Raw genomic sequence first — 1,153,433 nt, 5'->3', positions numbered from 1 at the left:
AAAGGAAGAAAAGAGATCATGTTAAGAGCCTCACTTTACTTTTCTTCAATGAGTGATGCTGAAATGTAACAGCTGCATTGTATTCTACCCTCATTCTTTGTGCAGTTTTCCTTTTATCACAAGTGAATCATTTTTTTCTTCCTCTTTCTATTTTAGTTCATAAATTTATAGATTTTACCATCCACTTTTTAGTTTGCTATGAAACTACAAAGCCCAAAGTCTGTACTATGAAAATGGAACCATTTTAACTACTGAAAATTGCATGCTAATATTTTTGATTCTCTGGATTCTTTTGTTCCATCAAATTTAGTTCAACAAGTGTCAATACAGGAGCCAGCAGACAGAAATCAGCTTTTTAAAAAGAATATTCTGTCATAATAGTCTAATTAGAGAAGCCAAAAGTGTATGCCAACATTTTTTTAAATGATCACATATGTTAGTATCTAACTTCAATGCTGATATTTATTTCTTTACAAAACAAAAACAAAGGAGATAAATCTAACCTTAATAAACAGTCAGGCAATGCTTATCTATGACTAGTTATGGTAAGGAGATGGGGATTAGTTCAGGAATTGTAAGGTAAATATGAAACTGTCTAAAGCAAAGAGTGGGCTGTCCTTGCAAGATGATCTTCTGGTTCACTACTTGCAAGTGGAATTTCTCAGAATTCAGTCTTGGGCATAGTATCATTCAGTGGTTCTATTCATCACCTTCATTAATGATCAAAATTAAGAATATACTAATGAAATTTTTGGTGGCAGAAGGCTAAAGTATGTCAAGAAGGAAGAAAGGCAGTCCTTGAGGACATGAGGACTAGGAACAGGGTGGAAGTTAAGAGTGAACTCCATTGTGCTGGAGGGTAGTTCCTCTACAGGCCTTTGTCACAGAGTCTGCTTTTACATCTTGTAATCACCTCGTCATCTTCCAGATGGTGTAAAAATCTTTCCCCTTCAGACTTTGCACATGAATGAGAACATGCACCACCTCTACTATATTGTGATTCCTCTTTCTCATGGCAGCCACCTAAATTCTGGCCCTGCCACCTAGGACGTCTTTTGTGAGTCTCTAGGTCAGAACTGCAACTCCTGAACCCAGACGTTCCATTTGTGGCCAAGTCTGTCTGGGCTTTTCTCCTTCCACAGCCTCCAGGTTTCTAAGGAAGTCCTACACTCAGGGGGAGAAAATACTGGACACCTTATTTATTTACTTGTCCAGCATTTCCAGTGGGCCTGAGGTGCCAAGACTGAATCATATAGACCATTTTCTGAAGAAAGAGCGCTCCTTGAATGCTGAACCAGTTGACTTACTTGGTTTCTAGGTCCTATGTCAATGTCACAAAGTCTGTGGCAATGCCACAGACTTGATAAGCTGTTAATGGAGTGTGCTGTAAATGTCTATGGTTTATTGATATCTGTGTTGTATTCCTAGTGTAATACATGGTTTATGGTGGGTATAATGATGGCTACCCATTAGAATCACAGAAACATAGAATCACTTAAGTTGGAAAAGACCTTTAAGATCATCGAGTCCAACCATCAACCATGCCCACTAAACCATGTCCTGAAGTGCCTTGTCTACGTGCTTTTTGAATACCTCCAGGGATGGTGACTCAACCACTTCCCTGGGCAGCCTGTTCCAATGCCTGACAAATTAGGGTACCTTCGGCCATTTCTTGCCGCTGTTCTCAGGCAGCAAGCATAGATCCTATAAGTGACATGCTGGTCTGCTCTTGTTTACTAAGCAACGAAACTCTAACCAAAAGCTTCCTCCTGTGTTTTTTGTCTTTTCCCTCAGAAATGCATCTACTCATTGTGTCTTTTACCCTTTATCCCTGGCAAGCAGACCCAGAGGTTAGGGAAGTTTTTCAATAATCTGGAACTTGGAACATATCTAGTCTTCCTTATCTAGGAGAGATTGATTCAGTTTAAAGAATTAATTTGATTCTTCAGCTATGGAGAAGACCTGTTAGAAATTATTAGAAGTTTATGGCATAAGAGGAGAGCAAAAGTGTAGCTTTTCTAATATAGTAAGACAAAGATGCTTGTGATGAAGAGATATTTTTCAGAGGAAAAAAAAATCCTTGAAAAATTGGGGTTTAAAATAAGGAAAACCTCCCAACATTTCAGCAGTGAGGTTTTGGAACAGTCTTGTCATGAGGCCAGTGGAGGCAAACAATGGGATTTATTTCAAGATGAAGCTTGGCAGTCTTATTAATCGGATTATATCCAGGTTTACATGTGATGGCAGGAGCTTGGACTTGGTGACTTTTGCTACTCCTTTCCCGTTCTTACTCTATTCCTAAAGTTGGGGGACAGTTATGCTAGTTTCAGTCCCACAGATTTCAGCTATATGTGAGGCTATTATGCCTTTTTTTCTCTGTCAGTAATTGTTTGTCGTGCTCCAAGCCTGTTGTATGGCATCTGGCATACCTGATGGAGATGGTGAAGTAACAAAGGCTAAATGAATTGCCACATTTTTTTCTATGTTTTCATTAAGAACATGATATGCATCAAATCACAACATTTAGAACAGTACCACAAATAGATGTCTGCAGAAGGGAAACTTCACTAATGGTTTGTGTATGATGTGTGTTTCTCATGTCACTTAAATTATTCTGAAGAATTCCTCCTTTTCTGAAAGACTTTCCTTCTGAGATAGATGTGGTCAGCAGTCAGAGAATTCATAAGGAACTGAGGACTGCAGGGGATCTCCCAGGTGAACGCCACACCATGGTCTTGAAGGCAATAGCATTAGATAATTCTCTTACAGAAAAAACCAGCTTCTCCTCCTCACTCTGTAAAGGCTGCTTGAGAACTCCTTGTTGTTCTCAGAATAAGATGTCTAATCATTTCTAGATTTCACAGTCTGTATTTATTTATTCTTATGATGATGTTGTCTTTCAGTTTAAGTAGAACTTCTTTCCCCTTGATTTTTTTAATCCCTTGATACATTTATAGAGCAGTCATCTCCCTTTTCAACCTTCATCTCCAACCTTACTATTCTCTGGAAAGAGAGAATTTCCATTCTCCTTTGCTAGTAGCTCCTCTGGACGTGACTGCAATCTCATTACAGACGTATTGATAAAGCAACACTAAAACTCATTTTATTTGAATTTTTCTGTCAGGTCTTGAAAAATTCAAGTTGAAAAATGAATTTACAGAGAGAATTGGCTTTCCTACCTCTATTCAACCTGTTTATTTTTAGCTGAGTATTACTGAATATGGAAGCAGTCCAGTTTACATCCTGGTTTGATTTCCTGTTTACATGAGCCAGTCTGGTGTCACCATCATATTTCTGGACCACTCTGGAAGCCTGTGTGCAGCCTTCCTTCCACCTCTGAGGAGAGCTGCCCTACACAATAGAACTATTGTTGTGCTCTCTGATAACAAAATATGAATATTGTTGAACACAGTATATGTTAGGCTTATGTCACTTTGTTAAATGTGCACAGATATAACAGCAAACCTCTCACTGAAATATGGGAGAAAACTCACATTAGAGACTAAAGTGAGAACTGTACCGATATTTGTTTGAAGTTAATATAAAACCAGACCTGGTCACATATAGGGTGGCTCCCTACAGTACAATTTTCATGGGCTTGAGGGGGAGGAGTGTCTTTAGTTTCTTTTTTTTTTTTTTTCCATCTGGTTTTGTTTCCCAAACTACAAAGCTTACTATTTCCCTTAAGAGACTATTTTTTTTTTTTTTTAAATCTACAAAACAGTTGAGAATTTGAACTGGCCGTTATGACTACTAATGGTCACAACAGCAGGCATTTCGCAGGAGGAACTCTTAGGGAGCTCAGTTTCACCAGCATATCTAGTGCATTAGTAGCAGCAGTCTCGGTCCTTGTTATTATTATTTTAATAGGATTTTCAGAATAAAATGGAATAGTATGTGCGTCCAGAGAATGCTAATCCCAGGTAAAAGAACAGTGTTTAATCATTTTGGCTCAGAAGTTGCCTAATAATTTTTAGTTTTATTTTCAGTAAAGATGCATTTTAGAGAAGTGGAAATATTTTAATTTGTATTGATTAATATACTACTAGAGACAAACATTAGCCTGAGGTTTGTTTAAGGATAATACAAATATTGCTACACTAAGGGATAAGAATCTTTCTTGAAATAGAACTGGTAACAAACAGATTAATTCTTTTGTTCTAGAGGGTGATACACAAAAACTAAACATGATAAATGATACGAAGCTCGTTCAGTTTTTACACATCTTTCAGATTCATTGATGCAAGATTTCAGTACTAAGATTTTTTTTTTTAAAGGGATACTGCAAACTTCATTTTTGTTCAATTACCTGTTTTCAAAATCAAATTTTGAATTAGTGCCTCCCATTAGAAGACCCAGATTCTTCCCTCGTGTCTTTTAAATGTGCTGTTTTTTTCAAATTATGCTTTTTCTGATACTTGCAGGCAAAAATCTGAAAGCACAAATACCTAATATGCCCTGTGCACAGGCTTACCTTCTGCTGCTGGTATTTCCATTTCAGATGTGCTGCAGCCGTGCCTGGGGAATACCCTTGACGAAAGCTTTGTCACAAGGAGGCAAATGAGGTTCCCCCAGAGCAGCCCACCGTAGTGCTGCAGCTGGCTGCTGGCCGGCAGCAAACCAGACCTCTGTCATGTTGTGTCAAATGTATGGCATAGTCACAAGACAGAAACATTCCCACTTCAGAAATCGTATGTCCAATTTTAATAAGGTCGAAAGATACAGATGGAAAATGGCTCCTGATTTTCCTGATCTTATGTGCGATAGTGCAAAGCAGGTATCCTACTGAAATCAGCATTCCTACATTAAAAGTGACATGTATAAATAACAGTCATCAGGCCTTCCAGTGATTTACAATGAAACTATCAAAAAGTAGCTATCAAAAGGACACACAAATTTATTTGGGGCCCATATGCTATTTATTTTACTACCATTAATATCTTGCAGAAAATATTCATTGTATTCTGAAACCCCCTTTTTTTACATTCACAAAAATCAAACAAAATACCTCAATCAACAGAGTATATCTTTAATTACATGAAAATTTTTAAAAGTTGAACAGAAAACTTTCAAGTCTGGACAGTATTTCACAGCTGTTTTCTTTCTAGATCTGGTTATGGTAGAGGGTTATGTTGATGATCATAATGCACACACTTATTTTCATTTCAGTTGCGTATTAGTGATACCTAAAAACCACTTTAAACCTGAATGCTGCTATGGTAAGTACAGCAGCAAGAACAAAGTTTCTTCTATGTATGGAAACAGTGTGCATTTGGGTGTGTGTGTATGTTACAGTTACAGAGGAATCCAAATTATGCACTGATTATGAAACTCAGTAATTATGATCTAAAATATTTATTAGCTGTATAAGAAATGCCACATTTAAAGTGTTTTAGCAATATTGTGCAATGAATCCCAGAAGATGGTAAGTAAATAAATAAAAACTAAGCAAGGCACGTAAAATTAAATTGTAGTAGTAGTATTTTCAGTGGTAATTATAGAAGAGGAGTCTGTCATTGCCTAACTGAGAGTAATAGAGGCAAATGTCAAGAAATCCAGCAGTCACATGGCACTTAATTGGTATGAATGGAACATATTATACAGACACTGATCAGGTCTTTATGACTCATTTAAAATGAGATTAGTTTCGGGTTTAAATCAGGAATTCAATTTATTTGTTGTATACGAAGGATACAATGCATCTTCCTCAGATTTATTGTCCACAATGTCCTTTGTGTTCAAACTGAGTATTTTAAGCATCCATGGGGGATTCCTGTTTGTTAGTTTGTTACTTATAACCTAAGTGGTCAAATTGTAACTGAGATCTGCCAGAAAACCTGATATGATTATTTTTATCCTCTTTGGAAACAAAAGTGACTAAATACCAAAATCCTTTGAGGACCAGAGTATACAAAAAGTACTTGATGCTGATATTCCTGAATGTTTCATTTAACTATTTTCAACCAGCATGAAACATTTTGACATTTGTGGAAAGACACATTGCATTTCAGTTTGTCAGATCAAAGACAAATGTTTCATCTGGACTTAGTTTTTATGTGTACCCTTCAGCTGCTCAACAGCTTCCTGGCATTTATACTCCACGCTCCAGTTCTTTCATGTGCTGGGTCCCTATCCCAAGTTGTGCTGTCTTCAATGGTACAGACATTTCTGCATCTGTAAGTATAACAGTGCATTGTTTTTGTCAGAAAGCAGAAAACCTTTGGCAAAATTGTTTCCTGTGGAAAATTTTTTTACAGAAACAGCATTTTCCATTGAAACACCACGTTTTTAGAAAACTTCCAACCAACTGCACTTAAAATACATTTTAAGAGTGTTATTTTAGAACCTATGAATGTTAGCATCTAATTTTTATCTTAAACGATCTTGATTACAAAAATATTTTTCAGACTTTCAGTATATATAAAATTAATTGGGATTTCATGTACAGGACATATTGATCATAGTTTGATTATAACTACAGTAATATGTTAATAATTATGCACCACTGTAACTAATAAGTTACTCCAAATAGGCAGTTAAAATCTAAGAGTTTGTAGATTATTGCAAAGGGGAGGAGAAATTGGTGAAGTGAGCTCTCATTGTAATGTAGTCATGCCAAATTACAAGGAATGTACCAAGTCCTGTTTTGCTGGACAAAGGAGGAATCAAACCATAGGAGATGATGCACTTACTCAGAGCTGTAGGGTTCTTTCAGCCTTCCCTCCCACCCCAGTTCTTTGATTTCTTTCTGGAACACAGTTTTGGGTAGATATGCACTGGGTTTTGAACATGGCTCCAAGCCACACAGACATTGCAGCCAAACAGCTTTGAGGTGAGCCTGTGCTCCATCTCAGTCTTCGGGGCAACCTCTGAAGCTTGGTAAACTAGGACGTTTGGTACTTCCACCCATTGACTGGGCATAACCATGGTATGCATGCCGGGAAACAAATTTACCAGTTAACACACGCTTACCTTGTGGGAACCTGAGAAGCCACCTTTGAACAGAAAAAATTGGCTGTCTTCCTTCCCTGCAGCAGCTGGAGTGGTGCACAGTAAGGCAAAACAAGATTAATAGCAGAGAAGCTGCGGGTGATGTACTTGCTTTTCTCCAAGAACCATACTTATATGTATTGTCAAGACACAACCACAATTTTCTTCTACAGATTTTGGTTGCAACTTCCTGTTCTATCTATAGGGTGAGTAATTCGCCCTGCGTCTCTCTCTCTTTTTCCGCCTCTCTCCTACAGCTACACAAATACACACTCATGCACACATGCTAGGTTGGTCAGATGTCTGGGTTTAACCCAGACAGTTTGAGTTTCAGATCAAAAGTGTCAGTTAAAGCACTGCTTTTGCTCCTGAAAGTTTAGGCTTCTGTGTTCATAGCACAGAGACGAGACAGCCTCACGCAACATTTGCAGGGTTGAGGGAGATAAAACTGGTGCTATTGGGTTTGTGCTCAGGACTGTCTGGCAGCTCTCACAGGTACACATGCATATGCAAACAATGCTAAGCAAAGTTCTCCACCCAGCTATTTCTAATTTTCTTTGTTTCGTATATGCCTTTGTTTTGGCTAGTGACACATGCCTGGTTTGGGGGACTTTTTTTTTTCCTTCTGAGATTGTATATCCTTCTTACCAGTTAACCCAAATGAAGGGTCACTGTTACACTTGCTAGTCTACAACAGTTTATTACAATGCAGTGAGCAGTGATAGATTATGAACCAGGCCAGGCTGATAACTGGGTCCTTTCAATGTGAGGCAATAATGACGTGAGATTCAAGTGCAATAAAGCATCATCTTTCCTTCTCTCCTAATCAAGTCCTCTGTAACTCTGTTCTGTGAATAAATGGGTGAAGAAAACCATACTACATTTAAGACTTCATCAATTGGTTGCTTAGTCCCAAGTACCACTTTTCTAAAGTTATATGCCACTTGGGAACAGGTTTGCTGGGGCAAGTGCTGAGCAAACTAAGCAACCTTCCTGAAGCAGATGGAAATCAAGCAAGGTGGCATGAAAAGATTATATGACGATCCAAGTCACAGCTATCCTTGGTGATCTCTGTACCCTTTCTGTCTATCTATCTATCTATCTTGTTTCTGTATTTCCCTTTAAAGCTGCTTTTTGGTAGGGGAGAAAGAGGAGGCTTGGAAAAGGAAAAGGAGAAGGAAGAGAGGGATTAACACAAGAAAAGCAGGCATCTTTGTGGCTCTTCAGGGTTGATTGACTGATTAGCTTACTATGGAGGCTGGTGCAAAGGACATGGAGAGGAGACTGAGCTCTGACAGCTGATGTGCTTGTGCGGGGTGCTCATGCTTCAATAAACCTCAGCACAGAACTGATGCCCTTTCCCAGTTCTTTGATGTGTCCTTATGTCTGCTGTACTTTAGGCTCCATCAGCTGCTAAAAAAATAACCCGTTTCTAAGAGGCTGAAGTCTGCAGCAAATCATGTGAGGATGCTAACCCTCCTAGTTTTCCAACCTGCCCCCCTGCCAGAGATGACTGCTTCTGTAGCAGATGCAGGAGACGTGTGTCCATGCACCAGCAGCTACAGTTCAGGGTCCTACATTGTAGCTCGAAACTTTCCTTCACTAGGAAGAGGATGAGTTGCTGGGCACTGAATTGGGCTGAGGGTGGTAACATGCCATTTTGCTAATTCTGGTGCAGAGGTGGTAATCTTTGGCAGTCATCTAAAACAGTAATATCTTACACCACCGCAGGAAGACCAAGCTTTTATGTAGGTTTGTTTTGGTAGCAAAGCCAGCTTAATTGAATCATCTGAGAAGAAAAAACACAGGTTTTCTATGGGCTTATATTGCAGCTGAATCAGTTCCCTGAGCAGGTTTGATGCGTTGTCCAACAAGCAGTTGTGCTGGTGCGACTGCAAGCGCAACATACTACAGTGGGTGGGAATGAGTAGAAAATGGGTGATTTGTAGGAGTGCCTTAACTGGGTTATGCTTCTCAGCATGGACCTTTATCATTAGCGTGTGTGACAAAGTTTTATAGGATCACCTACATCAATACGGGCTGTGTAGCTCTTCACCAATAAAATTATACTTCAAAAGACTTAGTATATTCATTATGTTATAAGGCTATACATACACACACCTCTCAAATTATTTTGCTTTGCAGAAGCAGAAGTTATAAATGTAATCAGGACACCAAACATGAAGATGTTTTCAGTTTTTCACATAAAAGAAAGGCAGAAACAGCACTCTCCTTATCTTGCTGGGTGATCATGTTTTGACATTGCCAAAACGTCCAACATTAGGTAAGAAAGAAATTTCAACGTATTCTCTAGTGGGAAGGCCCGAGGTGCCTGAAGACGTCCCCGCTGCAGTACCGAGGGGTGGGGGGACCCTGTTCCTGTCAGGACGCGTTGAGCCAGCCCTGCGCCGGGCTCCCTGCAGCGCTGCAGCAACCAACCCACCGCCCCTTACACACACCGACGAGCAGCGCTTCCGCGTTTCATCCTCGCGTGCGGACATTTTTATTAAGTGTGTGTATATATACACTTCCACACGCGGAGAGCAGTGCCCCGTCAGGAGTCCGCGCCCGGCCTGTCACCTGCCCGGCCCGCCATCTTCCCGCCGCCCGGTGTTTACCACAGCGGCGCCGCCCGCCGGCCCGGCCCCGCGGGGAGCCCTTCGCTCCGCCTCGGTCACGGCCACCGCAGGGACCCTCCCCCCCCCGGCCACTTTCCACGGCTTCGGGCTTCCCACCCGAGGGGGGAACCCCTCTTCCTCCAGGCGTTTCAGTAGGACGCTTCATGAGGAGGCGACAATCCATCGCCAGCCCCGCAGCCCTCCCCCGCGGCGGGCCGCCGAGCGCGGGGGACGCGGCGCTGGCGCGACTACAGGTTCCGGCATGCCGTAGCGCCGGCCGCTGCCTCCCGGCCCCGGAGCTGTAGGCACCCACCGCCGCCCCATTGTACTCCAGCCAGAGGAAAGCGCACTTCGCTCCGCTCCCCTCCCCCCCCGCCTTCCAAGTGGTCCCTTCCAGAGCTCCATTCGGCGCCCTTCGGAAGGTCCCATCCGCGGGAAACGGGAGGGGCTAGCAGAGCGGGGCGAGGCAAGAGCCCAGCGAAGTTCTCCCTCGAGGCTGGCCTAGCCGGTAATTAGCGTGCGTGGTCACCAATACGACGAGGCGGCCGTCAGAGGATCCAATGGGCGCGAAGCGGGGGCGGGCTGGTTCCCGCGGAGGGGCGGGCGTAGGAAACGCCGGAGGAGCGGGAGTCGCGCCTGCGCGGGGGGAGGAGGTGGGGACTTCGTCGTGTCCCTGTGTCGGCGGCGGCGTCCAGGGAGGGTCGGGCGGAGGGAGGGGAGGATGGAGCGGGCGGCCGAGCGGCCGTGAGCGGGGTGGGGAGCCGCGCCGCGCCAGCAGGCCGCGGGGCAGGCCCGGGGGGTGGGAGAGGCGAGGCGAGACAGGGAAGGGAAGGCAGCCGGGTGACGGGCTCGTGCGGCGGAGGGGGCTCGAGGCGGAGAGCGGGCGGGCGGCCGGGGCTGGGGCTCCCGCTCCGCAGGGCGGCCGGCGGGGCAGGATGAGCCAGGAGGAGATCCTGAGGAAATTCATTAAGCGAGTCCAGGCCATGAAGGACACGGACCACAATGGGGAGGACAACTTCGCCAGCGACTTCATGGTGAGGGGCGGCGGCGCGGCGGGGTCGGGAGGGGGGGCGGGCAGGGTTTCTGCCTCCCCTCGGGGCGGGGGGGTGGTCCCGCCGGGGGGGGGGGGGGGGCGAGGTGCCGGGCTGCCCCCGCAGCCCCTTCCCCATCCCTCTGCGAGCAGGGGGGCGTCGGGGGAAGCATCGCTTCCCTGGGAGTGACCTGCTATTGTGTAGCCCCGAAGCTCGGCCGGCCCCCCCGTACCCCCCACCGCTTTTTGATTTCGGGGGGGGGGGGGGGGGAAGTGGCCTCCTTAATTTAGCCGCCTTCTTGCCCCCACCCCTCGGGAAGGTTTGTCACCGCAGCCCCCTGTCCCGGCCCTCCTCTGCTCTTGAGGAGATGGTAGGTGATCGGCTGTTGCAAAATTAAACGGGAGCCTCCTCCCCCCACGTCCCCGTCCCCCCCCCCCTTCCTTCCCTGAGCAGATAAAGGGGACAGAGGCGTCTCGGGGAGGGCTGTTAGCTCTTCCTCTCCCTTAACAGCCCCTTTTCTCGCAGGGTTGCCATGTATAATGTCATCTGGGGATAGTCGGGCACTCCTTCTCTCCTTTCCCCCTTTATCTGCCCCTGTAGCCGCCTGCTTGCGATTTCTCTTCTTTCCGAGGAGATGTGTTAAATGTATTGAATAGTCCTTGGAGGAATATTCATCTTCCCTTCCCTAACATCTCTCTTTGCTCCCCCATCCCCCATCGCAGCCCTGCCTGTATCCCTCGTCTTTCTTCCTTCCAGATCAGTTCACCGTCAGCCTTTGGTTAACGTGTGTGTGCTCGGGGGGAGAATTTATTGGCGAATTAGCTCTTTTCCTGGTTTATTTTAGCTGTTTAATCGGGCTGTTAAAATGTTTGAGGAGATTTATCTTTTGAATAGATGGTCTGAGCTGTGAACAATAATTTTGATCGGGCAGATGTCGCTGGCACTTTTCAATATTGTTTAAACACTTAATATCAAAATACGTTTTGGCCCACAGAAGAGCTGAAGATGAGCAGGTTAGCGACCTCAGTATACGTGTATCTTTGTAGCTTGTTTTATTATCTGGCGCTACTTGGGATTAAAACCACATCATTAGCCCTTTAAGCTGTCAGTCTTTGCTAGTCATCTGGGAACAAAAAAAACCCCAAACCTCAATGTAGATGTAGCATCAGGGATTGTCTGAAATGTGGGGAGGAGGCCGCGGATGTTGCGCAAGGCAGAGGGGCGTTGGGAGTGCTGGCAGGTCCAGGGGTGGAAGAGGAAGTGGAGTGGACTTTGGGAAGTAACGAGTTCATCCAGGGTGGGGTGGGAGCCCGTGGGAAATCAGCCACGCTCTTTGGGCAGGATTTTGCAAATACTGAAAGTATGCTGCCGAAACATCTGAGCGTGTGGGAAAGGAAGAGAGAAATCTGTAAAATGAAGAACGGCATTGGAGCGATACGACAATTCTAAATCTGTTAACGCTGAATAAAGGTTAAATACTTTGACAGAAACATTTCATTAAGTGATAGTTTTGTCAATTTATGTTTAATAGCAATTATATTGCTATCTTGTATGGACGAGTCAGTCTTGTTCACGTAAACTATATGTACTTTGCAGAAAGGGTGTCCTAGACTAGTGGAAAATGTGGGATTATTTTAATGTCCTTTATGCTATATACTTTGTACTAGACCTCCTAACTGACTTCTACCATTTCATATCTGATAAATAGCCTAATGTTTTAGCTTTGTTATAGTTGAATAGTGTACAATAGTTTTGCCATCCTTTCTTCTAAGTAGTGGCACCCCTGTATGGAAAAATAGCTTTTCTTTCAATTTCTCTATTTGACAGCTTATTGTTTCTATAGCTTTCAACTGAATAGTCAGTAAGCTTTCCCATTGCTTTCATACAGCAGCAAGCAAAGAGAATGCTACTAAAAATGGGAAAATAGGACTGAAGGAACTAATTGGCAAGGCTTTTCAGGAGAAAGATATATTACCTGAAACAGTGTTAAATGCTTTGGAAAGAACTGTGTTCAAAATTTCTTTTGTCCTCTTAACACTTTCTATTTCAAACTTTTGGACTTGATTTTTGCATAATAAATTATAGGAAACCCAGGAAACTGGGATGCTGATCTTTGGCCTTAATATTCACATTTGAGTCAGTAGTCACCTCTGTGTAGTAAAGCAGATATAGATTAGTGTGATGACAAGACTCATAATTACTGGGGTTTTTTTGTGGTTTTTTTTTTTTTTTTTTTACTATGAACATGTTGGGATATTTTGTTGGTTTTTTGGATATGTGTTTTGGTGTGTTGGTGTTGGGTTTTTTTTTTGACAGAGCCATGCTTAGATGCTCTTTAAAATGATTGAAAAGGGAGAAGAGAGAGGTGTGAAGGGGGTAAAAAGCTTCAGTATTCTGTTTTCTTTAAGACTTAGTAGAGAGGTTTTGGGGGGGGAGGAAGTTGTATTTTCTCATTTAAGTGCAGGATGTACTTTTGCTGCTAAGCAGTGGCAAATTTGTGGAATAGAAATTGCTGTTACTCATCGCTTTGTTTCCAAGTCAAAATGGAATATAAAATAGGAGTGGAATAATGGGTGAATGCAATTGAAAACATTTCTTTATTTTCACATCTTTATTGCCTTTGGATGTGTTGAGTAATAGGCTTACAGAATTATATTTAGGCCTGAGTGAATGAACTAAAAGTACTTGATAGGTGCCAGGGAGTGCTGGAAGAGGGTGGAAAAGCTAGAGTTATGTGCAGGTAGACTGATTGGTCTGGCTGAATGTTACTGAAAGTCCATAGTGTAGATGACTAAGACTGCTATTTAATAATGCCATTGACATACCTGAAAACATGTTCCACTTGGAAGGTGGAAAGTTGATTATTTCCTCCCCTGCCACTTACAAAATAAATTGTATAATCTGGGCACCAAGAGCAAGCTTGTTACTGGAAATCAAATATATTTAATTTTAATTAGTTTGCACTAGAAAGTAAGCAGGACTTATTAGTAGATTACTTCAGTACTATGGGTGTGCACAATTAGGTTTAAATGAAGTGGATAGTTTGAAAACAGTATAGGCTTGTCTGTGTGTTTTGCCAATAAGCATGTATCTGTGGATATAGGGGCAAATGGGTTTTTTCCTAAAATAATGTAGGTTAGGATTTTACTGGTATAGTTACAATACATTCAAGAGCATAGTTTTTCCTTGTTTTCTGCTGACGTTGCTGTTTGGGCAAAAGGAAGTAAGTATAGATTGCTTCCTCTTGGTGTTTCATGTTGTGTGAATACAGCCAGCATGGTCTAGATTCTGATTTTCTATAATGAACATGTGTTTTACATCAAACAAGGGCTGGAAGTCAAAGCTCTATATGACGGCAAAGAAAACAGTTTTTCTAGATTCTAGACAGACCTCAGTAAATTTTTTTTGCTGATTTTTTCATTTAATTTGTCCACAAATAACACATTTTTGTTTTCTTGTGCAATAGTCTCGAAAAAAGCATTCTGATACTCTCATTTCTATCGTTTGTCTGATACAGATTGCCATTGTTATAGGAGAACTGAAATATGAATGGTGTAAAGCTTTACCATAACATCAGATGTTTCAAATGTTTTGTGGTATATGACAATCTTGCTTAATCTTTTGGGTTATATCTCTCGCTAATCTGTTGCCATGGAACACAGAGGATGGATGAAAGTGTTGGTGGTTTTTGCAGTGGATACTGTGTAGGGGACCCTCAGCTGTTTTCTGGAGGGAGTGATGTCAATATGATCCTCTTAGATCATCAGTCTAAATAATCCTCATTTTTAACAACTTTGCAAGGAGTTACTAGGTACCTACATCTGGTCTCAGATCTTTTTATACCTTTCATTCAAGAGGACACTGGTAACTAACTCAACTGAATATTGTGTATCTGTGTTCTGGTCATCTAAGCTGAAACTCTTAGGTTTGGAGATGGTAAAGAACTTGATGTGCTGTTTTCTAAAGTATGAATGGGGGCTTGAAGGGGTCATTGATTTGAAACAGGTAAAAAGGTGGTTTCTATGCTTTTAACCTCTTGATGGTTTTATTTTAAAAATTTTTATTTTTAATTGCTTCTACCTCATCGTTTTGTGAAAATCCTATTTAAATAAAGGGGAGGTGGTGTGTGCTTGACTTCTAAGGATAAAAGCTAAGCTGATCATAAGCAGTGCTATGCCAGATGTTATAAAACTTTCCTTCCCTGGTTGTGTGTTTTTGTTTTGGTTTTTTTTTTCAGGAAAGTGCGTCTTTTCTAAAATGCTTAAGACTACTAAAAATAAATTAACAATCTAGACTATTCTAAATCTGATCAAGACTACTAAGATACATAGTGAAAGTCTGTGTACTAATGGCAATTGTGATGTTGATTTTGTTCTAATTCCTGTACATTCTGAAATAGCATTAAAAATATCACAAATACTATATTCAGCCATAGCACTTGGGAAACACCCTTCTTAAAAGCTCATCTGTGTATTAATGTGCATTTATGTAAATGTTTCTGGTTCAAATACCATTAATGCACCTCTTGAGTATCTGTGAAGATACTTTTCAAATTTATGAGGCAAGCATATTATCTGGGAACTTAGTGAAGAAAGAGTATTATATCTCTCTGTGTTACTTTTTTTAATTTTTAAAAAAACCCAGCTGTATAGATGTTTTTGGAAATGATGTTTTCTAGTATTTATTTAATGAATTTCATGCTTGTAGCACATAGTTTGAAACATGAACTCTCAACTTATGCTTTATCATATAAGTTATAAAATACACGCTATCTTTTCAAGAGAAATAATTTTTATCTGGTAAGGTTAGACTAGGAAAAATGCTTTGGTAGAATCAACTAGATGGTAAAATGTTTCTTGAAACTTAAAAAAAAAATTAATTGGTGTAAATATAGGTTTGCATGAAATTCTTGTAAATTAGGGGCTTTTGAATGAACATCAACAGTTCTGAGCACTTCTCTTCCCTTAAGTGTGATAGAAAGAGTAATTGCCTTCGAGAAAACGACCCGTAAGTATGTTGTACAGCTGATCTGTAATAAGAAGCTCTGCTCTTAGAGATGTGTTAATAGGTCATAGACAACTGTCACTTCAGGTATGCTTTGAGCCTTTTTGTAATTTCAGGGTAAAAAATGGGTCTGTTACTACTCATCTTACATATTATGCTGTGAGTGTTAATGTATTTTTGAAGTTTTATTTCCATTAACTATATTTCAACTGGATCCTGTTAACTTGATTGCGGGGACACACATCAACAGATTACTTCATTGTGAGCAGTAATAGTCATCCAGGCCATTCATAAAGCTTCATTTACATAGACTACATCTGGTTGGAGCAATATGACTGAATATTAATTTCAGTAACCCTTAACTTCAGAGGCTTCTGAAATTTTGTGAACTACTGTTCTTTAAAAGTTACACAAAAATACAACTTTCTGTGAACAACCATTCAGTTTAAATATTCAGCTTTTTTGTCTCCCTCTGAGGAAATGAGTGCTGTTCCTGTTGTTTCAAAGATGCCATTTGAATTTTCATGGAGGTAGTTGAATACAACCACAGAGCTGCTATAGTGACCCTGGGGTATAAGAGCTTGCAAACTTTGCCTAAAATTGCAGTAGTTCTTTCGGGCAAATGAAACTAAAACAAGTCAGTTAGGCAATGCTCTGGGTTGTGTCAAATAGCTTGCATGGTAATAAGTTCTGTTTGCTCAGTCTCTAAAGACAGCAGTGTGTAAGTCTACAGTTCTTACTGAGTAAAGGTTGTGTACTGATTTTGCTGGTTATTATAGAATTGTTCAGGGGGAGCAAATGGTAGTCTTGACCTTGCACCTTAAGGCATACTACACGTGCTCCAAATAATTTAAATAGCATGTCAAATACATACTTTGCTTTTATTCTGATCTCAATCCTACAGTGCCTTTTGCTGTCTATAGTTAAACGTGTATGCAGGTATATATATATACACCTACCTAGATACCTATATATAAATATCTCACGTGACCATAGTTCATCAACCAGAGACCCTAATCTATAGTTCTCTAGATCGATGTACATGCAGAGGTATATGCATATACATATATATATATATCTGGATGTATGTCTATATACTACTCTGCATATATGTGTGACTGATTGCTATAGTATGAATTTCTTGTTTTGGAGTGTACATAATTTGCCTTAAAACTGCAGTAGCTTCAGGGTATTTTTCCTTGTTGTTATAGCTAAATAGTAGTTATCAGCTCTGGAAGCAGGAAAAGGTTAATCTGAATATCTACTTATCTAATGTGTATACGTTTTTAGTAGTAAGTGCAACAGAAGTCTGAGGCTTTTAAATTCATCTTAAAGCCATTGACCTGTAATAAACGGAAATTCTGTTTGATTTTCTTCACTTACTATTTAAGATTCAGGGATTTTGTGTTGTGTTGTGTACTGTAATATGGTTAGGACATTTTGGCATAGGGAAAATAGTAATGCACTTGTTAGTGTTGGGGAAAGGTTAAACTATAGTAGTACCTTGAGCACGTGTTTGTAGAACTGAAATCGGAAGCTAGATGATTTTTTTTTTCTTGGTCTTATAAAACAGACTTAATTTAGGGAGAGACATCAGTGTTAAAGGTCAGATACGGAACTGAGTAAAGCCTAAGTTAATTGGGTAGAGCAGAAGCTCTTTGTGCTGTTACGAAGTGCGCTGTTTGCATCCTGGTATTTGCATCCTGGTGTTTTCCTCAGGCTGTTGTACTTAACAATTGCTACAGTTATGCTATGCCAGTGCAGGCTCGGATAACTCAGCTGTATATATTTGCCCTAAATGAAGCATGGATATGCATTTCTATTTCTGTTAACTAGCATGTGAATGTTGCAAAGAGATTAAGTTCTTTGTTTTCCTGCTTCATCTGGCAAAAAAACCTTGCCAATATAAATTTAACTCATGAATTATTTGTTCAAATTTGAACAGTCAGAATGTGTTCATGGAAGGAGAACACTCTGGTACGGCTGTGGAGTTTTTGATCCAGAACCAGGAACCCCAGAGAGTGGCTGTATTGTTAGAGTACTGTCTTGAGTCCTTCTACATCTTTGAGAAACAAAATTGTATTCAGACCCAATACGGCTGAGACAGTACAAGTACAAAGCTAGTAGCTTTACTAGGGAAGCTGAGGGTGCAACAGCAAGGTAAGGAAAGAGTTGTAAGAGGAGCAGAGCACAGTGAAGTCTATCAGACTTTAGGACCGTTGTTCTTCTGGATTGGGAACTGTTGTTTTAAAGTATCTTTGAATACTGATGTCAGGATGTTTCACTCGCTGTGAGGTTTGCATAGGGAAGTTACTGCTTTTATCTCCGAGGGCCTTGTTCTAACTACTCTTTTGCCATCAGCTTTAGAATGAAAAAAAATCTTACACAGCTAAAAAGATAGAATAGAGAAATGTTTCCCAAAGGGTGCCAGAAAAATAGAGGTATAAATGGATGACCTAGTTTGGTTGACCTAATTTTTCCTCCTATCTATCCTCCTACAAACTGATACTTTTAATTTCCTTAAAAGGTAATTTTATTGGTGGTAATCAATTTATGGGAAGACTTAAAGGCAATATTGCTCTAATGGAAGTGTCCTGTGAAAGAAAAGCCTAGAAGAATTGAATTATCAGCTGTAAAAAGTAGCAAGCTGATGTAGCCAGTTACTTCAATGGGGGAAAATATCTAGCTATTATAAGAGGACTGAAGCTATGAATGAAGTTGCTTCATGGGCTAGATGTGTCATTAGGAGCAAAAGCAAATGAAGATATGTGTTTCATTCCTTCAGATTTCTAGAAGGAAGCATGAGTAATTTTGAAGGAAATCCTACCATGATGCTTCTGACAGTTAATTTTTTAAATTTATTATACTTCTGAGCTCCGTTACTCCAGTAAAAAGAATTGAATTGCCTAGTGTTAGGAATGTGCCAAGGGCAACTACATTACTAGACTGAAAGTTGTAAAGTGCTGTATGGATTGGTTGGCTTGTTCAATTTTTAATTTGCTATGATTTGGAGAAATCTTAGCAAAGTTGTTAAGTGTTCATAAAGGTATCCATATAATTTAGGTTCCTTTTTTTTTGGAGGAGGGGCTATACTCTAATTTTTTATATGTTGGAGAGCAGGCCTTGATTCTTTTGAAATATATTAGTTTTAATTGTATGATCTTAACTATGAGTTTTGGTGTCTAAAGTCATGGGTTGGAAAGCATCAGTCTCTAAGGGGAAGTTAACTTAGTTAAAACCATACTGCTTTAAAGAACATATGCATAACTTTAATCTTTTATTTGGTTATAATACTGAACTTGTCACTTTTAAACTATCTTTTTAACTTTAACTTCTCATGTAGTCTTGTAAGTTGTAGCTGGTTTTGTTTGTTTTCCTAAGGTCAGAGTACTCTTGAAAAATTTTGCATCTTGATGTGTTTGTCTGTCTTGCTGTCTTGTCATTCTTACTGCCTTGTGTGGATGACATCTGCTTTTTGTTTTTCATCTGAAAACACACAGTTGTTTTGTACTCTACGTGGATCAGTGAGATTGAGAGCAGTTTGTTCTTTGGCTCTGAAGAGGTAGATGACCATCTTTCAGCTGCGTAGCTGGGCTACAGTGGGAACAAGGGGCCAAGACTTTTTCTTCTGGACAGCTAATAAAGGACAATCAATGGGAGGCTGAAAAGAATGTGGTACATGAGTGGCATTGGCTTGTCTTCCTGCTTTTATTGAGGTTGGGCAGTTAGCACCTCTGCTATCACTGCTATCTTTCCTATCTGCTATACGGTCAATATAATGGATGAGAAATCCATTTCTTGTGCTGAGCTAGATGTCTGTAGCTGTTTAGACAAGGTTCTAGTTCACGCAGGTTTTGGCTGGACTTCGGAGACTGATAGGCATGATTCCTGGCTACTGACCACATTTGAGAATTTCAGGGGGCTGTTGGTCCAGAATTTTCATATTGTTTTGCATTGTTTGATTTTTATTTTTTTTAAAAATAGGTGTTGTCTTTCATTTTTGTTAGTTTGACATTATTTTTATTCCTCTGATAGTTCTTGGAGGACACAGCTATCTTTGAAAAACTAGGTTCCTGATTGAAAGGATGCTACATTGGTTTGCTGTCTTTAAGTGTTCAAGTGACTTGCCAGCGTAGGTTATGCATCATGTTGAACTGACTGATTGCTGTGGGAACTGCACAGCTCTTGAGAAGCCTGAATGGTGTTCCACTCTGTCCTAAACGTTTCACTTCTTATTTGACTGTATCTGACTCTAATGCATAACCTGGCAGTGGAACACTGTCTTTTTTTCCTCAAGGCACTCAGTGTTCTGGTAGCATATATGGTGCTTGGGTATAGCTTCCTACTTAGACAGGTTTTCTTATTGGATTAGCTGTCCAGTATTTGCATGGTTTTACTGTGGAAATTAATTTACTGTGGGAAATTAATTAACATAAAAAGCAGAACAAACAAAGAAAAACAGTGATATGAATAGTGCATTGCATTTAGACTGTGGATAGGTTGGGTTTGTAAGTTGATGGCTAGCTGCTTTGTGAGTGAGTAAAATTGATCATGGGGATGCCTCAGTCGTAAATGTATTATGTCCTGCATTTTTGCATTGCATAGCTTTTTTTTTTTTTTACTGCTTTTCCACATGTAGAAAATAAGTCTTAATTCTTCCTTTATTTTCTACTTGAATCTTTGCCTTCCTGCATAGGAAGTAGGATCACAACTGGAAGCTATGCTTTCATTATTAGTTATTCCCTCATGTATATTCTGATAATTTTAGCAAATAGGTAATTGTTAATTGAAATTAATACAGTTGTCCAGTAGGAGTACTCAAGGGAATCATTTAGCTCAAAATAAAGCTGGAAAATGAAATACTATTCTGGAGGGAAGGGCATATGTAGGTTAGTTTAACTGCTTCAAAAACCTGAGCATTCCCGCAGAACTGAATTAATTATAAATTGCCTATAGGGCAGCACCCCTATTGCACAAACTGTTAAAGGAAGGAAATAATCTCTTGGATATTGTGAGTCTTCCCAGATAGCTCTAAGTATTTGACAGTTTCTTGTAAGACTTCAATTTTTAGTAGTATAGGTGGTTACACAAAGCCGTGTTGATTTTTATTATGACCAAATTAAAATGTAAAACTATTTTTAACTCATTTCCTGTGAGGTTGCAGAAATATAACTGTGTGTAAATATTAATGGACATATAGGGAACTATATTTAAATTTTAATACAGAAAAATGACTGATTTTAGTCAGGTGGAAGGATCTTGGAAAGTACTTCAGGCACACATTGGAATTATTTTAGTGAAGAAATGTGTTGTTTTATAGATACTTTATTTTTCTGTTATTCCTACTTCATGAAGAGTAGGCCCAGAAGGGAGAAATGTAACCTACATTGTTTCCTTTAACAGCTTTTTGCTATAAAACTGGAACAGAGGATCTTTGCATTGAAAGCTTTGGACACGAGTCCCTTTTCCAAACTGAATGTTCTGAAGTAAGTTGTCATTAAGCTGGGTGTTAAGCCATATAGTCACTCACAAATCAATTGCAACCTTTTATATTTTCCTTATAAACAGAAGAGCTTTTCCAAAGGCTATTCCACAGAACTGCTGTGGGAATTGCCCTGATATTATGTAGCAACATTGCTCCAGTTGCTTCTTCAATTGGTGCCAGATTTTTTCTTAATATTTTGATTATCATGATGAAATTTGAGTTTTCATTTCTTTTCTTTGTTCTTTTTTTTTTTTTTTGTTACAGTGAAAATGCAGCCTGCAAATTATTTAGGATATCAACTTCCCATTTTTGTTGTTCTGAAAAGAACAGGTGGAAACTTGAATACATGAAACTGTGGCAGAGAGAAGCCTAGTTGTATTTCTTACAGGTTACAGAAATCTGTAGCCTGTTAATGAATGGTTTAAATTGAGACACGAATAACACTGGAAATAAAATCTGTATCCTAAAGTCAACAAGGTGTTGCCATAAATCCATATATAAACTGTGATTTCCTAAAGGGAATTAATATTTGCTTCTAAAATGCTAGCTAATTTCGTAACTAATTCTAATATGGAATAGCCTGAATGAGAGCTTACATTAGGTAACTTACACGTTGTTAAACACTATAGCATTTTTTGTGCAAAGCTATAGCAATGTATCTTTCTGGTGCAGCATTTTATAAAGCATTAGCACTGTTTAAATTGGTGATTGTGTGAAAATGAAGCCAGCATCCTGTTTGTACAGTCTTATAGCATACATAATAGGCTTCCCTTCCTGTATTCATAGAAAAAATATTCCGTGTCTGGTAAAGTAAGTGAACAGTGAAGAAAGTATGTGGATATAAAAACCTCAGTGATGATATTTTTAGCTCTTACAGATGAAGATAACTTCCAGACCTATTAAGCGTACATCAGGCCAGGATGTGTTTAGAAGTAAGAAAAGTAGCAATGAAGTAAAAAGGGAATTCAGTGCAGGGATATAATTAAGTTGTGAACTGATCTATTTCTAGAGGGACAGTACCTTTGAACTAAAAATGATTTTAGTCAGGTAAAGGATCTTGTAGGGCATGTCAGGGAGTCACTGGACATGGCTTTGGTAAATAAATGCAAAAATGAGTTCCTTCTATTCTTGCATTTCAGTGCCATGTCCTTTAGATTTTATGGGGCCAATGTATTACTTTAAAACCTCCAGAACTTGGTTCTGAAGTCAGGAGTTTCCTGAATCATATACTGATGGTGTAGATTTTCAGGTGGCGTTCCTTGCAAACTATTCTAAGATAAGTGATAACAACACAGCAGACAATATTTACTTTTAAGATTTGTATGACTTTTTTTTTTTCCTTTCCCCATTAACAGATTCTTGCTAGTGTGGTATTGGAATTTAGTGTTTATTGGTAACAACTGAGAAAGTGAAATGTTCTGTTTGTAGGAATGTAGCTTACAAACTTTGTATGTTTGAACTGAAGATTTGTTTGGATAGAGATCACAACCTTCTTCCTGTGGTAGGTCAGCTTAATGGGTATATATGATTGTTGTATTGTGTGGAAAGTTAAGTACATGAAACTTTTTAATTTATAAACTGGGCTTGAGAAAACGTCCAGAAGAAAGTTGGGGAACTTTGCTTATGCAAGGTGTATTGTGAATTTTAAGGATATCTCAAATGCCATGGAGGAAGGATTTTTGCAGAAGAAAAGATAGACGAAACTTGTGTGGCCTTCCTTTTGCATTTATACTGCTGTCTTTTGATTTGTCTCTAGCTTGTTGGATCTAGCTTCTGGACATTGTATAAAAAAGATACCCTTTAGGAATTCTGCATTTATGTCAGCTAGTAGTTGAATCATCCCTGCAAAGCGTGTAGTTTTCCACTGGGCATAGTACTTCTGTCAGATCTTATGCAAATTGCAACATGTATTTTTGATTCAACACATCTCAACTCTGATCTCTCTCTTGTGGGTTTTTTTGTCCTTTTTTTCTTTCTTTCTTTTTTTCTTCCCTCCCCTTTACTCCTGTGCTTGTGCTACCTTATCCCTGTACTGCTAGAATGTTTTCCTTATTTTTTAAACCATCCGTTGTTACTGTTTTCGGAAGACAGAGGCCATTGCATGATGAGTGGAAAACCATGTGAATAAGTATCTTCACATTTGTCTTTGCCTTGCTTTTAGACTGGAAGCTCTTCAGAACAAGCATTAACTTTATACAGGTTGTTATGGATTTAATGAACTGAAGGCAAATGATTGTCTATAGTGAGTTTTCCCTTTTAAGCTGTGCAAGCACTGATTGATCAATTGTTGGCTTATAATAAGAGAGAAGGTATATGGGTGGATTTTTTGCTGTTTTTTTTGTTTGTTTTGTTTTGATTCAATGGTCAAAGGAGAACTGGCTGGGCTATTTGAGCCTGGTTTTAAATTCAGAACAGAATAGTTTAGCCACACATTTTATTGGCTTTATTATCCTCTTAAAGAGAAAGTTAAGTTTGCAAATGTTCTCTAGCTCTGATAACCAACATTTTTTTAATAAGTAAAAATCTTAGAAGTGTGTTAGCTCTGGACAATGGAGAAAGAAGCCTGGGAAGTAGGACAATGAGGCTTAACCAGACTGGTTAAAAGCAACTGCAGGGATTGAAAGGGTTTATCCAAAGCTGTTTTGAATGTAACAGGCTGTTTTCTCTGCATGTCTGAAAGTTGGACTTTTTTGATTCTCTTTGCAAATGGTCTTTGTAAGAATCATCATGCATGCTGTTCCTTATGAATTTTCATGTTATGGTTTGTTCTTTTCACCAGGATAAATATTCCAGGGTTTGCACTGGACCAGGTAATATTGCTTATGAATCCCTTTCCTGAAAAGAGGAATTGTAGTATTGAACTATTATCTAAGCTTGGTTATTACAGAGGTTCCTGGAGACCAAAGCCTAATCTGAGTCTCTTGAAAGAAATGTTGAGTCCTGACAGCTACAAGGGATGCAGTCGATATTCAGAGAGAATAGCAGTGCAGCTTGCATTGGGGTCATGATGCAATCTTCTACTAAGTAGTGTACTTGAGTGTTCTCACATAATGTACTATTCACTGTAATGCATCTATAAGAAGCACTTGTGTCCTGATAAGATGTTGTGATACTTCACTGCTCCTGTGAATTAATTCACTTTGTCTGTGGAGTATGTATTTCTGTATTTTGCATTTTAAAGCCAGGACTTAGCAATCCTGTATGTCTCATCCTATTACTTGTCATGCAGTTACTGTCTCTTTAGAACAAACGTGTATTCCTGTCTGGGCTTATTAGCATTAATAGCTGTTCTGGTTACCCAGTGGAATACTGATGCACAATGCTAGCAAGTGGGAATGAGAAGAAGGTAGCCTTTAAGGGAAGGCACAATGCAGGGATTAAAGAGGGCATTGCTTCAGAAAAATGCTGCTGTTCCTTAAAGTCAAACTGCAGCAGACACTGCGGTTGAGGTTAAACTTAGCTGACGCATTGAAAATAAATTGAGATCTTTTAAAGCTATTGATTTTGTTTGGAAGGCTGCCACTTCCATCAGGAGAAAATAAGATTGAGAAACTTGGTTTGTGTCCTACTTATAGTGTGCTTAAATAGTTCTCCTTTAGTAAGTGTGGGAGTTCTGGTATTTGGAAAGGGTCATTGTTTTTCCCCAGTCCAAACTGCATGCAATATCTAGCCTATTTCCTAGCTAGAAATCCTGCAATAGCAGTCTTCCACATAAGTAGGAATTCAGAAGTTTGGTTTTTTCCTGACTTAAGGCATATCTGTTTCCACACTGAAAAGCAAGTCACGTAGATTTCATGGCTGTAAGCAGCAGTACAACCTGTTCCTTTTAAGTTGTTCAGTGCTATGTAGTCTCACTTTTCCAGTTCTTTTTTTTCTTGTATAAAAGAAACCCCCACTTTGCTTGCTTTTAGTATTTTCTATCTTACTTTGTAAAATTTTAGATTCCATTCTTTCTTATCTAGCCTTTCCCAAGAGTAGCTTTGATAGATCTGAGGAAGTAACTTTGGTAATGCAACTTTCCTCATTTCCTGTATTTCATTTACTTTGTCATTCTGAAGAGCCATGACTAGCGGTTTCACAAACTTACATTTCCATTATCTCAAAGTGTAATTAAGTGTTGATTCTCCAATTTTAGATCTGTAAGTTCAATACTCAGTAAAATGCTATGAAGTGTAATTTTTCTTGAGGGAGGTAAAAAAACCATCTTGATGGAGAAGGAAGCAGTGAGGAGTATAAGTTAGGAGGAAGCTATTCAAAAACAAGAGTTTCTTTGTGGAGATTACATTGCGTTTTAGTGAGCTAAAACAGGAAGGTATTCGTAGCTTACTTGTGTGCAGGTTAGCAGTCTGCTGCTCTCTCTGTGAGCAAGGTATGTTGAGCAATATACTGAGTTGAAAGAGACAGTAAAAATGTGGACAAGTTCTGCTTGTGCCAGGAACTGTCACCAGTATTTTACAAACAAGGCCTGACTCCAGTCTCTGCTGGCAGTGGGCTTTGTGATGCTAATCCACCCACTGCCTCTCTTCTGAGTGTCCACAGTCAGAGTATCTCACTGAGTCACCTTGTTAATTCTGTGGCTTTGCTGAAACGGTTTCCGGTTTTCCAGAATTAGAATGTGAATTTGACCACAACTGTAGTATTGTCTCAGAATTTTTTAAAATGTATCTGTAAACAGAGAAAAGAGGAATACTTCATTTGGTGTTGAGCAACTTTCCTTTTCCTAGATGGGCAATTGTGGGCTGCAGCCCATGTGTCAGTAGCAAGTTACTATACAGACAGCATTTGCTCTGATATGAAGAAGGAATGGCAATAAAGGGGATTAGTGACTTAGAAATAAGATTAAAGGAAACAGAACTGAAGTAAAAGGCTAAGACTGATAAGTGATTGATATGTAAAATCTCAATATATAAATAGCTGTTGTCATTGATGTTAACTATTGCCTCCAGTATGATAAAAACAGTCCAGCTAACCTTTGTCCATAGGGGTGGGTATGAAACTCTGTCCTGGTGGTAGTTGAACAGTCTTGCATTGATGAAGAAGCATAGCTCATACCAACCTTAAAAAAATCCCAAAGCTATAGAAATAGGAAACCCCTCTATCCACATCTTATAATTATCTTATACTGTATTTTTAGTTCTATTTTTTTTAAGTGATGTTAAAATTAGAATCTGCCACACATGGTGTAATAGGTATATCCATAACTGGGGAGAAAGATGAGTAGGTGAATCTACAGATCAGTTAAGCCAGTGCTGACTACACCTGTATTTGACCAACCAATAGTTTCAGCATGGTGGATGAAGATACAGTGTAAGACTTACAGGAAATGTTGTCAGAGTTGGAATTTGGCCAGGATGCTGTGTTTTCCTTATTGCCTTTGTTGCTGTTAAAGGACCACTTGTTCATTAAAATTATCAAAACAATTACCTTGGAAAGAGACAGACCAGCAAGCACAGTATTCTTGTAATGCATATATGCACGTGGGAAGAAAAACCTGCACCTAAAGAGCAGCACAAAAGAATTTCAGCCAGTAAGTCAGCTTCATTGGGGGACCAACTTAAGTGCCTTTATGCAATTACATGTAGCATGAGGAATAAACAAGGACTTAGAGGTGCGAGCACACTTGCAGGGCTATGATCTCATTGGCAAGATGGACATGTGGTGGATGGCTCCCGTGACTGGAGTTTTGGAATGGAAGGGTACAGGCTCTTTAGGAAGGACAGGCAGGGGAGACGGGGGTGTCACCCTTTATGTCAGTGACCAGCTGCAGTGCATGGAGCTCTGCCTGGGGATGGATGAGGAGCTGACCAAGAGTTTATGGGTCAGGATTAAAGGGAGGGTGGGGACAGGTGACATTATAGTGGGGGTCTGCTACAGGCCACCTGACCAGGAAGACTGAGTGGATGAGGCCCTCTATAGACAGATATAGTAGCAACGTCATGTTCACAGGTCCTCATGGGGAATTAAACCACCCTGATATCTGTTGGAGGGACAGCACAGCAGGGCGTAAGCAATCCAGGAGGTTCTTGGAATGTGTTGATGACAACTTCCTTCTCCAAGTGATGGAGGAGCCAAGGAAGAGAGGTGCTGTGCTGGACCTTGTTCTCACCAACGAGTAGGGGCTGGTGGGGAATGTGGAGCTCAAGGGCAGCCTTGGCTGCAGTGACCGTGAAATGGTGGAGTTCGAGATCCTTAGGGCAGCGAGGAGGGTGCACAGCAAGCTCGCTACCCTGGACTTCAGGACAGCAGACTTTGGCCTCTGCAGGGATCTGCTTGGTAGAGTACCATGGGATACAGCCCTGGAGGGGAGAAGGGCCCAAGCAAGATGGTTAATATTCAAGGATCACATCCTCCAAGCTCAGGAGCAATGCATCCCAACGAAGAGGAAGTCAGGCAAAAACACCAGGAGGCCTGCATGGATGAACAAGGAGCTCCTGGACAAACTCCAACACAAAAAGGAAGCTTACAGAAGGTGGAAGCAAAGACAGGTAGTCTGGGAGGAATACAAAGAAATTGTCCAAGCAGCCAGGGATCAGGTTAGGAAAGCCAAAGCCCTGATAAAATTAAATCTGGCCAAGGATGTCAAGGGAAACAAGAAAAGCTTCTATAGGTACATCAATGATAAAAGGAAGACTAGGGAAAATGTGGGACCTCTCCAGAAGGAAATGGGAGACCTGGTTACCCGGGACATGGAGAAGGCTGAGGTACTCAATGACTTTTTTGCCTCAGTCTTCACCAGCAAGCGCTCTAGCCACACTGCCCAAGTCGCACAAGGCAAGGTCAGGGACTGGGAGAGTGAAGAACTGCCCACTGTAGGAGAAGATTATGTTCAAGACCATCTAAGGAACCTGAAGGTGCACAAGTCCATGCAACCTGATGAGATGCATCCACAGGTCCTGAGGGAACTTGCAGATGAAATGGCTAAGCCATTATCCATCATATTTGAGAAGGTGTGGCAGTCCGGGGAAGTTCCCACTGACTGGAAGAGAGGAAACATAACCCCCATTTTTAAAAAGGGGAAAAAAGGAAGACCTGGGGAACTACAGGCCAGTCAGTCTCACCTCTGTGCCTGGCAAGATCATGGAGCGGATCCTCCTGGAAACTACGCTAAGGCACATGGAAAATAAGGAGGTGACTGGTGACAGCCAACATGGCTTCACTAAGGGCAAATTGTGCCTGACAAATTTGTGGCCTTCTACGATGGGGTTACAGCATTGGTGGATAAGGGAATAGCAATGGACGTCATCTAGCTGGACTTGTGCAAAGTGTTTGACACTGTTCTGCATGACATCCTTGTGTCTAAATTGGAGAGACGTGCACTTGACGGATGGACCACTTGGTGGATAAGGAATTGGCCAGATGGTCGCACTCAAAGAGTTGTAGTCAACGGCTCCGTGTCCAAGTGGAGACCAGTGATGAGTGGTGTTCTTCAGGGGTCGGTGTTGGGACTGGTGCTGTTTTACATCTTTGTCGGTGACGTGGACAGTGGGATTGAGTGCACGCTCAGCAAGTTTGCCAATGACACCAAGCTGTGTGGTGTGGTAGACACGTTGGAGGGAAGGGATGCCATCCAGAGGGAACTGGACAAGCTTAAGAGGTGAGTCTGTGCAAACTCGTGAAGTTCAACAAGGCCAAGTGTAAGGTCCTGCACATGGGTCAGGCCAATCCCAAGCACAAATACAGGCTGGGTGGTGAGTAGATTGAGAGCAGCCCTGCGGAGAAGGACTTAGGGGTACTGGTGGATGAAAAACTGAATATGAGCCAGCAACGTGTGCTTGCAGTCCAGAAAGCCAGTCACATTCTGGGCTGCATCAAAAGAAGCGTGGCCAGCAGGTCAAGGGAGGTGATTCTCTCCCTCTACTCCACTCTTGTGAGACCCCACCTGGAGTACTGTGTTCAGCTCTGGGGACCCCAACATAAGAAAGACATAGATCTGCTGGAGCAGGTCCAGAGGAGGACCACAAAGATGATCAGAGGGCTGGAGCACCTCTCCTGTGAAGACAGGCTGAGAGAGTTGGGGTTGTTCAGCCTGGAGAAGAGAAGGCACCTGGGAGACCTTATAGCAGCCTTCCAGTACCTAAAGGGGGCCTACAAGAAAACTGCAGAGGGACTTTTTACAAGGGCCTGTAGCGATAGGACAAGGGTTAATGGCTTTAAACTGAAAGAGGGTAGATTTAGGTTAGATGTAAGGAAAAAGCTCTTCACTGTGAGGGTGGTGAGACACTGGCACAGGTTGCCCAGAGAGGTTGTGGATGCCCCATCCTTGGAAGTGTTCAAGGCCAGGTTGGATGGGGCTTTGAGCAACCTGGTCTAGTGGAAGGTGTCCCCGCCCATGGCAGGGGGATTGGAACTAGATGATCTTTAAGGTCCCTTCCAACTCAAACCATTCTATGATTCTATGATTATTGCCATATTGATGGCAGTTTTCCTGACATTTCTTTGGTTTTGCAGCATAAGATCAAAGGGGTAAAACTGTCTTGAGACTTGCTCAGGCAAATAGGAGCTGGGTAGAAGAAAATAACTTGGTTATAAAACAATGAACAGTTAAAATGATCATAACTACAGTTGTGTTTGGGACAAAGCAATAACAGGAATGAGATTATTTTTTTATGCTTTCCAGGCAGCACGATACAATCTGCTCTACATCGTTCAATAGGTATGTTCTTAACTGGGGAGGAAGATAAGTAGATAAGATTTTAGGATCATATGATACTTTATGGTTTCTTCAGAATATAAAAAAATGCTGTAATGAGTCAAATCAAATGTGTACCTAGTCTAATACTTTATTTTGACTGGTAGATACTGAGAGAAAGAATGTAAGACATGAAACGGAGCCATCCTCCCAGTTTCTCTCCGTGGCAGATTCTGAGTAGAAGCTCCCAAACTGTGTACACAGCAGCACCAGGTTGATGATCACAGGACACCAGGACCCATTACTGCTGTATTGACAGTCAGGATAGTGACAGGTACTGCTACCTAGCATGTTTAAACAGGCCCTGTGCTGCTTGCAATTGTTCTACTTTTTTAGCTCTCTATAATTTCCTTTCATTCAACTTCCTCATTTTCTTTCTTTTTTTTTTTAAAGTTCCTATTTCTAAAGGAAAAAGTTGTGGTGAATATTTTTTTTTTAGCCTTTTCCTGTCTGGCAAAGATACCAGTTATAAGTATGTAGTAATTGTAAGTTGTTCTTCTGAAGCTGTGTCTTTAGCCAGGTCCTGTGCTTGCTCAAATCTGCTTCAAGGTGTTTTTCTTGCTGGGGGATTGAGTGAGATTCTCTGGAAAATGGATCTGATATCTTTGAAAAGAAAGAAATCTGTACGTTGTACTCCTCTGAAATTCTTAATTTCTTATTTTTCAGCTTCGTAGCCTTCCCAATCTCCTTGACAAGAACCACCAGGTTTCTTGTGGATGCTACCACTACTGTAATTGCTTCCTTGATAGTATAGATTTTATACAATCGTGGGTGGATTAAAATATATTATAGAAATTCAGCTTGATTTTTCTCACCTTCCTTTTGTTTGTGTCTCTGCTTTTGTAATGCATGATGCTGCTTCCCCTCTGGCATGCCCTTGCCTGTCAGCACTCCATAATTTGTAGGGGTGGCATTAGTTTCTGAGTAAGTGGTCCTGCCATCAAGCGTAAGATTCCTTTTATATCAGTATTCTCCTTTTCAACTGAAATTTAGATGCCCTTGAAGTGGTCACGCAGTTCGACTAGATGATCGTTGTAGGTCCCTTCCAACTGAAATATACCGTTATAAATTTATAGTTTATCTTAATACCTAGATTTCATGGAGGTGAACAGAAACACCTACCCATTTCTTCCTGCAACAGGCACTTAATATGCCTGAACTTTGACTTCTTCTCTGTCCTTTATTTAGGGTGTGGTGTTTTCATGCCTATCACAGGGGATTTTACGCTGTGCTATAATAACTTACTCTGTTGCTTCTGAGTCTAAGCCTCTTCAGGCCTGATTCGAATTTTGGTTGAAGTAGAGCCCATTCTTGTGTCTAGTATATTTTTTTTTTTGTCAAAAAGCATTGTTTTGTGTTTTGGGGTATTTTAGGAAATAGGAAGCAGAAATACCTTTATCTTGCAGCCTTTTTATCACCCATTTTCAGCATGCCTTAATATCTATTGACCAACGTGCTGTACTTTTAATCAGTAATGTTGCATGAAACAGCTTTTGCTCTTTAGCCTCTTACCTTACTGGCTAAACTTTGTGTCTAGGACTATATTTATGTTCTGTGTCTGGTATCCACAAATGTTGCTGTTGCTGACTGCTTCTGTTGTGGCCCAGGTGATGCCCAGGGATGCTTTATAAGAATTTCCTCGTTTACAGTTGACATGATAACTAAGGACTATCAGCTGCCCTCTTTTCGTTGGGATGCAAAGTTTTCATCTGCCCAAGGGGACACTGACATCTAGTGGATGGGTTCCACAGACACAGGGCAAGCAAACTGCTGCTTTAAGGCTGTCTTTCTTCTGGATTTTACCTAAATTTTGCTTTCGTTTAGATCCTCAGGGTTGCTTGGAAGAAAAAAAAGGGGGGGGGGGAAGCAAAGCCTAGCCAGTTTTGTGTAACTTCTTCTAGGGTTTAAGGAGTAAAGTTTGTGCAGTCAAACTAGTTGATTTTTGTTGGTGATGGGGTGGGTTTTTTTTTTTTCCTCAGTCAAGTCACCTGCATGTGAGCCTCAGATGTTTGTAATAAAATTATTTAAGATACTGCATTCCCTAGTTGTCCTCCCAGCCTGTGAAGAAGATAAGTTACCTGTGTAGCACAGCAAGAAGAGGCAGATGTTCCATCTTCTTAACTCTAAGATGGTGCCTCTAAGTTGCCTTCAGTTCTGGGCCTATCCTTTCAGTGAAACTTGAAGCATAATAATGTGTGGTAGTGTTGCTTTGCAGCTCATCTCAGACATCTGTTAGTTTAACTGGGAATCGAGTAGCAGGAAAAGTTTTAACAAAACCACAGTTTTTCCAGGAATATTCCTAAGCAGAGAACAGTGCCTAGAAATCAAACTTTGTGAAAATGTTCATCAAAATGTCTGGGTTTGTCTTTAAAGAAATACTAACATTTCAGTTGAAGTAATAAAATCCAGATTTCTTTATCAAAGAAAATAAACGCTGCATAAAGCTTGATAGTTTAATGGTTAAGCACGGCATCTTGTGCTGTCAGAGACAGTTGATGTGAACTGAGTAAATCATTGTGCCTGTGAGCAGTTAACACCATTGCTGCAGATTATTGTTTGATCTGAGGGTTTAAGTCATTCTGCACTAGTGTTTGTTAAACAGTAATGTAGTGGTTTTGGTTTTTTTGACCATCTAGTAAATTTCTAAATGAGCTTAAAACAAGAGACAGTTTCAAGTGACTTAAGCTATGGCTTAAAATCAAAAGAAGCCTTTTGGGCCCCATTTAACAGTGGAAGAGTCAGAGAATGTGTGGACCAACAGTGCTTAGAATGAGGGTGTTAGACTTAAATGTTTGGTGACAGTCTTTAAAAAGGAAAATACTGCTTCCTTGTCCAGAGAAAACATTGAATTTTTCACTGAAAGATGCTAAGGTTATTTTACTGTTTGCTGGCATTCTTTGGTTACAGCAAAAGTATTCTCAAGTAAAAATAGACTATCACAAGCAAAACCATTACCATAAAAATGAATTCATGTTTTATATGAAATACCTGAAAATAAAAAGTAAAGACTATAACACTTTTTCTGTGCTAAAGGGCACTTACGCAATGCAAGCAATAGATAAAGTAGAATATGAATGTTTCTGTCCTAGGAGGAAAATTTCAGTAATTTCAAGTTGAATCAGTTTTTTTTAATATCAGACTACAAAGAAAAATAAGAACATACAATCCATCAAAAAAGAAAAATCACAGTCTCAACTGTGATTTAAATCTCTTATTTAAATTAAGAAGAAAAATAACTTTTATCTCCAGTTGCCTATTGAGAATTTATATTGTCTCATCTCTACAAATTTCCCAGCATGCTGGACTTGCTACTGAATACAGATTGTCTATCAGCAAATATCCTGTGTCTTTATTTCCTTGGTGACTACTATAAACACTCATGTGTTGCCACTTAGTTAATTTATGATAATATGCGTGTGTTTCCTTCAATGTCAGCTTCTAGTATACAACTTTATTTGGCATTTTTTAAGTTTAGTCTTATTTCTTTTACCCTGAAAGTCTGTCTGCTTACTTTGTTATATTCCCATCTTCCCCTCTTGTTGATTGTTTTCTAGCTTTGTCATCAAATGTCTGTTAGTGTGCTCTGCTTTTCATGAGAACTCATGAAGGCAAATGCCACATTTGGCCTGGGAAGTTGTTTGAGAAACTCTGCTTGTGAAATGCCTTCAGTCAGATATTTTTTTCCAATATTTTTCCTTGTAAAAAGACTAAAGAGACTCTTGGCTCACCTGAATTCTTGTAAAAATTCACATACTATTCTTTTGAATTGGCACCATATCAAATACTTATCTGAAGCTCAGGTTAGAAGAGCTTCCTTTCCCAAGAAAGGAAGTGGAGTCTTATTACTTTGTCACTTATTGCACATAGATGAGAATTATAGATAAGAATCTTGAGGCTGGATCTGAAGGTATTCCCGTGCGTTTCTGTAATACCTGGAAGTAAATCTATCATCCAGAACCCCAGGGGTGTTGAATAAAGTTGTTTGTATTTCAGATAGAAAAAACTTAATGAGGGTTCACTATTGCTTACTAAACAAACTATTGACTTCTACATTCTGGATTGTAAATACTCAGCTTTTTCAAATGATGACAGTTGAGGGTTATTTTAAATTTATCAGCAGCTTGATTGACAAGGCACTTGCCTGAACTAGCTACATTTTACCAGTTTACCAGACTTTAGTACCTTTGTATTTGTTGAAATTTGGCACAGTAGGAGGACTGCATTTCGCAAATTAGCTGCGTAACAAACATAGCCTGCAGGGTACAAACATCAGTGAGAGGCTATTTTAGAAACCTTTATGTGATTGAGTGTATACTTCATATGAAGTAAACGTTTCTCTGCTCCCCAAAATAGAAGAATTTCAGAACTAATTACATTATATATGTAATAAAGGTATCCTACAAATTGGAAACTAATTTAAAGTTTGACTTGCAGCTTTGGTGTACAAAAGGCAATAAAATGTCTATAAAGGCTTTATTTTAGAAGTATCAAGAATTTAGGTTCTCAATGCTGGTTTTAAAAGACAGCGTATACAATGTCTGTTACTTGACCCTTTAGTTTGATGTGAGCTTTTACAAGTCTTCAGAATTAAAAATTTCCTCTAAATTTTTCGTGATTTAAAAAGGTTAAACTTCAAACTGTTTGATTAAAACAGTATTTTAATTTACTTTTTAGTAACTTCACTGTAGTATTCTTGTCTTTGGGTGTTCTAATGAAATCATGATATATGACTGCGGAAAAGGCAACTTTTTCTTTTGCTAGTCACTTTTGGATTTGCATGGCCTTGAAAATACCTGTGATTAAGGTTGCCATGGAACTTTATGTTAATGGTATGTCAAACAATATATTTGAAATGGTTATATTCAAGAAAAATCACAGCCTTTACTTTTTTGAAGCACTTTGTTGAACAAAATATGAGGAAATTAAGAAACATTTTCTGTATGAGTGGTAGTATTATAAGGTCGTAGAAAATGCTGCATATTTGCCTATGTTACTTTTGTAGAAGGGAACTGCATACGACACAGTATGTGTGCAGAAGATTTAAGGGCTTTTTTTAAATTCAGCAGAAACAAACTAAATGGTAGAGTTTATATTGTTCAGGCATTTAGCAGTATTACTGCCAAGACTTGAATGTTCAGTTTAATTCAGTAATTAAATCAAAAAAATTAATGAAGAGAAATAATCTAAAATCATGCTTGTGAATAACACTGTCTAGATTTGTTGTTTCTGTACTAGCCATTGCTGCTTTGGTTTTGTTTGAGTAGTTGCTTTATAGCTCTTTCTGCTGGAATTAGGAAAATTTTGTTGGCCATTGTATTCCCTGTTCTATCTCTTTTGAAACCAGAATCGGCATATTCTGGTTGGAAGGTGTGTGCTTTTGAACTGACGGGGACACATTTGTTAGGCAAAAATTACAAATATAAACAATTATGACACAAAATTCCTTTGCCTATCCATAAATATTGTGCTGGTTATTAGCTAGGGTTATTACAGTTGAAATCTTAGTACAAGTTTGTGTCTTTAATGAGGCTACTTCTTTCTGGCTCTTAAAATGCTATTGAACTCTGTCATAAATGGCCTCTTTATAACTAGCACATTCCTTGGCTTCCAGACACAGCCTTAAAGAAGGGGTGAAAATAGTTGTAAGCATGTTTTCTCCAGTTAGTAGAAATGTATTTTCTATTTGATACCTTCTCTTTCCCTTTACATTGCCTTATATATTCCCTGTGTAAATGTTACTGCATGGAAGTACTGATTCAGTGCTTGTCAGAAGTTTTCTTTTTTGTATTTATGTCTGGAAAGGTTTTAGGCTGTGGCTTTTTGAAGGGGGAATAGTCGTTAAAACCTTGTGGGTGTTCTACTTGCCAATTATGAACTAACATAACTATATTAGCAGTATCTTAATCTCGCCTGGTGAATACTGGGGGTTCTAAACTACTGAATGTCTCCACAGATACTGTATTTCTATACAAGGTTCAAGCCTGCTTCTGAAAAAAAGTCAGACTTCTGGGGAAAGATAAAATTGGCGTATTTTTTTGGAATTGCTTGCGTGTCTGACATCAGCGTATTTAACACTGGACTTATGTTGTCACATAGTGATTCAACTGTATGCTAGAGGATGTCATATAGCTGAAAGGAGCAGCACCTTTGAGTTCTAGAGATGTTTCAGTAAGGTAATTTGGATCCCAAACCAGATCCCAGTTGCAATGTTTCTTAACTGCACAAACAGCTATGCTTTTTACGCAGAACATTTGTTAGGCTCCAGCTTTTCAGCTTAAAGTCATTCCTAGTGAAAGTCTTACAGGGCAGGATCTCTGTTTCCGATAAATTGGCAAGACATAGCTGTTAAAAAGCCTTGATGCCTTTCTGTAAGGCAGGACATAACAACTATAGCAGACCCTTTTTTTTTTTGGGGGGGGGGGGGTGTTATTAAAATGCCTTAAGACTATTCTCCTGTGCCTTTATTTCTGGCAGCTTTGGTAATGGGGGACCAGCACGTAGGAAATTCTAGTTTACTTCTATTGGACTGAAAGCTCAGGGTTTCCTATTTCGATTGTGGTGCTTTTTTTTCCACCTAGTATAATTGGGCCAAAAACAAACACTGAGCTCAAGGAAGTGTGTTCCAAGGCGTGGGAAAAAAGGAGGAGTTTTGCATCTTGTGAAGGAAGAGGGAGAAGAACTTTGGGGTTGGTTTGGTGGAGGATTTTTTTGTTTGTTTGTTTTTCCTTTTTTAGTGCTGAGCAGACACAAAAGCAAAATATATATATTCTCCATGGAATTTAATGCCTCATTCCACATACTATGAAGTTACTATGAAGTCACAAGCAAGAAAATGGTAAAGACTGTGGGGAGAAGAAAGTTTTGATGGTAATAGATTGTGAAATTTCTCAGGGAGAATTGATGTGGTTAAACAAACTAAACATTCTTCAAAGACAGAGGCTTAGCTGATACCTATTTAGATCCTTGTATTGCTTATTTATATGAAATGTACCTGATCTGTATTGGCTATACAGCTCTTCCTTTGAATGCTTGTCACAAGGTGCTTTTGACTGTTTAAGGATGTTATGTCTGTTAAGGCATGAGCACTGAAACCGAAGAGTTGTAGAGTCATAACTGACAGTGACTGGGCCAGCCCCTCTCATGTAGCCCTGAAAAAAGCATAGGTTACATTCCTTTTAGCTACCTGATTAAGCTGGAATAAAACCTCTTGCCTTTTGGGTGTTTTTTGTGGAAGAAGTCTCAACTTGCCTTTAGATAATTTCTTCTGTGCTTCCATGGGCTGGTCCTGGGGATGCTATTACTTTGATATCTATTCTTATTAGGTCATAGCTGTTGGGCTTTGACTTCCCTGAGAAACTTTAAATCTGGTGTAAGGGAAGTAGGACAAGTATCTTTATTTCAGGAGAAGGGCACACTCTGTAAAAGCCTTCACTTAGTTCAGATGTTGCACTGACAGTGTCAATGTCGCATCCAGGATGTCAAAATTTTATTTCAGAGCTAGTCTGTCTAGATAGAGTGGATGGTAGTGTGCGCTTCTCCTGGATGGTCAAAGGATGGCTCTTGAGAGAAGGTTTACCTAGACCTATACCAGTTTTTGCTTTTAAAACAAACAAACAAACCCCACTTCCAGCATCAGAGTGGCAAGTTCATCCCACCCGTCTCATACTTGCTCTGAGACTTGCTCCTGGCAAGACTTTTCAGCAGGGCTCTGCTATGGCAGTGTTGGTGTTGCAGGTTTACTTCTGCTTGCTTTTGCAAGATGAGAGATGAGGTGGCCACTTAAACTGTTCTCTACATCTTTTCATTTAAGGCTAAATCTCTGCTTAATATCAGTGATTCTACTTCCGGTTACTGTCTTACTGAGCAGCTCAAATCTTTGGGACTGTAACAAGATTGAGCAATCTTCCTTTTGGTTTTGGATGCCTTATAGCCAGATGCTCTGGATTCAAGATGTTTGTGCACACTCCCAACTGACCTGTTATTGTTGTGTTGCTGAATTCCCCCAGAGATTCTGAGGGCTACCATAGTCTAGGGTGAGGTAGTCAGTTTTGTTTTGCTTACACTGTAAATGCCTGCACTGATTGCATGTATAGATGACATCTCGGAGAACAGCTACAATGCATAACCTTTCCTGTTGTCCCCTACGTGTGCCTAAACCCTGTTTTGTAGGAAGCTGTTATGTACCCTTGTTATGTGATGGTACAGTAGTTTCCTGCTACAAAGGAAATACGCATGTAATGAAAACTGGACTGAGTTAGACAATTCTTTTTGCAAGTTATTTATAGCTCTTATATGATAAGACTTTAAATTTCTGACTCAAACCTGAATGTAGATTCAACCTAAATGAGGCATAAATATGCATCCCTCAGTTTCTTGAACAAATCAGCAAAACTGATAAAATGCTGGCAGTAAAATTGTACAAGAACTACTAATACGGTTGATATCTACAGTGTTGTGACAAAAAGGTCTGGAGGTGGGGAAAACTGTCTTTTGCTTCCTTATTTCAAGATGTTTTGTATTCAGTAGATTGGTATGCATAGTTATTCTGCAAGTTTTAAGACTTTAAACATTTATAGATATTAGTAATTCTTTTTCACATAAGAAACAATCATAATTCATTTCCCCCCAAAATGAATGGTGTTACTTGTCTTAAAAAATTGCAGAAAATTGTATGAAGGACAACTCAAGCCTTTAGCTACCATCTTGACTTGAAAGTTCAACTACTTGTGAAAAATGAATCAGTGAGGAGACTGGTATAGAAGGCTTAAATAGGAAGATGGCATATTTTATATGCTACAGTTAACTGAGGTTTTTTTTTTTTACTGTATTTAGTAGCTGTTTTCTTCAGTAACAAGCTGCTGGATTTTTTGCAGATATGTTGATTGAATCCATTGAAACATTTCATCAACTAGAATGTTGTAAAAACATTCTCTTAAAGAAATCTATGGCAAATAATTTTTAGGAGCATCTTCCCTTTTAATCACATAGCAAGGTGAGATGAGTAAGAGCTGTATATGTTCAAAGAAAGATTTAAAGGGAAAAATCAAGATTAAATGCGATGTTTTTTAATATACTGGTGCTGTCAGCATGCACAGAACCACCAAAACCTAGGACTGAAGGAATAAGAAGAAAATACTGAATCCAGTAACTTGGAAATCATGCTTTTAATAAAAGCAGGGGGGCTCCATGGTTATGAGTTTTGTTTCCTCCTTTGTTTCTTTAACTGCTTTGCTTCCTTATACTGTTTGTGTTTATATTGTTGGGTCTGAAAATCATCTTGTTGCAAAAAATCTGAGGCTTATTTCTGGTTTAGATTATCAAGAATTGTTCCTGAATTGCTTTAACACTGTTAAGAAGCCTATTATTTGTAGTGAGTGATAATTTTAAATGCCTTTTCTGTTTCTGCATCAAGACATGCTTCCTAGCTTTCAACCCAAAGCAGTCAATTTTCTAATCACATTCTTTCAGACTAATAGAAATTTTTGTGTTCTTCACTCATAGCCTGTAACTGTCACTGCTGTGTTGTCTGCACATTTTCACTTGATGTAATGTGTTCATAATAGTCTCTGCAATAAATTGAGTGTGCTAAGGAAACAGTATGGTCAGAGATAGAAAGTTGCAAACCCAATTCTTGCATGTGTAATGAGTATGCTGCAGAGCTTTCTAGAATATCTTAGCACATACATTAGTAACTTATTAACTAAAACTTGAATATGCTTTAGTAATTTAATGTTTTGCTTTGTCTGCTTATGTACTTGCTCATCAACAAACCACAGATCTCTTTAGTCCTCCATCCTTGTAAAACTAGCTCATTACTGGCAGTATGTATGTTGCTTAACTATTACTCTGAACATAAATTAACTGCAAATGTAATTGATAACACTGCTAATTTAGGCTGGGATTAACATGCAAATAGTATAAAAATAGTTTCAGAAATGAGGGAGAGAAAAGGAGACTTTTGAAGCAATCAGCCCATATTTTGATAATATGTCTGTAAAGTTATCTTTAGTTATTAGCAGTGTGGGAGACATGCCTGGTTCTAACATTTTTGTTAGGGAATACACAGGTTTGGAAAGATGGAAAACATTGGTCTTAACTCTGGCAGTACCTAATTCTTGAGAGCATGCTGTCTTTTTTTTTTTTTTTTTTTTTTTACCTGTTCCCAGTTTTAATGTGATACTGAAGAAAGTAGGATGTACTCCTTAACTGGCTCCTTTCAGTACTGTCATTTGGCCTTCACTGCATGAGGATCTACCAGCATTGTCTTCATTGACTGATGCTTCTTTATTGGATATGAATCTCCAATTAATGCCACAGCATGAGTTCCCCTCTTCCCTGAGAAAATACCAAACGGAGTTAAGATGTTATAGAATAGACCATACCATCTAGTACTGACATGATGCTGTTCTCAGTTTCCTGGGTAATTCTGGAGGGATTTTTCTTTTATGTGGTTCACACAAGCCTCCTTGAACACAGTGGGGTTTTTAGACCTGTCATTGTCCTGCTATGAAACGCAGAAGACGGAGCTCCCAAGGGACTGTAGTTATCAGGCTGGTCTATTAATCACTTCAGCAGAGGTTCCCTTGGAGCACCTAGAGCTTGAGAGTTAGTAGGTCTCGGTAGAAGAGAATGCTAAGGTAGTGAAAACTTCTTGTATCTATCAATTTTATCAATTCAGCTTGCAATCTCCTTTCAGGGCTTGAAATAGGTTAAATCCAGACGGCTAGCCTGTTCCTTGCAGCCAAAGCCATCTGCGAATGTTGAGATATGGTTGAGCTTCTGAATGTTGAGCTTTTCTTTTACAGAACCAGATCATTCTCCTTTCATTATTTATGCTTGGCTAGTGTTTGGGAAGGCTTTTTCCTTCCATCTTGAGGGCTAGGAATTCTTAAAAATAATTGTTGTTTGAAAGCTGACAGGAATAACTGGGGAAAGATTGACACGTCACAAGTGTATTTTTCGAATACTCCTAAGGCAAAGTGGTGAGAGGGATACTCTCAAAAATTAGTTTTATCTTCAGTTTCATATGTATGTACTAAGTATTAGTATCATAACTAATTTTAATTGTCAGCTTAGGCTCTTTGGACGTTATCTTGCATGTAGGTCTTTTTACATTTTCATGCTGTGTTTATTTGTATGAATATAAACCACAGAGATAGTTGGGAGACTTAAATGCAAGTATGATACCTGAAATTATATTAAACTCTGCATTATTTGTGCTACTTAACAGGGGAATGGAGGTAACCAGTGATATCCCATGTGGGACAGTTCAGTGTTGATTCAGCTCAGCTGGACCTGACTTCCCCAGAAACTCTGGGCTAAGCTGTACTGTGCCCCACTCTCCCCACGCAGCTCTTGTTCTGGCAGAGTCACTAAATGAAACCCAGTTCACTGTCTTCATTTATTCCTTGCTGTTGCAACCCAGAGCTGCAGAGGCACCCCTGACTCAGAATAGTCCATCCTCCAGCTGAGTTTATTAGCATCAGCTTGTCTTGGTGTTTCCCAGAGCCCTCAGTGATGAGAAAGTGGTGTAGGGAAACTCCAGCTGGCTTTGCATGGACTTTAAGCTAAAATACTTCTGGAACCAAAGCAGTTTTAGAAAGTCAGAGCCCCATTTGAGCAGTAATACATCCATGTCTGCACTTGAGCTGCCTTTTGACAAAGGCGTCTCTGGCATCTCTGTGTTCATAGTATTGGTATAGAATCTGAAACCTGTGTAATCTGACCATAGATAGCAAGAAGGTAGTTATTTTTACATTTTTGTGATAGTTTGGTTCACACTGCTGCTTACAGGTACATTTTCCTCACTGTGTAAAAGTACTAGGAAATTTATTGTGCCCTAGTAATGTTTATCTAAATTACTAGGATGACAGCACAGTTGACCATAATTCATGTGGTTTTCTTCCCCTGCTGCTAGTAAGAACAATGCAATGTCAAGCTTACGATGGAAATAGCTGTCTTATTTCATGAAATGATTGCATTAATACAACATTTTTTAAGTGTTTCCTAGTATCTTTTATGCTTTGATTTTTAAGGTAACTTTTATGGAAGCTTTTCTTTAACTTTCAGTTCTTTGAGTATTTCTTAATGCACTTAAGCAAATTTTGCAAAACAAAATATGTTCTTGTGTGATTGGTGTTATCTCACGACTCTGCCATAGCTGACCACGTAGAGCTTTCTAAGCCTGTTGCTGTTGCCTGTTGTCACATAGCAAATGAACCATGGGTGCTGTGGAGTATTCTAGCAGCTGACGTTTGACACTATATGTATTGCTCCTCAGGTATTGTCAAAAAGGAGATTCAAGCAAACGTCACTGTTTTACTGACTGATATTTTGACCATTGGAAGTGTCACATAAGGCTTAGGAGACAATTTGAGGACTTTAAATAAGTGAAGCCCTGGTGAAATTTTTCCTTGAAAAGAAGCCCAGAAAGGAGTTACAAGAACTTTTGTATCATAAGTAAAGTTCAGGCTTTTAAAGTGAGTTCTTCAAATCTCAATAGGCTGTATAAGTATTTTCTTCAATTCACAAACAACATTTCTATGATATCCAGAAATATGTCTTTACAGGCTTTCTAAAGTGTTAAATAGATTAAATAGTTTGACTGCAAAAGTCAGAGATCTGTGTTTCCTGAACTGATTGGACTAAGTTCTTAATATGGTAGGATTCCACAAGTTGGGTTTGAAAAGCTGTTTTGTCTTTTTGTAAAAACATTGAAGTAGATTTGTAGTACAGACTGTCAAACCACTGTGGAAGTTGGAAGTACGTTTCTGAAACTCAAATTGCTTCAAAGTTTTGTCTCCCCACTGTCACATGTGGTAAGTGTTTGTCACCATCCCACAAACCACTTCTGTCACGCAATGAATAAGCAGAATTAAACTCGAGCTTTTCTAATGAGAATGGAGCTTAAGGCCTCATGAATGTAGTTCTTTAAGTATGATGAATCATGGATATACACTTACTTTTTGACCATTTTGTTCTTAAAAGAATAAAGATTTTTGTGGTACCAGAGTAGCAGTTCCAGTGAATATGCAAGTGTCATGGAAGTGTCCACTGTTATCTGCAGAGGCACCAGGCTGGATCTCTAATGTCCCTGCTGTTGGCATCTGAGTATCTTCTGGGCAGCGATTTGCAGTTTACTGCCTTAACCCAAATGAGTGCTGTTTTGTACTGTAGACAGTTGTTAATTATGAATGAGCATGAAACTGGACTGTGACAGATCTTACTGGCTATCTTGTCCTCAACTTAGCATAGTCTGAACAAATACTTTCTTCTTCTGCCCTGTCATTACCCCCATTCCGCCATTGAGTACATTCTTCTCCTTCTGGTCACTGTAGGCTGTAACCTAGGAAGGAAGCACTGAATCTCTTGCATCCTACAGCAGGCTGTGTGTGCACATTGCAATAGCGTTCTGCAGCAATTTTCTGTTGCATGTAGGGCAGAATCTTCTGCTGAGTCTGGCACTTTTCCGTTCCTGTGGTACTTCATTCAAAGCTCAGTTTTTAGAATTCTCTCCTTACTCTTCAGTCAATTCTTTCTCTTCCAAAATGTGAAGTAGATACTATTCCATGTAGCAGATACTACTACAAATCATAGAGTACTACTTACTCTTTCTGATTGCTCTCAGGACTGTACTTATCTTCTATTACCCACGTCACAGAACAGCTGACAAACATGCATTAAAAGCATGGATCCTAAAGTATTTTAGGAACAGATGTGTGCTAAAATCAACCTGTATTTCAGTTCCAGTCTTGCCTTGGAGCTGGGTTACACTAATCCTACTTTCCAGTCTGTTTAGCGGATTGTACAGATATTGAATCATGCAGGGGAGAAGGCTATGCGGAATTCTTCTCATAGCATCACTTTCTAGAAAATGAAAATTGGTACTAGTCACTCTGGCCTTTTTGGCTTACGATGGGTCCAAGTTGTACCTGTGAATGTGCTTTTTTTTTTGCATGCCTTTTAAAATGGGCTAAAGCAAAAAGGATCATCTTCTTAGAGTGCTTTTTGATACCTGACCTTTTTCCTGTATCACTTCCTCAAGTGTATCCTTTCTCATGCAAAATAACTTCTGCTTCTACTCAGGGTTTTCAGAGGTGGTTTTTTCTCCAAACTTCTTTCTGTTACTTTTTCGAAGCAGAGTCATGGCATTTGTCCCATAAAAATCAGCAAGATGCCCCCCCCCCCCCCCCCCCCCCCCAAAACCAAACCCCAAAACTCACAACCAGATTGAGATGTGGAACAATATACAAAATCATATTGGTGGCTGTGCTTGGAAAGTATCATTGTTTCTCTTTGCTCCCCCCCCCCCCCCCCCCCCCCCCCCCCCCCGAATTGGAGGCTTATAGCCTGTTTCAAACTATTTCTCAGTCTTGCTATTCTTACCTGATATAGCTAAATTATGTGTATTTATATTGCTATTTCTAGACTCCTGGTTGTGCCCAGTCTTAGCACAGGCACAATGTTTTATTTTGACACAAGTAAGGGCAGCGTTACATAGGACAGTATGTCTCCCATGTGCAGTGGTATTCTTTGTCTGTACCATGTTACAAACCAGGTTTCCCTGCCTGCTATGTGTATAGGTTATGCTGTGAATTTGTTTTTAGTGTTGCAAAGATGAAGCTTCCTGTAACTGTTTACATGTCTTTTCAAGAATTGAATCTTCCTATTCTTCACTGTAGCAGTGTTTTCAGATAATATATTTAGCACTTCAGTCACTATGTGGTCAGAGACTTACTGTTCCATCTCCAAATATTTACTGTTTTTTCTTCATTGATTAACATTGCAAGTTTTTAAAGAGCAATGCATTTTAAGAATAAGACCCCTGCATGCTAGTTATGTTACTCTCTTTAGCGTTCAGTGATTTAATCTGTGATAAAGTCCTCGGAGAAGAGAAAAAAAAATTGTCTGAAAACTGGTATTTCTTGATTTGCTTTTTAAAGTTTATTTTACCTTGCCATTGTTTTTGCTCTGTAAATGCTACTTTTATGGATTATTAGATGCATATTATTCAACTAAATTTATGCAAAGTTTTATCCACATTTGTGGACATTTTCACGATATCCAGACAAATTTTATGAAAGTGTTTTTCTGTGGGTAACAGAAATGCTAAATTTTGTGTGTTTTTTCTTTTCCTTTTTTGCTGGAAGAATTATTGAGGGTCTGGAGTTGCCAATTAATTTTTCCTTCTTTTTTAAAAAATTGAAGTGTGCAGTGAGTCTCCCAAGTGTTTTAGAAGAATTCAAGAAGAAAACTGGCTTTCCAAGCAGATCCTCTTATTTATGATGCCCTTCTGCCTGTATGTTGTTGCATAGTCAGTGATAAACAGGATTTATGTTTTTAACTAGCAACCAACCTCCCCCATTCTCCCCCTTGCCCAAAAGAAAGCAAGCCATGAACGATTTTGGGTCTTCAAGGATGATCATCAAGCATTAAAGATGGAGGGAGGGGAACATGAGCAACTCTGTCCTTCCTGTGCAGAATACCACTTAATAGAGATGGTAAAGTTCTTTGAAGCTACGTTCTCTGTTTTCCTCTTGATCATCTTGCATACCACTACCATGTCAGTGTCCACAGAATGGCTGGTGTTACAACCACCTAGCTTTAGCTGGAAGCCAGAGTTAACTTTGAGTTCTTCAGGTTCATTTTTAAGTCTGGATGTCTACACAATCTAAAATAATAAGCACTGCTGGCTCCTCTTGTTTTTTGTTTTTGTTTTTTTTTTTGTGTTTTTTTTCAAAGACAGTTTATACCTTTTTTTCCTCCTCAGTTTTAAGGTTGCAAAGGCCTAATTTGAGTGGGATGATAAAAGCTGTATTGCTCTTATTTCCTAGGTTGCTGGAAGGCATGGGCTGGATTTTATTATTAGAGATTTTGACTGTTTCAAATTTCTAGGATTTGAAATAGATGGAGAGGGAAAAAAATGACATTGTTGTGAATACAGCAGACCTCCTGTCACTCATCTTAATTGCACATACCTTGTACCTGAGAGGCAGGGACCTTCTTTGTCTGGGTGAGCTTGAAACTCAGCAGGAGTTGGGCATGAGGAGTTAAAAGTGAGATTTTGCTTTCTGTTCAGTTGTCTGTGTTGGAAGCCATGTGCTTCAAAGTACTAGCTGCTAACAGCTGTTTCTGAACCAGCCTGCTCCATGTTCGTCCTCCAGGTATTCTGAGCATTAAGAGATTTTTCTGTTTCTCACAGGTATTCTTAATGCAGTTGTTACTCCCTAACAGAGCAGTGTATTTCTTAAGTAAATATAGCTGTATTCCATACTGGTGCTGTAGTGGCTTTTGCAAAGTTCCATGTCTCATGATGTATAGAGCTGGCTTCAACTTGGCTTTAAACTGCTGATGACCTAAAAGTAGTGGATAATTAGATTTTTAAACTTCATCATAGTGAATATTGTAGAAAGAGAGAAGAGGGTTTGAGTGATCTTCTTATCACAAGGTATTAGCTGAATTGATGAAGTATGTTTCTGTTATATTGAGACTTGAAAATATAATATAAATGTTTTATTTCAGAGGTTAAGAAGATTATCAACAAAATACAGAACAGAGAAGATCTACCCAACAGCCACTGGAGAAAAAGAAGAAAATGTTAAAAAGAATAGATATAAGGATATATTGCCATGTGAGTCTGATTTATGTGTTAATAGAAGACAAAGGAAAGTGCTTGTTATTCTTAATGTATTTTGAATTTTACTGTTTAGTTATTACTGAAAGGCAAAATTGGAGAATGCTGAAAGAGAACTTTCATAAAATTTTTATTTTTAACTTGGAAGGCAAAGTAAGTGAACATTTGTATATTTTTTTTTTTTTTAGGAGAGCTATCACCTAAAGATAAAATGTGTGCTAGGTCCCAAGCTCTATCAAGCTGACATTTTCATTTTAGCTTGGAATAGTCTAGAACTTTACTAGGTGCTTGACTGTATTTTTTTCTTTAGGAGCATGTTATTCATGGTAGAAAACAAAAAAGATGTCAGCATAAACTTTAGATGAAATTTTAAGGAGCCTTAAGGAACCTGGCTTGGTGGTTTGAAGTAAAATAGATCGTTTTACTTGTTTGTATCCTGCAAACTGTGTCAAGAGAACTTTCAGTGCTGGATTATCTTTGGTTTGTATTTTGCTAGAGCCCAAATGAAATTCCTGTTTAATGTATGAACACAGAAAACAAGAGTCAGAGCAGAATTTAAATTTTGAAACCACCAATGTGTGGATATAATGCATCAGTGATCTGTAATGACAAGATTGCCTGTTACAAGTTCACTTTGTGTAGCTTGTGAGGCCGTGTATTTCAGAAGCTTTTACTATGCTTCTCAATATGAACAGGCAGCAGTGAGATTAAGGATAGTCTTCTGACAAATGCCATTTTTCATATCCCAAAAGATTAGCAACAGATATACATTTTTACTCTGCTTAGCTTTCTCAGAAGTGTTAGGAGGTTTATAACGACTAGGAAGTTCAAAATGGTCATAAGCATTGTTAGCTTTCATTTTCAAAATGTGTTCTAGTAGTAAACTCCAGCAAATTATGTTTCAGATTGTTGTATACCCGCATGCTCTGTTTTTCTAGTGCTGGAGTTTTTACTGTTTATCAGTGTTTGGAGCAACACTTCCAGCAGTAAACTTTGCCCTAGAGCCACAGGCCCTAGATTGTTTAGGAAAGGCATATGTGTTCATATTTTGCTAGAGGATTTATGTATAACATACATCAAATGTTGAAGAGTAGTGTGGTACTAAGCTCAGCTGCAGCAAAATAGTTAAATATCATTAGAGTTTTTGTGTTTGTTTTGTGTTTTTAGTTGGGAGGAAACATGTTTAATGGATGCAGTGAACAAGAGAGGGGAACTTCTTATTGTTGTCTTAATAGTAAGAGTTGTTATACTCTCTTCCATGCTGGCATTTTGGTAATCTTGGTAGCACCTAGGCTGAATTGATGAGACACTTAATAGCTAGTACAGTAGTGAATGGCAGCAACTAGACTGGTAGATGTGCTTTTCTTTCATCTACATAAAAATAAAACCTGATTCATTGGGAACTGAAAGGGTACACAGATCACAGTGGGGAAAATGAGCAAACCTCAAAGCTGACATTGAGGAAAATTGAAGGTATATTTTCAGTTGAAGAAGAATATCTTCAAACATCCAAAGGGTCCAGCAATAAAGTGATGGGAGACCAGCTTGACAGAAATGAAAGCCAGATGGTTTGGATGACGAAGGGGGATGATACTTTGCCTATCTTTTATAAATCCAGACAAGACCTTACAAATCTAACTGAATCAGATATTAGTGCTATATTTACCAGAAATTGTTACTGCTACCAGAGAGATCAGTACCTCAGTACTAACTCATATATATATATCAATATATAGCCTTTAAGGTATATATAAATATCCAGGCACTAAATCTTCTGAAGCTGGAACCTGCCATGGAATTTTTCTTGGAGAATTCTGTTCCAGACCTAAAACTCTGAAAGAGCTGAGCTGTGGCAGATAGAGGCAGGCTGGAAATGTTGACATTTGGAGACTGCTCTAGAATTTTGGATCTACTGTGCTGGGAAGATAGGAGCCCTCATTAGTCTACCACTATAATTAGTCTGATCCACCATTTAAAAGTAGTTTTTAGTATTAAGTCTGTGACACCACCATTGCATGCTTATAAAGTGTTATTGCTTTTAGATTATATGTATAAGAGTGTAATACAGTGTAGTATGTTTTAAGGGTTTCTCTAGGCTTTTATGTGAGAGTGCATTGTCTTTAGTCTGTGACCTGAATGTCTTGTAATCTACACTTGTGCTTTTTTAGGAAGCATTGCATGGTAACACAAACATTTTTTTGCATGTTATCAGGACTCTGGCAGAAAATTTCACCATCTTGGAAGGAAGTATCTTGGAAGCTTTTGGAAGAGCTTTCTGTATAGAAATACCTCTTAGCATGTACTTCTTGTGGGCGTGGTTCCTTGTTTTATTACCAGTGATGTTTTGACAAAAACCCCTCTATGAACCATATTTCCTCTGTTTAAATAGACTCATTCTTTTTTTTTTTTTCTTGAATTTAGCTCTAATAAAAGTTGTAGCAGCTGTTCTGTGATTGAGGAATTGACCCTGGGAGCAGAAAGTAACAGAAATTGCTCGAGCAGGTGCTGTTTCTGCAGATACTTCTGTTCCCCAGTTCGAAGATAATTTTTTTGATCTGAATTTCTGACTACAACAGCCTCTATTGTAGAGATAGTTTGAAAGAGTTTTATGTGATAGCTAGGAAGTGTTGGTATCAACAAGAGCTGGAAGGACTGGCAAACAACCTACCCTCCTTCTTAGTAAGAATCATCAAGTTGTTTCTGCATTAAAGATGCACTTAATTTGTTTTCAATGCCAAAAAGAATTCCAAGATGTTTGGTTTATTTTGTCAACAAGTAATAAAGGCTACTTTTAAGACTGCTGAGGATTTTGGTCTCCAAAGATCTGCTGTTTTCATAAGAAGCTTTCTCTGAGACAGTAATGCTTGAGGCAGAAACTTGAAATGTCAAAACCCCCTGAATGAAGGAATCTGCTGCTTTTAGTTTAGAAGTGCCCCAGCAAAGTGTCTAGCCCAGTGTTTGGGGGGATAGAAGTTAGTCTGTGTCTGAGCAATAAACCGCAGTATATGTTTCATGTTGTAATACTTAAGAGTCCTCCTTGGCAGAGACTTTAAGACCTGCCAGCTCCTTTAACTATGCACTGGTGTTTTATTCTTTCTGCAGATGTGCATTTAATTCTGACCATCGTGATCTGTGTTAATATTGTGTAACTACAATTTTGATTAGTTCTGATCAATTGAATTTTGCCTCTTTGTAATGAGTGGGTCTTGGAATTCCAGTAGTTGTTACTTTGTAAACTTGAGCATCAGAAGCACATCACAGTAGGACCTACTCTGCTTATCCCTACCTGAGTTGATTTACCCATAAATTAAATTGACTGACTTGCTTGTGTGACTTATCTTTGGGAAGCATTCTTTAATGTGTAATTTCTTCTTTACATATAATATGTACTATATATATATTATATTTACTGTTACATATTGATTTACATGTGTTGTAATTCTTGTTTCTTAAAAAAAAAAAAAAAAAAAATTCTTCTTTTAGTTGATCATAGCCGGGTTAAACTGACCTTAAAAATTCCCCCACAAGATTCAGACTACATCAATGCAAACTTTATTAAGGTACGTATTACTCTCTTAACAGTTCTTAAGTTCTTTTTAAGCTTTTATTTCATATCAGTGCAATTTTTAATATTATAGTCTGAGATAAGAATTTAAAACTGTGAGGGAAGATTTTTTTTTATTATGGTTTGAATAAATTTGCAAACATGATGCCATTTATAAAGCAGTTTTCTAAGTTTTAATATGGCTCTAAGTGTAAGTATAATGTAAAATACTTCATTTTAAAGTGACAGGCAACCATATTGGAACTTTATACCATAGGGAAATTCAGATACGATTGTTTTAACAATTGGTAGTGTTAAAAATACCAGACTTTGAGAGGGATCATAAATGAGGCATTTGACAAATTGTGTATGTTAATATGCACTTCTTGCTGTTCATGGCAGAAGTGTGGCAATGGAGTTAGGTATAACATTCTTAAAGAGAAGCCAGAATTTGGCTAAAAGCCTGTTACACTTTTGATTCCAATTGCGAATATCTTAGGTTTTCCTTGTAGCCTTATTCTGATGCTGCTTCTGCACAGTAATTCTTATTCAGAAACAGGTATTCTTATAAATCTCACTTATTGAATGTTTAGCTTGAAAAGCTGAATGTAAATTTTGAACTTTATATAAAGAAACAAATTCTAAAATTTTGGATTTTTGAAATGTATTACTGGGAAGGGGGGAATTTAAATTTGTTCAAGGGGATGCTTTTTAGCAGAAAGTTTTTAAAATGTTCATCATTAAATGTTTGAGTAACAAAGAAAATGAGGACTTAAAGGGAATCTTCAGAATTTGATCATACAGAAAATAATATTTTCTGTTACAGTCTCTGGCAGCACAGTAGCTGTTATAATCTTGGGTCCCCTTGAAATCACCAGCAAAATTCCCACTAATGTAAATGGGACTCACATTCACCCTTCCTGTTGTATCAAAAAAGAAAAAGATATTCTAATTTTACATGATTATAACCTAAAGCCTTTTTTATTCAGTGCAGATAAATTTTCTTTATAAGCGTTAATGGTTCCTTTGTGCAATCCTAGGGAGTACATGGGCCAAAAGCATATGTTGCTACCCAGGGACCACTAGCAAATACAGTAATAGACTTCTGGAGGATGATATGGGAATACAATGTTGCCGTAAGTACCTACTTAAAAACCAAGACTGGGTATTAACTTATTTCGTGGCACAGTGATTGTGTATCTTTTGCCTGAGCTGCCTATTATCAAAAAAGTTGACAGTGATTTAGTCCATTTATTTCTCAAAACTTGTTTTTGTGGTTTAAATAGCATTCTATATATCACCAATATTATTTATTCAATTTAATTAATAATGTAAATTCAAAGTAATAATTTTATTGAATGAATATGAAATCATGCGTATTTATGAATACGTTGGTGCTTGTGGTTACATCTGTGCTGTAGGAGACCTTACAAGTCTGACTTAATGTGGACTGACAAAATCAGATACAGAAGCAGCATGTGAAACAAAAAAAATAAAAGCCTACCTTTTTATTTATGCTAATTTTGGGTTACTTAGTGGTTTATATATTCTATATCTGTTTAAACAGCTATTATCAGGGCTTAACTTTTAAGTACTGTTAAAATCGGATATGTTCAACAAATTATTTCTGAAGATATTTTTTGTTTTATCGGACACTTAAATTGTGGTTATTTATTGTAACAAATAGCTTACCTGTTGGTGCATTTTTATTGTGCTGTTCACATTAGTGTATCTCAAGTAGCTTCACCTAAGAAATCTGATTCCTGTTTTTTAAATAGGTTTTTGCACCTATTTTAAGCAGTCTGTATTATTTTAAGCAAATATAGCTATGTTTCTTCCAGTTGGCAAATGGCTCTATATTTTTCTGATTAAGTTTAGACTTTATAGTCAGGCTGAATAAATATGTAAGATATTTGTACAGGCTTACAGTGAATTCAAATTAAGTAGCCTTAAAATGTTGTAGTAGTGTTGTAGATTTTGTGCAGGATGGAACTTGGGTACTATTTTAGAATTAAAAAGCATGTATCTGCAGGTAGGAAAAAGTATTAATTAGTCCCTTCAGTAGTAACCAATGAAGGAGTATCAGTATTTGCCCAGATAGAAGCAAGCAGTAAAGTGTTGCTGAATTTACTTGATCTAAAACCAGCTAACTTCAAGCATCTTTTTTCCTTTTCAGATAATTGTAATGGCCTGTCGAGAATTTGAAATGGGAAGGGTATGTATACTAAATACAAAACTAAATGAGCATTGCCCATGCGGGGCAATATGCCAATACTTGAGAAGCTTCATATGCCAAATCCGTAACTGTAAAATAATCTGCCAGATTGAATGAGAATGCCTATCCTTATATTTGTATGCATGAAAAATAATGAATGTGACTGCTTTTCTTTGCTCCATTTATTTACATTATTATTTAGGTGTCATCTCAGTGGAATATATGTGTTTGTATACCAAACTGTACCAATGGTCTGTTTCTGTCATGTCACTATGGAAAAAAACCTTGCTCTTTGTGGGATGTAGGCCAACTATCAAAATCCTGAGTCCTTCAGGATTTCCTGTCAATTGATACAGCTGTAAAAACAATCTATCTTTTAAATCTCTCTGCTATATTCTTATGACCTGAGAAGGAAAAAAAAAGTGGTCCAGAATTGTGAACTCCAGACTTTCACAAAAAATAAATTAGCTCTCATAGCTTCCATCTGTATGATGCGTGCTTGCACGTATGCAGGCAGTCATGAAGTTCACGTCCTAATTTACAAAGTGTATTTTGGCTGTATTTATTGGTCATCTAAGTTTTTGGTTTTGTTTTTCTTTTGGTATCCAAAAGAAAAAACATTTTACTGTCTATAAAAGAAGTCCAGCAAGGCACCAGTGGGCACATGTTAAAGAAAAGCACCAAATAAGAGAGAGTAAGGCATTCAAGATAATAATTTTGACTGCTTTGTTTCTGTTAATCATCATCTTTCAGTGCTACACATGAATTAAATTAAGATTCTTTGCTTTAACAGAAAAAATGTGAACGTTACTGGCCTCTGTATGGAGAAGCAGCTGTAACTTTTGGACCATTTCGTGTTTCTTGTGTAAGTATAAAGCTTTATAAATTAATTTTGAATTGTAACTTAAAATAACTGTTCAACAAACAGTTTGTATTACAAAACAAATGCTTTTTTAATCGTTAGGTACCAAATTTTACACAAAGACTCTCGAAAGGAATGCAGTGGAAAACAATGTGTGTATTTAAGCTGTGTGGTTTTTTGAATATTCCATGATTTATTTTTATTTTTTTAAGTAGGGAACCTGTGTGCCTTGGTCTTTTATCTTTATGTATCATTTCTTTAACTTTACATGATGTAGTTTTGAATGTCCGTATCATACTCAAGAAATCAAATAATATTCATGCAATTGTTTCTCTCTTGTGCATTCTGGATATGCATGAGAAATGAAAGTAACACTGGAATAGGTTATCTCCTTTAAAATACATAAAGTTAATTAGCATGAATAAAGAAAATGGAAACTAAACTTCTAGGGTTTTTTATCTTGTTTTTGTTGGTAACAGGTACAGGTTTATTTGAAAATACTTTCTTTGCTTCTATTGTTGCTTTTAAAATCAAAACAAAAATGAGTAGCAGATCACCATGAGGTCTGAATCTTTTTCTGGAGAATTCCTGGGGGGCGGGTAACTGTCTCGTAAGTTATGATTCCAGAAAGATGGAGTAGAAGTAGCAGAAGTTCACTTCATTATTTGTGACGTTTTCAGGGTATGGGGGAGGATACGGTGTGTGGGAGCATAGCCACCAAAATCAATATGATCAGCATTCCTTAGGTGTGGGATAGTATCCGGTTGCCTTTGTACACACCTGTTTTTGTATCTTTATTCCTTCCTGCTTTAAACACATTTGTGGCCTCTTTGTTCACCTTGTAGTTCTTGGAGTTGTGATCACATAGCCTTCATTTCTAGGTGATGCCAAGGGCCATCTAGCCTATCACATTGTGCTCAATGACAGGCTAATTACTTAAGGGAAGAAAATATAAAATAAGCCACGTATAGGATGATCCTGCTTCTTGTACCTGTTGTCAGCTTCTAGCAATGGACTAGCAGGACTTCCTTAGTTGGATGTTGCCCTTGGATTATCAGTATATATTTTTATAATGCGGTGGACGATGAATTTGACAAATTTTGGTCACTTACTCTTTCTGACATTCACACCATTGTGTTGTTGGAAGAAAACACTTCCTTGTGTCTTTATTTTTAATCTTGCTACCTGGGAGTTTAATCAGGTTCTGTTATGTTGTATTAGTTACTATTAGGATATGAATGAAATGTGACATTGAAGTGTTGAGTATAACTGTCATCAGTATAAATGATCTTATTGTGAACTTCTTACACTGGAGTTCATGATTAGCCTTAGCTGTTCACTTATTCTAAAACAGTGGAATTGATCCATTCCAAATTAATCTCAAAACTGTTTTTTTCTTCTCCTTAACTGAAAATTATGTGCTGCAATTTTCTAGCTGAAGTGCTTTAAGGTGTTCAGAAAGAGCTAGCATGCCAGTTTATTGAGCTATTCTTAATCTTACCCTGAAATAGTTTACTGAGAATTAAGTACATTTCAAGTTTATCTTGTCAGGAAAACATATACTTACAAATTTTAGTCTATAAAGATTCTGAATAGCCTTAAATTGATTAAAAAAATGGCTTGTGGGTTTGAGGTTTTTCTCCCCCACCCCCCCCCCCCCCCCCCCCATACCTAGTGGGTGATGGTCACATACTTGGCAAGTATTTGTGGAAAGGGATTGTGTGTACATTGTAAGTGACTTCTCAGGTACAGCTGAGAATCTATTACCTTTGGGTACAGTGGTGTATATGGGCTGCTAGTTACGCACTATCTCCTTAAACCTGCAAGGTGTTGCAATTGTTTTCTTGATGGAAAATGGTAAATTCCCAGTAGCAGATAGGAACACATGGAAGCATATATCCAGTCTCCTAAATTCACTGTGGGAAGCTGTAATGCTAAGCTTTTAAAAGCATGTGCAAATTGCGATATTACTGATATTTTAAGTACAGTAATATTATTTGGTGTCTACAGTATGAACCTTCCTTGATGTTCCAAAGGCAGATTTGAAAATTCTGGGAGCCTAGAAGCTATGCTTTTTGGCCACAAGCAAGACAATTACAATGATCCATTCAGATGCACCCTTAATTGAAAATAATAGAAGGGGAAAATTGAAAGGAGGTGTCACAGGATAGAGTGGTAAGAGGCTGAAGTCTATACGGCAGAAGTGTTAAAAGATGGCTGTGGGAGGCAATCTGTAAATTAAATAAACGCATGGAGAAATAAAGCAGAAGTACTTTGAAATACTCTTACAAGGTTTATTGATGGTTTCAGGAGCAGGCTAGACACTTGCTGGTTTGAAAACTCACATTTTTATTTTAAGTGAAAGTAACATCTTTCACTTATCTTGTGTAGCAAGCTAAGCTGCTGTTTTAAAATCAATGTTTTGATTGCCCATCTTTTGGTGAAATCATAGATACAAACCCAGCAAATTGAAAAAAAGACACCTCAATTTAGATTTTGGGTTTTTAGTTATATGCTGTATGCTGCATATTGATCTTTTTTTTTTTTTTCCTAATTCATTACTGTTTTCTCATGTTTAGGAAGCTGAGCAAGCAAGAACAGATTACTTTATTAGAACATTATTACTTGAATTTCAAAATGTAAGTATATGATTACTTCTGGTCTCAACTTTAATGGTTGTTCAAATGTCTCTAAAATGATATGATGGAGGAAACTCATAAAAATACCTTCACTTTTTTAGGTGCTGACTCTACATGTATGTAAATCATCAAGTTCAGAAGTGATGTTAAAAGCTTAGAGTAGTGAAATTCCTTACTTGTCTTTTATATATGTTCTTGGTTAGCCAAAGGTGTGTGGTGGTCTTCAATAGCATGTGTTAACAACTAGAAAGCTTCTATCACACTAGGATAATTTCACTATTTACCCCAACGGAAAATATGATGATAACCTGAATGAAACTTGTCAAAACCCCGTTTCCTATAGTTAGCTTTTTTTTGGGTAAAGTATGTGTACTTGTTAGAATTTGCCCTACACTTTCATTTATTGTCAAGAGGGTTTTACAATGTTAAAAGATATTCCTGATGCCCATTCATATATTTGTATTGCCAAGTAAAAATAAAGCAAGAATGGGGGAAAAGAGAAAAAAATCACTAAGCTGTTGTCAGTTTCTCACTCTAGCTTGTAAGAAGTTACTCTTTTGGAATTGAAATAAGATATGAAAAATATGGAATGTTCTTGATTAAATTTAGTTGCATTGTCTTTTTGCTTGGAGAGCTTCTGTGTGGAGGAATTGTATGTAATATATTCAAGGGTCAAGATAGAAATGTACTTTTTAAAGTGAGCTCAAGACTTCAGAATTCTTGAAGATTTGATATCCTAGTGTTCAAGATGTAGAATTGGTTTACCAGACAAGTATTCTGGTAAACCAATTAATTTACACTATTTAAGTTGGCAACTGTAAATGGTTACAACTAGTCTCTTTATGGAAGAAATTGTATTTATTCATCTTAGTGAAAACTTATGACACAAACTACTGTAAAACATGAGACCTAGTTCCTAAATTGAGTATGTTATGTTAATTGTGAAAATTGTCATATTTTCAGTGAAATAAAAGCAATTGCATTCTCATACAAGTGTTAAGAATGAATGATTTAAGCCTTTCTTGCAAACTTATACTTAAGTGTCAGATTTGAGGTGACCGTTTATTTTTCTGAAAAGCAACTGTCAGTAAATAAAAATAAATGTAGAGTTGTCCTGCAAAAACATGAAGGTTGACAGTCAATTTTACAGAATACCTGTCATTTTAATTGGCATCCTGTATTAAGAAACCGTTTATTACAGGTCAGTCTCACTTATTGATATGTTTTCTTTAGCAATGCTTTGTTCCATTTCAACAACCGATATCACAACAGTTATGAAAACTGTTTAATCATGAGGGGGGTAATTTTGGGGGCTAATTTTTGTCTGCAGTAGTTTGCTAGGTGCTTGCAGTGGGATGCATGAACTTAATCAGTTTGCTTCTGTTAGTGTGTCCTGAATGCTAATAACTGACTGTTATGAAACTTTTTAGATAGCAGAAATTAACTGCATAATAACTGGGGTTTGCAACTTGTTTTTGAAATGGTGCACTTAAAAACAGAACTGAAAAGATATCAAAAACTCCAAAGCAGAACCTACATCACTTTTAATACCTGAGTATCATGAAAACTGGTTACTTCGGAAACTGTAGCTAATTTATATTTTGCTTGCATGTACTATACATGCAAATCCTGTTAGCTACTTGACTTCCATGAGTTCTGTTCCACTTAATTTTTATAGGATGCTTGTGTACTACATAAAAACTAAGTAGTAACAAAAAACCTACAGTTTGCGGTATGCTTTTGATCTTAGCAAAGATCCCAAAGTTTTATGTTCCTTTAAGGAGTAATGTAACTGAAAGGATTAACAAGATATGTTGATATTTAACCTGTGCAGCTGATAAAATTATCTTTCTGCAGACTTACCTAGCAAATTTGCTTCAGGATTTCTGTAAGCACGCATTTTGGTAATGAATTACAGACTTTTCATCTTACTTTGAAGACTTCTTTGTGTAGCCTTGAACTGGGGAGGAAAATACATACTTGTGGTATAAAGTAATACCCTTCTAAGTTCACTTTCTGGTTTTCCAGAATAATGAAAAGTTTTGTCACTTCCGTAAAATTTTCAATAGAGTATCATACAAAATACTATGCAAAAGAACTTAAAATTCATATAAATAAAGTTATTCTAGTTGCTAGGAGGAAAAGCAGTTTGACATTCAAAAATTATTTTAAGCTAAAACATCAAGTTCTTTAGGGACTATGGAGGTTCCTTTTCATTTTTAATTTCCATATAAAAAACAAATTTGGATATTATTTTCTTTCTCATGGTTCTGCTAATGTGAAAAATCACTGCTTTGTCTCTTTAAATGTAATTAAGTGAAAGCTCCTGGTGGACCTTAATAGGCAGTTGTAACTTTTCTTCCTCCTTACTGATGACATTGGTTTTACATAATCAGTTGGATTTCTACAATTTCTTTTCTTGGGCTGTATTTTGTGTTGTTTTTACTAGCTACAGTGCTTCCACAGGTCTGGCAAAAGTAAAGCATCAAAAATAGTTGGTTCAATTGAGCACAGAAATTTATATTGTCTTTCAAGAGGCCCACTATGTTGCTTCTCAAATAACTAAACAGAAGGTAGCATAGGCCTTACAACTTGTAACCTGTAACATTGATCAAAAAATTCATAAGCGCCTCTAGTACGTTAGTTTGAGGGTATGCTAGAATCCAGAGGTGTGACAACAGCATGGAAAGGTGCAGTAGAACTAGCTATACTGCATATGGTTTGGATGATGATGAGAGAGAGGATTTGGTCTTTCAGGGATTTGGGTAGCTGAGTAACTAGGCTGTTCTAAAGCCTGCTGCTTCTTTAGTACTATTATAACATGAGCTAATTAGAATACGAGTGTACCTGCTGTTGTTGCAGGTGTGATCCATATTTAGATATGGCCTGAATTTTTTATCTCATTTTCTTAATTCTCCTCTGTGTGTGTGCGCGCGCATGCACACACGAACACTTTATTTTGTAATGTGACAAAACAACACCTCCCCTCGCGCCCCCCCCCCCCCCCTTTTTTTTTTTCCCCCCACATGTGAGTTACTGGAGTGTGATTGGAAAAAGAACCTTTCATGGTAGTCTTTCCTTTTCTTTCTCCCTTTCAAATTTTAAGACTGTAAGGACAGAGAATCTTTTAACACAATGGAACGTTGTGGGTCCTTTAACCCATATATTATAGAGAGGGGCTTCTGTGAACTGTCCTGTAGTGCTTTCTTCTATGCATTAGCAGCACTCAAAATACTACTTCAGAACTTCCCTTTTGTTTTTCTAAGTGGTATAAGCTATAGGGTTTTTTTAATACAGTAAATGGCTTTGCTTGTGCACGCTTAGTCATGCAAAAAGTGAAGGTTCATAGAACTGATTATTTCATACAAAATCCTCAAATATGTATTATCAGTAACACCTTTCTCCCTCCCTCTCCCTTAGGAGACTCGTAGTGTTTATCAATTTCATTATGTTAACTGGCCTGACCATGATGTCCCTTCATCTTTTGATTCTATTCTGGACATGATCAGCTTGATGAGAGAATACCAGGAACATGAAGATGTACCAATTTGCATACACTGCAGGTATCAAATATATTTGTTTTCGAAGTTTATATACATTTTAATTTCTTTTTTAAGTCTAGACTTTTGGTGTGAGATGTACTAGTTTGATCCTAAATTAGAATTTATTTATTTATTTATTTTAGTTTTCCAAAAAGGATTATTTCCTCATGTCAAAACTTCATTCAAAATCATACAGTCTTCATTGTCTTAAAACTCATGTCGCAGTGAAATTTTGCTTCTATTTCAGTTTAAGACAGAATATCAATCAGAAAAGAATTAGTCTTTGAAAGCAAAACTGTTTTGTCGTTCTTAAGACATTTAAATTCTCATTAGGATGAAATAGACTTTGAAGAACATTGCAAATCAGTTATGGGAGTGAAGGCTCCATTCTCAATAGGGAAAGACTACATAGCAGGTGCATCACTACCTAAGAATTTTCTGTCTGTCTTCTAATACAAAAAAAAAGATCTCTAATGAGCAGGCTGTAGTTTCTGGTTGGTAAGTCTTTGCTTGTGAGCAGCAGTTTCATCTTTGACCTGAAATTTGGCTAATAGGACTGTTTAAACTGCCATGAAAATGTTCTGGTGAATTGACAGTTTCTGTCAATTTCTCTGGAAAGTTATTGCCTATGATATTTGATACTTTTTAAAGCAACAAAAGTTAATTTATTACATGTCAGAAAAACTGAATTCAGATTCCTAAGCCAGGAAATGTTCGATTGTTGGTGCTTATTATTCTTTAGAGCTTGGTTATTTTCTTAAAGTGTATAAAAATCTACTGTCTTTAGCTGCATTCTTTTTGAACTTGTCACTCTCAGTAATTCAGGTCTAAAACCATAAAAAGAACTTACTTAGCACTGAAATCAATTTCACTTTGTCCTGTTTCTCTTGAATGTCAGTACAGTTGTGAAGGCTGGTTCTTTACAACAGTATAATTATAATGTAATAAATATGCTTACTTTATAACTCTTTATTTGTAAAATAGAGAAATTTATACTATTAGGAAGAATAAATGTTGATATTTCACTGTTATTTTTTATAACTTTCAGACTTAAGTTTTTTAGAGAAAAAGCAGAAAATGCAGATATCTAAATCAGACAAATGTGGGAAGTCTTTAAACGTATTCTGTTCTGCCATTTAACATATCTATCATTAAACTTGAACAAAATCCCTACTGTTGAAGCAGTGGTAACTAGCAATAGTGTGACAAAAGAGGCAATAAATGTCAGCATTTTTCATCTTTCATGATTGGAGTTCCGATTGGCTATGAAATACTTGCATTAAAAACTTCAATGCTCCATTTTGCACTGCTAACTTTTTAATTTTTATGACACTATGGCGTCAGGTTGAGTGAGCTTAAAATGATAGTTGAGGGATTTTGATTTTTTTTTTTTTTTCCACGTAGACTCTGGAAATATAAAGCTTATAGACTGTTTTTAACAAACTACAATAATTTCTAACACACCTAACTGTTTATGTTCATAGTGCAGGGTGTGGAAGAACAGGAGCCATCTGTGCCATAGATTATACATGGAATTTGCTTAAAGCTGGGGTAAGGAATCTTAAAAGAAGAAATTTTGTGGCATTCCATCATTTCATAACAGTGATTGAGCTCCCAAATGTTCTAAAACAGTGAAATGTTTAAGATGTTCCAGAACTCTTTTGACAGGTTGGATGTTTAGTTTCATTGCATTCATGCTTTAGTATGAACTTGCTTTCCTTTGACAGCAAGTTTTTATCTAAAAAAAAGTTACTGTAAAATTCCAAATATCTTTTAAAATATATTTCAGTATCAAGTGATTTTGAATTCAACTTTTTCAATGTCTCCACTTAATCTTGCAGCTCCTAAAGGCTGATATTTCAAATATACAGAGGTAACTTCATTCTGGGTTTTTTAGATTATGAAGCATCATTAATGTTGCAGTGTCATGTTAATACTTTCATTGGATGTCTCATTTTCAAAATACTTGAAATGCTCTCATCTGGTTTAAATGTTTAAATGTTTAAAACCAGTTCTGGAAAGGAATTGCTTTTTAAAAAAAAATTTAATAGCTGCAATGTGGAGAGAACAGATTGGCTTTACCTACAAAAGTTAAACATACTTTTGGATCTCTAACAGCTTTTGTATTGCTGTTCTGACAAATGGTTATGTCAATGTAATTGACTTCCTTTTATGTTTCAGAAAATACCTGAAGAATTCAATGTATTTAATTTAATACAGGAAATGAGGACACAAAGGCATTCTGCAGTGCAGACAAAGGTATAGTTTGTTTTAAAATGAATTTTTATCATATGATAATATACCATCATTCTTTGTAAAGATCTCATGCACTAATTTTTATCTGGTAACCTACTATAGGAGCAGTATGAACTTGTCCATCGAGCCATAGCACAACTGTTTGAAAAGCAACTGCAAAAATACGAAAGTTGTGCAGACTGGAAGATTGCAGATGGAGTGGTATGTGTCTTTCCCATATGAGTTTCAATCAGTTGTAGGTGTTAGCTTCTGTTCAAGATTTTCCTGTAAAGTCTAGTTTTTAAAGTTAAGTGTTCAATGGTGTTAAGGCACATACAGAATTTGTTTGGACTACAAGTGGTTTTTGCTGAATAGGGACAGCTAGCCTGTACTCAGGCTTACCTCAACTTACACTGAGGACTTGGTTGTAAAAATTGAGTCAGATAATTACAGGGATATTTACCACATATACCAAATGCAATTGCAGTGGGGGAAGCAATAGAAAGAATTCTAGTATGGGTGAAATACAGGACTCTAACTCGGTATTTAAATTGCAAAATGTGCCCTTACCTTGGTGAGGTGGCAGTACTTGACAGCTGATCTGCTTTGATTAGCAGTATTTACCCCAATTCTGATATATTGGCAGCAAATGAAATTTTGTCTAAGCCTGACTTTCTGCAAATGGCTTGTTAAACATTATGGTAAAGAGCAAGTTAAAAATAAAACACCAGCCTACATATATGTATATTTTATACAGAAATAAAAATAACGTAATACACGTGTATATAGGTAAATTCAATCTGATCTATGTTTAGGTTAAACTCTTGAAAGGGGAAAACTTCACTGAAGTTTTATGTTCTTCCTTTGCCCCAATGTGGTGTTGGACCTAATTTTAAACCAGTAGATAAGCATTGATCTGACTCTTCAGCTGAGACTTGGATATTACACGCTGTTGCGTGCTGCCTTGGTCTTGGCCCAACACAGCCTTGATGTGGTTGAGCAGGACTGGCAATGAATGATTGTATTAACCTTTTGTATTGTGTTGAAGTACTCTTTGCACTGGAGCAGATTGGGGTAAAGAAAAATAACTTAAAAATGCCTTTGTCAGGAAGCTTCATACCCTACCCTTTTAACAAAGGAAAAAAAACCTTGGAAAAATAATATTTTTCATTGGTAATCACGGTATTTGAGGATTTTTCTGTCTTTCTGTCCCTCCACTTTAAATTTCATGTCCCCTAGGTTTTTTCCCTTTTTTATGTTCAGATATGTTTTCTTGGCTACTACCGGGCACTATGTGAAAAATGGCTTTTTGGATCAATATATTCTTTCTCTCTTCCACAGTCCAGAACTGTGTACTGCGCTTTATCCTTGGACTGTGTTTTGTTTATTCAGTAATTTTATCTGTCCCTTCAGTATCTAATTGGTGTAGGCTTTATAGCTCTCTAGACGGAGTATGAGTAGTATTTTCAGGACCCTTTGAAATATCTGGAAGCAATTTTAAGTCTGCCTTTATTAATAAGCATCCCTTTAATTTTATGGGTTTAGCTGTTCTATACTGTGCTTTCTAGGAAGTCTAAAATGTTTTTCATTCTAGGAAAAAAAGGCATATACCCTTCTGTTAACTCCTAAGAATTTATATCAGTTCATGCAGTAGTTCTGAGGCCTTTAGTCATGACAAGAAACCTGATGGACTAAATGCAATATGGATAGGGCAGGCTGTTTTAATTTGTTATAGGTTTCATATTCAGTCTAGCTGGTCTGTGAATTTTCATTATATTCCTGAGGAATGAGCGTGATAGGGTTTGGAATGTGCAGATTTATTAGCTTTGTACAGAAGTGATTCCTTATTACTTGAGTTTTGGTCATAAAATAATAGGCAGATCAGTCTGCTGTATCTTCTGGTTATTTGATAGTGATCTGACCTGTGTCTGCACTGTTACATAGAATCAAAAAAGTCTCTTATTATTTACATGTATTCCAGAACATCTGAATAAGGAGGTAACACAGTATGCTTTGTTTGTAACTAAGGCAAGTGCTGTCTAGCACATCTTATGAGAGTTGAGGGACTGAGTAATAAAACAAGAGCAAATAGGTTATGGGTAGGTAATGTGCATGGGGGTGAGACAGGGAGAAATCTCAACTCTGAATATGCAGTGATGGAGTGTGAGTTTTGAGTTTTGCTTGGATATGATCTTCGTTACAATCAAGAAGTTTTAAAGGAAATTTGAATTTTAGCAATTATTTGGAAACTAATAAGGGTAGAGAACATAACGTCATTGTGTGGATACCCTGCAACTTGAATACTGCCTGCAGGTCTGGTCTGCTTATCTCAAAAGCGTATTACAGAATTCAAGCATTAAAAATTTGGACAAGGATCAAAGATCTCAGAAGGCTCCATCTAAAGAACAACCAGATTGAGCTGGGAAAGAAATGCTGAAGTTAGATATGATAGAGGCTAAGTAACAGTGGAAAGCTGATTCCTATTAACCCGTTCTAAAGGGTATCAATAAGACATGGCAGACTTAATATAAAAGGAGATAGTTCTTCATGCAACATGAAACTGCACAGCTCCTTGCAGCTGAAAGTCTGTAGCTTTGAGGTGAATATCTCATCATCTTGGAATCTTCTTCCGTTAATTTGTCCAACCTCTGACCTATGAAATTCCAGAGTTGCAAACTGTTGGAGAAAGAACATCCTAGTAAAGGATCTCTGCATGCCTGCTCTGTCCTTATTCTTCCTTGTAAGTTTCCTTTTGGTCACTGCTAGAAGCAGGGCAAAATGAATCTTTCAGTCTGGCTAGGTACAGCCTTTTTTGCGTTATGAAATGATGCTTCTTCATATTGTAGCTTGCACATTTCTGCTGGAGGGTTGAGGAGAAATGTCTCACAGCTGAAGAGTTCCTGTATCTAAAAACCTAGCACTTAAAAACAAATTTGCTACTATTTGTTTGTTAGGAAATTTGCCTTCAGGGAATTACCTGGTGTAGGCTTAGCTTCTGTTTTGGCTTTATAAGGTGGTTTTCTACCTCACATATATGGTTAAATATCTGCTTGTAGCTTTAACTTGATTCTCAAAACTTTGAGGCTCACTTGAGACTGTTTTTGCTATTCTGAAAAAGCTCCCTTTTTCCCTCCAAGGGTATTATGTAGAATCTGTTGTATATAACATCTGGTTTTCCCCAGAAATGTTCTAGTTAGTTTTTTAACTAAGATACATCCCAGAATGTTTGGTTTTTAAAAGGAAACAAGCTCTTAAAAGGAAACAAGCTCTGATGCAGAAAGTTTTCCAATAACTTTATTAAATATAATGTAATATCCTAAGGTTCCTTTCCAGATCTTACTCTGCCTGCAGATGCTACAGCAACTGTGGAATCGTGTACATGTGAAGGGTTTTAATTATGTTCGGTGGAAACAATTCCAAATAAAAGAATGTGCCTATTTTAGATATGTTACTGTTAGTTATATAGGAGATACCACTGAACTGAAGAGGAAATTTTCTTTCGTCTTTCATTTATTGTATTTTGGTAGTACTCTGAAGAGTTGGAGTATTCTTTAGGGTTGGTTTCATGGTTTTGTCCAATTGCTTTTCCCATTTCAAGCGGTGTTTGAAGTGAATTGAGTTACCTAAGCTTTGTAAGCAGTGTTTGCCAGTAACATCACAGTGAAAAGTTAATCTGATTGGCAACAAGTAGCAGTATTCATAGGGAAGTAGCTTAGACACAATCCTGAACGTGTGTTCCCGTGAACTTGCCAGCTTTACCCTGCTGGAAACAATACTGTAAAAAGTCAACAAAAAAACACATGCAGTGTTTGAAAATAGACTTACAATATGGGTAGGATTTCTATTAGAATTTGATAGGATTCAAAGCCATGTAGAAAATGCACATATGATATAGTATAATGTAGTTAATTGTATACTCTTACCATATAGTTATACATATTGTGATTATATAGAACTATAAATGTGCTTAAAATAATACTAAGTATGTAAATGATATTTTATGAAGAAAAGCTGTCTTCAGATACTAGATAGAGTACTTTCAACAGTCCCCACAGTAGCCAAATTTCAGGGCAAAGATGAAATTGCTGCTCAGAAGCAATTTTTTTCTGATAAGACTCAGATGCTAAATTTGATCATCAGAACTATTTCCCCACCCTGTAGTAGGACTCTCTGAAATTATCAAACAATTAAATTGGAACTGAGTCTTGGACTCAGCTGCCTTCCCACTGAAAGTCTTGATCCCATTGTCATGTATTTGAAGTATTAACTGTGTGCTTCTCGCCATTATTGGTTTTATTAGTATGGCTGTGAAAATATTACACTTGGTTTTGTGTTTGGAAGCTTTGAAACATATGTGAGCTGATTACTCTTAATCTGATAAGATATGTCAGATTTGTATCAGTAGAATATTTTGTGAGTTACTTGAGAGGCATCTCCATGATCTAAAGTGAAGCATGGTTGTCTTGGAAAGTCTGAATCAGATGGAATTCTGTCAGGTTGGATGCTCTGTATGTAGAAAAAAGAAAACTGATGAAAAGACAAACAACAAAAAGTTTACTTTCTCTTCAAAAATATTTCTTGTTGAATTTTGTCTCTTGACAGTAACAATCATGTTACAGTGCTGCAAGTCCTTGTTTTACCCTTATCCACTAATAGAAGCTTGTATTAATAAACACTTTCTCCAAAATGTGGCATTGCCAGTACTCCTAAATACCTCTTGCATTTTTTCCTGTAAAAGTGACAGAATTCTATTGCTGTGGTTGATTGCCTTTCTAGAAGCTGTGGAGGGATCGGCTGCTGTAAGAATGATGTTGATATTCAAAACGCTAGTGGTTTGGAAACTCTTAAGTGAAAAGACTTTGCTGTTCCAGTTTTCTTTGCTGTTTTGCAGCTTGGAGAGAGATTGTAACATTCTAAAAAATCATGTATGTCTTCAGAGACATTTATCTTGTTGCCTGTGCTTGGAAAGTTTTATTTAATCTGAATCATTTGAGTGTATCATTTCAGTCTGAAGTATTTCTCTTTTTATCTACTGATCCTCTGTGGTTCCCATGCTGCTTTATGATAAGGGCAAAAGGAATGCCTCAATTCCTTTTAAGGGAAACCATGAGATTACTTTTGGAAAAGTCTTTGCAGTAAATTTGCTGTACTTTACCAGTACAGAAAGCTTCTGAATGACATTAAATGTTTCCACTGTGAGTTCCAAAAGAAAATTACGCATTGCAATTCCTGGGCAAAAGGTTTTGAATTGTAGGCAATGCCTGTGAAATCTCGGTCTAAAATGGTGATCCTCTGTTTGCTCTATGTTAGTGACAGCTCCGTTTGGTGATTCAGCCATTAGAGGAAGTAGGTGGGGAAAAGACCCACACTTGGAAGGTGATAGCACAGTTTAAGTCACCTTAGCAAGTTGAATTCAGACACAGCATCTGCCTTGAGAATTCCTTGTTCCTCTGCATTACCACAGGAACACAAGTTGCTCTGTATTGTTGTAGACTACATGTAACCTACACTTCATTTGACTTTATGGTCTTTTCATTTGTTAATGTAGCCTTTCATAGATATACACACATTTCACATATATGTAAATATGTATATGTAATTTAACAGAATACCTAGAAATTCCTAACTATTAGCATTTTCACTTGATATGAGTAGCTGTTCCCTCAAAATCGACAAGGCTATTGGAATTCTTTAACTGTTCAGCAGTATATGGAGGCAAAGATTGGGGAAAGCTCCTATTCTTTTGTGTACCCACGTATTGTTAATGCTTCTGTTTTCTTATAGTGATAAGCCTGCCACAACAGGATAGGTATCTTCTGTAAGAAAGCAGGGTGCTGCACTGAACAGTTATTTAATTGACTGAATTGCATGTTCATTAATCCATTAAAAAAAAAAAAATCACTATGATGACCCTTGTGAACTACATATGTTGTCCTGGTTTTTCTAAGCTGATACTTTTTAAAACTGTATTCTGCCTGAGAATGCAACATATGTCTAGAAAAGCAATAGAGTGTTGGCTGATGCCAATAAGCTGTGATTAGGAAGGCTGGAAGGCTTTTTCTTAATACTGCCATCTGCTCTTCTCAATGGATGTGGTCATCCCAGGGAGATACCCTATATTCACTTTTTTACAGTTGAGCTTCCTCTGTTCTGTTCTGTGTTAGTTGTTCTGCATGTTTGCCAATTCACTTATTTTGATACATGACGGAAGGGGAAATCTGTGAGTTGGTGTCACTCAAGGGTGCTCAAAATACTGGTTGTTCACTATATCTTGTAACACAGAACTGAGAAAAAGTAACAGACTTGCTCTGAGAGTTCAGCAAGCAGTATTTCTTCAGTTAAAAACAAAAAGAGATCAGTATTAACTGAGCACAATTACTTAAAAATGCTGCAGCAGCATACAGTTGATATGAGCACTGTCTTCTTTCCTGCATGGATTAGTGCATTTGGTTACTGCCTTAAACTTCTATCATCTTCAGCCTTTGAAGTAAAAATCTTTCACTTAATGGGGAATGAGTTGTCTAAACATAAATGAAGCTTTCAAAGAAGCATCAGTCCATTGAGCTAATTAAGCAAAGTAGTAAAGTATCTCTTTGGTGACAATAATTCATGTAACGTTCTTGCTCCTGATTTAATATGACTAGAACAGAGTGAACTGATCCTGATTTTAACCTACTGCAGAAGTGAAAGCTTTTGAACGTGTATCTGCCTGAAGCCTTCCCAGTGTATGAAGCTGGGGTAATCACTAACTTCCCTTCTGGGGTTTAATTTAAAAGTACCATTTTGTGTGTGTGCTTTTTGTTGTTTGGGGTTTTTTTTTAAATTTTTTTTAAGGAATTGTTTTTGTAAATTCTCTGTGGTTGTGTTTGTGCCTCAGACATTTGAGTTTATACATGTTTTTGCAAGGTATATCCATATGTTTTATTACTAGAAGCAAAAATGGCAGTGCCTCTTCGGCTACTTCTGCCTGTCTCAACTAGAAACAGTTTCTTACTGTATACATACAGTTTTAAAAACTTTGACATATGTTAGCTTCTTTAATAGGCTTTTTCTTCCCCCTGGGAGAAAAGTGTATCTCAGGAAACATTCTGTTCACAAACACTTTGCTTTACAAACAGAAGGACAGGGATGCAGCTGCTGGTTTGTTTTCTGGACAAGTTAGTCTACACTACGGCCAGCAGGCACACCCTTTCCCTTGCCAGTACCTTTTAGAAAACTGAGTGCATAAATAAGAAATCTGTTCCTCAAAACTTCTGTGCTGGCGGAACTGAACTGGAGTACTTTTCTGATGTGTTGTAGGATGGAGAAGTTGGTGGTAAGGGGGAGGAACTCTTCCTGTGGAGTCATTCTTTTTAATGTCTCTCTACCTTATGAAACTTGGATGTGCTCTGGTACTAAAACAAGGCAAACAGCCCGCTCTGTTCTCAGGATGCAGTTCCATTAGTTTCTAACTCTAGTTGCTGGTACTTATGATTAAGGGGGGGGGGGGCGCTTTTTAATACAATATCAATGCATTTAGTACTATCCACAGTAATGACTACATATGGGAGACGTTCAGAGTTTGCTTTACACAACTTAGGGAAGCGGGGAGGTGCATGACACAACCATTGAGCAGGAAACTGAGTTGCTGCTGTTGGATACTGTGAGCCTCAGTATCTTTGGCACCAACCTTCAGAATGGTACTCTGCCTGAATGAGGGCAATAAAATTCATTTTCATGTATGTTAAGAGTGAAACAGTTTGTATGGTCACCCATTACCTGATGTCAAAAAGCTGTAAATTGCTTTTCTGCGTATTTGAGAGGAGTCTGGTAGAAGGGGTTGGATGTCCATGTCCCATGGCACTATTTTATTCCATCAATGACTAGAAAAAAAAATATGAGTTGTTTTTCTTAAAAATTAGCATGTCTGCAATAGTTTGCAGCTAGATTTTAAAAGTTCTTTGAGGCCTTAATGTTTTTCAGTAAGTCATGGAAAACTGACAAAGGACTTCAAAGGGTACCTTTGTTCCTACGTAAGATCACGAGGTCCTGCATTCAGTTTACAATCAAGCATAGCGTTTATACTTTTTTGTAAATACCTCATTAGCCATTTCTTTCATTCTACATTTTTGGACAGTGACTTTTTGGACACTGTGTCTTGATGACAGCACTTTTTGCTGAGAGTGATTGTTAAGGAAGTGCTGATGCAATAAATCTCTGAAGGTGTTTGACTTGCAACCAATATTGTTTATTAAGAAGCTAGAATGATATAAACCCCAGTATGTTAAATGTATTAAAACCTAGTTCAGGGTATACTTTATTCTGAGAGCCAACCAATGGATAATAATCCTAGTTCAGTAAGGTAGAACATGATCAGTTGACCTGATATGGCTGTTAGTTTTTTACACGTTACCCCAGGAAAGCCAAAAATCATTATTAATAGAAGTAACAGAGACTTAAAAGAAAAAATTTATTGTGAGATAAATAAATTAAAAAAAAAAACCTGGCTATTTGGCAAGTTGAGCAAGAGTGTGCTTTAATGTTGCAAAATGTAAAGGCTCAGATCTGGAAACAAAAAGGGGCAGAATTTGGTCTGGAATGGAGGCTTTGCATGAGGTCTACATGTCTAAGCTCCAAATGTAGTCAGTGGGGCCAAGTGATCTGTTACCTTCATCCCTGGCTTACTGGCTGGTCGCTTACTGGTGGATGAAAAGCTGGACATGATCTGGCAATGTACAATTGCAGCCCAGAAAGCCAACTGTATCCTGGGCTGCATCTACTACCTGGCCCCTCTACTCCGCTCTGGTGAGACCCCACCGGGAGTGCTGTGTCCAGCTCTGGGGCCCCCCAACATAAGAAGGACATGGACCTGTTGGAGCAAGTCCAGAGGAGGGCCACAAAGCTGATCAGAGGGATGGAACACCTCTCCTATGAGGACAGGCTGAGAGAGTTGGGACTGTTCAGCCTGGAGAAGAGAAGGCTCCAGGGAGACCTTGTTGCAGCCTTTCAATACTTAAAAGGAGGCTTATAAGAAAGATGGGGACAAACTTTTTAGCACGGCCTGTCGCGATAGGACAAGGGGTGAAGGAGGGTAGATTCAGACAAGATACAAGGAAGACATTTTTTACAATGAGGGTGGTGAAACACTGGAACAGGTTTCCCACAGAGGTGGTAGATGCCCTATCCCTGGAAACGTTCAAGGTCAGGTTGGACGGGGCTCTGAGCAACCTGATGTAGTTGAAGATGTCCCTGCTCATTGCAGGGGTGTTGGACTAGAAGACCTTTAAAGGTCCTTTCCAACACAAACTATTCTATGAAAACCAAGCAACCTTGGTTGACTGCAATGGGAGCTTCAGTTGAGGTCATCTAAATGTAAGTGGCTTTTAACTGCTAATTGAATTTCACTCCAAAAAAACCCCTTGATAGTTACAGCCAGTGGTCAGCAGGACAATGAACTCCCTGTGCAATTTGTCTAAAAGGGCTGACACAAGCTATTGATATAGGAACAACAGGGTATTTCTGCTGGAGTACTTTTGGTATATTGTATTGGATAGCTAGTTAATGGGGAGGTTAGTGAAGAACAATAAGAAAGATTAAAGATTTAATTATTTTCTTTACAGGAAAAGCTTCACTTAGTACACTGAGGAGTAGAATTTGATAATAGACTCATCACATTAGCAGACAGTGGTATCATAGCTGTTTTAAGACTCGTAATGGAAATTAAAAACATGTAACTTACGAATCTAAATCTAAGTGAAGGTAGTTAGCTGTTGAGAGAACTTAGTAATGGTTTATCTTCCAAAGCTGGAATTGCTTACCAAATTCAAATGCAACTATCGCATTTGAAGCAGAAATTAACAGGGAATTCCCTCTTGTTTTGTAAGACAGGAGGTCAGTCTCTGTCACCCAGTCTGAACATATAGGCTGGCAGATAGTAGACCCTGTTGCATATACCTGGTATTTTGCTTTGAAATGTATTACACAGATTCGGGATGTTTGTGGTTATTTAAAATTGCTTTTCTAAAGAAAACTCCTGCAAGAAAAGCCTTTAGATAAAATACATGTTAAACTCAAGATAACACTAAGGTCCTCCTTGGTTTTGTTGGATCTTTGGCTGTGGCATGTGTATGGAAATGGTATATCAGCTTTAGACTCTTGCATATTCTATTTTTATACATATGCATTTATACCTATTTTTACTGAGTCTGGCTGGGTTGGGGCTAATATTCTTCATAGCTGCTCTTGGGGTGCTGTGTTTTAGATTTATGACCAAAACAATGCTGATGACACTCTAATGTTCCAGCTATTCCTGAACAATGTTTGCCGTGTCAATGCTACCTCTCTTTCTTAGTTTGCCCTCCCAGTAAATAGACTAGGGGCGGGGGGTGCACAGGAGGTTGGGAGGGGACACAACCAGGCAGATGACCAAACTAAGCAGAGAGATATGCCATAACACCATATAACATCATGCTCAGCAATAAAGAGGAAAAAGAGGGGGTTTAGTGAGGTTAGCCATCTTGTGCTCAGGAACTGGCTGGGCATAGGTCTACCTATGGGAGGTGGTAAGTGATTGCTTTTGCATCATGTCTTTGTTTTCTTTCTCTTTTATTCCACTTCTTTGCTTACTGAACAATTTTGTCTAGACCCGCAAGTTTTCTTGCCTTTCCTCTTTGTTCTCTAGGGGTGGAGGGGAGAAATGAGTGAGTGGCTTTGTGGTGCTTAGCTGCCTACTGGAGTTAACCCACAACAGTATTTTATATCTATATACATATAAATGTGTATGGACACATATATTAATAATTATATACATATATAAAATATATATTTTATATTTATAGTCCTCCTAAAATGAAATGAAAATCTTCATGCTTTGCTGAGTAAGTTAAACTTCATTGTACGCATATGGGAGATGATTTGAAAGTGGTTTAGAACCATACGTTAAATCTTATCCACTTGTCACTTTACAGTAGCAGAAATTCTCATTTTCTTACTGCACTGTAGATTAGTCTTATCTTCAGTGTAGTGATTGTACAAGTGAAAATAATTACACTGACTGGAAGATAAATGCTTTCAATATGAATAATTTGGAGTACATAAGGGAGCTTGCTCACTGCTTACCTGAAAGATTAGACTTTGAGAATTTTCTCTAGCGGGTTGTGCAATTACATGCAAAACAAAATGTTTAGTCGGAAAAATTTGAAGTTGGAGACACAAGATATAAAAGAATATCATTAATTTAGAGTAGAATTTTAAAAGTGATCTCTATATGATAGCCAGAAATATGTAATACTGTCATACATCATTTTCAAGTATCATTACGGATCTTTGGACCTTACGGTTTAAATATTGTGTGTATCAGCTTTACAGCCATGAATGAAAACTTTTTCTTTTAATCAGGATGAAAATAATACAGAGAATGCTGTCAGTTCTTCAGATGCTGAGAAACAGGATTCTCCTCCGCCAAAGCCTCCACGGACTCGCAGGTAGTTAACTATGTTAATATACTATTTTATGCTGACAGATTGACATGCTTCATAAATTAAAAGTAGAATAAAACTAATGATACTGTAAAGACTTTTAAGATGGTTTTTTTTTTTAATTTATAAATAGAAATATACATAATACAAATAGAAGTCTTGTAATTGACTCCTGTGGTGGGTTGACCCTGGCTGGGTGCCAGGTGCCCACCAAAGCTGCTTTATCACTCCCCCTCCTCAGCTGGACAGGGGGGAGAAAATATAACAAAAGGCTCGTTGGTCAAGATGAGGACAGTTTAATAAAGCGAAAGCAAAGGTTGCACGCAAAAGCAAAGAAAAACAGATGATGTTATTCTCTACTTCCCATCGGCAGGCAATGTGTAGCCACTTCCTGGGAAGCAGGGCTTCAGTATGTGTAGTGGTTGCTCCAGAAGACAAAAATGCCCCCCTTCTGTCTCCCTTTACTTAGCTTTTATATCTGAGCTGACGTCATATGGTATGGAATATCTGTTTGGTTAGTTTAGATAAGCTGTCCTGGCTATGTCCCCTCCCAAGATCTTGCCGTGCCCCAGCCTGCCGTTGTGGGGGGGGGGGGGGGGGGGGGGGGGGTGCGCAAAAATGTTGGAGAGACAGCCTTGATGCTGTGCCAGCACTGCTCAGCAGTAGCCAAAACACTGGTGTGTTATCAACACCTTTCTAGATACCAATACAGAGCACAGCACTACAGGGCTACTACGGGAAGAATTAACTCCATCTCAGCCAGATCCAATACACTGTCTAAATACAAGCTTTAATATCTTTGTAAAGTCTGCATTTGAATATACCAATCTTGCAATGACTATGTGTGAGTAGACAAGCATACCCCTTCAGTAGTCAGATATGTTAGATCTACCTGTGCTCTAATTCTGCTAGGTGATAGTAGCAAAACATTCTTCAAAAAAGGCTCAAATAATGACTGAACCCTCATTTTTGGAGGCAAAACCATAAGGGAACATATCCATTTATTGAAGAAAATGTTACCTTACAGACAAGTGCTGCTATTTCCTATTGAGAAGAAAAATTGATCTCACCAATCCTTTCATTTAACAGAAAAAAAGGAAAATTCTCTCTAGCTATTAAAATAAATAGACTTGACTTTAAGGAAGCCAAAATAAATCTGAACCAACAGATTCATCTGCCTAAAATGGGTACCTAACCTGAGCGTTAGACAGCTAAAGAAGCAACTCTCCTGAAGTAAGTGCCTAAGTTCCCTAGCTAGTTTCTGGAAGGCTTATAGCTTATAGGGCCCTTTGACAGGTGATCTTGCCTGCACTACATTGCCTGTAGTTAAATAGACATTTAAGGCAAGCACTTGGTTTTCCTAAAGTTGTAGAATGACATAAGAAATGACCAGCCAGTTAATATTCTTGCATAACATTTAGTCATAAAGGAAAGTAGTTTTACTGCTTTAAAATGTAGTCAAACTGGAGTAGTGCAAGGTCAGGTCAGTAGTGGGAATTCCTATTCATTTGATACTTCAGTGGTTAAAGGTAGAAGGTGAGAATTAACTACTTCTTTCCAGTATTGCATTTGGCAGGGTGCAAATGATGTAGTAGAGTCAGCCCATTTTTGAGGGGCTAGCAAGATGAGAGCAGTGATTGCACAATAAAATGAATTTTTAATCCTGAAATATTCTACGTTTAGTAAAGGAGGAAGTTTAAATATGTGCATAAGTATATAGAAAATGTAATTGGACATAGAAAGCCATTTGAAAATTGGTGACTCAGAATGGGTAGCAGTGTGTGTGTATATTCAATATTACATCATCTCATCACAGGAATAAACATAGTTTAAAACTGGGTATGGAAGTGTTCCACTTGGCTATCAACTAGTAATTTGGACCAGATCTGGAATATTGCATGTGATTCTCACTCCCATTTTAATGAGGATATCGGAGAACTACCATAAATGGACCTATTGCTCTACTTCTTTAGTGGCCCCAGGGATGGTATTTGCAATAAGATAACTTTGGAAATAATGTATGATAACAACCATTAATGATACAGTAAGATAAGAATATGAGTAGCTGTTATAGTTAAGTTAGCATTAGTTACGTCAAGCAGAAGTTAGAAGAGAATACGACATTGAAAGAGAGATATGGAAATGAGTTGGGGCTCTTCACAAACAAATGGCAGAGTTTGTGCTATATAGGTAATATCATTTTTACTTTATTTAGATTGATGGTAATGTGATTGTATTCAATTATGTAGATTAGGATGATGACAGAGGGGTCTTGTTAACCTGTGTTCATGATGAGTTCCAAGCTTTTCTTGAAACTTAGTCACTGAACTTAGATTCTGTCCAACACATAATTTCCTTATTAGTGTTCCTTGAAATAATTTTAGGTGTACCTACGTTTTTATCTTTTTTATATATTCATGTAATAATCATATATTCATAATTCATGTTTTACCACACTTCTGTCTTATCTGCATTGCATTTCATTGTTCTTGCTGCGTTAAGCTAAAAGCTTTTAATCTCTTACAAAACCAGGTCTTTTTTGGGCCTTCTTCCATAAACTCTTACTTTCCCATCTGCCAGCACTGGCAGGAAGATCAGTTCCTCAGAGGTGAAAAAATGGAAGCTTTTAGCAAAGCTGTTATCATTTTCAAATGGAGATTATTTTTTAAAAACAATTGATTAAACCCCTCATGGAAGATGCTTGTGAAGAAAGAGTTTATTTGCTATTGGTCACATCTCCTCAGAATACCCACTAATGAGCATGGTTTTTTCTTGATGTGGGAGGTAATTTTACAAATCTGCAGCCTAATTCAGTCAGGACTTAGAGCCAGGTTTTGCATATTGTGGATGTTCTGGCATAGGTTGACATCCTTTTCCTGGGGAGGATGGGAGAGCAGAATCTGTGAAAGATTCTAATTTAATCCCTGTATAGAGAAGGAAACTGTTAAACATGATAGATCTCCTTATAGCATCTGTAGCTTTTTTCCCCTGAGCCAAGATAAAACCCGTTGATTGGTGTTCCTTCTTAGTTAGCAGTCTCTGATTTGTATGTCACAATTAAAAAAACCAAAAGCCCCATGTACCTAAATTTTACACGAAAAATTCACCAGTTGGTTATTTTTATTCATTCTTTATACTTTTATATAAATCATTTGCGGTATAGTTTGATAGCTTCACTGAACTGCAGCTTTTCTTCCACGTGGATGGCAGTGATTTAATGCTTAAGTAAAATAATGTGGTTGTCTAGCTTCAGCTGGTTTACATTGAATTTAATTTTCCTATTTTAATTATGAGGGAGGATGTAGAGCTTGGTATCTATTTTTGGTTGATCGTAGCAGCTGCATTCTGTGACCTTGGCATCACACTCTTTTATTTGCAAATGAAACCCTACAGTATGCTGCATAGAATAACGATGGGTTACTTAAGGTTTGTTTTTTTTTTTTTCTTTTGAACACTGGCCAAGTTTAATTTAAATCTGAACCATGGTGCCCTGTTTTAATAATATAGCTCTTTTCCATTAAGGCTAGAACAGCTTAGATTTTAGCACATTCTAAAAATTCAGAATATATTACAGAAAAATCAAAAATAGCATTGCCATCGATTCATTTTAGCTTTGTTTTTTTTCCAGGTGTACATTTTTGGTGCAAAGTTGTGGAATGGCTTTTTTATTGAAAAATTATTGTACTTTTGACAAATTATAATTAATTATTTTTTATTGTGACAAATAATTTTAAAAAGTTTCTTACCTAATGCATGGTCTACTTGACAGCTGAGAAGCCATTACTTTGAGGTCTTTGGCACTAAGGCTCTGCATCAGCTGCTCAGGTTGTGTGGCAATAAAAGTGTATGAAAAAGCTGCCTTGATCACCTAGGGAAATTCTGTATACAGTTATGTATGGTGAAGTGCCAAGGTAGTGGAATTACAAGATAATCAGTAGCAGTTGTATATGAAGAGACACTGTCAAGGCTGAGTTATGAGAAGGCTTTCTATTTTTTATAACACAGTGTGATTTTACAAATGTACTTCAGAAATGCTTTCTTTTGCAATACGTAAAAGCAGTGCAGGGTTAACTTAAAGGTCTAATACAGGAAAGCTTACTTTTTCTCAAATGGTCTGGTATTCTTTCGTTCACTGATTCTTTTCTGGCTCAGTATGCTCTTTCATGAGCTTTCTGTTAGTTTCCTGGTAATTTAAATCAAGCTGTTTTACAAACGACAGGAAACAGTATAGTAAATAATATTAGTAGTTCATCTTCAGATAATTTTCTGCCTCTGGGGGGAGAAGTGTCTATAGAGCACAGCTGTTGAAGGAAATACCCAAAGAAAGCATTATGCAGCAGCCCAAAATGCCCAAGATTTTCTGGCAAAGAGTTTTAGAAAAAGCTACTGCCAAACAAAGACCTCTTAAATGTATACATATCCTAATGTTTCTGCTTTGTAAAAAGAATCAAAAAGATTATTTGTAATGCAGATCATGTGAAATAATACTATGATGACAGTAAAATGGAAAAATTGTTACATATTCAGAGAAAACCAGGAAATCCTGAGTGGCATCAATTTCCTTTTTAAAAAAAATGACATCAGAATGCTATTTGGACATCTCATTTTCTGAGGATGGATATTCAATATTAATAAGGCAAAGAATGATTTTGATAAAGAATTTCTCATTTGATCACTCTAAGCTCTCACTTAAGAGTGAAGGAATGGACTTTACCTTCAAATATAATGGGGACCATTTTAATAGCTCTGTTTTTAGCTGCGTACAAGAAAGATGATTAAACAACTTCTGGGTTGCTGATTTGTGCAGTATTTCCTGTATCATCAATTCTATGCATACCTCTAAGGGGGCTGTTTGTATACATGTGGAGTTCTGTTTACTAATGAATCAAATGGGAGAGGGATTTCATTAAACAGTAATCAGTGAAGAACTTAGTGAATTTTGACTGGTATTATGGGCCTATAATCTTGACATATCTAGTTTAATGCTAATTTGCATCTTTAGGTAATTGTAATGCTTAATGGTATGTCTGTACCAGATAAGAAATTAGTTTTGCTGATTGCATGTATAACTCTGGGTCAGGAAAATGAGGTCAATAAGGGGGAAACCTAATTTTCAGTAGGAGGATTTAGTGGAGATTACTGATGAGCATCACTGCTGGTAAAAGGGGCTTGTAAACATGTGTGCAAGTGAACTGTCTCCCTTTTCCCCCTGTCTCTCTTCCTCCTGGAAGAGAGGAGAGAGATCTAAGAGGAGGGAAATTCTCCCGTCTTTCTTAGTGGGTATGAAATTGGAGCAAGGCTTACTCTGCCTCCCCCCACTTGGCTTATCTTTACTAATTCAAACAAACAACTTATTCTCAAGCTTGTTCATTTTTCAAGAATGTCTAGAGGCAAGAGATTTCCCAAATTACTTTTAATTAAATTGTTTTTATGTGCTTTGTATTTCTCCTATCTTAATGTAATGTAAAATAGCAATATACAAGCACAGGGAGGGGAGGAAGAGAAGGAATTTGAGGTCCAACCCTTTGTGACAGGAGTCAGGCACAGAATGGAAGAGAGCACCTGGGAGAACTGCAAGGGGATCTGGGGTTTTCATATACAAAGATATAGTAACTTTTAGAAGATAATTTGGAAGCTGGGGAGCTTGGAGTATTTCAGTGGGTAGGGATTTTCGTAAACTGAAAATCTAAACAGTTCTCTTCAGTTTGTAATCCTTGTATAAGGATTTTAGTTCTTCATCCCATACTACTATAGCATGGTGCTAATAAATCACAAGGATGAAACTCATGCTGTAGTCTGTCCCAAGACAGGTATGCTTTCAGTTCTGTGGAAGATTCAAATGTGAGGCAGTCCCCCTTTTTTTTTTTAATTTTTTTTTTACATAGGTCATGATAGTCTCAAGAGTTTGCACTGGCTAAGTCCTTTTTAGGTCTTGTTTGCAAGTAGTGGAGCTAATAGTATTACTTTGATTTTGTGATATGACATGCAGACAAGTAACGAGAGCCTGTCTGCTGCCTTTCGTGAATAGACAGGCAGGAATTCTTGTGCAATTGTGTGGTCTTTAGCCCTATTCCTATAACTCCTAAAAGTGAGCCCACTGTTGGCTTTATTCCAGCATAGCGGAAACAGTGTGTTTGCTACTTCACGCTTTTTTTGTTTCACTTAAATAATGCCCTTGGGGAAGAGGTAGCAATTCAGTTTTGTAGCTATCGAGGGGTTTTATTTGTCTATGCTCTCCAGTAACCTTTTTGAAAATGTGATGAAGATTTCTGAATCATCCTTGCTTCCTCTCTTGCTGTCTGACAAAGAAGATAGGCTGGCATATGTGAGCAGTATGAGAAGAAACCTCACCATGGATTGCTGGGTAATAAAATACTGAAGGGGTACAGAGTATAACTTGGTACTTTGCTTTTTTCTTATATGCCTTTCTACTTGTTTTTAATTAATACTTTCTTACTAATGTTGGCTGAGAAGGTGGAAGATTCTCTGGCCCTAGAGCTATGTTACTAGCCCATGTCCTCCAAGTAAAAAGGCTTTTCCAGACTTAGTAGGAGAAACAAAAGGAAGATGGAGACTTGACTTGGAAAGCCAAATGCCTTAATCAAGAAGTGCAGGAGACCAATGCTAGCCTTTGTCAGTCTTCAAAGTGAAGTCATTGATTTATCAAATTTCAGAATGTCTATTTTAAAGTATGTTTTATCATTAGAATCATAGAATAGTTTGTGTTGGAAAGGACCTTTAAAGGTCTTCTAGTCCAACACCCCTGCAATGAGCAGGGACATCTTCAACTACATCAGGTTGCTCAGAGCCCCGTCCAACCTGACCTTGAACGTTTCCAGGGATGGGGCATCTACCACCTCTGTGGGAAACCTGTTCCAGTGTTTCACCACCCTCATTGTAAAAAATGTCTTCCTTGTATCTAGTCTGAATCTACCCTCTTTTAGTTTAAAACCATTACCCCTTGTCCTATCGCGACAGGCCGTGCTAAAAAGTTTGTCCCCATCTTTCTTATAAGCCTCCTTTTAAGTATTGAAAGGCTGCAACAAGGTCTCCCTGGAGCCTTCTCTTCTCCAGGCTGAACAGTCCCAACTCTTTCAGCCTGTCCTCATAGGAGAGGTGTTCCATCCCTCTGATCAGCTTTGTGGCCCTCCTCTGGACTTGCTCCAACAGGTCCATGTCCTTCTTATGTTGGGGGGCCCCAGAGCTGGACACAGTACTCCATGAGAGCAGAGTAGAGGGGCAGAATCACCTCCCTCAACCTGCTGGCCATGCCTCTTTTGATGCAGCCCAGGATACAGTTGGCTTTCTGGGCTGTGAGCACACATTGCCAGGTCATGTCCATCTTTTCATCCACCAGTACCCCCAATTCCTTCTCCACAGGGCTGCTCTCAATCCCTTCATCCCTAGTCTGTCCTGATACTGGGGACTGCCCCAAACCAGGTGCAGGTCCTTGCACTTGGCTTTGTTGAACCCATAAGGTTCACATGGGCCCACTTCTTGACCTTGTCCAGGTCCCTCTGGATGGCATCCTGTCCCTCAGGTGTGTCAATTGTGCTGTTCAGCTTCGTGTCATCTGCAAACTTGCTGTGGGTGCACTCAATCCCGCTATGTCATTGATGAAGATATTAAACGGTACTGGTCCCAATACGGACCCCTGAGGGATACCACTTGTCACTGATCTCCATCTGGACATTGAGCTGTTGACCACTACCCTCTGGATGTGACCATCCAACCAATTCTTCATCCACCAAAGAGTCCACCCATCAAATCCATCTCTCTCCAATTTAGAGAGAAGGGTGTTGTGCGGGACTGTGTCAAAGGCCTTACAGAACTCCAGAGAGACGACGTGTCTAGCTCTTCCCTTGTCTACTGATGTAGTCACTTTATAGTCAGATAAGGTGTGATATTAATAGCAAGCCTTTTCTTTGGTCTTGTCTGTCCGTTGCTCTAAAAAGTCTTGTTAATGTTTTGGCAGTAGTGACAGCCTTTCTCTGTCCAGGTAGTTGTCTGATTAAAAAGGGTTTGAAAGTCATGCCTCTTACTTCTGATCTGTACTTCTTACATGTGTGACTGACTGTGATGATCTGGCTGAGATTTCTTGGAGCTCCCCTGCAGTTGCTGAAATGTTTTAGGCCTGTGTTAGACTCTTGGTTTCAGACAGAGCTTCCTCTGTCAAGGATTTGTAGGAACAACATAGAAAGCATCCACCTCTAGCACTATCTAACTATTCCAAGTTGAACGGCAGCCTGTATTTGTATGCTGGACTTCACCTATAAGCTGTGAAGGTGCTGTTTCATTATGTAGCTGATGGCTCATTATGAGATTTTTTTTTCCTCCACAGAATTGTCTCTAAATGGCAAATATATTCTCATTCTTCATCTGAGTTAGTAATGTATGATTAACTACTACTGTTATCATGGAATTTTCATTTAAATAGCTTGAAAGGATGGGGCCTGGAGAATATAATGGGCATATCATCCTGCTGGTCCTTACAATGTGAGAGTTATTACTGGCACACCTTCTTCCAGACATGCCAGGTATGCTGTGTTCTCCCAGATTTTACACGAATGCAGCAGGAGGATACTGTCACAGTGATCTCTTATCTCACAGGTAGTAAGAGTTTTTGCCTTTTTGGAAGCCTCTTCTTTCTGGCTTTCAATGTGTAGCCTTGAATTAATTTGCCAATAAAGTCTATGTCACAATAGTACTGTGAACACTCTTCTGAATAGATTCAGTCCTTCAGATCTACCAGTGACTTAATTTTCAAGGGAGGAGAATGTCCTGCTCTAACCTTATCTCCAGGGGAAGGTTCCAAGTCTCCTGCTGCAGAGCTGGATTTAGATGATTCATGGTGCCCATGACATAGATTATCCTAGAAAACTAAAGGTGTATGAGGATTTGGCAGACTTCTGCTTGTTCAACGTTATTCTGGTGCTGGGACCACCTGAATGTGTCAGTAAAGACTCTGTAACCCTGGGAACTGTCTGTTCCCCTAACGTGGGGGGATAGGAGCATCTGTCTTCGAAGTATCACTATCTTGGACTTTATGTGCTGGCCTGTATAGAGGGTTTATTACTTCCCCATGAAGGATATCTCTGCTAACAGCAGGAAGTGATCTGAGCTTTGTGTGTAAAATGAACTGGTTTCTCAGCTCAAGCATGTGGCCAAATTGCACTCCTTTGCAAACCGTAGTCCGTTGTGCTTTGATTTATCTGCCTGGATTGAAAGTATCATTTCTTTAAATTATTTAATTGTATTTCTATTCTTGTCAAACATTTGTTTTGTACCCCAGTTATTACTCTGTTACTAGTCTTACGTAATGAAACAAAATATTTTTAAAGGCTCTGAATAAAAATGTCTAGTTCCTGTTTGTAGACAAGACCTTAATCGGTTGTGCAAAGTGTTTGTTGTCAAATATTCTGCATCTAATCTGATAGTAAATTGACCATCCGCTTGAAGAGCTTTTCCTTTTAAATAGCTTAAGATGAACTGTTGTGCTGGTTTTGGCTGGGGTAGAGTTAATTTTTTTCATAGTAGCTAGTATGGGGCTATGTGTTGGATTTGTGCTGAAAACAGTGTTGATAACGCAGGGGTGTTTTAGTTATTGCTGAGCAGTGCTTACAAGAGCCAAGGGCTTTTCTGCCCCTCGTAGTGCCCTACCAGCGAGGAGGCTGGGGGTGCACGAGGAGTTGGGAGGGGACACAGCTGGGACAGCTGACCCCAACTGTCCCAAGGGACATTCCAGACCATATGACATCATGCCCAGCAATAAAACTAAGGGGAAGGTTGGCTGGGGGCCACTGCTCGGGGACTGGCTGGGGATCGGTCAGTTGGTGGTGCGAATTGTTTTCATTTGCATCACTTGTCTTTCTTGGGTTTTATTTCTCTTTTTTTTTTTTTTTTTGTTATTTTCTTTTTCTTTACATTATTATTGTTGTTGTTGTTACTGTTATTTCAATTATTAAACTGTTCTTATCTCAACCCATGAGTTTTCTCACTTTTACCCTTGCAGTTTTCTCCCCCCCCCCCATCCTGCTGGCAGGGGAAGAGAGTGAGCGGCTATGTGGTGCTTAGTTGCCGGCTGGGGTTAAACCACGACAACTGTAATAATAAGTGCTGTGGTCTCGCTAATATGCACTGTAATGTGGATCATATATTCTACTGTGAATGGTTTTTATACAGTGTGCACCTCATGTCAGCTAAATTTGGTCTGCATCATCAGCCTTACAACTATGGAGGAACTATTAAATACACAAATCTAAAAATAAAATCCTCCTAGGTATGTGCAGAAAAATAAAAATAAAGGAAGATATTTGGTATTAAGCAGGCTGCAAGTTTTTTTTCTGAAAGAAATTTTTCTTGGCTTTATTGAAAATTGAATTCCATATGTCGTGTTCCCCTGAGCCACTTCTTAAGAATGAAGCAAGCAAAAAAAAGTACTGAAATCCTGCCACAAGAGGGCCTTTCTTACAGAGTCTTTGAAAAAATGCTTCTGGGAAAGGATGTGAGCAATCTTTGAACTATCAATGAGGATTAGTTGTGGCCTGCATTCATGTGTCTGTGATATTTGGAAAGACGTTTTGAGTGTGTTGAATTAATTCTTGCCTACCCCATTAGTCATATTTTATAACTATTGTCTGTATGCAGTGGAAGCGCTGCTTGGAGTTCAATATTGGCATGAAAGCATTACTACCACAGAGAGAGATGGATAGATGTCTTAAATATTGTCAAAATACAGAAAACTTACACAATTGTTTTGGGTTTTTTGCAGTTGCCTTGTAGAAGGAGACGCTAAAGAAGAAATCTTGCAGCCTCCAGAGCCTCAGCCAGTACCGCCAATCTTAACACCATCTCCCCCATCAGCTTATCCAACAGTCACTACTGTGTGGCAGGACAATGATAGATACCATCCAAAGCCAGTTTTGCACATGGTTTCGTCAGATCATTCAACAGACCTCAACGAGAATTATAATAAGTCAACAGAACATTCAGGGAGGAATGAACCCAGTGAATGTGCAGAGAAAAGGCTGGAGCGCAACTTAAGTTTTGAGATCAGGAAGGTACCTCTTCAGGAGGGACCACGAAGCTTTGATGGGAACTCCCTGTTGAACAGGGGACATGCAATTAAAATGAAGCCTGTGTCATCCTGTGTAATTGATAAGAGCTTTAAGCCACAGGAACAGATTTCAGGGGATTCATTTGTAGGTGCTTCTCAAAACTCATGTATGGATTGCAGTGTGCCACAGTCTAACACAGCCTTAATAACTTCACCGGAAAGTTTGCAGAGTCAGCAGGTTTCTGATACTCCACCAAGACCAGATCGTCTGCCTCTGACAGAAAAGGGACATGCCACGTGGTCACTGCATGGGCCTGAAAATGCACTGCGTACGTCAGTGTCTGAAGACATGTCTTCAGACATCTTATGTCATGGTGTTAAAACTCTGTCTCTGGTATCAAACACCACAGTTGAACATCCTTCCAGTGATAATGTTGATCATACTACTATTTCCGTTCGAGCACCCCTCTGTTTTACTAATCCTCTTCATTCAGATGATTCTGACACAGATGAGATGAACTTTGATGGAGCCATGAGCAAAAGCGCATCTAATGTTTCAACCGCAAGTGCCACAGTTTCTGCTGCCACGAATACTGAAAATATTTCTGCCAGAAAAGTATTGCCAATGTCTATTGCTAGGCAAGACTTATCAGCTGTAACATGTTCTAAAGATGGCAAAGGTAGGTTTCATCATGGTTCACAAGTGCTACTCTTTAACCTGGTTGCATCTGTAGAGTTGGACAACAAATTTCTTTACAGTGCAATTTTCTAAATGTAAATTTAAACAGTGCAGTATGGCAGCTTCAGAAAGGGTGTAACTCTTTTCCTCCCAGTTTTTGGTTTGCATGTGAGCTGTGTCTGTTACAAGGTACTACAGACCTTGATAAGCTGCTTCAAAAGCTTTATTGTGAGGTATGAATGCATTCTTAATTGCAGGTTTCTGTGTTATTGGTTGGCGTATGTTCTTCTCCATGTCTGGTTTCATGGAAGTGTCTATAATAATGGCAGTTTTTGGTATTCAAAGTATTTTTAACAGGCTTGTCCAAACACACATCAAATTCGTGCTTACTGGTTGATGTGCTGGTCCTAAAAATGTAGATGTAACCTCTTTCACTGTATCAGTCTTTGAAGTTGCTCCTGCATTGGCTCCTGCATTTTAATAGCATTGTAAATATTTAGCCCCGCTTTCCTCTTTTTCTGTACATGGCAGGGGGAGACAAAATAACATTGCTGTTCATCTGAAAAAATCTAAGTTTTGCTTTAGTAGTGCTTTGAAAATTATTCGATTGTTTTTAATCTTTTACTGCTTTTTGGAATTCCTTAAGCAAGGAAAGTTTGCAAGACTGCTTCTGCAAAAAGTTACAACATCATTTATTGAAGGCAAAAGGGTCCTAAAATGTGCAGATTCTGATTTCAGTCAGGCTGGCGCACTTAGATCAGATGGAGGACATAGATGGGAAGAACAAATTAGGCCTTGGTAACTGCCTGTGCAAAGTCCAACAAAACACATAGTAACGCTGTGGAGCTGAAAGGAGAACATGAGTTTTGTATTTGGGTCAGACTCTTGTGCTAGGAGCTCCTTACAGTGATGGCCTTGCTTCAGGAGCCTCTGCAGACTACATGACTTTCTGAGGTGAAATGGTGCTCAGTGTATGATGCAAGATGCAGAACCAGCTGAATTGAAAATACTTGCTTTGTGAACTAAGTTTTCACCAAAAGTCATATATTCAGAAATGTGACCTATTTTGCAGCTTTAAAAACATTTCTGTAGATCTTTTGTGTTATGTATATGCACAAAACAATACTTGCACATATGTGTGTGTTTTTAATGCTGCGACACTTTAAAAATGCTTTGCATAGCAAAGCCCTTTATGTCATAGTTACTTCAATGTTTGTACCAAGCAGTCCTCCTTGGATTTGTTTTTGGTAGATTTGCCTGCTATAGTATTTTTCCAACACTGCTTTTAGCCAGGCTTTTTTCCTTCTTTCCCGGGGCAATCATTGTTTATCACTGTTTAAAAATCGTTACCTCTCTACACATCTCTTTATGTAGCTGCTGTAAGAGCATGCAAATAAAATAAGTGATATAACATAAATACAATAAAGAAATGGGAGAAATGTCACTCAAGAATTTGTTTCATGTAACTGTATATCAGGAAATCCTGAAATAACAGTACAGCCTTTGTGGTGCTGGTGTGTTGCTGATTTCACAGGAATGGCTTAAAATTTTTATATTGGTTTTTTATAATTTATGTCTTGTTATCGAGGGTGTATGTGGTCCCTTTTGTATGATAGTGAGCACTTCCCATTTTATATTCAGGTTGCAGGTCTTGTAATCTACCTCGGACTCAAGAATACAGGGTTAGATTGCTTTGCACCAGTGATCCTAAACCATGTTTTACAGTGTTTTTTTAATTTTCATACTTGTTCAGGACTCTTCTGTTTGAAGCTGGGGATTTGGGTACAATCATCAACGAAGCTTGCCCGTGAGGGTACCAGCACCCTAGTTGCTTAACCATAACTTGGGTGTGCATAGTCTTACCGCGTAATTAAATCCTCTTTTTAGTTCAAATTAAGTGAAAAGTAGTTGTGCCCTGAGGCTAGAAAAAACCCCAAACAGCAACAACAACCCCCCAACAACAACAACAACAAAACAACCCCCAAAATAAAACCCCAAAACTCATTTTCAGTTCATGCATACTCCATAGTGACTTTATTATCTGATTTTTGTAGAGACTATTTCAATAAATGAAGGTTTTCTTATGCTGTATAGTAAACTTGAGATGGAGCTGATGTCAGAGAAGTCACTTTGAACATGTTTGGCTTGTAAAATGGGATAGAGTTCCTGTTCCTGCTGCTAGCATGTTGGCAGGGCAAACTTCATGGCTTCAGTAGTTGAAAAATGTGTTTTCATCTTTTTATGAATCCTGTGTAGAATACAGTTGTCAGATGAGACTTCATATGGCAGCAGCTACTTTGAATTGTTTTAAACCTTTAATTTCTACTCCAAGTTCCTCAGCAGGCTGGAGTGGGGCTTTTGCTGCCAGAACAGCTTGTGTTAGTACACTCCTGAGAGGCGAGAGGGAACAGACTGAGGACAGGATGTGCCACTGGCACCGACCGTATCCATCTCCTCTGGCTCCTATTTACCCTTCTGGCTAGTAAACCTTGTGCTAGACTGTTTTAACTAGTTTATATCAGTGGTGTGGGAGCCAGCCTGGGTGGGCCCTGAGGTGGACTTGGGAAGCAAAACTGAGATTTGGGGCTTTAGAGAAGTGTTTGATGTGGAGCTTCCTAGAACTTACTGTCACACAATGCAGTCCTGAAAAGCAACGTTGCTTAATGTGTTGCACCATGCAATCTAGCTGTGTTGTATTGACTTTGGAAGTGTGGTTAGAGCCACTTAAGAAAAGACAAAAAAAATCACTGCTCATCAGCAGTAAATTACTGTCTTCAGCACAGCTGAAGAGCTCATATATATATATTTGCAACATGCTTCTTACCATAGTTAGGGAGATTCATCAGTGGTGCAGCTAGTAGGCACCAACTGTGTATAGTTACTGGTATCTGTAGAAGAGTTCAAGAAGTCAATGTGTTGTAATGAGCTTAACTCACTTGTGGTGGCTGCAAATAGACATGTAATTGAACTGCAATTAAATTACAGTAACTACTATGGTTACAGTTACTGGCAAGTTACTTGTTCAACAAGCAAATGGTACCATTCCAGGGCAGACTGTTAATTCTACTTATCTTTTGTTTCTGAAAGAATGAAGAAAATGTATTCATTGGAGTTGCTGAGGGTTCTTTTTCTCCAAATTATTCAGACTGAAAATGTATTTTACTTTTTTTTCTCTCATAACACGCAAAGTGATCCTACCCCCTTAATGTGAAGGTAGTGTTGTTAGCATGAAGTTGCTCCAAAGATGTTAGTATGGTAAACCAAAATGTTTTATATTTAGAGCAAATTTTCCTTTTGCTTTAAATTTAATATCAAGTTTAGGATGATCTCCCGTATCAAGAGATCAACTTTTAAAAATGTAGGCGGAAAATTTAAATATGTTTTAACTTATCTAAATGTTGTATTTGATTTAGATGCTGATACTAGTGAAGATTCCTCTCCCCCACTCCCAGAAAGAACACCAGAATCATTTGTATTAGCAAGTGAACAGAGTGAGTTCTTAATGTTTTGTGATAATTGGGGATAAAATGTGAAATGCATTTCAGTATTATATTTGAATGCACCTGCTTTTTTGGTTAATCTTAAAGTGTTGGAGCAAATTGTAAAATAGAATGAAATCTAGCATGTGTAATGGCTTATGTTGAGGTTTCACTTTCACAAACCCTTGAAAACAGTTAAATTATTTCTCATTTTCTGACTAAGCATGCTGTTACATGGTATTTAAGTATATTGGAGACTTTAATATTGTTTTCAGTGGAGCTGGCTTTCAATCTGAAGGGTATGGAAATCAGCTACAGTGGGGAAATGCAGTACAGTTGGGGGATTCCCCAGCTATTTTAGTTTCCTGCTGCTCTGAGGTAGGGCCTGGGAGAACACATGAACAGTGCTTATCTGATTCTCCTTTCTTGGGCAAAGGAAAGAAGATGACATTTCATACTGCACTGCATCTAATGAACAAGCCCAGTTTATTTAAGTTTAACATAGTTTACTCTTTGCCTGTATCGGATGACTGAAAGAGAAAACTGACACTTACAAATGATGTGCTTATATCTTCATATTTCATTCCTCAAGCTAGTAATGGCAGAACACAAAAAGGATTAATTGAAGTGATAAATTAGGTTGATGTTTGGTATCTTCCAAAACACCCAGTTATTTACTGAGGCTTTAGTGTCACTTTGTGAAACTGAAAAATTTTTGGCCGAAGTAGTTAATATAGATATTTTCAGCATAAAAACATTGAAGTTTTGTAAATATGTCCGTTGAGTATCATAAGCATAGGTAGTTCAGAGTCAAAGTGATCCTTTCTTTGGATACTGCAGACTTGCTGCTTTTCTGCAAGTACACAAGAAACAAAGTTTTTTCTTTAAATAAAAAATTATAAAAACTCTTTGGGGCTGGAATCACTAAAAACACTTCAATTTTGATTGTGTTTTTGCATGGTGTCAGTAAAGGACAGATATGTCTGTCCTAACTTTTGTGTTTTCTTTACTTAGTAAGTCTTTTTCAGATCTACTATTACTGCACAGCTGGGGCAACAAAATTTTTAAAACATCATTGAAAAAGAAGCTAGTTTTCCTGTTGATTAGGAATGCCCAAATGAAGGAAAGGAACATCCACAATACAAACACTGCAGTCTTGTGTCTTGAATTATGTTGTGTTTTCCCTTACCTTGAAAGCTCTTCATGTAAAGAGAGATTCATGTTTTTACAAGCATTTAATTTAAAAAAAAGTTCCTTTATAGCACATTTCTAATGCTGTGTTCTAATGCCTCATCATGGAGAGAACTCAAGTATGTTGAGTTTGATTTAATTTTTCCTAGGCACACCCTTGCAGAAGCCAGTTATGATCGCACAGTCTGAGTGGAGCATATTGCGTGATCAGCATCTCCCTGAACAAACAGTCTCTATAGTAAGTATAGGAGACAAGTCTGTACTAATCAGTCATTTTTAGTTCGCTTGGAAGCTACAACAAAAAACAAAGTACATACTTGTGAAAAATTACAGCTGTTGCTCATCTGCAACTGGCCAGTTTTTCTTCTCCCTGAGCTCCTGAACTGATGCATTAAGAGCATGTTTTCTTTCCCAGAAAACTGTCTGATTTTCTAAGTTCAGCAATATTTGTAAAAGTCATCCTTAATATACCTTAAATTATGGCTTTAAGTGTGTAAATATGCTGCTTTTATGGAGCTTGCTCTCTGCCCTTAATTGATCATAGGCTAATCCAAGCTGGAGGAGAATTGCAGTCTCTAGTCTAACCTGCTGCATGAAGAAGGGACTCAGACCAGGCTGCTCAGGGCTTTATCCCGTTGGGTCTTGAAAACCTCCAGAGATGGAGACTTCATATTCTCTGTGGGCAGCCTATTTCACTGCTTGATAAAATTTTTCCTTATATCCATATTTATTTTAAACAAACCCTTTTCTGCCCATCAGATTGTACTTTTCACAACAGTCTACTAGTCATCCAGTGTAAACAGCTGGCAAAACTTCAAAAGCATATAAATCCTCTTTACATTCATGCCTTTTTTTTTTTGTTCATCCCCAATATACTTTACAGCCACCTTTACACACCACTTAAAAATGTGACAAAAAAGATAGATGTGAATTTTCAGGGACTGTAAATTTAGTATGAGAACTAACCTACCTAATTTTGCAAATAATTTGTAATGTGGCTACTTTAACTTTTTATTAAATATTAAGTAAGGTTCTGATAGTAAATTCTTTATTAACTACTGTAGCATGTTTTGTCATGTTATAGCAGGTCAGAAATGCAGAAGCAAGTAGATATTTCCACTGATGATGTATATTGTTTGAAGAAGTTTTCATCATCTTAAATTTTTGGTGTTCTTTTAGTATTTTGGAAGCATTTTATAGAATTATTTAAAATATTTCTTATTAACAGGGTTTGAAAACAACTTCACCTATACTACCTGGTAAGTGATGGAAATTATTTTTTTTTTAAAATACATTTTTCCTACCGAACAAAAATTTTCCTGAACTTGGCTTTTGCTCTGAAGATATCTAAGTATATTGTCAAAACACTGGTATTTCTGGAAGGCCTTCTGTTTTTAAAGCTTATAAGGTTTTCTGAGGAAGCAAGTTACAAGTCTAATTTAAAAATTAATGTTAAACTTTGGGTGTGCTAAAATAATGAAGACCAAAAATACAAAATTTAAATGCATATTATAATGACAGCATTTTTTCAGCTTAGTTAGAACCTTCCCATGTTATTGCAATAGAAATTGTAAAAGTTGGTGAATTAATTTCTTTAACTTCATAAAGACAGGAGTAAACCTGAAATAAGTTCAGCAGTGATATGTGTGTATATATATATATATGTATGTTGCATATTTACCAAAGTGTTTTATTTTTGATCTTCTGAAAAGGCTTCAGTAAGAAGTGTAGGCTATCAGCTGATGTTTAACTTTGCAGCAAGCTGCTTCAGCTGTAAGCTTGTGTCTGCCATGTATCTTCTGTTTATGCTTGAATGGGCTTGTACAGTCCATTTGGAGCTGCATGTAGATTTTTTAAAATAAATTAGTTTTTCAGAAATATTACAGATTTGCTCATAGGGCGTTTATACAAGTAATGCAACACATAGTTACCTATCATGTCTTCTTAAGCACCTTTAGTTTAGAAAGAACGTGAACAGATGCGTTTATATTGATGTATTAAATGGTACTGTGAGCTCTTGCTATAAAAAGGTGCTAGATGGGATTTTAAATATCCATACAAACTTTAAAAAAAAAAGTCCATATCTGTCAAACAGAAATGTGTCACTGTCATTGAACATCAGCTTCATAAACAATTTTGAAGTATGTTTTTTAAAATAGGAGAAATTGGCTTTTAAATCTTTATTTTTTTAAATAATATTTGATGCAAGTTGTGGTCTGGACTGAGCTTTACTTAAAATTAGCGTTCACACAGTGCTGACTAAATGAATGTTACAGTAAGGGGGGTGTGTGTGTGTTTTCCAGATCGCCCTGAAAGAAGCAACAAAACACCAACTGACATTTTACCTCAGATTTCTTTTTCTGGTTCCACTGATACAAGAGGTCAAATTTCAGAATTGCCTGCAGAAGTAACAGATATTGGTAATTACAGTTCATTCAAAACATAATGACTAGATGATTTAAACAGAAGATTCATTAGCAGTACTACTTCGGATAGCTGCTACTACTATCTCCCTCCAACTTGCTGAGGTGCAGAACCCAGCCAAATAAGCCTGCCTTGTCTCTTCAGCATTGCTGAAAGAGGTTTTTCCCAGAATGAGAGATTCAGTCATTCTTCACTTTGTTTTTTAGAGTGTATGAAATACGGAATTATTCAAATGGGAGATGATTTCTGTAGAGCTCTGAAAACTTTCAGAAATAATACCTGAGAAAACTGCTTTGGTATGCAGAGAAGGAAAAAAAAAAATTAATAAATGATAACAAAGGCTGGATGTAATACTGTATTTACTGAAAAGTACTTTCCAAGTGAGGTTTAAATAATGAGCTGTAATTAGATACAAATTCTTTATGTTTGTATTTCCTGTGGCCATAGTGCTTTTAGAGTTCCTAATACTACAAAGTCATTTTCTAGCCCTGAGAATAAAGCTCTTCCATAACAGCTGGAGCATATCTTACACTGATCCTTCTGACTGCTGCCAACATTTGTGAGACTGCATTGTCCGACTGGACAGGAGTATTAAAAATATTTCTTTCCTTAGGTTTTGGTAACCGCTGTGGAAAGCCCAGAGGACCAAGAGAGCCACCTTCAGAATGGACATGATCCAAGAACCAATGGACATACTATCAATAAATTATACTGGAAAACTCAAGTGCCACTGAGAACTAGAAAAATAGTATTCCACTTTTCTGGGAGGCAACTAACACAGAGCAGTGTAGATCTAACTACCAAATGGTACACTCTTACAGTACATCCCATGCAAAACTTTAAACATTGTTCACAACAGTGGATTCCAGTATTACAACTTAACTTTTTGCTGGGGCCATCTACCTGCCTTATTACACTTAGGAGAAAGTATTACATATGATTTATTTTGTAACTTCAAGTATTATTGCCTTAATGTCTTTTAACCCTGTTACACGCTGCTTGTAGACATATGTTAATATAGTAATACTTTTGACAGATTGTGTTTATGGACTACTTTTTGCTAACGTTTGATTACCACGTATGCATTATTTTGTATATGTACAGGGCAAGTAAGTATATAATTTGATAAAGTTGCAATCATAAAATATTAACAGAAGATGTAAGAAATCTCTGCATGATCTAAATTTTTGTGTACCTTATTTGTAAATTATTTGCCCTGAAGTTTTAGAAAATAGTTTCTGGGGTTTTTTACAAAAATTGCTGGACACACACAGCCAGAATTGCAGGTTAGCAGAGATAAAGATTGTAATACATTTTGTAAATTGTAAGCAAAAGGTTATTTTTATATTATATACTGTTTAATTGTCAGACCTAATTTGTTCTGGTTTTCATCTAGTCATGGAGATTCAGTAAGTGCCTTGAAACAGTATTGAATTCTCTTAGCCTGTGTATGTTACTTCAGTGTTTTGAGTTCATCTGGAATTAGATTATAAAAAATATTTGTACGTTTCTAGTATATTTGACCTGCCAGTAAAAGAGAAACCATTCTACATAATCAACACTCCTTAGTTTTCATTTTGATGTTTCATCAGTTGCAATCTTTAGAAAATTCATCTCTATCAACTTTCTGTATAATAGGGTTTTACAGTTTTAATATGGCGTGTTTCTAATTTGGGAAAACCAGAACACACTGGTAAAAGGACTGTTTAAATACCACTGTCTTCTCTTACAAATGGTAAATACCATTTTTGTTGTTCAGCAACTGTGTATGTAAGAAAGCAACTTATATGAAGGTTCACCTAGAGCCCTTGCAGCTACACTGTATCTTGGCAATATATTATGTCAAGAGTTAATCCTTATAAGGATTCCTTACTTAAACTTTTCTGTAATACAATCTTTAAATTAAAGAAAGTCAAAATCTCACTATGGGTGTTTTTACTCTTAGGAAAAAATCTGTATTCAGAAGCAAACTAAAATAGAGTGAAGGATGGCAGTCTGGCTTAGCTTATAGATCTCGTATGTGAACAAAATAGTGAACCTCAGGATTTTATTTTTAGAAACTACTTTAAAAGTTCTGGCTAGCAATGATGCTGGAGAAGTGAAGAATGTTTAGAGGAAAAAAACCCAACTATTTTAGGTAGTGAAACTATTAATCTGATCTTTAGCCATGGAAACATTGCATCCAATTTGCTACTTGTACCTTTAGGGCCTCTCTGCTAAAAGAAAGCTAATGCCCAGATAGCAGCCCTATTATAACTTCCAAGAGGTACGTAACTTGCAATTACTGTCTTTGACTGTGGATTAATCACGATGCATTTGGTACTCATGACAGACTGCCTAGCTGGGGAGCTCTTTCAAAGAACTGTACACACTATAAATGCTTATCTTAACTTCCCATGGATATAGTTTTGCAATTATTCATTTAAAAATAAATAATTCAATTATTTATGTCATTTGGGATAACCTATATCAACTAGATTTCTGCTTTGTAAACAGTTCAGACAGCTGGAATGTCTTGCAGTTGGCAGAATAAAGTTGGCCTGAACTTTGTTCCCCTTCCCCTGCATTGAAGATGATTAGCTTAGACTTCCCCATTTATGGATCTCCTGTGGTTTTGTAATGCACGATGGGCTGTCATCACCACTGGACAGTCCAAATCATTGTAACTTTTTGAAACAACTGTTAAATAAGAAAATTTCCAAATATGTTTTGGATGTACTTCTTCAGGATCATTTCCATATTTCTCTACCAAGAAAATACAGAACTGTGGGGATTGTAGATTTTCTGCTTTCCACGTTTGAATTTCAGTTAGAGCAAGGGCTGACAAAAATCTGTGCACTATATACAGGCCATCTGGTAATGTTTAATTAAAAAGTGCATCCAGGTTCATATTTTTTCCCTTAGATTTGCATGGATTTGGATCATATTCCAGACTGAGTTCATCATGGAAAGTTCTCAGCCTTTCTTTGCTTTAGCAACACAAAACTGCGATTGTCCTGTACAGATTTTTGTATCCTTTGACAGACCTGTTTTAAAACTCACTGTTGCCTGCTTACGTTCATCTGAGATTTATATTTTCACCTAGTTTATTTCAGGTAAACTGACAGATTTAAGTGCAAGGCAAAACCTGCCCAATGTCATTACTTTCTGTATCCACCGTTGTAGGTGGTACAGTGATAAGCGCAGGGTTGGGTGCTGTATGCTGGGTAGTTTCACATCGTAACTTTGAAATGTTATCCAGTCTTAACAGCTTCTTCAAAAAACAGGACCCTTCTTTACTGTGGTTTATTTGAAATTGAATTTAAAGGGGTTTAGAATATTACATTAGTTTGCAAATTATCACTGAATACAGATCTAGACCAAGTCACTTTATACATGTATTGAAATCAATCACAGAATAATCTTTCCTTTCATTTAGCTCCAGTCTTCCGTGTTACTTTTTCCAAAAGCAGTCTTCAACTTCAGTCTCTAGAGCTTTTATCGGGCATACAGTTGACTTGATCACTGTAGCAAAGAACCAGTAACACTACTCAACCCAGCTATTCTTCTTAATAACCACTGCATTGACTTGTTCCTTCAGTATTTTTCTAATATTTTCTAATATTACACTTATTAAATTTTCTACATGTATTAATATTGAACAAATCATGCAGTAAATTATCACATCAAGAAAAGAATGAGTTTTCCATGTTTTAGAAATGTAAATTCTCAAGTCTTAGAAGAAAGCTGACCTCTACTAATATCATTGCTCATCTCTATTATGCAGCATATTTTAGGTTTTGTGTTGATTTGGCAAGTAGCTTTCTACTTCTTAGTAATCAGAGCATTACTTGAGCATTTTTATTTCTTACTTATCTGTTAGGAAAGCCTGCTGCATTTACATGTAGTTTTCCTTAAAGAAGTTTCTAACTTGGGAACTGTGCAGAACAATGAAAAATCTCAAAGAATTACCTCTGGGGTTTTGTATATTGAAATCTTGGATTGGATTTCTTTGGAGACAAATTTCTAAAAGCATGACTGCAGATCAAGTGTGACACAGTGACTGGGCTGCTGGAGTAGTTGCTTTTAGCTGTAGATCATACTGTCTTTAAACAGTTTTTTTTTACTATCTGACAACTGAACACATATATTTGCATTTGAGGATTAAACTGTGTGTTTCAGGTTGTAATTCCCACTGTGTCACATAGCACTTGGTATGAAGTGGCAACTTATGCTTTCATATATAGTAAGTACAAATTCCATGTTTTTAATGGAGTAGTGTTACCACTGCTGGTTTATTTCAAGGTCACTTAGCACAATAATGTATCTCATCTATATCATTGTGCTTTTCACATACTTGATAATACTGTACTACTGGTGACAAGTGGCTCCTCATGTGTTATCTTGTGGATGTGGAAGGAGAGTTGTACAGCAATTAAAGCCACTTTCATCAAAGTTGAGCAGAGGCTTTGGGCTCCAAAGAAGGAGCTGGGCAATGACTGTATCTTAGAGCATCTGCTCTTTGGTGTACCTGAGGATTGAGGAGGTGGTGGTAAGGAAGATGGTTGTGAGGCAGAATTGAGATTAGGGAAGCTCTGTGTAGCCTGGACACTTCTGAGACTGTCTGGCCTCGTGCCAGGCAGACCACCCACAATCCAGCTGTAGCCATGCATAATTTATTCAACTCGTGATTAACGTATCGGTTTAATGTAAGATGGTTAAGAAGTTTTGATGACAATTGGCCAGAACAATTACGATTGTTGAAGCAAGGGAATAAGCTGGTAAAAAGTGAAGATCATGAAGAACCAGGGAAAAAACAATATAAAAATTGCTTTTTTGTTATTATGATTTGCAGTCTGAAAATATTCTTTTTACTGCTAGATCACAGAAGAAATGAGAGCTAAGCCTTAGACTTCCTGGCTGGAAGGAAGGAATGGATTGTCAGCGTTAAGCAGGTGATAAGCATTGGACCACACAGAGCACACTGTAAACAAGACCGTGTTTCTCCCAGTCTTATTTGGCAGTTCAGCTGGGTTAAGAAAAGTTTGCAAACACTGGCAAGGATATCCTAAGGTATAATGACCCAGACATAAAGGCTTTTTTTGTTATTTTTGTTTGTGCTGATTTGTACTAACAGCAGAAGAATAAAGGAATTTGAAAATATAATTTGAGTTTAGTAACTGACTTGCTGGCTTTCAGAGCACTGGAGTGAAAGGGCTTATGTGTTGCAAAGGCAGTGGGAGCAGTAGTAAGGGTGGAAAAGGAAGAAGAGTATCTCTGAGATCTAGTCAGAGTAGTTGGATGATGCTTCTGAGTGGGAAGGACAGAAAGCCAAGACTGCTGCCTGCGAGGTGTGTTCAGGAGAGAACAGAAGGTGTACTAAAAATCAATTTTAACCTTAAAAAAAAAAAAAAGTTTGAACAAGTCACAGTAAGTAGTTATGACTACAAATTGGCTTTATAATATAGCAAGTTACTTGAAATTCATGAACTCAAGCTTTAACGTAGAATATTTCCATTGTGAATATTACCCAGAGGCAAACCAGTGTCTTTTAGGCAAAAATACATGCACAACTATAACCAGATTTTGTTGCAGTCAGGCTGAATTTGTCTAGTTGAGTAACTGTCCATTTATGCTGATATATTTAACTGAAAGTATTTTCTTCCTCCTCTTCCATAATAGGAATATTTGCAGGTCAATAGACTGAATTGATAACTATCATACATCCTAAGTGTACAGTGCCTGATAGAATACTAACCTGATTTACTGACCCTGTTAACAGGAGCTTATGAAGCAAAGTAGCCCTGTCATCTTGTCCAAGAGGTTGGTAACGTGAGCACCTGCCCTGGTGCTGGTTCTTCCATGGATGCTTACAGCACTTTTCCTGCTACCTTCTCTCTTGACTCAGCATTTTCCTCTAATGCATTTCTTTTCCAACTACCATGAGAGGAGTGCCTTTTTTCCAGTAGTTGTCTTGATTTTAGTTGTTTGGTATTTTGCTGCACCAAATTTTATTTTGACTAAATCTTGTATCTGCATTTGTGTCTTCTCTTCCTTTTAGCCATCTGGTACTGTGTCTTTGTGGCCAGGTTAGTCACTCTTATTTAGGCAGATGTAATACCTGATATGATGGGTGAAAATGGACCAAATTCATAAGTGCAAGTGCTTTCTTCTATTCAAGTCTTACTTTGCAGACTTTGCCATAAACAAACAATCCCACATGGGATACTTCCTTCCACTGGCCGCATGGGCTAGATCACTAGGTTGTAACTGGTATGGGACCAAGACTCAGACTTCTGGGGGTTTGTTTCGGTCATGGTGAGAATATAGTGTATTTTGTGTGTAATACAACATCAAGTCAACAGAGAAATACTATGACACAATTTAAAAAGAAAATTGACACAGTGTATCCTAACAGCGTTTATTTTATTCTTTTTTTTCCAACTATTATTTTTCACTCATGCAGCTCAGCTGGAGAGAGCAGAGGTAGCTTACTCCTAAACAAAGTTTAAGTTCAAAGTGTAAATACCTGAAATGATCATGCAGTGACTTCTTTTTTCTTATCTTCATGTTTTTCCAGGGTATCAAGTTACCTAAAAGTGAATTTCTTTAGCCTTGCAGGAGCTTGTGGGCCAAGAAACTGCATACGAATCTTAGGTAGGAAGGCAGCTGATGGAAAGCTGCATACTTTCCTAAAGCAATTGGTTTTGGTTTGAACACAGTTCTCTTTTGGCTGGGATGTAAATGTGGGCTGATGTAACTTTGGTTAGGTAGTAGTCTGCTGGTTTTCATCTCCCATGTGACATCAAGTACATCTGGCAAAACAGTTTTTCTTATTTAGCTGTAGTAAATAGCAGTTTCTCTGCCCTTACTAGTAAGTCAGTAATGCAGTAGTAGGCAGGAAGGTCAAGTGCAAGCAGGGGAGTACAGTGGAAGAGTGCTGGATGTTTAGAAAGCAGCAGTCTTGCAGCAGGGGAGAGAACTGTATTTAAATAAATTTACTTCAGGAACAACAAGAAAATTATTTGGCATACGGCCAAGGAATAACCTTCAGTCCAGACTTGGCACTTCTGAACTGAGAGTGTGACTCTTCCTCCCGGGGAAGGTACTTTGCCTTGCCCAACAAAGGGCTTCTGGGCCCATCACTTCAAGGAAAACAGCTTTGACTGCTGTGTTGGTGGCCAGGCTTGCTTTAAATGTCCCTAAATGCCTGCACAAGTCAGTTATTAATTTTCTCAGGCTGAGGTAGCTTTTGTGCTAGTCACTCCTTGGTATGTCTTCTCTTTGTCCCTCAGTTGCACACCTATTCTTTATATTTGCCCTTCTCATACAGGACCTAGAAAGTATACAAGGTGCTTGCAGATGGTGCTCATTCCAACCTTGGGTTGTGGGACTGCACTAAAGCCTCTGCCAGGCTTCTGACCAGGACCCCTTGTGCTAAAGGCTGTACAAACCAAAAAGGATATGGGTTCCTGCCTGCCCCCCCAGTCACGGGCAGGAGTGCAAGGAACTTGTAGTAGCCCTCTGTGGTGGAAGTAAAAATGACACATGCAATCTAAACAAGATTGTGTTGTGTCTCAGTCAAGGAAAATTCTTAGAGGAGGAAGACAAACAGTGAAATGGCTTTGGAAGAATTAAAGGAAACTTGCAAACTTGAGAGGCAGCATGGAAGAAATTATAAGGTTGGCCTTAAAACTTGGCGAGGACCATGAAGGCTGGCATGACAGGTCAGTCATGCAAAAGTTGATCTCTTAGAACAGCATGAAGGGCAAAAGTAAGGGTGTGGAGGACACTTAAGCTGAAAACAAGTAGTTCTGTTAAGTGTGATGGAAAACACCAGAGCAAGAGGTAATATGAGGATAAATGATGCAATTAGCAAAAGTCTGGAGGGCAGCTGTTCTTTCATGGGCATAAGCAAGACATTTTATTTGTGAAGGTTAAATGAGATGGACAAGAATTCTGAGAAGATAAGGTCTTACATGTTCAGCAGGAAAGACCTGCAAGATCTGACTAGCCCAAATTGGAGCACCTGAAGTCCAGGTGGAAGGGAATAGGCATCAGTGATGGTTGGGATGGTGGCAGCAAGCACAATGATAAGAAGAGTGGGTAGAAAAGGGAAAACAGAGGAGAAAAGGTGTGGTTAAGCCGAATGGAGCTTCAGCTGATGGCTAGGTGTCTATGAAAAGAGAAGAGAAATTGTGTAACACCTTTGTGCAGGAGGAGACAAATCTGGATTGTAAGAGCACACCTATGTGATATTAGGGTTTGTTAGGGACTACTTGGAGTGCCCACGGTGCTAGAAGGCTTGGGGGAGGACTCTCCTGAAGTACACTGGAAGTGTTAAAAAGATGGGAAAGAAGTCAGAAAAAGCATGAGCCACAGGAAGAATAATTTTCAGGATAGCGTGAGGAGGAAAAGGATCCTGCACTTGATGTGTCTGAAATCAAAAAGCCTTTGGAAACTGGTTTGAGAGAAGCCAGGCTGGACATAGTCCAAAAAAAAATCTCAGGAGATGAACACAAGAAGTGAGCATGGAGGTGAAAATGAAAACAAATACTAAATGTTTTGGGGAGCAAAACGCTCAAGCATTACATTTGTCCACGTGCACACACCCGTACAGACACTAAAGAGTGTATTGTGAGGGAAAAGAATAGCTTTTAGGGGAAGAGCAAAAGACAACAGCAAGATGGAGATCAAGGTTAGGATGGAACTGAGGGCAAGCAGAAAAACTTCAGGAGAAGAGATAAAAAATGCATGCATTTGATGGAAGAAAGATGAGTTGTGAAAGAGGTAAGTCAGTGGGAGAAAATGGTGCAGTTAGAGATTCCCTACAGTTAAGGGAGGGCAGAAGTCAAGGAGGATTTGAGGAGCTGAATGAGAGGTATTTCAGCTTCTACAGGGGGACCCCTCACCTGTCATAATTGTTTCTGTGTAAAGCTCACTTCCACATTACCCCTTAAAGCTGTGCATATGAAGGTTTAAGACACTTATTGAAAGTTTACTTCCCTTTCTTTGAGGATGAACATCTGTGTAGACCTGCAGTGAAAATCCCTCAAACCTAGATAAAGAAAAATTCTCTAGCTCAATGCCTCTTCACTCCCACTCCCAGCTGAACTACAAAACACAGGTGATTTTGACCTCTGAGCCTTGTCTGGGATGTTACCATTAAGATATGTGTATGAAAGCTCTGGTTCACTCTTTCTCAAAGGTTTTTCATAATCTTTGCTGTCAACAACATGCAAACAATGTGCAATTTTGTATACATATTCATTGCAGCTGTTGGCTCTCTTGACACATACAGAACTGGAGAACATTAACCTGGTTGGCTGGGACTGAAATGAAGGGTAATGTGATAGACATGACATGACACTGATGTTTATAGTCTTAAAGACAAGAAGATTTACTATCTTGAGGGCTTTTTGTAGCAATATAAGTGCAAACCACTTTAAAATGCTTTAAACTGATAAAGCATAAGCTGAAACAGGGTTCTCCATATGTACAGGCTGGAAATAAGGGCATAGCTTCTTGCAAAGTCAGGTGTTAAGCATCATCAGGGTTTTGCTAATTCAGTTTGAAAGTCTTAAAAACCTGCACTTGACATTGAATATGAGATCAGTACATGTCTGTCCATACCATGAAATCATTAGTGGTCCTGATGCAACTGCAGTTGTGTTTGCAAGTGTACACTTACTTACACAGCTTTCTAACGGACTGCTTCTGCCCTGTCCTGTGTGCCAAACTGCAAAAGTAGCCTCACTCAGCCGCAGGTTCTACGGTATGCTGTTTCTTTTGATTCAGAGCCTTTTCTTGCTGTCTGAGTATCTTTTTATTTCCAAGCATGAAAAGCAGCACTGAAGAGGCCATGCTCAAACTCTGCTTCTAGGGATTTTATTGTTGCTGCTGCTGCCATAGGTGTGATTTGGTAGTGAAAGCTCAAATGCAGTTGGATGATACAAATGTAAGCGAGTGTGCTTGGGGTGCAGTCTGAGTCCTGGTAGCCAGCCAGGTTAGTACAGCTTTCAGCACTGTGCAGTCCCAGGTGCTTTCCTACTCAACTGGGGTTTGCCCGCAGCACTGGGGAGCTCCTAAATATGAAGCTCTTGCCTGCAGCATAACCCCGGCACACTGCAGCAGAGAGAGAAAACTGAGCCAGAGAGGGTTGGACTAGAGAAAGACTAGAAATGAAAATCACCTTGAAATGGGGAGTTTGAGACAAGGCGTTAAGGACTTTGGATAATGCCAGCTTCATGTAACTGAGCAAATATGCAAGCATATACAATTGCATGCAACTACAACTTTGAGAGTTTTCTCGATGCTTGAGGGAGAAGTAACACCTCAACAGTACAAAAAAGTTGCAATTACAGCAGCCCTTCACCAAAGAAGGGCCTTTCATGCTCTGAGGAGTTGAAACAGCTTCCGCAGAAGGTTATGCTGTGTGGGGCTAAAAAGCAGGGCTAAATGCAAAAAACACATTAAACTAGGACGCAGTGTAGCTGGGGCAAGCCACTGCAATGCACTGACTGGCCTGCTGGAACCCTCAGCATATTTTAGGCCTGTTAAGATAGTGAGGAAGTCTGCAGAGTGGTTAGTAAGCCCTGGTAGCATCCAGCAATAGCCAGGCTCTTTCTGACGTGAATTTTTCTGACCATTTCAATATGTTTACTTAATCAAAACACGGGTTTGTTGAGTGTTGGGCCATCAGCTAGAGCTAGAAAATACTGTTTTTTCTGCTGCGATACTGTGGGATCCCCAATCACCTTCAAGATCTGTACCAAATGCTGAACTTCATCACTTCTAAGACTGTACGTGGCAAAAGCTTAGTATTCCCAGTCTTAAAACAGTGAGTAAATAAAATCTTGTTTGCCTGTGTGCTCAAATCTCACAGTCTGAACTTCTGGAGTAAACGGTCTTTCCTTGAAGAGACTTAGCTGAAAACATCTTCTGTTTTGGTCTGTTAAGTCGTTGTTGCAGTAACAGTTGGTTTCTTTAACCACTTGATTCTTGCCCCTGAAAATATAGGGTGTCTGTATGAAAAACTTACTGTGGTGAAGCCAAGGCAAGAAATTAGTTTTGCATTTTGGCTTAAATCCTGCAAACAGTTACGCGAGTAACTTATGCATGTAAACAGCCGTAGTGAGCTCAATGAGGCCATTCATCTGCAGAGTTAAGCATGCATGTAAATGTTTGCAGTTCTGGGGCTCTCGTAAGGAAAGCGGTTAGCTCTCTCTTTGGCAGCGCGACTGAGCTCCACGAATTTCAGCTAGTGAAGTAGAAGTTGTCTTTCACATCTACAATTCCCACTTTGATCCACAGAGTTACAGTCCTTAGTGTAAAAGATAACAGGCATGTAAGAAAATTCATCTTTTGGGTAGGTAGGGCCAAAATCCCATGGAGAGCTTGACTGTCAAGTCAAATGAAGAGCTAGACTTGGTTCAAAGAGGATCCCATTGTTCAAACATGGAGTATCAAAGGCTGTTGCTGAGCTTTTCTGCTTACTGACTCTGCTCACTCTTCACCAGAAGTTGTCTGGTATGTGGTTCCATCCCAGTATATTCTCCACCTCCACCTGCTACATCTCTGGCCTAATGTCAAAAGGACAAAAAAAAAAAAAAATCAGGTTCATGAATCTGAGTATTTTTAAGTCTTTTGCTACATTTGTTCAATTTTTTTATTAGCTCTCTTGCTATTTTCACCTTTTTTAAACGGTGTATTCATTGTTCAAGTGAGCCTGGAGAAGGCGGCAGGAAGAAGACAAATCTTACGAGGAAACATGCAAGCTCTCTGGTGTCCATTGGCTGTAGCTGCTCTCCTTCTACTTGCTGCATCTCCAAAATAGTTTCATAATTTGCTGCATATGCTTTATGGTGAATAATTAACTTTGTAATATCACTTACGCATTTTATCACCACTGCCCAGCACACCTCTCTTTTTAGGAGTTCATTCTTGCATGCACTGAACACAATTATTCTGCTGTAAGTGAGGGAAGGTTGGTTCTGGTACAGTCGAATTCCACATGTTACTCCGGTATCTGAACACAGTTGAACCCACCAGTGAAAGGCTGGCAATTTTGTTTAAAAAATAGTAATGTAGTTTCTAATCTGTATTTCATTAGACACAATTAAAAACTAAAATAGCCATCACCATGAACTCCAGTAAGGAGTCTAGGGTTACATTTCCCATTGACGTGAACAGTCCATTCTATCAGGCTTTTTGGAAAAAGCACTTTTGTGTTGGTTTTTATAAAAGTTAATTAAAAAATGACTCATAACTCAGGTCATGAGATCTGTGGGGAGTAATTTGTGAGCCCTTCAGAAGTGAAACAAGTTGTCTGGATAGAGAAGCTGATCCAAAACATGTTCATAAAATATCATGGTCTCTGCTGGGTGTGTGATAAGAAGTGAGTGTGGCAGAGTTGGGAAGAACAAGGAGCACATAGCTCAGGACCAGAGAGGTGGGAAGAGCTGAACCATAGCAAGAACAAGGAGGGAACTGTCTTTGCCTGTGGGTAATAAAAGGCTGAAGTCAACTTGCTAAGCAGGTTCCCAGTTTTGTAAGATCCTCAGAAGGGCAGAAGAGGTGTGGTTGGGTAACAGGAATGCAGCACAAGGAAGACGCTGCTTTAAACAAATTGGTGGGGTTTGAGTTTCTTAAAAACGTGCAATTGTGTATCAGCCTTTTTGGTTTTGGCTGATCAGGCCCTGGGAATGATTACTACTCCCCAGTGTGGGAGAAAAATTGGTGGTGGGACCTAAAAAAGGAAAACTGATCCTTGAAATGTCCTGGGGTGGGTGGGAGAGGTGGGGAAAAGAAGAATGACAGGTTTAGAAAGCAATCTGTTGTCACCTGTAGATTTTTGAGACCTCAGAGTGACACCTCAACAGTGGCACTTTATGATACAGTTGCCATGTAATGAATACATATTTATCTAAATGTCTGTTGATATGTAAACCACTGATAAGGAAGCAATACAAGTTATTATTCTGATAAAGTAAATCAACCTTTATTATACTTTATGATTAGTGGGACACAACAGTTCTGGAAAGTGTTGTTGCTGAGCAGCTCTTTCCCCTTCTGTGTTCTCAGACAGTAAACTGATACTAGTTTAGTGATGCTGGAAAGAACACTCAAGTGGATTTTTTTGTTTTGTTTTGTTTTAATCCTTCCTTTTGGGAAATAAATTTTCAGACCCTACAAAAATACTTCTACAAGTGATTTAGTTCTTTACAGTTTGGATACTATGTGGCGGTCAAAGTTGTCCTGAATTTACTTCTCCATCATTTCTGCTTTTCACATTTTCAGTTCAGAAAAACTGAAGTCCCACTCAGGCAGCTATTCCACAACAGGGAAGGTGCTCTCGGACTCCTTGATTCATAAGACAGGTGCGTTCTATTCTTATAATTAAAAAAATGAAAGAAGGCAGGTCTCTCCTGGACTTCAGGCACCTGCCAGCCTTCTCTGGGTGATGAAGCCAGAATGGCTCTTATATATCTTCCAGATCAGTCTACAAGATCTAGCTCAACCCTGCCTCCAAGAGAGGTTTAGCTCCTAGAGGTGCAGATTTTCTCTTGGTCCACAGCCCCAGGTGGTGGAAAGTATTTTGGAAGGGACCGGCATTTGTCACTGAACTGAATGCTTTGTGTTTTGGCAATTCAGGGCTCTTGTCCTCACCGCTTCTGGAGCATGTGACATGCTCTAGGGACTTCCTCATAACTCATAAACTGTACAGGTGCTCTTACAGACCACATCATCTGCTTATGTAAATTTATCTTTAAAACAATGAAACAAATCCCCGCATCACTAGAGACCAAAATATACGTTAACAGTAAGATTGAGAGAGAGGACACCAGGGTACTTGACTTCTTATAAACTCAGTGCACACTTCAGTTACATGATTCAGAAGGCTCACTGGAGTTAATTTTTATCTCAATGGTATTATGTAGATGTATCAAGCAAGCACTTTTCAATGTCTTTTCTTTCAGTGATTAAGATCCATTGTATGTGTGAGGTATTTTTCCATCTGTTTTCCTCTCTCTCTCTACTCCCCTCCTCCTTCTCCTCCTCTCTCCCCATTATTTCCAAGAGTCAGAATCAACCAGCATGAAGGAGATCACTTGGAGCAGACTCTGGGCCAGTGTCTGTGGTGAGATGACAAATTCTTTCTACGTGTTTACTGGAATTTGGGGCTATCAATCACGTACGCTTAGCATTCCTGCCTCTGAGCCAGGGCAAGACTGTACAAGTAACAATGTATGGTACAACTGTGAGTTTACGTAAACAGGCTGGGAGGAGCCAGGTTTTCTCCCATGTTCAAGACGGTGATCCGAGGCTGATAGTGATGTGTTAGATTTACATTAACGTTATTCATTCCATCCTGAATGGATCCCAAAGCCCCTAACTGCTATCCAGTACATATATTTAAACATTTTTGGGTGACTTAATGTAAATATGTTCTAATGAGAAGTAAGTATAGTATCTTCCACTTAAACCTAGCTTGCTGTCTCTGTGAGATGCTTTCCTAATCCTATGGTCTAGAAACTTCAGGTACAATTATCTTCCAGTTACGCTGATACATCTGAGAAAATCTAAGGACGTTATGGCAAATGTGTTTTCACTTGCAGCAGTTTGTCTTGAATTAACTCTTTCCCAGAACCACTGAGGCCACTGATCTGAAGAGCTGCTGCCTCTAATGTGGAATAAAATATATGAATAGACAGAAAGCTCTTTATTGTCAATTTTTCCATTTAGATGTTGTTTATATGAGTGAGAAGCTGAGGTGAGCAGTGAAAGATTAGCTGCTACTTATAAGTAGCTGGTTGGTTTGGTTTTTTTTAATATATACACACACACACTTACAAACTGCTACTCTACAAATAAGTGCCAGTCTCTAAGACACCAGACCTGAATTTCCTAGAATTAAATGTACTCCAGAGAACTGTCTCTGAAACAGCTTAGATTATAAGCATCTAGGGATAGGGGAACAAAAACCATCAGGAAATCCATTTGGATGTCAGTTTTTAAAAGAAACTACAGCAACCTATTGAGAAATACCTCACCGCTTCCATTGCAAAAAGTGCCAGAAACAGAGGGAAGAAAGTCGTGTTTAGACCAATTGTTCAGGGGGTTGCCTTTATTCCCTTCTAGATGCACGTGAATTTTTCTGGCCAGCCGTGTGTACTAGTTCCCTACCTGTACACTCCTCATAAAGGCAGAATGACTCCTAGTGACCACCCACAGGTCCTCCGTGTCCCTGGGGTTGAGAAGGAAATCCATGGTCTGTGATACAGTCCTTCTCCTTTGCCATTGACTTTAACTCTGGCAACAATAAGGGGTATGCATAACTCACAGGAATTGCTTGTTAAGGAATAAGTATTCTTTTAGAGTTTGGTTTGGGAGAGTCTATGACTTTCCTTTCATAGAACCATAGAATGGTTTGGATTGGAAGGAACTTTAAAGACCATTTAGTTCCAACCCCCCTGCCATGGGCAGGGACACCTTCCACTGGACCAGGTTGCTCAAAGCCCCATCCAACCTGGCCTTGAACACTTCCAGGGATGGGGCATCCACAGCCTCTCTGGGCAACCTGTGCCAGTGTCTCACCACCCTCACAGGGAAGAACTTTTTCCTTACATCTAATCTAAATCTACCCTCTTTCAGTTTAAAGCCATTAACCCTTGTCCTATCGCTACAGGCCCTTGTAAAAAGTCCCTCTGCAGTTTTCTTGTAGGCCCCCTTTAGGTACTGGAAGTTTGCTATAAGGTCTCCCAGGTGCCTTCTCTTCTCCAGGCTGAACAACCCCAACTCTCTCAGCCTGTCTTCACAGGAGAGGTGCTCCAGCCCTCTGATCATCTTCGTGGCCCTCCTCTGGACTTGCTCCAACATGTCCATGTCTTTCTTATGCTGGGGGCCCCAGACCATAATTTTTTTTTTCCTTTGTATTACCATTAGAGTTCACTCATTTGAAATGGTTATTTTTAAGTTTTTCCCATCTGCAAGGCAGCATTCCCTCGTGTTGATTATTGCTTTGGAGGTGTAGGCTGTTTTAAAGCTTTCATAAGCAGCAAATCTGCAACTACTACACTTTTTTTTTTCTTTTTCCTGAAAGGATGTTAAAAAGCAGAGTTGCGGTTATGATGCCTGTTTAGACACAATTCTTATGTTATTAGTTACTGTTTTTTCTCTTGGGAAAATATCCTCACACACTGGAGCCCTGGAGGAGTCTTCTGAGCTGGAGAACATCTGGCTCCAAATCAACATCTTCCCTTGGTCCAGCTTGGGCTCCTATTGCATTTCTGTTTGTGTTGGGGATGGGGGAAGAAGGTTAGAGACTCTGAAACTGAAAAGCAATGGAAATGCTGGGCTTGTAGGTGTCGCATACCTACCCATGCATGGATACCACATTCCAGCTCTAGAAAACAGTGCAGAGAGTTTCCTGCTTGTTTCTTTGTCTCTTGCTGCATTAGCCCTGTTAACATAAATGGGTTTTATTGCTTCTGATCCTACAGATTTGAAACTGTCCTATTTGGTTCTCCAACAAACGTTATGCACAGCTCTAAATGTTACCTCAATAGTACTGATAGCTGCCAATTTTTTTCTCAACCTGTATTTAGAGGGGACTTTGACAGTACTTTCACTAGAGTTTTACCTTTTCTTGTTTCCAAAGCCATAGCATCACGGACTAGGGATTACAGATACTCACCAAGGGATTTCTGCCCTGGATTGAATGGGCTGAAGGAATCTTGGGTTTAACCTGGATAAAGATAGATCTCTCAGAATATTAATACTCTCGTAGCTCGCTCTGTGGCCTTCAGAGTACAATTGTGAAACTTGCCTTATTGCAGTCAACTCCCTCAGTGCTACCTGTCCTAGGTGGCAGCTGTCCTTTCCTGTTTGTTCAGCTGGTTCACTCTGAGTTGTCCACAGAACCTGAAAATTAATCATCTGTTGTCATCCCCTGAAGTAGTACTTTGTTCAAGTGACTTGAACTTTTCTAAAATCTGCAGTGGAGAGCAATGGATATTCTATAATTTAGCTCAGCAACATCCAGAAATCACTGTATAGATTTGACATTGTAAGGGGATTTTTTCTGCTTTTATGCTATGTAACACCCTACTTTTGTCACTTTCAAAGGTCTACATGAGCAAGTTTGTGCTACAGTCTCTATAAGACAAAATATTCAACAAGTTTATATAGCATATTTTAGCACACATCTGATGCTGTACCTACTGGGTAGTGCCAACTGAGGAGCAGTTAGAAATAGTAAGAAGGGGCAGGAAAATGCTGTTAGTATTAATGAAACTGATTTTATGAACTTGTAACTTTCTCACCCCATTGTTTGTGAAGGGACTGCACTTCAGGAACAAATGAAGAGCTGTTTAGGGTATATGGCAAGAGAGAGTGGTAACTGAAGAACTGTGTCCTATACTGTGCATGAATTTTACCCTTTACGTGCAAAGATTTGAAAATCTACATTCAGAGTTTAAAGAAGAATAAGGAAGGGGTGGTAGGTTATGTAGGCATATGCAACTGACTAAGTAACAGGGACTGTAATTGACTGTAGACTGCTTGGGAAGAGCTTGACTAAAACCTAAGCAACGTTAAACGTTTAAAAAAGATCTTGTGAATGCATCCTAATTTTCAAAAATATCTTGGTATTTTCACTGTGTCAGTAAAACAACAAATGATGAGATTGAAGGACATGGTACTGTGAGGACGTTTGGTAAAACTAGGATTTACAGAATTATTCAGCATTGCTGTTAACAGAGGTTATGTTAAAACTTAAACCAAAAAAGCTCTTAGTCAAAACCAAACTAGAACCACAATCAGCTGTGAAGCCCCCAGATTCTCCTGTTGCAAGACTCCTGTAGAATTTCCAAGCTGATATGAAAGAAAGGATGGGGTATGGGGCTATTTTAAGTGCAGGCGGATACAGTTCAGCTTATTTGTTCCTGGAAATGCGGCCACTCTAACTCCTTGTCATAGCAAATAGATACTGATTCCTGTGCCTGCTTAAGCAAAGGAGATGACTTGCAGGTCGTTCAGAGTGGCCCACAGGCAGAGCACCAACCAGAGGAAAAGACGGTGATTTCCAGGCATGGCCCTGCAGAGCGCTGCCTACAGAAAAAGCCCTTCTCCTACGGCCTCCTGTTCACCAAGGACAGGGCCAACTGCAGTCTTGCTCTAGCAGCTCTGGTATATATACTGCAAGGTTTAGGCTCTGCATTGTACTTTTAAAAATGCAGACAGGATATGGTGAATAAATCTTAAGAGTGGTTGGACTCTGAAGGAATTTAAGTGAAGGTAGCTATAATGGTAGTGGATTCTAAGGGAAATGAAAAAAATTACTACTTGTGTAACTATCTGTATAGATCTGTGCAGACCAGAAGAGAAATCAGGTACCTCAAATGGTAGTGAGGAGGGTGTTAATCTGCAAAAACTCCAGTCGCAAACCAGCAGCTTCATTTGAAGAAAATTATTTTCTCAATTTTTACTGAAATAAGAAAATGAGCAAGACTTTTATCCACTCTTCCCCACCTCCGTGCGAGGAAATAGTTGTGCTTGAGTTGCATCCTCTTGTTTCCATAGTTTCCCAAGTTTTAGTCATTAATTATGTTCCTTTTGTATTGAAAAATCCTAAGGACCTTTCAAATAGACTAAATTTTTTGGATGCTATGAAGACAAGAGCAAAGCAAATTATCTTTTCAACTGCAAGAAGATATAATTTGAAATTGTATATATATCAATATTTTCAAGTTTGCTCCATTGCTGTGACTGTTATTACACTTCAAAAAAGAAATATAGAAGCTAAGGCATTTCATGTTAAACACGTGAGAAAAAAAAAGTTATAAAGACTGAAGAGCTGTTCCAACAGTAATATGTAGCTATTTGAAAAAACATTAAACAAGAAACAATTATTGTAGGTCCTCTCTGAAGTGTAAACTCCCTTTTGTGGTTTTTATGGATTCTACAAAGTGTTGGCAGATGAACAGTGTAATAAAAAACATTACTGTTCCCAGTTGTCTGCTCTGCCCCTCTTCCAAGTGTCTAACCCACTACCCCTAAGCAGTCAGAAAAAGAGACATCAGCTGCTTCTGTGAAAAAAAAAAAAAAAAAAAAAAAAAAAAAGGCCTTTTAGTATAAGCCTGACTGTCACCTGTTTAACTGAAGATGCTGGGCTGCACATTCATGTTGCTTAGGTGTGGGGATACTGTCCCTTGCGAAGGACAACGGTGGGGTGGAAATTCTTACCCCCCTGCAGCAAGGCTTGTTACACTGTCGGCAGCTCCCAGTTACGCGCCAAGTGAGTCCTGACTGTGTCATTTAGTTCAACTGTTTGGGTGGTAATTACAGAAGAATTTGGGTATGCCACTGGTTGTTCTGAAAACTTTGACTATGGAAAATGAGGCTTTTCTAAAACAAATCATAGTTTTACATGATGAAACTACCTTTGTAAGTACATTCTGTGCACATAAGAAGGCTAGTTTTCACCTGTTTCCAAAGGTGAATAAATTTACTTTTAATGAATTGTAAGAAAAAATGAATAGCATTAAAAAATCCATTTAACTAATTTTGCAGACAAAAACCAGCGTAAGTGTCTAAGTGTTATCAAATGTTTTCAATTTACTCTTGGCACAATTATTTCCATGCTTGAATTGGGAACTGAACAGATGCCAAACCAAGGAAGTAAGTGCATGGAAAGCAAACTGTTGAAACTATAAAGAGATTAAATAACGTTTCTGAAAATTGTATTTCTATTTGGAGACCTGACTAAGGTTCTGGAGCATCACTTTGGTAGGCAGCTAAGAGCATAAAGCCAAAACAGTGTAACTCAATCTGTGTACAGCACTTATACATAGCTTTTTATTTTATAGGGGACATCTGAAATTTGACAGTTTAGGTGAGCATATACTTTAACTTGTTTAGCTTCCTTAGTTGCTGAAACAAGACAGGTATTTAAACAAATGTTTTGATTAATAACCAATTATATCAGCATTTCATAATTATTCTAATTAAAATGACAACATGTTTGTAATAAGCAAGCCAACACTCAGGTAAGCTTATCCTTAATGCGTGTTCCATACTGGACTGATGTGTGCCTGGCATTTTTACTGTTACGGTTTTGCCTCTTTTGCGTTTTTGTGGTCTAGAAAATCTTCAGAAATTTCCCCAAGTGCGTATAAAATTATAGAGAAAAGCATATTGGTATCATTTCCACAATGAGCTTGAAGTCTTCTACTAAAACAGATCAGCTTCTCTGCTCTCTGTATTTATGGATACTGTTCCATGCTGCAGTCACTCCACCAAGGACCGATCCCCACAAAGGCTCTCTGAGTTCATAAATCTCTGTGCAGTCACTGCAGGGGGACTGGAGTTGTGACATGAGATGCTACTACATTTCTCTATAATAGTATGGTTTTAGGGGCAATGTTTTTGACGGTGTTTCTCGAGATTGCATCATTTTATTATAAGCATATATATTTTGCTGTTTCAAATTAACATCAGAACAAATTTGTGATTCCAACCTCTATTTTATGCAAGGTATATTGCTTGTATTTACCCCCTTTTTTTCAAAGACGTTTTTTTGTTCTGAAGCATTTTTGGTGGTTCTTATTTTGTCTGTGTCTTGCTCACAAGCGTCTGTCTGTGGTGTATGTGCCAGCGTCCAGAGGATTAATTAAAGTAAAAAGTAGAAAGGAAGACGTACTGAAATTTGGTTTAAGTATTATGGAATGCGTGCTCACCATAGGTACGGCATAGCACTTTAATGCATCCGTGTGATCAATGACAAGTGACAGGGACAACACCTATTTCTCTAGTGTGCCTGCCAGGCTGGCCACCACACGGCAGCAGCAGGATTGTGGGATCTGAAATACAGGGCTGGCTTCTGAATTTCAAGCGCCCTGTAATTTTCCTTGCTGACAAATGGGTATGAGATAGCAGCAGAAAACCTCCAAACATTAGTCACACTGCTTTCCGACAAGCAACAATTACACTGAATAGGTACTCTGTCATCTTGCTCCAGTTGAATTTTCTGAAGAACTTGCTAATAAAAACGTGGTTTATGCTTACAAGCATGATATACTACTTCAAAAAGCAAAGGAAACAATAGCTTGACTGAAGTTTAGTAGCATATTGTCAGCTGTCTGTTAAAGTTTGCTGCACATTTATTAGTTTACGTGTCAGTTTTTACATCTAGTTTTGGGCTATGACTCCCCCTCCACCAGTTTTATCTTCGTATCTATTTTCACGTTAGTATATTGCATTAAGATTCAATGCATTTTTTTGTAGACATCCAGCATCTCCAATAAGTTCAGAAATAGGAAGATTTGTCTTCTTAACTACATTAGTGTAAATGCACGTTTGAAGATAGTCAGCTATTTATATAGCTAGCTAGCCTAATTAGCCTAATAAATCTTGCTAAGCCTGCCACGTGGAGAAAAGTGACATGGTACTCCTAGGCGACTTTGGCATTTCAGAGAGGTTGTGGTCAAGTTTCTTGGACCGAAAGCACGCTCTAGCATTTACTCTAGTTAAAGATCAAAGCCCTCAGGAAATGCTGTTCTTCTGTTTTTCAATGCCCCCAAAAGTGAGGGTGTGAAAACATAATTGTGGCTTATCTGAAGTATAAGTTTACTGAATGATCTTAATATACTGTTGATTTGGTATCAATACCAGCACAGAAGTAAGATGAACTGGGTTGTAAAGCCTGTGAGGTTGAGACAGTGCCATGAGGTGCCTACAGTTTCTTTCTAGAGATATTAAAATGCACAGTTTTTTTTCACCTGCTGATAGAAGCAATAAATTTCTGAGGGAGCTGAAGATGACCTTCGTACTCATAGGCCTATTGTAGCTATTCCAGCCTACGTACATACGGGAAGATCTGTACCTGGATTTCAGTCTAGGATTGGATGTTAGTTGACTACTGCTCAAATATGTGCTGTGAAATGTTCTTCCTGTGCTTTGACGCAGATGCCATTTTCCGCATCATGCCCATAAATACAGTTTGAGGATACAGTCTCACTGAGGATATTCTTCACTGCTGTCGAGATGAAGATTAAACTGAATTCAGCCTGGTTTACAATTTGCAAAAAATGAAATGAGGCAAAGTACTAGGAGCAAGCTTATTCTCAGGCCAATCAGTTGCGGCTCAAATGAAGATGGTTTGTGAAGCAAAAAAAATCTAATCTCAAAACCTTGTTTGCCTGCTAATACATCATATGCAGCACTTCACAGAGCAATTTGATTTGGCAGCAGGTTGTTGGGTAAAGTTTCATGTGGTAGCTACTCTGTTCTTTCCACTGCAACAAGGAGACTTGCAGGTGTGACTGACCGGAGTAGGAGCCTGGCAATCCAAACGCTCCAGGAAACAAGAGCTCACCTTCAGTTTATTTTTGTGGCCACTTCCCGCTTACACTAGCTCTTGTGAGATATTCAGTCTGCGCCTCGACAGCGGCTACGGCAGCGGTAGATGCCAAAGGCTTGGCTGGGGGGGCTCCTATTTGTGAAGATAAACTCCGCGTTACGGGCCGTGCCCCTTGTGCTTTGGAGGAAGCAGCAGCGCAACCTCCTCAGCAGAACGGGCGGGTGTCAGCGACCTCGCTGACGAGACCGACATCGGACCGCTCCGGTGGGACGGCATCTCCCACGGCAGCGAACCTCTGCAGCGTTTGCCTTCCTCCCGGCCGTAAGCTGACCTCCTCCGACTACCCGGGAGAGCGTGGAAAAGCCGGGTGCAGCCGCAAGCGCCGCTGCGACCTCAGCCTTGTGCGCAAAGCGTGGATCTCAACGAACCGCGGCAGCTCCGGGACAGCGGGCTGATCCCCCGTGCTGCGGCAGCGGACCCTCCCGGGAACGGCCGTCTTTCTGAGCAAAAGCCTTTCTCAGGAAAGCAGCCCGCGGGGCCGCAGGGATCCCCTCGGCCGTCCCCTCAGCGAGCGGTACCAGGCGGCAGCGGGGAAGCCCCAAACCCGAGGAGTTAAAACCAGCTCCCGGCTCGCCAGCGCCTCCGGGACCCGCCGTAACGCGCCACAGCCCGACCACCCGGATCCCCGAGAAGGGGCTCGCCGGGACGCGGCCCCTCGGGCCCGGACTCCCCCTCCGGCTGCCGCGGCGCGGCCCGGCCCCGCCCGCCGTGGCTCGGGGCGGCTGCCCGCCCTGCGCCCCCCAGCGGAGGGGGCCCGGCGCGGGGGGTGCTCCCCGCCACACCCGCGGGGTCCCGCTCCCGGCCGATCGCCGCCTCCCCGCCCCGCTCCCGGCCCCGGCCGATCGCCGCCTCCCGCCCCCGAGCAGCGGCGCCCCCTCCCCTGCCCCTGCGCTCCGACTGCGCACTCAGCCGAGCCCGCCGCCCCCAATCCCCTGAGAACCCGCCCCCTCCTCGCCCTGCGATTGGCCGATCCCGCTGTCTCTCCGACGCCTCCCCTGCCCATTGGGCGAGGCGGGGGCGCCCCCCGCCCCTCCCGGTTCTGTCGGTTGAGGCGAGCCGAGAGTAAATAGAAGCAGGAGCCCAAAATGGCGGAGCCGCCGAGTCCTGTTCGTGGCGCGGCGTCGCCCGAGCAGGAGCCGTTCGGCGCCAGGCCGGCCCCGGACGCGAAGGTTTCCCGTGGGTCCCAGCCAGCCGCCAAGAAGATGAAGGGAGCCGATGAGAGGAGCCTGAAGGGCGCGAAGCGCGTCAACGGTGAAGGGGGCGGCGGCGGCGGCGGCGGCGGTAACGGTGGGAGCGGCAAGCAGTCGCTGCCGCTGCCAGCGGTCGTGCCGAGCTACAGCAACCCCGCGGCGTGGGGCTTCCCCGCGCTCCCTCCCGGCCCTTCCGGGAGCGCGGGGAGCTTCGCTTTTCCTTCTCAGCTGCCCCGGAAGCTGCTGTCGCCCGCCGTTTTGCTGCCGTCGTCCGCCTCCCCCTCCTGTTCGTACCAGCAGCACCAGCACCGCCACCACCGGCACCGCCTGGCTCTCGCCGTCGAGGCGGGAGGCTGCGGTAGCGGCGGGGCGGCCGGCGCTGGCGGCGGGAGCGCCAAGCCGAAGAGGCCCAAGGAAAAGCGGGACAAGGAGAGGAGGAAGCACGGGGCCCTGCCCGTGGTCGCGGCGGTGGGAAATGGCGGCGGGGGCCTGAGTGCGGCTGGCCAGGAGGAGAACGGAGAGGTGAAGCTGCTGTTGCCGAAAGGTGAGGGGCGGGTGCCGTGGCGGTGCGCGGCCCGCGGCGGGGCGGGGAGCGCTCGCTGCCCGCAGCCCGAGGGAGGCTGAGGGGCGGGAAGGGAGGGCCGGGAGGAGGGGTGGTGAAGGCTGGAGGAGCTCTGGACGGGGCAGCCAGCCCGGGCTGGGCAGGGTGGGTATGGTGCCGTACGTGAAGGTGCCCGGAGCTGCTGCAGCTGCCGTGAGGGAGCAGGAAATGGTTGTGATGCTCGGATCGAGCCGTTAGAATGGCCGCCTGCCCCCGCCCCGCTTCAGGGGGCCGGGGCCGGGGCAGTGCCGCTTCGCGGGGGCCTTACCTGTCCGCCCCCTCTGCCCTGCCCTCTAGAGAGCCGGGGTCGGCTAGGCTGGCGGGCTGCGTGCTAGACCCCGGTAGGAGACCGCTGGCGTTGTGTAAGTTTGTGGAGAAGGCAGCGGCGGCTTAGTCTGCCGTCAATCCTGTCAAAAAAGGGGGTGTGGAGTTAGCGATGGCGTCAGCTAGAAGCTGCCAGAGGCCTTAGGTTTTCCTACCTATTAGGGAAGTAAGGGTGCCCAGTAATTTACTAGAGATCTGCGAACAAAACTGAATTTCTGTCGTTGTGAGGGGAAAACCGGAGAAGACCACGTGCTACAAAACTCTCCCAGTTTTAAAATTAAATCCCGAATTATGTCCTTTATTCAGTTATTAATTTTTACAGGCTAAGTCATCGAGTACTGGAGAGCATGCAGTTAGATACGTAGGCTTTTGAAATCTCATTTAGTTGCTGCTTCAGGTTTGCTTTATTTCTGAAGATCACTGGGGTAAAATCTTCAAAGAAATGCTCGAGGCCTTCAGGAGAAGGGGAGGAGTGCTGGGTTAGTTTATTAATGGGGCTGGATAAAAACGGCCATACCAGATAAGACAAGATATTAGGCTAGATTCTTGCTTAGGTTCTTGAGGACTGTGATCAACAGTAGATGCTTAGGAAGTAAAAGGCAATACGTGAATATGTGAAGACAGTACAAGAATACATGCTTTTATTTTCAGTGTATGCTTTCTCAGTCTCTAGTGACCTTAACCCAGATGTTGATGCTTTTGCATTTACATTGAAGTATGAAGAACTTGAAACATTCACTCCATTACCTAGTTTAAGCAAGTTTCCTTTCTTTCAAAGGAAAGATAAATTATAGCTGTTATGTAGGCTTAGGTTACTTTGGTTGTGGCCTATATCTTTACTTATAGGATGAGGCAAGCTTGTAGAGAACAATTATTAATATCAGTATGCCTTTTTGTCTATTGATTATGTTGTCTGGCTGCCTTACTTTATTTTCTACTAATTGCCACTAGTATCTTAGTCTCTGATTCATTTACCTTTGAGTACTTTCTTTTTTTAATTACTTGTTCTTTTTGGTCAGTGTGTTGCTTGTATAATTTTGTTCTTGGGATCTTGATTGCTGGTACAGGAGGCTTTAAGTATGTCATTTCAGTGCTTTCAAGTATTTCATTTTAGTTTTTTTTTTTCTTGTTCCTGTCCAAAAGATGGCTTGGGAAAAAGTCTTAAATGATACTCAGTACATGTTTGATGTTGGTGAAGCCTCCTTGTCTTCAAGGATAGCCACTAAGAAACTCAACCAAATATTTTTCTAGCAAAGCTATGGAAATAATAAGCATATTCACTCAGATTTTCATAGTTTCCTACCAGTGTTACACATTCATGTTAATAAATCTCTGAAAACAGTATTACAGTAAGAGGATGAAATTTTTTTTTGCACATTGGTAAAAGAAATGATTGCACTGATGGTGTCAATTGAATAATTGTTAATTGAACCCTCTTGGAAGCAGTGATTCATCTTTAAAGAGGAGATTTTGCACCTTGTATCTGGAAAGGATATTTTCTCAGAACTTACAGATTGACGGGCACAAGTACTTGCCTTTTAGTTGCTGTTTGCTCAGAACAGATCTTTTTACTTTTCACTTATTTCTTGAAAACCTCAGTACAGGCAACAAATAATATTTTCCAAGGCAAATGATGCCTCTTTGATATCTGGGTCTCCACATTTCTGTTTAGATGAAGTGGTTCCTATAGCTAAAATTTTGTGGCATAGTTTCCTATATAAATGAAAAACTTACTGTACATTTGTGCAGAGAAGGCTGTAAGAAGGTGAGGGATGCACTGAGTCTTCTGCTGAGAGCAGCCAGCCTTTTCAGAGTGGTTCTGTATTTGACTGTAGATTAAAGAACAGGTTTGTGCTGTTAATCCTGTGAATAATTGACTTTTCAGAGAGGAAAGGAGAAATGCAGTTAAGATGTAGGGAGAAAAGAATGGGGGGGCATACAGAATCCTCAGTACAGAGGAGAACTAAGAACGATATATTAGGATGCGAGGTTGGAATATGTAGAACCTGTGCTTTGGGATTGCTGGGACTATGGCATAGTCTAGAAGAAGATACCACAGGAGCTCTGGTTGCAGCAGTGAATGAGTGAATTTGAGATATTGACATGAAAGAGGGAGGAAATAGCATGCAAAAACTGTGTAAGAGAGGTGATTCTGATCCTGTTCTGGGGCAAAAGACATACGTAGTTGCTGTAGAAAGGCAAGGAAGGTTAGAGGAAGGGTGGGATAGAGTGAAAAATTTAGGCGGCCTACAGATACAACATCAGGGTGAATATATTAGAGGATTTTGTATAATAAAGCAACCTGAGAGGCTTGCACACACAGAACGTATAGGCGGAAAGTAGGAATGAAATATATGTCTCTTTAGGTGTAATGAAATGAGTTCATAGAAGCTGTTGTATGTGCAGCTGGTGATACTTTCTGAAAATCAACCTAATACAGACAAGTGCAGTCTCCTGTTCCTGGAGTCTGCAGTTAGACAACCATTTTGCTTTTGGTGCTATGGAAAATGAGCAGCAACACGGAATTGACAGTATTGATGGTTTTTCTCTCGCAGCATTCAGAACTGATATGTGTATCAGTGTTGCACCTGCCAGAAAGAAAATTGTGCAGATGAGGAGACTAGAGGTGCAGAAGTCTCTGAAAGAGGCAATATTATCAAAAGAAAAGCAGGTGGAATGGGTGAGATTTCCTTGATCGTTTTGAGGCTCTGAAGATGGAAAAACTCTATCCATCTAGCCAAAGTGGAGATGCATTGCATGTGGTACGCGGGATGGAGTGGAATTCCTAATTGAGCTTGGTACTGATAAGGGTGCCAGTGTCTATGAATTGGGAGGAGTCGCGTTTCTAATCAGTGAGTTGTGTGCATACTCTGCTACATACAGCAGTTATGATGCTAAGAGTAAGAGCTTTACCTTGGTGGGAGGGAGGGAGGGAGGGCCTGCACAGACCTTAGTAGTGGAGAAAATGAGGAATGAAGCTAGGGGGATCAGGGGGAAGAATGGCAAAATTTGTCTCATGGGATTGCTGAGACAGTGTAGACAAGATAATACAGGGAATCGGGGTGTGCAATGATGCAGAATGAATGAATGTGAGATCTGGACTTGGAAAACTGTCATCACAGGACTTTGAGCAGTACCAGCAGCATTTTCCTATTTCTAGTTTAATTACTGTGATGATGATAAAGGGACATTGACACCGAGGAGGAAACTGTGAGAAGATTTTTCACCTGCCATTGAAAAAAGCTGATTATAGGAGCTGATGTTTGTTCTTTGCTTGCGATAGTGATTACAAGGTAAGAGAGCCTGGTTTTGAGGCACCTTTCTTTCCTAAGTGATAGGAAGATGTCAAGCTTGATTATAGCCAAGATGGGTGATGTGTTTAAAGCTCTTTAAAATTTTTGTATTTTCTTCCTTGAACAAGTCTTCATTTACAGATTTCTCTGGTCTTCTAATTCATTGGAAAGACCTTTAACTTGCAGAGTCATAACCAGGCCTTACTTACAGCTTGTGTTTCAATTAAATGAATGGAGTTGAGTGAATCCTTCTGAGATGATGATCTAGCATGCAGAGAATCTGGAAGAACATTTTGCCATATGCATGATTTATCCTGCAGATACAAGGTTTAAACTGTTTAAAATAAGCTTATATTTCACTTGTCAAGTATGTTCTGATAGTGGAATTAGAAGCTGTGTAACTATTTTTGTTTTAAAACATGGTGTGAATCTGATGGAAATGATTGCTGTTCCAGTTTATGACTGTACTGGTTCAGTTAGTCATTTAACTGATACTCTGCTCTAGCAGTTCGTAGTTGAAATTGTTTTCTTCACAGTGCAAAGCTCAGCTCAGCCACTCCCCACTTCATCAGATGACATCTGCCCCAAGTTTTTTGGTTTGGTCCATAGACTTGCTGTAAAGTGTGATTCAGATGCATGCACCATCTTCTCTGGGTTTTGTGCCATTTCTGTGTACATTTTCCCTTTATCTTCATTTTTTTTTCTCCAATGATCCATTTGCTGATAAGATAACCTTAGTTTGCAAGCAATTACAAAATGAGACTGGTATTTTTAACTTGCAGATGGGGGTTCCCTATATGAGCAGGAAAGCTGAACATGGTACTGTAGCTTTTGTTTTTACTTCTAGTCTTCCCCCCCCCCCCCCCCCTTTCTTTCTCTTGCTGTCTTTGAAAGATAGGTTAGATTTCAGGTGGGCATTTACCAGTGATTCTTCTGATAACTTTGGTTTTTTTGGGTTGCATGACACTTCCAGGTTTTAAGTTTTCAAGAAATTGCACTTTTCAGGCTTATTAAGTTCGGTTTGCATCCGATAGGATGCTCATTTCATATTCTGACTTACCAAAGTAGGCTGGAGAAAGTTTTGGATCTTCTTCTTTTTGCCTTCTTTAGAGCTGGGACCATGCATCTTGCTAGTTAGATTGTCTTTTTTTCTTCTGCTTAACGTTTCCTCCTTCTGTTTACTTTTATTTCCTTTGCTTTTTTTTTTTTTTTGTGCTCTGTGGCTTGACTCACTTCCCCCTCCCCCCTGCCAAACTCCTTAAATTTAGCAGTCATTTTCATGCTTGTGAGGCCTCATGATCACTCTCTTCTGAATTCTTTAATGTATTTCTATTTAGATACCCCACTGTAATTGGCAATGTCTGGAGGGTGTTTAGGGTTTTAAGTGTAGTATACAAGAGGAAGAGGGACCTCTCAGATTTCTTCAGATGTTTGAGATTTTTATGCAGTTTCGTTTTGAGAGCTGATAGTGATATTAACTTCAGTGTCCAACGTTGAGATGAATTTGGAGCAGTATATCTTTCTCCTGAGGGGCCCTGTCCCCTTTTTGTTTCTGTGAAATAATTGTGAAGCTTTGCTAGGCAGAACAAAATCTTTCACTTCCTAAGCTGGCAAAAAAAGCAAGCCCCTCCTATACCCCAGAATCTAGCTCTGTGTGTAATTTACACAGCAGAAACTTATTCTGGTTGTAGAATAATAAATAATTTTTCTTAGTTGAAACAAGACCAGTAGGCTGAAACATCAGATCTGAAACCGCTTGCAGAGGCCTTGTTTGTAGCTGTCATGTTCTCCACTACTGATTTCTGATGCAACTCCCCAGTGCTTGTGCTTAAAGTTGGCTCATTCAGTTCTGCATGTAGAAGGTCTCCTTTAGAGTGCAAAGATTAGAGGAATTGTAAAGATGAGATTTAAATTTCTTGGAAGTGTTTTGGTTCTGAAAGGGGTCTGTTTTCCCATTCACTGGAGGGATTTCTTTAGTCATATCTTGGATTTTAAACTTTAATTACTGAAAGGGATGTCAGCCAAATACTCCTCGTTATTGGAATGAGAAAGCTGTCATGACTTTTGGGGGGGGGCGGTCTCAGAAATACTGTATGGGTTTTTTCATGTTCATTAAGTCAGAAAGCCTGCTCTCCAGTGTACCTTGTATGACTTAATAAAAGTGCAGGTGTCAAAAGCGTTAACATAGTGGTGTTAAACATACTTCATGTATCTGCATAACCAGATAAACATGGCTTCTTGAGGTTTTATTTTTATGGGTATTTGTATAAAGGGAGGAGGGTGGTGATAGAAGGGACGGTAACTGATGTTTATGTACTTCCCTCCTCCTCCCCCTTCCCTTCAGTTACAATACTGTTGGTGTTAACCATATTGATGGTGTCCGTTAGCAGTAGTTTGTAAATATTTTGCCTGATGTGCGGTGACAGCCCTTAAATCAAAGGGAGGAGAGAGAGGCAGAATACTTTGAACATTATCTATGACTGACTACTAATGTGGGTTACCATCTGGAAAACTGATGCAAAGCAGCTGCAGCTTTTGGCATCTGACAAGGTTGTAAAGCTTGCCTCTTTCAGTGCTGAAATGGACTTGCTTGAGCTCCTGCATTGGCTTCAAGGTGTGAATTTCAGAATGTGACAGTGACTACATTGCACAGTCCACTACAGAGTGTTTCCCATTTGACTCCTTCTCTATGGACTCAATTTACCTTTTTGTAGAAAGCTTGCAATAGAGGCAAAGATCTGGTTAAATTTCTGAAATCTGAATGGTGGTGTCTCTGAATTTGTGTTCCTTTATTTACTACTTAGGAAATCACTGCAATCGTTATGAGAAGGTATCTACCGAGTTAGGAAACAGAAAGACTTTACTATAGCCTTTAGCTGTAAATGGCTGTTTACCTTATAAATACAGTACATATTCCATTTCTTTTATTCATGTACTTAACCCAACATCCAGAAAAAGTAGAAGCTTTTGGATTTGAGGAGGAAGTATGCATATCACTCTTAATTCATTCAGTTAATCATGCGAATTCACTGTAAAGTGAAAAAAATTATTTAGATACCATTTAGGAAGGTGAGGTAGAACACTTCTTCATAATGGAATTCTTCCTGTCTGTATATAGCACTTTTTTTTAATATACTGCTGCTGCTGCATTTCATTCATGGGTGTACTGTTTCTATGACACTAAACCCAAAGAATATGGATTTGTGGTGACACTCATATTGTGAACTTGAATGAGACATCTAGAAATGTCTTCATTTCTTGGGTGTTGTATTTCCTCCAAATAGGGATACTTACTCCTACAGAACTCTGTATTTTAAAAAGGATACACATGGCATTAGCTTATTTAGTACAGTTGTATTGGGTTTGCATGGCAAGGTTTTGGTAGTGGGAGGGCTACGGGGGTGGCTTTGCTGAGAAGCTGCTAGAAGCTTCCCCCATGTCCGACAGAGCCAATGCCAGCCGGCTCCAATACAGACCCGCAGGTGGCCAAGGCCAAGACCATCAGCGATGGTGGTAGCGCCTCTGGGATAACGTATTTAAGGGGCGGGGGGAGAAACTGCGTAACTGCAGTCAGAATGAGGATTGAGAATATGAGAGAGCAACAGCCCTGCAGACCCCCAGGTCAGTGCAGAAGGAGGGGGAGGAGATGCTCCAGGTGCTGGAGCAGAGATTCCCCTGCAGCCCGTGGGGAAGACCATGGTGAGGCAGGCTGTCCCCCTGCAGCCCAGGGAGGACCAGAGGTGGAGACCCCTGGCAGGCTCCTGGCAGGACCTGTGGCCCCGTGGAGAGAGGAGCCCATGCTGGGGCAGGTTTGCTGGCAGGACTTGTGACCCTGCGGGGGACCCACGCTGGAGCAGTGTGTGCCTGAAGGACTGCAGCCCCGGGGAAGGGACACACGCTGGAGCAGTTCATGAAGAACTGCAGCCAGTGGGAAGGACTCATGTTGGAGAAATTCTTGGAGGACTGTCTTCTGTGGGAGGGACCCGACGCTGGAGCAGGGGAGGAGTGAGGAGTCCTCCCCCTGAGGAGGAAGGAGCAGCAGAGACAAGGTGTGGAGAACTGACCCCAACCCCCATTCCCTGTCCACCTGTGCTGCTGTTGGGGAGGAGATAGGGAAAATCGAGAGTAAAGTGAAGCCTGGGAAGAAGGGAGGGGGGCATGGACAGTCTTTTTAAGATTTAGTTTTTATTTCTCATTACCCTACTCTGATTTTGATTGGTAATAAATTAAACTAATTTTTTTCCCCAAGTCAAGTCTGTTTTGCCCATGATGGTAATTGGTGAGTGATCTCTCCCTGTCCTTATTTTGACCCATGAGCCATTTGTTATATTTTCTCTCCCCTGTCCAGCTGAGGAGGGGAGTGATAGAGCAGCTTTGGTGGGCACCTGGCATCCAGCCAGGGTCAGCCCATCACAAGAGTGAAAAATAACTCTGTAATAGTAGAGACTTTTTGTCTTCAGGCAGTAGAGCTCGAAAGCTGAGGCGTGAGCCTAAATCTTACTGGACCTTCCATGGCTGATTCCTACTATGCTTGGAATTTTTTTTTTTAATTTTTTTTTTTTTTAAACCCTAGTAGGGAGTATTTAAAACTCTGTTTAGTCCTTGACCAGTTATTTCCCGAGCAGTATATTTTTCTGTCAGTAGCATATGAAGCTAATGTGCATGTTGGTAGGGGAAAAACTTTACAAAAAGATACAGTGTTCCTGAGTCTTTACCCTGGGATACAAATTACTTCAAACTTTTGGCTTTTGGTTGTAGTGTAGAGGTAGGTAAAGGAATAGGAAGTCTGTATGTGTGCAGGAAGAGCACCTGGTACAATGAGCAATGATGTGAGATGACTCTAAGGGTTACTATGCTACAATAACATTTATATGTATGAAAAGTTTGTATGTATTAATTACTGTGTTTTAGTCATAATTGTCCCTAACGTTGTTGTTAAAAAAAAAAAACAGTGGAAAATACAGATTAATGTGGAGACACATGAATATGTGATTTGGTCTTTGGAGGCAGCCCCTAAAATTCATCAAATGAACAATAGAATAATGTTTTAAGGACCACTGACTTCTTTGGGTGTTGAATGTCACAAGGAGGCAATTGCAGCTGTAGTAAGCATTGGGCTAAGGAGAAATAGCTATCAGCTGTCCCAGTACACTGTAGTGAGTAGAAACAGACATCAGTCAATCCAGCTGTGTTCTGGCCAAATTGAGAGCTAGTGCATTGCTTAGGGATGACTTTAAGATTAAGGATGTTGGTATGAGTGATGTGCTGATAAAACAAAGTGCTGATTTAAATCTGTAGTAGAGGAACTGGCATTTTCCCAGAGACACCTGTTTCATTACATTGTTTTTGTTGGTGTCTTATATGGCTATTAAGTATTCTTCTTTGTCGCTTCAGATGTGATTCATAGCATCATGATGACTTTGTCCCATTGGAAGAATCAGAATACCAACTTTTAAGATTTGGTATTTTCTCCCTTTTCAAAGTAGAGCAGACATAACAGGTTTTTTTTTTTTTGTCTGTTTCGATTGAATAATAAAAAAAATCACTCCCCCAGATGAAATGTTAGACAAATCCTCATATTCAGTGCCTGATCTTTTGATTATTCCTTATCAGAACAACTTTGTTAAAAGGGAGAGAGCAAATAGCTCAGCTTAAATACAGCTGAAGTTTATATTGCTGGAATGCTATTTTAAAATATCTACTAAAATGGAAAAATAGTTACTGAAATGTAAATATGCTTAGGTGGCTTCACATAAAAATACTGTTTAATGATGAATTTTGAAAGGGTTATTATAAATGTTTTTGTGATTTCCTGCAGAACTTATGCTGGGCCTAGTCCTTTTTTTTTTTTTTTTTCCAATTAACCTTTTATTTAGACCAGGACTTTTTAAAAAAAATGTGTTTTGAGTTTTGCCAGCCAGACCAGAAAATACTTATTTTTACTTATAAACTGAAGGCATTTGAACTGAGACTTAAGATCAAGTGTTAATCGGTGGAGTGACTCTCATTTCTTATCTATTCTGTGGGCTTTGTGGGAGGAAACCTGAGAATTTGTACATTTAAATCGGGATTCTCAACAGTTCTTTACTTGCCTCAGGCTGTACACTGGTTTTGTTACAGTACTGTGATTTCTAAAAGGGAAATAGTTAAGCTTAATTTATTTCAAACCTTCCTCAGCTGCATTTACATTGTATTTGCAGTCACTTCAGGTATGATTTGCTTGTGGCTGTTGCTAGAGGAGGTCACAGGACACTTCCATTGTTTCTTTTGTCTGGAACGTTTCACCATTGACTCTGCTAATTGCTTTCTGGATGTGAAAATAAACTAGAGGCTCTTTAAAAGGTTTCAGCTTGTTCTCTGTCCTTATGTGTTGCTTCTGACAAAACCGGAAGATTCATTGGCCTGTGATGCTATTCATGTGCCTACAATAAAGGATTCTTTCAGTCTTTTGCTGGTCCTCTTTCAACAAGGCTCAGCATTTGTATATGCTCTTCAATCTTTCTTTGATTCGTAAGTGATAGCAGAAGTCAAGTGTGCCCCTTAACGGTATGCAAATGTTGAGATAAAGTCTAGGTCTTCCTATGATAATTGTAATCCTGGCTGAGTTGAACATTCAGTGCAGGTTACAAATCAAGCCTGGCGTTATAGCCTACTTGCTGAGTGAGTGTCAGCTGTCGGAGTGTTACTTAAACTCCTGTTGTATAATTTATTTCCGACTTCATACTCTTAAACTGCGGGGGATTTACAATTTGCGGATTTCTTTTGGGAGAGAAGCAGGCTGGAGAGGAAGATTCATGTCTGCTTAACCTATTCCTAGAAAGGACAGGTTTGTGTTGCTTAGGAAAACTTGTTTGGATTCCATGGTCTACTATACAGATCAATCTGCTTTGTCATCCCTTCTCATTGAACCATTAGAAGGCTGTTCTTGGATGTGATTGTTTCAGTTGCTTAGAACTGAGACTTCCAGACAGTTTTAAGCACAGCTACCTTACTCCTTTTTATTTTTGTGCAAGCATAGTTTCTATTCTCTCCCCACTGCTTATCTTGATCTGTGGATAGACAACAGACACATCTCAATTGCCATCTCTTTTGGTTTTTATTTTCTTTCTTAGGCTCTTCCCAAAATACGGTCTTCATCCTAACAACTGCTAGGGTTCAAGTTCTGTAGCCTTACTGGAAGACTCCTGGAAGGAAAGATATGAATGCTGTGGAGTCACTGTTACAGCATTCATTTATGTGGATTACTGTCAACCCTTTGTTTAACTATTCACATGCTTCGTAAGTCATCAGATTTCCTCTTTCCCTGTGGAGGTTAAAAAGCCCAGTAAACTCTTGGAGCAGGTACTTGGCTTCAGGCCAAGAGACTGAGCATGAAATGCTGGCTGCAGTGCATCTAAGCCTAGTAAAATCTGACTTCTCTAAATGCTTGGCCTCAAAAGTAAATCGAAACTCAGCTTGAAAAGATTACTACTTGAAATTATGAATTCCTCTGGGTCTAGTATTTTTCATGTAGAAAGCAGGCCTAAAGTCTGCTTTTATATGACAATGATTTAAAAACCTGGAGGAACTTGACAAGAAAGTGAATGAATAATGAGATTGCTCAGGTAAGTTGTTGCTGATTGTAGGTAAGCAAGGGAAGCACCAGTGCATTGTATCTGCTGTGCAAATACAGCATGTTTCATGTGTTTTTATTAATTACATCTTACTGCTATTAATGCGTTAGTGTAGCTGGCAAACTTAATGTAAAAAGATTTTGCAGCTGACAAATTGTCTTCATTCCAAGGTACTTGAAAAAGCCTTTAAGTTTAAACTATGTGAAGGTAGTTATGTGAGGTTTCTAGTGTATATGTGCATCCAAGAAAATACAAACCATACTCTTTTCCCCATTTGTTATCTAAAGCGTGTAACTTGAATTTCAAGAAATAAGAGCCAACTGCAAATGCAAAATAAGAGCACAGGGTAGTAGGAGTAAGTGAAAATTGTTAACTGTATACAGTTAACATGCTGAGTTGTTGCATACAGTTCTAACAAACAAAACTGGTCTGAGTTAAATAAGCTTATGTTGGATTATGCAACAGATAAATATTAGTTTTTCATATTATAAATACTGGGATTTCCTTTCAAGTCCTCCTTTTATCCTCTTAATAGAGCTCACGTAAGAGTAATATGAAATGTGCATGCGACAATTAGTTTTCTGTTCCTGCTAAATTGTAAAATATTTGCATTTCAGCTCAAATCAAAGACAAAATTAAAGAAAGGGAAAAGAAGCAAAAAGAGAAGAAGAAGCACAAAATAATGAATGAAATCAAGAAAGAAAATGGAGAGGTCAAATTATTGCAGAAAGGTAGGTTCAAACTATGTAGCGGTATTTCATTCTAGTGCTTTAAAATCTTCGTATTTGGATTGGATACTGAGTTTTAATACTATGTTTTTCATTTAACTTAAATGCCATTTTCCTGGATTAGTTGGTATGAGGATTGCAAATTAAAACTTAACTATAAATGTTAATTTTTGTCAACTGTGTTATATGCTGGAGATTAAAAATATAACTGTCACAATGTTGTTTATACAGTAATGGTAAATACTAGAGCTTCAAGGAATAATATTGGTGATACCTACATCTTCTCTGCAGTTGCTGAAGAAGGTCATCATTTTATATATTGTAGAGAAGAAAAATTAGTCTGTATTATATTTTATATCTAACATTAAATGCACAAAACTGAATAACTAAGGAGTGATAATTCAGGAATTTTGTCAAATACTAAAAAATTATGTGCAACAGGCAGTCTTAATTTTGGCTAATTTCTTCAACTTCATTTACTGTAATGGAATGTAATTAAGATCATGTTCTCACACTTGCTTGTACAATTCTAAGATTCAGTGGATGTACAATAGTTGAGGTTGCAAGGGACCTAGTCCAATGCTGCTGTTTGAAGTAGGGTCAACTACAATAGGTGGCCCAGGACTATCGGATTCTGTGTTTCTCCAAGGGTGGAGGCTCCACAATATCTCTGGACAACCAGTATCAGTATTTGACCACTCTTGCAATAAAAAAGTGTTGTCTTATGTTTAAAAGGAATTTCTTTTATTTCAATGTGTACACTTTACCTCTTGTCCGTCACCGGATACCTCTGAGTATCGTCCTGCTTCTGGGGAAGAATAACCCCAAGCACTGGTACATACTGGGGGCTGACCAGCTGGAAAGCAGCTTTGCTGAGAAGGACCTCAGGGCTCTGGCAGACAGGCAGCTGACTGAGCCAGCAGCGCACATTCATGGCAAAAAAAGGCCAACGGTATCTTGGGCTGCACTAGGAAGAGCGTTGCCAGCAGGTCAAGGGAGGTCATCCTTCTCCTTTACTTAACACTGCTGAGGCTGCATCTGGAGTACTGTGTCCAGTTCTGGGGTCCCCAGTACAAGAAAGATATGGATTTACTGGAGTGAGTCCTTCACATGGCCAAAGATGGTGAAAGGACTGGAGCATCTAGTAGGGCCTGTTGCAATAGGACAAGGGGTAACAGTTTTAAACTGAAGGAGGGTAGATTTGGACTAGATACAAGGAAGAGATTTTTTACAGTGAGGGTGGTGAAACACTGGAACAGGTTGCCCAGAGAGGTGGTAGATGCCCCATCCCTGGAAACATTCAAGGTCAGGTTGGACGGGGCTCTGGGCAACCTGATGTAGTTGAAGATGTCCCTGCTCATTGCAGGGGTGTTGGACTAGATGACCTTTTAAAGGTCCCTTCCAACCCAACCCATTCTATGATTCTATTCTATGATCTTTCCTATGAGGAAAGGCTGAGACAGCTGGGACTGGTCAGCCTAAAGAAGAGGAGGCTCAAGGGGCATCTCATCAATGTGTATAAACACCTGATGGAAGGGAATGAAGAAGATGGAGATGGCCTCTTCTCAGCAGTGGTCTGAGGCAGGAGACACTGGACACAAAACGCATGAAATTCTGTCTGAATGCAAGAAAAAAAAAACTTTCTTACTCTGAGGGTTGTTGAGTACTGGCACAGGTTGCCTACAGAGGTTGTAATACCTGACTGGACACAGTCCTGGGCAGCCTGCTCTGGGTGACTGTGCTTGAGCAGGGGGTTTGGACTAAATGATACCAAGTAGTCCCTTCCAACCTCAGTGCGTCTGAGTCTGGCTACATCTTTACAACCTGTCATCAAATATTTGTACACACTGATCAAATTCTTCCTCCCCCTGCTTTCTTTTCTCCATGCCGAACGATTCACTGCTCTCAGCCTCTCCTTGTGTGAGTGATGCTCTGTTCCCTTAATCATTTTTGGGGCCCTTTGCTGGACTTGCTCCAGTATGCCCAGTTCTGTCTTGGACTGCCAAGCCCAGAACTGGACACAATACTCCAGATGCGTCTCACCAGTGGTGAGCAGAAGGGAAGAATCACTCCCCTCAACCTCCTGGCAGTGCTCTTCCTAACCCTGTCCAGGGGGCTGCTGGCCTGCTTTGCCACAAAGGCACGCTGATGGCTTGTGGGCAACCTGTCATCCACTGGGACCCTCAAGTCCTTCTCTGTTGGGCTGCTGTCCAGCCAGTTGGTCCTCAGCCTGTGCTGGTGCAGGGGGTTATTCCTCCCAGGTTGTGGGGCTTTGCATATCCCTGTGTTAACTTTGTGAGTCCACCGAGTCGACCCGTTTCTACAGCCTCTCAAGGTCCCTCTCACTGGCAGTGCAACCCTGTGGTGCATCAACCACTCCTTCCGGTTTTCTATCACTTGCAAACTTGCTGAGGGCGTGCTCTGTCCCATGATGCTGGCCATTAATGAAGATGTTGAACAGTATTGGCGCAAGGTATCAATGTCCGGGTTACTCCAGTAGCCACTGTTTTCCAGCTGGACTTTGTGCTGCTGATCACAATCCTTTGAGCATGGCAGTTAAGCCAGTTCTTGATCCACCTTGTTCTTCACTTATCTAGGTTATGCTGCATCAGTTTTTCTGTGAGGATGTTGCTTATTTAAGTAGGCCAAATTTTTTTTTTTTAATCTGTTATTTTCAGACTCTGCTTTTGAAGTTAGGAACAAATTCCTGATATATTTTTCTGTTATCTTGTCTGCTGTAGGATTTAATTTACAAACAAAAAAATGAACCTCCCAAAACAAAACATTATCTTCAAAATGTTCATATCAGAGGCACAGAATCCTGTAATTACTATATCACATATTATACTCTGAGCACAGCTCCAAGTAACTGTATTAGCAACTATAACAGCTTGAAACCTGTGTTGGTCAGATCTCAAGGTATCAGCTTAGACCATGAGGAATGTGTAAGCTGGTAACTTCCTGTGAAAAGAACAGATGTGGCTTGTCTTTGCTGAGCATGAAAGGAAGCTGGTGGTTGAGATACTGGGCAACACTTAACTGCCCCAACAGTGAAGTTTTTCAGGTTTTGTTTGCGTACCAGCCTTTTTTTGCCCTCTCCTGTTTCTGTTGCTGTTCAGCAGATGAGGTGGAAGCTGCAAAGACAGCAAGTCTTGTTACACAGGTCTAATAAATTATATCTAATGGGGATATTGGGCCTCAAACAGTGCTGTATTTTCAAGTTGATATAAAAAAGCATATGCACAGGGCCTGCTGTTCTGAGGTAGTTGAGTAGCAGGATAGGTTATTCTCACAGAGAACAGTGCTACAAGTGCTTTATGTGCCTTATCTCTGTTTCATAGATCTGATACGTTATCAGTCAAGTGTCATGCTTTAGGTTTTCTTTAAGATGTTGGCGAGAAGGGTTTTGTAGAGGCTATGTTTGGTTTGCCAGTATCCTGCAAAATTTACTCTTATTTCAGGGAAAGAAGGGGGTCTGTCAGGAGAGCAGTTATTTAGAGCAGACAGATCATCTCCACTGGGTTTGCATCCTGTTCAGAATAGCAGCTCTGGATGTCTTCTGTGGGCCTCCAAAATCTGACTGGATGTGTTCGTATGTGCTGTGAAGTTTCTATAACGTTTCCTGATTCCTTCTGGTGGTCTAGCTTTACATCCTGGAAGCTGAGGGAAATGGAGCAAAGGCAGAAGTACTTCAAGAATCAGCTTCTTGTATCAGTGGTCAGTGCCTCTATGACCTTCTCACACATTATTAACTCTTCATCTAAGGATATCTTCTTCCTGTGAAACAAAAGTTAAGCTTCAAGCCCTTTTATTCTGAGCTCAGAATTCACCATGTAGGTTTAGGAACAAAGGTTTGGAACTAGTCTACTTTCCTTTTCTTAGTGGGTGTGGTTTTTTTTTTTTTTTTTTTTGTGTGTGTTAAAAGACTACAGTGCTGGTCTCTAAGCTTACTACTTCTAGGCATTAGATCTTGTTGTAAAATGTTACTCTGACCATCTGCTGAATGCTTTTATTCTTATGTTAGTGTTTCGGGTTTTGTCTTTTTTGTTTTTTTTCTTCTGTTTGTGGCTTACTTTCATTGAGGAGGTGGAGGTAATAGTCTGCCTGACTTCAGACAGTTAAACTAGCTGTCTGAGATAAAAGGTGGCTAGTTACAGAAGAGGTCAGTACTGAGGGACTGATGCCTTTTTGAAGGAGAGTTGGTGCATAAGCCTGATTTTGGTGCTTTGAGCTGAATGTGGAGAGTTTACTTATGTTAGGAAGCTTAGGGATGTAAGCTGTTTATCTGCCTAAACTTGGGTTGCTGTTCTGTTGAAAGCAATGATAAAACTTGCCCACGTTGGAGAAGGGCAACTCTTTAAAAGGGTATTCTTGAAGTTCCTGAGGCTGCTAAAGGAAATGTTTGGCTGTCAGAGACCCTGATGGCTTTTCTTATGCATCTAGAATGAAAAGATTTTTTTTGTAATCCTTTTGCACTTGCAGATATATTCTCTGTAGAATAAGGCTATGTAATTGCCCCTTTTTCTCTCAATCTGTTGTGTAGAAGGAAGAGCTCAGTTTTTTTGTAAAAAAGCTTCTTTGCACATGCATATTGTTAAAAATTCAGGAAATATAAGTGATTTAAATTTGCTTTTCAGAAAATCTGCATAATGAAAAAGTTACCTTTTAGAAATTGAAAGTTTCATACAAAAAAATTTCACACCAGTGTGACATGGCTGAGGGTTACTAGAGATCCTGCAAAAAGAAAAAGGATTAATAGGTTTATTTTTAAACAGTCCCATTTGTGTTTTCCCTTTAAAAAGAAACAGTCAGTCCTATTTTTCTCATTATTTGTATTGGAGCATAGCAATTTCTAAAAATGCAGTAGGATAAATTCTTCGTGTGTGTTTCTGCAAGATTAAATGCCTTGGTTTATGGAATGTCAAAATGCAGGGAAGAAGGGAGAATGAACATCTTTATTTTGCTGGTATGAACATCTGTAAGTACAAATAGTTTTCTAAAGCTTTTTTTTTTTTTAGTCTTCTGGGAGAAATTACATTTATTTTACTTCTACATTCTTATGAACATTTTAAAATTCTTTTATAGATTTTTTTTTTTTTTTTTTTTTTCCACAGAAGTAATTATAAAATCGGTATATTTAAGACGGGACCTACCTTTGAGTCATACTGCATGCTTTTTCCTACCTGCCATATTTTGTCTTTGTGTGTCTTAAGGGAAAATGTTGAAGGATTTGCATGCAATGCGTTTTAGTTTATGGGACATTGAGGGGATGGTGAAGACTGAGGTAAGAGTGCAGGGCACACAGCTCACCACACTGATGTGCCTGTAATACTGATTTTGCTTCACAGTCCTTAGGCACCGAGTTATCGACTTTTACCAATAAAATATATGAGTATGGGGTGAAATAGAGATGTAAAATACAGGTAGGGTATGTGTGATGAGATTAACTGAGAGCAGAGCTCTTCTAAGTTCTAGTGGGCCTCAAAACGTTTTTTTAGAAAGAATGCATTAAAGCATTTGCTTACCTTTTGTGTAGCTGGTGGATTACTTTTCCAAGTTTTCTGGAGATGTCTTTGTTGCTGCTTGCTCTTGGTGCCTTCTCATCCCTTTACGTGACTGATTCATTTCTACCCTCCATTACTCCTTCTGTTCAGCTAGTGCATTTAGTTGGCTACACAAATCTTTGATAACCTAAAAGGAGCCAACAGTGCTGGACTTGATTAGTCTCTACTGTTGTCCAGGCAGTGTGAGACACTGTCAGTGCATGCTGCTTTAGGATGGAGCAGGTGGAGGGAGAGCTGTACTGTAATAGCTTTGAAGTGTGTCTTATTGAAAGTGGGAGTCTGGAGCTTGAAGCAAAGACTTTTGGTACATCAGTGAAAAGTGAAAGTCAAGTCTTTTTCTACCACTGCCTACAAAATCTATGCAGGTTAAAAGGTTTCCATATGATTTTTTTTTTTTTTTTTTTTTTTTGTTTTGTTGTTGTTGTTGGAAGAGATCTGAAATACTGATCTGAAGGCTGTAGGTACAAATTATGACAGGCTGTGTGTAACACATGCACATGTACTATTTGGAACTTCTTTTTATGTTGAAAACTGCGGAAGTAACTGTATTTTTTTATTTACTTTATTTCAAATACAAGGAATTCAAAGATAAGACTTCAGAGAATTGCAATGCTGTCACATTTATAGGAACTCTTCCTTTGAGAACAGTGTTTCTACCTTCAGCTAGTAAATGTCTTTGGGTAAGTTGCTAGGCTGGGTGTGCATAAAATATTTTTCTTCGCCTGGTGATTGTATTGTTAATGTGAAGTGGGTTTCAGTTTATAATTTCAGTGCCACAGATTAATTAAAATACTGTGATGGTCCATTCAGAAAAGAGGTCTGCTTCTATGTGGGTTACTCTACAGTCTTCCAAGTTCTTCCATAGCAGGTGAAAAATGCTGCTAGAGGAGTGTGTTTGCTGCCTTTGCTGCTTGAAGTGGAAGGCTTCATTGAATTAAGATGATTAAATGGGCACTTTTTCACCTCATAGTGTATTTTAAGATCCAGACATGTGGAACCGCACAAAAAATTTGTCCTGCATGATTCCTCTTACAGATTCTCATTCTCCTATGCAGACCCATAATTTTGAACAGAAATCTTCTGTTACACCTTCCCCCTCCACCAAGTTTCTATCCTTGCTTTCAGTCTAGGTGGCATTTCTGTTATGGTTTTTATTTTGGATGTTGACTTATTTGGAGAATAGAGAGATTCAGAAGTATGGAAGGAATAATAGGTTGCTGCTTTTTAAAGTACTTTATTAAAGTACATAAAATAGTTAATCTGTAATTTTATGTATATATATTTAATGTGGTAACTCAGGTGACCAGACTCCATAAACTGTTTGAAGACTTTATATTTTCAGACTGTTTGTTGTAGAAGAATTAACTGAAAATGTTTTAGAGCTTTATATTTTTATTCATCACTTCTTAAATCTCTGCTTATCTTACAACATCCCATTGAAACTTTCATGATAAGTGCAGTTGTTGGAAAAGGGTATAGGAGGCAGCGTGTTAGGATCTTCTTGTGTGGCTCTGATGTGTAAGAGACAGTTACCTTAATGAGATAAACATGGTAAAAGTAAATGTCTATCCTCATAGCAACTTTTATCACATCCTGTGTTTGTATGCCTATAAGTGTCACTTTCTGAAAATCTTGAGTAGCTGTTCTCAAGGTGGTTGTGACTATTCAACTTCCAGGAGGGCTGAGGCAACATAAAATAAGATTATTTGATGTTTTTTTAGGCTTGACTCTAGTGATGTTTAATAGTCAAGCTTCAAGCCTATAAATAGAACAAGATAGCTGTGAGTTCTCAGTTCTACTGCTGCTGTTTGGTTTGTTTCCTGAGCTGTGTACTGAGACACCTTGAAGTTATGTTTGTTTTCAGCATATGGTCTGTTAGCTTTTCAACCTGTCAGCATTTGATCTTGCTCGTCCTCCTTATTTGTGGAATGACTGTGCATTTTGTGTCTGTTCAGAATTCCATGTGCATATTTGAACTCTATTAGGAAGTCAGTTGTTCTGATCCTTTTGAACTACTTTCTAATATGTTTTTCATTAACTCATCAAATTATTATATAAAATTATATTTATTGAAAAATATATAAAAATAAGGTTATAATACATAAAATCAAAATATAAAATCCTGTTACTTATTTAACTATGTGGCTGGTAGAAACTTGAGGGTTTTAGGCTCTAAAAGGCTTCTCATGGTTTTTCTTGTGCTGGGTAGGTAGCTGCTTTTTTGCCGCCCCCCCCCCCCCCTTTTTTTTTTTTTTCTCTACTATAAGTGGCAGTGCCTCCAAGAACACTTGTGTTCTCTGCAACTGCATATTTTATTTATTTACTCGTTGGTGAATGGAGTCTTTGCTGTTCCTATTCTAAGCTTTTTTTTTTAGTTGTTTGTGGTTATGAACTTTAAACTCCTTGGAAGATCCATGGGGACACTTCTGTGGTTTGAACTGGGATTTCTGTGTTGACTATTCAAAGACTCAGCCTGAAGAGCTGTAGCAGGGGTGAGTCATCATAAATTTCTAATATGTCAGTGCTTTAGTCTGAATTGCAGTGAGAAGGTTAGAAAATGCTTGAGTCATCTGTCTGGCCATGTGGGACTATGGGAAGAAAGTGGAGATCATTAATTGAAGGTTACTTCTTACCTATCCCCTTACTGGAGAGTACTAGGTAGAATGTCTCGTAGTATTGCAGTAGGAGACAGTTGGTACAGGACCAAGCCAAAGACTTAAATGTTTTGTAGCTCATGACAGGAATAGCCAGGCTGATCTCTCACTGCAGAACAAGTAGTATGCCTGCAGCTGGTTGATAATTGCTGTGACTTTTCGTGTGCCATAGAACAAGGAGTAAGATGCTGTGTTCCAGTCCTTCTGTTCACTTGAAAAATCTAGGAAATGTGGTCCCTGTTTAGGCTCTTCTGCATTGATGTTCTTTCCTCTGTGCTCCTACCCCGACCAAGTGCTGCTCAGCTCTCTTAAATTTTTGGTGACTGAGCTCTCCTAGTGTGAGGAAGTAAAAACTGACTTTAATTACTGGCTGCAGTTAAAAATGTTTGTCCTTTCCTGGTACTAGCTGTGAGCTAGGAAACTGTGGGAACAGAACAATTTAGTGGTGTTATTAACGTGTTTTTTTGGTGTTTGTTTTTTTTTTTTAAGCTTCTGAAGTTCCCATCCTAGTAATTTTGGGGGCTGTGATCTCAAAGTTGAGAAACGCTGCTCTAGTTGAGACAACTGAATGAAGTAAAAGCTTTGTGCTCTCTGGTTATGTAAAATTTGAGATCAAATGATCTCATCTCATGGACAAAACACAACATAAGATAAACTTCAGGTAATTTCTGAGTTTTCTTCTTATAAAAACTCACACTTGGAAGGAACCTGTGGTTACAAGAGTTCGGGCTGTCTAGCATCAATTTAAATTACAAGTACGTATCATCTAATAATAACAGAGCATTGGTTTATTTGAATAAAATTCAAACAGTTCTAAATCTGAGTCTTTAGTAATAGGTCCTGTGCTGCGAGTGACAGGGATATTGTGGCACCACAAGAAATAAATTTACTGTTACCTTGAAAGATCTGCCTATCATATAGGTATATGCAGTGGCAGAAGTATTTGTGGTATGTAAGGCCTGACTTGCCTAGAAAATGTTTAAAGGTTGTTTAGAGTTAGTTCTGTTATTGCTGACTGTGCATGCATGAACAGAATGAACATAGATTTCTATTCTAATTTATTTAAAAATACAGTGCAAGTTTTATAACTCCATCCTCGTGCAGATATTTCTAGCTAAATAAGAGCCGAAGCAAAATTAAAGTTTTGCTGTTCTTTGGTCTTTTATGCTCCAGTAGAGTGTGAGCTCAGTCTGCTTTTTAACATCAGATCAAGGGGAAAGTTCCTGTGCATGTCTGTAGGTGCTGAAGGTTTTTCTCCCCATCCTCCACCCCTGTTATTCATCATTCTTGGAGTCCCAAAGCAGTTCTCTGACTCACTTGTATTAAAGAAGTATTTTAGTTAAAGTGAAAATTGTTACTTCTGTCTTGTGTTTCTGAATCATGCAGTGGAAAAGTTTCTTGTTTCGTTTATAGCTGTGCTTGTCTAAATGCATCTCAGAACACAGAGGCAGATGCCATGCACTTCAAAATGGCTACTGTCTTGGCTGAAATTAGATTCCAGCAGTTGTATGTATGTGTATGTATGTACACACCTTTATTGTGATTGCTGGTGAAGACTGAAAAACCTGTCTTGAAGGTTTTGGGTTGTGAGTGTGTGTGTCAATAGTAACTACTTGAGAGGTGAAGTAAGTTAACTTGCATCAAGCACTATGCTGCTGCTGCCAAATCTTGCTTAAAACAAAGCTAGTTTGGATATCTCAGTCTTACGGTGTTTCAGCCGTAAGGTTATTTAGCCTTTTGGATTGCTTGCTTATGTTTTCACCACATTCTGTATGTCTGCTGTGAGGCAACTTGATTACTGCCCTAGGGAGACATTGAAGGCAGCTGTTCTTTTTTGGTGTCCGTTAGCCAAGCGTCAAAGCAGCAGTATTGGTTTTGGAAGAAGCAGCACGTTTTGCTTCAAAGTATTTTGATACATGCAGCAGAGGAGTGACTGGGTGTTTCTGTTCCTCTCTACAGCTACTGCAAAAGAAGAATAAGATGAAAGTACTTTATTGAGCATTGCTGATAGCAATCCCAGTATTTCAGCAAACTAATTCCTTTTGCTATTGAAGTCTTTGCAACTTCTGAGCAGCTTTAAACACCTACTTCACAGTGGATCTTTGAAATTCAGCAGAGCAGAAGCCTTAAGCTAGAAATGTGCCGCCTCTTCGTTCTGTGAAACTATTCAAGCTTTGCTGAGGAACACTACTTCTAGAAATCAATTTTCCATTTTGTGTTTGTATTCCTCAGGAAAACTTCATCTGTATGCTAAAATAATTGAACATGAATATTGTAAAGTTGGGCATATGGGATGTCAAACATCATGATGGGAACAAGCACTGTACAGCACCACCCACACACTCACTCTAATAAAGGACAGAGGGAAGAAATTGTAGTCTGATCCATATTGCAGTTAAATGTACTAGAATGTTACCTTTAAAAAGGTAAATTATATAACTTTAACATTAAATTTAAAAGTCCAAGGTTTTGGGTTGGGAAGCTTTCTATTAAGGTTTGCTAGGAACTTGTTCTTATCTCATATATTAAGGTAGTGTTTTGTGTGGCAGGGGAATTTTTTTTTATCCTTAAAAATTCAGCCTTGTTCAGTGCTTGGGGTGGACAGGTGAAGGTGTGGTGGGCAGCGTAGCCAAGCAGATCAAGTGGTCTGCTGCCACTGATGAGGTGTGGGTTCTGCTACTCTTCATTGCCTGCTATCGGTGGTCTCCATGCTCTAGTTCCTGTCTGACAATGCCGTGAACCAATTCTGTTCACTAATCTAGCAGCAAAGTGAATAGTTTTCTGCTAAGCCATTAAGTTAAGTCAATTTACTGTGCAGTCAGATGAGCATCAGTCAGTACCAGGAATGGTGCAGGACTGCGTGCTAGGAGCAGTGGCAGAGGAGAGTGGGGAGTTGGACTCTACCCATCTGTGGCAATGAGCACTTAGATTGCTCAGCTATATCATGAATCCACATTTGAAGGCTGCACAAATAATTATGAATTTAAAATTTTTCTAGTTTTTTCATATTCAATTTAATATTAGAATATAAATATAAAATTAAAATATAAATTCTTTACGAAATATGGTGTCTGAATTATCTAAAAATAACTTTTCCTAAGTACGTAATTTGCTGCCAGTATGAAAATGAAATAGAGTTCTTGACAGAATTTGTTTTGTGTATGCAGTAGCATAAGCTTGTGTGAATTTGAAAAAGGCTCAAAACAACTAATCAGTTTTTGAAGTCATGTTGTCTTTCAATTTCTGCTTGAAGTGCTTTTAGAGAACTAAGTTTTACTCTTGTTGGTATGTAAATTTTTTTAAGTCTTTAATTCTAGTAACGTTTTGAAAAGATCCCATTTGGAATCCCCGTTCTTCTGATTTCTGTGTTTTAAGGCTTTTTTCCTCTCTAGTGGCATCAGTAGCTCAGACCCTTGAAGGGATTCATATTTTGTCTCCCAAAGATAGACACTCCCAATCTTGATTTTTCTATCTGTTTTCCCAGTTGCAGGTAGGACTTCAGGGGTCTCTGCTACTTCCCACCGTAGAGCTTCTGGTCATTTTTTGTTCTACAGCCTTTTGTTCTTTCAGTGATGGTTGCTCTCTTGGTTTCCAGGTGTTTCAGAATTAAAAATGGCCTCAGCTCTATCCTTTTTGTTATGTAGAGATCCAAAAAGTTTTGTGGAAGAGAAGACAGTTGTGTTCAGAGATGAAAGGCTGCTAGCAAATATTCATTTGGTTCCAAATTGTGTGTACCACTTTTGCAACTTCTCATGATTTGGGAAAGTGTGTACTGATGAACTTTAATAGTTGATGCATGTGTAAAGGGCATAACACTTTTAATCTGTGATCAAAGGTAAAAAGAGTCAATGTTACTAAAATATTTGTATTTAAAGCTGAACAGAAAATTTCTTTTGGCTAGAAGGACGACTGTGTTGGATACCAGAAAAAGAATTATTTTTATCCTGCGGTTAAGAGCTTTTTTCCCTTTCTGAAGGTTTCATGGAGACAGTGTGAAAACAAACACAGAGAAAGATGAATGTTCTTCACTTTTAAAATGTCATAGTGTGATCCCTCTTAAGAAGGTTTTGAGTACTTACGTAGGTGTATACTAACTTAAACATATTTTTACAATCAGTTTTGAGTGCAAACCTTTTTGAATATGTTTATGTAAACTTCACATAATTTGACACTGATTTACATTCCATCTATCTGATTTTAATTGTGTATGTTACATTGGGGATTTTTTTGTTGTTTCTGTCTTAAAAACACCACTGCTTTTGAGACCATGGCTTTGCTCTTTTGAGTGCTGTTTACTGATGATTAGAATAGACTAGACTATTTCAGTTGGAAGGGACCAACAACGATCATCTAGTCCAACTGCCTGACCACTTCAGGGCTGACTAAAAGTTAAAGCATGTTGTTAAGGGCGTTTTCCAAATGCCTTTTAAACACTGACAGGCTTGGGGCATTGACCACCTCTCTAGGAAGCCTGTTTTGTAGTTTAGCAGTTTTGTAAACTTAAAATGGGGGGGGGTTGGGTTGCATAGCTGCATCTGTGAAATACATTAAGTGATGGATTAAAAAACCAGCCACCACATATTACAGGAGAGGTTGAATTAAACTGATGTTAGTAAAACTTTTAGGAAGATATAATCAAAGGCAGGGAATGAGACAGATTGAAAGGTGAAATGGGATAATCTTCCTTCTTGTACTGTAGAAACAGAAGTCAACAATTTTTGAGGTAGTTTTGTACAGATACAGATTCATACTTTTCTTTTATGTAAGTACTTTTACATTTTAACTGGTAATAATGGAATGTAATTTAATAGCTGGATGTTCAGCAAGGACATGTAGATGCTGATCTGCAGTCTTCTTAAGGTTTTCTTTGGTGATTATAGACATGCTGAAGTATGAGAGCAATTTGGCTCTTGCTATAGCAAACGGCTTCTTGCTTTAAACTTAGAAGTTGTTGTATTTGTTGCCATTTGTATTATTGCTGATTGTACCCCAGTGAATATAAATTTCCATCCTTTCACTGCCATGGATGAAGTCCCAGATCTGAGTGCCTAGTCCCTACAAAAATCTGAGCTCCATTTGAGAAAAAGTGAGTTGACAGGTAACCCCTGCTTCCCCACCTCACCTTGCTGTGGCATTCTGTGCTATAATTCCATATTTTCCATATTCAAACTAATATAATATCTGGAAATGTTTGATCAGTATAGCAACAAATCTTCATGTTTAGAGTGGAACAATTTTTAATTGTTAAGTTAAAGCATTTTTAAGAGTTTGAAATACTTGTAGGTTCTTGGATGCTTTCTAGTTGTGTATTCCTGCAGGCGGGGGGGGGGGGGGGAATGTCTGTTTTGTAGTCTGTATTTTGAGGTTTGGATTGAGATTTCTGAGTCTGCAATGTGGAACTTCCCACTGTTATAAAACCATTTCTTTGTTTTTATTTCCCCCCTAATGGAACTGGTGCTGTAATGACACTATTACAATACCCCAGAATGTGAGCAGTAGGTGATTTTTGTCAGGTGATGACATTTCACTCAAGTACCCTGGCATCCTCAATGAACTATTTTCAGGACTCCTCTAAAGTTGAGGTAGTTGGCTGTACACACAGTGCTGCTCTTTCTGGTCTTTCCATGCCCACTAGATTTAAAGACTTTTGTGGCAGAATGAAGATGTTAACAAAGAAGTGGCGAGTATTGTGTCTACCAGATGAAGCAGTCCTGTTGCAGAGGCCCATGCTGGTTTTACATTAAACTTAGCCTAATGAAGGGATGGATTTTCATGAGGATACTGTGCCTTTTGGCAGCTGAATTTGGTTAGCTAAAAGTGACATTGTGCTCACAGAGTATGCTATGTTAAATCTGATTTAGAGTGAAGGGGGTCTTTGTAGCTCTTAACTGTGTGGATTAGGTTAAGAAATCCTAGAGCTCACTTCCTTGTTTGGGCCAAGTAAGAAATGAGTAACCTCAGGGCACTTCTTCCCCCCTACAAGACAAGAAAATAGAAGCTAGAGAGATAACTAGCTCGCCTGCCTCCACTTCAGAAATCCTCAGCGCTGTCACAAACCTGAAGAGGCTTAGAGGCAAGTGTCTTAATTGCTTGTTCTCCTTTCCAGTATCTGCACCTTCAATATCCAAACCTCTTAATTATCAGCAAGAATGTGTGATTCCACACACCAACAGTTGTGATCTTTATTTTCATTTTCTTCCTTTTTTTTCTTAAGGACTCTTGTGAATTACTTGGGCTGCGGATTGTGAGCTGAGAATATACTACAGCATAGTGGTAGAGACTGGCTAACTTAACTCTTGTGAATTTGAGATTACTTAGAAAGTGTGTATTTCATTGCAGGACTGAACTTCTAAATTGCTGTGTCTGAACCTGCTGATCTTGAATTGCTTGTGAATATAATTTTGTGCTGTAACATGCCCAGTAATTTGATTTATCAACTGGTGAAGTGATTTCAACTGCTAGATTTGAGGGCAGTGTAGTGACAGGAGTTTTTTTGGCTACTGTGTTTATTACTTGCAAAAAAACCCCAAAAGCACTCGAAGAAAACACTCTAAAACAAGGGAGAATGTTTGCCTTGGGAATCAGTTGAACATGTTATCCCCAAATGAGTACTTTTTGGCTTTAGGCCATTACAGTTTGTTTTTAGTTCAGCTTGCATGTTATATAAACTTGAAGCTAGTTTCTGTTTTGTGAGGTCTTGGTTTTTGGTGGTTGTTTGAATTTTTTTGTTTGCTTTTTGTTTGTTTTGTTTAAATGATTATTTTTTTTTTTTTTTAAGAAGTGTGGGGTCAGTTTTTAGATGTTTCCACATGTATTTTGACAAAGTTTATTTAGTTCTGGAAGAATGACCATGTAAAGCCATCTGACAAGGTAGGTTCTGGCAGTGGCATCTTGTAAACAGCTTGCTGATGATGGTTGATACTCATTGACCATTTGTAAATCCCTTGTTTGGCGATGTTTGTTCACATCTGTCATATAATGTCTCTGAACTTTCTGGTATAATAATTGCTGATGACCAGTTAAATGGTATGATTAAGGTTTGTGACTCATCATGAAAGCAGCCTTGGGAAACTTGGTTTTTATTGTGATTTCCTCCATGCCCCCCCCCCGCCCCCCCCAGCTTTTGTCAGTCATAATGGGAACATGGCAGGTGTCTCTTACTACTCATTTTCAGTAAGATACACATTGTGACCCTTGGTATTGGTCTCTGGTCTTTGTGTGCCATGATGAGGGCTTTGGTAACTTTGAATTCTGATCTTTAAATACATATTTTGTGTATGAAGATACTTAAGAGATGATTTTTTTTTTCTCTCAACAGGTGGGAAGGAGAAACCAAAAACCAATGCAGAAGAGCTACAGATTAAAAAAGTTAAGAAGAAAAAGAAAAAGAAACATAAAGAGAATGAGAAGAGGAAGCGTCCAAAAATGTACAGCAAATCCATTCAGACCATCTGCTCAGGACTGGTTTCCGATATTGAGGATCAGGAAGCCAAAGGCATCATAGATGATCATCTTAAGGATTTCAATGGGAAAAATATGGATCCCAAGAAGGACTGTGAGTCCAAGATACCAGAGAACAGTGAGTTTCCATTTGTCTCGTTAAAGGAGCCACGGGTTCAAAATAAACTCAAAAGGTTGGACACATTGGAGTTCAAACAGCTGATTCATATTGAGCACCAGCCTAACGGAGGTGCATCAGTTATCCATGCCTACAGTAATGAACTCTCCCACTTATCTCCTGTGGAGATGGAGAGATTTGCAGAAGAGTTTGTGGGTCTGGTTTTTAGTGAAAATGAAAACTGTGCAGCTTACTATGTAATGGGTATTGTTCATGGGGCAGCTACTTATTTACCTGACTTTTTAGACTACTTTTCGTTTAATTTTCCCAATTCACCAGTGAAAATGGAGATTTTGGGAAAGAAAGATATAGAGACAACGACTATGTCAAATTTTCATGCTCAGGTAAGAGGTTATACATTTTACTTTCTAAAGTCATATAATGGTTTCAAACAACTGTGAATGGGCTTTTTTTAGAATACCATTACTGATAGCTGTGCTGTGTGGATGATGCAGAAGACTAGAAACAAGAGAATTCTTTAAGTAATAAGTTCTGCAGTATTAAAGATAAGGAGCCTGTTAACTGAGACAAAGTTGGATTTTATGGGGGAGGGGAAATGTTTGCATGCATGTGTGTGTAGGTTTCTTTGGATTTGTTTCTGTAGCTAAAGCTTAACCATGAATTTTGGAGGGTTAAGATGATTCAGCTGCGGCTATCTGGGCATCTGAACTGTAGTTAATCTGTATGAAGTTCTTCATAAAACTGAAATGCTTTAATACATCAGAAGAATGTTGTACATAAAACCTGTGTAGGGCACAGTTAATTATTTGCATTTGTAGTCTGAGGCTTCTAAATTTATCCTTAAAGGAGTACTTACTGGTGGTTAATGTAGCTACTAATTTCATCCTTACCCCATCACGTTACCCCACAGTTAGTTGTATTCTCTTGAAAGCTCTTAAGTTGTGGCAAAGTGACAGACAGCTTTTGAATCTTCACCCCCCCCCCCCCCAGTAAATTTTCCAGAAAGAAATGACTGTATACTCTCTTAACAACAGCTACTGATTAAACATCACCTCTGCTATTTATTAACTTGCTGTAGAAGATATATTACCGCTGCATATAAATTATTTATATTTCAGGTTTTTTTAAGTTCAGGGGAAAAAAAAGTAATTCTAAGTTTCTTAGATTGCCACCTAGGTGATGAGGGTATTATGTAAAGCCCATACAGATACTCTGAAACAATTTATGAAGAAATTCAATCCTGTTATATCAACTTTAGCTCATAATTGCCTGTTTAACAACCTGTTTGTGAATTTAGATGTTGTATGGAACACTTTTAAACTGTTTTAGTCTTCACTTTTTAGTCAGTTATGAAGAGTCCAAGTATAAGTTATTCTGTCATCGTTTTGATGAAAAACATGCTTTTTTTTTTTCCTTCGGCTGTGTAAACATTTGCATGGAACACTATTGCATTTATTGACAAATTTCAGGTGTGTGTTATCTACAAGGATATGCAGAAGTAAAATGTTGCTGTAGGAGAACATTTGTGGTGCTGATTAAGAAAACATCCACTGCCACGGAATATGAATATTCTATGAAATATATTTACTTTTTTTTTTAGTATGTAAACTGAATCATTACTTTAGTAGTAAAAATCACCGAACTTATTATGGGCAGCTACCCAGAGCTGCTCTGTCTTAAGTAATTTTATATAAAAAAAGCTGGATCTGCCTTTTTAAGTATGTTCTTTTAAGTCCAGCCTGTTGTCTTGGGCAGCATTAATGCAAGCATGGCTGTATGCTAATATCTGCCCTGAAGAAATAGTTAAGAAGAGCCCAAATTTTATTTTTGTGAATTATAATGAAATTATTTTACGGAAAGGATGGATTAACTTGGCATTGCAATGGTATCATCAATATCTGCAGTTAAATCAGTCCTGTGGTCGTTGGGGTTGAGATCATAATTTCCCATTTCCCTGTAAGTGAAGGAGGAACAGAGAGAGAATGCAGTAGATGAAAGAAGCCAAACTCTATTACTGCAGCGTTCAACTGGTCAACTTCATACTCTGTCTTCTAACCTGTATTTTACTTGGCTGGAGGTTTAGTTCTGTTGTCTTCTTTTCCTTTGTTTTCTCTCAGTTTTTGAGTTAGTTTTCGTAGCATTTTATCACTTGTCAGCATTTGGTTGCTTGACAGAACGCATTTGGCTCCTTGTATTTTTTGCTAACATAAAGGGTGTAGTGTGTATAAATAATGTATACAGGTGTACACCAGACTTACTTGTATTGTCTTCTGCGCAGCATTGCTGTTTCCTGGAATATCTAAGCCAGTATCTTGGTTACCTAGCTATTGATTCTGTTTTTCCATATTATTTCATTATTTTTTTGTCTTATTCTTGCTGCTTTTTTTGTCTTACTCGGGTGATCTGCTACAGTTGAAAGGTTTTGTTAGCTTAGTATGCTCCTTTCTGACTGGGGCCAGTATCAAAGATATCTAGGAAGGAGTATGAGAGTCTAGTAGTCATAGCGACACTGTGTCAGAGTGCTCATCCTCCAGGGATATGACAGGAGCTCTTTGAATCTGAGCTGTGAATTTTGTGGTTTTAACCTTCAGCTGTATTTTTCTTTTCTGTGTGTAAATTTCTGATTTATTAGTATCAGTTACCTGTCAGTTTTCTGTTTCTATTTTCCTTTATAAAAGGTACTAAACAATTGCATAACTTGTTATGTTTTGTGCAGATTGATAATATTTTCCTGTCTCACAGAGTTCTTTGTGAATCTTTTAAGGGGTTTCTAATGTGCTGTTGCAGTATATTTCAGTGCAATTTTACACGTAGTTTTCTGTTCCTACATTGCAAAAGCTCTGTGCTGCTGTGTTCCCTGTTGTCTTGAGCTGCCTGAGCAATGCCTGGCACTTGTTGTATAGGCACAGTTGAGGTGTGAATCACTTTCTCATGTCTAAGTAGGAACTTAGTTTTATTAAGTCTGCTTTGAGTCTATCTCAACCTTCTTTAGCCTTAAGAAACTTGGGTATTGCTTTGCTAGTTTTAACTAAAACACTGAAATGAGGCTCACTTTAGTACATGAGGTTCTTTGGTTGTTTTTGAGAACTCATTGTAGCACATGTAATCAGTCTGACAAATGTTAACTATTTAAAAAGATCTAAAAAGTATTAAAAAAAAAAAAAAGGGTGAGCTAAGCCTGAAATGTAAAGTATAGAGTATTTTATCAGAATTTTTAAGTTGATTCTTTCAGTATCTACTCAATCTTCCACCTCCTGTTTTGCAGCAGATGAAGGGTTTTTTTGTTTTAAGTAATGCATATTTTCAAGTCACTGAGTTCTGTGGTAAGATGCAGATTCTGCAGTATATTCTGTTGGTGAGATCAAAACTGTTGGAGTCCTCCTAAGTCTACCTGGAAAGTCTGCATCTCTCGAGAAATTTACTTAGTTTTCACAATTGTGGAGTTGAAAATGAACTCCTCTCAGCTTCCCAATATACCTGTGTCAGACAGAAGTAATATAGTTTCACTTGTTAAACAGCAGGCACAGGAAAGAGGAGTTTGTTGTTGGAACTGATTCTGTCTCAGCAGAATTAGCTTTTAAATTTTGGGGGGAGAGGAATTAGGGAGTTTTTCACCACCTAGCTTGGGCCTGTGTTTAAGTACACCTTAATTCTTAAAATTTTTTAGGTTAGTGGAACAGCTCTATTTCTGTGAACTGTCTGTAAGGCTTAGCCAGACTGTTTCTATAATTGGGCAAAATGGAATTAGTGTGGCTATCCTTGTAGCCAGTAAGTCACTCTTTCTGGTGGTGGAAAATTGTCTGCTTCAGGTGCATCCCTGGGCTCCATTGTGTAGATGGCAACAGCTGCATCAGTTACCTGATAGCTATGAATCTTACTTGTCAGGCTGTTACCAGGATTTCAAAGAATGTAAGCAGCGAATAGGTGGCAAAAGGTTATTATTTACATCAGTTAAACTATTTAGTGCTGTTGAGGCAAATACCCTTAATGTTTTGAACCCATTACTGTGTCTTCATGCTGGGCAAGTGTAAATTTTTACTGCCTTGCTGAAACCCTGAAGTGTACACTTGGTGTTTAACCATAACAATGCTTAGCAGATTGATTTTTACTGTGCTTCGGTCTTGTCCCAGTGGCAGCTTCTTCGTACAGGTGAAAAAAAAATGCTGAGCAATACCCAACAATTCCTGTGCTTCAAGACAATATTGACTATTTTTAAGACATATCTGGCAAATGCTTGTCTGATGTGTTTGCTGGAGATCTCTAGGTGATTCCATGCTTCTCAAAGAAATCTGTTGAAAAATGTTTTTTTCTTGTTTGTCCTCTTATCTTAATCCTCCTGCCAGTCCTTTTATTCTGATCTTTAGTGGACAAGGCAAACAGTTTCTGCTTTTCTTTTAGTGTTCTCTGTATTTCAAGATTGCTTAACAGCTCTTTTCCGCTCCACCCCCCCACCCCCCCAGATTAAGTAATTTGAGTTATTTCAGTCTACCATTACATGTTATATCCTTATTGGTCTTGCTGCTCTCCCCTTACGTTCTCTTCAGTCATCCTTATTTCTCTTAAAATACAGTACTGAAAATGGACAATGTCTGCCTTGTGTATTGTCGTCAAGGAGTATGAGAAGATTGCCTTAAGTGTCCTGCAAATTATTGCTCTTTATCTATTCCTGCCTTTTTCAGAGCAGTTTGTGATCTGCTGTAGCAGCAGGTCCTGCTAAATGAGTCACTCCCCTTTTCATTTTTATGCAGTTAATTATATGTATCGGAGTGTAGTTCTTTGCTTTTATTCAAATTGAATTATATCCTGTGTATTCAGATCTCTTTTCCACTTTATCAAAGATCTTGCTAATTTTGATCCTTTCCTGTAGTAGGCTTGCAGCTTTGTGTTATGTGCAGGTTTCATAAGCATACATTGTGTTCAAAGGAAAGATCCTTGCTGTGTGCCACAAAATTCGTCCTTTCGTATTGGTAGTTATGTGAACACAGACAAATTAAAAATGCCCACTGTTTGCTGTTACTAGACCATGTTTCTGTAGCAGTTTTAAGAGCATAATGCAAATATCAAATTTCAAGGTATGTACTGGTCCTCTGGAAAAGTATATGCTGTCATAGAAAGAAAGGTTAGTTTGACTTAATTGGGGTTTTTTTACACGTCCGTATTTATTAGCTTTTACCATCTTATTTTCTAGGTGGTTAAGACAGGAGTATCCAGCTAACTGTTTTTTCTGCAAATTGAAACTAGGCTAAATGGTCTGTAAGTCTTCTCTGTCTTGCTTCTCTTGACACCTATTTCTTATAAGATCCTTATCTTAAGAGTTTATCCTTTTCCAGCTTTGAAGAATCTGTTTTGTGTTTTTGAGTTCTTACTGATTTACTAAAGCTTTGTTTCTTTTTAACTTACTGCCTTCCTACTGTAGGGTATGTGAGGATACTCATCATTAAGCCTATTTAGTTCAGGAAAAGTCAGTTGTATTTTACGCCGCTCAGAGTGCAGTTAGACAAATTGTCAGAGCCCATCTAGTACCTGTTGCTGCTAAAAGAGAGTGTCCTCCTTGCTTCATTCCTCCCAGTTGCATGTTCTTGTGCCAAGCTGTGGTGCTTCTCAAACTGGTGAGCCAGTTTGTTTCATTAATCCACCAGAAAACTTAACGTACTCCTGAGCGATTAGTTTTATTGCTTAGTTAGCAAATTATATTAGTTTACTATACCAGCGGTAGCTCAAGGATGAGTGCGGGACTGTACAATCAACCCCATTCCATAACAGCAGGCAGTTTGCGTCTTCAGAGAAATAATTTTTGTTGGTTGTTTTTCCCAGTCTGAAGTAGCTTATTCCATGTTGTCTATGTTAACTGTGATGGACACTGGATATTCAGGTAGTCTAAAGAATAACGTTAAGTATTTTGGAGGAAGAAATGCAACAGTAATGATAGTTCATGTTTGTGTTGTGACTTTTCAAATGAGTGGTTGTCCTCATTTCTTAAAATTCTGGACACAGCTTTTCATTCCAGTTGTCTTTTAGCCCCTTTTAATATTATCTTCTCTTTGCTGTCCTCCTTGTTTAGCTCTTAAAAGTTTCTTTTGCAGAGAGGTTTTTGCTGTTTACTCCTTTTCTAATTTGTGAAATCCTGCTGGAAAATATTTGTTCTTCTAGTATTTGAGGGGAATTGTTGAAAATATTTTTCTTTAAAGAAAACCTGAAATAATGGGTTAGTGTTTCTTTTTCTTATCATTAAAGATTTATACAGTGTCTATTTCCATATACTGTGTTATTTTCCTGTGTTCTGGAAAGAGTTCTTTATATTGGAGCTATGTGTCTCTTCAGTTCTGTTTCTACTGAAAGCTACTGAATTTTGCGTTCGATAGAACTTGCTCCTTTTAAGCTTTTTGAATGTTTGGTTAGTTATTAAAAAGTTTTGATTGTGTTTAGCAATTGCGTGCTGTTATCCAAGTTCCCTAAAGTACAGCCTCCCCCCCCCCCCTTTCTGGATGATGAAAATTTGAATTTTAGCTCTGTTAAAGCATATATATTGCCTTGTTCCTTTTTTATCTAATAATCCATAAAACTTGTGTAAGAGACTTTTTTGATGGATGATGGTAGCCTATTGTCTTCCAAGCAAAGAAGTCTTCACTTACTGAATACCACCGAACAAAGAATCAGTTCATGTGGAATGACATTAGAAATCTGCAACACATGCTCATTTGCTTTCCACTTAGAAAACAGTTGCCTTTCCAGATTGCTTCTTGACAGTTTCAGCCAATAAATATGAAATGACAGTTGTGTGCTGCTCTTGTTGGTCACATAATCTATATTAACAAAAACCAAACCTAAACAAAACCCTGGAGGTTTGAACTGGCAGCTTGGACAGGATCGGAGGCTGAACCTTGTCATAGATCTTCCTGAGTTACAAGAGTGTAATAGCTACTTTGCTTTCACAAGATCATTTTCCATGAAGGTATCTAATTGATGCTATTCTTAAATGATGTTTTTTTAATTCTTTTTTGATTGCTTCACTGTTTTAGTGTCGCTGGAATTCACAATAATAGGTCATTTTGCTTTTAAAAATGTCCGTCCATCCATCGTATTATTTCAGGATTTCAGCTGCAAGGTGAAATGTGTGAAGTGATAAACTACAGTGGTAAAAGGACAGTGGAGGAACTATACTGCAGTAGAAATCTTGGGATTGCATTTCCAGAAACTTCCAACTGGGAAATGGTATATTTGTTGAAATTAAAGCTTTAATGATAATGGATCACATTTGAGTAATGCTAGAACTGTCAACTAGAACTATCTTAGTCTGATACCAGAATCCTGACATAAAAAAAAAAAAAAAAAAAAAGGTACTACATGTGGTTTAAAAGTGAAGAGTAGCCAAGTAGATTTGCAAGTATTTTTAAACTCAGAGCAATTTTGATGAATATTTGTTCATTGAAATTTTGATGCCTCAGTATTGGTTCCCATTTGGAACTGAAAATATATGTAAGCACTGAAGGATTTGAAAAGAGTTGGCAAGGAACAGAAAACCTTTTCTGCACTTTTTCAAAATGTACCAAATAAGAAAGAATGATACATTGCCCCTTCATGACTATAGCATTTGAGATAACAGATTTAGAGGAATACAGTGAATGTGAAGCTGGATGTTTTCAGTTCTAAGATAAAAATGTGTAAGTGCATTGCTTGTGCACTTATGTAGTGAAATGGAAACCCAGTAGTCCCTCTGATCTCCCAGCATATTTTTATGGTGATTTAATGTTTTTGTTGGTCTTTGGTGGGGCTTTCTTTGTGGGTTTCTTGAAATTATTTTGGGTTCAGCGGGTTTGGATTTTTTTGTTGTTCTATGAGGACTGCTTTTCCAGACTTCCTGGTTTTAAAGCTGAAAAGCTGAAAGAAATTTAAACCTTTAAAATTATTGCAGGAAAATGTTAGAACTTCAACTGAAAAAACCCCCTTACTATATTAAAAATAGGAATTCAGTTGTGACTTGCCCCAGTTTACACTTTTTAAATTAATCTCTTGAAATGCTTGATTTCTCTGGACTGTTCCTTCCAGTTTGTTTCCATTTTCTGTTTGAAAAAGACACATGTATAACATATAGTGTCTAAAATGTTTCCTATTTGTGTGATGACAATGCTCAAATATGTTGTTGTCAGTATTTTATATATATATATTCAGATTTAGTCTTCAGATTCTTTTAGACACCAAGGTGTTTATGCCAAAATATTTGCTTTCTAGAACTCCTTACTTAAAACTGGGCGAGTCGAGTTACACTAAGACAGTTGATGCCATACTAGTCACAGAAGCAGATAATTCTCAAATTTTACTAATTCTGAATTCAGTTGGTTTTACTGTCATAATTTTCCATTAACCTGATGCAAGAGAATGACACAGTCTCCTTTTGTGTTTTTAGGTGACATACTTCAAATTTAAGCTACAGAAGAAGGAGGAAGTTAGGCTATGTCGTATTTATTCAGCTATATGTCTCTATTTTACCTGTCTACTGTATTATACTGTATTTCATTGGTGATATTTTGTGTACGCATATCAATTCTAATCATGTTGACCACCTGCTAGAAAAAGTGCATGTCACTGATTTCTTCTTTTATTTTGGATTTAGATTGTTCCAGCTATTTATTTGAGCAAATTTGTAACATTCTAAAAACATAGTCACACTGTAACCTGTAAAACTACATTCAGGAATATTACCTTATAAAAGGTGTATAATATTTGATTTCTGGTCAGTGCATAATTTAATATAGAGAGTTTGATGAAGTAGTACTGGATTTAGTACATCAGCATTGTTTTTGTGAGTTTAGAAATATATAGAGAAATCTTTTTCTCTTCCTATGAACAAACCAGCCAAAGGATACTGACAGTAAAAGGAAAGTGTCGCTGCTATCTAAAATGCCATAGATTATATTTCTTTTGTTGTTGTCTTTAAGAGGATTAATTTTTACTTTTGTGATTGGTCAAACATCAGTGGAAGGTTTTCGGTGTTTTCTCACTATTATTTAGTACCAGTCTAATTTTGGAGTGAGTGAAAATTAATTTTGTTTGCTGGCTTGTTCCTCCCTCTAAGAATGACCTCACCTTTTTATATATGTTTTTCTAATTCTTTAGCCTAATCTGAGATAGTGCCATTTAAATAGCAACACCTGACCTGAGACTAGAGTTCAGGGTGCTTTAACCCAGCCCATGAAAGAGATGAAATAGGAGTCACTTTTTTCACTGTCCACAGCTGCCTGCTTTTCCAGATTCCCTCTTGTTCTTTCTGGCCAGGCATTAGTCTTTATGGCCTATGTCTTTATTTAATTCTTATTTATATAATTTCCTAAAATAAATAAATAAATTCATTCTTCAGGTAACTTGTGTATTAAAATCAGATCAGTTCCCTAAGCTGGCTCCCTGTCTGCCTTTGGAAGACCTAATGCTAGCAGGAAAGAAGGGAAAAAGAGCAGATCTTCCCTTTTTATCACCAGCATGAATTTATTTTCTGTTTATACTGAGTCTGGATGGGTCAGAGTTAATTTTCTTCATAGCAGCCTATTATGGGGCTGTGTTTTGGATTTGTGACTAGAGCTGTTGATAACACAGTGGTGTTTTGGCTATTGCTGAGCAGCACTTGTGTAGTGTCACAGCTTTTTTTTTTTTTTTTCCTGTTCCATTCTGGAACCCCTGGTGAGTAGGCTGGGGTGGGCAAGAAGTTGGGAGGGGACATGGCTGGGACAGCTGATGCAAATTGACTGCAGGGATGTTCCATGCCATATAACATCATGCTCAGCAATAAAAAACTGAGAGGGCCAGGAGTGAGCGTTGGTCTGGAAGGTAGCTATTGCTTGGAGACTGGCTGGTCATCAGTCTGCTTGTGGGAGGTAGTGAGTGGTGGTAAAACACCACTCGGTGTTTTTCCTCTTTTTTTCACTTTCCTCTTTTCACTTACTAAACTGTCTTTATCTGGACACATGCATTTCCTTGCTTTTCCTGTGCTCTCCCATGTCTCTCGCTGTTGCAGGGGTGGTGGTGATATGAGTGAGCAAGGGGCTGTAAGGTACTTAGCTGCTGCCTGGGGTTAACCCACCATGGAGTTCTTAAATGTTCAAACATTTCATTCTGTATTTGCAACAATACGTCTCTCAATATGGTCCCAGAAGAAACCGCTCATCATTTGTGACTTTGACATTATCTTAGCATTATTTTTGGTATTTCACCTCTCCTGAGCTGGATCTTGAAAAGGAATCTGTTCTACCTGGTGAATGAGGGGAACATAATTGATCAGGAGAGCTAGGAGTGAATTGGGATGGACAAATAATGCTTAAAAAAGTTGAGCTGATCTTTCAGTTTTAACATTCAGTGATATGGTCTTTTGGGGAATATATAAGAAATTTCTTAATTGATCTATTTTAAGCAAGGATTATGTTGCACTTAAACACTTTGCTTATGTTATGCTTCACTGCCAACACCTAGTGGTACCAAAGCCAGACAGGTGAATTTATCATCTGAAAGCTTCACAGCCTCTCCTAACTTCACTTCAGTTAGTAGTTTTTGGGGCAGTTGTAGAGTTTTCAGTTGGAGTAGTTCCACAACTAGTTTATCATAGACTATGTGAATCATAGAATCATTTAGGTTGGAAAAGACCTTTAAGATCATCGATTCCAACCATTAACCTAGCACTGCCAAGTCCACCACTAAACCATGTCCCTAAGCACCATGTCTGCATGTCTTTAAATACCTCCAGGAATGGTGACTCAACCACTTCCCTGAACAGCCTGTTCCAGTGCTTGACAACCCTTCTGGTGAAGAAATTTTTCCTAATATCCAATCTAAACCTCTCCTGGCACAACTTGAGGCCACTTCCTCTTGTCCTATCACTTGTTACTTGGGAGAATGGTAGTGATAGCAGAAGGAAGCAAGGAAAAAGGCAAAAAATTATTCACTTTAATCAGAGGTGTAGATTAAAACAGCAGCTTAATATCCTGGCCTGGAATGGTGGTGTATTAAGCCTCATGCCAGTGGAAGAAATGTCCTTTTGCATGTTAGGTTTATCAATGAACAATGTGAATAACAGATTTACGACTAACTGTAGCTTCAGAAACTGTTTTTAGGGTACTTTGGAATTGGTCTATCCAGTAAGCCGATAATTATGAGTCTCCCTTCCTTGTCCCAATGCTTTAGTTGTGTGAGCTCCTGGTGCTTTGTGCCAGTGCAGGTAAAGTTGAGGACTGAGCTGATGCTGATTCAGCAGAAATGCATGTTTTCTGATGTTTTATCACAAAATCACCAGCTGTTGGTACAAAAAAAGCTACAGGAATGTATGACTGAGGATTTGGGGAATAGGAGAATACTATGGTCTAGCAGTACTGCTCTTTTCAGTATGGCTGTGATGGCTTCCCATTACATTAGCTCAGACATTTTTTTTTTTTTTTTTTTTTTTTTTTAAAATCCTACTTCTAGTCAGTCTTCCATGTCCTGGGTGTGTATGATGACTGAGATGATCTTAAGAAGAGTATTTGGTTCTGCATTTCTGAAATGCGTCTGGTTACATCAGTCTGGCTTCTCAGAAGGGCACAGTATTTTTCCATGTTGTATGATTTAGTCCTGTTTTCAGGAGCAACTGCTAATTCTCCTCTGCACTGCCATAATTGCTAGGAATTTTAATGGTCTGTTTGGGTGAGGACCATAGTTAAGCAGTACTTCATTAACTGTTTTCCTTGCACCTTTTTTCTTTTCTTGCTTTGGATGCAGAATGTCTAGAGATGCAGTGCAAGAGCCTTACTTGGTTTGTGCAGTAATCCATCTGCTCTTCCATCTGTTCTAATCTGGTCATATTTCATCTAGTAATACTACTGTGTCTTTCAGCTTGTTAAATAGGAGATTGGAAGCTTAAGGGGGAAGTGATCCTCATCAATCTCATGCCTAAGTATTTTGTTGATGTAACATGACATCAGATTATTGAAAAAAAAACCCTTATAACAATATGTGTTTCTGTTAAATTTCAAAATAAAAGATTTTTCATGAGGTGAATGTTACAGCCCTTAAAGTTTTAAGGGAGCACAAGATGTGTTAGCACAGCACAGCAAAAATGAAGGAGTAACTGTCATCCTCTCTCTTCCTGTACTCTTTATAAGCCTTGTCTTCCCTGTGATAATTAGCTCCAGTTAATGTACTCACACAGAGGCCATACTGGAGAGGATGATCAGCAGAGGAAATGTTTGAGTTAAACTAGTTGCAAGTCAGGGTTCTGCCTAACTGTTACAGGAAAAAGGTAAAAATTCAGCTAGACTGGAGTAGTCTGGGTAAGAATCCTTATTTACTAGTTATTGAGCAGAACATACATTAATAGCTTTTCACAATTACTACTTCGGAATGTTATTTTCTTGAAAGGCAATAAATAGTTACTCAATCTTACCTTCAGACTTTAAAATAAATAAAATACAAGTTGTCATGTATCTTTAATAAGAACTTCTGTCTTTCGGTGATGAGTTTATAGTAATTGACTTCATAATAATCTTAAGTATACTGAAGACTGTAGGACTAATATCAATCAGAAAACACAAGCATAGAGATTAAAGGTGTTTATTGAATGTAGACTTTGAGCAGTAGTGGACTCGGTATAACTTTTGCTGTCATATTCTACTTGTAGGTAAAAAGAACATACTCTCATGGTACGTATAGAGCTGGCCCAATGAGACAGATCAGCCTGGTTGGAGCAGTTGATGAGGAAGTGGGGGATTACTTCCCTGAATTCCTTGATATGTTGGAAGAATCACCCTTCTTAAAAGTAAGGACAGAAGGGAGTGGGTTGGGACAAGGGGGAAAATATACTGTCTAGTACTGTTATAATAAAGTGAGAGTATGTGATACTTGCTTAGATAATTGAGTGGTCTAATAAATGTTTTCATTGTGACAGATAAAGGCTGCTTTAAAAAAGTTTTTCAAGTAACTCACTTCAAAATTGTGGCTTGTATTTCCCATTAGTGTACACTGCCATGGGGAACACTTTCTAGTTTAAAATTAGAGAGTCGTAAAGACAGTGATGATGGTCCCATTATGTGGGTACGTCCAGGAGAACAGATGATCCCTGTGGCTGACATGCCAAAGTCACCTTTCAAAAGGAAGAGGTATGTTGAATTATTTTGCTTGATAAATGTCTGGTTAGTATTCTTTCTCTACAAATTAATTTTATCTGAAACCTTTTACTAGTTGATACTGTATCTTATATAAATTTCTGTAAATCTTTATCTCAAAATATACTTTTAAGTTGCTTTCTTTTGTAAGGATGTGGATTTTTTTTTTTTTAATTGTTTACTCTCTTGCCAAGTAAGGTGCTGGTCCTTTTTGGAGCTTCAGTAGGAATTTAAGGTGAAAACTGCAGGGAAATGTGAATAGGCATATAAATACTGAGGTATGCCATGAGACTGGAATTAATACCCCTTTTCTTAAATGTGAGTGGATGTTTAAAGACCTCAGGGATAAGGGCTTCTCTTGTGTCTGAAAGGTAACATCTCCAACATTAAATGATGTCTTTAAGTTTTGCTGTGGTACTGAGTATAAGTACCAGCTTAAGAGTAAGGATGTCCTCTGCAGAACTTGAATATTGTTTGCCTTGAGAAATTATGTCTTTGGGGTTCTCTTGTTTAAAATTCAAACATAAAAAGAGAGCACACAAGAGGTGGAAGCAGAGTCAGGTGTCTCAGAAGGAGTATAGAGACACTGTCCAACCATAAAGGGGACGCAGTTAAAGCCAAAGACCATATGGAGTTGAATTTGGCAAGGGATGTGAAGGGCAGCAAGGACTTCCACAGGCATGTGGACAGCAAAAGAAAGACTAGGGAAAATGTAAGGTGTCTACTGAATGGAGCAAAGGGCCTGGAGGCAAAGGACACAGAAGGGGCCACGATATTCAATGCTTTCTTTGCCCTTGTCTTTACTGGTGAGATTTACCTTCAGGAATGCTGGGTCCCAGAGACAGTAGGAATGTTTGGAGCAAGGACTACTTTCCTTTAGTGGAAGAGAATCAGGTTAAGGAACGTATTAGACAGAGATTAGACAGACGCAAGCCCATGGGACCTGATGGGTTGTACTCACAAGTGCTGTGGGAGCTGGCCAGTATCATTGCAAGGCCACTCTTGATTGTCTTTGAAAAGTCATGGCAATTGGCAAAGGTTCCTGAGGACTGGAGGAATGCAAATGTCACTCCAATCCTTTAGAAGGGTAAGAAGCAGGACCTGGGGAACTGCAGGCTGGTCAGCCTCACCTTCATCCTGGGAAGGACACCATTTCAAACACGAGGGACAAGATGGTCATTGGGAGTAGCTAGTATTGATTTATAAAGCGGAAATCATGCCTTATCTACCTGATAGCATTCTACAACAAAATGACTAGCTCACAGGATGAGAGGAGTGCCAGGGGTGGGGTTTATCTTGAATTTAGCAAGGCTTCCCACTCTGGACACTTGTCTGCCATAACATCCTAATAGACAAATTAACGAAGGACAAACTAGACTGATGGATAGCATGGTGGATCAAGAACTGGCTTAACTGCCATGCTTAAAGGATTGTGATCAGCAGCACAAAGTCCAGCTGGAAAACAGTGGCTACTGGAGTAACCCGGACATTGATACCTTGCGCCAATACTGTTCAACATCTTCATTAATGGCCAGCATCATGGGACAGAGCACGCCCTCAGCAAGTTTGCAAGCGATAGAAAACCGGAAGGAGTGGTTGATGCACCACAGGGTTGCACTGCCAGTGAGAGGGACCTTGAGAGGCTGTAGAAACGGGTCGACTCGGTGGACTCACAAAGTTAACACAGGGATGTGCAAAGCCCCACAACCTGGGAGGAATAACCCCCTGCACCAGCACAGGCTGAGGACCAACTGGCTGGACAGCAGCCCAACAGAGAAGGACTTGAGGGTCCCAGTGGATGACAGGTTGCCCATAAGCCATCAGCGTGCTTTTGTGGCAAAGCAGGCCAGCAGCCCCCTGGACAGGGTTAGGAAGAGCACTGCCAGGAGGTTGAGGGGAGTGATTCTTCCCTTCTGCTCACCACTGGTGAGACGCATCTGGAGTATTGTGTCCAGTTCTGGGCTTGGCAGTCCAAGACAGACCTGGGCATACTGGAGCAGATCTGGTGACATAAAAGGCAGGCATGGGAGAACTGGGATTTACACTTGATAAAAGAAGGCTCAGTGGGATTGTACCAATGTGTTTAAGCATCTGATGGGAGGTTGTGAGAAGGACTTTCTTCAGCAGTGCTCAGTGACATGACCAGAGGTAATGGGCACAAACTGAATTACAGTAATTTCCTTTTAAAACAAGGAGAAAAAAAATAATCACTGTACAGATGGTTGAACACTAGGACAGGTTGCCCAGCGAGCTTTTGGAGTCTCCATCTTTGGAGTTGCTCAAAACTTAACTGGACATGGTTCTGAGCAACCTGCTGTAGTTGAGTGAGGGAAGCTGGACTACACAGTCTCCAGATGTCCCTTCCAACCTTGGGTATGTTATGATTATGAAGAGCTCTTGGAAAAATGTAACACATGATGTTGGCTCCAGGTGGCCAAGAAAATGGTCTTGTGGCTCTGTTCCTGCTCTGCAGTGTTCCCTTCACTTTCATTAAACCCTGAAGAAATAATCTTTTGTTGCTTCTCATTCCCAGTTCTACAACGTGGAACTAAATACACATGCACATTTCCCAGCGGTTTGGTAGAAACATGAATGATGAAGAATGACTTCAGGGACAATTGAAATGTATAGCTAATAGTCAGGAAGCAGCAAAGGCCAGCAATTCCCTGTCAGGGGCTGACCATGGTGGGGCCCAGTCTCACAGTGCCTGAGGAAGGTAGGTAGGGCAGACCTGGCGTTTGGGGACTGGATTCAGCCCAGACTCCAGTGTGTCAGGGAAGTGTGTGGTGATGGAGCAGGTCTCAGGTCAAGCCAGCAAGTCAGTCTGCCAGTGAGGATCAGGTCCAGTGGCTTGCCAGGCAGGTCCATCATGACAAAGCCCTCCTGAGGCCAAGCTGGGAAGCAGGTCTGTGACCCAGCACACCTCTGGCTGAGGTGAAGACCAGTGCTCCTGCAGCATGGCTCAGGCCAGGACTGAAGGCCCAGGCCTGAGCTTAAATACAGCTCCTGGGCTCTTTGTCTGGGTTTGTGGGTGGAGACTGCAGGTTAGGCTGCTCACTCATTAGGGCCTTTTAGTGCACTCAGGGCCCTGACGCTGTGCTGTTGTGTTTTGGGTTTTTTTTAAAGTTTTTTTTATTGCATAGGTGTTCTGATTTTTTGCATAGCTCATTACACTTTTAATTTGCCCTAAATGTTACTGTTTTTTCTCATTTGACTACATGGTCTTACTGAAAGGAGAAAAACAATCCTATTGGCTATGGTAGAAGTTGGGTAATTAAGAGAAACTTCTGTATCACTAATACTGTTTTTCTTATACAGAACTACCAATGAAATAAAAAACTTGCAGTACCTACCTCGAACCAGTGAACCCCGTGAAATGCTATTTGAAGACCGAACACGAGCCCATGCAGATCACATAGGACAAGGTTTTGAACGACAGACTACAGCTGCTGTGGGAGTATTGAAGGCTGTGCACTGTGGAGAGTGGTATGTGTCAACTGCCTTACTCACCTAGCTGTTTGAAAAAATATTTGCCTGAATTTCCATTTATAATTGGTAGAAGGAACACAGAATAGGTTAATCTAGTATTAGAGATTTAATGAAGACTTAGTAGATACTGGCCTTCCCCCCACCCACCCCCATCTCTGTGCACTAGATGTGTTTGTCTGCCCTCTGCTACATTGCATACAGTTTTGCCGTGTGGTTGAAATGAGAAAGGTGCCTTGCAATGACACTTTAATCTATAATTGAGTTGCTGTAACTGAGTTAACGTTAGATGTAAAAACACCTTGCACTTTGTTTTGCTTTAAATAGTGCGTATGGACTGACGTGAGTTTCTGCCTCAGGGGTGCACGTCAAGACTTCCTGGCAATTCTTTGTGTTGTCTGGAGATGAGCAGAATTTTAATGCTTCCGCTTCAAAGTCATGGCTGTTATAAACCTGATTTATTTATGGTAGATTACCTAGAAAGATCCCTGTCAGAGGTTGTGTGATATTCTTTGGTGTCTGTCTCTGGAATTCCCATATGAGATTCAGGAAATGAATGTATCTCACTTACAGCTGTTTATATTTTAGCCAAATAAAAAGCCTGTAATCATTGGCTTCCTGGCCCAGATCTAAGAAGCATGTTTTAGGATCTTCTGATCCTGGTTTGAGAGAATGACCTTAGTTTTGGAGGTTACCTTTGAATACATAAACACTAAAACCACCTTTTCCTCTTTGTATCTGTCTAGAAATTAGAAGAGTGAAATCCCTTTGGATGAAATGATGCAAATTTGTGTTAGAGTGCATGAGTTCATTGAGATAGAAAATTGAATACTTGCTGTTGGGGAAGAACTGGATTGTTCAGATGTTAATGTGTTTGTATTATGGGCTCTGAGGTTTTGCAGTTCAGTTCCTCTGCAGGTTGATGATAGCTGAAGCCTTAAACTTCCTGCTTGCTCTGATTGTGAGAAGCTGGAGTGAATTAAGACTGAACAGTGGTAGCAGGGCAAGAGCTGAGATACTGTGTAGATCTGATTATCTTAAATTACACTTTGCACATATATGAGTGAGAGAGAGACTCAAAGCTTTATCAAAGAAAGGAAAAAAAAACCCACCCAAACAAACCAAAGAAAACCCCACTCCCCAAACTTCTGTGCCTGTGGAAATTAATAAAAATTTAAATTGATACTAATTTAAGTGTCTGTGGGAACTTCCCATTCTCATCCTATACCTTCATAACAAGATCCTCTTCCCTTGGAAATCATTACATGTTCATTTACATTCTAAAAACAAATTTTCTGGCTTTTTAGATCTAAACCATTATCTTCTCTGATACGTTGGAACTTATGGAAAAGGGTGTCTATGCAACTTCCATTAAAACTCCTTTTAAACTTGAAAAAATGAATGGAATCAGTAAAAATAAAAATTGTGTAGAATAAAAAGTGATCTGAAAATAGGCAAAACTAAGCAGAACTGTCCAACAAACTTGAAAGTACTTCAGGTACTTTTTGAAAGTTTTTTGGGGGGGGAAGTAACTATCAGCACTTTACTTCAGTGTAAGGACTGAAAATTTATCTTTTAATGCAGAATAAAAAATTTGGGACTGATATATGTAGAGGAGGAAAATATGTAACACGATCAACGCAATAAAAATTATGTATTTCAAGCTTGATTTGACGTCAGTGATAATTTCTCCTTTCCTTTTCCACTTTTTTGCATAATTTTGAAAAGCCACATCACTGTACTTACATGAAGAGAACTAATCAGGGCTTAGGATAATGACGCATCATTAATTAATGTAAGACATTAAAATAATTTCAGATACTAGCTTCACTGTAATTTGTAAGCTGTGGGTAGGGTAGATTTATTTTAAAGGAAACAACATGCATGGAAGTTGGAAAAATCTGGTGGGTTTTTTGTTTGTTTGTTTTTGTTTGTTGTTTTTTTTAAGTCTGTTTGAGTAGTTGAACAACACTGAAACTTGGACATATTCCAGGGGTGATCAGGGCACTATGGCAGTAAAAATGCACATGTTTTAATGATGATATACCATATGTAAAATTCATGTGTTCTGTGAGGAGAAAACAAAGCAATTTGTAGACTTGCTGAACTGAGTTGTTAGTTTGTGTTTAGTTAGTACAAAAATGAATTGGGTGTGCAAAAAAAGCTTTGTTATCAAGAAGTTGCTGTAGACTTTAAAGTGTGATTTATTCAGTAGTTGATAAGCATGAATGCTAATGTTAGGTAGGATAACTAGTGTCTTTCAGAAAAGTCAGGAACAGAACTGTTGAAAGGCAAAAAGCCGTTTTGGGGGATAGAGGACAGAAGTGGAAACAAAACATACTGTTTGGAAGAACAAAACAATAATTTTTGCTTTCCCAGATATGATAGGCTCTTGATTTGAGATGTTTTGTAAAGTTACTGGATTATGATCTTTTTTTTTGTTTCTGTGAATATTTGCAAATTGTAGAAGAGCTCTGGCTATTGCTAGCAAACATTTTAAAGACTGCACTGCATTGAAGTCTGATAAACTCTGGTGTTGTGATCAGGCTGATTACTTAATGCCATTTTTGTAGGTGTACCAAGCATGCTTTAGAACTTAGGAAACGCCACAGAAATTTTAAATTATGGAAACTTTGAAGATTTTTACGTGGGAAATTTGGGTGGGTTTTTACAGGAACAGCAAAAGGCACTTCATGGCATTGTTGGCAAAATTAAACCCCTCTATCCTGTGCTTCAACAAGCAGCTTTTCAAGTTTGTGTTCCAGAGCGTGAAGTTGTTAATGCTTCTCTATAGGATCATAGGAATTTGTTACATTATACATTAGGTCAGAAATATTCATGGTAAAACCTGTAGTCTTGAATCTGTTTTGAAAAGTTACAGCAAAAAGAGTCCAGCCCTTTCAAAGAATGAGGTTAAGGAAAAAAATTATTTCCAAAAATAGTTCTAGCAGTGCTCTAGTAGGGACTTAAATGGATTTTTCTGAAGTCATCTTACAGTTCTGTTTGGATTTACTGTCTTTTTTGGACATCTAACTGAACTACTCTGCTACTGTTTTGCATGGGGGATGACGTCACCCTCTAAACTTTAGGTTTTACAAAATATAGTATCAAAGTTGTGCTAAATATCAAATCTGCAAATGCAGAATTAAAAATTATCTGGCAATAATTTTTCCTCTGTTGTGTTTGCAAAAGGAATGTCATGTTTTGTGATAGAGGTGCAGCACAGAGTTGGTAAGGCATACTGTTGTACATATATATAGGGGCTGAGGAAAGGAATGATTTAAAAGAATCATTAACTGTGTCCTGTATAATGGGTAAAACAGAGTAGACACTGCTGTGAAAACATTGCTTTGAAGTTCTTTTAGTATGCAAATATTCTTTGTATTTATTTCAATTCTTAACTTCATTTACAAATATTGTTAACTCCAGGTGCAGATACGTATTTAAAAAAAACCCCAACAACATATCTGCATTATAAAAAGTAGATTAATGTAGCTAGTATTTTTTTCTTTATGCCACTGATTAGAGATGTTTCTGTAAGCTTTTTTCTTTCAGTGCTTAAATCCTCTTCAGGAGTGCATAGACCAAAATATAGAGAGACATTTTGATCTTTGTAAAATGGAAAGTAAAATATGTTATCTGAAAATTCACCCTAGTGTGCTTTCAGTAGCTGATCTGGGATTTCCACCCCCCACCCCCTCCCATCCCCCCCCCCGAAAATAGCCTTAGACTGGTTATTTTTTGCTCTCTTGAGGTCATGACCTAAATAAAATAAACATTTCTTGTCAGTTTAAAAAGCCCAATGAACTGTACATGATTGCCTGCTGCTTAGAACATTAATAACCCCCCATATATATATATATATATATGTCGAAAGGCAAAAAGCAGGTTTTGGGGATAGAGGACAGAACTGGAAATCTATATATAGAGAGAGAGAGATGATCATCTTGCTTTTTAAAAAAGGAGCGCTTGCACATCCGTTCCGCTGTGGGCCGTATCAGGCGGTTTTGCTGCATCAGCCCCTGCCCGGGCCCCGGCCCTGCGGAGCGGGTGGTGCGGCGCCCAGCGGAGCGGGTGGTGCGGCCCTCGCTGCGGCCGGGGGCGGAGGCTGCCCCGTGGGCGGCAGGAGCCAGCCGGCCCTGCGGGTGGCAGGAGGACCGGCGGTCGCCCGTGGTTCCTTCGGGCAGCGCCTGTGCCCGCAGCCTGCGCCCTGCTGCCGCGCTCCTGTCAGCCCTGGGAGGACTCTGCAGAGGATGAAGGAAGAAAGTCATCAGCCAGGCTCTTTGTGGCTGATAAATTTTCCTCGCAAAACCGCTCCAGCGTCAGCTTTATCTTACATGAATGAAATCTTCATATCACCGCGTTTTTAAAAAACTTTTTGAAAACTAAACATCCCTCAAAAACAAACACGTGCAGCTTAGTTCTGTATGTTTCCATTGAAGAACCGAGTTTGGCTTTTAGATCAGAAAGTGATAAGGATTGTGGCTGTTACTGCCTTTTGTTAGCTAATTCTAGATAATGTCTCTATAGGAATTACATAAATGGTGTGTGTTTCTTTGGGGGAGATGTGGGACAAGAGGTAAATTCAAACAGTTTGAATACGGAAACAAACCCGAATTCGGATTTTGCTCTTCTGTAGCTCTCTAGTGAGCACAAACAGGAATGTATTTTTAAGGGACGTTTAGTGGAGGATGCCAGTATTTGCTGCTTACTAGCATTGTGGCAGCTTAATGTAGATTCAGCTTTACTACTAACTCTGAACAAGGTGTTTGAGGCTAAGATACTAAGCAATGTTTGCCATAATACTAGGCAGACTGCTGCATGCTTTGAGGTACCTGATGGGCGTATCATGTTAGAGTGTTGACAGCCCAACATATCTGGGGCATCTGTCTTTCAGCATCAAAGCAGGCAGAAGTCAATTAAAGATAAAAATTAAAAATAGTGAGTTTTGTTGACCTTTCATGGCTGCTTTTACTGCTACTTGTAAAGAAATTGTGGTTAATTCATTTAACCAGTTTAATGAGGTTATGTTTGAGAATTAGCTGGTTTAGTTAACTTTTTTCCTTCAAAATGTATGTTATGCTACAATTGCTTTTTTTTTATCATTTGCTTTATCCTTGCTTCCAGATTTTCTTTATTATTCTCTGTAGCATGTTAGTTTCAGCCTCTGACTGTGCAATTCTTACTCTTCTGTAGGTCTGAGCAGCCTCGTATAACCAAAGATGTAATTTGTTTTCATGCTGAAGACTTCTTGGAGGTAGTTCAGCGAATGCAATTAGATTTGCATGAGCCTCCACTCTCACAGGTAAGCATGCTATGAACTGTTGATCAGGTGTCCTTTTAGGCCTAAATCAGAGTTTTCACCGCTTTTTTTTTTTTTTTTTTCCCCCCCACCCCCCTTTTTTCCTCCAGTGTGTCCAGTGGGTTGATGATGCAAAACTTAATCAACTGCGAAGGGAAGGCATTCGATATGCCAGAATTCAGTTATTCGATAATGACATTTATTTTATCCCAAGGAATGTTGTGCACCAGTTCAAAACAGTTTCAGCTGTGTGCAGTTTGGCTTGGCACATCCGGCTCAAGCTGTATCATTCAGAGGAAGAACTTTCTCAAAATACAAGTACTGTTAAAGCAGGTACCTCTGCAGACCCCAAGTCTTCGGTTATTGGACTTCAGACTGACAGCAGAATTTGTACAATGAGCAAAAATACCTCCGAAGACACCAAATTTTCAGATGCTCTGCAGATGAAGTATCTGCAGCAGGAATTTATGCCGATAAAACATGAACCTATTGCATCTCACCGAATAAAAGAAGAACCCATGAATGTTGATCTTGCTGAAAAGACAGTGGCACCTAATGACGTCGGGGGCCAGAATGTTCAGACTAGGTTGGATCACGTTGAATTGACGGCATTTAAGTTGGAGATGGATTCTAAATTTGAACCTGGCAACAAGGACTTACAAGGCAAGTTATGCCCTGGAGGTCACATACATCCAGATGATACCAGACAACATAGTTCATCATATCCAAAACTGCATGGACAAAGAGAGGATGATTTTTTGTGCTAAATTTGTATATATGGTTTTAAATTCCTTTTTGAACTTAATGATGTAATAATGTAAAGATTCATAAATTCTGTGAGGCAAGTTTGTGACTTGCCTTCGCATCTGTTACAGAAGATAGTTATGTAGCTTTGTAACATTCCTCAGTGCCTGTCCATAACTGTGAAGTATCAAAGCACTTAGGGCCAGATGCACTGTAAACACTGCAGGTTTAACATAAAGAAGTCTTTAAATAATTTTGAGTTGTAGGTTTTAGAGTAGAGCTGACATTTAACATATATATTTTTTGTAAGATGAGCCAGAATTCTTTTTGACAATTCCAGGCTTTTCCATAGAGCTTATTTATACCAATTTTTTCATTTTAAATGTGTCAGCACTGTAGTGTAAATATCTTTTTTAAAAAAATCTTTTTAGTGTGATTTATACTGAAATGTGAGCCGCTTAATAAAGGTTCATAATAACAGATTGGTTTTATTTTTGGGTCTGCAAAAAATAATTCAGTTAAACTGCCTCTCTAAATGGTTATGTTTCTACCTGCACTAATGCATAGGATACCCTTACGCCATTGTGGGGTGAGCAGCTGTAGCAAACTGAGGTAGAGCTGAGGCATTCTTTGTAAATGGAGATTAGTCAGAATGTAAAATCAGTTCTCCCTTCACAGGATTCCTTACAGTTGCTCATTAAAGGCACTCCGCAGACTCCTGCTGTCAGATGTTAATATGGAACAGAGAGGCAAACCTGCCCCTGTTGTGGAGGGCAGTCGGACACCCCCTGGGCTCCAGGAGCGTGATCAGTAACTGTGTGCATCTCTCTAGATGAGCTGGTGCAAGGGAGCAAAGTCCCTTCTACCTTTGCCTCTTCCCCTGCTCAAGCCACGGTTAAGGCAGTTCTATTTCATGTCAACAAAAACCAACCCCCCCCCCCCCCCCCCCCCTCCCCCCCAAATTAAGTCAGTTAATCTGACTAAAATTTAAAAAAAGAATATTTAAATGGTAACTTTTTCACGTATAAAGGCCTCAACTTTAGTAGTGACCTGTAATTGACAGAGATGCGTTTGGATTTTAATTGCTCCCTATGCCGATAGCGCCAGGCAATAAAGATGCTTGCCAGTGTGTCTAGTAGGAAGATTCCTCATGAGTCCCAGTTTGGAAGCAAGAGTTATTTCATTAAGAAAATAACAGTGGTGTCCAAGTTAACTGTTTGCCTCTCTCCCCACCTATGGAATGCTTGAATTCTCTTAAGCCATGTTCTGAGGGAAGAGGATTTCAAGGCTAGCTAGCATCTGATGTGGTAATGGCAAAAACTGTCACTGAACCTACTTAATTCTTTGTGTAACATATTACTGTATAGTTCAAACACATCTGAATGATATTTCTTTTTCAGGTAGATACAAATAGCAGTAAACTGCCCTACAGCCTGTCCTCCAACTAAGTATTTAAAACATAAGATCCTAGGCCTGTTGTTATTTCCAAAGCCCTCTGTATCTGTTGTTTTTTTTTTCCTTTGTATTTTTTCCCTATAACTTTCTGAAAGTTGTACATCCTTATGTACCTACTTTATAACCTTTGCACTTAGTGATCACTTTGGCTTCATTTGTAGCAACAGAACAATGTGATTTCCAGGTGATGTCTAATTCAACTGCCTGAGGCCCTTTTGTTGAAATGTTTTTTGCTTATAGGTTGTTAAAATTCAAAATGTTACTGCTTACTTACTCTGGCACTAAAATCAGCCATTTAACGGATGAGTGCCCTGATTTCTTTAAGTCTAAAATAGGTCTGTCAAAGAATTATTAATTACATCAATATTTGAATTATTGAATATTACTCCTACATAGCCATAATTACGTATTAGAGAAGCAATAGAAACATGAATCTCTTGGATGTGGCTAATATATCCTTAAGTCTTACTGCTGTTTTCTTTAATGCTGGCTAAGAGATTACTACCAGTTTTGCAGCCTCAGGGATCTTGCTTTCCCCTCATGCCATGAGCAAATGATTCATGTGTGACATGGTAAGTTATTAATCTAGCAGATTCTGATTTGAGAAATTAATTGGTTCGTGTAAGAGTTTAAGCCTTCCTGATAGTAGAAATGTGGTCTTGGCTCCTGTTGTGTTTTCTGGATTATCTGGAAACTTCCACCCGTAATCTCTTTGGCTTTATGAACATCTGTACACAATTATGTAGCCTTCCATTCCTGTTCTCTGTGCCAGCCGTTGGAGAACAGTAAAAGAGAAGAGCTGCCAGTTGTAGTTTGCACCAAGCATGCAGCTTTCCACCTGGGTTAGCAGAAGGCTCCAGCTTTATCAATACCATCCTTGCCAGATACTGCTCTTTTAAAACAAAACCAAAAAAACCCCCACCACTACCAACAACAAAAAAACCAAACCATAAAACAACCCAACTGTTTAGTTTAATTAAAAAAAAACAAACCTTGTTTGTATGCTGGTGATCCATATGCTGATCATTCATTCTGGTTCAAGTTTGTTTGGGTTTTTTTCTTAAATCTGCCAGATTTTACTAAAGTAAACCCTTGACAGCAAGCAACTTCCTGCATCATAGGCCCTGTCCGAACTGAAAAAATAAATCTTTGAAAATGGTTTAGCAAACAGACTTTACACTTAAGAGTAAAACTTTATTTCCTTTTGAAGACCTGCTCAGCGGTCTTGGCTGATCATGGCCTCAAACTTCTGCTCAGGTTATGTCTTGGTTCTGAAATTTTTCCTTTGAACTGCCTACATCTTCAACCTATTTTTTTTCTTTTTTTTAATCACTTTCAGAATTTTAAGAGATTAAAAAAAGTGGCAGTTTTTCCACTTTTTATGCATCCTTTATTTTTTATTTTAGAGGCAGACTAGATTCTCCTTTTTAGACAGAATTCCTTGCAGACAGAATATAAACAATACCGGGATTACCAATGGCTATCAGAACTCCCTTTGTATTCAAAGGTGTAGACAGTCTCGGTTGACTGGCTATATTAGTGTGTACTTCTTTCTTTGTTTCTTTTTAAAAAAAAAAAAAAAAAAAGTTTTTGTCCTCTACTGTGGTGTATTCATTTTGATGCGGTTGTTCTTTAAGAGGGGAGTACCTTTTCTGAGGATTTCAGCTCCCAAATTGTTCATTAGTCTGACAAAGGTCTTGCTTTGGTTTCACGTGGTCCTATGCTATAACCTTTATTCCTACCGCATACAAATTCATATTCAAACTTTGCTTCAGCAATAAATGGTTCATGCCTTCTGATGTACTGAAACTAGTCTTTGCTTATTGCTTGTCCCCCCTCCCCGGATTTCAGTTATATAGAAATCTTTCTGTTATTTTGGCTGAAATCTCCAGTTTAGTTTTAGTTGTCTCTCTTGGCCCTTCCGCAGATTTCTGCAAAATCTGCTTAAGGCCTATTGCCTGTACTGCAATGGTATTGACATCTGTGCGTTTGCAGTGGTGTTCCAGTTAATGACATGATGTGCAGAAGTTTAGACATGTTCTCCTAGATACTGGTTCCATATTTGTGGGTAGCAAAGAATTGCATTGTTACTGCTGCTACCCAATAGCTTTCAAGATGGTAGCTGCTTTTTTTTTTTCTTTTTTTTTTTTTTTTTTTAAATTACTGGATCTTTTGCATTTCACTGGCAACTGACTTCATGTGTTACATACAAGTGTTACTCAGTGTTGTGTCATCCTCCAGCCCTCCAAATGCCTGCAAATTGACTCTTGAAACAGCATTTTCATTACAGGTACTGCTGGCATGCAGATTTTCCCTTCCTTGTTACTATAGTGAATATTTCAATACTTCTTTAACTGAAATATTAATTCTATCTAGTATTAGAAATAAAGTATTATTTCAGAGGGTGATGATTTAAGTATTCATCTGTGAAAGAATTCCTTGGTGATAAATAAATAAAATTGATTTTTAAGCAGATATACATGTGCACAGTAAATAAGTTGGCATTGCAAATGATGTAGAAGATGGAAACATGAAACAGTAGAATGCTGTGAAACAGATCTGAACATTACAGATCTGGAAAACTGAGTAAGTCTTCCAAGAAACACAGGACTGGTATTCATTGATCAAAATGACTGTTTTCTAATATCTGCATGTGAATAAGGATGCTGAATCAATTGAAATAAATCTGTGTTTTCTCCATGCTCCTTGGCAAAATAAAGTGTTGTGAGAGAGTAGGCTACCACCTGACCCTACTAGGATGAAAACTGTACTAATTCTCATAAAGAGATAAAAAACTTTGCAGGCTTCTCAAGTGTAATTTTACTCATTTTTTCTAGTGGTCAGATGCGTAGAGAACCTTGTCTTTAGGCAGACCACCGCCTGTTACCTTACTGTGAATGTAAACAAGTTGGAAATGGAAAGGACAAATTTTCACTGACCTATGCTTTGCTGTGAATGACGCTGTTGAGAATGTTTTCTTTGATTGTGAGTCACTGTGTTCAACTGATATTTTATTACTTTCTCAAATGGATGAAATGCACTTTAAAAACTGTATAATAGGCGATACTGATATTTTGTGCAGATCCCACTGAAATTGGAGCATACATGGGAATATTTGGGAAACTTTGATTCCCACCAGTCACTCATTTCATTTTTCATAGAAATGCAAATTATTTTGTGTTCTGTTCAGAAGCAGCAGCTTCACAATATCTAGGTTGCTATTTCTATTAGAATCATCAGGGATACTGACTTTGCAGATTTAGTGTATTATATTCTAGCCACTGTTTTTCTCTGTGCTATGATGCTAATATTTCCTCTGCTTTGGAGCTGTGCTGTACTTGAGTGCCAGCTAGACATTGATCTTCTCATGTTCTGGTCATGCTGATAGATGAGCCTACTGATGAGGGCATTAGTCCTTTAATATTTGGTGTACAGTTATGATAATCTGATACAAACATTGATTAAAACAGCAGTTTAAACTTCTATTTTTATCAAGTTTGATTTTTCAATAACTATTTTGATATTATGTTTTCTCTTACCAATTAATTTCTAGTCCACCGGAATGAAAGGGCAATGTTTGGTAGAGCTTAGGCCTGTGTTTTAAGGACTATGCTTTTTATGGCCATTGTTTTATCTGGTTGTATTGAGACAAAATAGGGGAGTTAGCTGAGAAAAGCTATTCCCTAAGTATCTCAAGAAGAAAACCTTAAGAATTAGACCTGTGTGTGTAAGACTAATGTAACATAAGTCAAGGCTGCTAAAGCTGTATCCTAGGCATGTAGTAACACTCAGGTACTTGTCTAATCGATGCAGTTGAGAGCTTTTGTTAATCTCGGAAATGAAATTTTTAGACTAAAACCCATCTTTTAGCAGTGATTTCTTTATAAACTTCAAAAGGAACACTGATGAAACCTAATACAGGTAAACTAAGCTTGGGTTCTCATTTCTTCCCTGTTTCTTGCTCTTACGCTGTTGTTCTGTGCTGTACAAAGACTTTTCTTACATTTGCCTGCTTGTGAGGTTGGTTTTGTTAGAAAAGGCAGACCAAAGGAAATAGCATTACTGCATTGCAGATTTTTTTTCTACTCTTTATCCAACTTCAGTACAAGGAGAAAATGTTGAGTTAATACTGAATAGCACTCTGGTGGTCCAAATGCAATGGTTCCTTAAATTGCCTTAGTCCGCAAACCCTGATGCTTTTCAGCAGCAAGTTGATACCCAGGCCTGTTCAGGTCTAAAAGGCTCATATGGAAGACAAAATCTATCCAAACCTTAACACAATAAAGGTACAGTAAAAAGGTACAAACACTCTTTTTCCAACTCAGTGCAGTTATTTTTACCTCAATCTTAATTTTAAAAAAAAAAAAAAGTGTGATGTGTTACATGATAGTGCTATGCTTTCAAAGAACTAACTTCTGCGGATGCAGTTATTCAGGAGCTTTATTACTGAAAAGCAATATTATTTGTTCCCAAAATATAGTGGTGTTGAAATAGGTAATGCCTGATGTTAGAATTCAGAGTTTCTGGGAGTCTCATAGATTTCACTGTCATCAATACCTTTGTGTCACTCAACTTTAAAACTGGGTAAATATGAAAATTTCCATGAAGTTACTTGTAAGATTTTGTTTCTGTACTACTATGCATATACATCAGAAAACACCACTGCTTTCATCTCTTAAATTGTTGTGTAACTTAGTCCTGTGCTAGCTTATTTTTTAATATTGTCACCCAAGCCTCGCATTGCAGTTTGGGTGCATGTACACATGTTCTTAGAGCATTCAGGTTAAAGTTTGTTGATGGGATAAGAGGGATGTTTATGTCATATAATTGCATTTTTCAAGTATGAAAAGAACAGAAGGCTGGATCCTAGTCTAAAATGGTGACAAATCAAGAAAAGCAGTATGAATAGGTGATTGAAAATTTCAGTTTCACAATCTCTCACACATGTGCATTGAGTATTTTCCTTAATCGGACAACAGTAGATACTCACCTACAATGCATGCTGAAGTGTTCAAGCTTGTATAAATGATATGAAGAGAAATAAATGTAGAATATATATCTCCATATACAATATATATAATCAATATATATTATGTATATAATATATATATCATCAATATATGATAAATACTTCAGTTTCACTTCAGAACAGCAAGCTATTGAATTGCATTTTAAAACAAAGCCCATGAAGGCAAAGTTCTCCCCTCCATGCCCTGCATCGGCTGCTGCAGGTAGCTGAGATGAGGTTGTTCCCTAGTGCGCTGGGTACTTGGATCTGCATTTCTTTCCACCCATTTCTTGCACATCAGCATGAGCCATCTCAGTATCAGCTTTCCCTTTTCCCTGCCAACTTCGTCAAATCTGCTCTTTGCTCATTTTGTTCTGTTTAACGAAGATCAGTCAGTCCGTGAATTTAAGTAAAGGTGTGAGCACTCTCTCCATTTCAGAGCTGTGGACAGTGCCTTTGAGAACAGGGTGATTGCAAATAGAGGTAATTCCTGCAGCAACCTCTGGAAAGGTCTAGGTGGGCTACGGTGTGCTTTGTATCCTAAGTCCTTTTGAATGAAGTTCTGATATCACAAAAACATGAGACTGCGTGTACAGAGGTGTTGGCACAGTTTAGGTCAGTTAAATCTGATATGAAATACTAAGTCAAAAGGGATATTAATTTCTGTTACCAAAGTATCTCTGTATGACTAGGAACTTGCAAACAAAGTTGAGCACTTCAAAAAGGCTGTGTCCTGAAGACAGCTTGTGCTAAAGGAAATCAGTTTGTGTGTGACTTCTGTAGGACACCAGAAAGAGATGCCTGCTTCAGCTTTCAAAATCACTGTCATGTATTTCAAGGTTTGTAAATGTTTAAAAAAAAAAAAAAAGCCAAACCCACAACCAAAAGACTGAAATTGTTGATCTTTTTCTATTGAATTAGAGGCAGCAATTAAAAGGAGATTTGGAACAACTGTGTTTGGCATCTCTAATTAACTAGAATCAAACTTCCAGATAATTGTTACATCTGTGGAATAGAAGGGGTTTATTAAGGGGGCAGAGTTGCCATTTGTGGCCCATCTTGCTAATCATATACCAAGCCCTAATGAGGCTAGTTCTTATTCTTCCTTCATTTGTTGTGTGAAGCTGTCACGATCTGTTAACATCATCAGCTTGACTGAGGAAAGCTGCTCTGCTCTTCTGAGCAGTATGGGTTTTTTTGGCATTGTGTGAACAAGGCTTTTTTTGCTTTTTCTTCTGTGATAATCATCAGCTGGGGGAGGACTGGGCACTCAGTTTTATGCTTGGTGCTGTAACATACCATACGGAGATGCGTGTGTGTGTATATGTATGTATGTGTATTAAGTGCTTAAATGCTTGTTATGTATTTGCATCAATGTTTAAGTGGTTCATAAAAGTTTACCTTAACTGGAGGTAGGTCTTTAAACACTCTTCTTCTCCATGGATTTTTGAAGCATCCAGTAAAAATGCCACATGAGGTCTAGCTTGCCTGCCATGGGCCATAACTGGAATATTGTATCCTAGGAAGCTCACTGACCCTAGTTTCCATTTGACAGAACTGAAGAACTGCTGAAGAGACCTAACTTGAATGTGCAAATTAAGCATATTTTCTCTATACCATATGTATACACACATACGTATACTTACATATAGCATGTATCTGTGCGTGCTTGCTCTCGCATTTCCTATATTCAGCAGGCCCAAGAGCACATATCGAGGTGAATACTTTTCCCTCTCCCTGCAGCTAGTCCTCATCACAAGTGCCATTTTAAGTTGAAAAATCACAAAGATGGTAAAGGAAGCCAGTTCTTCAAAGGAGCCTCATATGAGTGGGCAGAAAGTCTGTCAAACAGAGAGCAAGGCCCTTCCATGAACTATTTCTCAGAACTAAGTAGGGCATAGATACACCTCCACAAAAGAACTGTTCCTCATAGGTACTGAAGCAAAAAGAGATTTATAAATGGTAGTTTCAGCTCCCCATAAATTATCTAATGCTTATGAACTGGGGCCAAGCACCCCCTGCATTTGCTCAGTAAAAGTCAATGCATTATTTTTACTATAATAAAGGGGTTATAAATATTTTGCATTTTTTGTAACAGCTAATGCTTAGAAAGATTTTTTTCTGTGTCATTTCTTAGTTTCTCCTTTAGCAAGGTAGGACTGTCAACCACTATGAAGGAAACATGACTTAAATTCTTTCTAAAGATCATTTGTTACCTGATGATCTGAATTGAGATCCATTGCCTTAGAATGAACAGGTTCTTTTCTTAGATAAAGCCCTTTTGGCAGTCTTTAACAATATGCTTCCCATGTATTTATGCCTACATCTCTCTGAACAGTAAGAGTAAACACAAACACTTCAGGAAGATTTTTTTTTTTTTTTTACTGACAAGTACAGTTGAATGTACATAATTAAAATTTTATTTGTGAGACATTTCAACATAGTCACCTCCTCTGACCTTAGGCTATTTTTCCAGGGCTGTTTTCATTCACTAGACACTCTTTTGTACCTAGGAACTGTAAATGATCAGCATCTTCAGCATGCATGTTAATAATGTCCTAGACAACTTTTACATTTGGACTTGGTTGTATCATAGCTCCTGGAAGAGCACTTTCAGTCCACAAAATACGCTTACAGTTCCAGCTCTTCCCAGAAGTCCCATTCATTGCATTTGTTACTTGAAAAAGTTCATTTACTAGCATCTCAGTTTGCTGGTACTTGGTAAAGCCAGGGCTTCACCCCCAGAGATTTAATATACTAGGGCATTAAAAAACATCTTCCTTGTTAAAATACTACTTCCTGCAGGTACAGATGTAGTACAGAACTCACCCCATAGCTGCAGTCTTTTACAGCACTGGTCATTTCTTACTTGGAAGGGTAATCACCATTGTCTCCCTCTTCTCTGGATCTTGGACTGCTGGCACAGTTCAGCTACTAAATTCTTTCCCCCTAGGTAAACATACTGGTTATTGTCTGTTTCAGCAGCTTAAAAGAAAGTGCTTATTTTTAGTCTTTCAGACTGGAAGTGGATTCTCACTGTCACAAAATGCTGAGTCACTTTATTCCTTTTTTGCTCTTATTTGGTAACTATCAATTGTTCCTGATTCTTAAAGCAAATTTACAGTAATTTCTATAATGTGCTAACTGGTTATTTCTTGAGTGACAGCATAAGTAGTAGAAAACTCAAGTCCTCTTTCTAAGGATTACCCAATGTGCTGAATACTCTGGGGTAGAACATTTGTGGTTCCTTTCAGAAGATCTTCTACCTGCATGTGAAGAGCCTGTATCTTATTTCATGTAACAAATAATAATAATAATCATAATAGAACAGCTTATGTTGAACAAATACTTTTATTTACAAGAACATATGTGACAGTTTTAAAATAAAGGAGTGGAACAAGTCTACTTTCAGTCTTCAGCCTGGTATAGATAAAGTCCCCAGCTTGATTGATTTCTTATTTGGCATTCTAATTTGGAGATCAAGTTTGTGGCAAAACTATAATAATCCAGTAATTTGGTACCAATCTCTGTTGAAAGCCACATATGATAGCTTAGTCTCTTCGTACATAGAAGATATTATATCCCAGTTCAACCATACCCCCAATAAGCAAGGCCCACAAAGGGATAAATACATAGGCTAGTTTCATTGTAGTAAATCGTTGCAGTTTAGCACAGAGGGCAAGGCAGAAGGCTAATTTAAGTAGCATTGCAATGAGATACCAGGCTTTTTTCTTGATGTTTTGGGAGCCATTGCGAGGGTCGAAGCCAGACTTGCAACGTCCGGCCATTTTCACAATTAACATAACTAGAAGGATAGTATCAAATATCCAGACTGGAATAAAAATGAGGAACCAGTTCCACGGTGCTTTCTCATCCAACTTCAGCACCAGCATGATCAGGAAGAGTAATGTAAAAAGCCATGTCAGTAGTACTCTTTGTGCCAGGGACATTCTCATTTAAACAGCTTTGAGAGGAAGTCTTTCACTGTCAGCAACAACCTAACAAAACAAAAGGGGGGGGGGGGGGGGGAAGGCATCAAAAGATGTCACTATACAACCATTAGGCATATTCCTTAAAGGTGACAAATTTCTTGTTCTTGCTTTCCCACCCCTTCTAACCTCACCTACATACTGCTTCCTTGCATTTCTTTTATAACCACCATTCTCAATGAAGCACTCTGTTTTGGTCCTGTCCACCATTCAATTTACATGCCTTAAGTCAGCTGTGTAAATTGCTTTAATCTAAATTTGTTCTGTGAAACAAATTATGCTTTAATCCTACAGTAGCTGTCAAACTCATTTAGGGATTTTTGTATGTTAGGAATAGGTTTAGATCCATTTTTCTCCAGTACCGAGGCACTCATAGTTCAACACTTGAAACTAAACCTAACAATTCCCTTCGTATAACAAAATAATCAGTAAAATGTAAACTAACTAACAAGCCTGAGTAACAAGCCACCTGAAAGATCCTGTTGCCTGCAGAGCTGCAGCTGAAACCGAGCCAGTAAGCCCTACTACCAGTTTCTGTCAAGCAGCATCTTAAAACTACAAAAAGCTACAGATAATATTTGCTTTCCGGCAGGTATCTAAAGTACGCAGACACTGGCTGACAGGAACACTATTTAGTTTTATTGGCTTGGTAGTATATTTAAATTTCTATGTAGTCATGGCAAAAGAAAAAACAAGGATAAGTGCATCTGACCCTACAGTCATAAAAGTTAGTTTTTATACTCCTAACTGAAAGACTTTTACCACTGCATCTGCCAGAAGCTTTTCACTGCAAGTATAAAAAGCAGGGGTGAGAAGAACTATGATCTTCCTCAAGATTTCATGCTACAAAGATGGATAATTAATGTATACACCAGTGGAAACGGTGCTGAAATAGGTTTCTTAATTATTTTTAAAATTTGAGATTTTTAGAAATTTTATAATTCCCTTTAGAACACTGATATTCTTTCACTTGAAATAAGTAACTGAGCTTTGATTTGTTCCAGATTACAAAAGTATTGAAATTACTGAAGGTGAGATGATGTGTTCTGAAGCACCTAATCCTCACCACCAGAAGGGAAAGACAAGACCTGCTTCCCCTCTGCCCCCTCAGTGCACCTGGCCACAAGCTGTTACTGCTTCCTCTGTTATTACTGATGCTCACACTATCACCCAATTAAGCCTATTAAACTCACTGAACAAGCAGAAGTCTATCAGCACCTTTTTAACTGGGTTAGTTTTTTGCTAGATTAGCAAATTGAACCAACTCTGTGCTCAGATAAATATTGGAACCAGAAGGAGGGAAGTAAAAGCTGCTGCCTTAACTGGTTAGGAGATGACCAGCTACATTAGAGCTAGCGGATAACAATTTTGTACACCACTAAAATTATCCTACAATTTAAATCTGTGTCTGCTGATACACAGTTCAACAGACCTACTTTTTTGTTCAGTCTGGGTTTGAAATTTCACTGGATTTGATTTAGTGGATACTAGTGGGACTTCTCTTAAGGAAAAGATCCAGTTTAGCAAAAAATAATCTAAATTGGAGTTACTGTCAGTGCATCCCCTCCCTTGTGTTAGGGCTGACACTTGTGTGACCCAGAGCAGGCCAGTTCCTTGAGCTGAACTAGCAAAAAAATAGTTTAAACTAAGATTTTTGTAGTTTACTTTTTGCTGTCTCAGTTCTGCTCAGATCACTGAAGAGTCTGGTGAATGCCAGTTACTGGCAGGGTGGAACCGAGACCCCCTCCTTAGGGAAGGGGTGAGGCTTAGCAGTGACACTCAACATAAGAGTTAGTTAATTGCTAAGTAAGTAGACAAAAAATTGGAGGAGGGTTAGATAGCACTGCTCTTTTCTTGTAAACATACCTAAACGAGCTGGCAGGTGCAGAGGATTACAGAACAATTACTATGACCTGCCTGAAGTACTTCCAGTCTTTTGAAAACATTCCCAATATTCTCAAGCGCAAGTCTCTGGCTAAAGTGAAGAGAGTAGTGATCTGAAACAAAGTTTCGACATTCCTTTCATGAGAACCTTTTTGAAAACTAGTTCTAGAAATCAATGCTACAGATACTACAAGAAGGAGAATCTCTCATTAGCAACCTGGAGAAAGCGGAAACCAAAGGAACAGACTGGAAACTTGGGCCTGAAAGGAAAAAAGGAATTCAACACTGTTAGAAGTATCAGGTTATCAGATACTCAGAGAAGGTGCTATCAACTGTCTCTGGAGGAAATAGAAAGCTGCTGAAGGTGTATTAGATGGGGCTACTCAATTTGAAGGTTGCTCACCTGATGAAAAGATTTTCAGTTTTCCTAAGTGCTCAGAACCCTTTGTAACAATTTTAAAAAGCACAGGCAGAAGAGTCAGCATGGGGCGTTATGCTGCCTTTCTTCAATCTAATTAAGAGATGTAACTGCAAGATTGGGCAGTACTGCAAGGCTCCATTCAATTTTAGAGGCTTTTTTTGATGAAAACTGAAGAAAATCCAAGCGTACTTTTGAGATCTTATCATCCTATAGTCCAAGTAAAGGAAGCTACCAAATTTGCAAGACTGACAGCTGGGGATACACAGGTGACATAATGAGGAAGGGTTTGATTACATGGAACACCTGACCATCTCTCATTAGGAAAGAAAGGAGATGATCAGCAGATTCTTAGCTAGAGGACAGCTATCATAGCAAGATGGTTAACACTGGAAAAAGGATGCAGATATGGTGCAAGTCTGTTTTCACAGAAGAGCTAGTTCACTGAAGGAATGCCAAATGCGGGGTGTAAAAATAAAAAAGCTCTCGACTCTTTATAGGACTCATGTAATTAGTAGGAAGTGAAAATTTTCAGTAGTGAGAAACACTATTTCAGTAGCATTGCTGACCTTGGTGGGATGATCTACATAATTAGAGTATTATGATAGCTAATTATATCCTGTTTAGACGGAGAAAAATCAAGAGGAGAGAAACTTACACGTTCAGCTCAATATTAGCGATAACATAGGTCTATAAATTTGAACCCTGAATATTGCCTAACAAAGTTCAGAAAATTGTAATACACTGAAACCAAATTAAATAGAACTCCAGCTTGATTAAATGCCATTTTAAAGCCGATTCAGTAGGTATGAATACTTTAACGCCTAGAAAGAAATATTCCAGTAGCCCCATTTCAAAACCACACATAAACTAGTCTGATGCGAACACAGGTTAGGTATTCGCAAGTCCTCTTGCAAACGGTGCATTCTTAGTTGAGGTAGCCTATGTAGATTTAAAAGTGCAAATAACGTCAAACTACAACACCCCCTTAACCGGAGTGCTCGTTTTACTGTTTTTTCAGCGGAACAGGGACTCCCGAGTGCTGAATCTGGCTGAAGCCCCACGTTCAGAAATCATGCAGAGGACCAGAAGGAGGAAAGCGGCAAGCCGGCCGGGGGTGCCGGGCTACGCCGAGCCTGCGACGGCAATCTAACAGCCCCTCCCTCGCGGCCCTCCGAAGAAGACCGACCGTTTCCAGCACAGGCCCGACCCAGCCTTGCCCGGGCACGGTCGCTACCCTCCACCGCGGGTCGCCTAGCGCTCGCCGCCCCGGGCCGACCCCCGCGGGGCTGCGGCTCCGGCAGCGGCCGGACGAGCAGGGGCAGGGCCAGGCCCGGGGCACCCCCCGCAGGCGGCGGGGCAGGCCGCCCGTCTCTCCCGCCCGTCTCCCTCTCCCGCCCCTCCTCAGCCCCCGCGGCTGACCCCGGGCCGCCCGGCCTCCCCCGCGCACCCGCTCCAGCCTTCCTTGCCGGTCCCCCGCCCTCCCCGGGCCCTCCCCCGGCCGAGCCGGCCTTCTCCGGAGGCTGCCCGCGGGAGGCCCCCCCCTTCCCCAGCCAGGGCGGAGGGCCTCCCCCGTCCGCCTGAGGAAGGACGGGCGCGACGCGGCAACCCGAGGTGGAAGCCCCCTTCTCTCCCCCGCTACCTGACGGGCCCGGGCCGCCCTAGCGCCGCTGCCGCCCTCGCACGGACCCGCCGCCGCTTCCCCGCGCAGGGTCTCGGCGCATCCCCCCTCCCGTCCGGCTACGCGGGGCCAGCGCGCAGGTACGGGGGGCGGCCGGGCTCTCCTCGCCCGCTCCGCCGCAGAGAAACCCACCGCCTTCCTTACACGCCGCCCCGGGCCTGGCTGGCTATTGGGCAGCGGGGACGCACGTCCTACCGCGCCCCGCTCTCACTAGGTAGCGGCGGTGTCGCTCAAGTTAATCCCCGCCTCCCTCCCCCTCGGCTACTCGGTCGTGGAGACGCCCATCAAGGTCAGCCAGCCCCCTCGCGGCCGGCAGCCGTTCAGCATTGAGCCCGCCCCCCCCCCCCCCCCTCCTTTCTCTTTGTCGCCAATTCGTGCAGGAGGCTGTCTGTCATACCGGCCCCGCCTCTGCCCGGGGAGCCGTCCGTCAAACGCAGCCCCACCTCCCTCCCGCTCTCGTTGGGCAGCGTGGCCGCCAGTCACGCCCCGGCCCCACCCTCGCAAGCGGCGGGGGGGCGCTGTCGGCTACCGACCTGCGCCTAGCCCTGCCCCCGCCTCGGCGGCGCGCGCCCTCTCGGGTGGCGCGCTGTTGCTGCCGCCGCTCGGGCGCGCGTCTCCTCCTCCTCCTCCCACACCCCCCCCAGCTGTTGCCTCGCGCGCGCCCGCCCGCCCGCCGCCTCGCGCTCCCCTCGCTGCTGTTGTCTGCGGCGCGCGCGCTGGCCCGCTCCGCCGCCTCGCCGCGGCACCGGGCGACCGGTAAGGTCGGGACCCCGCCTCGGTCAGCGGGGGGGGGCGCGAGGGGGGGCGAGCGGGAGCCGGCGCGGAGGCATCCCCGCCCCGGCGGGAGGGGGAGAAGCGGGGCGCCAAGTTCCCCGCGCAGCTGGGGAGGGGGCCGACCGGCTCGGCGGGGGCGGCCGGGGCGGGCTTCGGCTTCGGAGCCGCGGCCGGGGCGAGGCGGGGGCGCCCGCTCGGTGAGGGGCGGCGGGGCGGTAGGCGCATCCCCGGCGGGCGCGCGGCGGAGCCGTCTGCCGCGGCTCCCCTCGCCCCTGGCCGGGCGGCGGGAGCGGGTCCGCCGCCGGCCCGGGGGCCTCCCGCCCCTCCGCCGGGCCGGCCGGGGGAAGGGCGGGAGGCCCGGGGCCTCCGCGGCGCCGAGGTCCCCCTCAGGCGGGAGCGGGCGCGGGTGTCCGCGGCGCGGCGGCCCCCCGCCCCGGGCCCTTCCCGCCGGGGGGCGGTGGGGGCCCGAGGGCGGCCGCTGAGCGGGCCCTTCCCGCCCCGCCGCGTACCCGCATCAGGTGCGGGCTGCTCCAGCCGTTGGGGGGGGGCGCGGCGCCGCGCCGTCCTGGCGAGCCTCCGGTCTGGTTGGCCTCCCGTGGCCAAGTTTGTCGTGGGTGGTGGGCGGTCAGTTACGCGTTCAGGGCTTGAGCTGCTGGCCGTTTGCGTGCGCCTTACTCCTCCTGCTTGTTGAGTCTGACTCGTGCTGTAATTAATACACCTTTTCCATGGTAAGTTGCTCTAACGCATCTTGAGCTGCTGTAGTGCCTGTGACTTTTTTTCTCCTTTCCTTTGAAGGTCCTACGTTTCGGCACCCTCACCTTCATCTCTGACCTCGTCTCCTTCTGTATTCTTGTATTTTACATGCCTTCCTCTTCTTTTGGCGCTTGCTTTCTTATTCCTTATCCCATTTTTTTTCCCCCTTTCCACCCTAACCCAGTGACAACCAGTCTACAGCGTACGTGTTGTCCTTGGTTTTCATTTTGGGAATCTAAATGTTAGGCTACTTCCCATGAGTTAGAATTCATCCTGTCATCTTCATTTCCCTGGTGTTCTATTTGCTGTCTTTTCTGTGAGAAACAAAGGAGAGAGCAGTGAGGGAGAATGATTATGCAGTAGTAGAACTATCCAGGTGTTTGCTGCTTTTACTTTTGTTTTTCGTACATACTCCTCGAGTGCATGTGACTCTGGTGTATCGGATTCAGTGACGGTTTAGTCCACATTCTCAAGCTCTGCGCTTGGTATTTTGTCTTTTATTGCTTTTACATGTTGTTGGTCACTTGAAAAGCAATGCTGCCGAGTCTTGCATTTTGTTCCAAATTTGCCAGTGTCTTATCCATCCGTTGTATAATTAACTGGAAAAAGTAATTAATTGGAAAACCTGACTTGTTGAAAGTACTTTAATTAATGTTCTGAAAATCTTTGCGATGAAACATTCCTACAGAAATTTTGACACACAAGTTCTCTAATAGGAATGAGACTAAATACAGTGTGTCGTCAGTAATTTACCCGCTTATATCTTCCTGTTGATGCTGTTAAACAGAAGGTGGTATCTGTTTTATCAAGGAGAAGTGCATCACTTGAAATAACCTGTTAATCCTAGTAAGTGAATCCAGGTATCTTTAGCTGTACTTAGAGTGGTCACTCAGTGGCAGAAGGATATATTTCTGTTACATACGTTAGTGCTTGGCATGAGACGTTTTTGTTTTCCTGGGCTTAGAGGCTAAAAGTGTTCTGTGAATAAATCTCTATAATAAATAATCTATAAATAGCTGTGTGTATTTGGCTATTTCTGTAGCTCTGAAGGTTTTGGTGATCTTCTTTGATTTGCCTCTCTATTTGTGACTCCCTGGAAAGTATAATCCTTTTCTCAGAAGACTTATTTTTGTTCCAGTAAGGTGTTTATGAACTGATGTATGTACGCACATCATAATTCTGTCAGTTTTGACTTCTTCGCGCCCCCTGCCCCACCCAGAGCTCTACTTCACAATATTTGCAAACAATTTTCACTTCTGAAGGTGAAGGTTGAGAGCGATACTTGGAACGTGGTGTGTTTAAGATCCTGATCCGTTTGAAGTGGAATGTTTTGCAGTTGAATTTTCTGTTGCTATGTTTTGCTGCCAATGTATGTTTTTATTCTGGATATAAATATTATAAAGGATAAAACACGAGCCTGAGTCATGTGAAAAAAGAATTTGGAAACCTAGTTAGTTTAATTCAGTGCTTGTAGTAGAATTTTTTCCTCATGTATTGTGTGGAATGTGACATACAAATAAATTGTCAGTAATTGTTGGGAGCTCCATGGAGCATTTCAAGTATTCTGGTTGTGCTGGATTTCTCCCAAAGCAGAGTTAGCTCAGCTTGACTCAAAAAGTTGGTCCCAGCTGTATCCATAGCTGCCTAATATTGGTGTGAATTCTGGGACAACTCAAAATCATGTAGGCTTTGAAATAGGAAACAGGGTGTTGATGTTGTATTAGAAGGGAGGCGTAGGTGCGTTAAGAAGACTTCCAGTAAACTTTCTTTGAGTCGGTTAACGAGGCAGCAAAGGGTGGAGTGGCTCTTGGAGTTGAACAATGCTGTTCCTGTCATAGCTGGCAGGGGTCACTGGAAAGCAGTGGACATAATTTCTTTCCCAGTTCTCCAGAGTTACATATACTGTCTTCCCAGGCTTTTTCTAAATATCATATCTTCTACTTGTTTATAGTAGAAATTTTGTTCAAGAAATAAAAACTTTTTTTTTTCTTTTTCTCAGGACTCCTGTGAGTGAGAGTGATGACAGTCACAGGGTTGGTTTGTTTTTTGGGTTTTTTTGTCTGTGAGGAAGTTCTTTTCATAATAAAGAGCATGCTCTACGGATTCATCACCGAACAGTTTATGAGAATTTTTAGCTAGGCTTACTAGGGACACAAAGCTTGTACAATTACTTTCTTTGTCCGTCATCTTCTGTTTGAGTAACTTCTTTAGTCAGACAGATGACGAAACCAATTTTAACGGCAACTGAAAGATGTTAAGTACCTACACAGTGACAAATTTTTATAAAACTTTTGACAGGCAGTGACCCAAATTAATATTCCTACCTGAAGAAAAGCAGTTATAATTGAGTCCTTTCTGCAGAAAAAGAGCAACTGCTGGCCAATCTACATGCTAAGCTCTGAGCCATCATGGTGTGTACTACTACTGGCCCAGCCAGATAGTTGGGGCAGTTGGTAATACGGGTGGGGGGCAGGAAAAAAGTGTTGGGTAAGGTGGAGAAGGACAATAGGGAGCCATGGTACACTGTTAAAAACAGGTAGACTTAATTGCTCCTGCCCACGCAACAAGGTAGGCCTGTTTTTTCTGTAATGTTTTTTTGTTTTACAAAGGAAACAAAACAAAACTCTTTTAGGATACCTCTGTCAGAGGTACTGCTCCTTCTCACTGTTCAAGGACTGTTGACCACTACTTACCCTAACCTATGTAGTGGTGTGAAAAATAAAAGGCTTTGAAAGCTTTAAATAGCATGTTTTCTCCCTTGAGTTTACTCTGCTGTTATTCATAAAGGTCCTTCTTGCTGGGTACAGAGGAAACAGTTAACTACTTGAAGAAATTATATTCAAATTTGTAAGGTGAATACAAAGAGCTTAATAAATTGCCTATAGGGGGAAAAAAGAGTTAATAGTAATTAGGGCTATAACATATTACTGTGTGATGGTTGGGTATGCTCTACATGTAATCGTAGAATAGTTTAGGTTGAAAGGGGTCACTGGAAGTCATCTATCTGGTCCAGCCCCCTCTGAAAGCAGGGCCAACTTCAAAGCTAGAGCAAACATGTATACATATATAGAGATACTCATTATGTTGTCAAGACATTTGGAAATACAGCTTATGTTTGTGGGGTTTTTTTAGTTGGGGGGAAGATATCAGAGAGTTCATAGAGCTATTCTCTTGTTTCTTAATTTAAATGTGTAAAGGGGATTTTTTTTTCCAAATTCACTTCTGCTGGGAATACTCTGTGAGACATGTAGCGTTCAGTATTTAATTCTTTGTTCAGTTGAGGTGGTCTTGGTAGATGTACTCTAGAGAGACTGGATGGCTTCCTGGAATGAGTCCAAGCATTAGAATGAACTTCTGTTTGCAAATACATTTGTGGTTCTTGTTCTTAAAAAATAAAATACAATTGCAAAGTGGGAGAAGAAATTAAAGAAATATAGCATCAAATATGAAGTCATGCAAGCCTTGCATTTTGGAAGTTGGCCAGCGCCAGATGCTTTTGGGGGTTAGGTGGTTGGCAGATGCCAGCCTGGCAGCTAAACACTCTTCATGTTCAGCTGTCTTAAGGGACAGTTTGTTCTATGCTTGCCATGTTGCTCATACTCCTCCCTTGGTATTTGCTGCTGGCCATTGTGGGTTTGGGTTAGGTAGAGAGTTTGTGTGGCCAACTACAGCCCGGTGATCTCTTCGGACGTTTGATTGCATCCTGGGTCACGAAGCTTGAGATTCCCTCAGCTGTGTGTTTATTGTTTTCTTATTATTGTGTGTTTAAATAGCTGCTTTCTTTTTGAATCTGAGTAAAATCTTGGCTTCAGTGACTTCCTATGGTACTGAGTTTAACAGTCTAATTACGTGTTGTAAGATAATATTTCTCTGTTAAAAGTTTGGCTTTGCTGTCCTCTAAGCTTGGTTAATGAATGAAGTTCCCTGTATTATTGGAAGTGGTTGTTTTCTTGACTATATTTTCTGTATATTTCTTAAAGTCTCATATAATTTATAGTTCTTTATTTTTCTGTTCATACTTGCCTGTCTCAACAGGATAGTCTTTCAAGTGGTTGATAATTCATAGCCTTTCTCAGAACACCTTCCTCAGTATTTTAAAATTCTTCTTCAAATAACTTACATGCATTTCAGGTCAGATTGCACAACCTATCAACAGAGCTGTGCTGCAGTGTTTTCCTTGTTATTCCTCTTTTATTCAGGTGTCTCTATGCTCTTCTGACTATAGGATATTGAATGGAAGGGCTCGCTGAGCTGCCAAATTTCCTTTCTGGATTTGAGATGCCTGATTTTAAAGCTTTGTGTGGTGTATGTAGTTCACTCCCCCTCCCCTCCCCCCCCTTATAGGTATCATGTGTGTTATTGATACTAAATTCTGTTTATGTTGCCTATTCATTGTTAAAGTTGATCCATCATCTTAAGCTTTGCTGTTGTAAGATTAATTGTCATCTGGAAATGTTACTACTTCAGGTTTTCTTTTCTTCTCTGGTGTATAAAAAATAAATATAGTGAGCACTGCTGGACCTATTTACAGAAGCTTGAGGTTTGGAATACTAGGGCAGGGCTCAGTTCACACCATTTAAGGACTTAACTTAGGAAGAACTTTGTAAAAACTCTAGGCTACGGGTCTAAATAGTGGGAGGAGGCGAGGGGAAACAGTCTTAATTGTCCAGATTAACTCTGTTGATGGTACTTCTCAAGGCTTGCGGATAGAGAGCCAGAGTGTTCAAGTTGGCTTCGGTGAGAGCTGCCTCACTACTGGCAATGGCATTAGTGCTCGTCTTACTCTGCAGTCCATAGATCTGTGGAGCTAATTCAGGTGAAAACTGCTCATTTACTTAGTGATGGTAGTGAGATCCTTGAAGCTGTCTCCTGTGCGATGGGCTCCAATGCTGCTAAAAAGAGGGATGGAAGCTGGTGACTGAGGAGGAGGTTGGACTGTGGTAAGACTGGTTTAGAGTGGTTAAAACACTTGTGAAGCCTTCCTGGTCCACCCTGACCTTCTCCATTGGCTTTGTGTGGACCTTATGTATCCTTAGTGAGTGATTTCTTCTGCTGGGAGTTCCCTCTTAAGAGCTCTGGGAATGAGCAGGAATGTGGGGCATCTCTATTTATTTGTAAGCTAATGTTAGCTGTCAGCACCTGATGAAGCAGTGGTATGATGAGTGTCTGCGTTCATCTTTCTCATAAAAGTCTAATGGTTAGTGTGCTCAGAAAGTTGGAAGTTGTGATTTCTGGGTGCTCTTCTCCTGAGTGGCTTTAATGTCAAACCTCCGGAAAGCGCTAGCCACCAGGGCATGTGCATACTGAATAAGAACCTAAACGTCTACCTCTGTCACTACAGGGTGGTCAGGTACGTGAAAGCTAGTGGAACATAAAGAAAGCAGACTAGGAAGATTTAGTTTGAGTTTAGTTTGGGAATTAGGATGCTTCTGCGTGAAGGAGAACAGGGATTTGTGTGCACTTTGCCTTGGACTGACACAGAATGGGAAGAGCTAGCAGACCAGCTGTGTGTGGTCCAAGGAGCTTCTAGGCACCTGAGCAGGCAATAAATAGGCTATTTTATTCAGACTGGGTGCTGCTATTAATCTCTATTATCCAATTAGCCTATTGCAATGAAGAATGTTGACCTCAGAATTTTGTTCAATTTTCTGGCTGCTTTTTGATCCATGGCAATGTTTGCTTTTCACAAATAGCAGTCTATTTAGAAGTCTTTGACATCCTTCCAAAGGCTCTTTGAAAGTCCACATATGTTTTATCACTTGCTCTTGTTTATCAGTTAGTTTGACATGTTCAGAAATACTGATAGGCTAAGACATGATCTTCCTTTGCAGAAACTGCTGATTAGACCCTATCAGATAGTCTTTCAGGTATAATGGTGTTCTATTTTTAATGATGGTTTTGAGGAGCTTGCCAAATACACATGTAAGGCTTGTTACCCTACAATTCCTTGCTTGGACTGCTCCAGAGACTTTTTAAAAAATATAAGCTCATCATTTGCTACTATGTTCCTACAGAACAGTGGCTGTTATAAGAGACTGCAACTCTTTCTGACAGCTCAGCTGCTTCGTGCCTCAGCTGCTTCAAAAACTTGCTGGATAACTATTTGTAGAACATGATGCAAACTTGGTCATTTAGGAGTGGTATTCAACTTCCTGACTGTACTCATCGAGAAGCCACAACTCTGCTGTGCATTGCCTGGTGACAGATAAACATGTCTTCCTAAACACCAAGTCAGTATTTTCAGTGAGCAAGATTTATTGTTGCAGGAAATTATTGTTGTGTTTAGAATGGCAAGGAGGAGAAAAGGAGCATAGCATTTTATTTCAAGGTGGCCACTATATTTTGGGTTGGTTTTGGGTTTTTTTTGAGTGTTTAAGAAGAATTTGTATATAAATGAAAAACATAATATTTATAGAAATTCTATTCCTTAATAAAGTTGTTACAGTTCTAAGAGCACACGTATATGTGAATTACTTCAGGGATTTCTCATTGTAAGATTGTAAATATGTTTAATGGGATATGTATGTGTGTAGTATTCAGTACAAAAAAAAAAAGGAATTAAAAGAGCAGAACTTGAGATTGACCATATACTATGTTTTATTTTTATTTTTTTTAAAAGATGCAGCATTTTCAGAAATGTCTTGGCTTGTAGATCTAGCATGCTGGCAGCAATTACTGTATTTGGATTAATGGGAATTTTGTCACTAATATCTCTTACAGAAGATAAGAAACAAAATTAACTTGATTATAGTCCCCTTTAAGGGCTTGAATTTTTTACACTTCATTAAACAGTAGAGTATGTTTAAATATTAGGAGTTTTCTGCTAATTAATAAACACTACAGCAGGCTCAGGAGTAAATTGAGAGGTGTAGAATCCTGGACTTCTCAGTACAGAGTCCTCCCCCCTCTGTTTTTGCAAGTAAGGTAACTGAAATTGTGTCATGTCACTTCCAATGGAGCCATGAACAGAAACCAGTTATGTAACAAAATTAGGAAATTTGCACAGACCTTAAGGCTGAGGGCATAGATTCCAGAAATGGCTACAGTGGTTGTAACAACTGCACACAATGTTCTTTTCCCAGAACCTGAAATAAATCATAAAAGTCCTGATACTCAACATTTTGCTACTATTTCAGACAATTGTGTAATTCACTGGCAAAACAAGTGTTCCTCAGGAGACAGTTATTTTCTGTGGTACTTCCTTGCTCGTTTGTCCTTCAGATATCGACATTTTTACTGTGGAAGTGAAGATGGTTAAGTCGAGCCTACTCCCCACCAGAATTTGAAAACTGATTCTCGCTGCACGCTCTATGCTGCAGCTGCAACTGTGAGAGCTTCCTGCTTGGGATGGTAAGTGATAAAGGGTGTGAGCTTTATAAGGAAGAATAAACATGCAGTGGCAGAAATGGGATCAGATACCGTGGTTTGTGGGCAAAATACAGAGGCCTGAGAAAGTATCTGTTTTTCACTAACTGACATCTTACTTGGAGACCCAGGCAGGTATGGACATGCTGCCAAATGTCTGTATGTGTCATGATATATCACGTTTGGTACATCTGTGTTCATAAAGAACAGGGCTTGATACACAGCAGCCAGCATAGGGTCTGATTCATATTTTGTTGTTGTTGTTGGCCTGATAAACTCCTCAAACAAACAAAAAATCCTCCCCAAACAGGTATCTAGGGGTGTTCAATGTTTTTTTTCACCTGTTGTTTGGGCGTGATTGTTCTTTGGTTTGGGGCTATTTTGGGTTTTTTTTTGAGATAGTGTGAAGAACAAAGTTTGAAAATTAATTTTCTTTTCATGAACAGCGTCTTAGGAATGCTGGTATCCAAATTTAGCAGAGTTGTTGGTGTTCTTTGGGGAAGGCAAGCATGTTAATTCCTTTTTATTTACAAACTATCATGCTGTTCCTTTGGGAAAGTGAGTATGTTAATTCCTTTTTATTTACAAATTATCATGACCTTGGATTTCAAGGCAACAACTTGGGGGGGCCTTGGCTAGCATGGCAGCAAGACTACTTCTCATGCTGGCTGCTGGATATGGTCCTCAGGTTAGCAGTGTCTGATTTTTTAATTTTTTTTTTTCCTTCCTTTTTAAGGCTAGCTGAAAGGAATGTGACAAAACTTCCACTGAAAGGTGTGAACCTGGGAGTGACAAGTTTCTTATTTGCTTGTATACAATTTGCAATTCTGAAATACTGTTCTGAGAAAAGCGATGCATAGATCGACTTAAACAAAACACTGAGTGCATTATATAATATCTGATGTTCCTTTTAAAAAAGGAAATGTAGGTTTAATGGTTTATTTGTAATGTACATGAAAAGAATGTGTCTTTTGAAACACTGCTTCAAGGGTTTAATCTTGTTCTTGGTGGCAGTAGCAGAACTCCCATGGACTTGAGTGTAGGAAGGATGGCTTCTGGTAAGTTTTAGTGGTATATCTGCATTACATTGATACCTGTGTTGGCTTGTTTCGTTGCAGCAGAAGCAGCTTTTCGGTCAATGGTGGATGCTTGACTAAGCTGTTTATTTGGCTCATTTTAAATTAACTTAAAATATCAAATAATGGCAGCCATTTGATGATAAAGTTAACTTCTATTTTAATGTTGAACCTGAAAAGTGAGGGTTTTTTTTCCTCGTTAAAGTTAGTTTCTAGCTGTGCATCAGCAGGTATAATATTTTACTTTTGAGTGAGTTTGTGTGATACAAATGTTGCTACAAAATCAGTAGTTTAAACTGTAGGCTTTACTATTTTGATTCATTGTCTCTTATACCAGGAAATCTTAGTGAAATTATGCCTGTGACTCTGAAACTGTAATATGGAGGATCTAACATAATGGTAAAGCAGTTCTATTGTGGAAAGCAGTTGAAATCAAGTTCTACTATTCTCATGGCTTTATGCAGTATCTTTTTTAAAACTGCCTTTAATTTGCTGCTGAAAAAAGTTCTTATTCAGAAGGTAATAAAATTGATGGTGTTTTAAAAAAATATTTGAGATAAATGCCACAGGTCTGCAATTTTACCCCTAATGGTGTCTAGTGAACATGCCAACTTCATCATTCCATGTTCATAATGAGTTGAGAAGGACGTTCAAGTCTTGACTCAACAGCTGAATGGTATCCTGGCCATTCAGGTTACAATTGTTATAAAGGAAACAGGTTCCTTGAAATACTTAGTGATTCACAGTGTTTACAGGCAAGGGAAGCAACTATTTGTCTATGCTTCCTTGCTTGTGTTGTATTTTTAATTATGTCCTTTCACTAGTTGACGCTGCTTAGACTTGAATATTCTTCCAAAAATTGTAATTTTTTTGCCTTTGTCACTATGAGGAGCACAGTTTTATCCTGAACTTCTGTCAGAGTTCAGAATAGATTTTATTTTCTGTTGTTTAGAAATGTATGCGTTTATGTTTGACTTGGTTTGCCAAAACCCTGTGGATATGAGTAAAATTTTAAAATATACTTACTTTGAATTTATTTAAATCTGTAGTGTAGTATCTAATCTTGTGTTACACAATAAGCACTGCACTGCTTGAATGAACATTTAACTACCTGAAGACATCTAAATACCTATTTCTGTGGCTTTTCAAAAACTGCTCATTTGATTGCAAGGTGTAGTGGAAAAGAAATAGCTAAGAAACTCCACATCTGAATAGGGATCACCAAAACCAGGTAGTGATCTATTTTTAGTTTTAAGGAAGTAACGAAGTTTGGATCAAAAAATGTTGCATGTTAGTAGTAGTATTAACTGTGGGTTTGATGGAAATGCAATGAACGACTCTGATGAATGCCACAGAGGTGTTGTGATCAAGCTTTTACATTTGGATGTTCTGTCTAATCTCTGAAGTTGGGAGTATTTTTTGTGTTACTCTTAAATGTCCAATGAGTTAATTTTGCTGTAGTTACTCTGCACAGGACATTGTACAACTGAGTGCAAAAGCTGGTCCCTGTCCCAGATGCAGGTACTCAACACAGAACATGAAACAAATGGCTAGATCTGGAGAGGATGGGGGGAGAACAAGGCAGAAGAACAGGCAGTGCTCTGTTGTGCTTGTGGATGTGTATCAGCTGTTTTTGTTTGTTCACTTGACCCATTTGCTACTACTGATGTGCCTTAGAGCCCAGCTTGTACAGTCTGACTTCAGGATCAATATCAATACAAATTGTCAGCTGAATAACATATTAACTTGTAATGAATATGCAGAGTTCTGAAATTGTTGCAATACTTAGTCTCCTGTCCAGGTGTTCAGTGAGCTTTGGGCAGATGCAGAGTCAGAGCCGGGGCTGCAGCTTAAGTGCCTTGAATTGTTACCATCCAATTCTCATCCAGATAAGTTAGCTTCAGGCCAAGTGTATCAAACTCGGTATACTGTCTCAAAAAAAACCAACCCCCAAACCACAGACAAATCCCAGCCCCTGCAAGCAGAAGCACTGTCCAGAAATAATTAAACGAACCTTTTCACCTTTCATTTCAGTGCTGTCTCAGAAATTGTTGTATCTCTTTTGAAGAAAGCATGTGATATTTCCTTGTGGAAGTATTTTTACTTGGCATACCAAACTCTGTTAAAGTCTTTTGAGACATCCATCCCATGATTTTGTCATATTTACTTTTGTAAGCATCATCTTTGCATTTGTATATGCAAATGTGTATGCAAATATGCTTTAAACACCACCAAAATAGAGTACAGAGGATTTAATGTAGAGAGTTTCTTAAAAATACGAAAACCATGGGTAACCTAACAGGTTTGTTGATAGAAATCAAATAAATTAATAATAAAACTACTTCATTATACTTGGTTTTTAGCTTTGTGATATAATTGTTTCTCAAGCCAAAGCGGTTTTGAGTGAGTTGGAGAACTACTGCAAAAAAAGATTGCTGCCTTTAAAATGGCTTGTCCAATTTTAGCCATAATTGACACAGTTGGAAGTCTTGGATTCATAAGTTAGCATTGGTTTCCTGAAAAATCATTGATCTTGAAGAGAGAGAGAGAGATCAAGTTAACATAGCTGTTGAGGGAGAGATTTCTCTGTGGGTTCAACAGTTAGTGCTTTACTGCCAATAATGAGTTTCTCATCCTGTAATCCAACCTTTTTCTCATCCTGTAATTATGGTGGTAGGAAGCAGGGTTATATTGTATGTGAGAGGGGATGTTGGTTTAAGATAAATGAGGAGGAGTTAAAGATCCTCCAAGATGGGCTCACAAAGGCGGGGAAGGAGGAGTGCAAGTGTGACCAAAATCTGTATGGCATCCTTCCTACACCGGCAGCTCCATGAGCAGTGGAACTGCTTTCGCAGTGACTGTACAATGTAGGCCATGTTATGTGTGGAGGCTATATATCGCTAAAGGTTTTAAGTCTCTTTGAGTGTAGCGAATGATTTTAAATTTAAGTTTACTTAAACAGGTTTTCAAACAAGAAAGGAAATCCTATTTTAAGCTTTGTATGGGTGAGAAAGAAGGGTAACCAGTCTATGTAATATGTCAAGTTATATCAAAGTCTCTGTTGGGCTCCATGTTTTATGTGACAGAAATATTTTTACATTTATTGTGCCAATGAATTCTTAATAACTGGTAGTTGCTGTTAGAAAAACCACTGCTATTATCAGAAGCAAATAGGTCAGAAACAATTACAGATGTTGACACAGTCGTGGCTGCCAGCTTTAACTGACTTGATGTGACTTACACAATATTATCAACAGTGGAAAAATTGCGGTGCTCGTTTGCTCAGTTGCACCAAAAGTCAGTGTCCTGGTATTTCTGAAATTTGGTAATGACTAAGCTCTCTCTGAGACATTTCTTTCTATTGTGTTGTAATTTTATCTGAGGTTGTATAAAGGATATTGGAGTTACACTGTTAGAAATTTTAAATATAGTTCCTTTTGGGTATTTGATTTCTCTTTTTTTGAAAAAGCTTTGTGAAACATGAAAATGTATGGCATTATGTTTCTTAGAAATCCTCAGGAGCTGGTATAAAATCAATTTGTTGAAGGTTTGTACTATGGTCTATATGATACATATCCAAACATACTAAATACAGTGTCTTTAAAGTAATGCACTGTGTAAAATACGAGTACATCCATACACGAGTCAGGGAAGACTGAATAAACAGGTGTCAGTGCATGACTGAGTCTTTCAGAGGGTCATCTTTTCTTTCTGAGAAATGTCTTGGAAGATGGCAGTGTTGATAGGGCTTTTGTATAGGGAGTATTTGTGATTTTCATACAAACAGCTGTTATGACCAGGTAATCTAATATCTTTTTTTTTTTTTTTTTTAAACCCCCAAACCCCTGAAATTTTTGGTGATGAACAATGTATAATAAAGTGTCATGAGTTATTCTAATGCTTAGGCATTTCATAAAGACACTTTTATTTTAATCTATTGCACAGTTTCAGTTTCTATCCCACCTGTTGGACATTGTATTTTTCTTTGTCCTTCTTAACTGTGCAAATGCTATAAACAAAAAACGAAGATCAACTTTAATCTTTCACTATAAAAACTGCCTATGGATTAATAATTCTTGTTTCCTTTTAATGAAGAAATGTAAGATGCAATATTGTTGTTGATATTGACAATGTATGATAAGTGTGATATTTTTATCAGAAATATACCCCTAAATCACGTTTTTTTGCTGAGAGGGATCAATCTTGGAGGAATGCTTGATGCATAGTTTGGTGTTTGGGGGCTAAACTACCACTCCTCCTCCTCACCACTGGTGAGGCCGTGCCTGGGCTGCTGGGTCCAGTTCTGGGCTCCCTGGTACAAGAGAGACAACGGACATACTGGAGAGAGCCCAACGAAGGGCCGTAGAGATAATGAAGGGACTGGAGCATCTGTCGTGTGAGGAAAGGCTGAGAGAGCTGGGACTGTTCAGCCCAGAGAGGAGAAGGCTCAGGGGGATCTCATCAGTGTCTATAAATACCTGAAGGGAGGGTGCAGAGAGGACAGAGCCAGGCTCTTTCCAGTGGTGCCCAGTGACAGGACCGGAGGCAATGGGCACAAACCGAAACACGGGAGGTTCTCTCTGAACATCAGGAAACACTTCTTCACTGTGAGGGTGACTGAGCACTGGCACAGGTTGCCCAGAGAGGTTGTGGAGTCTCCATCCTTGGAGATATTGAAAAGTCATCTGGATACGGTCATGGGCAACTGGTTCTAGGTGGCCCTGCTTGAGCAGGGTGATGACCAGGTCACTTCCAACCTCAGCCATTCTGTGATTCTGTGAAACTGTGTTTGTGAAGGGTTTTTTAAGAGATCTTCTTGTGTTTATTTTTACCAATTATGCTTGATCCTGGAATCGTTCAGATAGTATGTTTGGAAAACTTGTTTATTGTTTTGAAGTTACTTATACTAACTTTTTCAAAGCCTTTTGCATAATTTGTTAGGAATTTATAGCTTTACAGAATAAAATAGGAATTCCCTTGCATGTTAAGTACTTGGTACAGTTATATAAAAATAACATTCGTAAACTTTTTGTAAACACAGGAAGGATGCTGAATGTTAGGTGGAGCTGAAAACTTAAGTTTTTACCAACTATTGTTAAAAGGTCACATGTAGTATAGTGTACCCAATTGACTTTTTTTTTAACGGGGCTTGAGTATGGCATATTTGTTTACATACATACATTTTTAAAGGGAATCAGTGAGATGAAAGATTATTAAACATAAAAGTATTCAGATTTTTTTTCTCAAATATTTTAACAGTTTTTAAAATTCTTTCTTCCTTCTTTTCTTCCACTGGCAGCTTCCTGCCTTAATTAACAGTTTGAAATCTAGGTACTTGTTGTGGTTTAACCCCAACCAGCAACTAAGCACCACACAGCAGCTCACTCTCTTCCCCCCCACCCAGTGGGATGGGGGAAAAAATCGGGAAAAGAAGTAAAACTTGTGGGTTGAGATAAGAACGGTTTAATAGAACAGAAAAGAAGAAACTAATAATGATAATGATAATACTAATAAAATGACAGCAGTAATAATAAAAGGGTTGGAATATACAAATGATGCGCAGTGCAATTGCTCACCAGCTGCTGATTGACGCTCAGTTAGTCCCTGAGCAGCGAACCCCCCACCCCTACCCCCCCAGTTTCTATACTAGGTGTGACATCACATGGTATGGAATACCCCTTTGGCCAGTTTGGGTCAGCTGCCCTGGCTGTGCCCCCTCCCAACTTCTTGTGCCCCTCCAGCCTTCTTGCTGGCTGGGCATGAGAAGCTGAAAAATCCTTGACTTTAGACTAAACACTACTTAGCAACAACTGAAAACATCACTGTTATCAACATTCTTCTCATACCTAGCTCAAAAACATAGCACTGTACCAGCTACTAGGAAGAAAATTAACTCTATCAAGCTGAAACCAGGACAGTACTAAGCTCATTTAACTGTTATTCATCTGTTAATATCTGAAGTAATCTATTTGTGAAATATTTGAGTTTGGTTTTAATGATAATACATTCATATCTGAAAGAACTTGCATATTATAATAAAATATCTGGAAAGGATTCTGTAATTCTCACCTAAACTTTCCTTTGATTTTACAGAATGGCCAGAATGAGAGAATATATGCAATTTTGTAGAAAGACAATAATTCTAAATCTGAAGGCTTTTTGTGTTTCTTTAGTCTTACTTTTTTTCTGAACTAACTCTGGCTGACTGATTACATGAAAAAAAACTTTTAAAATTAATTTTTAAGGTAGGAATGTTTTATGTAGGCTGAAATTTTTGTTTGATTTTTTTTCTCCACATTGAAACTAATGACAATGACATCAAAGATGAACTAATACTACTACTTGCTACCATTAAAACAGACATACCACTCTTCCTTGTTTTTCTCCATTTCACTTAGTTTTTGTCTGCTGTTTTCATGGTGTATTAATTTTATAATTAGTGGAGTTCTAGCACTGTTTTTTTTTTTTTTTTTCCCTCCAAAAATATCTAATAGTCTGTATGAAATTTTCTTGCATTTTATAACACAATTATTTCTGGACTTCAGAATACTGTGCTGTGTTAATAACTATAGGTTCCTTAATTTATCAGAGAAAAAAAAAAAGCTGCATGTAATATAACTCTTGTACGGTTCTCGTAAGACAATAACAGATCATCTCTGTGCCACCTGTGTTTCACTGGGACAAAACTGATGCTTCTGATGTCCTGTAGCAGCAGATTTGTAGTTTTTTGTTTACTTAGAGGGGAAAACCCAAACTCTTACTAAAATAGTAATGAGGCAAGGTGTAAAGTAAATATAGCTGTTCAGCGCTTTGCAGGTAATGGGAATGTTTCTACATTCCCTGTGTTGGCCTTTGTAGGGAAGGTGGAAGTAAAGCTCTGTCTTTTTCTGTTAACAGCCTAAAATGACTGTGTGAATTCAGTGGAATAAATGGCGTCCAAAGTAACTGATGCTATAGTTTGGTACCAGAAGAAGGTAAGCTTTCTATTTGTTTTTACAGTGGCTTAAAAAAAAAAAAAAAAGTTGGCTAATTCTGTTTTATGTGTAAAGTACAATAAATATAAAATACTGTGTTATTGGTTACCATCGAATGAGAGTGAGTAGCTTGAAACTTACCTTCCAAAAGTAAACAAGTATTTAGTTACTCTATCTAACAAAATGGAATAGCTTTTGTTGTATGTTGAAAACTCCTCACTCCCTTTGCTACTTGTGCTATGGAAAAAAGGAAAGAAAATTTTTGTTCTCAGTAGAATGTTAATTAATGTACAGGAGAATGTTGTTTCTATAGCACATAAATGAATCCTTGTATTTAAGTAGAAAGGAAAAACTGAAATGCATTTTCTGTCAGTACAAGGAACTGTGTAATCCATACCAAAAAGAGATAGGCTAGGGCTTCTTAGGAGTTAATTAGGGAAAAAAAAAAAAAAAAAGCGGGGGGGGGGGGGGTTGAGAGGGAAAAGGTCTCATTTGGAGATACATAGTTACAGTACCACCTGATACTGTATCTTTTGATTCATGTTTGCACATAGAAATGTTGATGTCTCTGTCTAATTTTTTATTTTGACAATTTCAAATCATGCTATCCTCTTGCCATTAGTATGCCAGTTGGCTTATTCAGTTAAATTTCTTTTAAAAAGCTGAAAAATTAGCTAAATTTTGAGATGTGCTTCTTTACTAAGATATAAATAAGGTGTGATGATCCCCCCGCCCCCCCCCCGCCTTGGCTCTCCATGATTTAGTATGTTTCTATGAGTTACTGTTTTCTGTGGGCCTATGGCTAGTTTTTCGAGAGGATGCATCTTGTCCTTAAAATTATGGCCACAGTCTACAAAACAGAAATTCTGGTTAACTTCTAGCTAAGCAACAGTTAATTTCTAGAAATAAGACAATAATAGTATGCTTTGCTGAGATCTTTACAACTGTGAATTAAAGGTACAGTTGGAAAAGCAGAAAAATGAATTTTGCTGACTTACTTTATACCAAACATTCAATTACATATTAAAAAATGGAAAATAATTCAGAATTTAATGAGGATTTTTTGGTTTTGTACTGTGTACTTTCTCCTTTCTCTATTCAAGCTTTACAAAAAGTACTTTTGTAAAATTATCAGTGGTATTACACTGTGGTTTTGAACTGTTTCTTGATTGCAGGTCCAATCCTATTTTTTAAAGTTTTGGAGGATGACTTATTATAGATTTAGTGTAACAAAATTCAGTGCAGGATCTTATGGAAGGGGAAAGTGATGCTGATTTTACCAGCTTCCATTCATTCTCATAAATTTCATTGTCACACTGTCATACTGATAATACTTGCAAGGACCAGATTGTGCACGTATTTGGTCTGGCCAGGACCTCTTTTGTACAATGCAAGAGATGCTGGCTATCCAATCCTCATCATGTCTCTGAGGCTGTTTCACTGGTGATGATGAACTAGTCTTTGGACAGATCTTTTATGGTATTCAGCTTTAGATATAAATGGTCCTTTGATGGAAGAAAGTCTGAAGTTTCCATAAATCTTAAATGAAGTTCATGCTTGTTATCTGTTTTAATTTGTTTTTTTTTTTCTTTTTTTAAAATACATGTCTGTTTTCCTGTCGATCATACAGGAAAAGGAATCCCATATGTGATATGCTCCAACTTTCCATCCTCCTGATGTTAGGAAGGCAGGATCTTCTGCTGATGAGTCACTGTGCTGTGATCTTACAGAGGGCAGGCCTTCTGGTCTTGATATAAACAACCTATTCCTCAATTTTACTTTTCCCAGGACACTGCTCCTAACAGGATTACTCATTATCAGTACAAGTCATTCTTCTAACCCTTGTTCTGTCATTTTTTTCCAGTGATTTCACACACGTTTCCATTTATTTCATTCATAGCAACAATAATATTTCTGCTATGAGGCTCTGTAGGCTTTTACAGAGGTCTTCTCGGCCAGGAATTGCATGCTGCCTTTATGGCAAGGAGTTGTGATGAGGTGACTCCTGTTGCTTCGTGAAAGACTGGACTATCTTCAGGAGGGATAAGATCTTGCATAAACCAGATGTCAGTGTTTTCCATGGCGTGAACAAAATTTAATTGCAATCCACATGTGGACTGGGGTCTTCCAAACAAGCAGGCTTTGCTTCTTTTGGTATGAGGAAGTGCAGTCTTATTTTGGGACAAATGGCTGCACTGAAGAAATGTTGCATCTCATGCAAATGTTCATGCTAATTAGATTGTTATTTCTTAGGTCCTATTTATTGAAGGTTCTCCTGGATGGATCAGGCTGATGACCCCAAGGGGTTTTTTAACTTTGTAGTGCAGTTTGTGATCCTTTCCTGGGAACATCTAGGCTCTCTCACCCATGTCCTTGATTTTATTTATTTATTTAAATCTCTTACATGGCACAGTATTCCCCCCCCCCCCCCCCCCCCACCCCTCAAGGATTTGTTGTTTGCACCAAAGATTTCAAATTGGAGAACAGGAAGAGCTATGCTAGTGGTTAGTGGGTACCAGGCATTTTTTTGTCCTTTCTGATACATTTCTATTATGTGATTGCTTATGATGGCAAAATACTGAACTCTGTGAACTGGTGGTTGCTTTCAGTTTTAAAGCTGAGTTATCAAAGAGTTGTTTCAGAGTTATCAAAGTTGTCCCACTTACCTTGCTTTTTAGATCCACTGATTCCTCACAACAGTAACTGGACTTGAAAGTGGGGAGGGATCAAAACTTAGCACATTCTGGCACTAAAACATTGTTTCTGGGGCAAGAGAGAACCAGGGTTGCAGTCAGTATTGATCAAACTGATATGACTTGCCTATATGATAAAATGAGGAAAATAAAGTGTTATTTTGGGGAGGTATTTCCAGATTAATGAATTGGTGTATAAATGCCCTAAAAAAGAACATGAAGAACTTATGATATTTCTAGTCATACATAAAGAAGAAAAATATATAGACAGGAAATATTGAACAGATAACTTGCTCCTTGCGTTTCTTTTGTTTTCAATTTTAATGTATTTTTGGATGTACTTTTTGATGGGTGTATTTTATGTCTCTCTCTACTGAGTTTCAAAGGTCTGTTGGTTTCTCAAAAGTAAGGCATTTTTGTATTTCTTTAATGGAAAGAGTTAAGCAATTAAGCTCTTCCAACCCTACTTCAGGCAAGTTTTCCCAACACCAAGTTTACTCATATGACTCATACTATTGTCTGAAACTGAGCTCCTCACAGGAGGATGATTTAGTAATGTGCTTAATTGTTTAAAAGGTCAGACCTTTTATTATGTAAACTTGTATTTTGTTGTTGCAATAGATTTACTCTGCTTTTAGTGCATTGGAGCTCTTGATTACTGTCTTGTAAAAATCAATTCTTAGTTATTTTAAGTTGGATTGTAAGATTTCGGATAGTGTATTACACCAGCTTGTTGCTTGAGATATAAGATTGCATGGACATAGCTTTACTATTCCCAGTGATAGCTTGTGTTTCCCAGCTGGTATGGTACAAATACTTTTGCAAGGCATGAAATCTGAACTGATAAATCCTGCTAGATATAGGTTGGTTCTGTAGAAAGCAAAATAAATTAAACTGCTGCTGTGCTCCTGGATGCACTGGGGAGTGCAATGCTGAGATATTTGTTTGTCATACAGGGTTTGTCTAGCTTGTTGTCAACACTTTCTGCTGCACTGGTTCTTGCAATAAAAGGGTGTGGCAGGGGTGTCTGCATTGCTCTCTGGAATGGTTTATTACTTTGGTCCCAGACAGCTACCAAGCTAATATTCACATATATGTGCTTTGTTAGTTAATATCCTTAGGATTATGTGTATTTACCAGAATACAGAACTTGCTTCAGATTTGTAATTGATTACTTTTATGGAGAAAACCATCATAAAATTTCGTCTGAAAAAATCTGACACCCCCACAATTATTTTTAAAAAATTTCAGTATCTGATGATGTACCTTTCTGATACTGATACTTTATGCATAGTTGAAGTATTGCCTTAGTAACAGTAACTGATGTTAAAAGTAATAAAATTGGTAATAATCTAAAATATTGCTTGTAACTTAAGCTTTTTGCATTAATTTCTTATAATACTTTCAAGTTTTACAGATAATAGTTGATGTGCAATTTTTGGTCTGGTTTCCAGTTTGGAGACTATATGTAGATTTACCTTAATAACTTTCTGAATTTCAATCCTCACAGAAGCCTTGCTGCTAAAATGGAGAACTTCATACAAATTTGTTGATAATATTGGAGGAGAGAATAATATTGTTCCTTCTCTTGGGGATGGTTCTAGGGGAAGGCAGAATGGAACTTAATGAATTGAACCCGAATCCTGCACCTGATTGCTTATCACTTAACTTCACCAATGCAGCTTTCTGCTGTTTCGGCTGTCCCTTGGGTATGGCTGTTAAAGGGCACAATAAAACAAATGAGATGTTTTCTCTCTCATGGCTTTAAAGGGCAAAATTAGAGTTCTAATTGCATTGCTTTAAGATCCATAATATTCAGTGTTTTACAGTTCATTAGTCCAAGATTATACTTGCCAAGTTAGTAAAGGAGGAAATAAAAATTATGTCATTCTCTGAAACCACCTGATTTCCTTCTTGGCACAGAATTCACATGATGCATTGGTGACCCTGGCACCAAAGCCAGTTTTTGCCAAATGGTTGGGCTGTATGGCTATATTACCTACAACTTTGGATGCCGAAACTACATCCGTTCAAAAAGGCCTGCCTTCAAGTGCCAAAACTTGACAAGTATTGGAGCTGGCTATTTGTGAAAGCATTGGGGGTGGGGGAGGAAGCATATTTAGAAGAGTTTCCTTCTACATAGTGCTGGCATTCGGTACTCAAGTTGTCATCTGACCAAATAGTGGGGATTGCCCTCAGCACCTTGTTTTGGTGAGGCAAAATTCAAGTTTCTGAACCTTGTGCAAAAGATCACTCAAAAACTGGCGCTGTGGCTGAACGAAGCAGGCTTGCATTTTGCCTGTCTGTTGGCTTCCATGCCTGCTTTGCATTCCCACAGACTTTCATGTACTTATCTGGTGAATTTGGTCAGGGGACTAATGCAGTTAAAACTAAAACTGTGAATCTATAAGGAGATGAACCTAATGGGGGGTGGGAGGAGAGCAAAGAGCTGAAATCGCTCTGTCTTCAGAGGGATTCTCTGATTCCTTAGTCATTTCATTATGCCTTGTGAAACTATAACCTACCATTGTCTTTTCTCTTCCTGAGTGATCTGATTGATCTTTCAGCCACCCAGATGAATGTGCTGGCACAAGGAAAGTATGCCATGGGAAGTGAAAATGATCAGGCGCGTAAGGGCAGTGCCTTTTTAAAATCCTAGTTGCAATGCTGGTAAAATTGCTGGATTTTCAGTGGTCTTCAGGGAATTATACTGAATAATGAAGCTGTCAGAGTGGTTTTCTTTTCCCAGTTACATCTTGAGGCTCCTTTATTTTGTGCAAATACATAATCATTAAAAAAAAAAAGTGTTGCAGAGGTCTTAAATCCTTAATACTTGAAGAGTAAGTGAGCTGTGTTAACAATAGTGTAGCCAGTGGGTCAAGGGAAGGGATTATTCCCCTCTGTCTGTTCAGCTTATGTGAGACAGCATCTAGGGTGCTGTGTCCAGCTTTGGGCTGTCCGGTACAATAAAGGCATTGGCATTCTTTGGCAAGCCCAGTGGAGGGCCACCAAGATTGTTATGGGGCTGAAGCATGTGACGTACAAAGAGTCTGAGAGATCTTGGTTTGCTCAGTCTTAAGAGAGGGCAAAGGGGAGAGCTTACTGTTTTCACAACTACTGCTTTGGAGGCCGTAGAGAGAGAGGATGGAGCCAGGGTCTTCTCAGGAGTGCATGAGAGGCAATAATCATAAGTTGAAATGTGGGAAATTCTGATTAGATATAAGGATAAAAATGTTTAACGTGTTGTTTGCCAACTGTTGAGACAGGATCCCAGAGAGGCTGTGAAATGTTCAGTCTTCAGAGATATTTGGATCTCTACTGGATAAGTCCTTGGACAGCCTGCTGTAACTGGACCTGTTTTGCACAGGAGATTGGGTTAGACGACCCCCAGACGTTCCAACCTGTGTGATTCTGTGATGACTTTAGTTTGAAATTCGAAGATGAGTAAATGTTATTATAAGGGATTGCACTTAATTGCAATTAATGACAGAGATGGAATCTCATTCAGTTTGTGCTGCTTTTTAGGTTTTGCTCTATAGTCCACTTAAGCCAAAGAAATGGTACCTGAAGTTACCCCTAGTGTCTAGTTCACATCACTAGGAAATGGCTTAGAGTAGGTGTTAGTTATTCCTGTACTCTCATTTAGTTTAACCTGCAAACTGTTTCTAACTATTCTTATGTATTTAATTTTCCTTTATGTTTAATTATGCAATGAAAAAAGATGTTTCATGGTTTTAGTAGATATGCTAAAATCTGTAAACTATTATGCAGGGCAATAAGTAGGGCTTACTGATGTTATGAAGAATTAATCTGTAAAGAATGATACAGGAAAACTATTAATACATAGTTGATAAATATTTAATTATCTATTACTGTACTCTGAAAGGGACGGTATCTTTGAAGTAAGCTTTGGTGAAATTATTGTTCAGCGAAATGGCTGTAAGTCCAGTGCTGTTGCAGTTATTGCCAGAATTTAAGCAGGTCATTAGCTGGCAATTCGAACAGTTAATAATAAATAACTCTTAAAGTTTTGAATTGCTTCATTTTACTCTGAATAGTTGGTTTCAGCAGTCCCTCTGGTGCCAAACAAGGAGAAGGGAGGGGAGTCCCAGAATCTTTTAGTAATCAGAGGTAACAATTCAGCAGTCATAAATCCAAAGCTCTGCACCTCAGGATACACAGCTTTAAGCCCTGCATTGTCCTGCTCCATTTGACTAAAAGTTACTAAACTCTTCGCTATTAGCAGATAGTGTACAACTATTATATAGTGATTTCTATCTGTGGTTTATTAGCCAAGTTTGTCTTAGCTTAGCTTGTCCGGTCCACATATCCACCATAAACAAAATTAAAAAAACTCTACCACCCTTGAAAATGAAAACCATCCTGAAACAAAATCATCCTGACAATAGAAATCTACTACAACAGAGATAATTATACTGCTGAGCTACTAGATTATTGCCTTTGCTGCAATGGGGATAAGTTCATGTAAGAAATAAAATGAGTTTTAAAATAACTTGTAATAATATTGTTCTGAGTTTTGAGAAAATGAGAAATGATTTGTCTAATATCTGAAACTGTATACTTAAACTAAATATGAAGCACTTTAAAGGATATTTTTAAAATGAATATTACATGTATAGAAATTATATATTGATATCTTAAAATTAATAAATAAAATCATAGTTTTTTGAAGAATGTTGGACTGTAAAAGTTAATAAAGCATATTAGCTAATATTTTAGCACTAAATATTTTAATAAGGTGTTAAACTCTTAATTTCCTTGGTAGACAGTCCAAGGAAGCAACTTTGTTTTTTATTTACCAAGCTCTGTATCTTGTATCATTTGGATTTGTAATACTATTGTGATGTTGCTTGTAAAAGTGTTTAGAGGTTTTAAAGAGCAAAGCTTAGCATGCAGGTTTCATTATTGATAAACATTAAAGTTTTAAGATCCAGCAGGAAATACTATGTATTCTTAGGATTATAATCTTTGCTAGTCTGCTTGGTCATAAATTATAAATGTCTCCTGAAATATTGATCGATTCCATTAGAATCAGAAGGCCTTGTGAGTATTGGGCTACAGGTTGATACCATCACTACATTAGCTTAAAGTGAATATCAGTGTCATTCACAAAGCTCAAATTCAATCTTGATGCACATTTACCTTGTTATATGAAAGACACTGGGAAGAAATATTACACAGTGCAGAAACCCTTTGCACTGGGCTTTATTTGAAGTAAAACTTAGCTGTGTTTTCAATAGCTTAGTTTTTACTTAGGCTAATTGCTCTTAATGTTATAAAACCAAACTGTACAGGTGCCAAACAAATTTTAGATATATAAAGAAACGTGATCAAATGCTTTCTGAGGTATTTGATTGGGAAGGAATAAGAACAATTATTTTAGGTAATTTCAAGAGGTGCACATATCTCTCAAAACCAGAAAACATTTTAAGGAGTCTGCACTTAAAAAGGATCTTAAACTTATTTAATCTTCCAGTAAAGAGCTAGCTTTGTCAGGTGAGTTTAGTTTTGTCAAATGTGTAATTGTATAGCTTAATATCCCATGCTAAGTCACATACAAGTTAATAATTTTTTTTTAGAATTAATTATGTGTGAGGAAACTTCTTTTTTTCTAGAAAGCCTGTTTGAAGTTTATTACACTTAGTTAATTCAGGATGCTAAACCCCCACTTTTCCATTGTGAAAGACGACTGGCAGAGTTTTCAATCTTTGCATGTAATCCCTTATATGCTGAAAATGTTAATAGCTGCTTGCAGAATAGTTGTTAATTCTGCGAATACATAAAGGAACAGAATTCCTTTCATCTTCTTTACTTAGTGTTTTTTGACGCACGGTGCCTTGAGAACCGAACATTTTAGAGGTAACTGGTTTGGGTAGACTGGGTAGAATCTTGGCATTGAGGAAGCCTGGGATGCATAATTTAAACTAAATGTGTATAAAATAACATCTGCTAGTTCTGCTACAGGTAGGTTATACCACAATTTTTTATATCTGTAAGATATTACTGACAAGTTTCCTACAACAGGGTTGTGTTGCTGTTGATGCTTGGTGATGAAAGTTGCATTTAAAAATGATAAGATAGGCTCCTTATCTAACTTGGATTAACAAATAATTTTAAAAAGATCAAGGGAGATTTATTTTGTTAATTTATTTTCTGCCAAATCTTAATAAATAAATAAATGCTATAGAATACAATTTTCAGATCCTCTTAAATTAGCTATTTTATAAATTAGAATAAATTTCTGTGATAAATCAGATTAAAATTGGGATGTTGTGTTGTATAGTTTGCAAAAAAAGAAAGGTCTATTGCCGGTTGTAGACTGGCCTGGTGGACTGAAAATATCAGTGACAAGCTATTATACAAACAGTCTCGCACTAAGTCTTGAACAGATTTTAAAAGTATTACTTATTCTTGTATACTTAAAAATCGGGCAATATTTGGGCCCTTGTATTTTGTACTTAAAATTTCTTTGAAGGATACTGCAGAACTTGCAGCTGTGATGAATGAGACTCCAGGTAGAGTTGGTGGGTTCAGGAGTATGTAGGTAGTTGAGTTGATTGGGGACTAAATGTTAGCCTAACACTTCCAGGCACAGGATGCTTGAACACCTGCAGATGGGCCCTGGGGACAGTTGCATATTGAGGGAAAGCTTGCTTTGATCAAGTTTTGTGTATATTTAAATTCTTCGGGTTGGAAGCATGAATGATCTTATCTCTAGAAAGTTATTCCTTCATTTTGTTTGCCTTTAGAGCTTAAATTCTTTGGTATTGCTAGATGCTAGACTTCTTTTCAGTGTCCTGCAGGTATGTTCAATTTTAAAGAACTGCATGAATAGCCAAGAGCTAGAGCCTACATGCAAACATTTGACAACTTAATATTTAGATTTAACATGAAACATAATTTAGATGCAAATACTTGTAAATCAAAACTCTTTGAAGATGGAATTGACTCGTGCTCTCAATAATTTAAAACTGGGAAGGTTTGCTAGTATTAACTTACATTCTTGAATTCATTCAGGAATTATGTTCTTGAATTTAATTCATACAGGTGTCTAGCATCTGGTAATCATTATATATTATAGTTTAGCTTGTCAATGAAAAACACTTCTCAATGAATTCTGCAAGATATGTTTCACAAACTGTAAATGTATTTTCCTGACATAAGGTAGAGAAGGAAAAAAATTAATGCTGATGTTTTTTACTTGCCTTGTTTCAGTAACACTAGTTCTACCTATTTTTGTTTAAGTGGGAAATGAAGTGTGCCAGTATGCTACTTTATAACGATGCCTTTGTTTTTCTGTGTTTCCTTCTGATACACTTGCAAGAGAAATATAGAGGGATGCTTATGCAGATGGAGAGAAGGGAAATTGAGTATCAGGTCTAAATTTCATGTGCTGAGTGCATACGCCTGCTCCCTAAAGTGCTTGTAAAACTTTCTTGAAACAGAGAGGTGAAATGAGGTAGATTAATAAAATAAAAAAATTGTGAGAGATTGTAACGATACTTGCTGTCTGTAATTATCCCTTTAACTCTTTTCAGTTTGGAATAGCACACCTTTACTTAATAGCCCTGTGCTCAGATTTTAATAATTGAAGTTGATCAGAGGCGATTGGCCAGATGCAGTAGTCTAATAAAATGGTTGTAAAAGACCATCTCCCTTAAAGTTGTTTTAGGTCTCTCATTTTACCTCCTGCTGGACAAATTGCTTTATGGGGCAATGTTAAAAGAAAAACATGAATGGCAAAATCCCTACTTCTTGTCTTTTTATGGAGACAGAAGCTGCTACCTAGCCTTGAGGGAAAAGAAATGTTTATAGGAAAATATAACTAAGTCAAATTTTAAATCGTTCGACTTCCTTGCCTCAGATGTCTTCTGGGTTCTGTGTTTCCCAGAATTCCTTTAACAAACAGTCTGTTATTTGTCTAAAAGAAGAACGCTCTTTTAAAGACTCTTTCAACTCTACACCAGTTTCAGCAATGAATGGAATTAGGAATACAGAGTTTGCTTTACAGCTTTATTGGCACAAAGGCTTCCTTCCGCATTTGTTTCTTGCATAATCGAGGGGGAGACAGACTTGCATCCCCTTTTCTGTCTTTGTAGAAAGAAATCTTTTTTGGAAGTGAGGAGGGGAGGACACAATATTATGCAGCACAAAAACATCACTCAGGGCTCCTAGTAAATTTCATGAAAAACAGGAAGGCCTGAAATTTCATTTAAAATGTATTTAGAGAAAAAGCCAGAACAATGAGATATAAATGTCTGGGTTGAGTGGTTATTCAAGATACTGACTTTTTAATTGCTGGCTGTTATCCAGGTGGAGTTAGTTCTTAAACTTCCTTTGGTTTAATTACTTTAATTGTAGCAAGTGCTTAATTCTGCCCAGTACAGTGCCTGACTCCGTAATTATTTTCCACAGTCTACATTTTTTTTCCAAATGAGAGGTGCAAAGTATTTATTATTGTCACCAAAAAGCCAGTAGATATATTTTTTCAGAGTTTAAAGGTAACAAACTATAGAAATTGTTTGGGTGCTTAGCTCTTGTGAATGGGAAATATTAAATTTGAGTGGGTAATTCAGTTCACTGTTCTCACTTCCAATTTTAGATATGGTTTGGACTTTACTGCTATAAATTAGAATTTTTTAAATTCCCCCCCCCCCCCCCCCCATGGGTCAGGTTTAGAGGTACAGAAGATGCTTCTAGGTTTTTTGTTTATGGGTATGTTTGCCTATTGGCTTTCTGGATATGTTTTTGCATTTATGTTGGGTCCTTGGTTAAAAGAGTCTTTTTAACCAAGAATGACTTCTTTTTTTAAGAATGTTTTCTAATTTAACACTGAAGACTGAAATAGTAAGAGACAAATTAGAACACGGTTTAAGTTGTATGCACTCGTGCTCAGGCATTTTATGTCTGTTGCAGTTTGCGGACTGGAATGAGAAGTCATACATACTCTTGCAGTAAGATTGAATTTAAGTAGGTTCGCTCAAATGACGGGGGTTCCTCTTGCCCCTCTGTCAGGTGTCTGGACTAAGCTGCTTGTACCAGCTCTCTGCACAGTCAGCAAAGGGACTTTGAATCTCAGGAAGTGCACCTGTCTCTCCCTCATGACCTAAAAGTGATCTTGCACTTAACTGCTCAGAGTTTGTGACATGAAGCAAACTCCAGATATCTAGCAGTGTTGTGCGCACATGTGTGTGCACATGCATGTATATGTCTAGGTAGAACTGCTGGGATGGAAGGGTTTTAAAATTGACACAGTAAAAGAGATCATTACTGAATATTATCTAGAAACACTCTTTGTGCGGAGTTCAAAGCAATCTGATGATCTTTGGTAACTTCTTACAAAACTTGGATATATTGTTTCATATGTTGACTTGTTCATGTCACTTTCTCTTACATGGGAATTTCCTGAAGTTTAAGGTTGCCCTTCTTCAAAATATCTGACAATCATAGAGTAGCTTTCTTGTGTAGACAAGTGCACAATAATTTCTTACATTAACTATAGCTACCCATATTGATGGTTATTTAAAATGACAGAACTCATCAAAACTGTTCTTAGTGCTAGGATTTTAAGAAGTGTTTGCAGGATCAACCTTTAGTCTTTCTATGGTTCTGCTCTTATAAATGCACAGAGTTTTCTACAATGCTGTGGTGAGGTTAGAGCCTAGGAGAAGACAATTCCTTTTTATTCCAAGTTTTTAACTAAAAACTTGTTCACGTTTAGACAAAACTAAGATCTTTAGAAGAGTTTCATGCGTAAATAGACTAACAGCTTAATGAGAGTGAACAAATTTGGGAGTGGGTCTACTAGGAACATTATTTCATCAGTGCTTCAGTGGGAAAAGTGCATTTTCCTGGTATGCTTTGAGTTTTCCCTGGCCTGTAACCTGGTTGATTACCAGCCTGACCGTATATTTTGTTGCTGTGCAATCTTAAGAGATAAAACTAAAGACAGTGTAGCTGTAGGAGCGGGTGGAATGGAATGGGAAATACAGAGGGAGATTATTTAAAAAACGATAAAGTAATTGAAGGTATGGGTTCAACTAGATATGCGTGGTCTTTTCTCTAACTGAAAGACTGTGTCAGTGTTGCTGCTGTAGGTCTGCTCTCTGTCAGTACAGAGACTGGAATCCTGACCTGAGGTGGGAGGGAGCGTTGTCTTCCTGGTCCTCTGGCTTGCAGAAGTCATGAGATGAGGCTGAGGCTATCTGCTCGCTCACCTCTCCCCTCCATCGCAACTCATTTACAGATCAGCTAGATCCAGTCCAGCCAAGATGGAATGAAGAAGATAAAGATTTCTGTGTAAACAAGTCTCCCCAAGGAAATAACCTGCTGTCTTCGTGCTTGTCTTGTTGAAGATTGATTGATTTTGTTTGGTCAATGTCTCTTAAAACCTAATGTAGATTTTTTTTTTCTTGTGTGTGTTCTTTTTAGATTGGGGCATATGATCAACAAATATGGGAAAAATCAGTAGAACAAAGAGAAATAAAGGTAATACAATATTATAGCATTTAAAGGTTTTGGTTTTGTTGGGGGTTTTTTTGGCCAGTTATCAGCAGTGCTGTCCGTGGTTGTTTATGCTGATGTAATTTACAATGTATGCGGTGGTATTTAATACTGGTAAAGTAAAACTAGACTTGTGGAGTGTAACCGAATGTAACTGTCGTACTGTGCTCTATTTTATGTAATTAATAACTCTGCAGCATTTAGTGTGCTGCATCTTTCTGTATCTCAGTACGTTTGGTGGTGTGTTTTTTTTTTTCTTTTCAGTTACCTTAAGCCAGGGGTTAGTTGTTTTAGTACCTCTGTCTTTCAGTTTTCTTTGTGATGAATTCTAATGTCAGTTATCTGAGCTCTCTTTACTTTCAGTTAGTTACCTTATACCTGCAGTTTACTTTTCCTCCTTTATGATGCTGTCATTGTTTTGTACAGTTTATTAGACTGGTAAGTACTTCAGGCTTTGTTTCCCTGAACAAGCAGTTTAACAGCATTCTTTGGATTTTGGTTTAACTAACAGTGCCATCAATGTCTGCCACGTTGCTAAACTGTTTTGGAGAAAAAGAAATCAATCCTATACGTAACAGATTTATGGATTGTATATTATGTCGTACTCCGTACGTTAATTTAATTAACGTTTTCTTGCAATTAACTTTTTTCTTCAAATACCGCACACAAGAAATACGCTGCTGCTGCATGAGTTTCAAGGCATTGCTAATTCTTAACGTTAGCAAAACGTGCCTTGCTTCAGTTTCTCTGCGTGGTTTTTTCCTCTCCCCAGTACGCAAGTAGCGAAGCAGAGTGTGCTAGGCGGACGCACAAACCGCTACTGCTGACTTCGAACTACAGGGCTCCCCGGTTCCCCCACAAAAAAATCTCCAGACGAACTTTTAAGTGGGGGCTGACGGTGTTTTTCGAAGTGCTTCTCAACCCGAGGCCCGCGTCTCGGCGCAGCTGCAGCACCCCCCCCACCCCGCCCCACGGCTGGCGGCGCGCCCCGGGCCGGGCCGGGCCGGGGGCAGGCTGCAGCCCGCCGCCGGCACTCGCCCGCCCGCCGCCGCCGCCGCCGCCGCCGCCTTGCCCCGCCGCCCTCCCGGCCTGCCCTCCCGGCCTGCCCCCGCCCCGCCCGCGGCTGCTGGGCAGAGAGCCGGGCGGCCGTGGCCGTGCCAGGCGGCTCGGGCTGCGGGGAGGTGCCTGGCGGGCCCCGCCGGGAGCACGCCTCCGGGCGCCGCGCCAGCTGCAGCCGGGGCGGGTGCCGCTCCTGCGGGCGGGAGCCTGCCGCGGGGGGAGCGGCTCTGGGGCTGCCGCTCGCCCCAGGCGTGCGGAGGGAGAGCTTCCAGAAATCTTCCCGGCGACCAGGACGACTAATTTCAAACGGGGACCCTAGCGCGTCGCGTGTTTTCAGGGTCCTTTCCACCACCGTGAAAGCCGGCCGGCCGCCCTTACGGCAGGAGTTCTTGTAACTGCTGTCTGATAGGACACAATTTGCTGCAAATAATGCCTTGTGCGCACGCGAAATGCATCTCGTTTGGCTCAGGAGCCCAGTAACTAACAAATTAACGATGGTGTCTGTATGAGTGCGTGTTGACCGAGTTTAGTGTAATAACGGTAACGCTGAAACAGACTGCCAAGGTCAGGTATTGCACATGAGCGCTTTAATCTCAAAGCTACTATGGTACTGTTTATAAACGAACTCTACTAAAATCTAAAGAAGCGTTATTTTGTAATAGAAAATCTGTTTCTGATTCTATAGATTTATAGTGTAGTTAGAACTATAATAGAATCTATTAAGATTAATTGCAAAAGAATTTTTACAATAACAGCAACTGTTCTTAAGCATTTTTATTTAAAATTTATTTTTGCTGTTAGTTAGCTGAAATGTGTTTGGTGCTGAATAGGAATTATATGAACTAACTGGATGGGCCTGAACAGTATGAAAACGCTATGAATATTTTTTTTTTTAATTACCCTTAGTTTGAAACACTGCTGTTTTTCTACATATACATAGCACAGATATTTGTGATGCATTAAGAGAGTGGAGAAATTGCTTCTGGAATTCTTTCACCACGTGTGGCAAAAAGTAGAATGACCAATTCAGTGTAGTCCATGGACACTGAAAGCATTTGAGATTTGACCAATGGCATTTTTAAAGAATGTGTTACCACTTCTTTTCCTATGAAAGATACATCAAGTTATACTATTGACTTCTTTTTTGCAGAATTCTTTCATTAAAATGAAAACATAATTTTAGCCACAGTGGTAATTTTTTCCTAGGATTGTGCATGTGTTTCCAGGGGGTTATTTCTTCTAAGAGGCATATACAGCTTTATTTAGACTTTCAAGAAAAATCTTGTGGCCCATAAGCAGTAATACATTTGAAAAATTATTATATCATTCAGCATTTTATTTTTAAGCTTTAGCTCATTTTATGAAATAGAATGGCTCACTTGTGAAAGATTTCACAAGGATCTGTAGCTGGTTCTAGAGCTATAATAATTTCCATTTCTAATTATGGGCTTGTTTTCTCATTCCATATAAAATTACTGCAGTTTTAAGCGCTGCAAAGAGCTTAACGTGCAAGAATTTTACAGAACAGCAGTCTGAAGTCTACAATACAACTGGTTTTCTGTATTTGTCATCCTCAGAGCACATTTTGTCCTATCTGTGTTTCAGTTCTATGTATTACTTTTGTTTTGTTTCAAGCAAACTCTTATTTTTCTAATAGACACAACAGGTGATGACTATATATCTAGTTCATTGTGAACAGTTTGATTTTTTTGTATTTTTATTTCAGCATGAAAAATAAATCCAGTTGAATTTAGATGTGAGAAATATTTTGAGCTGCACTCTACCTATTTGAACAATTTGCTCGATATTGTTCTTATGAAGACTACACTACCAGATTCCACTGATCTTTCTTTCATTGATAATTTCATTTTTATGCTTTCATCTGAATTTAATGTTTACATTTAAGTAATAAATGTTTTTATACCTGTACAAAATATGACAACGGTGGAAATCTACAGTTCACCAATGAATTAACTGCTTTTTGAATTAAAACAATTAAACCACTTCCATCATAATTCCATTTGTACTGGAAATATTTTTTGAAATATTATATTTTACTCTGTATGAATTGTACTCTGTGGAATCATTATTGGCTGATGTGACCAAGAGCCTAATCTAAAGGGATCAGAATAAACTCACAGCTGTCTCTGAGACTTGAGAGTACAGCATCACATTTTAGCATTAAAACAAACTTGAAAGTTTTGCAAGATAGTTTGGCTCTTCAGTGATGGAAGATTCTGTTTCTAAAAGACAAAATAAGCTTGCTTTTTTTTCCTGTTGCTTTCCTGTTGTGTGGGGTTTTTTCTCCTCTTTTTAATAGGCTAATCTATATTCAGTATTAAGAAAAATTCAATACTTTTCTAGCATTTGGATTTCTGACAGTGGAACTTGCTGATTAGTGGCTCTTGCATTACAACATGATGTGCTATCTAGGTTTGGAATTAAGGAGTTGCCAAGTAAGCATTTTGTGAAGTTTAATTAGACATCTAAGGAGAAAAGAGGTTCAGGAAAGTAATTTTTTGCAAAAGTTCTGAAAACCTAATATACATGCATTACTAATTCTTGCAAGCGTGTGCATATGTTGTTCTGCATAATCCCAAGCCATGGGAGATGAGTGTTTGGTGCTTAACTATGTTTGAAAAATTACCTAATGGGTCAGTAATTGGTTGGGTTTTGTTTAGATTGTAAAGTGTGTAAAAGGCATTTACTGTGCCTTGTTCCCTGGAATGTTTATTTTATAGTACTTGAAATCTATGAAGTTGACATATTTGTCTGAATTTTCAATAGCAGTATAGGTTAAATACAATTACTGACCACATCGCTATTTTTTCTTTTGTAATGCCTGTCATCTGCATGAATGTATTTTGATAATATTTGCCTATTGTAGGGTTTGAGAAACAAACCAAAGAAAACAGGACATGTGAAACCAGACCTCATCGATGTCGATCTTGTAAGAGGTAGGTCCTGAGCTAGAAAAAGCTGAATTTCTCAATATAAAAATAACTGCATCCTGTGTCTTGTAACAAGAGTGTAAGTATTAAAAAAAACAAAACCAAAAAAAAATCAACCCTATGTAACTCCTCGCTGAAGACCATGGATAGGAAATACTGTTAAAAGATGACCTCTAGATTAAACTGAAGGCTTAAAAACTTGATTTCAATTTTGTTGTCTAGAATTAGATTTTGAAAAAAAGAACTGCATGGATTGTCATGGATCAAAGTTTTGCAGTTATTAGTTCAGAGATCTCCTGTTGCCATGCATTCAGACATCTTCCAAATCTTCTGACATCTAGAGGAAAGGTTATGTTGAAATTTCTGGAGAGCAAAAATTGTACAGGCCTTGAATATTTCTTGCCTGTTTTAAGAAACAAAACAGCAACAGAAGGTCAGATGATACGAGACTTCAAAAAGTCTTTATTTAGTCTTAATTTATTTTTGTCTTTATTTCATTTCCCTCATGCCTCCTGAAGGCTGTAGCTTTTTTTTCCATGAGCCCAGTAGCCAGCACGGTCTCCTGAATCCCTTCCAGGTAGCGCTCTTTGAATCCAGTCTCGAATTAACCGCAGCACCCTGCTGTGCTCGTGCCCTTGGAGACAGATGCACGGTCACCTTCACACCTAGAGCTGGCCTTTAGAGACCCGCTCACCCCCTTGCTCCCAGGCAGCTTCACCCCTTCACCAGTTGGTCTGGCTTGATCTTCGCTAGCACTCACATGCTCCGTCGCACACCAGCGCTTGCTCAGGTTGCTGGCACCAGGGACACGTGTGCCCCTGACTCATGCCCTGGAGTTTGACTCCCGGCGCTGGGACAGCCTCGTGTATGCACGCGTGCACGCAGAACGGACCGCCCCTCGCCCAGGAGAGAGTTAAAGGAATTTAATAAGAAGGTAGTACAGACTGCGCTGATCAGGCGCATGGCACGGCCAGACAAGCGGCACACTGAGCAGCAGCTATTTACGCATGACCAGCCCTTTCCATCCCCTTAGCCCTCAATTTCCCCGCGCTTGTTCGTCCCCGAATCGCTTAAACCCCTTCTTTCTCCTGCTCTCGGTTTCTTCCCTAAACATCCCATAGTAAGTCCTGTGCGATCTGAGCTCCTTTCCCCCGGCATCCCATAATGGGCCCCACACCCCTGGGCAGCAACCCCCTTTGGTCTGAAAGGTGGCGTGGAGAGCGGCTCCCGATGGCTGGCGGTGAGGGTTTTGCACTGGGACAGTAGGGCTGACGGCTCTGCGGGGACAGCCCGGGGGGGACCGGTCAAGGTGTTCCTTCCGTGATTTGGATCCCCACCTGCCCTCGCGCTCTGCCCTCTGTCCTGCGCTGGGCTTCTGGAGACGGGCCTTCGATGGGCTGATGGCTCCAGTGAGGGGTCTAGAAGAACCCTGGCAGGGTATTATTTGGGCTCCCCCTCCTGCCATTGTCTCTTTGAGCTCCTCTGCGGGTGTGCAGACAAGGTTTTATCACATCGCCTAACAACAGAACTTTTGAAAGTGGGAATGTGAGAGAAAGAAACAAAATCAAATAACATTGTAACTTCAAAGAAACAGAACTGAAAACTAAATATTTGTAAGAATTAAGGAACAGCAGTAGACCACTTCAATATAATGGTATACATGAATAACATTTAAATGACTGCTTTGCATGGATGTCTAAGTTGGCATTAAAATAGTTCCAGTACTGGCAGTGTTTTACCTGTGCCAGCACAGAGCTCACTAATGCCAGTTCTGCTTGTAAAAAAGGTGAAGATGGTGTAGCAGCATGCAGTAGTTGCCCTTGCCAAGCAGTAACCTTGGCATAATTTAAGTCACACCCCCATTAAGTAAAAGTTACACAGTTTTCTAGCTGCCAGAGAAGTGGGAATTTGCAGGAAGAAAAAGAAATGGAGGAATACAAAAGAGAAAGGACATTTGAATGAGTGAGATGGAAGGTGGTGTTGAAGGAGAGACAAAGATAAATCATTCTTTGGGTGGCTTTCCTGCTCTTGGGGCTAGTACTCAGCTGGACAGATACTTCTCTGTATTTCTCAGCTTTATTCTATTTTCCTGAATGGCATGGCTGGAGCAATTTACAGATGTTGATGATTTAGATCCCTTTGCTGTGTCAGGAAAGGGCTCTGCTGTGTGGGCATGTGGAGTTTTCATATGACTTCCTGTTGCTTCATATCAAGTTTCTGATACCTCAGAGAAACAGAACAATTTTTAATAATTTATTTTAAAATAATTTTGACATAGTAAGAACAGGCAATGTTTTGTTATTCACACATTCCAAAATCTAGGTATTTGTAGAAGTTCCTGATAATGGCAGTCAAGAGGGTACCAACAATTTACGCAGATTTTGGATTGAGGAGAGAGTGAAATGGTGGAAGTACGAGATTTATTCAAATAATTATGTTTAATAATTGCTCCTTTAAATAACTATCTTAACTACTCTGCTATTCAACAACTAAAGTTATTATTAGCCATAACAATGAAATATATCAAAATTTCTTTTCTTTCTTTAAAGGATCTGCTTTTGCTAAAGCAAAACCTGAAAGTCCTTGGACATCTCTGACCCGCAAAGGAATCGTGAGAGTTGTTTTCTTTCCGTTCTTCTACAGGTGGTGGCTACAAGTCACATCGAGGGTCATCTTTTTCTGGCTCCTTGTTCTTTACCTTCTTCAAGGTAGAGTTGGATTACAGGACCAGCTTCAACTGAATGTGTTATTTTAACCATATGGAAGCTGCTGTATGTTACTTGGTTCGCTTTATGCTGTTAAGGTTCATTCCAATATTTTCTGAAATATTGGAGTGACACAGTCCCAAGCATGTGTCATTTGGTTAACATTTGTTTTACATATATAAAGGGGGCATACTGAAAATTTTAGGATTTCCCCACAGGCTTTTTTCAGCATTTAGCACACATTCATTTGTCATCTCTGTTTATAATTTAGGTTTCCAGGACTATCTAGTTTAGTTCAGGACTGAGCAATATCAAAGAAACCTTTGGCTTAGGCAGTGTATTTTGTCTTGGGCTTTTGGTCTTTCTGGTACTTGTGCAGATCAAGAGCTCTGCTCAAGAAGCAAGCAAGGCCAAACCTGTGTGCAGCTTGTGCCACGTGGTAGGATGATCTGTTTGACTGGTTTTCAGTTGTCATTCCGTGAATTATTTTGTCACATCAGAGGCAGTGAACTTCTAACTTATGCTTTAGTCAGACCTCAGCCGTGCTCCTGAATGACTGGCAAGTGGAGAGGCTTATTGTCCTATGTGCTTCTGCTCTTTTTTCCATTGCAATGGGGAGACTATGCATCATCACACAACAGAGTATCTGCCAGTTCATATGTGAACAAGTGTGACTTTTGGGCAACTGTTAACAAACAGAAGGCAATTTGCAGCTTTTGGGATGCTCAATCTTGAGTTCTAGTAATCTGACTTTGTGCTTCTCTTAATTATATGTAATATATAAGAGGAAAATTAGAAGGGGAAGAATGTAATGTAGTGAGTCAGTATCTAACAGTGTGAAAGTCACCAAAAGAATATCAGAAATGTGTATAACAGAAATGGAACAGAAGGTTAATGAAAGTTGGGAGCTATTTAAGTACCCTGAGAAGCTAAATGACTAATAAATTTTTCACTGAAATTCAATTAAAAGACAGTATTACTTTTTCAATTTTGCTATCTGTCCTTGCAGTTGTGAATCACTATCATTTGGAAATTGTATTTAAAACAAGAAATAGTTAAAAAAAAAAAAAAAAAAAAGGCAGCAGTGCCTCTTGTGTGGTGGTGTTAGCAGCTATAAAATGAATTTCACAATGCCAGTGCCCCAAAACTTGAAATATTGACAAATATTCATGTGGTCTCCTATAAAAACTTCTCCTTATCCCCATTTCCGAGATAGGTGCTTAGGAAGTATTGTTGCGTACGTTAGCATTTGTGTATACTATGGTGAGTGATCCCACAGTGTTAATAATTTTAATCTCATTTATAGTAATATAGGCAGTAAAATAAGTAAATTACAGTTTGTTTGTTACCGTGTTCATAGGTGGCTTATTCTAAGAAACACCATTATAGTAATTTTTTATGTTCCCATTCTTAAATTTATTTAAAAAAATATATCCACACTTAATTTTTGGAGCCTTCATGAGACTCTAAAAGCAGCAAATAGTAAGACAATGCAGATTCTGAGTGCAAGCAAGTTTTTTAGGATATTAATTACAGAGCTATCTTGTAATTAACTTCTTTTTTCCCTCAGATTTCTTGGGATCTATGATTTACTAAAGTTATGGTTGGAATGCATTATTTCCCTAATCCATATATTATTAGTCTGTAATGTGACAAAATATTTCTGATATTTCTGAGGTTGTGAATTAACAAATCCTGGAAGAGAATTAATAGTATTCCATATTACACTATAATCCAACTACTTGAAACACCTGTCATTTAAATTGTGCTGAATTAACTGCAGAATTTTCGATGGTTTTTGAAATAAATTGAAAGACTTACAATGTACACTTAAGTGAAATTAAATTGACAAAATGTTTTAAGGGAAACTATTTAAAACAACCTCCTTCAAGCCTTTCCTTCTAGCACTTCTATATAAGTTTTGCTTATATTTTACTCAGAAGGGTGTGCTCAGTTATTCATTTTGTAGCAAATAGGTAAGGCAGCACCAAAATGTCAAGAATCTATTATGAAAGCTTAACAACAAACCACTTCAAATTCCAGTGGCCATATTTCTGCCCTGAATCTGAATTTTGTATTGTAGCTTGGGCTTTCTGTCATCATGACAGGTTCTCACTGACACTGTTGTAAAATGGTCTGACTTTATTTTGTTTATATATATTTATTTAAGTTATTTTATTTAGTTATTAAGTATTTCATACATCTTTATGAACTGCGTTACTTGGAATTACTGCTTTGAAATTGATAAGCTTTAGCAGGGTACTTGCTAGCATTTATGTAAGCCTACAGAAAAGAATTCTTTCCTTGGCTGTAGATTTAAATTCCAGATTTTATTTGCATTGGTTTTCTTTAGTATAAAGTATGATTAGCAAAATGTGTGATAAGAGAACTACAAAGAAATGTTTTTTGTCCAAGGTCATGGAACAGGCCGGTGAATTAGGGTAGAAGTAAAACCTTTTTCTTCTGACTTCTTATCCATTTAGTTTATAGCATTACCTCCTTCTTACTTTAAAAATGTTTCTATATTCTAATAGGAAAATGAAGTGTGAAATTATAGTGTGTATCTCCATTGCGTATTTCTTAAGTATGAAACAAGAAACTTTAATAGTGATAGAATGATTGTTTATTGTGGTAAGATACATATATATGTATGTATGTGTTTTTAAACTTGGCAATACAAATATTCAAAGCTTTAAATGCTATAAAAATAAATGCTTATTAGTTTTTGAAATGTATGGTTGCTTTCTTTGATACAGCTTTTTGCTCTATGTGATATTTCTTTTTTGTCTGTTTCACAAAATAAACCATTGTAATTTAGAAAAGTACAAGTCCAAATACTATAAATAAGTAAAGACATAATTATAAGTGGTGTAAGAAATTCTGTTCTAAAAGCTTGCTGTTGGTAGGAGCAATTCTAGGATAATCTGAATTACAGTGTGTTGACACACTGTGCAGAAAGAAGTTCTTGGATTTGCCTCCCATCCTACTGAAAAGATCAGGAGATTGGTAACATTTTCTTAAATCTGTGTGAAATTTCTGGTGGGAACCTGCAGTCTACAGATTTGTATCTTCTGGAAGAAGAAGGTTTCTTCTAGATCACTCTGCTTTGCTAAATATTTTTTAAGTAGCAGAAGAAATCTTGTAGTGAAGTTTGAGATTATTTTGTGGAGGCCTGCTCCTGCAGGTTATTTCATGTGGATTTGTGGAGCTCTGTGTTCTCAGAAGTCTATGTTTACCCAAATTGTATGGTAGGAGTCAAAATTGGCTACTTATTTACACTTTATAATTTACGAAGCTAATTGTATGTGTGAGAAACCCAGTTAAGCTCATTTAGAAAGAGGTAATGTTATCTGTACCTTTTACTATCTGTATCTTTTTTGTTTATTTTTTAATAAGTTGGATTTCTGATTGATGCATACTGTCTTTCTGAGAAACCTCATACAGCAAAAACTTAGTCCACATATAGTAATAAAAGACACCCTATGTGTTCTACGTAAGACTACCGTGCCTTACTTTAGGAAAAAGGCTGATGGGATATTAGAAATAGATTACCACAATCAAAAATAATTCCATTGTTTTGTACATTCATCATGTTTCTAATAATGGTTACCTTGCTAAAGATTATTTCATGAAAAACATGTCTAAATCTCTTTTTAGTGGAAAACATTGCATCCAGGTATCTGCTGTGTTAGGTGTGGCTTCATGGGATAGATTTTAGGTGTTTGAATGTGACGCATAAATTTGCATGTGGCTGTATTTTTTTCAATTAATTTTAGTAGAGAACTGGTGAAAGCTGTTGAACTTGTAGTATGTATTTCTTGTGCTAGGAGTAGGTCTAAGTTACGGGGCTTTCACTTCTTAGTGGTACAAGAACAAAACCAAGTTCTCATGGGATGTGTGGATGTTAGGCACAGAGAATTATTCCCCTGTTCTGTTTCTGAATCGTTTCTTGGAGTTTCTGTTTTTTTTCTTAATAGCTTCGCTCAGATGAGTTACAGAACACAGCACTTCAAGCCATAGAGGCAGATCCACAAGAACATACAATAAGCAGAGAAAAGAGAGGGATTGTCTCTTACATCTGCCCCGTGCCTGTTGAATGTGTTCAGATTGACCTGAAGCCTGTAAAGACCTTTCTGAGTTGTGGAAGTGTGTGCGCTCTGGGTACAGGAGCAAGAAGAGCTGCGTGGGTGTGGGTGTTGGCTTATGAAAAGCTGGGTATAGGGTTACAAAATTAACAGTTAACTATGGAATTGGAAGCTGACCCTTTTCCAACCACAAGTGCTAGTTGGAGTCCTGGTCATTTCAGCTGGACTGCGTCATAGTTTACATGGTTTGTCTTTGATCTTTCCTCATTACTAGAAAATATACACACAAGTATATATGAAATGTATACAGGGTTGCACTTAACGCCTGTCTGTCTGTCCACATGGGCAATTTTGTCCTTTGACTGGAATATGGAGTTTAAAATGCATTCTGCTAGAGAATATAAAGAATTTCTAGTCTCAAGTCTGTTGGTCCTTACAGTGTTGAAATAGATGTATGGTTCCACAGAGCCACAGGCTAATTGAGGCTGGCAGGGAGCTCTGGAGGTTGTCTAGTCTGCACCCCTGCTCAAAGCAGTGTCAGCTAGAACAGGTTGCTCAGGGCTGTGTCTAGTCAGGGTTTGAATATCTCCAAGGATGGACAGCCTCTCTGGACAGCCTGGTCCTGGTTTGATGAGTCCTATGCTTACCTGACTTGTTGGATTGTGCTGCGTCGTTATAGGTGATACAGAATTAAATTTATTTGGACTGCTTTAAGGATGACATTTGCTTTTTGTTTTTGTCTCCTACTGAAGTTTTATCTCAATTTAAAGCTGTTTCATGACAGAACTGGCTTTCCAAATGTTTTGGGTTCCCCCCCCCCTTACCTCATTCTGCCGCCTTTTTTTGAGCAATAGGTATAATATCACAAGTGTAAAAGAAGAGGTGGATATTAAGACAGTAGGCAGCTGTTTAAATCTTTGTTACTGCCTGTTTCATTGCAATTACAATCCCTTCCTCTCAGAATTACATGGGTTGGTTTAAAATGCAGGTAAAGGACTACATCTGACTGTTTCTCTTTTTAACAAAAGCCATGTAACGAGTTGGCCATTTCAAATATTGAACTCAACTTCATTTCCGTTCTTTTCCAGTTGCTGCTGTAGTGTTGTTCTATACAGCTCAAAGCCCACATAATATACCTCTGACTGAAGTAATTGGGCCAATATGGCTAATGTTGCTACTTGGAACTGTGCATTGTCAGATTGTTTCAACACGAACTCCTAAGCCACCTCCCAGCACGGGGGGTAAAAGAAGAAGGTATTGTCTATGTTGAAGTACTTACCATTTAGGATTGTTAAACTATTCTAAAGAACGTGCATGAAAAACTGTAGGGGTTTACAGCCTCTGCTTGGCAAGAGATGAGAAATTGGTGTTCTGGTTTTATCTGAAACTTTAAAATGGGTGCTTAATTGGTGCTCTTTAACTTCTACACAATGACTAATTTAAGCATTGTTTTATTTGAATTTTAATGCATTGAATCTGATGTTTTGCCTCAAAACAGTTTGCATCTGAATAGTGGTAGAGTCACAGTATTTCTATTACTGCAAATTTAGTTTTAGAACTCTGTGCAATACTGACTAATAATCTTTGTGGGAAACATACATTAGAGATGCTATTGGAAGCGTAGAACTTAAGTCGTCCAGCACTTCACTGAGTATGGTTTGCTACAGTGAATTGTCCCGTTAAAATGGGAAAACCTGCAGTAGTGAATTTTGCAGGTCTAAGCCTCTGATGATGAGATGAAATGTGTTTTGGGTTTAAGTGTTATGATAATGAGTAAATGTTATGCTTAGTTTTATTAAATGGAGTTTATTAAATTGACATGATAAAGCTTTAGCAAAATGTTTTGAAACCTTGCTTGTTTTTGCATGCTTAAACTGCTGAACACGTTATAGAACTACTAGATTGCACTTATAAAGCTACCTTCCAATTTTAATCTCTTCTGATGAAGGAAATTAAGGAAAGCAGCACATTTGGAAGTACATAGGGAAGGAGATGGCTCTAGTACCACAGATAACACACAGGAGGGAACAGTGCAGAGCTACGGTACAAGCACCTCTTGCAGTATTGGCGCTGTCTTCAGAGATATCTGGCATGCTGCTTTCTTTTTATCAGGGTTTGTATTTATTCAAGGCTTCGTATGTGTTAGAGATGCACTATCCCTTTTCTAAGTAAACAATGATATAATGATTAAACTTTGGATGATCTGGTTTTTTGTTCTTAATAGTAAACTCATCTCAGTATTTGAACACGTACTAATGTGGTGTTTCTTGACTTTTGTAAATGCTGATGCAATAATTTTGAAAAGATATTGAATTAACTTTTAGTTAAATTATATTTTGATGTAGGAGTACTCTGTGGGCTGTCAGGAACGAACCAACTCAGCTTCTCAATTTTAATCCAATGAGAAAATTCGACTCTTTAATTTCACTTTATTACATTAGCTGCTTATTGCTCTGAGAGAATGCTTATTGAACTCTATCACTGTCATCAAATCACACACTTTTTCTGAAGGAAAAGGCTTCAGGATTCACATAGGCACAGTGTTTAGTTTATAAATAAACATTGAAGATACATTTTGTAACGATTGGAAGAAACATCTAACCCTGTTACATTACAGAGCTGTTTTGCAAATGATTGATTTGCTAATGCAGTGCTCTGGGCAATTAAAAAGTTTTTTAAAAAAACATTCTGTAGCAGTCTCTGTTCAAGATATGCTATACACACAGCATTGTGAGTGCTATATATTAGCATTTATTAACAAGAGAAAATATGCTCATAAAATAGTATGAAATTGAGAAAAGGGATACTGCAAGTTATTACATTGATGTTTTGTTGTGCATGTTGCATCTTAAATATGGCAACACTAACATGTCTGTTGTACTTGTGATACATGCTCTTAACCGCTGGTAAAGCTTATCTTCTGTTATGTTACATTCTGGGAATATCTAGTTGAAACTGGAGAAATTTAAAAAATACTTAAAAATATTGCAAGAGGAGAGTTCATTTGACTTTTTCCTTTGTAGATGAAGCTAGCTTTGACAAACTATGAGTCATAGTAATAGACACCACTGCTGTTCTTTGGGTCTATACGCATTACTTTCTGGTATGTTTGGAGTGCAATCTTGTAAACTTTTGAATGTTTTCCATTCATTGAAGATACTCATCTGCAATAAGAAGAGGAGTGTTGGAAGATTATTTTTTTCCTTATCTTCCCTTCTGTTGGGCTCAGAGTGTTTTCAGTTGAGAAGGGCTGTGTGGGACTTGCTCTAAGGATGTGTTTATACCATTTAATGAGAGGTATTGTGTATATATAGATGTTAAGCCTCACTGATGACTACTTAGTATATACAGTATCTTCAAATGATAAAGAGCACAGGGTGACTGAGAATGCTGTAAGTAGGTCTTAGTCATTTGTTACCTCTTCAGTTGCAGAGGCGGAGTTGTTTGTATGTCTGGAGCCATACAAACCATATCAGGAACTTGTCCAGCTGCAGAATAATCTTTTTTCCTAGGAGATCATGCAGATCAGTTTCTTCATGTAATATTTTTTCTGGTAATGCAAACAGTTTTATCAGTGCAGTGGGATGGTAAGTGTGGGGCTGGGAATGAGTAAGCAGGAGAGCAGCATGGAGTACATTGACTACTTGGTGGTGTTGCTGAAGAAAATCTTATGAAACCTCAGTGCAAGGAAGCTGTACAGTGACATCTGTCCTGTTTCTTAAGACATCTTTTGAAGCTCTTTAGATAAGCACATTAGAATGTCTCATTAGTGTTTATTTACAGCAGTTTTTCACATATATTAAGCTTTGAGATACCATTTTTCTGGAGTTTTAAATACAGGTCTTAAACACGTGGTTTCAAAATTAACCTCAGAAATTATGTTCTTTAGGGCAGGACTCTGTGTACCTAGACCATTTGCGTACACTTGGGTCACTGGTAATCTAGAACTGTGTACTTAATAAATATCCTTTTGAATGGCAGAACTCAGTCTGACTGATAAAATATAATTCTAAACTTTAATCCAGCACAGGGGCAATTTAGAAAATACTAACTATTAGTTTCACTGGAAAGGAGGGCAAGATCCAAATCAGTAATTTATTCATGTTGTACTGATTTTGGGACTTTGTTCCCTGTGTGTGTGTTTACTCCAATTATGGAAATCTTACAATTGTAACTTCTTTAAAAGTTTTGCGGTGTGAAGAGGGAGGAGAGGGGTTTTTTTTGACCAATCCCAATGAAAATACATGGGAATAGAATACTTGATCATGAAAATCTACAGTCTTCCAGAAACCTGATTTAAATCTTCCTTAATATTTTCTCTAATGCATGAATAAGACTGCAAGTCATTCTTGACTTAGCTTTTGCATATGTTCAAGCTTTTCAAGACCTTGGGTTTATTCATGGTGGTGTCCTGTCTTGGTCTTAAATACTTTTTATTCTAGCATGAAATTTAAAAAGTTGATTAATGACATACATATATAAAAATTGTAGGAAACTATAAATTTCTATCAGCTATGGAAGTATTGTTCATGTTTGTTATTGTTGTTCTTTTAACACAGTATAGTGCATGAAAGCCTAACTTTAAGCCCAAATTTATGCTTTTCTGGCTTGAGGCTTACACTTAAATTCAGGGATTCTTGCAAAAAATAACTTTGGTTTCTACATTAGAAACACATGAAAGACTTCAGTCAAGTTACCTGTTTTTCAAAATGAGCCTTGGTTGGTATCAGACGAGTATTTGTCTTACAGTTTTAGCGCTTAAACATTGCTTGAGTAGTGAATTTCTATCTGAACAAATTATACATACATACATATGTTCTTTTTTTTCTCCTATCTATTCCTACTGAACTGTGTGAGGCTACTTCTTCCTAGTAGCTTTCAAGTTTCACATGACATGTATAAAAACTTCTCAAATCAAACTTGGAAGAGTTGTCCTGTTACTCTACTCATACAGCTTAGTAACTTGAGGAGTAAGTCTTTCTGGCTGGATGTGTGTATGTATGTGATGAGAACTGCATTCCCTTCTGCGCTATTAAAAAGATGTTTTTAAGAAGTGCCAAAAGTGTATTTAATGCATTAAAAATTGGCCTCTCTGGGTTCCTGCTTATTCCAGATAATTTAATATTAGTGGTACTTCCTTAGTGCTCACAACTGAGCTTACTGAAACTTATTCTTTTACAATGAGTTGCCACTGAAAGGCTGATACTGGCTTTATTCCAGAAGTGGAACAGCAAATGTTTCCATTAAATAATAAGCTAAGCTTTCTCTATCTTCAGTTGTCTCATCTTCATTAACTTAGTTAAACAATGACATTATGGAACAGCCCAGAAATTAAGTTCTAACATGTTTACTGTTGATAGTTTGACCTTTTTGTCCAAAGCCTCAATAATGTTTTAGATCATCTTAATGGACCTAGAAAATTAAAACTTTGTGTGTGAGCTAGCACACTGGTAATCTGCAAACAGGAGGCTTACTAACTGCGTCTCCACCACAAAACACACACTAAAGCATCTTGCTCTTTACCTTTGTAAGCTTATAATAAAAATTAATCCATGCAAATATATAGTAACTACAGAAAGTGTTTCTGCTGGTTTTGTACTCATTTAGAAATAAAGTTGACTAAGAATTTTGGGAGTAGGTCGGGGAATAGTAGGCGAGTTCTATAGCTTCCCACAAGAGAAGTGGAGCAGCTGTTACATTGGTTTAAAAAAGATAAATAAATGCTGTTAGCTTATTTCCAGGAAGCGCTGAGGGAAGGTGGAACGAGATTAAAGATGGGAAAGGAGGATGAAACACCTTAGTAACTTAGTCTCTTCTCTTCATTATTTTGTCTGCATTGCAACAGATGAATTGTTCCTTTTTGGATTTTTCCATTTTATCCAGGTCTCCCTAGCCACTTTTTGTGTTCCACCTCCCCTGTATGTGTGGAATACCTTATCTTGGGAGGAATGTGAGGCGACTATCCCAATTCTTCTGATTTGTTTGATGTACATATTAAAGAGGAATTTAATCTTCTGCTGTGTAATCCAAGCTCTCACAGAATGCCTCACTCCTTAAAGAGAAAGGCAATGCATATTCCCTCATAAGAGTACAAGATCAATTGAACAGATTCTTGATAGTTTTATGACCTATGTCCAGTGTTCTACTTGTAATAAAAATCTGGAAACTTGATTTATAACACTTGGGTTTTTTTCCCCCACAAGCGTTCTGGGAATCTAACAAATAAAATCTAATAAATACAAGATATTAATTGCTTTTCTGATTTTTTTTCCATGTAATTTACTTTGAGAATACAGAAGCTTAAGTGAGGACTTAAAGTAGTCTCTATCGATAAGGTAGCAAACTGCTATTCCTTTTTATTTCTTCATCGACTGCACTTTCTAATTTGGAAGGGTAATTATCCAAACATTTGCTTTGAGAAAGCCTTTTTCTGACCTGAGATATTCTTGCTGCTACATCTGTTGACTAGATAAGCACCTTGATGTCTAGAGAATGTTTTGGAAGACTGTTCATCAATATTAGTAGTCAAGAATGATAATACTGAAACATAATTCATAAACTTATTTTGTGATTTGAAAACAAGTTTAATTAGTGTGTTTGTAAGATATATCAAAATATGTTGCCTGGGGTGTAACTGGATAATACGGAAAAGGGTAAATCACCTTCTGTTCAGTAGAGTTGTCAATAAGCAGAGTGTATTTAAAACAACAACAACAACAAAAAATATGTGTGTACAGAGTACTAAATAGCATGTTTGCAGCTTCAGGAAATGGCATACTTACTTTGAATTAACAACACTTAAAGAAACTTTTAGCACACCTCCTTTTTTTGTTAAGATAGAATAGGGAAGTTTCTCATTGATGTTTGAGGCTTGTGGTTCTTCTATTGCCAAAGTTGCTGTGAAGTTTTAGTTTTAAAACTTAGGTTTCCTTTTCTCTTCTTTCAGTAGCTAATAATATAATTTTCTTTCAGACACTGACAGTTTCTTTTGTAACAATTTTAGGAAGGGATAATGGGTATTATTCAGAAGATGAAATAGTTACAAATATTGCATCAAATGTTAATATTATTAGTTTGCAGTCATCTTAGTAGTAAAACTAAAACATGAGTTGAGAGGGATAAGCAGGATTTAGACTGGGGAAAAAATTGAGAGAATCATTAATTTAATACATATATTTGTTTCAAATATAGATCAAAGAAAGCAAAAAACTCTATAGATAAATCCACTGAGACTGATAATGGCTACGTGTCCCTTGATGGGAAAAAGACAGGTAAAAGCAGTGAAGAATGTATGCAGGCCCATGAACGTCGATGTGAAGTGATTAAGCCAGAAGAGTCAGGGTGGAGCACCTCAACAGTGAGAGATGCCTTCAACAATCACAGTCATCACAAAGTAAGTGTGCTTCGTTGCTTTCAAAGCAGGATTATTAATTTGTCAAATGATATGTGAGGTGTATTTGTATGATGCTTTTGATGCATTCTTATCTACTTTATCCTTAAAAATATTTTAAAAATGAAATCAGGCTTAGGGTCCTGGGGCCAAAAATTATGTTAAGTATTCTTATATTATGTTAAGTTGTCTTATATTCCTAGCCTTTCCTTTTTCTTGTAGGATGATCATTACTGACATCTAAACATTCTTTGCCATTCTGTATTTCAATGCATGCATTTGTGTGCTGTCTTTTATCTGTGGGTTTTTCCAGACCAGCTAAACTTTACAGGGTTCTATCTGGTGATCTCATAATAAATGAGAATATACAAGAAAGTTTCTGACAGCTGAATGATCCTTCGCTGCCCTTTTTCTTTCTGTTACTGTAAGGGCTACTTTTAACTTTAAAATCAGGGAAATGGAAAGTGGAATAAATTAATGATTGGAGTATTCTACATGCAGTCTGTAGCACGTTATCGTTGGAAGGAGAGGTAAATGTTAACTTTGTACTGTATATGTTCATAATTCAATGTTATAGTGTCTGCCATCACAATTTTGGTGGGTTTTTTTTGTGTGGGTGTTTTGGGGGGGGGTGCCGGGCAGGGTTTCAAATCTTCTGGATATATTGCTTCTAAGCCTTTCTTCGTAGATTTGGTTTAGACAAAATCACATTTAAAACAAGAATGTCAGAATTGTTCTTTACTGTAATATGAACTAGCCCTTCATCTGAGAAATGCTTATTTTGATATTAAAATTTCTGTTTTATAATTCCTGCTGCACCACTTAATACTGACAATTGGAAATGCATTAATATCTGATTTAACTGAGCATACCTAATAATGTTGCAGAAAGAAATTTTATTTCAGTAGGCGAGAACAAGACCTAGTATGTATGAGTGTATGTCTTACTAATACTATATTTCTTACACTAGGATACTCACAGGACTGTGACAAATTTATCAGATGAAGTTTCTAGCGAGGAAGGGCCTGAAACTGGATATTCTATACGTCGCAATGTAGAACGCACTTCTAGTGATTGTACACTTCGAAACAGGAAATCTCACCATTATAAGAAACACTATCCTCTAGAGGTATGTTCTTTTCCATTGCTTCTTTTCTGTAAGTTGTTAAAACTTCTTGGTTTCTTATTGAATAGATATATTTTCCTCAAACCTTTTTCTCCTATATTGGATTTTAGGATTCTGTTAATTGGAAGTCATGCTGGTGGGGGACAGGGATTTTTTTTTTTTTTTTTTTTTCATGACTGTTTTGAAATTTAGAGGTTTTTATTTGGTTGGTTTGAGCTGCATCCTATTTTTCAATTTGTTATAAGGAGCCTAAAATATATTCTGTAGATCTTGCATCAGGTTATGGCCAACTCTGTTGCTGTCTTTTGACACCAGTTATCTCCTCTGGAAACTTGATTTGTTACAGAAATAGTAGTAATGGGCAACATGCAAATTTTCATCATGCTAATGCTGCTGTTCGTTTCCTTTTGGTTAGTATTTTGGATTCACTAGCCTTCTTGTGGAGAAGTCTCATTGACTCTACCTCTGAGTTGTCATTCCCTCATGTTTATTGAAACAATCCTTTAAAATATTGTCATGAAATCTCAACAAAATTGTTAATGCATAAAAATACTAGAATTTTAAGAGACTTGATGACATCATAGCTTAGAAGAGGGGAATTCATAGATTCCATATTAACAGAGTCCTTAATCGCAAGGACTCAGACATTGAAAGAGAAAGGGATATGTTATCTTGTTTTTATTTATTTATAATTTTGAAGAAATTATGCTCTCTTTTGCTAATGGTGTTTAACTTAACAGATGTATGGAATGTTATTTTTTTTTTGAAGGCTTTATTGCCATTTTTTCAGTGGGACTATGAGAAAAGAGTGTAAAGAGTAATTTCAGCTCTGATAAAAGTCCACTTAGATGGGTTTAATAGGCAGAGCCTCATGAGTAAACTTTCTACTTGATATGAGAAACATCTCCTTAGAAGGGTTCAGATACTGCTTTCTCTGATAACAATTGCAAAGCCTTGAAGTCGATGCTTTGCGTAAAAAACATTATTAGATAATCTTCTCTTCTAGTCTTTCATTTATTTCTTACAGACTTTGTTTAAAAAGATCCAGAAGGCTAATTGATGTGCGTGTTTATTGCCTTATGCATGTTTGGTTCAGGATAACTGAATAGGTCAATACTTGGAACTGTTTGTTTTATATTACAGAAGATGTCTCTTGACTGTGTACTTGTGCAGCTGGTAATGCTTGACAAGAGGAAGCAGGAGGACATGATCGCAGTCAATTTTTTTTCAGCTTAAATATATTTTCTCCTGCATAGAGTGCTTCAGAGCTTGCGAAGACTGTGTAGATACCTTCAGAAAGTGAAGAGACTACATTTGCTCTGTGTGTAGCTTTGGCAGTAATATTTTACACTTGTTCCCCATTTGCTTATCTGACTGATGCTGTGAAAGAGGAAGCCTTTCTTTGTTCTTACCAACTCGCCTCCCCCACACGATTACAAAGGAAATGAAACAATAGTTTTCAAATCTGTGAAAGCTTTCTTTGTTTTAAAAAAAAAAATAAATTAGTGAAGTCAGTGGATATACTCTCAACTTTTGTCCTACATTTGCTTTTATCTTCATGTTTACTTGTCAACTTAATTGTTGTTTGAACAAGCTTTTTTAATGTTCTTATTTTATTAACTTCAGGACTCAATGGTACCCAGTAGTGACTGCCTTCTATAAATTATATATGTATATATATATTTTTTTTTTAAGAAAAAAATAGTTCAGACTCCTTCTGCATGGATGTTATCCCTCATTTTGTAAAAGAAAGGGAAAGAGTTCAGACCAAATTTTTTCTACGTATTTCTTTACGAAATTGCTTACGTAAAATACATGAAGCATGTTTTGCAGGAAGAACGAAGAACATTTCTTCAGATAGTAATGTGTTACAAATCATATTAAATTAGTAGGTCTGCTGAAACATTGATTATTTTTTTCAGTGTAAAAAATTGTTTATATTCTCAAACTAGTAGAAAGAAATAAATTTTGTGTTAAGAGGGAACGGAAATTGCCAGAGGACAGCGATGAGTAGGATGGTACTGCTTTTAAGATTACTTACCTGTCTTGCAGGAAATGGATTCTGTTTACCGTAGAAAGTAGTTTAAAGCTCTGCATTCTTGTTCTGAAGACAACATTAGATTGTTTTGTATATATGCATGGGGAGATTTGAATGTCCCGAACTTAATATTTTGATTTTTTTTATCTAAGATATAGGTAAAAATTGAACATAAGGCATGCTTGTTTCTCAAGTACAGTTTTTTTTAAAATAATTAAAATTTTATGTATGACTATGTAGATTACACATATACCCATCATTAGCTATGTATACTCTTGCTTATTTTTCCTCTATACACCTGATGCATAACTGTTCAAACAAGCTCACTCTGTCTTTGAGAAGATATGTTAGAGTAACAATGGGGGTATGTGATTTGTAGGGGACTTTGAGAGTCAATTCCTCTATTATTACAGGCTCTTACATTTAGAAATGTACTTCTGGAACATATCAAGCCTGCTTCTAAAACTAGTTAAACTGTGCCCACACTGCTTGCTTGAAACGCTATTTGAGTGCCTCAGGTCTTGGTTGACCAGAAATATCTGTCCCTTCTTCCTCCAGGGCTTTGCCCTTTCTAGAGAAAGAATTCCTTACTGTATGGGGAAGTTAATAAGTTGCTAAAGTACTTCAGCTCAAACAACTAGAGGCAGAAGATCAAAATGTCAAATTAAATTAAAATACTTTGTGAATGATGCTTTTCTCACTCTCTAGCATTTCTCTGTTACAATTTCAGTCCAATGTGTATGGCTTTAAGCCTCGCTTGTCTTTCACATTTTCACTAAAATAATGAAGCTGTAAAGTGTTTTAAAAGAGGCTTAATTTATAGCTTATAAAATCAGAAATTTGAGACATAGTTGGAGTCTGTGGCTTGATAATTGCTGTTAAAGTCTAAATTAATGAGTTCTAAAAATCTGTAAATTAATTATATCCTTTTAATAGTTAATATGATTTGATTCTTCATTATGTCACCCCCTCCCCAACAAAGCAGGGACCACGGACTGTTGCTTGTTTGTACAGCATCTAAAAATGTGCAACCTCTTAGACAGTCCTTCAATAAATGTGTAATTCTTTCTGATAGGAAAGGTGATGGATTGGAACATAAAAAACAGATAAATGTGGATTCACTAATTTGAACTTTGACTGTTCTGTCAGGTAACAGTGTAGAATAAAAAAGCTGCATTAATTCCAATGCATATTTTAATTTCAGGATACACCTAAATCGGGTACTAGCTGCAGTTCTCGGTGTTCAAGCTCCAGACAAGATTCTGAGAGTGCAAGGCCAGAATCGGAAACCGAAGATGTGCTGTGGGAGGACCTCTTACACTGTGCAGAGTGCCACTCTTCCTGTAGCAGTGAGACAGATGTAGAAAGCCCTCAAGTGAATCCGTGTGTGAAGAAAGAATACAGAGACGACCCATTTCATCAGGTTGGTATCCACCAATTTTGATTTTTTTACACTACACACAAGTTCAGTGTTATCAGCTTTATCTTATGTCAGGAGGCCTGGGAGAAAGAACTCTATATTAAATGGAAGTAACAAAGCCAGAGTGATCCGATAGACTTAAAACAAGGATAATTTGATTTCTGCTACTCGGTCATTAATTTGTCAAATGAAGAGGATATGACAATATACTGAAGTAGCCTACAGAATATTTGAGTGTTTGAATCTTAGCTCTAGTTCAGAACAAGTACTGATTGATTTAAGTTTCCTCTGTGGTAGATGGTTTGGGGGGAGGGGTGTATGTGTTGTTTTGGGGGTTGTTTTTGTTTGGTTGGTTTTTTCCTCTAGTGGAATTACTTTTTTTGTGACCACATATCCGGCATCTTTCTGTTTGCTTATATATAAATGTATATATGAAAAAGCAAACAAAGATAACATACATAGTATCTAATATTTTCGGTATGTATATGTAATGTATATATATGATGTTACGTATGTATTACATGTCTAAATTCTATTTAGATATAATATTTCTAGTTTTACCTTAAAGCTAATAATTTCATTTCCCGTCTTTAATGCTATTCTGTAGCAACATATAGGCAGTCATTTCTGAAAATTTTAGGGTTTGTTGGACAACACTTCAGTTGCAGCCTGCCTTGGGTTAATGTTGGACAGAATCCATTTTTAATACTTGGTCATTAACAATCAAGCATTAGTCTTCATTTGATAAAATCCATTCAGATGTCACAGTGCCAGTTATATTTGTAATACAAGTCTTATCTTTAAATTGCATTGCTAATTTGAACCACTTAAGTAAAGAGATGGAGAGAATGTGAAACATTCTGCTGGGTAAACATGTCATATGTGTTGGTAGTGCATCATCAGTACTAAGGAATGCCATGCAAGAGGTGGTGTTAATGCTAGCTAAGGAAAAGAATTTCACGTGACAGGCTTTTCACTCATAGCCAGAATTGAAAATTATGTATTTGTTGATTTTTAACCCCCTGCCCCCCCTCCAAACCCCAAAAGAGATAGCAATTTGTATTTCATTCAGTCTTTGCTTTTTTTGTTTATTTGTAGTTGTTCTTGCTTACATTTCATATAAATACTAAACTGGAAGCCTTACAATAGGGAGTTGAATTGCAGTGTATGGATTGACTTTGTTTTTCTGCAGTTGAGTGTTTTTCTGTTTGATTGTAGATTGTGGATTTTTGAGTTTCAGCTTCTGGTGTTGATGCTCCCTCTAGAGGGAGACCTTGGAAATCTGTGATTAAAGAAGTCTTGCAACTAATATTTGCCTTGTTTTAATAATATAAACCAAACTTTTTCATCCAGTGGAAAAAAAAAAAAGGGGAGATGATTGAGTACTTAGCAGAATACAGAGATTTCAGATAAATACTGATAAAGCAATTTATAAAATAAAAAGCTTTACTTTTAATCAATAATAAATTAAATTTAAAAAATAATATCATGCCTCTCCCCCTGCCCTCCCTCCAGCACCACCACTTCCAGTAGTTTGATGCACATAGTGCTAGGTAGGTGACCAGGCAGAGTTGAGAGCAATTTTAATCACCCGAATGGGAGAGGAGTGATACAGGGCTGAGGGAGGTCAAGAAATGGCCACAGCAGAACTTGTTGCCTCAATATTTTTCCAGATTCTTCAGTTCTCACTTGGCTCTCTGTTTAGCATAAAGGTTCCTCAGCCATAAGTGCATTCAGTATGTTAGGCTGGGATTGCTTGGCTCTTGGAGTGGCATGTATTGATTAGAATTCTACCACTTTCTCTGAGTCTTGCCAGATACAGTTAGCCTAGGGGGGCCTTTATCCATAACAAGGATTGTAAGTACACAATTATCATTAAAAGCAAATAAAAAAAATTGTTGGCCTTAGGCTCAACCTGAGAAAAGTACTTTTCAGAATGTTAGGGGAAAAAACAATAATCAGAGAAATAAAATATTCCATTAAACATGTGGCAAAATTAAAGATGGCTTACAAATAGACCTTTGTTTTCATACCTCTGTCTTCTTTGACATGTTTGAGCAAAATAGAAGCCAATTAATCCTCAACCACAATAACTCAACACTATTAGAAAATGAAGTATGGGGAAGGAGAGATCTCTGTATTCACAGCTATTTCTTGGAAAAGAAGTGGGTGATATTGAGGAATGTGGTTAACATACAGTAACATATAGTAGAAGTAAATGCTATATAACAATATTTGTGTCAATCTAAAGTGGTTTTTTTGCCAGCATATTGCTGACAAAGGCATAGTGACACAACAATAGATTTTTATCTCTGATGGAATATATTCTTTGCCTTCCCCAGAGTCATTTACCTTGGATCCACAGTTTGAATCCAGGACTAGAAAAAATAAGTGCAATTGTATGGGAGGGTAATGACTGCAAGAAAGCAGATATGTCTGTGCTTGAAATCAGTGGTATGATAATGAACAGAGTGAGTATTCTTTTTACTTTATGCAAATACTGTATTTAGAAGTTTAAGCACTACCAAAAATAAGCTTGGTTTATGTTGGTTTTTTTTTTAAAGTGTCTGTTACTGGCAAGTATCTGTTATTGTTCCGCAGCTTACATCACTCTGATTTACTTACTACTAACAGATAATAGATACCAAATCTTAAGGGTTGGCACAATAAAATGCGTTTGCACTGTTAGGTGCTTGCTAACCTCTGTTTTATTGTTTCAAAGCGTTATATGCTGTGAATATTCTTATTTATCTCTTTGATTCTGATGGACAACTAATATGTTGGGTTAGGAATATACAAATCTGGGTATTTGGATACTAAAGTTAAGATTGGAAAAGAAAGCTTTCCTCTTTAGGAAACAAACATCTAAGAGGAGGAGTGGGATGTCTCGTTAGTCTTCCCTTCTTTTTCCTAGTACTACTTTTTAGGAAACAGTGGGAAAAGTATTTAATTGATGTCATACTCTTTTTCAATATAGACAATGTAGCCATTTTGTAGAGTTGATCATAAGATCCTAGCATAGCTTAATAAAACTATCACTGATTCTGACAAGTTGATACTTACCATCTCCAACTTGTTAAAAAAGCAGTGTATTCACGAATTTAGTTCAGATCTCTGTACCTGACTCAGAGACGATACAGTTTTGGGTGCAATCCACAGCAGAAGTAAACGTAACAAAGCGAAAGCCAGCACAAAAGAACTCCAGTCCTGTCTGCACTGTGAACACTTTGATACCTTTAAAAAACATACAACCTAAAACTAAAACATACATAGGAGCATCATACGGGATGTAAGCAACACAGCCTGACTGGTACACTTTGCTAATTCAGTGTTGAATGAATTTTTAATACAAGAATATGCACTGGAGTCTTTTAACTGCAATGTTATGTTGTTGGGTTCTTAAATGATTTGTCATATTTGGTTCCTGTGCAATAAGTGCTCTTTGAGGGCTTCCTTTTTCTTAATAGTAAACTGTGAAGATGCTTGGTTGAAGGTTTCATATAACTTACCAGGTTATAAAGTGTTCTTTGTGGTAGTAAGGCAGTAACATTAAAAATTTAGTTATTGAAATTCCAAGTTAATTCCAAAGTTAAAAATATACCTTGTTTTCTTTTGGTTTTAGGTGAACAGCTATATACCAGGAATTGGTTATCAAATTTTTGGAAACGTCATATCTTTAATCTTGGGTTTAATGCCATTCGTCTTTCGACTTTCCCAAGCTAAAGATTTGGAACAACTGGCTGCACATTCTGCCACTGACCTTTGTATGACTGCATTTGGATCAAATGGAGACATTTTTGTTCTCTCAATGGTTATTATAAGTTTTGTGGTCCGTGTGTCTCTAGTGTGGATTTTCTTTTTTCTGCTATGTGTAGCAGAGAGGACATACAAACAGGTATGAACAGCAATCCAAGAGGCTTCATCAAAAGCAAAACAAGGTTTAATGTTTGCGGTTTTTTGACTTTGTGGATATTTTAAACTTGTTTTCTTCAGCGCACTGTGATTCATAGATCAGTGATGACAAATACTTCAGTGGGCTTACAGTTTGGGAGATGACTCAGTTGCAATGGACTGAAGTCTCTGTAGCTAGACCTTATTTCCTGGAGAACATTTTTGAGGGAAAACCTTTTAATCCTTTATTTCAGATTTCTGGCTCAGTGCGTTAATCCAGCTCTTTAGTCATGTCCCAGTTTGTCTCGGTTTTCCCCAAGGAGAAGGAGTTTCAATAAAAAAACTCTATATAATTTCCAGTTTGTTCTACCAGTCTGTTTCATTCAAAACCTTCAGTTTAATTCAAAACAGTTCAGTCCAGACCCTAGTCAAGAGCTCTGCTTGCTTTGCTGGTAGATCAGTCCCACAGCTGGACACCGTGAGAGCTGCTATCTGAAGTAATACATCTATTAATTTATTTCTTGTTATTGCAATTTAAACTTCTAAGAGAGTATCAATATCCCTTACTAGCTGCAGAATAGAGATACTTACTGGTCCACAAAAGAAAAATGTTTATACTTTCTTTTCTCAAACTGTAGCCAAAATATGTGATTTAACACAGTAGAACACAATTAACCTGTTTCTAATAATCATTTCTCTTGGAAGGAACTTCTGTGATACAGGCACTCTCTAATGCAAATGACTGGCAGGTTTGATTTTTCTCCCAAATTTTAAGAGCATAGCAGATCTGTTGTCTGAAATTTGAAGAAAGGAACTAAAAGTGTAGCTAAATTTTGTTTATCATTAGAATATGAAGACTTTTAAAACTTTTTAGTGTATCTCCTCTTTTTAGTAACATTCTATTCTTATTTCTGGACTATATTAATGTATTTTAATTTACACTGATACATTGTATGTTACTTTGACATATTAATTGAAGCCTCTTCTCCATTTTCTTTTTAGTGCCCTTGAAAATCAGTTAACAGTTACAGTAATTTTTTTTTTTCTTCTCTGCAGAGGCTGCTTTTTGCCAAACTTTTTGGTCATCTAACATCTGCCAGAAGGGCAAGAAAATCAGAGGTTCCTCACTTCCGATTGAAGAAAGTACAGAATATAAAAATGTGGCTTTCTCTCAGGTCCTATCTAAAGGTAAAATAATGTATATTTTTGCTACCACTGTAATATAAAGTATTTCATGCCGTTAATGGAAGGTTGGTATTCTAGTCTGAATTTTTCTTCCTATGCACTTACCCCTATTGGTGCACATGCCCTATACATTTCATTTTAGTAACTTTGGGCCAGCAGTGTCTGCCAGCAGCCAGAGTGTGAGAAAGTAAATGTCTAGTCTTTACCTTGGAGTAAAGTGTGAGTGTGTTCAGAGTTGGAGTTTTGTCTTATTAATGCTAGCAGAAAAGTCTCTCGGGTGAATATGTTGGGTAAAAATGACCACTTGTAGTATAATCCAGAATACCTTATTGTAAGATTCCCACCAACTAGTGTCATTAACACAGAAGGAATTTATGAAGCAAGACAGTTATGTGCATATTTGTGCTGTGAGTGTATATGTGCCAGGTGAAGCTAGAAATTGTGCCCAAGTATTATCTGTAACACATTCTGATCCCTCTATTTTATGTTCAGCTCATATTTGAGTAATCTCCTTATATCTCTCTAATGATCTTTTCAAGCCAGAGCATTGGTCATTCTTTGTGAAAGGATCCATGTTATCTAACTCAGGGTTGATTGTTTGTTCCCCCCCCCCCAAGTTTTTTTCCATTTTTCTCTCTGCATTAGGTAATTCAACTCAGATGAAGCTAGGTTTTTCCCTATTTGGTTTCTATAGAACCATTTTTTTGGTGCACGGCAACTGACAAGCTCTTGCTAGTGGTGGTAATCCCCTTATTTGCGCCTATGCTGCTTTCCAACAGTAATTAAGAGCATTAGATGAAATCTGCTATCAATAGTTTTTAGAAGTAGGTAAAGGATTATGAAAATATGGAGAAGTTACGGTGTGGAGACTGCAGAGTGTGGAAAGCAGGAACTATAAGGAAGTGAAATTTTTAATGTAAAGCACAATCTTAAATTTGAAAGATGCATCATTTTAAGAGGAATTGAGGCGATTCATTTACAACACCCCTTGTGTTACGGAAGTATCTGTTGGGGAGGTTGTAAAAAAGTGGTACCTGTTAAAACTGTACATTTGAGAGACTTGTATCTTTTTCTTTGTAGTCTGTAATGTGTTGCTGGGTGGGAGGAGAGGAGGATAACATCACTTGGACAATAGAATGTAGTTTTGATGCTTTAAAGACTGTATATGATAGCATTGTTGTGGAGAGAGTCTCTTGCCTTCTTTCCTCAAAACCACATCTATATATTCCATCTTTTCTTATGCTACCAGAAACATTTGTATAATTATGTGGCTAAGAAAAAAGCAATCAGACAGTGGTCAGAGGCAGGTGCATAGGGAACTGACCCAGCTGAAAAATAACCAGTCAAGAACAGTAATTTTCACCTCCATCATTGCTTTACTTGGTTCACTGGGCAGCTCTGTAATGCCTGTGCTAGCACAGGGAAAGGAATGGAGACAAGCAGCTAAGGAGCAAGCCTGCCTTCTTGCAGTGGTGCTGCTGGCATTTACTGGCATAGTATTTGTCCAAAACACACTTGCATATTACCTGTCTATATATGTGTCCACCTGTGAAGATGTGAGCTGGGCTATACACACATGTTAAGTCTTGCACAGGCAAAACAGTCTGGCTCAGTATAGAAGTAGTGCATGCATACCTGCAGTAGTAACTTGCACTTACACATTTTTTTTACTGAAAAAAAAATTCTTTCTCTCTATTTCTTTCTCCAAGTTCCAAGGTTATATCTTGCATATGTACATCGCCCATTCTTCTCATGTTTATACAATTAGTAGCATGTCTGGAGAACAAAATTGAGAAATAAATGTCTGTTATAACTTGTACATGTTTCAATGCAGCACAGGATGTTTAATTCTTTAATTAAAAAAAACAAAAACAAACAAACAAGGAAAAAGCTCAGTGGGTAGAAACATTTCGTTGTACCAGTAAGCAAGAAAAAAATGGTTGAAAACAGTGAGGTTGCACCTTTCAAGACAAGTGTGTTTGTTTCCCAGTTTTCTGCCTTGTACTGGGGGAGAGTTGTGTTACTGCACCTACCACAATGGGACAGTGATTTACAGCTACAATTTTTGTGTGTCAAAAAGATGCAAGTAATGGAAAGTACCAACCATGTGAAATTATATCTTGATCCTGTGGTGATCTGATGTCCAAAAATCTTTTTTTAGCACTGGTTTCATTCTTGGGGTTAAAGCTGAGTGCCATATTGAATTTGTTATGTCAGGGAATGCTGCCTAAATGAAAGTTTCTTCACATCATGAAGGAGCTGACTGAAGAAGTGGTGAACATTTTCTTTTCTCATAGTTATCTTTAAATGCTTGCATCTGATTTAATCTCCCACGCCTTTAGGAGTATTCAAATGTAGTGATATTATTAGGATCTAATATGGTGTTTGGAACTTAGATTGCCAGATTGCAAGCCATGATGAAACATAGGTTCAAGGTGTGAATCTAACTGGATATGCTGAATATCAACACTGATTGGGTAGGTTTTCACATATATGTATATCCTTTATTTTCAGCGTCGAGGTCCTCAACGCTCAGTTGATGTAATAGTTTCATCTGCCTTCCTACTGACTATCTCAGTTGTGTTTATCTGTTGTGCACAGGTGAGGAAATCTTCCTTGTATAGTAACAGCCATGACTTAAATAGTTTTTAAAATAATTTTGAGTGCCTTTTGCATGGTGATTCCTATTAAGTTAAAAGACCACAGTAAAAATTCAGTAACAGCTGTTACAGCTTTTCATAAGATTAAGCTCCATTTTGTATTGTTAATTTATCTACTTTAGACTATTACTCTCTAAGAGCTAAAGAAACTTATTGATAGCATAATTCCTAACATAATATTACTATTATTTTTTAAATCTGTGTCCTCTTTCATTTTCCATTGTGGATTTTGGAAGACAGCTGCTTCCCCCCCCGCCAAACATTTTGCATCAAAACACACTTTTGCAAAGACAGTTGAGATTGACCTTTGTTGATGATTTTTGCGAGAAACAAGATTGTTGGCTATATTAGCCTGCCCTCTAGTGGAATATCTTTTACTAAGCAAATCTATGTTTAAAGAATTTTTACTGCTTAAGATTTTTCCTTGAGCTTCTGTTTGAGAATACGGGGAAGCTTCTGAATGGCTTCTGGTTGTATTTTTTTTTCCCACTTTCTTCCCTAGTTAACGCTAATGTGTTTTCCTGGTAGCTAACTGTAAATATTTTAATAAGAATATAATTTAGCAGTAACTCTGCTTGGATTCAATTTTCTATATAATTCAGTACATTTGAGGGTATATTTTGGTTTTTATCCCATATAGTGTTTTTGCAAGTTTGAACATGAGTTTAAAATTGTCTTAGAGTGTATATTTTTTTTCTCTTGCTTTAGGGATACGAAAAAAAGATGTGTCTAAATTCTGATCGAGCCTTTCAGAATGTATCTTTTATGAAACCTCATATCTTTGACACAATGTTGATTTTAAATTATGATTCAAAAATCTTTTAACAATCCATATACTTATTACTGGGAAATTTTTATTGGAGTTGAGGAGATATGTAATTATTTTCTTATGTTGTAATGTAATTACTACTTTGAATTAAATTTTTTTTTCTCTTTTGTTTTCAGCTGCTTCACATGCATGAGATCTTCCTTGATTGTCACTACAATTGGGAACTTGTAATTTGGTGCATTTCACTAACTCTTTTTCTCTTAAGATTTGTTACTCTTGGATCTGAAACCAGTAAAAAGTACAGCAATACCTCAATATTACTTACTGAGCAGGTGAGAATTTGTATAGACCTGTACTTTTATATCTAAACAAGTCGTTCATCTCGTAGGTCTCAGGCGTGCATTTAAGATGTATTAAAATAGCCTGGATTAGGGAGTTAATTATGGTGTAGTGAAACAACACTTTACAACCTGAAGTTCAATTTCTGTGAGAAGTGTGTGACTTAGTGTTCCATATAACTTTTAAACAGAGATGGCCATATCCCAATTTCTCTTTAAGTGAGTGGGCTTAGAGATACCAGTATATGTCATTTGATATAATTTGAGACCTAACAGAACACAAACATAAAAAGTAGCTTTTAAATAGGAAAAAGAAACCCAAACTCTCAAAGTGTTGGATGGGAGAGTAAAAGATTTGAAAACAAACTTACCCTCTACAAAGTGGGTCACTGTTTCCAGCCCAATAATTTTGACTGCTGGGTTGTGTGGGTTACATATAGTCTCCTCTAGACTCCTTGGAAACTTTTTCTTTCAGTCATCTGTCAAGGTTGGCTTTGGGTCTACTTACTTTTCTTCTCAGGAATGTTCTAGTCGGCATTTGTACTGCAAACTTCCCCCTCTGCTCTGCCTTGCACTGCTGATAGTTTTCTGAGCATGTTCAGTTAGTGTTAGGTAAGAACCAACCTCTTTCTGCTCAGAGAGGTTTTACACTGGTGCAAGACACAGCATTCAGGACAAGGTAAATAGGCAGTTCAAGAAATCTTCACAGGTTTCCTACAGGAAATGTGTTCAAGTTGGAGAATAAAATCTTCCAAACTGAGTCTCCCAAAGTCAGGATGTAAAGCTTATGACAGATGGTATAAATGACTGCTTACATATTTTGCTCAATGAGAATTCATTCTGTCTTTATAAAGATGATGAGGCTAGACACTGAGAAGACAGACTGCCTATTTATCTTGTACTGAATACCGTGTTTTGCACCAGTGTGAAACCTCGCAGAGTTCCTGAACCTGGAGAGCTTTGCATTGTTCTGTTGATCCTCGGAGTACGAATAGCCTAATGTCCCAGTGAAGTTTATGTCCTCTGTTTCTGGAATGAAAACAGAGGGAAATGTTTGGGGTAAGGATTGGAAAAAAATGCAGAGAGCAGAGCAAGAGAGAGACAAAGAATTTCAAGCTTTTGTTTTGCTTTCATAGGCTTCTATGCTATGCTCTTTATGAGAATCAGTGTTTGAGCATTTTAAGCCAGCATGGACATTGAAAGAAGCACTCTCTCTATGTCCCCAGAACTTTGGAGGGAAAAAAAAATAATCAGAAAGTGTTATGTCATCGAACACTTAGATTTATATTGAATGCAGCTTATCCTGTTGTAAGTCATTTTCCTCCAAAATGCCTGAGAGCTTTATGAAATGAACACCAAAATAGAATTCACAATTGTTTCTCAGAAAATAAAAAGGATACACGTCACCCTGAGCAGAACTCATTTTGGACTGGTTTCACATACTAGCTAGATACCACAGCATATTTACAGTGTTCTTCACACAGACTCATGAAAGTCTGACATTTTGGCCTTTCATGAGAGGTCAAGCCCAAACAATTGACCGACACTCACTTGATCTAAAAAAACACGTCTGAAGTGGTGTCCTTGAAAATCACACACTAGTGTTACTAGGCTTACTAAAAAGAGAATGAAGCTTTAAAATAAACAAACAAAAAACTGCAACAAAAAACCCAAAAGGACAAACAAGCCTCAACCCCCAAATTAAATGTAAATGCTTCACGGATAAGATGAAATTGCAAATTCTACTTTCTGTCAGCAAAGTTTCAGCCACTTCTGTGTGCTTTACATTCAACCTATGAATTTCATGATTAGGAGTCATGATGGGAAACTTAAAAGATCAATCATTTTACATCAAGGGATTTTCTGACTGTATGCTGTTTGCCTGTAATTTTTCAAGTCCTTCTGAGAGTGTTTTAATTGGTCTTGTAAATTAAGTGGCTCAGTGGTTCCTTGTTGAGTAAAATACGACGTATGGTCTGATCAAAGTTGTCCTCTTGCCAGTTTCAAGTCTCAGAGTAGTTATGGTAGATGGCTGTACATATACACATTCAAACTTCCCTCCTGATTAAAAGTTTTATTATTGAATGTTGATTTTTTTTTCATAAATTAATGAAATCATAGTAACTGTTAAAAGAGATTTGAACCTTCCTAGGGTTTATTACCTACCATTTTTTCAGAGTTGCTAAACAGAGCCTTTATTCTTAGTTTGTTCCTGTTTATATTTGAAATCGGTAGTATTATATTTAAAGACTGGAATCTCTTTGCCTCTAAAAGCATAATTTACTTTAAAATGAAGTAGATAGTTCAGGAGCTTAATATGCCTTGGAATATATTAGGCATAGTTTTTGATTTTTAACTTGTATAGGAGACTTACAGTGACCTTTTTAGGGAGCTCTGATAATATTCAGTTACTTTGTTTAGATGTCTGTGGCCCTTATTTCAATAACCACCTTGCAACAAGGTGGTTAAATATATTATAGCATCACTTCCTTTCTGCAACTTTGCTTCTGTAGCTTGGTAAGAGTCTCTGTCATCTGAAGGACTACCTCAGCATATTGGTAAAATGTTCATTTTTTATTTTGTTGAAGGTCGTCATCCTAAAATAAAGTTCACAGCTTTCAAGATCTTTTCCTTTGATTTGCTTTTGTTATGCAATAAAAAAGAAAAACTAACCTTTGCCTGGTCTAGGATATCAAAGATAGGTCATTTGAGAATGAAAGCTGATGTTTCAAAATTGCTAGAAGGCCAAAAGAGAGCTAATTTGTACTCTGAACTAAACTTTCTCAGAAACAATGACCTAAAAAAGTCTGAATCACTGAAGTGTTTAAATGATCAATGTACTGTTCTTCTACAGCAATGAAGAGTTTAATAATTTTTCAAATATTTCAGGGCACTGGAAAGATTGTTTTTTTTTTTTGTTTTTTTTTTTTTTTTTCCCTGCACTCAAGGTGCTCATGAAGTACTCAGTTATACTAAAATCTTTTAAAAGAAATTACACTCCAGCAGAATTATGTTTTAACATTTCAGTCTATTCAATAACTTTGGGGGATTTTAAGCATTTTAAGGTCTGCATACTAGTATAAAAACCTGGAAATGGAATTGACAAACCTCAGGCAATTACTGAAGGAGGAAAAAAAAATTATGCAAACCTTACATATGTAGTGTTTTTTTTCTTGCCTAATTTGTAGATTACACTAAACTTTAAAGTTGTTGCTACAATAGTGTCAAATATATTTTGTTATATCATAAACCACTGTATTTTCTTGTGGTACTGAGCCAGTGTTTGTTCTTAAACATTAAAAAGGAAGCAAAAAAATTGCTTGCTTGCAGACATGTCATTGCTGTTCTATCATACGGCCGCTGAGTAATCCCTTCATTTTATTATTAAGTATTTCCAAATTAATTCCTTTAAATTCTGAATAAGTTCTGATACTTATATTTTCTTTAAATCAGATAAACTTGTACTTGAAAATGGAGAAAAAGCCTAATAAGAAGGAGGAACTGACACTAGTGAACAATGTTTTAAAACTTGCTACTAAGTTACTGAAGGTAAGAATTAAAATAGTATTACCGTATTATATATAACTAAGAAGTAGAATAGATTGCTTCATGAGTCACTTGTGCTACTTCTGAAGGCAGTACAGTATGCTCTGGTTTAAATCTGCTGTGTAACTCTTTCACAGCGATGCTACTTGTTCATATACTACGGTCTGTTATGTTGCTATCATTGTGGATTGCAAATTATTATTCTGTACAGTGAGTTTTATTCTTTAACAGTATATGAGCAATGTGAGAGAAGGTACTTCGGGATGGACAGGATGATGAACCCCTGGGAAATAAATGATGCAATTTTGTTGTCTGTTTTGAGTGTCGATATCTGTTTCTAGTAATAAGCTGCTGGAGGATTTGTATTCTTCCACAAAAATAATTCCTCTTAAAAACTGTCAGTGGTTAGCATTTCTAATTAAAACTGGATTATGCTTGATGTCTTCTTTACTTACTGTCATAGAAGAATCTTTTTGGAAGACAGAGAGCAATTGTTACATAGGCCCATTTATAAGTGAATTAAAGATACGGATTTCATTTAATGTAATTCAAATATTTGTTAGCTGTGCCCTTCAACTATTTGGCAAATTTTTGTTTTGCATGGAATTTTGCTGATGAGTAGAAATGTTTTTTGCTTATGCAATATTATCGTGTTTGCCACCTAACTATATTTCGAGGGTAGAAGATGTTTCTTCATGGTGAGAGTACATGAATTTTTTTTTATTACTTCCAGTTTCTAGAATTCTGCAGAGGAAAAGTCATCTTACTTTCACTCATCTGGAGCTAAAGCATGGACGTGCTCAGGGCTTTTTTTTTAAACTTGTTATTGTTATTATTAACAAAGCAGTGGTTGAGGTTCTTGGGAAGACACATTTGATTCTAAATTGCATTTGCTGAGTTCTTGTGTTCTTTCAAACTTACAGATCTGTCATAATTTGGGAAGCAAGCTGTTTTGTTCTTTCAGTTGTCTGGGAGCTTAATTCTTGCTCCAGAAATGTCTCGTTGTCCTTCAGACTAAACATTTCTCTAATCCAAAATTTACTTAAGGGTTACCTGAATGCCAAATAAGAGTGATAAATTTAACACTTGAAAAACTTTTTTTATTTTGGGTTTGGCTTTTATGAACAAATAAAATTAAATAGATCTAGTATTTCTTATGTGTTTTTACACTAAAATTAACAGCATAAAACTTAAAATTGACTAAAGTGGCATTTCAAAGAGGAAGCCAGTCCTGACACTACAAAAAACAAATTAATGACTTGCCTCCCCACTTCTCTTGGCATGGTGTTTTAGTGCTTAATCACTTCTGCAGTTGTGTAAACTATTTTAAAATTAAATTTGTCTAGCTTCAGCTTTCAGCATTTGGATCTTATTATATATTTTGCTGTTATGGTAAAGTTCTTAGAGATGCTGCCGATTTGTTATTCTTGGGTTCAGAAGGAAGATAGCAACAGTGTTTTGATCTCTCCTTCAGGGCATCAACTTCTTCATTTAGTCCAAGATAGAGTGGTCATGTAGAACAGTTCCCCAGGAATGACCAGCAAATGTAAAAGTATTTTCCTCCCCCTCAGATAAATTTCCTTCAATCCACAGACCCCTCCCACCATGTTTGGGTATAGCACAACTGATACTGATTCCATGTACAGAGATCCCCATCAGTAGAGGGAATGGCTGGGTTATCATGCAGTAAACCTGAACCATATCTCTCAATGCCATTATACCTTTCCTCTGCAGCCAGGAAAATTCAAGCCTATTAAGAGAAACAGTTGAGGTTTCTTGCATATAGTGGTGCTTTAAGACCTTGCTGCCTCATTCTACCACACACTGAATTCTGGTCCCTTACCCCGTTGATTCCTGTGTGCCAAGGAGCAGTTCTTAAAATGAAGCTTAAACTCTGTTTAATCTAGCCAGCTAGTAGCTGGGACGATGGAGTATTTCTTCTAGTCAGCTGAGTAATTCTCCCCACCCGCACACCTTTAACAGTGTGTGTAGTCCCCTTATCGCAAAAAAAGTATGCAGCACTTTCCATGAGAGGACTGACTGAGTCAGCAAGGACTCAAAGCTGACAAAGCAACAACTTAAGTTGAGAGTTACAGTACAGCGATATGGAGAGCCTGGCTAAGTCAGTTATTGACTGTATCTCTTGGTATAAGAATAAGGGACCACAAAGCTTTTAGGACCTGGTTTTGGAACGAACAAAAGGAAGTATTCTCTGTGCATCAGGTACAGACTTGTGCAACTGTTGGTCAAAGGACACTGGATGCAGAAGGGTTATCTGGATTCAAGTAGAGACTGGACAGCTAGACTAGACAGAGCACAAGAGATTCAGAGCATCTCATGAGTTGAAATGTTTGTGTGCTGTGAGAATGTAGGTAGGGTGAGAAGTAGCTGCTGTTGGTGGCAGGATGCTGATCACCCCTTGGATCTGATTCACTTCAGTCTTTTTCATACTTTTCTCAGTGTTTTCAAAAACATGTTCATGTTTTACTCTTTCCAGAAACGTATCAACTGACATGGCCTTTCCAACAGGGGACTTGGCTTTTGTGGCGCAAATCCCAGACCCAGGTCATCGCTTAGTTACTGTGAGAATGTGCCCAAAAGTGAGATGGGATTTCCAAGCCACCTAGTATGAGCTTTAAATGAGTTCATGGTAGTCAGTGATCAACGCAATTATGTATTTCATGCCCAGTAGCTAAATGGAGTTGTTTTTTTTAATTTGGTTTTGGATGTTTTTGACCCTTAAGCTTTTACTGAAGACTATATTATGTTGAATATTTTTACTATTTTCTTACTCCCCAAACTAGTAAGATGAATCTAAAAACTTTTTCCTTAAATAATTTCTCTGCTGCACTTCTCAGAATCAAGTCTTTTTTTATCTTTTGTATTTGCAGCAGAGTTTTATACCACATTACATCTAAATGAAAAGGTTGTTCATTCTTATTTCACCTCTTTTGAAAGAATAGTCAGAGCTCTGAACTTCTTTATTAAAAAAGGGTTTAGAAGGCCTTGTTCAAGCCCCAGGATGTAATGCAGGAGAGGAATGAAGACGAATTTTTAAAGCTAGAAAATATAAATGACCAAAGCAGTGATAGTTGTTATACTTTATATAATCCACTATTATATTTTAAAAATGTTTTTTTCTTCCTTTATTTGACATATTTCTAGGCCAGAAAAGTTTGGGTGACTTTATTCACACACCAAGAATTGAAAACTGGTGAAATAGCCTCTTTGTTCAAGTTTTGTTGCAGATAAATTTTGGCTAAGTTTTTGATCCTTCCAATAAAAAAGTAAAATATTGGCAGTTAAATGGTTATTGATATTTTTTTCCTTTATCTTCCTTTTCTGGCTATGTTCATCAGTAATTATTCTCAAAATTAATGGAAAAGGAGAGGAATTGCATTAGGAAAGACATTTTTGTAATTTTTCATAATAGGTAGTCTTCTGTCACTGGAAAAATCTTTTTCTTGGTTTTTGTGATTCTGTTGTCTATCAGCTCTTTTAACACTGAAGGTGATTTCTGGAAAATTAGGAGGAATTCTAAAATGATGGCACCTTGGTGCCAGGAAAACTAGCTCTCTCTCTTCCTGGCTTCATGAGCAAATTGGTAGATGGGTAGCCTCCAGTTTTTTGAAGGGTTATTTAGACACCATCAGTCAACAGTCAGTTAATGTGATGGGTATTTTCTTGCATTTTGTTTTTTATATGCAGAAGAATAGGAGAATGTTTTACTCTACTGTGACTTGAAGACTTCCTAAACTATCTAATATCACTCAATACACATGTGAACAAAAACCCGTTTGTGTAATTTTTGCTTTTTAACGATGTCGTCGTTTTGCATTACTAGGAACTGGACAGTCCCTTTAGGTTATATGGGCTTACAATGAATCCACTGCTTTATAATATCACCCAAGTTGTCATCCTGTCAGCTGTATCTGGTGTCATCAGTGACTTGCTTGGATTTAATCTAAAGGTAACTACTTGATAAGCATCCTTTTTTTTTTCACCATGGCATTCAGAATGTTATGATAGATGGATCATACATTGTAGCCTAGTGAATTCTGAACTGTATTAACTAGAACATATTTTTGTTTGAAAATGGTTAGGAAATTTAAGCTATATGAGAAAAGTAATGATGTATTTGTCCAAGCAGCACTTTTAACATTTTTTTGCCTTTTTGTGGCTTTCTGACTTCATTTAGGACACATAATTATCAAGAATTCTTAGACATAAATACAGAGACATTCGTACACATAAGTACAAGACCTTATGTAACTTTTCTTCATATCCCAGATCTGATTTCGCTCTTGAATTCCTCGCTCTTTAAGGGATGCAGAAAGATGCATGCTATCCTTGTCTTGCACCGCAGTAAAGTATTACAGTAGATACAGTATTACTGTGACTAATCTTACACAGTGTCATTTCGTCACGGCTGAAGGACTATCTTGTTAGGTCCTACTCTCTGGCCCCCTCTGAACTACAAACTCTGGAAACTATTTCAAGATTCAGGTTATGAGGCATGTTAGTTTCCACAAGCTTGTAGCACAAAGCCCTTAGTTGGCCATTGAATTTGCTTACGTCTACCCATTTTTTTCCTATTAGAAGTAAACAAATGTAAAATTTATTTTGTGTATTATATGCAGCAAATGCAATAAGAAAAAAAAAATGTGGTGATATTGCAGTTCTGGTAAACAGAAAGATGAGATGAGAAATAATGTTGATTTACTGCTCTAACTTTTCCAGCTCTGGAAGATCAAATCTTGACAATATGTAAAGAAGATGAGATAACACAGTGTTACAGAAAAGCTCATTGATTGACAAAACTGCCTCAAAGCAGCCACTGAATCTATATTTCAGATGCTACAACCTCTTCAAGGATGTCGTTTGGAAAATTGAAGTGTTTACATCTGACTGTCTTGTGCAATCTTTGTATTTATTTCATCTTCTCACTGTTTTATGTTCATTTTAGTTGACATTTTATATTTCATTTTCAAACTTATTTGTTTAGTTTTGGAAAGGGTCAGATTTGGGAAGGGTCAAAAACTGTGTCTGAGAACTCCAAGTCCTGGAAATTGATTACACTAAATTACTTTATCTGTTGTTAAAGCTGAAGCCAATGCTGAACATCTTTAGTTACACTAAGGCTATATGGAAGTAATTTGATTTTTGATACTGTGGTAAAATTGCTTAGAATATTTAATTGGCACCAATCATTTATGAGGACAACATAACATCAGTAGATGTTTGGTTGCAATAGAAAAGTGAGACATATACAAAAAATAAAGTACTGACAATACAGTATGACAGGTAGCAGAATTACTTTATATTGCTATTAGAAGCAAGTGGGAATTTTGGATATTTTGAGTAATTCCAGGATCTAAACTCATATAGGCTGCAGTTTAAATATCCTGGGATATTAATAAGGTATTATATAACAAGTCAACAAGTGCTCTTTGATAACAGTTTTATTAGAGCAATAATTGTAAATGGTTACCATGCTGTATGATATTTTGATAAAATTAAATATTGTATTTATTTGAAATACTGGGCTGTTCTGCGCAGCTCTGACTGTGCATGCTCAATATGTGCACTTTTTATTGTTACTTTTAATGAGAAACTTTATATATATACATATAAATGTATATTGATTGGAATATATTATGGTGAACTATGGAGCAGTATATATTATATGTTGAATATTTAAACAAGCAAAAGATTTACTGGTGAAAGGAATGCTATGAATGACTGAGCATAAGATAGATAGATGCTCTCCTCTTGTACACTATAGTATATGCCATTCATACCACATTGAAGTTTAAGAGCAGTTAAACACAGAAAACAAGTTCCTCTGGTGAGCAGCAGAGCTCATGAAGCCTGGTATTCAGCAGATTTGTGTCTTCAAATAACCTCCTTTCCTCCCATTTGTCCCCAGCAGGGGTCATTCCCTGGGGTTTTCCAGGCTTGGGTTTCCCACCTCTCCCGCTGCCTTCTATCCCTGCCTCCCACACGGACCAGTCGTATCGACTCGTGGTTCTTCAGTGTGACAAAAATAGATGTTCACCCATGCAGAATTAAGTTACCTGGAACAAACTTTCCATCTACAAATTATTTTGGGAGGATTAATATCACCAGACACAAGTATTCTTACATTTTATGTTTCTAAAATAGTGGCTTCATATTGAAAAATGACAAGTAATTAGGTGACGAGTGTCTGGACATTGCACTATGTTTGCTAATCTTCAGAATCTTGAAAGATTTGAAGTAATGTATCTTAAACTTATGTGGTATAAAAATATTTTTATATATAAAGCAACACAAACAAGCATTTTGTATTTTATTTGCCTCTGTACTAACGTTTAATAATGACCAAAGTGCATTCTGGTTTTTGAAAGAATGTATTACTGGAGCTTTAAGAACATACTATGTTTAGTTTCTCATGTGAAAACTTCGGCTGCATCTGATCTGTTTCTTCTTTCTCTGTTGTTTGATGTTGGGATTGTTTTTAAAAATTAAGTACATTTTATACACAGTTTTTTCCAAATTATGGTACAGACCTACACAGAACTTAATTTTGCACAAAATATATTTTAAGAAAAAAAAAAAGTACAGCAGGAGTCCTGTGGGTGATAAAAGATAAGGCTATTGCTTTTTACAGCCTATCGCAAACCCATTCTTTACTCTAGAATGGGATTATTTTTAGAAATGTAAAATGGTGAATATACAGCTTTCATTACCTTTAAAACAGGAAAAAAAAAAGGCGGGAGGGAAAACATTGCGGTTTCGGTTGAAGGTGAAATTAATTTAACCATGTATACCTCAGCAACTAGCACTGTGCTGGATTGTTGCACTAAAAAATGGTGGCTTGGGGAGAGTAAAAGATTTGTGAAATGAAGTTAAAAATAATAAAAACCTTTATTTGCTACCATTAGGTATATTCATTATGTTAAAAATGGGAAAGGTTTATTCTCCATCCCTCAATGTGGAAAATCCAGTGTGAGAGGCAAGTAGAAATATGGCAGATCTTGCGTGTTAACTGTTATTTTTTGCCACATGTTTTGTAACTGAAAGTGTGATCAGGCTTGGAATAAAGCTTTCTATGGTTGATGGTAAAAAAGAAAAAAACCAATGCAATGAGCTATATCTTTTAGTAATATCCAGCATATTTCTGAGTCTGCCTGTTTTGATTTAAATCCATATATTCTATTTAAATTAAAGCATAGTTGGGAGAGAAATCTTGCACACGGAATGCAAATGATGGTTGTCGAAATTGCATTTTATTGCGAGAACACAAACTTTCAGACACTTTTAGTTATGTCAAGTAGTTTAATTTTATTAAGACTACTGGACATGCAGCTTCCAAATAACTGTTTTTATTTGAAAAATACTGAAACAGAATTCAGTCCTATTTCACCAGGATTTAAGGGATTAATTTCAATCACCGTTTTGACTGTTTCATTCTGTCACAAGATACACTTCCATGTAAAAATCAAAATACAGGCAAACTAAAGTACTTATTGAATTCAAAGTGAAATGTTTCAATAACATGTTATGGAATATTTGGACAGAATTAATGTGGGATAGCTTATGTATTTTATCTATTTGTTTACCAAGTCGTGAAATATTTTCTAACAGAAAACTGTTCTATTTACAGCTCTCAAACACCCATTTTTATTCGCCTAATTTTGGCTTTTCCATAGCTTAGTCTCTGGACTTTAAACATGTTCTGCTAGTGCTATCCCTGTGACCATTGATGACTGGGCAGTAGGTTACACTCCACCACACTTGTGTTCATTTTCTCACTTTCTGAACTTACTTCAAATGTAGGCTATTTACAATTTAAAATTTTTTTTTGGTGGTCATGAAAGACACTTCATACATTGAGAAATTAACATCTTCTGAGAGCTATTCTTTTTAACATCCATCCCTTGGTGACACCGTAGTGTGCCAGAATTCTCACATATTGCCAGAAAACGTTACAGATAGTGCAAGTTTCCTTAATCCAGACCCCATCTATGTCTAAGTACCTTCCAAAATAGTTACGGAGCTGAAGATGATAGGATCTGACCAATGTATTGTTGCTTACTGGCTTGCTTCAGATCGTGTCCCATTTTTATCAATGCTGACCTTCTTAAAACTGTCCCATCCAATAGAAAATCCTACATGGAACTTAAGCAGTGTCGTTCAGACATGAATTCAGCATATACTGAATATGTCCTCTCTCTTACACCAGTTGTTATGATTGGAAAATCCTGGTACCTCCTAAAGAGAGAGTTGTATTTCCGCAGCTCATAGCATGGAGCTAAATTTTCATGTATCCTCCTGAGTGCCACGTTTGGAATCTGAAGGGATGCGAAACCTTTCAGGAAACCATAGAAATGAGTTTTAAGAGGCTTTATCTGTATGCTGCTTGCCTAATATATGATTGCAAACCTATTTGTAAATACTGTCTCTGGTAGGCTCCAGTGAGCCATCCAGTGTGTAGATTATGTAAAATAATTTTACAACCCTTTTCTTGCAAAGTTACAATGTTTCTTCAGCCTGGTATATGCCAAAATAGAAGAGCATAAGTTAAAACAAAATATGGGTGAAATGCATAAAGATACTTCAGTAGTTTGATTAGTCCTTCATGTTATCTTCTACAGATGGGACTTTTAAAACCCTTTGGGAGATACCAGATTTAGTAACTTCCAAAAGCTTCTCTGGATTGCGAGCACATTTCATTCCTGGTAACGCTTAAGAATATTACTGGTTCAAATTTCAAAGATCTGTCTTTGGCATCCAGTAGTATACAGTAGAGATGCTTTATTTCTCTGTTTTCTACAGATGGTGATGGTGGGCTGGCTGGTGCTGCTGTCTTTAGTGGATACTTCAAACCCAAAGGCATCCAACTTGTCTGTTGGAGGGAAAAGGGGGAAAAAGGCTGTTGGTACTGCTCGTGTACCCACTGCTGCCTCCTTAGTAGACTTTTGTTACCAGTTTCTCTGTAGTGAACTTGTTGCAATGTAAGAGAGAACTGTGGAGGAAAAGGAATGCATGATTCTTAGTCCATAGAGCAATCTCATTTTTATTGCGTGACTGCACAAATATATCTGTATTGGTACAGGAGATGGGGAAGCAGAACTTTTAGTCATAAATAGCAACCGACAAATTGTATGGGGAAAGCAATCTTCTTTTCTTCCAATGTCATTACTTGCAAGGTAGCAGAGGAAATCATCTTGAGAAGGTACCCATGTTGTTTGTTTTGTTTTGTTTAGAAAAAAACCTCAAACACAACAGTCTTCACTTGTACTGTGGCTTTCCTCTCAAATGCTGCCTTTTTACCTTGTCAGTCTTAGGAAAACTAATCAGTCCTTGCTGGGCTGTTAGGATCCTGCTTTGCCAACACTTTCTTTTCCTGGAAGTTGCCATCATCTTGTCATCTGTGATGGATGGAGCCTGGGGGTGTCCTTTGAAGTTCCTGTGTGAGGTGCGTTCAGCCAGGGGGTGATTTAGGCAATTCTGCTGGGCCTTGGGTAGTGTCTGGCCCGCGAGTCAAAAAGTGCTGCAAAACATCAGGAAGATACCTGTACTGTCACTATTCATGACTTGGCTGATAGAGATGTTTGCGGTAATACCTGTCAGCTTTGCTCATTTTATCTGCTCATTTTGCCTATTGCCTTGCTAATTGAGCAGATAGACCCCACTGGTGACAGCAACCAAACGGTTCTCCTGGGAAGGAGGAAATGTCCAAGGCAGCTGTGGGCAGTTTGTGATAAGGGTAACTCGGGAAAGGAAGGGGGTGTGATTCCTCTGATATCTGGACCTACTGCACCCTGACCCGCTTTTGATGACAATTCTACTGTCAGAGTTGGGTATTTGCATTATTAAATATAAACCGTGAGCCTAGCATTGCCTGGGGCTTGGCAGAGAGACATCTCCTCCTTATTGCCTCGAGCAGTCAGTCACTGCTAACCTTGAATCTCGCATGTGGTGCATGTTCTGTAGACATACAGGCAGCCTTGAGAAGGGCCTTCTTGTGAAGCCTTTTCTGTTAGGGACACCAAGATCTTCCCCATAGTGTGCTTCTAGTTCCCTTGATTAGGATTGAGACAGAACTTGCAGTGGCTGGCAATGGACAGTTCAGTGATAATAACAGAAAACTACAGAAATCACCAGGGAGGCTGCAGCTGAGTCTGATCCCTTGTCGTTTGGTCTTGCTATGGGTGCAAGATGGTCATCTCGCAGGCTGAAGACTGTTGTCGACCTGTGGCTGTAGATACTGTGGCTCACCCAAGTCATCTTGGGGAGGCTAAATCATGTGGAGAGATCGGTTCTAAATGTAGAAGATCCCCATGTCCTGCAACCAGTCTCAGAGCTGGTCAGATAGTGCCACCGGGTTTGTCCTCTTTATTTGTGAGGATTAAAATGACCACTGTACCCCATGGACTTTAATAGGTATGGCCAACTACAGTATTCTTGAGGATGCTGTAGACTATTGCTTAACATTGGATCTTTGGTATAGGGGATGTTCCATGTGAAGGAAAATTTGTCAACCATCTTCTGGCTGTACCAGTAGTTGGATCTTCTTCTCCAGCCCGAGGCCAGCCCCTTGCAGAGAGCTCTGCTCGGGGCCAGTGGTGGAGCACGCTGCTACCACCACAGCAGCCTGGACACTTTGCTAGCTGTTCTGCACTTCAGCTGATATAATATCAGGTTTAAGGCAGATAGGGCTTTCTGGCAACAAGGGGTCAGAAGGTCTTGCTCTAGTGCTGTCATATCAAAGACTCAATGGATTTTATCTAAGCAGGTATGTAAGACCATAGATTTTAGTTGTCACATATTAATGTAAAAGCTCAGGCCAGAATCTAAGTCCCGTCTTGGTTTCACCAGGGAAAGTTTGCAGTGCAGCAATAGGAATAAATGGGAGAGGACAAAGAAAAGTGTTTGGTTGATGCCAGCTGCGTTAACCGTCATGTTGCTAGTATGAACTCGTTATTTGAGAACTTCCCACTGTTACCTTTCGTACACGTCCTTAGGGAATGTCTTAATTATGTAAGTGTAAAATATCCATATAGCGTTAGATTAGGTTAAATGTTGAAGAGTCAATATGTAATCTCAGGATGTTAAAAATAACCCTCCCAAAGTGTTATGATATAATATAAAATTAATTTTTAAAATGTATGTTTTTACCTTTTCATTCCCTGTTCTTTTCCACTCTTTAACCATTTTACACTTGAGCTGACACTTGCCATCTTTAGACAAATTTTCAGAAATCTGAAATCGCTGCAGATTAGGTTTCATGATAAAAAGTCAATTCTCTGGGCTGTAAACAATCCTATGTCTCCTGCTATCAGTAATGGGATTCTCTGGAGGGAGAAATTAAAGAGACATTTTCTTTTCCTTGCTAGCTCTTGAGAGATTAAGCTACAACCTTCAGTATGGATACAAGCACCTGTGATAACATAAACAGCACTGATTGCTGGTTGGAGTCAATTTTTCTGGTACAAATTTGCATAAGTTTATTATCTGAAGTAAGAAATAAGGTCATGCTGCAGAAAGATTTGTCCTATTTACTACTTTTTTTTCCCATGTTTGATTAATAAATTCAAGCAAAAGAAAGAAGGCAGTTTAGGGACTAGCTTCCAAAATTATTTCATTTGTTACTCATTTAATTTCTTTTCATTTATTACTTTAGTCTTTATGTTTAAAAATGACAGTACTTTATGTTTAGGCACACTTGCATTGCTCTTACTTACAAACAGCTCCTGCCCCTTGAGAATGGTCTTACTGGTAATGAAATTTATCAGGGATTAGGTGGCTGCCTCCTGACAATATCACGATCCAAGCCCGAGTCTCTAGACGCGTGGTTGTAAATTAAATGAAATCTTTTGCTTTATCTCATGCATGCGAATGGATGGGAAGTGAATTACTTGGCTAATTGAAAAATGCAGTTACACAAATGGAACCTAAGTGGTAGATGGCACTAAAACAGTGAGTTTGGGTGAAACAGTTTTTTGTTTTTTCTTTGGCGTATCAAGGAGTGCTCTAATATTTCATTAAACCATCTCTACAATAGTGCTGACTGGGATCAAAGACAACTCAACCAGCCTAGGGATAAGGGTTTGACCCTGGCGCAAGGTCACTCTCCAACAGCTCTGCACGCCCCGCTCGCCATACCTATGGCTGCGGTCATACACTTTGCATACGGTTCATTGACCTGTGCTTCAGATGTCTCAAAGATGCTGAATTGACCCAAGGCTTCCTTTGCAGTCAATAGAAACACACATTTACCTTCAGAGGGGGATTCATTCAGTTAATCTTTGATACTAATTTTAGTGATCCTCTAGGTAGGGTATTTGTCTCTTGAGTGTAAAAGGAAAAGAGTGTGGATAATTTGGAATCAGATGTGAAACTTTTAGCCACTCAAATTAGGGTAGATTAATCCTACTTTGCTGTTTTGTTCTGCAGTGAGGCCTTCAGTGTTTGCAGCTGTGCAATTAGTTCAGATGCCACTGGAAGGGAAGATGGTTTTTGTCTTTTTTTATTTTATTGGTTTGCTCTTAGAAAAACAGATTTCCAAATGTGAAGGCTGTAATCCTGCGCCAGCGCTCAGAAAGTCTCCCCCTGAGGTGCGGTACTGCAGCTGGTGAGCTGCCCACCTCTGTACGGCTCAGCTCGCTGGAGCTACAGCCTGCAGACAGCACCCTGCCGGCATAGCAACAGCACCAAAACCAGTCACAGCCAGCACCAGAATAACACGCAGGTGTACCTGAAGAGATCTCTCTCTTTAGGACTAAAATGAGTAACTCGAAGGGCGGATAGGATCAGCTCTAAACTTGACCCGCTCACGGGGAAACGCTCCTTCTGTTGTTTGCAGGGAGTTGTTGGGTTAACGCTGCTTCCATTCTTTGCCTGGTACGTTGAAAATCCCTTATGGCAATGCTGCTGCCAGATGTAAAGATGTGATGCCATTGAGCTCTAAAACCCATCCAGAAACCCAGAGCCGTGCCAGCTTGGCAAAGATCCTCTGCGCGGAGCGGACACTGCGATGTGCGTCCTCCCAGCAGCTGGAATCAAGGGTTCCCTGTGCTCAAAAGGAGTAGAGGTGACAGGGACAAGGCTTCCCATATGTCTCCTACGTTATCTTTGGGCTGTAGTTTTGCAGTTGAGGCAAAGATACTCCTAGCAAGCCTTCACTGGCTGGCCAAACGATGTTTGCAGGGCAGATGAAAATAGTACAAAAAAGTCTCCAGCTTGCAGAGGGGGAACGGCTGACGTTTTACCCCTGTCCTCCAGCAAGGCACCCTGGTTCCAGGTTTTGCTAAACCCATGCTACGAAGTTAGACTGCTTCTAAGCGTATTTGGCAAGTTAGTTATTCATCTGGCCTATGTGGGTGGCAGAAATAACTCTACGATGGCCACCGGAGGCTGACGCTGGAGCCCTGTTTCCGTAACGGGCTGTGGCCCCCGGCCCTTGTGCTGTTGCTGTGCAGGCAAACGCAGCAGGAAGAGCGAAGTACAATGTTTAACCTGCATTTCTCACCTCTCCTTTGTTCATCGCCTTTTAAAGTAATAGCTCTTGGTAGCTGATGATAACCAGCACTGAATATAATGAGGTGAACCTATCCCTAGTCTTACGAATGTGACTGTTACCATGGGACAAAGCCTCTGGTCCGTCTTTTGACTTCTGGGCTGTCGAGGGGGCTGGCTGTTTGCAGCTCTTGCTAGTTTGCGCTACGACTTGTTCTCACCGCTCGTGAAGCTGGCTGAAGCAACCCCTTCCTCTCCTGAGTGCAGATGCGCATTTTTGCTGCCATGCTGTTCGCTACTCCAACCCGGGTGTGGTTTTCTTTTCACACGGTTTATTTCAGTGGTGTTTATACCCTGGACGTTGGTACCGATACAGCTGCACAAGCACGTGCTGCGGTAAGGGGGTAGAAACTTGAAGCTGGCTTTTTGCCTGCAGAAAGCGTATTGTGTAGCTACACACAATAGTGATCACTGGCATCAACCTTGGAATAAATAGGAGCCATTGAAGCTATTGAAATGGGATTAATTCCCATTGTGCATAGAGTGGAATTAATACGGTGAATGCAAATAATGTAGACGGCCAACAATTTTGGCCTTGAGGTGACATAACACCACAGCTAGAGACCACCATTATTTCCTATTCTTCTTTCCCATGCACGTGGGCACATTGTGATTTCAATTGCACCACAAATCCTGGCTTTTTAGATAAAAATAAAAAATCAGAAATTCAAAGTACGCAAAAGAATAATTGTGAAATAATTGTTATAACTTGGAGGAAGCAACAGATGTTTCACTTGTTGCTGAACTCTCTGAAGGAGAACTAATTTTCCAAGCATATCGAGTACATGCTAATCAGCAACACTTTTCTCTATGCAGCAGCATAATGGTATTCCTCAAAATGCTCTTTGTGTTAGCTTAATAATGCACAGCCAAATGATGCACTACTGGGACTAGCATAGCAGGTTTTGCCACTACCTTTATATTTGGTTTCTTTCAAGTTCTCTTAACTGGGCCAGTCACGTTTCTTGAAATAAAAGGCAAAATAGATTATTAATGCCGGAAAATAACATTAACCTCCCTTCCCCTGACCTGTTTGTAAAAAAAAAAAAAAAAATTTAAAAATCTAGTTTCACTGAAGATAAGGTTGATGCCTTCTTGAAGTTACTACTGATAATGCAGATTCAACATCTGGAGCTCGCAGGTGGGGAATATACTGAGAACCACAATGCTCTTTTCTCCAGATCTGATCTTTTGAACCATCTCCTTCTAACAACAGCTGTAACTTCTCATCAAGATACCAGCCCGGCTCTATAAAACTAGTAGCTGTCATTGCAGTACAAGAAAATGATGCAGATTAGATAGCTTGGGTAGTGGTTGTGGTATTGAACATTAAAAAATTTCTACTGACCTTAGATGCAGACAGACCGGAGAGGACCCAAAGGAGGGCCACAAAGACGATCAAACCACTATCCGAACCTGCCCTGTGAGGAAAGACCGAGGGAGTTGGGTCTTTTCTCCCTGGAGAAGAGAAGGCTCAGGAAGACGTCGTCACAGTATTCCAGTACTTAAAGGGCTGCGACAAAGAGAATGGAGGCTCTCTCTTCACAAGGAGCCACATGGAGAAGACAAGAGGCAACAGGTACACATTGCCTATTTCAGCCACAGAATATTTCCTTGCATACACAGATCTATGTTCTAAAAATGCGAAGACCTTCATTGTATCAGAATACAAAGTAAATCAAGAGATAAAACCCAACAAAGATCAACAAGCAAGACTGCAGGGCTGTTAATTCCCTGTGATGCTTCTTATCAAATGCGATTATTATTTGAGAAAACATTTCCAGAGCCTTTGGGATATAGTTGTGAGTATAAGCCCAGACAGCACACTCCTCTCTGACTGGGCCTGCCGCTGGCTGTGCACAGGGCATCCCGAGGTTGTGCAGACTCTACAGAATCATCACCTGGGAGCACCATTTCTTATTCTTTGGGATTGTCCTGGGCTGTACTAATGCACTTTGTTCAATACCAGCAGCAGGATTATCTGGTTAACATGCCTGTGATACTACTATTTTGAGTTGACATGGCAGAGGGAAAAAAATCTTAGTATTACAATCAGGTTGGAATGTTTATAGAAAATTTTCACTTGAATGTACATTGAAGTCCTGCCTTTTTGGCTTACGATGTCAGTTAGATTTAAGCAGCAGTAAATTACTAAATGTTTGACTACAGGCAAACACTGTTAGTGTTCCAAAACTTTAGCGGCTATGATTTTGCAAATAGTTTTTACCAGCATCAATATAATCAAACTCAAAAGACCAGAGATGCCCTGTGTGTGTGTCCACAGCCTAATTTAAACCAGGATGCCCTGAGGTTTGACAACTGTTCAGGTGAATGCTGTATCAAATGAACTTAACAGCGGTAAGTATACAAGGTTGTACAGGCTATTCAGATGCTTCACTCAATAATATAAGGATTTTTTCAATATATTTAGAAATTTTGAGATTCCACACCCTCCTTTGAATTAACCATCATCAGCTGACAGTTTCTTTTAAGATTTGCAGGAGATGTTGGTTTTATGATGGAGCGATGTCTTGTTCATGTGTGAATGAACTTGGGAGAAAAGAGAGAGGAATCGTGATGTGGTTGGGAGGAGCAGACAGATGGGTCACTGAGACATGGGGAAGGAGAGCAGCGTGTCCTGGGTGCATGGTGGGAGAAGAAAGACTTAGGACAAGACCAAGAATTAGCAGCTAGGATCCTGAGGAGAACATATTTTCCCTACAGAAAGATGGCATTGCCTCATTAGTTCAAGGCCAAGTACATGGAAAGCGGATGTTGTGTAGAATAATGATAGAAGCTGGGAGTAGGGTTGCACAAAAGCAGTTTTGCCCATACTGCATGTAACCTCTGCATTGTGTAGGGAGGCAGAGGGATAGGAGAGGCAAGGTATCAAACTGAAAGGAGCACAGCTGGTTTCCTTCGAGTCCTGGTGCCCAGGATTTCTTCCCATGTTTCACGGGGGGTGGGAGGAGACGGGGACACCTTCCCTGGGTCTTTTCTCCATGCAAGGTTGAAGTGGCTGCAGTGCCCTCCCAGACCTGGATGGTGGGAAATCATAGAATCATAGAATATCTCAAGTTGGAAGGGACCCATAAGGATCATCGAGCCCAACTCTCTGCTCCTCGCAGAACAACCTAAAACTGAACCATATGACTAAGAGCATCATCCAGACGCTCCTTGAACTCTGACAGGCTTGGTGCCGTGACCATTTCCCTGGGGAGCCTGTTCCAGTGACCGACCACCCTCTCAGCGAAGAACCTTTTCCTAACGTCCGATCTGAACTTCCCCTGACGCAGCTTCATGCCGTTTCCTCGTGTCCTGTCGCTGGTCACCAGAGAGGAGACCAGCACGTCCCCCTCCGCTGCCCCCCATGAGGAAGCTGCAGGCTGCGATGAGCTCACCCCTCAGCCTTCTCTTCTCCAGGCTGAACAAGCCAAGCGACCTCAGCCGCTCCTCATAAGTCTTGCCTTCGAGGCCCTTCACCATCTTGGTCACCCTCCTCTGGACACACTCTAACAGTTTGATGTCCTTCTTATACTGAGGCGCCCGAAACCTCACGCAGTGCTCGAGGTGGGGCCGCACCAGTGCAGCAGAGTGGGACAATGACCTCCCTCGGCCGGCCAGCTGTGCCGTGCTTGATGCACCCCAGGACACGGTTGGCCCTTTTGGCTGCCAGGGCACGCTGTTGACTCACATTTGACTTGCCATCAACCCAAACCCCCAGATCTCTGGTCCCAGGGCTCTGGGATTCAGGGAGAGCTCACATGGCTATGAGCGTGAAGAAGGAGAAGATACCGTGTAGAGGGCTGGTAGTTGTTTTAAAAACAGCCCTGGAAAGCTCCACCCTCTTGTTAGTGTGTCAGAGACACATAGGCGGCATTTCTTGCTTTTTTCTATTTATTTGCAGCATTAGCAGTAGTGTATCTCTGGGTACTCGTGCCATGTACTAAAACATATGGCAAATTACTTGCCCATATGGGTTCGAAGAGCGATGTGCGTTCGGCAGATTAAACCCCAGAACAATCAGAAGACGAGCTTTGCATTCCAAGCTGGAGAGCATGGCAATCATCTCACATTGTCTAGACTTTCCTTTCTCTGTCATTTTTACATATTTTGCAGCGATTACATTCATTTCCTCTGGCTTCCGTTCTGCCAAGATCCATCTGCAACTTAGAATCGGTTAAGATAGCTTTTCATATTCATGGTATTAGTCACTGTGAGCTTATTTGGAACGAGCACTTCTGCTGCTCCCATCCATTTTTGTTATAGTAAATTAATCCCATTTTGGAAGGGTGATGGAAACTGGTTTTTTTTTGATTTATCTCTGCAGATATCATAAATGAAATGAAAAAAAAATCATTAAGCCAATGTTTTAAAAGAATGATTAATCTCATTTTTCTTAGAAGATATATTATCAGACAGATAGGACAGAGAAAACTCATTACTTTGGCTGTAAAAATGCATTAATTAAAGGACTGTGTCACAACAAAAAATGGAGACAAACTTATTACAGAGTAATTTTCATTAGAAGCCAGTGAAAGCACAGTTCCTGACTAGCTGGAATTAGGGGTTAATATTCCCCCTTTTCAGTTTGCTGATGTTGATGGGATTTTAAATGACTTTTGACAAGTTTGAAAAATATTGCATATATTAGCAAGCTGTCCATCAGCAGACGAAGGAGAGTGCTTAGATGATGGTGAAACCTCCTAACATGAGGAAGGGCTGTAAGATGGACTTTAATCAAAGCCTCCGGGTTCCTTGTGCTTCCTCAGCTAAAGGGAATATTCTCTTACCTGAAAGTACTGATTGAGTTGTATTTTCCTTTCGCCTTAGGCTGAAGCTAAAAACCTTGCTCTCAATCACTGCTTTCCAAAGTAAGGAGCAAGGAAAATTTGCCTTTAAGATTTTACTGCCTTAGGACTTGGGCACCAATTTATCAAGCAAACAAAATTTTTGGTATAGGCAGGACCTTGGTGGTTATTCATGTTCCAGGGAGCAGTGAGCCACTGTACAGGTGCTATGGGGCTCGCAGCTCAACTGCGTGCGCCCCTCTCTCCAAATTCTTCATGTGTATAGCTCTTTCCTTCAGCTGGAAATCTCTGAATCGATCTGGTTTTGCTCATGCAATTGATACATATGTTACTGTCTGAGTAAGTAGTTTGCTTTCTTCTTTCAGCTGTCATGAAATTCCAGTCTGGCACGAGACTTGGGAAGCTGCTGTGGTTTGGGGGGTGCTTTGGGTCACCGGCACAAGGTGCCAGCCTGAGCACTCGATGCAGTCCCCCAGTTTCTGCAGGGCTTTGTGCTGCTTCTCTCTGCATCCCTGGTGCTGCCCCGAGGCGTTACACGGTGCCACCCGCCCGCCTGCTCTGCCCCATGTGCACAAATGTGATATGCGTCCGTGTATAGCTTTTTTCTCCTTAATTTTAAAATTATTACTTTCTGCCATTTTACCAAAATAGGAGTGTATGCATATTGCAAACCTGTACTTATCCCCCAGCCTGACTCTCTGGCAGAACTGCAGAACAACTGCCCAGTTACAGCCACGTAAGGACACCAGACCCCTAAAGCCTTGGCTGGCAGGTGATTAAGCGATGCATGATAGACAATATTTTATCTGCACATCACTGCCGTGATTTGCGCAGAGAGGCTGTTCTTTGTCTTCCACTGCAGTGCCGTGGTTTAGCCCAGCTCAGCCCGGTGCCCCCCAGCCCCGGGCCCAGCTCAGCCCAGTGCCCCCCAGCCCAGCTGGGGTGCTGAGCTGCTCTGCTCCATCCTGCCTGCAGATGGGGACTGAAAACTACATTTTGAAGGCACAGATCCGCTGAGTGCTGCAGCCTGCTTCCAGAAGGCAATTACTCATCCCCTGCAAGCCAAGCTCTGCCTCCTCCTGAGACCTGCATTTCTTGAAGAGGGATGCGCAGTGTTTAAAGAGCAGCAGTCCTTCCCCTTGAGCTGACTTCCCAGGCCCTCTGCTGCAAAACAGAAGGAACCTGAAGGACCAGCAATAGATATAATTTATCAGTGCAGACTGCTGTAAGAAATTGGCTCAAATGTATGTGACTGCATGCAAATACACACACACACATATATGTGTTTAGTATGCTCTGGTTTATATATCAAATAGAAAATGCTGGGTAAACAAAACCATGGCCAAAGTGTCTTTCACGTTGCCGGTGCTGAGGCACAAAGCAGCAGGGAAAGGCAGCCGGGCAAGCCTGCTTTTGATTCTCTGTGAATGGGTTATTTGGACTGCAGATGATCCAGCTTGCATTTGTTATACTGATAATCAGAGATGGCTGCTGTGCATCACGCTTCTTAGCTGAGGTGTAGTGCCGTGTGGCTGTGGTTATGCATATTCCCAGGCCAGCTCAGCTTTGGAGATAACGTGGCAATGCACGACCGAGCCACCTCGGTGGCTCTGCCTGGAGGTGTCTGGGTTTCACTCAGCACCCCTGCAGCGAGCGTTTCGCTTTGGGTGGAGCAAACCTAGATATTTGCATTCCAGAACATGCTGAAATAATCCATGATATGTAAGAATTACTTGTCATTTTGGAGAGAGCCGAAGCAGGGGACTCAGCACCAGGTCTCTGAATTTTAAGTTCCTCGGAAAAGACTTGAGGCGCTCAAGTAGCCCAGTACTCTGCTGGGGGTGCTTCCCCCTGCGCTGTAATAAACTGAGCGTATCAGCTGAATTCTCTTCCGGGTGTTATATGAAATTCTGTCCACCCAGAAATGAGAGGTTTATGTTTGATTTCAGTGGAGCCAAGCTTTCATTTTTATTTCATAGGGAGTTTGCTCTGATTTATATGATTAAGAGTTTTATAGAACTTACTGTTCTTGTAAGGATACATTTTTTTGCCCCTTTAGAAGCTTCCTAAGTGTGGAGGGACAGGCATACCCACAAATTATGTCTCTAAGATGAGGGTGTTTTTGTGACTGTAAGCAGTAATAGTGATAAACAGGGAGAAAACCGTGACAGCCTTATGCTGCCTTGGACCCCACTAGGAAGAGCCTAGAGAGCAAATGCGTGAACGAGAGCATGCTCAGAAAAACAAGAACACCTCAAATTTAGCAGTCCAGTACAACTTCCATGTGGGGAGGGAGGTGTGTGAAGCAGGTTAACGCCACTCCAAATTTTCTTCTCTGCCCTGAATTGGCCCTTATGTCTTCCTCCTCCCAGATTTTCACATTGAAGGCTTATAAACACTGCTTGTTTATACTTGCAGATCTTTGGTACATAGGTAATTTAAAAAAAAAAATTCGGGTGCATACAAGTCTTTTTTGTGTTCATGTTAAAGAAGACTACAGAATGAGCGATGTTGGACCTTTGCCTCAGCTTCCACAAAGAGCTGCTGCAGGACGGCGGCATTAGGATGCTGATGCTGCAGCTGCCCTCAGGTTCCTTAGCGGGACAGAACCCCCACGTTTACCATTGGTTCTCAAAGGTTTGTGAGTCTTGGCTTTACTAGACACCGTATGTGCTTGCACTGCAGGATGCAGGTCTCCAAACTCTGGTGGTGTCAACCGTTCTCGTCCCAGACGGGACTGGCGTTACTGAAGAGCCCTGCTGGGACACAGGCTGCCACAACTCATCCCACACAGTTGTGCTTGTGAACGTCGATCTTGTGACTCCCCCCAAAGTCTCTTCCTTCCCTTCCTATCTCCTTGGTGTCTCTGAGTTCCCACCTGCATCACCCATGCTGGGCTTTACAAGATTTACAATGTCTTTTGTTAAATATTGAAACCTTTTCATTTCCTTTGTGTTATGTTTTACAGGTTCCTGAGAGACTGAATTTCCAAAGCATTTTTTGTTGAACAGCCCAAACTTTAAGTCCTAGCTGTGTCTCCAACTTGTAGTCTCACTCTGGCAGCAGTTACAGCCTTTGATCGTCAAAATTTCTATTATGCTACTTGATTAAAGGTATTCAGAACTCAAGGTGAGAGCAGACAGATTTACATTTGAAGTGATTTATTAACCTGCCATAATTTAAGGTCATGCTAGTTTCAGAATATTGTTAGTCCTTAATTTCTGTCTCTCTTTGTGCTATCCAGTAAAAGACAACTAACGTTAGTTTAATTCAAAGGGTTTTTACTTCCTTGGAGGAAACATTAGAGGGAAATAAAAATTCTGAAGTCGGTAAAAGGGATTAGGAAAAAAAGTCCTTTAGAATTCCCATTCTTAAAATCCCTAGGCTACAAACAGAACTGATTAAGATATCACCTAGGTAAGAAACAAAAATTACCTCCGGTGTGTCCCAACTCATACAGTACCCTTTATGTCACCTACTTAGTAGCAACGGAGTGTCAAACTGAGCTGTGAATGGTGCAAATATATTGTAACTACAGTCATTGCTTGGTAGTGCTACAATCTCCTTTTTCTTATGATGTGAAAAATCCTGGATGGTTTAATTCTAGAACAGACAAACATAGTTCAGCTATGGCACTCAGCATTTCATGACAATAATATCCTACTCTTTTACCAATGCCCCTGTATGGTGCAGGGGGGATAACAGTTTTAATCACTTTCTCTATTAACCATCCCCTAACCATCCTTCAGAAAACTGAGGAAGTTAAAGAGTATCTTGGGATTCAGGCACGGTAAAGACGGTGCTCGCTAAGCACTCTAACTTCATTGTTTTCATATGGGTCGCCTTTTATTTCCATGGTAATAGAATAATCATTTGATATACGTAAATACAAGTACATGATTAGCCTAAGAAAAATAATGTTAAATGCAAAATTCAGGTTTCATGATAGAATGCCAAAATGATCCCAGTACGAGAGCGCTTCAGGCCTGACTATATCTACATAGACTTTACTGGCAAACCCCTGATTGAGCAGGGCTGCTTGTGCAACTGTCGGGATGTGTTTCTGTGATTGCACGCGTGCGTGCGTGCTTGTATAGATCCTCTTTGCTGTGCCCTGTTTGGGCAGGAAAGTTCTGCTTCATTTTCTGTTCCTCACCAATCATACCACAGGTGCAATGAGGTAGAAAAAATTTCTGCTTCTGTGTCCCCAAAGGAAGAAGGCAGTACCCAGGTATTGATTTCCTCCATGTTCCGTAAGGACCTGCTCCTATTTCTTTGAGAGACCTGGGCTTAGATTTTTAAAATATCTGGTTATTTAATTCTTTTAAAACAGAAAAAAAAATCATAAGGACAATTTATGGGGGAAAAAAAGCAGACCAAACAAATCAAATAAGTCAGGAGGTCTGCAAAAAGGAAAGGTAAACATGTCTGAGGTAGTTAGAGTTGGGATGGTGGACTATGTGTCAGGGACAGACATGTTGATGGGTTCCAGGCAGAACCACGTGAAAGAAAGGACCCGTGATGACCCACGCAGGAATTGCACTCTGAGGGAAACCACGTGCGCGGTCTGTTAGAAACAAGCATTTGTCTCTTAACAGCTGAACACCACACCCTGAACTGCTGTCTCTAGACACTTGAATGCACATCACGGTGAAAAGCAGCAGAATCTCGTTGGGAAGAGGACATAGGGTCTGCGATGCAAATGTGAACTTTGGAAAGAGAGACTTTAAGTTACCAACATGACACCTTTGCAAACACAGTAGTAATTACCTGCTAGTTAGATGCACTGTGAAATGCTCATTCTTATAAACCCGTGACATCCACAGTTTTTCACTTTTGTGTTACTTTCTGAGCATTGCACGCGTGTTCTGGGGCAGCCGGCAGCCAGTGGCCAGGCAGGCGGTGCAGGGAGGGCAGTAACAGATGCTGGGAGTTTTGGCTTCAGCAGGACTCCCTGGGTAGGAAGGTCCTGATTCTGAGAAGAGCCTGGTCACCTTCCTGCCTCATTAGTGCTGGCGGCAATCCTCTAGGTTGCCCCAGGCTGGCACAGCTGCAGCTCAGCAACCTCCTAACTGCCTGTGGGGCTGAGTCCCTGCCTCAGCTGCGGGCACCCGCGTGGAGATGTTGCACACAGAGAACATAACTTAATAGCTCCGGCTGAACCCTCAGGGTTTCCCTGCTTATCTCCTTCATACAGCCTGATCCTATAGGTATGGTCAGGACACGTCTGAAATTGAAGGCAGCTGGGAACTTTTGAGTAGGGATTTATCTATCCTGACTTCAGAAATTGAGACGTCAGACACGACTCGGAGCTAGTAACCCTGCATGCTCTTTCTAGTCAATGGAAAGATTTAGATGCTTCTGCAGGACAATTAATTTAATCCTAAAGGTGTCGGACAAATCTCTTTCTAAAGGTGCCTTTTGGTCTCCTTTGTAAAAAGCCTAGAATTAGTAACAGAAAGGTAGATATCTATACTTGGATGAGATGAATCCTGCTCTGCATTCATATCCCATTAGTCTCTGGAGCAGGGACTGAGCTTGAGACACTAACATTCATCTTCCTAACCATTGGGCTACTGAGTACTCTCAGTCTCACTTGCTCTATATTGTATAAATGTTTACAGGGAGTGAGGACTTGCCTTGAATCCATAATGACTAGTTGTGCTTCTGAGCACTGCAGCATCACCGAGTCGTGGAGGAAAGCTGGAGCAGAAAGCACATGCATACCCACATACTGCTCTCAAAATCCTGATTTCCTTCACCCAGACGCATAGTAAAAGATAACCTTATAGAGACGGCAGCTGAGCTGAAGTGGCAGAATGTGGCAAATGGGAAATCCAACGGCAGAGCTCTTTCTCTGCTGGAGCTGATGGAGGAACCGCTGCAGATATGCAGCAATGTTGATCATGTGTGGAGTCCATAACCAAGGTAGACTGTGCTGGAGCAATTCCTTGCTCTCTTCTTCCTTTGATCCTGGTTTTGAAGGGTCCATGGCTGTCTATTGTACCCCCTTGCTACCTCGTTTGCGCTGTCACCCTATGCAGGATATTTCACATTATGTTTTTTGCCGTGCCCTAAAAATGGGTTCCTCACAGCTTTTGAGGTCACATTCCTTTTGGGCCCACTAATTGGTAATTTGTGCTTTGTGTTTGTGACCTTGGGACTCTGGTGTCATCCTGTTCCTGTAATGTATCTTTTGAAGAGTTCCTCTGCTGCCATCCTACATTTGTGCTTTCAGAGCTCCTTGCTATACAGTATAGACTTATCCATTGATTACCAATTCCCAATATTGATTAAAGCAATGTGTCCTTTGAGTTCTTGACAGTAACCCCCTACACAATAGTTGTCATGCTAGAATAAATAGGAAAACTCAAAAAAGTCTATTTCAAGGTGGAAAACTAATTAGAAAGACATTGCATAATGAACACACAGAGAAGAAATTACAGATCTTCTTGGCTGAAAAGTCTTATTCTTGTGAAGCTGACCCCAGCTGGTGTTAGGCTGACCGGACACCGGGCAGATACCAGCCTGGGGGAGGATATTTCCTCTGCCAAAGACACAAAGTTTGACTGTTTGGGTTTTTTATAACTTGTTTTTTTTTCATACTATTTTTATAAGTTTATGTAGTTGTAGTTTTCTTTACTGTTTATGAATTATATCCGTTAGGTTACTTAGACTGTAGGTCAGTGTACGTAATGTTGTTGCTGTCATTTGAGTTCTTATGACTTGGTAGTTTCTTCTGCATCAGTTTTATTCTGTGTTTTCATGCCCTGATTCCATTAGATGTCATAAAATATCTGGTAGTTCCCTAAGGTTACATACGTACAAGGTAATTTACAATATTTTTTAAAATGGTGTGATATTAGCTAATTGTAAGAATTCTATGACTATGTATATTATTTATGACTTAAAGGACAAAATTGTTGCTTCTTAAAGTATTATGGTTTTTATTATGCTGGTGAATCACTTTTCTACTGAAAGACCTTAGTAGAAAATATGATGTTTGCATTTTCTACTGATGCTTACTGCTAAAGCTCAGAAGATTAACACTGGGTTATAGAGTCTATTTTCTCTTGCCTATAAATACTTCTGTATGCAGAGTAGAAGAGCTTTAGCAGGGCCCTGCCAACATGGCTGGCATACCCTGCGTGCCAGCGGCACGGTCCCAAGCAGCCCGGCAGCAAGCCTGCTGTGGGCTGGAGCGGCCACAAAGATCACACGTCCAAGTTGTCCTTCCCCAGCGGTGCGGCTGCGAGGAAGGGTCAGCACCAGCGGCAGAGCTGCCTGCTTCTCTCTGCTTCGGACACGGGGGTGTGTGTGCGCACGTGTGCGCTGTGTTCAAGGGCACAGAGCAACAGCAGTGGCAGCCCACTTTGCCTAACTTTCCCTCCGTCCCCATAGAGCAGCTCCCACCATTCCTGTATCCTATAAAAGCTGGCTGTGGGCAGCTCTTTGATATACAAAGGCTGTCTCTAACTGCAAGAAAAGGGAGTAAGAGGTGCCATTAAAATGAGCGGGTCAATTCATATTTCACATGCTACAACTGCCTTTTTGCTTTTTTGTCTATTACTTCAATACAACCTTTTATAAAAAAGATGTAATAGTTCCTTACTGTCCCTCGGGCTACGTTGGCTGAGGTTGCTGTGCTTGGTAGCTTGATGTGAGAGTAATTGCTACTGTTGGTAGCGACAGCTCATACCACCCCGCTTCGACTTGTGGGGCCCATTTACTCCATCTGAGCCTGCAATGTTTACATGGCCAGTCCTGGATCGGAGGTCCCCAACCACTTTTCTGTGTTAGCTAGGTCACCAGGAGGCAATCCAGACCTGGAAGGTGAAAATCAGCATCTGATTCTCCAGGGTGGTTTGCCCCAGGCAAGCCTGCTCTCCGGCCGATGGTGCCAGAGCTGTACGCTGCTGTGCACGTTATTTACTGTGTCCTCCTGGTGCGAGGAAAATGCCTGAAATGAATGGGGGAACCAGGGGGGATTTGTCACTAGGTTGGTCCATCATTTACCCTTTGGACTTCAGCAGCTGCATAAGCGATGGGGATTGACGGGTCCTGCAGAGCAGAGCGTAGACACCTAAGTGGGAAGGTCTGACAAAGAGCTGGGAGCTCTGGTGGCATCCAGGCCCAAGGCACTTGGCGCCTTGTCACCTCCAGTCCCATTGCTGGGGTGCTTGCTGGCATTTTCCTGTAGCTAATGAAGCTCAGGGATGCAGTGCTTATAAGTGGGGCTGAATTATGAATAATTTCTATGTAATTTGCAAAACACTTTAACAATCAGTCTTACAAACACGAGCTATCAAACCTTCTGAATTTATTTCAAAGCCTTTTAGTCTGGAAGGAGCTGCTAATCAAAGAACATAATGGACCTATAAAACTGAAGTAGAGACCTACTTGTTAACCTCAGGGGACCGAAGGTATGGAGGGGATCAATTCAGGCTGCATTTGCATTTGTATGCCAGCATGAAAAACGTTCAGTATAAAGAGAGCGGGATGAGAGAAGAGAGCGGGGACTGGGCAGAGGCTGCTCGAGGAGTCTTCCTGCAGGGAGTGAGGTTGCTGATCCTCCAGAGATGCTTTACGAGCAGAGCCTGGGGCCAGGCTCTTTCAGTTGCGTTAAACGTGAAGCCTATCTTGTATTGGGACATGAAGTCAGGGCAGACGCATTGCTGAAGCCGCCCTCTCTCAGGAGGAGCGCCTCGCTATAAATCAATATGGCAAATGAATAAGCAGCCAGGTTAAGGGGGCTGTACGACCCAGAACGGGGTCTCAGGATAAACTGCTGCGGTTAGGGAAAGAGCTTTTTCTCCTTGACGCAAGGCTAGCCTGGGGGCTTGTGCTGCCGGGTGCTGGCGGCTGGGAGGCGTCACGCCGCGGGACGTAGTGCCGCGTGCCCGGGGATGCAGAGCTGTTCGTGCAGCCCCGCGGCCCGGCGTTGTGACCCCCTCTCGGCTGGATGCCACGCAGGACGGCTCTGCGTGCTCCTGGGTGCAGGGGGGATGCCGCGGGGCTGGCGTGCAAGTCGGATGGGAAGGTGCCTCCAAAACCTTTCTGGCCTGCTGCAGCCACCGTGGCACTCGAGGCACGTGTGTGCCAACAGCCACGCTGAAAATCTGCACGGTACCAGGGGTACGGGGGACAGGAGTCATTCAGGAGGAGGCACGTGCTTGCATTCACCTTTCCTGGGGTCATACAAAAGAGTACTCAATTGGTATTGTTTGTGATGTTCGAGGTTTGAGAGGTACTCTGAAATATTCTCTACTAACACGTTACAGTGCTCCGTATTGCCTGCTGGGCTTATTTTTTAAAAACTTCTGGAGTGAGTGAAGTGCTAATTGGAATGGGTGTTTTGTACATGGTGAGCTTTGTAGACTACGCAGGGAAAGGTCTGATTTTCTTCCTGAACTAAGTCGGTACCTAAATGTACCTCTTTGTACTTGCTGGTTTAGAGACAGGGTGAACAATTTTCTGGTTTATGGACTGCAATTCTTTAAATACCTTAGTTAAAGCTCTTGGCATAGTTTTTAATCACTTTGGAAAGTACAAACACCAAAATTCATTAATTTCATACATATGTATGAATAGAAACTTCAGCGCCATGGGCAGCCCTGCTGCCTGGTGATGGCAGGAGAGGGTGTTTTGGACTGGTTTGGTTGCCTGCTGTTTTTCACTACTTTTGAGCAAAGGGCAATCCAGGAGGCAAAACCTACATTTTTTTGTGGAGTGTTAGAAAACCAGTGCAAAAATTCAGGTGGCTTCAGTGACAGCAATGGCCCCAATTTACTGTGAGGGGAGGGTAGAAGGATGCCAGTGCCCTGGTCTCACTCCTGCTGGGTCTCCTGCTGTAGCTGTGGCTCTGCAGCTGCTCAGAACCTTTCTTCCAACTCACAGCCGCACTGGGGCTCTCACCGTAGGTCTGGATTTGGCTTTCATGTTTTAGTTACTCCTCCCACTGCTTCCACATCTACAGCGCCTTTGGGTGGGCACCAGGGCTGTCCCTTGGTGGTATGCAGCAATTCTGGGGCACAAAGGTAAAGAGAAGTATCACAGAGGTTGCATTCTCGACCTTCCTCCATTGCAAGGAAGTAATTGCTGCTGCCGGCCGGTCGCTGCAGTGCCCGCACGCCGCCGAGGCTGCTCAGCAAGGCTGCAGCCTCTGGAGAAACGGGGGGATTAGTCTGTGTCGGAAGAGCCCATCAGCACCCCGGAGCTGCCCCCGGAGGGCAGAGGACAGCATGATCTCCTCGCCTCTGGCACCATCCCTCTCCTTGTGTTTAACCAGGCCTTCTACTTAAATAAATTAATTCTTTTTTCAGAAGTGTAATCACTAAATATCCTTTCTTGCTGTCCCCAGAACTTGCAGTGCTTTGTTGCAGCATTTGTCATGTTTGATAGGTCATCTTTCTTCATTTTTAAGCTTAGAGGTTGAAAATAGAGCAGGTCAGCAAGGGGCCACATCACAGAAAGCCCTGTCACTCCTTCTCTTTCTCCCCATACTCTTTCTTGCTTATTTTTTCAGTTTAAATATCTTCTGCCTTAAAAACGCTTACAGCAGTTCATCTGTGGAAAAACGATAGCTTTCTGGATCAGTCTGCATTCTTATGTGGTTTTTTTTTCCTGAGAGGGACAGCCACCCAACTCAGGCACAGATATTTGGGAAGTTCCTGAGTGGGAGTGGACGGTGGTGCTCCAGGCCCCTGTGTGTGCAAGTGGGAGCGGGTGTGTGTGCAAGTGGGAGCGGGTATGTGTGCCCTGGTGTTCCCCCAGCTGTTTAAAAGAGATATATTTGTACCTTGTAAGCAAAACTCTCCTCATCGATTAATTGAACTGGCAGAGTGACTTATTGCCATGGAGGCACTAAAGGCAGGAAAGGACAGAGCATCATTTTTAGACTGGCTATAATTCAGAGATATTGCTTATGTTACTGTGTCTTGACAATATATTTTTTAAAAATTGCTCTAAGCTTAGGTGCCAGCTATTGAGATAAATGTGTGATCACGTCATTGCTGTTAGAAATACCAAGAAAAATATTCTGCGACCCTGAAGGCTGGACTGAGCATGCCTGCACTGGCTCCAGGAGGGTGATGGTCTACACGGAGCCTACGGGTACCTGTTCGGGCGGTGGGGAGAGGCTGCTGCTCCAAGGCAGAGGCCAGTCCTGGGTGCTCAGCAGGGGACACGCGGGCTGTCCAGCGCGGGGCTTGGGCCATGGGGCTCGTCGGAGTCCTGTCCCCTCCCGAAGCACAGCTGTTCCTGTCCAGATGGTGCACTGGATTTTCCTTTGGGAGTAATGGCTAATTAAAAAGGCTCACAGTTTCGATGACAGCTGTGAAGGTAAAGGTGATGTTCGGCTCTGACGTGATCGATGGCGAAACAGCCTTGGGAGTCCTTGAGCCTAACAGACGTGGGGGTGGGAGCCCTGCGTGACACAGCCATGGAAATTCTCTCCGAGTCCCCTATTAGTCATGAGAGCAGGCAGCCTGCCTTGCCTGTGTGGCCTTTATAGCAACAATTACAGAAAATATCCTAGGCGTCAAGGGGACAAGAGAGGGAAAGGACTCTTTTGGAGACATACAGAAGTGAACTGTGAAGTGAATCCCTAATGAGATCAGTCATCCCTGAGCAAGTCCAAAGCCTTCTCTAACTTTGAGCTCCATGGAAGTGTACCAAGAAACTTTTTTCCCTTCACACCAAAGCTTCCCTCCAAGCAAGGAGAAACATGGAGGGTGACATCCTCATTAGGTGAGGTGTGCTCTTCTACTTATGCCTCTGCAGTTCTGCCCCAGGTTTCTGCTGCAGCAGTGGTATACAAAAAGAACATAGTGACTAAGACAGAAACGTGCCTGCGTCTTTGCCTGTCCTTGCCTTTGTAAAATGAATTTGGAGACTTCCAGTAGAGATCATAGCATGTTGCAGCCACAAAACCTGGCCTGAATGCTTGGATCACTATCAGTACAGACATTTAGCTATAATAGCATTGAAGAAAAAACATTATTTCTATTTGCAAAGCGAGTTACTCGCTGCAGGTAGAGTTAGTATGTCTAATCAGTAACTGCTGCTGATTTCTGGAGGCCAAGGCAGATGATTTGGGTTAGGCTGCAATACAAGGTGTTGGGTATGTCTGTATGTTTATATGACACCCATGAGTATTTTAACAATTTGTCCGGTGTGAGTAACTTGTCATGACACCTCTCAGCAGAGGTGTCTAATGTGGAGCTGCTGAGACATGTAAGGTAGAGGTTGAGAGTGGCAAATGATGTCAGCTGGTGAGAGAGGGCCAGAAGGAAAGAAGAAAAAAGAGGAAGACAAAGTTCTGAGGGATAGAAGGGGAAAATGGAGAGTGGAAGATTCAATCCACTGAAAGACAGCAGGACTTATCTCAGAGGTAAGATTAAGAACAGGAGCAGTGGGGAGCTGTGAAGGAGGAGAAGAGATTCAGGATAGATCTGGTGGTGCTGAGGGCACCTGGGATGTAGAGGAGGCTAAGCATGAGATGTTCATATTCAGCAAAGATGGCGCAAACCAGACTGAAGCTGATCTTCGATGGAGATGAGAAATTCTTGGCAATGGTGGTTGGCTGTACATTCAGACGGGAGATGAAAAATATCGGGGAAGAAATGGGGCTGTGCTTGAACTTCTGTAACAGTTCCTAGCAGACAGCTATCCACACTGGTGCCAAATGGTTGGCAGACTTACCACTGAGGCCATGGAACAGGCAGATATACAGGCTACAAATGTCCCTCCTGTTTAGGGGAGGGTAGTGTAGTGCAACCAGTGCAGCCCGTGCTCTGTTGTACCTAAATGAAGAGCGCTGTCAGTCCAGCAACTTTCTGGAAGAAAACATGGCATCTTTGGTGACACGTTGTGGGAGTTGTTAAATTTTCTGGCTTTTTTATTAAACCTGTTTGAAGATCTGCTCTTCCAGCAGGGTCTGCAGTATGTGTGGACTTCCTAAAGCTACTGAGCAGAGAAATCCTTGGAGAGACAGTGAGCCCCAGAGGCAACATTTGCCACGGATTAAGAAAAGGACTGCACCAACATCTGCCTACAAGGTTTTACCAAAACTCCTCCCCAAATGTGCATTGCTGATCACATGCAGGCAAGTTTACTTAAGCTGATGCATTGGAGTTTGGAGCAGAGAATCTGCGTCAAAATAAACATCCAGTTTGCTGTGTTATTGCATAGGTATGAACAAGTAGAAAAAAAGGGGTCATAAGAATGGCAATGCAATGCAAATGCTGTACTACTATGTTTAAAAGAGAAAGGACATGTTATTACCAGAAAAAGTTAGACTGGGTGAGGCTATATGGTTTCAGCACGCTTCCCTGTGATACCTCTGGGTATGAATGAGGCCCATACTCAGCTTTCCAACCATGAAAATGGTGGCTATTTAAAGAGCCGCAAATACTTTTTGAGTTTTAAAGATGCTTCAAATTTGTTATGTGTTTATTGTAATGAAAAATGATGTTATTATTTCAGCTGGTTGAAATTTTTTGCGTGGAACATTAATCTTTTGAAAAATGAGGCTCTGCAGAAACTGACTCAGAGTGTATGAAGGCAAATTATTATTTTTTTAAGAAAATTATATTTTAAGGAAAAAGGAAATATTTATTTTTAAAAATGTCATATTTGTTTGAAAAATATCAGTAGTTTTCCAGCCAGCACATCTTACAGCGCCTACAGTCTGTAAACTGGTGATTTATTTTGCCTAACTGAAGGTAAGGAGCATTTTTCTGTTCTGTTCAGTGAGGGATGGATTAGGCCCCAGAAGAGACTGTCTGGTTACCATTATTTTTACACCCTTATAATGTTTTCTGAGACGTCATTTCTGTAAAGTAAACTGGAAATCAAATTATGTCCCCTTCACTCAGATTGTAAAAAAACCTTTCTAGGGCTAGAGCTCCCAGATGCATTTTGTACATATGGTGTATGCTTAGAAGTTGTCTCTCAGTACTGGGAGTCTGGCCACCCCAGTCCGGTGTCTCCTGGGACTGGAAGGCGAATAAGAGTTCAGACTTCACCAAGGGAGAGATTTCTCTGCATCTGTGTAGACTCATACACCTTAACTTGCCTACGTGGAATTTGTCTGGTCACCTACATGTATATTCATAAATTGTACCCCTCTTTGGAGTAAGGAATCAAAATGGAGCATTCCCTTTTTTTATTTGATTAATTCTATTCATATGCATGTAAAGGATTGTTTCTTGGTGTAACACTGAAGCCTGTCACTCAAAATTAACGCAGACTATGTACAATCGAAAAAAAAAAAAAGATTTTTGGATATATATTTTATTTGACAGTGGTTTAGAATATCATACAGTAAACAAGATTTCTGTAAAAGTTAATTTATCCATAGTGGTGCGTTTCATAAAAATAGTTGCTCACTTACAGCCTTTCTGTGACTATTAATACATGGAATTATATTTATAGAGATAGAGCTGTACAGGGTAAATTCACAGCTAACACTACACAGAAATATTATTTGGAATGGGGTTTAGATGATGTGCTGTCTTCACAGGTTATCGATTACAGCCGCATAAAGCAATTACTGCACAAGGAGTAGCTGTGAACTGTGCAAATTAGAGTTTATGCAAGCATAATCTCAACTGTTTTTCAGATTTCATTGTTTGCTTTCTTTATACATAAAAATAAGATACTGGGACGTGCATCTACACTACAGAAGCATTGTCCAAAATCAGATTCAATAAATTAATGGCAAATTATATTGGATTCTAGTTCAGGGGATAAAGATTTTTTTTTTTCATTAAATAAGAGTTTTATAAACAGCTACATGGACTTGTGCTTTTTCAGAAATTATAAATGGATTTCTCTTTCTAAAAAAAATTGTTTGAAAGCTGCAAAATCCTTGACTTGAGGCTTTTCAAATAATTGGACAGGAAGAAACATGCCTATAAATTTCTCAGTCCAGTGCAATGTTTGAGACATACAGTAATGTGCTAATTTCTTGGAACAAAGCCAATCTCAATCTAATTTTTCAGCAGAGCATGTGAGGAACTAAGATTGCTAGAGAACATTAGTTTTTAAATATGAATTTTCGACAGTACTTAGTTTTATGATTTTTTTTTTTTGATTACCAATGTATTATTGCCCAGGATTTTCTTTTAATTTTGACAGACAAATAAGCATATGCGCACTTACATAGACACACACGCATCTTTTTGAAACAAGATAATGACTGATTGACTGAACTCGGAGTTATTTCCTGTGAAGGCAGACTGGAATGTTTACCTGGCACTTAAGGCTTGAAATTCAAAACAGACAAGCAAGAAAGATAAAACCAAAAAAAGACAAAAAAAAAAAAAAAAAAAAAAATGGAGGTAGGGAAGAAATGATAAAATGGAAACCATTTTAAAAATGGAGATATATCGAATTTACTGAATGAGGACACTGACAACTGTATTTCAGAAACCAGTCTAATTACTGTTAACGTGTGCCTTAGAGGCACCTGCTCTGCCAAACTGAGGGGATGAAAGGTGAGAGTGTCCTAACTAGATGTAGATGGGTATGAAACATAGCACTGTTGGTAAGTGAAGCTCGTTTTCTGCAGGAGGGAAAGGCCTTTCCTTAAGGAAACTGCAGCTTTTTCTCTGTAGCACTCTTCCTTTCATTGCAAGGGCCTTGCAGGTGTCTGGGTTTTGAGCCTGACCAATTGGTTTGTGTGCTACCTCGCAGGATTTGGGGAACCTGTAGTAAATCGCTTTCGAGAATAATTTGCAAATACAACTCCACCCTAACTCCTTTCCAAGGTACAGAAACATGGTTTGTTCACAAAAATGGCAGTAGAAATGGTATCACAGAAACTAATCCACTGGATTCCCCACTCCTCCCATAGCGCCCAGTGAACTATGCTACAGGGTATCATGTGGACTATCCCAAAGCATTAACAGTGGAGACGTGTCATGGGTGTACAGTTCCGAACGATGCTTCAAAGAAACCCTTTAACCCCTGTCTAGATATGTCGAGAACAATTTATTTACAACATTTTAGCTCCATGAAAAGATCCTCTCTCGGTTTCAGCTTGCTCCGTGCAGTTTTATTTAAGGCGATGTTCCAGTTTGTGATTGCTCTAACTTGTTCCAGTTTCTTGATATAAAGTTTGAATGAAATCCAAGTCCTTCATGCAGTGGGAAAAAAAATGCTAAAGCTACACTGCACTATCCTTCTCTGATGTACTGTCCTTCATATTGTTTTGGTTTCTTCCATAGCTGCCAAAGTCCCTAAAATGGAATTGGGACTTTAGGGTCGATTTTAAATCTCCGTGTTGACTATATGCTTTTGAACTTATTAGATACTGTGCACATTGTCATGGAATTACACACTAATGTTTTCATTCCTCAATGCTTTGTGTATATGTGTGATAGTTAAAATAAATTAAAACAAACCAATGTGAGACAAAAACTAAGAAGAATGTTCTGTGTCAGTTTGAGACAGTTAGAGGGCAACAGTCCCTTGCTTATCTGCTCATGGCAGAAGTACCAGACTTCAGGACGCTAGGTAGCTTATCCGAGCCAGGGATTTTCCACGGCCCTGGGGAGACCGTTGCCTTTCGAACTGTGGTGTTGGTGCTGCGAGTGCTAATGGAGTGGAGATGTCCCTTCCTGGGGAACTCGCCGGGTTTCCCATCAGGGTCCCTCTGGCTGTGGTCCATATCGCTTCCAGGCGAGCTGCAGCGGTTGCTACTGTACGTCTTGGCAGCACCTGTATCGAGCTTGACATGGTCGGATGCTGCAGCCGACTTCTTCTCGCTGCTATTCGCGGATTTGTGATCTTCTTTTTTGCTAAGAGATCCTCCTCTCTTGCTTTCCGGCTTCCTCAGCCTCCCAAACTGTTCATCACTGGTTCCAGCACACACGTGCTCTCTCGCGCCAGCCTCGATCATAACGCTGTGTCCCACCACTTTGCTTTCTGAGGTGGGCCTGCCACCATCAGTGGTCTTATTTTTGCCTTCTGAATATCCTTTCCAAGAAGCCTCTTCATGCTTTGACCTGTCTACCTTTTTAGGACTTGCTGACCTCTCTCTTTGTTCTCCTAACCTTTTCTTTTTGTGACCGTTCACCGAAAGCTCCTTTGGTTTCCTTACATCATGTTCCCTCTTGATATCCCATGTTGGCTCTGGGCTTATCTGGTGAGAAGGGTCAGAGGGTGGGGCTATGTGTGATGAAGATAATGGTGAGATTATGTCGTCGAGGGAAAGAGCTACTTCCGGCAGACCTGGGGAGGTGGCAGAGGGAGCACTCCAGGAGTTTGGTTCGTCTGTTGTAACAACAAAGAAAAGGGAGTTAAGGGCGTATTCAGCAGCACAGAGCGTGTATTGCATAGGCATATGTATTCTGAGCAACATCAACACCCAAACCACCTACCGGACTGAAACTCCTCTGTCTTAGGTGAGGCAAAACTCCCAGGGGAGTCAATGGGGAGGAAAACAAAAATAATCTTTTCCCCCCGCCGCCCCCGCCAAATAAGAAGAGTTCAGGAGAAGCAGAACCACAGGGCTGGTAACTGCAAATGTTGGAAACCTCGGTCTTTTTTCATACAGATTCTTCTTTCCTCTGCCTACGTTAAATTATTCTTAAAATAATAAAGGCACGTGCTCATGAAATCAAATTGCCTCTTTTGTAGCCGTATAATGGATTTCTTAGCTGGGCAATATCAGGGCTGTCTCTGAGGACAAATGAGAAGGACTTTCTGCCATCTATTAAACATGTCCCTACAAGCATATAATAATTGACAAGAATTTGTAGCTCAGATAAGGTCATCATTGAATTCTGTCTCATATTTTTTCTAAACAGATATAATATTGCAGTGTTTATGGCCCCACAATTCTTACAGGGTACTTACAAAGCTCTGCCTTTATATCACAGTGTCAGCCGCTGAGTCTCTTGGCTGTGCATTTTGAATTTCTCCTGGTTACTTAGCCTCAACACAATGTGGTTGGACTGTGCAGATCCTGTTTAATTTAGCTAAATAGACATCTCCTTTGCTGAATCATGATGATTTGCCTAATCCATTGGTACAAAACAGAATATTCTGAGATGTCTTTCTCTTGCATACATGATCCTCATTTCTTTTGATTAACATTCCAGCAGACAACAAATCCATCATGACTAATGACAGCACGACTATTCTTACCCGTCTACACAGAGGTTAGAGAAATCACTGAACTTGGCTAATGTCATTCCCTATTTAGCACCATTGCCTGGCTCTGAATAGTATGAGCAATAATCTGTCAGAGATGAAGGACTACCTCAGGAATCCATGGAAACGAGGTGGAACTTGTGGCAAGAGCTGCATATTTCATGGGAGAGAAAATGTAACCTTCTAGCTGAAAAACAAGCATGGACTTCTGCAGGTCAGGACTAGTATCTCTCAGTGATATCAACTGTCCTTTAAAAGATACATTTATTTTTCTCAGTGCTATGGCTGCTTTCAAATTATCATGAAGATGCACATCATCTCGAAAAATGGAATGGGTTTTACTGCCCAGCCTGGGATCTGCAGCTTGCTTGACTGAGCCAGCACTTTTAAGTTAATAGCTTGATTGAGTGATTGCTGTCTTGCAGATAAAAATAGGAGAGACAATAGTGAGGTGGGTGACGTAAAGGGAGGGAGCAGCGTGGTTAACTGAGGAGCTATTTACTTTCCCAGATGGTGTTTGTCATATGCTTTTGCATAATGAGCATATGTATGGAGAGGATTAGCATTTGAGAGGGGTAGAAAGTACAAGTTCTGTGTAAGACAAATAAACTTTGAGCTGAGAATCTAAATGGGCTGAGGGTCTCAACTGAATTTAAAAAAAAAAAAAAAAAAAATCACACTTTCTTACCCTCCAGTTAAGGCTGAGTAATGTACCATCTGCTCCCTGCTTGGCACTTGAGCACGAAAAAATAAAAAGAAGGCTCATGCATGTAGAGTGATCAGCTCTTAGGAGCTTGCCTACAAAAAGCATCTCCTTCGATGGGCTTGTTCTTTACTTCTGCTCTTCAGTGCCCCCCCTCTGGTACAGGACCACAGGCTGTGCCTGACGGGGGAGGCGCAGACCCCACCCCAGCTCTTTTTAGATCGGAAATCCAGGGGATCCCATTTTGGTTAACACTTGAATCAGGGACCATGCATAGGGTCCAAGTCACTTTGCCTGTTTCTCTAAAACTATCCCAGGACTCCGCCGAGCAAGATGAAGCTGCCTGTGTGCGCCAGCAAGGTACCTGAGCTAGCACTGAACACGTCACCTTGGGCCTTAGAAAATTTAGTCTGTGCTTTTTATGGCCTTGTCACACCTCACCAGGGCAGAGGTGGTGCCAAGCGTTGGCCTGACCGATGTTTTTCACTTAACTACAGTCTTCTTTCCCAGTTGTCCACAAGACGATGTTTTTCACTGAGTGGCAGTGAAGAGCAGTAGGCCATTACCAGATCTTGTGCAAGGCTCTGAGAGTATCTGAACTTCTTACAGAAATAGCTTGTTACTTTGGGAAGTATCAGCTGCACACCCGTAAAAACATCAAATGGTCTGAAGCAGCAAGATGCTTTTGGGTAACAAGATTGCCTCTGTGCAAAATGTGCCACTATATCCAAATCAGCTGTTTCTTGTCCAGGAGGACAAGCCAGGTGGCCACCGTTCAAAATCAGGGTGGCAAATGCCTCTCGTGGCTCCTCTGAGGCATGAAGGGCAATATTGTACCAGTTATTTGTGGGACACTCAGGGGAGGAGACCTGGGGGTGAGTGGCCTGCTGTTTTATTCCCTAGAGGCAAGAGAACTGATTTATTAATGGACTGTCCCCCTGGACAATTTTAATTTTTTTTCTGTTTTCTTTTTGGAGGGGAGGGAAAAAACACCAAATGTTGGAGTGAGAAATTGTAGCTGGTTAGAACATACCTCAACAAAAGTGAATCAACGTATTTGTTACATGTAACAATATATAAATATAGATATCTATAAACTAGGATGTGCAACATCATATGCATGACTGTATTTCTGCCTCTCCCCTAGAGAAAAAGACAACCTCCCTCTGCCTCCCTCTAAGAAAAAGACAACTTGACCAACTAAACAAGAAGACTTGTAGCCACAGCTTAAAGGGAAATTTTGGCTGTGGGAGAACCCCAGATGGGCCATGGACTGCCATTTGTTTAACATACTGTGCCTGGCCTTCTTGCTGGGGAGGCACCTATATGGGCTGTATTTCCAGTGGCTAGGGTAAAAAGCTGCCATGAAATAAAACTATCATTCATATTCTGTGGCAATATAGTACTTGCAAGTAAGAACTTGACAAAATGACTTTCTATAAGGTTTAAGTACCATCAATCTGAGACAGTCAACCCCCCCCCCCCCAACCTGCTTTTTCTTTCAAATGAAATGAAATTATGTAGAAAGTCATCCTCAGCCTTGGTAGACGTTAATGTCAACAAGCCATTGTTGCAATATGTCACTGGCTGGTGAGGAGAATACTGATGTGAGGGTATTGTAGCTGACTTTCCTCTAATGTTTGAATATTACGGGAAAAATATTGAAATTACTAGAGTGGAGTAAAGTGCAGTAATGTAAGTAATTAGTTGCTCAAAAGAAAAACCTTTTAAAGAGCTGTGTTCAGGCCATAAGGGTTCATTTGGATTTGTTCAACCAGCACTAAAATGATTGCTTTTCCATAACAAATATAAACAGGAGAAAAATGCAAAATTTTATTCTGTAGAGCAGCTAAAATAATGATTTCTCTTTATGCTTATTCTAAGATTATAGCTGCATTTTGGAGACAGTTATTAATATTTCTGAATGAATATTTTTTCTTTAGTTTTTAAGCTTTATATAAAACCTATGTGTTAATTGTGAACATAACTTACTTTTACTGTCTGTTATTCCAAGATCTCAAAACATTTTGCAAACATACTAAACCAGAGACAGAGCAACGATTTTACTTTTTTTTCCCTTCACCTCTGGGAGGAACAGAAGACAGTATTTGTTTAACAGAGCATGAACTACTAATGCCCAAACAACTTACAACCTGAAGTGAAGGATATCGCATTCAGTTGAAACTGCTGGAGACATTTAGGGACAATGTAGTTTTAAATTTGTTTCTGACTTTGTCACTATGGATATCATCCTTACTGTGGGAGAAATTGTTTTTCAAAGGTATACATCTCACTGAAGGCTAATAGATGCCTTCCCCCCTTCTTTGAAGGGAGAAAATCTCCCTTGACCTACTAATTTAGACAAGATAAATGAGCCAGGAGAAGCACTATAATCTGTCACTGTGATGGCATTTGATTTGTTGGAATTTAGTAGGTGTCTTCTGGGTGGCTTTTAGCTTCCACAAGCTACTGTCATGCAGGTTGGTGGCACTTCTCCATGGGATGTGTAAGAATGACTCACCGATGACCTGTTTCGCATAACTCCCAGGAAAGGAGTAAATTGCTAACCGAGTAAGAGACACCAACAGGCACAAGAACTTGAGTGTGTAGGAGGACAAGTAGGAGATGAACACAGCCATTTTGTAGGAAGAGTGACAAAAGGAAAACATCAGGAGCAGAAGTTTTCTGTCTAAAGGCTTTTCTGTTTGAGGTAGAACTGCCATGTACAAGAACTGTTTGCTTTGCTACTTCAGCTTACGCATGTTCAGTGGAGTGGAAATGAGGGTACTACTCTCATGTGTCTACTTGCTCCTCTCTTAACTAAAGCCCGGTCTTCTACCTGGATCCAGTGCTTGCTGATGGCTTACATCTGAACCACTAGCAAAAGAAACCTGGCTTTTCTGCTAATGGAGAAGAGAGGTCTGTCTGTATTGCTTTCTGAGCATTGCCTAGGTACTAAGTCAGAGGAAAGAGCTCAGCCTCCTGATAAGTTTATTTCATTTCCTGCAATACTTATGTTTTCTTTACAGGTTGTCCTCCTAAGATTCTGTCAAGTCTAATCTTGCTGTGCATATCTGCTCTGCTAAGACCTCAGGTCAAGAGACGTTAGACCTCGGATTTGTGACTAGGTTCTCCTCTTGTATCAAAATATTTTAAGTAATTTCTTGGTAGTGTATCAAGAATGTGAGATTTTTAATCAGAAAAAATTAACCATAAAGTACTAATATTAATTTATTTAATATTTAATAGTAATGTTAAGACTATTATTACTTAAGTACAATAAAATCTCAGTGCCTTTTAAATTTCCAAAGTATGTGAATAACAAACAATATATTAAAGCTTTGAACACTTTCAGTAGTCTGAATGAAACATTTCCTGAAATGTCTAAGCAGCTGTTTTCGTATCTTCCCAGAATTATTCTCCTAGGGAATCAAAGAGTTTTTGATTAAATAAAAAATATGGTGCTCTATTTTTTTTCCCACTTTCTGTCTGAAATTATGTATTGCCAGAAGGTGGCAAACAGTTCTTACAGATGCTGCTAATAACGAAAATGGGACAAAATTGTCCCCTGGTGAGTATCCACTAATGTTGGCAGTGTTACACCAGGAATGCATTTGGCTCTTTCTCATTACAGCTTGACATGTCTGTGATGTTCCTGATTGCATTGGTCTCCTGCAGCTTGTCTTTAACGCTCTCTAAGGAGGGATATTTCAGAAAATTTAAAGAATCTTTAATCTTTCATCCTGGAGCTTCCACAACCCAGGCATACAGCACCCTTTGTATCTTGAAATAAATGATTCTCTGAGGTTTTGATGGTTAGAAAAGCTCTTGGAACCTTCTGTCCAGCTGTCAGCCTCATACAAATGTGACATGATATGCCACCCTTTCCCCCAGCCTCTCCTGGAAAGTGAGTGGCAATGGGCTCTGCCCCCACCTTACTGGCTCCCTATACTTCTGGCTATAAACTTGCACTTCTTGTTAATTATTCAATAATGCTATGCAAATGTTTTCTCACAAGTTACACTTTCCTTGGCTTAAAATGACACTTTGCTTGGTTCCCCTTCCACTGCACTTTGCCACGTTCAGATCTCTCAACACCAATAGCTCTGGAAATAAACATCAATGGATTTAGGTGCCTTCTGCTGTGATATGGTCCTTTGTTTGGTCAGTCACCATGGACACATCCATTAGCACTGCCCTTATGCTTTTTTTTTTTTAAGCTATGATGACAGTGTGCTATGGGTGCAAAAGGTTGATTATATGTTCAGAAATGACATACATGCTATATACAATTACAAAACCAAATCCAGATTATACTCAGTTATTTTGGCATATGAACTACTTTTCCTTTCCTACACATGCAGTTAAGTGATCTGTTTGGTATTGTGAAGTCTTGTTTCTGATGCAATGAAAACCTAATCTAATTTCTTGCTATCTTAATGTAACCACATTCATTATACTGCTTGCCTGGTTGTACTCAGAAATGTCATGGTGACTCTGAATGTTTATAGTAGCTTTGCTTAAGAGTGGAATTTTTCTGCTTTCTAGTGATTTGTTTTTTTGACTTTGCACATTTGTATTTGCAAAGGTTGAGGATGGTTGGTCAGGGTAACCACAGTGAGTTAACAAAGTCATGAAAGATTACAGGAAAAGAAACATACAGCTGAGTGCCTGCACCTTTTACTTCTGAATTTTGTGCTTGGCGTTTTCAGAAAAGTAGAATGATTAGTTAAGAAAGACTGATGGTTGGAGTATGAAACAATGCCGGGCCTAGTCTCTGTCACCGAAGTCATTGTGCGTTTTTATTTTTGTCACTGGTCTAATATTGGAACAGGGGGGCACTCCTACTACTGGGAGCTATTGGTGACATGGCTTCTGCAAGTGTCCAGAAGAACTGAAGAGATGTGACTGTAAATGTAGGGTAAGTGAGGAATATTTTTATCTCCTCTGTAAACTTCAAATGTTTAATTTTACATCCAGAAAATTCAGTCATTGACATATTCCAACACCGGAAAGCGCAGCTCTACTTCCTGTTTTATTCACTTCCCAGTGCCATTGATACACTGATGCCCTACTTCTTTTCATGCTACTAATCATTACTGATGAGCAACAATTTAATTCCTTTGGGTTCATTATATCCATCTTCTATTGTATACGTTACCTAGTTATTAAACGGAAGATGCCCCAAATATTTTTACAGCAGAGATGGTGTTCATAGACTCCTTGCAAGGGCCATCTGATGAGACTTTGAATGGTCTCATCTCAAGTAAAATTCACTTTCATCACCATCTCTGTACTCTGCATGGAGGTTTGTTAGAAAAAGTGCTTTCATGTTCAGAGATCTAATTTGAGAATTATTGAAACACACTTCAGAAAGAGCAGATTGTTAGTTACGCTTGGAAGACCAAATCTGCAGAAGCTCAGAAGATGATATTGCTTGTTTTTGGAGCTAAGGGAACGGAGAGAAAGGGAAAATTTAAACTTGGGGCAGAGAGGGCAAACCTGCATATTGCAAGGAAAAAACTTAAAAAACCCTTTAGAAAAATGTTGAATGTTTTCTTGAAACAAGAAAGTCACACACATTGATTTGTGTTGGCTTTAATCTGTAGAAAGCACTATGGAAGAAAGCACTTTTCAATTTTTTATGTAACGTATTCTTTAAAGATGGTTAACAAAGAAACATGGAAAGTGATCACACTTGGAGAGTTCCTATTCTTATTGTGCACTGTTTCTGATCCTACACTATACCCAGTGCATCCTCAGTAAATCCCTTTCCCTGAGTTAGTTGTTTAATTACGGCACTGCTTCACCAGTGTTTTACTGTCCCAATCACTTGAGATAATAATTTAATTGCCGTATAGAGTCAGAGACAGAAGTGTCTCGGAAGACCTCTGGAAATAGATGTCTGCTCTGCTGTTGAACATGCACGCAACTAATGTTGGGGAGCTCCTTCTGGGAAGCCCTTTTGGAGGCTGTGGATCAAAGCTGAGTGGATGGACACAGAGATCGACACCCATTTCCCCACGTCAGGCCCTTTTTAGCAAGCACGGGTCACTGCAAATAAGTGGCCTGAGACCTTTCAGCCTAATACAGGAGATAACTAATGAATTCAGAAACACTCAGAGTCTCTGTCCTGGAGAGCAGGTGGACTGGATTGTCTCCAGGACGTGGATGATCTTGGGCTGCTGCTTTAGCCCTCTCCTGGTTACCCTGCCCTTGTTCACCCCTTAAATATAAATCACATCCACAAGCAATTCACTGTAATTTTGTAATAATGCCTAAGGTCTGCATCATTTGGCTGTCTCCAATGACATCGGTCACTCCTTACAACAGGACCGAGATAATTTTAACACTGCCCTTAGAATACTAAGAATAAAAAAGGGTCATTTTTCTATGCAGAAAAAACCTACCTAAAGTGCAGAATAGGAGATGGAAAAAATAACCAAGAGCCACACTTACAAACAGGTTATATTTCAGACCTGAAACAGCTAAATTAATTTAGTAAATCAGTTTACTAATTTACTGTAATAGTCTTCTGGCTGTGAATCTTAAGGCCAGATGATTATGAATACACAGTTTATCACTCATTCCAAGACCCATTTTAGCTTGTTCAATAGATACGGATCTAGTAAACAGTCCTATCATGATCACTAATCTGAGTAAACTTGGTAAATTTGATTTTTGCTGGAATCAATTTAATGTATCTGCATAAATGTTACAAAATTACTCACTAATACTGTGAACAGCTGAAATGAAAACTTGCAGCCTGTACAGTGCTTTTATCCTCCACAGCCAGCTCCTCACTGCTGCATCAGTGTTGTCTACAGACAGGCTAAGTGCTAGTCTTGAGTGATGTTGCTCTAACCACGCATTATCATTCACTAGGTCCTTCAGGCGGTTTGGTACCCTTTTTGAAGTGCTGAGCATCTCACGTATCTATCAGATCAGAGCTACTCAAGCAAAAGAACCTCATCCCTTCAGTAAAGAAGGTTGTTTTTTTTTTTTTCTCTGTGTGGTCAGGCAGTAGAGTAGAAGCTGCAGAAACCTCAGCAGTTCTTTTCCAGAGCCATGCTGGAGCTGGAAAATCTACATTGCAAGTTACTGTATAATTAAAAAAGATAATGACTTTAAAATTAGTTTTTATTAATAGAATTAAGCCACATTAAGTCATAAAAGGTGTTCATAAATATGTTAATAGAATGTGTGGTATTAATGAAAAACATTCTGCAGAGACTGAATAATTTAAGAGTTGGATATTACACACTTAATTAAACTTAAATATTAAAATCATTAATTACCAGAGCTAAAATGGGTGTTAACAGTAGGCATCACATCTTGTCTGGTCAATAAATAGCTGTCGTTATTAAAGGTATGCAGATAATATATAAAATTTATGTAATAAGGGAGGAATTCTGAGCATTTTGACTGTATATGAAATGCCCCTAGAAAGTTGTTTCTGGCAGGCGCTGAGTGTTGGCGGTTCTCACTTAAGTTCTCAGCAGGATCTTAAGCAAAACACATAACTTGGTTTGAACGCATCCATATTTACAAAGTTCATGAATAAGTATTCCCGTCCTGCTTAGGGTAGAAGCTGCAGAATTAGTTTAGTCTCTCTTTAGCAAACTCTTTTCAGACTGGAGGCTGCTGGGCACTGAAGGTGCAGAGCTGACCCTGGGACCACGCTTGCTGTTGGGGCTGTTGTGGTATCTGATACCTGTCGGATGCTGAGACAATTTTCTCTGAAAACTGTATAATGAGATGGAAGTGCACAAATAAATGAATGTCACATTGTATATTCAGCTCATAATGAGTAAACACAAATTACATGTTGTTAGAAAACCCAGATGTTTAAATTTCTGGGTTGTGTATGTGTTGCTGTAGCTCAACAAAATATAACATGCTCTATGGTCATGTTCATTAGGCTTCGGTTGGAGAGTGACAGTTACCTGATATTGTCAAAGTAAAAAAAATGCATTTCATTTTCTGAGGGTTTTTTCCCAAGCTAGGAGTAACAAGCTATAAGAAAACTCACAGAGGCCACGAGCTCTGCTAACCTCTCCCTGTGGTCAGACCACAAAGCATCAGCTGGGAATTGCACCATGGGATGGTGGAGTGAGAATGGCAGAGGCAGAACCACCTGCAAGTCCCTCTAAGGACAAAGTTTGCCTTCTCCTCTCCAATGGCTGGAATAACAGTTTTTTATGTCACTCTCTATGTGACTATTGAGACTCATCAAATTTCCAATGCCAATGACGAGAGTCATAAGAGGTCCTGTTAGTTTAATTTAGTCTTGGCTATCATAGCATCAGGCTGCTGGCACGGCTTTTCTGATACAGCTTGATTGCCTCTTGTTATACTTTTGTATAGCTTTTTGTACTTCCATGGCTGTGCTTTTGTCCCTAAAAGGACTGATAGCTGTTTATGGATTCTTTTGAGCAAGCTAAAAAGCCGGACTTTTTACACCTGGATAACCACAGATCAATTAAAAGATCATGTATATGAGTTCAAAGCCATTGAATCCCAAGTTCAGCTGATATTCTTAGAGGTGGAGTCTTTGTCAGGAGGTACGAAGCTAAAGTGTTCTTGTTCACGTCAAGCCAGAGGAGGACACGCAATAGTTTCCAGGCCCTTCTAAAGAGTATGAAGTTTGATGTCTCCAAATCACTATGTACTTAAAAATGTCAATGAGTGGCTCTGCTTTCCTATGGGGAAATACATGTCATTCATTGCAGAAAACTGACTGTGCTGAAGAGATTTTCAATCACTGGAACAGGGTGCCCAGGGAAGTGGTTGAGTCACCATCCCTGGAGGTATTTAAAAGATGTGTAGATGTGGTGCTTAGGGACATGGTTTAATGGTGGACTTGGCAGTGTTAGGTTAACGGTTGGACTTGATGATCTTAAGGTCTTTTCCAACCTGAATGATTCTATGATTCTATGTGGAACCAGTTTTAGATCCCTTGGAGTCTAGCCACTGAAGCGGTTGCTGCACAACTTTTGTGATGAGAATTACTGGGCCAGGCCACAGGAATAACAGTTTGTGCCTTCATACTGTTCTCTTTGAAACGTAGCTCTATATTGCAAGGGTACCATCACAGACACATAGGGAAGCTAACTCTGATTAAGAACAAGTTGGAACGATGCAGTCTTGCTATTAACTGGGGGCCCGTTGCAAATTTGCAAAGGAAAGGGACTGTGAAATGAGCACCAGGAAAGGGACTTTACGGTATGTTACACTGCAACAGCAGAAGACTGGACTTAATTCTATTGCAAACTGCAAAGACACAGTAAGTGTTACTGAACTCCCATTTTTCCTATTTATTTGGATTACATGAAGAAAGGAAAAACTGATGCTGTGGAGACAGAGGGGTGGCTGCATTCTTTCAGGCCCTGTATTTTGGGTGCTTATCTTCTAATATCGTCAACAGGATGGAAATACAGGAAGCCAAAAAAAAAAAAGTTAGAAAAAGGTTTGTGGGTGGGACTTTTCCCTTCTCTGGCTGGTAAGTCTGCTTGCCAGTTTATGTGAACAAAACTAGGGATAATGTTTGTTCATCTCTTTTATTCACTGTAGTTTAGCTGTAATTATCTACACTTTACACCATATTAGTAAATCTACTCCAGAATATTATATTATAATAATTAAACCTTAGTAATAAGAGAACTTGCTCAACAGCCTTATTATTAAATATTTGCTCAGATGTGGGGGGACACTGCCAATTTTGGTGTGGATTATAATGCATGTGGATTAGTGAGGTTCTGCTTTAATAATAATACTGAGTAGTCGACTAGGAATTTTAATCTTTAAAGAGCTTTTCAAGCATTATACAATTAATCCCCATAACACTCCCATGAGATAGGTAAGTAAATATTACTATCCCCATTATACCGATGGGTGAAGTGGGGGTTAGAGAATTCAGCTGGACTGGCCAAAGCCACTGGGAGTGTAATTGCCAAAGCAACGTTTAGGACTATGGAAAGGACTCAGTATTTTTGCATTTAAAAAGTAAGGAAAAGGTATCGCTTCCCTGGAAGCTCAAAAACATTGCCACAAAACTGAAAATGTCTTTCCATGTGTCCCTCTTTCTTTCACAACTGTATTTTCTGTTTCTATATCAAGGGATACCTAGGTAAAAGGTCTACATATATTTTAAAATAGAAATCTGCTGTAAGACAGAAATAACTATACGCACCCACATATACACATACACTGTTATTTAACAGAAGTATGTTCTACTTTCCTGCCAGCTGCTACATATTTATTAAATACTAAAGACATGTTTGTAAAGCAAGTTTTAATATTCAATTTTGTCCTTGAATAGTTTTTACCCATAGCAATAAAATAGCTAGAACCTTTGGGAGCCCATATTCAAATTGCCTGACGGTTTAGACCAATTTTATTAACCAGTATTTTGATTCATTTAGTTAGTCCATTTTTTTTTTTTTTTTTTTTACACACCACAGGTTCCTGAAATTAAGTTGGTATTGCTAGAAATAAGAAGGTGGTATTGGAAATGCAGCAGGAATATGAATGAATGTTTGCAGTTCCACCAAAGTGGTCACAGAAGGAAAGGGCACTTTTCCAAAATGACTATTGATTTTTGCACTCACATCAGATGAATGATATATAGGGTAGTTCAAGTTTCAAATAACACCCAACCCCAGCTCTAGAGATTTATAAAATGAGCATTAAAAATAGGATGAATTGGATTATCTGATCAGTACTCTGAACAGGTAGGAGTATCTGGCTTAAATGGACAGGCCGAGATGCTGTAGCCATTTATTAGACATAAATAAAAGCTTCAGACATACTAACAGAGTTAAAGAACTAGAAAAATGCAGTCTGCAGCTCACCGGAGATTTCTGAAGGATTTAACTGTATTCAAACAATAAAACCACAGTGTAAGCTCCCAATTTTTCATCTATTTTTGCAAATATAAATGCAGTGGTCACTAGTAAGGGCTACCAAACCCATGGTGCAAGGAAGCACAGGCATGTATCACTTGATCTGGATGTACTTTCTAAACCACCTTCTAGCACCTGCATCTCTCCTGTGCTATATCTAACTTCAAGTAAGCCTGCTGATCATCTGCCCTAAGTGATTATTTATACAAAATGTAGCATTTTCTATTGGAGAAATGTGGACTCATAACAGACTGCGCTATGATGTTATGGTAGGGCCCTCTCCTAAGGGATGTTAGAATGGTCAATAATTTGTTTTACATCAGGAAATTTGACTTACACCCTTGGTCTAGTGAATGATAGCACAGCCACAATTTTGGTTGGGAAAAGCCCCAGTGCAGAACTGGCTCTTTAGGAAAATCCTTCCCCTCAAAACCCTTTCATTGAAAAGACCTGAAATGGAAACATTTTATAACATACATATTTTCGTTTGACCTGATATTACTTTGTTATCAATCATGTATTTCAGTTTTGGTGTCAACCCAAACTAAATTGCTTTTGATTTTTTGGATGTATTTTACCAAGAAAAAAATTCTGTCCTAACACTTCCTGCCAAATAAATAATCAGAACCATTCACAGCTGAGTGACTGTGCAAAACTAACTTTAGCTGTATTTATAGAGGATTTGCATTTCTACTTATTTCAGGAAGAAAGGCTTATTTCATGTGTCCATTATGCTATAGGAGGAAAAATAAAGAAAATGCATAGAAAGTTGTGGTTATAAATATATAACACTTGTGGTGGGACTGCAGTTTACTGAACTTCCTATGCTTGACAACTGAGACTTGCAAAATGGCCCTAATGTCAGCCTGGATTTTTAACCTCATGATGTCTCTGAACTACTTTTAGTGAAGAACAAAGCAGAAGTAAGGTGAGAATTACTGCAAGGAACGGTGCAATTCAGATTTCTACAAGATGCAGGAACTTCTTTGTTGCTAGGAGGTCTCCGATGGTGACATACATGATTGAACTATATGGGTACAATTTTCAGATGGCCTCTGGATGTGTCCAGCTCTGCTCTAGCAAAGTATAGCGACACGTCTGTGTTCAAAAAATTCTTATTTGTAGACACAAATTGGAAATAAGCTGTAACTGGAAACATATGCAAGCAATCGATTCGATTACCCGGATTTGCATGCACAAGACTGGTAACTTAAGCACAGTTTAGTGCCTGGGTGCTGGGGGCAGAAATTCTGTGGGCATCACACTGGAGGAGCTGCTCAAAGGATAGGAGGATACCTTTGGGTGTAACTCCTTTTCTATTTCCAATCTGTCTACTTCAGCAGTGTGAGACTGGCCTTATAATTTTAGCAAATATACTACATTGTGCAAAGTCAACAGAAGACAGACTGAATGCATCTGAACACTTCTGCGTTTTCTGTGATGACAGCAATCAATAAAAAAAAAAATAGAAAAAAAAAAAAAGTTTTTCTTTTCCTTTGCTTTCCAGGTATCATTTCTGGGCCATGACTCCGTATTACAAATTTGATGTATCTGAACAATTTGTGCAGCTGAATCTGATATATGAAGAAAATAGCCTGAAATCAAGTGCAAAGTGCTATGTGTAGATTCAGCATAGCCACTGGGTTTAAAAAACAAGTATTGCCTTACAGCATGTTCCAAAAAGTCTTCAATTTTACATTAGTTATTTCTTCAAGAGGCTGCATATAGATATTGTTTGAGATTAGCACCTAACTTCCACCTTCACATTACTAATATTTTGGAAGCCAAGTATCATAAGGAAGGGGAAAACTACGGCTTTGGTTCTCAAAAGTTTAAGATTTTCTACCTGAGAAGTCATATTCAGAGGATAAATTTCTGTCATGAGAAAAAGCGGATATGTAGCAGACCTATGGCAGCGTTTCTTGCACTAGCAGCAGTGTTACATGAAGAGCCAGTTATCTAGGATATTAAAAGACATTTGTAAAATCTATAGCTGCTTTGGTATCTAAGATAATCAGTTATGAAAGAAAAGGCAAATACTGTAGAAACATTTAAGCGAGCTAGTGTGTAAGAAAAAGTTGGAAAAGGCTCTATTAACAGTTGTGAGAAACAAAAGTGTATTAGAGAAAGATAATATACATGCAGAGTTTACAAACCGTGTCTTTAGGGTGGCCCAATAAGTAGAAATATGGGGACCCATGCTTGTCACTTTTCATGCACATGGAGAGACTGGAAGGTACCATTCCTAAAGGAAGGGGAGGAACAGCCTAGGACCAATCATTAGAATTAACAGAACCAGTGACATACAGATATTTTACTATTGTTAGAGCAGAGAATTCTTAGTAAGTTTAGAACAACTGAGTAAAAAGCTTATATGTAACAGGAAAGAAGTATTTCTGTAAAGCTAAGACAAATAAGCATGCTGTAAGTCTAAATATTAGTGGATGACTGAAACTACTGTGCATATATATACGGGATGTAGGTTCACCCAGACTATGGATGTGGCGTACATCTTGAGGTGCTTTCTGAAGGAGTCATAAAAAATCTAAAGCAAAGGGTTTAATGCATTTCAGAACCGTGCCAATTTATTTGTATGAAAAATCCTTGTATTGGTATCAACTCTGACATTTTTTGGTTTTCTTGGTGGGGTAGTGCTGAAACATGAGCTGAGATTTTGTTTCTCCCAGGCCCTTCAAAAATGACTTACTGCTAAATAACTGGTAGCGTTTATCTGTTAACCAGCAATGATTTTGTGTATACTGAAACTTCACTTTTTGCGTACGGAACTCTTCCTCCCTTAAACAGCCAAAACTGAATATAAACTCTAGTTCTGTAAAATCACCTGAATGTCATGAACCCATGGGGTGAGTTTTGTACATTATTTAGCATCGTGTGAAGCAACAGAGATTCCAAAAATGCACAATGCAACCTCAGGACATGTCTTTTAACAGTCAGTCAAATAAGGGGCAGGGGAGAGAGGGAAAAAACCACCGTTGTGTAAATCCATAAAGCATTAACCAGCTCCGTGACACAGATTCCTTGTTCACCAAACCTCAATGATTCTGGTTCTCGTGGCTCTGGGTGTGTTAGCACCACACCGTGACCTAGCACACTCAGGGCCAGATCCAGATTTCCAAGACAGGGCAATGGAAAAGTTTTCCAAAATCTCAGTGTGAATGGGCTAGACTCTCTAAAACTTAAAACTTTCTGCAGGAGCTCTTAAGCAACTGAAAACTAAGTGAAAAACTACCAAACTTGATAGAAAGTATGATTTTGAAGTCCTGCTGTGAAAGCGGGAAGGGAAATTAATTAGCTTTCTTCTAGATATGCCTCACAGGTGAAATTCAGTGTTTCTGCTCCCTCTGCAGTGCCAGGCAGAAAGCATCTGGGGCAGGAGGTTGTGCCTTACTGGAGGGATAGTGCCCACCGACAAGTGTTAACCATGCCTCAGCCTCCTCCACCTTTATGCCCTGTTTGGAATTATTTGAAAAACAAAATAAAAAAAAAAGACAGACTCATTGCTTTCGGATACTTCTAGGAACTTACACATTTTAAAGTAGCTCTGAGTAATGGAAGCTCCAGTCGGGAAAGGCTAGGAGCAGTAAGCCAGAAAAACCAAGCTGCCAGAACTGCTGAGACTGAGAATGAAACATCCCAGGCTTTCCTAGGGACCTTCTTCCACAGATATTTAGAGAAAACAGTGGTTGTTCTCGGACAAAACTGTAGCTTCCTGGGGCTGATCCGTCATTAGAATTAACTTGACTCTTGCAGAACTCATTGCTGGATGGAGAAGCTGTGATTTGTTTGTTTTACTTTACCTGTAATGTTACTATTTTGGGATTTTGTGAACAGTTTTCCCATGTTTTGCCTTTAGGGATGCCTCTTCATCCTAATGTTTGGCTGCGCAACGTACACGTCCTTCTCATGGCGTTTATACAGCTATGGCTAAGGCCTGAAATATATGAGCATCTATAAAGAGGCTCCCACAGTGTGAGCAGACAGATTTTCAGAAGTGCTGCACACCCAGTAGCTCCAGCTGAAGTCAGTAAATAACCTCTTAGGTAGATGCATATGCAGGGAATTAGGCAGCCATTGGAAGACAAATCTTGGTCTATCATTTTATTTGAATTGTATTTAATGCCAGTCTGAGAAGTGCTCAGTGCTACAGTGATGACTGTGAGTTTTGTGTCCTGTGACATGTATGAAACCTCACACTCCCTCCAGCCAGACTCCCTGGGCATTAAGTACGTTTCAGGATCAGGATTCCCAGCAGTACTTCTAGTCTTTCTTACACAGTAATATGATTTCTCACTATGACTTGGTTCTTTGGAGAACATGGCTGGCAGACCATTTCCTATGAAAGACGATGCTGATGTTCTTTGGGTTCGGATGAACTGTGATAGTTCACCTTCAGTGGAAGCACAGTTCCTCTGTCTATCCTTATCCTCAGCAAACATGTTCTGAGATGCTGCGTGATAAAACATCTGTTTTCTAAGCTTCTTTTGTTGCACCCTGCTGTGAAATCAGCTATCATTTTGGAGCATTAATCATATCCGTGCCCCTTCCCATATATTGTGATGCTACCGTGCATGCTACAAGGGGATTTCTTCCTCTGAAGCGCTCTGGGATCTTTGGCATTTGCTTTCAAGCAAAATCAGCAGCTGAAGTTGAGGTAAATGATGCATTTGCAACACACTTTATTTCTTCCCCTAGGTTTCAGTAGTGCTTCATCTCAGCCAGAGTTTTCTGAGATGTACTTGTAGGGACAGATTTCCAGGCAGCATAAACTGACATAACTCATTCAGGAGATTTACATCCTCCCCGGAGCTTGTTCTTTGTTTCTTCACTGAGTGCTTTCTTCTTTTCAATACACATTCTTTTCTTTCACAGATCACTTCCTTACCATTGATGATTTTTCCTTAACACTGCTTTTACTGATGTCAATCACATCATCATTCAAATGCTGATATTTCTTGCACTTAAATACATACTGCCATATTTTGTACTGACAGAAACATGGCTCTGGAATTTAAAAAGCATTGATTATATTGCACAAGGAAAATCAAAAAGTTGGAGACTGAGAGACAATAATGTGATGGGTTTTGGCTGGTTGGTTTAGGTTGTTCTAGGTAAGCTTCCTTCTTTTTAATGCTGTGAGTGTGAATGCCATGGCTGTTGGAAAGGTCTTTAAACACAGCGTTGCTAGACCTGACTTGGGAAGTCCCTGACCATTTCACCTGTCAGAGACTGAGAGAGAATATCCAGGAGAGGACCCTGGTACACGTGCTCTGTTTTTGTATTTCTCCCTAGGCTTCTGCTGCACACCACTGTTGCAATCCAGACAGATACCAGCTCAGTCCTCCAGCCTTGCATTTTTATACTCAACTAAGTCTTATTTCCCACTAATGGTCTCCAGAGCTGGACCCTAATGAGAATAAGAAATATTTCTGACATGTACTTGCTAAAAAAAAAAAAAAAAAAAAAAAAAAGGCTGATTATTTCAGTAAAAAAAGGTCCAATTAGTCTTGTTACATCTCAACTGTGCAATTCTGGTGGGAAGAAGAGGGAACTACTAAATATTGACTAGTTTATCTGCTGACCTCAGGTCCACTTTGTCCTCGAGCTTACTGTCACAATCTTCTCTGTGTTCAGTTTTCCATTATTTGGAAGGGATGTTCTTTCTGGGGATCTCCGTCATTAATACTCTGACAGACGTTATTTTCAGCTCAATGACTTACCCTTGAGATCTGGCCTTCTTGAGACATGCCCTCTGGTTTTAATTGCTTCTGTTTGTTAATTTCTGTTTTTTTAACTTCCTAAGCAGGCTGCTGTTCGTTTTTATGTGCACCTTCTGTTTGTTCTTAGAGCATTTCTTGTTGCTTTGGGAAATGACCTAGGGAGGACTTTAATATCTCAGTTAATTTCTACAGGCATCTTCATATTTTACTTCCAACCTGTCTGCAGACTGCATACAGCACTAATGGTTCTCTGCCTGAGTAACACACATATTAAGAACTGCAGACATGTGGATGTTATCCTTTGCTGTGATGCTTTCTGTAGGTTGTATGTACATTACAAAATAACTCCTGAACACTTTTACTGCTTTTTTAGTGCAGTAGGACAACACGGCTTTCAAGCACAGCTAGTTAGTTCTCCTCCCGTATGGAGCTGTAAGCTGGGAATGCAGCTAGGAAAATGATCCAATTAAACAGCGCTTCTTCGTAGCGACTTCTATTTCGCACTAATCTGCATTTTTACACAGCTAATGCTAAGCATTGCAAATGCCCTTCCGAATAGCGAGCATGGCTTTAAACAGTCCTGTGAAGTTGTCTTATTTCTTTCTGTTAGCACTACAAACTGTGCCCGGATTTGTGGTGGTTTATCTGCATTTTCTACTGATGTTCTTCTGGGAAAGGGAAGGCTCGCACACATTTACACCTTTTGGGAAATTTGTTTTCCCCAAACAATGCTATTTACCCTGAACTTTTTTTACATCTATTTACATTTTCTTATGATTCTGGAATAAGGTACAGATCTATAAGATTATATAAATGCAGAAATTTATTTTGGATTTCCCATAAACCTAGGTTTAAGTGCCATCCAGAACAGGGATCTTAAGAAAGTCAGATTTAGAATGGGTCTGAACTGTAATTGATTTTTTGCTCATAGCAGCCTCCTGTGACCTCCCTTAGATTAAATTGTTTTCTGAGGAACCAGAGAACTTCTGGTATATGGTTCTGCTATTTGAGAAGGATTACTACCACTGTATCAGTTCTGGATGTTTGTTTGTTCTTTCATTAAAATTGATGCACTTCTCCCCACAAAAGAGTTTTGGAGGTGATCTGAATATCTGTTGGAGGTCTCTCTGAAAGGATTCTACAGTGGTTAAAACTGATATTTAAGATCTCAGTACCGATTTATCATAATCCCTGAAAGCCATTTTGGCTTTGTTCCTACTCACCAAAAGTATAACTCAGTAACTTTATCACCAGATGAGTGGGCTATGGCCCATCCTTGCTGCCCTTATTCAGAAGCTCTTGATAGCTGGAAAAAAATGCAACATACACTATCCTGAGTACTGCCTCAGCCACAGAATTGGCTCTAGTTTAGAGAAGAAAATGGTGCAATTACCATGCATACCGACAGACGGCAAAGCACTGACTTTCAGTGGAGCTGACTTTAATGTCTCCAACAGAGGTAATGAATTTTTGTTGGTAACAAAGACTGACCTGAACCTACAGTTAAGCCTAAGTATTACTTTGAATTTTCATATGCTACTGCAATTTCTGATTCTAATAGGAAATTATGCTGGAACATCAAAAGTAACATTAAAAAAGTTTTATCGAGTTTTGGACCTCCTAGTGTAAAGAAGTCAAGGAATTTTCATTAAAAAAACCCTTTTCCTGTGAGATTTCAGGCCCAGCTGTGCACATCATAGAACTTATGTAAATATATGACATTGTCACACCATACTTTAGAGTAAGCCCTGATTTCAATTTTTAAAAAGAGCTTTTTGTCTTTGAAATTACCTTTGGATAATTTATTTTTACTTCTTGTCATTTCAGTAGTGAAATAAGGTTTCTATATTGTCTAAATGACTCACACTTTTTGAAATACTCAAAAAAAGTCCCAGAAGTCCCTCTGAAACAAAAAAACCGAGAAGAATGGATCCTGCTTTCTCACCACAATGAGCAGTCTCCTTTTTTATTCAGAGTTGGCTTCTACTTGATCATCTGTGTATATTGTCAGAGGTAATATAATGGGTGAGGTTGTCAAAGAAACAAGTACATTCTTGTTAATGCTTTGAGTTTAAACCTGAGCCACTGAATTGCATGGCAACAAGATCATCTGTTGTGATTCAAAATGTGCAGAGAAGTACCAATAGAGGAAGAAAAGGACAGTTTATGAACAAATCAGCAACTCCCAGCACACTCAGAGATGTCCCCTAAAGAGTTCAAAGTGCTTCCTCCAATGCACATCTTATAAGCCATTGCCTGTGTCGGGAGGGCAGCAGATGACAGTGATGTACACACGTATATGGTCTTGAGCCGAGGAAACACTTAAACATGTGAGTGAGTCCACCTCTACTTAGGTAAGCACTTAAGCCCATACTTAATGTGCCCCAGGACATTACAATATATCAATATCTGCATTTGCTACTTAACTCAAAAGCAATTTAATTAATTTATATAGGTTCATGCACGTAGAAAAATGTAAAGATGAAAACCCACCATATTCCGGGACCTGGCCTGTTCCACGTTTCAACAACAGTCTCACTCTCCTGCCACCACTCTTGATTAGCTCTATTGCTCTGGCATGTGTCATGTCCCTTGTGCTTTCTCCATTGATTTCAATTATTTGATCTCCTACCTGTCAGGTAAGAAGAATATTGAGTCAGACAGAATTGCAGTAAAATGAGCATTTCAGAAAGAGACATATTCAATGGATCACAGGTTACTTGAATGACAGACAGACACATCAAGGTAAATTTGTTCCTGTCTGTCTAAGGGATATTACTGGCAGATTAAATAACCTCCAAAGTGGATTCTGAATGTGGTATATCAAATGCTGCTCATCTTCTGCCAAAATCAGTGTAATGCATTTGTAACTTGCCTCACGTTTTCTACACGTAAGAGGTTTTTTTGAATTGCTTGATATGTTGGAATCACTGGAAACATTATCTGTGCTACACCTTAACTTGCAGTGTTGTGTGGGCCCGAGGAGAACTTTGGTGCATCTAACTTGCTGCTTTCATAGAGAAAAGAGAGGTTCAAAGCACAAATACAAAGATCCATCATTTGACTATCTAAATCTTAGTAGTAAAGTTTCACATCAAATTAGAAGTTTTTATGAAGCAAGCTATTAAACAAAGGTTAGTGCTATGGCACAGGACACGCAGATTTGCTGGAGTTCTTACAAGAGCATGCTTTGAACTATTTATCCACAGAAGGTTTTTGCTCAGAGTAAGCACAGCCCCTGGCTGAGCCGTCTAGTTAGAGCGGCCAAGTCTGGGGCTCTGATTACGGATTTCTGCCACTCATCTTCTGGCTGACTTTCCCGTCAAAGTTAGCTTCATTATTACTTTTCTGCCTCTATTTCTACAGCTGTAAAATGGGGCACCGATGTCTGTGTCTCCCATCCATCCCAGTATCCCTCCCAGCTTTGCCTCCCTCCGGGATGTTTTGGTTTTACTCTTCTCTCCATGAGCACCTCCATGGCTTTCGATGCTGGAAACCTTCTCCATGAATAGGGGAGCGGTTGCTTTCTGCTGGTCCTGGTCAGCACGGCAGACAGCACACGTAGGAAGCAGCAGCTGTACAGCTTGTTTGGTGCTGCGATACCACAGCTGCCCACTTATTTGGTGAGAGAGTTAAATGAGCAACACGGCGAGGTGAGGTGTGAGCCCTGTATTAGCAGCAGCACAGCCTTTGGAGGTCACGTTTTGCAGCTGCGTTGCAGCAGCCTCCCAGCCCACCGGCGGGTGACCGGGGTGAAGCCCAGAAGGAGGGCTCATCTCCTGGTGCTGGGAGAGGTGCGGGTCCAGGTGATGGGCAGCCAAGAGGGGTGCGTGAGGGTCTCAGCTGAGGGGGTTCAGCAAACCGTTTATCAGTGCCAGAGGAGCACATCCACTTGGCAGGAGCATGCCTGCCTCAGTCTGCATCTGTGGCTGCCTCACCGTGTGTATCCACTACACTAAAATAACAATGCCTATACATCCTAGAGAGGGTTTTAAGGAGGCTATACAGATGTCACGATGATGGGCACTTCCTTTTCCTCTTACAAGCCCGTTGTGACAAAACCAGCTCTTCGCTGGCCTTGGACATTGAAATGTTTTCTGTTCTGTATGGTTTCTTTGCTACTATTGTATTTCTGTCAACTAAAAGTGTAATCCTTCAGAGGCTTTCCTTACTTCCTGAGTTTGAAATACAGTATTTACCAAATAAATGTGCATAATATGAAATGTCAACAAGACTCCTAGCATCAAAGAAAAGTGGAAGGGATGTCAAGAAGTTATCTAGTCCCTACTTTTGTTCATAGATAGAAAGAATGCTACCGAAAGCACTATGGCAGTGTTTCTCAATAGGAATTCATACTTTGTCAATAGGAGTTCCAGCCTATTTTAAGAACTCTCCCAGGATCCTGTATGCAATCTATTCTAGGACTTTACTTAACTAAAAAGCCATTAATCCAAATAATACTTCTCAGCATTACTATCACACTTTGTAAATGCTGCAGACAGACTGAGAAGTGGGGGGAAAAAATCAGGATTATTTTCTGCAAAAAGGCCTTATTTTTGCAGTGCAAATTTCTTCCTTAGCGGATTTTCTCTGTTAGGAAGAACGCATTTGGTTGTACCATGCCGTATGCATTTTTAGACATTTCTGATGACCTCCAGGCCACAGTGACAGAGAGCACAGGTGCCCTCTGGATCACTGAGATATCTCCCCCGGGTTTGGCCATGCAGGACTGTTTGCATCACCCTCACTTTTGAAGCGGTTGGTAGGATGTAGTTGCTGCACACGCTCAGAGCAAAAATGGAAAATCTCTCTTACCACTTCTGTAATGCAGACAGAAGATGGACTTGTAGCATCCCCACAAGGATACTAGTCAGGCCAAATACAGACAAAATTCAATCAGTTTGGGAAAACCTGTTTCTAAATGTCATGAAACAATTAAACCCTTGTAGGAATCCTGTAAAAGTAAACTCAGATTTTCCAAAGGCTTAAAGACAGCTCTTTTTTGTGTCATGTTGCCTGGATAGACCATGTTTTGCAGAAGGTATTTAAAATTATCTTGTTAGCATGTTTTGAGAGAAGTGGTGCCAGATTAGATCAAATGAAGGAGGTGTTTTTAACACTCCTTGATAAATAGCCTTTAAAATGAGTACTGATGAAAGCTGTGCAGAGCACGTACAGTCCTTCAAATAAAATCCTCTGCACTCTGAGGCAGAAAGACAGAAAGAGACTTTAATACAGTTTAATATGTAAAAAGGTTAAGTTAATGTCACATTTTTCCCTTGCTGTTTGCCTTTCTTCTGTTCTCATTGGTCAATATGCAGGAACTATCTTGTATTAATGTAACCTTTTCTGTATTTCAGTGGATTAAAATATTTTTTTTTCTGTAGGCAGCATGTAGCTGATCTGATAGTTCCTTTTATTATAAAATCTTATGTGCAAATAACCTGGGAAAACTTAAAAAGGCCAGAATCTTGGTTATGTGACCAAAGGAGGAAAGAAAAACAAGTTTGCAAAAATTAGGTGCTCTGAAATTTACATCAGAAAGCGTGAGACCAAAGGTAAAATGAATAGTTGCAGGAGCAGCAGGTTAATTGTGTTCCATGCATTTGTGTCTTGTGGCTGACTGATGTATAACTGAGTTATACTGCCTTTGCAGCACAAGCCCAGCTCTGATTAGATAAGAAAAACAACAAGAAAGAGAAATGTTGCCAACACTCTTACCCTGAGAAAAGCTTCAATTAGACTTTACACTCATATCTGGGGAATTCATACGAAAGAGAAAACTTTGACTGAGGTGTGGTTCCCCATGTGTCTAATAAGGTAAAAATTCCTATTCTTACTTTTTCTGCAGTTAACATTTATAACCTCCCTTTCCTTCCCCTCGCCAATGTAGATTCTCTTATGTCTGATATGGGAGGAAACCATGCTGTATGCTTTCTCTCTGTCCAGGCATTCAAATGTGCTTGCTCTATCGTCTTTTCTGTTGTGGAATAGATTTTTAGATATTGTGGGGCTATTTCTGTCTTTTTTAAATGCAGAAGCTTTAAGAAGAGCTTAGATATACCCACATATTGAAGATGCACCAAGGTGAGGCCAGAGGTAATGGTAAGCATAGAAACAGGTCCAAAAAGAACCCAGTGCCTGTTATATGATCCTCATTACTCTCTCTTCAGCATCAAAAGTTGATTCCTGCAGTTTCATACCACACGTGGCATTTCTCTATACTTCTCTTCTGGATCCTTCCGAGTCTGTCCACGGTCTCCCAAGTGAAGATATTACTAAGGTGGGGGGTATATAATGTTCCCAGAATGAGACCTTTGCCTTTTTGTAACACAGCAGATTTGTGACTCACAGTTAGCTTGGATTCTGAGATTATCCCCAGCAGTATTGTCTAGACAGTTATCCCCCATTTTACATTGTGCATCTGATTTCCCTGCCCTAAACTAAGCACAGTGCACCTCAGTGAATTTTATCAGATTGACTGCTTTACTATGAAATTTTCATTTTGAAATCCAAGTCAGTTCCTCAAAGTCCTTTTAAATCCTCTGTGAATAGTGACATCTTGGCATCAGCAACTTTTATTTTATTATTTACCAATAGGTCTCCAATTACTAATGAAATTATCGAGTCGAGCTGGTTTACTCCTAGAACCCTCAGAACCACACTTGTAATTTCACACATGTAATTAATATTCAGGTGCAAACCATTCAGAGCAGCCTTTGAGAGGGATTATTTTCAGTAACCACATTACAGTGATTCCACCTAGAGTCTATTTCCCCATCCCTTTTCTGTGAATTCCATACAAGGTGGTGTTGAAAGGTGAAAAGAAGATGCCTCGTACATTGTCCTTCCCCTTTTTCCACAAAGAAATAAAAATGAAAATCAGAAATAAGAAATGAAAATTAGACTGGTGTGACAAGATTTGCTTTCCACAATTTACATGTTGGTGGACTTTTTGATAACTTGTCACAGATTATTTCTGAGAATGAAAGTTAAAGGACCTTTTCTCTATTATTTAACTTTAAAAATAGGGAACACATTTTCCTTTCTCTAGTCTGCTACTAACTTTCTTGTCCTCCATGAATTCTTGGACATAATTACTAATAGTCTAGAAATTACTTTCTCTTAGTCATTGAGCATATACAAACATCAGCATGTTCAGCTGACTTGAATCTAAGTATGCTTTAAGCAGTTTTCTCTTTATTCTGATTTATACTCATTTCTCTTTGTTGAAGTTGATGTAAGTTTATGGTCCTTCCGAACATCTCAATGAAGACTGATACAAAGAAAAAACTGAATATTTCAGCCTTCTCCACATTCTCAGCAAGCAATGGACCTCTTTTTTCCTGTTCTGCATATTTCTGTTAATATATTTCTCTTTCTTACCTTTTCTACCTTCCTTGCAGACTGCTTGGATATCATTCTGACACATGTAATCTTCCCTCTGCATCTAGTGGGACACCAGCCACCTAACGGGTGTTGCAGCATCAAGGTTTGAGTGTCTAAATCTTTTATTGGGTGTGACCCTGTGGCATTAGCTCCTTTCTTGGAAAGTGGCACATTTGAATATCAGACCATTATTTTTAAGAGGCATTTCAGCAAGCTGCCTTCTGTGGAGATATAAAGCTTTTCAGATGAAACACCAGAATATTTTAAAAGATAAACTTCAGTGTAGCAACATCATCATTTTGCATGGCATTTAGGTCCTCTGTCATTTTACACTTTATGGATTTAATTTTTGTCAAGAAATTAACAGAAAAAACGATTGCCCAAATCTGGAGAGTTAGCCATCCCTAAAATAATACCTTCAGCTCCCATGCCAATCAGGTACAGTTTTTGCTTGACAGCCTGAGAGGACGCATGCATCCTAATCACCAATTTCTAAATGCACAAATAGCAGAGAAAATGTTTGAGAGCACAGCCCTTGAAATCCAATATTTTAATCTCACAAAGCCACAGGCTGCCTTCGGCTCTTTGGAATAAACTTTAATTTGAAGGTGTTGTTACAGGGGATGTGTGCACGGAGCTGCAATGAATGCAAGGCTGGCAGCTGTTTGGTGGCCAGTCATGCGAAATGAACGGATGGACCCCTTCCCGCTCCCAACAGGCAGGCCCTGCATCGCGGGACACCCCCCGAACTGGCATCAGCTCTGATTTGTAACCTTCCTGGCAGTCTTCAGCACAGACTCCAAAGCCGGAGTGATCGACCTCCGCACCCTCCAGACATTCCCACCAGCTTAAGGTTGAAGCGCGTTGGCAAGCCAGCCTGGGAAGCTTGCATGGCTGCTGCCTGAGCTGTATTTATTCTGAAGAAACGCGCTCTTTGCAGCTATGAATCTGCCAATTTTACACACGTTGATTTTGCATTGTGTTTCTTTCTTCCTACAGAACGTGGCCCTGGCTGAATTTCCATGCTCTTTGGGATAAATGCCTACCCAAACCCACTGGTTCTCCTCCTGACCCAATGGCATTTCATAAAAGAGAATGCTCCTCTATTATATTCTTACAATGTGCAGGCACAAAGTAAACACTGAATGCTTTCCCCCCTTAATGTTTTTAAATTTGAATATTAATGATTTAAATGTAATTATGAAAGTAGTTTGTGTGTATGGGAAATGTCTCTTAAAAAAATCTGTTTCAGTTCAAGTTAATTCAGACGCTCCATCCATGCGTAAGAACAACTGAGCTATAAAATTGGGCAGCATGTTTTCTGGCAATAATGAGAAGATAATATTCCTAAGGAATGTTTAAGTGACATCACTATTGATAGGTTAATTAGAAAGAAAATTGTAAAGCTTCTCCAAATCATTAGAATAAAGTGCCTCTAGTACTTGTGAGTTTATCCGTGGAGTCTTTGTTCTGGCTGTATTTTATAGTAATTATTACCTGTTTTGTTAAAAAAAGCCAAGCATACATACAAACAGATTTTCAGAAGCAGGCTGAATCAGAAGGAAATACATACAGCTTTAATGTAGTAAAAAGGTTTTTCCTTACTCAAATGTACTTTTAAACTACTGATGATAGCCTTGTGCATGTTTGCCTCTGTCAGTGCATAAGGAACGGTCTCTAAGCAGTTGTATAGTTCCCGGTTGCACAAAATGAAATTAATTGTAATGCACATTTTCATTCTATGTCAAATGAGGAAATCTAATGATAAAAGCTGCCTCAAATGATTTGTGCAGAGGGCATTGCTATCTGTCATTTTATTAATGCATTTTATAATTAAACCTCAGGAAAGAGACTAATTACACTTAATTCCTTTTATATGGGCATTCTATTTTTATAACTGAAACATTTTTTGCATATTATTTGTTGCTGTTGTTATTGTTAATGAATCCAAGAGGCTGAGAGATTGTACTTGGAGACCAAATAGCAGCTCCAGAATATTTATTTTGGTGAATTTCCAAGTACTGTCAAGCCCTAATATCGTTGCCTGGCATTAGGCACAGGCTGGATATCTGCTGTGCAAATTTCCTCACAGCAGAGGATTTTTAATACTGCCTGGAAATCCCAGGTGGAAGGTGTAGCCTGAGCAAAGCTATGGGGTATTTCTAGTCCTGGACTCCCTCCAGTGCATTTTAGGTATGTGAGCTTGGGTGTCTCGGTAAGAGACATGGCATTTCTCTTTGGAGGAATCACACCAATGTGTCCCACGCCACTTTTGAAGCAACCACCCCTGAAGGTTTGGAGTCACAAGCTCTTTTTTTCTGTGGCTAACCAGCTGTGGCTTCTTACCCCTGGAAATGCCGGGCCCTTTGTCCCCGCAGAGAGCCGCTCTTGCCTCCCGCCCGAGGGGGGAGGGCACGCTGCGGGGAAGAGGGGGGCCATGGGCCATGGACAGAGCTGGTGCAGAGCAAGAAATGGCTTTCACACTACTCCTCAGCAGGTGCTCTAGCTTTTTCTTCTTTTCGCTTTTCACCTTTTCCTGAGAGGGGGAGAAACATTAGAAGTGCTATTACAGAAAGAGAGCTTGGAAAGTGGAAAATGTGCATGACCGAGTGTCTGCGGGAAATGGGGAGTGCATGTTTGTCTCTGGAAATGGAGTTTGCAGTGGTGGGTGGCTAACAAGACAGCAAAGTGGGCTTCTGGTACTACAGTATACTTGATGCCTTCTGCAGCATTGCTGCAAAATAATCCATGTATATGTGAATTAAATGTGTCAAAGATAAAAGGAAAATTCATTATCCTACTGGAGTTAATTGATATACCATTACTTTTTTAAAAATAGAACTAGGATGACTCAGTGTAGCGTAATGTAATATTAATAGCATGTACTTCCAACACTACAGTCATGGATGGGAACTAGTAGACACTGTTAAAAAGGAAGAAGAAAATTTTCTCATATCTTCTTGATGGTCTCAGGCAGTTCCCATTAGGCAAAAGCAAAGCAAATTCAAGATTTGGCAAACCAATTTTATAGATCCTACATAGAAGCCTCGGCATCTAGACTGCTTCATCCAAAGTTGCATCCAAAGAGCAAAACAGAAAAGAACATAAACTCTGACAAGTTAAACATAAAACCACAGAAACATTCTGAGGAGGAAAAATGCTAAAATAGACGAGCTAAGAACATACTTTCAAACATACCAGAGGTGTGGAACATGTCAGAGAACCAAGATCTCAAAAGGTAGTTTGGGCACCAGGTAGAAAAGACTGCAGAAAATAGATGAATTCTTTGCATCAACGTTCACTAAAGAGGAGGGCAGCAAAACTCCTGCAGAGGGGCTGCTCACCATGGGGGTGAGTTTGAGGAACTGACTCTGATGGTAGGGTCAGTGGCAAAGATTTTATAACAAACTGATGAAATGGATAGTAAGAAACCACCAGAAGTAGATGGCTTCCATCCTCAACTCTAAAGGAATATGGATAAGAAGCTGCTAAACTACTAGCTCCAGGATGTAATCTACTGCCTAAATCAGTACATTGCTGAAGAGCAGAGGAATGGGAAGTGGCAAGTGTGACACCAGTCTTTAAGAACGGTCCTGGAAAGTAACCAAGCGAGTCTCATGTTCAATTGAGCAGATGGAAAAAAGCAATAAGGATGGTGAGGATTACTTGGCACACGGATAATGATGATATAGTGGGGAAGGGTCAGTGTGGCTATTGTAGAGGGAAGCCATTCCTCACAGATCTATTGCAGGTCACTGGAGCTCTCAATGACTATATAGATAAATGTGATCTGGTTAGTATACTGACATTTTCAGAAAGCTTTTAATAGTAAAGCCTTCAGTAAAGGCTTTGCTGCGGGATGAGAAAGAACAGAGCCTTCTAGGTAAGAGATTAAATTCTAGGAAAAAAATGCCTTAAATAAGTGGTCAATTTTCACAATCAAAAGACCTTACCATAGTGATTATTCTGTTCAGCATATTTGTAAATGACATGGTGAAGAGGTTGAAGATTGGGGTGATAAGATTTGCAGGCAACATGATACCATGCAGAACGGTCAAATCTAAACTTAAAGTTAAAAGCTGTAAAAAGATAGCACAATACTGTGTGTTAAAGCAGCAGGTGGAACTCAGTGGTGTTAAGTGCTAAGCGCTAAGTACAGTACATGTGGAAAATTACATACACAATCACTCTAAATTAACCATTACCCCTGAAGAGACAGATCTCATCGTCCTTGTGGTTAGCTTGCTGAAAATGTCAGCCCAGTCAAAAAAGCAAACAGAATATTAACTGCTAGGGAAAGAATAGAGAATAAAAAAGAAGCCATCATTATGTCACTTAGGAGCACCAGTATCTTGAAAACTGCAGATTGTCCTGGAGCTTCCACCTCCAGATGAATGTGATAGATGAGAAATGGTTCAGAGGAGGCTAGTGAGGCTCATCAAGGGTAAAGAACAGCTCCCTGATGAGGCAAGATGAAATAGACTGGTAAGCTTCAGTGGGAAAAAGGTGGATATGATGTAGGCCAACAGAATGAGGAACAATATGGAGAAAGAGGAAGCAATCATAAGTTTATTATGTTGTAGTTACAAACAAAATAAAGGAGCTTTTTTCAAACAATGCAAGCATTTAGCTTTGGAATCCATTGACATACTATATCAGGAAATGTCAAAAGCATGAGCAAATTCAATTAAATGGTTAAAAAATAGTCCTAGATACTAAATATGAAAATTCTAGCATAAAAAAAATCTGTAAACTGCTGATTGCCAGGGGCTTGGATGTTGTTATACCCAGTGAAGAATCATTTTGTACTTGTCCTATATTCCTTTCCTAAGCATCCTCTACTTGTCCTTGTTGGATTGAGGATACTGGGCTGGGTTGGCCATAGGAATGGGTCTAATATCTGTATCCTTTCACCTTCATAGGTGATTTCTCCCAATTTCTACTTGTTGTGGTTTGGGAAAACAGAAGAGAGGCTACCTGTGTCATTCCAGTTGCTGGACAAAGTGTTTCAATTATCAGAGCAGCATCATTTGGTGTATTAATTTTTTTCTAATACTCTTGATTCTTAATTTTTTTAAGTTAGGGCTAATTAATTTTTTAGACCTGAAAATCTTATAAATCCTTCATAAAATACAGATTTAAATATAGTGCTGCCTGCCAACTAAGTATTTTAGTCTGAAAATTTCATACTGAACCATTTTTAGCAAGATTATTAACTCATTCTTTTTCACAGCTGGCTTGAAGGATTGTGCTATTAGGCATAGAGTTACAAGGATGCTTTGAATGTGTCAATTTGAGTACATTTTTGCAAGAATGATGTTAACTACATGTGTGAGAGGAATATCTTTTCTCCTTACCTTTCTGCAAACAAATTCTAAAAAAACCACACAGCTTTTTGGAGAAATGCTGAATAATAGTTCACCTACACTTAATACACTCTTGATTTATTAAGCTTTTATACTGTCAAAATATATTCAGGATCCCTGAGGACCTCAGTTTGCATTTCTTTGTTGTGCAGGCACAAGAATGTTGATCAGCGTTATGTCTGCATGTCAATATATTCTTCCTTGAATTCTGCCAATTACACTAACCTGGCATTGAGCTCCTCTTGCCACAGGCTGGCATACAGCTCATATGCTCAAGTATCCCAGTTGAATTCCCAGAGTTCAGATCAATCAAACCCAGACTCACTACGAGTGAGGTTGGATGGTGATGTATGTAGTAGGGAATTGGCGTGTGAATGAGATTACCCCAAAGGGACATGCAATTCGGTGGGAAAGCATGGCTAACATCTTCCTGTGCTGTTCAGATGGATCACAAATCAGAGAATAAATGGATGGGACTAAGAATATCTTTGTGTTCCGTTGTAATGACAGTGTTGACGTTCACTGAACGCTTACTATGAAGGTAAGATTTATATTATCGCATAAAGTAAGCCAGGTATCCTGCAGGTTTTAAGAGTAAGTGCTACTTATGTAGAAAAGATTGGCCACTTAACTGACATGAATCACTCTGTAGGCATTTGTCTTTCAAATGTGTGCACAAGACCTTAGTCAAACAGAGGCTGGTGGAACACTGTATGCTCCTGGAGTACACTTCTGTCTCTTATGTGTGGGCATAATGTCAATATTTTATATCTAAATATTAGTGACTTTTCAGTGGGGTTTCTGACAGCCTTCTCAAGCCCTCACTCATGTCAAGTGCTCAGCAGCTGACTCCCTACTGCTCCCAGCACACCACCTGGAGAAGACCTTTTTGGCTTTTAGGACCTACCACCGCTCCTTCCACCTTTATGTTTGCAGTGACTAGAGTAAACTTGCAAGAGGCTTTCTGACAGCAATATCCACTTTTCTCCAATATTCTGAACATAGGACTTCACTGCCTTCTAAGACCTGGAGATTCGCATGAGTCACTCAGCAGTATATGTCAGTCTTCAGCTTTCTTTTGATCCAAAACAGGAGTCCAAAGTTTGCTATGGCAAAAATTAAGGATTACACTGGTCAATCCTTAGTTTATTTTTGGATACAATGATTGCCCTCAATGTTTGTACAAAGGTCATGACTGATCAAGCCATTCTTGCCTTCTTCCCATTTCCTTGCTGCAGCTTTCTTGATTGGATAAAGAAATGTCAGTATCTGTCATGTACTATCTCTACTGTGTGACAACTGCTTGCCTGCTATTTTTAATACTTTTTGCTCTAACTACTGTCAAGCTCAGCTGAGCTACTTCTTGCTTACTGTGCTTACTGTACTTACTGACTGCAACCTCAGGTGTATTCCGCTGCAGACTGTAGGAAATAACCCTTTAATGTGGGGCTAATCAACGATGGAGCATCCCAAACAGACGCTCCATTCTGCATTAACAAGAAATCTAGGAGAGGCTCTATACCAGTGAGGAGCTAGTGCAAACTGTGGGTTCTGCATGGCAACATGCTCTTAAATATTTCCATTTACTGTAGAGTAAGAAATTGTTCATTCTTCCTTTTGAGCTTTTATTGGATGGTCTCTGACAGGAAACAATCAGTCCTGTTGACGATCAGTGTTTTTTCATATTTACCCCTTTCCTTTGGCAATAGGACTACAAAAAGCTGAGATAACCCTGCAAAGACTCTGTTCTGGAGGGACTGAAGAAGTATAGCAGTAACACATGGAGAGCGGAATCACAAAGATTTGGAGAAGGTACCTGTGTGTGAAGCTACAGGAACTGCATGTGATTTCTGGTACAAAATTTGGCCGTGGAATGGGAATCTCACAAACCAGCATATGTGGCAGGCCAGCCATTTCTGCTTGCATTTTGTCTTTGAGATACAAGACAACAGCTACTAAAAATACATTTTAAAAAGAATGATGATACTTTATACATGATGATATGGACTTAAAAGAAGTGTCTGTGGAAGCCATATTATATTTAAGCCTCAGACAGGGAATGATTCCTTAATTGGTGGAAACAGATAACTTTGATCTTTTAAAAACCTAGAAATCAAGGTCTGCTAAAAACAGATAGGGTGATAAAGTGACTAGACGAACACCAAGCTAAATGTGTGCAACAACAAGCAATCCAGAAAGCTGAAAAGAAAAAAACCCATGATGGACGCAAAAGAGAAAGACTTCTGCTTTGTGTGGTATAAAAGTCTTTCCAACCACTGTAGGCACATAATTAACTACAGCTGCTCTAAACTTTGCTCTGCCTATCTATCCACTGAACCCAGAATAGCTCAAGTGATTTCTGGGTGCCTGACTTGACACGTTCGGGAGTGTCCTTCCCTGGGACATAGGTTTATATTCCCTTGTTAAACTCCACTGTTATACAGCATTTAGAGAGCCCAGATAGATAGCTGCCTACATACTGTCTAGTCCTCTGAGAAGCCTGAACAGTTAGTCTTGAACCTAATTAATTTCTTCTGGGAGACATAGTTAGCAATAGCCAACTATCACATGACACTCTACTGTTTAGAAGCCTGGCCTCTAGGCTTTTCAAAGGGGACTTAAAATTATGTCTCCTATAGCTCAAGAGAGGGCTTTAATATCAGGTTATGAGTTTCATAGGCATTCTGTCCCTCTTATTGCAAACAGGAATGCACAAGTCATGTTGTCAGAAGGTAAAAACCAGAAGAAGTTGCCTGACCTTGTATTTGGGACACTTACAAAGAAGGAAATGTCAGTTTTGAATGCTGCTGAATGCTCATACATGGGTTTTGACAGCAGTTTCAAATGTAATGCTTATGCCTTCCACGATTTGAAACTTCAGTTCTGTTTCCTTCCAAATACGAGACAGACTCCCTCTTGTCTGCCTGCCTTTTTTGACCCTTGGCTCTTGAATACTGAGTTCTCCCATTTTGCTGGGAATAATTGTTGGTGTAGGTGGATGAAGTTTCCTGAATAACCACAAATAAGGTTGGAGTGAGCTCTGTTATCACAAGAAAGGACGAAATACACAAATTCTGCTAGCTTGCAGGATGCTGTGAACCTGTCCACAGCATAGGTTGGTTACTGTTGTGAGTCTCACTGTGCTGCTCACTCGGCAAGGGAGAACAGACCAAGCAAGGCCACACAGGTTCCTATGCAACAACAACATAGAAGCTCGTAACTGACACTGTAGGAGCTTCCTGTCCCTTGTGCCTATTTTATCTCCAACTGTGTACAACTGAAACAAAGAGAGGGGCACAGGCTGCCGGAAAAGCAACAAACAGGAAAAAGGATTGAAGAGTCAAAGGAGGACTGCAAAGCATGAAAGATATAAAATTCTGCAGTGCCTGTATTTCAGATGTCTGTTCTGCAAATATATAAGAAAAATCTACAAAAGAATGAGAAAAATAATGTAGCATTAGGAGATATGAGGAAGCTAGATGTAGGGCTAACTGGGTATGTGGACTGAGAAAAATGAGTTGACAAGACAATGAAACTAGAAATGTCAGAGATGAGAAGTATGACTTTTGTGGAAGATGTGAAAAAAAGGATGTAACTCACAAAGTGACAAAATGACACAGACGCACATTGTGTATAAAAAAGCACATTTCGCCCTCATTCTTCATGAATTTCGCATTCACTAAACCCATTTGTGCAAGACACTCTACCTTTGCGGCTCTTAGCCACAGGCTCTTTGTTTGACGCTGGTTTCAGTAAACATGCTGGCTGCAGGAGATATAATTCATGGCAATAAGAGATCTGTTGATCATATCTCACACGTCTAGCAAACACTACGACCATCCTTAACAACTCCTGTGAGAGCAGTCAGCAGTTCCCTATCTCTAAGACAGGAAGTGACAGAGATCTGCAGGCAGAGCTCTGCCAATCATTGTCCTCAATGTGAGACAAGAATAAAATATGAGTTATCATGAGCCTTATCTAAATAGACGTGTAAAATTGTTGCCAGTAGTGTTTGAATCTTCAAAGGCTGTGGGGACTGTGCTTCACATTGGCTGTGTTACGTCCCTCATCTCTGGTGACTGATTCAACTCAATACTACTGTCTCTGATGATAGTGTGTGCACCATATTCTTGCCCTAGTCTGAGACTAGGCCTTGCAGCTTTATTCTTCAATATTGCCATCATGAACCAGTTTCAAATTTTTTACCCTGATGTTAGGATTGCTTGAGAAATGGAGTCTTGATGTGCTCAGACCTCTGCCAGTTCAGGATAAGATATCAAAGGCACTAATAATTCTCCAAACTTTTCTCATGGTTCTTTTAATACATCCTTGTCTTACGGAGCACAGACATGGTCCTATTCAGTCCTTTTTTGCCATGGTGTGGACAGAGTCTTATATTTCTGGTACTCCCTCATCCTGAAGAAGGAGGGTGGAGATAAATTTTTAGAACTCGGAGCTCTCAGTGAGTCTATCTACCATTTAAATTTTTGGATAGTCATGTTTTCTTTTGTAATCTTCTCCTTAGATCCAATGAAACTTTTCTTCATTACTCCTAATTTGTAAGATATCTTGCTCTTTGTGAAAATTCACTTAGTTTATTGGAAGTATTTTGAGTCACATGTTTCAAGTTCTGTAAACCTTTGTTGTGGTAGGCTTTTCAGAATTCACCATTGTAGCTTGCTCTCTGCTCAGCTGTCAGAATTAAGAGGGATCTGTATTTACTTCCAGTGTAGTGATGAGGTTCCTCCCTGCAGAGGTCTTCTGCAAGGAATCTCTGTATATCTTATCTATGAATTGCAGTAAAGTCCTGCCAAAGTTAATTGTGGTATATTACCTGACATATGGTTTTATATGAAGTTACACAATTATGGCTGTGGGTCTCCAACACTGGCTGAGAATAGTTTACCAACCATGCAGGCAGAGGATGCATATGAAGAAACACTTCTTCCTGCGGACTTCTGGGTCCTTTGATGGACATTTCCTTCCCATGTCTAGTGACAGATAAATCCAAGTTAAACTAGGATGTATGCTTGGGCTTTCTGCAGAAGCAAAGTCTAAGAGCCCAAATAAAAGTCTCAGTGCATGTAAAAGTGCCACAACTAAGAACAGTGTAATAAGCCTGTGAAAGTTTTAAAACTGTTTTTAAGGGAATAATTAGTCAAACCTTAAGACATGACACAGTGTCTATATAGGCTGGCAGAAAGGGATCCTTGAGGAGAATAGCAGTACGCTGGTGAGACTGATGAACTCTGTACAACATCAACTCAAAAGTCTTCAACCTTTCTGGTTCCCAGAACAATTCCGCAGAAAATCAAAGCAGAAAGCTCCATCAGTCATGAAGGGCAATTAAAGACTATTTTAGATCTCTTAATCCTAAAATGGAGTGTTCCTCAGTGGATTTGTTTTGAACAAAAACACAAAGTAAGTGCCTAGTATGCCATTGCCAGTGGGAAGGAAGACCAGGATTTCTGATTGGAAATGGTGATGTGATAACAAATGTCATCAAACCTTTTTCCTCTTTCCATCAGTCTTTTCATATCCAGACAGCTCTGGCAGGGCCAGTGGAAGACCGTCATTTCTAGTGCTTACTCTATGAGTCTGTTCTCTCATCTGCTCCCAAGCTTCACTGGAGTTCATAAAAGCCTGAAGATCAAACTGAAAGTGTCATAAGGATGACCCAATCTTGGTGTCACTTTCTTCATGTTGTTTCATCATTGCCTTTTTGTTCAATTTCTCTTTGCTCCTATTATTGGTATATTTTATTCCTTTCATACTTACCTTCCTCAGTAATGGGTCTACTCTATTTTCTTTTACAAGCGACAGTTCCATACAATTTCTTTATTTACATATGATTTCCTGTAATCTTAGCTTTTCTTCTTTAAATTTATACTCTGCATCTGTAATGCATAACACTTTTACATGTATTTAGACCTCAGAATCTTTTGAATGTGTGCTGATAGACTTTCAGATTTTTTAACACATGTCCAAGTGGAATATAGCTGTTGGGCTCATCCCATCACTATGGTTTTGCAGTGCCCACTAAGAGAGTACAACATGCAGACTTTGACTTGCCTATCTGGAGCTGTCTTCAGTTAGAGATTGCATTACTTCAATTATACAAATTTATAAACCCATTAGTATAGGTGTAGCTCTATTCCTTTAATGTACTTTGTATTCTTTTATTTATTTCTGTAAAGTAGGGAGATTTGTATCAATATGAATGTGCCTTTATCGGGGCTTTTGCTGGCTATAACTAAACTGACAACAAAATGTTATTTGTGTAATACATTTACTTATTATATCTAAATGCTTTACAGGTAACGTTTCATTATATGATCTACTTTTTTCAACTGCTTAGCTGGTTTAATTTTTCTTTTCTTGTCTTGGTGAGTGGGAATAATGGTGGAGTTATATGCATTATTTCTTTCTATAAGCATGACCTGCACCTTGTGTTGCCTACTTCATGTTTTTCTGTAAGGTTTCAGTTAAATCAAAGAAGGCTGTTCAAAAGGAGGAGGAAACAGGAAGCAAAACAATAATGGAGATAAGTAGATCATGAGAAGAACTATTAGCTGGAAAATGCTCCTGATAAGATCCTACCACATAAGCATGGTTTACTACCCCCAGTGCTGAAAGCCTAGGATCAGAGAATCCGATCTTGAAAGATGATGGTATGTGAAGCAAGAAGCACTGAACAGATTTTTGCATATTTTGCTATAGAGATGCATCTGTGAAACAGAGAGATACAGAACTGCAGCAAGCAGGGTGGTGGTCCCAGCCAAGAAATGGGAATGAACCTGCATTATTAACAGCAGATCTACACTTAGGAAAGGAGATATGGGCAAAGAACTCTGCTTCCTTTGCTCATCTTCCTATATACTCTGTTCCTTTCAGCAATTATTATTTTTTGTTTTGTTTTTCTATTTTTGTTTTGAAGAAGCTGTTTCTTGAGCTTCTGCTGTCCATCAGTTACAGGTCACTGGAGATAAAAGTCTTGCAAGTTCCTAACCCATTTGTGATTGTCAGGTTAAAATGGCTGTTAAACAGGAGAATACAACACAAGACTCGGTGACAAGGCTGGAGTGTAATACTGATTCTAAAGAACGACACCTTTAAAGGGGAGAAAAAAACCAGTTACAACTATCTGGCCAGAATAACACTTGGCTGTGTGTTGTGGCCACATCAACAAAAAAGCTCTAAAATAAGTTGTTTTAGAAAATATATTAACATTTTTCTTTATAAGATACAGGACTTTTCCTAATGAAACTGAAAAAAAGCTGTGTATTTGTGCTACACGCTTTTTATATTTACGCTATTCACAGAGTGGTTAGTCTAACTTTATTCTGTGGTACTAGTTTGTTCAAATGATGCACAGAATTTAATAGGTTAGTTTTTTGCCTAATACAGGTTATTATTTGAAAGGAACCCTCTCCAAAGGCATTGTTCTTCTGTTGTTCTGTAGTCTTAGTCATATGTTTCCAAACATGTGATTCCAGAGCTTATCAAAAGCACAGCTTTTCCCCCATCTTTAATCACATGGCTGCTAATGTACATCTTCCTTACGACTTTTCATTAAAGGCAACTGACTATGATAGTGCTACAGTAAAGGAAAGAATGAAAACACACACCAGAGAAGATATTCTTAAGTTAAAGTTCTAGCTGCAGCATGAATTCACCCTTATTTCACACAAAAAATATTGTGGCAGTATTTCTCAGTCACCAGTTGCCTGCCTGCTTGCCCCCCAGCTTCCTCGTCACAGGGATTGCTTATGCCATTGCTCCCTTATGCAAGCTCCCAGTGCCAGGGCTTTGCACTCCATGGTATTGCTGGTGTCTTACTGAATTCTATAATTCTACAAAATGGGCAAGTTAAGAGTGATTCAAAGCATACTAAAACTCCTTAGTTATATACTGAAAGTCTCTGATTGTATATTTAGACCAATGACAATGCTCTTTCAGTATGAAGTCAAACTTGATGAGATTGTTAGGATCGTGAAATAGAATCTGTGTAACAACCATGACAAAATCTGCTATTACTACTGTACAGAACACAATTTCCATTGCCCATCTTTGTCGTTAAATATTGGCTCAACAAGGCTGCACTAATTAGATACATAAACAATTTTTTTAATGTTGAATCTTGGTAGTCTCTTTCATCTATGTTTTCTCCTTCTCCTTTTTGCCTACTCCCTATTCTGCAAGGTATCAGCAACCTTTGATGAGTTTATACGTCCTGTAGCACAACTGGACAGATTAAAACCCTCTCTTTTTGATTGGGTTATTTTTCCTACACAGAACATGTTTTTTTTTTATTATGGAATTTCTTAAGTGAATGCTTTTAGATTTAGTATCTGGATGCAGTGTTATTATGATTTCTACTAGTACAGGACTCAAATGCACTAAGACCTATGCAGACAAACAGTGAAACCTGATCCCTGCAAACAAGATTGAATAATATCAATAAACAAACTTAACAAACACTATGAAGGCAACTTATTAAATTAGTAAAGTAACACAGACCAGGTCTTAGGTTTCATAGTTATCCAGTAAGTGTCACATAGCTATCACTTTGCTCTTGTGATTAGAGGCATAACTGTTAATTATGCTGACATTATTATCAAAGAAACATGAAACTTTTTGTCAGAGATTTTTAAGTTGCTTAGACATGAGTGAAAGCATAAGGAGAAAAATGTACAACACAGTAAAAGCTATTATCAACAAGAAGTAATACATTTATTCTGCAAAGAAACTACACAGACTTACTATATGTTTCAACTAATTTCTTGAACTCCTACAGAACAAGTTTGTATTATGAGAGGTATATGGCATTGGTTCTTCAAAACCTGATCAGAGATGAAAGAAATGCTTTCTCTTTGACCCCATCAGCAAAAATATCTGTAAATGTTGAAAAAAATTGTTACAATGCATTTTACTTACCCTCATCCTTCCATTTCTTATTGCTGGTCCATCTTCTGCTAACCTCAACACATACAAATCCATTTTGTACTCCCTTCCTCCTCGAATACTAAACCCAAAACCTTTGGCTCCTTTCTCCAAATCAACAGTGAAGTAATCAAAGTCCTGTATAGACAAATGCAAAATGAAAGACAATTAACCATATGAATGTCATGGTATACATTCAAGAAAACTTTAAAATACATCTCTTCAAAAGTGCATCTATGCAATTGATATGAGCTAAGGGACCTTCAAAGTATACTTCCGCACTGACAGACTTAGGCCATTTCTGAGAAGAGACTTTAGCAAAATGTAAATGCCTCAGTTTAACCCCCCCCTGAAAGGGTATCTTCCAGCAGTTGCCTGGTGCCAAAAGCTCTCTAGATGGTTTCCATGTTGTTCCTCAATACTTTCACGGCACCTGAGTCTAAGTGTTTATGTCTCTGCAGAAGTGCTGATTTGGCAAGTGAGGTAGCAGGCAGTTCCTGTACAAGCATCATCACAACTAAAAATTAGTAGAAGAGACGCCTCCTAAATTCCCATCAGAACTTAACATGATCAGCAGGCTGGACTGCATGGAGTCACAAAGTACAGCAACTCTCATCTCTTCTGTTAAAACATGTGCCTTGAGGAGGAGGTGCAAAGTAGATTTGAGTTTCACCCTTTCTGCCCTTTCTGTGTCCTGCAGAGACTGAGATTCATCTTTCCAGTTTTTCCTTGGTGGACCCTAACTACCAGCCCCACAGAGGGGTCTGGGTGAGAACTTGCTCTGTTGCTTCTGATCCATTGACAGCCAAAAGTGCAAGCACCGTGGGAGCAGGAGAAAAACAGGAGCAAGGCTGGGTTGTGTAGACCAGTGGTTAGAGAATTAAACAGGAGATGGTGAGAAACAGGCAGTCTAAGCATCTCTCCAGAGGCTAAGAAGCATCTTATAGGGTATGCGCATGAGGATAGGGATTCAGAATTTAGATACTGAAATGTGTAAAATTTTCAGAGGGTTCTCTGGATCCCATTTAAGAATTTGGATATTTTCATTGATATTATGTGTCTGGTTTTGAAAATATGGACATAGAAACCATCTACATATGGTTCCAGCATATAGTGTTCAGAAGTTTACATTCTCTTATTAAATATTTTTCAGACCTCTGGTTTTTTTCTGCCTTTATGTAAGGAGAATGGAGGATTTTTTTGCAAGTCTGAACTTTGGGCTAAATCCTCAAACCTTCACAGCTATCGGTAAATCTTTGTCATCAGCAGAGTCTTGTCCAAGGTAACATAACTCTTCATCTAAGGTTTATTTCTTTGACTTCGTAAGATCATGCCTGATGTCAAAGAAACTAGTTGCACAAGCTAGTTTCTCCTCATCGAGACTATTACCAACAGAAATGTAATTTTATCAGTCAGGATTCACATTTATTTATGTATTTATTTATTCAGATGAGATAAAAATCTTCATTTTCAACAATGCTGTAGAAATGCAGTCTGACCTAAGTACATCCACTGTTCAATGACTGTATTATGTTCCTAGGAATAAAAAAATTCCTCTGCTGATGCAAAGGCAGCTTATTTTAGAGCTTTTATTTTAACTCTCCAGTACCTTAAAAATAGCATCTATTTAACATTATAGTCACACAATTATAAATGTAGTGTTATTCGACAGATCACATAGTTCATTAATATTAATGGTCTTGAAGTAATTAGCTCTACAGAGAAATAGTAACTTAGAGTAAAACCAATACAGGTGCCTTTTTCTTCTATAATGTCATCTTTTTTACCAATTTACATGGTCTCTCCCTACAGACCCTAACGCTTTCTGGTTAGGAGTGCTCTAAGTATTTCCCTTTGTACCTGGGGCTGCCTGTACTCTGACAGAGGGTACTGCCTGGTGTCAGGTGAATGCTGCCTGTAATCTATCAACGGCGGCTGCCTGTAGTCCAGAGGTGGTGGCTGCTGGTAATCCATCACCGGAGGATGCCTGTAGTCCAGTGGAGGCTGTCGGTAGTCCGTTGAGGACTGCCTGTAGTCTGTAAATGGAGGCTGCCGGATATCAGGTTTCACATCCTGCCTGGCTTTTACTTCTGACCTATAACTGAAAACGGCAAAATGACTTAGTTTCAGAAAGTGGCAACACATTAAGAATATGCGTTACATGCAAAATTGAGGAGTGAAAGCAAACTGCCTGACTGCAAAATCGCATAAAACAAATTTTCACAGAGAAGCAAAACTTTCAAGTGTAAATAGGCGAGGCATCCAAAAACAGTGAGCGCTTTTGAAACATGGACATAAGCAATTTTCCCTCAGGTCATACTGTGCAATTTTCCAGCTCGTATCAGTGAGATCAGGATTAGGCTCAAAGGGACAGGAACAGGAAAAGCATCTCGATTCCCGCTTATCTTGCCTACTTGGAAGACGAAACTGCATGTGAAAACACCCACAATACTCACTACAAAATAATGCAGAAAAAAGTGCTTTTTTCCAGAATTAAGATTTCTGTAGAGTAAATGAAACATCAGTGCAGACATTTATAACCCCTCTGTTTCATTGACATAAACTATGATTATTGTGAGGTTCTTAAGGTTAAAAAAGGATACATTCTTTGTATTAGCTGTTATCTTTTTAATGAAAGGTATTCTTTATATAACATCTGTTAATATATAGTGTGGTTTTTTATTATTACACACTCCCTATAATACTATCAGGCTACAAGCCCATCGCAGGTCATATCAGTAGTTATGCACAGAAGTAACACAGGGTGAAAGGAGAACAAATTTGGTTAATGAGGAAGTAATAATAAGTAAAATATCGCTTTAATTGGTAACTGGTTACAGGAAGATGAGTCCTAACATTTCAAAGAAAATGTGACTTTCTGTAGTACAGCAACTAGTTAATTAATTTACTCAAATGGGAAAGAGTGGCTCCCTTACCGCGTGGAAATCAGTGCATAATGGCATTTCACGTTTTATATTTTTTTTGCTATACAGGAAATATACATTTCAAACTCTGCTTTAATAATGGTCTGGAAGTTTTCAGTTGACCAAGTGGCCATGTATGTACACATGCAGATACATGGACACATACAGACTGTGAAAGGGATTTTGAAATGGACTTACTGATTTAAAAAAATTACATTCTGAAACAATGAGAGCATTGGTTTTGATCATGTTAATTTATGTATGAAAAGATAATGCAAAAAAATCTAAACATTTTAAAATGTTTCAGATATGTTTCAAAACTTCATTACTTTATTAGCACAGCTATAGTATCATTATGGCAAATCTTCCTACACACTAGCTTTAATCAGCTGAATGTCTAGCCAGACACAAAAATATCAGAACTATTTCCCTTTGACTTTTATGAGAAGATGAAAATAGCCTGCTGCCACATGTTCTTTTAAAACCTGTACGTGGCATCTATAGCAAGACCTGCATATATACATGCAATCCTGTTACTTTCTTTACTCAGTATCACGATCCTGTAAAAAGAAGACGGAGAACAAACACGCTTACTGTGATACTAAGCCTTATTAATACTGACAATAAAAATAGTAGTTAGTACTCCTAAGAGTTTTAAATATCTTACAGTATTTTGATTTTGATACAGAAACAATGACCATGGCTATATAAACAAGCTGCAATCTGACATAAAATCTAGTGAAAAATGATACTGTATGAACTAGCAATAATGGACCTTTTTCTGGAATAAGAATCCTTAGGCAGGTTCCCAACATATGACCACAGTTGTATCCCAGAAGATGATGCTTTTATTTACAGCTGGAGGCACTGTAATCTTTGCTAAATATGTAAATGGTGACATGACCAATTATAGCTTACGCTTTTCAGTAAAACTATTACAGAATTTCTTTTTGGAACTTTAATTAATATAGTTTAGTGATCCCCTTTGAAAATTCCCAATTCAGCAGACATTTAATACTAACTTATAACTGCACAGAGAGACTTTTGTGAAAACTTTGCATTGGATTTTGTCAGAAACATATGTCTTCTAGGAGGTGATCACTTTTGGAAAAAGTACTGAATGAAATATAACACAAAGAAATTTGCCAAGTGTGAGTAATTGAGAGAAAATAATTTTGGGCAAATGAAAGTGCTACATCTGTTAAGCAAGGAGATTTAGAGGGCATAGTGTCTAAATCACAACTGAACTCAAGTATCTCCAGAAGCAAGAAGTTACAATCCTGTAACCAGCATCTACTGTTTGGGGAAGAGGGTCTTGATGAGGTATGTTGGTTACTGAAGATTAGCATAAAGACAGTCAGTGTAATCAGCCTCATTTAACATGCCAAAAATTAATCCAAAGACTAAATAGTGTTGATTGGAGATCACAGAAAGTTGTATCATCCCACAGCCTGAGTGTGCTTTTTTTATATACAGCTTTTAATACAGCTGGTCACAAAATTTCTGTCCCCCTATAATTTAATTTCCATCACAGATAAATTTGTCAATGCATATGCATAAATTACACACGAGAAATCGGCTGGAAAATGGCACACCATAGATAAAACCTGTTATAAAAATATATCCCTGACTGCAGAAGTCTAACGGACAAAAACCCCACACAAACCACATGTCCGATAATGAAAAAAAAAAGGCCACCTCATGATCAGATACTGATATACCCGTATTTTGTAAGTTGTAGTGATATCAGATAGTATGTTAGCAATGAAATTATTAGCAAGGAATACTGCAGTGTTTAGTTCCTTGGCAAACATATGATCCTGATGGACGTTTGAGGAAGGTGGGCTAGACCCTTGTTCATAATAACTTGTTTCATACCTGAACAAGACTTACAGACCGTTCTGGCATGCACAACTCCTGCTCTGCGAATGCAGTCACGGGACCGTGGCTTGTCAGAGCACCACGAGCGATGGCTCACAGCCACTTAGAAACAGCATGAAGACCCAGCACAAGGGTGTCCCGTGGTCCTCACAGGAGGCAGAGGCTGGAAGAACCACTCTTACCTGTTTTCGTGCCCCTGCAGCTGGAGGGGCTGGGGAGGCGGTGGCTGGGCAACGGGGCTGTGCTGGGCGACGGGGCTCTGCTGCGCCAGGGGACTCTGCTGGGCCATGGGGCTGTGCTGCTGGGCCATGGGGCTCTGCTTCTCCGAGCTGGGGGCCGAGGCTGGGCTGTTCAGCTCTGCGTAATGGGAAGCTGGAGATTAAAGGCCTGTCGCAGCGCGGCGTTTATTAAAGGGCAAAGGTAGACAATAATAATTTTTGGTCACACACTACCTCTGAAAATTTATGCTTTGTCACTTTTACGCTCTGGGGTTATAATTAGATTTTTAAGACATCTGAACCTAATGGTATCCTTTTGATAGTCCGTGGGAATCTGAGATCTTGGTCACTTCTATAACTCCAGTTGACACCTCCGTTACTTAAAACCCAACTGAACAAGGCAAATTGCTTCAGTGTTTCATGTTTTCTTTTAAAGCCTAGAAATACTGATCATAGAATCACAGATTTGTAGAATAGTTTGGGTTGGAAAGGACCTTTAAAGGTCATCTAGTCCAACTCCCCTGCAATGAGCAGGGACATCTTCAACTACATCAGGTTGCTCAGAGCCCGGTCCAGCCAGACTGTGAATGTTTCCAGGGCTGGGGCATCTACCACCTCTCTGGGCAACCTGTTCCAGTGTTTCACCACCCTCATTGTAAAAAATGTCTTCCTTGTATCTAGTCTGAATCTACCCTCTCATATCTAGTCTAAATGTACCCTCTTTCAGTTTAAAACTGTTACCCCTTGTCCTGTTGCAATAGGCCCTGCTAAAAGATTTGTCCCCATCTTTCTTGTAAGCTGCCTTTAAGTACTGCAAGGCCTCAACAAGGTCTCCCCAGAGCCTTCTCTTCTCGAGGCTGAACAACCCCAACTCTCTCAGACTGTCTTCACAGGAGAGGTGCTCCGGCGCCCTGATCATTTTTGTGGCCCTCCTCTGGACCCGCTCCAACAGGTCCATGTTCTTCTTGTGTTGGGGGCCACAGAGCTGGACGCAGTACCCCAAGAGGGGTCTCACCAGAGCGGAGTAGAGGGGGAGAATCACCTCCCTCGACCTGCTGGCCATGCTTCTTCTAATGCAGCCCAGGATATAGTTGGTCTTCTGGGCTGCGAGTGCACGTTGCTTTTCATCCACCAGTACCCCCCAAGTCCTTCTTGGCAGGGTTACTCTCAATCCCTTCATCCCCCACCCTGTATTGATACTGGGGGTTGCCCCGACCCAGGTGCAGGACCTTGCACTTGGCCTTGTCGAACCTCATGACCTTCACATGGGCCCACTTCTTGACGTCGTCCAAGTCCCTCTGGATGGCATCCTCTCCCTCAGGGGTGTCAACCGCACTACTCAGCTTAGTGTTGTCGGCAAACTTGCTGTGGATGCACTCGATCCCACCGTCTATGTCATTGATGAAGATATTAAACAGTGCTGGTCCCAGTACAGACCCCTGAGGACACTGATCTCCATCTGGACATTGAGCCATTGACCACTACCCTCTGGATAAGACCATCCAACCATTTTCTCATCCCCTGAACAGTCCATCCATCAAATCCATATCTCTCCAGTTCAGAGAGAAGGATGTTGTGGGGGACCGTGTCAAAGGCCTTACAGAAGTCCAGACAGATGACATCCGTAGTTCTTCCCTTGTCCACTGACGTAGTCACTCCATCAGAGAAGGTCACTAGGTTGGTCGGGCAGGACTTGCCCTTGGTGAAGCCATGCTGGCTGTCTCGAATCACCTCCCTGTCCTCCATGTGCCTTAGCAAAGCTTCTAGATATTCGAAATACTTTTCATTTTGAGAGAATGAACAATTTTATTGCTTTCACCACTGTTATGGGATGACAGACTGTTGTCACAAAAGCTAAAGCACTGGGGTGCTTGTGTTAGCTCCTGCTGTCTTTGAGATCAACAAGCATTTCCTATCTTTTTTAAATCTTTGGGAACTGTGCACAGTAAACCCAATCTCAATAAATTCTGACTAACCAGCTAAACCCATGTTTTATTTCACTGTATTGTGCCAAATGACCAGGGTTTCACATAGTAACACTGCAGAAAACCAGAATCCTTCTTTCCAAACAACATAAAATTCAAAAAGACAAAGAGGCTGGGGTAGGAAATTTGGCCCTGTGACCTTGTTACAAATAAAGGATGCCAATCTTCCTTCAGGCTTCCCACTGCACTTGGGGGAAGACACATTCGGCACTGAGCTCACATTGAATATATTTCTCCTGACACACTGGCACAGTTATGCTGCTCATCACTTACCTGTTAAGAAGTGTAAATGAGAGAGACTCCACCCACAAGAGGAGAGAGCACTGCAGAAGTAATTGCTCATGCACTATCAACAGCAAAGGTACATGTTATATTTTTTTATTCCTGCTTGCAACAGAATCAGTGAGGCCAGTGTGGCATGGTGCAAAGTATCCAGAATGGACATGCATATGGCTGAGCATCCCTAACAGCAATAACTATGCATGATCCAGATCTTGCCTAGTTTTATATTTGAATCTAGTTTGTATTTTGAATGATTTTATTTTTTATTTTTTTAACATGTAAGTTTGTCCCCTATGACTGCATATTTCTAATGGCTCTCTACTTAATTCATGCTCATAATTATTCTAAAAATTTTGGCTACTTTATTAAAAATCTTTTCAATTTAGACTTAATTGTTAAAAAAGCTTGTATATTTGCACTTAAAACACTCCTCATGCAGGCATAAGCAATACTTGTCTGTGTAATTACTGTGCTTAAGGCTTTAATCACCCATTTTGCATCTGTGACTCTCTTTTGTATAGCAAAGTTTCAGACAGGAAGATTGGGAATGTTGTCCCTCATTTCTACATTACTCTTATAACTATGGATGAACTAGTCAAATCATAAGCTGCTTCTAAAACTGCTTTGCATTTATATGGTATTTTTCACCTGAAAGTACATTACAGAAGTATTAGATTTTTTTCCTAATTTTGTAAGCCGGGAAGCTAATTCATCAGAAGGCAAATGAAGTGTCCAGTGTCACACAGTCACACAGGGAAGCCATGCCTTGGGCACAAATCATTTCTCACCACTAGCACCTGAGAACATCTCGTAGCACTGCATCTCAGATGCACCTCTCCTTGCTTTCTAATTTAAGGTATCCACCCCTAACACTGAACTACTAGCCATTTGCTAATATGAATTAATCTGGATACCAGGGAGGCCTAAATAAGCTGCACGGACTACACGCAGCATCACACTTGTTTGTAGATGTTTGAAAAACTGACCTCCAGTGATTATACAGCAGCTCTTTGGTCTGAATTCTGAACCTGTGTATGTCTGTGGTTTTTCCTTTCACTGCATTCATTTAACAAAGTAGCTAAGTTCCCCCAGCTGCAGTCCATGGCCAGTGTCAGACCATTTCCTTGTCCCATTGCTGGATGCAGCAGCAGAAGGTGAAGGTCATCTAACTGGAGCATGGATAATTAAGCAATTATGTTACTTGCTGTGTGACATTCCTAGCTCTAATGGTATTTGTTGCTGAGATATAAAGCCACAGTCTCATTAATACAGTACAATTCATACACCAGTACGGCACATGCCTAAACTAAAAAAAGCCCTGAAATCAACCCCAAACTCCATGAAACCAACATCAAAAAAGATCTTCACTGATTAGCTGTGGAGTAATGACCAGAATAATGAGTCTGTCCCCTTATCCTCACCCTACAGACGAGACAATTTAGGGTTCAGTTCTTTCTTGCCTTGTGCATTTATAGTGATATACGTGGAGGAAACTATCAAATCTGAGCTCTTCTTATACATCACTTTTTGTCAGAGGTGGCTGAACATGCCTGGTGACAACCAGTGCAGTGTCTTGTGAGTCACTTTGCCAAACTTCGGTTTGGTTTACAGCAGGATATAAGGGAACAATCTCAAAACTCTCTTGTAGGGTGCTCTTCCAAATTCTTCCAAAAGTCATTAACACTGACTCTCCGGTACTCAGCTCTCTCTCAGGTTTCTCCAGATTTGCTTTAAATACCCCTTTCATAACTAGAAACCTCTTCAGGAATTAAGATATTATTCGAGCTGGTTGTAAGGCTGTAATTTTGGTGTGCTGTACATTATAGCCGAGAAGGGGAAACAAAAGATGTTCTTTCAAGCAGTGACATAATTCAAGCTAATTGCAGGCCACTTAAAATTTTCTTCCTGTTTTTAAGGGCCATTGACTTACCCTCCTGAGGAATGATGCGAAGAGTTACACTGAGCCCTGCGTCTTTAATTAGCTTCACAATATCTGCATGAGGCATGTTAATAATAGACTGGCCATTCACAGCTAAGATCCGGTCTCCAACTTTAAGTTTTGCACAGCGATCCGCAGGACTTCCATCAATTATCCGCCCTATTTTATGGGGTACAGCTAGACAAGGAACAATTGTCACAGTTAACATAGGCTGAAACAAGTGGTGATGTTCACAAGCAGAAGAAGATTAGTTCATTTGGAAGAAAGTTCTATATGAATTAAAAACCAGCTTGTGTATAAACATGTAAGAATATAAATTCTTATACAACGTCATTTGCATTAACACAGTACAGATTTCACTAAAGATTTAGAATCCAGATGTGCGTATATACATGGCATACACATATGAAGTCCAAAATCAATTTACGGTTCAGCTGGTTTGCAAACCTGGCACGTAACAAGGTAATAAACACATCAAGAGAACAATAAGGCTTTAAAACAGTGAAGGGGATAAATTTGCACAATAAGTAGTAGTCATAAACTGCCTCCTACTTCCTAGTTTACAGGATTTCTTTATTTGTATGTTGCAATAGGGGCACTACAAACATGATTTATTTTATATACAAATAGATGTTATTACTGAAAATGCTCAGGGTTCACTAAATTGTTCTCCTCCTCCATTCAAATATGTTAATTGATAAATAGAAATCATACTAAAGATTTATTGAGATGTGCAGCTTTCTAATTAGATACATGCCAGCATGAATTTACAGTTAATTATGAGTGTATAGACACATTTACTACATCAAATAGACACCCGCCCCCATTTTCAAAACATTACAGATCAACTCTGCTTCTCCATTTGCTCTTCTCTGTGGTTCTCCACCTTTCTGTGCACTCCATCCATTCTCTTGTTCTGTCTTTTCCCTCATTTTCCACTGAATTTTCTAAATATTACTCTTGATCTTCCTCCCAGTGTTTCTTCCCTATTCTCCTCTGTTTTTTAACTAAATGCATACACTATAGCTGACTCTTCTTTTCTCTCTATCTAGGCTCCCCAAAGAGCATGCTATTTTTCTTTCTCTCTACTACTCATAAATATGCTTATCACAATTAAATTTGACTATATATTATAATAATATCCTAATGGTGTCTGAGTATCCCTCAGCAATCCCACACTTCAGTCTTGGCAAACTTAGCACAAAGCTGCTCTCCCTCACTATCCACCTGCAACTGGTGTTTAAACCCAGTTGTGTTTCTTTTTTTTTTTTTTTTTTAATATTATATCCTTAAAATTCTAATATCTAAAGAGAACTTGGAAAAGGTGAAAGAAAAGATTAATCAAACTTTCTTGGGGAAATATCTAGGCTATTAATGCTCATATAAAACAAAGCTCTAACAGGAGATGTGTTCAGAATACTCCATCACTGCAGAACAAATTTCTCAGGCCTCTGATAAACATTCCCTGAAGGTGATGGTGACAAACACAGATTGCACATCTCATGCAAAGTCACAATACACATACCTCAAAGTGACTTTTGTTTCTAGTATGGATACAAGTGTTGTTACAGTGTTAAAAATTAATTTTCTGAGAACTATAAATATAAGTGGGTACTTTGAAGTGCAAGCCATAATCAGACTGCATGCTTCTTCACCACTACAGTTCAAGCAAGAATATAAATTAAATGATGGCTTTAGTAATATGGACACAACTAGTGTACTTCAGAAATGTCTTGCTGCTTAGGAAATAAGCACCTAATTTATGTTACAATGTCTAAACCTTTATATACTAAATACGAACAGCTACACTTTGTACAAAACTTGCATTTATTTTGTCCTTGATGCAGATGTATAACTGCCATGCATGCATATCAGTAAGTAAACCCGTAAAAGAGTAACTTGAAACTGAAACAGTTTACATCCACACAAAGCCTTTTGCATCAAATCAATTCTTAAAACATCACCAAGAATCATTTAAGCTAAGACTAAAACGTGCCTGTCTCTGGTACATGTAATAAATGATCTGTCTGAAGTTACCATGCCTGTACCACACATCAGTAGATATCTGAAAATGAGACTGTCTTATATGAAAGAGCAAGAAATTTAGTAGGAAGAAAGAAGGGAAAGTATGATGGCCAAGATGCCATAGTTAAAATTCCCATGCTTGCCATTTCTAACCCTAAAGAAGATGTTTTTGCTAGTCTAAATAATTAAGACATCATTTCAGTAGTGAGGGGGGTGGGTGAGAAATCCTATTAATCTGCCAGAATAATTTTTGTTGGATTTCTTGCACCTGACAAGTGAATAGAGCAGGTGTCCGATTCTGCTCCAGATCCTGAGAAAAGGGAAGGGAGGGAGAAAGAGGAGGAACTTCGTATTCATTTTTTCTTCCTCTTAAGCCTAATGGCATTTACCTTCCTGATAAAGGTATCTATCTACTCTAAATGTTTTGGTATCGCTGCACTCCCTTCATGCTGCTGTGCCATGAAATGATCAAAAGTGGGCGACCTTCAGAACAAAGCTTGTGTCTGTCAGGGTACCTTTTCTACTGCACTTTGGTTTTTGAGGATTAAATGCTCCTCTTCGGAGGTTGTACTGGTGCAATGTGTTGTCATATGATCCTGCTGCAGGGTGGGGTGTAGAAAGCTTTTGCAGAAGGAACCTGAATCTCTATCAGATTCTGCAAAGGAGACCACCAGTATGCTATAACAGGGTTTTATGGGCAAATCCAGTGAATTGCTAATGAACTCACAGCCATTCAGCAGAAGCTGGTTTCTGTGCATTTCCAGATAGTATGAGGAGAAGTTTGTCTCCTGGCTCCTTCTCTCCCAGTAATATCCCAAGGTGTTTCTCATCTCTGCTTGGTCTCCCCAGTGGAGCTATGCCTGAGTCTCCTCCTAAGCCACAATATCCTGGCCACCATGGTCCCTGCTGCTGCCCTGGGAGGGGAGGATTTATTTAAGGATTTATTTACAAGCATGGGTGCTTCTAAGGGATGCAGGTTATCTGACGTGCAGGTTGTTCATGAAAATATGCACATGTTAGAATATGTTAGAAAACTTTTAATTTTTAAGAGCCTTTGGTCTGAAATACTTACTATGAAGCGATAAGAAGGAGCTACTCTCATAGGGGATTAATTACGTAAAAGCTAAGGAACAAAGGTAGAAATGAACTGTGAAATTCCAAAAATGGAGAATTTTTATCATTCACAATGGTCACATCTAAAACAGGCATGGAAGAGCTGTGAAACTGTCAGTACTGAGTGGGTTGACTGAAGTGGCAGACAAGATCTCACGAAAAGAAACGCAAGATGATGCACATGGGAAAAAAATAACCCTGTCTGAGCTTAAGCAGAGATGAGCCCTAAATTAATTATTACCACTCAAGAGATCTTGAAATAAGTGTGCCTACTTCTCTAAAAACATAAACTGAGTAAAACAGTAAATAGAATTTTAAGAGTTAGAAAAAGAATAGCAAATGAAACAAACTATTGCTAGTTACTACTGTGCACCTAAAGTCTGAATATTGCTGATAGTTTCAGTACCCTCATCTCAAAAATCATAGCACTAAACTAGCAAAGATTCAGACAAAGACAACATGGCAGTGAGAAGCAGAAGACAGCCTCTGCTCAAAGGAGCAGTCAGTCCATGAACTCGCTATATGCAGCTTGGAGAAGAGAAGGTGGGGCAACCTTCTGGAGGGCCAGAAGAATGAAAGGATTCAAAAAAGGGATTAGACAAATTCACAGGGGTGGAGCCACTGCTGATTAAATCAGAAAGTCCCAGTTGTGAAAGCTGAGGAGATGCCTGGGGAAGGTCCCCGTCTGCTGTACGTGCTGTCCTCTCTGCCACGGGTCATGGCCAGGGACAGCGCGGGGCTGCGGGGCTCTTTGGTCTCTCCCAGCATCACAGGTCTCTTCTTGGGAAAAAACCTTCCATGTTTGGCATTTAATTAGGGCTTTGTCAACACATCATCTTTTTTCTTAAATTGCATCTTCAGTGCTTTATTTTTATCTAAGCAGAGTATTTATTAATGTAACCTTTTAAAGGAAGTCCCAGATCACTTGACTGGTGGTAAATAATTCCACTCGCCCTTAAAAATGTTTGCTAATCTATTCACACCTCTTTTAAAATTTCACCACAAGCTGTTCTCCAAACATGTACATTTTGAACAGTGGCAGCACGTGCCTGGATTAGACTCTGCAGAGAATTTGATCCACTTATTTCAAAACACTGAGTTACCTGAGCAGCATTTAATATTAGCAGGCTATACAGAAACACTTGGATTTGTGGCTTTTTCTTCAAGAATCTCACTATTCACATTAAGAGTGAGCACAGAAAACAAGCTGCCCCTTTGCAGGACAATTCATTTCTTAATTCTCTCAGACTACACAATGGATGAGGCTGCAAGGGAAAAATAGTATGGTAAGCAGGGATTTATACAGATTTTTTAAACTGTTGAATATATGGGAAAGTAGTGAGAAACAGTTTATATTTATATAAAACACACAATCCTTCAAAATAGACATATAAGATTTTTTTTCTCTAATACTATCAAGTCATCCAAAATGTGATACTCAAGAGTGATATATATATGGATATCTACCTTAAGAAAAAATAAATCCTTCCAAGGCAGAAGTCATAATCCTAGATCCCCCAAAAATCTAGCAGAGAACAGCAATGGCACAGAAGCATTTCCTAACAACAGATCTTATGATGGGATCTAACTTTTCTGCAGTATGTTTTTTTAAAAAATTTGTGACTTCAGGAAGATTTGAATCCTGAGAGCACCAGAGCTTCTAAGATGTTTGAAGCCATCAATGTCTCCCCCTAAAGCTCCCTCAGATATTTACAGCATTTGTGTCAGGAACAGAAACTGACCCAGTGCTGGCACTTAGCAGCTGATGTTTTCCCAGAAGGGAGTTAACTGTGCAATGATCAGCTCTAAGCTCATTATCAAAAGAGAATTTAAATTAAAAAATTAAGAGACAACATGATGTAAAAGAAATCTTTGCATTTAGAAAGTGGATAAGGTCTGATTTCAGAAACTTACTGATAACTACAAATTCACAATTTTCTCTATATTAATATTTTATTTGATAAAATCACCCACTTTTGCTCTCCATCATCCAAATTAAGATCCTTCCCATACCTTCATGTCATAGAAAAGAAAGAGTAAATTCTGTGGTGTTACACCTGAGGGTCCTTATGCTTGGGTCAGCTGTACACAACAGCCACGGCTGTTGCTAAATATAGATACTGCTTCTAACACTGTGTATATCTAATCAGCCTCTTGCTTTTTGGAAATTAAAATGATTTCTCCTTACTTGGGAGTCCCATGTGCTAGAAATAGCTGATTCTAATAAGATGTTATCAACAAATAATGCTTTTCTGGTTTACATCAAGATTTTTTTTTTTACATCTATTCAGTACTTCTAGATGTAACTGTTGAGACTGTTTTTTGGTAGAAAGCAACTTTCCTGTTTTTCCCCTATATAGAAGCTAAATGTCAAAAATGACCAGTCAAGGGGAAAAAAATCGAACCTCTACTTTATCTATTAAACCCTCTGGCAGATAAATTCTTGCAATCTTTTCTAATGTTAACGGATATAGATAGTAAACCAAGCAAATGAACTTTCCTGAGCCAGCTGTCCTTTTCAATGTTATACAGCTGATCACATGAATACTTATTGTATCCTCAATTCTCAAAAGGTACAAGATTTTTCATTCAACCCGCAGGCTCCAACATATCAGATTTTAATTGGGAGAATATATTAAATGTAAACATCTGTAATTTCTTTGTTACTGAATAATCTAAAATTTGGGAAGCTTGAGTACAGTGGACTTTCTATCAGGGCTAATATTAGAATCAAGATAAAATATTTTCCTGAAATTGATGGGCTATTTTATGTGATACTTATTTGGAAAATAGAAACCTGTGGCATGCTGCAGTTGCAGATGACAATAATCCCTTTTGTTTGTAAGGTTAATGAACCTATCAGTTGAAACATCCCATTGTGTGCTGATATGGAGCATATTTACTTGCATAGCACAGGCATAAGAAGCTAGGTGGGAAGGAGTGCACGTACCTTAGAAATCTGAAGATCTAAGAAAAAATTAATGGAACTTAGGTACTTTAATTCAGACCTCTCATGAAAGCAAAATGGGCCCTGTAGAATCATTAGAAAAACCTTGATTCCCTACCCAGGTTTGTGCTATGAAAACTCTCTGAGTTTGTTCTTTGAGAACACAAGAGCAGCACCACCAGGTCCAAATGACCTACTCGGGAACATGCTGGAAGACAGAAGTCATCTAGAGAGGGGACTGATGTGGTCAAGATCATGCTTTCTTCTCCAAAAAATATCAAATAGCCAACTGAGTATTTCATGCCTGCAAACTGCAGTAACGTATTTTCAGTGATATTAAAAATCTCTTTCACTTCTTTAAGTTATTTCACTATTATTAATTGCATATATTGATTTGAAAAACTGAATCATGTAACAATTTCATTAAGCTCCAAATTACACTGTCAGTTAAACAAGCTTAGAAAGTGTGTTTTGTAGCTGAAGAAGCAGAATAAGAGCTCAAACCTGAATATCAAAGCTAAGTAGAAATGAGAAACCAGATTCTTTGCCCACAAGTCGCAGCTATCTTCCACAGGGGACTCATGCTGCAGGTGGGTTTTCACTGCTCTGTTCCAAAGATCTCCAAGGTGGTGTAGACATCCTAATTTCCAAAGCTCTGTTTTCTTTAGAATTTGCAGATCGGTCACAGAAAATTGTGTCCCCAGGCACCAGGAAGACGCATGGGTGAAATTGCAGCACAAATAACTCTCTCAGAGCACACAGTTGTCATAGATCAATAAGCTGTTTTTTATCTCTAAACTGCAAGGAGTTCAAAGAAACTCTGGGGCTGAATGGGACTTATTTCAGAACGCTGTTTTCTGCAGTCAGCAGAGGCTTATCTTGGATTTACGGTTTTTAGTTAAGACTGCATGTTTTGAGAAATGAGAGAAACTTCTTTCATTAGACTTTGTTTTATCATGTTTTGAAAATACAGCAGTCATTGGCATATGCAGTGTAGGGGCAAATTAAATCTACAACTCTTTTGCTAAACAGGAGGAAGATCATAACAAGTATGCACAGTTGTCTGCCTTTAATTTTTTAAAAATTATTTATTGATTATGCCTGTATTTTCAGTTTGTTTACACTTTATAACTGTGCTAATTGACATTACCTGCTACAGTATAATTCATGGAAATATTGTCAATTTTCCAATTTCACTGGGAGTTGCCAGTTAGCGAGATCTATTTACAACACATGGTTTCTTTCTACAGAAGTTAGAATGTTAAGAGATTTACAGGGTATCAGAAGTTCTTCTCCTAGAGGAAGTTGCATCCCAAACACATGAAGTAAAAGCAGCAGGAAGATATGAAGGAGGCAGGGACAAGCGTACTTCATAAAGCTCTCGGACAAATTCATCCAGAAATCTCCTTTTGGCCATTTCCAGCTGGCTGCAAGTGCTTTTCCATGGGGTGCAGATAGTGAACTTATCTTGATACCCTAAGAAGCTCCACAAGAATGGGGTTTTACCACAGAGGACACACACAATTGAGTATTATCCTAAATGTAATGCAAGGGGTAGATTAATTAATTCGGTTTCAGTATTTTAGCTGTAACGTGACACAGTACTGTTGTGTCAGGCAATGGCACCTCAGGCACAGCTGCACGTCCACAGCCTCATGTGTTGCTGCAGGATGCTGGGGACTCGGAGGGCACAGCCCCAGGAGGAACCCTTCCTCCCAGAACCACATGTGCTGCAAGTATTTTTACTGGGGGAAGCTTGAAGATATTCCTCAGGACAGGACTTCAGAGATGGGTTGTAGTTTGGTCAGTTTAGCCACTTAACTCTGCCACTTAACCAGGGCATCTAAAAGATGTTTGTAATTTGGTGGGCAAAGGCAGTTGCCTGGGAAGACCTCCACAGAGCTGTGAGGTTCAGTCAGTCCAGATCCACCCCAAACTAAAAGTGTAAAACTAGAGTTAGCTTTCAAGCATTCAGCTGGGACCGTGACCCTGAGTCCTCTAAAGAAATCCCACTGGAGATGAGAAAATTTTGATAAACTATGTGTAGCCTGCATAGCAAAAGAAAGCACAGAGTAAGGTCAAATTTAGGTGGCCTGTCTGGAGAAGGGACAAGAGCCAAAGCACCTTTAATGTTGGGATGGGGTCTGGGCGAAACCATGATAATATGTTTTAGGGGTAGTAGAAGTTAATCCTTTCATTAGGAACAGGTCAGCAGCCTGGCCAAGTGTATTTTTTTTTTTTTTTTAATCTCTTAGCACTCTAAGATCCTCTGTGCTCTCCACTAGCAAAAATGACTTGCTTCTGGATGTACCACTCAAACACAGTTCTTTATTTATTCACTTTATCTCCTTTTACTGATATAATTTTGAAGCGTGGCTGACCTTGTCTATGCCCCTGCTTTGCCCTGTGAAGTCTCTTTGTTCAATCCTTGTCATTCTGATCTGCCCCACATCAGAACTGTAGTCTGGTGCAAGAAAATCCCCTGTGCTAGATTAGAGAACATCCCAAGCAATGCTTTGACAAAGGGGAGACAAAATTTCTACCATTATAGAATGCAGGAAAAGACATGTGCCACAAGAATTGGATGTTTAAGCAAGTACCAGTAAGTAAAAATTACATCCAGATCGAAAGGCTGGCTCCAAACTACTTAACAGTAATTTATTAAAATGACAGCTACTACAGTGCTGCCTATCACAAAATGTGAAAAAATATTCTATTCCCTAATTATGGCTGTAGTCTGCCCTCACTCTGTGCCTGTATGAAGAGTAAAAAAACGCACTTAGGTTTTTGAAAATTTCTGCAAGGTAAAGGCAGGTCTGTAAATCAACAGTAATAACAAATCCCTTGAAAAGCATATCAAGAAAAAAGTTGACCAAGACTTTAAGCCTCTTGGAACAAGAATGACAGCCTTAATTCTGGGAGCTCCTGAGACTTTCGTGGCTCTTTTCCAGGTCAGAGGGACACGAAGCACTCCTAATAGGCTACATGGGACCACCGTAGTGCACATCCCATCAGAGGGTGGGAAAGGGATACGAGACTCAACTGGAGCACTGCTACTCTGACTTCATGGGGTGATCCTACAGCTTCACAGCCAGAGCTAGTTTTAAGTCGCCTGGCAAACAGAGGGTGAGCTTTTGTGTAACCCCTTGAGCTTTAGGCCAACTGCAAAGCAGAAAACCCATGAACCTGCAGCTCTGAGCCTAGTAGCAACTCTGTTAGAGTGACTACCTCAATTTTAAGAGTGCTTGAAGCACAAGCACCTAGTGACACAAGGTTCACGCTCCTGTACTCAGCAAGAGCTGTTGTAATTTGTTGGATTGTAAAACATAGTTTATGAGTGTGATTTCAAGAACAAGGAAAATACTTTCAGTGCACGATTAATTGCCTTCTTGAGTAAAAGTGATGATGATACTTACAGTTCCAAGTCCTCAAGTCTTTTGCTTTTACAAGAAAGTAGAGAAGGGAATATAGTTATCAAAATAAACATTCTTGAATCAAAGGAACTCTTCTTCACTTTGCCCTGAGGATGCTCCCAGTGAGACAACTTCTTAGGCTATGTTATTCCTAGTAGTGTCTGGCACAACAAGATATTCCCTTTTCTGACCTATTTTGTCCATTTTGATTCTTTCAGAGTTCCTTTGCAATTACAATGTTAACATTTAACTGCATATGTTTAGGGTATGTCTGCACAGCATCAGTCTGTGCTACATGTGGATACATGAGCTGGCAACAAGCGCACTGGCTCCGAAACCAGAAACACTGGAACTATAGTACAACATTTCACCAAATCAACATACTACTGCTATGAGAAGTGACTACCAAGGTGCTTGACATGGTGCCATGCAGATACTGAGGTAAGCTATATTTTGGACATTACACCTCCTATATCCGGTTGATACTTTCCTACTGTTAATACGCTCTCTACCCCGATTGTGCATTTTAATCAAAGGATTTCAGGTTATTTCAAGCTGGAAGGGACCTCAGGAAGTCTTAGTGGCTGCTGCTGAAGTTTTTCTGTTCTGTCTTCTACCAAAGGGCCCAAAACATGGATGCTGTATTCTAGGCAGGTCCTACTGAGTACTGAGTAAAGGGGGATAATAAGTCCCCCTCAATCTACTGGCTATGCTCCTGTTAATACAGCTCAAATTACTTCACCCAAATAATTATTAAGTAAAGAAAATGAACCTCCCTTAAACTACAAATAGTCAATGATTTTTAGACTGTTTTTATTACTGATGACAGATTATGTCATTTTCAGCTTATTTTTTCTGCTACAGTTTTGGAACAGAATTCACATATAAAGCCTATTTTCTCCTCTGTTCTGTCACTGTCTGCAGCAAATGTCATTTTTTGGTTCATTGCTGTTCTCCTAAACTTAGGATTTGGGTACTCTTTGGGATCACTGAATTTCAATGCAGTTATTATTTGAATAAATTCACATTTCACTTCCACAACAGACTGCCATTTTCCTTTACTACTGGAGATGCTCAGCTGAGGTTCAACAGTGGCTACCTGTAGTTGCTCAGGGAGAAAGAAAAGTACCACAAGGACCTGTTGGAGGGTAGGAGGCAAAGCAGAGTCTTGAACCTGGGTCTAGTCTCTTCAGCAGAATACTCCAGTCACAGAACTTTTGGTTGCTTGGGCATTTTCTCTTTCTCTTCCTCTCCTCTTTCCCTCTCCATCTCCCCCAACCACAAACCCTATCTGTGAAATAATTTTATTGAAAAATTCATGACGGACTTAAGTGATTAATATGTATGTATCTCAATGTCCTCTATGGATTTTTTTTTTCCTGTCTGATCTTCTGCAAAGAACTTCCAGTTGGCTATTATATTCAATAAAATGAAAACTAGAGCCCCAAGAGGCTAATTATCCACGGTTTTGTTACAATATTAATTCTGGCAATCATGGAATTTTAAAATTCAGCTGAGGTAATATGAAAAGCAACTCTTTTATTAACTGCATGATCATGAAATACTGAAAAGAAGTTTTCTGAAATCATTTGCTATTGTGAGATATGGCTTTCCCAGTACTTTCTTAGTTGCTTTTCTGTTATGAATTTAGAAGTTTGGCCCTAAGAGTTGAAATTGTGATTTTATTTCCTCAGGAACCACTTTTGGGCAAAAGAACAGTTCGTTCAAACCATGTTTTGAATGCAGGGAAAGGACTGCACTAGGCTGCAACTTGCAAAATGATAAATGTTTTCACTTGTCTTGGTTTTTCAGCAGTGATTAGTATTCACAATTTCAGACGGATTTGGTGGGAGATGTGGATGTCTCTCAACAAAAAGCCTTTTATGGTTCCTCCTTCCAATGGGCTCAGCTCTCAGTTGGTTAAATGCCATTTGAAACACCCAAATGTTGGTGTTAGTAGCAGCTGCCACTACCAAAGGGTGTGAGTCTTCTGCAGGTCCCATGTCACATTTGTCTGACCACTCCTTAGATGTACCCAGGACATCTCAAATGGCACCAGATGCCTATATAAAGCAATAAAGTTGAGCCCCAGCAAATATTAGTTTTCTGGACAGAAAGTGAGCTATAATTATTAAGGGCAGATCCTGCCACTATATACATCATCTCCGTGTACTGGGTTGTAACTTTTATACTATCTTTACTCCAGCCAGTTAAAAAATCAACCTCTCTACACCTGTGTCTAACCAGTTTTCTCATTTTCCAGTTGCTGCTGCAGTGCCCTATCTAGACAGCTGCTGTCATAAGGTTTGCTGTGATCTAAGCTTTTATTTCAACTTCCTGAACTTCATCTTGATCAAAAAAAAAAAAAAAAAAAAGTATAATTCAGTTGTGTGTGTGGGAATCATTTATTCACATAACCCTATTGCTTACCTGCAGGGTGTCTCTTTGGGATATAGGAACAGAGAAAATCTACTTTGTGGGTGAATCGTCTGACAGCCAAATGAGTGTGTGAAGCACAGAGCCTCAGAGGCCAGAATAACCTTTGGTTTTGTCCAACACACAACAGACAAACAAACGGTGCCCCTGGAAGCAACCTTGACTGTCTCTTCAGTTTTAATCTCTGCAGTGACTAGTTAGCAGATGTTAGGTTTTAATTAATTATTTTTTTTTATTTGGGCCAAACTTGGAAAAATATAAGCTGAAAAATGTGATGTACTTACTTATTGTGGACCCAGATTCGGGCCTGTTCAGGGAACTGATGATAACAAAGCCAAAGCCTTCATTCTCCTTGCGGTGGATCACCACGTCACTGGTTTGCAGGCTGTGAGAAGTGAAGCCCTCGGGGGGTGTAGCATTGCTACTAGAGACAGCGTGATTACTGTTAGCATAAGTAGTGTAGTCACTTCTTGGAGAACTGTGGTGCGTAGACACGGAGCCTGGGCTTCTGCCATTCTCTGGGCACGGCTCTCCTACAACATAAATCACACCAGTATTACAGTCTGACTTGCTCAGTGGCTCTGTGACTTACAGTACATTTGCTAATGCAACATGAATACAGTTGACCGTCTATAGCCCAGACTACCGCAAATATTAAACTAGGAGCTGTAATAGATGCAGAGAGACAGGAATCTACACAATTATGCAAAACATTCAAAGGCGATCAGATAAAGCAAGCATGAACACTCACTGCTAAGCTCTCTACAAGAAAGGAAAGGAAAGTAAGAAACTGAGGCTGTCTGGACTGCAAAAACATTAGCAAGCACTATTCCCTTGTCTGCCGGTTGATCTGTCATCAAGAGGAAAATGTGACTGTCTAATCCAATATAAAATTATTTGTGTTTGGATTAAAAGACTTTAAGCAGGCAGCTAACATAGAGTAATTAGGATTAGCTGAATAATGTTCTTCTTACAAGTTGATTAGCATGCTCAAAAGATGTTCATGGAACAGAGCAGTTATACAATGAAAAATAATCACAAATAGTTTTTTTGTGGGTGTCATGAGAGAAGCAGTGGTCGCTTAAAGGTTTTGAAGATGCTCTTGTGTGGCGAGTTCGAAAGGGCAGAAGTGAAAATGGAGTCCCTCCACACTTCAGTATTGCTTTATAGTAACAAGAACAGAGAACAAGTTAAATCTTGCGGGATTACACACTTTTTTAGTACAAGCGTTTTGGCAATTGAAAACAGCAAAGTTACACTTCCAGATGGGAAAAAAGATTTATATTCCTCGCAGATCTAAGTTGTTTACACAAATCAGCATTTATTGACAGTTTTAATACAGAACTTTCAGATGAATGTAAGTAATAAGTTTTCTGTTCGGAGCAATGAGAGTGGCAGGGTCATTCTACTGAACATGTGAAGAGCTTACGCGTACACACATACATCCTAGGAAGAGAGCTTGCAAATTAGACCTTCAGTGTGTATATATTAATAAAATAAACATCATCCAAGGACAAGCTGTTGTTTTCTCAGTCAGGTGTGTCCTTTAGCAGTCCTTCTGCAACTATGAAATAAAGTGATTAGAGAGAATAAAGAGGAAGAAAAACAAACAATTATTATAATCCTACATTAGAATTGAAAATCTCCAAGAGTTATTGAACCAAATCTGCAACTAAATGCCATAGTCAGTGACAAGAGAGATCTCATTTTCTTGCTGTCATGTTTCAGAAAGCTGAATATTGTTTATGTCAGTATAGCTGCAACAGAAAGGAAATTATCTTACCCTGCAGAATGACCAAGAGCTGGCTTGGCCATAAAAGAATGCAACTGAGTGCCATTAAGTATAGGAAAAGAAAGATAAAGGAGGAAAAGTTTAAATGGCTATTCGATTGTCAGCTGTGCAATAGATATTCATCAGAAAAATTACATTTCGCTTCTGCCTGTGGAAAAATGGCATTTTAATCCGCATTGTTCTGAATACCATGTTTTCCTAATCAAATTGTTTTCCAGAGCTTGCGAATGGTGATTTTCTGTTCCAGATCCGGGTAAGTATCTGTGCACAATGGCGATTCCAGGTGAGGGCTAAGATACGTACATCAGCTACCAGGCAGGTAAGGAAAGCCCCAGATCCCTCTGTTGTATACATTCACACTAGCGAGAAATCCACACGAAATCAATTGGCCTGACGTGTTAGTATAGCATTTTTCAGTCATGCCCAACGTCGCTCGCTTTAAAATTTTTCCACAAAGCTTATGCTGTAACACACCAAATTAAAATCCTGTTCAGCTCCTGAAATGCTTAAACATTAATGAGTTACACGCTATACTCCCCGGTGTGGCACTCTCAAGGCCCAAGAATAACTCCAGGTGTTTTACCAGCTTGCTTCGTTTTCTGTGCCAGGAGACCAGAGCGTCTAATAGACCCTTTTATTTAATATTTAACAAGCAGCAGCGAAGGCTGGCATCCACTCTGCGCTAACCCTCTTGCTAATTTTGCCTGCAGTCTGTACAGCCAGCTGACCCGGCAAAGGTGCTAATCGCAAGCACTCGGCGGATTACCTTGGTTATTGGCCATTTTCCTAGCGGTGGGGGAGCTGCGAGGGGGCGTCGCGCCGGGCGGAGGGGGACCTTTCTGGCTGGAGGAGTCTGAAGTCAGTAACAGAAGAAAGTCAGTCCCGCGAGAGCGCGGCTGGCAGGGAGCTGCGGTGCCGCAGTGGGAGGGGGACTGCGAAGACGAAGGTGAGTGGGAGGGCGGCTTTTTGGCAGGGGAGCGAAGGGGAATGGCGCAGGCAACGACAGCGGATCTGGGGCAGGGGGAGGCAGAAGACAGGACAGGCTGGGAACGTGGTTTTGCTCATTTCTGGTGCCTCTGTGAAGTGTACTCACCACAAAGGTTTTAAAAGTTCTTAAATAAACTTCTTTCCTCGAGTAAGCAAAGGTTGCAATGGAACGGCAGCAAATTCTGCCATTACAGCTTTAATAGATGCTGCCACACATTTTTCCAGGTTCCAGTGTTTGTCAATAATTGAGACCGAGCTAGTCTAAAGGTTTCATTTACTTAGGTTTATTTTCTGAACGTGTCTGCTTGAAGCGAGGATCTGGCCCTGTTCCTAGGAGCCGCTTGTGCCATACAGAAGGTTTTCAGCCAGCTTGTGTTGCAGTCAAGGGGGGTAAAATTCCATCAATGACATCAGTGAGACCAGAAATGGGCTTTTAACACATACAAGAGTGAAATGAGTTCCTGCCCTAAACGGTTAACAGTCTTTGAGCCTTTCTCTCATTGCTTATTGACACAGTCAGCTTTAACAGCTTTAACTGAGGTGAACGTTCTGTCCCAAAGGTGGACAAGAAGCGACAGCACAGACCAAGACAGCATGGAACAAATCCAGAGCACTCATGATCACCACACCGGGGTTGCCAATATTGTTTCCACTTCTGAAGGAAACAACACTCAGCTGTAGTGTTTTTGTCACAGAAAAAAGGGACACATATTTACAATTGTTCTTTCTTCAAAATGACAGAAACATTCACTTTGATTTTAATTTTCTCTATTTTTTTAAAACAGCACCTATTTGGGCTGCCAGCATTGAGATCTGTTTTTCCTTTCATCTTTCCCAGCCTTCACTCACCCGTGGGTAGCACCTTTCTCCTCACAGTAAGATTCACTTGCCCATTTCGGGCAGCGTTATGCATAAGATCAATCACATATCGGTGGGTTTTGCCGGCCACTGGAATCCCATCTACGTACACCAGCTCATCCCCAGGATGGAGACGACCATCTCGGTCTGCTGAGCCCATGGCAATTACTGCTCCGATGAGAATCTAGGCAGCAAAGAAACAAAATCCCGTCATATATACACTGAGCCTCCAATTTAGTGCCATGAATGTTGCAGTGATTTTCTCTTTCTTTTGAAATTAAGCTAGTGATTCGGTGCAGGTGAAGAGATCTGTGTGTGTCTGAAAGCTGTGCTCCTCCTCTGTGGGTGTGATTGAAGATGCTTCCTTGCCTTTGGTAAGAAGGTAAGATGCTTCCTACCTGCATAGGAGTGATACAGCTGAGAATCCTGATCTAAGGATGATCTACCTGATATCTTCAAATCAAGACAATCTGTCTATAAGAAGTGTTGAGTTTATATAGATGACATTATGCAGAAGATCTAAACAAATTAATTCCACATAAAGGTCCTTTTGACTTTAAATTAGTTAGTCTGCATATTTCTTATCGAAGGTTCCTCGCTGCTGTGTGATTTAAGCACCTGGAGTAATACACTTGAGGTCAGTAGTGGAAGTGACCCCACTACACAGAGTTTGCTTTGGGACTCTTTGGGGAAAAGAAGTGTTATATCAAATGTTGTTACTCATAATGAATAATTGCTCAGGTAGTGGTTGATTAACAAAATGGAAAAAGAGGAAAAATGTCAGCTTACTCTGGGCAGATGTTGTTTTCCCAAATCGACATTTAAATGTAATTTGTATGGGACATATAAACTAGTAAAAAATCTGTTCAAAACCTTTTAATGACTTTCTCCACTTTCTATGCACATAAATTCACATAATTTATTAGAAGGAGACATATATATTTTCCCTGTGGAGTAACTGGTAGAACAGTTGAGATTGATTCAAACAAAACCTGCTTTCTTTGAAAGAACATTAAAGCATTCACAGAGCCTGTTCCAAATTTTCCTTTCTCCTGTTCAGTGTGAGAGTGAGCACAGAATGATGGATATGACATGCCGTGTGACAATCTGGTTTAAATAATAAAAGATAAAAGCTATCAAGTATTGCTTTTCATGATGAACTGCAAAGGCTAGATGTGGTAGTCACGCAGGTGATCTTGGGGTTTTTTTTGTGGTCTTAGCTGCAGAGTTGCAAGTATCCCAGCAGAGTGTTTAAATGAAACCCCATGTGGAGCCTGGAGAATTTTCCCCAGTTTCTAGCCTCCCTTTGGCTCACTTTTGCTTTTAAAACTTAGCAAAGAGAGAACACGATGCGGCATTTTCCTCCTTCCTGGTGTTCCTGGGATCCTGTTAAGCAGTGCCAAGCGGAGTTGCTAGAGAGACTCTTTCAGGTTCTCCATTCTGTTCTTCAAATAGTGAAAGAATATACGTCAAAGCTTTGGAAAATACTTTGTGAAAAATCCAACTATGAAATATGTATTTATGCTCCTTTACTGGACAGGAAAAAAGCTGTCCAAAGCTACATTTAGCTAGATCTCCAGAAAGTATTCTCAAAACCTTTACATTTGGGCATCTTATATGACTAGAGAATTTTTTCCTAGTTATGTTGGGAAGAGACTGGTGATAAGCCTCTGCAGCTTGGAATATTGTAGGGACTGCCTTCCTCCTTTGGTTTTATTAAGCATTTGCAGTTTCTTTATAATTGGCTGCCAAAGTATTGAACAATTTGTGCATCTTTAACCTTTGGAGAAACACAAATGCAGCTCAGAGCATGGTAGGTCATCAGTATCTACACCAAAGTGCAAAAACTCTCTCTAGTTTTCACTAATTAAGTAATTATTGCTGATATTTCACATGTCCACAGTGGAATGTGATTGTGTTACTCATCTCAGTGGTGGAACTGACTCCTCACATAAGCAGCAGAGTCCTACTTTAAACACTTCAGGTAGGTGTGTTAAGATGATGGCCACCATATCTGTTACTGGGTACATTTAATAGCAAAAATAACTTAATTTTCTTCTTTTTCATTTTCTGTGTCTGAACTTGTTTCTTATACAGTATCTGCTCGCATTTCATGGCTGAGTAGTTTCCATAATAGTTATAAATTCTACAAGCAAAACACAAATTGGAAAAATATTTATCAGGATTATATTACCTCTGTAGCGCAGTTTCATACTGGCATGAGATTGCTTTGAATGTGTGAGGAAAAGGAAGATGACAGGTAGCCAATAAAGAGTGTATTATAGAGAAAAGGGAAAGTTTCACCTATTGCTTGAGATTAAACATGAGAAATGCTGGGATTAGGAAGACTGTGACAGAGCATAATCTGGAATTGAAGCCTGGGTCTATTAACTCATACATATTAATCTGTTTTGATACTGAGTTTCTTTTTGATTCTTGGCATTTATTTGACTTTGTGTTTCAGTTTCTCTGAATATAACACAGTAGCTTCACAGGCACATAGTAAAACTTAAGTAATACACATAAAAGGTGTGATTCTTCTCACCTAATTTTAAGTGCCTGTGATGTCTAAAACCAAGCTAATCATCCGAACTCTGTCTAATCACTGCTAAAAATAGGAGTTCCTAAGGTGTGGTCTGCATTATCCTAACGTTTTGCTCTATGGACATCTGTTATGTCTTAGAAATGTCTGTTTCTTGGCACTGATCATGAAAGGAATATAGACATACATCTTGCAGGCATTTTTGAGAAGAATCCCAGTCAATCTGTGTTGAAAAGGTGAAACTCGTAGTGTAATTATGTATATGTTCCTGTCATTTTGAGTTTGAGCTGCACAAATGTATCCAAAATTCTTCCCTGCTTTGGGACAGCAATTTGCAACTTCAGTAAAGTTCCAATTTCTGTACATTTGCAAGCTTTCAGTGAAATTATAATTTGCTGTAACAGAGTCAGATTATTTCTAACTCCTCAAGTTACTGGGAGATGTGATAAATACCTGTGGTGGTATGATCTCATGAGATTTGAGAGGTGATTGGAACTGGCACAACCCACAGTCCTAATATTTGAAATTTCTCAATAAATTTAAGTTTTTCCTTTGGAAAGCATCTTCATGCTTACAAATATGGAAAGTGGAGTAGTCCAGCAGCACTTATTCCCTCTAAGGAGCCAGGGAGCTGATATAACTAGAAGGAAACTAAACTACAGTCCCCGTACAGTGTCAGTATTATCCTTCTAAAAAAACTTTGTGTGGAACCTTCCTCTTTGAAAAACTTATTGCCTTATGCTGAAGAATCCATATACCTTCTTAGAAACCAAACCACAAAGACAAAAGGCAATGAAAGCTTCCTTTTGTTCTGTGTTACCTGACTGCATAGCGGGAGAGCTGAAACAAACATTTCAAAGCATCTCAGTTTTTGTTTCATAGGAAATGCAGGGGTTTGGAAGACAGGCAGAAACTGCCTCTCCTTTTCTGGAGGTGAAAGAAATGGGAGGCTGCGGGTGGGCTGTCCATGGGGGAGCAGGGAAGGAGTGGAGGAGAGAAAACAGAGTTTAAAAGTCTTGTATTTTGAATACAAAATAGATGGAAACTAAAAAAAAGTGGAGTACATCTGTCATCTTTATTAGTGATGAATTTGAGTGGTGAAAACAAGTAGATGGGCAGCAAAGAGGGAGTGAGAATTGAGAAGTTCAGCACTGCAACACCTAGCTCTAAGGAGATGCCTTTTTGCCTCGTAGGACCCTCAGCCTCAAGCTAGAATCTTAATCTTTCCTGAGGACTTTGAGAAATGGTTTGTTGGGAGACACAAAGCCTGTTAGATTGATACGTCTGGGGGAAAAATGCTTTTGTATTTGCAAGCCCTGAAAGAGAGATAGCAACCTTGAGGCTAAGTGCAGGCTGAGAGCAATGGTTCAGCAGGACAGTGAAGCATCTTAGAAGGTGGTTCACAGAAGGCAGCATTTTTGGTCCTGCTCTCCAAAAATAGCAAGATAGTTATCTCTGCACTTGGTAGCCAGCTATGGCTCTTTGACTTTGGACAGTAAAGACAGGTCAGTCCTTTGCTGAAAAGAAACTAGAAAGAGCTGTTTCCTCTGTAACAGTTCAGTGCATAATGTGTGTAGCCAGGAGGCAAAAGACTCATTTCCAAATTCCCACTCTACTGGATTGTTGAGCAGAGACATAAATTCACGTCTCCCACAACTCCGGCACATATTCCTAACCAGCAGAATTCTAGATATTCTAAACCAGTTTTCTCACAGTCCTTTAGGTTGAAATCATTCCATTTTATATAAATAATAATAATCTTTTAGACGAGGCATTTGAGCTGCACTTTTCCCCATGAGAATGTCATAAACCTCCAAACTGCAGAGCCAGTCAGACACTCAGCCTGTGACTACTTAATTACCCACTTGTAATGAAAAAAGCACTAAAGGAGACACCACAACAGACTTTTCCAGAATACTGAGCAGCCTTGTACCCAGGGACAATTTCCTGGGAGGTGGGAAATGCCACTAGACACTACTGTCTGAAGCAGGTAGAGGGAGATTTCCAAATCTTCCACTAGTGCCAACTCCTTGCAGGATAAAATGATAAAATGGGACATTTCCTCTAGCTCTTAACAGATTTCGTTTTTGGCTTCACCCAGTAGGTGAACTCTGAGAACCCATACTGGCTGGGCCATCCAGAAAGGACAGGAAAAATGCTTAGTTGGAGAATGTGCAGATGATGGCTCAGTGGCCTCATTTTATGTGTGCTGGGACATGCTCCATGGAAGAAAGTTAGACGCCAGAGGGGCTTCAGGCACACTGCGAGTGTAGATGATGGAACAGTGTTGTTTTGGAGTCATTCTGTACAGCTACACCTTATTTAGCTTTGAAAATCCATTCCAAAACACTTATTCTAAAATAGGGTCTCTGCATTTCAATCAGCACTTGAAGGACCTTTTTTAGAATACAGCGCATTTGTTTCTTTTTGCAGGACGCATCAGTGAACTATTAATATTTATCAGTACTTTGACAGATGTTGACAATTTTAAAATAGAGGAGCTGCTTTGTTTCTCAGAGCCATGTGTTGGTTATTGTTAATGCTTGAGTGACAACTATATTATTCTGTATGAATTTGAATATGGAATATATAAATCTATCAACTAGTTATACTTTATCTCAGAAATGTGGTAACACAGGACTCAGACTAGGCATAAGGTTGTGATAATAAAATGTTATCATTATCGACTTGGGATTAGTCCTTGCTGACAAACCATAGTTATATCATCAAAGTTATTCTGAAGGAGTACTAATTCTGCCTGCTCTCTCAAAATTATAGTATTTATATATATATCGCTAGTTTACCAAAATGTGTACACATTTCTTTTAAAAATCGTGTATATGTTTTATTTTATATTTTATTTCAACTGCAATGAATCTACGTTGGTTTTGTTACCTGTTATTTGGTTATGGGGATGTCTCCCTCTTAATGGTATAAAGCTACCATTTTTATGCCTGATGCATCACGTGATGTTGTCGTCTAACCTGGAACGTGGACTACCGTTCCCTGGTGGGGCCTTCTGTGTTTCTGGAAATTGCATTGTCAAAACTATCTTTTAACCTTATGCATATATATAGTCTGCCTACACTGAACACAGTTATACATAGTTTTACATAATCTGATTTTTAAAATCTTCTGCTTAAACTCAGTTTTGGAAAGTAAAGATTAAAAGATGCCAGGTCACGCTCTGCAGTAAAGGGTTGAGTGAGGCACTGTTTCTAACTTAATTCCTTCTGATGCTAACTTAATTTACTGTGACATCTTTTAGATGCAGACAACCTGAGAGTCCTGTCTTTTTCTATGGATGAACAAAAAAGCCATTTTACTTATAGCCTTCTCGTGGTGTTCACTTGGGTTCAGCTATGTAGTAGTATTTTTTCTGACCTTTACACAGATTTGAGAGTTATGAAAAGGAAAGTCAGAAAGAAATAACTCACAGGCTGTCCAGGCTCATCTCCTCCCAGGATCCTGAAGCCAAAGCCAGACTCCATTCTCCGAAGGTGAACATCCAGCTCCTTGTAATCGGGACCTGGTTTAAAGGGAAATCCCACTGAGCAAAGCGTTTGGCTTTGTCTTGAGAGTTTGCACCATCTTCCCTCCCACCTTGTGTTCATTGCACATGACTAATGGCATCCTGGTTAGGGCTGGTGGAAACAAATGGGACACAATGTGTTGTACACAGACAAGGAAGAGACTTGAAAATGTAGGTATCTCTTGGAGGATGAGTATGTTCACCAGAATACACTAAACCAAGCTAGAACACATTCACAGGAGAACAGTACTGGAAAAGTCTGTCCAAAATAGAGGTTATAAAGGTGCCTTCTTCCTACAACTGACTGCATAATATACTGCTGTTCATCCACCTCTGGTATGTAATTTGTGTTTTCCTTGCAGTTCATTAAAACCTAAAGAGAATAAACTGAAATGGGAGATAGAGATACATAGAAAAATTATCAGTCCAACTTACAAAAGATGAATAATCATCACAGGCCATTTTAGTTCCACATACAGATATAAAGCAGTATGTCTTTTTAGGTAACGCATCTTTTAAGTACTCCACTTTCAGGTAATACCCTCAATAAAGAGTTTTGATGAAAGCTATCATTACAAGCCTCTGAGTCTTAGGGTTTAAATTGAAAGCTAACAGCATTAACTTCAACTCCTTAATGCTACTCAATTAAAGTCTCAACAGCTTTATGAATCATTAAGAATGTGCTTCCATATGTCTGCATAACTTGCCTGTAAACATATATTCTGCCGTGGAATATATCAGTTCAGGAACATAGTGTTTTTTAAAAGTCAGTTTCTTATAAAAGTGTCTTTGGCTTTATTTGAAAGAGCCCATTGTTTTGGGTCTTCATGCCCTCAAAATACAAAAGAGAAATTTTGAATAATATTTCAAATAGTATAAAGTGAAACCGTAAGTAGTTAGAGGATTAAGAAATTGTCTATTTTGACTATTGCTTTGTCTGCATGTTCAGAGATGCTTTAGGCTCATTACCTAAAGCAGGACAGTGATTAACAGGAATGGTCTTTTGTACAGATTGCAATCTGGTCTATAAATTGTAAAAGCTTTTGGCCAGTGTCAGCTTGTTGCCAACCCCAACACACAAAAAGGGATGAGAGATTTATTTCAGCACACTGTTCTAGTTGTGCCTTGTTTCTTCGGGAGGGGAGGGACTACAGATGGCTGAAACGCAGTATTTCAGTGACTCTTGTTTACAGATTCCCCCTTGAGCCAGCAGTGGACACCTCAGAAACTGTGGAGTTGGGAAGACCCCAGCTTTAGTCTGGGATTAAAGCCAATTCAGTTTCAGTCAGGTCTTGCAAAGACAGAGATACAGAACTACGTGCAGTGGCTCTATACTCTGACCGTGCAATAAAAATCCTCTCTAGACAGCAGCATAGTGCATTATTTCAGCGATGTGTATTGGTACGAGTGAGACTGAATCACGAATACTTCAATTGGTAAAATAGAAGTAGTATCTTTCCCTAACAACTTGCTTCTCATATATTTAGAAGACAAACCTAAACAGATCCTAACAGCTTATTATCCTGACTTTTTCCAGTTTATTTGATAAGTGTCTCAAAAGTGAATTAAAGAACAAACGAAGTTTGTGCATGCACAGTATGTTAGCTTAATGCAAAGGTTGTTTCAAAGTTGTGAGAGGCAGAGGAATTTTAAGATGAAAGTGATACCTTATCTTTACCTGATTTGCTGTGCCTAAGTGTAACAGGGAAGCGGCTTAGTACTAGGGAGAGGGCTCTGTAGGTAGACACAGTAGGATCACCATTTATAGCCCAGGTCTAACACTCACAGGCACTGTTTACAGCAGTCTGTCACAAACTGAGCACTACCTTTATTTGAACACACATGAATGAATATGCACAGTTGGGAATACATTAAGAAAGTAAAAGAATGTCAGGTTGTGAAGAATACATGCTTTGGCACACTGAGATGAAAACGTCCCTCAAACACATACATTGACAAAGCTGATCCAAACCAATGTCGGCACCAGACTCCAAAATGAGAGGTACTATTTTTTTTTAAAGAGGCTGTTTTTCTACCCATTTAGAATGGAATAAGAAGCCAGGTTGACCGTGAAAAGGTTTAGACTAAAAATACTGTATATGGGCATACTTTTCTATAAGCTCTAACACCTTTTGGAAGCCTTTGGATTAACTGACTATGCTATCATGCTTGCTCAGAAGAGCCTTCCTTCTCAAATAGCTAGAAGTCTATGGAACCCATTCTCTGCCAACACTTACCAGGCCACTGAAAACTGCTTTTAAAAAATAATGTTCTTTTATGTCCCACCAAGCAAACAAAACTTGGGACTGGAAAGGATCCCTGGGTCATCTAGTCCACCTCCCTGTTACTGCAAGCCTCTGCAAGCAAACAGCACACAGACCTTACCAGTAAAGACATAGGCAAAGACGACACTGGTACCTGAGCTTGTTTGTGGCCTTTGTCACTGGGTCACCTGCCTCATTCAGAGTCTTCACTGATGGATTGCACCCCATGATTTTACTTACTTTTTCACAGTAATATCATATTATCTCCAGCAACTGACTAGTACACTTAAGAGCATTTCCTCCACTGCTGTTGCTGGTTGTTTCAGCATTCATGCTGGTATGATACGACTCCATTGGCTGCACTGACCAGCTCTCCATGGGTCTGGAGACAACTGCACCGTAGATACCTGAAGTTACATGTCTGAGTGTGGACTTGATTTCCACCCTTAGTTTTTGTGCTTAGGTCATTAATGAAAATAACACTGAAGACTTATTGCAAGGCTCTCCACTAATATTACCCTTTCAGTCCAGAAACTGTTCTTTTAGTAGAATTGCTTATCTGCTTTCTAGCCATTCCTCTTTACACTTTGTGCTGAGCACTGTCTTCTCCAGGGTAACATGGAAGTGCCTCAATTACAACTGGCACTTTGTAAAACATCTAGTTGAAGTCTAGGTTGATTAAGCATGCATCGCTTGTTTGGTGTAGAAAATCAGTTACCAGGTTAGTCTGACACAATCAACTTTTGGTAAACTCCTTTTGCTTATCCTTCCAGTCAACTTAATCCACCTGAATGTCCCATCTCCTATCAGTTTCATTAAAAGAAGAGTTTCAGCTTCAAGTCAATACTTCTGATTGTATAATGCGGGTATCCTGTGCAAGAATGACAATGTTCCCTGTTCTCCCTTGCCTCTCTACACATTTATATTAGAAAAAGAACTTTAGATTTGCCTGCTAGTAACTTAATTTTCTTTTTTATAGTTATAGCATTTTGTTTCTTCTTTTTGTGTAACGGAAAACTTTCTTAACTGATCTTTGGCCTAGAAGAGAAAAAAAAAAAAAACCAATTCACTTTGCTAGGTTATAAAACCAGCTGGCTCCCCCATGAACTTGAGAATGGTATTGGACAAGCTGTGATCTGATCATTGCTGCACAGTGAGGACAGTAAAGAGCATTGGGAAATTCTGCTTTCTGGTTCCTGGACGACGGGGAATTTGCTTTAAATGTAAAGGTACCAGAATAGATTATTACTGAACAATAGTGAGATCTCATAGGTGAAGATGTGATTATCAACTCTCGGCTACATTTCTGTACTATATTCACCTAGGTGAATTACACATTGATAACTGTACATGCAATTGTTTCTTAAAAGTATGTAGAGAAAATATACCCCTGAAGATGATTAATTCATTTTCTGTATGAGTCAAGTTGCGCAAGTGCTATGTAATTTTTACAGTGATAAACCTGGTGTTTGGGATGATGCTGTAAATGTTGAAATGTTTTGGGTTTGGTTTTTTTTTTATCAAAACTCTTCTATACTGCAATTAAAACAAAGATGAAAAGCTTTGTTGTAATAATTTTACAGTCTTTCTGGGTGTACTCAACTTTCCTGCTAAAAATAAAAATTAATTTGGACTCCTTTGCTGAAGACGGTGAAGATTTTTGTTCCATATAAATCATTACTGTGAATTGTGATTGACACAAATCTACAATAACTTTGTATCTGAGTTTCAGATGCTCTTGAAAGATGTGAAAAGCTTGAAAACAGTCATGAGTCTGCTGGTCTCCAACCTGAGTAACTTTTAAAAAAATATACATATTTTCTCTTGATATTTATAGAGAGGAAAAGCTGGTAAATAAAGACTTCAGTATAAAAATCAGCAAAGGAAAAAAAAGAAGAAAAGAATTGGTGTGCTAACAGAGTTATTCAACATATAAACTCTACTGGGGTATGCAAAACAAGCCCAATATCATATTTAATTTAGGATCTCTGTCCAACCTGTGTAGGACTAGAAAAGACTTCAATGGGATTGTCAAAACAGCCTTTTTTGTATGGGACGCCTGTTTTAACTGTTCACTTAACATTATCACATTGGGAAATCAAATACTGCTGGTTTTTAAACAAGTCCATTGCCACTTTACAAGACCAATGTTGATTCAAACACTTGAAAAAGCTTCTATTTTTGAAAGTTTTTGCTTTTAGGTTTTTACAGAACAAGATATATGTATTGGAGCAAGGAATGGGTGGGTCTGCATAACAGATCAGTTCTATTCTTTAGCAAATGAAGATAGAATTAATTTCGGTTTTACACAAAATATTGCTTAAGCTTAGATTTGGGCATGAGCTATAGAGATACATTTTTATGTTAAAGAGTGAACACTAACATATGAAAGTACACATAAAACATTGTAAAACATACACAAAGACTGGCTGAGGAAAAAGAAATACTTTTCCTTGCTCAAAATGCAAATCTATTATAAAAAGATTTAGAGTTAGCATTCTATAACCCCACAAAGCTCTTACAAAAATAAAATGGTGACTGGGCAGTCATGACTGGCCATTATCTAGAGAAATGATTAAAGAAAGAATAACTAAAACATAAAATGAAGGACAACTAATTTACAGAACAATGAAGGCTGAAGAATACTTGCCAGAGGAATCCACTCGAAAACCAGTCCTGGGCAGCACTTGTTCTGAATAGGAAAATGGTGAGTTAAAGATGAAATACATTTCTCAAGTTATTTAAAGATGCAGCATCAATTTCTTTGCCGTGTTTTGAATTACTGAAGTGCAATTTCTACTTTCTATTGCATTTTTTTTTCTCCTCCCCTCCTTCCTGACTTCCTAGGTGGTACATGTACATATTCCTGCTAGAAGTAGACCTCCCTGTGCATTTCTATGCAAGGTGAAACAGATGATAAGATGGTAATGTTCCTTTAACATAACATAGGTTATGATGAAGATAAAATTGTTAATGTGTTTAAAATTGTGAACGTTATTGACAATATTTGTGCTTATTCAAGTACAGCAATAAAAGGGGAAGTTTAATGGCTGTGTTTAGAAGACTTGACCACTGCTTTTATTCAACTTAATTGCAAAATGTCTTTTATCATCAAGAAGAGCAAGATTTTGCTATATTTGTTGCCAATAACCACTGGTTGTACATGAAGGTAAATGCAGGTAAACCCATTTAACCTACTTTTCATGTAGGTGGTTTCAAAGTATTTGCATTTCACTAGATGAAATGCAGGAAATAACTGGTTTGTTTTCATATACAACTACTTTGCTGGCATTCGTTAGAGGAATCTGGAACAAGTCCATAACTGTCACACTTCCTTTGCTGATTTTGAAATGCTCTGACTAAGAATTGCTGTTTTATTATCTCTGCAGCATTCAGAGTGAATTGCAAACCAACCCAAACCAGAGGTCATTTCTGTTGGTCTACCAACAACAAAAAGGTAAATAAAGCACTAACACATTCATGTGACTCTAAACCAGAATATCATACCACGCATATTACATGGTATAAATAGGGTAAGGTCTGTCCCAGCACCATCTGTGGGACAGTGATGCAACATATGAGTATACCTTATCTTACTGAGATAGAAGGAAGACAGGAGTGGATTTAATACTGTAAGTAGGTAGTTCCAGGCAGAAAGAAGCCAGAGAATGCACTGGAGGCCAGCACTTTTGGCTAAGCCTTCTGGAAATATGTGGATGTGGTGAGAGAAATAAGAAGACAGTATTTCCTCTGTGGGCAGCTCCTTACCACTTTAGAAGAGTTTGGGCTAAAGCTACCTGCCTTCTGCTGGGCTGCTTCCTAAAGGCAGCATGTACTGTCATGGTAGCAGCTGAGTAATTCATAGTTCACTTGAGTCAATCCTGAACTAATGTTCTAGGGCAAAGACATTTTCCCCAAAATGGAGATGGAGCTGAGTAATTCATAGTTCACTTGAGTCAATCCTGAACTAATGTTCTAGGGCAAAGACATTTTCCCCAAAATGGAGATGGAGGCCACTGAATGTCTTACGACTTTTTTGGTAAGAGTATTTACATAACATCCATGACCTGCTCAAATTCAGGTGACTGCTACCCTGCTTACCTAAAATACAGTCCAGAGATTCCACTGGATGGGAACATCCTTCTGGATTTGGTGTTCCCATTGTATTTGAGTTCACTGTCTGTGTTGAGAGTTGTGTCATGTGGGCTATTGTGCTTTATTTTATAGGTAGTTGCACATCCTTGGTGGTTAAATGTGTAATGCCTTCACACACTTCAGATTTTGTAAAATGATTTGGGATCCTTCAAGATGAGAGGTGCTATCTAAATGTAAATTATTCCACCAGCACAACTCCTGAAAACCAAAACCTTTGAAACTGATGCTGCTCCACTGTAAACTTGGAGAAATGATTTTTTTTACTCACATCCTTTCAAGATTTTAATAGAATTCTTAAAAGAGATGGAATGATTTTAATGTACAGAAAGCAATTTCATCTTGATAGTCTCAATAAGCTTTTAGGTTTGAAGGGACACAAGCCTCTTCTCTTGGTCATCCAGCTAGAATTACTGTTTGGAGCTGATGTAAGATTGGTTCATTCTGTGTTTCCATTTCTGCTTGCAGTCACTCTAATATCCCCCAGAATTGGCCTCAAGCGGCAAAGTGAAAGAGGCACAACCATGCTCAAACTGTGACAAATTAGGGAACAACTTGCTATGTTAAGATAGCCATATATTTTAAGTAAGTTAGGAGTATCTTTTTTGTAAACTATTGTTTGTGGTCAAGCAAAAGTGCCTGTCAATAAGGTAGTTTCCTTCAAAGCTAACCTCATTAAGTCTGATCTGGCTTTTGTTCCTGCATAGGTGTCTCTTCTTTGCCTTGTAGAACTTCATATAGAGTCTCATGGTATTAATTATCATCTTGTAATCAACACTTCCGCATCTAGCATTTGTTTTCATTGTAGTTTAGGAATTCACACACAAGAAACTTGGAACTCTGCTATACTGAATGTGTTGAGTCAAGCCTTCAAGTTCTTAAACGTACAATCATCAGAAAGATAAACCCAAGTGCAGACTTGTATTTTTGGTAACTACAGCAAAGCAATGTTCATTTTAGGAAGAATCTGCTGTCAGCCGTCTGTGTCTGCGTGCAGTACAGGATAGTTGTAATTATGTCACTGGCATGTGATAGGCAAAATGTTAGCGACTAGTAGAAAACTTCAAAAGAGGAAGGATCTGTGAAGAACATTTAACATATAAGAAGGGACTTTATTAGCAATGTCTCCCTATGTAAAATGCAGCTATATAGGTAGTCGTTTTCAAAACTTGCACAGTTCTGAGCTCAAAGACCCTACAGAACAGCAACTTCCAAGTGAAGAGGAAGGACTGCTGGGACTGGTTCTCAGCCAAGCAGAATGCATGTCATTTGTGCACGTCCTGGTGCCTTGTACCTGCTAAGAACTAACTGATTGAACTGGTAATTTTACCAAAATACTGAGAGACTAGCAAGCTTTGTTTTATAAAAACCTGTCAATGAGTTTTTATAGGAAACTAACCTTTACACAAGGCGATTTGAAACTTTCCATTTACTTATTGTTAAATTCATGTTGTCATTTTCTGAACTTTTACTATGTTAAACCTCCTGCCTCCACCTCTTAGGAAAGGAGGCAGCAGAAGGCATGTTTGGAGAGGTCAGGACAAAGAGACCAGACTATCCAACACTGCCACCAGGAACAGGCATTCAAAGTGAAAAAAGTTTTAAAATGTTGACGTAAGATTTCTGTATTCTCCATATGAAGCCTTTTTGGTTGAACTTCTGTGGCTGCATTGCCATGAGTAGTTGTAGTCTTTTAGGTGAAATAGGAATGAGATAATTACAAAGTAGAGCTTAAATGAATAACAAAATACTTGGTAAGTTTGCTGCATTAAGTTTTTTAGTTCAGCTAAGCAGTCCTAGAAACAAGAATTGGGAAAGTAAAGCTAAGAAGCCTTCTTCTGGATTGTCACTTGTATATAACTGTAGCTGAAAGAAATCTCCACCATGGGGCCTACTCTAAGTGCTCTGGAGAATGAGGATGCAGGTACGCATTTTAAAGAGTCTTCCTATACATCAAGATTCCTTCCATATCAGATGAATGCAAAGCCAAGATTAATTTTGGTATTGGAAGATAGAATAGTAAAAAGCTTGAACATCTAGCTTTATGTTTAATCTAAAATAAATTACACTCACGGTTTTGAAACTGAAAGCTGCAAAATATTTGTGAAAACAGATAAAAAATAAACAAGACCTGGGACACCATCCTGACTTAACTGAAACCAATGGTGAAAATACCAGACTTCTTTGCTGTCAAGGTACAGCCCTAGGAGCTCAGTTTACCTACAACATGACACAAGGGTATTCTTACTTGCACCAGTGGAGTCACTGGTATTCTCTGGAGGAAGAATTATGCTAATGAAAGATAGGGATGATAATATTTATTGTCCATACTGCATTATTTTCTGGATCATACTTTGTTGAATGCTAAATACATGGAAAAAAATTAGCACCAGGAAACATTTCTATTTCAGCATCTTAGTCCTAGCCATGCTTTAGGTAAATAGGAGTTTTACAAATGAGCAGAACGAATATGATCATGCTGCAATGTCCTTTCCAAAGCTGGGCAAACAGCAGGGTGAAACAGCACATAGGTAATGCAGTTCCCATTGGTCTCATGCACCTGTGATTAATTCCCCAATGCTTACAAGTCAGTTTTCTTAAATTATTACTTTGACTTCTTAAGTACACCCTACCACTTTGCAGATGAAAATCTATTCGTATACCTTTTAGTAAAGTGTAAATTGTTCAAGAGAAAGGAATACTGCATCTTTAATAGTGCCATCAGTTATAAAACTGACACTTCATATTAGCATAGGTCATTTGGGACCTACTTCGCAATCCAGCAATCAAAATCACTTTACATCCACAGTACTGTGATGATGATATTCTCATAATTCCATTTGAAAATGCTTTTGGTTTCACTGTCAGTTCTTATAACCAACAAATCCATTTTGTCATGGCAAGTAACCGTTCCTGCAGTGATGAACAATACAAAATTATTTGATGTTGGTCTGCTAAATTTCCTCTCCTTTTGTTATGTATCATCTCTTATTAAAAAAAAAAAAGGGTTACATTCATTTGGTAATATAAGTTCTTAGACCTTCTCTATGCTGTTGCTTGGGGTAGCAATAGATGCAAGGAAAACAACAATCTGTACTGTTTGGAAATGACTTTGAGAAATTACCTTCCTATAACTCAATTGGTCATACTCTAGGTCAAGGAGTAGTTTGATGATAATATGTAATAATTAGTAAATTCCAATACTCTTATATTTACTAAGTGAAGGCAGGCATGTCATGAAGGGCAGTAGCTGGTGAACAGAAATATTGAAAAATAAGGCAAACTGAGCTCAAGGAAGATCTGAAACTAGAACCTCATTTTCTGAATTTATAGTCTCACAGCCTTTAGCCATACAAAAATCCCTTTATATTTATATAATGCTTCAGAATACTATGTATTTAACACTATCATAGTGCTATGTATATACATATACACACATATATAGATCTTTTTAAAGCACCATAACCAAAATGTGAATTTTTTTAGACCAAAGATGAGCAAAAATGGGAAATATTGTTAGAGGCAAAATTTTTGTCAGGAAAATACTGTCTGAAAAAATTGTAGTAACAATTATGTGAAAAATTTCCTTCAATTTTTAAGACTGTAACTGTGTAGGTCTTCAGCCAACATGCACTGACAAGAAAATTCTGCTTAGCTGTAGACTATGCCATAGACCCCCTCAGGTGATAATGTGTTCAGTTCTATACAATTAATATTTTTTTTACGTTCCATGAGTATCAAATTTAGGAAACCCTGATGGCCTTAGTATTTTTCTGCAAGGATGGTATTTTCAAAGTTACACATGAGTCAGTATAATGCTGTGTGACAAATCTTTCCTATTGCTGATACTTTAACGCATATCTGTGCTGAATACCTGCAGTGATATTTCAGAGGAAAGGAGCCTGTGAATATGTATTGAAATGCTTGTCTGTGACCCTTAGAGAAAGGTATTCATAAGCCTGCATAAGTAAACACTCTTATTTTATGAAGGCTAATAATGCATTATGCTAATGCATTTGCTATTTACATGTTTCACAGCTGTTGATGGACTTTACTTTTTGGTTCTTTTCCAATTTGTCTAATTCTCTGGCAGCAAAAAAAATTGCAGTGCATAAGACAGCTTGTGGATTTGAAAGGAACTTGGAAAATTCATGATACTATGATCAGAGCAGAAAAAAACATGGAAGATTTTGAAGGAAGGAACCTTTGTCCTTCCAGTAAAAGGTGGAACTCTAATTGTTCAGATTTCACTTTTAATGAGAGCTTATCACTGGCTTATCTCATTCTTCCTACTGGCATTTCTGTGTCACATCACCAGTCTTGGACTACCACACTAACTGAAGGAAAATGTAACCTAATCGTTGAAAAAAACTGTTTTATTTTACTGATTTCTTTAAAGGAATAGAAAACCAAATTTCTATTATACATTTTATAACCAGAGAAATATTATAGCATTATAATTCCCAACAGCTTTGTGTTTCCTGTTTAACTAATGTCTGCCTACACAGGCCTCTGAACAAAGTTTGTTATAAACTGTGTATTTACAATAAAACAGAGTTCAATGTAAAATATAAGGGAGGATAAGGAGAATTTATGAAAGTAAAAATGTTAAATTCAGGAGAATGAGTTCTCCCAAATGACAACTGTGGAGCTCCAGATACAGCTGTAACAACTGGTGCATATCAAGTCTTGTAATTTTTTTCATTAATAGGAATTCCTGATCCGATGTTCCATTTTCTAGCTTCTGTACCTAAATTCCATGGTTATCAGCAGTCATGCTGTCACTCACACTCCAAGAGTTTTCATAAGGAGAAAGGAGTTAAAGGATTTGCCTAAAATTAATAGTTAGATGGGAAAAGGAAAAAGTATTCAGTTATTTGAGCAGGTCTTCTCCTCCATTTCTGAGTTTTGCAGAATAATGTAACAGCAGAATGCTAGGCAGGTTCTCTTCACCAGGGAGAAGAAATAAGGGTGGGGGAGGGAAGAGAGGAAAAAAAAAGGAGAAAAAAAAAAAAAAAGCAGAGAGATGTAGCTGCACAAAGGAAAGACAAAGAAAGAAGAAAACAATTTCCTTTCTTTTGCTTTTAGGCAGCTATTTTGGATGATGTGCTAATCTTCATCAGTCTTTGGAAACACTTTATGATCCTTGTTGGCTACTTGGAGCTACTGAGCGCAGATGATAGGTGATGGCAGAGGCAGGTGACATCTAAGAGGTAAGAGCTGACAGGTAACAGCTAACTTGTGACAAACAATTTTCCAAGGAGCTATGACTTACAAAATAGAGTTGCACTCCACTTTTGTACTAATGCATCGTTTGATTTGTCTCCTAGCTGTGTTGGTAGAACTGCGTCTATGAAACTGTTTCTAGTGCAGAAGCAGTAGTCTTTTGTAATTCATATGTGATCATTAAAAATTGAAATCTCCCTGTCGCACAGGGTCAGGCAGGTCCTTTGTGTTCCTAAGGTGGAAAAACATTTCTGTAGAATGAAAATAATCTTTTTTCATGGAGACTTCCTGCTTGAAGCTCCTTTCTTGCTGTCATTAGGTAGGGATGAGCATACCTAGCAGCTAGAGCAAAAGCTTGCGAATCAGGCTCCTTGGGTCTAGTTCTTGCTCTGCTTCGAGTCGTGTCGCTTGTGCTCCTCACAGAACTATGCTGTGATGCATAACTTGCTCAACTCCCTGATAGGGAAGCAGGAGGCTTTGATGAGGTCCTGGTGAGTGCTGACTGCGGTGAGATCCTCTGATAAAAGGATCTGTAGAAATTCAGAGCTATAGCAGTACAAAAATGAACTGTTTAGTAACAGAGTCTCACTGTGAGAGAAACAAAAATCTAGCACTATCTCTTTCTTTTTGAGTTTTCCAGGTCATGATTGTTCACTTCTTTGCACTATTTTTAGAAGATGAACTTCCTTCTTTCCTGGTCTTGCCGGGAGATAAGGCAAACTTGCTTTGAGATAAGAAGTACTTAAGAAAACCCAAAGTAGCTGAACTTTTCCTGTGCACTTTAAAGGGTACTTCTTTACCAAAGATAACCAATCTGACACAGCCATATGGTAGGAAACTGTGTATGATCTTGAAACTATCCCTCCTATATACTCAATTTAGATGACAATTTCTCGACTCGGTAATGGATTTCCTGCCTGTTGTTTCTCTCTTCAGGAAACACTAGCACTATGTAGATAATAAAAACAATCAAAGGCTTGACAAATTGAATTTGCTAGAATGTGTGCTTATGGCATTCATGAAACAAAAATGTCAGGGAGAATAGAGAGGTTTGGAGGCAGTTATCTGTGACCAAGGGATATGAATGAATGCAGAAGAGATCTGGTTGGGAACTGTGGAATCAAGGCTTAGAGAAAAAGTTCAAAGGATGCCAGTGTCAGAATAGAACAAATTAAGGCTTTCAGGATTAGCTGGAAGATCAAGACACTGCTGGAAATCTGGGAGGAGTGGTTACTGCAGTCTTGCTTTTCATCCCTCACCTTCTTGTTTTGGGCCTAGCAGCTTCATGATTTTTAATTTTTAGGTAGCTGGCTGAAAAAGGCTTGTATACAGTTTCCAGTTACCTCTTGGACAGACCTCAAATGCAATTAAACCATTTAAACAGAGGCTCTAGCATAACTCCAACCTACGAGTTATCAGGTCTTCCCCTGGTGTAGCATATGCTCCTGAACACAGTAGATTATATCAGTAAAAGATTGGAGTTCATGTTGGTCAAGGAAGTACACAGAAAACTTGTAGAAGGCACCCATGAATAATAATAGATCACTTCATTCTTTTATTGAGTGGTGTATATATCTTTTGGTGTAACATATCGTCTTTTGGGGTGTAAGCCAATCTTTGTAGTTGACATCAGATCTATATTGCCACAGTTTTATGAAGGGCAAATGTGGATTGAGCCTATTTGCTTTCATTAATATTTAGGGCAATTCTGTAAATATAGAACTCTTCATATTGGGGATCAAGACAAAAGAAGGTGCCATATAAACATGTGTCCCATATATACATATAGGATGTGTAACTTTTTCTTAATTGTCTTACAAAGATATTTGTTTCAATGCAGGAAGTCTGTAATCTGCGCTTTTCCACTCTTGGCTTGGTGGCTTTAACCACAGTGTACAGTTCTGACTCTGCTGAATGGAAAGGGCAGATTTTTGCTAAAATACTTCACCCCTAGAAACTACCAATATGGGAAGCAAATATTTGCAGAGGGGTTTCTTTTCCTTAAAGCAGTATATGAAGTCAAGAGTGTTTTCAGTAGAGGTGCTGAACTAGATAAAACACTTGCTACCTATGGAATTGTTTCTTTCCCCTTCAGTTTCTCTTTATAGTCCCAGATCCCAGCACTTTGGGGAATAGCATTTCAGCCCTGACAAATTTTTATTTATTTGTCACTCTAGCCCTTAATGCACAAGGGAAAGAGAGAGAGAAAGAGGAGAGATGTCTGAAAATTATTCCCAAACTTTGCTCAAAGCTAGTCCTACTTCTTTCACAGCTTTTTGGCCTGTTCCACACTGTATCCTGATCCATACTTCAAAGAGTTTTAAAATTCCAAAAATTATAGCCTCTGTTTGTACATTGTCTTGAGTACTCTGCCCAATCAAGAATAACATCTGGAGCAGAGGAAGATGCTACATTAGCAAATAATATTTATTTTATTAAAATACCAGCCAGCATGGGCTGCATGGTATTTGTAAATACACTGGAACTCTTAGTTCGTATACCTAAGAGTTTATAATTGAAGATCAAATACTTTCTCTATGGGGTCTAAAGTAAGTTCTCAAATCCATGTTTAGGGAGAATAAGATACTTGGTATTGCTGAAAAAAGCCAGAAATTTATTTAAGTACTTAGATTTAAACTTGGGATCTTAATTTCAGGCACCTATTAAATAAATGAAAAACCCCAAATGAACCCCCCCAAAAAAGGTCTGGACTATGGAAAGCAAGTTTTATAGTGACAATCTCTACTGAAATATGTTCCACTAAATGGACCAGAGTGGCAGAAGATGGTGGCAGTGGCTGCACTGGGAAACAGTTGAGGAATCTGAGATGCAATTTAGAGACTAGATTAGAGTTAACTTAGAGTTGATGTAAAATGAACCCTGGTGTTCCTCCAGCATATCCATCCTGCTAGGGACTGGAAATACCAAATCCAAACAGGAGATGCTGATGCTGTAACGAAAGTATAAGGGCCAAGGCAAGTAAGAGCGGCACCAACCCAGTGTTTGGGACAGTAATGTATTTCCTTCAGACTGTCCCTTTTCATGCTGGAGAAATTTGTACATTCCAGATCATGGATTATGATAGTTTAGGTTTATCTCTATGTCTCTGGGCCCAGCTAATATTAATGGGCTAATCTGGATCAGTTGCAGTGCAATATTTTATGTGTAATTTATAAAGTAATTTGATCAATAGGCTAAAGTAATTTATAAAATGAATTGAAAGGTGGCATGTGCAAGTAATGACTGCTATGAAAAGCTTTCAGTAAAAAAATAAACTATTTTGAAGATTTGATCTTAATAAGCACAAAAGCTCTGGACAATTTAGAATAATATTTTTAGCTAAAAAGTTCTTTATGATAAGGAGTAAGTAAGTTTAACCTCTTTTACCCTTGTTGTGAAAAATATGTGGTATATGCCCCAAAAACATGAGAAATAAAATCAAGATGGGAATCTTGATGGTTCAGTACTGGTTTGTATAGATCTTCAAATAGTACTTAGTGCTATGGGTTTCTTTTTAACTACCAAGGACAATGTCAAAACTTGTCAAAGTCATTTTTATAAAAACAAATAAATTTGAAATTTAATTAACTTTACTTTAAAGTGAAAGTAAGTGAAAGAATTTTTATTGATAAAGTCACATCCTCTTATTGGTTAACTATGAAGAAAAATAGCACAGCAAAATGTGGTGGCACATATACTGTTCTTCACTAAGGATTTAACAGTCAAATTGAGGAGAGCAAAAATATAAGGAAAAGAACTATGAAAGTCAAACTTCAGAATTTAGGCAAGATCTAGGAAATATGTAAGTGTAGAATTTTTGAATAATTTATAATGGCCTCTATTAACTGGGATTATAGTTGCTTTCTTTAAATTACAAAAGATAATTATGGAAAATTATGTCAGCAGTGACACATTCATAGGCAAAAGCTTAAAATATTAAATGGTCAGCAGGGTGAACGGGGCTTTCACTTACGCCTACTTTCATAAATAGCTCTTGATTTCTCATACAGCTCATATGGGTCAGGTTTTCGTGGATCAAAGGCCTCTGTTGAATCGGGAAATGAACTCCTGTGAAGAGTGGGTGGATAGGGAATATTCTGTGGCATAGCTGGAGCAGACAGACTTGTTTGAGGGCTGCCTTGATTCTCCCATCGTTCCATCATCTGGAATAAAACATACAGAGAACAAAGATGAAATTTTGCAAAAAACTGTGACTTCCACAATGAGACCAAAGACAGTAATTTCAGTTGAAGATGTGTTTTGTAAAAATAGCAAATCCATTTGCTGCCTTTTGAGATGAAAGGTGTGTGTTGTGCTGTTTATAAAATGACTTGGTTAAATTTACTTGTTAATATGTTGCTCATGGGAAGGTGTGATCTTTCTCAGATAATATGATCCCATGTGGATTAGGGTCCAGCATTACCCCTGAAGCATGTCAAGTGCCTCTCACAGAATGTGCTGAGGTATTGGAAGTTATTCTGCTAAAGATGGAATCTGTGGGTCTGTGAAGATACAATTATCAGATTCATGAAAATACATAACCAAAAGTAGCAATTAACAAAGAAGTGGCCAGATTGGGTAGCAACTGAATGATCTTAAGACTGATTCTTTTGAGAATGCATCAAAATAGCTAGCTGCCCAGGGAGAAGTAGATTACTGGAGCTGTAAGCAGAATTTACAGCTTCAATTGGAGAAAAAGAAAAAAAAAACACAAAGGGAAAATTATTACAGCAGGTATTTGAGCAGCTAGTGAGAGTCAAATATTCAATGATAAAATACAGAACATGGTGAGAGAAAAGTGGGCATTAGGCTGATAAGTCTTTTTTAATTCTTACTGTTTCTTTCTTATATCAAAAATTACACTGCCGTCATCCAACCAAACCCCCAAGCACAGGATAAGCTTTTCAAGTCTTCCAGACCATTTACAGGAGACAAGTACACAGCAATGTATTGTCTATGCATGAAAGCCACCTCAATCCATCTTTTCTCCAAGACTGCCCTTAGTGGTCGCATAAGTACATCAAGCCAGAAGGGAGATAATATGATAGACTGTGAAAAAGAAGACTTGGGGACCTGCATTTTTCTTTTTGAAGGAGTTGGCTACTAATTAAATTGCATTACCAAATATATTTGAAGAGGTCAAGTTAAACAAAACACAAATGTTTATCCTAGGAAATTAATATTTTCCTGTGACCCCTCCTGAAGCAAAAGGTGGTAAAGCCTCCAGAACAGCGTGCTCTCGCACATAACCCAACAATCAGTTAATTACACAAAAAATGACTCTTGGAAACAAATTGAACTGTAATTAAATGCCACCAACTTCTAGTGTTGTATCAGTAGTGCCTTATCAAAGATGATTGCAGGTTTACAGCAAGCTTGCTCTATAAATTCTGTGATTATCATTTGCCTTTAGTTCCTTAGTTTCAGAAGGTGTTTGGCTCAGCAGGTAGGCTTTGCTCTCTATTCTGATGATTAACAGCATCAGGCTTTTTCCACACCAAGTCTGTGTGGACTACAGATGTTTTAGAGTCCTCCTGGTGAACATGTTGAGTAACTATCTCTCTGCACATCCCAGGTGATCTGACACTTAGCTTCATACTTCAGAATAAACAGAATATGGATGTTGGCTATGAGGACCTCATTCTTTATACAGAGTAGTGTTATAATTCAAGTTGTGCTTCTGTCAGATATTCAGCAGTAAGTAGGGCTGGTTCATTAGAAACAATGAAGAAAAGAAAGATCTAGGTATCTATCTCAGTCATCTCAGGTATCATAAGATGACTCTCATGCACTAGTATGCATCGGGAATGATATTTAAGTTGAAAAAGGAAAGTGTTAGTGCTATGAAGTGCTAATGATGAGGATATGGAATACTGTATTCAATATTCGCTAATGTTGTTCAAGAAAGACACATTTATTTTGGGTCAGATAAAAAGACGACAACTAGGATGTGATATAAGAGGGCACTATAGGTACGTAGATCCTGTGCAATACAGTGACGTATGGAGATACCCAAGTTGTCATCGAAATAGCTTAGGTAGAGGAAAGTACCTAGGGTACCTTCAGGTATACTTTATACCAAGATAGATTTATCCTCTGTGTTGGGTAAGTTAGCCTATGTAGCAAGTCACATGAATGTCAGAATAATACTTCTGATGGTAGCTCTTCTGGCTCTAAAGGAATTACCTTGGGTATATATAAACACATATACAGTATATCATTATATCATGGAAGAATAAATTCAAAGGTCTCCAGAAACAAACATGATTATGACCCCTATGTCTACATAGGAAAGGAGAACTGGGCTCAATACAAGTTCCTTATGATCAAGGAAAATAATGGAGAATTATGTTTAGGTTTTACCTTCAGTGGGGAATCTAAAAATGAATACAAGTCAGTGAAACCAAACTATCTATCTTATCACTATGAATCAGAAAGACATGTGGGGCCCTGTCTATCTAGAAGGGAAAGTTTCCTAATTTCTTGGACAGTGCCAGAGAAATAGAACACTTACCTCTTTCAAAATGTGAAACTGAATAAAATTAAAATATTTAAAGAAGGCTTTAAAGAGGGAAAGGAAAATATAATTATCTTTGATGAGCAAACTTCTCCCTGGAGGAAGGACAAGAAACTGGAGATCAGTTGGCAAAACCCTACTGGGTCCCATATGTCTAATTCTTGCTTGCTGGTTAGCTCTAAATCTTCAAGTGTGAAGTTAAAAACAGAGCAAAACATTCTCACTTGTGGGTAATACTGCTAACATAAACAGTTACATAAACAGATAAACACAAGGAGAATTATATCTCCCAAACCCCTATCAATTAGCTGAAGTCACATAGTGTTTTGCAATGTGAGTTACCATAATGCTAGCTCACAGAAGGTGGCACTCCTGGAAATGAGTAAGCATGGTATTGCGTGCAGGGCATCAAATCTGAGTCAGGGTAATGGTTTGGTGGCATTGCTCAAGTTCATTTTGCACTACTCAAATTGTATTACATATGATATATATAATATATGCACTATATACATAGAAACCACAGGAAATTTCTGTCAGCCCAGGTTACTCTGGGATGTTGAGCCCACTGAGATGCAGTGCACGCCATCCCTGAGCCTCTGCCTTGGGGAGAGGAGCTTGTCTCCTCTCCTCTTCCAGCCAATGGCCCGTGGTCCCCTTTTTTGCTTTAAAGAATGGTGGGTGCTTCTCCCCTGAGCAGCCAGAGAGGTGAGGGGGCAGCAGTAGTCACCCAAGCAGAAAAGAAGCCTGGTTTGGGGCCACCTACAGTTTTTCTTTCCTCTTACAGACCCACGGGGCTGTGCTGCTGTGGTGGGAAGGTTTCTAAACCTCTTGGAGCTGGCCTTATTGCTTCAGACTGTCTGCAGGCACTCAGTGCTTCAGGTGCACTTGGTTTCAGTCTTATCTCCATGTCTTGGGCACTAGGAATTTATATCTGGTTATTTCTCTAGTTAAAGTGGTGACAGACAGAGGAATGCACACTACCTTAACCTGGTTAATTATTTGTAAACTCTCTTGCTGAGAGTACCCCAAAATCAATTAGCTGTGAACGGTTAGCCTGCATGCAGTTACAGTATCTGCACACACGGGTGTTGCATTATTCTGTGAGCCCTGGTTTCCTCAGACCATTGCATGAAAAACTGCATCACTCAGGTTGTTTCTCTAGATTCTGATTATTCACAAGTGCTACTTGAGTATGAACTAGTATACAGTTTATATAACAAAACTGTGCAGACAATCATCAACAATATGCTGATATTTATAGATTTGAAATGTACGTAAAGAGGGTAAGCACTGACAGTGGAAGGTCTTTGATTGTGGCTCTTTAACAAGTAAGTTCTAAAAGTTCTCTATTTCATCACTTTTTACCTGAGATTAAAAGTTGAACGTCCCAGTCAGACAAGAATCTTAAACTGGTGAGAACAAGCTAGCCCTTAATAGTCAGATTTATTTTCACAAATGTCCTGCTACTTAGATGAATCAACAAACTTATGCAATACTTATTCCAATGTATTGCATCCATCCTCTAGCCTTTTACATCAAAACCACCTCAAGCTGAAGCAGTCTGATGGAGTTGCATCAGCTGATTCATTAATTGCTATTTGTACTTGACAGGCTACAAAAATTATTTTGGTATGCATTAGACATGTCATGACCCAATATGAGAGGATGTGAAGTCGTGTTGTCCTGTCCCCCCCCCAATAAAAAAAGCTATAAATCCTTTTAAAAAATATTACTGTTGTTATTCCTAGTGCTCTTAGAAGCCTTCAGGCAGAGTCAGGGCTCTTTTTTCCTTTACACACCTCTGATGAAAGATAAGCAGTACTTTAAGGTCTTTACAATCTAAATAAAAAAGTCAAATTAAAAAAAAACCCAAACAAACCAGACAACCAAAAATAGAAGCCTGTTTTCTTTTTACACTGTGAGTGTTGTCACAACTTCAAAAAATGATATAACGTAGTGTCAACAGAATAAAAGCAGTCATTGCTTACAGTCTTACAGTAGGAAAGGTCTTCATACCTTGGGGTTTAATGTCAAAATAATAGAAACACAGAAATGTTGGTTAGAAGGCACATCAGTAAGCTATCTAGTCCAAGCTCTCACTTGATGTGTGACTATTTCCAGCTCTAGATCTACTAATGCAAGAAAGAATAACAATCACTTTAAGGATGTTAAGGTCATGCCACTTGTAAACCAGAAAATGTACATGTTGTCCGTTTCAAGCTGATCGCCAACTAGAAGGCCAACTAGACTGGCCTCATTGCTGGAGCCTTCTGCTGCCTTCTCCAGACCCCTCATTTTTGAGCCACTGCATTTCTGGTTCTTGACACCCATCTTAACACTGAGATGTTCCTTTCTCCAGACTGCTGCTGGCAGACTCCAAGCCAGCAGATCTGCAGTGCTTATTAGTGAGGCCACGTCTGATGCTGTCTCACCTAGAGTTGGGGCAGTGCTGAGAAGTGTCTCATGAGCTGGGAACAGGAGGGTTAGATGAAAGTCTACAGAAATTTGCTTTGAATGGTAGTCATCTTATGAACTCAATGTGTATAATTTTGAAAGGGAACTTACAGGCTTTGGAGTTTTCCATGGAGAAAAGAAACCTGAAATAAACAAAAAACAACGTTAGCAGATTTTTCTGATGCATAAAAAGTGGACGCTAAGTGGCGTCTATGCTCCCGTTCTCATTCAGGTCTGCAGATAATGTTGATATATATGAAAATTCTCTACACACAAGGGGTGAAAACAGAAACCACAGGGGATAATTTCTAAGAAAAAATATATGCAAATATATATATATATATGCATATATATATATATATATATGCAAGTGGAGCTATTGAGATCATTGCCATACTTTACAAACAGCATGGTATTAGGTTGAAATTAAAAGAACTAAACAAAAGGACTTCCAAATGTCTTGGTGGACATTGGATAAGACACCAAATGACCTGGTATTGATGTGTCAAATGCAGTCGCACCTTTAAGAAGAAGCAATTCAGAACATCCCATCAACAAAACCTAATAATACAAGAGATTTTTTTAGAAGAAAAGCCTGTACAAAAATAACTGTTTCTTTAGTCTAGATAAGGTAGCCAAGTCTTGGGAAGGTTGCTTGTTTTGATACTGTCCTGTTTTTTTGTCATAGTTAGCAAGCGATCAGACATGACTACCTCTTCTACACAACTAGTTATCTCCTTTTCCTTGGTTATTGACTGACTGATAAATTGCTTTAGTGACGTTCATGAATTTCAACTATTGTAGCCTACAAATGTTTGAAACTCCAGATATGTCCTTTTCATAAAAGGGGATAATTTGTAACACTCATTGTAGACACTGTTCTTATCTTATGCAGCACAATGTTAAAAAACTTACAAAATATTTAATAAAAAGAAGCATTTCAAAGGATATTTGGTCACATTTTTTAAAATACCAGCTTTCAGCATAGCTTTAATTAAAAAACTCATTCTCAGTTTAATAGCAGGTAAAAAAAAAAAAAAAAAAAGTCTGTGGACCTTCCTAAGTAAGATTAAAAACTAATAACAAAGAGTTCATTTGTTTTGTCAGAAACAGAAATGGGGCTTAAACTGAGACATCTAATAGGAAGACTGCTCTTTCATTCAAAAAATGAATTAAGCTGTAAGAGTAGTACTGACTTACTGACTTCATTATTTCTTTTTCTAAGGTGAGTCTAGAAAAAAAATTTAAATCATGAGAATACCAGGGAAAGTATGAGAAAGTATCTTTCTACAGACAAATCACAACAGGAATTATATTTGTACATAGTATTTAAGATTCCTAGACCTCTATGATAATGAGGTAATTTCTTCTGCCATGATATCTAATTCATTTAGACTGAAAAAATCTTGGAGTGAAAAAGCAGTTGAGCCGTTTGCAGAGAAACACTGGCTGTTTTGTAATGCTGATGTATAAACTGATAGTGCTTTTAAACAAAAAGTATATTGGGAAAAGTAATTCTGGAAAGGTTTATGTTTACTGGCTCTACAGTGTCTAGATAAAAACTGCTATATTAACAAGTAGACAGATTTCTTTCCATCTGCAAATTCAAGCTGAGATAACAGGCATCCTGTATAGATCTGGCTTGTACATCACCTTCAGTGTTAAAGATTCTGTAGTAGAAGCTTACTTAATAACTTCTTGGATGGCTGATGGCTACCTTTTTATTACCTGCTATTGCTCTGTACAGCTAATAAGAGTGAAAGTTAAAAAGCATTTTTCCCCTCGGCATTAAAGATAAGACTTGAAACTTGCAAGAAGGTTTGCTGAAAGTTATCTCCAATCAACTTACTACCCTGATTTGGTGTTCAGAAAATATTGGTAGAAGTAACTCTCCCTCCCAGTGGTACTGGTACACTTCCCATAACTTTTTGTCAGCAGAAATTACTCTAGGACAAACTGAAAGGTCATTTTTTCCTATTTATTTACTGTCACCACCTACAAATATGTTTTGCTGGAGTTAATCAGCAAATGTTCCTATAAATTAAAATATAACTATTTATAAATCAAATAAATAATGACATATACATCAAGTGAAGATTTTTTTAAAAACCCCTCAATTAAAATTTCATTATTCATCCAAACGAAGAGAAGATGGACTTATATTTATCTTGGAGGCTATGGGTACGGACTGCAACATACAAATGACAACATCTACACTCAAAACAAATAAAAGGCAAAACCTAACAGATATAGGATGCCACAGAAGTAAAAGATCCAAAGCAGGATTTTTAAAAAGTATTGGATATCCATATGTGTACAAAAGCACGTTAGAAGTGAAAATCTCTTGAAACTAATATTAAAATCCATTCTTCAGATTTAAATTCAGCTATTAGACCAAGAACTCATGTAAGATGAGATGGTCTCTCACCTATGTCAAAGACTAGGTGCTAGACTAAATAGGTGAAGGCCTAGTTCCGTAAAGCGAACCCTATCATATCTTTCATGTATTTCATGACAATTTTAATGTTGCCTCACATACCATCTGTATTCTCAGTCAAACTAAACATCCTTTTTCCCAATCTAAACAAAATTGACCTTTAGACAATGTTTGACATTATCAGTTATTCAACATGAGACTGATTATGGATAATTATCGTGAACATGTCCGGAATCATCACTGATATTTGAATACATGCAACCATTGCTGCAAATTCAAGAATTCAAGAGTATAATGCATATGTAGTACATCGCAAGTGTAACAGAAACTTCACATGAAAAAGCATATAAGCAAAATGCACTTTCCTGTGTATTCTGCATGTTCCCTTCTAACTCTCACCTTTAAATATAGTCCTGCATAAGTACAGGACCAAATCCTCTACATGTAGAAAACTGAGGTTTGGAAGCTCACCTGAAGCATATATCTTAATAATATGTATTTAGTGCATAGTCAACAGTGTTGGCCTTCTGCAGCCACATCTACAGCTGGCAATGAGAAGCAGTGGACTTTCACTTAGTTTGACGTCACTTCACAACACCACATTTTCCCTTGACTTTCTGGTGCTGGTGCATTACATGCTGTGAGTATTCCCCACCAGAGACATTGGGGTCCCACTTGAATGACAGCTGCTGGCAGACTGGCATCAATTCAGTACTGACTTGGAGGCAAGACTGAAATTTGTTCTCCAAAGAGTGCAGCTTTCAACTTCTGCTGAGTATTAATACAGTATGGACACTGTTCAACCTTCTAATCAACTCACATCTAACTAGGCACACATATTGGATAAGCTCTTATAACCTCCTTATCCCACTTCCAGATTTCCACTTCTCCCTCCCCAAACTCCCAGCCGCCTACTGTCCAACTTGTGATGTCTTCTATAAAAACCTGAGTAGCTGAGAATACTATATACATATATATATAAACACTCCTCAGCCCCATATTCACATACACTTTTAAAATTTGAAATAATAAAAGCCAACTTAGATCCACCTAAAAATACTTCATGCAACCTGTTCTTCCCAGAAGTGGCTTTGTGCTCACCCATGTGCCTGACAGCCATCCCTTCTTGTAATAGCTTCACCACATAAGCTGTGGCTCACTTTCTGAAGACTCCTGTATTTTTCTCTTAGTTTTAAATAAGTCTTTATTAACACTCCTTGTAAAGGCAGCAGTACAGGTCTGAATGAGTTTTGGAAAGGAGAGCGGGGTTACTGAATTGTGTCAAAGAGCAACCACCACTGCTCAGCCAGATGCTAGCGGGACAACACTATGGTCACCACCTAGTGTAATGTAATATAACATGTAAGCATGTGAGGATAAAGTACGTAACCTCATATACTTCTCCAAAGTTAGTGTTGAGAATATAATGATTTATTTGTCAATGTTGGCCGTTTAAAATGTAATAAAGTACAGCAGCTGGTGGCCAACACCTTTATTGAAATTTTAATTGTTTCATTTTAAATAAATAAGCTGACGTACAGTAACAACCATATGCTTTTTAAAAATCAGAATTACATTTTCTCATAAAGCAGTGTTGGAAAAATTATTTTTGACAGTGCTTTTTAAATTATTTTTACCACCTTCCAAAATGAGCTTCCCTGGAAATCAGAGCTGTGACAGTTTCCATGTTGTAACTTTACCAAAACCCACCAGTAACAGAAAACATATTTTAGATTCTAGTGTATTTGGGGGAAAAAAAAAAATTTTTTTCTTTTTTCAGATCAAGGCAAATTCCAGCTTCAGTTTACTGTACTTGTCCTTTTCAATGAAGATATCCTATAACAAAAGACAAACCACATCACACTCATTGTATCTGTTCCTTCTTATATACAAATTTAAGTATGCTTTTGTCATAAAATATGTTTACAGATTTCACATGCCTTACACTTCAGCCAGTACTTATTGCTGGAAAGTTTAGTTTTCTAAAAGAAGCTTATCAGACAGGACTTAGAGCATTTGCAAGATAGAGTCTTGATTTGTTTTTGGGTTTATGTTTTTTTTTTTTTTTTTCTTCAGTAAAAATCCTGATTTTTGACATATTCTGTAATGTCAGTAATACAAAACCAGCCTTTGGTTATTGGTCTGCTGCCATGTGGATGCTTTTTGCTATATTTCCATCTCCATATTGTATTGATTCCTGGAAAACTTCTTAAGACCATGTAAAATCACAGGTAACTAATCCAGGTATTGCTAAACCACAGGACCTTTAATGGTGTTCACCTCTGTGGCAGATGTGTACTTATAATTAAACTGAAGCCCGGGAACAGTTTGATTTTTGCAGTGACAGCATGTGGTAGTGCTGCAGGGAGGAACTCAGCAGCATCAAAGATAAAGCCTTTTAATCCAAAGCAATGTTCAGGGCAAGTCAACTTCCCTCCACATCACTTGTCACACTGATGATACAGCACGTGTTTTGCCTTTCACAATTAGCTTTCACTGGGCTTCTTGGTTTTTTTTTGTGCTATAAAAGTCTTGTTGCATATGGCTTCCTGAGCAAAGCTGTCCCAAGCACTGCACAGACCTTTCTCACGTAGATGCTTGGAAGTCATTGAACAGATGGCTGATGAGCACTTCCAGAGCATTGACTGACTCCATGGGCATCTTGTCAACGTCCACATGACAACACTTCACTTCAGCAAAAGTTTTCCTTTCTAGAAAAGTTACTGTATAAATTTACTCTAACAGCATTTCTTTTTTTTCCCTGTGCTTTTTCTTTCTCTTACTGCAATCCTTGAGATGTCTATCAGTTGCCTACACTGGGGCCTCAGTTCTAGAGGTGTCACATACCCATTAACTTCCAATGGATGTGACAGTGGAGAACTTCTCTGAGAGTTCAGACTCACAGTGTACACCATTAGCAGGATGCAGGGAGCTGTTTCTTACCATTCATGTTACATCTGGCTTCTCCTTCTGCGTGTTTACCTTTTGTTGAGCTATGCTAGGTATGGTTGGATTAGGTGCACAGAACTGAAGCTACAATTGGGCTCACTCATTAAGATGCAAAATATCCTCCAGCCAAAATTCCTAAAATACTGGTGGGAGAGATAATGGTTTTTGTTGTGTACATAGAACAAATATATAGCATTAATTCAATTATTCTTCAAATGTTTTCCCCTTTTCAGGAAAACAAACCTGATCAATGAAAACAAGTAAATTAATTTATATACTGTAGTAAACACAATCTAAAAGGAAACAATGAATTAAAATAGATGGAAATAATACTTATGAAAACAAGCAGGTGATAAAAAGTTTGAACTGGTCATGTCATATGTAAAATATCAGATGATGTATGGGGAGTGGCAACTAGTAGTTCCATTTCTAATAAAATCAGTCATTACCACGTAGTATTTTTTCAAAGGTCCATCTTTTTCAAACAGATTTAAATATTGAGCTCTTACTCTAGCAACAACAAAAAGTTGATTTACCTTGAAATATAGAGTAGGTGTAAGAAGACTGGGAGCTTTAGCTCTTCAAGCATAGTTAGCTAGTCCTGTTGTCAGCTGTCCTTCAGAGTGATGGTGCCATGCTGTGGAGGATCCATTTGGTCTTTGGTTGGGATGGCACCTGATGCAATGGGTCAGAAATCAACACATCCCACATCAGAGTGAGATGAATGACCCATCATGTTTGATCAGGCCCACAACATTATATATGGTTAGACCCAGTGTCTTTTCCCTTGCAGTAGGCTACACACTGGCAACATGGCAAGTAACTGATGTAGCACTGTGCTGCACTGAGATGAAGGCTGCTTACAGTCATCAGTTGTTATAGCAAATGCAGGTTCAGATTAATAAAACTGTGAAACACGTCTGTCTTCTTCACAGCTATATACAAATGCCCACGTTATTAAACAGGTTTGCCTGAAAGAGACTTGCAATGGTACAAACTGATCCTCAGCAGTTGCTTGTGGTGGCATTTTCCTTTACGCTCCACTACTCCGTTGCTCCTGATCTCAACCCAAGTGAGACTGCTACTGAAGTAGTGCTCCAGTCCAAATCAGCACTATTTTTCACTCTCTTTGGCCTACTACACCTGTGAAAAGTGACTCCAAAAACCAAATACATTCCTGCCCACAGATTATCACTCTCTAAAGGTGCAAGGCAAAGAGCAGGCACAGTTCACAGGAAGGTCAGCTGAATCTTTAGACCCTATTGGGGTAGCACCTTCTGTGGCTCATCTCTTCTCCAGGTGACCTGGGGGCATCATGAGTCCCTTCAAACTTTCAGATTTCTTGAGTAGCATGAAGTGCGAGACAGAGAGGTTTATCAGAAATGATGTAGAGGTAGAGGAGTACCTTGGGAAATTAAACCTGATCTTATCTCACTGAAGTCTATAGAACTGATACAAAAACTTGATTGACTGTGAGAGCAGGTACTAAATCAATATTCAGCTTTTTATACACAGGAGCACTTTCTGTGCAGTTCATGAAGTTTCACTGACCTAGCCTTCTTAAGCAACAATTTTCCAATAATATTCAGATCTTCACAAATAATTAGAAAAAGGTTAGCTATTTAAAGTCATGAATGATAGAAGTACTTGCTGTTCAAGCTGGGACCCTCACCGGTCACCTGCATCTATGACACTTTCCTCTAAAATACACCAGAGAATCTCAAGCTACCATTAAGTTTTCACTTTCATGAATAGCAAAGAGTCTTTGTTAGCAAGAATACAGCCATCAGAAAAGGTCAGAAGCTGGCATAGTAATGAGTTAATTTACATTCTAATGGACATACAGCTATTTATTTTGCTTGGCTGCTACAGCTGTGTGAATTGCTTATCAGTTAGAGATTTAAAATAATTTATGAAACTAGAAAAAACCCCAACAAACTAAATACCATCTCCTTCTGATTAATCTGAATGTGAAGCAGAGAATTTCTGGATCATAGCTAAAATAGTGCAGAGGTAAATGCAACATTGTCAGTGACGGTTTTTGATGCTTAAATGTACTAGCTTTGGGAAAAATAACAAAAATCTCTACAGGAATTTCTGGAAATGAGAAATACATTTGTGGAACAAATAGCTTTGTATGTGGTCAACAAGAGTAGATTATTTTCCACAGATGAAGTTTGATACTAAACACCTATAAAATGTCTCAGTGGGTGACACTTTTATATGAACTTTCTTCTCTTTTGTGGCACCTATTACCGGAACAGTGTTACACTGTTACAGATTTATTTCCTTGTTGATAGCAAACCATATTATCTGAAGGACAGCCATGTCTCAGAATAGAGAAAATGCTGCTACAGTACAATTCAGAACAGATTTTACTGGGACAACTTGACCTGGAGTAGAAAAAGGTATCCTATGGAATGGAGGAAGACTCTCATCTCTTGCCTTTTATTATAGAAGTTCCTACTAGAAGCTCAAATCCTTAGGTCCATATCCTGGTTTATGATTTGCAACTGCAAGTAGAACTGGATGAACTGTTATTTTCCTCACTGAGGTCTATAATATACGTATTTTAAGTAAATACTAACCCAGTTAGCAAACCCCAGGTACTAACACATGATGAGTGGAGAAAGAGATCTCAGAAATTTGCTCACAGGTTGTAAACTCTGGCAACACCTTGAAAAGGTCAAGGTTATTTTTCTGTACAGACAAGAAAAAGAACCTTTTTTTTGGCAGAAGGAAATTTTCCCTGAAGAATGTTCAGGTTTGATTATGTACGTTGTCCAATGACTGCTGCTAAAATCAGTGTCACTAGCTTATGTGTCCAGGCTAGGGATTACGCTCTCTACTGTATTGCTCTAATACTGCAAGAGCTAGTAATGCAAGTAATGCACTGTCTTGGGCAAACGTATTGCTGCACACAACCCCCCCTGAGCAGAGCAGACACAGCAAGGTGAAAAAACTGGTGTATGTCACACACTGAATCAGCAACATAATTTAGAATATAAATTGAGTCTTCGGAGTCCTGACAGCTCGTGACTGTTGCTTCTAGAAGGCCCTGCGAGTGTTCCCATACCCATAAAGACTCTGTATGCTTGCTAAGAACATGTCTGACAACTCAGCCTGGCTTTACTGAAAGTTAATCTAAGCTTCAAAACTAACTTCTCAGGAATACTGCATCATATTTCCAGAGCTCTCTGATAGTCAGAAAATCTGCCTAACTATGCCAGTGTCTCTGCTCCTTCATGTGTTTAGAGTCTGCTCCCATTTAAACTTCTACACTTTCTAAGCACATTAGAGAAATCTCAGTTTACCTTATGGCATGTCACTTTGATGAATATCAAAGCATGTTCCCAATGTTTTCTGTTAAAATGTAAATGGTGCATAAGTTGTACACAGTGTCCTAAAGTCTTTTTCATGGAAATACATTCACAAAAAGTCTTCAGCAAGTGCGAGGGAAAAAATATTCAATAATAAATCTATTCCTTTGCTTATATGTAAGCTTCATATTAAGGCATAGATGAAAAGGAGTCACCAGATATTTAGTGTTGGCACCTATGCTGCCAGTTCTTCCTCTTCTAAATTCCTTCATTGCATCCATGTTTTCACCTCAGCTACCCCCTTCTTTAGATGCCTGTTCCCAAACTCTCACAGACTTCTCCTCCTTGTTCCCAGGATTTCCCTCCCTGTGTCCAGATCCTGATTTGAAAACCAGCTAATCCTATCCCTGAAACAGTGATCAGAAAACTCCCTAATAAAAGAATAAAACCAGATAAATGTAGGGAAATGCCCTTGGTGTCCATGACTATTTCTGAATGGGAGACCTCGCAATGCAATGCTCCACTCTAACGGCAGACAGAAAAACAGCACATCGGGAGTAGTGCTGAATCATGCAACTGAGGTTGAACAGCCAAGAACTGAGTCTAGAAAGATTTCAGCTAACCAGAGATGGCAACCTCGCAGTGACCTGAAAAACCGTCTGAACTCTGTTGTTTGTACTGAGTAGTTTTCCAGATATCAGCTCAGTTGCATCACCATCTAGTGTCTTTTGGGTTGGGCTATATATCCTCATGACATTGCCAGCTGTGACAAAGGACCTATAGGGGGAAGGTGAGGTGGAATACCCAAGGGCATCTCAATTAGTATAGGATGCCTACATTTATGCAGTTTACTGAAGCCCCCATCAATTATAATGGACACATAGATATCTGTGCCAAATTTAGACACTGATATTCAGACAACTAAATTTTGATGTCATAGTCTGTGAATTAGGAATTTAACGCAGATGCACAACCATAGGTATCACCCTAGTATCAAGGGTGCCATACCTTATGTTACTCAGAAATCTGTGCTGGATTGGCAGATAAGACACAGAATCTATGGGAGGCTTCAGAGCTTCAGTTGTCATCCTGGACAATCTTGAGTCTCCCACTGACTCTGCCACTCCAGTGAAGATTTCTTGATACCCCAGTGCATGTCAGCTGGTCCAGGATGTCTGTTAGTGAGCTCAGAGCTGAGCTCAGAGTCTCACTCCTCCTGGTTTTTCTGAGGTTTGGGAGCAGTGGACAAAAGTTCATCATAAAGCAACAAGTAAGTTAAATTACAGAGACTGAGAGAGCCTGCTGGTTTCACCTGACTGCCTTTCTGTCATTATTAAATTACATTGTAGTAACTTCAGAATTTTGTGTTTAATATGCATTAAGCTGTCAGCATGGTTCTGAATTTTATTGATTTGCCTTTGAAATCTCTTCTGTGACAATGGGAAATGTCAGGAGCTCAGGTGTGTTAACTATAATTGGCTTATTTTCATACCACATGGCGGAATGATAAACACTTGATGGCAACATAATGAAAAGGTAATCATGCCACTTGGCCACAGTGGTGGAAGCTGGAATAAGCAATAGCATACTTATTTGATTCTTTGGATCCAGATGTTATTCAAAGTAACAATTTCTTTCCAATTTCCTGCTCCTTCACACCAGCTTGACAGACCAGTTAATTCTTGGTTATAGGGATTCAGGTAGAACAGAAAGATTGACAAACAGTGGGAGACTGTGAAAGAAAACACTAACAGGAGAAACAAAACTTATCACAACATTCAAGTTCTACATGGTTGAGTCTTAGCTGTGAAAGTATATTATTTAGTGTAGGAAAGCAGAATATTCAGCAAGGGATGTTACTGGAAGGCCGATGTCTAAGGAGTAACAAAACTGTGAACAGTGAATTTCTAAACTCTCAGTTTCCTGGTTGAACCTCTAGGTAATTCACTTTGCTTTGAGCTGCTGAAGGTTTGATACTGTCCACACTGACATGTACCTAGTAGAGATAAACCTCTTTTTGCTTTCATGTTCACCCAGTCAGGAGGTAATTCTCAGTATTCAACTTAGTTATCAAGAAGAAAAAAGCTGAATTAGTTAAAGCTTTGCAGCAATCTAAATTATAATGGTTAAAATTACATGAAATTCAGAAGATTTAGCATAAGACCATGGGAGTCTGAAAGAAAAAAAATGAGAGAGAAATAATGATTAATGTGCATGATACTATTGCAGTACAGAGCACTAAAGAGTACAAAGCATGACAAATTGATCAAGATGACCTGGCTTGCAAAAAAAAAGTTGAGAAATGTCACATTTTTCTGAATTCCTGAAGGTTTAGAGATGAGCAATTAACATAAAGAAGGCCTGTGTCCTTAAGTCTAATGAGAGAGGAACAGTATTGATGTGAATTTTATGATGTTTAGATTGTGTGCGGGTCACATGTAGTCCTGCGCAGTACTTTAAAAAGTTAATGAACAGAAGACTAAAGAATGATGCTGATAAAGGATCCTGACAAGATAGTTGGGAAGTGATAAGTATTAAATGAATGTATTACAAGGAAAAGCAAGAAAAACTGTGAATAGGTAATTTTTTTTCCCTGTGACAGTGCTTTGTCTCTCAGAGGAACATAAATTGATTTCAGACTGTTGAGATTTGGACGACATGTCTAACATAATGGAAATAACCCCTCAATACTGAGAAAATTGGAACAGTACATAAACATGACAAGTTAAACAGAGAAGATTATGGTGCTGACAACCGTGAAGCATCTTGTGGACCTCACAGCTGGCCGAAGCTTAAAAATTAGCATTTTTAGAAAGACTTGCCAGGGCACCTAGCATGTATGTCCCTCCTTTTTTAAAATCAGAACTTACTGCATAAGAAAGGAAACTTGGATGTAGCCTTTGGATCTGTAAAACATCTTCTTCTTCCTCAGTATACCCGTATACCTCAGTATGCCCATATGATCACAGAACAAAACCTATGAATTTATGCTTGAAGACCACAGCTGGCTGAAGGAATCTGGATGAACAGTACAAATAATCAGTCATGGCCATCAAATCAGATGTGATATATACTTTTTTTCATAGGGTTCCCCAAAGAATAGGTAAATATAAAGACACTAAAGGGAGATCTGTATGCTCTTTACCCAGTCACCATACAGTTTTGCTGGTGTATAATCCCAGTCAGATAGGATAGGAAATAGTTTGTAGGGGAATATGCTCCTGGCTTTAGCTCTTATGAGCTAATTTAAAAAGTATAATTCACGCCACAGGTATCAACAACAAATGGTCTAATTCAGGGGAAGAGGAAGAAAAAGGTTGATACGAATTAGAGCTTGTGAGTGCTCTTCTGACAAAGGGAGTTTTCATTGGTGAATAGTGATTCACTAAAGCCATTTTTGTGAAAGGCAGCTGCGTTTCCAGAATGTATTGAACACTTAACTGGTAAAAAAATAAATGAAACAGATCTCAGATGAAATTGCTGGTTAAGTTCTAGATGAAATACCTACCCACCATGTAATATTTAGCAGCACCATCTAATATTTAATGAGCACTAAATATTAGATATTCCTGATAACATGGAGCCTGAAGTAATTTATCCTATTATAAACAGGCCTTTGTTTCTCATACCACAAGCAAGTTTTTGATCTATCAGGCAATTGACAGGTCCAGACTAAGTTGCTCTATTTCTCAGTGGATGTTCTCTTTGGTGAATTTTTTTAAAAGGTCTAGAACTCAATCTTGGTAGGAGGTGTTTTAAACTTAATATTTCATAGGCTAGAGGAAACCAATTACAATCCCATTCTAGTTTCAACAAAACTGTATGTCCAGCTACTCAGAATTTAATTATTCAGAAATTATTGCTGCAATTTGAAAATATTAACAAATATACAACAGAAAGCAAACAAAAATATCTTCAGATCCTCCACTGAACAGTTATTCCATGAAGAATGTTCTGAAAGTTGTGTGTTCTGCTATACAAAGAAAGACCTTAAATGGGAGACATGATAAACATCTATAATTCTCCTTAATCTGGTACAGATTATTTACTGTTAATGAGAACTGAAAAAAACAGTGTGCAAGTAGCTATCACATATTAATGAATAAAAGTGGGTACCTCTGTGCACAAACACAAGTAATGAATTTTTATTCATCCCTTTCCTAGTATGAATGAGTTAGAAATGCAACTGAATTGCAACTTCTACACCAGCACTCTGCAATAGTTGCATTTTGATTTAATGACAAAAATACGTATCTTGTTACACTGCAGTCCTTTATCTCTCATACAGGAGAAAAAAAAAAAAAAAGCTTGTGAATACTTCAGAATTAACACTCACTCTCTAGAGACTAGGTTTGATCCTTCACCTGCAAAATTTCAGAGGCATTAATTTTTCCTTCCTAAATTGGTTGGGTTTAATTTGCAACATTATTTCCAATACAGAAAACGAATGTTTTCTTACTTATTATATTCTAAACCACTATTTTCTAATTTTTATTTCTATTATTCTTTGAGATCTGTGTATTTTTCCAAATATAACCTTCATAGTTTTAAATAGCAAAAGGGAAAATGGTAGCAGTATATTTCCATTTGGGGCTCTTATTCTGACCTCGTAATTACAATGATGCATATTATCTTTGTGTTTTATCACCCCAAATTGTAAAACTGGTGTAATAGGACTTTTGCCTTTTGTAAAAATCTCTGAAGTTCCTAGAATTTCTGTGTAATTTGTTTCTTCATTACTAAGTCACATTTAAATAGCCACAGAAATGATGTCAGGGTTACAGCTCAGGAGGAGAAGCATCATCAGTCCTTAGTTCCAGCATTCAAGCCTTCGATTCGCTGTATGCAGAATATGCCAACCTGGGATGTTGGTGAAGAAATTACTTTTTATTTTGTGGCAATGTAGCTGGTTTTGATTTGGTGTTTCCTTCCCACCTGAGATGGAATCCCAAGTTAGCCAAAGATTTAAGCTAGATCTGCCTAGACTCCTTCTTATAGAAAGCTCGAAAGGCTTAGATATGTATATATTGTCCTGGTTTTGGCTGGGAGAGAGTTAATTTTCTTTCTAGTAGCTGGTATAGTGTTATGTTTTGGATTTAGTATGAGAAGAATGTTGATAACAGTGATGTTTTCAGTTGTTGCTAAGTAGTGTTTATACCAAGTCAAGGATTTTTCAGCTTCTCATCCCCAGCCAGCAAGAAAGCTGGAGGGGCACAAGAAGTTGGGAGGGGACACAGCCAGGACAGCTGACCCAAACTGGCCAAAGGGATATTCCACACCATATTATGTCGTGCCCAGTATATAAACCGGGGGGAAAGCTGGCCAGGGCAGATAGCTACTCAGGAACTAACTGGGCATCAGTCGGCAAGTGGTGAGCAACTGCATTGTGCATCACTTGTTTTGTATATTCTAATTTCATCATCATCATTATTATTATTATTATTATTACCATTATTGTTATTTTATTCCTCTTCTGTCCTATTAAACTGTCTTTATCTCAACCCATGAGTTTTACTTCTTTTTTTTCTGATTCTCTCCTCCCTCCCACTGCAGGGGAGCAAGGGAGCGGCTGCGTGGTGCTCAGTTGCCGGCTGGAGTTAAACCATGACTATGTAAAATGTTTAGCTGGAGAATATAGAAGCAAAAGGGGTTTCTGAACATCTTGCTGTGCTCACTATGTCCCTACATTACCGGTCCCTGTTTCCAGTGAAATCAATGACTTCTTGAGTTACAACAAGCTCTGTATACTCCCTGCCAGTCCCCAGAAGATTTTCATCCCATTCCCTCTGAGGCCTATGTGTCTGCTGCTTGCTCTTCTCAGCAGGTTCCTGGATTAGGCTGCAGATCTCCAGCTCCCTGCCCTGAGTCCTCTTCCACTTGCTCAGATCCCACAGCCATTGGGAATGTCTCTCCATGAGGAGGACCTCAGGGAGAAGCGATCTGTCTTCACTGCAGGAGGACCTGCCTGACCCAGGTACTTCTCAGAGGAAGGAACGTAGCATACACACTTGGAAGAAACCAAACAGATGCTCTCCATCAGACTATTATCTACTTGACAGAGAGGATGGTTGTGGCTGTTTTGAGTAAATAGATTCTCATGTTAACCATAAATGTCTTTCAAGCAGTTTTATAGCTAGTAGACTTTGGTACCCAGAGTGTTGTAGGTCATGGCCTGTGCTTCCTCTCTGCTGAAAAAAAGGATCATCCTACAACATGACTCCTTAGAGAACTGTTTACATGACCCCAAACATCTTTTCTGAATACCTAATTCTTCACTATCTGGTTTCTATCCTTTCAGCTCTGTTTTAGACAACTTTTCCCAAGCCAGGTCCTTTTCTTCCATTTCTACAAGCTTTTAGTGAACAACTGCTTGCAAGATTCCTCACAGGAAATAAATTCTGAAATTACATGCTTAATTGTCTGTACAGGAAATGAGACATATTAGAGGATCTGGGTATTCAGGAAACATCTTTCCATCCACCTTGTACATGGACAATTGAATCAGTCATTACTTTTGCTAATGAAGAACTGATGGAAAATCCTAAGAAATCCCACATTTCAGGTCATTACTAACAATGATAGAAACTTTACTTAAAGATAGGACTCCTGCAAGAGTCTTGATCTTTACATAGTATATGGAAGTGTCATGTAATAACTTTGAAGTAAATGTGAAAAATGGAAAAAAAGATAGAAAAACAAGTATGAACTTAAGAAGCAGGGAAAACTGAACTGCAACAGGATCTCATTGATTTTGTTAACATTCATAATAAATGCAATAAAACAGTTTACTCATGGCCTCTTACTGAGAAAAATATACAAACAATAACTTTTATTTTAAGTAATCATGCTGAATTTGCCTTTTTCATTGTGATGTTATGCTCAGCTGATTATGCATAATGATTCAATAGCACTTTGGCAAGTTTGGGCTGCATTCTTTGCTATGTGTTTCAGGAATTAAGTTACACTGACTGCATAAAAATGCTTCCTGTTTGCTGATGCTTAATTTATTAAGTATTCCACATAGCTCTTTATCAATAGTGTGTCATCTGTCCAATGACATGGACCAATCTCTCTGTCATCTGCAAAATTTATCAGTATTGATTTTATGTTTTCTACAGGATCTTCATAAAAAGTGTAATACAGTCAAAAGCCACTAACTTATCCTAGAGGAATCTCATTAAAAATAAACTCCCTTACTCATTTCCTACTTATAATTATGTTAAAAGATCAATCAGTTAACCAATTTTTCAATTCAGTGTAAACCATGCTAATTTTACCTGTTTCCATTTTTAAATAAGGAGTGGGGTTGTTGCACATAAAGCTTTACAAAAGTCCATTATATAAAAACAATTAAATTTTATAATCAAACTTGTAATATTAATAAAGATATTAATATATTTAATCTGAAATAATCTGTTCTCTGCAAGCCCACATGTATAACTTCCCTTTCGTAAAGAAATCCAGATTACTTTCTGTGGTAGCATAAATGGGATTCCAGATTCAGCTACAGTGCATGAGACGACAGATTCCAACTTTTGAGATAGTACAAGGTTTTTTTAATACTTTCAATTGCTCTATGCTTGCCTCTGGTGTGTGGGCAGGACTCATCTCATGCACCCTTATCTGGCTGGCTGGTCAGCTAAGGTGCGCAGCCAGACTTCTCCGTAATCAGTGGAGCACGACGGGCAACCTCAGAGAACAAGCTGCTTAAGCAATGACTGAATAAAATAACGTAAGTCATCCTCTTCAGGTGCCTATTTTCCACCACTGATTGCAGGGTTAACTATTTTGACTAGTGTAGTGTAGAAATCTAACTTTTTTACAGTTAAGTAGGGATTCATCTGACCAAATGTGAGTAGTAATTTAAATACGAAACTTCGGTAGGTGAGTTTTTAAAAACTTTAATAAGCAACAGGGAAGAATAGACTCTTTCAGAATACTATTCATTTCAGCTACTTTAGATATTTACAGTAGCTGAATGGCACCATAGAGGTGCTTGCTTTCCTCATCATACAGGGATCCCTGCTTGCTGCCCAGCGCAGATGAGGAAGGATGCCCTGTAGCTGTCTACACAGGATCCCTGATGACAACAGCTGAGGTGAACGGGGCTGTGTGTGTTGCAAGGCAAGCCTAGGAAGATAGGCTGAAGTATGTAGCATGTAAACTAGATTCAGCCCCTTTGCCTTTAAGGACCTGTAAAAATATACATTCACAATTAATTAACTTGAGATGACTGTTTTAAAAGGGCAGTTTTGACTGAAACTGTATATAGCTGGTTCTTCTTTTAGCACAATGCATCCTAATGTGCTTCTATTAGGATACAGAGCTTGATAGAGTTGAAAGTCTGGTATACAGTGAACAAGTTACAAGATAAAACTCTTGCTTAATTAAGATTAACCTTAGTAGAAATAATCACTGTGGTTGATGTCCATGTAGTAAATGTTAGCCAGATCAGACTATCTAGCTGTTCCTATTTTAGAGCCAACCCCACAAGCCATTGAGATGTCTCAGGAATGCTATATAATAAATAAATAAACATGCATTATTTTTCAATTATAGTGCGAGAATAATTTGCTGTGTATGTAATATCAGTGAACACATCTGGCAAGCTGAAATAAAAAAGCATGTCTTCATTCTTTCTGTTTCCATTGATTTCTAAAGAACTTTCATATATAGAGAAATATATATTTGTTTTATAGAAATATATATATTTAATATGGTGTAATACGAAGGCAAGATTAAAGAACTTCTCCTTCTCACTGGGAAGTACTGTGGAAGAAGTTTAAAATTATCCAGATGGTGATTTATTACATTCCGACAGAAACCCTCTCTTTTAGCACCTTGGGCCCCCAAACATGAGAAAGATGGAGAACCAGAGAATAATATAAGTGTTTAGGTTGGAAGGGACAGTTGGAGTTCATCTAGTCCAACCTCCTGCTCAAAGCAAGGCTAAGTTCAAAGTCTGGGCTGACATTCAAGAATGACAGCTTCTCTGAATTGCTCAAATGAAGGAAAAATGGAGCCAGAATGACAAGCAATAAACATACAGACTGAGGAAGGACCTGGGTAAAACATGGAAAAAGCTAGTGAAGAAGGGCAGAAATTGGATGGAGATGACTGTCTTTGGCTCTACCACATTTGTTGGCTCTCACTGGCCACAGATCAAAGCCCTGTGGACTTTTCTTTTCCCCATACTTCTCTCTGGACTGCTCTAGGACCTCCCATTGATGTAATCATCATTCATTTTGGTTACACAGTTGAATTACTCTGCCAGAATCTTTTCATCTTCTTTCAGTAATTCCTGATACTTATTCCTGAGAACATTACATGTTAAATAGTGTGAGGCTTAAGAGCTATGCAAAAGAGCAGCTGGGTCTTCTGATGCACTATCCCACTAGGATCATATTTACAAAATAAAAAGGAACAAGTGTCTCCACTGGTCATTCCTTTTTTTCTTTAAGGAACAGATTAAGGTGTCTTCCGCACTACTTCAGAGATATGATAGTGTTTATACTGCAGTGGAGAGGCACTGCTTGGCCCCAGATGCCTAAAATAATCACATTTTTTGAGAACAAGTAGTTCAAAATACAGAAATTATTTCACATGGAGAGTAAGAAAAAGATGTCGACTTTGTATTGACAAAAGTGTTTAGTTAACCTATTAACATATATGCAGATAATACTGCGGTATTTCCCATAATCAGCAAACCTTTTCTATGATGCTAACTTATCCCTGAAGTATTACTTAATGAATTTTTTTATTCTTCAAGAAAAACTCTATTATTATTATTATTATTATTATTATTGCTATCATCATCATTTATCCTTTTAACATATTAGCAAACTTTCTGCTAGGGAAAAAACAACTCATTGTGGAAATGGAAATTAATTGATAAAATTAATTTAAAGATCATTAAAATATTTTCTCATTCAAAGGTTTGGAGTCTGTGCTTTTATTCATGCATTTTTCTAATTCATTCATCTTTTTCTAATTATCACAGGATCTTTAGAAGTTCTCTATCTAGAACACATGAAATGCAATAAAAAATGCTTACATTAGAGAAAAAAATATTCTAAAAAGTCCATTAAATATAATTTGCACCTAACTGAAATATACACTAAAAATACAGTGACCCTAGGAATATGTGCACAGAAAGCTTGTCTTTTAGCTCTTGGTAATAAAAGGTACAAAATAAATAAAAGTCAAGATTTTTCTCGTTTACCAAACAGGAAAACTGCACAGTATGTTTCTTATACACTGAAATACTGTTCCAAGTTATGACAAATCTGGCTTTGGAAAGCAATTTATTTCTTTTAGAAATCTGTTTTGACACACATGGGAGTCAACTTTCGGAGTTTGTGCCTGACAGCTTTGGCTTCCATGTCCTTTTTTGTACTGTAATCTGAAGGTGACACAGCAAAGGTGTATGTAACCTGGTGTTGGTTTTGATTGTGTTTGAATTATGAGTCACCCAAAGTCTTCCTGAGAAGGGCAATGTTGTATTTAATAAATGTATGCTCTTGGTTTATAAAAAAATTAAAAAGTTGAGCATTACTCATAGACGGCAAGTGTAGCCATTGTTAAAGCCTTCCTTCCTTTTTTAAGAATGTAAAAGAAAATTACTTAAAGAATTGTACAGGGATAAATACCTCATCTAGAGGACTAATTTAGTTTCTGCATTTTTACTGGATAGGCAAACTGTAGGAGCCAAGAGAGTTTTGTGGCTCTTGTAGGTGGTTTAGGAAGTGCCTGAAAATCACAGTTTCCCATCTCCGCAGTGCTGTGTCTCGTGTCTGTAGCACAATAGATAATGTACTCACTTGTTTCATAGTGTATGAGCTTACTTTATTACTATAAAATATTGCACTATATTACAAATCACCACGTCACAATGTCTACAGAAGGTACTTTGACAACAGATTTGGAAACCCAACAGATGTTTTTAATAGGACATTACATTATACTGAAACAACAGAAACATTGTTCAACACATTTAGACTAAACTTTAGACATGCCTCGGTACACAAGCACAGGTTCTATGGTACTTTTTTAGAGTCCAGCTCTGCAGTTCTCCCTCCTTAGGCTGAGATCTCCCAGATCTCCTCTGAGGAAGGCTAGATTCACTCAGAGCCTAGACTATGGGCAATTAGGAAAAAACTGAGTTTCTTCATGCCCCAGTATTGCAGTAGGTTCTCCCATGTACCATGCTTGGGAGGTATTTGGCTTCAAAAGATGCCATTTTTCACTGAGATACACAGTCCAAGGTAACCTGGTTAGTGTTCTGATAATACTGCTTGCAAGAACACAGGAGAAACTTCTCTGGCCTGGCCAGATTCCGGTGTAGGCTAGCCAAAAATTCTGTTTTCACAAAAAACCTGTTCCTTCCATTCGTATTATTTCATTCACTAATATCAGTAAGACTGAAATCAGTCTGCAGTGCTGCCAAGAGAGCTCTTGGGTTCTAGCAGGGACATGGGCTGCAGCTACCAGACACAAACGTGCCCTGCGCTCCTCAACAGAGACAAGTAGTTGCCTGTCCTGAAGGCAGAGTTCCTGCAGCTCCGCACAAAACTTAGGTGCATGGCAAGTCTCTCTGTAGACCTAATAATGATAACGTCTGACTGCTTACTGTATGTAGCCTCATCTCGGGCATAAGAATTTAATGGCAAAATAGCCATAGGAGCAATGGTAGTTACCTCTTTGTAACATGCAATGATAAGAATCTATGTCTACTACTCGTATTTCCTTTTGCTAAAAGGTCTTCTAAAGGGACCTATTTCTCCAGTGTGCAAACTAACTCCTCTTAAAGTCAACAAGAGTTAGGCACACACATCCCTAGGAGAAGTGCCCCCATAAATTTTAATAGAAGCACTGTTCAAATTTAATACAGACCATATAAGCCTACATTACAAAACAGTTTCACCAATAATAAAAGTACTTTTGAAACAAAATGCTTGCTGATAGTCATTAAAAACCTTCTATGCAATATATGTAAGAAAGATTTATCTAATGCTTTGCAAAATTATCCACAAATGTACCGCACAGTGCACAAACATTAATAAGAAAGAAGCAGCAAACCCATAACACTACCACTTTGAAATGCAATGCAATTAATAGTACTTCCATTAATACAGTGTAATAGCTACTAACTATTATTGATGTCTATTTTTTCAAGAATCCATATTCATTAAGGAGGTCTATGGTTTCTTTTTCTTTTATTCAGAAATATCGAAGCAATTGCACACTGTTTCACTGCTACTCAGAGCTATACAAGAAAAGATATGAAAGTCTTATTAGTGTGAATTTTAGGATAACTGGTCTCCTGCCATGACTCCCTCTGCTCAAATTTGTCATTCCCTGTGCTACTGAGAAGTTACCATTTCTCTTACTAACAAGATTTAGATTGAATCCCTTCATAAACTAAGCTATATATGTAACTTATTTTTTAGTTTACCTGCTATAACATGTAAAATATTTATTAAAATAGATTTTATACCAGATGAGTACAACAAGGTGTTTAAAAAATATTTCAAGTTAATCCAAAGTATAAAACAGTCTCAATGTGTAGGACAAAAAGGATGTAAATAATTTGAAGGTTACTAGAAGAGTACGTATCTCACAGCTAAAAATATGATACTCTGTAAGATGAGACATGCCTTGTAAAAATGAATCTGGAAAGCAGTCCTTCCAGGAGTTATGGTAATATAACAGCAGTATTTCTTGCATGGTAACAGTAGTTTCTAAAAATCTCTCAGAGATTTTATTTCCAGAATTAACATAGGAAAGACAACTGGCCCTCTCACAAGGCTGTTATGAAACTATCTTGTACAAAATACTGATTTCTACGTAGGGAAGGTAGGAAGGGACAAGTGGCCAAGGCTGGTGGTGGGCAAAAGGGCAACATGACATCTAACAGCAAAGTCAGTGAAGTAGACAACGTAGCATGACTCACGGTATTTTTGATCATTAAGTATTTCTGGCATTACTAGCTAAGAACAGCAACAAAAATGAGCAAAAAATTGAAACAGCTCAAAAGCCAGCATGAGAAGAATACATTTACAGACAACTCATGCTGAGGAAACTGTTGAATTTATGATGTCATATAAAAGCTCATAATTTTGAGATGGAAAAGAAAAAGGTCAGCTACGAACCTTTGTTTTCTATTGGTTTTAAAGCAGACAGACCCAGGAACAAGAGAGCACTTCATAGAGGGATGGCAAGGCAAAACAGTGTATTAATTTGAAAGAGAAAATTGAAAGAGAATGTTTTAGCAGCATGTTGGACAGAAGGAGTTTATGTCATTGACCTCTAGGTATCAACAGTTCACATGATTTACATTCCCTTTGTGGGATCAAATGTCCCTTAAACTCACAAACACAAGATATACGTGCCATTTAAGAATACAGCAGGGCTAAAAATGCACATGTTGCCAAAGGGATTGAAGTTCCTCTGAACATTAGAATACTCTCAAGAAATGGGAGAAAAGGGATCAGGAGCAAATGTACAGTTGGAGTAACTGTCTGGAGAGGAGAAAGTATAGCAGGAAGCAGGAGAGCTGTCAGACCTTGTATCTCCCAATATCTCTTGTCAGAAACAACAGAAAGAAGCACACCTTCAGGAACAAAGTATGCACAAACACACTGCTATTAATTCAGAGTACCCATAAGAAGCAATTAAACCAAGACTGGGTTCATTCAGGAAGCGATTGGAAGGGAAAAAATCACCAATGACTCAGGGATGTACAAGAGTAGAGACAGTAGGATGATAGAAAACTTCCATAAGTCCCAAATCAAAAACCTACACCATCCTCCTAACAATTTAATTTCTTCAAACCCTCAGGACTGTTGACTAGAAAGTCCTGAATCGGGGATGAGCAAGCCAGAAGATACAGGGTCTCCAGTTTGCACCAGGTACTCTCTTAATATTTTGAATGAAGAACTGCAGAAGGAGAATCAAAGCTCTAGAGACCTCAGTGGTGGGCTGAGGTTGTGGAACCGGGAGATCAGAACTGCCTGGGCCAGACTACTGTTAGCAGGGTGATGGTGCTGCCTGCAGCTTTATCTTGAGCAGCTTTCCCAAGGGAAAGCACAACTTGGAGAAAAAAGAGTATGAGCTTTCCTGACCAGAGGAATTGAAAGACATCTTATAGCAAGCCTGGACAAAGAAAATTTTCATCTCTGTGGTAGAGAGATAAATCTGAGATCAGTCCATGCAAAGCGCACAGAGTGTGTAGTATTCCTTCCACTGAAGGAATGAGCCATTCTTGCTCATTTTGAGGGGCTAGGCTTATTCACTAGAATATGCAGAGATGTTTTTTGTGAAATTTTTGGCTGTTTTGGAAATGATTCGTGTGGTGTACTGGTATCTGTTAGCAGCCTTCAGCAGTTATAAACTTCTACTGGGGTTTACACAAAATCTGAGAAAGATACTCAGCCATCCTTTCATTCTCAGTTTACATCTACATAGTTAAATTCTCCCTCCTCATCTTGACTGTTTCTGCATTGTGTGTGGCCCACACTGTCTCCCATATCGCTTTAGGGTGAAACTGGCTGCTGGCTTATTCCAGTCCCATGCCAGGAGTGGGCTAACAATTAACCAGTATGGACAGTGCATCAGTTCTCTCTGTCTCATACTCACAGCCTCAGTTTCTCAGAGCCTGTTTGGATTCCACCATTATAAAATAGCCATCCGATGCAGGAACTTTGTCAGGCTCCCACTTTTTGCATTTAGTTTTAATGTTTTACTCACAGCACTTGTTTAGGAGTTGCCATATCTTCATGAATCAGTCCTGGATTGACTTCAGATTTCCTTAACAACAGTATTTAAGACATAGTCTTGATGGATCTACATTTCAATGTGTCAGTTCTTTTTTAGACAGGAACACTTCTGGGGCTGGGCTACTGTCTATAGGTTCATATATTTCAAAGATACTTTCGAAAAGAGATGGCGTATGTCAGGTACCTGGATAGCTTATTTGGTAGAACATGACAAAACCAATTTTTGATGTCCTAATTAGTGAATATTTTGCTCTACATAATTTTGGTACATACTGCTTCAACCACTAAGTGCTGTTTTTCAGTAGTTCTGGACTAATGCAGAATTTCTACTTTATCCAAATTCAGAAAGACTGATTTTTGGGAGTTCCTCCACACTATTTCAGCAGCCTATACTCAATGCAAACTGCTGCAGAAGATGAGGATGAAGTGTGAAGGCTGAATCCTTTTTTTTTTTAAGCAACACTTTTCCACCATCTTTCCCTTTAATTTCATTTTTTTTTCAGTATCAGCAATTCTGTCAGCTTATAGTAATCAATGGAAACTATATGGCTGGTCAGCAAAAACAGAGGCAAAGAAACCGAACTAAGCAGCGCGTCTGTGTTTAGCAAAGAACCTGACTAATAAACAGAAAGCAGATTTTAAGATCTCTAGTGATAGAGTATCATAGTTGTCATCTAAGCAAGTGCTGCTTATTATTTTCTTAGATATACAATGGTATTATTTCCATGATTTTTTTTTGTTTGTTTTGTTAAACTAGCAGGTAAGTTACTACTTCTGCTTTAGAAATTTTAAAATGAGTATGCTACAAATTCAGTGGGACTTCTTCCAGCTGGATTGTAACCCATGACAAGTCTCTGTCTGGTGTTGGTTCAGTTTTCTTTACTGTCCTTTTTAAAATTGAGTACTGCTATTCCCTCCACCTTTTTGAAACACGCAGACCTTTCCCTCCCCTGCATACTCTGGCTGTTGACATCCTAAGCTTGAGGGACAACGGCTTTTTAAATGCTGTAGCATGCATACTATATGCATACGAGAGAGCATTTTTTCCTGCATAAGATGCTTTTTTCCTATAGTGAGAATATATCTCAGCCAATGCCAATCCATTTCTTGTCTGCAAGGTAGATAAGATTGCTGGATGAGAGAGAGAAATTAAGTCACTTCTTACTTACAAAAATGGATTTGCCACAGTGAACTATGCAGTCAGGCCATATTCATATCAGAGACAGAATACATTACAAGGCAACACACAACCTTATGCAAAACACAGCCTTCCTCTTCCACAGGCAGGAATAGTACTTCGGTCTTAATCTTAAAAATGAGACGCTAAAGACAGGATGCATAGGATAATGATGGAAAAGGATGGTATTATTCAAGTGTCATTATACATTGGATATAATAAAATAAAAATTGGATCCACAAGTAAGGAGAAAGTATGCCTTGCTTCACTGTTGTCACAGGCTAAATATTTTAGAATCATAGCAGGTTTCTCTAAGTACTAAAATTTTGTTTTGTATTCAGATTATCTCACATGACCAGATCTTATCATCTGTTTCTTATTCATAACATGTGGGGTAGACACGTATATCTGAACCAGACATCCTCGATTCGCTTTGTAGTTATTCAAGCAGAATATATACTTTTAGGGTACACCTGACTTGTTTGAAACATCTACATTGGAATGACATGAATTGCACCTTAGAAAGGCCTATTTCTGCCCAGGGACTATAAAAGGAGACATGATGACTAGCATAGATATAATTACCTACATTATAGATGTATATTTGGTCACATGGATTCCCTTTTCCTATGAATTTATGAAAAAAAACCCCAGGTTGTCACCTTAAAACAGTTCTCATATTTCTGTTAAGCTATGATTTAGCCATCTCAGGTAGAGTAGGTTTGTCTCATACTCTCTATTTTTTCACTTCTTTTGAATCACTCAAATGAGCCTTTTCTTTAGAGTCAAGCAACTTTGCATTAAGGTATATTCCTTATTTCTGACATACAGAAATTTCTGGTAGTAAACTTTCATTGGTTCTGTATTATTCCATTAAGTTTAATCACTCTGTAGTACTTCCAAACAGTTGCTTTAGTCTTAGTCATTGTCTTACCATGAACAAAACATGCTTTCTTTCTCTCCTCTGCATTCCCTAAAGCAACCAACCACCCCCTGCCCCAGCAACAGAGGGTTAAGACTCAGGAACATGTTACTGCATTTGGATCTAGTATTTTGTGTCAGCTGAGCGAGGGTAACTATCTGTACCTCAGTGTTTGGCCTGACAAAAGATAAGATGGTCTACATTTATACTGCTTTTATTGAGGGTTGAGCTCAGTGCAGTATCTCCTATCTGCCACAGCGATGTGTAGAAAATAACCATGGCTCAGTTAATATACCAGAACTTGTTAAACTATCATGTTGATCAACTGGTTTTGATCATGAATTGATGCTCTAAGAAGAAATTCTCTTGAAAGAAAGGAATTATCCTCATGGGCTTGAGTATGTTGCTGTTTCAGGGTTTTTTTTGCTACTGTCCTGCACTGATTGCTGAAATATCTATTTTGCTGTCTATTATTACTCAGGCTTGTTCAGCACACTGGATTTCACACTCCACTTCTCTCTGAAGATTGGTGTTCTGAATTGTTTTCCTCTAGAGGGGGATTAGCTTACATTTTTCAAAATAAAATCCCATCTTTTGGGGTTACACTAGCCCTTCTAATCCCCTTTATACTCTTCTTTTGCTATGCAATTCTCCCTAATTTGTCAGCATCTTCAGAAAAAAATGTTGCTTACTCCACTGTTCCAGATTCTTAATGGGTGTTAAATAAAGCCAGATTTAATACCAACTAATATAGGACCTCTGCAACAATTAACTTTCTCCAAGTTCATATACCATAGTGACACCAATCGGCCTTTACTTATCACTCTTAATTTGGTTTCATTCCAAAGAAATGTCAGATTCTGTCTCTTATAAACAGTTCTTTTAAATATAGATATGAAAAATACTTTCTTGACTATGTGAATCTACAGATATTTAAATTACCTTATGTTTATTATTTCTGTAATTTCATAAAATGTTACTATATTCCTTGTTCTAAGGATTAGTAAGTTTTCTAATGACAAACACTTGGCATGCGCAAACACTAAAGCTTCACTTCCCAACCTCTACTTTTCAGAAGGAAAGTAATTAGTATTTTTGTATAGAATTCTTTTTTTTTTTCTTTTGAAGCACAGAGTAACGTACATTCAGTGACATGTGAATGCCTTTAGAGGAACAAAGATCTTTAATTAAAGAAATTCAATCATTATTCACTTCAGGTAATAATAAATTGTGATGGATGCTCATCTCAAACCATTGAAGAAAATTTGTTTGGCTAAAATATTAAAAGCTATGAAATTACTTATCACTGTCAAGGTATTAAGACTCTTCTGTTGTTATTGCTTCCTTACAGATAAGTCTTGGCTCTCCCCTTCCAGCGGTGTATATTCAAGCTTACTGTGTCAGGCTGGTCAGCAAATCTAAGTTGCTAGAAGCTATTTTTTTAAAACAGAGAAAAATACACTATGGATCTTTGTTGTCAAGAGAAAAGCAAAACAACTGTTGTACAATACTTTTACAATGAAGGAAAAGGAGGCAAAATGGCTTATCAAAACCAGTAACCTTGTAAAGGGCTAATAGATTGCTCTGATTTTGATCTACTTTAATGAGTCAATATATACAATTATATCTAAAACTTGCAGCACTGCTTTGGGACTATGAGAGTTTGCTGCAGACACCATACAAACTATTATGGGGTGAAAGGTCTGGAACTGCTCTAGTTTGACCCTTATACAGAGGTGGGACCATTGACACTCAAAACACAAAAAAGAATGTAGGACAAACTGTTAGATTTTGCCTAGGATACTTAATTCAAGACACACTTTTCCAGAACCAATGGTGTTACCTCCCACAACATGGAAATTAATTTCCAATCTAGCACACAAGGATGTAGTGAATATATGTATGTCTTATGGTTTAGAACCTTTTACACACATTTTCGTAATTGTACAGACTTTCCAAACTTACCTCCTCTATGGATAATCAAAGAAGTTTCACTTCCAACAGGACATTCTTTAAGTATATCCACTACTTCTGCATGGCTCAGGTTCTGTACATTCTGCTGGTTGATCTCAACAATGAGGTCACCTTCACACAAACCAGGACATCCCTGAATGTCTAGAATTTGCTTCACCCTCTGTCCTGTAGGACTGTCTGCTATAGTGAAGCCAAAGCCCTGGGCCCCTTTCACAATGGTTAAGGTCATGAGTTCAGCTTGGGTGGCCCCAGAAGAAGCCATTGATACATTATCATCATGGGCAGGTGGTGGGAATGTGCTATCAAGCTGACTATCTGCTGGAATGGAGTGCAAGGAGTGTGGTGGTCGATCTGTTACGTCTGGAACAGACTGAGAAGTCCTAGAAATGTATTCCAAATAAGTTTCATAGTTATGTCTTCCATTTACCACTACCGGAGGCCTCTCCATTACTGCAAGGGGTGGCACCATGCTGTTGGCAGGATCTTCAGGATCAAAGGGCAAAGGGTATCCACGACATAGCACCAAGTTGACACTCTGACCAATAGGAACAGACTGGAAGAGTTTGACTACATCTGCGTGGGTATGTCCAAGGACACAAACTTCATTAATATAGACAATGACATCACCTAGAAAGAGAAGAAAAAACAGTGACAACATGAGACAACTTCAGTTACTGTGCATGTAGTGCAAAATTTTTTTTTAGGAGATAGAACTCTACTAAAAAATAAAATAAATTAGATCACCATACTAACTCAAATAATAGAGACGAAAAAGAAAAGTTTGTCTGCCAGCAAATATAATACAAATAGACAGTGACAGTACTATTTCTTTTCTGTGGAAGCTCACAGCTGGACAATTAAGCTGGGTCCAGACATACACCTTTTCTTAACCTTTCTTCCCTATTTTTTCAGCTCTTTTCAGTGTAGTCCACAGATTACTTTTTTATAAGATACAACAGAAGTTTATTTGGAGGGTTCATTATCAGGAAATACCGTTGTTTGGTGAAGAGGTAGAAGGAAAAAGAAAGGAAATAGTAAGCACTCCTGGACTAAAAAATCAATGAATAGGGATGCAAGACTGTGCATGCATGTGCATAAGGAAATCTTTTTTCCATTGGTTATGATATTGACAGTTTCCTATTAAATGTCTTGCCATCAGACATCCAGGACTACTACAGTCATTTCCTATTCTAGGCATGAACTAAACTGTATCTTGCATATCACAGAGATGTTTAGTGGCATTTTGTTGTAGCCATGATGGTTCAAGGACAATGACAGGACAAATTTTTTAGGTAGGTATAATAGTTTTTTATTAGAAAATCTAGGCAAATGTCTAAAAATCAGCTTAATATTTCCAGCTAAACAAGCTGGTCAAATAAAGATACTACCTTTACCTCCAACTCTTGTCTCACATATAGTACAGAGCTACCAGTCAGAGCATATATGAAAGCAGAATACTTTGAGTCAACAGGCTATTTATGGGTCTCCATATTGCTCATGAACCAACCAACTTCTGTTACTAAAAAGTTCAGAAATAAGTTCAAGTTCGTTCTTGTTGTTAGAATGGATCTATATATTTATAGCCATAAATAATTTTTTTATGGTACTGTTAAGGTGCATGTTAAAATTAAAATGAGTAATCAGTATAAACGATATTCAGAATAGTTTGATGAGCCACAGTCAGTTTCCACTTTAATAAAACAGTTTGCATCTTTATAACAAAGGAGAAGGATGTTTAGTTAAAGAACTCCACAAGTTAAAGTATTTTTCTAAGTGAAGATCATATTATCCTACCATTAATTAGGAACAAGAAATCATTTATACAGACAGCACTGTGAGGCGTCTACAAGGTATACAGTTCAACAATTGGCCTATCATAACGTAATGTTTTTTAATGGTATTTGAAAATTCAGCAATAAAATGAGAATGATTTAGGGAGGATGAGGTGGTTTGTGTGGAATTGCTTCAAGTGTATTTATGAAATGATGTCTTTCAAGTACTTCAATCAAAAGATCTAATCAAGCAAACTGAGGAAGAAAGAGCATCATCAAGATGCCAGTGCAAGGGCTGTTTCTCTGTGACAACAAAAGGCAAAGGCTGTTTCTATGTGAAAACGAAATGGTCAATTCCCACACGATCAGCCCGTTAACAGCCTGACAGTAATTAACTGCATATGGACAAATTGTGATTCAGAGAAAGCTTTCTTCAGATGATGTCTAGGGAAAAAATGCTAAGAGAGTTTGTTTAAATGTTTGCAAATATTATTCACAGAAACCTTAGGAGCTGGAAATACTGCCTTAAAAGTGCATCATAAATAGATTTCAAACTACAAGCAAAAGCAGTAAGGTCACTTCATAGTCAGTGCTGAAAGAACTCCAATGCTTCTGTCTCAAGCAGCTGAGAGTAAAACAGTTTTCAAAACTCAAGATTTAAAAGAGAAAAAGAATGTACTGTTCTAAATTGTCATGGCAATGGCTGCAATTCATTGTGATTTGCTCATGCCCTGGTATAGAAAGATCTTACCTGCATTCTCATGCCCAGCTTCCGCATTAGCAGTGAGGTTGACATTGCTCATAATAGGACTGATACTGTTCAACTGAGACCTCTTCAATGCATGTTCCTGTTTCAGTAGCTTGTGCCTTAATAGTACCCTTGCAACTTTTTAATCCATGCAGTCTTTATTTCCCTGAGTGCTGGCAATGCAGATATGTGGTGGGAGGAGACCAATCTGTTCATCCTCTCTTGCAATACTTAAGCAGGGTGCAAAAGGAACAATGCACTTATTGTGTTGGGCAAGTAAATCATTGTCTGTTTTCACCCCTTCACTTTATGCATTTGTACAGGATTAGCTATGATATAAAACTTAAATCAATATGTTTTTCATAAATCAGAAAATCAGATAAACTTGTTGACATTACATAAGTCTCCACTGAAAAGGAATTAGCTTGCGCACAAGGAGTGCAGTCAGGAAACACGCAGGCCAAGTAGACCCTTTCCCTAGTCACTAAACAGGCAAAACAGCATTAGAAGGTCTTGGGTAAGAATATATGGCCCTGCATTATCTCTCACAAGACAGCAGAAAATTCTTCAGCATTTTTTGAAGCAACATTTTTAAAGGTCTTTGTGGTTTCTGAGGTATAACATGAATAGAATGTCTAGGGACACTGAAGTTGTAACTCACTCACAGCTGAACCGTTTGGGACCCATAATGCTGTACTGTCATATGGAGAACATACGGCTGAAGGTTGAGGGATGGGGAAAAAGGCATGAGGTACTAATTTCAACTCAAAAAAATAGCTACGGTGGTGTTAAACTGGGAAGAAACAGTTTCAGATCATGAGACATGAAGGAGGAATAAAAGGGGTTAATTTCAGAAATCCTTCAAATAAATCTCTGGACTGTAGGAGTTTCTCCAAATCTAACTCATTTTCCAGGCTGAGAGTTCCTCACTGCTGACACAGAGAGAAGTACCCAGCATTTGGTAGGAAGAGAGAGATAAGTTAAGAGCATTACAGAGCCAGTGCCATGCTAATGCAAAGTTCAAAACCTCTCTAATTTAGGAAAACTTCCTGAAACATTTCTGTAGCATCTTTTCTGTCTGTTCTCTTCTGCTGCTTCTAATAATAATGGGTGCATATGGACAAGCATAATAGCGAACCCCTTTATAATTCCTGCCTGATTTTCCGAGCAAGCCATAGTCTGCCTCCAGAAATCACAGTTTCACAGTGAGTGGGTATCTTTGAAGTTATGCAGAACATTTATATTAAGCATCAAACTTTGCTTGGCTTTTAGAATTAAACCTACTAAAATGACTGGAGCTTGCTTACAGAACCACAGAATGCTTGAGTTTGGCAGGGATCTCTGAAGGTTATCTGGTCCACCTCCCCTGCTCAAGCAGGGCCACCTATGGCAGGTTGCCCAGGCCCATGTCCAGCTTTTGAATTTCTCCAAGCATGGAGACTCCACCACTGCTCTGGGCGACCTGTGCCAGTGCTCAGCCACCCTCACAGTGAAAAAGTGTTTCCTGATGTTCAGAGGGAACCTCCTGTGTTTCAGTTTGTGTCCATTGCCTCTGGTCCTGTCACTGGGCACTACTAGATAGAGCTTGGCTTCGTCCCTTCAGGTATTTATAGACATTGATGAGATCCCCCTGAGCCTTCTCTTCTCCAGGCTGAACATCTCTGTACTTCAACGTCCTCACTGTGGAGTGCTCTCCCCAATTTCATCTTCCTCACCAGCCTGTACAAACTCTACGCATGTCCTACTAACCCTATCTTACTTGAGACTGTTCAGGGATGAGGGAAACCATGAGGGTTGGTCTACGGAAAAGGTATCTAAATGAGACTTTCCAGGTGAAGTGGCAGGTTTGATAGATACCCAGTAGAGTAGACAATAAATATCCTGTCCTACATCTCAAACATCTACACCATCACAAGAACAGATTCTGCTGTCCAGCAGCCAGCACCCAAATTCAGCATTGAGTCAAAGAATGTTAGAGAATACTGACAGCAACCAAATTTGTCAAACTGTCTTGCAATTACCTCTGCTTTACTTAAGGCTCTTGCATTTAACTGACAAATTTAGGAACATAGGTCTGGAGGGGACTTCCTGGATGGCTGAACTTAGTCCCCTGTTGTCAGACACAACACAGTATGTTACACTTGATGAAATTTGATGTCTTCTTCACAGAAATATCCATGAAGCCCCAGAATATTTCCCTTCTTTAACTAGCTTGTTTTGCTTATTAAAGTTTGCTGACCATTACTTATTTTGTCATGTAATGTTAATGGACTCAATGCCTGAATGCTTCGTTAAAGGTTACATTTTGTATCTACATAATTCAAAGTAAAAATCAGTTCTAAACTATCATTATCTTCTGCTGGTTTGGTAACTGGTGAAGAAATTTGTGAGCTTCAGCATCCTTTAATGACAGATTCTTACATTCCTCTCTACAATAGTGTTGCAGAGTTAAATCTGACACCCTGGGGATTTTCTGCAAGCATTAATTCTGCAAAAATACTTTTTTCACTCTTGAAGTGCTTGATCCAAACAGAATCTGGTTTATTGACATAAGTCATTTCATCACAAATAATCCTAATGTTTCATGTAATGCTACCACCTCTATTTCCCTCCCTTCTGAAGAACCTATATTATTCAGTGACTCCAGATATTGTTTCTGCTATGTTTTTATTACCCCTAGAATGTCTGTATACACATCTTGCACTAGTAGGTAAAGTTCCCTTTTCTTACCTGTGTTCCCACCATTTGTATACAAACACTTTGCTTATTTCTTGTTATTACCGTTTCTTGCACACTCAGTTTCCTGGCTGGAATTTTTTATGGTACCTCAGTGAACTGAATTGCCTACTGGACTGCCCTTCTTCTTACTATTTAGAATTCTTTAAACTTTGAAGTCTGAATGCAGAGGAAAAAGTGCAGATTAGATCTTTGTTGTTAATTTACGATCACATTCCAAGTTTAGTAAAAACATCTCCATTGTTTCTAATGGGTTTCGGATCAAGCTCTTAGTATCTGTGTTCATGTGCTTAAAATATGACAGAATGCTGTGATTTGGTGGGGGGCAGAGACAGCTCTGCTACCCCCCTGCGGCCAGCACAAGCCAATAGCAATGGAGCTAAAACCAGCCCACAGTTTGGCAAGTCAGCACAGGAAGCACGAGCTCTACAAGACTCAGGCTGCATTTTTTTTGCTGCATTTGTAGCCCAGGTAAACTCTGATAACTTCTCCACCATTACTTATTCTCACTTGCATTTCTCAACCGTATACTCTAAATTCTGCATATGCATACTTTGCATGAGCTTCAGAACTAGCAATACATGATTACTTTACTGTTGAAGCTTTCCCTTCACCTGCCCACCCACACTATCTACTGTCATTACCAGCTATTTCTGTCACTTCTCAGCAGTGACCTTGTCTTCTCTTTCTGCAAAGTGCTGCAAGATTGCTGGCACTGTAGCCTATTAATAATAAATTCAGTGGTGTTAGCATGTTTCCAGTACTGAGATATAAACTGGGGTAATTTCAATAACAATGGCACGTGATCGATGGTCATGAAAGAGGTGAAGATTTGTTAGAAACAAACCATTTTTACATGTGCACATACAGTTACTAGTAGCAGTACAGAGAACTAGTGCATGAGAGATTATTTAGTTAAACAGTAGCAGCCAAATTACATTCTGAAACTTTGAATCTTAACTTCCTTCCACTTGCCATAGGTGTTAATCCAGTGTGTGAATAAGTAATTTTTGTTAAGAATGGGTGGAGGTATTTCTTTGGATGTAAAAGACTTCAAAAGGTTCTGCATAAACAGAAATTCTCTTGTACTCTGACCTGCCACAGAACCCTGTAAAACCAATTTGGCTCTAGCTGCTAACATCTGCACAGCAAAACTTTAACAGACAAAAGATAAAACCTAGGATCCTGCAGTTCATGGTAGCCTGATTTATCTTTTTTTGAAAAATTTGGGCCTACTTTTTGTTAACACTCATTACATAATCACCCTTATTTTTAAAATAAAAATTACTGAATTATAATAACTTCTTAAAGGAGATTGCAGTGTAGATGACTATTGCATATTAATACTGAAATACTTAAAACACCTGTCAAGAAAATTCTAACTTATTTCTTTTAAAAAGGAACACTAAATTAACTGCTAAAACATATCAAGAATGTAACCTGGGGAGAAGTACATGCATATAATGACTACAGCTACTGATCGGAAGAGCTAAATTTAAAATTGACCACTTTATTATTAGTTTTATAACAACTTTATCTGATAGGTAATACTGTGGCAGCCACAGTGAGATGAAAAGAGCTGCTGGGAGACATAATGCTCAGCTGCCTCTGCACTCTGAAATAATTTCAGGACCACTTGCTGGTATGTGAGAACACTGAACAGCCCATTAAAATATCTCTGCTCATATTAGTGTAGGAGAACCCTTTCCCAGTCTTCACCTTGTACAGAATGTTTTACCCATGTGCTGACAAACTCTGCAAAGCTGACAGGTAACCACTATCCACAGATCCTCCTTTCAGTCACTGGACTCTGGGAACTGAGGTTCAGTGGAAAAACTCAGGGTAACAAAAATTATTATTTACTAAAACTGACAAAAAGTGAAATCGAAATGTGTTTCTAGGTATTCAGGCACTCAAATTTGCGCTAGATAGATAGGCCTAAATTTTCCTCTTAATGAAACCTGAGCAACAGATGTAAATCGGCTGTTTGTCACATTTGAAAGTCAGTAATTCTGCAAAGTATCATTGTAGAAGTGGTTAACTCAGGCTAAAATCTGTCCCCATCATTGGAAGGATAGAGCACACTGGGTCTGAACTTGGCTTCCTCTACAAGGGCCATCAGAAGGATGTGACACAGACGCGTGTCTGCAACTTTACCCAAGAAGCAGATCTGTTGAGTAAGCAGGTGCCATTTTTATACAATCAATTTTTCAGAACCCTTTTTAATTCTACTGTGACCCAATGCACATGCCTAATTAAAAAGCTGTCTATTCAAAATTTTTGTGCTTAACCAGCATGTATCATGTAATTACACCCAGGCAGATGTGGATTAGTAGAAGAAACTATTTACATTTTATTTGTATTTTGCATATAGTGGTAAAAGCTATTTAAATAGAGGCATTTAACTTTTTTGAGGAGAGGAATAAAATACATTCCAAAAAAATCTAAAGACCTTGATTATTTGCTGATCCAGTAAACATGAAACATTGCAGATTAAAAACGTAAGTAAAGCAATAGCAAAGGAATACTTAAATGAATACTGCTCATAAAGTGCTATAAAGCAGGCAAATTCTCTTCCAGCTAGACAGTTTTTAGTTCTTCAAGCATCTGAAAGCATAACATGGATGTTAAAACTGCCACTTTACAAAAAAGTAATTATTTAAAAGATGATAAGCAACTTGGAGGCAAGACCACAGAAAAAGGACCTATTTTCAAGGCAGCCTTTTATTTACAAATTATGTAAGCCTGTTCTGTCTAGGTTTTGCTTGCAGGAACTGCTTGTGCATCCTGAAATGCCTGGTGTGAATGAACTGCGTGACAAAACATCAGTGGATCTGAAGAGCAAGATAAAAAAAGTATGCCATGTTTGCATAGCTATTTGGGATCACTTTGAAAGGTGTCACTGTGTGCAGAGGCTCATGTAGAAATGAAACCCTTTTTTTTCTTTAGAAAAAGGAGGTCAAAATTTACAACACATTTGCTTTTGTATGCACAACATTTTATTTCTGTACGCAGAGCATCACATTTATCTAGGTAATGGCTCCCAGGAGGAAGAAAGTAGCCCAGCCAGCCTCCCAGCAGCCTAAAGGCATAAGGGTATGGCAAAGCATGATGTAAATACCAAGCAGCCCCTGTCCCTGCCTGGGAATCCTGGCAATGTGTCACCTGTCCCCCGTGGATGACATTTTCAGTAGCATTGTTGACTGCACACCATTGCAACTGCTAATTCTTGGCATAAACTGCCGGGAAGGAAAGAGGGAGATGAATGAGGTGAGGAACTAGATGGAGCATTTACAAAGAGGCTGCAGCACAAAGACAAATGTCTTTATATGTTGAAATATATATGTAACTGGGAGTTTTTAGTAACAGGCAGTCATGCTTTACTTGTGAACTGAAATGGTTAATAGAGGTTTTTTCTTTCTTTGAGTAATGCTAGCACCATGAAGACAAGCAATAGCTAGTCACATACTACATTAGTATTTAGTGAAAGTAACAGCAGTTAGTTGGACACTTAAAAAACATGTGCAAAGACAGATGAGTAGGATTAGTCTTCATTTTAAATCTATAGAGGTACAACTTGAAAGTTCATTTTGATTTTACAGATATTGTGGTTTCTGAGGACATTCCCTGTAACTGGAGTGGGCATTACTGCCAGAACTGGGCAGTTTTATAACTCTGTTATCTATTTACTAAGACCATGATTTTCATCACTGTTTGATCAATACTCTGTTTTTCTTGCTACACTCACAAAGAGTGGTCATCCAGATGCCTAACTTTAGCAGCTGACTCTCTGAGACCAGTGCAAATCTGATTTCACTATCAGTCAGGTCATTAACTTAATTTAAAGCTAAGACTAGAAGTTTTGATTTGTGAATTTTTTTGTGTATTCATTGCTCAGGTCCACATTCTGCTGACCAAGCTCAATGGGAACTGCCAGCCCTCAGCACCTCTGAAAATCAGCATGCTTATTTCAGAGCCAAACCATGGATGTGGAGTCAAATGCCAGGCATGAAATCTGAAGGTGTTGCTATGATGTATTGTTTAGCAAGTTCAATCTATTATAAAAATATGCATCCAAATGCTTCCCATGAGAAATATTTACAATTACTGTTGCCCCAGATGCTGCTGTTAACACTATAAATTCACTCCCAAACTTTATGCTGAAGAATCTGATTCTGGCTAAATATCTTGTGTCCTTAATCCTGCCAGTTGTGATGAACTGTGTGCTCATTCACTGCTTCATGTTAGTTATTAGAGCTTCTACTGTCTTGCCAAACCAGAAATTCAGAATATCTACATGGGCATTCATATTTGTACATATATATAAATCCTCAAATCTTGCCGTATCTTGAAAGCAGTCATCTAGATTTACAAGGTCAGTATCTTCCAGAGATAAAGACAGACACTTCAGAAGAAGTCTGGATTACTACAGGTTAATGCTTTTATGCAAAGTTAAAGACAGGAAGTGTTATATTTGTATCAAGCAGAATTTAAATGTATCAAAACAGTGAAATAATTTCCAGTTAGTTAAATAAGTGGATTTTTACTAATAGTCTACTACACATAAATACCTCAGTGCATTTAAAATGGAGTCATCTTTGATTACCAATTCATGAACAAATATCTTATACAATTGCATGGCTAGTATATGAGTCATTTTCTACTTAAGAGTTTTATAAAGGCCATTCAGCCTTTAGGTTGATACATGCTTATCTTATGTATTACCTCTATTTTATCTTTTTTGATAGTAAAATCATCAACATAAAAGTTACCTCTACTTCAGAGACCTTCTCACATCATTTCTGTACCAAAAGACCTACTTAATAGTTTTTCAGCCATGTATAAACATATTACTTGCTTTAAAATTGTACGGCAAAGAGAAATAGTGGAGGTCCTTTTGATTCTCTCAGGTTTTACAGTATTTTTCCAGGTTAATAGAGGGTAATGTATTATCAAACCGACCTTCCTTCCAAGCAAATGTTATCTTAATATCTCTAGAGCCTCCTTCACTGCCAAGCACTCATTTTCAAGGACAATATATTTTTATTCTTTGCAAAACAATTTAACACCTTCACCACTGAATAATTTATGCTTTCTTTTCCAGCCCATTCCTGAATACTACACTGAGTCTAAACTACAAAATTCAGCTTGCATAATAATTTCTTGGCGAGATGAAGGATGCAACATCATTAACAGAAGTCCCACCAAGCCCCTTTAAGACTGCTTTGTAACACACAGGAAACTCCAGCCTTATAATGGTTAGGAAAAGGTCACTTTTCACCCTTATAGCTGCATGGCTAAGAATCACATTCTCCTTTTATGAGGATTATCCAATCTCCCACTAGCTAGTCTGTCTCCTTGTATGTCTCAATCACCTTCTCTATTTTCTGTTTTGGTTTGTAAACCTTCTGAGAGAGAGATGAGAATGTGCAGTGCTCCTGTACAGTTTATAGCACTGAGGACTCACAATTTCGCTGTGACTTCATTTCCACTGCAGTAAATGTTTGAACAACAATGACACCACTGCAGGGTAAATACTCTATCATTTTCCAGTGCAATGTAGGCGTTCAGCTTAATGCTTGGATCTTAACACTTGCAACAAACTAAGCTGCATTATGGATGCATTGACTACTGCTCAATAGTCAAATCTCAGATTTTATATATAAAGGGGCATTAATCCTCTGTTGCGTATGAGAACACACCATATCTTCGTCTTTAGAAAAAAATTAATTTTCTGGATGTTTGAATTTATTAATTTGTTAATTAGCTAATGAATACAAGTAAATTAAAATGGGTTATTATGAATGACTGTGATCCCGTATCAGACTATTTGTTCAGACTGAAAAAGCAGTCTCACAGTATGCCTGCCATCTCCTAATGTTCTCACTGTGAATCATCCCACGGGTGGCCTGTAGTTAAAAAACCCTTCCCAAAATGATCATTGTATCTAATTGTTCCTCAGAAGGCTATGACTTATTGTCATTAGCTTCCATACAACATTTCTATCCTGCTCTTGAGAAAGTAGGTGGTACCGGCTCTCCTGAGAGCGTATCGCTTCTATGTCCATCAAAAATTGAGAGCAAGTTGTAGTCTCCCATCCAATTGGAGATAGTAGCCATAGTGACAGAAGGCAATTCATGGAAAATTTCTCAAGCATATTTTATGCACAGCTTACCCTTATTTGGTAAGCCTGAGAAAATGGTAGGAAATGGGACAGCCATTTCACAAACTGCCTTCTCAGAACTATCTGCTGCATGAGAAGTGCACAAAGAAGGGTAAAAGTACGTGTGCAGGGATGCAGCACGTTAGAGACAGGAGATAACTAAGGATGAGCAATGGGTGAGCATGTGTGCTGGGGGATACAGGAACAGAAGGAGCAGGCGGAATCTGGGATGTGAATGCCAGCAGCAGAGTGCTAGAGAAAGCGGAAAGGAAACTGATGTGTGCTGGGTGCTTTGTTTTTCCCTGTCTTTAAAAATACCTTAACTGGCTGCATGTCTAAGACCCCTATCCGGCTTCAGGCAGGCACAAAAAGCCTACAGTATATTGGTGAATCCTGCTCCAAAAATCAGTGTTTTAAAAATGGTTGGCAATTTGTATTACAACTGCTTTTGTTCTTTTTGCTTCTTATGACAGTTCAAGTATGAAATTATTAATTTTTCAGGCTTGTGTGCACACAATGCTCACATACATGCTCTGCCAGAAAGCAATTTCCAGACAAAAAACACAGTAAGGTGTCGACTGTATGTATGAGTGATTTTTAGAAATACAGTGAAATGACACAGTCATAAATTCCAATGGGGATTACAATCAGAAGAAACTCAGCTAAGGTTAAACTAAAAAACCCGAAGAACCGTAGTTACAAAAATGAAAGCAGGGCTCCTTGTCTATTTTAATTCTTTCCACATTTACTATAATCAAGAAGATACAAGTTCATGAAAAGAAACCCAAAATTGTCTTTATGAATCACTCAAACCAAATCTGGGGCTGCTGACACTAACAAGAGAGACATCACTATAAATAGTATTGTCCTACCAGCAAAGTTAAGCATGGCTGGGTGAATGAATTCTAGCAGGGAGAACGTACCTGTTCATAGGACAATAAACCAACTCATAAAATAGAACAAGCTTTTACAAGAATTGAAAACAAGGTACTAAATGTTATATTTACACAATATAATTATAATTTTTTTTCTAATTTTATACTGTTAAAAGTTTACATATTATGTTCCTAGTTAATATTAGAAGAACGAATCACAGCACTTTCAAACTGGCAGTCCTTTAGCTTTTCTCAGCAAGGAATCCCCAAATTGTTTAGCCTTGACAGATTTACCTACATAAAGATGAACCAATCAATCAATGTATTTAATGTCTAGTGAACCTGGAGTACTGTAAACTACTACTGAAACATTACCAAGACTGGATCTTCAGGGTTAATAAATTGGTGGAATTATAGTTAAGCACTGTGAAGAAACAAATTTTGAAAACTTCTATCATTTTATTTTCATTGAGAATGAAACTATCCAGTCTTTTTACTATCACTCCAAAAATATGTATATCATTATCCCACATGAGAGAACTATTTTAACAGCACTGCTAGCATTCCCATGGCAAGGAGTATTCGGATTAACCGGGGACAGTGGAGGAGGTTTATGCAATGAAAAGGTCTGATAGTATGCTGTAAGTCACTTTAGTACAATTATTAACACTACCTTTATGAATTATTTAATATGCTAGGGATAACTAATGCGAAACACTTCTCAATGCGCTTATATGTTGTTATATGATAAAGACCATAAAAAGAGAGGACACTAACTTTGGTATGTGCAGTGTCCATATTCATTTTCTTTCTCAGATTTCACTGTCCTCCAGGATTTATTGCAATGACCTGTGGACTAAATGCTGAATACCGTAAAGCACTCATAGTAGAACTCATCTAAAAGGTACTTTTGGAAAACAGAGGTATGCATATTTTCACACTTATTCATATAGCTTCAGCTAGCTTCAAAAAGAGTAGTTATTAGGAGAATCAGTGGTCCATTTAGTCTAAGACCTGGAGAGTGTGCTTTGGATTCCGAGGCAATCCTGAATTTATATAACTGCAAGCATAGAAGTTTCTCTGGTGCAGTGTTGCTGGTAACCATAGGTGGCACATTTTCCTCCAGCTGTGTTCACTTCGGCTTGAAGGCACAGGACAGCCTTTAGTCTGATAGAGCTGAGACCATCTGCCTCTATGTCCAGATTTAGGCTGTTGCTATCAGAAAGAGCTCCATAGCACCAGGGATCGCTTGAGGCCAGCCTAGCACAAGAGGACTGGGAACAGTGGAACTGATAATGTCATTTACGTGACATGGAAATAAAGAAAAAAGCAAATACTAGCAGCAATGGAGGGAGAAACTTTATGGCATGGAGAAAGTGTAGGATAAATCCCTCCGATATTGGTGGCTACTGTCCCACATGCTGGCCAAAGAAGCTGAAAGGTACTTCTGTATTTGCACAGTCCTTGCCTTAGGATTTGCATAATCTTACAAAGAGCATGTTCCCCAAACTTATCAGTGGCTGTGTCCTAGCATTCAAAAAATGATACCATCATTAAAATAAGTAATGATGTCAAAGATGAGGTTTAGGTCCAGTTGCAGGTCTTCTGCATGCACAGGGAAGAACTGTTTGCATATACCAGATGTTCTTCTCCTCCACTGGGGTCTAGTCAGGTTCTACTTTGGATTTGAATTAAATGTTTTCCTAACTTGGTTTTTACCCACTCTCTACATTTCTTCTACTGAAGGATTCTCCCCCTCCCCCCAACTATGAAAAGAAGTAGAAGAAGTGTACTTGTCTGTATGGTTATTTTCGTGTAGTTAAAGGCAATGTGCAAAAGCAAGACTGTTTAAGACGACTGATAATATATTCTTCTTTTTCACTTGCACAAATAGAATCCATTTGGAAAGGATGCTCTCGAGGCATAACAAAGATTTTGAATACCTAAGTAAGACCCAGATGTGCTCAGATACCAACAAGATGTGAAAGAGATTAAAAGCTGTCGCCATTAAAAGAGAAATTAGTTATGTGAGCATTCTGCAATTTCCTCAAATCCCTCACTCTCCCAAATTAAAAAACAGACGTGCTGCCTAATTCAAACACAAAAATACGAGGTGTGCCTTCATCTAATGGCAAATTAATACTGTTGCATCAAATTGACTGAAATGTAAAGATGTGAAAGAAAAAGGAATAAAAATTACACAAGCTTAATGTGAATTCTCTCTTTTCCAGCTAAATCAGGATTTAAAGGAACATCTAATTCCATCACTGATAGCAATATAATAGAAAGACTACAATGCATGAGAAATTTAAATTACTCTGAAAGAACAGGTTCGATATATAGCCCGTCCCTAAAAACTGCTATTGCAAGATGCAAACAGAGGTCACAAAGAAGTCACGGTAGCCCATGTAATTTCTAAGATTTGGGAGAAGAACTTGCTGCCACTGCAAGGAGTAAAAATCTTGCTGAAGTCTGTTGAAGCAGATGCAATTATACTGTATGAGGTATTATGCACCACTCTGCTTGTCAAGTGGATAGGGCTGCTTTCATGGTATTTATAGGCAGGCTATCAGGCACTGACTAAACACACTGACTTTCCTCTTCCAGTTTTGACTCAGAGGAATTGTTTCAAGTCTCTTTTATGACATCTATTATATACCCAAAAAGAAAACTTTCAAATTTGGAAAATGATGGATTAAAGGTTGTCTACATGCATACGATGTGTTTGCATTGTGCAAACAGATTTTGAGACAGTCTTTACTGAGATAACACCTTATATTTTATCCTTTGCTTTACTGTCTTTGTTCCAGTCCCTCCTTTTTCCTGCACTTGGTCTGGCTCTTCCCCTCAGCTGCATTCCAGTTATGTGTGTGTGAGAGAGAGAAAGAGAGTCTTGATATTGATTTCTCTGGCCACTGCCACTCCTGCACTTTACTGGTAGAATACCCAAATCAGGCAAAGCTTGGCTTTTTCTGTCAATCCAAGATAAAGGATCACACAGAAGTCATAGTGAAAGAGTATCAGCTCCTAATTCTAACACACACATGTAAAAATGAGTTAACGTCGACATGTGGATGTATTTCTACATGGGAAAGTCAAAATCTATATCCCTGGGACCAGGCTGATCACTGTAAAAGTCACTGCTCCGTGGCATGCAGCCCCTCAGTGATATGTCTGTAAGAATATTTGATGTGTTGAAATAATATTGTAGTTCCTCCACCTCTCCTAGTTCCTAGAAACCGCTGCATTTTTTTTCTGAAATGGACTCAATTTTATGTTTATTTTATATATATAAATTTATATATTTTCACACATGCATGTGTATATTTTTACAGAGATACGCTTTCAGCACACCTACCCACAGGCATACATATATAAAAGCACTTCATCATACACATTCAACATTTGTTAGTATTATAAGCAGTTGTATATTACTATCTGTTTAACACTTTTAGATACATCCAGATACCTGTACTACATATATATGCATACCACTGTTTTATACTGGATTATCTCTAACAGACTGTGATTAGAAAAAGTATGTTATTTGGAAGTGTGACATAGAATTGGATGACTCAGGTGAAACTCTGACTGAGATGATGCCTTTGAAAATGGTTGTACAGGATGTTGCTGTAAAAAGACCTGGGGTGCTGGGCGGCCTGGGGGAGCACTGATACCAGTGTCATTGCTGGAGCTCCAGTAATGCTGGACCACTATATCTATACCTATACATACACTACAAACATACACACTGTTTACAAACCTCAAGAAAATTCTTATCATTAGGAGCTTTGTTAAACTGAAAGGTAAGATATAGCTTGTAAAAAGAGGTTATACAAAGAACTATGTGTTTTCTGAGAATTTTTTTCTAGGTTGGGGATAGCTAGAAGAAATTGCCAGTTTGTGGCAATTTTGCTGGAATGGTTAGTTTAAAAAACTCTAAAAATTAGAACCATTATGGTTTTGTTTCTTCACTGAATTTTCTTAAGCTCATATTACTTTCAATTTGAACTTTAAAAAAAAAAGTTATTTGCCAACAGTTTTGGAAAAATATTACTTCCATTTGACTTGAAATTACATATATTATGCTCTAGCAAAGCAGAAATCATTATTCTTGTAGCAAATGAAATGTTTAAAATATTACAATCCTGCATTCAGAACTGAACAGACTATCGAAAGTTAGTATTTGCAACACTGTGCAGTTTAAAATAAAAATCCATCAGCTTGGCACATTGGATGAAGTAGCATTTTTGACATGAATAATTGCTCAAGTGCAATTCTTATTATTATTCCTATTTCTCAAGACAATTCAGAACTATTTTTTAAATAAGTAGGAACTGCACTAGAAACACTTGAATCTCTTATATAATAGTCAACTACATTTCCTTTTGATGCAATCAAGTTTGGCCTAAAAAATACACTCTGTCTGATATACAGAAAATAATCAGAATAAGACAGACTAAACAGATTGCTGAAAACAATCTACCAAAAAACCAGAAAGATTTTTTGAACTCTGAGTAATGATGCTGCCATTTTAACCTGTCTGGAAAACAACCAAAGGTAAAATGATAGTATTTTTAACTTCTCTTGTCTATGTTAGAACATCTCCCCCCTAAAATAAAGCAATCTTCTAAAATGATATAAAAAGTATGAACAAATGAATGTGGTCAATATTTTAGCACCATGTGTAGCACTGCAGCGCTACATGAATATCATGTGGAATTTTACAAAGGAATCTACCCCCAAACCCACCTATTAATTAAACAAGGTTAAGTACATGGGTGATGTCTGGTGTCAGTGATGAGGTCTGATGGCAGGCAGTGTCTGTGCTGTGGTGGATGCTTTCCTCTCCAGTTGACTGGGGACAACCTGTCTGAGCCCACCAGGCTGCCTTGTGGTGCATGGACTTTTCTAGAGGTTTCAGTGCAAGAAAGTCAGCCAGGCTCCATTGAACAAGGTGGGTACTGAGAGCCCTGGCTGAGGCTCTGGCCAATACCGGGGGAATAATCCCAGTAACATGCTAGTGATGGTGGTATGATGAATGCCGCCCCGAAAACCTAGTGTGTTTTTCATTCCCATACAATCGCAATGATGTTTCTATTGAACTATAACCTGCACCTCTCCCTTACAAGACATGAAAGCACTGTCAGGTTCCCATTGCTACCTCAATTTCATCTTTTTCCAGTTTCCCACCTCTTTCTGCTGCCTGTTTTCTCTAAATTGCCCTAGCGCGAAACCACCAATTTTTCCCGTGCTCTTTCAGTCCTTCACCATGTTACAGGCACCCCCAGCTCAGCCCTGCCAGCTTCTGCAGAGCTGATGGGTTCGCAGGATTCAAAGGTGTGATTTCAGGCCAATAATCATCAACTGCTGATAGCCTTTGCTTATTGAGACTTGTTATTTTGTGTATGTAAAGCTGGAATAGAAAAGATCGTGAAGAACAGTGCAGCAGCATAAGCCTGCATGCTTCATGACTCACTACTAGCCTATGAATAAATTCCCAAGGTACAGTCCTATCACGAAGAGGTGTCCACTACGATCTGACTTTCCTCAGCACTACCACAGGTGATGCTCAGTATGGCAAAGAAAGTGTCAGTAAGTACTGCATACAACGATGCTGATTCTAATGCAGAAGAAATAGTTGAATACTAAGAATTTTAATTTACTTTCATTAGGAGATGAAGAAGAAAGCAATACATCAAAAGGAGTGAAAGTGCCAGTGTTTAAAAGATCTATACTCACATCATTGCTCTCAGACCTTTCTCGCAGAGCTCCTTCTCTTCTTTTCTTTAGTACCTTGCCCTCCCCTCTCCCGCCTCCTTCTCCACACACACACATGCATACAAACACCCACTCTCCAGCCACCACTGAGCATAAAATTACTGCCTTTTCTCCCTGCCTCCCCGCAGAAGAGAAACAAATTGTCACATCTTCAGCTCCAGCAAATCCTAGTCCAATTGGTTTTCTCCCAGTCCTGCACCCAGCCTCTGGAGACGGGACCCTCTTCTCCCCCCACCACCCAGTCACCCTCTGAGGCTGAAAGCTGAGACCTGGCAAAACTCCTGAGCTCCAGTCACCAAGAATTTACCTAGCTCCTGTACACAGTCCTCACTTATCTGGGCACGACGGAGGAGCGGCGTTTCGGGGAGCCTGGCTCCGCCACCACAGCACCGCTCCCCCGTGCTACCTGCTGAAGGAGGAGACGAGCAGAAGAAGCGTGTACTGCCCCGGCAGCTCCCTGCTGCTGCACACACACAGCACACGGCAGCAGCATTGCATCTTGAGCTCCACCTCCATTCGCCGACTCAGAATCAATATTGTGCTCACGGGACTGCTGGAGGGGAGAAGACTTTTGTGGGGCAGAGAGAGGAACGGCTGGATGAAATTTTCCATCAGCATTAACTGCATGCCCGCATACTGGTTTGAAAAGTGCTCCTTACGTTATCGAGAAATTTTCATTACAGGTTTTTAAACAAACAAGCCATTTTTCAAAATGTCAGAATCATCAGTTACAAAGAGGCAGTTGCATAAGTGCTGAAATAAACTTTGCTCTTCTTACAAAGGCTATGCGAAGAGCTAAGCAGGGTCACATGAGAGGTACCTCTGTGCTAATATCCTGATTCCGGCAATAGACAGCGAAAGATGCTTTAGGAGTGAACTCATAACAAAATTGCCTGAAATGTCTCTGTAACCCCCATTAGCTAAAGGTTCACAAAGCTCCTGGAATATGATTTATGTGCCTGGAAATGTTTCTTCATCTCTAACACAACTCTGGATATTTTTACTTTATGCCATGAATCATATGAGAAACTCAGAGCACTGACAAAAAATTGATCTACATGCGATTGAGCACAGATTTCTGGTTTAATGTATACCACACAATTGGACATACACAGTATTGGGCCTAAATATCTTAAGCTGAACTCCATTAAGCTTCTCTTCAGTAATATTTGTAGTAGTTATGACGGGAGTTGCTAACTGCAACAGTTATTGGACTTTACAAAGTTCTAAAAAGACTATTTCTCCTTTTGGATGGAGAAATTCAGGTACAGGGATATTAACTAATTTGTTCAAGTAAAGTGTTTGCTAACTGCCAAGAAAGATATTTCCCATTCTAAATACACAGCAGGAATTGTATCTTAAAAGTCATTATTTAATTTATCCTTAAATTTTCAAAGGGTTTAAAATTTGCTTTAAATTTCAGCTTTAAAATTTGTTCTCAAAGAATAGTTAAAGGAAATGAAGAGTTGAATTTCTGAACTCTCAGATTTTAATATAGATACAGATTGTATTTAGTTGCACAAATGTGGAGGCAGAGGTGATTATGCATTCTTAATCTATTTAATTTTTAATACAAAATGAAAAAAATCTGAAACTCAGCTAAATGTTTACTTTTTGTTTTGATAATTGAATGGTATAATAAAGCCCTATATGCCAAAACAACACAATTAAAAGAAAATCAAAGGTGGCATGGCTGATGATATTGAAAAGTACAGTTCCATATTATTAATTTTGTTAGTGCAATATGAAGTTCTCACTTTCCCTATCACCTCTTTATATAGAAAGAAGCTCTTTCCCTCCTCCCAGATCATTCTTCTTGTCAAGAAATAAGACATCATTATTTATTGAATGAAACAGTACATGAGAAGATGCTGACTATTATTTTCAATGTATATTTTTGTCTGTTCATACAAATAGCCAAATCATGTGAGATAGATGTTAATTACATTTGATAGGAGAAAAGTTATTTCTGCAACTGCAGCATTTTTGGCAGCCACTGAGTTCATTGCACACTGCTTACTCAACTGGCAACTTGCAAAATTTACAAAAATTGTCCTAATAAATGTGAGGATTATGACAATACATTTGTCATCTCCTGACCCATGTTAAACATCCTACTAGCAGAATCTGCAGATTTTGTATGACGGGTTTCAGATTGAAGAATGAATTTATGGGCTTCCGAGACTTGTCGTGCACACTTGTTTTGTGTATGACAATATGAACGGTAAAATGGGATAAAAGTGTGTGGCGGTAGTGTAGGGTACGGCGTTCGGAAGATCTCGCGATGTCATGGAAAGGTAGAAGGCTAGTCGTTGCCTCCCTATGACGTATCAGTAATCCCACCTACCGTTGTTAGTATAAAAGGAATTAACTGCGCAATAAAAGACGGAGTTGGCGCTCACACCATGTGTGTTATCTGTCTCTTCCCTGGTCCGGGCCGACCAGTGATCTAATTGCGGCACCTTGATATGTAGCAACGCTACACAGTAGACAGGAAAAAATTATTTAACATTTCTTCTGCCTTTGTATTTTGCATACTGCAATACGTATGGCATAGTTTTAGTATCCTTGTCTATGCTTTTGGCCTTTGTGGCCATGTTTGCCATGGAGTCAGACCTTGAATTAATAGGAAGGTGAGGCTGCACATACTTGAATAGTTCGTGTTCCAAACACTCTCTCTGCTTTTTCATGTTCACTCTTTTATATTTTACTTTACCATGTTTCTTGATTTCTGTACGATCTCATTCTCTGCTAAAGATATGGCACCTTTGAGTACCAGATCTCCATTTACTCTTGTTACAGAGACCTAGACTGGCAGCTTAGTTTAAACAGAGTGCGTATGTCCTGTGTATATGATTTGTGTTGCATTTGTCCATAAGATACAGGATCGTTTATATTATCATAGATCATATCTGCATTATGTCCTCTCTTCCCATCACATTGCTTCACCTTTGGTTTCTCGGTTAAATAAAAACATAACTGCAGTGAAAATATGGTCAAAGGTGAAACAGTTGGATAAAAAGACAGTAAGTGCTGTACATGTGGAATCTGGCATGGTTGGACACGTTCAGACCTCAGCCATCTCTAATGAAACATGTTCAACTTTTCTGTAGTCGGTGCCGGAAGAGTTGCTCTAATGGCTTAGCCATTAGAATTAACTTACTACATATAAGCAGATCTGCTTATATACTCGCCCCTGCAGAAGACCGTGGCACACTTACATAACCCAGAACTTCACCTATTTACATGTCCAGTATTTTACTGTTTCAAGTAGCAAGCACATATTATCATTCTTAGGACCGATAAACATACATCAAAACATAGTGTCAACAAATGTGTATTTCTTTCAAAATGAAGTAAGTGCCATAAACCATGCATACTATGAGTTGTCTCCTGTGTATAAATATGGATTTTGTCAAAGCAAAATGAAAGCTTGCTGTTCTTTTCAGATTCCTACTGCATTTCTGTGTATTATCTGGACTTGAAAATAATTAGTCTTTTGACGAGTCACTATAGGAAAGAAAACAATTTACATATATTATTCAATCCTAGTATTGGTATATACTTTATGGGCAGTAATAATATCTGAACCAAAGTATTATAAGTGCTGGAGAAGAAAATTAATTTCTAATCACCAGTATACAGCTGAACTCAACCATCAGACTTCTTATAATGTTGTTGTTTGAATAGTTAAATGAGAGAAAATTAAGCCTATTAAGTTTAAAAGGGTTTTTGCCATTTCTTTTAAGTGTTCATAAAACCACAAGTGTGAGCTTGAATTAGGCTAGGGGAAACAAATATCCTTAAAATTGTCAGAAAACTGTTATTACAGTAATGAATCGATCACTGCTTGCTGTAATAGATGACAACGAAAAACAAAAGGGTCTATTAACACACTCCTCTTAAGGCACTGAAGGAGGAATGGGGTTGTTTAAGCAGGCATCTAATGTACTTTACAACAGCCTTGGGCATTTGAAATGTTCATATGGGACTTGCAGGTACAACACAGGACTTACAAGAGAGTGCTGCCTGGAAGGGCAGGAGGAGGCTGGGTGGGTTCTCTGGCACTTTTAATGGCACTGGACACCTACGTTTACGCAACTGAATTATACCCCAAATGTTGGTAGTCTCAGTTGTCCGCTGGAGGAAACCTTTTCCTCCCTATTGACATTCTACTTGGGGATCTAAGTTCCTTGATGTGATGCTTTGAACCACCTCGAATTAAGGTACTAAGCCTAAAGCTTGAGAGAGAGGATTCCCCAAATTTCTAAATTATGGCAAACTTTAGGGCTAAAACCCAACATATGGATTCAGAGACCACTGAGTCCCATTTGTACTAGTAATGCAAAACCAGAATCATCTCATGAAGTGAGACGGCACGTGAGGTGAAGACAAGAAGTTCCGAAGAATTTTTTTCTAATTTTTCCTGTGACTTAAAGAACATACTGTCCATTTTCAGAAGCATTTTGAAATCCAAGTTAGATGCTGTGCTGTAATTGCTCTTCCAGTTTGTATAAACAATTTTAATTGAAGACTTCAAGGGAATAGCCAAATGACAGGGCTAAAAAGAATCAGTAGCTCTCTTCGTACGTCAAGGAATATTTATGCAAAGTGGAATGGTTTTAATAGGAAAGATTTGCATGCAGTGCTTAATGAATGCTCAGTAGCTTGATAGATAGGCAAGATGGACTCAAGCTCTAACTCCATATCAGGCAGAACAGATAGTGACATATGGATTTTCTGCACCTCGGGGAGAACACAAGGCTATTGAATATCACACCAACCAACCGAAGAAATCTGACAAGATGCACACAAAGACCTCAGATGTAGACAGTAACAGTGTGTGGTACACAAAATATGGATACATTTTTTTCAGTCTAGGCTCATCTCTGTCCTGGTTATCATTCAATGAGTACCTAACAATCTAGTGAGTACCAAAAGAATAAAAATATGAAGAAAACACTAAAATAGGAACCTCATGGAGATTAGAATTCAGTAACTTTGTGACAGAAGTGGACACTTTTCCCAGGTCTTTGGTTAATGTAAGAAGAAATTTACAGATATTACTGTGACCACTGTAGCAATATGAAAGCAATAGAAACACAAAAAATATACTGCAAAATTAATGTTGGAAAAAATAGCACAAGTACTAAAAATTTCTAGCAACCTAAATGCTATCTTCTGGTCTATCTATTTACACGCAGAGTTCAATGAATTGCCTACTTTAAAATGTGAAAGAAAGGGGGATTGAAAAAGAATATCTTTCTGCTACCAAGTTCTTCATTGCTATTAATATTCCTAAAATGCAAGTATTATTTTTACTGTCACCATCAAGCATTCAAAACTACAAGTCATATCCCTTCCCCCAGCTAATGTGACAGTCTCTATACATGATATCAAATAAATAGTAAAACTGGCAGGTTTTTTTCTGTGCTTTCTGTTTGAAACCTCTTAAATATAACGTGTTCATACTTCAGAGCTTTCCTCTGCAACTAGGGGAATAGAAACTTTTATCTTGTAAAATTAGGCTAATATTCACATTTAGTCACCTTTTAAAAAAAAAAAAAATTAAGAGTTGCGCTTTAAAGGATTCTCATTACATAGAGATTCAGGATAAAATTGTGAGGACTAGCAACACTGCATCAGGCTACCTTGGGAAGATTCTCAAAAGTCAGAGTTAATTTTACCTATACACCTCTTGAACAGTTTTGGCAGTAGTTATATGACATATGCAAGCTTTTATAGTGAGAAATATAAAGTGGATTGAATGAAGTGGGATGCTGTGTACTGCATAAAGGAAAAAAAGTGAAGTGCAGCTCCTAGATGTCCCTTCATCTCAGCTATGAACTAGCAGGGCATCTATTAGCTCCATCCTCACGTGGGGTGTAAAGACCACAGCATTCACATTGCAGTTCCAGTCTCAGTGCCTTCTCAATCTCCTCTCCTCGAAAAGCCAAATTATATTGTGAAATGAAAGAAGACTGGTTTTGGAAAACCAGGTTGAGGTTTTACCAAATAGTTACTCCTGGTTTGACTCACAAAAAGGAAAATGTAACCAGCATCACTGGTGAAAGGAACTGTAGGTGTCATGGCTGAACAGAGAATGCAATGATTTTGGTTGTACATGATGGAAACACACTGTTTCTGCTGTGTTTTGCACTGTTTCTTCAGCTGCCTGTGCTAGAAGATGTAGGAATACAAGCAGTAAACATAAACCAAATCCACACTGACTGGCCTAACACGGGTGGGAAAAATTATCCCTGTCCATGACGCCCGAAATATTTTTTGTTATTGCTGTTAGTTACTTTCCAAACAGTTAATTTTCCTTCTTTTAACTCCATGGGATTAATAGCAACATCTGGCGAGAGAGATCTTCGGACTTAGCTAGACTGAAATGGGGAGACAAGAGACCACTGCCCGTTCAGATGAAACATCCTAGCTTCCAAACAAAGCAAGGGTGTTAAGGGAGGCTGCTAACACAAGCTGTTTTCATGTATGCTGCTCCGCTCTCACAGACCTGCCACGTGGCATAAGCTTGCAGCTGCAAGACTGACACTTGATGAGGCCTTGGTATATATTAAAAGAGTGGTTTAGCCTGGAGATGCATAAAGATAATGAAAAGATAGTCCTTCCTCAGCAGTCCAATAAGTAGCACAATCTCTCATGTTCATAATGCCATACCTTAATTTTGGGAGGCCAGTCTTCCTGGTGCCACTGGATGAGGTAGTGTCAGGCAGGTGAGCTAACTAAATTTCAGCCAACTTCTGGTATTGTGGAAATGAAGTCCTACATATATGTTTGACCAGTTCTTCACTGAACTCCTGGTCAGTGAACCTCTTGAGATGACAACTGCGGTAAACAGTTGGCTACCAGGTGGAGGGAATATTGTAAAAGAGAATATTGTCATATGGATCTTGACTGATAGCACGTGAGAGAGACTTGACCTGTTTGAAAAAGAAGATAGGTACAGTGGTGTGTGGTCATGATACACGGAGTCCTTTAGTGAAATTCTGACAGTATTCACATTCCCAGATGACTGCCAACACTTTTTTTTAAATTTTAGCGTATTTGCTTCTTTGGATTGAAGGCATTCCTTGTTCCTTCCATATATAGTTCACCTTTTCTGGTGTTGCTGAAACTGGACAGCTTGCATCTCATCTGATCTGACATTAGGTGAGATAATGGTTTGTTCATCCAAACTGACAATCGACAAACAGGGAACAGAACTAAGGATCTGTTTGAACCTGTAAAAATGCATCCTTTTGCAGATGTCCCCAATTCCTTGTCTTGAGTACCTTACTTTTTACAGAGGTTGTGAGATATTAGCCTTACTGTGCAAAAATATGATGAATAGAGAATTATTCCCTAAGCCTAGTGACATTGTAGGGTCAACCACCTGATAATTGCTTTAGTGTTGCTCTTAAGCAAGTGAATAACAACATTTATGACTTTGTAGATCAACAAGTGTGCAGTCTCTCCAATTTGCTAAATTTTACCCTAAATTTTACATTTAGAGTAACCTCAGCTTCTTGAAAAATTCATCATGTATAGAAGACTGTTATGGGTCTCGATGGTAGGCCCGCAGATAGCAGCAAGGCCACGGGTGACTCCTTCCAGTATTTCTAACAGCTGCCTCATTCCCTCTGGAGATCTCTCAGGTGCAGCAGAAATTCTGAGTGGTAGATGTGGGTCTGATCTCTAGACTCTAGATCTCTAGTCTCTAGGCTTCATCCTAATACAGTTATCTAGAAGTGGTGGATGTCTACTCATATGGTAGGTGTAGACATCTGTCTTGTAGACTTCTGTACCTCTTAGCTGAACTCTATCTTACGTTTATGAACTTTTACCTCTAGAGTGGATTAACTAATACAGTGAAGCTACCATTCCTGAGAGAATAACATCTAAAAGAGCCCAAGTCTGCATTGTTTACAGATGATTTACCATCTTGGAGCTGGCCAGGTGTATGCTTGGCTGATGAAATGAAAGAACATGTTTCCCATTCCTTGGTTCACACTGTTGAGCTGTGACAATTCATCACGGATGTATGCACATTCCTGGAAGGTTCAACCTGCAGTGACCATAGCTATTCATCAGTTAGAAGGGTCATCAACAGACCCAAATAACCCCTTGTGCACTGTGTTTTTGAGCTGCTTCCTGGAAACTTTCACCAAAGGAACTGGAACTTGCTGAAATGCGCAGAGTGAGAATCTTGATTATGCGGGAGTGTTTCAGTTTATCTAGTCCATTGAATAACCTTGAGAACTGTAGGAAAGTTTTTGCCTTTGCAGCTTGAGCTTTCATCTGACTCAGCCGCAGGCCTAAATCTTTGTTTGCCTTAGAACAGCAGTCATTCAAAATCACTCACTGTATAAAAATCTTTTCATATAGATGCAGTCTCTTACCAGTGACGTTCACTCAGCATTTTAATGGGATACAGGGGCCTCTTAAATGCAGACAGTTTTCTATCGGCAGCATGAGGCTTCAGACAAGACAAAGCAATGTAACCTCTCAGGAAAGAATGTGGTATCAGCTCCTAGGCTGTCCTGAGGTAGACAGAGATGCTGTGGAGTGTAATGTTCATATCCAGCAGCTTGATTGAGCTCCAAATGCTAAAACATGTCCTAGGAAGGCATTTGCAGTATTATTAACAGCCATTAGCTCACAGATGCCAGATTTACACGAGGGCATAATAACCCTTAGGAATTCTGAAACATCTGGCAAATGGGATCAGGAATGTAATTTTGGCTGGTTTTGACTCATCCACTGAGATGTCGTTCCTCTGAGTCTGCTTGTGAGGTTTTTTGTGGGTCTGTGACAATTACAGCTACCTCTTAGTGCCTGGCACTGGGCACTGAGTGGTCGTGTTAGATCACCAGGACCTCAGACATCACTTGTTGCATCTCAGTGCACTCAGTTTGCCTCACTACTTTAATTGTTTCATAGCATCACAGCAATGCCAAGTCACTGTCAGGCAGCTGCTTCCATGTTCCAAGGGATGAAATCCAAAATTGTTTCATTTTGAAACCTGCAGGTGAAATCACTGTGTTGTGACCATGTTAAAGGGTGACAATAACATCTTACATAGATTCACACTTCTCTTTGAATAGCATTTGTATTTGACCCCTAAATTAGATTTTGGGGGGAGAAGTAAACCCAAATTACAATATTAGGTTTTTATGAGCTTGGTTCTTTAACAACTAGGATAAAGTACGGCATTGGTGTCTTCAGCATGTGGCCAAGATCAGGTAAGATGAAGGAGATGGTGCCTTTTCTTCCTTTTTTCCCTGTCTCTGATGCAGGTCTGAAACACTAGGATTTTGTTTACCACTTGGCCATAAAAAGTATCAGCCTTGCAAGGGAAAAGCTCCAGACTGGTATTACAGCTGGGAGCACCAGCACCTGTGGTTACCACTAACACCCAGGTTGCTTCACAGATCTTAGTGCCATTGTCCTCAGGCTTTCTATTATGATGCTCTACTGCCACAATATGATATTTTGATCATTTATCAAAGCCTCCTATGACTGTGATCATAGCTGGAGTGCACATAAATTGCACAACAATGCACCGTTCGTGTCAAAAGAATAAATAAAATCTACTTTAAAAGCTCTATTCATCATCCAATGATGCCTACGTAACAAAAAAAGGTACATATGTAATTTCAAATAGTTTTAAAACATAAGATTTGAACAGCTTTATGAACAAAATGCAATTGATGGAACCTGGGTGGGTTTCATATCTCCAGTTGATTAGATTGTAAAATGGCTGAATAGGGAGAGAAATCCTGCTTCAGGAAGTGTGAAAAGTATTGGATATCAGGAGATACGAGCACTTTGCTGAACAGAGCTTTATAAATATTCTGACCTTAAATATCTTTTTTCAGTTTACCATTATCATATTTAGAAATCACTTCAAATATGCATAGAAACCATGTTAGACGCCACAATCATTAGCCTGAGATTCTCCAGTTCTCGGAAGTCTGTCACTCTTCTCAAAAATTAAGACATTTGAAGCCAGAATTTATTCTGAGATGTAATTTTGAACATATCAGGCTCACATAATTATAGTGATTATATATTTGAATGTACATTTCTGTCTTGCATTCTTAATATAGTTGAATTAATTACCTCAGAAAAATAATCAATGTTATTTCTATGCATTTTAAAGCACACTTTCCCTATATATTCTCATCACAATCCATGACTACAATAATCACCATCAATAGTATTATGACACCCATATTCCATTTCAACATCAAAATTTAAGTAAGTTGCAAGGATACTCTCTTCTCTGAGAAAAGAACTCCATATGAACAAGTTCACCAATAACCAGCCCACACTTCAGACAGATTAGCAAGTAACTATATTTGAGTGCTGGATCTGAGAATGCTAAACCATGACAAACAAGGAAAATCTCTCGTGCAGTGTATTAGGTAATATGAAAATATTAGGAAAAATGAAGTTCATGTTACTAAAATCTCCTGAACTTCAGAAAGTCTGTTGTATCCTTTGTTCACTTAATCAGCTAATTTAATTTTGCCTTTGGGAACCAAACTGCATTAAGTTAAAACGGCAACAAGAATTGAGAATTAAAAAGCTGTTAGACTAATTTTTTTATAAAACCAATGCCAGCAATCTGTATTATACTTCTTTCTTACATTTTACTTCTTTATATAAATTATTTGTTTATCTATTTGACGTCAGCAACGTCATGCCGGCTGTAATATAAGACTTGAGGCAAACTGTGTTTTTTTTAAAATAATGCTTTTCACAACCTTCACACTTCCTACTTGTGAAGTCCTGGAGAGTCCTACAGAATAAACTAGAGTTCAGGGTGATTTATTCTGACATACAATAGTCCAGATCATTCCTTTGCTACTATAAAAGAAGGATGAAAGGAAATTTCCAGAAGAATCACTTGGGAGTATTCCACCCACATTATTTGTGCTTGTGTGAGTTTATGTGTCTGCCTCCTGTACTGTAACACACTAAAAGGATCCTGCTCTGCTGCTGTGGCCCACCACAGTGATCTGTCACAGGCTAGGCAATACTCTTTATCTTCACAGTCACTCTGGCCACCATGAACTTGGTTTTCTGCAGAGACAACATAAATCCCAAACTAGCATTTCTTCTATAAAGTCTTGGTGAGAAATGGAAAGAAAAATTATGCACATGTCCCAGTACCAATGTGCAGCCTGACTATTATCTGAGGAACAGGGACTGCTGGGGAGAGACGGTACACACTGTCAGGGTTGCATGAACACAGGACTACAGTCACTGGTAACCAGTTGCACCAGTGGAAATCCCAATTGGATCTAAAGAACAAAAATCTTCACCATGAGAGGGAGGGGTTAAGTATTGGGACAGGAGCCCACAGAGGCTGTGGGATCTCTGTCCTATAAAATTTTCTAAAGTCCCATGGATGAAGCCCTAAGCAACCCGATCCAACCACAAAGTTAGCCCTGCTTTGAGCAGGAGGTTAGTGACTAGAGGTCCCTGCCAACTGAAATTATTCTATTATTCTCTGATTGTCTTCTCCTACGGTAGATGATAGCTGGCTTGGAAACTGAGTTCACCTTCCTCCAAAAATGTTTCATCCACATAGACCCGTTGTGACCTTGCAAACCTTTAAGACAGTAGCTTGCAATCTTTATCAATCTGCGGACATGAAAATATTTCCAGTGGTGGTCCAGATCTTAAGAGCAGCTTTAAGTCTCTCCAGAGGAAGTTTCTTTTATTTAGTTAGTTTTCACAGATTCTTTATTAGTAAGCCACAGATGCCTACGTGTCCATATGCCATACTGAAAACTCTCGTTTTGATGTTTCTAATGAGAACAATGTTGGATCAGACTCGACTTTGATTATTTTGCAAAACCGTCCTTTCTAAAGAAATATATTTGCACTTAGTAGGCTGTGCTCTCTCTGCCTGTCTCTTTTTCTTTCCATGCACAGACTCCCCTTGAGTAAACAGCCTATAAACCAAAGAATGTAATATCCCATTTTTATGTAGGAGAATGCAGAGATCTTTTCTCCCTTAAAATATTGTGAAATGGGAAAAATAAGCTACTTGGCATTATTATAAAGAAAAATTACAAGAAAGTTTTATCTGAGAAGCTTATTTTTTCTTATAGAGCAGCTGTTTTACACATTAACAAAGAAAGTCATATGGAAAAATGTATGCATTCATAGAGAGCGCGAGACTCAGAAATCTGTATCTCATTCTACTTCTCATATAAAAGAACAGAGGAACCATGTTAATTACCTGTTTCCATTTTCCCATCTTGTGCTGCAGGCCCATCAGGAATTACACTCTTCACCTGGAGAAACTCGTCTGGCTCATCCCCACCAATGATGGTAAATCCAAAACCCATGTTGCTTTTCTTAAGAGTTGTGCTGAGGAAAGTCCCCTTCAGCTGTGATGCATCACGGGTGAAGAGTGGTTTTTCTACATCAGTCAACACAAACAAGAAAGACAAAAGTTCTGATCTAGTCACAACGCAGCGGGGACAGCAGATAACAATATTGGCTGACAGCAGGTGACAGTGTATGAAAACCAAGGAAATAAAGAGTGCAGGCATTCCAGGAAAAAATATTTGTGAGTTCTCGCATTAATACAAAGCTTAAAGCGTATTTCTTATCTATGGCAGATCAGCCATAAGTGGGGAGTTATAAATATTCTTTCGTATTAGAAGTACATTTAGAAGTGGATATTGTGTAGCTAAAATAATTACAACAATAAAAATGATCTGTGAGGTAATTTTAAACCCTCTTTCCTAGCCTATAAATTCAGCTTTGTCTACAAAGTAATACATTCTCCATAATTTCCCTCCCAACCGCAGTAAGGAAAACATCCCCCGAATATCTTACTCCATTTGTGAACAAGCAGTGCTACATATTAGGCTAGCTTTTCTCTCCAAACAGGTGGGGTTTTGGCATCCAACAAGCGACACACATAGCTGCTGTGCAACCTCCGCGTCCCCTCTCCGTGTGCCTCGGTGTGCAGTGTGGGTGGCGGGGGCTCCCCGTGCCTCTCTCCCGTGCTGTGCTTGGTGAGGAAGGGTGGGAGGAAGGTGCAAAGGTTGTGACTTCAACTGCTCTCGCTACGCCCGCAGCGGTGGGGCTGGGCTGGCCGGCAGCGGAGGACATACCGTGCAGCCCGCGCGTCCCGGCGGGGTCGCGCCGGCACTGGGACAGGTCATTCACGCTGCGGGACCTCTTGGGAGCGGGGTGCAGGTGGGCGAATTTGGGTCTAGGTAAAGTTGATGAGGAGCTTTCTACTGTTACAAAGGAGAACAAGCCTCATTCTCTGGCTATAGCCTTACGTTAAAGTTTATTCGTCTCTACCAATACTGTTTGCTGCTCATTCAGCTCATTTTAAGCACATTAATTTTTACGTTACCAAGAGGCTGTATTCTTGTAAACTCCTATAACACAGCGCTTGAGGCTGTTAACTTAATTGATGCTTGCTAGATGAGCTAGCTTAGAAACATACCAAACATCAATTAACGGTAATTTAGAGAAAGTACAATTAATTATTTCAGTGTTGCCAACCTCTGGTGCTCAAGAGAGAGTCGTACATTCCCAAGAATAGAATTTATGATTTTATTTAGAAAATTACTTTGGGGCTCTTATTGTGCTTTCTGTTTCTCAGCCTTTAGGAAACACTAGGGTCAACTTTTCTGTTTTTTCTCTGTGCCTCTGAAGGTTAGAGTATTTTAGGTGGCTCATGAGTCCCGCAACTCTGGGAGCTCAGACATTTAGGGCAAAAAAATGCTAGGAGATAGGTGATAACATTGTGAGAATTGGCAACACTACGCTTTCAATCAGACTCTGACAAAATCATTGTCACATAAACAGGAGAGCAGGATCTTTCATCTTAACTAAGATAGCTGACACGGTACTGTACCTCGGAAACCTTGGGCCTGCATAGGCTTTGTTCCAAGTTCTGCGTTGGGCATGTTATGCTGCTGTAGCTTCCTTTTTGCTTCTAGGACAGGGTTTTCAAATTGTGTTCTTCTATTTATGTGGCTGGAAAAAATTTGGTTTTGATTAAAAACTGGGTTCAGCTGGGGAGAATGATCATTTTCACAGTAGGTTGCTGAATGTGACTTAGGTGTGTGTGGTTAGAGAGCGAAACCATTATGAATCCCCAATGGGCCTGAGCATGTCCCTTATACTCCACACAATTTTGTTGGGGATGAGAAATGCACAATCTACCGCGCTGCATAATGAACAGCACTGAGAAGTGTCCTGTCATTTCAATATGCTGAACTCTGCTACAGACAAATGGTTTTGATCTGTGGGACTACATATTACATAGCAGTACTACTGAAGCATGCTACAATGACAGTTTTTCATGTCTTTAGCACAAGCATTGTTCTCTGCATGATTCAAAGGATCTGAACCAGTTTTGTGCATTATTATTGATTAGCTGTAAGTGAAAGAAATTAATCACTTACAGAAAAGGTAAAGCCTAGAGCACAGAGTGCTTTTATGGTCTCAGCTTAGAAATAAATCTAACATAGGAAATAAACTGAAGATGATCTCTTTTTAATTCTATGGTATATATCTCCTCAGCTGTACAGAAAAATCGGATGTTGCAGAAACTATCAGATGGTAGATTAGAACTACATAGATAAATATATGAAATATAAGAAAAGTTAATGTACACTTTTTTTTCTCGATGTTTTACATTTCCTATAACAGGTCAGTAAGTACATCTCTGTCATTACACCACTAATTTTCTGTACTGTGTCTAGAACTATCTTAACTACATACTTTCATCATATCCTTGATATTAATTCTTTAATTTAAAGCATATATTTTATTAATCAATGAGTAATCCTATAATCCTGTCCTGTGATATGTTTCACATGTTTTCTGAAGAAGGCAAAACAATGTAGTAGGCTGCACTGAACAACTCTGCAAGATAGGATCACAATAGGATCACAACCGAGAAAAGGGGCTTGTGCTGCAAATGTTGCTCTGCGGAAATAAATACATATGTACAGAAGGGCAGGTTTTCAAACATGTCACTCCTTATTTGTTCTCACTGAGCTACTATGTATTGAGTTCTTCTGAAAATCCAATCCCAATCATGGGCTTTAAGCACTTGGAGAGGTGACCTGGGAACTTTTGAAACTCCGAGATCCTAAAAAGGGTTGAATGCTTTCAATTTATATTGAAATGACCTTTTATGCCACATTAAGCACTTTTCAGGTCCCTTGGGATTCAGATCCTACCACTTCTTCAAAGAAAGTAAGTGGAGTTGCCATTAAGAAGTGAGGTAGAAGAAAGGCAGCAAGTCCTATGGGAGTGAAATACACTTGGAAAATCAGGATTTAGTAGCCAGAGTTAATCCAATGAAAAGATTTCCAGTCATGTAAAAGAATATTTGATTTAATGAAAGGAAGTAAATGTGATAATTCCTGGAGTTGTTACTTTGTTAACATGGCTATAACTTATTCAAGTGGCTGCCAACTTATTCCTGTACTCTAAAATTTTGATTAATAGTTTTCTTGTAATTTTTAATCTATGCTGCAGACAGATAAAGTCCTTTTTGTTTCTTTCCTTCTTCAGACAGGCTGTTTAAGATTGTAGACTTTCCTTTCCTAGACTTTTGCTTTCTAGTTAGACCATGCTGTAACTGTCAGGGTCTTCAGAACCTTAGTCTATTGCAAACCTAGAAATGCATGGTGGAAGGGAGACAAACTTCACCAGTTAAAAATGGAGAAAGACAAGACTTACATGCATTAAATAGGGTAATTATGAACTACTAACATAAGCATGAAAAAGGTAATTTTCATGCCACCACCTATCATGTATTTCAATATTTTAAAGGAAATACTACTTTTGCCATTACACAAGGTGGTGATGAAACATCACATGAAATACTACATAAAGTTCTGATCACCCATGACCAAATAAAATGAATCCATAGAAAAGGTTTTACAGGAAGACCAGTGAAAAAGAGAGTCTTCTCTGATAGAAGACCAGAGGAGTTTTAGCTTTTTATCCAAGCAGAATTAATTCTGATATATAATTGCATTCTATGAATACATTTGGAAGTAAATACTAGAATGTATTGAAGATGTCAGGATTTCAGACTTGAAATCTGTAGGCTTCTTACAAGCAGAAGTGTGAAATTATGAAACAGCTTCCAACAGCAGATATGGGGTAAAATATCTAGCTTGTTTTATGTTAGCATTTGATAAGGTTAAAAACAGGGTTGCTACACAGTGGGTTGAGTTAATTGCTTCAACATAGGGATCATGTCTTATTTTAGAGGCTCTAAAGTATCCTGCCCTGGTCTTCAGCTGCTCTTCTAGAAGAACATGGGTTCCCCATAGCTTTTGTGCCATATCACGCAGATGTAATGGATATCCAAGATCACACTCACTACAGATCTGCATTTCAGGCCTTGAACTATGTATGGTTGATGTCATGCTATAATTGCAGGGCACATCTCAGTGCCACAGGAAGCCCCTTGCAGACCTAAGTTACAACTTATATGTGGTTCTGTGATACAGAAAAATGGGATTTTAGCTAATATAGGATGTGTCCATGGCTCAAGGAACATCAGTTCCTCTGGTACTGACATCACAGCTAGACTCTGTTATCCACTGCCTCTCTACAGTTTCTAGGTAGAGTTTATGTTGTGGTTTAGTCCATTTACAAAGAAATTTCTTCAGTAATGGCTATCTTGAAAATGACCTTTTTGTCCTAGCAGTTCAGATAGGAAGACTAGCAGAGGTACTTGAAGCACCTCAAGTTGTTGATGCAACCTTAATAATTCTTAGCTCCAATTTATTCCCACATTTTGACTGTTTTATGGTAGTGTGCAGTCTTAAAAGCACGTGAAAATTCCAACAAATTCAAACAACTGCATTAAATATTGTGTCCAAGAGGAGTCAAAGAAAAGAAAATTATAATCAGTCATTTTTATCAGTCAGTAACACTGGATTTACACTCCTAGACTGATTAGACATGAAACACCTCCCTTTTATGCAATTTTAAGTGCTATACAGCTTCATGGCTAAATCAGAAAAATTGCTACTGATGAGTTTACCTGAGAAAGAAGTTATTAAGCTAAGTAGTTCCCTTGAAAGGACATTCTAGCCTTTCATCCAGCTACTTCAGCTGCATACAAAATAGGTATTACTAACCTAGGCATTAATAAGGCAAGCCAAATGAGAGTTTTAGAAATGGTTGCAAATAAGTGGTTTTGTGGTTAAAAATAGATTTTGGATGTGATCCAAAATGTATTGCTCATTGCTCATAGTATCTAATTCAGTGAGCATTTCTATCTTTGCTTTTCTTCCTTTATTTTATACAATGCATATTAAACATAAAAGCCTAATCCAAAGATGAGAATCCAACTAATTTCTCCTAGTGCCATTGTGGCTGTACAAAAGACTCGTGCTGCCTTTTGTTTGCTTTCTATTTCTCAGAACCCTGAATTTCCCTCTGCAGAGAAGAAGGGGTAGTCGGTGCTGCTGTCCTCTGTTAGCTCGCCGTATGCTAACTAGGGACAACCCTCTGAGGTAGGATTTGGTTTTGGGCTGCATTTAGCTGTGAAGTTGAAACACTGTCTCTTGTGCTATGAGTAGGAACTGTTGCCACCGGCCAGCCTGTAAGACATAGGCACCATTCTGCCATCTCATCAGTGAAGGTGGCCAGGCTAAGTTGTTTTTGTGATGGAGTTTCATGCTAGATGTGTTCAAGACAACTGAAACACATTCTTAGATTTATGGGCAGTAATGCCTAGTATGCAGATTTTAGTTGGTGGCCGAGATACTGAGCCCTGCCAAAATGGTAGCACATCTAAACATGTGCATCAGCAGAAGGAGTTTAACCTATCTCCTTTTCTTAGCTACTTTAATGTATGGGTTTTTTTGGTAGTTTGTGACTTTAACTTTTGAAATTGTTGCCTATAACCCACCAAAGTAATTCTGAGAATCAGGATGTCTAACAGATGGACATTCTGATGCATAACTTGTTAGTGCCTAACTCCTCTTTACATTCACATTCTTCAGTTCCTAATACTTTATAATGACAAAAAGACCTGAAATAAGTTTTTCTATTTGAGTAGCAACAGAGTGTTGCCAGAAATTGTAAGTCAAGGTGGTATATTTTTCCAGAATAAATACCTGTATGGCTAATTTAGCTGTTCTATTAAGGAGACCATGTCTGGAAATTGAGCTCTGTGTTGTAGTTAATCATCCTTAAAGGGGGAAATAATCTTTTGGCAATTAGAATGCTGAAAGACCCAGCGCACTCTAATAACCGCATTCTCTCCATAGCCCTGCACAGCTAAGTGCTGCTAGTTTTTAGTTTATAAATTAAGAGAAAATTGCATGAAAGTTAACCCACGTATAGCAAACACTTCTCATTTATGTCAAATGTCTACACCTTACAAATGAAGCCTGGAGCTGCATAACAAGGCGAATGAAAATTTTAATAACGTCTTACACCTACATTCATGCATGATTACGAGAGGAAGTTATACTGGAGACCTTATTTTTTAACAGAATTTGCAAATATGTTGTGATTAGTCTTTATTAACTTTACAAGCAAGACCTTTGAGGTTTTTCTTTGTTTCTTTTTTAGCTTTTCCTCTGGTCTCAGAATACTGGAGCTGAGCATGGCTGGTCCTTGTATGGTGAACCCGAGTCTGTCTGCCTCATTGCTTATCCTTATAAACTTCCCATGGGATACAAATATTTCAGTGAGCAGAGTAAAAGCTCTTCTTTCACTGAGAGTTTTAAAGGCCTGCATGTAACGTTGGACTGGACTTGAATGTGTGAAAATTCATAACCTAACCTTTCATGATTTACCCATTTCTATGACATAATTAAGAGAGTTTATTGTAATCTGATTTTATCTTGTTAAAAATGAACTCATCTGTTGAATATTGGTAATAAAAAAGGTGCGACTGCCACTTTTTAGCATGAAAAATGGAAAGCAATCTTTGTTTCAAACTTATTGAGCTCAGACAGCAAATTAAAGTACAGCTACATTTTACTGACTATAAAACTCCTGATGAACTTAGCGTGGCTGCAGTTTTAATGCCATCCTGTGAACATCTATTCCAACCTCTGAGCCTGGAATAGGTTTGATATATCTTTCCACAAATCTTATCTGTGGTAGGATTAATAAATTTGGCACTAACAAACAGCCTTAAAGTATGTAATTGCATAATAACATCTGGGCCTGGTACCTTGCATCTGTTTACCTGTGTGGATGGACATGAAATGGAGATAAATACTTGTTCCTTTTCTGACTCTGCAGCGAAGTGTGAGCCTCACCCGTGCCAGAATGCCTTGGGCTGCGCTAACAACCAAGCGGGGTCTCAGTAATAGATCAGCGCACAGAAATTGCACAACACCTGTTACTCACCAAAATACACTAAAAACCACTGGGGCAGAAGACTTACTCACACCCAGCAGCTGCACAATTCCACGTGCAGAAATCTTCAGGGGGGGTTAAGTACAAAGAGATACGAGAACTCTAACCCCTAGATACCTGGGGACATCATAAAAGAACTCAGGCATAAAGAGAGAGGGTAATTTAATGGCATTATGTAGGGACTTCACAAACTTACTTATCTTTTTGCTTGAATCTAGACTGACTAAGCTGATTTGGGCTAGGCAGCAAAGCAGATGGGGCTGCTGGTTCTTCCACCTGCGGGCAGGGAGCAAGGCCGGAACAAAGCAGCAGAGCAGGTGCTCCTGCATTTGGAGAATGGGCAGAAGGAGTCAGCAGGGCAGTGGCCGAACGCTGTTTTCATTTGTTTGTTTGCTTTGTAGGAGGGCTAGGGAAGGTGCATGGGCATCCACAAGCTGCTGCTGTTACAGCAGTAAAGAAAAGGGAATCTTAATCTTCTAACCCTCCAGAAATCAGATCTTTTTTTGAGCTCTCTGGCCAGCTCTACCCTGTGCATGTTAATAGTAGCATATCCTGTGGTCTGGAAAAGCTGCAGCCCCAGTATCTGTCCAGAGTGATCCTGCAGCCAAAGCGTTGGTATGGATTCAATAGACGAAGGGAATGATGTGACGCACAAAATAAAATTTACTACTTTGGATGAAACAACCAGAATAAATTTACTGCTTGATTGCCAGGATTTGAAATTGAGATTTTTAGGCCGGGGTCATCTTCTCTAAAGATCTCTCTTCTTTAATAAAAGGAACTAATGGATAGATCTTTCTCAGTCTTTCAAAGCACTGTCTGCACAGTGACGGGGAGTGGCTTTCTCCCTCCTCTGCCATATACTTTGTGCAGACAGCAGAGTGACAACTGACCACGCTGAACAGGTATCACAACTTTGAATCTAGATTCACTTTGCATAAGTCTCACTCACTGCGTTAAGCTAAAAAGCAGAGAAAATAATCTCTCTGATTTACTTATTTTATGTAGGAACTGGCCAGAACACGTTCTACCTAGTACTTCAAACAAAAGCTTTCTGTTGCCCTTTGCACAGAGGAGTAAGAATCTTTTTTTCTTGCTTCATAACTAAAATAAAATCTGAAAAAAATGGAAGCAAGGATTGCGCTGTGAAAATAGAAATTTATATTCTCTTATTTTCAGCTGCACTTTTAAGTACAAAAAACCCCCACAACATCCCTAAAATTTTATATGCAGCATATAAATAACCCACCTTCTGGTACAGTGTAAACATCTGATCGGCAGCAAGGAAGGACTACCCAGAAAAGGACCTTAACTGAGCTAAAATGATTATGCTTTGCTCTATTTATTGATTAACAAGATCTTTACCTCACTAGATATCCAAGCCTTACATAGAAAATATAATATTTCTTTAATGAATATGATCTTTGTACAAGTATCATCTGGAATGATACCATGAAATCAGACCCTGGAGAAAGAGAATGACTGAATGCCTGAGTCACTGATTTAAGACACACTGAATATATTTGGACACAGTAGCTGTAGTGGTGACTGAGAATTCCTGGTATACCTTCAGTTTAACATGTCAAGTAATCAGAAACTTAATATTGAACATGGGAACTTACTCAACATAATAAGTGCCATATATGGGATCATCAATTTTCTCCCAGCCATATGGAAGCTCTGAAAAACAAAGAGTTATCTCTCTCAGTAAATGCAGTACAGAATGCTAAGATTTCTAGTAACAAAATTGTGGATCTTTGCTGGGCATTGAGGGAAATAACTTGATAGTTAAATTAGATACAGTGACCAAAGCAAATGTCAAATCCTGAACACATACCATGGCAGCCACAACTAGTAGTAAGTTGAAAATTGGCGTGCAAACACAGATCTCAGTCTCTAGAACAACACGTTTTAGTTGAACTACTTTATTGTTCCAACAGCTGTGCCAGCCATCAGCTGTAGCACATCTTGTATGACATCACTGCCGGAGGAAGTGAGGGCATTCTGTTTTCCCAAATAGGTACACACAAAAAAAAGTACTTTGCTTTTTGAGCTTTTTTCTTTGCTAGGAATCCTGGAAAAGTTGGCCTTGAAGGAGCAAAAAGAGTTTGCCTTCTGCCATGTAAGTACAGTAAATATACCTAAATGTTTCTGAGAAGTTTGTACTATTTGTCTTACTGTGACGGCAATTCCACAGCCTCCAAAGGCATCCTGTTCCAAAGCTTAGTTATATATCAGAGACATCAGAGTATATAGTAGTACATGGAAGTACAAACCAAAATAAGATATTATAGCATCTTCTGGCCTTAAAAATAATTACATTTTGCAGAAACAGAGAAGACATTTAATTGTTAATACCTAAACCATTCAGGTATTAACAATTAAAATGTTAAATATGTTAATTTAATGATCATAAAAATCAATCTGTGTTCATGTACAAGCAAACTCTCATATATATATCCATGTACATCCATAAATACATATTTTATTATCACTCACACTGAACACTTAAGAAATGATTGTACTGCCAACAGAACTTCATCTTGTGTTTAAAAGGCATCAGATGGATGTGACAAGTATCTCAGTTGACATGAACAGAATAAAAACCTCAGTGCCAGATGTGATGACTTTGATGGAGGAGACTCACAAAAGGATGGGCATCCCCACCATGCACAGGTATTGATTTCTGTGCACTTGAAGACTATGGCACAATATACAGGGAGTGGTACTGACATTCTACAAGGAAATCTGATTCTGGAATTCCTTATCTCAGCTTTTTTTTCCTTCGCTAACTCATTTGCACTTTTGAAGTAACTTTTTGGAGACAAAATGAGTACCAAACTAGACAGAGAAGAAATGATGTAGCTCATACTGAACACAGAATCATTAAACTGGTCATAAAGAAGTACTCCTGGATGATTTGAGCTTCTTTTTTTCATTGACAATGTGACTAGACAATTATTGGTGTGCTGTAAAAGGCAAATAGGAAAGTAAAGCCTGGCTGGCAATAGGGAGATTAAAGAGTTAAACAACAATGTTAAGAAACTGCTTCACCTCTGCTTGTTACTTCTCCTTTAAACAGATCTGCGATATCCTTTCTTGAGTGAACCTGCTTAGACTGCTGTAGTCTTCACGTCACATTGCCCTCAAAGGATGTTCCTGCTCAGCCCTTTCCAATACTGCAATGAAGGATACAACCCTCTGCCAAAGACTGGCCGGTGCAGAACTCCACAAATTTGTAACGAAAAGCTCAAGGACTTCCTTAATGTCAATATTCATTTTTTCCTATTACTCTTAGAATATTGTTAGCTTTGAAATCTTCACAAGTCTGCGCTCTGACTGCTTTTGTCAGGGCTATTTTGTTACTGTCACTTTATAGGAATAAATGCAGCATAAGGTATTTAAGCAGGTCACAAAATGACAGAACGGTTGAGGTTTGAAAGGACCTCTGGAGATTGTCTAGCCTAACCCCTCCGCTCAAAGCAGGGTCACCTAGACCAGGTTGCTTAGGACCATCTCCAATTGGCTTTTTAGTATCTCCAAGGGTGGAGACTCCACCACCTCTCTGGGCAACTTCTTCAAGTGTTTGATCACTCACATAGTGAAGAAGTTTCTTCTTTTATTTAAGTAGAATTTCCTGTATTTCAGTTTGTACCCTTTACCTCCTGTCCTGTCACTGGGCACCATTGAAGAGAGCCTGGTTCCATCTTACTTGCACCTTCCTTCAGGTATTTATTTAGATTGATAAAATCCCCCTGAGCCTTCTCTTCTCCAGGCCAAACAGTCCCAGCTCTCTCAGCCTTTCCTTATAGGAGGGATGCTCCAGTCCCCTCATCACCTCAGTGGCCTTTCACTGGACTGTCTCCTCTATGTCCACGTCTCTCTTGTGTTGGGGAGCCCAGAACTGGACCCAGCACTCCAGCTGTGTCTCACCAGTGCTGAGCAGAGGGGAAGGATCATCTCCCTTGATCTGCTGGCAATGCTCTGCCAGCTACAGCCCAGGAGGCTGTTGGCCTGCTTTGTTGCAAGGGTATGTCACTGGCTCATCATCAAGTCACCAAGCATTAGAAAGCCCTGGTGTTGCTCTTTCCAGACCTGCCCAGAACTTCAGTAAATTCCATAGGAGACCGACCCTACAATGATTCTCACAAAGTCCTGTATATCCTGAGACAAGACTGTGGAATGTAAGCCATAAATATTAAAAAAGAAAGCAGCTGATGGACAAATCCTGTACTGCCCCTGCAGTGAGTTTCATTCCCAATGCATGCATGATAAATAAGGCAATTATTTGCTATGAAAAAATGATGCTTTTACCTAACCCTGTGACACAGAATAAATATAAAGTATTAGTTTAAATACTATAGGTACATTTTATTTTTATGTAACCTTGCAAGGCTTTCCTCCCCTAATTAACTTAATGTTGCTTTCATATCTGGCCGTCTAAAATTACACTCCCTTAGAGAAAAGTGAGGCAGGTACTGGTAAAATCTGTATGTACTTAAAAATACACACAAACACACATGCAGACACATACACACGCACACACACACACAGATGTGTGCATAGATCCCTTTCCCAAAGTGTATTAGTAGATGGAGTTTTTTTCAACTATGAAATTAAAAAAAGAAAGTAGATGTTTTGCCCAAATTTAAAAGTAGCTATCCTTCTGTAAATATATACACTTTAAAGTGTATAGATGCAGAAGACAAATTTTATTTTACATATTTATGGAAATCTGAAATAATTTGAGGACTTACTATTAACCTATTGGCCTATTTTTTCCTAAAGTAATGATGTAATGATGCATAACTGTATTTACAAACTGGCACAACTATTGAGAAGGCAAATGGCAAATCCCATCTTCTAGTGTAAAAGTCTGTAAAAATTTAATGAATTGGACATATCACGGAGAACCCACTTTTATAATGCGTGGATTGAACCACTGATTATTTAACATCATAAAATAGTCATGGGTTCAGAAGAAAGGAAATAAAAAATTACCTTCGTGTACCATAATAGATATAAACTCCTTGTAAGGCTATGCTCTAATTTCATTTTTCCATTTGAGATGCAGCCTGTAAGCTATGTTTAATTAAAATTCTGTGTTGACCAGTAAAATGGAATTGCTAGAGCACAAACCCTAAGCCCCCTGCACCCCCCAAAAGAATGGCAGATAAGGTTAGTGGAGTGTAGTTTACTACAGAGCTTCTGTTAGGAGGATCTTCTGCTACATTTGCTTTCACTGTGATTATTTTTCATTACATTAAATAGTGGCATCTATTCCATTTTTCACTACTGAAATGAAAGATTACAGGACAGAAATACTTTAGTGCTCCATAAAATAGGAAGCTAAGCATTTGCCAGATTAGTGGTGAGGGCATTACAGTTTCTCTTTTTCATTTCACTGTGCCCAGTGATGATCATTAGGGATGAGAGTGAACAGTAAACATTTATAAAAAAAGAATTGTTATAAAACACTTGTGAAGGAGATTATTGTTGGCCACCATGATTTGAATTGGGAAGGGAGCTATAATTATAGCAATCTCTGATATTCATTTGATAGCACTAGCATGCTAGTTCATGTGTAATTTCTGCAACCAATGGTTTTATGGTTACTATGCTATATATGAAGTCTTCATTTTCATGAGCTCAACGCTTCTACCATCCATGTCTTTTAATTCTATTCACTCCAGGAGGATCTCTGTGTATAGAAGTAAAAAAAAAAAAAAAAAATTCCATCCTTTATTTTCAGTCTTCAATATCTAACATTGTTTTCCCACAGATCTCCTGCTATCATCCAGTGGAGAGCCCGTTCAGGAACATTTGTAAAATCACCATTTAAAAATCAGTAATTGTGCAGCATTTGGCAATGCTGTTACGATGAGTGGATGGAAAGGTGCTGGATAATCTGTATAGGATGTATATATGCTCCAGTTTTCACATTTCATGCTTTATCCCCTACCAGAGAAGCAGCATCTAGCTAACACTGCAGCAGTCATCCAAAAAAAAAGATCAAAAAGGTACAGCTGATACTAAGACACTTTGCTCAGTATGCATCTGGGTAAGCTTTTAAATGCAGAAGGAGCTGTATTTCTATAAGTAACCAATGGTAACAAAAGCCCTTGTATTTTCAAAGAAAGAAAGAAAGAAGGAAAAAAAGAAGGAAAGAAAGAAGGAAAAAAAGAAAGGAAAAACTAATATGAATTCAAGCAGGTCACTTCAATAATCAGTGGTAGTGCCTTCTCATCATAGCCTCCTTATGCTAATAGTCCAAATGCTCTTATTCTGCCTTCTGAAAGCCGTTGTGTTTCAGAATGATTTTTTGATGGTGCCACTTAACCTTCTCTGGGGATGGAAGAAGGAGTACATTTTGGATCTCAATGTGCCAAGATGAAAAAGCATTTTACCAAACCCAAAGATTATTTTTTCTGGAGTTTGTGGAGTAGTAACTGTGTTAAAGAGAGTCATAAAAACCTCTCAAGGTTTCAGAACAACAGCCAGCATTGTGTCACTACCCTACTGACAGGCTGGAAAGAAAGACGAGAGCATATTTCTTAAATCGGCTGCAATCAAAATATTTGTATAGTACAAAAGAATATGGAATGAGAGAGAAAAAGAAAATATAATGCCTGCTGTTATTGAAAGTGCTGTCAATAAGGATGTGGAAGCTGTGGAACTCAGCATGAGTTTGGTTCACCTGCCTTGTTAACACCCAGGCACAGGTCAAGAATCCTTTTCTAACCAATATATGAGACTTTACAAAAGAACCCTGCATCTTTCCACTCAACAGCCTGTGTTTGTTTTACCTCTTGCTTTCTCTCCTCTCTTTTCTTTCTCCCTGTTTCAAATTCAGTTTTGCTTTTTTCAAGTCGGTTCCCTACTACAGAGGGTATCAAAACAGCTGGGTAAAAAGTTCCAAAATACCATGCAGCTCCACAGTCCAATGCAGTTGCAGACTCTTCCAGTTTCTTTAACAGATATAGTCTTTGCAAATATTTATCTGTAAGTCTAAACCAGTGTTCCTCACTGCATAGCTTACACAAAAACCTTTGCCTGCAATACCCTAAGGCACAGCAAACACATTACCAGGGAGGATGCTGCTCATGGCATGCTGTGCTGCTCCCTCAGGAGCAGAGGGCTGGAGATGTCTGGTTTGAATGCTTTCATTAGTGCACGTCCACATTGCACAGCTGATTCATGAAACAGATACAGGAGTTGCGCTGCTGCTCCTGCAACCTTCTGTTACAGGTTACCATAAGGAAAGAGAGGATAACATTGCTCACTGAAAATCAGTATTTAACCTACTATCCACATACCTGTGTGAATTCTGCTAGGTCACCTACCTGCATACTATCTGGGAGCTGCAAATAACAACAAAAAAATCAACAGGTGTATGCTATGGTAAAATCCTTTATACTACCTCAACAGGTTCCTCCACTTAGCCATGTTTCAAAAGTCACTGCCTGAGCTGGAAAATGCAATTACTAACATGTGCTTCTCGATGCTAGTGTACAAATCAAAAGCTGAGCAAGAAAATAAATTAGATAAAAAAATTGCAAGTTGAATTGTTCACTGTCTTAGTGAAAATAACAACAAAGGCAGGATGGACAACCCCACTTCCATAGCAAAAAACAAATTCACTCCTCCTATCATGGAAGACCTGGAAAACTTAAGGAAGTTACCAACTCCAAGCCAAGCCATGTAAGCTCAATTTCAATTAAACTCGTGTTCTCCAACTGCCATTATCATACCAGCAAATTTCACACGATCATGACTGTTTATGTTCTGTCTGTAATCACAAACCATTCATGTGCAATTTATTCTCATGAATAAAATCACATTATGCATAATTTCTTCTTGCACAATGGAAACAAATGTCAAAGTAACATTCACATGTGATAAATGCATCTTCTTCCTTCTGTGCAGCTTATTGTGACACAATACATCCTTAATTGTGCAGAACGTAGATTACTAAATATTACTATCAATTCAATAATATTTTCTCCTAGCATTGTTACCAAGTGAAGTATTGCCAACGGTAGGGATATTTTTAACATTAGGTGTACTTGATTCCTCCGACATGCAGAACTCTGTAATGTCTAATCAAGATTTGCATTAATACAGTGAAAAGATACCAACTGAATTACTGTGTTTTAACTATCAAAGAAGACTTCACAAAGGGCTTGTTAGCTATTAATTCAAGTAAAAATGAAAAAAAAAACCAATTAAAAACAAATTAGGGGAAAAAATACCTTATATGTTGTGAATTTAGTTAGGTTAATGTAGGCAGTGCCAGAGATGGTTTCCTTGATAAAGAACTCAGTTCTCAACAGTTTAGTGGGCAATAGCTGAAGCTGGTCAGAGTACTCTACATGGGCCTTTTCAAGAGAAAGCTTAGAGTTTCTGTTAAAAGATTCCAAACAAACTAAAAAATCCTGTTTTCCATGTATTTAGAAATAATAGATTTAAGGAAAGCAGAAATACTTACTGAAAAATAGTTATTATTAAAATTTTAAATTTTTTTCATCAAATCATGTTATCCATTTGTCTTGTTCTCTGTTCTTACTCCTGTGTTATTTGTGCTGGGTACTTGGTTTGTATTACAGAAAGTTTGGGGAGACAGAAGCTTAAACCAGCTTCTTGTTGATCTCACAATTCCCACTAAAGTGACTAGTGTTTTGCTGGGGAAATAGAGACCACTAGGAAATGCTGAAAAATGTCATTTTTTAGCTACAAGTTCTTGCCCAGGAGACTGGATATGAATGCATCCAGGCTTCCATGGAATAATTAAACAGCTATGTGCCTTAGCTTCCAAGAATAGCTTAGGTTAATTTCTGAATTCTGTGTTAATTACACATTATCTCATTTTTAATCAAACAAAAGGTACATCTAAACAGAGTCACTGAAACTCTTATGCTCGCAGCTCCTAGCTTTAAACTAGCTGCCGTGGGCACTGCTAGGAGTAAAGCCACTTCAGGATGACTCTTGGTGCAGGAGGCAAACCTGCCGGAGAAGATCAGCACGTGCCCCAGCAGTTACGCGCACGCGTGCCGAGGAGCTGCGACGGCACCGCTGGCTGCTTCAAAGTTCACACATGCACATAAAAGGGACCGGCACCGGCACACTCATTTTATCAGCAGAAAAGGAGCTCCAAGTACATTAACAGAGCACTGCATTATCAATTTGTATTCCTGGAGTTCAGCAGATTTGCTGCATGCCACGTACAGCTCCAATGTGGAAGATTCTGCCTTTGAAACTCATTTTATTAACACAGCTTTTTTTTTGTGCTATATTCTTTAGACTTTGAAGAAAACAGACTGAAAAGAAACATTCTTTTTGATCTTTTGGATGTTCAAATCTTTCAGTGCTTGTACCTCATTACTGACTGTATCAATTCAGCCTTGTTACAAACCAGTGTTTTCTACCTAGTAACTGCCTGATGTCATGAAGTTAGGCTTTTCTTCTATTTGCTTTTCAGTCTCTTCATTTATTTATATGACTTCCTTTGCTGTTAAATGTTTAACAACATACCCTGTGAATTTATGGAGTTATTGAATTTACTGTCATTATATAACCTAAACCCTTCAGTTTGGCTACTGACCTTAAAAGACCCATAAAAGTATGTAGCTACTAATAGTGCAGACTAGACCTTATGGGAGGCAGCTAGGTATTCTGTTACTAGTATCTCAGATTCATACATAAGCTTCAACGTATTTTAGCTAGCTGTTCACCTCAACCTTTGGTATAATAAAGAAAAAAAGCCTATTACTCTGTAACAAACCCAAATGACACATTTTAATGTTACTTTCAGTGCCAAACTTTACTAAAGGGGAAACGGGATTACCCTCAGCCTTTCCTCACAGAGCAAGTGCCCCTGCCCCTGACCATCTTGGTGGCCCTCTGCTAAACTTGCTCCCATGCATCATTCCAGTTTATCGTGTATTGGGGGTCCCAAAACTGGATGCAGTATTACAGATGTGGTCTGACAAGTCAGTTCCCAACCTGTACTGTCACGAGAATTTCTTCCTGCCCACGTGCAGGACTTTACATTTGTCCTTGTTGAATTTTGCAAGGTTTCTGCTGGCCTGTTCCTCCAGCCTGGCTAGGTCCCTCAAAGGCAGCCTGGCCCATGACCATGTTGACTGGTCCCCCTGGTGTCTCCCCCAAAGTTGACTTTGTTGCCTCCTTCAGACTGTACATAAAGGTGTCAAATAGGACAGACTCCGCTATAAACCCCTGCAGTACTCCTCTTGCATAAGCATTCAGGTGTAGTATGACCCATTAACCACTACCCTCTGAGCCTCATCACCCAACCAGTTATTTACCTGTACAGTTCTCCATCCATCCAGATTTTTAATGCCCTAAATGTGATACACTAATATTGTGGGAGACAGTGCAAAAAATCTTGCAAAAGTCAAGGTAAATGACATCCGCTGCTTTTGCTTCGTCCACAGATCCAGTCATTTTAGCATAGCAATCAAGTTGGTCAGGCATGATTTGCACTGCGTAAATACACACTGGCTGTTCCCAGTCACCACCTTCTCCTTCTTGTGTCCAGAAATGTGTTCTCAGAGGACTCGCTTCATGATTTCATCAGGGACATTGTCAGGGCCTGACACCTGCCAATGTCCTGAGCTCCTCTGCCACAGCCTCTTGAACTTCACTACTTCATGGCTGCTATAGCCAAAGCTGCCATTGATTATCACATCTTCCACTAGTTCTTGCTGTTAGTTCATGGCAGGTCCAGCTATAAGGTCACCCCTCATTGGCTCATCTGGTACCTGTATCAAGAAGTTATCCCTGAAAACTGCCAGAAATCTTGTTGCCTGCTTGTCTTCTGCCTTGCTGTCCATTTAGCAGATGTCAGGGAGGTTCAAGTCCCCCATGAAAGTCAGAACCTGCGATCAGAGACTTCCTTGAGTTGTTTAAGGAAGGCTTCCTCACCCTGATCAGGGTGTCTGTAAGAACAACCCACCATGGTCTCCCTTACGAGCCTCTCCTCTGATCCTGACCCACAGACTCTCCACCAGGCATCCATCCATCCCATAGGAGAGCTCCGTACATCCAAGCTGTTCCTCTACACAGAGGACAATCCCTTTTCCTCATCTCCCCTAACTGTCTTTCCTGGTCGAACAGGTTGTTTTACCTTGTTTCTGGCTGATTTTTAAAATAACAGCACTAAACTTTAATTAAAATTTCAATTGACATTAGAAAACATTTGCTTCATGACTTCATTTGTCTCACTGGGCCTTGAGAGTCTCAAGCCAATGTTTCAAAATAAAGCACATAGCATAACGCTTCCTGTTTTTTTTGTTTTTCTGCCTTGTTATTACACCAAATGGCAATTACTTGACTTTATGTGACAGGCCAGTGAGGCAAATGGATAGACATATTATAAAAAGAGATGGGAAAATGTAGCATCTACACTGATAACAGAAAAAAACCATCTAAGATGTACTTTGTATGCTCACAATGAACTGATTATCTGTGGGTGGTCCACAAATAAAAAACTATCCTGCCCAGACTGCAAAATTGCACAGGTACATTATTTATTTGTGATGAGCTGCAACTACCTTAGAAGCTTCAGATACTGGCCTTGGATGGAAATCTCAAAGCAGATTAAACAAACTAGTGCTCTGATCAAGTACAAGACATCTTACATTTCTATATTTTATTTCCAAGTGGCCAATGATGTTGTATGCAATCAGATAGAAGAATCCTCCTCAAGGTACTTCCTACATGATCCGTTTCCATGACTACCATGCTTTTTAACAATATGTTTTCACAGTTCTGAAGAGTAGCTGGATATATGTAATGCAGATACGTTATTTGTTTAAATAGTACTTGATGAAATAGATAAATCAATACAATTGATGAGGGAGATTACATTGCACTGTGGAGAATTCAGGTTAACACTGCAGCTGCTGAGGCAGCAATTCTTGATTTATACTAGTGAAATAAGACTAGAATCTGGTTTTGTCTCCTCAGTGGCTTCACTGCCGTGTTGAGGGTGAGAACTCTGAAAGTTCCATCTTTTATTACTTTTTGCTTTGTTGCACAATAGATAAAAAGCTGCTTTAGTTGCATGTAATTGCTTTCTGAAACTTCTTGTCATAACTTATTCATCATTATGCATTAGTTATATTTACGAGGACACTCAAATTGAGTAACTCTGTACTTTAAACATTATGTTAAAAAATCCCTTGGCATTTGAATGACAAGGAAATATGTATGAATTCAGAAGTTTATTTTTCTTTATTTGACTTGTAATGCCATCTGCCAAAACTCTCTCTCAGTATGGTTCTGTGACAGTATTAGAAAGGAATTTTGCATGAGAAACAGGTGTGTGGTCCTTTGTTAATCTACCAGACACATCTTGTTTGCATTCATAAGGGCACTTCGCAAATGTAGTGTCCAGTTAATACACTGATTTGTGACACTGACAAAATGATCAGGTTTCTAAAGTCATTTTTCATGCAAGAGTTTTAACTGTGTGGGATTGTCCTGGTTTCAGCTGGGATAGAGTTAACTGTCTTCCTAGTAGCTGGTTCAGTGCTATGTTTTGAGTTCAGTATGCGAAGAATGTTGGTAATGCTGATGTTTTCAGTTGTTGCTAAGTAGTGTTTAGACTAATGTCAGGGATTTTTCAGCTTCTCATGCCCAGCCAGCGAGAAAGCTGGAGGGGCACAAGAAGCTGGCACAGGACACAGCCAGGGCACCTGATACCAACAGGGTATTCCATACCATGGGACGTCCCATCCAGTATAGGAACTGGGAAGCGGGGGCGGGGGGGGAATCGCTGCTCGGGGACTAGCTGGGTGTCGATCAGCAGGTGGTGAGCAATTGCACTGCGCATCATTTGTACATTCCAATCCTTCCATTATTGCTGTTGTCATTTTATTAGTATTATCATTATCATTATTAGTTTCTTCTTTTCTGTTCTATTAAACTGTTCTTATCTCAACCCACGAGTTTTACTTCTTTTCCCGATCTTCTCCCCCATCCCACTGGGTGGGGGGGAGTGAGTGAGCAGCTGCGTGGTGTTTAGTTGCTGGCTGGGGTTAAACCATGACAGGGATAATAATAAAACTATTAAGATCTACCCATGTTTTCTTCCATGTTTTAACGTTCAGTAACGTTGGTATGTATTAACATGTTACAGGAAGAAAGAAAAATAGTAGTAGGCAAAGTAGTATGTTCATGTTCGTAGTCACTATTTTTTATTTTTATGTGCTGCAATGTCATGAAAAGTGACAACACACATATTTTCCACTCCCTTTCCCCCCCGTCTCCTGCTTCTCAGTGTAAAACCTTTGTAAGGGTGAATAGAGAAATAACCAAAAAACTAGAGAGGGGACTAAGAGGGTACTGTGTTAGAAGGATAGGATGGAAATAGAGATAGGACAGAGAGAAAAAAAAAAAAAAAAGAAAGAGCAGGCTGTGGTTCTTCATGTGTCTTGTTTATTAGCAAGCATCTCCAAAACCCTTCAGGTTCTTTTCCCAAAGAAAAGACCCCCTGACTTCTCCCAAGAAAACCCAAATCTCCTTCAAAGACAAGCTGCAGTCTGTTCCTAGTTCTCTCAAAACCTAGTAGTTTTTTACCAAAGAATTTATTCCTCTCCCTGCCTCCCTCTTGAGACTCCTTCCTTACAGCCCCACCAGTGACACAGCCCCACCAGTGATGCAGCCCCCCTGAATTCTGCTGGGCAGGAGCACCTCCGCTGCCATATGTAAGCCTGTCTTTTCCATTCCCAGAACTTCTGAGGAGAATAAGAATATAAAGACAACTAAAAGACTGCTGTGGCTACCTCAGAAGAAGCGTATCTACAACAGTTACTGGAAGAAGAGAGTGTCTGGTCCCTTTTCTTTCATTCCTGTGCAGCAATAGCCTATTTGCATAAGGGAGGGGACTTACAGGTTGGTCAGTCATGTGGCCGTCTTTATCATAAGGATCAACCCAGAGAAATGAGGTATCTGACTTTCACGATACTGCTATACATAATTTTGGAATGAGCAACTGATCTACTTGAGTTATTCCAACAAAAAGTAACCTTTTCCTCAGTTTATGCCCTTGCACAGTTATTATATTAATTAATTATTTAAATTAAATTAATTACTTTTAATTTCAGTTGTATTTAATGGTTGAAGGTAGGTCTCCAAATTGAATCTGTACCAACTCAGCAGTATAATAAACAGATCTTCAATTTCAACTCCTCTTTTTCTGTTAGTCTGTTGATTTCTGCTCTTTACTGTTCTCCAGTCTCTTCAGTTCCTCAAATATTAAGGTCGCTACAAGTCCTTAAAAAAAAAGAGACCCTCCAAACTGCTTCCCCTACAACTTATCCCCAAAGATGTATGGTCTACCACAAAGTTAGTACAGAACAGACCCTACAGGGACCCTACAGGAACACCAAACACAACGACCGAACAGATCTCTCACTCTAGTATCTCATTTCAGCCCAGCTTTGCCTGAATCTATTTTATACCTTTCTAATTCCTCTGTAAGCCAGTTTAGAAGTAATCAGATATAGGCATACAAAGGCATGCTTTTTACAGACTGACCTAGAGATACTTGATTGAAATTTTTTGAGGATTTCTCCTTCTGGCCCATGAGAAAAATTCAGACTGAGTGGTTAGGCTGGGTCACCTCAACGCCAGCACACCCTGTTCAGAAGGCTCAGTAAGAAGGGCAGCAGCACAACCTTGCTGATTAGAGCCTCAGTTACTTCAAAAAATACACATATGAGGGCCTAAAAGAAAATATAAAAACTACTGTTCAACCAAAGCTGTCCCTAAATCACTAGAAAGGAGTCTGAGGATATCAGACAAATAAACTGCAGAAACTGCAAGCAGGAGAAATGGAGAAATGAGGCTGTGGCAACATGTTTTTTAAGATTGATTTTGTTGTCATTGTCTGTAACTATGCATAGTTGTAATATAACCAGGGAAGAGCAAATAAGCACAGAACAGAACAACTTTTAGTGGCTGGTTATATTTCTTTTCATTCATTTGCAGTCTTCATAAAACTTAATAAACTCTACTGGCCATCTGCAGGCAGAACTCAGAGGATGAGAATTTTATTGGGACTTCTTTACTGGACAGGTATAGAGACTATAATTATTATCTTAAAGTCAAGCAGAGCTGGAAGGGACTTGATTTTACATCTCTCTCGATAGGTACTCCTGACATTGTAACTGTAATGTTTGCTATGTACTGCTGTAAAATGTAATGTTGGGATTATCATCCATAACTTTCAGATGCAGTGGAACGGGCTAAATTAAGTTTGTTTGTAATTTATGATACATTCACTGTGTGCACTTATCAACAGCTAGTTATGTTTTTCCTTGGTGAACTTTAATTATTTTGAGGAAAATGTTATAGGCCTACAGAATGTGTGCTCAGTTCTTAAGTTTGTCTTTTGTGCTGAGCTGCAATCAGGATGTGTGGACTTAAACTAGTGTCTATTTTCTCCTTTGATATGTAATTAGGTGCTTGCATTTCACAGGTTTGGTTCACATCTGGTTCACTGGTCTGTTCTCACAGAGAGAGATTATTTCTGTATCATGGGAAAAAATAAGCCTCCAATCTTTTTATAAAAAGTCTTACAAATGCGGAGAATTGAATGCTACATGCATTTTAGGTGCATATTTTTCTCTGCTCCACTGACAAAGTCAGTTGTGCAACTGCCATGTTTGTAAAATGGTTGGCTCTGAGCACTTGCAACACCTGTGGCAGAGGCAGCCTCTGCCAACCTTTTAGTACACAGTGAAATGATAAAAATGTGTTAGTTTTCCACTTTCCAGTTGCAGTCCTAATTACACAATGCAGCTGGTACTGCAGGAAAATCCGTGCTGTTTAACAGTAAAGGAATTTAAGTGGAAGGCGTGAAGATGGTGTTGCTTTGCAACTGTCTCTTCTTTCTCTTTAATCTCTTTCTTTCTTTCTACCATTTTAAAATGAATAGGTGATGTGAAAGGGCAAAGGGACAAGGAAATTACAAAAGATGGGTGGAAACGAGTGAGAGAAAGCATCAGTGTGACCATGAGGGGAGGAAGACACTTTGCTACGATTGGCACAATGGCTAGGCAAGGCTTGCTTGGACCGGCCCTGAAATTGCTCATTTCCCTCTGTATCTTACTTCTCTCGTCCTTTATTTGTCATTCTCTTCTATTTTGGCAGTTCTACTTCCTCCATTTTTCCATTTTTAAAAAATTTTATTTTTAACTTCCTTTCCCCCTTTTTTGTGAAATTGAGTCAGTAACAAACGGGGTACCTTTCGCTTTCCTAAAAGTGATGAAAGACAATGGTATCTCCTGCAAGTTAAAATAGGAGCCAATGCTCATGCAATTTGTACCACACAGCCTAAAGAAGGGAGAAAGTTTGTGTTTATAACTTCTGAGTTTGCAGAAGCTGAGTCTGGATATCTGTACCAAGTCTAAAAGAGAATGGGGATTATATAATATGGTTTTAAGATCATGAGCCGGCTGCTCCTTGAAAACACAATCCTCCCTGTGATAAGAACATGTAACTCACTGGTGAGTGCTTAGCATGAAAAGGATTTTATAAAATTAAAACTCATTTAGATCTCAGTCTAAGGTTCTCCTGAGAATATTTACATTTCCTTGTCTTCCTTTAATAAAGATAATTAATGCCACTCAGTTGTTTTAGGACCACAACTGTAAACAGCTATGGGCTGTATCAGGTCTGTCCGTTTTACTTTGTCCTAAAGAGTCTGAGGTTCGCAAGACTTAATCATTATTTGCTCAGATTTCCAGTATCCTTCTCTCTTATGATAAGTATGACAATATCTGCTTACTTCAAAAAAATGGGGACCTCATGAACAACTGCAATCCTACAATCATCAAGGTCATTCTCATGTTCCTTCAGAACGAGGCTGTCAAAAGCAATTGGTGTCAGACAGCATCTCTGAGCTAAACTCTGCCCACTGTTCGATTTGCAGGTCAGACTTCTGCCATTCAGATGTTACCAAGGTTCTGAAATAATTTAATAAAGCGAACCAAGACACTATCTATTCACAGCAATCAATCACCAGCATCCTCATCCACATTTAGTTACAACAGTGAGTGGAAAACCATACTGAAATAGCCAATGAAAGTAATGAAGGATACTGTATTAGTATCAAAGTCCCAGTAATCAATTCACAATCCTGTCTGTTCACACAACAAAATCTGGAGTCTGGAGGCTGTTTTGACCTAAAAATGACAGGGAATGGCACCTTCTTTGCTGTAGCAAAAGTAATTCACTGCAACCAGACAACAATTTACACCATTTCACAGCTCCAACTATTCTTGAATGATGGGAGCTTATATTCAGACCTGCTCATGTTTTTGCTTTGTTCTCTTTAACTATTGTTCTTATGAAAGTTTTGCCATCTTCTTTCAGAATCTTTCTTTTAAACGTTAACAGCAAGAGGATTATTTATTTTTTGTTCCCACAGAAAACATGAAAAAAAATCTTCAAAAGACTGGAAATTTTGCTGTAGCTATATTGATGACTGTGCTATTCTGTGTAATCACACTTGTCCGTTATGAGGAGAAGCTCTCAATAAAGGACTCGAATTGTGAAGCAGAGCATACAACTTTGGTACAGATATTGTTAGGTTTTCTGCAAGTCAAGGTTACACTGATAAGCCAAAGCCTTGCTTTCATGACGCTGCGCAAACCTGAGATAATCTGGGTAATTCTACAGGAATGAAAGAGAAGGAATATTTAGCAAGGCAGAAGGGCCAAGGAAATACAGACAAACATCATACAGAAGTGGCCACAGTAGAAACACTTCTGCGCATGGACGTGGGAATTTGCATCTCCCACTTCCAATAGCTTTCTGCGCAGAGTGGTCTTTGCATCTGCACGCTGCCCAGCCCTGGTGGGATTCAGCTCTGCACAGCCAACAGGGCAGCCTCTGCCCTGCAGCGCAGTTTGCTTCTCTCCCAGAGAACCTGCACCAGTTTCGCTACTTCAGGAGAAGCAGCAGAGTTTAACCCATGGTAACTGTCCATTATCCGCTGTCTTACCTTAGAAAATAAGAACTCTTGACACAGGGGATTTTCTGTCTTACTTCAGCTAATCTAACGGTCAGAAGGAGAGAAATCCTTACTATTGTTATTGCCTCATAATTAGGCTTGCCCACTTATCTTTTTAATTTTTGATAAATTGATAAACATTTCTGTTATTAAGGACAACTAAAGACTGTGACAATAAAAGGAAAAAATATAATAAAAAAACGAATCAAGGACATCAGCACTCGATCTTGTGATAAGAAAATACTGGATTACAGAAAGGGAAAATTCATTCAATTACTGCAATATGAATGGTCTTGAGATGCCAAATATGAATATGAAATTCAGTTTTTAATCTATCTAAAAGTGTATGTCCGCAGTCTTTGATTTAGACTCATGTCTAATGCAAATCTTATTAAGTAGAAGAAAACGTTTGGAAGAAAGAAAAGAAAGCAGAATAAAATGTATAACCTTCTCCCTTCTCCCCCAAAATAAGACCTTGGTCTATTAAGGATAGCACACAAAGGCCTGTAATATTTTCCCTAGATAAGTTTTTACCTCTGTATCACTTTTTTTTTTTTTTTTTTAAATCTTAATGGATATTTATGATAACCTTTGAGTTATCTAGAAGCCAGAAAATGGAAATCTCTGCTGAAAGTTCTACTTCTAGCATTTCATGTTCCCTTTCAAAGAGATATAAGCTAATAAAATGTACAATAGAAATGAAACAAATGTGCATAAACAGACTTTGAAAACAACGAAGAGTAATTTTCAATTAGGATAGTCTCTTTTCTGTTGTCTATTCAAACCATACAGTAGACTGACAACATCTACAGATTATTTTTCACATTTGCCAAAGAAAATACCTTGTAACTCCATTTGTATGCAGTTGATGCAAGATGAAAATGATCAAAATAACAAAACCAGACAGTGTTGCCATATGTTCCAGTACAGAAGCAAATTATAGTACATTAACACCCTATCACTATCATATAGGGCTGAAAAGATAAATGTTCCCTAAAAAAATAACTACTAAAGAATTAAAAGATGGGTAAGGTATTAGTTTTAAATTAAAAATAGAAAATGTTATTTTGTTCCTTCAAGGTTCCTCTTCTTTTTTCACTCTTTCTTCTCATTATTACTATTGTTACAGATTCTCTCATTAGTTCCTTTTACTGTTGTTAGAGATCTTGATGTTATCTTCCACCAGTAGCTCCAAGTTTATTTTTCTTACAGTTAAATCTTCCAGGAGCTGTAGTTTGAATAGCTGAAGAATATGTAAGCTTCTTATGTCTGATATATCAAAAAATCCCAGCCCACACATTATTGGTCCTCAGAGCCTCAAATTGTAGTGTTATATATGCTGGTCTGTCAAAATTCCCCTTTTTTTGTCCACGTGAAACATGTGACTTGTCTAATATAGTGTTTTAACAAAAGTCTGGATTTTCTCATTTCAACCCCATTTCTTTTTCCCATCAGAATTTACTTCCACTTGAAAGAAATGTGGGATTAAGGTAGGCTGTGCTTTGCTTTTCTATAGTTCTTGATATGTATGGGTATTATTCTGGAATAACAGTATCTTTTACCAGGTTAACCTTCAGCTGAATACTGAACACTTCACGTATACACAAGGATGGAATGTTAAAAATGAGCCAGAAATATGAAAAACCTGAAAAGTCCCTGTATTCAGGGTTCTCCTTCCAAAGTATATAGATCTACTGGATTCTTCAGTTTCCTTTTTATTTTCAGAAGAAGAAGGAATACTTACCTATATGCTAATAGTCACATTACAAACTCCAATGGAACTGCAATCTTCAGCAGAAATGAAGAAGGAGGGCTTTGAGCAACCTGATCTAGTGAAAGATGTCCCTGCTCATTGCAGTGGGGTTGGACTAGATGATCTTTAAAGGTCCCTTCCAACCCAAACTATTCTATGATTCTATGATTCTAAAGATAAACGGTAACGTGAGTGGTTATGGAATGTAGGAATGTGAACAAATTATCTCCAGGAATTCCAGTTTCTCTACAGGTGAGTTACTTTTCTTCTTTTATTGCTCCCCTCAACCACCTCTTTTCTCTCTGCACTTTCCAACCAGTGACTGTTAAGAGATGTTTTTTCCAGATCCCCAGTTCAATTCTTATACATCTTCCCACAAATGTACTCCCTCTTTTTTTAATAAAAATTCTTTACATGCTCTCTCTAATAATTTGGGTTGATTCACCCTGAATTAGCATTGGAAATGAATCAGAAACCTCAAGAAGTGCTGAGATTTCCACAAAATTTGTCAAAAGGAGGCTTTTCTCAGGACCACGGGTTCTTTATGATGGTGTAGGTGGGCTTCTCAGCCCAGCAAGGTGTGATTGTCAGTACTTTTTTGAAGCAGACAGAAGACAAATAGTATAGTGGTTATTAATATGGCATTCTTCCACCAAAGTAATGACGTTACAGCACCCCAAAGGTCTGTGAACGGATCTAGCGTGCAAAACCTGACTGGACTGACAACAGCCAATTTTCTACTCAGGGAAGGATGGCTCTTTACAGGCTCCTTAGGAAGGACAGGCTGGGAAGACAAGGAGCTAAAGTTGCCCTTTATGTGAAAGAACAGCTGAAATGCACGGAGCTCTGCCTGGGGCTGGATGAGGAGCCACCTGAGAGCTTATGGGTGAGGATTAAAGAGAAGACAGGTAAGGGTGATATTGTAGTCAGTGTCCGCTATAGGCTGCCTGACCAGGAAGAACAAGTAGATGAGATCCTTTACAGAAAGAAGGGAGCAGCCTCACATTTGCAGGCCCTGGTCCTCATGGGGTACTTCAACCACCCCAATATCTGCTGGAGGGACAACACAGCAGAGGTTCCTGGAGTGCATCAACAACTGTCTCACCCAAGTAGTAGTGGAGCCAAAGAGGAGAGGTGATCTGCTGGACATCATACTCACCAGCAAGGAGGGATGACTTGGTGGGGATGTGAAGGTCAAAGGCAGCCTTGGCTGCAGTGACCATTAAACAGTGAAGTTCAGAAGTCCCTTCCAACATCAACCATTCTGTGATTCTGTTAGGGCAGAAGATACTGGCAGTATCTACAAGGTCTTAAGTAGTCTAGATACTTGGATTATGATTTGCCCAAAAGCATGAAAAAAAATATGCTGAAAGAACTGCACAGAAACAGACACAAGAAAGGCAATGCAAGAGTACCAAAAAAGTAAAATGCACCAAAAAAAATACAGTGGGTGAAATAAATTTAGCCTCCATATTTATTCCTCCTTTTGTCCATTTCATCTTCAGCCTCTGGTTCCAAGATGTGTTTCAATGCACAGCATACTCAGGAGACACACACTCTCTGAAAACACTTATGTGTTGTTGACTGCTTGCTTTTACTGTCTAGATCTTTTTAATCTAAATACTTTTCATTGAAATTTATTGCATATTAAAGAGAAATTTGCTTTTCCGTTTCACAAAGATATTCCCCTAATCCATAATTGTACATGCCATCTCATTCCAATCTAAGCTATAGGAGTCTTAATCAAACTCACATACCCAGTAGTTCATCTCTAATCATGCAGGTAACACTTTATTGACCTATTTCAGTTCCAGCTCATTAAACACAGCTGTTCTGATGTTTAAGAAAAGAGCAGAACATAAAAAAACAAATTAAGGGTAAAAATGTAAAATTAAGACAAGCAAAATGGACTATTTAAATTCTCTCATCTAAATTCTCTTCTCAGGTCCACCCAAGCCCTCTGTTTTTTCTCACTATGAACTGAGGTGTACGTGCAGAACTTCCATTGAACAAAAGGGACTAAATACTGCTCCCAGTCTGTAGTGTGTAAGCCCCAAGAATTGCAGACACATTTACACTATCAGTGTGAATGAGATAACTTAGGTCCCAGAAACAGTCTAGCCACAGACTTGGCGGCACAAAGCTGCATGCAAACCAAATTTATCCTGCTACTTCTGATGCAGAATAAGACCTTTAAGAGCTAGTCAGGCATCCCCTCAACACGTTTTGAAAGCTGATTTTATTCTGTTCACAGCATTGGAGTTGTCAAGACATTTCTTAGATTGTAAGTTCTTCTGTGCAGAGATCAGTTAATACTCGTTTGTTTGGTAACTATAAAAAAAGGCTGGTTTTATGCTCTGTGACAGTACAAATTAATAATCATAAAGCTATAGCAGCAACAGGTCAGGTAGTGGCAAAACATACTGTTTGCTAAAAACCCACAGTAATCAAAAATTATTTATTCTGGAAAACTTCTAAGCAAACACAATAAAGAAACACAGGAAGGATGTCGTAAAAGTTTTTATCTGAGATATATAATGAAAAGAGCTTTAGCTACGATAAACAGTAAACCAGAAAACAATTCTATAATCTTATCAGCAGGTTGGGATGGAAGCAGATGGAGAAAATGATAAAAAATGGGTTGGATGGTATTTTAGCTTCTGAGCCATACTATTGAACATTTTTGCTTTTCTGAGATTTCCAGGACATGCAGATATGTTTCTATTCAATTAAGGTTGATTTTACCTCTAGTTACAACTCAGCATTTATTGAATAGCAAGGATCCTTATATTCAAGAGTTTATGTACTGACTTCAGGTAAATCATAGTTGTCTACAGCATCATCCTTACTACTGAGGTATTTTATGTCTGTTCTTTAAATGACTTGCTCAAAGCAATACTTGTTTTTCAAATGTGTAGTTGAATACCTAATTTGCCCAACAGCTTTGCAGAATATTTTCCATATGAAGTGCTAAATCTGGTTACTGTGCTCAGTTTTCCTTTTCCACATGGCTACTGATAAGTGTTTACAGATTACTCCAAAATATCTACAAAATACAATAACATTACGTTAAGAAGTATTTAGATAAGGTAGCCTAAACTGTGCTTTTGATTCATGATATTAAAACCAATGGATTAACTGATTAAATCTGATAAAATAACTGCACGTGGTTTTGAATGTGGAGCTGTTATTACTGGTGGCATCATTAAAGTTGCTTCAAGATTGGTGGCTACAGCTTGTACTGAATCCCTTGGATCTGGGCCAACTCACATTAAAGTCAATGGAAAGGAGATTTTCTTGCACTGAAATTCATCAGAAATGAACTCATGACATTTAGAGCTGGCAAAATTGTATGTATTGACTACTTAGTTTTCTAAAAGCATTGATGCTTCACCTACAGAAGCAATGATTATTGTAAGAAGTGCTGGAATGTAAAAATAGGGATACTTCCAAAGGCACAAATGGTACTTGTCCTTTGCTCCTATTAAAATTATCTTGAAATATTCCCTTTAATAACGTTTTGCTCATATAGGGGGGCAGCCATGCTCAACCAAAAAAATGGAAAATTTTCTCATTTTATTTAATGGGAAAAGCAGCAGTTTTATAATGTTTTTTTCTTCAGAATACACCAATGTTTTTAAATCTCAAATAAAGTAAACAAATATTATTATGGTTATTTTTGCAGATGAGGATATTGAAGTGCAAAAAGATGGAATTTCTCATAGATACACATTAAATCACTGGCAATGCATGGGATAGAGTCCAGGACTCCTGACTCTCTGTGAACCACAGGACTACACTATCTCTCAGCATGATTTAAAGAGCCACCCTCAATCTCAGAAGACAGCTTTGTAAAATACAAATTTGCAAAAGATTCTCGGCAGGGTTTTAGATGCAGTAGTTGTAGTTCCAGTTTTTTCCATTCATCCTATATCCCAGGTTTTTGACTTAGCAATATGCTTTGGGATTAGCTCTTGAGAACCTTGAGATTCAGCCAAACATGGATTATGGATCAGATAATGCTAATTACAATTAATAATGCGGAGAATAGTATTGTAAATTGAGAACTTACCAGGGAATTAATTTTGTCACTGAAAGTTGGAATGATGCTGTAAGAACACAAAATACATAACCAGGGACCAAAACATGAAAAAGATAGGATTTAAGCTTAACAATATTTGTTCTGAATGGAGCTGGATGAAAAGTAAATTTGCCTAAAGATCGTAAATTGGTCACTCCATAACTATTCAGAAATTGAGAATAGGGTTTGGGATAGATTTGGCTGCTGCTATTTTTTCTGGATGAGATTCATAAGGGAGAATATTTGTTTAATTTAAATGCAGAGTGCAAGCACTCCCCATCAAGATGTGGCCTTCATGTTCAGAGGAGATTTGAAACAAATTTCCCACTTTCCAGAAGCATAGCCTTACCAGTGTGCTCAGTCAAAAAGCAAAGATTTTAATTTGCTTTTGCTCTTTCATTTCTTATGAATATTTACTTAACAGGGCAGAACCTGAAGTTTACATATTTTCTTATAAGGGGAGCATCCTTCTCACTATGCTAAAAAATTACACATACTCTGTATTTTTACTGGTTGACTGTGTACAAAATGGCAGGGATTAAGCACAGGAGGGATTAAGAAAGCAATGACGTAGAAGGGCCTAGTGTTTAAACCTGTAACTGGGTAAACCTCTGCCCACACCAAGACTTTGATGATTATGATGGACATGATCAACAAAATGTCTGTGTTATATTTAGTGTCTAAGAATACAGCATTCAGGATCTATTGGAACAGGTGGATATGCAAATATGTGTCATTTCTATGTTCACATCAGCATTTTCTTTGTTTTTCCCAGTGTAGGAGTTAGTGGTTAGGAACATCTTGAATGATAAGGTTGAGTTAGAATATATGGAGAAAGGCAATTATGACAATTTAGTGATTGGTTGCACTGTTCCTGGAAGCTATTCTTTCCAATCACAGAGTAGAAATTTTATGTGTAAAATTTTGGAAAATGGGTAAATTTTTATGCTATGTCAAAATTTCAAAATTGCCCTCTGAAATACAATGTTGGAAACAAACTTTCTCACAGAAAGTGTGACTTTCTAAGTGTTGAACCATAATATTTTAAAAAGTATTTTTTGGCATATTTAATTTCATGAAAAATTATAACCTGCTTACAGCCATTGTGCAAGCAGCAAAATGTACCTTCTAAATTAGGTGTTCAATTATTTTCCCTAGTATCATTAGACATCTGCTGACTATATGGTCATATTTTCTCAGCCCTAGTTACTGTATAATGTTTAAAATTATTACACTGGAATCTGTTTGCCCAAACGAAAATTAAAAGCAAATGATGAAACCAGAAGTGACCACAATGATATTCTTTATAATAGACGCTCCAAACAGCTAGACGTATATTGTGCTGATTCTGTCATTAAAATAGCTGAAAACTTTCAATGTTTATGAACAGACACTTCAAAAAGACAAATTCTGATCTGTAGTATTCATTCTCCTAATTTGAAGCAGAAAATGGTAGATAAAATCATTACTGCGGAAGTGTTTCAACCAGGCTTTACACTTGTTCACATTTCTTTGACTTTCTCTCTTCATCCTTTCCCAGCCTATTATGGCAATTATGTTACATTCTAAAACCCCTGTAAAATATAATATGATTCACTTTTTATCATTTACAGTGAAATACTGACTTGCATATAAATCTTTTATTGATACTATTACATATTTACTGCAGCTATACTAGAGTGCTTGGTGGAAATAAAAAAACATTGTATGTGTGCTGGATATAAAAATTGTAAATTTGAACAAGGGTATCCAGCATGTTTAATAAACTCTTGCACATGAATATCTGAAAACACTGAATGATGCAACAGACAGCAATGCCTTTTTTTCGTTCATCTGGAATCCTTAACTATTGAAATGTTTTATTCCTGGTGCACAGGCATTATCAGCACACAGTATCACAGAATGCTTAAAACTAGCAAACCCTGGTGGATGCTTTGGAAGTATAGTACAAATACGGTATTTCGCTTCTTTTCAGTATCAGACTGACATAATGAAGCACCAGTCAAAAAACAGTGGAGATTTTGGAGAATGGCAGGTGACCCATGAAACTATGACAACAGCATTATAATGAATTCATCCCTTGAAGGGCTTCTGAAACCGTACAGGCACTTGAATTGTTAGCATAGCATGTAAAATATGGAAAAAACTATAAACATTTTCAAACCAAAGTTATGGTGTATTAAGCTGGGCTCACCGCCCCGGTGATGCAGTTACACAGCTGCAGGAGCAGAGCTGACTGAAGAGCAGCCAGACTGGAGTCTGAACAGAGCAGGCACCCAAATATATATGCATCCAATTTTGTGGATCTAAAGGCAGGCACTGCTTTGCAGATCTCACTCTTGAACCTGTAGACATATTGAGGCCTGATTTCATAATTCAGTGGATCTTTCCACAGTATTGTCTTTTCAACACTGACACAATTTTTTCCTGTTCCTTGCAGAAATACCAAGCTAGCAGAGAACTGCCCTAAAACAAATGGAAAACCAAACCAAAATGATAAAAATAAATCTTAGTAAGGCAGTGACTGAGTCTGTACTATCTTACTGCAGAATATATTAAATTTAAAGTTATGACATAGCATTACCATCTTTAAAATCTTAAATAACCTCAGCTAGAAACAGCTCTTCAGTTTTTGAGGTCATTTTTTTATCCAAAGCCATGCTGGAAAACAACTTTATTTAAAGAGTTTTAACTCAGTAGTTTTAAACTTCTTTGATAAAAGAACATAGAATAAGCCAACAAAAGAAATAAAATCCTGCCATGGTATCTGATGCTAACATCTCCATAATACAATTTCTTAGAAGACAGAAGTCTACCTGGTTTGTCTCTTTAAACTAAATTCAGAAGGATTTCCTCAAATATATTTAAAGCCTGAAGTATGACTCACTTCAATTTAGGATCTAGAGAGAAAAAAGAAATAATTGGTCTTGCAAAAAAATGATCAGCGTAGGAAAAAGAAACTGCAATGCAGAAAATCATCAGTAATAAAATGGGAGTTTCAGCCAATGATATCCTGGAGTGGAGGTAGGATAAGTATTACATGGACGAAAGCAGGGATGGTTTCTCCTGCTTACAGCTGGGGCAGGTAGATCTCAACAGATATAACCAATTCCTGTGGCATTGCTCTCTGATCAAGCAACAGAAAAGAGAAACTGTCCAGGAAACTTATCATACAAAGAGATATGTCCATCTTACCAGGGCCATATTCACCCTCAAACAGACGGCTACTGTATTTTAAAGCAACTAGCCCACGATTCTGTGGCGATTGTGATGATTAAAATGTAGACTCAGAGCTAGGTGGTTCTTCTGGCAGTGTTGCAGGCAGAGAGGAGAACATTCCTGGGTAGGATATCAGCCTGGAAGACAAGTTGTGCGTGGAGCTGCTTTGTAGTGGTTTGGAAGCAGTACCCTTTTATTGTAGGCAGCACTGGTCACAATTACTGCCTGTCGCCAGGCTGCCAGAAAACCCCCATAATAACCTTCCTTCTACTCGCTTGGAACTTCTGATAGAAAATTGAAGTCAAAATGGTCCAGCTATTTCCTAGAATAAGGCCAGAAAAAAGTATTTGGGACAATGATAAAAAAATCAATATAACTTGACTTTGAAATGCTGTAAGAAAATACCTGCTTAGGAACAGAACTTAAACCTACAAGAGAATTTCTTTATGTCATGTAGGGCCTTTTGTAGCCTCAAAAAAACCACTGAACTTTGCACATGGCTGTTGTCCTGGCCAGGCAAAATTTCTGCAGATTCTGTCTTTTCTAAGCGCACACAAATCTGGCATCTGGTGAAACAGCAATGTGCATCTTCTTATCACAATGTAGCATAACTGTATGGCACACAGACTGTCCCTTGGGCATGGGATAACAGAGGGACAAGTGACAAAATCAGACTCTGTAAGTATTTGTTCTTTCCAAGATGATGGAATCCAAGATACTTAAATTTCATCATTCCTTGGCAGGTGGGAGCACATGTGCACTATAGACCATCCAGCCCGCTACTAACAGAAGACCCTATACAGTAGCCTACAATCTACAGCCACAACCGATCCACTGTGCTATTTGCTCACATGAAAAAAGTCTGTTATTGAAGGTATTCTTCGCAAAGCTGCAGATGAACCTTGTGGACAGAAATATTTCAGTCTCTTTTTTTTCTTTTTTCTTTTTTTTTTTAGTTTTCAATAAAAGATACAGAAAGTTATATTAAAATTTTATTATTAAAACTGAAAATTTAAGATGGGTTCCAGAGCCCTGACAATGAACTCACCACCTAGACAATGAACACCACCAAACTGCAGCGTAAGAATGCAGGACTTCAGAGCTACATTCAACTAGAGCAAGATAAATCAAGGATCAAACTGCCCCACTTTGCCTTTTCTTCCTGCAATTCCTTGCATCAAGCACTTTGCAAAAGAAGCAAAAACATCCCACAGCCATAAGTTGGATCTTCTGCAGAGCTTCGACTCATGCCAGAGTACACAAAGGCCTGTCCTCTGTACTCAGTGAAATGAGAGTCCAAGTGAAAAGTACTCATACCCATCTGTCGTGGTGTAACCCCAGCCGGCAACTGAGCCCCACCCAGCCGCTCGCTCACTCCCCCTCTGGTGGGATGGGGGAGAGAATCAGAAGAGTGAAAGTGAGAAAACTCAAAGGCTGAGATAAAGACAGTTTTATAGGTAGAGCAAAAGCCGCACACGCAAGCAAAGCAAACCAAGGAATTCATTCCCCACTTCCCATGGGCAGGCAGGTGTTCAGCCATCTCCAGGAAAGCAGGGCTCCATCACGCCTAACGGTGACTTGGGAAGACAAACGCCATCAGTCCTAACGTCCCCCCTTCCTTCTTCTTCCCCCAGCTTTATATGCTGAGCACGACGTCCTATGGTCTGGAATGTCCCTTGGGTCGGCTGGGGTCAGCTGTCCCGGCTGTGTCCCCTCCCAACTCCTTGTGCCCCCCCAGCCTCCTCACTGGTGGGGTGGGCTGAGGAGCAGAAAAGCCCTTGGCTCTGGGTAAGCACTGCTCAGCAGTAACGAACACATCCCTGTGTTATCAACACCGTTTTCAGCACAAATCCAAAACATAGCCCCATACTAGCTACTGTGAAGAAAATTAACTTTATCCAGCCCAAACCAGCACTCTGTGTAACAGAAAGACAATATCATAGTCTGTATGAACAAAAGACCCAAACTGAAATTGCACAAGAAACCCGAATTTTAATGTGTTGGAATTTTTGGGAGTATGTTTCTGCCATCTTAACAGCATTATTTTAACAGTTTCTTTTTTTGTGTGTTCATGTGTTGAATTATATTATCTAGGCCAAAGCTTTGTTCTGTCTCCAGATGTATAATAAGCTTCAGGAAGACAATTATCACATGGCAATTTCTTCATACCTGAGATTTCTTTCAATATACATTTCATACTGATAAGCTCACAGAAAAGCCAACCTACTTATAAAAATCCTGTTTTTCCCAAAAGCTCAAATGGAATGCAGAGAGTTAGATTAACATTGTGGTTTCTCTTTTTGATTACTTAATGGCACAAAGATACTACAGTAAATGAGTTAACATATACAGCAACATGGAAATAACATTACACTGAGCAAGCACACAAGTTTTTAAGGTAACTAGAAGACAGAGCACACATCTCTGGAGGGACCAGACTACAGAGTCATGAAAGCTGGAAGAGTTAAAAAATAGCTCTATATTTATATGCACAGTGACAGAAATGGAAACTGGACAACTAGATCACTTGTATATGTGTATTAAAACTAGCAATTGGGTTTTAAACAGGATTAAAGACATTTAAAATACCAGACTACTACAGAGTAGTTGAAACAGGTAAACAAAACTAAAAAGCACATAGTGGATTATAACTCTAGAGATTCCATCTGATAATTAAATCTGACAGCTAAATAATAAGGTTTTACTGATTCTATTACTTGAGATCTGCAGAAGGTGATCTGACCTCTGAATAGAAATACTGTTAATTAATCTCATTCAGCAACATGCTTAGCAGGTAAGTAGCATCAAGCAACCAACAATATAAATATAGTTAGCACATTTATTATATAAGTAGCCACAGGCATTAATTATTTTAATGTTTAGTACTGTTCCAGGTTCTTTTCTGATACTGAAGAAATATGTATAGGCTGAAATAGTGATTTCACAGTACAGTTAGGTAATGAAATTGTCTTCTTCATATTGGATATTTTCTTCTCAGCTGGTACACAGTTGTTGCAGTTTCACTAGCACTAATGAGACAGTTTCCCTTGAGCTGCTGCAATAATATTAATGGTTAATTTGGTTTTAGAACTTTATAGCAATAGTTCTAGTTTACGTTTTCGCAAAGTTTAGGAAAAATCACTACAAAGAAAATCCTATACCAAATGCTTTGGACAATGAAATGCTTTTTCCTGCCATCTTATCTAGGCATATGGAAATGAGCTACCCCCCAGTGCAACAGAACTTGTGGTCATTGGCATATTTACTTGCTTTGGAAGTTGGTCAGAATTTCAGTGAAAGCTTCATAGGATTTTTCTCTAACAAAAATTACTAGGATCTCTGTCTTACGCAAAAGATAATATTCCCAAACCCACACCAGTTGTACTTACAATGTGGTGTAAGAGCATGCGTGAGGCAAGGTTTGAGATCAAATTCACCAGCTACCCATCTTTTCTGCCTTCAGAAATGCTCTAAGTGACTGCTTTGAGGCAGCTCAGGTGTTACTGCTCTAAGTGGGAGCATTAGATGCATCTCGCGCTTTTGAGTATTGTTGATGTTGTAACTCTTATGAACAAGACTTAAGGACAGGTCCGGGAGGTCTGCAACCGTTCAGTAGCTTCCAACCATGCCACTGGCCTGTGAAGCAATACTAGCCAATTTGGGCAGGCTAGACTGCATACCATCTATCCTAGGAAGATGCTGGCATCACCTGTCCAGGGATGCATACACTAAAATCTTCCACCTTTCATTCCATTACTCCTGCCTTTCTTCTGCACATACGGGAAACTGGTAGCCCAGCACCATGTCATCCACTATCACATTTCACCTGGGAAAAAGCTCTCCTGGGAACCACTCGCTGCTACTGCTCATCAGCTATCACGGGTGCAGTTACCCTGGAGGAAACATCACTGCTGCAGATGCCTGCTTCCAACCTTTCTCCCATCAGCACCATTGCCTCCTATCTCCTCCTATCAGCTTTGGAAATATTTCTAGAAATATCCTGAGAATCTGGACTGGGAGCCACTCCTGGACTCCTGCCCCTGAAACACCCAAGCCCACCAATGAGGGCTAGATTCACCGCAAAACCCAGCCGGCAGGTACAGGAGAGAAAAAAGCTTTCATAGCTGTCTCTTCCAACTTCTGTGTGCTGAAGGAGATTAAATGGGCAAATACTTCTGCCTACACAATGCAACGGGTGTAGAAATAGCTTGGAAGACTGCCTGTGGTCCAGGGCTATCTGTAATGCAGGCCAGATGTAGACAAGGCCATTGATCCTCAGCATCACACTGGGGAATTTAATTAGTATTAAATAAAAAGGTAGAGGAAAATTAATTCTATACAAAGGGAGGTTGAAAAGATCCGAACTGTTTTAAATGGGGGTTGTTTTACAAATAGATATACAGAAAATAAATTGAACATGGTTATCTTCCTTCTGCCCATTTAAATAGGAAATTTAAAGGCAGTAAATTTAAAAGTGACAGAAATAAATTCTTTTTATAAGACCTGGGGAACTTACCACCACAGAGTATCGCTGAGCCTTAACAAGATTTATAACAGGTTTAGCAATTTATAAGTACAATGAATATTTGTGATTAGAACTGAAGGAAAAACGTCCTTCAGATTGAGGTCATATCACAAGCTAATGAAGGTTAAGAGGAAACTTCCTCTAATTCAAATTAATCTTTAATTGCCACTCCTGCTTTCCTGTGCTTTTCTCTGAAGCATCTGACATTGCTAGTGTTGATCAGCAACAGGAGTGCCTACGCTCACAGCATAACATTCTGCAAAGCAAGACCACTAACTCAAAAAACCCCCCAGATTTCTATAAAAATGCTGTAATTTCTATTGTAAGAAATAGCCACTAAGAAATTTTGTGTGTGTGTGTGTGTGTGTTTGTTAACTCTGTGATCTGGCAGCATGTTGTAGACTATGTCAGTGTTTCACTGGTGGCCTCTCCCTTCCCCAGGCTGCAGAAAGAATATTCACCAGTAACACTCTACCAGTCACAGCAAAATGTGAAATACAGAAAAGGCAGCATGCAGGGACGCAGGATGCAGAGCAAAAAAAAAAAAAGTTAGACAGAATTGTAGGCCTGAGTTTCTTTGATATGCTTTTTTCAGGCTGTCCCAAATGATTGTCTTTAACAGCAACAGGGCAATGGAAAACATCCTTTCATTTTTAGAATAAATTACATACAAACCAGGACATGCAGTTTAAAGGGTTCTATATCCGAGTATTTGTTGCGTATTCAATTTTTAAATAACCATGTTGAAGTTGCTCCCTGAAGGCTGTCCTTTGTGAGTTACAGAAATGATATTGCAGAATCTTTTTCTTCAAACAAAATTTATATATAATATTTCAACCAGTGGAGCTTGGCTACTTGTATTCTTATGACAATGTGAATGTGGGTTATTCAGTGAAAATCATACCTTGGTAAAGGGATGACGAACTGTCACCCAGGTTTCTCCTGCCATTTCAGTAGATTAGCAATATTCTTTTCCCATTTTGTTCTAAAATGTTTCTTTATTAACATTATATTTCACTGAAATGTTCTAATGTATCAGTAGGGGAATTTTCCCTTGCAGTATTATCCCAGACTGAAAATCTATTCTATTTTGTTGATCACTGGGAGAATACATAAAACACTCAGGTTCCCAGACAAATGGTACAACAAAACTAATAATAATATTATTAATAACAATCAAATGCTTCGAAAGCCACTTTATAGTTATGACAACTAAAAAACTCACAAACCATTTACATTAAGAAAACAGGTTTGCGTGTCTCCATTTATTTTCTCCTTTACAATGCTTTTCCAAAACCAGAATTTTAAAGATTAAACAGGTTTCTTCTAAGGACAAACTAAGAATTTAAGAAATCCCAATGTAAGTGGGTATTCATGTTTTTGAAACAGCTTACCAGAAGCTTACATTAGTGATTCCAGGATGTCACAGCTTTTTTTTTTTTTTTTCTTACTGACAGTTTTTCTTCCTGATAAATAAATAAATTTTATTACTTAAATAAGCGTATTTCAGCCTACTGCAAACCTGACTCTAATCTGAAAGTTAAAAAAGACCATAACATTCTTCGGAAAGAAGGTCTCATGCATCTTAGGATACTTTTAGCCAAACATTTTACAAGCAAGCCCTCTGAGTTTGATTTATTACATACTGAACTGCTTTATAGGATTTGACTGGAAACTCCAGAGACAGCCACTAATCTATTAGTGTACACACACATCTTCTCCCACAAACTTTTACACAATTAGGCCAGGCTATAAATTTAAATATAAGTGCTCATTATCTTAGCTACACAAATCTTTAGTTAATTTTCATACACTATTATGGAATATGGGTCAACCTCATTATTTCCTGTCTACTGAGGATAATTCCTCCTTCCTGTTCATAAAAGCTGAATGTCATAACCTATGAATTAAAATACTTGCCTTGTATTCTAGCTATTATTATTATTATTATTATTATTATTATTATTATTATTATTATTATTACTATGCAAGTTCCTCTAGAAACAGGACTTTTTATTCTGTGCCTACAAGTTCAAAGCCCAAGGTGAAACTTCACACTAAAAATTATATGTGATTAAACTGGAACCTGGCAGAGACACAAACCCAAGACGAAGAGTTCAACTCATTAAAAAAACATCAAGCAAGCAGGTGCTCGGCAGTTTTGGTATGACTGAGTCACACAGCAGATGGGGGTGAATACTAAGGGGCAGATCTTAGCTGGCATATATTGTCCGAGCTCTGCTGGCTTCAACAGAGCTGTCACAGTTTACATCAGCAGAGATATGCCCTTGAATACTGAATACAAAAAAGCAGCTAGCCATGTATGTGACTTAGAAGCAACGATAAGAGGTGCAAGACTGCAACATGAAGCACAAAATTCCACCTTAAAATCTCAATATTTCATGAGGAAAATTGCTAACTCAAATTCCAGATTTCCTTTTAATTTCTGCATTTTTATTTTTTGATGTAATTTTTATTAATAACTATCTCCTCTTGTTTGAATGGAAAAAGTAAAGACTTTAGGATATAAATCCTCCACTATTAACGAAGTTTTATTAATAATAATAATAATAATAATAATAATAATAATAATAATAATAATAAAACTGTGGTGTTTTCTAAACAAGGATGAGCAAGACTGCTCCAAGCTCTGGTATTTTTTAGTGGGATGTACAGTTGTGTACAGGAATTTGCAAAATGAGCCTTTTAAGCCCCTTACAAAAGTAAGACCCAAATTTAAAAGATTGTTTTCTGCATTTTTAGGGCCAAATCCTTATTTCAGAGGATGTTCCTCCATTTTCATAGACATCTGTCAGCTATAATGATCCTATATACCCTCTGAGAGGACTACTGATTTTAAGCTTTTGTCATCCTGGTAACAGCCTGCATGCTTCATCTTCCCAAAGTCCAAATGTTTGGGATGCCAAGTATCAAATCCTGTGAATTGCCTAGGTTCCTCATACATAACGGGGCAAATGGGTATACAAGTATTGGTCGTGTATGAGGCATGTTGTGTAAAGGGAACGGGATGCAATTATAGCTGGTCACCAAGATGTTGCCCGGGAGGACTCACCACAGCATAGGGCTGTGTATGACTATGAACTCCTGGCTGCAGTGCATCTCTGCAGCCCTTCCCTGTGCTGGGATCTCATGTATCCCAGATCCAGCAGCCAGATGGGTTTCCCACGTGAACGCGGTGGGGCTGTGCTGAGAAAGCCTGAGAGAGAAGCTGTGGGGCAATGGGAGGTGAGAGCTAGTAAATGTATTGCAAGAACATGTGAGACTCAGCACGTCTAAGCTGGTTCACAGAGGAGAAATTCATGCCCCAGCCCAGGCTGTGCTGTACTAATTGGAGTCGGAGGGTGTCTGACAGCTAGAGCCTCCCGCAGCTCATGGGACTTCTGGCTGAAACGTGATGATTCAACTGTAAAATTTCATCACTGTGTATGATCTTGCACCATACCAGTCCAAATGACAAACTCTGGAAAGCGAGTAAAAGTCTTGGAATATGTCAACTTTTCTTCTCAACAGGGTAAATTGGCGCTGCTCCTGATCACAGCAAGCCAGAGCACTCTGGTCACTATTATCTAAAAGCAGATACAGCTCACGATCACATAATGAGCCTGTGGCTGCTGTCGGACTGAACTGACCTGCAGCAATTTTTATTTGTGCAATGATCCTGTCCTACAAATTCTTAATATTACAAGGATGAACACAAACCCGGACTAATTGTGAGCATGGTGCTATGCACGATTGGGCCCACTGTTTGTGCTGACAGAACCTCTTCACACTGACTTACTGTGCTTCTTAATTAACATGACCTTGTAGGTCATCGTCTTCATTTAAGTGAAATGCTTAATGAGCACTCTACTTAGTTGTTCAAAAATAATTGGAGCCACTTAAAAGCACAAGAGTCCTTACAGAAGTACCTGCCCTGCCGTGCTGCCACAGGCCTGAGACACTAATACCTTTTCTGCAGGAGCAGGGATTTTTTTTTCCTCTGACAAGGAAAAGGAAGACAATTTGAAGCTTCAGATGTTATCTGAGGGGGCTAATTCCTCCCACTCCCCCTCCAACATTGTTAAGGAAGCATCGCTTAATCAGAGGCTGAGAGATCCAAAGCATCAATGCCCACTCCCCCCACCTTTCCAGTTACTTTTCTAGAGTCAGTTTAGGTTATTTTGTTGACAAAGAGCAGAATCATGACGTCACTGAGTTAGACCTAAGACAGCCTTTGGCATCCTGGCATCCACAGGGAGTGAGTTTTATTTCACCTACTGAGCCTCAGAAAAGCCACAGCAGCTGTCTAGGCATGGGGTCTGCAGCGGGGCTGGCCTGACAACAACACCACTGCCGACAACCCGCCGTTTCTGGAACTTCAATGGCAATGTCACTGCTCATGCTCAGCTTGATTTTCCCACCCTGACTTATAGACTACCTCAGTAATTCTCAGTCCATATATCTTTAGCCCCATACAGCCTCCAGCTGCACCTGACTATTGCCCTTCCTGGGAACTGTTGGTGGACCTGATGAGAAAAGGCCCAAGCAATCATTATGAGGGATGCTGCTATGCCTTTCCAATTCATTTAGCCCTCGGTATGAGGAATCCCGAGGCCAGAGGGTGGTCTACCCCCAGTGACTTCTTTCCTGGGAGCTCTTCAAGGCAGGGAGCAGGCCACAATTGTATGCAGCCACATGCAATGCACACTGTGTCCACAGTAAGGCCAGGTGTGGGGTACACCCAGCGGGAAAGGCTGGCCAGCATGGTTTTACTCGGTGCAATTTCAGTAGCAGTGAGATAAATCTCACCCTTTCATTCATAAGCTCTGCATTTTTGTCCATAATATGCAATCTCATATAGAAGTTTGTGTCTTGCCTCTCACGTTTAATCTTAGCAAGTGCCTGTGCACACACAAGCACAAACATCCCGCGTCCCTTCATCACAGCTGAGAACTGTGAGAGGAGTCAGGGGAGCCCTGCTCTGACTGGGGTGGTGGTGGTGTAACAAATCATTATTTCACATTTTCCCTTTTTCCTGCCCAAGCAGTTTATTCTGTCACCACATACACTGTATTCTTCATTTAGGTCCCCCACCAAATCCATCCCATGGTTCTTCCCATCTCTGACCCCAGCTTTGCTTCTCCTGCTACTCCTAAATTTCTTGCTGAAGGGGACAGAAAATGCAACAGGGTTACAATTTTGGCTTCCTCTGAGAACAGGGACCTTACTTAAAGCTGTGCCTCCCAAGTGAGCAAAGGGGAGGAAAGGACTATACTTGTCAGTCAGCAAGGAATTTCCCCCTTCCCAAAAACGTTCCTGTTCAGACAGCCCAACTCAATGGCAAGACATTTAGATTTCCCAGCTTGCAACAGGGAAACGTGTTGGCATCCATCCCCCCGCTGTACGCCCATGTTGATCACTCCTCATCATCTTAGCTACAAGATTCAGACAATGTGTTTTGATCCCTCTTGACTCCAACATCCTACTATGGCTGAGAGATCAAAATGTTACTTTCCATATATAATGCATTCATTCTTCATATCCCCATGAATCAGAGATGATGCCATGCTAATAGCCTTTGTCGCAACCGTAAGATTGAAATCAGACTGCCTGTGGGAGGAAAGGTTGCAGGATCAAGTATATTACTCTCAAATGATTCCAAAATGGCTCCACCAGGTCAATTATTGCAAGCTATTATGGTATCTGTCTCCTGTGTTCATACAGACCAAGTGCAAAGCCTCATTTAAATTATAGATTTGAACTGAACAGTAGTTACAGCCTCTACATAGAATTAATGACATACCACAATGCTTAAGTATATGAGTTATTTTACATTCATTTTTAAAGAGAAAAGAAGTAAGTTATCACCTAAGAATGAAGCTACTTGGTACCCTTGGCAGACAGATACCCCTCTTCTGGATGTTATATTAGGCTGTATTTTTACCGGTTGAAAAGCAGACAGTACGCACAGTTCAACACTTAGAATTTGTTTGAATCCTTAATGAAAGTATATTGGAGCCAATTTGACAAAATGAAACAAAAATGATAATTACTCCCTGATAGTCTATTAAATGATAAACAGAAGATTGTAAAGGAACTGTCTGGTACAGCATAAACAACAGCTCTGACCAATTAAAAACCTATATCACCGAGACACAGACTTTCATGTTATGGAATAACTTTAGTGGGTTTCTATCAAAGGCTGTCTCAATAGAGATCTGATGAGAGACATATATCTGATGAAGCTAGACAGAGCATCCAGTGCCAAGATAGATATTATTAACATCAAGAACAACAAATATTAATTAGATGTCCATAATGATGTTTCAGCATTTCCACAGCCTTATTTATATAGGTTGAACTTCAATACTGTGCATGTCAAATTGCATTTCTCGCATCATCTTCTTTTTCACTTGCACTCTTTTGATGACATCCCTAACTTTCAAGCACGGTGATTTTTCCCAAACATCCTTTCCAGCTAGTCAGTGAGGAAGACATCAGAACAGAGACGGAGAATTTGGGTGATATGTTTTAACGTATATATTTTAAGGTAGCAGCTGACTTTGTGGCTCAGCATTTCCCATCTGATGATATCTTTCTCTTTAAAAATATTATGAACTGAAATAATAAAAAAAAGTGGCAAAAGAACTAATCATGATCTTGCCTTCAGCTTGACCTTGAGTTCAGGGCAAGGTACCCACCTCTCCTGCCATCTCATGCCCTGCAGCCTCACTCCACCGAGCACCCTGCTCTTGCTGGTGATACCGCTTTTCTCTGTGTTCCTGGCAAACAGTCAGACATGATTCTGCTTTCCTTTCTCAATCAGACACGCTCTCAGAAGTGACACGAGCCTCCTGCGGGGTACTGGATTTCTAGATGGCAGATAATTATTGATGTTTCAGTGAGATCTGGGTGGGGAAGGTTACTAATATATTAGAGGAGTGACGCGAGGCTGTCTGAAGGACAAAGAGATGAGATCAAACTTTATTGCTATAAAGGATCACAGACTTTGGAAGATTTTTTCCTTTTGAGGGGTAGCAAGAACCATACATTCACTAGCATTACTTTCAAAGAAAACCAGTCCTTTGCTTTTCTTATAAACCAAGGCAAGTCTACATTTTTTAGATTAATAATGCAACTTTCCCTTAAAATCTAACAACTCCATGGGAAGGACTATGGACCATAGCTAATCAATACATGTTTTCAAATCTGGAATACAAAATATGTGACAGAGAAACAGCTTCTGGTTACGCTGGATTCACTGACATGGGTGCAAATATCTCGAACCGGAAAGAACATGATGAGCTTGGAAAGCATGGGACAGAGGTTACCCGGGGGCTTGGGATAGTGGGATAGTGCAGGATAGGGATGCCCAGGGGATTTTGACGCTCATAAGTCTTTTTTAACTCTTTCTGGATATGTATAGAACAAAAAAAAGGATTAAGTAAGTTTCTCTGTCCTTTTGAAGTTGCATAAATCTGGGGGGGGGGGGGGGGGGGGGCGGCTATCTAACCTCAATAGATAAAGGGTTGCATAACTTGCTCTCTTTCTCCATTTCAGTATCTGGTGTGTTTTTCATTAGTGCTTCTGATGTGGCTTTGTTAAAGCTGTAAATATGGAGATGGAGTCACTCTTTCTCAAGCTATATTTATGAAATCTCAACTGACACTTTCTCAAAGGATCAAATACAACTCTACAGCTGTGGAGACTTGACCCTGCCAGAGCTGGAAGTCAGCAGAGAGACTCGCTGGGGGGCTGGGGGAAGTCCCAGGTGCACCCAGTTAAAATTCATCCACCTCTCTGAAGGGAAAGCTGACACGGACTTGTCTCTGAAGGGAATTATCCTCTCTTGGGATCCTGCATCCTCAATTCTAGGGCTCAGAAAAATAATTCTGAAGAAACACATTGCCTTTCCAATATACCAGAGATTCGCTAAGCATTTTGAAAATGTTACTAATTTTGCCTTATCAAAATCAGTACTTCAGAATATCATGCAAATTGTCCAGCTCACATCAGTCAGACTATCAATGAGTAATGACAGCCTGGAGGAGTAAAACCTGAAGATTAAGGACCTAACACTGCCTGATGGGTTTTTTTTGCTTCTTTTACAGTTTTGAAACTGATATTGACTGCAAAATGAAAAGAAAAAAAATTATTTTGGAATTACATATTTACATAATAAGGTTTTATTTTACTCACTTGCAGAATACCTTCTCACCTAGGATATTTCATTTGCTTCCTTATATTACCATTTCTTCCTATGCAAGTCTGAAAATGGAAGCAATTGGCATATAAAGAGAAGTACTAATAGAAGTACCTCCGTTCTATGACAAAATGCAATAAAGTGATTTGAAAAACATTGTGCCTTCCAATGGCACCAGAAAGAGATGGGACACACAGTACCTGAGAAACTGCATCTCAATTACTAGAACGCCATTTTGGTGAGTGCTTTGAATCTCTGACAGGCTGACTAGAAGTTTAAAGAGTTTAATCTTATCTTTCAACACAATTGCAGCTATGAAAGTTTTGTTAAATGCTAAAGAAAAAATACTTTCCTTTGACCATAACTTACTTGTCACTTAAACACTATGATCTCCCTTTCAAAATACCTTGCAATATTTAGTTGCTGCTCTTCACGATGAGCATTTTTCCTTGTTGTTAAAATGAGTAAAATTTGCTAGCACTTAAGAGAAAATGCTAAAACTGTTAGAAACTTCATTTTCTTTCAAAGAACTTGGACATGGTAAAATACACATATATATAAGGATGTAAAATAATCTTTGTAGTTTAGTGTCATTTAACACGGTAAATCTCAACTTCAGTGATCAGGTTAAACTAGCACGACTTAAATTTGAAGGAAGACTATGGGTAAAGAAGTGGGATGAACAGATGATAGCACAAAGAAAAGTGCAGCTATTGATGCCTTAAAATGGCTGATACATTCATTTTAAAACCATCTTTAACTACGTAAAGATTTTGTAAATCTTTAACCATTTAACCTAAAATTTTATGTGCTGAATGTCTGCCATACTAAATGAGACCAGGAATTCTTTTTAATAAAAACATGCAATTAACACATATCTCAATTCACACAAAAAGGATTGAACTAGAGCTGGTAATGCAGCCCACGTTTTAGTGTTTCCTTACCTTGGGTTTTTAATGTTCAAAAAACCCCTTTATTATTTTAATGCATTTATCTTGGACACAATTGTAAATTTAAGAGCTGGATAAATTCAGTAAGAGCTTTCTGAGACACATCTTCTGCCTGAATTCTACAAGGAAGTGAAACTAATTTTGGGATTGGTGGTGTGCTGAACCTGCACTGAGACTTTACTGCAAAAAGACAGCACGGGGCCCAGGGTGCAGCCTGGAGAACAAAACAAGGCTTAGGGACATTTCCAAATTTTGCCAAGGGGTAGAGTCCATTGTATTTAAAGAAAACAGGCTTATGAAAACTGGCTTCCCACCACAGCAGAGCTTCCCAGCTGCCTGGCATGCCTGTGGACTCAGGACAGGGCTGGGAGCGCCGGGCTCCTCAGCTCCCACGCTGGGACTCCTGGGACTGCTCTCAGCTCCTTAGGAATAAACAAGGTGCTCCCTCAGTGTGTAAATGAAATCGAAACATTTTTCTAGAATCGTAATTTTTGAAAAGCTATTCTTTGTAGGTTTTTTGAAGACATCTGATTTTCTTTAAACTCACCATAAACAATGGAAAAATACATTTGTAGATTATAGGAAAATACAGCACTGCAAAAAGTCCCCAAACATCTGATAATTACAAGACATTTAAGTGCACAGTGCTGAAACAAGAGTGGAAGGTAAAATATTGAATGTCCAAAAGCCTCAGCCCTTAACTGATCTCCCTTTCTACACCCTGGGCACAAACCATAGGAAACGGTTTTACTGGCCTCAGGGGCCGTAGGAGAAGGCTCTAAATACAGTAAGAATAATTTATGGAAATCTTCGCTTCGTTGTAAAAGTACAAATTTTAAATTACCCTCTAACACCTATCGAGTGTTTTCCTTCTGTATTTCTGTTTTACAAAAAAATATTTATCATTATTCATACAAATAAAATTGTATAAAAGGAAAGTTCATGTGTTAAGGAAGATGTAGTTCATACCACAGGTGAGCTGATGCTAAAATTGTCTCAGCTGCTTCCAAAAATATAAAAAGCTCTTTTTCAAGAGCATGGTACTCCAGAGTGCCTGGAAACTTGTGTTGACCTTCTGCACCTGTGATTCTGTCATTTGGAAGATGGAAATGGATTTTCTTTTTTTAAAAGTATGAAATACTAGTTTGTTCTATAGCTTGTAGATTTACTAGAGCAAAAGAAATGAGAGCTTTAGTCAAATGTGAAGGCAGGCCTCCCTCATGAGATTACAAAATCAATCAGCTCTTGTTTACTGTACATTGACGGAGTCTCCTGCTGTGGCTAAGTTGCAGAGACTGTTAAAACACTAAACAACATTACCAAAACCCTCATCTAGTTGGCTGAGCGAATTCAGTTGTCCCCTGACACACAACTAGCTTTCTTATAGGCATATAGTTGAGCCAACAATATTTCAGTCTAGTGTGAGACAGGCATACAGGAGAGGATGGGAAGAGGTCCAGGAAGGCAAATGTGGATCCTTATGGCAGAGTACTACTTTCCTCAAGTGTTTCAAATTCACTCCTCGGAGTTTGGGGGAATGAGGACTGAACACAGAAAAGGAGCTAGTGACATCCCTCTGTCAGTTATCCCACTCTCTTTGCAGCCAGTCCTGAAGAAATCCTGATTTTCAGTGAGGAACTGGAGTACTGAAGATGTTATAAGGGATGGAGCTCTTTCACGCTTATTGCTTTAGTCTGCATGCTGGAACAGATGGGATTTGAGTACACTGGTCTGCCTTTACTCTTGCCATAAATGCTATTGGACTCTTAAAGGCCAGTCTCATGTCTCTTCGACAGTTTCAGCAGAAAGTATCCCCATTACTAAGCTGGGCAGTTGGGTCAGGAGTGCCTGAAAAACATGTGCCCTCTAAGACATCATTTGGACTACTTCCTGCACTGAGGTTAGAAATCCCCAACTGACCTTATTTCTATGGCAAGAGCTGAGACCCCAGCCTGGCATGTTGCAGATTCCTAAGGTTGCACAGCCAAACAGCTTTACACCACCTTAATTCAAAGTGCATGTATTTCATAATATATTTATTTTTCTTCGCCCCATTTTTAACTCAGATTTAACCAAAAATGCCACAGAGCATTTTTCTTGGTTTAATTTTCACTGTTTGGAATATTAAATCAATAATATTTCCTCAAAGGTGAGAGGCAGACAGTGCTTCTATGAGCATAGATGTCCACCTGGATTTAAGATTTCTGTGAGAAAAGATGGTTTCTATTGCTGTATTTAGTCACTGGATTAACTAATAATGCAGAAACTTTGGCAAATATGACTCAGTGTACATTGTCATTTGATCTCTCATCTGTGGTTTTAGTCTCCTAAATGACAAGTTCAGACAACACATTACCGTTACGCTTTGTGGATTGTATTAATAAGGCTGCAGGACATGATACATCAAGTTCATCAAAGCAGAAAAGCAAGTTGCTTGTAATGCACTTAAATATTTTTTTCTCTGTTATTGACAGCATGGCATACCACCTATCGTTAACAATCACAGTGAAGAACTACATAGGATTTGTTTGCAGTTTCCAGTTATTTATTTCTCAAGGAAGATCACACCTCCAATGCTTTTAACAAATACACAGCTTTCTTAAATACACTGAATTCTCTCTACTGTGTGTGCTTTAAAATCTATTAATTCAGGTCTATCCAAAGGAAAAGTTCAGATGGAAAACTTTCTGGTTTTGATGTTCACATATAACAGAGCTATTATTAATGCTGGACACAAATGACAAATTAATTCTGTTTTGTGGTGATGGGTAGCTAACCTAGAAGCATTGGTTATTAACTACAGGCTATCTGCTTTCTCTGTACTGCTCAGGATGGTAGAACTGTAACAATAACTGATAAACTGAATTTCCATAGAGAATTAAATAAGCTCACCAAAAAAAGAATTTATTATGCCACTTCCAGTTAAACATAAAAATGTTAGAGCCACTACTTTTCAAACCCCCAGCAAAAGGTAAATGACAATACGTTTTGAATAAAATCACTATTTTTAATGATAAAATCAGGAACAAAAATTAAGCTGATCAGTGTATTGCCTTCATTTTGCAAACCTAAAATAACTATTTTTCAACTTTTACAACATCCTGAAAAAAACAGGAAATCTTTTTTCTGCTCTTTCATCCAAACCAAAACCTTTCCTGCACAAATGGACAAACAGGTTTATCTTTTGTTTGGTATATATAGACGTAAATGTTCCGCATATGTTTCTGTATAGATTTTGAATATTTTTTTCCTTTTACTGTGTTAAAGTTCTTTGCATTGTTGAATTAAAAAAAAACAAAACCAAAAACAACAAACCCAATGCATTAACGCCCCCCATCAAATTAGTTGTTGAATTATTAGTAGTTTCTTGTCATTAGATAGATACCTTTTTTTCTTATAAATCAAACCAATTCTGTAGAAGAAAGTTAAGATGAATACGTGCTGCTAAAAGCTGCTAAAAAATCCTGAGCGTTCATTGTTCAGCCACCAATGCTCATAGTCCTTTAATAGTCTGAATCACTACATTCTTGAATGGATCTACAGAAAAGTTATAAAGGTAAAGTGATTTCTCCTACTTTGCAGATTCTGTGCAGATGTAAAATTTCAAAATCTAAAATAAGCACTAGAAGTGGAAAGTCTACTTTAACTTTTTTGTACTGGAGTAAGTTCTTCAATGATTTTGCTCTAAATTTTCTTTTAGAAAGTATTAAAAGTTAATACAAAGAAGACAAGAGGGCTTTTTAACTAATAAACTGTCCTTTATGCAATTTCTTTCCAACATCTTCCTTAGCACTACTGGATCCTGGCCCTTCCCCTAGGACTCCAGTGACTTGATTAGATTTGGGGTTCTGAGACTGCAGAGGAGAAGGACGTATATCACCTCCAGGCAGCCTATGTAACACGTATTCTAATGTTAACAAAGTTGAATGTGGAAATGCTATCCATAGTTTATGTTTAAAAGCAGCTACAAAGAGGAGTGGATTAATACTTTAGATAGAAGAAACAGAAAGAGCAGTAAACCAGAGAAAACCAATTTTAAGAATAATTCTACTTTCCTTACTTTAAAAGCATTGACAGTTCTAGCATTTAGAAACACTTTTTGTAATTCTTCACCATTGACTTTTATTAAGGACTGCATTTTGTTTCACCTAAGTGAAAGAATATAGAGCAAACTATGAAGGGGTACCTTACACTCATCAAGGCTTCCTTGATGAAGATGAAATCTGAAGAGGGAATATGAGAAGTTATGTTTCTAAATATTAGAAATCTTTGAAGAAGTCCAGGGATTACAAGTTCTAGAGAGAGAATATGAGAATATGAATACATTATGTATAAGCATAATTTTGTCATAAATCTAGTAGCAAGAAACTGTATTTACCACATGTAATCATTATGGTGATTGTCTCAATTATTGTTAGTTACAATTTTGGTATGAATTAGTGGCTATATTTTAGGGGTGAATGAGACACAAATCATACTCTTCTAATGCCCATGTTCCTATCTGAAAGGAGCTTGTTTTAATGAAGTTTGTGTTTCATACAACGGCAACAGCTACTAGAAGCAACTTAGAGCCATTCTAAGTGTCGGGTGACTCTGCAGTATAAAGTATTAAATGGTCAAGAGGTCATTTAGAACAAGTTGGCATATATTGACATGATCTTGCTGGATCAAGTGTCTTTGGTTAATTCTCAAGGTTCAGAGGAAAAAGGTACACATCTCCCTTGAAAAGTCACCTTTGAATTGTTCATACTATTCAGCAGCAGCAGATGGAGGTTAACTCCCTGTAGGGTGCTAGCAGCAGGGTTAGGGGCAAATAGGTGTAGTAAATTTAACAGTTATGATTTTTTGTGCGGTAGACTGCATATGCATATCATACAGCCTCATGACATATTTCATATACAAAGGGAGCATTTGAGTGTATTGGCTCATTGCTTAAAGAGGAGGGAGTTAAAATATATGGCCATGATTCCTTTTCCCAGGTGTTTGGAGATTTGGGGTAAGCGGTACTTCAGCTGAGTTGTAAGCTTTTTTTTTGTCATTAAATTTCCTAGCATTCATCTGCCACTAAATATCCAACATTTTACAAGTCATCATAACAATAACAGCAACAAAACATTCCTTGTCACCAGCTCTTTAAGGGAAAATTTCATGCCTCCTTGTTTATAGATGTGGCTATTTCCCAAACCAAGGCCTCAGCTCCCACTACTGCGCTCTGCTTATCTGGATTCCCTTCCTTCCTTTGGACAGGCCCCTCTACTTTTGTTTAGCTATCCCTCCATCCCATTTTCCTCCATCCCATTTTCCTTAATAGTAGGGTGAAATTATGTGACAAGTGCATGAGGAAATGTATCTTAATTTAGATTTATTCATTATCATTTATTCATTTCAGCTGTATTACCATCAGGATTCCTTGATCTTTACTGAGGTAAGGGACAAGGAGAGAAACCCACCATATTACTGATCTTAGGACTTCCTTTGCAGTCCACATATAGAAAGCAGACAGGTTCCATTTAGATTGCCAGAAACTCTGTGGATGCTATTTCCCATGTAAATGCAACATGTCAGTCCCTGGCAAATTCAAGTTCACAGAAGAGAGCAGAGAGATGGGCTCATGCACATCCAGTCAGGCTAGGGTGAGGAGTAAGGTTCATAGCTGCTCTCTCTGTTGACGACTTAAAATTGCTTTACCAGAGATGCTGTGGGTGCTGTATAAAGGGTGAGGTGAATGCTGAGTGTTTCAGACTATTTGGGGCATACTGAAAGCTTCCAAGGAAAGAACTAATAGACATATTCTTTCTTGGGAAGTATTAAATTTGTTGGCAATAAAACTATGATACTAATTCCACCTTTTCCCACTAAGAGGAATAGAAAGTTTAGCATTTAAAGAGAAATGGGTTCTAAATGTAGCCGTAGTGAGGCTCATTTTTGTGGCTTATAGGGAAAAAAATGGATACAAGGTAAAGGAATATTCTGTATTTGTGGTAAGCAAAAAATCTACGCCTGAGTGCACTGCAGTTGAATTGCATGGGACTTCTGATGATGATTTCAGCAGGAGCAGAGCAGCTCTTTCTCTGGAATGCTGCCAGCCCTAGAAAATATTTGGTGTCTGAAAAAAACCAACAAGGTGAAGGGTGACAGTTTCGGGAGCACAGTAACAGAATCATAAGTAAGTGGGAACAGTCCCCATCTGTGTCAGTGAAAGGAATAATCACATTTCAACAGAAACTTCCTTGCTAGGCTTTGTTCAAAGAATAAAAGCTGTCAGCATTATGGCATACCAGTAACAAAAAGAAAAAAACTGACAGAAAAATCACAAAGCTGACAGAAACGGTATGTCTGTGGTTCCTGCAGACAGCACTTGCCTCTATTTTCAATGAGAAGATTGAAAAGTTTCCATTTCATTTAAAAAAAGGTCAAAATCATACAAAACGGATGATGAGAAAGTTCTAGTAATCAATGAAACAGGTCTTCCTCCCCAGCATAAGCTTCAGTCTATCTACTCTTGAAGGAGCTTGTAATAGAAACCTACCGAATTGGGCTTTTACATATCTTCCTGGGAATTCCCCCAAGACCCAGCCATCCCTCGTGTAGGTGTGTGCGTAATTAAACTCTCATTTATGCCCCCCTTTAGAGGCTGCAGCTTGCGGGGTATCTCCAGCCTCAGCCGACGGGGAGAGCCTGGCTTTTAGGTTAATAACATGTCCCCAGATCACTCATATCTGACCTTTACACAAGTCTGCTTTTATCGGGGATTTGGGAAAGGAGAGTCATGAGACTACCGAGAGCTGTGATACAAAATTACGAATGCATTTATGTATTGCATTCTGATTTCAATTTCTGGTTCTAGATTAAGTGAAATAGCTGGCTTTATCTTGCATGTCACTCACTTTTTACTATCTTAAAAGACCTCTAGACTCACTGATTATTTTCACTTCACTTTTTATAAATTGGAGTAGATAGAATAAGGCAGCATGGCTTCTACTTTCCTGTATTTGAAATGCAGGAGTCCTGCCTGGCTTAGACTAAATCAAGTGAAAGGCCATGGCACACATGTTGATGATTTGGGTTGCCTGTGATTGGCACAGCGAAAACGTGCATCAAGGCAATACTAATTGCTACTGAGACATAAAACCTCCATTGCTTTTCTTCATTCTAATCCCAAAGGCAAGTTGTTCATAAATAATATTTGAGGTTAATATAACTATGTGAATATCTGTACAAATATTTAATCAACCACCAATTCAACTACCAGATAGTGGTAGTTAAACTTAGGCACTATTGGAGACTTTCCCGTGGAAGTCATATTTTCATTAGACTTTAATACAGAGACATAATTAATGGATAGCTGTCACAGCTGCTTTATTTGGTGATTCACTAAAAGATGTCTGAAAAATAAAATGTATTGCAAAAGTGCCAGCTGCAAGTGGCAAACTGGAAAAATGACATGTTAAATTATTAAATGAAAAATGATTGACTATGCATTGTAATATGCATTCAGATGAACACTGAGTTACTGGATTAGTGTTCATTGTGAGCTGGTACAAAAGGCCTGGTCTTCAAAACTATCCATACTTCCCCATCACAAGTTTTAAGGGCAGGTCTATACTGCAAGTCTAGGTCAGAGCAGACAAAACATCCACTGTCTGTCCACTCAATAAAATCCTTTGCTTATGCCAGGATGCCTTTTTCAATTATCTGATGAAGTACTTTCTCTCGGGAAGGTGAAACCCTGCCCAACTCAGAGAGGGTCTGAGCTGTATTTTCAGATATTCTGTAGAGAATAAAACAGTGGACGCTGCTGGTGAGCTAAGCAGAAACTCAAGGTACAGTCAGATGTTTGCTTGTGCACCAGCTTCAGCCATGATTCTGATGGGTGATAGTTTCCCCCATATAGGTGCAAAGTTTACCAAGTTCACTGTCATCATCTTTAGCAGGGAATAGGACTAATTGCACCATCAGGAATAGGTGAATAACAGCTTAGAAAGCTGCTTATCTCCACCTCTCATCCACTTAAGTAAAATAATGTGGTAAAAACATGCAAAATGGCTGTGCAAGCACTTAAGAGTCGAATTTCAATGCCAAAATACAAAACTAACTTGTTTTTATCTTCAGCTACATTTGCCATTAGTGTTCTCCTCTCAGCTGAGAGGAGGTTACTAGAAGCTATTCATTCAATGAGTAACCCCAGCCTAAGTGACAGTTACAAAACTGAAATTGCGAATAGTGGTATTTGTAGTACCACAGAGGTTTTGGAGCTGCTTTCTACTTCTATGTCACCCCAAAGTCTATGTCTGACAATAGCCACAAGATGTATTTGGCAATTGCATCCACAGAAGAATGCGTGGGCTCAGGCTGTTCCTTGGGCTGCGAGGATGTTCATGTAAGAGGGCTTTAAACTGCTGAGACAAATGAGCTCGAGGGAGGACTAGATGGTTAGGACTAGCTAGAAGTTGGGACTAGGCAGCAAAATAAACCTGCCCAGTAAAAGATGATGGTGCTCACAGAATTAAATTGATGCAAAATACAAACTTAAAAACAAAAATATAATACAGGCATAACTTTTCTCCCCCTTAGATTACACACCAAACTTTCACAAAGATTACTCTATTCATTATCAACATCATAACAGAAAATGTCTAAATGAACAGCTTAATAGTTTTGGACATGTCATTACAGAACAGCCAAACAGGTGACTGACTCTCTTTTGCCAACTGCTAAGTTCTAAATTTAAATTTATATTAGTTGCCAAGCTATAAATTTAAATTTATATTATCAATTTTATATAAAAATACCTGCTCTGCGGCTGATAGCTTTTATTTTGGCCTTCAGTGCCTGAACAGTAGATTCTAAAATGACGATGGATTCCTGAACTGGTATTTAAAACTTCTAAACTGATACGGGCCTTTTTTATAGTGACGATTTTGAACAGGCATTTTAAACAAATAAAAGGAGCTGGCAAGAACTATCTTCATGTACTAGTGTATTAATATATCTCTTGATAGAACAAGAGCAAAAATAGACTAGGTTTTCTTTTCTTGGAGGGTGATAATACTGAAATTAGAGCAGTTAGTTTGATAAAAAATGGTAATGTTTTTGTTAGTTTTAGACAACCTAAAACCAAACAACTGTCTCGAAATGATGGAATTGGAAGTCAGCAGAGCTAAAATCATCCTTCAGCTTTTCCTTTGGTCCACTGAGTGGTAGTCAGCTCTACATGCCCCAGAGCATGCAGCCTCCTCCCCTACAGAAGGGCTTTATAGCTGTCTGTCTGGTGAAGACATCCAGTGTCTGAGGAACTTGATAAGAAAAACAACAGGATGTAGGGAAAAAAGTAATCACTGAGAGAACAGAACAATTTACAAACAGACAAAAGTACAAAAGGCAGACTAATGACACCCCCAAAACCTTGTACCTCACTGGCTCTGGGCCTGGGCAGAGGCACCTGCCTGCAGAAACCCAAGGGCAAGCTACAGATTTAGGGGCTTAGAGTTCGGATAAACTCCAAAGAAAGAGTGATGATGGGCAAAAGCCTAACTAAAAGACACAGAGGCAGAAAAGGGGAGTTTAATAAATAACAGAAAAATCAAGAAAGCAAACAGGCCGAAGTTACTAAAAAGAAAAAACAGGAGAAAATAGGCAGGGTTTACGATACACAGTAAAAGAAAACCATGTAAAGGTTAAACTGCTACAAAAAGAGGGAATTAGGGCAGAATTTAACAAATTATGCAAAAAAAAATTGCACTGTTTCCTTCCTTTCTCATTCTGTCTTGGATTTTTCTAATTAGCTCAGCATTTGAGGCCTTCAGTTTTGCATTTTTAGCAATGCATTTATAGTGGGTTTATTTTGGGTATTATGTGGTACAAATACTAAATAAGCATGATTGTAATGGTTAATAGCCCAAATACCAGCAAACCTGGAGCCTCTGACACAATGACATTATGCAGATTAGCATATACCTGTTATCTACTACTTCATCATCAGTGGTCGATCTGCAAATATTTCAGCAGCCACCACTGAGGAAGATAACGAACATGTTGCATAGATTTTCCTTCTCTAAATTGGGGCCTGGGTAAAGTCCATGACAGATAATCTGTGATCTAGGACTGACATTGCTTACTCCTGAATTAACAATGTCTTTAAAGTCTGATAGAGAGAGCCTGTATCTGCAGAGCTATCAGTCTGATGTCTTCAGCATGTGTTAAGATCACTTAAAGGGTGGGGAGGGGAAGAAAGATGGAAAAGCAAATAGGATGAATAGAAACGAGGTAAAGGAAGGTTATAAGGCTGATAAACAGTTTAACAGTTGAAGTAGCCCTCTAGTCAAGAGGAAGGAAAGTTGGGCTTCTTATACATGTTAAATTACCTCAAAAAAGACAGGTTTAAACCCCATTTCTGAAGATATATCTAATAAGACTTAAAGAGAAAAAATATCCTAATAAATCCATGACTAAGAGTATCTGTAGGAACATAAAACTGTTAAAGCTGCAAGATCCTCTTAAAACGGCCCAAACCCAGACGTATTAATAGCATGATGTAGTGCCCTCGTTGTTCCTGTAACCTTATGATTGCAGTGACATTGCCAGAGCGTAAGCAAGGGCAGCCGTAAACTTCTCCATGTTGAATAAGTTTTATGTTTTCAGTTAGCATGGGGATTTCCTGGTCTGAAATCTGCAGGATACGGGTGACCCGGTTTTTAGCGCAGGGCGGCTGAGCCTGCAGAGCTCTGCATGGCTGTGCCGGCAGCACGCAAACCCGGCTCCTCAGAGCTGGGCACAGCATCTCCCTTCTGCACTGCAGTGAGTGCCTAAAATGATGGATCACTCCAGGGAAACATGGGTCCCTCTTGAGGCAGGCAGCCCACATCTACAGTCCCAGCAGGAGCTCTGCTCCTCCACCTCCTCAGTACTGGTGTAGTGAAGGTTACCGAAGCTGGAGTCTAGAGTAGATCCTTGTGAAAAGACCCATTGAAGGACAACTGAGAGGCAAGGGAAAAAGGATGGCTGCGATTAATCAGGAGGTACTTCTTGAAAGACAGCCAGGATGGAATGGGAGCTGTTCCCCATACAGCTAAAGTGGGAAAGGGGACTTACTTTTAAGTACAGAAATAGCTGAGCCGTGTCCTTTAGGCTCAGAGAACATCAGCCAGTCTGAAACATGGAAAATCTATTGCTTTTTCCTATTTTAACTACACCTCCTCTTCAGTAGCCGGTATTTCTACCTTGGAAGAGCATCAGCACCTCTATGCCAACTTTCAATCTGGTATATATTAAACCAATGGAGATAGGCATCTCCAGAAAATTGATTTTATAATGAAAGTAGCACAGTGCTAACTGTAGTGGAACTCCAGAATGGCATTCCAATTGATAATAACTAACTCAATTTTCAGCCTGGTGGTGAAAAAGTATTTAACACTAATAATTCCAGTACTCGGCAGAGACTAAATTCTTTGTTTTGCCTTGCCTTGCCAGGTGAGGGAGTGGAAATCAGAGAGTACTTCTTGTCCTCAGAATCCAGTATATGGGCAAAAGGAGTGGTACCAGACAACATTTGTGGGATCCAGGAGGAAAACAAAACAGGCAAAGGCTCTTTAAACAGCAACCACTGCAGCAGTTCTCTGCAGAATAAACAGCATTCGCTAACAGAGGTGTTGCAGAACAATTTGCCAATCATCTCATCTTCTGCAAATGCAAGTTAGAAGAGTGCTTTGTGTTTCTCAGGACAATATGTTTGAAGCTCCTATTAAAGTATTTTCTCAAAAGGCTCTAATGAGTCTTGTCCTTCTATGCTGACTAGTAACTTGAGAAATGAACTTGAGGATTTCAGTGAAGGTTTTGGTGCCAGAATGTGCTACTCATGGCTAGCAGATGTAAGCTCTCTTAAAGAGTTAAATGGATGAGATTCGCAATGCTAAATGAAAGCTCTGTTTTCTCATCACAGATTTAGCAATTTAACTATAATCATTAAAAAGATGACATTCTATGAAATCACAATACTGTGGGGCTCAATACAAATATCTGTGTTCCTGTAATGGTCCAAAATCTGTAGGTCAGATTAGATTTTGTAAAAGAGATCAGTTTTGTCCGTTTCAATCTGGCTCAGTTAACCTTTGTGACGCACAAAGCAAAAAGACAGAAAATAATAAAATGCTTCACTCAGTGTGTAAATATTGTAAATTGCTTTTATGAATTAAGTTTTTTATTTTACCTTTCTCCATTAACTTGTAAACAAGCTGACGTACTGATGATGCACACCTCTGTGCATATATGTGCAATGGACAGTTTCACATTTAAGGCCAGGGTATTTACTAATAGTTATTGCTTTACAAAGATATTACCTAGCTAAATTCAATAGATATAAGAACATTCCAATACATATTTCATGTTTATATTACATTCTTGGCAGAGTGAATTTAAATAGGATAACAGTAGGTCTTTGAATTTGGATAACTAAGGAGTCCACTTTGTCATTCTTAATGTCTGTCAAAGGGCACTATCAGTTTGAAAAGCATATTTTTATGAAATATCTTTGCATGAAAAGAAACAAAAGCATTGGCTGGATGTACATCATACTTCTCTGGTTATTTTTTAAATTTAAGAATGTCACTGCCTTATGTTAGTATATAATATTAGAGAATTGTTTTGCGGTCCTCCACTTTCAAATTCCTATGTAATAGAATAATGCTGCAATATTCACATTTCATGTACTTTCGTAGAATACTTTCCTTGCTTTCATACACTATAGAAATGTACCTAAATATGTCAAAGAAATATGTCTGTCGCTCTGAACTGCTATAAACTTGTTTTGCTTTTGGATCATATTTGAATTAGCACACTTCAAATCTGTTATTGAAAATAAAAGCCTTCTGTTTTATTTCCTTCAAACAAGTCTTGATTTAAGGTCAACATCACAAGATAATGCATCCTTTAGGGAGTTCCCCACTGCAATGCAGAGTTTTGCTAAGATCAGACAGGCTGTGCCCTTGGCCATTCGGGAATCCTCAACTGGTAATTCAGCTTACAAGCCATTCTATTCATGCCTCTAATCAATGGCCTCTTTTTTCCCAGGCTAATGACAACCTTATGAAGCAGTATTTCTCTCATGTCTGTAAGAAAAAAAACAATTAGCCATGGCTACAAAAGCCACTGACACAAATATATCATCAAATTGGTTTTGTGGTCTTAAACTGTGGATCCAAAAGGTGTCGTAAATGACTTCATTGTTAAACCATTCAGATATTAGATTTACTAGGAGACAGGCTAATAAAAGCAGTTACAATGTTTAGAGCAGGACTTGATCCTGAGAGATGCAGACCAGCTGCAGCATCTATTGACTCCGCTGAAAATTCTGCAGGTCTGTCCTTCTCTCTCAGTTCTGCACTTCATGGATCTGTATTCCTAGTCAGCGTTGTGCGGAGTAGGCACAAACAGCACTTTAAATATACATGCCTCATAAAAGCATCAATCTAATACTTAACAGAGCTGTACATTTTCCCTTAGCAAATGTGTTTTGTCAGCCTCTCCTGGATCTTGTTTTTGAAGCATCTACTTTTATTGAGACTATATAAAGCCTTTTGGGAAACTCAACCCAAAAGCTTCTGTTGGGCATTAAATGAGTTCCTTTTATATTCTGAGCAAATAAATACTCTATTAGTGTTTCATAAAGCTGATATAGAAAAATAAGTATACCTAGTACTCATCTCATATTTTATATATTTGTATGTCCATATTGTATAAATAGATGTGTGTATGTAGACATGCATTTCTCTTCTAACGCTAGCAAACTTTGTAAATAATGAACTTTCACAGATTTCACACTAATCGAATAACTTCTTGCTAATAGGTATCCATGGAGGCTGCTCCCCAGGTTTTCTAATTTTGCTCATTATGTTCTCTAATTTTTCCAGAGAGACAACTCAAGCAACTATTTGATATACAACGGCTGTACTCAGCTGGCTTTCACTTGAGCAGTTGCTTTGATACAGCATCACATGATGATACTCATTACTTCAGATAAATTATTCAGAAACTCCCAGATGCAGTGTCCTGCAGTTTCCTAAGCTATAGGAGAGTTTTACTAAAGTGTGATGCTTTTATATCACAAACAAATCTGAATTTGTGAGTACTATATACTCCTAATAAGCCAAAAGAAACCAAGTACTGGGTCACCAAGTTGAAATTAAACATTAGTATTATTTTTCAGAAAGTTCCTTTAATACAAAGTTTTCTTTTTTTCCTTTTCTCAGTGCTGTCTAAGTTTACTCAGGAGATATAACACAGTAGCAAAAATTTCTAAAGCTACAAGTTTTATCTCCTGTATGTCTTAAAATTTTTAATCTTGAAGAACAGTTTAACATCTTCAATATTACTACAGTATTTACGCTTCACATTTCAAAACATATCAGAGGATGAAGTTAACTTAAATTTAGTCCCAAATTTATATCTTTTCATTATAAGTTATTCCAAGTTCTCAGATGAATAGATAATACCTGGAAAAATTGTTTTAAGAATTAAAAATTATATATATATATTTTACAAAATTTCCCCTTTACCTGCAGCGCTTAAAATCATCAAACAGTACTGAATCCAAAGCTCTATCCCAGCATAACCGCATTGCCTTTAGGAACAAAATACCCAATAGATTCTAGAAAATATTCTCAAAGCAACCAAGTGAAGCCAGAAGCCTATTCCCTAACAAATTTGCCTGTTGTCCACCTCCTACAGAGTTCTTCAGTGGCATGGCATCGACAGGAGGTTGCAGCGGAGTAGCGATAAAGGACAAGTGTAAAAGGCTTGTTGTGTCTTCTGAAAGAAAAGGAAGGTAATGGCTGTTGTTGCTGCTACATCAGGCCAATTTTGTGGGGGACCCCACACTAAACCGATTTCTCTGGCAATCCCCTGCTCTGGTTAGATGCCTCAGAACCTATAAATGGGAATTATGTCCCTGGTGCTTGCCAAAACTGAAGTGGGAAGCATCTCACCTACTTCAAAGGCCCCCGTGTCACTCTCACTCAGGGTCCATCCCCACTGACTCCCTTTACAGCTGCCTGGGAGGACAGAGCTGTCAGAAGGAAAATCCATCTGATTTAGCATAAAAGCTAAGGGTGAGATGAAACACCCTTTGGAGGTCCCTACAGCTACAAAGAGCCCATGGTGTGCAGCTCTGGATTTCGACATCCTACTTTTCCATTGCTAAGTTGGGCCAGCTGGTTCCATTTTTGTGAAGTAATTAAATTCAGCTAATTAAACTGAGCTGCTGTTACCATACATTCCTAAAGCCTCCATTTCAGAAACCAGATGACTGTTATCAACTCTCTGGCTTTTTTAGCATGGTTTTAGTCCATTTCACTGGTGGATAAAACTATGCAAATAGTCATCTTAAAGGATCAAGCAAAATGAAGGTAAATAAAAATTGCCACACATTCCTTCTCAAGATCCTGTGATTCTGGAGTCACCTTCCTGATTCCGAGATATTGATTACAGACTCTGAAAGCTTATTTCAGATAATCAAATTAAAGCTGCCTGTTAGAACCTGAAGAACAGTTTCTTAATACTGAGAGATAAAATGGCAGATGAATTTTAATCTCAATAAATGCAAGGAAATGCACAAAGAGAAAAATAACCCTAAATGCATACACATACATATGTAATGATGGGCTCTAAAGTAGTTATTACCACTCAGGGAAAAGATCTTCAAGACACCAGCTCAAGCCCAGTGGTATTCAAAAAGCAAACAATGTTAGCAATGTGAGGAAAGGAATTGAGGCTAAAACAGAAAACACCATTATGCCATCAATAGTGCAATCACATCCCAAGTATTGCCTGTAGTTCTGGTCATTCAACCTGAAAAGAGGTGGACAGCCACTGTCATCAGAGCCTTGGAAGAACTCGTTTGCAAATGGGACATTTAGTGGACTAGGATTCTCTTGCTGGACAGATATCACGTAAAGGGATATGACAATGGTATATGAAATTAGCAATTATATGGATAAAGTGCAAAGAGAGTTATTATTTAGCACTTTTCATAATAAAAACCCCCATGATTACCTAGTGAAAATATCAGCAAGCAGGTACCCAACAAAGAAAAGTTTTTTTGGTTTGGTTTTGGTTTGTGTTCCACTCCCCCCACCCTGCCCACACCTAAGAACACATAACTGAACTATGGATCTCATTGCCCCAGGAGCCTGGGAAAGAGGAAAGTTTAAATGGCCTAAAAAGGAATTAGATGCATTTATAAAGGACAGTTAAGCACAATGATCCTTAGGCAGCCTCCAGCTCAGAGGTTCTTTAAGATACTGAGAGATAGGAAGTAGGAAGGTATGAGAGGGAGAAGATTATGTCTGCTTTGTTTCTTGTAGTCTTTTCCCAACCATCTGCTCTGAGCAATACTTAAGAGACAGGATACAGGTTAGGCAGAGAGCTATTCTGAGCCAGTAAAGCAGACCTTATGTTCTTACTATGTTTTCCACACTATGTGTAAAGTAGAAATTTATCTTTATTCAGCACAAGATCCAACTTTCTTTCAGCTATGGACTCACAATAAAAACCTCCAGAATTCTAATTCTAATTCTAATTCTAATTCTAATTCTAATTCTAATTCTAATTCTAATTCTAACTCTAACATTCTAATATAAACAAATAACTCTAACTCACTTAGTAATGTATTATTTTTTAAAACAACTTGGGCAGTTGCTAAAATAGAAAGAAAACCATGTTTCATTTGTCTGGGAATAAAAGCAGCTTTCAAACTATGGATATCTCTAGTTTTTCTGGTCAATATCACACATAAGTTTAGACCAAAAAGACTTCCACAGCTTGTCATCCAGATAGGTAATAAAACTTTTTGTAGGACTACACTTTCCCAGTTCTGCCTGAAGTCCATGAAAACTACCAGCATGGTATGTGCCTTAAAGAACTGCAGTGTATAGACTTGCTTTTATACAACCCTTGTCCATTATTCTGGTGCTAAAGGTTTGAGTAAAGTCATTTTTCCTTATCTTCCAAGAAAAAATTATTTATGCCAAAGCACTTTACAAAGAAAAATACAACTTAAACTATGATGAAGGCCATCACACAAGCAACATTCTATAAAATCTAAGCTGAGGTAGGCATTCCATATTAATTTCAATTCAGTGCTAGCCATACATGATTTTAATTTTAACAGTAGCAAGGAATTTTGCATCTCTCGTCAGGGACTCTCATCACAGCATGACAAAACACCACATTGTATGAGCTATGCAGCCTAGGAACACCTGATCACAGTTATCCTTTTAGTTCAACTCCTTTGATGAGCAATTCCCAAAGGCAATGTTTTAAATTTGTGGAGAAAATATATCTCTGGCATTAAACTCAAAGATTTACAGTGATGAGAATACATTACATAGAAGGAGAAACTGCAAGAAGAAATTCACAATTCTTTCAACCAGTGTAAAGCTTATCTTGCTTTGCTTGGTGTTGCAAAATTCTGTGTGCATGAATATATGCAAAGCTGAACTAGCATTTGGCCACACATAACATTTAAAAAATAAGAGCTGGGACTCAGTTCTCAGAAGGATCAAATCCATGGTGGCATTATTTCAACCTCAAATTCAGCACAACTCTGTACAAAATCTCAGCTGATGGGCACTGAGTCATATGAAAGGCAATGTACAACAGCAAAAGCTGAAAGGCAATATTCCCAGTTCAAACATCCCCTCTCAGTTGCACATGATAGTAATGAATTTTGATATTCTGCTTTTCTTATATAGCTCCCTACAGCAACATCAGTGGGAAATCTGCATACATAAGAAGAGCAGAATAGCAAAACAGAGAACCAGCGGCTCAGAAGTTATGGTGATTAGAATGGTAGAAACAGCTAGATTAGGTCAATAGGACATGAGATCAGCATGCCCTCACTATTGCCTAAAGTATAAGCATTAAATTGACCACACTGATAACTGTGAATGCACTCTGAATTATGTGCAAATTCATTATCTCTGTATAACATCGCACACGCAACAGGAACATAAAGCACAATTAACTTTTTAATGCAAGTCTTCTTTTTGGGAACACAGGTATTTGTTTTGCAAAGCAGGACATTGTATAAATATCAGCTCCACCTTTCCCCCAGACAAACATTTAAAAAGTTTTCTTATTGATTTTTGAAAGCCTTCTGTATTTGTAATAACAAGGCCTAACTTAATTACTATGGCAATAACGGGGCACATTTGCTATCCCAGGAAAGGAATAAGAATCTACCATTATGTCTCTTTCTCAGATTAAGAGCTAAGCAACAAAAAATATCCTGAACACACTAAATATTCTAGCTGGGTTTTCTATCAATCTGGTCATTACTAAAAAATATTCCAAGGGGACAACAAGTTATTACATTTTTGTGACTCTCAAGAACAAATGAAGGAAACATGAGCAGAACAGTGACTCAGAGATGATGGTTGGCACAGAAATGTAGGGGGGGGGGCGGTGTGTGATTTTGATTTTTTAAGTGTCCCAGTAATCACGGGAAGAAAGCCAGCACACATGCAATTTGCTCATCAGCCATTAATTGTCAGTGACTGCTGCCACGGTCATTCAAAAACCATTAGATGTGAGAGATGGAAACTTATCACAAAGGCATACACAATCCAGAACAAACACAGTTTGCACACAAATTTTAAATGTGGATTGCACTGCCACCAGAATACACATTGTTCTCTCTGGGAAGAATATTCATGAAGACATAATTACAATATTTGGTGTTGCATAAACAAAATCTCAAAAAAGCACACTCCTCATCTGAACAGGGAACCCTTCAAGTCAATCAATAATGGGAGCCTACACCGAGAAAAAGGCAAAACGTCCTTCCTACAGATGACATATCTTTCCACCTAATCCAATGCTCTTCAGCGGATTTCAACACAAGTCATTCAGTGGGTTTTGAAGAAGTCCCTTGTCACCTTTCACTGACAGAGAGTTTATTTGGGCTTCTTTAAAAAAATAATAAATCTGTAGGGTTCTTTCAACATAAACCTAAAAAAAATTAGCAACGACAGGATTTGCCAGCTGTCTTCTTCTCTTGTACTAGCGTCACTTATAATCTTACTGAAGCTTAAGTAAGAGATGAAAGCATGTTTATTACCTTCTGTTATCCATAACAATTCATTCTAATTCTGCTTTTGCCTACCTAGTGCTAGTGCAGATAGAACAAATTCTTCAGTTCTTCACTAACGCAAACGTTCCTTAAACTAATGACTTTATTTCTTGCAGGATTAAGATTAGGGGGAAAAGATTATTTGCTTTTACTCCTTGCTAGACCAAATTCTACTCTTTTTAACCATGTGTTAGATTCCATTTCAGTCAGCAAAACAACAGAGAATTCAAGCTGGATGTAACGAAATTTTAATGCAATACCATTTACTGAAATAGATAACTAGGACTATACTTTTATACCCAGCATTACTTGTTTAGTTTATTTATATAAATATACATGTTAATAGATACATTCTAGATATAGTCAGGAATTTTTTAAACAGAAAACTGATGTGCGAATTCCAGCAATCAGTGTAGCAATCAGCAAGTAGGCAATATTGTTTTACTTACCATGATCATTTCACTAGGCCAACAAAAGTCCAAAACCACAATTTAACTTCTCAAAAATTAACACCCACATTTAATGAATAATCTGAACTACTCAGTAGATGTCAAATATGGCACTACGAGACCAGACGTCACAGGCAAGCATGAGAACAGAAGAATGGAGAGAAGAAACTGAAGGTGATAAAATCCTTCAAGAATTTGAAAAAAAGACATGAAGGGTATAAAACACAGAAAGTTGAAACAATTTTGAAAGACCCCTATGTCATGAACAGGTATAATATGTCATGCCTTTAATAGTTGGGAAGCCATACAATTTAAGGTCTTTCCATACCATTTTTCAGTACTCATCAGAGCAACATTGTATGGTCTTGCATATTAATGTACAGCTTGCAAATACAAGCATATTCTTGAGTTGTGAAGAGGCAAAATAAGTCAAATAATGGTGGGGACAGAATGCCCAAGCAGAAATATCATGGCAGAAAGAGTGACCACAAAGAACTGAGGGGTAGAAAAGTACATGGAAACATCTGTCTCTTTGAACAAAGTGGACCACCAGAAAAACCCCGCAGTTTTAATGAATACTAATGGAGGCTACAACCTGCAATAGCCTAATGACCCTCATGAAACCTACTGAAAAAACAATGATGAGACTGAAAAGTCTAAATATCACCTGTCCCCCAAACCACCAATGATGGCAGAGCTTTCCCACTTCCACAGCTGAACCAGAAAGAAATGAAATTATTCTTCTAGTCCAATGGAGGAAACTAGGGGATCAATTCCAGACAGAAACCCTTAAAAGATGAATATCTGAGTATACAAAATATATCAGTCCCAAAATAGCTAAAGCTGACTTCGTTCACCCTGTTTGGAATGGTGAAAATTTCTAAAAAACTGACATTAAGTTGAAGATAAATTGGTGGTCAAGAAAAAGGCATAGTATGAAAAGCATGAGCTCCATCTTGTGAGAGCAGTGGCAGCCACTTTCAGATTCAGTAGTTGCACATGCCCATGATGGATCTATCAGGGTTTGCTGTAGTATCTCTAAAAGTGTTTAATTATGAAAGTGATATACAATTATTCTGGATGCTTTTTGGACAGAAGAAACAGCACTTTCATGTATGGATAGAATGTTTCTATTTCTGTAATACGAAAACTAGGATCACTGAAATTTTCTTAAAGGAGTAAAAAATGCAGAATTGTGTTCTTCTGTAAGGGAAAACCTTGTTCCCACAAGTAGGTGTTCTATTATAGAGAAGGTAAACTATAATTATAAATTCCACAAGCAAAAATATTTCTTGTAAAAATGGAAAATCATGGACTACCTAAGAGAAAATAGATAAGAGAAATCCAGCTGGGATTGAACAAGGAAAATGTTGTCCTCTAGTTTAAAAAAAATAAATCCAATTCTCCCTTACCCCTTTGCTCCCTGCCCCCAAAACAGGAAAACTTTTGGACAGAGCAACTCATGTCTTTCATGGTGGTGTCAGAGCTGAAAGAGGAAATAAAAATTTCTAAAACTAAAATAATGCTCACATTTTTCAAAGTCCATTTGAGCAAAAGTACACTGAAACAAAGTCCAATGTTCAGTACATTTAACTATGCAGACAAAAGAAGCTGTAGCTTCTGAGTTATCTTCAGAGTCAATCAGAGCAAACAATGTTATCACTGCAGTGCCAGTACAGGAAAGGTGTAGGTTACCATCAGTGAGATGTTAGCTAGACTAAATAATTTCTCAGACAAAATTGCTAGTTTGCACTATTGTTAATAGTTTTGACAATAAGTTATGACTTCCCCCCCCTCCTTTATACACGAGAAGGAAGAGGATCCAATGGAAGAACTGGGTGTTACTTCTTTGTACAGGGAAGCTCCCTGGGCAGCCTCCCAGTCTCAGGAGTTATCAGAATTTAGCCTGCATGGCTACAGAAATAGGCACATATGTAGATATGTAAGTAATGCTCTTTTGTGTTTGTTTATAGCAAGTGACTACATTTATCTGGAATCCCTCTGCATTTCTATGGCCTTTTCATTTTTACAGTTGCATAGACAACAAAGATCCAACACTTCACCAGAATGTGCAATCAGAAATGATTATTTTGATGAAACATTAGACTATATTCTGTAGAATTTAATTACACATAAAGATTTGATGTTTAAAAGAAACAAATCCTAACACTTCCCATCTGGATTCCAGAATCCTGCCCGTTTGCCTCACTGGTCCTTTCTTCCTATCTTTACTAGATGCAGGGTTTTCTAATATCCAGAGAGATTTTTCCCTCTTTATCTTTCTATATTGAAATAATTATAATGTTTTAAGGCATCACAAATCCAAACCTCTTTTTATGTAGCCTGCACCATGTTCTCCACGTCTCTCCTTTTTATACTTCCCACCTTTTATAGCCACTTATTCTATTCCAAAGCCTTCTACTATGAATTCTGAAAATGCAGTTCTTCCCTTCCCAACTGTTCTGTGATGGCCACCATCCACATATGAAATTCCTATGCGTTCCTCCCACTCGGGCAGATACACTTCTCAAAAAGCTGGAAATGTTACTGCAATTTTTTTCTTTCTCTCCCACAAACCGCGCTTATCTGCCACTGCGTCCACCAGGGTATTAGTCATGAAAGACAGTGGCTTTTTAAAGTGCTGCGTTATCTGTCAAATCTTAAATAGAGGACTCTGGGCTCAGACAGGATTTTCCAGCTCTATTTAACAGGGACTCCAACCCTCACTTTGAGGAGTTTAGGCTAGAATCAAAGCCCAGGAAAATTACTGAGACCTTTTTAAAGTATATTACAAAAATAAAAAGAAAATGGAACCCAGGAAGTTGTAAGTATAAGAAATTCAGTTAATACTAAGAAGAAACCCTGAGGTAACTGTATTTGTGAAGCCCAGCTGCTGGAGGTACTGAAAAGTTTGGATTCATCTTCACTTGTCTGTAAGTGTATTGCATTATAAGCAAAGAACAATCAAAGAATGTTGAAAAACATGACAATCTGCCTTTAAAAGTATCTGAAAAATAATGAGTGTTACTAGAGATTTTAGCAAGTCATTACATTTCTTATCTAGTAGCAATGTGCTTTGAAATGATTGCCAGCAAATACCCAACAGGTCTGTACAACAAGGCAAACTTCCCATCAAAGAACACCAATTTGTTTTTAACTTAAATTCGATGAAATTGCTGACCTTCTGGATGAAATTTAAAATGAGGTGATTATGAAGATTAATTTTTAAAAAGGAGAAGATTGCCATTCCTTTTTCATTAATGATCTCTGTTAAAAACAAGAGCTTTTGTAAAAAAGCCGGAGGGAGGAGAAATACTAAAAATGAAGGTAGCTGGACATATTGTAATGAATATAATCTCACAAGCTCCTCTTTGTTAAATCTATCATGCTTCATTGCCATTTAGAAGTCAAGGATTGAAGGATTAAGGCTATAGAGAGAATAGGATTAAAAATCATGTACTCTGATTTCTACTTATGATTAAATAATATTTCAGAAGGAATTTCAACCTTTTGTTCTTTATTGGCATCAAGGCCTTGAGTATGATCTTTGCTAAATATGGTGTTGTGAATTCTTTTCTATGTGAAAAGATTTTATTTCAGAATTTCCCACATTGGAGCATTCCTTTCAATGGTCCTTGTAGGAATATTTCAGGCCACCTCTATTCTCATACCACACAAGGCTCTCATTTTAGTGGCAAAAATCAACCTTTTGATTGACTGATGGCAGTCAGTGAGAATTTTGCTACTTGCTTCAGTGGTGAGTGGAATCCAATTTATAGCTCATTAAAGATGTGAATTGTTAAAACTCTGGCCCTGATTCTCCTGATGAGTTTAAAAAATCTCTCTCCCTTGTTTTCTAAATTTCATTATGCATTCCAGCTGAAAACTACTTAAGCTTAGCCAGTTAACTTGGCAGCAAAATGAAGTCAGGTTGCTATCAGAAACTGGACTTGAGGATCTCCAGCAGCGCCAGCAGAAACTCAAGCTACCATAGCCATTTTGTGGTGGTCATGTAGCCCTGGATGATCTTTCAGTTGCAGCATAGTTTAAACTGTACTATCATGTTAGCTCCAGTTTGCTGGCTCTGTTTTGGGGTCCATCACTGGTGAATCTGTCTAGTTAATTCTGAAATTAAATTAAAATTTGAAAAAGTTTTACAAAATAACAGTCAACCTTTATTGCTATTTTAAAATGTGTTATTCATTATATCTTACATCACTGATGAACATGCTGCATTCCTTACAGTGGGCATTTATTATACATGTTATAATAAAGACTTAAACTGTAAAGGGCTGTACATAAAAAATAATACTTCACATCTCTATGAACTTTTTCAGCTGAGAATCTCAGAGCATTTTACAAGCAAGTAAGTTTCACAGCCACATGAAAGGTGTGTTTACATGACCCCCTTTCATAAAACACTGAAAGTGATTTGTTTTCGTAACATCATGAACTAATTAGAATGTAAGCCTGTGATTTTCCTCATCAAGGACCATGGGACAAGTCAGTAGCTTCCTCAGCCTGCATTTATCAACCTTTAAAATCCTCAGGTTGCTGGAAGAATTACTATTGGGCTGACAATATCTGTATAGGCAGGGATCCTTGCAGCCTGTGTGCAGCCACAGGATGCCTCGAGTCCCGGGCATCTCACCATTTAAACACAGGATCTGGGTGAGCAGTGAGTGCAAGACAGCCAAGTGCTAGCTGAACAATCAAGGAAAATAGACATTTTTTCTATACTGTTATTCATTCTTGTCCTTGCAATTACCAACTCTATTTAAGATTAAGGTTAGTACTCTACAGGGATTTGTATGTCTGAGACTCTGAGAAACTGTAATGGTTCTGAAAGCAAAGTAATACTTAATAGTCCATTACAGCTTAAAGGACTTATCTGTCACACTGATAAGTGTGCTCCAAGCAAATGCTCCCTGCACCCAAGAACTCCCCCAGGGAGATAACCAGCAGATTGCCCAGGGCTGGCCCCAAGGCACAGACAGCCAAGGTATGTACATGGGGACAGCTATTTTGTCCTAAGCCTTATCCAAGGATGGAGAAGTAATTCTTCTCCTATAAACTGTGTCACTGCAACCAGGTTGTGCAGAGAAGTGTCTTCGGAACTCCCAGGAAGAAACACTAATGAGGTGCCCCCTTTCTTATTTTTATTATCATTATTGTGACTTTGGCATTGAAGGTTTTTTTGGTCAGTTAATGCCCAGCTGGTGTTGCCAGCACAAAATGGCCTTCCAAAGGTCATGACAGTTCAAGAGATTTTGTGTTATTGTTTCATTAACCTGAAATTGAAAATGCAAGCTGAAAAAAGCATGTTCAATATGTACTTAAATGACAGAAAAAAATCATTGTGATCAATATTATTGCAAGTAATGCCAGCTCCATTACAAAACTGATGGCATTAAATACTACTTAAAAGTGGGGTTAATAATCTCCAAAAGAGAGTTTGAAGTAAAAACCCTGTGGTTTAAAGGTGCAGTAGTCTTATCATCTGGAAACACCTGGATTTAAGTCAAAACTGGAAATGAATTTGGTAGTCTGTCAATCCATTTCCTAATTCCTAGTCATTTGTTCATATCACAAAGCCACCAGGCAGGAGTGTGTGATGGGCAGTCCCTACTCTGAAGTGAGTCAGGCCTGGAACAGGAAGGGTTTTGATGTCTGAATTGAAAAGCGTTTGCAGAGCAGTATCAAAAGTTTGCAGCAAAATTACTCATGTGTGCCTGACACTCTCAGCTGAACTCTGTAAGCATTGCTTACTTGCCCTTGGGAGAAAAAACAACAGTCCTTGGCACAGCAACTCAAACCATCCCAGAGGAGATGGTTTAAAATGTCTAGGGACAATGTCATGCTCTACGTTGCTCGCATATTTTCTCTCTGGATTGATTAATCTGACATTATATTCTGCACCCCACCTGGCAGAGAAGCTTACTGAACATGTTTTTCTCACTTGCAGGATAGTATCTTTTCCAGGCTGTAATAGAGAAAGCTGGTGTGTTTTAAGATAAAAGAAATAGGTCCCCACGCACTTTTTGAGAAACATGTATAAGCCCCATCCTCAAGAGAGGATGCAGAGGAGGCCAGACTCTGGATCTTAGATGGATGTGATACTTCAGAGCCTTGAATATTTCGCTAAACTCTGGAGAGGATCAAGATTCGAGATGCAAGCTTGTGATTAACCTTTCCTCTTTTCTGTCTTCAACTATCTATCTCCCTCTTCACTGTGCAGCCTTTCTGGCTTGTCATTTTGTACTTGATTCCCTACCCACAAATAAATTCCCGACACAGGGATCTGGATTCCCTTTCAGGCACCGGGCCACCACATATCAGATGCTGCAGCAAGTACTTGGTAGGTGCCCACAGCAGCTATGATGGGGAATTCTTTGCTTTTCCCTTCACAGAGAGAGCACCTCCTTGGCCATCCCCTATCCATCATGATTGTGCACTACGCTTCCTCTCCCATTTGAAATCACTTAACATGTCAATATTGAGACATAACAGTTCTGTATTTTTCATGGAAGATATTAACTAGCATTTAGACTCCAGCCTCCAAATGGCTTCAGTGAAGAAGAGTTAAACCCACTTTAAATATTTCTGAAATTTCATGTGAGATGGACAGGTGGCCATTTCTGTGGCCTTTATTTATTTGTGGCTTAGTCATATCTTATAAATTAACATTAAGCTAAAATTCTCCAAGACAGCTTTCCTGAAAAAATACACATATGAACTGCTAATAAAATAAGAAAAGATCTCTTTATATATAGTTATGTCTCATTCTATATAAAAGCATTATTTTATATGAAGACCTATTTAATAACCAACAACATTCTGGCATGTGAAGAAAAGAATTAAGCTATGCTGGTACAAAGTCTAAAAAAGAGACTCTCCTCAACATATTTCCAAGAGCAAATATAATTCCCTGGAAACAAGGTTTAAAATAGCAATACTGGTAGACCTTTTACTACAGTGAAACAAATGGTACCATTTAACACACAATATAACTAGCACTTAGCATCAGATATCAATCATGACTTGTATAATTTTAGGAGTTCTTGTTTTGATCAAGAAAAAAACCACTTTTCTGAAGAGGATATCTCTTTCCACTTTGGTTTCCTGGGGAAACGAACTTTATGGGTTCATACTGTCTGTTCACCATTTCCCTCTGTGAAAGTCTGAATCTATTGTTAGTTTTCAACTAAATTTAGCTGAGACACAGACATCTCAAAGATAAATACATTGCCCCTGCATCAGATAATGTTATACCCTGAGTCCAGCAAGTACTTGTCTTGCCTGCACAAGCCAATGTGGTTCGCACAGACAACTTAAAAAAGAAAAAAAAAACCCAAACCTTTTACAAGCCACCAAGAGAAAAATTTGTAGGAAGCAATGAGCAGAATACCATGTTGAGAGACACAGTGCTCAGGGTCACACAGCACTAGACAAAACCCAAAAGCTAGCCTTCTCTCCCAGTTCATATTGGGATCCATTCATTCAACAGAAACAGGGGCTTGATCCGGATTTGCAAGATGTCCTGCTAACCCTTTTTCCACTCAACAGTGTAGGGCACTTCCTCCTCGTTCCACGTCCTCCTCTACCCATGTACAGCACTGCCCCGTCCAAGTTTCACATGTAAATCTCTGATATGGATCCATCCCAATCAGCCAAAAAGTCCCACACCCCTGTGTACCCTCGACTGCTAAAGATTTGGTTTCAAACTCAAGGCTACTGCTACTTCAATCAAATGAAAAGCTACCTGTAGGTAAGTATCTGCTACAAGTCGCCACTAGTGGGCATTGCCACACATGAATGGTATCCATATAAGATAAAAGTTCACTACTTGGTTTCCAGCAAAAATGTGTGTAAGGGAATCAAGAAATAATGCTTTACCCATAAAACCAGCATGCCTATGCTCAAATGCATCTATGAAACAAAAATATGAAGGGTTGATATGTCTTACTACAGCATAGTGAAGAATCAGGTAAACAATGACAAATTATTTCTTATTATGTTTGTGATTTACTTCAAGTTGCAATGTTGGATAGAGTTATTAAGATGCTTAACTATAGAGCAGCTTGCACTTACTAAAAGGAAGGAGGTGTACACAGACACGTTCTATGGTTTGATCATGACAGAAATGCTCAAAAATTCTGTGTAAATAAAAAAAATGTGGCTAAAAGTAGTGGAAAAACTGCTTGTGTCATAAAGCAGTCTGAGTCACATTTATATTTTAGATGAAAAAAATATTGCTAGGTAGTCAGTACGAATTAAAACAAGAAACCAAGTGCTCCAGTTTTGACACCATTTTTTACTCATTTTATACGTTCAGTTGCAAAATCTTTACAAGTGAGAAGAAAAATTATTTATAAATAAAACAGAACAGTTTCAAGCACAAACAGATTTTTAAGATGCTCATCATGAAACAGGAATTATGGAGATTAATGATAATGCCAATTATTTACTCTTTCTTTTCATTATTTATTTTTATTCCATAGAAATAATCTTCTCGAAGAAGAAAATTATCAGATAGAAAATACAAAAAAGAACAATGAATTCAAAATCTTGTTTTTTAAAGCAGTGGAGTAGGTTGGGTTTTATGCCTAATAACAGTAGTAGTAGTAGTAGTAGTAGTAGTAGTAGTAGTAGTAGTAATAATAATAATAATAATAATAATAATAATACCACCTTCTAAATCTACAGGATCTCTTTGTATAGGATTTACTTGCTGGCAGCTGAAGTTAAAATGGATATATGCAATGGTTCATTACGTGGTTTGAACTCTTAACAAGAAATTCGAAGTGTATTAAATTTAAGCAAGATGAGAAAGACATTCCTAGATTTTATTTCTTTCATTCCAACAGTCAAACAAACTAAAGATATTATGAAAAGTTATTAATTTTAACAAAATCTGGTGAAATTTGAGAAAATACTTGGTTTGGATTCCTGTTTACATTTGTGGAAATATAACAGTAGAGGTGCCCACATAAACTTTCCTCTGTCACTGGAAGTCTGAGTCTAATTTCTATCAGTTAGATGGTTTAGGGAGGAGGAATATCTGCTGGAAACAAGCAAAACAGTCAAGACTGCAGGCTAATTGCTGGGCTTCAGTCATTTCTAGGGTTAGTATAGGGGCATATAAAAATGGTGAGGCAGTAGCTTAGAACAGGAACATGAAGAGGGACTGTATGTTAAATGGCAAGATTTTGAGAAAGAAGGATTTTTCAGCATTAAAGCACCCATAAATTGTTACACAAAACGGCCTGAAAACTTTTTTTCTTAAATCTCAGCACCATTTAAAGAGGTTTCCAAACCGAAAACGCAGTGAATAAAGGTGGTCCTGTGTCTCATGAGACGTGTCCAGCTAAAAATGCACTAAATAATGTTTCAGAAAAAAGTAAGAAAAAGTGGGCCTATTTACTCAAAGATTATTGGTTTGCTGGGATATTTATACAGATAGCCTAATCAGTGATTGCCGTTATGATTCTGAATTTAACATTTGTCTTCTCTTGGTTTGTGGTTTTTTTTCCTGGCAAGAATCATATTAAATACAAAAATATATGTTTAAAAACTCGGTTCTAGCAATAAATCTACAGCTTTCCTTTTTTTTTTTTTTTTTTAGAAATTCTGGAATGTTTAGAGATGATTGATCAAGATGATGACAGTGTTCTCAAAGAAGGAAAGGGAGATGAATTCCTGAATTTGTGACTGCATGTGCTACAACACACTGCATGTCTCACGCAAAGCCCTGAGAAGGAACTCTGCTGTCTGGGTGAAAAGAAAAAGGGAGAGGTCCTGTATGCCATGAAGTAGCAGGGCAAGGAAATATGTACTTTCCACTGCTATTAGCAAAAGGGCATTTGCTTGGAGGACTCGGGATGGGAGATGTCCAATGGGAGATGTCTCATGTAGCATGAAACAAAGGGCTCAACTGGGAGAGAAAGATGAAGAGGACAAGGGTAGATGTGTGTGTCACTGGCATGAAGAAGAGTGCTGAAGCTGTGCATGGTTTTGAGCTTACCAAAAGGTATCGCCTGTGACTGCAGGAATGGGGAAAAGGATAACCCGACAAAACGTGACAGGAGGGTGGGGTTCCATTCAAGATGAAGACACCTAAATGTAGTAGTCTGTCTACATACAGGTGTTTACATATGAACCAGATATCTGTGCCCTCTAATTGCCAAAATACAGCTGACATTCACAGTCAATGAAGTTTAAAGGCAACTCGGCTCACCTTAAATAAATATCTATATTTTGCAGTCAAGTTGGTGGGTGTAGAGGAGATGGAAAGACAGATGACAGATGAATGCTAGGTGAAATCAAAGATTTATTTATAGTCTTAAGCCTACTTGTATTTGAAAACCAAGAGATAGGAGAAAAGAGGTTGACCTAAAAAGAAACGGAGGGTTAAGAGTGATGGAGACTACTGGCTGAATGGATTAGTAATGAAATAAGTGAAATTTGTAGTAATGAAATAAGTGAAATTTGACATATCTGATCCCAGGAATTTTCAACAGCTGTTTAATCCCCAAATTGGATAAAGAAGTAAATGTTCACTTTTCTCCAGAATTGAAAGTTCCCTAAAATGAATTAAAGAATTTGAAAAATTTAATTACTACATTTCTTAACCAAAAATGAACTTTCTAAAACCTGAGATATTTCATGTCATTAAGGCTGAACTGCCTTTCAATATTAAACTACATTTTTTACTGCCTTATGGGACTTGTCATTCTTTTCCATATTCTCTCTGAAAGAACAGACTCTGTTATTAGACCACTCACATAATATACCTGTAATCATGCAAATCCTGTGAGTCTGCTATGTAATATGACCCTACAGAAAATGTAGCAACCAGGGAATGTTGCTCACAGAAACAAAGGGGGCAGAACTATAACTTCTGTAGTACTCTATAGTTAAAAATTGGTTAACCAATTTTGATGTTGGGAAAAAAAAAAAAAAAGGAATCATTTAAAAGAAGTATTCTAATTCAGAAAAAACAAATATTTAGTTCATATTTTTAGGACAGAAAACACAGTATTTTTAATAAAGTCAAGATTTTCTGGACGAAATCAGAAATGTGTAAAAAATTCTAGAATAAATGCCAGCTATTTCTGCTTACTGCTATTATGAAACTCAGGCACCATACAAACAGAAAGTAAGAGGCAATTCTTGCTTCAAAGACCTGCCATCTAAGTAGATCTGACAGAGCGAAAGTTGAAGTAATTTGCTGAAACTCACACAGAAGTACCATGACAGAGACAGAAGTAAAGATCAGCCCTTAAAACCTCCTGACCTACAAAGGCGTTTAGAGCAGTGGGTGTCATTAAAGGAAAACAGGAGTCCACAGCACGGAGGCAAAGAAAGCTTGACTTGGTAGAGCTTGTCAATCTCTTGGCAAAGGCATATGAATTTTTTTCCAAGAGGAGGGATGTGCTGGAAGGTTGGTTCAGATTTTGCAAAGAGAAATGAGCAAGCACTGGGATTTGCAGATACAGAAGCCAGAGAAAATGAAGAAATCGTATTTGGCAAAGGAGTATGGAAGAGCTGAAAGTGGAAGAGAGGAAATGCCTGGGGCGGAGGGGGCCCTCAGTATCACTAGCCCAGAACATCAGGACTCAAATACTGTACACTGCTTGGACGTTGTCTGGTGTGGAAACTGCGTGTTGGTGGCAGAATGAAGAAGGAGGATTTGGCAGGATTTACACTGAAAGGAGAACACAAAAGTTGGGTTGTTCAGAATGAAAACCTGATAGCAGAATCTGATAGGTGGTAAGGACATCATAACGTATCTCAGAGAATCAATACAAGTTTTAGATGTGACAAAATGAATGTCAATGAAAAACACAAGTTATGCAGATAGCAATAAAGAAGCAAGGTAAGTATAATTTTCTATCTAAACACTGATGTCTTTCTAAAATTTTGTATCTCTGAGTAAAATGTGCCAGAATAAATCATAAAGTGTAACAGAAAAGATGTTTGGCACAAAAAACATTTACCAAGCCACAGCCGAAACGCGTGTGAAATTAATCCTTGATCTGACATTAAATCTAAACAAAAATTCCAAATCCCTGTGTGCTATAACAATGTCCCTGGTGTTGGACCTCAATGGCAAGGTGCAGCCATTCTAAGGCATATTAGTGATTTTTAAGAACCTTTTCTTCTGCAGGTATTTCTTCTGCATTAAAAAAACAAAACCACATTTTTGAACAACAAAAGAACCTTAGGAAAAGAGAGGATGTTGCAAGAACAATCTCTGTAAGAATAGAAAATCTCCCCCTAAAGTCTTTTATGCTTCACTTCAAGTACTTTGCATTAATGAGCTGAGCAACCCTTAAAAGAACAACATGACCCAGCATACTATAGTAATTCAATAATCCAGTAGTCAAATAACTACAAAATAATGCTGTTTCTTTAATGCACTGATCTTCATTTTAAAATGTTTCAGATACTTTGGTATATTTTTTAATATTTCAGTGCTTGTTGTGATCTCAGTATACAACAGCTAACAGAAAAAGAAAAAAGGGGGGAAAAAAAAGCAACATACATTTACTCCAAGTAACTCTGTGATATGTTACTCCATAGATATTGGTGAATTTTTCTTCTGCTTTTTTTCACTAGTATTCCTTGAGGAGCAGGCAAGGATATAGCTTCATATAAGTAATGTGAGAGATTTAGAATGTAAAACTCTTGTGCCCTTGTTTTGTTTCAGTAATACACTTCTGTTGTATTCACTGTAGAATTTACTCTGGGAGCTAGTGTTGTCAGTGCTAGAATAAGCATCACAAAATCATTCAGACATGTAATTTCTGATGTCAGAAGAGAACGTCAGAATTACTGCTGAAAAAAGGAAGGGATTTTTGGAATATAGCAATCTTTCAAAATGAAGCCATTGGCAAAAAAAATCCAGGAACATTCTTTACCAAACCACTGACCCTGCATTTCATACAGCCAGCTACTCCTCAGTGACCTCTTTATCAGCCCAAAACAGCACTGAGTTTTCTTTCAGTTAATACTATTTACATTAAACAAATGAATATTTTGGAAAATTGAAAATAAATCAGATGCAGCACATGAAAGTCTATTAATACATTTAAAATATTTTAAAATGCTTTGAATTAATGCACATAGCATGCATGCATTTAATCCTTTGTACCTTGCAATAATAAAATAAGTAGCAGTCTTTAGAAATCGTTACTTCTTAACTGGCTAATTGAACTGACACTGAACTATAAAACAATGAAAAAAAACCTCCTCAGAAAAAGATCTATTACAATACATTTTTACTTTGGCTTTATTAAATTATTTTGATTACTGAAACTTTACCGGAGAAAAAATAGAAATTATACTGAATGCATATAAGATAGTTCGATATGATCTGTATTATTTCATATCTCTGAATCTGTCAATATAGTCATCCCTCCTGCACACGAGCTACAGCTCTTTTAAGCATCCTTAACAGTATTTACGCTTTTAAATTTTAAATCTTTAACAATGCAGTACCCCCCAATCCAGCCTTGAACTCTGACAGACACTGATCTCTTGTCTCCCTCCCACACCCTGTTTTATCAGACACTATTTTGTTTAAATTGGCTACTAAGTAGCATAGCACTGTACCTTTAAATACAAATCAAACAATATTCATATTCCCACGGTGCTGCTAGTTTCCCTTATGCATTGAATCGCCTGTAGATTAAAAGCTCAGAATCTGAAAAGGGATTCTGTTCTGCAGACCAAAGTTCTCTGTAGGAGATGAGGGAGAGGGTCAGTCCCGGAGTCACACACACAACAGGCAGAAAACACACTTGTGATCCTCAGCTTTGGATAGCATCAGAAAGGGGAATAAAAAGCAGAAACACATGGCACACTGAGAACTGGTATCACTTATGGCTTCTAACCAAAGCAGCAATTAAACACCTTTCATCATTCCCCCAAATGCCTGATTTTTGTAAGAACTGAGAGAGACACACACACACACAAAGACAAATCCCCTCTGAGCAGCAACGAAAACTTAATAACCTACCATTTTCTTTGCACTCTTCTGGAGGTTTAGCCTTTTTCGCAAGTCGTGGATCCAGCCATGATGTTGTCTTTGTGTTATGGCTGAAAAGAAAAGAGATCACTCTGAGCAGACACATACTGAAAGGAATCAAGTTTATTCCTTAAGAAAAAAGGGTTAGTCCAACAAAATTGCAATCGATACACTTAATTTGCTTACTGGTTCTAAGTAGCCCTGAAGGAGGTGTAAGAGTAATTGTGCAAGGCAGCTGTAAATTTGGCAACCTCAGCTCCCTGTCCTCAAAGCAGCTATTTTTATTAAAATCAACTAGAATGTTGCCAAGTTAACCTCATTGAAAATGCAGAACTCATCCAGAGCAAAAGGAATTTATTACAAATACAGTGTTCTCCCGTTGAACGAGTGCAGGCGACAGGATTCTGTACCATTCTCACAGTTTTCGGATAGAATTATTTTCATCTTAAACCTGTCCTTTTCATAAATACAGGTTTGTTATTGCTCACCAGCAGCACTGGCAAGGGATAGCAAAAGTGATGCAAATTACAGCATGCTCCTACAAAGTCTACATTTCCGGACAGAGTGATTAATGATACTTTGTTTAACAAACCTTTATCTCTCCATATATAATCCTTCTATCGAGATAAAATAGATATGCACAAGCTGAATGAATCATGTGGCTCCTTTCTATATTCAGAATAGATCTTTGAGGAATCAGCCATCAAATAGTGTTGAACTGGCACAAACTGTTTTCTGGGAGAATATTTTGCCAAATGAATTGATACTTAGCACAGCTAATGAGACTTAAAACCAAATCTTTTCAGTGTATAGCTTTCCCATAAGCATTTGAATTTGGAGCCAAATATTTTAAATATATTAAGAAAGGAAGACTATAAACCAGAAAAGGATGTGATCATTACTCCTTTATTTTTTGAGATGCCTTTCCTACAATACCATCATTCAGAGACACTTCTAACCCATGTTTTATTTATCTGATACATCCTAGGAGGATGATTGTTCCATATAGTACTGAATTATTTAGTGTATTATTAATTTGCTGTGTCATTTTAAAGTGTACTTAAGACTTCTCTTATAACATTAGTATAAGATGTACAAAAACGGGGCACCTGGCAGAAAATGGATTAGGATGCATTGGTAGTTGGTGAGTTACTAATTAACTGATGCAGTCCATGTGCTCCAAACACCACTGCTTCCTCTAGGAAAAAATAAATGCATGGAGCCAGTTCCTTCTCCCACCTTGACTCCCTGTTTAGTCCATGGCAGATAACTTTTCCTCTGCCTCAATTTCTCTCTCTCTCTCTAAAACCAGAATGATACTACCTACTTCTCAGCATTATTGTTACCATGTTAAGGCTTCCTCCACATTTTGGATGGGAAAAAAGGTAGATGAGAGTTATGTACGGATAAAGTAGCAACTAAAATTAAAATTGAGGCATTTAAATTCCAAATTTAAGCATGCCCTAGTCTAGAACACCATTCACGGCAGGTGAAGAGGATAAACAAAACCTTCCCTTACTTTGAGCGCAGAGATGTATTTGCAGAGTATGAAGAATAAGCCAAAGGTAAGGTAAATTTGCAATGATGCCAGCAGCCCGTGCTTGATTGCAAATGTAACTAAGATGCTTTCTCTGAAGCTCTGGCTGCCTGTGGTCTCCTGTAGGGTGTATTTTTATACCGCCGTCACAGCCTAACCGCAGCTTGTGCAGACATACTTGAGCTAGCTTTAAATTAACTAGGGGAGGTACTGGCAACAATGTCACTGCAGCAGTACGGAGCTCAGCGCGGGCTCCTCACCCCAGCATCTCCTGAGCTACTTGGGGCCAGCCAGCAGCAGCCGCTGAGCTCCACGCTAGCATGGGTACCCCGTTAGCAGTGCCAGAGCTCAGAGGGAGCTTGGACATACCTGTGGAAGCTGCAGTCGCATCTCTGGAGTGTGGGCATGTCTGTAGAACAGCCAGTCTCTCCCAGCTACTAATTTTGAATGATTTTAGGGACCCCCCACTGGTTGCAGGGACTAAGTCGGATTCACATAGTTTCCTATGGCTTTAAAAGGGTAATATACAGGACTACCATTAGTAATGTTTGCTGTGGTATAAAGTGGATCTCAAAGCATTTTACAAAGGAAATAAAAATCATCACCCCTGTTTTAAAGGTGGGAACATGGAGTCACAGAGTTATCAAGTGACTGTCCACAGCCACCAGACAAGCCAGTGGCAGAGCCAGTACTAGAAGCCAACTCTGTTGCAAGTTAGCTGGTTGGTGTTTTCCTCGCAATACCACACAACATCAGAACAGACCAATTCACCAGCCTTGAAAATAGCCCTATGACATTTCTAGAATACGCCTGAGAAATGAGGTTTTGGGCATCTCTAAAGACAGATGCCAAGCTGAAAATAAGTCCAATTCAGTGTTACTGTTTTAAAAAGTGAATTAGTTGAATTACAGCCTCCAAGGCTTCTTTTGAAACTGAGAACAACAACAAGCAAACAGTTACGCTTCCCTTCAGCATAAATGTGGCTTCCGTAAACCCAGAAGAACTGATGTCTTCCAGTTTTGTGCTCTGTGGCCATTCTAAACAAAACCATAAACAAATAGAAAGTCAACAGCTTTTCCAAGAGAAGAGTGATCCTTCAGTCTGCAGCAAAGTTTCAGAGGATGAAGGTGGTATCTCATCTAGATCAACTCTTACAGCACTCAGTCTCCTCTCCTAGTTGTGTCTCTCAAACCCATCCAGCTACTCTGTAAAAGCAAAACTCATCCGCAAGAACTTATATCAATAACAAGTAACTGAAGGAGCAAAGTACCTTTTGAAAATCATCCCTCTTCTCCTCATCCATCACTACGCCTCCTCCCTTGCCCTGCCTCTCCTCTTTATTATCTATACCAAACACACATACTATGTCTTGTAATGGGACTTTAAACACTTCTAGGCAGGTGCTCCAGTGGGTAAAAAATCTTGTCCTGCTCTGAAGACAGACCCTATTTGAAAGAAGGCAGAAATAACCCCTCCTGTCTTCTAACACCTCTACAGCACCATCAATGTCCTCTTTAGTGCTACATAGTGCTGATTGCCTGGATCATCTTAGCAACCAGGTACACAACATAGAAAGACTCCTACAATGAGGACAGACATGACTACTCTTGTGCTGCTCTCCGTAAAAGAGGGAAATAAGTAGCCCTAGATTACAGCATAGTGGTTTTTTATATATGTCTACTTCTGTTCTACACAGGAGGTTTATCTGGCAGGGTACTCTTCCAGCGTCCCTTGTGTCAGCTTTCAAGTTGTGGATTTTGGAGTGATGCTGCTCTTGCCTTAACTGGTGCTCTGCTAGCACTATGCAGTGTTGTTCAGAGTAACCTCCTGTTACCTGTCTTCCAGAAAGGGCTAGAATTGGGGTTAGCCAACCATAGAAACAAAAGAGAGGTGGCTTCTTCCCCAACAGCTAGGACACATTGGGAATGAGAGGAAGAACAAAAGCACGGTGGTGCTGGCTTGCTGAATGTCTCAGGGCAGGCTGCAGGGGCATCTCAGGAAAGATGCCCCCTCCCCTGTGACCCACGGCTCTGCCTATTCCCTCTTCAGCTCTGCAATGGGCTAGAATCTGTCAAAGCTAAAGGGAAACCTTATTTCTCTCCTAAACAGTTTTTAATGTAATTTAAAAGAAGCCTTGATGGGAAAGATTTAACTATGGGAAAGAAGACAGAAGGAACAGTAAAATGGCAAAAGTAACATTAACATATCTACTGCATGAGCTGTGCACGTTAATGCTTTTTAAGCACTAAAAACCTTGTAAAATGTACAGTGTATAATGTGCCTGCCTTACCACTAGGTCTAATCATGTGTGTCCATTTGGGAAGCTATAGACAGACCAGAACGAAAAGGGGCTGGGGATTTACAGATTAGTTATGAATGAATTGCAGATGAATAGCAGTGGCAGTTGTGGAATAAATGCACAAACAGGCAGTTGGAGCAGTTGTCACTGACTGAATGAGAGTGAAGTGATGCAACAAAAGCATCCTGTGAGAAATACAGCTGTGGCTCCACCAGCATTTTCCACTCACTACTGCTTCATTACTCAGCAATAACCATACCTCATCATTAAAGGGCAGGTTTAGAAAGTCCATCCTTACACAATTTCAATGATCTTGATTACTAGCTAGCATGATTGAGCTAAGAGATAAGTGCTGGCAAATCAGCTATGTGTGTCTAAGAATCCATCTTAAAATCAAGAGCAAATTCCTAATTTTGGAAACTTTGAAAGCAGTTAATGAAGGATCCCTTTGGTTTTGCTTCAAGCAGGTGGAGCATGGGAATAGCATAACATTTTTAAATTCATCCTAATTTGTTACCTGCTATACAAAATAGAAACTGCTTGTAGGCCTGAAGTGTATTGCAAATTTGAAAAATAATTAAAAAAAAAAACCCTCACTCAGTAAAGCACTGGAGCTTAATATTGTAGCCAAAAGTCAATAAAATAATTATTGCTGAGCTAACTTAAATCCTCCCTCTTTCCCAAGTATTTGCACCCAGCAGAAATAGTTTATTATAATCAGAGTCCTCCGGTATCAGTTATAGACAATTTTAAACATATGTGGAAAAAATATTCTTCAGCTGGTTTAAATAGAGTAAAAGAAAGCTCAGACTACTTCCCAGAAACCCTGACTCAGCCTCCTGTTGTTCTCCAGATTTCCTTTGTAGCTCTGCTTTTAAGACTTCGCAGATAGATACTGTTTATGCCACAGTTCCCTGTTATCACCACTGGAGCTAGGTACCAGGATCAGAGCTTCTCTGGGAATCTCACTGGATACTCCTCCATACCTTTTGGAAGTCAAAAACATTCAGAGTGTGGCTTTTCTTATTTAACAATGTATTATCTTCTTATTATAATTATTTGTTGGACAGTATATTATTTTACTTCAGATTTGAATATAATGGATTTGTGTTAGCAATCTGTCACTTTAAAGCACTTTGACAGATAAAGTTTCTTGTACTAACAAAGCCCTCAGACAATCTCTTGAAACACTTTTGAAGGGAATTTAGAGAATAGTTACTGACAGTAATAGCCTTAATATCTTTTGAAAACACTGCAAACTTATTCTAAATTGTGACTCCTGCAAGGTAGGTAATTTGCACGTTATTGTGAAAGGCATTTCAAAATGGGTAGTTACTGATGTGCTGCTTCAGTGTATTTGGGGACAGCACACATGAGTTTGTTTGGGTTTTTATTGTGAATGCATTACATTCAAGATGGTCCTCAATATAACAGCTTGAGCAAAGGGGACTATATGAGACAGAGAAAAACAAAGTGCACCGTAGGCAACCTGACTTCTAAAATGCTTACTCCTCCCTCCTTTTTGTATGCCTAAGATTTGCAGATCTGCAGAGCTTTTCAGATAGCACAATAATGATTTTCAAGTAATTTGTGTGTAGGGGGACAGTGACAGGAAAACAGAGCATTAAAACGACAATTTTGCAATTCATCCTTTGTGGGGTGCTACCCAAACTTCTTGCACACATGTAGGGACAGATACAAAAGGGAGTCATCCTCTAGCTATGGTTTGAATGGCAGCAGCTATGACTGCTAGTTTGTGTTGCCATTTCATGCTGTCAGTCTGTTAGATGTGCTCAGAGTATGTGGTCCTTAAGAGACACAGGTTTGGGAGTGCCGATCCTGTGAATCCCAGATGGCCTCGGGCAGTAGATGAGCACTTATGTACTCAGCCCAAATACAGTGGTGGTGCCTCTAGGCATTCTCAGGAGCAGAATCTTATGTAAGATTTTTTGGGGAATATATAAATGCCTAAAGTCTCCTACGGTAATTTCTGCTGTTTAAGTCACTCTCTTTGACTCAGACAGTTAATTTCTGACAAAGAATGGGCATCATCTCATGTGACTTCAGCCATCTAGAAATTACACAGCTAATTGTGTAGGATTCCTCTCTATTCAAGGGAGAGGCACCTATACAGAATAATTTACCTTACTTATCTTCCGGTGGGACTGGGGACCTAACCATATGCCCTTAGTGACATACTAGGTGCTATGGCATCTCCCAAATGGCCTCCGGCTGCCACTCCAGAAGGGCGCTGGTTCTGACAGGTTCTGTGTCATATCTGCCACATTCATGGAGATGTCTTGGGCTATTAGTATGCCTCTACAGTAGTGCTTTGGCTCAGATCAGGAGGTCACTTTTCAAGTGAATGTCTCAGTTATCTTCATTTACACACTGAGCATGCTCCCAGGTTGTAAGCTTCTTTCGCTTGAATTTAAACCCGATGATACACAGCAAGAGCTCAATTAATGCACTACAAGCCATTCAGAGGCATGCAGCCCATGGCACCTGAAAAGACCTAGTAGCTGTGGATGCTGGGTCATCAGCATCAAGTGTTTCACTCTGCAGTCTACTGATATTGCTAATTTAGATATGGATATGGTTTAGATCAGAAGGAATTCAGACTGGTTTTAACTCAAATCTGGTCTCATGGACTGAGTTCAGGGGTTCAGGGTTTGGAGACAATTAAGCGCACTCCTAGAGATCAAGCTTCTTTTTAGTTTCATCTGAAAGGAATCCAGTTCATGTACTCTGAAACATGAACCAAATCACAGTGTGTGGAGACAACCAGAAGATTTGCTTCAAAAGTATACTCCTGACACAAATTACATATTACTGCAGATGTACCCTTGGATATCCGAGGGCACCTTTACTGGTAGAAGCACCTACATTTAGGCAATTTAATTCTGCTCTTATTGTTGGACAGGGTGAATCAGCCTCTGGAGGCAATTATCTCCCTCCATTGACCACAGAAAGAGTCTTGGCAACTGGTTTATACTAGATACCTAATGGTATATGGCAAGCCTGGTGAGCTGAATCTTCTAGTTCAATAAATACAGAAGAGAAAAATTATAATACCACTACAAACATCAGAGGAAAAGTGTTGGAAGGGAAATTCTGCAGACCAGAGCAGCAGAGACCTTTGGTGAAAGACAAGAAATAAGAAAGTGAGAAAAGACAACAGGAGTTGAGCTGGCAGTTTGACCTGGATGTCAGCATAGATAAAAACAACAAGTGAGAGCAAGGGACAATACACCACTAGTACAAACTGAGAATGTCTTTATAACATCAAAAGACAAGAGAATAAAAAAATTCAGCATTCCCCAAATTCTTTCCAGTTCTGCCATCTCCCCATTACTAATTAATTTGTCATGAGGCAAGAAAGTGGTCTTAGGAGAAGGAAACCAAGAGACATCTTTTCTGTTGCCTGTCCCACCGTATGTCATGTTGAAGTCCAAAGAGCATTAGAGATCTGATCATTGTTATGCTGACCAAAACTGACCAATTCAATACAACACATAAACAAGGAAAAAGAATTACGGACATCTACGATTGTATTCACAAAAGTCCTGATGATTCAGAATTGTCCACACAATAAAGTCATACTTACACAAGATGGTTTGTTTCCCAAAGAAGAATAATCCCATCAGAAGTGAATATTAAAACAGCATGTGAAAAAAAAAATCTTCATCTTAATTGCTGCTTAATTAAAGTGGCAGAAATAACCATACAACCAAAACATGGCGAGTTTCAATATTATGCACTGATACACTGATGATGTAACATACTCACAGAAGTGCCAAGCTAGTTTATAAGAGAGCGAGTAATTACTGCAGGATATGGAAGTAATCTTGAGCAGGTAGAAGGGTGTACTTCCACCTCAGTACTTTTAGTATCTCCTAGTACAAAAGATAAAGTTATGAAATGTAATGGTGTAGCTGGGCTTAACTAATATATCCTTCTTCTGATGGTGAACTGATGGAGCAAACAGGAACAGCTAAATATATCATGATTCTTCAGGCAAGCAAGATGTTAGGATAAACAAAAAGACTTTCCTGCCTTAAAAACTACTAAGAAGAAATACTGATCCCATTGAAGTCAGTAGCAATATTCTTAGAAACAAACTAGGTCAGGATTTTACTTTTCCAATTTGTAGCTGTACTTCTTTTCAGGTAACACCTGAAATAGCACCAGCTGTATTCAAAAACTTAATGGCTGTTTTTTACTGTGAAGAGAAGAGTCCTTGGCAGAGGCCTATTTTATAGGTGTTTTGTAGTCTTTTATGGTGCTCTCATAAAAAAAAGCAGCTTTAACAACTAGGAAAAGATACTGCAACAGGTCCAAAAAGCAGTGCTGACTATGCTGCTCAGAGAAGCAGGTGTTGAAGTAGGAAGAGACCGAATGTCTGACATGTACTGGAAAGTGGTTTGTTAAACCTTATGTGGCCAAATTCTCCTAAAAATCACCACCACAAGTCAAAGAAGATGATCCTTTAAAGATGTATCACAGAGGTTTGAATCTATTCTAGACTTTTCTCCACTAACGAAACAATCATTAACGTAGTATAAGCAAAGGAAACCATATGTGCTTTTGAACAGTATAGCGTTAAATAGCTTTTGTCATGGGCTATGTAATATCCTTAAGACTATTCATCAAGGCTCAGTTGTAGCTCAGCTTAATGCACTGCAGCTCTTCCTGGTTTAATGTCTTACTCTCCCCACGCCCCTTCCAGAGAGCTCTGCTGCCTATAGGTGGATAGAGGGCTGGAGGGAGAGGAAAAATCAATTCTGCCTTTTATAAATAAGTATCATAATGTGTAACCAACTCTACAGGACAGTCTATAATGTAACGGTGTATGTGATGGGGTTGGAGAGTTGGGTGAGGGCTGCATTTAAGGCTGACCGCACATGACAGCAGATGCACCAAGAATCTTGGTCCTTTTGTATTCCCCTCAACACTGTCCTGGACTAACACAGCAAACATCGATTGCTGGGGAACCAGTGCAGCCAATGTCTGCTGACTTTGTGAGGACTGCATGATGCTTGCGTCTCTAGTATGTGGCTTGAGAGTAGTTGGCAAAGTGAGGTCTGAAGGCTATGGGGAACTGCAGCCTTTCCTTAGCCCTGGGAGAGGGAAACACTAAAAATCAGTGATGGCTACAGTTTATTTAAGTATGCCGAAATAGGTCACACTCATCAGCCATATTTAAAGTAGGAAAGAAGGAGCAGAACTGGATGTTTTTTTGGTGGTATTCCAATTTATATACAGTATTTTAATTATTGCATGTTCTCATTAGCATATGTTCTCAATGAAAGCAAATGTAGGTGATGGACTCCCATTTGTGTGGTGTGTGCCTGTATTTGAAAATTGGGATTCATATGTAAGGGAGGCTGGAAACAGCCCAAGAAATGTACTTAAGTAGCTCTTCCTGAAAAACAGTGGTAAGTATTATGCAGTAGGAAGGGATGCTCTTCCTGTTCCGTCTGTGAATGCTAATATAGGTAAACATAAGGTCATGCACCTATGTCAAAAAAGGGAAAGAAAGGATGAAACAGAAGAAGCCATGCTCTAGAATACAACCATCTTCTGAATCATCCAGTGAATCTAGTATATTATTTTTTTTCTTTTTAGTCCTTGAGGCAGAGGAAATTCCTTCCAGTGTGCTTTACAAAATGCTAACTGGGCCATTAATATTAACAAATAAATAATACTGTCTACAGACAGTTATTTTTCTTCTTATGAAGTCAGTGTCTCTCTCACTGTAAATCTGCCACGTTACTTCTAATGGCAGTTTTGATAAATGAGCTCATATAAAAATTTTAGAGGTTAGTTTGAGGTGAATGAATGAAAATGCTGTCATGAAATCTAAGACCTTTGGGTATACCTGTGACAACGTGGAACTTGAGATCACTTACTGCTTGAAGTCCTAAGGGTTTAAAGGCACAATTCACATGAGCCTCAAATAAAGCAATAAAAGATGCTGCCTAGTATGACTTTTTTCAACCCATTGTGATGTACACTTTAAAAAATGTTTGTTTTTCATCTATTATTTAATAATCTAGTACAATCTTTACTACTGTTCAGGGAGATGTTGTTAGACAAATAGGTTTTTGTTGTCTTTTTATCTTTCTGTTTTTTTGCGAAAGCAAATGGAGTCTCTTCATGCCATTAACCAAAGTGACTTGTAAACAAAGAGGCAATTTAACAGCATCCCCACAGCATTACATTCCTGCTTAACCCTGTGAAGACTGTGCAATGTGAAAACTCAAATGATCAAAGAGTTGTTCCTTAGCTAAGATTCTAGTAAATAATCTGGTATTTTTACAGATGTGTAATTGCACTATTTTTGCAATTACATTATTCAAGAATATAATCCCAAAGGCAAGGAGCCCTTACAACAGTTGTTCTATCCAGTCTGCACCTCTGATTGACTTCTCTGCTTTACATAACATTCATTTAGTGAAAGTGAATGATAAGCATTGTCAGAACTGCAGTGTAAACCAGAGCATTTCCAGGAAAGGAAGTAAGCTGTAACATCAAAGGAATTTGAGGAGTGGAATGGCTGCTCTGTAGAGTGGCAGGGCTATTTGCATTTACTCTATCTGTTACAAAATAAACATTTATTTTCTATTAAATTGCCTGCTGCAGTATTTACCACTGTCACAGTTTGGTGAGCTAGTGACCTACCCATCATCCCATCCTCCACCCCCAAACATATCTCAGGTTTTTGTTACAACAAGTGAAATAAAAGTGCCACATAATTCAGTATGCTTTCTGTCAGAGCATTCAATATGTGCAGAAAAATTAAATTTGGGAGTGAGGTAAGAAGGAAACAAGGGTTTCAGCTAGCCCTGAGGTCATCCTGGTTCTTCTCTGCTTGCTTGGGCAAAGTTACTATAATTATTCTTTTTCTAGATTAAGCACATTTTTGCCCTCTTCAGCAAAGACACGTTTTAATAGTTATTGCTCTTTTCAGCCTTGTGTATGCCAGAAGCTATAGTTGGTCATGCCAGTGTTCATGAAAAATCATGTGCACAAACTTTAATCTTATAATTTATTTACTCTTCATGTGATAGTCATAAAATTTTACATGAAATAAGGGACTTAAAGCAGAATTGACACCACCAAAAGTTATTTTTACCTACTAATAATCAGAATAATGGCTAACACTCCAAATTGTTTGAGGCAGTTCCTTAAAGCAAACATAAATGCTACTACTACCTCTATAGTAGTGTTCTGCTGCTGAAGATGTTGTTTTTTACTTTCTCTTTTTTTTGTGGAACATGATGTTATATGAACTCACTCATTTGCTGTGTTCTTATTCTGGTAATGTGTATTAATGACAACACTTAAAGAAAGAACTTTCATGTCCATTTGTTCAATGAGTTGGCTAATTAGCAACAGGTATGTATAGCTTACCAACAGGAAAAAGTTTCTACACATAATTAATTCTCCTTATTGTCAACTCATTTATTTTATTATTTCTGAATACAGCATGGCCTCCCTTTACTCTGTACTAGCTAGTTTTTAGCCCACCTATCTTTCTTTTCTTAAATTGGCAAAAAGCTCAACCTTCTCCACCTCTGTCCACATAAGGAAGAGCACATAAGGAAGTGAAGCCAACATGGCTTCACTAAGGGCAAATCGTGCCTGACAAATTTGGTGGCCTTTTATAACGGGGTTACAGCATTGGTGGATAAGGGAAGAGCAATGGATGTCATCTACCTGGGCTTTTGCAAAGTATTTCACACTGTCCTGCATGGCATCCTTGTCTCTAAATTGTAGAGACATTGGTTTGATGGATGGATCACTTGGTGGATAAGGAATTGGCTCGATGGTCACACTGAAAGAGTTGCGGTCAAGGGCTTGATGTCCAACTGGAGAGCAGTGATGAGTGGTGTTCTGCAGGGGTTGGTATTGGGACCAGCGCTGTTTAACATCTTTCTTAGTGACACGGACAGTGGCATTGAGTGCACCCTCAGCAAGTTTGCTGACAACACCAAGCTGTGTGGTGCGGTCGACACGCTGGAGGGAAGAGATGCCAACCAGAGGCAGCTTGACAGGCTTGAGAGGTGGGCTTGTGCGAACCTCATGAAGTTCAACAAGGCCAAGTGCAAGGTCCTGCACATGGGTCGGGGCAATCCCAAGCACAAATAGAGCCTGGGCAATAAGTGGATTAAGAGCAGCCCTGCAGAGAAGGACTTGGGGCTGTTGATTGACAAGAAGCTCAACATGACCCGGCAACGTGCATTTGCAGCCCAGAAAGCAAACCATATCCTGGGCTGCATCAAGAGAAGTGTGACCAGCAAGTCTAGGGAGGTGATTCTCCCCCTCTATTCCGCTCTTGTGAGACCCCACCTGGAGTACTGTGTTCAGCTCTGGGACCCCCAACATAAGAAGGACGTGGACCTGCTCGAGCAGGTCCAGAGGAGGGCCATGAAGATGATCAGAGGGCTGGAGCACTTCTATGAGGACAGGCTGAGACAGTTGAGGTTGTTCCACCTGGAGAAGAGAAGGCTCTGAGGAGACCTTATAGCAGCCTTCCAGTACCTAAAGGGGGCCTACAAGAAAGCCACAGAGGGACTTTTTTACAAGGGCATGTAGTGATAGGACAAGGGGTAATGGCTTTAAACTGAAAGAGGGTAGATTTAGATTAGATATAAGGAAGAAGTTCTTCACTGTGAGGGTGGTGAGGCACTGTCACATATTGCCCAGAGAGGTTGTGGATGCCCCATCCCTGGAAGTGTTCAAGGCCAGGTTGGATGGGGCTTTGAGTAACCTGGTCTAGTGGAAGGTGTCCCTGCCCATGGCAGGGGGATTGGAACTAGATGATCTTTAAGGTCCCTTCCAATCCAAACCATTCTATGGTTCTATGATCCTATGATAAAAACCCAGTGATTGTGCTACTTTCCCATAAGCATCAGAACAGCAGAAAAGCCTTGCTTTCAACACAAGAAACAACAGCTTTAATTGCTGCCATCGAAGTGCTATGCAGTCCAGTTACCTATCCTAAAAACCAGCATGCTTCAATGTAAGTCAGTAATGTAGGGATTGCCACAGGCTCTCAGGAGCATTGACAGGCAGAATATGCCTGCTGTTTTAATGAGAAGGAGTGCAATGCTCCACTCCACCATACAAACCATTTCCCCACCCAGTTAAATACAACACAGCTATTAGAAAGAGAAGAAATAAGACTCACTCAATAAAGTAGACTTCCCCCTTTTCTGTATAAGCCATTTCCCAGTTATCAGGCAGTGGGCCCAAGTCATCATTCTCTTCAGGTTTAGTCTGCTTTGTTACATCCATATCCTCCTTTGCTTCTTCAGGCTGAGTATATCCTGGTGCAGGACAAGGTTGGGTGGAAGATGCCTCACCTGAGACACCTGTACTCTTCTCTTCATGTTCACTTGATTCTACAAGAGAGAAAAATTACAGGTTTTGCATATCCAAGTTAAAGGTGGAGAATTTACCAGGTGCAAGTCTCCAAGGAATACTCTATGAACTGCAAGTTTTGAAATAAAGAGAAAAATTCTGTTGGGTTTACACAAGGGTCCCTCTGATGATGCATTTTATATGGAACACAATAAAAGAAAATAAAGCAATAAAACCAAACTAAAACAAGAAACTAATAAAGAGCTAAGAAACAAGCCAAAGAGTTCTGGCTTGTTCTGTCCTGGGAGTCCTTCCAGACCAGCAGTTAGCACTAAGCAGAAGGGAGCTTCATATCCAGCAATGCTACTGTCTTATGTCTTAACTTTTAAAACTATGCACGCATAAAGCAACTACCCTGCTGTTTTACTACAGGCAACAGACCCTTTTTCATTAAAAAAGTATATACACTAACTGCTTTACCTATATCCATACATCGAAGAAATCAATATGACATCCATCAACTCATAGCAATATATTAACTGTATAGAAAGTGGTTGTGATTTCATTATGGATATAATCTGTGGGAGACTTAGTTTCCCAGAGCCAATGCCAAATACTTCCTATACCCAACATGGTTGTGTCTCACTGTGACCAAGAATATATTCAGGAAAGACTCTTCCTTTACTATCTCTTTTTCAGTACTTGATCTTTCACTTTTTATTGATTTTACCTTCCATAAAGTCAGAAATTAAAAAATGTGTTCAGCAGTATCTCTACCACTATCAGTTCCCACAGAGCAGTCCACATACTTTTAGCTAAACAAGTGCAGTAAAACTTAGCAATACTTGTTAAAACATCTGCTGAACACAAACATAACACAAAACCACAAAGATACCTCAAAAAAAAAATCCGCTAAATAGGGACCAGGTTTGCAGTATTAGGAGTCTAAATGGGCCTTATCCACACTGCTGAACACTTACCTCCACACTGAAGAGTCTACATGTTCATCTGCATGAATGAATATCACATAGCAGGGCTTCCATGCACACAACTTTTAATGACAGTGGAGAAAATGCAATCTTTTCTTGACTACTACTAGCTCGGACAGAGGATGGTTGAGAGAACTTGTCCTACTAAAGAAAGAGATTCCTTCATCCTTGGAGGTGAATAAATTTGGTTGACTGGTCTACTAGGTATGTGTTTGTAAGCTGTGTTTTATCATATAGTCTATCTATCATTGAAAAAATGTGGCAGGAACCTGTTGTCTCAGTGGACAACAGAAGCTCTCAACCTTGGATCCTTTTTTTCTGTTGCACTTAAATGAAGCCTGATCTCATTGAAAAAGTAGTCAGACCCCTACGTTTGGCCAAATGAACTGCAACTAAAATAAATTCACAATTTTAATGTAGTGACTGAATCTCCACTGACTATGATGGGATCCTAGTCAGATGGCTGAAATGACCCTACATGTTAAGTTAGGTAAACCAAATTCAGTCCTACTTAGGCTAGTTGCTCAGTTGCTACATAGTTAAAATGAGGGGAGATGAATCTGAGACCTAGTGAGCATGGCTTTACATTAGGTTACATGAAGACTAATGACATAAGCTCACCAACAGATATAAATCATAGGCACACAATGAATATCAGAAGAGAACTGAGAACAAACTGTGAACTTGTACACCAGTATTTAATCAAAATGGGACATATTTGGTGTAATAGAGACTAGACTGAGACTACTATAGCTTGTTCATAAAGATAGGTAAGAAATGAAGTAAGTATGTATGATTTTGTATCATCAAAAGTGTATATACACTTGCTCTGACTAGTGCTGTATGGACTATATTGAAGTCTGTGGATAATTATAAAAAGAAAGGAGAAAATATATTTTTAAAAGAAGTCAACAATGTAGTCTACAAGAAAGTTCAAGAAGATGATAATTTCTTAAATGAGCTAACAGTGCATCCAGAGCATGGAACTATGCAGATACTTGTGTGAAGGATGTAGGAGGTGGAAGACCACTTGGGTGAAATTATCTAATTTGTGATGCTTAGGACAGCAAGAAAGAAGAACAAGAAAAAAATTAATAACAATGGTCTTAAACCCCCAGATTTTAATAAACTCACAGAATTAATAAATTCAATGTTATGCCAAGCAATGGTAAGGGAAAAGTTGTTCAGGAGAACTGGTAAAGTTTAAATAAACAATACTAAGAATGCAAGCACAAATTGTTCTAATGAAAGATAAAAATAGTAAGTATAATCAGAGATAATTTTGATTAAGCCATGACTTTTCAATAGCCTGCTACGTGAGATAGAATTGTACAAAAGGTAGAATCTGTAGCACAGATGTGGTGACATTGCTGTGTCTTGGGATTTTACAATATCTGTAACATTCTTCCTCAAGATATTATTTTCAACAGGTCTGAAGAGGTCAGATCCTTGATTTTCAATAACTGTATTAACAAATCCCAGACATCATGATGGCAGAAAAAATGTGAAAATTAAGCCTTGAGGATTAGAAGAGATACTTTGAGCTTGTCTAAGACAGAGATTGCTATCAAAATATAGCAGGGAAAAAAGGAACCTGATGCTTATTTAACAACTTAAAAATATAATTATTTTAAAGCCAATCTCATGAATTATCAATTAATGGATCATTACCTTTTAATAGCTTACTTTGATAATGGAGAAGGCATCATGATGACTAAAACCCAAGCAATTAAGGTAGAATTGCCTAATGCCATTTAAGAACATTAGGTTTTACACAATGGACATCCTAGTCACACTTATCTGGAACACAGCCCTACAGTGTCATCTTATCTTTTGTTATATGTATCTATCATTCATATAATCCAGGTAAGGTAGATATTCACCTTACTGGTTTTCTTTCTGCTAATATATATTCATAAATAATGTTTGATACGATAAAAACCAGGAGCTCTGGTTTAAAACTAGCAGTGTCTTAAATGTACAAATTAAGTTTAAAATACTACAGTAACACACTGTGAGCACAAATACTTATCTTCAGACAATATATGATAAAAAAAAAAATCTTCAAATTGTACCATAATGTGAGTCTAGAAGTATTTTTGTCACAAAAAAAAAATAATCAATTGACTTTACATCAAGTGAAATAGCCTACTAGAGCTGCTGTCTCACTACAAAACAGATTACATGGTCCAGTGTTCAAAAGCAGTTTAGCACAGTATCTTCAGTGTCCTGGGAAGTGACAGAATAGGCACCAGTAAAGCACCAGCAAGTTATTGCACATGTGGAATACAAAAAACTTTGAGAACAAGATAATGTGTATGTTAAACATACCTACTTATCATTAAATACTCTAAGTTCATCTCTGTAGTACTCCAACTCCAAATACCAGCAGTTAAAATATTACTGGTTGATATGACATATTCTCTATACAGTTCTTAGACAATATGGTGACCATTTTTTAAAAATAACTGGTAGTTATGTTGTGATAGTCTCAGAATTTGAGCCTTCATCAACGCTGTTCCTTGCACTTTAAATTGTTTCTATTATTTACAGTCTAACTCTTGAAATTTGCCATCTAATCATGTAAGAGGACCTTGTCACTTTATTCCTTTATCTTAATGCTGCAGATTATTCATGCAGTGAAGTTTAAAAAGTTATTCTTTTCTTCCAAAAGAACCAACTCAGATGACCTAAGCAATATCAGCAGAGAACAAATTAAAGGAAATATTATTAAATAGTTATTTATGGAGTGGTTTTAGCAGCTCTCAATGAAAATATTGCAGCTCTTTATACCCTTATTATATCTAAATGACTAATTTGTTAAATTTTGCATAGGAAACAGTCCATCCATTTTAAATGACTGTTGGATACAAGAGTAGTCTAATTCATGTTTGCTGAGGTATGTGCATCTATTTTCTTGAGAAAATATCACTCTGCAGCCTTGGAGCTGCTCCCTTTCCCACAGAGCTGTAGGCATATTTGGGTTCTGGTGCTTTGCATGGAGGCATTGTTCCCACTGACTACTAACACAACAAGAACTAGGAGCTGATGTGGGGGAAGGAAAACAGGACACATGGAGACGGGGTGAGCATAGGGTATTCTGTAGGTCATAGGTTGCGACCTAGCTGTGATAAATTGAGTTTAGAGAACACACTTACAACAGAAATATCAATGGATACCAACTTTTGTATTTTTTAAAATCTCATGGCTCTTGGATGCCATGTGTATAATTTTCATGCCCCTGGCTGTCTTTGCTGTGTAATAATAAAAGAGTAAACTCAACCTGTTGGCTGGGACTACTGCACCTTGCGTGGTGATTGATGGCATTGGGACTCTACCCTTTTGCTTCATTATCAACCTAAGGCATGGAATGATAATTTTGAAACTTTATGTCATATCTTATCCCTCAATTAATTTGAGCCTGCCAGAACTTTCATTCTCTGGGTGCAACTTATCATTGCTCAAGTAATGTCAGAATAATGCACATACATAAGCATTCTTTCAATGTTAGAGTGGTTCTTCTGGAGTTTGGATGATAAACAATCAGTCAGAAGTGTGAAGCAAATGTGACATGACCAACACAGTGTCAAATCATGATGCTGGTTGTGAAGGAGACTGACAATTCTCTGCAGACATGAACAGCAACAGCAGTGAAAACCAAATGTCTGACAAACAGGTTGCAATTTGACCAAAACTCTTTACCTCTTTTGTCAAAGCATCAGTTTTGCAGAAATTGTTCATTTCAATGCAGTGTCCATCAAGAAAGGCTTCTCGAGTGCAAGATGTCTCACACAAACCAGTGAATGGCAGAGACCCAACCTAGAGCAGCCAGAAGTCCAGTAATGTGGGCAATTGTACTAGGTGTGAAAAACCCAATGCTAACTCTAGACTTGGCCATCTTAACAGCTAATCTATAGATTGTGTCTCTCATATGCTGCTTGGCAAATAGCAGGATTCTTCATTTAAATTTAGCCATCTAGGCCTTTGTTTATCTGTAGGCTGAGTTAAGCATTCTAGATTGTAGAGGTGATCCCCTAAAATGGGTATCTAAACCAGCTATGGTCTCTTACTCTTTGGAATTGCCTCTTTCTCCTTACTTTATATAAAGAGAGCAGAAACAAGTAGCTCAAACAAAAAGCAAGGCATTTAGGCATATAATTTACTAAAGTTGGTTGAAATAAATCCTATCTCCCAATTAATACTATTCTGTCCTGAGACAACTTGATCCAGGATGGAGGACTGAGAGTGCTCCATTCTAAAATGGCCAAAAGCCCCATTCTGAAGAATTGAGAAGGATTCCTGTTGGGTTCTGGGCTGAGGACAGGTGACAAAAATCAGAAAGAATAAACACATTGTGCAGCACAAATTGACAAGAAGACAATCATGGATCATGGTTGAAGATCTCCAGTCTGTCCATATACAACTGTATGAGGGGAATCTGATGGCCTACGAAGCAAGGTATGTGGAAGTGAATTAATGAAAAATTGATTCCTACTAATAAAGCTCAACAGATGCACAGATTATCTCAACAGACACTGAAAAGTGGTCTGAAAAATCAGACCAAAAGCACAAAGACCTTTGCAACTACAAATGTCACCTATTGATCTGACAAAGATGGGTTTATTTTCTTCAGATCCATCTTAGATCTGTTACAATTTCAACCTAGCAGTCCTAGGTGTTACAGCAGTCCTTTCAGTTGCCAGACTCTGATACCTTTGGCAGTTAAAAAGCCATTAAGTTGCTGAGCATCTATAAAAAATGTGTCAGTGTTTCAGATGTCCCATGAGTCCTATATTTAATAAAAGACTCCTGTTAGAAGTGAAGCATTTCAAACAGAATACACTTTCTAAAAGAACTGGAAATAACAAATATCCCACCCTCCTTGCTTCTTTACAAAAACTAGATTGCTCCCTCCACCAAGAGTTTAAAAAAAAAAAAATAATTTGACATATTCTGGTTTTCCTGATTGTTCAAAGACACAAACTACAAATGCACACACATTTTAGAGGTAGCTAAGACTCTGTCAGCACACACAGAAAATGACTGCAGTAACAGGGTCCGTGGGAGCTACAGTGCCCAACAAAGGCAACACAGCATGTATGTACAGAGCTGCTTTGCTACAATCCCCAAAGTCCTCAATCAGTGTAACTGAACAACAAAACCCTGCTTATGAAACCATGAGAGCCAACACAGGCACTGCTTGTTCTGCTGGCCACACCTACAGGAATTACTTTGTGGGGGGTGAGGAGGGGGAGGAAGGGGGCTGTCTTACACCAATGCTCCTGTATTTCGTTTTGTAACACAGCACATGCTGTTTCTTGGGTGCTGCCTTAGTCATCGTTCACATAGAATTTGCCTGGGAGAAGAAAATTATAGGTGTACAATGCAAGGAGAAAAAGCAGGTAAACATTGCCTCTTGATCCAGTTTGAGCTGAAACATACTGCCCTGGAAATTGCACCTCAGCAATGGTCCGTTATGTGGCACATTCTGAACAACTGCAAAGTGATCTTTCTAATGATTTCTACAATACACATTAGAGACCAAATCCTGCCTTTGCCTCTTTCGCTGTGAAAGTATCCTGGCAACAGAGCCAGTGCCGATGTTTTATGTAAGGATTTCTGGGCTTCATCCTTTTCTGCTTAGCTGTGTAGGAAAGGCACTAAACATCAGAGCATTGTCGGCAGATGCGCTGTTGTGTGCATGGGATGAGCAAGGCTCATACAGCATGTGGTGGTAACAGCCAGGGAGTAATGCTGCAGCCCTTTGGCGAGCCAAGAGGGGAGAACGAGATCCACTCTCACCCCACCGCTCCCTGCCACCCCCCTTGTACACAGGGATGGATTTTGCAACGTAATTTACCCTTACATGTAATGTTAGGCAACTACAGAAAATCGTGTGGCAAATACATCCCTCATGGGAAGATATTCAATTCGATATACTTTCTAATGCAGTAGGAGAAAAAAAAGTACATAGAGAATCTGCAGTATGAAAATCCTTTTTACAGTGCTTAGAAGATTAGGTAATGGATTTTTTGTTTCACATTAACCTATACATATAGAGAACTTGCAATATTCCATTTTATTTTCTCATTCATATGGTTGTCACTACAGACTTCTACTGCAATAATTTGTTTCTGCATTTCTAAGTTCACCAAAAAGGATTCACAGAGTTATTTCTCAGAGAGATATAAAAGTCTGAATTCTTTAATTTCCTACTTCAACAACACCACCAACAAAATTTCTTAAATGGTATTTCAGAATGAAAATGATTAAGTACTGTAAAATGGTGACTTGCTGAAACGTTGCTTACCTGCTTGGGAAAAGGCTGGAGTGCTATCACTCAGGATACTAGTCAGTATCTTGAGCCCCTTTTTTTCTGAAGAACTATGCTCCAAGAGGTAAAACAACAGCTGCCTTTTAGGACTAGACATCTGAACCTTTATCAGCTTTATGCAGGCTCTGGAACATTGCTGAAAAGGGTCCTTCCTGACAATATTGCCAGCTAAGTTTCATCAGCACTGTCACAAATTCGTTTATATGATGACAACTTTACTCTTCCACAATATTGCCACGATTTCATAACAATTTACAAAAGGTCACTTCATAATGTAGCCAACTCTCTTGTGAGTATCACCATTTGAGAACAAGGAGACCTGAAACACAGAGACTAGATTCATTTGACCAAATTGCAGTTCTCTAGACTCCCTCTATAGTCAATGGAGAGAAATAGGCACTTGTGATTGATTTCCTAACCTAAAAATCTAAAACAGGTCACATGAACTGTATTCAGAAAGTAGGTGTTTTTCTCTTTGGTCTATAAAGAGGCTCCAAAGGGACTAGTTCAGAGACAGGTATCTTTATGGTAGCTGAGGTAAGTGAGATGACTCCCCAAAACGGAGGTTAAGTAATTTGTTTTAGGCTTTAGAGAAATCCTGTTATTCAGGATTCCTGGCTTTCAGTCTTGCAAGAACATCCTTACCTGAACATGCATATTCTCACTGCAGAAGGAGGTAACTGAGGACTCTGTGAATAACAGAAACGCATTGCAAAGTAAGAAGGAAGAACAGACCTGGTGTTACTGTCACGTCATTTCCATTGACCACAGGTCTTTCTTCCTCTTCTTCCTCTGGTGGTTCAATACCTGTCTTCTCCATATTGCTCACAGACTTATTCCTTTTACGTTTGCCTTCAGCCCCGGGACTGGCACCTGGGAGGATCTGATCTGTTACATTTAACAGCAGTGGAGCTGGTTCTGCTGGAGGCTTCGGAGTGCCGTAATAGTTGTCTGGAAAGAAAAGAAAAGGAATATCACATAAATTTGGAGAAATACATATGCTGCTGCTGCTTCTTTTGCCTTAGATTAATGAGATTATGTGAGGTAGGATCTGGTTCATCAGCTAATACAAAGATTAGTTCAAAATGTTAAATATTCACCTTTCATGAAATGCTAATTAATTGTCTTGGTGTAACACTAGTGATCAAATCATGCTCACAAGTATATACCATATTAGCACTTCCTGAAACTTTAACAGGGTAAATTAATATTCCTCTCATGCAAATACCTGACAAATAGGCAGCATACCAGTGCTGTTTGCTTATTTCAAACCGTTAGTTAGGACAAATTACTTTTGTAACATTTATGCCACAATACAAGTTTTTGAAGGATCAAAAGGACCATAAAAGTATTGGCTATTCACTATGTTATGTCATTTTCACCCCCCCAAATCCTCTCATCTGCTTAGAAAGTAAATAATCATTGAATGATTCAGAGATTTGCAGTATTCAGTAATGCTTGCACTATCTCACTTTTCCTATTTGTCAAATTTTTGCTATTCATGAGCTCCAGATTTTAACAGTTAATGCTAATGTATTTTCAAAGAAAGTTGAAACCTTATGCTTTACGGCTTAAAATTATCTCAGAGTACTAAGGAATTCTGAGAAGACTAAAGGTGGCTGACAGATCACCCTCTATTTGTCTCTCATGAAATTACTGGCAACTTCCTCTGAATCACCTACTTTCTGTCAGAAGGATTATTAGATTAGATGGACCATGGTCTCATCTTATCTATTAATATCTGTATGTTTGCATTTCTAGCACATCTGGTCTGAAAACTGGTTTCTTACTGACACCTCAAATTTGTCTTCAAAAATATGGTTAAAAATAAAATATTAAAATAATTAAATAAAAGAATATAAAAAAAATTAGCAAGTCCTCTCTAAAAAAACCCATAAAGACTACTATAAGACATAAAGATAAAAACATGCTATTTATGCAGAGTTATCTTTTTTCATCTGCAAGTCGCATTGAAGGGCAGTGAACATGATGCCTTATAAGTAGATTTTCAGCAGTTAGTATGGGAAACTAAAAATACTGTCCAGCTCTGAGAAACGTTTCCAAAGCAAAAAGTACCTATGTAAGGATATTAAGTTGCTGAAGGTATTTGTAGACCGTATGACCATTTTTTATTTCTTATCCCATGACTTAGGACTTCTCCATGATGAAATAATACTAGCAACTGGCAAAAATTATTTTAACCACATATGAGCATGACACAGATAAAGAAATATCTTATATCTGCACAGTAAACCATCATAAGATGCATTTTGCAGGCAAAGTAAAAATTGTTGCTGGTGCTAGTATTCCTGTGTGTTTCCAATGAATTACAATGTTCAGCCACATGACCACGTCAATAAAGCTAAGTAAGTAATTGAGCAGTCTTGCAACAACTGAATACTCTATGAATTTTTTGCAGTGGTTTAGCAAAACGATATTTGACATTTCTGTAATTGTAATACACTAGAAAAATCTACTGTGTTAAACGGCCCTTGTACTCACTCTGGGCTTAGGGATGGCACAATGAAAAACTCACTCGCTGAAGATTTTCTTTGGATTTTATGAGATGGCAGCAGGTTTAACACAGAGCCCTGAGGCCAGTACAGCAATGGTTGTGCCTTTGGATGGATGGCTGTGACCTGCTCTCCCACAGTCTGCAGGAGGTCTCTCTGACTCCCAGGGTTAAAGCAGGAGAGCAGGATTTAGGGTCTAAGGGGGGAAGGGAAATCTACATCGATCCACTTGCAAAACTGTACGTCCAAAATATGTCAAAATCAGATCTGGTCACATGCCTGAAATACTACATATTTTGAAAAAAGAATTCCTCAATTTAAAAAATTCCTCCTTGACCTAAGCCATTTTACCAGTCTGAAAGTTAATCAGTGCCACAGGTGCCATAAGCTTCACAAAACTTGTGAAGTATGCATTGATTTCTACTGATTTCATAAATACCAGCACACAAATCCCAGGGTTATAGGACCAGTGCGATACTAACTGTTAAACTAAAAGTGCAGTACCTTGGCTTTTTTTCCTTTGTTCTTAGTTTTGGCATTGTCACACAAAATTGAGTGCAGTAGTAATTAGTAGTAATGCTAATATCCTGAATAGAAGATAAGATGTTTTAAATGAAGGACATGCTCTTCTATTTTTTGAATATTAAACACTTCTTCACTTTGACTGACTCTATGCATTAGTGGAAGAAAGAGACAAAAGTCATAACAAAAAAAAGTATGAATATGACAGATATAAAAATATGAGAAACAAAAATGCACATTTGAGATTAGGAGCCAAAGAGGATTTCACTCTTCCAGTTTCAAACTGAAAATGCAGTATAATTTCCAACTTCTGTCCTCTAACATAATATATTATATGCTTTATAATCCAGTAATAATTGATTTAAAAGTGAGTTTTGCATTATTAGTTGCTATCTAGTTATCCTTTATTCAAATATATGCATAAGCAGTGCAAATAAAAATAAGAAACTGACCTACAGCTATATAACATTGACATAATCTGTGCATCATAAAAATGATGAAAAGAATTCATACAGTTCCAAAGGAAAAAATATATAGGATGAGAGACCCAGCCATTTCAGTGAAGGAGCAATGCTCCATTAAATTAAAATTAGAATCAATGTAAACTGCATCTTCTGTCAAAAAGAGTTTCTCAGTGTCTTGAAATTCCTTGCCTGAACCTTAGAAATTAGCATTAGAGCTAGTGGGAGACTCTCATAAAGCCTCAGCAATTGTTGTATCTAGGTATAATGCAGAGACTAAATGTTGAAACACAGTAACTTGTGTTGCAATGATGTTTGGAAAATCTCTGATAACAGCTCTTTTTCATCTTGCCTGAGCAAAGGACAGGGCTGGTTCAAGATGTTAGTGCTGAAACACTTATCATAAGGTACTGAAGTTCAGCTTCTTGTAAGTACAAAAAGCACACCAAGTAAATAATTTCAATTGTGTTTAATTTAAAAAAAGGAATTAATAAAAAAAAGAAAGCTTACTAAAAGAAAATATAAATCCCGTGCTCATTGGCAGTCAAAAAAGCTAGCAGTTAGGAGCTTTAAAACAAGGAATGGAGCACAAAACAGAAAACACCTTTATAGCACTATACAAAACCACAGAGTACCCTCCCTTTTGTATACTGCCTGCTGTTCTGGTACTTACCTCAAAAATTACATGGGGGATCTAAAGAAGCGCAATTAAAGCTTGGAACTGCTTAAATTGATTTGGAGTTTTCAGCTTGGAAAGGGGACAACTGAAGGGGAATATGGCAGATATGTATAAAATCAGGAGAACCCTGGGAAAGTGCCTAGAAAATAAATGAATGGATGCTTGGCTTCTCACTACATGAGAACAAGAGGATGCCCAATGAAATTAGCAGGTTTAAAACAAGCAAAAGAAGTGGGTTTTTTTCACACAGCAAAAAAGAATAGTGGCATTCACTGTCAGATGCTGCCAGTATCATAAATATGGTCAAAAAGCAACTATACAAAGTCATAGAAGAAAAAACCATGAAAGCCTATTAAATGTAAAGGTACAAATTCTGAATCAAGAATTCCATATAATACAGATCAGTGGAGCACAGAATGTATCTCTGCATGCCTTCCCTGTTCTCACATTTTTTGCCTTAACATCTACCAAGGGGCAGTAGTAGAGGCAGAGTACAGGGCTACAGTTTCCCTTGGTTTGACTCAGTGCAGCTGCTCTCTTACCCGGGTCCCTCCTTGTTGTACTTAAAAAATGTGTGCATACTCCTCTGCCACCCCAGCACAAAGTCAAGAGGTCAGTTTAAGCCAGCAGAGCTTAAGCTAAGCTCTTTGCATTGGACCTGACTAAAAGCCTTCACACAGAGAGGCAGTGCAGAATGCGTATTTAATTGCAGAAAAAAACACCACTGCTTAATCCATCTTGCTGCTGTGCCTGATTGCCTCAGTGCTCCCAGCCTGTTTCCGAGTGCAGTTGAACACTGAAGATGGTCTAACGTAACCTGTTTGACTTTGCTGCCGAAATGGCTTGGAAGCCATAGCACAGTTACAATTACCAAGTATTCCTTGGCACCCCTAAGCTGCATGAAAAGGTCTACATGATTCTGCAAAGAGGGAGTCAGATAAAATTACTGGGGAGGTTAGCCCTGATGACAGAGACCAGATCAGGAAGTCAGAAAGTCAGAAGAAGCAGAAGAAGGAGAAACTGAGGAGGACAAAGCAGCTTTTTTTTTTTTTTTCTTAACCTGAGCTCATCTATGTCAGGAAGTAGTAAGACTTATATTTTATCGATAAAGTGTTTGATGATGAAGCAATAGATCCTAACTTGTTTCCTGAAAAAGGGTAAGCCCTTAGGGAAGAAAAAAAGGCAAACCATTTGGGTGGTAGTAAAGAAGCAGAAGAATCATCACGCTGAAATGGTAACAAGACTCAGATCTACTGACGGTCACTATACCGATGTGCTCAACACCCAGTGGTCCCAATTATAAATGTGTCTCCCATGATGTGCTCCACTTTGCACTGTGTTGCAGGGACTGACCTACCTGTGCTTTCCTCTGCCTGGCCTTGCCGAGCACCTCCACCACCAGCCCCCCCAGCCCCTCTCCCCTTCTGCGAGGAAAGAACCCAAAATGCAGCATACAGCGGACATCTCCACCTTCCACCCTTCCGCACACAGAAGGGAGAGGAAGGGCTTTTTGCCAGGTCTGCAACCCTGGCTGTCGAGGTGGACATACTCCCTTAGCTCCTGGCACCGGCCAGCCTGTACCATCAGAGTATGGAGGAAGGGGTTATTGCTGGGAGAGTCCTTGGCTCCTGAAGCTCCACTGATCTCATCTAACAGATGAAAAAGTCTAGTTTAAAAATGTAAGTATTATGAAAAGTTAAAACTGGTGCTGAGGAATTAGGAAATTACAGTGAGAATGAACAATTAGACAGAAAAAGAGAGGTGTGCCAGAGCCAAAGCTTTTAATATGAATACTTCTAACTATGGTGTGACTCAGATTCTGAGCCCAGAATGAGATACACATTCCTTTTCACACTTATTTTTAGAGTGGGATGAAACAATACCCAGCTACAAATACACCCCTGCTTCTGCTTATTCAGCACCCTCATTTAGATTGATCTGTCTGTACTGTTTATACAACTTTGAATTGCTGAAGTATCAGTCAAAATTGTGTGAGTCAGCCACAACTCTAGGAAATGAAAGACAAACCTTATTTTTCAGTTATTAGAACAATAACTGCAAACGTTATGATGAATGTTAAATATCTACATATTGCTTTTGTGGTCAATCACTGGTGACAATAAATTAAGGGGAAAGTACTCAGAAGCCTAATTGTTGTTTGGATATAAGAGTTACATTTGATATTTTAACAGCTCACAAACAAATACACATGGAAAAATAATAGATTGTAATGGTATACAGAGTTTTAGGTAGGCCGACATTAGCTTAATTCTTAACTAAAATAATAACGTGAATAAATGTGAATATTTTATTATTTGATTCAATGATTTTATTATTTTATTCAAAGATGATAGCTGCATTTGTTTATGACTAGAGGCCTATTGCAGACATCAAGAAGCATCTGTTTATAGTCTATGTGTGTTTATAATCAATGTCCAGACGGGGATTGGTGACAAAAGGTGTCCCTCAGGGGTCCGTACTGGGACCAGCACTGTTTAATATCTTCATCAGTGACACAGACGGTGGGATCGAGTGCACCCACAGCAAGTTTGCCAATGACACCAAGCTGAGTGGTACACTTGACACACCTGAGGGACAGGATGCCATCCAGAGGGACCTGGACAAGCTTGAGAAGTGGGCCCATGTGAAGCTCATGAGGTTCAACAAGGCCAAGTGCAAGGTCCTGCACCTGGGTCGGGGCAACCCCCAGTATCAATACAGGGTGGGGGATGAAGGGATTGAGAGTAACCCTGCCAAGAAGGACTTGGGGGGTACTGGTGGATGAAAAGCAACGTGCACTCGCAGCCCAGAAGACCAACTATATCCTGGGCTGCATTAGAAGAAGCATGGCCAGCAGGTCGAGGGAGGTGATTCTCCCCCTCTACTCCGCTCTGGTGAGACCCCTCTTGGGGTACTGCGTCCAGCTCTGTGGCCCCCAACACAAGAAGAACATGGACCTGTTGGAGCGGGTCCAGAGGAGGGCCACAAAAATGATCAGGGCGCCGGAGCACCTCTCCTGTGAAGACAGTCTGAGAGAGTTGGGGTTGTTCAGCCTCGAGAAGAGAAGGCTCTGGGGAGACCTTGTTGAGGCCTTGCAGTACTTAAAGGCAGCTTACAAGAAAGATGGGGACAAATCTTTTAGCAGGGCCTATTGCAACAGGACAAGGGGTAACAGTTTTAAACTGAAAGAGGGTACATTTAGACTAGATATGAGAGGGTAGATTTAGACTAGATACAAGGAAGAAATATTTTACAATGAGGGTGCTGAAACACTGGAACAGGTTGCCCAGAGAGGCTGTGAATGCTCCATCCCTGGAAACATTCAAGATCAGGCTGGACGGGGCTCTGAGCAACCTGATGTAGTTGAAGATGTCCCTGCTCATTGCAGGGGGGTTCGACTAGATGACCTTTAAAGGTCCCTTCCAACCCAAACCATTCTATGATCCTATTCTGTAACAAAGGTGTCTGAACATCATCTAAATGATATTAAAAAGCTAACAAAATCCAGATTTTGGAAGCAACAATGAAAGGAGATCTAAAACCAATATCTCCATCTGTAGTGGCCCACAGTCTGCAAGCTCTGGGACATCAGGTGCAAGTCTGCTGCAGTCTAGAGTCCTCACACTGAGTATTCTTTGGATGCAAATTTAAGTGTAGGTTTCTGGCAACCTCCAGAAGACAGCAGGAAAGAAAGCCTGTGTTTTTGGTATTGCTTAGGGCAGGCCCAACATACTGGCAGTATAACCAGCAGGGTAAGATCATACCTGGTTTGTATTCTCTCAAAATTTGCATTATGTTGCCAACATAGCCCAGGTGAATGGGTTGCAGACGTCTTTGAAGGATTTGGTATTGTGTGCAATGGATGTTGAAGACAGGAAGGTTTCCTAAATGCAGGCTCCATGGACCTCCTAAGCTATGTGTAGACCCCCCAGGAGCCAACCATGTGGCATCACCATGCTCTCACTTCATTGTGCTGTCAGATTCACACATCACTTTGCTGGGGAAGTTATGTCCAAACAATTGGTGTCTTCTTATGAAATTATTTTATTCTAACATTTCTGGTCACCTGTACGTGTCATTTAAAGCATGCTTTTGCATGTCATGAAACATGTTCTGCAGTATGAATACACAAGTATAGGATATTTGAAAACTGAAAAAGCCCTCGCTCAAAAATCTTAAAACCATCTTATAAAATTCCCAAAGATTAAAACAGTACATAGACGACGTTAAAATATAATTAGTTATGTATTTTAACAAAATTCAAGACAATTTCCACCTCCTTAAGGAAGCCTAGCAAACTTCTTTTCACCCACTCACCCTGAGTGAGCAATTTATTTTGACGGGTGACTATACTATAATTAGGGCTTTTTTAATCATTCCTGTAAGGTTGGGCGAGTAGATTTTGTTCTTGAGTTCATACATTTTCATGATGGTTTTGCAATGCTGCTTGATGGATCAAAGTTGCAGAACTCTTAGTGTGGTGCCAAAGTGGAATTAAAAAATGAAGCCTTGTAAAACCTTTATATTTTAGATTTACATTGGTATTATTTTTTCTCATGATCTTCTGTCATTAAGATGGCAAAGAGGCCAGGAAAGGTCATAATTCAGATCTCTCAGGATTTAGGGAAAAAAAGTTATTAGATGTAGATTTGTGATTATGTTTTTCAACAACAGCTCTGTGCTGGTTTTGGCTGGGGTAGAGTTAATTTTCTTCACAGTAGCTAGTATGGGGCTATGTTTTGGATTTGTGCTGAAAACAGTGTTGATAAGACAGGGATGTGTTCGTTACTGCTGAGCAGTGCTTACCCAGAGCCAAGGGCTTTTCTGCTCCTCAGCCCACCCCACCAGTGAGGAGGCTGGGGGGGCACAAGGAGTTGGGAGGGGACACAGCCGGACAGCTGACCCCAACTGGCCCAAGGGACATTCCAGACCATAGGTCGTCATGCTCAGCATATAAAGCTGGGGGAAGAAGGAGGAAGGGGGGACGTTAGGACTGATGGCGTTTGTCTTCCCAAGTCACCGTTAGGCGTGATGGAGCCCTGCTTTCCTGGAGATGGCTGAACACCTGCCTGCCCATGGGAAGTGGGGAATGAATTCCTTGGTTTGCTTTGCTTGCGTGCGCGGCTTTTGCTTTACCTGTTAAACTGTCTTTATCTCAACCCATGAGTTTTCTCACTTTCACTCTTCTGATTCTCTCCCCCATCCCACCAGGGGGGAGTGAGCGAGCAGCTGGGTGGGGCTCAGTTGCCGGCTGGGGTTAAACCACGACAAGCTCTTAACTTCTACTGTGTTCTCTGAAATATTTACAAGCAAAGTTATACTTTTACTAAGATCCTTGCTGCTACTTTTAGTTTCTCTGCTTTCAGCCAGAGACTGAAGATCCCAGAGAAGTTTTTGCCCTTCTCTTTCTAACTAAGCCTTTGAATCCAGATTGCTTAGTTCTCTGAGCCTCACTGTTACATTAACATCTGAATTAAAAATACAAATTAAAATTATTTACTTTGGGAGTGCTGTCAGAATGAGTTACATGTGATATACAGAACTAATTCCATACTTGTTGTATATAGAGATCCCCGGGGCTAGTTATTATAAAGTCTGTTTTTCACCCTTGCTATTTTCTAATGGTACTGGGCTTTAGCTATGGCTAAAGCTACTCAAAAGGAGTATTTTCCAGAGATCTCAGGGTTCTGCTAGAAGAGAGGGGTCAGAGTTATTGCCTGTGCATTCCCAACAAACGCCTGAGCATTTTCTGGCAGGAGCTGTCCAGCTGTTTCCCAGAGGCTGGGAGATTTTTGATACCTTGTGTTACTGCAACTCTTCCCCAGGCAGATTTCTCATTTGGGTTGGTCTCTGCCGCTTCTGCTAACAGACATTAGGCAGATATGCTAACTTCTCTGTCAACTAATGATATTTTAATAACTGGCTTCAGGATTGTCTATTCATCTACATTAAAATTAAATCACTAATTATAGCTGTGGATTTTTGCCCAAGAGTATTCTGGCCCCCAGTGAATGCAATAGCAGAGGAAGTTTCTAAATTCACAAATACAGGAATGGAGACATACGGGCTGTCAAACCTTCCAACATAACAGGCCTGCTCTTCTCTTACTATCGGACCCCAACTGCCCCCAATAAGAATCTCTCTTTTCTAGACAGACTGGAAAAGACTGTAAAAGTAAGGATATATGAGTTTGTTTCAATTTCTTAATTGGTATTTTTCAAGATAAATATCAGTAGAAAATCAGTTTTTCTAACCTTAAGGTACTGATAGAGTATATCAGATCTGCATAGAGGATGACCTAAAACAATTCTGATGTTCAGAAATTTTGAAGACCCCAAAATTAAGGCATACAACAGTTAATTCTCATTTTTAAAAAAATATTTTCCTCAGAGATGACACTTCATGCTTCAGTGTATTTCGGAGAGTTCAGACTCCTAAGTTTTCTTCATCTCTGTTTCCATAGTTCCATTTAAATAGCTACTTTTTCTTTTAACTAAAGTATTTTTTTCTTTCTTTTTATAAGTACTAGAGTGGTTTTATCCTAGAAATATTCTGCATTCCTTAGATTTTGTTAATTAATCTTGTAACTGTTTGCAGTAGCCCATATACCAATTTAGGCACATATGCAAGACTAATCCCTAAAAATTCTGTGTAAGAGTACAAGCAGCAAGTAGAACAAACAATTTCACCTTTACAGATTAAGATACTGCCTGAACTGTTTTCATCATCCCTTTAATTCCTACCAAGACCAAACCATGTGAAGAGATACAATCCTCTTGAGCAGTTGGGAAATAACAGTTCTCCCATCAGACCTGGGAATCCCATGGGTTGAAGGTGTAAATACATTTCAGATAAAGTAACTATAAAACATCCTGCATTAAGCCCAGGCAGAGGTGGCCATGGAGTGGGAACAGGCTTGCTTTAAGATTCCTCAAAGATTAAGGTCCTGACCTTATTTCTCCCAAATATTCTTTAAGTTTGTATTTCTCTCTGAGAAGCAGAACAAATCAATTTTAGATAATGGCCTAGAAGAAAGATGACTTCTTATCAGAGCCAGCAGTGTGCTGCACGCACTGCACATCATCACAGGTCTCCCAACCACCAGCAAATACGAAGTAACCTTTAACTTCCATGTTTTGATGTTATACTGATCACAGCATACCAGAAGTGAAAAATCTAGATAAAGCTCTTTAAAAGGCTACTCTTACGCATTCAAGGAAAATTGTGGACAAAGGAACAGGAATTAATAATTAATACAAAAGGGCATTTGGACTTCACAAGCAAGAATCACGGAGATATGAATGGAGGATATTGGAAGAAGACTGTGCAACAATACAGCTTGATAAATACATTAGTAACTATTTTATAGTATTTTGCACATTTTAAAGCAATTCTGTTGTCTGACTTCATCTTCTGAAGAGCAATGGTACAGTTAATCGGAAACCTCTACTTTCCCATAAAAGAGACATGGTTCAATTCTTGAACAGTACACTCTGCTGCAGTTAAACAGAGATATGGAGATACTTCTTCCCACAGCACATATATCTCGTGTTGTGAGCTGGCTGTTGTTGTCTGCATTGAGTAGTCACTTGTCATTGTGTCTGATCCCTAAAAGATAAGAGGGTAGGTTTTTAACTCCTTTCACTTTTGCTGCTTAAAAGTTAGGTGTCTAGTTTAAAGTAACCAGCTGTCTCTACCCACCTGCCCTGCGTAGTGATCTTAGGTGGGATGAATTGACCTCTGGAAGCATACATGGTTTTGGCTGCCGACCTTACAAAAAGGTCCATTCACCTTGTAGATGGCTAATGATAGATGACATGATTTGGACCTTTAATAACCAAGGTCCCAACACACTGAATAATGATATTGCTTTCTGCCATAATTTAAAGATTTAGGCTTAACAAACTATGAGATTGCCTACTTCCCTTGAACTCTGATTTTGTTAAACCATGACAATACATTATTGCTAAGGTTCCTGTAGAAGTCCTTTGCCATATTAGAGAACAGCCTGCAGCCAAGTCCCTCACTTTTGACAGTAGTGCCTACATGGTTTTACACCCTTACAACTGATCTGGAAAGGAAACACAAGAAAAGACTAAGAGCATTTCTGGGAAAAGTTTTATCTAGTTTAGTCTGAGCCACAGAAGTGGATGTTTCTGAAGCATCAGATGAACTAAAAAAAATTAAAAAAATGTGTATGGGAAGGCATCATGTTAGCTGCAATTTATTATTGATAAATGCAAACCAGGGAACAATCAGGTTGAAAATGACTATCCTTTCTAGAGAGATACTGGCATTACTGCAGACAGCTAGCTGTACAGTAGCAGCTTACTTCTGCTAAATAATAAGCAAAGCTAGAACTGTAAACTGGAAGGCAGCTTGTGGAAGGAATAGAATGATGTGTGATGCAAATGTTCGATAATGTATTTAAGAACATTACTGCATACAGTGTTGGCCCAGACTTTATTAAGGAAAAAAATTACAGAAATAAAAAATGTTCTGAGAAAAGCAAAGAAAATGATAAACTTCCTATAATAAAAATCAAATGTATTTTGGTTGTACAAATCAAAAGTATTTATGTAATAAGGTGGTAAAAAGGAAGGGATATGATAAAAGTAAATAAATACAAAATTTACACAAAATTAAAGATGAGAAATTGAAGGTCAGTGAGACGAAGCACCTGCATTCAAAATGAATTAAAGTGTAGAACTTCTGAAGTTTTTCAGATCAAGTTTTGAGTTAAATATGGGAATGAGTTTCAAGAACATACAGGTACTATACCAGAAATTTTTGAGAGATTATCTGCATGTTAAATGAATCCATAGATGCTACAGATTTGTCTGAAAATGCTATGTGCAGGGGAACAGGAACCAGGTGACATTTATTCCAAAATATATATTATAGAGGTCTTATAGTCCTGAGAATTGCCTGATGTGTCTTTTGCCTGTAACAAGATGCTGGATTAATGCCCCCACCCCCGGTTTGATCAGTACTGTGTTTCCTTCTTTTCATAGGAATTTAAGCTTCTTTTAAAAGCTGCATTTATAGACACCTTATACAATTTCACAGTGGCATTTTCTCTGGGTTGTAGTTGGAAACCTGTCATCTCCAACTTCCTTGACAAGCTCAAGAAGGCACTCTAGACTGTTAATTTCCTCTGACATTTTCTTCAAACTTGTTTTTTTGAGAAAAAAAGAGATCCCTGTAGTCAATCAGGGTTTTTTTTTTCATTTATTCAAGCTGCTACCAGAGAAAGTTATCTTGCCAGCTGAAGAGGTACATAGGGAATCCTTGCCTTATGTGCCTAAAAAGGTACCTGCTGATTGTCCTGGATAGTCGTCTTGCACAACGTGAATAAATCAGATGTTCCCTATTGGTTCTTCCCTTAAGGAGTTGTCAGAATAAATAAAAATACTTCTCAGAGACTCCCAGTAATTCCAGGTAAAGAAAATAAACAAAGAAACTTCAAAAAAAAAAAAAACCCAGAGAAAAAACTATATAAATTCTGTTTTCATCAACAGATTATCATTTTGTCACATTAACGTAAATGATCAGGGTTTTTTTACGGTAATTTGGTATTATAAATCCTAAATACTAAGCAATAACTAAACATTTAATGGAGACTCTCTGTTCCCATATGCCCTTAAAGCCAGTATGATATCTCTTTCTAATGCGGTATTTTTTTTACTCAATTTTCTGTCTACCACCTTGGTCCCAATATGACAGAGATATAGAGCTTTTCTTTTCTTACAGGAGTTTTGATCCATAACTTTACTACCAATGAGTTCTTGTGCTATAACAAGGAATATTAGATCCTCCAGAGCTCAGTTACTACATAAAGGTGCACGATGAGTCAATCCCCAGTCCTAAAAGCCTGTCCTGAAAAACCACCACCTACCTGTGTTGTAACACAACTTTCAGCCAGGAGGAAAAAAAAGGTTTAAAAACTAATTATTTTTGAGTCATTCAGAAAAATTTAGATTAGAAAAAACCTAATAGATATTGGGGAATTATGTAATTGGCATTTCCTGGGGTGAGTTTATCACATGTCAGTAGAAGAACAGAGTAGAGAAAGAGATGGTTCTGGAGTCTCTAACGAATTAAACTGGCCACACCTGATGATTCTTCTAGCTCCTAAACTATATAATCAGGCCAATTCTAGCTTGCTCTTCTTCAGGCCCCACAAATTCTGAGCTTCACAGTGTCATTCTTCCAAAAGAAGGAATGGAGGGTCATCTTCATCCAGTAGCTAGGGCACTCTCTGGGAGTGCAAGGTGAGACATTAAATAAAGCCTCACCTTCCACTGCCTCTTTGCTTCACCCACAAAGCTACCAAGAAAGTGGTCATGAGACTATCAAGAAAGCGTCATCACCACGATGACAGCCTGGGCGTTTTGCCATGCGTACAACTTGTATTAAGCATTCTCTGAGCATGGTTAGGACTGCTGCAGACGTGTGTGGGATGTAGGTGCTTCCCGCTCATTTCTCGACTATGACAGAATTTAGGCACAAATAGACACTTTGGTCCCAAGGCCGTGGAGGTCTCTGCATGCATGGAACTGGAGAAATGCAGCAGCTGTCACTGCTGACTGAATTAAGTGTTACTGGAGCTGATGGTCCAAATTTTGCCCTTAATTTACACTGGAAAGACACAACACAAATGGAATTTACACCAGTGAGAGCTGTAGATCCAGCTGATCAACAGCAGAAGGACTGGTTGTTAAAAGATGAAGAGAGTTTTCACTTTGTCTCTCTAAGATGACATCTAATAATAGCCTGAAGGCAGTTAGACAAATAAATAAAAACAGAGGTAAATAATTGTTATTCACCACGGTGACTGTTTAAATAATTTCAACTAAAAAAAAAAAATAGCAACAGCTGAAAAATCTGGGCTTTTTTTTGTTCTTTGTCAAGGACAGCCAAATCTTTTTGATGTGTGGTCTGCACAGTCATTACAGATTGAAGCCAACATGCACAACTGTCCAAGTGTTTCTTATCTCTCTCTTTCTCATTGACACACTGTGTTGCCCCAGGCTACTTTTTGTTGGCTGTCCTTGTTTTGCCTGCCTGCTTCATTTCTGATCCTAAAATCCTGTTCTGGGGTAAAAGACTTTTCTACTTCGTCATGGATACCTCTTGACTCTGCCCTGTGAGCCAGTGGAAGCAACAAAGGGAATTAAATGCACAAACATCTGCCTCCATGGGACTTTATTTTTTGAACACTGCACCTGATAAAAATTCCCTGGTAATGCTCTGGCCAGGTCCTAAGGAAAAGCTAGAGGGTTAGTCTCCAGTCAACACTGCTCTATGAAAAAGGAAAAAAAAAATCAGTTTGGTATATGTAAATTCTTTACGTAAAATATGCATCTGTGAACGAAGGTATCTTCCAATCTGTAATAATACTGTGCTTTAAAGACTGGTACAATTATACGTGTTCCTCCTGTGAAATAAAGAAGTCATAATCTCAAATTCTAAGTGTATCAAACAGCCGAATGTTTTAATTATAGCAAACCTCTACAAAAGACCTGTATTTTCCAGGACCTTTATTCCATCATGAAACTACTGTCTCACAGCCACAGATATCAAAGATCTGATTCTCTGTTCGCATAAGCATAAATCAAATACCTCCAGTGAAGTTAAGAGATTTACTGTGTCATGAAGGAAATGCGAAGTTCAAGCATTTAAAAAGTGCAATTCTGTGAAACAAAGGCGGGTTTTTTGGTGATCCTTGAGTGATTACTTATGACAGGATTTACCATATTTACTCTTGTAAATGGCAAATAATTTCTCTTTAATTTTCATTCTGGAAAGAAAATGGTTGGGAAGAGTCACAAAGTAATAACAACCTTGAATACTTATGCAACACTTCACATTTCAAACTGCTTCAGAAATATAAACCAATTAAGCTGTCATTATGATTTATGCTAAGGGAGGCAAGAAATATATAAACAAAGTCAAACAGAGATGCAGGGCTCCAAACTACAGTTCTGTGAATTACAAATCAAAGAAACAGCTTAGGGATGTAGAGCACAGGGGACTGGACTAATCCTGGAAATTAGAAGGTAAAACCATGGAGCAGACTGAGTAACAGCTAATACATTATTACCTAGTTACTGGTGAATGGTCACTTCTTTCCATACGCAACACAGAACACTTAAATACACCACTTGGCGAAATAAGCATTATCAGCTGTGCTGTTCATCACTGCAAACATCTATCGCTCATTAGCTCATTAATGACTTTCTTGAGATATCTGATTTACAATGCAATCACCCCTAGTCGATCTGTCTAAATTGATAACCAAAGGGCAATTAAAGTCAGCACCCACACCAGAAAATTAGGTGATTTAAGGAGGAATATCTATGCCACTGGTTCCTTTTAAAAGTACATTGTTAACATTAGGAGCATAAATGTTAATTAGAGTAATGACTTCATTCAGCAATTTTTTTTCTACGAGGCCATTTGGATCAGAATCCAGCTCCTCTGTTTGAAAGGGCAAGTTCTTTTTAATTAGGACAGCTACTTCATTGGCACTAGTAATAACTGAGAGAAGAGATGAAGGTCTCACCCACCAGGATTTTTTTTTTTTTTTTTCTGTGTAGCATTCAGTATTTCAGAAAAAAACCAGTTTTATTCAGGGAAAAAAAAAAAAAAGTCCTCATTCTTTTAATGTTAACGTACATATTTTACAAACATTTATTTGCAGCCCAGATATTCTCATATGGTCATTTTTGAGATAAATTCTCCTCCCTGCATGCTTGAGTGGGCAGAGCAGTAGCTTTAGGTCATTGCTATTCCACTGGATCATCCCCCTAAGGCAGGGGTCTGTGCCAGAGTGAGACTAGTTAAGAAAAAGCTTCAAAGACTATTTAATTTCAGCCCTTCTCTGCTTTTGTGCATCTCTCACCCTTCAATCACGCTCTGACCCTGTCAACACACAAGCATGCAACTGGGAGAGGACGGGCTGCTCTTAGCAACGCTAATGCCCAATGCCTTGCCTAGTGCTGACCTGAGCTTCAAAGCAAAGGGGTTCTGATTTGAACCTGGAGAAATCAGAGCAGGAACATACAGAAGGAGCAAAAAAAGTGTGGGCTGGGGAGAAAGAGCGAGGAACATACGAGTGCTCTGGAAAGGCTGGGAACCTTTTTCCTCATCATTCTTGCCTAGACTGGAAAAGCTTTACGAACTTTCAAAAGGCCACTGCCACTTTTTGCTCTTAAAAGCTGGGATACTTTATTACAGAGGAGGTTGGATTCTTACAAATTGAACTCCTAGCAATATTTCTTAACTCTGTCCTTTTAACTGCTGGGCATCTGTATGCACTGGGCATAGGCAGTTACAGCTATTAGTGCCAAAGGACGGTCTTGAGTCATCACTAAGATAAAGGTGTCAGACAAGCAGTGATGGGACAAGAAAGGATGTACCCACCAAGGCATAACAGGAATCGCCTATAAGGGTACTGTTTTTAATTCATACCTGTGATTCTGGAGTAAAAGGCAAAGAAAACCCTACATTTCATGACAGAGGGCAGTGATGAGGCTGCAGTTACACAGTTACTTCACATGCCAGAGCAGCAGGGTGCAAAGGCTGATCTTACTACTCTCAGAGGCTCTGAAGTACGATGTTGCTGGAGGTTCTGACACCATGGGTCACACTCCTGTCCCTGCAAGAGTGAAGGCTAAGAAGGACTAGATATGACTGGGACTAGTCATGGGAGTCAGTCTTTGGCTAGTTGATAGGTACAATTTCCTTCTGGACTCTAGTGCTGGTCTGTGAGCTTGTGGGCAAATTATGTGTGCAAAAGCATGATGTATAGTCCTCTACAGAAAGTAGTAACTAGCATACAAGATAAGAATACTCTATGGAGCAACCTATGTCTTCCTCTTAGCATCAGAAAGGATGGCAAGTTATGCAGCCAGATGTGTGCACATGTGTATACATAGGTTTACACACACACATATGGTAGTAATGTCATGCTCAGGCAAGATTTCTCATGCACTGATATAACAGAGAATTTTGGAAGCACTTCTTAGCTTGTCTCTAACTTGGTCACCATGAGCTGCCAGTGGGAATATGCAGAGGCCCTTAAAGAACAATTGATTTGGGCAATACCAACAATCCCTTCCTAAGATGAAACACAGCAAGGAACTCTCTTACTCTGACATAGATCCAGAACAGCACTGCTGAAATCAGTGTCTTTAATGCTATAAATGACAACAAAGCTGAGTTCCTTATTTCTAAAAACAGTATATTCCTTATTCATACTTATGGCCAGTTAACACTTGGTTTGACATCTTTGTACTAAACACAATTATGGCAGGCCAAAAATTAATCATTTATTATGAACTGTGCCAAATTCTGCTCAGTTCTAAAGAGCTTTAATGGTATTGTGGTCACTTGTTACAGCTGAACTTGACCCAGTATGTCTGAACAGCAAAGTTTACAGAATTACAGATTTGCCAGGTTGAAGATACTACAAGCATCAGAGTAATGACAAGGTGATGCAGACATTGGCCCTGCTAGGGCACTACATATATTGTAACCAAAATGTACAGTAAATCAAAGGAAAATGTAGTTACTACTATAAAATAAGTCAACAGTGTAAGCCCTGCTATTAATGGTTCACAGTGTCAGAAGATCAAAGGTGACATAAGCATGGAGAATGCACAAGAATGAGATCCTCAGACAGAAGGGAAGATTACTGAGCAGGCTGCAAGGAAAAACTTACAGAGCTACTGTCAGTTCTGATTTTTAAGCTGATGTCCCACATTAAAAGTGTCATTCAGAACGATTCTAAAAGTTGCTGCTGTGTGCCATTAGTTAAAGAGCTGTGTTAGCATATACTTCATCAGTGCCTCCCTACTACAAATTTTTTGTGGGTTTTTTGGAAATGCTGAATATCTATGCACATTTTCTGTCCAGAAGAACTAAATTTACTGCTTTTACAGATGTCATTGCCACTACATTCACTAACCTTGCTGAGCAAGACCTATTTTTGTGTAAAGTTCCCAAAATAGCTTTTGGACTGCAGCAGCACTGCAAGTTTGGAACAAAATCCAAGGCTAGCGGAAGTTGTACTTGACCCCCATTCCTCATCGTCACCCCGTTACTGGACCATCATCCTTACTGATTGTTCCCTTACTGATTGTTCACATGAGTGCTCCTAGCTGATTTTGTCTAAAGCAGACCAGAGGGCTGTCAAGTACAAACTGCTCTGTTGGCAGATAAATGGGAACTACAGGAAAGAGGGGGGTGGGAGAAAGCAACAGTGAGCAGCCAAGGTGGCCGGCTCTCCACCAGGGCAGCTGGTGCTAGGAAGGACTTCTGTCAATGCCCCAACAAAGGAGTGAAATCCAGCTGTCATACTGACATAATTAGTTCAACTCAAACACTGCACAATAAAGGATGCAAATGTCTTTTTAACCATTAGTTCTTTTTTGGCTCTAGCATTACATTAACATCTAATTCTTTTGTGTTCTACCTCTAAATCTCATAGTTTCTTGCAAGCCTGGATTAAATACAGACATTTCATGTCAGTAGTCAAAAAAGCTTTCTAAATGCAGAACTAAATGTCCTTCAGATGACTGTAAAACAAAGAATGTTATACACTGGGTGCATCAGAGAAATTACTAACTGGAAATCCAGAAACCTGAATAGTAGTAAGTGTATGTAAAGTTGTATTAGGTAGATCTGAAAGCAAAAAATCAGGACTGCTTGATTCTGCCAGTATCTCCTGTAGCTTGGAATGAGGTTTGGGACAGGTAAATTGACTGCTTATATGTCAGTCTGTCTGTTCACTAAACAGCAAGACTATTTATGGGAGAGAAAGCTTTAAAGCAGAACTAACTGGTGAAACAGTGGTTAGAGACCCTTGGACAAAATCCATTCAGATTTTATTTGAAGAAAGTGAAGTATGGATTGCCATGAATATGGATGTTTTTCTCACCCAAGTGACACATTTAATAAATTGTTGTGCTGATTAATCACTTGACTGTATGTTTTAGGAAAAATGAAGATATCTGATTCCTTTTAAAAATACTTTACCTTGCATTTACATTTTTGCTTAAGAACTTTCTTCATGGAAGCTTTGGAGCCAAATGTAACTTATGACGTCACTCACCAACTGAATAGCAGGCTAAACACACTAATAGCCACATGTTGTTTTCCTTTTTCTTACCTCTCCAGACACAACATTTCATTAGATGAAACTGAAAAGTTAACACGCAGAACTATTTTCTATAAGGAAAGCTAGAAGGTATTTGTCATTCAGCTGATTACATTTTAATTTAAGTAAAAATTCTTGAACTGACAACATTTTTTTGAAGGAGCAGAAAAATAGTCAAATACTAATTGTTTTAGCAAAGCTATCGCTGAGATGTCACATACTTGCATCCTGATATTTTGTCTTTCTAACTTGGATTACAGCTTCTTAGCAAACGTATTATAAAAGAAGACATTTGAGATTAAGAAACATATTTTTAAAGAACCGTTCTGCCTATGCATGCTTTCCAACTTACAGTTGTTTCCTATACACACTGTGAATCTTTATTTTTAAAAACACTGGTACTTATATAAGCTGACTGAAAATAAAGCAATTTCCTGGCTAATGAAGCTCTCTACAGAGTGGAATGGGGCAGGAAGGACAGGAGGAAGACCAGAGGGAGCTTTCCACCGGATGAAGAGGTCAGTGCATTGCACAGCTACAGTCTACAGACGACCCTAGCACCGCTACTGTGTTGGGAAGGTGCTGTACTGACAATGCCAAATACTTCTGGCATTATAAAAGCAGAGAGCGCTCCAATGTTCTTTGGGATGTACTATGCAGATTTTAAATGGACATTTTACATTTATAGACTAAACAGACGGTGTGTCCTTCTGGGACAGCCCTACTATGCAGTTGCTAAGCAGCCAAAATCTCGTGCGCACATGGCCCATGTGCGATACCCGAGCAGAGCGCCTGCATTAGACCCAGGTGTAAAAGTACCTGCGCAGGCTCCTGGCACACAGCAGTGCCCCCAAAAGCTGGCTGAGGCACAGTGGGATATGCTTGCACCTCACACAGTGCCTTCTGGCAATACCCCTTAACTATACTAGCCCCTAACCATACTCAGGGTAGCTCTTCGCACGCAAAACTGCCTGCCCCATAGTGTCACACCGGTGGCAGTACGCTGGGAATGCCAAAACTATTAGATAGCCCCATCTGCTGTGAATGCGGAGGATGCCAGAAATAGATTCACTTGTGATGCTATGCAACAGCACTGCACCAGGCAAGTCACAACTTCTGACCTGCGCTTGGAGAGAACTCCTGCCACAGGATGACTCCAGCTCTGACCTCATCCCAGCTGCTGGCATTTGTCACTGTTGGGGATGTACCAACACAATGAAATATTCCTTGTAGCAGGGTTCTGCAGGAACTAGTGTGATGCAAAACAAGCTACCTCTTTTCTTCCCTATAGGAATCTTATTAATTGGTAACAGGGGACCATATCCAGTTCTCAGACTGTAAAATAGCATCATACCTTTGTGGACACATCCTTCTGTGAACCTCCTGAATTAATTGCCATTTGAATTGTTGTCTGCCTTTTAGGAAAAAATTCAGATCTTAGTTTTAAAACTTTAATACGTGGTAACCCTGGGTATCTTATTAATTGCCTCCATTGCTAAAAACATGTGCTTTATGTCTAATCTGAACAGGTTCAAGTTACAGCCAGGGGATCGTGTTGTACTTTGGCTGCGAGACTGAAGAGCTATCTATTACCTGGTATCTGTTTCTACAAACACTGCAATACTTGCGAAGTGTGACAAAGTCACCCCTTCAGCTTTATTTTGCTCAGCCAGACAGATTCAGGTCTGAGTATCCCACATAAATCATGTTTTCCAGTCCTTTCATATTTCTCATTAACTCTTCTCCAACTTGTCATCTTCCTGCTTGATCTTTATCCACCACAACTGGACAGAGACAGCCAGGAGAACTTCAGGCAGTTTCATGCACAAAGGTGATGAAACCTCCCAGGTCCTACTGGCCTAGTCCTTCACTCTGCAGTCATATTATCTCTTTGCCCTAACACCAGAGTGGGAGCTCACACTCAGTTAATGGGGTTTGCTGTGCTCTTACACCTTTTAACTGCCACCAATTATGAGGAATAAATCATGACCTGTATAAATGTGCCCCAGACTAGTTGTCCCTTCATTAAAAAACTTTATGTTTACAACCTGTTATCATTTACTTAGATCATCTAATGCAGGTGTCTCTGAATCAGTCATCTGTCATTTAGCACCCACCGTTCCACTCAATAAAACATCTGTTTACAGATGTTTGGATTTTGGTTTCTAAGACTGTGTAGTGTATGGTTCAGTTAAACACATGTTAAAATCACTGTGAAAGCACTGAAAGTAATGGCCTTTGCCTATGAGAAAAACAATTTTTATAGTGTTTTATACCTACTGATGCATAAGAAAGATGTCTGTGGGGCTGTGTTGCACAGAAGGAGCTGTGAGAATAAAATGAATTAAGCTTAACAGTGACAAGCTAACACAGTCAAACACTTTTTTGAAATACTTTGCTTCCTAGTAAATCGTTATCACTGAGATACCTTCAGAAGGTTGGATGTACAAAAGTTTACACAGCAGGAAGACCTACGTCAAAACCTTAAAAAACAAAGAAATATATATACATATATATAAAAATAAAAGCATGGATCCCATCCTGTTATTGACAGCAACTGCATGACAAACTACTGGAGCAAAAATGATACATGAGATGATATTAGCTACCTCTACAGTTTTGTAACTGAACAATAAATGATATACAATATATTGAATGCACCACAGACCACTGAAACACTGTAACCTTGACCAAGCAAGCACAAAATCAAATTTCAGCTAATCTGACTTTTAACTCATGTAAATATAATACTTTACACTCACTTTAATAACCTCTTTTCAAGGGCTCAAGCAAGAGGTATATTCTTATCAGACCTTTTATCAACATTCTACATTACGGAAACTCCCCAGATATTATGGCTCCCAGTTAGGGTACCTAAATAATTAGCTGTTTATCATCTATGATTTCTTTAAATAAATATTTTAATAAAAATATTAAGTTATTTATAAAAATAATTATATTTTTATAAAGTATATAATAAATTATATCGAACCAGTTTTCACTCATCTAGTTGTACACCCATCCAGGCCATAACATACTTGGACATTTGGTTATAGCTCTAGTATGCGCTGTAGTGGAAGAAAGATTGGAATCAGACTTTTAATCCTCTTGACCTGCTGCAAGCTACACTGATGTACAGTTTGTACCTGTTTAATGTGACTTGTTAATGAAGACACCTTCAGAAATTATGCTGAGGACACGCTGTGTCAATGACATTAATAAATGTTGCTGAAAAACTAGTTTTCACAAAATGACTGAAAAAGCCTTAGCATGTAAATTTGTCTCAGACTGTAACCTGATTCTGATAGTTGTTAATGAAAAACTGGCTTCCATTTTTCATGTTTATTTTGAGTGGGCAATGGAAAGAAGAAATGTAAGAAGGAGATAAAACCAATGTGAAGACAGCAAGCTTTGATGTTAGGAACCTAGTTGGTTTTATTTAGGAATAATTGCAACCCCCACTCACTCTAAAAAGTTTTATGCTTTTTAGTGTTCCAAAGGATCACTCAAAACTTATTATTTATTTAGTACCATTCATCTTCCAGGTGCTTTAATGACTAGAACATCACAAATGAGAGAGAGAAAAAACCCATAGTATTATGTAGTTCAGCCCCTACCAATACAGGTTTTTTTCTTGCACTGCAATTATAGTGCTTTCCTGAGTCTATTATTTTAAATATAATTAAGGTATAAAATCAATCTTAATTCATCCTTCTTTGTATCTAATCCCCTCAAGAGAAAGAAAAGTATACAGTTAAGATAAATTCTGTTGAGAAAGAAGAAATCAGAAGCAACAACTATCGTAATTTGAAAAGAGCACTTTACACATTATTTATCCAGCCACTGGCTGAATGCTCTGATTCCTCATAGTGAGAGGTGGGGGGATGTTGCAACTTGCAAGTATTGCACTGGAAGTGATCAAACCATTCAGGCTGCTTTGCTGCAGTTGTTCTTTGCTGTCAAGGTTTCCTCCCCTTAAAGAATGAAGAAAAAAATATTACTTTTAGAATGATTTTACTGATGCTGCTTCAACTTCCTTTCATGTACAGTTTAATTCTCAGGAAGATCTGATCAAAATGAGAATGGCAAATGAGCTTTAAATGACATAAGGCAATCCAGTGGTGAAATCTCTCATGCGTTATATAGACTTCATAGCTTTAGACTCGATTTGCATTTGTTCTGGTTTTCATTTCTAAATTCATTGTTTTTGCTCTTCACAAAATACATACAAAGGTTTTCTTGAAATGTGGTTTATAGACGGCTTTAATGGACAGAATCATTGAAGACTGATTAGATTAAGTCACCCTTCCACGCAAGCATGGGTACAAGTAAGGTTGTACAGATAGCTGTGAGCAGAGGAGGACAGTTCTGGAGAGAGCGAAATATTCCTTGTCATTCCAGCCAGATATTCTCCATTCTGCTTAAATAGTGATTCACCACAATGACGCATGTACAAAAAAATGACATTATCTAAGATGTGTCTGGAGAGATCCACAAGTCTCTCATATCTGTCATCTGTAACATTCCCTTCAAAATTCTAGTCAGATTTAAAAAATAAAAAAACCCTCACAGGACATTCAGGCTGCTTTTGTTATACAAGAGAAGCATCTTGTATAACACTTTTTCTATTTAAAATGGAAGTTTAGGATTTCATTAATTCTGTTTTTCATCCCTGATACCTTCCTCTGAAGTTGTCTTTCTGCAAGTCAGACTCAAAGTGACACGAGTGTCCCATGCACTGAAATAAAAAGAAAGTGGTTTCCCTAGCAACAATATCGACACAAAAGCTCTCATGATTTTCTCTCTCATTCCTGTGTCTTCTTAATGGCTTGAATAATCCAAATAGCAGAGAAAAGCAACATGCATCTGATCTTAATGAACTGTAATGGCTAAAGACAGCATGAAAGCAAGCAAAGGTATCTGTGCTATTTATAAACTAGTGGATTGGATGACTCAGATGCACCAGCATTTGGAATTATTCATATTATTTTCAGTGAGTCATTTAAGGAGATACTTTATTGTGTCAGGCTGTGTGCAAAACATTCTTACACTTAATTTTTACCAACAGTTTGATCTGATACCTGTAATATATAGGAGATTAAGAGAAGCATGGGTTATACCTTCAATACCATCAAGAGATGGAGAAAAAAGCAGCAGTTAATTAACGGACTGTAGAATGGAGTGGCCATTTGGATCCAATGCTCTGAAGAAAACTCAGACCAGTATGTGTCTGGTTGGCCTTCAGTTGAATTCTCCCCAGACCTGTTACCCAGGCATCAGTTTTGACTATTTTGGGTTTCTCTTAACACTTCAGTTCATCCTGCAACAGTCATTCTGTCTGCAGATGGATTTTTTCTGTGGCTATGAATGTTGTGGAAAATATAAGGGAAACAAAATGAGAAAAAGAGATTGCAATTGTTTGGATGGAGTTAGTCTGTTTTTGTCATTTAGCATTCACACCATCTTTTCAGCAGTTACAGATTAGTGTCACCTTTTATAAGATGTCTCATCCTGTACAGCTATATGCATCTTTGATGTAAATGTAGGTGATGAGGACTGTTTCTTCCTCATATTACTGTGGGAACACGTACCACACTGGGGGTGCTAACAGTGGATGTGGTCTTCACAGCTACTTTTACACCAACCTATATTTCATCATTGTTTCCAAGAATGTCCATCTAAAGAACAAAATAATAGTATAATTTGTGTAAAGGAAACCCTCTCAAACTCCAGCCATGACTAATTACCAAAGTTGACTCCAGCATCTGGCTACTAGATGTGGGATAAAACAAAGGCCACAAGGTTACCAACTATAGAAAGTGGAAACATTGGTCTACAATAAAGCAGAAAACAGAGCACTCCCAAATCTTCCATAGTTTAATTCCACAGTTGCGAGCTAGAGGCATTTGACACACAGCCAAATACTTGTCTGAGTTTTTATGTGATAAGCAATGTGTAATTAACAAAATTCTTTGCTGGTTCTTCTGGGACTGAGAGAACATCTAACTATCATTAGCATTCACTGGATGCCAAGACCAAATGTATAAATATTACATTACTCAAACATGAATATAAATGAAAAATGAAGTATGTGGAACTAGAGCACAAAGTGAACCTAGAAACAATTGGGAATGTCAGAAATGGGGAAAAAAAGGTTCAGTTGCTGCAATAGAAAGTTCACTGTTAACAATAGCAGAGGCTGACACTGAATTTTGTAACTGCAATCTCCTTCACTGGGTGGGACTGGGCAATCGATAACAACATCTGAACTTAGGTGTCTACCTTTAATGTATAAACTCCCAGGATATACAGTGGAGATCAGAATTACAACCCAGTTGACTCAGTGCAAGTGCCCTCTGCAGCTTTGGACTCAGTAAGACACCTGGGACGTTCACACAGGACTGGAAGATTTGAAACAGGACCTACAGGAGACATGCCCTTCTGGAACAGCAGCTGAAAGTCCAGTGAGACACTCATGGTCTGCATATACCTTAGCATTTTAGTTTGGATCAGGAATGCACAAATGATGCAAGCCCCCATTGCTCCTATTTACCATGCATTGTCGTGCATGTGAAGCCATCTCAGAGCACACAAACTGTACTGATGTTTCTGATGAAACTAACACAGAAGATGTCCTTTGGCCACCAAACTGCGTTCAATCTGCACGACTAGAATGGAGTATAACCTGCAGGATGTATGCAGTGCAGGCACTGGGATCACAGCACATGTGTGTTACTTGTTACAGATCTGCTCTTATATCACTGTACTACCTGCTAGGGCAAAGACAGTCTACGTTTTGCCAAATGATACTAAACACCTCTGCTTAAGCAACTGAAATTCCCTGGCCTGACTCTGTCTGCGGAGATGAGGGAGTGATTCAGTTCAGCCTGAAGTTGACATCTAGTGGCTGATCGGCTAAATCCCTCTCCAGGCTCTCTTTGGCTAATTAACTGGATCTCATTAACTGACAGCCGTGGGACATCAGACTCCTAGACACAAGTGTCTTAGCACTGAACTGACTCCCACCCTTTGTGTCAGCATCATAAAATCTTTTAGGGACAATAGTTTTGTTACCATCCCCAGCAAAGATAACTAGAAACTATAATCTTCCTAGACACATGCTCTGTTGGCAATGGTTGAAATGGCGTGGGTGATCTTGGATATCTGGTAGGTTAAGCAGAGCCCTCTGATGTTCTTTTCTATACTATCCAATATCCTTCAAAAGCTCTACACTAAATATTGAAAGAAAACCTAAACAAAACATCAAGTAGTACTGAAATGTTTAATTAAAAGAGAACAAATTGCAGCTAACATACAAACAAGAGACACAGGGGCAGGTTAGTGCCTATGAAAACCAAATTTCTGTTATTTGTAGCCAGATGTTAGTTTCTGCTGTGATTTTTCATTTTAGCTTAAATTAAGAATTTTAATTCATAACACTAATCAAAAGCTGCTCAAATCTTGTATAAAATGGAAATAAACAACATTTGTTCACCATGTGACACTAAGATGAGTCTTGTAAAATAAACAAATAAAAACTAGCATTTTTTATCAGAATTACAGATGGAAAAGATTTATTTTGTTCTTAAAGCTGGGTTCTGGAGACACTTAGGATAATAATTCCCCCAAATTATTTTCTCAGTCAGTGCTTTAGTTTACTTTTGATTTCCTAAATGAGAAATTTTCTGCTGCTTTTCAAAAACATTCTACAGTCCAAAGAGTTTTGCTGTCAGAAATTAACCCTCTGAGCTAGATAAAATCCCTCCCTTTTAAACTTAATCTGGCTATTCTACCAATACTGCTCACAACATCCTAAATAACCTCTCTTCCTTGCTGACATTTGCACATTTCAAGTATTTGAGAGAGTGTTTTGCAATCACTTTTTCATCATAGGTATATAGATCATTTAATATTTTCATAATGCTGGTCTCTCCGGACTTGATTAAAAATTAAATTGAATAAATACATGAATACTCTGAGTAATCAGGTAAAATTCCCAATCTACTTTATCCACACTGTTTATGGCTTACTCCTTTCTCTGGATTTGTTTCCCAAATAATATCGTAAACCTTAACTTGAATGCAAACTTTAAACAGCATTCAACAAAAAAATCTTCTAACTCACCTTGGCACTTCTAAGATTTTTGCCACAAGTATTTTCAATCATCTTAAGTGCTGGTCATTTTTAACCTAAAGTAACTGGATTCAAAAGTTAGGATAAATCTTCAGAAATTATATCATTACTTTAGTTAATGCTGAGATAATTGATAACAGAACTGCTTAACACCAGAGATGTGACTCCCAATACAGGATCCTGTGTTTTGACAGGCTCCTGTAATAATACTAAACTCTGAGGATATGAAGGTATGTGACAAAATTTATGACCCCCACTAAGTGTTTGCTGGAGACAGTAAAGACTATCTCCTAAGCACTTGTGGAAAGATTTTTTCCTCACTATACTAATATTCCATACTCATGTAAAGTAAAAAAACCCAAACAATATGATTATAAAGATGTGTCCTTTCATTTTACGGTTTCTCAAATTTACTCATTCTTACCACTTGAGCACTTTGTGTGGGTAACTAGTTTGTGAATAAGTTAATTTCAAGGATACTAAAATTTTGAGCTATGATCAGTGATTTGATTTGAACAGAGAGGTCACGTGTTCTGGGTTATAACGGGAATAATAATAAGCAAAATCCTAAATGGAGGAAAATCATGAAACAGCATGTTTATGGAGACACTGCAACAAATATTCACATTGATTGTTGATGTATCTGCTGAGATCCAAATACCCAGAACACAGAATAAACCATAGGAGAATCAATAAAATGAGAGTACAAAGAAGTAGTGTACTAGAGTGAAGGGATATTTCAATTCCCAAAGTAATAACATTGAAATAGATGTCATATTTACTGTATTTTCATTTCTTAACACCATTTATTTCAAACCCACAGATTAAATAGCATGCATTAAGATAATTTTTGATAACTATGAAAATTTAATTTTAACTGATAACGGAACACAAATCAGCACCTTCTGATTTAGGTTTTTCTAGGTTCATTAACTGACCTGGATGAGTACATCATAACTTTACATTTGGATAGCATGGTGATTTTTTAAGTGACTTTAAGATGGGAAAATAAAAGCTCTAATATCCAAACCCCAAACATCTAAATCCATCTCATCAGTAATTTTCATGTTTAACTACTTTTTTAGCCTTATGATAGCCATTTCCTTCTGGCAATAAGATGCTTCTAGTCATATATTTTTCACATTATTTCATGCAGACTGCATTCAGGTTTACTTCTCAAAACTGTGAGTTATCTTCTATGCTACAAATTTTACATCTATAGTGTCATTATACATTCAGCAAATCTATACTCCATGATCTGATTTCTAAACACTCAATCTATTCCTTGTTGGAATGGGCATCTTAAGTGTAGGGCACTGTGAAAACCTAAGTATTGATTTTGGAGTTAATATTAAGCCCAGCTGGCAACAAAGCATCACGAAGCCGCTCGCTCACTCCTCCCCCCCTCAGTGGGATGAGGAGGGGAAAACATAAAGAAAAGCTTGTGGGTCAACACAAGGACAAGGCGGGATCATGCACCGGTTATGGTCACGGCCAAAAGACAGGCTCAACTTGGGGAAAAACCAAAATCAGTTTCATTTACTACCATTCAAATCAAAACAGGATAATGGGAAGTAACCCAAAACCTTAAAAAAACACCTTCCCGCCACTCCTCCCTCCTTCCCGGCTCAACTCCACTCCCTGTTCTCTCCACCTCCTCCCCCAGAGCGGCACAGGGGGACGGGGAATGGGGGTTGGGGTCGGTTCCTCACACCTTGTCTCTGCCGCTCCGTCCTCCTCAGGGGAGGACTCCTCACTCCTCCCTGCTCCAGCGCGGGGTCCCTCCCACGGGACACAGTCCTCCGTGAACTTCTCCAAGGTGACTCCTTCCCACGGGCTGCAGTTCCTCACAAACTGCTCCAGCGTGGGTCCTTCCCGCGGGCCGACCTTCAGCCACAGACCCCAGCGCGGGCTTCCCCACGGAGCCGCGGCCATCTTGGGGGGCATCCGCCCCCTGCTCCGGCGTGGGCTCCTCTCTCCCCGGGCTGCAGGTGGGCATCTGCTCCCCCGCTCCCCTCCGCGGGCCGGGGGGGACAGCCTGCCGCCTGGTCTCCCCGCGGGCTGCGGGGGCAGCCCCTCCTGCCCGCCTTCCTCCCTGACCTCGGTACCCGCAGAGGGGCTCCTCTCCCATCCCACTCCTCTCTCTGCTTCAGGTTCCCCTTCTTAAATCTGCTCTCCCAGAGGCGTTACCACCGTCGCTGGCGGGCTCGGCCTGGGCCAGAGGCGGGTCCCGCTCGGAGCCGGGGAAGCTTCCAGCAGCTCCTCACAGGAGCCGGCCCTGCGGCCCCTCCGCTGCTACCAAAAAAAAATGTGCCACGCAAACCCCAAACAATATTTTAAACACGTATAGAATAAATTTGAATTATCTCATGATTCTTTTAACATTTTTATAGAAAGTATCAGCTAAATGATGTGTGACAAGTTTGCCCCAGTAAAAAAAATGACTAGAGAAAGACACTTTCCATTAATGAGTGTAACTGCTCCAGTATGAGACACACTTGGGAAGCCTTATTATACTGGCGATGCAATTCCCCCTTACGACTCAAACGTTAAACTATGGATATGAATCTCCTGAATGAGACTCCTGTGAATCTCCTGCAAACGAAATCCCACTTGCCCACTCAGTTGTCCAGTTGTGTTCACTAACACAAATGTTCTTTGCATACTTAAAAAATGCATTGTTTTAAAAAAAAGCCTTCGGTTCTTTAACTATGGTATATATAATTAATTAGCTAGGACTTTAACCAGTTTATTGGATTAAGAAACAGTGACTATGAAATTATGAAAGGCAATACACAAATTTTTCTAGCTTTAGATGTTGTACTCTAGATGATAAAATATTCAAGAACAATTCTTCTTAATTATCCAAAACACAGCAGATGCCCCTATACTCTTCTCAGAACAGGCAGAGGAAGATCACCTAGATTTCTTAGTTTTTTCTTTAATTGTGACATGACTGTGGACTAATCAGAATTTTTGTCACAGTAACTTGATCGGGAGTGTGAAAAAATATCCCTCACAGCCCCCTCAACTATCATGACTGCATTGGCAAAAGCCCCAGACTGGACATATTTATACTAGCAAACAAGGCCTTTTGTTAGGATACTTTATCTTATTCAAGGAACCAGTGGGAGTTCTGTCCTTATAAAACCTCTCTTGCTAACATAAGCCACATCTTCTAAAAAATGTTTTGCTGATTTGAATATATCAGCAAATACATTTTAGTCTAAGAAGTCTTTATTTCAATAAACAATTAATACAATTCAAGCCTTAATGCTTTTACTGTATAAATTAATTAAAATTAACTTATATCATTATAAGTTATGATTCATGATAGAAAAATATTACCTCATATTCAACCAAAGTTTTAATCAAACTCCTGACATTTTCAAAAGTATTGTACATATCTCAGAATTAAGTGTTTCATGTCCTTCGGATACACTATTTTTTTATCTTGTCTCTTTCATAAGAAAGTTTTTCTAACATTGAAAGTCCTTTTTGCAACCTTCCAGGTTACAAGTAGTCAAAAAAAAAAAAAGGCATATCAGGAAAGAATAACATCAGAATACATGCACTGATTCTAGGAATACTTGGAAAGTATTTAGGAATAGTTTAGTAACGGACTGAACAAATTACAAGTCAGAATGCAGGGTGGGTGAAATCAGGGAGGAATATGATCATTATGTCTTTTAGGAGGGTCAAACCCAGATTAAGAAGAGAAATTACTTAAAATGGCCTCAGTGGATACAAACAGGAACAGTGGCTTGATGCTGCACAAAAGGAAATCTCCAGTCGAGTATCAGGAAGCATTTTCTCACTGTTAGGATGTTAGATTACAGGGCTGTCTCCCAAGGGAGGTGGTGCAAGGAGCTTCACTGTATGAGTCATTTAAAATTAGACTGAAACAAAGCACCTGCATATACCGCAGGCAACATAGCTTCATTGGCAGGCAGACAACCTCAATGACCTGACAAGTCTTAACCAGCTCTCCTTTCTATCATTCCATTTAATTTTAGTCTGTTCATATTAAGGAAAATGAGAAAAAATAGCATTCTGTGAAGGACTCGTATTCGTTTCCTCAAGTGACTGATTACAAATGAAAAATATGTAAATTATCATAAATATTCAGACATCTGATAGGTAAAACTAATGATTAACTGAACTATTCTCTGCTTTGTGTTATTATTTAGGAAGTTGTTTTAAAGCATTCCCCCTCTCCCCCTACCAAAATGATGAATTTTCCTTGCCAGAAGGTGAGCCAGCCAGGGGTAATCAAATACATAAACAAGATTTAGTTATACCTGGAATGATTATGGTTAGAGCATTTATTTTTGGACTCCTACTGCTTGAAATATCTACCTTTGCAGACACTCCTTGAGCAATGCCAAAGCAAAAATGGTAGCAGCAGAAAGGAGGATAATACGGGTAGAAACCATTCATGTCTGAACAGCAAGACATCCTAAATTTGCTCCCCTGAGTTTTTCAGCATGTATTTCAGAGGACTGAATGCCTCATTTGCTTTTCCTTCAATTCCTGCCATCATGGGCTCAACAGAGAAAGAAGATTTAGCATGAAGTTTTGGGGGAGTTAACAGGAAAAGAACACAGGGAACAAGTTGATAACTTTCTTAATCCACTTCTGCTATTGAAGTTCACTCTCCTCTTTAATATTCTTTATAGTTATTTTCAATGATTGAAAAGGAATTAACATATCTGTAATTATATGTTGCAGAATGTGGGGGCAAAAATGTAGAATGGCAAAGAAGAGTTCAGTGTTCTCAAAACAGGGATAACAGGTACTCTCCACTGCAGAAAACCAGTACATGACCTCTTGGACTAGTAATGAGGATATTTAATGCATTTATCAAATTATATGTTTGAAGAATAGCAAATAAAATATCAATCTTTAGGAAAGAGGGAAAAATATCCAAGAACACACTGGCCCATTATTCTGACCTCAAAACCATGCAGGGCTTTAAAATACACCTTCAAGAAGAGACATAGTAACCTGATCTCTTTTCAGTTTGAGAGTTATACTTTGACCCTTGTATAGGATGACACTAAAATAACATAGTTCCTTCAGCTTAGCAGAACAAGGATGAGGCGGAAGACAAAGATGCTACATTTGTAAGTGGTGATGTAAGAGAGAATTGAAAAATTAATTGGTACTTAAACATAATTTTTAATGCCATTTCAGACATTGTAGGCTATCCTGCCTAGCCTCTAGAAGCTGTTTCAGAAAAGTGCAAATCTTACAGGTCGTGTGTAGTATCTTTCAGTCCCACATGGGAACAATGTTAAATATCATTCATACCCAAGGGTATCTAAAAAATGCAAAGGACAATTAAATTTAGGCCCTCAATTTGCTACCAAAGCAGAGTCATGTAAAGGAAATCCACTACTGACATAAAAGTGAATGGTGTGAGCTTATAAGGAACAGAGCCCAGAAATTAGGGACCATTTTCTATGTAGAAAAGGAGTGATGTTCTAGAGCAGTACTTCCATATGAAATAAGGACAAGATATTCCTGGATTGTGAGACAAATCTTGATAAGTTTACAACAGCAGAAGGCTGGAATCTGTTTCTTAGTAAGAACCTAATGATGCAGAACGAAGGAGGAGGCTCTTGTGGCCAAAGCATTCAACCAGAGGCATACAATGTGTGCCAACAGGATGGCCAAACTGAGAGCTTTAAACTAGGAATTACAGGTGAGGTAGAGATTCCTCAACAAACAAGTGAGCAAGTTGTGGATGGGATAGGCAAGCTAAGAGCCAGGGGAGATAGGAACAGAAGGGACATAGTGATCAACAAAACAATGCTGAAGTGGAATCACTTTAACCGGAACAATCTGTGGCGAAAGCTCTTGAGACTGTTCTAGTGAATGAGCGTGCCTGGGTGCCTCTCTGAAATACTTTGACGCTAATGGACACAGCATGGGAAACCAACAGGAGGAATTAGAAGTCTATGTGCAGTTACAGTCATTGAGCTAATGGAGACATGATGGGAAAACTCACACAACTAGATTTCTGCAATGGTTGGATACAGGCTCTTTTGGAAAAACAGGCTGGGAAGGTGAGGAGAGCACGTTGACCTTTTTGTGAGACTGCAGCTGGAATGCCTGGAGCTCTGCCTGGGGACAATGTACTGGTGCATTGGGTTATTCTTCCCCAGGTGCAAGACTTGCATTTCCTTTTGCTGAACTTCATGATTTTCCTCTCAGACTAATTCTCCAGCCTGTCCAGGTCCATCTGAATGGCAGCACAACCATCTGGTGTATCAGCTACTCCCAGTTTTGTACCATCTGCGAACTTGCTGAGGGTGCACTGTCCCATTGTCTAGATTATTAATGAAGATGTTTGAGGAACAGTATTGGCCCCAGGATCAACCCCTGGGATACACCACTAGTGGCTTGCCTCCAACTCGACTTTGTACCACTGATCACAACCCTCCGGACCTGGCTGTTCAGCCAGTTTTCAATCCACCATCCTGTTCACTTATCTAATCCATATTTTTTCAGATTATTTATGAGGGTCTCGTCAGAAATAGCATCAAAAGTTTTACTAAAGCCGAGGTAGAAATTTGCTGCCCTCTCCTCATTCACAAAGCTCGTCACCAGATGATCTGAAGATGCCCGTCCCAACCTAAATAATTCTGTGAGTCTGTGATCTTGAGGATGACCGTTTAATAGTCTATGCCATACAAGAAGAGTAGACAGACTGTGGCAATCTGTCTGTCAGATAGCAGATAGACACTGTAATGTCAAAGTGGTTGGCACTGAGTAATATCAGGTTTACTGATATGAATAAACCTGGAACCTGACCCCTACCTGTCAGGCTTCTTTTGCAATCCTAGGGAATTTTAGAGCTGACTTCCTCTAAATTTATGCTCATCAGGGCTACCGACGAAAATGGTAGCTCATCTCTGTATCTGTACCCAGTAGACTAAAACACTGATGCATTTCACTGTCCTCAGATCATCAGCCCTGGAGTACAGTCCCTGTTCTGCTAAGGGCCTCTTCTGGGATGTTAAACAGGTCTTTAGCTGTATAGGAGCATTCACCTCATCTACTTAACTCGTTCAGCACATGCCCTGTAATTTAGTGCACCCAAAGTTAAGAACTGAAATTCTCAATATAGAGAATGGAGAGAATTGAATGCCTCTAGGGGGTGATTAAGAGCATTAAGCTAAACACTTAACGTTACATAGTATGAATAACCTCTCAATCACATCTTGTTTTTCCTGGTGAATTCCTGCTTCATTCACACAATGAAAATGTACAGAATGAGAAAGTTCAGTGAGAAAGATGGGTATTCAATATTTATTTTTATTGAATGCTGTGTGTCTTCATAACACATATCATGCAAACTTTTGCAGTTGATGAAGTAGAGGTGCTGTGGAGAATTTTTTCATTCCCTAATCAAAAACCACAAATAAAGCATTGAAAGTAGCTGGTTTGTTTTACCTTCTTTTGCCTTGATGACTTATGTGGAATGGCACTTCTAAAAGTAAATGCTATCTCACAAACCAATGTATTACTGAGCACCCTCAGAATGAGGAGTGGAAAGAATGAGATAAAGCAGCAAAGGGAAGTAATTATTCTGTAAATTGCAGTTCAGCTGCATGAAGACCACTATAAAAATATATTGCTACACTTTACCCAACCCTTTTTTCACGTAAAGATTATACTGACAAGCTGAAAAGTTATGACAGTGCTGAAAACAGTGGAAACTGCAACCTGTAATTAAAACAACAAAACAAAGCGCTGCCCCCCCCCCCTTTTAATACACATTAACAGCATTCTGTAAGAACAATGCATTTCTAAGGCGAAAAAACCTGTCTCAAAAAATTCACTGTCTATATAATGCAGTTTTATTCCTGAATCTTGCTTATCTAATCAGATCGCCACACTTCAAAAAAAAGGGTCTCTTGCGTTCATACTAGCTGTTGCTGTTGGAAGACACTATATAAAAATTAGGCTATGTAAAAGCCATGTGCCATTAAGATAAACACTCTACATAAGATGAGGAGCTGATGAAACATTCAAAAACCAGAATGATTTTCCTAAGACATCATCCTTTAATCTTATGCCTGGAGTGACTTTCACTGAGAAAATCACTAGTACCAAGAGTTAAAAATAGTTTCGGATGCAGTAAATTCCTCATAACTGATAAAAACAAAAAGCATACAGAATTTAGGTAGGAATTGCTTAAAGCCCAGAAAGTTACAGATGCAGGCTCTGCTCCAGCTGATTCAATCTAAGCCTCAATGTAGAAGATAACACCAACTTTTCACCTCACAGCCCCTAACAAAAATCTTTCTCCTTGCTTCTCTGAGCTTGTACTAAACGGTGAGGTAAGAGGGTTCCTGAGCCGTAGTCAGCTTAGCCTCCTCATGACACAAAGCACCTCCTGTTGACTGTGTTCCTGTTAGCGATTTCTACCTTACCCTTAAGCATAATCCCAGTAAGGAGAAGGCAACAACCCCATCCCTCCTATGGATGGCAAAACAATATCTTTATTTTACCTTAACCAACCAAGAGTTCTCTCTTCACCTCCAGGTTCCATTAGCTAGAAGAACCCACCCTGACATTGACAGTAACCCCACAGTGTGGGGGTTGCAACAAGGCAGCAAAGGCTGGGGGCTGATACTGCAAAGGCACTGCCAGGTGAGGTTATGAAGGGAATTTGTTAAATAGTGTTATAGGGGAATTCCTTCACTTTGATTTGCTTCCTTTCTCTTCCCAGCTAATTTTCACCACCGAGCATATAATCATACATGTCTTCATACCACCTATCTCCTTTCATAGTTTTTATAGCTGAATCAGTCAGAGTTTTAATTTGAATTTTCATTGATCAAGAGATTTTTATCCTGTCTCAGACAGCAAAGTAGAGGTTTTCCAAAGATAATAACCATTCCAGTAGCCTACAGGAGATTTTATTTCTATTTCTTTTAGCTGCAGAGTTTTTATGCTCAGCTGACTGGTATCCAAATACAGCTGGGAAAAATATGACAATGAAACGCATGCTAGGGATTACCAATACAACTACTTGCAACCAAAATCTCCACAGGGAGATTAGACAGATTTTTTTTCAAAGGACTCTCAATTATGAAGTTAGAACAGCCGGTGGCTTTTGGTTAGGTCTAACTCATAAAGCAAACTTCTGTCTGACATATCCCAAGTGTCAGCTTGGTGAGGAGGATACTGCTTCCCTTGGCACACTCTTTGTCTATCTATAGCAAGTGAAGAGTTCCTCGAAACAGTGCAGGGTCTGCTCCACAGCCTACGTCCTCTCCAGTGGGGTCTCTAACAGGCCTTGCATATACTGGGCAAGGGAGGAGGAAATACTTGCACCTTCCCTCTTGTCTCTGTTACAAAAGTCTTTCAAAACCTTATCATAGAAAACTGTTAATGGGATATTTTGTGATAGTAAGCAGCCTGTGCAGCCTACTGTAATATTAAAAAGGTAAACTAGCTTGCTTTAGAATAATCCTTTTGGAGTTATTGTGAATCAGACTGAATATAATTCTCTTTAAGAGAATGTGTTAAAAATGCCAACAATAACATTGTTCCATACCAGAAACTGTGCTTTAAAGTTTTTTAGGTGGGAATTAACTCTCCTAGTGAAGTTTTAAGCTGTGAAATCATTCAGCTTCTCCATTTGTATGTGGTTAAACTAATATAACATATTTCTTGTTAAATGGGGCAAGAAGGCAGCTGTGAGCTACACCTTCCCAGATCTTCCCAGTGATGGGACCTTCCACCTCCTTAGAGTCAGAGGACACTGCACTCGCAGTCATAAGAGCCATTCAATCACCACTATATTAGTCTCCCTTTTAAACACTCATTCTGCCACTTTTGGCTAATTTACCAGCAGCCTCTTTTCATCATAGCACCCACCTCTTCTCCCTTCTTCACTTACTTTCTATACCAGCTCCACTTTCCCACCTGCGTAACTCCTCACTCAATTCAGCATTTGCTTTCACCTTTCTTGTTTTTGCTAGCACCATCTCTTACAAAATCTCTTTGTATCTGCCTGTTGTTCCTGACATGCCCTCAGGAAGAACTATTTATATCCACACCAACTTTATGATTTCATAGAATCACAGAACAGCTGAAGTTGGAAGGGACCTCCAGAGGTCATCTCGTCGAACCTCCCTGCTCAAGCAGGGTCACCTGAAGCGGGTTGCCCAGGACCATGTCCAGACTGCTTTTGAATATCTCTAAAGATGGAGACTCCACAATCTCTCCGGGCAACCTGTGTCAGTGCTTGGTCACTCTCACAGCAAAAAAGTGTTTTCTGATATTCAGATGGAACCTGTGTTTCTGTTTGTGCCCATTGCCTCTTCAATACCTCTCTTTCTTTACCTCTTTCACACCTCTTTCATCTCCCTCTAAGTGTTCCTATGTACAGGCATGACAGCATTCAAATTGCTGGTCCATGGAGACCTACTGCTAGACATTCAGCTGCTTTCCCTACTGACTGCTTTCATCTATTGTCCTTCACCTCATGCTGTGATCGTAAATTCCTAAGGGAAAGGTCTGTCTTTTTTTCTCTACTTCTGCAGCACCCAGCCAATGGTCCCTGGTCTATGCCTGGGGCTCTCTGACACCATGTAAATACAAATAGCAACAAGAAATAACATCAATTTGGTTCTTTCATTTGAAGCTGCTATAACCTCTATGCTTATTAGGGGACAGCATTCATATGCACAGAACACAAAGGAAGAACTGTATCATTCACCTACAACCCACCTCAATGTCTGTGGAAGACCCCACAAATGTGTCTGTCCATGGACACAAAGGGTATTTGATTCCCTATCACCAATTTGAAAGTTCATTATTCTTATCAGGCACATCACTATGCAACTCAGAAGGACTTAAAGATTTATTTTTTTTTTAATTGTAGACTTTTCTCCTGGAGTCCTGAATTCAGTGATAGAGTATGTAACATAATTTGGGGGTGAACTAAGATCAAAGCAAGATTTTTGTCTTTGCATTCCTCTGATCTTCAGCAGCCTTGAGGATGCTCTAAACTAGGTCAGATATCAACATGCTGTGGTCATGGCTAAGTCACATCCGATCTCTTCCTGGTGATGACTGAGGGAGCTTAGACTTACACTTAAATGAGTCTGGAAAGGTAAATCTAAATCCTGAAAAGCCATTCAGTTTGCAGATGCTGTGGCACCTCTCCTGCACCACTTTCAGTGCTGGTGCACTGAATGTATTGCATTTTCCTTAGGCTGGGACAGGTTTCTTCTGCATCAGTAGGATCTTTTAAAGCTTATTCTGTATTCTTGGCTATTTTTTTCTGTGTGCGCACAACATAAAATAACTGTAGATGTAGGTCACCAACTGGACTATTATATTTCATTGTCTACCAGCATATTTGACCTTGATTTCTGATTGTATCTCCATTACTTTTACTGGAAATACAAGGTAAGCCTTCCATTGGCCAAAAAACCTTGTAGGTCTATTTATTCTTTCAATTACACAAAGTAAAACGCAGAGTAATTATTTCCGAAAACAATGTAAACCCAATATATGGATTTCCGTACACTTGAAAGGTTTTGTTTGTTTGTTTTTAATATCTTTAGGGTTTTTTGTTTTGTTTTGTTTTTAATCAGAAACTGCCTTGCTTTGAAACACAAACACTTCTTTTAGTGCTTGGGTTTTGTTGGTCTTTTATCTTGTTTTAATTAGCTCACTTGGGAAGTAATGTAACTCTATTGCAGAAAAAGCTGTATCAGTAGCTGAATCCTTCTTTTCAATTAACCATACAAATCCAGAGCCTCTTCTCACACTTACACTGCATCATTCCACACTTGGCACAACCTGCTCCTCTCAATGTCCTTCATTATTTTAAGGTCATCTTGACAGGAAGCAGCCCGTTCCCTTGTTTTGTGCCAGCAGGCAGCAAGATGCACACTTTTGTTCACCTGTCTGGACTCCACCAGCCATGGCCAGGGTTGCATGCAGTACCGCAAAGTGTCCCAGAATACCTTGCTATTGAAACAGAGTAATCAAAGTGAGATTTCAAAAAACCACAAGTCCTCCCAAGGCCATAAAAAGGAATTTTTTATGCCTTGCTGCAAATCAATTTCTGCTGAAACAATAGGAATACAGACACTACAACCCAAGCCTTGCTAGTATAGAGAAGCCTTACCCTGGTTTTATGGAACATTGTGCAAACAAGGGAAGACTGTAAAGGGTCACTTTTGCTCCCAGGCAACTCCTTGCTATAGGTGTGTTAGGAAGGCAGAAGCACAGACAGGCAACCAAGGAGAAATAGAGAAATGTTTCCTGGATACACAGGGCAGAATTAGGAAGGCCAAAGAGTAGCTACAGTTAAAATTGCTGAAGGACATCAAGGGCAACAGGAAAGGTTTCTACAGCCACAGCAGCAACAAAAGGAAAACTGGGGAGAACGTGGGCCTGCTGCCCAATGTGGTTGGTGACCAAGTGATGGAGTGCATGGAAAAGGATAACTTGGTGAAGGACTCAATGTCTTCACTTTCTCAGCCTTTACTGGCAAAGTCTGCTGCTCACTTCCAGGCCTTTCAGGTCTTTGCTTAGCAGCAATGTACTACCCATGGTACAGAAGGATCAAATTAGGTACAAATTAGGTCAGCTGGACATATGCAAGTCCATAGGACTGGACAGGATGCATCTGAAGGTGCTGGGAAGCTGGCTTGATGTTATTTTGGGACCATTCTCTTATCATGTTTGAAAAGCTGTGGTGACTAAGGGAGCAAAGATGAGAGAAGGCAGTCGTTAAAACTACCTTCAAAAAAGCCAAGAGGGATTTAGGGAGCATACTCAGAAAAAAAATAATCCTTTGATTCATAGGAAGATGTTAATAGGAAGGTATTATGGAAGTTTCAGTATACCTTGTCTTTAGAAAATAAAGCTGCTTCAGTATTTTTGGAAAATTCTGAGGTTGACAAAATGGAAAGACTTGTAGCAATGGGGATTTTCCCTATGTGTATTAGGAAGAGCCTCCCAAACACTTTTTGGACTGCAGTTTGTGGTATTCAGCAGGACACTATTTGCTACAGGAAGGTGATCATTTCTCATCTGAAGCCGAATAATGAGGAATATCACAAATATGAATGTGTAGTACCCAAGAGGATATAAAATCCAGAGGAACTTCATAAACACATATTAACATGATAATTGCATGTCAACTGGATATGATATAACACACATTGTGTCTTTCCAGTAATGCATGAAAAAAATGAGATCTCTGTAACTGAGCAATGTAGCTAAACATTTCTCCAGAGCAATAACACGTCACTCAGATTTGTAATTTGAGATTATAAATTTGTTACCATCTTTTGTAATAACTACAGATAAATGTGCCTTATCGGTGTGATAGCCTGATAGCTCAGGCTGTACAGAGTTTGACAGTGTTTTTCTAATACAATCTGCATTTAAACTAAAACAGCACAATACATACTGCAGTCGAAGTTCAGATAGAAACGTATCTGAAATGCACACATTAACTGGTTGTGATCTGTTTTATAAAAAACCCCACAGTCAAAACCTAATGCGTCACATAGACAGCATTAATAAATACTATACTGAAGTAGACCACACTATACTACAGCCTTTAATTAATCCCTCTACTACTGCAGGAATATTTCTACTAATAACTACTTTTAAACTTCCTAAGAGATGAAACTTGGATCTCCACCTCTGGAGGTTATTCTAACTTTTAAATCAGATCAGTATGAGAAAATTTGTTCCCAATATTAAATCCAAATGTTCATCTTTTCCAGATTCATCACATTAGCCCTGGTTACTTATTTGCTCAACTTTGAGTTATCTTTATTCATCCATTGGGTTCACATATTTTAAATTCTCTGAGCTTCTCAATCATTACTCAACAAAGCTCTATCTGATGAGTTCTCTGAATTTATTCCCTACAGCTCTCCTGGTAATTTGCATTACTTTTGTCTGGACACTTCAGTTTTGACTGCACAGAATTGTAAAGAATAGGGCAGGTCTTGGGCTGAGCTGACACAGGGTCAACCCAGCTCAGAAAAAAGCATGAAGGCAAAGGTCATTTCTTGATTTCTCTGCAGCCAAGATCCTCTTGGTACTCATCTGGTTTAGATACAAAGTAAAGAACATTGACAGTGGTTTCAGTGAGCCTGTTTGAGCAGAAAGGGTTTCTGGGGCACACAGACCCATATAACTTGTGCTGTGTGGCACCTGGTCCTGCTCTACATCCTGGGAACACACATGAGCAAAGAAAAGTGTTGTGTGCCTGGGGAACATATGTCCATCTGATTCACTTATGAAAATTACCAGATGATGTGATTTAAAGCAGCCCTGAGCTGACAATAACTTGCTGCTTGTGGTAGCCACAGAATCTCAACAGAACACAAATTAGATGAATTGAATGTCCATGTACACTTCTGCTGAGCTACGTCGCACCACCCAGCAGAATTATGGGTTCTACCAAGCCATATGTGACAGTGGCTAGTCTCTGACCTTGTGGCTGACACAACTGGTTGAAAGAAGCACTGCACATTAACTCAGGGAGAGCACCAGCCAGCACCCTGGGATGGTCAGAAACACTGCTGTGGCCACCTAGCACCCTCTACTTAGGCAGCAGAGCTGTCTGACAGGCAAGGCAGGGAGTCCAGTCTAGCAGCTGACTGCATCACAGCTCAATCAGGTGCATCCCAATCACAGCCTACTCAACCCACGCACAGCTCAAGTCTATCCATGGCCATCCTTGGTACAACCATCTACTGGGCGGGAGATGTGAGCAGAAAGATGCTCCTGGAGACAGAGACAATTGTAATGGCTGTTGGTTTTCTTTCAGCTGAACCCTGTTAGAAGCTGTGGGGAGCCAGTGATCTCTTTGATTTCTCTGGAAGTGCACAGGATGAAGTAGCCGTCACATCTTGGCATCAGGATGCTGTCTGTTTAAAGGCAGAATGGTCCCACTCTTCTAATTTCACACATAAAACTACAGTCACATAAGCTTCTATTTCCTGGATGCCTGCAGGAGTGGGTTTGACCTATACTGACACATGTGTCCCAGGTACCACTTTTTCCTGCTACATTATGATGAACATCTGGATATCATCTTTTCTTATTGCTTGCATCCTTGCAGCAGGCCAAAACTGACCATATCTTCAATATTTCTGAAAGAATAGTACTTGCCTATTAATATGGCGGGCAGCCTCAGCTATCTGTAAGCGTTCCCCAGCCAGCAGCTTGGCTGCAGTGTCACCAGTCTGCTATGGAGGATGGTGACCTGCTGTGGGACCCACATGGGGGAGGGAACCCTCTAACCATACGCCTTGTTGCAGAAAAGGGAGAGGAGCCCAAGCTGCATGAGCGAGGACCACAGCAGGACTAAGGACTACTACCCTCACGTGACAGCCCCAGCAGCATGAGGCAAGCAGCACCCCTTGCAAAACAGTATTTTGAGGTCACCAGTGTTCCTGTCGCTGGATGCCAGCTAAGCTAAGACAGAGGCCTGATTTCCTAATATAGAAGCAACCACACACCAGGAATACCAATTATTAAAATAATGAGCATTTATAAGGTCTCCAATTCAGAACAGAGAGGAAAGATACGTTCTGTTACACTAATCCTACATTTCAGAAAGTTTAAAAAGGAACTGTAGACATTATGAAAGTTGCCCTTTATATTGCAGTAGTATAATTTTAAAAAGCAGCCATTTTTCATACAAAAAGGAAATAATATTTATTCAATTTTGATTCCTTCTTTATTAGTTCCCTGAGATAATGACAAAATACTTAAACAAACTCTAAAAAAGAAGCAAATGTGATGTTTAATGGCTTAAAATGCATTAACAAATGTAGACAGGATTCCTTATACAGGTTGATATATCCACTGACATTACGTTTTTGAGCTTCTGAGCATTTACATTCTTTGCATTTCATACTTAATGACAAGCTTCAACTTCCTCTTCTGCCCCAAGAGTAAGTGAGGAAACACAACAAGGCCCGTAAAATCTTACTAATATAGAACAGGTACAAGAACTCAATCAGATCATGAAGTCACTGACTGTATTTAAGTTTTCTTCTCCTATTTTTTGACCTATATGTTGATATATCCACATTTACGTGTTCTCTGAATGTGGTGGTGAGAAGTGGACATCAGACTGATATGGGGTCTACCACTTTGAGAGGCACTTTCAACAGCAATGTGATCTTTACTATAAAGTATCTCATTTCATTCCATTTGTCTATGCCCTTGAAAATACCTTCTGCTGTTAAAAGACATGGCTTTTGAAGGACTGCTTCTATTTTTGTGTATATATATCTACCCTCATGATTCCTTTGTTTTCCGTTTTAAATCAGAATATTTCATTAACTCCTGTGTTTAGGTCTTAGGAGGGTAGTGTTTTATTACCCTTATTTTCATTCATTCCTTTGTATCCCTCTGCTGTAGAGTGCTCAGGATGTCCTGCTCATAAGGGAACGCTGCATACAGTAAGTGGGTGGAATTTTGAATTCCTTACAATTTTTTACATGGAAGAATGGAATCAAAACTACTGGAATCAAACACCACCTCTTTATAAAACCATTGTCACCACAATGCACTAATTAAAAATTCCATTGCTTACATGGAGCAGTCCTTAACTCATATTTTAAATTTACAGATAGTAAAATGAAATGTTAATTGAAAATGCATTAGCTGAACAGCAGGGTTTAGATCATTTAGAAAGTTTTAGGCTAAATTTGGCTTGAGAGATGGAATGAAAGCCTATGTAAAACTTAATGTCTTCTTGGGTATGAGGACTGTCTCCAGATGAATGGAATCAGAGCACCTCCCGGTGTTGCTTATGTGCCATCATGTGGGAGGAGTCACAGGCAAGACCTCAGCTTCAACCCACATTTGGTTTCCCATGGGAGCTCATCATAATGGTGACTCAACTGAAAACATGTAAGCTGATCCCTTAAAACTGTTCCTAAAACAACTGTAAGTTTTGTGTTGTCAAATAAACAAGTAATACAGAACACTAAAGTTTTAACGATGGGATGTATTCAACCTTTTTTTTAAAAGACTTAATAACTACGGACTTCTGGAATATTAAGGAAATTCCAGCTAACATTCAGCCTTCTGCCAAATAATACTCCGTAAGTAAAAAAATATATGGGTGAAATTCTGACTCCATTTAAGCTATGTGGAATTTTACCACGGACTTCAGTGGGGCCAAGGGAAGTCCATGATCATGTAAGTGGTTAAATAGCTTCAGTAAGCTTTGAATTTTAACCAGTGAATGAATTTCAGATCATTCCAAATGATCAAACAAATGATAAAAAGTGCATTTTTTACAAAATTACTGGCAGAATAACTAAAATGATTGCTTTTCATAGAATAAAATAAAGACTATTCTTATATTAATAGTAAATAAGATATCTTTTATAGAACAACTGCTATGGAGCTCTTCTAAGCAAACAAAAATTTGATAGGAAAAAAGAGGGTTCTACTTAGTACATTATTCATAGGTGTACCAGTTGAATTCACTTATTTTCATAATTTTGCCACATCTTTAACAGTTATGAACAAGCTTTTCTGTGTCTGCATTTCTTGGAGAGTTCCACATTGCTAAAATCCTTCTTGCTTTTGTGTATTTGAAATGCATTTATGTCCTTATGGATTATCAACAAACACGTTTCTTTTTCTTACACTATTTATACACTGAACAATTCTTGTTATGTCTGGTACTGCTACTGCATATGTTACTTTTAAAAGGTAATTCTACCCATAGCGCACATTACTCTTACAGTCTTACATTATTAATTCTTCATAATGATGTCGTACCATAACCTTCAATCATGTGCCTTAACATATCTGGGTTTTGGAAATAACATTGAAGCTGTTACATTTCTGTTTATGAGCATTGGCATTCTTAACCAATATACATTTGAAGTACATTTTCAGTCTACTGATACGCTGCACTGGCTAAGAAATTTTGCTGATCTAATCAGGAGATGGGAACAGCCTTCAAAGTCAGTGATCCATGAAATCTCCATATAAGTTTTGACATATCAGAGAGATGACAGTATACTGAGCTAACCCTCCTATTGGAGAAGTCATAAAAGACAGCACACACATATACACACAGTTTGTCTGTTCATCACAGCTTTGTTATTCTGCATTTTATAGATTTGCAGGTATTGTGCCAATTCAAAGACCATCTATGAACTTCATTCCAGAAACCAGAAAAGGAATGTGGATTATTTTGCTGGGGCATGTCCTCCTGTGTGACATGAGTCTGCATAATAGAGGCAGGTGGCTTTCACTATGCACAGGAACACTTCCTCCTCTGCTACAGAGCTATAGTTATTTTACCTTACCCCAATATCTGTGTTGGAAACAAGTTTTATCTCCAATGAAGTTATCATTCTGGGCCAAATCAGAATTCCTTTAATCAGTACAGTAAATTGGAATGCTGCTAAAAAGAAACAAAGTGAAACCTTTAGGATTTGGCTGCGCTGTTATACAAAGACCTCCAAATAATGGAGTTTGATGTGCTTCAGGTAAACACTCCCAGCCCCAAACAGCAATTTGTTGGTGGAATTCACTGAAATTTTATTATAAATTCAGAACTCAGTGAAGTTAATGTGACTTGCACTGTTAATCTGAGTGAGAGTGGAAGTGAGCCTTGTGTTCTTCTTTCTTTTGTTGTGCATTGAATGGTGTCACCTATATTGCCATGGAACTTTACCACAGGTAAGCTGCAAAACGTGCAGCAACTGCTTATGTACGATTAAGTATGTTTAAAATAATTCATATCTATAAAGATGGCTTGGTCTTTCCAGCAGTTACTCAAAAAGACATAAATAGAAAAGGTCAAAATAGTAATGGATTTGGTCCTACAGAAACTAAATGTTTTCATATTTGCAAAACTGGTAAAAAAACAGATTTGTAGAGTTTTTATCATGAACATACTTGCTTTTCTACAGCACTTTGGAATACTACAGTCATGCACAGCTGTCGAAAAGTGGTAGACAAAGAAAGGCGTATTCAAAGCGTAAGTAGTAAGGAGGTCACAGAGCATCCTATTTTTAATTCTGAAGCTTTTATAACATAAAAATCTATTTTAAGACTCCAAAAAAAAAGTGTGCTTCAAAAAAAAAAAAAAAAAAAACTACAGAACTATACTTTTCTAAGAATATATACTGGCTTCACTTTTAGATTATATCCTGTCCAGGTTGGAATCATTTCCTTACATCAGACCAAAAAGTTTCTGACTGTTTTGACTGGTTTTCTTATTACTATGAGAAAATATCCCCCCTCCCAACAATACTGAACACTATAATGAACAATACAAAGACTCAGTGTCAGGTAAGTCTCCACTTGGCCTCCTTCTCCTCTGGTTTACCTGGAAGATTCTGATTCTTTGGAATTCATACAGTAGAAGGTAAATGGAATGAATCAATGCCTCTAGTCAAGAGGTGGTGAAAAACAACACATGTACACAGAGTCTCTCTTTTTATCTCAACTAAATGAGAAATCCCTTCATTAAAACATTTTTTTTCTGGTAGAGACAAACTGGTACATAGTGGCTGTGGTTAGACAATCAGCATAGGCAGACTCAGCTAACCTATAGAAACTTAGCTAAATACGCAATGATTTTTTGAAGACAAAAAAAAAAAGGAAATAATAAAGAAATCTGCAAACCGATCTATTAACATTGAGAATTAGTAAAAAGAAAGCTGATTTGTTTCAGAGGCCTCATAACCAGTGTTGATGAGGAGAGAAAATTCATCTCCCATACACGCACGCTCACGTAAGTTGCTTGACCTATGGAAGGATTCAAAAATCATCTTCTCTTAGTGAGGGGAATTGAAAACTTCTTTGCTCGGATTGGTATAATTGTCACCGGTAAACTTAATCACTGCAGACTTAATGTGCTCAGGAAAACTTGTTATGGAATGATTAGCAAAATCCTTCCCCGAGGAAGGTACTACAGTCATTAGGAATTAATCAGGAAATGGGGGGGTGTAGCTTTGTAAGGTCATGTCCAAAATCTTTATATGGGAACAGGAGAAACAGCGTCTGTAAACTAGGTGTATTTTCTAATGTGTTACCTATTATTTGCCATAATACATAGATAGATAATATATTATCTATTATTTGTCGGAATGCACACCTGGTGGTTGGGAAACCTGGGAATCAAAGACAGGATTTATGCAGAAATTGGTTTGTTGAGTTTATTTTGTTTTGCATTTAGTTTCTGACTTCTTGGCTTCAGTGAACTTGTCATCTGTGATCAGTAAATGACGTGACAGACATTGCATAGTCATGACTTTGGACCTCTCTTCAGCTAGGTCTTCAGCCGGTTTAAGGAGTTATGCAGACTTCCCCAACCAATATTTCACCTTACTGTCCACTCAGCTCTGGTAGCTGGTATTAAAAGACACCCCTCTGTATCCCTCAAGGGACAGAAGAGCACTGTGAATTAATTTAACCTAGCAGTTCAGTCTCTACGAACTTGCTACAAACTAATGAAATTACATGGTCAAGCAATGACAGACTTGTGCTACACTTGAAGTCTTTTAATGTGAGTTTCAAACACCTAAGGTAACAAAAAGATACTTCAAGAAAGGCTTGTTATTTAATGAACCTCTGATAAACATAAAACTGTGGTGTTGTACTTGTATTGATGTTTAGGTAACTTCTACCATTAGGTGTCAGACAGTGGGGAAAAAAGTAGAACAGGAAAATACAATATATTTTCCTTTCTTTGACCTTCTTTAATGGAAATCTTTGTTACAAGTTCTGTATTGATATAACTCTTTATGAAAATTTATTTACTTTCCCATGGGTACTTTGCGCTGATTAGGTGAGAAAGGATTACCTTCTTTCCTGCTATTTATAAAACAGCTAATGATTTTCTTTGGGGTGAATAGCATCTTATTTATCTTCAGATGCTTTCCTTGACAGGGACAAAGTCAGGACAAAAAGATCTTCATTGCCTCTTTTGCTATAAAGTAATAATATGGGGCTGCTTCCTCTAAATGGTTCTACTCACCCAGGTGTTCTTATATGTATGGGTCATATTTTTCATATGAAGGGTGTTCCCTGTCATTTTGAAGATTACAGTAAAAAGACCTATTCATTACTCAGTTATCTTAAATACTAGTGTATTTCTAAGAAGCATTTGAGTTAAAATAGTATAGCATTATTCTGGTTTTATTAAAATGCCCTGCTATGTAACTGCCCTTCCATTTATAGTAGTTTCAGGATAGCTGTGTTTTGGAAAAGGTTTAAAACCAGATGAATCATCAGTTCTCCTGGGAAGCACTGTTCTGCAATAAGCTGCTGGCTCTTTGCCCCATATACAGATATTTTCTAATACAGTCATTAGGACAGTTCCCATCCCTCTGTCATATTACAAAATTAATGACTTCTTTTCAGTAACTTTACAAAGCCCATAAGACATGACATAGCAAATCCTTCCTGTTTTACTTAAATAGTCACGCTTCAACCTCTGATATAGATTGCTATTTGCAGGATCACACATGCAAAGGAAAAGTGTCAGCCTTACAACTGATTTCTGTTGTAGAGTTTGTTTGTCCTATGTTAGAAAAACAGCTGTTTGCTGAAATTTTGTGGAAATCTCCTCAAGTATTTGGCATAAAGAACTAGTGTTTCTTTCCTGTACATGCAATGTATTATCCTGTTTCTCTTAACCAGTATAATATACTAAAATTACAATGAACCATCTGCATTTAGCTTTTACATATGAAAATATTTTCATAATTGCCATATGGCTCTTCACAAATTTCTGATAACAGTAGCAATGACACATTTGTAATGGGATGTCCCAGTGCAATTCCATCAATTAGAAAAAAGCATAATGGAAACATGAGACAGATTTAGCAGTAAAAGTGTGCTTACCTTCATATGTTCCACTTTCTAAGAGAGCACCACTTTTCTCCAATTCCATAAAATCTTCAACAGTGATGAAAATATAGTCCACACCAGGGACTTCCCCCTCCTTATGTGGCCTTGTGGTGCCTATTAATAAGACGAAAGACACACTGTCAAGCACATGACCTAAATGTAGAAAGATCTTTTTGAAAGGTTTGGAAAATTTATCAAAGTAAACCATTTATGCAGCACATTATATAGCACATACTCCTTGTGAGGATGTCTTTCAATACCTTATAGCTACATCTGTTGAAGCTGACAGAGGTATATGAGATGCATGTTTAAGATCATGCCAGATGTTCTTTGGATCCATATTATTTATTCTCACTAATGAAAATGTATCATACTGCTATTCTTTTCATGTTACTAGAAAGACCCTTAGTGACACCAGGCATTCAGAGGTAACACAAATCTTTGATGTGTATTTTCTATGGCTTCAAACAAAGTCTTGTCTACAATTAATCTGCTTCATGAACTTTTAAACATTTATTTAGTACACAAAATAATAAATCTCTAAGTAAATCCATCAGGGTTGTATTCACATTGTTTGTTTCAGTGTCATAAGTGGACGTGATAAATGGTTAGGCTTAAGGGACTGAGTGATTCAAATCACCTGCTAACCATGCTGTCAAACTGCAAAGGTGCTTATATTTAGTTATTGCCTCTAGTGTCATCTCTGGATGACAGAACTCCCTAAATGCCGACAGACAGTATTTCATACATGCTGAGAAGTGACTCGGCTTAGCTAGCAGAAGTTGAGATGTTAGCAGGGAAGCATCTGAATTTGACCTAATTTCTTAACGGTCTGGTTTATTGTGGTCAGGCTATCCCTACTTTGACTGAAACCACTAAATAAGTCTCAAAACTCCATTTGCAAATGGAAGAGTTTTAGGTCCTCCTCAGTCTCAGTGTTTGAAACATCATAATCAATCAATTCTTTAGCAATACTATGGTGATTACATCACACTCACAGGGTTTGGTTTCAAGGCTGTTGACACTGGGAAGTGGCTAGAAACCAGATCTTCCGCTTCCTGGACAAAAGTTTAGCATTATGATATTGTGCAAAAGACACAGTCTCTTCCTCAGTTATTAATCCACCACCTTAACCACCGTATCGTGACTCTCATACTATGCAGTAGTGATTCAGACATCTCTTCAGATCAGCTAACCTAAAATCTATTTCATCTACTTTTGGATGTCTATTATTCAGACATCTGCATTTAAACCTCTTGAAACATTTTGTGTGAGACTCATCATGACATTAAGAAAACTAAATGTAATTGTCTACATTTCTGCCATGTGTATAAACTATTACAGTCAATAGAGATCTCATCAATGGTGGAAGCAAGAGAGCTATTCAGCTGCCTGCCTGCTACGAGCTCAATTCAGTTGGCCATACATAGGTCTCTGTGGGATGCCTTAGACATTCATGTGAAGCTAGCAGATATGCCAAGGACAAAATATCCCTTGCACTGCCCCAAATGCACAAAATTGTCCTTTGCGCTGCCCAAAATGCAGCTGTCTTAATCTCATACCGAATCCCACTCCATAGCTAGATCTAGTGGAGACTTCTGTGCAACGAAGAGCACATTAGAAGTGCAAGGTTCTCTCAGTGACAATGACAGGAGTCCCGTGCTCTCAGCGATTCCCACTGGCAGGAGCTCAGCTTTGCCAAAGCACTGGCTGGCCTTCAGAGTTGTCCAAACTCCTTGATGTCAGTGGAGACATAGAGACTTAATGGTGCCTTAGTTAGGTTATCGGGACTGCTTGTCATAGACACCATTCTCTCCTCACAGGCAGCCTGAATGGCTACGGCAAAGACTGAATGAGCCTGAGAAGCTAAAATTTCAGTAGCTAACATCATGAATATGTTTTGATAAATATATAAGACAAGTTCCCTCATTTGTCTGATTCCAATTCCCTTTTCATCTCAACATTTAAAACTAAAACTTGTCCTATTGGGCTGTTTATTTCTGGGAATTTCATATTTGCAGAGATGGGTTTGTTAGAATTATTACTATTGTGTTTCAGGGATGGTATGGTTAAAGCACTCAGACATTTAGATTCTCAATAAATATATTGAATTTACTCCCCATGGAATATCTGACCTCTGGGGATGCAGCAGCATCCTCAAAGATCTCCAGCCCTTTGTGAGAACTGTGCAGAAGCACAAGGATTCTGGCAAGACCCCGAGCTCCTGGGAGCTCTGCTAACAGCACAGGCATCAGATGTTTGATCTGCATGCTCTCTCCTGAGGAATTTTTCACTCCCGAAGTCTATTGACAGGAACTGTACCTTCCTCATAAAACACTTTGGCAAATCAAGGCTATGTTATTCCCAAACATGGCACAGGGAAGAAGCTGGCATACTAGATTAGTACCTCTAGCTAACTGTTTTTTCAATATTTTTTTATGTAGCCAAACTAAGATTAACAGAAGTTTATCAATCAGACAAAAATAGGAGTTATATAAAATGTAGAGGTAAACCCTGCTTTGAGTGGAAAGTTGGACCAGATGACCTACTGAGCTCCCTCTCAAACTAAATTTTCAATGATTCTATGACATTAAGTGTCAATACACTGCAGTTTGTTTTAAACACATGGATATATATTCAGCAGTGATGACTGCAAGGTCTCACCAGAGGTCCAACAACAGACTCAATTATCCCTCTGTTTCTCTACTTTGGTCACAGTCTTTGGTAAACTTGCCTAGAAAAGTGTAATGGACTAAATTTCAGGTTCTGAATCCCTCTCTTAAATTGGAAGCTAAAGACCTGATCTTTCTGCCCTTATGTGACTTAGTCACATTCTCTCAGATATAGTACATATATGATGTTTGCATACGCCCTGCACTAAGAATTGAACATTCTGTTTAATCTGCTTCCCCTATTTCAAATGAAATGCACGGTCCAATTATACAGTAATTCTATATCCTTAACACAGCACTTAGCTATAGCCTGTCTGTTCTCTAGTCGAATTGCTCATCACTTATCCCCACATGTAAGGTAGCCATGAGATGTCCTGTACTTAGAGCTGTTGATGTAATCATTATCTTGTTCTGCAAGACTCCAAGATTTAAAATAGTTCCTATTTTGCTTCAGGATGAAACTAACGGATTTTTGTGGCAAAACCAAAAGACCCAGAACTCCACTTTAGAATTGCCAGTGTGCTACTGTACATAGCAGCTTCTTAATTTAGTCTCCATTAATCCCAGTTTCCCACTGATTTTCCTAGGTGACTAAATAGCTACTGGTAATTCTACAGTATGTTTTCCTTTCTCCACTTCTCTTGCACCCCATGGTTTCACTAGATATTCTAGCATGGAGATGAGGAATCCTTTCTCCTGAAAGTTGAATTGAAATGGGTAAATTACAGAAATGAACATGTTTAAGGAAAAGCAGATTTTCTAGAAAATTTCTTGCCAGTTCTACCTATACCTGCTATGTCTGTCCTACAATGCCAGGTGATAATACTGTCACTCAGATAGTAACATGGAAGGTTCCACCCTCTTCTCTTATAATCCTTAGGGAATCTGCTCCAAGAGTTCCACATTGTAATGTATACTGAAGGTTGTACTCCTATAAGATGTCAACTACTTGCTTCCTTCAAAAAACAGAGAAAAAAGCAAACCGTGTTCACTAGTCACATGTGTTAAGGGTGACTCTTACCCCAGGTACAGCAGTTTCCATCCCCACCAGAACTTTATTGCTCTTGATAAAATCTTACTGAGTCCCATTTCCCTCCTGCATCTGTTCTCATTCCCTCAGCCCGGAGGACCTGAGATCTTGCAAATGGTTAAAGCAATTCCCTGGCTAATGGAATAATCAATAGTTATTGCCTCTTTTACTCCTTCACCCTGGAGGAACTGAGTTGCTGCTATTAATACTTCCGCCGTCCTTTATACCTTTCTGTAAGCACCATAGGGTTTGCAACGTGCAGGTTTACAGACTTGGGAGACAGTTACTGGGGAATCTTAAACACCCATCAAAGTCTGAACATTGAGGTCTATATATAGGAAACTTATAGGTCATAGGCAATTTTTCTTTTTCCTTGCTTTTCCTTGCTTTTAAACTAATATAGAGTTACTGTTCTTAATAGATTTTTTCTTTAACTACATTCATATGGACAGATAAGCAGGCCTAAAATCTATAGTAATTCAGGATCTAAAACAAAGGATTCATTCCAAGCCTCATATTTTTACAGGAACACAACACCTCTTGTTATACAGCATCAAGGCTTAATAGGACATACTTGCTACTGCTTATAATATTTAGCCTTTCATTAATGTAAAATGAAAATAGGAACCCAGTTACCATTTTGTTACCATGGTAATGTATGAAAAAATAATCTTTAAATTCCGTAATGAAAGAACATGATACTTTTAGATCTTGCAGGATCAAAACCAGCAAGGGATATTTCTCCTATGCACATTTATGACAAATGCAATCTATTGTTGCTGTTGAACAAAAGACACAATAGGAATAGCTTGCAAGTCACCACAACCAATCAATACAAGCCAGTCCTGTCACACAACATATAAGTACCTTAGAAATTACAGGAGCTTGGTCTACAAAATCTGCATGGATACTGACGTTCTTTGTTTTCATAAGCACTGCTTGCATCGTTCAGCAATTTGCTCTCAAAACCAATACTAAGGTCATTTGCTGAGCAACTACTTTGTCTGGATTTATAACTTCAAGATGGATAGTTGGTACAGTTTAGAGATATTTAAGCTACGTGGCAGAAATCTTTTTTTTTTTTTTTTTTAAAGCAGAACCTTTGCCTTTGCAGCTTGTTTCTTCTTCTGTTCTACAGGGGGAAGTATGGTGATCCACCATACTTCAGTGCAGGCTTTCCATGCTCAATGTTATGTTATATGATGGTGCTATGTTTCTGGAGAGGAATTAAGTGCTGTTTACACAAATAGCCTTTGAAAGAGCATTCTTCTTTTAACTGAGTATGATACCTAAGGGTATAAATTTAGACACCTAAGAAATCTCTACAATGAATAAGAAAAGGAGTGTGTTAATTTAATAGCAATAAACTATTTTTGAAATACTGCTTATATGAGCTTGGGGAAAAATAAATAACACTTAACATGGAAGTTTTATGTTGACTGCTAGTGCAGATTGGAAAAATGGTCAGTTCATGTATTGTTCAGTCCAGATTCCCATTTTTAGTAAAAAACTATAGAATTACTAACTCTGGAAGAACTCCAGGGTTGCAAAGCTCCACACCAGTTTGTACAGGTAGGAGAACAATTAGAAATTTATATGACTCTTTTTTAATCTCAGCATCCAAGTACATAATTGTAACATATTAGTGCTTATTTGGGAACAAGGTGCTCAGTTTGACTTGGAAAATATTTCTGCTTCTTAGAAGCACTGCATCTTCATGGTCTCTGTCCAGCTCTGCTAATTTCAAAAGCAGGAAAGGTGCTGCCTCAATATTTCATTTATTCCTAACTCCATGTATTTATGCATGTTAGGAAAAGAAGCAAATTTATTTATGGGTCAGCATAGGAATACGAATGTTAGTTAAAAATCCCAGAACTATGACAGGGAAGACTCAGAAAGGTGTTCTGTGCTCAGTACCATAGACACATTTTCAAGAACACTTCATCTTTGCACAGTAAATAATCTGTATTTTACAGTCTTTGGCAGCATTACAAGGATAATATCGCACGAGTAGTGTTCCTGTACAGTCTATATGATGGTCAGGAGAGTAGAAGTAAAGGCCTTAGTCCCTGCATGGTCCAATGCCTACTCACAGACTTTGTGCACAGGTTTCAATGCTCCGAGCTTATAGGCATATTAAAAATATTTATATTATTACATTTTTTAATTGCAAGTTAAAGGCAAACATGGCACACCTCTTCGCAATCAAAGCACCTTCACAGTTATTTAGCTGATTTGCTTTTGGATTCACAGATTGGTTCCTATTGCATGAGGTAAATACAAAAGCAAAGGTGTGTCTTTGCCACAAGGATTTACAATGTAAATGAAAGGCACAGTAATAACCTAGCCCTTTTTGCATAACGATCTACTCCTAGATCCATTTTCCAAATGTATGGAAGCAAATAGGGCCTTATAGTGCTTATTAGTTCCAAATATAGCAAAACATAAAGTACAAAAAAAAAATCTTTAATATATAAAGCCCTTTTATTAGACACTTGACTGAAAATTTGTTCTGTAATTCTGCTCTGTACAACAGCTTGTTGTGGAAAGCGGTACGCCAGGCTGTCATACATTACAGTAGCTGGAGGGATCCCTCCTGCAGAAACAGACTGCTAATCTTTAATAAACTTCAGCTGAGCCCTTGGTATGACCTTGTATACACTTTGCCTTCAAAAAATTCAACAATGTGTAATTAGCTCTTTTGTTTGTTTGCCAAATTACTCTGGGACACTATTACTGTGAGGAACTGAAATGTATGGGAAATTATACCTATCTTGTCAAATTACTAACTGCATTAAGCAGAGAAACACCACATTCGTCTTGATCTACTGAATTCCCAGCTGAAGAGAATAATAAACATAATTTTCAAGTAAAGTGACTTTAGATGTACTGCAGAGCAGGAAGCTTCAAGTGTTTATGATACTTCTCATAACAACAACATAAACCACAATGGCATAAGCCCCTTCTTGCCAAGGGTCATGAAGAGGAAAAGTTTCTTCCTCTTTTTAAGTGTGCAATACCAGCAATTTCTCTGATGCAACCCTATAAAAATAATTGCAGAAGCAAATGAATGAATTCCAGATTCCTGAAAATATTTTTGGGGGGTAATAGTTTCAAACTGTATTAATAAGCAGATTGTTGGCAAATGTGATCCTGAAGAAGATCTTCAGGTTAATCAATTCAAACTCCACTTGCAAAGGTGCTAAATGCTCTACGGTGAGGAAAAGCCAGGCATTTAGCAGTTGCCGAGTTGTGAGACTGCAGCATTATTTGCAATCTTACCTGTACATAGAAAGAAAAATCAGACAGTATTTGGAAGAAACAGTGTGTTTTTACTATCTCCAGGATTTTCTGACCAAGTTTTACTAGAAAGGGAAAAGCACTTAGCCATACCTCATCACAAAACTAATAGTTTCATTTCTGGGTGTTTAGTTTGTGTGAATTAAAAGGAAGTTTTCCAATCCCTGTGCATCATCAGTATCCACTGATATTAGCAGAAACAACAGGTTAACTACATGGCTCAATCCAGTGTCCACTGAAACTAAGTGGAGAATTTGGGTCATATCAAAAGAAACCCTTAAAAAAAAAAAAAAAAAAAAAAGCCTAACCCATATTTTTAACAGTTTCTAGTACACTTTGGGATTAATGACATTGTTACATTTTGATTTTTCCTGAAGAAGTAAAAGGTAAGATTGTGAAAAGCAGCCTTACAGGACTGTGTACTAGGCTTTAGTGCCCACATTCTATAATACCACATAATTCTTAGGACAATATGTTTTATATTTTATAGTGTAAACCAGAGGCAGTGACTTCCTGGATTTGAGACCTACAATGCATATAGTAACAGATAAGCATGTCCTTTATGGAAAGAATATGCATTCAGTCTGTGGTTCTTTAGATTTTCACTTTTTCTAAATTTGAGACATATGCATTAGGTAAGCTAAATAAGCTCCTGCCTGGTGGTTAGCAGGATTATTACACTCCAGATGCATATACCCTTTCAAATACTTCTTTTTTGCATACAATACGCATTCAGTAGCTTCTGATTAAACACAGCCTGGGTTTTCTATTTGTTCTTTTGGTTTCATGCAATGTGACAGACACTGTACAATGCACATAAAACCAGCCCAAAGATAATTTATGCATTTTAAAAATTAAGTCATATTGGAGCCGAACAGCAAAGTAAAATCAGGGGATGGGAATGACAGTAGTTCTAGATGAGGACTGCTGGTAGGAAGGATATTTATTTGTTTATTTATTTGGTTAATTATGAGAGGACCACTGGAACCAGCAAGACACTCAGAGAAGAAATGCAGCACAAGAGCTGTAGGCTGAGGCAGATACTTGAAGACTTTTCTTTAAAATAAACTGTGACATATCCAGAGCTACCCGTTACACCATGCGAGGATTTGATCATTGCACTTTCATGCTGTTATCCTGCGACAGGCACTGATATACTGGGTGTTCCCTCTACAAAGGTACGTGACTCCTTGTCTGGTAATCGTGGCATGAATTGGGTCACTTTCCTGCTGTTGGTGAATTCCTCATTAAGTCTGCAGAGTACCTTCTTTTAAGAACAACTCTGACCCAGCATTAAGCCCAGCTATACAAGTTTCATTGCCAGCACAGCATTTGAGCTAATAAACCATCTTTTTTTTGTTATCTTTGCCAAGAGTATCTTTTAAGATGTTAACAATAGACTTCAGAGATAAAAGCTAACAACAGAGAAGTGTGAATACTTTGTGTCAAGTTAGGCATGGTATATTGCAGAAGACATTGTACAAACAATCAGAAAAGCTGCTGCTAATGCAGATATCATAAACACTTAAATTATATTCTAGGTAATTCCTGGAACTGGGAAATTATGCATATTCTGGCATTTGGAAGTGTAGACCTTACAGAGGTTAGCTAAGTGCCTAAAGAAATCTGATTTTCAGTGCTCAAGAACTGAAAAGAAGAAAAACCAGTCATGAATCATTCTGGATTCCACATTATTGCCTCAAAAGCTGTGTGTTTTTTGGTTTTTGGGGTTTTTTTTTAGGCAAGATTTAGTACCAGACATGAAGCTCTAGAAGACACCAGCATTTTCTTCATAAAACATGTTAATGTCTTAGCAAACACTCCTGCAATATATCCCAATATCTTTCATGCTCATTATAAAACTAAAACACTGTATCAGCTTTCCAAACAGATAGGAAAGAAAGCAGTGAACTGCTCTAAAGAAACATTTGAGAATGCACATTTGAAAAATCTGATAATAAATGGATGGCAGGTTGTGGTGGTAGGAAGTTGGGTGTTTTATTTTGCTTAATCAGGAACTTGTAGAACTAATAAATAATTAATAAAGTCCAAGATTATTTTTTGTACACAGTTTAGACATTCAGGTTTGCTCTTTCATGGATTTCCACTCTTTCAGGTAAAGATATAAACTAAAGCATGATGACAAATCTTTACACCTTTTGGAAGTTTGGACTTTGATTCCCATTGCACAAAGTTGTTTACACCCCCATAAACATTTATTCCAGCTATAAACAACAGGCTTTTACATGAAACTGAATATATGTGCACAAGAGAACTATCTGAAGAATCAAGACATGCATCAGGGCATTTTGATGACAGAATCATGTATGCATGAGTGTTTATGTTTCCATACATTCCTTCAGGTTTATAAAAGTCTTCTGCTAATGAGATCTAGACAGAGACTTTTGATGTTACTAATAAAATAAAGGTACACCTAATTACACGCAAAATGCTTTCTACTACTAGAAAAGCTTAATTAGAATATGGTTTCCTACGGTCTTCGGAAGAACAAAGCCTTTTCTGGGAAATGTCTGATTTTTTGCAGCTCTTCAAGAGGATAGATGATGTAGTTAAAGAATTAGTTGCATAGTAGTCTGTTGGCATGTGTAGGTCTGCTAAACAGTCAGGTATCACAGCTGAATTTTTGCCTAGTGTTAGCAATTCTATTATACCTACTGACAGTCCAACTGATTGGAGCATCAATGGAAATATTATTAAGTGAGATTTGGGATAGTTTGTTCAACTGTGATGTCACAACATCTATTTATACTGCACATCATTCAAATATACTTTCAGAAATCCTGGAAACACACTATGTCTGGAATAAGGGACAACACTTGTGCTATCAACAACAGAACCTGCTTTATACCAGTTGATTTACTAACATGATGAATAAACTGTTGTGAATGACTTTTGTTAGGCAGCTTGTACATATTACTACAGAGAACTGAAGAACCTGCTTAAATCATACACAGACTACAGTGTACCTTGAAAGATTCTGCAGTGCCTGCAATAATAACTTTTAAACTGAAAAAGTACCTATATTCTTATTCACTCTATATATTTTATGCAAACTTAGGAAGCCAGCCACCCTGTATGTCTATTTAATAGGATATTTTAAAAGGATTTGTGGCGTTGTTAGCTGTTGCTACTAAATCTCTGAAAATATTTATAAATGGATTTTCTAAATCTACAGTCTTACTTCAAGGGGCATTAAAAGAGGGAATGTGGAATAGGCTACCATAGAAACCAGCCACAGATGTATTCCTAACCAAACTCACTTCAGCTGTTTTGGAAGTTTATCTCAATAATACAGAACAGTTAATGAATGAATCAATAGTAAGAAACAATAACAGGATTTTAAGGGTTATTTACCGATTCGGGCAGATGACACAGAGAAAAATGAGGAGAGTTTATGCTTAAAATAGGGAACCTAGTTAATATGTGTGAATGAAAAAAACCCTGTACTTAAAACAGGGCAGTCTTCAGACACAAGTCTGTTCTGTCTCCATAGTCTTCACAGTTGTGTTCTGCTGTACCTCTGAACAATATCTATCCAACAAGGCATGGGAGCAAGAGCCAATCCAGAGCACACCTCTTCTTCTGAATCAAAACCAACTTTGTTAAACTACAATGGATGGTGTTTGAATGGTAGAAGACAGTTACAAGTTACTTGGTTTTCTTTATCTTCCAGTCCATAGTTTGTTTTGATGGTTTTATTCCTCGGCTTTCATCCCACAAGTTGATGTATACAGCCAAAGCTCTGCACAGTTCACCGGACAGCTGGACTAGACCTTGGTCTGGTGACAAAAAATGCTCATATGCTCATATGTAATTGTTGCACTCATGTTTAATGAACAGAGTTCAAAGAAATGAATGAGTGGCTGTGCAATGCCACGTGCAACACCTCCAGCAGATTCACAGCTGAAATCCCTGGTGGCCAGGTGCTATCCAGACAGCAGAGCAAACACTGAACTGAGACACAGGGAACTGTATTCCCTCAGTAGGGATCCCATCAGCGCTAGACAGGATTTCTTACTGCGGGATGCCACCACATGCTGCAGGAAGGCTTTGAGCAGAAGGAGAAGTCATGCTGTGGACTGCTTCCCACAGCAGTGCTGCTCTGTCCATGTAGAAGCACATTTCTCATGTGAAGGTTAGAGGCTATTGAATGCTGTACCTCCTGGGCACGGTGGCACAGCAAGCACATGTTTTCTTCTCTGCTTCTAGAGTAAGAGAAAGCATCTTCTTCCCTCTTTCCTCCTCTTACTTTCCACTACAAACAGCAAAAGTAGGAAACACACAATAATGGTGTGGACTCCTTGGAAGAAACTTTTCTGTTCCTCTTCTTCATCCACTGCTTCTCATAGGGAATAAAGTTTTGATTGAACTATGAACTTTATGCAGTAAATTCCAAGGAAACACATTTGATTTTTCTGTTCTGAAAAGTCCAGTTTAAAACAGTGGGAGAGAAAATGTGTTCTCGTTCTTTCAGATAAATGAATGCATCATGGGACACTTCTACTATGTTATTGAGAAAATAAATGTATTATTTTGAAACCATCTTAGTTTTTATATTAAATTATTTTCCCTAAAAACGTGACTCCCCATAAAAAAAAACAACTATTTGAAACAGATCTCTTCCCATCTGTTTTTAGGAAAAAAACTATTTTCAGCTTAACTCACATTAATAAAAAAAATCATTCTTCAGTAACAAGTTGAATAAATTATTTATACAGGAGTCATTATTTTATAGCATACTCACAAACTTAAAAGTGCATGCTGCAGATTTAGATATTGTGACTATCTTCAAGTTTTTAAAAGAAATTTAGAAAGCCTTGTTCATTCTTCTTTTGAAGATAGAAAAAAATAAGCTTAGATTTAACTTCAAAGGAGTCAAATACAGTGAAGGTGAGGAAATAAATGTCACATAATTCTGAATGCGGGGAAGCCCACTGCTATTCTTATCTCCTACAAGAATTATTTCTGAGGTGTAACTACAGCACTGGTGAAGGTCATTTCATGAGGCATACATGCTCCAACTAATGTACAATTTCCTTATTCCAGAGGAACATAAATGTTATGTGGAAGGTTATGTCTGAATAAAGAAGGGCTTGGAACAACCTGAAAGATTTCAGTCACAGGTGTGACCTTGATATTCTTCTTGTATTCAGCAGTGCTGAAAGAAAAGTTGTTGGTGAATGGCAAGTGATACTATGGTTGGCTAATTAAAATTGCTGCTTTTCATGTACAGTGAGGCTTCCTTTTCTGATAAGATGAGTTGTAATAATCAACCTTGCAACATTCAATTCAGTAGTCACTAGAGATGAGTTTAATTCCACTTATTTTAGCTCCAAACGGATAGCAAGAACTGGCATCTGTTGCTACTGATGATAACAGAGCAAATTAAAAGTACCTATATCAAATTGAAACATATCTAATTATACCACTTTTTAAAATGGATGTAATTAATTATTATTTAAGAATTTGTAGCTCTGATAATTAGTATCAGAAAACTGAATTCCCTGAAAAGGTTGGGTCAATGATTCTAGCTCCCCAGCTATCAGAGAATGTGAATATTCCTTATTTTATAATTATGTCCTTTCTTTCCTTTTAAGCATCTTAGCATTTCTGCTTCTTCAAAGTTCATTTCATGAGCTCTGTATAGCTACATACAGTATCGCTATTGCTTTTTCACACAAGTGATCTCTCTGATCCAAATCCTAATGCGATGGGGTTTTTTTCTGGCACTACACACCATTAATACAGTGGTCTCTTCATCCCAATATGTAGAATTGCCACTGCATTCAATAGCAGTAAAATCTGAGATGAATTTATAACTTCTCAATTTACTGAAAGTGGTATACATGACATACATACATTGCCTGATAAATAGCTCATTCTGTTAACTCAAATATGTGCTTGTTATGAAGTATGGCTCATATTCAGACACTGCAGTTCTAGAAATCTTCATGCCAGTCTAGCTTCTCTTTATTTGAGCACTGGTCAATCTCTCTAGCTGAACAGTTCCTCTTGAAAATAAAATACCTTCATGAAACACATACAGCATTATCTTTGTATTTTTACTGTGTGTTCTTACTCCCATTATATCTAGTAGCCCTAGAAGACTTAAATCACTGTTTTGGGGGCATTATCCTTTTAATCCCATCCCTTTTCTTGTGACCTCTTGAGACAGTTGACAGCTGCTCTGTTTCTCAGGGTAAGGGAATAACAGACAGTTACAGCAACTAGTTGTAGGTGTTTATATTCCCCTTTGGTGAAACAGAGTTTCTGACAACTGTTAAAGGTAGTCCTCAGTGCCTTGGCTAACAAAACCATATGTTCTTATACCCACTCATGAGAGGATTTAAATTCTGGTTATATGATGGAATTGTGGTGTTTTTGTCTAACACCGTGTCATGGACTTTCAGGGGATATTGCTATCTACAGTTTGGGAAAAACTCTGTTAAATGAAGATATATATGTATGTATGACCCAACTCTACACAATTGAATCAGATGATGCTAGACAAAACACTCTGATTTTCCTCTCTGAATGGTCTAGAGCAAAAGACTGGTTTAATTTTCAGTGGTAATGTTTCAGAAGTGCATATAGATTCCACACGTTAGAGTGAAAATCCACATTTAGAAGCACAAAGAGGCTAGCAGAGAATCTGGGAGAAGTGCTTATTGCTACATCCTTGTAAACTGATTCTATAGCTTCCACTTAAGCTCATCTGCTTATTTCATTATGTGTACTTTCATTGAAATGCTGACAGTAATATTAGGAAAACTTAACTTTATTATTTGCCCTTGAGCTTTTCTAATAATTCTCCCAGCCGCCTTAGACAAGGTGTCCCCCCCGCCTTTTTTTGGGGGGGGGGGAGGGGGGGGGGGGAAGAGGGGGGAGTTCAATTTTTGGAGATCTGTTGTATTTTTCTCTACTAACGCAATAATGTTCTGCTGCTCCATCCTAATTTTAAGCTCCTAGAAGAAATGGCCAATATCCACTCATGGTTTCACCGGTATGCTAATACAATTCAATGCAGGCCTGTGCTGCACAACCGAACCTCCAAGGCTTCCTGTGCATTCAGCAGAGGGTGATTTCAGTCAGACTGACACTTCTAGCTTCTCCACTGACTTCAGAAGACATTTAGGATCAGTAGCCCCCTTAGCCTCCAGTATGTGCTTAAAGTTAGGTGAGGTGAACCCAAGCTAAAGCGTTTTTGACTAGGCCCTAGCTAAGGGGCTTTCACTAGATAAATCCAGCCAAGGCCCTGCAGGTCCACGGTGTTTTCTCCCAACAGATAATTAATAAGTTCACCAAGAAACTTCTCAAATTATCCAAACATCACTTTTCTGGAAAGCACTTATCTGAAATATGGCCCCAGCTACTAAAAGGGGACAGTTCATACTTTTGAGTAATTTAGCTGTTGATGAGTTGGATTCAAATACATCATTACGGCAACTAGCCCACTGGCTTAGGACTGACAACTTCAATCGATTGTGATTGTTTCAAATGGTCTCTGGAGTTACAAAAAGTGAGAAAGCCTCCTTACTCTCATCTGAAAACCATACTACTGACAAACCTGACAAATTTCCAGCCAGTGCCCAATCCAACAAGTAGACCTTGTTATCAATATACTCAAATAATAATAGCTCACTAGAAATTTTGTCTATGAACAGAATTTGAATCTGGATCAAAGCATATAAAGATAGGTAACCAACAATAAGCCACAAGAATATCAATTAGCTTCCAAAATCTGAAAGTAAATTCTAACCAGGATAAGAATTGACATCATAAACCAAAATGTCCTCAGCAGACATCTCTTTTGAGTTTACCCACAAGAAGTGATGCACACTGCATGTTTGGCCTTAGGTAGAACATAGCACTTTTTCTCGGTGATACCCATTGCTTACCTCAAGAGCTCTACATTGATACATGGTCAATGTTATGGGGTGGCTGCTAAATGGGCAATGAGCATCTGAGAAGTGTTAAAAACCAAGAGAACATCAGCTGCATCTGGCAATGCAAATGATCCCACTCCTTTAGCAGAAAGATAAAAATTAGGTTTAAACCAATTCTGAAGGCTAAGTAAATCAGATTAACTGCATATCAAACTGCACTAAAAATGTGGTTATACAAAATTGAGAGGTGATTTCAGAAGCTGTTCCCTATTGCCTCTCCTCTGTTGCTTGATTTTTATCCACCAAACTGTGTTTTTGCCTCTAGATAATACAGGAGGCATTAAAGACAATATTTTGCAATTGGTTAGCTGATAACTGATAATTTGGAAGTGACTTCTCTAAAATCAGCAAGTGAAATAATAACAGGCCTCTCCTTTCTACTCCTGCAGTCAATAGCAAAACTGCAATTCACTGAAATAAGAGCATGATTGGGCCCAAACATTACTAAATGAGAACTACATCATAATCATCAATACAGAGTGCTGTATCTACCAAATAATAAGCTGTGTCATGAAGAATAAGTCACATATGTGCATGCCATTTATGTAACAACTGAGCATTTCCTCTCTTCAGTGAAACTGAAGCAGAAACCTCATTTCAGTGTTACTAATGAAAGTAAGACAGTATACCTTAAAGATACATCTCCATCAAAATCCAAGGAACGCTGGTCCATTACTTAAAATAATTTACAAGGTTTAATTTTGGCTTAATTTTTACTAATATCGGTGAAAATCAAAACTTACTTCAGAGAAGTCAGAGAAATTAAATGCCTCAGATCACTTTTAAGCCCAAAGATTAATAATGTCTGGACATATACATCACAAATGTAGTAGAAACATTTGCACTTTCAAAAAATAATGATGAAAAACCAGCAGGAAAAAAAAAAAAGAAATTAAATGTTTTTATCTTGAAGAATGTGTAGAGGAGAGTTGTCTCCTTTGAGACAACTTTTCAACATCGTGATCCTTTCTAGGAAAAGGTGGTGTCCCTACACTTAAACTGTAGGGTTGACTTGCTATCATTGGTATTGTTGTGATGGAGAACAGGAAGACAGGCACTTTATCTTGGCTCAGGCTCCTTCCTTGTGTTCTTGTGGAACACGACATTTGTCACTAAGCTGTTTAAACATGAATACTGCTGTGCTCACTCAATACTAGTCAGGATATACTGTTGTGTGCAGACTTGCCAAACCTCAGCTAATACTGCTGTTACAATTATTTCTCCAGGAGAGAACAACGACGAGTTCTGGAAGGATGAGGTATTGCTGCAGTTTTTACCAGAACAGCAACACATCAACACTACAAGCATCAACCCTTGGGCCACCGTGCTCAGCAGAAGGTAGGAGTCATCTACACCTTGGGAAGTGACTTCTCTCCTCAGTTACCAACAAGCTTCAGGTTTGCCACACAGTAGGACTTCTTTTATACAGCTGTTGAACCAGCTCACAGGCAGTACCATTCAAATCATGTACCTTCTCTGTCAGGTTACCAGACTGAATTTCAACTTTAACTCCCACTTTGTAGTACTACTTTAGCACAGACAGGCATGGAACTCAAGAAATCCTCCAGACAAAACCACCAACCCATGGACAACATAGGTGTACCACTGGTGAAGCATCTCTGTCAATCATTTGACAAAAATAGCATATCTTCAATGACTAAGTAACTAGTTCTCACATGAAGCTGTGACTTTAACATCTAATCTGCATAGTTTAACACTAAGTTCATTGATTTATTAGCTGTGTTTCTTGTTTATAAGAAGTTTGCTTGATTTTGTTTGGTTTTGTTTGTTTAAAAGAATGTACTTCAAAGAATTTAATTTTAATTCCAGTATAAAAAGCTCCCTGAATAAAGAAACATTAAATCTAATAACACTTTTTTAGGTTTTGAAAACCTAGTCAAGAATACTAGTTGCTGAATTAGTTGACCTTGAGGAAGAGAAATGACTAGAACAAGGCCTTTTTTGTTTTAGCTATAGTAAATGGTTTCCTGAAAGTAGAACAAAGCAATGGCAGCAACAACTTTGTGTTGGCTGAACTCCACAAGAAGAATGCATGAAGTAGAGCTTTCAATACATTTGGTTTGCTTGAGGCATGAAGCTGTCAAGGGCAGCAAGCATATTTTTATTAAAGTAGTAGATGCATGTGTGTATCTAAATTATACTCGTTGGCTGAATTACATCTAATAAAGATAATAATTATAAATGAAGTAATGCTATAATTACTGCATAAACCCACCTCTTACATATCCATTGAACCTAATTTTTGCAATATGTATTGCTTGTACATCATTCTGTATAAGGAACATTGAATTTTAATGACACTTTAGGAAGATTTAAGGATGTAAGAATTACGAGTGCAAATTGGGCTATTTATTATTTAACTCACAGTTGTTCTTTTTGTGTATTTGTTTTTATCTGAGTGGAGCAAATTAATTTACCACCGATATTTACCACATTCCACAGAAAATGGAACTAATGATGGTGATATATGTCCAGAAATCTTGCATTCAAGTACATCTAATGAAACATTTCAACTTCTGGTTGAGGTATTTTTCAAAGTATGTATGCAATAAAGCATATTGCATACCATGTACCACTGGAACATAAAAGATTGCTTCCAAGTTTTACCAGTCAACAACATTTTTAATAAATTATCTTATAATCTTATGAAGATTTTGGAAATGACCTATTCATCACTAGAGGGAGTATGTTATATTCCTACCTGAAATGATCTATTAACAATCTAAATTCTGTATCACATTCACATTTTTTTTCTGTGATTTATTCAAATTTTTAAACAAATATACACCCAGCTCTTACATTTTCAAAGGAGTCCCAAACTGTCACTACATAAGAAGGTAAATGCACAGTATTGCCTGTTGGATTTTTGATCAGCTGCAAGTAAAAAATGACCAAGTTAAATGGTCTCAGCTGACGGAAATCTCCCATGGGAATCAGTTTTACAGTTCCTGACATTCTGAAGTGTGGCTGTGGGGCTTTTCTTCTGAAATATCTGAAGGAAAGAATACAGTTATGAAGAAACTAAAAATATGTAATCATATCTGCAACTAGCATAAATAAAAGCAATTTTATTGATTTATACCAGCAAGATGACGACCTGTGGCTTTAAAAATTTTCAAGTAATTGAAATCAAGCTCATAAATCACACAGTACAATTTCCTCATAATTTAATATTAATTTCAGTCTAAAATTATACAATAAATAATGCTCTCTATCTTACTGCTACTTTATCTATCTTACAATCCAATAAAGTCAAGGAATTTACTGCAGGTGAATTAGTTGACTAATATTACAAAACACCACTATATTACCTGTTAAACGTTCATGGCTTCTTGTGTAGAGTTTTTGGGGGGGAGTTGTCTTTCTCTTTTTTTAAAAATCTGTGAGCAGTATGAGATCCATAAATGTGCCCTCTATCTAAAATATATACATGTCCAAATGTTTGGCAGAAGCAGCAGACTTCACAGAGAAAATGTTAGGAAGATACAGCAATTAGTACTGCAAAATGAATTGTTTTGGTGTGGTAAACATCTCAACAAGAAATACGTTTTGCTCTTTCCCAAGAGAGAAAAAGCTAAAAGAAAATATCCTAAGGTAAAACATAATGGGTCCTAAACTCTTTCAAAAGTATCCTCAGTAGGAAGGAACAAGAATAGAGAACAAATGTACAAGACAACACCAAATTATCTGCCATCACCCTACGTAGCACTACGCTAGGCGGCCTTGTTTTATAGCAATGTGGATGTGTCTTCATTCTTTGGTTCTTTGACCTTGGCTGTTGCTGACTATGTAGATGTGTTAATTTTTGATGACAGTCTCACCTGAGTTTATACTGTTAGACATTTTAATACTAATTAATACTGTCCTTCTAACAAAGAAAAACTGAACGGTGCCATAAATGTTCTTTTATTGTTGCTCTTTCTTGAAAAACTTGCAAGTCTAAATGTAACAAATGCTGAAACATATGTCAGTCTTACATTCACTAACTCTCTTCATAATGGTAATGACAACACAGGTACAGGAAAACCTGATGCACAGAGGTATATACTAGAAATAAATGTACTAGCCATCAGAAAACAGAAGTAAAAACACAAGAATCATATATACATTCTTTATCCAAATGATCACAGAGTCCCTAAAGATTTTGTGCTATTACAGAAACATATTTAAACACACGTACAGTAAATGAACTCATAATATGTTGACTCTGCTATAGCAAGTAGTGTATAAATAGATAACAGGAAGATGGGAGACAGAAGAGTAAAGATGCGTATGAGTGAAATCAGATGCAGGTCCAGGGTATGTATGTTCTAGGATCTCACAATGGAACGCTTTAATTAATATTTCTAATTTTACATTATGGAAAAGTGACTGATGTCTCCCGTTATAAAATATTTTTAAAGCAAACATTCAGTTTAATGAATAATTATGTGCCTCATAAAATGTCTAGTACCATAATCTATCTAGTAGCTAGAAGCTGAGCATTCATGCACTGAGACTAGAAAAAGGTGCAAATTTTTAATATAGATGCTAATTAACTATTTGAATTATTATCATGTAGTATACTGTCTGTATCTTTAAGTTTTTTTCATAGAAATTGGTCTTAATTGTTAAAAATGATCAAAGAAATCTATCCTTTGTGTAACGCAGGAGGTCAGACAAGGTGAACATAATGATCCCCTCTGGCTGTAGAATTTCTGACTCTATGACTTCAGAATGTAGTCAGTGATGTATTTAGCTACAGATGTATTAGCACATTCATTTTTGCATAGTATACCCCTACTCTTCTTCAAGCTGCCTCTCAGCAAAGGCAGGTAAATGGGTGAGACTGACACAGAAGCAGCAGCTTCCAATCATATGAATAGCTTACCTCCATCCATCCAGGGATAAATTATAGTCTATGGAAGACATATAACACTTATCTTGCATACTCATAGTTCAGGGATTTCAAGTCCCAGAGATTAAAACCTTCTCAGTGCTGCTCAAGAATTGGTGACCAGTCTCAAATATTTTATGCAACCAGACTGCTAACTGTCACTCTCTCGTCAGTCTTTTTCTTCACCTAAAAAAAATGTCTACTGCTTCCAACTGAAACTGGATCTGCCACTATAGTGGTTTTGCCAGAGACATCCAAGAATGACAGGGGAACTAATTTCCTCAGCCTAAACTCTCCTCTAATTGTGCCAAATATACAGAAGGAAACAGTAGCAAATACTATCAATAAAGATACTAAGAGGAAAAAAAAGTGACATTAGGAGTAGTCAAACACTGGAACAGGTTGCCCAGAGAGACTGCATATCCTTGTAGATGCTCACAGACAGCTTGACAAAGTCTTGAGCAACATGATCTACCATCCAAGATGGATATAACTTTGAAGTTTTTCCTGCTGTGAGTGTTGGACCAAATGATCTCCAGAGTTCCCTTCCAGACTAATTATTTGATGATCCTGTGACAATGAAGTCTATCAAAACAAGAAGTGGCCGCTGCTAGTCAGTTACAAATGCCCAGCAGGGTGCTACCTTTCTGCAAGTGAAGTTTAAATGCATCGGCAACACCAGGCTTTGCTTGAGATTTCTTTTATGCTTTTAAATCTAGAATCAGAACTTGCATTTAGGAGGGACCTTTCCTATTCCCTTCCAGTTAGATACTTGAAAGTGTCTAACACAACTCCCCAAATACATAGTAGACTTTTCACTAACTATGCCATGTGCACTTAAGTCCATACTGAATGCTCATTTATAGCTATGCTTTCTTGTCCCCAGCTGGCTAGCAAACAGGAAGACATTTAAGAAAATGTTATCTGATGTAAAAATTGAGCCAAGGAATATATAATAATTTGGTTACAGTAAGCCAATCACTGGGAATGAAAAATAGGAAATGAAATTTATTGTATTTTAAAGAATGTTCTGTTACTTTATGAAAAGCAGTGTCTATTTACCTTCTGCTGACAGATATAGTGCTGTAATAAAAAGTGAAATATGTTACATAAAAGTAACCATAGTAATGTTTATTGAACAAAGAAGCCTAAGATCTTTAGCACTCCACTTTTCTAAAGCCCCGCAGGAGCCCTGCAGGAACTCATCCTTGTTAATTGGTGTTAATGGAAGAGATATTACCAATAGAACAGGTTGTACACAATTGTATAGCTATGTTTTCCAAGGCAGGGTCATGTTACATGATACTCATTATTAGGAACGGGACATAGGTGAACCTAAAATCTCAACCTGTAAAGCCATCTCGCTTGTACTGTGACATAATAATTCAGTTTCATTGATCAGGGAGTACAGAACTAACAATAACAGGTTTATTGGAATACTATTATTTCTTTTTTTGTATAAAATTCCTTTATGCTGTCAAAGAAAACTAATGACTGGATTCGCATTTACCTCATATGGCTCTACAACACATTAGCATGAAAAGGCCCTAGAGGGGATATGTAATTTCTCCATTTTCTTTAAGCTGCACGTTGTAAAGCCATGATGGTACAGATGAGAAGGAGACATACATTTTCCCACTGGCAACACACTTTTTTACCGTTCTTTAATTAACAGGTTTGAAATTAACTTTTCATTCTCCATGGACTTCTTGATTCTGCAGCTTATTTAACAAGATACTTTGATGATGAACTTCAGGTTTGTAAAAGATCATTACTGAGAATTCTACATTTCTGTTAAAAAGGTTTTGAATGAGCTACCCATTATTATGTTGGTTATAACAAATTTCTAAAAAGCAGCAGTTTTGGTGTAAAAACATATCCAATATATGAACAGGTACTTTTCAAGTGCACAACTTACTTTGCTTTTTTATGAAATGCTTATAAATGGCTATTTTATTTTTGGAAGAGATAATATTTTTGCTGACATTTTGTATTGAGGTAAAATAAATATAATGTGGCTGATCCTGTAAACCTTACTATCATGTCATATTTGTTTATTGAATGATTTCTACAGATTGGCTACTAGCAAGAGTACTATTTCTCTCCTGCTGGGAAATCAGGTCCTACTTGGAAAAAGGAGAATCTCCTTGTAATTTCATCCTTCTTTCCATTTCACTTACTACAGTTTTCAGTTGCATTCCCCAAGGTGCTCTAGAATGATTTTACTTCACATATTGTTTCCTCACACAAACATAAACAGCAGGAAAAAATGTAATTAATCACAAGATAGGTGGATGTTTCACCAAAGCTTAGATTAAGATTCTTAATTATTTCATGTAGGCCTTATTTGTAACTTTTGCGGTTAAATAAAAACAGTAATCATAGAAAAGAAACAATGCAAAGTACACAGCATAAAACTACAAGCAAAACATACCGTAAAAATGACAGAAAGCAGAAAATGGCATAAAGTTGACAACAAAAGTCCCAGTGCAGATGATACTTCATATAAAATATGGACAATACAACTAATGAAACTGTGTTCTCAGCAACGCAGTATTTAATGTTAGAATGAAGCTTTTATTTTAAATTTGTTACCTAAAACATTTGAACTCTAGAGCTCAGGGGAAGTTAGTTAAAGTAGAGGAAGCTTTTTTAGCCTTGAAAGGTGAACAAGAAAATATCACCTTATGCCCGAAGTACAAACATTTCCTGTACTGTGTTTAGAGGTACAACTATTACCCAGTGTCCTTCCTTGATATACCGGGCTTTTTCCTATCTAGAGTATTTTTCTCCCCTAACATCCATTCCTTCAGAAACATAACCACTATTCATTGTATAAATTTTCTACACTAGTTGTAATATGATCTTGTATATTTGGCTCACAGCATGAAGGGAAATCATTTTACACTCATGCAATAAAATGTACTATTACACCATTTTATGTTGTGTCATCAGGAATATTCCAGACTTCAGACTGGTTAGCAAAGAACCAAAAGAGCTAAAAATGGAAACCAGCTTGTTAATCTAGCTTATTTTAAGAAAATTAATGGAAAAATGAAAACTGAAATTTCACTTCAGATACTTTATCGATTTTTAATTTTTTTTATTACTTTTACAATACTTTACTACAATACAAAAATACTGGGTTAGCACAAATGCCTTCAGTTAAGTGTTTATAAAACTGTTCATAATAAACCATCCTATGGTGCAGTTTGACATACAAAATCTGGCCTGAAATACGTGCAGGGCAGGGAGGGATGCACATATCACACCTGTTATGAAATTACTGTCTATTTTCAGTTTGTTTTCTTATAAAACTCCCTTCTTGTTTAATACCTGGTAGGTCTGTTCTGAAAACTTCAGACACAATGCTCTTCTATGTGTAAGAGAACAACAAAGCTAAGGTTGCAGAAGAAAAATGTTTTGAGCTTTCTGCTCACATGTGCTATTGAAAGGAGCAACTCTTCACATATTGTATGGGGTTTGTGTGGCAAGGTTTTGGTAGCGGGGGGGTTACAGGGGTGGCTTCAGTGAGAAGCTGCTGGAAGCTTCTCCTATGTCCAACAGAGCCAATACCAGCCAGCTCTAAGATGGACCTGCTGCCGGCCAAGGCCGAGCCCATCAGCGATAGCGGTAGCGCCTCTGGGAGAACATTTTTAAGAAGGAAAAAAAAGTTGTGGGACACACAGAAACAGCAGCCGAAGAGAGGAGTGAGAACATGTGAGAGAAACAGCCCCGCAGACCCCCAGGTCAGTGCAGAAGGAGGGGGAGGAGATGCTCCAGGCGCCGGAGCAGAGATTCCCCTGCAGCCCGTGGGGAAGACCACGGTGAGGCAGGCTGTCCCCCTGCAGCCCAGGGAGGTCCACGGGGGAGCAGATCTCCACCTGCAGCCCGGGGAGGACCCCACGCTGGAGCAGGTGGGTGCCCGAAGGAGGCTGTGACCCCGTGGGAAGCCCGAGCTGGAGCAGGCTCCTGGTTGGACCTCAGATCTGTGGTGAGAGGAGCCCACGGAGCAGGTTTTCTGGCACAACTCGTGACCCCACGGGGGATCCACGCTGGAGCAGTGTGTGCCTGAAGGACTGCAGCCCGTGGGAAGGACCCATGCTGGAGCAGTTCGTGGAGGACTGTCTCCCATGGGAGGGACCCCATGCTGGAGCAGGGGAAGAGTGTGATGAGTCCTCCCCCTGAGGAGGATGAAGCGGCAGAGATAACGTGTGATGAACTGACCATAAACCGCAGTCCCCGTCCCTCTGCACTGCTGGGGGTGGGGTAGGTAGAGAATCCGGGAGTGAAGTTGTGCCTGGGAAGAAAGGAGGGGTGGAGGGAAGGTGTTTTGAGTTTTGGTTTTATTTCTCATTACCCTGCTCTGATTGATTGGTAATAAATTGAGTTAATTTTCCGCAAGTTGAGTCTGTTTTGCCTGTGATGTTAATTGGCGAGTGATCTCTCCCTGTCCTTCTATCAACCCATGAGCCCTTTGTTATATTTTCTCTCCCTGGTCCAGCTGAAGTGGGGGGAAGTGACAGAACAGCTTTGGTGGGCACCTGGCGTCCATCCAGGGTCAACCCACCACACATATGAAGACCATTCAGTCTCTTCTCATTAACTTGGTCTGTCCCTCCAAATGTGATGTTCTGTGTCCATCCAACAGATACTGGAATGAGCTCGCCCACGTATATCTAATGTATGTTCACGACGACTCTTTCATGAGCCTGAACTGCTGACCTGTAGGCGGCATCCTCTTAAGCCATTTGCGTTAGTAAAGCAGTTAGAATGTGCCACCTACAGCCACCACTGCAGATTTCAGCTGTGTTTGAGGAACAGGATAAAAAGTCTGAAGCAAAATTCTCAGAAATTCTGATTTATCTTGAAGTTTTATTTTGAAAATAAAGTCTTATATGCTCCTAGTCCATAACAGTCACCAATTCAAGGACCCAATGCAAATATAGCACAAATATAGCAAAACTTCAAATTTTCTTGGGATCTTGCCCCACACTCTCAACGCACAAACCTCGGAGTTATGTTTTCATTTAAGTTTTAGGATATAACCACCCTCATGTCTGAAAAATAATCCGAAAAATCCTCTGAAAGTCTGTTCTATTCTATTCTATTTATTCTATTCTATTCTATTCTATGCTATTCTATTCTATTCTATCCTTGTTCATCATTATACTATGTTAGTAACAGTGGCAAAATTATTAACTCAGTACTTATTTCCACGGAATGAAAATGCTAGGATGGATGGAAAAATTATTCAAGCTTGTCATGGTTTAACCCCAGCCAGCAACTAAGCACCACGCAGCTGCTCGCTCACTCCCCCCCACCCAGTGGGGTGGGGGAGAAAATCGGGGAAAGAAGTAAAACTTGTGGCTTGAGATAAGAACGGTTTAATAGAACAGAAAAGAAGAAACTAATAATAACAATAACACTAATAATATGACAACAGCAATAATAAAAGGATTGGAATGTACAAATGATGCGCAGTGCAATTGCTCACCACCCGCTGATCGACACCCAGGTAGTCCCCAAGCAGTGATTCCCCGCCCCCACTTCCCAGTTCCTATACTGGATGGGACGTCCCATGGTATGGAATACCCTGTTGGCCAGTTTGGGTCAGCTGTCCTGGCTGTGTCCTGTGCCAACTTCTTGTGCCCCTCCAGCTTTCTCGCTGGCTGGGCATGAGAAACTGAAAAATCCTTGACTTTAGACTAAACACTATTTAGCAACAACTGAAAACATCAGCGTCATCAACATTCTTCGCATACTGAACTCAAAACATAGCACTGTACCAGCTACTAGGAAGACAATTAACTCTATCTCAGCTGAAACCAGGATAAAGCTAAAAATTAATAATAGAAAAGTGCAGTCCATTCTTGATATCTTCATGTTATCCTGCAGTGTTAGAGAAATAATGGGTGAGAGGTAGTGAATACAGGAGCTGGTGTTTCATTATGAGGAAGATCACTGAAAACACCATTTTAACCCCAGAAGCATTTTTCATATGATTCTATACACTGTGATGTCCAGCCTGCACCCAACATTTAAGAAATGCCTCTTTTTAAGGGCCTATAGTGACTCTGCTCATGTTACATATGACAGATCAAGGAAGTACCACCTACTGTCTAACTGTGCAAATAAGCTGGGGCTGACACACTTATGTTCAGATTATTTTCACCAAGAATATCTTTTGGGAGAGAAAATGAACTCAGAATCTAGTTAGCCATGAGGTTTGAGAGCAGAGAAAAAGATTTATATTGAAAACAAATGCAATGTCCACAAGACAGGCTAACAATTTCCTAAACAAAGTGCCAAGAGGTGGAAAGGGTGCAACTATTTCTGTTGGGCAGACTTTTGCAGAACAACCAAAAGATACCTCCAGGTAATTTTTAGTAAACCTCATCACTTGGACAATACATCTCGTCCCCAGGATATCTCAGCATTGTCTGCTCACTCCGCAGTAGCATATTAATTCATTATGGATAATTTAAAGTGAAAGTCTGGAAGAACATTGCCAATTCTATCACCCTTTGCAAAGATGTACAGATTTTTTTCGTTCATTATCATCTTGCTAAACACCACAAGGTCTGGTGAAATAGCTATTTTTGCATATTACATGTTATTGCTCTAGTTTTACATGACAGATTTGTCTGCAATATAGATATGCACGTGTGCACACACACAAATATATAGTAAGTATGTATGTTATAAAAATATGCCTGTAACACATAATAACCTTTCCTTATTCTTGATTTGGTTTAAAACATAAATCCTGCTGTCCTTTCCTGAACTTTTTCTACTGTGCACATGATTGTCTGCTTTCATCAGGTTGGATTTTAAATATGGAATCAATTGGAACATACGTGAATCCCCCTGAAGGCAATTCCATTTAAGGACTCTGCATTGGCCATGTAGAAATATTTCTCCTGAGACTTTAAAAGACTTTGACTGCTCTGAAAATAATTTCTGAAAATAATTCCACCTACTCAGGAAGAGAAGGAGGACTAATTTCAGATTCCATGTCTATGGCCAGCTAGAGGAGCTATAAATATGCCTTTTGGTGTGGTTGAATTTATAGGCACGAATAACTCCCACTCCTGAGGATGGAGGTCTTGAGCACAGTGTAAGGAGGAAAAAGTTCTCTCTCCCATAGAGCAATTCTGCAGACATTTACTGTCATTGCTGTCATCTTTAAGGCAGTGCTGCTCCACCCCCTGTCTCTGACCCCCTTCTTCTGAAGGGATCATGTATCTATGTGCTCGTACATTCTCTAGCCCACAGAAATGAGAAATTTAAAACACTGATATTTTCTTCTTCTGTTGAAAATGTGCTGAGTCCAAAATCAGAAACATTTCAAGCTACAGATGGCAGATGAGCATGGGATAGTAAAAATAACAATAGCAAGACTGACTGTGTGTATTTACAGGGTTCTCGTTTTCTATTATCACTCAGATCATTGACTGACTTCTAGCTAGGAGACTGCTCCAAAGGTGCAACTTTGGCAAAACCCTGACTGATACTGCTTTTATCCTGTTTGTTTGCATAAAATAACATTTAAGAGTTTAAGAAGTCTGCAGGTATCCATAGACTATTACAGTTGCCTTGCTTCTAAATATTTGTGTTACCTAATACACTTATGCAAACCTCACTAAAGAAATGCAAAATACAAAATTCCTCTCTAAATACCAATGGACAATTAAGTGCCTGCAGATCATGTTGTCTGGATTAGACTCCTGTTATGTCTCTGTTTCAGCAACTCTCTGTCTCATTCAAAATCACAACTGAAAATACTCTTCACCACTACTTACCCCATTTCTCCTCAATTGCCCCTACTCCCTCTTCTTTATAATTTAATTCCTATGGCTTTATTATTTTAATATGTAAAGCACCTGGGGAAATAGCGTGCAAGAAACATTATCAGCAACTTTGTTTTGTTTTACACCTATAAGAGCGCAGTTCTTTTTACAAAAAGTGCACGCTCGTTTTGAAACACCCATTCTGTAATTCTAGCAGTACACAAACGCTTCATAAACAGTCTTTAAGGGATGAATAATTACAAAACATTGACAGATTACTGTAGAATAACCACACAGTAAAGGCTAATATGATACTGCTAGGAAAAATACTTAGAACATTTACAACATCAAAATTAATTGAGCAGGCACATATTCAGCTGCATCATTTTCATCATTGTCTCTTCTCCATTAACAGAGCCTCTGAGAGGTACAAATATCACTCACACTGGTTCAGATTTCTTGGTAAGCATCAGTTACATTGGCAGTCTTAACGTCATTTTAGAGACCTGCAGAAGCTCAGATGTTTATCTGTTTTCTTGTCTTCTGATGCTATTTCCATTTATTTACTATTGACTCTGAGGAATTTAAAAATCTATTTAACCTATTTGCTAAAAAGAAGAAAATAATGGTAATGCCGTTCCCAACAAGAAACCAACAGTCAGACATTTTTCTAGATGTACTGAAGTGCTGCCTCATGTTTTCATACGTTGGCCTTATCCTATATACCAGACACCAGGTTTTTGTTTCCTGGAGAGGAAGGAAATCAAATCCACAGCCTGGCATGGAAGAGACTACACAGTTTATGGGAACCCATTGTTTTGTAAGAAGAATCCAAGAGCTGTGACAGCTTCTAAATGATAACCCATAAAGGGCCAAATCCACTCCTAATGTAAATCCATTGGGTTCAAAACAACAAAAACTATTTAGTCCATGAATCCTGCTTTCCTTAAATATAAATTACATTTCATATTTCAAACAACTGCAGCAAGTCCTCCTGTGGGTTTGGCTCAGCACTTTTAAAAGCATTTGTCTTTCACTGAGATTCAGGGCAGGCCTTTTTTCACAGGTGGAAATGTATGGTTGCAAACACCTGACAAGATTATGTTACATTAATTACAGACTGCATTTATAGACCACACAGGGAGACGAGACAACAAGAATCTTCAAACCCACTTCTTCCCAAATAAGTGCGTGTGCATCTTCAGGTTATATTTTCAAGAAAGCCCAGGGTTCTGTCCAGAAAACATCATGTATAAACCACTGCAGAATGGGGAGAGACCAGTACCACAGATCTAGCCATGTACAGGGTGCAAGATGGATGTTAAAAGAAAGGCAGAAAGCCTTCAGGGAAGGCCTGACTTCTCCTCCATCTCCCATGAACAACTGTCCTAGCCACTGTGGTGACCCAGTTGGGACTCTGTGGTTATACGGTCTCAAAAAGTTTGGAGAACTAATGTCCACAAGCACTTGTCTGTGCAACTTGGTGATGTGTAGGTGTGTGAAACTATCTTTGAAAAGGCTTCTGAAAGAGTAACTACTTCAGTTTGAGCTATGAGGTGACAGTCAAGGTTGATGTCACTGTGACTTTCTTAACTGGGTACTTTCACCTTCTGCACTGCCTTCATAAGAAACGTATTTTTGGTATTGTTCACTGTCGATCAGCTCCCTGAAGTGCAGAGCAGGGAGCATATAAAACAGAAAGCAGGCAGGAGGAGTCCCTTCCAGCACTGAACAAATGCCTCTCTTGGACCTCAGCATATGGAGTTGTGCCCCCAACGCTGGGACTTGCTTACATGCTTGCTTCCATGCAGGAAAAGTTAAGACCCCAGCAGTTAAGGAAATGAATGTAGGTGCCATACCCCACATACAGCCACACCTTTATTCCCTGTTCTTCTATATTTCTTCTCTTTATCCTACACACTTAAGACACCTTACCGTGCCTAGGTGTAACAGCTGGAATGCAGGCAGGAAGAAAATACCATCATCCCTCTTGTGCCAAAGGAGAAGATCACCCAGCAGCTCAGTGAGACTGCACTGTGAACGAGGACTCCAGACCCGGGGACTGTTGGCCGAGCCACTGCCAGAGTTTATGGGCTCTTCTACAGCTGTTACCTATTGCTAGATGTGTGCTCCTATACTTGTGATTTTCAAAGCTGGCTACAGCTGGTCACAATGAAGCTTCTTTTACACATGTATTACAAGTCTCAGCTCTAAATACCTTCTGTACCAGTAATTCTGCAATTTCCATTGGCAGAATATTCATTGTGTAATTGTATTCTATAAAGTTTATTTCTACTGTTTAAGCTTGACTTTGTATAAAGAAGACTAAGCCCATTACTCCTAGTTGTGTGTCTATTAATTAAGAAAAATAATTGGTTACTCTTCTCTTCATCGTCTTTTTTATACATTGGTAGATAATTTTCATGCTTCTCCTCTGTATTTTTCTCCAGTGAACATGGCTAGATCTATAACCATCCTTGTTAGTTCCTACTTTCCAAATTTATTTTCTTTTATCTAATTGTTTTCTAATTTATTCTCTACTTCTTCACCCTCTTCTTTCTCCTTTATCCCATATAGACTGAAGCCAATGATAAAGTTCCTGTGACTTCAGCAGTTCAGGATCAAGACATGGTTCCCAAAGAGTAATTTAAAATAAAATTTGCCATTGCGGGTTGCATCATAGGTAACTTGTTTTTAATACACGTCCTTTTCATCAGAGAGCTCAGCAACACAAATGTGCACAGTTTGTACACACATTTCTCTTTAATTTAAGACATAATTTACCTTTTGTCCAAAAACATGTAACAGCAATTCAAGTTTTGTACATAATTGACTCTCTTTCTCAATCAAACAGTAGGACATTTCTATTACTAAATTTTTATTTTTGGAGGCAAACAATATCATACTATACCACCTGCAAAGCAGACAAAGGAAAAATACAAGCCATCAGGCACCAAAGACTTTTATGTTAACTACAATTAAAAAAAAATACTAATACTATTAGTTAGACAAAATAGTACTGAAAACAGTTCTACACAAAGTATTATATTATTTTAAACAGGTTATACCCATTTTTACATTTCATTTCAGTGCTCAGTTTATGGGCATTTTATATGCAGCCTGTAGAATAAATACCTCTCCATGTTATTTCATGGGCTTATTTAAATCATTTATTAGAATAGCATTTTCAAAGCTATCTGCTCCAGACACGGGTATATATTTTTATAAATCCTGCAACAAACAGCACAGCCAGAACTACATCTAGAGCTCATCAACACCAAAACTGAACTCTCTTCCTAAAATAAGCAAGAAGAAATAGAGATGTGTTGCACGATCATAAAGTAACCCGGCAAAACCAAAGACTTAATTTTTGTTTGGTTTTTAAAGTCCGCAACATAATGGATGTCCCAAGGGAGCAGACAGGACTTTACCATCCATGCAAGTCTACTGATTTCAAACAAAAGGGAAATTTGAACTCAGGATGCACAAAGACAACTCAAATTACCTCATCTGAGCAGACAGAATATCAGACCATGGCTCAGTTTAGATTGCTTATAGATTCAGACCAACGTTTGAATGTTATTTATTTATTTGTTTGTTTGTTAATTATTGTTGTATCATTGAAATACAGCATCACCCCCCACTACTAAGATAACAAGACAATAAAATCCATATACTGTATTAATTGATGCTGCAACTGGACAATTACCATCAATTGTCTTACCAAAGGGTAAGGGTGTGTTTGCCAAAAAGCTGTTTGCCACTAATAATTTCAAGAGATTAAGAACATGAGTGCACAATTCCACTTCTATGATTTACTCTTCACTATCCACTTGTGGAGAAAATTGCACAGATAATGTAATATAAATAGGAGAAGTTTGTAAAAAGTCTTTACAGACATGCAGAGAGCACCTTGTATTAATAATAATAACAGAACCCTCAAAGACAATCGTACAATTTATCAGCTGGTTTCAGTCTTCACAAGATCTTGCACTTGGTATGAACATTTTCTTAGGATCAGATTTAAATTAATTTCCCCTTATTTTTACCTGTTTATGTTTCAATCCCATTTAGACTTGATCATTATTCATAGTAATGTTAAAACAGACCTCACAGTTGTTTTTACAAGTAGATGGAAAAGAGAAACAAATTCAGACCATTCAATTGCAGATTCAAATTCCATTACCATAATCCACCTTGATATGGTTGGTGTATTGTACAGGCAGGAAGACCTATAATATGGGCATTATTTCTGAGTATCCATAACATTCATTACAAATTATGCTCATACTGCATACCTCATTCAGAAATCTCCAAGATGGGTTAAGAACTATTCCTTCTATTCACAGAACTGCTATATAAAGACACAGACAGATGAAATGAGCTGCCCAGTGTTATTCATTATCTGAGTAGCTAGAAATAGTCTGAAGCCTGTGGCAGAAATAAAAAGAGAATCTGTGCTTCTTGATGAGGAGGTTTTACAGCAGACCTGGAAGGACAGACTTCAAGAGAGATTTCTCAAATATGATGAGAAGGAGGGGAAAGGCAGGAGCTAATAGGTACTTCGTTGATGGGTTAAGTCTCCAATCTAATTTAGAAAATGTTGCCATTTGTTGCTGTGGAATATTTCTGCAAGATTGCAGTGGACTGGCTGATTTTTTTACAGGAAACGTTTCCTACATCAGCAGGACAAGGCAGGCTCTCATGCATTAGTGAACTCAGCATGACACGTAAGCCAATTAAAATCACATCACATATTCCACTTACTCAAACCATGAGCACACAGACATAATAAATCTAATTACAAAGGTGATGATGTAATAGGCAAAGGGTATTGTTTATATAGGAGGCCAGAGTCTCTCTTTTTCTTTTTTTTTTTCCTTTTTTTTTTTTTTTTTTTTAGTTTTCTCAATTTCACTTAGGCAACTATGATTTTGATAGCTTTGTTAATAAACCAGAATCTGAATATTTCACACTGCGGTCTCTTCTCACACAGTATATCTCTTTTGTGAAAGCAAAAATATAACAGGAATAAAAGAATCTTTTAATTTGTAACATAGTTCATGCATCTTTATAGTATGCTCCCCTATAAACAGGTTATTCTTTTAAAAGCCAAATGATGGTCCTTCAAATGAAACTTCCAATGATGTACATCAAATTTCCCACAGAGGACAAAGCCAACACTGGGACACATCACTGGCTGTTAATATTGCAGAAAATAATATTTTAATCTCCTTTGTGAGTTTTTTTCAAGAACACCAGAAAGTGAAAAGAAAATTAGTATTGTCTCTTGAAGTTTCATTCGGGGAACAAAGAATATAAAATGAGTTAAACCAGTGAAGTAACAAGATTTGGTTTCTTCAGTTTAAACAGTGGTACCGAGTTTCATCTATTTTCAATATTTCTGTTTCTCTGCTATCTAAAGAAATATTATTAGACAAGTAACATGGATGAACTGTAAGTCAAGATTTTACAGTTCACAGATTTTGACAGCTACAGCAACCAGCATGTGAATGGCAACTTGTTTTACAGCCAGATGATTGAATAAAGTATAAAAAGGATTTAAGCTGATGTTTAAAGTTTTCTTTAAAAGAAACAACCACAAAACAAACTGTCACCAGTTTCACCTTTCTCACATGCTCCCATAATATTTATAGAAGGATGTTGATAAGGTAAGAATAGTTTGTTGGGTTGTGTTGTGTGGTGTTTGTTTTTTTTAACTAAAAGACATTAAGAAGTGGTCCTGATTTCATCAGAGTTACTTATCCCAAGTTAGATTTAACAGAGGCAAACCTTTTTGAAAGAACTGAATTCTGTTTTTGCTTTGAAAAGAAACACTTTGAAAGAATAAGCAATTCTCTAGAGTACTTTAACTGGAAAACTAAGAGAATCTTAATTAGTACAGTGGAAGATTCTTCAGCTGGAAAGACAGCTTCATTAAAATCAAAGTGCGTTGTCAGAACATGTCAATTTAAAAAATTGTAACAAATGTGTGGAAATGAGGCATTAGGATTTTACTATTTCATCCTTTTATTCACTTTGACTTATGCATTATAATATTATTTTATGTATTTAGTACTGTATGTTTACTATTGAAATATTCCCAAATACAACCCACAAAAACCATCAACTTTGACTTTTCAGCCCAACTGGAATGAATGAAAATATCAAAATCCTTAGGTTTACATATGAAAACTTCTGTGACTTGCTGTAATAGATAGCACTAACAAATAATTAGCTTTCAATTTTAATGAATAAGTTTTCTTCTCCAGCTTATACATGATTATGTAAAATCATAATCCATTGATTTGTTTAGTTCATTTAAACAAACACCATATCACCTGCAGATTATGCTACTACCAGACGGGATGCTGCTTTCTGTATGTTTGATGTCTGCACAAATTTTGTTTCAGGCCACTGCTTTGAGTCCAGCTGGACTTTGAGCCTGCTTAGGCTTCCGAAAGCATTTTCAGTGCATTATCAAAGAACCTGTGAGAAGAGAGCAATAAAATATATGGCAACAAAGTGGAAACACCATGTCCTAGAAGGAAGCTTTCTGTTGTCTGAATATATTAACTACTGCCTCTTTCTTTAAAAATTAATAAGGTGCTGAGCATGGCTCTGGGAGAACTTTTGGCATAGCTTAGGCAGGATTTCTAAAATAAATCTCACTATTTACATATGCTTCGCTCAGTAGAACATCTTCTTTACTTCTTCAAAACATTGTTCTTCATGAACAACATTGCATTGTGCCCTTATATCACTTTGTCTGTAGAAGACATAACAATTGCTTTATGATAATAAACACTGTCTAATATTTCTGCGTCTTCCTCTCCAGGGCTATTTTTCTACATTGTTATCCATCATCGGATACGTGCTTTGGTACATCTAAGATTAATGAGGCATTTATAGTCAGTTTAGATGCTATGGAAGTTAACATTGTTTCTTCTGTTATGGAACAAAAATGAGCTAATTAGTGACCTTAAGATTTGGGTTAAAAATGAATTATTTTTTTTAATTGGAAACATAACAGAGCACACAGAGCCATCAACAAAAATGTTTAAAGATAAATTGACGTATAACAAACCTGTAGCACGTTTCTCTGGGAGGAAGGAAAGGAAAGATGGGAAGCAGAGAAAGGAAGCACAGAGAGTCAGAACTGTGATTAGAGCTGTGCAAAGAATTGACTTTTTATGGATGAATTGAAAAAATATGTGTAAAAAATCCATTTTTACATTGTGTGGATCAAGTACTTATTGTTAATCAAAGTGAAATATTTCATTTTGCTTTCCAGGCTTATAAAAGGTTTAAAAAACCCCACCCCGATTAAAATCTCATGGGTTTTTTTCCAAATATAAGTGTAATTTTGAAATAGAATCCTTCCAATATTTCAGTTAATATTTTTGAATTATTCTTCCTTTTAGGCTAGAAGCTTTCCATGGGATTTCATAAATGCTTATAGTTTCAAAGTAAAATGAATGTTTCTATCCATAACTAAGCCACAGGACAGTTAAAAACAAACAAACAAACAAAAAACATAGAGAAAGAGAAAGAGGGAAAGAAAGAGAGAAGGAAAGAAAAAGAAGGGATGAAAGAAAAAGAAGAAAAAGGAGAAAAAAGAGGAGAGAAAGGAACACAGGAAGACAGGAAGAAAGGGAAAAAGAGAAAAAGAAATAAAAATCCATTCCAACCTCTTTTCCAGAGTTCACTGCACCTTTATTGTCTGTGCTTGCTAGCGTGTGAGAACAGCCAAAGTAAGACCTACAAAGTCCAAGGCAGCTTCAGAAGTGATACTAAAGAATGTGTTTGTTTTCTTTTATATGCAGAATTGTCTATGAGTAAATTTGGTGAAGAGCTGCAGATTTAAAAAAACCAATTATTGTGTGGCTTTCCATGTTTCTGTGATTATGCTAACAGCATTTCCAAGGGCAGCATTCTCTTCCTTTTAAAGCTATATAATTTTCTTAGCACGTTTAAAAAAACATTTTCCTTTTTCACTATATTTGTTTCTAACCAGTTACTTCAAAAAACATTTTTATGTTTTATAAAGTCCCATTTGAAAGTTTTGAATACAAGTTGATCAAAAGTTACACAGCTCCTACGTGCACTGCAGGGATGAGTAATTTCATAATCAACAAGCCGATGCATAAATCATCATCGAGTATTACTGAGACTAATTGGTTTAGCTGAGATATCTATCTTAGCTGTAGCACTATCTTAGCCTGACTCAGGCTGAAAAACACAGGAATCATAGACTAAAATCTTCAAACCACAAGAATCATAGACTGAAAACAGTGAAACTGTTTGCAAAAGGAAAATTACAGAAGACTCAGAACCTCTGCTGCACCTGTTCCCTTCTTACAGTTTCTAGTTTCACTTTATTTTGTGGGTTGTTGGTTCTTTCATTAGTTTGGTCTGGGTGAGGTTGGGGGGGGAGCAGGGCTGAAGGAGGGAAGTAGCCAAATTTTGGGGGGAAAATCTTTTGCTCAACCTGCAGATATGAGTACATATGTGGTTGGGTGTTACTGCCATCTGAAACAGTGTCACTCCAGCAGTCTCTTCTGTGGTCACTGAGCAGCCTTGGGGACTGCGAGCCAGGCAAGGATGCAGTTCTACTGTGGGAAAAAAGGTCAAAAGCAAAGCTCGAAAGCTCAACCAAGTGCTAGTAAGAGGCAACTGCCTAGGCAGGACCAGTCCAGCCTGTGCAGAACCAGGGTACATGTCCCTCACAATCTGCAGGCTTATGATCTTCAGGGCTTCAGCTAATCATTCAGAGCTTCATTCAAAGATTTATCACCTTGACATTGAGTTCAGTACACTTGAATGAAAATTTAAATAGTCTGGTATTACAGGAAGAGAGTCAGCTGACCTCACCTAACTAATTTCTATCATTCCAATAGGCTCTCAACAGACTTTTTCCTTCAAGGAACAACTCTTCAACATTGCTTCACTAATGGCATTTCAGTGACAAATTTGCCTAGTATAATTATTATCATCAAAATGGGCAAAAATCAGTACATATGCAGCATAGGTTTAAATGTACTTCAGGGGTGAAGAGTCAAGAACCCAGGGCAGAGAAAGCAAGTCTTATGTTGGAGGTTTTTCCTCATATGAAGCCTTTAAAATGAAAATAGGGTGTAATATTTATAGAAGCTGTAACGTTCAAGCAAGAACCATTTGTGAAAGTCTGGGGTTTGTGTAATGCAGTCAATCACAACAGATTATTAAAATGACCGCTTCTAGTCTGCAAATCAATGAAGGGTGGGTCTATGAACATTTGTAGCAAATGGACTTGATCACATGAAAAGATCCAACAGAGGATCCAACAAGTATGCATGACACGCTATGCCATTGCCTGTCTGAAATGCCTTAAGTATCAGATATGCCAAATATTTCAGACTATTAAAAAAACCAACAAACAAACCAACAAAAACCCACCCTCACCTTTGTTCTATGCTTTCAAATTGTCTTTTTCCCATTCCATGGCATTGATAGGCACTTTTGTTATTTCTGTCCGTGTTGAGGGAAAAGCAGGAGATAGATCCATTACAAGTTTCAGCGATTGAGCTACTTTTAAAATTGAGTTTTTAAAATTGAGTTGGTGTTACATGCTCACTTCTGTTACTTATTTCCAAACCACAATCATTTCTCCTTGAGTAATAAGGTTACAACATACACTTGTGTGCAATTTATCAGACAGGTTATGCTTTCGTGATTTCAAGCAATGGAGTTAGGTCATCTTAAGAAATTAACAGCTTTCAGCTGAAAACTGCCAGGTCTTGGATGACATGCCATAGCTGAACACGTGTATGTTCCCAGCCTGTTGCAATGCTAAGAAAACAGGTTAGCTTAAGCCATCATTGTTCTCAGTGCTGATGAATGACATCTATTTCCTCCTCACAGATGAGACTAGAATTCTCAGTCATACTCTTGCACCATGATTAAATTCTAATATTAATGCATTTCATTCCCATGAATATGCTTTAAACTAACTTTAATATCCCAGTTCTCTTAATTATCACAGCAAAGTACAATCTCCTCTCTAGCTAGGACTGAGAATCATTTTCTGCTTAAAGGTCAACAATTCTAAGTAGTCTAAAATCTGCACAATTATTAGACTTCACTGTGGTTTAGAGAATGAAGAAAGGGACAGAATTACTGATCCAGATGTGATATCATTTAAGAAAGTCAAACTGAATGAATATACTCTAAGAACCATCGTTCTTATGCCCATCTTCAGTCTGACCTTAGACAGTAAAAAGCGAGCTTATATAGGGAAGAAATATCAAAAGTTTTATTAAAAGAAGAGATAGCTTTTCTGATCTGCTGCAGGAAATCCCCTCCCCACCCCCCAAAAAAGTGTACATATATTTCCAGAAAAGCTGATTTCATTTAACCTTTGGGAAACTAGGACCTTAAACATCTGCTACGTCCAGTCTCACACAAAGTTTGAACATCAGTCCTGACAGGTATCAGAGAAAGCTCTGTGCATATTGTTACTGTTGACTTCAGTCAAGGGAGACAAGATAATCATGCTTGGAAGTGTGGAAAAAAAAGAGACCTACTCTATAGACCTTAATTGAGTTGGTCATTTTGGATGTCAGAATCACCACATAAAATTGGGAGATTGGATATATAAGAGTGAAATTAGATATATATTTCCATATCTTGTCTTTGTTTAGAAGTTTCTTTTCATATAACCAGTGATTAAAGAGCACTATGTGACTAAGCAAGCAAGTAAAGTAGAAAGTACGAATCCTAATACAACATTCAGATGAATGCTTTCTCTAAGAGCTAATACAAGTAACCTGAACAATTATTTCAATTACCCTAGCTTTATTTTTTAAAGAGAGGAAATAATAGTTTTGTCTATGTGTGCTGTAAATGGATTCTGAAGGTAAACAGAGAAAGAAATAAAGAAACTGGTTAAGGACAGAGTTTAAAACTCCATTGTTAGGCTAATCTTCTGCTCTGAACTGCTCACCAGTGGCTCCCAGGGAAGTTTAACTCTGCAAATAAATGACGTGGTCTAAAATATTCACTTATATACTTGATGGCAAATATGAATTCATACTCCCATGTATTCCACACTGAAAGACTCACGAAGGTATAAACGCAAAACTTCCCACTCTATAAGCATTTAAAATGCATTTATGAGTTCTGCAGAGTGACTAACTCTCATGACTTACTCTCAGGCATGGTCCTCTCTCCCAGAAGAATCAATACCCAAATGAGTCTGTAACGTGAGGTGTTTGCACAGAGAAGCGAAGAACTTCGCTTACCTGGGGACCTCATGCCATAAGACACTATGCTGCCTCTCCTCAGGCTCCACCAATTCCAACTAACAAAACACAGTTCATAAACTATGAGACTTAAAAGTAAATCCACAGTCCCACAGTCCTTCTACTTGCCTTTTGGACTTTGAAATTACAAAATCTTCATTTTTGTTATGTGTGAATTAGCAGTCTTTACTCATAAACTGTAACTACAAATAGTACTGACCAATAGGATTCATTCCTGTTTCCCTGACTCACGGGTCCTAGGATTCTGGGGAAAAGAAGTGTTATTTGGCATATTCTTTGACTTTAAATTTGGAGGAAATATATATTTGAGCATGGGTTTGGTGTGGAAAGATTCATGTGAAATAACAGAGTAAAATCCATTATTCACTGCAGTTCATGAAATTAATGCTGCAGCATTTTTAGAATTATCAACTTGTACAGATTAGTGGTTTTGTCCAGCTCATCCTTTCACAAGAACCAGACTATATATTGCTTGTAATTGTTTTGCAGCTGATTATACATCATTCCCCATTTTGAAATGAGCCCTTTCTATGTTTAGGACCTGGAACAGGATCCAAAATCACTTGTGGCTTAACAGAAGAAAACAGGATGAGAAACTCGAAAACGGACAAAGCGCTGTTGCTACTTAATGTTCCATTTTTACTGGATAATAATCTTTTGTTGAAATAAAGTTAGGGTAGTCTTCTAACCCCCATAACCAGAAGAAAACCAACTTCAGAGAGCAGCTAGAATAGAAACATTGCTTCAGGAGATGCTACCCAGGCACAGGCCAGCTTCCAAATTAATATCCTCTAGTGTAAATTTCAAGTGGCCCCATTGACTTCTGCAAACTCTACTGGAGTTCCTGCTGGAGTGAAACCAGGGTGAGGTCAGAATCTGGCAGCTCGTTATCGAATGCTGTCCACGTCACATGCTGACTGCTTTCTAAAAGTAATCCTACTGTAAGAAGGTTAGCTGTGGTTAGTCCAAAATACACACTGTCTGTCTACTGTAAGCTTTGTGATGGAGGGGGTTTGTAACTTCGTACTTAAAATTTGAAGTGAGGCTTAAAGGTGCTTTTGAACATTTGCCACCCAGAACAGTAATCCCAAATATGCACTGCAACCTTCATTTTGCTCTCCAGTCCCAAAACAATTAAGAAATATGTTGCCAAACCTTTTTTTTTTTTTACACTATATGTGATGTCTCATTATTTTTCACTGTGAACCAGCTCTCCACCTTCACCTGCTTGTTACTAGAACAAAATCAGATTACAGCAATAGGGCAAGCTCGTTCCAAAACATCTATATGCTATCATGATTTACAGACTGACTGAAAACCAAACTGACCTTAGTGTAAAGCAATGTATTTTAAAGAGAGACTTAAGATCAATTCATTTGAAAGGACTACAGGGATTGTTTTGCTGTTTAGGGACTGCCAGCTGCTCTATTTTGCCTTGTGCCAAACCCCAACAGGAGTCGTCTTTAAAATTGGTAACCAAGGGAAAGAAGTAGCAGAAGGGAAGGAAGCATAAAAAGATTTACATCTGACATTTCTAGCCTACGTGATAGATTCTTTTTTGCTCCAAAAGTGCTATTGAGGGCAATCTCTCAGGCCAGGGCTATCCAGTGTGCCCAGGAAACAAAGAGCAAGTGTTACCACATTGCAAGAACTTGGGCCATTGCTAAATGCTCAATTTTTCAGTAATACTAATAACTGAAAATGAGTGCTAAACACTGTCACTGCACTGTTAGAAGTCAGTATCTTTTCTTGAAAAAAACCATAATAGAAATGATGTCTGCTTTCTCCCCTGGAGCACTCCACAGAATGACACCATGCACACTACCCAGTGTGTGAATAACACTTTATAGTGTTTATTTCCCATTTCATCTGTTTCTCTGCATTTAAGAGTAGAGATGCATATACCATTTTTTGTTTCTTTTGATACAAAGGGTTAAATTTAAACAAACACCTGGTTGTGCCTTACTGTTACATATGGTCTACATATCATAGAAACTGATTCAGAGGCAATACTTGTTTCTACAGCAGACATCCTAATGCACTTATTCTGTTCTCCAGTAGGCTTTATCAGTCTCCACTGTTTCCACCAAGCATGTTTTCCACAGAAATGACAAATAAAAACCCACTGAGCCTGAATGCATGGTTGGAGGGGAGCTGTGAATAATGCTGTAGAGCACAAGTCTGAAATCTTACATAGCAGACACAACCAGTCTTTGGGGAGAGATATGCAGGACTTTTTCCAACAGTGAAACATTCTGACAGTTACCCTAAAATACTAACTAAGCAAGACCTGTGGCAGTGATAAAGGGATCTTCAAAGTAGCCAGTTTTTCTAATACTGCAATATTATCTGTATAAAGACAACAGATGGATCTCTAAAGCCACTATGATGGCTCTTTCTGCACTACACTGCTCAGATTCTGCCCAGGTCAAATTCAAATCCTTCTGGCATGGTTCCTACTACCAAAGCTTGATAGAGACCGATAAAGGGAGAATAATGGATAGTGACTAAACAAGAAGTCTCCTACTGATCTATAATTACCCAGAAGTTTTTTTTAATATTCTATAGATGGACTGTTTAGTGAATATATTTTCATGTGCATATATGTACACAGGTACAAAGCCTCTGAAAAGCTGTAGACATGTTAAATGTTAAATTTTGATTCCACACATCTTACAAGGTTTGACATTTTCCACTGAATCTTTGCACGAAAGGTAACAATTCCATACATATTCATTAATTTGGAAGCATCTAAAGTATATCTATTTAGAAATTGTGATTTCAATACAAATACTTTAACAGATTGTATTTTATGTATATATCTTTTTATGACATAAGGAACTACATTCAAATGTGGAAAAACTCTGCTCTGGGTAATTTGCATCCTTATGTCCTATTATAGATTTTTCTATTTGGATTTCCATCTGGTCTTCAATATCCTTCTGAGTTTATTACTTTAATGAGATCATCTTGGGTTTACATACCTATAATTTTATTACTGTTTGGAATTAGCATTACCTGCTTACCTATCCATAAACTCTTTAGTCCTACCTTCTTAGCATAACAATGAACAATGCTTGGGTAATGCTGCTACAGAATGAACAAAAGGACTAGAGGTGAAATAATCTTGTTCTGAAGAACCCCTAATTCGGAAAACAGAATTCATACCAACCTTTTTCTTAACCATTCATACCCTGTTCCAGAAAAAAAAAATATTGTAGTTTAGGGTTTACAACTGAAGATTGAGATCCATGTTTGATGGACCTCCAGTTTAATCCTTGCCACTGGCTTGTAATATAACCTTGAGCAAGCTAATGTGTTTGTGTCTTTGGGAAACTAAGAACAATATATGCCCACCTGTAGGGATGTCAGAATGTCAGATGTGTTAACAGAATACTTTGAACACTATAAGCATTATATAGCTACTATGCATAAATATTGGTAGGGATAATTTAATGTTTCTGCTTTGTGAAGTTCACAGGAATTTGCGATAAAAACCCTGGCAAGGCATACGGTCGACACACAATGTCTATCTGCATTTATGGTTGCATACGTAATGCAAGAGAGATGACTGAAAGAGTTACCAAATCCAGTCCACTCTTCCTGTAGAGACAGGACCTATTTTCACTTTCATAAGGCTACCAGCTTCATCTAAAACTAATGTTTTACCCTTACACTTTCCTCTGAAAAACTGGTCTAGCACCTTTGAGTAATAAGGCACCTCTTCCAATTTCCAGCCAACATCTGTTCATGGCCAATTTATTCCCATTTACTTTTGTGCCAAGATTGCTCTTTCAGTAAAGTATCTCTTTTACCACCTTTGTGTTTGCACCTTGGAACAAAGCGATCATTTATCAACACGCATTTTTTTTTCGTATCAAGCTCTTTCTCTTTCCTGTCATAAAATAGTCTCTTAATACAACTGGTAGAATGATATCCTTCTCAGTTCCTAACACAACTCCAATTTGTCTTCTTAAATATTCATTACCACCACTGTGCATAAAATTCCAGACATGGTCACACCAGTTTAATTAGTCCATGCTGTTTTATCTCCATCAACATTTCATGTTGATGAGTCTCCAAATTATAGCAGAAATATTTAGTGCAAAGCTATGTGATTTTTTTATCAGATAATCTTAGGTTTCTTCTTATTTGTACTTTTTTATGATATTCCATTCATCCTTTGTACTGAAAATTCATCTATCTTCTGTATTTTACACTAACACCATTAAAGAAATCATTAAATACAATTTGTCCTAATAATGATCCTTGTTATTTCTATTAATAAAATCCCTTTCAGACCACTAGTGCCCTTTTAGCAAGGCCTGCTATTCTTAGCTAGATTCCTTTATGGTCCACTACCCCATAATTCTTTTATTAATCCTCATTTTCTAAGGTTTATCTAATAATTTCCTATGTGACACCATAGTAAATGCTTTTCTGAAATCCTGACATATTAAATTTAGCTTTGTTTGTAGAAAGTTATTTACTTTTTTTCACAGAAAATCAGTTATCTTATAAAGAGAGAGACAACCTTAGCATGATCAACCTTAGCAAACCCATGATGCATTTCTCATTTAACCACTATATCTCTAATTATTCTTCCTTTCAGAATTTGCTCATAGATTTTGCATGCACTCTAGGTCAGCCTCCTCTACATTCCAAGTCTTGTCTATATTAAAATCCTCTAGCTCTTCATTCCAGTTGACTTCACTAATTAGTTTTCTTAATCTCTCAGTCTTCCCTTTTCAAAATTAAAGTCTTTAACTACAGACCTATTTTTGTTTATTCTTCCATTTAATTTAAACTGAATAAACTCATGAACATTTGGTCTGTTTTCTGTAACAACCTCTATAATATTTTGCTGAAAATAAGTTCAAAAGACAATCACCTCTTCTTGGTTTGTTGACCATCTAGTGACAAAAAGATTACAACTGGCACTTACTGCTATTAGTAAGGATAGGCTGGATGTTTACAATATTCCATTGCGACCAAACTTACCCCGTTTATATGGCAGAGCTTCTGCTTTATGTCTCAGTCTGACCAGAAAAGCTTACCGAAGAGTCATATTACAATCCAAACAGGACCTCTTACCCAGCAACAGCTTTTAACAGAAACGTATTCTCTATCCTGGTTTTTATCATTTCTCTGATGTATCATCTTTTACGTCTACTGATCTCATTCAGTGTTAGCAATTTCTTACCCTGCCCATTCCCTCATCTTCTGGTATTTCTTAATCCATTAATGCCATTTCTTATATATTACATTAAAATCAGCACTGAAAATGACATGATTTTTTTTTTCTTCAAACTTATTTCCTGGTATAAAGCAACAAATTCTGAGCCCTCTGTTTATTTTCATGTGCTTCTAATGCTTTCAACCTTCTTCCCCAGGAACTAGAGGGATTTAACAGACTGAAAAAAAAAAAAAAAAAAAAAAGAGATTTCCACTGCTGTTTTTCTTATCCCAGCATGGCAAAGTGTTATTTTCTTGTAGCACAATGGCATTGTTACATCATTTATATAGAGGTAAATGAGGTACCAAAGAAAATAGCATGGTAAAACTAAAGTGTATATTTGTTAGAGTCACAAATCCATTTCTTATTTAACAGTCACGGTTTTATCATCAATTTGTAACCTTTTGTATCAAAAGTATTCATTTCTTGCAGAACTACAGATGAGGTTTCTTTAAAATAAGGCATGGTTAGTAGCAGGAACTGAAAAATGTCTAACTTAAGACTTATTCCCTACGCACAAAGAAGAATCTTAGTAAACAGGAATTATAGCTTTTGTCTACAATAAATCTTTTCCATCAACAATATAGATAAATACATGGCACAATATGTGGTGTTTACATTATATTATGTCTATTATCCTATACATAAGATGAAGCTAACTTTTTTTTTTTTTCTTGATTTTTGTCTAACTGACTGTGCTCATTTTGTCTCCTAAAACAAGGTAGGAATTTTCTCTTCAAATATATGTATATTTCAGGGCAATTACTATCAATATAATAATATTCTGATATGCGTGGGCATCTCTAAACAATACTGACATAGGAGGAAACAGACAATTTCTGAAATAACTGTATTTTTCAAAGAATGTTATAAAGAAATAAATATGAAATTAATGGTACAGACTTTGACTACAAAGTCCTGTGGGCTTCACATGAAACCTGACTTTTTTCTTTCTTTTCTCAAAAAACCTGATTTCTTATTAAACTATCGTTGAAGTCAGTGAAGGTTGCTGTTTGATAAGGATAACTTATCCTTGCTGATAACTTCATTTCAACTGAAGGAGTAAGCATGAGACACTTAGACTTTGACCTTATTTTTACTGGTAGTGTAGTGTCATTTCACTAGATTCTTCTCATACACAATACATTAAAATGTGGACTGTTATAACTGGGCATACTACATTACTGTTTTGAATCATAGTCTTACTCAACCACTTCACTTTCAATGAAAGTATTTTAGAAAAAACAGATAGTGACTGCAAATAAACTGCTTTTGTTATGGTCAGAAAGCCTGTGCCCTAAATTTTCAGCAGTCACACTGACTCACATGCATCCCACAGTACATCAGCCTGAAAGGGACCCATCCAGCCAACATAACTCCAAGAAGTCCTTGGTTTCAACAAAACGCTATCCTGACTCTCTACTGACGTCCTTCAAAGATATTTTAGAAGTTGTCTCTTAACAAAGAAAGATTTCCCGAATTGGATAGGACTTATTCTAGAATATAGTGAAAAACAAGCATGAGATTTTTCTTGTAGTGCTGCTGAACGTTACAACTGTACAGAATCTTAAACTATGTTGAATCTTTGGCAGGTAAATGAGCTGAGAAAGGAGATTATGGAGGAGGGAAAGGTGCTTGTGTCTGTACCTCCCTCCCAGCTGGGCTGTTTACATAGTCTATCAGCAACAGGTAGTCTTCCCCCAGAATAGCCATGAAATGTTGCGTTTCATCTCTGCTCTCTTGAAGGGCCCTTAACATTACCCCATGATGATGACCTTCTGTAAGGGCATTGGAGTGCGATGTTTCTCCCACACTTCAGTGCAAGCAGCAGCTCGAGGAAGGTACACTGCCAGCTGTGTCCTCCAACTCTGTCTGTGGAGGATCGGGGAACACTTCCTGAAGAAAGGCACTGGTGAACTGCAGCACCTTGGTGCCAAGAATCAGGATGTCTTTTTGAAAAATGCTTCACAAAAGCCCACCCAGGAAGAGGTTCCGTTTCAGGCTTTCTCCGGGGGCAATGTGACAGGGCACCTACTGCCCTCAGTGCTGCAACAGGCCCCAAGGACCTGTCCTCCTGCCCACCACTCCAGAGCCATGGATAATAATCTATTCCAAAACCTACCCTTGGAAATCCTATGGCTTTACTGATCCACAACATAGAAAAATGGAGAACCTACAAGGAAGGGAAGGGTCCTGGAAAATAACGTGCCTGACAACATTTAGTCTACCACTTCTAAATTTTCTAGGAAGAAGTAACACTCCAATACAGGCTTTTCACTCTAGTCCTCAACGCCATTAGAAAGATCACCAGGGACAAAGCTTCCTGTTCCCATTTTTCCCACTTTCAAAAAAAGGCCCTGTGCAGACTGCACCAGTGCCTATTACTCTATTTAGTACTTCAGCTTTTCCAGAGAGGCTTGGGTACAGTTTCCCGATTCACCATGCAGTGGTTTAATTACTAAATCTAAATAAGTGAAGTACAGAATCTAAATTTTAAGGATAAGGAAGTCTGAGCAATGGCAGGTTTTCAGGAACATTTCTTGAGGCAGCTAAAGTTTATTTTGGGGGCTTGTCATACAGAAAATATATTCATAATGTCTTGTATTGTTTCAGATAGTGCAAATGCAGGGGCATAAAAATGAATCTGTGGGTTCACAGCATTCAACTTTGCAATGTGAATTGCAAATAGTATGTTATTTGTTACCAGGCACAGGACCGATTAACTGTGTGGACTTGGAAAGGATCCAGGTTCATAAAATAGGGATAATATCTACTTTAAACGGACTTCAGAAAGCCTTGCTGGATAACATTTAAGAAACAAATCCAAACATAGCTGAAAAGTACTGCATTAGTATCACTGATTTAAGTGTGTTACAAAGCTGATAACAAATTCTTAGCATGATCTATTAAAATACCTTTGAAAAGTATATTGCTATTATTAAAAACACAAAAGAATTGAAATGAAATATACCTTATAAATAAGAAATAAATTTCTTTTCATCTAAGTATGTAACATAGAAGTGCCAAATGTGTTTTCAGAAGATGCCTACTTCTGAATACAGCTTGTCTTGGAGCAACTGTTTGGAATATTGGTAAAAAGCAAATCCTCTTGGTAAAGAGCTGAATGCTAAAATAAGGGGAAAAGAATATGCAAAATAGTAACAGAAGTAACAGAGTAGTGGATAGCAGAAGTGTGCAGAGTACAGTATGAAAGACAGTATGACTGAGATAAACTTTCATGTATCTACCATAATGCTGTATTTTATTTAAGATAATTAGACTATTCAAAGTGCAAATTAGTGTTGATAAAGTGGTTAGATACAGAACAAATACCTTGTAAAAAATTTCTGAGAATTTACTAAAAACTTGAAGCATCAAGGTCTGAGATACTACTTACACCAAGTAAACTAAACAATTAGTATTACTTGGCATATGATAATCATAATGTCACCAAGGACACAAGATTATTCTCACGAGGAAAGGCTGTACTGGTAAGTAATTGATTACCAGTACAACAATTTCATAATTGCTAGGCCATTTATTTAGGCAATCAAAACAGATCAGCAAAGAATATGCTTCCCCAAATAGAGTTATTTTATTTTTCACTAAAAAAAGTTTCCACTCAATTATTACAGCAACTTCGGTTAGTCTGATTTTTTGCTGCTTTGGGGTTTTTTTTTTCCAGAAAAATTAAGAATAATAAATGGTGTCTTGAAAATAATTTATAAACTCTTATTTAGGTAAATTAATTTAAGTCTTTTTTTTACTGACTCATCCTTCTCAGTAGAAGAAAGATAGGTCAGGAATACAGTAGTCCTGCATTTGAAACTTGTTGCTACCATTACTTTTTTATATCAGGAAAAGAAATATTTGCTATAAACAAAAGCCAGAAATATCACCCAGGTAAATTATTACTATATTATATTCTAAATAATAATAAACTCCTCTACACTCACCCACCCCTTTCCCTCCAAAAGCCAAAATATCCAAACCACTATCAAACAAAAATCCCCTAATTCAACATTTTGGCTGCTTAAAGAACACAACGTTATTCCCTGCAAGACAAACTATGTAAGAATAAGAGCCTCAGGGCAGATTTTGATCTTACTAAGACCACTATAAAGGAAGTGTCACTTTCTTGACTTCAGCAGATTTACAGTTAACTGAGATCAGAATAAGACCTAAACCACTTCTGGTTTGGGCTGGGATGACCAGCCAGATGTGCAGTTCTCCATGCAGACAATGGTCGAGCACTGGCACAGGTTGTCTGGAGAGGTGGGGAGTCTCCACCCTTGGAGGTATTCAAAGCCATCTGCGCATGGTCTTGGGCAACTTGGGTGGCCCTGCTTGAGCAGGGGGGTTGGACCAGATGACCTCCAGAGGTCCCTTCCAAAGTCAACCATTCTGTGATTCTGTAATGACTGCTTACGGATTTTCTGCTCAGTCAGTGCTATCCTGTCGTTACAGACCTAAAGAGATTCCACTTCTTAGCTCAAATAGTTATGGAAATGCTACAAAGGGAAAGCCTTATATTGGTTTCCCGTCACTGGGAAAGAAAAGAGACCTCCACCTATACCATCCCCATCAAGTCTTTCTTGAGTCACTATTCTAGCTGGTGATGTTGATCCACCAGTCAAAATAAGTGCTTTTCAATTCCAAAGGCAGAAAACCCAACAGGCGAATATTCTGTTTCTGTGTCCCTTCTGCTGTGGCGCTGCCACCCGTGAATGCAAGGTGTTTAGCCTTGTTTCCTAAGGAAGTGAGGCTTGTGCCATCTGCCTGCTATCCCCTCCTCACCCAACAAATAGCTTTCAAAGCCATTTCTAATTTCAGCAATGTTAAATGGAGATAATTAGATATCAAATATAATGCTTGAACGCTGGCAGCTGGGCAGGCAGACCAAACAGGCAGGACTAAACTGAGAGCTCAACATTTGCAATCCCCTTGGCCTGCTTGCTGGTCCATCAGCTCCAGTTACTGACTGGTACACAGCTGCTCCCAAACAGCCTCAGCACCAGGCATTTTTCATCTATGGATCTGAGTGTACTGGGAGTCACGTCCTGGGGGCTGGAAGAACTAATGGCACCGAAAGAGTACATGTGGAATAAGGCGGACAAGGGTGTCTACATCTGGGGTACACAGAGTGGGAATGCAGGACAAACATCCAGAGCAAATAAGACTTTTTATACTCTATTGCTCAATGGAACAACTTGTTTACTTCTTATCTCCCAGGCAGCACAGATAGGTACTGATCCATGCTAATTCCCCATAAGGAGCTAATGTTTTCTGAATGCTGTGCCTTGAAATGAAGGATAGCTCTTAATGACAGTCCCTGTAAGCCAATACTGCAGTACAGACTGCTCTATTGAACCAACTGAAGAAAAAGGGAGGCTTCAGAAATTATTCATTTCCTTAACGCTTGCTTCTCCTTGCTTACATCCCGCCATTTAGCCCAGAAGCTCTTTGGTGCAGATCAGGTACATTTAAGCATTATGATGAGTTGAGACATTTGGAGTGAAGGGACGAGGTCGAGCAAATCTAGTCCTCTTCTTTTAATGTGCAGCTCAAATGTGGCCTTGGTCACTACTGTCCCTTGTTAGCATAAGGTATCATGAGATCATTACACAGGATTAAATGTCCAGCTTATTTTGGGGGAGAATGTCAGGAACTAGTGATCTAAACCCTAGGATTTTAGGTGGTTATTGTATGTTCATAGGTGGATAAAGCAAGATAATGCTGATAAATTTAAATCTAAATCCCAGAGAAAAAGACACATGTCAGAAAAAGTTTTTAAAATACTATGTCTCCCGTATTGAAAGGCTGGAAAAAGGAGCAATATCTAAATATTAAAGTTCCCAAGACGTATACCACCCTGCACCACCCTCCCTTCCCTCAGTCCAACTCAAATAGCTGTATAGAGGAGAAAAGAAGAAAAAAAGAAGGTAGAGAATTAATCAAAGAAACTCAGAAAAGTGAGAACATTCCCATCAGCTTCTGCTTTTAGCCCTGGAGACACCCTCTCACCCATTCACCAATCCAAGTGTTAAAAGAATTTGCTTTAATACTTTGTTATCGCAATCAGCTTTTCCATCATAACTTGGTTTTTTTCTTTTTTGTTTTCTCAGTGCAAAGCCACAGCAAGGTTTACACTTAGTTTACAATTGACCTACCCCCTTTGAACATGCCCAGACAACAGAAAACTGGTTTCTCTGGAAACAGGAGCTACGTGGAATCTTTTAGTACTTGTTTTCATTTAAAGCTATTCACGCATATGCAACAATAAAGCATCAGACCTTCAGCATGTGATTTAACTTTACCAGGCAAGGTAATGAAGGGGAATACTGCCAGTGACACACCAGGCTGGTAAGATGAATTGGTACAATTTGAATATGAACAAAAGAAAAATCCCAGCATCTAAACCACTTAGTCTATGTATTCTCTTAGTGGTCATAATAATAAAGAAAGCAGCAGAAACAATCTTGGAGACATTTATACTGCGCATCATGGAGATGTAATGTGATCTTTTTGATGATGTGGAGGCAGCATGGCCACATATACTGAAAACCCCTTCATAGGGAACAACCTATTAGTCCCTGCTGGGACTAATAAAACTAGTTAATAATATTCAAGCCAAACTGAAAGCTTCCTAATTTCCCATTAACTCTGTTTTTCACTTTTAAAGAGTGCAGTTGGAGACTGACAGTCTGTCTTGAATACAGCCGACATGGGTGAAGGTGATACTGATACTTGCAGTCCACTTTGTGCTTTCAAGGCAGTTAGTAGTCTCAAAATAGGCATGTCAGAAGTAAAACATAGCAGTTTCTCAGGCACTGCCATTCACAGGGTGGTATTAACATAAACCTCTGCTTAAGGTGCTTTAGGACAAAGCACAGGATTGTGAATAGCAGTAGCAGAGGAATCAGCACAGGAATATTGCTCTTTCTTCCATTGCTGTTGGGACATTAACCTTTAACAAAGTTGTGGGCTGAAAGCAAAGATGGTAACATCTTAATTTATGTCTGCTAAATTTTAAAAAAAACCCCAAACCTGTCAGAGCTCAGTTTCCTCACTTCCTCAGCATTTTTCAGCAGATAGCAAGTTTCCTGGCTTTGCTGACATTTCCCATAGAATTCCACCACATTTGGATGTGCTTAAATTTCATTGTTCCTAAATTGTCTATGATCAAGAATATTTACAGATATTTATGGTGCCTTCACACTTAAATTAAAACAGCAGGACAGTGCATTGGGGGGAAAAAAGGTAATGAAGCCATCCTTCCCCATGCTTTCCCACGGAGAGATTCCAGGAGGGCAGGAAAGTTACAGATTTTGAATAGCGTGGGAAGAAATAATCATATTTCAATCAGTGAAGAGAAACCCAAAGTATTTAGTGATGAGATATTTTAATTATGACGACAGAACTGGATTTTATGTTTTTAGGAGGAAGCAAAGATTAGTTAGGAATTGGGATAAAAGGGTGGAGGGTGATGACAACTAAGGAGAAAAGAGGAAAACAATCAGAAGTTATGCCCATCATCTGATACAGAGAAACAGAGGAAAACCCTATTATTCAGACACACACACACACAATACAAACACATACATACACACATTTCATACAGATATTTATATATAAAATGGTAAACAAGCATGGTTCCGAAGTCTCAGGTGGATACTGCTTAAGAAGAAAGATCTTTTTCTAGTAATAATGGCTGTGTTTGTATTTCGGGGGGGGAAACTATTACAACAGTACCATTAAAACTTCAGACAAATAGGACCGACTCAAGGGACACTGAAATGAGAATGCCTGATAAAAGGAAACAACCACTCATCCCAACTTTTGCAGAATCCATTTGAGAAGACAGAACAGAATCAGTTCCATTTAGCTTCAATTGCCAGCTCCTTTAAGCATATTAACATCTCTTGATGAATTAGGTTGAATTCTGCTGACAGACCTAGAAGTGTGTATATTATTATATTCTAAGAACATGCATCAGTCTAACTAAAATATATTTGAAAGATTCTTGGGTTTTGGGGGTAAAAGTAAGGCAATTACCTTACTTAAGTAGAAAAGATTAGAAATAGGATAGCTGTTGGCAAGACTACTAGTTTAGAGTGATATTTTCTTGAGCCAAGGCCAGATTATAGACTGTTTTAGCATTGCTAGTAGATTGCCAACACTGGGGGAGGTGTTGACAATCACAGCTGATTGGAGTCTCGGTTACTTTTCACCATTTTTTCACTAAGGCAGCTATGTAATTACTGGCAGTTTCTCCACTGCTTTCAGGGCCTATGTTTGCAAAATGGCCTCAATATAACCAAAGCACAGGTACAAATCTGAAGTGAGGCAGTGGTTTGGGAACTCAAAAAAGCCGGGGTCAGTCGTCTTCCCTCCTGTGGGCAAGAAAGTCAGGTGGACTTCCCAGGTACGTCCGCCAAAAAAAATGCACTGCTCTACAAAACTACCTGAGCTCTGCTGTTCTTGGAGACAGAGTTTATTTGTCCATGCAAAAATCCTTTCTTACCAGGACAAATGGCAGTGCATTAAATTCTACAGAAAAATCTCTTTGCCTCATTTCCTCCACTGTAAAAGACTGAAAATCTTTCTACCTCATTTCCTCCACTGTAGAAGACTGAAAATCTTTCTACCTCAAAGGATCATTGTGAAGAACCAGGAAAGATTTTGAGGTGTCCAAAACCAGTCATGGTCCATGTTTGAGAGAGAGATAAACCACAGTCATTAATGGGGCCTTTTCTTGGTTTGGTGACAGAAATATAACTCCAGCAGGGAAGCAGAATTTTTATACTGAAACATGCCTATAGCCTGAGGCTTTGTGTTGCCAGTGTGACTACGCCTAGGGAGGCTTTCTTAGGCAGCCACAGGCAAAAGGATCCCGACAGCATCGTTTTACTGGATCTCCCTTGATGCAAGGACTCCAGAGTTTGTTCAAGAGAAAAGAGCCTTCAGGGAGACCAACTCCCACCAGAAGAGAGAGAAGACTAGGAGGATTTGCTTAGATCCTCAAATCCAGTCGCCTCCTGCTGGAGTTCACCATGACAAATAACCCTGTACATCAACTGATCAAGCCTTCAGATGGAAGCTAGCAAGTTCTTGACCCTTATATTGGAAGTTCATTTCGGATCCTCATTCTTTGAATAATTACAAAAATCCTTCTAATCCTTCTAATCCTCTGACTAAATTTTATTCTTTGTGTCTGCTGCAACTCCTGCTCAGTCCTTAGATGAGCCAAGAATTCAAGGAGCCTGATGCCTTTCAACACAATTACCTGAAAAAAAAAAATCTTGATGAGAGCAAAGCTAAAGTATTTCCTCTGCTTTAAGGACATACTCATTAGTTTGGGATAATCTATGCCATAGGTGTTTACAGAATAATATTTTATATTATGCATCTAACTCCCTAGTCCATTCTCCGCCACTTATAAGACCTGTCATTTCTAACTCACTCAGTCTTCTCCTTTACAGCCTATTAATCTTATAAACACAATTTTATTAATACACTCCTGTCAATAAACTGGAAGGTTGACCTGTCTTTGAACGGTGGTTACTTGACAATATGTATTCTTTTTTTTGTTTGGGTTTTTTTTCAGATAGCACGATAGCTTGCTATCATGGTCCAGGCAATTCTGAAGATTATGCCCTGCACACCTGTTACTAACAAACTCTCATTTTTTTTAGAATTTAGGAGCTAAATCCAGGGAGACATTAACCTGAGACAAAGCCAAAGAGGGGCAGGGGAAGAAAAGCTCAGAATTGCCTAGCTGCTTTCATGGGAGAAATATATGCGAAGGTGATCAGGGTCTTGAATTATGGTGGACTGCAATGGATAGAAGATAATTCTTATTGTTTTAGACAAACAATGATAAGACAGCAAAGGGAATTGAAAAGATCTTGATTGAGTTACATTTACAAAGAAATGTAATCTTTCATTTTTCAACCTCTGGGTGACTTTATCCACATTAAATCATAAAAAAAAAAAAAAAAAATCCTTAAAAACTAACGAAGGAGAAGAAATAACTAGTTTTTAATAACACATCCAGTAGTTAAATAGGGTGTGATGGCAATACCTCTTGTGTAAAAGTCTACATCACAGCATGCAGACATTCTGCTCATCCAAGATATTTTATGAATAGAACTTTAAAAAAACCACTGTTAAAATCATAGAGCTCTGAAGAAAGCAGAATATCAAATTTGCTTTATTGATTATTGTTTATATTTTCTGAAATCAAAGTATTCATGCATGTCCAAAGAGATATGGAACTGGATAATTTAATTTCTCTTAAAGCATCATACTTGAATTTGTTCTGTAAGGAGAAACAAACAAGCTTTTTTTTGTTCTATTCTATGGTAAACTGAACAATCTTTAATTGATCTGGTACATATTATATCCTCCTAGGAGTATATTCTTCTATGTTATATGATTAATTTGCAGAGTACACAAAGTCTTTGAAATTCTTTAGTGGAATGGGCATCATTAAAAAAATGTATCCTTAAAATGTGATCAGAAGGTACAAGTGGAATATTTTAAAAAGTAATCAAAGATTCTATATCTTTGTATCACATTGCTTCTCATCAAAATTAAGACTGAATTAGTTCTGCAGTGCAAACTATGTCTGATGTTCACAGTCCTATTTGTTCTCAGCTTACTGAGTTTGTAAGATTTTAATGAAGACGGCCATTTCTACTGGACACCCCAATAACACCACATGAAACACAAAAGAACTACAAAATAAGGCATTTTTTTAAATTGAAAACCAGAGTGAGATTTGCCATATCCTAGTTTTCATGATAAAATTTTGATGAGAGCTGAGAAGTTTGTATTTGTTCTGAGAAATGCAGCTGTGCTTTGGAACAGAAGTCTGCCGCTGATGCCTGGAGTGACCATGACAGATAAGAGACAAGCACTGTGGCTATCTTAGAAATAAGACTGAACGTTTTAATGGCCACAGCTAATATTTATGGCCCAGTGCATTCAGATGTGCCATGAAGCTCATGTTGGAAGGTGAGAAGTGATCAGTGAACAAAACCATTATTCCTGTACTCATATTCCAGTCCTGTCAAAACACAGGCAGTATTTATGACACATCTCATCATTTGGCATCTCCCAGGCTTGTCGTGCAGTTGTATGGCCCCTCTCCTCTTATGAGCTCCCACCAGCCTGCTGATGAGGTGTGCAGAGATCCGAGGCCGTGGAAGCAGACAAAGCTAGAAGATGGCACTGCCGGTGGAGGCTGCCCTGCAGCATGCCCTTTTGTCCAAAACAAGCCCCACTGAAAAGCATGCTTTCGCAGAGCACAGTATGTACTGCATTTTCTCCTTCGTCATGCAACTCAATTTATAGTGTTTTCTTAAGTGGTCAGGTCAAGAAAATGCTAGAGACTGGCTAAATGTCAAAGGCTCTCACATATTCATTGCGTTCTCCCATGCCTGATCGACACAAATTCTTAATTCTGCAGCCCTTGCATAGCCTCAATACTTTAATGGTGTATGCAGAGTAAAGCTCATGGATGGGTCCTTATGGGATTGCAGATTTTTGCGCTATTGATATTTCATCTGAAACATGGGAGATGCTAATTGCCAGCTTTGCAGTTTTCCCCTGGTGGCCATACTAAAAATATGTTGCATATTGAAACTTGCAATGTAGCTATGGCAAAAAATCTTACAGCAAACAATCCTAGCAAAGAATCAAAATTCCAGTCCTGTGCAGCAAACATTTTCCAACAGCTCTATAAATTTTAGTCTATGCAACAGAAAAATCTTCTATTTATTAAATCTATACAAAACAGTAAAACATACTTTCTTTCTTTTCCTCTTCCCCTTATTTGCCAGTATATATCAGAACTCCCTGGAAAGCTTAAAAGCAAACATTGTGGCTTTCTTAATCAAGAGAAATGATATAAAACAGCCATTCACAGATAGAAATGTAAGTAGAAATTCATCAGATTAAAAAAAAAGATTGCTTTAATAACCACAACCATCAACAATAATAAAATCAGATATTTAAGATTCAGAATCAATTAAAATATAGTGTAAATATGGCATAATAGAGAACAGATTCAAATTCTTTCTGCTATTAATTCCTTTTTTATTTATCCACCTCAGCTGGCTTTTGCTCAGCAGCCTGCGTTAGCACCTTGTTGGCAATTCTAGGAGAAGATTCATGAACCCTCCAGTTGAGGTCTGAGCAGGTCACCGGGAGTCATTCAGTTCACCTTTAAAGTTTGAGGCATGTACAGCAAAACCACACGGAGCTCAGAGGGTATCTGGAGGCCAGAAGGCTAAATACACAAACTGCCAGGCTGATTTCCAGTGAAGAACAGAGCTGGTACCATTTTTGTAATTCTCCTCCTAACCTCGCAGTATGGATGCTGCTGCACAGCGCTACCACCCTGAAGTGAATGAGCACCATTCCTGGTAATTATGCAGCCCTTCAATCCACTTACTCTTAACTTTCCTTTCCACTGTGCTATATTTGACACAAAATGTTTAATCAGGTTCATTTATCATGAATGGAACAGCCTGACTCATTCCCCATTTATAATTAGTAAGGATTTCATCCAATAAATGCTGAGCGCTCTCAGCTACCAATGTCAGTGAATGAAGAGTTTGCTCAGCACCATGCAAGGCCGAGGGACATAAACCTATTTTACACGGAATTAGAATACCAGATTTCTACATAAAATTTTCAAAATTTAAGGCAGTTAAATATTACTCAGGTCCTGTGTGTGAGGCCCCAGCCTGGAAATACGGAGGCAGCAGGAAATCATTCACCTTTCTGTCTTGGTCACCCACAAAAACATGGCAGTGAGGGTTTTCCTCCTTTGTTAAGTACATCCAGAGAAACCTAATTACTCATTTTCTATCTGTAGAATACTAAATAACAAGTTGTTTCCTAAGCAGCTAGTATCTTGAACTTGTAAGAAGAAAATCACAATCGTAAATTTAATGAAAACTTACCCTACAAAGAATAAGTTAACCTCCCCCGCCATGGTCCAAAGGTCAAAATAAAACAATGAGAGATTTAAATGTTTGAAGATATCAGAGTGGAGACAAAGAAAGCAGCCCTTCTTTATGTCTTCAGTCTAAAGCCACCCTGCATTTTTTGTATTTTCTCTTGCAATTATGATGCTGTGTTTGCCCCATATAATAACCCTGAGCAGTGCAGATTGCTTTAACCCAACTGAGAAAAGGCAGATCATTAACAATTGCCAATTAATTTAAGGACCGCATGGTCAACCCTGAAAAAACTATACCATGATTCCCCATTATATGGAAAGCCTTCATCAGCTCTTATTGTAAAATGAAAAAGAACTAGAGGGAAAAAGAAAAGTATAATGCAAGGAACAATGGGTGAATAATAACAAATGAAATGTCACCACTGCTGTATTCTCTCTGCCTGAAGGCCTTTACTGGGGAGGGAAAGAAGTTGAATTGCATGTGCTAAATTTTGAACTTGTGTAAATTGGCATTTGGCAGCTGATGATGGCTAAATTAGCTGAATTTCTTCCATGTTGGTAGACATTTAACATAGATGGGGCCATAGCTTTAGCAATAAATCTTACAAAATAGGAAACATTCTGTAGGAATTCATACAATGAAAACACAAGTTTATACAATATAAATACCTATGAAGACAATGTAATGAAGCACATATGCTGGGAGGGCAAATTCTTCCTGCTAAGGCTTTCATTTCTTGAATACTTTTAAGACATTTAGGCACTTCCTGGAAGATGACTGCTTTGCTAAATACCAATTAATTATCTAAATTCGGCATTTGATCTAACTTAATGCATTGGCTAAATGCTTAAAGCTAGGTAGGACAAATATAGGCCATACTATTTCATTTGTAGACTCCAAAGCATGTTAAGTTAAAAAATAAATGTCTTGTTATGAAAAGACCGTTGATTTTAAGGTATTCTTTGTTAAGTCTGCTATTCAACCTGTTTATTTTAAAAATTAAATGCAGTTTTATATAGTCATTTTCACTGACTGATATTCTGACAAGTCAATTATACCCTGCTCTTAAGTTGTTACAGTTATGTCCCCTTCTTTAACAGACTCTCTGACCATAATAACTTCTTCCCCACCTATGGCTTCTTACAAATTCCTGATCTTCACTTCAAAAGATCAGTGTTTCATTATTGCCTCCACCCAGGACAATTATCCATCCATTTCTGTCTTCATTCCTCCCACTTTATCTTCCCTTTGCTTTCTTCCAACTATTATGCATTGAACACATTTCCTGCCCTCCCTCACTGCTGGCCCCTCGCCTCACCAAAGTCAGACAAAACTCTTTTTCCTAATTCTCAGTACAAATCTTTCATGTCTATTGCATTGACTTCAGGAGGTAAAGAACACAATTAAAACCCAGCAGCTAGACAGGTTAAGGTGTCTGCCAACCATTGTGCTACTTCCCAGCTCAGTGCTGCCCTATGCTTGAGAGCGATTTCCATAAGTGTATACCACCCTGAAGAGCCAACTTAATCCAACACATCCCATCCTAGGGAATGCAATGCTATTCACACGCTCTGCAGTGCTGCCCTGCCTCACCCTCACATCCCGGGAGGGTCAGTAATATCAGGGACCATTAAGGCTTCTTTCTGCAATCCCAAATCTTTCACCCAGAGTAAAACACAATGAAAACTTGCCTCTATATACTGCATACACTTGCTGTAAAGCACATTATTCAAAAAGAGTATAGAACAGTTATCTATTTTTTTTCATTTTAGTAGAGTAAAAAACCCCATGCAATTCAGACTTAATATAACAAATATGAATTGTATACTGTAGGTCATTCCAGTTGACAAAGAAGATTTTAAATAATTTAAGACAACAAATCTATGTATAGCCATTAGAATACACAAATTAGTCCTTCATTTGAATGCATTGCTCAGCCTTATAAAGCTGTACAAAACATTTGTAAAGAAATAGAAATATAAAACCTTGAAGATTTTCCCTTGCAATGAGCACCAAACAAGCAGAGACTTGAATTATAAGTGAGAGCGGTGACATATGCTAATGGATTTGTCATCAGGAGATAATGCAATGCCATTAACTCATCTCATTTCAGATTCTAGCAACTGCATGTCATGGTAGGTAACACAAGATGCATCAAGATCCTAGAAAAAGAATTCAGAAGGAGAACAAGAATTTGCAAGACTATGGCTCATGGGTATATCTCACCTTTGCAAGACTATGGCTCATGGGTATATCTCACCTATGGTCAGCAATATCTATTTTTACTTTGTTAGATTTCATGTTTAATGAGTATCATATTCAAGAATGAGTATCTTGACTCAGTAAGCCCTCTTAACTCTATTGAGAATGAATATGATTAGTTGAATCCTATTATTTTTGTATAATACATATGCACGTGGAAGAAGGCTAATTTCTAAGTGTAGAAACTCCAAACTGTCAGAATTACAACAAAATTTGAAATTAAAAATTGCTTTTCATACAGCCTACACAAGCTCTCTTTCAGGTTGCATCTAAAACCCAGTTCTGACAAACATTTAAGAAAAAGAATAATTGAATTCATATATATTCTCACTAAAATCAATAGTATTAACACAGGTAAAGAGCTGCTCTTCACACAATAAAACTAAAGATAATTTCCTCTTTAGTATTTGCCTTAATAGCATTATTGTTCATTTAAAGTAAATATTAGGACAGTCTAGACCATAAATACATGCATAATATTGATTAAAACTTAAGCTACTATAAATGTATTCCAAAGGAATTTGTAACAATTTACAGCAGCTAAAGATCTTCCTCACTGATACCTCTACTATATGTTTATCTCTCTCTCTTAAATATGTAATTATGTACTTATCCAATGGACTGGAATGACTTGCAACAATTCTAGTCTATTGGATAAATAGGAGTTCAGTTTAATATAAGATAAACACAGCTTCTATAAATTTCTTTACTTACTGTGTAAATGTGTTTACATCAGCTATCAGAAAATAAAAGTTGGTGGCATTACAAGAAGTGAAAAAAACAGATTACAGTGTCTTTGTCTGGGCTTTCAAACAAAACTCCCATGTGTATGGTTCTGCTGACTCCCAGATGAGGTTCAGTGATAATGTAAATCCAACTTTAGGGTTCCTAGTACCAGATCAAAAATGCCATAAATGTAAGACACAAAGTGCTGATGCTATATTAACACACATCGTCATTTCAAATGTGTCAAAATGGTTTTGATGGGGTAAATTCTAATGGAAGGCTTTTTTTTCCCAGATCAGGCATTGGCTGCCTAGGTATCTTTCCGCAAGTCTAACTTGTCTTAAAACCAGCATAAACTTGGTAGTGCTTGCTGTTGCTATATCAGTAGAAATGCAGTTGTGTACCTGCTCTGGATCAAACATCAGATGACAGATTATTGGGGAATGCACAAATCTGGCAGGAGGGAGCAAACAATCCTTCCTTGAAACCCCTCTTGGAGAAGCTTAAACTGTGTGCTTGAGCCTTCCCACTCATCTCCACTGAGCTGCTGACATGAAGCGCCAGCAGTGCCAGGTCTCGCTGCATACACAATGGCCAGCCTTAAAAGAATCCCATAAAGAAAAGGTATTTTCCAAGAATTACTTTAAGCCATCATGTTCAAAAATTCTTACTAATTCTGCATGATTGGCAAAACATGGGAGTTGAAAGCTTGATCAGTTTATAACATATTTGGTGATATTTAAACATAAATCTATGTTTTCAGACACCTCAGCCTGTATGCAGGAATATTAAATTGGGCCCTGATTTCAGGTATGTTTATTACCGCTCAAACTCAGTTTTTCCAATGTCTCAAAATTTTGGTACTAGTGGTTTCAAAATAATAAAATGAAGTTCATTAGAAGAAAGAAGTCTTAGAGTTTCCATTCCCATTTTAGATTTTACTGATTTCATACCAATACATTAAGGAGAATATTGCTGAAAGTCAGTATGAAAAATCACATTCATTTTTAATTAATTAATACTTGGTTAAACAGGGATATCTGAAGGCACAAATATAGATCTGTATGTTTGCTGCTAATTATTGAAATTAGTCACTAGCAAAAGCAGATGTGCAGAAACCTTTTCAGCATATTTTTCTACTGCAATTTTCCTAGTTTGCAAATGTCTTTTTTAGATTCAATATGAAGAAAAGCAACTGGATACCAATGTCCAGCTCCAATAACAGCATGACAAACAGTTATCTTCTTTGTCACTGTTTTTCACATTTAATGCCAATCTTCCAAGAACTTATTTGGGCTACAGAAGCTATCTGTCCATCTTTGGAAGTGGTCTATCAGGGCGGACATACAGAACAATGTATTAAAATCCAGAACCACCTAAAGCCACGGTGTATCTAAAATCTGGATAAGGATATTATTCTTCTTAACTGTGCACATCAACACAGATGCAGAAAGCTTTGGAAGAATTTAGATGGCTGGAATCTGTGTAACACAAGCTCCACAACTGCCTGTGCCACCAGGACACGACAGTCAACTACTTGGTGGCCACAGCCACTCCAAGTGTCAAACAAATCTTGGTCTTGCCTAAATAATCACCTGGGTGTTTCCAGATGAAGATTCAAGGATTGTAATGGATTTAGAGGCAGAGCAGGCTACCTTGGCTTCCACAGTATACTGATACACTCCGCTCCAGCAATATCAGGTATCTGCTCTTTCCATGTGTGTCTTGGAGCACACCATTGGGGGAAAGAGGCTGGAAAATTGGTGTGCCCAAACCAAGGAGAAATGGAGGGGGAGATGCTCCTACAGGTCATGATTAGCACTGCTGAAGAGAAAGCAGCTGTGGGCTAAAAGGAACTAAAGGAGCTAAACTGCCTTTTCAGTCCAACACAGGCAGCTAACACAAGAAAGTCTTACTTTATAGACACCTGAGAAAGGGGACAGTGGAGTTTGGAGCATGTGGGAAAGGGTTTCTGCTGGAAAGCTGAAGGGCAATTGGTAAAAGAGCACAGAGAAACTTTATATCACTGGTTGGTTTGAGGTGTCCTGTCTTCTGCACAAACTTATATGAATCTTCCTTTAATTTTAACCCAGGCAAATGACATGAAAAGCATCAGTGTTTTACCAACCCTGCTTGCCTACCCTTTAATCAGATATTTTTAGATAGAAATAATATTGGTGGTAAGTGGAACCTCTTTAATACCCTTTGCCCGAGGCTTTTTAAAGTCACTTAATGTGTTAAAACATGATGTTTCAACTGAAGCAGGAAAAGGACAAAGTTGTGGTTTTTTTAATAGTTCAGGCTATATTACTTTCTTCAATAAACAGGTCAGAATACCTTAAATATTAAGTTACAGTATGGGAGTTAAGGCCCTGGAGTAATCCAGTTTATATTTTTTCACAGTACCACATGGAATTCTCTGTGTAGTCATAGGATTTGGCTGCCTGCTCACATTTTAGTTGTTTTCTATAATAAAAGCCAAAGTTCCTTAAATAACCCACAAGGAGCAATGATTAGCTCCTTACGTAGTAGTGATAAGGAGACATAAGTAGTAGGTCTCCAAGTAGATCTTGTCCAGCAAACTTGGGTAGACAATAACCAACAAAACTCTGAGTACTTTAATGCTGGCATTACTGAAGTGCTTATATAGGTTGTTATAATTTCCATATCTTGAAGTTTATGGAGGAAATGCTTCTAATGCCACAAGAACTTGACAATTGCTGCAGTATAGTTTTCCAATTCACCTTGAATTTCTATTTTAACGGAGCTATAAATCTAATATGTAAGTTAAAATTTACTAATTTCTATTTTAACAGAGCTATAAATCTAATATGTAAGTTAAAATTTACTGGAAAAATGAAAAGTTGATCATCTTTTGAAGGTTGGGCCAACAACACGTAACATTCCAGAAAAGAAAAAACATCTTGCTAAAAATAGGGAATGTAGTGCAGATAATATACCAAAACAATTATAAATAAGAATTGTGTGCAGTAAAATTTTCAGTGATCTCAGCTATCATTTAAAAAGTAAACCAAAGATGATCTCCTCCTTAGTGTCTTCAACTCTGAGTGCCACAAATGTATGCAGTTTTAAAATTCTCAGTTTGTTAAAGTGAATACAACATTTTATAAAAGAAGTTCTTAGCGGAATGACCTTGTTCATTTAAGTCCTTGGTTTGTTCATCAAGGCCCTCATTCTGCAGTTACCCACAAATGGACAGGCTTCTGGACCTGTGAGGACTTCTTAAGTCTTTAAATAGGGATCTGATTAGGTGTAGGTGTCCTTTCAAACATCCGTCATTTGGAGGACTGGAGCCCAAATGGGAGCAAAACAGGATCACTGAAAATAGTGTGAATGTCACAATGTTGTAACATTAGTCCACCAGAACTTGCATTGCACAAAAATACACTTGAAAAACCAAGACACCATTTTATCACACAGCTCCTTCAATCACAGGCTTATTGAGACTCCTACAGATGATTTTACGCTATAGGCACCTAAGCACTAACAGACTGATAGAACTCACATTAAATATGCAGTAGATATATTGCACAGAAATAAGCACTGAAATCAGTTGGAATTGATTAGACCTTAAGATTACACAGAGATTGTTCACTCGTCTCACATAAGATACTGAACATCAGTGTGGCACTATTAAATGTGTGACTACATATTATAAATATATAACCACTTTTCATCATTAGCTTCTGCTGGCCTACCTGTGAAATGTTGACCTAAATGACAAATTATTTCTCAGTTTGTCTTCATAAAAGTTATCAGGTTCCTTCACTAAGTAGCATTTTCATCTAAACAATTCTATGTTGTAACAAATAGATTTCCCTTTAAGAACCAACGTTGTTGAAAAATAAACTGGAAATTATGAGAATTGGTCAACATATCTGTGGGTATGTTTGGTGCTTCATAATACATTTACACACTTTCTTCAAGGAATTTAACAATAATGATTCTAAATAAAATATAGGACACCATAGGAATATAATAAGCAAGAATTGCATAAAAGGTATCAAACAATTCAGACTTGATAATGACAGCACTGTAGAAGGCTCTAATGGGTCGCACTTAATTATGAAGGAGTTCAATAATGAAAGTAGACAATTTAAATAATTACATAGAAAATGAAGGAAAAACTAGTTTTAAAGCAGACATCATGTACACTGGAGCAAACCAAAACCACTTCACTGAAGAAAAAGTTGAATGAAGTCAAAGAATTTTTAATGCAGTTTCTCCTTTCAGAGCTGAATTGAATGTCTCAACAAATCTTTCAAAAATCCACTCAAATGTTTTTTGTCACGAAAAGGAATGATACATCATGAATCTGTTAAACACATCCTTCAGAAAGACAAGGAACAAAAGTTTTATTTATGACAGCTATGGCGAACATTTTTCTTGAGACATTGTACCATTAAGAAGCTGTTAGTGTTTCCGTGTTTTCAAAACCATTCTATTTAAAGACAACAATGTCTCTGAGTCATTTTCTCTGTGCATCTGTGCTTCTTGCCTCACCTAATACATTATTGAGGACATTTTTATCTCTAGGAATATTAAGTGAAGACAGGTTTAATTCTGGAGGAGTGTCCTTCCCTCCTGTAGCTTACCTGTAGTTCATTAGCCATCCGATAATATTCTCTTTCTGAAGGTAATACTAAACCCTGTTCTACATAATGTGATGGTCTAAACATTGCCATGAAATTAGGTGAGGAGGAAGATTTATTCTCAAAAATGTTATCATTAGAGAGAAAAAGAGGTATTTTCCAGTGGTTTTTTCCCACTACCCAAAAGATAAGGAACATATTTTGTCTGTATTTACAGTTTTGGCCATACAGCTGGGGACCCAGCCCACAGAGACATGTTAGCTATTATGATCAGAGACATAATACATGCAGATGCGCTCAATACCTCTCTGCCCACTTTTTTCCTCAAAGCGCTATCTATTCTGTTGTTAAGGGCCTCCCATGACTCTCAGGTTCACGTACGACTTTGTTGACATGAGTTCTTTTAATCCAACTCAAGACATCCCTACTCCATGGTCTTTTGTGGTAGACATGGCCTTAAGCGCAAGGAACAGCAATTCCACCTTTAAAAGACTGCAATCTGATGGAGTACCATTCCCTCTTCACTCTGTCCTATTAACAGTGGATGAGTCAGAAAGGAAGATATAACAAGCTATCAAATTGGAAGGAAACTATTTTTTAACAAGGCACTTTCCAAGTTTTCCACATGGTGTCAGTGGCTACTCTCACTTTTTTCAAAATAAGAAGTTAAATTAATACATTTACAAACTCATCTAAGTCACATTTCAGTTGTACACTGAGTCTGTAAACACTGATGCCTTGCACCTTAAAAAATTGTTATGTTTTCCCTTTAAATTAAGAATTTGTTATTAGTCATCCTCTTTAAAAAACGTATTTGAGTAAACACTTCTTTTTAGTGCCTAGCTTCTCCCTCTTAACCACATCTCCTTATTTCTCAAGATAGGCAAACATGCAAAATAAATAATATCCTTCTTTAATATGACTGGCACTGAACAAACCTTACATCCAAAATACAATCCATTGACAAAAGTGCTACCCTTTTCACACACTCAAAAAGTCCAAAATAGATGTTTTACTTTAATTGCACTAAATCAATAGACTGTCCTGCAGAACACTCTTATTGATTTATGACTCATGACATACATTACAGCTGTGGCTATTTTTAGTGTCTCACTAAAAAGGAAGTAGGACTGTGTTCAGAACACAGACAAGTACAATAATCTGTGCATCTCAAAGATTAAGTGTGAATTTTAGATTTACTCATTAAAAATAAATTGCAGTAGGTTTCTTTATATTAAAAAAAATGGCAAGTTGCCTTTTTAAAAATAGCATTTAATGTGGCATTCAGTGAATATACGTTGCAATTTTAATACTTGGGCTTTTAAGAACTTGTAGGAAGAGAAGGACAAGAGGATTGTAATGTCACTTACTGCTCCACCTGCATATGACACTGTATTCTGGCAGCACACTAAGCTACCTAAACAGTGTCCTGATGCCACATTTTCCTGCTGGCAATGCCCAAGCACATTTTCTTCTAAGGATAAGCTGTACCTGCATCAAGGGCCTGCCTAGCTATCTGGATGGACAGCACAACCACTCTTAACCACGGTCTTAAGATGCCCTTCAAAAAGCAGCTTAGATACACTGACTGTTACCCACATGCTAATAGCCTACATTTCCCTCCATAATCTTTATATCGTCCTTACTGCTATAAAAAGTAGGAATATTACCATAATACTCTTTATTCCTGCCTTTAGCCATAGACAGTAGAGACCTAAGAGCAATGGTCACCGGACAGCAGAGGAGGGAGGACCTCCTTTCCCACAAATATAACCTTACCTTTAACAGACTCTAGAGAATCCTGTGAAGAAAGATTACAGATATGTTTGCTAATGTTTATATTTCTTGTTTTATTTCACTTTTTTCTGTTCTGTCTAAGCTAGCTTCCAGTGAAATCTCTGAAATCAAATATGTATGGAGACAATTGCTTAGATTTACAAGACAGACATTTTTCTTAGCTATAAAGCCCTTCAGTTTGGAATGCACTGCCCAGTCAGTCATCACCACCAAAGCAGATAAAATACATCTTTAGATTTCTTTTTTGAAGATTGCAGAGCACAGAAAATCTGCCCAATACCTGGCAAGATGCAGGAGTCAAGCTGGCACCCTGCCAGTTGCTTCTCCTAAATCTTGAGGTTGTGCTTCCAAGAATAGTCCCACGGGCCACGAGGGACAGGCATTTGTTCTTACGTGCAATCCTCATTTCATACTGCTTCTGCTCCCTTCAGGCAACCAAATGCTTCCCAAACTGACCATCACATGCGTACCAAAATCACGCATAAGTACTCCTGTCCTCTCGCATGCTCAATGGTAGCACCTAGCTCAGACAGACACAGTCAGCTCCAGCTGCACCAAAATATTAATAAACTACAGGCTGATACTTTACCATCAGAGAAGCTGCCAGAACAATCAAATTTTTCAGAACTCTGTAGTACCACTAATTTTGATTTTTAAAGGCTAACGCATTCTAATTAGAGTCTTCTTGTGTGCATAATATGTTTAAAATAAAACACATACCTTTGCAATTTCTGTAGCTGGAAATTGTAACAGGGGAATCATTAGTACTAATTCTAGTGTACAGAAAGTGCTATTATGAAGTATAAATATAATCTATACCTTTAATTCTGTATGCAGTACACCAGTTTTTAATTTTATTTTATTTTTTAAGTAGACTATCAGTCACTTTGCAAGAACTGGGAGACATAGATTTGTGAATTGATAACAGATCACAGACTATTTTTCTTCTAGGTTAGTGTCGGAAAATCACTTCTATTCATAGCCTGCATGAAAGGAATTAGTGACCTCAATAAGTAACTGAAAAATCCATCCAGTGCTGAAAAGCCACTACTGCATCTATTATTATAATTAGTCTTACCATTACAACTCACTGTCAGGCTGCACATGAAGAGAGATGTAGGGCCTGATCTAAAGCCAGTAAAGGAAATAGAGTGAGAGTGGTATGTTTTCTGTACCATATCTGTGACCAATATTTATACTTGGTGGCCACATTTTTCAAAAGCAAGCACTTAAAGGAAGGCACCTTAGTCTGTTTCTACATTTTCTAAAATTCTGAGCATTTTCCAACTCCAGAATCTAAAGAAACTTAGTACATATGAAAATCAGGGGTTCATTCAGGAAGGACTACCAGTATTTAATTTGAAATATCTATTATTGAATAGTCAGAATGTTTCACTATATTTTACTTCAGATTTTTTTTTAAAGAAAGGAAATTTCTGAAAAGAAAAATGAGATAACAGTATAAATAAACATCTGCAATAATCCAGAACCATGGAAGGTGAGCTGTACCCCACTGCTGTATCCCATAGCAGTGTTACCTACTTTGTATATCAATCTGAGGCTTAATTTTGCTCAGTTTCTCTGTGATACAGCTTGGTTTATATTTTCTAACAGAAAACAATTACAAAGTAAAATCCAAAAGTTATAGGTATTCCCAAAGGCTCTTGATGAAAGGAATAACTTTGTGAAAACTGAGTTGACGTTGTAGTGTTGCAATCTTTAATCCATAACACAGATCGATTGGTCAAAAGGTGGATACCACAACTATTAGTACAGCTTTCCAATGAAACTGCTACACGCAATGGCTTGGAATTATCTTCAGAGAGTAAAATGCAAAATGAGTGTATAAGGGTAAATTAACTGTATAAAGTCTAAAGGTAGTATCTCGTGAACTTTCTACACAGCTATACATATTTGATCATATATATGATGATGATAACATAGAATTGTATCAAAGCATGGATAAGACAAGCAAAGAAGTCACCGCCTTAGAGTACAATCAGTTATGAACCCTGAATGAGTACAGAGTGAGGAAAAGAACAACTTGTAGAGGAAGAAAGTGGAGGTTATTACTGCTCCGAGGAAGCCACAGGCATTCAACATGCAAGGTGGAAACTCCTGGCACTGGTGTCTGCAGCAAGGGGAAGCAGGGCCATGTCAGTGGCAAGGAGTAAAGGTTGGAAAGGATACATCACATAGCTCAGAGCTCCAGGAGAAAGAAAACAAAAATACGTGGTCAAGACTGTTCCCAGTTTGCTCTGTGCAGCAAGAATGGAGCAATCTGAGAAATTTCTGATTCTTGGATTTACAGTGTACAATATACAGATCATCCCCTTTAACCAGAAATTTCCATGTAAAGAAAAAAAAAAAAATCTAAATCTTTTTATAGGCCACTGGAGTATTTCTATATTTTTCTATCTTTTCTGAGGGTGAATGTATGAAAACTCTTTTGAATTAAAATAAAATAATACATAATATTTTTTTCAGCTCATTACGCGATCACAACCTAAAGTACACTAGCATAATAAAGAAGAAACCTAAGTGATTGTAAATTTTTTTTTTTTTTGTGCAGCTTTGTACACTCACTGTGTACAGCGGGAAAAGCATTACTCTTGAGTGCATCCTAAACCAGCATCAATTTAGAATAGCACATACATGGGATGTATAATTTTACATTCCTCCAATGTTTGCAAATGGAAGCAAAAGAAACACACCAAGGGAGAAAATGTGCTTCACTAAAACCAGATCCCTGTCTTAAAGAGCTCACAGCTTACATAGTAGATCTTGCAGGCAGAGAAGGCTATAACCTACCTTAGGACCTTGGGAAGGGAATAAAACCAAGGTCTCTGGAAACAGAGTTTTACATCTTTGGAATGTATTTTCCAATTTTAACAGGCACAGCTCAAATTCACTGCCAAAAATATACCAGGGCAGCAAAAGTTTTCATACACAGTGAAAATACGAGCAAAATAGAAAAACTAGTATCCTAGCTTATTGACATAGTTTGGTCTGCATTAAAAAATAGTTTCTCGGAAGCTGGGGGAAAAAAAAGAGAAGGTATGCTTCGGTTCATTTGTGCTATAAAACAGACTACTCGGGAGCTAATAATACAATGTACCACTGCAGAACTTACAGTCAGATTATGACTTCCTCTTACGCATGGCTGAGCTGTTTCTCTCACAAGTAGTTCTCCACAAACAAAGATGGATGGCTTGGAAAGACACTGGGCTTTGTGTTTACCTCAGATGAGTGTAAATCAGGAAAAACTACAGCGAAGTCAATGAGATTACTGTACTATAAAATGGATGGGAGAGCAGGACGCAGCTTCCTGCATGCAGCGTACAAAGTGGCATTTTAAAGCCACACTTTTAATTCACCAATTTCTTTTGCTAATCTGGAATCATTGAATGATTTTTTTTCCTCCCCTCCCCCAAGCCTGACTGTGTGTCACCTTACTTCCTTACTTTAAATGCCCCAAAGTCTAATTTAGCATCACTGAAGTTGGTTAGCTCATCATCTGCCACTAAGCAAACCTTTGCATGCGAGGTGCCCCCAGCCTGGCCCCAGGGGCCGCAGGCTCCCACTGGCACTCCAGATGTGGCCTAACGCAGCATCAGCAGTGCAGAAAAATGGTTCTGTGTCCGGTCCCCTGCACAGCAGCAAGGCCAGAGAGTGCCAGAGGACCCTGTCATTACCTGAACATATTTCCCCTGTTGCTGTGGGTTTACAAGGAGTGTGGCAAGCCGTACAGGAGGAATGACAGAGGGCTTTTAGTGAAGTGGCAAGAGGGCTATGACACAGCGGGCATTTCAAGTGCAGTGAACAAAGAAAAATCGCATTTTCATATCAATGACATTTTAGAGAAAGGAAACAGGCGAGAGAGACAAAGAAAAGAGGGCATATTTCTGCCTGGTTTTGAGCTTCCAGAAGAGGCTCCTCCATTTAAAGATGTGGCTCATAAGAGAAAGCACCATCGCATTTTCTGCAAATTATCCTACCGTGTGCACTGCGCTGCTGCCTGCTCGCCTGAAGCAATCTGATGGGCTGGCACCAGGGAAGGAAGCCTGATCTTTAAATCGTCTTTAAATTGAGATGCAAAGTCTTTCATAAAGATATGCACAAATTCTACCAGAGGTTCTTAGGCTTAATAATGTTTGCTAATATAGTAAGGAAAAATAATTCCCTCTGCTTTAGGGATTATCAGGTAAAATTCTGTGCTTAGAGATATGCATAAAGTTGGACTACTTGATCAGAATGGTCCTTCCTAGCTTTCAATATCTATGCAGCTATCTCTCATCTATCTAGAGTATATAGAGCAAATAATGCATTTTCCTAACATGATTAATTGATAAAACTTTTCAAACAGAAACTATTTAGAGTCTTTGAAAAATAATACATATATTGGAAAGCATCTGGTTTTAAAATCAGTAGGGCAATGGATATTGACAAGTGTTTGCTTAAAGTTCTCAAAGAGAAGAAATTTCAGAATACACTGTAGCTATGTAGAACAATATTAGGAGTAAAATATTTAGCTGGCAGTATAAGTTATTTACATGTTAACATGCATCAGTGTGTATTCTTCTTATGTCTTCTACAATATGAGACTTAATCTGCTTTGCAGGGACTTGGAGGCAGTTCAGGGGAGAGTTATGCCTACCATCACATCCTGCCTACATTTCCTCCACCTTTGCAACCAGAAGTGTACTTACACGGAGGGTGTGCAGGTAGCTTGAACTCACATCCCAGGCTCTGTGCTGGGACACCCAAATGACTCCTTCACTGCAAATCCCATTTTGGCAGTCATGGCACAGGCTTCCCAAGAGATTTATACCATAACTTTAAGGCAATTGTACCTTCCGCAATGTAATGCTTACTGATAGTGAACCGTGCACTGACATATTCAGCCATCTGAAAAGGAAGAACGGCCTTGCAATTAGGATGGGGAAGGACAGGATGGGATAGGATAGGATAGGATAGGATAGGGCAGGATAGGAGTGGAACCAATAAGAGATGCTCCCAATTTGTGCCCATTCCTGTAACATGGTTGCAGAGCACTTGCAGGGGATTAAGCAGTATCCTCATCCCAATTTAAAAATTATAAAGTTTAAGATTGGAACTTATTCCTGGTCAGGCAGAAAATCTGGGCAATGCTGAAGGCTGAGCCTAGCCCTCCAAGTTCTGCACCCGCATCCTCACCATCAACAGGTTGATTTCTAGAAGTACACTGCAGTGGAACAACCTTCTATGCTAAATATAATTTTTAATTTTGCGTGAGACTTCAGAAATCACAGTGTTTCTGCTAAGGTCTTGTGGTAGCACGGTAGTATGGGCTTTTTTGAAAGGTGTATATATTGAGAGGCTTTGTGGATTCTTTCTGGCCTCATGGGAAAATACATGTGTCTCTTTGCAAATGAATGAACAATAAAATCTCAGCTGTACAAAGCAGTGGAGAGGAACAATACTGCATTTGTCCCTAGGGAAGGACTACATGCTTTTTCTTTCTTTCTTTCTCTAATTTCTATAGGTTTGCAAATGCCTGTAAGCCCCATGAGTTCCTACTACTGCCTTTCTCAGCAACTGGCTTACCACTGAAGGAATCTGTGGCAGGAAGTGTTAGCTGAGTTGTAATGAATCCCCAAAGGCACAAATGACATATGCCACCATTTTCAGCATGTTTTTGTTACACTGGGGAGAAAACAGTTGTCAAAAGCACTTCTGAAAAGTAATTCTCCTTCTAAGATTCCTGGGTTACAGGTAGCTGGTCAAAATAGTTTCCAGGTAAAAAAAATTTCTTTGCATGAGACACGCACTCACTGCCTATTTCCTGAGACTTGTCCACAGTTTACTGAACTCCCTGCACAAAAAGTATTAACAAAACTATCATGACATTTCTCTTATTAGTTAATGTAGCAATATATGGTCCCTAAAGCTCAGCACACAGCACAATTAAAGCCATTTTCACGTGTTGGATTATTCCAGACTATAGGCCAGTCCGCCTTCCCCCTTAACCATCACCATAACTTTTTCATACTTCGCATGTGAAGTGCACCCTGGGACCTCATGACGTATGGATACATGCAGTGGTCACTGCCTTTAATGATCACACGTTCCTGCTTCCCCTTTCTTGTGCTGTTGGCCATGGCTCACATGGCATCTTGCCCAGGGAGCTGGACGCGTGTGAAGGCTGCCATGCCTGCCAAGCCTCAAAACATGTTTGAAAGGAGACTGGCAGAGCTGGCCAGCATGCTGGGGTCTGTGGGCAGAGGTGGGCACAGCCAAAGGGGAAACAACCACTGCTGTGAGACTGGGCTGTATTCCTGGGAAGGAGCACATGATAGCCCAGGAGCTGTGTTATAAAAAAAGGTTTCTGTTTGTGTTAAGATGAGGACAACATATGGCTTGGTAATTGCCTTAAAATCAACTCTTGACTTGGCAGGGTTTAGCTAAACCAAATCACTCATTTGGAGGTTAGGCCAAGAGCTGCTTAAATTTCACAGGCCATGTTGCGTTTCATATGATACCTATTTATAAAATCCTAGCTACGTTTGTAAAGTTAGCATAGAAACAAAACTTCTGGAGAACAACCAACTTCACAGGAGCCATCTGTGTCCCTCCCCCCCTTTAAACTCAGACCACAATTTCAGCAAGTTACTTAGTGCAGTATGAACCTGAAATAAAACTCCAAAGTTGGAGGCCTCCAAACTTTTGTTGGTGCTGCTTCTCATCCAGGCTGACATTTGCAGCATTTTGTCTAATGAGAGAAGCCAAATTCTGAAATTTTTACGAACCAGATATAGGATTTCTGAAGCGATGCAATTTCATGTTAGCCTACTGGCCTGCAGAGTTTGCTCTATAATTACTCGATTCAAACTTGTTCTTGTGTACCTGGTATAAAAGAGAGAAACACTTATTTATTCATCCATACCCATTCTCATCTACAGGCTAGAAGTTGTGTGCAGAGATGAATCTTGTTACAAGAGATATCGAGCTGAAGTCATTGCTCTCAAAAAATCTGACCAAGCAGTTATGGTTTAGACTGGGGTTTATGTACACATCATGCTTTTCCCAGCCATATTTGTCTGCTCTGTTTTCTTATTATACTGGTGAGGTGAAATGTATAAGCATTCTGCCTTTGTGAGTACTTCACAGAACAAGACAGTAGGATTTTTGCATATCCCACTTAGCTGTCTGCCTGCAGTAACAAAAGCACAGGGCAGTGAGGGAGGAAAACTGCTTATGTGCATGCACTTACTGTCATTAAAAAAGTCGAGCAATGCTTTCCTGCAGTAACTAGAACTTGGAAAAACAAATAAACCATAAATCTGTTTAAAAATCAGCTCTGCAAGCTCATGCTCCTTCTGCAAACTGCTTGTTAGATCCCTGATGAACCCACTGAACAGCCTTGGGATTTTATGTACTGCGGCCCCTCTTCTAGGAAAAGGCAATTGAGGCAACTCTATAGCGCATCAGATAGCTGCATGATTTTCTGTTAAATAGACACAATGCCCACCCCAGCTTCAGGATATCACCTCTATGACGCCATCAGCATTTGCATTTGATCTTTCTGAAGTCTATATGAGTTTTGTCACTCAAATTCTCTGCTGAAAGGACCAGCTCTCTCAAGAACAAGAGACTAGAAGAGGAAATAGATTGTCTTCCTAATTTGCCATCAAAACCAACAGGAAATGATTAGCTTCTGACAGCTTTGAACAGTTCAATAACTAGGCTGATTTGTTATTACTGCTGCTATTCCTCCAAAAAGCACTTTGCCTTTTGCACCTTTTCCCTTTTCTTTCTGTAGTTCAGTAGGTAAGCAAATGAGGAAAATAAGCCTTAAGTATGAATGCCTGATCTTCAGTGTCAATAGTACTGGTAGCACATATTTATCTACTGCATTGTGTTGGCATTTATCCATTAGAGAGCATTAAGGAAAAGAACCATGCAAGCCCGGGGAGTACTAACTCTGCAGGCAGCCAGACCTGTTCAGCCACAAGACTGGCAATGGCAATTACAGAGCTGCCTCAGGTGAGGAGCCCTTGTTTAACTGAGCTCCCTGTGCCCCATGTGCTGCTTCACACGGACCTCCAGACATTTAGCATCTCTTCATCATGTCCCTGCAGCTGGCAGCTGTTAAAACAGGGATGCAATGGCCTTTCTGTGACCTTCTGGGTATCTTGTCCCCCAGCTCCTCTACCCCTTGATTATGTCTGAAACCCAAAGCTAAGCTGTCCATCTCGAAAGCACCTTTTATGTTGTCAGCTGATGTTCAGTGGAAGGACTGCCTCAATATCTCCCAAAGAGGGAATAGATGTGTGCACAATGGAAAGAGTACCAACCAATTTCTGAGGTTTTGCAGCCTCAGGAACGTGCCCCTCACTAAATAGAGTCATATTCTCAGCTGCAGAGCGTACATGAACCCTCAACCATACTGGCTAATGCAAATTTCCTCTAGCCCAGTGCCTTTCCTGCCCGATAGATCTCAATGCCTATGAATATCTAATGTATTCCACAAGAGCAGCCACAGGAAAATAAATTAATTTAAACACTAGCAAGGACTCCAAAGAAAGAAATACAGCCACCAAGGCAGCAATTCAGAACTCACTCTTCTGTTCTCCAGCATTGCATGCTCACTGTGAGTTTACCCCACCATCCCACAGGCACCTCATAAGGCTGGAAGGGACTGGACTTCTTTCAGATCTTCTTTTATTCTAACTTAGTATGAATTGGTTTCACTCTCTCTTTTTTTATTTTTTCCCTCTTGCTGGAACATTGCTCTAGCATAATTCTGCCATATACAAATCTGTATCTTGCTATTTAAAGTTTTCATTTAGGGAAGAGTGTGTGGAAATATTCACTATTGCTCCATAATCACAATTTTTAAGTCAGTATTTCATTACAGGTTAGGAGAACAGGGTGCCTTTAAAAATAATTTTTCATTTCCAATCTTGCTGACTTGCCGAGTTTTCCAGCCTGAGATCTGATGAATCAATATTACATTATTATTACTAGCACCTACAAAAACATAATTAGAGTGCTAAATATTATTTCAATGCTTTGAAAATCTCATATCAGTTTCAATCATATGCCAGCTCATGAGAAGGAGGTGGTGACTTATGGGGAGAGCAGAAAAAGCAGCAAATTTCTCAGAGTAGCTTGGAATGATTCACGGGAGAGCAGTAGTGGGAATTGCAAGGCTCACAAATGATGATCAATAGACAATCTTGAGAGTGAAGTCCTTTGTGCAGCCACAAGGTATCTGCATCAGCTGTGGAAGTGCTCTGTGTGTCAGGCCATGAAGCAGAGTCTGAAGATTGGATCATAGGCTGAAAATGGTGCGAAGCCTGTTGGACAGATCCTGTGGACAGACTGTACCAGTAAGTAGCAAGGACAGGCTGTGTAGAGCTTGCTGTGTTCAGAAACTAGCTTGGAGCTGCTAGATAGGTAGGCTAGATTTGAGGCATACAAAGACAGCGTTCTGATGGCCCAGTGTGCTTTTGCAGCCGTATCTGGCCGGCCTGCAGAATCCGAACTCCCAAATATTTTCAAAAATATTGCCAAAAGATTTTGCAAGGGCTACAGACCTATTTCCTCTGCCATTTGTCCCTTTTGAATGTTTGAATACCTGTAAAAACGCTATCATTTAGTGCTGATCTGAGACTCACTGCAGTCTGTTGGAGTCACTGCAGCCAATGTGTTGGAGGTAGTGTTTGCTTTGGATATCATCATCTCTGACTTGCACACATGAAACAGTGTGAGCTGTTTGTGAGTTTAATTTCCCCCACTGTTTCCACATGCCTGCAGATGAGTGGGATGGTGGCCTCCTTTCCACATTGCTGGAAAGGAGATGGTAATCCTTCTTCCGCTGGCTGAATGTAAACCGACACTGCATGAAAAGCCTCCCCTCCAGCATGAAGCATCCCTCAGTGCATTAAATTAAGAGACTGGCCCTAAACAGGCAGTGTTGACCTTTCTATGCTCTCATACTGTCCTCCCTTTAAGAAACATGTCTTTTCCCCTTTCTCTACCTTTTTTTCCTAATCTTTGTAGTTTCTTCCTCCCTAAGCAGCTTTTTACAGGTGCATTGAGGTGGTGAGTGCTACTGTCTACTCCAGATCCAGCCCCTCAGAGTCAGACATAGGAACTTCAGGCAAAGCTTCAGCTTCCTATAAAGAATGTATATTCTAGGAGAAGTGTTGCATTAGGAATTGTGGATTTTCTGTTTTCCAAAGTTGATGGTTAATACAGAAATGTTGGGGTTTTTTTTCCAGCTAGCTTTGGAGAGAAAAAGCCTAGGAAGTTTTTGTTCTGGCTCTGGAGCCTGAATATTCCTAATCCTACAGCACAGGTCCTCAAATACCTTGTCAGGCTTAAGTATTAATTTCAGATAGCAGCAAACTGTGGCAGGGCCTCATGTGGATCCTTGAGTGTGGGACTATCTGACTTAGCAGCCTTTACAGAGAGAAAAGAGGTACCTTAATCACTGAGACCTGACCAGCACCGCAGCTTGGAGCTGCCTTGCAGACAGCTGGCTGCAGGATGGAAATGTTTTCTAGTAATAGTATAGAAATGTTACAGGAAGAGAGCTGGGCCAAAAATTATTGACTATTTGTGAAAGTTGAAGGAAATTTCCAAACCAGAACACAGGAATAAGCAACTAGAGACCCCAAAGTCAGCCTGGGAGTTTGGGGGAGCACCAAGGATGGAAGGAAGGCTGAGCACCTGCTTGTCCCTGGTGCAGCTCTGTGCAGGGCAGCACAGCGATCAGCAAGAGTTGATCTCACCCCAGCAGCATTGCTCTGCTGATGAGCCAGCAAGGGCAGGCTTCACATGCCAGCACACTCGAACTAGGGATTTTTGTGCATGTTTGGTTAGTGGCACCACTGAAGTGATATGCTGACTTACCTCTGCAGTATGGATGTATTCTAAATTACTGCCTAACTGGAAGCAGTGTCCCTAGAAATGAAGGGCACTCCAGCTCATGAGCAATGCTTTGAGTGATCCCCTGCTTGCTGCAATTTTAAAATGCTTAGTCTTTGAAATGTTGGCTATCACTGTAATATTTTTATATGGGAAAAAATTGTAGGGTTGGCTTGTTTGTTTTTAGGAAAGTTCAGATTTCTGGTCTGTCAGCCTTGCAAGAGTCCCCTTAATAAACTCAAGACATCATTAGCTACACAAGGTTTTTGCACAGGATGGGTGGAAGACAAACAAAACATTTCCAGGGTTTCTCCAGAAGTGCTGTTTCTATAGGCTGTAATTGTTATTTTAATAGGCGTCCTACCAAGACATTCTCTTTTAAAACAGACCTTTTCCTTCTCTTAACAAATAGGCTCCTGTCAAACACTAATCCAGGCACTTTTGAGAATGGAGATGGTGGCTGGTATTAATGACTAGACACTTCTGACTGCATCCTAGTGCTTTGTTCCTCATAGGATCTTTTCCCAAGCTGTAAAATGCAATGCCAGATTTAGTTTCTAAAGCCAGAAGAATAACACTAATAGACAGTAAATGGGTGTGAGTTGTCACATACACCAGCATTACAGAGTCAGTGTTATGTCTCAATTAGCAGCGGGCTTGAAAGTCAGTGGGAGCAGACAGCATTTGTCATGGTTTCTGTTGCAGTTCTTGAGTTGTACAGAAACTAAAAAAAGAGTTTATGTTTACTGGCGAGGACAGAAACCTGGGACTGTAGTGCAGCCATGTCCATGACCTGCCTGCCCGGTGTTTCGGGATACTTCTGTGCCCCAGCTTATCCCCATGCACGCAGCTGAACACTAACACTTGGGTACCTCACAGAGGCTAAGCCATGCCTGGTTCCTGATGGGAGAAGCCAATGCGATTCTCTGGATGACAGATGTTAGGTACGTGCAAAGCACGGCTGCTTCTGGGTGTTGCTAAAATTAACTGGTGGTCCAGCTTCTGCTGGTCCTGTTTTGCATGTGTAGGGGTATGTAAGCCCCAACACCACAGAAATCAGCTGGAGTTTTACCAGTGATTTCCGCGTGTCCTGGTTTTGGCTGGGATAGAGTTAATTTTCTGTCTAGTAGCTGGTATAGTGTTATGCTTTGGATTTAGTATGAGAAGAATGTTCATAACACACTGATGTTTTCAGTTGTTGCTAAGTAGTGTTTATACTAAGTCAAGGATTTTTCAGCTTCTCATGCCCAGCCAGCAAGAAGGGAACACAGCCAGGGCAGCCGACCCAAACTGGCCAGTGGGGTATTCCATACCATGGGATGTCATGCCCAGTATATAAACTGGGGGGAGTTGGCTGGGGGGGGGCGGATTGCTGCTCAGGAACTAACTGGGCATTGGTCAGTGAGTGGTGAGCAACTGCATTGTGCATCACTTGTTTTGTATATTCCAATCCTTTTATTAGTATCATCATTTTATTACTGTTATTATTATCATTACCAGTTTCTTCCCTTCCATTTTATTAAACTGTTCTTATCTCAACCCACAAGTTTTACTTTTTTTCCCCGATTCTCTCCCCCATCCCACTGGGTGAGGGGGAGTGAGCGAGAGGCTGTGTGGTGCTTAGTTGCTGGCTGGGGTTAAACCACAACACCAGGGGGATAGAATTATATTTTCTCAGTTGTGATCTGTTTTCCAAAGTACACAACCTTCTCATTCACCTGCTGTCTAAGACGATGCAACGGCTGCCAGAAGTTACAGGGAAAGTGAAAGTAAGTCAACAGTTCACCAGTTCACCCTCGTACAGCACATTGGCAAAGACCTTCAGAAGGGGGGGATGCTCTAAGTCATGGAATGCTGTTCCTTTAAAATACCTGAAACACATTTTCATACAGTTTACACAGGCAGACTGCTATACATAAAGATGACATAACCTGCTCTGTAACTGAATCATCTGATGTCATTTTAATACTGGTACAATACTTGAAGTCAGTAAATTCATCAGGTAGTAAGAAAATACGTACCTCATCTGAGAACAATATTTAAATATGCTTGTATTTAATCAGGGTTCATAGATATTTTTTAAACGTTTCAATATTTAGTTACTTTTAATCAGAGCCGCTGTACTTCAAAAATGTTATCAGCCGCGTAGCATTTCCATTGACTAAATTCCAATTATATCAGATAGGGAATTAACAGTCATTCTTTATAATACATTTCACAATTTCTACTCTTCCCTTTTATTCTCTGAACTGTTGGGTGAGCCATAGACTAAAACGCATTTCCTTTGAGAAGCACATGCGTGTCACTGGCAAAGCTGATAAAAGGGCCTCTAACAGCTGAAAAGTTCACTGACATCATTCAAGAACAAAAGCTTAAAGGCTGAAGTTAATAGTGGTGCAAATAAACCTAATCCCTCAAAATATATTTAATTATGTCATATTTAGGTCTGCTTATGTTTGTTTATTTGACCCTTATATGAGATATTGAGGATGTATTCATCAGAATGTAAAGCAATGAGCTAAATAGGGAATTGCTATGCATTGTCTATACACATGTATCCTCTTTTATGCACTTTTAAATGCATTGATAAGCCCAAAGGTAAGCAGAGTAAGCACTTGTGTACACCTCCCATATCTGACATCGTAGCAATATGAAACCAAAATCAAAAGAAGCAGTAATATTAATAGAAATAAGGTTCATGGACTAGTGATCTGTGGTTAAGTGGAACAGTCACTCCGAAGTCTAACAGTCTGGGTTTGTCCTCACTTAACCCAACTCTAATTAAGCACACTAGATATAACCGTTCAAATTATTCTTAAGCTTATCCACTTTACAGCTTTGTGTAAAAACTGATACCAACACCAAGTCAAAAAATAGCATATTTTCAGTTTTTCAGTGCTAAACTGAGAGCTGAACAGACCTCACATAAAAAAATTCTTTTAGCAGAGAAGGCTTCATCCACAACTCAAAACGTCAAAGAAAGGCACCCAGAGCCTTTGCTATATCCTTCAGGAAGTACACTGCCTTTGAACTACCTGTATTTACAAGACCACTGTAAATATATGGCATACTGGCAGCATCAGCCAAGGCTGAGGAATAACATGACATTTGTGTCTGACGGATATATGTTGCACCTGAGGCTGGGAGGGACGTGCAAAACCATCCACAGTGGCTTTCCACAACTGCTTTCATTTACCAGCTCAGGGACGTGAATGCACCAGCGATCTCCCAGTGCAGCACTGAGCTTGACCTAGCTGGGAACCGGGCATCAACATACGTCCATTTCAGTGCGTAGCCATAAAAAGCCCTACAGGATCCCACTCTGATGCTGCACCCAGTCACAGGGGTATTACTGCACAGAAATCGCCAAACTCCTGGTCATGCCAAGGTGGTGCAGAGGCACTGCACTGGGTCAGGTGGGGACCTACCAAGCTATTATCCCAGTTATTAGCCAGTGCTGTTCCACAAGACTGGCCCTGGAAGGAGGTTCACTGGATTCATGCTTCACTGTAGCTAAGGTAAATCTTGCTAGGCATACTTTGGCTCTATAAAGAACTACCTCATGGTCTGTTTTGCTGTTGCACAGTTAATCCACAGGGCAGATAATTCAGCCCTGCCTGAAATTTGACCATAGGTACAAATTTAAAAACTGGCAGGAAATACCGTTTTCCAGCTATTTTAGCACATCACATATAACTGATCTTTGCTGAACTTTTTCAACAGATATCAATATCATTATGATGTCACTCCAGTTGGTAAATATACAGTCCAGTTAAATGTCCAGCTGGGTCTTACACATACCTCCACCTACCATCCTAAAGACCTCTGCTTTATTGCTGTTTGGAAAAATTAAATTACATTTTAAAAGAAAATAAAATGGTTACATTTCCCCCAGTTTTCTTTGTAACTCTCATTGTATTATCATCTCTTTTTACAACCTATTCGTGTCAGCTTGCACAGCATGAAGAAAGCAAATGAGTACTGCTAATAAAATATGCCAGCTTATCTGGTGTAGTCCTAAATCTCCCTCAACTTTGAGGGAAGTTCTTCTTCCAGCTCGTAAGGAAGAGGGAAAATTCTTTTCTCATATGAGAGGCCCAAAAGATGTTCTTTCCTTACAGTGAGAAGTCACAAACTCACTACTATCTCACTGGTTTCTTACTGTTGGTGTCTGTACTCTCAGGCCACTGAAACATGAAATTATACCTTTGCCCTTGATAAGGTGCAGCTACATTAACAACACTCCAATAATCACAGAGAAAATCGAGCTTTCATATGCAACATAAAAAGTAACATTAAGTTAGAGATTTGGGGTTTAAAGAGATTGGAAAGTTAGTAACAGTAGTACCTCACATTTCAATCTATAGGTATAAATGCATTTAAAAAAAATAACCCTAAATGAGCATCATTATCCACAGTATTACGGATATATTAAAAAAAGTCCAATGACTTTCCCCAAGGTCACAAAACAAGTTAATTGGAGTCAAGGAAAGAGTGCTAGAGAATTCTGATCCACTAATCCAGCACACAGTTTGAACTCTTTAGACAGTTTGAAAAGCAATCAGTACATTTGAGATACTGGATTTGGTTATTTTGATTTAAATTTTTGAGGGCAATATCTTGAAAGAAGAAAGATGCTGCAAGGAAATGAACACCTTGGTACAATGCTTTACAGACATATGTTAGGTAATTCGTCGCTTTGAATACGAATTCAGATACATCAATTAGATTTAAGTTCTCTTCTGGGTATTTTCAACACATTGAGTTTAGGCATAATTGGATTTTTTACCCCTGAAACACTTAATCAAGGCTAAATCAAAGAAAAAATTCCCTTTCAGAAAAATCCTATAAAATACAAAGAGAATACTTCTCTATTTGCAAAAGATCTGCCAGCTTTATTAAGTTTCCTTCATTTAGAGACTTACTTGTTTTTTCTTTTATCCAATTAATGCATTAAATCACTTTGATGTCTTGCTTTTTAAATACACAGCATCTGCAGTTCCATAAAGTACTAGACACATCAGCACCATTCATTCTCCCAAACTAAGAGAGAACTGTGCACATCTCAAGAAGTGAGATGATTTTAAGGTGAGTTGATTATTCTCCCAGTGTTTAAACAAACCTTTCATCAGTTTTAGAGTTACACTGCTGAAGTTTTTTCTTCCCTATAGAGCGATGATTTCTGTCATCAAGTTAGCATGAGTCAGAGACCCTGAGTAAAAATGAATGGAGAGCAAGTCTTGTAAGATGAGCATATTTGAGAAGTGTAATCCTTTTCTTCCATTTTACACATCTTTTCCAATAACTTCAAATGCAGAAAAAGCTAACATACATGAAATCTGAGTGCAATCTTGTTATAAGTAAGCTCTCTTCTCCCTACTCTTGCACAGCCAAAGGTGGATATTTACAGGACTTGCTATGCACCTGACAGAAGTGGCAGCATTCTCATGAATTTTGTAGACAAAAATAAGATGTGACAAGAATATTCAGCAACGAGCCCTTAAAAATGAGCTAATCAGTATTTATGTAAGATAGCCAACAAATCTTACCTATGAGAAGCTATATTTCTTATTATTGCTAATAAAATCTGGTCACTTTGGAAAAATGTATATTCACATGTTTCATCTCTAATTTTTAAACATGTTGCATAGAAGGACTGGCATCATTATCAATGTCTGTATTTCATGGGCAAAATATCAAAGGCATTAGAGACTTAGGTATGATTATAGACTAGATCACTATCAAAAAGAAACCCAAACCAACCCAGAACCCATCTCAATCCCAGTCCAACCTCCTGGCAAAGACAGCCCAACAGAGCACAGCCAAGGCACATCTCTGAGGGAGACAACACAAAGGACTTCTCTCAAAACAACAACTTTGGCACAAACAATATCTGTGTCTGTATTGGTATATTTGAGACCAGTGTAATTCCCAGATTTAGGTGGGTGCACTTAAGATAGCATAACCTATTTGTATGGAAAGCTGTTGAGTTTTGCTGTTATACAGAGCCTACATAAATACATGCTCACTCAGATTTTTACTGGTATAACTACAAAGGACACACACACACACACACAGACTCCACAACCCATCCCTAGCAAATGTGGTTGTAAAAACTCAAAAATTGGATGCACTGCTCAACCTGTGTGTATCACCTATTGGGAGCTGCTGTTCCATCGAGGTGGTACAGCTCAAGAGAAACTGTTGTATGGCATTGCCATGGCAACACGGGATGGAGCTTCCAGGCATGACGCAATCCGATAGCCCAACTGCTCCGTGAACTCCTGTTCTGCCTGGAACTAAAAGCCATGCTGAGAAGGATTAGTACTTTCATTTTTTCAACTGCATGGTTGAAGAAATGAAATGGGAAAAGCTGGGACAGACTTAATACTTCATGAGAGGCTTTAGCCTTAAGTAAAACCTCTAGCGAAGGTTATATGAAAGGTTCGAGCAGGAATATTGGATGTTTCCCAATGAATCTGAAAAAGATGTATCTCTAGAGTCATACAATTTCTGTCACAGGCTATGGGTAAGTCTTTAAGAAAAAAAAAAAAAAGATTTATATGAAAACCAGCATCTTTTTTAGGCTAATAAAATGTATTTTGAAATCTTTTTCTGCCTGAGATATGCTTCCCTCTTTTGTAACGTCTTTTGTGCATTCTGTACTTGATGTATTTGAAAAATAAACTTACTTTATGAGTGGCGCTCAGCTTGTGTCAGCACTTTCACAGTGTAAACACAGAAAGCTTTACATTAATGTAGATTACAGTTAAAATAAAAGTGTCTTTCTCAATCTCCCAAGTATGCCTTTTTTCATTAACTATATGAATCTTAATGAGAGCAGAATCACTATGTAAAACAACAATGAGAATGAGCGGAGCCATTCCAGTGACTCCCTTTGCTTCCCACCCTCTTTTTGGATTGAGCCTTGTTTCAGTTGACACAGTCTTATAGTTGAGCAAACCAAATATACTGCCCCATTAAGGGCTTGGCAATTACACAAAGTTCGCATACTGTAAAGCACTAGCCACTGTATCCCTCCCTTGTAATTTCTAAATTACTGAGTTAATCTTTAGGGATTTTTGTGATTTCAGCTTGTTTAGAAATGCCTGTCAACAGCAGGAGCAGTTCTACTCATTCCTCCAGTTGCTTATTGACCTTTACAGATTTTATTTTTACAATACTATTTTCTTTTCAGATTTGGTTTCTGTACTAACACCATCATCAGGTTAATGTGAAAAAATAATAATATCCTTCCTTTAGCAATTACACAGCTTCCTACTATGTCAATCCCTTTGTTATTTTCTAAACAAATGCACAACATTTTTCTTCATTATTTCTCCATTTACCACAAGCTGTGTCACAGGTCCTAACGTTTTTCTTGGAGTGATTTGCTACCTCTTTCATTTCTGTTAATTTTGAATCAGCACTCATAAATGTAGGTGTACAATCCTCAGATGCCTATCTTTTGGTTTCTTGTCATTTCATCACATTTCTTTACTGTGGCTTGTTCTGAACCAAAACTATTAACTAATTCTTCCCTGGGACGTCAATGTTGTGAACATCAACACACAGAGACCCACATGTGCCAGTATAAGATAGTTCAGCTGAACCCAGAGGGTGCAACATACTGTTGGCAGAACAACAACTGTGCAGAGCTGGGCACAACCTATTTTACATGATCAGGGCGTAAGTCTCTTTGAGATGTCAAAATGCTGGTCTGCTGGACAGTAAGCTACATGGGATGAAAAGCATGGTACACACCCCTACATCATGTTACATGTGTGAGGAGTATTTAAACTTCTGTTTTAATTTACATCTCTAATGTCAGATATAGAAATCGCCCTGGAATTACTTGTGGGTGTTTACCAAAATGGCAGCTTTTGCAGAGCTTATCAAGATACACTCTGTTTTGAAATTCTTATGTGAAAATCTATTTCTCATTAAGGATTCACTGGTCACTGTGGTACTTCTTATATCCCTCAGTCATCTCTTCATAGGTCATGCAACATTTCTCACAGGAAAAAAAAAGAGTGTTTCAGGAAGCTAAATATCTTCTCCAACCAGATGTGGAGTAAATGGATATTCACTTTGATTGTCTTCAGTGCTGTGGCCATAAAAGCTTGGCAGCAGCTTTTATATATAAATTCTGAATCACTCACCTCTTTCATCAAAAGCTAGAGCACCCAGTAGTCCATACGTGGCCATTTCTTGCTTCTCTTGTACCTGATTTTAGCCCACTCTTCCTTTTGTCACTCTCCCCTTGTCACTTCAAAAGCAGCATCTCAAAGCATTTGGGAATGTGGCTTTTTCTCAAGTGACATCTCAGAGTAGAGAGACACTTGTGAATAAAAAAGTTACCACTTCACTACTGAGTTCAGTTTCTAATTTTTCTGCAGGTGACGTTGTCTGTAAACCAACAAGTGGTTTGAATTCTCCTTGACAGAAGGGCCTAGGGATGGAACAGCCCGGAGTCAAAGCAGCTCTTAATGGCCAAAGGAATGCTATTTTGAAAAAAACAGATAAAACAAATATTCAAGAAACAAAAGCCACCTACGTGGCTGTTTTGGGTTTGTGTGGCACATTTTTTTTTGGTAGCGGCGGAGGGGCCGCAGGGCCGGCTCCTGTGAGGAGCTGCTGGAAGCTTCCCCGGCTCCGAGCGGGACCCGCCTCTGGCCCAGGCCGAGCCCGCCAGCGATGGCGGTAACACCTGTGGGAGAGCAGAGTTAAGAAGGGGAACCTGCAGCAGAGAGAGGAGTGGGATGGGAGAGGAGCCCCTCTGCGGGTACCGAGGTCAGGGAGGAAGGCGGGCAGGAGGGGCTGCCCCCGCAGCCCGCGGGGAGACCAGACGGCGGGCTGTCCCCCCCGGCCCGCGGAGGGGAGCGGGGGAGCGGAGGCCCACCTGCAGCCCGGGGAGAGAGGAGCCCACGCCGGAGCAGGGGGCGGATGCCCCCCAAGATGGCCGCGGCTCCGTGGGGAAGCCCGCGCTGGGGTCTGTGGCTGAAGGTCGGCCCGCGGGAAGGACCCACGCTGGAGCAGTTTGTGAGGAACTGCAGCCCGTGGGAAGGAGTCACCTTGGAGAAGTTCACGGAGGACTGTCTCTTGTGGAAGGGACCCCACGGTGGAGCAGGGAGGAGTGAGGAGTCCTCCCCCTGAGGAGGACGGAGCGGCAGAGACAAGGTGTGAGGAACCGACCCCAACCCCCATTCCCCGTCCCCCTGCGCCACTGGAGGGGAGGAGGGAGAGAACCGGGAGTGGAGTTGAGCCGGGAAGGAGGGAGGGGTGGGGGGAACGTGTTCTAAGGTTTGGTTTTACTTCTCAGTATCCTTGTTTAGATACGACTTCATGTATAGTAACTTAAATTGATTTTGTTTCTTCCCCAAGTTAGGCCTGTCTTTAGCCCATGACCATAGTTGGTGAGTGATCCCTCCCTGTCCTTGTCTCGACCCACAAGCTTTTCTTTATATTTTTTCCTCATCCCACCGGGGCTGGGGGCGCGGGGCGGGGAGGAGTGAGCAAGCGGCTGCGTGGTGCTTTGTTACTGGCTGGGTTTAAACCACGACAGTGGCGCAGTTTGTTTATGTTACACAATTTGTGCCACAAACTGCAATTTTAAGAACAAGAAATACTTTTTTTTTGCCATAGGACTTTGTTAGCACAGTACCTACACTGCTGTTAGAAATCCAGCTTTTGTTTTTTGCTTGTCTGGATCTTTAACTGGGCAAGTCCCACATTGATGTAAAACATGCTTTCGCAATTAATCTCTCTGCTTTTAAAAAAAAAACCAAAAAACAAAAACGAACAAAAAAAAAACCCCTGAAAATTACCAATTTGCTTCCTATCTTGTCAGCTCCAGGAGGAGATCAAAGGATGATTGTTAATACGAAGAGTTGGGTGCTCTATAAACAAAAATTCTTTCCTTCACTGCTGTTTTCCAATACTCAAGAGACTATTCTAATTGTCTCATGAAACATTCATTTTAGTTGTCGAGTACGGACTTTTTGAGATCCCTACAACAAAATGGTGTAGAAGGAATGGCCTATATTAATTTTATAAGAAAATCCTTCAATGAAAGTCTGGGCCAACCACGGTCACAAGAAGATTAATTTAAGACAATGTTGAAATGTGGAAGCACAAAAATGAAAGAATGTAATGTGATCAAAGGGTTGTGACATAACTCCTTTTAAGTGAAAATCGTGTGAGACTTAATGAAGAACACCGCAACATCACAGTTAAATGGGCTAAACCTAATGAAATCTCATATATCCAGAACTGAGAGCACAGTAAATACGGCAATCATCTTTATACATGAGGGCTGTTTTACTGATCCATCAGCACCACAGATGATACAACCAAGAGTTCAGAAAAGTATCTGGCATAATAGCAGTCTCACCATCAAGCATTTTTAAGAGCTTAATAATCTCTCTTCTGTGGTACATGCCTTGATTCAAGCACCAAGGACGATGCTTGTTTGCATTACCAGATTAGATTTGTTTGATACAAACTGGGTGTGTACTGGGGCAATCAAAGTTAAACCAATCACTATTGTGAACATAATTGCTAAATTAAATTTACTTTTTAAACATAAATTAGAAATTATTCTCCACTGTACTGACTGACCCATCTAAAAATTACCCATTACTTAATATATTATGACTATGACTTTAAAACAACAAACAAAAAGGAAAAGAATTCAGTAGAGAGAAAATATGATCACGATGCAGCTAGACAGGTGGAAGAGTATAAAGCAGCAAATCTGGCTGCTAGATGAGAGATTATTCTGCAAAGTGTCTGTATTCAGGTCAGTGAAGGTGATATGCCTAGTTAATTGGTGAATAGAGCACAGCACTGAAATCAATGAAAAACATTGATAACGGATGAGAACATAGTTGGTGCTCCACACATTTAGTGTAGCAAAACTGATATGCTTATGCAAGAGATTATATGATACAGTTGCCTGTGGCTGTAGGGGGACTGAATTCAATGGCCCAGAGGTCTCTTCCAGTTCTACACTTCTGAAAAAAAATGGTACAGGTATTTTAATTAAAAAGAAGAGATGTGATCTGTGACACAGTGTTAGGAATTTGGTCATTTCTATGGGTGGTGACTATTTTGCTTCGCATTAACAGGAAATTGTTAAATAATTTAATTTTTTTTCTCTAGTATGCAGGAAGTCTTCAGGTTTGGTCCTTACTATGCAAAAAATAAGCAGAAAACTATAATCTTGTATATGAACCTCTTAGAGTCTCTCTTTCCATTATGGATGGATATGTTCTTTTAAATGCTTTAATATTGCATGGATTATACTTCTAAAAAATAACCCTGAATTCCTGGAACAGTAGAAACCATTTGTACAGCTACAGAACATACCAAGTGTGGAACTGCTTGTTCACAACCCCTTAAAGGTGGACACTGAAATTCTCTTTATAAATGTGTGCAAATGATACTGATCAAGATCTGTAGGACCTACTGCATTATAGATAATAAAAAGTTAATAGTCATCTTCATGAGGGGAAAAAGGAATTGTCTAGGAAGGACTAGTAAAGAGGGAGCAATTTTATTATAAATAGCACATGATATTACTGTAAAAAAATAAGGATGATGAGAGGATTAGGACTAATGGTCCTAGAAATGAACTCTTGTGATTGTTTCCTGGAATATCCTCTCAGTTTGACACCACCACCTGGGATGAAGAAGCACAGTGTCTAAGCAAATAAAATTATTCACCTCTCGTGCATATTCACTCTTTGTCTCTTGCAAGGCTGCCTGCATCTCTGAGACATGGTCAGGTCGGCACCTCTGCAACGTGCTGGCTGAAACAGTATCTGAAAACTGCACTAAGCCTTCTGACACACAGGCTCCTTCTCACTTTTCTTGCCCTAAAGTCTTACCTGTTGCTATCCTAAGCATTCACTTTAATATAAACTCCAATACTGACTCCTCATTAATCACCATCTACACCTCTCCTCTGATACACCCAGCAATTTAGTCATTATTCCGAACTGACAAGAAACCTCGCACCATTCTGGAAGTTACTGCATCTCTAACTGTGAAAACTGAGAAACATTGGTAGCACCATTACAGAGACAACTAGTTCTGCATGTTTTTAATATGCATTTCCATGTTTTGGGAGATGCTCCTGAGCATAGAATTTTAAAGTAAAATAAAAGGGTGAGTTTTATCTAAAGTAAGTTTTCTACAGTGTAACAGAAGGTTGAAAACAGAATGATTTAACTTAATTTAGTATAATTGCAGAAGGAACTCGATGCTTAATTCTGATAATCCAGGTGAAAGTAAGTGCCAGCACTATGTCAGGAGAAGTTTACAGTGCCAACAACGTAGAATGAATTCATACCTCTGCGTGGCAGGAAGGGGTGAACCTGCTCTCTTCCACTGCTAGGATAATACCACTGATTTTGAGTGAGTAACAGCAGATTTACACCGCTGTGCCTGAGATCTGAATATGGCTCGTAATAAAGCTTCGATGTGTTTCAGGAGTGAAGACACTTCTTCAGGGACTTTAAGATAAAGCACACATTTTAGAGCTTTATTCAGGCAGGTTTCATTCAGGCAGAGTTTCAAAGAACCTGAATGACAAAGTGCTAGAAGGTGACTTTCTATCAAAAAGCACACTGTTATCTCTTACTCTCATATAATAATATGCCACGAAGCAGCAGGATTATAGACTATTTCTCTCGCACTGTTTCCTCTCTGCCTTTTCACATGAGTAGGAATGCCAGGTAGAGGCCAAAAAGATTGGGCCTCCCACCCTCTCCTCCCTTGACAGTCTGTGGTTCACCAGGATGCTGAAAACCTGCAGAAGACCTTTTGCTACAGCAAGCACCCTGGCATCAACCCGTCCCAAAACAGCCCTGATGGAGAGGAGTCTGGTACAACACACCAGCCCCAGGGTCTCTTCTGGAGAGGGGAAATCACGGTTGTGGGACATGGATGTTTGAGAGTGGGAGGGGAATGGCAGGAGCACCACGAGCAAGGAGCAGTGCCTGGGGTGGAAGGGAAGGACCCCACTGCCCTGAAAGCCCCTCCCACCTGGAAGGAAGCTGTAACACTGGTTTAACTCTCCTTCTGCAGACCAAAGGACACAATCCAGCTCAAAATTATTTTTCTTTTCCTTTTAAATACATTTTCCTCCCTACCTCTCAGCTCCCATAAGGCAAAACTATCCATTTCTGTTAAGGTAGCATGGTGCCATCTGGGTGTCAGCTTTCTGGCATTTAAGTTAAACAGTAACCATAAAGAAGGACTTGTGTGTGAGAGACACTAACTGTTCTTGATGTCAAGTCTTCCCACAATGGGGAACTGCTTTTAAATCATTTCTCTGAAAAAATAAAATAGGATAGTTTCATGATAATTATTTTATTTCCATGGAGAAGTGAAGGAAAAGCTGTAGGGCTTATATTCTTTACCATGACAGCTTGAGGATGCGCGTGAGGATTCCTGTTTCTGCTTTAACTCATTTTAATTCTTCTTTCTCAGTTCTCTTAATTTTGTTTTTTTTGTTGCCCTTCCTGTTTCTCTATAAATCTTTGGATTTCTTTTCCTTCTTGGAGCTTTACTCTAAGCTCTCTGCTCTGAACTCCTCTCCATGTTTCATCTTGCTCTGTGCTGCTCACTCACAGCTTCTTAAACACACTCTCCCATTGACCTCTCTGGTGCAGTGATAGCTGGTCACAACCCTTTGTAGACAATGGCCAATTCTCTCTTTCAGTGTGAAGGTTCAAGCCAAGACTCAAGGATAGCCATTTTCAGAGTGGGTCAGTAATTCTAAGGAAAAACAGAAGCTGTCTCTTAAGAGACAACTGTACTGCACTCAAAGGCAAAAAAAGCATTTGTTCATCAATGTCTAGCTATTTCAATCCAATCTCGCCTCACACCTTTGGGGAGGGGTGGGAGATCCCTAACAAGGATGAGCAAATAGGCAAACCAAAATCAGATGCACACTGATAGGATGAACTCGCATTTGAAAGGCGTGCCTGCAAAAATGAATGATAAATGTTCCTCTAACAGAGAAAAAGTGATTTGCAGGAGCACTACTATGATCCCAGCAGAGCAGGCACATTTTATGTCAAACACTTTAATAGATTTTTTTGATAATAACTTCCCCAAAAAGGGTTTCTTCTGATTCTTTTTTTTTTTCTTTCTTTCTTTTGGATTACAGTACTTTGCCTTTGCTGGGCATGACTCATATGCACAAAAATGTGTTTATCACAAATGAAACACATTTTCAGTTTTATATGCTGAGGTAGCCAAAACTCAAAGCTTTTGACTTTTAAAGTTTTAAAGTATTTCTAATAATGACAGGAAGGTCTGATGTGTTTGAAGATATGAAGCTCACCACGAAGGCAGCAGTAAGCTCAGGTGAAGGCATAACAAACCAATTTTCCTCCCTGACTGGGTCACCCTGTACTGAGGTACAGAGCTCTGCTTACATACACACCAGTGAGCATGTATCCATAGGACCAACACTGGAAATGATATTTCTTCTGCATTGTGTGGCCACATAAACATCAATTCATGCTTTAAAAGGAGAATGTCATATCACTTGGAAAACAGCATAGTATCTTGGCAACTTCTTTTGGAAACTGGAAGGTATAAAAGGGAAGTATTACCCTATACCACCCTGGTGCTTCTACTTTTCCTAGAGTGTCCCCTACTGGCCAGTTTGAAAAGCAGGATGCTGGGCCAAATATCCTGCTGTTACTCCAGCTGGGGAAGCAAATTTCATATCAAACATTTAAGATATTTTGGCAATAATTCCTGTATTTGCTGTTCAGGTGGAGTCTGGGCTTTCTGATCACTTATTATTATCACACTGGATAATTCAAATATACTAAGCTTTACACACAGAAGTGATTATCAAACACAGAGTACAATAAAAAATAATGTGTGGTAGGAGGGTAAGAATGTGTCCTCCACCTTCAAGAGCTACCACACCTGAGCTGATGGGTCTGGTTCACCAACATTTCTAGCCATAATCACTCACAGCCTCATTCACTTGATGTGAGCAGAGACAAACTGAGAACCTTGGTACTTCTTAAAAGGCACAGTCAGTCCCGTGAGAGAGCATGGAGGCATGTGGGACTTCCCTATTCGAATGAAAGTGGGAAGAAGAAATGAACAGGACAAGAAAATGTTCAAGACTTGATCACTGTGCACTGTGCAACAGTGGTCTGCACATTTACCTCCTGGAGGTGCGTAGCAACAAAAACTTTTTCTTTGCTTTTAGGGCAGCTGCAGGAAACACAGCATCTTATGCTGTGGACTGCTGTGGCTCTTGCCAAGAGTCTTGCCAAAGGAAGCACACTAGTATCTAGTATTGTAATGCTGAACTAGCAGATTATACCAAAGCAGCTAAATTTTCTTGGGCTGTCTCTCCTTGTATTTATTTCTTTCCTGCTTGTTATCACAACTATGCCATAGAGAGTTTTCTTTGGAACATTCTTCTAAACACAATAGACAGCATACATTCTTTATCCTAATGGAATAGTGCGCAAAGTACCCACCATATCTCTCTTCCTCTGAATAACTTCGGGAGAGAGCAGAGCGAGATAAAACCAGGCTACAATTTTTGAGTCAGAAAGTGGTGAAACCTCACAGAAGGCAATGCTCATGTGGATGAGGCCGCAAAAGTAGGAGATGCAGGAGCTAGAAAACCCAATTTTTGTTTTCTCCTGTGCTCCTGAGTCATTGTGGGAACTGGGTCCAGGTACTTAAAGACCAATCTGCATACAAATTCAAGAGTAATGAGCAATTAAGGCAACTTGTTAGGAAGGGCTGTGAGATCCTGACTATCTCTACAGGGATGACTTTAAGTTACCTCTGTCTAAAAATGGTCATGTACTTTCTATATCTTAGCCTCCCAGTTTATTTTCACACTTATGAATGAATGAACCCCTATTACGTTTTAGTAAAAGGAAGTACACAAACGTACAATATTATTTGTGGAAGTGAACTGTCAGCACTGGGAATTTGACTTCTTTACATATCAACAACAAGGTATTTTTATACAGGTTCTGCCATTTAAGGGGCAGAGAGCATTTACTACTGTAAATTAACACTACCATTATTTTGTTGGTATGAAAGCAGCAGCAAACATGCTTCCTCAGTTTAGTTTTGAATCTCAAGCAGAGTGCATATTTCACACAGTAATAGGCAGTAACTTCCATGAACGGGGAACATAATTACAGTGTCCTAGCTCCCAATGGCTGAAGGTTGTAAAGGATAATATATAGCACCAGCTGAATCTGCAGAAGAAAAAAAAACACAATAAAGAGCTCCCTATCGGCACACTCCTTTTTCAGAAGGACTTTCCAATAGGTGTACGGGCAGGTGTTTTAGGATGGTTACGTCACTGCAGCTAGTTTGACAGCAGTATTTGATGGCTGCAATGACAGAATGGGAGGTGATGGGAACAGTTATTCCAGGTTTTAAAATCCAGCAATGCAAAAGCTAGGAAAGTTTTGAGTTACCCCTTACTTTTGTGCAGTACAGTCCTCTTACTGCTATCTAAGGGACAGCTACCACCCACCCCATAAAGATTTCTGGATTTCTGGGGTGCAGGACTATAAAAGCAAATGATGCAAAAATACCCACACTTCCACAAACTCCTCACTTCTGTTTCCTAGAACCTCTTTCTATTCCATCTTCTGAAGAAGAAACACCAAGAGTGTTGCCTTCTGTCATTCAGGAGCTGCAGAGCTCTGAAGACAGAGGCACACGTGCTTCCAGTTGCCCCAGTCACAGACAGTGAACAATTATGAACTGACCAAGCTCCTTTATTCAGCCTTCTGCAAACCTCCTCAGATGTTCTAGATTCGCAGAGTACTCCAGAAGGCTGGTGTCATATTTAAGCTTTGCTTTTAGATGCACTGGATCCCACCCATGTGGTGGGGAACCTTAATTAGCAAGAAAGGCAAGGCTCCTCATTCCTCTTTAGGTTACGTGCTAGATTACAGCATTGTTAAAACACAAAATGCTGGATTGTATCTGACTGCATAGCATTACAGGGTGAGGCCAAGTTACCCTCCAGAGTTTCTGTCAAGAAGCTGACTCTGAAGGTGAAAAATCCTTGGACGAAAGGGAACTCTGCCCTGAAGGTCCTGTCCCTGCAGAGGCTCTGCTCTCCGACGTTTCACTATGATCACTGTCACCTTCTGGACTGATCATGGCTTCTGCCATCATGGTTCACAGAGATGAGTACAATCACTGCAACAACTCTGGCCGACCTCATCAGCGTTCCTGAAGATTTAAGCAAGGACCCTGGGAGCGGAGTCAGACGGAGAGCACGTGCAGCACAGGATTGCCATGCCTCTGTGCTCCCATCAGTGCAGGTTTCTCAGCAGATGACCAAGACAGGAGTGAAGCAAACCATATCCAACTAGTATGGTTGAATCAATCCAGACCCCAAGAGTTCCTAAATCTGTACTAACTTCCAGCAATCTTTACTTTCTATTATCTAGGACAGGCTTTTATAACTTATGTCATCTCCGTCATCAGAAAAGCACTCTAGCTGCAATAATTTTTCACACTGTACATCACTGCAATTTATTTATTTGACTGGAAAGGAAAGGATAACTGAGAAAGAGAGCTTTTATTGTGATGTGCTCTCTATTGCAATGCTTCCCACATCCATGCCCATTTGTATTCCATCACCTCTGGGTTATAAGCATTTCTGTCAATGGGGATTGTCATGGCTGTAAAGACTTAACTCCTAATACCTTCAGATTAAAGAATTTTTCCCAGGCACTTTTTTTTTGGTTCACGTTTTTATAAGGCATAACAGTTAGGGGGTTTAGAGGTTCAGTGATCACCCACCGTCAATCCTATTTGCTCGTTTTCTTTGCCAGGAAGACGCTAAAATGTATTTAACCTGAGCCCCTCTGCAAGATGAGCTCTCTTTTCTCTACTAAATGTTCTCTTGTCGCACCTCCAGAGTGAAACTTGGCACTGATTTCATCAGAGGCAGAGCTGAGCCCTAACCCCTAACAATCACACTCCCCTTTAAGATCGTTCATATGATGATACAGGTATTCAGGATACAGATTCAGATGATCAAAGTGTCCTGAGAAAGCCACCAGCTCTCACTGCTTCCTTCGGATGTTTTAACCATGGGAATATTGGCTAAGTTCTTTACGGTAGATCTGACTAATGTTGGGATGAAAAATAATTTCCTGTTTGTAGTAGGGAGATTGATGAGATATAGGTAGTATTTCATTCTGTAGGCATCTGAATATGCACTTCTGTAAAACCTACTTCCCCAGCATCAAATTCTGACTTCACCTGGACCAAAGAAAGGCTAGCTGGCAGAAAGTATTTCTCACTGTCCCAGAATATGGAGCTGGGGCAGGAGAGGAAAGTCATAGGTGGTTGGCAAGGCCATATCAAAGAAGATTTACATAAATAAAGAAGTTTGTGGAGAGCCAGGAAAGAAATATGAGAGGAGAAAACCAAAGAAATTAGAAGGGTGACAGGGAAGAGGTGATAAGGTCAGGTTAGAAATATCTTGCATCTTTCCAGATGAGAGTGATTTTCTTTCTTCACCTGAAAAAGTCAACCTAACTTTCCATGCTCAGAGAAAGAGCAAACCCAGCCAGTACAGTTTTCAGCTAACCCTACCATTGATGTTTCATTTTCTACAAAATAACGCACAATCATTAATACATGGGTATGCTCTGTATATAAACACCAAAGGTCACCGCAAGAATCAGCTTCCTCTTCATCCTACAGTATAATATAGTCAGAAAACTGTCACAACAGTGACAAGAGATAGATTTGTCTCTGAAATTGTTATCTGGTGCTAGAAATGAAGACACATGGGTCTGGAATGTGCTATAAATATGTGAAAGGAATGACAGAGGAATAGCTGGGATGTTCTTGTTTTAAAAAAAAGTAAACTCTGCTGACCAGACTCTTTTCTTGACAATATGGGCTACAATCATCACAAATGTGATACCATTTACAACAAACTTGCTTTAAACTGGTTACATTAGGGCAACTGGGAATGCTATATGGCCTTTAATGTTCTTAAGCTTCTTTTGCAGTGAGAGCATGATGGTTTCTGTATAGGCATTTGCTGCTGAAATGGGAAGTAGGTGGGCTGTTTGCTGAGTCTGTCAGCTGGAGCACTGACAATCGCTACTTGGACTGCTTCAGTGTAAATATAATTTTCCCAGACTTCAATACTCCGGATCTGAGTCTTTTTTAATGTTAGTATATAATAATCTATTTAATTCTTGTTATCTTTTATTTACATCACAAGAAGAAGACAGTCCTGACCTTTATGTTTAACCATAGGATGCATTTACACGGCTTGTAGAAAGTAATGGTGAGAAATTTTTGAAGCGCCACCATTTTATTTCTCCCGCCCCCTTTACAGAGGTCCAACGTGTCAGTGCTGCGCCCTCAGAAAATGTGTATTTGCAAGCAAAGTCCCTGGGCAGTTTTCCTTTTTTATTGAGAATAAATGTCAAAAGTCTTGCTTCATTTCTTAAATCAGATTATCACTGTTAAAGCCCACTTTTATTGATGCTGTACTTAATAATCACATAATCAATAGACAGTGCTAGTAGTTGGATGTGTGTGTTTTGTTTGGGTTAAGTTTGCTCATTACATTCCTTCTAGAAACTTTTCTGCCCGTGGTGAATCTTCAATCCACTTTCTCTAAATGTGTCCAGTTAAGTTCTGAAATCTAATTTGTTCCTGTTCAATATTAGACTCCTGTTCTTTCTGATTACATACATACACATCTGGAAATCAGCCTGATTTGGCTTAGCTTCTAAAACTGCAGCTGCATTCCCTTGTTTTATAACTACGGTCAATGTGAATTAGGCATCTGGAATCTTTCTGTCACTCAAAGCATTTCAACTCTATTTATTTTGAATATCTCTCGTTGACATTTCTGCTTGTCTGATGGTTTGCAAGATGTTTGTTTTCCTTTTTCACATTCCCACAGTGCAATTGTGTCACTTTCCATGAAGCAAACTGTTTACTACTGTCAAATTATCTACCTGTACAAAAGCAGTAATGGGATCTGCATGTGGTGTTAAAGTTCCATTTTCGCTCCTCTCCAGCAATAGTGGAATTTTATACCATAACTCCAAGCATTTAGGTCTATGAAAATTAATCTAAAAAGACTGTAACAAGTCTGGCAAGTAATGTTTGGGGGTTTTATAAGTACTCCACACAACATGCTTTCTAAGCACTGACTAAAATGTAATGCCTCTTGCAGCGGGTAAATGGCATAATATTTATACCGTTTGTTTTCTATGAGGGAAGCTTTTAAAGTTATCCTTTTCTTGCTGAAAATCATATTTGTAATAGAGAGAAACTATTACCTTGAATTGGAGAGAAAGTACAGGAGTCCAGTAAATACAGTGATTTTTCAAAAGCCTCCGTAGGCACTATTAAGCAGTCACAAAAATAACACCAGCCGCATTTTCTGGAGAGGATCCATACTACTCACAACTTCTCAGAGCCATCCTTCTGCCTCCTACTTGCCCTACTTTTGTGCTATGGAGCCACCTTATCTCAGGGACCGTTTAAAGCAGCAGTTTCCACCAGAGCAAACTTCCCCGCCGCCCCTCAAATCACCTGGCACAGGTCGCTCCGGAGAAAGGCGGGCCCCTTTCTCGCTCCCCTGCGCTCACCCCACACATGCCCAGACAGAGACTTCTCCCACCCCCGAGCGGCAAGTTCTGCTGGGGAAAAACTTAAAGTAGAACTGTGGTGTCAGCCTGAATGGCCATTCGACACGAGGCTCTTTCCAACAAGCACACTTGTAGTACAATTAAAGGAGTGCCTTCCTCCCTCCTCCTCCCCGACTCGGTCTTGTAGTATCTGAACGTGAACTTCTCCCTTGGATAAACAAACACTTGTACCGATAGGTACACTTCTGGCCTTTAAGGAATTTCCTCTTGTGCCTTTTTTTTTAGGATTTTCAGTTTTACCTGTCAGTTGCACTCACTACTGGCTGGCATCTCTTTTTCACCTGTATCGTGGGTGGCACATTATCTAAGACACATGTTTTTCAACCCACTTACCTAATTCTAGCAGTGCAGGCAGAAGCTGCTTTATTAGCAGTATTTATACAACTCATTTGCAACAAACATTTTTTTTTTTTTTTTTTTTTTTTTTTTTTTTTTTTTTTTTTGGTGAGCAGTAGTATTGGCATGAGGTTCTGATTTCAGGTAAAACAACCACTGCTCACTACAGCCCCTCAGCTAGTCAAACAGTCAAAGCAAGCAAAGCAAAACAAGCCAGTCAGACATTATCAGAGAGAATGGTGATTAGAACAAGAATACAGGGGAAAAATGCATGGCTATTCAGAAACCATCTTTTGGGGACTGAAGAAGAGATATGGAGCCATTTTTCACTAGGTTCACGAGAAAATGTCAGCACACAGATGCTACTGTACTGTCAGATTGCATCTTAATTTGGCCAAAGGGGACCCAGGCAGTCACCCCTCACAGACAAATTTTAAAGGCCCATTACAGATCTGATTTATTGGTTGCTAAGAATCTCCCTGCTATGGTCTGCAGATTTTGCATGACATGGAGCTGAAATCCAGCTACAGATAAATGTACGCTTCTCTATATGATTTAAATCCATCTGAACTCAATATTTCTTGGGCATCGGTTAAGCCTCCCCCCTGTTCGCCCACCCCCTTTCCTCCTGATACCTTAAGGCAGTTTCCTTCAGAATGAAGCAGAGCATTAACCTGTACAAAATTGTTAATTTGTATATAACTCTCTTGCTGCCATTAAAATAAAGAAAAAAAGCAAACGCCTTTTGTTCTAAAAAGGCAGGGAAAAATTTTCAGGAACAAAAGAAATGCCTCTGCCCAGCAAGAGAAATGCGAAATTGCTGGGATTTGTTTTAGATGTTTAGGCATGCTGGTGTTAACAACCAACATCCAAATAAAAATGTTAATTTGCTTCTGTCTTTCAATCTTCTTCAAAATTCTGTTGGCTTTTTCCTCAATAAATAAATAAATAAATAAAATCACATTCGTTGCCTTCAGTGAAAAGCCAAAGATCCTAAGAGTGAAATGCATTTGGAATCGCTGAAGAAACACCATTCAAACTTGCTCTACTTGAACTGCCCATTGTTACGATTTAGACAATGTACGACAACAATCACAGCTCAACTTCTAACCATGCCCGCATCACAAGAAATTCCAAGTCAACAGCTCTTTTTATTTCCATGAACAGGATAGTCAAAGCCTTCGTTTGCAGTTTCCCTGGCAAAATCCTAACAGCCTCAGAACAGTCATCTGACAATTTGTGAAAGAAGCATGCAGTTCGTCTTAAAGCATGGTGTTTCGTACAGGAACTATTCTAAACAAAGACAACATCAAAAGCAACATAAGAATCGCGCAAAGCAAGTCCGACTCAGCCCAAGTTTGGCTTCAACATCTGGCTGAACACAGTAGTGCCTCTAATTTTGGGTTTGCTTTGTGGGATTAAAACCCACCTAGTCTCTTGTACTGACCCCATCTCAGGTCCCAGCGATACTGCTTTACAAATCAAGGCGGGGGGAGTGGGGGGGGGGGGGGGGGCAAGAAAGAGCGGCAGAGTCTTATCCCACCTTTCCATGGCTCTCAGCCCGTCCGTCTTCGCATGATCTGCAAACCACCTGTACTGATCCAGCCCATTCTGGGGGCAGAAAATATCTTCCCGGTAGATGTAGTCTCAGCCGTGCTTTGATTTTTCGGCAGGAATGTCTAGAATCTTCTGCTTTAAGCCAGACACAGCGACAGAAAACTGCAGCTGAGCTCTTTTGTTTTCCCTCCTCTCCGGGGCTGAGGCAGCGGCACTCCCGGCGCTCCCGCTCCTGTCCCCACCCCCGGCGGCCGCCGGAGCGCTCGGCTCGGCTCGGCTCGGCTCGGCTCGGCTCGGCTCCGCCGCCGCCCCCCCCCGGCCCCCGGCAGCCACCACCTTCCCCAGCCCCAGCCAGCGCCTTCCCAGATTTTCCAGGGAAAGGGGCAGCTTCAGGGGGCGGTCAGGTGATCCTCCTGCTAAAATCAGAAAGGAGGCTCGGGGATGGGGCGCGTGAATCCGTGGCGGGTTTCAAACTGGCCATTTACATCACAAAGCGGGGAGAAAAACAGAGCTCTGAGGAGATCGCTAGGCATTCCTCGGCTCTCCAGTTCTCCTCTAGCAAGCCACAAAAGAAGGCACAGCGGAAGGACATGTAATTAAACTTTTCAGTGGTAATAATCACGCACGGTTTCTACACCGTGACGCTCCTAAATATTTAAAAGTAGGGGCTCATTCCCACATCAACACAATTATTTTTCATATTTTCACGGATGCGATGCTGGTTCTCTAAGTCCCTGTACAGCTTCTTCCCAACTGTCTTTTTTTTACAATATGATCTTTAAATATTTATGCTGAAGCCATATTTAATATCTCAACAGCAAATGGACCATACCCAACTGAAAACGATTATTAGTTCTTTATTCACGTTATTCCATTGTAATTCAAAATATCTCTGACATAAGGGCCGTTACGTGTAAACCTGACTTTCTGAATTGTAGCTTATCCAATGGCCCCGGTCCCTGGGAGTACCCTGATTAAAGCTACCATACTGTGCAGGGCTTTGGAGCTTAGACTCTCAAAGACTGAAAGAATGAAACTGTAGCCCCAGAGTCTGTGAGACTCCTAGTTATTGCCAAGTTTTCAGAAATACCCAAATATTTTTGCAAAAGTTAGCTTTCCGTGCAAGCAATATGTTGCAAGCAAATCTTGTAAGAAACAAAGACTCTACGTCCTGATAAAATACTGAGTTTTAACCCCAGTTGCCACTGAAAATTTTCTATCAGGATAAATGAGACCAGAATTTCACTCAACATATCTCCTTTGCATTCTTTATAAAATGTTAGCAAACAGGAAACATGTGCAAAACTAGGCACTAAGGGTAAAGTATGTGTACTCACATTTAATCAGTCTTTCTGAGAAACTTTAAATGTGTAGATGTAATGTATCACCTATTCCAGAACAAATCTAAGCCTACTCTCCTATGACTGTATTCTTAAAGACTCAGGTTCAAGTCAGAAATCCTAGTCATCCATCCATCATCCAGCACAGGCACTTCTAATGCTTCCCAATGTTTCCAACGATATCATAAATAACCATTTACCCATCTCATACTCACTGCAGATCTGTCCACAGACCACACTTCAGTCCATCTGGCACTACACACAGAAAGCAAATTTCCACTTTTTGCTTTCCATGCTATCACTTTTATGATGTAAGGTAATTCTCTGGATAAGCACACAAAGGAGTGACCTGAATTTGTTTTAGGATACTGAGGAAAAAGACCTATATATGACATATCGTGGATTATCGGCACCATATTATGAGGCGATCTCTACAAGATCCGTAATACCAACTCTATCTTGCTCTGACTTGCAGAGACTTAAGGTTTTTAACTCTGACACAACTTTGTTAGTGATGCTGTAGTAGAAGTGCTTCACATCGTTCCTATCATAGCTAAAGTTTCTGCCATAGTCCCTGAGCTTTCAGCAGAAGCCAATACTGACTCCGAGGGGCTGGTGAAATTCCCATAACTATAATATATGAAGTTCTTCCAAACCAGTCTTCCTAGAGAAAAAAAAAAAAAAAAAAGGAAAAAAAAAAAAATCACTGGAGTTTTGCTTGTGCTAGATTTCATTTAATTAGATGTTGATAAAATTTCAGAAGCGGGACTCTTCTCATGCCAAGGTAAGCATATCCTTGTAGAAAAATACTTAATGCCTTGCACACTTAACACTTGAACACCTTTAAGATGATCCCAACAATGAAGGCCAGAGGAGCCAACAGAAGCCAGAAGAACCAGACAATTCCACCTCGATCATCAAAGTTTCTGAATGTAAGTCGAATTCTGCAGTTTTTTGGGACATTGTACATGCAAATGTAGTTACTCTATTAATAGTTTTTTCCTTTCATCCTCCTGAAGCAACAATAGTGAAAGAAGGGTAATGACAATAGTGGCTAGAATGGGTCAAATAGAAGAGAATCAGCTGAGAAAATAATCTGAAGAGGCTAGCAGGGACAGCCAAACCATATTTCTTATTCTAACTACTTCAGAACTCGTACCACAGAATTGCATATATATTGGTGTTTTCTAACTTGGACATCAGCAACAGTCTTTTATTGCTATAAAGTCAACATAAAACTTGGTTTCAGTAAAGAAATAGGCCTAAGCTATCATTGCTGAAAAGGCAAATAGACACCATTATCCTGCCAGCCACTTACAGTAGTTACAATACTGTGTAAATCATGGGGCTACTCAATAAAATTTCCAACCTAAAGTCAACTACTAGCACGCAGTTGTGTCACTCTGTGCACAGGACTCCCATTGAATGTGATGAGTTTCTTGACAAGCAAGAGGATTGCATCTTGTGCATACTTATTACAGTCGCCAAAAATGTTAAGTTTAGCAAAGCAGAGCACGCTACAGATTCTCAACAATCAAATGTTGTGGTCACCCATCTAGTGCTAAATATGGTTTATGACTCTCAAAAGACAGTCATTTAATTTCTAAGAAATAAAGCAGTGATTTTAGACTTCCCATAAAGCCTCTTAAAATGCCTGGGCTGCCATACAAATTGACAGGAACAAGACATTCTGAATTTACGTGTTGATGCAGTAATAAGTACAGGCCTAATCCACTGCAAGAACCTAGACAATTACCTTCCATCTAAAGGCTATATGTATACATACATATAGATGTATAGATTGTATATAGACATGTATACATAATGAACCAAACCCATGTAATAAATATGGATGAAAACCTGTCTCAACCATGCAATAACAATTATGTTTTGGAAACTGCGTGCAGTAATACTTATTAAAATAAACATCTTCACAAACTGATACTTTACTCAAGAAGTAAATACAGTATTTTTTAATCATTAAGTTTACCACCTGTAATCCTTTGAGAGGATTTTGAAAGTTTCCCAGCAGAATCACTACTTTTAAATTATACTCTTTTAAAAATTAGAGCTTTAATTTGAACAACAACACATACATAATCAAATTATTGAGGCATGACGAAAATAAATTAATGGTCTACTTTGTTATAGAAATTGTCTCAATATTTGCAATGTTAATTTCAAAACAGTAAAAACATGCATATATCAACATAAAATAAAAATAAACCCCCCTATTTTATTTATAACACATATCAGCCTTAAGGCTGGATTTATTCCTAAAAGAAGCCATAGAACTAGGTTGCATTTTTTTTTACAGTTCATTTATATGCAGGTCAAAAAGTTATATGCTTAAAAACGAAACTATGTCCAATCAGTAGGAAAACGGGTATGTCATGTAAGTGTATTTATGAAGTCTTTTTTGAATTTGTGCGGCAAACAGGGCTGAATACTTTCCTTTTCCATTACTCTTCAGATGTAGAATTTGCAAGTCTGTGTTTCAAAAGTAATGCTAAAGGAGATAAACCACTATTAACTTCAGATCCTTTTACATCAGTATTACTGATGAGTGAAAATATCCAAGTGCATACAAGTTACACACATAATTTATACAATGGAGAAAACCACTACAAAATTAGCACTGACAGTATTTTAAGTATCTTGCACCTTCAGAAATAGTGTAAGTTATAACCACTAAGGTTAACAATTTTGGGATAGATTTGGTTTGGTTTTTGGATGTACATACAGTCCTTAGTGCTCAGAGGAGAAAGATTGCCAAGAGGAAAGAGAAAGAAGGAAAGCTGAGGTAGAGATGTAGTCCTATTCCAGCGACATTACAAATAAGGCATTTGACATGTGTGGGCTGTGACCCGTGCTAGAGATAGCTAGCATTTAATGCAGGCCTCTCTGTGGAATGAATTAGTCATTATCTTTGACTTTAAAACAGACATAAAGAACCGAGAGGTGATGAGCAAGGTTAATACAAATATCCTTTGGAGCTCCTGGCATTTTCTTGTCAAATTATGGGAAGCCACAGGAAGAGATTATGGAAACTTTCCCTTCTTCAAAAAACAGATGAAAGATAAAAATAGAAGAAACAAAATTCCTTTGAGAGTGAGGAAGAAATTCACCATCCAGCCTGCTAGAATGTCCATGCCGTTTTTTTCCTTCTGGGAGCGATACAGGAGTGACATCAGCTCTTGGACACTACTAAAGAAACTGCTTGAGCAAAATGGAAATTGAATGGATAGATACCATTCAACACTGATGTCAGCAGCAGACCCTTATCTGCTACTTCAGAAGACTGTGCTACAGGAAACCTCTTAACAATATAAAAATGAGGGTTTGGACTGCGTGTAGCCACTGAATTATCTCATACCTCTTTCTGTGAAGCAGGAATTCAATACCAATATCCCGGCTAGAATCTAGAGCCAGGATAAATGTTTTGCCAACCCAGCCTGAACAGGGAAAGATTTTATTCTTTGCCATATATACACTTGTGTACACATGTGTATATGCATGTTCATGATCATTGCTCTGGGTAATTCCTATCAGTCTCAAAAAAGGAAACTAGGACGTATCCCTCAGAGTAACACAACAGAGTAAAAAAAAATATATATATATATAAATAACTGACTTTTGTATCTAAGCTGTCTTCAGTGCTGCTGTTAATCTCTATATACGGATCACATTCCATCCATGAAATGGCAAAGCCATTCCCTTGTACAAAATTTGTAGGGAGTTCAATTCAATTCAATTCAATTCAATACCATTCAATTTGTAGAGGGTTTGGGGGATGGAATGTGTAACTTTCAGTCAAACTTTACAAAAATTCTTGCCAGCCATTTGCCAACCAATTCTGAGGTGTGTGTTTCAGAGAAGACTGAATGTCTTCATCTAACTGCTAAGCACAGTAGTCTTAATAACTTTGGCAGAAACAAGTGGGTAGTGATGGAAAAAAAAAGCCCAAACATAAAAATGTCTGGTTATTTTTTGGAGGATATTAATTTAAATTTCTTGGGATAGTTCAACTGTTTCTCCCTGAGATTGTACTAATGCCTGTACAGGCCCATGATGAGAAGATAATTATAGTCCTCTCCAGACAGTGTGTTCATTAAGTGTGCTATTTTGGATAAGTAAGTTTTTAATTGGTTTCCAGTGCCTGTAAGTAGGATGGCCTATGGTAGTACGGCAGTGAGGATCCATGCCCCTACCGCTTTCCCCTGTTGGAATTCAATAAAGTTTAATTGGATTACAATGGGGGTAGCCACAAGATGTCAATTACTGGTATGTTCACAGTGTGGACCTCTTCTTCCAATGGCACTTGATTGACTCACTCTGCACACTTCTCTTAGTACAGGACCTCTTCCCCTTCTTCCCAGAGAATAAGCATTGTACAAAGATGTCATACTTTTTATTAAACAGCAGCATAATCACACAACTCTTGTGGCACTGCCTGCAAAAATTAAAGCTCTACCTGGCCTGAGTTTACAGCAAGTGACCTACTTTATTTAAAGCGAGTTCTGGAATGTCCTTCTGCATCTGTGACTTTGCCCATGTGTTGATAGTTCTCCCTCCCTGGAACTGGGAAAAGATACCATTTTATGAATTATGCAAAACTATCCTTTATTCAAGGGGAAAAAAAATATTTTTGTTTGTTCATATGAGAAAATAGAATAGTTTGGAAAGAATCTCCCTAGATTTCAACTGTTTAAGGTATGTGAAACAATTAAATAAAAAGAATCCCTTAACCTATCTTTCTGACTGCTTCCTAGTCCTCTTTCATCTAATTTAAGATCTGAAACCATAAATACACCAAATGCTTTTGCTAAAAGCACTTACTATGTTGCAAAACAAATGAACTAAATCCATTAAAACTGGCCAAAGAATTTGCCAATTGTCCTTTTACATAAATGATATTTTGATGAAATATAATTTTAAATAAAAATTAATATTTTTGTATGTTTGTTCTTTCCTCTGTTAAATAGTCAAGCATAACAACATTTGATTTGTAAAGATTTTTCATGGAAAAAAATAATTTCCTGACCTGTAAAGAACAACTAAAGTCTAAATTTTAAAAATCACTGTGGTTGTATCAACATTCATAATGACATGACTCTGTTTTTACTCCAATATTATTTTGCCCTGATTTAAGAAGAGCTAAATTACATGTTAGCAAACATTCCTTAATCCTGTGTGCAATACTGATCCTACCACTAGTAGAAATGAAGCAGCAAGAATAAGAAAATCTAAATTTGCAGGAGGGAGAGATGTAATATTATAAAATATCAAGGCTCTTGACTGAGCCTTCTTACACTAGTATTACTGCACTGTGCTTCCAAGTTATTACATCTTTGCTCATCTGCATGTTTGCTCAGCACTCACTAGTCCCTATATATGATACAAACCCCATTTAAAACAGTTCTCAAAATTTTAATTACAAATTTTGTATTAATATCATGCTAATAACAAAACAGAAAATCAAATTGTTAAGCATGAAGCCTATACTTTTATTATATTTCCAGTCATCATTATTATAAAAAATGCTATTTATTTATGTATTTAATGTCATAATAGAATAAAGGAACTTACAAAAGAATGCAAACCCATTTCGGTCTTCCATTTGTATATACTTTATTAATGTACCTTGTTTAAAATGAATAAAGTTGATATGGAGATTTGCAAAAGAAAATGGAAGTCCTATACTATTTGCACAAATAGGGCAACTCCACAGTTTGCTAATTACAGAACGGTAGCACATTCACTATTGTAACCCTTACGGTTACTTACCAGAGACTATAATTGTCCACTGAAGCAAACAAACATTTTACTGAGAAGTGGCTGATTTTAAATTTCAAATGCAATTGTTCTGGAGAGACCCAGCAATTGGAAATTATTACACATTCTTTCTTTCTTTCTCCCCCCCCCCCCCCCCCCCCCATGTCATATGGGAAGAGGAGGTAAGCATCTTCCATAGTATTGCTCTTCCACTCTAAAACTCCCAATGTGGGGAGCTCAATGGGACCTCTACAGGCTAGGAGTTTAAACTGAAATTCTGGATTTTCTGTTTGACTCAGTAGCTCCTACTAACAAAAAGCCATAATGAAATGACTCAAAATGTTAAAAAAAAAAAAAGTATCTATTTGTAAGTATGGGGTATGATAGACACTTGATGGATTAGATACTATTTTAATTATTTTACTTCATCTTTCTTGTTGTATTGTCAGCATTTTAGCTATGTGTGGTAATATTTTCCAGTTAATAAAAATGTGCTATTATTATTATTAATAGTATCCATCTTTGTTTTCATATGCTGTTTTAAGAGACATCTCTTTGCATATTATGTACATTTTGAAACAGTCTGAAGAATTAGATAACTTATTTCCTATATGCACACATAAAACTGGTAATTTAATTTTGTATTTAAATCAATTCTCGGATAGTTGTGTAAGAGACTGTCAGACTTTTCTGGTACCATTTTGATTTTTTCTTTCTAGAAGAGTTTGCCTAAAAAAAGGCTTCGTATTCATAGCGCACATAGTAATATTCCATCTAGTTATTAATAGTCAAACACACACAATGGCACATCTGACATAGGCAGCTGAGTTGGGAATTGAAACCATAATAATTAACAATAGATTTCCTGATCTCACCATGACAAGTAAATGAAACACTCTGTGGTGTGCTTGCCCACTGGAAGAGGGAATTAACTCGGTATGAAAAGCAGAATGGAAGCATATCACTGATTAGATCTAATGCACAAGGAATGCAACAATGGGAAGCTTGTGTCAGCAGAACACATCAAACTCTTTTCTAAATATTGTGCGTGAGCATGCAAAAACACACGCGTACATATTCCCTCTAAGAACCACGGTGAAATAGCACAAGAGGTACAAAACTCAATCCCAGATCCAACAAACAAATAAATAAATAAACGAAATTACTGTATGTTCTTATCTCCTATGAAGAGTTTAATCTAATAGTTAACTTTCTTCAGTAATTTTGGTCTCATTCACTTCAGGTTTCCCATTTAAACGACTCCTGTTCGTGACGCCGCTCTCCAAGCTCGCGGTTCTTCTCTCTCCAGCACCTTGGAGAGCAACAGCGCCCGGCACCGCCCACCGCTCCGGGGCCGGCGGCCCGCGGCCGGCAGAAGGACGCGCCACTTCGCGCTTTCCTTTTACATGAAGCATCATCCTCTCTGCTCCTGGGTGTCTCTCGCGACTGCTCCGTCTCTCCCCTCCTAGTCCTCAAACTGCCTTTTTCTTTTATAGTGACATTTACTGGTGCAGCAACTTCCCCATTTGTCTGAAACAAAACGTTCTCCCGTTCGTTATTCAAACTCGCTGCATTTTTTATTTTTTTTTAAATTTTTTTTGGTAAGGCTGCCTTATATTTAATGCTGACAGTATCATCATGGGACATGCAATAGAAGTATTGTATCAAGCATTACGGTTTTGTTGTTTTAATATATATCTGGTCAGATATACTGCATTCTTTTACACCGTGTATGGTTGCAAAACTTACTTTATAATAAACCTGAATCAGAAATTATTGTGATTGTAGTCATATAAATTAATTCACTACAGCCATAACAATACAGTAGTAGTTACTAATCTTTCATGTACTAAACACATTTGAATGATTCAGATTCTCTTCAAAGCTTGAAAGACCAGTTAAAGTTTGAAATTATAACTAAAAACCTGATTCTGCAAAAACTTACAAGGGTGAATAATCCCAGTCAGTTCACTGGAACTGCTCATCTCTACAAAGCCACATGCTATGTCCTTGCAGGGTCTGTACCTAAATGATCTCATTAAGGCTCAGAGTTTAATTAACTCTCAGACAGATATAGATCAAGAATGATTCCCAAAAGTCAGTACAGATTCATTGGTGTAACTCAGTGAAATTTTTTATGTTGGTTTCTTAAGGAAAATCAGGTTTCTATCATGGCATTATGAGAAGAAAGCAAGAACGGAGGAAAGGAGGATGGGGGTATGATATGTACACATATATGCATTTGTCTGTGCGTCCTTCAGTCTCCCCTACTAAGCTTGAGCACAATGGACAATTTCAAATTATTTTTATAGTGCAATTGATATCTTCAAGCTATTAAGCTTTTACAAGTTTTGTGAAGAAACAAAGGGGTAGGGGAAATAAGGAAAGGCTGAATAAAGAGCTCATTCTGGAGCTCAACCACAAGATTCATAAGAGACCAGTTTTGTGGATTTGGCAGCATGGAAGCATTCTTTCTTTTTAAAAGCTGGGAGAGTTCTGAAGATATATTTCACATCTCTCTTTTAATACTGTGGCTTTTGTAGGTTTACTCTGCTACATGGAATTCAGAGTGCATCCTCAGCGATGACCTCTCCATCAGAATAAGAATCAGAATTAGCCTCTTTTTCTTCACAACAAACAAAACACCCATGCAATGTGCTTTAGGAGATTCAGACACAAAAAACATCCTCAAATGAAAACAGTCAAACCGTTGAAATGTTTTGAAGAACTGCTTATATTGAAAAGCTGTGAAGAACTGCTTATATTGGCGCCAAGGCACCTTCTACCAGAAATCCACTTCCAGTCATAGCACTTCTCAGTAAGAAAATCAGGCATTATGCAGTGGGAGGTCTGAAAGGTAAAGCCCACGTATTTTCAAAAAAAAAAGGACATGTATCCTTTAGACAAGAAGGAGGAAGTCAGTCACATGTAAATGCAGTCACATTCAAACACCATCAACAAATTATAGCCTTAGTCTGGATCACTCAGAACTCAGTTTGGACTAACGTATAGGTCACCACATAACCAGGCAACTGTGGATGAAGAACAGTCCATCTGGCTCCAGTCAGTCCCTGAAGACAAACTTTGTAAGTCTGGGGTGGATGTTAGACTTTACAAAGCACATTGGGCTGAAGAAGCAGCTCTTTCTTGGGGACATCAGGCAATGGCACAAAATCATAGGTCCTTCTTCCATATGCAGTGAAAGAGGAAGGCAAGCCATCCCCATTACAAGGCCAGTAGCTCTTCATTGTGCCATTGTTATTACTAAGATCCCATGCTTCCAAATTCAAAAGCAGACCAAATAATGCCACTCACTCTATAGGCACTGAGAGTGAATGTCACATGGAAACCAAATCCGATACAGTATGCTACTAATAAATAACATTTCATCTCTAATGGCTCTTGGTTTTTCCTAGCACAAATAAAAATGCTTTCTCTATAAGCATTTCTGAAGACTTGACTATGATGGAGACCACAACTTACCCGTAACCCACCAGAAGTGTAATTTTCTATAAGGATTCTAGAACTAAGCAGCCCCACATTTGGCAGAAGAAACTTGAGAAGTAAAGATTTTAAAGGAAATCTGTGAATTCAAATGTGATCACGTTTAGCTGCGATGCAAGATACAAAGATCTTCTGCAAATAACACCCACTACCTTTTTTTTTCGTATTACAAATAATAATAATAATAATAATTTATCTGTTTTTCTGCTAATCTGAGCTAAAACCTCACATGTAGTGAATGGTATCAATAAGAAGACCTTGTGCAGAACTACAGAGAATTAAGGTTTCCTAAGTCTTATATCCTATGCAATGGGAACATTAGAAACAGTCAAAATACAGATGGAACAGTTGCAGCTGCTATATGTAAAACTCAGAAATAATACTAAGAGCTCGATCTTTAATGATACTTTAGGTGGAAATTTTATGATTTACAATTATGAGTTGGCATCTCAAGCACAGCTTATAGTCTCCTCAGAACGTAGGTAGCTGCAGCTGCTGATTTTCCAGTGTCAGGCCTTCATCCAGTTGTCAGACTCAACACCAAGAGCCTAATCTTGCTTTTTCTTCTACTGTATTTTTCTTTATTCTATGGAACACCATCGCACATGAAGAGAAACCCGTTTTTGACATACATGTCAAGATTTCGAATATCACAGTTAACACCACTGCACCTGTTCTCCACTGACAAGAAAAATTCTTGTGAACAAAGGTTACATATACCAAAATTCAGCGCATATTCATTCAACCCTTCCAGTATTGAATGCTAGCTTACTTTCTGATATGAAATTTGAAAAAATAATTTCTGAGCACTAACTTTTGAGTATTGTTTCTAGAAACTCTTTATAGCCTAGCAAGCAAAAAATACAAACAGAATATTGTATTGCAAATCTTTCTGACTTGCTACTCCACTAAAATATGATACATAAGGACTTTTCATTGTAACAAAAGACTAGGACAAGAGTAACTTATCTATGGCTACCCCTAAATGAGAGCTGAAACCTTGGCTAGATTATAGAACTTGACTGCTGGTCTCCCTAAAGGATTCATAAGGAGAGTTGTGGATTTTTGCCTTGCAAATAAGTCTCATCTGATTCCAGCGATGGTCCAGGCAGCAGTTTTCATATGAAGAATATTAAGAGTATTTTTAACTGTGAATAAAGAACAATAGTTATTCATCAGTACTGGGATGTACTGCAGATGTTACATCGAGCTTTTGGCATTCTTTTTCTGCTAGTCAACTTTTTCATGTCATAGCAAAATATTCTATTTTACAGGTAGTCTTAGATAAGGAAGAGTTGCTTAATCAATACAATGATCTTATTGCCAGTGGAGTAGCCTATTGAATACTATCGGCATTTCATCACAACAGGAAAAACAGATGATTGAAATGTGGAGAACTCATTTCTTTCAAACCAGGCTACAGACAGATAAAGTGTATTCTGAATTGAAAACTAGATAATGAATGGCTGGATTGCTTCTGTCCTCTCTTTCAGAAGGTCAAGCAGGATATATTGGGAGGAACTTCTTTCCTATTTAGGGCATGGTTAAAACTGTCATCTATGCGGCTCATTTCATGAGATAAGTATCCCAGAGGGAAGGAAGACAATCGTCAGAGATGAGTGATGAGCTGGACCATTGCTTCGAGGAGTAGTGACTGAAAGTAGCGTAGTGACTCCTCTTTGAAAACTATGGATCTGTGTATAGAAGATATGCACCTGTCTCATCATTCTGTGGCTATAATTTTCAAAGAATACCTATATCCCACTGAATTGCAATGGAAAATCCATGAGAAAAATCATAAGAAAAAAAGCTCTTCAATTATCTACTAAGAGTATAAAATCATGTTATATAATTCTTGTTCACGTTCTGGATGGGGTCTTTTCACTTCTTTTCTTCAGAACCCTGTTTTCATTCAGATTTGATCACCATGCATACTGCTATTGTAAAATGTATTGATATTAATAATTCAGTCATAGCTGAGCTGCACAAGGTCATTTGCATTTGGGGGGCAGAGGTTGTTTTACTAGATTTAAAAGTGAAAGAATAAAAGAAGCATGACATGACTCAGTAAAAAGGCCTTGCTACTTTAGGACCTATGTATTCTAATCAAGATCACTGTGGAATCGTTCTTCCCTGAGGAAAAAAAAAAAAAAAAAAATATATATATATTAAATGGGCACAATCATTCCTTAGGCTCTGTCACAATTTCCAGACACAGTTCATTTGGCATAATTGCTCTTTCTTGTTTTCATTCCCTGACCCTAAAATCCAACCTTCTCTCTTTCTGGAGTATTACCAATGGATTAAAAATTTTGAAAGCCAGCCAAGCTAACACTGGTGGTGGTGAGAGTAGATTTTGGTCTTTCCTTGGAACACTGAGTTGTGCAGTTCGTTAAACTAATTTGAGAGGTCATGAGATAATCTAATGATCTGCAGTCTAGTATAGTTTCTCATATCAATACCCACTCTGGAAAGCAAAGAGAAATAAAAACTTATTCCTGTCAGAAATACAGAAAGTTCCTGTCTCCGGAAATATTTAAAAATCTGTGCATACAAAAAAATACAAATCTATCAAGTAAGAAGACTGTAACTTTAGATACCCACATCTCAAAACAGAACACTTAAGCCTCAACACTCCAATAGCTGAAGTACTGATAGCATAAAAAAGAGGAACATTCTCCCACAAAAAATAAATTCAGATGCTGGGATTACAATCGCTATCCCAAAATTAAACAAATATAAAATAAAATAGACAGTTGGATCTTGGTTAAGAATTGCACAGCAGAACAGACAACAGAATTAAGCATGCCTGGAAGTAACATAACTGACATAATTCCAGGAGAAAAAAAAAATCAAAGAAATAAAAAACATTCATGTACCATGAAACTTGTGCTTCAGCAAATATGAGATCGATGGATTATATGGCTTTCGAAGGCTTTCATTTACAGTTAAATCCAAACTGAAACACCAGAGCATTAAAGTCAGAAAAATCTGAAGGTTAGCGTTTTTTTCAATGAACAAAGTATTAAAAGTACTCCCTAAGTGAGCACTTCTTTTGTTATATAAATCCCTGTTCACTGAACCGATTTCCTGTTAGTAGACTGAACCGTGGATTAGGTACATTTGATTTGAAGAATGTCACTAATGAAACAAATCATCAGGAAAGGAAAGAGAATTTTAAAGTGTGCTTAGTGCACTGCAGGGTCATAGTGACGAGGTTTTGTAGAGCAGGGTAGAAACTCAATGGAAAAAAATAAGGGAAAAATGTGAGTGTATAAAAAGGGATTTATGATGTGGCTTTGGAAAGCTGAACCCTCTGAAAGAGGCACTTGGAACTGAGGTAGCTGATGAAATAGAAATGTCAACAACCATTATAGCTTAATGCAAGCGAAACATTTATAATACAAAGTTATAAAGAAGCGTGGCTGTAGTTGAAGTCAGTCTGGGTTAATGGAGGTCATATGTTCTTACAATTTGGATGAAACAATTGGTAGTCAGAGCCCCCGGCATCCACCGCTAATGTAGTCATTAAATTGGTGTAATTTTAAGAAAGTCATGACTGCAATGCCTCAGTTTACCCGTTTATGAAACTGGAATGCCATTTAACTGTGCTGCAGGGCTTAATTATGCTCATAAAGTACATGGGATCATTGTAGGAAACATTATATGCATGTGAATTTTTATGAGCATAACATCTGTATCAACAGTTCTTTGAATAATAAAAGACATGAAATCTGCAGGATTGCAGGTGTAAAGAAGGCGGCATTTTTTTTCCATCATTGTATAGTAAATTACACATAATTAGAAAAAACAAAACTGAGATAAAATAGGACAACTTTGTAATTGTGCTGAGAATCCAACACTCATCATCCCAAATGTAATAATCTGTAGCCTTAGGACATTTTTCTGATATTTGTCTGGAAGATAGTCAAGGTTATGCACCGAAATCTAAAAGTCCATTGTTCATACTGTTACAAATTACATTGCTTATCACTGTGTGGCACAGACACAAACCACGATTGGCTCCTTGTTTCTATGCCAAATTATAGCTTTAATTATGACATTTGCATTATCATCAGGACAAAGTAGTTCAGCGAATTATTTTACCATTTAACATGAAACCTTTTATATATTTCAAAACACCTGTATATATGCTTCTCTAGAGATAGTCACACTGAAGACGTAGGTGCATCCTCAGCAGCTTTCTAAAGTGTCCTTCTTGCTGCCTTCACACAGTGAGGTATTTGTATGAATGGCGCCTTCGACTCACCCAACAGTCCCAATTCAGTTATAGTCTACTTCTTTGTTTTGTTTTGTTTTAGTTTGGGTTATTTTGTGGGATTTTTTTTTTTTTCTGTTGGGTTTTTCTTTGTTCTTTTGTTGTTGTTGTTGTGGGAAGATTCTGTGTTTAGTTAGGTTTTCAATCTTACAGACAATATCCCTTCATGGCAGAAATCAGATATAAATCTATATCCTCCTACATTAAGAAATCACATTCTCTGACAAAAAACCTTTGTTAATGCACATTTAAGACTCTCACTAGTATCTCTTACAGAGCATCACTTCAGAAAAATTAAACCTTCTGAAAAGCAGAAAATAAAAAATTACAGGACATGACAGCTCAGTCTAACTCACTCCAATTCTACCTCTGCAAAAGCCACTGGGAATATCTGTGACAGCCCATCTCCAAGAGGAGTGCATGACAGGGCAGAGTGGTAAAAAGATATAGTGAGTAAAGGGGGGGGGGGGGGGGGAACAAATAAATAGTGTTTCTGCGGAGTAAGTGAAGTGCTTTTTCCATGATCCTTTTATATTATCTGCAAAAACAGAATACAAAATATATGTGGCAGACCACTGATAAGCAAGGGCAGAGCTAAGGTTAATTTTATATCTCCTCATTCCTCACAGTTTGAAGTTGACAGGTCAAGAAGCTGGTGGTTAGCTTGTGAAACAGGCTACAGAGGGAAATTTATAGATCTGTAGGTAACTTGTATATATTACAATTCATTTGTTGGACTACTTACCATAAACTGTAATTTCATTTCTGTAAGGTTTTGTGGGTGCTAAAATGTAAGAACAAAAACATTTTTATACAAGACTTGAAGTTGATTTAGGTGGCTATAGCTATTGCAAAAGTTGAAAGCTGAGATGCTGCTGCAATCAGGCAAAGGGAAGTGGTTTTTTCCACTCCTGACCACATTACTACGCTGGAAGGGTAATAATCATTCCCATCATTACCATCATTGGATGCCGGAGTTACTAAGAAAGATGGATTGTTAGTTTTTCTCAAATCTAAATAGCGTTAGTCTCTGTGGGTTACACTACTTCTAAGTACAAAAAGGCGGCAGATGTTTTACAGATCTCTATTTTTGGAAGAATATGTACAGGGCTAATGTTTCCCGACTGCAGGCTCCTTGCAGGGGTTTCTTAATGATCAACAGAGAGCCTGGCTGGTGAAGGAGTGTGCCGAGTTGCTGGTTCTTTGTGAAGGAATGTGCTCAGTCCCTGAACATGGAAGAGTGAAACGCTTATTAGTTAAGTTGTAATCTGACCTGGATGTTACGGAGCAGTGTAATATATATATGCTACTTGATTTCCCACCCCCTGTTTTTATGACTGAACTGCTTGGCTTCTTTTTATCTGATTTTACATGTTCACCCCTGGCCACCCATAAATCATCGCAGTTACCTTTATAATTGTACCTTAAAAAAAAACCGGGAAAAAAAATCATCAGACATAATATAGACAAAGGTTGGGTGAGAAAGTTCCAGTCAAAATTAAAAATAAATCAGCAAAATGTATAGCATTTAAGTAGCAGACAATTCCTATTTTTATAAAAGCTCTCTAAAAATGCTTCATCCTATAAGTTTTTCCTAAAGACAGATAGTACAGAAGTACTGTAGTCTTGAAAGGAGAGATAAAAACTACAGAAAAATGTGTTGGGGGAACAGAGCAAAAGATGCATTCTCCCTATTGTTGCTTTCTGCTGTCAGATGAAAGAACATGTGGCAGACTCAGGAGGAGATAGTTTTTCTAAGAAAAAAGGCAGACAATTTTGAAAATTGGTTTTGTCATAATAACAACTTGCCAGGTGTTAGTCTTTTAGAAAGTCAGCTCCAAGTTCATTTTTCCTGACTTCTGCTGGATTTGGGGGAAAGATTATTTAGAACAAATAACATCCTGCAAATTGAAACACACTATCTGGGCTTTAAACCACATTTGACTTAAGATGAAGAACTGCAAATCATTGTGGGTTTCCTGAATTATAGACAAATTTAGATAAGTCTATACATACTCAAGAGATATACATACTGTTAGAAGAAGTACCTAGTCTACAGGAATTTTAGAAGAAGAAATTAAAGTATTTGAGTTTATCTAAAGAGGTCTTCAAGCACAGTATTTGGGTTACTATATTCAGCAAACGATGAGTTGATTGGGAATGGAAATATATATCTTTAGAGTAAAAGGAATGTGCAGATGGTCTTGGATGACTGAGAAACAAAACAAGCACTAGTACAAAATGAGCACAAACTGTTCATTTTATGAGTTGTCATGGAAAGAATTATGAATGGAGAATATTCTTATGCACTAACAAAGGCAGGAGAGCCCTGAAAGCTGCATTAATTATACTGTAACTGCATTACTCCAGTATGGACAACTTGTACAGTATTTCTTATTTCAAGTGCTGACAAACTATCTTGTAAAATTTGATGCAAACACATCAGTTTCCTGAAGAGCAAAACAAAACATTTAGATTGGAAGGAGGAGACTAGCTATTTGAAAAAAGTTTGCTCATTCATAGAAAATTACTTCAGCAAAAGTGAACATGCCAAACCTGAGAAAAGGTCAGAAAGGACAGGAGTGCTGCATTTCATTTTCATTCCAAGGCAGGAGACTAAAGCAGAAGCAGAAATCACTGTGTTTCTTTCAGTAAACCCAGAGCTGGATAGGTGATGCAGAGCATGTTAACAAATACAAGTACTGGTAAGAATGACCCACTGATAGTAGTTTGGGAGGTAAGGTGAACCAGCAGTTCAGGTATGATATTAGTATGATATTACTGACTGATGAGAATTCAGTGACTGAATATGTTGCTGAAGTTACCATAAAGTAAATTCCTTCATTTAATAGTTTATCTGATAGAAAGGAAGATTGTGAAAGCAGTATGATGTGTCACATTTCCAAATATATCGTTAGAGGACTTGCAGTGCCCATGAAGAGGGAAAAGCCAATGCCTTCAACATCGGGAACAGGATTTTCAAAAGTACCTCTGTAACTGGGAAGGAAAATGCCACAGGAAGCCAACCTTTGAGGTGCTCTGTAACCCACCCACTGCAACAAATAGTGAACAATCAATTACTTATTTAAGTACTTAAGTACATGAGATACCATTTTAAATTGGGCACCTTCAGGATCCATTACAATCAGTAGGAAATGATGATGTAAAAATTGAATGTAGCAACTTATGTTTGAGAAGATGCTAAAATTAAGAAAAACAACAAAAAAAAATCATTGCATTCCAGTCACCAGCTGAGAGTACCAAAATTGCACTTTTGATGGTCATGTAAATTTGATGATGTCCTTCACCTCCTGTCACTGTGCTGGCAGGACGGTAGAAGCAGAGGCAAAAAAAGCCTGATTCTCACTTGATGGCTAACATACACCGGTTGGGAAGCAGTGTAATGCGGCTTCCAGAGGCAGCTCCCCCATGTAAAGTGGTTTTACAGATTTTGAGATCAACTCAATTTAAGGCAAATTCCCTTCAGACTGCCACAGCCTATAGTCATAATTTGTTGAGCACTTTGATGGATACGCAAAGAAAAACCCAGCGTCTATTTTAATTAACGATGAACTGATAATGCTATCAATAGTGGTGTGAAAACAGATGTGTATACCAGGGACATGCACTTTTTCTTTAATAGAATCCATTCACTGAAAGGTTTGGTGCTTCAAGACTAGTGTAATATGTAATATAGTGATTTCTGAATAAGGAGAAATGCTTGCTTTTCTTACTCTTGAAGCATCTCCAGAGGCGGTTTATTTCCCTAGCTAAACTCTACCAAAGTCACATATATAATAAAATTAATATTAATGCCCTGTACTCGCCTCTGCATCATTTTCTTCAGCCATTTTATTCAGTCTGAAGATTCGGTATTTGCTTTCTTTCTCACCCTGTGTATAAAAGGTTTGCTATTTTCAGTGTCTGCATCAAAAGAGGTTAGACATGTTAGATGCATACATGTGGTACACAGACAATCCAGCACGAATTTAGTCTCAATATTTGTATAACATTTCTTGTTCACAAAAGAAAACTTTTTTTTTTTTCTTTTGGCAGCCCCTAGTTTTCATGGCATGTAGCCAGCCAGCAACAAGTAGTGGGTGTTACTGGATAAACCCATCAGGACCAGCTGCTTTATTTGTGTTTATATTTGCAATAAGTCCCTGTTCTGTAATATGAACAAATGAAAACTCCTTTTCTTCTGTTTTTAGTTAATGTAAGAAGTTTAAAATAATTATATACTCAAATGCAGAAATGTAAATATTAGTGAGATAACTAAGCTATTGATTTTTTAAGGTCCCCTTTATTTCTGTAAGTTTTTTACACTTATTCTTTGTAGGAATTTACATATAATTTCCAGTATTTTCTTACAAAGTTCTTTAGAACTTGTCTGCTTACATTTAAATCCCAGTCTGTATATGTCACCTTGGATTTGTGATTTGTTGGGGGAAGGAGGCAGGTGTTTTGGTTTTAGGGTTTTTTTTTTTTGGGGGGGGGGGGTATTTTTTTTGGTTGTTTTTTTTTTTTTTTAATCAGGATGTCTACTAATAAGGCACTCACCTACTATCTGAGCAAGGTCTCTTTAGCTGGTTTTTGAAGTATTGATCTGTGACACTTTCCACTGACCTTAGCTGGAACTTTGGATGCTCAATTTGGTTTGAAAATACAGACTTACTCTTTTGCAAAAACAAAACTAAGCACTCACTGCTTTTTTTGGTTTTGCCAATGTGCCTAATAGTTCATACCACCTCAAAATGAGTAAAACCCAATAGATTTGCATGGTTCCTCACAAAGTTCCCCCAGACTGGCTCCTATTTTGTAGGAGATGAGTAAGCAGAAGGGCACCTCAGCTTCCATGTCAATTCTATGAAGTTCGCACTCTCCTCATATTACCAATCCACATGGGTGACAATGACTGTGAATTATCTTGTATGATTTTATTTTAAGAGTAATAACTGGCTTTAAGGAATTAAGACTTAATTTTTGCTCTGTGATAACTACTGTAGGAATTGCCCTATTAAGCAACATTTACCAGAAAAATAAATGGACATGGTTTACAAACATTAACATTCTTTAAAGAAAAAGCATTACAGTAATAATAATACATTAAAATATGATGACTCCATTCATGTTAGGCTTCCAATTTTTTAAGAGACCTACACTTTTTTGAAATAATTCCAGCCACATAACTCAAAGAAAGACCACTTTCCAGAATACAAATGAATAGATAACAACACTATCCTGCTACTTAAAATTGGGAGGAATATTTCAAGTAGAAATGACTGTGCTCCAATCTTAGCTTTCATACAGAATGTACTACATGACAATGGCAAAGGCAGGTAAATGCTGGAAGTGTGTTTCTGCATTAGAATGAATAATGCTTATTTTTGGTGACAATTAATCCAGCTTTATGTTCCTTTTCATCCATATAATATTCCCATCATGCCTGAGGTCCCCTCCAAAACAAAATATTTTTTCTCCAGTATATTTAACCACTTAAAAATCTCACTTTTATACAAAAGTTTCTAAGTGTCATACATTGGAATAAAAAAGCTGCAATATTTAGTTTCAAAAAAGTTGAAAGGAGATATTTTCCTTCCATCTCCATAATTCATCTAAGAGGTTAAAGCAAAGTTCTCATGGAGTTTGACACCCAAACTGTATTTTTCAGGAAGCATACCATTCCTCACAAAAAAGTCACCAATCGCTAAGCCTATTACTACCACTGTCTTAACACTGCCTTGTGCGAGGTAGGCACACATTTAAGTGGAAAAGAAAAAAAAAAGATTTTGTGCTGTTACAGTTTTATTCCTATACTTAAACATTTGTGTATTTTTTAGAAAAATACACAAATTTAAAAATACATATATTTAACACACATCTACAAATTTAAAAAATACATATTTAAAACCTTGAAACTTCTAAATTATAATATTTGAAAAACTGTAAGCAAAACTAATACCTAACTGTTCTGAATTGCTCTCCTCCATCAAAAATTTGTTCCATTTTGTTCACAAAACCCATTGTTTCTGAGAAGTGTTCTAATTAACAGCTTAGCTACAGTTATAAAATATTTTCCATGCGACTTACTTTTCTCTGGTACAAGACAGATAAGGAAATAAATAGATTTGCTCTCCCAGAATTGCAGTTAACTCTTTTAAGTCAGCTGATTCATTCCAAAGCAATTTCCCTTAATATACTTAGTACTTTATCCAACAAAAGAAAAACAAACCAACTTCACTTGAACATTAATAAAGGTTTTCCTTCTAGCTACCATTCTAATTAATCACACAATCAATAATGAAATATTTCTAACCTCATTTGTAACACAATATAGATCTAGTTACTCTACTTCAAAGAGAATATTTCTCATCTCAGTAAAATTTACAACAGATGTGCATAAAGTCAATCTAATGGGAACATTTCAAAGCAGTCCTGTTTCCATGTGAGAAGTATGACTTTGCCTAAACTGCTATTCCTTTCAACGTTATTGTAGGGTGTCAAGTGATTTATACAGTGAAAGGTAATCACTCTATAAATAAATGAAAGGCAATTGAGGATATATTTGCAGCAGGAAAAAAAGTCTTATAATTTGCAGCTGTATATTTGTGCCCGCGTACTGCGCTTGTTTCTGAAATCTTGTTCTTTGATTTATGCCTAGAGTCTCACATTGAGAGAGATACAGCACTTTATGTCAATGCAGAGCAAATTTGCCATGGCTTCATCCTCTCTCTTCCTCCATTAATTATGCTAGTTCAAGATGCTGATCGGGCCCACAGATGACCAAGGTACTTTTACAGGAATAATTCCGGGCCAGATCCGCTGCCCAAACTTGCTCACAAGTCACACACAATCCCCATACCAGCACAAAGGTGTAGGTGCTCCTCAAGATATGGCTACCCTAAACTTAAACATAAACCAAACGTTGCTTAACCTACCTGAAAAATAAGTCTATTCTCTATTGCACCAGCATTTCTATACAAGTGTGGGATAAATTTCACAGCATCCTGCTAAGTAAGATGCTTTTGTTGCTTTATTGTTACCCTGTACATTACAGATTTAACTCAAAGGCTGGACTTTGAGCAGCTTATCACAACCCTTTGAGACAGCAGGTCAACCACTTTTCAATCCATCTCACAGTCCATTTATCTAGCCCATACTTCAACAGTTAGTCTGTGAGTATATTATGGGAGACAGTGTTGAAAGCCTTGCTAAAGTCAAGATAAACCTCTTCTCCTGCTCTCCTCTCACCCACCAAGGTAGTTATTTCATTGTACAAAGGCATGATTAGGCATGATTTCTGCTTCATAAATCCATGCTGACTATTCCCAATCACCTTCTTGTCCTTAATACATTCGATTATTCACTCCACCACCTTCCCAAGGATGGAGGTGAGCCTGACCAGCTTGCAGTTCCCTGGATCCTCCTTGCCCTTCTTAGAAATGGGAGTAACATTTGCTTTCTTCCAGTCCTCAGGAACCTTTCCTGACAGCTGTGACCTTTCAAATATAACCAGGAGTGGCCTCGCAGTGACTGGCCAGCTTCCTCAGCACTTGTGGGTGCATCCCATCAGGTCCCATGGACTTTTGTATGTCCCATCTTGTCCTATCTGTTTAAATGTTCCCTTACCTGATCCTCCTTCACTGAGGGTAAGTCTTCCTTTCTCCAGACTTTCCTACTGGTTTCAGGAACCTGGAATTGCTGAAGGCCAGTCTTACCAGTAAAGACCAAGGCAAAGAAGGCACCGAGTACCTCATCCTTTTCCACAACCTTCATCACCAGGTACTCTGCACCATTCAGCAGCGGGAATACGTTTTCCCTAGTTTTGTTTTTGTTACTGACATACCTGTAGAACCCTTCTTGTTGCCCTTCATGTCCCTCACCAGATTCAACTCCAGGTAGGCTTTGACATTTCTACCCTTTTCTGCATGTTGGGACCGTGTCTCTATATTTCTGCCAGGTCACACGTCCCTGCTTTCACCGGTAAATACTATGCTTTCAATGCATATTAAGCTTACTTGCAGAGTTACAGTTATGTTTTGTGTGTATGTACACTTTAATTCTCTTTAGTAATTTGGAGTTTAGTACAACTTTTTCTGATGTTGAAAACACTGTTTTTTTGAAATCCACTCTCTTGGACAGTTATGTATTTCTGAAAAATAATAATTGCAAAATTCATAACTTGTTATAATTACCAAGTTAATTCTAACTACAAAGCAAAATGCCTCATTGCCAAATCATGGTTTTCCTTCATCCAATAGAATCATTTAATTAGACATTCTGTTCCACATTTCAGTAATGATTTTAATATTTTCCTCTGGAGATTGAATTTTTAGTCTTGTTTTTCAGATGAATGTCATAGCTCATAGAGAATCAACTTACTTCTAGCTTGTTCATGGATACTGATAATAAAATGGGGGAAACATCAAGGATGATTTATTATACCACATCAAGCAGTGAAGGAAAAAAACCCAGCCTTGTAAGTTATGCTCACTTCTTTTTATTTAAATGAATGTGATAATATCCTCCTTCTCCATCTTTTCCAAAGTAATGTTTATTTGCAGCTGATTTCTCAACAATACTGCATCATAGAAAGGAATGAAAGGGCATTTCTAAATGCAGAGTTGGTAGACTGAATACGCACTGGTGTTTGCAACTTGTTTAACTGGTCTTAAAACACCTGCATGCTATATTTCTAGATACCATTGATAGTCCTCTTTAAGCACCTTTTAAAATGTGATGTACACTATTAGGAGAAGGGAAGTTGTTGGGGACTGATAGGCAGTAACGGTATGTGTCAGCAGGAGAGATGCAACTCTGCAGGGAGCAGTGCACCACAACACATCTCCCTCTGTCCGCTGCGTTGCTTTGGGCACCAACCTGTACCGTGATTCTCCGTGGTTTTCACAGCAGATGTGCTCAGGATTTCCACTGACCCCAGTGGGCAGTGACTGCACCCACGCTTTTTTCCCACGTGTGTGCAATCCTTTGCTGGACTGACCAAGGCTTCACTGGCTCATGGTCTAGTTATTGCACAAAAAGAGAATAGGATCCAGCTCCCCTTCTCACATCTGCAATGTCTCTGTAGGTCTTGGAATAGTTTTTAGAAAAGCCAAAACAACCCTCCAAAATTGTTTTCCTGACTAAATTCAGCCAATGTGAATTAGCAGTAGTTATAAAAATACTTTCATAATAGATTTACGCTTCAAGAACAGAATGCATTATTTCTGTTCTTACGCATTATAGTAAAAACAAAATAAAATATTAGGTAAATAACTTTTTATCTTTAATTTTTTCCAGAAAAGTAGATTTACAGTGACATACAGGACTCATTTCTATTTTCGATGGTTTGCAAGATACTGCGGTGACCTCTAAGACCAACGCAAAACCACTGCCTGTTTAGCAGAAACCTTGTCTTTCAGAATGTGCAGTGGCCGTTCCTGTCCTGTCACCCAGAAATAATCAGTCTTGGAAGGAAACTGGTTGGAAATTCCTGATAATGAGCAAAAGATTAATGGTACAGGGGAGAAAAGGGGACATCTGAGAATGTCATCGCTCTGTCCCTTAAAGTGTGGCCAATGTGGCGGTGCCAGATCTGCTGCCATGCGCTGTGGTGGTGGCTCTCAATGCTGCTCACACTTCTAGATGAGCTGCATCCCTCGTTTCTCATGCTTCTAACAGACTTCTGGAGAATGAATAGGAAGAAGGAGAAGAGACTGTAGCCTTTGCCAGGCTTGGAACCTCTCTTTGCCTGAATTGTCAGTGGTGTAATAGGACATCAAGAGCCTAGAATGAAGACGACAGACTATTGTCTGGTTTTAGAGACAAAGTGGCAGAAACTGCGAAGAGTGAGTCCCTTGTGTGCCTGTGTGCATAAGGTGAGAAAAAAGAGAGCCTGGAAGAAAAGCTTTATTTAGAAGCAGTATGTATGCTGCTTGCAGGCTTATTGCTGCCGGGATCTTTTGTACTGAGAGATTTTAAAAGGAAAGTTAATACCTTTTTTTTTAAAAAAATACTTTTCTTCCACATTCTCAAGCCTGACAGTACTTTATGAAAGGAGACAATGAACAGCACACTTCCCAGTAGAGGGCACGTAGCTTTGTTGTGGATTAGGGGAACAACACAAACCCCTCACAAACGATATAACTGATTTAACTAGATACAGGACTGAATTCTTTCTAGCAGAATTTCAGAATAAATTTACAGAGGAGATAGATAAATTTCAATCTTTAGCTTTACTTAAGTAGTACATTGCAAAGATTTTTCAGCTCAACTTTCACACAGAACTGGCACTGTTTATCTATCAACAACAAAGATAAATTCTTCAGAGACTCTGAGATGCGATGAATATGATATTAGACTGGTCAAGGCAAATAGTTCTCAATTAATGAAACTTCCACTGCAAACAATGGGAAATCAGTAGGGAAAATGCTTGCAAGATCAAGATCAATCTCTGGGATCTAAATCAGATTAAAGAAGATTTGAAGTTGCTTTAGGCTCTGAAAAGATAAGGATTCAGAACCTATACTTAAGTACTCATATTTGAATACTGGCCCTTGTTTTTTAAGTTTTAAATATGAGGACAAAACTATATTGATGAATTTCATATGAAAAAGAACAGACAATTTAAAGGAATATTAAGGGGTAGATTTTGCCTGTTTTACATTGAGGAACACTTTACTTCACATGGAATCCAACAGAAATTGATATGTCAATTTGCAGAATAGATGAGGGATTCATTTTGTCTAACTTTAGTGACAGAAATGCTAGATGTCAAATCTAAGCTAATCACCTAGACTGCCTTAGAAAAAGAGGCAGGAATATCTACAGGGCAATGCATTCCACTTACCTTTAACACTCAGGGTAGATGAATTAGCCTCTGGCAGCACCTATCTCTTTCTGCTGACCATCAGGAAAGCCTAGACAACTACCCCAGATTTATAGGCTTAGTTGATTATTGCACCTTATTTGTGAAGTATTTTTAATGCACCTCAAATCTCTCCAGATAGTTGACTGAGAAATCTGAAGCTTTATTTATTTATTTATTTTAATTTCTTTGTCCATATGCCTATTTGCAAGGAATCAGAGAGGAATTTGGTACTCAGAGCTTCAGTGTGTCCTCAAAATGAGCACACGACTGAGACGTTCAAAAGTCATGGATTGCACAGCCATCTAAATCTATTGTGCGTGTTTATATATCCTCTAGCACTAAAGTAATTGAATGATTCATGAAAGTCAACAGTAAGTTCTGACATCACTGGAACTAATAAAACATGATTTCTTATAGAAGTATATTGCGACTGATTGACCTTGATGTCCAACCAAAACATTTATAAATCTGTGGAAATCTAATTATTTAATTAATTTGAATCCTCTACTTCTGTCACATACAGTTAAAATACACCAAGTTCAAAAGTTTTTAGAGGGAACACAAAGACACAGACATGCACAGGCAGTGGGGATCTGTGATCCTTGCCTCCCATGCAAATGATGATACAAAGAAAAAGCTCTGCTATGCTTGAAGAAACTTTGAGCCATTCAACCTAAAGCTCTAATTGATCATCACAATTAAAACAATAAGCATGCAGTAAATATATCTGATACAGGTCTTTTACCTTCCTTTGCACTCTACAGGTAAAGGTTATAAGAGAAAAAGAGTTGAGCTCCAGGCAAATGTCAGGGGATACAAATGGAAATGCAAAAGCAAAAATAAGACCACAGCTGCAGAAGTGGTCTGCTCTGGGACTCCTACAAATAATGGCATTATTTACCCCTGTCTGTAGCAGTTATGTCAACTTAACCAATAGTAAAAGAAGAAATTCACCAGAAGGCAAAGAAACGTAAACACATGGGTCAAATATATATATATATATATATATATATATTTATCCTATTGGGGAAAAATATTTTTCAGTCTTTTCACACACAAAGTCAAAAAAAGGCTCTTCCAGGTATAAAGACAGTTTAAATGACAAATTTCTTATTTGCCCTCTTACATCTGCAGAATAACTGCGCTTGCCCATATAAACTGAAGAAAGGTGACATCAAGTTCAAATGAAAATGGCTGATACAAGGGGTGTCTAAAGCCTCTGTCAGAACCACTCTTGTGGGAGCATCTCTAAAGAGGGCTTCATAGCAGTGTATGGGTAACTGAGTACATGAGAAGTGTCCTCACTCAGCTTCCCTGAATAGGGCATTTTCAGGTACTAAAGCTATCTCTGAGGTACACAGCATTGTAACCCCACAGCCTACTCTTCTGCTCATTTAAGACAATGGCAAATCTTCCACCAGCAAGTCTTAAACGAACAAACCTTTTCTTAGCATTTCTCAGGTCGAGCACTAAAACCCCTCACTAGTGATCCATGGGGTATCGTTCTGTGTCTTTTTCAAACAGATATAACAGGTAATGTCTGGCCAGAAAAATCCCCAAAGTAGAATTGTGTGAGAGTAACTGATCTGAAAGTGATGGACAGTCGCCAAGCTGTATGGGAAAGCTTCTCAGTATCCACTGTGTCTGTATCTTATTGTTGTAACTGGGGCCTATAGATCTATCTCAATTGCAATCTCAGCTGTGGCAAGTTCATAAAGTGATACGCTAATGGGTAAGATGGAATTGTGATAGAAAGGGCACAAGAAGGCAACAAACCTCCGGGTGAACACAGGCATAAAGGACAGACGATGAAATCCAAGGACTGTTAGGATCTTTACCAACAAACCAGAATAAACAACATCAGAAATCTCTGCACTGGAAGAAGGATATCAGAAATGAGGCTTATGGATGAATAAAATAAATTCCAGTCTCTCTCTCCTTCCCCACTGTCCCCCTACCCCCCTTTTTTTTTCATTTCAAATGAAAGACTTAAGAATTCCTGGGGTAATCCTTTGGCAAAGGCCAGTGAGTCTCTGTTGTGGTCTAGAAACTCTGCCCTGTGCTAGTGAGCCCTGATCACTAGGACATCTAGACAAGCGCAACCACAAGGATTTCTGATTTGTACCAGGGCACCAAGAAAATCCTATCCGACATGCATGAGATTTCGCTCCTTTCTCCCTTCTGTCCTCCTGACTACCTTCTTATTTTTCCTCTCTTTACCCATCTCTCTCTCAATTTCACAGTGACCCTGAGCCTCACTACACTTCACAGCACTGGCAAAACAGGCTGCGGCAGCTCCTGCAGAGAAGGAAAGCAACTTGCCTGATGGTGTCTCAAGCCGTGAAATAATCGAAAATAAAGAGAGGTGGTTGTGGAGGACAGATTGCAGTAGTTGTTGACTGCAACTGTGGGTACCACATTAGAGTGCCTGTTTGTGGCTGTCATAGCCATTTATACTGAGAACACGTTCTGCTTTTTCTACTATGGTTTGCTTTTACACATTTGGAAAACCAGCTATTATTCACACTTGTCCACTCAAAATTCAGTGACAGGACTATTCTGTTCTGACTTATATTTGTGTGTGGGTAAAAAAGCAATTCTTACCAATATCTTCAGCCTGAAAAAGATATTTAATAATTTTTGCATGAATTTATTTTGCTTATGCATTCTGATTTCAATTTCGGATATTTTTTTTTTCTTTTCATCCTCTATAGCTTTGGCATGGGACTAAATTGACTAAGGTTTCTCTACTCAAACTCAGAAGCTTTTTAAATGTTGAATTTTGTGTGTAGTAGGGTCAAACGCTTTGTTGGCATATTTCTGTTATCTTGGGTAGAGTTATATTACACATATGGTAAATTCGTTCTAAATGAAATACATTATTATCATATTGTCTTGCTTCTGTATTCAAATAAATTCAAATAATTTCAATCACCAGCTAGGAAATTGGTCAGCATTATACATATAAAAATATGCCCCCTCAACTTTCAGGAGTTATTCAGTGCAATGCTCTTTAAATGTAAAATACGGTATGTATTTATATAGCTCCAATATATCCCTCAATCATCAGACAAGTTTTATTTTTTACTAATGTTCATGCAATGACTGGTGACTTTCACATTGGCTTGTGGGGTGTAAATGATAGCAAAGTAAGGTAAGAAGAGTTCAGAAAAGTGCAGAAAGTAAAGGATCAAGTTATCTGGTAGCAAATCCCTACTTGGCTCCATGGACTTTACTGCCAGACAGCTTTGCTGCATACACAGTTTGAAATATAACCCTGGAGGAAATGGGATCAGCATAAAATCAAATTACAGATAGATGCAGATGGATACCTCTCCTATAATCAGGTAACATCGAAATGGGCTATTATGCAAAAAATATACAACACCACAAATACATGCCCATGAACATATTTCAGAACATTTTGTTTCTCTTCCTTTTATGATTCCAGATGGACAATGCAGAATAAATAGAAACTGGATGAAAAAAAGATGGCCTTACTGTTTAAATACGAAAGTTAATTAATTGAAAGTGACTACTGATCATTCAAATCTCCAGCTGAAAAGTCTGCACAACTATTTGCAGAAAAGGCAATCTAAATACAAGATTACTGCCATACCTTCTGTTATCTCAAAGCTTTAGGTAGGTTTTTACACTTTTTTTTAAATCATATGACAGCAAGCACGCTTTTGAATAAAAGTTACTGTAGTTCAGGATAATACCTATTCAACAAGATATCTGTTCACTACCCCTGAAAGAAACCCAGGTTTAAAAGAGAGATTGAAACCAGCTGGTTTTCCCTATTTATAAAAAGCACAAGTGGATATTAACTTTGGTAAGTGCTCACTGCAAGATTTGTTTTGGCTGTTTAAGTAAATTAGATTTAAAATATCATTCAGTTTTTCATTTAAAACTCGGGAATGCTAACTAAACTACTAACCACTTTTTAGAGATATTTAATTGTACTCCAAATGGTCAAATAATTAAGGACTTAATGTTGTAATACAGTTTATTCTCAACTTAAACCATGAACCTATTATCTGTTCACTCAGAAAGAAAATAGAACAGGCAAAAGCACTCCACCAGCTCTGCTATACATTAGAAACTGCAGCGCTTACATTAGTTTTGTATCTTAATTAGCAAAGATATCATTAGCTTTGTAGACTGGGACACTTCTCTTTTATTGCTGCTGTAATTTTATTTGTCAAGCACTGGCGTTCATTGCAGGATAAATTGCTGTGTATTTTAAAATTTTGCCTTTAGTAACTTGCTTCATTGAATCTCTTTCTTTTTCCTACTTATAAAATTGAAAGAAGTTACAGCTCACATGAATGCGTGATGAGACTTTGTGGAGGTCAGTCACAGCTGTGGCACGGGAGAATGGGGGACAGAAGCAGTCTCAGAGTGGTGGGTTTCAGCAAGACTGAGACGTTTCCCTCAGGCCCATTTTTAGGATACCAGCTATGGAGCTTATAAAGAAATATTAGGTAAAGTGCTCCTTTCTGTCTCTGTCTGGGAGAAAACCATAGGGCCAATTATACTGGTATGCTAATTGCTCACTGGGAATTAAATAGTTCAAATTATATCCTCCCTCTATAATCTAGGAATATAGAAAAAGAGAAAAGATGGCAAAACACTAGAGGAGAGTAGTAAGGACTATGGAAACTCTGCAAAAGATGCCAGTTCACCTTAACAGCCATCTCCAAAGACAGTCTCTGAAGTAGAGTCCCAGGACAGAGACCCTTTTCAGTCAGTTTGTCATTTTCTGTAGCCAGATGACACATGTGGACAAACCTTGTTAACATGATTTCCTTCATGTTTCAGACAGGGACATTTTCTTCAAAATCAGAAGCCAAATCAACCTGGCCTTTATATTCATCATATGGGAAGAAGGCTGCCTACAATGAACATATCCCAACCATCCACATAAAAAAGGTACTTTCTTCCAGGATGAGATTTATTCATCTAATTTTTTTAAGCCCATGAAAAGAATAGCTCCTGAACTTACAGCTCCACAATTGTGCCTCAACCTTGATTGTGTGATAATGACAGCTTTAGCATTCAGTATGTTCATGTTTAATATAAGCAGAGAAAACTGCAGGCAGTTTACCAATTTATCCTACTGGCTTCAATCTCCTTAAATATATATCTAGATATAAATCTAAATTCATATATGTGAATACTCAAAGAAAGGAAAAGAGTTATGAATCAAACAATTCTCAACTCTATCTATTACATTATGGACATGGCCAAAGTTCAGACCCTAAAAACAACTTAATACAGATAGGATACAAGTAATATTTCAAAGCTTACACAGACTGAGGAAAATAAAGAGAAGAATAATGCTGACTGAGCATCCTCTACTCAAGTCTCTTTTTTTCATACTGGGTAACTGGTGCAGCTGTAATGACATCCCCTTTGACTCCTTAGCACCACCTCCCAGACTGAGTTTCAGTCATGGATCAACTAATCCATTTACCACTTGCTCAGCCTTGTCATCAGTCTGCTTTGTTTCTTTTTCTATGTCTCACTGGATGCATTTGGTCTCCTTCAGAATCATTCATCTTCTCCATGTCTTTCTGCTCAGTACGTTGTAAGCCCATGATCTATCAGTGTCCATTACTTCTTTACTACTTCCAACCTCATTTTTGCCCATTTTCTCCTTTAGCAACTCGGGTTTCTTTGTCCACCTATCACAAAACAACCTTTACTCCATTATCCTCTACTACGACCCTTCTTCCACATTCAAATTGCCTCTCTTGATCTTTCTAAAATTAGAACACTTCTAAAACTCTTGTAATCTTATGAAACAAGACCACAAACAAAACAAAAAATAACTTTTCAGGCTGGTTTTGTTGCAGGTGATCGAAGAATGATGTTTGAACGCTATGCATGCGCATACTGTAGGTAAGTCTAAAAACTCAGATTATGGAGAGATATATTGGAAGTAGGTATACTCTCCAGCCTCCTTATCCAGTCTATGCAGTTGTTGTCCGACTGAGGCATTTAATAATTGAGAAGGATTTTTTTCTTTTAGAGAATGTCTAATAAAGCAAGAAGACAAAACAGCATAGCCTGAAGGCTGTATTACTGGTAAGCCTGTGCTTGTCCAGGATTACTCATTCCTGTCTGCCACATGAAAATCTTTACTTCGTGTTTTGGTCCATAGTGCAAAGCATCATATTTGTGCAATGTGAATCAGTCAACCTTAATATCAGCATTTGTAACCAAGGATTATGAAAAATACAGTCTGGCATTTACCATAGTTGTACCTTTTCCTAAAAAGGCAAGAAATACGTGTTCTCTTAAGTTGAACAAACGGGCTATTAACCACATTGACACAAATGCTTTTTTTTTTCCTTTTCCAATCATATTAACATCTGCAAGATTAAACACAGTTCATTTGTTTAGGGTAAATCTAAATTTTGTCACATTAAGACTTTATTATCTCAGTGCATTCTGGAGCAGCACCCTGTCACATGTCAAATAATTTCTATTTGCAAATACCAGATTTTTAACATTTACATATGGATGTGAACTTGCATGACTCAGACTCAAAATGTATGTATATACCTATATGAAAAATGGGTATGTAATTCAGTCTATGCATGGAATGTAATCTTGAGTTCCCCAATGGGTCTTATCTGATGTTTGCACCATCTCTGCACTAGGACACGTAGAGGAGTGTGTGGAACTACCACATCTGACACATTCATTCGTGTGAAAAGTAGAGGCTCATCTGGTTGCTGTATGGGGCAGGCCATGATACTAACCTGTGGACACAGTATGTTCTCTTAAGTAGCGCACCTTTGCATTGCAATTTTCTCTTCCGTGAATACGTGCCAGGCACAGCTGGTCACCCACACAAGACCAGCCAACCCACTGCTTCTCACACCTGGGACCACAAAATGAGAAAAAACTACAGTGCTGAACTATAAATGCACGAGAAAGGACTTAATTATGGAACTGTGGAAATCAGTTGTTCAGTCAGTGCTTGACATTTGAACATGCCACTTTCAACTGCATGAGCTGAGCAGCCTCCCATACCATTGCAATCCCTGATCACAGCTTCCCAGAAAAATCCAGGCACTACGTGGAAGAATATGGGTGAGTCACTGGGAGGATTTGTTTCTACCACTAGGCCTCTGATGTCAGATAATACTAAAAATAAAGGCATTGACAAATGACTGCATTAAGCAATCCCATGATAAGTCTAAAAAGATCATCTTGATTCCTGCCTAAAGCACTGTCCTTTCCTCTCCAAAATACCTGCATGTAGGGTGCTACTGGTATATTCCGTATATATCAGTACATATATTTCTCCTTGGAACTGGCTGTGTTTTGGGTACGGGAAAGTAATTCCAGAGAGGCTACATATTGAGCCAGGCAAAGCAGAACGCTACCATCTTCTTCCGTAGTGGACTCATTACCATCTTATGCTTTGTAGCTATACTATCTAGCTAAAGATATAACACAACAACAACTAACCAAAGTACTAGGATAACAAAAAATAACAGACATTACATAAAAAGATGAAAGCCCAATGCATGAAATGTACTCCATCACTCCCGCATACCATGTACCATTCTCAGATTTAGGATATTCATCCAGTACAAGAGAATTCATCTAATGTGTTTCTGATTTCACTGGTCACCCAGTAAGGACTGTTACTGGTCACCTGACCAATGAAGAACTGATTCAGCGGATCCTATCTGACAGCCTGGAAGACTTGTATGGCCTAGAAGAGGTTTAGCGATGCCCCAGGTGCCCCCATGGCCCAAAGAAGCATAGGGTTGTAAGGGCCATTGTACAGCTATCTATAGAAATGCACACAAGAAATTTATGACTTGCTCAAGATCTCACTACGTGTCTGGCATTAGAGATTAGGAGCTAAGTGCTGCTCTAAATGCTACTGCTGTAAATCCAGGGTGGTCAAGACCATTTGACCTCATATTTCTACACTCTCACTCCTCTCCTTTTGCTGCTTGACAAGCAGTCCATCAAGAAAATGTTGTTTTTCTGGTTTTGGTTTTTTTTTTTTTTTTTTTTTTTCCCATAGCAGGCTTTTACTAACTGAATTTTACTGGGATTTTTAGAAGTGGTCTAAAGTAGGAAATCAACTCCTATTAAAAGCTAACACTAGAGGAGTGTAGAACTCAGTGTTGCTGGATCCACACAATATTAGTCATTACAGAAAATATGAGAGATACATTCTTCTGAGAATAATGAATCTTGACATTTTCCTTTTTTTATCCATATATTCTTTTTCCTCCCAGAAACATTGTCTATTTTTCTGTCTCGAAGCTTCCCTTCATCTTGTGATCAGCATTTTGTCCTTCCAGTGATCACAGCTGTCCAAAATAGTGCAAAAACAGACACAAAAAAGCAACAGAACATGGATGAAAAACAGAATGTTCTCTGTGTCCTGATGTACTTGTTAAACAGTAAAGATTGCACAGAAGAAAAGTTTATTGTTGCATTCGTTAAATATAACCCAGGGCTGTTCGTGCATACTCTCCTTGAAAGCCAAAAGCAAGCCAAGAAGGAAGGAAAGGACTCTTCTTTCTTTCAAGCACCCTTCAGAATAAAAAAGAACTGCTCCTGCTATTTCTCTAATGAACTGATGACTTCATTGTACAGATCCAGTAACCATGTAGATGTTGAAAGGTAGCTACATCTATTTTTATCTTCTTTGTCAATCTAATGGACCAAAAAAGCTTAAAATGTGTATAACCAGTCTAAGTGGCTGACACACTCACTACTGGATGTTTGTTCCACAAGGATAAGTACATACAACAGAATATGGTATCACACACATATGTTTAACTGGTCAAACATAAACCGGCTCAGATATCAGAATGAACATCACCGTACCTACTGGTGCATTTTGCCTGGGTGAACGAGGCTTGCAGCATAGCAGAGTATATTAGTACAGGCAAAAGGTCGTGCTCATACAGCTTTAGACCTTTTCCAGCACTTAAATTAGCACAGCTATTTCTGCAATGAATAGCATTTTGGCACAATCTCCAGAAATCCTCACTTCAGGATTATTTAGGTGTAGCAGAAATGCTTGCAAGAATTAGCCTCCCCCTAAAAAATACACCACATTAGACGGTTGCTTTCATCTTTAGCAAAACGAGCTTGATTTTCATCCCCTTTACTTTGATTTTATACAGAATTATTTCAGCTGTCATAAGGAATCAGACCAATTATCCATCTAATCCACTAGCACATCTTTGACAGAGGCCACCATCCCACACTTCAAGTGAAGGTGAAAGGAACTCTTCAGTTGACAATTATGAAACAATCAACCCATAGGCAAAAAAATGCCATTAGTTAATGGTTTTCCCTAAACTCACAAATCTATGGGTTTGTATCCCTTCTAAAAAGAACATGCTTTATCTGATATGACTATGAGTATTCTTCATAGTCGCATGTATCTCTTGGTGATTTTTCTGAATACTTTCAACTCTGAGTCTCAATTTATTCACAGACAAATTCAACATTATTCAAAGGACAATAGAAAATAATTAAGCACGTTGTCATTCAATATTAGTGACTATTTTCAGTTTTAGTGACTATTCCTTTTGTTTGGTATAAAGATAAAAGATACAATAGGGGCCATGATTACGTTACTAGTACTTCTAATGTGTTACATCTTAGTATTACATCTTACTTGTCTTGTATGCAGGTTAGCTTCAGACTTCTCAAGCTCTCTTCATGGCTTTCAAAGTCTCATCTGCTCCTATTTATTTTGCTCTCCAAATTATTTCAGTTTTTCTTAAATGAGGTGATTAAAATTTAGCACATGAAGTTTAAACTGATAAGGTGATACTGAATAATCTCCATATTATTTTCTACTTGGTCTTTGATCTCTTTAATATCATTGTCTATTTGAAAGCTCCTGTGCTCTGAACAGAGTTATTAAAAAAACTCCCTGAAATGGTACCTTGGTCCTCAGTAGGAACAATTCCAATATCTTTAGGTCCAGTGAGGTATATGGATAATTCAAGTACATATTTTCATATTCTTTATTTTGCATCTGCCATCTTCAAATTTTTTCTGCTATCATGCTAACTATGTAATGAAGGTTCATTAAGTCTCTCAGAAGCTAAGTATGCCTAGCCTTTAATTATTGTGATTTAATTTGCAAACCCCTCTACTCTGCTGCTCTTCACTTTTCCTGGAGAGTTTTTGAAAAATTCTGCTCAAAGAGTATGACAGACTTTGTCAAATCAAACAAAATCACTGTTTCTATAACCTCCTGATCCAGAGGCTGTGTGGTTTTGAAATAGGTATATAACTGCAGGCTCAGCACTGTAACACAGCTCCTTGCCACCTGGATCACAGCTGACCGGTGGTCAGCATCACAGGCACAGTGAACAGATGATTGATTGTGTCTACTCACGCAAAGATACCCAAATCAGTCTGATTTTAGTGGAATTTTTCCTGATTTACAGTATACCAATGTAAGTATCAGGGTAAGCGTCTAGCAGAATTTAAGCATCTGATTGTAGAGCTTGTATTTTTGATAAAAAAAATAATATATATATATCTGTGTCAATCAGATTTCTGTCACAGAATGTCAATGAACTTCTTTTGCTTGAAAGCCCTCATAGAAAGGAGAAACTCAAGGCTCATGAAAATTGCAGGTTAAATGAAAGCAGTAACACACTTCTGGATATATATTGGGATTTCAGGAGCATGGGCCTGATCCAAAATTCACTGGTGTTGTGAACAGTCTTCCTTTGACTCCTATGAGTTTTGCACCAACTTCCAGGTATGTATCTTTCCAGGCATATTAGATTTCTCTTCTTTTGTCATATTTTTTCAACATTGAAGATATATTACTATCTGTAGTTATTTAAAGACAGGTATGTTTACATTTGCTCAGCAGAATATAAGGGTTCAGATACATTCTGCCACCCTGTAAGACAGATACCTTCAATAACAACCTTTCAATATTAGAAATTCACATTAAGACTACCTAAAGTTACAATTGCAAAAAAGGAGAAACAAACCAGGGAAAAATATCACCTCTGAGTTGTCAGCTCCAGTGTGACTTAGAGTTTGCAAAACAGTCTCTGATATCACTCCTAGGCAATAAGGTCTATTGAAATCTAAAGGCAGAGAACTTCTAGGAGAAAGGTAAAGCTTTCTTTCGCTTGAAAAGACAGCTGGCGTAGAAATTCAGAGAGCGGTTAGGAAATACTGAACAAACATTACTTTCTTATAATGGCCAAAATATATTTTCATTTCCACTTCATTTTGTATGTTTAATACAGTATGATTTTTAATCTACTGTTCATGCGTTCTAATCATGTCAGATGTGTGGGCGTCCTGTAATTCTTTATGAATAATAAGGAATGCAAATAGTGCTGTCTTCACACTCACAGTTGACTGCACTCTGTTGGCTCCCCATCACCCCCTAATTTATCAGCTACTAATTTTCAGAGAGATAATGTTTAATGCTAGAGGAATATCTTTGTGCACATAACATTACATTGCTGAGGGAGAATGTTAAAAGCATCTGATCAACTACATGTGCTCCAAGACAGTCTTATTTGGTGGAGTTAATTTTCTAAATTTCACTCACCTTATTTATTAAGACTATTTATTTTTATAGTCAACTGGAACTAATAATGATTTTTGCAATCTCAAAAAATATTCAGTTATCTCTCAGTTAATACAGAAATCATTGAAGCAATTATATACTGAAGTGTCAATGGCAACAGACCACTGTAAATGGACTACAAAAATAAATCCTTAATATAATCTGAAATTATTATAAACCTATGCATAAATCTCATATCAAAACAGTTCATAAAACTACCGGTAGCATCATCAGGCAATGTTAGATGACTGAGATGTATTGCATGTGTCACTATTTTCTATTTCCTTCCTTCCCTACATCACACAGATATTTCTGCAGAGTTAAATTGGAATCTAAGTTTACCTTCTTTGAGAAAATTGATTTAAAACTTTTGGTGCAGTAAACAAATGCTTATGTTTGCAGTTTTTTAGATTTTAGAATGGATGAAGAGTAATATAATTAAATCTAAGTTTCATATTGCCAATAAGCTTCCACCTTTTTTCATAAGGATTTTGCCATCCAACTTGTTTCATATACAAATAGCACTTCATCACAGAAAATAAATTTTGAAATAATTTAGGGGGTTACACAAGCTAATCATTCAGATTGCATTAGCAAGTTTCCACGTTCATAGATGTGGGCCCTGGAGGAAATTTGATACACAATTCAGCTCTACATTTATTTGCTTCGATGTCATATTCTAAGTCACTGCTCTCATTGTATGTCTTATTAGCAATAGCTTTTCAGGTTAGGAATTTTCTATGCTTGGATAGAAACCAGCAAAAGAGATGTTTAAATCTTACTGGAACTTTGAAATAACTATCGCTCTTCAAATGTCCAGTTATTAATACTTCTGCTGCTACTACCTGCACTATCAAAAATAAACCCTAAAATTTGTCAGTCCATGAACCATAGCAAGCCTTGTCTAATATTTAGACTCTTTTAAGCTGCTGGTAGAGGCATATGCAAACCATTTTAACCTTGACCTTATAAGATCTAAGCCTTTCAATGATGTGGCAAAAATCTTCATTTCTCATAGAAAAAGCACAAAACTTCTGGGAATTCATAAATTGCATTGAAATTGTTTTCCCATATACACAGGAAATCTTTTCTGTCACAAGCATTGGGGCAAATCCTACACTTAATAAATTTAAAATAAATTTTGGGTGGCAAGGGGTTTTAAAGAATGCGCAAAACACCTGGTCTATTCCTCAGTCTTCCACTAGCTTTCTGTGACCTCAGGAAATTTATGTGACTTATTACATTATTAGGTTCACATTTCCACAAAGACATCCTGATTTACATCTTTTCACAGTATTTTGATTTCGGCAGAAGAAAATATTCTATAAATATTAAAAGAAAAGTTATTTAACTCGTATCTGTAGAGATGAAGAAATTCTTGGGTAAAAGTGGAAACTTTCTGGTACTAAGAATGGCTACCAATTTTTGCTATTTTTGTTCACATAGCAGTTTTGTGTTTTGTTTGTTTGTTTGTTTGTTTGTTTTCCCAACAGAACAGTAGTTTTTAGGGAACTGAAACATACTGGAAGAAAATAGAACCTCAGAAATAATTATCAATATGTACAGCATATTATTTGAAGATTCAATCTAGCCTTTTTATGAATAGATTTCAAAAGAAAAATGAGTTAAACAGTATTCAGGGAAAACATACAATAGTATTCTGTGATGTGATGTATCTTTTCCACTATTGGAAAACATTGCGGCGATGCTTTGCACTCTAGCAAATATAGTTGGCTACTAGTTTGTTTTGACGTAAGAATCTTTTATCAAACCCAGCTTGTTCATCATGGCATCCTTTCTATTATGGTCAAAAAGAGGATGATATTTCCCATACCCTCTTTGATGTCAGTACTCAATTATGCACTTGTCTAAACTCTGCCTGGATGCTGCGAATCCATGGACTGTGAGTTGAGGTTTTTGCAAGAATCACATACTATATGAGGCCCATCCGTCAGGTAACTTATCTGCAGAGAAATTATGCAATGCCTATAGTACCTTTTTTTTCTAAGCTTTTCCTGAGTAAAACGTGCCATTTCTGTCTAGTCTGTAATGGTTTTGTTATACAAACCAAGTCACTGAAAAACTTGATGTCAAATTCTATTCACTGGGGATTGTTTATAGCCAAAAGATCAGAATGACTTTCAACCAGTTTTGTCAGGAATGCGTGTCTGGCCTCCCTTACAGAGTTGTGCTAGGTTCACTACCACTTTTTCATGTTATCATTCCAAAAGATTTACTGTTGAGCTTTCTTTCCAAAAAGTATGAACAGCACTGGCATTTTAATTTAATTCTTTGTACTACAAACATAAACAGATACTTTAATATGGGATCACTAGAAACAAATTTATGTTGTTCCATATCTCAGTTGATTTCAAATGATACACTTGCAAGTATTTTTAATTCTGTACCTAGTCATGATAGAAAGCCAGAAAATTGGGGAGGGGTTCTGACTAACTTAAAGTTTATAGTACTGAAGTGATGTTGCATCAATTTACATCATTTCCTGTTAATTTGTAACAGCCTCTTATGCCAAGGAATACATTATAGAATAATTAAATTATAAGAGAGACTGACGAGAGAGGTTTTTGCGGGTATTTTCTGTCTGCATACCTTGTCTGTGGAACACACTAATTAAACAGATCAAACTACTGGGCAGAATGTCATTAATCTTTCAAAAAAAGCTATTGTTTACTCCCCACTGAGAAATACGGATATAATAAAATGCAAACAGTAAAAACTCTGCTGTTACAATTTAATGATGTGCACAGATATTTTTAAAACATCGTTGTTGTGGCTTTTCATCTCTTCTCTTTTTCTTCTTTGTTTACCTGGTTTTGCTTCAGTGGAAGACAGTGAATGGATTATTCAAGTATTAGAGACACAAATTCACCACTTCAGGGATGAATAGAAATTGTGAATTTCAATGGATCAACTTGGACTTTTTTTAAAGTGCAATTTTTTAGGTATTTTTAAATGTGTACTCAAGCTTCAGTAACTAAAAAGTCTTTTTCCTTATAACTCTGGGAAAAAAAGATTTTGATTGTATAAAACAGATCTTGGACTATTTTAAGGTCCATTTGTTTCTTCTCACAGGTATGTTTTTAGAGTGCCATTTTAGTCTGAAAGCCACTTTAAAAAGTTGTGCTTCTTTCTATACCAAGTGATGGAACCCATGCATACTGGGGATTTTACCTGATTTTCTAGGTGACTGACATATATTTGGTCATTGTGTTTCTATTAACCATGAACAGCTGAGTTAGTATAAGAAGATACAGATGAATGGTGCTTGACCAGTGGAATTTTCACCTAAGCAAAAACTAGTTGGATGAGGCTGTAAGCATACAGAGTGGATAATTATGACAAAAAAAAAAAAGGTATAAATTTAGCTCTGATCTTTAAGTTATATATAAGGCATCTTGAATTGCCATCTTTATAATTACCTTAAAAATGGATATGCTAGTCTCATTTCTTAGATTGCTAGAAGGTATGAAATTTGCTTATATAGAAAGATAAATTAATGACAGTTTAGACAGAAGTGGAATAGTTAGGAGGTCTGTAGCGGATCCACTTCAGAAGAGATTTTGAGTGAGCAGGTATCAGCCACTTTCATTTTGCTATCATTTCACATGGGCATGGCCCCACAGAGCAAACTCTTGCAGGCAGACACCCTTGGACACTAACACAGGGACAGATGCTGGTGTTTGGCCAGTGGTTTTGCACTCCTCCAGTTTGTTTTGTTACTCAATATGCCACAGCTAGGGGTCAGAATTTACACTGATTTCAGAGACATCTCCAAAAACCATGACTAACACTTTCATCCAGTTCTGATGTTACATTAATGAGTGGAAGAGTTATTTCACCCAGCTGGCTTTTTAGGGAGCACATGCATGCATCTGCACATGCAAATATAAATATAAGTAAATATCTGCACAAACAGCCTGATGGAGTCTAGTCCTTCAAGGAAAGTTGTGAATTTTGAATACAGTTATTCTTACATATAATACAGTTTTGCAAGACTTACAGGAGTAGAAGTTATACTTCACATGGACTTTTCTGGTCTTTATTGAAAGAAAGACTGAGTTATGAATATGCAAGTCTAATGGAATGTACTCATCCATTTTAAAATGTTTTAAAAATTTTATTCTAAAACGTTGGAATACCCAATGAAAAGCTTATGGAAATAGATGGTTCCTTCCTGTTAGGTTCCATATTAGACTCCACACTTCTTCACAACCTAATTAATTAGTAATGATAATGAGAAATTACATTTCTTATTGACTCCCAATTCAGTTACTAAATTTTCTTCAGCAGCAATTTTCTGCTTGGAAAATTTACTGCTTTCTGTGTACTTTGGCTAGCAAAAGACCTTGAATTTTAGCAAAGAACAGATTTCATATCCTTTATTAATACTGAGAAATATGGAAATATATAATCTTATATGATATAAGTGGGAAATCTATTTTCATTTCTATTCATATTGCAACTAGTTTCATTCTGGGAGATAAAAATTGTAAGTTTTCATACTTTCCTACACTTAGAAATGCGTAAGTCAGAAAATGGAAAACACTTTCAGGCGATGCACTTGTGTATCTTAACAATGGAGAGTAATTCCTTTAGCACAACTATCTATGGCTGACTCAAAACCTGCGGAAATTCAAGGGACAGGGTTCTGATGACTTCAAAAGGTTTCAAAGGTTTTTGAACAGGCCCCCTAGTGTCTCATCCACTCTAATTTTTAACACCCCAAGCAATGAAACTCCCTCTAGTCTTCTTTAATTAGCTCACACAGTAATTTTGTGAATTCTTTTAAATACAGAATCTATTTTACATCCTTGCTGATTTCACAGTCACTTGTACAGAGCTCTCTTATTAGTGCATTCTCAGAGAATTTCATCTCTTTTGAATCAATTCAGAATGCCTTTTCTTCCAGATGTAATCTCAATTTCCACAATCAGAAGAATAGCTCTTTTATAACTTGGGAAACCCTTTGATGCATGTTTGTGTGGCTGTGTTATACCACTAGATATCTAGACCATTAATATTTCATTTGACTTGGATATATTGTACTTTAAAGCATCTTGGAAATATTTTTTTCCCAGCAGAGCTAATCGTTTGCAGTAGATGTTTCTAGTGCTTCTATTCGAAACAAAACAAAAAAACCAAAACAGAACAAACGCCACCTCATTTGTCAAAACACAGTTTGCTGGAGTTTTGACTACTTTTGATATACCGTTGACATATCATTGCTACTTCCCTGCATGGAGTATTGTAACATATTGACAATATATTTTCATTGACATTCCAGCAATAAGAGACATCACCCAAAACTTATATTTGGCCATTTGGTCTTCCTATAGTGTAATTTGCATTATCTTTGAATTCATATTCAGAAGCACTGATTAAAACAGTATATTGCCAACATCTTAACGCCCTAGCACTTTGCACTTTTGGCAATGGTATCCTACCTTTTATATTGAGTCCTATAAATATGTCAAATTGTCCAAAAATAATTTCTCAGTACAAAATCAGATATGAGAAATACATTTAATTCTTTTCCTAGGTGCAATACTAAGTAGGTTAATCAAAACACTCCAAAAGCATTTTATCGTCTTAGACAGATAGGAAGGATAACTCTTTTATGGCCATTCAATGACAACGTCTTTACTACAGTCAATCACAAATTCAGCACCAACTAAACTGAACTGACAATCTGTGCTTTAAAGATGACTAGATTCTTCCTGACTATGAATGACAAATCTTCTTACACAAGTAAGCAGTATTTCTTTAACATCCATGTTCAAAGCTATTGTTCGGGGTGATGGAGAAGAAAATGCTAGAAGAGTTCTGCCTCCCATAGTCTCGCACCCTTAGTGGACCAATATAAAGGGTAGCTCACAGAGGCACATCTTTTCATGTTTGGTGTATTTAATACTTCACTCATTTCATGACTTGCATTAAGGCTTTAGACACATGACACCCATCACACGTAATATCCTGCCAAGATTTAGTAAGGCTTCTGTGGTGTAGCTGTTGGTGTTCCAGGAGTCATAGTTTTCTTATTGTAATATCTGACTTTCAGAGCCACATTTGATTTCCTTAAAAAGCATGGGTATGACTTAAAATCTTCAATGGTGTCTATTACAGAATAAAATTATAATTTCATTACACAAAATAAGTTAGAAATCACAGGATATTTTTTTCTAGATGTCCTTAAGAAAAAAATAAATCGTGGTTTGAAAATACAGGGAAAAATACTATTATCCTATTTGTGTCTTATTTTTTAAAACAATGATTTATTTCTTAAGAACATTAAAAAACCCACAAAAAGTTAATATGCTGTCTCAAATTGTTATTGGATTTGAACTGATCTAAATGGGTAAAGCTTTCATGGCCTTATTGGAATCTTCTCAGACAGACAGATGTATTTCTGAAAAAGAATCCTCAGCCCTCTTCTCCTTCCTATACGACTGAGATTTGACTGAGATAGCTTCTCCATCTTCCAATAGCTCTGGTAATATTTACACATCTATATCATGCAATATACATAAGAATACTTTACCCTGAAATGGAGATTTTTCTATTGACCCTCCTTCCCTCACTCACTTAAAAAAGTCTCTCAGATTATTTAAACTCCCATCGAGTCTGGAAGAAGCTTGTGGTGATTCAAAGAAGATCCCTTCACTTCATGAGCAAAAATATCACCTCTTCATTCCTCTTCATTAAAATACCATCAAAATACCTGATATAAACTCAGCGCTTAGAAAGAAAGAAATCACAGTTCCTTTCACTGTTGAATATAGAAGCTAGAAGATACATTACATATAATTGATGGTGGTTTACAGAAGAAGATCCACTTTTTAGCCATCAAAAATTCTCAAGAAACTTCCTGACTGCCACCTTTTTGACACTACTGACTTTTCACATAAAGTCCTATGAGAGGCTGAGAAGATACACTCTTAATCAGTGCTCTTAATGACTGCAGAAAACTGAAGTTGCTTATGTGTCCTTTATTAACAGATCTCTTATGCGAGATGCTCCATTTACATATCTATTTTAAATACAAGTCAGGTTCAGCTTCAGAAGAAAATATCACCTGAAATCATGTTTGAAACAATAAAGTTAAAAACATGAGTTCAAAACAGCTGTAATATCAGATGTTCTACACAAACTATGACTGCCTTCGGAGTAAAATGGTCAATATACTGTTGTATTGTTCTTTGATCAGTAACTGTGAATTCTTATTAATAGGGTGTTTTTCGGGGTGTGTAGCTTTTTCTTTTTTTTTTTCTTTTTTTTTTTTACTGTCAGGACAGAGAAGTAGCTGTTCCTCATCTCCTACCCTCATCTAAAACAGAAATGGGGAATCTGGCTTGGACAAATTCACAGGCATTTACCACCCTTTGAAAACAGCCTCTTGATCTTTGATATTCACTGCTTTCACTGCACCAACCTGTCATTTAGGTTGTGCCAATACACACACTGAAACTCCCTGCCTCCACACCAGCCACTCATGATTCCTCAGTTACCTTTGGAGATTCTAGTTTATATGGCACAGCATTTTTACCTATCTGTCTGGTCCTCAACACATCTCATTAAAATCCAGTGCTTGGCTTGCAAGTGGGTGTGGTACAAGAGGCCAGGGAGTCCCAGGATACTTGAACATTGTGAACACTTCTCCAAGAAGATGGCTAATCTCATGGCCTAGCCTACTTTGAGAAAGTTTAACCTACTTTGGAAAAGGTAAGAGTCTTACTTTGGTGGTGGTGTTTTAATAAGAAAGAGATTGGAGTCTGGGGACCCAAAAGAAACACGGTTACTTACCTCAAAGCAAACCTTTTGAGAAGCTATGTTCTGCAAAAAACAACACTTGTGAGGATACAGCTAAACATTACGTGACCGCCAATCCACTATATGGTCTTTTACTGAAAGCCACATAGCTAACGAGTTACCTCTACTGACACTTGGCTTGCAAACCACAATCTCAAAACTACAGCACAGTCACTTGTACTCAGTCAAAATGTTATGATGCTATTTCGTGTCCTTGACAGCTTAACTTCACAATGATACACTACAGTAGCCCTGCTAAGAGTGGCTCCTATTTTTAAAGCCCTTATAGGAAGCAGTAAAATAAAATCCTGAAGAGAAGAATAAAAAAGCAAACAGTCTACTTAGCAGGAATCTGTAATTTCAAAATAGTACAAAATGAGATTAATATCATAAGACAAACTGATGACATCTACATGACAAAAGCAGGTCTTCAGTTTCTGCAGTGAATTATGCAGTCGTAAGTATTCGAACCACAACGGTATATGCTCCACACTGCATCTTACTGGCAGTCTGTAACAAGGCCATTTGCCACACAGGAAGAGATTTGCTCAGATGGAGCCCCAAATATTTACTCAAAACAACTGGGCTGATGACAATAAGCATTTCCCAACAGCAAGCTCCAAACATTCAAAGGAAAATAGATCATCGTGTATATTTTATGGAAATATCATATTTTGATCCATGTACAATAACTCTCCCACATAACACCGGGAAAATGTCCAGAAGATGAGCATAGCATCACCTATAGTGTGGTACTGTGAGAAGTACACAACTCGGATACAGATACAAAAGCTCAGGACGGCTTTTGGGGAACTGCTGCTGACATACTCAAAACTAGTCATCGGGTGAAAGCAAAGAATAAGCTATCTGTAGTCATCTATCAAAATAAGCTGCATTCCTATGTATTGTTCTACATTTGAATTTTTTTGTTCTATTTTTATACAATTTTCAAAAACATCTAAAGACTTTTTGTTTGTTAAAAAATTCATACCGGAAGATATTTTTAACTTTACTATGCTATTCAGTGGAGCATATAAAATATGGAAATATGAAGCCTCCACAAAAAATTCCTGTACTTTAAAAATATACATCATATTAAGACTCTTCATAAACTTATTAGCCTTTGAAACATAGACCAGCAAGAGCTGTAGATAACAGTGAGAAAACAAAAGCAGAACGAAGCAGATGATTCTTGAATTACTCCATGTTTGAATTACTAACAGGCAACAACTTGTGTTTTCTGAAAAAAATGAAACCACTAGTTGTTGGCAGAACAGTGTTTTACACTTTGACCCTCCCTCATGTAACAAAGGATGCAACTGATTTGCTATAATTTAGGGGTCTAAAAGTTAAATCTATTACTCTGAGCCAGTCATCGTAGGTTCTCTTCATTGTTGTCAAAGAGAAACAAGCACCTCCTAAAGATAATACGTTTCATCCTAAAATAGCTTCTAAAGTAGGCCAGATTATTTATCTTTCAGCTATGCCTATTTATTCCATTTACTGGAAAGGAAGCCTCTGTGACTAGCATGAAATTAGACAACTCCCTTTAAGAGGACTGAAGTTACATAAAATTAAACCTGTTCAAATGATCTGTCTTTCATTTTAGGATTGGCATGGGAATACATGCGTTTAATAATGTATTTGTTTTTATATCTGTAAGGATTTTTAGACAGTAGTTAAATATTAATGTGATGCCTTACTGCACTCTATACAGTAATGCAGAGATTCCTTACCTGGGTTAAATACATTGATCAAGTTAACGTTGAGCCTGCACACAAGGTCTATTAAAACACTTTTAATTGGATAAAAGTCCATTACTTTCAGTTAAACATCCATTTGCCATCATGTTGGTTATGCACCTAGCTTAAATTTTTCCTCATCTCTCAGCAAGGAAAATTTTGAAGTCTCTCCACCAAAAGCTTTAAGAGTGCTCTATAGCCTTTATTGCTCAAGGGCCCATGGGAAGAGAGATCGCACTCCGTCTAAAAAAAAAACCTACAGCACACTAACTGAGTCTGGGCTACTGGGTGAATATTGTCTTCATAGCACGGCTCTGCAAAAGTGGTCATAAAACCCGAATACATTGACAGATGTCAGGTATCGTGGTTTTCTGTGCTACGTCAAACAATTTATTTGATTTTTTTTTTTAAGCTAACATTTCTATATTGATTTTCTGCAAAACACAAACTCTCTTCATTATTTTTCTCCATCTATCTTCTACTTCTTTCTGTAATTTCTCTATAATTTTTTTTTCTTTCTCTTGCATTTAATCATATTTTTTTCTGGAATTGTCTTCCAGCTTTCTGCTTGCTCTCTTTGCCCAGTCTTTTCTAAGAGTGGGTCATTCCCATAATTCTTCACACAGTATATAACCCATTCACCATCCAAGCCAATAGCACCAGGCAGAAACCAGTTGTATGTTAAAAGCCACAGGTTTTCATGTCCTGGAGGTTACCTACAATGCCCTCCCACCTCTCCTTCTCGCCTCTTTTTGCAATTAAGCCCATATCATATATTAATAGACTAACTATCCTATATCTGGGAGTCTTCCACACCATAACTGTATTTAGTGACTACTTAAGCTGTATTTCAAAAGTCTATTCAGGCACCCATCATCTGCAGTACAACCCAATGGCAGGGTGTAATTTCCAAAGATTTATTCTGGTGATATTTTCTGCAGCAGCTAGCAGTGTTGTAGGAGCAGAGAAACAGGCCTGGGAAGCATTTATAAGGCTTGACAGTTTCCAAAGGACAACCGAATACGCATCTAAAGCAGCTTCCAACCCTCTGAGCTTGGCCAGTCATACAGGATTTTCATCTCTCTCCATTTCCACCCACGATTAAGTTTCCTATGGATAGAATAATTTCTACACTGAATGGATGTATTTAACTGATTTTCATCTGATGTTCCTGTCTTCCAGCCTGATAGGGTCTCCTGCCTCTCATGTAAAAAATGTAAACCCACTTAGAGTGGAAGAAAATGGCACAGGCAGTTGGATTTCAGTTGTTCCAACTGTACAATGCACTCTGGGTATTTGTGGAGGCAAAACACTTTCCGACGCTCAAAATTATTTTCATTTATGGTCAAATAAAGAAAACCGCCTTAGGCAAGAAGTGATTTCATTCAACCTGGCTTTGAAAAGGGCAAAAAACCTTAGTTTTCTAAGTTTCTCTGCAGGAGAAAACAAGCTGCTTTTTTAAGATTCTGTTGTGCAACATTTCAAGGGGAGATGATGTTTATTGTATTGGTATTAATCACTTAAGGCTAATTGTACCTTTAAAATGTACAGCACAAGGCTAGATTGACATCTAAATGAAAACATAGATCACTGGTCTTGCAGCAAGACAATTCCTCTGGTGAATGGGTTAAACTGTTGCTGTCAGTTTGAATACAATTAGTACAACTGATATGCAAAGAATTGCTCTGTCAGGAAATGTCACTGTCATTGAGCAGTGTTCCCAGGCTGCCTTCAATTTTCTGTCTGGCTCAGAAAATTTTAATAACAGGTCAGAATTCAAATGCAAAAATTTAACCAAAGTGCATAGCTCCTCCCCACCTTCTCTTTCAATTTTCATTTTCTGCTTTGTGCTTCACGTAATTTTTTGGTTACCAGGAAACTATTCTTAACTGCCCATTTTCTGGTTTCCTTAATTCTTCCTCTCTTGTTCTCATTAACTGAAAGTAACAGTTTTTGTTGGCATTTCTTATACAACTTGGTCTTTTGATTATTTTTTGAAATAACCCACTAAAAAACCCCACAGACAACAGAAGACAAGTACAGAGGCAGAAATAATTAGCGTTTGTAGAACACCACTGAATATCTATTCACTCTAACGCCCACCCACACCCTGCGATCATGTCTTTTCCCACCCATTCCTTACTGCAGTTCCCCGAAGGTTGCTCTTGGTGCTCATCCTTTTTCCCTCTACATTTTCCTGCTCGGTGCATGATGCATTTTAGGATCTTGTACCTCTGTGCTAACTCCTCCAGATCCTCCTTCCTATTTCAAAGGAAACTTTCACCTTTTCAATGCCTTCCTGATATTTTCCCAACAGGTCCCAGATTCCTGCTGGCCCTGTTCATGATGCTCTGTGCAAAACCTGTGAGTGAGCTTGCACACTTGCAAGGAATTTGCAACTAAGCAAATGCTTCAGATTAGCTCTGCAAGGCTGGTGGTTGGGGAATAATACTCCGGGGAGCAAAAGTGCTTTCAGGCAGCTGGGCTGGGGATGGGTCAAAGGGAAGGTGGGAAGTGCCTGTTCCTAGAGTCAGGCTCTTTTATGACCCACTGAAGAAGGTAGGGAGAAAGGCTGTTTTTACAGTAGGTGAATAACTATTGGGATAAGGAAATGAGTGATCAACACGGCCTCTCAGCTTGACCTATCTGGGAACTGCCTGCTGGCTGGAGTGCCATTGAGGGACTCGGGGATGGCACTGCCAGAGGACAAGCCATGAGCTTCTGCGAGTCTCTTTCTCCACTAGCTCGCCCTTGCTAAAAAGCATCTGTTTCTATATACAGTACTGTCCCTCATCACCCAGATCCCCCAGGAGGCTCACAAAGGGGCTGACTTGCAGCTTCTTCAGGGTTTGCCACCCAGCTGCCCTTGCAGGTGGGAAGAGCGATGGCCACCTTCCCTGTCAGCCCCATGGGGAACTCATGCTGATCTACCTGGGCTGAGAGTGCAGCTGAGCTGCCTGTCAGCCAGGGTGCTGGCCCCGGCAGCCTTATCTCTCCTCCTGCCTCAACGCTGCCTTATATAAACAGCGAGAAACCCAAACTTGTCACTTCCCATCTCCTCCCTCTTCCTACCACTGTGAGCAAAGACATTTCCTCCTATGTGACTCAAGCGCACAAGTTTACCAGTGTCTTTAAATCCATGTTATCACCAGTTTGTCGCTAAACTACAGACTCTGACCCTTCAGCCTGAATCTTGCTTCAGGTATGGAATAAATTCCCTCTCTTCAGGGAGTAACGTCACAGTGCCATGACTAACCCCACTTTAACTCACCTCCTGGTATGCTGAGGCAAGTCTGTGTGCAAGTACTTTTAGCTGAAGATAAATTACCTTTCTTACATTCAACTTAAGTCATTCTTGTAATAATCAATGGAAGTTTTTAACACTGACTTCTACCAAAAAATGTGATAACAACTAACTTTATTTCAGCACATACCTCTGCATACAACAGTCCAGAGACCATCCCTTTTCTGCGTCCACTTGTCAAAACTCTTCTCTCGTCATTCTCATCCGCTCAAACCTCTCCAATCTTTCTTTACTCAGGAAGTTTAAAGTTCACTTAATGTCCACTGTGACCATTATCTGCTTTTTGTTTGAGAGCCCGTTATGTTCAGTAAAGCACACAGTGAGCTGAGGGAGCAGTTATTGTAGTGTCATTGCCATCTAATTAAAAAATACGCTGCAAAGCGCGGCCTAAAATTTCAACTTATTTTACTAAAATCTGTATCTCCAGATCTTTTGGCTGTGAAGGTAGCACTAAACATGTCAACACAATGTCTTCCTAAAAGTACCAGCTTCTTGAAACAAGATGACTCAGAGACAAGCAAACTGTCCTAATCATTTAAGTGAAAACGCAGCTCAAAACCGATACTTTTACTTCCACTATTGCTAACTTTAGCACTGACATCATTTTAGTGGAACAATACAATTGATCCCTTGTAAGTGGATGTAATGGCAGATAATGGGGCATGACCTAGGAAAACTAGCTGCCATCAAAATCCTCGGAAGCTGGGGAATGAGATAATCCTTCTCCCCAGAATAAAGAAAATTGTTTCCCCTTTCTCAAGATGGGGTAGAAAATTCATCCTTTCCTCAATATTAAATGCTTCAGTAACCTCTAGATGTGTGAAATACACATCCTTCATGCCAAAAGTCCCAGCTGTCCACTAATAACTTGCCAATATCTCTTTTTTAAATACGCTGCCGTACTCATATGGAAAGTGCTAAAAAGTACAGTATAATATGATACATACGTAATATATACAATTATGTGCTGTAGGCTAATCTTAATGAAACAATTAAGTTCTCACCACTTTCTTTTCTTTCTTTTCTTTCTCTCTATTACCCTTTTTTCTACATTTCAGCAGATCAGTGAAATTTGAGCTAAATCAGATAACTATGTTAAATGCTAAGTAAGTATAAGCCAGTCATTCCTATATAATATTTAATCTAAATATTTTTATTCATGAACCATTGTGAAATTTGACTACAAGAAGAGGGTGAAATTTTCAAATGCAGTTTTCCGGTTCAGATAAAGGACTCCAAAGTAGTTGCCAACAGAGAAAGAAGCACCACAATTATTTTTTTAAAAAGTATGTATTTTTCCTCAGCTTTGAGTGTACTGTTTGATAAAGAAACCTTCTAGTTTTACCCTATTCATCATTCAGTCAGTATCAAGTAGGTAAATTAAGAGCAAAGTCATACCCATAAACTGATTTTCTCAATAAAATTGTAAGTCTTGATGCCTTTTCAGCATGTGAGTCCTTGGAGTAAGTAAAAAGTGTTAATGTTATTGCATGAATCAGTTTTGAAACACTTATTCTTACAAATATTAAAGATTAGATACTAAAAGGTAAGTGAGTTTATGGAAGCCATATCTCCAGTTTTCAAATAACTTCACTAATTAACATAATTAATTCTGCATGTTCTGAATGCTGTCTTATTTTTTTGTATAATCCATTTTTATATAGTAAGGTGCCCAGGGGCTTTTGCTAGTGGATTGCTATGAATCAAACCATCTTATTAACAATGTTCTTATTTTCAGGACAATCACCTAAGATCATAAACAAATTTTTCTTTCTTTTTAAAGAAGAATATAATTATTCCATAAATGAATTATCAATCTTTTTGATAGACTTAGATTTTGTATGCTGATTTTCTTGTAGATAATTCAAAACCTGCAGATCGATTTGTTTAAGTGTAACAACCATTCCAGCCTAGGACAAAGAAAATATGATTGCTTTAAATCTCATATATGCAGCTTCCCATGGGAGTGGAATACAGATGAGCTGCAAATGAAACACTCTCATCACCACACTGCCCAAAGCAATTTTCCAGTATGCCCCTCCCCTCAGGACATATTTTACTCCACCTTTACTATGTTTATAACATGATTTACATGCTAATGAGAAGTGACAGGGACTAAGTAATTAGGAAGCAAGACTGTAGCTTGTCATGCATTTTAAATACTGTACACTGCAATTCTGGAATGAATATTCAGCCTCTTTCCTCATTTTCTTCTTAATTAGAAAACACAATCAATTTAGTCTTTATAACTCCAATATACCTTCCATAGGTAACTAACAGAAACGAAATGCATTGTTACAATAAGCATGTTTGATCAGCCCTAGTTCTCTTATATTTGGTCATTCTTCTTATTATATTCTGTTTATTAAGCTTGGACAATACAGTGAGAGCACCAGGAAACATAGAAGAGAAATAGCCCTTTCGCCGAGGCTGTGACCATGACTATGTAAAGCAACAATGGTTTGCACTGGATGGATTTGCTGCATGCACATGCAGCTGTGCGTCTTACTTGGATAATTTTGTGGGTAAGAACTTTGTGTTATGACTGGGGAGAACATCTCAACCATGGGGCTATCAAGGCCCTACGATAAGGTCTGAAGGCATCTGTGTTTGGGCAGAATGGCATTCTGATGACGTTTAGGAAGAAAAGCGAAGAAATGCAGGGCTGCGAACAACCCCTGTGTACAAAATGCAGGGAGTGGGAACTGCCTAAGAGTACAGCCATTTCCAATGGTAGGGATGAAAGTGGTGCCAAGCAACCACAGTCTCTTTCACCTCCTCCATCTCCTTCCACACCCCTCCTCTGCATGCAGTGAGTTTTCTCCTTCCAAGTTTTTCTCACATGGTTCTTTTTGTAAGATCAGGACCTTGGTAAATAATGCTTACCATTTCAATACTAATTGTCTATGGTGCTGAGCGAATTAAGTTTCAGAATACACTTCTGAAGTATGAACACATTACCATTCTAATTATTCAGGTCAGGAAAAAAATTCAGAGCAAAAAAGTAACTTGCTTCAAAGTATTCTAATTGGAAAAAAAAAAAAAATTCATTCTCCTTGCAGAACTTCACAGTTCATTGTGCCAAATATATAACAAAGTTTAAACACCTCTGAAGCTGTATCTGTTGGGTTTACATTACCATTCTATGCATTTTGCTTTTAAATATTAAATGTTTGCAGTATGTCATAGCTATGTGGTGCTTTTTCAGTAAGATATGCTGAAGTAAACAGGATGCATATTTACTAAGCCTTATTTCATTCCTGAAAACAATTGTAATAGGCGCACACATAATGGAGATTTCTTGGTAAAGAAGTGACCAAAATGGAGCCAGTAACTATTAGATATGTGGTGATAGGTAAAGTACCCCATCTTTGAACAAGAAATACTTTCTATCAGTCCCTTTTACAGTCCATGACTGCCTGGTAAACCCTGTTCATCCCCAAGGACCTTTAGATTTTCAGATGCTTACATAGTACTAAGAAATCTAAGCAATCTCTAGGGGTGCATTATGCTATAATTGCTATACATGCGAGGTCATTACAACCATTACCATGAAAAGGATTTTGTTGATACAGGATTTGAGAACTAATCATGCATATACTATAAAGATTAAAGTGTAAGTAGATTTTACCCAAGCTGAAGTGCTAAGAGACTACAATGATATATGCAAAATAAAAAAACTAGTGTAAAAAGTTTACTTACACCTATCTTTCCAAAGAAATATGTTCACATCTTTTCTCTCAGTAAGACTACTTATACTCTAGTTATCATCATACATTTGAATGGCCAATCATAAAAATATTTAAAGATGAACATAATGTCAATCTGAGAGCTACACAAAGGTAAACATAAAATGGCAGTGATTGTTTTTTTGTTAGCAATTTTCATAGGAATACAATCTAAATATCTCAGCTTGAGATACTTGTCTCCCTCGTTTATAAAATATGCAAAATAATTAATTAAAAAGGGACAGACAAGCTATTTCCAGTTCCATATTGCATATACCAAATATATATGGAAGTAGAGCCAGAACCTAACAGTGAAAGGTAACTGGCTAGTACAGATTTTTCTTGTAATTCCCTCTGAACTCAGCTAGCCAGATAAGCATAAATTTCAGTCTGTCTAGCCATTGAATAAGGGAAGATAAAAGATGGATTATTCCTTTGAACTCATCTTTGACAGGTGAAGTGCTGGCAGTATTGTGAGACAGACTTTCTCATCTCATTAAAAAAAAAAAAAAATAAGCCAACTTGACCATCTTTTTACATATTGCATTGCTGCTACTGTATCTGAAGGAGTGTAAACACATGATAGAAAAATGCCCCTCAGAATCATCTGTGTAGTAAATTAGTTTTTTACATATGCAGAAAGAAGAGTTTGAAATGCAGACCTTGTAATGGGGCAAAATAAGATAGTTCTGGAAGCTGAAGCAAGTATACTCAACAAAGAAAGGTGAATTTACTCAGCATTGGTGAAGGAGCATTTCTATAAATTAACCCAAGGCCTATGTCTCATAATTCACTTGACAGTTTATCAGCCCTGAAAATGAATTCAGGCAATTTAGATGAAGGATGGAGGCAGTGGCTTCAAAGCACTACTGCAGCTCAGAAATATTCCTTGAGCTTAAGCTTTTTGTGTTCTAAAGGTTAATGGTCCCCAATCATGCCTTCCACTGGGTTTTATTAGTGTAAAAACCAGCCTGCAAGATACTCTGGGTGCAGCATGAGAAAGGTAAATAGCATGAAAGATAGTTGTTTTCAAATCAAATTATCTTATTATGTTTGGCTAAGGGAGGGTGGGTTTATAAGTCTTCAAAGCCACCCTGAGGAACAACCGGGACTATGGGAGAAATCATACCTTGTAGATGAGCTTTTACTACTGTTTGCTAGGTTCTATCAGTATCTAAACAAGATTATATGTGGAACAAGACTTTTCAAACATGCAGTAGATATGAATGTGTCTTCTAATCACTCCCTAAGACTAATGAAATCTGGCATATGGTCATTTAAAATTAGTTTAAAGTATTTTCATGTATTATGCTTAGGCCTGATCCTCTCTGCAGACATTTGCAGTTTTGGAGTCAGAGACCATGAACATAGCTTTTGCAAATTGAGCAGCTACATGCACAAAGAACTCTTTTGTTGGCAATGTAGTTTTTCATATACACTAAAACTCAAAAAGAGGATTCTTTAGTTCATATCTTCCCAGAGTTAAAGGGACAGATCTCACTTTCGTGACATAAAGTTCTGTCAGTAAAAGACAGGTTTACTAACTGTAAGCAAAGCTGACAGAACGATTCTGTTATCTTTTTTTCTTTAGATCCCATCAGGTTATGAGAAAGACTGTCTCAAACAGGAAACACAGACTGAATAGCTTGATAAACATGAGAATGATAGTAAGCAATGTGACTTTTGTTGATGCATAAAATTCTTAAATATTTATTGTAATGACCTGGATTTTCCTCTTCTATTTTTATTTTTATTTCTGGCTATCATGAAGTGGTGGTCTTTTTGCCTAAGTTTCTACTCTACAGCAAATTTCCATCTAGAATTTTGCATGGTTAGGGTAGTCTTTATTCCTGCTCCAAATGGCTTTATAGTATTGCTATGCCCCATTAAACTGCCTTATGCCATGCCGATAGTGCGCATGAAATGATTCCTGGATGTTCTGTGGGTTAAAAGATGTAACACTGTAACCATATTGCATCGTGTCACTGCATGGTTCTGTCATAAGAGTCATAAAAGTTACTGCATTTAATCTGTTTAATCCTGGCCTAGTAGTTCTGTCAAACTTTGGGGAAAAGTTCCCTGTCTTCACTGCTGTGCAGAAAACTGTCCTGGAGGGGGCTATTGCAAGCATCAAGGACGATCACTTGTTGCCTTGGTCTTCCAGCTCCAGTGAGTTCATCAGGAAGAAACTCAGTCTGAGAGTCAAGTTGGACTGAGACCCACGAAAGGGAAGATTTACCTGTCCTAGGCTTGCAAGAACGTGTACTGAAGGACTGGTGGGGCAAGAGCAAACCTAAAGAAATCTCAACAAATTAGAATTATGCCTAGACTCACCACTACTCTTTTTTACTGCAGTAAAATCATTTACAGGGTCCTAAATATCTTTTACCTTTCTTCAGAAGGGTAGTAGTAGTACTGCCGATATCATTATATGCTCTTAGCTTTCAGTTCAGCTTTACATGTTATCTTTTGTATAAAACACAAAGAATGCCAAGGAAATGGCAGGTTTTCCATGTATTTTAGATAGCTGAAAAAGTTTATGTACCTTAGCCTTTTTAAAATGTACCTAGACTTAGCACTGCTGTAATAGGGGGAGGTGTTGAATTCTTTGATTTTAATCATGGTATCTATTTTAAACCAACACTCCTAGAAGCTTCCTGATAACAAAATGGACCAATAAAACAAACAGCGTGAAGTAGCATTTAAAATATATATACCCACCTTCCTTCTTGTAAAGTTAAACTCCTGGCCTAGGTCCTTGAGCGTGCACATCTAATCAGAGAGAAGGTTGAATACTTCTTCAGCTAAGTAACAGGCCTGCTACTTCTAAATTTTTAATCCAGTTAAATTTTCATCATCCTCTGATAATCTCCATAATGTCTTGTGATAAGAATTTTTACTATATTTTTCAGACTTCATACCCTAAATAAATACTAGTAATTTCACAGTAGACAACAGAGGTTATTGCTTGAGGATGTTTTTCTTCCTGCTGTAAAAACATGTTATGTAAATGATTAGAGAGCATTACAATGGTTCTACTTTCTTTACAAATGAGAAGGAACATATTGAAGTAACACAAAACTGATGAGATGATTCACTTACTCTCCTAGAACAGGATAAACAAAATTCAAAGAGATTAATAAATATGATATGTCATAAGTGAAAAGAGAGCTGCAATTTCTCTAACTTTATTAGAAATAAAACCCCCATGCAATACTTTTCCAGTACTAAAATAGTCCTTATCTTTTCCCTTCTTCACAGAAACTGCTACTAGTTATTTAGTCATAGATTTTTCTATGGCCCAAGGGAAACATTGTGATCAGCTAGTCTGACCTCCGCTATAATCTTTTCAACAAATTTTCCATCCTAGGAAACGTGTGTACAGAATCGCACAGAACAGAATATAATTCTTTTTTTTTTTTTAAAGTTCCTTTCATACCCAAGGTATTTCTAAGCACTTTACATAGTAATAAATCAAAAGCTGATCAAGCAAGCAGTTTGCAGAAAAAATCCACTACTGCTCCAACAGATTGCCAACCTTTAGTGCTCCATTGGAAGCAATTACAAATCTCAGAGATAGAGATGATTCAGAACTTTAAAAAGAGGAGAGGTGAATTTCTTAACCAACTGTAAAATTTAGCATTCATTTACCCTCTGACATATTTTAAAGCCTTGCAGAAAACACATTTAATACATATTTTCCCCTAATCTGACTTTCTTGAATAATCCATACTTTTTACAGAACACTATGAGTTTTATTTTAGTGACTGAAAGGGAAGAAATTTTAATTTTTTACTGCAACAAAGAATGTAAGTGCACACTGGGATGACCAAACACGAGTAAAAGAGCAAAAATTTTGAAATTGACTTCAAATCAGCTAGAAGAAAATAATATTGTGTTTAATCCAGAGACAGTGAAAATGGTGTAGCACCTCATTAACATGAAAGAATATGCAATATTATTTCTAAAGTACTACGGAATGTTTAGATAAGTACTTCTGTGATTACTTGGCATATTGAAATCAACCAATGCATTGCATTTTTCACATAGAACTTTAACATTTGTATAGTGCAAAAATATATAAATACAGTGAGTGGTTTCTTTATTATTTTTTCTTCTATTACTTTTTTAAGCTTTTAAAAGAAGGATGTTTTTCTAGTTAAAACAGTAGATATGAATTATGTTATATATATTTTTTTTGCCAAAGTTTCTTACAAACTTTTCACTTGTCTCTATTCAGAAGTATCCTAGATGCTAACCTCTAACATGGAAGCAATCTTGAAGACTTCTAATTGGCTTACAGACTCTGTTATCGTGTTTGACTTGGCCCCCATCATCCAGGAATGTAAATGGGACATCAGACCAGCATATGGCTTTTAAATCATCTCACTTGATGCATCAGCACTCAGGAGCTCCAGTTGGTCCTGAAAGTTACCCTGTGCATTCTCAGTCCTGTGGAGAACACACAAGCACACCCGCCTCCATGCTTACTTGGAGACATCTGAATCACGTGCAAGGCTCAGTACTTATCTACAGGATAAGCCATGATTTTCCTTTCTTTAACATGAGTGCAAAAATGTGTGGTCACTAGCAAAAATACCCAGGCATACACAGAACAACCTGAAAGCTCAGCTGATATATTGGACAAAGCGTCTAGAAAATCCTTTATTACTTCTACTACTGAGGTAGGCACAGCCACCGATTAATAAAAGCTCCGGGCTGTAAGAAACGACATGCCTTCCACAGGACTATATAATAGATTAATCTGACTTTTTCAATAGCATGGACCATACAGGATTTCATACAGTAAATCCTGTATCAATCGTATGTCTCCTAGACCTAGAGAATATTCCTTAGAAAAACATGAAGGGAAAGATTTGTTTTGAGATTAAGAAACCTGAACACAGGTGTCTACACTTAAGCTAGGTATTTTAACTGCCATTACATTCAACAGAAATTGATTCAACACAGTAAACTCTAGAAAGAGTCTGAACAATCAACTGAACAATCCACTGCCCCTCTTCTTCACAGTGAGCTGGAGAGCTAACTGCTCTCCTTCATTTTCTTTTGCATCTGTCTACATCCAGTCCCCAGCTATAGCTTTTGTTATGTCTTTGTCTTTTAAAGTAAAAAGTTTCTGCTCTCAGAAACTACTTTTTCCATATGTGCCTCTTCTTTAAGTACTTACTTGCATGATCAAGTCAGCTCTTCATTTCTCTTTTGTTATACTATATATGTTCAGATTATCTGGATTTCGTGGCAGGTTTTCTACAATTAGAATCAGTCTTACTGTTATTTTCTGAATACTTTCCAAATATGCAGGTTTTGTTGAACTGAATATATCTTTTACTTCTTCTGTCATGAAACTTCTTTTCTGAGACTAGTGAAAACTCAAAATTATGCTTTCCAAGTAACCCCAGCTGACAACTATCATAGGCTTTAAAAAACGCAGTGGCATAAAGAAGCACAGGCAAGTCCTCTATTTTGTTTCAGTAGCTTACAAACCACATTAAACTGTGTTTCCTTTTCATATTAAAGGCATAGACTGAGAAAGCAAAAGTACATGTATATGTTTAACTTCACGCATATAGTTAATTTCAATGATTTCAAAAGGGCCACTCATGCCCTAACCTCAGCAGGTACACAAACCTAGGGTAAGGATATAGTTTTGAACCACTACAGCAAAATCGAATCAAAACTCAATTGCATTGTCAGTATTTAGCATTTCACTGCTTACCTATATATTTAGGAGCATTGAGTCTCTCCTAAAACCTTCTGGCACTGGAAATTTAGGCTAGAAAATTTCAATTAGCCCCTTCCATAAAAGACAGGAGCTTTAAAATCCCCAAATAATCACCAGTCAATTACAAACAGGATGGACTATTGCTCAGATTGAGTGAAGTAGGTCAGATGGGCGATTGCTCTGCTGGCAGGTTTCTCACTGCTACTGAATTTTCATGAAGAAACAAGGCAGGATAAAGAGAAAGAGAAAGAAAGAAGGAAGAGAAAGAAAGAAAGAGTGAAAGAAAGAAAAAGGAAGAAAGAAAAAGAAAGAAAGAAGGAAGGAAAGAAAGGAAGATGGAAGAGAGATTTTCATTGATAGAACTTAAGCTGTAAATTCTAGAAAGTTTCACTGCTTTGAGGTGAAGAATGAGAAAAACGTCTCAGATATCTAATGGAATTATTCAGTTAGTATGGAAAAGAAATAATTCATGCAATCTGTTCATTTGGCTCGAACACAAAAACATGAAAGGTAATAAATTATAATAGTTGAAGAGGTTACCAAGAGAAACCCATGAAACAATATTAAATCAAGTTAGGTCAAAACAGCACAAATCTTATAAATCATGCTTTTTGTAAATGTGGCTAATATTTCAAGGAAAGCTCTTTTAAGTTCTTGTGGGTCTGTTGATTAATTTTTTTGTTAGAAGAAGAAATGCAAAATTCAAGATTGGAAATAATGTTCATGCTCGAATGCTGTAATACATATCGGTTGCATTTCTATTTTCTTGCAATTTTCAGTCCAAGACTTTGCAACTGAAAGCTAAAAGGCGCAAAGTTATACATGACATGTAAATACATATTTCCTTCAGAGCAAAGCATCAACTAGTGAAATAAATATCTCTGCTATTTCTGCTTAGGATATGGTGAAGCGTTCTGCCATGAATGTTATCACTTTGTAAGTGAAGTCATCAAAAGTAATAGTGTAGCGGCAGTACAGAAGAGTATATGCTACGCATATTCTCTTTGGCTTAGTAGTAACACATCTGTTTAATAACCACGTGCTTCTCTCAAACTACACATGAACATAGATTTTATTTGGTGACACTCATAATACAAAATAGGTCAGCCAAAACAGAGATAAACAATTTGTGAAGTATTTGCTTACTTAATGGAACCAAAGATATTTTCTATTAGTGTACCAATAAGGACATGCTATGCAGATGCTGAAAAAAAATCCCCTCTAAAACTAATAAAGTCAAAAACTAGAAAGCTGAGAAAAACTGAACATTCACATGAATGTCTGCTGGCTCTCAAGAAATGAAAAATGTTGCTGTGGGCATTTTCATCCTCCTCATCTGTCAAATTCACCGAGTATGTCTAATCAGATCTCTCTGCTTTCTGATGGTAGAGTGGCTATATAATGTTTGACTAAATATATGTCATTGAGATGTCCTGACTACTGACTAGTGTTTTTGTCTAAGTTGAACTGAGGCATTATACTCATGGGACTTCTATCATCTGGCCACATAAAGCATTGCTATTGTATTACCCTATCAGATCAGTAGGCACAGGTAATTTGACAGCTCTAATGAGTTACATACACACAGTCCTGAAAATTCAGTACAATTTCTATTCTAATTCATTCAAAGAAAAGGTCAGTTTACATATTCTGTCACATTGCTGTATAAGAAGTACATAGCACATAATGACTAAAGGCCAGTTCCTTCAGTCATTAACCATACAGCACTTGTGGTGTTGTAAATTCCACGGTTAAAAATATATTTATGGACACTTTTCTATGGTATCTATTTCCTAAGAACCACCTTGTCAATGGAAACATCAAACAAATTCTTATAATTTTCCTCTAAGAACTTATTATTTAAAGTTTATAGGCCTTGCTTTGATAGAAACAGATTTTGTGTTCACTAGGGCACTGGCATAATTCCTGGACAGTTGAAGGCATGGAATTCTCAGGGACAGAGAATATACTGATATCCAGACAAAAATATATATCCCAATATATCTTCTTATTCTATAAATCTATACTTTTTGAAAGTACAATATATCTTCTTTAGTATTTACAGAACTTCTTTGAAGAACTGTAATTTACGTCATAAAATAAGTCAGAGATAAAGCACTGGAATTTTCATATTTTGAAAACATGAAGAAAAGGTTGGTGACATATTCTCATTCATAAATGGACCTTTATCCTCCAAACAGTAAATTACTCTATGGCATCATTGACAGAAGCTCTGACTGTGTTAGAAAGTATTGATGCACGTTAATGGACAATTTCTAATTAATTTGGTGTATTTCAAACCATTACAGAACAGACAGATGGATGGAATTGACCCAGTGGTAGGATGGGAAAAAAAATGTTTGCACATACAGCCCCAGCACGGCTGATCAGGAGCAAATTCTGCACAACGACACAGGTACGTGGGGAGGCTTTTGCAGGAGCTATTTCAGTGTATTTGGATCTAAATCAGTAATATTAATACCCTAGCCCTATGTTTTCTAAATATTCTATTCTTGCATCAAAAAAACCCCAAGCTGTGAAATATTTTTGTAGTTAACACTGCGCAAAGAAGACATTCAGAACTGAGTTATATGAAAGGAACTTTCTGGTAAATGGTTAGAGCAGCAGTTCGAAAACAAAAACAAGATTGTAAAAAACAAGTGTTCTAAAACACAGTAAGAAAAGCCTTGTTTTTAAATCCACAGTGGCTTATCATGTAAACCTGTATTCAGTGTCCTCTCCACAGGTTTTTGAAAAGTGAAAATGTCACTATAAACTGACCTTTTCCTGAAGCATTTGCTAAAACTTTACAAATGTCAAAACAGCAGTTCAAAATGAAGACAGCATCATCAGGAAGGAAAACTCCAAGGGTAGTTATGCATGTAATTTAACAAAGTAACTGAAGGCATAAACTCTGTTTTCACTTCCACTTGTAAGATCCCCTTCAAACTAATAGTTTTCTAGCTATATATGAGAGCAGAATCATAGAATCATTTAGGTTGGAAAAGACCTTTAAGATCATCGGGTCCAACCGTGAGTAAAATGTGGCCAATACATTTTTCCACATTCCAATGTTCAACAGCTTTCCTGGCATTAAACGCTGTTCAAAAAAATAATGAGAAAAGCAAACTAATAAGATTTAATTGCCACTGAACAATATGCAGCACCAAATAACATGATGAAATTTCAGGGCAATCAGACAATAGTACACATTGTCCAGGTTTTTTTTCTCTTTTTTCATCTTTTATTGTAAAACCTTTTTGCCTTTTGTATCACAGTCAGTATTAATACATTTCTCTGTCACCACAGTAAATGAATCCTCATTTTGTTTTTGAATGGGTATTCACCAAACATCAGGAAGACCTGTCAGTTGAAGTGGAAGGCTGAGAGAAAGAAAAATGTGTAGAAGCACTACCTAATTTTTTATCCAATCTTGTTTTCTCAAAATTGCATGACCCTAGGATGATGACTAAGATTATAGGTTTCTTCTATTTAACTATCAAAATGTCAGAGAGCTAGAATGGAGAGCAATATAACTGTATTTGAACCTAACAAAGACGCCATTGCCTTTGGGATTACTGGGTAACTTTGAAAAAGAACTGTCATGAAAGATTCTTACAAATGTCTTTGATTGTGAATCAAACAAAAAAACCTCAGTGTTAATCCTAACCTCATTCTTTTGGATACTTGTCCATCTCCTGCCTTTCATATTCACTATCACATGCATGATCCTTACCAGACATTACAACCATGTGTTCTTCCAAGTTGTTGGAGAAAATAAACCATCCGACCTCATTCATGAAAGCCTCCAAAATCACTGAAGTTTATCAATTCACTTAAGATGCAGGAATAAACAATATGAATGAAAGGCAAGCAACCAGAAAATCACAGTGACTGAAGCTTGCAGGGCAGCAGATAGCACAGTAGTCTCAGAATTACTAACTCTAATACTAGTAAGTAGAAGCACACATATGCAAATGTTTTTGTGCAATGAGTTTTAGGAAGATACTGTGTAAGAGCATTTATCCCAGTATCATTCCAAAATATTCATTTACTACAGAGATGTAACTAGTCAAGTAAAATACCAAATACCTAGAATTATGATGACCCTTACGGGTCCCTTCCAACTTGAGATTTTCTGTGATATTCTACTTTATCAGTACAGATTTTTCAGGACCATTGGAGATAAAATTAGGTATACATGGGTTATCAGCGAAGACTGTGTGACAAGTGGATGCACAGGTTTGCTGAATTTTTTCCTAATGATTCTAAGAAAGAAAATACTTTCTACAAAACCTTTATACACCCCATAATTTTCATCATGCAGCCTTTTACTTGGGCCCAACACTTTACACCAAATGACTGACCTGCAGCCAAACTTCCTGAAGTTGCTGGGTTGAAAAAATGTTGGAGAAAGCCAAATATGACCTCCAAGTTAACGGAGATCATGAAATAAAATCATTTCTTGTTATGGAAATTTAGAGGGTAGGTTGATAAAATACAGACTGATGGGGACTGATAAATCCTCACAGTATAACATAAAGATATCCAAGCTGGTAAATAAATGCATTCTATTAGAAATATATCTTATACAAAAGTGTGAGGCACTGGAAACCTGTAGAGAATCAGATTGAGTTGGATAATCAAGAAACACACTAGATGTTATATCCTGTTTGAAGAATTATGCCTGCTCCACAGCTTTACGGCTGTCTAGAAGCCATTAAAGTGCATTTAGCTGGAAGTGAAACAATATTTTTCAGTGTTCAAATGTGGCAGTTTTGAGTGTGAGACAGAAGACAATTTAGGAACCTCTGAAACACTCGTTGGCATAATAGCAGCGATCCATCGTCCCTAAAGCAGCAGCTGATGTTTTAGTTTTCTCCTCCATTTAACTAGCAAAGTGCTCAGATGAGCTTCTGTTAAGCCCTGGTTTTGCAACGGCTCTGTTTGCAGGTCTTGTCTCCTAGGATTTTTTTGAGGCTTACCTATTCTGTGCAATGCTTCGTCCCCTTAATTGATGCATGTCGTGGTGTAACCCCAGCCAGCAACTGAGCCCCACCCAGCTGCTCGCTCAGTTCCCCCCTAGTGAGATGGGGGAGAGAATCAGAAGAGTGAAAGTGAGAAAACTCATAGGTTGAGATAAAGACAGTTTAATAAGTAAAGGAAAAGCCACGCACGCAAGCAAAGCAAACCAAGGAATTCATTCCCCACTTCCCACGGGCAGGCAGGTGTTCAGCCATCTCCAGGAAAGCAGGGCTCCATCACGCCTAACGGTGACTTGGGAAGACAAACGCCATCAGTCCTAACGTCCCCCCTTCCTTCTTCTTCCCCCAGCTTTATATGCTGAGCACGACGTCCTATGGTCTGGAATGTCCCTTGGGTCGGCTGGGGTCAGCTGTCCCGGCTGTGTCCCCTCCCAACTTCTTGTGCCCCCCCAGCCTCCTCACTGGTGGGGTGGGCTGAGGAGCAGAAAAGCCCTTGGCTCTGGGTAAGCACTGCTCAGCAGTAACGAACACATCCCTGTCTTATCAACACTGTTTTCAGCACAAATCCAAAACACAGCCCCATACTAGCTAATGTGAAGACAATTAACCCTACCCCAGCCAAAACCAGTACAACGCATTATAAGGCATTTTCTTTGCCTCTAAACAAAGTGAGAGTCTGTTTCCATAGAAACAACAAAAAACCTGGAGCTGTTCCTGTTTCCACTAGTGCGAGGCCCCAGTTTGCTTCCTTAGGAAAAGCATAAGGATCCCACATCGTGCCCTCCATGGAGGGGATGCAAGACCAGTACTTTCCCAGACCAAGCCTAATTACCTTAACTTTTATTTAAATCATAAACTGCTCTTGCTACTCCTATGTTTATCAGGATGTAAGCCACAAATTTTATATTTCATAATTACGCTGTTATTACCTCATCACCATAATACAGCTTTTGGCCCCAACTAATGTTTTAGTATCATTGCATTTTATTCAGAACTGGACCCTTTCACATATTTTTTTTGGCCAAGTATTAAAATTATTCAATAATGCCAAAATTCAGCACAAAAGAAAGTGTCAAAAGAATCAGGTTACCATATGATATAGAAGCTGACCTAAATAGAAGGAACAGTCATTTTTATGTCATGGTTTACTTTTCATTTTCTTTTCCCTTTCTCTGCCCATACTATACATATGAAATATTAATTTCTGTTTGCTGCAGCTTCACTAGTATTGCAGTACAGCAAACTCTGAATACTTTAACTCCTTTGAATCCTCAACGCTCAGCACTTGTTTCACACAGTGATTTCCTAAGACTACAGGACTGACTCAAGTTCTTAATTCAAGTCCCTGATATGTATAATATTTAGCAACTAGTAAAACTTTTTTTTTTTTTTTTAAATGACCATATATTTGCACTATCGACTCCTTGTTTCAGAGATTTTACCTATGACCGGACTATGCTCCGGATTCTGCCCTGCCCTATCCCATATGCACTCAACATGTTTGCATCTTGTTTCATAACACAGACATAAAATTATTTGTACAAATGTACAATAATCTGACAGTTGTATTCATTAAAAATACAAGTACTCTGTGTCTTCACCAGCAAGTGACATGTGAAAAAGTACAAAGAAAAGAAATAAGGGACTTCCTTAAGGCTTTGAATATGGAATAGTACAGTACAGTTTGCAAATTCCATATTTTTCTTTGATTTTCATAAAATAGCTATTTTGATAATGAGCATTAAGCTTATTCTCAAAACATGCTAATGGAGCATCATTCCCAAACACATACCTTTCCATGTTAACTCTTCTGTTGTTTTAAATATTTTTCTCCCTTTAGTTTTTATGTGTTTTCCTTGCGATCAATACTCATTCATTTCTACTCACTGGTACTGTAACTTATCTGAATTCATTATGATGTCTGTCCTGTTGAGATCTGTTTTTCTGAAAGTTTAGACTATGACTCAGCTGAGTGGTTTCATTGACTTCAGAGGGCAAAGAGAGTACTGGTGATTAATAAGTACTCAACACAAACCCCAGGTGCAGAAAATCACTCCACTTATCACCATTTTCTGCCTTGTCCCCCTTTCACACTTTTAAAAAATTTCCTGAACTTGTATGAGCTGTCTTTGTTATGCTCTTTACGGGGGGGGGGGGGGGGGGGATGGGTGCAGGTTAGTCTGAAATAAAAAAGCAGCTCACACCTACACAATTCTAAGCCTCAGAACTTGAACTGAGACTCAGGGATAGAAATGGGATGCAGAGAAAGAATTCTGCTCTTTTTAGGGCTCAAATGAATGAAAAGGATACTCGAATCAAAATCTCTTAGTTGATTCACATGTTCTTTGAGTCATTGTACAAGACTAGCCTTGCCCAAGTTGTAAATCTCGGCAAACCAGAGGCTTCTAAGAGATATTCCTGGTCACACGATTCATCACCTTGGTTGACTTAAGGGCCCTCATGAAATACAACAAAATCTCCTGTCTCAAGACTTCACATATCATCTATAGAACCACAAAAAAAAGCTGGCATCACCTTCAGCAGATTCCCTAACTAGACAGGAGCTCAAAAAATATAAAATCTACCTGCCTATCAGGGTTACATAGCTTTTACTTTCAAACAACACAGCACGAAATAAAACAAAAACTTCTACTCCAGAAAGCAGACAACAGTCTGTGTGCTACAGATTCTACTCTTACGGGATAAGCTAGGATAATCTTGTCAAGAGCATACAAAGCTTTACTTCTTTCAAAATTACATCAGGAATATATGTCCCATTGTCAATTACATCATCACAGGGTTTCAACTACAGATAAAGAATTGAGCTTGTGACATCTAAGAAATTTCTAATAAAGAGAATGTAGTTTGAAAGTGTATCATGATGTGTATAACATCCATGCACAAATGCTTCCTCGTAGCAACTACTGTTCTCAGGAATAAAGAATGTGATCAAATCACAAACAGCAGAATCACCAATAATACTGAAAAAAAATCACGGCAAGAGTTTCCTGTTCAATTTTTTCTGTATCTTGGAAATGTCAAATAGTGAGAGTTTTTTTCAAAGATCTGGTTTCTCAGTTGCATTCATCTGATCTGTCTTAAATGAACTCCTCATGGTTACAAAAGCTCACACTATTTGTCAATGAGACCGTGTCAACATTCGCTTTTGAGATAATCCTCTAATCTCCACTGATAGTCAATGGAGTAAGTATCTCTACAATACATTTTTAATGAGCAGAGCCTAGAGTGACTAGTGCTTGTGTTGGTGGCCACATCATAGGTGTTGGAAGTTCAGTGGGATGAATTTCACTCCATAATTTATGGCTGTACTGTGACAGGTATTGAGATCAAGAGGTAAGAATGTAATCTAGGTCATGGATGGACAGGGTGTTTTAGTGTTTAGGACACAGACCTAGGAATGGGGAGATACTACTTCAACTTCCCAAGCAAAACTTGCTCTTTTGCAGTCTTGGCCAAGTTATCTAATTGCTTTGAGAGAGATTTGGCTTAATTAACCATCTTCTCTGTAGATATCTCAGCTAGTTATCCAGACTCCCTGTGTGGTTAATAGGACAAGATGACTCATGCCCTCAACACCCATTTCTCTCTGAGGGCTACAACAGGAGTCTAGCAACTAGTTCAAATGTAAAATTTGCATTATAAATGTACAAAACTAGGTGAGAGAAATCTTGTTCTGTGTTACAGATCTGGCTAGACACATTGGATATAAAAGAGTTTCTGTTTTATCTGAATTTAAAAGCAAAACTTAAAAATCACTTCAAAACACACCAGAAAACTGAAAAAAATACTTTGAAACATGCTAGACCCACTATTACTTCCTTAACCATTTCCTAATGGTGTGCTTAAGTTCCTAACTGAATAACAGGCCCAACTACATTTTCTTGCTTGCAAAGGTGCTGTAAATTTACATGCGGTGCGTTGACCCTGGCTGGATGCCAGGTGCCACCAAAGCTGCTCTATCACTCCCCTCCTCAGCTGGGCAGGGGAGAGAAAATATAACTAAAACCTCATGGGTCGAGATAAGGACAGGGAGAGATCACTCACCAATTACCATCACAGGCAAAACAGACTCCACTTGGGGAAATTAGTTTCATTTATTACCAGTCAAATCAGAGTAGGGTAACGAGAAATAAAACTAAATCTTAAACCACCTTCCTCCTTCCCAGGCTTAACTTTACTCCCAGTTTTGTCTCCCTCCTCCCCCGCAGCAGCACAGAGGGACGGGGAATGGGGGTTGGGGTCAGTTCATCACACCTTGTCTCTGCCGCTCCGTCCTCCTCAGGGGGAGGACTCCTCACTCTTCCCCTGCTCCAGCATGGGGTCCCCCCCACAGAAGACAGTCCTCCACGAACTTCTCCAACATGGGTCTTTCCCACGGGCTGCAGTTCTTCATGAACTGCTTCAGTGTGGGTCCCTTCCACGGGCTGCAGTCCTTCAGGCACAGATTGCTCCAGCATGGGTCCCTCACAGGGTCACAAGTCCTGCCAGCAAACCTGCTCCAGCGTGGGCTCCTCTCTCCATGGGGCCACAGGTCCTGCCAGGAGCCTGCTCAAACGCGGGCTTCCCACGGGGTCACAGCCTCCTTCAGGCATCCCCCTGCTCTGGCGTGGGGTCCTCCCCGGGCTGCAGGTGGAGATCTGCTCCCCCGTGGACCTCCCTGGGCCGCAGGGGGACAGCCTGCCTCACCGTGGTCTTCCCCACAGGCTGCAGGAGAATCTCTGCTCCGGCGCCTGGACCATCTCCTCCTCCTCCTTCTTCACTACCTGGGGTCTGCAGGGTTGTTTTTCTCGCATATTCTCACTCCTTTCTCCGGCTGCTGCTGCACAGTTTTTCCCCCTCCTTAAATCTGTTCTCCCAGAGGCACTACCACCATCGCTGATGGGCTCGGCCTTGGTCAGCGGCGGGTCCGTCTTGGAGCCAGCTGGCATTGGCTCTGTCGGACATGGGGGAAGCTTCTAGCAGCTCCTCACAGAAGCTACCCCTCCATTCCCCCCACTACCAAAACCTTGCCACACAAACCCAATACATCACACAGTAAAAATTGTGATGTACCCAGATAACATGATAATGGGATCATGTAAGTACCTGGAAGAGATGTTGTATACAGCACTACCTGTACATGCTCTTGTAAAGGCGCTGAATGGCCTCAAAATTGAATGAAATAAATCCTCTGTACTATATCATTATGCCGAGGCCGAACATAATAAAAATTTAAGGTCAGAAATAAAGATTTTAAATCTTTTATATTCATATTGTTCCTTTCTGCCAAAGCATGAGTGTGCCCTATGTAGTTTGCATATACATGTCTAGAAAATTCACCGTGTATTTATCATTTTTCACCAAGCAAACATTTGGGAACAAGCAGACTGGCAAGCAGACAAAGTGAATGGAATAATAGCTATTTTTACAAATGCCCTTTCGACCTGCATGATTCATTGATCAAATGCTGATTTTCTTCTTCCTGTTTTATATATAGGAAATGTATACACCTCTTTATGCTGCTTTGTTGAAGCAGTTAGCAGAGGTTAAGGATTACTGAATTCTTTCTCACCTGTTATTCAAAAGCGTAATCCCATTTCACATGGAAGAAAAAAGTATTACGCTAATGGTTAAAGTCATATACTTAACATCAGTTAGAGCTTCTGGAACATCATACTAATGCGCTCCCCATCAGTGGTACTTGCAAGAGTCCTAGACCCACTGATCCATGGGGCTATGGTGACTCTATCAACTTTATTTATTTAAGGGTTTGTACGGAGCAGATATGCATTCCAGATTTTCTACTCAAGCAGGTACATTGCTTAAGGCATCATAAGCACTACAAAATTATTTTGCAGCTTTAGTGCATCTTGCTGGCTCAAATTGTGTAGGGGAGTATTCACAAAAGGAAGTGAAGATTAAGCATGGCTGGGAATGGATGCCAAACGCCAAGAGCTGCTTCCGAGCTACTGGTTGGAACATCCAGTCTAAACTCCCTAAGTGAGGTCAGCAAACCACAGGCCAAACTGTTACTTAATCAGGAAATGAGCTCAGTCACATTTATATACCACAATTGCAAAGGTTTATATACCATGCCAGACAAGCGCTTGGTTTCTGTCTCATTTTGCACTTCAGAAAGACAAGAATTGTGGACCTCCTATTTGTTCAGCATGTCAGTTACCTTCTGATGCAGAACAACCAATGAATACTGTGTTACAAATATAAGTGTAGAAAACAAAACCCCTTCAAGCTAGTAATCATATATTTAATACAAAACTATAATGTTGATTAATACATTGGATTTAGTCTCGGCTTCAGTGACAAATCAAATCACTTGCTAAGAGTAGCAGCTTTAAAAAAGTCTATTGCATATTTTCCAGTAAATCAGATTCAGCCATCCCGCTGTCTGTATCATTGGCATAAACTGTGTATTAGGTATAGTATAATCTATTAATTAGTAACATTCCAAACAACTCGAGATAGTAATAATTTTCAAAACACTTCAATGTTTTCTTCAAATATAGTATATTGACATACTGACAAAATTCATTAGGGAAATCTATCATTCCTGAGATCCAATGCTAGCACTGTGTATCACAGAAATAATAACCATAAAAAAGAAATCTATTATTTCAGTGTCTGTCCTTTTACGTCTGTCCTGTCACACATGTTTGCACTGGAAACATAAACACCAACTCTCATTTCAACATGCAGAATATAAAATGCTCCATATACAAGAGAGACCCTGCAAGCTTGCTGAATTGTAAGCAACTGTGTGAAATCTTTAATACAAATCCATAAATCAATGTACAAAGCTTCACCTGGTTGCTTATCATTAGTTTCTACTTAAATGGAAATGTGCTCTAAATAATTTAACAGAGATCAAATTACCTTCCTGTCTTGTACATGTGGCCCTCTACACATTTCCTTTAATATTGTATGATGTGCCCTGCATTTACTTTAGGAAATTATTATCCATTCCATCACTTAGAGTAACAGTAGCAATCCAAATCAATTTCTAACATGCTAAATGGGAAATATTTTAGATGCCAGCAGTAGCACAAAAACTAGAACATAAACTGGCAATCTATTTGCACAGACTCACCTTGCACTGTATATACAGAAAAGTGTTTACCACAAAAAATGTAAAATCTTCCTATGCCATCGGTGGAAATGCCAACAAAAGGGAAACGTTCTCTAGAAAATGCAAGGGCCACACAAGCAATCTTGCATCAATACAGCACTCCTCCCACAAAGAACAATCCATTTATGAACAATTCATGAAAATAAGTCCTTATACCTTTTCTGGTCTGTTTTTTTGCCTGTCGTCCTGCTCACTATATACTGCCTTCTTATCTCCGTCAATACCAATTAGAATTGACAGTGCATAGCATCTTGGAGGAGGCACTGAATTCAATACTAGAAGTAGTCCTTTTCTTGCAGAACAAACCTGCTTATTTGATCAAAAAGATGCTGTGGGAATGTTCGGTGCTCGTTAATTGCCTCTAGACATAGATCAGAAAACAAAGAGGAAAAAAAAAATCAGCAAAAATTATCCTGAAGCAAACAACAAAAGTAAATACACACAAGACATGGTGTGTCAAGGCTCTACAACTGTTATCATTTAGCATATGTATTTCAGCAGCTAGAGATATCTGTCAAGACTGGTGCTTTCAAATTATTTAGGTGGATAAATATGCATTTACAGTTTTCTATTTTTGAAACTGTTTGTCTAAACAAAGCAAGCTATCCTGCTTTGCCATCTTGGATGACCAGAGAATAGAAAACCCAACCTGAGAGTAACATATCATGGCACAAGTTTTCTGAAGAAGGGTCATATTCTGACTGTCCACTTTATGCCTAATTTAGGCATCTAATACATAAAATGAAATATATGGCATTAGTGTCATCATTCAGGGAGCCTAAGTCTTGACACCTTGAGTCTGACACCACTGCAGAACTCTGATGAAGGACTCCAACCTCACTGAGGCACCTATTCCTCCCCCTTGACTGTAGGCACATTTAAAGGAGGATTTTATGCATTTAACGCATTTAATGCAGGATACATTGACTAGGAGGATACTCTATAGGAAGCTAATACAAAACACTAAGCACTGGGAATTTATGAACAGGCACACAGTCTGGAGCCTCAGAGATATCTTTTTCTGGTTACAATTCAGAATAGCAGGGTACTTAACAGGAATGATTAACAACGTGGTTATTACTACCATAGCTGCAAATCTCACCTACTTCTCTATCTGGAAATCAACCCATATTCTGAGTGCCCATGAAGTTAAGGGTAAACATGAAGTTCATTCCTCCTTATTTTTTGGCAGGTTTAGCTATGGCATCCTCAGGACATCCTGAACTGACTTCTGGAGTGCATGGCTTCATTTTCTCCTAGGTTCTGTGCTACATCTCAGAATTAGCATTTTAGACTACTGCCTAGGGAAGCAGGATCTGCTTCACCCAAACTCAGTAAGAGATCTGAGTAAAGAGAAAGACTACATTTCACTCTATACTTCATTTGGTTCAAATGTTCTTCAAAAGTTATACTCCACTGCAATTACAAAATATTATTGGTAAAATTGATATGAATACCTGCACCTTTTTGCCTCTTGGTTCTGTGGATGCTAAAGAAGAGCTTTGCATTGACTTTAATGGCATTAAAGATCAGGCTTCACATACATATGTAACCAAAGTAAACCCAGTTGCCTGAAACTTCTTTTACTAACAATCATTTGTAGATGACCCATAATAATTTCCTTTCAACAAAAGTTACTACCTAATTATAAAGCAAAGCTCAGTGGAGTTTCATCTGAAAAAGACAGTACTGTATGGCACTTCATGAAAAAGGAGGATTAGCTAGCTAATAGGCCAAGCCTTCTGCAACTTTAATTCTAGACATGCATGGAAGCAGAGCAGAGGCAACAGCATTGTGCTTCAGTAGGCATGGCTGAGGCACTTGCCAAGTCCAGAGCAGATGCTGGGTTAGACTTTTGCTCTGTTTAACAGCTATGCATGGACTCTGAAATGCTGCCACTGGAAATACTAACACATCATATGTGCAAGGATGTTTGTCCTTTCTGTGAGAATAAATATTCCTTAAAACCATATTATTCAATCCATTTTCATGTGAGATCTTCATACTGAATATCCTAACCTATGCGCACATATTTTGAAAAAGCTTTAAAAAATCTTCAGTGATGTCAGCAGGTTTTTCATTTTTTAAATGTTTCTTTATCTTTTATAGAAGTCCACAGAATACCTCAATGTGTAGAAATAAAAAAATGTCTCAATGTAGTGTAGGAGCAGAACTAAGGCTATTTGATGAAGACAGACCTGGGAAGGATCTTAAGTTCAAGTTGCAACAGAGAAATGTTACATCTATTTCATGCACTTGCTGACTTTTAACAGTTCAGAAGAAACAAGAAACAATTTCTCTAAGAAAGCTATTTAGTGATCAACCTACATGGTGACATTTTATCCCGAAGGACAACAAAAAAAAGAAAGCAGCAAATGACAGAATGATGACTGAGTGAAGGCATCAAGCCTTAAAAACATTGAAACAGTGATACACCAACTGAAAGTATATTCAGGTGACTAAAGGTCAAAAAAAAAAAAAAAAAGAGGAAGAAAAAAAGAAAGTGAGTTCCTTTTCAGGACCTCCCATAGAAAGGCAGCTTCATACAATGTTGGTTTTTTTGGTGACTACTGCGTCTTAGGGTTGTAAACTGTTCCTCTCTCCTCCAAAGGACATGTTCCAGTCATTCTAAGAGAGACTACTATCTGCCATTATGTTACATAATTGTGACACATTACAAATTTCACAAAAAAATTACAAAACTCTAATTTTTTATTCTGGCCAAATTTCAATTAAATGGCCAATGGTACCTGATCTGTAATACTTATGAACTATTACAACTGTGACATCATCATTGGCAATCCATCGCTTAAATTTGGCAGATGTTGTATGTGAACTGTTACCACAGGATATAAGGAAAAGGAAAGGAAATAAGCCAACAGGTATAAACTCACTAAATAATAAATGGGGTCTATGAGGTAGGTACTTTGCTTTACACATGATATATGGCATAAATACATTTTACACTTTGTCTTGTATTTGTAATGCTACACTAGTCTGCAATCTCAGGTTACCTGCCATGTACTGTATTAGAGTTCCCTCTACTGGCTGAGTTACTGAAGCTGTTCCTTAAGAATTTGTTAAGTAAAGTAAACTCTGACTTTACTTTTACTCACTCTGTTTACTTATTTGAAGTTCTTACACTGAAAAATGAAAGACTTCTTTTGGTCACATACTGAACCAGAAGACCAACCCACATATACAGAGCAATAGATTTCCCTGGTCAATTGTCTTAGAAGGAAAATACTGTTCAGTTCACTAATAATGTAGTGTTCAATACAAGAAGTATTGACCAGGGAATGTATTTATTCCACAATAGAAGCTTAGGAATGTTCCATAATCTGAAAGTCTCAGGGAAATGTGAGGATTTGAAATGGAAATAGTATTTTAATGTCAATGATATATAGGTTACATATACACAGATAATTGCTTAGTCAACAATTTAGAAAGTTATATTGTCTTTAGTCATTACACAAGAATTCATTGAGGTGAAGGAGGAATCGAAATCTGACTTCCTTAAAGAACTCTGCAAGTTTAATTAAGACTAGTCAAGACCTTTACTGCATTCTAGTAAGAAGACTAATTTCTTGGCCATGGTACTTTGCAGCTGCTGTTTAATGTTTCAGATCCTCTGCTACCACTCATCCCTTTCATCTTTAGTAGCAACACACTTTCAGAACATATTGTCACAATTCTTTTTCTGGAACTCAAAATAAAGAGTGAGCCAGATGCCACTTGCAAGCTTTGGAGGATTCATCACTTCCTGAATCACAGTTGATTATGCCTGAAGATGGTGGATGAGTTACTAAAATTCTTGGAATTTCACCTGGTACCTGAATGTTCAAAGCGCAGAAATATAGGAGTATGCCTAAATTTTCAAATTCTTGCCACACTAGCAGGAAAAATCTATTTACTAAACTGTGACAAAGGAAATATTCTGCTTTGAATATTAACTATTGGAAAATTGTAAAATGTCAAGCAGTCATAAGGTCCTTTCTAATTTCATTCTGACGCTAACTTACCATACAGCAATGAAATCCACAATGAATTCTAAACTAGGCTTAACTTCCATTTCATATACTAGTTGAGATCTACTGCCTAGTCTTTGGGAGTTTGAATATCATTGCTTAATTTTAGGGCTTTATGTACTTTCATGTCCAAATCCTCCATAGGAGGACATTCACACAGTTTGAATGTCAAGTATCTATGTGGAGGAGCAGAGGTGAGAAAGAACTGCATACGAATTACAGAACAGCTGGGAGACAGTTGCACAGCATCAATGAGGCTGCGTATTTCCTACAGTCTTAACGAAGAAAGGATAGATCACTAGAGTTGCACATATTCAGATTTTGCCCCAGATTGAATTTGCTTTTAAAAGAAACACCTGATCTTTAAAGTTTTAGCAAATATAAAGTATTAACTGGATTGCGTTGCAACAGATTCCCAAATCCATTTGAGTTGTATGTTCAAACAATGCCAATGTAAAACACTACTCTGGTACCTGCAACTGAGTCATTCTTTCCTGACTAGTTATGTCACAGGTGAGAGTCCATATCTTAAGAATATTTAATGAAGATATTATGTAGGGCTCTGCATTTTTAAGATCTTAAATTCAGTCCATGTTAATAGCATGGTTGCTATAATACCTTACACACAACCAGATATATTTTACAAGCTAACCCTCTTAAGACTTTATTCTTGATAACCATTTAAGAATATTCTCCATGTACCTCTATGTGGTTTCATTAATGTCAATAGGACAACTGACAGATTTAAGCTGAATCTCCATTCAACTACTTCTGCTACATCAGAGCCTTAACTGTTCTTTTTAAGGATTGATGTACTTTGGTGATGTCAATTCAGTAAACTTGCACAAGATTAAATTATACTCAAAAGTAAGCAGTTTTATGCATTATCTGTTTTTAAATATGTGCAAAGACAAATGGACTATTCAGTGTCATCACACGCATCAAAATAAGGCTGACTGGCCTGTGTGATGAGTATGCAGTCCTTCATGAGCTGAAGTGACAGAACATAGAGATAGCTGGAGTTTTTGAAACATATTATGGAATAGAGGTAAGAAAGGATAAAGGAAAAAAAAAAAAAAAAAAAGGGAGGTTGAAAGGATAGGAGCCAGGCCAGGGCCCAGTTTAGCAAACCCATATATAAAGCACTCTTTCTGCATACAAGCCATCTACTACTGAGATGATGACACCAAATGATCCAGTTGATCTGTAAAGAAAAGGAATAGCCCAGAACAATGGAATGACACACGTGTTGGTTAAACTTTTTGTTTTCATCTCAAAAATTGAAGTAATTAAGATTTTTCTATAAATTTAAAAAAAAAAAAAGGTATGGAATAACCTTGCCTGCCCCTCTTAAGCTCGTTTCTATTTCAGAAAGTCCCTGAAACAGGTTTAAATGTTAAGAGAACATTTTTGTCTATTAGGAGGTCAGTGTACCTTCTTGCACAATAGAATTCTGCACCCTTGGATTCCTGCTCCTTGTCAATTGTAAATGTAAAAAATGCAAGGTTTTAGCTAAGCAAGCAGAAAAGTGAAAAGCCAGAGGACAGCATCACACAACTGCCTTTGCTGTGAAACTGCTGACCTGGGCCTCCAATAACACGACAGTGGTAAAAACAAAAAGATGCTATATACTTTTTATATTAAGAATAATGGTAGGAAGTTCTGCATACCAAAGCATGCAGAATGAAGGGCAGAAAAGGTTTTAAAGTAGTACTGACAAAATAAGAGAAATCTGGTTTATGTTGACCTTGTACCCTCAGCAAGTTTGCCGATGACACCAAGCTGTGTGGTGTGGTTGACACGCTGGAGGGAAGGGATGCCATCCAGAGGGACCTGCACAGGCTTGAGAGGTGGGTCTGTGTGAACCTCATGAAGTTCAACAAGGCCAAGTGCAAGGTCCTGCACATGGGTCAGGCCAATCCCAAGCACAAATACAGGCTGGGTGATGAGTGGATTGAGAGCAGCCCTGCAGAGAAGGACTTGGGGGTATTAGTGGATGAAAAACTGAATATGAGCCAGCAATGTGTGCTTGCAACCCAGAAAGCCAATTGCATCCTGGGCCACATCAAAAGAAGTGTTGCCAGCAGGTTGAGGGAGGTGATTCTGCCCCTCTGCTCCGCTCTGGTGAGACCCCACCTGGAGTACTGCGTTCAGCTCTGGAGTCCCCAGTACAAGAAAGACATGGACCTGCTGCAGTGAGTCCAGAGGAGGGCCATGAAGATGATCAGGGGGCTGGAGAACCTCTCCTATGAAGACAGGCTGAGAGAGTTCAGGTTGTTACACCTGGAGAAGAGAAGGCTCTGGGGAGACCTTATAGCAGCCTTCCAGTACTTAAAGGGGGCTTACAGGAAAGATGGGAAGGGACTCTTTATCAGGGAGTGCAGCGATAGGACAAGGGGTAACAGTTTTAAACTGAAGGAGGGTAGCTTTAGATTAGATATTAGGAAAAAATTCTTGACTGTGAGGGTGGTGAGGCACTAGAACAGGTTGCCCAGAGAAGCTGCAGATGCCTGTGAAAGACTGAAAGAGTTAATACCTCAAACATTGTGGTGGGGCAAGTTCTGCTTAACGACTAACTCTGCATAACAAGGAACTCTGCCTAGCAAGGAACCCCAGGTAAAAAGAAGCCGATCAGCACCTGGAGGCCAGAGGGTGCCCAGCTCCCTGTTCTGATGTGCTGAACAGGGCAACTCACCATGCAGGGAAGGGGAAGTTACTCCCCAAATGACCCCCAAGCCCAAAGACTCACAAACCACTCATGACACCTAATTAGCCTAATGCCCACCTGAAGGAGGGGCAGAGATGATAAAAGGACACAAACTGAAGCCCCAGGTGCCCAAGCCCACCGGAACCGAACCCCTCGGCTGACTGAACCAATGCTGGACCCAGGACCGGTGAAATCTTTCTCTTCTCTCTCTCTTTGTCTTTTTTTTCCGTAATCCCTACACCTCAACTCTTTAGACATAAACCGTTGACCAAGTCTGGGACTAGGAGTGGATCCAGCCACTCCCAGGCTCCTCTCTGAGAAGGAGTCTAGAAAGCAAGGGGGTCTGCTCTGAACCTCCTGACCCAACGGGAGGGCTTGCCTTATTGTCTTCCCTGAACTGACTCCCAAATAAGCAAGGCCTGTAGTATATGCTTGGTGATGTAGGGTTAGCACATGTTACGCAGTTTACTGACACAGTTTCATGCCAATTTTTGTTGTGAGCATACCAGTTTTTGTGGTGAGCGAATAAAAGTTGAGTTTTGTGACTTAAAGGATCCCTGGTGTCGTTTCACCTTAATCCTGACCTGGGAATCAGCAAACCTGAGTCATTGTCCTGAGAAATTGGGACATGACAATGCCCCATCCCTGGAAGTGTTCAAGGCCAGGTTGGATGGGGCTTTGAGCAACCTGGTCTAGTGGAAGGTGTCCCTGCCCATGGCAGGGGGGTTGGAACTAGATGATCTTTATGGTCCCTTCCAACCCAAACCACTCTATGATTCTATGATTCTATGATTCTTAACATTATTATAGCATGATATGAATTAAACAACCCAATGTTAATCTTATTTGCTGAATCAATTTTGTTCACATATGCCTATCCTTCCAGGTGGATTTAAATACACACAGTCCTCTAAGGAAACACTCATTTTAATGTTAAAACTAAAATGCTTTAAGCCTAATTCATCTGGATGCTTAGGTTTCTCAAATGAAAATATTGCTTAAAGCTAATGTTTACTATATGTGATAATGGCAAAAAAAGGACCAGAGAAAAAGCAGAGGCACATGTAAGCTGAGTTGTCATATATATGGGTTCAGATATGTTAGATATGTTAGGCTAAACATTTGAGTAGTGGAACATCTGAAAAAAAATGAAACTGAATGGTGGCACAAAACACCCAACTTCATTGCAGTTGCTCCTGACCTGCAGCAGAGACAGTCCCAAAACATTTGGCATCCCGTACATGCATTGCCTTTGATGCCAATGGCTGTGGGAGAAGGGATTACAGCTGCTTTGAAATCCCTCTCTCTCCTGCCAAGTCTGTGTTGAACATAACCACAAAGAGTAAAAATAATTAAGTGGAATTTTTAGTGTTGTATGAAAAACATGAATATTTTTGAGATCCATTCAAAAGAGGTGAAGATATATGGCTTTCTGCAGTATCAGCATGAATTTCCACCCCCTAAATTAAATACAATACTTCACAGTCCTCAAAAAGCTATTCTTTTTCAGTATGCATTTCTGTAGAACCATTATGATGCGTGATATACTGGGTTTCAATTAGATAGAGATGTGCTAATGAAGTACTGCATTATCATTTCATAGAACAACCAGGTTTTGCTAATTTGTTTCACACCAAACTTCCTAGCTTTAATTAGTAAGAGGAAAATACCCATTCAATCTGATTAAAGATCCCCAGGTACACTCATGTCCGTCTGAGGAGGTTCTTGTGAAGATTATGATAATGACTAATTACCTTAGGCTAAAAGCTGTTTTTATTCCATTGTCTGGAATGAAGAACTTGAACTGATTCCTCTCAGGAAAGAAAAAAGGATGAAATATTAAATTATATTCAGATTCTGGTTGAATAGTTAAATTTACCTCTGTATTTTCTCTCTACTGATTTTTTTTTAAAAAAACCTTTTTGCCATGACATACGCTCATACCCTGTATATGGTGGATGGCAGAACCTCTCTCCTGCTTAAGGCTGACAGTGATGGTCTCCCTGGAAGTTTTCACACACTCTGTAGTGTGGTTTTCTTTCTTTTTTTTTTTTCCTTTTCTTTTACAGGCTGCACCTCTTTGATAGGTACTGACATTTTTGACCTAGATCTAAAAGGAAAGAAATTACAACTGCACTCTTAACCGCTTAAGAAACATGAATACATTTCTCAGATGTTAATTTTAGTGGCACTGAGCTCTCATGCCAAGTCAGATGCTTGATTTAAGGTTTCATACAACCGAGAAGTACAGTCATAAAAAGGCATTTTCAGCTGACCTTATTTTTTTCTCAAAGACTTTTAATCCCTCATTACTAAGAAAGAGAAGATGAAAAAGCCCTCACAGAAGCAAGGGTACGCTGGAATCAGGCTTGCCATCTAATGCTTCCCACGGAGAAAAGGACAGCCTGGGCAGCACACAGATTGCCTACACGCAGGCTGAAAGACAGATGCACAGCAGGGTCAGCCCCAGTGCCTCACCTATCCAGACTGGAGATCAACAGTTCCCTTCTAGGTTATGCTCTTGGGCCTCCTTCCCCCAAAAAAACCCCAAAACAAGTTGGGGGAGGGATGTGTGCTTGCCTGGGCCTTACCCTTTTGTGGTATTTTGACAAGACTAGGTTCCTACTGAGATTTAGGAATGCCAAAATTGACACCGGTCCACTGGTCCAGACAAAATCTGAGTGCCCCTCAAAATCCTATTTTTGTTTTTAAAAGGGATAATGTCCTTCATCTTCTTGGCAGTGGTGGCCAGGACGCTGGAATGACGTTGAGAGTGTGTGTGTGTCTGTGTTTGTGCGTAACCAGAGGGAAGAAGCAGACAAAAGGTATTATCCACATTGCCCATCTCATAGACACTCACTCTGATGGGATAAAGAGTTACTCCCTAGCTCTTGCACGCTTTGTTTGGAGTAACCTCGTAACTGGTTCCATGACTTCTTGTTACCATAGAAAAATGGATCAGGATTCACCCTTAAGGAAAATATCTAACAAGTGCTCTAAGTAAAAACAAGATCTGTGGACAACATTGCCCTATTTATTTTTAATGATTTTTGCATATAACACCAATTGAAATTATGCTTGGATGCACAGCATGTGTTTGTTAGGATAGCAGTGGGGAAAGAGTTGGATGAGAGGAAGTGGGAGAGAGTTGGTTCTTTAAACTACTTGCTTTCTGCCACCTGCAACTGTTTGAAACTGTAAAATATATCTGAAGTGGTTAAGGAGTCATTAAAGACATATAACCTCCATCGCAGTGTGCAAGCACTACTACATTAGCATATTTTTCAAGCAATCTGTTATCCATGGGACAGATGGAAACAAATTTCCTATGGACAGATCCACCTTCTCTTTGTATTTCTTCTGAATTTACTTCTGCTTTGAAGGGCAAGCTTGTATTTCAATGTTATCAGGTCACTATCAATGCCACCTAGCTTTGCATCAAGATAAAAAAATGTTCGTTACTGAAACCGCTGTTTCTCCAAATGAAAATACCCCCCTGTAGAGATATCCTGCTGTGTCTAGTTTTCTTGAGAGCAGAGAGGCTGCTGAAAAGGCTGCTCTATCCACAAGGGCACTTTCTGCGCATCAACAGCCAAACTCTCGTTCATGGTGCTGAGTTGTTTGATCACAAGTAAGCGCCCAGGACAACCTTGCTGCAGGGTTCAGGATGGCTGTGAGACTCAGTAACAAAATCCTTCCGTGGAAGGGCGTTTTTAATGAGTTGTTATTACTACAGGATTTGTAATTTTCCTGAGGTGGAATGCTGGTGTATCAGCTTCGATGAAGCTGACATCTGTGGTTATTCTGATTCATTTGGAGTAGACTCATGTCTGTGTTTGCCAAAATCCACAGCTGTTTTACCCAAAGTAAAACCTCCTGTGGAAGACTGGCATTTGCAGGTCCAGTTATTCAGTCAAGTGGAGACAGGCCTTTTCAGAGCCTTTCAGGCAGATCCCTATAAACACAGAAAACCAAAAAGCTATGCTGTCACTGACACAGTGAAAGCGAACTTACTGCACAACAAATGTATCCACGCTTTCTACCCCCAAAAATCTTGTGCTGATTGGTTTTCTTCTGATGTACAGGCCTCCCATTGTGTGTTGCTATCTCTTATCAATCAGACATTCTGTCCAAATAAAAATAATCCAGTGCAAGTTCTGGACACTCAGATAAAACCATTTCTTTGAAAGAAACAAAGTTTTCCCACCTAGGGTGGTGAAGAAGAGGGAAGAGAAAATATCTGAGTAAAGACATTATATGAAAGGCATTACATCCAAAGAACTATGTGAGAAGCCCCACTTTGTTCTCTGAAGTGACCTTCACTGCCTGCTGGTACGGGACTGTAACAAAGCAGCATCTCACTTGGGAAAAAGAATTGGTGATTGCCATGGCAATAAACTCCTTGCAATCAAGCTGTGAGGAACTACAAGACATCCTGGCTTCCAGGAAGGGCTCCTCTCCAGCAGGAGGAGGGATTTCTATCTGCTGAATTTTAAGGCTTTTTTAAGGAACTTTATCTCTAAATGCCTTAACTTCATTGAGTTAAAAGTGGTTCCCTGGTCAGAGTATGGTGGTAGTTTTGGCAAGTCTCTTCCCGTCAACTCACTGGAGGTAATTAGAAATCTGTTGAGAGGAACTGGGTACCTGCCATGCAGGATGGATTGGGAACCTTGTTAAAAAACTCCTTGTAAAATAAGCAGTCTAATTATAGCCATTGAATAAAGACAATAGGAAAAAAAAAAAAAGCTTCAGGTAATTGCCCAGAGACTTCTCATAATCTCTTTGCATCTGTGGTTTTGTAGCTCTTTCGATTAGGGATTTTCACTGTACAGATTATGCACATGTACAGAAAAAAACCAACCAAAACAACAGCCCAGGTTGCTGTCCTATTGTATCATTACCTTGACTGAAATGTAGCTTTAGCAAAGGGGTTTTGGTTTGGTTTGATTTGGGTTTTTTGGGGGGTGGGTTTTTCTGTTTGTTTGGGGTTTTTTTTGTTAGAATTGGGGCTTTTCTCACTTTTTTACAGGAATACTGAACTATTCCTTAGGTCTTAGCAATTTTCTAAAAGGCCAGTATGCAAAGTTGTTCTGGATGCAAGAGAAGAGATGGAGAAGAGCAGAAAGCCTTAGCTACCCCAAATAGACCATTAGTGGTTATTAGATGGCATGTTAAGCAAGTTCATGTCCTCCATAAACTTCATGGGTCAGTTAGGAAATTGGCTTTGAGTGCAGATTGGGCTATGCAGGTCACTTTGAACTAAAATTTCTGCAATTCAATAGTCTCAGCTGGCCTCTCAAATGGCCAATGTATTACCCTGTATAGGAAAACATGTAGACATCACTGAGAAATTTTATGATATTTCATTCAATACACACACAGTGAAAAATGAAAGGAAAGAAATGATGAATGTAATAAGTACTCTGAAGACACAGCATCACACAATTATTTTTTCACCAAATAGCTTTTTTTAACCATACTAAAAATAACATTGTTCTTTACTCTTTTGCATTAATAAAGATCAAATTACAAGAAAACTTTGTGAATGAATTACCAGAAGGTACTGCGGTAGTCATGAAGCAATGCGTTCTGCAGGAAATGAACAATTTTAAGGATGTCCGGATACAGCAGACCAATTGGGTATGCAAAAAAACTTAATTAAAATTAGCAATAAAGCCTTCGGCCATTTCCTCTTAAGTAAATATTCTGCATCTTTCAAATTCCTACATGATCTACTCTGACAGTTTTGGACGGGTTGCTCTTTTTAACAGATTGCAGTCCAACCCCAAAATAAACATTTAATAAAAGAACATTTTTAATGGAACAGTTCATTTCATCTTCTAGTGGAGCCTATTAAAAACACATTCAGTTTAAAAACAAATAAAAGCGACATTATTGAAGGCTTCAGTTTAGGAATTAAGATTTTCCATTAATTTTTCTTTCAAAAAGCTCTGTAGTTATTCCATTGGCTTTAATGAAGGCATTGTTGGTACAAACCTGATTTTTTTTCCAATTGCTTCCAAGTTTTATTCTTCTCTTTACCACTTGTCTTTTTCTGCATTATTTTATGCACAGTGATTATGGTAGTATTGGATTTGGTATTTTCTTAAAGATGGTAGGAACCAGCCTGCATAACTTATTTTACTATTTGGATACAAAAAGATGGAGATGTGCAAACTGACTGCTGACATCAGTATTCTGTCATGTTTCATCTAGAAAAGGGCAAGGCACTGTTATTCACTTTAACCATGGTGGAACCGTTCATCTCACATTTCTCTAGCTATGTGTGACCAGGGTAATCAAGGGAGCACTTTCGCAGTTGAAACACTTTAACTTAAAAGACATTTAAAAAGGAAAAATATAAAAAGCATTACGTTCTACAATTCTGTACTCCAGAAATTTCTAGAAAACATTGGCTTTAAACACAATTTTCATAAAAATAATGTTGGAACAAATGCTGTTTGTATGCATTGCTTTTGGGTTTTGTTCTGTGGGCTGTTTAAGAATTACTGAGAAGAGACAGTTGCCACACATGTAATTGCACCTCTGAATAGGGCTTTCTCAGAGACAGCTGAAAGCAGAATTCAAGCTGTTAAAAGCTCTCTAGAAATGTCATAGGCACACAAAAAAATAAAAAAAAGGAAAAGTATTCTCTGAGGGGTACCATGCCTTTCTGTGGGGAAGAAGCATCTAAAATTGCATGAGTACATCTGGAGAGGACACAGACACTGCAATCTCCCTTCATGGTAGCACTGAGGGCAGATCAAAGAGTGGGTCCACGTATTTTTGGAAAGAATCCCTACCCAGAACACCACAGAGTGCCCATATCCACTGCTCCTGATTATCTTCTCCCCTGATAACATCACTGCTTCTGTGACCCCATTTCCCTTAAATAAAGCTTCACACTATTTTTGATGAAGGGGAAGATTCGCTTTACTTACTAGTATATATCTTGGTAATTCTTTTGAGTTGAGGAGGACAAAAAGGACCAGGAAGCCTTGAAAATGTGATTAAATGCCACGCCTCACTACTGGAAACATGGGAAATTACAAATAAAAGACTTCAGCATACCTTTTTGTTCAAGTAGGCTATAACTTTGCAGAAATGCAAGAACAAAAAATTACGTCAACATGTCAGACAACAAGACATTTTAACATCTCAAAATTGTCAACCATTTTGCTCAACATTTTTCTAAGGGCAGCAACTCAAAATGATAAATGACTCAGTATAGCTATTCTTAGAGCTTAAGTTCTCTTAAATTAAGAGAAAGTAAATAGTGCCCCCACCCAAAACACTGTCTTCCTTTCCAAAAGGGTGTGTTTCTGTTCTTGCCTTCCTGACCATTTGTTTAGGAGCTTGCTCACTTGTGACACTTCTATCACTATGATTAACTGAACACTGAGTTCCCATTTCTAGCATCATTTTTAATTCTTCCCCCATTTCCTTGACATCCCTATTTTTAAAAATGAGGTGACAGAAAGGAAATTTTCCTTGTGATTCATCATAAAAAGAAGTTAATTATTTTATGGATACTGTTCCTCACACTCGCTTATTGTTATTTAATGGGCCAAGGCCTGCATTTTTATTAGGATTAAGCCAATACTAATTTTTCTTCTGGTGTACTCTAGAAATCAGGTGTTCTAAGTCACTTAAGGCATGACAGAATTGCTTTTTTACCTTGGGACTGCTCTGACACAGAACTGAAACTGTTCATGATTAAGTCAGTCACCTCTTTGCTATCCTGCAACTTGACACCCTTGATATCCTTCCTCTGATTAGCAAACAACTGGGGTACTAAGGAACATGTATCCTTCTGATTTGGGATTTTTATACACACAGGCACAGCTACATAGGCATCCACACTAAGAAATTTTATTTCTTTACATCAAAGAGCCTCTTAGCTTAGCACTGCTCGTTTACAATTTAATCTATTCCCGCTGTTCACTTTGTAGTCAAAGGTTATGTCACACATGTAGGTTGCTCACTACACCCACTGCAGAAATGCTCATTTCATCATGACCTTCCAGTGCATCCATTTTAGCTCACCTCCTTTGTTTCAAGTCTAGGTAACACACTAATGGAAAGCCAAGAAGTGATGTACCATTGTGTCACAAGGACTGGGACAACTGTTTGACATGCAGTTATCTCCAATAATGCCCTAATCACACTTCTAAGTTGCTTTCTCTCTCAAGTAGATTAACTGAATATTGCATGCTTGCCTTTTTTTCTTCAGCATTTACCTAACCTCTCATTGCTTTTACTGAATATGTATCCAATTTCAAACCGTCCTGTTGCCCATTCAGTTCATATTTATTTTTCACTTTCCTGATGACAGGATTATCTTTCTTACACATCTAGTAGACGACTTTCTCTGACCTGAAAGAGCCACAGTTGCTGTCAACATCTAGCTCCTCATTCAAATAAGCCCCACAACCTTGCCAATTTCCTCTGCCAGGAGCTCTGTTCCAATTCAGCTAAGGCTCAGAGCAGAAAGTAGAATACTATTTTTCTTGCAATTACTTTTGAGGTCAGTAATGGGGTCATCAGTAATTAACTGATGTAATCAGTAATCTAGAACATTTCTGACCATTTCTGTTTTGATTAAAACAGGGAAATCTGACATCCTTCTGCTTTGGAGTGGATTACATGTTCTTACATATTAAAAATCAGGAGACAAACACCCATTACTTCTAAACTAAGTGGAACTGATCAACTTTTGCTTTTAGAATGAGAGCTGCTGCTTACTGCCCTTTCACCCTTCCAGTGTCCTGAAAAGAAAATGACAGGGTAGCACAACTTTCATTTCTGCCTGATGGATAAATTTTAATTGAAATTGAAATTAAAAAAACATGAGTCAACTATAATAGGAGTATTTATTTATTTTGTGAGGACTAATTCAAATAATAAAAAAATGCAACCTACTTTAATTTTTTGCTATAAACACTTTATATAATCTTATAAAAAGATATATATATTCTTTATATAATCTTATAAAAAGATTAAAAATCTTTCCAGTTTCTGTGGATGGCTAGTTCAACAAGGAGAAGTACAGAGGAACAACCCCCCACACCAATATATGCTGGGGGACACCCAGCCAGAAAGCAGCTTGGCAGAAAAGGACCTGGAGGTCCTGGTGCACACTAAGTTGAACACGTGGAATTTGCCCTTGCAGCAAAGAAGGTGAATGGTATCGTGGGCTTCATTAGACAACATATTGCCAGCAGGCAGAGGGAGGTGATCCTTCCCCACTATTGAGCACTGGTGAGGACACACCTGGAGTACCGTGTCCAGTTCTGGGCTCCCCCGTACAAGAGAGACATGGACTTACTGGAGAGAGTCCACTGAAGGGCCATGAAGATGATGAAGGGACTGGAGCATCTCTCCTATGAGGAAAGGCTGAGAGAGCTGGGACTGTTCAGCCCAGAGAGGAGAAGGCTCAGGGGGATCTCATCAGTGTCTATAAATACCTGAAGGGAGGGTGCAGAGAGGACAGATTCAGGCTCTTTCCAGTGGTGCCCAGTGACAGGACCGGAGTCAATGGGCACAAACTGAAACACAGGAGGTTCCCTCTGAACATCAGGAAACACTTCTTCACTGTGAGGGTGACTGAGCACTGGCACAGGTTGCCCAGAGAGGTTGTGGAGTCTCCATCCTTGGAGATATTGAAAAGTCATCTGGATACGGTCCTGGGCAACTGGTTCTAGATGGCCCTGCTTGAGCAGGGGGGTTGGACCAGATGACCTCCACAGGTCACTTCCAACCTCAGCCATTCCGTGATTCTGTGATTACTGATTGCAAGATGAATTTCTCATTTTCTCTGATCAGTTGTTCTAAGAGCAAATTTTCAGTGGCAAACTGCCCTCATTGTTAGGAGGTAGCGTTATATTTCCAGTCTGAATATTTTAAATTTCTATTTCCAGCAGTTGGATCTTGAATGATTTTTTTCCACAGATGCAAAGATGGGTTACTCGGGTTTCTCTCCAGGAGAAGAGAAAACTAATTAGTGTTATTACTGATTCTGAAATGCTCATATAATAAATCTGTTCCCTAACTGTGTTCACTGGCACACAGATGCCAGCCACCACACTGAACAGATGAATGACCAATCATCTTTTTATTTTCTTCCTTGGAAACAGCGAAAATTACCGAGAAAAGTGAATGTTGTTAAGTTTTTTCCAAAGAGATTATTTTGAAATTACTCCTAAATTGAAATCATAAGCAGAAGTAATTTGAGATTGCTTCAGTTGTGCTATAAAAGATTCCAAACAGGGGTAATTTTACATCTTTCAGGTTCAGGGATCTAAAGAATGGGCCTCCTGGTGTGGTGACATTTTCCACACACTATATGAGGGCTGGGGGTAACAATGGAGTGATTCCTTCCTCACTGTTATTACACTGCAACTTGTCGAGCAATTATCTCTGACAGATGCACAAAGCAGAAAGATCACACCCTTCCATACTCCTAGTACTGAGGTTATGATGAAAAACAAAATCTAAAATACACAGAGACAAGACAGAGACAATATGACACCAGGTTGCAATTCACTCATGAACATTTTTTAGCTGGCTCTAACTCACATTTTTTAAGGCCCACTGAAATATTGTTGAATTAAAAGCATTCTCAATAGATTCCTTTGCCATGACAACAGCTTGGAGGAGGTTTCAGAACAATTTTATGATACAATTTCTGTGCTGTGCCATATTATTTTCATGCAATTGTGGAGCGTGCGGCAAGAAAAATATTAAAGTGCCTGCACCTTTACGGTATATAGTGTGTGGCAGTAACAATCACCTCTTTTTGTGTTGGTCTCTGCTGCATACTAGAAGTGACCTTGATTCTGCTCTATAGTCTTTGATTTCAGATGTGTAACTCACATCATGGCCAGTTAGCCAACAATAAAAAGTTCATAACAGACCCAATTGCCTAAATGCCCTCAAAAACAAATGGGTTCTTTTATAGAAAACAAAGCTGTATTTAACTGAAAGTTGACAAAAAGTCCCAAAAGCATGGAACTTCTTACCTATGAAAAGTATGAACAATTTTCATATGTGGCAACATAGAAGCAATTGGACCACCATGATTTCTGTATTTCGAAGGACAAATGTTATATATTTTTGTCCTATGCCTCTACAACAATGCATCTTTAGCAAGTTCTTGAAGAAATCTCATAAAGTTACTCGCAGCAAACTCTGTGGGCATGCTGCCTCACACTCATGCAAGAGAAAGGGGTGTTCCACACACATCAGGAGGTGATCTATAACTCAGTGACCTAATCTTTGGGTGTTTTGTGTGTTTAGTAATTACATGATCCAGTTCATACCAGGTTGCCATTTTTGATCATTCAAAATATTAGGAAAAGTAAGCAGAGTTTATTGTTGTTGTTTAAACAAATAAGCACCTTAAGATAAAGCTGTGTTTTCTTTTTCTGTGCTCTGAAGTCTTCTTCTGCACCTGCACATTTGATAAATGGATGACATATCAGATAATTTACTCCTTAGCCCAAGAGAAGTTTTACATACTGCCTAAACTTTTTTTTACTACTGACTCTACCCAGTGATATAGATTAATGGGATATCACCATGTTTGACAGTCAGGGAAAAATGACGTTCTAGGATTTTTTATTATGAGCATATTTCATCAATATTTTATTTGTGGCTCACAGCAAACTAATTCTAAGTTACAGTATGTGCTCTTTCAAAATTATCAGAAATACTATGAAGCTGTCAAGTTTCAGCTCCTTGATTTGAGGGAAGTGCTAAGTTATTATTTTAACTGTACTGTCAGTATAGAGCTCTTCCTGTTGTATGGGACAAAAAAAAAAAAGAAAAAAAGAAAAACTTAATCAGCCAGCAAGAGTCCATAAAACTAAGACATCAATACCTTAGAACTGCATGTTTAGAAATAGCAGCACCCTCTGTGACATATACAATTTTTAAGAGTTCCTATGAAAAATGTGCAAATTATACGTACATTTCTGGCTTGCATCCAAAATCAAAAAGATAAACCACATATATCAAATCCAAAGGGTTGGAAAACCATATAGGAATCAGCTCTGGTCCTGTTCAAAATTACAGTCCAAATATTGAAATGTCAGAGGTTCTCCTGTCCACCAAGGCTCAGCTTCCACATTTGTTCAGACCACTTAGGATTTCACCCATTCCCTACATGGCACCTGGCCGCAGTTAATACAGGAGAACAAGGGAGCATCTGTGGGTGGCTTGCATGGCCAACCCCTGGCAATATGGCCTGGGTACCCAGAGCTGTTAAGAACATCTGAGCAGGTGTTTTCCAAAAATTACGTTAAACAGGAAGATGATCATTAGCTGGATTAAACAGTAATGGGGAGTTATAAGGAGACTTTCAAAACAAAGAAGGCATCAGCTTTAAAGAAGTGTAAAAGAAACATGGAGATTCATAACACTGGGAGACACCTGGGAGGGGGGACAGCAGCAGCCAAAGCTGGGTTTGTCACTGCCAGCAGTTGCCCCGCAGCATCACGAACTGCCTCCCCAAGGAGCACAGTGGCAAACCCACACCCCACTAGAGAAGTGACAGTGTGGGGCACAGTGACTGGGGACCCACACCAGGGTGTGCCTGGGACCTCGTGGGGTGGTCACTGATTGATCCTGTACAGTTCACTGATTGCCAGAAAACTGCATGCTGCGAATAGATTAATAAACCGCTTTGATCCTGACTTGGGTTGAACTGCACAAACTGACCAAGTGTTCCCTGTGACACGCATGTACGGGATCCCATCTGCCCATCTTAGCCATCTCAGCTTTGCCTAAATTTTAAGTACTTAGTAAACCAGTTTTTCTGAGCTATGCAGTGAACAGAAAGAGGTAGGTGCCTTTAAAGGTCTTCCTGTCTAAATTAGGTGCAGGTATTCCAGTGGATATGACATTCCTCTGAGGCTCTTCAAAGACATGTATAACTTATCTTTACCTCTGTGAGATACCTTTGCCTTATGTCTTGACTCAGTGCCCATGTGACTGAGATTCAAGTTAGGTACGTATGAAATGGGACTGGGTTTTCACCTGCGATTTGGTGAGATGAAGGAAGGTCTCAATGTAGAGAACTATAACATCGAAACCAACTCTAATCCTACAATTTTATCCAGCTGGAAGTTTCCCAATGTCTTCAACAGCTACTAATTTCGGTGCAATAGATGGCTTGAAATTTAAATGAAAGCTTTATTTTTGAGGCATTTGCTTCCCATGAGCAACTGAGAAGACATCAAAAAAGGCCTCGACAAGTATAAAATCTGTATGTATAGTTGGCTGACGAACACTTTCATAGACAAAGACAAGTCTCTGATGCAGTACCTGCTGTCACCTCTTACATTTCAGTCTGTATATCAGAATTTTACAAGGATGTTGTTAAGTCCCAAGACACTGGAGATCTTTTTCAGAAAATCTGACAGGCCGTTAATTATACATGTCCTGGAGGACACTGGTACAATACCAATTTTGTTTCCTTGGTTACTAACTCATGTAATCATAATGTATATATTCTACCACAGCATTATGATGACATGCCAAAGAAAGCATGTCATTATTCAGGCTGGCAAACACTTAATAAAAAACAGCTGTACATTACTTTAGTTTATTCAAATTATATCAAGCATTCTCCTTTCATTTGACTTAAAGAAAATGGCAGCAGTAAGTCAGAGAATGCACATAAACTAAATTAAGATTATATTCATTATATTTTTCAGAAGTGTTACCATTATAATCAGCTGTATACAGTGGTATTTCAGAAGCACAGAGAAGTGTCAATGTCTTGTTATGAGTACTGCATGAACACAAAAAAGATCCAGTTGGCCAGAAGTAGCTTGATAGATCCTTGACCTCTTCTCTAGGAAAGGAAGAAACGTCTCAGAGTCATAACAAAAGTATTTCTGATCTCAGGCCTTCATTAGCATACAATAAAGCACTTCATTTACCTCAGCTTTTTCCCTGGTTCATTTCTACCTCATGGTAAAAGGATGACAACCATTTTTTACTTGCCTATGACAAATAGATTTTGTCAATGTCTGTTTAGCTATAGGGTGTTTTCTGAGATCCAAAATGAATGTTGGCAAAGAGCACACCTCAGAAAAGCCAGACTTAAAGGGAAAGTTTACCTTGGGTTTTATAGCTTGGTAACTTTATCACATTTTGGGGGTTATGAAGAAGTGTAAAATAAGTTAAGGGGATAAGTACAATCCACGGAGTTTGAACAAATGTGTGTCAGAGCAGACAAACTCCATTAATTCCTACTGCAGGCAGAGTTTCACTTTCCATGGAATAAGAGTCAACGGAAAACAGCACTACTAATGACAGCATTTTCCAGTTTTTTATGCCTCATTTGGGGTGGGGGGAGTGGTGGTGAGTTGTTCACCTGCTGAGGAGTCAGCCACAAAATAGGTCCGTCTGCTCTCTGGCTGCATTTAGCAGTGCTGAATGCTGTTCAGTACTTGGTCATTTTTTCAAATGAGTTCTGTTCATTTTCCAAAGGTTTTCCTTTAGCCCCCTTCGGAATTAACTTAGAACCAGTTGAAGATCACTTACATAATATATACAAAAGATTTTCAATAAAATGTTGCATGCAAAAATGACTACAGGTGAGGCACCGCTGGGATCTCATTGCTGCAGGGTTTCTTTTGCCTGTCCAAGCTCACCTTAGAGAAAAAAGTCCTGAAGAAGAATCAATTGTAATGCAGTTTCCTTCATACATACTTCAAAGTGACTTAAGCTTTCTTGATAATTTCGTGGATAAAAGATTTTAACTTTTTAAAAAACTATCTTTGTCAACGGGCTTTTTGACAGTCAAAGAATTTAAAATACCTGCTGAAGGAAAAGATGAAAAATTTACCAAGCAAAAGTGAAATGAGCGTCAGGAATGCAAGGGGTGAATTAACAGAATAGTGACACTGGGGGGGAATTCAGCCGCTCCAACTCTATGTACCTAGAGGTCTGTGTCTAAGATGCTTACTTAGTCTATGTGCATAGTTGGTGAAAAGAAATGAGCGCTTTTTTCCAAGGTTGGTACCAGAATAGATCAAATGCATTGTTTGGAATACACTCAGAAATAAAACAAAACAGAAACAGCACTGTACAGTGGTGCAGCCTTGCAGCCTTGTTGCCTAAAAGTGAGACCAAAGCAACATTAGTGTTCCCATCACTACTTAATGGGATGTGACCAAAGGAATATTTTGGTACTGAAGGAAGCAGTGTTCACTGATAGATTTGGAATCCCAAAATTATGCTTTTGGGGAAAGGATTATGGCAGTAGTAAGCAAAATATAAAGAAAAAAAGTCCTAGTAGTTTCTGATATTTAAAGCTAATGACACTAAGAGGACACGCTGTGAAAATTGTATTCATTCCAAGTTCAAAGCTGGTAATAAATAAATTCCACATATATTAACATTTACATAGAAGAGAGATTCTTGTAAGGAAATCTGCTCATTAGATGTTTGCACCGTCTTCATGGTGTGATCTGGAACAAAATTTTTATTACCTAAAAAGACTAGCTCCTCAGGTGAGGTGTAGCAATCAGATCAATGTGGCATGCTTGTACCAGGTGGAAAATACAACAGCTTTTAGCTCTGCCTGTATCAAGATGATTACACTATGGCTTAGACTGGATGCTCCTTAAAGGGATGAAGGGATGACTCTGGGTTACTGCAGGAATGAGGGAAGGTCTGTGAGGGGGAGGGAGAAGAGCATAAGGGAAATAAGAAGATAATAGTATGTAGGTTCCAGCTTGGAAAGTGAGAAGGGAAATTATACTTATCTGTCGGTGCATAAATGTAGATCTGCAACGATAGCAGCTGTCACTGCCATTGATGGGTGGTAATGGAGCCAACTAGTCTGGAAATTCCTGCCTAACTCATTGAGTAGCTTTCTGAATCTATATGAAAGACACACACAGTTTAAAGCCCTTAAAAGGCTCCCTGGATAGCTTTTTAAGTATTTTTGAATGTTTTCCTTTGAAAGACTTTCATAAATCAAGACATTATTTTTATTATTGAGAATGTTCTGTAATCATTGAGCAATTCTCAAGTCTTAAGTCAGACAAACACAGAAAAAGTCAGTCAATAAGAAAGTTAAAATGAGGATAAAAGCATAAATAGATGAAGCACTGCTGATTTTCTAGACTGATTTTCTTAGTAAAAATCCATGATGCAACAATACTCTAAAAACTTACTATTCAATGATACAGAAATTTAGCAGAATGGTTTAATGTCCACAATTGAAATTCACAAGCGAAGCTGCCACTCTCTCCTAAGAGAGAATTTAAAATTTGCTGTGAATAGATGCTGCAATCAAGCCCCTTTCTTGATGGGTCTGCTTTTCTGCACTTAGGGAAGAGGTTAACAACCGCTTTGTGCCGATGTAAAATCTTCCCAAAAGCACTAATGACAAATTAGTGTTTTTGATGGCAGAAGCATATATAAATGTGGTCAAAATGGCAACTAATATAGAAATTATTTTTTTATAAATAAGTAAGGCTTTTAATTTTCAATAACCAGAAACAGAGTTATAGAGATGGAAATGAACAAGTTTTACTAGTGACCATTCCTTATAGTCAAGAAAAGTAATTATGTTGGATTATATACACTCCATGGATGATCGCTGCTCAACAACCTAAACGGCCTTAAAATACTACGTCACCCTATCAGTAACTCCTGAAGAGAATCACTACTTTAAATTCTGTATTGAGACTTTTGCATCTGAAACTCTAGGAGTAAATATCTAACTCAATATTGCCAGTGAAATATTCTTTATTTTTCTTGAGTTCTGGGTAAAAAGGTTTCTATTCAAAACAAGAAAAGCTTTATGCTATTAACTAGCAAGGCACTTATCTCCTTCTGTATCATTACATTGATATATTTTTCTTTTTTGGCAATGACAATCTTTATGCAAACAACCTTTTGGAGGCCTTAGCATATTTATGCAATTTATTCGATGACTGCAGCCACATTCCTTTTACTGTACATGATTTGTTTTAACAGAATCTGTGTTAGAAGCTACTTCTATTTTGCAAAATGCCTCTTACCTCCAGGAGACCTGGTGCATTGCGTGGATGACCACCTGCACTTCTGTACTGATGAGATAACATTAAACAGTGGAAGTCTTACGTTTTATCTGCTTTGTAGAGCTCATTTCTCATAAAACCAGTTATTTAATTAACAACTAACTTGTACAGTTATGTTCTAAATTAGTTTACACACACACACTAGAGGGAGTGGGAGGGGAATAGGATAAACAAAATTTCTCCTCTGGTATCAGGGAAGGTTTAATTTACCACTCATTTTTTTCTTTGTACCAAACTGTGCTATACAAACTACCCTTCAATTTTGGTTTGACACATTTTTATCTTCATGTCTAAAGGCCCTTCTTCACTAGAAGCAGTTGACGTGGGAAAGAAAAGGTGTTTGTGCTTATGAATACTCCCTCATTCTGCAATGTGCCCTCCACTCCATTCACTAGATTTGTTATATTTTTATTTTACTTACGATACTTTTAAACCAAGAACTGTCTTTAAATAACTGCTTGCATGGCACTTTGTACATGGAGATCCTTTACACCATGATTAAATAAACAAACTAATAAAAATCTAATAGATAGAAAAATAAAAAAGTCACCATGCTCTGAAATGAATTAGAAAGTGGAATGAAACAAATAAATTAACTGCCATTATAACATTTTTAACTTAAAAAAGTTGCCTCACCTGCAAGATGTTCATTATCATCACATTTTTTCTAGTTTTCCTCTAGCTTCAGTGAAAACAGTCACATTTTTCCTTTTACTTCTTACTAATGAGTATCCCACTGATTATCCTAGCCTGAAGAGGTACCTGTTTTTAATAGAAGCTGCCAAACCATAGAAGTACATACATCTGTCTATTGCTTCCTCTATTTCTCACTTAAGTCATACACACACAAAAAAAATTACAGCAGTGACTACATTTAGAATAAATGACCATAATCCTCGACACATATCATCTCAGCATATAAACAGACAACTCGGAGAGCAACTTATGCTTCTGATATAATAATGGCTTTATATAATGGATTAACATCAGCACTGTTTTGTTGTCTGGTATGAACTGATGACAATCACAAAACTGTGAGTCAGATTTGAGGAAAATCTTTTTTCGAGAACTTGAGAAAAGTTTTTTTAAGAGCTGAGATATCCTCCACTGTCCCTCAGAGTTTGTATAGTGAAAGTTCTATCTTTATAGGGTCAAAATATCAATGAAATTACCTATATCCAGGCTTAAACAAAACAATGACATAGTTCCTTTTTTTAAGTATTCCTTAGGCAAAGATGTATGTTTTAGTAATTCAATTCAATAACCCATGACTTCACTGGGACTTAAGGATATACTGAAATGTTTTGCTAATCTGGACTAAAACTTAAACTCCTATCAAGAAGAATCCCAGTCCTGTCAAATGGGACTATGGCACACAAACACATAATTGAAGATGAATGGCTGTATCACATATGGTATAGGAATGAATAGCTAGAAAGAAATTTCTTCTGTCATCAAGTTCAGTCTAGAGTCAGAGGGAAAATACAAAGTAGCCTCTTTCATAAATTTCAAATGAGTTTCTTTTTGTTCCCTTAAAACCAAAACCCATCAGATTTTAAAAAGTGCCATTAATTTCCAGCTTTAATGGATTCATATTCAGTTTTTACCCATTTCTTTAACCTCTTTTATCTTAAATAATTTTTTTTCCACTTTGGTATTCATTCCTGAATCTATCTATAGAGGATGAATGAAAACCCCTCTTATATATCGATCTTTACTTTGCTAAACTAATTAAGCTAAGTTATTTCAGTAAGACAGGTACTTTGCTCTGCTGAGCAGCTTCATATGTCTTCTTAGCGCTTCTTCCAATTTACATCTTTCTTGAACACGAGCATGCAAAATAGTACAAAGAATTTCAGATGAGGTCTCACCAATCTATATAGCAGCTTTACTCGTTCCCATCTCTCCATACCAAATGTGACAATGAATTACAAATTAATTCTCCAGTGCACTTCCTCAGCTGATAAAATCAATAATTCCATCAAAGAACTATCAGATTATTCTGACATTTTTAACCCTTTACAAAAGTCTTGTTGTATTTTATCTGATTTTCCATTCATCTCTATGACTTTGCTTTGTCAACACTTCAAAATTATTTTAAAGTTTTGCTTTCTATAGAGTTGAACAAATAAATACATATTTTCCTGAAAGGTGTTCTTCTTCTAAAATGAGCTATATTTGCTATTCGTAGTATTACTTGTGAAGTTATAAATGTACTAAACATCCTGGATCTCAAACTTGCAATTTTATATTTAAATTCTTCAGATATTCTGATATGGAGGTAAGCTACTCCCCTACATCTCAAGTCAAGTTCTTGGTTTTACTTCTTTCTTCAATGCAATAAATTGCTTTAAAAAAAACCCAACAAAACAACACCAACAACAACAAAACCCCCCAAAACCAAAAAAAAAACCCCAACCTCAAAACCCCATAAATTTACACACTTTCTCATTAGTCATTCTTCCTCCATGTCTAGGTTCTTAATGATCCTTACTGAACACTTTTTTAGTCTGGAGTATAGCTAATCCTTATTTCCCCCTCCTAATGAAACCCCCATCTTCTTTCCTTATTTCATTTCTATTTATGTGGTCAAAGAATTTACTGTTTTATTTAGTTCTCTGGAAGATCTAGTTCATCTTTATTTTTCTCAACCTTACTTTCCAACCTCTAGAACAGAGCTTACTTTCTTGGCTTATAAATGCCTTCTCTGTTCCTTGTAGACTCTTCACTTACTCCTAATATTTTTATAGGGTAGTTAAAGATTAAATCTTTCTCTGATCTTTTTTTTGCTTTTGCCTGGAAGAAAATTTTGGATGGTTTTACATATTCATCTTACAGAAGCTCCAAGCCCCTGGCTATGAAATTTTCCAAATTGACTGACTTAGTATAGCTCCTTACTTTTCCAGAAAGAACATCTTTGAATAAAATCTGTAAATAATAAAAGTATACACTGTAATATGTGAACATACATGTACTTGTTCTCATGCTTATTTGTCAAACCGTCCTTCAACCTGGTTTTGCTTTCTTCATGTTCAACTGAGTCATACACTCTTATTATCAAAGGAGAAAATAAACCGGAAAAAATGAAAGGCAAACTTTCTTTGTGGAAGTGAATGACATTTTTCTTACCCCATTGATCAAAACACTGAGTGTTTACTCAGTGCTTACTGAGTGGAAAGCTATGACACACCACCTGACAATGGAAGTTTGGAGCTTAATTCACATATATGTGGTACACTACTGAAATGATACTTTACATTTTTCTTAGCTGTTACTTTCTCCTATAAAAATGTCTATGGTATAAATGTGTGATTGAGGGTCTTGATATCTGAGTCACTAACTGTGTTAGCTATAATGCTTTTTGTGCCATAGCCCAACTGGAGATGTTTTTATCTACAGAACGAGCATTACTTTTCAACACAGATTACCAAAAAGAAACAGGACTGTTTCTTGTCCACAGAAGTTGTGCTTGAATGTGCAAGTGACAATAACCGCATACTTAACAAAACAGTTCTCAGGGTGATGAACACAGTAGGCTGTAACATTTCTAACAGTTTTATCAACCTCTGCGTACATATTTAAAATTATAAATAAGAAATTTAATGAATAATAATCAGAGTTACTCTCAGCTGCAGTAGAAATGCGCTAAGACCTATAATAAACTTACACTCAGCAAATTTAATTGCAAATCTTTAACTCAGAATTGAGTAACAGATAAGAACTGGATTTCTACCTCAGTCAAACGTACTGCAGAATTTCCATTTAAGTGAACTTCTATTAGCTCAAACTAATATTGAGCTATAGATTATTCATGGATCTAGATCTGTATTTAAAGTGCCATATTTGGAGAGCAAGTCTACAATTTTGATATATTTTTCTTTTTAACTTTTTTCACCATCCTTACATGAAAAATAATCAAAATCAATTAACTTGTACAGGCCTAAAATACCTTCTCCTCCAAGACTAAGTCTTCATGACATAAGGGTACCATGAAGTTAAAGAGTTTACTCATATAAGGAATGTTTAGCATTTTTCTCAATAAATGTTCTCCCTCTTGAAATGTATGAAATAATTTCTTTATTAACCATAACCATGAAAATAAAAACCACGTTCATAGATCAAAAAGAATAAAAATCCCAGTCCTCCCACAATATTACGAAGTCTTACAAATTTAGGGTTTAACAAAAACACCCTGCTCAAGGATTCCAGTGCAATGCATTCTGACTTATACTAAAACACAGAGTGAGGAATTATTACAGAGAGAAGGTGGAAACAAACCCAAAAAGAACTGCGTGTAGTAATATGTCATTATTCAAGATCTACCTGGGGATTTTGTTTTTCTGGTCTGAGTCTTTTTTTAGAGTTTGATTTTGACAATACTAGCTAAATATATTTAACTTGATAGCGTGTTCCACTTCACATTACACTTGGTGATATGAAATCATGTTATGAATCTTCATTAATCTGCCTTCACAAGAAACCTTCAAAGGCTATTATTTCTCTTGTTTTGTATATGAATAAAATGAATTTGCAGCAAAAGTTTAGTGACCTTATTAAGGTCACACAGGAAGTAAGAGATATCCTAAAATGAAGCAAATACTTTTTTTCACCCTAAATAACTTTCACCTCTAACCACAGGTTGGCCTTAATTTCTTACAGCACATACGGCCAGATCCAGCATAAAATCCTGTGAAGCTTGGTCAAGTTCAAATTTAATTTTGGACATTTGAGATCAGCATATCTCCATCTGCTCCTGTTTTATCTTTCTTTCTGAAAATTAAACTGATGTTTGCATCTTGCCAATAACAGAAACCATCAGATTCATGATCACTTATTCAAACGTTTAAATAAAATAAAATAAAATATGTTTAAATCATTTCACTATCCATTAATTTGCATACCCTTGGTACCACAGCGTTGTTCTGTGACTAAAAGGCACACAAAAATACCTTTTCAAAAACATTCTTCTATTGGGCCTTCTGACATGTCACTAACAGGAAGCTGTTCCAGCTCCTGGCTATCACTTGTGAAGGTCAGATTAAAAATTACTTACTGAAAAAAAATTCTCAGTCTTTAACCATTCACTGTTCGCATGTACACTCTTCTACTTTGCTCAAATGCTAATATAATGAGGCAAGAAAAATAGACACACATAATATAACCAAAGGTGAATGCTGAGTAATAAATAAGATTCAACACTGATTTTATTATAAATATTCAGCTAATCTAGAAAGCTTTAACTCTCTAAAGATAAAATAAACTAAATATAGACTTCTTCTCTGTAGCAGTAGTGTGTAAGTTTCTCCTTTACTGCAAAAGTTTGGTCAAAACCATCTCATCTCTCACAAGGAACATCTCCTTATTTCTCACTCCATTTCCTCCTGCAGACTTTGGAGTCATTCCTGATTCCTCACAAGAGGTGTATGGAACCAGGACATGTCTGAGCACCTCTGACTGTAAGACAGTCCACAGACATGTCTTGGTAAGGAACACAGCATAGTACCGCTGTGTGGAGAAAACTCCTTGAAGGCTCAGTTCCCATTATCATTTAGACAAAAACATTTCTTATTTTGAACAGCATATCACTGCAATGTATGTTTGAGCTCCCCCAGCACCCACAATGCATTTCAAGTGCTTCTGATTTTACCAGATACCCTGGCTAAATGTTTGAGATTAAAAGAGCATCATCTACATTAACTGACAGCAGAAAATAACCATTATTGTTCTTTACCATAGCTCCACTGTATTTTTTTAAAGAATGCTACTGGCTTCCCCAGCTGGTACATAGATGCCTGCTTGGCACAAAGATCATGAACTAGTTCTCTCACATTTTATTAATTATTTCATGGCTCACATAAGCTTTACACAGGTACTGTAAATAAACAACATAATCTTAGTTTTATGAACACTGGGATAGACATGGTCTAAGCAAGCTTCTACTTTTTCAGAGTCTTTCCTTATCTTTGTGTTCTGTGTCACTCCAGACTGTTACCTGCAACTGCCAACACATATTTTATTATTGTTCTTTCCTTCAACAATGTCAGAATGATTGCATAGAACTAATAAGAGGTTTGAAAAAAGTATAAATCTATGTGCAGAAAGTCTCCCTGATGAGGCCAACTAAAATTTTTCTTTTAATATTTAAAGTGATACTGGGTTTTCTACTAAGAAATTGTTTCAGTGTTCACATTTACTGACAGCTGTAGTTACTTTACATTCAAATGAGCTTGAAAACTTTTTTTTCTAGAGTACTGTTTAGTGTTCCCAATACTATAAGCTGGAACAAAGTAAGATAAATATAAATTTCTCCCCCTCCCCAAATGTTGTTGTTTCCTCCAAGAAAAAAAAAAAGTTGTATGACTATCTCTACTCTGTAAGTTATGACAGAAGAACATTATTACACTTCTAAACCATAGCACTCAAAAATTAGAAAATGTCATAGTTTAGCAGTTGTTTTAATTCATCTCCTTTTGGATTTCTATTATAATGCAATCTTTAATGATCCTGTCACACAGTATTTTCCCCACAGGTTTGCCACTTCAATCAGTCTTGTGAAAATTATACCCTCTTTTTTTCATTTACCTTAGAGAACCTCATGCCCACCTCCTCCATCTACCCGCCTGCCATTTGTGAACCCATGATCACAAGACCCCACAGCCTCGCCTCACCCTCTTCAGATGCTTAGTTCTCATGCAGAAAAGCAACATAAGTGAGTGCAAGTGTACACAAGCTCAACCTGCCTGCAGTTTGGGCAGGAACCTGGAGAGCAATGTTAGTATGGTACCATACCTCATACACCACTGAGGAGGGCTTACTACCCCCGGCTGATGCCTGTGCTAGTGCTGCAACCTCCCAGACAACCCCATTAGATCACATCCAGCAAGTACTTCCAGAGGAAGCTCATGTCTTGTCAACATACCTGCACGTGTCAGGCACTGTTTGAGCAGCTGCCATGTCTCAACAAGGCTTCTAATTTTCCTACAATCCCTACCCTGAATTGGTCTGGGCTGGGGATGTCTGTCACCTTCTCCACTCTTTCTGTTTTGAAGTCTTTGTCCTGTATCTGCCCTACTCCTTCTGGTTGTTCCATGCCATCTACCCTCCTCCCCCTGTTCGCTCATTGCTGTCATCTACAGCCAAGCCATAGACCAACTCCATTAGCCACATTCCTGGATCGCTCCTCTCACTTCCCTTTCTGTGCTTTTCAACCTGTCACATTCATCCTGCTGACTGCAACAGCCATGCTGCAACATATTTTCTACCTCTCATGTCCTTTCTCATCTAAAAGGTATAATTCAACCTTTCCATTGACCAAAAGGCTATTTACACAGCTTCTGACTTTCCAGAAGGAGGTCAGATCTAAATGGTTGAATCTCCTCTCCATCACCTCATCATCCATCACTGCCAACTCTTTCTATTTTTTTCATTCTCTTTTTCCCTGCCTCTGTCCCTAGTTAGGTCTTCTTTACCAAACTGTTGTCCTGGCTCAGTCCCACCTGTTTCTTTTAACCTTGCTTGTGCTGTGGTTAAAATCCCTGGAACAGCCTTAATTCCTTCTCTACAAAAGTCACTCCTAGTCCAAAAATCGTCACTGAAGTAATTGAATCCTATGACTTACATTTGCTCCTCAAACCCTCTTGGTTTATCACTGATTTCTTCAGAAGAATGATAAGATAAAACATGATTTTTCTCCTCTTGTCATAAAAATCTACTGTCTCCCTTCAACATCTACTGTTCTCTTCTTCCTTTCAAGGAAATGAATACCTTTTGCCTATGTGGACAGCCCTAGCCCATGGTCTTACTGCTCTGCCTCTTTAACACAGAGGTGCATGTGGGCTAAAATAGCCCAAATCAAAATCATATTTATGAAAATGAGACAACAGAGAATTGCAGTTTTTCACCCTCACTTTAATTGAGATTGGTGCACCTGGGTTTTAGCAGTGAAGCCTGCACCAATTTTGTAATAGGAATAGTAGGTAGATCCTCAATTACAGCTGCATTCAGGCATGCTATTGCTTATAATAGTGTTTAAGCTACAACATGTCATTTATTTTCAGAGGTAAAAATTAAAAAAAAAAATGTGGGGAAGTGACAAAAATGACCTTGGCAAAAGTATCCCTTCCCAGGCAGCAACTATGACAATTGGCACTTCACTGTGCTGCAAAATTAGCCTGCAAAATTGAATTCTTTCAAAAACATAAAAATAAATGAAATCAGTTTCCTTAATTTGATCTTGAGGGTGAGGGGGGGGGGTTTGTTTGTCTGTTGCCTTCTTTTTTAACTTTGGAATTGACAATAACAACATATTATTTAAAGAAAACAATAAAGCTCCTGCTTTTCACATTTGCAACATTTACAGTTCTATGATTAAACTTTTACCTAATTTCTTTTGTAATTGTGGAGAACAAAGCAATTTACAAGTCTCTGTAGAAAAATGCTTCAAAAGTACCAATTTAATTATTTTGATATTTCAGGAACATATTTAGCTCAGCAATGATCAGAGCTATTTGTGCCAATCTATATCAGTAAAATCAAGAGAGCTGTTAGCATTCAGTAATCATTTGGAAATGGAACTTGATGTTTCTTGGCTATCATAACAAGGTTAAAGCCTGAGACAGTGTTAATCTCCAAAATTCCCCAACAGTAATGAAGTTATACCAATTGACATCAGCGGAGAATTGGTTGCTGGTATATATTCAGAATAATGGAAACTCTTAAGAGTACTACCTTAAACTTCATTGTACAGAATACATTCTAAAAGAGGATGAGAAGAATTCTAGCTGCAGACCTAATTCAGCTATTAAATCAGTAAGATACAGCTTCTCACATGCTCCAAGTCCCCTGTTCCACCAAAGTCCTTGTGGGTGCTACAGTTTAGACCTTGATCTCACAGGACGCTCTGTGTGGCTCACCAAGGATGTATTGATCCCTTCACATCTATAATCCATGTAGGCATTGCATTCTCTCTACATGTATGAATACAGTAACTGCAGGCAGTATGAGTAGGCAACAACATATATCATAATTAAAGTAACATCTACATAGATTCAAACACCAGTGGATAAATAGAAAATTCAGCCTTTTAAGAAAGAAACAGAATTGTGATGCATGCTTTAGTTGTCATGCACTGAATTTTAATTTGAATAATACAATAAAGGAGAAAAAAAAATGGATAAAAATGAAAAGAAAATTAAGAGGTTAAGAAGTTGTTTATTTAGTTGCCAAATCCTTTTCTTTGCATTTACGTAAAATAGGCTGTTTCCTCAAATCACCAAAGAACTCTAATAATAATTATTTTTACTTTTATGGTATTGCTCATCTGAAATATCTTGCAGAATCCTGACCCATTGTTCAAGTGTTCTGTATGAACAATACACAATAGCAGCATTATATCCAATCAACAGCATTATTGCAGCACTACTGTATTCATGGATCGAGTGAAATACAGAGAACCAAATCCTTGCCTCTGTGGATGGCAAACAAGCCCAAATTCTTAGCAGACTGATACTGGTGCTCGTGCTGCCTGCAGAGAATGAACAGACAAGTCATGCTCATGTATTTCTGGCCTTGATGAGTGAACCCATGTAGTAAGAGTAGGCTCTGATTGCCTATACTCACCTCTTCCCTATGCTATCGCAGAACTCATTTGTGGAGCTGGAGAGTGACGGGAAGGTGAGGTTGAACTCTCTACTGCTAGTCTCTCCCATGCTGTAGGACTGTGGCTGTTTTCCTCTGCTCAAGCTTTTTAGTGACACAGAAAGAGGAGCAGTATATGCCCAGATTTAACAAAGCAGCTGGCCAGAATCATGAATCTAACCAAGGACAACGAGAACATAACCCAAACTCTGACTTCCAGTCTTTTAAATAATCCTACACAGAACAAGAAAAACCCCTCCATGTGTGCTACAGGACATATTTTAAAAGCCGTACGGTTGCTTTGATATAATAGCTGCAGAATAATATCTGCCAAGATGATGTGATATTCTTCAGCTCCCAGAAGTGAAAATTGTGCTATATCACTCACAATCAGTTTTCTCATCTCAAACTTGGCAGCACGTGTCATTGGAAAATAAGCTTGGAAGTACACTTCTGTGAGAGATTCATGGAGCAGTGGAGACAAAGCTAATGGAACATTTAACTATGTCATATGTTTTTATAAGTGGAGATGAAGGGAAAGAAATCCCTTCCCATCAGTCTACAGGGTCACTATCTTCTATTCATCCCTGTGTGTTTTTTCTAAAACAGACACAGCCATCACCTTGAAAGGGGTAGGACTGTGTGTTGTTGCCACTGGCCACCCCATACCCCATATTGGCCAAGGAAATTGCTATTTAAGCATTTCTACATTTTCTGTGGTCTCTCTCTGGGGTATAAAAGGAGAATTGGGGTATGAACAGAGACTACAGCACCGTACGGAGTACCGTGTGGAGACACGCATTTCTCTGCCTGCCACGTGGTGCAGTTCTGCACAATACTGTCCAAACAGGGACAGCACACAACTCACGGGGAGCTCTGCACAATGATGTACCTACACGGTATGACTGAAAATACAGACTAACCCATTTTAAATGTTCCTCCCTCTCTCTAGCAAATCCCCCTTCTCCTCCTTCTGTGCTGTTACGGCACTAAATTAGAAGCAGTTTCTATAAGCACATATTTAACACCTATGATGGAGTACCCAGCAGGAGGAAAAAACATTTTCAACCTTGTGCCATGATCATTCACCACAACAGAAGTGGACTGGAAGAACGCAGCACCAGAGCACTGCAGAGGTTCCTGTGCCTGACTTCTGGAATAATCAGGTTGAGAGTCTAGTTTCCATAATTACTCATGGTTTTCTTATTTCTATATAGCTCTTACACCTTTATTAATCCTTCTGGCCAACAGCGTGAAGTGCTTTGTGATTTGAGTTTAATGGACCTAATGACATTGATCTGTTCAAGCTTTAACTTTGAAGGATTGTTAGTGTTGTGCCGATCACATCTTTATAGGTGCTACACAGAATCACATAATGAAAGAAAATTAAGCTGCTATAAACATCACTGTATTGTCTGGGGAAGTGGTGCATTTTACAAGATGCAGAAAGTTAAGGCCTGTAGTAATTTAACAAAATTCTACCAGGGACATAGAGAACTAAATTAATTCTCACTTCAACTCAATGAAAGTTCATGATGATATTTCACTCGAGCAGTAAAAACTGCGCTCCAAGTTATGACTGTGCCTCTGTACATTTCCTTTGTAACTTTGCTTATGTTCTTACCTAGTAGGTTAAAATCATCCCTCAAGCGACTTATGGTGTTTTTTTCAATGCCTAAACCAGGCCAAGGTGCTAGTGTTCTTCCTCCTTTTAAGGTAAGTCACAGGAGAAATGGGGAAATAAATAGCAATCACTTCAGAAAAGGCTTCAAGAAATGAAACACAAAGTGTTCTGCCATTTTTTTAACTGCATGTATTTTTTTTTAACTGGATTTAACGTGATCTTCAGTCTAAAAAATGGTCTCATTTCAGATTGAGTATTAAAAAAAATCAGGAAATTGTAGAAAATTTTCAATGCATCACACAATCCTTTAGAAATTTATCTTCAGAAGTAACCCACATGTTCCCTCCACCACCCAAGTAGCTTCACAGGCAACTGCCACATGGCCTAATCCTGTGTCATGTACCCTGAGACATGGGAGGTCACTCAATGGGAGAAAAAGAGGTCCATTTTTTGCTCAGAGCTTACTGTCTCTCCAAAACCATAATTATCCTCTTAAAATTCAGCTTTTGTCTAGTCTTTGCTAACTGTTTATGAGCACAGACATTGCCAAAGCAGAATTAAAGACCAGTTACTGTACTTTACATTGCAGTCCATGCCATAACGTGTCCTTAATGATGACAGCAATGCTGTGAGCCTCAGGAAGCTCTTGCCCAAGTCAGGAAGACTTCTACCTTTCTACGAGAGCACGATCTGGCCTCTGGCCACAATGCATTTAAACACACGCCCTCAGCAACCCCTCCATGTTTCCAAACTCAGTGAAAATTCCCATTAGAAGGTTGCAGTGACTGATGAGTTGTAAGGAATTTATAAGGGGAGTTTTGCTTTTTAAAAATGAAAGTGGTATATGTGGTCCATAAAAGTTTAACGTCTTTTTACCGAGCTTTACCCATGACCTTGAAAGGCAACTCTATAAGGGTTGTTCCTTCAGTACAAAACATGGCAACCTTATTTCTAGAATTTCAGTTAGAATCTTTAAATTTTGAAGTCATTATTAGATTCACTTGACCTAAAGTTACCAAAAGAAGATATATCATTGCCACAGTTTTATGGAAATGTTAGTATATGTGCACACTGCTCGCTGCATGAAACCCTTATTGAAAAATGACAACATCACTTCCAAGGTCTGTACTGAGCTAAAGGACAAAGCTGCACTTCAGTTTCCCCCATGATGTGTCTGCATTTCAGGCCACTCCACTGTCTGACGGACAAAAAATAACAGGCACAAGAAGCAAAGACATTTGTTTTTATAACAAACCCTTCTACTTTATGTTTTCCATTTTCCTTTAAGCTCATCTTCTTTTAAGGCTCCTTCTTTTGTAGAAGAGAGAACTTAAATCTGTAACCTTTTTTTAAAAAACAAACCTTTAATCTTTATTCAGAATTCTCTTTTATGATGCTAATGGAGGATTATACAAGAACTAACATTTTCTTATGTTTATTATTGTTGCTCAAGTCTTCTACATCTAATAAAAGAGGGACAAAGAGAGACAATATAATTGCATCTTGCAGAAGCCTTCTCTTTTCTTTTAGACTTTACTGCTTTTTCAGAACTTTTAAAAGAATTTCAATAAAATAGGAACTACTTAACAGAAATAAATTATTTAAAGTATAGAGCTTGGATATTTTCCTCAACTTACTAGGCAAAAAATGCTCTTAGAAACACAGTGACTCAGGGAATTCAAATATTTTTTGGAAAAAATGGAAGCTAATGGAAGCATGGTCACCACTGAATGCCTCAGATATCCTGGCCTTTCTTCTACATTTTTTCTCCAGTTCAGAATGAACTGCTCTGAGCCAGGCCAGAAATAATCTTGCATCTTACTCAGAAGAGTCTGAAAAGTAAAAATCTCTACAAAAGCCCACCAGACGTACCAGATTTGGGAGATGCAAATTGAGGATAATGACAGGAAAGAACAGGAGTAATTAAATGCTCTCTTTTTGTGAAGATGATGAAAGGAAGGATTTTCTCCAAAATTCATCGTTCTCTTCCAGGACATGGCATTATAAAGTACGAAACCAGAATGACAACTATTCTCTGACAGCTTTAAAATCCAGATTACTAAATTGTTTCTGGCTCCAATTGCCATGTTTCTGAGTCAGTACAATTTTAACTGTGTATTTAAATAGTAGTGAGTTGGTGCCCAAATCTTGATACAAGTACAGATGCATTTGCATTGTAGATAAAAGTGACTGATGATCTCATGGCAAGTTTTGATGCACTATAGGAAATTATCATTATTTTTGAAGCACAAAAAGATAAACTAAAGATTAGATAATATACATTATCACTAACTTCATTCTACATGATGCACAGGGAAAAAAAACCTGCCCCATAGCCTTTGGTAATCAATGGAGATTCTACATCATTTCACATATTCCTTGAATGAAATCCTGAATTGTAGAAAGACTCACTACTCAGCTGTACATTTCACCATCTCCTCACAGGACTTAGAAGAAAAGAAGAGAAAGAGAGAAATATGAAACCAGCCTGATTTTTATCCTATCCTTGAGATGGTAGCTAAATTATCTACAGGACAAACCTTGAGGTATATTTGGGAAAGAGCATTGCTTATTGTATGGGCTAGACTTACAAAGTTCCATCACCTAAGCATTAGCTTTGGTGTAAGCCACCTTCTCCAACCTGTGTAAAACCTACAGCATCAAGTCATAAGCTTCCTTTCCCTGCCCAGTTGCTGAAGGCTTGGAGTCAGACACCAAACCACCAGCTTGCTGAGTGGGAAGTCAGCCAGGGTTTAGTAATATGGAGTCAACATCATGGGATTCTTCCCTCTTCTCTCCACCAGCAATGTTTTCAAACAAAAGCAATGACTTCTACTGTGCTTTATATGGTACCTGATTTATTTTATGTGAACATCTAGAAAATATACTCCTTGGAGGACCCAAATATTTGCCTTAATAGAATCAATCCTGACGTTAGCTAGGACATTCACGTGACTGCCCAGACCAATGTTACAGGTGCTTAAATAATTGTACTGATGAAAACTTAAGCAACTAAGAATTTTCTCTCTCTGCAAAGTTAGATGGCAAAAGAACATGGATACTGATGAACACAGACCTAGACAAGAACCAAAAGTCTACTTAAACGTACCTATGTCTCTCTGTGGTTCTAACCCTTAGGTCCTTTACATTGCTATGCAAATATTAAGTGGAGTATGAATAAGAATGATGGCTTTAGGCACCTGTGGCTGTTTTTGTCATACAAGCAACTACCTTCTATTTCATTCTGTTCAGACACATGAAAACTCGGCACTGTAAACTGTATCTACTATCAAGATGTTGTTTTAGCTGCAACAATACCAGCTTCTTCACAGCAGTATTCTGATAGTGTTGGCCACTAAGCAAATGTGATGTGCCAACTCAGACACCATTGAAGAATTTGAATGCTTTTAACTTATTTTTAATTTAGTCTAGAACCTCCTAAATTTCAGTAGTGTATTAGCATCATCTTCTTTAATTAAAGATTCTCTTTGTTGCCTCTAGTTCAAAAATATTTTTTTTTATTTTCATCTGGAAAATGTAATTGCGAGCCATATTATTCTAAGTTATTCTGGTTAGATAACACTATAACATGAAATTAACGTACAAAGTATAATCTTCTGCTTTACACTTCTTAAATCATACAAAGCTATTCATAACAAGAAAATAAGAATTATTATGTACTGATGTTGCAATATATAGGTACATGGTTTTAATGAGGAATGATAAAATGTGCACTCTGCAGACCTGGTATAACCAAGTATTCCCATTAGTGCAAGATTAATTCTTTGCAAAAAGATGTAAAATAACTGGAAGAACCTCAGTCTGCCCATAATGCTTTAGATTACTTGCACTCATACACATGGAATGTTTTTACCATCTTTTGCAAATAAATTGTTTCTATTCAGACATGAAAAATAGAAAAAAAAGTATGTAGCCAGCCGGGCGTCATCCACTGCAACTGAGTAAAGCATGGGGCAACCAGGAGAAGCTGCACCATGATGGCAGACTGAGGGGCTTTGCACCAAGTTGTGCTGACTTGTGTGTATTACAACTATTAACCGAGAACGTCCGTATAGGGATGCGTTCCTGATATCCCCTTTTTCCCAGCCACTCCCTCTGGCAGAGCAAAAAAGGGAAAGCCTTTTTATTATATGAGACTGCACAGAACAGAACAGCTGCACAGAGATTTATGGAGAGTTTCCATAGATAGAATGAAAAGGCAGTAGCCCAGCTCTTCACTGCATGTGGTATCCAAAACAGTGAAGGGAAGAGAGCTGCTACACCAGCAACGCAAGCCCAATCAGCAAATGCAGGTAGTGCTGACAACCTTCCCCAAGCAAACAGAACTTGCAGAGGCTCAGAATCGCTCAACATTTTAGTGAGAGACAATGGAAAACATCTCTAAAGGAACAAGAGGGTTTTTTACAGATGCTGCTACTACTACCAAGATATCATTTGAAAAAACAGCTTCTGAAGGGAAATCTTGCCAAATTGCTACTTTGAATGCCACCATAGTTTACATTTTCCAATGAATTAAAGGTCATTAAATGGCAGGCTATTCTCTGGATTCTATTAGCTCTTCAAGAACAAGTGCAGCGCAATGTGCGTTTGCCAATTAAATGAGGTCTCCTGTGAAATGAGTGAATCATAGCAGGGCAGAGCTCTACTGCATGATTCCTGACACACCTGCGATCAGACTTTCCAGGAAGTGCTCCACAACTTCTTCTGCAGAGGAAAAAAAAACCAAATGGATTCTATTTTTCCAAGAAGGGGTAGGTTGATTTTGATTTAAAGCTTGGAAAAAAAGGAAAGACAGACATTTCTGTGTTTCTCTGAGATTAACAAATGCCAAATGACAGGTCAAGCATCCAGTTAAGTCAGTACCAATATGAGTTGAAGAACTCATATCAATACCAATATGGGTTAGAAAAGAAAGCTTAACAGCCAATCAAAGAAAAAAATAGGGAATCAGAAAATACAGATGACTTGAAATGAGTGGTGGTGTGAATTTGTCATTAGCTAAAGGCCACTAGAAAGCAGGTAGAGAGTGCACCATCAGTAGCCTAGAGTGAATTTAATTCTTTCCTACATATAAAATGATCCACTATTTTTGTGAACAATGTGAAAATATCTTAGCAACTTATCACTTGTATTACTGATTATTTTCAACAAAAATACAAAGCAAATACATTGATAAAATAATGGCACATGTAATTTATTATTATGAAATTTAATACCAAAAATATATAATCTTTTAACTGGAAAGCATATTGTTTTCTAGACCCTTTTATAAATGTCTATACCAACCTTTTAAAATTCAAAGACAAGAATTTTAAAGCAGAAATTACAACACTGTTCTGTATTTAAATCCAGATCACTGCTTTCATTCGAAATACAATCTGGAACCTCTGCATTACTATAATTATTTTTTTAAACCAAAATATATTTCTGCCATCTCCACAGTGAGAACATTTCCCTATTCAGAATCCTTGAAAAAAATTTGACAGAATGATTTGAATAATCCATATTAGATTGATAGCTAGTCAAGAGGTTGATGTGTTAATAACAGTAATACATTGGAAAAAGAAAAGTGCATTGGGTAGAATCAAAACCTGGAGATACAAGAGAAATACAAAGTTGTGACAAACTGTCATGGGACAAAAACAGGACAGTGGTACCCTCAGAATAAAGAGAAATAAAAAGGAAAGGACTTGCAGAAAAGAGTTTTCCTCATAACAGTTTTCCACCTGTAAATTATAAATTAATCTCACCCCTACTGGTGAAACCAAAGCTTTATTCACTCTTAAGATGTTAAAAAGCACCTCTTTTATCTTCATTCTCTACTTTTTTTTCCTCAAAACGATTTATTCTAGCCAGGCTACTTTTGAATCTAAACCGTGGTGCCATTAGAGGCACTAGTCCATCGACCTGGGCTTACCACTCACAGAAGGTTTGTAATTCTTCCTTTTTTTCATAGGACACAGAAAATGTGATAAGTACCTCTTTCTTTAAAGGTGGGGCATGACAAAATCTCAAAGCCTGAAAAAAAGCTTTAAAGTAGTCTCAGTTGTATAATCTCACTAATGCAATGTAGTTGTGACCTTTTTAAAGGAAGGGAGCAGTGGCACAGAGCACGGTGTCCAAACAAATCAGCAAGGACCTGGGATCCAGTTGGTGTGAGGAGGCTACTGAACTGCAGGTGCACTTCAGAGATATAGATGTGAGCAAGCCAGTTATTTGGTGAACCCAAACTTGGCCAACTGCTTAACAATTCACATAAATTGCTCAACATGCATCAGACGATCTATTCACAAGGAAGTCCATCCTCACTACCACTGATTTTCTTTTGTTGTGATTGTAGACGAAAGCCCCAGAAGAGAAAATCAAAAGAGGCACATCCTGCCAAAATTTATATTGGACCTTTTTATTCAATGATGCAAATATGGATTTACTAGCTTAATTTGGTCATCCAATTCAGAATATCGATTCTTTTACACAGCTCTTTTTCTTTTGTTGCTATTGTTCTGAATTTCTAAGAGCAGCTGTTGGTGTTCCATGTTCACTGTTCAGTTGTTCTTCAGATGAAAATCACCAAGCAAAGGAAAGATTATCCATTGTCTCTGACTGTTTATCTTCTACAGACTGAGAGAAGACAGAGAGGACTAAAAAAAAAAAAAAAAAGGCTTTAAATGATACTAAGACAGACAGGAAATCCAAAGGTTATCCAAAGACATGAAAAGTTCCAAAATGAAGAAGCTTTTTGAGGCAACTTCAGTCTAAGCAGTTCTAATGTTCCCATGTGAATTGCATTACCCACGCTTTATCACAAAACTTGTAGAATCTGGCATGCGCATCTGCCTTTATATAAAGTACTTCAGCTTCCCTCAAGAAAAAAAAATCAATTTTTTGACCTATTTGACAGTAGATGGAGACTAAATTTATCTAGAGGATATATTTTAAAATCTTTTAATATCAGGAAGGCAATTCAGAAAGATCATGTAGTAAATAAAAAATTGTTTAGAAATCATAGGAATGCTTACGTTCAATAATGCTGCGACTTTTGTTAATCATATTTGTAATTCTCATAATTTCAAAGATAATTTTGTTATTTCAGGAAAAAGGTCAACAGTAGATCTAAGACCTTCAGGCTGGAAAAGGCTACTGTCATAGGGAGATATAGTCTCTACCCAAACTTCAAGTTGCTTTAGGTGAGTCAAAAGCTATGACTTGTACTTGTAAAATAAGTTAATTGTGGCATCTTCTATTATTTGCTGTTCTCTTTCTGCAGAGACAAGGTACTTCATCAGATTTATGCTATTGCCCCTCTAGTTTCTTGCTAGTTCTCGAGTAATCAATAAGATTAGTGCTATCATCAAAATTCATTTAAAACTGCCACTATCCTTTATTCTTTTGGTATCATGTGATTTAGAGAACTCATTTTGCAACACTAGAAAGCCTCCCCAAAGTTTAAAGAAAAATAGATCGATTTTGGGGGGCAATCAGCCAAATATTGTAACTAAACTTCTCATCTGGCACTATGCATGTGTTATATCACATATAAATAATTACAGACAGATATGATTAGCAACCCAAGCTGCTTGCCAGAGACATTAGTCTTTAAATCACATGCCAGTTAATATCACTTAAGGAAGATATCCGATATTCTTTTGTAGGAAAACTGCTTAAAAAAGGTCGGGTTTGTAATTTCAGAACTTCTTCCTGCTTTTTTTTCCACTGCAAAAACTTCTAGTGACTTTAGTGGTATTATGTCAACTGTCCAGTTGGCAGTGGATCAGATTGCATGTTACACAAATAATTGGTATTGGCACTGCAGTATAAAAAAAAATTTACTGATTTTGGATTATTTGATTTTGAAAATGGGAGAGAATAGCACAGTGTTTAAGGGAGCAGAAAGGAAGGAATGAAGGAGTGGAAAGAATGGGAGTAGGGGACAGAATAACAAGTCTCCGTTTCTTACAGATGTGATTTGGGTGCAAGGATCTCAGAGAAACACAAGTTGTTGTAACCATGCAGCCAATGAAAATATCCTAATGTCTTCATACAATCTTTCATGGGACATTCAAGCTGTAATATCACAAGTGGTATACAACTACTGCTCTTTTATTTGTTACATCTATTCTCACTTCATACTACAGTTATACCACATCAGACACATTTCATTTCCCCTTTGTCTTGAACAGCATTTATTTTCTTTGGATACCCGTTATTTTAAGGTAAGTATTTAAAACAGATGTCTTAATCACTGAGAGCTGAGTTGATGTCCTCAGTACATAGACCTGAGAAATTTCCGAGAAAAGGTGACAGAAATTATGTGTGTGTTCTCTCTCATGACTAACAAACAGTACAGTATTTTCTATCAGCATTGCTATTTGTAGACATAGCTTGGGCATCTGTTTACCCTAGATCATAATTAAGATAAAATCGTAATTCACTTTGATAAATAAAAAAACAAAATTGTTTTTTGCTTGGTTTTCTTTTCATGCACTGCTTCCCACCGATGGGGATGCAGTGCCCGCAGCCCGAACGCGTTCTGAGCCCGAGCAATGCTTTGTGCCCACTGACTGAGAGACAGTACAGGGCCGACTGTAACCTTTACCACCCTGCTCTGAAACAGACAAAAAAAACCCATAAAATCACACAGAAAAGTCAATACAAAGATGCATAAGGCAATCTCTTTTAACCAGACATTCCCAGCGTCTTCAGAGAAACAGGTCAGTGTACCATGTGCATTTCCAGGAGGTAATTAGGAATAATAAATGTAGCAGTGGAAAAGAAAGCAAGGTCCACGGGCACAAGTTTAACCACCACTCCACCTCATGTAAGTCAACTCAGGCACTGTCTGTGCTGTGGGTTTATTTGTGAACTGTTCTTTGCCTCTTCTATTTAGGCTGTCAGCTATTTGAAGCAGTGACCTCATCATCATCTTCTGGTACACGTGGCTGTGCTGCATATAGCACAGCTGGGCCCCCACCTCACGTTATTACCTGATTTGGTTTAATTTTGGTTGAGATACAAAAAAGGCTGAATACGCTTGCCAATGATTCCACTTTAAATACACCTGGAGGTGTGCTCCATTAGATACACAACAACATTTCCGTAGAGCTCTGCATTGCTCTATTCTGAGCCATCAAAGTCAAGTCTAAGCAATAACTAACACTTGTCGGAAAGAATAAAGTAGTCATTAAAGTTAGGTACTGTTATTTCCAGTGATGCGGACATTTCTTGGTGGTACAGTGTGCTAAGCACAGGTTATTTTATCCTAAGAATAGTTCCATATGACATCAAACTGGCAGATCTTTTAACTGACAATATCTGGACTAATTTGTTTCTTTTAAGAACAAAGCTGTGCACTGAATTTCCACTCTTGAAAGACACTTTTGACGCTGAACAAACTTATAAGAAAAATATATGAAACCACTGGCAAGTCTATTGCACACATTCCCCTTTGAATGCTCTTGGCTATTTACTTTTTAAAAGAGGAATAAAATATTTTACAAATGAAATTTGAAAGGCCTTATATTTGTCCAATTATAGATTAGTCAAACAATCTCACATCCTTATTCAGAGCAGCAGAACTACACACACAGAGCTTCTGCGTGGGATGTACCCTCACCCAATATATATTTATTGCCCACTTGACTTCTGCCACTCTTTCCACACCTTTAAATTCAGAAACTTCAGATGAAAACCTGGGTATGTAATTGGTATTTCTTCAGTATTTATTCGATATTGTCACACTGTTGTTATGGTGACTAATATAAAAGGTATTAGAATTAATACAAACTACTGTTCTATGATAACACCTATTAGCTCCAACCCCAGGGAGGAGGGGCAGGAGAGAAAAGCCTCATCATAACTCAGTATATACACACCCACAGGTGCCTTACTTCTTCTGACTGGTACCCATGAAAAAGACTATGAATGACTATGGTGACCTAACATAACACACCTCTCTGCCAGAAGGAAAGACCCTGATTGTTTTTGAGAGGGAGATTTCTCCAGGGCTGAAAGGGTGGAGTGAATCCCCCTGAGGGCTGAGTGTCTTCACCACCCTGCAGCTACTTCTGCTTCAAGTAGAAACACATTTTATTGACTTTAGTATCTAAAAAAAAAAAAAGCTAATGGCACTACCTTTGCCATATATGGCAAACAAAAGCAAGTCCAGAAAAAAAAAAAAAAAATCACTGCATACACTTTCTCTTCTGTGAAGAGGACTAGGCAATAAACAGAAGCACTTTGTAATATATAAGGCTTCAACAGTACACAGACTATACTGCAGCATGTAGGTTAAATATATTTATACATAGACCAGATTATACCAGAATAGAACAAACACATGTTTGAAAACAAGGCTTTTCTTTAAAGTCAATGACCCAAGAATCTAATTATTCACAGAAAATGGATAAAAATAAGAAATCACAGCAGAAAGGGAGGCTATTATTTCATAGCCTCCCTTCATAGGTTTCATATCTGTAGTTCCGTGTGTTATGTATATTCACCTAACAGAGCAATTGTAACGCCAATAGGCAAACTAAGCAAAAGAAGGAATTATTATCACAATTTCATATGTGGGGAACTATAGCACATAATAACTGCATTTCTTGCCTGTGGTCACTCACATGCAGCATGTGGCCAAGTCACAAACTGAACCTTTCTTCCTATGTTGCTGACAAATGTCTTAAATAAAACATCCTTCCTCCAAGTCTATGGTAATAGTAGTATTGCATTATCCAGTGTAATAAGTCTGAGCCACACACCCAGCCCTCTCCATTCTTTCACCATTGTTGTTTTTCTAAATGCAAACATTAGGAAAGAAACTTCCTCATCCCCATGACTCCCCCCCCCCCCCCCTTTTTTTTTTTAAGTATTTCACATTATCAATGTGAACTTCTGCGATGTGGCCAGTGAAGGATGCACTTCTGGGCTGCATCCTTCAGCGGTGTAAATCAGTGCAGTGGGACAGAGTAATTTACCTGAGCTACTGTTGATCTGAGGTTATATCCCAGAGGATATCAATGGCAACCTTTTCAAATTAATAGTTGATTTTTTACTTCTCTGAATCAGCTTGTCATTGTTTGACTTTTTCCAGTGCTGTTTAATCAGAATGTCTTCCACTATCATTTCATATTCCCTGTCTGGGAAGGAAGCATACAGACTCTATTTTCCACCACAGCTCCGCTATTTTGCCAGCTCTTAAAGAAATGGAATTTGCAACTGCTTAGAAGGACATATCAAAGGAGACAGGTCGGATCATGACTGTCACTACCAAAAGTTTTTTCCTGTCACATACTCTCCCCAAAGCTTTATTCTTGCAATGACAAGAAGTTAGAGCAATCTCTTCTCACAGTAGTGAAGACTGGAGAGCTGCTTGCCCACATGGCAACTGCGGTTTGCTGAGAGCACTACCAAGCACAAGGTGCAGCATGACTAATTTGTTGTCTGCCTATAGCATCCCCAGTCCTAGATATGTATCGTGGCCTTTCTCCAGATCCCTGGACTTGGACAGAAAGGGAGTGTCAGATACTGCTTACCTGTGTTTAATAACTACCACTTCTTACCATGACTATTTTTCTGTATTGTAGGACAACCTCAATGGTTAGTGCTACTAAATAACTTCAGGAATAAGTGTAGGATATGAAAACTATGCTAAGAACTCACACAACAGAAAAAGGGGAAGAAAATACGAAACAAACTTCAGTCATGTCTTCTGAACTTGGAAAATTGTGAACCTTTCTTTTCCCCAGAACTGTCTTTTGTCATTTTTTGTTTTCCTCTGAGATGCCTAGCATATTTCTCATCTGTATTACTTTTGATTTCCCTTCACCTTAAGTCCAGTCCTTCTGCTTGCATTAAAACAAGAGCTGTGCCCAGTCTTCCTTCTCAAGAGCGCACATTTTCTTTTATATTATTTGCAATATTGTATCTTTAAAAAAAGTTTCAGTTTCTTGACCTTGTCTGTTGAAAACTTTATTGCTTTTCTAACTCAGCTTCAAATTAACATAACTTTTTCTTCATTTTCTTGTTTATGTATCAGTTTCATTACTGCTGTCACACAGCTCTGGGGACAGAGCTAGTTAACGGCTGCATCTCGACTGCTGCAAATACAATCGCATGTTCTGCCCTGGGATATATGCGTGTAATTCCTGTTGACAATGCAGGGAAAATCAATTTCATATGGCACTGAGAACTGCAACCACTTATGGAAGGCAGCATTTGACTCTTAGGGTTACACGGTCATTTCTAATTTGGTAGAAAGTGGCACTACATTATTAAAAATAGAGAAATATAAGGATCACAAACCCAACCAATTCATCCCATCCACAGGGGCCACAATTTCCAAGTGCAGAATTGATCCATTACCCTCATGTCATGTGTTTCTGGCCCATCCATCCTTTGATGCATACAGGGATATACATTTATATAATGTACAATTCAAGTTCTTATCCAGCAAATACTGGCTTACCTGTTCTAACTACATTTGGCTTATCCTAATTTAAAACCGGTATGGATTTAGTTCTCCACTTCCTAGTTTCACAGAGAATGCTCACTCATTTACTGTAAGTGAAAGATGTCTTAGTCTAATGTGGAAGGCTGAGAAACGAGTGGTCATGCCCACTGCACTGCTAGGGCCAGTGCTGTCAGTCTGAACAAAACGCAAAGAACAGTAAAAACTCAAGGTCAAGGATGCTCTTATAAAGGTTCTCCTGGTTTTACTGGCAGTTATACCTCTATAACTGAGGAAAGATTGCAGGTGTATTTTTAAAGGGAAAAGGTTGCCACCTATTTTTCAGATTTTTTTTTCTCTTTATGTTACAACCTTGTCATTGGAAATAAAGGCTACATTGCCTGCAGTTGGCTTTCTCTCTCTATTTTTCTGCACAAGAATTTGACCAAATTGAGTGCTGCTTTTGCTGTGTTGGCATCTGTTGCAAGATTTGTAATAAGTACATGGTTAGTCTGTACTCATTAAGTGAACTTATAGGCAATGGTATACTCGTTTAAATATTACTGCTGCACACTAAAGAAATCTCCCTACTAGTTGTAAAGTACAGTGTCTGGATGGCTAACCATTACTCTTAGCCTATGTACAGAGCTTCAAAAAAAAAAAAAAAAGAAAATAAAACAAGACTGCCAAAAGCAGAAAATTTTGAATACCAGCACCCTTGAAAAGTAAGTTCATGATTAAAAAATTAGTTTAGTTAGATGAAAAAAAGAGAACAGTTGAGAACATTTTCCCTCCTAAACATGAATGCTGGAGATAGAATAAGATTGCATTAAAAAAGATTCACCGCAATTATGATGAGGGGAAACCTGGGTTGCAATCTATCCAATGGTGTCCTTTTCATTCACCAGATTATGAAAACTTCTTTAGCTAAGCACATATCACCCTGTCTGTATTTGTTAATTTATTTATTTTAAAATACCTACATTTCAGAAGGGCTACTTTCATACAATTTTCAAAAAAATTTCAAAGAAAATATGTCACTCAGGCACTATTTTTTCTTCTATTTTTTCTACCACCACTATTGAAAGAGTCTCTCACTCTATCCAAGAACATTCCTGCTAACCGAGCAATTCAGCAGCTGTCATCCCCAACACTACACTATTTTTTAAAATCTGGTTCTTACTCAGTTAAAGATGCTTAATATGTAATACGATAATGACCTAAGAATATAACCACATAAAGTGACACAGAAGATGGTTAAGTCACAGCAGAAGAGAAAGGTAATATTAAGTGCTTATAGGTTCCAAATTGTGGTCTTCGTGTTTGTCATGCTACTTTTTGAATGATAAATTTGCTTCTGCAAGTATTGTATTTCACTTGACAAATGAGAACACTTTATTATTGCCTTGATTAAAAACAAAACAAACCCCAAAACTACTCATCGTGCCCATACTGCTGACAGACAGTATGTGTTACATGTGTGAAGTTGTTGCAATATTGTTGGGTTTTCCTTCTTTTTAATCTGGATCTCCATCTTTAACGTGCATATGCTGGGGCTATAATAAGTATATTCCTATGTTAATGACCCTCCCAGACATCCTAAGAAGTGGGATTTAATCTCAAAACATATTTGTACTTGCATGTGCACTTCAGCTGTGATGTTTCTCAGTACCTTCAGTCAAACCTAATTCATCTTAATTCTCACATAAATGTAATGGTTTTTATTTTCTGCATACAGGTAATAATTTTTTAATGTTTTTCTCCACCTGCCTTTCTAATCAGGGATGAATAGAACTCCTGAAATTAGGACTTTATATTTATTCATCTTCGGCTTCCAAAAGAAAAGGGAAACGCTTGAGCGCCTTTTTTTGGTGGAGCTTTTCAAAGCTCCATTCTTTAATGTAATGAAAGAAAAAACATACAGTAGCATTCACAACACCACAGCTTTCAAAGAGCATCCATTCGCTACCATATAAATAGCACAGTCAATTACTCAGTTTACCTTCCTTTCCCTAACATTCCAATGTCAAGCCTGCAAATTCAAAGGTGCACTCTTTTTCTGCCCAAAACAGAAGCTCCATTTTTTTTCCACAAGAAATTATTTTATGAGGGAAGAATAATGCAACTTCAGTCAATTTTAAATGATATATTGTCCGTCAGCCAAGTAGATCTGTTCTGAAAGGCATGGCCCTGACAGTTGGACATGGCTTATGTTAGTCTGTTTAATTTCATGTCTACTGCAGAAATAGGTGAATAATGTCAATAGCTACAAAAATTATTTTAGAGGTTTCAGAATACTTCAGATATAGATACCATTGACTTAGGCAACAACAAAAGAACACGCATGCAAGACAATATGAACTTTCAGTGCCACGCTTGCTGCACCTAAACAACAAAATTTCCTAGTTTATATGTTTCCTCTGTTGCCCTATTGCATTCTAAACCCCATGGTATTATTATGTAAAGTATAATACTGTGAAATATGAGGCAGATCAAAGTCTCTCTGTTGGACATCAACTTAACCAGCCCAGAAAACTGTTTTTTTCTTTAAATTTGTACTTTTTAAAACTGCAGAAGAAAAAAATTAGTATCTAGAGCCACAGTATGAGAACTACAACTTTCAAAACACCATGCAATTTCAGAAAGTAATTCAGCATTAGGCAGTTCAGTTTCTCAGCAATAACATGGAAGACATGAACCAAGCCACAAATCTATTTACAGGAGGACTGCTTCATCTACAGTCCTCCTCTTCACACCTTACAAATGCCCTCAGCACCATTAATTCAGACAGTCTGTTGCCTCTAAGAAAACAGATTTGTTCATCTCCACCCTACTCACATGGCACTGTGCGGAGGTAGAGATTGTCTCTTATGATCTGCTGGAGCTCATGATCTACCGAACCTTTCTGGAACCGTAAATTGAGGTAGTGACGAAGGTCCTTATCAACAACGCCTCCTGCCAAGGAAAAGACAAATGAAAGCATGATTTAAAAATATATTGCTTTGACAAAAGCAATGAATCACTTGTAAAGTCTCAGTGGCTCATTTTCCTTCGTGTTTCTGCCACGATGGATGACAGTAGCACAAAGAGCTTTCTGGTCAATGCATGCAGTTGGTATAATATTATTTAATATTGACAATTGTAAAGGTTAAAAACAGTTAGTGACAACTAACTGGCTAAATCTGTACAGTTCAGAATATACATATAGGATTATAGACAGAGGTGTCAAATTTTTTATGCACAAAACTGGAACATATTGTTATTATATAACTACCTACTTATATATATCTAAATAATACATTAGTAGGTATTATGTTCCCCATGACCTTGTACGAATTTCCCACCTGCTTATTAAAAAAAAAAATCTTAGTTCAACAAAATCTTAGTTCAAAATGTCTCTGTAATGTTTGGTGTTTTCAGTCCAAGTGTAACCAGAATAAAATGCAGCTGTCCTTACTGATCATATAAATATGATATAATCTTTTGTGTTATTTATTTCTAATAGCACTCACATCTGAAAAAATACTATAGCAAATGAGGGTACATATTTTATTTCCACCACTGAAAAGAATCATTAGTAATACAACACCTCAGCATAACACTGCAAATGTGGAAAAAAAATTGAATTAAAAAACCCGTATTTGCCACTTTTACTATAACTCTAGGACAAAACAAGTTAAAGTATTTTTTAACCACTAACTGGTGTATCATGCTCCACTATTAAAGGCACACCTATAAATCTAATCCAACATGATTAATAAACATTTCCCAATATAGTTCCTCTGCATTTCTTTTAACCTGGAGTATGGATCACTTTTATAATTATGGAAAAAAGTCCATAAATAACTGCATTTCTTCCTCCTCTGGAATTCTGACATGAGAAAAACATAGAAAATCATTACTACATTGAGTTCTGGCATATATTCCCGAGATGAAAAATTGCAAGCAGATAGATCTGTAACTTGTTGCTTCATACATTCAACCTTAAAACATTTTTTCAAATGGCATTTGCTATTGAACCCTCTGCCAAAAATCTTATTGACTTGGACTATGTAAAGATTTTCCTGTAAAAAGGAACAAACGGCATTCCTACCTAATTATTTGAAAGTCACTGCAGAGCACAAATAGCTATAAATTAAAATATATTTCTCCTTACAGCTATTCCTATTTATCTGCCAATTACAAATCCATAATCTTATTATTGCCGCTTTTTGTCAAAAACTTCAAAATCTTTTGTTCTGGGTTTATAAAAAGCTTATAAATAATTTCTCTCATCTTTAGCTGAAGGCAAAAACCCAGCAGACTTTAATAACCAAAAGAAGAAAGAAAGAAAAAAAAAGCCCCAGCTCATAATAGACACAAAGAAATACCTGTGTGCCTGGTTCCCAGAAGCTGAGAACTTCCATACAGATCTCTGTTCTTCCAGCATCCCAACTGAGCCACTTAATCTAATCTACTACTTTGGCACCACTAACCCTGTTTCTAGCAACGGGTTCTGTTTGCAGAACAGACCATCCTTACTCCTGCTAATTTCTTATGAGATTTCAGAGGAGGAGAGGGCTAGAGCATGCTGCAGAGAGACTCCCTGCTCCTGATCACAATCTGCTGTCCTTTCTGATCGGCTGCAGAGAGTAAAGGTCCTGCAGCTCTTGCTCTTCTCGCTCTAATATACAGAACATGCCCAGTGATGCAGATGCTTTCTGGCAGCCTGTGAAAATGCCAGCTCGAGAACAACAGCTGTAGCCTGCCCACTGACATAAACCTGAATCATTCAACTTATGACATAAGTAAGTTTAGGAACCTACACAGATTTCTGACCCTCAAAAGTGCATTTTTTATTTACAGCCTTTTGCTTCAAACACAGCCATTTACTTCACCATGTGTTAACGAATGCACTAAAACCTCTTAAGCATTTCATAAAAAGAGTCACCTGATATTTTTGGCAAATTGCGTATTCCAAATTGGAGTATAAAAATGTATATTTACGAGAGGAGACACCTACAGACTTGTATTTGTTACAAACAGATTCAAAAGCAAAAGTTTGTAACAGAGATAAAACCTGCACATGTTGCAGAGGAAAAAAACTTACCAGCTTCCAAGCACAAGCGAAACATACGATTTTTTTCTTAATATCTGAGTATATACTGTAACATTAGCAAAGTCTATTTTAAAGAGCAGTCAGATGAACTACAGACAGCACATGTACAATTGACAAATTTTCTTCTTCGAAAGTCATTCTGTTTTCTGAGCTAAGTGACATTTTAAAATTCTTTGGGTATAAGCTACCTTTTTTTTAATCTGGTATAATAATGAATTTTACATCCTGGAAAGTGTAAAAAATAAAATAGTTTGAGAGTCCTGAAGAGCAGATGCAATATTTTTAATTCAGCCTTCCAACTGTCATGCTTTTCTCCCATAAAAAGCTTTGTTGTTTTACCTGATGCTTGTCAAAAGCATACTTGACTCCAGATGTGCTTTCCAGGTATTTATAATAGCTGAGTTTTGAGCAGCTGACCGTTTTAAAGTACAAGCAGAACAAAATCTTGAGTGTGCTACTATAGGGCCATAAGACTTTTTGCAAGAAACTATAGTGATTCGCAAGTATGTAAACCAGCCTTGATTTAGCAGCAGTGAATTAGATCTTGTGTTACAGACGCTATAAATCAAGAATAACACGAGTAATAGTAATAGGACTATGTCCTCCAAAAGGCTGAAATAAGAGACAGAAAGTATTATCATCTGGTTTACTTTGGAAGGAAAAAAGAAACTTAGTGATATTGTCAATAAGTTCATAGAAAAAGAAGCAATCAGAGAGAAACTATTTTTCCGGGCAGTAACAATACTCCACTATTTGGTGGTCCCATCCAACCCAGTTGGACAAGTGACTGACTTGGTTTCTATAAAATTCAACTTTATTTTCTCTTTTCGCAGAACATTGAAAACCATTGAGATGTTGAAAAATTCCTGACATGAACCTAACCCCCTGGTTTTCTATTATTCCCAGCCAGCCCACAGCGGAGGACCTCGGAACGACGCTCAGGGACCGCCGGTGCCTGCTGCACCGTACCACTAACCCCACTGCAGCTGCACCGCGGCTCACGAGGAGCAGCTCAGGGAGAAGGAGCTCACGAAGGCCGCATCCTGCTCACCCTGCATGGCAGCAAAAGGAAGAGCCCTCGAGCCTCAGAGGTATTGTACAGCACAAGCTTTAGAAACCCAACGCAGAGACCATAATTTGAAATGTTCTCTGGCCACTGCCACCGGAGGAGGCTGACAACTGCGCGACGGAGCATGCACTGGCTTGCAGTCATGCAGGGCTTTTTTTTTTTTCTTTTTCCTGGCTTGAGGCCTATACTCTGTTTCAGTTTCATTTCACTCCAATGAATCCCATTGCTTTGCTAGCTGGGAAATACAGGACGTGAATTAAATACTTCCAGTAATGACCTCTTGCATAATGGATGACTGGTTTAGGTACAGCTACCAATCATGATGGCAAACTCGTAACCATGACTGAATTTGATTCCAGAGATTATAAAATTAGATACACTTGGATGAACTAAAAAATGCTCTGTTTGCATGTTATACTTCTGAATTTAATGAGCAAAGTATATCTTTTCACAGTGTTTTAATGTATTTCTGTCAAGTTTCCTTCCCTCTATAAAACCTAGTAGCAAAGTCCAATCAGAAAAGAAATATAACAAAGAACACACATACAAAAGGGTATTGAATAGTTTGTAGTTCATTAAAAGATTCAAAACTGAAGACGATAATTGCCATTTCCAAGAAAATGACAGGGATAAAGGTTTATAATTTTCTCTAGCCCTAAATATTGTTAACTGTTTTTTTGTAACTTCCTATTTGGTAACCCACTGATGCTGCAGCTGGAAAACTCTTGTATTTTATTTTTCAGTGAAGGACTACTTGTAAACATGAACATACCTCTTGTTGTTCCCACAGTGTTAGCTCTAAATAATTTATTTCTTACCCTTAACACAATTTTTATGGTTATAACTTCTCAACAAACTTTTTTGAGTATTCACCCATTAGTATTTTCTCATCTTGTATCATAATCTTTCAGTGAATTGACTTCTCAAAACCTGGTGCGGCAAATTACTTGGTTTTTTACAGTATAATCAATTGCATCTCAGCTAAGAATAATTTGCCTCAGATATTTTATTTGCTGGGATTAAAATTTAAATTATTTCAGTTTCTCTGGGTTTTATAAATACTCCTGCTTAGAAATATCTATGTGCAAGCAAGACTCTTACATCTAGATTTGCATCTGTACATGACCTGTGTCTGAGGAAAATAAAGGAAATATCTTAGGATCTATACCCTGTGAAAGCAGACAAGCTCATAAACTTTTAGTATAAACTACCTCCCCTCTTTTACTGCCCTACTTGCATCAATCTGTGTCTCGTCTTATTTTGAATAAGCTCCCACTTCTGACTGCCAAATGCCTTGGCTGAACAGGCTTTCACCAGCTTCAGTAGGACTATTCTACTGGAGAGTCTCACCCCAAATATTTACTCACATGCTACCTGGAGCTTTATATTGATTCTATGGTATGCCTCCATGGACATCTCACAATAGCTCAAGTTTCTTCTGCACCTCTTGAGTAGAAGACATGCAATCTGGTGCACGCTACACTAACTTATCTTCATCATTCACAGATGTTCTAACTGACCTTTCAATCAGTAGCCTAAATGATGGCCTGAATTCTTTAAACCAGATATCAGGAATATCTGATTTATTAGTTCTCTACTGATGAGATAAAAAACTCTTTTGCCCATGAAAGTGGCTGCAAAAATTTTTTTTGTGACTCTCTGCGATATATGAAGAAAATTATAGCCATCATAAATAAAAAGCTGTGTACATGGTTTAATTGCTCATTTCTGAGTATTTTTTTAAATGGTCCAGTAAGAATTCAGAACACCAGAAATTATCATATACAACCCCTCTCAGTCATCACCATCAGTTCAGTGACACCATGCCCACTTACCTATAAAAATCTCTGATTTTTTCATTCTGGCATATACGACCTAACCTGAGGTGACCTATAATTCCCCTCCTCCAGTCCTGTTCTCCAGACCCGCACAGCTCTAGGCTGGTGTATGCACAAAAATCAGCAATGCAAGCTTGAGCAGCAGTGAGGGACTCGCACTACCCAGCTGTGAGAGAGCCTGTGTCAGCCAGGGCTCCAAAACACTTCTGCCAATGCACACTTCTCACTGTGCGCTCCCTAAAACAATTGAAAAGTTGTTAAACATAAAAAAAATATTAACAGCCACATCCCCTCTTCTCTCAAAGTTTCTCTCCCCAGATGGTCCTCTCAGAAGAAGAGCACCACACTTTTTTTTCCACAAGTCCAGTGATATTTTATTGTAATAAATTTCAAAAAAATAGCTTTAAGAAAGCATTCATTAAAGAGGAATTGATGATTACCATTACTCATATGAATTGCTAGTGTTAGTAGTACAAAAAATACTTTTAAAACAAATGAAGTGTGTCTTATCTTAGTATGTGATTAATAAAGATGTCATGCATTTAACATTTCTGAACCAGTATGAGATGATTTGCTTTAATAGTTTCTTTAACTGGCAAAGGTAGCCAAAAAAAATCACTTTTAAGAGAGAATATGAAAATTCCAAGTAATACCAAAACTCTCAGTTGGATTTTATAAGGATTTGTTATTAAAATATAGCCTGCAGCTAAACCTATTATTTAAGGGAAGTTATTCTCAACAAACCTATCTGGTGCTCAGAGGAGTATAAAGACGAATGTTGGCATTTCACTAATCATATGTTGGACATACTCAAACCTGGAAGTTCCTTCAGGTTTCCATGTAAAATATGTAGTCACTGTAACAGTAGTCTGAAAACAGTACAACAAAACCTTAGTAAATTATAAGAAGCATGCATTACATTCCAGTCATCAGCTTAAGATGACACATTTTATTTTTAAAGCCTTTCTATCCCTAGATTAAACTCTGTGGGTCGTCTTTGAACTTCTGCCTGCCTTCTACCACTACCCTCAGCCAAGTCTGCCTTCAGACTTATCTGCAAAGTCTCAACCCATCAGGGTTGAGCTATCAGCACTATGGAACATGTGGTAAGATAAAGTGTGACGGAGAACCGACAGGGAATTATGCAAGAAAATTAGACTCCTTGGGAAGAAAATTAATTTCTTTCATACTTGGGACTACTCCAATAAATTCTATTTCATGATCCTTTAGAGGAGATCTAAACAAATTTCAAGAGTAAAGGCTTTGGAAAAATGTACATCTTGGAGTTCTTATATGTGCCATATATGATGAGAAACATCCTAAGATTTAGTTTATTGATGGGGAAATGGCCTTCTCTTTTATAGCCCACTATTTTGTAGTCTTTCTTTTCTCTTTGTGTGTGGATTATATCACTAACCTTTTTTCTTATTCATCTTTTATATTATATATCATATACATGTATATTGTATTATCACACACTGACACTTCCATCCTTAGATATACCCTTTGATTTCTCCCTCCTAGCATTTTAAATTCAAAGTTTTAAAATACAGGAGTGTAGGGCTTACAGGATAAATTGCATAGGGATGGGACTATATACAAACTATATACTGTATTAAAAACCAACAAAATCTAGCGGCACAACGAATAACTTTCTCCACGATGAGCATTCATATTTGGATGTATGTCTGCGCACAAATATGTAATTGCCCAATCTCTGTGGGTGATACGTTTCACCTGCTTGCCTCAGACCAGGAGACAGGCTGAGGTTTGCACACTCTGATCTTCACAATGGAGAAAGTTTCCACTTTCTCTGTTGCTGGGAATGGAGGAATCCTCACTGCCTAAGGAGAGCCTGGGTTCAATTCACCACTGTGTTACACCTGCCCCTGTGGTACCTTCTACTGGGGCAGTGTGAGTAAGGACTAGATCAACAGGACACCCTGCAGCAGCAACAAGATGAGACCAGCAACACCGGAGGTAAACTGATCCTTGGAACACTGTGAAAGCATACCATGCCCTAGATTCATTTCCTTAGTTTTGTGGCTAACCTTAAGCCTCTCTTTGAAATATGAGACCCAAGTGTGCACTGTGCCGCAAGTAAAAATGTGGTTTGTAATGATACGGGGAGACTGTGTCAGCAGGAGAGTCAGCCGAGCCAAACACATCTGCATTTTGTACCTTATCTCAGATTACTGAATTTCAGCTCTTATTACAGTAGCAGATCTCCAGTCCTCGTGGCTACAGAAACAGCCTTCCGTTGTGTACCTAGTTGCAGCATCTTCCAGAGCCTGCTGCAGCATGCAGCATTGACTTTGAGATAGGCACTCCCAATTTAACCTCAAAACCCTGCCATTTAACTAGTACACCCATTTTGTAGCTTTGCTATTTAGAGGTACTTTGGTTTGCTCTCTTTGGTTAATTGACCACCCAGCACAGTTCTTGACTGGAGTTTCTGTGCAATACCATGATTTAACTGGTTGGTAAAAAAAAAGTCAAGCTGTACTTCATGTAACAGAGAGGAACAGTTTGGGGCACTTTGCTTTCGCAATACTTACGTTTCATTCAGTGTTCTAGTTAGTAAGTGCATAAACAAAGTAAAAATGATGCTCGAATATTGCTCCTGGTTCTCTGCAAAGCCTGTCTGGAAATGAACTGCCTTTTACTCTAGTTTTGAAATTCACTACAGCTAATTATGAAACAGCTGTTTGTAGGTGCCTCCAGTATATCATTGATTTGACTGATAACTTACACATAAACATTAATGATTGCTACTGAGATATTTAAAAGACTGTGACTGTTCCTACAAGACTTATTACATGGGAAATAATTACCTTTACAGATGTTTTTGACAAACACTGAATTATAAGGGATTATACCTTTACTTACAAAGTGAGAATGTCAAAAATGACACTCAGCCTGCGCAGTCATATCTGCAAGGATAGGCTTCTCCTCTAGAAATCTGAACATATTTACAGAAGTCTTACTTCAAATACTACCTGGCATTCAGATGCTCCTACTCAGAAATCTCCTTTTATTTGGTCAAAGGGTACCACAACAGAGCTTAAAACTTGTTAAGGCCAATGTTTGTTATGTGACCTAACTCCCAGACACAGCTTCCAAAGAAGATGATAGAAAGGTCCCAACTGACTTCAACAAGAACAGTTGGAAAAGGGAAATAAAACATCTTATTGGTATTCTTCTAAAGACAAAACCTCTTTGAAAATTGATGGCACATAAAGATGAAAACTCATAGAATAAGTTTAACCTGAGATTGACTGTAGCATACTAAAAACATTTGAACAGAACTAATAAGGCTGGTTTTAGCTTCAGAAAAACATTTATATTGTTATTAGGGTTGGATATATTGCCAGGAAACTGTTTTGAATTCTAGGAAAATCCACATTAGCCACGAATGTCCAATAGAGAAGTTAAAAAAGGGGGAGGGGGTCTTAAAGATGTAAGAATTTTATTTATTAATCAAACTACAGCAGAATATTTTTTTATGTATACACTTGGGAAAAAAAACCCCATGCTTCCTTCTGTGTGCTGCTTACTGACATGCTCATTAGAAAAAAACACACCTACACCTACAAATTGACTTCTCTCAAAAAGCTCAAATGCAGCGTTAAGCTGTGATACATAATAATGGTAATAATGTGGGGCTCATTCATTCTGACTGGGTATAAATTATGCCTCACTGCATCAGTTTAATTCTCTGTGCTGTAAGGGTGAGTCACCTAACACTGAAACCCTGCAACCTCTCTTGGGGTCATCTGGTGGAGCAGCAACTTTAACACCCAGAACACCTGCAAGAAGGGCATGTTCAGACAGTATTCCTCAGGAACCAGCCACACACATCTTGTACCCAAAGCCACTCCTGCTCTCCGCATCCAGAGCCTCTACAGTCCTCTCTGTGCTCCCCTCCGGGCTGCCTGCTCCTAAAAGCCTGTGCTGAGAGCTACATAGATAGATTGCTGGTCTTCAGGAAGAATCTGTTACAAGTTTTATTATTCATGCAAAAGAAGTACTTACAAGAATATGTTCAAAATTGTCTCACTGTGGACAAATATTCTCCTGTCCTTGCTTTGCAATGGGTAAAGCCAACTCCTCTTAAAAGTAGACTGCAATCACTCCTCACCTTTAATGGAAAAGTTACTGTTCTGTTTAATACTCTTTTTCTATGAATACAGCAATATGACTGTTCATCTACTAGGGACACAAATGTTCTTTTTCTCTAATACTCTTTTATCTTCTTTGTGGAACACAACTGTGATGGAAGTTTGAGGTTTGACATGTATTTGAATAAAATATGAAAGACTGGATCAGAATAGTGACATAGTTTTACCAGACTTGATTTGAAAGGTATTTTACTTAAATCGTAGCTGCACATTTTTAATTGCTTGAGATAGAGACTTATTTTCCTTATTTCTGGAAATAATATTGCCATATTAATAGGCTGTGAATTGTGTGCTGACATTTTGTAAAAAGAGAAAAATTAATCTGGGTAAAAAAATCCCACTACACACAATTTATGAGAGAAGCAAGCTCACAGAGGCTACCATTGTATGACTTCTAATAATAGTTACAAAATATGATTTAGGTTGGTATCTGTATCATGGGAGCCAAGTTTTTTAAAGTCTTTGCAGTATCTCAGTCTGAACCCATAATGTACCGTGAAAAATCACTACCATAATAAATTACTTCCTGGCTTTCTAATAGCTTGTTGCATAAAGAGCAGCACACCATTTTGCAGACTTTATACTCGTGAAACTTATCAGGTGCAAGCTCAACTTGCAATAGATAAACTCAACTTTGAAAGCAGAGTTCACAACATTATTGCTAATCTCCAAGATTGAATTGCATACATACTATCAAATGAATATCTTTCATCCAAAAAACTATTCTCCTGAATCAAGTGTCATGGCATTTCTATCAAGTCAAAGCAAGAGTAAAACACTGAGACAAAATAAAATGGGAGGTGCTTTACAGCTAGTTTTTGGTAATGGAAAATTAAGACAACACAAAACATGCAAATAAGCCTGAGGTCGAGAAGCTGTCCTCCATCCTTATACACCACTCAATACTCAGCACCATTAAGTGACATGGTCCTCTCTGTTTCATTTCTGTGTGATGTTCCTTTCAGCTTGAAGTCCATAGTGATACCATCTTGCAGCTGTCACACAAGTTAACCAGGGTTGTGCCCAGTCAGTAACTGAACAGCAAATTTCTCTGCACATGAAACCAAAATGAAAGCCGTGCAGGAAACTGAGCAAGTGACACTTCTTTCTAAGCCAAGTGCGGGCGACTGCCTCAGCATGTTGAGGCCACAGGACCAGTGGATGCACTATTTAGTCCTTGTAGGATAGTGTTGAAGTGGTGATACATGATACATGCCAAGAAACCTGTATTTCAGTCAAGACAGAAGAGCAGATGAAATCTGTGGAGTATGTGGGATTCTCTGGAACAAAAGCTGCAGTACTAATTAAACAGGTCGTTATTAGGCTTAAAACAAATCAGTCAAGAATTAACTAGACTAGCAGTGGACATAATATTTAGAGCTTTACAAGAAGACTGCACTGTTAAACCCATTGAAAGTGTAGCAGACATATTTCTAAGGCTACATATTATTCAGCTTTTCATTTTGCGCTAGCTTGGAATTAGGGCCTTTAACCAAAATGTTTTCTTTCCCTGCCTGGGGGGGTCCATTCTCTCTAAGGCATCCAAGACAGTTAAATATTATATAGGTGACTGTCATTAAAGAGAATTCTGATAAAATGTATGTAAAAAGTTGGAAATAGTACACAATTTCACTATAAAACTGATTTTTAAAAAAGCTACATATAGCTAGAAAAATCTATAGGAAAATAAGCATGTTTAAAGTGACTGCATAACAAGGCATAAGTAATCCTATTTTATTTCTTGAAGACATCTAAAACTTCATCATTCTTTTCTTGTGCAGTCTTATAAAACAATTAATAATCTTACAAGAATAATTAATAATTAATACTAAGAATTAAAAGACCGGCATAAAGAATAAATTTTAGTTTGGGAAAGAAAAGTGAAGGTACAAATAAGCCGAGGGGTTTGCTTGGTTTTGACGTAAGGTTGAAAAAAGTACTAATTTGTCAGTGAGGCATCTTTTATTGTGACAAACTTATTAGCTATTGTAGCACAACAGCATGACAGATAGTATCTGTTACCTTAATATAAAACCCATTCAAAGTATTTTCTGGCACCATCCATCACGCTAAGCAAGCTTTGAAGATGTACAGTAAAGTACAATCAAAGCAGTGTAAATTTTGGTAAAAGATTGGGTCATACTTCAATATGAAAAATTAAAATGAAGTCGTTGAGGCCTCAATAGCCCTTTTGCATCATCATGCATCGGATTTGCTACAGAACGTCTCTAGAACAACGTTGACATTTTGCCCTATGTATGCGTTAATTAAATCCAGCAATATTTGTCATAACATCACACAGCTACACGTACCAGGACATTTCAGATCAGAGGAACTATTGCTCCGTGTCAAGCTCTGGGCCGCTATGCTTAGTAGTCTGTCTCTGGCAAGCATTTTGCCAAGGCAAAGGAAGAACCAAAGTGCCCATCAGAGCCTGGGTGCTCTGGCTGCTGCAATGTGGCAGGGCAGGCATCCTCTCTAAATCTGCCTCTGAATCACTCTCACTGAGGATACAATTCCTACACTCCCTCTTTTTTCGACATATAAAAAGGAAAATCTTCCTACATATTTCAGAAAGAAGCTAGCAGGATAACATTCAAACAAACAAATAACACCAAATACAACAGAGAGATTTGTAGATAACCAAGCAAATTATTTCCATGTACTTACTGCTGACAGTGTTTTCTATGCAGTGACAATACCGTTCTCCACTTCTAGGCAGGGACACAGACTGCATGAACTCATGTCTCTCTATCAGTCAACAATTGCAGATCCCCAGGACGCAAAGACAAGGCAGTTTCAAATTAGCTTGTTCTCAAAAAGCTACAAAAATAGGTTTGATTTTTTTAAATCAAAAAATGAAAGTCTTTGTAATGTCACTCAATAAGCACTTTCAAATAAATTACTGTATGTTGCTAAGCCCAGCCAATAAAGCAATGTCTTCAGGCAATCAAAGGTACCTTTTGTGTAGTATGGTACTTTAGCATGAAAGACAGCACTTGGTCTTGGAGCACTGAAACAGCTGCTCAGTGCACGAATAAGCTGTTATATTCTGGGACAGTCTCAGTTGGTTAGCTGAGTCCCCTTGTGTTGATTTAATTAGCACTGCTGGAAAATGTAAATGACCGAAAGAGACACTGTGCATTGTGCAAAATTACATTGTGCAAAATATGTGTGCTTACATAATGTGTTTCAACACAGAAATAAAATGCTCCTGTTCCCAGGAGCTCTAGGCAGGCAGATGGTGGGTACTCCAGCAAGATCATGCACTTCGCCTGCAGAGAAGCGATGCCCTCAACCTCTGGGGAAGAGACTGCTGCTGCACTTCTGTAATACCCCAGTTTGCTGATCCACAGAACAAAACGCAGGATTACAGCTGGACTAAAATTGCTCACTCTGCATCCCCAGAAGCAGGAAGGTGTCACAACAGGGGACAAAAATGAGATGACAGAGTTCTAGGCTTACTTTGTTACCCTTCAGGCACATTGTCCCCATGGCTATGATCTACTGGACTGAAATCAATACAGTCTGGAGTTCAGAAGGGTGCTTAGTTGTTTCATACAGAATTTATTACATTTTCACAGTTGTTACTTAATTAAAGGAGAAAACTAGTGAGCTAAAATCATGGGACAATAAAGAATTTGGCAAGCCACTGAGGTGTGGATTAATAGCTACACATTTCCAGCTTTATCTGTGCATGTTAAGGTCAGTATCAGTGTGCATATGGTACAAAGCCATTAAAAGAAGTGCCTCAGATATGAATATTGTCAAGGAGGATGTGCCTGTAAATTCACCTGCCTTTCTCTGTTGAGATTTTGATGCACACCTCATAAAATATTAGATCTGTACTTCCCCAGTGCCATTTCCTTCTTCTAGAGCTACAGACCCAATATACTATAAGTAAGCTTTACACCACGTAAGAAATGCCATCAAAGTATTTGCCTGGGTTTTTTTTGGTTTTTTTTTCCTTACAGCTTGACAGTATTAAACTAGCATGCAGAGATAATGGACAAATTTATGGTTTTAAATCAGGAAGCTAGTAAAAATTTTCTGTTTCTGTAAGACTGCAATAAAAAAAGGAAATTAAAACAATAAAGGGGCAGATTCTTGGATCCTTATGCACCTATAATGAAGAAAAACTTTTGTTCATCTCATGGATTATCTTCCACACACATAAAGACTGAAAGGAAACAGAAGAACTTCAGTAGTTGGCTTTAATTATTTTACCTATACCCATTTTGAAACACTACACTGAGGCCTTCTGGGACACATACTGGTAGACTTGGGCCTCATATGTAGAACAATGCTAGTGTGTGAGTCAGGTCATGTCACTCATCCTATACTAATAAGCTCAAATAATGCTTATGCCAGCATAGGTCTGCATCCAGATTTTGGGGTATAAGATGTCAGAGCAGAGAAAATAGAGATGTACCCAGAGGGTTATATTTAGGGACTCTGCAAGTCTCTCTGTTGCTTTAGGATAGATGAAGAAGGATGATAACACAGGAAGAAACAAGGACTTTTCTATGCATATTTCATGCAATAAATAAAACATATCATTCACTGCACTTTAGGAAGGAGCTTTTTTGTTTCACGAGTCCCTCCAGGCTAAAATGTGCTAAGCATTCTATTTGAATGTTGAGGTTGCTTTCTGAAGGCTCCTTGAGCAGCCAGGTGATCCCCCAAAATCATAAGTTAGTTTACATGACAGAAGAACTGAAAGACTGCATCAGACTTACTCTATTTGAAGTTCTTGGAAACTGCACGGATATCTGAAAAGATGATGTGGCTTGGAGATCAATATTAATAGACAGCATGTCCTACCTATTGACCTTTCATATATTAGCAGTTCTGATAAGAAGTTAGTTATGCTTTGGCCTGAAACATGTTGGACATGAAGAATCCTGCACAAAAATTTGCATTGACACTAGTCTTAATTAGCTTGGTGAGCTAGCTTGAGTAATTTAAATCTTTGAGACTTCAGTTCACAAAAATCCAATCCACTGCTAAAGGGCATGAAATGTAAAAAGAGACCCTGTCTAAAACTGCTTTCTTTTTCTTCTTTTTGCTCTTTAACCTTTCTCTACTTCTCAGTATCTTTCCTTTTACCATGAATGCCGGTTTCCTTCTACCCTTTTTTTTCCCCTGTTACATTGTCATCTTGCCTTTCCCACCTCTCCTCTCTTTTTTTGATGCACTCGATACCTGTTTACTTTCTAGCGCGATAACTGAAATGTGCCATAAGGTGCTGAGTGCTGGAGTAAGCACCAGGCGTACCAGTCACACTGAGTCCACCCCAGAGGAAGAGATATCTGAAGGGCCAAAGCTCTTCATGTCCCAAACAAGGAAGCATATACAAGTATTAGATGGGTTTGTATGTACCTGCATGAATCTAATGCACCTACATCATTATACTTATTTCATGCAATAATTGTCAGAGCCAAGGAAATACCTTATAAAACAGGAGAGATCTATATATGTCTGTATCAGTATAGTACAGGCAGACAAGCCTAAAGACTTCCAGACTATAATATTGAAGGGGAAAAAATGCTTGCAATTAAAGAACATAATGTACAAAATAGCATTTAGAGCCCCCATTAATTATCAAATATTTTTGCAGAAAAATCTAAAGCAAGTTGCAATAGTGTTGGCGTGTCAGTTTAACGCAAAACCCAGATTCAGTACTAGCTTTCTGTATCAAAACAGTGAAGTCCTGAGAGGGAATATTTAGAGCTGAGGAACTCTCTTGTTTTAACTGAGAAGGTGAGGGGAGTGCAAATCGTGTTTGCCCCAGCAAAAAAACTCCAAAACATTTCAGGTTTCTAAATGTGTAATGTTGCTTGAAGCTTGGAGCAAATCATCAGAAAGACTGGCTGGCTGTTTCAAGACAGACTTCAGCTGAAGCTGTGATCTTATTCATGAGGTGAATTCAGAGGTATTCCCCAAAGGCCTCTGGGTTTTGGTGTTTTAATTAAACAAATGGAGGAGAGACATTTCAAAGAAAATTGAGTAGTGTCTCCTGTACTGCAGTCTACAGGCATGTTTCTAATCAGCAAAACACCAAAGACACCAGGAAAAAAGGATCTGGGTTTTGTTCTTAAGGAACACATAAAAGATGTACTAATTCACCAGTTGTCAAGGAAGAGCTGGCAGATGCCCTAATTCAGAAAGTGAATAGTCAGTGTAGGGAGTTAACAGCTTTTTTGGTTGGAGATATTTCAATGATAAAGGGAATGCCGTACATCAAGGAAAACCAAGAGGAAAGCTAACATCTGAGGATACTGCCAGCATTGTAGTATCTCCTAAAAATTATCGACTAATTCTGCATGCTTTGGTGAATGGTTAAAGGAGGATCTGTCTATATTAGCAAATAGTGCGGTTCAATGGCAGCAGACTCGTAGAGCGACTGGCTGAGGACCCAACATCCAGACTGTACGTGCCTTATGGGTGTTACTTAGTACTTGTTCCGGTCTAATCCCATGGACTCAGTGACCACTCATAGCTGGTCACCTCCTGGTTTATCCTCATCTCAGATGAACACAGTCCGCATCCTGTGAGACTGCTCTGCAGGATGAACTAAAATACGACACAGTAGGAACCATCAGGACATTTACTTCAGAAGAACATTCCAAATCTGAATTGAAATGCTATAGCATGTGCACCCACATTTGCTTTCTTGCTGATTGCCATTCAGTATGCTGAACTCTGAACTCTGAAGAAAAAACTTTGCAATGACCATAGATTTCATCTCTTCATCCAACAGCTGTGGAGATGTAACGTATAACATGCGTATACATAGTTCATCGAGTGTTTTGATGAAAGCAGTGACTAAAGCAGGTTTTGATTGTAACTTTCAGTAACAGTTCAGAGGAATTTAGATTATGATCACTATACAAATTTGATAAATTTGTGCTGGAAATAAATTAATATCCATTAATAAATTAGAATTGTTCTGGTAATAATATAAAATTAATTTCTTATGGCAAGTAGGTGTCTCCTGTTATCATAAATTCTTTCTTTTCATGCTATACTAACATAGGCTATGCCTCTTGCTTTTGCTTCTGTTCTACAGGCAACAGATAAAATTAATCTGTTGCCCTAACAAGTACCTGAAGAGATACTCAATACTACTGCTACTTTCAGGGGTTTTATTATTATTATTATTATTATTTTTATTATTATTATTATTAACCCATGTATTAATTTGTGCCCAAAATAGAATAACCACAAGGGGAAAAGGGATGTATTTTGGGATAGCAGCCAACTACTACACCACAAACAAGAAAAAACATTACTGAAAAATACTGGATACTATAAATAATTTATTCAGTTTCAGATTCAAAGTAGCCAGGCTGCCAAAGGCTACTGAAACAATGATTTGAGTTAGAAAAATGTCACTGAGCAATTTGTATGTCTGTAAACATCAAACTGAGCATGAGACAGACTTGGTATTACTTTATTTAAATTTTCTGTTTTAAGGCAAATTACACTTTCTGAATTTCTGCGTCACAAATGTGGGGAATTTAAAAGCATTGCACAGAGAAGTCAGATCTATCATTTGATGGTTGCAGATTTGGAAAGATCAAAAGACGCTCCAAAGATAGGTAAAGGCACACAGTTATATTTTAAGATTACACATATCAATGCTTGATGTTGAAGGTCATAAAAAAACATTAGATCATTTAGTCCGACCTCCCACATGCTGCAGGACATGCTATTTCAGCCAGTGACCCCTGTATTAAGCCTATTAATTTATGTTTGCTATAGCACTTTCCAGAAAGGTCTATAGGCTTGAAGATGAGAAAAAATGGAGACTCCCCTCTTTCTCTGGTAGTTTAGTTGGCCTCAATCTTAAAAATTTATGCCTTAATTTTAATTGGAATGTCTCTGACTTCAGTTTCCAGTCCTTGGCTAGAGTATCTGTCTTTCCCCGCAACAATGAAATACATGAAATAGCTCCATGAAAAAAATGTGTACATTGTAAATGAAACCACTTTCTCTTCTTTCTTTTTTTCTTTTTTGCCCTGTTATCGTTGAGCTGAACAAACCAAGGGACTGAATTTCTCTGGTTTTATGTCTCTTGGATGTTTTTCCCTGCAGATGATTTCTAATTTGTCTACATCACGTCTAAAGAAAAGAGAGCAGAGCTGCACACAGACTCCCCACTGACTCACCAAGAGCCACAGCACGCCCGTGACTGCACCACAACTGAAATCGCCTCTTTACAGGAGCTAACTGAAATCAACACTTAGCTCTTCTGAAAAGCCCCATATTTTTTTCACAGTGCCTATAGAACGCTGTATATTTAAGCATATTTCAGTATCAGAACAAAAAAGCTTTCAGTGGTAACACTCTTCCAACTGGCACTCACTGTACACAGAAAAAGAGAGGATACAAGACAACTATTTAGGGAAAGGAAAATGTTGAACAATTACAAAACAAGGTAGGAAATAATTCAGTAACAGCATCAATCACATTGTTCAATGGCACAGGTGACCTGTACAAAATACGCTCTACATAGCTATTTGAAAAGACTAAGGTATTTACTGTGATTTCAGAGTCGGGCACTAAAACAGGAGGTGGATGTCTACATATTTCTGCTGATCTGGGCCTAGGAAACTTCAGCATTGCAAGATAAAAACGAATGAGAAAATCTGAAGTAAGATAAACAGAAAAATGTTTGCAAGAAGTAAGAATAAAGTCTTAAATATTATTTCCTCTATGAAAACTGTCTTGCACCTTTCTGCACAATTACCTCTAAAATATCTAGTTTCCATTAAGTCATATATTTCCATAATTATCATTTACTTGCCTAAAGTTTATAGGCACTGATATCCCTAAATGATGAGTTGTTTGTGATGCAGAACAAACTGTATTTTACAGCACAAAGATACTACAATAGAATCACATTTCTTGTTATTACTAAAATGCATGTTCTTAAATATTTTAAAACTAGGTGTGCTGGTTTTGGCTGGGGTAGAGTTAATTGTCTTCACATTAGCTAGTATGGGGCTGTGTTTTGGATTTGTGCTGAAAACAGTGTTGATAACACAGGGATGTGTTCGTTACTGCTGAGCAGTGCTTACCCAGAGCCAAGGGCTTTTCTGCTCCTCAGCCCACCCCACCAGTGAGGAGGCTGGGGGGGCACAAGGAGTTGGGAGGGGACACAGCCGGGACAGCTGACCCCAACCAACCCAAGGGATATTCCAGATATGGTGGATATGGATATGATGTCATATTCAGCAATAAAACTAGGGGGAAGGTTGACTGGGGGCCGCTGCTCGGGAACTGGCTGGGCATCCGTCAGTCGGTGGTGAGCAATTGTTTTCATTTGCATCACTTGTCTTTCTTGGGTTTTATTTCTCTCTGTTGTTTTTCTTTTCATTACATCATCATCATCATCATTATTATTATTATTAATTATTATCATCATCATCAATTATTAAATTGTTCTTATCCCAACCCATGAGTTTTCTCACCTTTACCCTTCCAATTCTCTTCCCCCCATCCTGCTGCGGGGGGAGTGAGCGAGTGGCTCTGTGGTGCTTAGCTGCCAGCTGGGGTTAAACTGCAACACTAGGAAAATACAAAACTGCAACTGAATGGGAATATAGGTGTTTTGGGAGGTACTAATCATTGAGATTCCCCACCCCTCAGTTTTGTTTCTAGTAGACATTTACACAAATTCAAAATGAGTATAAAACAATGATCCTGGTCTAAACACATTTAAAATCATACTCACTTTAAATTGTACAGATAAGGGGAAGGCCAACAGAACAGCAGTTCCTTTTCATTTTCAACAGTTCTGCTATTATGAGCTCTACATCATAATAGAGACAGATCTAAAGCCACAGAAGACAAATATGTGACACTATACAATACTAAGTGATAGACTGTAAACAATCATATCATTAAGGAATATCAGAATGTATATATGCACAAGGGACAGAGTTAATGCTATTCATTCAACCTTAACTGGCATTTTACCACTTCTCAAGGCTTAATTGTGTAACATTAACATTCTTCTTACACTCTAGGGATGTACTTTATACCACTCTTCTTGCTAAGGCAAATGTTATTGTAGCTAGGTGGTGTGTCCGTCCCCTACCAAGCACTCTGTAGATAGTTCAATAGCTGCTATGCTAATAGAGGAAAATATATATTGCTGATGAGTAGAACAAAATAATGAGAAATTTATTCTAACAGAAGATACTTCTTGAAATTTCCAAACTCTTTTTGGCACACCACAGAAGACTACTCTGCATAGCATGATTATATTAGACATTATACTTATCATGTGATTCTTTTAAATAATTTAATGTTCATCTCTGATTTTCTGCAGATCTAAGTCCCTCAAAAAAGGAAGATATAGCAGTCAGTGCCCACAGAAGCAGATCATTGATTATCCAGCATGATAATTCTTATTTTTTAATCAATTTCTCTCAGCCTACAGTAACAATAAGGTTTCTCTGCTTTTCCTAGACCACCTGCTAAATTATGGCACATGCTTATAACAATGGGTATGGTACATAACTCACACCTTTTATATAACCAAGACATCTCTTTCAGGAATAATGGGAACTCTGGTTTCTTCCTGCATCTGAAAGACTGCTGACCTGGTCAGCTAAAGTGCCACTTTTCCGAATTGCTCCTATGGCATAACAGGACATGTAAAATTAATGATACTCTAGCCTGGGCAGATTTTTCCTACAGTATGTTTTTTTGTCTTGTTTGTAAGCACTGCACTTAAAAGTTTTCATCACTCAAGGTCTTAAGAGACCTTCCTTCAGCATCCAGAAGTCCCACTGCTTTCAAAATGAATTGATTTTGCCTTGGTCTCCATAAACAGGTACAATCTCTTCTGGCTGGTATGTGTAAGTTTTACATTCAAAAGCAGATGCTACACAAAATGCTCTTTGCTGTAAAGGATTTTCTGCATTTTAAAGAAAGGCATTCGGGCTGGTCCTTTCTCCAAGAAATATGAACTATCATTCCCCTAGAAGAAGCTTATGAGAGAGACAGGCTTTTTGACTTTTTGAGCCTGTTTCTTGGCTAGGAATTTTTGGTTGCTTGTTTCCAGTGCTGCTATGGTTAGGAAAGGAAGTACTAACTAAGTTTCATTTCCAGCTGTTTTATTTAAAAATCTCAATAAAGAAAGCAGTAAATATGGCTTGCTTGCTTTAATTATTTAAAAATTTTACAGGCTTTATTTTAAAAGCAAGTTTTATTTTAAAATCTAAGTTTGGATTGTAAATGGCATCATTATTTAACAACAGTCTTCCATTTATTACAACATCATATATTCCTTCAAAAATTACTTTGGAAGATGCTTTTCTTGAAACAAAACATTCTTTTACAACATATTTTCATTAAAATACACAGGACATCAGTGAAACGTGTAACTGGCTTCTTAAAAATAGGATTTCATATACTGTCGTGCTGTAGCTGGTGTTGGGCTTTGAAAACAATTGTTTAAACAGGGATTCCTGGAATGGAGCCAGATTCGTTACAGGCACTGTGTCCACTGCTCGTGAGTGCATTAGAGGTAGAAGAGACATGCTGAAAATCAATGGAACTTCCCTTACCTCACAGTAGTACGAATGACTTTTCTCTGCAAGAATGAACAGCTAACAAGTGATAAAAGCCTACAAAAAGACCAATATAGCTCTTTATTCGATATTAAGGCTACCTTAAAAATGTTAGATGCACCAGAAAGCTGAATTATCCAGTAAAGTATTTAGGCTTTTAAAATAAAACCTTGTTCTCTGCTTTTAAAATAAAACCTTGTTCTCTTTCCACTGTATACTAGGTGGTCAAAAAACTACTTGCATTTTATGTGCTGAAGGTCAATTAGAATAATGCTGTCCTCCCGTCCATAGAATGAAATCAGTGTAAGTACGCACCTCCTGGGCTGTCTAATAAGTTCCTGTTGAGGTGCTACTGAGAAGATCATTCACCAGCCTCTGCATTTGAAACCATCATTTAAAAGCAATTTGTAAAACCAGCATGTTTATAAAGTTGCATTCTGGACCATGCAACTGCTAAATTCACTGTGTTTGGAAATTCTAATTCTACACATATCTACAGAAAACGGGTAAGATCAAATTTCACAGATAATCTGCTGCTCTGCTTCATAACCTGTGATTTGCACATGAACATCTTTGTAGCAAATTATCTCAATGGTGTTTTCACATCAGTAGGTTTCAGCAGCAGCATGCTATACTTTAACAAAAAGAAAATTGTTGCATTGTTACAGAAAGACTTTTTAAAATGTTTTGATGAGTCTCAGAAAAGTCTTGGGGATTCCTTCCAATAGGATTTTTACCATACGTACAGAAATACAATCTTTGGTGTTCTTTAAGGCAATCACTTTACAATCTCACAGATTCAATTGTATAAAAGCAGAGGTATTAGGCTGTTAGCACTTATTCTCATCAATCGGTTTATTTCTCCCCATACTCTTTTCTCCCAACATAAGACAGCACTGTAACTCTTACACTGCATAATCCCGAATAAAAATACCACATTTATAAAACAGGGGAATGACAGTTACAGAGAAAAGGTATTATGCCACTAAAGAAAATTATTTTTATTCTACTTGTTATCCATTTGTTTTTGTCCCCACTTCATACTTCTAATCTTTCACTTCTGTATTAATAGTAAAAAACCACAACTCTCTGTGGCTCTATTACCTGCGAGGGTATAAATTTCAGATTCCCCTCAAAATCCCTTTAGGACAGTTACAAAGCCGAAGGCACGTATTTTTTGATGCAAAAGAAGATGCACATGTCTAATCTTCTGAAGTTACAAACTTCGAACAGGCCACGGAGGCAGAGAGACGGCCGATGCCCGGCTGCTATCCGCAGCCGCGGGGCACCACCCAGGCTATTTGCAATTCTCACTGAGGTCTTTATCACCCTTCCTTTTTTCACTGTTGTACGCTACTTGCTTTCATTCTCTTTCAGCTTCTAATTTCTGAAAGGCCTCCCTGATGTTGTTTTGAATTGTCAGGGAATTAATGCTACAGATATTGGAAAAGGAAAATTAAACTTGAAAACAACCCAAACCACTGAAGCTGAGGGATTCATGATTCTCACAGCCCCACTCAGCTTCCATTCTTTACTTACTGGGGATAAATTAAATGGTAACATAGAACATATATGATTCATCTTTAGCTATCTAAGAGTCAGACATTCAGTCTGAACTAGTCATTTGGTCTCCCTCTGCAGCTAATACAGCAAGATGGGTATCATGATCCAGTACTGAAATAGATGCTTGAGACGGGAGAATAACTAGTTTGGAGAGCCTGTTTCTCTCCAATGCCAACAAAGGGGCTGAAATTTATATGCCTAACTTTTACACGCTTAAACTGAGACGTCCTGCCCAGCACCTCTGCAGGGCACAGCGGAGCACAAGGAGACCAAAGCTCGATGCAGCTGCAGCAGCACAAAACTGTGCTCACGTTGCAAGTCCTGCTTCCCAGCAAGGCTGATTTGCTGGAGCCCAGCACAGTGCTGTGACAGTGGTGTCTTACTTCCACCGCCTGGGCTAGGCTAACTGCAGCTATGCAGGGTGAGGTACAAGGCCTGGCTGTAGACATGTCTTCAGACAGGGTAAAAGAGAAGTGGGATCGGTAAGGAGAAAGAGAAAAAAAAGATTTGATCCTAGGCTAATGCAGGAAAACACGACACTAGCATTCAGAAACCAAAGTGTCTCATAAGACTGCCCACAGTGAAATTTTTGTTCTCTCCACTTCCAAACTTTCTACCAACAGCCTCACCACTCCTTCCAACACACTTCCCCCCGCTGCCCCAACATTTTGGCATAATTCCTGGTTAGATTTCATGATTGGACAGTTAGTTTCCTAGCCAAACTATCAACCAAAAATTTGCCAAAATATCCATCAATCTTCTTTTTAAATTTCTTTTTAGAATACCACATGGGAAGTGAATAAGCTGTTAAAGTTTTTCTTGTGTTGTACTGAGAATATTACTTTGATTCCTTGCGTGACTTAGGACACAACAGTGGTAAAGTGACATAGAAACTGGGATCTTTTAATTACTTCTTTTCAGGCATCTATTGAAATGTTAAATCTGCATACTTCACAATATATAGCAGTGTGACCAATATCAGAGTTTGATCCTAAATCTGTATGGATTAGTTGTCTAAAAGGTTTAACTGAAGAAACTGAAAGCAAAAAAGTATTGCTGTCAACAGAAGTGCTATTTTCCAGAGAGCATTAGGAACATTCAATAAAGCAGACATATGGATGCACTTTATCCTATCAAAAAATAATGTTAAAAATTTTCTCTAGAGTAAAAACCCAAGGGTCACTTGAGAATCCATTAGAAGCTGTTTTGGAGGGGTAGAAAGTGAGGTATTAAAAGAAATAAAAGATGTATGAGTTCTAGTAAGTCCTTACTTCCTTAATTTCTAACCTCTTCTGCAAACCTTAAACCCTGTTGTTTTTCTACAGAAGTTTCTGGCAGAAAGAATGACTTTCAAATCAAGGTGTTCTGCACTGCAACCATTAGCTGGTAACATTTTTTTAAAATGTTTCTGTAGTGACCCATGTATGACTCAACCATTGCTCTTTGTCTTTTACTGCAAAACTATTTTTGCAGCGTGCTTCTGGCAGGAGTATGGTGGTTTAGATGACACAGTACAAGTTAATATTATAAACTTCAGTTCACCGTCTGTTGCACCAGGAAGACCTATTCTGAATAGTCAAACACTCACAACAGCCATATCCTTGGATTTGAGCCATTTATGGCCACATAACATGGCCTGTCCAGTGCTTTAACTACAGTATAATCCTTTTGTTCAGCAAGTGCTTACCATGCGAAGCATCTTACACTGAAAGCCTTATAAAAAAATCTTAATTTATAAAGCACAAGCACAAAACACTGATAAATGGAAGACCTTCCTTAAATTGCCAAAAAAGGAGTGACTACTTGCAAAGAATTTCCAAGTCAGACAGAAATATGTGAGACTATGCATTAACGTATAAAACGCAGGCTCCTGTGAATGAAGCTAAAACATATTAATTCCACATCTGACTGATTCACGCTAACATCACTTGACCTTTCTCTCCTGGTGTCCCTTTTTCTAATTGGTGCTACCAGAAGGAGACCATATGTATCTCACACTATATCTCACGCTATCAAAGAACTACAGTAAACTGTGTACAGGTCTTTATTCGCTTTGTAACTGCATATTATGTGCTTTGAGCATGATCCAAAAAAAAGATTTAACATACTTCAGTGTGTTGTACTTTAGGTACAAAAAACCCCCAACTGAGATTCCCAAAGCAAAGCAGCACCCACAGACCAGAAGCATTTGCTTCATGGTTTGAAAATTTCTCAGGCACATACATTCTTTTCATGGCTAAGTAGAAGGAGCCTGAGATCCTAAACAAACTACACCTGGATCTACAAATTAGATGAGAATAAAAATCCCTTGCTCACGTGTACCTAACACACTCCTTCATCTTTCACATTTTAGAGATTAAAATAATGAGTGCTTGAAGTATTTCTCCCTCCTTATACTTCACAGAGACAATTTGGTTGCTCAACTCTGTCTTTAGATTCCCCTGTTGGGATTAGGGGCCTAAGATGTGAAGACTACTGTTCTTAACCTCGAAGTACTTAAATCATTTAATGAATCTGATTCTAAACAAGTCTCATCAAACTTGCTCTTGCAAAAGGAAGACAGACCTACTGAGATTTTTCAGTAACCTCATGTTGCATCTAAGTCCTTCTACCTCAACCACCTGTTTATGAACGACTCCCCTTCCTCCCTTTATCCCCAATACATTACCAACAGGCTAATTTTATTCCAACGTTCCATTTCCACAAGTAATTGTCTCCCAACACAAAGCAACAGACATTCCTCCTCATCATCGTATCATTAAGAAGCAGCAGCAAGGTTTCTAGTTCTGTTGCTTGCTCAAATTTCTACCAATCATTTTTCTTGGAAAGAATGTCCACTTGATAGGATTCCTCACTCCTCCCAGAAGATATTCTGCTGACAATATTTTATTTTCAAAAGTTCATGCAGAGCTGGAAAGGTCTCATTTGAATTCCAGCACAAAGAGCCATGGACTCACACAATCGGCTGTTTGCATCCAGGACAGCCACTTTGTCCAGTCTTTATCAAAAAATAATTCCACTGAAGTCAACTGAACTACACAGACGCTGCATACGTAGGTAATAAGAATTGGCAAACATGGGTAATGCCTAAGGGTCTGCACCTTTCAAAGAGAAAAACTCAGGTATTGCGGGCTACTCCCAAACTGGTAACATAACTGGGCAAGACAGCATGAAGCCCTCAAGAGGAGGAATTTTTCCCAGACATTTTCACAAGAAATCGAGTCAAGACTGACTCTAGCAATTTTTTTAAGATTTAAGAAACTTCCTGTGAATTTTCTTGGTAGCAGTAAGCTGTGCAGAAGCAGGTAACTTTCAAGCTGAGATTTTTAGTCATGATTTTTAATCACTAGATGAGCTGCCATCTAAAAGTAGGAATTTGTCATTTTTTTCTTCTGACAATGCTGAAACACGTAGCAAAGACTGACCTAGGCATTTTTTATCATTTAAAATAAATTTTGTAACTAAAAAGCAAACAAAATGACCTATTTGCAAAAATGTTAGAATAAAAATATTAATTCATCTTGTGCATGAATAAAAGTGTATCTAGAGGGAGCATGTAGAATTAAAAACCAGGTGGTATTAAAATGCAATTAAAAAACCATAATTATACATTAAAGAGAGACACAAAGACAAGGGATAGCTTAGTATCTCAGCTGTGGAATAGCCATTGCGGTTAAATGAACTGAATTTAGACTCCCTCTTACAACACATTGAAGCCACAGTCTTTTGTAGAGGTATGTAATTACTGAAGATCTAAGCAGCTGCTCAGAACAGCTAAAAAGCTGATACTGGCTAAGGAGTTTATTCACAGTTCTGGATGGCAGTCCTTCAGCTTTCCTCAAGAGATGGTTTCAGTTTTATCTGCATATCTGAGTCAAAAGATTTCTGAGGTGGGTATAAGAGCCAGTTCTAAAGACTGTTTATTAGCGCTAATAAACTGGAATCAGTTTGGATGTTGCAAAGACCGACTTATTTCCCCTTTCTTCACCAGCCACCACCAAGGCCCACGCCGCTCACCGTAGGGCACTGACTGCCCCATGCACCCTGCATGGGCACAAAGCCTACGACAGAAAAGGAAAATCTGAGCAAGAAGGGGTTTGACCCACAGGAACAGCTCTTTGCTGTCTTCCTAGAAACAAACTGGATTTGCATCTGGATCTATACTGGAAACAACCACAGTTAAATGGTGAAGCAACAGCTATTCCATGTGGCACCAATTGCAGTTGTTCCAGTGCAAAATGGTGTGTTCAGTCTCTTTTAATAATTCTCTGTTTGTTGTTGGGTTTTGTTTTTGGTTTATTTTATTTTTAATTTACCGGCTTGGTTTCAGCAACAATAAGAACAGCAAAATCTTGAATGAACATATCTGAGCTATTTTGATGTTCTAAGACACATTTTAGAGAGGCACACTTCCCCCCAGGAAAAAGAATATACTCACTTTGAAATGTTCGAACACCAGTACAGATATATTTCTGCTAGCAATGGGTCCACCCAAACCGAGAGATGTTTGTGTATTTTTGTACATGAATAAACTCTCATGATTCCTGATAAGATTATTTATAGTTTCCACATTATGCATATTCTTAAGCTACTTGCTTGCCTAAGTATCTGGTAATTCCTTCTTTACTCGTAGATTGATTTAGAAAACAGTGGTGTCTCTCACCAAGACAGAAGTTCAGGTAAGACCAAAACACTACTGTGGGAACTAATGTTATAATAAAATAGAATGGCAGCTTATCATTTCTCTGTTTTGTAAATAAAGTTTTGACCTAATTCTCTGAAGTCCAATGTGAAATAATTATTTCTACTTTAACAAGTCTGCTAACACAAATGATAAATTCGATTTGACAACTGGATATTCTCGTGGCATGTTGTTGACTCATGTGTCCTCTAATCTGAGTCACAGGCCAACATTTTGTCATTGTTCTTTAGACAGAAAAAAATGAATAGTTGCACACAGCAAATGTTCAGGTCTTAACTATACATACATTATTTAGAGTTTAGTTTAATCAGCTTCATATTTTCTAAATTTCCACTGGAATAAAATATGTTTAGTGTGAAAAAGAGTAAATTTTCCTCAGTGCAGAAAAGGGAGTCTTACAAAGTACTTTTCCAGAAGGCAATAAAGCTTAACGAAGTTCAAACCCACTGGACAGCCAATGGTGTCTTTCAGTATGGCTCAGTAAGTTATATGGGCTGTGTTATGAATACTAAAATGTTTGCCCTAATAGGTCCCAAAGCAGTAAGAAAAATTGCCTTTTTTCTGTACAGCTTCATAACACTCGCTAGCAAAATATGATGGTTCAGTGATAGTTTGTTGTAAACTATGGTTACAAGGATCTGTGCAGCCCGAAATTAGTGCCAACTAATGAAGACCTATTTTTCCGTGCTCTGTCACGCAAAGCGAGATGCTCGAGCTACAGGAGGATAAAGCCCTGCATGTGCTGTGTGCTGAGGTTGTGTGTGAAGGTCAGGAAGCCTCATGCTGAAGGCAGAAAAGCCCTTGCAGACCCACCAGCGCACACAGTGGTGGGCATGCAGCTTTCCCACATGAGCAGCTTGAAGAGTTGAGAGACACCATTCAGCTCCTCCGCTGAGAGCTACCTATGGGTCTGGCTTGGCCCTCGGCCATTTAACAGGACACGGGCAAAGATGCTCTCTTGGGACGAACCGCGTCTTATCAGCAATTTAAGAATTAAAGAAGTTTATACATTCAGATGTTACAAATGATTACATAATTACAATTATTTTGAGAAAAACAGAAAAATGATCACAAATTACAAATGCTTCTAGACAGCATCTGTTTCTTTTCTTTTTTTTAATTTTTTTTTTTTTTTTGTATGGAAGCTATATAGAAACTATATAGCTTCTCCACCAAGGCACTCTAAAGAATGGTATTTTTTTTCTTATGGTCTATAAATTATTGCAGCTCATATTTAACAAAGATAAAAAAATAAAGAAGAATTCCTTTCAGAAATCAAACAATGGGGTTGCTTTTGGAGTCCACTTAGTCCAATACACTCCTGGCTGTAGCTAATCTAGGTGCTTCAAAGAAAAGTGCAGTAAAGACAGCATAGATATTATAAAATTACCTGACTTTATGTCTGCCTAAATTGCATAGTTGCATACTAATTGGTAATTGCATATTTCACACACTGAAGTATGATAGGTTGCAATTCCTTTTGAAAATACATTAAAAATTAGTAGGATAATTCTGCATTTTTAATGAAAAAGCTTGTTAATTTTTAAAAAATATAGCTTAAAATTTACATTATTCAATTACTGATGAATCTGAAAGTTCTAGTTTCATCTTCAGTATTATCCTTGATCCTACCTGGGTTCCCTTACTGTTGTTTGGTTCATTCCAGCCATAAACGAAAGTATCTAGTTTAACACTTGTGTGACAATAGCATGCACATTTTTATTACGATAAATATTAGCATTTAAAAATTCAGTGGTAATCTCTGTTTATGAAAGTATACTCATTCACATGGCAAACTGGCTAATAAAAAAAACATTGACAGCATTTAAAACTGATGTGCTACTACACCAGTCCATTCATTCAAATTAAATAAAGGTCAAAAATCAGCAACAAGTAAGGAATTATTTCCAGTGTCTGGCAAAATTCTGGTTTTGGTCAGGTGATTCCTACTCTCTCCCTGTTCTTCTGTGCAGCATTTATCACTGCTCATCGGCTGCTTGTTCTCAGGTGGCACATGAACTCATTGGTTCTTTACAGAGCACATATGGATTGTTCAAAATGAAAAGTTCTATATAATTGTAAGGTCTTACTATCAAGCATATTCTAGACGGAACCCAGTAAAATTATGCTATTGATTGGTCAAGGTGTCTTGGAAGTGCCTGGCTTTATTTTTGTTTGGGTTTTCTTTTAAGATATAGCATCAGCACTATGCTGTAGAATATAGCATCTTCTCTCATTTACTTTGAGGGTAGACTATATACCTGTGAGATAAACCAGATCTCACACGGGTAGCATACTAAGTAATGAAAAGAATATAAGGAAGAGGCAGATGCTGAGTTGTCTTTGGCTCCTTGAAAAAGTAATTCGCACACATGTATATTCTATTTCCATTTATTTTAATAATCTTCAGACTTTCAGCTGAGATTGAAATGCTTCCCTGAGCTGACAGAAGGTATGTCCTCTGTGGTTCAAGAAGTCTTATCATACAGGAATAGGGCTGGAACCGTTCAGCACTAAAGGAAGGAAGGGACACCCAGATTTTTCCCTTTTCCCACTTAGAATCCATGGTACTGAGTGAGGCTGATGGTATGGACAATGCTGAGAAGAGTTGGATACCACAAAAAAAAAAAGGACTTGCAACAGATATGCTGCATGTGAAATGACACAAGGTAAGGAATAGGAACCCCCAAACTCAAACTCCAACCTGTACTCTCCAACGTACGGGAACCTTGTCCAGGCACAAAGGTACCTGCTCCAAACTTTGCAGTTGTGTGGATGAGCGCTGTCTTTCAGAAGCCATGCAGAAATGAATACTGTCCTTCAAAACATGGCTGAAGGAAATGGCGATTGTTGTTCCAGTGGTATTTCTCTGCCTTTCAGCTTTTAAGAAATGTACTAATAAATGTGTTAAGAGACCCGTGTTCAAATCCCTCTTCTGCAGAAGGTGATTCAAATACATCCAGGTTCAGCCCAACTAACACAGTATGCCAAGCGCAAGCCCGTAGGGTATTCCGGGGGGAGTGCAGGCAACTTTAAATTGTTCCTGCTTTCCACTTTGTATAAAGATTTGCTGGGTAAAAGACAGTTTCAGCACAAGGCTTAGTTTTAGAGCATTTATGTGATGGTAGTTCTGGCTTCCAGTCCATGTTCTACCTTTTCGTTCAGCATTTCCTGAAACCAGAACTCATGTGTTCCTCAGTGGTACGGCTAATTAACTATGACAACCACATTCTTCTTTTTTATGTTAACATTCATTAATGTTCTTTCTTTTTAGCTAGTGGATCTTAATTGTTTAAGGCCAAGCAGAGCAGCCCTTGTGAAAGGAATTTATAATAAATCCCTCAATACAGAATTGCTGATAGCCTAATTATTCTCCTACACAGAAAACGGAGACATTTACTTACGAGGTAGTTATACAGACTTCCCTTACAGTAGATGGGGAGAAGTGAGCATTTTTAGACATGATTCATCTCATCCCAAATCAGCTGCTTAGTATATGCCACACAAACCACACTCTACAAATGTCTGCAGATATCTAAAATTAGGTGAACATAATCACACCATAGTTACTGTAAACTGCCTCTACAGTCACCAAAAGAAATAGGCAACTTCATCAGGCAAATCAGTAAGACCTGAATTTCCATCTGGAATTGCCCCCCTCTGATACCACTGCCATAGTGGGGAGCTAATGCACTTCAGGAACAACTGCCGGTCGGTGCAATCAAACCAGCCATATGCCTCCAAGGGTAGGAAGTCTCAAAAGTCAGTTTTCTGTCCAGGCTTGTCAAGTAGACAATAGATGGACCTTAACTGTTTACCTCCTTTGCCAATGTAGTCCCCAGCATATGAGCAAGGGTAAAATGGCAACTTCAAAAGGCAAAAAGTTAGGAGTTTAATTTTCCTTTTTTTCTTTTCTAGAGAACACCACCACACTAATATTATTTCCTACTATAATACAAAGCACATAAGGCATTTTACTATGCAAGTTAAAAACAGAATACCCACTGATCCCATTGCTGAAGAACTTAACATCAAGAGGCATAAAGCCTTCAAAATACTCATGGCTGTTGCCACATTCAAGGGCATTGTATTGAGCTACTAAACAAAAAAATTCAGCTCATTTCTAACAGGTTCCTTTGGAAGGCTCTGGGACAGCATGATTAATTCCTTGGACATGAATTAAGAAGACTGAAACTAAAATTATCCAACTGAACAGATTTATTTTTATGAACAGAGGATGCAAAACTGTAGGTACTGAAAACTGCTCACAGATTGATAGTTTTGGTTTGGACACAGCAGTGAGGCACTGATTGATCTGAACTTATCAAAACTAGAAGGAAATTCAAGGCTGTTTCTACACAAATTTCTAGTTGGCTCTGTATCTTGTTCCTAACAGTAACAGATGCTCCAGAAAAAGGTGCAAGAATCCCGTATCATACATACGTGCAGAAACATAATCCCCATTTTTAAAAGGGAAAAAAGGAAGACCTGGGGAACTACAGACTCGTCAGTCTCACCTCTGTGCCCAGCAAGATTATGGAGCACATCCTCCTGGAAACTATGCTAGGACACATGGAAAATAGGGACGTGACTGGTGACAGCCAACATGCCTTTGCTAATGGCAAATCGTGCCTGAACAAATTTGGCGGCCTTCTATGATGGGGTTACAGCATTGGTGGATAAGGGAAGAGCAATGGACATCATCTACCTGGACTTGTGCAAAGCGTTTGACACTGTCCCACACAACATCCTTGTCTCTAAATTGGAGAGACATGGATTTGACGGATGGACCACTCGGTGGATAAGGACTTGGCTGGATGATCGCACTCAAAAAGTTGTGGTCATGGGCTCGATGTCAAGTGGAGAGCAGTGACGAGTGGCATTCCTCAGGCGTCGGTACTGGGACCAGCGCTGTTTAACATCTTTGTCAGAGACATGGACAGTGGGATCGAGTGAACCCTCAGCAAGTCTGCCGATGACACCAAGCTGAGTGGTGCGGTCGACATGCTGGAGGGAAGAGACGCCATCCAGAGGGACCTGGGCAGCCTTGAGAGGTGGGTCTGTGTGAATCTCATGAAGTTCAACAAGGCCAAGTGCAAGGTCCTGCACATGGGTCGGGGCAATCCCAAGCACAAATAGAGCCTGGGCAATGAGTGGATTGAAAGCAGCCCTGCAGAGAAAGACTTGGGGCTGTTGGTTGACAAGAAGCTCAACATGACCCAGCAATGTGCATTTGCAGCCCAGAAAGCTAATTATATCCTGGGCTGCATAAAAGAAGTGTGACCAGCAGGTCAAGGGAGGTGATCCTCCCCCTCTGCTCTCATGAGATCCCGCCTGGAGTACTGCATTCGGCTCTCGGGTCCCCAACGTAAGAAGGACATGGACCTGTTGGAGCAAGTCCAGAGGATGACCACGAAGATGATCAGGGGGCTGGAGCATCTCTCCTATGAAGACAGGCTGAGACTTGGGATTGTTCTGCCTGGAGAAGAGAAACCTCTGAGGAGACCTTATAGCAGCCTTCCAGTACCTAAAGGGGGCCTACAAGAAAGCTGGAGAGGGACTTTTTACAAGGGCGTGTACTGATAGGACAAGGGGTAATGGCTTTAAACTGAAAGAGGGTAGATTTAGATTAGATGTAAGGAAGAAGTTCTTCACCGTGAGGGTGGTGAAGCACTGGCAGAGGTTGCCCAGAGAGGTTGTGGATGCCCCATCCCTGGAAGTGTTCAAGGCCAGGTTGGATGGGGCTTTGAGCAACCTGGTCTAGTGGAAGGTGTCCCTGCCCATGGCAGGGGGGTTGGAACTAGATGGTCTTTACAGTCCCTTCTGACCTAAACCATTCTATGATTCTATGAATCTACTCTCTACATTTTATCAATATCTATTTCTAACAGTAGAGTTTAGTATAAGCCTTCAGGCGTACATCTTCACAGCCTTTTAAAAATGTTTGAATTAATTATTATTAAATATTCTGAAGATCAATACATAATTTTTCACATCATTAGGTCTTCAATTCCAACATAAATCTATTATTCATTCCCTTTCTAAAAAAATCTCAGCCTTTTTCACTCTTCTTTTAGATGAGAATTTCTTCCTCTAAGTTCCTGATCATTTACATTGCTTTTCTGTGAAACCCCTCTTGTTTACTTACATTCTTTTTGAGAGGAGATGATCAGTACTGAGTCAATTTTCTTCAGAGTGTTAACCATTCTCTTCCTTATTTGATCTAATTTTGTTTGGTTTGCCATCAGTTGCAGGTGATGCAAAGGTCTTCCCTTGCCTATGAAGAATTCCATTTTGTGGTGGATTTGGGGTAGCTGATTTAAAACCAGGTAAAGTGTATTAAGTGCACAAGTATTTCCAAAGTGGACCTAGTAAAAGATACCGTAACTCACTCTTTGATTAAAAAAATAAGAAAGAAAACAAGAAAATGGTATTATTTTTAGTTTGTATTTTTCTGTTGCATTTCTAAGTATATCTTTTTAATATATTTACTATTACCAACTCTTTTTGCCTTTGCAAAGAGGCACAATAATTGCTTTATTACCAAATTACGTATTCCAAACATATCTCTTATACTGTGATTGTGGCAACTTAACTATCAGTTTGTTTAACAATTTGTTTTCCTTTTAAAGAAACAGTTAATTTTTTTTTATAACAAAGTATTTCCGAGGGGTAACGAAAGTGGATTATTTTGCTGTCATTTACTTCCATATTTTTTCTATTAAAAAATTAATTATCTTATCCTCATTATTACAGAAAAATAAGTGAAATATTTCCTTGCTTCATTCCTTAATTAGCAAGGACGTGAAATATAGCTTATCGTAGTTACAGTGTTCTGTCTTGCTCAATAAATTTTTTCATCAGTCATATTCAGTATAAATTGTCTGAGCGTGACCATAAAAACTTTTGATAACACAGTTTGGAGGATTTGAACCGCTTTATTATTTGAACTGCTGTGACCGCAGAAATAAAGGACTTTAACAGAGGACTTTGGCTGTTCCTGTAGCTTAGTTCAGCTCCATTATTTTGATATTTTATATTGTCCACATATGTTTAAACTGGGGTTTATGTATGTACTCAGAAACAAGGCTGCGAAAAAGCAAAGCTGACATATCTGATGTTAAAGAATACTGCAAAATCTATAAAGAAGTCACAGTACAACAAACGACCTGGATATCATACGATGAAATCTTCGTCCATAAGAGTAACTGGCTTTAGCCTGAGGTTTGCTGGACTGGATCTGCTTTGTCAGGATAATTGTAAGTGTATTTTGCCCTTTCTTAGTGCTTTGGCAATTTGGTCAGTAACAACCTGCACATCCTCTTGAGCTGGTGCTGATAACAAGGGTTATCAGGTAACATCTGTAAACAAAGGGGATCTATAAACCCACGGATATCCTTGCTGACCTTTGTTAAAGCCTGCCACCTATTCAAGCTGAAAAGCTTTCCAGTTGTGTAGCAGTCTAACCAGCCCTTGCTGCTTTTGTCCAAAGGCTCTTCCTGCACTGTCCAAGCAGCATTACAATGAAAAGCAGCAGAAATATACATCTGTTTTCAGATTGAAAGAGGTCAAGATTCAAACAGCAAAACTGTTGCGTTTATTGTTCAGACTTCACAATTCCCCATGTACGCCAGCATATCCACACCTGAAACAAGCGATTGCACACCCTGACCTACCTACTCTGGGTGGGAGCGGTCCTGAGAAAGTATTGTATTTTGAATTAGATATAGTGCCTTGCAGTAGCAAGAATATCAAGTCTTTTAAGATTTTATATACATAATTAATGAGATAGAGCAATACCTCAGCAAACAGTTTTCCTTCCTATTTACGTCTCTGCACTGGGATTAAGATTTAGATGATTTTTCTCTGAAAATAGTCTTAAATCTTTCTTTTTCATTATCCCGCAGCAGCTCTGGTTTAACAATTTTTTCTTTTTGTATTACCTCTCTCCCGGACTTACTACTTCACAGGTGTCTGTGCTGCACAACTTTCCATGGGTACCAACACAGGTCTTTGACAAAGCTAAAGTTTTTTTCTGTTTGATTGCATTGTTTATGTTTTCCAGAAGTGACTGCCTAATTTTGCTGTGGAACAAGAAACAAACTCTCTTTTAGACAGAAAATGAAAAAAAGATGCATAACAGTTGTAAGGACTGCAAGCGTCATAGTGAGTAACATGACCAACAAGAAAATTAAATGTGATTTTGAAAAACAAGGAGCTGTAAGTGGCAATATTCTGCTCCTAGATTTTTAGTTCTTCAGCATGAACACAAAATCTTTGAAGTATATTTATTAATATAAAACAAATTAAAAGAGAAATTCCTTTATCATTTTGAAGGGGGGTTTCTTGGTTTTGTCCTGGCTGGCCTTTTCGTAAGTGACTGGTGACTTACAACCAAGTTATAATAGAGCAAAATCTTTCCTATTTTTCCCTCCAATAAAATATAGTTGGATTTTCCAAATTCCATTAAGGCACTCTTACATCCTTCCTGCTGCTGCTGGCATATCTCCTATATTAAAGATATCAACCTACTTGTCAAACATTCATCGGTTTTTACACCTTTGGAGCCCTTTGCACACAAGAGCAAGGTTAGACTCCAAGAAGCACTAACAACACGTAGCAGGTATGTTTTGAAGGACAAACAATATTACACAGGGGAAAGAGTTTGAAAGATTATTTGCAGGGTTATTATTATTATTTGAAGGGTTTTCTTTCATAGTACATGTTCAGCATATTACACAAAACACTGGCAGCTCTTGTCTAGGTGTGAAGGCAGAAGGCACCACGTCCTGCAAGTATGCTGCCAGGGCCTGTTAGCGGCATTCAGGGAGCACTCAAAGTGACACTGGGCTAACTGCATCCTCAGATGACATTGCCAGAAAGGAACATACTTCCGAGGCTCAGCTAGGATGACTGTGAAATCCTGGCGTGCCAAACTCAACAGAGATTTTAACACCAGCTGGATGGATCTGAGATTTTTACCTTACAGTTTTTGGTTATCCTTATTCATATTTAAAGAAAAATATTATTTATGATATAATATATGAGGAATATATGTGAATATATGATTTTAGTCTTAAATTTTGGCTTAAACATACTAGTGCTGTATTATACATATTGAAAAAATATAAGTAAAACACAGTATGCCTAAGAAACTGCTTTTATTTTTATCCATTTAAACAGTATCTTCAGTCATCTACAGTGAAAGCTACAGCCTACCTAATAAAAATTATTGGCACCTTTGTAAAGTTGGTATATCGTTTCTAAACAGGAAGCCAGCTGCTAATTGTTGCAATACTGCTACAGATGATCATATAGATAAAAGAAATTCTGAATACCAAAAGACAGTCCTCCAAGAACAGAAAACCTGACATCTGCTTTTTCATAAAGCTTCTATAAAGCATGCTACACAACCAGGAAAGCAATTTTATTATAAATCTAGTACCTGAGGTCTCTGAATATATTTCCTACTGGATATCACCTCCTAAACTATTGAGAATTGAAGGATATATCATGCGCAATTAGAAAGTAATTTCTTACAAATATATAATAAAGTCTAGAATTTGACCTAAAACCTCAACGCAATGCTCATTTAGGCATTCACAGGATACCTGTTTCCCGGACCGATACCTTGGCTGATACTTACCTAAGGAAATAAATGCAATGAAAAGATAAAAAAAAAAAAATCATTCTAAGTCAACTTCAAAAACTGCATAAAATTTAAATGATACAGAAATACAGCTAATGCATTATAGACGAATGCAGATAAACACAAGCCAAGCAATATTTTATTCAGACTTCAGTATTCTATTGACTAAGGAAAAACATTCTGCTGTGGTTCAAAGGTGAAGCCATGACTCAGTTATGTTTTTTCCTACTGGAATATTTTAGCAGTCTCTATAGCTGAAAACCACAGAAGCATGGAACATGTTTGCATACAGGGCACTGCCAAACAGCAGCTACAACTGATCTATTCAAACAGTTTGCTGTCCAAAATATACTGATGCATAAATAAGTATGAAACTTAAGAAACACCCTATCTCCCATACTAGGTAGCAGTTACTTGAAGGTAATTTTTGCAGTACTGCAGAAATTCTTATTCATTTTTGGAATCTTGCTGGATGAGCTGAACATCAAATGCACCTAACAGTGAGACATTGCTGCTTTCTGAAATAATAACAACAACAACAATAATAATAATAATAATAATTCAGAGATGTTCAGGTTTTGCTTGTGACCACTGTCTTAGAAGAGCTCAAAGTTCACTTGCGTATAAACCAGAAACCCCTTGTCATTTTTTATAGATTTTACTGACAACAGGAAAGTTCAAATGGCTAAGAGCAAGGCAAGAAACAGATTCCGTAAGACAGCTTTAAATGTTAGTCAAGTATAAGAGATTGCTTATGTACTTTAAGAACTGATTGCTGCCCCTTCCATGAAAACAGTTTTTCACCAAACCATGGCATAACCAGAGAAATAAGAATTTTAGCTGTAGAGTTATTCTTCTAAGGTGATTAAAGCCTTATTTATATAAACATGCAGGTTTTTAAATCGGTTGTGCTGGTTGATCAGAAAGAAAACATAACCTGTTAGACTAGTTTCACATTTTACACAGCTGTTTGACAAGTTGCAGAGGAATAGACTTTGTATCATTATGCTGTACTCGGCACATCAAGTAGGGAAATATTGCCCTGCTGGTTTGTACCATGAACAGAGATTGTTACAGTAATGACAAACAGGGTCTTAATCACTCTTTTGGTTAGAATACTTACACATTTCAGTAAATGAACTTTCACATTTTCCCATTTATTATCACTTCTAAGTTCTCCATAATTGCCATGGTATTTATCAGTGCCAAGCAATTTCATTTGTTTTATAGGTGACTTCTCTAAAAGTGTTTTTCCTATAAAAGTGCTAGGTGGAGCTCGATAGCACTGTCCCTCCCACCAGCGGTCTTGTCTCTGTAGCTACGTAAAAGCTAGCAAGCTTTTACTCTTGACAATAATGAAAGTTATGCAAGAGAAGAGTCAGACATTATTTCTGTGGCAACTAATATATCAGATGCGCTGAACACCAACTGTGAGAACATGAATAAAATTGTTCCACGGAGAGACTGGTCCATAGCAGTTAACAACAAAGAATCCTATCCTGGGTTTTCTACACAGAAAATACTAAGGATTCCTCCCCGCACAGCAGGATCCTCAGGGCAAAAGACTGTTAAATTAATATAGCTCTAAGCCTAAAGTGTTTAAGACCTCTTCAGTAGTTCGAAAGAGAGAAATCATGTGCAAAGCTCTGGAAGAGCTTAAATGGGGGAGGGCGTAGCTGTTTCTGCACTACATGTGACTTTCCCACGGGAAGCGATTCCCACCCCACTTTGACACTGGTGAGGATACAGCTGGAGGCCTGGAGTACATCCTGGCTTGGGCTCCCCAGTAGGAGACAGATATCCGCATACTGGAGCAAGTCCAGCAAGGGACACCAAGGTGATCTGAGAGCTGGAGCACACGATGGGTGCATCAAGAACTGTGACAAAGCACAGCATATTTTACATTTTTCTTCTCCCCTCCTGACACCATATAACAGATGTTATTAGCTACTCAGAAGGTGCATTTCCCTGAAGAACATATGATTTCAATGCTATTTTTAATAGCATTTGCTTTTAAAATATGACTAATAATGTATCTTTCCTTTGCCATACTACTTTCTCTTTGTGGATTATCCACCAGAAGTTTTGTTTTCCAGCACCCTGTGAGATACCGAAGTATTCATTATTATCCACAATTCTCAAAGAAAGTTAAACATTAAGTGACTTACTCAGTGGCAGTGAAGAAGCTGTTAGAGAGTGAGGGGCAGAATACAAATCTTGTTATTTTAACCCATAGCCAATTTTCTAGTATCAAAAATAGTCCTGTTACACTGAACCAAGACCTCACATTAACAGGCCACTGATTTTTTTTTTTTTTTTAATAATAATGTACTGTTGTGCTCATAGCAAGAACCAACCAATTCACAACAAAGAATAGAGAGACTATTAAACCCACCCAGCAAAAAGAACATAAGCATAGAGAAAACTGTTTGTTTTTAATAGCTTTCCAGGAAGATTACATAGGGCATTAGAGCTGACCTCCCTTGGTGGCAGAGAATAACACAGGAAAGATGCTGAAAGAAATGGGTCTGGTCTGTTTGATCTCCTTGGAGCATTTACTCCAAAGTTTCAGAGCACACCTACCTAGATTATCCATTTCTTAGAATATAAAGATTAATTCATAGAATCATAGAATGGTTTAGGTCAGAAGGGACTGTAAAGACCATCTAGTTCCAACCCCCCTGCCATGGGCAGGGACACCTTCCACTAGACCAGGTTGCTCAAAGCCCCATCCAACCTGGCCTTGAACACTTCCAGGGATGGGGCATCCACAACCTCTCTGGGCAACCTGTGCCAGTGCCTCACCACCCTCACGGTAAAGAACTTCTTCCTTACACACTTCTCCCCTCACACGGGACCACCTCTCAAGGCTGCCCAGGTCCCTCTGGATGGTGTCCCTTCCCTCCAGCATGTCGACCGCACCACTCAGCTTGGTGTCATCGGCAAACTTGCTGAGGGTTCACTCGATCCCACTGTCCATGTCTCTGACAAAGATGTTAAACAGTGCTGGTCCCAGTACCGACGCCTGAGGAATGCCACTCGTCACTGCTCTCCACTTGACATCGAGCCCATGACCGCAACTTTTTGAGTGCGATCATCCAGCCAAGTCCTTATCCACCGAGTGGTCCATCCGTCAAATCCATGTCTCTCCAATTTAGAGACAAGGATGTTGTGTGGGACAGTGTCAAATGCTTTGCACAAGTCCAGCTAGATGACGTCCATAATTTTTTTTTCAACAGAAAAATCAAACTTTACCAAATGCTTGAAGGAGATGTACCCACAACCTTTCTGCATAGATGTAAAAATACAACAAAACAAAATAAAACTGTCTTCAAAAAATAAATTTTAGCATTCCAATCCAAAGGATAAGGCACTGGATTGTTACCTGTAGCAGGACATGAAGGATTGAAACTCCTGAAGTGGGCTACCTAGACCATAATCCCTCTCTTCCAAAAGGCAATATTCTTGTGCTTTTCTGCTGCTGATGTCATATCAGGCCAATTATTATATTTATCAAATTGTGCTTTTTGTACAATACCGTATATGTCAGCATAAGATACAGAGAAAAATGGGGGTTCTGCTCTTCTAGAATAAGAAAAAAATCAGTGCTGGAAATTACTAAAACTTGATTTTGGTGATCCTCCTAACTCATCTGAATAAAGGTAACAGGAAGAACAGAAAGAGATAGAAAAAAAGCTATTGTAGTTGCTTCAGTGTAATGTTGTTCCTCTTACTTGAAACAATTTTCAGATCGTTTCCTTTCTGTGATAACCAGTAGGAGCAATAAGTGGTGAAGACACTCACTTTGCCCAAGGGATCCATTAAGAAATGCTATAACATTATACCAAGTGACTGAAGATACTCACTATATTGCAATCCTTCATTTTCAAGATACCTTTCTTTTTTTATTCCCAGAGTTATTGACTGATGCTTTCACAGTGTTGTGCTACAGAAGGATGAGACTTCAAGCAAACGCCTTTGAAAACCAACACAGTAGATGTAATATTCTCTGATGTTTTTTAATTCCATCCTGACTTTTTATCTTCTTATAAGCCTCATTAAATACAGTAAAAGACAGGGGACTTCCATGGAAGATAAGAGGGTTTAAGATACTGGAAAGAGGACTAGAAACATCAAGATTCAAATATCAAAGACTGCGCAAACCACTCCAATCTGTACGTGATTGAGGATGTAGCCAAATGATCGAAAAAGGTCAAGTCACAGTGGTGAATAAAGTCACCTCAGAGCAGCCATGGAAGTATCACCAGTTGCAAGGACTTTCCTGCTTTTCCAGCAAAGGATGATGAAGCAAATTAATATAACCTCACGACTGAACAGGCTAAAAATACGTACATTGTTCTGCAGCTGCTCAGCATTAATTTGTTATACAACTCTAACTCATTTGCTTTCAGACATCAATCCTCATCTTTTAGTTGCCACCACCAACCTTTTCTTGTCTTATCTATCCAGACTGCAAGGTCTTTTGGGAAGAACTGTCTCCTACCGTGCACTTTTGCAATGCATGGGAAAATGTAGTATCTGGTTACTTTGTGGAATTCTAGCTGCTGGTGAAATAAAAAATAAACTAAAGAAAGAAAAAAAAGTAGAATACTGTTTCATATTTACTAATATTTTTCCTGCCTGCATTTTTCACACATATTCTGTTGTGTTTTCATGGCATGGCAAAAAAAACTTTATCTCAAAGACAGCTTTCCTGTTTGCAAATATTACTCTTGGATTCACATTTTCTGGTTAGTCCATAAAAGCAAACATCTATTTTGCACAGGACTCATCCCTATCCATCATTTGTATAGGTGCAAGTGACAGCACTCAGACACAAAAAATAACTCTAATGGATTTGTATCTGTAGCTCTGGTGAGTTCTGCATTCATGGCACATCTCTACTATAGTTCATTGCTTACTAAAACACTTCAAGCTATAGCACATGAAAAGCACTAAATAATCCGTAACAGAATACAAACTGAACAATCTTATATGTAAAAGATTAATGTTTCTTCCAGCTGAATAACTGTCTTACAGAACTATCTGTGTTCCCGTGCAGTGGCTGTGTTTAGACTGTGTGAATTAAAAATAGGGAGAATAGGTTAATATGGCAAAATTTTGCTTTGTAACTATTTACCTGCACTCTACACGTGCTCAATGGGGAAATAATGCATGAATTTTAAAAGTCCTTAATTTCAGTGATCCTCTGCTAGAACTAGTTTTAATTTCGATGCTGTTTTTTCTCCAAGTGCTTAACATTTCTTTAGCTTTTTTATTACAATATTTTTATACTAGGTTTCTCACTCCTTATCTCAAAAGAGGCCCTGTAGGTTTGCTTACACAGTGAAAGAAACTGCAAGGTTAAAAGCAAGTCTGGGACAGGATAGCCTGGGAGGGACAGAAGTGAGGAGCACATTCACTTCTTTCATCCCTATGAGAAGCTCAGGCAGTTTAATGAAAATTTTAACTATGTGAATGACAATTGCTGAAACACTGACCCAAACCTCCCACTGAAATTGCACAAATATCAGATGTAGGAAGGAAATTATTCTACCACTTTTGCCACCAAAGCGTCAATAGAAGTGAAACCACCTCCTTTGCTGTTTTACTCTTCAATATCAAAGAAACATTAAATCCAAACTAACAATAACCTTGTAAATTCTTACACCCCACAATCTGCAGCCCTTGTGCATTGACATACAAGAAAGGTTGATGGCAGAGAGGGTTAACAACTTCTGGGTTTTGAAATGGGGAAGTCCAAAACGTTCTCCACCCACTACAAACATGAAATAAGTGCTAACATCATCAAGCCTCTCAGGAAACCCCCAAATCTCCCCACATTCATTGCTGACAGCAGGAGGAACACGTTCCGAGGTTAAAGCAAGGAGATGCACAATGAGATGCATTCTACAGACCAGCTCCTATTCAAGGGCTACATCTATTCCCTTTAAGTCTTTTATATTATATAAAAGTCCACAAATGTGCAAAAAGATTGCTATTCTAATCACACACACACAAGCTGGCACCCAGGAGTATTAAGAACAATTTAATAAACATTGCTCAGCAGCCTGAAATTATCAATGGAATCACAGAGGCAAAACGCAAGCAAACATACACCATACAGTTCCTAATATCAGCAGTTATTTCAGGCTTTGTTGTTAAATTAAATTAAGAATGAGTATTGTCTTTCCAATTTCCAAATAACAAAATATTTTGATTTTTCTATTAAGTTCCAAATGCACTGAATAGGCAGATGCAACTTACGCTATTATTCTCTACTACTGCAGTACCAGCAATTGTGGCAAGTGAGAAGAGCACAGCATTATGCTATGCGGTGTAGAATGCCTGCATCAGAAAAACGCTCAGTTCTGAAAAGCTTAAAACCTTCACAAAACTGCAAGAAGGACAGCAAAAAGGTGCAATGAGCAATACAGAACCTTGGGATTAAAAGAAGCATCCATCCAAAGATGTGACCGTGCATGGGACAGTAATACTTCTGAGATTTATAAGCAGTGCACTGATTAATCAGCTAGGTCTTCTTTTCTTACATTATTCAATAGCATAGTTCATTATTGAATGTCCATTAGCAATTGCTTTCACTTTTAGTCATAAGGAATTTTTCACTGACAATGACCTATAAGGATGCAGAAAATGCATTCCCATTCAGACCTTTATTCTGCTGCTGCTCTAAATACGTATGAACAATTTTAACGTATGTGTGCTAAAGGAATTTAAAGCAAGGCATTTACTAAGATCTGCATTTGTCCTATATACATTGCACTACAATTGGAAATGATCTATGGTAGCGTTCAGACTCAGAGCCCCGTGGCTTAACATTTTTATGTTACTGAGAACTTTGCCTTTGGCTGTCCGAGCTTAAAAATCAATTCATGACTTTAAACTTTATGCTGCTGATGTCATTTTTTATTGTGGAACTCAACAAACGGAAAACTTCAGAGAACAAGCTAGTGAAAAATTGCTTCCCATTTACCACAATTTAAAGCAAAAGGCGACCAGAGTTTTCAAGTCTTCAGTTTATCTTTGCACCTGTACAGCCTAATTTCTTGTGAGGATCTTGTCACTGCAGGATCTCAACTTCATGATGAGTAGAACCACATTTGAATCTCCAGATAAAGGGTTTGGCTCTCACATGCTCTGTTCATATCCTTTTCCACTTTAACAAACTCCTAATCTCTCTCTCTATTTTCAGTTTTACGACTGACTTTTATAGATCAATTTCTGCTCTCAGCTATGCTTACTACTGAAGTTAGTGGTTTATAGCGATGTAGTCAAGATCAGATTTTACTTCAATGCCTATGAAGCCGTTTCTCTGAACAAAAAAAATTGTACTTCTGCATCTATGGTTCCTAAGTAATTCTTGGCAACATCTTGATACTGGATCTGATTTTCTTGTTGTCTCACTTTCCTTTGCGGCTCAGAACCAAGGTACGGATTGCATATACCTGCCTGAAATGTTAAACATGTAATGAAAAATCATTCATCTCTACCTGGGATCCACAGCCTCCTTTTCCTCATTCCTTCAACAGAGGGGATGACTTAGCTGCATCACCCAGTGAGGTAAATAAGCAGGAAAATGAAGTGTTTCCCTCCTTTTCCAGACCCCAGGATCATGCTGTTCCCCTCAGAGCCCCTCAGACATCACCACCTCTCCACAGCCACTCAGCCAAGCCATGGCTGCAGCTCCGCTCAGGAGCCCCTCCAAGCCATGCACAGGGGTTTCTTATCTGCATAGCCTTTTCCAGTCGGTAGGACTGCCTTCTCTCATGCAAACGCTGCCAGGCAATCAAAGGGCACATTATCACTGTTTTGGTGCGAGAGGACAGAGAAGGAGTTTTGCTAATTGACAGTGTTTTCACCATTTGTTGACAATCAGCAGACTAGATCTGGCCTGAAGCCCTTGATGCTGAAAAGGCCTGCCTTATACTTTTCATTCCTCATGGTGCTAAACTGAAATGACTGCGCATTATAAAGAGATATTTGGTGAGAACCTCTCCATTACTCTCTTTTTATTTAAGTTTTCTTCTATAGGCAGGCTTTTTATTTAAGTTTCCTTCCATTAGCAAACTTATCTCTTTTTTCCCCCGTACCTGTATTGATGCAATAGATGATTTTGTGTTTATCTAAATGTTTCCCGTCATTCTAAATTGACTGCGTCGATGACTGTGTCATTTGTTGTCTGAAATTAAAGCTCTGAAAATGTCAGTGTGTAAGCTGCAATGTCTTAGCTTTACTTATATCTGTCCGTAGAGTCTCTCCTCAGATTCTTGTTTTCTTAAATGTGTTTGAATGGAACTATAAAACAAGCCTCCTGCAAGAACTGGTAGGTCAGCGAATGGTTACTGCTTCAGTGGGAGCAATCACACAGTATCACAGAATCTGTCAGATGGACAATGTTAATTCTTTGGTGTTTGGCTGGTAATTACAGAGCACGGGAAAATGCCTCTTAACCTAGAGGCAGAAATGGAAAGGGCAGTAACTACAATCGTTGACACACTATAATAGCAACTCACTGGTACCCTGAACAAGTCGGTGAGCTTAGCGTTCCCAAAGTCAATACTTGCCAGCAGTTATTGAAGCACATGTTGTGAGATCCTGTGGAAAGTTAGAAGAAGGAGTAGCTGCATTCGTTCAGCTACTGCGGCTCTATTTATTGAATTGCAACTCCTCCTTCTGTTCCGGGAGGCAGAAAACCCTCTTCCCCTCTGTGCAGGCTCTGCAGCAGGAACGGTTCTGCAACTTTGATCTTGAAGGACCCATTTGAGAACTCCTAACTGTGGTTTTGCACTCAAAACCAGGACTTTGACTGACAAATTCTTCTGTTTCTACCACAGTTCCTAAGCTGGGGGGGAGAGGCAGAAGCAACCACCCTTCTGCAGATGGGGAAATGCTTCACCCATTTGGTGATAGGTTATTTCCAGGAGACGTTTTCCAGTCCTCTCAACTGAGTTCTCTTCCCCTTTCAAGCATAAGGCTTAGAAAGACGAGCATCATTTCTGTCTATCCAATTATTTCAACTTACAATAGCAGGAGACACACCCGTGGGACTGGGATCAGCAATGCCAGTGCCTGGGCTGATGGGAGAGCTTTGGGGCAGCCAAAGGCAAGAGCTGGGTGGGTTGTGATTGGGACCACAACACACACAGCCAATTCAATGGCCGCTTCTATTCTCAGTGTAAAGCCATTATGTGTGTTGGGAAAACACAAGCTTTTTTCCTTATTTTTCTAAGTAATAACCCTTTTCCTCCCCACTCCCAGCAACTACATCACCAGGAAGTTTATTCATGTCCTGAAGAGCTTCAAGGACAGTGTTATTTGACAAGCTGCATTTAAAGGCGCATTTTGCATTAAAGCAAAATAAGAAGCTACTAGAAATCTGTAAGGTAATTGCAGTGCCATATACAATTAATTGTTTCAATCGTAATGCTACTGCTTTTGTGATAGTGCTGGAAAGTTTATTTTAAACTAGTATGACAGAAAATGTTTCTCGCATTATTACCAGTTGTTGCGGAAACTTTTGAACTGTGCTTAAAATAAAACTGTAAATTAAATATTCTTATTTTCCCTTCTGACTTAGTGCTTAAATTTGTGAAACAGTAAAAGAAATGGATGGTTGATACTGTGATTAAGAACTGGAGAAACCCAGCAAGACGGACAGGAAAGAAGGAATGTCACTTTCTGACTAGCCTTGGATAGTAGGTAAGAATTCTTAGGTAACAATTCTCAGCACATATTAGAGTCAGATTTTTTAAAATCCTCCATTTTTTACATTTACATAGTAAGATTTTTTTTTTAGATAAATTCAGCAGTATGGATGCTTGATCTTCAGCCTCCCAATAGAAACAGCTGGCCTAACAAAGGCATAAGAAGCTTTACATCTCTAAGCCCCTGACCGAGTTAGGCAATGATCACAGACTTACCATATGGCTGCTGATAAAAGGAAATATTGAGTAGTTACTGGTTCAGTGATCACCACTTATCCCATGCTCTGACTGAGACAAAAATTTTGTGGGAAAAACAAAGGTTTGGAGGGCACTGAGGAAGAAAGGAGGAGGTAGCAAACTGTAAGCAATTTTCCGTACTTAAAAAAAAGTTCAAGCTGAAAATAAAAATTCTTATGGTGCTATTCTGGGACATGACCCAGACTAAGATAGTTTGCTCGTGCAGAAAGAGTAGTGGCTGGCAATAAGAGAACATTCTTTCTATGTGAACTTGCCACCCAGGGAGGAACATAGGGCCGACTTCAGGCAGAGGCAAAATAAGTAGATGTCCACAGTGGCAGACTGTCCTAGTAAGAGGTGACGATGCTGCCAGCTATCCCCAATGGCGTGGTCCTGAGGCAATGGCCTTGCTGGTATTACTGCCACCAGCAGCGGCCTGGGTGCGTGGGAGAGGACGGTGGAAACAGACGGAGGTGTTCCCACTCTTGCCCCACACTGCAGCAGCCTGAGCACGCTAATTTTTTTTCTTTTATTTAGGGCAAAAATACTCAGTTTTGTCTAAACTGCCAAGCAGCATTGAGCTGGGTCTGATGACAAACATTTTTCATTACAAAGTAATGCTGAGAAATAACAGATCCAGGCTTTGGGGCTGGCAGCAAGCCTGCCCTATCAGCAGCGCACAATTTTGCCATATCATCCCTGGCTTTTCCTTGCCCCCTACATCCCTTACCCCAGGTTTGTGAGTCTTCCAGCCTTACTCCAATTTCACTTCTTCAGCACTTACTCTGTTTTGGCTCCTGCTTTTCTTTTCCACCTCTGCTGAACCTTTCCTTTCGTCTTATCTTACAGAAATTCTTCCATTGGGTCTTCTGCCACGTCTTCTCCTGCCTTCACTGCAGTGTGCCGAATCCCGACCACTGTTTCCCCACAGACTCAGAGCTTCCAAATGGTTCGAGTCTGAAAACATTATTAAAGTTCAGCAACTAAAAGCAGTTCTCTAATAGGCAGTACTAGGCCGAACTTGACCAATGTGCACCTGAACCCAAAGCACAGACAATATTTTGCTGCTTCTTAATTTCTAATGTAATTCAAAAATATATATTGTCTAAACTTTAGTAGCCTGTAGCCCCTTCTTCCTTTATGTCAAATAATTCCTTTACTCCCCCCAGAGCCTGTTGAATAAGTATCTTTCAAGCTTATTTGAGCCTCTAGACATAAAACTTCTGAACTTTCACCAATAATTTCAGGATCCTGTAACAAATGAGGTATCAATGACTTACAGCTTTTTGAAAATAGTTTCTTAAAATACACTGTGGAAGGGAGAATATCGCTAGGTTTCCATTCTTGCAAAATAGGCATACTTGTGGCTGCTGCTTTAAATTTTCTTGTTAATTTTAATCACTTATTATTTAATTTACAAGTCTGGGTTTTTTTTTTATATATATAAGCAATATGTCAAAAGCTGCAGCTCAAATCATGAATGTGGCAGACATGTTCTTTTCTGTGTGCCAAAACTATCTGACTCTCAGAGATATCCTGTGAACAAATGTAATATGTAGGTTTTTTTTCTAGTGGACAAAGGTCAGATTTTATTACCAAAAAAAAAATTGTTGTTCAAACTAATAGCTACCTTTTCTCTGTACTGCTAACTCATAAATTCTATTAATGATAATGAGTTGCATGCATTTATTAAAGAGGGACTATATCTACCTCTATAAATAGATTTACATAATGGGACTATGCTTTGGCTTTAAGCACTTTGCTGGAATGGAGCCAAAGTCATAAACCCCATCACCTTCTCTAGCACAATATAAAATTCCAGCTTGTCATTCTCACCTTGAAGACCTCACTGACCGCTACAACTCCTTACATATTTGTTCCCAGTGTTACCTTTTTATGTCATTGATTTATAAGTAGAAAACCAGATCATGCCCAACAATAGTTCCTGCCCCAAGCTTATTTGGTTTAACTATTTGAGGACCTTGTACAGTAGAAAGCACTCAGAGATGACTAGGGTATTCATAAGAAAATATTAGATGCAGCTCATGGTGACGTTTAGAAAAACATGCACAGCTCTGATCTTTAAATAGCAGGGTAACATCTTGGGAACAAAGTGGATTACAAAGTAAACCAGAATGAAAATTTAACTGAAAATTCTCACAGGGAATTGTATAAACCGTTCTTAAAGCTGCTTGCAAACATAATACTTCAGAAGGTGTAGATGACTGACTTGAAAATCTTCTGAAGCCCCAAAATAAGGATTTAATTTATGAAAAACATATCTAAAGTGAAGAGATTTTTCAGTGGATAAAATGTAAGTTTATCCAGCAGTACAGCTACTGCCACTGTCTCTGACTGGAAAAGACTATAGCAATAGGGATGTGAGCCAGACCATGTCACCTGCTCCAGGGGCCAGAGGACAGACTTCATGTTATTATCTAGAATAGAAATAGTCTTGGAGCTTCACTCTCTGAATGTCATGTAGGACTTCTTTAACTTGTAATCAATTAATCAATTGGAATTACTTCTATTCTGCTGAGAAGAACATGTTTCAATGCTGTTAGGAAAGTGGCTTTACCGAAGAACTTGATTAACAGCAGAGAAGGTTTCTACAGCTTTAGTCCTGTATTTTATTATTGTGGATACCATCCCAATGTGCCCCACAAACTCAGTAATTTACTCTTAAGTTAGGGAGTATGTAGATGTCCCATGTATTGTATTTAATACTAGCTTTTTCCTTCTGTGATCCTCACAGCTGGGTAGTATCAGATTTTTTTTATAAAGCTGTATAAGTATTGAAAAGATGTAATCTCAGTACAATCGAATCACCTGATGGTTTCAGTTCTTTTACTTCAGTCTCAAGTTGGCAGTAAGCTGTTCTGACACCGCGCTGAGTTGCTTTTTCAAGAAGATTTTGCACAGTACAAAATACACAACACATACAAAGACACGGTAAAGAAACATCAAAATATGACGCTATCTGATCTAACAAAAAATATGAATAGTTAATGTTAAGTTCCTGATTTTATTAGATAATGAGATACCTTCTAGCAATAGGAAAGATGACAGATCCCAAGGAGCTCTGTGGAGTGCACATATCAACAGTATCACATCTTTAAAATGGATTAGAGTGGATTACAGAACTCATAAAAGAAAAGAAGCTGGTGGCTTATTCACTCCTGTAAGTTATTCAGTACTGGAACAGCTTGTAAGTCTTAACGGGAGAGATGAAATTGTGGTGTGTACTTCTGTTGTGCTACATAACTACAGTGAAATACAATCTCTGATTACAAATGGGGTTTACGTGATTCATCTTTTCTGTTTCCGAAGTTTAAAATGAAATGACCAAGAGGCAACAAGGCTACCAATTCCAGAACACCCTTTCTCACTGCCAACGGCACTCCAAGCCCATTAAAATCTAATGGACTCTCACCATTCACTTCAGTGGCAGTGGATCACACCCTTGACAGAATGAAAACAGGTTTTTTTCTGGATTAACAGAGACACTGAATAGACAATAACATGTAATTACAGGTTTGAAAGATGTGTATTTTGTATTTCTCTCAAAGCATTTAGATTGTATCTTCAAAAAACAAAAAAAACTCCTTTTCAAATATAGTTTTGGTTTTGTCACAAAAATGCAACTGTCATGTCACACTGTGACTGAATTCAGCATACCCATAGAAAAGTCCTGTAACAGAAGGCAAAGGTTAGCTCCTAAAAAGGAAAAGAACATGTTGTGCATTTGTATTTACAGGAAATATGGTTGGTTTTTTTTCTTTTTCCAAAGGCAGCAATTTCAGGCATTTGAAAGCATTACAAAAATATGTCACATACTATTCCAAACAGTGGCACCTTTATCCTGAAAACTAATCCATCAGGAACAATCTTGATGTGCACAAATCTTTGCCGAGCACATCAACAATGTGTCGATTTTCTCAAAAATAATGTATTCATCCAATAAAAACATTAAGGGTTCTAGTTTAGCCTAATACTGCTATATTTTTCTACTTAAAAATGGAAAAAAAATTGTAAAATGGATCTGCTTTTCTTTTAAGTTTGCTACTTAATGCTTTGATGCATTTTTCCCAAAATTTTCCTCCAAACGTATTATCTCTATCTCTGCCTTCACAAGCCCCATGTTGCAGCTCTAGAAAAAGTAAGGTGAAACAAACTATCAATCTTGACCAGTGCATCCCAATTCTGCTCCTTTAGTCATTCATCTTGCAGACATTTTTGACTTGCATTCAATCTCTGAATTTGTTCATTCGGCACCCACAGCATCTAAAATTCCTAATATTTTTAACTCTTTATTGTCATTCTTGTTTAAAGAAAAATATGAAATATATATTACATATAACAGTTGCCTAATCCAATCTGCTCTCCTGGAGACTTGGAACAACAGGAAGGAAGGAATTATTTTTATGAGAAAGGATTATCTTATCTTCCACCATTCGTGCTGTCCCTATTTACAAAAAATCTCCAAGGCAATGGGGGCAAAAGAAAATTGTAAGTAAGTGGAGTGGTAGATTCATAGTAAAAACCTCTTCCTCAATTAGGCAATCTTTTTTTTTATTTCATGAAGTTAACTTGAACAAATAGTAAGACTGAAGCTAACATCCCAGCTGAGGAATTCCAACTATTAGGTCTACTAGAGGTGTACAGAAACTGGTTTAGTGGAAAAGATGTCACACATAGTTTTACAATTAAAACCTATTTTCGCCCAGAATGCTCAGAAGCATTTCCTAGCCACTGACTATCCACGTGATTCCCATCCCCGCCCCCGCCATGAATATTTGAGTACTTATGCTCACAGATCACATCGTCTTTGTCCTTCAGGCTTCCAGGTAGCAATAACAAATCTTACCAAAGTATTGGCAGTTTCCCTCTTTTGTTGATTGGGCAGGTTTTCTACAGTAGAAGTGCTGAACCCTCAGGAAGTCAGAGCAGCATCAATTCATGTTTGGAAGATTATCTTTATAGCAATAAATATGTAGCAATTTATTTCTGAAGCTTCAAATCACTCAGGACAATCTTTACACTTGAAAGTGCAAACAACTCCTAAGCCCCAGCAATCTGAATAGGGCATAAAACCCCCTGAATAAGGATATTCTGCGAGCTTCAATAAACAAATTAATCTGAAGACCTTTTAAATTCAAGGATTTAATTTAATGGATTTCAACAGGGGTTTTTTGTCTATTTCTGACAGAAGCAAAATGGCAAAAAAAATTAGGCATTTCATCCTAAGGCTAATAGTGTTTTATTATGGAAAGATCTTTGCCCTCCAAAGGCAGAATAACATTCCCACAGCTGCTATCAATTCTGGGAGAGGATACCTTGCCTGACCACGAAGGCAGTGGTGATGCTTGGTGCCACTGGCATGGGGCTGAGGCTCAGCATTCAGCTGGATCACTGCAGCATTGGAGCCAACAGCTCTTGGGCATTTGCCACTGCTACACAGCTCCTTTATACCAGTGTCAAAGCTCTCCCCATTTCCACAGCAAGACTTTTATGGACAAATCAATTCATTAACTACTGGCCAAAGAAGTTTTTGATTTTACTACATTAATTCAGTCATGCCTGGGTCATTTTCAAACTGGAATCGCCCCATTTAACTCTGTGTTCGAACCAAGCTCAAAAGAAGGAGCCTACACCACTGAGGGCTCTGAAAGAGCTTGTGTGTGTGTGCATATGGTCCAAACAGAATCTCCCATTAACAGGAAGCTGGACAAGCAGGTGATACTATGTAGGACATCTAGGTATTAAAACAAGCCCCCAACATTTTTTACAGAAGTCTGATAGACCTGAGGAGAACTTAGATATTGAAATAATAATTCAGCAAACCTTAAGATGGGCAGATAATCTTAAAAGAAATTTCTCTTTTCCTCTCTGATGCAGGTGCATGCTGTCACAAAGCACTAATAAGCATTTTCTCTTTCACCTGCAAGTTGGCAGGTGGCTGCAAAAAGTACCTGCAGGTATGCAGTTCTGTGTTTCAACCTGTAGAGCTCTCTGGGATGTGTTACAATTAAGGGTACTATAAGATATCTTTATTACTATAGAAAGATACTAAAACTCTTTCTACTCTCTGGACATTCGCAAAATACTGGTTTTGTCTTACAGATCTTTAAACAAACTGCTATAATCCCCACTCCAGGCAAATGCTGTCGAATGCCAAGAAACACCCTCTTTCTCTAACGAAAAATATTAATATAGCACCTCTACCATTAAAAACCTGCACTAAAAAACACACACTTGTTTCTAGAACAACTTGCAGTCTGCCCTGAGCTGCTGTTTGGACAAATCTCTGTCACTGTGATTTTATTTCAGCACATAAATGAAATCAGTTACGCTTCACTGAGTTCCTTTTTTCTCCCTCTTCTTTTTTTTAGATAATGGAACTGTCTCAAATTAATAGGCTGGTTTCAATAGCTTATGAATTCTGTCTACCCTTTAAATACAGAAGCACATTCTTTGCAGTTTAAATTTGTTTGCTCCTAGTATATACGTGCTTCCAAAACCTCATATACAAATAGAAATAGTACACTTCTATTCCAAATAGCACTTAAAGTTAATGGTCTTTTGCTACTGCACCCATTTACAATGTCAAATATAATACTCCGAATCTGATTAACAAGCTGTGCTTCCAGGACTCCACTTGGATGTTCAATATAACTTTTATTCTTATTAAACCTAGCAGCATTTGCTTTTCATTCCAGTTCATTCATAGTCAATGCAAATGAAAGAAAAAGTTAAATTTTAATTAAGACGACGTGATTTAGGTTTGCTTAAGAATGACAGGAGATGGTGACAGTCCATTTGTTTTGTACATTCTTGATGGCTACAGACTTAAACATGCATGATTCAATATTATATGTAAAAGCATCCTCGCTTGATTTAACAACATGATAACGAAGCTTTATCAAAAATTATATAGAAAACGTGTCCATGAGATTGTTCCAAGCATAAAATCGTACAAAGAAAGTTAAATATAGAAGATAAATGTAACATATAAAAAAATATATATAAAAATATAAATTAAAGTAAAACAAATTTATCTGGGTGGTAAAGCCAAGTGCAATGGAATTGTATCATATATGAGCACTAAATCCTGAATTGTGTTGTAGGCAAGAAATATTCTGCATTTATGCTACAGGGATGTACGCAGAGATGTGCTAAGCACAAATACTAACCTAGACCATGTCTAAAGCATTGAGCAGCCACACACATTAACCAGAGGTACTAAGGCATGACGCAACAGACCTTTTCAGGTTGCAAACCCTGGCAGTAAACTGGCAATAGCTCCAAATGTAAATGGGCATGTAGAGATTTGGCTATAAAAGAACCAGAGCTACCTTTGAGCAAAAAGAACTCGGCACCTTCCTTCTCCTTTAAAAAGAAACTTTTCTTTGGGGTACAACTCAAGCAAGCAAGCAAGCATGGACTCGTAAGAACATCTGTGGACACATTAGCTGCTCTCTCTAGGTACATCCATAGGTTTCATACATACAAGCGTGACTAAGGATGAGCAGAATACAAAATTACATTGTAATTAACGCAAAACTGCTATCACACTTATATATAAGGCACCGTGACAATACAAGCCAGAATCACAGCCTCCCTCATGAAATGGAAAGAACAAGAGAGCAGAAAAAATCAGCAGGGTCCTACACATCACACACAATGGTGACACAAGGAGCTGTCAGGTGATGGCTTGTAGCATATCTTGTAAAATTACCTACATAAAGGTAAATATATGTGTAAAAAAATTCCCTGGTTATTGGAGCATTACAAGAAGCATTAAATTGCTTTAATGGCTCCTCCAAGTGCCTAGCACACTTTTGGGGGCCGTAAAAATAATTAATAATAATATTGGCAAGAGCAGGTGAGATATTGCTCATTTCTCACTGCCACTAACTTCCCCACTAAACACATCTGTGTTTACAAGACAGAAATACATCATCTAATGACAGAATGACCTACTGTGTCACCATTGGATCAAATGAAGGAGAAAAAAAGATTCACACATGCCTCGAGTCAGAAAATTATTTGCTGTATAAACTGCATTGCCAAAGGTCATAATGTGCTACAAATCTACACTTCATAGACATTGCCCTTCCTTACAGAAACACAAATTTTATGTTTCACCAGAAACATATAACCTGGGTGTTAGAACTGTACAGGGCCTAAATCATTTCAATCACGTCCCACATATATAGTAGGATGTCTATATCTATTTCATGCAACTAGGAATATCTTTTTCATATGCCTATCGATCTCCGTCAGTTCCCATGAATCAGGAACCCAAAGGATCCTATTCCTTCAAATGCAGTAGCTTATGAAATTCCCATTTACCTTGCACAGCTTCTCTTTCATATATAGCAGCCTCACCTACCTAACAGTAGCTTCCACAGGTGAAGCACAAAACAGAAAAAAATCCTATTTTGCTAGGAGTCAGATGTCAACCTCTGTGGAAAATAAGCATGATCATTTCTGTTGTTTGAGGTTTTTTCTCCTTTTAAAAAAAAAAAAAAAATTAGCTACTCAAAAAAAAGTATAAACTGTGTAATTTTCAGGTTTTGAAGTCCTGCAAACCATAGCAACTCTAGTGGAATATGGCTTAGAAAAGAAACATTTTATGTCATTTGCTGAAATGTCAGCAACGGACGCCTATGTCATTTGCCAAAAAGTGAAAACATTACCTTGCTTCGATTACTAGTTGTAAAAGTAGGAAACGACTAAATGGCTGTGTTTACACTTTCTTTAACTGAACGTGAAAATCTTGTGGATAGGTACCAAAGTCATACACCAGCTATAATGCACATCCACATATTGGCAACTGAGAAAAAAGGGATATAATTTAGTCTCAAATATGGGTCCCATAGCATGAGCTTGACTGTTGCATCAGCTCCCAAGACCTCATAAAGATGCTACAGGAACAAGGCCTGCTGAGGAATCTCTGAGCTGTTTTACTCATGCATGTTGAAGCACTGACTTGACACCACACTCAGTTTATTTGAACACTAAAATCTCCAGAACTTTCTCTTGAGATTTCTGTTACTAATGTAGTAATGAAAGATCTTCTGTGCCTCATTTCTGTGAAGCAGGTAATTATCTAGTAATAAAAGCATAATGTCTTGTGCAGGCTACCTTTGCATGTGATCAGTAGATCTGCTGCCTCTGAAACTGACCATAGGACTGGCACAACATTCAACTGAAGCAAGAAGAGATCCCTGGTGTATCAGAGTGTAGATGTTCAACTCTTGTATTGCTCCATAAAGTATGCATTTATATGCGCCCTACATTAATATGTCTATGTGAAAGCAGCCTGAAGTAACATAACAGTTCCCTAGGCAGAGGTATGATTTGATGTTTAAGGATTAAACCACATGAAGTATAAAGGTATGCATCAGCATTTTTTGAGATAAACACACAATCATAAGGGACTCTGTTGACTGAAAATGCAATTATGGGTTCAAATAATCTCAGATAGACATTGTCTATGACTAGTCTTTAATAGCTGTAAGCCATTTGCTTAGTTACCACTTAGAAAAGACATTCAAATTTGTCATGAATAATACTGGAAGTGATCTGACCTCAGGAAAAACACAGCAGAATGTGCAATTATGTGCACTGCAGCTCAAGACACTGTAAGTGTAACAGAAGATATATAATTCCTTAAACACATGCCTATGAAGACAGTCTGACGGACCGGGTTTTTTTAGCCCTGAGAACGTAAGGCTTCAGAGGTAACTGCTGAAGCCTGCCAATATCTAACAAAAGGGTCACCAAGAAGATAGACCCAGGCTCTCTACTGAAGTGCAGAAGAAAGAGATATGATGCGCATAACTTGAAACAGGGATCCGACTGGGTATAAGAAAAAAACGGAATCACTGTGAGAATAATTAAGCACTGGAACAGGTTTCCCAGAGGCTGCAGGATCTCCATCCTTGGAGGTTTCCAAGGCCCATTTGGGCAAAGCCCTGAGCAACCTGCTCTGAATTCAGTGTTGCTTCTGCTTTGAGCAGATGGTCTCCTGAGATCCTTCCCACCTGGGTGAATATATGCTGCTATAATTACCCGATGAAGTTAAAGTTTCCAGTTAAGAACTGTAACCTGTTCAAGGGCTGACCAAAAGAATACACTTACATGAGAAAAGTGCAGGTATGGTTTTTCTCTCATGCCTTTAACAAAAGCAAAATAAAATAACATGTACTTTATTTTATATTAAAAAAAAAAAGTGGTATAGAGACTTTATCCCCCAGAGACATTTAAAATTCTTTAAAGAAACAAGGCAAGGATTTAGACAAATGGCTGAAAGAAGAAACATGCAGCAAACTGTAGTTCAGAATAAAGATTGGCATTCAGTCCCTGGGATTTTTTGTTCATCAGGATCACATTACAGAAAGATAGCTGTCATGAACAATGGTGTCCCTATCATCACATAATGCGTTAAAGATATATATACAAGATCTAGTGAAAATAACTGTTTTCCAATGTTACTTATAATAAATATATTTCAAATTCAATGAACAGTTACAGCAAAAGCTATGGTACCAACAAGAAACATTTGCTTGTAGACAACTCCATCTAAACAACACAAGGCCCAAAGCAAGCCTGGTTAAACTGAGCTTTTTGAGTTTGCTTTTCTAGTGACAGGATGTTTTTGTATTGGACTCAGGTCTGCCTCCATTTAAGTCACTGACAAGAGTTTCGTTGACTTAATGGGAACAGATTGGGCCCTCATGACTGAACCATTTTTCATGAATCTTAAAATAAGTGGAAGAGAGACACGTCTGTTAATCTAAATGTATGATTCAGGAGCTGTAGCCCTGGAGATCTCCAAGCATCTCAGGCAATGCAGAAGCCATGAAGAAGCAGCTCTGCTCAGCACATCGTTTGTTGACTCATCTTTAGGTCTTGAATTCAGGGACACATATGCTGGACAGTAGTTGCTGGAGTTTTGGCTCTGATTACAAGGTCTGAGATCACGACATAGTTGGCTAAATGTGACACAAAATCAGTCCTCCAGGTGCTACCAGTCCATGCCTACAGTTTTAAACTCCTAGTACTCCAGTGTTGACCCAAGTCCTTTTCTGGATAAAATAATACCAATGACTGAAATGGTCTGGGACACAGAAAGTGTGCTCACCTTTCAGTTCATGCACTTAGGTGTGGATGTATTTGCCTTCCCAGCCCTGAAGAGCTGGTTCAAAAGTAAGGATGTGATTTTCAGGTAATTACTTGGGAAGATTTATTTCATATGCTTTGAGCACTTTTGATAATTTTCAACACAATTATGGATTGTTTTGTGTCATACAATTATTCTTATATCTTTCACTGGGTCAGAGAGGGCGAGAAAATGAATCACTTCAGATATTTAGGGTAAAGCACACTGCTTCATGACATTCAATTTTTGGCATAATCCATCACGATTTTTTCCTGGAAGCCCAAGACTATGCAACAGGAATGACCACCTGGTCACCAGGGTCCTAGTTATAGCACCAACACAAGAAGCCTCTGTTCACTTCAGTCCCAGCCTGATCAAGTTTGGTATCCATTCCCTGGGAAAAGCAGCTGCAACCTCACTTCTGCTGTGGGTTTGAACCAGGAATGGATACATTCAGTTGCTGCAGGACCTTTGTCTGCTTAACTACAGGCAGTCAGAAAGTCCTCAGTCCTGTTCTTTACACAGTTCCTTCCCATCCAAACCTCCTGTAGAGATAAAAGACATTTGGCAGCGGGAGGGAGATGTCTTAGGAGGCCAGAGCTTATAAAGAGAAATTAACAGGCTAGCTTCCAAGCCCGACATAATTTGGAACTAGCATTGATTTAAGAAAATTGTGCAAAACTACTCTTGCTGCAAAACCCACTGGTCTTCCTTCTCAATGCTTCTTCTGAGAAATGAGAAGCCCAATTCAGATCTATACCAGCTCAGAATTTAAGTGTCATCACATCCATTGCTTTAAAATTTTACAGATTATGTTAACAGTGTTCGGTTACATATCATGGATCTGGATTTCTTCGAAAATGCAAAGGTTATAGACTAACAGCATTAGTTCACATCTACCCTTTAATGAAAATATTATGCTTTCTGTTCTTCCTCCTGCCTCAAAAATTTAAAGATTCTTATTCCCATGATGTTCTTTTATCTTTCCATAATGGTAATAACATACTTACTGCTTGAGATGGCTTTTGTAGCTCCAGCTGCACTTCAGCATTTAATCAACTATAAAAGCCATTTATTGCTTCATAGACTCAATCTCCAGGAACATTATCACTTAACTATATGGTTGCCCAAAGCAACAAAAGGAAAGCTGTCTATACAGTACGTATACACCCCATTCATCTTTTTGTGTAGTTCTAGTATCCAAGAGTAAATTATGGCTATTTTATATCACTAGTAATGTACCTTTACAAAATCAGTGAAAGGAAATGCACATACTATGCTCACACGAAAACTATTTTTGGGGAGAACCACCAGCTGGTAACTTCAGCTTCCAAATTATTAAAAAAGAAAAGAAAAGAAGAAAGCATCCCGGATGTTTTATAAGGCATAGAAACCAGAAGGACACTATTCCAGTGCTCACTGCTGAGCCAGAAGTAGGGAATGTTTCTCTCTCATTTGCATCACTTTGCATTTTTCAATACTGAACATCCTGTCCTCTGCCATTGGATTTCTTAGTTATTCACGGTAGCTCTTCAAGTTAGCCTTTGTCTTTGCTATACAGAATAATTTACTATCATCAGCAAGTTTTACCATCATTTTCCAGATGATTCATGACCAGGTTGAAAAACACAAGTTCTTTTAAAACTCTACCAATGAATACCCTCTAATATGAAAATCATTATTCCTATCCTGTTTCCTGACTGTTTTTAACCAATGCAAGCATGTTCTCTCTTATCTTATTCTTCTCTTATCTCATTCTTCTATAACCTTGCCTACTGCCACCTCGACTTGAGGGAGATCCTCTGCTTCTGTAAAGAACAGTTCCAGCATAACAAGGTCCCTAGGCTCCTTCCAAGTGAAGGCAGCTACAAAAAAAAAAAAAAAAAAAAAAGAAATCAGTTTATTACCCCATTAGTCTTATCATCCTTGAATACTCCTTTAACTCCTACCGAATAAGGCCTCTAGAACACAAAGGCTGTATCCTGTACCCTTTCCCCATTCACATCTTCTCCAAGGACCTTGGAATATTCCAAATACCATATGCTCGTGCATGAGACAAGCATAGCCTTTGCTTCTCTTCCCTGTGTACTTTTCTTCCTCATGTATACTTTGAGTCATAAGTCTTTTTATACTAATGATATAGCCTGACTTGTACTAAATAACTAACTATATGATCCTTTTGGGACCCCTAAGTCTCAATGTAAAATTTCAGTTCTCTTGAATGTTAAAAAAAGGAAAGTTTCTCTCCAAAGAAATCAGAAGGAAGTCCTGTAGCACTCTAACTCAGTTTTGGCTTACCCAAATCTGATCATAGTCCTGCTGGTAACTTTTCAGAAGCTGTTGGGTAAAGCGTTCACTAATCACCCACTGATTCTCAGTTATCCAAAAAAAAAGCTCTTCAGCTTTTGACAAAAGAGTGAAGGAGGTCTAAACCATCCACTTCACACGTGACACCTTCATGTCACTTTTGGTCATTTCTTGACAAAATTCTCCTTTTCTTTCTAAAGCTGATTAAATGCAATGCAGTCTTAACCCTTTGTGAAAAATTGTGAATAGTCTTAAAAATCCGATTACTTACTTTTATCATTTAGAACTACATAAATATTAGGATTTATAACAATATTTTTCAGAATAATCACCCCTCAGATCAAAACAGTCAAAAGAAGAAACACAAACTCAACATATTTCACTTATTGTTACACACAACAGTAGTGTGGTTTGGTTGGTTGGGTTTGGGTTTTTTGTTTGTTTGTTTTATTTTTGCAGTATTTATACAGCATTTCAGTCCTGCTCCTTCCTGCACTAAAACTGCACTAACTGCATTAAAAATGATATATAAACTGAAGGGGATCACTCTGAAATTCACTGTGATAAAAGGCAACAGATGTTGAGTAACACAAATTGGCAGCTGAGGAGAGGACAAAAGAAAAAGGAAGCAAAATTCATTTACAAAGGCATCCCAGGACTCGGGATATTTGTATGTCTACATCAGATATACATCAGTGGCCCTGCTTGCTGGGGTCACTCCACATAAGCCTGTAACTACAGTGTGTTGTACAAAACAAAGAATATTACTCCTAGTACTGACAGTGAGATTTTCAGACTACTTAACGCATTAAGCTCAGAAGATCTATGTTCTTTTAGTGTCCCTATGAACTTTCACAGTCTACAGCCAGTTAATGAAGGCAACAATAAAAATGGACGTGATCCAACTCCTACTTTAAAGATAATGGGAATTTTTCATAGGTTTTATGGACCCAAGTTTGAAATAGGATTTCTTGCAGCGAACTTTACAGTCAGTCTTTCTTCAGCTTTCTGCAATGACTTACAGCATATTAGTTTGATCACTGAGTAGGAAGTGACAAAAAAAGGATTTTCACATTGATACTAATAGATATTCACTAGTCGTTCAAACTTGCCTGATCATACTACACCAAAGTGGGGCAGAAACAGTTGTAGCAGAGAAAAAGCAATCAGAAGAGATAAACATCTGACATACACGTAGGGCTGGGAAACTGAAAGACATATGCATCATCAAAGCAAGGGGGAGACTGGAGCATGAGCAAGGTTAGGGTGTATTCTGGATCTAGGATAAGGAGATTTGAGAGGGAATAGATAAGGGGATGTGGAGAGATAAAAACATGTGCATGAAAGCAGGAAAGATTATGAAGAACACAAAGCTGACTGGACACAGGAAAAAAATGTAGAACTGCAATGTGAAAATCATGACTGTGAAATGTTTCAGGGGATTACAGAGCCAAGGGAGGTACAATACAATGATAAAAATAATGACAGGGAAAGAGACTTTGGGCACTTAATTTGTGCATGTAATTAATTTGGAATTAATTTCAAGGTAAGCAGGCAAGAATTTTGCTGTTTTCTGCAGCCCTTCTCCACAGCCAGAAGCACTGATATCTGACTATTTTATGAGGAATAACAAAGATTTGTTTTAAATTTACAAAATATATCAGCTGAATTACTTGATATTTAAAGATACCAGATTAACCATGTCAACAACCAATCAGCTCCACTACCACGTTTGCAAAATCTTAAAGAATGTTGCTAAACACTCAATAAGCAGCAAAATCTTTACTAGGAGCTAGAGAAGACAATATTCTTATTACCCATCTTGTTGCACCTATACAAGCTATGCCAAATATGGATTTTTTCTATGATTTCAATGTCCCTTAAAATTTAAATGCAAACAAGAGTAAGTGTGGAGGTCCCTTTTTAAGTTAGATGTTGGGAACACGCTTCTAACTTGATGAATCATGGGCTGCTCCTGGTATGTAACTCAGTGCAGGTTAGCTAGTGAGGTTTAACATCTTCTGCATTAGATTAGGTAATGGGATGAGTAATGTAAGTCTAGGCTAGGTCATTTTCTCTGAGAATTAATAATTTTAAAGACCAGAACTTGAGTGAAGGCACACCTCCGTGTTTAACTTTAGCACTAGAACATTTATATGGTATTATCACAATAGAGGCATGGCTGAGGTCAAATTACATGCTCTGCTTTCATTTGAGCAAATTTCTGTGAATATTTTCTTTGCATTTTTCCCAGCACTTTTATGAATAGAAGGAAACTTGTAGATAGCTGTAGATAAGAATCTGTGGATAGGTGCCAGCTTTCTACTATTACAACTGCAGTCAGTAATAAAATAAAATAAAAAAAAAAATGCTGGCTACTGCAAATGCTTAATACTACTTTCTCATCCAAATAAAAATCATGAAATGGTAGACTTTTAAAAAGATGCTAGACTAAACTACTAAATGAAGTAAGTCTAAGTGGGGAAAAAAGGATAAAATTGTCAGCATTAAGGCACACACATGCTTTTCACATGAAACTGTCTTTATATTTCTAACCTGTTGTTCAAAAAATGTCTCAAAAAAATTAAGGTTTTCAAAAGCTATGACAATCCTCTACAATTTCTGGGAAGAAAGACTGTGACAATGTCTTCACAGAAAATACAATTCCACCACAGGAACAAACTCCAGAACATATGGCCTAATTTAATCTCACAGATGAGAAAATATTTACTTGTATAATTCCCAGTTCTCAATACTTGAGCAGCATTAGGTAGCTCATAGAAATAGATTTAACCATCTTACATAGGAGACTAAAAGAGAAGGAAATTTAAGGGATAATAAAAACAGGCTTTCAGACCACATTATTAGTTTTATTAGAGAATGTACTTTGATTTCCATTACATTTCTCTGAGTTTACTGCAAGACCTTTGAGTTCTAGACTTCATCAAAAACACATCCTGGCATTTCCATTCCTAATGTTGAAAACTGAAATCTTTACTGAAGCTTTTAGTGATTTTTCAGATTCTGAAGACTACAGGAGATCTTTGACGGATAGAGACTTTGGATGGGAACCAGGGGTTGCACTTCAGGCTCTCCTACAGGTGTCCTCAGCTCCCGATACAGAAGAGGGGGACGGCAGCCCTACTTATCTCTCCAGGCTGAAAGCCCACCATCTAGTTACCGAGATTAACCAAGCTATTGTCTGTCAGCTCAAGCCACTGCATGTGTGTTTACAGCCAACCGCGAACAGGAGGGTTCACTGAGGTTTATGCTAACATACTGTATCTTCCTTTAGCCACGAAAGCAAGATTAGCTAATGCATCTTGCTACTTATTTCCAGATGACAAGAAGAGTACCTGCAGTAACTGGTTCTCAGATGAGGGAGAAGCTACCTTGATCATTTGTCATTTTACGAACATACCCTTATTATATGTATACAGAGCCTCAAATAACAGATTCTTCTCACCCAATCCCCTGAACAATAATATTTTAGCCTTCCTGCTGTTCTGTTCCTTTATAAAATGAGAACTGCCTTCTCTCAAGGGGAGAGCTGACACTCACTAAAACGGCTGCAATGATGAGTTGAATAGTTCTGCCTAGGAATAATGAAAAATAAGTTGTACGTGACATTTTCAACCTTCTTTGAACTACCTGCAATTAAATACATTAATGTTCTAAATTCTAGTATTTTAACAGCTGCATAGGGATCTCCTTCGCACTGTGAGACTATCCTGGCGCTCTGCAAGGAGTGAGTGCCAATATTTGCTATGTTCCCAACCAGAATCCCCAGGACGTTCCCCAGGTACAGTTAAAACAATTCTGCATATCTGTCTCCTCTGAGTTCGCAACCTTTCCCCATCCACTCAAAACGATTCTGCCACCCAGATATTACACACTATTTGTGGGCACCAGACTAGTCACAAGCATTTCCATGACTTCTTTCTAGTGCAAAAGGCAGAAAACTGACATTGTGCAGTGTGGTTTCATGACCTTAATTCCTCATCTAGACCCTGAGAATAAGTTCTGGATTTTTTTTTTTTTTTTGGTTGTTGTTGATCCAAAACATTTGAAATGTATGTACTTAAGCCTGGTTGAGAAGAAGATTTCATCTGACAGATTTGAATGAAGTACGGCAATAGCTCCTTTAGACACTAAACACAGCTTATGCCACAGTAATCCTCTGAATTCAATGAGCTGGAGATGAATTTGGCTCTCCCAATATCTCGGCACCCCCAGCTGCTGCAGTGCACTGCTACATTCAATGGGCTGAACTCGCCTGCATAAAGCAGCAGGAAGGGTGTGGGCACGAGATTCAAGATGTGGTTTTAAGAGTCCATACTTAGACTCCTAAAACTTATTATAACCTACATATAAACACATACGTAAAAGTAGGCTAAATTTCATATGTTCTGAAAGTATTCCCTTCCAAATGGCTTCCAGAGGGTCAGTACTTCTGTGTGGAAAAAAACCCCACCAAACAAACAAGCAAACAAAGCCCACCCAAAAAGGGACAGTATGATGCAGGGAGAATGAGTTGAAATAAAGACAGCAAAGCATCCAAGATCCCCCTTCTCACTGCGAGACTGTTGTGCTAACTTAGAGTGCAGGGGCAGTTTTTAATTGCCTACCAAAAAGAAGACATCTGGGGCTATTTTAGATGGTTTTTGGACACCTGGCCACCAAGCTACCCATACAGAACAGCACAGGTCTCCATTAGCTCCTGTGCCATATCAGTGTTCCCTTTGCAGATGACTCAGATATCCCAGGACACCTAAAATGGCATTAGGTGTCCATATTCATGCAATAGAGTCCTGCTCGAGATGTCACATCCTGGCTATTTACTGATCTCTTAGTTTGCAGAATTATTCAGGTTGTTTTAACTCCTCTCCCCAGATATCAATCTGTCTCAACATAAGCTACTCCTGTGTGTCATCGTTTCCTTCAAACAAATAGAATAAACTCCTTTTATAATTGCAGCAATCTGTCTCAACTCTGCAAGAGAAAAAATAACCAGCATCTTAGTGCACATCTCCTTCTGAAAAGCAGCAAGACTGAGTCAGACTGAAAAGTGGGTTTATAAAACAGAACAGAACTATTGTAGTAGAGAGTAAGAAAAGACAACGTATTGTATGCAAGACAATACAATAAGATATGCTTTGTGTAAGTTATTTATTCCCACTCAGCTTATTCCAATTCCGTCTTAACAGTATTTCCATATGTGTAAATCCCCTGAAAACCTAAACGAACAAAATATGAACAAATCTCTACAGGAACAAATCCTAAGATTTTATTGGGTCCAATGCTGCTTTGAATATGAGGAGACAATTCTCAGAAGAAAACAAAGTCTGATTTAAGAAAAATATTAAGTGAAGGAAGAAAGAGACAAATGAGAGCACCACCTTTGATAGAGCAGTAGTATGATTTCCTAACTGGTCAAACCCATATCAGAACAATAAAATGGAAGACGACGCTTAATTTGAGAAATGCATAGTCGAGATACTACTCCACAGGGATCTGTCCTAGTATTAAATTCTATTGCAGCTCTAGATTACATTTCTGCTGCTTGAGAACAAGAAAGGCAGAATAAACTCAGACAATACTTTATGTGCATTGCAACTCGCTCCAAGTCAAGCCCTTTGTTATGCTCAAATGAGCAATGGACAGGCTATCACTGCTCTCTGGCAGCACTTCCCCAGGCTAGTCTAATAATTAAAAATAAATCCAACTATACCATGACAGTATTTACACAACCTTAGTCACTGGGAAAGCTTTGGTGACCACCTTCTTTCCTTTTAATATTACATCTTAAAATGCATGCTTGTGACTTCTGTGGAATCCCGTCAAGAAGGGAAAAAACGTAATTAAGACATTGCAGGAAACACCTTCCTGCAGAACCATCCAGAATACAGTGCCGGCAAACCAGTGGTACTAGAGATATATCTGAAGGCCAAGAAAACATAGCTGGCTCCAAATTTGTAGGTACTAAAATTAGACAGGGACTAGCTTTTTCTTGTTGTGTCCTCAGGACACATTCATTTTCACCAGTCCTTGACTACCTACCAATGCCTGAGATCCATCACCTACAAAGTAGGACTCCTAAAGCCTAGAGGGAGATTTAAACAAGGTGGTTTAAAAAAAAAAAAAAAAAAAAAAGAAAAAAAAAGGTTTGATCTGAGATTGAAGCAATGCTTATTTCATTAATGTCTGTTTCTCTGTGGTTCCTTAGCTGTTTCTTGGTCACACTCTTTTCCTCCTGCTCATCACAAGGGTCAAAACAATTTTTTGAGGGAATCTAGAGGTCACATGAAAAATAGCATTCATTCAAAACACAGAGCATACGAAGTTATCTTTCTCTAAGGCTTCCAAGTTTCTTCTGGGACCCTTTATCTTCAATGCATTTTTATTCTGCATGGTAAGAATAACCACAGAGGAAGGTTTGGGTTGGTTTTCCTAATACAGTGTTTCACTCCATAATGATTTACTTTAGGCATATTTCAGGTGTTCTAATTCATTAAAATTGAGCTATTTTCAAACAAACTAAAACAAACATAGGGAAATGTGAATAGCTAAAATTAAAACATCACTTTCAACACAAACAAAACCGCTGATATTAACGAACCTAACCCACTCATTTCTTGACTTGTCTTCTGCTCTCAAATTAACAACATAACAATGCATAGCTTGAATTTTGCTCCCAGGTTGGTGTTTGAAGAAGGTTTCCTTTTGAGGTTTATTACCCTCCACCTACTTCTATCTCTCTACTATCTAATTTCTTTACTCTTCTGTCTCAGGACTGGAGCTAATGAGATCAGGCTGACCTGGCTGCCCAGGGAGGCAGCAGGTTTGCCCCCTCTCTTACACCCTTCCCCTGTAGAAATCTGACACACCATTGCAGGCACTCCAGAGGCTCACTCACTGGCAGTTCTCTCCTGCCTTCTCTTCTCCTAGCAAGCAACAACAATATAGGCACTTCTGTGGCTCTACAGATCAAGAAGACACGTGTAAAAACTTTCTTATCATATAATGGTGGATCTACCCACCATCTTTCAAATTAGATATTTCCAATTCCATTAATAGATTTTAACATAAAAGGCTCACAGTGATACCATTCAGATATTTAAGACAGAAATATGGAAGAAGAAGAAAGGACAACTACACAGATAACAGATGGTTCCCATCACTATATGCTTTCCATACATAGAAAATTATGGATAGGTGTATATTCTTCATTCAACATTATTCCTCTTCCTTACCTAAAAATAGCAATCGTCAGAAGCAGCAAGAACCTGGGTAACAGAACAGAGAGTAAATTTTCAGAAGGGCACCAAGCTGGGAGGAACCACTGGTACCCTGAAGAGTATAATTAAATCTTGATAAATTGGAAATATGCTTTAAAAAAAAAAAAAAAAATGCTGTTGCTACTCAAGTTGATCACAGCAGATGGGGACAGGGGACTCTAAGCAGGAAAATGAACTGTAATGAGGAACAGAGTTCCTTATATATTTTCTTGAGGATGAGAAACAACTGGGTTGATAGTACAAAAGGACCCACGGATTTCAACGGTTCCACCATCCACTGGTCAAATATGTCAACTATCTCAGGCTGTTGTAGAAAGGGCAAACATCCTACTAGGAGGAGAGCATCAGACATATTTCCTTTCAGTCCATTTAGCCCAGGTAAATTGTCACAATTGGACTGCTGTGATCAGCATTAGTCAGTATCTGATACAGTACATTAACTCTCTAGGGACTTCCTCCCTACCAAATAAACATGTGCACCTCAAGGGCCAGGCTCTGATTTCCAGCTTAAAGACTCGAAAAGCTTCAAAGTTAAGAAGGCTCAGATAGGGAGCAGCCCTTAGGAAAGCCCTGTTTTGAAAAATTTGCATCTATTTCAAAACTGCAGTTCTAAATTGTTGTAGTAGTCTCTGCTGGCTGGCAGAAAGTATTACTCATGTATGTCCATACATCAAGAGAGATGTTAACCACTGGACAGATTCCACATGGCAGCAGTAAGAATAAACAGAAGCATGGGGGGGGAACCCCAAACCAACAATCAATCAGGACAGTTTAGCGTAAAAATAAGATGACTAATGAAGGGACTGAACACGAAAACTGTCTTCAATTACTGAAAAGAGTGCTGCCAAGAGTAAGAAAGTAACGTTTGCTAGAGATTATTAGCAAATGATAGACCCAACATCTAAGAATGATTAATATGAGATGAGATTAGTAAAGAGCTCACTTGAAAATTTTCTCTGACGCAAGCCAAACAGCATGGTGTAGCTGTTTCTGAATTGGTTTAGTTCCTCTCTGCCAGACACTCTTGGAATGTTCAACGCAGCTTCAGGGTTTTTTGGTTTGTTTTTTTTTTTTTTTTTAATTATTATTTTTTGTATTGTTTCTTGACTAGGAAAGCTCTCACACAACAGCACTGAGGCTGTAAGAGCAATGTAAGAACTTCATGCGTTGACTTTCAGGAAGGTCCAGTTAAGACTACCAAAAATTCAGTCATTACTTTTCCACAGTTCAGTAAAAGCTGTATTTTATTTCTTAGTCGAAATGTCACAACATTTATAAAACAAAGAAAGTAAGAAAAAGCATGCCCATTTTCTGTACATCTTTGACAGATTTCTGCCATGATTCACGTTTTATTTGCGCTCAGGACTTTGAAATGACATTTGAAGTTGAAAAAATTTATGATGGAAGGAAGATTATCAAATGGAATATTTAAAGGGAATTCATACAGTATTGCAGACATTAGAAAAAAATCTTCTTTATGCAAATCAGACAGCAGGATAAGGAGATCATCTTTTAAACAGATACTGTACTACTTTTTTATTAAATATTGTATTAATTTGTTGAGACTATTAGGGAAAAGAATCAAATTAATTTAAAACAAGTGTTAATTTTTATATTTAACTAAACATTTCATGCAGCTCTTACTGGATTTGCATAACCACTGATTGCTTTCAGCAGGTTGTGATAAGAAGATCTGGGTGGGGAATCACAGAATGGTTGAGGCTGGCAGGGACATCCAGATATCCTCCCAGCCAAGCCCCCTGCTCAAAGCAGGGCCACCTAGAGCAGGTTGCTCTGGGTCGTGTCCAGCTTTTGGGTGTCTCCAAAAGTGGTGATTCCACAAGCTCTCTGAGCTACCCACATCAAGTGTTCATCCACCCCAACAGTTTAAACAACAACAACAGAAGTTGGTTCTTATGTATGAATGGATTTTCCTACATTTTAGTTTGTGCCTGTTGCCTCTTGCACTGTCACTGAGCAGAGTCTGACTCTACCTTCTTTACCCCCCCATCAGATATTTATACACATAAATAACATCCCACTGATCCCCCTCTCTCACTGAATTTCCACTGAGAAGAGGATATAAATCCCTGCTTTCAAGAGGGGTGTTATGGAAATCAGTTCTAGTCAATGCATGAGGTCAGGGCCAGCAACTAACCCGTTCCATCTATACTAAAGAATCAAAGTACATGAGTGGCACACTACAGTAAAAATAAAGCCCTTTTTAGGTCCCAGAATATGAGCAATATACAACTGGTACATACCTGAGGTTCGTTCAGGCTGGCAGGCATAGTTACACATCACAAAATATACAAGCTGGTGATCAGAGGTGGCTGTGAACATGATATGTTGCAACAGTGTTGTAGATCAGCACACAGAAACACAGGAAATTCAGTAAGGACAATTCTGCTAATCTCAAATGCTACTCTTAGTGGCAAAATTCCCACTAACATCACTTGGGATGAAAATTTGGATTTAAGCCAGGCAGCTGGGAATAATGAACAGCATGAAGGAGAGTTCAGATGTTGTAAGAGTCTGGACTTCAGAGTAATGTCCTACTTTTCTTACAATTCTGCTCCAAAGGAGTCAGCTCTGCTAAATCCACTGGAAAGGGGACTGGTACCAACCTTCTTTCTCGTCTTTCTTTAATGTCTGGATGTTTATGGATTTGCCCTCCAAATATCCCATAGCCCACCTTTCTTCCTTCACTTTGCAAAAGACTCCTCACCTCTGCCAGCAGTATATCGGACTCCTGCAACATCTGTGTATGGGGGAGCAGGATTTCCTTTTGAAGAGTAATGAAAGCAGTGAATTTCAGTTTAATGTCTGCTAAGTCTGTCTGGGGTACACATCCAGCCTGCTCTTTCAGGGCAATGGATTTAACGATGAATAGGTTTCCAGAGGTTTAATAAAAATCCTGTTTCTAATATCCTAAATTACCTGGAGGCACTGAGACTGATAAACTGAGCTTGGGTTGTGATTATGAGACTTTGTCTTGATTTGCTAAAACCCTTTGCCTGTGGTCAAGTTGTTAATTCTGACCATCCTCTCTCATAACTTAAAGCTACCCCAAAAAACCTGCCATTGTACTTGGAGTCAGAAAACGGAGGAGCGCTCTGAAAATACTTTCGTGATGTTATTTTAAAGCTGTTACCAAAGCCAAACCAGATACTGCAGGTTACCTGCTGCAGCGGGTTTGAACTGAAGCTCTTTGCTGCCCTCTGTAGATGCAAGCAAAAACTGAAAATTCGGGACACTGAATTGCATTTCCTTTCTAACTTTTACACCCTGACTTCTTCACTAACGGGCATGCAATATTACATTGTTTTCAGTACATTAAATAATCTCAAGCACTAGATTTCACTCCCCCCTCCCCAAAAGACACATTTACCTAGGTCTGGTCTTCTAAGACTGACACTGAGGTCAGACAGAAGAGCATCAAATCTCTGTATGCAATAAGCTGTAGAAGGTGAGAAGTCCATGAACAAACCCAAACTTGTAATCTTCTCTCTTAGTTTTGTTCTAGTGCTCTCAGCATTTCAGTATTAAAATGTGTATTTTGGAAATGGCAAAGGAAAAAGAGGAGTTTGCATGAAATAAAGGAAGGATGGTTATAAAGTTTTCCTGAAAATATTCCTCTCCATACATATCCTTTTCCTTTTTACTTTAATCCTAGTCCTGACAGCAACTCCCTTCATTGCCTTGGGCAAATAAAATACTTACTGTATCACTGGGGTGTTGTGGAATTATCACTTGTAAGGCACTTTGAAGCTGGAAAGTGCTAAGTATTATTATTATTATTATTATTACTATAGATGAAAGGCCTGGTGAAGCAAATATGCAAAACTACTCTTATCTTAAAACTTAACATAAAAGTCTGAAATCCTGTAGGAATAAGCACTTTATAGACAGCCCTTCATTGCAACTGTTCCAGTTTTTGTAAAAACTGCCAAGGAAACAGCCACTTTTCCACAACTCAAACTAGATGCAAATAACTACTGAAGGGATCAAATGGTGACTTAAAGCACTTTTTCCTTCTTTTTTTCCTAAATCACACACAGTTCCTGGCCAGAAAAAAACCCCAACAACTCCCATACTTCTAAGTACAGCTGCCATAGCAAGTACTGTCATAGTAAGTATTAGTGCATATTTCACTGCATCACAGAGAATTTACTGACATGTAGAAATACCACCTAAGTGGACACAGAAGGACTATGGCAACTTTCTGTTGAACTGTTTGCTAGACCAAATGCTCTGCGTGGTGAGAACCAGTATTTTATGAGGGACAGCACGTAATCCGATTTCTGTTCCCAACTCAGGCGCAATCATCCTTAGCAGCCTTGACCGTGTTACCTCAGGATCTGTAATTCTGCCTCCCACTGCTAATGTGAGACAGTGATAGCAGAATATTTCTAGAGATGCTACACAGTGTACAACAGAAGAGGGTGCACCTCTTTACATCAGCTGATAGAGCTGGGGGTGAAGACAACCCCCAACAGGCACAAAAGTACTACTTTGCTGTGCTTAAAAGTAAAGTACTGTTGTTAGTTGTAGATTCTGTGATTTAATTCATAGCTTATTTTCTTCTTTAGCTGAATGGTTGCTCATTTTTTGATAATTTGCAAACAGCTTTAGCTGGTTACACTGTAGATGAGAATAACACTTTCCTCAATGGTCAGTTTTGACTTAATGCATGGGAGCATTTCTACAATGCAAACACAAATATCCTGTAGCACTACTAGAGTTTCCCAAGTGAGAAATCCCAGAAATACTGAAAGTCTGCTATCTGCACACAAAGTCCTCAAATAAATATTTTCTTGATGTTTGTAAGGCAAAAAGAGAAGTTTTAACATTTCTATGAATAGTTTCTTCAGTGCTCCTTTCAGTTCACCTGAAGCTTAAGCAGGGTAGCACCTAAAACTTGAACACTGCAGCCTGGTGTTATAGCAAAGAACTTAAATGGGAAAAGTGATCAAGAACTCTGTATACTATTGAACTTCTCAAGTTTTGTTTTTTTGTGATTCTACTGCAGTTATAAGAAAAATGAGGTACAGCACCAAGACACACAAAGCTCTTTTATCTTTAAGGAAGGAATTAAGGAGAATAAGCACCTATATAGAAAAAAGCTACCTATTGCAACAGAAAGAATTTCCTATTTCTATAAGATGTATTAATTGTTAACAGGCAGCAACTGTCACAATAAAATCCTAAAATTTCCTAAAATTTCATCCCTATTGTGGAAAAATCAGCCTTGCTCCCACCTCTGCTGCGATTCAACAGGGACACAAAGATAGTCATTTCTTCACCCTTGTCTACACAGCTGGCTACGTTTCCCAGTCTGGCAAGCCAAATAAAATCCCCAAAACAAGGGATTATTTTGCTAGTGATTGGTAAAAAGTTTCATCCTTTTTTTGTCTCTCAGACATTAAAACCTTCCTACTCATTCTGCTTGATTCCACATACATGAAGAAGGTAAAGAATCCTGTGGTCAATGGACATAAGCAAGCATTCTTAGGCAGTCTAATGCACATGACATTGAAACCGCCTGTGGCTCTAATGTCTCCTATTTAAGGCTCCAAATATTGCTACTATAGTAAAGTTTCAGTCATAGGAAACTTTAAGCTTTTCTAATATAGAGCAGACCATTGGGTTAAATATTATCAATCAACTATTTCACTTGCACAAATTCAGTCTGGTGGCACTGACAAATAAAACCGAATTTGGACATGCTCTTACCCAGCCAGCTGGATGTTCTTCCAACAACAGTGCTTTTAATGATAATTAACCGCTTTTTGTACGTGTCACCCACTGTTCCCCAGTCATCACTTAATAACCCATGACCAGATGTAGAAGAAAGAAGGAAGAACTATCTGAATGTAGGGCATGTGCACTTCGGAGGTGGTAAGAACAAATAGCTATTAAATCTATTTCTGGAACAATAGTGCTTTTTCAAGAAAACATCAGACTCTTGTAACCTTCTGCATAGCACCAGGAAAACAGCCCCTATAGCCACAAAGTGCAAATGCACAGAGGACTGAAACTTTTCATAGGGCGCATGTACCCTCAGTGTGATGGGCAACACTGGCAGGAAACCTCTTTGATTACAAGTCCATTTGAAGGAGAAAATGTGGAGTTACACATCTCTTGCCACATAGTTGTTAGAATTGTTTAGTGCTTTGCTTAACAATGGGGATGATCTCGGGAAAGGGTGACTTTTCTTACTTGACACTTGGTTTTTTCTTTGGTTTCTGAGGGACAGAATTTCTAAATTCTTAGCCTCATGCAAGTCTATTGCTATGATATGTGCTCTTAAAACTTAATCCAATGCATGAGACTGAATCCTGCAGAATTAAGCGAACTTTTCCTCAGACTGCCTTTACTTTGAACCACGTTGCTCCTGGCAGTTGTACAGGAAAACACAAAGAGCTCTCTGCCCCCTCTCCCCAGTGGGCTAATTACTCACTGCACATACCACAGGGCTCGGTCGTCTTTACAAACCTATCTCAAATAGAGTAGTTACACAATCCCTCTATTATAAATATTTTAAGAGGATAAATTTACACATTAAATGCACAAAAGATACCTTATAAAAGACATTTTTCTTAAGAAACATTCTTGCTACCACGGAGGCAGGGTAGCCGTAGTGCTAATTAATACAGTTCACTCACTGCTGTCTACAAGATTAAAATATCAAACACTCCTGCCAAAGACTTAACAGAGACTCAATGCACAATAGTTTTTCTAAACTTCTGGAACACCACTGAACAAGAATGTAAGCTTGAAGGAAAACTACAATTAGAGCTTTCTAAGACTGTATTTTAACAACATTGTACTGTTGTATGATGCCTCATGCTCATTGCCTTTCCACAAAAAAAACCCTGTAAGAAATGGGTAGAGCCTTTTATAAAAGATTTCTCCCCACCTGCAAACTGAGCTGTACCAGCCTATCAGATGCTTTCCAGTACCAAGTTTGATCTTATTTTGAAACCAGCACAGGAGTACTTATATCATCATTATGAAACTGTATACTTGCAGAGACACATGGAAAAAACTAATTTGTAAAATTCTTGTGGGAATCAGATAAACCAGTCTGAGTTGAAAATACGATCTTTCAGACTTTCATTTTCTATTAATTTCAAGCTTTTCAAGGCTGATTACTCAAACAAGAAAAGGAAATGGAAGAGTGCTTTTTTGTTGCTTTAATTTTCTAATGTTTCCAGGGGAAAATACTCAATTTCTCCTGTATTTTTTTAAACACTTTTTTTTAGAAAATATTAAATAATATGAAGCTCTCTCTGAAAAAAAACCCTCAGAAAAGATGGTGGTTAGATCCTTAGCATATGCCTAGCACAGCCATGGAATACATTATGAGGTAAGATTAACAGGACACTTCGAAACTCCTTATCACAATGATAAAATATGGTTAGTTGCATCCATAGTGATTTGGTGAATAGAGATTACTAGCCATTAATGCAAAGTTTAATAGACCACTTGAAATACCTGGAAATTTCAATCATCAGATACCAGTTAGTCAAGGATGCAGCCCATTAAAAAAAGAAGGCCAGGTTTCCCTCTCCGGCAGCACTTCTCCCTTCACTCTAATGTAGCCACACCAGGCTGTGCTCACAGAGGCTGTTACACCACAATCTCCCCTGACCTGGAGTCATTCTTATTCCAAACTTATTTCCAGAAAGCTCCAGAAAGGCAGACGCTACACAGTGCCCACACTGATTGCTGGAAATGTAGGTACCACCCTTCACCCGGGGGGGAGGTTTTCCAAAGCAGAGGCAGCCAGCCCAGCCCAGAGTCAGTACTGCTCAATTTTTATTCCTGATCCTCATGTCGATCTAGATGTAAGTTCTGGGTCTCTTTCAGCGTTGTTCTCTGCCTCGTTCAAAGCTGTTCCTACTCTTCCTGCCTGACTCCATTCGCTGCATGGATGTTTTGTTTGCCTGACCCTTGGTTCTACCTCAACTCACCTGCAGCAAAACTTTCCGATCCCTGTTACCTCATTACCCTGGGTACCTGCCCAGAACCTAAACCTTAGGTTTGACTGTAAATAGCCCAGTGTACTGGTTTCGGCTGGGGTAGAGTTAATTTCCTTCACAGTAGCTGGTATAGTGTTGTGTTTTGGATTTAGTACGAGAATAATGCTGATAACACAGAGATGTGTTCGTTACTGCTGAGCAGTGCTTACCCAGAGCCAAGGGCTTTTCTGCTCCTCAGACCACCCCACCAGTGAGGAGGCTGGGGGGGCACAAGGAGTTGGGAGGGGACACAGCCAGGACAGCTGACCCCAGCCGACCCAAGGGACATTCCAGACCATAGGACGTCATGCTCAGCATATAAAGCTGGGGGAAGAAGAAGGAAGGGGGGACGTTAGGACTGATGGCATTTGTCTTCCCAAGTCACCGTTAGGCGTGATGGAGCCCTGCTTTCCTGGAGATGGCTGAACACCTGCCTGCCCATGGGAAGTGGGGAATGAATTCCTTGGTTTGCTTTGCTTGTGTGCACAGCTTTTGCTTTCCTTATTAAACTGCTTTCATCTCAGCTCTTGAGTTTTCTCACTTTTACTCTTCTGATTCTCTCCCCCATCCCACCAGGGGGAGGGAGCGAGTGGCTGCGTGGGGCTCAGTTGCTGGCTGGGGTTAAACCACAAGACCCAGGCATTAGAGTTTCACTGGCTAAAAGTACTTGGCTGGAAAAATCTTTAGTATATAGCAAGAGCACTAATAATCACAGTCTATAAAGAATTTTGATACAGTTAAATCCAGCTTGATGCAATGGGATATTTTTTAACTTAGTAAGCACTAGCGAAGTTATGATTGCTAGGAGAGCTGAGAACTATGAAACATTTCTCTAGAAACAGACTTTGTAAAGAACTGACCTTTGATATGTTCCTTCCCAACAGAAGTTTCAGTAGGGAACAGCCAGAATAGCAGTTTCCTCTCTATTTTTCAAAAAGTTGGTCTTTAGGACTACATGAGAATGGGGTAGTTTTAGATCTGAAGGAATCCCAATGGTTTAGAAACTTCCTGGTCTTTCTCTGGCAGCTCTAAGTCAGAATAAGAAAAATGATCTTTTTTTTGTGAATGTGTTGTATAATTCACCCAGAGGGATGTAGCATTCCCTTAGCGTTTCCTAAGCCTTATTATTTTTCCTCTCAGTGTTATTTCCTATGTTTCCCTGGAGAGAATTAAAGAAGAAAATCCCAAACTATTTTGGACCTGATTCTCTGAAATTTTGAGCTTAATGTATCCATTGAAGCCTGCTTCTTACATCTGCTCCCACTGGCATGAGTGATTATAGAAGGTTCACATGGAGAAACATCATGATCTTACAGGCTTGCCCCTATAACCCATATGCACGCTGCCATGACGTAAACTATTTCTTAGACATTTATTTCCTTGAACTGTCTACTCAAGCCAGTGAAGTCATTAAGATCTGAAATTCCAAATTTATCCAGCAAAATTCTACAGATGCTTTTAAAAATTAATTAAAGCAACTATTCCTTTTAAAAATAAACCCAAACCAAAGCTTCATCTAAAAAGTGCACACTGACCATCACTTTACCTATTGCATGCACTCCATAGGGCTCTGTTAATTGTTATAAAGCTAACCATAGGTCCTCTCTCTGATAAAGAAACTTGGAAAATAAATCTCCATTACAGTCTCCACGTCTCAAAGACCAAAAAGCATCAGCAGAGTGCCCTTACAAAAATCATGGTCTGGGGGGTCAGTATGAGCTAGAACCCCTTAATACTTGCATTTGCCAGTGCAGGTGACTTTATGCTAAGAATTGTTCCAAGACATTAGTGTTATTACAAATGCAAATAAAATTATGCACCTGTGTACAAATATCAGAAAGATGGTGTAAGGTATTGGGAATGGACTTAAAAATTGATTAGAGCAAATGCTCAGAAAATAACATTACAGCATTGACTTCTGTGAGGGAATCAATAGAATATTTTGCACAGTTAAATATCTTCTCCAATTTAAATTTTATGTTGTGGCTTCAAAACCAATTAGGCTATGTTACAGTCTGATGATTTGCCAAATTATCCTTTCTAAAACAAAAGTAGTTTTTGACTAACAGAGACAAAGGAAAACTGCAACTACAGCATTTATTTTCATTTTTATAGTGTGGTATATTTAGGGCCACACCACAATAAAACCATTTAAGCATATTTGTAAATTCATAGACGTGAGAATCCCCTACCAAATCACTATTTCAACATAATGGCTTTTCCATTGACTTACCTGAGACTGGAAAGTAACTTAGTGGGTGTACTCTTGCGTGACAAGTAACTCAGAGGCTCAAGTTTTTGTCACCCTGCTACAAAACTCCCTAAGTTAAAACAAACGTATACTCATAATTCCCAGGGGAAGAAAACAGCAGTGCCAGAACATCAGCATATAGTGGAATTAAGCCAATAGAGGTCAGCAGTACATAACAGAAAGATCTTTTTAACAGCAGCATCTGAAGTACACTTACCTATAGTCATAAAAAATTCTTAACTGATATTTGGTGGAATTTTTTTGCCAGAAAATGAAGCATTTTTTCATAATGAGAAGTATTTTTCTATTTTGAAAACCATCAGTATTTCATCGCTTACAATACACAAATCACAGCTTCAAAGTTTTGCTAAGTCTACTTTGCTAAGCTCTTAATACTGTTTCATTCCTTGGATGTTGGCCATGTAAGGGTTAAACTTCTAGTTACATAGCTAAGAATTTCATTGCAAGAGGGCTTAGACTGAAATAAATAATAGTAACTCAGACACTGCAGACTTTCACCTCCTTTACTTTAGTAAGTAATGTTTCATGACCAGAGAAATTTGTTTTTTACTTCTTTGGTAAAGGTATGTATTTATCTATATTTCTAATTATACCAGTGTCATAAATTACATGATTTTTTTAATTAAAATTCAATACATCTTTATTCTTCATCTCAATTTCCATCAGGTGTGACTGCTTCTTGTGGATAAGGTCATGGATACACACCTGAGCTCTGACTTACACAGGTTTAGAGATTTTTTTGAATTTTTAAATATCTTTGAGGAAAAATATAATTTTAAAATATTTGGAGATTGTTATTAACAACAAGCATTCTCCTTGAATTCAACTGTAATGTCTATTTATGTCCTATAAAGAACAAAACTTGGATAGACAAATCCCTTTTAATGGATTTCTACTTGAGAAATACTATATTCTAGTTGTCCAAACAAGTGGCTGCCTGCAGTCTGGCAATCACGGATTACAGTTAACTAAAGGAGTATTAATTTTGGAAAGTAACAAAGGCAGTATGAAAAGCAACAGCTTAAAACAAAACCTTTAAAAAAGGCACAGAACTAATTACTTTATTCAGCGGGCAAGATTGTTAAAAAATAATTTGCCACCTGCTGTCATAGAAGAAGTCTTGATCATCTTAGTAATGAAGTAGTCAGATATTTTTTGACTGTACAAGTTAAAGCATATTTTAACTTGATGAGGGCTGACTACACAATGAAGTAAGTGCAGAAGGAAAGCTTACTGCTTCCTAATTTATTAAATACATGTTCCTTGTACCTGTTAATGTTCTGGAAATAAAGCAGGGCATGTTTATTTAAAAAGCAGGATCCAAGATGTACTGTAACACTTTTTTACATCATTTTTATCCTTTTAAAACAATGAATTTTGTTAGTCTTTCCTCTGTGTATCAGCTTATATGTAACTTTAGAATAATGAAATTCTGTAGGTTTCAGCAGATGCCCTTAAATGCATTACACCCACTGGTCTCCTGAATGAACACCAGCTTCCACAGAAACGATGGCAGATGTTTCCAAAGTGGCCCAGGGAATTAATGGAACTTCTTCCACTAATTTTTGGTCCACATGCTCTAGGGGGCTTTGAAATTCAAACATTTCTCTCTTTAACTTCCAGAGTACAAAGACATAGTTGGAAAGATTATCATCATGCTGTGAGTGCATTCCTCTCATCTCCAAAGATTTAATGGACTAATAAAACAGCTCTGCAGCTTGTGGCCTAAGGTAAACTACAGACCCGACAGTGGACTAGGAATCAAGATCAAAGTGACATTAGGCCTCAATCATTAATGCTTTCCTTCCATTTTACATAAAATGTACCGCCACAACTGAGTCATGAGAAGGATCATTTCTAGGCTGATTCTCCCCAGCTCAGAGATGGTAGGACAAGCTTTACTCCCATATTTTATGGACCTGTAACTTCATTGACCTCATGCCTAATTTACCCTATCTTCAGATTAGAATCAGAGCCACGGAGTACAGCCTTTCCGTAATGGAGCTATAATGACAGTCATTTTGGAATACATTAATAATTATGAACTCAAACCTGCAGCCCTTATCCAGATGAAAACTTGCACTAATTTTGGTGATTGATTTCACTAACAGTTTTAGCTAATCAAAGATTGCAAGTTTGGGTGTTATAGTACAAAACTTTTCATTTTAAAATTGTATATAGGCAAAAGAATTGTTGTACATAAAAACATCCAAGTTTTTCATAAACAAACATCCTTTGCTTATTAGTAGGACTCCTGGTTCTCTGTGCTTACAGTGGTGAGTACCATAGCCATTTAATCTAGGCCATATTAATTCAAATAGGTGCTAAAAATAATTACATTGTTATAACACTGCATTTGAACTAGACATCTATTGTTTAGCTCTAGCATTTAAAGTATATTACTCCTCATTTCTTTCAGAGTTGGACAATAACTTCTTTTGCTGGGGAGGAAAAAAAAAAAAAAAAAAAGAAAGGCAAAAAAGCTTATAACTTTCCCTGGTAGCCAGCAAAGTAAAGTTTTGGGGGTTTTATTGGTTGGTTGGTTGGTTTGGTTTTTTTCCAGAAAAACTTTCACTGTCTGCTGTTAAATTTTGTCAGCCTATCAGTAGGAAAGTAACATTTAAAATTTTAATTTTTTCAGAGCGTTTAATTTATCTAAATGCTTTATTCAATATGAAAATATTATTGAGGTGCTGGCTTCTTGTTTATGAGGTATTGCCTCCTCTCAAAAACTTTGTTACCTGTCTAAACTGTTTATAGATGAAAGTAATTTCTGACAACTCTAAAATGGAAGTTGTTGTGGGAGAAAAACAACTGTTTAAAGCAGCTACACTGCTGAAGCGGACTGCATGACTAGTAAGAGAATCTGTATCAGTATTTATATAAAAGATGCAGCAATATGTACTGGATTTTGACTAAGGCTTTTCAGTTCAGCTTCCCAGATGATTTTGCATCACGAAGGTGTATCTACTGACCCAAACATTTGAAAAGCAGAAATACAATATAATTTGGTTGTGTAAGAGTTCAGACCCAAGTCTCATGTTTCCTCAAATAAATACACTTTCAGTGATATTACAGTGCTTCAGTACAATATTTTTCCATGTGGAGTCTATACCCAAACAGCTCATAGAGGCATAGACCCAGCATCAACGGGCTTTGTTCAAAATAAGCCTTATAAAGAAGTGTCCTTTGAAAATATTCTCATAGCCAGTTAGAACATACATAGCCAGTTAGTTACCAACAAACCAACAAGTTTTACATCACATTGTTAGTACAACTGGAACTCTATTTTTGTTTTTATTAATAAAATAATTTTATTAAAAACCTATTGTAATGAACTGCAAACATCTTACTTCATAATGAAAAGAAGGAACAGAATACCCCAAGTCATTATTTGGTTACAAATTATATCATGTACACTCTGCTTCTCATTGTCTGCATTTTCTCCCCTGTAATATAGTCACAGGAAGTGATTCAATATGGAGAAGGAAAAAAAATTAGTATATTTGGGATCAGGATTTTTTTTTTGAAGTTCAATATAAGGGAGAGGCAAATTTTATGATTTGACAAAAGCTGTTGGGAAGTTAAACAGACAGCTTTGTTTTGTTTGCAATTAATTTTCCGTAGCTGTCCTTAAAGCTTGCATCAAAAGCATTTTTAAAATTCAAACCTAAACCTTAATGTTTCACAGTCAAAACATAACATAAATATCATAGCGTATGCTCCTGACCTGACAAGTCTTCACTACAATAATTTTTTACTGGAAGTCACTGTCAAATAGTCATGTAAAATGTATATGTATATACAACTATCTCCCCACATCATGGTGTCTTTGTAATAAATTCTCATATTCACTGACGAATCACAGGAAAGAAACTCTGATTTGGTTCTGCCAAAACATATTTCTTAGGCATACTGTGACCCACTTCAAAAGTGCTTTAAATGTTTATTTTGGAAGTTTCATGGAAGAAATCTCTTACAATCTACACAGGTCTCCTTCCATTTCAACACATTCAACGAAAGCCAGTGTTTTCCAAAAGAAAGAAAAAGCCAGGCTTTTCAATATGAACAGCTACCCAAACTGTCCAAATAAGTGACTTAGTTTTCCAAATTGCCAGGACCTCATGCTTTCCAACAAAATTAAAAAAACTTAATTTAGAACCTGTCTTACTCTGTTGTGGTTTTCAATGCTCTAATTTAAGCACCTTAATTACATTAAAATTCCTGCCAAGAGTGTCTATGAACTGGAGTTACACAAAAAAAAGAAAATGAAAAAACTTACTACACAATCAGAAAGCATGAGGGAAAAAAAAAAAAAAAAAAGGTTCAAATGAGAAAACAACCTTAGGAAGACCCAGTAAGAACAGCTTCATTACAAACTTTCTCAGTCTATACAAATTTGTCTTGTCCTGTGCTAAATTTTACATCCAAACGCATTCAAATAACACTTTCAGCCTCGTTTCTGCCTCGTTCTATGATCACAAGCTGCAAGCTGTAGTTACAAAATACTCTTATTTCATGCATGTAGGTCAGCCGCATCCTTTCAGTTATCCCTTATTTCTCCCTCAAACATCCATCTCCACTTACCCACCTGGTCCCCTGACAGGCTCAGCTAAGTTAGAAGCTCATCAGCAGGATGCCGGAGAACTAAGGTCTAAATTACAAACTAACCTGAGTGTACTCTCAGTCTCGGTCTGAGGAAGAACCAGCTAGAACTCTACACAAACACACTATCAAGGCATAACAAGATGATGTGGTCAGAAAATGTAGAACAGGATGCTCTGTTTGATGCTGCTGAAGATACAGTTCAAGTGATTGCCTGGACTTGGCTAAAGGAAGATTGTGTCCAACCATTGTCTAGTAGAACAGCTGGTCTGATCTGGTGGAAGAGACTGCTGCTGGAAGGGTAGTGGTATCTGCACAACAGTGTGTCCCTGACAGCTTGGTTTTCCCATCTGGAATTCCCAAAGGAAAATGAGCTCTTTCAAGGCAACAGTTTGAATGTCCTTCCTGCAGAAAGATTCAACTTCATCTCATGAATAACCCAAAATGAAAAGAGAACAGGTATCCCACTAATTGGGTACTTTCACCTTTTCTGATCTGCTGCTTATTTTCACTTCCTCATATATACTCTTTTATCCTACAAAATCAAAGGTGTATTAAATCTGCTGGTACTGCCCAAAGATTTCTGTGGCCTTAACTGCAACCAGCACGGAACCTAAAATGGAAAGACCACAGAACGAAGAGTCTGAAACAACACTAAAGACATCCTTAAAATTACTTCTCATAACCCACCACATAAAGATTTAGATTTATCTACTTCAGAGATTTATTTTTTTTAGGATTCACTTCACAAATACACACATGCAACAAAGGCAGTCAGAAGATGTAGACAAAAACACCTCTATGGGTCTGCATCTTTTAATTGACAGTGGCAATTAAGAACAGGGTGAGTATAAAGCAATACTGCCATGGTGTACCTTCCAGAGTCTGGCAACCCACTGCTTAGGGACTTGTAAACTGGAAATTGCATTTGAGAGATGGTAATAGGTCTCTTTTTGTTTCTTTTAATGAACCTATCCAATCACATCACAGCTCATTTCTACTTGACATGTATGATGTCCCATGGCAGCAAGTTCTACAATTTAATTCTACAGAAGTTAACTTTGAAGTTCTACGTGAAGTACTGCATGAAGTACTTTGTTTGTTTTCTTTTACTAAATACCTGATAACTTTAAACTGTGACTCTGTACCAATTTTTATGAGGGAGTCGTTTTCCCTTCTATCCCTTCATTCTTTTGTAAACCTCTACCATACCTTACCTTAATCATCTCTTTCCTAAACTGAAGGCAAAAAAACTCCTCCACACATCAGGAGATACAACAGCAGTATGGCTCTCAAAGATCTTTGTGTTCTGCCTGAGAATCTTTTTTGCTCAGGATGTTGTTATAGCTTCCTTCAAGAAAAGCCTCTGTCATCACTGACTGCCCTTCCTCTGCAGTTTAGACCACAGAATTAGTGGACGATTTCAGGCTATTCAGGAAGAGTTCTCCAAAGAAGTATCAGAGCCTGATACAGAGGACTCTGTATCACTGCTCTGGAAAACCTATTCTAGAATGCACATTTTGTTTTATTTGCATTACCTACAATATATGAACTTTTTTCCTATCTCCCAAAGACAGTTTTGGTTAATGCTTAATTTCACTCCCAAATACAAATGAAAAATGTAGTTTGCACTCTGTCTTCATTTACACTGACACTTAGGAATGCCCTCTTCACACTAATTCTTTTCTCCAGGTTAAAAGGAAGGCATAAACAGGAGGCTCTAAAATCCTCTGTACGTAATAATAATAAAAGCTTTTTCTTATGCCTTGTTTTAAAATTACTGGCTCCTGGCTACTACCCACTCAAAAGATGTCAAATTTATGTCAAGTAGTAAGAATCGAACAATTTATTTCTTAAAACTTCAGATTTCCCTTTCCCAAGCTTCCATTCTGTTTTGAGAAGAAAGAGGTATTCCTGATGCCTTGGTTTACTACAATAAGGTGCTCTTTGAGATCTCTGTGGTTTCTCGCTGCAAGTGCAGGCATCCATCTACAGCACAGGGATGCAGCTGCAGCTTGCAGTGGCAAGCAGAGGAGATGGAGAAAAATGCAGAATAGAAAACAGGCTGAAAACACTAAAGGCAGAAAGGTGAAATTAGGTTTTTTTTGAGGAAGAACGTTTATAGAGGAGCGAAGAGCCAGAAGGTCTTTGTACACATAAATATGCAGATACAGTGAAATAACCATACTGTTGTATTAAATGTAGTATCTTGAGACCACCTTGACTACAAGACCCAGGTTTTCAGGGAGAGGTAATACCTGCTTCTAGACAAAATTGGAAAAGTTGTGTGCCCAAAACCACATATATTGCTTACCTTTATGTAAGCTGGTCTTGGTTCACAAAGTGCTCCCAGATGAACACAAAACCCCTATGCTGGGAAGTCCCTCCTACATGTTCAGAGCCACAGGGACGTTGTGGCAGTGGCTTGTATTCCCTTCTCACACTCACGCTCCAGGCTCTTTGCAGCCATGGCTGTTCACACCTCCAGTTCTTCTAACCTGATGCCACTCGTCCACAAACCCTTTTCTTTTTCAACAGCAAGCAGTAAGCCTTTGATATATTTTCTCCATTTACTTGGTTTCCTCAGAAGGGTGTTCTTACTGGGGATCCCCTGTACCTAACAGCCCTTCCCATGGCATTGCACGCTGACCAGCAAAGAACAAATAGGGAAACCAATCTGGAAACACAAGCCAAGCAAAGTTTAATGTAAAACTTTACATTAAATGTAAAGAATGTAAAATGTAATGTAAAAAATGTAAATGTAAAAAAAAGTTCCAAAACAGATTTTCCTGGAGATGTGATATTTTTGTCTCCAGCCACAATTCTGACAGAGCTTTGTTTACTTTTATGGCTCACCCTTAAACAAGGAGTCCTAGTCTTTAACTACCAGACCTTTTTGACGTGAAAACTTGATAAAGGTAGTAAGGTTTGCATATAATGAACTGCAGAGACTCTTAACATTCAATGACTGGTTGGATGGGGCTCTCAGCAACCTGATCTAGTCAAAGATGTCCCTGCTTATTGCAGGGGGGTTGGACTAGATGATCTTTAAAGGTCCCTTCCAACCCAAACTATTCTATGATTCTATAAACACTGTTCACAAAACACAGAGTTACAAATTTGCTAAGTTCAGATCTTCCCCCCACTGTTCTGTGTGGTTGCTAATATTTAGCTGCTATTTGCAACTAAGCAGTTAGCTGCATAGTTAACTTAGCAATTTGGAAGACATACCTTCCTTATTAACATCCATTAATATCAGCTAAAATCCCAGATGTATTAAACCAAGGCCATTTATAATGCAGTCCACAGCACACAGGGCTTTTTTCAACTTAACAGCTATGGAATAATTGTTATTAGTTTGCTACAAACACCTCTGTGGAAGCATAAAGACTTAAAGACATCAAATATGCCACAAAATAATACTTAGAAGCATCAAATATGTCACAAATTCTGGAAGAAATACATGGTAGTGGAGAGATGAGACTTGGATGAGTAAGGTTTAGGGGGAACTGAACTCCAGCTGTCATACTGGTGGCCACTGCCAAGAGCCTTCAGGCCAGAGCTACAAAAACTAGAGACTCTAAACCCATTTATGCACCTGAACCTTTTGCAATTCAGCACAATCCACAATCTGAAGAGGATTATACCCCTTTTCCAGCCCTGGCCGAGAGGACCTCTCTTTTTGTAGAGAAGCCCTGCAATGTGAGCCGAGGTTATGAGCTGGGCCACGGAGCGTTACTGGACCCAAGAATCCACTAGCACCTTACAGAGCTGAGCACTGGATTTGAATTGCTAAGAGCATATGTGTTTATATGGCTTGGGTCTCCGCAAAACAGATGCTCACAGAGCATAGTAAATACAAGGCCTGAGAAACAGCATTTATCTCCTCTTCCTCCCCCTCTACAAATAAATTACAAGTAATAAAAATCAATATTATTTTGCTTAGATTTCTTCCTCTCCCCCTGCACTGCCACAGCATTGTTTTTCAGACACCTACAGGAGGGTATATCCACATTCGGATTTTAGGAAATCCCATAAACTCAAAGGTGAATGAATCCTAATGCAGTAGAAAGATCTACATAATCCTTGCTTGCAGAGCAGCATCATTTATAACACAGAAAATTTCTATTGTAATTTCCTTCTTGATATGTTCTAGTCTAACTTCAGATTTCTTGAATTCACAGAGGGCTTTTGTTTTGTTTTTACCATAACTACTTATTTTAACTTTGGCTATTTTTTTCCTTAACATTTACTCCTGTATGTGATGCTTTGTTTGAGAGGAGTAATTGGTTCATTCCTTTAGGGGAAAAGCAAAACACAAGCAAATACAATATTTGCACATAACTTGCACACATATTTTTGTTTTAAAGCAAAAATAAATAGTCTTTACATCCTCTAAATATTAAAACCACAAAGTCTTTGCCCTGGTGAATATACTGTTACTTGTTTTAGATTTATGGCATTATTATGCCATAGTTTAATACTGCTTCTTACCAACCAAGGGAGAAAGCTTAGCTACACTAAGTAAATAACATTAACTACTGCAAGGAAAGAAAATGCTGTTCTGGTTAAGAAGGTGTACTAAGATTAATAAGGTCTTAAATTCCAGATTCTGTCACATTCTTCCTATGCGACATTGGAAAAGATATATCTTCATGCCCTGCCTTTAACTTCATTCTATAAAACAGAAAAGAACGATAAAATTATTTGGCAGAACAACATTCTGGTTTTGTGCTGAATCACTGCCTAGTATAAAGGGGCCATAATTCTGGTTAGGGCTTATCTGCCATACTATAATAATTAATAAATAATAGTAATCTATGCCTTCATGAATAAAAATATCTGGACGAAGACCAAAGGGCTCCACTGCAACATTTAAGAAACTGAGTTAAAAGAGTGTCACGTTAATACCAAGAAAATGCAAGAAGCATGAGTCCCAGCCCAAGGATGAGGGAAGGTAGTGCCGAGAACTACCTACCACAAATGCTGAGAATTTCAGTCACGTCACTAAGACGTCTGTATCCCTTCCCACTATTGCTGCCGGCTGAGAGGCAGGGTTTCACCATGCAACGAAGGAGTGACTGCACTGCCAAGGAGCACGTGCACACAGGCACACTTGCAGGTAACCATCACCCTGACCCCATCAAACCCTGCGGCCCCACCAACACCTCTGGGGCAGCAGCAGCAGCAATTCAGCTTGGCACTTCTGCATGGGCTGGTGGCCAGCCTTGAAGTGCGATCCACACCATTGCTTAGTGTTTCCTCCACTTCCTGCACCATTTCTAAGTGGTTTCTACTAAAGCTGATACCCTCCTTCCTCAGAGGTGTACTTAAGAGTACCGATCACTTGTAGGTGTAGTCTATAGGCACTGTGTAGAATCAGTGTGTGGTGCGGTTGGTTTTGGTTTTAATGTAAAGGGGAAAAAACCTACTCAAAATTAGTCTTGGGCAGGTTTTGCACCTGTATACTCTCCATAAAATGGTAGATAAATCACTGTACATGTTTTCAATATTAATGTTTGCTTATTTTAAATTTCCAGGTAAAATTGTACCTAAACCACTGCCACATATAAGATACCACATGTGCTGTGGAGAAAAAAAGACTGACAGCCATTTTATTTTCTTTCCTATGTGATTTATTAGTCTCTCACAATCTGGGGGGAGAAAAGACTGTAATGGATTTGAGTACCACAGATTATATTTGTTAAGTAATTTTTCAAAAGTGCTTAAATACTCACAAGAGTTCATGAAAGTTTCAGAAAAGATAATAACACTCCTAAGTATTAAAAGGAGCAAGAGAGCTAGCAGTGGAATGTATACAGAGCATTTAATTTCTCTGCCCCCCCCCCTTTTTTTTTTCTGTTCCTTCTCCAACAGTAGCCAGGATGAGTACAGTAATTAATGTTTTTTATCATCCGAGATCAGCATGATTACTGGGCACACCTTTTAAGTGGAAATCTAGTCTGACATCCTGCTCTTAATTATTCACAGTCATGATTAAAGTTTATGATAAAACCAGAAATAAAGAATACTTGTGCAACACAGATTTGCAAAATTCTACTCAGTTAAGGGACAAAACCCAAAGACCAACGGCAAGACTTGAGTCACAACATCCTCTGTGTAAGGTCAGCCAAAAGCAGGAAGGAACTAAAAGTTAGATCTGAAAGTATTCAAGGCACTACTGAAGAAACAAGACTCATCAGATGTTGCTTCTAGCCACACAGAAAGTAGCAAACATGTCTTTTATGCATTGCAGAAACTGAGAGACTAAAATGAAAACATTTGGGAATGAAGTTCACCACAATACATTTGACATAACTCTACATTTTAATGAGTCATTTTTAAAGTCAGGTGGTTTGACAGGCCATCACATAATTGCATGAGTGAATCACAAGTATATTACTTTTTCGAATCACTCACTGAAAAACATAGTCAAACTCTAATTTACTACTTGTGTCATTTATTTGGATGATTGCATCATTCATTTTGACAATTGTAAATTAATTTTCAAAATGAATATAAAGAAAGCTATCATACAGAATGCTTGAAGGCGTATTTTCTAAGATGAGCATAGTTGTGTCATGGCAGTCTTGGCTATGACATTTTTGCCAACGCTTAAAGGAGTGGAGTTCAATGAAATTTCAAACTACTTCAATTTAAAACTAGTAACTTGTGAAAAGCCATTCACTATTCAACAACTGTTAAATACCTCCCACAGTCTAAGTTTTCTTCTATGAATACAAACATTATTTTATGCTGAATAAGAAGTAAGCAAGCCAGGTTTATGCAAAACAACTGAAATACAAGCAGCTTAATGTAACCGTAAGAGGTTACTTGTCACAGTATACATCTTAGACTTTAAAGTGAAACAGAAAACTGAGCGCTTGATTTTGCAACTGATCATGTGGTTTCAACAGAATGAGTTGCAAGAATCAGCATGTGGAAAAGATTTCCATGCCTGGGTAAGCTCCCTTGGTAAATACTCAACTTCATGATAATACATAGAGTTTGGTCAATGGCAAAACTGTACATGTGTTTATCAAATTTATTTCTTACCAGAAACTGATAGTCAGATGATGTAAGTTTCAATAAATTCACTTTTAAATTATGACTGTCTTAGTAATATGGGTCTGAATTTGAATGCAGCACTGACTGCCCACCTTGTACTGACAGTTCCCCACTCTTGAACTGCTCTGCTCATTTCTATCATTTAATTTAAAAAAAAAAAAAAAATCCTATCATGTCCCAACTCTTACAGTTCTCCACAATTCACAATACCCCAAGGAAACAAACAAACAAACAAAAAAAAAAAAGAGGGCAAATCCAGACACAACCACTATGTCACTTCCCTTAAAATGTGGTAACAATTAATGAACACTACAGTTCATGCATACTAAGCCAAAATTAGAACTTACTATTCTGACCAAGAAGTAACACAAAATTAGTTTTCCAGACAAGCTCAGATGATTTGTACAATACTAGACAGAGAAAGTAAGATCAGAAAAATAGGCTGGTTTTGTTAAAAGCCATGAATACAAAATTGTACATTTGGCTTCTCATAATGCCAGCTTTTGAATAAGTATTAATAATAACAATACCAGACACTATACCATACAAGTCCTAGCAAAAAGATTTTTGAATGTAGGTGAAGCTAAGGGTAAAGAATGGATTTTTATAGCTATTAGAAAACATTTTCAGGAAACCATTCTTAACAGTCCTATTAAGGGGTGTTCTGGTATGGTACAGTGATACACTTTCCCACTCATCTAGAATATGTATGGAAGCATTTGTACTTCCGCAGTGCAAAGATGCCCTACTTAGAATTGAAAACCCACTGCGATAGGTAATAAGCATACAAAGTGAAAGATGTTAGGCTGGTAAAATGTGCATTTTGTTCCAAATCAGCTCTTTAACACCATATTAAAAGACAAGACAGAGGGAAAAGCAGAGGAAAACAACAAATTATGTTATAGTTCTGCAGTTAACTCTTCTACAGTGCACTGTAGTTATTCCAAATACATGATGATTCGAAACAAAACAGGGCACCATGATCCTATACTTTAATTTAGAAGGCATGAATGTGTCAGCAAAGGAACTGGTAACAGATAGGTTGATAGAGTAAAGAAATAAACGTAGCAAGCCCAACATAGCAAGCCCACTTGAAGAACAAGAACATACATGAGAGTACAAAAACACTTCATGTTGACTGTCTGTTGGTTCTACGATAGAGTAAGTACTAGGACCACTCTACCTTCTCTTTCTGAGATTATCAGCCATTCTCCCTTGCTCTCTGATGGCCACTTCACCTGTAGTTGATGGTCCTTGGTTTAATTTAAACTGCTGGCTTCACAGAATCAATAGAATAAATCAGAGAGCACATTAATCCATCTATGAACACAGTTCACTCTGTTCTGTCTGCCTGGAACACTTTTTAGACAACTGTATAAGGAAACTAAGTGAATTGTTTATGATGACACTGGGAGCGTGCAGCCAATGCTGGTTTGTAACAGGGTTAGATCTAATAAGCTGAGGCTGTGACAGACGTGTCTCCCCAGCATACTTAAGAGAGTTGCTGCTGCTCTTTCCAGTTGCTTAAGCAGTTGCTGTAAGTACACCATTCATTGAGAAGGTGAGTGTCTTTTACATTTTCTGGTGAAATAACAGAAAAAAGAAAGTTACAAATGAAGTACTGCATTTAAGCTGCATTTAGGTTAAATCCTTTTAAATTTAATCATCATTTTGAAAAATTCTCATATCTATTCATATAGATATATGAATTTCCTCACTTTAAAAGTTGTCATTTTTCCAAACTATTTTATCTTAATTATTTCTTGAGCTTAGGTTAAACTCACAGATAATTGCTATTTCCACAAAAATCAATTTAGGAAAAAATTCCCATTTTCCAATCGAAATGAAAAAAATCATGCATTTTCAAATGGCATCTCCTCGTCTCTCAAAACCGTGTTAGTAGTCACTGTTGGAAGTTTATCCATTATGCCTTATGAAAATCTTACAAAACCAAGATGCCAGATTGGTTTACACGTGTTATCCTTAAATTCGCCTTTCTTTTGACTGATAACTGATTTCTAAGCTTGACTCCTTATTACCAGAACCTAAGGCAACGTTTTCTGTTTTCACTACAGACGTATCAAACACTTGGTATGAAACATCAAAGCCTAAATCTGCCAATACAGATTTCAGTGAAAACCCAGAATGAGTATTCAGGCCTGAATTTGTGCTATACATTCTTTTATCCATCTGTTAGAAAAATTGAGAGGCCAGGAGTTTCTTTGAGACTTTATCAGGCATTCATGAACCAACTACTATAGCTGCATTTCTGCAGATTTGGTAACACTTTAACATAAATTTGTTTCCTGAAAGAAAAATACATGAACCTATTATTTTATTGAATATTATGTGAAATCAATTATTTATTTTTCTACTTAGGGCAGTTTATGTTTTGAGCATGGAGAAGCAGTTCAGCATCAGGGTGTTTCCTCCTGCCTGCTAGCACGTGGTCTGGGAAGAAGCTGCAGAGACCAGCCAGCCACAAAAGCCATTCTACCGCAGGCCTTCAGATACCCAAAAAATTGTCCTCAGCCTTCCCAAGACTTTCTGTACAGTAAACTACTGCTCTGTCTTTCCCTTTCTCTGTTCCCTCAGTGGCTTCATCTGCTTCTCCTCACCTGGATTGCCCTGTTCCCCAGGCACAACGTAGGGAAGGGACAACTGCTGCGCACTGCCATCTCCAGCCACAGCAAACCCCATCCTTCCAAAAGCACATTCAGTATTTCCACTTGGTTTTGAGCCTGAGAATTGAGCCAACTAGTTCTATCTGTGCCATCAAAGGATTTCACCAAAGTGAAGAAGTGGAAAAGGGAGGTGAGGATTTGGACAAGTGGGTTCTGGGAGGAAAAAGGGGAGGACAAAGTAGAGAGGCCAGGAAGGATTGTTAAATTAGTGTTTTAGCTTTTTAAGGGTACTGTTTTCATGCAATAATCAGGCAAATAAGAGGTTATTTTATCTATGTAGCCAAACACGATCATACAAGGTTATAAACACGTCTGGGCTAAGAAATTTGCCTGATTAGTCAACGTAATAAAAAGGAGAAAGACTAATCTATGCAAATTAAAACACGCAGCGCAGCCTTTGTAATAACCAAAGCTGCTTAGTCAGGCTTCAGAAAGACAACACATGTTTTATGATTGACACACAAAGCAGCACAGTCGGGAATTGGATGTTAGGAGCTAAATGCTATCTGCAGGATTTGGTACCTTTGCTGCATATCACCTGGTGCAAAGTCTTAACGGCATATTCCGGTAATACACTTGGCCACTGCCAGCAGTCCCAGCAAAGACAAGTTAAGAGTCTTTGTTAGGAAAACTGGGTATTCATCCTCTTCTGGGTTTAGAAGACATAGCTGCAACCAGGGCAGGATTTTGGCCCTGTTAAACTGAACATTGTTTTAAATGGTTATTTTACTTCAGTAGAAAAAATCTTCCTGCTGGTCCTTTAGAAAACTAAACTACACAAATAATATCTGGGCTAGAAGTGTTCAGTTGCTCTTTGTGAATGGGAAACAGGTGTATGAAAATTTACGATTCCAGTGAAATGGATCATTTCTTTTTTGAAACTGTTCTGCCCAGTACACAATGTCCATTTGGTGAGCAAGCTGTAACCAGCAGAGCTCCTTATAATATTTCTTTGAAAAGCACATTTGTGGCCATTTCATTAATAGAGAAAACAAACTCTGTAAGGCATGAGCACTAATTTAATAACAGGGAGATGCATCCTGAATGACAAAATATTTAGGAGTTTAGGTATTGCCACAGGTGTGTTTAATGAGCTGTACCTAGAGTCTGAAAGTGGGGGAAAAAGTTAGAGCAAAATTCATGACATCAAATGTTGTTAAGTGAATGCATTGGTCATATCTTTCAAGTGGTTTTAAAAGATCAAATTTAAGCTGTTTACTACACCCATAATTACTCTAAAAACATCAGGGACTGGGCAACAAATTTACAGACACTAATCTACAAACTCTCAGTTCGTCTGAAGTAACTTGTTAGAAACACTTGCTATTTCTTACAACATTATAACGTAACTATTGCTATCATAGATTAGCAGAAAAAGCCACGGCATTTGCAGCATGTAAGCTCCTAAAACAAAACCTTGCAAAGACATTGTAAAAACTGATATCGCTGTCGGCTCAGCAAAGGGTGGAGGAAAAACCACAGCTGGCCGATCTGCTGTTATCCTGGCTGCCATTTCCCCATTCCTCTCTGCCGCTGCTGGTAAGTTTGTGGCATCTGCCTCTTCGGTGGTTTCTGATGTTAATACCTCTCCTGCTAATTGCCTTTGCAGTATCTCCTTTTGTCTTTACTGTGCCTTGTTTAGGTAGATAATTTCTCTTTGGCAGGCAGGTGGAATAGCCTGTCAGTGATAGGTGAAGGTAAAGCTGGTATCTCTAGAGCTGTCAAGGTTTAGCCACAAGCTTGAGTCAAATTTGCATGAGGCTTTAGGAAGCTTGTTCAAGACTGAGAGATCTCAATTTTATTCTCTCTTGCATATTTACACCTGGACCAGCAAAAAAGAAATGAAAAAGAAATCTGAAAGGGGGCAAGTTCTATCTGAATGAGGGAATGAACAATGCAGTAACATTGGTGGTGGAGAATATAAACTATTCCATGGAGTAAAGACAAAGGCCAACTCGATATGTTGTAGAAGGACTTCAAGACACTGAGTGGCAAGAATGACAAAACCAAATATAAACAAAAGTGCAGTGATACATGGGGTGAGAGGGGGAAGTATGCTGTGGTTGGCTCTAAAATAGTTATCACTACTGAGGAATGAGATCTCAAGGTTAGGATTTCAGTGAAAGAAACCCAGCAAACACATCAACTGTTAACAAGTACTGGGGGAATGAATGCAAAGTCCATTAGGTACAGTAACTCAAACTGAAATAAAGCAAACCAGGGAATACTACAGAAAAGGACACAGACTGTATACACTGGGACTCTTGAAGCTGGAAAAGATAAAACTGGAGTGGGACAGGAAGGAAATCTAAGAAATCTGGAATAATGAATGAATAGGTAATGCTTGTTCACCGCTCCTCCTATACAACTATTAAGGGGCATCAAAAGATGTTATCACATGGCAGGTTTGAAGAGAAGATATTTCTCCATGCACCTTGCTGTTAAGCTATGTTGTTCCTTCCCAAAGTACTTGCAACGTTTACCTCAGTTCACAAAATGACTGGACAAGTTTATGGAAGAAAAAATCCATTGACAGCTATTGAACGTCAAGTCTTCTCCTAAAATTTATGAAATCTGTGAGTTGTGATGTGATGGAAGCTGTCAAAGTATTCTGGAGAAGTATCACAACCTGACTATCCCATCCTCAGATGCCTTAAACATCTGTGGCAGCCACCATCAAGGACAGGGATGGATCTTAGGTCTGGGCTTAGTACAGCCAACATTAGGTTACTCAAGTAGGAGTGACCTACTAGTGTTCCTTGTTCAATGGATGTGGTAATTTAGTCTCTTTTTAGACCACAGCAAGACTGGAGCTGAACTTGCACTGAAAAGAACAAGGAGCATTTCTGCAACTGGAATACTGAAGAACTGGAACTGGAATCAGGGGAAACTTGCATGGTCATACAACTCAAATCTGAAATCACCACCGGAAGCCAAGCAACACTATCCAGTACAGGACTCTTGACAAGATACAAAAATCCTACTGAACAAAATTAATTGTAAGCCTGCAGTAACTAAAGTTTAGTTAGTGCACTGTTCTTTCAGTAGAATATTAGACAGCTGTCCGCAAATGAGGTTTGCTGTCCAACAATCCCCATTTATTTATGGTGAATTGCTTCAACTACCTGCCAACTTCTTTTCCATGGATGGGGATTGCAGCATCTTACTTGGATACACATGCTGGACATGCCTGTAATTAAACAATAACAGTTCAGCATAGCAAACTGCATGTAGCTTGGGGCATGGAGGTGATCTCAGACCTTTAACTGTACGGGCTGCAGTCCGTCCACTAAAAAAATTTTTTTTAAATACTCATTCACCTAATTAAGCTCTTGATCTGTCCTTGCCTCCTGCCTCATTCCTCCCTCTTTGGGCCCACCCTGCCCATATGCTCTAGCCTGGAAGCAGAGGGCTGAGGAGCTGACAGATAGTGGGGGATCAGGGCTCCAGGACCCACACGTCCTCTCTCCCACCGTGGTCTGCCAGGGCCTGGTGCACAGCCAGCCCCGGGGCTTGCCGACAACACTGCCTGAACATATTCCATGTGCAAATGTTTAAAGCATCCACTGGCAGGCTGCAACCCAACCGTCGCTCACATCCAAGCTAGCGGAAGCACTGGAGCAGCGCAGGGCTTGCTACGAAAGCCCGCCAGCTTGTCCATCTGGCTGCAGGCACTGGAGACCTACGTGAACAAATCTGGGGGCTGTGTCCTTCTCCATTTCAGCGCTGCCATAAAGGAGCATCCAAGCATGTATTTGGCGGGGGGGAATGCTTCCATTGTGCCAGAGACTTAAAAAAAAAAAAAAAAAAACAAAAAAACCACAACCCCCCCAAACCACCACAAACCAAAAAAAGTCCCAGATCAGACCACACCTTGATTACCTGTGCTTAATTCTGATCTTCTCATTAAATATCACAAGTCAGAGACAACGTAGATAAAGATGTGATAGTAATTGTTTCTACTGCGGTAACACACCATGCCATCCACATAAAATCAAGCCTCTCACTTTTGCATAGTGTAAAGGAAAGAAGGAAAAACTGCAGACAGGCTGGAAAAGAACCATAGGAGAGCCACAAGATGACCTGGGAAGTGAAAGAAATAGCTAAAAAAGATAGTTTTAAATACATATGCAATTCAGCTAAACAACAACTCAGGAAGGGACTTGGGAACAGTTTTGTAAGGGACAAAAGCTAATAGTGAAAGAGTTGCTTTACATTAGCCCATGGATGTGCAATTAACTGAGTAAGACAAAGGCTGAAGCTGAGCTCAGAAATTATCTTCACAGCTTTCTTAAATTGTGAAATAATTGCTTGAGAGAAGTTGTGGGAACTCTACCAGTCCTGGGATATTTAAAAAACTACAGGGGATGTAATCCTAGAAACAGCAGCTTAAGAGGAATTTTTACCAGCAAGTACTTAACAGAGTATTTCCATTAATTGCTCTTAGCCTGTTATTTATTAAAACTCAAAATTGCTAGGGTTGTTCAGGAGTTACTTTCATGGTGCCTTCTCTGAAAGCAACAGTTTTTACAAGGTTAAGTGCTATTAGTGCCACCAGATTAACACTATATTTGAGTAAACTTACATACAAAGTTTGACATTTCTTAAGCATCAACCGCCAAAGATACCAGTTTACCCCAGCTGTGGATTTTTTTTTCTTATTGATTTAATTCCCCATTTAGCCTCTTAAAGCTCAATTTTGTTTTATTTCAAATCTTATATTGGTTTTTTTCTTCATCTTTCTGTTGCTCTTTTATTCCAGTTTTTCTATTGTTCCCTTAATCTCTATTACTTTCTCTTCTCTTGTCCTCTCCTGCACACACTGCTCCATTTTATATTTTTTCATCATTGTTGTCACACATGCCCCACCAGAATCCACCTTTTAGATTCTCTGCTGTTTTTTTCCCCATGTGCCCTTTCTTTTTTCAGTTATTCTCCAGTCTTCGTGGGTCCCTTTAGCATATTTCTTTAAATCCAATATTTGCATTTGGTTATGCAACACAAAGCAATATCATAGCTCAAACAATTTCACACAAACACACTTCTCCTTATGGCTGTCCTTTCTTGTAGCTTCTGTTCAGATAATATACACATTTTGTTCAATTTTGTTTAAATGCCACAAGGACAGGACAAGGAATACCTTTGTCATTTTAAGACTCCAGAAAGCAAACAGAAAGGGAATAAAATGTTTCAGAAATAAGATGGCTTTTTAACTGTCACCTGTCAGAAAATAAAAATGAATAGAGTCTAAAAATAGGTTTAGAGGTCAGCTACCAAGGATGTTTTTTTAAGGAATGGTTATCTTTTTACTTGTAGCAGATAAGTTATGAACAGAAGACATTTCCCCTCACCCATTCCATCTTTCCACCACACACATTTTGTATTTTTATCTAGACTTCAGACGTATTGATAGAAAAACCCATGCTTCTTCAAAAAGCAGTTTCTTTCTCTAAACATTTTGGTCATTAGTCCTTCATAAACAGAGAATTCAGAGGTATCACATGTTTTTCTCCCCTACTCAGATCTTCAACATTGTCTCTAACCCACCAGATCTTTTATTGTCTCGCAGTCATTGGGGGTACCTGAGAATTTAATACAGATGACAAGCAAAAAACATTGTCCACTTTTTTTGAGTTTGTTGCTTCTGTTGTTCCCCCCTGCCACCACCTGAATGGGATCAACACGTTTCTGGCTCCTTTTGAGCACCAAGAAAATATTAAAAGTGCTTGCAGCAGCGGGATGTTAGAACATCAACAGAATACAAAATAATTTAATCTTTCCCTGGCACATAGAGCAACTGTTCCTATTTAAACAGCTTTAGCTGTATCTGCACAAAGAGATGCTGGGAGAAGCTTGGGTGGCCCTGGCTGGATGCAAGGGGCAGCCGGGAGTTGGACTGAGTGTGCCACAGCACTGTCCTTCGGCTGCTGCACCCTTCGCTCCTGTTACATTTGCACACTTAAGCACTACTGCAGCCTTTTCATTTAAATTCCCTGCTCAGGATAAAGATGATGAGAGGAGAGGCTGCTCTTTCCTCTTCCTTTCAAATGCTCAACCAGGATTACTCAACAGCCCATCTTTGATCAGCCAGAATAGCATAAACAGTGCAACTTTTAAAATCGTAGCACATTACAAATGCTTGACATTTTTAATGCATTCAGGGATAGCTAAAATAATAGCATCCTAAAAGGAGAAGAGATATAATAAAAGTAAAAGGAGGAAAGAACAAAGACTAGTTAGTTCCTCTTCAAAAGAAAACAGAGGAAAACAAGAATCCCGTATTAACACTGATTTTCACACACTGATTTTCAGTCTCATCTCTATGCCATTCTCTGATTAGTAACAGAGACAGGCATAATATTTCAAACACACCCAGGTACATTTACTTAGCTGCTATGCTTTAGAGGGCTCTTCATTTAAATAAGAAACTAGCCTCAGGGAAGTGCCTCACAAGAAATACTTTCTAATAGATGCTCAGCCCTATATCTTAGCTCGTAAAATTAAGTAGCTGTCGAAACAGATTAACCAACTGTCATGCTGAAAAGAAATACACACACAGTGGCACTGTGAAGACAAATTACTAAACAAATGTGATGCCTAGGTAACTCTCCATTTTTAATTCAATTATATATTCAGTTCAGTGCCTTTGTTTAAATGGCAAATACCAGGTTTTACTTTCCTAACACTAGCTACAAATAAGAAATGAAAAACATTTTGCGTAAAACCCATCTTCTCCAGCAAAGCCAAAGGTAGAAGATACGGTAAGGGTATGTTGCAAAGAAAAACACCACAAAGGTTTATAGTGTCTGGAACAAAAATAGACAACTACTATTACAGATTACTTAAAAGCATCTTTGTACAAGATCCAAGCACTTACAACAGACTTGAATTTTTACTGTTGTCCTTGTCCATTGTATCTAACAAGCAGCAGCAATTATAGCATGGCAGAGATAGCAAAACATTTTCCTGATATAACCCCAGGAGCTAAATAGTCCTGAGCTGTGACACAAGTGTTGGTACACCTCTGTGTATGACAAGGGAATTTTTCATTCACTACTTTCTGTATGCTACAGTATTGTGTGATAATCACATCTTGCACCATTCTTGATGGATTTGTAGGCCACAGCTGAATTAGATCTGTTTGTTTGAATTGGAACAGTGGAAGAAAGGATGCTGCTCATGTTCAGTGAAGCTAAGGACTTAGTATGTAACATTTTTGCAGACATAATTACATAAAAGATGGGTAAAATTAAGAACTAAAGCCTTTAAATAGAGCTTCTAAGGCTCCAAAAGTCCTGTTAATGGTTTTCTTATTTTTTTAAAACAAGCTCTTCAGAAAATACAGTGTTCAGCAAAATCTGAAGATAGAACATGTTTTTTAAAAGTAATAGAATTCTTTTGAATTATTTATTTTCAAACCCAGACTAAGATGACCTATGTCATAAGGCAACATACTTCTGGGATAATAAGACAGCCACCACCTCCACCACCCCCAAATCTTTATGAAATTTTGATCCTTTCCTCCAAATCTGTGCCCCAAATAATGCATTTCTGTCTTTTATGCACGGAAGAGTCACTAGTTCATCTTACGTCCCATGGGTTTCATGATCTTTTCTTCTAAATTTCTTCTAAATTTGAAGTAGCCAGATGATGCTGGAGCTGGAAGTATCATTGATTCTATCCTGAAAAATGCACTCAAAGTGAAACAGAAGCTGGTAGAGACTACTGCTTTCTGCACGGACTTAACCAGCCTTGTATGTTAACAAAGAAATATATGCTGCAAAAGTTCCCTTGTTTAATATCTTTCATATGATTAGCAGGAGTATTGTGATGGATTCTGAAAGTACGTTCCAGGTTGAGGTCAACAGCAGTCCCTGAAGTACATGATTTTTTTAGTTGCCCAGTGTAAAACTCAGTCTAATGAAACAGAAATCAATATTGAAATCCAATAAAATTACTCTAGGTAGCAATATATGACTGGCTGGCTCTGTACGTATTTGCCTATATATTTGAGCTGTTTCTACAGTTAAAGAATAGAGACAGAACTGGTAAAGGCTTTTTTCTTTTGTGTTCTGCTGAACTAGTGAAATCACTCAAGGTTAATACAATTAGATGATGGATAAAGTTCTTGATGGATGGGACTGCAGTGACACTGAAAAATGTGGTGTTCATTCTATTAAGAGATATTTCTGCATCCAATGCAATTAAGGGAGGTACAGATGCGAATATGGTAGTAGCTGCAAGAGTAAGAAATGGCTTCATACATTTGTAAGCCATTACAAAAGACATTTGAATTGAGACAAATACTGGTAGAGAGATCATCTTTCTTCTTATGACGAAGGTCAACTCAAGGGACAGCATTCATAAAATATGTCAGAGCTGCGAAATCCAACAATGCTCCTGGGGTGGGATTTGCCTGTGAATTTCTTCCCTGTTGAAAGGAACCAAGAGGCATGGAGGAAGGGGCAGTGAGGGCCGCGGGGACCAGTGCCTAATGTGGAATGAACCTATTTGCAGGCTGGAACAAGACTCCCAATATGCTGTAGGCACACCTTTATAAGAACTTTTAAGGACAATATGAAGGTAAAAGGTGTCTTTTGGCTTGAATTTATTACATCAGCTATAAGTCAAATAAGCATTTTTTAAAATAAGCTCCCCCCCCAAAAAAAAAACCCCTACAAACAATTGGAGTAATGTTTACAAACATCAGGAGCAATGTTAGAAACAGTTATGTTCCAAAAGAAACTACACAGAATGCTATGCTGCTTACAGCTCCATTGCTGGCTCCCTGTGCAAGTGTCAATTTTCCTAGAACCAGATCAGACACAGAAACAAAACAGGACTCGATGAGGTTGTTTTGATCTGTATTTGCTAACATTTTATTTACAAACATCAGAACAAGAAAAGTATTGGTAGATGTACCAATCCAGCATGGGGCATTTACACCAGCTCTTTCCCATGCGAATTCTCCAATGTCTACTGTGTTCAAACTGAAGCTTTGTATTTGACTCTCCTTTTTCCAAAGCCTGCAGTATCACATTCACTGGAAATTCACCTTTTTGTCAAACCAGGCTTAAGTTGGACAACTGATTTTGCAGTTATCACCTGCATCCCACTACCTGCATTCAGAGATGGTATGACTGCAAAAGTCTCATTTCCCCAGGGGAGATCAATGGAAATGAGCTACTAATACTCATTAACATTTTAGCACAAAAAATGCCGAATTTTCAGAAAACCTCTGAAGCCCTGAGGGAAAAACACAGGGTTGTTTTCTCATGCAAATAGTGTTGGCAAATCCACAGTACTACACACTTTCTGCTTGGAAGTCTTTTGTCAGCAGTTGTAGCTTCACAAAATAAGACTAAGACTTCTACCCTACCACAACAGTAAAGTACATGTATTTTTTACTGATTTTTTTTTTTCTCTATTCCCTTTAATAATGTGTGCAGATCCATTAAAATGGATGGCAGCTTTCCATCGTAACAATAATTGCCACATTCTTCTGCTAATATCAAGCACCCCTGGAAATTAATCTGCTGATACAACTTTTATAACCATAACTCCACTCTGCTTTCCTAAATTACAAAGGAGTTACGCCTACTTGGTGTTTTTTCCTTAGTGTCTCTTATCACAGATCACAGGCATGACAGGTCTCCAATTTAATACAATGACAACTTCTGATAGAAAATTACATTTACAAACCTGGAAATATTCTCTATGTTGACCAAGCAAACATATCTTGCCAGATCAAAGAAAAAAAAAAGAAAAGAAAAGATAACTTCAAGTAAATAGAGTTTGCCTGTTCTTTACTGTAATGATATAAGGAGAATTATCAAGAGGATTTTCGTGGCATCATCAACTGCAGTACGCGAAACGTAATTATTCTTGAAATATGGACACCTCAGAATTAAGAATTATATGTTCCTATTTGCCTCTGGCCATTGAAAAAGACATCTGCTCAAATTTGTCACCAACTGACCATCATAAATAATTTGGCAAATGCACATATTAATGTTTTCAGTACACCATAGCATTTTAACAAGCAGATATCATTACAGAACGTATGATTTCCCCACTTTCATTTTGTAAGAGTATCGATGATCTTAATGTTTATGCCTGAAAGGAAAAATAAATATTTATCACATTTACTGAGGAAATTTGTGTTTAAGACTATTAGGATGACTTTTCCAAAATACAAGTATCATTATGGGTCTCATCCAAGAAGGCTTCCAATTCAACAAATGATCATAATAATTAATGTTTTATTTTAGGACTAAGCAGAATAAATGCATCACCTATAAATACACATAGGTAACGCTGCCAGAAGGATTTCCAACAGGATATAGTAACCTTTTAAGCAGATTCTCTTCCCTTAATAGGCTAAACATAGGCCTATTTAAAGGGACCATTTTAATCAACATAAGAAAAAAAAAATGCATTTAATGCAGCAATAGGACCAAGACATCCAAGTACTAAGATACTAGACACCATATATTCACATTATTGCTTTGACTCCAACAGGAGAATAAGCCAGGTTTGTTAGCTTCGCTATGAAGTTCATGGAAGTGACCACCATTTCATGCAGGTATCTATTTTGAGTTGCTACGAACTGAGAGTTGCATTTGATAACTTAAAACTCCCTAATGAAGAAAGAAGTATGTTGAAAATCCTGCTCTCACGCTAATCAGCACTGTGAGCCAGAGCCTTCTCGGCAAAAAGGCATGAATATTACTGCATCTGCTTCCTTCCCGTATTTTATCTGGCTCTGGAGAGCTATGCAAAGATATATAGCAGCAACCTTTCCAATCTGTAAGACACCATTTATCACCCGTTCAGAGGAGTTCTGACACTTGAAGAGACCACAGGGTGTTTTATAACTGGTACCAGGTAAAAAAAAAAAAAAAAAAAAAAAAAAAAGGACATCAGGTTGACTTACAATGCGCAAGGATATTCTGGGGGCAGGTTTTTCTCTACACTATTGGCCCTGTAAGCCCTGGTGCAAGTTTTCTCCTTGGTACTGCTACCTAGTCCAAGAAAGATGCTGATTTTTTTTCAGCTGCAATGGGCTATAATATATCTTCCAATTTCTTCATGCAAAGGCTGCACAGCACACTGGCTACCATAGCAGGAACAAAGCAGTTATTCATGAGAGATGACAACAGTCTTTTGAGATTCAGGGGATATTACACCTTCTCTATTAGATACCCAGTTCCCAAATTATTTCATTTCACTATTCCTGATAACACATGGTTAAGGATCATTTGTCAGCTGAACAGGTGAATCCCTTAAAATGGATGAAACTCTTGATCTTGACTTTTGTCAGTAGGGTAATATGATGCAGTATGGAGGAATTACTGGAGAGGATTAACATGAACACCAATTCACCGAAGCATACTTGCAAATGAAATTACGGTTCCCAGATGGTTTACCTAAGAGCTATAGTTTTGTTTGACACAGGCATGTTTTTAATGACTATTTTCAGTTAACGTCCTTCCAAGATCAGCTTCTAGTAAAACAGGCTGCCTATTCCATCCAGGCTTCCTAGTGTAGCACTTAGTACACAAGGTCTGTTTGTTATCACAAATCATGATATTGCATAAAAGAGCATACAGTTATTTTTCTGTCTCTGGAGGGAATGATTATCAGCAGAACACGTTTCCATCTTCTATTTTTTTTAAACACTGATTTTAATATTTCTATAACCTGAAGACACTTTTGCCTATTTAGAAATATTTTTTTAGATCAAATGAAAGTTATTTAAATTGGGCAAAGAAAAGCTAATGCCCTAAATTAATAAAATCACCTGTGTACTGCAGGAGTTGTGGAAAGTGAGTGGGAATTTCACAACAGCACCTCCTCTGAAGGTATTTATAGATGGAATCCTGGTTTGTTTTTCATGGTTTTATTCAAAGACACTCAAAAGTCCTACATCGTTATGATCCAATATCCATGTTTCATGGCTTCTACTCCACTGGCACCTTTGTAGCAAGATTCTTGTACAGCTCCACAAGTTTCCCTCTCTGGACAATGCCTATTTCCCTCCTTTTGTCTGAAACTATAGTCAGCTGTCTGTTCCCAGACTGAAAGCTCCTGGCTAATTGCAAGGACCAGCTCCAGGAAGGGTGGGTTAGCAGCCATACAACTTGCTCTAAGGTCTGGAGTTATTCCAGAAACCGCTTGCAAAGTGATACTCCCTCTTGGTTTGCTTTGGGGACTGCCTCAGACTTGCCACTCAACACATATTGCCTTCTGTGGATTCTGACAGAAAGAAAAAAACCCAAAAGGCTCACTAACAACTATGATTCTGGTTAGCCTCAAGCTTTCTGCAGAATTTTCTGCTCTGGCACTAAGAGCTGGGATTTGCCAGAGCATCTAAGTTCAGTGCCTATACATCCCTTTCAAAGATAAACCTCTGCAATGGAAGAGGGGACATGGAAGACTGTGCACAACATACCAACACAGCTGTATCTCACTCCTACTAAAGTGGTTTGGTTTTTTATTTAAAAAGAGTACAAATCATAAATTGATCACCATTGTTAGATCACTTGTGAAAGCAAGGGCACAATGTTACATGACATTTCAGGCTTTTATCTTCATTGGCTGCTGCCAAAAGTTTGGTTTTGAGGGTTTTTTTTAATGTACAGACACGGAAACTGATGTTACATCTTTGATTTGCAGTCTGGGAAGGGTTAACGTGAAAAAGAACAAACACCTCCAAGTTAAAGACAAGGAAGAAACCCTTTTAGACAGTCATGTATATCATGAGTACAGATACTAGGACTGATAAATTTTGTAGCCTCACAAAACATAGGGGAGACTGTATGTGTCTGGGAGATGGAGCAGACAGGAGGGTAGGCTAGTAAATACATTGTAAGCAAAAGGCCACTTCTTTTTCTGTATCAGGTCTTCTCCCTTTAGTCACGGGAAGAGAGGAGCCCGAGTAAAAAAATTGTAATCTGCAGCAGCAGCACTACTGATACAGACATAAGGGCACAGAAACTCACAGTGGTACTGGAACTTTGTGGAAACAGACAGATACTATTTTAGTTTTTCATGAGTGGAAAGAAAGCCTTTTTCCTTCAGTTCCAGCTTCCCAAGCAACATGAAAACCAGAAGCAGCTATAGCTTTTCTGGGGCAAGCTATACTCTCAGTCCTCTTAAGTATACATTCACAGTACTTGAAATTTCACCTGGAGGAATAACTACTCATACATCAATGTTGTTATTTAATCTCCCAATTCAGATAGGTGGCTTTTCTCCCTGAAGAATGGGGGGGGAGGAGGGGGAAACAAACCCAAACCCACAACCCCCAAACCCAAAAAACATCTTCAAGTACACACCTCTTGGGAAATCAGCTTAGAACTGTGCCTTGTTCTTTCTTCTTTAGTCTCCATCATTCATTGGGAGGGCAGGAGGGGAACTGAAGGCCAAAAGATTATCCCTCCCTACTGAATTGCAAAAGTAAGAAAAAAAGGTGCCAAGAGATTATCTTTTAGACCACATGCCCTCTTTATATACTTTAGGGAATCTGTCCCTATGATTCTCTTGTGGAAAGATGAGCAAAACTGAACTCAGACATTTCTAGGTGTCTACACACATCTCAGCTTTCCAACAAGCAGGACTTCATTTTCCTCTGAACAACTTTTGATGCACCTGAAGGTCGGGAAACGGTTCAAAACCAAGGCCCAAAACCTCTGACTGGCATTGCCCCTGAAGGACTGAGATATTAGTACAGATCTCCTGAGAAGCCCGGCACAGAGAAGGGAGGCAGCCCTAAACTCTGTGACTGCATGCTCAAGCTTGAGTCCAGAAAGTCAGGACACAGATGTCTCTTCACTGCCCCACTGGCAGTAATCTGTTTAGGGAGAGGAAGCAGGGAACCTTTCATACCTGGGCCAGCAGCTACAATATCGTGTGCTTCCTCTCCTGGCCAAAGCAACTCTGTGTAGTATATGAAAAGCTACTCAGCAACACAAGTAAGAATGACTGAAGTAGGCATCTTTGCTTTTTCTTCTAGCTTTCTCCTCCATTTGAAACCAGTGCTGCCAGCATCAAGTGAGAAAGACTTGGCAAAAAGCAAGAGCTAGACTGGGATGACTAATCTAAATTATTAGTCAAAAGTGTTAAATGAGAAGCTTTTGGTGCTGATCCGTTGGGTGTTTACAAAGCACGGAGAGAGCCTTTATCAACACTTTCCTAATGGTAGTGATTAACTTCTTTCTCTCTGATGTCACTGCTCACACTGTATCACTCCAACTATGAAGTACATCAAATTATTCCTTTTAAACAGACTGTAAACCTTCATGCACCAAAAAATAGCATGTGTTACTTAAGATTACAGGTGTTATACAAATATGAAGCAAAATATACACTATATGCATCAAGCTGTGCTGAAAGGAACCAATGCAGTTCAATTACAGTAATTACCTCTCCAATGGGTCTGAGGCCAAAAGGTCCCCTGCTTTTACATTACTTAAACACTCAAGGCTTCCACCAAAGCTATACTATTCACCTCTAATTAATTCAAATATCATAGAAAAGAATGCCCGCTTCACTGTGAGATGATATTACAGAAAACTTTGTTAATTTATTCAGAATTGGGAATATCATTTTGCCTATCGTATACCTCTACCCTAAATATCGTAAGAACATAACATAAAAAGTGCTCTGGTTCAGTACAGGCATGCTTACAAAGATCCACCTAACCCGAGATCCTCTCTCCAACAGGTGCCAAAACTGGATATAGAAATAGTGATGTGAAAATAGTGTAACACTGTACTTGTCTAGTATACTCTATATTTCAAAACAGTTTGCAGCTGAGGGAATTGCTGACCCACAGCTCTTATCCCTTTTAACCCTTGTAAATTAATACCCACATCCTCTGATAAGACTGCTATCTCTTAGCAAATATGCACTATGAACAGCAACTTAAAAAACCCCAAGCCAAAAAACTAAGTCTGCCACCAGCTAATATATGGAGTCAATGCACAGAACACTTACATCAGGCTTTTTGGAGCACCATAAAAGCTTTGTCATTGTGTTCCTCAGTGGTCCTCACCTTTAGCAGGTGAAAGACAAGAACAGCACATTATTACCTAGCACAATTATTTCAACGTGTTAAATTTTTAAAGATATCTTGTACATGTCACATTTCCAGAGCCAAAACAAAAATAGGTAAGAGGAGTGATGCAATTTTATCTACCAACCCATAGAAAGAAAATTAGAACAACAAATTACACTACCCAAGCTTGGAACAAATAACTTACCTCTTTCCCAAGAACTGACATGTGTTACAACAATGAAGGCTGACAAACTACAGTAAGGAAAAATGAGAAGAGAGTTGTGTGCACAAATTAGGATCCATCCACTGTCATGCTGGAAATGCTCATCCTAGTATCAGCACCAAAGACTGGACATGTAAGAGTTGATCATCTTGCTCATAATACACACTGCTCTGGAAGAAACACTGGCCATGGCTCCCACACTGGCCACATTACGCAGCTTTTGCACAGGTCTGCTCTAGGCAATAAAGCAGATCGTGGTCTCAGTGCACCAAAACATCCCTGTCCTGAGGGCTGCCAGGGACTCTGCAGGGGCAAAAAGCCCTTGAAGAAGCAGCAGACTAGGCAGAGCAGGCAGACTAATGTTAAACTTCCCCCCATCCCACCACCTAATCTCTTCATGGGTTTTTATAATCTGACATGGTTTCCATTGAGAACAGGGGAATTAACTGAATGATCTGAACAAACATGAGGCCACAGGAATTCACAGCCAGCAGGACAGCCCCCTGTCAGAGCTACCAATGCAAAAGGACTGCACATAGCCAAATCTCTGATCTATGACCGTTCTGTAATTAGAATATTTTAGCCAAACGATGCAGTTCTTGAACTCTGTTCCCAGTGGGATTCAAAAGGAAATTATGCCCGTCAGTTCAGTGTGCCAGCAAGGAGGCAACAAGGAATAAATTAACAGCCAACCTTTCCTATCACACACAGTTTAGGGCCACGATACAGTGGAGGGAGATGTGATAAAGGAATAAACAGATGAAAAAGGGCACATTGTAGAGTGATACCTAGAATAATTTGGAGAACACTGAATGAAGATGCAGATCTCTCCAGTGATGAGAAGGATTTCAATAAAAGAGTAACAATAACAAAGTTATTCTCTTTGCAACTCAAACTAGTGACAAAGTATATTTGGAATACACTTAGAACTGGAAAGGTCAGTTTTGGTATTTTTTTAAACCAGCTGTTGACATTATTCTTAGAACTATTAGATTACATAATTTATTATTTTTTTAATCTAGTCAATTTATTTTCACTAGTCTTGTTTTGCATAACGATGTAATTTATGGAGTGGTTTTTTTGTTAGACAACCTGAGACACATAAAGCAGACTTCCATTAAGTGCACTGGGATGCCCCTGCTCTTCAGAGCAGAGATTTTCATCTCTCAGATCAAATTCCACCAGCCAGGTTCTGTCTTGTGAGGACGGTCAACTCTTTCTTAAACCAGGATTTCAGACACTGTTGGTTTGTTTTCCTATTGCTCTGGAAGAAGCTTAGAGTGTGTTTGATGTCCTGTTCTGTGCAATAAACGCCAGAAAAGATACCATTCCACGTAAGCACAGCAATATTAAGGAAGAGACTAATCAAGGCTTTTCATAATACAAGCTCTTTGAGCCTATGAGATGAATCACAGAGTTAATAAAGTGAGACAGAATGCTTCTAATAATTCCACTTCTTAGGTTTTAGGAGACACTATGGCGCTCATAGTAGGAACAGGTACCAATTTAAAATGGCTAGATTAAGGGATTTCCGCCCCCCTCCCCCCGTTGTTTTAGTCAGTATTTCTATGTTTAGAAATTAGTGATGTATACAGACTAGAATGATGCTATTAAGACAAATACACAGTTTAAGGAGATAGCAGAAACTATCTAAAGGTTACATTTAAACTTTTTCAGGTATGAATGTTTATTCGCAAAAAGCACCATAACGCATTCTTCAACTTGCAATATAAATTGAAGTGAATAGGTTTAGCACTCAGGTCTTCTGAGAGAGCATGAGCACATAAACCGCTTCCATCCAAACTCAGCACAGCTGGAATCCAGCTGTGCACTTTGTTACTCTAGCAGCAAAAAGAAAATCTCCAGTCCACCTACAGAGCTACCGAAGGGACTACAGCCATATATCTACACGAGATGGCTCATTTAGATATCTTCTAAAGCCTGCTCTTCTCTGAAACGTTACTGTACAACGTTATAAGAGTCCATAATTGCCACAGAGAAAAGAGACAGTTACAAGACTGTGCTTATTTGTAAGCCAGCAGGCAAGTTTACTGTCAATAATTTCCATAACGGGTAAAACGATGTTGTACAGAGTTGGCCTCCGTTCCCAAAACTTATCTTAAGCTTTTGTGGTGCACGGTTTGCAAGCGTTGGGACAGCTCTGTTTTTTCCAGGGTTAATACTGCCTGTTAGGTTACATTTCTGTTAGCACACGGGCAGAAATTAAGATGTCAGTTTGCAGATGTAGCGCCCGAGTGTACTCATGGACCCTAACGCCCCCACGTGCTCCCGGGGCACCCCCACCCTGCCCAGGGCCCCGTTCCAGCCCCTGGGGCCATCGGTGCCTGCCCCAGCCAGGCCGTAGGAGGACATCTCCAGCCCTGCCCGACCAGGAGCCCCACCAAGCCAGGCCCCCCTGTCCCAGCCCACCCCTGTCCCCACAACCCTGCCCACCCACCCCGGGCTGGGTGTGACCCCGGCTCCCCTCACCGGGCCTGATCCTGACCCCCACCCACAGCTCCTGGACCCCTGGCCCCAGGGAACCCCCTGACAGTAAATGCTGCAGTTTTTCTATATACTACAATTTCAAAGTGCATAAGTAATCCACACGTGAAGAACGTCACGTTTGAACATGGGAGCCCAGAACTACAAGCCCACATCTAAAACTAAGACCGCCTGATTTCTCTCTTCTTCAGTTCCCCTGGAGGTGAAAAAGAAATGCCAACAGCTTCCTACTAGCCAAAAAGAGCATGAGGCAATGACCTGATCTGCTTCCAAACACTTTTGTTTGCCAGCGAGACAGAATGCTCCAAACCAACTGCTAAATTTAAGTTATATATCGTAGGACACTGTGATTGATTATTTGACCTTTTCTTCTGGTCACCTCACCAATAAGCAACCCCCATGTTGCCTATTATTTACTGTTTTAGTATAGTATTCTACTTTGTAAAAAAAATAAATTAATAATAAAAAAATACATTCAGTAGCTGATTATTTTTTCATCAATACTTTGAATAAAATAAATCTTGCAACAGGTACATGGAAGCTCACCAGCAAGGCAGAAACTGCCCAGACTCTTTACCAAGATGACTGCAGAAACAGCTACTCATAAAAAGAAAGTGTTTAAGTGAAGAAGGTAGTTAATATAAAATAACAAGTCATACTCAGAACTTTAATCCTAAAAGTATTTTAATTATATTTGAATAAAACATTTTCCAGACCAAAACAATTACTTGCAATATCACCTCTTTCTTTTACACACCATGCAGACAGTTATGGTGGGAACAGCTCCACAATTCTGGCAAAGAGTGAGGAAATCTTGAATCTAAGAAACTATTAACATGCTTTAATTTCAGTCTTTGCACTTAAAGTAATATTTTTAAAATGAAGCGCCCAAAAGATCTCTTTTTTATCTACTTTCTTCATTTTCATTTTCCCTTTTAAAAATGCAGCATTAAGCTCCCAAAGGGGAAAAAAAAAAAAAAAAAAAAAAAAATCACTAACCTGAGCACTATCACAGAGAGGGAAGGATCTGAACATGAGTCCTCAAATACTGCTCAAGAAATATCCCTGCACTGGCAAGGTCATTCATTGCCTTTTTATGGCCAGGACATTGCTAAAACCACCCAGTAGCAGGCTGGTCTTCTGAGGAAAATAAACACTTAAAAAATACCAGGTCCACTGAGCACATTTTCTTTTTCGATGTTTGGGATTTTAGCTCAAGTTCTCGTAAATGAAGTGTAATGCAGTCTCTTCTGCTTTCTCTATCCCCCCAGATTTTTTTCCAGTGAAAATCAATGCTCATGAAAGCTTCAGGATGAGAACTTGAGATTAAAGGCCTCTAATGATCTAGAAAAGCACAAAAATCTCTCCTCCCCATTCAACCCCAGGAACTCCTCAACCCCTCTTTGCAAGGATCACCTCATTAGGAAAGGAAAAAAGAAATCAGTTCAAGGAAACAGTTTGACCTTAAGCTTTCTACTAAGCCTCTCCCAGTGATGCTAATTATTGCCAAACCTGACAAATCTTCTCATGGCAGTGACACCTTGCTGTTTGAAAATATACTAAGAGCCAAGTCACAGGAAAGTGGTCATTGCAACAAACAGCTCATTCACCAGGGGGCTGGCTACAATATAGTTTAAAAATCACTTTGCTCTGAACTAAAAACAACAACAAAAGATTTTAAAGCTTAGATTGATCTTTTCCTCCCCCACCCCACCCACAGAAATGATTCTATTGATTGAGAAAGAAAAACTGCTTAACAAAAAGCAATGAAGCATTCTACAATAAGAGACTCCCCAAACTGTAAGTCCAGAAATGTTATCAAGTTTTATCCTCTGGTGGGATCTGAAACTCAAATGCAGAGCCTTAAAAATACATATTGAATATACCAAAATGAAACACCAAAGTTAGACATTTTGATTTTAAATTATTTCACTCAAGTTAGACCAGAATAGAAATCATTTGAGAAAGCTACATTGAAAACAACACATGCATTGACTTTGGCTGCTGCTAACTGAATTCCAAAGTTTTAAATATGCATATCTACTATAATAACTTAAAATTGACTATTTCCAGGAATTTCTTACACTTCAGACAAATGCCTGCTATTTAAACGTGTAGCCAGATGCAGTCACCAGGACTGCTAAGAAACTTTCTCAGGACAGGGGGAGAAGGGAGGTAAATTTACAGTATTGATATTTAGATGAGCCGAACCTTGAATAGATTTCTACCAGTGATATAATATAATAAAGCTATAATTTAGATATGCAAACTCATACATTACTGTGATATACTTGGTTATTGTACCTGTTGGTAAAGTACCTTCAACATAATTAGGGTAAAAATGACTTAAGTTTCCAATTTTATCCATCTGGTTTATACGTCATTATGAAAACGAAGCACAGAAGTTTGTATGGAAACATACTAAAAGGAAAGTCTGATAACATGGCACGTATGAGGCTTTTCATTACTAACAAGAAGTGGTTAAAACCTAAACCACTAAACAATTCAAAATGTTTAAAAAAAAAAAAAAGGCATAAACCTGAACTTTGCTCAGAGGCAAAGCAGTGCTATTAGATTAGCAGCTGACATCACTGAAGACTTTAACCTGGATTCCTGCCCAAGTTTTAACCTTCACAGAAACTTTTCCTCCCCCTGACCCATCCAGGTTTAGAGATGCTATCAAATCACTGAGTCATACGTTAGAAATCACTTCTCACTTCAATCAAGGCTGGGAGCCATCTACTTTGAACAGAAGATACTGGCACAAATCATGAGCATTCAGAGTCTGTACAATACCCTTCCTAAAACTTCTCTCATCTCCCCAAGGACAAACAAGTACTTCTGCAGCAGACAATAGATTGACTAATCCTAAAGCACTAACACACCAAAAAACGGAAGAGGGAAAAAAAAAAAACAACCAAAAACCAAGACACACAACAAAAAAACCCACCCCAAAACACACCTACCACAAAAGTATCCAAAGCACACTTCCCTACACACACACAGATCAGCGCTGCGCCTTTACACCACCACAGCTTTAAAAGTGTTGCTGCATTAATTTAATACTCACAAAAATTGAACAATAGCTAAGGCTAACAACATTACAAACAAAAAACCATACACAGAAAAGCTTTTGTTGCAATGTATACTTAAAAAAAAAAAAAAAAAAAACATACACCAGAGAAAGAGAAATCCAGTAGTTTTATTTGCATTACCAAAGTCCTAAACGGGAGTTGATCAGTCTGTGAAAAACCTTGAGAAGTAGCAGGAAGATAACACAATGCTGTTATTCAGATTTTACACACAGGTGAAAATATATTTAATACTCAGTATTTTAAGCAGTGTAGACCTTGGATGGGCTGACCAATTTCACAGTTGAGAGCCATCTATGCAGTGATTTGTACTCCTGGCACAGACTCAAACTATCTCTGATCATCAATTACCTGGGTAAGGAAAACATATTTAGAATAAGAATTTTATTGTTTTTTCTAGGTTTGCCTTGAGTCATTTTAAGGCACAATTTCACAGTCTATATACATTGATATGTACTGATTCACTCTTGAATCATCAGTTTAACAGAGAACAATGTTTGGAACAGAGCTGCAACATAGCACATACACAAATTAAATCGGTATAGGGCTGTAAAAGCAAGAAGACAGAATACCTTACAAAAACCCACCACAGTAGCTTACAGCAACTTCAGCTATATCTTAATACACATTCAAAAACTTATAGAATGTCATAATTATGTGACAGCCTTCCATGTGTATGCCCTATGATGTCATTCTTAATTGTACAACCATATATAAACTCTTCTGCAAGACCTTTGCCCATTTTAATGTAAAAGATGGATGGTGATGCTCATTCAATGAACAGATACTTAAAATCTGGCTTTCTCCTCAGCGTTCAGTGCGTGACCATATGCTTTAGTTCAGCGCGCACCATTCAAACACGCTCTGCAAACAGAATGATTAATTCGCTTGTGGAATTTTTCTAGTGTTCCTTGATATAGTATCTAACAACATCATAAATACTAGTTTATTTTCACAAGACTCCTTATAGGAAGGGAATCATATTATCTGCACTTTTCAGATAAAGAAATGTAAGACAGAAAGAGCTTAAAATAGCCCATATGTAGTGATTCGGCGCCCAGTTAACAAAGAAAACAAATCTGATACTTCCTAGAACTCTTTGCATTACTTGGGCTTTACATATCCAAAGCATTCAACTTCTCTGTCAGTTTTGAATGCTCAGCACACCTGTAACTGAGATCCCAGCTTCTCCTTTCTGTGAAAAATCCCATTTAAACAAGTTGATTAACACAATATAGGAGTTCTGTGGCACAGGTATTGTTATAAGCCAGCCCTACAGAGCAGCACTGAATTGCTTCAAACACAAGATAATCCCTCCTCTTCCTACCCTCCTGCTTGATTCACCCAATAGCTTCCAATTTCTATGTTAAATGAAGCAGGGTTATAAAAATAAACTCACAGGAACTGAGTCTCATTGTCTTCTATGTAGAAAAAGTTTTTCCAATGATTTTGGACTTTCCTGGCAGTCCCTCAATTTCCTACTCTCCCTATATGCAGGAACCCTTCTGCCTAAATCCCCTCTGTTCTGTCCAGTGATGCATCTAGTGACATCACAACAAAGCAGGAAGAGGGTAAACCCATTTGCTTGGCATTTCGGGCAGAAGGTGATTAACTCTGTACTGCGTACATTAGAATTAAGAAGATGATTATCCGGGTTTTGTTGCAAGCGTACCAACACCTACACATACCCAGGCTTCTGCTGGCAGCAACCACAGCTTGCTGTGTCACCACCACCTTGACACTGGGCTACTCTGCAGCCAGAAATGCCAGATTTACTCCCCACAAGACAACACAAGAGCACCTGGACTTGTCTTGGTGGCCAGCAGCACTGCGGAGGGCTTTGCTCCCTGCTCTGAAGCATTGGTAGGGTTGGTAATCAACTGGCTATATAACATGAAATGCATAAGCAGTCTGGGGACTTCAGGACAGGCATCCCCTTCCTCACCAGAATGTCCCGACCTCGCACCCTGAGCTGCATAGCAGCCCAGCTTCAGCTGACAGCTGGAGGAATAGGAGAGTGATGCTCCTCACCCTGACAAGGTAGCCCACAGCTTTGCAGTCTGAAATACCGGTTTGAATCCCTTTAAGTGAGAAGTTTTGATCAGTCAGCTGTTATGAACAGTGAAGGACGCTGGCACCTCATACTCATCTGTGCCATTTCTAAACACATTCATTGTGTCTGCCTTGAGGAGGCAATTCGGAGCTCTACAGCCCACAGTGATCTCCTGCTGTCTCTTTTGAAGACAGGCAGGGATTCCAAACACTCCCTCAAGCCTGGGAGCCAGTGAACAGGAAACTCCAAGTGGTTCCTTAGCTCCGGACACAGCTTTCCAGCTCAGCAACCAGAGCTGCTTCATTCTCCCCCAGGATTACCAAGGGAGCCTGGGAAACAGCCCACATTTGGGATTCTGCTTTGACAGGGAGCTGTCCTAAGTTTAAGTCATATATGAATTATGGGACCCCCAAGTTTTAGTTTTGATTTTTGCTCCCCCCCCCACTGAAATCAAGTGAAGTCTTTAAAGTCCTAAAAGAAACCTGATGCATTATCTGTGTGTTTCTGTACGGTACATTTATTTCACCACTGATGTTTAAAGTTCTGTTGAGTTTTATAGGCAAGCTCCCAGTGGCATGAAGAAACAAAATTGGACCTTTAGATTTATATTTCAATCTGGCTGCTCACAGAGCAGTCACCTCCTTGACCTTGAAATTTAAATTAACTCACATTAACAAAGTTACCTAAAAGGTTACAAAAGTATACTGGAAGTGAACCGCAGCTTGTGCTCCAGAGCATGGTATCTGCCCAGGAGAGGGACCTGGAAGCAAGTTTCATATTTCAGGATAACCTGTGGGTGAAACCCCACATTGGCTGAAGTAATCAAGACCTTTGACATTGATTTCAATGAAACCAGGGTATAGCCTTAAAAGGACAAACCCCCACCCAACCCAGACCATAATGAGAGAGATTAAATCTCCAGCAGGAGAGCCCTCAAAGTTCTCTGCATGCAAACAGAGAGAAACATTTTGTGCTTGCCTCCATCACTGCTTCAAGCTCACTTGAACAACACCCAGCAGTTGAATTTCTTAAATTCCTAACATGTTTTCTTATGTTGAGAGATTTTGTTCTTTATTGTTATTTTTTTTCTTAAAAACTTGAATTATTTCTATTGCAGTCATCCTTTTGATCTCTCTGTTATTTTGCTGATGCTGTTCAAACTATTACAACATTTTTCTGCTTGCTTAGAAGTCAAAGAAGGAAATTTGTTCCTGCCAAGTAAAAAAAAAAAACAAAAAACAAAAAAAAACAAACAAAAAACCCCAACCAAACCCCCAAGCATTCCTCAGAGTCATGTTTTAGTATGGGATTTCAACGCTAACATTAATTGAACAACACCTGTTTGTACAAGCTGAAGGACAGATCCCATTAGATTTAAAAGCTAAAGAAAAACAGGATAAAGTTATCAAGACAAACTCCAATCCTAAAATAGCCAAATTACACATATCGGGTCCTTGCTTTCCTCTCGGAACAATCACAGTGTTTGAGGGATTAAAAAAAAAAAGCTTAAACAGTTTCCAAATACTGTCTCAATTATTTCCAATATTTTTCATTGGTAAGAACTCAGAAACATGATAAAATAATCTGATCTTCCATAGCATTTTTTCTTCAGTTTGATATTAAGGAATGGAATAATTCAACTTCCCTTTTCTAACGCTTGTTTCCACCACTCGGCTTGCATCTTTCTGTCATCTCTATTTTCCCAACAGTAGATGGCACCAGTAATTTCTATATTCATTATAATACCAAGGGGTTTTGTTGTTGTTTTTAATATCCATGGTTATATTTTACTGACTATATTCTATGGGTTTCTTTAATAAGTCACCATTACAAAATTCTGCCTGTGAAAGTCACTTAATTTATTGGCATGTGCTTCATTTAACTATCTGCTAATTATTCAAGTGTTTGGCATAATACTCCCTAGAACTATAGCTTGATACAATGCCAAAACAGTAATTTTCTGCTTTAACTTTAATTACTTCACTGAAATTGCATTAATTCAATAATTGCAACTTGGATTTTTAATTACTTTCCTGAAATTGCATTAATTCAATAACTTCAACTTGGATTTCTGCTAGCAATAATCTTGTTTTCAAAGAAGAAATTATTTTTACCATGCAACTCAGTTTAAAATGTTTCACAACCATCTTCGCTCAGGATATACATTTAAAATGCAGAAACCATTTGTCTATGGCAGAAGCTCTGCTGGTGTTTAGGCCTATGCCGTATTTTACCCTTATACTCATCTACAGTTTCACACTTTTTTTGTGCTATTCAGGCCTAAGCTTAATTATACAAAGACAGTTGCATCAGATATTTTAATATACATAAATATAGATGGATGCAAATATGTACATACACACACACACACTTTTACACAAGAAAATAATTACACCAAGAATTCAGCTCTGATTGCCAGATGTAGGATACATTCTTTGTTTCTTAAGCTCAACCCCCACCACCACCCCTCAAAAAAATACCCCGTAACAAATCAACCTTAAAATCTCCATTGTGGATACATGTATTTAGCTGATCACTACAAGTTCCTTTCATATTCTGTGGGGATATGCAAACACTATTAGGACATATTTTAGTTGACTACATTTGGCCAGATGAATCCCACCTTTAATTTCATACTATTAAAAAGAAACTTATGTTTAATTTAGCAAATGTATTATTAGTTTCGCAAATACTTTCATTTTACTGGAAACAAAATTGTAATTCGGGTTACTACATCCATACATATATATATTCCAACACAAATTGCAAGTGACCCTAAGAGAATGATCACAAACAGAAAAGGTTGAAAGGACATGATTCTTTGGAATCACAATTTTGAAATTCACCATGATAAAACACTCCTATTCATTGGGTAAACACACCACTAATCTAAAAAGAAAGACCATTGCTCATGACCTACACTCTGCATGGATTGCTGACCTACTGAGTTTAGAGATCAATTTGCTTCCTGTGTCTCAAGAACATGTACAGCAGGCACTTACAGCGCTCAGATCAATGAGTTTCCTTTCTCTATGAGCCACAACATCCGATACGTGTACAAAGTTAATGTTCATCCCCCCTCCCACCCTAAACTAATGATCCCCAAGCTCCTGTTGGTGTGAAAATGATCCAAGTCCAGGTCTTCATGTGAAGAAGCTGCCACCCCCACAGAGAAAATAAAAATATGTTTGCGAACAGTCATGGCCATTGAGATACCACAAAAAAAAGTATGACAGAAATGGATAAAAGGAAGCTGAATGCCACAGCTGTGAAGCTCATGAGGTTTTCAAAGCTTGCATAGACCAGAAGTTACAGTAGATCTTTTCTGTTTGTAATTGGCCTATGTCTTCTGAGGAAAGGAGACAGAAAAAAAAAATTCATGTTTTATTTTAAAACATTAAGGATGAGGAGAGCACAGGGAATGTGTGTAACAAGTTATTGGATCTTACTGATGAGTGTCTCTGAACTTGTATTGCAGCCCACTCCAACATGCTGACCCTAAAGGCAGGAAAACGCATTGAAGTCGGCTGTACTGCTCTTGGAACTAAGGTCACAGAAATCCATCTTACATCCAGAAAAAGACTGCTTTAAACACCGAGTGATTCGCAGCGAATCCAAAAAAATAATCAGAGGTATTAATGTATAGCCTATATCCAACTGGTGTTTCAGATGTTGGCTGGGTAAGAGGGACGGCTGTGGTTGCTAGCTATCTGCTGCAGCCGGGCTGTAGGGACAGGCTGAGCACGTCCTTCACTGCACCCTGGGGGGTGCCATGGGCAGCCTCCTCCCCCTCACCCCCTCTTTTCTGTTCAGATCATGGCTGCCCCTAGCCCTGCATTTGGCAGATCACAAATGCGTTGGCATTTTTACATTTCCCATTTGGAACAGGCTAGGGGTTTTTTTTGTTGTTGTTTTAGTTTGGGTTTGTTTTTAATATAAATGGACTTTCGAGCTAATCAAGCCTCCATTGTTAAAACCCCTCCTGGGATACTCCGCAAAACAGTATCATTGTAGATCTTTCTGCTTCCATCTTATACTCTATTTGTAGTCCCTCATTTCAATAATATAAATTTTTAGGGTCATTCTGCTTTTATTCCCAGACGAAAACAAAAAGAAAACAAAACCAATCAAGATGCCAAGCACAAATGCAAATTTGATGCGTTCAATATAATTCAGTACATCTAACTTCAAACTGCAATTTCCTCTGAATTTGAAAAAAGGGAACATGACATTTTCTGGCTTTTAGAATTGCAACATTACAAAAAGAAATGAAATCAAGATCAGTAAAAGCTGGAAAGGCCTGCCCAATAATTGCAATTCTTTACAAATGAATTGTAATGTTTGCTGCAATCTTTTAACTGAATCCCCTTCAACCTCTTAAACAGGTTCCTTATAATTCTATATGTAGACAAAAAAACCCGCCTGTATTTCACATTGTTTCTATAACAAAAATCACCCAATTTAATACAAATTTGAACATCACAGTCTCTGCTTTGTCTCAGTGAAACTTGCAACAATAATATGATATGTACTTGGGAGTAGTACAGAAATGCCATGTTATTAAAACAGTACCATCACAAGCTTCACATGGTTAAAAGCTCTTAATATTCTACACACTTTCTATTCTTCCCATTCTGGCCTGACAATCATTGGTGACATCAGAAGCATGTGCTAGAATAAGCAGCTACAATTAAGAACTGTAATTAAAGTCCTCCAAAACAATCTCACTGTAAGTGTAGATATATTCCCTACACTACGGTTTCTAGATTTTAGTATAATCCTGGGTTAAATGTTAAGTGAAGAATGAATAGTGTTTATCCAACAGAAGACTTGCATGGATCATAGTAACTCTTTAAATTAATACATGGAATTTGCTGCTACAAATAAAAGAATCTCTTCTCCCCTTCTACAAAATGACCTTGAACTGCAGTACTGCAGATTCAGGTAAGAGAGCTGGGAAAAAACACTTCTGGTATAAGAGAGGCACCAGAATGGACTGCCTGGCTACAAAGACTATGGAATTTCCATTACTGAAAATCTTTAAGAAAGAGCCAGATAAACATCTGTCAGGAAGTACGTAGGTATAGTTGATCCTGCCTCCAGATAAGAAAGGAGCTAGATGAACTCTCAAGTTCCCAGGCAACACTCTCCTTATTTTATTTCTAAGTGACAGAGATTCCATTTTTATATTTCTATTAAATACTGTAGTGATAATGTAACTCTATTTCTCATTTCTAAATTATTTTAGCAGAAATTTCTGGTATGCTCTCACTGAAGAAATCAAAAGTCACCAAATTTTCTTTTGCTCCCCCTCCAAAGGAAAAAAAAACCTCAAAACCCCAATAAACTCTTATAATGATTTTTTCTACAATAGTTTTTGCCAGTTAACATTTTAAGTTATAAATACTATTTTTAGAAGACAATTTTGGCTTGTAGCATAGTAGTTAAGTAGGTAATAAGATAAAACGTGACTGATTTGATCTCTGATGTTAACATAACAGTCGTCTTTAATGGCAAAAAGCTAGCAATAGATCTCATTTTACAGTTAATTTTACCTAACAGACCAGAACTTTGTAGCTTGAATGATCTAATATTCATCAAAATAAAGAACGATTTTTCCTACTTCTTTGCTAAACAACATATACACATGCATGTGCACTCATACAACTACATGGTTTAGACTATATCTCCTAACTGAGGTGCTGCTATTTACTAAATATTAGTCCTTGCACTGAATTTTGTGGGGGTACACACATTTCTGGTTTCTCCCTTGTGGTCTTTACCTTATCACCAATTTAAGTGGAAATAGAGCATCTGCCTTTTAACATTACAGCACGTTTGTAAGTTTAAGCATGTGAAAAGTCCCATTTAAGTAAACACTACTTGTGTTTAGGTAAGTTAGGTATACACACAAGAGTCTTGGTGGATCACAACCTCTATGAAGTATGTTTGAGAGTGTATCAGTATCTTCTTACTTTTGTCTATAGCAAAAATATAAGGCTAAGGAGTGAAAACCTCCAATTATTTACACATTTAAACTATTTCTGTTTGGTCACCTGGCACTATCCTAGACCTTTATCACCCTCTCTCTGCAGGAGTGAGCAATATCACTTTATTTACACATTTACTTTTTATCATGCAGCTGTTATCTGCATTTATGTGGAAAAATCTGCCATTTCTACTTCCAATATATAATTTAGAGCATCATCAAAAACATCACCCAAGAACAAAAGACTTTTGCTGATGTGGAACGTTTGTGGATTTGGACTCTTCCCAACATTCCTTTTCTCCCTGCCCCCCCCCCCCCCCCCCATTTCACTGATTTCAAGCAGACTTTTTTTTTTTTAAAGCAAATATTTACACCCTTTATTTCCCAAACCATACATTCTTGATAACATTAAAATCTTTATTCCCCTTCCCCTCCTCCAAAAAGGGGAAAGCAAGCCACAGCTGTGTCAAATTTCATAAGAATTTGGAGATTTCTTAAAATTTAATTTCACTGAAATTTGCTTAAATTCCTCTGTCCAAGCCAGATGTAGATTGGAGCCAATCACCAGAATTGCTTAGATGCAGTCAGACTTCCATTCCACAGTCAAAATCTTTTATTTAATTGGGGGGGGGGGGGGGGGGGGGGGGGGGGAAGAGAAGTCTCCTCACCAGCTAATCCTTTAATTTCCCTTTTACCTCAGGGGACCTGGTTACTTGTTTCAGTTTAACATGACACACGACAGCAAGTTTGTGAAGTGCACTCTTCTTAAAAATTGAATTTAGCATAAGAAAGTTGTAGCAGTAAGTTACCCTAGAGCTGGAGAAGGCACTCTTGCTTCCAGCTTCCTCCTCTCCAAGACCTGAGACCTTCTAAGGATCGTTCTTCTAGACCTGGCCCTTTCAGCAAAGGTTTTACTGTGACTGCCTGACCCCCAACTAACTCTTCCCTGCTCTCAGCCACAACTGCATTCATACAGCCGGGCTGAAGCTTTTTCTGCCTTACACAAATCACCTAGAGAAACTGCCTGAAACTATGAGGGCAACAATAGGAGCAGCGGTTCTTCTCATCCTCTTGTAACACATTAAATGCAGCATTAGTCCTGACACTGAATTAATTCTTCAGGGAAATTACTAAATCTTAAAGCTCATAGAAATTAAAATAACAACAGCCATTACGCATCCTATCGATTACCACAGCTCCAAAATCAAGATTCTCAAATTACTTTATTTACAACACCACCTTTGCTCACAAGATGGTAAGAGTGTACCTTAGTCAAAGCTACTCTGATTGAAGAATCAATTTCAGGCCCTTGCTGTGTACTACATTTAAAAGAAATTTGAGTGATCATCTAAATGACAAGCTTGTGCTCTTGTTTAAGCAAGTAGTTATGAACACTTAAAAGGATTTACACAAGAATTTTAATTAGGCTCTAGTGTTTTTGTTATCACAGCATGGTGAATGCAACCCTGAAAGATCCTAAATGTATTGTCGTATTTTTGCCAAATTTTGGGGAAACCTACCCAGGGAGAAACTGGATCAGTATTTGACATCAGTAAAGACGTTCATTTGCTAGTTCTCAGCAATTCCCATTGAATTCAACAGCCTTTCGTTCATTTATTGCATTTCCGCAGGCTTGTGGAGAGGAATAAGCCTGGATATGTACTTTCTGCTTGCATACGAGTCGCTTTTTAATTTTCAGATCAAGACATGAGATATCTCAGTTGTGACTTTGCATTCAAGAGTATTACACATTTTGACTGACCTGTGTCTGCCATCTCAGCCAGACGAACCTCCCGCTGTGTAACAGGTTCAGACCACACTGCCGCTTGGGCAGCGCATGGTTAGGACCCGTGCTCACGACAGTCTACTGCTGCGTCTTCCCACAAGCCATATCAAATGCTTGGCATGCCAGATAGACTTTGCTGGCTCCAGCCTGGCTTCCTTGGGATGAGGCAAGCCAAAAGTAAATGATAAAGGAAAATAAGGGATGTCTGTGTGAAGAATTTGGGAAATACGGAGAAAAACCTAAAAAAGCTCAAACTCAGTTTTCATGGAGCTTTACTCTGCCCCACCCACGGGGATTTTTGTGCAGCTACAAAGGAAGTAAAACTGGAGCCAAAACTCGAAGAGCTGCTGCTGCTTAGCTGAGAGATTGATAATGTTTTTCTAAGTAGTTCTGACACGAAAGCTGCTAATACTGCTTTTGCTTCCCTGAAACACTGATTCAGTTGGTTCGGTCCTACAAATCTTACTCAGGAACCATTTCCCATTGACTCAGTGGCAGCCATGTCTGATTTGGACTCCAGGATTTTAACTTAAGAATACATTTGTATTCAGTGTGCAAAGGGAATCTGGAGTCAATTAAATCTATAAAACAAAAATGGACCAACACTGAGGAAGATCCAACAGCTCAGTCATGCCTGGCAGTCTCCCCCTCCAGAAGCATGTGACCTAATTACAATTCTAATAAAATGAAGCATGAATATTTCATTATGAAGCAGTTAAAAAAATAATAAAAAAGACCAAAAAGCAGACGTATTCTTGCTGAAAGCAGTTGCGCTCCTTCAGCCTGCCTTGTTTTACATTTATTGCCTCCCAACCCAACTTCCTTGAGAAAGGGCAAGATCAGAATCATAGAGACCACTGTAATGCTGTCAGACTGACAACTTCATTTCACTAAAGCTCATGTGCACATTTTATTTTCGGAAAGCAGTTTGGGCCTTTTTAAACTTATTATAAGCAAATATACATTATTCACAATCGAAATTTCGAAGAAAGTAAACACTTGGAATGAAAACCATTTTGTGAAGTACTGGGCAGTCAGATAATGAACTATTTTGCTAACTTAAAAGAGCATTAGCATAAAGTAGGAAAAAAACCCATAAACTTGCTTCTTTATGCTTTTGTCAGTGAGCAAAATACAACCTGTTAACTAACATCATGACTGTTTACAGTTATCCCCATAGAACTGCTTCATTCTTCATAATTTCTTGTTAGATGTGGCAAATATAAAGAAAACCCTCATTCAGAAGAGAGTGCTTTCAAATTTTCCATGAAGAAGTATTTTTAAAAGAAATTTATGCTACATTTATATGCTGGGTTCTTCAAAACAACTTAGGATTATATATTTGTAGACCTTAACTCATTGGAAGAGAAGAGCTCAGCAGCACCATTGCAGCTTTTGGTTAATCAGAAACAGATTGAGAGGAGGAACAAGCCTGCTGAATGTTAATGCCTCAGTCCCGGAGAAACGTGCAGCCCCCCTCCGAAGGCTTTGCTATGCGGGGCCAAGCTTGCTGCCTAGGCGGAGTCCAGGGGCTGCGGAGAATTAAGGACTGGAACAATAATATCAAAGATGTTCAGCACTTCACGTGTGCCCAAAACAATTTGTACGTGTATTTCACTGGAAACAGCTGAGCATACATCCACCGGATTAGGGCCAGCGCTAGCAATCAGCAAGCAGACAAGCGTGGGAAGCAAAAGAAACGGTGGCTCTCTTTGCCTGACTAGGGCACCTGGAAATGTCAGATGGAGACCTCTGTCAACACATCATACTCCTGTGCCCCCGCCAGCCAAGAGGAGGACGACACAAGGGCAAAGCAGTACAATTCGGACAGACCTGACAAAACAGACCAGCAGGTATCCTGATACGCATGGCCCGATGCGCTCAGACAGCACGGAGCAGGGGAAACTGCCCTGCAAAGCCAATACAAAGGCCAGAGAAGGATCAACAGCTCCACTCACAAGTGGAAACTGCATTTTGGAAAAGCCGTAAGTGCAGGCTTGATCCAGCGTGGCACACGAGACTACGGTACAGAGCGATAGACTGTAGGAGTTTGGTGCTATTTGTTATTCATTCAGTAAGATGTTACCCAAAACAGAGGAAGGAAAAAAATGCCTGAAGAGCAACATTTTGGTTTAGAGCTATGCAAGCGTGGGGGACTTTTCCTCTTATATTACAGCATTCAGAAATACACCAGAAGTCCTATAAATATATTTCCCTAACTAGATGTTATTAAAAGCAAAGAAATAAAATTTTGATGAAGTATTAAAAAGCTTTTGCCACTCTCCTTTCTGCTTGTCTAATGTGTAAGTCTATTAAAGCTTCAGTAACAACTATTCCAACCCTGTTATAGAATGGTACAGAAATAGGCGTAGGAATAAATCCAGCCTTTACAGATAAGAATGCACCGAAATGACAATTTCTTACAAATCTGACATTTTCCCATTGTTACTGCAGTAGTCAGCTTACAGCCACCATCAATGGATAGAAGTTGTTACAGTGATTCTAACGTCCTCTACCATGATGTATTAGTCAGGAAGCAAATAAAAATAATAATAAAAAATTAATAATTTGCTTTTCCTTTTGGAAAACGGTAAATGCAAGACAGATATTAACCAACTAAGTTGCACTTGCAAGAATTACAGAGTTTAAAAATCAAATCCATTACCTTCAGGACCACTCCAGAAAGTATTAATTACCATAGAGTTTTTTTTTTAATCTCCTCTCTTCTGCTATGCATTTCATGTCTTAATATTCCCCGCATTTGTCTCGTCAAATGGGATATCTTTAAACTAAATACCCTAGAATTGTATCCCTATGGCATAGATGTGCATATATGTGTGTGGACACATACGTGTGCCAAAAATAAGGCTTTTTCTATATGACATCACATGCCCTAAAAAAGGCCCTATTCCAGACACTTCAGCAGGAGAGTGTACCTTGAGAGCTACAGTCCAAGTTCTGCAGCACTGAAGATGGGAGAGTTGGCATGCAGACCCAAACATTGCGCACATTTGCAAAAGTCTGCCTCAAACATGTAATTCAGTGACTTCTGCTTGTTCTTTCTGTGTCCTGGCAAAGCCCATCGTAGTAAGAGTGAAAATAGCAAGAGAGGACATGTGAGGCACACTTTTCCCTTCCTCGTTACTAAAACAATTTTTTTCTCCTAGATTAAAAACCTGCAATATTTTTACAGACTCCCATAGGGTACATACAAACTTCAGTCACTAAGGAGTACTATCCAGTTATAAATTTTGTGTAGCAGGCTCAGTAGATGCACTCAAAACTAGCCTTGATTATTATCCTTGTGGTAAATAACACCATTTGTAGCATCTCTGTTGTGCATCATGCAGCCAAACGAAATTGCAGATGACTTATTTCTGTTTCTGCAGTAGTTCACTGAAATCCTAGTCCTGTTTGAGAGTTGTTTTTAAACTAATTTCACTCATCACCTGCTATTATAAGAGTGCTCCAAATCCATAGAGTTTCATCGCACTCCACTGCGGCTTAGGAAGGGAAAGATGCTATCCGATCTCTTGGTCTAATGTTACCCCTAGTTTAAAGTGTCTTCAAACAGCTCATTGGAATCGAGCAAACATTGCCATTAGCAATCAGCATATAGCAAAGCCCAGAAAAGCCCTTAAGAATCAGGGCTCTATCTGATGCACTTCTTTTTTTTTAATCCACTCTTTGGTAACAAGAGGATGGTAAAACACCTCCAAGTCTCCAATTATCTACATCATTAAGAAAATGGCAGTGAGAATGTATTTTGCATCTTCAAACTTGGTGACTTGTCCTCTCCTCACTGACTTTAGCATGTCTCCTAGTCAAGTTATTGGATGCAGACATAGGATTCCTCTCCTCCACCCGCCCTCTCCTTTTTTTTTTTTTTTGTCTCTTGCATTTTCCTCTCTTCAACTTGAATGGTCTACTAGTGGTAACAGAAGGCATCGCCACTCTCTCTATTGTATTACTCTAAATGGCCTTAAATTCTGGTCTCTAAACTTCTTGCATCAGAAGAGCTGGAGATTTGTAGCTTTTTTGGTTTTGTCCCTGGTACAAATGCTCAAGGAATACTCACCATAGAGTAACATTTCCACAAAGCAACCTCTACACACTACTACCTACATATAGACAAAATCAACTCTCATAGTCCAAAATTTAAGTCTCTGGAAAGGACACCTCAGAGGCAATGAATAATAAACACTGTTTTTAAAAAAAAAAAAAAAAAAAAAAAGTGGGGAGCCCAAAAGGTCTATCAGGGAGTCTTACTTAAAAATGAAATACTTACCAAAACACTAAAATTGGATACTTGGCTGAAATATTCTAATTCAAACTACCTAGGGTTTGCTGAGAAGAAACTAAAAAATCTCACTGACCCTTTCAAGGTAAGAGCCCCCCTTTGTTTACATTTGCTGCACATCTCTTTTGTATCATTATGTTGTTCCTTCTTTCATGAGACACAAAAAGAACCCCAAACAAACAAAGGAAAAAAAAAAAAAAAAAAAAAGGAAAGGGCAGGGGGCTTTTAATCCATTCTTTTAAGTGCATCACATGTAAACTTCAAATAATGTACTTAACATGCACTAAACAGCCATTTGTAATACTGCTTACCTTAAATTACCACACTATCATTACTCCCTGGAGAAGAAGAGTGGGTCAAGTGTTCCACTAGTTACTTTCCCATGGATGATTTATACATTTTTGAAGTGAGAGTAAAATGATATCACAATGATCTGGTCTCATTTCATGGATGTAAATGACTGCACAAGGTTCAAGGTACCAAAGCACCAGTTACTTTTACTTTGGGATCAAGAGATTCACAAACTCAGATATTATAAGGTCATCCACAAAGTTTTTCTCTCCTAGATGATTTTACTTGAATGACAGCAGACTCAATCAGGGTAAATGCCTCCAAAATAAAGGCAATCTAAAAGCACTAAATCCACAAGTAATCCACAAATGCCAAATTTCTCCTTTCACTTCAGTATTATGAGGCTGTAAAATTGGGTAATAAGGAAATGATTTTATATGTCGTCTTCTTTTCTCCCTCCTTTGCCATTTTTGATAACTAGATTGTGATGTAAGACTTCACAGGAATAGGACAGGAATAGGAAAACTGGTGGAAATTACTCATTTTTCTATTTGTCCGTGTGTGTTTATTGCCTGGGATTAACAGCCATGGTTTTCTGCTTGAATTTACTATTGAGAAAGTAGGTAAAGTCTAAGATGAAAGGGAGTGGAATGAGAAGAGACTCACTTGGAATGTCCTAATTATGGAAAAATAGAATATATTAGTTATTAATTGGGCTCAACACTGGACATGACACCTTTCACAGTCCTTCCCAGACACCTCTACCAGAAAAACAGAAGCCAAAGTTTGTAACACATTCCATGCATTGAGTTCCTTCTCACCTAGTTGGCTGGCCTCGCCAGCCACTGAGCAAGAGTTTTAACGAGGAAAACCCCTACTGACAGCAGCACGCATTCTCAGGATTCCCTGTTATTCTTCAGAACCTACCCAGAGCCATTACCTAAAACAGTACGAGTGATGGTGGTGTCTTAGGAGAGTGGCTGCTGCACAACCTTCACCATCTCCCAAAACCTGTGACTGGTCCAGGCACATATGGAAGCCCAGGGACTTGTAAGGATATGACCTTCCCAGGACTATGACACTTCCATCCATTCTACTATCAGATGAACAATGTTCTCTTCACTGAGCTCAGTGCTGGCATATGTACAGGACACAATGAAGTTAAAGACCTATAAACTGAACTGTTTCTTTTAATAATGTTGTGACTTGAACTGGGACTGGAAAGACCACCCTGACCTCTCTAAAGGTTTCCCACAAAAAGGGTTTCAGCAACATGGAAAAGACAATTGATTTGTAAAGACTTATTGGCTGCCCTCATCCTGTTTTGACCATCCTGCCAAATCCATAACCATAGAAGTCACCACCAGTCACATTCAGCATCTTTCCTCTGGTCATGTCCTTTGTTTTACTAAGGATTTCAAGAGAAAAATGCAGATTAATTGTTTCTTTTGCATCTTTTTGTCTCAATTACTATTTCTGTCTATGCCTTTTGCGTCTTTCTATACCTGGAATTGTCCTTTTCCTCACGTACTCTACTTTCTCCTGCCTTTCTCTCTTCCCACCCTCTTGCAGTAAAATCCCTTCTGAAGCTAAGGTCTTTCACAGAGTTGAAAATAGGCACTCTTTTATAATTGCTTCTAATCCTCCTCTTCCCCTTATCTCTACATCACCTCAAACTTGCATCATGTCTAAACACGGGAGTTCTCCATGATAACTTCTGACCAAGCACTATGCTTGTTTAAGAGGTTACCCTCCATCTTACCCCTTGCTTCCACCCCCACAACCATTTGTGTATACCACAGAATCTTAAAGAGTGCAACAGTAGATTTTTAGAAGAACATGCAACCTATCTGTTGACAATTAGAATACGATCAGTAAAATCCCTCCACTCCTCCTATACAGGCAGTGAGTAGCCAACACCATGGAACATAAGGGCTTGAATTCATATTAAAAAATAAAATTAAAAAAGAAAAAAAATATTTCAAACTAGTTTTCATAACTGTTTATTTTGGCTGAGGTCTCAACAGTATGAAAAATATCCCATTCACATTGTAATATTCAGATGACAGCCTGGGCAGCCACATCATTATCATTTTGTGGAATGGAGCAGAATTAATAAATAGTTCAGGGGAGGGGAAAAAAAAAAAAATAATCATGTCAGCCTTGCATGTAATTCAGCTTATTTTCCCAGACAGATTTACATAGGCATTACCCACAGTGGTAAAATAAAAATCCACATCCCAGAGGAGTTTCATAAAAATGTCAGCAGTGAACTACTGTAATTGAACTTTCATGGCAGGTTTCAGGATTACACTGATTGTAGAAGAACAGGAGTGAACATAAGTTTTGCCCTTAACAGGTCATGTAAACACACTGAAGAGCTGTTGCAGTCTACCAGCTGTAAATAAATTTAAACCACAAATTCCTGGACAGCTGATCTTTCTTTCACAAATGAGTGAAAGACCTTGCCATGCAATGCTCTGAATTCCCAATTGCTTTAAAGTGAATTTTAACATTTACCATTCTGGAAGAACAGAACAAAATTCACTCTTTAGCTGAAGATCATTTTAGCTGCTATGTCTTACAGACAAAAAAAAAATAAAATCTGCAACTAAAAGTTAAAAAAAAGGCCGAAACAAAAAAATAAACCAAAACAAATGAACAACAACAAAAAACCCTCCAAAAAAATCTGCAGAACCATCTGAATTCACACAGAGACTGGCCCATCATGCTTAAAACATAAGACATTTGCTGCAGTTTGGCAGGCGAACAAAACAAACCCAAGTCTGGCAGAAGTAGCCCACTTGGGAGAATAAGGAATAAAATATGATTGCTCATTCTGGTAGAGGTGGGGAGAGGAAGGGTTACAGCATGTGCATTTTGGAACTGACCCACGGAGTTGGGTAAAAATGAAAACATTTGGAGACATGAAATGAAACACATTAAAATAAATAAGAGAAAGATATGTTCAAGTCAAATTGGATTCTGTTAAGTGAGAAAGCTACTCCCATCTGGCCCAATGATGGAAAGATGCCTATGTATCTATTTAAAATTCATAGTTCAAAATAATCAAGAAAGAGTCAAGTGACTGACGTATGCATCGCTAAAGTCCCCTTCCTCAATTTAATCTATTTGAAAGGGAATGTAAGAAAGCATCTACCCACTAGTGTACATAGCACAAATCCATATGTATTTTGAAACCTGAGAAAGGTCAAAATTAAACCTAAAATTTTAAAACAACTGAATTTGCTAAAGTTCAATATTATTAGATTCTTCAAAATTCTACGCTGGATATCCCATAAATACTGCCTCCATCACATTGTTTCAAGAAAAAATACATAGAGAATAAAAAAAATTCCAGTTCAGCAAGGTGTTTGAGCACATCGCTAAGCAAAAGTCACATTTTCTCTTTTGGTGGAAGCATAGGCAGAAAATACAATTAATGTAACCTAGATATATCCAAGCCCCTCAGATTTTCCCCTGTAGTTTCCTCTTAGCCTAATCAGTGTTTATTTCTCCCCACTATCAGCACCTGAATAGATGACTGTGGGTAGTATGAGCTACAAAACTTCTGTTCCTGAACTTTCTATACCACCAATCTATTTGTAAAATTATTATTGGTCCCATTTCTAGAAAGACTGAAGGATGTGCTGTATTCTCAATGTTCAATTGAATTTATGAAGATGCTATTGATCACTGTCTTATATAGGAGCCTAAAAGCAAAAGGGTGCTTAATGTGGAAAACTCCCCACTTGAGTACTAATGTAATAATGGGAAGGGGTTACGGGAATGTCTACAAAGTTTAATACAGGTGCCTTTACAGCCATGAGCTATACTAGACAATATAGCACATACTAGACCTTTAATCTGCGCTAAAAAGCACTTGTTCACCAACTTACATTTTTCACTTAATTTTTAAATTTTTTTTTTAATAAATGAAAGCCATCATCCAAATTTAAAATAAGCTGTAAAACAATAATAATTTTTTTTTGAGCAACTAGGGATGACAATAATTTTGGTAAGTAAAAAATTATTTAAATCACAATTTTCCTTAAGAACAGCTCTCCATCTGATCATATTTCTAACGAAAAGAGAATTTAAGTAAATTTCTTTCCAAGCAAGAATTCTAATTGCTCAGTTTATATAAGGTTTTGGATACCACCTCCCAAAAGATTTATACCTTTACTAAGTAAATATTCTCAACTTTAAACTACGCTGGCTAATTTATTCTGTTTATGCCTCTTCTTTGAGTTCAGGCTACTGAAATTGAAACAATATGTAACAAAGGAAAACTTCTCATGTGTTGCTTTGAAATCCAGCCCTGAAGGAAAAAATATTAAAAGGACTGAGAATTTTTTAATGCTACATGGAACAGAGTAGCAAGTGAAATATTTCAGCAGTGGAAAAGGGGTATTTTTAATTGAAACAAAATTAGCAACCACTGAGCAAGTCACAAAGCAGCATCAGAAAAGATAATCAAAGGAGGTGCATTAAAGGCGACTGAGCAAAGCATTACAAAGCCTGCAGTGTTGCTGTGTGGCCAAACAAATAATCCTGAATATTTGGCATACATAACCACAAAAAGTGCCAACCTGGACAGATGAAGCTAATAACATGATGAACGAAAAGGCTGATTATCTCCCCCTCGTCTCCTTGTTTTGTCACAGAAGTGGCAGGGGTATTACAATGAATATTGGTTCAGTTACTATGTTTAAAAACAAAACAAAAAACAACTAACAAACAAAACCAAAAATCCCACTGTTCTTTCTACACCACCAGGGCCTGGGAGAAAACAGGTCTCCAGATACTTGAAGGAAAAAAAAAAAAGCCCTAAGAAAAGCCTCTTATAAATCTTCGGCTCTTACTGACACCCCAATCACTAGCTTATTTCAGGAAAAAGACAAGTATGCATGTGTGTCCCCACTTTTTTTTTTTTTTTTCCAATTACTTCATGCCCATAGCAGTTAGTAAAAATACTACTACTAGGATTATTTGCTGTGATTAGGATGATATGTGATTGTGCTAATCTAATGTTGCTTTCTGCAGAGAGTTTTCATATTTTGTAGTTAATGGAAACATCAATGCTAAACTATTTTATCCCCTTTTATACTATATACTGCAGCAAAGTCACTGCACATGAACATTTGTTCTCCTCTCTGGAAACATTAGATACAAACCCTTGCAAGGGAAACAAAGGCAGAAATTCAGTCTAGACTCTGGTCTATGATTATCTGGAAGCTAGAGTAATGTACATATTGGCTTGAAATAATAAACTGATTGGGAAGGAAACATTAGAATAGCTGGTGATAAGGAGGTTCATTGGCACTGCTCTGTAATGAAACTCATACTCTGCATAAACATAAGGGTAGTTTTAGCTAATGCACTTTGTCAGACTGAGAAAATGAAATCAGAAATTACACATCTCTGAAGTAAAGTTTGGAGTTAAACAACCCTCAAGTGACTAATTCATAAATATCTATATACATAAGTATTTAAGCCTTTGCAAACTGCAATGAAAATTAGGGACACTAAACATTCGGTCACAGGGCCAAGAAATGCTCTCTTTCACCCTGCTACGGGATGCACCTGTAAATACTTAACACAAAAAAGGCGGCAGCAGCCGTCTCCTCTCGTGACCAATGCCCTGGCAGATCCTGTACTGGTTTGGACTGATGCTAAACTAGCAATTTTGCAATCTGTATCTCATATCCTTCCGTGCCCAACCTCGAAGTTCTTTGTGGCATATCAAACAAGATCCTTGTGTGGCACCAACTGAGATCTGGACAGACTTGATTGAGCTCCAACAGCATAAGACTTTGGTACAGGGAGAAGAGTAGCAATAGAGCTGGGAATGGCCACAACAAAAAACAGCTAAGTCACAAGCATTGCTGAAACACTGAGAGGAAAGCAGTTATCATGCTATAACACAGCCCACCTCCATCTCCTTATTTATAGATTATCCTCCTTTCAGAAATTTGCTTTGTGTAAAGGCTGATAGGTCAACTCCTTTGAAGAAAAGTCAGTATACGCAAACCGCATTCTTCAAGAAACCTGGCTGTATGGTGATATTATCACAGGTTCCCAATAGAAAAAACATTTCTTTTGCCCTAAGAAAGTATATGAACATCGTATAATACAATGAGTAGATTTTTGTAATTTTTTGGTGTCACTTTTAATATTTTTTTTATCACTAGCTCATTAATTTGTTGGTCTAGATTAAAGTACATTAATTTAGGCATTTAAACCCTTTCATGTTAAACGTTTTCTCTGGGTTTTATATCTACATTTATATTTGACAACATAAAAGAGCATTCAAGTAAGCAAGCTACTGTGTGACCCAGCAAAGGCCGCAGAGAGGAAAGGAAGGTTTCCTGTGAAGAGATTCCTTCCCAACACTTTTGATTTGATGATAAATTCATTTAAGTGCTAAAGTCTAAAAAACAAAAAGAAAACCTAACAAAACCCCTGCCCTTCCCACCAGTCCATCCCAGATCCATCATACTGCAATGAATTACAAGTCGCATGATTAGGAACAAAGTTAATCACCACTTCCAAAAATCAAACCAGAAATGATTCCATAAACTCTGAAACAAGCTCAAGCATGGATTACCAGATATCAGAGGAAGACCATATTTGAGCCACAGGTAATATTGCCTAAGTTAACTTAAAACTAAAGGCTCATTTTCCTCATGAGGAGAAGATGACCCATCACTGGTAGCAGCCACGACAGGCCACCTGCCAGCACTGTGCAAACAAGAAGGTAAGAGAGCACTACTAGACCTCCGTTCTCCTATGTACACTTCACCCAGCAGCTCTTACGGAGCAGGTCAGTAACTGCTCAGTCTTGATATTTGTCGTGGTTTAAGCCCCGCCGGTAACAAAGCACCACGCAGCCGCTCGCTCACTCCTCCCCCCCGCCCCTGGCCCCGGTGGGATGAGGAAAAAATATAAAGAAAAGCTCGTGGGTCGAGACAAGGACAGGGAGGGATCACTCACCAACTATGGTCATGGGCTAAAGACAGGCCTAACTTGGGGAAGAAACAAAATCAATTTAAGTTACTACCAATCAAATCTAAACAAGGATACTGAGAAGTAAAACCAAACCTGAGAACACCTTCCCCCCACCCCTCCCTCCTTCCCGGCTCAACTCCACTCCCGGTTCTCTCCCTCCTCCCCCAGAGCGGCGCAGGGGGACGGGGAATGGGGGTTGGGGTCGGTTCCTCACACCTTGTCTCTGCCGCTCCGTCCTCCTCAGGGGGAGGACTCCTCACTCCTCCCTGCTCCACCGCGGGGTCCCTCCCACGGGACACAGTCCTCCGTGAACTTCTCCAAGGTGACTCCTTCCCACGGGCTGCAGTTCCTCACAAACTGCTCCAGCGTGGGTCCTTCCCGCGGGCCGACCTTCAGTCACAGACCCCAGCGCGGGCTTCCCCACGGAGCCGCGGCCATCTTGGGGGGCATCCGCCCCCTGCTCCGGCGTGGGCTCCTCTCTCCCCGGGCTGCAGGTGGGCATCTGCTCCCCCGCTCCCCTCCGCGGGCCGGGGGGGACAGCCTGCCGTCTGGTCTCCCCGCGGGCTGCGGGGGCAGCCCCTCCTGCCCGCCTTCCTCCCTGACCTCGGTACCCGCAGAGGGGCTCCTCTCCCATCCCACTCCTCTCTCTGCTGCAGGTTCCCCTTCTTAACTCTGCTCTCCCACAGGTGTTACCACCATCGCTGACGGGCTCGGCCTGGGCCAGAGGCGGGTCCCGCTCGGAGCCGGGGAAGCTTCCAGCAGCTCCTCACTGCTGTCCCTGCGGCCCCTCCGCCGCTACCAAAACCCCACCACACAAACCCAAAACAATATTCCAACTACATGCTACAAAACATCAAGACTTTTCACATGGAATGTAGGGTAACTATGCTGTTATTCCTGTCAGGCCACAGAAAATCTGCCCTTTGTCATCTAAGAATCCACAATTGTTTCCTGAAACCACACGTGAGCAGGCACCTAAGCAGCGAAGTCCTTACAGCACTCCCTTCTGGGCACACAGGATGGCCAACACATGGCCAGTTTCCTACGGCATCCGCAGACCACAATTGCTTCCTCCAATAGAAGAAAAGTTTTTCTGATCACAAGCAACCAAAACCAATTCTGACATAGTAGTTCTTGTTCTGAAGCTTTTTAGAGTTAGTATTCCAATACTCTCCTTCAAACATTTAGGAGGAGATTTAAACCTCAGCAGCAAAACTAAGGTTTTAGAAGTACTTTGCTTCATGGCTAGTTAAAGGCACAATCTGCAAACAATGACACTCTATTATGTTTTAATTTGAAAAGCACTTTTTAGGTACATTTATGGGACCATATCTAAAACAAATGTCTTTGTGAAATTATCTGTTTTCTTAAATGTTTAGAAGATGACACTTAGACAAGCTTAAGAAACTCATGTTCTATCTCACTTCAGGGCCACCTCATGTCAGCATTGAAATTGGAAAAGAAATACAAATTTTAAGTTGTATCATTTAAGCACTTCACAATCCTATGCTTGTATATTCTAAAATATGAGTGAAGTGACAGAAAAAGTAAGTTTTAAGTAGATTTTAGATTTGTTTTGTTAAAAAAAAAAAAAATCAATCTTTTTTGATTTTCTAATCAATGCTGTATTTCCATTGCTATGTACATGGCAATGAAATTGTCAGAATGCCATCTAGATATGGTTTACCTAACTGTTTAATGTGTTTGCTGATTGATTTCAGTACAGAAATGCAAAATACAGCCTTTAAAAGAACAGTAATCCAGAAATATACCAATCATCAAGTAGGCAAAAACCAAGTAAGCTTCAGAAAGGCATTACCTAGAATTGGCAATACAGCATCATCCAGATACATACAATCGGGTTCCAAACAAGCCAGCTCTAGATTTGAAAGATAAAAGCAACTCAGGTGAGAGCTAGACCCTACATACATCTATACTGGGGAATGTGGGAATACACATCTGGAGCTGGAAACTATTCCAAATTTATTCTAACATGTCGGGAGGAAAGCTGGGCTGGCAGAGTCTACCAAGGTCCTCTTTTTTTTCCCCTGGGGGGGATGGAGGGGCAAACCAAAAAGCTAACCACCCCCCACCCCCAATAGTTTGTAGGCAACATGTTTGCTGTGGCATTAGATGTCCTGCAAAGCAAACCAAGTCCAGAGCTTAGACAGGGCCACAAGCACAAATTAGTTCTGCCACAGCCCAGCATTGACACCGACTTGTCTCCAGCTTTGGAGGTACTCTCTCTGCTAAACACTACAGACGGTTTATCATTCACAAGGAAAGCAAGGAGACAGCGCCACATTTCTCCTACTAGGATGAAAAGAAGTTTTGCTCCACTTCCTCCAGACAATGCTTGATATCAAGGTTTCATAACTACCTTCTTGGGACCTTTTGTAGCACCTCAGCTCCAACTGCAAGTGAAACAGCTATTTCATGACATGTTTTCCATACCTACGTATATTTCCCTTTACCCCACCCTCCACCACCACTTTTCTGGAACACAGCAGAATGCATCTCCTCTTTGAACTTTTGTGTTTCTAGCTCTTCATCCACAAAAAAATTCAAGCGGGCAATAAACTTTTCTCCCTTCATGCCATTACTCATAATGGTAATCTGTTCAAGAAATTGTCTGCCGCTGCTGAAATCGCAATAACCGGCTCATTTGCAGCAAGGCAGTCAGTCATATTCAAACACAAAATGCAGCAGAATGCAACCTCTTGAGACAGCACTATATTAAAGTTATTAATAAAAGGCCCCAACTCTTTCTCCATTAGAAGTACAGTGACTCTTTCCACTCAATACAATGCAATTTGGATTGGGCCTAAGCTATTCCTTTTAAACATGAGGTCAAACTTTCATCATGTGCCCTGGGAGAAGCCTAGTAATTCTACCCTGGGTCTCCTTTCCATTGGGCATTACACTGATTCTACATTCTATTTATCTCAAAAGAATTCAGCTGTATGGTTATAAGAAACCACTTTTCTTAAGAAAAATAAAGAACACATTATAATCAGAAAAAAGTAAGCAACTATAGAAAGCTCTATAGCTTTGAATCTTTACTTGATTTACTTGTCTTGGCCAGGAAAAAATAAATCAAAGCCTGTACACAAGTTCAGCAATTTATGGCTCTTTCTTTCCCCTTTGCTTTGAAGCAAACAAAAGAATGCTATTCGAAAAGGAAAAAAAAATACAATTCAATATCAAAATTTTTGCTAAAGTGCTGCAATGTCACCCTATTTTTCTTTAGAAAATTTCTGTCAAAGCCAAGAACTCATCACTTAGTACGGAAATCAGGCATTGCTATACTTTGGCTAGTCTGCCTTCCCGAATGGTATTGTTCAATTGACATTCAGAAGGAAGATAATGAGTCAAAAACCAGACATTCTTGCTTCAGACCTTGAACTCCTACGCAAGGTGTAGATGAACCTGCACAGAACAGCAGGGAAAGGAAGATAACTTCTGCCTTGACTTAGAGAAGCTACCTATGACTGGTGACCTACTCAACTGCGCATGGGCCAAAAGTACAATGAAGTTGATGCATAAAGGGAAAAGCATACTTCCTAAAGTGACAAAATGGCCTTCTTCCCTAAGCTAACAGGCGAGTCACAAAGCAGCTATTTGTTAAATGCTCACTTTGCTTCCCTATGTTTTCACTTCAAACAATCATACTGAGCTGTGCCAAGCAGCTTCAACCCAGTGAGTCAGGGTGCAGAAGTTATTTCAGCAGGTTCAGGTTCTGCTGACACACCATCTGATTTTCACTTTTGCCAGACAGTTGTTTTTTCTTTATGCAAAGAATATTTGCAAGAAGGGAAAACATAAAAAGGCCAAATTATCATCTTTCTGGGCTGTATAGAAAGAGAAAAAAAGTCATGAACTTATCAAGGTCTATGAAGGTGCTTCTACATTACAGAAAACCAGTTTTTACATACAAGAAGAGATGTAAAGTATGAATATGAAGATATAGGGTAGTAATGACAAAGCATTTGGTGGGGGTGGGGGAGAAATCACAAGAACAACCTATGTATTTCCAGAGAGATAAAAAGGAAAGAAAAAAAAAAAAAAGGACATGACAATTTGTTCTTGCTGGGTGACTACAGAAAGACTGTGAGTGTATGTGAAAGTAATTCTTGCCTTATAGACGATACCAACAGGTCAAGAAAACACTGAGTAACCATAGCAGTGTTCCAAATAAAACTGGAGATACCAGAGGTTCCCATACCTTGGGCTTCAGGCAAAAGAATGAAGGCAAACACATAGTATCCACTTACAGTAGACATAATGCAGGACCCCCTAAGAGAACTAAATCAGTAGATACACAACTTCTCCTCTCTTCTTTTTTAAACATTGGAAACTCAAATTCTGCTGCAAAAAGCTCCAAGTTTCTCCACTGACACCTAGGACAACCTGCTGGCTCCTCTCTAATTGCAGCTGGTAAGTATAGTTAGAAGTTACAGAAAAACAAATTTCAGGAAAGTGTTTTAATAGGTCTTTGTCTAATCAATGCAAGGATTTTCCACAATGCAAAACAAAAGGGAAGGTGGTCTAGCCAAAAAACACAGGGGAGAAAGTTAACACAAGAATCTTGGCTTTAATGAGTAGCCAACATAACTGAATGATTGAGAAGCTCTGCATCACCACATGCAAGTATTGTTGGGCGACACCGGATGCACCTATATTAGCAATTTAATGCACTGAAGGCATTCATTTTATAGCAAAAAGTGTGCCTTGCATCTATACTCGGTGCCATGTGGTTTGTACTCAAGCATACCTCTAGCACACCTGAAGTACTTTATTTAGTGGTAGAATTCAGGTTGAAGTCACATAGGACATTGCATCCAGAACACTCAGGCTGTCTCTCTCCTTTACCATATCACGGCCATCCCACCCAGTCTCTCCACCCCCTCATGTTTTTCTCCAGCTGCAGTATACTCTCTTCATGCAATCCAGCTCCTCACTGGATCTCACTTCTTTGTCATGCCCTTCCTTCAAGGCCACCAGTTCAGCCCCTGTCCTTTGCCCAGCTAGAACTCCCTTCTATGATCCTCATCTTATCTCAGTCCTGCTCCCACTCTTGGTTAGCCATGCAGACAAACACAACTTAGTTACCACTTAACTAACAACCACTCTCACCCACCTGCCCAATTCCTATCACTTCTGAAGTTTAATCCTCAATTTTAATTCATATTGATGTGTTAACTGATCTTAAAAGGATGCTCACTAGCAAACATGACAGGCAAATTCCTTGATCTCAGTTCTTCTGGTTGTACTGCTTTGACCTGGCCAACTTAGAGCAGCAATTTCAAGGAAAGTCCTATCTTGAGGGAGGCAAAAATCCAATACATATGTAATCTTCTGGAAATGTAGCTGCTAAAGATTCTAATAAGACTTGACCAAGAATGTGTGAAATGCAATTTTTCAAATGTTTATAACTTTGCCAAATGTGGGTGGATTTTTATAGGCGTAGTAAAAAAGCACATCCATGCTATAAACTTCAAATCCCTCCACTACACAGAGAAAACCTAGATGTTCAGAAAGAAAATGTACCCAGACTTTTAATGTCAGCAGATCAAACTAATATTGCAAAAACGTTCACTGAAAGTTTGCCAGTACCATCCAAATAGTAAATGGACTACCTAAGAGTTTCAAGTATTAATACAAACATAAGCCCCAACCCCACAGAATAAGAAACTTTCACAATCCTTAGCCATAAACTTGAAAATTCTCTGTTCAAGGTACAACAAAAGGCTTTGAATTTTTTTTTCTTTTTACCCCTGAAGAAGCAAAATTACAATACATTTTGATGCCAAAACACAAATCTCACCAGCTCCACCACACCATCTGGTACCCTGAAAATTATATGGCTGGCTTTAAGAAAGGCCTGGGATTTTATCTTCTCCTTTTCACCTATTGGTGTACATTATTGTCACATTACCAAGTTTTTTCCCACCATCATGGGGACCAGCATCTTACCACTTTTACATTATACCCGAAGTTTTCCCAGTAAATATTTTCTTCATAGAGCTGGGGCTTTAATTAAGCAACAAATATTCATAACAACTGAAACAAAATATAAAGGTGGTTGGCTTCATACTATCTTATGAAGATGCTCCGGTGGACCAAAAAGCATAACTTGAAGGAACTTATTTACCCCCAAGTAATGAATGCTAAAATTTGGAGAATGAATGAAAATTGTAGAGCAAATGAAGTTCAAGAGGGAAAGCGATCACACCATAATAAAGCTTTCAGGATAGACTACAATAGTTTAATGTTTTAGAATGCCTTGCTAGACATTGAAGAAAAGTGTTTAAAGTTATCTGTGCCATAGATCATGTGGGGAATGTTAGTTCAGAGGAACAAAGGAAATTTAAGACACAGTACAGCCACAGTGTGGCAGGGATACTGTGGCATCAAATAACTTTGCAAAAATATACAATACATAATACAAAACTAAAGAAGAAATGAAAGAAGAGTCATGGACATTTGATGAGACAGGCAATATAGCCACACTAAGGTATAACTTCAGCATTTCATACTTAAAAGCAGCTGCAAGTCCTACAGTGAGAGCACAAATGGGTTTTCTACAAGTCTTCTGAGCTCTCCTTTGGACAACAGTAGCCACAAGGGCTGTGTGCCCTCCTTGGCTGGATAACCCCATATACAACTACCATCCTAATATTTCTGTAAGTTGTCCTTGTTGTAAAAGCTATTCCTTCTTACTAACGAATCCTACTGGAGGTCATCGTCTAAAGAGGAAACAGACTCTAGAAGAGGAGTGGAATTCTTTAAAGCATCGAGACTCGATGTACAAGTGACAGAGTCTTGACAAAGTCTTTGCTGCTTAGCAGCCCCATTAATAGAAGAAATGTCTACCATAAAGGACTCCTCCTTACATGCAGTCCATCTCTCTAGCGTAAGTGGTGCTGTGTAGCACAATCCCTGGATCAAAAGAACAAGCCCAAACATGCTAACAGAACGAGTTGCCATTTGAACAATATTGCAGACAAACTGACTATATTAAAGGTCAAACAGGCCCACTGTGTAAATAAGACTGTCATATTCATTTTGTGTTTTCTAATTAGATAATCCAAATTATTTATACTTTCCTATTAATTTCAATGTATTTTTTTACTAAGCAAACTGCTTGCAGAGATGCAAACCAAGCCTATAACTTTGCAAGCAACAGGCATCCTTCCTGAGCATCACCCCTCACTGAAGCTGCTCCCTCCTATAGGCAGAGCAGCCAAAACCCAAATCACTCCATTTCTCATGTATGCAGTTCCTACAACTGCTAGCCAAGCCCACAGGCCATTTAACTGCAAATTTTTTCTAGCTATTGAGAGCATAAACTCTATCTTGGGCATTATTGTACTTCCAAAGGCCCCCCTGGGTTGAATTCTCTTTTTTCTTAAAAAAGGTAGAGTTTATTTCAAGCTTATGGAATATATTTATCTGATCTTCAGTACTGCCCAGGTAAAAGCAAGAGATGTTAAAAATGTTTCTGAAAAAAAAGACATGCAAGATTTATGGAAATAATCTGGACAAGCTCAGGTCTCTGCAGACTAACATCAAGTTAAAGATATGCCAAACTTAGGAGACAGACCAGTGAGAGTAATTGTTAGTAAACCACTGAAAAGGTTCAGTTGAGCTTTGATGGCAAAAGATTTATTACAATCAATTATAGTGAAAACTGGAGGCATTTACGCCAAGGTTTATAACCATAACAGCAGCAGCTAGCTAAGGAGCAATTAGTTATGTAGGGGTAAAGCCAGGGCAAATGCTCTCTCTAGTGCTGTCTTTTTTACAGTGTTGTACAATAACAATTTTAATGCACAAATCCAACTTCTCTGTTTATGAATTAGAGTCCTGTCTTTGCCAGTCTTTCACTCCATGTGCTGCTAATCTTATATTCACCGCTACTGAGCACAGCCTGCATCTGAGGGTATCTGGCTGCATTCCTAGTACATTGTACCAATAAATATTAACTCCTCTACTCCTCTAACTCCCACAAAATAACTCTGCATGAATTGTTTATATGTTAATATGTTCATGACCAGTATTTGAAAAATTAGGCTTTATTCTATAAAGTCCTGATATTAGACTAGAAAAATTAAGATGAAGTAGCATTCTGCCAGTTAGAGCAACCAGTTAATTTCATTTAAAGTGAACTCTTGGTTTTTTTTTTTTTGGTCAAAGGCTACAAGATTACTGTGATGAGCAGGTATATTTTCTGGCATTAACTGTTTTGACATGTATTTTATTATCTCTAGCTACAGAACTATGCTGTTAGATAACAAAATAGGCAAACCTTAACCTTCATCTGTCTACAAGACGACATTCCCTCCCTTTAACAGGTTTTTTTTTTAGTAGGCTAGATTTCCCTTAGAGCACTTCTACATAAGTTGTGATTTGAAGTAAATCCTTTACCTGCCCTGGCATAAGAAAAAAAAAATTAAAACAATAATAATAATAATAAAAAAAATCACCAGTTAGTATTGAAGTTTAAATCATAGTATCTTATTAGGAATGAAGTGCCATTTGGTCAGCTGATAGGCAGGCTCAAACAAGTGACTAGGTCACTGTGAAGAGGGAATGTATTTTCCTAGTCACTTGCTGCTTGCTTGCCAAAGGAACAAAGGTTATATCTTCAAAATAAACCTACTCTTTAAAACTGTAGCTTTTAGGACAACTGGTGCTCAAGCAACCCCTTTCAGCAAGGGGCTAAAGTAGATGAGATTTTGCAGAGGCTGGGCACAGCTCACGCAGGGTAAAAGGCAGTCCAAGTTTGTGATTCTGTGTATTGATTTGTCATTCTCAAGGCCAATGGTGAAAGCCAAGTAATAAAATAACATGATTAATTTATAACTAAATATTCAGTTTGTCATGGTTTAACCCCAGCCAGTAACTAAGCACCACACAGCTGCTCACTCCCTCCCACCCAGTGGGATGGGGGAGAGAATTGAGAAAAAAATAAAGTAAAACTCATGGGTGGAGATACAAACAGTTTAATAGAACAGAAAGGAAGAAAATAATAATGATAATAACCATAATAAAATTACAACAATAATACAAAGGATTGGAATATACAAAACAAGTGATGCACAATGCAATTGCTCACCACTTGCCGACCAACGCCCAGTTAGTTCCCGAGCAGCGATCCCCCCCAGGCCAACTCCTGCCAGTTTATATACTAGGGTCAGTTTAGGTCAGCTGTCCTGGCTGTGTCCCCTCCCAACTTCTTGTGCCCCTCCAGCCTTCTTACTGGCTGGGCATGAGAAGATGAAAAATCCTTGACTTAGTAAAAACACTACCTAGCAACAACTAAAAATATCAGTGTGTTGTCAACATTCTTCTTATACTGAACCCAAGACATAACACTATGCCAGCTACTAGAAAGAAAATTACCTCTGTCCCAGCTGAAACCAGGACACTGTTCCAATGGTGGAAACAGGCAGAAAAGAAAAGCATGAGATGACTGAAGTCGCTACTAGCAAGGATTTGAAGGCAAGGTTCTTTCTTAGCTACTTCGCAGTCTCCAGGAACTTACGAGGCACCGTAAGGCCTCCATCGAGAACTGTTTTCACTTGGAGCTTACCTTGAGTGCACATGTACCCTGCCGTGGTCACCAGAGATGGCTACTGGGCCTCTCAAAGCAGCTGCTCCAGGCAGATTCCTTCTTTTATAGAAGAACCTCATTGCTGTTAGCTTGGCTCTTATCAGAGCTTGTACCTACATCCTCTGTAATGATATTTTGGGAAATTATTGGAGGAGACTACAACAGCAGCTATGTTTCACTCCAAAAAGACTGAAAATAATACACTAGACTTCTCTTTTCTGATGCATTGTGGCTAGAAAGCTGCCCGGCAGAAAAGGACCTGGGGGTATTGGTCAACACCCAGCTGAATATGAGCCAGCAGTGTGCCCAGGTGGCCAACAGCATCCTCGCCTGTATCAGAAATAGTGTGGCCAGCAGGACTAGGGAAGCGATTGTCCCCCTGTACTCAGCACTGGTGAGGCTGCACCTCCAATATTGTGTTCAGTTTTGAGCCCCTCACTACAAGAAAGACCTTGAGGTGCTGGAGTGTGTCCAGAGAAGAGCAAGGAAGCTGGTGAAGGGTCTGGAACACAAGTCCTATGAGGAGCAGTTGAGGGAACTGGGGTTGTTTAGCCTGCAGAAAAGGACGCTGAGGGGAGACCTTATCGCTCTCTCCATCTACCTGAAAGGAGGCTGTAGCAAGGTGGGTGTTTGTCTCTTCTCCCAAATAACAAGCGATAGGACAAGAGGAAATGGCGTCAAGTTGTGCCAGGAGAGGTTTAGATTGGATATTGGGAGAAATTTCTTCACCAAAAGGGTTATCAAGCGTTGGAACAGGCTGCCCAGGGAAGTGGTTGATTGATTCATCCCTGGAGGTATTTAAAAGATGTGTAGATGTGGCACTTAGGGACATGGTTTAATGGTGGACTTGGCAGTGCTAGGTTAACGGTTGGACTCAATGATCTCAAGGGTCTTTTCCTACCTAAATGATTCTATGATTTTTGCCTCACACAACCCCTCCTTTTAACTACAATTAGTCTGCCCCAATGCTACAAAGCAGAACCTGCTCCTTTCTGCAACTCAGTTTCTATGAATCCTTGATAACTGACCCATGAAAGACATCACAATGTAACAAAACAAACAAACAAAAAAAAGTCTTCATTACACCGATTACCAACAATGAACAGATTCTTATCTTAGTTTGGTGTCCTAAAACTCTCAGAGCATTACAATGATGGTCTCAACTGGGCAAAGCAGAAAGTTTCATCTGATAAATCAAATGCCAGTAAAGCCTACAAGAACAGCAACTGTTACTTTGTAAGCAAAGACAATGGGATCATAAATCCAGGGGAATTTTATTGATCAAACCCCTCCAAGAAAGCCACTTGTCACTATTAGCTATATAATACAGGGTCATCTGTCAGAGACTGTTTGGCCAATTCCTTATCCCTATTGTCTAGTTATACTACTTAGAGTAAGATGTAGAATAGCTATTCAGATCAGGTAATAATAAACAGCAAGCTATTAAAAAACAAACAAAAAACCATCAACAAAAAACGTGGCCTAAAGTGTATTCAGAATTATGGTATTTAACAGTACCATTAGACAGCAGCTGATAATTCTGGTCAACTGTTCCCTGGAAAAGCAAAAGTTAATAGTACAATTAATTTTCTTTAAACTAGCATAATGAAAGGTTCACACAAGACCTTGAAAAGGGTAAAAATACTATGAATTGTATTATCAAGTAGAAAAGAAAAGGCTATTCACTTACTGTGAACATTTAAGCAACTTAGCTTCCTTTCAGCAGCAAAAGGTGAGATTAATCTTTTTCAACTCTAGAAAGCTAAAATTCAGGTATCTAAATCAAAGCTGGTCACTGAGTTCATCTACTCATGCGTGCAGAGAATCAGGCACTTCTAAAGGGTTATCTATCAGATCTGCCTTAACTTCTTACATTAGCATGTTCAGGGACTGAGGTGGAAAAAAGACAGAAGGTTGAACAGGGAGGCAGGTAAATCATTTAGTACAAATAGGGAGAGGATAGTCTTAAGCATTCTCTTCTATACTCAGGTTTAGTACATCAGCACCTGCTCTAAAACCAGACACTCAATGGTCTCCTTTCAAGAAAGTCCAGGAATCATCATTTTGTTTTAAGTTATAGCAGCCTTCCAATACTTAAAGGGGGCCTACAGGAAAGATCGGGAGGGAATCCTTTATCAGGGAGTGTAGTGATAGTATGAGGGGTAATGGTTTTAAACTGAAAGAAGGTAGATTTAGATTAGATGTAATGAAGAAGTTCTTTACCGTGAGAGTGGTGAGGCACTGGAACAGGTTGCCCAGAGAGGTTGTGGATGCCCCATCCCTGGAAGTGTTCAAGGCCAGGCTGGATGGGGCTTTGAGCAACCTGGTCTAGTGGAAGGTGTCCCTGCCCATGGCAGGGGGGTTGGAACTAGGTGATCTTTAAAGTCCCTTCCGACCTAAACCATTCTATGATTCTACAATTAGTTGCCCCTGTTTTATCCAACAGTTTCTCACAGCATTATGTGGGCAAGTACTACAGCTAACTTCAAATGTAATAATTTCCTCATTTTGAGGGACCCAAATCCAACTTTTACAGACATCCCCTAAACGTGGTGCTATAGAGAAGTCTGGTCCAGGAACTTCCTCAGTTGCAAGTGCTCCTCCAGAACAAGCATATTTTGTGAAGTGCTGGACCAAGAAGGAAGCAGCAAGCTCAGCCTTGAGTGTGTGGCCATCTGCATAGGACACTTGGGTGAAAATGGGAAGGTTGGGTTTGCAGTCTCCTCAAGGGCTGTTTCATGCAGCAATAACTAAAAATCAGAAGTAGGAAATATAACTGGACTCTAAGATCCCCCAGTCACATGTGAACAACCTACCTGCTATCTTAATTGCTTTTCCTGATTCACTTTGATTTTTCCACAAGTCTATGGCAAATGAATCCCATCGAACAAGATGCAGTAGGAGTGTCCCTCCACCTTTTCCCCTTCTTAACTCACACTCTACAAACAGTCAAGTAGGTATTTGAACTTATTTCACCTGAAACGTGAGTATTGAAGAAGTGTTCCAATCCCTGAATTACTATGTGAAAAGGAGAGGTAAGAGGACCACCTATTCATTCAGCTCTGTTTTAAAAAAAGCAGTTGTCTCCACATACCTTTCAGTGGAAGACAATCTGCTGGAGATCTCCAAGAGCCTATATTGAACAAAGGCTGTCAGACAATGAGTTGCTCAGGTCTCATGACCAGTCCTAACAGAAAGTTGAGACATCTCTCCTGTGAATAGCAATGGAAGAAGCCTGGAGAATGAGATTACATTTCTGAGTTACATTTCTGTAACTGTCACATTCCTATATAGATATCTTTACACATTATTCATGTAGCTGTTTTGTTCCCTTGCTCTGGAATGGCTTTATCTGTAGAGTTTCATCAACTGTTGGTTACATCAATACATGAAATCTGACAGTTTGGTATGTATAGCTTGCATTTCAGTTTTAAAGAGAACCCATTTCAGCTACTATCTAGAGTAGAACTTCAGATGCATCTGGACTGGCTTTTTAATATGATATTCTGCTGTTAAAAAACAGCAAAACAAAATATTTCCTGCTTAAATAAAGTCAAATGTATATTGCTGTAGATTAACAGATATGGCAAACTAAGGTTGTATAATAATCAGCCAGGTTATTAAGTAACCCTTCTTGTAATAACCATAAAGATACTTACAATCTAAAACTGAACTCTAGTTAGCACTGCTCCACAACATTTCTGCGAAACAATAAAATTTTGTTGTAGTTTTTTATCTTCTTCAGAAAAAGGCTTATTCTCATTGAAGATAACTGCAGACTATTCTTCACTGACTCAGATCCCAACAGACAAGGAACAGTCTTGCAAAATTTGTGTCAGAGAATAAAGTTCAGGACGTTAGTTGTGAAGACACCAAGATCAGAAGTACGTCAGTACTTCCCAGCACTTCAGATATCAAATACCTTGTGAGCACAGGGCTTCAAGGTTACATCGAAATTTTGGGTGCAGAGCCAGTCAACTCCAGAAATCTTTACTGACCCAGGACTAGAAAAATGTTCCTCTTTTCTTTAGTTCACAGATTTTAATAGTGATCCATCTACAGAGAGATTTCACATGAAGAAGCCTGCCAGGGACACTGCACAGAAGTTTTCCAACTCAATTTAGAACTCGAAGCAAATTAACACTCAGCTGAGGAGTTCCTACTCTTCCCTCTATTGCCTGGTGTACTCTGCTTCAGAGTACCAGCGGTTCACACCAATGTCTAGGACTTATCACGTGAGTATCGTGCCATTTTCAAAAAGAGGAAATAACGTGACCTAACTTACGTTTTCATGCATGTGTAGCTTTTAGTACCTCTTAGGTTAGCCAACAAATACAAAAATCAGAGTTTTTCTAGCACTATTTTTTTGGAATTAACAAATGTCACAGGTGCACAGTCTGCCACAAGCCTTTGAGAAGGCCTGCACTATGACTGACTAAGGCCAAGGGACACGAAACTAAACATCAGGTCTCTGGAATATTATGAAAATAAATTTTAAAAGAAAAAAGCAAACCAAACACTTGTCTAAAAAGAGGTAAATAATTTCAATTAACAGGTTTCCATCTTTTCCTGTTTCCTTCCATCATAACAATTACATTTCAAGCTTTTTGAAGGCTCAGCAACAGCCCCAGCTTTAGTACCATGTCAGTCAAGGACTTGGTCCAAAGGCAGCTTTGAGAAGAATCCTTTCAAAGTGCATTGGAAGCGTTTGTCTTGGTGAAACAGATTTTCTTTTCCACAGCCTCCCAAAGAATCACATTTTTGATCCTGAAAATTCTCTTCATAACAAAAGTACCATGATACTTGTAAAATGAAAAACATATACATCCCAGTCCTCCATGAAATGCAGACTGACTACAAATCCTCCCAGACTTTCCAGAGCTTCACAATAACAGGAATTCTGACTCACAGATTCCAGTTTTGTGCATTACCATTGGGTAGCTAAAAAAGCGAGAAGTGAAAGCAACAGCAGAAATCAAGGGGAATACTACTCCGAAATAAAAAGAAAAAAACCCCACCACACCCAAAAACAGTAGCTCAAAAAATCTGTTCAACCAGCATGAGCAGAGACAACCTTGGAGAGCTGACAGGTTACAAAGCAGATTGCCAGCACTGTGTTCTGACATGATAGAGGATAGGAATGACAATTATGACACAACAGTCTCCCTGCAAATATTGGAAGCAAGGGTAAGTGACTTTAAAACAAACTTTAGCAAGTCTCGGGGTGTAGTCAAGTCAGGCAGCAAGGCAGGAGTATGTTCAATACATTTTCAGGTCTCAATCCTCTAAAAATAATTTTATTTTAAAAGGCATAAAGGAAGCTTTCCCCAGACACTCACAAAGGTGGGCTTCTCTATGAGAAGATGGTTGTCTACATGTCAGTCTGGCAGAGTAGTAATTTATTTGAAAGTTTCAGCTGTAAAGAACGTCATTTCATCCTCTCTATTCCATTTCATGATCGCTGCTTTCTCTTTCCCTCTAATTACCAAAAGTGCACATTTAAAATTAGAAAAAAATCACCTGACATTTTAGCCAATCATGACAACAAAATAAAGCAGCTGGAATTAAGCTGTTGAAGTATGCACCCATCATCTTAATAACATGCTCTTAACATGTTAGGACCTCATTTAAATGCTGTGTTAATGAACAAAAGTCAAAAATTCATTGCGCCCACTTAATCAACCCACATATGTAATGCAGCTGTAACAGTGTACAGGCTGTCATGTTATTTTGAATCGGGCAAGTGTGATGGTTTCAAAGCATGTTCATTCATTAAAGTACATACATGGTAAATACACGGAATGGGAAGAGGACTGGGGCACCCCATACTTCCTAATAAGCTTTATGACAGTGCAAACTACAATGCCTTCACGACACATAGGCTTTCTTACCACAGTGACTCTGAAGCCATAGTCTGTGCTCCTAAGTCTGCTCCAAGTTTGGTCTTCAAGCCCCAAGTGCTGGTCTTCGCCCTGCTCAGACAACTACTTTAATTGCAGCAGAACTACCCAGCCTCACAGCCGAAGTAACGCATCTTCTTCACCTTGAAGAGGTTTCCCTCCATCCCAATTCAGTCTAGCATTCACATATTCAGATATAAATTAACCTTTTTAATGAGGATTTATTCCACTTATGCCAAAAGCATCAAGTAAAAGCCGGTATAAGTCACCTCATTGTAGGGTTTAAGTATTTCTACAGTGAACTCAGGATTGTTTCCAGGATGAAATGAAAGACAAATGTGTTACTATCCTAAAGTATTTTGAATTTCTACACGGACAATAAAGCCAAATTTAAAAGGGAAGGGGAAAAAACCAGAAATCCAGTGGATAGAAAGTAACAAACACATAAACAAACCGACATTAATGAAAATTCCCACAAGTCCTTAAATTCATACACAGTGTGTGGCAATAATATATTTTATTTTGCTAGGTTATGCACATAAATTTATGCACTCCTTATCACCTTAATCTGAAATATTTGCATCCAAGTTAAAGTTGCAGGACCACAGTGTTTTCGCAGAAGAATCAAATGCCATTTTACAATATTCCGCCCCAGGAAAACCAAATAATTGAAGTTCAGTGAACACATTCTTGAGGTCTCTCAATAAAATAAATAAATATAAATAAATAAATAAACAAACAAATAAAAGCAGATCTTCTACAACATACACAAAAGGCAACGTGGAGAGCAAATTAAGATACGATACAACTACAGAGATATAATAAAAAAGTACAACAGATAATGCTCTCTCTACCAATTGCCAAAGATGATAAAGCAGAATTTAGGTGGGAATCCTTTGCCAGACCCAAATATTAAGGCCCTTAAAAGGAACAGTAATGCCTCAAGAGGAAAATTATGATAATACATATATATTTCAGGAAAAAAAAACCCCAAGCCAAACACAAAACCCCAAGCAAAACAAAATGAGCCCAGAAAACAAGAAGCATACCCAGTAACAAATTGCCTCTCAATGGACACAGCGTACTAATACTAGTAGAAGTATCACAGCTGATATCATGAAAGCACTGACAAGGGAACACAGCCCCAAATTTTTATTGTAGAAAACATCTACTTGAGCATTGTGAATATACAATATGCTCATGACCCTCACGACCTCAGAAGGAAGTCTGTGGCCAGCTTAAGGAGAAGGAAAAAAAAAAAAAAGCTGTTTTCCTTTTCTCAACCTGTCTGGCAAGGTAAATGCTTTCAATACCGGTGAAGACTGCATTAAAATTGGAAGAACACTTGAAAGGACAGCTTTGCAAGAGAAATATTAAGGAGGGAGACTGTCATGGGGTACAGCACTGAATTAACACCCCAAGAGCAGCGATGACAGCACTGAGGAAGGCACTGCTTAGCCATGCTACACAGAGATTATTTCTTTAGATATAAAGAAAAGTTCTGGGACATATAAGAGAACCAATTGGCTTCACAACAGGCTTTTAAGGAACCCACACCAGAAAGAAGTTTTTCAATAACCCATTCGAAAAGTGCAAGTTTTTTTTTAGCCAATAATGCATAAAAAGTACTATAGAGAGCTAAATATCACTTAAATTATTAAAGTATATCTACGGAGAACAGCTGAACCATTTTACGTGGGATAGGGCAGCTCCACACATGAAAGCAAGTCCAACCAAGAAAAGTAACAATTTAAGACTAAAGACAGCGTATGGCGAATCTAAATCTCAATGTCTAGATTATTTTGAGTAAAAATATAGTATCGGTATTTATCTGACAATACAATCTGTGCATGTTTTCTATGCTATCTATTAGGGTCTATCACTGATCAATTTTAGAGATTTCCTTTGAGTGTGCATTACTGATCTGATAAGTCCATCTGGTTTCTTTGGAGGGTTAATCTGTCACTTACATAGATAACGAAGGGATTTTAAATGGGAATTTTATTGACCTAATTACTAATAAAAGTCTTAGTGCTGCAAATGTACATGGCACTTTATAAACAACATAAGATGTGTTCCAGTCTAATGGTACTGAAAGAGATAAATACATTTAGAAGACTTTTTTAAAAGCTATTTGTTAGGTATGTAGCAATATTTGTGCAGAAGATTCAGTCAATCTTTCCTAGTTATTAGATCATTGCTTCAGTACAAAGATTGCAAAGTCTCTAGCAGCCATTTTCTGTTGCATACGTGCAGTCTATTTTCTTAACGTTTTTATAAAGTTTCTGTTGTGGGGAAAAAATAGTTTAAAGAATTTATTTGAACTGATTTGTAAGCAGAATAACCTAATTACTTCCATAGCATAAATTCAATTCCTATTTCATGTATTGTTTGCATTTTTCTTTTTGAGTTCTTTATTTAAAGGATCCTGAACAAGTTTGTTATTCCTAAAGGACTAGAGTAAATTCAATCTGACATATTCCACAGAAGCCTTTTATTTATCCTTAAAGTTTGATTTGCTGTAGTGTTATGAGCACTACACAATAGTGTTGTTTGTCATCTGGCACAACTTAAAACAGAATAATAAGATGTTATATTGCTGCTAAAGAACACCATTATTTACCTTTTCATAATTACAATAATCTATGATACACATATTCAGAGAATACACCCCCCCCCCAACAAACAAGATGAATTACAGTGAGATAAGAGAAATGTAACTAAAAATTGTAACCCTTTACCAGCATGTTCTCTGTGAAAGTAAAAATAAATTTAAAATAGCCAGTTTGATCTGGTTACCAAAGTTCTCAGATTCACAAGAAAGTTCTGCAGTTATCCCTAAAACAAACAATAAAACAAAGTTCATGAGATTATTCCAGTTCATTGAATGAACATTACTTGTGTCTCTGGGGGAAATACATTTCTAGTGTAGAACAGCTTCTTTTTAAATCAATATTTCAGAGTCAACAACCAGACCATGTTACACACTCATACATGAAGACTGAGACGTAAGGAAGTTTTGCACTTCCTTGAAAATTTTAAATTGGTACTTTCTGGCTTATAAACTATTCACAATAGAAATATCCCAGCTGAATGCTTAGTGATCAAACATTCAATTTCTGTATGTCAGCTGTATATGCTACTTCATTTTATATACAGCAGCAATTCCTGGGAGTGATTTAATTCCTGGGAGTGGATAGTTTTGGCTTAGAAAGAGGACTTACAAGTTTATTTGATTCAAGGACTGCAGAGAGAGCACAGGAAGGAGATGGGTTCACAGAAGACTGGGAACTAGCTAATCTTTGCCTACTTCTTTCACTATTCTGTTGGTCGATGGAGTATAAACACAGCACCTTTCAAAGGAAGTCTCCTCAGATGCCATATTATGGGATGCACAGTATGCAACAGCTCGATCCCAGAACATTCCTGCCACCTACCGAAAATGATAACTTCTTCTAAGTAAGTGCTTTGTGTACAATAAGTATGTGCTACCTATCAGAAAGTGATCAAATAAATAATCAGTAATGGCCTTTCTGGTAATGGGGACGTCAATTCCAGGATATTGGTAGCACCAGGACACATATGCAGAAGTCTGACTGTTGATTCTTAATCCAATTCTACTGGATAAACACTGGGTAAATAGAACATATAGATTTACATCATTGCAATTGGAAAGTAAAATAACTACTTGCAGATAACTGTACAAATTCGTGCTTTACATAGATATGATCCATAACTTAAAGTCTCAAAGCCAGACCTACCATACTGCCTCCACAGCAGCAGTCTGGTGTTGGCAAGAAAACTAGTAAGAGTACTGAGGAATCCTGCCATTCAATTTAATTTCAGACCCTAGCCACGTTCTTCACTTTGACTAGTGCTGAAAAAAGAAAACCATTCTTCTCTCTAAAATTTCAAGATTATACTACTGGACACATGTTCCTGGAGCTCTATCAATGACTTCAAAACAAACAGAACGACCTGCATTGGACTACCATCTTAAATGTACACAAGTAACACCAATTTCTTTCTGAAAGATGGTAAAAAAGCTATGAAAGAAATGTTGTAGTCAACAGAAGCACTCCAAACTATTGTTAACAGTTCATCTTTAGGCTTTGAAAAAGCCTCTATTTAGCACACGTTTAAAAGATACTTGTGCATGATGCAGACAGTCAGAAATACTATTGCTTTATTAACAAGTTCTATATTTTCATATGCACACTTATTCAATAACAACTTTAATTAACGACTCTTAATTTCAATTTTTCAGTAGGCTTCTCCAAGTGCAGTTGAATTTTATCTTGTTTATATTCTCAAGTTACTGAATGTATGTATTGTTTTATATTGAAAGATAATCATCAATAAAGAGTCAAAGTTAAAAATAATCTGCTTATAAAATATTTTGGTAATTTTCACCATTTTTAAATATCTGTTTAAGAAGTTTATATCATTGATTCTCAACTCTGCCATTTAAAGACCTTATCAAGTATTGCATATCAAAAGATGAAGAATGTAGAAGCAGCAAAGTAGTAGCAAGAGATGCAACTGTGGCTTGAGAAACACTAAAGTCCCCAACTGTGGCAAAACAAAGTTTCAAACATTAGGATTTTTTTTAATCATGTTGTGTTCTGTGTAAACTGTACTGAAGTAAGCAAATGCAGTGGATTAAACTGCCACATGATATTTAGGGATGTTGAAGATTATGCTGCTTTTCAAGTGCTGATGTATTGTAGGAAGAAAATAAACAGTATTTCATACTGTAAGTTTCTCAGCCAAGGAGTATTATACATTCAACAAGGACAGCAATAATTTACAAGATGTACCCAAGAACACACTCCATTCTTTATGAGATGTCACACAACAACAGATTTAAGAGTGAACAGGTACTTTACTGAACAGGTTTTGCAGGAAGACCAATGCAATTAAGAATTTTTTTTTTTTCCCCATTTGTTACATAGTAATGTCCTTAGGCCTGAGGAAGATCAGGAGACTTTCAGTACAAGACTTTCTTACAAGGCAAGAACTGTTTCCTGCTCTGAAGAACTTTAGTCCAACTGAACAAAGATGAATAAGAACATTTGAGAACAGTGAAAAAAGGAAAAATTTCTCCGTTCCTTAAGCACAACAAATTTGTTAGCACACATTACACAAAAACGCCATGAAAAGGAAATGGATGTCTCCAAGTCTGTTATGTACCACAATAACAGAACTGTCTTTCCCATCTGTAAGCAAAAATTGCATATAATTAAAAATACAACACCTTGAAGAAAGAAAAAGGGGGAAAAAAAAAGAAAAAATAAAAGCAAAATCATAGATACTAACACTAGGTCTCAACAAAAAGGGAATTACTACAACCTAGAATCATTCTGGGAGCCTGATGCCCCTGGCATTGACTTCAGCAAGATGAATCCCTTTCCATTCAGAGCTCTAGTATGGAGAGATGGGTGTATGCATGCAAAGGAGTCTGTGTAGAGTAAATCAATCTGTCAGGCAGTATCAAAGTACGTATTTAAGAATTCATGGGTTTTTCATGATCGGCATTATATAACACAGACTACATTTCAACTCCTCAAGCAGCTCGAATGTGACTTGAGTTTTAACTAGCTGTTGTAGCTCATCCTTCAACACACAAAAGTAATGATTGAAAGTCTTTTCACCAATCAAATGTTTACACCACATTAAAAAGTCTCTTAAAAAAAAAAAAAGAGAAAGAAACAGCAACCTAAAAAAAAGTGTAAGAAGATATCATGCTTAGTTCTTTGAAATGCTTTGAATTATATTCCAGTTCTTAAAGTACAGGCTGAACACAGGAAAAAAAATTTAAACTAATGACAGCTATCTAATCCTTTCCTTGGAAACCAAGTTATGCAAGGGTTTGAATATTACAGATTCATAATCACATTTGTCTCTTAAGTTGATGGTAGCATTGCCAAGTGAGGTACCAAAAGGTACTTATGACTTCTGCTGCTTCCCCACCACAGACTAGATCAGACAAAGTCCTCTTTGAATGTTCTTGTGACACCAAGAGCACCTCCAAAATGTGCAGACTCTGTATGATTAAGAATCAAATTTACTTATTGGAAGAGTGGCAGAGACCTGTCTGCTTCTCTTTCACATCCCATGACAGCTACTGCAACTCAACAGAGAGAGAGCATTTCCCTGGCTGTGATGCATCAAGGGAATCACGAGGGGAATCAGGACCACTCCTGCAGAGTTATCTAGTGAAGAAGAGTCCAAACAGTTACAAGCTGATCAGATGTGCATTATGATCTCAGGTAAATAATTAAAAAGCAGCTTGTAGCAGGTAGAGATAAGAGAAATAGAAGTAGAAAACCCTCAGAACAGAATTTTTCTTAAGTGTACCATTCCTGAATGAGATCTAATTAAAATCCACATAACCTATAAATCAAAGTTATGATCCTTCAACTACAATCAGACCTTTACTTACTTCTGTGACTAGTCTCTATAAACATAGTTTCCAGAATGAGATACTGAATGGAGAATTTGATGTACTGCCTCTCTACACAAGGCTGAACTTCAGCTGAGCCTGTAATATTAATACACACATCTACAGATCAAACCTTCCCATTACTTTTACCATAAGGGGAGAAATTTTCTGCCTCTATTAAAAAAAAAGAGAGAGAGAGAGAAGTAATGATTACAGCACTTATGCCTCAGTATTGATTTTGTACACTTTGTTAAAAACAGAAGTTGAATTTACTTGCAAACATGTCCTTAAAATAATTAAACTTACATGTATTCATAATCCAATTTGGAATAACTGATTTATGAACTATTTAAGACTTAATTTCTTCTTCATGTAGGTTGCACACATCTCCAAAACATCAAGTCTCTTGACTACCATGGAAACAAGAACAAAACTTTGTCTTCATGAAAGAAAGACAGTAACAGAGAAGAGGATATTCCCTTTTTGGCTATGCTTCAAGATGTTTCAGGGGTTTTTTTGTTTCAATATTTATACTACTTTTAACTCAGCAGCAAAGACAACTTTTATTACCTTACCCATTCCAATTAATACCCCTTAACAGAGCAACGCGCAGACAATCTTGGCAAACTTTTACATGTGTCATCAAATATATATGGGTAGCTACTTGAGCATTTGATTCTACCCCAGGAGCAATATGAACATAATTGCACTGTAGTAAGTGCCAGCAACCTCATCTGCCAGTAGACTACGACAAAAATTAAGGTTTTTCAATTTGCATGGAACCACATACCTTTCTAAAACATTGTGCCTCTTAGCACAGGTTTTGAATCTCATCTCTCCCTCCACCCAAAAATACAAGTTAAGCGATTCCCGCCCTAAGTTCTTCCTAGAGCTCCACTGCTCACAAATTAACTCCACCATTACCAACCCCACAAGAACCCACTCTGCAGCCTCTGCTCTTTCACAGACATACACACACATCTCTTCTCCCACCTGCCCCAGGATGCTCCCTCTTTACTGGGAAAGCTTCAAGAGTGCTTTACATACCCCAGCTTCAACACAAGGCAGGAGAGATGGAAAGTCAGAAGGACTAGACAGTGATAAAACCGACAAAAGAATCAGCTGTTCAGCCAACTTCACTAACATGGGGTTGAGTAATTAATTAGCTACCTACACCTTTGTGCATACTGAGAGAGGAAACCACCTCTGAACAGCAGCTGGCATCCTGATCAGCCTCCCACCCAGGAAGTATGATAATTGAAAAGCCAACCATCAGCCAGAGTGTTTGCTTTGCACCCCAATTAAGATGTTAACAAAGGTAGGTAGGCTGCAAACTCCATCAATGTATTACCCCAAGTTTTCTTCCAACTATCTTCTGACGTTCCTATATGCCAAGTTCAGAAGGCCAGCTTAAAACTTACACTGCCATTTGCAAAAATCTATTTCTATTAAAGGGAAAACCAAGGGGAGGTTTCTATCTGAGCAGGGAGGTGAGCCTATAAAGTCCACTTGAATTTCTAGGTAGTGATCCACCGTCTGCTTTCCAGAAAAATCTGAATTCATTAGGTACTTCCCCAGTTAGTCCGAAAACTCCTTGCATGCTTAAATTTAATCACCCAAGTATGTGATGATTTGGCGATACTAGCATTCCTGTATTTGCGGATTGGTACAGCATTTTATGCTGCCAGATATTCCCTGAATAGCCGCTCCTGGGCCAGCCTGAGCACGCCGTGAAGCAGAGCAGCCGCCCCGAGCAGCCAGAGGTGAGGGATGCAGCCCTAAGGGGAAGCACGCAGGAGGAAGTCTGGCCGTAGTCTGTTACTTTGGCCATGTAGCATAGGTGAAAAGGGGGAGATCTAGGCTTTGCTTCTTGGACCAGCTTGAGGTTTTTATACAACAATAATGTAATGTAAAACACACAAAAGTTCCAGGGAGCGATGACTATAACCTTAACTCATACAGAAGTGCAGGGCTCTGTATAGTGATTTTAAGATTAGCGACAGCTGTCTTTTCCTTGTTCCTTTTCATGGGTTCCTTAAAAGTCCGTAGATCCCTATGGTTTGGAAAGCATCCTTCTTAAAATCTATAAGGTAGTTGCTGGCACACTACTGCCCATTGCCGAAAAGGGTTGGGCAGACTGGATGCCCAATGCATTTCTCTAACATTTGCTTTTTTTCCCCGCTCTATTTTCAGTGAAAGTGGTTGGCACTTAATCTGATTGAATAAGTCTCTCAAGGTGCTGAAAACCCCTGCGCAGTCAAAGGAGAGTAATGAGTACTTAAATGAGGCAGACTGGATCCTGTAGATCTTCAGAAGTGCCTCTGTTGAATGCACAGGGGAAAAAACCAAAATTATGGTAGGCAGAGTGAACCGCTTACTGTGGAACTGGGCATTTACGCTCCTTTTGGAGCAGCTGTTTTTTTAAAATAGCAGACTGGATTCTGAATTGCATTAGGGAATTAACAGGTTCATCAATGACTCATTTAAAAGAAGGAAACTTCAAAATGGAAATAAAGTAAAATTATTTTGAGTTATCTCTTAAGGTAAGCAAGTATCAAAATGTAAAAAATCTGAATACAAAGGGATTTACTGTAATAAAAAAATAGCATTCACATCAGATCTGTCAGGCTCTTTTGGCAAGTGAGATCTCTAAGATGAAATCATTATACAGGAAAATCAAATCATTGTATCTGCTAACTGATGATAATCATTCAAACATTGCATAAATTAATCATTACTTCAGTGCTGAAGGCAGCTTTTTTTTTTTTTAATGCATCAGAGGAACAAGGTTTTACTGATTAATTGTCAGAGGAGACAGAAAACATTTCCTGCCTGAGATGATCTGGAAAAAACTGAAAGTCATTTTATCAAGACCTTTATATTAATGAAACAGGAAAAGGTATGCATGTGACAAACAAAAATATCCTTCTGGCCTAGGGAAAAAAAATGTCTAAAGGACAAGTTAGATGTTATGATACCTGGGGTTAAAAAGAAATTTCTCCTCTAAGGCTTATAGTTGTAAAACTTGCATACTGAGGGAGAGTAACATGTTTTTGAAAGCATTTGGAAGTGGTTGTTGCAAGATGTTTAAGGAGATGAATGGTTGAGCTGATGCACTACGGCAGGGGTTGTCAATATTGGAGTTGTGAATGAGTGTCAGGCAGTTTCAGCCCCTGTCCCACCTCCAAAATACTAGATAGGAGGGAGGTCTGGCTACCAAAAGGTTATGTGTACATGTGTGTGAAGAGAGGAGAGGATGAAGAGGAGGATTCTGATAGGTAGCCAGTGGAAAGCCATTATACTAATGATAAAGAAATCAGCTGATTTTATCAGCTACCCAGATTCTGCCCAGCTGCCTGGATGGTTTGCCATTACTGATGGCCTCATTTACTTCGTGCATCCTAGGACAGACCCAGCTGAGTAGGGAGCAGAACGGGGAAGGATGGTCTAGTGGCTCTGCAGGGGAGCGTATGCCATGGGCTTGTAGGAGAATGGGTAATGGGTACAAGGTAGAGAAAGCAAAGTGCTCTTTAAGTCTGACCTCACTGGCAGCGTGGACCAGGTGGGTGGATGAGTCAGACTGACTGGGAGCTTTGTGTAAGCTGAACATAGTGGCTTTCCATCTGCTGGTAGTGCTTTCATATTCACAAATTTTCTAGGTACCTCGTGGAAGATGATGCACTCAGGAGTCTGTGCTATAAATTAATTTTATAAGCACAAAAAAAGCACTATCAGTTTATTTATGAGTATTTCTGTTCTTCCTCTCCCCTTAATTTAAGGCTTTGTGCGTATTTTGGTCCTTTGGGCACAGTTGTTTGGTTTCCCTCTGTAGTCAGTTCCTTTGGTTGCTCGCTGGGCTCTCCAAGGGCACATGCACATCAAACCAGCCTGCCACGAGTTTTGCTCTGCCACGGAGAGACTGAGCTAGCTGATTTAAAGATAATGCCAAAATCTCTACCGAGAGCAGCCTCTGCAGTGCTGATACGTGAATGCAGATGTATGGGGGGTGGCCCCACAGCAGCTCCAGGCAGTCCATCATGCCACACGGTTATAGCTCTGCAACTCCCCGCAGCACGCCACACCGAGCCTTGCAGCCACCTTTAGAGCTTTAGCGGCTGCACCTGGCGAAGTGGATGGCAATGCTGCCTTTCACAGCCACGAGTGAGTGATCAAACCCTGGCACGGCGAGAGAGAAGAGGAGGAAAAAATCTGAAAAAGAAATAGCAAAACTGGCAGGGGGGTTATTAGCAGGTGTTGTAATTTATTCTTCTTCTAACTCTGTTTTTAAAATGGATTAGATTTCCAACTGGTGATGTTCCTTTAACCCAAATTGGCAAAACAGACCACCAGCTGTGGGAAAAGAACTTACAAGTAGAAAACATCTGTAGTATTTCTAATAGTATTTTTGTATTTAAGGACCAACAAAATAATATGAGTAAAATGTAAACAGTACCTGAATCCATTAACATAAAACATTCAGCTTTTGCCATATGCTGTATTGAAATAAGGGTAGTATATGTTTTTCTGTCTAAAATTTACAGAATACCATTTCCCTATCATTTAGTGGTATGAATTTACATACAGAAGCTACTAAATAATGATAGTCTTTTATTCAAGCATAGGTCAGATCCAGAAAGGGCTGAAGACAAGAGCTGAGATCCAGGCTGGGTTTCTCAGTTCCTAGCAGCAGCTGCTCCTTCTGCAAGTCCCTGCTGGGCTGCACCCTGCCCGTGCCGAGAGCTGCCCAGGTCACCAGGCAGATGATCTTCCCCCTGCATTGCACCTGGGTCCTGAGCTGAATAGGCACGCTGAAATTCTCTGTAAGACCTGTGCAGGAACGCTCTTCAGTGTTGGATTCAGGCAATATGAGGAATTTCCCAAATCACAGAGCATCACAATCTCCGTTAGGGGTCACGAATCTGGAAATGTGCATGGAAATTATTTCATCAGCTGAGAAAAAAACCTGTTAGCCTCTGATCTACGCAAGAGAACCCCCTCCTGGGATAAAGATCACTTTGGACTGAACTCCCTCCTTAGCCTGAGATGAACGAAAGTCACGTTTGCTAAGAGAGTGTGCAAAGTGGCAGGCTGAAGGCCAGCCTACGTGGAGAAATATCCTTGTGCTGTTGAAACAGAGGCATTGCGTGGGCAGGAAACCAAGCGTTGTGGGGACACAGGAAGCTAAAGCATGGAGGAGCAGGCTCTACTTGAGTAATGAGGGAAATCACCTAGAAGGGGTAGTCTTGCTCCATGGTGCCTGGTCTCGGGATAGTTTCTATATTTTAACCAGTGACTATTGCATGTGAAATGCCTATGTCTGCACAGCTCACCAACGGCTGCAGGGTTATGCTCTGTTTTGCTCCCTCAGTTCAGCCCAGTTCCTGAGGTAACGTTTGTTGGGCTGAGCAGAGCGTTCACGGGAGTGGGCGCCCACCTGCACCAGCCTGGCATGTGGTGGTTGAAATTCTCACCTGGGAGACATGTAAGTGAGTGGAGGCTGCAGAAGGCAGCTCTCCTACTTCCCAGGAGGTGTTCACCCACTTACGGTAGCCTATAAAAGGCAGGTACTGTCATGCTACTCCTATTTGCTTACAATGACAGCAGTAGGTCCTACTCAATTGTTCCACAAAAAAAATATGGAAGTGGTTAGACTCCAAATTCTGCTCTCTCCGTGGATGGAGGCATCCCACTGCTGGAACAAAGGACAGAGGTTAGCTCTTGCCATGGGGCACGAGTTCAGTACCCGTCTTGTATGCTCTCTAACAGCTATTTTGTGGTGACTTCTCACTCAGCCTCAGGTTTTCAAGGTGCCTCTTTGAGCTTCCATTTTTCCCCATTCAGTTTGCTGGAGCTTAGGCACCCAGTTCTCACTGCAGCATTTTCAGTGGCTCATTATGTCTATAGCAACCACTGACATACCAGCTTGTAGATGTGTCTTTTATATGCCCTAGCCCTAACTCTATTCAGTAACAACTTTCTGAACTATATAATTGTCCTGGTTTTGGCTGGGATAGAGTTAATTTTCTTTCTAGTAGCTGGTATAGTGTTATGTTTTGGATTTAGTATGAGAAGAATGTTGATAACACACTGATGTTTTCAGTTGTTGCCAAGTAGTGTTTATACTAAGTCCGGGATTTTTCCGCTTCTCATGCCCAGCCAGCAAGAAGGCTGGAGGGGCACGAGAAGTTGGGAGGGGACACAGCCAGGACAGCTAACCCAAACTGGCCAAAGGGTTATTCCATACGATGTGACGTCATGTCCAGTATATAAACTGGGGGGAGTTCGCCTAGGGGGATCGCTGCTCAGGAACTAACTGGGCATTGGTTGGCGAGTGGTGAGCAACTGCATTGCGCATCACTTGTTTTGTATATTCAAATTCTTTTATTATTACTATTATTATTATTGTTGTTATTATTATTATTATTATCATTATTATTTTCTTCCTTTCTGTCCTATTAAGCTGTTTTTATCTCCACCCACAAGTTTTACTTTTTTTTTTTTCCCAATTCTCTCCCCCATCCCACTGGGTGGGGGGGAAGTGAGTGAGCAGCTGCATGGTGCTTAGTTGCTGGCTGGGGTTAAGCCACGACAATAGTGTTTTCATCGAACTGTTTTAATGTGGTTATGCCCTTCATGTAAATAAAATACTTTTTTGTTCCTTTCCTCTATGGAACAAATAAGATTTTTTATCATCTCATTACAACATCTGTTCAACAGAGTCAAGTCCAATACAGTTCTGAGGTCAGTTTCTGCAGCCTGAGAAAACAGAAAATGTTATTATCCTAATTTAGCAGTGATAAAGTGCTGAGGCCAGCAGTTCACATTCAGAATTCCCTGACATGCTCAAAATTCTTTGATTTTCGATAGTTCCAGAGCCAAGGAACAATGTCATTCTGTAGAGGAGAATTCAAACAGGGCGGAAATAATTTGGGTATGGCGGACTCATGCTAACATGAAGGCAGCTGAAGGGCTTAGTGCAGGGTCAGTTTCATCTACAACCTTAAGACATCATTTAGGCTCTTACCTTACAAATAATTGTGTATGTGCTGAACTTTAATTATGCAACTGTTAAAAGAGCCACATAAATAATATGCTGGAAGCCCGGTAACATTCAATACCGAAAAATTGTTAATGATGTGAGAACGAAGCTATACATTCATGAGCACCATCTACTGGCATATTCCCTATTAGCTCATCATTTGCTTATAAGCAAGCATCACACAGAATCACAGATGGGCTGAGGCTGGCAGGGACCTCTGGAGGTCATCTTGCACAACCCCCCTGCTCAGGCACGGTCACCTAAAGCAGATTACCCAGGATTATGTCTAGATGGCTTTTGAATATCTCCAAGGATGAGAGATATCTCAAAAGATATTTTGAGAGGATCTCTCAAAAGATCATGTGTATACCAAGACCAATGCACCACATGAGATTATTCATTTGTTTACAGTGAAATATAAATCTATATATACATGCACACATTTCAAGTAGGGTATATGGTTAGAAGACAGTATTGTGTCCTTTTGCTCAGCTCCTCTATGCTAACTGAATAAAGGCACGAAGTAGAGATTCAGATCCAGAGTAAGCATCTAGACTTTGGTATCTACATATAACCTGGGCCCTGAAGTTTAACTGCCTAAAAGGTTTCCAGCAACACTTGCGGTGTTTTTGGATAGCCTTCCTGTGCTCCCAAGAGTGCAGGAGCTCCATCACCCCATGTTCTAGCATCCTCCTCTCCTGGATGTGCTGTGCCACAGACTACACTGCATCTTGCATGGCGCTGGGGGTACATGTGTAGGCAAATTTTTGAGTGGTCAATATGATAGAATTTCAATACATGAAGAAGAATTTCTCTTTAATAAGATTGGAAACTGCAGAAGCACTAATTTTAACTTTCAAAAACATCTCCATAGGCCGGAACGTTCCTGCCTCGGAAAAAAAAAATGGTAATAAACAATACCAAAAAAAAGTTTTCAAGGTGAAAACAATGTACAGCAAAAAATTAGATCCAAGGGCAAAATTTTCTTTGAGTTAAACAATGCTAGGGGTTTTTTTGTCAAAGTGTTTAAAGTCCCACGTTATAAGCATGCATTGAGATTTTATGCCATATTGAGGTGTATGCCCTGTGAAACTGGCCTAAGTCTACCCAGAAGACATCATTTTGAAGTCCTAAGACTCTGAAAATAATGCAGTTCTTTGTGTTTGAATGTTGAAGGGCATTACCGCATACAATTATAATTTTGACTATTCAGCAGTACGCTCAGGCAAGCAGCTGTGCTTTAGACCAGTGCTACCTTTGCTTACTACAGGAAGAATAACTCCAATGACCCCACAGAAGTTACACCAAAACAATTATAGGCACTTTTTGGCATATGTGGTTATCTAAAAAGTTTTCTTTCTTGTGTTTATAAGAGCTAATACATCGACAAAATCATAAACAGCGCTACACACTGTTTATAATAGTGGACTAACATATATTAACAATTTCTTGCCTTTCTACATGTAATTTTAAGATGTTACGATTCCTACAACTTGTATGATTTCGCCAAACTACAGCATGGGTGTGTCTCAAGTATTCAGAGATATGTTTATCGTGTACTCAAATACCTACCAATTTCAACTAGAATACGAGTATGTACTCACTAAATTTCATACTGCTTTACATGGAACCTCATTACTTTACTAAAACAGTCTAGTTAATTCATCCATGTTTTTATAAATCCTTTAATCAAATAAATTAATACTGCATAATAAATAATACGTTGCAATCTGATTTCTGGTCAAAATTCTCTACAATGTGCAAATCAAATATGGCCACAGTGGTTACAAGTTATGAGCAACCTGTGGAAAGACATTTATCCATCTCTCAAGTCCACAGTTTTGTACAATTTTTTCATGAATTGTATTTTCAGTGCCTTGTGTTCTACTGTAACAAACGACAAAGTAAGTTGAGGACAATCTAAAAATGAATACAAACTTTGTTCTGTATTTGAAAACTCTTTATAGAAAGGCAAATGATCCTTTCCTGGAAATCTGCTATTAGTTTGCCCAAAAGCAAAATGTTAATTTAAAATACTACCCTGCCAAGAAGAAAACACATCTCAGAAAAAATAGATTTGCAAGTTTAATTAATACACGATTATACTGGCTTCTTAAAAATCAAGATTAAGCATATATCTGAGGCTTTTGTGCAATTAGAATTTAGAAACTTATAATTTTTTTTATACATATGCACACTGCCTTCAACAAAGGTTTTGCTTTATTTTTTCACTGTGGAAAACCACGAGGGGTTTGAGGTTTTTTTGTTTGTTTGTTTTAAATCTGCAGCAACAGCTATATTATTTCCAAGTGCATCCCCTAATAACTGGACAAGGCATTGTTCTTCCCATAAGACCATAATCACCAAAATGGATGTGATACTGCATGAGCAAGTATGGAAAAGCCTGATGGCTCTTCTTATCTGAAAGTCAAGAAAATGAACAAAGATTAAGTTTCCAAAGAGAAGAGCCGTTCATCATTTTAAGCCAACTTTAAGCTTTGATTCCTATATTTATACAGTTCATTACTTTTTCACAAGAAGCAAAATGTTCTTGTTCCATAGCTGAATCAAGCTTTTGAGAATTTAGCAGCACATGTATTAATCATTGCATTCTCTTCATTTTTTAAAAGAGAATATGTAATACAAAGGAAGACAACAAGTTTTATTCTCCAAGAAAAAGCAACAGCTCAGCTTCACAACATTAACTTTGACAAATATTCATGAAACCATGACTTACCAAGGTCCAAAAAAGGAAATAGCTCATATGTAAATGAATTCATTTTCACAACTATTCTCATTAATCTCTTCTCATGTAGGCTCATATTTTAAACATAAAAGAATTCCTTGCTTCCATTTCCTATGCTATTGTAGCTTCATGGTTTCTCAGAACAGCTGTGCCCAACTTCATATTTATGCAAACATTTTCTTCACACTATTTTCCAGCTACTTTTCTGTTAGTTTACAGAAATGTGCATTGTTAGACATAGAAAGGGCACTTTTCGAAAGCACTAGTGAGAGTCTGGATCTTGGTTTTCACTGAATTTCAATTGCAGATGTGATTTCACCTTCTTAGGTCCCTTCAAAATCAGTTGTTTTACAGAACAAGAGCAAACCTGTTCTCTACAATGTCACTTAACCTGCACGTTATTTTCAACTTCTGAGGGATCTGATATAATCATCAGAGTTTCCTTGTTACAAAACTTATTGTATAACACAATGTAATTTGCAATTAATGCAATAGAATCTTTTGTCAGAGTCTAGAAATTACACCTCCTGGATAGGTTTCTATTTCTGTGTATGCCACTGCTTTGCTGCACTGTTTCCTTATATTCTCTGTAGCTTAATTTACTCAATTATAAAATAAATATATAAAACATAATTATAAAAAATACTTTCTTCAAAGTTTTTCGATATATTTGCACAAAATTTTGAGCACCTGGACAGAATAATGCAGGCTATCATTCTGCAGATGTTTGACCTGTACTAATGTTACACAGTCTTTCAAGAACACCTCTCTTTTTCAAAATGAACTCTCGGTGTTTTCCTCCCTTTGAAAAGTATTTTCTTCTTTGCAAATATTTTATGGTCCTTCAGAACCACTTAGCCTAGGGAAAAACAAGGACATTTTTTCTTTGCACAAAATCTATGGATCTGACCATGAAAAAGGTGTTTCTCCTAGCTGTATATGCAAATCTGAAAAATCTATAAAATTAATCTTGCCTTGCAGAAGTTGGAGAAAATCTGAGCTCCTAGAAAACATATTATGACGATAAGAAAACTGTCCAATGTGACAGAATTGCACAATCAGGACGTGGATGAGGTTGGCACGCGCCTCTGGAGACCATCTCGTCAAGCCGCCCACTCAAAGAGTTAGCCAGAGCAGGTTGCTCAGGGCTGTGTCCAGGTGGGTTTTGCATATCTCCAGGGATGGATACTCCACAACCTCCCTGGGCAACCTGCCCTGGTGCTTGTCCATCCTAACAGTGAAAGTGGTTTTTTCTGCTGTTTAATGGTATTTCCTGTGTTTCAGTCTGTGCCCATTGCATCTTGTCCTGTCACTGGGCAGGACACCGCTGGGAAGAGTCTGGCTCCGTCTTCTCTACACCCTCCCTTCATGCACTGCCAAGATCCCCCTGAGCCTTCTCTTCTCCAGGCTGAACAGTGCCAGCTCCCTCAGCCTCTCCTCATAGAAGAGATTCTCCAAGCCCTTCTGTGTTTCAGTGGCCCTTCCCGGGACTCGCTGCAGCCAGTCCGTGCCCTTCTTGTACTGGGCAGCCCAGCTCTGGACACAGCAGGTGTCACTATAATGTACTTGTTCCCAAAAAGCAGATCTTCTTAAGTGGTTTGCAACAGTATGATTATACCTTCATTTATCCTCTTCAAATGAATTTTCATTAAAAGCTTTATCTTTTACCACCCTTTTACAGATGAAACACCTTGGAAAAATCAATGACTGTTAAAGGTGTGGATCAATGGTATAATATGGCATTTAGTCTTTATGTGAGAACAAACTGCTTTAATTGGCTGCTCATTTAGTCTTAGGATCTCTTCCTGGCAGGCTTGGTTCATGCAGATTCTCTGTCCTTCATATTTGTACATTATATTCTTTGCCTTTTTGAACAGTTTTTTCTCTGCTGCCTCCTGAGCTTTGCTCATTGCATCTAATTCAACGGCACTTCAAGGCAATAATGAAAAATATTATTGTGGATTTAATATTTAACACCTCATCTTAAAATTGTTCTATACAGAGAAATCAGATGGAGTCAACGGGTATTGTGGGATGACACTGACAGCAGGCTACTTAACCTTGTGGTAAGGAAAATGTTGCTAGGAAAAGATTTAGAAAAGAAACAAACTGCAAGCTAAAAAATATTTAACTCAAAATGTAAAAAAGAACACACAATAATGACAAAAGACCCTCTAAAAATCCCTAACCACATTTTCAACAATGATGGTTAACCCAGTAGAGAAAGGAACACAAGTTTCAATCAGTTCAGACTAAACATTTCTTAGATTAACTTTCATTGTGCTCTGTGCTCCTCATATATAATACCATGCTGGTTCCACAGACAATTAACTGGTAAATATTTTTTTGCATGCAAATATTCTTATTTTTAAATAAAGCTCCATTTCTCTACAAATTTATTGGTGAAAATGCCAACATTAAGAATAGTTTACATTTCTTTGAAGAATCTTAGGAAAATCATACACATTTAAAAAAAATACTTCCAAACGACTGAAAATCAAAGGCCAGATTGTTTTATTTCTGACTGGTACAGAAAGGATAATGAGGTCATAAAACTAGCAGAAGATGCTAAATAAAACTAGAGAGACAGCAAGTCCCAGCTCCACATGTCCATGGGAATTCTTCAGGGAAAGGATGATCTGTGTGTCCTCTCAAGGTAGAGAAAAATCCTGTTTACTTGCACAGAGGCTGCTCTCTTATCTAAAGTATATGTCCTGCATAGCCTGAGGGGATGGATAGGTAAATGCTTCCTGTGAATGAAATCAGCAGCTCTCCGATAGAACTGATTAAATCCTCTTGCAGCAAGCTGGAAATTTATTAAAAGTTATTTATGTCAATTATGGATGCACCTATACACATTAAGTACTGTGGACTCATATAGGAAAAAAGATTAAGAACAATGATTTTACAATCATATTAACTATATGATAGGAAATAATTAATGGAAACCACAAATACTTATGAAAATAGTATAGCAGGAGAAAGTTATGATTAGCTTTATAAGCAGCTAATAGATGCTAGCAGCTGCTTAACTCTGTGAATGCGCGGTAGCATGCTGGGAAATCCTGAGGAAGGATTTGAATGAGGACAACATAGCAGCCAGGCAGACATTTGTCAATGAAACGGTGCTTTCAGTAAAAGTTATGCAGTTTATTTCTTTTCTTCCCTCAAGCAGTGGAGTTTTGGGTGTGAAGCAAAGGGATCCTTAATAGGTCTCTGATTGAATCAGCAACATTTTCCATAACTAGGAACAGGTGCCACACGTTACCTTCTGTGAAGTGTGCCAGAGTATTGGACAAACACTGGGCATATGTTTCATAAATAAGCAATAGGCATATAGCAAATATATTTGCAATATGCTGTAGTCACCAGGTACTGAGAATATCATGAGATTTCATGATAAAAGTGTTCTGACAGGGCAGGAAAATAAAAGCATTAAAATTTTAAGCTTGAAAATAAAAAGAAATCAGATATGACATAACAGAAAATTTTATATGGTTTGGGAATTGATGTAGCACGCAGTAGGAATTTCTGTAAAAAAGACCCCTCTGAATCTCGAGATACCAAATGATGCAGGTATAAACAATAGCAAGTTTGTTTGTATTTGGGTTTCAAATGCTACCAGACACCCAGCACCACTATCAAGGCAGAAAATTCAAAATAATTATGAGCATCCTAGAGTTGGGCTGTTTAAATTTGTTTAGTTTAAAAGTTTTCCTGTTATTATCAATATCTATTTACAGAAAGACAGCTACAGCAGGCAATGAAATGGTTGGATAGATTCTTCTTCAGCTCAGCGCTCAACACCAAGCATCTTTTTTGAAAGCATGTGTAGGCAACACTGAAAAGATTTACCTCAATTCTCCAGAAAACATAGAAGTGTACAAAGATGAACTATGAAAAATACTTTTTTTTTTTTTTGGTAACCTTTCCAGTTTCTATTACTGGAAATCAGTCTAGCTAGAGATTGCAGTAAAAAGAGATAAGAAATAATACAATATTTGGAAGTCTACTTTTTAAACTAGGATTAAGACAAGAAAAGCTGGAAAAAATACAGTTGGCTTGTGATGTACAGCAGGCCACACAACATGATCAAATGGTCCACATTAGCTCTAAACCTCTTATGACTGTCAGTATAAATGTCATTCCTGACTTGTCTCAAGCATTTTTCCTAAGATGTAAAGCATCCACGTGGGCAGTGTGTCTTCTCTTAAATCTCCTAGTGAAGTTGTCTATGCCTTCTTAAGCAAAATCTGATCCTGTCCACACTTTTCCTCCTGTAACCAGCAAGGTGGATAAGCTAGAGAACCAAGACTGCCTCTTACAATGGACACTGCTGTAGACCCACATAGAGATGAGACGACACGTCGGTAGTCGGAGAATGACAAGCGAAGCAGGAAACTGTTTACAGCAAGAGGTATGCATCTATATGCAACCACCAAATAAGTAGAGAGTGAGCCGCAAAGTCAACAGTGTGAACTTCAATGGGACACGGACATAAAAAGTGTTCAGGTGTTGAATGGTCCTGGAGCAGGAACGGAAAATAACCAAACTGGATGATCAGCAGGCAACCAGACTGTGCAATCAGATAGAGTCAAAGGATCAGGAATAAGTAAGATAAGCTGAATCAATCAGCAGGTCTGACCCAGGAGAGTCAGGAGAGTGTGTAAGAACAGCACATCAGCGGGTGTCCACTCAACCACATGAAAGATGTGTTGGGCAGAAGCAAAAAGCAGCATGCACTGAAAGTAGGAGAAACCAGAAAGGACTATTAGGCCACCATCCTGAAATGGGAGATGAAGACCTCATTCCTACAGCAGAGTATTTACTATGGTCACACAGAATCAGCTTATTTTCACACATAGCACAATAACTGAAATGATTGCTAACAGGGAAGAAGTAGTAACCTCTGTGAAAGCTGACAGAGGAAACTCAGGCTAAGAAATCAGAAGAGCTATGAAAAGGCACTACAAAGTCCCAGTCTCTTACCAAATGAAAATGTTGTTAGTGCGAACTGCAGCTTCTCTGTAAGTAGCATCACTTAACTAAACACAGTTTACCCTTGCAGACACATAAAGTGCTCATGTTGCCACCCAGCATGCTCACAGAGAACAACTTACATAGCCAAGTTACAACTTCCTTGGGTTTAAAAATGACACAGACCAACAAAACTCCATCAACAGCAACTTTTTTTCCACATGATAAATAGTGTATAGGAAGGCAAACTCAATAGTAACATTGATGTCCAAGGAAACACTGTACTTCCCGATTATACCCTTATTTGTGAGTTTAGGTTGAAATAATACTTCTAATTAAAATGATTAAAACATCAAATCAGGGTTGTGGTGTTGCATAAATTATCATCACGATTACAGTTATTGGAGAGTTGCCAATATTTAAAAGTATCAGAAGTGTGATGATCTTTTTTTTTTCCTTGAGAATTAGTCTACTACACTGCACACAGCTAAAATCCAAAGCACTCAGAGAGTAGCACATCCTTAAAAAATGTTACAACAGACCTCAATATTTAAATTATCACTTGCAGTATTGAGCAATTAAACTGCCATGTATTTCTATTTCAGCTGCCTGTGAGTCAAAAGAGCACCGTCACGTGGCATACTGCGTTTGCCAAAATGAATGCAAATCTTTATTCATGCTGGGTATGTCTCCACTAGACGTCAACAGAGGAGGATTTCCTCACCTATACCCTTCTGTGCTCCTTGAGTCTTTTGAGTATTTTTCAGATACTTTCTTATTACCCAATACCTTTCTGTTACCCAACACAGAGTTATCAACACCACTGCAGTCTCACTGCAGTTCTCTTCAATGTATTGGTACAGACAGATATTAGCTTTGCACCTGGCTCGCAGGGGAATTGATGAGATCCTGGCATCGATGTAGTTTATAGAAGAAGTCCAACTGACTCAGCCGAAGGCAGGATTTTAACTAAGGTGTCGAAATGGCTCCCAATGTATGAAGTTCTTATAGTTAAGAAAATCATCTGGATGAAGTGTATCATATAACCTTAAATAAGTCACTGAGAACAATCCTGTTTACTATTTACAAAGGAACCATTAAGAGCTGCAATAGCTGCTCAAGAGCTGCACAAACTAATTAATATTCCCAATGCCTTTATGAGGGAGATTGTTACTCCCATTCATTTCAGCACTGAAAACCAGAAATATAGCTAAGTGACAGCTAGTAATGGTGAAGAATGATTCAAAGAAGACTTTGTGGACAGGCAGGTGTAGAAGACTAGATTTACAAACCATTCCTTAATTTTATATTTTAGAGACAGTAACAAGGTCAGGAAAAAAAAATTCCTTTTGGACATAATTTTCCAATGGTAGCTCAGACGTACAAATACTAAATCAAAGTGTCACTGAAATGTATTATTGCCCTCTGAAGAACCACACCGGTGGTTATTAAGCTGCATATGAAGAGAGTTTACACACATCAGACGGGGACTCCGTTCTCTTATTTGCATCTACAGCTTCATGCAAACACTTGATAGAACATCAAAACCTTCTCTGTGAAGTGGTTAAGGTTTATAGTATTCTTGTGATCTCAAATACTATTCAAACCAGAGAAATTCAGAAGGTCAAATGAAAAACTTGGTATTTATTACCAAAATATATGGGGATAGTCTGCACACTTCTGGGGAAAAAAATCTTCAGCATAATGTTCAGAGGAAATGTTTAATAAAGTTTTGTATACCATATGAGGAAAAATAAGTTGTAGTTATGCTATGGAGGTGGGGCATTCAGCTTCTCAGTCTGTTGCTGTTTGCGGCAAGGCAGTTTATGCAGACTTTCTCACCTGTGATAGGGACACCCTTTCATTCACTGAACAGAAGACACTCGTCCTGGATGAAGAAGAGCAGGTATAACTATTCTTAGTCATAGTTACTGTTAGAGAAAATATTTCTAGCAGCACAACGAACGTTAGTCACAGTTATTCAATTACCTTTTAAGGAAAAATGCAACACAAAATAAATGGTATTTAAAAAACAGTTCTCTGTTTCAGTGAGATGCACCATAGGGATTGAATTCAGCTCACAGATTAACACATCCAAATTTAGACATCTACATGTGAACTAAGGCCATGGTTTACATGTAGGCATCTGGTGTCACTTACATGTGCTACATTGAGTCCACCTCGCCTTCAGCTACCACTCTGGAAGGCATGGGTCGTATCTGTGAGCCCACACAAGTATCTCAGACGTCTCGGATATCCCAAGGCAACTCCATGGCTCTAGCTACCTATGTGTGGTGAACTGAATCAAGTTCTATGTGTTTACAGTCCTGTTATAGTCAAGTGATCTAATCAAAATAGTCAATGGAGAGCTAGATGGACTCTTCCTAGTGAGGTGAATAGTCCGTAGGCTTCACCAGATGGGACTTGGTTTCTTAAGCATTAGTTCTGAATGCTCTTAAAGACATCCTGTCTGGCAGATATGACTGAGGGACTACAGGGTACTTGCATGCTTCTGGATAGCAACTGGAAGCCATACGCTATATTCTATGTCATTTCCAACTGCCTTGTGCACTTACATGTAGGCACCTGAATCAAGCCTTACTGACCAGACCTCCAATTGCTATAATGGGAGGCTATGCATATAGTTCATATGACACCTAGAGTCAGCTGTTTTAACCTCCAGACAGGACCCCACCACAAGGTAAACACAGGTATCATGTCATCTTCCTGGACAGTCTTCCTACCTCCAGCTTTCATCTGAAAAAGACTCATGAAGGTCTTGGGTGATATCTGCCAGCCCTGAGAAACTGTTGTGGATACGCCAGAGTGTCTCTAATAACATTAGACCCTTCTGGCTAGGTATATGGATCATTCATTGTGTTTCTAACACTGAAGAAATGAAGACATAGGTTTTATTTAATGACTCCAATATTCGAGTTCCATTTCTAAGACCTGAGTGAAAAAAAAAATAAATATCCTTAATGATGTTATCAGACAAGTTAGTATCAGAAGCATATTTTGCCAACTTTGGTAATGCACCAACTTGCTATGAAATAACTTATTTGTCTGTAAGAAATCAGATGTTGCACTGGAGGCTTGTTAAATACGTTCCATGTTATGATTAAAGTCTTGTTCCACAGGTTGTTTTCCATAAACCAAATGCAGGATTTCTGGATCTGAACTGTTGCCTGAGGAAAAGAATGCTTTGATTAGCACAACGATGGCGGAAGGCTCCTAAGAGTGTACATTCTGACCTCTAATTTCTAAACTGTGTTCTCCCAACCACCAACAGCCTCCAATTCTGTGATAACCAGACTGTGGCTGAGCCGTGCAACTGTACTTCCTGTGTAATGCTAAGAGTACAGATGGAGAAATTAAGAGGGTTGGCAACAGTCTTGCAAGTCTCAAAATCTGGAGAGTCATTGATCATGCCAGTAAGTTCCACAGAACGAGTCTGCATTAATGAGGCTATCACTGGTTTAATTTAGATGGCATTATTTTGCTTATTAGTCATTTCTGCGATATCCAAAACGGCAGGAGTAACAACAGGATAAGTTCTCTGCTTGTGGTATAATTCCATTAAAATAGTGGCAATAGAGTATTTGGCCCAAAATATTATTTCAGGATTTATCATAACCATTTCTGAGATCTAGTGAAATAGTTTTTTCATTTCATGCCAACTTCTGAAAAATCAGGAGTGTGTAACAGAAGGTAGAAAATTCTGATAATAGTAAATGAAAATACGTGATTTTAATATATAAGCCATCTTTGTGGACTTACAGTAAATCTGCCACAGTGGAAAAGAAATGGAGCTCTGAAAACCGTGCATGTAAGGTACCAAAGTGCCATCAAACAAATGAAATAAGCTACAGACATGTCTTCCTCAGAGATGACTCCTTTTTTGCCTCTGGAGCTTATGCTCTGTGCTTCATGAAGTATTGTTACTGTAAAAGAAATTTAGAGGGGGGTTGTGTGTTTGTTTTAGCATGATTTTTTTTAAATTACTCCCAACACCTCAGTTAGTTACAGAATATCATTCAGTCAGGGGATTGTCCTCTTCCATCTAGGCTCTGGTTCAACTCTGACAAGACAAACATCCAAGCTTTAAAATTTATTAATTTTATTTTGTATTGCTTTGAAGAAAGAAAAAGTGAAGAATGGAAGAAGACAAAAAATAACAGCACAGTGTATGATGCAACACAATAACTAAACAGTGTTAAATGTCATTAGCATTCTGGAAATATTTGTGGCCTTTCATACTCATAAAAAAATAAATCTACATAAGCAATATTTCCTCTCGAGAACAATACCAACAGCCTTTGATTTAGCAGGGAATGGTCACAAATGTGACATTAAAGTGGAATTAACTTTTTTTTGATCAAGATTCATGTCCAAAACTTGTAGTTCAATACCACAAGCATATTCCTCCCTTAAACAACAAATAATACAATATTCTGATGATTCCAGTGAAAACTGTTGATCAACCAGAATGTTTACCCCACAATTTCAAAGCATGTCTGAAGGTCAGCAGTTGTTCACTGCCATAGATTTAAACAAATCAGCTCAAATATCATTAACAGAAAGCCAGGCACAGAGTCAGAGCAACAGATGCACTACAAATTCTTGGAAAACAAATACAAAAGGAATGTACAATAAAAAGGAAAGGTAAAGAGCAGGATTACCTGGGGGACAAGAGGAATCTAATAAACGAAGGAATAAATAGTGTTTATTGCCAAAGGTGTAAGCCTGAAGATCTTAAACAAAAAGTGATTATTCAGAAACAACTGAGAAAATAGGAGACGGTGTAAATCTTTCATGAATAGGGGAGTTTATTTTGTGGCAGGAGATAACATGTAAAAACAGAATGAGATAAGAAGTGTTTGGTACAGTCAGAGGAGCTAAGAAATGAACTGAAAGAGAACATATGATAAGGGAATGGTGAGGGTCATAAGTGGTGCAGTTGGCATGAGGAGAGATGGGAAAGAAATTAGTGGAAATAGAAGCAAGAGAAGCACATCAATATTTTAATAAAACTCAGAAGGTTTATTAGAAATTTTTTACCCAGCAAATCTTCTTCCAGAATATAACGTAGTGATAGGACAAGGGGTAATGGCTTTAAGCCGAAAGAGGGTAGATTTAGGTTAGATATAAGGAAGAAATTCTTCCCTGTGAGGGTGGTGAGGTGCTGGCACAGGTTGCCCAGAGAGGTTGTGGATGCCCCATCCCTGGCAGTGTTCAAGGCCAGGCTGGATGGGGCTTTGAGCAACCTGGTCTAGTGGAAGGTGTCCCTGCCCATGGCAGCGGGGGGTTGGATCTAGATGATATTTAAAGTCCCTTCCAACCCAACCCATTCTATGATTCTCTGATTCTAACATTTTCTTTTAATTAGATTTTTCAATGAAAAATACTGACTTTTTGTCACAGAAAACAGACCCTTCCCTTCAACAGCTTTTCCCCACAATTTTCTGATGATCCTTATGGAAAACTGTTGCCAGCCTCATGATACATCTATTCTACTATCTTGCTAACAAAGATGTACACATATAAACTTTAAGTCAGCTTACATACCAGTAACAGCTGTGGGACTGTGTGATTCAGTGCAGACTATCATCAAACCCACCTGAAATACTGTGTGTCATAATGGCTCCACGCATCAAGGTCTGCATTGCCAGAAATATCCATACTAATTTAGGATTTACTTGTGTAGGACAGGTCAGGCTTTACACTGTGACTACATTTCGGTTTGAAGTTTGACTTGAGTGATTTGCTCCAGATTTCTAAAAGCTTGAAAAGCTGCACCATTTCTTTGCATCCTGCTGACTGACCTAAACTCCTTCATAGCAGGCTTTGTCAGGAGGGCTTGAGCCATTAGGACCAGCAGGACAACTGAGTAAGAGGCGCGAGTGAAACAAGAAAGTTTGAGCTATCAGGTTTTGCAGATATGAAGAAAGCAAAAGGACAAACGAGTAGATGAGAGTCCACTGGAGCGAAGTCAAGGACCAGGAGGACCTAAGGCTGGGACAGTGGTTTTAGGGAAACAAAACTACAGAGCAAGGATGGAGGGAATGGAAGGCTCTTTCCAGGTCTTGCAAATATTGCCTTTAATGAAGATGTTCCTAGAGAAATCCTTTACAAAGGGATAAAAAATATTCAGATCAACTAGGGATTCATCAAAAGTATTAAACTCATCTTACTCAAAATATAAAATAATCAGTAGATTGGAATGGTTTTCTGCCAAGCTCCTCTACTGGAACAGCTAATGAATAACCTACTGTGTTGCAAATCTCTCATCCTCCACAATGTTTTACATCAGGAATCACTGCTAATAAAGTGGGAAGAATTAACATGTATTTTCAGAGAAGCTATTATCAGAGTAGAATTACTCAGTATAATTTAAATGTTGAAACAAAAAAAAACAGAAAAGGACTTTAAAATACAGGAATCTGAGCCAAATGTCCCCAACCTGAGACAACTATTAATCTCAAGAGAGTATGTACCATCAGCCTCTTGAATTCTTCCCCAGTCCGCTTTTAATCTGCACTGAGTAGCGTAAAAAGAAGGAAATTGAAACCTCTGCTTTCTGGGATGAATAGATCTGGACAAAATACAGTGCCTCCTAAAGTGTTAAGTAACTTCAACATTCAATAAGCACATCAGTGAAATAATACAAATGAAAGAGCCCAACCAATTACTCAGTAGGAAGAAGACTAAGTCTTCATGCTTGGCTTTCACAGCTTTTAGTTGACACAGTGATATAAAGTAAATACAAAACTCCCCTAATAATCCCATGATGATTCTCCAGATCCCATAAATCATTAGCAATTTCTATTATTATTATTTGCTTGGTATTTTGGGATAGTAACTGAGCTAAAGGCCTCTTTGTGCTAGGCATAGAATAAGAAACTAATAAAAAAGTCACCTGCTCTCTTGTCCTCTTAAGAATCTCTTTTCAATCCATCATACCTGTAGGTAGGGTTTTAGAGTTTCCATGTGGGAAGGTGGAGCCTTCACAGTCTCCATGTGGAGACTATGCAATGATACTTCAACACTAAGAAACCTAGCAACCTGCTAATTAACCTTAGCAACCTGCTAATTTGAAACAGTCATTAATTTCAGTACCTTGCTAGTATAGGATCAAGAGCATGGAGAATGGAGGATCAAGCCCAGAACTGAGGATCGAGCCCCCAAAAGTCAAGTACTGCTATTGTGATTTTTCTGCATCCAAAGAAATTCCCATAATGAGTCTGTGTAATATTGACTACACCTCCAATTACTAAATCTGGAGAACATTTTCAGGTATTAGCTATACTGCCCGAGGTCATTCATATGATCTAGAGGACTCCTTTGGAATTAGAAATCTAGCAGCCAGGCTTGTTTAGCAATTCAAACAGTGTGAAATAGCCAGAAGGTGTGATTTCTTTAGATTAATAAAAAATAACCCAAAGGACTCTGAAGTCAAAGCACAACTAAAGAAGCAGTCAAAGCTTCAGCATTTCATGTCATCACACTTTTGACAGTATGTCCTGAGAGAGACTATTTTATCTTCAAAGTGACACGGACTCTTAAGTTTTGTTCACTGAACCAGGAATCTGGTGCGGAACCACCTTCAGTCACATTACCAATATTGAAAACCATTTTAAATACTGACAGGATTATACTGACCCTCAAAGGGAACAGTATCTTTCAAGTTTGGGGTTTTTTTTGCTTTCCCTCAGAGGAGACATTTCTGACTAACTAAACCTCTATGTGCCAAAGCTCTGTTGTAACTCCCCTGACTTAAATAAGCTCTGACCAGTTACAGACCTGACCCCAGTGAGTTACTTCCCTCCCATACACAGTTTATTTACAATTACAGGTAAAACAACATCCAGGGAGTTTTTTGCCTAAAAAAAACCCAAACAGAAAATCATGTCACATCCCAATTCTACAACTGTCTTTTCCTCTCCTATCAGTCTGTGAATGCTTTCTCCCTCATTTTATAGCCTATATCTCCCTTTCTCAACATTGTGGTTGTGGGATAGCCCTGTGTCCTAGTGATGGTGGAGAATGCTGCCACAGAAAAATGCCCCAAATCTTCATTTCCTCCTTGGCTGGTACATAGTGGAATCATTGCAAAGCAAAGCATGTTCCACTTCTGGTACAGAGGCTTTTATCCTGTACTTGTCAGTAAATAAAGGACAAATTAACAATGGGTAGTGACTGATGCCATAATAAGTGATTTACAAATTTTAATTGAACATTATAGCATCCCTGAGAACTCAATTCAAGACTTTTTTTTAACAACTCTGGCCTTAATTCAGTAATGTAATTAAACAAATTAAAGCTTTAAAGATTAAAAGTTTAAGCTAAAATCAATAAGAGTATCCACACACATAAAACTATGCATAAGTAACTTGTTGAACTACAGTCTTTGCAAGTGAGAAATAAGGGCCTTTGCTAAAAGTCACAGATGCCCTATACCTCAGAACAGATCTGTATTATTCAAAATTCAACATTCAGCAGCATCATTCACTACTTATAGAGCACAAGCCTTAAATGTTTCTATGAAAATGATGCATTTATCACTCTCAACTTGGGTATATGATTAATCAAAAATAAACTAAGTATCTTACTTTCTTAAATTTTGGACAGTGAATAAAATGCTGACTCCCATCACTCATTACATTGGTTTGTCTGAGAGATGCTTAGTATGAGAGAAGAAATGTTCTTCTTTAGCTATTTTCTAAAAAGTCTATTATACCAATATTCAAGTACAAAACAGACACATCAGAATAACATCAATAATTGTAGAAAATATATTTTCATCTCTTTCACTTTATCATATCATCATATCACCTTTAATAATTTTTATTAATATTTTTTCACTACTCATTCTTTTCACATCACAATAATCATCATCATCATAAATAATCCCGCTTATTTTATTAGGAGATTTGTCCAAAAGGCATGTCCTCTGTCCTTGCCAATTCAGAGTCACCTGGGTTTCTTCCCCTGGGGAAGCCAGCACAACCTTCTGGGGCTCTGCCTTCCACCCAAGAGCAATGAGAAATGCCATTCCAGGACCACCTCTGGCTATTGCCTTGGTGCTGAGGTGGAGCAAGCAGCAGTGAGTAAGCATCTGCATGCTGGGGACATGGCTCCTGGCTTATGTTCTGTCACTTAAGCTCATTCTACACTAACTCCTCATTGTAAAACAAGGCCTTTCATTTTTTTAAGTCATATTCTTGCCTTTTGTTTTAGACAAGCTGCCCTTCTATCCCAGAAAATTCAGTCTCTGTTTCTAATCAGCAAAAAAGAGACCAAGGGATGAGGAATGAAGCAGCACATCATACTAGACTACCCTAAAACCACTGTATAGATTGTCTCCTTTAATGAATAATGAATCACAAGCACAAGTCTATTTGGAAATTCACCAGCAGGTCATTCCCGTACCCTCAATGACAATACTACTGGGATAAGAAGTTACAGCCAACAATGTCATGGAGATCAAAACAGCCTTAAATAATGTTGACTTCTGTATTTTCAGCTCAGGTATCAGCTTCTCGGTACAATGAATTGGCACTGAGCAAGAAAGAGACCTGTTTCAGGATATTGCATCTTTTGTGGGCAAACAACTTCTTCAATAAAAAAACTCAAATAACACCACTTTAGCCAAATTCTGCATGAAATACCTCAAAACCATGAGGCCATAACAAAAATCATAACCCTATAAATGAACAGTCCTTGTTCTTATCATCTTTGAAATACCAATGAATGTACCTCATGCAAGATGTTTCATACGGGACAACCAAACAAATCTGAGAAGTTAGCAACAATTTTAGGGAAACATTAAAATTTATGTAATCATGCCAAGTGTTATCCTAAGATGTGGCCGACCTGACTATTTGAACACTTGTATAATTCTTCCATGAGCATCTTAAAAAAAAAATTGCACCTCTTCTAAGCTTCAGTTAACAACACCCCCCTGCAATCCTCCTTCTCCTCACCTGGTACCCAAAGAGTTTCTTGTCCTGTGTCAACTGACTTGAACCATTGGTATACATTTTTCTGAAACAACTTAAGCAGTTGAGATCTACCTAATGTGGTTAAGACTATCAGCATATCACTTTGGTAATGAGAAGTTGGGAACACTTTGAGAAACAGGAGGTCTGAGCTCTCAAGGTCTGCAGGATGACTACTGGGGTTGCAGCCCTAGGAATGGATAAAGATTGAATCACCAATCCTTTGGTGTTACTGTGACATCCACTGGACAGTTATTTGGACTGCTTTTTTTAAAAAGTGGATTTGTCACCTTTTTCTCTCTAGATATCTGTCTTTGACTTGCTGGTGTTTCTGACACACTTATTAGTCTACTGTGAACTAAGGAAGACAGGAATTTATATGAAGTAGGCTGAAAATGTTGCTGGCAAAATAGTAACAGTTGGTAGGAAATTAAATTACAAAGTTGTTTCCTTTATATATCATCTCAACATCCCATGACCAATGGAAGATTTCTCAGTTTTAAATTAATGGTTTTAAGTATCTTCCTTTAACATAAAAAACCTTTAAAGTCTGTGGGTTTTTCTCTCTTCACTTTCAGAGATTAGATAATAAGTAGAGATCTAAATAAGGCCATCTCTGTCTTTTAGCCAGATAATGCCTTTTAAAGCTTGCGTGGCATAAAGAACACTGGCAATGGAGCTGCATTATATTAAATCATCCATTGACAACATACAGAATACATTTGAAGATAATGAATCCTATCTTATGATCCTACAGAGTAGCCATGCTTTCACATCCTTTTCTATTTAGACAGTATCGTTCCATGCCATCAAAATAAATAAATTTACTCACATACATGAATTATGTATTAAACTTCTTAGACTGATTTGCACATAAAGAAAGAAAATTATGGTTGAAGCCAACAGTATAAATTGCCTTTTTTGAGGTTTTATGCTAAGCTCTAGAGATTTATCACTTGAAAAGTGGCTCTTTTGGTCATATTTATTGACCCTATACTAGAAAAAATAACTTTCTTTTAAAGAGTTTTTGCCTCTTAGTAATTTGAGCAGCACATAAAATGGCAAAGTTCCTTCTCTTTGTCCTCATTTTGTGTAATACTAGCTATCTTTGTCTTGTGCTGCAGTGAGGTAAGGAAATATTTATTTGTTCTGATTATCCATTGTTGAATACAAGTTCAAATCTGGTGCTAGAAATTTACCAGTGTGCTTAGTGACGATCTGCATATTTTACAATCTATACAGCTGATGTAAGCATGCTTAGAAGGGAGAAGGAACGATTTCCATCTGTATATAAAGGATTCTCCATGTACAGTGTCACTTCACAGAGAAAAGGCAGTTTGTGTGGTTCTGTGCTGTCTTCCCACATCACCTAGAGAGACAACACCAAGGTCACAGAAAAGTGAAAGAAGATGGAAACATGGACTTGAAGATAACTTTTTTCTTGCGTAAAACTTCCTGAAAACTACCATAAAAAATTTGCAAACAGTTATATGTGCAAAACTTTTCGCAGTCTTGGAGTCACAGCTCCTATATTTTAAATGGCATGAGTATGGAAATAAACTGAAGCCCAATGATGACCATGTGGCACAAGCAGCTGTGGTGCATGATTGTCGTGGTTTAACCCCAGCGGGCAACTAATCCCCGTGCAGCCGCTCACTCATCTCCCTCACATTGGGATGGGGGAGAGAATTAGAAGAGTGAAAGTGAGAAAACTCATGGGTTGAGATAAAGACAGTTTGATAGGTGAAGCAAAAGCCGCGCATGCAAGCAAAGCAAACCAAGGAATTCATTCCCCACTTCCCATGGGCAGGCAGGTGTTCAGCCATCTCCAGGAAAGCAGGGCTCCATCACGCTGTGTAACGATTGGGAAGACAAACGCCATCACTCTGAACGTCCCCCATTCCTCCTTCTTCCCCCAGCTTTATATGCTGAGCATGACGTCCTATGGTCTGGAATGTCCCTTGGGTCAGTTGGGGTCAGCTGTCCCGGCTGTGTCCTCTCCCAACTCCTTGTGCCCCCCCAGCCTACTCGCTGGTGGGGTGGGCTGAGGAGCAGAAAAGCCCTTGGCTCTGGGTAAGCACTGCTCAGCAGTAACGAACACATCCCTGTCTTACCAACACTGTTTTCAGCACAAACCCAAAACATAGCCCCATACTAGCTACTGTGAAGAAAATTAACTCTACCCCAGCCAAAACCAGCACAATGATACATGGTGAAACACCTCTGGATCTTGAATAACTTTCCCATCTGCAGAAGCAAGAGCCATCCAATCTTCTAGGAACAATTTCAAGAAAACCTACTGAAAAGAACCTCTCCTTCCTGTCCCTTGCTCCATCAACATTTCCACTCTTTCTCATCTTTCTTTGTCTCTCCACTGATATTTAATCACACAAAGCCAACTGAGGCTACATTGTACTAAGACGTCATTATTTTATTTAAATTCTCAACAGTATGATTCCTGGTGCTATCAGCTGACATTGCATTGTCCCAACTAATTATTCATCTTTTATACGTCATTATTCTTCGTCAGTTTATTGCCTGTACATTACGCTACGCAGTCACACAAGGTGGTGATTGCTCTGGGAGGACCAAACCAAAGCTGAAGTCCATGTTCACTTTCAGAATCCAGTCAATCTTAACAAGTCTTGGGCTGAATTTGTGCAAAATCTAGTGTTTCACAATTTCTCCCAGTCATTGGGTAAGCTCTTGGGTTACAGTTTTTGAGTTTCGATAAAAAAGGACAATTTCTTCACAATGTGCTCATAAAACAGGAAGTTCTGCTTCCCATCGAGTTACCCTTATTAAGATGCAGTTCTTGGGAACAATTTATTGACTTCTTTTTGGATACCGGCCTAGGTCTCTGGCAGTTTCTGCATGACTTTATGCAGACTCTGTTGCAAAGATGTAACTCAGCCATATGAACGTTTAATTCTTTCCATCTATGTGGTACATTATTTTTACAAATACTGGACAGTTGCAATTCATGAACTTTGGAGTTTTTCTGGAGTCACTATGGATTCACAAAGGTAATTAAGAGAGACTGCAAGGTTCTAGATATTTAAATCCAATATAAAGAATAGAAAAGCTTATTCCAAAAAATTTCTACCCTTCAAGGCTGAATATTAAGCATTAGCTTTTCAAAACACAGACACACTAATATATTACACAGGTTTCTCACTGTTAGTATTTCTGTCCTGTTTGTTCTTACTTTAATACTATAACAAGAGGAGTATGAAAATTCTTTACTTTGAATAGAGGTCACGGAGCTGAAAAGGTTGAGACATAGAGTACAAGATGAGACAGACACAATCTAGTTGGACAGATTTCATTGCTACATTCTGATGATGCTGTATTTCTTCACATAGATTTAAATGAGGTGTAAAATTTCTAATGGCAACAATTTCATAAGGTTCAATCCAAAATTCAAATTACAAATTGATCAATTACAATTTATTACAAATCAAAATACCTATTATCAAATTAGAAAATAATGTACATATTGAAGCAGCCTTTAAAAATCCTTTTTAGTACTGCAAATAGTTTTCATTCTTGAGTTTCATAAAATAAAAGATGAAAGCAAACATAACTTACAGGTTTTTAACCATAAACAATTTCTATCTTTTTCACAAACAGGCCATGCTACTTTGCTTTCAAATTTCATTTTCCAAATAAACTATTATAAATTGTTCAAGATGCAAAATGGAACTGGTTTTAATTTTATATGTCATATCAAGTATGTAACAAGATACTACATCAGGTCAGATTAAATCCAATAATGTAAGGTAAGCATCAAAAATAAAAAAGAATGATGTCACCTATGGCTTTTTGCAATTATATTCTGTACCAGGTGCTCTATTTTCTAAGTGTTCCAAATAGTCATTCCCAGCAAAATTTAAGAGTAAATTTATATTTCTCTGCACAAATCCACCAAAATCAAGGCAGGAGTTTACCACTTCATTTCTTAAGTACATCAAGCATGGCTAGCAAAGTATGAACAGTGAAAACTCCTCAAATTCAGAACACTCTAGTGGTTTTTCAGTGTTACAGTAGGAAGGTGTCAGAACTGCAGTCAGACTTTTCATGGGGCTTTGAATCTGAGAGATCAAAGTGTCAAAAATAACTATTACAATGATTTTATATACCTGAAGTACACAGGACCAGATTTCCCTTAATGTAAACTCATACCACCAGTTTAGGAACTGAGAATCTCATATAACTTAATAACAAGAATAGTAAATTCTAGATTGCTGAAGAAAACCATTGTTAAAGCTAAATTAAACAAGAAGTCAATGTGGGGATAAATTTTGCCATAAATGAGGGCAAATCTGGAAGAGGCACATTTGGAATTAAATTTTTTTACATGGGAGCAAATTGAAAGCAGGATATTAAATGGCAAAAAGACCATAAAGCACACCTCCTATCTATATGGTTTTTTGGATTGTAGGAAATTTCTGTGCACTGTCTATTCTTCCCACTGCAGTGCACTGTGTTGTAATATGACCATTAATTTTTCTTTATCCTAGTGAGGCCTATGATTGTAAAGCTCTGTGGCTTGTGAAGTGCTCTGAGCTGAAATGTATTATATTAATGCAGTCATCATTCTTATAATGATGGACATTCCCAGAGTACTTCCTTTTATCTAGATGAATACAGTATGACAGCCAAATTGAGTTCAGTAATTATAGAAATATTGTAATTTTTTGCATTTGTTAGACATCACCTGATGCCAATGTGCAATACTGAACTAAAGGGGGCTTTGACAAAACTTTCACTCTTCCTCTTGCACTAGAGTCCCCATGCACCTTGGAGGACTCCTTCAACACTTCCCTTGGGAACCCTGCACAAGCCCCTGGATTTGGGAGATGTAGAGCATAGAAAGCTGCAGGCTTTCAACATACTGATTGCATTAGTAAGATAACTTCTTTCTGCTCTTTCCTGCTCTGGGTTTTTTTGACAAAAGAGTAAACATAAATGGAAGCTTCCTTTCCTTTCCATAAAGTCTCAAAGGCAGGAGAACCACAAGCCCATGGACCTGAGCCTTTTTATCAAGTTCCATGGACTGGTGGGGTGAAGTAGTGGAACTGGTCTATCCCCATCCATTGTAAAACCAGCTCCATCAGCTTCCATTTCCTGCTGTGCTTGTGTCCAAGGAGCAAGGATGACCAAGAAACTTCATAGTGCTCAAACTCTTCATTAAAAATTGAAAATGCACATTTTCCAAATTTAGAGTAGATTCTACTGAGCACTGCGAGAATGAACTCTTTACTCTGTCATATATCTGACTAATGAAATGAAGTTTAAGCAGCCATGTTGCTTGTCCAACTATCCATTAAGCCTTTTCAACTACCTTTCAGCCTACCAGTTAATTTTAATCAAATTCAAAGGCGGAGGAAGGCCTTTGAGATACTATATTTCTGAAAGGCTTGGTCACACAGGATAGAAAACATAATCCATATTAATGCCAAGTTTGAAAGGCTGCTCAACTACTTTCTCTGACAACAAAAATACATGGGAGAAAGCCATTATGAACACCTGAACTACCAAAACAAAAAAAAGTTATAATTAAACCTTTCACTTTATTAAACATGCAATAATGGAAATACAAGAGAAAACTGCATGGCACACCAGGCAGAGTTCTCCCACTCTTTTAAAGACTATTCTTGTGTTTTTTCCTGCCCTCATTCAGATAAACCTGAACTCTCCTATCAAATGAGTATTTAGAAGAACAAGGAAGGTGATGAAAAGAGAAGAAAAATTTCCACATATTGAGTGAGTTCAACCTCTGTAAATGTTTACCTACGGTCACTGACTAAGGGAGGGAGCAATAGGTCACCAGCCTCCCTCGCTCAGCAACTGTTAGATAAAGTTAGGCAAGAAGGACAAGGATCTTAGGATCTGGGAGTGGACCGAGGCTACAAAAGAAAAGATGATGGTATTTATGATACCAACCTGAGTCCAGATCTGGCTTACAACCCACCTGCTGAACCATTCTGTTCTTATAAACTGTGGATGAGATTCAATCAATAACTAACAGGAAAATTAACATAGGAAAGAAACTGTGCTACAGGTGGGGAAAACAGAAATACATATATAAGCTTATATGAAAATAATGCTATTAATTTGAAATTAATAGGTTTCAGACTGATTGTATAAAACTGAAGTGCTTTATTTACATACAAGCAGAAAACTTCCATACAGATGTGTGACAATACTTGCCTATGTACACTACATACTCTGAGAACTCAAGGCTGAAACATGATTAGATATTGCTGGTAGCTTTCTGTTAAAAAAAAAAAATAATTAAAAGTTAAAAAAAAAAAGCGCCTCTCAGTCTTAAAAAATAAAATTAAAAAGACAAGCCAAGAAAAAATCCTTGAAACAAAACCTGATGTGTAAAGGCTGTAAAACCAATTCCAGACTGTCAGTTCCTAATCCCAAAACTGGAGGAGCTCTGTACGTGCTGGCAAACTAACTCAAGTGCTGTTATTGTTGAACTGTACAACACAGGGAACAATTCCTGCAGGCTACTTGTGAAGAAGGGAGCACCCAGATACCTGGAGGGCTTTTGTCAGAGCTTAATGAATTGTAAATGTAGGAAAAAAAGCAAAAAAGTTAATTCCTTTCTTTTTGTCCTATCATTTTCACTGTTAAACTCTTACAATCTCATTTTCTTGAGGAATTTAACCATGTTTTCTACCTTAACTATTTTCTTTATGTCTTCAGTTTCTTCTGGCATTTACAGAAAGGGTCTGCTGAGGCCCAGGTCCAAAGGAGAGTATCACTCCATGTGCCTTCTTATCCTGATCCAGGCTGGTTGTCATCACCCATTATTCCCTTGGGTATGTACTATGCCAGAAAAAAATGTGAAAATGGGGAAAAGAGCAGAGTTCTGAGACAGCTTCCTTTATTAGTATCCAAGAACTAATATTAAGTTTTATCTATCTTATCGCATCTCAGATCTGTGATCTGTTTTCAGATCTCACCAGTGGGGTAGATTTTCACTGGCAACAGCTGAACTTCATAAAGACAGTTAGGATGTGGAGTGTACTTTGTGTATATGTGTTCAGTGTGGGTTCTGCTGTCTCCTTTTTAATTTTCCAGATGAATTTCCCAAGACGAAAGAAAAATGCAACTAAACCCTGCCTTTTTTGGTACTATTTTTCACTGTCTCTGTGTCTCTCTGTTGAGCCTAGGAAGAAGGGCTGATGAATGAAGAATCAGAGCTGAGGCTAGACACGTAACACCACAGCTGAGTTCTGCAAATGATGGTGGGAATGGGATAAGACACTGTTCAGGCACCGCACGTGCTGCTTTGGAGATAAGCCATCAATGACAGATGACTGGACTGGGAAGATCCGCAGCATCTTTGTGTCTGTGTGGTACCTTTGTTCAGCACTGCTGCTGCAGTGACACCGTGACTACTGCAGCAACTGCTGTGGCAACAGTGGATGACAGAAGGGCTATCCCTGGTCAGGAGAAAAGTCATGAAACTATTTCTGGAATTTTTGTAGCTACTGGGTTTGTAATAATGGGTTTGTATTAAAAGGCACATTGTGAACTGACAATGGCATAGCGGTGATAGCAAAATTCTGTCTTGTAGACAAAGCTTCAGAAGCAAGAAGCCAGGTTCATGATCATCATACAGAGCAGACCCTAGAAAAGCAGTAAGGAGTCCCTGCCGGTCTGAGTTGTTCTGGGGAAAGGTGTAAAAGGTGAGGAGACCCAACCTTCAGAGTCCTGAGAGCACAACAGACTTCTGGAGTTTCATGTTCCCTGAGAGAATTTTGATGATAAAGATAAAGCACAGTCTTCAGAGCAGCAGCCTGAACCGTGAGCTGCTATTGCAAGGACTTTGCTTCCAATCCTGGTAATAAAGCAAACTGAAAAGTTTCCCATAGTCTTAAAGGGAAAAGAAACTGATTGCTCAGTCAAGGCTGGTTGTTCTTTGTTGTCGTGGTGCCTTGATTTTTTCTTTTCCCTTTGCCACTGCAGAACTCCCAAAAGGCATACAAACTCCCAAGAGACTCAGCTGCAGGATTAGGTTAATTTTTAATACCTGGTGAAGGCATGTCTGGTGCAGATGACAAGAAATGTCAAGAACTTCTGCTGCTTGTGATGCAAAGAGCTAAGTCCGTGTCACCAATTTTTTTATAGCTAGCATGACTTCTGCCAGAGGCTCTCTAACAACAAAACCAGAAAGCACGTGAGGAAACACTACCAGTAGTTTCTGCTCTCTTTTCTAGTGTGTGAAAAGGCATTAGACTCAATATTAGTCTCAGAAGTGGCATTTCTCAGTATGTGAAATGCAGTCTCCTTTCTAGTCCTGCCAATTTTAGAAGCAATGGGTGCAATGCATCTCCTCTTGCCGTATTTTATGATGCATAAATTCAAATGAATTATGGAAGTGACCATAATCAGATAATTTTCCTGTTCACTCACAGAAATATTTGTCTCATGGGGGAATGAATGGACTAAATACATAAACTACCCTATATCCTCTTGTTTTTCTTTAAAAATGCATTCCTTTTTTTACTGAGTTTTACACTCTAGTTTCTATATGCTTTCATTAATTTATAGAACTTACTAGTTGTAGGTATCCTCTTAAAATATTGCTTCACTGAGCTTCCGATAAGTTAAATGGTATAATTTATCATTGTTGAGCATGCGGAATTTCGGACATACTATCTCCAATGTAATCTCCATTTTTACATGATTCTTCTTTTAATAAGAATTTATAATCTCTTCGCTCATAAAAACACAGCTGAACAAAAATGTCAGAGATTATTCCGCTATGTGGCTCAGCAAAGCTTCTGAAGAGACAAATTGCCTTGCCTGTTGCAGGTACAGTTCTAACTCCTTAGGAACTGATGGAAAAATTCAGGGAACCAATCCAAAAACTAAGCGTTTCCTTTTAAAGTCCCTGACTATGCCTATACAGCTGCAAATGAGCAGTCATCCTGCCTGTTTAAGTCCTGGATGTCTTGGGACCATTAGCGATTTTATGCTCCGAGCACATCTAGCCACATGCTCTGTATCTACCTGGCAGGTTGGTCAGCTGGAAGGAAGTCCTGGGCAGACCCAGAGCCACAGATACTGCTTCAAGAGCTGCTCCCTAAACCCAACAACACACAAGAGTTGCAGGAATATGGGGAGAGCATGCAGGAGTCTGAGATACTCTGACTCACAAAGCCTGTACGGGCTTCTACGTATGTCTGTGGTTACGCCTAAGTGAAAACCTTGTATCATCCAAATGCTAACCTGCATTTTCAGTGATGAAGCAGGTACATAAATGATGAACAAAATTATAAAGCAATATGACTTCCACCAGAGAAAAAAACCCCAACATTTTCCTATTCCTTTGGGCTGTACATTAGCATGTATATGTACTGTCAAACACACACAGGAGTATAATTCTGTTAAAAATGTGTATCCTGTTCTTAAATTCAGATGAGCTTTGTGACCCTCTTCTGGGATGGAGCTCCAAAGCCCAAGATCTATTGCAGGAGATATCCTAGCCCTCCTCCTACCTCGTCTGGACTGATTCAACCCCACTGTAACACGGTTTCTCCCCAAGTGCCTGCAGCATATTGATAAAGTAGGTTTGAGCTACAATGGCCGTTTTTTACTGGCGTGACTGAAGGTGTGGGCATATGTAATTTGTCTGACATTTCTATTATAGGGCTGATCGTACCTTAAAGTGCAGCAGCTATTTGCTACATAATCATGAGTCAGCTCTTGTTGACTCATTGAGTACAGATCATCGTTTTCTCAGAAGGAAATCATCTTCTTTCAACAGCTGCAGAATTCTCACAGTAGCTTCTGACCTAAAAAGGTGTATTTGTCCCCATCTTCCTATACTAGAGTGCATATGGCAATGATGAACAGGATATATATTTCTTTCCAACAGACTTTTCAAACTACCGTAATTAGTATCCATAAAAAGGACTAAAGTAGCAATTAGCTAAATAATGCATGTTGCTCATCAAAAAAATATAAGTTTTCTAAAAGCAACTCAAATTAAAGCCTTTTCCCCCACTTATTTCATCATCCTGCAGGTTACTCATCCATCAAGCAAGAAATCATCATGTACTACCCCAGATACGTAACTTTCCTGTTGAGAATACTATCTTATACAGTGATATCTGACCACTCAAACGCAGCTCAGTTTTACCCTGCTAAATGGCTTATGGGCTGTCTTGATTAATTCATGCCAGGTCAATCTAGTTAATTCAGTGCTTTCAATTTCATTAAAGTTCCTGGAAGCTAAGGGTGCTCAGCACCTTAAGAACATTTCTCAGCTGGATCAAACCTTTCTAATTTTCTACTAAAGTTAACAGTAATGGTCTAGATCCCTGCTGGTTTTGTTAACATTACATACATATGCCACCAGACCCAAAGCTGGAGTCACTGAGTTTTATTAAGAACATTTGGAAGCAGCCTGATGAAAGCAAGCTATTCTTCTCCTTCTCTTGTAGGAGAGATGTATCTGACAAAACTTCTTATGTTAAATATAAACTAAAAGGCTTTATGTTGCTAATTTATAGATGGGATATTTTGAATTAATACAGGTACTACAGATGAAGCACAACCCCTGGTATCGGACTGCTGAGGCACCGTAGCCTATTTCCATCACTTCAGGAACTGGTTCAATGCTTATAGTCATGCCAACAATTGAATACTCATTCTGCAGGAGATGAAGTACTAGAAAACCACAAAATTCAGCTGAATTATGAGGGGATTGTGGTATGTTGTACCCAGGGATTAATCATCAATAACAATACTAGCAAAAGATGTTTGGTATAGAGCTCTTTTTGAAGCTTTATCACACGATGACTCCTATGGGCAAAGGCTGTGGTACATCATGGGTTGAGAGCTACAGGGAATACAGTATTGAGTTCACTGGTTTGTTCACGCTCTGATTTTGCAGATTCTAAAGGATACTGCTGAATACAGTAGAAAGGCAAAAATGGCTCTGATTCACATCGCTCCCACTCCCAACAGGACAATTTAAACCCAAAGGATCAACACTCGTGCCTGAATGTTCATCCTGACTCTGGCAACACTGTCTGTCCTCATTTCACATCTGGTGAAACCTCCTCCATGAACAGCAGCATGGAGAGTGAGCGATATCCTTCGTGGCTACTATCCCTCCATCAAGAGCTATATTTAGGGACGTACTAGAAGAAATGCTGATCTATTGTGGCATCAGCCTTGATACAGCCCTCACCCTTACGTGTCACAGGAGCTGAGTGTTTTGGGTGTTGTTTCAAGAGCATGGAAAGCTGGACAGGCATTCAGCCTGAAACAGTCATTCAAATTCTTGACTGGGGCTTCTCGAGGGACTCAGCTGAGGTATAAATGATTCCCTCCTTAAATCCAATTGCAAATACAGTCTAGGCAGGAGGTAAATGCTTATCTCCTCATAACAGGAATCCAGAAGCTTTCAGGCTAGGAAAGGAGATACTTAGTAGGTTGTGCAGTCCTGGAAAGTAAATTTGCTGGCTCGCTGTCTGAGTTGGTGGGTTTTTAGCCTCTAAGGATTTTAGTGCACTGGATTTTACTTTGGGCCCCAGCATCTGAACCCCTGCCAGTTCTTTAAGGTTGAGGAAATCAAATCCCCTGACAGAGGGAAGGGGTGAACTCAATCAAATTAAGATTCAGTAAACCTGAGATGAGTTTTTCAATTTAACCCTACAGTTCAGACAATTCCATTTATGTTTGTTAATTCTAATTTAATTTCTAGACCAGAAAAGGTCTAGCTAATCACACCCAGCACACACACAAAAGTATTTCTGATAGTATTAGTCTGTTTCATATTCTGCAGTTCTTATACTATACCAATCTGTAGTTCTATATTATTATTCTAAGGACAGAAATAGGCCTTCTAGCAAATCTTTCCAATTTCATATAGCAATCTGTTCTCAGGTTAGAAAATAATTATATTTACAACTTCTCCCCTGGACAAGAAAAGTTCCAGCATTATAAATACATCACGTTCCATTGCTCAGATTAAAAAAAAATATCTGTGCAGGGAGTTTTACACAACTGTAAGTTAAAGAACAGTGCCCTTTATATATTAAGCTTAATTCTGCTCCTTTATAAAAAAGAAAAAGAATAAAGAAACATATACCAGAAGGTAAGAAATTTCATAACTGAAAAGAAATCAAACATCATGTGCACAAAGCACTGCCTCCATATGGAAAGGCATGAAGACTTCCTGAAAGGCTGTATTCTCCGTTTAATTCTGAAAGGCCATGAAATACATGCACTAATGCAAGTAACGTTCTTGTTTCAGTTCAAAGCACATGAAAACATTGCATATAGATGTCCACGCTTAACCAATAAAACTACTATCATGCTAGTTACAGGCCAGATGTACTTCTTGTTTCCAGTAACAGAATTTGTAATGGGAAAAAAAAAAACCCACCTCAAAATTTAAAAAAAATACATTTAGTGCTGGCTCTATGATTATATAAATGCACAGGTATACTCAGCAAAGAAAATACCAAAGGGGAAAAAAGTCTACCATTTATCTTTTTCAGTGTTCAGGTACACTCTCCCTGGAGAAAAGTCTCAGAAGTTGCCCAGTATTTGTTTAGAGTCACTGAATCAGCAACAGGAATTGCCATACTTACTAATCAGCCTTTCGAAGAGGAAAATAGACGAGAACAGAAATCTTGAGCAGATTAGTGTGGAGGACTGACTCAATACAGTGACCAACGCCTCTAGTCCCTTTTTGGGGCATCGGTACCCTGGGCAAGCTGCAGAGCGGGCGGCCGGCGGGGGACGTGGAGGCCGGCGGGGGACGTGGAGGCCGGCGGGGGACGCGGCCGGCGGGGGACGTGGAGGCCGGCGGGGGACGTGGAGGCTGGCGGGGGACGCGGCCGGCGGGGGACGAGGCCGGCGGGGGACGGAGGCCGGCGGGGGACGTGGAGGCCGGAGGCCAGCGGGGGACGCGGCCGGCGGGGGACGAGGCTGGCGGGGCTCTGCCGGCCGGGGCTGAGAGCCGCTGGCTGTGCGCAGCAGCACGCGAGGCTCCAGGGGAATGGGGGGCACTGAAGGGAGCCAGGGGAGCACAACACTTGGGGTGAGCGGGGGCTATGAATTCTCTTCTTTGAGAGAGGCAGAGATGGGGGGAGGAGTCTCTGATCCCCAAGAGATAACTAACAACAGTGACTCAGCTGCAAGCTAGAAAATGTTATGCGCAGAGAGAAACAGAAAGCCATAGTTATTAGTATGGTATCTCAAAAGGAAACAGCAGGGAAGCTGTAAAGTTTTTCCTACCCTGTAAGCAAAGCAAAAGCTTCTTCAGCCTCTATCACGAGTATTTCCAGGACACTTGCAGTGTCAGTCTTTTGGCACCAACGGAAGCATCCATCCCATTGCACACGTAGTGACAGCATGAGTGCGCAAATACCAAAGACCAAAGGCCTGATCTTGAGAGGTGTAAGTCTTTTCTCACTGACAGCAAAGGAACTTGAAGGTACTCAGCACCTGATAGCATCAGGGTCACTGAGCAGTGAGATGGAAGTTTTGTCTCTGAGCGTACCCTAGGTAAGATCTCCCACAGAGCTTTAACTTTGGGCAGATTTTCCTTTTTAGCACAAATGAAGGATCTTCTATAGTGCTCTTTATGGATGTGTTTTAAAAGTAAATATAACTCAGTACCTGCGGCAGCCCCCATTTCATGCCGTGCCTTGAGGCTGCCTAAGGTGGGTTTAGTTGGGGCATCTAAAAGAAGGGAAAATCTTTCTCACTTTTAAGCATTGTGATTTATAGAGTCTGATTAAGAATCTACCATAGTTCATACACTTCTTATGAACTAGAGGTACAAACTCCTTACTCCCTAATTCCTCATGGCTGCAGCTAACCTACCTTGTATGGAAATTTCTAGACACAGAATATTTACCCAGCAGATTACCAGAACTGTTGCAGTAAATTATCCGAACCATATTTAGGTACTTTCCAAAGGGCGCTTACAAATCCAGGGAAAAATAGTAGAGCCAGACTATTATATTACTGAATACAACGAGATTGTAGGAATTTTAACCTGCAGGTTAGTTTTTTGTTTGCATGTACCAGCGTCCAGGACTGGGTTTTGTCTCTTTTTTCCCCTTCTGAGTCTAGATTTTGATTAGTGAAATTAGCTGTAAAGAACAGTCATTAGCTCTGTAAAATATCACTATCCCTGTATTTAGGCCCAAGATTTTTTGCTGTTTTCATGGTAATTATCTTGTACAAATTTGGCCAGAATTTTTTCCCTCTCTTCTGAAAAAAACTATTGGTCTGATACTACAGCCACACTACACAAAGATCTCAGTGTTGGCCCCCTACCAATGTTTTCTGCAAGTACATTTTTATAATCTTCTATAAAAACCAAGAAAGTATTTGGACACTCTTACATTTAAGAAGACTTTAATAAGGAAAGCTCTACATAAACACTCACCAGTTATTAATAGTCTGTCCTCAAAACTCCCTTTGTCAAGTACAGGAGTCCTACTACCCACTCTCTACAGACAGGCAAGGTAATAAATCCAAGTGAACAAGCCACAGAAACCCTATTTAACTGCACAGCCTCCTGAGACCTCACAAGCATCTTACTTTACACCAGGAAACCAAAACAGCATCTAGAGGTCTCTAGACTGCACACATCTAAAGTCACCACCATGCTGCCTCAGCAGAATTAGCCAGTGCCTATGCTGGCAATAATTCAGACTCATATGCTTACAACCCCATAGGTGTATAATTGTTAGCTTCCTCTAAGGTTACCTACTATGCCCCAAAGGCACCATGTTCAGTCCAGTTGGAAAGACAGAGCCACTTTCTTTCAAAGCAAGAAAAGACTTGGCCACTACCCATCCTTAATATATAGGCCAGTATTAAATATTTAACATAAAGCAATGTTTAAGGAATTCAGCCAGAAACTGGAAGAGTTGGGTCTAACTGAACACCTTGAGAACATTAGGCTGACATCACTCCCTGCATCCCAGCTAAAGCTCTTCAGGCTCCATTTTGGCCCTATGCACCTCATGATTAGTCTCAAAACTTAAGACTCATGACTGTAAACCGTCACTTTGCCTTAAGAAATCTGACACAGAAAAGGTAGTGAAACAGAGGAGAGGAGATGGCCTCAAGTTGCGCCAGGGGATGTTTAGATTGGATATTAGAAAAAATTTCTTTACTGAAAGGGTTGTCAGGCATTGGAACAGGCTGCCCAGGGAAGTGGTGGTGTCACCATCCCTGGAGGTGTTCAAAAAACGCATAGATGAGGCACTTCAGGACATGGTTTAGTGGGCATGGTGGTGTTGGGTTTACGGTTGGACTCGATGATCTTAAAGGTCTTTTCCAACCTAAACGATTCTATGAAACCTACCATCTACCTCATTCTCTAAAATTTCTACCACCCTTACTAAACCTGAATTATTAAAGAGTCCGAAAAAACACCAGGGGTGAACTGCCTGGACCTGCACTGCACTGGTAGGTACAACCTCCTAGGGACCTTAGGGAAGAGCTGCAGGTTACAATTGCCCACTTGTGTCTACATTACTGACCTTCTGATCTGCATCTCAGTACTACATCAAAGAGGGGAGACTTTCAGGATCCCCAGAGGTTCCATGATTCAGCGTGCTCCACCCAGTTCTCTCAGCATCTGCCTGTTTCACAGGTGGTCACATTATCCACCAAGAGGGGTTCAGTTTTTCCGTGCCTTCACACTGATCTTGCTGCATTACTGTGCTATGACAGGTGAATACTTGCAAGGTTCAGTAAAACCAGGAGGGAGCTAAAGGCTCCAAGGAGGGCCAGGCAAATGGAAAAGTGCAATCATCAGCATTGCAGGACAGGCACTGGGTTTATTTTAAGGGCTTCTAAACTCTTACATTGTCAGCAGATCTGTCAGGCTTGCAAGGCTATTGCTGTGCTGATTGTAATTCCTCACTGAAGATGTGCAAAGCCAAGAGACACAGTAAAGAGCAAGGGTCCAAATGTGATGTATTTTCCTCTTCAACGCTACTGGAGGAAATACATGATCATTATGATGATAAGGGATATAAACCCATCATGCCCTCAGGCTTCAGAAGTCTCCATGGTGATGTATGAACTCCACAGGTAAAACCATGTACTTCTCACACACGTTCAGAGCTCCAGCATGTAGTTCCTGGGACACACTGGTACCTTGCTCCTGCCACAGAACAGAAACTCCCACTACATGAGAGTGGAAGTACTTGCCTTTGTCACTGGCAAAACTATCTATTCTTTAATGCCACAAGCAGCGTGTATGATCCCTTCCAGTGATCACAGTGTCCAGGAGTTTCAGTCATCAGTTTCTGCTGAATGGCATTGCCTGTGAGATGGTCTTGATGCAAATATGTGCAAAGACAATGGGGAGTCCTTAAAAATCCTGCTGTGGCTGTCTGAGTATGAAGGTACTCCAGTCCTTGCCCAGCAGCAACCCTGGACACAGCCCTAGTGACACAGCACCTGCAAACAAGGGTGATCTGCAAAGCCTCCCGTCCACCAAGATGCCGCTATGTCAGCATGGTGCATCAGCTTTATTTTGCATGTTCAGGCTCACCTGTTTTTCCAATCCTTTCAAACTCCTGCTTTTGTCTTTTAAACAGTTCTTCCCCTGTTTTTTCACATTTGTCTTTCTGATACAGCCAGATACAGACTGTCACTGTCTGGACAAGACTCGGAGACAACAGACTGTTCTTCTGTCTGCTATGAAAATGGACAGCAGCTTTGTTAAGAGTTAACCAATGTCAAAGTTCCCTATGTCTGCTCATCCAAAGCATTTTTTAAATGTAGGAAAATTCTTGTTTGAACTCTGTAGCTACAACTTAGGGAAGCTTGATTCATCCCAAGGGTTGTGGGGAACTACAGAATTGCTCAGCACTCAACATAAGGAGCAGCAGCAAATGTCCCAGATGCCTGCCAAGTCCACAGGTTTGCCCAGAAAATACGAGTCATGCATTTGCCAACATTTGCCTCTTTCCTCAGTACAGCAGCTTTGCCGCGGAGTCAGGTCGCTCCAGTCCATGCCAAATTCCCCATTTGTCTCTGTAAGAAACTAACAGTTCATCCCAAAACTGTCTCCCAACTCTGGGACAAGTGGTATTTAAACTCCATAGGACAGCTGAGGCAGTCATAAGGCTAAGAGTCTTCCCAAAGGACACCGAGTACAGAGAAGTGGCACATACTGTACAGTGCAAAAAACCCTTTATTTGTTATCACATTTGTTTTCCAGTTTGACAAGTGCAAGGCAACTGTATTAACCTTATATAGAAAAGCCACTGGCAAGGAGTAGACCTGAAAGTCAACCAATATTTAACTCCGTGGATTACCTACCACAACGGGACACAGATAAGCAAAAAGAGAAGACATTTCAAAATGGGACAGCTGTTCTTGTTGCAGCTACCACACTCGGAGTCCAGAAGTAGAATTGCCCCATACATAAATTTTCATACAGGCTACCCTTGTTCACTAGGACCAGATGAGATCAGACACAGTCCTGCCACACAAGACTGGGAAACCAGCCATCCTTAGTGAGCGAGGCCTTAAGTTCAGACAAATTACACGCACCAAGGGGCTCTCTTTGGGCTTTATCCCTCTGGCTGATGACAGAGAGGAAAAGAACAAAAATATTCCATGTTCTTAAGAGCAACCTGATTAAAAAATATACCTATAGCACCAGCATATGTCTGTTGAAATGCACTAAAAATATGAAGATTTCTAGTCTTCTCTGCCCTAAAATAATGGTCTGTGAGTCTGTCCACTTCCTCATTAGATTAGAATGTCTTCAACTTTAATTAGAATTACCAGTCTGTGACAGGGCATCCCCTCCAAATGCCAAAGTCAAACGCAACAACAACGACAAAAAACATTAAAAAAAGAGAGAATACTGTGACCTTCAGTCCCACCAAAGACTATGAACATTCCACTACCAATATCGATGAGTCTGTAGGTGCCCCTTCCAAAGCTGCATCACCCATTGACTCAGCTGTTTGAGTGGACTTCCCAGACTTGAGAATACAAAAGCTTACAAGTGAGCCAGCAGACCAGGCATCGTAAACACTTTCTCTGCTTGGAAGTGGTGTGGGACGCCTGGCTATCTCCACACAATAAGTGGTTATGGAGTTTCCTAGGAAACTGGCAGTCAAGCTCTCATGTCTGGATGAGAAGTGCCAGGAAATCCTCATGCCCCCCCCAGGTTCTTCTACCTTAGGGGCTGCCAGCTGCACCAAACCTCCACTCTACATAGACCTGCTACAGCTATGCTTCCTGCTCATCCACCCCCTTGGTAAGCTTCGTTATGGGCCTGGTGGCAATCGTACAGGTCTACTGGAGCCAGGAGATCTGGGATGTTACACAGGTCGCGTGCCCTCTGCAGCCTGGACTTCTGCTGCAAAAGTAGAGGGACACAGGAAGGTCCATCGCACTGAGCCACTTTGCCTGATGACTCTGTGAAGAAAGCAAGGGACAAGGCTGTCACTCCTAACTGACTGTTCTGACCAGAGATGGGTCAGACTCTCACACAGGCGGTAGTTCAGCAGATACATTTTCTTCTAGACAGTCTGAACAACCTGCTCTTCCTCTGAGCAAAAAAACCTGTAAGGTGCTATGACCAGATCATGCAAAAGACCCAGTTCTCTGAGCCCACCTTGTCCTTGTCCCTGCCTTGCTCTATGTGACTACAGCCTCAGAGCTGTTCCCTTTAAAATTACCTAAAGGTACCTCAACTCATCCTCCCTCTCCCAAGCACGAGACCCAAAACCAGACTCACCGATGTCCGAGCTCTCCAGTAGGAGGAAGGAAGAACTTTCTTCTGCAGGATCTGGGCTGTGTGCCTGGAACAAGCCCTCCTCCACATCAGCTGGCAGATGTGTACGATTCAGTCAGAGGGCTCACAGCCAACTGTCAAGTGGTGACGGCCTGAAGATGAATAGTTGAGTCCTGTCTGTGAGCTGGGGCCTGCTGGCAGAAGGAGGAAGAGGAGGGCTGGCTGTCCCAATGCAAAGACTACAGGCTGGAGTGTTTCAGGCGTAAGTGGTGCCTTTTTCAGGATGAGGATCACGCCAAGAAAGATCTGACAGTGTTTCTGGAGAGAGGTTGGTCCCTCACACTGGTGGCACAATCTTGACTAGTGCATGCCTCAGCGTACTGCGAGCTTACCAAAGGTGAGAGAAGGCCTAAACTATGTGGGCATACCAGATGTTTCACTGCTGTCCTCTCCAGCGAGCTGAGAGTTGTTCTTCTCCACGTCACAGACAGCCTGAGACGAAAGCATGAAATGAATGGCAAAACCAGGGAGTTCTATATAACCTTATACTCAGTGTAGAAGCAGGTACCATCCATGAGCAAGGGCAGCTGTACCTAACCACGCTGTAACCTCCTCCAGCTTTTCTGCCCTAATGTAGCACTGGTGACCAATCTGCTGGAATATTCCCAGGCAATGAGTTCATTATACAAGTGAGGCTTTGGCAAAGTTGTGGTGCCGGGTGTACTCTTCCCATGTGAAGAATAGACACAGGTGTCTTCTGGGACCAGCTGACACTGGGTCACCTGCGCCAAGCGAGGTCTTGAAGACGACCAACAAGAGAATGTAAAGACACAGGGTGGGGAGGGTGATGGCATCAGTCTTTCAGCCTCATAGAAATTAGGCTATTTTAGGCAATTTTGGTCATTCAAACTTCCTACTTGGTCCTCAGGGATCACTCATGGCACTCCAGCTGGTACTTCTAATGGCTCAGAGAGTTTGGATAATCAGAGGTTTGGGGTCTTAAAGGCAGCTCCGCAGCTTTCTTGCAGAACAGCGTAGACAGAGCCATTCCTCTATGTTCTGTACAAACCCACACCAGAGGCATGTCCCATCCCTTCAGCGCTTGTACACCTTTTGAATTCCCATATACAAGTGACAGAATCTGAGACCATTTCCGTGAACTTCTGCTTCTATTTATTTCTAAATTTTTAAAATGGCTAATTGCAGCTGTCTTTGCTGCTGAATGAACATTTACCGCCTCGTTGTAGCCTTTAGAAATAGATTTATCATACAAATGCTGATAGAATATTAAGTATAGCTGAAATAATGGGTAGTACTGTAATAGCCTTCCCTAAGAGGAATTGTGCCATAGTTGGTCACAACAGTCCAAAACCAGAATGATTGCTCTCAGTAGCACGCCCAATACGCGTTGCTCATCTCTCATCACAAGGGACACTTCTGTTTTGTACAGCTGGACTCTTTCTCCTCTAGATTTGACTGGTCACACGCTACGTTAAGTTAGTGTATTTTCTGGAAATTTTTTTGTTTGTTTATTTGTATCATTAATTTTGTCATACTTTTCCCACTATTTATATTTACCTAAGGGTAAAACACTTATCATACCAAATGATATCAATTGCCCGTATCACCTGGAATCCTGCTTTCGGTAGTGACCAAAGGGGATTTTTAGAGGAAAGCAATTACAAAACATATGTCTAGGTACTACTGCAATGCAGGTGCAGAGGGAGCAATGGGAATTTCTCCAGATACCATCCATGTAGTCAGCTTACACAGCAATTAATTGGCTGCTCTTTCTTTACCTTAAATTGCTAAATATTTTCTTCATATTTTACAGAATATAAAACCCTGTCTCTTGAAGCGCAAACACAATGCCTCTTTGGATGACTTCATACTGCAATGAGTTTCACTATATGGGATTAAAAGCTGCCAAGCCTTATACAGCTCCGAGAAACCAAGAACCCTCAGGACCCTCTGGCATGTGAATCTTAGAGAGGAAGGGGTGGGCATTCTTCTTCACACGCTGGCTTGCGTTCCTGTCAGTGAGTACGAGGTTCTCATTTTGCAAGATAAAAAAAAGAAGAAACTGAAAAGTTCAATATATACAGTCAGACTTCACATTTTTGCTTTCCATGCTAAAAAAATAAAAATATACAAAAAGAAACCAGACCTAAGGAAGAATCTGTGTGCCCAAAGCACGGCTAATGCTTTCTTTTTTTTTTTTTTTTAGTTGGTATAATAATTGTCTTGCAATCTCTCCCTAAAAATCCTGCCTCTTATATAACTTTGGATAATCACAAACTACAATTCTGCTACTACAAAAGACTTTTTTTTTCCTTTCACAGAAAAAGTGTATGCCAGTTCTTTCACCATTAGCAACTCCTTCCCCTCGGTGGCACCAGTATAATGGTGCAGATGCTGTCCATTAAGTTTTTGGTAATTTGAATACTTTCTGGACATATCAAATTTATCCATTAGGTCTAACAGTGTATTTCAATTTTTTAACCTGGCAGATAGAAATACATAACTAATTCTCAGAAGAATTAAAAAATGTGGGGGCTTTTTGTGATTACTGTTTCTGAATTTTGTTTGCTACTCTCCAAAATAGAAAAGTATGAGGAACTAAAAGCTACGAACAGCCAAACACACTCTGCCTGAAGTTAAGTGAGTGACTCCTCTTCACTTTGATGGGAGCAGGAAAGGTCCGTACAGATAAAAAAAGTGAGAACAAGTTTTTAACTCTACCAAATTTCCGACATGTTGCCCCAAAACTAGATACAACTTGCCAGTGATCCAGGGGTGAGATACCTGCTGTAGAGCAGAACATTAACAGAACTTTTTACTCCATATAGGTGCTGAACTATGCAGCTGTGATTACTTAAACAAAGATTACACAATGTAAGACTTATCGATTGAAGGAGAAACCACAGAGGGTGCCTAAGTAGAAATAAATTAATTATTTTCAATACATTAGAGTAAGATAAAGATTGTACATGAATAAACTGCCATGTGTTAAAAAGCAAACCACATCAGCTAACTTTCACAGAAATGCAGTCTATCCAAGAACGAAACTTTGGATATGAAACCTTCTAATTAAGGACCAGTTCTCAAATATTATATGTACCCTTAGCTCCCATGACTTTCCTAAAATACTGGGTGTTCAGATTAGGAGTATATTCTTTTGATTCACTGACACACCAAATTTAAATTCGATAGGCATTTTTGGCTGGAGACAGCCTTCATGAGCAGATTTATTTTTTCTTTCAAGAAGAATGCTTTGAAGTGCTGATAATAAATTAGCCATTTAGAAAACTGCATTTTAGCAATAGCGTAGATAATTAGTCATCCCTTTTAGCATCCTGCCACTGTTATCATCTATGTAATTTCTGATATATAGTCAAGAATAAACTACTGAATTACAAACTGTAATTAAACAGTTATATTAACTTTCCAAAATGAATATGTTATGAAATAAAGATTCAGTCACAGGGAAAAAAGCCTAAATCAACTAAGGCTAAACCAACCAGGTGCATTTCAGTTGAAAAGAAAATAAATGGGGACACTCCGCACGCACACAGGGCAGTTTCTGAGCTCATTTTTAAACACTTCACAGTTCTATATATAGAAGACTTCCAGCAAAAAGTATTTTATGGTGTCACGGAAGGAAGGAGTTTTACTAAGTAGTCCTGCTATTCAGATATCATTATGGACTGCACCACACTGCTTGCACAATCCCCCCCCGAGATCAAGGCCCCATAATGGTAGCTGCTGTGTGAAGAAAAAGCCTGTATCTTAAGGAGCTTATCGTCTAAGTAGACAGACTATAATCAGTATAGAGTGAACTCAGCCTGCACAGCATTTAAGCTATTTCTTTTTTTTTTTTTAAAGCTACGTTACCCACAAGATGTGGGCGTGCAACTGGACGTGAATCTCAGCATCCAGTCAATTATTCATGTGCTGTCTTTCAGTTTCCAGTACACAGTATAAAACACTACTTTGTCCTGTAAGCCTCAATTTTCCTGAAATTGTAAGTTCCTTCTATGCTGCTTATTTCCCACAGTGAAAGACACTATATTCCAAAATCTGACCTAATATAAGCTTGTGCACTAAGCAGTACAGGGCAGACTTCAAAAGAACTCAGTGTTGCTGAAAATGAAGACAATTCAGAACTGCTCATATCCATAATTCTTTGTGCCACATGGGAATAATTTGGTGCTTAAACAGTAATTACAACTTTGGAGTAAGAACTTAATTACTTGCTATAACCTTATTATTTATTTACATAAACATGGCATGCCTGGTAAACTGTGCAACTGTATGTTGAAATACGGCAGTGATTTCTCCACCCCAAAAGCTCACCAAGCAGCCATGGCAGTGGCTGTCCCCCTATAGAGAGTGGCTTTTGTGCCACTTCTAGAGCTTTGTTTACATAGAAACCCAACTATGGCAAACGTACAGTATGCTCAAAGCGCTTACTTTAAGCCTTAATCCAGATACGGAAAGCTAATAGGAGTCATGTGCTGGCCCCAGGCTGATTATTTACCAAACTCAGGAGATATCAGCCATAGATCAAGAGTAATTCACCACTCTGGCCAGTTCGCCAGCATTCCTATCAGACCTCATCAAATGTCAACAGATTATGATTCATCATAGCTTCATTCAGTAATGACTCTTCATGTAAGACCAGAGGAATGTGAATTTGGGCACTGGTGGCCAAGGTTCTGCGTAACTCTTCATCTGACCTTAAAATCAGAGAGCAAGTCACCATGGTGAATGGTGGCATGACCTCAGTTCACACAAAGTCACAGAACGAGAGGAATGGAGCAGACTAATTCTGACATTTCTCAAAGGAAAAAGGATTGTTGAATGTTTTAACTTCAATTCCATACGGTAAAAAATATTCACGAATCAGAATTAAATTTTGCAATCCATGCTAACACTAAAAAAGGCTTCAACTCAAACATATTACATCAAGATATTTCATTGGTGATATGCTAAAAAATAATAATAATAAAAAAGACAAGAACCACAGGTGTAGGTTTCCCATAAATATTGTGTTGACTCTGTCTGTGTAATCCATGACAAAATAGGTACAGCAAATTCTGCCCTATCCCCAAATCTCAAAAGAGCAACCACCTACCATGCACAATTTAGAAAAACACTCTTTTTATGTTGATTTATATATAGAACAGTGGGTTGGGTGGTCTTAAACATTTAAGTTTAGGCTTTTGATAAGTTCATATACCAAACAAATTATTTAACTCCCTGAAAAAAATGATTCAGAATTAAAAGGTCTCAGCTGGAATGACGCCCCCACTGTATGTGATAAACAACAGCAGAAGACAATTTTAACTCCAAAGACTTCACTCTTTAAAGGCAAAGTTAAAGGAAAGTATACAATAAGAAAGCAGACCAGCCAGTATTCAGTTCTTCACAGTCATACAATTTCAAAAAAGTGTTTTCTCACCATGTAAGCGAGCCTGGCATCTGGGGTGAGGGTGTCTACCTAGAAGGTAGCAAATGAAGGTTTAGATCTCATCAGGGAGAAAACAATTTGCAACTTGGGCCTCCCACTTCCTGGGCAAGGGATTTCGTTATTTGGCTATTACATATAAATAATACAGGCTAGTGTGTGTGTACATACATACACACACACACACAAAGACATACACATATATGTAAATGCCACCCTTCTTTAGGTATCTTTTAAAAGGCAGAGCATACCACCTGTATCCCAAACATCTGTGCAAAGAGGTGGCTCCTGCCTCTTGGCTGTCTACTTGCATCACACATTCAGGAGAGGGGCAGGTTTCAGCAGCAGGAGGACGTGCTGAGGACAGCAGAGGCATCTCCCACCCTACACCACGCAGGGTGTTGTGGATTCTTCTCTGAGGTTCCTAAGTCTCCCTTCACAATGCAGATGGTAAATTTAGGGCTGTAAACTTCATTCTCAAGGACCAGTAGACCCAAGACAGTAAAACAGAGTACTGCCAAATTCCTTTCAGAAGGAGAAAGCAGGGAAATAAGAACAGCAGCCACTTTCCAGCCGGGCTCTGCTGAGGCAATTTTGCATCTTATCTGAAAAGTCAGGGGAACCCTGACCTATCCGAAGCCCTAGTTATTTATAGTTTATATTTACTCTTTACTCAGTAGAATAAATGGGCAGATTGCTTATTACTGTGGCAAGACATAAAAATGTTACTTGTTATATTGACATGTGCTCTAGTAAAAACTTTACAAATGGAAATAATGCTGCTGAATTTCTCTTATTTATGTTTCTAAGCCACTGTATTCCTATCTGCTGTACTATTCTTCATGCCCTAAGCACCTTCTTGATAGTCTGCTTCTTAAATTGCTTTTTATAGATTAAATAACTTTTCCCAGCAAATCACATCCTTTGGGTATGTAATCCATGCAAATGAAGCCAAAGGGGAGTGATGTGCAGACCAGATGAAGGAGCAGGTCATTAGCGATTCCAGGGTAGCAACACTGAGGTTCACACTCCCATCTCCTGCCACTACACCCTGTATCTGACCAACCCCCTTCCCACCTCTCCCTCTGGGATACCTCTCTGTCCACATACCCTCTTTGCCCTCTACAAATCCCCACTATTCTTCACATCCTCTCTCCCCACTACCACCTGTTCCCCCCTATAGTCTTCCAAGTACTACTCTCATTTGACCACATTTTCTCTTCTTCATTTCTTCAGTCCTACCTTAATGCCTCTTACCTGCCCATTCTTACTGCCCATGAGTGGCAGACCCACCTACTTGTTGCCTGAACTATTACCCTCCCTTGTGTCCCCTTCTATATTATTTGATCTTAATATGCTTGGCCATGGGAAGGTAATCTAGACCTACTCATTGCATGGTTGACCACGAAGCTGGCCAGCCAGAAGGTATATCTGCGTGAGCTATCAGATTAGACCACACACTATCTATCTCCCAGGATAGCTAAAGACCTGCCATATGCTTCTATGTTGTGCAAAGCTGCCCTAGATGATCGGACACTAGCTATTGATTTGTCTTACGGAACAGGGCAGCTCAAAGCATCCTACGTTATCCAGCTAAGACCAAGCTTGGCCTGCTGAGGCTAAAGTCCAAGACATCACCAGAGTAATCCAAGAATTACAGTATGGATTTCCTAAGTGGTCTGACAGCTGTATTCCCTTCACTTGGATGAGTGGTTATGGCCAGACCAACCTTGTCCTTTTGGGAAGAAGATGGACTTTGCCTTTTTTTTTTCTCTCTACCAGCTCTGGCATTTGAGTGGAATATGGCAAACTAACTGCTTCACTACCCTCTCAAAATTGTGACAGGGAAACTGTGATTAGGAGCCCTACCTAAGCTTGCTGACTCATTAATTATTTAATCTCCTAACATAATTTTGCCTTCCTTTCCTACCATACCTGACAAAATTGCCTATGCCTAAGAGTGTCTTAAGTCACTGCTAATGACGGGGTTACTAATAAAGGGCATCACTTAGTAATGACAGAATTCTGTTTTCTAAGTTTTGGGATGGGGATAGATGCCTGTTAATATGGGATTATTTTTTTCACTGCAAAGAAATGTTAGATGTTTGACCTCTGCCTTTTTTCCCACTGCAATTGTCAGAATCGTTACTTTTACATGTCACACTTGCAACTGTAAAAGTAACTGTGCATGATACACACACATATTCTGGCGCATGCAAGTAAGGAGACAAGGTCTAGTTTCACAATTCATAGCTCTGTTTACACAGATTTATTGCCTAATTGGGCATAAATCCTATCGTTCTCTGTGTCTTAGAATAAGAAGCTATATAGTTATGCTAAGTGGTGGGTAAGAAACGGTGATCTGGTGTGAAGATGATTGCTGCATGGATAACAAGGTGAATATTCAAACAGTGCTCAGAATCATTATTAGCATCGCATTCTGGCTTTATAAGATCATTAGTGGAACACTGGGCTTGACTGGTGTCTGTATTTTGAGCAGATGTCAATAAATTAGAAAGAGTTCAAAAGGAGCTACAGAAACTGCTGGAAAATCGATATTACGGAATAAAGTTCAGGTGTGTAGTTTGCACATAGAAGGTTAAGAAGCAATTCAGTCTTCCTCTCCAGATATGGGGGTATTTTTGATACGAGAGAGTTCGTTAATTTTCATTCAAATGTCTAACAAAGTTCAACAACTGGAAGCTGAAGCTAGAAACTTATACTAGAAATAAAGACTTTTTTAAAGAGTTTGAATAATTAACTGTGGAACATTTCATTCATCATGAATTTCTCATCCCTTAAGGACCTTAAATCAGCATGGTGCATATTTCTAAAAGATAAGCTCAAGCTAAAAAAAAAACCCAAAACACAAAAACCGCAAAACTTACAGCCCTCATGAAAAAACCCTATCTATTAAAATTACATGGTGAGTATGAGGTGGAGTCGATTGTGTGATGGCAATAGTCTTGCCTAGGCTAAAAAAATTATGAATCCTAAAATGAGACATGCTACAAGATGTAATCCAAGAAAGGCCAGACTCAGCTGAACTTACACTGATAAATTCACACGTCCAGAATCAATGCCTCTGCGACTCCAGGTGTGATATTGCACAATCACCTAACGTGTTACTGAGTAAAAGTAACCTTCACAAAAATTAGTATTGTTACAGTACATCCTCTACAGTCCTGGAAAGAAAAGGCAAAGAAAATGAGAAAGTAATTTAAATGTAGCTCTAAAATCATGTAATTGGTCAGAAAAACAAAAGCTGCTTCTGTTAAAGGTGGACTACACATTTTCTGTGCATCTTTTAAAGGGGTGGGGGGAAGAATCGCCCACTCCAGTAGCTTCTTCATCCCAGACTCAAGCAACCATTTTCATGTCTTCCAAGCCAATGAAGAGTAGTAGGCTAGAACTGATCAAGCAGGTTTTGCAGCCAGATGCCTTAAGAGCATGGGAAGTCACTTGCAATGATCTCTCTTTCTGCCAGTTAATGCTACTTTGCAGCCTTAGGCTCCTACCAAATTGGTCACTGTAGCAGAGACGTCCAGGCAACTCTGATTGTGAGAATATTTGTCTCAATCTACTGCCTGACATAATGCCATACCTCATTCTGTGCAGTATGCAGAAGGTCATGATTATCTCCCTTTACTTGACTAGACATTCCTGTAAAACATACCACCACCACAGTGAAGGCTTGTACTTCAGTACAGTGCTCAGGATGTCTGACCGTATCTGCAGACTGTATCTGCCTGTCACTTCTGAGGGGAGAGCGTTTATCCAAGAGAAAAAGTCTCGCAGAAGCTGGAAGTAGATCACAAACACAAACCAGGACGACCGCTGACTTTACCACATGCTGAACCAAAGGCAAAACCAAGTCCTTTGTTTTAGATTTCCCACAATAACCTCTTAGCACACCTCAGAAAACCCACAAAAATATCAGCAGGTTTCGAAAGTAGAGAGCAAGTGGCTGAGTGTTGCCACCCTTTCCCGTATTTATGGGGGAGACATTCAGATAATAACTCAAAAACTTCATCTCCTTCTCCTCCAAGTACAAAGGATTCTCTTTTAAGCCATCCTGCTCTAACATAAACTTACAGCAACATGTATATAGCTTAAAAACAAAACCCAAACCAACAACAAAAGTCTTACAAAAATACAGCACTGCAGGCATGACTCTTCCCTGGGGAGAGGATGAAAGAGCAACATGTGACAGATGTTTGTCATGTCATTTTATATAGCATTTAAATCCACTCAGAAACAACAGTGATGAGAATGGTATAAAAACCTAAACAGACCAGACTGAAACAAAGTGTTATGAAAATAACACTTGAATAAGAACAAAAGGAATTAAATATAGAAAGTCCGAGAAAGCGTTTTCAGGAAGCTTTGTTGATTTTTTATATAAATTTTAAAAAAAAGAATAGTCTCTTTTAAGGACTGTCTCAAATCCCAAATTTGTCTCCATTATCTGCTGACTCAGAGACTTCACACGACACTCTGGCTGGGAAACTGCAGGGGTTGCTTCCGACATAATATAGTATTGATGTACCACTGAAGGATGTAACGACACCATGAAACAGAGCATCCTCTTAGCCTGCAGGGTTTCTAGCTATTCTCTTATGTTCCATATTTCCTCCCTGCAGCCAAAACCTCATTTTCCCTTATTTAAAACTCCTTTCTATACTAGTTTTATAAACAAGCAGATAAAAAGAATAAATAAATTATCCTCTGGAAAAGTGGCTGAGCAGGGAAATGTCAGTGTGTATTGGATACCTGATCATATAGGCATAAATTTCAACTATGAAGTGTAAAAAGAAGCAAGACACTCTAATAATTCCTTCACTCATATAAATATGTATGAAGGCAACTTAAAAAATTGTTCACCCAGTTTGAGCAGTATGTATTTTAGCATGCGAACTACTGCACAGTGGTTGCACATGCTTCTGTGGGGAAGATGGCACAGATGCTTTGATTTTTCAGGCTGCTGCTATTCACTAAAAGACAGTGAAAGCATCATTCTTCAGTCTGAACTGGTTATTGGTATTCCATTCTGGACCTGAGATGCTGAAATCATTCTTCAAACATAAGCTGTTAAGCAGTCTAAGCAAAGAAAAATCCTGTATAGCTTTTTTTATTTCTCTTCAGATATTTGGATTCTGCAATAATTAGATTAGGAGGTATCTCCAAACAGTTCAAGTTACTCCTACCGCAAATGATAAGAAAACAAAATTAAAATGCAGTCTACTTGCAGGTGCTAGAAAAAAACACCAACTATCTGTCACCATAAAGTTTTCTTCCTCACAGAGACTCAACATCCATGAAACTCCACTCTCTTCAGTAGCCTGTGCTTTTGACCTCAGCATAAGAACTATTTTCCACAACCTGTTCCCAAGTTTAAGAATGTACTTCCACCAATTTCCCCATTTCTGCAAATGTAACAAAAGTTTTACAGCATAAGTCTTATATACAGCATTAAAGAGGTGTCCCTTCCTAAGGGGGTGGGACACAGCACGGGGAAGAATAGGACAAAAAAAAATGTAGCTAGCTAAAGAACTGAGGTGGATTCATGGTCTGACCAACATGTGCAGAGGCAGAGAAACTAGCAAGTCCAAACCCAGCCCCTAATGCACCTGTCCTGTTGTTCAAAGGGGTTTGGAGGGAGGAAGGCACTGTGGAGGGCCACTACATTTCTGGGGTTGGTGAATCCTGAACATCACAGCTACTACAAACTCTGCTACAACAATTCTGCAGAACAGAAAATAGGCATTCTCTGTTTAGTGAGAGATTCCCAGATAGGGAAACAAAAATACAAAGAAAAAAACCCCTCATCAGTCATCATTAGGGGGTAGTGCTGTTCCAACCAACTCATCAAAAAGCTGGAAGCCAGCTGGGTAACAACTTTTTCCTCTCTCCTGCATCCATACATACTCAGCAAACAAGTTGAAGAAAGGAGAAGACACCTGGTCAAACCACTGAAGAAGAGATCCCCTCTGCTTTTCAAAGAGGAGCTCCACTCCACTTTTCTTTAATACATTTAGGAATTAGAACTGGTTGATCCACATTCTTACATTTAATCATGAACATATTTAGGCTAGAATAAAATAAAGGCTTCTCATTCGTAATCCCATATTAACATTCCGGGGAATGTCCAGAAAAGTCTGCGGGCGTATAATGATGCAGCTGGCATGTAAAGTTTTCCTAAGTGCCTAAACCACCTGAAAATCCCACTAGCTGCTTTTACACCTTTCAGCACCAATCTTTAAAAATAGGGCTGATGGTCCTTGGTCAAGTAACCAAGTAATCAAGGACTGCAAGATCATACCCTGATTTTGGAGCACTTCCTTAAGCTCCAAGGGGATTATCTGTTCCAGTTACTACCCAAAGTGATTAAGTCGCATGATTCTGAGTACATCACAAATAAGAGACCAAATCTGCTTTTCTTCTGTACAAAACATTTTCACAACATGTGAATCAATAAAACACATAAATGAGGTAAATTTTATCCTCAGTGGTCAAACAGGAGTACATAGAAAGGGAGATTAATTTATTCTTTTAGCATCCAGTAAAAAACGTCAAAACCAAGACATAAATTCAATCTCTGCTTCCATGTTCTTGTTAGTGAAACTCACTTGAAGTGTACTTTCTAAAAAGTGCCCTTTAAAATTGATTTAGATTCTTTAAACTCAAGTAATTTTAAGATTGTGAACGTTAAAGAGAATTCTTCTGGGCAACAATTCTACAGATGAAGTTTGAATTTCTTGCAAAATTCCACCATGGAGTTATAAATGTAAATAATAATTTGGACCCTGACAGGCCTTTGGCAATGCTTCCCTATTTTATTCTTATGCATTAAAATCTAGCTATTTATTTATTGAAGTTAACAGGGCAATTTTACTTTCCTCCTTCACTGCTTTTACATTGTTTGAGTGAATACTAATGCATATAGAGCTTATGAAGAGTCACATATGACCAAACAAAAGAAAGAATCTTACAGCCTGGATCAGACCAATAAAATAAAATAAAATAGTATTGAACTACATGGAGACAACGATTTATTGGGTCATCTTATTATGTTACTGAAGGATCTAAATTTTGGTCTCCCCCCCCCAAATACCTCTTATCAAAAACAGATTTAGCTAATTTAAATTAATCTCATTTTTTCCCCCTAGAAAAGGATGCAGACACTGAAACACAAAACTACTCTTTGGGTTGTGATGACAACTTCTACATATTTCATTGTCACAGACTATTCCTGGTCATTCCAGAAATACAATATAGATTTTTTCATTTCTTTAAAAAAAATCACTTTGTGTATCAGGTGGTCAAATGCAGCCTAGAGTAGTATTGAGTACAAATTACTGGAAACTGCAGTAAATTTACATAACAGCTGCCATCGATACCTCTCAACCCTATCATATTTACCAGTAATCTGCTCTTGTGCAAGGGATCCACAAAGGTTTTGAATTCTTACAGTAACTGGGACAGGCAGAAATTTTCCATTAACGGCTGCAGGAGATAGAAAAACCTTACTGTACATGTGTTACAAAAACTATGAAGAGTTACTGTAGGGTACACCAGATACACCTCAGCGACACCATTCTCTCCATGAGTACTCAGCACATGCAGCCCAGGACTCCCCAGACCTGCCACCCTGGGCACTGTCCATATCTGACATACCTACCTCTAGGTAGCGACCTACGTGAAAAGTATTTCTTCTGTTTCATTCCAAATGCTCGCAGAGCAGCATCCACACCACGAAAGCCACCAGATGACCTTCCCAGCTGGAGGTGAGCTGCTCTGTTCATGGTATGAAGACATTCACACTGCTGCTCTGTAAATGTAGCATCACAGATACCTTTCAACTTACCACTTCTCAAGTGTATCTGCCCTGGGAAAATCAATGTGTTTTACCAAGAGCAAAAAGACTTGAATACATCATCGTCACTCAATTATTTATGGGGAATGTATGACACTCCTATTAAAAAAACCCAAAACATAAATTCTCACTTCCTCTTCACATTATCCAGTTATTTATCTCTTTCACAAAGATAAAAAAAAATGTTAGCATCTTCAAGAGGTATGGCCTTCCTTTTCCCTTTCTGTAAACACTAATTCTTACTTTATATGTGTATACAATGAAGAAATAAGATTAAATGTTTCCTCCCCTTGAATAAGGTATGCTGCAGAAGTGAAGACCTGTATATTACTGAGTAGAATTAGACAGCACCAAATGCAATGAACTGGTAAAATGGTCAAAAGAGTGAACTAAATCATGCATTACAGGACAGTAGAAAACAGAATCACTAATAAACCTACCAGTTTTAGTCCGTACACTGGAACCCCAGAGAACAAAAGACAGTTGTGATGTTGACTGAGGCCGAGTTGCATTTATTGTCAATACATGACAAGCTTTGGCCTCAATCCCCAGTGATCACCAGCGCTCGACAGTCCCACAGCTCTCTCAGGGTGCCCCAAATCATAAAAGCATTTGAGGAAACCAACACCGTGCTAACCAAGTATTGAAACCTTATTCTCTTAAAGGACGTTTCAAAAGGACTATTGTATTTCAGTGATTTCCTGCTCCCTTATGTCCTTTTGAAATCCCAGTCGTGGCATGCTTTTCTCTAGGTCTACACACTGTAGTATCCCAATAGTAAATATTCTACCTCAAAACTTACACTTTTTCAATGTTCTATGGTCTGGGCTGCCCAAAATTGTAATGTTTTTCAAAAAAAATTAGATGTCTGTATTTCCTAGTGAGATTAATGATGATTCAGAGAAGCTATGAAAACCATCTCCATTTCACCTCAACTTTGGCACTCCACTTTAACAAATGGATTTAGGTCTTTGATACCAGAGCTTACTATTCAAAAAATGTCAAGCACCCATAAATCCAGCCTCAATAAAAGCTAGAATTGCTCAACATTTAATAAAAACAAATGATTAAAACAATTTAAAAACAAATCCAAGATACTCCTGATTTCTCAGGTGAATCTCAGGTAGGATTGTCAAAAAACTATTTTCAGTTTCAAGTGGCCTTTAATAAATTTGATTAGGTAAAAGTTTTAATTATGACATACTTTGCTCTTTCATTTGTTATACATAGAAAAATTATTTGTCTTTCATTCTAGGTAAACCTGATACTAATTTTAACTACTCTATGAATTAATCTGTAGTAGAGCTTCTTATTACTGCTAAACTTAAGGGTTTATATTAGAATATACTAGAAAGCTCTCATCTGAGAAATTTAGAATTAAATTATAAAAATGCTCTCAAGGCTTATACAGCTGCTTGGCAAAATCTATCTATTTACCTGCATCACAGCTGATATGGATTTTTAAAACCCAAATCTGACAAGAGGGTTTGAATTTTGCTCAGAATGCAAAAAACTTGCACATTACTGCTTTGTTCCCAGATAATGTAATCATGATATGAACCTTAAGCAAATGCTTCACCTACAAATTGCTTTTCCAGCCACTGTGATGCAGCCACCTAGCTTTGAGTTTCTTTTCCAGTTCTTCAGTCAGGTGTGGTGCAGTACTGATCCCTTCTGAATACAGGTTTGCCACAGTGATTTACCATACAGTGTTTAAAAAAAATACATTTCTATAATTTATGTATTGGCTAAGAGCTTGAGCTGATGAAGTGCAACTGGACTTCATAGTATCACCCATCTCAGCTGCTTTGTGGGCAGCGGATTACACAAAACTAAAGATGACAAAAACTTACAAAACTGGTACTTGGTTTATATGTGAATGACATGAATATTTGATAGGTTAAGATATTTGTAGCTGTGTAGAAAGATGGAATCAAAGATCACTTCAAGCCAGAGTTCAGCTTTTCATGCTCCAGAAGACTGAACAACAAATCCTTCCCCCACAACTCCTCATACTGGACATGATGATAAATAAATAAAACAGAAATATAAAGCAGAAATATGGAGTGCCTGGAAGTTAATGTTCTGGTGGATAATAGTTTGCTATGTGTCAAAGCCAAACATTTTCATCCTTTTTACTCAATATAGGGAATTCAACCTAGCTTATGGAGGATAAATAAAAATTAAAAAATATATATTAGAAAATACCTATCTTCATTAAAGTCAGACATTGCCCCTGTAAACGGAATAATGAGAGCCTCTGGTACCTTAAAATACAAAGAGCAAAGTGGAGCATATTGTGTTTTCAGTTTTGTCCGTGAATCCAGAGCAATTCCACAGCAGATTTAATCAGGGTTTACAATGTCTTAACTGACAGCAGATTTTGTCCCCAAACTGTAGGTAAAAATCACCAAGTAGAAATAATCTATTTCAGCCTGTTTATTTATATCTTATATTTGTTAAGGCAGGTGAATTCTTTTCCTTTAAAAGAATTGTTCTTTCAAGACTACCCAAATAAACTAACCATAGTTTTGTAAAATCACTTTGAGGCAAACCCACCCCCCCCCCCCCGACAATATTGCAGCTTATCTGACATCTGAGAACAATAAACAACCCTAGTCCTAGAACCTAGAATACCTAACAAGCTACGTAACAAATCCCAAACAGTTTGAAAGTGCATAAAAGTATCAGTATCTTCAGAAAAAATGCTGAAATTCAATCTTTTTAATATAAAACAGAAAGATCAAAGGAGTAACTTATACTTTTTTTTCTTTTCAAAACCACCTTCATTTGGAATCAAGTTTAAAACTTGGTTGTTAAGTGAGGCCTTTTATTTTTCTTGCCTTATCCTGTATGCACCTAGTGCTCCCGAATTTTACTGAAATATTGCAACCAGCCTGTAGGATTTGCGCAATTAAAATCCAGCAAATACAGATCAAGAGTTAAATCTAGTTACCTTTAGTATTGACTCTGAGACCAGGATTTTTATAACTCTTTTAAATTTCAGTGCTGCCTCTACAACAAACAGAAGAATGCCTGCAAGTATGAATTGGGATGAAAATGGAAGTGCAAAAGCTCAGAAAAGCAAAGAAATATAATGTAGAAAGTAGATTCCGTATATAAAGAAACAAAATAGACAAATCACAGAATGATAAAACTGTAGGAGAAGAATAACAAAGCAACACAGAGATGTATTTTTGGCCAGATACCTTCCGAAGTGTTCACATACCCTCAGGAGAAAAATCTAGTGCAAAGATAATAATCACAAACAACATTAACTTCTACTACTACAGTTCTGTTGGAAAGTAAAGAATTAAATTGTCTGGAACTGCCTCAGAGTCGAAACATTTGGCCATAGGTATTAAATAAATGCTTAAATAAAACCTTCAGCACACGTGCTACTCTGGTGAAAGGAGAAGGGTAATGCATTCGGTGAGCATCCTCCTCACGTCTCCCAGCTACCAAAGAGAAACTATCCCTCTGGAAAAGTAATAATAGCAGAAAAGACACTTCTCAGCTAAGGGAAAGCCCATATTTGCCATGCAGCTAAAAAAACAGAAGAAAGACACAGTAAAAAACATCACTGACTTGATTAGAGTATTGTCTCAAAACTGATATGGGAAACATCTTGAGACCAATGCATTGTATGTAGAGAAAATGAACAAAGACAAATACACCCTTGAACTAAAAGAAACATTATAATTCATCTTTTACTTACACAAGATCCAGTTCAGCTTGCAGAGTTTAGTTTTTCAAGGATCAGGTCAATATTGAATAATTAGCAATTACATGTCTCCAAGTCATATTAGTATGCTACCCTTACTACTATTGCAGACAAATGCACCACAATTATTAATTGAGTTACCCTTAGAACATCTTTCTGAGGAACAAACCTATTATTAGTTTAATACTTTATATGATTTTATTATCATTGGGGAACTTAGGCAGAGAGACTAAGAAATATATTTAAGGTTTCTAGAGAACCAGACAGAGCCCAAATCTCCTGACTGCTTGCCCATTGCCTGATCTACCTAAAATCTACATCACCACACATTTCAAACACCTCATTGAAAATACTGAAACTAACTGTAGATTTGTTAATTTAAAACAGGTAACAAACACAATACCGACATTATCATATCTCAGCGCTCTTTCAAACGAGATATATCATAAACCGCTGTTCTTTTGTCATGACTATAATATATAGACCCCTTTACATATACAGCTGCATATAAATAACTAGAGAAGTGAGCTTTCAAAAAGTGATGTACTGGTCTGTCTTAGTATGGCAAGGAGTGGTTATGCAGCCTACCTTTAACCCTTCCTCCATCCACTCAGGTATCACCGCCAAAGCCCCCAGACGGCACTGGCACTGGTCTCCCTTCCCAGCAGCAGCCAGCCCTGCTAAACCCACGCTGACCCCCCGAGCAGAAGCACCCTGGTTCCCCTCACCTGGCTGGGTGGCTGATGAGCTGTGGCAGAGAAGTCCCCAGTCTCCCCCAGCTGCAAGCTAAACACTGCTGTCAAGTTTTTAAAGTGTCACATCACCTGTAACGGATTAATATTCGGTTTACATTACAGAGTCTCCCAATCTTCTGAATGCTATAAATTTTTATTTTAACTTCCCTTCTGTTTGTTCTTTTTTCTCTTAGGGTTTTTTGTTTTGGGGGTGGTGGGGGTGGTGGTTTATATCCTTACTCCTTGAGACAGTATCTTTATCAATACTGAGCTCTTCAGGAGCTACATCCATTAGACACCATGGATAGCAACAACATAATACTTCATATATTGAGTATTCTTGCATTTGAGCTATAGAATAAAGCACATATTTAAAACACAGGGTAGAAGTGTGAGAAGAGCTAAGAGCTCCAACATCTTTGAAACACAGTGAGATTACGCACGTAACTCCTTTCAAATCACAGGGCCGAAGACTGTGACACAGAAGAGTGTTTATCTGATGGATGCTGAACATACTCCAATGTACCAGTAAGGACCCAGACACCTGGGATCAGGGAGTTGCTCTCGATCTCTTTTGACATAGTACAGAAAAACTGAACCTCTTCTGCTAATAAAATGAAAAAAAGCATGTCCTAAATCAGAAAAGTCACAAAAAGAGAACATTTTACATACATAACATATTTAACAAAACTTGGATGAAAAGACAGATTTTGGGTTTTATTTGAAAATCCTTGATTCTGTTGGTTTAAATCAAATTCTTAGTGTTATTTTAACTTAACCACTTATGCATTAAACATACAGTTTTCCCAAAGGTTTTTGTTATACAGATTAATAAAAATTGGGAGGAACATAAAATTTTTTTAGAACAAGTACATTTATTTCCTCTGCTGAGCTGAATTATGTTGTATGATGAAGGACAACAAACAGCTTTAACAAGCTGTTAAGACAAGACTTTTCTACTAATATCAGCATGTCGATTCTGGCTCGCAAGGCACCACGGAGAAGCCTGCCAAGAGCACTGGCCCTGCCCCGCTCCTAAAGCCCGTGGGACATGCAGCCTAGCAGGGGGGAAAAGGCACAGCAAAGAGCTCATCAGTGGGCAAGACCTTTGGCTCAGCAAGGCGGCAGACTCAGTGCAAAGCCAAAGGCTCGGCAATGGGCTCCAGCAGCGGGTGGGTACATGCGACAGGGCCAGGGCAGGGCAGCACTTCTTTGCAATGCTCAGCATTAAGCCCTTGGTGGATTCTCTCTCTTTAGGTGCCAATCCGACTGGAAGGGATGTTGGAGGAAAGGGGAGAGGGGAGGGAAGCAAAGTTCCTCTTTGGAGATGGGCAGCAAGAACGGTGGGGAGGCAGTTGTCCCAGGGCTAAGAGCACAACTCCCCTCCATCTCCCATGGTTTCCACAAGCACAAGGGGCTGGAATCGTCTCCCCGGGGAAAGCAACCTCCCTCCCTTCTCCTCTCCTGTAGTTAGGGTTAGGGCACCAGTTCCAGGCCTCTTACATTTCCTAGGTTGGGCTGTAGCAAAGCCCTTCGCATGCATCAGAGCCAGGGCTCCGAAGGCAGGACCATCTCCAGTTCCCAGTGAAACTTTGCAGCTCTTACACTAGATGCTGTCCTTAAAAAACAACTGAAGAGTCCTATGCTAGGATATGTAATCTGAAAAGATGGAAATTCTCGTGCAGTAGAACCAGCAATGCAGACTGACAAATCTTTGTAGCCTGTTAAGCAACTGGATGGAATTACTCAGCACTGTCTTCCACTCCTACCTCTTTTTTACCTCTTTCCTCACTTTTCTTTGCTGGCCAGATTATTCTTTGTATTCATAATAAGCAATTCCAGAAATAGTTCGGAAACCTTTCTGAAAAACAGACAATCCAAAATTTCCTTGTTTCATAAACAGTTCTAAGACAGAAACAAATTACAGGCATTGCTTGCAGACAGCTTTAGTAAGCAAAACTCAGTGATAAACCTTTAAAACACAGCTCTAACACATGGAAATGCAAGACCTACAAACAGCCGATTGGCAATTCCACAAGAGAAACGCAAAATATTCCACACTGTACTGTGAACTTGATAATACCGATATGAAATTGCCCTGAGAAGTTGATATTGGCACATGAAAATAAAGCAAAGCTCAGCAAGACACATGAAATTCATGCATTTCCAATGTAATTCCAACCAGTATAGCATAAATCAGCATGGGCATGTAATTCTTGGCTGTCTTGTTTGACATAAGCGAAGCAGAAATTATGTGCTGTTGCAGGTGCTTTGCAAGCAAACACGATGCCCAGCTGATTGTTAACAGATGAACTTTTTTCAAAGGAAAATAAGCTGAAGGAAGATCTCCAAGCTGACTAATAAAAAACCCCAGGTGGAAGTAGTTATGACCATCCCTGGGCTGGAGCAGTCAGAAGCTATTGCGTTATGTTAGGACAGCAGTGGAAACAGGCCCTCCTAGGGGAACTAGGCGCAGGCTCCAGCAGGCTCGTGAAGCATTTCTGGGGATGACGGCCGCTTCCAGCTGGGTCAGTCGATGGCACAGGCAGCTCCATTTGGCTCAGACATTGTAAGAAATGTCTATCTCACCCTGAAAACTACCGGAATTTATACTGAGAAATCTGCAGTTTCTAGCCTCTCGAAGCCAAATTCTGAAGTTATATAACCTATAATATTGTTAATCAAATTGATTATTTCATTTTCCAAAGGTAGGGGGTTCTTTGTTTCTTATACAAAGCCCCAAATGTGTAAAATACCTTTAGGAAAGATGGAGCCTCTCTGCTATGGGTCCCTTTTCCTTTTGAAGATACATTTTGCATAAAATTCAAAGCGTTCAGAGCAGTCAAACAGCCCTTGCAGTGTGCAGATTAAAGCAGCAAGGGGGAAAAAAAGGGTCAGAAAAAAAATCTGATATTTGTAAAGTCATCTATACTTCATAATAAAATTTAACCATTTGATTTAGAAAATAATTACTGCAAATTCAACAGAGATGCTCTTCCTAACAGAAAAATGTAAAAAAATCAATCTAAAATATAAAGAGGGATCCTTGACTTGCAGACCTGGGTGAATCGCCTTGGCTGGGTTTTTTTTCCCCCTCTCTTTTCTGCTGCCCCTCTGAAAAACTCCTGTGTAAATCATGCACTGCTGGTCTACCCTCCCTAACTGCAGGCTGTTTTCAGGAGACAGCAGTGTCAGTAGCTGCCAGCCCAAGGGGAAAAAAAAAAATTTTAAAGGCTATAGAGACACAGAGGCTAGGCTGCTCCTGGATTTGATCAGAAATTGCCTCTCAGCAGTGACATACAACACTGTTTTCAGGCAAAACACGAATAAACGTGCATAAACTTTTGACTCGGAGCAATGCTACACTAGTTCTGTGATCCATCAGATCTTAGAAGACAAACACAATGGGATGTGGTTGACTCTTCCTAGGAAGGCTTCCGAACAGGAACTTAAAAGCTGTAACTAGTTGGTGATTGAGTAGATGGCATTCCCGTTGTGCATAACCCATGTCCAAGCAATGTGGCAGAGAGCACTTGCTCTTGAGTTAGACAGATAGAACTGACAAAGACTGGTCAGAAAACAAGGATTCTGCTCTAAAAAAAAATTGAAGTGTTGGCATTTGGTTTCATTTTTTGCTTTTAAAAAATGAAACGAAAGAGAAAGAAGGTAATCTTGCAAGTATTAGTTGAGGAATTCCTACACTAGTGTAGTCCCGCACAAAGGGTCACTGGAGATTACTGTACAGACCCGCACCAGAGGATGGTCTCCGAGTCAGGTTAGGAGCCCATTCAGGTTACCTGCTTGCAAGCGTGTCTTCAGGGACAGCTTTATGGTGCCCCATACGACATTCCCAGAGTGAAAGCTCAGGTCCCCTAACACCCAGATAGCTATCCACTCACTACTCTTATCTCTGTTGGGATGTGGTTGGGCCCAGCCCTCTGTGCAGCTTCAGCTACCCCACCTTTCTGATGACAGTAGGAGACACACACGCGCACAAGAAAAAACTCAGTATTCTCCAGCGCAGGATGACCCCAGCACCCTTCAAACACAGGTACTTTCATCTCCTGCTACAAGGACACCCAGCATGCCTGAACAGCCCGATCACTGGCTGAATTCAGGACAGCCAACAGCTTGTGATGGTCCTGGGAGGGGAATGATCCCAGCACTATTCCATCAAGTACAGCTTGGACCTTTTCTTTACAGGAGTATGGACTCTTAACTGGTGCCTGAGCCAAAGCCCAGCTCATCTCACCTATTCCCTAGTGATATTGGCTGCGCAGATCATTACACATTTTCTACACCAAATTGTTGCATAGCATCACCATGCTCTGTGAACCAGCTGTCCTTTTTCAGGCTGGAGACATCAGGTTTTCAAAGTTTCTGGTTTGGGTTTGCGTGGCAGGGTTTTGGTAGCGGCGGAGGGGCCGCAGGGCCGGCTCCTGTGAGGAGCTGCTGGAAGCTTCCCCGGCTCCGAGCGGGACCCGCCTCTGGCCCAGGCCGAGCCCGTCAGCGATGGTGGTAACACCTGTGGGAGAGCAGAGTTAAGAGGGGAAACCTGCAGCAGAGAGAGGAGTGGGATGGGAGAGGAGCCCCTCTGCGGGTACCGAGGTCAGGGAGGAAGGCGGGCAGGAGGGGCTGCCCCCGCAGCCCGCGGGGAGACCAGGCGGCGGGCTGTCCCCCCCGGCCCGCGGAGGGGAGCGGGGGAGCAGATGCCCACCTGCAGCCCGGGGAGAGAGGAGCCCACGCCGGAGCAGGGGGCGGATGCCCCCCAAGATGGCCGCGGCTCCGTGGGGAAGCCCGCGCTGGGGTCTGTGACTGAAGGTCGGCCCGCGGGAAGGACCCACGCTGGAGCAGTTTGTGAGGAACTGCAGCCCGTGGGAAGGAGTCACCTTGGAGAAGGTCACGGAGGACTGTGTCCCGTGGGAGGGACCCCGCGCTGGAGCAGGGGAGGAGTGAGGAGTCCTCCCGCTGAGGAGGACGGAGCGGCAGAGACAAGGTGTGAGGAACCGACCCCAACCCCCATTCCCCGTCCCCCTGTGCCGCTCTGGGGGAGGAGGGAGAGAACCGGGAGTGGAGTTGAGCCGGGAAGGAGGGAGGGGTGGGGGGAAGGTGTTCTCAGGTTTGGTTTTACTTCTCAGTATCCTTGTTTAGATTTGATTGGTAGTAAATTAAATTGACTTTATTTCTTTCCCCAAGTTGAGTCTGTTTTTTGCCCATGACCATAACTGGTGAGTGATCCCTCCCTGTCCTTGTGTTGACCCACGAGCTTTCCGTTATATTTTCTCTTCTCACCCCACCGTGGGGTGGAGTGAGTGAGCGGCCTCATGGTGTAGTCACATGTTTGAGTTACAGCCTAACTGTGGTGATACTGTTCAATTTAGGGTTAAACACGATGCATTGTCCATTAAGGAGGAAGGAGGACCATTACTCAATAGTTTCACTATGTAGGCCTGGTTACTTTGTTTAAACAAGGCAGGCTTTGCCCACAGCTACACCCTTGAAGAAGGAACTGAAGCTGGTAAGAAGGAAACATCCTGCTCCAGAAGGCACTGAAGGCCGGATGATTGCCAAAGAAGCATGAGCTATGGGAAAGGTAAAGGTGGCAGGTGGAGATCACGACCACTGTCTCAATTCAAGACCTAAAAGACTTACCCCCAACACACTCCTTGAGAATGTGCTGTAGAATAAAAGAACACTGTGCTTTTAATTCAAAGTGGAGAAAACCTTAGCCCAATAGAAATGGTGGCAGATAAGCGACTACCAACAATGATTTTGGAGAAGGACTTAGGAAACTAAGTGGGTGAATCTAACACTGTATAAATTGCTTGCTTGTTTAACTGCAGGGTGTGCTAGCTTTGTGGAATTACCACCTAGCACCCATCTTTGCGCAAATATGAAATAAATAATGTCTCTCCCGAGTGTGTGATTATTGGCTCGTTGCACACCGGGTGACGAATCCGCTTTTCAGACAACAGTGGTGCTTTGTTGGCAGCTGGGCTTAAACCACAACAGTTTTCTTTGTCCTTAGCGCTACAAATGACTGCACCTGTAAAAAGCCCTGATGAATTAATAATGCAAACGCAGGGCAACAGTGCGCTCATGATCAACTTCAGAACCAATATCTATCAGACTAACTACATAACGAAGGGTGCTGTACAGTGAACAACTATGTGGTTGTCAAAAGGAAACATGAGTTTTTTCATCAGTTCAAGTGTCCATAATGTGCTGCACTGGCTTGTGCCAGTTTTATTTAAAGGACCTAGAAGTATTGTGGTACATAAAAGGGGATTAAAAAAAGCATGGCAGAACCTCAGCTGGATGTCATCCTTAATATTATGCAACAACTTTCTCCTGAAAAAGGACGGTGGATTCAGCAAGACCTAGGTCTCATTGCCTGTACAAGGCAAAATTCTACTCTGATATCTCACTGATCACCTCTAACTCTGCACAGGCCCCAGGCACTGAAAGAGGACATGGAGACCTTCCAGAGCGAGATGTACTCCAGCAGCTCAGGCAGACGTTCACATGGGATAACTGCTAGGGAGTCACTCCACCCTTTCCTTCATGCCAGTCTCTTCAAGAGGAGTGGGAGGGAAGGATGCCAAAGAGATGGAGGTGAAAGCACAAAGAGGGACCAACAGCTCTCCACAGAGGGACAAAAGGAGAGAGCCACAAAGTATAACCTTTGGTGTAACTGCAACTGAAATGGCCTTAACGAAGCCCTGCCTAGGATTACCAGATGTCCCCATAACATCAGGATAGTCTCACTTCTCCGCGATTCCTCAGTAATTTGGAGGGATGTCATCTGACAACTCTAAACCCTAGCCCTGACTTTTTGCAAGTTGGGCTAAAACTAGGATTCTGCCAATAGCCCCACCCAGTTTGGGTCAAAAGATGGCAACACCAGGGCTCTGAAAGAAGCCACCATGCAGCAAAGCCAATCTGAAGTCCCCTAGCATTGTGAAAAATGAGAGGTTCCCACTGGGTTTTTAATTAGTATTTTGTACGTGTCACTTGGCAGACCAAACTTTGCCTGGGGTAACATTTTTTTAGGACTTCTCATATTTCCAAAACAAATCAGGAGTTTCTTAAAAAACAAAAAGAAAAGGGAAAACAAAAAAATAAACACCCCCCAAAACCCCACACAAATTATTTATAATTTGCTACTCGTCAGCAGCTTTAACAGGCCAGAAGAATTTTAATAAAAGTCTCTCTCATAAAGTGTGGTTGATGTACCTACATGTCCAATTAGCACTGCAAACAAACATAAATATCTCATTAAAATATATAAATGTATATTACTTTGGCTTCCTATACTTTACCACTTCCAATGTATTTCTAAAATGCGTTTTATTTGAGGAGACAACACTCCATCACACTCTCACCTCTGTACACACCTTTGCACGCTTGTCCTTCTTTGTAATTGACAAAGCTGCTGCTTTACATGGGATTTGTCATGGAATTTAAAATAAATACCTAAAAAATATTTTAGTCAAGCAATCAATAGAAATCCTCATGGAACAGGAGAGGGTTTTGTTTGCAGTTTGTGTGCCTTTCCTTGGACGCAGTACTGTTTGCATAGACTTTTAAATTACATTGCAGGGTTCTTCACTCTGTTATTGATTGATCTCAGATTTTTGGCAAGTCATTTCACCACCGTGCGGTTCTGTCTCTTCCTACCTATCTGCTGTGCCTAATTAGCCTTTATAAACCCGTTGGGGCAGCAACTGTTTCTCACTGCCAGCTTGTAGTACCTGTCTCCATGGGACTGATTTCAGTTGTCGTCATACACTAATAGTATCAGCCATGTTTTAAGAGATATTTTTTTTTTAAAGAATAAAAAGAAAAAGCTAAGCAATTGCATTGGAGAAATACAGTGCCAGTTCTATTGATAAACCATACATATTTAGACAGATCCTTTCTTTCTAAAAGCTAGATGGGCTTTAAGTAATGTTAAAAAAACCCCAAAACATAAAAAGACAGCACACATGATGAAAATATAATCACTATGATTGTGAAACTCGGCAATTTCCCAAGAGTTTTTAAGAACAATAACTCATAGCATACATCGGGAGACCAAAGATATGAGGAAGTTTTATGCAGTCCCAGCTTCCCTCCCCACACTGAAATTCACGGAGGTTGGTGAGGACACCAAGGGTAACTCCCTGTTGGGGGAGTCTGAATAACCAATTTTTGTAAAGGATTTTTAGAATCTGGAAGCTATTCAGATAGTTTAATAACAAAAGTAATATTTGTGTCTAGAGGGATACATGTGGAGACTTCTGTTTTAATGTCTCGGCTGCAAATCTCTTTCCCAGCAGCATCCTCCTCGCTAGCTGGCCAACAACATGCAGATACGGAGGGAGGAATTCTGCAGCTCACTGCAAGCAGTTCCTACAGCAACTGGTGGGAAAGTTGTTTACTACTTACTTGAAATCTACTTAATATTGACCCGAAAGAACACTATTGGATCCCAATTGGATCTGCTACATTTCCTAAGAGAAATTGATACTGCTCTGGTCACACAAAGGAGGTGCTTTCCCAGGTATGCCAAAAAAAAAAAAAACCAACTTCAGTTTCTCCAACTTTTACATTCAGAAACATTAATTTTATTACCTTTAAAACATAAACATGGACATGAATCCCTATCAAGGCAAAGCAGCTGTTATACTTCTGCAAGTCAGATTAATTGTACACAAACCCCTACAATATTTCACACATATTTAAAGGAGACATTTTTAAATTTTATGGGTTCATCTGTTCTGAAGAATATTTCAGTACATAAGTACCACAGGCATAACATAAAAACTCAACATAAATATGAATCCAGAAGACCTTTTAATTAATATTTCAATTACTGACTTTTAATTTTAATTAAGAAACCCCAACATCTTGATTTCACTTTATTTTCGCAACAAAACCTCCAGTGCTGTGATGCATTCTTTTCCTGAAATCTTTTATGCTATTTTTACTGGAAAATGACCAAATAGAGTGAGTGTTGAAAAAGCTCTTTTTATTGGCCTATCAGAAATTCCAGTAATTCTTCTAGAAGTTTACAGAGGGGAAATGTTCTTCCACAAGTAAATGGAGCAGATAAAAAGAAAAACTGAATTCTTCAGGAAATTTATTCTCTGTATACAGTATAGCTACGGTTTTTTGAACAGGCTTCACTAGCAGTAGCTGTAATGGAAGGACCATGAGACAACAGACCAGTGCTACCAATAACAGAAGCTCCACATTAGTCATAACCAGGTATTTTCTTTTAAATCATATTGCTGAACTTTTGTCCACTTCACAGCTTCTATCACCAAGACTGAAATATTGTCAATTTTAGATACAGATCCTACGTTAAAATTATACAGAATATTTCCAGTAAGTATTACCAAGGAAGTCATTATGGCTAACTGTATTTAATGTGAATACTTCCTTACATTGCCATAGAAACTAGAGACTCACAACTTGAAATTGTCATGCTAGTTGCTATAACAAAAAGGTAGTTCCTCTCACCAAAAGGTTTCAGACTTTGTGCATGAGACAACAGGCAGATACAACAAACCCACACGGAAAGAGAAATCAGAAATACCAGCAAAAACAATCACTGTCAATATAATAAACTGGAGTCGCAGCACACCACCTAATATTGTCAAGCGCAGAGTAGGCATCTCAGCAGGACTGACCTTCAAGGAGAGTTTTGCAACAGAATAGCGTAGTGGCTGTGCAGGAAATTTGGAGGGGAATTACACTTTACCTAACCAAAACAAGCAATAGTTTAAACTGAAAAAGTGTTCACCTCCTGCCCCAATCTGCTACAAGAGTTTAGCAGCTGCTGCCTTTCCCACTCCACAAGGATTGCACTTCAACGATGGGAGCACCTAGGTGCTCCATAAGCTTATTAAGTTTGCAACAGGACTCTGCAAAACTTTGAAATACAAAATGCTGTTCTTATAAAAATAAAAGGACAGAGAATTAAAATATAATGGGATTAATCCTTGTTTATACTAACATACTATTTTGGAAGTGTAAGAGAGGCTTATGTGACATTTATTAATGCAGATTTAGCACAAAGAAGGGCTTAGCAAGGAAATAACAGAAACTAACACAGCCATTTCATTTCATTTCATTTCATTTCATACTAGTTAAAGAACCAGCCATGTGAATGCAACACATTAGAAACTATTCAGTATAATTCATATGGGGTACAAACAGGACCATTCCTCAGTTTTCAATCTGAGTTTAAAATCAAACAAACAAAAAATATGTGTGTTATAAGAATTTGCATGTGAAATGGATGTACTGGAATGAGACTGATGCCCTAATTTTGTTTCCTTTCAGCTTCCGTAGCATGAGTTAGGTGTGGCTTTATTAAATGGATATATTTTATCAGAAATATGCAGATTAATTCATGATTGCCATGAAGGAAACAAAGCTGGAAGATTTTTTTATTTAAAAAAAAACCACCATAAAATGTGCAATTTAACAAATCATATTCCACATTTCATTTTGACAAATACAAGGACAACATGAGATATGAAGATACCAAGTTTAAATAGGTAAGTAATAAAAGATGACTTGTACCTGTTTCCAGGAAGGATTTCCACTCTGGGATACTAATGTTCCATTAACACAGCTATACAATTTACTTGCTAGTATACAGTGTAGAAAATTTTGCTCATTACATTCCTACTATTATTTTCCAGTTGTTCTGCTATTCATAGCGAATCTATCAGCAGTACTCATAACTCTAAAATCTATTTCTAGCTTTTTTTCTTTTTTTTTTTTTTTGCATACTGAGGAAACAATATTTCTTCTATTCTGAGTTTTTAAAAACAAACAAACAAACTTGCTATGACTCTGTAGATAGCAAGTGATCTCAATTTTGTCCTCAGTGTCTAACCTAACAGACTTCCAAAGGAAAACCCTGGCCCCCAGTGTGATAATCTGGGGACTCTGTGAACAATTTAATTCTGGATAATTCAGTGAAATGACTGCCATCACTAGCTATAGAGGCTACCATATGTTGTCAAGGCTGTGTCACGTATCTCCCAGACCAGGGACAATGGGAGATTGTTACACCAGGCTTGCTCCCATCAGAACAGGAATGATCTGGAATCATGGAATGCCAAAATTCTGGGTCAAAACAAGTTTCTGCATGCTTTCTGAAGTAAATTCGAGCATAGAGGGTAGAAATATCTCACTGGCAGAATAAACTAGTTGGTGCTAGTGCCAGACCTGAAAGACACACTACTTGAAAGGGTCAAGGTGAATTCCAGCGACACAGGAAGCCCTGAACAAAGATGCTTCAGTAGCAGAAAAGCTGTGGAGCAGGCAAGATAGAAGGACATTGGTGGCAGGTAGGGCTCCATGGTTTGTATGAAAGAAAAGGTATATGGGGGAACTCCTTTAAGTACACTGATCTGAACCAAGGATGATTGATTCAAGAGAGTCAGAAAAATGTGATATAGAAATATAAGGAGACATTATTTCACCTATAGATTATTCTCTGGTAGTGGACATAGCCACTCCGTTTTGTCTGCAAACCATAAAACACATGCATGCTTGCTTTTTTCTTCATTTTCACATTGTCTTGAACACCTGAACTGTAACCCTTACTTCCCAAGGTCAGATGTCTGAAAAGAAAGGTGCAGAAGTTACTTCGTGTTTGTGGGCCAGCACTACTTCTGAAGGTCAATGACACCACAAGCATTTTGGTACCAGAGAAGGGAGATGCAGAAAGTAAGCCAGGGAGGTCAAGGTGCCACGTCAGCAGCAAGGGACCCAGCATGCAGTTCTGGCATGACAGTAACTAAACACTACTTGGTAAATCTCCATTTTTGTAAGACTGTCACACACGTACAAAAGTCATCCTACACAAATATGTGTCATCCAACACAAATATGTGTTTCTCCCCCATTTCTCAGGGGGCACCATTGTTTCACCCTGCTTTGGTGGGAACTTGGGACAGAAACATAGATGCATTAAGAACAACTTGTGATTTCAGCCAAAGAAGAAGGAACACCGTTTTTTCATTGGAATGAGTCAATTGTGGATATTTTAGAGAGCCAGCTTTAGCCCAGCATTCTCCTAGAGAAATTGGCTGCTCATGGCTCGGACAGGTATACTTTTTGCTGGGTTAAAAAACTGGCTGGATGGCTGGGCCCAAAGAGTTGTGGTGAATGGAGTTAAATCCAGTTGGTAGCCGGTCACAAGCAGTGTTGCCCAGGGCTCAGTATTGGCGCCGGTTCTGTTTAATATCTTTATCTATATTGAGTGCACCCTCAGTAAGTTTGCAGATGACACCGAGTTGGGCAGGAGTGTTGATCTCCTTGACAGTAGAAAGGCTCTACAGAGGGATCTGGACAGGCTGGAAGAAGCCTTAGTCTCCAAAGAGAGCAACAAAGCGGGTGAAGGGTCTACAGCACAAGTCCTATGAGGAGAGGCTGAAGCTGGGGTTGTTTAGCCTGGAGAAAAGGAGGCTGAGGGGAGACCTTATCACTCTCTACAACTACCTGAAAGGAGGTTGTATCGAGGTGGGTGTTGGTCTCTTCTCCCAAATAACAAGCGATAGGACGAGAGGAAATGGTGTCAAGTTGTGCCAGGAGAGGTTTAGACTGGATATTGGGAAAAATTTCTTCACCGAAAGGGTTATCAAGCGTTGGAACAGGCTGCCCAGGGAAGTGGTTGAGTCACCATCCCTGGAGGTATTTAAAAGATGTGTAGATGTGGCACTTAGGGACATGGTTTAATGGTGGACTTGGCAGTCCTAAGTTAATGGTTGGACTTGACGATCTTAAAGGTCTTTTCCTACTTAAATGATTCTATGACTCTGTGATTCCAACATATTTTGAGGAACTAAGACAGACCTAGGAAATGCATGTTGCCTGTGCTGGAGAATCTCCCCAGGGCTGTACAGTTTCTCTTGAATATGACAGAACGTGTGATTTCTAAAACCAGTAATATTTTAGTTTAAGAATCTTGGATTTTTTTTCCTGGGACTTTCTCTCCCACATTTTACTTTCTCCATTTTGTTCCTTGTCTTACTTTCCTTCGTCTTGTGTTCATGCATTGTAGAAATAATCAAAGACGTCCAGGAGAAACATCTGAAGCTGATAAGCAGAGTGAAACAGCATTATACATATATTACTAATCATAACCTATATATGAAAGAGAAGACACCTGGAAGTGCTGTGTTGACAGCAACATACTTTTTGATTAAGCTGTCTGGATCCTAGCTATCTGCATGTGCTGACTAAGAGTTCAGAAATAATGCATTTGTGGTTCATTTATACACTATAAAAAGGGTAAATACATGGCAGATATACACAAACAACAGCCTTCTGTCAACTCAGCTTCTAGTGAAGAGTCCAAATTATGGATAGGAGGTTTGAATAAATGAGACTTTTAAGGCTAATGTTAAAAGAACATTCAAACCATAAGAACTGTTTTAGAGATTATCAATTACCAATGAGGATTTTTGTACAGTTTAGGAACTCTAGATAAAGTTCATTTTTGTTAAAGCCCTTCACTCTCTTCCTTTTCTCTTGCTTCTGTCTGCCATTCCTCTTTCCATTGTGGTAGCTTCAGCCTACAGTGAGAAAGCTATACAAACGGCCAGAAAAACTGTTACACCACCTTACTGGATAGATTTCCATGAGGTTGAAAGCAAGCTGATTTGTAACAGATTAGGTGTGCTGAAGAGATACTGTTGGGATCACAGCCCCTGTGATTTTAGAAAATTCAGTTAAGGCCAGCATTGCAATGACATTCAGCAACAAAAACCAAAGATAGGCACTTTGCTACAGAAATCAATACCTTCAAACTCTGCGCTATAGACTGCACCTGCATGGGTAAGCATCTAGTCAATCTTATTCTAAAGTTTATGATCCATTTTATTTCCTACTGCAGAATACTGTGCCATACTGCACATTGCTTGGCCACCAGAGTGAACGGGTTCACTGTAACTATCATGTATATATATACATCAAAACTTGTATGAAAAACATTCTAGATTAGTACTGTAGCCCATAAATATCATTATACATTATATTACTGTGTAGCAATACTACACAAAGTCTTACACACTCCCAACCTACAGATAAAAAGTCCTACCCATAGCTCTCAAAAAAAAAAAAAAATATTCAGATGTGTATGTATACTCATATATTTATAAACACATATTATATCTATGGAAGAAAAAGAAGTACTTCCAGAATGTTAACACAGTCAAGCAACAGCACTGTGTTCTTTGACCCTTGCCTTGATACTCTCCAGCAAAAAAAGTTTCCTTTTTTTTTTTAATTTGTTTATACTGCTATGAGGAAGAGAAGAACAAGAAACATCTGCTTCTACAACTACTGCAGCACTTTCCTCTCCATCACCCTTTCTAAATCACAGTTATGACCACCTCCTCACATTAATTTCTTCTGAAGGAGCACTTTCTCCATGTATACACCACTTCTTGTATACAAAAAATGTAGATGAATAATTTATCAACTCTTTCATGTCATGAAAGGAGCTCCTCATCTATAAAGAGCAAGAAGATCACACCGAAAGCAAAAGCTCAGAATCCATATCTTTCATGAAATGCTGAATTAATGCAGGTGAGGTTATAGGATGCATAAAATAAGTCAGATGCAATTTTACCTCCTCATACCAGTACTTTCCTGTGATATCAACAGTGTCAACAGATGGACAAGTGTTAGCGTGAGATTAACTTGACCATATGGGACACAACAGAACTAAGCAGAGCACTCTCAATTATTTCATTTCTTCAAGGAAATGATGCACTAACAAAGTCATGGCCCCATCCTTTAATGGCACATTTGTAACTCTCAGAGAAGGAAAAAGACTGATGAATATAATTCTACTGCCAGTGAACACACAGAATTTCTGACATGAAACATCACAATCTCTCTGGAGGAGCTGAAGAATAAATCACCAGCTACATGAGTCAGAAGTCAGCTTCAATGGTCTTTAAATTAAGATGGACAAGCATAACAATGACATAAAGTAATGGTAAAAAGAGAACTCTGAATTTAATTTCTAGAGTTGGTAAAAACCTAAGGAGAACAAGTTAGGAAAAAAGAGTAGGTCTGAAGTACAGCTTATTTTCAAAGACTATCTTTGCATTATATACCAAAAGTGCAACCATGCAGGTTTTCATAGTTCCTTGGGTTTGTTTTTTGCAAGATCCTTGTGATTATTTTTTTTTTTCAGGAAAATCATGCAGCTTTCTATTGTAAAATATTGTTCTTTGTATTAGTGAAGAAAATTTTATCCAACATTCACATCTTGGAAGATAGTATATATTGATACCCAGGAAGAAAAAACACAAAAAGACAATCTGTATGCACAGAGTATTTTAATGACGTATAAGAGAATTATTGATGAACTTAAATAACCGAAGAAATTTCTTAAAAACATAACTATACACAGGAATATGTGTATGAAAAAGTCTGTACGAAAATAGTAACATTTTAACTAGCCGACATGGTATTTACATGTGCAGGGAAAGTCTTTGGAAAACCAAAATATTCCTGTACTTCTCTTTCTAAAGGCTTGTCACAAACTTTTAAAGAAAAAAAGAAAAACAACTTAACTGCAAGCCAAGTTTTAATTGCAAAACTCATGGATGAACTCATTAAGAAAAAAAAAACAGAAGACAAAACAACTACAAGGCTACTAAATTCCTGAGCCACAAATCACTGGGTGCTGGGATAGTACTGTCCTGTCCTTTCACTCTTTGCCGGGAAACCACTGTTGCCACTAGCAGGAATAGGATGCGGAGGATGCAGACCTGCAGTCTGCCCAAACACGGCCACTCTTGTCACCATCCTAATGAGGGTCCAAATCTCCTGACTGGGAAAGCACTTGCAATTATGCCCAAGTCCATCTATAGTCAGCAGAACATTTTAGTGTATGCTTACTGTTAAGTAAATGGCTAGACTGAGAAAGTAAAACTGGTTTTAAGTCCCTCCTTATATTACGTGTATTAAATGCCTTTTTGCATAAGGAGCTAAAGCATTATGGGTTGAAGCTTAAAGTCTGACAATTTAAGAGTCAAATCAGAGACATTAGAAAGCATCAATATGACATATCAATGTTATTCGTATTTCATAGGGTCATACCACTAAATACTTCTAAAAGTAAATTAAATTACTCAGTTAGTCAGATCACCTGGTTACTTAGTACATCCAAACTATTTTCCTTGAGGAAGAGATGTGTCAGGCAGCAGCTCCAGGACAAAATGTGCTGCAATGCTTCTGAGGTCTGAAATCCATGTTTTCAGATTGTTCATTGGGATTCTGCTGAGGGCATCTGTGGAAGTTTATAACTCTATGCAAATAATAAAGACCCTGGTTTATGCAGTACAACTGAGTGGGCTGTTCCTGCAACCCTTCAAACTAAAACCAAAGCTGTATTGGAGTCTCTGCACATCATAGACCTGTGTCGCCTACTGTTGGGAATTACTGAAGAAAGATACTGTGGATCTGAGACAGCAGCGATGAACAGAGTGGAACTGGAGACAACATTGCTCCTCACATGACTCTTCCCCATGTGATTACTTATCCAAATTAGGATGCCTTTCCTTAACACATTGCTACTTTTACAACTACGCATCTGTGCATCTGTAGGAAGAAGATAGTACTTAATCTAAACTGTTCTGCATGTAACAATCATCACATACGAAACTCAGAAGTATGTATTTCAGAAACAGTAAGGCTCTCCTCTTCACCAGAGAGAGCAGAAGGTCAGAATGCACAACATTTGCAAATATGCCTGACTAATTTGACTGCTGTACAAAACTCTCCTATTGAAAGGTTATATATTCAAAAAAGCAAAGGTCTTTACATATGTTTTAAGACAATCTCTGTGATTCTGCCAACAGTAGCACAATAAGTGGCTCACAAAAAAAACCTAACAGAAAAACCCAAACAGGAAATAGTCTCCAAGGAATAGTTCTCTGTGAGCTCTTACAATGAAGATTAAATAATAATAATAATGGTTCTTACAATCTTTTCTCCCCATGCAAAACCAGGCAATAATTTCCTGCATTAAAACCTTATTTATTGGGTGTCAGGAGAGTTCTATGTCGGCTCATATCGTGGAACTGCTAATTAGTTTCTCATGATGTTTACTCCTCCTCATGATATACAGCAACTCCTACATTATATGATTGTTTTTTCTAAGTTAATAATTTTAGCTCAAGATGCTCAGCTCACATAAAACAGCAATATTCCATCAGCGTATTTTTAAAGAAGCATTGCACCTCGTAATGTGATAAAAGATGAAGTATTTCATTATTTCGAAGAGGTGGGTGTTTAATCAAACACAACGTAATGAAAAATCATGAAAGCACCTTTATTTTCCATACTTCAAAACAACTAAGCTAATTCCTGCAAACTGAATTAGCCATTCCCTGATTTCATCTACAAGTGAATTTTCACTGCTGAATTATCAAAACTTTCAAATGAGAAATACTCACAGTCTCTTAAACATCACATTATAAATAGTCATGTCCTACCTCCACATTTCTCTCTGACTTCATTCCTAGGCAGCACTGAAGAAGCAGCTACAGTCACATGGTGCATTCAAGGTCATGCTATTCTAATTTACAGAGATATCATTGATAAATTGTGTGGAAACTATGATAATGGGGTCATTAACCTTGTTCCAGCACACTAAAGGTGTTTTATAATTAAAAGGAGAACAAAAGTTACAAAAACATATAAAGATTTTAGTGCCCAGTTTTTTCTCTCCTACACACTGCTGCAAAGTACTGTTAGGGAATAGTAATTTGTTACTGTAACGTAGATGCCTGCTGTCTGTGCTTTGTAACCAAGGGGTGCACAGATTAGACAATTACACTGAAGGAGGAGTCAGGTGGTAAAATACACAAACCATTGACCTTTTTTTTAAAAAATAGGAAGTTGGATCCAGAAGGCCTCTCCCTTTGGCGAAGTAAAGGATGCTGGAGCACAAGAAAGATCATTCCAGCCAGGAAGTCTCTCAGTCCAAGAATCTATGCCGAACTGTCACTTCCAAACACGCAGTCATCTGGCCAGTGCTTTGACGACTTGCATCAAAAGTGTAGTGTGTTAACATACTGAAGTAAAACTCCTCAGAGAGAGAGATATATATATAAACTAGGCGGAATTTAGAATTCATCCTCTATGTCTCATTCAAGAAACTTGCAGTAATCCACGGACGAAAAGCCTGACTAATGTCCCTAATTCATGTATGACAGATATCTTTATTAAGGGTGCACACATTAATGAATCACTGGTGATTGCTTTGACTTAAAGAGAAATATTAGAAAAACAGTGAAGAGGTGGGACAGAGACTGTGTCATGTAGTAAATGAACGTAACCTTAAATTGGCATTACTGTAAAGCATCTATAGGATTTCTGGGAAAAAAAAAAAAAAGAATTTAAATAACTTAACAATGTACCCTTCCTGACACTTCCACCGCCGCTTCTTTTTGAATCCCACCACAGTAAGACCACTCACACTAAAATTATTAGTAAAAAGAGGAAACTACAGAGCAGGTTTCCTGGAGTTCAGGTGCCCAGAGATGACACTGTACTGCAAGACAGAATCCATTATACTCTTTCCTAATCTTCACTTATCAAATAAACTATTGTGTCTCCCTGCATTGCCTGACTATCAAGACATAATCTACACCATATTGCACAACTTACCCAAAAGGACAAATAGAAAAATCCCTGATCATATCCGTATTTAGAGGTTTGACCTTATGTAGATAACTGAATGTATCATGAAGTACATTCTGAAGGCCTGAGTGAAAGTCAAATTATTTCTACTGATTCTGTCGGTTTGGGATAAACTAGTAATCGGCACATCCTTCAAGCGTTCAGAAGTATCACAAATGACGCTTTAAACAATACACCACCAATTACAATGAGGAAGTTAAATTACAAAATTATACCAAATGTCAGAGGAACTCTCCTGTATGTCCTCTGAGCAAAGGCTGCTGGCTACAGTAACAGAGCACAAGCGTCTCTGATGCATGGCATCGAAAATCTTCCCACCGCAGAAATCCCCCAAGTTTTCAAAGGCTGAGCTTAGCGCCCGGCTGAAACGCGTACTTTAGCACTACGCGGACAGCCGCTGCACCATCCACGTCCAAGGAGCACCCACAGACTCGGTTCCCAGAGCAGCTCACAGCTCCCGTGCTTCAGAAATGCTGCCGGGGTAGCAGAAACCTCCTCAGGAGCGTTCAGCTGCAGATAGCCCAACTCAGCATAGTTTAAAGAGGACAGAGACAAACACGTAAACAGCATCTGTGGCGTCTTTTCTCTACTGACTTGCCTGGAAATGCATTAACCTCTTACAGTCCTTCAAAAATAAAGAAGAGAAACGGAGGAGAGGCAAAAGTAGACCGCTCTCTCCCAAGTTTCTTTCTGCCTCTCCCTCCCACTTCTGCTGAGCTCCCCGCGCCCTAGGATTAGGCGATCGTTTTCACCGGGGATCAAGTGAACGACTTTTCCGCTAATGACACTTAAGAGATGCTAAAGCCGCCCTTAACGCCGCCGGGGACCCGGCGCGCCGCGGCCAGCCCCCGACCCCACGCCGAGGCGCCCGGAGCGCAGCAAAGCCGAGAGCGAGCCCCGCTCCGCAGCCGCCCCGGCCCGCTCCTCCGGCCCCACCGGCGGCAGCGGCGGCAGCACCCGGAGGGGCGGCCGGTGCCGGCGGGCGGCGCCCCGGCCCCGCATGGGGGATGCCGGGGGGGTGCTGCCCGGCGGCGCTGCCGCCGTCCCCGTCGTCCCCCCGTCCCCGTCCCCTCCCGCGGCATGGCGAAGCGCTGTCACTGACGCACATTTAATTCGCCCGGCTGCGGGCACCGCGCAGCGCCGCTCGCATCCTCCCCCCCGCCGGCGGGGAGGGGGCGGCTCCGGCGGGGAGGGGGAAAGTCAAACTGCAGCAACAAAGTTGCTCCCCACCGCTCCCCCCAGACCTGCCCCGGCCCCCCGGGCGGTGGGGGGGGGGGGAAGGGGGGGGGGTCCGTGCCCGCCTTACCTTGCTTGACGCACTTGAGCCGGATGGGGTCCTTGCAGTGCTTGATCACGGCCAGCACATCCCTGATGGTGAGCCCGGCCACGGGGGTCTCGTTCACCTCCAGCAGGAGCTCCTCCGGCACTAACTTGCTGCCGCCCTCATAGGCCACCTTGCCGGGCTTCACCTCCCCCAGGTAGGGGAACTGCCCGTTCTCGGCGCCCCCCTTCAGCTCGAAGCCCAGCTGCCCCTCCGGGTTCCTCACGATCACGATCTCGTGGACTCGGCTCGTCCAGTGGCTTTTCTTCTTCAAGCCCTTGGACATTGCCGTGGGGATGCTCTGCCCGACTCCCTCCCGGTGTTCCGTGCTTCTTCCCTCCCTCCCTCTCTTCCCCCCCCCGTCCCCGGGGCAGCCGGGCTCCTCCGGGGCAGGCTCGGGGCGGGCGGGGAGCGGCCGCCGCTGCTGCCGGCCGGCGGGAGGGAGGGCGCGGCGGCCCCGCGGGGCTCGGGAGCTGGGTCGGGGAGCGCCGCTCTGCCCTCTCCGTCCGGCTTTAGCTGATATCCATGGCAGCCGCGGCGGCCGGGACCCTGCCTGTGCGTGGATGTACTAGTTGTAGAGAAACTGGCAGCGGGGAGGGAGGGAGGGAGGGAGGGGAGGAGGGAGGGGAGGGCCGCGGCGGGAGGAGGAGGAGGAGGAGGAGGGCGGGCGGCGGCGGCGGCGGCGGCTGTGCCGGAGCGAGGCGGGTGCTGCCTCGTCGCTCCCGCCTCGCCTGACCCGGTAGTGAAGGCCGAGAGAGAGGCTGCCTGGCACGGCCGGCAGAAGGCGGAGAGCGGCCCGGGCGGGGGGGTGAAGGCAGCCGGCGGGCAGGCGGGGACAGCGGCGACCCCCGGCCCGGTCAATCCCCCCCCCCCCCGGCCCGCCGGCCGGCCCCGGCCGAGAGGGGGCGCGCCGGGGCAAGATGGCGCGGGGAGCCCCGGCCGCCTCGGGCGCTTCCCGGCCGGCCTCCCCCCTCCTGCGGGGCAGGCCGAGCCCCGAGCCGTACCGCGGCGCCCCGAGCGTGTGCCGGGCGGCCCCCGCATCGGTGGTCTGCTGGAGCTCGGGAAGCCTGCCCGAGGGGGAGAGGGAGGGGGCCGCTGCGGTCCGGTGGTTCTGCTCACGGCGGGGAAGGACCCAGCGGCTGATGGGCTTCGAGTTGTGGCCAGAACGAACAAGTGACGGCCGTTCGCTTCGAGGGTCGCGGTGTTACGAACCTTCGCAGAGGGGTTTCCCTCCGTTCGGGGGTCTCACGGTTCAGTTTATTAAGTTGTACGTGGGCGTAATTCTTAACGCGGGTTACCGCGGCCGCGGGAGACGGGAGCCGATAGCTCAGACGGGTGATACACCTGAAAAGGCTATAACGTGGAGAAGGGTGGCAGTTTTTTCTGTGAAATCTACTTACCGTCACCCGCCAGATGTTCACCACCCTCACTCAGGTTGCCATCTGCTCCTTGCCCTTAAACCCCAAATGACCTTAGCGGCCAAAGACCAACGTTTGCAACCTCCGTAGCTTCGCTCTGCCCCGGGACTCGGATGCATTTTGTTCAGCAGGTGATGCTGTAACCTGCTCCTCCTGTGGGCTCTCCCTTTATTTAGTTCTGTCATATGCCTAACACGTGTGCGAGCAGCGGAGTGTAGCAGTTGGCATGTCTTTCTGAGAAGCTTGCCTTGCCTGAAAAAATAGTTTCCATCTGAAGGGGAGATTGACAAAATACAGGCAGAACAACCTCCTGACTTTTAAGCACAGTTTTTGTGCCTGCGGGACGTAGGAGAGCAGGATACGTGAAGGCAGGGGTCCGCAGACAGGGTACTGAATGGGGGAAGGCGGGAGAAATGTAGCGTGTGTTACAGCACGTGATTTAAAGCTGGTCAGATATTTTTAAAATTCCAATTAAAGTGACTCGGCAATGAAATTTTTCACAAATTGTATTGCTGTTTTCCCTGTAGGTTCCTATGGAAACAGGCCTTTATGCGATCATGCTTGGCTATGTCTCCTTTACTCCTCCAATAACTTTTGAAGCTGTTGGGCAGTTTCACCCACATCTATCTCAAATATAATTAAGATATTTCATGAAAATAGGCAGCTGGGTAGGGCTGAGAGATCCTGTAAATGTCCCAAAGGCTGTAACATGAACTTGCCTCTTATTAAACAGTGATTCACATGGTTGAGAGACCATATAAATGTCTTCGTAATGAGAAAAGTTTCAATTACAGCTCATTATCAGCCTCAGTATAAGTCTGTGGGAAACCAGGGTTCTTCAGTTCATGTTCTCCCAGAATTACTTTTTTAACATCCTCCTGCACTCAGAGGTGGAATAGGCACATGCAGAGGGGAAGAAAGCAATGAGAAATTACTAAAGTCTGTATCCTGCGAGTCATTTCACCTGCTTCGCTGTGTGGTCCTGGCCAGTAGTGCAAAGCTGTGTATGTGAGGGGCTTCACAAAAGTGGGATTAAAGAACAAAAAAAACCAAAACCAGGACCCCACAAAACTGGAAATAAGGGATCCATAAGCACAGACAGCTGAAGATGGGAGGGGAACTGGAAAGGTACTTTGACTGGAAGGTACTAAGAGGATTACGGTAATGGTCTCCTTTTCCAAAGACCATCAGGAGTGTCCTGCTGCCACTAGGAGCAGGGTCTCTGGTCTGGACAGAAATGGGCTAAGACACTTGGAAAGAGACCAAGAGAGTCAGTAGGTTTGTTTCTCTCTGTAGCCCTGCCCTTGCATTTTGCCTTGCTTTTTAGTTCAAAAGTGGGGTAGGAAGCGAATGGCTAAAAAAGAGGACTTACGAGACGTAACAGCTTGTTATCTGTCAGTTTCCCAAATGTTTCCACGGTCACTTCTTTGCGGAGTCCTCTGCTCTACTAAAGCCCACTCTACTAAAGTGGTCACCATTTCTTAATTTAGAGTTTATAATCATTCTGTTAGTATAGTACTGCAGTGGCTGATTTGTCTGTTAATTAAAAGTAAATTTCTAACTAACTCCATGTTCACCACAATATATGTACAACACTAGGACATCTGCCAAAAATGCAGCTTTTAAGAAATATGTCAGGAAATATTTGAAGTAGTCATAGGACATGGGGGAAGGGAATCCTGCTGGTGTTTTTTTTTCCAATTTCTTAGGGGTCTCCAATAATTTATTGATCAGAATTTTTTACATGCTCATTAGCATTTTAAGTCAGATGACATTAACACTAGGTAATAGGTAGATGCCTTGCTAAATAAGTGGTGGCACAAACTCCCATTTTAAAGGGCCTACAAGTCAGAGCATTTCTGATTTAACATGTGTTGTGGACAAATCAAGCTGAATGAACTCTTCATTTCTAACTGGTTTAGATAGTTGTATTCATCTGAAATAACACCTTGTAGAGCTGTCGGAAGCGATGGTCCAGTTGCATTAACTTTGCCTTCTGAAGGTGGGCAGCAATGTGAGCCAGACCCCAGCACAGGCATCCGCAGTTTGGCAGAGCGGTGGAGGTACATGGAAGGAGCCTTAGCAGTTTTCCCAAAAGAGAGCTGCATGTTAGTTGATCTTCGTACTGGGAAAGGATGGCAGTTTTCAGGTTGAGAGATGAACAAAAGTTGGTGGGTGGAATGGCAGGTCATACCTGTCAAGAGCAGGATAGAGTGAAGGATACTGTAATTAAAGGATGACAAAGGGATGCAGTATTTCTCTGCAGCATTCTCTTATAGCAGGCATAATTTTTTAGTTTGGCGTTGACTGTGTATGGATAAAGTCTTGCCATCATATCATCACTGGTTTATGTTCTTGGGGTCTAGGGCAGTAATGACACTAATGGAAATGCATAGTTTGTTTTGGTCTCCTACTTGAAAATATATTCTGAGGAAATTAAACCTCATATCAGGTTCTTTTGCAGCAGCTACACTCTTTCAGACAACTTTGTTTCATTTTTACAGTGATAGAGGGGTAGCTGTAAAACAAGATTATCCTTGTCACTGACAGAACAAGTGTCCCAACATGTGGCTGAGGAGGTGGGTTTGCAGATTTTCTGCCTGGCCCCTGAAGAGCCTGAAAAGGACTTTGTGGCTTGCCAAGATCTTTCTGTTAGTCCTTTCCATTGGGTTTCATCCCAGGAGGGCATAAACTGGTCCCAAGTGTTAATGTAAGGGTATCTAACACAACGGATTTCCTATGGGTAAAGGTAACAACAGCACACAATGAAACACGTTCACCAAATACAACACAAATGCCCTTTATTATTCCTTTAAATCTGAGCCTGTAAACGCAGGAACCAGTAAGTCTCTGTACTTTTGGAAGTAAAGTTGAGCACATGAGTAAGCTGAAGTGTGAGACTTCAGTAAATAAATGTATTTTGTTGCTGGAAAGTAATCCTTCCTACTGTAACACTACAGATTCAGGAAAAAAGAAACTGAATTCTGTCTGTATTTTCAGTATGCCACATTTCTGGATAAGTGAATTCCTCAAATAGAAAATAATGTATTAAATGTGCCTATTATTTATGCAGGAATTGAGTTCTTTACCTTGTAATTGTGTTTGTAACATTGGACTTGAACTCAGAAGATGTTAAATTTCCTTCTTCGGCACATGCATCCTGTGCGACTGAATGCTAACTACATGACATTGCCAGCTCTTTTTTTTCCATTTTAGTATGGCCATAATTCCTCTTTTCTCTCACAGTTTTCTATTTAGCAGGTCAGCTACCCAACAGCCTTATTCTTACATGAGGCTTCTCAACACTACAGCCTAACTCCACCACAGGACATATATCCATCTAGGACTTAGGCAGAATTCGGATGTTTAAATCCAAATTCACAAAAATTTTGCCTATGCCCTTAGTTGCCTGGGAAGATTGTAATAACTAAGCTTGCCACCAGTGGAGCTCCAGAGTGTCTTAGCTGATTTCACTGTCTTCTGCTTGGAACTTTAAATGTTCTCCTTGGGATTCTGAGAAGATTCTAAGACGTCCTTTCTTTCTTTGGATAAAAACTGCAAATTCCTAGCCTTTGCAGTTGCAAATTTCATCAAAAGTCACTAAAAGTTTGTTACGATATTTACTACTGCCACTCATGTCTTCTATGAGCCTAGTTTTACTAGTATGAGCCTAGTATTCTTACTATTATAATCTTTTCCAATTTTCTGGCTTCAGATTTTGAGAACTTTTGCTTCAGAAAGACTAAAACCTCAGGCTGTTTATCTAAAACCTCTTTTCCCAAGTCCTCCAAATTCTGAAAGCTTTGATAAAAAAATACATGTTTTATTGTACTACAGAGCCATAGAATATTTTTTTTTTTTCCTTAGACCAAAACCTTCCATAGTTTTGGGCATCAGTGCTTCAAAATAATCTATTATTTAATTGTAGACTTCAAAACTTTGTAAAACATATATCTGGTTAGAATGGAAAGTAATGGGAAATACTCAGCTTTATCAACCCATTAAAGGATTTCTCTTGTGGCAATAGCTCTTGCAGAGGGCAAATCTGATCACTTCTGATATGAAGAAAATAGTCTCCATGCTTGTACTGAAAAAGAAATACAGCCTTTTGGGGTGAAGGAAAAATTAAAGAGAGGACTTCATCTAAATAGTATAGTTCACAATGAGTTTGTAAGATTGCAGGAGACATTTTGTTCTCTCCTGATCATCTCTGTATTGGTGTTTGTTTTAAATGTGATCTTTTCCAGTTTCCTTTCTCTCTTTTCTTATCAAACCTCAGTATTATATACTTCCTGTGCTGCTCTTGCTAGCTGCTCACAAGTTGATTAAGGTGAGATATAGAAAACTTGTTGGAGGTCAAAAACTTCCTCAGGGACAAAGTTCTGGGAGACAGGCTGTCAAAATAAATTTGGTAAGAGCCATTAAAATAAACAAATGATGGTCTCTTTCCACAGAAATGCAAGTTTAAATTGCATCCCAGTAAATACCCACCCTAGGAGACAGAATAAGACAGAAACAAAACCGCACAGAATACCCTAGCAGAAAATAATCCTTTACATTTGGCCTGACACTAGAAAGATAGCAAACCTACAAATATCTGTTACTGCGAATGGAAAGAGAAGTGAGAGGCTCACACAGTGAATTACTGCTGCTGAGATCCTTGCAGCACACAGGGCCGTGGTGGCTGGGATTCTGAAAAATACCAAATGAAGTGGACGGGTAGCTGCCTGGGTTTGGAATGGCAACTCCTCCACCGCCATGGCACCAGTTTGTGCGCTCGCTAGCTTAAATTATCCTGTATCCACTGGTAAGCCTCCTTGGATAGCACTAGGCTATTACTGCGTTGAATAATGTGGATTAGCCTGTATCTTTTGCTGTATTTGAATTTCTAGTATCTTCATTTCCCATTATAATATTTAGTATTCAGTGATTTATCTCACCATTAAAATAGCTATAAAGATTTAGTTACTGCTCTTATGTGATGATATCTTAGATTAACAAACTACAAAAGACCTATTCTCTGAATTCTTTTTTCCTTGTTTCGTTTTCATTTCCCTTGGATTAGACCAAAATGAGACTTTCCTCTTTCATGTCTATAATCAGTTTCATTTTACGTTTCGTATGAACTAACAGTGCTGCTGAGATTGATCTCACAGCGTAGTTGGGAAAGATGATGAATATTTTATGAACTTATAAAAGATAAAGTGAAAGCATATTAATCTAGGGATGTATTGTTCATGTTCCACATAAAATTGTGACAGCATGTCCATTCAGAACCTTATTTGCACACCTCTCTCATCTCTTTGAGAGGAATCACCTTTCCGTGTCAAAATTCTTGTGCTTAATGTGATTGCAAAGACTTTTTGTCATGAAAATTAACAAATATTTCTGAAGTTAGAAGTAGCGTATTTTCACGCAGACATCACCATGGAAATTTATAAAAGGTTACATGTTTTGTAGATACATTTCCATAACTTTTAAAGCACGGTGCAGTGAGGAGTTTAGAGAAAACAGCTCTAAAATAATACCTGCACAAACTCACCCGCTGCTTGTCACTGCTCAGAGGCCGAGCATGAGCAAAACTGTGTAGGAAAGACTTACACCTCAGTCAATTTAGCACTTCAGTGCAAGTCATGCCGAAGCACTGAACTGGCCAAATTCTCAACTTTTTTTACCTTAGTAAGCCTGAAGCTTTAGAGAACTTAGTCAGGTGAGGATAATGTCTTATTTCCATTGCTCTACCAAGCTTTTAAATTCAAGAGAGTTGCTGACTTGTGCTTCCCCATGACAGCTGGAGGGACAGGGCATCCCCTGCCCAGTCAGAGGGTGCTGAGGACCAGGATCCAGCTAGTCTTGACTCCCTGCTGTGGAGGCTTTTCACAACTGCAAAAACATTCAGATTGGTTCCAAAAGCTGGTTGTACTGAAAGATTATCTAGTGATGGATGCTTGTTTAGGTAAAAGTATCATCACACTGAGGTTAGTGGTAAAAATGTTTTTGAATTACCAGGGCTTCATTCCAAAGTGATACATAAATACTCCAAAAACTTGAATAGTAAGGTGAACTTAGAGGCTGATGATAACTCCTTCTCTCTGCCCTACACCCAGAGTGTGTGCTCCATATGATGTGACATAAAGGCATTTGCGCCACCATGCCTATGCATAGTGTCCTCATAAAAACTCATCACCGAGGTTTAATTCAATTTTGTTTATATAGTTCTGGAACTGGTGCACGCATGCTTAAAAGCACATGATGGGCTTTGCTTTGGAATTCGGATGATAAACAAAAGTGCATTCAAGGAGGCTGAATTACGTTATTGTGCAGTTTTGGCGTTATTCTCAGAACATGGCTGCATGCTCAGTCATGCTAATGGCTGTACATTAGACTCAATAAAAACATTTCTGCACAGGTGCTTTCATCAATAGTAGCTCACAGAATAGGAATGCACTGTATTGCCAGGTCACTGATGCTGAAGGTCTGTTCTCGGATGACTTTTTCAGAAAAAAGAAGCTTCAGCTGATATAATGACCTAAATCTAATGACTTGAAGGCAAAAGATTCAATCAAGATTTCAGTTCAAGATTTTTGCTCCTGTAAATTGTAGGTCAAGTCCACAGTATCCAGGAATCTTTGAGGCTCAACCACAGAACCCCAGCTTATCCCAGGGAAAACTCTCAAGATAGGCACTTGCACTGAATTTGAAGAAAGAAGTATGCCCCATCCTCATGAAGCAAGACAGGCACAATTTAGTTCTTACTACATTCAGTTGAGAGATTTGTGTTGAACACGTAGAATATAAACATAGATAAAAAAAGTTTCAAAGTCAAATTATTCTGATTTTGTCTTTGGAAATGTATTTTCTTGTGCTGGGAGGAAAAGATACTGTACTTTATCATTGCCTTGTTATGTGATAGCTGGAAATGAAAGAAATACTGTGTTTGCTAGACTGGCATAGGTGTTGAATTTTTTATCACTATTCAAAGGGAAAAAGGTTCTTACTAACTGACTGTGTAGTTAGAAACAAACATGAAAAAGAAACACCGCATAAGCAATTAGATTATGTTGGAAATTTCCTGCAGATTATTTAATTAATCTGAGATCATTCAAGAGCAAGCGTGTTGGTTTTCTTCTGCATAAATAATGTTGGAGCTCTCATAACCTTCATCCCATGATGGTATTTTGTTCTCATAAGGATTCTTTATTTGCAAGTCTTCTTCTTTCTTGTCATAGCCAGGGTCTGGGTTGCTGTATCTGAAGACAGTAACACTTACTCTTTTGTCCCTTTCAACTAATGATGTATGAACTGGTGCCTCCAGTCCACAGTTCTGCTGCTGCAACATGATTTTCTTCACTCCATTGTTTTTCACCCCAAAGTTAATAATGAGGTAGTGGAATAAGCATGAACTGTCAGGTAAATAAAGAGACTAAAGCCATGTGTTGAGATTTTAAAATGAGTTTTTTAATAGGGTGGAAATGAAGAGGGAAGGAAGTACTGTAATCAGAAAGAACTTCAAAAAGAATCAAATTACTTCCCCAAGACATTGTGATATATATTGATTTGGGATGTGTCTTGTTTTCACTTTAGCCTTCAAATTGAATGATTTTCTAAGCAGATACTGTTACTTGCATTTCTTGTAGGACTCCTACTATCGCCATGAGCTTTGTGCTATGCAATTACATCATAAAAGATGGGTTTTGCTCTGAACAGTTTATAATCCAGATGTCATGGGTAATATGGGTAAAAGCAGGCAGTATCACATAGCTTCAAGATCACTTTCTGAGCATTTAACAGAAGTTGAGGGTGTTTGAACACTAGAACAGGTTGCTCAGAGAGGTTGTGGAGTCTCCATCTTTGCAGGCACTTAAACCCCAACGAGACTCAGCCCTCAGCAACCTGCTCTACTTGACCCCGCTCTGAGCATGTAGTTGGATCTCCAGAGGTCCTGTCCCACCTCAACAATTCAGTGATTCTGTGTGATTGTGTTAGGAGCAGAGTCAACTGGACCTAAGACTCTGGAGTCTTACAATGTAACTCTTCATTGAACCACATCATCTTTGTCATAAAGTTGTACAAACCCAATATTGTTAGGGATGGAGACAGTTCTGCAATTATTAGATTGAGTAGTACTTCATACCAATTGTCCCATTGACTTGTATAATAAATTGACTTCTGAGCACCTCTTGACCTGAAGGTTAAGGTGTTAATATGCAATTCAATTTAAAAATTAATTGGCACTATTAAGACACTTCTTCCAAACCCAGCTTAATATCCCTCTTAATTTCCAGACTTAGGAGCCCTGAATGAATTAATAATGTGTTAACTGGGTTAATATATTGGCATTCCTAGAGTAGTAAAAGGGTGCAACTGGTATTAGTTCAGCTGGTCATAGATTGGAACTGATCTCTCCCAGTGAAGAGAGAAGATGGCAAATTATTCATTTGACAGGATTTTGTCTCCTGTGGGATACGCTTTAGAAAGGAGTGCTGCAAATAGACTAAAATGTTGCATCATCCTACGCGGATAAACTAATAATGAATTATTTTTTTACTTCTTTACAGGAGGTCTCAGTAAGTGAATCCAAATTTTCAGTTGGCCCCACATACTGCTGCATATAATGTCTGACTTAAATGTTGTGTATGCATTTTTATATGTCAGTGGAAAAAATCTTCTGCCCTCGCTGCTTGCACTTAAAAAATGAGTGCTGCATTGGCAGCTGTTTCGCTGCAATACTGATATGAGAACAAGTGTGCCCTACTCAATTAACAATACTATTTTCTCAAGTACTTCAGTGTTTTCCTGATATTCCTCCTTCAGTTTTGGTATTATTTAGTAACCTCAGGATGCTCTTCTCTCAAAAAATATGCAGGTTTCCACGGGCAGATTTTGTGTAAGCACCGATCTTTCTAAAGACCTGAACACTGTTGTGTTGAACACCTTGGCTCGTACTAAAGTCCATCAGTCTTAGTGTTGTTTTCAAAAGAAATAAAGTTAGTCATGCTTTTTAAAAATCCTTTTTGTATATGAAAAAATACTCAAAGTTATTGCTTTTGGATTGTACTGTTGCAAAATCTAAAAGACATTCATATTTAAATTAATATCTTCTGAAGGTAGCCAGTTTATTTTTAAAAAACTAAATCCACAGCAAACAAAGAATTAGACTAGATTTTTCATGGTGGTTTTATTAGAATCATAGAATCATAGAATCATTTAGGTTGGAAAAGACCTTCAAGATCATCGAGTCCAACCATTAACCAAGCCCACTAAACCATGTCCTGAAGTACCCTGTCCACTTGCTTTTTGAATACCTCCAGGGATGGTGACTCAACCACTTCCCTGGGCAGCCCATTCCAATGTTTGACAACCCTCTCAGTAAAAAAATTTTTCCTAATACCTAACCTAAATCTCCCTTGCCTCAACTTGAGGCTATTTCCTCTTGTCCTATCTCCAGCCACCTGACAGAAGAGACCAACACCCACCTCACTACAACCCCTTTTCAGGTAGTTGTAGAGAGCGATAAGGTCTCCCCTCAGCCTCCTCTTTTCTAGACTGAACAGCCCCAGTTCCCTCAGCCGCTCCTCATAAGACTTGTGCTCCAGGCCCCTCACCAACTTGGTTGCCCTTCTCTGAACACGCTGCAGCAACTCAATGTCTTTCTTGTAGAGAGGGGCCCAGAACTGAACACAGTGCTCGAGGTGCGGCCTCACCAGTGCTGAGTACAAAGGGACAATCACCTCCCTGCTCCTGCTGGCCACACTATTTCTGATATAGGCTAGGATGCCGTTGGCCGCCTTGGCCACCTGGGCACACTGCTGGCTCATATTCAGCCGGCTGTCAACCAGCACCCCCAGGTCTTTCTCTGCCGGGCAGCTTTCCAGCCACTCTTCCCCAAGCCTGTAGCGCTGCATGGGGTTGCTGTGACCGAAGTGCAGGACCCGGCACTTGGCCTTGTTGAACTTCATACGACTGGCCTCAGCCCATCGACCCAGCCTGTCCAGATCCCTCTGTAGAGCCTTCCTACCCTTGAGCAGATCGACCCTGCCTCCCAGCTTGGTGTCATCTGCAAACTTGCTGAGGGTGCACTCAATCCCCTCATCCAAATCATCGATAAAGATATTAAACAGAACAGGGCCCAACACCGAGCCCTGAGGAACACCACTTGTGACCCGCCGCCAACCGGATTTCACCCCATTCACCACAACCCTCTGGGCTCGGCCATCCAGCCAGTTTTTCACCCAGCGAAGAGTGCACTTATCCAGGCCACGAGACGCCAGTTTCTCAAGGAGTATGCCATGAGAGACAGTGTCAAAGGCCTTGCTGAAGTCAAGGAAGATAACATCCACAGCCTTTCCCTCATCCACTAGGTGGGTCACCTGGTCATAGAAGGAGATCAAGTTGGTCAAGCAGGACCTGCCTTTCATAAACCCATGCTGACTGGGCCTGATCCCCTTCTTATCCTGGACTTGCCATGTGAGTGCTAAATTATTACAGAAAGACTTTCTGATGAACACATTTTCAGTCGTTGCAAAAGAGTAAGAAGTCACCTTGTTTCTTAGACAGCAGTAACCCAACTGATAAGAAATAGGTCAAAGCTGAACCTTCTCAAGGTTGGTTTGGTTTTTATATATTTAAGGAAAATAAGTATATTTTGTGATTTAGAAATGGTGAGTCGATTGCAGCCAGAAAGAGCAAGTCAAGTCATTTACACTCCTTCTTCTTGGTGTAAATATGATAGTATTTAACGCCAGTGAATTGCTTTTTGTAGCATGCATGTTATAATTAATTATCAAAACAAAGTCTGTGTTAATATTAACAGACTCACTTTAATCCTAGTGTGAAAAAGAGTTAAAAATTAAACTTGAATTTCTGTTCTTAATGATTTATTTTGAACTTCAGTTTTCTACTATATGTGTATACATCCCTCAGTTTACCTTTAGTTTGACATTTATGTGTTATCTTTGAGTAGTTGTAAGATTAGTTATCATCTGAAAAGTGGATGATTTTCTAGGATAATTGCTGGAGATGTAGAAAGCAACATAAACTTTTTACTTTCATCTGACAAAGAATGTAACTGCTTACATTTTTTTATTCTGAATCACAGACCTTTTTGTAAGATTCTAGAAATCATGATTCAAGCAGCGATTTTAACTGTTGTGAGTGCTTACTCTTTATGGGCTCACTCCTTTTTGCAAAACCGTGGCACTTGACAGTATTTGTTACTACTAACACTTGGCTTTCTGCAGTGATCAGAGGACGATAGTAGGCAGGTGTTACGCTGTGACTACTACTTAGCAGGAAAAACTTGCTCCTTAACCTAGCCCTTATTCTTCCATCTGCTTACTTCACTCACTGTTGTGTTTGGCTATGATCCAGATTTGTAAACTCTTTTGGGGACTTGGATTTTTTTATATTCCATGCTTCTAGATGACTTAACACAGAAAGTGCAATAATTATCTATGCTTGTAAGACTGAAGGGCAAATATTTTACTCTGCAGTCTTGCCTCCTGACCATCAAAACTTAACGAACTATAGGACCACATTGTGGCTCCATCCCTGACCATGCAGCTCACTTTTCTTGTAATAGGAATAAACTTCTCTAAGTGTCCTTATTTGGGTTAACAAAAATTTTAAAAAGGGATTGGTGTATGTGATACACCAGACTAAAATAGTAAAGAAATGTAGCTATTTATCATCACAGTATTTTGGTGTTGGTGAATTGAATTTAATCGACCCTTTTTAGTTAAACTAAGAGTATTGCAACTATTAACTGTTCACTTAAACTTCTCTTCTGAATTAATCAATGAGCTAATCTTTGGGTAAAATAAAAATATAGTTGATACTTTTTAAAATAACCTGCATTTTTTCAGGTTTCATTCATTGTTTCACACTTGGCTTTTTGGATGTTTTTTCCCAGAAGTATTAACAATTACTGCAGCCTGTTGTAAAACTGATTTATGGCAATGTAAAACAACACGAATGGATTTAGATTCTGAATACTCAAATTTTTAAATGTGCATTGAACTTTAAACAAATAAGTGGTTTCTTTACTTTAGGGGGATAATGTATTAAAGGAGTAAAAAATTCCTGCAGGTGTTTCTAAGATCAGTGCCCTAAATACTTATGTTGACATAGAAAATGATGTTGATAAGGCCTTTAAGAAGCAAAAGGGGAAAGAATTTGAAATTATGTTTGAGGTGTACAAAATGAATTAAAAGACACTTTATCTACAGTGTTCACAAACTTTTCCCAGGCTCTCCCTCATTTTCTTCAGATGAGCTCTAAAATAATTCTGTACTTCCATTTCCTAATGTAAGTCTTATTCTTAGGTTCACCTTACCTCACAAATTTTACAAGTACAGATGAAGTTTCAACTAGTACAATGAATTATGAATCCCTTATTCCATTTTATTAGCACAGTAATGAAAATCTGATGCTCAAGTGTTTAAACTTAAACAAATGAAATATTTCTGAATATATGGGCCACGCACTTGGGAAAGAATCAGTGGGACAGAATGCTGTACCCATGCACTGCCCTTTGCAGAATACCATTCTCTATTATGTTGTTGTTTATTCATTATCATTTTAATGCATTATTGCACTCCAACAAGATGTGCTTATATAACAGGACAGAAGAATAATCTGTGGGGTAGTAGATGGAAGTTAAAACACACTGCCTTCTATGTTAGACAATATTTAGTTAGAAACCTAAGAAAAAAGTAATGGAAAATGTAATTTTCCCTATTTTTTCCTTGTCCTAATCTTTTCTGTTTCTTCTCTGTGCAGAGAGAAGATCTGATTAAATCAGATCCATCAGATCCATCAGTCTGAAGATTCTTGCGTCTTTAGATATCCCTTGTTGGAAGAAATTAATGTAAATCTAGCCAAGCCCTGATTTGAGCAGGGAATTATCTTAACACTGGCTTTGTGACAGTCATGTTTGACTTTTTTCTTACTTAGAAATATTAATATACCTGTCATACTAAAAAGCTTTTGATAGTGAATTAGAAATCATCCTGTTTCTCAAGCGGGGCACTTTAATTACCTATATATACACAAAAGTGAGAAAAAAATAACATAATTATTATTTAGAGAAAATTATTACTATTGTGTCCAAATACAAGTTAGTATAATACTTCAATCATTTATGATTATTTCCAAGATCTGTTAACAAATGTGTACATGCAAACATGATCAAGTCTGTACTATGACATATGGTGCAATGTTTTTAATGGAACCTGATAATTACATGACTGAAAGAGATGCAGATTGGTACTTGATAATATTATTCGGAAGTGGATTTGCTTTCCTTAATGTGTACCTCCTGTCTTCTCTGAAGTGTTGGATATAAGATTCAGGACCGTTTCTGTAAGGTGCTGGTGTTCATTCTTCCCGCTCAAATGCATAGGTGTTAAATTTAGTTTTGGTGTCTGAAGCTTTCTTTGATAACCCGCTAAAAAACTGGGTCTACCCAGCAAAGTCCACCCTATCCAGACTCCTCTCAAGCACCTTTGGCAGGGCTCAGAGAAGTAACTGAGCTGTCAACAGACAAGAGGTGGGTGGAATCACTTGGCTGTGGGGTTTTAAGTCCCTTCTGAACATTTGATGTTACATCCGAGAGGTGAGATCTTCCCCTGCTCAGTAGATCTCAAACAGGAGGGTCCTACCAGCACCTCAATCACACAGCTTAGCCAAGGCTGCCTCAGGAGCACCAGGGGAGAAGCAGAAACTCTCCGGTCTGCAGGAGCTGCGTGGAGACCAGCAGTGGGAAAAGGTTGTCCGCTCAGGGAACAGCCCCAGCGCTGCAAGAAATCCCAGGAGCAATACGGGAAGAGCAATGGTGAGGCAGGGCTCAGTCAGGTTTCATTAAAAGTTGTAAAATGCTTTGAAAATTAAACTCACTAGATATTATTCCTTTATTATTGTGCTATACTCCTGCATAGATAGATATATGCAGGTGAAGTAGGGATATATATTTGTCTCTTTGTGTGGGAACTCTGAACCTTAAAATTAATGTGTATAACAGGTTATGTTCAGAGAAATTGACATTAGTAGCTGCAAGAAGCATATACATAATTATTTATAAATATAAATTCTACTTTTCTTAATACCCATAAAACTCTGCTGTACTGTGGGCAAGATTCCAAATGTTATATTTCTGTAGAGCAGCTACCAAAATCAGCTATTATTCATTTGAAGTATCATTTGGAAACCAGGTTTTCATGGAAATATGAAAACTTAATTGGAAAAAAAATATTTAAATCCACATACTTTGTAAAATATTGTAATGAATCCAGATCCTGCATATAGCAGATAACATGGCTGTGGTGAAACTTTTCAAACAGGACTAAACAGGTGGGGTCCAAAGTCCCCAGTCAGGATTATAAGTAATCACCCTGATTTCTAAAAACTCCTGCAGAAGAGAATAATTGACTGATTGGTACTAGACCTGGGTAAGCATCTTTCAAAGATACATTACACTTATTTCAGATGTAGGACTCCAGAAGGATTTGGGTCTTGCAGCATTAAAGTATTGCAAGAGTCAACTTTGAGCAGTCAGGGGAAGCTCGGAGCTATATGCCTGGATATGTATAAATTATACGTTGATAATTAGATGTCTGTCTGGTATATAGGAAGAATTAGGTGCCCAAGAAAGAGATCCACTAATGTCTTCAATATGAGCATGAAAATTGTAACGACATTTTTATGCCCTATGTCCTGTTAAAATTGTAAGAAAGGACATTTATCTGCACAAGGCATGTTTTATATCCAGTTTTTCCAACACCTAATGGTTAGTCTTCATTCAATAAGTGAAAAACCTGGGATCAACTCCCTTTGACAGCCTGATGACATGGTACACACGTTTCTTGGTTTCTCATGATGCAGCTTTTTTATTTTACAAAGAGCAAATAACTATTTGTGTTGAAGGGAGAGGAGGCATGATATTTTGACCCCCCAGTTAGAGTGCTAGCTTCGGGTAGAGAGCACACATTAAGTATTGTACTGCCTGTATTAAATAGTACTTGGAGCAAGGGCTGAAATTTATGTAACTTCCCAGCAGGAATTGATCACCTTTATGTTTGTAATGTATATATCATATCACACATAATCTCTGTCTTTGGTTTCGTGAAGTGGCTATTTCTGTATGTCATGCACAGTGGAACAGTTTGAAGGACTGAGAAGTTCCAATAGCCTTGTGTGTAAAAGCATTAACATGGAAAACATGTGGCAGGTTCAAAGCTCTGTGAACAGAAAAAAGACTTTTTTCTTGTTCATCACACAAACACTGTGCTAGCTGCTACGTAACAGGGAGGTGTTTTTATCAACTCTTAATTCTGGGGACCGAAAGGTGGGTATGCTTTGGTATTAGAGCTGTTTGTAGGAAAAAGGTGATGGAAGACCTAGTATATGACTTTCAACAAAGGCTAGACATGGAGCTGGAAAGGCGACCACAAGAAGGAATGAGTGTACCCTGCCTGAACTTGTTCGTAGTTAGACTAGCAGTTGAGATCTAATCAAGTTTTGTAGTAGCTGCAAATCCTTTCCAGCTAGTTTGGTATGGCATGTACACAGACAGATCAGGGCACTGTTCGAAGGAAGACCTGGAGGAGGGCTAAAGGCATAGGAATGAAAAAAGAAATCCTCACTGAACAAAAACTGTGTGGGTAAATGTGAGAGGGAAGGGGAAATCATTTTCATTTTTCAACCTTGTTTTGCAACTAGACAGAAAACTCCATTTTATTTTTTTTTTTAGGAAAGTCAGTCTAATTTTTACTCATGATAGGAGGACATGCATGAAATTATTTTAATGAGCAGTTGCTTAAAGGAAACATAATCAGGGAGATTAGGGTTTTCTGTACTTTCTCAGCTTTTTATGTCTGTATCTACATGTGCGAGAATTTTCAAGAATTAATCATTTAGATTCAAAAATGCTTTGGGCTTTTCAAGTAATACGTTTTTAAGTATCGATGTAGCCACATATTTTTCCATTAATGGTTCAGAAATAGGATTTGCTTCCCTGTTTTTTATCTGTCAAAGTCAGTAGAAATCCTAAGGTATTTATGACATAGTAACCAACTTACTGGTCTGCAAAACACAGTGTTGAAACTGTGGGTGTAAAATGTTCAGCTGTTTCATGACTTTCTAGAGCTCTCTGCATGGAACACATCCATGTAGTATTTTGAGAGCTTTAGCTCTATATCTCTATTTACCTCAATATAGAAATATTTAAGTGAAAGTTATTAAAATTACTGAACTGATATCTCTAAGTCTAATGATGGTTTAGGCCATTGTTATAGTGACTGACTGAGCTGAAAAGAAAATAAAGGACCATTCTGAAGGATCTGAACACCAACCGAGAACATCCTAATCAGAAAAGACATACTGCGGAAGAGCACGTTTTTATTCTTAAAATAATGAAATTAATATTTGGAGTATGCCAGAATTTTTCCCCTGTTTTTGTTATTGCCATCAATAGTTTCAGCCTAGGCAAATCAGCCATTCCTAATAAAGAACAAAGGCACATAGTAAATTCCTGACCAAGAGCACAACCATCTGCTACTCGACTGCAAGTACAGTAGGCTTACATGAAGGACAAAATGCTGGAAATAGGGAATAAGGGTCCAGAGCCTGCCATTGTGAACAAAGATAATTAAAAGACCATAGGAAACCATGGTGGACAAGAGGATATGCTGGAAATTAAGAATAAAGCCTAGTGCAAAATACTTAATAAAATTAAATTTTTCTTTTCAGTCTTCCCCGGGAAGCGTCAAACACTTATTTTAGCTATGTTTTACTCTTTCTGCTTTTATCCTCTTTTCCTTTTATCGCAAAAAAAAAATTCTTTAAAAAGTACTGATAGAAGCAGAGAAGTCAAAGTTCGTGCTTAGAAATAAGGGCATGTGGAGGAGTGTCCGCTTTTCACTGCTGCAAAGGGTTTTCAGAAGATGTCGCCCATGCGTGTGCTTGTTTATGCTGTGCAAATGGTAAGGCATTTCTCAGAGGAATGCGGCAAGCAGCAGTTTCTGAAAGCAATCGGGAAATTCTTGCTGATGTGGGAGTCGCCAACACTCTCCCAAGCTAATGAAAAACCCGAGATCGGGACTAAATGCGAAAGCGAAGTGTCTGCTAATTGATTTTCGTTAGGTGTGGAATAGGAAGGGTTAGAGGTTAGAGGCAGAGCTGCGGCTCCCTCCTGGAAGGCCGGACTCTGCTGGTGCTCAGGCTGCCCGAGCATTAACATCATCTCCCAGCTCCAGGGAACCGTCTCCAGTCTTCCTTGCAGTAATTGCTGTTCTGGTGTGTCCCGCGCTCACAGTTTGCTGCTTATTCTCCTCACTGGCTCCTTGGTTTTCTTTTCGGTTTCTGCTCGGGCGGCTTGCTGTAGCTTTGCACACCCAGTCGTGGTTACTTTGGTATTTAAAACCCAGCGGAGGGGAGCACGGCCGTGCTCGCCGGCGCTGCCGCCCGTATGCCGAATGCTGCAGTGCGCAGAGCGAGGACTTTCTACGCTGCGGCCGTAACTGAGAGCAATTTATGCTTGCGGAGGGGATGTCATTGCTCACATCCTACAACCGTTTCTGCTTGGGAGTATTTCTAGGGATGTAGTTATGAGCCCTGACCGCTGGTTCCCTGGGAGGGAGGGAGGTACCTTTGTCGGCCAGCAGCGGGAGCTGGGTTGATGCTGAGTATTCTGGAGTGCCATCTGCTGGCACTCTATGCTCTTGCTGTTTACCTGAGGAACGATGCCCCTGTGACGAGAGATGCACAGGGCGGTAAGTACCAGCAAGCGTGAACTATCAGGACACTGTAAACTGCTCTACCCAAGGGCAGGGACTGAGCTGTCATGATAATCAACGATCCGTAACTGCCTTCCAGTCCCCCTCCTTCCCACGACAGAAAGAGCGAGCAAGGCAGACTGGAGACAGTGGGGCCTGCATTTTGCCTAACTTTCTATTATAAACATTAGTTACATTAGCATTATAAGCATTGCAAGTCTGTACTTTTACCAGACATTTCTGTTTGACATGACATGTTTACAAACAGTTTGGTTTCTTCTGCTTCGTTCAGAGCTCTGATTTGAAGGCATTGACTCTATATTTCCTTTCCATTTCTATGGAAACAGCTAACCATCTTCTAATATAGCTGTTTTGTAGCTGCTGGGCCTGATTTCCTTCTCATGTGGGCTGTTTTTAAGCCAGCATTGCACTGTCGATCCCACCTGAGTTACTTGAAGCTGACAATTATAATTGAGAGCATTCAGATCTGCTGCTTTCCCAGGACTTTGCAACGAAAGGGACTTACATGCAAAATGTAAGCAGGTTTGGAGCAGATACTGTAAAACATCTCTTACCATCCATCATTTTATTTTGATAGCCTTAGTTCTAACTCCAGAGCTAGAACAGCCACAATTTCTGTTGTATGGCTCACACCAACCTGCCAACTGTGAAGAATCAGCTTTTTTGTATTCATTAGGAATATGGAGTTAGATTTGGTTTTCCTCCAAAAGCTTCAGAACACAGGATCAGAATTGTGTTTGGGTTTGGTTTTTTTTCCCATTTGTGTTAAAACACATAATATTATGTGTTTCAAAATTAAAAGATGTTCATGATTGTTTATCCTCTTATGTGCTGGCCTGGAACAGAAGCAGGAGAGGGTCATTGGTATGTACACTTGACTGTGGGAGAATTTGTTCTTTGGTTTAATACTATGTGCCTTCCTCGGAAAAACACAGTAGTTTCTCTTGGGGCTTACCGTCTTTATTACATCTGATGCTGAAATGAGGCTGATGTCAAATGAGTTTGATCCTCATATCAGGTGGTTGTGGCACTCAGAGAAATCATGAATGATGCATGGAGAGCTGGCTGGTCATATTATAACATCTTTCATGTTTCTAATGAGTGAAACCACATAAAAAGTAAGGCAAAAGGTGAGTACTTCCCTAAAATGGATTTTCTGTATTATTTGGTCATTCGGAGATTGGATAGAAAGATATCTCATGCAGCTGTGCAATAGTCAGAGCGGGAGTGACCACTGCCTCCGTAGGCTTCTTGCAGTTCACGCTCATCATCCCCTGCTCTCCCTGGTTCAGAGGACTTGTGCTCACTTCTCCTGAGCTGGTGACAGCAGCCAGCGAGGCTGCACACATTTAGCTCTTGGGAACACTCCTCTTCCTCTTGCTGTGGCTGCGAAAAGAGCTAAAAAGTGTACGCATGAGGCAGACTTTGTATTTCACTGTGGCTGGCACCATGGGGCAAATTATTTATGTATTATTTGTATATTTATATATTATATCTTAGATTGGATATTAGGAAAAATTTCCTCACCAAAAGGGGTGTCAAGCACTGGAACAGGCTGCCCAGGCAAGTGGTTGAGTCACCATCCCTGGAGGTATTTAAAAGACTTGTAGGTGTGGTGCTTAGGGACATGGTTTAGTGGTGGACTTGGCAGTGCTAGGTTAAGGGTTGGACTTGATCTTAAAGGTCTTTCCAGCCTAAACGAGTCTATGATATTTGAGTCATATTTGCATGGTTCCCTGATGGGTTAAGTAGACACTTTAGTTCTTGTTGATTCTTGCTCTCCTGAATTGAATCAACTCATCGACCAGTTCTTCTCTGTGCTACTTTAATTTTATGGTAGTAAATATATTTGCTGATTTACCAGTCACAGTAGCTTAAAAACAGAGCAATATTATGGAAAATCTGTGACCTGTAGCTTGTAATATTTTGTCTGAAGAGCTAAAATATACATAACACTAAAAAGAGACTGTTTATATGCTAAATAAACCAAAGGGAAAAATAAGAACAAAATAGTTAAACATCTACTGAAGCATACGAAATATATATTATTTCACATTTTCAGCTAAATTATACCATAGAGATACTGACAAATCCATTTCTAGAGGGTAAGAGTTGGGGTTGTGGTAATATGACCAAAGAAGAAAATATGATAGGTGGCAATATACGCCTTATCCAGGTTGGGGAAGGGGGCGTTTGGTTTTGTTGTTGTTTTGGGGGTTGTTTTGTTTATTTATTTACTTTTTTGTTACTTATTTCTTATTTGTTTATTTATTATATTGTCCCTAGAGTACTGTCATATTTGCTTCCTCTTTGTGGATGTATTTGCAGAGAGATCTGACAAGGTTGATGTTTGCATTGGGCAGCTTTGAAACTCTCAGCATAAAACCACTGATTAATGAAACAAATGTGCTGGGTGTTATGCTCTCTGTTGTTACTCACATGGAGGTTTTGGGTCTGAATGAGCTCATCTTCCTAGCTAGCGGGGTTCTCTCTAAACAAGCATTTGCCTGGGAAAATATGCAGAGGCGCATTCAGACCATCTGCTTTCCTGATTAAACCGACATGGGAGATGCATGCCGTGGGCCAGGTAGCAGGGGCACAGTTTACATATTGCGATGTATGCGGCTCCTCTGAGGCCGCAGGAGGAGGAAGAGAGTTGCTGTGCATGGACCCTAGTAGAAAATTGCATTCAGCAGGACTTTGCATGCAGGGCCGTGGTCAGGGTGTCTCAGTCCCAGCTACTGCACAGGGATGCAGACGGTCCTGCTGTACCTCTTCGTGCTTAATTCGTGCAGCAGAAATGTCAGGTGCTGGCCTGGCGGGAGGCTCGTGGTGCCCGTGTCGGGCACGCATCATGGTGATGTCCTGTGAGGGAGAGTATGGAAATTATCAGGTGTAAATTAGGTTATTCTTTAAGTTAATCTCATCACTGCTTCAACATCACAGGGGTATGCCCTAGTACCGCTGCAGTTTTGGACTCTGGAAAGTGGGCAACCTTCTGCTTGGTGGGGGAAAAAAATCCAGGTGCTTGTGTGACACTGAGTTTCTCTTGGAAAGGCTGGGTCAAACACACACGTCAGGCTTGAATCCACAACTGTATATATCCCAAGTGCACTTGTGTTGGTGCTACAATGATAAAATACAAAAGCAGCACAAGACAGCTTCCAATAAAAGGTTATCACTGCAATTCAGAAAAATTGTGTTTAGAGATTTAGAAATCCATTTCTAAGGTCTATAAGTCTTTCTGCCTTGAGCCTATCTTTTCCATTTTATCTCAGTCTCTTAATTGTAGTTCAGGTTTAGTGCTAAGATGTTAACGGTATGTGGAGGGACCCATAAAATCTCTCACAGTACTGACCATATATTGTTTTTAAGCTGTATAAGACTGCCTGTATTATTTAAATGCCTGTCTTTTGGTTTTACTTTGCAGACATGAGGAAGAACTCTTTTCGCTTTAGGGTAGCATAAATATAGGTCATATGAGTTTTAGTGCCAGCAGTTTTTTGGCCATTGCAAGGGCCCACCCCATAGGTGAGAGTCTGAATTTCTCCTGTCATCACACATGATAATTTTTTTAGTTTTTTGATTCCTTAAAGTGAAAGGTCTTAAGTGAAATACAGTGGGTTGTTTAGTGCAGAGTGGTACAGAGGATAGAGGGAATGTCCATGTGCACCCTTCTGGCCTTAGTGACAGCAACACACTTGCCTGAGATTATGCAGGACTTGACTCAGTGACCCATGTTGTCTCTTCCAGTGTTAGTTAAGCTGCCATATAATTTCAGGAACTGAAATGTAATTTAGTACAGTGATTCACACACTGTGAGGTGTGAACAACTTGCACCTGCAAGGCAAAGAAAATGCTGGGTGATATGGAGACTTGTGACTGTGGACATGGTCCTTTGCTTTGGGTGGTCTGGGAGTCTGTGGACAATTGACAGGGAACCTCAGATAAACACAAAAGCTGCATGTGATTCTTTAGGCCAGATCCTGAGATCTCATAAACTGCCAGCATCCTCAGGATGTGACCCTTTGTAATCTGTATAAATAATGTGTAAATATATGGAAGATATATCCATAGTTGGTCTAAATTTGCCTACATCTTAAATAATCTAGTAATTGCCTAGTGTTCATGTATCGCACAGCTTCAGAAATCAAACAATCAGCAGTCAGGAGACAGAGTTAAGCTTGAAAACACAATTGCCTGTGTTCTTCCTATAGAGCCTTTCTGTGTAGCATTATAAATAATTGCTTACTATCAGTTAATATCTAATTTAATGCAAAATGGAACTTCTTATGCACGCTAGCATAGAACAATGTTCAGTGTGCCTCTGTGATTTCACTGGTTTGTAGGAGTAAAGGCATGACTTCAGCTTGTTTAGATAACAAAAGGTGATGTAGCTCGGTTATAATGGTAAAGCACCATAGCTGAGGGGAGGCTGCACCCTCTAAGCACCGGAGCCTGGATCTGCAGTAAGGAGTTGGTTTGATGCATGACATTTCAAGGAGGTCTAGAGCTCATCTGAAAATATCAGACTTTGAGAGAGATCTCTCCAAGTGACTTTGTCCTTTTCTTCCAAATATGTCCAGACTTTGGTGAATTCCCAGACTAGGGTCTTCACTGTGTCACAGTAGATCCATGTTAGGAATGTGTTTCTTATGTCTGCTTTCTTCCTTTCATACATTGCCAATTTTTTTTTTTTTCTCTTCATAATTTGAACAAGAAAGACAGACCATTATGCAAAAGCTTACTTGGAAAAATAAAATGCCTTGAACTAGTACAGCTGCTTTGCTATAAATAAAGTTAATATACTGGGGTTTTAACCTAACTGTTTCATTAGGTTAGATTTGCAATAACCTCACTAGATACAAGCCCAGTGCATAATATCCCTGAAGAACTTGTGGTTTATGTGTATTTCAGTTCTTGTGAGCAGAAGGATGCAGGAACAATTTGTTATGAACTGTTATTTATAAATTACAACTTCAGGCACCCAGAAGATAGGCACTCTGTTGTATATAAGCAGTGCAAACACTGAGAAAAACAGAGATGGACCTGCAGCAGTATGTTACAGCTGAATATCCCAGAGATCTGAGAGGCTGTGATCTGCTTCAGTCTAAAACCTGGAGGGACTGTGTGATATGAAACAATAACTACTTTTCACTTTTTAGCCACTTTTCAATAATAAATGTTTCTGATGCATGATTTTTTCTTCTTTGTCCAGAACATATGAAATAATTTTGCATAAATAATAAACAGGCATAACTGAGACGTCTGGCATTTTGAAATGGATTCCAATTCCTGCCAAAGCAGGAAATCATGAGTAAAACAATTAATAAATGCCATTCCTCACTTTCTAGCACAATAAAAGGAAAACAAATTAAGACCAACTATAAGCTTTTAAATGTGTATATCCATGTGGCAAAATGTAGTGTAAAGATCATATCTGTTCTGTCTGCAGTGTTTTAACTAAATGAAGAGCGTCAACTTTTCTTTGGAAAAATAAGTACAGATTGCACAAAAATAAGATGAAAATAGATGGCTTCATCTGCAGAGTTTCTTGCTTCCTGATTTAAAGAGTGATGATACGAGGTAATGAAAGCTTGTTGGTGATTTTCACTTAAGCTGGGACACTCTGAGATTGACTCATAGTTTGAAGCTTGTCCGGCACGTGTAGCTCACCCACTCCTCTCTGATGCACGAGGTGAAATTCAAAGGTTCCAACATTTGGGGACTGGGTGACTTGGAGGGGTGTGAGAAGGTTGAGATCTAGAGCAGAGCTGTTGAGCTTTATTGCGCATGCAGTCAGAACTATTCCTCAAAATTCAAGAGAGCAGATGTTGCCCATGGGATTATGACCTTTACCCTGATGTTCAGGTTTTCTCTGTTTACACCGGGGATAAGCTAAAATAAATATATTTACTTCAGATTGCCTGGGGCCCAAATGGCCTAAAAATATTGAGACTCACTGCAGCATCTCAGCAGTGAGTTTATTTGAACAGAATCAGCATTATTTTTGTAGAACACAAAAATATTTTACATACTTATGAGTAACGGAGTTTGTTATTAAAAAGCCGTCCTCAGCTTTCCTCCAAACTATGTAGCCTCATGCATGGAGAAACAATTATCATCAACTAAAACCTTAAAACAGTTTCCTTCCAGCTTTTAAAACACTCTTTGAAAAGCTCTGAGGAATGACAAAAAAATAAAAATCCAGTTACTAGCCAAGCACGGAGCAAAAAATTTAGTTTGAGTATCAGTGACGTACACTGTCAGTAGTCCCTGAGCTCTCATAATCACGTATCTGGTACAGCAGAGACATGCCCACTCAATACTACATAATACTTCAAGTATTTTCCTTCTAGACCTGACCAAGCCCTTAAGAAAGTACAAGACCTTGAAGGCTCTCAGCACCTTTGCCTCTTGGACTCCAGGCACAGGGCATCAATTCCTGGAAAAGTCAGCCTTTTGTTAGCAGGAGGCTGACAGGGTGCTGCTCGCTTGTCCAACTTTATTATTCATTCTCCAGAATACATCCAATCTCCTTGTTATTTTTCTTTCATTGCTTGTTCCTCCTGAAGCCTAAAGGCATGACATTCAGAGGGCACTTTTTTTTGATATCCCTGCCTACAGTCTCGATGGCCGCCTTCTCTACCTGCTGGTGAGGGCCTGGTATGGCTTTTCAGAACATAGCGTGTTTCAGCAGTGTGTTTTTCTTTGTTTTCCTTACTCATTTCAGACTGGTACAGATGGATGAAGAAAAAGACGTATAAGAAAGGAAAAAAAGTATTGTGTTGAAGTATAGGGAATCGGGTTATTAGGATGGTCAATGCAGGAGGATCCTTAGGCAAATTTCTGATGCTATGAATGACCTTCAAGTTCACATACCCATTTTGGAGGTCTTTGACTTGAGAAATCTTGGACATGGTGTCCAAGGAGGCCAAATGCTGTTGTCCTTAGCTGAAAGCAATGGAAGATTGAGATGCATAGCATTTTTCAATCAAGTAACAGGTAAATGAAATTGATTGCCCAAGTTTTATTACATTCAGATTAGAGGGACAATTTTGACTTGACCTCTCTGTACCTGAGTTTTCCAATCAAAAAGGGAGAGATAATAATCTTTCTCTATCCTGCACAAATGATCTAAGGCTGAATGTGCTCATTTGTGTGAAATGAGGCTCAGCTGCACCGAGTTTGAAGCACCATGGAAAGACCTGTGCCTACGGACAGTAAATGCATTTCTAAGCAGCTGCTAGTCAGGGACAGCATTTTTACTTCCCTGTGCCAACCCTTCAATAGCTTTGTAAATATGAAAAGAGGGTTGTGGTCTACTTGTGTGGTATTGTTATGCATTTTGTTCGTGTTGCATTTCAAGCAACATTGAACATAAACATTTTTTACATATTTTTGTCAGTGATTTTTCCTTGTGGTAAATTCTTAGACTCTGACATATTTTGAGCTTGCCTTCAGCAATCTGTGCACATGTTTCTTATTAGGATCTCCCTTGTTACATCATTTATTATAAAGCTGTTTTGCCAAATGTTTGAATTAGGAAAGGCATGCCATTTTGACATTTTTCAGGGATTCTTGCAGGGAAGTAAGGTAAGATATGGATGATACTCTGTTTTGAGCCCATAAGCACAGACGTTTCTGATTAGGGTTTTCAGCAGCTTATAAAACCAAATGGGATTTGATAGAAGCTAGCTATAAGGGAAGTTTTGCAAAACTTCTTAGAAAGATTTGAATCCTTAATTTGTGTGTATTCCCAGCTGAAGTTTCATTGTGTAAGGAAATAAATATGGGGAGCTGTTGCATAACCAGCAAGCTCCAGTTCTGATTTCAGAGAAACATAATAAAGTGAAAATAAATTACATGGTAATAATTGTTTTGGACTGCAGGGCTAGCACAACTTCCACAGAGAAAAACAAAAGCTCTGATTCACCATGGTATTACTCCATTTTTATACTGATTTATCTGTATTGCATTCAAGGAAAAACACTGGCAAAAAATTAGAATAAGGGCAAAGGTGACTCAGGTTCCCGCAGTGGTGGTTTATTTCTTATTATAACAAAGCACATACAAGGAACCTATAAAAAAAGGAGTGCATCTCATTCACTTGACATTTTCCAGTGATAAAGTCACCATCCATCTGAACATATTTTTTTTTTTAATACATGGTAGATTGTTCAATTGTACCCATCAGCACAATATCTGGATAACAGTGTCCCACAGTGAGGCAGGAAAATATTGTTACTCCATTACAGACTGAGGCAGAGAAAGACTTAGAGACTTGCTCAAATTCAGGGAGGAGTAAGGCAGAGATAGGAATGAAAACCTCATCTACTATTCCTATATCTAGTGCCTTAACACCGGGTTTGCCTGGTTTCTTAAAGATGGCCTTCCCCCATACTTGCAGGACCAATGGACCACTGCTTCTCCCTGTTCATTCAAGCACATTGCGGTTATTAATTCATTTTAATGTATATGTCTTCTGTGAGCCATGTGCTAGTTCTTTGCGGTGCCCACTGTGGAAAACTAGCCGTGTTAAGAAGTCTAACCTTAATTTCAGGGTTGCTTATTCTGTGCCTATGCTATAAGGAACAGTCAGAACAGGTGAATAAAGATGAAAGGGATTGAGAAGACTTCTCAGTTTGCTTGCTTTATGCATTACCAGGGTTTTCTCTGCCATTATCCCTCCTCTCTGCTAGTCAGACTCGGTGACTTGGAGCAGAGTGGGTTCCCTCACTCTGGAAGCTGTAGTGCTCGAAGCCTGGTTTTGTAAGCATCTAAAACAATTATTTTGTTAATCATGTCACTAGTCATTGAACGTTTAGCACAGACAAGTTTTTATTACTGTTTCTATGTTTCAGCTTCCACATGCTTTATTTCCCTTTCCAACAAGAGGTATTCAGCCCCATCTAGCTCTGCATGCCCACTATATCCTTTCCAATGGCAGTTGCTAACTGCCAGTCACATACAGGTGTTACCCACCCAATAAAGCAAATCCAGCTCTCCTAGCCCAAGGCAGACCTCTCAGCTGGCCCTGTTTCCATCCTTCTCTCTGCAGGTTTCCAGAAAAGTCTGCTAAGGGCAGTATCCCAGTACAGCAGCAGGGACACCGAGCAATGTGCTTAGTCAGCAATGGGGAACTGTACCCAGAACAATCCCTGATGAGATCCTCAAAAGGAGAATATTTTAGAGGAAAGGCAGTGTGAAACATCAGATGAGGGAAGAAATGCATAAGTGGATCACTGGAAGAAATTACTTCGATCTCTCTCTCATGGCTCATCTTTCTAATTAAAGATGTTGTCCTGTTGTGCCTTCTCTTTATGGAGAGTCTAATACTGGTATTGAAGACTAAACCAGTGCTGATTTTGGAAAGCGTCAGATTTTCAATCTGCTCACCCAACACTAATATTTATTTGCTCTGATAAGAGAGAATATTGAAAAGAGATACCTCTATTTTCAGACCCGTGTACAGATGATGTCCCCAAAACTTTGCTGTATTATCAGATTCCAGAACATACTTTGCTTTGTCTGTCTCTGTCCAGAGGATCACTTTGCAGTTACAGGCTATCACCATACTAGAAATACATTGACTTTTACCATTATTGCCATGAAAAGGAATACAACAATATCATTAATAAAAAAAATTTAAAAGTCGATGTTCTTACCGCTTCCCCGAGATTTGTGTCTAATCTGGTCCAGCCATTGTCAAAACCTGTATGTTAAGTGACATTGAGTGTTTTGTCAAATTATAAAAAAAATTTCAGGAGAAGGCTAGGAGACCACGGAGGCCATCCCCAGGGGAGTCCAGTGGAAGCTCTGCCCTTGTGCCAGGGAGGTGGGGAGCCCCCAGCAACTTCTCAGCAGCAAAATTGCTATTCTTTCTTTTCACAGCAAAGTTAATGAGGGAATCGGTTTCACTGACCAGCTGCCATATCTATGGAGCTGCTGGTTTGGCATAAAGTTTGTACTGATTCACTGCTTCATTTGGTTCAAACCAAAATCACATTTCTGGAAAAAGAAGTCTGCAGACTGAAAACTTGTTTTGTATCCAGATTTACTCTGTATTTTTTGAAAATTTAGGCTTTTTAGGTCCTTAAGTAGGATTAAAATAATGCAATAATATAGGTAGCCGAATATGAAAACATAACTAACTAAATAATAAATTGCTACAGTTTACAAGAAAAGCCACTACCATAAATCTACAGATAGGATAGACAGCAAAAATCTGGGTATTAAAAATAATGATAGTTTTGAGGATTTCTGAGTCTCTTTTCTGGGCCCATACATTTCTGAACTTTCCAGTAACATTGTAAAAAGTAGGAAATTTCCATTTAAAAAAAGAAAGAAAGAAAGAATTTCCTGATGATTTAGGAAAAATGCCAAATGTTGCGAGGTTTTGATAAAGGCATGAGTGTTAGCAACATCAAGAGCAAGAATAAATTTCTGCAAGCATTGTAAACACTGCTGCTCTGACAAAAGCAATGTGATACATCTTGAGGAATAGCCCCCTTTACTATGCTCACATGCTGCACTGACATTTTTAAAATTTCCTAATTTGCATTGTGCCCACTGTTCTTACATACTACTTGCTTTGTACCTCATGGTTTTCAATTTTGCAAAGTAAAATTATCCATGTGCAAAGTAAAATTTAACTATATGGTATAAACAAATGCTATATAATGTTGCTTATACATGTAAGTAGAAATTGCATTAACACTTTATAAACTGGCGGGCATGATAAAATATAATAAGTGAATAATGATTGTGTATTGTGTGTTTCTCAGGTATCAGTGATCAGATGGAGAAATTGAGCCACTGCTGAAGATGTCTTACACCCAGCCTAGGCTTTGCCATCTATATTTGACAATACTAATCCTTAAAATGGCCATTCCTAATGTTTGATTCATGAGGAAATATGGCACATAATCCAATAGCATGCGCCCAGTCCCAGTTCTGCTGGAACTTAATCAGTACAAATCTGGTGCCAGTGTGTGGATGAGCTATCTCCTTTCGGTGTGGTGTCTGCGTTTGGTAGGTCCTTGTCCTAGAGCAAGATATATTAGCCAGAAAGAAAATAATCTTCAGAAAAAGGTCCTGTACCCATGACCAGGGCATGGTGCAGTTCTTAAGGCTTTTCCATTGTCTTCTCTAGCCTTGTCACTAAAGAGTAAACTGACAAGTATAAGTATTCTAGAAGATCAACTATGGTTTAATTTGTTTTGAAGCAATTTAGCATTACAAACATTATTCTGGAAGAGTAAGGTCTGGAAATGGACGTTCACATAGAGAAGCTACTCTGGAATAGTTGTCACAGGACAGCTTATTTCATGGTAGTAGCTATGGCAGTTAGCATCCCCGGTCAGAAAAGACTCACCCTATGAGCAACCACTACCTGAACTTTCTTAGTGAGTCGTATAGCAGCCAGACAGTCCTTGACTGGGTGCTGCACTCTGCCGGTCCCATATGAAATTGTTTATTGGAATAGCCCACAACTTGTTGCTTCTTATTTTTTGTTGAAGCTTTTGGGAAGAGGAACCTAACTCTTATTTGGATGCCCTTACTTGGCTTTCTGCGGATGTCTCCAAACAATGCTGTATTGTATTTGCGTGTCTACAGTTGGAGCCTGCACTTTCTCTTCAGTGCAGCTCAGGAAGCTGTATATTGTATGACTAGTAATAAGTCATTTCCTAGACGAAATTGTAAGTCAGGCTCTGTTAGGTGGATCCCAGAATTCTATAGCTCTTTATTTATCTAGAAAGCTAAACATGAAATGTATTGTTGTACGTTCCAGAACTTTCTATAAACCTATTCATGCAACGGTGTAGTTGCATTTCCCATATTCCAAAAAATAAACTCCTTCAGTGCTGAACTTGGCTCATATACCTAAATAAGAATCTTTGTGGAAGCAGCCTAATCCTTTTACAATCCAGCCTCAAGGGAAAAGCTCAGCTGAAGTCAATGGGAAAGACTCAGCCTGTTGGCATCAGTTGGAGGTATGTGGATCCATCTCAGGGATATGAGATGAATTCTAATTCAAACCAGGCACATAAGATTATCAAACTAAGCTGTTGGTTAAAGAAATGTGGGCATTTTCAGTTGTAGCACTGAAAGGTGAAATTTAGTTTAATAATTATAATTTGTATTTTCTATCTGAAGGTTTGCTTCATTACTTGGCCATTTTAGTTTTGGACTTGATGCTAGAGACCATAATAGTGTGGACAATGAAGGGAATAAAATCCTTACACTTCTTTTGAAAATGTATCATACTTTCAGTTGTTTTTTTTATCCTTTCCAAAAAAGCGTTACTTGTGAAATTCATCCCTTGAAAATTACAGTACACTTGAGCATTTCTTTGCTGAAATGTTAATATACTTTAGCATCTAGGCAACTGGCATATCTTGGATCTCTCCAAGTAGGAATTTGTTTACTTTTTTAGCAAGTAATGTAGTCATTAACAACAATCTTGGATATGCAATCAGCAGGAACTTGTGCCTTCTGCTACCTTATTAATGCACATCATTATTCACAGCCTCCTGCAGATCTAAAATACTACTGGCTTCTGAAAACTTAAAAACTACAGGGGAAATGTTAATGCACAGACTAAGAAATTAACATTGAGGTGTGAGGACCTAAGATTCTGCATTGTCCTGTATTTTGCATCAGTGTCATCTTATACAGTAGATGTGTAACACTAATGTTGAGATTCAGCAACATTTCACAAGTATTCTGAATTTACTGTTTAGAAACCTTCCTGGTAAACCCAAGCGCAAGTGGGAATCAGACCCTTGAAACTTCTGTTATAGAACCAAAGGGCAAGTTACACACCCAAGTTACACGCCCAGTGAGAAAATACAATTCATTAGGTCTGTATGGATGTGATTAAGATTTAAATGGAATTAGTTTAGCAGCTACTTTAAAATAATAGATACTTAATAATAGGTGGTTTAAAATCTGTTGATAAAAATCTGTATCTGCACAGATGACTGGCAAAACATATGTTTTGCCATTCAAGACTTCTCTCACCTAGAAGGAGAAAATGAACTTTCATTTTCTGCTTTCATAGGTGAGTGGTTTGTCTATTAGACAAATAAATGGGGTTGAAGAGAAAGGTAAAAAGATATTGGCAACTTTTTCTTTTTCTTTTGCATTTTTCTTTTTCTTTTGAAGAGGACAGCCTGCTGTTGTGTGTTGATGTGGTCTGAGAAGATTGTTGTATTCAAGTTTCCCAGGGAATAAAACAAAGCAGCTCCTCTCTCTCCATCACAGTGTGACACACTGGAAGCCAGGTGCTGAGGTGCTTGGCAGACTGGTGGTAGTTCAAGACAAGCCCAAAGTAAACCAGCACCTGGAGAAATGTAAGGTAGAATAATGAGGCAAGCCAGAAATGTAGGTGCCTCCTGGGCTCCTTGCAGCTCTTCTGTTGCTTTCAAATTTACATTGTTTTGCATTCAATACCTGTGTTTTGCCTTTGCCATGCTGAGGTTGCCAAGACCTTCACTGGCTCTGCACCTTGGTTCTTCTTCCCTCCTAATAGCACGTGGTGACCCCCCAGTAACAAAAGTGCCTGTAGTTCAACTGATTTTTTTGTGCCTCATTCCAGTTGGCTGCAAATCTTTTGTTGTGCACAGCAACCCACTCAACCTGGTTAAGAGTCATCTAGTCAACTTCAGAAACTTAAAAATTAGCCGTTTGTTCTAAACTATCTGTGGAAAGTGGTAGGTGCCTTGAAGGGCTAATTCATTCCTCTCAGATGAATAATGGAGGATGACCTGAATGCTGACTTCTCTCCACCTACAAAGTGAATCTAGATGACCAGATTAGGCTGGATACCTAACTTTAGATGGCTAAACATAACATAAATATCACCTCTCTTTGGGAATCTTATCCCTTAAAGACAATATTTCTAATGGCTTGAGTCACTTCTCTTCAAACTTAAGAGAAAAAGGTACTTCTTCAAGATTAACCATTTTTCCTAGATGCTTTTACTTTTCTCTAAAGGTAGCTCTAGCTTAAGGTTTTAGCTACATGCTGACATAAAGCTCAAAGTCTGCAAATTATAGTATTATTTGGATTCTTTAAAGCTTTAGTCAAAGCAGTGGATTTACGTGGCTTGTTATTCTGGTTTTCAGGTGCTTTCCAGAATTCCTTTGAAAAAAAGATCTTACCAGATTTTGGCTGATTCTTTTATCATCCAGGTGTGAGCATGTTATAATGACCCTAAATCCTACATTATAATTGGAAGTATCAGCAAATGAAAAACCTTTCTCTTCATTATCCCGGGTATCTATAGCATTTAATATTTAGAAAACGTAGCTGACTATAGGAAGTGAAATAATTTGTTATTTTTTGGTTTCAGAAGTCTTTAGATACTGTTGTGAGCTATTTTCAATTTACTAAGAGGCTGAAGTTATGTTCTCCAACAAACGATTGGTAACAACTGCAACAGTGATACTGGATTTTCTGCCTCTTTCTTCTCCCATCTGTCTCCTTCTACCCCCCTAATGAACCAGCCAGTCATTAAAATTTGAAGCCAAGTACAGAGGGAGTAAATTACTGCCCTTTGCTAAGGGAAAGGCAAATATACCTGCAAGTTGGTTGATCAGCATGCATGGCTGTCAATCAGTGTGTCCCAAACTCAGAAGCAGACAATGCGCTACCACCTACCCTGAAAAGTTGCTAGGGATGCTGAGTGGGAACTTGGAATACAATGTACTTGTTCCGAGAAAAAGGGGCATGTGAGATACTTATCCACAAGAACTAGCCCTCTATGCTCACATTGTTTCTCTCTTGCTAGTCAAAATGAGGGATGAGTAATAGAGCAGCCAGAAAGAAATAACAGAACTGTTGGTTCTTATGTGCTTGAAGTTGTGATGGAGAGTGTGTGTGAGCACATAATGTCATACACGTGAGAACCAGGAATCAGAGGTGAAAATATATATTACATACTAAAAGGCAATCTGTCGTATTAAGTAGAGAAGTGAGGTGAGAATTTTTATTTAAGAAGTCTCTGTTCTGTTTATCTTTACCATTTTGAAGGGAATCAGAATGTAGAACTAAATTACTATGGCAGCAGTGTATAAATAAAAGCAGATAACATTATGCTACAGGCACAATCAAGAGCTCAGCTGCAGAAAGCAGAGAAGACTGGCTTGTCTCTGCCATGTATTTTAGTTTTATAGCAAGACAGGTTAGGATATCTTAAACCTCATGTTTGATTGGTTACCCCTTCTGTGTCAAAATAACCTCATCACTGAGAGCCATGACATCTTATTTGCCCCAGCTTCAGATATGGGGCAGATTTTGTAATCCTGGAGAGGATAAGAGTATACATAGTTATTCAGCAATAAGACAAAATGGTATGCACAATCATATGTGCAGTTCCTATTCTGGACAGCAGTCAGGTTAGCTAAAATATTTCATCTGGTTCTACTCTGGAGCCATAGACATTGATGGGAAACTCTCAGGAGTTACTATGGTCTTCAGGATTTCACAGGATCTCTGGCACAGATAACATCCTGAAGATACCTGTACACTATGCTTTGTTGTGCTTTGCCATCTTCTTTCTAGAACAAAAGCTTTCAAGTTTCTCAAGGTCAGTGACTTGTTCTTTTAAGTCCCTCTCTGCTGAAGTGGCTGCAGACTTGGAAGGTGGAGGAATCTTCAGAGGTTCCTCTCTGAAGAGCTGGTCTTATAACTAGAATACAGATTTGGGAAAGAAACTAGAAGAAGAGGCTGTTTGAACTAAAATCGTTCTAGCATCTGTGACTTTAACATTTCTAGAGACTAAATTTATGGCTGTTGGCCTCAGTCTGGCTAACTACTCATTTTTTCATTGTCCTAGAGTTGAACGTCCTCTTCTACCAATGGAAAATACTGCTATATACCTTCACCCCAAGGGCCCCAACTTAGAGGAAGACTACAATTTCAGTATTTTTTTCCACAAGTCATAATATCACAAAACACATTCTTCTATCAACTCTGTATGTTAGTGCTTATAAGGTTGAAAGTGTCCATGGCAATAAAGATAAAAGTGCAAGGAAAATTGGACTTCATTGACAACGTAATTTCCATAGTGATCACGCCCTGACAAGATCTATAGAGATAAATATCAGAGACTCCATTGTTTTGTTTACTGTATGTTTTGTTAGATGAAGCCCAGAGGGAATGAAGGGAAGAAATAGAGACTTGAAAACTTAAATACAAATAATCAGTTATTATCAATATATATTCTGAATAACAAATGCTTTCATGGAATGACCGATAGGTCTGCAAAACTGTCTTCCAAATGTTAATCTGTCAAACTGATTCTGTGAGTGCAAATCTGGAATGCTTGTGTGGTGTGTTTTCTTTTTGTCTTTGTCTACTGTGAATCACAGACACTAAAGATGAACAAAAACAATTACAATAATCTGCTTCATCTCGAGTCACATCAGGATTGTTTCTTGCAATGTTTTATGTCATATTTTTTCCAGTGTGCTTATACCTGTCCCTGGAGATGGGGTTTCTATTATTTCCCTTTAAAGACTATTCCACAGTCCAATAGCCCTTATCATTATTAAGACCCCTTTTTTTTTCTCATATTCAGCCTCAACTATTCTGTGTGTATCTTCTTGTTGTTACCTTGTGACACATCTCCCTCCTTGATATTTATGCACCTCAGCTGTTTAGAGATAGTTATTGTGTCTTCTCTTCTTGGTTTTCATTTAATACACATACGAATGTGATCTATATTAAGTGCAAAAAATGTAAAAGAACAGATTTTATACTGAGGAGGAATCATCTTAGCTCAGCTAGAGCTAAAACACCTTTGGTACTTGTAGCGGGAGATAATTTAGCTCTTTAAAGTAATTAATGTGCTGTTATTAGTGCTTTTAGCCAATGCAGCTACATTATTATGGTGTGGTATATAAATAAACAACATTTAGTCTTGTTATTTCTCTTGCGTAGCTCTTTCTTGTGGAAGGAACAGCTTTGCTCAAAGGATTTGCTCTGAAGATTTATACACTTACAAACATTTTAGACTTAATACTCAAAGGGTGTTTGCTGTAATTGTTTTTTATGATAAATGTTTCAGCATTTATGCAGTGTTCTTTTTCAAACTTCTTTGTACAATTTATTTATCTTAATATATTAAGCCTGAAAGCATTTTTCTGTGTGAGAATTTTAAAATTATTAGTTTGAAGCTTCCACTGATAGAAAAGGGAAGCTGAGGCACAGGGGAGGAAATTATTTCCTCATAGGCACACATTGAGTGTGTGCTATTTGGCAAATTGAGCAAGACAAATTTGGTACTGGAGCATAAAATGCTTAGGTTAATGTTCACGTATACGTTCACATATATGAGAGAGAAGTTAACGATGGAATCTCTGTCTCTAATTTTCAAAACTACTTCTGAAGTCATTGTTCCTCATTCTTTTTAACATGAACCGTGGAAGCTTTATATGTATTTACCTGAGGTCTTTGCATAGTGAAAAATGGTCTTCCTGGCACACTTCCAGAGTCCCAAACTTCTGAATTTTAATCCCACATTCACCTATGATGCTCATTTGTGTAATTTCTCTCTTTGGGCCAGAGTAAAACCACTGGATGTCGGGTGTCCCAGGTGACGGCTGCGCTGTCTGGCCAGGACAAAGCTGAGCAGATAGTCAAGCCAGAATTTGCCCATCACCCAGCCTTCCTCTGGGTGAGACCTGCAGGCTCAGTGAGAAGGGACCCTCCAGCAAGGCAGAGGGGCATGTGCAAATTAGCACTTCACCTTCCCAAGCACTGTGGACACAACTAGTTTCAGTCACATGGCAAAGAAATGTTGGGAACACAGCTGGGTTTGGCTGGCAAAGACTAGATAAAGTCTACTGTGATTAGATGCTCCTGTAAATCCCCATGAGTAGGTACTTCTCACCATCTTAAGGTGCTCAATTACCTCTGTAAATCCATCCCTTTGTGCAGCTCTTCCCTTAGGATAGTGTAAAAAAATAGCTTATTGTCAGTGGGCACTATCTGAAGATAGCCTATGGAAACGATAAACATCAGCAGGGCACAAGACTACCTTAGAGCATCAAAATGGTACTGATTCTAAACTGGGTAAGCAGTTCCCACTGTGAGAAACCTCCACAGATATGTTACAATTTCTAAATCATATTCTGACCACGACCTACTATGTACAGTGGAGAGCTAATTAACTTGCTAATATTAACAATAATAATTATTATGGAAGCGTAGTGTTAAGCAAGAATCTGTTTGCTTTGTTGTCAGAAAGGTTATACCCCTGGCATTTTTAATGCAGAGCCTTTTTATCTTATTATTTGCCTTTCATTTCCTGCTCACAGTATGACACGCTGAGCTCAGTGTTTCTAATGTGCTAGGAGCACTCTGAGAATATTCAAAGTCCTTTGGCCTCTTGTTTTGCCCCTCAGTCCTAGCCCCAGAGGTATATATTACCCCATGAGGTATAGCCAGGAGTGTGTCACCACTCAATTTTAGTATAAAGCACAATGTTAAATCATATTCTAAATAATTCTGAAGAATAACTGTTATTGACAGACTCAGGTTAAGTAGTTTGTGTGTTATGTTTGTGCCAGATGGGATATAAAAACCTGTTGGGTGACAGCACTTTATTAAGTAGGAGAGAAAAGATGCAGTGTATGTAAACAGGATTGGTGCCTGAAGGCATTGTGAGGCTTCACAGAATGTATGTAGGTGGGATTTTGATCAGGGATACAATGATGTCAGGTGAAAGATAGTCAAAGAGAATCTTTCCTAATGATAATGACAGAAAGAACAGATAAATTTAGCTAAGTACACTCAGACACTGCAAGAACAGGAAGGGGGAAAGAGAGACTGTCCAGAAAATTAAAAACCTGTGGATTAAAGAGGAATTAGGTTTCACCTGGCGTCAGTCCTGCAACTCTTGTGATGGACTTCCAGGATTTGAATGCGTGGGTTAGACATCAGTTCCAGGAGTTTGGCCTCTGTTTGATCTGATTACCTTAACATCCATTTCTGTTATGAATTCATGCCCTACGTTCTCTACCTCAGCTCAGCTGGGGGACGGTGGAGCGGGTGGTTCTGGGGGATATGGAACAAGTTTTTCTTTTCCTTCAGGCTTCAAAACTGCACCAGTACTGCTCTATGGTGTGGGCATTTCCTCCTATACTCTCATCCTTGTTTCCCAGACTCGGGTAAGTACTAGCACAATTCTGCATGTATAGGTTGGCTGGCTACCACCAACATACAGTCACTCCTTATTAATGCTAGCGCATCTGGAAGGGATGAAAGAAAAAGATTTTTGCTGGCACTGCACAGTGCATGGCTTCTTTACTTCAAGCTATTCCTCACTTCACAAAGAGTTCAAGTTAGAAATTTTAATATGGCCATTTTGGTTCCTTTGTAGGTTGAATGGGAAAGAGCTCTGTCAGATTTTAATTCTTTTTCCACTAAGAAGCCATTAGAAGACAGAACTTAAAACTTTGTGACAATACTGATATGAAAATTGAAGTAAAAGGCTTGTGAAGGAAAACAAAATAAAGAATCCCATCTGCTTTCCTGGTACTAGTCACTGCTTTGATTATATAACATTACACATCGGGCTCGCTTGTCTTGTAATCCACAAGCTGGAGGTAATGGAAAAATGGCATGCAGACAAACGTGCCAAAAGGAGCAAGTACGAATAGTGTTACAATAATACCAAAACCCTCTCAAGGACCGGGACCCTATTTTATTGTCCCCGTGCAAACTGAAGTCTGCTAAGGGTGTGAGACTGCATGTTGGGACCTAACTTTACACACCTTGCTCAGGAGCCTCCATGAGACGCACAGTTGTTGTAGCATCTTTCTTCAGGCAGAGGAGAAGGATGGGCACCTCCGGCGAGGACAAAGCCCATCCAAGCCATGAATGGCTCATGGGAGTTGCTTGTCTTTCTCCAGTGATTTTACAGGAACCGAGGACAAGTACTCTCACTTATATTAGGTGTCTAAAAATAGGTGAGATGAATCTGAGCTGAAAAGTCCAATGGGCAACTCAGACAAATAATCTGGAAGGATGAGGTAGAAAAATCATCAGAACTAGCAGAAGTACATACTAGTGTCTCCTTGCAGCCTGAGATGATCTGTAGGCTTTTTGAAAGGTTTGGTGAAGAGTGCTGGACAGTACCTGGGAGAGTGGATGTGCTCAGGGAGTCTGTGGACTCCAATGAATAGGAGTAACATGTTGTGAGTTCAAGGACAGAATGCGTGTTCTGTATTTAGGAAGTGATTTTTCTGTGGCAAAGATTTGAACCAAACAAGCACAAAAGAATTACAACAGCATGAAACCATGAATTCTTTTCTGCTGATTAATTAGCATTTAACCCATTCTCTTTTTGTGTCACTATATCAATGGTCTCACAAGTGCTGAACTGGAAATATTTTTTGTTTTCTTCTAACTACTCTACCTCTAATGCCTGAGAAACAGGTGACTCTATCATTTGCACGAAATAAAACCAGTTCAGGGAGAACTGTGGCACGATGGAAGTTCACAGAAAATGAAACTGAGTTTGGAGCTGTCTTCAGAAATACACCACCACGTTCCTGAGTTGCTAATACAACTGGAGTCAATGGACTTGCTGAGTTCACCCAAATTAATTCTGATGTGTTTTGGTATGAGATCAAACCTGGGTCTCATGGGTCTCACAGAATTAAAATGTTTCCAGTTAGCTCAGTATCATTTTGAATCATTAACTCTGAGATGTAATAAAGACCTAATGATACCACTCTTAACTGTTTCATTTTGGATTGTTTTAAAGTGAAAATAGCTACTGTTCTTGGGTGGACTGTCAAGCGATGGGTGAGTATCAGATGTGGTTAGAATAAAGATGACTGCTAAAGTAATAATGCTTGAAGTTCCACTTAAAAGTATTTCAAGACATAGCTGCCCAAAGGGGTGAAAAGATTCCTTTCACAGTTATAAATTTCTCATTCTTTCTTCCCTGGAGTATCATAGGAGTGATGGAGAACATAATACAGCAATTAGGTTCTGCAGCTGAATTCCTCAGCAGAGATGTGTATTGTAGCAGGCAAAAAAATATGTGTTTTTCTATAGTTGTAAAAAAAATATAGAAAACTACTGACAAAACCTTGTATAGACTATGGATGATCCCTGTGATGTTTTATACAGGAAATAGTGGAAGAAATGCATATAAAGCCAACCAGAATCACCTGCCAATTTCTGCTTACCTGGAACATCCTTCAGTATTTTACCTCAGGTCAGTAGATCTTGACCTGTGTTAGTCAGGAGACACACCATGTTAGGGTAATATATTTTTAAAGCTTTTTAAAAATTATTGTCAGTTGTTTGTCATGTTATGCAGGTGTCAAGAAGAATTACATTTAATTATGTAAATCAAATATTGCAGTTTGGTTGATAAGAGAAGTATCTGATACAGCAACTGCTTTGAGAGTCTTGCCTAATTGTTGTGTCAATCTGACTTGTTTGTTGAGGCAGCCGACTTCATCCCACTAAGACATTCCGTATCTGTTTTCAATTGCCAATTTCTTAGCTGTATCTCATGGGGAAAAAAAGCCCTTTTTAAAACATGAACCACATTCTGTATGTGAGTTGATTAATGCAGATGAATGGCATTATGGAAAGCTATGAAAAAATGAGCTCTGACTGACAAAACTTAATAAGATTACCACTTCAACGTACTAGTAGTCTTCATTTCTTTCTGATTTCTATTTTCTTTTAGAAGAAGACTAGAAGAAAAAATGAATAATATCAAAGGCAAGTAAACCCAGATTTGTCACGGTGGATTATTTTGCTTTTATTTGGGACTTTAAAAATTGCAGTTTTAATAACATAAGTTTCTGGCTTTCCTTTCACCTGACCATTTCATTTCAAGGTTACAGTGTAACATTTTCTGAATATCATTAAATAATAGCCAAGATTCTGTGAAGCAGTTAACCCAAAGTAAAGTGAGAGAGGCATTGAAACAATGAAGCCTTCATTTTGAAATAGCTGGTTTGCGAACATTCTTGACAGGAATTAGTTAAGATATAGTAAAAATATCTCTGGGTGTCTGGGCTTCTAGTTAAAGTTGAAAGCATAACAAAGTCAGAATTTGATCACTCCTTCTTGCGTTCGTTAAATCCTGTATTTCCTGTGTAGGCATTGCTTCCCCAACAGAATTTGCTCTTAGAAATGAGCTGCTGTTATGTCCTCTATTCTTAAACTGTTGGCAGGTTCCTGTAAAGTACAGTGGCCATAAAAATGTGTGCTCTGCTGCTACGGGAATACAGCATCACTCTGACATAATGGTAAGAGTACTGGTAACTTTGCCTAGTATTGATCCCAATAAAGAGGTCTGATCCCAATAAAGAGTTCTGATCCCAATAAGCTCTCCGGTAGTATTTCTTCAGACTATCACTACACTTCATCTTTTCATTCATAGAAAGAATAGAGGTTGCTAAATATTCAAGTCATCCTCCTCTTTGGAGATCTCAAAAAGCATTATTTCCATAAAAAAAAAAAGGACATGATAGGTTAATACCTTTATGCTTGTCATGTATTAAAATGCTGTAAAAACATTTGTCTTCAGAGCAATATACTGTATTTTTTCTATCTAAATGAAGTTACGCTCTTAAGCCAATTTTCAGAAGGGAGGCACTAATCTTCCTTGCTTTTTGACCAAACTGACTCATACATTTGGGTTCTTAGAAATGGCTCTTTTGTAATAGACAGTCAGTGAACCGTAATAGTCTTGAGACTACCAGATAAATTGATGGTGCATGACCAGGAAAGGGTGCTGCAGAGAAAAAAAAATGAAAAGAAGATGACATCTGAAAGTTGCATATTTCAGTTCAATAGTTCACTTTTATTAGCATTGTATTTTAATATGTACTTGACTATCCAGGCATTTATTTTCTTACTGAAAGCTCACATAAGGACAGAAATGGATGAAAGATTAGAGCTGATCTTCAAAGAAACTGGCACAATATTAACATATGAATGAAAATCTAATCCATATTTTAGATCACTGAAGAAAACAAGTAAATGTGAAGTGCTTGAATGATAATGGGCTCCAAAAAATGCATTCATGTGGCCCAAGAAGAAACTGGAAATGGACAGCAAATGTTTAGGATTTAAAGATGGTTGAAAAACAAAAAGCGATATTTTAATTCCCAGAAGCATGGAAGGTATATATTCAAATTTCCATCTATTCCTAGGGAGTCACACTTAGGAAAAGTCCAAACTAAAATCTTGATTCTTCTGGTTCTTTTTTAGACATAGGAAGAACATCACAAGAGCAAAATTTTACCAGTTTGGGATGGCAGAGATCTTACAAGGTAAGCCTGCAGAATTTCGCCATCATCAAACCCAAACCTATGTAAGTCAGCTCTAAAGTTTGAAGCCTCATCTGAAACTTAAACCTGATCTGAACACAATCACTGCCCATCTATCTATAATAAATATAATGAAAACAGACGGGAAACCTTTCTCCCACACAAACTGTCCATACAGTTCAACAGTGACCTGTTACCATTGCAGCGCAACAGAAATATCTGATAGGATTAAAGTCAACATCATTGGTGCTGAAAAAAGGTCATCTAGAACCTGAACATGGCCGATAAGCACTCTGACCCGTCCATTTATGTGTTTTGTACTGTTGCCAATTGCTACAACATCTGAACAAATTCCTGGGAAAATAGATTGGCACTAAAACAAAACCTATGGTGGAGGTGTTAAGTTTCTGGCTTTTTGCCTGCTCCACATTATTAAAATTTTTTCATGCTGTTGGATTTGGGGCAATTTAGGAAAGGGAAGGTTATAACTTCCTTTTAAGTATTTTTCTGGGGAAAAAAAATTATGGTAGAAATTTTATGAAGCATTGTCTTTTGATTGTCAGATTCTGGTTTTATCCAAGCCCAGTTGTGGACTTCTTTCCTAGCTAAAGAATGCTTCAGAATGCTTCATAAGCCATTTTTCCTCAGAGAAACAGTGAAACAATCATTTGTCTGCTACCCAGCTCTTCATTATGTAAAGAACAAATTAGCAATTGGGCAATGACTGGAAAATATTAGATTTTGGGTTGTTTGGTATTTAATATTTCAAAGCATACTTGTTTAACCAAGAGCAAAACTAAGGTCTAAAGTATAACTTTATTCTGTGAAAAAGGAATCAACTGGCAATTCTTCCAGTGTGACTGAAAGTAAGAACTCTTTTTTTCTGAGTTACTTCATTTGCAAGTCAGATAGATACAGTGTTACAGGAGTCAGTGAAGATACTCTGGTTTTAAAAGAGTAAAAAATGGAGAAAAACCTGGCCCCAGAGGACCAGGTATATATCAACATTTCCAGACTACAAAGGAACCTCCAGGTCTTACTGCTGCCGTAAGAGGCAGAATTAAGGTCTAGGAACCACAGTCTGTTCCTGGACTGTTTTTCCCAGGCTGAACCAACCCAAGCTGTGTGCAGAAGGGGCATCCCTGTGTCCCAGGGAAGTGCTCAGCAAAGACAGGCTGCTCCCGTTGGGGAGAAGGTGACATCTCCCTTAGCTCTCTAGTTAATCCTAGTACTGAGTTATTAATCCCTACACAAGGATGAAGTGGTAATACACTCTCAAATTTCCTTTTTCACATTTAAATAAAATGTCGTATTTGTTAGAAGAACCAGGCTGAAATGTTTATCTCCGAACCTATAGGAGAAAGAAGCTGGTAGAAGGATTTTAAATAGCATTTGAGGATTTATCCTGGCCATAGGTAGAAATGTTGGCCTTACAAAGACTAACCCGATACAAGCCGATGATACAAAAAAACCTGGTTCAGAGTCCAGAGGTCACCGCTCTGCTTAGCTGCAAGGATTTCGGTGGCTTTACATGCAATAAGACTGGAGTAGCAGTGCAGAATGAAGCTCTGCAGAGGGGACTTGCAGCATCACAATGAAGGGAATACCTGCTTAGAAAGGTATTGCAGTTTAAGGGATGGTAAATACCAAAAGAAAGGAAACAGCATAAAATATAATTGGGAGAAGTGAGGGGCACTCAACCCTGGAACTTGACTGGCCCCGAAGGGGCAGTGCCTGTGCAGAGCTGCAGCAGCTTCTGCTGGGGCTGGGGGAGCTGGAAGGAAGCTCAGGACAAGGCTGAGGCCTGGGGCAAAACACAAATGCACATGCATCATTTTAAGCATACAGATAGCCCTATTAAAGAAACAAGTAAAACCCTTGTAGGTTTGATTCAATGGCAGTGCTCATATATTGAAGCTACTCGTGTGCTTAAATGACTTCCCTGTACTGAGGTCTGAACCTCAGGTCATGAGGGAGTGAAATTCCTTACCGCCTCTTGACACTTTTGTGAACCACAAGAACAAAGCCTAACAGGGTCAGAGAAGTTTACAGCGGACAGGTACCCTTCTCAGAAAGTTCCCAACATATTTAGCCACCTTCACAGAATTACGGAAGAGTTGAGGTTGGAAGGGACCTCTGGAGGTCACCTGGGCCAACCGTCCTGCTCACGCAGGGCCACCTTACGGAAAGCTACGTCACACAATCCGAAACCTGAGCAGGAAGGTCAGTTAGGGCAGTTCCCTTAGGTCACAGCAGAAAGGCATTTATGGGTCTGTGCACGAAAAGCTGCTTTACGGCTGTTTTCATTTTTCTGGGTGTAGAAAAAGTTTGCTGATTTAGCATTTTCCCCAAACACTAATTCAATTAAAAGAATAAAAGCAGCAACAAATTATTAAAAGCCAATATTTATTCCCTAAATTTGTGTTGTCTGTAATAAGAGGAATCATCCTTTTACTTTTCTCTACAGTTTTCTCAACTTTTTATAAAGCAATCTGGGCATACTTGTAAGAATCTATCATCAGGCTCATTCCCTTGTGCATGTTATTGCTACTTTATTTTCCATCTTGCAAATGTTCAGAAATGTCAGTTTTCAATAAAATCTTAGCTGGAAATTGGAATTCAGTTACAGCAATACACTCCTAAGTCAAAAAGTGAACCAAACAATTTTCACTGCACTATCTCTCTGCTCAGTCACAGTCTTACAATTTTGGATTTTAGCACAAAAAAATAAAAAAGAGCTGTGAATAAGAAACCTTTGCCTGCTGTTCATCTTTTAAATTATCTGAAATATTTAACTACAAAATTGCTTTTGTCCTCTTTCCCTAGTACAATATTGTTTGAGATTCAGTCACCTGAATACCTGATATGTCCATATTTTCTGTTTGACATTTTTCTCTGTGAATACTGGATAGGATTTTCTTATTATAAAGGTTTGAACTTTAGAGAAACAGTGATATATAAACAAATCTTCTGATTATTTTTCACAATTTGCAGCAGCATGAGAATTGAAATGTAAATGAGTGGCTCTCCCAGCTGAAAGAAGAGAACATTTACCACTGTGCCTCTTAGAACAGACCTGTGGGAACTTCCCTGTAGGAATTAAAAAAGACAGTTCACATATATTAAAGCAGAACAATTGAGAGAGACAAGAAAGACAAGGTTCTGGGAGATAAGAATAACAATCCTGCTAACCATAGTTGATTTGCATTTAAATATCAGAAGCTAGAGTAAGCAAATAAGAAAAAAATTCCTCACTTTTTTCCTCATGGTTAGTGTCAGTGTAAAAATAATGATGAGATGGAATCTTAACTTCGTACATACACAGGAGAAAATGCAGCAGTACAAATAAGTATTTGAAAATTCCTTTCACTGATAATGGATCATGCACTTTGACATACAGGTTGTAAACTCCCCTCCGGTCAAAAAGTCTGTTTATCTAAATTTATTCCATAGCCCTTATTCCAAAGAAATTGTATGGAGAAAAAATGGATTAATGAACACACACACACACACACACACACGAAAAAAGCTTGTTAATGCAAGGTTGAATCCTACCATGTATTGTGTAAGCTATGTGTGTGTGAAAAATTAGTAGAATTTGCATTGTGTCTTGTTGCGCCTATATAAAAGCTCATAAAATTACCAGATAAAGTGTGTACACACAGCTTTTTGAATGTACATTTCCAATTCTTGGAATGGGATTTCCCACCCTGACATTCTAACTTGCACTGTTTATCCTTCCTCCCTTACATTATTCATCCTTGCTTCCATACAAAACACAGAGCTTTCGGTCTATGTGATAAAGTTAATTGGGTGAGGATTTTCCACAGGTCGTTTGCTCCTCAAACACGAGTTATGTGTAGGATCATTTTGCCACTCTCTAAGAGCCTGATGTTTAACATGGTACAGTCAGTTTATCTGTGCAAGTATCTATTCACTATGTTGAATCAATCAAATAAAGATATGTTAATGACTTTGCCTCTCACAGTGGAATTGTGTTGATCACTTTGATCTCATAACAGTAACTAAGTAAGTAGTTGCCTTAGCACTGTTTTGGTTTAAAGTGAAATTTTGTTTTGCCTTCTAATTCTGACCTTGGGTAAGAGTTAAATTCAATGTATAGTAAAGTCTTTTACTGGACACCTTATAATTTCAGAGATTATTTTTTAACCTTTACCTTAAACAGTTTGGCAGGTAAATATTCCATCTATGAGATTGGAAACCATGCTGATTTGGTTCCTGCCCTGCCTTCTGATCTGCTGAGTGACTATGTGAGTCACTCAGGCCCTAAATTGCATCTCTTGTTTCTGATTTGAATTTGTTTTGCCACACAGTGAATCCTATCGAGTCTGAAAGAGCTGCAGTGGGGGAATAATAAACCCCTGCTGGGACTACATATGCAGATAATTCAGATGATTGAAATATAAATGCTAGTATCTAACTTAGGTCAACTTCAGCATTTTCTGATTATCTGCAAAGCAAATGCAATAATGGAACAGGTTTGAAAATTGAATTTCTATTGGTTAGTGAATTCCTTGAAACTATTACTTGTTTGGGGGTTTTTAATTGAAAAGAAGTGGGAGATTTTTGCATCAGAAATCTCTGTCTTATCTAATTCCATTTTCAACTATTCTCATATATGTTCATATAATCTCATAAGTGTTCATAACAGGAAATTTCCAATATTTCAGGTGATCCCCAAATGAGGCTGAGATGGGTTACCCAGCTCACTGATGTGAGAGAGAAATCTAATTCTCTCTGTGGCTTCACCTAAATTTGAATGAAGAGTCATAGGCAGAGCATATGAATCTGGAAGAGTAACCTCTGCAGCTGAGGCAAGGACCCAGCTGTTATCTTCATGTTGTGCTGGTTACAGATTGAAAACTTTCCTGGCATATTTCAGAACAACAGACAGTTTGCTTTAAAGAACATCACAGAAAATGGGCTCTGGGCTGGCTGAGTGTACCTTTCCCTCTTTATTCTCACCTATAACAAAGAATTCCCTCTGTCATGAACATCCTTTATTTGCCTAGCAGAGAGATTGGGGATCTGGGCAACAAATTTCAGTACACATGGTATTAGGTGCATCTTTTTTATTGTGAAGAACATCAGGATTTATTGTTGCTCTAGGAGAATATTGACCTTGGCATCTCTTCAGTTAATATTTAACTCTTGGGTCAATAGATCTGGATATTCACTTATTCAGAAGTCAGTATCAACTTAATTGTTATTGGCAGGACATACCATAAAAATCTTTGGAGGCTGAAAATTGAGTATTTGTTACTAAATGCTATGAAGAATATAATAGTAAAGACCTGATGCAGTGATGACAAAAATAATCTCATGGTCATAAAATTTTTGTATATGGAGCCACTAGTTGTGTTTGAGTAGAAAAAATGCTTAAAAATGGACACCAATCAGCAGTACTTGTTTGGGGTTTGGTTCTTTTCTTTCTTGTATTTGTTTAGATCAGTAGTAGTAGAAATTATTTCAGTGAATTAGGAACAAAACCAAATTTCTAATTCCCATTAAAAATGATTACATGCTAATTAAATGAGCACATAACCAGTATTTCAAGGGAAGACAAGTACTTCCTTTGTCTGTCTGCCTAGAAATCTGTTAAGCATAAGCACATTCTGAAAAGTGTTTTGTTTCTGTTTTTACTCTTTGTGTATTCATCACGTACTAAGCACACTAAGAGCATTGATCCACATCTGTAGATAACATAGTAAGGCATCTGCTAATAACAATATCCTCTTCTCCTTCTGGTGTAGCATGATGCCATGGTCCTAGCCACAGGGAAAGAAGTGGAATCTGAGCTGCCAGCTCTCACTGTTCTCATACTTGTAACCAGGAACTACGATCTGCTGGCTGATGAAGCACACTTCAGTTATGCTGAATTTATAAGAGATAGCTATAGCACATCACCTGCCCAGCTACCTTCAGCAGTGGAGGAGCATTGGACTGTGATACAGAGATAATTCTTCACACCCAGTGTTTAATTTTCTCCTTCAGACCCAGTATCTCATTTTCTTCCTCTTCTTTGACACTGAGGCTCTCCATGGGAATGACATAGACACCTTTGTGACTAATGACTTGAATAAAAGGGATGTATCATATACTTTACAATTTCTGCTCATCAGCAGAAATTCATTTAAAGTTCTGCTTCTTGGAAATGTCTTTCAGTTAAGCTGCTTTTAATATGCCATAAACATAACCATGCCCACTATGAGGTTGGTGGAGGTTTGGGTACCTCACTGTGACCAGCAAAACCCCAGTAAGGTCTGCTTGGTTCTTCTGGAGGGCCACTGTGTGGCAGTGACAGATTCATCTCTAATGAACAACAGAATCCAGCACTCGCACTGGGAGTAACAGAAATATCATTTGCCTTGCATGGAAACAGAGAAGGATGGCAACGATTGCATCTGTTTTCATTTGGGCACTCATATGTGTCCTGCTGTTTGGCACTTTCTTTTAACTTCTTGCGTAGTCCTATGATCGATAGGAAATAAAAATGGAGAAAGAAGAACCTTTCAGAGGCTAGAATCACTGCCTGTGTGATGGTCAGATACCTGATCTATTACCATATATTAGTAACTCCTACACAGTAGAAAAACATCGGTCCTTTTATGGCTTTTGCACCAGCTTCATGAGTTAGGAGCACTCAGGATGAAGATACAAACAGTTAAACAGGTGGCGACAGGCTGATTCAAGAAGAAACAAAGATTATGTTATATATAGATAAGCTAATATATATATTAGCACATATAAACTTTGCTTTTATAAATAGAAATCAATTAGTCTTCTGAGATGCCTAGCTTTATTAATTAGTATGATGGACATATGAGTATGCATGCATAGAATTCAGACTGTGTCGATGCCAAACATATAACGATACTGGCCAAGTTAAGCTCTGACAGCACTGTGACCCTAATGATGTGGTTTATGGTGATGTAAATAACAAATAAAATAGGGTATTTCAAGGATCATGCCAAAATACACAGGTAGAGTTAACAAGTGAAAATGTACATAACATGGCTGTGGACATAAAGGAGCATGACTGAGAGACAGGTTTTCCTGCAGTTCTTTTTTTCAAAGATAAATTCTCTGCTACCTGTTGTTCTAATCCAGACAATAAGGCTTTGAGTATAAAGGAAAAAATCTTTATAATGGGTTTTTCTCCTTCAAGCCTTAGTTTTAATGAAATTTAGTCTACTTAAATCTTGCCTAAATTTAGATTAAGGACATGTAAAATCCCTCAAAGAGTGAACAGCAACCTAGACTGTCTATTCTCCAAGAATATTGCCCCTATGGGTGTTTATAATCGTAACATGCCCTTCTGTTTTGCCTAAATGTTCCCTGGATATCTAAGTGTAGTTGTTCAGTTGCATGGAGCAGTAGGAGTGAGATGAGCTCCCATATCGTGTCTGAGGGTGCTTTGTAGCCAGATGGGCACCCATCTCTGGCAAAATTCCCAGAGAAAGTGCCAACGTCAAAATGGGCAGCACTGCAACTAGTAATGGTGCTCCCCCTCTCCCCCCTCGTCTTTTTACTTTTTTGTGAAAAAGTTTAATAATTAAGAGTTGTCCACCAAGAACTTGGGTTCTGTGCCCATGCTTCAGGGTGCCTTGAACTTACCTTACAGGATATTTCATATTTCCTTTCTGTTGTTCTAAAATACAGTATTCTTATAATAACTCTGACAGCTTTCTGTGACTTTGCTGGGGTGAACTTAATTACAGGATGGGTGTTTACCTGGCTTATCGTTAATAGTCAACAGAAGTAAAAGGCTTACGCAGCATGATAAAGAAAAAGAAAGGTGGCTGCTTTGAAGAATACAGAGGACAAATTTCCTTCATCAACCTCTAAATAGTTCAACAAATGTAGTATGTGAGGACCCAGCAGACATTTTAAGATGAGGTAGAACAATAAGCAATAGCTAAAGTGGCATCAGTCAGCTGATGGGGTTAAAAAAAAAAAGAATGGCACTGAATGTGTTACAGTTACTAGATGTGGTGGCACTTAATGAAATTGCCCTTGCCAATCTGAAGCCATGTTTCCAGTGCCTGATGCATAACACCTAGGATCACGATGCTCCTGCTCTTCTCCCTCTCATTACATGTGCTGGTTTTGACTGGGGTAGAGTTAATTGTCTTCACAGTAGCTAGTATGGGGCTATGTTTTGGATTTGTGCTGAAAACAGTGTTGATAACACAGGGATGTGTTCGTTACTGCTGAGCAGTGCTTACCCAGAGCCAAGGGCTTTTCTGCTCCTCAGCCCACCCCACCAGCGAGCAGGCTGGGGGGGCACAAGGAGTTGGGAGGGGACACAGCCGGGACAGCTGACCCCAACTGACCCAAGGGACATTCCAGACCATAGGTTGTCGTGCTCAGCATATAAAGCTGGGGGAAGAAGGAGGAAGGGGGGACGTTAGGACTGATGGCGTTTGTCTTCCCAATCGTTACACAGCGTGATGGAGCCCTGCTTTCCTGGAGATGGCTGAACACCTGCCTGCCCATGGGAAGTGGGGAATGAATTCCTTGGTTTGCTTTGCTTGCGTGCGCGGCTTTTGCTCTACCTATAAAACTGTCTTTATCTCAACCCATGAGTTTTCTCACCTTCACTCTTCTGATTCTCTCCCCCATCCCACCAGGGGGGAGTGAGCGAGCAGCTGGGTGGGGCTCAGTTGCCGGCTGGGGTTAAACCACGACATATACTCACCTGCTCGGTAATGGTGGTGGGCAGAAAACTTTCCATACCTGGCTGGCACAGTATTCTTGCAGGTGGATGTAATTACATCTGCTCATTTTGGACAGGATTCCTAACAATGCTATGACTATATTTGTTTAAATCTGACATTTTAATTTTATGAGAGGCAAGTGTTCTTGCACTCCAGCCAGCAGCATGGTGTGTCCAGGGCATTTCTTTAGCTGGCTGATGTGGGAACGGCATGTTCCGCTAGCACTGACACCGGAGCAAGTCTGTCTGCAGCACTGGGGAAGCTCACAGTTACTCATGAGCTGAGCAACTCACACTGCATTAGATCTGCCACAGAGTTGTCATTTATGATATAAGACTTTCATTATACTTACGGGGCTGAATTCAGATTTTGTAATATAAACAGAATTCCTGTTTTCAGCAAATCTATTGAAACAGGAAAAGCAGGTACCCAGTTGCCTGGTCTCCTTCTAGACATTTAGGTCCTGCTTTCTTGACTGGCAGTGGTTTGGCTTTAACAGGAGGGGCAACAAAGCAAGCTGATGCAAGAGACTACCTGTTCTCCTGGGATAGTAATCATTGCTGTGGATTCAGGACTTTCACTTCTTGGGTCACTGCTTTAATTACTGGACTAAAATGCAAAAGACAGAGCAGCAGTCCTGGTCCATTAGGTTCTTGTCCTTAGAAGAGGGCTGAATAATCTGGATGACAAGTGAATGAACAACCTTGATATTTCTTACTGATTTCTTGTACTCTGCATGGGCACTTCACTTTAGGCCAAGTGACTCTCCCTCTGCAGTTTTCAGCAGCACTAGTGAGAGCACAGAAATTTGAGGCAGATATTTTAGGCATCATGGGCTGCCCCCAGAGTCAAGTGTTTACCATTTTGGTGAGATAATAGTTATGTTAGGAACTTCTGTGGGCGAGCAGGATTCTGCTTGGAAGGGATGTGACCAGCAAGCTCATACGTATGTGTACATCCCAGGAAGCAAAGCCCTAACCAGATTTTAAGGAGGACATCCCCTTACAGGACCCTGATGATGAGACAGTCATGCAGCCACCAAGTTGGATCTCTGTATTTCTCTCCTGACAGCACAGAAAGCAGATAGGACTTGGGAAATGGTATCTCCCAGTCCTCAAAATCACCCCCCCTGCTGAAGCCTGCTGGGAGCACTCATGCAGGTGTGATTGGATACTGCTGGGATGTTTCTGTTTAAAACAACAGTGTCAATTTTCTCCTCTGGTTTGCATATAACTCTCACCACTGTGCTGCTAAAGCCTTTTGAAAGTACTGTAAACAACATGATTATCTACCGTCATGTGCAGTTCTTTTCTTTCCCCAAGGACAAACTTTGCACATGTCTTTGAAGATTATTTAATAAATAATATGCATACTGTGCAATCTGTGATTGGAAACAATGCTGAAGGTGTGTTTAGAAGGAAAAAAAAAAAAAGAGTTAGGTTTCTGATAGTGCCATTGAATGGTTGTGCTGTAGTCTGAGCTTGCCCCTGGAGGTCCTGCCTTCCCAAGCTGTGAGCATGTACTGGGCAGCTCCAGTCAGTGTCCCCAGCAGCAGGGCTATATGGTGCAGTCCCTCCCAAAGCTTGGGACGTGCTAGGACTAGGGACCTCTTTGAATGCAAGGCTAATTGTGCTGTGTTGAGTACATTAGGAATAGCTTTAACGGGAACAAAAACTTTGAAGCTATTCCTAAACAAGATTCTCTCTCTAGTTTTAGGTATGGAAGATGCCTGCATTCTGGAAACAGCCTTTCACAGGGTGGTCTGTCAGGAATAATAATGCCTGGTGAAAGCTGAACTTCCCAAATAGCAAAATGTTGAAATGGCAGGTTTAAAAACAGAGGAAGTGTTGAAATAACAGTGTTTCAACACCTTTTCTGTCACCATCCCAAGTACCTGGCATGCAAGGGTAACAGCTGTTTCCGAGACATTTGTGAAGATCTTTGGTTGTAGTCTTTCCTTATGGAGGAGCGAAGCGTGTGATAGTGGCAGTTTTTAAATTTGTAGTGAAATCTGTTCTTATGAAAAGCACCTGATCAGCAGAACAGGAGATGCATGTCTCTTTTAGGAAGACGTTAGGGTTTTGTTGCTGGGGCAACAGTGGTACATGGGAAACGTAGATTCAACTTTTGACTCCAGCACAGATTTTCTGTGTATCCTTAGGATCAGTTAGGCATTGACTCAGTAAAGCAACTTGATTTTCTGATGGTGTGATTAATAGTATGTGTTTAAAGACATGGTGAAACAAAGACCTTTCTTCTGTCCACATACTTTGTCTATGTTATTTGTAAGCCATAAGCTCCTCAGGACCAGAACTGTCTCTCACTGTGTGTTTGTACAAATGCCTAAAACAAAACAGGTCCGTGGTCAGGTCCTGGGGTGCTATCATAACACACAAATTAACAGTAGTGGTAAAAACACATAAAGCTCATCCAAGTTAGTGGAAAAATGGCTTTGTCCTTTAATGTGGTTTTTTTTTTTTCATTTGAAAAGCCAAATTCTATGATGAAAACTCCACTGAATATAAGTTCGAACAAAATTTAATGCCTAGATTGTCAGCAGATCCATTGGATCAGGCCCTCCTGCTGCCAGAGCTTCTCCTGTCATGGCTTGGAGCAGTCATGTGCTTGAGGGGGTTGGAAGTTGTGTTTCCATGGTTATGTAGCTCCCGACTTTCTTTTAATAACCCAGACAAGAGATTTGTTAATGTTCACTACTGATAATGGGAAGTTATAGAAAAAAATAACTCTCATGGGCTTTGAATTTTGTTCTGCACTGTGCAAAGAAGAAACATCAAGTAAAAAATAGCAACAATCCATCCACACAAGCTAGGAGCTACTCAAAACCAGCAAAATGTGACTCTTATGCCATTGCTTGTGAACAGCTCAAAAGTCAAGCCACAATGCATCTGCTACTGTTGTAAATGTACCCTTCCCAGTCTAGAGTATTTATCTTTGGTGGCAAATTTGTGAAGAGCATCATGACATAGAAAGTGTTACTATTGCATTCAATGGTCCATTCTTTGTCTGTGATTGCATCACATTCCAGGCATCCTAATAAAATTAGACTCTATACCTATGAATAATATGTTGAGAGAGGCTTTTATTCACCTTCTGCATGAGGGGGTGTCAAGATCCTTATTTTCTGTGGTCGATTGAACAGTAATTGACGTTAATGATCAGAACATGAAGTTACCAATATGGCTCTAGGCTTTTCAAAGTAGTGCTGCAGGGTGAGTAATTCAATGTTAATATCAATTACCTTTTCTATGTTAAAAGGGCAGTTACAAAAGAAATAAATTGGCTTTGTGCATACACTGAGGTTTGCAGTTTGTTGAGGAAAGGTGTATTCTCAAGATCTGAAAATCTGTTTTAAAATAAGGGGTAAAAACAAATTCATACAAACAAGTTAGGAATTTTTATGATTCCAGATGAGAAATATTATTGGATGAGAAGCCTTAAAAAGCATGTAAATACATTCTGAGAAACTAACATTGAAAAAATGAATGCAGTACTTGTCAAAGTTCATGATAGCTGATGGCAAAAATGGAATTGGGATGACTTGGTACTATCAATGCCATTACATTCCCTGGTGATCTTCAGGATGTCACTTACGTGAAAGTGTTCACTCTTTTCACCTTGATTTTTCAGAGGAATTGAAAAAAGTATAACTTAAGCTAGGCTTGTTCAGCAACCTCGAGAATCAAACCTCACCTTTACATTGAGTTAGAAATCATATTTGAAAATTATACTTCATGCATCTGATTTTAGACAGACACATTTGATCCTATTACCTATATGACTGGAGTTTCTCCAATAATAATGAGTAATGATGGGCAATAATGGGTCATTTTCAAGTGTAAGGTTTTTCTGCAGTGCACTGCAGTATTTGTGTACAAGGAGTTACAGAAGTTGAAAATGGTATTTGGTATCATAATTGTTTCAAATTACTTTATCATAACATTAAAGAAATTCAGGAAATGCAGATCCAGCTGCTTTTTTAGGATTCAATTTGATTAGACACTTGAGGAAGAGCCTAATTTATAGCCTATAAACTGTATCATTAAAATTAATGGTTTTAATGATAGCCTTAAGTATTAGTGACCATCCATAGCAATTACAGGAGTGATGCAAATACTTGAATGCAGGTTTTGGCTTGTGAAGAACGTACGATATTAAACCCATATTTTAGTAGTGATATAAAATGACCATTATCAGAGCTTGTTTTAAAAGTTGCTGAAACTGTTTTCAGTAGAAACAGAAGTGTTTTCATTATGTTGAGCAGATTAAGGGAGGTAGATCTTCAAATGCTAATAATTCATAGATAGCTACTCATGGCTCATAATCTTGTCTTAAAACTTTTAAAAGTAAGATTATCCTTTCACTGAAAGACAAACTACAGTTACCAGTGTTCAGGTGTGGTCATTGAAAATGTCTAGGAACTTTCTTAGAATGATTATAATTTATTTGTCTTCAGCACAAAAAGGAAATCAGTATTCTTATTCATGTGGTACTGAGACATTACACGCCATGTGTAAATATCTCATTTTTCATTTGAAAACCTGCTACTTCCAGACCTATATGCCATCTGACTCTCTACAGAATTTAAATACAATGTCTCAGGGTAGGACCTGTACTACTTTTCTATGATCCAGGGATACCAGATCAATAATTGTGTATTTAAACCAGTCACATTTTAATCAATCTCAGCTGTGCAGTTGTGAATCCTTAAATATACTACAATATTATTTCCCCAAATGATAAAATTCTGCTTGAAAGGAATTTTGAATTTGTAAAGTTTCTGTTTCTGATTGTGTTTGCTGGTTTTAAGAGTGCTAAAAGGATCATCTAAAATGAAGAAATGGTTACATGACAAGGATGCTACCAAATGTCGCATCTGATGATAGGATGAGTCAAGAGTTAAGGAAAGGAATAAGGGCATCTCTAGGCTGCAGTTTCAGACAGATAAACAGATACATGCAGGAAAGTAATTGCATTTGAGTCCAACCACTAATGTCCATTCCTTCGAGAAGACAGAAATTATGTCTGGAGCAGATGCATAGACAGATTATACATGTGGAGATTTAAGATTTATTCCAGTCTGAGACCCTGAAAGAAGGATTACCCTAAAAAGTGAAGGTGGAGTTGAAGACAAACAGGCACATGGGAGCTGCAGAGAAGGGTACTGCAGAGGACATGCTTGAGCTGCATATGGGTCCCCCATCAAGCCTTACTAATGTGCTCCTGCTGAATGGAATTCATTGATGTGATAGATTTGGTCCCGGGAGAAATCTTCCCTTTCCTTGTCTCTGAAAGTCAAGTTAGAGGTGGTAAATCTCACAGATGAAAAGATACAATCTGTTACAGTTTGAACAGATAGAGCAGAACTTGTTCCCCACCTCAGACTATTTGCAGTCTTGAATTCTGGCTGTTCTCATAAGAAACAGAGCTTGCAGATGTGAGTCTTCTCATGGTGTGGGTGGAATTGGACCTGGGTCTTATTGAGTCATAAAACCACATAACCGAGAAATAATCTTTATTTTTCCTGGGTTATCACCTAGTTGCAGGGCTCAGTGCACACACATGAATGTTTTCCCAGGGACAGGGATGCAGAAGGGACACGTGGCTGTGGTGGGGGGAGAGTGGGACTGCCCTGTTCAGAAGGGCAAAGCGTGGGAAGCCATTTCCACCCTTTGTGCTTTAAGAGAAGGTAGGGATGGCTGTACCAGCTCAGATCTGAGTGCCACATGGCCCAGTGCAGCATTTGCAGTGACAGACAATTCTTAATTTCTTGGACATGCATCAGAGCTAGGACAGCAGATGCTCTCTCAAGCCTGGCGATTTTTGATTCAGGTACTTCGTCGACTCCATACTGAAGGGGGACTGCTGGCACGTGTCTGTTAGCACCACGTAGACAGTAGCTCTGGTTGGAGCTGAGTTAGCTGTCCAAGTAAGGTGCTTGTAAGGTGCTGTGGGGTCAGATGGAATTTATGAGATACCCCCGTCTCCTCTGGGTCCTATTATGTCTAGGTGGCTCTTTGCTGACACAATTATTATTGGCACCACTTTGAATTTCTCTGAGGATAAGGAGCCAAAGAACATAAACATTAGGACATTACAGTGCTCAGTGCTACAGTGACTATTTTATTTTATTTTTCCTTGGAACAAGCTGTACCCCTAATGAAACATCTTAAACCTGATAATAAATATCCTGTTTCATGACATAGGCATTAATTACTTCTTCAAATGAGCAGGTTTTGAAGTCCAAGTACTGAGATCTAGTTCTGAATCAAAAGGTAACGTTCACCTCTTCAAAGGGGACCAGAAGTAGATTAATGAGTGATGAGGACATAATTTTCGAAGAGAGAAGTATTGTGTGAGCTGCTCTGAGAGGGAAGAAACATTCTCTAAGGCCAAATTCACCCAAGCTTTTAAGTACCGATCAACACTGAAGAATTGTGTTCAATGAGACATTTCACATGCTTAAACTCAGATTTTTTTAATTACCTAGTTGAGCTGGAGTCAAGAATACTTTGCAATCAATAGCATAATGAAAAGTTCAAGGGAAGCATAAGAAATATTTTCTACTAGTCAAGGAGGATTTTGAATGACAGATGCAGAAGCCAATGTAAAGTCCTGAAATCCAAAGAGAAGACAGTGCAAATTACAGTCTGGAAGGAATTATATGAACTTGACAAAGAAATTTATTTATTTTTAATTGAGACAAATTTATGGATATTTCAGAACCAATAAACATCAATTTGTAAAATAATGATTTACTCATCTCAGTCACAATAGACTTAATCAAGCTGTTCAGAGAGCTTATGTGGCTCATAAAGCTCTGTTCTTTCTCTCCTGAAAAAGCTGATTCTGAGATGTTTACCAAAGAGAAGGTATTAAAAAATGTCAAGAATATTTCATGTAGAAATACAATAAAAATTTATGATGCACAAATTCACAATTTTTTAATCTTAAAAAATACAAAAGCAATTTCTCTAAATAATTGAAAAAATCTAGTTCAGCAAAAAATAAGGAAAAAATCTCTAATTTTGTTAGTCTTTATTTTGTAAAAAGATGGAAATCTGAAGTTCATTAAAACCCATAATTTTTTTCTGGTGCTGTTTTCCTGTTGAAAATGCTTCTCCTATAGCAAGAGGTTATTCAAGATGAAAGCAATTTAAGCACCTTCTCACTCCCAAATATGTAAAACCGTTAATGACCCTTATATCTCTGCATCGTGTCCCTACCTCAGCTATGCAACATGATTTCTCTCATGGCACAGTGATCTCCCCTCATTCTGAGAGACCACAACTATCCATGGCCCCTTTGCTGTTTCATAGGTAACACTGTCAAACTGAGAGCTGTCTCTGATACAAAACAAATTTGGATAGAAATTTTAAATTAGTCATTGTTAGCTATTTGATTGCCTAATATATGCATGTTGATTTGAAAGTTGATTATGTAGATTCATAGGTGTCTCCAATATTTGTGCCTCCAGGTTTGATCTTTGTCAGTTGTGGTTGCTTGACATATGAAAAATCTAACTGAATAATTTTGGTTTACATTATGGTTAGTCTCTCATTTAAAAAGAGATACAAATATATTATTTCACAAATAACATGACTAAATTGCATACATCTTATGTTCAACATTTCGCTGGAACACCTGGGACTGTTAAGTCTTCTCAGCTCTTTTCCGAAGCCACAGCAGCACCTTTGGCTGCAGTTCTACTGGTAACACAGCCGATTTAAGCAGTGCCCATCTCTGCTTAAGTCTGTTGCTGTACCACCCTTCCTTATGGCAGCATAACTTTTGTGGAGCACGTGGTGGGCCAGATCAGGAGCTGATAACCGGGAACAAATAAGTGGTTTTGGTTGGATGATTACTGGGTTTTCTTTCAGAGTTATTTTGACTGTGGCTCCACTCCATCACCAGGATCACTGCCCTGTTCACAAAGCAGTTGCTGTTCACAAGCTGGTAAACAACTGCAACTGAGGAGGAGGTGGTGTTACACTCAAAATTTTGTTTATGGGCAAAGAGTAAGCACACTACTCATATGTAAAGCCAAGAATTTATTGTTGGTATAATGGAAATCTTAACAGGGTAATTCAAGTATCATTATTACTCTGGATCTATTTGTTACGTTAGAAAAAGAGTAATAATGCAGTTAGAGTACTTCTATACAGAAAAAGTCTCAGTAATAATACAGTTAAAATGTTAACACGCAGTTATTAGTTTTCTGTGCTTTGCTTGGGGAATGCTCACCCTTGCATTTCTCCTCTGAACTTAGAGTCAGCAGCTTCGTGCTGCTAGAGAGGATAAGACCGTAAGCCATCAGCCTCCAGACTCGTTTGCTGGGAAGAATCCAATGTTGATGTTGCTCTTTTCTTCCTCCTTACTCAACCCATTTTTTATAGATTTACCAACACACATTTGCACCTTTCCCTTTGTTCATTGCTCTGCAGCTCCATGTTACATCCAGATTTATTATCCATGGTGCTCTTTATGTTAGATACTAGTGTTTTCTTCTCTTTGTTACCATTAAAACCAGCCTTGTCCAGCTCCAGGCCTGCATTGCTTTGCCTGCTGGTGAGTGGTTTATAGCCATGGGCACGCCTGTGCCCCATCTCTTATCATCCCAGACTTGCACTCTTCTATGCTGCATCCTGCCTCTCCACTTCTCAAGGTCTCTGCTATTGTAGCAGGCTTGTATTTCTCTACACAACATCATTGTATTAAAGTTGTAAATATTTCATTCTACACAGAATAACTGCTCATTACAGCTATCTGTATAAAAACACGGTTGTACCACACACAGATAAGCAAGAGTAGAACAATTTAGCCATAGACACCTGAAAGCTACAGGCAGGTCAAGAAAAGTTCAGGCAGAACAGACCTGGCAAGCCTCAGTCCTTATGGCCTCTAGCTTAGCAATGGCAATACTGTGTTGCAGGGCTACGGTGTTACAGTGGTGAGGAGGGAGTGAACAGAGAAGCTGCTGGGTTAGGGGCTGTTGAAGCCAGCTCTGTGCAAGAGAAAATTTCCACTGCAGTTTGGTTTTACATCTAAGACTATCATCTGTTATAAAGCAGCTTGGTTTTAAATCTTTCTGTTATAAAACCTAGTAGATGCTCTGTAATAATGTAGGTGTTGTTAGTAATTCTGTATCTGCTCAGACTGAATATGACTGAAAAGGTGTGAATTCATTGGCCAGGCAGCTTAAACAGCTTCATTCAAAGCTCTCTCCTTCTGAGACACACATTCCCACTCTCTCGTGACAACACCAGCAGTCCCCCAGCCAATAAAAGCAAAGACCTAATCCAGCTGATCCCTCCAAGGTGAGGAACTCAACTGAATCAAGTCCCTGACCTTGCTTCCAGCTCAGTTACAAAAGCTTGGGTGATCTCAGATGAGGTAGTTGGAGTAATTCACCAGGGTCAGGGGCAATGACGGGACTGCTTGTTCTGGCAGGCTCTTAAACTGCTCTGACACTCCACCTAAAGCTTAACAAGAAGCTATTGAGGATGGCTTTTTGGCTACCACACTATCTACTTGGAATCTTATGGACAGTTTTAGCTGAGTTTCTTTACCCTTTATGTGTTGTGCAGATATAAATACAGAGCTATGTGTCCTTTCCACTGTTTCTCTCCTCTTTTTTTCAGGACATGACATATTAAAGCTGCCTTGAGGCCTGTTAGCAGCAGATCAAAATATAGTAGCTAGATGAGGGAATAACTAATCTTATCTAAAAATAGCATGTCTGTTCAAAAATGCTTAAAAAAAAAAAAAAAAAAAGTTGGACGAACTTTGCATTAACTAGGGCTTCTCCATAGCACAAATCAAAGAAGACAAATGCAATATGAAATGTGGGCATTTAAAAATGCTCTGGGCTGTATGTTAAAAATAAGTTATCTTTTTAAGATATAACTGTATGAGGATGCTATTTTGAACCACAGTGTAAGTGCTATGGGAACATTACACAAAACTCATGCTGCCATGTAGAGAATCAAATATTTTTTGAATGGCTCTAGTGGTCTAAGCAAAGGACTGATGTGTGAGGAAGGCACATCTCCAAGCAAGGTGATTCTGAGTCAGCAGCTCTCTGAGTCTTAAACCCTAAGAAAAACACAGTCCTGCTCTCCCTCCATGATGACTGCTGAGTGTAATGTACAGTGTATGGCAGAGGCTGAACTTCAAAAGGAAGAATGCCATTAAGACTGTCTATTATTTCCTTTAGAGACTCAAAATGTGAAGTAGAGCTATTAGCAAATGTAATGCGGGGTTGTGGTTTGCATCAAAACTGTTCTGTGGTAAAAGTACTTCAGTTCTCACTCTTTCATTAACAAACACAAGGAGCACATTTCAAATATACTACATTAAAAGACTCTACTGTCCTAACAGCCCTGGCAATGAAGAGTCAATGTACCAGTATTGCCCCCTTCTGTCCAATGTCCTGCTTTAGGACATAGTTACATGAGATGTAGTTTTTGGTGGTGAAGCTGGCTTTGAAAGTTAGTGTTCCTCTCTGTCAAAGCCAGATGTGACTATTTATCGTGCTGTCCTGGCACGATCATCTGTGTTTTCAGTAGTGCCAGTTTAACTATTTGTGGTTGCGCACTGTAGACAGGTGCACAGAAATTTGACTTAAAAAAACACCAACAACCCTTTTATTCTAGGAGTGCTGTCTTTGACCAGATCCCTTTCATGAGCTTGGGCCACGGGCAGTTGCCCTGGCACAGTTGTGCTACCCTGCTCTGAAAATGGAGCAACCAATGGCAGGATTTCAATCATATTCAGCAATGGTTCCTCCTTTCTTTTTAATTATTTCAGAAATCACATATTTCGCTTCAGCTATGGTTTGTGTATGCCTATTTTACCTGTTAATTTGGTGTGGTGAAAGAATTTTTAATATAATCAAAAGCAACAATGAAATCAAGCCAATGGCAATATACCTGTGGATTAAATAAGGTCAGGCTTCCACTCAAAATAGATATTAGCTCTGTATCATTATCATCATCACCATCATCTATTCTAAACTCTTGACTAATACATGCCATAAGGCTTTCCTGAATAAATTTTCTTGAATTAAATATTCCTTTTATAAAAGAAAGAAAAAAAAGCACCCTCCCCCTCCCCCGACAACCTAACAATATACCTGACAATAATCTTGTTAGGTTATCTTAGTGGTTAATTATCCCTCTTCTTAAAATTCTCACCTTCTTTTATTTCTGAATCTGAACTTCCCTTGCTTCAATTTGCAGTCTCTGGATCTTCTTTTATCTACAAGGTTGATAAGCCAGCTACAATCAGATTGTTACCCAAATTAGAATTTACAGCCCATAATCAAATCACCTTTTTTTGGTTTAAACTAAATGGATTCAGACCTTTGAAGATTTCATTGCAGGCAGTGTTTTCTAATCCTTCAATCATCCTGAATCCTCTCCATTCTTTAGTTCTTCTTCAATCCTATATGGCAGGAATAGACATAGTATTCTAGTAACAGCAGTACTGCTGCAAAACCACTGATATAATCTCTCTACACAAATCCAGTATTTTCTCCTTAGATATCAGAGAATCACATTAGTCCTTTCACCCAATGCACCCTTGAAGGTGATCAGATTTTCTGCCCCTGCAACTTGCTTTCTGCCTTCTCTGAAAGCACAACAGCATCCCATGAACCAGGTCCAAACTGGAGAATTCCTGAAGAGCCATCCTGCACTATACAAGTGCTATTATCTCCAAAACTTTGTTTCAAAATATGATAACTTGAAGAAGAGAAAAAAGGGGAGACAAGTTAGAGAAAAGAGGAGAGAAGGAAGAAAGAATTCAAGGCAGTTAACAAGAGTCATATATGTGCCACTTCATAAACCCACACAGAGAGATTATATACCCTCCCTGTACCTTCCCTTTGATTCCTTTATACATTGCAGACTGCAGGTTGCCTAATATATTCCAGGCAACACTAAGCATGTCTATCTCTAGACTTCATTTCTACACTTCTTTTGACTATTTGAAAAACCAGAGATGAACATAAATCTTCATCTTCTCAAACTCTTCTCAAATGTCTCACATAGAGTAGCAACAGGAGTTATTACTTGCTTATGTTCCCTTCTACTCTTCCAGTCCAATGTGGAATAAATAGACCTCAACACTCAAATGCAGAGTAGGAGTAACATATTTTGTAATCATCTGAAATCCATTAGCATTTCCATTTTCTAGGCCTAAAACTGCTGTATTGAAATCCTGGCAGATTGTTTTGGTATGCCCTTCTGCTTTGGGAATGAGTCAGTTTTTAATGCCATGGCATATGACTATCCAGCTCCTTGGAGTAGCCTGCTTCAGCCGCTGGGATCAGGTACTAGCTGTTTCAGTCTGGTGCCTTCCACTGCTAATGAGCTTGGCCTTGGGTTTGAAATAAAAGTGACAGATATGACTGAAGAGGCTATGGAAGGCTTGCATTTTCCATTTTGAAGACAGTTTTTCTTCTTCATTTGGCTAGTGGTGTTGTATTACATATTATTTAGTGCAAACATTCTGGGTTTCCCAATATGAGTTATTCCAGGCCTGATCTAGGCTCTACTTCTTGGATTGTTCATATACGTGACATCATTCACTGGGTTAAAAATTAGAGAAGGTCTGTGGAATGGATTCATAGTTTTCCACCTTTCCAGGTGAAAGCCCTAGCTACCAACCTGTTCTCTAGATTTATTCCTGACTGTACAACATCCTTGTTTTGACAGAACAGAGTATATCCTGACTTAGTGTAAGCAGCCTGGTAAGGCAAAGAGAGCCTTAAAATTTAGTAAAATTTTATTTCACCTACTAGATTAATTTTTTAATGCTTATGTTTGCCCAGGTGACTTGGTCAGGTTTTGGTCGTTTGCACAAAATATGACAGAACCATGCCCTGTTTCAGCAGTTTTTAAACTTGGAGTTCAATTATTTCTTTCTGCCAAAATAAAGTCCAACATAGGATTGATCTATACAGGGGTGTAACAAGCTCTGAATTCGGAAATGGCTGTCTATAATAGATTCCAAGGGTGTGCACCTGTCAATTGAGATACATTGTGCTGTGATAACCTGGCCTAACCTGTCTGTGTGTTCTTAGAGAAAGTCATCTTCTCCTTTTTAGTGTGGGGGTTGCAAGCAGAGACCAGTAAGTATTACCAATCTTGTGCTCCATCTGGTGTATTGGCATATATTGGGCAGCAAGAAGGTCAAATTAGTCAAGAAAGGTGTCATCCTGGAAACGAGCAGTGGCAGAACTTCATCTCCTTGGGAACTTAAAAATTAAAACCTGAGGCATTATGGAGCTTTGGCAATTGCAGAGTTAGGCAGCATTTAAGTGCAGAATTCTCAAAATCATGGATTTGAAGCTGTGCTCTTAAATCCTGTGTAAATCCATGTTCAGCACCTACATCCATTGTGGGGCCAAGACCTTGGCTGTTAAAGCCTCACAGAAAATTACTGGGTCTTTGGTGTAAATCAAATGAGATTTTGGTCCCCAGCCCTAGAAGCATAGATCATATTTGAACACAGGATCTATTCTTTCCTGTGACTGCTGCTTTGAAAACAAACAATAAAATAATTATTGGACCTGTATGTATAAAGCAATATTATTTCAACTTTTCAATAAATTCCTATTAAAAATATGCAAGGGGATTAAAAATCCGTCTAGCTCTGACAACAATGAAAAAGATATGCTATCAGTACTGTAGAACTGCATGCAAAAATTACTAGTGATATGCTGTATTACAATTAGGCATTAGAATTAGTACAATCCATGATCTAGTGTGCATGGAGAGGAAAGTAATAGTAAATCAGGCACATCAGTAACTGGGAAAATTTCAACTTGCTTTATTCAATAGAATAAAAATTGTGCATGATTAACCAAGAAGCTGGGAATTACAGAAAAAGTTAATTCTAGGATTGCAGGGCTCAAGCAGCAGAGGAAAGAAAGTCTTGCATAATCAGCATGATTTTTCTTGAAGAAAACTTCTTCCAAGACGTTAACAGAGGTTTTAGAAGGAAGAATACTCTCAATGTTATATATGAACCATGTTTTGGCAGGAAATCTTCGATAAGTTATATTTTAAGTGAGGGAAGTCAAAATATTTTGGAAGTGTTAAAAGAGATGAGTGCAGTAATGTATATTATAAATGAAGATGATGCAGAGAGAAGAAAGAACAAAGAGGAGTGAATGAAAAAACCCACAGGTTGTGCTATCCATGAGTGCTGATCAGACGAGCACTACCTAGAGTAGGTGCTAACTGGGTACATTTTGGCTTGTAGACTAACCCAAGAAGGACGATGGGTACAAATGAAACCCAGAATTGTGGAACAGATGAAGAAAGAAAAAAATACAAATTAAGAATTTTCATGAATGATGGAGAGATGGGGATCAGACAGAGCGGAAGACAGGAAGAAAGGGAGTAGTCCTACAAGAAAGGAAAAAAGGACAACAGAAAACAAAAATGAAAGCACTGTTCTTGAGTGTTGTGAGGAATATAAGCAGTAAAAGATTGTTTAACTACCAGGATGAACACATACAGAGAAAAGACACTGACACACACTAATGCAATGCAACAAAACAAAACATTACTGGTGGACGAAGTGAAATGAGATATTACAGGGGTGTAAGAAATATGGCAGAAAAGAAATTTGACTAAGGCACCGGGTAAGAGCTATTCTGGAAAGGTAGGGATAAAGATACACATGATAGGTAGTTTTGCATATTAGTCATACAACAAACTGGAGGGATAAGTGATAACACAGGTAAAACAGGATTTCTCTGGTTCAGATTGCTTTGGGGATTGCTTTGCAATACTAAGAGTCTGCAATAGGCCTCCAGGATAGGATCCATTAAGATAAAATTTCTGTAGAAGAGAGAAATACCGGGTGTATGTTTGGCTCTAACTACCTGTAAGTGACTGCCAGTGTAGTAACTTATGGCAACCCGTAAGACAGAGAAGGATCATTTCTGATAAAGAGACCAGATATGGGAAACTGGACTGAAATGGATAGTAATGAGAGGCCTGATTAATCAAAGCAATCAAAGGGTTAACAATCTGAGCATACTCATAGATGCTTAGTTGTAAGTGGAGCTGGCGGCCACAGTCTCCAGCTGAACTTCCACTTTCTGGAGAGCTGCATGTCAGTGGTTGTTCAGCCTGCAAGAAGCCATTAATGTGGTTCTTGACAAACTGCTTGGATAAAAGGAAAGCTGCTTACTGCTCGGTGTGGGCTGAGTTCATGTCTGGAGAAATTAGAGAACAGGCTGGTAGGAGAAGCATGGTCTCGAAGGGAGGTTGGCACCAGCATCCGTCATCTCCCCTGTAGTTTTTAGAAAACGAGTGATGAATGTGCCTGTCCATTTTAGGTAGAAGCAAAGTTCCTATGCTCAGTCTGGAGGGAAAGAATAATGTGCATTGCATAATCCTGGAAAGAACTAGCACATAAAGTTTCAAAGTTGGCAGCAAGAAATTTTATTGAATCTGTCAAACTGGGGATGGTATGGCAGTGAGAACAGCATTACAGTAATGATATCTGAAAGAAGGAAAATTGTAATCTTGAAAACTAGAGATCTGCCAGTTTGACCTAAGTATAATTAAAAGCTTTTGAACAAATTTGGAAGAGAAGAATAATTAAGACATGGAGATAAATGGAAAAAGGGGTTAAATGCAATATTGTTTTATGAAATCAGATCAGTCCAAACTAATTTGACATATTTCATCTAAGAGGTGCCTAATTTTCTAGAAAGAGAAAATATAGTGAATCTCATCTGCTGGGATTTCAGTAGAATGTCTGAGATTTCTAGGCCAGCTAAGAAGCACATTACATGCCCAGCCTCTATTTAAATACATATTTCTGAGTAGAATGAAACCCAGATCAGTCTTGTTTAGGACTGTGCGTAATATTTTAAGAGTAGACCACAGATAAAATCCAATATGAAATCCAATTTTTAACCAATTATTCACTCATCTTGGAGTTATTGCTTCTTATTCTTATTTCATTACATTAAGGAACATCATGCTAGATAACGTCAGAAACCTTATTAAAATCAAGCTATATCACATATTTTTCTTTTGTTCTTATCTAATAAGCTATTTAATGAAACTAGAGTGGTTTCATATTAATTTTCTTGACAAAATCATGTTGGTCGTTGTTTATCATCTAATTATGTTTTGGACACTCACGAATCAAACCTTTCATAAATTTCCCGGTATATTTCAAGATTTGAAACTAGGCTGATTAGATCTGTTTTTCACTGAGTCCTCTTTTCTCCCCATTAGTTTGGAGATACAGAATTTGGTAGTCCTTTTCCAGTCCTCAAGATATTATCTGTGTGTCATGACTTCTTAAAGATAGTAATCAGAGCTTATTTTGTCTATTTATTTCCTTAATCATCCAAGGATGCATTACATCTGGCCATGCCTACTGGAATACATCTATGTCAGCTAAATATTCCGTAAGCTGTTTTTCTTAGTCTGACTTGTATTCTGATTTCCTTGAAAAAATATTTTAGTTATGTTTGTTAAAAATTAGCTTTTTTTTTGGTAAGTGCCAGAGCAGAGAAAGAATGGAAATTTTACTCTTCTTTGAATCATCTGCATTCTTCCAATTTAATGTGTAATTGCAATGTAATGTGCAATTTTGTATATAATTTTCCATATATATCTTTCATGATCTAGCTTTAAAAGCAACTGCTATGCTTTCCTGTAGTTCTCAAAAGGTTTCAGTAGTTACAACAAACCATGTCCTCTGAAAATCTAACCTTATATATGACTATTGTTTTTTATATCCTCAAATTAGTCAGTTTGTTCTACAGTTATGCTACCTGCCAAGTATTATGTGGGTATCTGCATTTGAATTTAAGAAGTATTTATTTCAGAAAAAAATACTTTCCCTGTGACAGATATGAAAAGGCGGGGGGAAATTATTTGGCTTGTGTTTCTTGCTTTGTCACTGGCATATTTTCTTTGGATTTGCATGGCAGGTAGTGCAGCATTTTTGATTGCTGCATTAGTCTCCCTCACTCTAGCATCCTCTGATGTAGCGTGAACTGGCTGCTTACTCCATACAAATTTGCATTTCACTGTTGTAGTCAGCTCCACAAGTACTGATTACTGAGGCTAAGGTAAATTAGATCAAAAGAGCTTTTCTAAATACAATTCTTTTAATAAATCAATGCCAACTCCATTTTTTTCTGGGGTTTATATTGTGAGCTTTCCTGCTTTATTTTGTGAATTTTCAAGTGCACTATTTCTGTGCGTAATGCCTTTTAGAAATTAACCTTGGCTTTCTCCCATGTGTTAAAATTCAGCATCATAGATCTTGATTTATCCTAGGTGACAATCACGAAGAGTTTGGAGGCACTGCACAATCATGTAAAGTGTTAAGTTTCTGCAGCGGAGTGTTGTAGTTCAGTAGTTCACCATTTTCCACCATGTTACATCCTGCAGCTGTACTATGAAACTTCTATTTTCACATTATTTGCAAATCACACTGTCACTTGCAAATGTTCAAAAATGCAGATGTACTCAGTCCTGTGTGTCTCTCCTATCTAGATGCCTTAGCCACATCTATGACAACTGTGGAGATGCTATTTGTACTCTGATTTCTTAACAAAGATCTTTCACCAGCAGATTAAACAAGCAATGCTTGTAATTTACGTTAATTTAGAACAGATATCTCCAAAACACAGATGATAGAATAATGTCAGACTTGCAAATGTAAATCTTCAACAGCTAACAAAGGAACAGGAGTTGATTTCAACCTTTTCCAAATGACATGTCGTTTCCTCCATATAAAAACAGAGTGTATATGCAATACATGGACCAAGATGGGTGATTTAGATCATAGTATTTTAAGTATCATTTAAATCAACAAGCATTAATTTAAATAATGTTTATCCTTTTTCCTAAGATATTCTGCAAAATAAAGTCTGTTCTAATTAGCTGATATAATTTAATAAATTTAATGGAGCTATTTGCTCAGTGAAAGATGCATGTCTGCTACATATTTGTCTAAGCTGTTATAAAAACTACATGCATTTATTGTGCTTCTTAGTACTTATTTTATTATACTGGAAATCAATGAATAGTGAATTCATTATTTGGTGGATAATTTATCTTTTTAATTATTTGTGTGAAGTTGCATTTGAATGGAAATTCAGTTTAATTGACACTCACTTAAAAATGAACCAAACCAGTATTTTGATGTTGTTTATTGGGGAAATAAAACTAGAAATTGCAAAATAAGGTTCCTCAAAACAAGCTTTAATGCAAAATTAATTAATGTATTAAATGAAGAAAGTATTAACCATCACTAGTCAATTGATTATTTTACTTATCATGTTCTTCAAGTTGTTAAAATGGGTAAGTCTCATAATTTCACACCTCGTCATTACTTACAAACTGAGACTGGAAAATGAGCTTTCGTCCCTTTTCAACACGCTCTGGATCGCACAGCTTTGCTTCAGCTCAGCATTAAACTAAATTAGTCAAATAAACTGAGATGAAAAATACTCTTGTGCATCTTCATGAAGCACAACTGTTGTCAAAAGTTAGCTTAGCAACTTCTATAGAATATGGTTTTAGTTTTTTAACCAATAAATCCTAGCCCTTCATGCTCTGATTTTGTTTAAACTATGATGGAAAACCTGCACTGCTTAATTGAATGTAAATGATGTTAAGGGGTGATTGCAGAGTCAGAATGTAAATTATATTTTCTTTTAAGGAAAAAATATTTCATTTACATTTGTGAATATGCATCTTATAAAATGGCTCTTTTTCTGTAGTGATCTAACATATAAACACAGGTACGTACTGTGCATGTATGTACCTGTGTAAATAATCACTGGCTATTTATGCTTTTATGGTAAATTTAAATGTTATTCTATTCAATAGCTACTACATTCCTTGAAAAGCAGTCTCTTCACTGGATTTGCATAATCGGCTGACAATATTTTAGGAATTTTGCCAGAATGCCAGATGATCAAAGAAAACCTGTGATGTTCACTTTACATTATGTAGCCTACCTTATCCCACAGAAGCCATTGGAAAGGGAATGTGGGACCTTGCTGCAAAGAAGATCTAAGGTGACTGACAAGACATGAAGGCACAGGAGTAGCACCTAATCTAGGCATGGAAAGCAAGGGACGAGATCAGTTGTAGTAAAGGGGTGGGCAAGACAGCTACTTATTTGTGGAAGAGTAGAAAGTCACAAGGGATAGAACTGTAGTTAGGAAGAGAAATTGAAATGCACAACCAAAGGGATGGGCTAGAAGAATGAAAGGAGATCCTGCAGTAGACAGTGGGCTTCATCTGTGGAATCAGTCAAGTATGTGACACTCAAGTATGTGACACAAGTATGTGCAGTTTTCTGTATCTGAGATAATTATCTAGACTCCTTTTATATTCACTGGAAGCAACCAGGCATTTTGGTTACAATCCCTCTTGTACATGCCTAAATTGATCATCTGGGTAGCACGTTGAAAATATTTTTCTGTTGACTGCAAAAGAAGTCCAGACAACTAAGTCAGGTATAGACACACTGTAAACATCTACAGTTAAACAAAATGGATCTCATATCCTGGCAAGAAGACTTCCAGCTGGGCAGGGATTAATTCCAAAATCTATTTGGCCAAAGTATCCATTCCCTTTTATCACCGTTTAAACCTCTGTGGCACATGTGAAGTACTACTGTACTTCAATGGATATCTTCAATGTCTGCTGAATTCCCAGGTGCTTAATTTCAGGTACACAAGTTTGAAAACCTTCTCTCACTGTTTGCCCCCTTGCTACAAGACAGGTCCAATTGTGTTGCTCTCTGATTCTAAAATCCCATTACATTCTTCGCACAGAATCATCTTATCTTTCCACCTTATCTTGACTTCTTTGTTTTAGTTGGAATAATAATTCATTTACTCACTGACAAATGAAACAACCTTGTCTCCAGACATTGCAGATAGCTTTGTGTAATGTTTTGCAGTGTAGGAGTGCAAACTCTGTTAACATGCAAGCAGGTTTTTGTGGAAATCTATATATTTCTTGTACAGTTTATGGGATTGTTGTGGTTTAAGCCCAGCCGGTAACAAAGCACCATGAAGCTGCTCACTCACTCCCACCCTGGCTCCAGTGGGATGAGGAGAAAATATAAAGAAAAGCTCTTGGGTTGAGACAAGGACTGGGAGGGATCACTCGCCACTTATAGGTCACGGGCAAAAGACAGGCTCAACTTGGGGAAAGAAACAAAATCAATTTAAGTTACTACAAATCAAATAACTCAAAACAAGGATACTGAGAAGTAAACCCAAACCTGAGAACACCTTCCCCCCACCCCTCCCTCCTTCCCGGCTCAACTCCACTCCCGGTTCTCTCCCTCCTCCCCCAGAGCGGCGCAGGGGGACGGGGAATGGGGGTTGGGGTCGGTTCCTCACACCTTGTCTCTGCCGCTCCGTCCTCCTCAGGGGAGGACTCCTCACTCCTCCCTGCTCCACCGCGGGGTCCCTCCCACGGGACACAGTCCTCCGTGAACTTCTCCAAGGTGACTCCTTCCCACGGGCTGCAGTTCCTCACAAACTGCTCCAGCGTGGGTCCTTCCCGCGGGCCGACCTTCAGCCACAGACCCCAGCGCGGGCTTCCCCACGGAGCCGCGGCCATCTTGGGGGGCATCCGCCCCCTGCTCCGGCGTGGGCTCCTCTCTCCCCGGGCTGCAGGTGGGCATCTGCTCCCCCGCTCCCCTCCGCGGGCTGGGGGGGACAGCCCGCCGTCTGGTCTCCCCGCGGGCTGCGGGGGCAGCCCCTCCTGCCCGCCTTCCTCCCTGACCTCGGTACCCGCAGAGGGGCTCCTCTCCCATCCCACTCCTCTCTCTGCTGCAGGTTCCCCTTCTTAACTCTGCTCTCCCACAGGTGTTACCACCATCGCTGACGGGCTCGGCCTGGGCCAGAGGCGGGTCCCGCTCGGAGCCGGGGAAGCTTCCAGCAGCTCCTCACAGGAGCCGGCCCTGCGGCCCCTCCGCCGCTACCAAAACCCGCCACACAAACCCAAAACAAGGATATTCTGGATAAATACTTGCAACTGGATCAAACAGCTTTATTCTGACATGAATAATATTGGGATCTCATTGACGGCAAAGTAGGCACTGTCTTTTGCAAACCATAAGCACATAAGAACATAGTTCCTATCATTTCTGTCCTGGCAAATGGTCCTTCTAGACCATTGATTCCAACAGTGGCTGTAAACAGACCTCTAGGGAAAAGTAAGGAAAGAATCAGCTGTATGAGGACAAGGTTATTCCTAATGCTTTCCTCTCAGTTGACTTCCTGAGTCTAAGTTGGTCAGTTTACTAACCCTGTATGGGATGTCTTTTACAGAATTTAATCCAGTCTCCTCTTGGACATCTACATATTCTGGATGCAAAACAGCCTTTGGCAAGTAGTAATATAGCTCTGTTGCCCATTGTCTAAAGAACCACCTTCTCTTGTTTTTAAAATGCTCCCACTAACTTCATTTTATGTCCTCTAGTTTTGTTATTGATGTTGAGCATTGATGAAGACTGATTATTTTTTATTGATTGAATTATTGTTGAGCAGTCCATACCTTTCCTTATTCTCCATGATCATCACACCTCTCATATCATATATTTTTCAAACTGAAGGGTGTGGCAGGGGCGAGTTGTGAATTTATACAGCAGTAAAGAGGTGCTTTCTTCTTTGTTCTCTATTGCTTCTCCAACGTGTTCCTAACATGCACTTAATTTTTTAAAATTTTTTTTTTTATTTAAACCCTTGCTGAGACCAGAGCTGGTATTTTTGTAGAACTAGCTATCATAACCCAAGCTCTCACTCCCAAGAGGTAAAAGCCAGCTCAGAATAAACCACTTTGTCTGAAGCTAGAACTTGTTTTCCAAATGGGTATAACTTTACATTTGTCTACACTAAACTTCATCTGACATTTTATAGCCCTATCAGTCTTGTCAGTTCTTCTGCAACACTTCACACTTGGCTCTCATCTTACTACCTTTAATAACTTTGTACCATCAGCAAACCTTATCATTGATTACTGTCTTTTCTAGGTCATTTATGAATATATTAATCAGCATATGTCCCAGAACAGATCCTTACATAATCCACTGCTGGCATCCCTGATCTGTAAGAACTATTTATTTACTCTTTTTCTCAGTTTTCTGTATTTTATTGAATACTTTATACATGCCGGGACCTTCTTTCTTAATGCATTGCTTCTCAGTTTCCTTTAAAAACTCTTTGGAAATCAGGATAGATTAAATCAATCAAATAATTATTATCCACATAATTATTGATCCCTTCAGAACCCTCTAATATACTTGTAAAGCAAGACATCCCCTTAAAGAAGAAATGTTGACTTTTTAATCAGGTAGTATTTATCCACAGATCCCCTAATACATGCCAGGTGCCCACCAAAGCCGCTCTGTCACTCCCCTCCTCAGCTGGACAGGGGAGAGAAAATAGAACAAAAGGCTCCTGGGTCTAGATCCTAGGGAGGCATCACTCACCAATTACCATCACAGGCAAAACAGACTCAACTTGGGGAAAATTAACTTAATTTATTACCAATCGACTGGAGTAGGATAATGAGAAATAAAACCAAATCTTAAAACACCTTCCCCCACCCCTCCCTTCTTCCCAGGCACAACTACTCCCAGTTTTCTCTCCCTCCTCCCCCTCAGCAGCACAGGGGGATGGGGAATGGGGGTTGGGGTCAGTTTATCACACGTTGTCTCTGCTGCTGCTTCCTCCTCAGGGGGAGGACTCCTCACTCCTCCCCTGCTCCAGCATGGGGTCCCTCCCACAGGAGACAGTCCTCCATGAGCTTAGCCAACATGAGTCCTTCCCACGGGCTGCAGTTCTTCATGAACTGCTCCAGCGTGGGTCCCTTCCCCGGGCTGCAGTCCTTCAGGCACACACTGCTCCAGTGTGGGTCCCTTCCATGGGGTCACAAGTCCTGCCAGCAAACCTGCCCCAGCGTGGGCTCCTCTCTCCACGGGGCCACAGGTCCTGCCAGGAGCCTGCTCCAGCGCAGGCTTCCCATGGGGTCACAGCCTCCTTCGGGCATCCCCCTGCTCCGGCGTGGGGTCCTCTCTCCCCGGGCTGCAGGTGGAGATCTGCTCCCCCGCGGACCTCCCTGGGCCGCAGGGGGACAGCCTGCCTCACCGTGGTCTTCCCCACGGGCTGCAGGGGAATCTCTGCTCCGGCGCCTGGAGCATCTCCTCCCCCTCCTTCTGCACTGACCTGGGGGTCTGTGGGGCTGTTTCTCTCACATGTTCTCACTTCTCTCTCCGGCTGCCATTTCTGTGCCCGCTGCAACTTTTTTCCCTTCTTAAATCTGTTCTCCCAGAGGCACTACCACCATCGCTGATGGGCTGCAGCCCCCCTGCTTCCAAAACCTTGCCACACAAACCCAACGCAGTGTTGTTATACCACAGTCTGTTCCACAGTTTTTTTGGTTTCAAACAGATTTTCTGTGGACACCCTTGTCCCTTTTCTCCTTGCCCCCAAGAAAAGGCTTTCATGTAGGAACACCCCTAGTTTCTTCTAAAGTGAATGGTCATGCAAAGAATTCATCTGCCTTCTTCAGTGGACTTGCCTTTCCTGAGCTCTTCTTTATACTTCGGGCTCCAGCAGGTTTCTTCTTTAAAGTATCATCCCAAACACTGGAACTCCCCCACGATTATATTTTAAAAGCTCCCTCACAATCTTCTTGATTTTGAATGCCAGCTGGTTTGTTCCCTTATGGTTCATCTCTCCTGTTCAGACCACTTCTATTCACAACGAACCTGGAGTCATTTCCTCTTTCCATCATCTTCTCACCAAGCATTTTCCTCCCCTTTGCCTTGTCCTGTTGGGGTTGTAGGTGATTCCATTTCCTTATGATGTCTACCACATTTGTGATGAGCAAAAAGGAAGTCATTATATAAATCATCTCTGAGGTAGCAAACACATCTATCTTTTTTCCTGATGATTACATCTTCTGCCAACCTTTCCCCTCCTTCTAGTTTGTGTTCCTGATTTCAGAGGAGCATCCTTAGTGCTGGATGCTGCGTTGATATTATCTAATGGAGAAACACTGTCACTGGGATAATTTTTTATCTTTTCCAGCTTCTATGGTATTTCCGAATCTCTCCTTAATGAATAGCTCCACCTTTCAGTTTGCTTTTTAGGTAGGACTTTTGGCTATTCGAAGATTAGATGGCTCCAACATGTCCCTGAAAGCGCTGTTGATTAATTTTCCTGTCTCTCTCAGTTCCTGTAATTCAAGCCTCCCAGTCTCATGGGCTTGAATTCTCTCTCTGAACTTTCATGTTGCTGGTACTATTGCTGTGTGCCACTTTCCCACAGGGAAGATGCTCATCATTTGGCATGTCATAGAGTAAACTGGAAAACTGTTTCCCTTTTGGCTGAGCTTCCCATTCATTTCTTCTCCACATGAATGCAACGGTGACTTCCAAAGCTGTTCTGTATGTCCAGGTGATCTAAATCTCCTCACTTCCTATTGTATTTCCTTAATACAAAAGCCACAAAGCATGAACAAGTATTGTAACAGTAACTGCTGTAGTAAATATATGAGGTTTATGTTTATAAAGTAGCAACTGGTAAAATAATTTCTGTGGCTTTATATGCTTTTCTTTAATGATAAGAACGACATTTAAGCCCTTCTGGGGATGGGAAAAAAATTACAATCTTACATCATCTGAATTTTAAAAGATATCCTTAAAGTCAATTTCTGGAAGAACAAAATGTTTTAAAAGGACAACTTCTCATTTCATATAAATTCTTAAAATTCAAAAAAAATTTAGTGTCACATAAGAATTTTCCATTTATATTCCCCCCAAAAGAAAGATTTAAAAAATATTCTAGGTGATCTGTATGCAGAAAATAGAATGAGGCTATTTTGTAAATCATTCTCTGGGATTGCATTAAACACAAATTCCTTCAGTGTTTCTCTCAACTTGTAACAACTAACAAATACCAAAGGAAGATAAGGCTATCTTGAAAACTCTCCATCTCCAGACTGTCCTTTCTAAGACAGTGCATGGGAATATTAAAAACGTACTACCAAGGGTACAAGATGGTGGTGTTCAATACTGAAACTACAGCACCTCTAGAAGGTACAAAACATAATCAGTGTAAGGTGGTATAAACGGTCCAACTGTGGGGTTCTAGGACTGTAGGCTAAAGATGTAGGATGAGGACTAAACCCCAGAGCTGTTGTTTTCTGTTTGGAAACTCAGTATTTCATGTGAGCTGGTAAATCATGAGTGAGACTCAGTGCTTCTATTTGCAAAATAATTGAAGTTTTTAAAATATAATTTTTCATTAAGATGCCTTGCTTGGCATTCAGATCTTGGTTTTTGTTTGGCAGATCTTGATTTTGAAGTCTAAGCCAATCTGAAATATGGACAAATATCCGAAATGTGGTGAGGCATACATTTTTTAAATGTTTCATGTGAAGGGAGTCAACTTAGGTTATATGTATAGTCTTTGCAAAGGAAAAAAAGGTCCTCTGGGTTTTTTTGCAGTTTCAGCACCTTGAAAATACTGCCCTGCTGTGTGCTGGCATCTTATGAATTTTGTTATTGCACATGATTTTTGTCTAGACTGGTTAATTTGCAAACAACTATGTGATTTCCTACAACTGTTTACGAGCAGACTGAAGTAAGAGTAACTCCAACATCTGCTATGCAAGAATCATCTTAAAATCCATAAAAATGAAAGCTGCCATTTTGCAGTAACATGGATAGATCTGTTGTATTTGAAACTGTACTGTAGAAATTGGAGCCTTGCTGTGAAGTACCTACTGAAGGAAGCCATGAATAGAGAGGGACTTATGACATTCCAATTACTTCATATGGCAGAGATTAAATCTACAACTCTGGTTTTACCTGGATACCTGAACAAGAATCTCTAATAGCAGCAGCAGTGACACACTTCCTCACTGCGTATTTAAAGGTTGTTCCACGAGTTGCTTTTGCAAGCACAAGTACCAATGCATCAGCCCAGTTTCCTGTTGACGAACCTTCCTAACAGCTGGTTTGTGGGAGTTTTCACAGACTCACAGAATGGCTGAGGTTGGAAGGGGCCTCTGGGAGTCATCTTGTCCAAACCCCTGTTCAAGCAGGACCACCCAGGGCCAGCTGCCCAGGACCTTGTCCAGACAGCTTTTGAATATCTCCAAAGAAGGAGACTCCACAACCTCTCTAGGTGACCTATTCTACCTGGAATTTCTACCTGGAGTTTTCTACCTAGAGTTGTTTCTTGATCATCTGGGATATAAATCTATTTTCTTTTTGTTTGTAAGCAAAGCATATCCCTTGAAATGTCAGCATGTTGCTGTTACGATGGGAATGAAAATGAAGGAGAGAAGGGGTCCTAGCCAGTGCCCTTCATGCCCTACACTGATTAGATGGCTTGCAGACCAGAACTGTCTTGTACTAGATTGGCTTGAAGCACGTATGCAACTCTGGGCATCCTCACTGCTGTGCCTTTAGCTCATCATGTACGGTTTGGTACCTGCAGTGGCAATCGGAAGAAAAGGGCACAAGGTGAATGAGGGCACCGCTTAACTGCCTGAGTATTAGGCAATATATGACAACACATCCCACAGAGCAAGCAGGCTTTCTGGAATAACCTGACATCTGTAGCAAGAAGTGTCTGATTTCCAAATAGTATTCATGAAAATTTTTTTACTTTCCATCTCTTCATTAAAATGCTTTACTATAGGCCAGGCCACAGAGGACTAATATGCAATTAGGAGGCAGCTATACACTTTTGGACTGCTGTCCTTTGGTAAGTGGCAAAGTGCTTGTCTAAGTGAGATGTAGTCTGACACAGTGGCACAGACTTCCCCGCATGTGTGTTGGCAGGGAAGGTTTATACAGAAAGACCTATTTTCTAGAGTGCATGTTAGTTGCCAAAAGCTCTGTTAAAAGAATGCTTCACTGAACAAATTTTAAAACGTGTGTGTGATTTGTCAAAATTATAAACTGTGGGGGTGATACTCAGCTGACTCTGTGTAGCTGTCTATTGTACAAGGCTATATTTGATCTAGTCGCTTCTGGCTCCCTTTGCAGCCAATAAAGAGAAGTAGGCACTTTTAGATCATGACTCATCTACACTTAAAGTAGATGCCATTTATGCCCTAATACAGAAATGCCTGTAATTTGCTATGAGTTGAGTTTGACTGCCTTAGATGTAGACATGTAAAGTGAGGTGAGATGATTCCCACCCTGAGGCACTGTTGTTCCAGCATGACTGTTCCCACAATACAGTCACAAATAGGAGATACGTAATTCAACAGAGAAAATGTGTGATCGGTACTTCCTCTATTAGTGCTGCAAAGCTATAGATGTTAGGAAGCATGTGTCATTTGTTAAAGGAGGTCAGTAAATGACTAACCAGCAAGAAACAAATAACTGTGAAAAGATCTGTAAGAGTATAGTGAATATATAATTTGATGGAAACCATGCTGGGTAACGTGCGTTATTTTTATGTGACAGTCCATTGCAACACAGCAATACTAATACAGCTGAATTTCCCTTACTTTGAGCTTTTTTCTGCTCTTATAACACTGTTACACACATGTAACTGTGTGGTTTTCAATGAAATTGCTCCTGGTTTAGGCAGCGTACATGACAGTAGCATTAGTCTTCTACTGCAGCTTGCTTCTGTTCAATCTATTTTTTCTCAGTAAAAAGCATTTCCCGTCAGTTCCTGCAATGTACTGTGCTGTGTTTTGGAAAGTTATTTTTACATTAGTATTTCCAGTGAAACATTGTCACTAATACTTCGTTTTATTACTGAAAATTTACATTCCCCTTTTGATCTCCTAAATATCTTCTAAAATTTAAAAATCCTATGCTTTTGCTCTTGCATCTTTATCTTCATCTACTTTCCTTCCCTGCTGTTCTCCAGGCTGTGCTCTGCAGATTGACATGACTGACTCAGATGCCTTGATACTATGGAGACTCAGATATTATGGTAATGAGCATGATAGGTACATTAGACTCCAAGAAGGACTTCAGGGTCATCACAGATAATTACCTTAACATGAGCTGTCTGCAGTGCTGTGACTAAAAGGGATAATGTGCACTTCAGAATTACATTAAGGGGAAGATATATCAAGCAGAGGTAGGAAAATAATCTGAGATTTGTGTGTGTGTGTGTGTGCATCTTCACCTGAAGCATTGCTTATGGGGCACAGCTGGAGGCAGATCATCAGCACAGCTCTGTCAGTGCTTCAGTGAGTTGCAGGGAATCCATGTCCTTAGATGTGCTGTGAGTGTAATCACACATTCATGATCAAGGTGATTATCAGAGTTTGGAAGAACATTTTCCCTTGGATCGGACAGATTACTTTGGATTGTGTCTTGGCAATTTTTATTTATTTATTTATTTATTTATTTATTTTTGGCTTTTGTAGTGTAAGGTAAGGGATATTCAGTTGTATTTCATCTACTCAGTGTCCTGACTCTAAACAGCTCTCAGCTTCTAATGGTACATCGCTCTTTTCCTCTCCCGTTGTTCTCACTCGCAGGACTGAGGGGCTGGGATCTTACAATCCATACGAGGTGTCTGGATAAAGCTGAGTTTCAAGTGATAAGAGGCAGTCAACCTAGATGGCCTCATTGTTTCTTCTCTTCCTCATGGATATGTCCACGCTCTGCATAATGTCCCATAGCCTTAGTGCCCACCTGATCGTTACAAGTATACACATTTTCCTCAGTGTTCTTTGGAAGCAAACCTGTTGGGCAGGCAGAAAGGCATCCCATGCATTTTGATAGATTATCTATATAAGTAACCTGGGAAGAAGGGCTGTGCAGCAGGGACTCAGCTAGTTTATAGAGAAGATTTACGTTTAGCCTGCTACCTGTAGTCTGTAAACTACTTGAGTAACTCCTATAAGAGGATCTGTAAGAGCCTGATCTTCTGTTTGTGTAAGAGTGTGACAAGTAAAATGATGTCCCCAAGTTGTCTGACTGAAAATTCTTTACTTTCTGCAACTAATAGAGGTGCTCACTAAAAGGCCTAATATCATACCTGTAATTTTGAGTACAGGCAGCACCAGAAGCCTAGGAGTTCAGGAAACCGTGTCTGAATTTATGCTGCCATGTTGGATGCTTCACATTCACCCAAGTATACACTAGCCAAACTCTCAGCTAGAAAACAGTTTTGCACTCTCGTTGTCTTTAATTAAATGGTCGGTATTTGCCCCTTTAGTACAGAGAGGATAAGTATGGTACTCGTTTTGCAGAACAGAGCACTGATTTAATGACACTCATTAAATCAATCAAAAACTTTCCCCAAATTTCCCAAGATTGCCAGTCAGGGACAATGAGAAACAGAAGGAACATTCCTAGCCCCTGGTGTAAAAGCTTTTGGAAATTATATGATATTTCTTTGAACTTATGTCTAAACTTCCTTAAAAGTAGTTTAATGACAGAGGAAAGTATTTATATTAAGCTTGCAAATACGGGCTAGAGAGGGAATCTGCCTAGTATGTGACCTCAAAGATTAACACTGTAGCATTATCATGAGATCACAGGGTAGGAGAAAATCAGATAAATGTTTTAAATGGCAAGTCATGTCAGACTAACACCAAGGACTTTAACAAATGAAACTTTCTTGTTAACAAACTGACATTATTGTAGTTAAAGGTCAGCTGACAAAAGGGTATGACTCCCAGGCAATCTCTCACAGGCTGTGAGCAGTACCTCCCTGGGGAAACACTGACCTTTTCCAGGGGAGGAGCTATCAAGGCTGATAAAAGTCAGTCATTTCCAAAAGAAATATAACAATAATTATGCACTGAACTGGGAGTGGACTTCTAATAGCTGCATGGTTATTCTAGAGCGGAAGAGACACTACGGAGTCCACTGGTTCCCTTCTTCTGCATGTTTTCCATGGTGGCTGCATGCTGATGGGAACGCTGATGGGTACACTGATGGTGTGGAAGCAGCTTGCTGGAACTCATATGAGAAGTGCTCTTGCCACAGAAGCTGGGCAATAAGCACTTTCCAGGTAGCATTGCCATTTCAGTTTTTGTAGATGACTTTATCCCCATCTGGTTACAATGGATTTTCTTGCAGCTTCCTTGACTTCAATAAATTAAACCGATTCTACATCAGCTGAGAACTGAGACTCGTTGCCTTGAAATAACATTAAGATGAAATTCTCTTTTGCAGCCTCCATTTGGACAGATCTGTTAATAAAAGTGTTAACTGAATGACTGCAAGCTCCTTGCACCAAACAGTTTCTTGGATGCCACACTAACCCTGACACAGCTAAAGGCAGATATATTGAACACACAGAGAAAACTGCCTGAGATCCATCTCTCATGTTCAAACATTCCTGTACCTAGATGCAGAGTGATCACAAGTACAGTGTAACTGTGTCAGAGAAAAGAGTAATACAGAGCAGAAGCCAAAGAAAGGATCAGGTCACGTATACTGTTCATTACAAACATACCTTCACTTCAGAAGTGCATCTGTGGTGTGCCAGCTATGTGTTAGGTCTCCTATACATCAGAGGTGATACTTGCACAAACTGTCAATGAATACCTCCTGTAGCAGAGCTCAGTGAATACTGTAACAATGTATTTGCTTTTGAACACCAAGTTCAGTTTAACGGTATTTAAAATAAGATATGGAAGAATGCTGAAAAAATGTTTTAAAACAAAGTTTTTAAAAGTGTGAGGTTATTTGCACTTTCTCAATGCTTTTCTAGCAAGAGAGCTGCTGCATAGCATAACAGAGCACACTGGGCTGCAGTGCATCATCATTATGGAAAAACTCCCATCATTCTCAGGGTATGTACTCTAGTTCAGCTGTAAATTATTGGATTTGACACTGGAATCACTTGTGGGAAATTCTGTAACCTGAAGTATGCAGGAAGGCATAAATGACCATAATAATCTTTTTTGGCCTTCAAATTTATGAATCTATGTTCATTGCAGATTGCTTTTTCCCTGTTGGGGATACATCTTTTACTCTAAGCCTGTAATTCTGCAGGGGAAAGTAGCACTGCAGTGAGATTTTTATCCTGCTTTCTATCTACCGAAGTCCAATTCTTCCTGCAGTTAAATGGAAACAGAGTTGAAATCCACTGAGCTACCTATGAGACAAAATAATCCCAGTGGTAATAAATGAGGTCCTAAAAGAGCCTGTAATTTGACCATTTAAATTATCAAGTTAGGAGGTACACTGAGACACAAAAGCTCAAGAGGAGTTCTCCATGTACAGCTACCAGAAACTCATCACCTGCATTCGTTATGCTGCAGAGACTAAAGAGAGACCCTCAATTTCCTGCATGAGCAACTGGTGAGGTTCTGTTCTGTCTGATAAATGATACTGCCTGTGTTTAGGGACTCTGGTTGAGACTGTTTTGGCATTTAGACTCGTGGAACAACTTTGGTGACAAATGCATGGCTGGAGGCCCTTGTATTAGTCTGGAGTCACTGAGCAACTGAGCAGCATTAACAGTCACTGAGAAGGCAGCTGTACTCTGACGTCCTTACCTGAGCCAGATGTATCTCTCTGATGGGGGAGGATTGCTGAAAATTTTATTCTAGTGTTGTCAGCTATATGTTGAAACCTATTGCCTCCCTGAGTCTGCTGAGCATCCTATTACGAACACCATGGCATTATCCATGTGTGCTGTTTCCTGATGCCTCCTCTGCTGAAACCTTCATCTTAGTTCATCCATCACAGCACGCTTCTAGTCGAAATTCACCTTGCTGACCCAAGCATATTTAAACCACTTCTTGCTGCTTTCATACTATACTAGGAATAGAGGCTATATCATCCACCTCATTAGTCATTGCCAGTGACTTCACACGCAATTCAGGAATCTGGTGCAAATTACTCAAAGATCTTCTAGCTAATCAGTAAAGCAAACCATCTGAAACTCCTACCAAATTCAAAGGGAGTGAAAGCGTCCAGCAGCAACTAAAAATTACAGCTCTTGATTTTAAAGGCAGACTTACTTCCTAGTCCTATTTCTCCACTGCCCTCACCCTCTTTCCTATCATTAGCCATCTTTTCAGGCCAATCGCACTTCCCTAATTCTTGAGCAGGACGCTTCCTCTGTGGCATGCCTACCACATGAGAGAGACCTCCTTGTACTTGAATTTCATGTTTTGTTGAAAATACTCTACTTCAGCATGACTTTTCTATTTGAGCTTCTAACTGCATTTTGCACACTCTAGAACATTTTGGAGATCCTTTTTGTGTCAATGACAATATTAATCTGAAAATTATATTAAATAGGGAGCCTACTATGCAAGAAAAAAGATCTACTTATAAAAACTGTCACAAGGTATTTGCATGTTGTACAGGCTACAGGCATACATTGGTGCACTTGCACAGCTTGTGCCTGTCCTATGTCGTGTTAAGTGGTCTGTCATCCCCTCTGCTGCTAAAGAATAGAATGCTGCCTCTAAGTGAGGCTGCATTTGTTCTCATCATTAGTAAACATAGAGGGTTTTATATAAAGGTATCTGCAACACCATTATTCAGTGTTGCTTGCTGCATAACTGCATAACATTGCGTGACTATTCTCAATATCCAACTGGAGTTCTCACATCCACAATTCCCACCTTTCAGGTGAGAAATGGAAGATCAATTTACTGTCATTCTTCTTCCTCTTGTACTCACCTACTTAGAAACAAATCTACCTAGAGGTGTTACTGCAGGAGGTGTTACTGCAGAAGGTGTAACACTTTTTCCTTTTTGCAGAATATCAGTGAATCACAATTATCTTCCAAACCTGCATGACTCCAGGTAAGGCAGATTGAGGAGAGAACTGCAGGCAAAAATAAGTGCATGGGCCTGTGCCGCAAAAGTGAATACAAGTTTTATCACTGATTTCAGCAGATACAGAAAGTCACTCCTAGATTCTTTTCACATCTTTTAACAGAACTGACTCATCTCCCTCCTTTTATGCATTGCAGCTGTATCAGTGGTGCTTCAAATGTCACAATTAGTTTTAAACAAATAGTGTATAAATGTTGCTCCAAAAATCTGTATGCCTCATATATGGTAACTGGGAGTTACTACTGATGTTGATGCCTTCATAACCCATGGCAAACCCCTAATGTGTATATATCTACTTTTAGATATACAAGGACAAAATAAGTCCATCATCCATATGTTCTTTTCAGCAATCTAGGAAGCCTGTATGAAATTGCATGTTTAAAAATTCATAACTCCTCAAGTTGTTGCTATCCTTTTTTCATATATCTCAGTAAAAGTTGCAGAAAAGCCAAGACTTAAACTTTAGGGTTTTTTTCTCACTGTGGAGACCATTCTACTAAATTATATCAGCAAGCTGTGCCTACATATTCAAAATGTTTATAGTAAGCTCAACCAATTTTGCTTAAGGGTCTAAAAACACTTCTCCTTGGGTTGAGAGCAAATTAGGACACAATTTCAGAAAATGGGATTTTTCAACATATAATTGTGAGCACTTAAAAATAGGGATGATTCACAAAACAAGAGACCTCTCATACTTAGCTACAATCATTGTTATTACTTTCTTTAGAAATGTATATTCATTTTCTCTAGCCATTGAAAACATAAAGCTATATGTGTAGAAAGAATTCCCCCTGCCTGGGAAAGGAGATCTTTTCAGCCGAGTTCCTAATTGGCTTCATTTGTGCAACCTGAATATTTTGACAAGGGCATGTGTTCTTTCTGTTCTGTTCTACTCTATTCTACTCTACCCTGCCCTACTCTACTATACTCTATCCCCAACATCATCATTCATGAATTCCTTAATCTGGAAATGATTAAATGCTAAAATAAGAAAAAAAAGAATTATCCCCCCCCCCCCCCCCAAGTGTTTCCTCTACTAGACTATTGAGCTTGGTTTTGTCTTGAACAGACGGCTCCAGAATAACAGAAAATTGTTCAGTGGCCACAATTTAGGCATTTAAAATGTAAATGTTATTGCAGATCATTTGGGAATTTCGGGTTCTCCTATGCTGGAAGACATGCATTAATCAATTTTATTGATATAAGAATATCAGAATTCAATTTAGTTTCTTACTTTAGTGTCCATTTGGACTGTTAGAGTTGCATGAATCAGTCTGGTGAGGAATGGATCCATTTGGATTAGAATACTGCCGTGATATGAGTTCTCTCCTTATCAGGTTCTTTGAAACAGCAAGGACATGTATCAGTAACACTTTTTCCTCTCTGATTAGCCACTGTGAATCACCACCATTCCAGAGAGAGATAGCTCTTGTCATGCTCAGCAAAAATATATTAGGTGTTCCTAAATCTGAGAGACAAATTGTCTATAATGTGTATAAAGGTGGGGCTCATCCAGATCATACTCTTCTCCCAGATTTGATTAAGTTGGCACACAGCTCTTTTTTGAATACGTAAATCTTTAATTACTTCAGTTACTGGGGTGCAGCTGAATGATTTTGCTTATTATAGCATGCAGTGGTTTCTTGCAAGGTTGTATTGGTTTTACAATTTAAGCTAGGGCAGGTGCAGGATTGCTTTAGATTACTTGAGGTTAGGAAGACACTGATTTGCATAGCTTCAGGGCTGTTGGAATCCTCTGGGAAGTGAAAGCAATTTTCTTTTATTTACTCTCAGTCCTACAGTTCCTTCTGCCACTTATTCTCACTGGGTCAGCCTTTCCCTTTTATAACATTTATGTCAGGATGTTGCACCAGAACTACACGGATAGATTTCACCTGGGGTCTTGAAAGGATAGCATCAAAGTTTTGCAAATTCAAAATTTTGCCTCTTCTTTTATCAGAAAGCAGTTGACAAATCTTCTGCTTCTTCAGAAGAAAAAAAGAAATTTTCTTTTTATTTTCTGTCAGCATTTTCTATCTTTTCTTGTCCCTTTTTTGCCTCAATGTTCTTCCCATTTACCACCCTTATCCCATCCAACATAGACGACCTGCCCCTAGTTACTTTTTCACTATTGCTCCCACTTTTACTGCATCTGTACCCTTATTTAGTATTTCTGACAGTTACCCAGGTAACGAGGTCGCAACCTTAGATAGTATTACTATGTTTCTTGGGCACTAGTGGTCTTGTGAGTCTCTGCTTCCTAAAGGTCCCCCTTATTCCCCCACCAATCATCTGTGTAGTCTGCCTGTTTCTCACATACCTCCTCCTTATCCCTTTTTAAAATCTAGCTATTCCTCCCAGTGCTGTTACTTTTGTCAGCTTCTCACATTGTTATTTGTTAAACCCAATATTTTTCTCATGTCTTGTCCAGCAGTTTCTCATGTCCTGTTCAGTTAGCTTAAGCTCAGGCCAGCACCTCGTCAGCATCCCAGTCATCCTCCTGCCATGACTCCCTTGATCACAGGTCACGCCCCAAGGAGATGTCCCCTCCATCTCCGTGCCACCGAGCCCGAGCAGGCCTCCCGTGGCACCCCCAACACGGGCTGCATACATCGGGGCAGGCACCTGACTCAAGGGCTTTGACCTGTGCAGGGTGTGCTGGGCTGCAGTGCGACTTCCCACCCTTGCCAGCACCAACACGACCCTTCAGAGGCAAAACAGCGTGTACGTGGTGGGGCGCTTCCACTCCGTAACACTCCTGCTAGAGTACCAGCTCATGCTAGACCCATCTGCTTCTCTGGCTTCACTTCATGCAACCTCTGCCCTGGTCCCAAGGACTGAACACCCACTAGTTGGGTATTGCTCACTTCTGTTTGAAAATATTCTTGTTTGTGTGTTCTGAGAGCCTCTGGGAAGAGAACCCAAGTATGGGAAATGAGGGTGAAGAGATTAGCTAGAGAAGTGCACTCCTGATCTGAACTCAATGCTAATGCAGACACACTAACATCATAATAAGTAAGCTTCAAAACCTATCTCTGTACCTGGTCTTTCTTGAATACGGGCAACGAGAACTATATATAGAATTTCACTTGATGTCTCTTATCTTACAATGGCATCAGGGTTTATTATTTGCCCCAAGAGACAGCATGTATGTCCCAGGACTGGGACCACTCTTGTGGTCACAAAGGACAATGTTCCCAAGATTGGTTGGACTGGCCAGATCCTTCTCAGTGTAGAGATGGGTCTAATTAGACACTACTGAGTACCCACATCAAATGTTAAGACTTGAAGATGGAGAGGTGAGGCGGTGCAGACAATTATGTCCATCTACAAAAGCAAGCTGTACAGACAGTGATAAAATTAACATACCTAAGTAAGTGCCAAGAGGAATTAGGAGCAACAGGTTACCAGTAATTAAACTGGGGTGCTTAGGCTTGTGCTTTTCTAAACTATGTGTGTAGTAATGAGAACAGATGTATGTCAGAAGCCTCAGGGCATGGCAAGGGCATGGGAGAGCTACATAGCCAAGTTGTTGGTGTGTAATACAGTGCTATATCAGGTATCTTGCATTCAACAGGAGCCGGTACTGTGTCCTAGGGCTTTCTGCAGCCTCTGAGTTGAGTTCCTCCAGCTGCTTGGCCAGCAATGTGCCAGTGTGAGGCTTTTTGCTAGAATTCCTAAAAAAGAGGAAAACCAAGTGACAGTTCTGAGCATAACTTATGAACTAAGAGGACAGAATCCTTGTCTGATGGAAAAAAAAAGGGAAGAGGGATGGGAGAACCAGTTTTTATCATCTACAAGACTGATGTTCGTTATCACATTCTCTATGTCACAAATTTATGTTTATTGTCCTTAAATGCATTGTGCTGTATGTTATACTCTTGAATTTCATCCTGTTTCTATTATTCATGAACCATGGCTGTCTTGCTCTTTCCCTATGATATGCCGGTCCTTCTCTGTACTGACTGTGTCCCATTTCGGCAACATACCACTATCCTTAGTGCTTAGGTTGTTGAAAACCATTTTAAAAGATCAATAGTAGAGAATGGTAACATTTATCCAGATTGGTATTTCCCCCTCAAGCATGACCAGGTGTCATTTTCCATAAGTCATTTCCTTTTCTCTTCAGAATTCGTTTACTAATTCCCACACAGTCAGGCTTTACCAACTGTTTCCCATAAAGCACCATATTTGAAGACCAGATAGAAAAAAACCCCCTACTATATTTAAATTTTCCTATAAAAATAGTTTCTTACTGAGATGTCAGGCAAGCCTCGGACAATCTGTTGTTTGGTTAATGCAGATTATGTTTTATTCCATTTTTTATTTATCTGCATGTTTTCAGCTATTTTTTCTTCCAAAAATTTGTTCTAAAGTCTTGCATAATATTAAGGTCAGAAAAAGTGATTTTTTTATCTATTGATATCTCTTTTTCCTGTGGCATATGGTTTCTATTTTCATTATTCATAAGGATGAAATTCTGGCGTTTACATTTTCTCAAAAATATTTTATTCTTTATCATTAATTTTGCCCAGATTTTTTTTTTTTATTTATTGTGCAGTGGAGATTGCCCAGTCCTCCTAAAATGCTAAACCTTTTTACTTCCACCTCAGATGAAAAATTTGCCATCCTGCTCTTACTTAGATTTTCAATGACTTTTTCAGCATTTATTTGACATATCTTTTCTAGTTCAATATTATTTAAAAAATCTATTTCTTTTTCTTATATTACACCCTATTTCTTTTTTCTTCTGTGTCTTTATATTTATATGGATAAAACACATTCTGTGGTTTTTTTTTATTAACTCTTATTTCCCATAATGCCTTTTCAAGATTTCCCTGAGCATTCACTTAGACAAGTCTTACTTTCTCACAGTATCACTTTATTTCTAAAACCTTAAAAATAGAATCACAGTGCTGAAAGGGACCTTGAGAGGTCATTTAGTTCACCTTCCTGTCCCAAACCAAGACCACTATGACATGGTTGTCTAACCTGTTCTTAAAGATCTCCAGTTGCAGCGTTTATCCTACTTCCCCAAGTCCAGTATTTCACTATCATTTCTATCAAAATACTTTCTGCTGTTTACTTTTAATGTTTCTTGTTTGAATTTATCTGATTCTGCTTGCATTTTTCACCATTTAACATGAATAATAGATTGTGTCCTTCCTCTTTGCAGCAACATTTTGCAATTTTGAGTAATGATTGAGGTGCTGTTCAGCAGTCTCTTCCTCTGGCCAGCCAGTCCCATTTTTTTTCCTAGGGTGAACTTGTGTGCATGACTACAGATTAGTCTCATTACTCTTCTCCAGACTCTGTCCAACTGATTCTTACCATGCTTGAGCTCAAGAATATCCATCTAAGGTGTTGCTTCAAGTACTTTGGAAACTGTATTCCTGCTTCTAGGTCCTAGATGGTATTTGTCTTTTTTGCAACAACAATGCTTGATTGATTCAGGTTCAGTTTGTAATCCTCTCTAATCCATACACCCTTGCAGAACTTCTCCCTAATCACTTGTCCCCTTCCTATATTTTTGTAGCTGATTACTCCTGCCCTATATTCAGTATCTTGCTCTTGTTCCTGTTTTGTAGGACAGCCTTATGCTGTCCTTACGCTATCTTCTTCAGGTAATCTCCTGAATTATTAGATTGTTTGAATTCTAGGTGAATGTACTTGCAGTTCCATCCAGGATGGTGTCATTAGCAAATGTAAGAAATGTGCTTAAATCCATTATTCAAGTCATTCTTGAAAATATCAATTAGTTTCAATCCACAACAGACTTTTTCAGAACCCCATGTAATAAACCCTTTCATTTTAACAATGAACCTTTGATAACTACTCTGTCATTCATTCGTTTCAACAAAACATTCTTCTATTTTTGTAGGCTCTGTTAGATGTGGAATCCTTTCCTGCAGAATTATTCTCTTGGATAGTCTTAGCGCTTTTGACTTTGAGCCATTCCAGGCTGAATGATCTGAATTCCTTCTTTCTAAATAGTTGGTTTTTTTAATTTTGGTTTTTCTTTTTTTTTTTTTCATTTGTTTAACTTTGATTTCAAAACCTTTTTTTATAGAACTACAATTGCTTACACTTCTACTCTGTGTTCCACTACAGAATTAGCCAAGAGTCTTGAGTCTTTTTTCACAGCATCACAGGATCCATTAATTCAAATAAAACAGAGAGAAGAGTCGTACGTGGGAGAACCCCAGAAAAAGGGTAAAAAACAGCTTAAAGGTGAGAGCACACAGCAGTAAAAGCAAAGCATATAGGCCATTCATTGCCTTATACACTTGTTAATATAAGTTGATTATTCTTATGTGTGCAAATTTATATTTGCAAAGATTACTTGCTGTCATCTGCATCCTGTGAAGATTATTTCTTGCATTTTTTTTTTTTTACCATCATTGGTGATTTCTAGAAAATGTAGTGATAAATGAAAAATATAATTTCTTTTACTATCCATTTTTTTAAAGACCTTGGTCAGCTGTGCATTTATTTCTAGTCTCCTTCCTTTTGCTTTGCCTGATGTTTTTGAAGTGATTACCTTTCAGCTATAGGCTCATTTGTGTAGCAATTTTCTTACAGGGAAATTTAGTGCAACTTTAAATCACAATGTGGTAGTAGAACTGTCAAGGTCTGAAGTGACCTATTGATGCTGAACTCAAGTTTAAACATTGTACTTATGTCCCTGGACCTTTGCACTCCTTTTGAGGGTTTGCATTCTGGGTTTTATCAAGTCTTTTTAGGAGCATTTGTTTCTAAAGCACTGTCCTGAACCAAGTCCTTTCATATATTACAGGAAATTTCTGTTTGCAGCCATCCAACCAAATGCAAAAAGCTTTATAGCTATGCTTCAGTAAACAACTGCACTCCATAGAACATTATTTTGATTCTTAAGTCCAATGCACTTCCTTTTCCAATTTGTCCCTTTATTTTTACAGTGCAACATATTTTCAGTTAATTCAGATGATGTAAACATTTGGTATTAAATGACTTTTCTTCTGCATCACTCCAGCTGGATTTGCCCAGTTCAAAGTTGGCCATATGAACAGCTCTGAATTAATCTGTAATAAATCTGTATTCAATTTTTACATGATACCTACTAGGAAATATTTTTGCACTCAAATTTAGAATATATTCTACAAGATGTCTCTTATGACCCCAAATTATGACCTTTAGATTTAACCGCTCCTTTCTGCTCCATCATTAATTCAGTCTTTTTCAGCTCAGATGTATTCACAGGCTGATACTTGAACACTTCATGGTTTCAAACTTACCAGATTTCTCTACTGAATTCTACTATTTAATACATCTCCAGATTATTTTGTTCAAATTTCTTTGAAGTCAATTTTTAAATAATATTTTTCAAGCTAAAGTGAAAATCCCCATTGGTGCTTCTTATCCCACTTACCTTTTATGGCATTGTAATTTTTAAATTTTTTTTTAAATTTTTGACAGTCATCATACTGCCAATTAATTTCAGGGGACCTTTTGACTTTTGCCCCATCATATATTTTCAATTTTTCCACCTTCTTGCCAGCAAATGCTGAAAATCCTGATGTTTAACCAAAAAAGGATAGGTGGGTTATTTATTTTAAGCAAACTACAAATAATTGTTTGTGGAGAAAGAAGGAAGTAGTATTTTCTAGAAAAAAAGCAAACCTAAAACATATTCACTTTATAAATTTTTGCCTTGCTTGAGTCCACATATTTATTTTAATTTCTCTGAAACATACTTTTGGGTTACACTCACAGATTCATAAATTTTATGTACAGATTACACCATAGTGATCATGTAGTCTGATATCTTCTGTAATACGTGAGGCATAAAATTTCACATAAGAATTCTTACCAGAAGCCCAGTAACTTGTGCTTGAAAGGCACTATACAGATATATATCTGTCAACCAATTGATTTGATCAGTACAATAGATTTTCTTTGGGACTCTGGAGAAAGTATTTAAAGGCAATTCGACCCGTATACACATCTAAGCCTTGAAAAGATCATCCTTCCACCCTCCCAGTGTATGAGATGACAGGCAAAATTTCTTCAGGCTAAGTCATAGTAAAGAAGCTGGCATATAAAAGCATGTATTAAAGGCATATAAAGTAAACATATTTTCCCTGTGGGTTGTATATTGTTTTGTCCTTAAAGTTTGTTGGGATTTTTAATGCTATTATATAGATTGAAAAGACTCAATTACGAGTCCGATAAAAGTGATAGAGAATGCTAGCTCAAAATATTGAATATACAGCAAATGGTGGTATAAACCTTGAAGGAAAAAGTCTTTTTTTCTTTATAATATAATGGAAGCCACTTCTATGATATCTATGAAATACAAAAATCCACCAGATGTTCACAAACCTAATTTAAAATGGCAAAATGGAAACATTTGTAAATATCGTTTTCACACAATTATGTTTCTTCTACTGTTGACTGACATGTATGAATTAATATAAAATACTTTTTTCTCCCATTTTAAATTTAGAATACTATAAAAAATTAACCTCAAATTATTAAATAGAACCATGTTATGTCTCATGCATATGCAATTTTTTTGCTAACTATTCTATATTGGCAGGATGAAGCTAACTTCTCTCTGGGCCATGGGATTAGCTTTATTTTTCTGGGGTGGGTGGGTTGGTAGGTTTCACCATTTGCATACTTGAACACAAGTCCCACTATTGCTTAATATACTAGCCACAGTATCTTCTCCCCTAACTTTGGCTGCCTTGCAAATGTTGCTTTTGTTGGAAGAAAATGTCTCTGAATGGAGAGTGCTTTATATTTAATTTAGGTCCACCTCTGAGAATCTCTTTAATACTGAACTGATTATAACAATTTAATCCATTGGTGACATGATGGTGTTTCTGCTCCACTTTGAACTTGAATCTCTCATATTTTTTTTAAGATGAGAATCCCATGAATAGTAGCAGTAAATAATCACACATGATCTCTCCCTGGTCCTCTCTAACCACTGGAAAGTGAGGGAAAGGCTTCGTTCAACACAAGGGATGACAATAAGACTGAATCAAGAAGCTGTCCCTTCCCTTATTAGGAGATCATTTCTCACTGGAGGTTACTCTGGACAGAACTAATTCAGTCTAAGAACGCAAATATTCTCATCCTCTTACCCTTAAGTTTCCAATTAGTAAATCATATTCCTTTTAAGATCAGGCACTGTACATTCAAGTCCAAAGAGCCACTATCCTCAGAGTGATTTGAGAACTTTTCATTTCCTGTGAAAAATCCAAGGGAACAGTGATCTACAAATCTACTGTTGCCAAAACTCTCAACTCATGAGTGACATTGTCCACGGATACTGTGTGACTTGGTCTGCTTCTTTCCTCCATCAAATTTCTGCCTTTATTTTTAAAGCTCAGATTTTTCTAACCCACTCTGAATTTAAATCCCTTATACTGCTTTCAAGACATTAATGCTACCAGAAGCAATAGTAATAGACAACTGTGCACTAGAACAAATCCATGCTGGCAGGATGGAGGGTGCCATATTTGTAAGCAATGGATAACAAGGTGATCTGGTCCTGTATGGTCAAGTCTGGTCCCTGCTATAGAGGGTAGGTTGACATGCTTATTAAGGCAAAATAAGCAGTTATAGGCAAAGCTTTTTGTTTGGTTTGGTTTGTGTTTGGTTTGGTTTGTGATTTTTTTTTTCTTTTTTTATAATTACCTTGCAGGATGTAGTGTGTAAGAGGCTTTTCCAGGTTTTTTTTGAGCGATGCCATGAGTTAATGAAGGATGAGGTGGTTCAAGCTGTGTGTCTCCTGGAAGGGCTTGACCTTGGCACAGAATGAACAATTTCTTAATGTTGGATATGTCTAATTTTAAGGACCTTTATTAAATATTTAGTTTGCATCAGAGTTACAAAAGTGATGAGAAATCTACCTTATTTGTGAGGAGGATACTGAAGGACAGATGATTTACTTTCCATGCCGTAAGAGAAACAAAATCTTTTTCTAAGCGTGGCACTCCAACATGTCACCTGTGCTGCAAGTCATCTGTAAACCAAAACATTTTTAGATGGTAAGACCAGTGATGGAGATGCCAAGAGAACTCTTACAAATCCATGGCAATAACCAGCAATCCTACTAAAAGTGTAATAGAAAGGTTTTTTGATAGTTGAACAGTTTTATTCTGGCCATCTGGAAACACTCTACTTCTTTCAATATTTGGACATCAAATAAACTTTTATCTTCCAAGCATTATTAAAGGGAATGTAAGTGAGACAAAAATAATAGTCTCACCATTACTAATGATAGCATTTGATAAGAAGACTCATTATTATCCAGAGCAGTAATTAAAGTAATATTAGAACTATCAAAACCAAACTCGTAAAGGGATTAGTTTTGTTTGGTCTGAGAAAGGGAGATATAAAGGGGAAATCATAATAATAGTATTGTGATTTGTCAAAGGTTATAATAGAGGAGAATAAGCTATTTTTCTACATGCCTGAAGTAAGTAGGAAAGTGAATTAACTTTTGGCACGGCAGAAATTAAATTAAATATTAGGAAACACTTTCTAATCGTTGTCAAAGTGATCTATTTAAGCTCATAGAAGAAGGCTGCACAATCTCTATACATGCTCTTAAAAACATATCAAACAAGGACTCATTCATGAGCACCACAAGGTACTGGAGTAGATCATCTCTAGTGGCTCCTTTTATATTTTATGTCTAAACCTTCATTTCAAGATTATTCCTTCAGAAGAGTCTTTCCTTCATTGTGAATGTAGCAGTTATGATTGGTGAATACACTGTACACAAGTGAATTCTTTAAGAAATTTACCATTTTTCTGTGTTGGCTGTTAAAAATTGTATGCATCCAGTATGCTCCAAGCTGTCAAACATGAGGGGGCTGGCTATATTATGTCTGCTGTACTTTCCATTTCAACAACTTGCAGGGGAAAAGCCTTCAGGCTGTTGCTGACAGCAGATTTCTGATGAGGGCTGCGTGTTACAGTGTCTTGCAAAGAACAGTATTTAAGGACACAGAGAGGAATGATTTCCCTGTTCACAAGCGGTCAGTAAAATCTCCTATTTCCCAGTCTTCCTTTCACCTTGCCTATTTGTACTCTTTTGATGCACATAAGAATGACTGACAGTGTTTAAATACATAAATGATTTTTCTGCCACCCTTTCTCTCCCATCTCTGCTTTTAAAAATATGGATTCCACACCTTCATTTTTCTTCTGAAGTTTTGAGCCTAGAAACCCAGGAGAATTTTGATTTTTTTTTTCTCTTCATGAAAACACACATATATAGTTCAAAGTTTGTGAGCAAGATTCCAAGCAAAAGGCAAAATAAAACTATCTTCTGTCTCAGTCATTCTAGCATAATAAGGAGTTAATTAGTATTGATAGAAAAAATGTCAAAAAATAGATGTATTATTTGAATTACTGTATGTTAATAAGCCATGATGAGAGCATGAGAGTCTCGAGTATTCTTCAAAAATCAATATGATAGGAAGTATTTGCCAGGAGAGGTTTTACAAAAAGATCCAAATGATCTGTAGTGTAACCTCATAAAAGTGGTTCATATTTTAGTGTAGCAATGTACTGCAACATTACTCCCAGAAAATGTCCCCTTCTAAATACCAAAACATTAGACCATTGAATCAAGAACTATTTTATGACTCGTATACAGTTCACTGCATATGCAGGCTACAATGAGAATAGCAGGAGGTTTTGTTGCAATTTATTTTTTAAGGAATTCATTGGTATAGAATTACGTGATATGGAAAACAGCAACACACAGGTTTCTTTTTCTTTTTTCTTCTGACTGTAGTCTACATTGTCTTTTTAAGGTCTTACACTCAATTCTGGAAATGCATGCAGTATAAATATACGTAATTCCAATCTATGAGAGAGATGTATGCCTTCATATCAACTCCAAATTAGTTTTGATTCTTAGGCTATATTAATTTATTATTCTTTTATGATTACAGCAACTAGCATCTGAATTCTCTTGAGATGTCCATATTATTTTACCCAAAGCACCAAAAATAGCTCTTGCTTTGTGAAGCTTTTCCATATGCAGAGTTGGAGACACAGAAGAGTATTCACACTGTCGAAATGAAGACACCCATCTAAGCAAATACACAAACCCATTAAACAATAAGCCCTTGGGGCTACTATACAGTGACTGCAGAGTGCCTGCAGAGTAAGTGTCAGACCTGTTGTACATTGTGACTTGTAGCAGAGGATTAGTGAGCCAGATGTTTTCCAAAAAGAACATTTTGCTAGTAACACTACACATGAGCCCTGGACATGTGTGGATTTCCAGATACATGGTAGTCCTTGATGAAATGTCTGTCTCCTGAGCTCACCAGCCCCTGGTGACATTTCTTCAGTAATGTTAGGCTGTTTACCAAGAAACAGGGAGGCCTGTGGCTGGAAATGTGAGATCCTCTAAAGCCACTTGGACCTGGGGAAAGCCTGCTAGGTAACTATATCAGTTCTGTAATTTCTGTTATCCCATGGGACTGTACTAATTGCTGTGCTACAGAGTTATGTGCCCTGTGCCTCCACTGTAGCTAGATGTTTTGAATTATTTGCTGAACAGCATCATTAGGAAAAGTGGGGAACACTCCCACTGCTGACTGCAGACCCTGGTGCCCCACTCCCAAAACAGGGGTCTAGAGGCAAATGACTCCTTCAGGGCTATTTTGAAGGGAAGCACCTGGAACTACAATTTTAGAGAAACAAAATCTTTGCAAAGTCCCTTGGGGAACTTGGGTAATGCTCCATTGAGCCTCCAGTCCTGCTCCCAGCTGGGTGGGAGGTTGGCACCCAGATTCTGGCACCAATGTGACCCTGGACATGCATAAAGCCAGAAATTCAGGTGCCTGGGAACCTTCAGAGTAAGATGGACATGTACACGCTCACTTAAGTGCTCCTATAGTGGGTGGTCAACATAAAAGATTTCCTTCAATCAGAGTTTTTGATTTAGACATTTCCATCCTGTCCAGCTTTGAGCAATTTGTCCAAGATCTTGCATGTTTTTTACATACGTAGTTGGCCCTGAGTGAAAACGAGTATACTCTATTTTCAGAATGGCATGCAGGAACAAATGGTATAATGTCCCTTGCTGGTTCTGTGATAGAAATGTCCCTCATCGAGGGAGTGAGTTTTTTAAAGCAATACTTTTTACTACTCATTTTATCAGTTTAGTAACTACTGAATCCCAGGACAACCCAATGTCAGTTAGAAAGATGAGGATTATCTCAAAAAATACTGTACAGTAGATATATAAAAAAAATTCTTACATTCCCCTCAATAAAAGGTTCCTATCATCTCTTCCATTTAACTTTATGTGCACTCTTAACTTTTCATTCATTTCATGTTCTGAATGATTCAGTGAATATTGTCCTTGCCTTCTCTTCCTCTGTTTTCATTTCTCTGATAAGTATTTTCAGCTGCTACTTATTTAGGTTATTAGAAATGTCCTGTTAGAGATTCAAAACTATCAGCTGCCAGATCAATAGCTGTGCTGTGTGCTATGATACCAGTTATTCTTCCCTCTCCAGATAACTTGCCTTCTCATAAGCTGGTCTATGCATCTTATATCTATGTCAATGGGAAAAGGGTGTCTGAAAGCTGAGTTGCTGAATACTGAACTAATTAGCAGAACTTCTGCTGTTAAAATTAGATATTAGCCAAGCTGGTTTGCAAATATGTTCAACAAATTTCAGCTGAACATAGAGCTCTAGCACTTAGCTTTAGTAGTTTAGATTTAGATATATATTCTCAGATGATTATCTCTGTACTTGGTGGTATATACATGAAGGTCATCTAAACCCACTTTTGCAGTTGCTCCAGACAGAGGTCTGCCTGGAGCTAGTGAATTTTTAGAGCAAAAGATTAACCTATGCCATTTGTACATGTCCAGTCACTTGTTATGAAATGTACTACTGTAACCTCTTTGGGTGCAAGGGGATATAGCATGTAGCAGATGCTATCTAAATGATTTGGGTTTTTTCTCCCATTTGGAGAGTAATAGTCTTGCACAATATTCACTAGTGGGCACTTTCTGAAAGTCTACTTATATTAACTCTACTGACCTGTCAAATTTGGAGTTTGATTAATTTTGCCAATTTAAAATTCCTGTTGCAGCTCCATCTGGTATGTTTCATTTCCTCTAATAAAATACTGTTTAGAATTGATTCGTGCTGTGAAAATGTCGTATTTCACTCCAAAGTCATTTCTTTAAGGGGAAAGTGAATCTTTTAGTGTTTTTGGCTGGTGAAGTGCCTTGAAGTAATTTTGAAGCTTAAGCATTAGGAGCTCAGGACCAGATCCAAAAGTTGAGGTATAAGAGGAGCATTTGAGCTAGATAGTGTTAAAGCTGGCAGGAAGTTGCTGTCCCCAGGGCTCAGACACAGTAACTGTGCACGCTTCCAGTTCAAAGTGGCGTAAGTCTCTCCTGATGACTTGTTGAACCTGCATAATAGTTGAACTTTATTGCTTATCTACATGGGTATATTTTCCTGCAGAAACAAACTGTTCTAGTAGAACTGATGAAACCTAGTTTTCTATGGCTTTGTAACCTACATACCGCCAAAGGTCTCTAGATCCTTCCTGCCCCAAGTCCTCCGCTTCCTACAGGCCTTCTCAATAGCTCCAGTTGCCTCCTCAGTCCATTACCCATGGCTTTCCTGAGAAGCAGCTGAGATAAGTCTGTGGCATCATCATTTCCATCTGCAGTACTAGAGTAGGAAAATAGTTTTTTATGTGTCTTAAAATTTAGGAGGTAGAACTGGCTTCCAGGCTAATAGTAAGATTTGCAAAATGCAAACAATTACATTTAAAATTAAAATTAGCATGACTAAAGGATTTCATTTGCACAACAGGATTTTAGCTTTAATTTGGCATTTGACTCACAGTGAAGACGACAGGTTACAGACTCAAGAATAATAAAAACTGCCTCTGGAATTAATTTTCTTTTACATCTTGTTGCAACACATTAGACACATACATTATTTATCATCACATGGATCTCATCTTAACAAACTCCAAAGCCTTGACCCAGTCACATTCTCTACTCTGATTAGACTGCAGCAGGAGATAATTATTCCAGGAACATCTCTGTGGTAGGGTTTCACAGCTGTTGCAATCTGCTAAAACAACTGAGTTAACATAAACATTGACAACAAATAAAACTAAAGGATCTCCATGTTTTACTATTTCTTGCCAGCAGATACTCCAGAGAACTGAGAAAAGGCAAGCACTGAGACCATAGCCTACCTCTTTCTCCAAGACTGCTTTGGTGCGTGCACACAAATACAACCAAACTGACTCTAGTGTGGAACAAGAGGTAAGGAGATTTCTGAGATCCCCTTGAGCAGAAATGCATCCTGCTTCCAGAACTTGCCTGTGCCAGGAACAAAACTGGGTTCAGCTTACACTCAGTTTACGCCACTTGACCACTGCCTAGTGGGAGCAGAACTATTACAGGTACTGACATAAAGTGGTCTGAAATGGCTAAAAAAGGATAGCACTGCCACAGTTTGCCAAAATGGCTGTGGACTTTCTCCACTAATGTTGGGAAAGGGTCGTGGTTCTGGGACCCCTTCCCAGCCAAGCATCAAAGATGAAAAGTCAAGCTGACTTCCACAAGTGACACATAACAGTTCAGTATTCAATTTCAGCTTAACTTCAATTAGGGAAAAAACAAGCAGGAGAAAGAATAATAATGCAGTCATATTATAAACCCCAGGTCTCATTCTCACCAGATATAAATTTCTTGCAGGAGTACAGAAGAAGTGTATACTTTTTTATTAAAAGAGACAAGATGTGGACAATAAGAAGGGGTTTTCTCTTCACTCTGTTACATCGATTTTGCTCTAGAGTAACTCCATGGACTCAGTGGCATCAAGCTGACAGACAGTCGAGGATCAGGGTTTGCGTTAATGAGATCTCTTGGGCTTGTCTGGTGAGAGAGTAATTTTTGGAACAAGAACATAAGGTATCTGAATACACACAATATTCTCTCCATTCTGCTGTTCCACTTGGAGCTGTGTCTAAAGTACACAAGGTGAGAGCTAGCAAAACTTTGGAAAGAGGCTTCAGAACATGAGTACCAGGAAAGTCAAATGACTTCCCTGGCTAAAAACTAATCATAGAATCAGAGAATAATTTATTTTCATCTGCTGAACTACTGTTATCCCTATTCCTGACAGAGCTCAAAGTATAAGTTATATTCTGAAAAATTTAGTATGAGAATGAAGTTTTTATTTTATTTTTAAAAGTGAATTTGCTGAATTCCTGACTGAATCCAACATGACACTTTTTACCCTCTTTCCCAGAATTTAAGGGTGGGGATTTGGCTTGTTTCTAATAATATAATCTCTTTCATCAAATGCTAAGGAATCACAGTATAAATAGGAATCTATTACACACCGAGGAATAGATAGAATTTGATATTTTGCTGATAGATAAACAGTTTGGTAAAGATGAATATCCTCCCTTCCTTTCTCCCTAGTATCTTCTGGATCACTCCCCATACTGTAAGGAAGGAAAAAAAACATTGGAACAGAAGAAGGTCTATGAGGAGATTAGAATAGAATAGAATAGAATAGAATAGAATAGAATAGAATAGAATAGAATAGAATAGAATATTTCAGTTGGAAGGGACCTACAAGGATCATCTAGTCCAGCTGCCTGACCACTTCAGGGCTGACCAAAAGTTAAAGCATGTTGCTAAGGGCGTTTTCCAAATGCCTCTTAAACACTGACAGGCTTGGGGCATCGACCACCAATCTAGGAAGCCTGTGCCAGTGTTTGACCATCCTCTTGGTAAAGAAATGCTTCCTAATGTCAAGTTTAAACCTCCTCTGATGCAGATTTAAACTGTTCACACACGTCCTATGACTGGATACCAGGGAGAAGAGCTCAGTACCTCCCTCTCCCCCTCGCCTCCTCAGGAAGCTGTAGAGAGCAATGATGTGCACCGTTTCCCTGGCACTGGCCTTCCTGGTACGGACCAGGCTGCCCACGCCGTTCTTTTCTGTCTCCATCACTGTTAATGCACGAGGAATAGGAGCCTGCTGGCATTTTGGTCTCACTTCCTCAGGACTCAGCCCTGCTCCTGTTAAAGCTAATGACAAAAGGCACACATCTCATTTGCTCTCAGAGATACTTTATACAGTTCTGTATATATAAAGGACCTGAGTGCCCCTGACATCGAGGTACAAATATCTTTTGCAGTCACCAGCGCTGTGTTTTGTCTCAATAAAGTTTCTAAGAGACCCTCATAAAGCAGTGTATGGGTAGACAATATTTTGACACGTATCTTAATTAAAGATAAGTAACTTCCCGGGGCGGGGTGGGGGGGGGGGGGAGATTGTGCTAATAATTTCCATCTAACAAGAATTTCACTGAGCTTAAACAGACAATGTTTGTAAGAAGAGTAGCTTCCTTTGACAGTCTGTGTATAAAAAAGCTTCTTTACTAGACTGTCATAAAACTGTACCAAATGGGAGATTACAAGACACTGGCTTGCAAAAAAACCCATTAATTGCCTTTAAAAATTTCCCTTTTAATAGCTTAAATCTGGCTATTATAGGATCCTTTTGATGCTTAGTTCTGTAAAATGGCCTAAAGGAACTGCTCTTTTTACTATTTCAAATAAGAGAAAAACTTAACATTGGAAAGTGTTAGTCACCACAAAATTTGTTATGAGTTCTGAAGATTTGGTCTGCTGGATCTGATCCAAAATTTTAATGTCAATAAGCATTTTCCCACTGATTTCACCAGCTTCTGGATCTGAACATTTGTAGACTCCAAGTATGATTTTTACTGTTGCTAATCATGAAAATAAATTTCTAGCTCTTTTTTTTACAAATGCCTCTGCTCAGTGCTGAATTTTTAAGAAGAAATAGATGATGAAGTAAATGCAACCCAGAAAACATTGTCTCAAAAATCTGTTGTTCTGTGGAATGACATCATACACCGTCCAAGGTCCAAAATTACACTAGCTTAACCTAAGCTGTAGAGTTAAATGGGGAACACTGAAATCAAATCTGTATGTGAGCAAGTATTCTAGTCCAATACTGGTTTTATTTCTTTTTGGTATAAATTGGTTCAAAATATTTAAACTAGATTCAATTAATCTAAAACAATAATGTTCATACACTTATTTAATTAAATTGGTTAAACAGATCAGATTTTCTTAACTATATTAGTTAAACAAAAGTAATAGGAAGGAGGAAGAAAATCTCCTTGAGTTCTGTTCAGGCAAAAGAAACACTGTTATGCATGCAACACAGTTTGGAATCAGACCCCAAAGGGGTATCAGCAGTGCCTCCACCTCAGGAAATCTTGAAACGATCGATACAATTTTTTGCATTCCAGAAGATTTAAAAATATTTTGAAAGTAATAGGCATGCCCCTTCTACTCCAAGTCAGGTTTTTAAACGAGAGTAACTTGCCACTGGCAAGCTGTGTTCTGTTGGAAAAGGGCTGTAGACCTTTACTGCCCCAAACATCTTCATGCACCTCCTGCCAAACACATGTGAATGTTGACACAAAAGCATGAAATGCATCCAAATGCTGTATTGCCAAGCACAAAGGTATTATTTCCCAAATTCCAAATCCACTCTTTTCCTACCATTAGACTCAACAGGGCCCTGTAGGCAAGATTTGTGCTTGTACTATCACATAAATTACCAGGAAAGAAAAATAACAAAGGCGATTTTGCCTCCCCAGCACTGCTCATCAGCTGATTGTTTTTTACCTGGTCATCCTTTATTTTTAGCAGAGAATGGAGTATTGCTGGTACAGGTGGTGATCTATCTACCTCAGTTCTCCTAAATATAAAAATACCATATTTCTTCCAAGATATCTCTGAATTGCAAATAGCGGGAAGGTGGAAAAATATTCTGGGAAAATCATTATGTGCTTACCCCTCCTCCATTTGCCCAGGGCATTTGTTTTGGCTACTGTCAGCCACAGGATACCAGGCTGGGTAGACTTTTGTTCTTATCTTATAGCACTTATATATGTCCTTATATCTACTTGCCATTGTGTTTTTACTGAGGTGCTTCTGTAAGCTTTCTGCTGGTGGAAATTTTCCTTACCCAAAACACACAGCAAAGCTAACAACAGGCATTTTGAAGTTGCTTTGTGTTGTAAAAATATAATTAATGCAAATATTTCATGGGTTGGAGCATCTGTTTTTCTGTGTGCATTTGTATACTCATTCTCAAACTTGACTGTGGTCTTCAGAGTGAAGTCAAAGTAAAGCTTCCAGTCAGTCAGGTCAAATGTATTTATGAATATTTCAGTTTTCCAGTGTGTAAGGACTGTATTCTTTAAAAATCACACACACAAAAAAAAATAGAAAAAGAATAACTTATAGTATTATGAGCAGTTTTTCTGAACTGTTTGACCAAATAGTGATAGAATGACTTGGAAATTTAATTTTATGAACTTTTTCCTATGCAGCTTTCAAGCAAGTACCATGACCAAGACTTTTCAGTGGTTTTCATGGAAAAGATTAAAGTAACATGTAGAAGAAAATTATGTTCATTGTCATTTCTTTCACTCATTGTAATTTCATCTCAGTAAGCTCCAGAGGACTTAAAGTTTTATTTTGTGTAAAGGTTGTCTAATAGATTCTTTGGGCCATATACGCTCCCTCTCTTCACAATCTTAAATTCATAAATTCTGAGTTTTAAGCATATTCTGAACTTGATCAAATTAATAGCCTTGCTGTGTCATACTAGGGTAACTGAAAGTAGGACTCAGACAAGCGTCAGCCCTGAGTCTGCATTGATGAGGTACCATCAGAATATTTTCATTCAGTCTTTCATTCCAAGAATAAGGTATTGATACAAAGTAAGAGACAGAAGGCGAAGGGGGTTTATTTGTTTTGGTTTGGATTGTTGTTTTTTTTTTTTTTCCCCCAAATAACAACCAAGCACCAACCCTGGCTTAGCAGAGTTGAATAAAATAGAACAAATACACCTGGAACAAGAAACAAAAATATGTTAATAACAAATATGCACAAGCTGAGAACAAACCAGACCTGTCCATACTGTATGAATTAATACAATGTCCTTCTTCTTTATACACAGTTAAATACAGTAATCAAAAAATATGAAACAAAAATCCATTTCTATGCTTGTGTCAATATGATGGTTCTATAGTAAAGTAATTTGCTGATCTGAATCCCAGCTGGAGACTTCCACTTAGTGCCTGGAGGAGTACTGGAGATTTATTGAAATGACTGAGATAGATACATACTAGTGACAGCAAAAGACTCCCAGGACTTTATTACTCCTCCGTCTCATGAAAGTTAGGAATTAAGCTCACTGTCATCATCACTTTCCAACAGAGAATTAAAAAACCTAGGTGATTGTCTGAAACCCTAGCCACCGTGAAAATTAAGCATTTTATTGATTGTTGCGAGATCTCTCCAGGTGGGAATTTCAGACAGCCCTAGAGATTCCACCGGGCAGCTCCTGCTGTGTCAATTCCAATTTATTTCCTTAAATCTATTGATTAAAGTCATGAGTGGAGTGTCACAGAGATTCTTGCTGCAGGATCAATTAAAATGTACGTGGACAAAACATGTAAATAGTCAATAGAAAATGTTCCTACAGATGCAGAAATGGTCACGTAGGACAGCTCTTTGGTAAGGTATTTCAGAGATGTTTTGTATGTAGTTGAGACAATCAATGACAATTTATTACACCTGTGCTGAAGTGGTCATGTACAACCACAGGGCAGATAGATTATATGAAATGAGCAGAACAGCATATCAGGGAGTCTCACTCTATCCAGCTGGAGATGCTGCTGTGAGAACCCTTGCAATGGAGAGTCCCTTTGCCACCAGACAGCCACAATCCCCTATGCCCTGTGCATGACCCTATGCCGCAACCCGAATAAATTAGTTTCTGCACAAAGAATTCTGTCTCTGAGTGTCTGTGAAACACCAGCACCCAGGTGATGTAACTTGATGACAAAAACGAATGTAGATTTTTCATGGTAAGTGAGTAGTAAAGAAATCAGCACTCTATCTGAGTACTTTTCAGGATATCAAGACTGAGATTCACAAGAACAGTCCAGCACTAGATCTGGCTTCCCAGGGAGGTTGCACAGTCTCCTTCCACAAAGATTTTTAAGATGCAGTTGGATAAAGCCCTGAGCAGTCTGATCTGACTTCAGAGCTGACCTTGCTTTGAGCAGGAGGTTGGACTAGAGACCTTCTGATGTCCTCCCATCTGAATTTTCATATGGTCCTGTGATAAGAATATGACAGAAACACAAGATGAGGTTTACATCTGTATCAGAGGTGAAAGCTCCACACAGAAGTAAAATGGAGACCCTTCAGAATAAGGATGCTCTGAATGCTATTCCTCAGTGACAGCATACAGAAGGGAAAGAGCAGCAGACGACACTGAACCCTCCAGGTCACCTATAGACACCTGGACGACCAACAGAAAGCCAAATCCTAGAAGTTGAAAAAGAGCAACAGTTCAAAAATATGAGAAGACAAGACAGTTCTCAGCAAGGAGTGGTGGAGATGGAATACTTGCTTTTCAGGAAGCAGTTATCAGACAATTTGATATGAGCTTGTTTATCAGGGAGCCATGGGCAGATGTCTTTTTGAAAATGGTTTCTGACTGCAGAAGGAAACACAGTGGCTGTAAATTACGTATAGGAAGTATTTAGAAATGAAAAGGACAAATGGGACTAAATTTTCAGAGGCAAGAATGTGGGAGAGGCTCAGGTCACTTGGAAAGGAAGATTCTGTGTAGATAGAAAGGAGTAAGAGAGGGGTAAGGAGATGAAATGGTGGAGGAAGGAAGAAAAACAGGAAACATTTTACTATGCCCCTCACCAGGGTGTCTAGGCATCTAGTCAAGGTTATTTCACAGGAATGAGTCTAATATCTTTGTAGAACATCATAAAAGTCCTTTGACTTCATACAGTCTTTTCATTCACATTAAGAAAACTGATTATATTTAGGTATTGACTTAAAATACAAGAGTTCCCAACAGTGCCTGGGACAAATTTCAAGTCTGTTTTATAGCCTTAGCTGTACTAAAGCCAAAAGAGGATATTAGAAAAGAGCTAATTATAATTATTACTCTGAGAGACAATGATAATATCAAAGGCATTTCAATGTTCATCCATTTCAGAGGACCTCATAAAGTTCAGGAAAAAAGTCTGAGTCAGTTCATAATGGGAAACCTTTTCAAAAGTACCAAAGTGCTTTTGGAGCCTGAGTGACTTAGGTCCCCTGTACACCCAGAGGAAGAACTGGCTGAAAGGACACGAGTCACCCTTATAGAGCATGGATGGGTGCATTAGGAACGTGGGAATAAACATTTTTTATTATTTTACGGAGTATTAATATTTGTTCTATCCATCACCTGCTTCTGTGAAGAATATTTTAGATAGACACAGAATTGATTCGTGCTGGACTACATTAATTCATTCTTGTAAGGAATACCATGCAACCCTCAGCAAAACAGAGGCTATGACACAAGTCAGTGGTCTGCAAGGAGGAAATATATTGGAACGATGATTCAGGAGGTCCAGGGTACCAGGTCTAGACCCTGAGCAGTATGACCCAAGATACACTGATTTTCAAAGTCTTTTCCTGTGCTCCCCTTTCTCCCCTCCCATGCATTTCCACGATCATCTTCAAAGTCTACATCTCCTTCAGTGGGGGAAGGAGAAGAGAAGGAGGGATAGTGGGGACAGATTTACTGGGAGCATGCAAAAAAAGCTTGCTTCTTCTGCCAAATCCTCTCCTCTGTTCCCAGCCAAACCTTTCCTCCATGACATTTTTCATCTTCCCCTGAGGAAAGAGAAGGAGGGAGGATAGGGACCCTGCACTTTTGGGAACCTCGTGAACTGGAGACTTGTTATCTCGGAGCACACATCCATGAGTCACCAAGACATGTGCATTCCACTTTGGTATATCTAGACTGACATGGGAAATATAGAACATTTTCTGCTCAGGACCACCTGTGCAACAAATTTCTGGAGATCAATGTGTGCTCCAGACAAGTGTAAAAGCTTTCAGTAAAGTCTTTTTTTCAGAAGAGGTGCTCATAACAGCAGCATTGCCTAGAATTGCACTGGTCTGTCCTGGGCAGATGGAGGAATAAGCAAGAGGAATCTAAGAACCAACATAATGACTTGTCCTATGTGCTCTTTAATGTGAAATGCTTGAATACAATGGAGATAGATAGGAACATTAAATCTTCAGAATCTGAAGTCAGACAAACAGGTAACACACACAGGGAGCCCTGAGTCAAACCTTATTTGCATTATTTTTTTAGCAGTGAATTATTTTCAACTTCAGTGGATTTTGTTCTGATTTACAGAATGAAAATTTTAAAAAGTGGGCATTAGCCATTTCTTATCCATTCATAATTCTAAATTCATTTCAGCCTTTCTGTCAAAGACATCTGTGATTTTTGTGGAGCAAAAGTCACAAATTCTCTAAGTATTTTTTTCTCTGGATAAAGCTTTTTAAACTGTTCTCCAGAAGCTATTTTCCACCTTGAAGGGACACTGATCAAAGTAATGAAATTGACACCAAAGCAAGTATTACTGTGTCTAGTTCCATTAAGTGGTTTACATATATTATCTGTGTAGAAATTGTTGGTTTTTTTAAACACTGAGTGTTGAAAAATATCCCTCTGTAAGTAGCATTTACTATGTACAAAAATTCTTCTCTGGTGCTTCCTAATGCAAAGAAAAACATTTTTCTGTAACAGCCACATGGTAACCACCAAGACGGTATGTGGGATATAAGATAGCTTCAGAACATATTACGGCAAGTCTGACAGAAGACAGACTTAGGCTCATGGTTCTGTCAGTCTAATTTTGGACATCTTTTAATTAAGATGATGATTATGACTAGCTTTCCAGAGACATTACCAGACAAGTAAAGATACTGAAATTGTATATTAAGTTCTCATGAGAGATCTTGAAAAGTTTTACTGGCAATGTGTGTTTTAGTAATCCAAGCTTGTTAGAATACCAACTCAAACATTCATCTTTCTGTTTTTCATTTGAATTTTCCAAGTGGGTTACATCCAAAGCAGACATGTGGGATTTTAGAAAGTTCACACGCAAAATGTTATTCAAAAGCACTGTAATGGACTGGCTGGCATGCATGGGTGCATGTGTATGCGCACATGCTTGAACATGTGGCTGTGTGTGCATACCATCGCTGTCTGCTGGGTGGCATCAAAACTGCCCACACTTATATTAAATATCAAGCAAATAATCACTTTCCTTTAGCGTAAAAAGAAAGAGGTTGAAGTTCTACATTCTCCTGGTATGAAGTGTCTATCCAACACGTATAAATGGCTTCTATGCCAGCAGGTTTAAAGACTCTGGAAAATATTTGAGCCAGAAAAGTTCTCCTATGACTTGTTGAGGAACTTTGGTCAGATCTGTTGAGCAAGATCTTATTTATGAGTTTCAAGTAGGTGAAACAAGTCCAGTTTCTGTGTGCAAATTTTGTTGCAAACCAAACCCTGCAAGGCTAGTGCAATCTTGCATAAAATAGTTTCCTTTTCTAGTCCTAAAATAGACTGTTCCTTTCCACAAATACAACAGCATTACTTGCTTGATGGACAAGATACTCGGCTTCTCTGAATCTGCACGTCTCTGTGGATTTTAACAAGATGCAACCATGTATAAAAGCTGAGAATCTGTTCTGTGAACTGCAGTCTGGCAGAAATCTGTATTTGTATCTTCTTATCTTCTTAGCACAGCCTGAATGAGGGAAAATTAAAAAACTCATCAAACGAGTCTTACACTTCGTGGTGACCAGATTGGTTGGGAATGCTGTTTGAGTTTTATAGGTTTTTATAGTTTTATAGATCATTTAAGACATATCAGTTCAGCCGGATTGAGTTGTCACTCAGCCCCCAGCATAAAGTACAAGTTACTTCCCAAGGTCCCTATCTTCCTTCCAATTACTTTTATTTTTAATTAAATCAAAAAGGCCCTAAGAAGGGACTTCAGACTTAGCCTTCACTGTCTTCAGAGGTAATGCTATTATCTCTGCAATGTCAAGAGTGAATCAAAAGAGTTTCTCTGTTTCCCTCTGTTGGGTTGTTCCTGGTTAAAAGCATACTTTTGATTCACCATTTGAAGTGAAGAACATTGTTCTTTTTATGTATATCTGTTCAGTTCTGTGATAAATGGCACTTAAGATTTTATTGTTTACCACTTAGTGACCTGATGTGTGTTTATCTTTAAGTCCTTTAAGCTTCATAACCATTATTTTTTATTTAGACACATTTTCCCTTGTCCCTTTGTTTCACCTGCCTTTAATAGACTGCTATCATTATCTTTAAATGGATGTCAGATGTGCTCCTCTCTACAGGAAAAGTGCTTTTAATCTTCATTGCACGTTGCAACCTCTAGCTCTTTCTTATCCATCCTTCAAAGACAACAATACTGAAAGACTACAAGGCCCATGTCTCTTTTAAGGGCACTGATGGTCTCTGTACCCTGTTAGGATGTTTTTTCATGCTTGTGTCACCCCTTCCA

The 1,153,433-nt window shown here is 38.8% G+C and overlaps 5 protein-coding genes and 1 long non-coding RNA gene across 34 annotated transcripts; 4 read left to right on the top strand and 2 right to left on the bottom strand.

The window, feature by feature from the left end:
• Window positions 1-10,336: 10,336 nt before the first annotated feature.
• On the top strand, window positions 10,337-93,695 carry PTPN12 (protein tyrosine phosphatase non-receptor type 12). The gene is made up of 18 exons (XM_030014755.2): window positions 10,337-10,642; window positions 46,339-46,447; window positions 49,934-50,010; window positions 51,035-51,130; window positions 52,171-52,209; window positions 53,003-53,074; window positions 55,651-55,710; window positions 59,131-59,273; window positions 60,737-60,803; window positions 61,434-61,511; window positions 61,611-61,709; window positions 72,864-72,949; window positions 83,715-84,679; window positions 88,092-88,169; window positions 89,498-89,586; window positions 90,577-90,607; window positions 91,652-91,768; window positions 92,386-93,695. The coding sequence occupies exons 1-18, from the start codon at window positions 10,544-10,546 to the stop codon at window positions 92,445-92,447; spliced, it is 2,367 nt and encodes a 788-aa protein (XP_029870615.1). The 5' UTR covers window positions 10,337-10,543; the 3' UTR covers window positions 92,448-93,695.
• LOC121233317 lies at window positions 28,687-31,703 on the top strand. 2 transcript variants are annotated; one of them, XR_005932427.1, is made up of 4 exons: window positions 28,687-28,722; window positions 29,746-29,781; window positions 29,925-30,091; window positions 30,484-31,703. It is a non-coding gene; the product is annotated as an uncharacterized LOC121233317 (long non-coding RNA). The 2 variants fall into 2 exon arrangements; XR_005932426.1 differs by having other exon boundaries at window positions 29,925-31,703.
• Window positions 93,696-115,186: 21,491 nt separating the features above from the next.
• On the top strand, window positions 115,187-171,305 carry RSBN1L (round spermatid basic protein 1 like). 3 transcript variants are annotated; one of them, XM_030014746.2, is made up of 9 exons: window positions 115,188-115,905; window positions 127,810-127,923; window positions 143,457-143,717; window positions 144,036-144,100; window positions 156,352-156,489; window positions 156,687-156,829; window positions 160,154-160,321; window positions 165,518-165,626; window positions 165,734-171,305. In XM_030014746.2, exons 1-9 carry the CDS (start codon window positions 115,257-115,259, stop codon window positions 166,388-166,390), a joined length of 2,304 nt encoding a protein of 767 aa, XP_029870606.1. In that variant the 5' UTR covers window positions 115,188-115,256; the 3' UTR covers window positions 166,391-171,305. The 3 variants fall into 3 exon arrangements, with proteins under 3 accessions (XP_029870605.1, XP_029870606.1, XP_029870604.1); XM_030014744.2 differs by having other exon boundaries at window positions 143,457-144,100; XM_030014745.2 differs by lacking the exon at window positions 127,810-127,923 and having other exon boundaries at window positions 115,187-115,905; window positions 143,457-144,100.
• Window positions 171,306-176,162: 4,857 nt separating this feature from the next.
• On the bottom strand, window positions 176,163-181,033 carry TMEM60 (transmembrane protein 60). Of its 4 annotated transcripts, XM_041123611.1 has the most exons (3): window positions 180,764-180,928; window positions 178,686-178,816; window positions 176,163-176,828 (listed from the first exon to the last, which is right to left on the bottom strand). In XM_041123611.1, the coding sequence occupies exon 3, from the start codon at window positions 176,784-176,786 to the stop codon at window positions 176,382-176,384; it is 405 nt and encodes a 134-aa protein (XP_040979545.1). In that variant the 5' UTR covers window positions 176,787-176,828; window positions 178,686-178,816; window positions 180,764-180,928; the 3' UTR covers window positions 176,163-176,381. The 4 variants fall into 4 exon arrangements, with proteins under 4 accessions (XP_040979545.1, XP_029870619.1, XP_029870618.1 ...); XM_030014759.2 differs by lacking the exons at window positions 178,686-178,816; window positions 180,764-180,928 and adding an exon at window positions 180,947-181,033; XM_030014758.1 differs by lacking the exons at window positions 178,686-178,816; window positions 180,764-180,928 and adding an exon at window positions 180,935-180,959.
• A 386-nt stretch (window positions 181,034-181,419) lies between these two features.
• On the top strand, window positions 181,420-253,247 carry PHTF2 (putative homeodomain transcription factor 2). 7 transcript variants are annotated; one of them, XM_030014747.2, is made up of 19 exons: window positions 181,420-181,558; window positions 197,668-197,744; window positions 210,890-210,946; window positions 211,388-211,399; window positions 214,908-214,977; window positions 217,521-217,679; window positions 222,850-223,015; window positions 223,710-223,874; window positions 228,953-229,154; window positions 230,122-230,280; window positions 233,520-233,738; window positions 236,078-236,206; window positions 237,358-237,630; window positions 238,683-238,814; window positions 241,326-241,412; window positions 242,417-242,572; window positions 246,032-246,127; window positions 249,969-250,094; window positions 250,865-253,247. In XM_030014747.2, the coding sequence occupies exons 2-19, from the start codon at window positions 197,700-197,702 to the stop codon at window positions 250,883-250,885; spliced, it is 2,274 nt and encodes a 757-aa protein (XP_029870607.1). In that variant the 5' UTR covers window positions 181,420-181,558; window positions 197,668-197,699; the 3' UTR covers window positions 250,886-253,247. The 7 variants fall into 7 exon arrangements, with proteins under 7 accessions (XP_029870607.1, XP_029870614.1, XP_029870611.1 ...); XM_030014748.2 differs by lacking the exon at window positions 181,420-181,558 and adding an exon at window positions 182,188-182,304; XM_030014750.2 differs by lacking the exon at window positions 181,420-181,558 and adding an exon at window positions 182,354-182,814.
• Window positions 253,248-278,780: 25,533 nt separating this feature from the next.
• On the bottom strand, window positions 278,781-1,044,136 carry MAGI2 (membrane associated guanylate kinase, WW and PDZ domain containing 2). 17 transcript variants are annotated; one of them, XM_030013669.1, is made up of 25 exons: window positions 1,043,758-1,044,132; window positions 805,858-805,974; window positions 583,508-583,627; window positions 533,870-534,085; window positions 525,639-525,852; window positions 512,598-512,677; window positions 439,851-439,908; window positions 432,728-432,849; window positions 431,970-432,098; window positions 431,084-431,266; window positions 400,741-401,376; window positions 373,305-373,336; window positions 368,196-368,385; window positions 357,495-357,536; window positions 352,486-352,577; window positions 346,498-346,690; window positions 345,428-345,514; window positions 343,154-343,402; window positions 330,927-331,112; window positions 326,694-326,868; window positions 323,567-323,807; window positions 321,701-321,844; window positions 302,502-302,640; window positions 296,427-296,515; window positions 281,606-281,781 (listed from the first exon to the last, which is right to left on the bottom strand). In XM_030013669.1, the coding sequence occupies exons 1-25, from the start codon at window positions 1,044,056-1,044,058 to the stop codon at window positions 281,725-281,727; spliced, it is 4,092 nt and encodes a 1,363-aa protein (XP_029869529.1). In that variant the 5' UTR covers window positions 1,044,059-1,044,132; the 3' UTR covers window positions 281,606-281,724. The 17 variants fall into 17 exon arrangements, with proteins under 17 accessions (XP_029869515.1, XP_029869517.1, XP_029869516.1 ...); XM_030013670.1 differs by having other exon boundaries at window positions 281,668-281,781; window positions 296,427-296,537; window positions 1,043,758-1,044,136; XM_030013655.2 differs by lacking the exon at window positions 296,427-296,515 and having other exon boundaries at window positions 278,781-281,781; window positions 1,043,758-1,044,130.
• Window positions 1,044,137-1,153,433: the final 109,297 nt, after the last annotated feature.

Source organism: Aquila chrysaetos, chromosome 5, assembly GCF_900496995.4.
Source record: "Aquila chrysaetos chrysaetos chromosome 5, bAquChr1.4, whole genome shotgun sequence".
In the NCBI taxonomy this organism is placed as follows: domain Eukaryota; kingdom Metazoa; phylum Chordata; class Aves; order Accipitriformes; family Accipitridae; genus Aquila; species Aquila chrysaetos.
This window is presented reverse-complemented; position numbering and strand designations above follow the sequence as displayed.

What these genes read in the sequence shown, in the direction of transcription:
- PTPN12 (XM_030014755.2), top strand. Translation starts at nt 10,544, where the DNA reads ATGAGCCAGGAGGAGATCCTGAGGAAATTCATTAAGCGAGTCCAGGCC. An exon ending in ATATAAGGATATATTGCCAT is followed by an intron (nt 46,448 to 49,933) that starts GTGAGTCTGATT and finishes TTCTTCTTTTAG; the next exon opens with TTGATCATAGCCGGGTTAAA. An exon ending in TGCAGAAGTAACAGATATTG is followed by an intron (nt 91,769 to 92,385) that starts GTAATTACAGTT and finishes TTCTTTCCTTAG; the next exon opens with GTTTTGGTAACCGCTGTGGA.
- RSBN1L (XM_030014744.2), top strand. Translation starts at nt 115,257, where the DNA reads ATGGCGGAGCCGCCGAGTCCTGTTCGTGGCGCGGCGTCGCCCGAGCAG. An exon ending in GAAGCTGCTGTTGCCGAAAG is followed by an intron (nt 115,906 to 127,809) that starts GTGAGGGGCGGG and finishes TTTGCATTTCAG; the next exon opens with CTCAAATCAAAGACAAAATT. An exon ending in AAGAATCACCCTTCTTAAAA is followed by an intron (nt 156,490 to 156,686) that starts GTAAGGACAGAA and finishes ATTTCCCATTAG; the next exon opens with TGTACACTGCCATGGGGAAC.
- TMEM60 (XM_030014759.2), bottom strand. Translation starts at nt 176,786, where the DNA reads ATGAGAATGTCCCTGGCACAAAGAGTACTACTGACATGGCTTTTTACA.
- PHTF2 (XM_030014747.2), top strand. Translation starts at nt 197,700, where the DNA reads ATGGCGTCCAAAGTAACTGATGCTATAGTTTGGTACCAGAAGAAG. An exon ending in ACGGGGGGTAAAAGAAGAAG is followed by an intron (nt 223,016 to 223,709) that starts GTATTGTCTATG and finishes CTTCTGATGAAG; the next exon opens with GAAATTAAGGAAAGCAGCAC. An exon ending in ACAATCACAGTCATCACAAA is followed by an intron (nt 229,155 to 230,121) that starts GTAAGTGTGCTT and finishes TTCTTACACTAG; the next exon opens with GATACTCACAGGACTGTGAC.
- MAGI2 (XM_030013655.2), bottom strand. Translation starts at nt 1,044,058, where the DNA reads ATGTCCAAGGGCTTGAAGAAGAAAAGCCACTGGACGAGCCGAGTCCAC. An exon ending in TGACGTGACAGTAACACCAG is followed by an intron (nt 525,853 to 533,869) that starts GTCTGTTCTTCC and finishes TCTCTCTTGTAG; the next exon opens with AATCAAGTGAACATGAAGAG. An exon ending in CATGGAAAACTCCAAAGCCT is followed by an intron (nt 368,386 to 373,304) that starts GTAAGTTCCCTT and finishes GTTTTATTCCAG; the next exon opens with ATGATGGAACGATGGGAGAA.